At 31.6% G+C, this 1,133,506-nt stretch overlaps 44 protein-coding genes and 3 long non-coding RNA genes across 105 annotated transcripts; 19 read left to right on the forward strand and 28 right to left on the reverse strand.

Annotated features, from left to right (window-relative positions):
* Positions 1-716: 716 nt before the first annotated feature.
* LOC140676163 (uncharacterized) lies at positions 717-12,927 on the reverse strand. Of its 2 annotated transcripts, XM_072910936.1 has the most exons (16): positions 12,298-12,927; positions 11,474-11,677; positions 11,082-11,376; positions 10,637-10,983; positions 9,967-10,552; positions 9,670-9,878; positions 9,427-9,564; positions 9,205-9,361; positions 8,913-9,120; positions 8,608-8,831; positions 8,117-8,512; positions 6,155-8,039; positions 5,577-6,088; positions 3,716-5,310; positions 3,337-3,616; positions 717-3,240 (listed from the first exon to the last, which is right to left on the reverse strand). In XM_072910936.1, exons 1-16 carry the CDS (start codon positions 12,396-12,398, stop codon positions 2,527-2,529), a joined length of 7,851 nt encoding a protein of 2,616 aa, XP_072767037.1. In that variant the 5' UTR covers positions 12,399-12,927; the 3' UTR covers positions 717-2,526. The 2 variants fall into 2 exon arrangements, with proteins under 2 accessions (XP_072767037.1, XP_072767036.1); XM_072910935.1 differs by having other exon boundaries at positions 5,577-8,039.
* Positions 12,928-13,786: 859 nt separating this feature from the next.
* Positions 13,787-18,616, forward strand: LOC140676013 (uncharacterized). Of its 2 annotated transcripts, none has more exons than XM_072910596.1 (5): positions 13,787-14,063; positions 15,259-17,648; positions 17,895-18,099; positions 18,205-18,354; positions 18,434-18,616. In XM_072910596.1, exons 1-5 carry the CDS (start codon positions 13,889-13,891, stop codon positions 18,469-18,471), a joined length of 2,958 nt encoding a protein of 985 aa, XP_072766697.1. In that variant the 5' UTR covers positions 13,787-13,888; the 3' UTR covers positions 18,472-18,616. The 2 variants fall into 2 exon arrangements, with proteins under 2 accessions (XP_072766697.1, XP_072766696.1); XM_072910595.1 differs by having other exon boundaries at positions 13,789-14,063; positions 18,202-18,354; positions 18,434-18,614.
* A 122-nt stretch (positions 18,617-18,738) lies between these two features.
* On the reverse strand, positions 18,739-21,182 carry Wdr79 (Telomerase Cajal body protein 1 homolog). Its single transcript, XM_072910614.1, has 5 exons — positions 20,590-21,182; positions 19,866-20,398; positions 19,575-19,807; positions 19,250-19,483; positions 18,739-19,178 (listed from the first exon to the last, which is right to left on the reverse strand). Exons 1-5 carry the CDS (start codon positions 20,836-20,838, stop codon positions 18,964-18,966), a joined length of 1,464 nt encoding a protein of 487 aa, XP_072766715.1. The 5' UTR covers positions 20,839-21,182; the 3' UTR covers positions 18,739-18,963.
* A 742-nt stretch (positions 21,183-21,924) lies between these two features.
* On the forward strand, positions 21,925-100,659 carry If (integrin subunit alpha inflated). 2 transcript variants are annotated; one of them, XM_072910593.1, is made up of 15 exons: positions 21,925-22,054; positions 22,276-23,085; positions 40,483-40,604; positions 53,240-53,358; positions 67,169-67,340; positions 74,974-75,035; positions 91,904-91,952; positions 92,213-92,290; positions 93,539-93,714; positions 94,061-94,299; positions 94,515-94,826; positions 94,908-95,211; positions 95,293-96,192; positions 96,537-98,687; positions 98,874-100,659. In XM_072910593.1, the coding sequence occupies exons 2-15, from the start codon at positions 22,904-22,906 to the stop codon at positions 98,964-98,966; spliced, it is 4,959 nt and encodes a 1,652-aa protein (XP_072766694.1). In that variant the 5' UTR covers positions 21,925-22,054; positions 22,276-22,903; the 3' UTR covers positions 98,967-100,659. The 2 variants fall into 2 exon arrangements, with proteins under 2 accessions (XP_072766694.1, XP_072766695.1); XM_072910594.1 differs by lacking the exon at positions 92,213-92,290 and having other exon boundaries at positions 21,926-22,054.
* A 20,565-nt stretch (positions 100,660-121,224) lies between these two features.
* On the reverse strand, positions 121,225-132,942 carry Pan2 (PAN2-PAN3 deadenylation complex catalytic subunit PAN2). Of its 3 annotated transcripts, none has more exons than XM_072910131.1 (21): positions 132,401-132,942; positions 131,399-131,586; positions 131,158-131,327; positions 130,976-131,096; positions 130,703-130,899; positions 130,413-130,626; positions 130,155-130,291; positions 129,767-129,913; positions 129,595-129,691; positions 127,173-127,406; positions 126,795-127,040; positions 126,360-126,606; positions 125,254-125,433; positions 124,733-124,899; positions 124,456-124,624; positions 123,848-124,382; positions 123,574-123,791; positions 123,352-123,481; positions 122,992-123,213; positions 122,646-122,907; positions 121,225-122,564 (listed from the first exon to the last, which is right to left on the reverse strand). In XM_072910131.1, exons 1-21 carry the CDS (start codon positions 132,483-132,485, stop codon positions 122,550-122,552), a joined length of 3,981 nt encoding a protein of 1,326 aa, XP_072766232.1. In that variant the 5' UTR covers positions 132,486-132,942; the 3' UTR covers positions 121,225-122,549. The 3 variants fall into 3 exon arrangements, with proteins under 3 accessions (XP_072766232.1, XP_072766235.1, XP_072766240.1); XM_072910134.1 differs by having other exon boundaries at positions 126,387-126,606; positions 132,401-132,941; XM_072910139.1 differs by lacking the exon at positions 132,401-132,942 and adding an exon at positions 132,081-132,327.
* Positions 132,943-133,551: 609 nt separating this feature from the next.
* LOC140675569 (polyisoprenoid diphosphate/phosphate phosphohydrolase PLPP6) lies at positions 133,552-134,791 on the reverse strand. The gene is made up of 4 exons (XM_072910161.1): positions 134,594-134,791; positions 134,221-134,355; positions 134,031-134,130; positions 133,552-133,957 (listed from the first exon to the last, which is right to left on the reverse strand). Exons 1-4 carry the CDS (start codon positions 134,600-134,602, stop codon positions 133,572-133,574), a joined length of 630 nt encoding a protein of 209 aa, XP_072766262.1. The 5' UTR covers positions 134,603-134,791; the 3' UTR covers positions 133,552-133,571.
* A 578-nt stretch (positions 134,792-135,369) lies between these two features.
* LOC140675557 (uncharacterized) lies at positions 135,370-139,146 on the reverse strand. Of its 2 annotated transcripts, XM_072910153.1 has the most exons (6): positions 138,986-139,146; positions 138,306-138,905; positions 137,611-137,761; positions 136,943-137,137; positions 136,797-136,849; positions 135,370-136,683 (listed from the first exon to the last, which is right to left on the reverse strand). In XM_072910153.1, exons 2-4 carry the CDS (start codon positions 138,894-138,896, stop codon positions 136,959-136,961), a joined length of 921 nt encoding a protein of 306 aa, XP_072766254.1. In that variant the 5' UTR covers positions 138,897-138,905; positions 138,986-139,146; the 3' UTR covers positions 135,370-136,683; positions 136,797-136,849; positions 136,943-136,958. The 2 variants fall into 2 exon arrangements, with proteins under 2 accessions (XP_072766254.1, XP_072766247.1); XM_072910146.1 differs by having other exon boundaries at positions 138,306-139,146.
* An 11,550-nt stretch (positions 139,147-150,696) lies between these two features.
* Positions 150,697-378,609, forward strand: LOC140676016 (uncharacterized). 16 transcript variants are annotated; one of them, XM_072910597.1, is made up of 9 exons: positions 150,697-151,073; positions 194,364-194,497; positions 264,701-264,754; positions 313,774-313,911; positions 329,806-330,044; positions 332,708-332,934; positions 333,894-334,195; positions 335,059-335,336; positions 376,931-378,609. In XM_072910597.1, exons 1-9 carry the CDS (start codon positions 150,967-150,969, stop codon positions 377,222-377,224), a joined length of 1,773 nt encoding a protein of 590 aa, XP_072766698.1. In that variant the 5' UTR covers positions 150,697-150,966; the 3' UTR covers positions 377,225-378,609. The 16 variants fall into 16 exon arrangements, 15 of the variants coding, with proteins under 15 accessions (XP_072766698.1, XP_072766700.1, XP_072766699.1 ...); XM_072910598.1 differs by lacking the exon at positions 150,697-151,073 and adding an exon at positions 173,481-173,836; XM_072910603.1 differs by lacking the exons at positions 150,697-151,073; positions 194,364-194,497 and adding exons at positions 249,989-250,253; positions 281,570-282,315 and having other exon boundaries at positions 376,931-378,608.
* Positions 378,610-381,230: 2,621 nt separating this feature from the next.
* LOC140676018 (alpha-amylase 1) lies at positions 381,231-384,235 on the reverse strand. Its single transcript, XM_072910615.1, has 5 exons — positions 384,045-384,235; positions 383,273-383,703; positions 382,740-383,106; positions 382,151-382,639; positions 381,231-381,817 (listed from the first exon to the last, which is right to left on the reverse strand). The coding sequence occupies exons 1-5, from the start codon at positions 384,213-384,215 to the stop codon at positions 381,803-381,805; spliced, it is 1,473 nt and encodes a 490-aa protein (XP_072766716.1). The 5' UTR covers positions 384,216-384,235; the 3' UTR covers positions 381,231-381,802.
* A 3,800-nt stretch (positions 384,236-388,035) lies between these two features.
* On the reverse strand, positions 388,036-392,903 carry LOC140676173 (alpha-amylase A-like). 2 transcript variants are annotated; one of them, XM_072910957.1, is made up of 5 exons: positions 392,688-392,903; positions 391,713-392,146; positions 388,884-389,268; positions 388,292-388,774; positions 388,036-388,202 (listed from the first exon to the last, which is right to left on the reverse strand). In XM_072910957.1, exons 1-5 carry the CDS (start codon positions 392,859-392,861, stop codon positions 388,191-388,193), a joined length of 1,488 nt encoding a protein of 495 aa, XP_072767058.1. In that variant the 5' UTR covers positions 392,862-392,903; the 3' UTR covers positions 388,036-388,190. The 2 variants fall into 2 exon arrangements, with proteins under 2 accessions (XP_072767058.1, XP_072767059.1); XM_072910958.1 differs by lacking the exon at positions 392,688-392,903 and adding an exon at positions 392,290-392,363.
* A 1,397-nt stretch (positions 392,904-394,300) lies between these two features.
* LOC140676172 (uncharacterized) lies at positions 394,301-402,937 on the reverse strand. The gene is given in 10 exon segments (XM_072910956.1): positions 394,301-397,540; positions 397,695-397,877; positions 397,949-398,080; positions 398,370-398,527; positions 398,768-398,885; positions 399,869-399,907; positions 400,576-400,711; positions 400,792-400,990; positions 402,205-402,312; positions 402,648-402,937. Coding segments are annotated over 8 exon segments (2,073 nt in total). The 5' UTR covers positions 400,989-400,990; positions 402,205-402,312; positions 402,648-402,937; the 3' UTR covers positions 394,301-396,430.
* Positions 402,938-405,216: 2,279 nt separating this feature from the next.
* Positions 405,217-612,642, reverse strand: Pgant9 (polypeptide N-acetylgalactosaminyltransferase 9). 8 transcript variants are annotated; one of them, XM_072911675.1, is made up of 15 exons: positions 576,252-576,702; positions 575,231-575,381; positions 564,841-565,065; positions 509,819-509,873; positions 496,728-496,834; positions 473,170-474,214; positions 469,749-469,956; positions 429,852-430,021; positions 421,760-422,073; positions 421,202-421,400; positions 420,695-420,864; positions 419,305-419,433; positions 412,356-412,466; positions 408,316-408,444; positions 405,217-408,211 (listed from the first exon to the last, which is right to left on the reverse strand). In XM_072911675.1, the coding sequence occupies exons 6-15, from the start codon at positions 473,420-473,422 to the stop codon at positions 408,071-408,073; spliced, it is 1,824 nt and encodes a 607-aa protein (XP_072767776.1). In that variant the 5' UTR covers positions 473,423-474,214; positions 496,728-496,834; positions 509,819-509,873; positions 564,841-565,065; positions 575,231-575,381; positions 576,252-576,702; the 3' UTR covers positions 405,217-408,070. The 8 variants fall into 8 exon arrangements, with proteins under 8 accessions (XP_072767776.1, XP_072767777.1, XP_072767781.1 ...); XM_072911676.1 differs by having other exon boundaries at positions 575,231-575,385; positions 576,252-576,313; XM_072911680.1 differs by lacking the exons at positions 575,231-575,381; positions 576,252-576,702 and adding an exon at positions 612,241-612,642 and having other exon boundaries at positions 469,749-469,947.
* Positions 612,643-617,552: 4,910 nt separating this feature from the next.
* On the forward strand, positions 617,553-622,255 carry LOC140663031 (uncharacterized). Its single transcript, XR_012046210.1, has 3 exons — positions 617,553-617,823; positions 620,064-620,219; positions 621,274-622,255. It is a non-coding gene; the product is annotated as an uncharacterized lncRNA (long non-coding RNA).
* Positions 622,256-627,681: 5,426 nt separating this feature from the next.
* Byn (T-domain transcriptional activator brachyenteron) lies at positions 627,682-633,135 on the reverse strand. Of its 2 annotated transcripts, XM_072911671.1 has the most exons (6): positions 632,387-633,135; positions 631,072-631,167; positions 629,698-629,941; positions 629,409-629,562; positions 629,097-629,294; positions 627,682-628,880 (listed from the first exon to the last, which is right to left on the reverse strand). In XM_072911671.1, exons 1-6 carry the CDS (start codon positions 632,704-632,706, stop codon positions 627,985-627,987), a joined length of 1,908 nt encoding a protein of 635 aa, XP_072767772.1. In that variant the 5' UTR covers positions 632,707-633,135; the 3' UTR covers positions 627,682-627,984. The 2 variants fall into 2 exon arrangements, with proteins under 2 accessions (XP_072767772.1, XP_072767773.1); XM_072911672.1 differs by lacking the exon at positions 631,072-631,167.
* A 4,189-nt stretch (positions 633,136-637,324) lies between these two features.
* LOC140676535 (uncharacterized) lies at positions 637,325-644,827 on the reverse strand. The gene is made up of 6 exons (XM_072911681.1): positions 642,161-644,827; positions 641,037-641,587; positions 640,623-640,767; positions 640,275-640,453; positions 639,945-640,091; positions 637,325-639,856 (listed from the first exon to the last, which is right to left on the reverse strand). Exons 1-6 carry the CDS (start codon positions 642,351-642,353, stop codon positions 639,290-639,292), a joined length of 1,782 nt encoding a protein of 593 aa, XP_072767782.1. The 5' UTR covers positions 642,354-644,827; the 3' UTR covers positions 637,325-639,289.
* A 3,373-nt stretch (positions 644,828-648,200) lies between these two features.
* LOC140663240 (uncharacterized) lies at positions 648,201-649,928 on the reverse strand. The gene is given in 4 exon segments (XM_072887261.1): positions 648,201-648,321; positions 648,583-649,078; positions 649,650-649,788; positions 649,791-649,928. Coding segments are annotated over 4 exon segments (894 nt in total).
* On the forward strand, positions 649,904-653,222 carry LOC140676537 (dnaJ homolog subfamily B member 13). Its single transcript, XM_072911684.1, has 6 exons — positions 649,904-650,163; positions 650,469-650,690; positions 650,956-651,100; positions 651,397-651,574; positions 652,162-652,333; positions 652,845-653,222. Exons 1-6 carry the CDS (start codon positions 650,027-650,029, stop codon positions 653,134-653,136), a joined length of 1,146 nt encoding a protein of 381 aa, XP_072767785.1. The 5' UTR covers positions 649,904-650,026; the 3' UTR covers positions 653,137-653,222.
* Positions 653,223-654,057: 835 nt separating this feature from the next.
* LOC140676531 (folliculin-interacting protein 1) lies at positions 654,058-661,105 on the forward strand. 2 transcript variants are annotated; one of them, XM_072911668.1, is made up of 12 exons: positions 654,058-654,267; positions 655,480-655,684; positions 656,122-656,208; positions 656,309-656,388; positions 656,461-656,540; positions 656,958-657,077; positions 657,155-657,386; positions 657,607-657,936; positions 658,000-658,084; positions 658,337-659,670; positions 659,927-660,377; positions 660,460-661,105. In XM_072911668.1, the coding sequence occupies exons 1-12, from the start codon at positions 654,152-654,154 to the stop codon at positions 660,670-660,672; spliced, it is 3,333 nt and encodes a 1,110-aa protein (XP_072767769.1). In that variant the 5' UTR covers positions 654,058-654,151; the 3' UTR covers positions 660,673-661,105. The 2 variants fall into 2 exon arrangements, with proteins under 2 accessions (XP_072767769.1, XP_072767771.1); XM_072911670.1 differs by lacking the exon at positions 654,058-654,267 and having other exon boundaries at positions 655,551-655,684; positions 656,105-656,208.
* A 515-nt stretch (positions 661,106-661,620) lies between these two features.
* On the forward strand, positions 661,621-665,171 carry LOC140676536 (uncharacterized). The gene is made up of 12 exons (XM_072911682.1): positions 661,621-661,672; positions 661,781-661,840; positions 661,937-661,981; positions 662,201-662,353; positions 662,414-662,606; positions 662,781-662,935; positions 663,206-663,487; positions 663,880-664,069; positions 664,282-664,522; positions 664,645-664,718; positions 664,803-664,844; positions 664,913-665,171. The coding sequence occupies exons 4-11, from the start codon at positions 662,225-662,227 to the stop codon at positions 664,829-664,831; spliced, it is 1,293 nt and encodes a 430-aa protein (XP_072767783.1). The 5' UTR covers positions 661,621-661,672; positions 661,781-661,840; positions 661,937-661,981; positions 662,201-662,224; the 3' UTR covers positions 664,832-664,844; positions 664,913-665,171.
* Positions 665,172-666,925: 1,754 nt separating this feature from the next.
* On the forward strand, positions 666,926-671,232 carry Cpr49ah (cuticular protein 49Ah). Its single transcript, XM_072911104.1, has 4 exons — positions 666,926-667,041; positions 668,301-668,476; positions 668,996-669,257; positions 670,576-671,232. The coding sequence occupies exons 1-4, from the start codon at positions 667,030-667,032 to the stop codon at positions 670,666-670,668; spliced, it is 543 nt and encodes a 180-aa protein (XP_072767205.1). The 5' UTR covers positions 666,926-667,029; the 3' UTR covers positions 670,669-671,232.
* A 978-nt stretch (positions 671,233-672,210) lies between these two features.
* LOC140676231 (uncharacterized) lies at positions 672,211-688,014 on the reverse strand. 2 transcript variants are annotated; one of them, XM_072911102.1, is made up of 4 exons: positions 687,862-688,014; positions 675,377-675,636; positions 675,170-675,289; positions 672,211-675,015 (listed from the first exon to the last, which is right to left on the reverse strand). In XM_072911102.1, the coding sequence occupies exons 1-4, from the start codon at positions 687,895-687,897 to the stop codon at positions 674,403-674,405; spliced, it is 1,029 nt and encodes a 342-aa protein (XP_072767203.1). In that variant the 5' UTR covers positions 687,898-688,014; the 3' UTR covers positions 672,211-674,402. The 2 variants fall into 2 exon arrangements, with proteins under 2 accessions (XP_072767203.1, XP_072767202.1); XM_072911101.1 differs by lacking the exon at positions 687,862-688,014 and adding an exon at positions 682,799-683,281.
* A 5,762-nt stretch (positions 688,015-693,776) lies between these two features.
* LOC140676599 (retinol dehydrogenase 12-like) lies at positions 693,777-700,370 on the reverse strand. The gene is made up of 6 exons (XM_072911800.1): positions 700,176-700,370; positions 698,160-698,241; positions 695,717-696,021; positions 695,127-695,246; positions 694,701-694,917; positions 693,777-694,483 (listed from the first exon to the last, which is right to left on the reverse strand). Exons 1-6 carry the CDS (start codon positions 700,291-700,293, stop codon positions 694,333-694,335), a joined length of 993 nt encoding a protein of 330 aa, XP_072767901.1. The 5' UTR covers positions 700,294-700,370; the 3' UTR covers positions 693,777-694,332.
* Positions 700,371-703,642: 3,272 nt separating this feature from the next.
* On the reverse strand, positions 703,643-709,443 carry LOC140676139 (retinol dehydrogenase 11-like). The gene is made up of 6 exons (XM_072910879.1): positions 709,055-709,443; positions 706,332-706,413; positions 705,138-705,442; positions 704,858-704,974; positions 704,335-704,551; positions 703,643-703,872 (listed from the first exon to the last, which is right to left on the reverse strand). The coding sequence occupies exons 1-6, from the start codon at positions 709,170-709,172 to the stop codon at positions 703,725-703,727; spliced, it is 987 nt and encodes a 328-aa protein (XP_072766980.1). The 5' UTR covers positions 709,173-709,443; the 3' UTR covers positions 703,643-703,724.
* Positions 709,444-713,102: 3,659 nt separating this feature from the next.
* On the reverse strand, positions 713,103-719,556 carry LOC140676382 (retinol dehydrogenase 11-like). 2 transcript variants are annotated; one of them, XM_072911378.1, is made up of 8 exons: positions 719,423-719,556; positions 718,105-718,298; positions 716,835-716,916; positions 716,300-716,359; positions 714,301-714,608; positions 714,007-714,126; positions 713,570-713,786; positions 713,103-713,410 (listed from the first exon to the last, which is right to left on the reverse strand). In XM_072911378.1, the coding sequence occupies exons 2-8, from the start codon at positions 718,220-718,222 to the stop codon at positions 713,260-713,262; spliced, it is 1,056 nt and encodes a 351-aa protein (XP_072767479.1). In that variant the 5' UTR covers positions 718,223-718,298; positions 719,423-719,556; the 3' UTR covers positions 713,103-713,259. The 2 variants fall into 2 exon arrangements, with proteins under 2 accessions (XP_072767479.1, XP_072767480.1); XM_072911379.1 differs by lacking the exon at positions 716,300-716,359.
* A 2,497-nt stretch (positions 719,557-722,053) lies between these two features.
* On the reverse strand, positions 722,054-728,134 carry LOC140676052 (retinol dehydrogenase 11-like). 2 transcript variants are annotated; one of them, XM_072910692.1, is made up of 8 exons: positions 728,120-728,134; positions 727,915-727,958; positions 727,532-727,830; positions 724,730-724,811; positions 724,179-724,483; positions 723,801-723,917; positions 723,317-723,533; positions 722,054-722,861 (listed from the first exon to the last, which is right to left on the reverse strand). In XM_072910692.1, the coding sequence occupies exons 3-8, from the start codon at positions 727,647-727,649 to the stop codon at positions 722,720-722,722; spliced, it is 981 nt and encodes a 326-aa protein (XP_072766793.1). In that variant the 5' UTR covers positions 727,650-727,830; positions 727,915-727,958; positions 728,120-728,134; the 3' UTR covers positions 722,054-722,719. The 2 variants fall into 2 exon arrangements, with proteins under 2 accessions (XP_072766793.1, XP_072766791.1); XM_072910690.1 differs by lacking the exon at positions 728,120-728,134 and having other exon boundaries at positions 727,532-727,933.
* Positions 728,135-728,396: 262 nt separating this feature from the next.
* On the forward strand, positions 728,397-731,854 carry Dib (Cytochrome P450 302a1, mitochondrial). The gene is made up of 8 exons (XM_072910688.1): positions 728,397-728,952; positions 729,280-729,520; positions 729,656-729,831; positions 730,050-730,254; positions 730,704-730,854; positions 730,963-731,211; positions 731,329-731,562; positions 731,652-731,854. The coding sequence occupies exons 1-8, from the start codon at positions 728,772-728,774 to the stop codon at positions 731,757-731,759; spliced, it is 1,545 nt and encodes a 514-aa protein (XP_072766789.1). The 5' UTR covers positions 728,397-728,771; the 3' UTR covers positions 731,760-731,854.
* On the reverse strand, positions 731,815-733,893 carry Rpt1 (26S proteasome regulatory subunit Rpt1). Its single transcript, XM_072910689.1, has 6 exons — positions 733,682-733,893; positions 733,562-733,599; positions 732,921-733,403; positions 732,671-732,835; positions 732,423-732,589; positions 731,815-732,338 (listed from the first exon to the last, which is right to left on the reverse strand). The coding sequence occupies exons 1-6, from the start codon at positions 733,752-733,754 to the stop codon at positions 731,960-731,962; spliced, it is 1,305 nt and encodes a 434-aa protein (XP_072766790.1). The 5' UTR covers positions 733,755-733,893; the 3' UTR covers positions 731,815-731,959.
* A 508-nt stretch (positions 733,894-734,401) lies between these two features.
* Positions 734,402-741,077, reverse strand: Pix (ATP-binding cassette sub-family E member 1 pix). The gene is made up of 9 exons (XM_072910687.1): positions 740,919-741,077; positions 738,910-739,131; positions 738,446-738,661; positions 738,131-738,338; positions 737,814-738,000; positions 737,328-737,734; positions 735,520-735,832; positions 735,203-735,437; positions 734,402-734,588 (listed from the first exon to the last, which is right to left on the reverse strand). The coding sequence occupies exons 2-9, from the start codon at positions 739,120-739,122 to the stop codon at positions 734,541-734,543; spliced, it is 1,827 nt and encodes a 608-aa protein (XP_072766788.1). The 5' UTR covers positions 739,123-739,131; positions 740,919-741,077; the 3' UTR covers positions 734,402-734,540.
* A 2,834-nt stretch (positions 741,078-743,911) lies between these two features.
* On the forward strand, positions 743,912-754,863 carry LOC140662797 (venom serine protease-like). The gene is made up of 8 exons (XM_072886432.1): positions 743,912-744,044; positions 746,679-746,902; positions 748,102-748,305; positions 752,512-752,710; positions 753,942-754,136; positions 754,226-754,377; positions 754,494-754,650; positions 754,736-754,863. Exons 1-8 carry the CDS (start codon positions 744,005-744,007, stop codon positions 754,759-754,761), a joined length of 1,197 nt encoding a protein of 398 aa, XP_072742533.1. The 5' UTR covers positions 743,912-744,004; the 3' UTR covers positions 754,762-754,863.
* A 5,273-nt stretch (positions 754,864-760,136) lies between these two features.
* On the reverse strand, positions 760,137-769,053 carry LOC140663246 (facilitated trehalose transporter Tret1). The gene is made up of 6 exons (XM_072887272.1): positions 768,975-769,053; positions 764,303-764,553; positions 763,744-763,946; positions 762,607-762,805; positions 761,714-762,002; positions 760,137-760,546 (listed from the first exon to the last, which is right to left on the reverse strand). Exons 1-6 carry the CDS (start codon positions 769,051-769,053, stop codon positions 760,137-760,139), a joined length of 1,431 nt encoding a protein of 476 aa, XP_072743373.1.
* A 12,845-nt stretch (positions 769,054-781,898) lies between these two features.
* LOC140676023 (octopamine receptor beta-2R) lies at positions 781,899-841,165 on the forward strand. 7 transcript variants are annotated; one of them, XM_072910629.1, is made up of 5 exons: positions 781,899-781,957; positions 782,524-783,048; positions 834,564-835,864; positions 836,881-837,108; positions 840,948-841,165. In XM_072910629.1, exons 3-5 carry the CDS (start codon positions 834,873-834,875, stop codon positions 841,027-841,029), a joined length of 1,302 nt encoding a protein of 433 aa, XP_072766730.1. In that variant the 5' UTR covers positions 781,899-781,957; positions 782,524-783,048; positions 834,564-834,872; the 3' UTR covers positions 841,030-841,165. The 7 variants fall into 7 exon arrangements, with proteins under 7 accessions (XP_072766730.1, XP_072766729.1, XP_072766731.1 ...); XM_072910628.1 differs by having other exon boundaries at positions 781,903-781,957; positions 782,508-783,048; XM_072910630.1 differs by having other exon boundaries at positions 781,916-781,957; positions 782,565-783,048.
* A 73-nt stretch (positions 841,166-841,238) lies between these two features.
* Positions 841,239-848,185, forward strand: LOC140676026 (uncharacterized). The gene is made up of 2 exons (XR_012048512.1): positions 841,239-841,674; positions 845,267-848,185. It is a non-coding gene; the product is annotated as an uncharacterized lncRNA (long non-coding RNA).
* A 2,058-nt stretch (positions 848,186-850,243) lies between these two features.
* Positions 850,244-856,658, reverse strand: LOC140676024 (venom serine protease 34-like). The gene is made up of 8 exons (XM_072910634.1): positions 856,371-856,658; positions 854,355-854,569; positions 853,117-853,326; positions 852,738-852,936; positions 851,893-852,087; positions 851,674-851,825; positions 851,374-851,530; positions 850,244-851,284 (listed from the first exon to the last, which is right to left on the reverse strand). Exons 1-8 carry the CDS (start codon positions 856,378-856,380, stop codon positions 851,259-851,261), a joined length of 1,164 nt encoding a protein of 387 aa, XP_072766735.1. The 5' UTR covers positions 856,381-856,658; the 3' UTR covers positions 850,244-851,258.
* Positions 856,659-864,590: 7,932 nt separating this feature from the next.
* LOC140662914 (uncharacterized) lies at positions 864,591-872,570 on the forward strand. The gene is made up of 3 exons (XM_072886628.1): positions 864,591-864,620; positions 868,398-870,468; positions 872,105-872,570. Exons 1-3 carry the CDS (start codon positions 864,618-864,620, stop codon positions 872,443-872,445), a joined length of 2,415 nt encoding a protein of 804 aa, XP_072742729.1. The 5' UTR covers positions 864,591-864,617; the 3' UTR covers positions 872,446-872,570.
* A 1,378-nt stretch (positions 872,571-873,948) lies between these two features.
* Positions 873,949-886,291, forward strand: Fs(1)n (female sterile (1) Nasrat). Of its 2 annotated transcripts, none has more exons than XM_072911404.1 (16): positions 873,949-874,194; positions 874,985-875,483; positions 875,910-876,208; positions 876,275-876,579; positions 876,821-877,513; positions 878,119-878,373; positions 878,438-878,756; positions 879,105-879,938; positions 880,318-880,833; positions 880,961-881,172; positions 881,472-881,610; positions 881,985-882,262; positions 882,484-882,849; positions 885,131-885,481; positions 885,696-885,849; positions 885,955-886,291. In XM_072911404.1, the coding sequence occupies exons 1-16, from the start codon at positions 873,981-873,983 to the stop codon at positions 886,182-886,184; spliced, it is 5,664 nt and encodes a 1,887-aa protein (XP_072767505.1). In that variant the 5' UTR covers positions 873,949-873,980; the 3' UTR covers positions 886,185-886,291. The 2 variants fall into 2 exon arrangements, with proteins under 2 accessions (XP_072767505.1, XP_072767506.1); XM_072911405.1 differs by having other exon boundaries at positions 878,122-878,373.
* A 1,922-nt stretch (positions 886,292-888,213) lies between these two features.
* Positions 888,214-932,005, forward strand: Daam (disheveled-associated activator of morphogenesis-like protein). Of its 7 annotated transcripts, none has more exons than XM_072911120.1 (13): positions 908,816-909,588; positions 910,437-910,679; positions 917,578-917,685; positions 923,696-924,004; positions 924,596-924,820; positions 925,067-925,664; positions 925,740-926,014; positions 926,530-926,862; positions 927,080-927,555; positions 928,536-928,972; positions 929,205-929,332; positions 929,765-929,935; positions 930,070-932,005. In XM_072911120.1, the coding sequence occupies exons 2-13, from the start codon at positions 910,641-910,643 to the stop codon at positions 930,334-930,336; spliced, it is 3,366 nt and encodes a 1,121-aa protein (XP_072767221.1). In that variant the 5' UTR covers positions 908,816-909,588; positions 910,437-910,640; the 3' UTR covers positions 930,337-932,005. The 7 variants fall into 7 exon arrangements, with proteins under 7 accessions (XP_072767223.1, XP_072767224.1, XP_072767218.1 ...); XM_072911119.1 differs by lacking the exons at positions 908,816-909,588; positions 910,437-910,679 and adding exons at positions 915,822-915,837; positions 915,921-916,130; XM_072911122.1 differs by lacking the exons at positions 908,816-909,588; positions 910,437-910,679 and adding an exon at positions 888,214-888,646.
* Positions 932,006-935,765: 3,760 nt separating this feature from the next.
* On the reverse strand, positions 935,766-1,003,974 carry LOC140662737 (uncharacterized). Of its 2 annotated transcripts, none has more exons than XM_072886334.1 (7): positions 1,001,804-1,003,974; positions 986,958-986,999; positions 965,770-965,860; positions 962,990-963,113; positions 940,425-940,599; positions 939,606-939,782; positions 935,766-939,088 (listed from the first exon to the last, which is right to left on the reverse strand). In XM_072886334.1, the coding sequence occupies exons 1-7, from the start codon at positions 1,002,288-1,002,290 to the stop codon at positions 938,925-938,927; spliced, it is 1,260 nt and encodes a 419-aa protein (XP_072742435.1). In that variant the 5' UTR covers positions 1,002,291-1,003,974; the 3' UTR covers positions 935,766-938,924. The 2 variants fall into 2 exon arrangements, with proteins under 2 accessions (XP_072742435.1, XP_072742434.1); XM_072886333.1 differs by having other exon boundaries at positions 939,606-939,857.
* A 55,043-nt stretch (positions 1,003,975-1,059,017) lies between these two features.
* Cep164 (centrosomal protein 164) lies at positions 1,059,018-1,077,225 on the forward strand. 3 transcript variants are annotated; one of them, XM_072910911.1, is made up of 11 exons: positions 1,059,018-1,059,257; positions 1,062,132-1,062,380; positions 1,065,367-1,066,173; positions 1,066,476-1,067,338; positions 1,067,633-1,068,052; positions 1,069,010-1,069,332; positions 1,070,929-1,071,350; positions 1,072,553-1,072,725; positions 1,072,956-1,073,187; positions 1,073,610-1,073,804; positions 1,074,063-1,077,225. In XM_072910911.1, exons 1-11 carry the CDS (start codon positions 1,059,179-1,059,181, stop codon positions 1,074,308-1,074,310), a joined length of 4,011 nt encoding a protein of 1,336 aa, XP_072767012.1. In that variant the 5' UTR covers positions 1,059,018-1,059,178; the 3' UTR covers positions 1,074,311-1,077,225. The 3 variants fall into 3 exon arrangements, with proteins under 3 accessions (XP_072767012.1, XP_072767013.1, XP_072767014.1); XM_072910912.1 differs by lacking the exon at positions 1,062,132-1,062,380; XM_072910913.1 differs by lacking the exon at positions 1,074,063-1,077,225 and having other exon boundaries at positions 1,073,591-1,073,725.
* On the reverse strand, positions 1,076,799-1,078,706 carry LOC140676156 (uncharacterized). The gene is made up of 4 exons (XM_072910917.1): positions 1,078,553-1,078,706; positions 1,077,567-1,077,820; positions 1,077,364-1,077,474; positions 1,076,799-1,077,062 (listed from the first exon to the last, which is right to left on the reverse strand). The coding sequence occupies exons 1-4, from the start codon at positions 1,078,629-1,078,631 to the stop codon at positions 1,076,799-1,076,801; spliced, it is 708 nt and encodes a 235-aa protein (XP_072767018.1). The 5' UTR covers positions 1,078,632-1,078,706.
* LOC140676155 (uncharacterized) lies at positions 1,078,696-1,081,018 on the forward strand. 3 transcript variants are annotated; one of them, XM_072910914.1, is made up of 4 exons: positions 1,078,696-1,078,819; positions 1,080,062-1,080,238; positions 1,080,430-1,080,716; positions 1,080,809-1,081,018. In XM_072910914.1, the coding sequence occupies exons 2-4, from the start codon at positions 1,080,073-1,080,075 to the stop codon at positions 1,080,944-1,080,946; spliced, it is 591 nt and encodes a 196-aa protein (XP_072767015.1). In that variant the 5' UTR covers positions 1,078,696-1,078,819; positions 1,080,062-1,080,072; the 3' UTR covers positions 1,080,947-1,081,018. The 3 variants fall into 3 exon arrangements, with proteins under 3 accessions (XP_072767015.1, XP_072767016.1, XP_072767017.1); XM_072910915.1 differs by lacking the exon at positions 1,078,696-1,078,819 and adding an exon at positions 1,078,873-1,079,012; XM_072910916.1 differs by lacking the exon at positions 1,078,696-1,078,819 and adding an exon at positions 1,079,701-1,079,779.
* A 2,165-nt stretch (positions 1,081,019-1,083,183) lies between these two features.
* On the forward strand, positions 1,083,184-1,087,354 carry LOC140676514 (H2.0-like homeobox protein). Of its 2 annotated transcripts, none has more exons than XM_072911642.1 (4): positions 1,083,184-1,083,379; positions 1,084,033-1,084,236; positions 1,086,745-1,086,932; positions 1,087,064-1,087,354. In XM_072911642.1, exons 1-4 carry the CDS (start codon positions 1,083,373-1,083,375, stop codon positions 1,087,241-1,087,243), a joined length of 579 nt encoding a protein of 192 aa, XP_072767743.1. In that variant the 5' UTR covers positions 1,083,184-1,083,372; the 3' UTR covers positions 1,087,244-1,087,354. The 2 variants fall into 2 exon arrangements, with proteins under 2 accessions (XP_072767743.1, XP_072767742.1); XM_072911641.1 differs by lacking the exon at positions 1,083,184-1,083,379 and adding an exon at positions 1,083,414-1,083,700.
* Positions 1,087,355-1,087,755: 401 nt separating this feature from the next.
* Positions 1,087,756-1,091,970, forward strand: LOC140676511 (probable cytochrome P450 12a5, mitochondrial). 3 transcript variants are annotated; one of them, XM_072911636.1, is made up of 12 exons: positions 1,087,756-1,087,838; positions 1,087,992-1,088,188; positions 1,088,381-1,088,665; positions 1,089,196-1,089,307; positions 1,089,366-1,089,488; positions 1,089,795-1,089,936; positions 1,090,168-1,090,415; positions 1,090,625-1,090,802; positions 1,090,881-1,091,053; positions 1,091,377-1,091,455; positions 1,091,519-1,091,731; positions 1,091,812-1,091,970. In XM_072911636.1, exons 2-12 carry the CDS (start codon positions 1,088,032-1,088,034, stop codon positions 1,091,920-1,091,922), a joined length of 1,821 nt encoding a protein of 606 aa, XP_072767737.1. In that variant the 5' UTR covers positions 1,087,756-1,087,838; positions 1,087,992-1,088,031; the 3' UTR covers positions 1,091,923-1,091,970. The 3 variants fall into 3 exon arrangements, with proteins under 3 accessions (XP_072767737.1, XP_072767739.1, XP_072767738.1); XM_072911638.1 differs by having other exon boundaries at positions 1,088,381-1,088,620; XM_072911637.1 differs by having other exon boundaries at positions 1,087,811-1,087,838; positions 1,087,995-1,088,188.
* LOC140676515 (uncharacterized) lies at positions 1,088,562-1,091,891 on the reverse strand. Its single transcript, XR_012048568.1, has 5 exons — positions 1,091,639-1,091,891; positions 1,090,868-1,090,926; positions 1,090,197-1,090,276; positions 1,089,224-1,089,486; positions 1,088,562-1,088,674 (listed from the first exon to the last, which is right to left on the reverse strand). It is a non-coding gene; the product is annotated as an uncharacterized lncRNA (long non-coding RNA).
* A 271-nt stretch (positions 1,091,971-1,092,241) lies between the features above and the next one.
* LOC140676512 (uncharacterized) lies at positions 1,092,242-1,100,046 on the reverse strand. Of its 2 annotated transcripts, none has more exons than XM_072911639.1 (8): positions 1,099,955-1,100,046; positions 1,099,314-1,099,721; positions 1,096,694-1,096,790; positions 1,094,615-1,094,924; positions 1,093,430-1,093,529; positions 1,093,109-1,093,210; positions 1,092,856-1,093,014; positions 1,092,242-1,092,523 (listed from the first exon to the last, which is right to left on the reverse strand). In XM_072911639.1, the coding sequence occupies exons 2-8, from the start codon at positions 1,099,602-1,099,604 to the stop codon at positions 1,092,464-1,092,466; spliced, it is 1,119 nt and encodes a 372-aa protein (XP_072767740.1). In that variant the 5' UTR covers positions 1,099,605-1,099,721; positions 1,099,955-1,100,046; the 3' UTR covers positions 1,092,242-1,092,463. The 2 variants fall into 2 exon arrangements, with proteins under 2 accessions (XP_072767740.1, XP_072767741.1); XM_072911640.1 differs by having other exon boundaries at positions 1,099,314-1,099,648; positions 1,099,955-1,099,971.
* Positions 1,100,047-1,101,081: 1,035 nt separating this feature from the next.
* On the reverse strand, positions 1,101,082-1,112,567 carry LOC140663247 (uncharacterized). Its single transcript, XM_072887273.1, has 13 exons — positions 1,112,144-1,112,567; positions 1,111,273-1,111,679; positions 1,109,780-1,109,879; positions 1,109,384-1,109,485; positions 1,109,156-1,109,314; positions 1,108,713-1,108,776; positions 1,105,911-1,106,221; positions 1,105,324-1,105,420; positions 1,104,234-1,104,543; positions 1,103,153-1,103,252; positions 1,102,790-1,102,891; positions 1,102,516-1,102,674; positions 1,101,082-1,101,205 (listed from the first exon to the last, which is right to left on the reverse strand). The coding sequence occupies exons 1-13, from the start codon at positions 1,112,435-1,112,437 to the stop codon at positions 1,101,146-1,101,148; spliced, it is 2,265 nt and encodes a 754-aa protein (XP_072743374.1). The 5' UTR covers positions 1,112,438-1,112,567; the 3' UTR covers positions 1,101,082-1,101,145.
* A 1,111-nt stretch (positions 1,112,568-1,113,678) lies between these two features.
* On the reverse strand, positions 1,113,679-1,122,697 carry LOC140663248 (uncharacterized). The gene is made up of 12 exons (XM_072887274.1): positions 1,122,324-1,122,697; positions 1,120,466-1,120,872; positions 1,119,401-1,119,500; positions 1,119,206-1,119,307; positions 1,118,958-1,119,116; positions 1,118,091-1,118,156; positions 1,116,853-1,117,191; positions 1,116,132-1,116,541; positions 1,115,652-1,115,751; positions 1,114,338-1,114,439; positions 1,114,094-1,114,252; positions 1,113,679-1,113,814 (listed from the first exon to the last, which is right to left on the reverse strand). The coding sequence occupies exons 1-12, from the start codon at positions 1,122,615-1,122,617 to the stop codon at positions 1,113,749-1,113,751; spliced, it is 2,304 nt and encodes a 767-aa protein (XP_072743375.1). The 5' UTR covers positions 1,122,618-1,122,697; the 3' UTR covers positions 1,113,679-1,113,748.
* A 951-nt stretch (positions 1,122,698-1,123,648) lies between these two features.
* Positions 1,123,649-1,127,315, reverse strand: LOC140662901 (putative odorant receptor 92a). Of its 3 annotated transcripts, XM_072886604.1 has the most exons (7): positions 1,126,957-1,127,315; positions 1,126,043-1,126,139; positions 1,125,736-1,125,883; positions 1,125,181-1,125,280; positions 1,124,828-1,124,929; positions 1,124,593-1,124,751; positions 1,123,649-1,123,756 (listed from the first exon to the last, which is right to left on the reverse strand). In XM_072886604.1, the coding sequence occupies exons 1-7, from the start codon at positions 1,127,248-1,127,250 to the stop codon at positions 1,123,691-1,123,693; spliced, it is 966 nt and encodes a 321-aa protein (XP_072742705.1). In that variant the 5' UTR covers positions 1,127,251-1,127,315; the 3' UTR covers positions 1,123,649-1,123,690. The 3 variants fall into 3 exon arrangements, with proteins under 3 accessions (XP_072742705.1, XP_072742704.1, XP_072742703.1); XM_072886603.1 differs by having other exon boundaries at positions 1,125,211-1,125,280; positions 1,125,736-1,126,139; XM_072886602.1 differs by having other exon boundaries at positions 1,125,736-1,126,139.
* Between the last annotated feature and the right edge of the window lie 6,191 nt (positions 1,127,316-1,133,506).

Here is a 1,133,506-nt window from a genome sequence, read left to right on the forward strand (position 1 = left end):
TATATTTCACTTCATCAGCACATGTTCTTGCATATGTAAATTACCAAAGTTTGCCAGTTTTCACACTTTGATTTTTTAGTTCCTCGTACTCGTAAAAGTAACTGTGTTCATACAGATGCATTAGGTATAATAAAGACGATACATGAAAAGCGTATTAATCGGTGAATATATTGATCGTCCATCAATATGTCAGTGATATATATATATACATATATATTTACAATAATACATACTTAGACTTAAAAACTGATTAGCTGGTCGTCGTTTAATCATTGAAGTATTTAAATTTGTGTGTAGTGCGTATGTTAAATATATAAACTCTACTTCAGAAAGATATAAATAGAATTACGACAAAAAAATTACAAATAAATTTTCAATTTGTTTAATAAGTATATATAAGCTAAACAGGATAAATTACACAAATCATTATCAATTAATGTTGCAATATTGAAATATCTTAGTCAAAAAATGTTATATAGGGATGTTTTTTTTTTATCTCACATGTTATGTGATCCTGAAAAAAATTCTTATTAACTATAAGATTCGTTTTCCTTTGTTTCACTTCTTCACCTCCGAAATATCTGTATCACAAAAAAACAAAGGAAATGTTTAGGATAATCATGATACAAAAATCTGTATAAATTTACATGTAACATATATTTCATAAATAAAAAAATATGTTGTTTAAAGAAATAAATAATTATTGATAATTTGCGTTTGATGTTTCATAAGGTATTTATTTCTATTAAAATAGCAATTGCTATATTCGCTCGGGAACAACGCAACACGATATATCGTTCAAAATTTGATTCCATTCTTTTAATGATTTAATAAAAATATTAAAAAACAGATTTTTCAATTTCCACAAATTAACAAATATAACGCTATTGCCATTACTAATTGTAATAATTGTGGAATATAAATTTTGAAAATTGAGTAATTTTTAAGCGCCAAGACTGTGCAAAAATTCAAAATTGTGATTATATATAAATTCAACAAAACTCGAAAATGCAAAATCTTAAGATTCTATGGTCCATTCTTTTTTGTATTAACATTAGCATGCACTTTAAATAAATTTTTAACTAAAGTAGTGAAAAATTTTTCTTGAATATGCAAATATATACAAGTTATACTGCAATATGGCATAATTAATTGGAAAATAATATTCTTAATCTTCGCAATACCAATAAAGATGTATTTTGCATTTGTTTTTCTAATCATGTTTTTACTTTTGTATAAACTTTTGTGAAAGGTATTTTAAATTATTATTTTTTTAGAAAGAGAGAGACAAAGAGAGAGAGAGAGAGAGAAGAGAAAGATATAAATTATATAGACAAGATATACATTTTAAACAAAATTTAAGAATCTTGAAAAATATATATTATAAATAATACAATATAAAGCCAAGGAAATAATTTAAAGTCAATGTAAGAGAGATACATCTGGAAATCAAGATGTTTTGAATTAATTCAAATATGTATAGCATGCGAAATTCAGTTTGAATCAGTTCGAATATTATTCGAAGTTACAGTAGATTTTGAAAATCTTGATTTGTCTTGAAAATCTTGAATGTTTTAATAAATAAAAAAAAATATTGGGATATTATAAATAAATATAACACATTTAATTAACATTAAATTTTACTTAAACAAAAATTATTTATTAATTATTATTTATATAGAATCGAAATTTTTATACATAAGAGATCAAGATGGTGGATCAATACCTTCAAGACAATCAAATCTTTCAAAATCTATCAAAACTTTCAAGATTATAACTTTGAATAGTATTCTAAATGTTACAAAACAGAGCTATGATTTAATTAATTAAAAATTTTTATAAGAAATGAAATGAATTGAATAAATCATTAAATATACCTCTGGAAAATAGTTGTAATTTGTATAAATGCAAATAAAAAAAGTCAAGAATTATAAGTGAGAGAAAAAGAAGGAACGAGATTAAAAGATAAGAAAGTGTTGATTAGCTTTTCTGTTAATTTGTGTTTAAGAAAAGATTTTCTTTGTTTTAAGAAAACATTCACGTCGTTTCTCTCTTTAACAATTATTAATTATTCCCTATAAACAAATCGCTTTTGCTTGAAAAATATAACGATATAAAATATTTCCGTTATTATACAATATGCATATGCAATGAATAACATCGCCTGGATATTGCGAGAATTAAGGTAACATCTAACACATAAATGTTTTACAATTATGACAAACCATATATATCATTTAATATATCATTTAATAAACTTGATGAATACTTACAAATAAATTGATTAAAATGTCAATGATAACAAGTAAAAAACAAAGATGAAGTGGAAAAGCTATTATTAATTACGCAAATGAAAATATTCATGACGGTCATAATTAGAGTCAAATTATGAATTTTATAGAAAAGAAATAAAATAAGTAAAAAAAAATAAGTATGAAAATAACTAGCTTCTGGATATACGAGACGCGTCAATATTTCTACATCAGTCATATTATTTGATACTGAACCTAGAACTCCAAATCCAATCTATTCATTTTCGTTTTTTATGGCGAGCTTATTTGTCATAGTTTCATGATAAGCGTTTAATAGTTCTTGCGCGGACAGTTTAGAACATACACTTTTAAAAATATTAAGCAAATTCTCTTTGGATACGTCACCATTTTCGATATGAGCGATCGTATACTGATGCGTCCACAGTTTGTCTAGGACGCGTTTAGCCAAAACAGGGGATTGCTTTAACGCTTGCGCTATATCTCCCGAACTGTTATTCTGCAAAGCTATGTCCAGAACTAGCGGCGCTGGAATAAGCTCCTCGTTCGCTACAGTATGACTAATAATCACATCCCTCGGTAATCTTTTTAGCATAGCGTCTAAACTAGATAGTTCTGTCATGGGTTGCTTGATGCCTTCTTGGTCTTCTCGTTTCAATTTCTCCGAAAGCATCTCACCGAGTTCAGACGATGTGCATTTTTGGCAGATCGCGTTTTTTAATTTATTATAATTGAAAACGTTCAAACAATCAACTATGTTAAGCTTCTTGCTATATACGTTAAGCACCTTATTAAAAAACTGTTTATCATAACTGAAGATGTCGGGCAATCGAAGGAGAACTTTGTTAACACCACATGCGCGACATGCTGCTTTTAACGATGCATCGTTGATTTGCTGTATGTTTTGCAAACCAAGCATTCTAATAGTTTCTCTCACTAATTCTGTGTCTTTCAAATGTCCCATTTTTACCTAAACATTTATTTAAGTTAAAATTAATTTCCTGTTTATTTACATATATAACACCGGTATATCGATATAATTGGTATAAATATAAATTAAATTTACCTTGTATTGCAAAAGAATTGCCTCGGGACTGCATCTTCTGACCGCGCTTTCCAATACCAGATTTACATCAATTTCATCCAATAATTCTTCAAGCGCCATTTGAGACTCAACGGATCTTGTGACTTTTTGAACACTCGGCGTCGCAGAACCAATTTCGTCAGTACTAGTACCAACGGAGGAGTGCGTAATGAGAAGTTCGTCATATACATTTGAAGATTTAGCATGACTTTCCGATGTGTTCATGTTAGCACTTGAAGATGAGACTACTTCATTTGCAATGCTAAAAAAATATGAAAAAGAAAAACATTACATAAACTGTATGAGTATATATAATTTTTTTTTATATTTTATTTATATAAGAATATAAAAAATTACGTACATGCTTTCGGAGGATGATGCAATTGGCACGGATTTAATATTATCTGTAGTCTCAGACAAACTTTCAACAGTGATTGGTTCTTTCGTACTTGTTTCTTCGTTTTCTAATACTGATAGATCGGGATTTTGAGAATATATGGATTCTTCCATATCACTAGTGACAGACTCTGTTTTATCCAAGCATTCTGCAAGTGACTTTTCTCTTGACAGATTATCAGAAACATTTTCGGTAGATCGATTAAGTGGTGCATTACAACTTAAGGATTTATTATCGACTGTCCTAACGGCAGATTCCGCTCCGACAACAGATAGCGGAAGAACGATGGTTGATACAATTGTTTGTGTTTCATCCATTGGTATGATAGGCGATTGTATTTTGACATTTGGCTCTATAGATGATTTTGCTTGCAGCATACATGTACTTTCAAAATGTTTTAGTACTTTCTTTACGAATTCAGTCTTTGGGTTGCCTTTCATTGGTATTCTGTTAATTTCGCGTTCCGATAATTGTGCAAGATCACCGATCGTGTACAAACTTCTATTCGTAAGATATGAAGACAAGTTCTTTCTCCAAAGAGGATAAGTCAATTGTTCAATGATAGTGTTGATGGGTTCTACACATGATGATAATGTTGGATAAATAGACAGCGTAGAATCCAAAAGTTCAGGATCAAGTTCCATATTATTCTGAGCCTCCTGATTTGTAGTAAATTCTTGAGTAGATTCTTGAGTAGATTCTTGAGTTAACGGTAAACTTGCAAATATGGAGTCCGTTGCCGGTAAAGTATCCTGTTCCATGTTTTCCGTTGTTTCTGTACTAGTACGTATTAGCTTTCCACAGAATACCTCATCTGTATTTACAGTAGAATTCAATTCGGTCATATTTTGGATATCTACAGTGTCCTCCATATTTGTTGTTGTATTGTCATCTTTGGTAGATAAAGCCGCTATCACAGAATCATTGATTACGTTCAGTTTAACAGAATCTGCCGAATTATTTTGTATGGATATATTAATGTCATCGTTATTTATCTTGACTGGTGGAATATTATTTGTTGTATCCATTCCATCAAAGAGATCTTGTTGCGTTTCGGAAACTTCCATTACGATGCAGTCTATTGATGTAACGTCAACAGGATTTTGCTCGGAATCTTCAGAAGATAAAGCCTGTTGATTTTCCGGAACAAATGAATCCGAAGTTATTTCAATTTCCTGCGCTATTCCTAATTCTTCATTGATTTTAATTCTCGCATGGGTATTTGCTTTATTGTTATCATTTTCTGGCAAATTATCAGATATTGATTTATGTGTAGTCATAGCTTCAGAATATTCTTCAGATATTTTTATTAATGATTCATTTTTCTTTTCGACTTCTGAAGCTTCAGTGTCACTTTCATCGTTTTCAATTATTATTTTTTCTGCATCTGTTGGTATAAATTTAAGTTTAGTCTGTTTCAACTTAAGTGGAGAATCCTTTCTTGGTATGGGACTACGTGCTGTGGAATATTTATTAAGTTTTTGTGGAAATTCTGTATTTGATATTTCATAACCCATCTCTTTTGATACTGGTGGATCTGCAAAGCTCACCCGTTTTCGCTATAATAAAAAGAAAAAAAAACACATTCAAATATTTCATAAATCTATGTATATGAGAAAAGAGAAAATTTAGTAAAAAGAAATACTAAAATATAAGAGACAACATGTAATGCAAGATTTTTTTATTATAATAACATTATGATAACATAAAAAATAATCTTTAATTTAAAGGTATCTCTAAAATGTATGTGTTCTTAAAACACTGTATATATATATTCTTAAAACACTATATATAATAATAATATAAATTAAACTACAGAAAATACCTTGTTAGGAGTTGTTGAAGAATCTAGTTCTAGTTCTGATACGTTTGATCGTTGACGTTTAAGAATACTAGCACTTGGAGATGCAGTTAATGAAGGTGGATTAGCGCTTGACCATTCCAATATTGGTAGATCGTCTTTTTCATATAAAGATGATGCATTTCCTTCACTTTCTTTGTCAACTGAATTTTCCATTGATAAACAATCTGATATATTCTTATCTAATTTAAATGAAAGTTTCTCGCCATCATTTTTCAAAGTAGTAAATGCATGTATCGATGGAGATAGACAATAATCGGCTGATTTCATATTGCTGAAAATCTTTTCTTGTCGACTGCCAGAAGGTCCGCCTATTTTATCGATGTCTTTAGTTGCTGAGGTCTTTTTATTCGTATCATTCTCTGCATCCTTGGTTTTTAATTTTTTAATAGATGCTTCATCCTCTGCAATAGCTGAACTGTCACTTTCGCGTTGCGCTTGCTTTGTGACTAAACCTAGCATATGAGCAGCACGTCCTGTGAATGGTTTAAGTTTAGAAAACACTTTGATACTGCTTTTCGGCGAAGAAAAACTAGTTATACTTATGGATTTGACCGATGACGAATTATCGATTGTCTTCTGATTTTCTGGAATTATAACCTTTATTATATCGGAACTATTAATTTCCTGAAGCAAATCTTTACTTGTACTATCTTTATCTTTATTTCTTTCATCGTTCATTTCTGTATTATTGTAAGGATTAGCTTCATCCGATTGTTCACACGGGTCAGGTACAACGTTATCGTCAGAATCCATGGGGATAGATTCAGGTACATAATTTTTCTCCATAGTCACATCAGAAGCTTTAGAATAAACATTTTCTATTTTATTAATTTTAATGAAACATTGTTTCTCGCCACATTTTTTATCTAATTTTATATCGACATTAGGCATTTGTGAGCTTTCTACAAAATCTTCAACTTCATCTTGACTCTGTTTGCTTGGTTTAGTAACTTCTAAGGATTCTACATTTAAATTGGTAAGTTTAGAATTATCTGCTTCAGGTTTTTCATCTTGAACTCTATTAATCGTAACATCTTGTATTGCTTGGCTGGACGTTGAAACTATATCTGTCATATCTGTGTCCGAATTTTTCAATTCAGGTACTTTGTCAATAGTATCACTGGATTTTTTAACATCTTTATTAATGTCTAAATCATTCTTATTAGACTCATGTTTTGTACTTCTTCTACCTCGCCTTTTAATTACTATTTGATCCGTACCATCTGCATCTTTTGTATTTTTTTCCTGCGTTTTTGAAAATCTTCTTGATCCTATAAATTTCGTATCTAGAGATTTTAATTTATAACTCTTATTATCGGATGTTCCATATTTCCTCAATCTATGTTTCTTTCCTGCGTCAATTTCTTGCATCAATGTTTCTTTTTCTTCATCCGAATGTTTGTTTCGACGACGATTGACCACAGGGGATTCAAATACCATGTTGATTTTTAAACGAGACATTTCATTTCTCACACGTTGACTCACATTATCCATAATTAAGTCCGGGTTGTCACTGCCTCGTGATGTTTCACCATTGTCGCCATGAAAACTTTTTCGCTTTCGACGTATGATCACGTCTGATTCAGTATCCGACATGTATTTACGTTTAATACCTTTTTTTTCATAGGAATTTTCTTTAATATCAGTGTCATCGTCTGATTTTTGTTTAATATTTGTACCAGATTTTTCATGAACCTTTATTCTCAACGTTCTTTGCACATTTGAATCTTTTTGACTTTCAACAGCTTCGTCACTTTTTAATGATGAATTCAGCTTTGTCATGCTATTACGTCGTCGTTTAATACTATCTAACATCGAAGGAGATGCTTGCCGTACTTGCTTTATTTTATCTTCAGGAGAATTCTCTCGAGATTCAAAATTTAATTTTTTTGTAACAGATATTGTAGTTGCATCTATGTCTTCCATTTCTGGTGAAATATTTCGTCTCCATCCACTGAAAGATTCTGTACGTGTAGCTGAATTTGTCTGTTTTGATATATCTACAATTTCTTCTTGTTTTTTGTTAGAATCTATTTTCTCAACTTCTTTTGTTGAATCTTCATTTTGCTTAGTATCAGCGATATTTTCTTCGATATTTACATCCAATTCACTATGGGTGTCAACTACTTTATCTACCACATTAGACTTCGTTTGCATAATTTTATTTTCCTTGTTAGCGTCATTATCAATAAGTTTTTGAGTTACAGAGTCACTCTTTCTATTATTGATTTTATCTGTTTCATTAATATGTTTGACTTTAATGTCAAACCATTCTTGTAAGTTTTGAGAATTTTGTGAGGACGATTGAGAAAGATCATTATACAATGCTGGTATATCTTCTCTTTTCTTCTTTAAACTTTCTTTTTGATGTTCAGTCAAACGATTAACATCAAGTTTCAAATCTGTTTTTATATACACATAATCCTAAAAATAAATTTGAGAATATAGACAAAGATATAAAAATAATGTATGTGTAATATAAAATAATAAATATTATTTACTTGCGAATCAGGTTCAGGTAGTATAAGCGTATTTTTGTCATTTTTTTCTGACGGTTTACTGGATACTGATTTTGTAGTAACAGATTTCCTATTCAAGAAACTTCCAGCCATACGTATATCTTTTGTTTGTTCTGTTTCTGATTTCCTCTTTGTAACACTATCAGATTTTGAATGAGATTTCTCTATTGTTTTTTCTATTTCTTCTAAAATGCACTTAGCAGTACTGTCCAAGCAATCTTTAACTTCAAAAATAGATTGTGTCAAAGATTTTAGATCTGGATTAGGATGATTCATTGCAATTATAATTATTTCTTTAAACGACGATAAAAGTTCATGATTCACTTGTTTATTAAGCCCTTTAAAAATACTAACTATATATTCCCACATATTTGCTACCTATAAACAAAAGTTTGTTAATATAAAAAAAACTATATCTAGAAAACAATATGTAAATTAAAATAAATGCTATATAAAAAATATTAATATCATACTTCTTTGTAAAGTGTTTTTATTTGTGATGCAAGTATAGATTTGATCACTGATTTACAACTATGCAGATATGATATTACTTTTTGTGGACTGTGTCCATATACAGTAATAAGCATAGCTGATAACATTTTCAGAGTTATTTCAGAATTAAGATTTTGTGGATTATTAAACGAAATTATTATAACATCTAGTATGAGTTGTAAAATAGATGGAATTTCATCTTGAGCTGAAACATGAATTATACAAAGTATATATACAATATTTTAAGCCTTATTTTATATAAAATATAAGATTTGACTATACATACCTAACAAAGAGTCATAATCGAGGGTACTCAACAAAGCATCTAAGCAATTTACGATAAAAGAACAACAATTTTTATTTATATTTAAATACTCTCGCATCATATTTGCAGTATTCAGTAAGATTTCGTTTGGCTTCACTGCACTTGTCAAATCTGATTGTAACTCAAATTCTTTGTATAAAGCTTTCCATACTTTTGCTTGATTTTGTATCTGCAAAATTGAAATATAAAAAAGAGCTATTGCAAAATAAACATGTGATAATAGATAAAAATTTTTATATAAAATTATACAAACCTGCTCAAGATTTTCCAGATATGTATATTGAAATGGAAGTGATAAAACTAATTTGACAGTTTGAAAGTTATGTTCAGTTTCATTAGCAGTTTCACATGTTGTTATATATCTTGTTAATATTTGTGCTATTATAGACCATAATTCAATGTAAGCTGTCCTGTAATACATTATTTATTATCAAATACATGCAAACATATTACAATTAAATTTTCTCAGACTTACATATTTTTATGTGCATCAATTATTGTTTTCAGATTTTCGATTATTGTTTCCAGAAATCCAAGCACACCAGAGGAATATGTAAATTCTGGGCTAAAACATCGCTCCAGGAGGCACTTGATTGTATCGCTATTATGATCCCTGTAATATAGAAATGATAAATAGACTATAGTTATATAATATATAAATAAAGTACTCTGAAATTTAATTCCAACAGTTTAGTTACAAGTGTACATATATACATACAAGATATACTTTAGCACTTTATCAAGTATTGGCGGTGATAAAAGTTTTAACACCAATTCTGGCAATGCGTTATCGTGAAATTCAGCTTTCTCAATAATATGCTTAACATCTGGTAAAATTACATTGAAAATCATGTTTTTTACCATCACCTTATCTATGTGGTTTCCCAATTCAGTTACAACTAATATCACGTCTTTATACAGATGGTCCTGTAAGGTTGTATAACACATTTGTTATGATATATACATAGATATTTTATGTTATATAAAATAGGAAAATTAAATATTTATTAATAACCTTTGATTCAAGTTTTATATTCTTTATGTATATCATCAAATTTGTCCACAATGTTTTACCAAGCTGAAAACGATTTTTCATTTCTTGATCTGTAAGTTGACCCAAAATGAGTAGGGCTTCTCCTACACTGTGAATAATGCTTTTAGAACATTCTTGAAACACCTCATCAGATATCGCATGGGGAAGTCTTTCTTCTAACATTGGAGCACAAACTGCAAACAGATCTTCCTTTGTGACAACTAATTGACACAAGGCATCCACAGCAACCACTTTTGTCTTAAGAAATCTTTTGCCTGGAGAGGCAACAATGTCAAATTTGGAAGAAAGCAGTGGTGTATCCCCAAGTGGTCCAAAACAATAGTTTAGAAATTGTGTGATAACAGGACTAGCAAATTTTGCAACATCCTTGTACAATTTAATAATTAAGTGCCACCAAACTTCTAATTTTGTTAATGCAATTAATTCAGTTTTACTGTTCTTAGTGTTTAATGGAATACAAAGTAACTTTATTCTTCTTGCAGTGGCAAGTTCTTGATGATCTAAAGCAAAATTGTCAATCAACAATCTCCATGAGAGGAAAGCTTGTCTGCAATATAATAATAAATCTATATTAGTTTTTTAAGTATAATAACAATAATAATATTTAATTGCAGAACTGTAATAAATTCACCTGCGAATAATAGGATCAGTAGATTTAAAGGCTTTTTCCTCAACACTCAGCAAATTATTTATCAGGCTAGCACCACGATGAAGATCAGTGCTAAGGAACTGAATAGTAGTATTCCACTGAATAGTCCAATCTGGATCACATGTTGTTACTAATAGCAACATACGTTTACAATATGTGGATTGTAAATTGGTCTTGTATTGTACCCACAGATTAGGGTAATCTTTACGAATACGTGATGACGAGTTAGTTGCAACAGCTTGCTGTAAAACTTTTAAAGCAGGACCACGCTGACGCTTATGTCCCATGTAGGCCAGTACTATAATCTTTTCCATCAGTAGTGTATCAAACTATAAAAAAGAAATATATATATATATATATATATAATATCCTTTCTAATTATGATTTCAAAAATTATTCATAACACAATTGTGCCCATGTTTATTACCCTCTGAACATTTTGATCAAATGTTATAGCCGCCAATCTGTACAATCTTCTTAAAAGAATAAGGGCATAACTGTTTGTATCCTCATCTAGTTTTTGTTCATCTGATAATGATTGATTTTCAACCTTTGTCAACATTTGCAAATTATCTACGCATGCTGTTGGTGTTAACCATTCCATTAAATTAGGTTGCACATTACGCATACAATCTTTAAAAAAATTTAAAGTCTGGCCATCATTGGCAGCTGCAGAAATAGCATTGTCCTCCACTACCTCCAGTAGCTTAAGTATTTTCACTCTAATATCAATAAATATAAAAATCAATCATGGCATTTTGTTTAAAAAATCTCTAGAAAGTACATAATTTATTACAATATAAATTTAACAAGACAAACCTTGTCCTCTTATCTGTCTGTAACATTGATTCAAAGAGATGTAAAGGATAGGCTTTGAATTCTTTTACAATGGCATTAAGGGCACCTAATGCCTCGTTCTGCATACTTCCTTCGTGTTTTGTAAATGCTTCTATAACTAGCCTGCATAAATCCTTGTAGCGGTCCTCTTTAACAGCACCGCTTGATTCTAATTTTTTAGCTTGACTGCAATATAATGTTAATATTAATCTTTCCTTTACAGTACCAGAGGAAATGTTTTATTATATCACAAATGCAAATATCTGTTGAATAATATATACATTGAATAATATATATTATAAGTATCTGCAATGTTGTTTTATTTATATAATTTTATACTAAGTCTGTTCAATCTTTTTTAAACAAATGTAATATAACACTAATATCATTGAAATCATGAATTATGAAGCTTACAACTATAAATATTTATTAGATATTTAATATATAAACACACATGTATATAATCTATAAATATATAATTCAAGCTGTAATAATTAAATTTATAACTTCAAAAGATCATACTGTTAATAAATTATTTTTCATTATATGTCATATACTTTTATAATCATTTTTTTCTATCCCTTTTTTTTTAATTTTTAGTATTGTTATGCAGAAAAAGAGTGCATCATAGAATGGATGAGACATCTAATGATTCTTCTGGCATTAATTTATTTTACAAAGGAGTTTTCTAATTCCAGCCACTTTGTGAAATAAAATAAACGTTAAATGATACACAATATCTCGCGTTTCTCGTTTTTGTCACGCTGAGCAAGAGATTTCGCGGAAGTGGACTCGTGATAGTTTACCTGGAAATATAAGTTAAAACTTCGCGCTTTTCCTTGACATTATTATTTTCCCGTAGGATCTTCAGCATCCTCGGGAAGGTCGAGCTCGTAATCGTGGCCATCTCGTCGCGTCTTCTTCCTTTTTTTCTCACGTCGTCACGATTACCGATCACCGTTCATCTCGTGTCTGCGAACCGGCACAATTACACTCGGTCCCTCTTCTCTTTCAATCGTTTTAAACGTACGCCGCGTGACAAGATTTTTCTCGTCCGGTATTAGAAAAACTTCCGCACCCGGAGTGAATATGTCCGACAAGCGATCGACAAAGCTTACCACTGTTCTCTGCCACGAGAAAGAGGGAGAGAGAAAGAGGGAGAGAGAGAGAGAAAGAAAGAGAGAGAGAGAGAGAAAACTGCGAATCCTCTTCCGCGTCGCAAATTGCGCAAATGGCACGTTTGCACGATGCGTCTGGACAACACACAACACGTTGCGCTCTCCTCGCACAGGGTTCGTAAACATAAAAACGTCTTCCTTCCCCGGCTCTTGTTTTCTTTCTGCAGTTTTCCGCCGACAAACAAAAATAAACTCACATTTGTTTTGCCGCACGCCGATCAGCTTCGCGAGTTAGCCGAGGTTTACAAGGGCGCTCGTGTTCGTATTTCTATCTCCCTTTTCGGTCTTCGGTCACTGTTTTCATTTTAGCGGGAAGAAACGAGAGATAATAAGCATGCACAAAATGTATGCAAACTGCTGCAAGCTGTCATTCGATACCTGAATGTTAATGGTTATACAAAATTGGCCACGTGGTTATGCAGAAGTAAATTGGCTGCCAACTGTCTGGCGCTTTTGACTTTTGACCATTTCTATGAAAACTCATAAATTTATTCATAAACGTGTTCAATCAATTTATCCCCCACCTTACAATCTTTTTTATTAATCGCTTCTGTAAAATACTACATACGAGGGATACTTTTTATTCGTAAAAATAAATTTTGTTATTTCAAAAAATCCAATGGATAAGTTAATAAATCACCAACGAGATATTATATTATCTCGTCGGTGGTTAAATGTTTAATTAAGTTTGAGAAAAGAGAAGTTTGTTCATTCTAATAATTCATTCGAATTATCTGCACACTGATAAATTGTTATTTGATATCTGATTAGAAACATAAGATACAGAAAAATTATATACTCACTTTTAAATTCTCTTATTTCAGTTTTACTGAAACTTGAAACACATCGTATGATACATCTTTGTTGAAGACTTCAAGGAAATTTTGAATTTGATTCATGATTATTTAATTGATACGAACGAAAATATTTCATCACATGAGAATGTTTTGAAACGCGATTTACAGGAAGAGCAATTCGTACAGATTGATTGACCAATCGAGACAAAAGGATTGCAGATTTTGTGAACGCAACCTTGCTTTTGATCCTTTTGAACGGCATTTTATCGGTTGGCAAGACTGATTTCACCATTTCGAGCCGACCAATCGAATCGCCGCACGTCACTACTTCAACGCCATTTATCAGTTTGAAGTGACTTTCAGTTGTGCTGCCGTTATAGAAGCATACTCGAATTTCTGGAGTTACATTGAATCGTTACAGAATGTCGGATTTCAAGCAACAGTATAAGAACCCACGTCCAGGTTTTGGCCATGCGAATCACGGTAGGATTGTACGCGCTTATAAGCATAACGAATCTCGCAGGGAAGTCAGAACACGAGCCTTCGACAACAACCGCCAACTACAAGATGTCCTGGTGTCTACCAGTTCGCCCTCCGGTAAGTTAAGGAAAAGCTTTTAATTGTTTAATGAAACACGATATGCTTATATTCGTGACAATAGGATTATAGATAATTACAATTAACGATTCTTCTTGAAGCAATTTTGCATATTGTTTATTTTCATTCATATAATATTTTTATCAATAAAACATTTTTATCTGTTATCTTTTTCACACTTTACTTCGTTTTACATCTACATGCACTGTGCTAAGAATTATTCGTGTTTGACATTTAAATATTAAATGTCATATATAAGATAAACATAATATATGTCATACATTTGGTATAATTCTGAATGAATTTTGATAGCCTTTATAAATTTCAAGTTTGCTAATAGAATTTGATACTATTTAATAGCAAGAAAATATAATTTCAACAATTATATATAAATATATGTAAATAAATATTTTATATTCCTATATGTGTATGTATAATTAATAAAAGTATAGTTGCTTTTTTACATAAAGAGTATCTAAAAGTCTAACAATTAACTTTGGCCAGTATGTTATATAGATAGACACTTGAAATGTTATGTAAACATTGGTTCAAAAACTTCATTAGCACATTATATTAAAAAGAAGAAAATATATTTGTTTAATTTCCAATTTCAAACTGCCATTCTCTTTTAATATAAATATATATTTTTTTCTTGATATTATTGATATTGAATTTTAACGTCTATAAGTGTAATACTTATCTGACTTTAATTTAGTGAATGGTAAATTAATTTTTTTGACGAGTTTTATTCATAAATTGATTTTTATATACACTTTTTTATTTTTACAATTCTTTATAAATAAATATTGAATAACAGAAAACAAAGAATAAATAGGTTGGATAAACATTGCTAATTTATTCTTATATTTATTTTATATATACCAACCATATATTTACTATTGTTTTTATGTTTAATATTTTTGGTATAACTTTTTAGTAAAGTTTTTAGTCCAATGTTTATATAATATTTTTTCTTGTTTATATTCATAAAACATACTGACAAATGTTGATTGTTTAACTTTGGGAAATCTTGTATTACATATAAACTGAGATATTTTCTTCTTTTTCCTAATTAATCTATATATTAATATATATATATATATATATATATATATATATATATATATATTTATACTAATTTTTATGCCATGTTAAATTGATCAATTAAGAGCAAAAATCTATTTATCATTTTTAGGAGAGAATATTTCTATTGAAAGTACACGTATGAGAAAATTGATAAAATGGAGAGAAGAACGCAAGAAGAAGAAAAAACTGGAAGAGGTTACAAAAAAACCTGCATTTAAAGTTGGTATTGTTCATCACTCTCTGTGTTCTCCTGTGATTCGGAGCGATGTATCAATAGTTACAAAACCTAAGCAAGCAATATGTTCAAATAATGTTGAAAAAAAAGGGATTACAAAGGCTACACAGAAGCGATTATTAGCTAAGAAAGCTGCAAAGAATGCAACTACAAAAAATGTAGCTTCAAATTCAACAAAATATCCTGTGAATATGAAAAAATCAACATCTAGCACTAAAAAACAGAAATCATTTGCTCCAGCCAATTACGAATTTAAACCTCCATCTGGCTTGCATAAGATGCCTCTATTTGGTCTTGTACCAATAGAACAAACTCCACAAGAGAAAGGAAATTTTTTCATACAAGACAAATCAACAGAATGCAAGACAGTTGATATAAATGAACAAGAAGATATACTATCGCAAAAATTATGTGCAGAAATCCCTGATACCAATGGTACTACAACAAAATTTAATATTTCTGAAAGCCCAAAGTTATTAACAAATAAACGAAAATCACAGAAAATAAAGGAACCAATTGATCAAAATAATGAATTAAGCAAAACTACAATAACAAGATCATCATTGAAAGGTCAGAAAATGCAAGACTCCTTTTCAAATAAATCTTTATTAGATAATATGCAAACTGATATGCAAACACCAAAACAAAAGAGTATTCCAAGTAATAAATCTTCTAATAAAGAAAACAATAATATGGAAGACCTCATTCTCTTTTCACCATATCTCACACTAAGCCGCGGCAAAAAAAATGCTAGAAAAGAACAACAGCAGCGACTTGGCATTAGTCGCTTATCCTCCGATGAAATTCCAACAAAAGATACTGTAATGAAAAATTTGAATATATCTGTGGAAGAAGAGGAACGCACGGCACAGTACTTCAAACTTCTATTAAACAGAGAAACAGAAAGACTTAAAGAACTTTGTGCAAAATGGTTGGAAATAAAATTAGAAACAGATATTCCAGATGATGCTATGTATGAAATATATCAAGCAGTAGGACAGACAAATTTGTTAATAAATAAAAAGTTTGAAAGATTTCGTGGTTTAGTAGAGGACTGTGAAATTGGTAAAGGAGAAAAACTGGTTACTTGTAGAGATTTGCAAGGATTTTGGGATATGGCATATATGGAAGTTAGGAATTGTGATGCACGATTCGAGAAACTAGAGCAACGTCGAAATAGAGGATGGCAAGAGGAAGAATGCACTGTTCTCAAACCTGCTACTAAAAAACGAATGCCTAAAAAGCAAATTGTATCATCAAAACCAAGTTCGCTACGATCATTAATCGTTGCCGCCAGAAAGAAAAAGATGGAAGCAGAAAAAAACAACTTGATGCAAGATACGAATCTAAGTATGAAATATACACCTTCGAAGAATAACAGAAGATCTGTGAACTTTGATGATAATACTGATATTCAATATAATACAAGGAAATCAAAATCCTTTACTTATGAATGTAAGTCGACTCCTGTTCGACGTGAAAGTTCTAGAACAAGTTTGACACAGAAAGTGCAATTTTCCAACGATAAAAGAATAAAGAGTCCATTTGTAGCTATGAAAGTAAGTCAAATGGGTAAAACACCAAAAGTTCAATTAGATGACACAATATCATATATTAATTCCGATCAAACGCCTGGTAAGAGTATATTAAAGAAATCGGAAGAGTTAGCAGATAAAGAAATTCGTGTAAAATCTGCACATAAAGTCAATTTTGATGATAAAGTAGTTCTAAATGAAGTCCCTCTTGACGAAGAAACGCAGATTAAATTAAATTTATCTGCTGCTTTAAGCAAAATAGATAATCTTGATTTGGATGAATTAAGCCCACAGGAGTGTATTAATGCTGAACGAAAATTAGACTTCGAAACTGAGGATTTTGACAATTTTTATCATAACGAGATTTTTACTGAAAGACAAAAACCTAAGAAAAATCCAACTGAATCCAAATTTGTTCAGAATACTTTTAATTCTAGTGCACATTCATTTAATGACACAACGTTCTCTATATCTGATAAAGAATTATCACCAAGTGATGCAAAAATTATATCACCGAGGAAAAAATTAAAACATCAAAATCAATGTGAGGATATAGTTATAAATATTTTACCTGCAACACCATTACCGACAATTAAAACCAAGACATCTATTGACTTTGATACAATTTCAAATACAACAGACATGGAAAATCATGATTCAGGAATAAGAATACTTAGAAATAGAACCATCACAACAGATACTCCCAAAAAGGATAGGACAAGCAAAATGGTATTGTTTTTTTTTTTAATATTAATAATCTTGTTCAATTTTTTTAAATATTTAGGATACCTAATGTTATAGATCAACTTATTTTGATAAATATAAATATTTAATATATATATATACATATATATATAGTAAGATAAATATATAAGAAATTTTTATATCTTGTACACATCTGATATATTTATATAATATTAATTAATTATTAGTTTTAATTATATACATAGAAACTAATAAAAAAATTGTTTTTAGATGACTCCAAGGAGAAGCATCAGTAAAAAGGAAAATAAGAGCCCTGTGAAGTCAAGTAGAAAAAGTTTATTAAAATTATCGCAAAAAGATAAGAATGAATACATGGCACTAAATGAAAGTAATACAACAGAAATGGAAAATATGATATTGACAGAAAATGTTGATAAGAAAAGAAGATCATCTCGAAAAAGTGTTGCCTTTAGTGGTAAAATTTTTTAATTAAATTTAATAATTTATATCAAAAGTCATATATATGTATGGCTTGATATAATCTTATATATATGTACGACTTGATATGTTGTTACAGCAGAAACATGTTTGGCGTGTGTTGAAAACAAACCAGTATTACCTATGACTCCTCACTCAAAACGAAAGCATAGTAAAACTCTATCGAGACAAAATCGTGGCAAACATGCATTTAATGAAGATCTTATATCATGGGACAATACACCAACGCATGGTAAGTTATATCAATGTAACTTTTAAGTATAATGATTACATAATAAGATATTTTATTAATTAAAATTCATGTATTTCAGTTCCTAACAGAGTTACGAGATCACATTCAAAAAATTAATGTTTTTCTTTTTCATTATTTACATTTATATATATTTATTATTGCTGCATTTAATAAGTAAAATATGTATAAGTAAAAATTTTATATATAATGACATTCATGTGTCAGCAACATGTCCACATATAATATCCAATTCTGTTATATCCTACTTATTGTATAATTGAAAAATATTCATAAAATATATTTTTAACACATTTTTATAATTTTATCATATATATATATATAATTTTATTATTAAAATGACATTTATATGTCTGTCTTTGTAGAAGAATTTTAGATATAGACATTTAGACATAACAGTTGTAGTTTGTAACTATTATTTCATTATAAAATTATTAAATAAAAAGTAAAATTATGAAAAAATAAGAAAACTATGACTATAAATGATTTTTATAAAATTAGAATTATATACAAAATATTTACACATAGTTTTGTTTTTAATACGTGAATATTGTCAGTATGTAAATAAACAATTTTATAAATTTATTTTATTTAAGAAGCCCACCATAATCTTACACTATTATCTCTCTGCTTTTTAACATCACATTGTCTTTGTCCAGAACTAGTTGCTATGATTGGTAAACTTTTATGCAAGCTCGTTCCATTTATACAATCTTTAGACAACTTTATTTTATATTTTGGATTCAAATTTTCGTAATCTGTAATTTCTGATAATTCCCATACAAGGATATTTCCATCAATACCACCTACAAAATACATAATTTTAATGGAGTATATTCTTGTTGTCTTATTATTATTATTTTGTCTACTAACTCACCAGAGATTATCTGTTTATTATCAGGTGTAATAGCATACTGTATTCTTTGATTAGTGTCCGATTGCCTTCCTTCAAAAGAATAAAGAACAGTTCCAGGATTACGAAGATCCCAACATAAAAATTCATTATTTTTTCGAACAACAGAGAACAATTTCATTCCACAAGAACTAAATTCAATTTGTGTTACACCACTTCCAGTTTTTAAGGTGCAAAGTGGTCCATCTTTGTACAATCCTTCAAATATAAAAAAAAAAAAATATATTAAATAGAATCAAAATATTTAAAGGATATCTAATGAGTAACATTACTAAATAGAAATGCATACCAATACATTTAGAATATGTGCCGAAAGCAATTAGACCAGGCATTATTGGATTTTCACGAATACATGAGACTAATCCAATTATATTTGGAAAATCGTGTTTAAATTGAATGGTACTTGTTTGACGCCCAGGACGATCCGTATCAAAAGTTCTCACAGCATTTTTGAAACCACACCATATTTCTCTTCCTGAATTTACAAATTGGACACTAAGAGAAGCTTCTATTTCATCCAATCTGAAAAAAGATACATTTTTACATGCAAATCTCAAATAAATGTAAGTATGATACTAACTGATTGTAAGGCTGATATGTTGCACGAAGTTGTCCTGTAAATGCATCCCACAAATGAACAGGGCTCTCTTTACTGGTACTGAGAAAGCAACATGTTATAGCCTCCCATGAGTTCATAAAAGGATACCAGCAAGCATCATATATAAGACCTCCTTCTTTAACAGTTAGAGCAGGCGTAAAATCAGTCTGTGTAAAATTGGATGGAAGTTGGCCAGAGTATAACTCTCTGGGAAGTTCATAAATACGTATCCTAAAATCTTCTGATGGTACAAGTAAACATGTCCCATCTGGAGACCATTGGCAACCTTTTGTAAAATTCTCATACAGATTTGTAGGCTGATATTCTTTAGTAGCAACACATATTGGTCTCGGTGCTATAGACCAGTCGTATTGGATGCACTTAGATTCTGTCAATTCAATATCTTTTGAATTTATATTTCTTGGCTCTGTGATTACAGCTTCACAATTTTCTGTTTGTTCTGGTATTGTAAGATTTGTTATTCTTTCCGAGCATAATGTTGTATCATGTGTTACCTATAATTTAACAAGACTATAGCATAAGTCTGAGAATTGATTATTATATAATTTGCAAGAATAATATTATATTAGATGACTTATCATATCGCATAGATGTATATATTTTGATAAAAAATAAAAAAAAGTACTATTAATATATGAAAAAAAATATAATCTCTTTATTATCAATATCTATGTTAAAAACTTACATGTGAAGTATAAAGATTAATTTCATCTGCGGTTAGAGTTAGATCTGTTTGCTTATTAGATTGTGTAGAAGTTTCATTATTCGTTAAATTACAAGAATCTTCAGTCTGTAATATTTCTGATTGTATTTGGTCATTTTTCTTAGTTCTATTTTTTATATCATCTTGAACTGTAGCACTTTTATTTAAAGTTTCACACTGTGTCGTTATGAATGACAAACGTGATTCCACTGTGATTTCCTCACATTCCATTTCTATTCCTTACGAGCAGAGATCTTTTTCTTATAAAATTTTTTTTCTTTTTACATAAGTAAGAATTTAAATACATATAATTATGAATAATACCTGTTCAGTTTTACTGTTAAATTCTTGTATTATATGTACAATTTCCAAAATCAGCTGATGGTCTTAAAATTGGACTAGTTTAAACTGTGTTTTTCGATATAAATTTTTTGTCAGTTTTGAAAAATCATATATATATACTTTTATTTATTTTTATTATATTACTTATATATGACAAATATTTGTATTGCCATATTTAAAACTGTACATAACCTAAATTTGATCACATGGCACATGACACATGGTACTTTAGTTTTTAGTTACAAAATCGTACGTTTGGCGCGTTGCAGTCGTGCCTAGAATTGATAACTAATGATTTCAAAATTCATTGTCACACATGGATTTTCAAAGTACGTGCACTTTTGACCTCTATAAATCCTAACAGCACACATATTCAAAAGATGTTTATAAGAGATCCATAGAATGTTAAAACATGTTTTAACATGTGTACTGTTAGGGAAGTTAGCTGGTCAATTTTCATTTTTCTAATTTGTTTTTTACGAATCGTTTGTTGGTGATTGTTGACACGATTTTGGCGTTTGTTGGTTGTTAATTTAATTGTTATTAACAAAATAAACATCAGCGTGAAGTTAGCTGGTTCAATTAAAATTTTCAACCTTTCTTTCAGTTATATCTTAGATCAAATCGATAGAAAATTGTTTGTTGGTCACAATTATGTCTTTTAAAACGTTTGTTGATTGATTATTTATTAATTATAACAAAATAATAATTCTTACAAACGCACATACTGCGCATGTCGCGGTATTGCATAAGCAGTATTGTAAGAATTATTATTTTGTTATAATTAATAAATAATCAATCAACAAACGTTTTAAAAGATATAATTGTGACCAACAAACAATTTTCTATCGATTTGACCTATAATTGAAAAAAGATTAAAAATATCAATTGGACCAGCTAACTTTACGCTGATATTTATTTTGTTAATAACAATTAAATTAACAACCTACAAACGTCAAAATCGTACCAACAACCACCAACAAACAATTTATAAGCAAAAATTAACCGGCTAACTTTACAGAGGTACACTTTTTGGTAAAGATCGTCGTATGTGCTATTACTTTGACTATATAGTGAAAGGTGCTGCACGGATAGATATAAATAGGTATTTAACTATTTTTACTATATCTCTATTAGAGTAAATATAAAAATAGAATAATTTTATGAAGGTAGATAAAAACAATAAATTTTGTCGATGGAATACACACACAAGAGCGTTTATAGCAGAAGTATCGCGCAAGCCTGTTATGAGATAAAATGTCATGATCTAATTTAAATGTTTAATTATTTGTTTTATTAATAATTATACAATTTTGTATATTATAGATAACAGATCACGTGAAGCGCGATTGCCAGCAACACATCAAGCCATATATAGGATGGGAAGCACGTTCCTAGCGCTATGAGTGTGCTTTATCATTGTTTAAATTTCAATAAATATTAACAATGATAGAATGACGTTTTTAACGCATAAGCGTCCCCCCCTCCCCTGAACGCAGCCCTAATCGCAGTCGACGCAACGGACGAGGTAAAACTTCAGCAGGCATCGCGCCTGCATCGTGGGTGGGAGTCTCCGTCGAGAGCCGCAAGTGAGTGAAGAGACTACCCGAAAGAACCGCGCTCTCCACTCAGTCTGTCCGCGACCGTCCGTCAAGCGGACTTCTCCGGTTCCCGCTGTTTCCCTCCAGGCTGTGCCTATCGTTCTTCGAGTGTCGCGATCTCGAAGGTCTCGCGGAAGACACATGTCGTCGGCTGTCGGTGCAGCTGCTACCGGTTGTCGTGCGCGCGTTAACGCATTAATCTAGATCTATAATCGTTAAGTTCGATATCGTCGTGTCGCGTGTGCATTTTTCGGATCGCGATACTATATATGTATATGTATGAAAGTGACTCGGCACGCGCGGTGACAGAGTGTTCGTAGTGCACCCAGTGATACGACAGTCCAGTGGACAAGATGTGGTTAAGAAGATTTTTCTGGAGCCTCTTTATCGGGCTCGTAATCATCGGATCGTCACCCCGACGTGTCGTTGATGGCTTCAATGTGGAGACGAAACACTATGCGGTGTATCATATAGAGGAGAGATCTATGTTCGGCTTCGCCGTGTCGACGTATCGTGATAAATTCTCCCGAGGATGGTGAGTTTTTTTTTTTTTTCATAATTGTAAATAATCTCTGAAAGTGATGAAATAATCATGTTACTTGTATATAGTTTTCGCTCGAAGTATCATTAACTGAAAAAGTTGCTTTGATATGCTGTTTATTATATTTATATATATATGTGACGATATATGAGGACATACAATAAAATTTAATATATTTGAAGATATATAAATAATAAGAAAAATTGAGATAAGATCTGATTATCATTACTAATGTGTCATAAAACGAATCTTATTCATCGGTCTTAAAGAGGCGCAGTCGTAATCCGATGACACACGAGACATCTTAGAAAATAAGGAGCACCATATATGTACATATTGCATTATCACACTTTCTTGCATGCACTACGTTAACTAATCATATATTCTTCCATTTTTGGATAATATATTAAAATTATATGAAATATACGATGCATAAAAATTGACACTTTATAAGAGTTAGACAATCGGAAAATAATTTAAGTCATTATTTGTTTATCTTTTATGCATTTTTGACATAAAATTTTTATAAATAAATTATTGCCACGCGTGACACACCTCTAATATAACAGAATAGAAAATGACACATTTTTTTTCCATTATATAAATATAATTTTCCCTTTTAATTTGTCAGCCAGGTGTTTGACTCACCGCTCTATTACTAAATGATTGACTCACCCGGTTGCCACAGAATGAAACACAGAACAAAATTGCATTGGACATTTTAAATTTCTGTTTTAAATTTTGCACAGAGATGATTATCGTAATAAAGTTATTTTGCGGTTACATCCCTTTTTTTTTAACAAATAACAATTGTATCCGCGCTTTACACGGAAGATATTAATTTATATAAATAAAAATATTTAATTTTAAAAATATAGAATTTTTCTTTTATTTTTCTCATTACGAAATAAATCGTCACGTTACGAGATAGAACAACAACCTTATCGTTTGAGATATCACCGAGCAGGATGAGGGCCTTGTGTTTCATTTCAGACTTTAATAACGAGTGATGATCCTCCATTCATCACGGATAAGTATAAGCTTCAGGGACACTTTAGTACAGATAGATTACAACCCTTAAAAAGCGTCACGATTCTTCTGCTGCGTCGCGATTCGCGCGAACGGGAGACGCTCGTTCTCGAATTTCGTGACTCACGCCCACGAATAAACGTTTCTGCTCCAGCTCTCGCGCGTCTCGGCGACGATTATAAATAATATCGGTGGAAATGGGGATACGCGGCTAACAGCGCAGCCCGCATCGTTAGAATCGGCGGGAAAATCGGCGTCTACGCTAACGGTAGTACAATGGAATATCGTGTTTAAGATCGCTTGTGCACGTTCGCAGGCGATTAACGATTAGCTACGAGCGGTGAAGCACAGCAGATGAGCCTATTGTCGTAGCGCAATAACTTACTTTTTTTTTAAGAATTTTTTTTCAGAATTTAAAAAAAGTGTTCAACTTAATATATACCTTTTTAGAAAAAATTCATATATTTAACATATACATATATTTAAAATATAACATTGAATATATTACATTACATATATCAAATGAATATTAACAATATTTTAAATGAAATATATTAAATTACATATATAATATATTTTTTTCGTCAATGTTTTATAATTTTATATCATTCAGATATGTATTTATATATAAAGATTTTGTTATTCTCGAAAGGTAGGACAGAAAAAAAGGTATATTACTTTAATATTACTTGTATGATGAAACGGCATTGCATTAATAATGGAGAGAAAAACGTCAGTGTGAAAAAGGCTGCAGGAAATCCGGATTACACCGGGAGGTTTCGTAGGCGCTTATATTTAGGCCAGCCCGATGCGAGCTTTACGAGCGCTCGCGTTCGCGCGCTCGTTAATTCACCGTTCACGGGGATTAAAGCGTCCGCGATTGCCATTAAATCCCCGAAATAGACTGGGACCCAGTTATTTATACCTGCCTCTTGATCATTCGCCGCCTGATTCGATTTTTATCGCTCGCGTGCAGACACCCGATATCGCAAAATCTTAACTTAGGATCGCGAATATACAAGTGGGCCGTAATTGGATCGAGACAAATTTAAATCTCGTACGCGAGATTATCGCGTCTCGCGAGAGAAAATAATTAATATCTTCTTCGCGCGCGGTTTTCCTTTCTTCCTGTGCGGATACAATTATCACCGGAAATACCGGTCTATGCGCGACGATTTAACCAGGTACGATTGATGCGTTCATAGCATGAGACACTTCGTGATGCAGGATGTTAGGTCATCGCTACGATGCGTTACGTGGGCGGTTCATCACTCCCGCGCCGCTCTGATTAATACTTTTGTAATCTTCGCGTTCGATCTACTACGATCTACTATACGCGATGTTATCTCTTTTCATGGGCTTCCTCATTCACCGAGTCCCTACTTGAACGCTCGACTGCATCAGCAGAATTAAAGGAAAGTGTGCTTTGTTTTTTAGCAATATATTTAATTGTAGAATTTTAATATAAAAATCTTGAAAGTATACTTTATTCTTTTATATATTTTTATATCTTAAATGCATTTTTTAAATTGAAATATATTCTCTTTTATATATTATATTATTAATATGCATAACTTAATTGTATCAAAGTTAACTAATATATTTATATAAAAATATATGTATATACGAGCAGATATATCATTGCTAGTAGTATTGGTTTTTATCGTAATTCGATTAAAAAAATTCTTGAAGTTTGCTTAGTGATCTAACAAGTTACATTGAATCTCTCTATCTAGCTCTACACATCTCTCGGAATTTTATATGTATACATATGTGCATAATTTTTTGCGAGCCATTCTAATAATAAAAAAGCTGGATATTTAAATTTTTTACTCCGACTAGAAAGAGAAAGCTATTTTATAATATTAGATAGATAAAATATTTAAAATGTATAACATATTTTATCATAATACGTATATGCAAATGTTAAGCGCGAACTAAAGGAATCTTGTTTCAGAAAAAACTGAATTAATTCGACCTCCTGTTGCGGCCTCATAGATATGATTTGGAGCAGCATGCATCTCGCATTCGACGCCACCTAATATCTGAGCGTTTTCTAAGGTCCGCACAATGTGCCATTATCACCAGTGGTGGTAATCTCTTTCATATATCTGTTCGCTCGTACATATATATTCATGTAATCCTGGTCTCATTTACTATTCATAAAAAATGTAATAAGATTAAAATCACGCTCGCATGCAATGCGAACGAGAGTTGCCACGTAAATCTTGTAGGAAATTGAAATTCGAAAAGAGAAAAAAGAGAGATAATTTCTCTCTTCACGTGATTTACATATATATATAATAAATATCTAAATTCCTTTTACATTACACAATCAGAGAGAGAGAGAGAGAGAGAGAAAGAGAGAGAGAGAGAGAGAGAGAGAGAGAGAGAGAGAGAGTTGCAAACAATTTAAATTTATCTCTCACATTATTTCTCTGCTGTTTTCAACGAGTATCTTTTTGTGCATCGAAAGGATCCGTTAATTTATTGTCCCTTAAATTTAATATGTCTGCAATGCATCGCGAAAACTATGCACCAGAAAGAAACTCGAAGTAAGATGTATAAATGTCAGCATATAGGAAAACACGTATTGTGTGATTCATTTGTGCGATCGCATCAACGGTCGTGTCTTTAAGAGGCGAACACAGTCACGATCTCATATGTATACAGTAAACAGTAAGGCGAGTAAATAGCAGAGATCGAATCATGCGTGCCGTCTCTCTTAAGCGTTTCGATGACTCGTCCGCTTTCCCGAATTCGCCGATCATATACGTAGAAGCTTGCGTGACAACGCGAGTCGCATACTAAATATAGAAATTATTTCACGACACCAAGTCTCGATGAACAAATGCTCGGAACGTCGATAAGCGTCGCATAGTCGTGAGCGTTCAAGGCGAAATGTCAGGAATGGCGATATCGGCCGTTACACATTTCCCACACATCACATATTATCGATCAAATTAATGCTGCGGGTAGAAGATTACTCTAATTACTAGATTGAAACCGCATGATTATGATAAGTTAATTATACACCAAGTGTCTTGCGAGTAAACCGATAAACTCTTTAAATGTGTTTTAGAGGTCATTCTAAGCAAAAGAGTTTATACATTATAGATGATTTTGTTTCAGTTATTGAAATATAACAAATTTAATTTAATTCAGTGCTTGAATAATAGTCTACCGCACATATATCCATGCATTGTTATTATTACTATAAATTTCTGAATATTCGTAGACTGGTTCAAAGCGTCATGTAAAGTCGCATTATTTTTAAAACATGTTTCGATTTAGAGAATAATATTCATGTAAAAAGTGAATGTCTGGTATTTTTTATTTATTACAATATTAATAAAATTGTCTATATCTCAATAACTGAACCGAATTGATTTGTAGCATAAACATTTTCTTAGAATGACCTCTAGAACACATTCTAGAAGTTTGTCGGTTTACTCGCAGGACGCCCTGTACAATGTATTTAAACTGTTATTTTTCCTAAATACTTGATACTTATGTATAGAATTTATAATATTGCTTACATTTCGCAAGATAAAAGGTTATAAACTGAAACAATAATATTTTAATTAATTAAGGAGCAAACGAAGAAAAAGTACATATTGTTTCTTAATATCACAATATTTAGAGATATATATATTATACATATATCTGACATTTATTTTAATAAATTAAAAGAATTCAATAATCCGATGCATTGTTCTCAAAGTATCTCGATATACGACAATTGATTGACCTTAGTGCTAAATGCATCGTAAGTTTAATATCAGCGATGACGTTAAAATTGCCTGGCGAAATGCATGCGAATGATTTTATGACGCGATGTCTGTAAAGCAAAGTAAACATACTGATAATCGCAATGCGTTATTCAGTACAAAACAACAGAATCAACGCTGCTCGTTCCTCATTGTTATTCGTCTCGATGATTGAAATTGCTAATTGACGCGTATCACAACACAACAAAGATAGATCATTTCTTTAGAAAGAGAAATTAGCTCTCCTTTGTAAGTATAATTATCGCATAAAATGCTTCTCGTTGATATTCCGGAAAGCGTTAGTCTTCTTATCATCGGCCGCTTCCATATGATAAGTATGCGATGCGGTTTAACGACGATTCGCAACGAAACTCCATTTCATAGATTATTCTGTGCAAGACAATGCTTTGTGTGAGAATGTGATACATATATTATGCAATTTTGCATGCTGATTTAAAAGAATTTACCACGAAAAAATATAGATACTCCTTTTTCATTCTCTCCATATATATTCTATCTTCTACGCTTATAGAAAAATTATAGCAATCAACGTTTTTTTTTTTTTTTTTTTTTTTTTTCAAAGATAATTCTCATATGCATTATAAGCCGGTTCATTCAACGAACGTTGTTCGCGCATAGCGTTACGTTCGCATAAAAAGTGCGGTGCTTACGACGCGTGTCGGGACAGAGGAGGAAATGAGGATTCAATTTCCTCGCCGCTTCCGGCTGGCAAAATGAAAGCCGAGACCGATCGAACGCATCATTCGGATGTGCTATTTTTTTATTTTTCTCGATTAATTTATTCACCTTTGCATCACGTCGCGAATTCCAACGTGTGTGATACCGTACAACTTAACGTCGCGAAAGTTTGTCGTTTGTGGCACGGTAAAGCCATGATATACGATGATTATATGAATCTTTCCTTGTGACTTTCTTGTAAGCGGAGATTTAAAGCATCAGCTCTTTCAAAGTGATCACTAGTGTCACAACCTTTCGAATGAATTATGGAACGCGCAAAATCGTCGCATATCATAAAAGCACGAATAGGAGCGTGCATAAAAAACATACAAGTAATATTTTATAAAGTGTTATAAGACATTATTGACCTCTCGTTTTATACTATCATACGACACCGAATTAATTTATATTATAAGCTATAATTTATCTAAAGATCTGAAGATACTGAGATATCGAGTACATAATAATAATTTCTAAGAGAAATTCCTATAAAGAAACATGTTTATTACTTCTATTGCAAAAATTTTAAGATATATAAAATATACATATGTAAAACTGCTCGTAATTTTAATTCGTGTTTATCGCCTTCTTTTATTCATCTTCTATAGCTCATCTTATTTTATTCAATCTTCTATTTGCCTTATTCAATTCGACGTCCACCTTAACATCTATTTATTATACCTTAAAATTAATTATTAATTCGCAGTAAATGTCAGACATTGATATAGTGTGACAATGATAATTGTTATTTTTCATTATTATATTATGAAATATTATATGTAGTCTCAAAGCCCAAAAAAATTCAAATAAATTTCTAAACCGTATTTCATACTATACATTTTAATTATAGTTTATAGTCATAAATATATGATTTTTCAGAAGATATGAAATTGTTTGCTTTTCAATCATTTTTTTCTGCAGCAATTTATCATTTTATTATTTTTTGTTTGGGGCTACAACATAATGGGAGATGAGAATTCTCGATACGATTGTGAAATCGTTTTAATCTTTTTCGCCATCGAAAATTGACAATAAACGAAACGAACGTGTGGATTTGAGAAGAAGAAAAAGGCAAGAAAGATATATATATATAGAGAGAGAGAGAGAGAGAGAGAGAGAAAGAGAGAGAGAGAAGCAGAAGGTAATGAGGATCGCGTGAGGCACGTGCCCGAAGCTCAGACCATGTCATTATGCAGACGAGAGCCGGCAGAGGCTCGGGGCCTGTTACCTTTACCTGCCTGCCTGCACGCGTGCAACACGCGTGTAAGACGGCGCCGCATATACACGCGTACAGAATACGGACAGTTATATCGCGACGGCACGCGAGAATTATCCCGTAACGCATAAAATTCATAGCTTTCGACTTGAATAGTTCTAGGGATAATACAGGGTATCTCAGGCAACGATATTTGATCTCTAGCAGTAACTCGAATTGGTGGTCAGTATCATGTGTCGCTGTCACGTTGCGCTACCGAGAGTGATTCATGATTCAGTCGAAATCACAAATGTGACTACACATGTATACCTGCAAAGTCAAGCGAATATATCACGAATAATAAATATAGTTAAGGTAAAGGATATGTGGTTATACATAAATAATTTTTCATCACTGAAAATTCAACATAATTTTCAAAAGATCGTAAAATATCAAATTTTTTTCTTAACTACGAGAAGTAATAAAATTATTGCAGAGACTCGCGGTACTTTAATCTTAAGTAAATCATTTTGATTGTCATCTCTGAAATTGAGGCGTCTATCTGATTAATATACGATGTGACGATGCAAAAAGCTTAATTGCTCAAAAAAATTAAAATACATTAAAATTAAAGTAGATAACAGTAATAAAATTATTTTACGCATAATTTCATTATTTGCTTAAACTTTTAATTTAACTTTTATGCTCGTGCGTATAAGTTAAAATAAATTGAAATTATTTAATCGAAAATATTAATTACATATACTGTACATACATGTGTCACTACAGCTATCACTGCAATTGATGAATAAATGCAAGTTATTTATGAGAAAGGAAAATACATTGTTTTGAAATTTTCGCTTGTTTCTTATAGTTTCCTTTTCGAGTGGTAACTATAAATGCAATATGCGCGGTCAGTTCTGTTCGCCATATGGTTGCGGCACGTCAACATGTCACTCCCTCAAAACTGCATTGTTCTCTATGGCTGACTGCCCTTGGTATATGTTTCCTTCTTCGATGAACTTCGTGAAGAAGACACGTCGCGGTCTGCCTAGTCCATAGAAAAACATTTTGCAGGTCTTCTTTGGGAAATTTATATTTCCTATTGCAGTCACGTTTTTCCATTTTTTTGAAACTTAATTCTCACTTGATCACATAATTTAAAGTAAACGTTTTTCTAAAGTTTGCTATTGTTAACTCTCTTGAATGTATTGAGATTTCTCATTATTTTGGCAGAAGTTTATTGTTTCATTATGTTAATAATTATGTTTCATTATGTTTATAATTATGTAGTTATAAAATAATTGACATAATAATTTATTTATATTTCATAACGTACTTATTTAATGTTGAGTATGTATTGTGTATGTGTACTATATACCATTTTTATATCATACTATATATAATTTTTGACAAATCATTCTCGATGAAAGATTAATTTGCATGCGACTTGTATGTTCCATCGAGTGAGCACTCGACAAACCAGATAAACGAGCAGGCAATCTCGGCAATGGTGTACTTACGTAAGCACAATCGCGTTAACAATAGTGTCACGTCAATAGAATTAGGTCATTGTATTGTCACCCAAGATGAAACGATGATTTACTGCGCACTAATTAATGAGATTAAAAAGTTATTTGATTTTAATCTCCTGATTTTAAGCCTCTTTTGTTGGTTTCAAATTATTTCATATATAACAATAAAAATTATTTAATTATTTAATCAAATAGATTAAATTATTAATAGAGAGAAAAGAATTAAATACTTTTTATTGTCATAAAGAAGACTCTTAAATACAATTTATAAATATTTTATGATGCAACTAGGAATTATTTCGTGGATATTCACGTATAGCCATTAGTCCTATCTCGTTCCTTTACTTTCTCATAAAGGAAAAATTTGTCTAAGACATTTTCCGTTTCATCCTCTTTCGACTCTCCTAACAGTTTAATCAGGCATTCATATGTCACTGGAGAGTTCTTTCGACAGCAGTATCTCGGCAGTATCATTCCTACAATATACATCTACAACTACAATATACACGATATCATAATTTCTATATGTAATTTTATATACATATGTTTTTTCTTTTTCTTTTATCTAGTATAAAAAAGTAAGTTATTTATACACTTTATGTTACACTTATATATTGTATAAAAATAGAGAGACTTAATAAAAGAATTAATAGTTTTCGAGATATATTATTGTTGCGTTTTCTGATTGATTTTAATTAATTTTGATGTTCATTTTCGTACTGTCATTCACTTACAAGCATTTGCGCTAAAAATATGTCATTCTTTTAAAAGGTAATCTGTTAACTTTAATATTGAACTAAGAATATAGAACACAAGGAACAACAAAATTAATAGAATAATCAAAGTCGTTTGATTATAAAAATGAGTCCACAAAGCAATTCATATCCAATATTATATATAATATTCGTATAAAGTGCGTCATATTTCGTAAGCGAGGTTAATAAATGTAATGTATTGATATTAAGAGAAGGGTATTAATTTAATATTAAATCTATTAAATTATTAAACTACATATTATCGATTGGTCGATTATGTCGAATAAACTTTATTAAGTTTTGCATGCGATGATAGATGCAAAGATGATAGTATGGTAAAATTTATTTGTAATAATTAAATAAATATTTTACAAGTTTATTAAAAATATTATTTATGGAATTATAATAGTTATTATAGCAAAATAGTAATTTATACATGCTTAAACATGCATTTTTATCATTTATTATTTGGAAGTAGCATATAGCGCACGCTTCACTGAATTGTCAAAAAACTGTCAACAAATTGAATTAATATTCACTTTTCAACGTCGTTGATCGCCAATCAGACGCACAGAAAAAGTACAACAATATAAATCTCGAAATTCAACTTGAACAAACGCTTCACGGGTTTTCATCATTTTTTTTAATGGATTTGAACGGTTAAACTTGGTAATAATGGAATAAATAAGTAACTACAATTGCTTTCAATTATGCGAATTGCGAAACATTAATTAGTACATATTCGATGTGATCAATACTAGGGGAATCTTTCTTATAGTTTAGATCTCCCACTTATAGGTTGATTTATAGACGTCTTCGTTATTCGAAAAAGTTAAAAAATCTCTTATAACCAAATATTGTTTTATCAAGTATATCATCCATAAAGTGATAAATAGACAAATAGTTTTTAATTTATTGAGAACTTAATAAATTTAAAATCTCTAATTTAATTTTTTCAGCGATAAATATAAATAACAAGCAGCGGACATTTACTCCGCGTGATCGAGATTAACGAATTCACTATCGTGAGAGAGAAATGTTTTCTACCTGAGGTGAAGGTGTGGCAAGGCTGTCTTTATCCAATAATTTACAATTATTTTTAAAAATTAAATATTGTTAGCATCATCAAGTTGGATTAAATAGATTGATAAATATTATATTTATATATTAAAGATATATATACATATATAAAAGAAATTTTTAAAAAATTCTTTAAATTTTAATGTTTACATATAATTCTATTTTATTCTAACAATTTTATCTTATAAAACTACTATACATATATGAAATATACAAATCTATTTTATTTATAGACGATACATGTTGCTCAATATATGTAAATTTTTTCCTTTAAAGTGACACACGAGATAAAATATGTATTTGTCAGAGGTGACAAATTCGCGACGCTGGAAGTGAAATTATCAATCAGGCGATCGTAGATCACATTACCGTGGAATTGAGGTATCATTACGCGTTTCACGCACACGCGTAATTTCGCCGTGAATGGTTGATTACAGGTTTGCCCACAGTGAGAGAGTTGAATGGTATTAGTGTAAGGAGGTGCTCCTTATAAAGTAGCGGCGACTCAACGTCGATATACGCCTCCGTTCTTCGCGTTACGTCATCGACTGATCGTGCGTATCCTCGACGCATATATTGCGTACGATGTCTTTAAAGATTCTTTTGCGCAATTGAAGATCGATTGGATTTTATTTATTTTTTTAATGAAAGAAGATTTAAAATTAATTTATTTTAATACAGTGAATTTATCTCGTGACTACTACTTTTTTTTTATTGAATAAAATAATAATTTAAATCTTTTTAAATTTTAAGTTATATATCTCTGATTAATTAAATATTAAGTAAAATATCTATAGTCTGTTGTAAAATTATGGCAGACTTACATTATATATTTAATTACAAATAAGTACTCCTGACGAAGGGATGCGTAACGAAGCAAAATTTCGCACGGATCGGATATACCGCGCGAGTTCTACGTTAATTTTTAGTATTCTCAGCAATAACATAGCACATTACATGTGATATCGTATGGAAAGAAAATTCCGTTTGGTTTAAATTTCCTAGCACGTGCTGGCTCATTAACATACGCGTTCCTGGCGAAGCTGACCCGTGTGTGAAATCGCTGAACGGCATTTAATCAACGGCATTTTATTCCAAAAATCTGTCAAATATTCAACACTCAAATATAAGATTTAGAAAAAAATAAAATTCGATTGTAAAAAATTGATTTAAAGAAAACTGTAAAATATTTTAACTTTTTTAAAACCGTTATAGTGTTGCGGTAGACATTATGTATCCAATCTTAATAATATTTAATTTCTTTTATTTAAATAAATTTATCAAATTTCTAATCGCGATTTAAGAAAATTATAATTATACATCATTATTGAACGTATGAAAGACTATAGCAAAATTTTGTGAATATATAAATGTTATAATAAAAGTTTGAAATATTTATATTTGAGAAATTAATATTAGAAAGCACACGTTAATTATTCTAATAATCACATAATGATTTATAATCGGCATTTTTGTGAAGGGACGAGCCCTTTGTATAATTCTTTCCAGTGGCGTTTAAGAGACACTTCCTTTTATGGAAGAGGAAAGGGACTTTAAGTGTTACGTGATTTCCGGCTTGAAACCCGAGGTTGCATTACAATCGTCATTCTTTATGCTCGTACACGAATCTTCATTTGGTTGTAATAGTTGTAACGGAAGTTAACCAGTCAAATGCACGTTCGGTGCGACATGATATACCGCGTAAAAACACGTGACTACATGACGACAATTTGTTTTATTAAGATTACAACTGAAACCAACAAAAGCACTTTTAAATGGATAAATATTTCTAATTATCCAAAGATAATATAATTAAGTTAATGAAGTTAATTTGTAATTAAGACAGTATATATAAATTTCAACTTTGTTTAGTAATTAACATACTTTTGTAGAGTCAAATATATTAGATAAAATTTATTTATTTAAAATTCAAGAGAGAGAGAGAGAGAGAGAGGGGGAGAGAGAGAGAGGGAAAAATTGGAAAATATTCAAAGCAATTCCTGATTCGAAGATAGATATCCGATAATCTTGCAGAATGGATTTCTTATAAATTCTTTTGTTGATTCATCTGTAAATAATAAATAAATCATCTGCGATTTGCACGTAAAAAAAAATACGATCTTGCGTATGAAAAGAAATTCATGCATATAAAAGATGAAAAAGATTCGCACGCGTAAAATACACGCGTTCTTCTCAATCTTTTTTGAAAAAAAAAAAAATAACGTTCTGTCTCTTACGAACAATAACATCGCTCTTTGCCCGCGGCATGACAATACCGATCACGATCCTTTCATATACCGGTACTTTCGGCGCGCTTCCACTCACAGTGCTGTCATAGACGTATACCTACGTAAAACATTTGTCACATTGCACGCACGACGTACGTACATGATTCGCTTTCAAAAGGGAAGGACATTTTTCAGAGATCAAAGAGCATGAGATTCACGTAGAAGCGGGTCGACGCGACGCTATTGAGCAATTCACCAAGTACGGCAATGACTCGGAGCTGTCCCGATTTTGCCAAATATGGGATTACAAATACGCGCGCGTATGATCCGTGTTGTAATAAGTCAATATAAAAAAAAAAGCGACGGATAAAAAAATTTTATATGTATGTACACCGAGAGAAGATATTCGCCGACCGCGAGATTTGAATTACACCTGATGACGACAAGTCACTCTCTAATTCATGCGCGATGGATAAATACAATGTTTTAAAAGAGCCGCTTCGCGCGGCCTATGCAGATTTCGAGGTTCGCCAGGAAAGTTATGCAAAATAGCCGGTGTAACGTTGCACGTGTTGCATCTCGCGAAGCATTACATACGATATGGGAACTATCGAGTTACTCCACTGTTTTTCGTTTGACTTGTTTGTATACCATGCGCTTGGCATAATAATCAGCAACAATCAGCTGTGAAAAAGTGAAACATATATTGTGATCTAAAAAGATAAAAGATTTAATGATGTTTTTTAAGCTTTAAATACACGTATGTTTCATAAAGACAATATTTATTCATTACCAATAGCTAATTAATGTTTCTATACCATAAAGTAACGGTAACATAATAGGCCGTAAATAGGGCGTATAAAATGCGTAGAAAGATATATTTCTAGAACTGTTGTCATTATATTCATTAATGTACAAGAAACTCAAGTAATTTTCAACTCAATGTTTCGCGTGCTTTCATGATCTGCTTTATCGTATAGCTCGGTTATACATGATTGAATAGATATTCTCCGTTTTATGACCGAAGCCTTGAAAATCGCCAGCTCATCAAATTTCTGTGTCGTTGAAAAATATTTGCGTGACGATAAACATCGAGAAACCGCAGGTGCATAGCGGGACGATCGCAGCTGCAGAACTATTTTCGGCGCTGGTGATCTCAACGTGGTGATCACAAGCTCAGTTTTACCATCTTAGGTAATTTGTTGTGACTAATGATGAACTAAGCGGTAACATTTAAATGTCTAAGTATATATATATATATATACATATAATATTATGTCATTAATATTTTAATAAAGTAAATCAAATTAAACTACCGATCCGTATAAATTTGATAATTTTTTCCTCTTCAATTAATATTTATTTTATTTCTAAAAAGTGCCGTAAAAAAATAAACCGATTATTAGGAAGTTATTTTTAAAATTAAATAACTCATATCAGTCTACAGAGAAAACTATTAGCATATGTATATGTAGAATATTTGTGTATACAAAAAAGACTACTACGATAAGGGACTGGTGATACCTTAGAATGACACTAAAACCAATAAATCCTGACTTTCTCTTCGACAGTCAGGTTGCTTATACTCATGTAATCTGACTCAGGCCATCACGATCGCCCACCGATCGCACCTATTCACATGATTGGCTCACCTGAAACCTACATCGATATTCCTGAATCGCGAGAATTCCCGACGATACAAGTCGACGATTTCGTATCCTGCGGGACCGGTTCGCCCCTGCATTCCCGTTCACGTGCATGCGTCACATATTATCGGTGACTATAGTTCTCGACGAATGCAAAAAAAAGTAGAGTGGGCGAGAGCTTAAGATCTCGTCAGGTTCGACCCACGTTCACTAAAGTAGCACAGAGCGTCTGTCCATTGCAATTATACAAGTGTACTGAAATTTTTCTGGAGTTTATGATTATTGTAATAATAACACGATTAAGTATAATTTGGAAGAAATTATTGAAAACATACTAAAATTTATTTTTAAAATAATGGTCAATTCAACAATGACGCACAGTGATCTCTCTCTCTCTCTCTCTCTCTGTCTCTCATCATAATGATTTTTATATTCCCCAATTAGGTATGCAAGTGGAATGTATAATTGATAAAATTTAAAATACTTTTTTTAAATAACATTTTCAGCTCTCATCGTGCTTATATTCACAATTCATGATATTCAAAAAAAATTATCCACGTCAGAGATAATATGATATCTCTCTTTAATATCTCTCCTATTTCTATTATAATATTTTTTTTGTTCTTGCGCAATATATTGGAGGAATACGGGTTTCATAGTCATTTTTTTTCTACGCGTACTATCATTATTATCGGCTCTAGTTATTACTCTAGTTTGATTGAGCGCAAATGCATCTAATTAAACGTCTGTGCGTTATCTTGGCTTAATCTTACTAAGGAAAACCTGTTTCTGTCTTATTAGTTATAATGACACGCGTTGCTATAATATGGTAGACTGGTAGAAAAAGTGAAAGACTATTTTATCTTTATTTCTCAAATAAATTTCAATTTAAATGTAGCTGTTAATAAATTTTACCAGTTTATTGGTCTGTTCATTTGCCGTTATTGATATTGTGATATGTGACTTCCACGACATGTCAAGCGCACGCTTATGAATCGCTTACATAAGCAGTGTAAACGGCTCGTCTCTTTCCACGTGTATGTGTACATGTATGGCGCTTACCTACGCGTGCTGCACCAACCTAGAAGTTGATGTGTGCCAAGGTTACTCCATAGGTACATAGCATGTATTTCCATGTGTTTTGAGATGAAAACCTACACAGAATTTGTCCTGATAATTTTCAACGGTAACAAATAATCTCTCAAATAATTACATGTGCAACATCTAAGTAATTTAACAAATTTTATTACATAAACATTAAATTGTGGCAATTTTTATATGTTGCTTAAATGATAATCAAAGCTTATTCAAGTATGGAATCAAGAGGTCAAGTCTTAATACTATTAATTGCGTGTATGATATGATGTAACAATCGCCGATTGAATTCCTCAAGAGATTAGAATAATCAGACGAGGAATAATAGCCGAAGTTATTGGTTATCATCTATATTAAGTGTGTTAGATGTTAATGGACTTTAAATTAGCAGCGTTATGAAACTAGGTCACTGAATCAGAGTCAAATCATATACATGGATTATCACCTATTCGATTGATCTGAAGAAAATTACATTATCTGTGTTTTACAATTTAAAGAATATATCGCGTTTTAATACCGCAACAAAATCTGATTATCGATGTATTAAATAATGACATACCTCTCCCAATGCGCAATATTGCAATGATATCTCAAGATCAACAATGATATATCGCGTAAATACGTTGATGAGATAATTTCCGTCAAGTGAGAAGAAAGCTTTTACTTTTTTCCATGTCAAGCTAATATTCCGGAATCGTCTGACACAATGTTAGGCGATAAAAGCCACGTCATTAGTCATGCCATTTGTCACGAAGTGACAATATCCGAAAAATGGCTTTTCCCATTAATATTTTCCAAAGCATTTGCTTGTAAAAAATGTTACGGAAGAATTTAAGATGTAATCGAAAATTAATCTAATTTAAATAAGCTTTTATATATTTTTCGTATTTCATTCAAAATAGGACACTTTTTTTCAATCATTTCAATTTTAATATTTTTTGTTTGATTTGTAAAACGTTTTTTTTAAATATATTTTGTATTCAACATAAAATTTTGTTTAAACAACAGTTTATATAAACACATATCCGGAAATTAAGAAAAAAAATTTTAAATATAAAATAATATAAATACATTAAATATTCTGCGGGTGAAATTAATTATCTCGTCGATAGGTCAAAGTAATCCCGATACTCTCTTGAATTTCGTCCAAGGCTGACACGCCTTTCAGAGATAATTACACGATCGATTGTCTTACACCATTTTATTTTCATATTGTCGGAGCGCGTTGTTTAATACTCACGTCACATTGCGCCTTTTATTTCCGCCTCTTTGGGTTGCATTATATTAAGTCGATTCTCGCGCACACAGATAATAAATTAGGGTTTGGATACCTATTGCCAATTATTCTAATATTGGCGATTCCACCGAATTCGTGGGAGAGGCACTCGTGAAAAAGTAGTCTTCCGTTTAATAACGATAATAGCCAATTTGGCACACGCAAAGCGATCGTCATTAAGGTAATTAAAGATGTCGGACCGTCGTTATTTTACTGCATTTCTTTCGCGTTTAATTATGCTATTTAATGTTCAAGGCACTGTCATCAATATTAATTATGTTTAGTAAAAGTTGCATTAATAAAGTCACTTGTGTTTGCTTGAAAATACATTATAAACGCGTACCTAAAATAACACTTTTATATGATTAATTAATTAGAGATAGAAGAAAAAAATTATATGCTAAAAAAATAAATCAATTTCGAAGAAATAATGAAAAAGTAGAAAGAAAAGGTTTAAAAAGGATCGATATAGAAAGCAAGGCATTGTAAGAAACTCTATTAGCGATATGAGGTTGTAAAACTAATAATAAAATTAATCCAGATGTAGTGCTTTCTCTACGAAAGAGAAAAGAAAATTATACAAAAAAAAATCCAAATGTAGTATGATGATTGCTCAAATATAATATTAGTTAATATTAGCCTAGTTCAGAACGTAATTGGCAGTTTTTGATATTTCAATGGCTACTGATAGCTGACTTGAGATTTTGACAGTGAAAGCTATTCATCGAACATAATTCATCGTCCATTAGTTAGACTTCATTATTACATATTATGCCATGAAATATTTATGGAATAGCCTACGATTGTTGACCTCAATCTTAAAAATACGGATGTATTACATATGCATGCTTATTGAGTATCGTTAAATCGACACAAATAATACAACCTCGACGCTTAATCATCTGTTATCAGAGACAATCGCCTTTAAGACAATTTATATCGTGCGATTGATACCAAATAGACATCAGAGTTGTATATATAACTGTAGCACAATTTTTCCGTAGTGTTCGATTTCGCTGACAGTGTCCTGCTTATTTTTTTCAGGGCAATCGTTGGCGCACCGGAAGCCGAAACTGCGCAAGCGGGCGTCTATCGAGGAGGCGCGGTCTATAAATGCGATATCGCAGTAGACGATAGATGCAACATGATCCACTTCGATGATAAAGGTAAAGCTTATTTATTTTTTATTGCGATTATTTTAACTTTAACAGATGACAAATGTGGCACGAATGGTTGTTAAAAAATAAGATTTTTAAACATTCCAGACGCTAATTATAATTTTGTAACGTTTTATTTAAAGATAAAAAATTTAATTATACAGTATATATAATGATGTACACCATATTAATCTTGGTGTAATATAATATAATATATATATATATATATATATATATATATATATATATATATGTGCATATATATGTACATGTGTATATACTAATTCTCATCCTTTACAATTTGTTGAACGCTAGTTTATATTATATTATACCAAGATTAATATGGTGTATATATGTATATATATATGGTGTAATATATATATATGTATATATATATATAAATTGTTAATAGTTGAAAATTTGAACGAAAATAACAGAATTCGAGGAATATCAAGACAAAATGAGAAACTCTTCTTTTATTTTAAAATTTGAAATATATAAATCTGCGAAAAATTTTTTTACATTGATAATATCAACATAATAAGTATTCTTTAACTTGCTTTCCAAATAAATGGATTATTAGAATCCATCGAAACAATCAAACCAAAAATCTTCATAAAACATAAAATACAAAAGTGAAATACATAGTTTCGAAGTAAATTCATCATCCAGAACTTCCACGCAGTTAAACAATTAAATCGTGAAAATTATCGGAATCGTTATATAATATCAAACACACTACCTCATTTTCATTATTTTCAGTTATGTAACAATATTTACTTACTCAATTTTTTTTGCAATTTACAAATTGGTTTTAAAAATAACTTACAAATTAAAACGAATATGAAATATATTTTATTATTATTTTATATAGTATAATAATATAATTATAATATAATAATTATAATATAATTATAATATAATAATAATATAATATATTATTTTATATAGTATAATTTTATATAGTATAACTTGAATATAATTGAAATGAGGAAGTATCCGTATTCTCTCTTTATTGAATAAAAAATTATTAAAATTAATTGTAAAATGATATTCAACTCCCCAGGTAGAAATTTGCCTCGATTTGCCAAAATTAAATACAGGGCCTAAATAGAAAAATCCAGTTTGAAATATCCATTTAAATTCAGAATAGATTCTAGAAATTGACCTTGATTTTACCAAGAAAAAATAACAGTCAGAAAAATCTACATAATTTTCTATCTGGACCCTATAAATAAATATATGGAGCCCTGCTTGGTCCTAGATAAAATTTCTACCTGGGTCATAACGGAAAAATATTGAGTTTAAATGATACATAGCTCGGTGAATGATATCCAATTGTCTCGTCAGTTCGAATGTCTACTCAGTGTGAGTCGACTAATATAATAATACGTACATTCTTATACATATAATAATTCATGCATTTGTTAGACAAATAAAACACATATATCATCGTATTCAACAACTTAAAATTTACAATAAAACTATAGAAATTACATTATACTTCTTAGACAAAAATTAGCGTATTGTACTCATTGTTCTTACAGTTTTTTTTTTATTAAATACATAAAAGGCATTCTTTTATTTAAAATGAATATAACATCCGCTTGCATCGACTGATAAATTTGGTTTTGAAAATAGCTTGAAATATTTGAATCCTTTTGTTTAAATATATGAATAATATTTAATCTTTTCTGCACATTATTATTTCAGACAGTAATCAAAATATCAATTTTAAAATTACATTAAAAATTCTAACATTATCGATTAAATATATTTATTCTCTTGAACATATGTATATAAAATGTATCAGAGAAAAAAACCTGAATTTATCATGTTTTAAAGTTTTTCTTGATTTTCTGAAATTGTGTTTTCTAGCATATAGAGACTATTATAAATTTCAAATCACCACTTATAAAAATTTTTAATTAAAAGATATTATCTAATATTGTATTAATTAATTATTTATATCAATTAATTTTATATTTAAAAATCGTTTACATACAAAATAAAAAAGAATTGTTTATTTGGCAATTTCTGTTAAATTCTCTGAAGGAACATGTTTTTCTATTGCATCGCGCATCATGGTTAAAAATGTTTCCGAATGTTTCGACTTTGAAGGTTTAACATCAGATGGATTGATCTCATCATCTCTTTGGACATTTTGCAAAATCTCATTCGGAACCTTCTTCTATTATAACGTTTATTAATTCTATACAGCCAATTCTATTAACCAATTCCGTTGCATCATACATCATATTTAAAAATCTTCAAAGAATATTTCTCTTTCTACAATATTCTCCCTGCTTCTATTATTTTTCTGTTGTTGTTGATATTTTTCTTCTTCTTCATAATAGTTGAGCATCTCAGAAATTTCATTAAAGTCGGTGTTGCTGCGCAGTGTACTTTTAATTGCTATATTTGATTTGTTTGAGTCTTCAATTGGATTATTTTTTTCTGCTTTGTTTTCTTCAATATTTTTAATGTTTCCTGTGCCTTCAGTAATTTCAACACTTACAATATTTTGCTGTTGGTTTTGATATTCTTCTCTTCCAGATTTTCCACTAGAACTTAGCACTTTAGGTATTTCCTTAAGAACGATGTCTTCCTCTATTACATTTTTAATTGACGTTGCAGCATCAGATTGATCGGTATCATCATCTCTTTGCAAAATTTTAGACGGGATGTGAAGATTTGGCCCACTATAACGTTTCTTAATTCTCCATAGCCAGCTTTCTTTTTCCTTCTCTGGGAATGGTTCACTAAACTTGCTTATAAGGTTCAATATTTTATCCATAAGTATTTCGTGCGTAACTGTATGTGCTGTTTTTTCTGTTTTATTAACCATTTAAATAGATATTCATCCAAATCAGATAGATTGGTCTCATCACCTCTTTGATCAAAATATTGCAAAATATCAGGTTTCATTAGAATCTCATGACATTTTTTAAATTTTTTTAGCCACCTTCTTTTTCCACTATCTGTTAATGGTCCACCAAACTCGTTTAAAAGTCGGTTGGTTTTATTCCTAAGCATCTCGGGTGAAATTTTATCTTCTGATATTATCAATTCTAGCAACCAATTAAGCAATTGTTTATCCACTTCTTCATACCGAAAAGAGCTAATCGACACCCATGGTTGTAACGTTGTATATTGTATATTGTAACGTTTTTCAAATTTGCGCAGCCAGTCCCATAGGCTTTTTCTTGATGGTCCTCCAAATTTATTTATGATTTCTTGTGCTTTCTCATAAAGTAGCTTCTGGGTAATTGTGTTTCCTAATGTTTTCTGTTCTAGATACCATTTCTTCAATTGATCGTTCAAATCTTTATACTTCATTTCTCTTTTTGTTTCCAGGTTCATTTCTTGTTTCACTAATTCAAATTTCTTATTACGCTTTATTTGTCTAACAGTAGTTTCATGAATTTTATACTCAGCAGCAATTTTAATTGAATCGATACCTGCATTCGCTTGCTGGTGAATTTCAACGCGCTCTTGATATGAAAGCTGAGTTGGTTTCTTTCTCGTTTTACACTTGGATGCCACGAGTTTTTAAAATTTTTATATTTTTTATATTTAAAATTATTTTTCACAAAACTTTGTTTCACTGTTATTGACTTCAGAGAGACTTGGAAAACTTTTCATAACACATGAGGTTTTAAAGCTACAAATTATGTTAGTAACTGAAAGTTGTCACTTGAGAAGAACTTTCCGAACAAACATAAATAAAAACATTGTTTAAAAGTATATCGACTCATCAACAGCAATGTTTTCGTTTTCTCGATATTTACTGTTTACGTATAGTGTGATATCTGCTAAGATATTATTGCCTACGATTTATAATAAGTTAAATTTAAGATGATAAAGCTATCAAGACAACATAGTTGAGCACACATATAAATACACAAGCTGAATAAATTTTTATTAACATAAAAATTGAAGTTAACTTATTGTTAGTCAAATTCTGATATAAATAGAAATAAAAATTGATTAATTATTAAGAAATAAATTTGATCGTAAATAAATTTTCTTTTATTATTTACACATAAAGCTTTTGATTTTTCAAATTTATACTTCATTGTTTGTTAAATTATTTGAAATACAATGTATATAAATCTAATTAGTATTATGTGTTTTAATTTTTGATAGCATTGATTGTAATGTCGACATTTATTTGAAATAAGTTTTCTATATAAATTCTTGTATTTTTAAAATTGTAGCTAAAATTTAAGACAAATTTAATTTTTTTATTCTATTTCTTCCTCAGCGTTGATAAAACTTTCAAATTGTCTTATTTGTGATATAGAGTATAAGCAAGTTAGTTATTGTCACGGTCGATTAATAGATCCGTTAAATTAAAAATTACAATATAAATTTAAAATTACAATCTAACCACCAATTGATGAGAAAATAATTACTAATGAAATAGAATAATTTAAATATTAAAAATTAGTAATATAAGGAAATAATATTTATATTATTAATATAATCATAAAACTTATCAAAGGACAAAAATAAAATAAATTATAATTAGATTTATAAATATAAAATAATTCTTTATTGAGTAATTTAATTTTTAAAAGAAAATTCTTGCTATTCCAAATTTATTTGAACCCTTTCGCATCTGAATATAATCTGAAACGTTTTCATTCTAATAAAGTTAAAAAAGCAATTCTTAGTAACAAAATCACTAACAAAATTAATATATTTAAAAAATTTAATATTATATAATAATATATATTTTTAATTATTATTTATACAAATGTTATTAATATAATTTTATAAATTAAAAATGAAGAATACAAAGCTAGTAAGGATACAAAAAAAAATCACGATAATTACATAAATATTGGCCAAATAAATTTGGAAACACATGAACTCTCATTGTGTGAAAATTCATGCAAAATTAATCTAGTGTTAATTTAAATTTTTACATCACTATTTTAGATAGGTTTTGTTGAAACATTAATGCGTTTGTAGAGTAACTTAACAGTCTAAAATTTTACATGATTGATCACATACTTATCCATGTACAAATGCTAAAATTAACGATATATTAAGTAACTAATTAAGCATTGGGGATTTAATATTTACTGTTTACGTATAATGATATCTGCTGGAACGTTATTGCTAAGACTCAGTATTTAGAAAATTTATCCTAAATAGAAAGTTAAGAAATCAAAACATACTTTGCAGTATCGGTTCTCAGTGTTAAAGATCATTCGCATTTTCTGCAATATCCGATTTCATATTTATAATTGTCATTGAGAATTGTACTCCGATGTCGAATTTGAAATCTCATTAACAAACACACCTTGCTGAACAATGCTCAATGAAAGTTCTGCTCCAACAGTAGTTTGATAATCGATTAAAATTTGTCGATTGCCCGAGGGCAGGTGAGATTGTTGTCTCTTGTTCTATACATTTCACATATGGTGTCACCATATATACTTTCATATGTAGTCAAACATCATGATCTTTTTTTTCCTTTAAATTAAAAACACTTTAAAGATATATATGTTTCGCTATTGACGAAAACTGTCTAGAATGATTTTAACATAATTTTTGTGCACGCCGAGAAGTTCACCTTCATTTCTTAGATTGTCTAGATGATCAAACCCTTCCTTCTTGTCGCGTTTATAAGCTGTTATGATACCATAACGAATTATGTCTAAGCGAGTTCGAGTTACTTTGAAATGCTCTGAGACAAGAATCAAGAATTGGGATGTCAATCTGTGAAGATCTTATAATAATATAAGAATAAGTTATGAAAGAAGCTCAAAAACGTATATTTCTTATTATATATAAATATATAATCTTATTATATATAATATAATTAATTATATATTTAAAAATATATTTAATCCATGGTATAAAAGAAAAATTGACTAACTTATATATAACTTGGCGAAAGATATTCAATTATCTCACATCAGTTTACTTGGCATGAGTCGACTAAAAATACATATATAATAGTGCATACATACTTATACATATATAATAATTCATGCATATATATAAAAAACAATTATTGCATCCAAATCATTTATTACGCATATATATATATATATATATATATATATATATATATATATATATGCGTAATAAATGATTATATATATATATATATATATATGTATAGATATTTATTAAGTTCAAAATTATAAACCTACAAACCAAAAATATTTAAAAAGTTTATCAAAGATGTACAAAATAGTAATACTAAATAGATTTAACAAATAACAGCATTGAAAGAGATTTCAAATATCTATCTGTATGTGCCTTTCACATTTAAACTCAAAAAACTTATATGTATTGTGTAATAAATTGTATGAATTGTGCGTAAATTAATTATATGAATTATATAAACTTTTTGCAAGTAAAACGTGAATCAACAAATCTTTTTAAGAAAAGCTGACATCTAGAAGGCATCGAGCGTTAGCAGAGCAACTCTGAAGCGAACATATTTTTATTTGTATATTAGTGTCGTATAAATCACGTACAAGCATTAATTCGATTCGTTTATTTAAATGATTTAAACAAAAGATAATTAGGAAGAAATACTTTTACATGTAAATCTTATAAAAAAAAGTTTTGATTTTTAAAAAAAAAAACGGTCTTCAGAACATTTATATATATGTTTATATTATTATATTATATTTTTTTTATTGCACATTTAATCATCCAATACATTTTTGTTTTTCAAAATGAAAAACAAAATAATAACATATTTGGAAATATATGTACATATATATATATATATATATATATATATATATATATATATATATATATATATGTATATATATACATATATGTGTAAGAATAAATCAATTATTACAATGAATCAAATATTGCTGACTTAATATTTCTATGAGATCTAATATTAGTGAGTTTGAAATGGAAATAAACTTACAATAATTGTTAACATAGTAATTAATTTATTTCTATGTATTGTCAACTTAAGGAAATAAAAATTATCAACATTTTAATTATAAAATATAAATGTAACTTTATTAATATTACAAATATTTTTTACTCTCTTTATTTTTCGACATTATATAAAATAAAATAAACTTAATAATTTTAGTATTGAGATTGTTGGTACATGTTGCGTTTTTTTTAGGATTAATAAAGCATTTTTATCTAAATTATTACATTTTAGTCGCCTCTCATTAGGCTTATTAAAGACGTTGATGTAAATATACAATGTTTTTCACTTCATGTTCATCAGACTGTGTTATGAAACAGTTGACCCACATTCTATCTTTCTTTAGCGTTAATGTAGTTTCTTAATCTCAAGAAGTAACCGACAAACTCGATACAGGGATGCACTATTTTTAGTTAGTGCCAATACACCCACTCTTTCGTTGACTCTACTATATTTCGAATCTTGGCAATTGCTGCACGTGACGTTGCATACTGAACCAGGCATGATTTATTATCCCTAGTTCATGCCATTAATTATACATAGGAATAAGAAGAGTCCTACATCGTGTTCAGAATCATAAATACGCTTTGGTTTGTTAAGAAATTTTAATTCTAATGTTAGCGATGACAATATTGAATCAAACAGCTTATATTAAGTAAATTTAATTTAAAAAAATATGTGTATATATAATAAGTATATCGTAAAATTTTATTTTTTAGAATTAATGATATTATTTTGCCATACGTATATAATAAATTTCATTTTTGTAGTTTCAGCATAGTCAGAATTTGAAGATGATCATGAAGTAGATTTACTTTATCATGTAATATTTTGATTTTTATAACAGATGATCTCTTTAATTTAACAGAAATTATATGTGAGTTTATTAACTAACAACTGTAAGCTATATCTTAATATCAAAAACTATTTAAATATCGTCCGGAAAATATCTCTAACGAATTAGATTATCACCGTGAATTTATGCTTTCTGTCTAAAGTCTAAAGAATGCATCTATTCTAAAGAGATTTCTGTTCTCTGATGTTCATGTAACGCCTATAAGTTCAGAAAGGGCAAAATATTGCGTAAAGTCTGGGAGAAGAGGGAAAGTAACGCACTCTCGAATTAATTAAAATGACCGCGTTTAAAGTACACCTCCGGGACTCATCAAGTGTCTCCGGTAAAAACGACAGGATTAAAAAAAATCGCACTCGCGCCCGATGTAACCTTTTACGCCGCTCATAAACATGTGCGTGAATCGAACGCGCTAATGTAAATTAGCATTAAACCCGCGGCGCGAATTAGATGCGGTTACACACCTCGTAATATCGTATCTCGGCGGCGATCGACGGCAGTTCGCGATTTCGATCGACTTTTGCGCAGACAATAATACCGATGCCAGTTAGATGGATTCGTTCACGCCAGAAATCAAAACTGACCGCATCAAGCATGATAGGTAGAAAATCAAGCAACTAAACCGATACCGTTGAGATTTCACGTTATCCGACAAATGGAGCGCGTGAACGAGATCAATCGATAATGCAAGATCGGCATAAAAGGAGAAAATGAATCGAAACGTATAGAGAAAGATATGTACGTACATATGTATATCCCTTCCTTTTCAGTGCGTTCGCGCATAATCGAGAAGATAGAATATCGTGGATAGCTGAGTCGTGATGGCTTGTGGCTATTTTGCAAGAAAGATACGATGTTCCTAACATTTGAGTTATAATTTTTCCTTTCGATGATTATTTCTTCTGCAATCTTTTTTAAATTGACTAGTCGATAATTCGAAGTTATTTTATCAGAATTATATTGAAGGTTTTGAAATTGTATTATGATATATTTCACTCATTCAATGTCTAAATGTTACATTATTTCGTCGTAATATGGTATTAATTTTACAAATTTTCTTTTACACATACGTAACTACAAAAAAAGAGCTTACAATGTAAATTAAATTAACAAAATAAATTCAAGATATAAGAAATGATGAATAGATCGATTACGCATAAGATATAACTAATTAACGAAAACTATACCAATATAATTAAACCATCCGTGCGTAAAAACTTTCCAAATCTATTTATTTCAGTTTTATCTATTTGCATTTACGTGCAAATCTGATTTCAATACAATAAGACACATCAGCTTCTTCTGCTCTTTTAGTCAATGTTTTTCTCTCTCTCTCTTCGTTTCTCTTTAAGTCGCGTTGTTTTACTCGAGAAAACGTTTTCGTTCAGCTGCGCATACAAGATTTCGAGATGTACATCCAATTAGTCCGATTCACCTCTCCGTTTCACGGTTGGCTACTGTTACATGTGCGTACGAACATTTCGCTTTGATCGATAATTAAACCGAACGTATGCTCTATCCTCCCTCGATCTTGTCCAATTAGGCTCGCACCCGGTAGTCGTAACCGGCTGTTCCTGCTCTGTCGTCGTCGATTCTTGGCGCGCGAACGAAAACATCTCGATTATTTCTCGAACCTTTGCACATACATACATAAGCATCGTCACGCGAGACTGGATATTCTCGCGATAGTCACTCATGATATCGTCGAAAAGTTACTTCGCCAAATCCGCGATTTCACGATAATTGATCTCTAATAATTTCAAATGCATCCCGTTATTGTTCACTGTTAATTGTTGAAACTAAAAGAGTATTGTTTGGATGTGTGTTTGTTTATGTTTATTGATGATTAGGAATTATTATTAATTGTTATTATTTAATCGATTTTAATTGCAATTATTCAATCAATTGATTAATATATTTATGTATATTTGTTGAAACATAAATTGCTTATTCAAAGTTTCATTTATTTATTTAACATTGGATATTTGTGTAAATTTTTTTTCTAAACGAGCTGCTTTTCTCTCTTTATTTATAGTTGCATGCAAAAGCGTTTCTAGATTACCGTTATTTAAACAACATCGTTCAATATCTGGATCGAGAAAAGATTACATAAAATCACATTCGTTCTTCGAAAACGTTTTACGAATTCGTATTTCTTTTGAAAGTTTATGTTACTGTCACGGTTTAAAATAGTGGTAGGTTAACCAGCATCCAGATTTACAGTGTGTCGTTGAAACCCCGCGAACGGAGTCGCTTTCTAAAATAGCTATCGTCTGGTTTCGCGATGGAGCCTCAACGAGAACAATATTATTATTACTTCGACGAATGATTTGCTACAATTTGTACAAGACGTCTAATTTTAACCGTGATTTATTCAAGAAAATTAATTGATTTTTTATTCTTCGCCGCAAGTGCACTTTTTTGGATAAAAAAAATTATTTAAAATGCATCTTCTCTTGGAGCTTTTATTTTTTTTTATACTTTTAACTTTAGGTATATTATATTTTTCATTGGTGAATATGTTTGTTAAATGAACTTTTAATGATATACATTTGCGAGAAGAATTGTAATCAAGATTGGAAAGAGATTATTTTAGTCATTTCTCTTATCATCGATCTGATGTCTATATGAAATCTCTTTACTGCCAATTGACGTTTTATTTTCAAAAATTGAAAGCGCAACAGTTACATTTATATCTGCAATAATTTTATAATTCCCAGAAAAGATTTCTGTATTTCAGTTTTTGAAAAAAGTCATTTCTATATAAATTATAAACTATAAACATCATATATTTTCAAAACAATAAGACCCTATATTTTCAAAGAGTTCTACAATTCCTAGTATATTTTATCAATAATTCTCTTGTCTCTAACTATTTTAAATAAATTTTTAATCTCGCCGGTATAGTATACTTTATCCCAGTATCAGAAATTATAGAATTATTGACGTATGCAAGGAAAATTGTTGCTAAAACTTTGAATTTTTGAAAACGCCAATTTAAGACGGACATTTGACTTTCGATTTTTATTCGAGATTTATCTTGTTGCTCCACTCGCGGTATGTCATAGTCATAGTCGATCTTCTCGATCTCATATCACTGATTCTACCTGCGTACAAGGAAGAGATCTCGTGTAGATCTTCGAGGTCACTCACTCTTCGGCCATTCGAGCGAAAATGTCGTCTCGAGGAACTCGACTTTCGTCGTACACTTTACCAAGTGTTCGACTGTCTGGAAATACTGAGAACCATTTCTCTGTAAGAAACCAACGATACCTAATACAGAAAACCGTAAGACTGCCCTAGCTGTACCTCTCGAAAGGTTCGGCCACGTTCTCAAGAACTAATTTCTAAAGATCTTGAAATATGCTTTTCTTGACACTTGCAACCATCTGATTATCTTGTTACTAACTTTCTAATAAAAAGGCAAAAGGTATAATTCTTTCGTGACGTTAATTTTTGTTAAATTAATAAGATATGTTTTAATTATATAAATATATAAATTAATTTATTTATAATTAAATTTTGAAAGAAATTTACGTATAATGTAGAAAGATAGTTTTCATTAAATAGAAAATATATGTCACATTATAAAGATAACTGTCGATTAATCTCGATAGAATTAATTCTGGTATCCGAGATTGTACTGGAATCACTCTGCCTCTGCGTTTCCCAGTCATGACAAACCGGTAAGGGTTGAGAAGCGAAGGACAACTTCTCTTTAAGGAGTAAAGCCGATCGATGCGGGCTAACGGGTTCACTCAGTTCGTAAAATCAACGAAGAAAAATGCAGGGGGCACTTAAAGTTTCTTCGTTGTGACACCTGTCCACGGCTCTTTTCTCGAGATCATCGAACGATAATTACAAGGTCGCTCTAACGTGACGTTATTGAATTAGTTAAGGAATAGTCTGAAACATTATTTCAACAAGATTTCTCATTTGTTATTTTCATTTGGTATTGCATCTTGTTCATTGTCATTATTTATAAAATGCGAAAATTGCTTTTTGTCTTCTCAAATTACAGAACAATAATCTCTCTCGTACTCGACGTATTTGTGATCAAAGTTCGCACACTCATAACTCTTATTACGCGAATAAATCAAATTTCTATATTTAGTCAATGTATCTCCATTGGAAATCTCTTTTTCGACGATGATGAAGGATAATAGGGATCCGGCAAAAAACGCAATTCACGAATCGATCATTTTGTACTCGTCTGATATCGCATATTCTTCTATAAATTACCTTCCTCAAATGGTACCTTTGATATGATGAATATCGCGAAGGTTGCGGGTTCGATTGGAATTAACCCTACAGCGGGATTACCAGCTGCAAACGTCAGTGAGTCTCGTCCTTGCCATACTATTGCATTTCGCTGTGTTCGCTTCATCTCATCCAACGACATATTAGGTTACTTCCAGTTAAGTGACTATACTTGACAGGATAATTAGGTACTAATTTCTATTACCGATACATTTTCTGATTAATCGCTCTGGTAATCGATTTGAGAATAATATTATATTCATCCTTTCTTTCAGTACATTATATAATATTTGAGAATATAATATAAATAAACGCATTACACTCTGAATACTTTAATATTTAGAATAAAAGTGTAACATTTATTCCTCTCTGTCATTTCTTTAATAAGTCGTATAAAGGACTCACACAGATTAATAAATTAATAAATTTAATAAATTCTTTTAACTATTTTTCTACAAACTTTATTTTAAATATCGATTATATCTCATATATTTTAATATATATATATAAATTATTTTGTACATATAAAATTTAATTTTCAAGTAGATTACTTTAATATCAAATTTTTCGATTTAAAAAATTCTTTTTTTTTTGTCACAGGACACAACCACGTTAGAAATCCAAACGTGGCTAGTGGTTTGAGTCAAGTCGACAACAAGACAATGCAGTGGTTCGGCGCCACAGTCTCGGCTTCTAATAAGGATGGGGGTCCGATTCTAGTAAGTACAACTCTTCTTCGATATCGAAGTGCACGACTTGCACTTTAACTGGAACGTCAGCGCCGTTCTCATTTGCATATAATAATTCTCTGACAGTAACGTATAACTACTTTAGATGTAGTAATTCTAATTAATTATGGAAATGCGTAATGAATTTTTTTGATTAATGAATCGACTTATATATATATATATATATATATATGCATATATAAGTAATCGTAATAAAAGAAAATAAAGAGAATTTTAAATTGTCATGTCAAAGATACAGCATATTAATACTTACTAATACGTGCTATACCTTCGACAATTCAAAGTTCTCTTTATTTCCTTTTAAAGAGATAATAATAATATATATAATAAAATAATAATAAAAGATTATATTAAGTTTTAATGCGAGAGATTATTATTGTATTTTAAGAAATATTAACTTTTTTAGGTTTATACGTTATGTTTATGATTCGTAGAAATCTCGATGTGTTATGAGAGTTGTTTAATGAAATAAACGATATGCACCAATGAAAATAAACGGAGATTAGATGAAATCTAAAATATCTCAATCTCTCTCTTTCTCAAGAAAAACTTTATTAAAGCGGAAAGATAAGGATATATTTTAGAAAAATATAAAAGAAAATGAATAATTGAAGAAATTGTTTAGTGCAAAGTTTTTTTAAAATTTTTAATATACTTATTTGTAGAATTTGTAACTAGAGTTTTGGATAAATCTACTAAGAGATTAAAGACGTATATTCCCAGAAGGCCACAGCTTCTATTTCAGGGTTTGAAAACAAACGAATTCCCGGCGCGTTCCTCGTTTCGTTTGTGACGTCGAGACGTCTTGCGAGCGAGTCGAATTAGCATGGAATTCAGAAGTCAGGTTATTTATTTTTGATGAAATAATCGAGTTATACGATAATTAGAGAGAATTAAGAAACATTTATTGCACTATTAAAAAATGACACATTATAATTATTTAAAATTCTTTGAATTTATAACTATGTATGTATAATGTATATATATATATATATTAATGTACATTATATGAATTTATTTTTATCATATTATATATATATATTTATATAATGTGATAAAAATAAATTCATATAACGTATATTAATTTCTATTTTTCATTAATAAATATTGAAAAATAACGTAAAGCTCTTTCTAGATATATAAATATGTATATATAAAATAATAAACTTATTTACTCGGTTTTAACGATGCGTTCGTCAATGTAAAACCGTTGTTTTTTTTTCTCAGATACAAAATTACGATCTTTATTCAGTCCCATCGCAAAGCTCATTTCCGCGGCGTCCCCCTGTTATCTCATCAACACTCGCCATCTGCGATACGTGTTAAAGTCATTATCTGCCCGCTTCGTAGCTTCCACGCAGATTCCCAATTCAGAATGCGTGCGGAGCTCCGTTACTGCGATCCGGCACGTTTGCAATGTAACGCGTCGCCGCCCTCGCTTAGATGCGTTTCTCGCAGTGGATTTCCCGCGTCACACACTCAAGGATGTCGGATATATACTAATCTAGCGTAAAGATCTCTGCCCTTCCTTCGGAATCCTGGCTCCTTTTTTTCTCTTCCCTTTCCCCAAATCGTGTGGCGGCCCGTATGATGTACGAGCCGTCTTTATCTATCTTTACGCGCGCGCAGGAGACTACGCCGCACGCATGTGCGTATGCTCATCACGCGCGGCTGCGGTGGCCGCTATGATGGCAGATGCGAAGATTGAACGAATAAGCGGGGAAAAAGGGTAAGCCAGGAAGCGGCGTTCGCAAAGTACAACAGACAGACAGACAGAATTCACGTTTTCGCGGGATGATTTAGTATATATAACGCTATATATTATATAAACTTTTTTAAGTTTTTTTACTTAAGAATTATTAATTTCGTGAAGCATTAATTTTTATTGTCTTATAATATAATTATATTTTCTTCTATTACTTTTTGTTAATTTGTCATATAAATATTTGTAATGTAATATCTATGATGTTATTATATTATTATATTGTAATATCTATGATATTACACGTACATATTATTATGTTCAAAAAAATTTCAAAAGTATTTATTTTATCTATTTATTTTAATATTAGTATTTAATTTGGTTATTTTTTATTACACTTTCTATATTTATGGATAAACAGTTTTTATAAAGGTGCAAGTATTCATCAAAAAATTGTAAAATTTTGTTTGATTAGAGCGCAGGACGTTATTTTGACTATTTGTGTCCCGGTCATTCATAACGCTAAAGTAATTGCTCGATTAAAAATGATATGTGAATGACTAGGTGGATTTCGAGGAAATTCGATATGGTCAGTCGGAGTGAATCGGGGCCTCACGATGGGCGACGAACGAGGAGGCAAGCCATAAATAAGGCCGCATTCGTATGTGAGAGGCGTATTAGCGACGATTATCGTTCTCATGCTCGCGTAATTTTCACATAGCGAGACGTCGCAGCACGCTATCTCATCAACGACGATTCCCATCCTTCCCTGACGCGCCGACATTATTCCGGAATTATCTACTTACTCCAGAATGCGAGAACTTGCGTTCCCTAGTAAATGCACGGCTTTTTTCGTGATTACACTTTTTCGCTTCCTCCATATCACGCTTTTGTCTCCTCAGCAATCTACAAATTAAAGATAAGTAATTGCTACTGGCGCAGGAAGTTTCATTTCTTCTTTGTTCTTTTTACTCTCTTCTCTTATTTTTTTTTTCGTAAAATTTAATTCTTCTACATAATAATATAAAATATATATGATATAAATTTTATATAATAATATATATGATATTCTATTCTTCTCAATAAAATTAATGATGTATACAAGATGTATAAAAAATCATGCACTGTGGGTAGGTATAATTAAAATGAAGAAGAATGATAGTTATTAAAAAATGGATGATTCAATGAAGTGCTTGTAATTGAGAGGAAATAGACTACATATAGATTATATTCCTAGAAAGAAACTTTTAATTCCATTCCTGCAAAGAACGAATGAAATTCATAAAAGTCTGATAAAATCCGATTTATGAGAGTGATTAGTTCGTCCATTAGAAAAAAATTACAGCCGATGGAAGTCGATGAGTGTCTTTTTTTACGACCGGAGGTGCGTGCGTGAGTCGCATATGTGATATCATATATAGAGACATTAATGCGCCTGTCTACGGTGTTAAAACAATGTGTTGATGCGTTGGATTATATTCCTGTCACGCATGGTTGACGTTTGCCACTGAGTTCAGTGTCTTTCGAAAATCATACACGAGTGTAAACATATAAACTTGTGTCTAACTTAATCCGCTCTAATAATAAGATCATCTTTGTAATGAAAATGTAATTGAATAAGTCTATCACAATAAATCCATCGGTTGTGAATAAACACATTAACAAATCAAATAATCAAATGCCATTTTACATATAACAAATCAAAATGTAATATATATATATATATATATATATAGTTTCTATTTACATATGTAATGTTATATTATTAAAAATTAAATATCTGAGAACTTGTTTGTATTATGAGATTTAAAATAAGATAGAATTTATGAATTTATAAACAATTAAAAATCAAGATATTTAATTTATTATGTCGTTTTGTAAGATTCGATTGTTTTTGTGTTTTTCAAAACAATTACTGTAATTTTTCTTTGAATGATTCACATTTAAACTTACTAGCGTGGTTACATAAATGTTACTAATACATAAAAGTCTCATTTCAAGGTATACATATCTATTTGCATGTGAATGTCTTCTCTCGCACTTATCTTTATTTTTTGTTAAATCTTTATTTGTTGTTAAACGGATAAAAATCGAACTTTGAATGCTCGAGGACGAGTGTCACCTCCAAACAGAAACTCGTTAATGCTTTTTGTCGAACGCCTTTGGCAAATAATGGCTCATTTCGATCTCTAGCGGCGAATTTCATGCGTTTGGTCATCGATCGACTCACTATTGGCGAGTGCGATTAATCGCCCTCGAGACAAAAAGATCGCGCACGAAAGGTGAAGGAAGGCACCGTAGGTGCTGGAAGGTGTTTTCACGTTTTATGCAATAATGTTTTATCGCCTTACGAAGTCACGGTCTAGACCTTACGATCTATGAAGAGTCGAATCCTAAAGATTCAAAAGACTTATTATTTGTTATAATATCATATCAAGTCAATCACAGGAGAAATATAAACGTCAATTTAACTTTCATTTGATATATAATCAGGCTATATTCTAGTGCGTTTTATTCTGGTAAACACGATGTATAGGACCTGTGTAATAAACCAACGCCTTTGGCATTATGTTTGCGACTTCTCGTGCGTCAGTGCAATTTAACGATCTTGTGGTTACGAGGGCGGCATCGAAAGGTCGCTTCCTGGTTGCTCTTTCGTTTCTCCATGTGCAACGTGTATAGGGGTAATTTGTAGGTCGTGCGGAATGTTAGATCTTCTTGGTCATCGTAGAAGGTCGGTAAGAGTAATATTCGCGCGAATAGAGACTGGCTTCTCCCGGCGGGCGGACCTTTCACCACTGACGCATTCCTCCCTTTCGCGCATCCTCGACGCAGACGCATCGTCCTTTTTTTTACCGCAATCCAATTCAACGGCACTTCTTAATCTGTTTCTTCATCGCGCCCCCCCCCCCCGTCCGCGTCTCTCTCGCGATCTGCCGACATTTCAAAGATGCGGCTCTCGCGTTGATTTCTAACAGATGTTTCGCGTTTCGGACTTTTCTTCGGCGCACTCTTTCTCTCTATTTAAATAAAGCGAAGGTGCGGTTTGCTATTATCGATGCAAACTGTATAGACGATGGACTTTTTACCGATGAAATACTCCTTTATCACTGACAGTGAAAAGTATCGTAGCAAGTTGTTATTCCTTCACAATTTTCTTGCAATTATTAAGTGATTATTAAAAAAAAAATCAATTTCAAGTCTAATAAAAAATTTCTCATATAAGTGTATGCAATTATTTATAAAATCAATTCTTTATGGTTAACGAATTTTAGACTTTGTGGCCGTCGTTGTCATACCATAAATTTCGCTGCATTAACATGACATTTGATTTTGATTAAATCTGCAAGGAGAGGATTCGGTGGATGCAGTGAACAATGCAGAAAGAGGACCCAAGACGAAGAACGGAACTCTTCTGTGGAAGCAAAAAAAAAAAAAAAGCGTTCGGCCGGGTGAAGAGAGGCAGAAACGAAGGAACAATCGGCAACAATAAAATACAGTCGAGGTAGACCGATAAAGTCACGATGTTGTTGTCCATTGCGTCCTCCTTGTCGTCGTCGTCGACGTCGGCAAAAACGCATCGATTAAAAGTTAACCAAGTCCACCGCGCGCTATCAAAGCAGAGGACAATCGCGACCTCGGCGACCCAGCCTGAAAGCAGAGCCTTGTACGAAATCCTCGTCTCCTTTCGCTGTTCTTCTGTGAACCCCCTGTGTAGCTGTCCCCTCTCCCTCTCCTTCTTTCTCTTCCTCTTCCTCTCTCCGTTGCCCTTTTCTTCTTGCTCTTCGTCTTTTGCCCTCCCCCCAATCGGAGTTCGCCGCGCGTTCTGTAACCATTTTCTGCCACTTCATCCTCGAACTTCTCTCGTTCTTTATTCTCGATACTTCACCCCTTTTTGGGAATTGGCAGGATCTCTGTTGAACGCGCGCACGCGGCGTTGGATAGGTCCGAGATAGTCGTTTGTCGGCGCCTGTGAGAATGGAAATACCATTGTCGGATGGGACCGACAGGACAATGTTCGAGAAATTCTCGCGGCTGTACGAAAGATACTGCGAGACGTTGTTGATCATCCTGTCTTCGTACGTGCCGCCGATCTCTTTCGGGGATTCGCCGTTCGGCGCCTTCTACGTATTCGACACATCGCGATAAAGAAAGGATGAATGATTGAGAAAAGATAAGGGAAATTTTATAGATGGATTGAAGTGGTTAAAGCTCTTGAATAGTAGAAAAGATGTTAGTAGTTTTCTCATCATAAATTACACGGAGTCTATCTATTTATTATATTTAAGAGCTATCTATTTTGCCAATCTATTTGCAATTATAATTATCATCGCGTGTGATGTATATTCTAATGATAAGACTTACTAAAAACATATTGTCACTAGTTTATTTAAACCGGTATAATGTGTCACTGAATTTTAATTTTTATATTAGATATAAAATTAAAGGCAAACCATTTCTGTTTGTAATAATAAGAAACAATGATGTGAGATTTATTTTTCTTCACAATAGAATTGAGAGAATCAGGCTCAATGAAATTACATCAGTTACAATTCCCGTCTCTTCGGGAGGCTTGCTCGAGTCGGAAATAAATTTCGATGATTTCTTGTTCGCGAATCAACGCCTCTCATCCGCCTCCCGATGAGAGCGAACGAGAGGGAGGAGTTGAAGCGGCAGAAGGATAATCCAGCGAACGGACAATACGCATTCCGGTCCTGTGTTTTGTCGGCGGGACAAATTGCGATGCCCGTTAAACGCTTGTTTTTTGCTTGCACAGGCCTTTTATGCCCTGTGGCCACTCATACGAGGAGATGCACTTTGTTGTTCTAGCGACATCGTTTTACGCGAAAATGCTTCTGACAGTGAAAAAATTTTATTGAGATATATTATTGCAAGATATTTTTAATTTAAGAAAGAATGATGAGAAAGATGATGGTATAATTATGTAGAATATTAAATTTTTAATTTCATCTATTGAAATAATAGAATTGATATGTAATGTCAAAAATGATTAAAAATACAACAGAGATTATTGTAATCTATAGCGCAGTTACTTATCTTTTCAATATAAACGATACTCATTAAATCGAATTTAATACAATAAATGTTATATGAGTGTAGAGAGGAAATAAAATCTTTAAGAGATATATTTTCGAATTTTTTTTTAAGTAAATAAATCTTGGAACAATCCAAGTCGCCTGGCTACGATCCCGCAATTGGATCACACTGCAACCGTATGATGTATAAATAATGTTGTGACTCACACTGACCACGCGAGGTGACTCAACTTCGAAATTAAGGCGACCGCTCGCGCAAACCACCTCCGTCTTCTAAGCTCCACCTTCATCACGTAAATATCCCTTCATGTCGCTACTCTGTTATCCTGTCGCTCGCGAGAATTGTTCTCTTGACAAAAAGGAGCCAGGTGAAGGATGTTTCTACAGGAGCCGAGCAAATTTAAAGCGAACTCATTCGTTTTCGGATAATTTATGTCCGCGCTTGCTCAAAAGCGGTAACCACTAAACACTCTTCTAGAATTTTATTTTAATTTTAATTTTATGGGCGCAAAATATATGTCAGTGACACTTAAATAGAAATATGACTGCGAGATAAAAATCGTAACAAGAGTAATTTGCGAAACAAATTTTTGATTACAAGTTTTTATAAATTAGAACAAATAAAAAGATTATGGCTATAATTAATTTTTTAAAAATGATGTTTAAATATAGTAATGTAATAATATGAAAAATTAATGGGTAAATTACTGATCTGATAATCTTAATAATTTTACTTGAAATATATTTATCTGCAAGAGAAATTAACATTTATTTTGAGCGAGCAAATTTTAATGCTTAATATATTGCATATATGAACGGTTTAATTTCAACGTCATAAAAATGTTCGCGAGTCAGCATTTTTTTTCTTCGCAACATTTTATCATAAAACGACGATTGCGATGATTTTCAGTCGCGTCATTAATTTGAGAAATGAAATATCTTGGAATCACTGGGGATTACAGAGAATGAGTAATGTGTGATATTTTATGAGCACTCATTACCAAGCCACTTTGCCCAAATAAAATTGCCTTTTGCCCGCTGTTACGTTTTTACGAGCCACTTTCAATATGTTTTATCGTTTACCGAGTTTCGGGAGTATCTTCTCACTATAGTTATTTGAGTTTTTATATGGCGATTATTTTGCAATTTAAGCGAAAAAACACATTACGTAAACTGTCATAATTAAAGTGCGACAAATTTAATCGCAGATTGAAAATAATGAAAGCGCGACTCTATGTTTATCTAAAAAAATATAAACACATTGCAACATTTAATATATTTTACAATTTTACAAAACATTTATCTGTTTTTTAATGTACAATACAATGTACGTACATTTTACATTTATATACAGTATGTATACAATAAAAATTCAAAATATGTATTTAAGAGAAAACAATTTTTCAATGAATATAAGACATCTGATAAGGCACTTCTTTCGGCACGTCAACAGATTTGTATCATCAGCTCATTCTAATCTGATTTCGAAAAAAATGAATTATTTATGAATATATATCTGCTTTTTCCATAGAACTTTAAGTGAACTGTCAACTGGTTGAAAACATCATTCGATCTATTCGAGCGAACGAGTTACGTACATTCGACCCGAGATGACCTCATTCAAATCCTCAAAATAACTTTTGCCTCCATCGGGGCGCACTGACGAAACGATACCCGTCGAACCCTCTTTTCTTCTTCAAATTTATCGATCGACCGCAGATAAAGTTAGTGACACATATGGATAGTATGTCAGCGTAAAAAAGTACTGTAATTTGTGGGTAGGTCGGTTCTTTTCTTTGGTTTGTATTTCAAGATATATGACTTCCCCAGTCTTATAATATGAGCGTTTCGAATGAAACTACTTGCAATTAGTTTTTAAATTTTCTAAATTTTAGCATTTTAAAAATTGTGTATCTTTATAATAATGTTCAGTTCCTTCAACTTTAAAAGCTAAAAATATTAAAATTAATAAAAGATACTAATTTGGAAAGATTCGAAAATTTCTACAGAATTATGTTATTCGATCGATCAGGTTATTTCTTTAGGATGGAAAAAGCTGTTGTTTACGTTATGTGTCTGAAAATAAACCGGTGTCATCGCAATGTTAAATCTGGTAGCGCAGGACCTTTACGGTCCTGTCAAACTTTACGACCGAGTGGTTCACTCAATTCTATACGTTTTATCTTTTGTTATGTGTTTGACCTTTATTGTTCGAAACGTGTAACGCACGTGTGCACGCAAGAAGCTACTATAAGAAGTCGATACGACCTCGAAGTGCACTCTGATAAGTATTAGAACATGCTTGGCCAAGCGAAACGGTGTTACAAATTACAACCATGTCGTGCCATTTCGCACACGTTATCCGTAATGCATTTATCTTGTAACGAAAATAAAATCGCGAGTGGATAATTGAACAAAAAGAATTGAAAATGTCGATACGTTTTAAATAAAACGAATTTTTAAAAATATAAGACAATATAAAGTCTGAAAGATACTCTAATCTTTCAGACTTTCTCTTATAGATCGGTTCTTATACATTGCTTATACGTTACTCTTGTGCTGTTTGACCGAAGAAAAGCTCAAGTGGCAAGGGAGCTCCTTCGCTTTAACGGCTTGTAGAAGAGCATTTCGTGCAAGGGCCGACGAAGAAAAAGCCGCGGCTCTGTTGGGTTCTTGCGCGTTGCACTCCGTGAAAGACGAGGAAGAGCAGGCGGAATGAAGACATTAAAAGTACCGTGTCATTAGCCATCTTTAAACTCCTCTCAAGTGGTCCTTTTTAATGAAGTAGAGATCGTGTACGAGCAATCTACGAAAAGAAAAGCCAGCGAGTCGAGGCGGAACGCGCGGCAGACGGACATTATTATTCCCTTCCTCCCGCTTCTCTTACAATTAGACGCACGTTACTTTGGTTGCCGGTCGGAGAGTGCGTCGGGCAATTTCATTGCTGTGAGCTTCCTGCCGCTTGTCCGAAAGCGCCCCACACTCTCTCACACATACACCGTATCATTACTTCCTTTTAAATCCTTCCGCGCTCTTTAATGAAGCGCGAATCGCGAGCCGGCCACACCCTCGAAATTTACCCTACGTATATTCCTCCATATCATCATCGCGCATTTTCATTGTCCGATACACGAATATTATATCGCCTTTAATTATTCGGAGCCCTTTGTAATCTTCGTCATGCACCGTTGCATCGTGTCTTGGGAACGACAACTTGATTAAATACACGATGAATTTTTCTTTCGCGATATTTTTTATCGTAAAATTTTACGTATTTATATTTTGATATTTATGTAGAATATATTTTTTACATAAAACGTTTAATTGTATATAAAAGATTAATTGCATTATAAAATAGATTAGGAGGAGTAAAAATATATTTTAATTAGTTTTTTATTATCTATATAAATTTCGAATGAAATATATTGCGCGAGTTAGTAACGAAGACAATTTCTCCTATATTATCCTCCTACTAGAGTTATGTATTTAATTGCTACCCTAAATAGATGATCGGGTTTCACGGAACTAATTTCCGGCTATTAGTAGTGTTTGTTCACGGAGATTTGGTTGCGCAAAAGTGACGAGGTCGAGCTCGCTAGTCAAAGGCGCGTCTTTAATGGCATATCTTTAGCGGCAGATTCTGGCCTCTCTAATGAACCGCGAATTACTGCGTTTATCGCGAAGCATGCAATTTCGCATCATCTCGAAACGCATTCTTGAGATCGAAGCTGCGAGATCCGAGCTGCATTCTGTTTCGCCTCTATACGAATGATAATTTAGTGCGTTTTCCAGCGGTCTATTATTTCCAATTATTATATTTTTAATCGCACTTGCGTAAAGAAAGACTTCAGAATCGCTAATGACGTGCGCTTTATTTATTAAATTGATTGTCAAAGGCGGAAAATTTTCGGTGTTTTTTTATATCGTTAGAACCATTTTCATGTTTGCGCCGAGCAAAATCAGAGCATATCTGACATGTAAAAAATTGTTGTTCAGTGAATCTAGCATATATACCTAAGTTTAAAATAGACAAAGTAAAAAAATCAGAAATTAATAAAAAAAGTTGATTTATTTAATGCGTTAAAAAAATAAAAATTAAATTAACGTTTAATATATATAAAGAAAATTGATAAAAGGGTAATCTCATTCATATAAAATTTATTTAACATTAAAATATTTTTAACATTAAAAATAAATATTCATAGAAAATGAATTCATATTTATTATTTAAAATTCCTTAAAATATGCTCCATGTTAAAAAACAATACATTTAATTTTGTCGGCAGATCAGACCTATCAAAGATCCGTATTGACGAGTTGCCATAAACGATTTCGACGTTCACAAACGAACAGATCGCGCGTACTGGAGCGAACTCGAGCGATTGAGCTAAACTGGCGCAATAGATAAATTGCGGCACTTTGGCGTACCGTCTTCTTTTTTTCGCATCCTTCATCTTCGCTGTTCGACGATCGTCGATAGGCAGCGACCGACAGCGTGACGATCGTTACATTCAATCAACCTTTACGGTCGGCATTATCTCAAAAAGCCACGTTAGCCTGAGGCGAATAAAAACGTTCGTAGGACAATCAGTTCGAGTACCTTCTTACGAAGGGTTTGTCAACGAATTTGAAATACACATTAATAATGACGCGGTCTTTAAATTAAACAGTTATGTCCCCGATTTCTTCTAATTAGTTCGTCTGAAACAAACCGAAACGGGCTGGACCGTCATTAAGAGCGACTCTTTCGGATAATCTCGAGTACCGCGGATCCATCATCGGCCTGATTATGCTTTTCGTCGGGGAACGACTTCAATCAAGACACAGAAGAGTCCTTTTGTAATTTTTGATTAAGGCTGGGGAACGGCGTCCTCAGAGGGATACGTATAATGACGTACCGTAGTAACACGCCTTAATTGACTCGCAATTAATAATGTATGCTTGTGTGTGTTGCATCGTTCGCACGAGCATTGCGTCCATATAATCTCCATTTAATAAAGAGCTCGGGCATCGTTCACGCGATCCTCTTGCATGCGGAATCAACGTGCGTCTTGTTAAGCCTCATTTACACAGAATGTCCTTGAAAAGAGTTTAAAATGTTGGCCAGTGAGACAAATTATATAATCATACGAGAAGCTACCGTGCTATTTCTAAAGTCATATGTAATATCTTCGGATGATTTTCAAACTTATTTAAATTGAGTCACTTCTGTATCTTATTATAATTATAATATAATGGAGAGATATGAAATAAACAAATAGCGATACTTTTTTGACACGCTATAATGTATCGTGACAGCAAAAAGCATTGTTATACAACTTTGTTACACTTATTGCTAGCCTTGAAAATCGTTTAGCGAGTCGTGCGTGTGTGTACAACACGGTTCTTTATCTTTCTGGTGAATCTATACAGTAGTAGCGAGAATATGATTGCTAGCCACACCGTTGATTTCATCAACAAATTAACCGTGATGATGTGCAATGCGTTCCGCGATAAGTTGTCGAGACAGGTTGCGCGTATTTCGAGAGATTTACGATGAGAGCTGAAACATCGGACATAAATACCTCCCGTTATATGCTCGCACGTACATCGCGTTATTAAGGCCATCAGCTGCTTCTGGTTGCTTGGTCAAGTACAGTTGATTGACATAATGCGTTAGAGAGAACTTACGTTTGTATTGGACCGTCAAACGAAATGGTTTCTACAAACGTACTTCGGCTATTCAGTCTATTGCCTAAACGATACATCTTTAATAGCTTTAAGGTATTTATTTTTAACGCTAGATATCAGAATCAGAAATCAAATTAGTAGAGTAATTATTTTAATTTACATTGCGTCAATTGTTTAATGTTATTGGAATTTGAAGAGTTTTGTTTTAATAAATATCACTTTTACAATTGATTTTAATTATATTTGAATTATATCTCAACATAGATTTAAATTTTTTTAAACTTTAAGTTTGAAAATATTTTCAACATTGAAAATAAAAAAAATAAATAAAACATAAAAATTTACAGCAATTTATGGAATCTCCTATTACTTTTCAACTATAAAATCAGCGTCATATTTGACATAGTGATAGATGTTTGTAGATAAAAAAGATATATTCGGTCTAACAATAAATACAATATCTTAGACACGTTTCTCAAGATTGTGCGTTACTGAAATATAAAAATTCAAATTATAGCTTGTCTACGTAACACGTACTTATGAGAAAATGCCTAAGGCATGAATTTAGTATTAATAGTACCTACTTGCAATAATCGAATGCCCAGCAATGCATGATGTTTAACGGTAGCAAAAATTATGCAGCAGAAAGGTTTTACTTCCAATCATCAAAGCTATGCAAGCCGCACGTACCTACATAAATACGCCTGAATATCTCGCAGAAAGCCCACGTGTACTTCTAAATGCGGCAGTGCTTAGTACGGATTACGTAATGCATTTTCCGGGGTTACTAAACATGTCTGAGATCTGTATTTTTGCTGTACATTTCTTGTTAAATGAATGATATAAATGAAATAGTGATACAAGCAATATGTTCTTAATTATAAAAAATCAAAATGTTGGCGAATTTAATTAACATAAAAAACTCACTTATAATTTATCGCAATTTCCTTTATGATTCTTTAAAGAGTTTAAAATCTTTTTTGTCGTAATAAGATATATATAATTAGACATGTATAAAAATGAGTATACATATAAATAAGGTTTAATTTTTAAAAATTTATATCGCTATTTCGTTTTGAGGGAGTTTAGTGATAGATGAAAATTGGGTTTTAATTACTTGTTAACAGTAACTTGTCATCTCACATATAGGTGCGACCATAAACATGCTACCGCGATTTTAAGTTGTCATATGTGTGTTTTTTTTTCCTACGTAAACTCCTTTGACGACCGGCAAAACCAACAGCTGGTACGCGTTTTAATTGCGATAGAGGCAAATATTAGAAATTACAAACAACCGCAATAAGAGACCTCGAAATGTTAATAGCTATGCAATCTCGCTTTATGTTCGCAGGCATGCGCACCTAGATACATCTGGTTCTCCGTGTCGCAGCCAAAGTACGATCCCGATGACAATAGGTGGAATAAAGAATCTACGGTGGGCAACAGAAGGGAACCGGTGGGCACGTGCTGGGTCATCACTAATAACTTCAACGAATCGCAGGAATATTCCCCATGTCGCACAAGTAAGTTTGCTTTCAGTACTTCTTATCAAAGTGTTGTCTTATCAAGAGTCGTGTGCTTTCTCTTAAACATTAATACTTTTGGTAAAATTTGAAAAAAAACTGACATTACACTTTATTCACGATTGTGTATTATTCAATGTCAAGTATTTTGAAAACTGCTGAATTAAAATGCTGTTAAAAAGATGAAGTCTATCAAGGGTCGACAGGAGTGACGGGCAAACTTTGGCGTCATAACTATTAACATTGAGAAATAAACTCTTATTCCATGTATTGGTGTGTGTTTGTATACGCACAAACACCATTACATTGCAAGAGACATAAAGATGGCATTATTACTTTTTTCTGTCAAACAGTGCTACCAATATTATCTATCGTTATTTACACTGTTGAACCTTTTAGATATAGATAATGAAATTCGTCAGCAAACTACACCTCGAAAAATTTAACTTCTTCCACGAATCTTGTTTTGATGTATTTTTTATATTTGTTAGAATTGATGCTAAAGAGCTGGATTTTGTAATTTGGCTTTTAAAAATTTATAATAAATTGTACATACTGCTGATTTACATCCTACATTTTTAGCAAAATCGGCCATCTATTTTCTACATGTTTCACTAAGAAAACAATATTTCTTTATAATTTTTTTATAAATTTAGAATCGGTGCTAAAGAGCCTAATTTTACAATTTGGCTCTTAAAAATTTATAATAAATAAGAAACGAATTCGTGGTGATCATGTACTTTGAACCATAACTAAACACAACTGTCTATCGAATTTTTATTTTTTTATTCTTTATTGAAGAAATCACTTTTTAGCATCAAAAAGTCAATATCATTGATTATGAATATCATAATTATAATTATAACATTTTTTATGCATATTTTGATCAGAATGTGCAGAAAATGAAATCTTCAGGCGACAGAGATCTCTACAGTGTTGTCTCCTGTCGACCTTTAAACGAAATAAAATTTAGAATAAGTCTTTATTATCTACTCGTGTCTCAACGAAAACATACATACATGTTATTTTAGTATCTGTGGTCCAGAGAAAGTGTTGATGACTTATCGCATTCACCTACTTCAATCGTTAACAAAACGTTCTCTGGAGACTTCCGTTCTTAACGAAAGCGACTTCACGGTAAAGTAAACAAAGCACCAGCGAATGTTTAATTTCCACTCTCACCGTCCTTTCCGTCGCCAGTATCAAACTCTCGAGGGCAGTACGATTTATAGCGCGCGCGTTGGATCGTCCTCCAAAAATAGCTCCGGTTTATAAAAGAAAGAAGGAAAAAAATCTCTTCAGAGATTTTTGTATTTCCCTGGTTATACGTTCACGACTGAGTGCTATAAACAGTTGTAAACAGGGTTCTTTTCGGAGACACAAAACAGGACCAAACATATCCTTTAGACGCAAGAAAGTATGTATGTAGCTTTTGCCATGTCTGGAGATAATTATTCTCATCCTTTTCGCCGAGGATCACACGAGGACGAATTTTCTCCGCAGGGTAACAAGGATGCAGCCAACATATGGCCATGTTCTCAAAGTATAGCGACCGTAAATATGGCATGTAACAGGATACTTCCTGCCGACCATATAGATGCCTCATGTTTTAATGGCAAAGGACATATCAACTTTCGGTACTGTTTCACTGGCAGTGATTTGTGAAGATATCAGGTCTAATTAGCCATGACTTTCGGTATTTACATGAGAGAATAGCAAACGATGTAGCTTCAGGGGATTGCAATCATATCTGACAACTAGATTATATATTAAAAATATTTATTCGATCGTAAAAGAAAACAAGTTCGATCGAATTTAATTCTATTACTGTTTACATTTTAATATTCGCAGATTGTTATTAAAGTATCGTTGATCAAATTAGAAAGTTCGACGAAAAAAATAATCTATCTTTTTTTCTTCTTTTTCATCTCTATTTCTTTATCTGTATAATTATTTCTTGCTAATAAATTTTTCTCATCTTGTGCGATACTATTTCCCGATAATGTTTTATGGCATAGTTATGATGTTACGGTATTTCCCCGATAATATTTTATAGAAAAAACTATTTTCAAAAAATTTGAGACTTTTATCTCATAATTATCAATGGAGATAAGACGTTACAGATATTTTATGAAAATACCGAGGACCCTATGAATCTCTCTTATTCTTTTGAAAATGTTTTTTCTAATCGATCGATTCTCTTCCTATGTGAACAAAATTCTCCACTATTTTTCTTAAAGTTTTATAATCTCAAATCTACATGGGAGGAAGTTTAATACTTTGGCAACACGATATGAATATTTTGTTGGAGATATTTTAAATGTTAATAACGAAAAATAAAAATAAAAATTTAATTTTGTTGTTATAATTTAACTTAAGTAAAAGAAATTTTTCAATTTAGAAAATCAAATTTTTCTAAATAAAATTTCTTCTATTTTCAAAAATATAAATAAATTTTATATAATAAAATCTTGAGCGTCAATAATGTAATTAAATTCTTTAAATAATTGAAAAATCATAAATGAAACAATAATTTTCTCAAATTTTAATTATCACTTTTTTAAATTTCGTATATTTTTTGTGCGATTATTGTAAAATTGTACGTATTCACAATTTTGTGATATTTTGTAATCAATATTTTTTTATATTCGTTTATTGCTTTAAAATCATTTATTCAAATCATACATTTAATATATGGTTTATTTCTCTAATTCATTTCTAATTAAAAAGATAAAATACAAAATTTTTAAAATAACCATAGCGAAAATTTCTTTGCATTGATGACGTCAGGATGTCACGTATTCTGGCTGCTCTCCAAATAAATGTTATCAGAATTTATTGTGAAATGAGCGCAAAACTTTCGCGGCAAGCAAATTGCGGAAGCGAATGCCAGCCTCGATGTGAGCTCATCGTTCAGAAATTCCACGATGATCACGCAATTAAACAATTAGAAGTCGAGTCGGATGAACGAACCGCTTTTCCTAAGAATCGTAGAATCTTTTTAGCAAAGCGTTAGATTTTACCCAGAATTTATAACTTAATGTTGATGTTATGATATTACTTTTAATACTGCCTAATGATTGAAATATTATTGCTCATTTCTAAAATTAAATGTCTATCATATAGCTATTTGTTTGCTGTCTGCTATTGTTTATTAGGAAACCAAAGACATTAGTGAACTTTTATAGATATCTTTTCCCGATTATATATTATAAAAAAATTACAAATGGAGAGGTTGGACAATTTTAGATAAACTATAGATTTAAAATTCTTTATATTTTTATGGACAACACAAGAAAAATTTATTAGATTTATTTATGTATATTCTATATTAATATATATGACAATTAATAAATGCAAAAAAATATCAAAGGATCATTTTTTTTCATAGCAAATATATATATATATATATATATATATATATATATATATATATATATAATATAATTTTTTATATAGAAGAAAATATACAAATATTATACTTTAAAAAATAGAAAATTCTAAAGCAAAAATTTTTTTAAAATGTATTATAAGTATGCATAATTTAAAAGTTTATATTTTTATCTTTAACTTTATTTCTTACCTCTTGTACCGGCAGTTCTGACGATTAAGGAAAGTTATTACGCTGTGATATACTTAATAGCAGAACACATATATTTCGAATAACCTTTGCGCAATGACGTTACGCGGAAGTCGACTCCAATGTTACACCATTTACATTCTAATTACATCTTATGAGGATAAAACGATTGTTGATTGTTGTAGAATTTATAGCATTCTAACACTAATGTGAATGGATTGTAATTTTTATTAATATTATATTCATATTTATTGTATAATGATATCGCATTTGAAAAAAGAAGTTTTATGTAAAGTGGAGCTGATGTGTTTTATATTAATGTTTGTTAGCCGTTTTTTATTAGTTTTTATCATAATTGTTATATTTATGTTATTATCCAATGAAAATATATGACACATATTGAAAATATGTGATACATATTGTTATGACATTTAAGACTTTTGAACCAAATAAAGACATATCTCATAGCGCAGGTAAAAATATTTAATTGTAGAAGAAAACATTTTTCACGTGTGCAGCTAAGAGAAAGAAAACAACGAAGAGTAAGTGCATTCCTCGATGAAAGACGCTTACTAGCTTAAGTGGCTGGGGAGGCATTGAAAAAAAAGATAATAATTGGAAGGCGCCTCTCTCGAACTAAGGCACTAACTCAGCATCGTTGTAACAAGGCCAATTAACACTTGATCCTACTTGAATTACGATCGACCTACCGATCTTCAACAAGCAACATTTTTCGTTGTGTTGGAACAATTTTTTTCAGACATGTAATTGCATTGCGTGCTTTATTTCGTACAAAAATGAAGAATACGACAATCACTTGTTTGAAAAAAAATATTTCCCATTTAAATAATCGGTAACCGGTACAAATCTTCAATATCAGGCATTGATGATTAATCTTATGGCTATTGATTATATTGTAAAATATAAAGAATTATAATTAAATATGCAATGTAAGATTAAATGATCTAATTATAAAGTTGATGTAGAAATCAATATAAGGATATATATATTTTTACAGTAAACGCGGTCACTTTATTTTGAAATAAAACGAGTGACCCGATAATGCATATTGAGGATATGTAATCGCGCATCGACGCGCGCACACATGCACGTGGAATACGAATTACAGTAGCTCCATTCATTCCCCGTAACTCGATTAAGGGTCGGTCATACAACTCGAGCTCGCGTCTCCTGCAATGCTCTGATTTCTTTATTAGACACTTCAAAATTATATTCCTGACCAAGATCACATTTTCAATTTTTTATCGTAAATCTTTTGTTGTTCTTTTTATGTATATATATTGTTAAACTCGAGTAGAATAAATTAACAAATCATTATTTAAATGAAAACACATGAAAGAATATTTTTATTTCGAATTATGATCCATGATACATCCAAAGTTCATCGAAATTAAAAAGGAGCAGTCGCGCAAAAACAACTTTCCTTGTTAGATAACGAAAAAATTTCTCTCTTCCACTTGTCGTTGGTGCCGACTCGAGTTTGAGAACGGAGAATAGTCTCTTATACCGACGAGAATAACATCCTTGCAAAGCGCGAAGAGGAGACGGATTATAAATAGATCGACCATTAAAGATATCGTGGCCGAACACATCCGTTGTTACTACATCGATGATACCATTATTATACCGATTCGACGCTTTTAACACCGTCATATATACAAAATTAGCCGATTACCACACTCTGTGGTGTCTTATTAATTTCTTGTAAGATGAAAAAGCAAGATTTACTTTCATATAATATTTTATTGACATTTTTAATGGCAGTTTCTAAATTTTAGAAAAAAAATGGAATTTTGAAAGACGGCGGGTGATTAAATAAAAAAATCTGCTCAATTTTTTTCTAAGCAAAATTATTTCGCGAGGATTTGCAGAGACTTAAAACTTTCATCAGTTTACGAATCCGTCACTGCGTGTTTCGACAACGACATGCATACCACCGAGTGGCGCCGATCACTCGTTTTATATTTGCTTTTTCGTCGCGCGATGCAGACGACCGGATCGGTCGAAGACGACCGGATTGATGTAATTGCGTGACTGACAGCTCGTCTAAAGTGAACGATCGGCCGTCGTGGGGCCCCGTTGCTGTCGCGTTCATAACGTACATACGTATGTATGTACATGTGTATATAGAAGAAGGCCGGGTCCTATGGGACGACGCGGGCCGAGCCACCGGATATTCTCACATACTGGCGCGCGTTTTCTTGCGAGCGTAATGCAGTTCGTTGCAGCAGTCACGTCGGAATGGCACTGACCCTGTCAGTCGGCTTCTGTGGTCCGATAATTTGCTACTTGCAGTTATCATCGGCAGCTTATTACAGGACTGACACGTCAACGGCCGATTTTCGTAATATCTTACGTGTTTGTTCGCTTTGCAATCTTATCATAAAGTTGATCTAATTGTACAACTTGTTAATTTGAAAGTTAATTAAAAGATATAAATATAAACGTTTATATGTGTAATTGATTCTTCAGGCTTCAAATAATCCTTTATCGTGTGGCTATGAATTATTTGTAATTATTCGTTATTTCTTATTAGATTGATATATCTAAAAATTTATGTTCTCATATTAATTGCGTAGATTTATATTTTAATTAGCAAAAATTTATATGTATTATATGCATCGATATTAATGGCAGCAATTATATCGTCGTGATTACAGTTAAGTGAATAAAATTGCTATCTTTTGATTCTTGTCATTTGTTACATATAGTGATAATACGATAATACTAATAATGATTATTGATAACGATAAGTTACGAATACATGAATATGTACTAGAAAGGCAAAGAGATTTTATCTTTTAAAAAGAATGAATTGAAAAGGATTGAATATCATTAATCTGCGCGTAGATAATTGAATTTTTACGAGATGACTCAATTATTGTATATTGTCGAATATAATCTTCTCTCATTCATACTCATTGTCAGTACGATTTCTAGGAACAATAACCTAATTTCTCTTCTTAAAGTGTTTTATTAATCAAGATAACACACAATTCTCTCTTTAATGTTATAAGTTTACATTACATACCACACATACAATTCTATTTTTACACGATACTATATTAACTATATTATTTTACGTTACTATATTAACTCTTCCTTAGCACGAAATTCCTTTCAGCAAACTTTATCGCGATATAATCAATTTCGTTTTAACGTTTAGAAGTAAATGTTAAAGTAATATGTAGTTTCACGTTCGAATCGAAGGAATTTCGGTAAAATTATCGTCAACTTCATGGACCTTCCTGTTTTTATTACTATCCGTATCTACAAGTGCTGTCGCGTTATCTAGTTAACGAGCATAGATATTCGATGATCATTTCTCGGATGATGCTGTTCACAATTCTTGATAAAACATGCAGCTTGCACTTTCGCCTCGCCGCAACGATTTGGATGAAGAAAACGAATCGCAAAGGCGTCAGGGCGAAAGATCAATCTGGGTTTAATGACGCGTATATATACGCACTACTTTTGCTTATGCGTGCAGCCGAGTCTTTAAGGCGATACCACTTCATTTCCTAGTAGATAACGCATGGAACACCAAGAACATATACGCATTACACACGCAATTACGATAAACGCGAAACTTCCTTATATCCGTAATACAGCTCCAAAGTGACTCTAATCTGAATAATGATAAAATTATTTTTTTTTTTTTGGAAAACTTTTGAAATAATTTTGCTTTGAAAAAATTTTACTAAAAAAATGTTCCTATTAAGTTTTCTGTTCTACTTCGTCAAAAGTATTTTAATGGTTTTATAATAATATTTAATTAATATTTTTATAACTTGTTTTATTTTTATCAATATTGAACTTTAAAATAAATATTTATATTTTTAAAGTGGAAAAAAGTAGTGCTTCTTTATATGTATTGTGTATTTTTGATTTCTTATTTATAATCAATGATTAGAAAATGTTAAGAATTATCATGTGCAAAGTGCGCAAAGAAAAATTATTTAAACTACCGAGATATGCCTATGTTTGAAAGAGTGAAGAACGTAATAGTATAATTGTCCGTTTCCGTTTTAGGGTACTGGGGCTATCACAGGCAGGGTTCTTGTCAAGCTGGTTTAGGAGCCGCGATATCTAAGGTAAGTCAAACAATACTTTGTTAATTTTCTTGTTCACGACTTGAGAATAATAAAATTGTTAAAATTTTTTTACACGTAAAATATTATCACGAAAATATTAATTTAAAAGAAAAAATGTAAAGTTTAATACTTTTATATTCAAGTTCTTAAACATCTATTACTTTATTTTAAATACCAGTTGACATTAGAAATTATATTATTTCAAAATGTATTCAACGGATCTTAACATTCCGAGATGATATGAAAGATCCGCGTGTAACTTAGCAATTTAAATGACAATCGAAAGTGCATCGCGCGAATGTAAATACGCCATAACATCGTAACGCTTGTCTCGGTGGTTGCGACGTCCTGAAAGCGTTAGAAACGAGGGGATGCTGGCGAGGGCCGAATATGGCCAGGAATGCGAATTCCTACCTCCCGCACCTTCGTCGTGCGTTCCGGGCATTCGTATTCGTGCCATGGCACATCCGTGCATGGTGCAGCGGAGCCAATCGTCGCGGCTTTCTCTCTCGTATACGATTGTCTTGTCTGAAGTTCCGATTCTTCGGCGACCGACAGAGATCGCGGGCCCGAATCGGCCAGGACCGTAGGCGTCTTTGCTTCGCGCCTTTTGTTCGCTTTTCATCCGAGATGCATCTCCGGCGAACGTGGGTTGTTTGTTACACCTGCATAATCTCTACGCGCTGATATGTTCACTTCATCTCGCGACCCACGTTGCAATAAATATCGGCAACAACCGCCGACAAATCGGTAGCTGCTTTCACCTATCGACGCAATGATCATTCTTATCTTACTTAAAAGTTTTGATGCAAAAATTTCACGAATTGCAGCCAAATTTTTTTTTTCTTTGCAAAAATATTTAGATATATTTATTAGAAATATCGTTCATTTTCAGTTTGATGTTTTAATGCAATTTGTATTTACAGAACATTGCATAAATTACATATTTTCTATCGATAGATTCTTTAATTTACAGTCACAGTATATACAAAATTTTGTAATTTAACATTTATTCTTTTAAGCAATATTTTAATATAAGCTTATAAAGACAATTTAATACAGAAATAAGGGAATAAAAGCGTTAAATAATATATTATAAAAAAAGTGTGAAGTTTTATTTTTGACATTTAAAAATATTAGTGAAAAATACAATAATCATCTTTTGTTAAAGGAAAAAATTATTTTCACAATTTTTTCAAAACATTAATGATGTCATTACGCCGTAACATATTTATATATTGCCATGTTTTTCGTATATAATCCACGATCTAATCTCTCTCTTTTACGGTAAGAAATCTGACACAAGTAGCGTTATCGCGCAGCGAAACGGCTTCGATTGCGCCAAAGAAATAGTAAGACAATTTCATGGACATTCAGCCTGGTTATCTTGTAACGGATGTATAATTCAGAATTGCACGACTATATAGCAGATGTTTAATGCATGTCGCGAATGCATGTCTGACTCCTAACTCGGTTTCAGCATTCAATGTTAATACTCCGCCCGCGCTCAATCCTAATCGAGTATGTGCTTGCATATATTGCATATTGCAGATGTGATAAAATATATTTGATAGCTGCTTTAGACCGATATTTTCGCTCTATTTTTACAATTTCGCTTTAAAACGGTAGAAATTTCCAACAATAGTAAAAATAAATTTAACAATAATGTATCTCATCCTATAGTGTATATATATAATATAAATATTATATATTTAAAGTGCTAAGATCTATAAAAAATGTTAAAGCGAGATAAGTTTGACATCTTTAATATCATTTTTTCTATGAAAAAGATTTCTCTTAAACGCTCTATTATAAAAATAAATTTTTATTTATTTCTTTTACATACCGAGTCAACGTGCCATTCAATTCTGTGATTCGTATTGCAGTAACAAAATGTGAAATTAAATATATTAATTAAAAAAATTAAGTATATATAGATTAGTAAAAAAAATTAAATACATATATATGTTGACAATTTTAACGTAAGTATGAAGAGTTGTTGAGTAATGAGTAAGTTTATCTCATTGAAAATAAAAGAAGTCATTTTGTCTACTCTCATTTCGGCAAACAAACCCTATTATGCGGCACAACTCATTACGAAATTCTCGTATACTAAATCTCGACGAACGTGATTTAAAGATCCTTTCTCTCGACGCCATCGAGAACGGAATCGACCATCGATCTTTGCGTTAAATCCCCCTTGCTGTTTAAACCATTACCAATCGTTGTATTTAGTACTACGACTTATCGGACGGACAATCTTGATGAGATCGATCGATAGCCGATCACTATTAATCGATGCGACTGACTTTCCGACCAACTTGGTGCGCAATTCGTGATTCGATGATTGAAATATATGTTCTTAAGTTTCTTTAGGAACTTATTCTTACATTAAGATCTTTATAGAGAAATCGTTCTGAATTAGATTTGAAGTAAATCAATTAGTAAGATGATGCTATGTTACGATTTATGAACTTACATTTTAAGAAACAATCATCATTGTTTGGATAATATTGTAATTAAAATAAATTATTTCTAGCATTTTTATTTTTAGTTTATACGAATTTAGATATTGTAATTGTTTTAATTAGCATAATAAAAATTTTGCAATATAAGTTAATTTTTTACTTTTTTTAATTAAATTAAATTTTTTAATTTTTATCAACAATTTTTTTTAAATTAATTTATAATTGATTTTTTTTAAATGTTATTATTTTATGTTTTTTATTTTGAAAAACAAAAATGTATTAGATGATTAAATGTGCAATAACATAATATAATATTATAAACATATATATAAAGTTTGCCGTTTTTTTTAATCGAAACTTTTTTTTATAAGATTTACATATAAAAGTATTTCTTCCTAATTATCTTTTGTCTAAATCATTTAAATAAACGAATCGAGTTAATGCTTGTACGCGATTTATACGACACTAATATACAAATAAAAGTATGTTCACTTCAGAGTTGCTCTGCTAATGCCCGATGCCTTCTAGACGTCTGCTCCTCCTCTTAAGAAGATTCGTTGATTCACGTTTTACTTGCAAAAAGTTTATATAATTCATACAATTAATTTGCGCACAATTCATACAGTTTATTACGCAATACATATAAGTCTTTTGAGTTTAAATATGAAAGGCACATAAAGATAGATATTTGAAGTCTCTTTCAATGTTGTTAATTAAAAAATTATAATTTATTTTATTTTTGTCCTTTGATAAGTTTTATAATTATATTAATAATATGAATATTATTTCCTTATATTACTAATTTTTAATATTTAAATTATTCTATTTCATTAGTAATTATTTTCTCATCAATTGGTGTAGTTATATTGTAATTTTTAATTTAACGGATCTATTAATCTTCAATTTTTATGTTAATAAAAATTTATTCAGCTTGTGTATTTATATGTGTGCTCAACTATGTTGTCTTGATAGCTTTATCATCTTAAATTTAACTTATTATAAATCGTAAGCAATAATATCCTAGCAGATATCACACTATACGTAAACAGTAAATATCGAGAAAACGAAAACATTGCTGTTGATGAGTCGATATACTTTTAAACAATGTTTTTATTTATGTTTGTTCGGAAAGTTCTTCTCAAGTGACAACTTTCAGTTACTAACATAATTTGTAGCTTTAAAACCTCATGTGTTATGAAAAGTTTTCGAAGTCTTTCTGAAGTCAATAACAGTGAAACAAAGTTTTGTGAAAAATAATTTTAAATATAAAAAATATAAAAATTTTAAAAACTCGTGGCATCCAAGTGTAAAACGAGAAAGAAACCAACTCAGCTTTCACATCAAGAGCGCGTTGAAATTCACCAGCAAGCGAATGCAGGTATCGATTCAATTAAAATTGCTGCTGAGTATAAAATTCATGAAACTACTGTTAGACAAATAAAGCGTAATAAGAAATTTGAATCAGTGAAACAAGAAATGAACCTGGAAACAAAAAGAGAAATGTATAAGTATAAAGATTTGACCGATCAATTGAAGAAATGGTATCTAGAACATAAAACATTAGGAAACACAATTACCCAGAAGCTACTTTATGAGAAAACACAAGAAATCATAAATAGATTTGGAGGACCATCAAGAAAAAGCCTATGGGACTGGCTGCGAAAATTTGAAAAACGTTACAATATACAATATACAACGTTACAACCATGGGTGTCGATTAGCTCTTTTCGGAATGAAGAAGTGGATAAACAATTGCTTAATTGGTTGCTAGAATTGATAATATCAGAAGATAAAATTTCACACGAGATGCTTAGGAATAAAACCAACCGACTTATAAACGAGTTTGGTGGACCATTAACAGATAATGGAAAAAGAAGATGGCTGAAAAAATTTAAAAAATGTCATGAGACTCTAATGAAACCTGATATTTTGCAATATTTTGATCAAAGAGGTGATGAGACCAATCTATCTGATTTGGATGAACAACTATTTAAATGGTTAATAAAACAGAAAAAAACAGGACATACAGTTACACACGAAATACTTATGGATAAAATATTGAACCTTATAAGCAAGTTTAGTGAACCATTCTCAGAGAAGGAAAAAGAAAGCTGGCTATGGAGAATTAAGAAACGTTATAGTGGGCCAAATTTTTACATCCCATCTAAAATTTTGCAAAGAGATGATGATACCGATCAATCTGATGCTGCAACGTCAATTAAAAATGTAATAGAGGAAGACATCGTTCTTAAGGAAATACCTAAAGTGCTAAGTTCTAGTGGAAAATCTGGAAGAGAAGAATATCAAAACCAACAGCAAAATATTGTAAGTGTTGAAATTACTGAAGGCACAGGAAACATTAAAAATATTGAAGAAAACAAAGCAGAAAAAAATAATCCAATTGAAGACTCAAACAAATCAAATATAGCAATTAAAAGTACACTGCGCAGCAACACCGACTTTAATGAAATTTCTGAGATGCTCAACTATTATGAAGAAGAAGAAAAATATCAACAACAACAGAAAAATAATAGAAGCAGGGAGAATATTGTAGAAAGAGAAATATTCTTTGAAGATTTTTAAATATGATGTATGATGCAACGGAATTGGTTAATAGAATTGGCTGTGTAGAATTAATAAACGTTATAATAGGAGAAGGTTCCGAATGAGATTTTGCAAAATGTCCAAAGAGATGATGAGACCAATCCATCTGATGTTAAACCTTCAAAGTCGAAACATTCGGAAACATTTTTAACCATGATGCGCGATGCAATAGAAGAACATGTTCCCCCAGGCAATTTGACAGAATTTATCAGCACTTACGGATCAGTTGAAGGACAAACCTCAAGAACAACTAGAAAGTATTAGACGCGCAGAAAATATCGAAAGTATTGAAGAAAACATAGTATAAGTTCATCAGAATTAAACAATAAAATTGAAAACATTTGACATTATATTTGTATGGAAAGAAACTCAACAACAAACTCAATATCAAACCAAACAAGTTTGTAAATTTTTTATTTCATCAATAAAACAGAACTTATTATTATTTTATTAGTCTGATATATGTAAAATGAAATATGAGTATTTCATACGTAAATGTTAAAAAGATTTTATAAATCATTTCTTCACATTTTTGAGATTAGACGACCAAATTAACAATAATTTTTTATTTTACTTAAAATGATTTTTAAACATAAGTTTTGAGTAACATAAAATGTAAATAATAACATTTTTTTAAATTAATAATTTATATAACTGATTTGAAATTTATAATAGTCGCTATGTACCAAGAAACACTGGAAATTCTAACAAATTAAGTAAAACTTTTAAATTAAATTCAGATTTTTTTCTCCAATACTTTTTATATATATGTTCATAAAATTTACATATATGTTTCATAAAATAAATGTGTTTTAATCGATTAAGTTAGAATTTTTAATGTAATTTTAACAATAATATTTTGACTACTATTTGAAATGAGAATGTGCAAAAAAGATTAAATACTAGTCGTACATTTAAGCGAAAGAAAATTCAATTCTTCCAAACTATTTACAAGACGCATAAATACTAAATCATCACATTGATATACAAATAGATAATATATTAATAAAAAAAATTAAGTAAAACAATGTCTTTTATATATTTAATAAAAATATTTTTTTAATGTTTAATTATATATATATATATTATAATGAATTTCTCATCGTCAGTGTGCACTAAAATAATTAACAATTAAAAAATTTGTTTTAAAATTATATATATATATATATATATTTATTTAATTATGTATACATATATATATATATATATATATATATACTTTAATATATTTGAAAAAGTTTTATTGAATATTTTTGTGGTACAAATTATATTATTATCAGTCCCTTTCTTTATATATGACAAATAGCAAGCGTACGTTCAAGTTTAAATGTGAATGGCATATACAATTAGATTTTTATAACTCTTCCAAACACTGTTATTTGTTAAATTTAGTATTATTCTTTTGTGTATTTAAAATAAGAAATTCTTTTGAATATTTTTTAGTTTACTATGAGTTTATAACTTTGAATCTGACGACTAGTAATTAATTTTGATAAAATAATTATATATATATATATTGATTATTTCATATGAATGACATTTTATCAACTCACGTTGAATAAGCTGTCGAGACAATTGAATGTTTTTCGCTGAGCTAAATATAATATTTTTTCACGCTATATGAGTTAAACATAATTTATTAATTAATTTTAATAATTCTCTAGTTTCGATAGTGAACTTTTTCTCTTTTTATTTCATTGTATTTAAGTTATACTATATAATATTTATATATTTTATATTCCTTTTAATTTGTAAATTTTTCTTTTAAAGTTAATTTGCAAATTGCGGAAAAATCGAGTGATTAAATATTATTATATGTATAGCTAATAAATTATGTAAATTACATGGTATTTTATATTATACCACAATTTCAATAATTTTAATATTTTACTAAGTTTAATTATGCGAAATTTCTAAATGACGAATTTACTTTGAAATTGTATTTCGCTTTCACATTTTGCATTTTGCAAAGATTTTGCGGCGTAACCATTTTAATGAATTCTGATAATATTTATTTGATAAAATGTAAAGAATTTGTATTATTATGTTACCAATGTAAAAAAAATTTTTTTTGGGCGTGCCTTTATATTTACCGTTTCTTTTAAAATATCGAAATATATTTAATTTCAAATATTATTAAAGAAATAATTACGAAGAATTGTAAGAATCAATGATGCGCGAGTTTATAACTTTTATTCCTATTGATTCTTACAATTAGTTGAAATTAAAAATGACTAAATACATAATACAACAGTTGTAGTCATTTATCAAAAGTTATTTAATCGCCAGTTATAACGATTATAACGAATTATTTCTCGATACTTCTCGTAATTATGTTTCGAAAAGAATTTAATAATATATATTTGTTTTTGTTTTATTAAACTCAAATTTATCTCAAAATATAAAATTTGTTAAGAAAAATATGATAAAAATAAATTATATAACTTTTTTTTTGTTTGAGACATTAACAAAAAAACTATAATTATAATTCAGAATATCTATACATATCTAAATATGTGCATAATTATTAACCCTTACTCCGTATTTTTATTTTTGGCACCTTTTAACTATACAGGTAGGTCAGCGTATTTTCGATAAGTTTATTAATATGTAAAAGTGTTTTAAAAAATCTGAAAAAATGTATATATCTTTTTTAAACATTCTAAATAAAGACTAAAATAATAATTTACTTAAATATATTATTTTATGATTATTTGTTTTCGAGAAATTGACGTTGTTAGAAAAATCACAAACAAAAATGATCCATCAGTACGGAATAAGGGTTAATTATATGCGCAATAAAATGAATTTTATTAATTAATATTTTAATATTATTAATATTTTAATTAAATCTTAACCAATATTTAATATTTACGAGCTAAATATATTCACGTATCTAAAAGTTAAAAATTATCTAACAAACGTGCATACATTTTTTAACCTTTTATTTTACTATCTATGTTAATTACTTCTCACGCGAGAAACGCATTGATCATTGTCTTCTCATTTGCACGAATCGCGCAATTTGAAAGACGGACGAATCGATCGGCTCGACCTTTGATTCACCTTTCGGCACATCGAAAAACGCATTCTTCGTGTTCGACGAGCAGAACGGCTCGATGCGTCCCTCGGCTCACAATCAGTTCGGTGAAAGGGGTTTAGGAATGGATGGCGCCAGAACACAAAAGTTACGTCTGTTGCACCCGCGTCGTCAAGCACCTATGTCGGGACGCGAATCGCTGCTGGGCGTGCACGTGACTCGGTCGCACGTTTGACATTGTTTGGTCGACGAGGAGGAGGGTCCATTGTTTCCGGACCGTGTGAATCGCTTGGCCCGATGTCCGACCACGACTCACAGATATTAATATTTGCAGGACAATAAATAGAGAAGCCATTGTGTATTGAAATGCGAGTTTGGCGCCAACCTGAATCGCATATACGAGTGCATGGATAACAAAATCATTTTCACTTTTGATAGTTGATATTTCTAGGGATCCTAGAATACAAATAAAGTATCTATCTTGTCTAAAAGGCTTCGAAAAACTTTTATACTAACACGATCAGTTAGAAATGTATTTCTTTTTTAATTCCTCCGCCGAGTGTATAATGACACTTTACCTTTTTATCAAAGAGTTTTTTTATCTATTTAACCAACGCATCAACGAAGATTGGAGCCTTCGAAAGTATAAAGCTGTATTAAGTAATCATTTTTTTGGCTTGCCAAGCACTATAGAACAATATATGTTAATTTTACTAATCAAGTTACATCCTGCTTCTTAATGCCTTAACACAGTTTATTACTTAATACCTTATCAGACGACATACGTCAGTGAGACATAAAATATTAATTCGCTCGTTGAAAAAAGGACACAAGAAAAGAAATAAATGAAGGCTTTTAAAACAAAACATTAACAAAATAATGGACAAATAAGAGCCAAGCGCTGTAATTGGTGCGCAATTATTTTATTTAAATTAAACAATTTTAAGAACTTAACGTATTAAAGTCTTCAAGCACAGATTTACAAAGTAAACTATGATCATAAATTCAATAAAGAATATATCAAGAATATAAAACATTATAAAAAAAAAACGTTCTTATTCTTAAACGAAATTATTTGTTACTGTCTATTTAACAATAAGATATACGATATAAAAGTTAATTTCCACATATAAATAACATTTTTAGTTTCATAAATTAAATTAGTTAATTATTTAATTTAAATTTAATTATTTTTAATTATGTTAGCCAAATATTTTAAATAGTGAAATACTAATAAATATTATAAATACTATAAATAGTAATTCCTAATGTTAACATTTTCTTTATATTTATAAGAAAGCCAGATTCTAATACTTTTTTAGATATCATTTATGTATTTTTTTCCTCTAAAATTGACGCATTAAACAACTTATTGACATCATTATATTACCTTTAAGTTGCATCATCGGATGTCCAACTCTCAATCCTGAATACTTGAAGAGCTCTTTTTGATAACATAATGTTCGCTGAGTTAGTTCTTATGTCTTTTTCGTTTATGCCATAAGAGGAATTTGTAGATTGTTGGTTTGGTTACAACGATTAGGAGGAACGCAGCAGATACGTTTTTCCTTGAATTCAGATAAGCAATCGCAATAAGTCTATTAGAGCCAATGACAGCTTGTGATTGTTCCAGTGTTACGAACAACACCATGCAATAATTCTATTGAAACAGAGAATTTACGATATCATTAATGCATTTCCATCGGGTTGTTCTGTAATCCTAACACTATTGTAAGTAAATTTTCGCAAGCGGATATACTTGCAGTATTTATTCACTGCAGATATGTACGTACTTTCGAAAGCTTTATTGAATATTACAAAATAAGAGTCTTTCTCTATCTGTAAAAATTATCCTTAAAAGCAATAAATAATAAAAAACTGAATAAAAATATGTAAAAAGATAATAAGATGATAATTGAATTTGTTTTTTTTTTTTTATTTTCAATACAGAAGCACGTGTTAGACGCAAGTTAGTATATTTCATGATTTAAAGGTCACACGAAATAAATTTCTTATTATGACAAAAATATTCATAACTCTCCATCAATGTGTTAATCATTCCTTCAAGGATATCTATTTCTACCACTATCTTGATTCAACAAAACCAAAGGCAACCTTTCCATGTGTCGTTATCGCGTCACTCGAGAACGACACATCCTGACGAGGCGAAAAATTGGCGCCACTAGGGAGAGATTTCTCGTGACGGCGACATTGTCTACGTACGGTTTAAAGTGTGCATACATATATATACGCGTGATATCTCGCAGTCGGTTGCGGAGAAAGAAATCGGAGAGAAAGAGCGAGCAGCCATAAGGAAAGCAAACAGCAGGAGTTTCAGGTGGCCATTTAAGGCTCGGACATTTCGTTCTGTCACCGTGTTCCGTGTTCAGCGTCGGGCGACGTCGCGAGGAGGCCACCTACACGTAGGGTCCTCTCGGCTTGCATTGTTTTATAAACGGTCGTCGTTTCTCGTGATAAGCAGAATAAAACGAACCTGGACATGCTCTTTCTTCACCATGAAGTGCACATCTTCGCCATCGGTACTATGATTATAACGCTTTTCCATGGCGCTTTTTATCAGTATCTTCCTCCTGTGTTTGATTCTTTTTTTTATTTTGTTAAAAATCGTAAAAAATCTTCCGGTTGTTTAATCGTAGTGAATCAATTTCATTAACTATATTTATGTCCACATATGTTTAAAAATAATTTTCTATTATATTTTAAATTATTACTTTAAGTTACTATATTATTGTTTTTTATTATTTCTTTCATTATTATATAACTTATTGGTTTTTATTATTTTTCTGATTGTTTGAGTATTGATTCTTTTTCTAGAGTATTTATTCTCTTTTTTTGCTGTATTATAAATATTATAAATTAGCTATGAAAAGTTAAATAAATATTAAAACTATTTTGCTAAGAATTTATGGTAAATTGACTATATGAGTAATTTATCATTACTATCACTATTGCTACAAATACATTGCTGTGTATTATATACTACACGTAGTCTGTCCAAAAAATTCGCAGACTAATTTTTTATCTCCCGTTGCAGCAACATTGATGCGTTATAAACATGCAACATTCACAGTTGGATGCCTTGTTGACTTTCAGTTCAAATTTTATCGCGATTGATTATGCTAAATGTTTTCTGCGTTTGTTTTTGTAAAATCTGTTTTTCAACGACATCAAAATTTGTGAGGGTGATCTATTGCGGGAACAATGAATTAACGTGAAATGACAACATTTTTCTGTTTCCTGAAGTTAAAATAATGTTTAAGGCCTCATTTGAAGAACGTGAAGACAATCAAAAAGATAACGATAAGACTTTTTAAATTACAAAGTTGTGGAAGCAACTTTTTTCCTCTGTCTCCTCGTCACCACGTCTTTCAACAGATCACTCTCCATGTCATAAAAATTCTGACGTCCTTGAAAGACTTTACAAAACCGTAGAAAACATTCAGTACATTCGATCACGATAAAATTTCCATTGAAAGTCAACAAGGCTGTAAGCGTTGCATGTTTCTAATGCAATATTGTTATAACGGGAAATAAAAAATTAGTCTACAAACTTGTTGGATAGACCACATAATATATATGTGTGTGTGATATTTATCCATTGCTTCAGAATCTTATTATATGTATATACTTTTTTCTGTGTATTTCTAATTTTATAGAAAATAATAATGCGACCTTTGATACTGATAATGTAAAACCACAATCTAATAATCCTCGGGAACATTATTCATCGCAATTGAGATATCGCGTGTCACGCAGAGGAAGAAATGTTGAGTGCATCGCTGTGTAAAAATGAAATCTTGTCTTACATTCGGTCATTCGCATAGCGTTTTTTTTTATTCTCTCAGCGTATTCGCATTAACGCAGCTCTCTCATTTTTCATTTAAACCATAGAAATTGCTTCTTACTTCCACGTAACGACGTATCCCTTGCGTAGGCGAACGCATCCGTGCGTGGGTGCATCCGAGAGAGTGTAACGACATTGTCATGCAGTTAACACTTTGATCCCAGCGATACTTGCATGAAACCTTGGCAAATGCCAAATGAATTTTTAAAAGGACTTTAGTAATACTTACATAATCCAGGAGCATTCTTATAATTTATTGAAATTTATTTATGAAGATTTTCATCGAATTTTGTTTATAAATTCTTTTACGAATATTCAATATTTCTTAAAAAAAAATTGTATTTTTTTATTTTTAAATTTTTTTATAAAACTTTAATTTTGTAACACTGAATATTTTTCAAGAAATATATCTTATGATAAAATCTTATTAAAGCAAACGTTGTTTGAGTTTAGTCAAAGATTGATTACATATATTTAATGTTGTGAGTACAACACAATTATAACATTAATCTCATCATTACGACATTCAATTTTATCTAAATTTAAGTATTTTAAACTTAAAAATTTTTAAATTAAATTAAATTACAATTAAAAGACTCTTAGTAATAAATATTAAAAAATTAAAGACAGGTCAATAAAAGATAGCGCGATACATAGAATGCAAATTTATCATTACATACATTAGCAAAATCTTTTTTTGAGTGTAAACGCAACAGCTCAGTTATTAGTATTATTTTTAACATTTCAAAAGCTCATATCGTAGAAAAGTTTTCAAAGTATCTTTTTTAAATCAGTAACAGTATATGTATATGTGAAGCTGTTTTGAGAAAATAATTTTGATAATAATTATTATTATAATTTTTAAATATAAAAACTGTATTTTTATATGTTGTAATATTAGTTAAGTAAACATCAGTAAATAACATCTCTTTCGACTCAATAAAGCATCGATATTTTTCAAAAGCTAGACAGCAATATTTCAATGGCTCAAGTTATCATCAATGATCATAACGGACGCATTGTTGATATAATTGAAAGTAATGATCAACAAATACATCAAACAATGAAAAGTATAAGGAAAAAGTATCAAATAGTAGATAAAAAGTTATCTGAATGGAGCGGAAAAAATCAGGAATAGTTTCTAAATCTCAGATTACAGATAAAGCATTGCAATTTGTAGAAGATATTGGTATATTAGCATCAGATTCAGTAAAAAAGACATGATTCATAGATTCCTAAAGAAAAATTTACAAAACGTGAATTGGAAAACTGAGAATTGGCAATGGATATATGGACATGATTATAAAACCAAAAAATCTAAAACAATCGTTAAAGAATTCATTCAGCGATTCCAAAAGGAAAATAGAGATAATATTTATAATGTAGTTATAACGATTGTCAACTGGAATAATTATCTTTGGAATAAGTTAACACACAAAATAGCTAACATTGAAAAGTTGGAAAATGACAAATTGATTGTTATGTTATGTACAAATGCAACCACTACTAATAAACTATCACCTTTTATTGTTTATGAATATGAATATGAAAATACTCTAAAATATTTGGAAAATCAATGCCCTTCATTGCTATTCGTTTGCCAATTGCAAATGAATGAAACAACAAAGCTAAATATTTTCGTAAAATGGTATAATGATTATTTTACGAAACTTATGAGAGACTATCAACAGAAAGTAGATTTAAGTGGTAAAGTGATTTTACTCCTAAATTTGACAAGGAATTATATAATTTCTAAGAAGAGACCACGCACAATAATTTCGAGATAATATTTTTTCCACAAGATGTGTATCACGTCTTCAACCAATAGATAGCAATATTATTAGGAACATCAGATGTCATTTTCAAAGATATGCATTCGAAAAATCTTTCAACATTGAATATTGTATCGAATTAATCCGTCAATCGTGGGCAGATATTTCGCTTGACTGTATAAAATCTTTATGGGAAAAACTTTTTGAATCAGATTCCTGGGCAGAAGAGAATACTCCGTCAACAAGTTTTGTTAATAAATAAATAAAAAGATTAAATACTAATAGTCGTAATATTTAAGCAAAAGAGTAGCTTAATAATGTAACTATTGTAATAATGTTAACTAATCTTTCGAAATAATAATTGTATTAGCACTATCTAATTGTACAATAAAATGATTAATACAACATAAATGAAATATTCTAATAATGTAAACGTAAAAGGTATCGTAGAATATTACGAAATTAATGCATGTTAAGAATACATATTACTAATTTTTCATATAAATTTTGGATTTTCAAATTTAATTAAATGTGTTTATTATAATTATATATTGTTATACATATTATACATATTGTTTTATATATCGGAGGGTTTCATAACATAGGGGTAAGTCCGAAATCTCAATTTTACAGGAATGAGAAAATATATGGTTTAAAATTCGCATTTGATACACAGGAATATTTTTAAATAGTTTTGTATTTATTTCTATAATTTTTAGGTCAATTAGTATTTTCATGTGCTTTAAGATCTTATTTTTTTGGAATACGTCTCGATGTTATGGAACTCCTTGATATACTTGCAGCCATTTCTGTAGATCTACTTAAAATTAAGAAATTTAAAATTTTTGTTTTAAACTTCGATCAGATTATTCAATGGATAATAGCATGCATTTTGACAACGTACAGGTATCATAATACGATAAGATAGTCCAATTGTGCGAAAATAACCAATGTGTCCCGTTGCATTTTCTGTCTATTATCATTTATATTGTACGATTTTATCATGAAGTGTACTTGTGTATTCAGATTTTCTTGCGATGATTCAGGTAGATTGCACTCATGTCGATTAATATGTATGCAAGCCGTAATCTTCACTACTTAAGTATTGCCGTTAAGTGGATGCGTGGGAGTGCACCGTTACAATGCGTAAAACGTAAACGCATTGACGGCTAAGTACGATGGTTTATAAGGTCGCGACCTCAACTATGAGAATTTGTAACTATCTTTTACTTAGCGAATAGATAGCATGAAAATATAATGATTATACATGTAAAATAAATCTAATTAGAAGATTAATTAATTATCCATTCTCAATATTCAATAATCTCAATTTGCCTTGTGGATTTTCTAAAACCTGGCTATTCTAAACATTTTTGGTTCTAAGATTTTAATTAATATTATAGAATTTGAAAAATATTTCCATGTAAATCTATGAAGACTTCCATGATTTCACTTGGATTTGATGGGAGATTGAATACAGTATTTATTTCGTAAGAGTGCTAACAGTAGAAGTACTTTCGATACATTGCATGGGAATGACGGGCGCAATGGGTTAACAGCGTTGAGTATGTCGACAATTTTCACTCAAAGCCACTCAAGTTCTCACGTACCGATTCAACGAGGTTTTACACTGCGGAAGACGTTATGTGAACTTCTCAAGATGGTTTCTCCATCTCGTCGAGAGTGTTATTTGAATAAATTCTCTCGAGTGATATCCCGCGTTCCAGAAAACAGATAAAAATAAATACGATGTTTATTCGAGACATGCAAATGAAATTCTCGCTTTATTGTATATGATATATTTTCATTCCATAAAGTAACTCATTCGTTACACCTCGCCTTTCGCGAATACAATTGAAATAGTACTGCAATTTTTCCACTCATCCACTCGGAAGCCACATACTTTGTACGAGTTATACGTTTTGGAGAATGTTCAAGTTATGACGCGGTGTTTAAGTCTACACGTACCGTTGTAAATCGGTTGCATGCCGTTTGCGATGATTAATAAATAATTTTTGAATGAATATAAAGAACCATGCCGCGTACCGAGAGGCCTTTGTGTGGTGCGAAACACTGCGATTCGCGCACATTTAACGCGCAAGACAAATCTTGCATGACAAAAGCACGGTTACTTCTGTTACGTATTGCAGCCATAAATAATGCATGCTGTATGCGGTACTATGCGAGTGTTCTTTAGTACGTGTACTTGCTACATTTGCTGCCGTTCTTAGATTTTTACTCCGCATTCCTTTAACTTTAATTTCTTTGTCATCTTTTTAATGATTCTGATCAATTTATATTGCTCAATTATAACTTGACTTTTTCACATTTGAAAATGAGATATTTTTATAATTATATTTTAAATTAAATATTTTATCAAAGCAAAAGTTACAACACATGCAATTAATCTGTATAAAATATTTTTACATTACGAGAATGTAAATAATTAGACATGCTAATGATTTATAATAGGTTGTGTGACGCATTTTAGACATTCACAAAACAATCATGACGGGTAATTCGCGGGTATATACTTTTTATTGTTCGATTAAGATATTATCGGTTTATACATTCTCGTTTCAATGATTTTTCTTGTTTAAGAAGTCGCTACTTCGTACCGACAAGTCTCTATCACAAAGGTCGCTGCCGTTTTTCGCACGTTTAACATGCGTGACGCGTTGTGTGTAAACGCGTGCAGCAAATATACGGCTTGCATATATACGAGCGGTTGATTTATCGCATGACGAGCACCGTGCAGGGGCTCGTGCATAAACCCTTCTCTCTCTTATCTGCGATGTTATTTTATAAATTAGAGAAAAAGAAAAATTGAACTTTTTTTTCTGTAAATCTGTCCGTTTGCTGGTCACACGTTCGAGATACGAAAATGATCGTTTACTGCTTTTTTGTTTTGCGAAATATTTCATCTTCCAAAAAAGAAAGAAAAACATGTAAAAACAACTAAGGGCAAACAAAAATATTGCAAAAGATAAATTAGAGTTTTGTTTTATAAATGACGATCACATATAAAGTGAAAATGTTTTGTAATTTCAAAATTTCTCATAATTCAGGATAGAAGAGAAGCAATTTGCGCTGAGTTTATTTTTTTTTGTTTATTTCAGAATGGCGAAAGAATCTTTATAGGAGCACCAGGCAGTTGGTATTGGCAAGGTAAGATTTTTGATCAAATTTCTATTCATATAATAAAAATCTGTATATATCTTACTGTGAATACTAGCTAAGAATTTTTTTTGTTCAAGTTAACATCGATGTATATTTGTATTATTTTTTCTTTTTTCAATAAAAATTATCTAATCAACGACGTGATGCGACTGAACGAGAATGGAGGAGCAGATGTTGATTAGCGATTAGAGAGCGTGCGATTAATAGGTCTAATAATTCAGAGGGAAATTTCCTTTAACAAATTACAGGTCAGACATATTCGATCGCCACTGCCATGAGAATGAAGTTTGTAGCGACGATGTTAGTCACCGAAGCCGAAGCATCAGGTATCGCGTACATTTGCAGGTCCCCCGTAACTAAAATAATGTCCTTCTTGCCCCCCCCCCCCCGCCCCCCATTTCTAATAAGCTTACTATTCTCTCGTATTGACGATTTCTTACATACCAAATCAAATTAATTATGTGTTTTGCTTGTCGGTTTTGGTTTTCCGTGAATACGGAAATTGAAGTGAAAGCCGACGATAATAATCGCAGGAAAGCATTCTCGGAGATAGATTCGAAGTAACACGAGAGAATATTTTCCACCCTCTTCACACTTGCTTGGCAGTAACTCTAATCATTTGTCATCGTGCTTAATATGACGCTTTTATTATTAATCATGTAATTAAAATCGATCAATAATCACGTTGAAATAATCAGCCCGTTGAAACTTGAAAATATGTATTAAAAAGAACGTTATTAGCTACCCAATCATTATATGTCCCTATATGTGATTGGGATAATTCATTATCAGTTTCTTTCTTTCTCTGTGTATCTCTTACTTTATACAATATATAATAGATTAAATAAAAATGAGAAATTTAACAAATATTAAAAAACTGCTTCTATGCTTTGTTTTTCTGATGAATAAAACTTGGCCATAATTACGACGATTAATACGATGTGCCCCAACTTTTTTTTTAATTACTGCCAGATAAGTGGTGGGTGATTTCTAACAGGTGCGGGCCCGCTTTTTACAGCTTCAACAAACTACAGATGCAGCAAGAGCGGCAGTAAAATACGGATATCCAACTAGAAAGCTATAATACCTTTAATCGGTTGGAGAGTTTGCGCCAACATAGCGACTGCTTGACATTAATAGCGAAAACAAATGCTAGATTAATGATAGAAAAGCTTGTCATTCCCATGTTTAGCACATGTTGTTTTCACAAAGCCTTTCATATAAAATTAAATATGTATACGTACATATGGTTTCTTCTGTAAATTAATGTTATTAGTGCGGAGAAAATAAAAATAATTTCTTTTAATTGACTTATATATAATAGCTGTCAATTAAAGCCTCAATTAAATTGTTCTTCGCACGATAGGATTTTCAATTGTTCAATTACGGGATTTTACTTTTAATGTGATATAAGATTTTGTGAAAGAATTTGTGCGACTTATTTCCTGACTGCAGCAAAAACCGAGAGTCTTTAAAGGATTTTCGACTGGCCGCGGTCATGAATACACCTGCCTTCCCATCAAGAAATTTTTCAGATATTTCTCTCTTATTAATACCATGGAATTATTTTATAGGACAAGCGTTTTCGCAACCTTTAAACAGTCGATCGAGAATAATGTTCACCAAAGAGGGTCCCGCGAAAGAGGATGACAGTTACATGGGTTATTCCATCGCGACAGGAGATTTCGTTGGAAACGGCGATAGCGGTACAGCGGTCGGAGTTCCGCGCGGTTCCGATCTTCTGGGCAAAGTATGTAATAAGAGAAAAAAAAAAATGTAACGAGAGAAATATATTAGAATCGTAAGAATCTTACTTGAATTTTATTTTAATTTCAATTTGAATAAAATATTTTAAGATCAATTCAATCAACTGTGAAGAAGGCAAATATTCGCAGAGTATAATTTAAAAAATTCCTTTAAAAAGTTAAAAAATGTATCGAGATATAATTCTTACAATTCTAAAATTTTTAATTTTAAGTGTGTTTTACAAAATTTAAATAAATAAACATTTAATTTTGTGACAAAAGTAAAATTTAAATGGCATAATATGTATGTGTGTTGCGAATGTAGACTGAGAAAAAAATAAATGATCGTAGGTAATACTATTCACATCAAACATGACGAATCCTCGAAATCTCACCGGCGAACAAATGGGCGCTTATTTCGGTTACGCCGTGGCTTCCGGTGATATAGACGGAGATGGGTTGGACGACCTGATAGTCGGTGCACCCATGTACACAATTCCGGATAATCCGGAAATGACCATCGAGACCGGAAGAATCTATGTTATCTATCAGGGCGACGGCGCGGAAAAGTTCCGAAAATTCGACATAAGGTAGTTAAACTTTACAAGTATTGAAAAAAAAAAAAATTAAAGCAATTATTTATTACGTTAAATACCAAATTATATCGGGAAAAGATTTCTATAAGGCAGAGGCATTCGTAAATTTCCGTTACTCTCAAGTTCATTAACAACTCTGACCCGAAGGATTAAATGTGCCCTGCACGCAAGTTCGTTGAACCGCGACGATAAAGTTTATCGTTATCCAGAGACGGCGAAAGCAATCGCGGACGTTTTGGCTTGTCACTGGCTTCTCTGGGGGACATCGACCGTGACGGTTACGGTGACTTCGTCGTCGGCGCGCCCTACGCTGGTCCGAATGGCCGCGGTGCCGTCTACATTTATCATGGCTCACGGACCGGAGTATTAGAGAAGTATTCTCAGGTGATCCATGCAGAGGATCTAGATAATCCAGTTCAGACCTTTGGATTTTCGGTAGCCGGTGGACTCGACCTCGACGGCAACATTTATCCAGACTTGGTGGTGGGTGCATACGAATCGGGAGCAGCGATGTTTTTCAGGTTCTTATCAATTTTTCCTTCATTCAAGCTTGATACCTTTATGATGATATTCGAGTTTTGAATAAACTTTACGTTCTCCAGGTCACGACCAGTGATCAAGATGGACTCTTACGTGACCTTCGACTCTGAATCCAAATTGATCTCGTTGGACAATAGAAATTGCACGCTTTCAGATGACACCAGGGTCACATGTCTTCCGCTTAGAGCTTGCTTTAGATATTCAGGAGAGGGTGTTCTAATGAGGCACAATTTTAACATACAGTATGTACTCGATGTAAAGAAAACGAAGAATCCGAGGCTGTTCTTCTTAGAGTTGGAGGGTAGAAACACGATGAATCACACGATCACGGTCGAACGTGATCGGCAGTTCTGTCGCACAGTTCAGGTAAGCATTTATTTGATTTAAATATAGAATAATTTCTCTTTACAATAGAGAGGAAGAGACTAACTTGCATCATTCTTAAAGGTCTACGTGACTCCCAATATTCGTGACAAGTTAACTTCGTTGGATGCCGAGATGCGTATGAGTCTTGAAGAAGAACGGATTCCAGACAATCGTCGTCGTGATCCGAGAATGCCACTGAGACCAGTCCTTGGCGCGACGACTTCCCGGAAAGATACTCTTTCCATCAGAAAGAATTGTGGTCCCGACAACATCTGTATACCCGACTTACAGCTCAGCGTGAGGTCTAACGTTGGTAGATACTTACTGGGCTCTGGCAAAAGATTGGAACTCGAAGTTCTGGTACAGAACGCGGGCGAGGACGCCTTCGAGGCAACATACAATTTGCAGCTACCGACTGGTATCGATTATATCAAAATAGAGCGTATCGAGACCTTGGAGATTCCCGTTCACTGTTCCGCTCCCAAGCAATCAAATAACAATACTCTTCGCTGTGATATCGGAAATCCACTGCCGCAGGACAAATTGGTGAAATTCAAGGTGTTACTTCAGCCTGTGACGTCACACGGGATGAAACCTATCTATGAATTCGATATGCAAGTCAACACAACGAATCCCGAAGACCATATTACCACTCATGATAACAGTCAGCATTTATCTCTGCCGATCTGGATAGAGACGGATTTGCGTGTCGATGGCGAAAGCAAACCTAAGGATCTCTATTATAATCCCGACAATTACACTGCCGTTAATGTTACGACGGAGCTCGAATTTGGACCAGCGGTGACGCATAATTATACGATTCGCAATCAAGGCCCATCAGATATCGTCGAGGCCGAAGCGTTTCTTGTATGGCCTGCGCAGACTTTATCCGGGAAAGAACTGATGTACTTGTTAGAACAGCCAGAGACTGCGGGACCAATCGCTTGCGAACCTGCTAATGCAAATTACCTTAGTTTGAAGGTACGTATATAGAAACAAAATTTATTAAACAAAAATTATTTGTTTACATTGTATAAATTATACACATATAAATTATAGAAATTATGAATTATTATTATTAATATCTATTTGCTTTACAAAGCTATCTATCTAATTATAATATATAAAAATATATATATAATACACTTTTATATATAGCATTATATAGGTATAATGGAATCAAATATATGCATTTAAAATATCTTAACACTGTAATTAAAATAATTAGATAATTATAGATTAATTATAAATAGTTTTGTTTTATAATTTAATCAGTTTTTGAACGTGTGTGATGTGATGATGTAAATCATAATAATGTATTGCAGCTGGATCAACGCAAGAAAATACATTTAAATTATCCCGACTATTCTGGCGTGATTTTGGACGAATCACAATCAGGCAGAACGATCAACGTTCAAAGAGGCTTCGAAATAGACCGCAACAAATCGAGTCAGAAAGAAGAAACTGAAATCAATAGCGGCGATAGTTCGAATATTCAAAAATCACGGCATTCTTCATCTTCATCTTCTTCTTCTTCTTCATCGAGCATAGTCTCCGAAAGTAGGAGGATCCAACTGAATCCAACAGGAGAAAAACCTGACGTTCTCACTACGACGTATACGCAGAATTCTTCTGGAACTAGTTCCATTAGTACCGGTGATTTGTCCAGCAATCGTGGGGTTGTTTTTCATACAGAATCTGGTGATAGTTCCACGACTTTGGGCGGTGGATTCCACGAATCCGACAAGGAATCTTTCGGCTCTCGGAGATTACCCGATCTCGAAGAACCTTACGAGACTCGCAGAAATCATTCCGTTACAGTAGAAAGTCGTTGGGATGAGAACGATAATATACAAAGTGGACGTACGCTCTCGCCTTCGGGAAGAATCCATTCGGTTTTAACTGAGAGTGAAAGGCGATATCAAGAGCTATTGAAACAGCAAGAAGAGATTCGCTTACGTCAGGAAGCGGAAGCTCGTCAGAGGAAATTACAAGAGGAGACACGCCTGCAACGTCAGCGGGAAGAGCAGGAACGTATTATCGCTTTGCAACATCGTCGAGAAGAGGAGGAACGGCGTCGGCAGGAAGAAGAACGACGTCGAGAAGAAGAGGAACGACGTCGTTACGAAGACGAACGGCGAGAAGAAGAAGAATGGCGAAGACAGCAAGAAGAACGACGTCTGCAAGAAGAACAGGAACACAAATACAACTATGACGAGGAAAGGCGTTATGGAGTATTTACGGATGATCATTATCAAACTACGGAAAATTTCATTACTGGCGATCGTGAAGAGACGGTTGGTGGACGAGAACTTGGTTTCCGTTTGCATAATGTGAGTTCTACGCAAGAACTGGAACGATTCTTCGGCACATTGACAAAAGACGCGACTGGTTATCAGATATACAACAAGCAGGGACAACAGTATGTACAGTTTAAGGCGAGGTTTAGGACATCTGCCGACAGGAAAGAATACATAGAATTCGAGGACGGCTCTATATTCCCTCTTCAAGATCGTTACGGTGGCCAGAGCTATATTTCGGAGTCTACAGAGCCTCGCGACAGTCGGTTCCTCAGAATAGAAGGCCAGCTACTCATCACTCCAGACAACAAAGGTTATATTACGTTAAAGGATGGCCGTAGATTTCCTCTTCAGGGCTCTTACACGTACACCGAAGAAAAAAGATATACACTGCGCGGTCCATACGATGGCTATCAAGATGGCAATTCTGATAATCAAAATCAAAGGATTTACAATCAATCTTGGCAAGAAGAATCTTCTAATCGTGGTGTAACTTCAGATGGAAATGGTTATGAAACCAGATATAACACGCGTACACACGAAGAGAGACGAACAGAAGAGCGAACAAGCAATACTAGAGTCTATGGAAGAGATGATCGATTTAATCATGATCGATTTAACAATGAGTTTTCCACTGAAAGACCGGACTCCGGTTTAAGGCACAGACGCGAGAGTGATATGATCGAAGTTCAAGAATTCAAGGAATTCGAGCGGTTACATAGGCATCGGCGAGATCTGGAGACAGACGATTTCCTATCGAATGAAGCTGCATTTCAGAATGAAGATTATTATGAGGACGATCCTGAATCGCAGTACGATCATCCAGTACGACCCTGTGACGCAGCAAAATGCGTGATGCTGCGATGTGTATTGGGTCCATTAAAGAAAGATCAAGAGGTTTGGATCGGCGCGAGATATCGCGTGGACGCTAGAACCTTGAAAGAAGTAGCCTTTGAAGAAAAGGTGAAAGTATCGACGAAACTGGTAGCGCGTGTCACGAAACAACCGTTCATCGGTATGCCAGCCGAACAAGTTATTAAGAGTGATGAAGTTATTACGAACATCGAACCTAGCGCATCACCTTCCACTCCAGACATCATTCCAGTGTGGGTAGTAGTTTTGTCAGCCTGCGCGGGAATGATAATCCTCTTGCTGCTCATCTATTTGCTTCATAAGGTTAGTAATGTATTGTAGAATAAAATCAAACAATTTTAAAAATTTTTGTCTTGTGGAGAAATATTGACTTAAACATCCAGTGATATTTAAGTATTTTACTTAATTTTGTTAAATTTAATCTTCAGTGATAATAATGCTTGATTATATGTGGATAAACAATTGATTAATCTTGTCTATTATTTACAGTGCGGTTTCTTTAAGAGGAATAGGCCCTCCGACGCTCCAGAAAGGCAACCACTGAACCGAAACGGTCATTTCCAGCAAGGCGAGGATCACTGAGTGGGGTCCCTTTTTTAGTTTCGTTTTGTGCAAGTTTTTGACTTTCTGGCTACATCAGATTGAATCGCAGATGAGATAGGAACCTCGCTGCACGATCAAAAAGTGCCTTGGTCTTTTGATAATTAAGAGAACGCACATTGCATGGATTTGTTTGTCGTAGTCTGCGGATGTGATCCTAACTTCTATTGAATATCGTTCAACTTAATAGCGTTCAACAGTGCCTTAATTCACTGTCCAAGATGATTTGCTGAGGCGCATGAATTTTGAGTGACAATCGATTTGTCACTCTTATACTGCCACTGAATACTCCTTCCAGCTCCTGCAGCTCGACCACGCAAGTTTCTAGTCAGGAGACGTTCTTTTTTTATTACCTGTAATTACTTAAGCCGCGTGTACAGTCGGCAAATATAAATGAATATTTCGACATTCTTCGATGAATCTTCGATGAATCGTATCTTCATGTATATAAGTATATATATATATATATATGTTATTTTTTTAACGTTATCCGATGATAAAGCGCCTTTTGATATTGTGCCTCGTTGCTTCCGCTGCCTTTTTACCATGTAATAGAATTAATTGTTTTTTTTATCACGTCCAATCGGCACGAATTCTAAAATCTCGTATCTTGCTGATGATATCTTCAGCTGAATTCGTTCGAAACACAACGGGTGAATTTTTCCATAAAGCTCTTTTTATATAATCAAATGTTGCATATCATGAAAGATATCTTATAAATCTTCAGACGTCTTTTATGCTTTCTTTAAATTTTTGAATGATATGTTGTTAGCAACATTTCAAACTCATTTAAAAAGGATATATAAATCTTTCTTGAAAATAGCCTCGGAGACGCACGGAGCTCATTTCATTTATTTATTAAATTTTTATATACAGTGGGACCTCTTATCCTATGACCCTCTTATGGTACGAAACCTCTTATCCTACGACAAAAAATCCTCTCATGCTATGACCGTGAAAGGGGAATTATACCCCCACTCTCAAATTTTTGTCATAGGATCAGAGGTTTAAGCGGAAAATTCCGGACCGAAAATGTCGTAAGATAAGAGGTCCGACTGTATATATATATATATATGTACATATATATGCATATATATATATATATTGTATATGTATATATAATATATATACATATATGTAATATTATAGTACGTACGCTTAAGCGCCGTAACAATAGTGTGACTTATAGTCGCGCGCGCAAGATGAATGTGTGTAAAATTTGTAAATTATTAATTTACATTACTAAAATTATATCCACGAAAAGTGGCTTAACGCAATAATATTTGATTAGAAAAGAGACGTTCTAGTATAAATAGAAGATTAGTGCTGACTTGTACATACAACGTTAAGACATAATACGAAAAAAAATATGTAATGAAATTTGAATTAACCATTATGCATATATTGTTAATTTCTTTTATAATAAAACTGTTAGAGGAATAGCTTCGATTAATATAAGAAGGAAAAATTATATCAAATGTGAATCTGTATAACTATTTATTAAGAAATTACAATGATGTAACAGCATAAAAAAACATTTAATTACCATCAACATCGTGTGTACTGTTTGTACTGTATATTGATTGATCGCATTGATTGTTTCTACTGAACCTAGCCCTTATCACACAAATTATAAGAAAATTGAGTATAAAAAATATATGTTTTATTAATCTCGTCTTTTTTTGTAATTGATTTGGATAGTATCCCCTTCACATTTTGTTGATAAAATTTGTATAAAAATAATCTATAATGGGATTTGTCAGTTTGTAAAATATTCTGTCATCTTTGTTAATAATTTGTTTTCAAGAGTTTCACATGAATAGATCAATGAATGATGAATAATTGTCATAAATGTAACTATAAATATCACTAATGTTTAACGATTTGCGATTGCATGTATGTGTGTGTATGTGATTGCAAGTATGTGTATGTGTATGTGATCGAAAGAAACTGAAGTTTCCCCGCAAAACATATAAAACAAATATAATTATATAAAACAATATATATAATACCACTAAAATAAATACTTTATTAAAAAAACAACATAAAATCTCGCTCCATAAAATCATACAAAAGTTTATACACTAGAGATATCCATATAAAAGGAAAGGGTAAAAAATGCATTTCTGAATTACGTAATTCAGTTATTGTTATTGTATACTGCTTGTACCTAGGTCCGGCAATTGTATGATGGATCGGAGTGAAATATATTATCTTTTTCACACAGGATATAGTATGAATGATCAAAAATCAGAATGAATATTGATATTCGTCGCGTAATCGTTACTGCTCCTCAAAACGCCAATATGTTATATTAGACAACATATACAAATTTGCGTCTATTTAAAATGGTATTTCTATTTAAAATCACACTTAACAATTTGTTTTATTTTATTGAATCTTTCTATGGACTTTCTATTGACAAAATGGATAATAATCGCAATTTGGGGCGCATTATCATTCCAAAAGTATACACTATACACTATACATTCAGTAAAATAAATAGTAATGATCTAAAATACGAGCAAAAACGAAAGGAATCCTAAACAAATATCAATATTTTTTAATATCTGCGAGTCTTTCAATTTTACAATATCACGATGCAACCTTAAAATTTCGTATAATAATATTACGTGTGCGTTGAATAAACCTTATTTCTATCATAAGTATATAACTCTGAATTTTTTAAACGGTAATATTGGACAATGGACACAAACATTTGTATTATCATCTAAATTGTCATTTTTTATTCAATCTATATCCTTATATGTGTTATCTTCATATTAATTATCGGATTTAAATTGAATATTTAACAAAGAGCAAATTTAATGGAATTTAATGAGTTTATTTAGTAAAATGTGAGACGTCTTTTTTTTGTTCTTATCTTCCACTGTAACTGAATGCCACTTTATAAAGTTCCTTATGCGTTTCTCTCAGTCTGTTACAATAAATTTACAGTTCTTTGTACTTATGATATAATTCTTAAGGTTACTGGTACGTTCTCGGCCGAATCATGAATTTCGGATTAATTTTTTTATTCAAAAAATGCTAGATCAAAAAGCGACGACACTATATGATCATGAGGTAAGTGGAATAACAAAACTACATATTATTTACGCCGATTAGCGATTAGAAAAGGAAAATATTAGTAGACATAATATTTATAGTATAGTCAAACCAGACCTTATATGGAAAACTTTTCTTCATCTCTTGCTAGAACATGCAGACAGAAGAAAAATTGAAGAGAAACAAATTAATGTTACAAAATTAAAAGAAAACCTTTCAATTATTATACTTTGCACAAATGTTACTGGCAATCACAGACAACACTTTATGTATGAGCATAAAAATGAGAATGAAAATCAAGGAGTGTCAAAACATCGTGAGAGATTGCTTGTGGCTCATAAATTAAAAGAAAATATCTCGACGGAAGAATCGAAAGAAAAGGATTTCGCATATTGGTACAATAATCGGTTTAAGACAAGTGTGAGAGAACATCAATTAGAAAAATATATAACGGGGAAAGTGCTTTTACTTGTTGACAATTGCGTGCAACATCTTCATATCTTCTGGGGAAAAAAAGTTAATACGAAAGATGACAGTTTCGAAATAGTGTTCCTTCCAACAAACACAGTCTCATTTTTTGAACCATTGCATCCAGATATTATTGAAGAAGTCAAAATCTATATGCATAATATAAATTAAATGCATTATGATGATATTATTGATTAAGTTTCCTATTATTGAAATTGCTAATAAACGATAAGTAATCGTCAACTAATTTTTCAAACACAAAATGTTTTCATTATTGTCTGATATATTTGCAATCTCTTTCATCTTCATTTTCCAACATTGCAAATAAAATGACGTAATAAATAGCAAGTAGGATAAATTATATGGAACATAAGGTATGGCAAGCGAATAAAGTAAAGATTGATGTTCAATAAAGGTTGAATATTTGTTCTTAATAATTTTTCGTAAACGTTTCATATTACCTATGCTACATACAATATGAAAAGCATTGCATGAAATATACAAAGCGCACTTTATTTATGATTATTATGATTGATTGATTTATGTATGATATGTGTAAGGATTTTACACGACGCTCGTTTATTAATGTTCCTATAGCCAATCAGCTATATAGTTTTGAGATAAATATTGCTTAGGACGTTACAAAACTCCTTAAGAATGTTACATGTATCGAGAGGTATCGTAACACGTATCGTCACGAATATATTTTATTAGAATAAAGAAAATATATATTTTAATAGATTTTCAATGTTTCAAAGTTTTTTTATCTTACATCGAAAATTTAAGTAATATTTGCTGCATTTTAATTGCTTTTATACTTGTATAACAATAAATGTTGTGAGTGGATATAAAAATTATAAAGATGCGATGAGATCATAATGGTTGAACTATTTCGTTGCTATTAATTATTCAGTCGAATTAGTTAAACAATATTAGTTTTGCATGTGCTTCTTTATTTTTTGTTCATTTCAATTGTAATATTATTTTTTTTGTTTTGAAAATTTTTTAAAATATCTTATTTTTCAAAACATTAATGTTTCGATATGTGTAAGATATCTTTTTTTCATTAAAATAATCAGCCTTGCAACGCTTAATGATTAACTTTAGCTATAGAACTTTTCTTTTGCATTAATATAAGTATGTTTTACTTATGAGTTACAATTTATTATACATATTAAGATTCCATTGGAAAATCTGATTATCGATTATTAAGTATCATAATTAGATCGAGCATTTAACCTAAAAAAAAGTATTAGTTATTTTAGCATTATTAATAATTTTATTTACTCTATAACCGTAAAAAAATGCTGTTAAGCGAACAAACAATCAAACTGTCCGTTTATAGTTCAATTCTATGTACAAATTTGTACGTATGCGTGTGTGTATGTATTATATATTAAATTTATAAGCATATTTTAATTGCTGGATAAAGAATAAAACATTGCTGTGTAATAAACAGAGCTATTTAATTAAGATATCGCACACGTTATCATAAACTAGAAATTAATTTGAAAAATCTGTCTCACGCATAAACATCTTATTTTTATTCTAGTTTTGTTCTATTTAGTCTTTGAATATTTATTACAATGTCATTTTATTATAATGATATCTGTAAATTATTTTATCTTATTTTCTAAATTTCTAAATTTATTCTGTGTTTATTTTCGTTAATCGCATAAACCTATAATTAGGCAGATTTTACATTTGAAATACATTTTGTGTTATACTTATTTAAGACACGTTGTTGAATTTCGCAATTAGAAACTTTATTAATTACTGTTAATTAATGCTGATTATGCAATTGACATACTCGTGCACGATTAGTAATACGTGTATACGTAATAAAAAAATTGATGCGAGACACTTTCTGTAAAAACTAATTGTGATTTGAAAGGAAAGAAATATTACTTATCAAAATTAATTACCCGATATCATTGTTGCAAGTAACTCTTATATAATATATGAATACATAATTATAATATAATTTTATTTTATTTAATTACTTTAATTCTATTCATTAGTTGACTCATTTAATTCACCTATTTGTCGCTTTCAATTTACAATTTTAATAGCAGAACGTTTGATATATTAATGTCGAAAAAAAGCTTTATTAATTGCTGTTAATTAATGCCGATTATGCAACTGACTCATACGCAATTAATAATATGTGTCTTTTAATATCCTCGAAAGTTCAATTTTTATTAATAAAATATTTTACATAGATATCGGCAACGTACTTCACGAGCAGTAATGTATTTTAAAACGCTCGAAAATTCGCTTCTGAATGATTAGGAAAACATATTTCGCAAAGAAGGTATCGCTACAGGCAAGGTCGGCGGCAAGGTCGGCGGCAAGGTCGGCGGCAAGGTCGGCGGCAAGGTCGGCGGCAAGGTCGGCGGCAAGGTCGGCGGCGAGAGCGATACCTTCTTTGCGAAATATATTCTCCTAGTAACTCAGAATAAAAATTTCCGAGCGTACCGCTTGAACTGAATTATTTCACGATCTCTCCTCGCGAAATATTTTCTAATAATTCAGAGAGGAATTTTCTAAAATATTTGACGGCATATTATTATTGTTCGATGTGCATAATAATTAAGCTTTTAGATCAAACGTAGCTGATAGTCTATCACGACCAAAAGAATTATTAATAAATTTCGATTACGTCTCTCTCAATTAAGAAAATCTGGAATTTTAATGAAATTTTGTGTTATCGTACGTGGTCTTTCAATTTCGTATAATTTACAATTGAATTTTTTCACAATAGATATACATAAATATAATGTAAACGTAATTTTATACAATAATATCTTATACAATCTTAATAAATATATAATGTGTACATAATTAAATTAAATTTTGTTATAAATATAAATTTAATTTTTATCCAATAATCTTTTTTATAATTGTTTTCTTTTTCTTTTTTTATATATTATATTTTATGATTTATATATAATTTATATTTAATGATTTCTTTTTATTTCTCTGAAAAAATATTACATTATTTTTATATATTTTTTCCCTTAAATTTAAATTTAATTTTAGAGCTTTAATTTTATAGCTTTAGATTTAATTTTATTAAATTTTCTTTTCTTTTCCAATATTCTAATAGCCATAGCAGACCAAGTAGACCTCACTCTACTTGCTGGTTACACTAGCAAAAATACATGATAAAGCGATTTGGGGATCCTAATTGGGAATTCGCAGTAAGATTTAGGAAATCACGATTATATATATTTTTTACGCCTTTTCACCAGTTTACCATTTTGACCACGTATTATATTCTTCCAGCCAGTTGGACCTACCTTTGTTGCTCCTGGCTATAGTTATTTTAACTCGATTTCTACGAGCCAAGAATTGAGGAAGAAAAATAACTTCTTCTACTGCCGGTAATAATTATCACCGGCAAATAAGACGACTTATATTCATTTAGGATCGTATGATATTATAATACAATCGTTTTGTAAATGCATACCATTAGTCGTCGAAAGTTGCAAAAGATATATAACAAATATAATCATGTATATACCGAAAAAATTGTACTCTAAATGTAGACTTTATAAGTCTTCTTAATAGATATTCTTAATAAATAAGAATAATTTTTTACCGTGATATATTTTAAAACACCTTATTTATAATGAAATTAAAACTATTGTATATATTAATATATTATATATATTTAACTTGTCCAAAGTTTAATAAATAGCAAATGTCCATTTGTAAAATTGCTTTTTTTTGTTATTGGGATTCATAATCTCAAATATTAAATATAATGATAAGAAAATATTCTATTCAGAATATATATTCTTACTTGCTAAGAATATCTGAAAGTACTCTTTAGAAGATTTCTCTCTTAAACTAATTGTAAGAATCTTTTTAATGTTTATTTTAAAGAAATATATTATAAAGTTAAATGAAATATTCTTAAGCTGAGAATATAATTTTTTCGGTGTAAAATATAATAGCATGCATATCAATCCCTCTGTCGGCGGGTCATTAAACATTTGTATCTTTAAAATTGTTTTATAAAAATCTAATATATATAATTAAAATAAATATTTCATGTATGTCTTACATAAAACTGGAATAAATCATATATTTTTATTTTTTTTTTCATTTTTCTTTTTCTTTCAATTTTAATATACAAATGGTACATCTATTTTAACAAAAATTAAAAAAAAAGTAAATGAAAAATGTAATATAAAATTTTCTCTTGGAATACGTACAAAAAGAAATTTTTTTATAATTTAAAATTGGCCCAGAGTAGAAAATACGGCATGCATGCATTCCGCCGTCCGAGGGTTAAAGCAACGAATTTATCTACAATCTACATCTTTATCTACAAGTCTATTAATCTACATCTACAAATCTCTACACAAATCCGTTGCTTTAAAATATAATAAAAGCTTTTTGTCACTCACCGACACTGATGCGCAACAGCGGAGTTGTCGATATTGAAGCTATGTTATCTGTAACATACAAAATAAAATCCAAATTATAGCAGCGATTTTAAATAATTAATATTAAAGAATTTATTATTATACTTAATAAATTTATATTCGATGCGTACAATAATAAGCAGATATATATAAATATGGAACAATTTTGTAAATTAAAAAAAAAATTTTTTTTTAAATAAAAACTTTATAAGATTTATGTAAAAATCTTTATCTCTGAGTTTCTCTTCATTAAATCATTCAAATAAATGAATCGAATTCATTCGTATAAAGGATTTATAATAATTAATTTACAAATAATAATATACAAATTATATTTACCCTGGGGTTGCTCCGCCGATGCAGGATGCCTCTCCTAGGCCTCCTCCTCCTCTCAGATTGTAAGGGACGTCAGGAACTATTGTTTTATACGCGCGATATAGTTTTTTTAATTTGCTGAAACGGCACAAAAATAAAATCGCGCAATATTTTAAACCGTACGAAAGTAAAAACGCGCGATAGTTTGGACGGCACTTCCGCACTTTTACGCGCGATACTTTGACGGCACTCCCGAATTTCGAAACGATCGAAAATCCCATTTCATCACGCACGAGAATCATACTTGAAGTCGACAAGTCGGACGCGATCAAACTGCGAGCAAGAGTTAAGTCCGAATCGGAAGAGGACGGAAGATCGAGGGAATCGATCGCGAATGGGGTACGCTCGAGTTAGTCGGCATCAAATACGATCCCCGACAACATAATTTCGTGATCGAAATCAGGAAATATGAACGAAAACACGACCGCGACCGCGATGAAGCCGAGAACCGAGAGCCGAAACGAATGTCAAAAACAATAGCGCGCTATATGTCACCAAGGTCGAATGTTATTTTATTTCGGAGTCATTTTAGACGTATTTTAACACGTTAAGATTTATCGTAATATTATTACGTATATTATCGTCGCGAGAAACGTGTACGGCGCGCTCGACCTCGAGGTGACCGAACGCGAGGCGCACGTGCCGGCGCCGACATCGGAGTAAAAACACGTGCGCACACTACGACGGCCGGAGTAAGAATGAATGACTCATGGCTGTCACTAGTCACGTACGCCGTACGCGCCGGGCCGCCGGGCTCCCCTCTCTTACTATGGAATGCGTGACGTCAAAGACAAGGTCGAGTATGCTCATTCTCTTTCTCTCTTTCTCCTCGCGCCAGACAATAACAAATACGCACTATACTACGTGATATAATGTAACGCGTTGAAATATGTACACTCAAATGATTCTAAAATACATATAAAATTCCTTAACTAAAATAATATTATTATTCGATTTAATGCGATATATTTAAAATACATGAAACGCGATTACAAAATTTGTAAAATACTTCAACGAAAGCAATCTTATGACTTACTGTATGACTATTATAATTGCACGATTTATTTATTATATTCGTAAAAAATTATATCAATGATGTATGTGTGTGCGTCTTTTAATATCCTCGAAAGTTCAATTTTTATTAATAAATTATTTTACATAAATATCGGCAACAAAGAAGGTATCGTTCTTCCCGCGGATTTTAGCGATACCTTCTTTGCGAATCATGTTTTCTTAATCATTCAGAAGCGAATTTTCGAGCGTTTTAAGATACATTATTGCTCGTGAAGTATATTGCTGATATTTATGTAAAATATTTTATTGATAAAAATTCATATTCTAATCGAATAAATTAAATAGTATAAGCTATAATAGAAACAGGCACATCTAATAAAAAACTTTTTTATAATAAACAAATATTAAAATATTAATAAATTGTATTTAATACATTAATTTTTAGTGATAGAATATCTGTTCTTTTCTCTCTTTCTTTTTCTGATAGAAAAAAAACAAACATACGTAATATATATAAATGAATAATTAAATAGTTACGATTAAAGAGAGAACATTTATTTAATATAATATGACAAATTTCTATAATTACAGAGAGTTATAGATATTTAGTAAATGTAATAAGTACAGGCAATAAATTTGTGCATATTTTTTATTATTAATTTATATTTAATTATTATACGTCTATAAATATATGTGTGTATCTATAATATAAATTTCTATCGCTTTTACAAATAATTGTTCACACACACACACACACACACATACATCATTGATATAATTTTTTACGAATATAATAAATAAATCGTGCAATTATAATAGTCATACAGTAAGTCATAAGATTGCTTTCGTTGAAGTATTTTACAAATTTTGTAATCGCGTTTCATGTATTTTAAATATATCGCATTAAATCGAATAATAATATTATTTTAGTTAAGGAATTTTATATGTATTTTAGAATCATTTGAGTGTACATATTTCAACGCGTTACATTATATCACGTAGTATAGTGCGTATTTGTTATTGTCTGGCGCGAGGAGAAAGAGAGAAAGAGAATGAGCATACTCGACCTTGTCTTTGACGTCACGCATTCCATAGTAAGAGAGGGGAGCCCGGCGGCCCGGCGCGTACGGCGTACGTGACTAGTGACAGCCATGAGTCATTCATTCTTACTCCGGCCGTCGTAGTGTGCGCACGTGTTTTTACTCCGATGTCGGCGCCGGCACGTGCGCCTCGCGTTCGGTCACCTCGAGGTCGAGCGCGCCGTACACGTTTCTCGCGACGATAATATACGTAATAATATTACGATAAATCTTAACGTGTTAAAATACGTCTAAAATGACTCCGAAATAAAATAACATTCGACCTTGGTGACATATAGCGCGCTATTGTTTTTGACATTCGTTTCGGCTCTCGGTTCTCGGCTTCATCGCGGTCGCGGTCGTGTTTTCGTTCATATTTCCTGATTTCGATCACGAAATTATGTTGTCGGGGATCGTATTTGATGCCGACTAACTCGAGCGTACCCCATTCGCGATCGATTCCCTCGATCTTCCGTCCTCTTCCGATTCGGACTTAACTCTTGCTCGCAGTTTGATCGCGTCCGACTTGTCGACTTCAAGTATGATTCTCGTGCGTGATGAAATGGGATTTTCGATCGTTTCGAAATTCGGGAGTGCCGTCAAAGTATCGCGCGTAAAAGTGCGGAAGTGCCGTCCAAACTATCGCGCGTTTTTACTTTCGTACGGTTTAAAATATTGCGCGATTTTATTTTTGTGCCGTTTCAGCAAATTAAAAAAACTATATCGCGCGTATAAAACAATAGTTCCTGACGTCCCTTACAATCTGAGAGGAGGAGGAGGCCTAGGAGAGGCATCCTGCATCGGCGGAGCAACCCCAGGGTAAATATAATTTGTATATTATTATTTGTAAATTAATTATTATAAATCCTTTATACGAATGAATTCGATTCATTTATTTGAATGATTTAATGAAGAGAAACTCAGAGATAAAGATTTTTACATAAATCTTATAAAGTTTTTATTTAAAAAAAAATTTTTTTTTTAATTTACAAAATTGTTCCATATTTATATATATCTGCTTATTATTGTACGCATCGAATATAAATTTATTAAGTATAATAATAAATTCTTTAATATTAATTATTTAAAATCGCTGCTATAATTTGGATTTTATTTTGTATGTTACAGATAACATAGCTTCAATATCGACAACTCCGCTGTTGCGCATCAGTGTCGGTGAGTGACAAAAAGCTTTTATTATATTTTAAAGCAACGGATTTGTGTAGAGATTTGTAGATGTAGATTAATAGACTTGTAGATAAAGATGTAGATTGTAGATAAATTCGTTGCTTTAACCCTCGGACGGCGGAATGCATGCATGCCGTATTTTCTACTCTGGGCCAATTTTAAATTATAAAAAAATTTCTTTTTGTACGTATTCCAAGAGAAAATTTTATATTACATTTTTCATTTACTTTTTTTTTAATTTTTGTTAAAATAGATGTACCATTTGTATATTAAAATTGAAAGAAAAAGAAAAATGAAAAAAAAAATAAAAATATATGATTTATTCCAGTTTTATGTAAGACATACATGAAATATTTATTTTAATTATATATATTAGATTTTTATAAAACAATTTTAAAGATACAAATGTTTAATGACCCGCCGACAGAGGGATTGATATGCATGCTATTATATTTTACACCGAAAAAATTATATTCTCAGCTTAAGAATATTTCATTTAACTTTATAATATATTTCTTTAAAATAAACATTAAAAAGATCTTCTTACAATTAGTTTAAGAGAGAAATCTTCTAAAGAGTACTTTCAGATATTCTTAGCAAGTAAGAATATATATTCTGAATAGAATATTTTCTTATCATTATATTTAATATTTGAGATTATGAATCCCAATAACAAAAAAAAGCAATTTTACAAATGGACATTTGCTATTTATTAAACTTTGGACAAGTTAAATATATATAATATATTAATATATACAATAGTTTTAATTTCATTATAAATAAGGTGTTTTAAAATATATCACGGTAAAAAATTATTCTTATTTATTAAGAATATCTATTAAGAAGACTTATAAAGTCTACATTTAGAGTACAATTTTTTCGGTATATACATGATTATATTTGTTATATATCTTTTGCAACTTTCGACGACTAATGGTATGCATTTACAAAACGATTGTATTATAATATCATACGATCCTAAATGAATATAAGTCGTCTTATTTGCCGGTGATAATTATTACCGGCAGTAGAAGAAGTTATTTTTCTTCCTCAATTCTTGGCTCGTAGAAATCGAGTTAAAATAACTATAGCCAGGAGCAACAAAGGTAGGTCCAACTGGCTGGAAGAATATAATACGTGGTCAAAATGGTAAACTGGTGAAAAGGCGTAAAAAATATATATAATCGTGATTTCCTAAATCTTACTGCGAATTCCCAATTAGGATCCCCAAATCGCTTTATCATGTATTTTTGCTAGTGTAACCAGCAAGTAGAGTGAGGTCTACTTGGTCTGCTATGGCTATTAGAATATTGGAAAAGAAAAGAAAATTTAATAAAATTAAATCTAAAGCTATAAAATTAAAGCTCTAAAATTAAATTTAAATTTAAGGGAAAAAATATATAAAAATAATGTAATATTTTTTCAGAGAAATAAAAAGAAATCATTAAATATAAATTATATATAAATCATAAAATATAATATATAAAAAAAGAAAAAGAAAACAATTATAAAAAAGATTATTGGATAAAAATTAAATTTATATTTATAACAAAATTTAATTTAATTATGTACACATTATATATTTATTAAGATTGTATAAGATATTATTGTATAAAATTACGTTTACATTATATTTATGTATATCTATTGTGAAAAAATTCAATTGTAAATTATACGAAATTGAAAGACCACGTACGATAACACAAAATTTCATTAAAATTCCAGATTTTCTTAATTGAGAGAGACGTAATCGAAATTTATTAATAATTCTTTTGGTCGTGATAGACTATCAGCTACGTTTGATCTAAAAGCTTAATTATTATGCACATCGAACAATAATAATATGCCGTCAAATATTTTAGAAAATTCCTCTCTGAATTATTAGAAAATATTTCGCGAGGAGAGATCGTGAAATAATTCAGTTCAAGCGGTACGCTCGGAAATTTTTATTCTGAGTTACTAGGAGAATATATTTCGCAAAGAAGGTATCGCTCTCGCCGCCGACCTTGCCGCCGACCTTGCCGCCGACCTTGCCGCCGACCTTGCCGCCGACCTTGCCGCCGACCTTGCCGCCGACCTTGCCTGTAGCGATACCTTCTTTGCGAAATATGTTTTCCTAATCATTCAGAAGCGAATTTTCGAGCGTTTTAAAATACATTACTGCTCGTGAAGTACGTTGCCGATATCTATGTAAAATATTTTATTAATAAAAATTGAACTTTCGAGGATATTAAAAGACACATATTATTAATTGCGTATGAGTCAGTTGCATAATCGGCATTAATTAACAGCAATTAATAAAGCTTTTTTTCGACATTAATATATCAAACGTTCTGCTATTAAAATTGTAAATTGAAAGCGACAAATAGGTGAATTAAATGAGTCAACTAATGAATAGAATTAAAGTAATTAAATAAAATAAAATTATATTATAATTATGTATTCATATATTATATAAGAGTTACTTGCAACAATGATATCGGGTAATTAATTTTGATAAGTAATATTTCTTTCCTTTCAAATCACAATTAGTTTTTACAGAAAGTGTCTCGCATCAATTTTTTTATTACGTATACACGTATTACTAATCGTGCACGAGTATGTCAATTGCATAATCAGCATTAATTAACAGTAATTAATAAAGTTTCTAATTGCGAAATTCAACAACGTGTCTTAAATAAGTATAACACAAAATGTATTTCAAATGTAAAATCTGCCTAATTATAGGTTTATGCGATTAACGAAAATAAACACAGAATAAATTTAGAAATTTAGAAAATAAGATAAAATAATTTACAGATATCATTATAATAAAATGACATTGTAATAAATATTCAAAGACTAAATAGAACAAAACTAGAATAAAAATAAGATGTTTATGCGTGAGACAGATTTTTCAAATTAATTTCTAGTTTATGATAACGTGTGCGATATCTTAATTAAATAGCTCTGTTTATTACACAGCAATGTTTTATTCTTTATCCAGCAATTAAAATATGCTTATAAATTTAATATATAATACATACACACACGCATACGTACAAATTTGTACATAGAATTGAACTATAAACGGACAGTTTGATTGTTTGTTCGCTTAACAGCATTTTTTTACGGTTATAGAGTAAATAAAATTATTAATAATGCTAAAATAACTAATACTTTTTTTTAGGTTAAATGCTCGATCTAATTATGATACTTAATAATCGATAATCAGATTTTCCAATGGAATCTTAATATGTATAATAAATTGTAACTCATAAGTAAAACATACTTATATTAATGCAAAAGAAAAGTTCTATAGCTAAAGTTAATCATTAAGCGTTGCAAGGCTGATTATTTTAATGAAAAAAAGATATCTTACACATATCGAAACATTAATGTTTTGAAAAATAAGATATTTTAAAAAATTTTCAAAACAAAAAAAATAATATTACAATTGAAATGAACAAAAAATAAAGAAGCACATGCAAAACTAATATTGTTTAACTAATTCGACTGAATAATTAATAGCAACGAAATAGTTCAACCATTATGATCTCATCGCATCTTTATAATTTTTATATCCACTCACAACATTTATTGTTATACAAGTATAAAAGCAATTAAAATGCAGCAAATATTACTTAAATTTTCGATGTAAGATAAAAAAACTTTGAAACATTGAAAATCTATTAAAATATATATTTTCTTTATTCTAATAAAATATATTCGTGACGATACGTGTTACGATACCTCTCGATACATGTAACATTCTTAAGGAGTTTTGTAACGTCCTAAGCAATATTTGCATCTCAAAACTATATAGCTGATTGGCTATAGGAACATTAATAAACGAGCGTCGTGTAAAATCCTTACACATATCATACATAAATCAATCAATCATAATAATCATAAATAAAGTGCGCTTTGTATATTTCATGCAATGCTTTTCATATTGTATGTAGCATAGGTAATATGAAACGTTTACGAAAAATTATTAAGAACAAATATTCAACCTTTATTGAACATCAATCTTTACTTTATTCGCTTGCCATGCCTTATGTTCCATATAATTTATCCTACTTGCTATTTATTACGTCATTTTATTTGCAATGTTGGAAAATGAAGATGAAAGAGATTGCAAATATATCAGACAATAATGAAAACATTTTGTGTTTGAAAAATTAGTTGACGATTACTTATCGTTTATTAGCAATTTCAATAATAGGAAACTTAATCAATAATATCATCATAATGCAATTAATTTATATTATGCAAAACATCAGCTCTGTACTTATGCTTATCGATCGTTAAACTTAAAATTTATACTATATATATATATATACATACATATATATATATATATATGTTCATATATATATATATATATATATAAATATATATATATATATATATATATATATATATATATATATATATATATGTATGTATATGTGTTCCACCGGCTCTAAAATCGATTCAGTTAGCGCCACTGTACCGCGGTGAAAATGGGTTCCCTTAAAAACGGCTTCATGGCGCCTCTCAGGCTTCTCTCTGCTAATGATTTGAAATTTATAATAGTCTTTACTTCCTAGAAAAGATAATTCGAGAGAAAAAGTTTTTAAAAGATATTAAACTCATTTTTTCTTTGATGTTTAAAAAAATAAATATATTTTAATCAACAGGGTTAGAATTTTAATGTCTTTTTAATATTAACATTTTGCCTACCGTCTGAAATGAGAATATACAGAAAAGGTTACATATTAGTCATATATTTAAGCAAAAAAATTCAAATCTTTCAAGCTATTTTCAAGACGGATAAGTACTGAATTCATCAAATTAATATGCAAGCGAATTATATACTCATTTCAAATAAAAAAAATGTCTTTTATTCAAGAAGATAATCTATAATAATAACAGAATTTATATACGAAACTGATTTCAAATAAATGTCAACATTAAAATCAAACTTTTTATAACTAATGATTTGAAATTTATAATAGCCCGTATTTGTCAGAAAAGATAATTCGAGAAAAAAAGCTTTTAAAGTATATTAAATTCAAATTTTTTTCTCTGATGTTTAAAGAAATAAATATATTTTAATCGGCAGAGCTAAAATTTTAATGTCTTTTTAATATTAATATTTTTACTACCATCTGAAAGAAAAATACGCAGAAAAGATTACATGCTAGTCGTACATTTAAGCAGAAAAAGAATTCAAATTTCTCAAGCTAGAAGGATAAAATGACGAATATGCTTTCAAGTTTAAATGTAAATGGCACATAATTAGATCTTTGGAATCTCTTCCTGAACTCATAATGCTGTTATTTATTAAACTGTTATCTTGTTTTATATCTTTGATAAACAAATCCTTATTAATATTTTTTAGTTTAATTGTAAGCTTATAACTTTGAATCTAATAATTAGTAAATACAATAATTTTAACAAAATAATTTTATATATGTATAAGTTATGTATGAATTATTATGTATTATTATTTTTAGCCGACTCGCGCTGACAGCATAAACTGTCGAGACAATTAGATATCTTTCGCTGAACTATATATAAATTTAACATTTTTCTACGTAATGAATTGAATATAATTATATAATTAATTCTCTATATATTTAATATAAAATTTTTTCTTATTTCAATTATATTAAAGTTATACTATATAATATACTGTAAAACATATTTTATATTTTATAAATTTTTATATTTTATATATTATATAATTAATTCTCTATATATTTAATATAAAATTTTTGCTTATTTCAATTATATTAAAGTTATACTATATAATATACTGTAAAACATATTTTATATTTTATAAATTTTTGTTAGTTACACTATTTAATTTATTATTATATGTATAATTACACTATTATATTTAATATAAAACTTTTGCTTATTTCATTTACATTCAAGTCATACTATATAATATATTATAAAACATATTTTATGTTTTATTATGTAGTATATTTCGTTAAATACACTATTATATAGTATGTTTCGTTAAATATATTATTATATAGTATTATTTAGTAACAATTTGTAAATTTTTTTTGAGATTAAGTAATTTGCAAATTGCGAAAAAATTGAATATGAGTAAATAATATTTTATGTATAACTAAAAATTGTGTAAATAAAGTCGTGCTTGATATTGTATCATGATTTTGATAATTTTGACGATTCAATAATTGTTTAATTGAACGGAATTCCTGGATGATGAAATTTACTTCGGAACTGTATGTACTTCGTCTTTATATCTTGCGTTTTGTGAGGATTTTAGACCTGACTGTTTCGATGAATTCTGATAATATTTATTTGGAAAGCAAGCTAAAAAATACATATCATATTGATGTCATCAATATAAAAATATTTTCCATAGGTGACTTTATGTAATACTGCGTTTTAAATTAAGAATAAATTAAAAAATTATACTGTAAAAAAGTTAATTAATTAAGTAAATAACTAATTTTAATGTAATAAAACAAAAAACAAAAAATGAACTATTTATATAAAATATCAAAAAATTAATAAAAATATTAATTTTATCATATTGCACGCAAATTTTTAAAAAGTGAGTAGTTAATAATTTTATTAATACAATATTATTATTATATTAATTTAATTACCCTAGAGGAAAAATTTAATTATACTATTTGTTCCTTGGTTAAATTTGTATTATTAAAGTATTTGATTACTATTCGATTACTATTAGATTTGTGCTATAATGCTTATATTATATTATTAAAATATTTGTAATATTCGATTTGTGTAAAAACCGGACATTTGGAAATTTCGGAATGACAGAAATGCGTCAGTTTGGTGGTATATATATTTATGCAACTTTTGTCTGAAACAGTGATATATATATACAGGGTGTTTCATTTTAAGTAATATGGTCGATTATCTTGCGAATCGATGATTTTATATTGAAAAATGTTTCAGACAAAAGTTGGATAGTTTGAAGGGGGACACATGATGAAAATGTGGACTTGACCTTGAGTGACTTTGTCAAAATTAGGTCGAGGTCATTAAACCTTTTTTAAATTAAATGGTTTTTTAAACGAAAACCTCTATTTTTTCCATTTAAGAAATTAAAGATGACCTTTAACGACTATCCAAGGTCAAACCAATGGTACCATCTTATGTCCACCTCGAAACCATACAACTTTTGTCTGAAGCATTTTTCAATAAAATCATCGATTCGCAAGATAATCGACCATATTATTTAAAATGAAACCCCCTGTATACAATATGTATATACATATGTATATATATATATTGAGCGTTTCAAATCGGTAATCACCTATTGATCAATTTCTCTGCGAAAACTATCAGTACGTTTTAATTGACGAGAGAAAAGAACTTGATAGTTATGATTTCAAATCCATAATGCTTAATTAATTAATTTTGTTTGTGGCATTTGCACATAGGTAAGCATATGATATCAGACATATAAAATTTTAATAGGCTATTATGTTCTGTCATACTCTACAAACGCATTAATATTTCAACAAAACTTACAAAATTGTAATGTAAAAATATAAATTAATTCTAGATTAATTGCGTACAAATTTTCACAAAATGAGAGTTCACCTGTTTCCTTTATTTGGCTAATATTTATGTAATTATCGTGTTGATTTGTATCTTTACTAGCTTTGTATTATTTTTAATTTTTAATTTATGAAATTATGCTAATAAAATTTATTTAGGTAATAATAAAAAATATATAATATTGAATTTTTTTAATTAATTGATTTTCTTTTATTAGTAATTTTACTAATAAGAATTGCTTTCTTGACTTTATTAGAATGAAAAGGTTTTAGATTATAATCACATGTGAAAAAGTCGAAATAAAATTGGAATAGTAGGAATTTTCCAACTATTTATATATAGAAATGCGATTAAATTACTCCATAAAGATTTATTTTATTTAGAAGTAATTTTAAATTTTCTTTTGTTATTTGCACATAAAGCTTTTGATTTTTTTATTTTTACTTTATTTTTGTTGGTTAAATTATTTGAAATATAATGTATCTAAATCTGGTTAGTACATGTTTTGATTTTCAGTCTTGATTTCAATGTCGATATTAATTTAATATAAGTTTTGGATATAAATTCTTTTATTTTTGAAATTGTAGCTAAAATTTATTATATATCTAACTTAATTAACTTAATATATAATAACTTTTTTAATAAATTTCTGCTCAACACTGATGAAACTTTAAAAGTGTCTCACGATTTCTGACGATATAAGCAAGCCCGTTACTTGTTGGCGGTACATTGATCTATTTAAAAATTGAATTTATTTCTTAATAATTAATAAATTCTTATTTCTATTTATATCAGAATTTGAATAACATTAAATTAACTTCAATTGTTATTTTAATGAAATTTTATTCAGTTTCTGTATTTATATGTATGTTCAACTATGTTGTCTCGATAACTTTGTAAGCAATAACGTCCTAGCAGATACCACTATGTAAACAGTAAACATTGAGAAAGCGAAAACATCGCCGTTAATGAGTGGATACATGACTTTCAAACAATATTTTGATTTAGTTTGGAAAGTTTTTCTCAAGAGCAACCACATTTAATTGCTAGTATAATTTGCAGCGCTTTAAAATTTCATATTGTATTGTAAAAAGTTTTCGGAGTCTCTGAAATCAATACTAGTGAGACAAAGTTTTGCATAAAAATAATTTTAAATATAAAAAACTCGTTATGTCATCCAAGTGCAAAACGAGAAAGAAACTACACCGGCTCTCGCTTCAAGAGCGCATTGAAATTCACCAGAAAGCGAATGCAGGTATCGATCCAATTAAAAAAATTGCTGCTGATTATAAAATAGCAATAAATACTGTTAAAAACATAAAATATAGTAAAACATATGAATCGGTGAAGCAAGGAATAAACCTACAACAGAAAACACTACAGTATTCCAAGTATAAAAAGTTGGAAAATCAATTACATAAATGGTATACAAAACAGAAAAAATCAAGAAACATTACCCATAAGTTACTTTATAAGAAAGCAAAAGAAATCAGAAATAATATTGGGGGACCATCATTACGTAACCTACCGGGCTGGCTGGAGTCATTTAAAAATCGTCACAATATTCAACTACATCTTGTGAAAAGACGTCCGTATAAAGAAGTGGATCAACAATTGCTTGATTGGTTGGTAGAGCAGTAATAAAAAAAGATAAAATTTTACCCAAGATACTTAGAGATAAAACCAACGAACTTTTGGACGAGATTGGTAGACCATCAACAGATAATACAATAAACTGCTGGCTGTATAGATTTAAGATATGTCATGAGATTCTAACAAAACCTAATATTTTGCAAAATTCTGATCAAAGAGGTGATAAGACCAATCTATCTGATTTGGATAAACAACTACATGATTGGTTAATAGAACGGAAGAAGTCAGGAGCTACAATTTCACACGAAATACTTATGGATAAAACACGGCAATTTACGGATGAGTTTAGTAGACCAAAGAAGGAAGAAGAAAGCTGGGTATGGAGAGTTAGGAAACGTTATAATATGGGTCAGATTTTCAAGACATAGATGAGATTTCGCAAAATGACATTCAAAGAAATGATGAGGCCAATCAATTAGATGCCAAAAAGTTTATTCGAGAATTCAGTCAGCGATTAGAGAAGGAAAATATTAGTAGAGATAATATTTATAATATAGTCAAACCAGACCTTATGTAGAAAACTCTTCTTCATCTCTTGCTAGAACATGCAGAAGAACAAAAGAACAAAAGAAAAATTGTAGAGAAACAAATTGATGTTACAAAATTAAAAGAAAACCCTTCAATTATTATACTTTGCACAAATGTTACTGGCAGTCACAGACCACAACACTTTATGATAACGTTTATGTATAACCATAAATATGAGAATGAAAATCAAGGAGTGTCAAAACATCGTGAGAGATATATATGTATATATTCTTCAGTCTTCTAAGTGTTTCCTTCAAATTTTTGTTTGAATGATTGTTTAATGTGTTGTTAGCAGCATTTCAAGCATTATTATTTAAAACAGATCTATAAATCTTAAAAGCAGCCTCGAAAACACAGCCTTTTTCAGTTATTTATATAATTTCTATGTATGTACACACACACACATTCTCTCTCTCTCTCTCTCTCTCTCTCTCTATATATATATATATATATATATATATATATATATATATATATATATACATACATATATACATATACACACACACACAACGCTATAATACGTACGCTTGGGCGCCGTAACTAGAGCCGTATCATAGTCACGCGCTCAAGAGGCAAATGAAAGTGTACAATTTGTAAATTTATATTAAATTTAATTTACATTACATTACTAAAATTATATCCACAGAAAGTGGTTAAGGCAATAATATTCAATTAGGAAGGAGACTTTTTAATAATTTTAGTATAAATAGTAGTGATAGACTTATACATATAACGTTAAGACATAATACGAAAAAAATATATGTATAATAAAATTAATACCATTACGCGTATATTGCCAATTTCTTTTTTAATAAAACTGTTAGAGGAATAGTTTTGATTAATATATATAAGTAATAAGAAGAAAAACAGACCAAACAATTACAAATGTAAATTTATCCAACTATTTATTGAAAAATTACAATGATGTAACAGCGATCGACATAAAAGAAATGTCTAATTACCAATATCCGGGTGTACTGTCTGTACTGCATATTGATTGATCGCATTGACTGTTTCTATCGAAACCAGTCTATAACTTATCGCGCACAAATTATAAGAAAAGTCAGGATATAAAAAAATATATGTTTCATTAATCTCGTCTTCTTTTGTAATAGATTTGGATAATATTCTTTATATTTTTGTCGATAAAATTTGTATAAAAATAATCTTTAATGAGAGTACAATTGTTAGTTTGTAAAATATTCTACCATTTTCGTTAATAGTTTTTTCGCTTTTCGAGAGCTTTGCATGAATGGATCAGTGAACGATGAATAATCGTCGTAAATGTAACTGCAAATATGACTAATGTTTAATGATTTGTGATTGCGTGTATGTGTCTGTATATGTATGTGATTGAGAAAATTGAAGTTTCCTCACTATAAGATAAAACAAGTACCTTATAAAAAAACTGCATGATATCCCGCTCCATAAAATTGTACAAAAGTTTATACACTAGAGATATATATATAAAAGAAAACATTGAAATATTATGCATTTACGAATACATAATTTTGTTATTGCTACGGTACTATTTACGCCTATACTCGGTAATTGTATGATGGATCGGAATGGAATACATTATCTTTTTCAGGATACAATATGAATGATCGGAAATTAGAATGAATATTGATATTCGTCGGGCAGTGCAGAATCGTTACTGCTCCTCAAAACGCCAATATGTTATATTAGACGACATATACAAATTCGCGTCGTATTTAAAATGGTATTTCTATTTAAAATCGCGCCCAACAATTTGTTTTATTTTATTCAATCTTTCTATGGACTATTGACAAGACGGATAATGATCCGCGATTTGACGCATTGCCACGGAATAAAAAGTATACACCATACATTCAGTAAACAGTTGTAACAATGATCTAACATACGAGTAAAAACGAGAGAAATCTTAAACAAGTATCAATATTTTGGTATCTGCGATTCTTTCAGTTTCACGGTGCACGCAATCTTAAACTTTCATCTAATAACGTTACGTGTGCGTTTAATAACCTTCTTCCTGTGGATCAGTATGTAATCCAGTCTTCAGAATTGGACTAAATATCGACATTTTTGTCAACCAACGCCAACACCTGTCAGAATGTTACCTTTCAAATGGTGATATTGAACAATGGACACATGAACATTTGTATTATCATCTAATCGTCATTATCACTATTAATTCGATCATCTATATCTTTATACGTATTATCCTCATATCAGCTATCGGGAACCTAGGATCAAGCAATAATTAAGAAAGAATTAATAGAATGAATTGATTTAGTAATATAAGATTTCTTTTTTTTTGTTCTTACCTTCCACTGTAACTGAGTGCCCACTTCGTAAAGTTCTTTGAGTGTTTCCCTAAGTGTGCCACAGCTTTCCAGTTCTTTGTACTTACGATACAATTCTAAGGCTGCTCGCGCGTCCTCTGCCGAATCGTGAGTTTCGGACTGAATCTTTTTACCCAAAAAGTGCCAAGTCAAGAAACGTAACGACACCATACGATGATGAGGTAAATGGAATAATAAAACTGTATCTACTATTTGTTCCGGTGGTACTACCAAATTTATTACCCTATAACATTTACACATAAATAAATCAATTGTCACACTAATGAATCACTGTCACAAATATCAGTGTGTGTAAATAGTGTTTTACCTAAAATCATTTTTTAGACCGTGGCCGACGAAGATTATGCCATTGTCCACTAAAAATCTTAATTTTTGATACGTCGATTTCAGAGTAGTGAGATGTTTGCTACTAAAGTTCGCGTCTAAATCACCCGGTTGAATCCCACTGAATTTTGTCAAATAGTCGACTACTTGTTCTTGAGTGCTTATGTAATCATCTATAAACGGTGTACCTTCCAATGGACCTTGTCTATTTGTAAAAAAGTAAGGAAAAGATTGAAATTTAAAACTTTACAAACATCATCATTAAATGCATTTCTCTAATCGGAAAGAAATTAAAATCTTTATTTATAAAACCGTATTATTACTACTTAATGATAATTCATACCCGCGTATGCAAGTGATTCGCGCTACGGACATATGGCTTGGTTTTATAGTCGACATTTTTCCATCGCTCCGCAACTCGGATTCTTCTTGATTTAAAGTAACGAATTCTGCATCGATCCCCACCAATTCTCCTATAATAATAATTCCATCATTTGCAAGACAATCTATCGTAGAGAATTAAGCAAGATTGGTTGTGTCAAAATTACAAAAAAATGAAATTTACCTTTCTTAGGCATTTCGTCCGATGCTAAAGGGGTAAATGTAATACCTCTTGTCCCGCCACTGCGCGCAATACACTTATCTTCGCCAAACACATCGTATGTAAGAGGACTGACATATGGTGCCGGTTCGGGTGCAGGTATCGCCGTGTAATGAAGCACACACGGTACTTTCCAATCGAGATTAAACCACACTGCTTCTTGTGGTGTCACCGGTGATATGCTATAAATTCAGTGTTGTAATAAATGATGTTAAAGCACATTTCATAAAGGACTCACCAAAAATCGTTGAAAATGTACCACTGCGAGACAGGGTTGCCCGATGATCGTACGTGATAATTTGGTCCAACTCGTAATAAAGTTACAATGTTTCTTCGTTCCTCGTTATTCTTATCGTCGATGTAACAAACGACAGCACTGAGACCGTACTGTACTTTTTGAATATTATTAAAGATGTCTGAATTTGTACTTTTCGCCTCGTTTATCTCCGAATTCGATACTGTATTACAATTTTCGACGTTGTTAGAATCTTCGTCATTATTATCTTCGACATTGTTGTCGGAAACTGTTCGTATTGTTTTGTCGTCTTGCCCATTCTCCATCACGCTTGTTTGCGCGGATTGTGTATCATTCATTGATTCGTTTCTTGGTTCATTAATTTTTTTAACCGACATCTCGCCGTTTTCTTCAAGAGAGATCTCTATGTTGTGAGGTATCCAGGAATGCGAGTAATACAAATGACTAGGAGGCGATGTAACAGGCGCCGTTGACGAGGTAGACGAAGTAGAAGGTGATGTTAATAATTTTTCCGTCTCTGTATGTTTAACAATAATTAACGTTTTACATAAAATAATATATTAAATATAAAAAGATTTAATATTGTGTACCTGAATCGCGACCAACGTGTCTGAATCGACATCCAACTCTTGTACAATTATTGCCATATCGACAGGGTTTCGCAGTAACAGGCACAGGACTAGAGCTGGGACTACTTTCCTTTCCCGTCAACACATTTTGTACTACAATATCCATTTGATTTTGCCAAAACGCCTTATCCTGTAACAATTCAATCTCTATTAATTTTGCATCAATGAGACGCAATGTGAGATTTTATTTTATATTACTTTGATTCTGTATGTATTATGATTTAATCTTGTGTTGTACCTGTTGAGTATCTAAGCCACAATTTAGGGCCAGTATTTGAGGTAGTTTAGTCAATTGTCGAGACTGGAGGGTAGGTGTAAATTTTTGGCAACTGTCACACCATGCGGGTGTAATTTTCTCAGGTCTTAAACTGCGGGCAAGAACACTTGTAAACGGTACCTCTTCAGCTACAAAAAATAAATCTTGTATTCAGGCATGAGTATTAAACTATGACTATACAAAAAGTTAGTGTTGAGTGTATAAAACATATCGAAACTTTGAAATTCTATTTCTAAAAGTGTATTTCGAACAATACATTACTATTTATTGAGTTTTATAATTTTAAAAACTTACAATGTAAAAATTATGTTAAATATTTATTATAATAAGTTATATCGTCAGATTTCGACAATTTTTTTACATTTTTTTGTCTTAAAATAGTCAAATTCACATGCAAAATAAATATGCAGTCAAAGTTTCAAATATTTTACACGCTACACTCGCTTTTCGCGTTCAGCTTTAGATATATTAAAGTAGCTTACAAGAATTGACTATTTCCGGATAAACTAAATTACAAAGTAACATAATGGAATGTTTCGTAGCTTCTTGCCCACATTTGAGACAGCGATGTATGTGCATTTGTTCAGATCCAAATAGATGACTAATCTCTGTTTCATCATCTCGCACTTCAGTCTCTTCGGCAGACTTCTTGGTGTTTTTATCTACTCGTAATAAATGTGTATTTAAGGATAAAATAAGTGAGTATTATTAACACGTTAATCACAATTAAATAAAACAATTTGTTCAATGAATAAGTGTCTAATATCTTCACAGCAATATTTACTTATTGAATATATATATATATATATATATATATATATATATATATATATACATATAAATAAGTTTTGATGTTTTGTAATAATAGTAATAATTAATTTAAATATATATATATATATTTTTTTTTTCTTTACAAAATTTAGAATATCGTATTTTGCTTGATAATTTGTAGAGTTCGATTTTTAAATAATATAATACAAAACATAGATATCATCGAGATATATATAAAAAAACTAATTATTTTCTTTCAAATATTAAATAATTTAACATTATTCAATATTATCATATTTATACTTTTAACACACATAAACGTCAATCATATTTAGGTTCCAAGATTCCAGCACTTGTATAAAAGCAAGATCATGCAACTTTTAGAAAGTAAGATATAAGGGACTGGCTGCTCTTCTTACTATAAAAAATACAAAATATATAATAAAGCATACTAAGGAGCAACAAAAAGCATTTTGTCGCAACATATTGATTTAATATAAGATCAATAAAGAACTATGTTCCAAAAAAAAAAAATAAAAAATATGCACGTCGGTGCATATACAGAAAGCTCCAATTGTGATATCTTAAAAATACAAGAAATATCCTAATAAAATATCCTATTAAAATAAAGATAATTCTGCAATCATCATAGATTGTGCTTACAATAATACAGCATAATTTTCAGTTGCCTCTCGTTTTTCTTCAGATACGTTATTGGAGCTTTGGATCGAATAAATAGGACAAATAATCACATAAAAATTGAAAAATAAACACAAAAAAGTGCCCAGTGCAAAGGTTACACATGAATTGTGTTTACCTTTCGATGTGATCCACATATATTTACCATCCTCCTCCTGTTTCCTCTTTTTTTTCCTTTCGTCATCATGGCTTCTATATCGAGAACCGAGATCCTCAAGAATACTAGGAAAATCCTGTTCGTTATAAACAAATGGAGGATATTTGGAGCCCGATTTAAGTCGCGCTGCCTCCTCTTCTTCCTGCTGCCGTTTCCTAGTTTCCAGTATCTCGTAGTGTATTTGATGTAGAATGAATCGATTCCAGCTCTAACATAAAAAATTTGCATGCTATAAATAATGTTTGTAAGAGTTTAATTTGTAGTCTATTTTTCTCACATCAAATATAAAAAATATATGTTTATAATATATCTGAAATGATTATTTACGCAAAATTATTAAAATTTAATTATATAATTTACGTGGTTTTTTTACGCCAAGTATTTTAATTATCATACTTGTATAAGTCTAATCAGACTGATTTTTTTCTTGGCTTCTGGATGCAAATCGCTCAGTATGAGTCCTAGAGCCGCCGCTTCCGGGACCGTCCTAAAAGCTCTTAGGAAATTCGCAGCTTGACAGGGTAATCCTCGTGATATATCCAACATGTGAAACAAGAATCCCAATTCGCAAGAAAGACAGAATTCTCGTTGGCACGAATGTGAGAGCAATGCTATTCTTACAGGCTCGCAATAGTATAGCAACTGCAAAGCACGAATATATATATATATACATATATATATATATATATATGTCTGAATATATAATCGGTGATACTTGCTCTATTCATTCTCTGATTTATTTGAATCTCTATGGTTTTATCGAGCTGCACTTACCTGCAGCATAGCATTGCAATAACTATTGGGAAGAGTGGCCTCCAGACCGCAAAAGCTGGTTCGATTATATTGATCGAAATCAAAATCGTCATAACCGAGTCGTGAATATTTCAACTCGATTTTACGATAACGTTTAGGTATGGCCACAAAAGTGCCGTCGTCCGTTTTACACCGTGAATCCCCCGCGAAAGATTTCGTGACTAAACCACGTTGTTTTTCCAAATTGTACGGTATCTGCAAAAGAGGTATTATTTATTTTTATTCCACTGAAAATATGCTTCGGATATATAATGTCTTATGAAATTTTCGCTATGCGTTTCACGCGAGATCGTACAGTTTCGTGGGATAGAGAAAGTATAATTTTAGAAATTGTGAAAAAATAAATAATACCTATTAAAAAAGAGAACGCGTTGAAGGGAACTGAACTGATAACATGGCGCATCATATTAAAGTTACGCATATACTGTTGTACGTGTTCATATACAACCTTTATTATTTCACTCAAGTACAACTTCGAGATTATACAGAGATTTTATACGGAACATATATTCTACGTGTACAAATCTACTAATAGCCTATGAAGAGATTATTGAGCAGAAATCATTAAACAAAAACGAATAAAATGCATCGATCACAAACATATTGTGCGATATTGCGGAATTGAAGGCAGTAGAGTATCACACTGGTTGATAATATATAGTATAGGAATTGTGGAAGAGCATTCGGGAGACGATATATTGAAATATTTATTCACGTTTCTCTTCTTCTTTACGTAGAGCATTCTGTAAACGTCAACACAAATAACTATAACAGAAATTAAATCTTATACTATCGATATAATATTCAACGCATATTTTTTCTTATTAGACACTGCCATGCGTAATTTTTCTGAAAAATATTCTTCACAATATTCTTCAAAATATTCAAATAATGATGACATATAGATTTATATTAAAGAATTATACCTCTGTACAATGTGTTTCTCTGTAAAGCAAGGAAAATTATATTTATTGTCTCAAATTTATTAATCAACTAAAGTAACTAAAAGTCCAGCTTTATATTCATAATATACTTTTTAATAGAAATTAAAAAAAAAAAAAAAGAATTATTTTAATATGTATAAATTACATTATATATATTATAATAAAAAAGATATATAGTATTATGATAAACTTCATATTATTTCTATATTATAATGTCTGTAAATTATAATATATTATGCCACACATATACTTCTATATTTAGACCAATAACAAAAATATATATATATATATATATATATATATATATATATATATATATTTAGAATTTTCTTATAATTTTTATGCAGTGTAATACTTTAATGTATCTATAATAGACACATTTTTATTATACATTATTTCATTTATTTGTTATAATTGGCACATTATCAAAAATATTGGATTTTTTAGAATTTGATATATATATATATATATATATATATATATATGTGTGTGTGTGTGTGTGTATACATATTAAAATATAACTGGATATCAATGAACAAAAATTTGTCTTTCAAATTTAATTTTAATCACTTTTAGAAATATGCTTTTGCATGTTAATTCATTATTGCTCAACTTTTACACCTATCCATACAAACATAATGTATAAATGTAAAATATTAATTTAAAAAAATATAAACTTTTGCACAAATGTCATTGTCAAAAGAATGTTTTTAATAAAGAGAAGTTGATAATTTTTATTAATAATGAATGATGTGATAGTAATGGTATGACGGTATTAGTATTTTGTATAATTTTTAAATATTTTGTCTCTCATATTGATCATATCATACATTAATAATGTATAAAACAAAATAATGAAAAGAGCCAAAGATTTTAATCTTTATATAGTTCATATTTATATACTTGAAAACTGTGAATTTTCTATATTGTAAAATTAAAAGAATATGTTGGACTAGTTTACGAAAATATATCACGTTTTTTTACAGACTACAATGATTATCACGAAATTTTATCAGTCTTAATCACATTATAGCAAATTCTCCTTTTTCTAAAAAATTACATATTTTAACCATATTAACTGTTATTATTAACCATAATAAGCCTTAATCTCATGTCATAACAGTGTATTGTTTCAGTTAATCACGCCAAAATCTAAAACTATCAAAGATATAAAGAAGCACATTTATGTTAATTTACTTTTGAGGTATATTAGATAGCAATTTTTTTTAACTATAGAAGCGGTAATTAATTAAATTAAATAATTAAATTCGATATTAAATCATAAGCAGAATCTACTTTTCCCGAATTTGATAAAAAAATAGATGAAATTATTAAAAATATATAAACGGAGTTTAAAATAATTTAAGAAAAAATGGAGGAGAATATTGTGTGTGTGGTATAGGTGTGTGTAACAGAGTGGGAGAATATTGTTTCCTCACTTGATTTCTGCGAAAAGCCTGAGGATTTGGCGCATATCCTATTGTTCCCTGCATTTTCATTGTGCGTAAAATTTCGGGATCTATTGCTGGAGTTTTCCTATAAAAAAAAAAAAAATTTATTTATTTATTTCCCTTTTTTAAAAAAACAGGAGCCTATATAATATACACGTACCTATAAACCTTTTTTAAAAATTCTTCTGGCCAATCACTTAAAAGTGGTTGATCAGAATATATCATCGGTATTGTACTAAATGGTGTAACATCATCATCAAAAGGAATCGATGGTAGTGTCTCAATTGGATCAGCAAATTCCGTAGGTCTAAATTAAAAAAATATATATTTATCATATATTTTCAATATATACATAACAGTTTAATAATTTGTACAATCAATTATATATTTATATTTTCTAATTATATTTATAAAACAAATATATTTATTTTGTGTATATAATTTCATATATATAATACAAATCATGTTAAATAATTTTAGAGTATATAGAAATAATTTATTTTGGAATATTTTTTCCAAATTTATTTAAAAAATAATTGTGCACTAACCTTGAAAATGTATTAAATTGAGGTTCTGGATTATTGGTAGACATTAGATGTATAGAACCCGCCGAATCTCCAAAGCAAAGACACTGAGATGTGGAAGCTACATCAAATGATAATATCGCCGCTCCGCCAGTGGCAACCTAATAATATATATATATATATATATATATATATATTTCTATATATGTTAATCTCTTTAAATTTATTCTTTTATCACAAGATCTTTTAAACATCATGAAAATGTATATAAAAAAAATTTACCTGATACAAACATGTCATTGATGGTTGTACATTGGCATATATTGTATCAAGTAGTTGCATTTGTCCTAGTGGCGACACTACTGCGAGACGACTGGAATAACTTGGTAGAAACTTTAATAAAAGTGGATATACCATAGTAGTCACCGGACTTAATGCTCTCATTTGTCTCAGATCATAGGCCATTAAAAATCGATCAACAGTAAGGCCCTGACGACTAAACATGGAATATGATGCATAAATATATAAATATAAATATTATTTAAAAATTCTCTAATCATCTTATAGCTCACCTATTGCTAAACCCACAAGTAACAAGATAATTTCCCTGAACATCAAAATCACTTAAGGAACCACTATGTGTGTCTAAAGTATGTTCTACTGATAATGTATTTGGGTCCCTGAGATCTATTCGTCCTGCAGGATTACCAGCACAGATAAGTCTACTGTGTTGTCTCAATATCGCACAACCATTTTCTCCTACATCTACCTGTAAGTACAAGATATAACATTATATCGACTTGAGATTAATCTAACATCTAACTCTCTAACTAATTTTTTCTTACTAATCCAGTCTCCTTTCCTCTAGTAAGGTTAAAATCGATTATTTTATCCTGATGTCCACCCATGAGTAATCTGGTCGGAGAGATTTGCAACATACACTGCATATCATTCATATTTGTTGACCTATAACAGCCTAGGTTTGCTCAAATCTGTAAACAATATTACTAATATAATATCAACATACGTGTGTGTAAATATAGGTATGCCTCGTCGCAGTTGACATCTCAATATACTCTGAGTCAACACTAAGATCCCTTCATCTACAGGATGAATATGTCGTATTTCTTGAGTCGCATGGACTTGAAAAGAGGTATATTTTTGTAAACCAGGCCCATAATAAGATGTTACGTGGCCCTATAACAAATTAATGTCACTAAACACAATAAATATCTCAAAATAAAAAAAAGCCCAAATAAATAATATACCCCTTGATTCCCCATCCACATAAGCTCCTCAATCGTATCGAAAGTGGCAGTGGAAACTCCAAATCTATCTCCGCCATCAGCGAGTAATGTTCTAGTTTCATGAAACTCAGCCCCTGCAAAATCTTCTCCAAACTGCTCTGTTGCAGGTACATACTCATCTCCAGGTACGACATAATTACATTCCTCCCCTGGAATAAGAACCAGTTGAAAAGTCTATATTCTTGATATACTTTATCCCAGAAAAAAAACAAGCAGAAAGATATTTCTGTGAATAATTTATCTCTGCATAAAATTTTTTTCTCAACTTTTATAAAAGATATATTTGATATAGAAAAAAAAAAAAAAAAACAAAACCACATTTAATATCACAATAAAATAACACAAAATACCTAACAATTTATTAGTTATATTTTTATAACTTATATCTTTTTTTACAATCATTATATCTTATTTTTGAATATTTTATATATTTATTGTGTAGTAAATAAAAATAAAATATATAAAAAATGCATGCTATATAAACATATGTGCTCCGACAATATATCAATTTAGGTTGTATTGTCATTAAAAAAAAGTCAAAATAATTTTTTACTTTAATTTGTTTGCAAGATAAAAACACACATATATTATCGGTTTTTACGATAAGAACGATATCAAATTTGACCGTCTGTTTGACACTCACGATATTCAGCCTTGAGAGTAACAATTGTTTGTCGACTTCTTCGCATAACGAAGAAACAGCTGATGTCAGCTGATATATATCGCTATGATACTTCACATATGAGCGTTCGAAAGCAAACGAATGTCAAAGGGAAAAACAAAGGACAAAAATCGCGAGTAGAATAACGCGAAACCAGAAATTTCGATACCAGCTCTTTTCCGTCAGACAGAATCCACGAAGAGAGACGTCTCCTGGCGTCTTTTATTCGGCACGTAAGTAGATGGAAAGAGTGCGAGCAAACGCGCGGGAACACACACACAATAATACAAAAGGATACTTACACAGTAGTTCTTGCTCCTCCTCGCCGCTACCATGGTCCGTGGGCTCTACGGTGGGATCGTAGTGGCCCAACACCGGGTAATCCATAATAAGTGCTTGCTATCTTCAGGCTACGTCGTCGCGAAGCATCGAGGCGTCAGTCAGGGCGACAATCGGGCGAGAATCAGCGTCCCGACCACGGTGATCGGGTCCTTTATCATAACACACCACGTAACACACGCACGTACACACACTCACGCAACACAGGGACACGCACCCGAACGCACTTTAGTCGCCTTGGCAACTGTGCAACAAGCGAGACACTTTGCGCACCTTCTTACCGCGATCCTACGTCCTACGTGCCGGAAACCTAACCTAACGGACGGTCGCGCGTCATAATGCGCGCTTTTTGTCGCCACAATTCTTTACGCACTGAGAAAACTGCGTCGTACACCGCAATCGCGATTTAACTCACGATCGCGCCTTCGTGCGCGTTCCACGGACAAGGACATGTACAGCGGCCTTGAGCCTCGCGACATCTGGAAATAGCAGGTGCGTGATGCGTGACTCCGTAGAGCCGCCAACGAGAGCTCGCTGAATCGAGAAGCGCGCGCGCGAATTTTGATCTCCACTAAATGAATAACTAAATTATTCAACAAATAGGTCCGAAGCACTAAATAATAAAATGTTAGGAATAGGAATTAACTATTCAATTAAATATTATAAATATTTAATATTTAATTCCTAATATTTTTCTATTGTGCATTGGACCTTAAGTTCTATATTACCTTTACATGTAACTCAATAATCTAATTTGAAAAGAATTGAAGCAAGAAATATAAACTTTTTAGGAAATGTCACATATTTATACATTTTTTCTATAATTTCTAAATTACAATTATATAATATTTAAAAATTACAAAAACTTTATATTTTTATAAAATTTTTTTATTCATGAGCCAGGTGTAGAATCGTTAGTGTAATAAATTATATTATCATACTGTATCAATTGTTTTAAATATGAGGCAAAAAAATATATGGCACTGTTAATATATGTATGTATGTACACAATTGTATATACACATATTGTATGTACATAAATTAAATAAAAAATATTGAAAAGTAAATATTATTTCAAACATTTCTAATACATACAACAAATAAGCAAACGTCATACGAACAACTGAAACATCATTATTCTGATCCATGTATTTTTACATCCGTAATCCAAGAGATTAAATTAATGCATGTCTCTTGCTCTAAATAAATATAACCTATAACTAGCCCTTCAAAAATACCTAGAAGTACTCCAACAAGTACATCCAATATATGATGTCTTCTCAATAATAATCTAGACATACATACAGAGAAGGACCATGCCAGTAAAGGTGGTGCGCATATCAAAGATATGGACCATAGATAGAAGAAGAAATATATAATAAACGTAGCACGAGATGCATGTCCAGATGGAAAGGAATATTTATCAGGACCTATACTAAATGTGTCATCATTAGAGGTTGGCCGTCTTCTTCTTGTGATTGCCTTTATCACACCAACCAAAATAATGTCAAGCAACAATCCTGAAATAATATTTTTCGTTTTTATATACATATATATTGTACAAATTTTAAGCAATAGGAGAATATTACTTACCTATTAAAAAATTTACTTGCATTTGATACAAACTTGTGCTATTCAGAACCCAAATTAATACGAGAGAAGTTGCTAACCAAGGTATACCATGACATGATATCTATAAGAAACAGTAATTAAAATAGATATAATTAAGGATATTTACTTAACAACAATTGATTATTAAAAGTATAAATAATATTATGCATACCTCTAATAATTTATAATGTACTTTCAACTGTTTTAAAGGTAAGAATTTTTCTGCTAACTTGACAAACTCGTCTGTCAAATAGGCATCTACTGCCAATACTTTCCTCAATAGTATTGGAATTTGTCTTTTCTCGGACTAAAAAGTATAAAATATTGTGGTTAATTATATTTCTTTATAAATAATTATATATATTCACAATAAAAAATAAATACAAATTCACTGATTAAAATCAATATTGTCATCTCAACAACATAATTTATAATAAAATGTGCATGTTATTACATTTAAATATTAATAAATGGTAATCACAGTAAAAAATATTAACACAAAAAATAATCAAGTGGAAATAATGAGCAAAAAATTAACAAATTACCATTTCCATATTGCTTCTCTTTGCTATTACGATAGCTGCTAAGATGATAAAAAATATCAAAAAATTGTTATCACAAACAAATTATATTATTTACAACGATAACAAGATAATGTGTAAGTTAAATAACCACAAAAAGAAGAGCGTATTCAACATATCAGCTGAAAGCTCTGAGATCACAACTAATAATGAGTTGTAAAGTAAACACATATTTATATGTGCGTATGTTGTATATATATTGTACGAAACAATATCTTAACTGTTCAACAGATGGCGCATACTGACATATTACTTCGTTTTTTCATTCTGTCACGTCTTTTATCAGTTTTTACTTTGCCGACAAAAGTAGAAACAGCTGATTACAGTCGGACTTTTTATCCTACCACCCTCTTATGCTACGAACCTCTTATCCTACGACAAAAAATCCTCTCATGCTACGACCGCGAAAAGCGAATTATACCCCCACTCTCAAATTTTTGTCGTAGGATCAGATGTTTAAGGAGAAGATTTCGAAAATGTCGTAGGATAAGAGGTCCGACTGTATTAAACAATAATATTTGTGTTAAATTAATATTTTGCTGTAAACGGACAAAATCCAGTATTAAGCGCATTATAAAAGAATATCAATTATGTTTTCACACATTTTCTATATTTTTTAAAAATATAAATACATATATTGCATAGAGAAAAGAAAGATAAAGACGGTGTGAAAAAAAAAGAGACAGAAAGAGACAAGTTTTATATTTATTTCTTTTATATTTATTTTAATTATATTTTTATACTTACAACTTTTTAATGTCCATTTTCTTGAATTAATTAAAATACATGATACTTTATTAATTTTAAATCATCCTTCGCAATGGATAATAAAATATTAAAAGTATATTCTGGAAATATTTTATTCTTCTTGCACGAATATATTTCTTTATTTTCACATGTACCTTGTGCAATGACATAAATGTTAAAGAGCGTATCACAGTTTTGAAAACGTAATTATAGTCGCTAGTCACATCATATTCGTGTATTAGTGACATAGTACAATATACATATACGAATATATAATCTATAATTTATAATCATATTTTTCATATATATCACATGAAAGAGAAAGACACAGGAGGCAAGATGTTCACAGGAATAAGTTTATGGAGGGCTCGTTGATACAGAGATTATATCTTCTGATTATGAAAATACATCGGAATAATTCTTTCAAAATTATTTACAATTTTGCAAAATTATTATCTAGTATATTCACTTGCATTTTTATGCATGATAGTTCATTGTTATGACTTTCATAGAAATACAACAATCTTCGTAACTCTTCTTAAGTTTTTTTTATGTAAATATATTTATAAATTTATATGGGAATATATAAATATGTTAAAGAAATATAATAAATGTTATACACGAATAAGAATATTCGATCGTTGTACTGTCACTTTAAAAATGCACATCTATTTAATAAAGTTTCGAAGAAAATATGCACCAGAAAAACATTATAAAAAAAATAATTCTTCCTTAGATTAATCACAATGAAAGTGTTGTGATTATCGTTGCTTTAGTTGCGAATAAAGTTATAAATATTATCTTGTTTTTGTATAAATTTTTTTATGATAACTATTAAAAACCTGGTATAATACTATTATAACAATAAAATAATGATAATAATTTATTACTTTAATAAATTATTACTAGAGTTAATTTGTAAAAATTAGTAGTTAGTTTTCATTTTTGATTATGTGATCTTAAAATATTATATTTTCAATGTGTAAAATAAAGATTATTTTATTAAGCATACTAGTCTTAATATGTGCTATATATAATAATAGCAAACTTTGGTCGTGCTTTATAGTATCCTTTGATTCTGCATATTAATAATTTTTCTCGAGTTAATATCAAAATATCACTTGGTTAGAAAGAACAATGAGTATGATATAAAAAGCGTCGCGGAGATGGAGCGCTACTTGTAAAGTCATCGTGAAGGATTGTATTGTAGGATACAACTGTGGATCCGTTACTCAGCGAAGGATTTTTCATGAAAGACGTTGCACGAGTATGAAAAAGATCATTGAACGTTGTGCAGTACACATGACCTGTTGACAAAAGTATATCTGTGAATTTTAAAACGTATCGATACGATATTTTTTATCTATCTGTAAAAATTATTATATTGAAGAGCAAAGCAGATAGAGTCGAAGACGCATACCCTGTTAGTTGTTATCGACGTAGATGCAAAGAATTCCATGAAATGATATACCACTGGAAAAACAAATATTTAATGTATCGTGTATCAAAAGAATATTACTCAGTATAAATTATGTAAACGTAATGCCTAAAAAAATGCATCTCTACCTATTCTCGTGCCGTCTCAATGACGTCGAATTAAACGGGTGCGATGATGAAGAGTGTTGATGACAATCCCGGTTTCTTCCTCTTCTTCAACCGCGTCGCGACTATTTGGCGTACCGCAAGCAGACGAAGTAGCAGCTTGTTTTGCTTGTGGCGTTGGAAACGAAGAGCGACGGATGAGCGGGGGTGGTCGTGCTCCTGAGAATGGATAATTAAATTTGTTCGTCTTACATCTGCCGCTAATTAAGTTACATAAAATGGCTTTGTACTGTTTGCGATAATTCGCACCATATCAGTGAGATGCTTTTTTGCCAATAATATATTTTAACCATTAAAAACATTATTATGAAAAATAATTGACAATTAATAGAATTGTATGTATATACAATAAATGAATTGATTACACACTTTCCATTTACCTAAAGTATTAGACATAGAATTAAATATTAATTTGTAGTTATTATAAACTAGATATTTTGATTCTCTCTTTTAAAAATATAAACAAAAATATATTTAATTCAATTCTAAAGGATTATTATAAGGATTATTATAATCAATGTAGAGTGTAATGAAATTGAATTGACTTTTTTATATGTTGCAGATATCTTTTTTTAATGTTTTTCTTGTACAATGAAATATTAAAAAATAATAATTAATTACTTTGCACATACCTAATAAACGCGATGTAGAACGGGGTGTTCCAGGTATGTCAAAAGACCTTTGACTCCTAATTAATTCTCTTGAAATGGGACGCTTTGTGCCGGGTAGGTCCACGGTGGTGGAGCACCTCCGTGAGAGAATCGTGCCTGCCCTAGACGAATCCTTATGCATTTTTGAAAAGAAAAGGTGCAATAGTTTTTCACGTATGCGTATCTATCCGAGCATCGAGAGACGGTCTTTACTCCGCGAGGAAAAGCGAAGTTTTATCCGCTTAGCCGTCGGTCTCTGCCGAATATCGCAATTAATTTCGTGTGGTGCAAATTATTAAAAGCTTAATTTGAATTCAAATTTAGAAACATGCAAATTGCGGATAGTAAATAATGTGCGCAAATAATTAAGAATAGTGTAATTGTTTGCGTTGAAATAAAGTATCAAATAAACGATGCGAATTAAAGAATTGAAATGAATTGAGTGATGTATATAATTTTATTTTTAAATAGAATATTTCAATAATTAAAGAAGAAAATTTAACGTAAAGTCATATTGTATTGTTTTCAAGAGGTGCAAGCAGAAGATTTTTTAAATATGCATTTTTGAGAGAAATTTTTCACTGACACAAGTTCCAATATGTGTTAATGACATTTTAACGATACTAAATTTCAACGCAAGACGAACTTAAAAATTTCTGTAATATGTGGCGCAGTACTTTATCTCTGGCGAAGCGTATTCGCAGTACTTCAATGAGAGCAGCTATGACTGATACGAGCAACATTGTCACAAGTATGTGACCTGCCACCGTAACGGACTTCATCTGACGCGTTTTCAAGATCTCTTCAGCGTTTTCTTTCATCTCTTCGTCGATGCGTCTCTTGGAAACGCAGGTTTTCTCCTCATCGTCTTCATCTTCTCCGCTATCTTCTTCTTCTTCAGAGTTGTCGTCATTATCATCGTCGTCATCGTCATCATCACAGTCGTCGTCATCCTCCTCGTACGTGCAATTTTCATCGTAATCGCTCATAAAAACCGACATCAAGCGATCTTCGTATTGTAGATTCGGACAGCGTTTTAATTTTCGATGATCCATCGGTATCACTGGCTCTTTTTCTTTCGTCGAGTCAACTAGGTCACTGTCATTGTTTGCATCCTCGTTTTGATCGGAATAATTCGTGTCGAATAACAATCGCAAGGGCAAGAACAGAAGCACACCAAATATCGTCAATATCAATAGAATGCTAACGTTAATGCCCGTCGACAATCGTTTCTCCGTCAGTCTGACAAAGTGTCGGCGACGCACCATGTTGTTTACCTAAATATTTTCAATTCACAGCCGGTACAATACAAAGTCTATCGGAGATTTCCATGGCAACGCGAGTTATTCAAACTTACGTGGCTTCTTCTAATCGAAAGCTAACCAGTATACAATTACAAATTAATTGACTTTACAAATTCAATTGTTATTGTCTAAACAATGGTATGTAAACACGACGATGCACTCTCGTTCGTATCTCTTTCCTTGTCTCGATGCAACTGTTGCGCGTACCGTCGTGCAAGTAATTCAGAGTGAACCTGGACGTTGCTGCAATATTGATTTCTCCAGGTGGACCAAGCACGTACGCGCAAGTCTGCCTCGCAAGTTTGCTCGTCGGTGGACACTTCACACATGTCGGTAATTAGATTATGTTTATGGTGAACAGATTTTCCACGGGCTTTTGAACACATTGAAGGACGGCCAAGAATACTTACGAATAGGTCAGATATTATTGGGGGAGCAGGAGAGATTTTTCTTCTCATCTTCAACGTAAGTTCCGAGGAGAAAAGCTCTGAACTGCAATGCATTTTAAAATCGATATGATGAATAATAATAACGATGAATAATAATAAATAAGTGCTAAGTGCTAAATATAATAGTTGTATTACGTAAACAAATGTGTAAAAACATTACTAAAATTTTATTTAATTTTTATTTTCAAATTTATTATTAGAAAAAAAAATTATATACAAGAACAGGAATATATAGGCGAAATATGTGAATGCACATGATGACGCGAGATAGAATTTAGACGAATAAAAAGTTTTCGATGCGAAGTTAAGTCATCGGAATGGATGTGTTTCCTATGGTTTCCTATTGAATGGAAGAAAGCGACAGCCACGATACGATCGCGCGGTAGTTCTCGAAAAACGTCCTCGGCTTCTCTAGTCGCGTGCATACATAAATAATATTAGACAATGTCAAATTAAAATTCGCATCTTTCTGCGAGTAACAATGGAGCATGGTGGACCAACAAAGGAAACGCCCGCCGTGATAGGACGAGTGGTAGTAGTAGCATCGTGTGGCGGCGGCATTTATAAAAGTAATAAAACAGTCGAACAACAACTCTTGTGAGAGAGAGAGAGAGAGTAAGCGGCAGCGGTGAAGAAAAGGGGAGACTGCCACGGGGAGAAAGGGCGAGGGTGAGCGGGATAAGCCGGGAGGTGAAAAGAGGAAGGCGGTAGAGAGAGCAACAGGCAAAACAGAGCAAAAGAGAGAGATGAAACACAGGAGAACAGCGACCCGACCCGACCGACCGGTAGCACAGCCAGCACACGTATATCTTGCTCTGCTACTCCGATTCTTCGAGGTTCTCATTGATGAACTCTCTCGTGCCTTCAGAGAAGCCTGATGATTGCACGCGAGAGACTTTTTTAAAAATAGCTGCGATTAGCCACCGGATGCGTGGACAAAGGAGGTCTATTAAGTAAAAGTAAAATAATAAGACATTTCTTGCATATAAAATGTGCAAAAAAAATAAATTCACGTATACATTTTCCACTTATTGCCTATTAGTCTCCAGATTATCATTTCGGCAGCATATATTTTGTTTTGTATGAAAGAAAATAAAAAATTACAAGTATATAAATATTTTAAATATATATATATTTATTTATAATTATATTAATTAAATAGTTAATGCAATTATTGAAACATTATAAGAGTCATACAATTTTATTTTGACCGATTCACAGAATCGAGAGAAGAGCATAAATTTATCATCAAAGTAGCTCCCATACCTACATATTACAAGAAGAACGGTGAGTTCATAATCTGTGAGCCATAATTATCTCGCACGGCACAATTATTTCGAGGAGCTTGCGAAGTGAACCCGGGTAAATCGATTATCGTATGCACCATGGGTGCGAAGATACGCTTCGAGATCATCGATTGAGCGATTTTTACAGGTCGACCGACAATGGCGAACGTAACAGGTTAGATAGGTTGAGAGCCAGGGTATGTAGAGCAGATGCTGAGCTCTCTGGCCATGGCAGTGGTGGCGGGATGCGTGATTTTTCACCGCCGACAACTCCTCCTTCGAGAAAGAGAGCCGTGCATTCCACCCCTCCCCATCTTCTTCGGGGCCTCTCCATCGTCTTCCCATCCCCGGGCACCTTCATCCTTCACTCTTCGTTCTTCGCGTCCGGCTAGCTCCCGCTCGCGCCGGCCAACGTACTGGACACGCCACTGGACACCAGTTGCACGATCTTAGATTTGCTGATCTCGCGTCCGGAGTGCACCGACACACGGAGGGAGATGCATGCGCCGGACGGGATGCACAGGGCGCGCCCGCGAGTCATTCTCGCAGTCGCGTGTGGCTCGCGATGAACTCGCGCGTATACGCACGCGAGTCACGCACAACCAAGAGCATTATCTATTGACATATCAGAAAATTTAGGAAGCCGTGAAATAGCGATACGTGCAGGAAGTACGCAATGATGAGAGTATCTATTAATATACGAGGAAATTGAAAATTCCAGGAAATGAGAAACTGTACATTCGCATGAGAGACATGACGAAAGTCTATCTAGCAACATATCAGAGGATATTAAAATCCTTATGAAATAACTTGTGAATACATATAATTTTGTTTGTAACAAAAATAAATTACTAATCTCTAAAACCTGGAAATCTTAGAAAACATTTCGTTAAAAATTTCTGCGTACAAATTTATCAATTAACAACATTCCAGATTTGTGTGTCATATTTAGATTACATATCAAATTATGAGAAAAAGATAATCAATAAACGTATACATAAATATTATATATTAATATTGCTTCCCTTACTTGTTCTATTTGAATTCCAATAGAACATGCAATTTGATACGACTATATTTATTTGCACAAACAAATCAAATAACAAATGAGATATAACTTTAATAAATATCATTTGTCTTTAAAGATAGATTATTATAGAGAAACCAGAAAATCGACATTTGATTTTATAATGTTTGATACACGATGCAAATCATATCAGTCAGATCCAACTTTTTCATAAAAGAATAATAATGATTTAAAAGCCTTATTTTTAAAATTCTACAAAAAACTTGATTTAAAAAAATATTACTTTCTTTATTTAGAATTTTATAAAGTGTAAACCTTATTATTGTACAACTTATTTCTAATTGAATTTGAATGCTTCTTGTAGATTATCGAATATGGTACGTCATTGAACAGATGCGTCTCTTAAATACGGCTTCGCGTGTCACGTCACGGCCGGAATGTAACGAGCACCTTTTCCGCCGTACTTTTTTTGCACGCCGTCGATCTTGACGAAGAGTAAAAAGGGGAGGGGATACGTGGCCTGTCGCAATTTCGTACCTAACTACCGGTATATTCCACCGGTATTAAATCACTCGCGCTCGTCGTAAAATATGTGCATCCAATTTGCGATATAACGCGCGTCTCGCAAGCCCGCGTTGGAATATTTACGCGAACGTTTGATTAGATTGATAGCATAATTACTGGCTGCCCGAAAATCGATTTGCGCTCTAAAGAGAGAGTAATGTGTCCGTGAATTTCCAAAGTTATTACTTGTTATGTTATATCAGTGTATGCGAATAACTCTGGATGAGGTGCGGAATGATCAGTAAAAATGGATCATCGCAAGATGAGTATCGTGTCTCATACACGGGGTCATTTATATATCACCACTATTTAAAATTCTAGCGTATATCTGGTATGACCACTTCATAAAATACAGTATAGTAACTTTTCATCGAAGTCGTTAAAACGCGGATAAAATCAGGCAGATACCGTCTTTTCTTGACAGCGCGTAAATAGACAGAGACTTGCGCTTTACGTAGTTAGAATTCCAGCTTGCCGCGAGCGATTCGCATATGGATTATGAACGAGAAGCGCAGCGTTTCTCCTCGCGACGCAAATCGCGCGTTCATCTTATCGGAATTATTACTTTTGTGTTGCAACACCATCCTCCATAAATAAAATTAATACCACGTCGCGGACATCCTATTGCTCGAGACGCATGTTTCCGTTGAACATGCATCGCGCGATTTACGCACCGCCGGCATTCCCGTACTTGGATCGAGAGCGCGAGAGGATCGTTCTATAAATTATAATATTATTACGCAGATTTTTTTGTGGAGTATATAACCTGAATAGGTGAATAGGTGTGTGTGTGTGTGCGCGCGCGCGGAGGACGCGTATATCACTATCTCTCTGTCGCTCTCTGTCTCTCTCTTGTTTTCTTCGACTCTCGCTGATCGACATTACGCCGTAGAGCGGAATCACGATTACCGACATCGGAAATCACACCCCTGGCACCTGTGCCTAGCGCAGAAACTGAGGCGTGAATGTAACTAATTGGCATTGCGCGCGAGTCGCATCTTTATCTGCGTGCCGGAATGGCTTGGGGAGGTTGCCTCTCTCGCATGGCTGCAAAATTTCCATCTATCGCTCTTATAAGATACGGTCGGGATCAAGCGAGACGGACAGAGACAAAGAGGGAGACGACGGAGAACGACGGGGTGTCCAGGGCCGCGGGAGGGTCGTATCGTAACCGCTGTCTTCGCGATGGATACAGGGGAAGGATGTGCATCGCAATTACGCAAATTGCGGTTCTGTTCTCGCCTGCTCCGGGCGACCGCCTGCAAAAGAGAGAGAGAGAGAGAGAGAGAGAGAGAGGGAGAGAGAAAGAGAGAGAAAGAGAGAGAAAGGGAAAGAAAAAGAAAGAGAAGCGAGTGGCAGGGCCTCGGTCGTCCTCGTGGTGGCAAAGGATTGGCATCGCGGAGACTGCCAGGACGTTTACATACATGCATACAGACCGTACGGTATGTTTCACGGATGCGCTTGTTTCACTTTGCGGCGGTTTGAATAGATAGCACATCGTGTTTGTTTTTGGATGCTGCGAGCGAGTGGTCGAATCGCTCGCATGGCTGTCGCTGAAACTGGCGACAGAACGAGGACGATTGCCGGAGTAATTGGTAGAACGTATCGCATTTTTTATCAGTATTCGCGTGCATTTATTGGACATGAGATAAAATTGCGCAAATATATCAAGAGCTGTGAGCAATAATTGATGGAGAAACAGAATGAAATGTCACTTGTAGAAAAGAATCATTTTAGTACATGAACGACCAATCGGATGAAAACGTGCAATTCAACGAGATGAAAAAAGTTTCAAGTATTATTATAAACTGTATTATTATGAATTTTTATTCATCTAATAATGCAAGTTGAAAGGATAGGAAAATAACTCTATTGTTTAAATTCTCTCCTCTGTACGCAGAATCAGCATCATTTTAAATCAGTCTTGGTAAAGGATATTTAATGTATATAAACAGGGTGATTACATATTTATTACAAGACTGTATCAACCGTGAGTAATTGATGCGACGCTCACCAAGATTGCAAGTGGCAAGCAATTTGAATGGCGGATACGAAAAACGAGTTTGTCGTCCCGAACGAGCTACCGTTCCGAGAGAGATATCGGACGAGTCACACACGGAGGTGGCGTGGAACCTCCTCGCTGGCGGAGAGGAATCGGCTCGACCCGATGAAAAATGCCGGTTATATTGGGAAACTGGTCGAGACGCGTTCGTTCGAAAGACAGCGCGTGGCTGTTGCTGCTGCTGCAGGTCTTATTAGCGTTGATCAGCCTCGTGATAAATTTATGTGTCGGCCGAGATATATACGCCACGTGCACAGAGCAGCGCGCGGGCTGCATCCCGAAAAAAGCATGCCGTTATTCAGGATACTACGGTGTCTCGTCCTGTTGCGATTCCACCTATGCGCTCCGACGTTTTTGCCACGTGCGTACGCCGACAGTATCCCTAATAGAAAGCGACAGAGGATCCATTAAGCTTTCATTGATACCATTGCGGGTAATCGTAACGAAGATGTAAGTTTCTCTCCTTCCCAAACGCGTGTACAGAATGTGGGGAAACTGTCAGCTTTACGAATAAACGATATGAGAAGAATAAATGAAATAATTTTTGAAAATGATTTTTTTGAAATAATAATAAATCTGTGATAATCGTAAGATCAATTTATTCCATTTATAAATATTTGCTAGAGAAAAAGAGTCATCATTTTCTTATTCTTTAGGGCGTGCCTGATTCGTTCTTCAGCTCTAATCACATATTTCAGTTACATCTTCTATGTATAAAAGACATTACATTACTTCACGTAACGCGAAAACTTCCGATTCGCCACAGAGATCTCTCTTTAATGATGAATTGATTCCACGATTGCGCTTGATGCGAAATAAATGCTCTACTTGATTCACGCATCAGCGCGAAATATCGTTTTATTTATTTCTTTCCTTAACAAATGCCTCTTCGTCGGTCGCGATAAATCTGTTACAGCTCTATATCGGATACGATGCTTCATGTTTTTCTCGCAGAAACAGGTCGTCGCTCCTGCGACTCGCTTGGACTCTAAACTCGGTCGAATACACGTTAGCGAACAACTCTTCGGCGTGATTTTGCTCGCGATAAAACCTCGTAAATCCTCAACTTCGTTGCACGACGAACATGTGGGGATATAAACTTCTTATTCGGTTCGTATTCGTTGATATTGGCTCGTTCGTGTTTACATGTTGCGTCTACTGCAACTGCTGCACATCTCGAATTTTTATGTTTATCTTAACGTAAATAACTATCTCGTCTTATGCGCACCTGGATATACGTCGCACATTGCTTCTTCGCGTCGGTAGTTGACGTTAAGGCGCGATTCTAGAGCAAGGAGGGATAAAAAAAAATTCTGCAATCTGGTCGACAATCTTCGATGCCAGTAGCAAGAGCATCTTTTTTAAGTACCACATCAAGTCGCGCGCGACGACCAGTGGCACGCCAGGAGCGTATTAACGGCTGGAACCATAATGCGAGCGTTTATTTCTCTATCGGCGACGTCGGTTCTCGAAAGGGTCCGACTCCGATAGAAATGGTGGAAACTTACACGGGAAGCCGATAATTAACGCGAGCCGAATCTGCTCTCGAGAAGACGAAAGAGAAAGAGAGAGAGAGAGAGAGAGAGAGAGAGAGAGAGAGAGAGAGAGAGAGAGAGAATTCGCGTACTCCAGTGGCTGGCAGTAATCGCTGTAATTTATACCTCGACGGATACTCAGGAGAGAATATAGGCTCGTTGAGATAGGCCAAGAACGTAAAAAAAGTGTACGGCGAAAATGTCGCCCAATTAACGGGCGAATTGGAGCGACCGAGGTCGAGCGCCGCGCTGGTGCGTGTATGCGTGTTTTACGCGCGCGCACCCGTGTATCAACATCCGCGTGGAGGAAGCCGGTCAAAGAAGAGAAGAAGGAAGCGCTTAATGAGTCTCTCTCTCTTTCTTTCTCGTACGCGAGCGCAAAAGCTGCCGCTGCACCATTAGCGAAAGAGCGAGCGAGCAAGTCGACTTAAATATCGCGAGCGTTCAGCTGAACGAGAGGATAGCAACTCGGCGGAGAGACCGGAGAGAGAAAGAGAAAGAGAGAGCGAGAGAGAGAGAGAGAGAGAGAGAGAGAGAGAGAGGGAGAGGGAGAGAGACGCGCCTTCTCTTTTGAACTCCGCGAGCCACTTTTACGATTTTATTATTGGCTCTTACGCTCGCGATATTTATGCGACGCCGCGCGATATTTTCCACAGCGCAACGCGTCGACTTTAATAGAGGCCGCCTTATCCCTGGGACGGTCCTTTCCTCTCTCGGTCCGACACGCGGTACACTAATAACGCTTCAGCCGCACACGACTTAATTAGAAGGATATTGAGAGCCGACAAGACACGTCTATTCGAAAAAGCGAGTCATTTGCATTGTAAAAATTTATGTCCGGCTGATATAAATGTGCAATTGCAAAATAGGTGTTTGCTCTGAACAATAACAAGCAAAGTGAGTTATACTGCAAGTGAGTATTACTTCATTAAGTAATAAAATTAAATCAATAATTGATCGAGAAAAATTATATATAATTGTTCTGTGAAAGAAAAGATTTTTATAACAGTTTTCTCATTGGTATATCGAATGGTTTATAATTACGAACGAATAATCGATAAAATAATAGTGACCATCGAACTTTGCAGTTTCTCAACAAAGTATTTATCGACATCAAGCGACGTGAAGGATATAAAAGGCGTTCATAATCTGTCTCTCTCTCTCTCTTTCTTTTCTCTCCCACGCCTATCGGATGTTAATGACCTTAATGAATGTAAGCGGTGAGAGCTCAGGAACATTGACACTGAGATAAGTCGATCTACGTTTCGTTTTGTTCCATGCTACATTGATTAATATTTATTTATACTTCCAGCCCTCTCTCAAGAAACCCTTAAAACCAGTTTGACGACACGAAGTTTTTATCGCGTCCTCGTTTAGGAAAAATCTGAAGAATGTCATTTTGTAGTCCCAGTAAACACATCGTCGACTTTGTAACCGCATTCGCTTTGAATCTGTATTACATAAATTCGAGGAGAGAAAACGTCCATTATATATATTATTATTAAGATTCATATTTAAAATTTAATATTTATTTTAATATTCATAATCAGATTCTGCAAAGATAATTTGCATTCTAAACGTTAATATTACATATAACATTATCGAAATGATTTTATGGATAAGAAAGTTGAATTAGAAAGAGAGAGACAAGATTTTTTTCGCCAATCTATCTTTCTCTTTTGAAATTTCATAGGTGTGACAGAAATCATGTTCTTTGATTGATTACGTCGCGAATCGTTTCTGCCGAGTCTACCAATCTTTTGGAACGCGAAAACCTGGAAGTCGTTTCTGCCACAATTCCGCATGGCTGCCCATAGCTATGCCACCATCACTACTACTACTACTCCTACTATTACTACTACTACACTATCACCGCGTGATCACAACCATTACCTCTTTCGTCGTCTCACTTCTTCTGGGGCTTGATACGCCTTAACTACCGCGATACACCGGCGGCGAGTCCGCTTTTTATTCGCCCTGCGCCGCGTTCCTGACACGACAATCGGTGTTAACCAGTAATTCAGATCTCGGCTAACGGCTGGTAATTTAGACGCGCGCGCGCTCGCGCACGCGATACGAAGATCGGATCACGGATATTTGACGATTTCTTTGCGTCTCTTGCTCCAGCGAGCTGTCATATAAAGTCGCTCCCAAGATGATGCGATCTTCTTCCCGAGAGGATCATATTCTGCAGGGATCAGCAGTTACACTGTGACTGTAACAGCTGACGTCTCAGGCACAAACATCTTATCGTCGCTATCTATTGTGTGTTAAAAATATTTGTTGCCCTGCGTATGTTAAAAATGTTTTCCAAGTCACGTACAGAATTATCTCAATTAGATAAATTAAGATTTAATTTAAATTAAGAAATTAATTATTCTTATGATACAATGAAACATAATAATTTATTCTCTTCTAGGTATAATTGAATTCTCATATAGAAGAAAATATTCTTTTTGCTGATTTATCTCTCTCCTTTCATTCTTCTTATATAAAAAATATAATTTCCATTATTACGTTGTAAGTGTACATCAAAGGAAAGAAAGATGGAGAGAAAGAGAGACACAGAAAGCGGATTCACTTATTGCTGTCAGACGATATCCATACTGCGGTCTTCGATTATCGGATCGTCATTTCGTCTTAGATTGTACATACGTATAATAGTAATCGACGAAGGAGAGTCGTGAATTATGAGAGTCACGACTCTTTTACCTTTCGCCGCAGAAGAAACTTTAATGCCGACTATCGTTCAAAGGCAACAATCGTTGACGTGTCAGAATTAATAACAGTCTCGTCAAAACAGTTTTAATGGTAATTACTTATGTCTCTAAATGATTGAAAAATATATATCTCTCTTTCTAAAATAATTAAAAAGTGTGATTTAAAGAATTTTTTAAAAATAATTGAAGGGTAGTAATATTTCATCATATCATTCATACGAGATAAAACAATAGATTCACGTCCTAATAATAAGAGAAAAGCGTAATGTGAGAGAATAATTACAAAATGATTATCTACCATATTTCCATTTAATACTGCATTATATCTCGTAATATGAGAAATTCTTCAAAAGGAAGCGAAAAGAGAGATATCGACATTTAAACTAAGATTCGAGATAATGGAGCAAGATCAATTATTCGCTCGAAATAAAAAGATATTAAAACAATATCCTGAAACCGAATTAGAAAAAGTAAAGTTAATCCGTAATAATTTGAATGAGCCGCACTTTGACATTAACCCAGTAACGAAATCGCGAAAACGGGATACCGCGACATCGATTGAAAGTGACCGATAAAGATAAATCGGAGTAAAAGTAAGTTAGTGAAGCAATAGTATAAGATACAAATAAATCGACGGTATTCGCGACACGCTAAATCAATACGTACTAATATCACGACGAACATATCTGTTCGCATACGCGGCTGCATACCTGCGCCGATGATTATGATTCGTAGCGGGAACTTTGCACGCTTCTCGAGGCGCGCAATCGAATCTCACGATATTGCGATAATCGAGTAGCGCGAAAATTTTCGGTAGACGGTGCGGTAACCGCCTCTGGGAAAAACATTCCAGTAGATCAGTGTGTGACGCGACGGTGCGCGAGATATTCTCGGCCGTATTCTCGAGTGCCTTCAAAGTGGAATATGTCAGACGCGAAAAGCGCGGGATTCTTTCGTGGCGATAACGCCGAAATAGCGTCGTCGCCGGCTGCTCGACGCAACGGCACCGAGAGACGACAGTGTTTACGGCGTATCCGTTTTCGGCCTCGCGATCATGTGTGAAGTTCGGGTGCGCGCCAAATTCCGATGTGTAGAGAAATGTTGCAGAAACATTGCATAGATATTACGCTGAAACATTGTAATATTGCATAGAAGTTGCGAAATATCTCTGCAATATTGTTGCAAGATTGCGGCATTGAAATGTCCGCCCTGGGAGATATTGCAATGAAACATTGCAGCAACATTGAAATGTGTGACCTCAGAAACATCTATACCGCGTTGACATAAGATATGCATGTGCCACTGAACATTGAACAGACGACGCACATTATAAAATTTAGCGCACGCAGCGCCGCGATTTACGTAGAATGTTTCTGCAACATTGCTGGATCATTTCGATGAAATATTGCAATTGTATGTCTCTGTAATATCCGTGCAATATTACATTGAAACTTGCAATGTTGCAACGTTCCTGCAATGTAACTGGCAGTGCTGTATGGGTAGGATCAACTTTTACTATCTGGGGTAGTATCGCCTTTGTTTGGCCGCAAGATCCATCGGCCAAACAGGGTGGAAGGTGGAAAACTCATTTCCTGCCTTCCCCCAGGGCTCAAGGGGGAAATGAGTGCGGCAACACTCACTCCCCATTGCACCTTGACCCCAGGGAAGTGACGGCGTTGCGTGGTGATCCCATAACGCCGTCAGTGGTGTGTCGCTGAGTTCCTTCAAGAGCGCACCATGGAAAGGAAGTCCCTCCGAACATCAGGAGGGACTGGCGGGGGTGGGTCCTGGTAGCATGCTTAAAGCGATCCCAGGACCCACCCACTTTTAAACCGCCAGGGAGGACCATGGAGTTTTAGTGGGTATACCCCGTTAAATAGGGGGAGTCCCACATACCTCCAGGGAGTTCCCGCTCCTCGGGGGATGCGTAATGCATTTCTCCGTGTAAAAAAAAAAAAAAAAAAAGTATCGCCTTTGTTACGTTGCGCGACCGGGCCCGTTAATCGGTCGCGGCGCACGGTCACGTACGTCGCGTCGCGCGTCTAACCTTATCCGCCGCTCACCTTCGAAATCGCGATCCGCCGGCGGCGCGGTTCTCGCACGCGCGTCCACCAGTACGATCCCGCGCGTGCAACCGCGACAATCGTGCCGTATCGTGCGCTTGCCGTCTGCAACGGTGACGGTGACGGTGACGGCGACGGCGACGGCGACGGCGACGGCGACGATAACAACGAGCAGTGATCCTCGCGCGAAACCGCGTATTCGACGCGCTCGGAAAGCTCGCGTTCCTCCGGCTTGTATCACGCGCACGAGTGTACCGTATCTCGTGTACCGTAGATCAGCATCCGCGCTACCACGTGATCCGCGGTGCGACGACGTGCGTGTGGGTGTATGTGTGAACGGATCGAAGGGTGGCGAAATGGCACGCAGCGACACGTTGTTCGACGAGATCTGACGCTAATCAGCTGCTCCGACACATCTGTGTTGACGCCGAATTGGCGAGTGAGAGAGAATTTTTTATAAATATTGATACATCATTGATGATTGATGACTTTCGCTTTCTTTTTTTGCGAGATTTACATCTGACCTATTTATTAAAGGTTTTATTTATTCTCTCAAATTTCATTTGTATTGTATTTTATTTTGTTATTTGTATGCTCATTTTATTTTTATTACTAGTATACGAATAATTAATAATCACATTCAGTATTATACGGAATATATAAATATAAATTGAAATATATAAATACGTGTTATATATCGTGTAATATATATGTATAATTATAAAATATAAAATCTTTCTTTGATCTCTCCTTGACTTGATTATTCATAGACTTTGGAATTTTATTAAAGATTCATCTTGATGTGTTTTTTATTATTACTACTCGATGGAAATTGTTATTTATTTACGTTATATGAAAAATGCCTATTTTCTCGTAGAACATAATCGTTTTTCTTTTTCGCGGACTGTAACACGATCTCCTGGTTATCTAGTTTTTTTATTCTCGAGTTTCGAGATTAGTCGAGCATTGACTCTTCTGTGGAAACGACGTGTTAAATTCGTATTTATCGTGTCACATTTCTTTCGCTCCGTTCAGCAAATTCGGAAATATCGCGGTGCGTATTAATGTTATTTTTAAGAATTTTATCATGCATAGTAGATCGAGCATTATAATGAAACATATCTTGATTGTGATGCAAAAGAAGATGCATGCTAAATATTTTAGTATTATGTATCTCGTACACGTAGATTCTCCTTGAGTTTCTATGTAGACGTGCAGACACGCGGTCACCGGAAGTACAGACTACTGATAGCGGAACTCGCGTTGAAATAGAGCTACAAGCTCGGAGTACACTCTTGCGAAGAAGTTTAACTCTTTCGCAAATAAAACTTTTGAGTACAAATAAATATTATAATTATATATTATATATTAATCTTTTGTAATTGTATAATTTTAATCATTCTTTTGTAAAATATTTAATAAATATTTTAGAGAGATAAGTGGGATTTACGCGCGCTATTTATAATTTATTTAGTTTGAGAGTGTGTGTATCACTTCGAATATTTCGAACGATACATAATGATTCATATTAAATAACAATTTCCACTTTAAAAGTACAGAAAATATTTGCTTTTTTTGTACGTTTAAGAGAAAATATGTTTCCATTTTATAACACATATATAACTGCATTGCTACATTGAAATTATGTTCACGGCTAACATCTCGTTAGACGAGAGATATTATAATTATATGTTACGTTCAAGATGTGAAAACAAATTTTTTGTGTTTCGCCCTATATCAAACGGGTTTATACTAGTCGAGATAGAAACACTTGCGCGATGTAACTCGAACGTCAACCGTAACCGCAAATGACGGAAATCTTGTATAGCCTATCTACCCCTTCCTCGCCCCCTTCTCCCCATTAGAAATATCACAGTATGATTACGTATGTATACGCGCGTGTGTGTTGCGTACGCAAATGAAAAGAAAACGTAGTCAACGCGGATGCAACCTTATCCTGCGGGTTTGAGGTAACTATTGCGTCTGACAGAGACGAATCGCGCCATTAGGCTTTAGCAAAATGACAATTTATATTGTGGTGCTCCGCGAAATTGTCCTTCCGTCAAAACGAACATGCGGGATCAATCAAAATTCTCCATTAGCTCGGAACAATTTAATGAATATCGCATTAGCTGACCTTGTGTATTCGTAATCATTATTTAGAAATGAAATTACGGAAATATGTGAAATATTGTATTTCTTAACTATGCATTCCTAACTATGTTTTTTACCGATAATTAATTATATATTTTTTAGAACTGTTTAGAAAATATTATTACGTTCTATGTCTAACACAAAACAATAATTATATAACGTAGGATTATCGGATATAAATAATTACGTAGAAAAATATAATTTCTCGAATAATTGGTTGCAGATCTGGCTGATCTGTAACGTCTGCTTCCGATCAGACGAAAACAATCGTCGCAAACAAAAGCCTGCCGATCAATCGGCATGTATCGATTGTCATGAGGTCGGGATTCCGGTTCAATGTGCACATTCATAATCGTCCATCGATCGGAGACGAACGCCTCCCGGAGGCGTCTCTAGATATGCTTAACGAGACGCGCGTTGCATCGTGTCGTTGCATCATTCTCCTCTTCTTCTTTCGTCCTTATCCTTTTACCTTGTTGTCTCGTCGCGAAACAATACGATGATCGTTAGCTTTTCTACGGCCGGCTTTACGGGCGTGCACAGCCAGCCGTAGAAATCCAGGCTTGATTCACAGAGTCTCTATCGCGGCTCTGTTGGTATCGAGGCGGAGTGAGCAGATAAGATAGCGGCCGGTTATCTCGCTTATACTTGGTTCACCTGCGTGTCCGAGAGGTACTCTTATCTCGGCGTTTTATCTTTGACCTCTGCTCCGTCTGAGCCGCCGTTGATATCGCGCCACGTTACAAGGCCGGCCACGAAACGTTCATATGCGCGACGACGATACCTATAATGTCTACATCGCGATGTACGTATCTCCACCACGTATGCGTTCCCTCGAGTATTTCTCTCCTCCTCGCCTCTTGACATTATTTTTCCTCTCAGATTTCTCGATCGTCTTTCGCCTCATCGTCCTCGAGCGACACTGCACGCGCGCGCTCGCGCTTTCCGACAAAAGGTTAATGGACTAATATGACTTTTAGTCGAATATACAGTTGATAAGATATTGTATGATGTCGTGAATTTTTATTTAAAATGCGCGCTTGGCTCCATATTTCTCTATGTCGCTCCGAACACACCGCACGAAATAGTTAGTCGCTGTCGAGTCGCGAAATGTTGGGCTATTTTTATTTACTCTTTTTCCTATCGTGAAAAACATACATATGTATATCGCGTTTTGAAACAGAATCAACTTCTTATTATCTTCCAAATCCGTTTGTATTTTATAAGTAAATTCAAAATATAACATAATTATACAATATATAATCTCCAAAAAAGTTGCAGCTGCGTATAGGAACTATATAATCCTTAACACGCAATGTTACATTTTTCTTGACAAGTCAGCGTGACTTTTGATACTTTTTTAGAACTTGTGATTACACAGAGCCTACAGGTAGCATACCTTTCGCTCCAATTTCCAGAATCGCTTTCATGCCATCATCCTCTGGGCCTGTCTTTCGCGCCCGGTGTTTCGATCTTTTCTCGTCTTCCTCTTTCAACTTACTTCTCTTTATGTCTCCCTCTCTCTCTCTCTCTCTCTCTCTCTCTTTCTCTTCTCTATCTCTTTTTTAGCATGTCTTCGTTCCACGAAGATGCGATCTTGTCCACCGACCACGCCTTCGCGGCGTACCGCGTGCGTCGATCTTGTTGCGGATCCCCTTCGTCTGCTGCCTCCTCTCTCTTTCTCTCTCTTCCTGCCGTAGGTGAGAAAGAAAGGAAAAACGAAGGTCGAGAGATGCAAGGTTCCATGGCCTCCCCGGGGAGGTTGCACTCCTGACGCTCTCGGTGGCGGCTGCGAGTTCTTGGCTGGCTTCTTGATCGTTACTCTTGTAAAATAAATCTCGTTTCGTCGCCGATGATCGTCTATTCTCCCCTCGCTTTCTTTTCCCTGTTATCCTCCTCTCGGACGACACTTCCGTCACCATCTCTTACGTTCTTCGTCGTGCATCGGTGCTTCGCAAAAAATCGACTGCGCTCGGCCGGAACGTCATAACCGCGTGTTATTCCGCGTGCTTTTCTTAGCTATGCTGATTTCTCGTGCGTCCTCTATTTTGCGCGACATGTCGCGCATTATATTGCAGGCACGTTCATTTCTTCGATCGTAAGTAAATTCTCGCCGAACCCGTTACATATATGTAGCATATGATTTTTCGAATAATAGTAAATGTTCATCTCACGTTTCCTGACATTGATAATATTGTCGATTTTAAATTTCCGTACAGCATTGAGAAAGCATGTCCGCAGCTTTTTGCGATAAACTGATAATAGTACGCAATCGCGATTAAAAGGTCGCCACGCATTTTTACTACCATGAGTCGATGAAGTTTTTATCGCGAGGTCGCTTATTTCTGTGCGTCATTACCGCGATAGCCGAGCATTGTAGCAAAGCTTATCAAGGCTCGAGGAAATGCAACTGACACGTGCGAACAATTGTTTCCGAATAAAGTGATTATAAGTCGTTTCAAAAATTGTTTTTATATAAAAAGTTTAGAAACAATTTCTATTTTTATTATATATATATATATATATATATATATATATATATATATATATAATGTTATCCGTGAATTTATATATGTATATGAAGTTTAGATACAAATTTTATTATATTAGTAATATCAGATATCAGATATCTTGATCTTAATTTTTTTTCGTGATTATTTGTTACCTTATGCTAGAAATGGATATTACATATATGATACAAAATTACATTCTATAGAAACAATTTTCATTTTTATTATATATGTATATATATATATATATATATATATATATATATATATATATAAATTCACGGATAACATTATGCAGGTTCACATCATTATCTTGTATTTTTTAGAAATACATACAATACATAATATATCAAATACAGTAGTTTAGAAAACACGTGATTCCTTGAACATTTCGCGCTACCTATCCGTTTGGAAAAAATATCGACAATTCTTCTTTAAATCGCGGCAAGTTGCGCGATTCCTTTCTTCTCCTTCAGTTCTTGTCGAACACTTCGTACACCGTGCTACTCATGTGGTTAAATTCACTTTCTCTCTCTTTCTCTCTCTCTCTCTCTCTCTCTCTGTCTATCTATCTGTCTATCTCTTTCTTTCTTTTTGGTTAGGCACATGTATAGAAAATATATAGAAGGATGCGGCGTGTGTACGTATAAATATATATTATATATTATATATATATATATATATATATATATATATATATATATATATATATATGGCGGGCGGCAAACAAGAGGGCAGGTGGAAGGTTGTGCAACCTGTTGCTCCGTTGCTGGGACGAGAGCGAACAGTAGGATGAGTCTGTTGCGGGTTTGGTTGCGGATCGGTATGAGACGGCACACCGGAGGAACATTCCGCCCGTGGGTATAGCAATCACAATGGGGCGAGTCTCTCCCTGCGCACATACACATATACTACTTACGTATACACGCGCTCTCTTTCTTTCTTCGTCGTATATATAGATATACATCCTATCGTTCTCCGTCTTCCTTCCTTTCTTTCTTTTCCTCTTCAGCTTCTTCTTTCATCTTCTTTGCTGTTTCATCTTGTCTTCTTCATCTCCTTCTACTACTCCATTCGATGTTGTACTCTCCTCCCGAGTCATCTTCACCCTTCTTCTTGGACGTCGCGCCCTCGGGACACGATCCCGATCTCTGACGTGATTTGCATAATTCCAGTATCCCCGCCCAGGCGTTCAGCTGCTCAATTATTAGCTGGAATTTAAGACGTGTTTAAGAAAATAGCTCGACCCGGCTTTTTGCTTCTGCCGATTTGCGAAGTGCCTCGTATCGTCTCGCCTTGTCTTGCCTTGTCCCGTCTTGTCTCGCGCGATGTCGTGTTGCGCGCGGTAGACCGAAGTTTATCGACGTCCGAAAAGTGAATCTTTTTTCATACCTGTGCCGTGCATCTTTATTCGGCTGCTGCAGGGGGCGTTTATCAAAAGAGGCCTATCAAGCGAGCCGAGGAATTTGTTTCCCTCGGACCTTATGGGGAATTAGAGCGGTCTCATTAACGCACTATAAAATTTTTGCCTCATCGAAACGTAAAAAAGAGACTTTACAGCGATTTTAAAATAACTCGTAATAACGAGCTTAATAAAAATCTTAATCTCTCTAGATTGTTGAGAAAAAATATATTTAACATTTATACACATATTACGAATAATGTTTTAATTTCAGATGACAAATTTATTCTATAACAATAAGCTATCTATATATATATATATATATATATATATATATATCCAATCAGCGATTCACTTTACATTGTCAATTAGCCATTTATGCTTTTGTTATTGTTTTAAAATTGTTTAAAAGTTATATATAATAAACAAACATAATAATAATTTAAAATAATAATTGAAAAAAAATTGTATATAACGTGAATGTAATGTAAACCGCTAATTATTATTTATTGTCAACGAGCAAAGTTGCTAGTCATAATATTATCAAAGAACATTCTTATCGAATAGGCGATTACCATATCGTATATGGTAATAAAGTCTGTTGCACTTATAGATGTTTGCTTCGTTTCACGTTCACTTTTGCACGAATTAACAATCTATTATTCTCTCTAATAGATTGTACTTAATTTTAAATGTTTATGCGATTCAAGGGCCGGACAACTGTATCTATCATTGAGGAAAGAGTTATGAATAATCGTACTTGCGAATCAGATTTATAGCCGCAACGTTTCGCGATCTGAAAGAGGAAGAAAGAAGGAAAGAGAGATTCAATTTGAAATGAGAGTTTTATTAAAGGGAACGGTACGTAGCTTCCGCTTTTAACCAGCTTAACAGTAACTGTTTCATACATGCCTCGCGCTATCATCTCTCATTATCTCCCTTTCCGCATCTGAATCTAACTATCGTCATTTCATCTCTCTTCTTCCGCTCGTGCTATCTACGTGCTTACCGATATCATCAACGTCTTATGCTGTAGCCTGTTATATTGCGTCGATTTCTCCGCGCTCTTATCTGCCCCTGCGATCGTGCTTTCCACGTTCGTTTCTTCCTTACTTTGTAAAATACACATTCGCATAAAAACACTACAGTGGCGCAGTATCTTTCGGCCGATATGGAGAATATATCGGCGTCGTGTTTTCGCAACTTCTCTCGCCTCTCTTCTTATTATATCCCCTCCCTATTCCCGTATCTCCCTTCTTCATCGTTTGTCTCGCACGAATGTGCTACATCGCGAATCTTATGTACTCACCAATTTCGTTGATTAAAGTACGCACTCATCGTTGATATCTTTCATTAATCTCGCCATTGCATCGATCCGGACGTGGCACGAATTTTGTGTGTGCGTGCGTGTTTGTTGCGTGTCCTCGATGTATGTCTCTGGCCGGAGATGAATCGGATGCAACGCGTTAGGGCGCATTCCCACTGATTGGCCAACCGCGAAGTGTAGTCATATGTAAAATCCCGATCCATCGACACATCCTTGTAATCTGCTTTATCGTTATCCGCTGGATGCTTGACAGTTCATTTATTCCTCCTATGAGCGAATAAAAATAACGATTCCGTGTTAACGGACAGATATAATGTATATGTATCACATTATTGATATAAAAGAAAGTATTAATATTAATAAATAAAAAAATTATATACGCGATAGTTTATATAGGTCTACTAATAAATTCTCTTTAAAAAATGTGATATTCATATTAGTATCACATTACTTACAGAATGGTCAATGCCTTCACAAACACATACATACATGCGCGTACATATATTCTTGTGTGAGGAACGTTTGCGTGTTCGTGAGTGCAATAACTCAATGAAGAGTTAAATAACTACTCGGAACTTTATTCTTGTTTTCAACCTGTTTGCTGATTCTATACGCGAAGGAAGAAAAAACTGTCCCTTATAAATATTTATTTCCAAAGGCAGAGCTATAACTTCTCTTATCACGACAGCTATAAATATATATGCGTATCGATATTGATCGCCCTCGTTTTTAAACAATGCAGTACTGACTCAATAGCGCAATTTACTGATGAAATATATATATATATATATATATATATATTTTTTTTTTTATTTCTATACCTATATTTCATATTTTCTATACCTATAATAAATTAGAGCGGCAAACGTCGTTTGAAAGATTAGAAAGTCAAATCAAAATTTGTATTATACATTTATAAATTAATCAAATTTTTTTTTTTTTTATATATGATATATATTCCTGCATTTTTAATAAGATTTACAAAGTTGATTCTACTACAAGCACTTCTATTTTTGGACATGGTATAATTTCAATGCAAATTCAACTGCAGTCAATTGAACTTGTGACGTTCGCTCGACAAAGTCGGTGGGAACGCGCCCTTACGCCGAAGGCGTACAAGAAGCAGGGCCGACAGGGCGAGGCGCATCGGTGTGCTCTCTTTAAAGGCGTTGGGCGTTCACCCCGACCTCGCCAGCCCGGTGTAACTGGTTCGAATGCATATTGCCTAGTGCAGAGGTGCACTACTGGTAGCGCGCCCTTCGTTTCGCCCCCCTTCGAGCTTCCTCTTTCTCGCGCGCGCGGACTCACCTAATGGAGCTCGCAGCGACATGTACAGCGCTTAGACACGTATGTATTCGCTGTTCGTGCATTTTGACATTTACTACTCGGCTCCCACTGCTTGGCATTTTCGTAGAAACGATAGAATACCGGCGAATAAAATATTGCAGACAGCTAGCAGTGAGAGGAACGTCAAATTATTGGAAACCGGAAGTTTATGAGATTTCCCGCGGAATTTACGGCTTACAAAATAAAGAGAAGTGTGGCATTCTCCGTCTTGCATCTTTTCGAGACATTTCATATTCCAGCTGTGTTTAATCGAATGAAAAGTTTATACCTTTTACAAACACGATTAAAATATTTAGAAGATTTTTTTTAAATACGTGAATTTTTGTTATATACTTAATGCATTCTTCGGAATCGTTGACGCGCGAATTATCAAACGGATAATTTATCGGCACGCGCAAATTTATGGACGTGCGCGATCCCGTGTTCTCAATTTCTTTCCTCTCCGGAGTATTGTGATGCGGATTAGTTCGCAAGCTCTCCATGATATTCATAAATGCATGTACTTGTTATTTATGCCGGATGGTTCATGCAAGCGTAATTATGTTATCCTCATCCGATGAGTAACGGCTCTTGCTTTGCCTCGCTTTTATATTATACGCCGCTTATCGTATAACGAAAATATATTAGCAAGGGGTTAAAATTCCATGATTCACGCCTGTAGACGTGCGGCAGACGTCTCGATACTCGTATACTCTTTGGCAAAAGTGATAAGAAATGTACCAGATTCACTGCAAATAAACTATTATCGTCTCGCCATTTTATCTTATCAGATACGTTGTTTATTATTTTGATAAACTGATCGCCAAAAATGTTTTATTAAGATAATATTTTCTTTTTTTTAATTTTTTTCAACTTAATCTTATGCAGAAGTTATATACAAAGTTATCTTAACAATCCATAGTTAATCTATAATTAAGACTCTCTTCAAGCTTTCAGAAATTGTCGTGGTTTTCGACATTTATGATTTTTCTTACAAGAAAACTTTTATTGAACAAATGTGCCATTGAGTGTCGCGAATCCATCAAGCTTGAAGATTTTATGAGACTTTCTGAACAAGGAGCTTTGTTTTTTTCTCAGTATAAATTTTCTTTTTACTGATATATATACCGCAGGAAGCTTCATGTAGAGAACATATGATATTTTTCTGATTACACAATCGCAATTTCTTAGTTTGTCTTTTCTTGCTAATGGATACAAAAGGATAAGGGCGAGCTAGCGCCGCCACTGTGGATTATCGCATAACAGAAGCAAGAAAGAGAGATGGGCAACCATTAATGGCATAGTACTACTGATAGGAGCCGCTTTTGTTTTATCGGTACAATTGCATACCCGACAACGCAAAATAACCGCGTAATGGATACTCTCGAACGCACACGGTGGCCATTGATGTGAGTGATAAAACCGGTATTGATTTTCCAACTACGACTAACATTCCGATTCAATAGAATCAATGAAATAGTCTATTTAATGACTCGAATTGCGCGATTATAGGGCCAAAGCGAAAGTAAATTGTGTGATAATTTTGTCTGCAATAAAATATAGCCTTTTTTAAAATACTATGTCCTTTTTATCTTAGCCTAATTTAATCTACAAGACTTATGAATCGTCCGATTATTGCATTTATTACGGTAGTACTTCATAAATTAGCACTTGTAATTCATGAAATCTATTTTTTTGGATTATTAATCATGAAGCTCATCACGAGTTTTGAAATTCGAATTCTATAGAAGATAAATGAAAAATCAGCTGTTATGCTGTTACCGTGAGTCACTCTTTCACCACACGCTCAGCTGATTGTCATTAATGTGACCGTTCAAACGCACACGTGTGCGCTGCTCGTGCGCACGATCGGTACACGGGGGCATAAATGGCCGGCATGCCTCGAGCGAATGGCCGTGGTTTTTCTGGCCGGGAAGGTCCAAAAGAAGTTTGCCGCAATTAACGACTCCGTAAATTTACATATGTCGGCGATCGGCGGGGATAAATGGTCAGAAGTCGCGCTGCTCGGTGAACGGGGAATAAGAACGCGGATAAATAATCACGTGTATTCTCGTGGCTGATAAAAAAAGGATAAACATTTATTTATCGTATACGTATTGATTTTGTATCTTCATTCAGAAATTGGTTCTGGTCTCTTTCGTCGTGTTTAAAGTTGTACAATGTCGCGATGATTAATATTTTCAATATTAATTCGATAAAAATAGTATCTTTTAAAGAGAGGATGAAAAAGTAAAAGTTATTGTCATTTTTACGATTGACAATGTGTCAAATAATTGCTCAATTATTGCGTAGAAAAAAATCTGATGAACATGATTGTCGTTGCACGTTGGAAAAGCATTTTACGGTTGCAACAGATGATTTCTTCGCCACCGTCCGGTTTCGTTCGTCAACGTCGATCAACGAGCAAAACGAAATCGACAATGAGAAGGGAATCCGTGTATACCGATCGGTGAAGCATGCCGATGCCTCCGACCAAAGGACCACCTTGCCGCAGGGGTTGAGAAAGAGACTCGAGAAGTTACCTTACGGAATGGTGTACGTCTACCTACCGCGCTCGAGCTGATTGCGAAAATAAACATTCATTATTGTAATTACTTTCTGCGACGTGGCCGAGAGAGCCACCACGATCACGGAGTCTGCGAGGAAGACAGAAAGAGAGGCGGCAGATAATGAGAAAGAGAGGAAGATAGCGAGAGGAGAGGAGAACGCACATGTGCAAAACGAAGACGAAGGCCACCGTGTATATCTGTAACGAGAGTTTCATTGACGTCGTCGCCGTGGCGGGTTAATTACAAAGTCGAACCGACGATTCCTTCATTAGCGAAAAGGAATCGCTCGAATCCGTTCCCGCGACCAGGCGAGACGAATCCTCCTCGTTTGCATCCGCGTGCTGTCGCTCACGGGGCCGCCTGGAACGTGTATCTTTCTCGTGAAATAAAAAAAAAAATAAAAAGAAAAAAAAATATCGAAAAAACGTAGTACGCCGAGAGCGGACCCGAGTCCCGTGTGATCGATCTGTAAGCTCTTTGGTTGTCCTCGCACGGGAAGAAAGTCCGTAATTTACTCGACGCGCGCATCCATATGAATACGCGCGTATATGATGCGTGATAAAAGTGCCTCTCACGAAGGATAAGTACAGGGATGAGGTGAGTGCGTCGACCTTCAAGCGACATTCTTTTACCCGGCTATAATCAAGATCGAAGTTCGCGCAATTAAAAACAGGACCGTCGAGTATCATGTATATTTTTAAATCTTGTTTGAAACTCGCGTTGCTAATAGGGATCGATTTTTTTTACATGTAATATAAAAATATAATTTAGAAACTTAGAAAGAATTGAAAGGATGGGTGTCAATAAGGCCGTTTTTTTGGGCCCTCTTGGTTTGATACTGTAAAAAACTATTACTTTTGACCTATCTCACAACCCCCTAAAATTAATTTTTTGATCAGTCAACTAGAATCGAAGATAGAGCAGTTTGCAGATTCTCGATTTGCATGGGAGTTTACACTTTAATTCAGAACTCGTCATATTTCTCTAAGATATTAATCAATCCCGGCCATCAAACTTTTTCGAAAACTGTGCGTACATATGATGTTGAATATATGTAAAAATCGTTGACCTAGTCCCTCAGATTGACCTTAAAAATCTCGTTTAAATAAGGCCAGATTAATAACATGGTTTTCGCGTACTTTCTTATGTTTCTGGGAATCAAAAGTAGCTTTTCTATTCCGAAATGGAATTAACATTTCAGAATGATGGAGCAATAGCAATAAGATATAAATCAGTTTTATTAAAATGCAGGCAGTGAACTGTCCGATTAAAGAAATATAGCTTATGGTGTATATAGTTTGTACTGTAATATATGGTGTTTTGTGTATATACTTTTCTTATGATCCGTTCGAATTAAATGATCCAGTTTTGCACATATTTTTGTTTACAGTTTGTATATAGTCATGTATATAGTCGTGTATATAGTAGAATAAGTGGGGTGTAGTGTAGATTGCCTCCTCGTGGTACACCCTGGGTGATGCTAAATAATCTACAGATAGATGTATAGTGTATAGAACGATATATAACACTCTCTATATTCATATCCACATAAATCTTCCTCGTACAGGTTCGCTAAATATCATTCTGAAATATTAATTCCATTTCTTTTGTCAAAAAAAAAAAAAATCTGAGATATCATGTCCATAGTGTATGAATTGATGGTGCAGAAATGCTTTTCTGTATATTTCCACGCCTATAAAGATTTCGGAATAGAAAAGCTACTTTTGATTTCCAGAAACGCATAAGAAAGTACGCGAAAACCATGTTACTAACCTGGCCTTATTTAAACGAGATTTGCAAGTCTAAGGGACTAGGTCAACGACTTTTACATATATTCAACATCATATGTACGCACAGTTTTCGAAAAAGTTTGATGGCCGGGATTGATTAATAATTTAGAGAAATATGACGAATTCTGAATTAAAGTGTAAACTTTCATGCAAATCCAGAACCTTCAAACTGCTCTATCTTCGATTCTAGTTGACCGATCGATTTACAAATTTGTTATGTTATAAATTACAAAGAATTGAAATAAATATCTCCTTCTCTCTTTCTCTCTCTCTCTCTCTCGTTAGAACATGGATGTAAATATAATATGCGGTCTCTGGAAGAGGGAAGAAATTCAAACTTCAAAATTGCGTTTAAATCAAGAGTTCATATTGCAAAGTAATGTTGCCGGAGAAGATAAAATTGTCAGAAAACTACATTTTTTATTATGGTAACGTTATTCGCTGCGAGGTGTAATTTACTACCGTTTTTGGTTCGAGAAGAAACTGTGGTTTTGAAAAGAAGGATGCGGAGCGAAAAGAAGCTAATGTTGTGCAGATCGCACGGATAAAGCGCCCTGCCGTGCTCACTGCCGTGAATTAATTATCACTCCTGGGCCCCATGTTCGTACTTTTAATCGGTTTACCAGGGCCCGGGCCTCGCACACCATCACGATATCGCACGCGCGCCTCGCTTCCATCCATAAAATTTTAGTCGTGCGGCAGTATTTCACGCCTACCTACGCGCGTGCCCTTACGTCGCAGAGAGCCGGGATACGGTGGTAGGACGATGGTAGTTGTAGGGTCGACAGAGAGTACAGGGTTTGCTTAGGTATTGCTTACCACAGGTGTATCCGCAGTTCCCGTTTGCTCCGCGGAATGTTCGTAATATCGTACGGTTATGCTTGCATTTAATGCGCCGGCGGACAGGCTACATACAGAGTATGTTTGTGGCCGATGTCGCATGTACATCCGGCTGTTAGGGCCATTGCTGTCCGTGTAAATGGCATATCTTCGAGCTTACGAGAACGTGAACACAAATTTTCGCGGTAAAATATTCACTGTCGCTTTAAATTATTTCCGTATAAAAATATGTGAAAAATTTTTTAATACAATATTATACATAGAAATTTATAATATTTGTAAATCGTGGCGAAGTAATACAAAGAAAAAATAAAAACTAATTTTTTTTACTTTCGGGAAACAAAATTAACGATGCAAGTTTATTTTTAGCTAATGTATTATATTTATTTTATGATACTTAATCCTCTTTTATTCGAATAGTTAGTGCGAGTTACAAAAGAATATCACTAACAAACAACGATGACTATCGTCTAAGGAATTATTTGGTATTACGCTAGAAATAAATGTCGCGGAAGTAACTTCAGTTTCAACATAGTTTTACTCTTAATGGAATTCGACGATCGCGTCTTTTACGGTGTGCGACGTGGCAATTACTCACAGTATTCCCGTAACTAATCGTATTGGCACGCATATATCATGAATTTAGACACACCGATTGCCGGTAGCGGTAGACCGGTGCAACTGCATTCTCTGGAGTCTGCAAGGAAAGAATGTTTCATGCCAGAGAATTTCTACGAGTCGATTTTTCATGCGCGTTCTGCCGCGGTAGCACTTTCAGTTTGATGCACTTTCAATTGAATATCATGTTCGCGAGCAGAATAATACAATGTTTGTGAACGGCAATATCTATTAAAAGGAAATTTATATCAGTTTGGCTTTAGAGTGCATCGATTCAAAAAATTAAATAATTGATTGTTTTGCAATAATTATATTCTGCAAATATTGTTGCAGCAAAACGTCATTTATTATTTTGCACGTATATCACACATATCTTTTTATATCAGCTCGTACTAATTACAATAAGAGAAAAGTATTTTTTTATTAAAAGTATTTTTTATATATAAACATTGTGTAAAAAATTTTTTCACAAGTCATTTCTTTCCTTCTATGATTTAAGAGATTCAGATTGTATATAGGAAGAAATATATCTAATTATCCGAACATACTTCGTCCGGGATTTTGTTGTCGATTATGCAACATGCTACAGGCTGTTCTCGATCCATCGATTGCGCGCTGTGTCAGACGCGAAATAACGTCGAGCGCGTTATGGAGCGGCGATTTTATCGCTTGCTCAGTAAATCAACGCGTGTCGAAGATAAACGAATGTCTGCATTGTCTTCCCGCGTGCACGTAAATGTTTCTCGCACCGCGGTAGGAACACGAGTTAAGCTCGCGTGCACACCCACGCACACACGCAGTCGCCGCGTGCGCGCTAACATATACATAGAGAAAGAATTAGAGAGAGAGAGAGAGAGAGAGAGAGAGAGAGAGAGAGAGAGAGAGAGAGAAAGAGAGAGATCTACGGGATTCACGCGATACCGATTTCATGTACGCCGGCAATCGTATAGATTGCGGCAATTAATCTCGTTGTGAATGGTCCGCGCTCGAGTTTCACGAGAAGAAATTTACATCAGCGCTCGTATTAACCGCTCCTATGCTCGCGATTTGTACGCGACTTATGTGCACCCGTCGCGATTGCTCGCGAAGATCGTAAAAAATCGATAAGGAAATTGCTATTGTAATTAGTGTTGTCAGCATACAATATACTCTAGCGATTTATACGTGTTTTCGAGTGTACATATATAACAATTAGTTGTATGCAATTTTTACAGAACACGACGCAGTGAAACACAACGCTCTCGCAAAATTGTATCATTGTATGCGAATGACCTCAGCGATTTGCATGCAACGTTAATTTGGAGAGCAGAGAACTCGTGTTTTGATCGCGCTTCATCTCGTTTATCTAATATGTCGGTAAAACATTAGTAGCATTTAATTTCTGATAGTCACATCTAATTAATTGGAATGCTTGGTAGTAAATAGTGGCATGGTGAGAGATACAGGAATATGATATTATTACATTAGCATGTGCTCTCCGACGAACTCTTACGCATTAATAATCGATGCAGTGCATAAATCAAGCACTCGATTTGTCTTACATTGAATTTGTCAAACGTTTTTAATTATCGTTTCTATTTAAGAATGTCCGACCGCTATAATTCTTTTACTATTTGCTCACTATTTACTTATTAATCATTTAACGCTAAGTCTTCCGTAATGGTTCGTGTAATGTTGAATGTGCAGAACTTGTTGAGCTTTATTAGCTAATGAGATTAATTAGCACATATGGATATACGAACTGTCTATAATACATGGTGACGTTTTATCATATTTAGTAAACGTTTTTACAAATGTATTGAGAGTGCTCGTTTGATGTGTTAAATATGTTTTTGTATGATATATTAAATATTTGTGAAGAAGATTAAAACATATATATATATATATATATATATATATAAATTATTGATTAAATATATAAAATATTTACATGTAGATTTATTATGTTTGGTATATATATCTAATTGAAAATTTTAATTAACTATTAATAATAGAAAGACATCAAATTCTTAGTAGCAAATGTGATTATGAAACATTAACCAGTTAATTAAATAATTTGTTCTATAATGTAATAGCAGATACAACTAATAAAATTTTGTCGGTGACATGATGTAATAACTTTTAAGTTTTTGATTCTTTGCTTTCTTGTGTAATTAATTACAACATGTCACGAGATTATCTGCGAAGTGATAGCACGTTTTTATGTCTTATAATTAGATATGCGATATGCTTCTGAATATTAATTATATATAATGTTTCACTATTAATTATGTATGTAGACATATGTCACTTTTTTAAATAGATCTTATTGAATTTCAGAATTTCTCGATAACTGAAGTAATAGCTGTATAATTTTATGCGAATATTATTTTGAATTATTATGCATAGTATTATTTTACGAAAAAAGTAAAAAATCTAAACTTTTATTTGAAATAAATAAAAATTATTTTATTAAATGTTTAAAATACAATATAAATATTAATAAGTTAATATGTGAAAAGAATATATAATATCTAACATTTTTAATCTAAATAGTAAATTTGTATACTTGCAATCATTTTGTATGTGTGTGTGTTCTTGAAATATCAGACTAACTTTAAAAGATACATTACACGGTAATGAAGGCGCAACGTTTACGTTGTACTTCGCTAACTAGCTCGTTAATTAACCGTTTGAAAGTTTAGCGTCATGAAAGCAATTATTTATCGGTTTATTCGAACGGAACCTTTGTAAAATTTATGTTATCACTATATATCTTTGATGCATATATAGTAAAAAAATTTCTTCTGCGCTCAAACTTCCTTTTACTATTTGCGGATTATGCATTGGCCGATATCGTTTTAGATCTTTCGCTTTAGGACATATGTACATAGTGAATGTGTTTAGTGGCTCTCTCTCTCTCTCTCTCTTTCTCTCTCTCTCTATGTCTCCATCGGTCGAGAATGGCTTGACTTTTTGCAAGCTGCGTGCAGTAACGAGCGCTATTTATTTCTCTCGAGCCATTAGCGCCCGGCAAGCCACTTCTGCTCGGTCGAGCGAACGTTGAGCGATGCATCCGGTCTTGGCAGATCGGAAACGATCATCCGAGATTCGATCCTCGCACATTCTCGAGCCCCTCTTCTCGTTCTTCATCAAGTCGGCTTTCTACCTTCATCTCGTTCTCACTCTCTCTCTTTTCGTTTCACGCGCGCCCGAGATCACAGTCACGTATCTCATGCCATCTTTCCCTCGGCAAATCGCTATCGATCGCGATCGCGGTCGTGTAGGAACATTACGTTGAAATTGCGCTATCCATTTGACCCTACTACGGGATCACGTCTCGGATCTCGATCCGTTCTTCTCTTGTTGGCGCAGATCCACTCGTCCGGGGACCCAATCCATCCTCTCGTGGCCTGATTTTCATAGGAAAATTACGCTAACCTTTTGCGGAGGTTAAATTCGACGACCGCCTGGAGTCACTCGATCGGCCACTTTTCGCGCTTCGTACCATCACCGCGGGCGCGAGCGTGCAATCTTTTCGCAACTTGTTACGACGACAACGCGAATGTACGCTTCCCGTTACTTCCACGGCTCACCGTGTACTCTCGTACTTGAATGATTACTTAACTGACTGAGTGTCTGTGGACAGTTTGTTAAATTTGCAAGCGGAGAAAGAGAGAGACAGTTGCTAACAGTTCACTATGTTTTAACGTAAATTAAAACAATATTATCCGAGGCATTCAATATTTTATAATTTTAAAATCTTTAAATCTTTAAAATTTGACGTTAGCGGATATATATTTACATGTACAAGAGCATTGAAAATATCAGTATGAAATATAGTTTATTTATAAATTAATTAAGGATTATAATATATATTTTAATACTTGTATGTACATATAATAAAATTGTGAAATGGCAAGAAGAAGGAAAAGGGGTGGTCGATTTGAATTGGTCGGTGACGTCAAACGAGGCAGCATAGTTATTTTCAGAGAAACCGGTGAGGAGAGAGGAGCGAGGTCGAGTCGCATGCGACGAGTTCGGGTCAGCTTGCTTTGCTCGCGCGACTACTCACCCACGCCATTCTCTTTTTCTTGGCCGCGACCCAACGAATGCTGCTGTTACCTCGAAACTTGGCGGAATCGCTCTCCATGAGGTCCCCTGAGGAAATTTCACGAAACTTCACGTTTTTGATCAGCGCATTCGAAAATATTTTTTACAATACACTTTGTTGAAGTGGAAAGTAATATTTTTGACCACGTCTTCTTTTTCATAATTTCTTCTGCTTTGATAGATTATTTCCCTCTTTTTATAACATCAATAATTTTACAAAATAGAAATTTACATCTAGATTATTATAATATTTTATTTTAAGATTGTTTCTCCACTGCATTCTTTCGTGGAATATTAATGTGTAAAAATAATTTCCCTAAAAATATGAAAATAATAAGATTCGTTAGAAAATATATCTAGACGCGCAAACGTCGACTTTTCGATATCCCGAAAAAGGATTGAAAAAAATTTGATTTCGCAATGCTTGAATCGTTCGACAATTCTCACGTTGACCGGTGATGTTTTGAACGATTCATACAAATTTCTACGGCTATTATCGCTGAATTATTTCGCTGTATCGAATGTTTCGCGTTTCGTAACGGCGAAATATCGTCATTATTCACGTCTTGTTAAGGCATCCTGAAGAAGGCGATTTCTATGCACACACAAATGCGCAAGTGGTAATCGTTGCTAATATCTGCCATGTTAGGGCTATTACCATGCTTCACCCCGACATAGCCGTAAATTCCTTCAAGCGGGAGTGTCTTAAATCCGTCTCGTTTTCGCCTCTCGTTGTCATCATGAATCGACCTGCGATGTCTTTTCCGCTTTCTCTCAGACGAAGACACGCGATTGCACCGACTGTTCGGATTCTTTGGTATCCGTAAGATCGTAAAATCTATCAAATGTTTGATCAGTTATTTGCAAATAGATGATGAGAAAGACGCTCAGACACGTTTCGATCATCGATTATTTATATATTATAAAAATAAATCTCATTAATTGTTAAAAATTGTTAAGCATTATTTATAATAAAATAATAATGAATATATTTTATTTTAGATGATAGAAACTTTTTAAAAATTTTTTATCATTTGTAAATATTGTGAAAAAAGTTAAAACTATTGCCTAATATATATTTATAATTAATACATTTATTTTATCGACTCAGTTTAGAATCTATGTGTTCCGAATACTCTTTAAGAGGAGGAAACAAATATATATAGTTTTTAAATATAAAAAAATTATTGCGGAGAAGCAAATACATATTATTTATCCTCCTGACGATAATTTGTAACGTTGACAGTTATTAGCAAATAAATAACAGCAGCGGGATATTACTCAAGAATTTTACTAATGCGTCGACAAATTACGTGTACGGGCGTGTTCTCCAAGATGATTTCTTGGTGCGTGTATCTTATAGATTACGATCCATACTGCGTACGATCCTATACGGCGTACCGTTGCTCGAGTTCCTGCAGGTTTCTGTTCGGTTCGTTGCGTGGGCGTCGGGCTTGGCAGAGTTCCAGGAGTCGTGGGAGGCTGACCAGGCCTCACGGACTGACCTCAGCCTCTGACCTCACCCAAAATAGTCTCCCGTTGCCTGGCTCGTTTCTCCTGCATTTCTATTTCAGAATTTTCCTCTCTCACGTCGCGACAGACGATGCTAAGATGTGTTCTCTATATTGTATGCGTCTCCACTATAGTATTTCTCTCTTGCAGGTGATAGTATTCGATAAATCGAATACTTTGAACATAAAAATTTATATTTAAATATTATATTTCTCGTAAAGTTTTATTGATCCACAAAAAAAAAAAAAAAACTTTCTTAGCCACATCTCTCTAATGACTTATTGCATTTTATATTATAGTAAAAATATGCGTGTTGATTATTTATAAACACAAAATTTTTATATTAAATTTATATATAAAATTAATTTGTATCAGAGAGAGAGGAAAAGGAGGAAAGAGAAATAAATAATTACTTTGATACGTAATTCCAATCGAAACATTTGCGAGATGCAACGTTGCTCTCTTTTCCAAAACTCACAGCTCGTTACCCTTGCGCTTTACGAGACATTTCGTAAAACCCTCGCAGTAAAAAGGGAGACGGGACACAATTATGCGGCACGCATATACTTTTTTCTTTCTTTTACCAAACTTTCGATTTCACGTAAACGAGTGGCGCGACGTGGACGCATCACGCATCCTGCCGCGGGGCTATTTTCAGCGGTATCGTTTTTCTTTTTACCGTCGACGGTAGCGAATAGCACGAGAAATTATGACGTGGCTGCAGAGCCTCTCTTTCTCTCTGTCTCTCTCGCGGCTGGGTAGGTAGTTCCATTAAGATGCAAATTTGCCAATAATTTCGCACGGCGCGGCCGCTTGTCGCCCTGGTCGCGTACTCGCTTGTAATCGTTCATATCGCGCGGAGATCGAGAGCCCGTTTTCCAATTCCCCGTGCGACACCGGTCGCCTTACGACGTTGCTCGTAAAGTTAATTATTGTCCCGGGGATTTAATTGCTCCGGGTATCGCGATATCCTCTTTCTCGCGAGGAGGCGGCAAGCAGGAAGGAAGCGAGATCATAAACACCAACTGCGTGTGGCGTTGAAAGCTAGATCGAATAGACGCGATGTTCTCCGCGTTTGTAGTATTAGTACCGGTTACCAGGCTGATGTAGGATGCTTGTTTGGTTACACTTCGGCCTGCACACGTGTCTGTTGAACACGCTTACTTTCCTCGCGTTAGACTTTAGTATCGAATATCAATGAACCTGGCGAGTCTGAATCTTCGAGAGAGAAAGAAGTTAATATTTTAACTCGCAATTTAAAGTGCCTTTAGATATGCTAAGAAATATATCTGTATGTGTAATAATCTTTCTTTAATATGACAAAATGCGATCGTAAAACCCGGGATGAAATATTCTAGTTGTAAATATTGTTTGAAAATATAATTGCAAAATCGGATTTGATTAAAAATGCGATATGCTTGCAAGAAACAGCGTTAATGCAATTTTGTTTGCAATTGCGAGTGCATCAGATTTCGCGAAGAACTATTGCAAGGCGATGGGAATTATGGGTACAAGCGTGCGAGCCTATAAAGTCAAAGGGAAGTGCGATTCTCGTTGCGGACGTACTTTACATGTAAGTATAAGGAAAGAAGGTATACGTCGCGAGAACAAGGCTATCGCTTTCCCAATCCGGTAAGCCAATCGCTTATTCTCTATAGGAGTGCGAAACCGCTCTCGTATAAACTCACGTAGCGATCGAGCAAGCCAGTCAACATCTGATGTATTTCCAGGGGTATCTAATTACTCGCACAAACTAAGAACTGAAACGCTTTTGCATCCACGATCATTTTCTCGCAAGAATAGTGAAGAGATATTAAAAAGACATCTTGTTGAAATATCTCTATTTTTCGATATAAATAAATAACTAATTTATTTTATAAAAAAGATAATTATTATTATGACTATTTTAGATGTGTTAACATTAATTAACATTAATTAATTCTAATTGCTTTTGATTTTTTTCTTATAAATTTTAGTGATGTAAACATGAAATTGTCAAAGGAATGCACTTTGATAATTAATTTGACATGAAAAATCGTTGAAAAACCGACTGTAAATGTCTTTCGCACGTGAAGGTGTTGTTGATTGCTAAAGAGGACAAGTTTAGCCCGTGGAAATGAAAACTCGGCGGACATTCCGCGGAACGAATGTTAAGTCGCAGATGTTATCGTTCTAGATATTTACTGGCCTGCGAGCCATCAGCTCGTTTCGAATTAATGGTGCGATCGGTAATGAACGTGGCAGCGCGAGGGCTCATGGCAATCATGGCTTCTTGGTATCACAAATCCCGACTTCCTCCTGTCCTGCGGCCATACACACCACGCGTTATCTTACGCAGATACCCGTACGCACATGTGCGTGCGTTATTATCAATGCCGTGATGCAGGCTGCGCGCGACGTCGTAGGGCGTCGCCGCTCGCGAAGATTACTGGTCTGCCAAGAATAAAACCGCAGAAATATTTTACTGCGACTTTAAAGCTGAAGTTCACCGTATTTTAGCAAAATTTTTAACATTAACATATATATATATATATATATATACATATGTAAGTTGTTACTACATAATGAATAAAACATTATGGCGAGAATATGATTGTTGTAAAATGATTCTTTATTTTTTTATTAATTCAGATTATAGAATTTATATATATATATATATATATATATATATATATATATATATAAATATATACACACACAATATATATTGATGAACTGTTAAACAAGGCAGCGTTTGTCGTTGATTGTTATAAACGGGTAGGAAATTATTTTAGAAGGTAATCTATTGCGAGGCCCATCGTTGGCAATTCAAAAGATGAGCAGTGCAAAATAGAAGCACATTTAGCTGTTACAATATTATTTGGCGTCTCTTCCGTAATATAAAGTCCGCATACCATCTTGAGGAAGCGGGCTGGGTTCAGATAAGAATAAGCACTTGGCGCCTTGTCGTAAACGTCGTCCGTATTGCATACGTTCATAAGAACACTTGCCCAGCGTTCGCATCATCTTGACGTTGTCGAGGGCCCTATACTTCACCCGTTAAATGAGAATAAAAAGGTAACATTAATAAATGTCTAGCATGACAAAGATGTCTAAATCAAGTCTTTAACGGCACATTAAAATCTCAGCTAAGGTACTGATCAAAGTTTGTATATTAATTTCATAAAATATAATACTAATACTCACTAAATAGTATTATGTAATAATTTCTAATATTAATATAATGCAGTAGTGATAATATATTGCTATTATTGAAAATATTATAATAATTTTCACGTGTAAATTTTCCGAAATAATTTGCTCATAAATTATGTATACCTTGACAAATAATTTAATGTTCGCAAGAACACTTAATGAATACTTAAGAGTACGTCGAAATTAGTATACTGATTAAATAGTAGTTTTACAGAAATAATATTTGCCAATAAATTTCTATTTATAAAAGTATAATAATATCTTCAATTTTGTGTTAAAGAATATATAATTTATGAGTGTCGTAAATGTTGTTGAGAGTTCAATGATCTATTTATTCGCAATATTGGCACGAGCGATTACGTCGATACCGGGAAAACGATTTTGTGTCGTGAATCATAATAATGCACTTTCGGCCGCACGTGTGGACAGTAGGGTAACTCCGCGCAGTATTTGTTCCAATCTGGACGGTCCGAGGTAATAAATATGCCCCTGACCGCGCGGTTGATATAATGCAAGCGTGGGTTGCTACCACTGGAATCGGTCCTCCGCGCGTCCAGTCGCTTGATTTACGCCGTGTGCCGCGATGCATCACGGGTCTATCGTTCTGTTTGCATTTTGCCGATCCTAAAATAGGTTCGTTACTCGTAACTCGATGCTCTCTGTTTCCCTCCCTCCTCTCCCTGTTTCCCCTCCTGCCCCTCTCTTTTTCTCGCTCTCATTCTTTCCATCCTTTTCGCTTCATCTCGCTCACGTATTCCGGCGGCAGCGAACGTCTCGGAGAGCGATCCATTTGACCCCAAATCCACCTCCGCTTTCTCATCCCTCCCTATCTTTTACGAGAGCGCGTTGTCGATGCCCGTTTGTTTTCAGACACAGTCCGCTGCACCTTCGGATCCGCTCTATTTCTGAAAGATCGTTACTCTCGGCAATTCCCAGCGCGGCCGATGACGACTTGTGCTCCAAATTGACGGCATAAAACGTCTCTTGTCGAATGAGAATTTCGATAACACTTTATGTTATCGTAACATGGCAAACTGTATTATCGAATAAAGTGCATGATTGTTAATGCATGCACTGCCTAAATGCATGGCTGTTTGCCGGAATGCATTTTAGATCGCAAAATAATTTATCCATTTGTGCGCTCGAAAACGTTGATTTTCAGTTTCTCTTCGTCGTGTAACTAATTGTATACGGTTGTGCGGCAATCTTATTCGAGTAGGACTTATCAACGGTGCTTAAAAAGGTGCGGTGCTTGTCTTGTTTTGAACAAAATATATTTTAAACCGTGGATAATGAGCTTTTGAAGGAATATCGCGTGTTTTTCTGCTGAGCGTTTTATATATTCGATCAAGACAAAAATCTTATCTTGTATTTGAGATTATCGTCATCATTCGATCATCAATGAAATAAAGCTGAGATTTTTTTCTTTCTCAATATAAAAACAGTAAAATAGTAATTTTGATTTGTTAAACTATTATTTGGATCATTAAAATGATTTTGTACTTCTTAATTTGTTCTGCTTGTCTAATATTTTTACTACGTTTTTTTAAACTCGTAATTGCTGAGTCGAAACGTGTAAAAATACGTCTTGTATTAATGAATTTTATTTTCTTTTATCAGAAAAACTTGTAAAATTTCTTGCTATTAGAAATCCATTTAGAATCTACGTATATTATACTTTGACGCATATCGTGAAAGTGTAAAACTTGTAAGAATGTAAAACATATAGGTATATGCAGCTGGTCATTAACTTTATCATACCATTTATAAGGAGTCATCGGTAAGAATCCGATGAAGTCGGGCACTCGTTTTACCAACTTTCTCGCGCTTACAAACTAGGCAGTTTGCAAGTATAATTACCATCACATTAATACGATAACATTAATATTCTACGCGTTTAATGCGATCGGTATCGGCCGTATCGATGGGGAGGGGGGGGAGAGAGTGCGAGAGGGGTTAATGCGTTTCCCGCGCGATGCTGACGGCAGCTTTATCTGAATCCTTGCGAAAAAAAATGACGTTCTTCCGTTTATGCGGGACGTGATCATCAATTTTACCTCGCTACGGGGCTGCGACCTTACTTTACTGCTTGCGACTGGACCGCACTTTCTGCAATCTATGACTGTTCATGGGTCGATCTGGACCGGTTTTAACTCCGGGGCTACTGTAGTCGATGAAAAACTCGACTTATGATAATATCGCGCAGGGCCCATGAGGGGCACGAACGATGCAAGGGGGTCTACTTTTCATTGGTCTCGCTCACCGGCGTTGATCGAGGCTACCGTAATTACTAATTGCCGCCCTTGGCTTAATTAACGATTCACGTCGCTGGTTCATCATACCTCACGGCAGCATCTTGTTCGTCACTTCTTTTCTTGCGCTCCAAAAAGATCGCTTTTTGGATGCCAAGTGAAAAAGCTTTCGAGTGTTTTTATTCTTCGAGTGAGTTGCCTTTGGAATTGTACGAAAAGAAAGGACAAGGAGAAAGAGGAAGAAATGCATTCTTCCTAAGCGGTTCTTCCTGCTCTTCAGGATTGCTTCATTAAACGGCTATACTTGCCCAGGCAAGCCGCATCTCTGGCGGCCTTGCTCCTTTCACGATGTGTCACTATTCAGGATCCGGTTCACGCATACTATCAGAGTATCTATCGATATAACGAGACCATGACTGTAACAGTTAATTATGTATGTTTTTTCTGTATCGCGTAAATTGACGTGACGTTCAAATATCCGCGTTTACGGGAAAATTTAGAATATGTCCAAAAGGGGGTAACTCGTTGTAAGGGTACTGGTGCGTTAACAATAATATTCTATATATAACATGTTTATTTTTTATTTTCAAATAATCTAATTATTTTATAGAGACTTTCTCTTTTTTTCCGTCCTATATTAATATAAAATAAAATATCAACTGCATTTGTCATTCGTGTTTTGAGAAACGCGCGCGCGTCATTTTTAAATTGAACGCAAAGTGGATTTAATAAATATTCCTTTAGAAGACCCGACCGGATTAGAGCCGCATTTGGTCTATATGTAGATTGCGAGAAAAAGACTCTTCGGAATCGATATACAATACATACATATGTATATCGGCGCGCGGGTAGAAGAGCAAGTCCGAGATCGGATAATAGCCGTACGCGGTGCGGGAGCCCGCGCAAGAGGCAGTCATCGACAAATGGCCGTGGCCATGCAATAAACAAGCCGCGCAATTAAGAGAGCAGGTTAATTAATGTGGACCAACTAGGAGGAAGGCCCCTTCTCTTCCATTCGTTCATCTTTCTCTTTCTTCTTGTCGCTCTCTTTCCGCCTCGACCTTTCCGTCTATTTCCTGCTGTCTTGTTTTTTCTTTCTTTCTGTCTCCCCCTTCGCCGACTACCCTCTTCTCTCTTTCCACTCGATGCAACCACTGTGCACGGTAGTTATCAAGGACCGAACCGCCCTTTTTTGCGGTGCACGCGAAGGGCAGCGCGGAATTTCCTACTGTCTCGTCTCGACGCGCGTCCGACAAGGAGGTAGAGAAGGAGGAGGATGTGAAGGAGAAGAAAAAGGAAGAAAGGGACTAAGGGAACGGTCGGTCGGTTACTGGGCGCGCTCGTGAAATCTGGTGAAATCAATTCGCTGCGCGAGCGGCGACAGTCGTAAATCGTCGTCTTTGTATCCTTCTGGTTCTCTTCGATGTGCGTGCGGCCGGAAAGAAGTAGCGACGAAACGACGGTCGAACGGGTTGTGAAATCCGAGACTGATGATGAATTCAATGTTTACGCCGATGAATTATCGTTTCCGCGCTCTAATAAATGGAGAATGCAGTTTCGCACTTGATTGACTTCTGGAATACATAAATCTATACACTTGTATACTTGTGTACAGTAGAAAAATCAATATTCGATTTATAGTATTTTTTATATAAATTTAATTGTGAGACGTAATCTGAAAATGTCACAGAGAAGAATAAATAAAAGTAAAATTTCTATATATATATATATGTATATACATGCCGAATATTACTTTTGCACAATTAATTCGGTAAAGTTTGATATTTTATTTCTGATAGAATTATAAAAAATACTGCAATAAAACAAGTGGAGGTTTAAATAAATATTTTAAAAAATATTTTTCTTTTTTAAAGTGGGGGAAGGAGAAATATGTCTGCATGTTAAATATTAAAGAGCAAATGAAGATATCTAGGTCAGTCTCATTTCTTCTCGGCTGAATTTATTCTCGGGAACAATTCGCGATTGCACGTGCGTGCTGTAGCCTGGCGATCCAATTCGGAAGTGTTCGAAAATTACACACAACTCCGACACTTAGCGCAACGTATTTCGTAACGGACGCATTTGCAAACGTAAAGCGGGAAATTGCGCGTGAAGCTCGCCGACCGTATACCACCTGCGCGTTAGGCATCATTTGCGCGAGAATGCTACGTATGCACGTACGCGCACCGTGTCGATCGTGATAATTATCGGACATTTTCTACGAGCAGTCAGCCGTGCGCTCTGACATTTTGACATTAGCAACGGGAGTCGTTGGAAAACTTGGGATTAACTTGTTTTATACCTCGATGGTGCAGTTACACCTGCCGGACCAGTTCGAACGATGATGATGAAAGTTGGAGATAATTGCTGGTGTTTGAACCGTGGAAGTCCATGAAACGATAAAATTTTTTCGTCATACACTTCGTTTTAATTCATAAGATATTAGAATTTTATGCATGGCATGTTTATGATCTAATTATTATAATTATTTTTACATTGTTAATATTAAACGTGCTATCGTAATTACACATTTGTACGCAGTAAAGTAATGGCAGCAAGCTACGTAAGTTTTCAGTGAATTAAATCGAATTGGTCAAATCAAATTAGATCAAACGCATTCGCACGATGCACTTTTTCTTTTGCATTCAAGATTACATTTGAATCTTTTTTGTTATCGTTAGTAAAATCAAGTTCGCGTTTACGTCAAAGTTGTGCTTCGACGCGCAAGTTGATTTGATGTTCGCGGAAGAAGTCAGGAGATCCAATGAGGAAATAGCAGCGAGCGTGTTGCGGAACATATGATACTCTTCAAGGCCGTGTTAGACCTTCACCTCTTGACACGTTGGCATATCCGAAGGCACGATGCCGCAAAATACCGCGCAGCTTATGGCCCATACATACATCTTTTCTACGCTCTTTACATGCGCAGAGAAGGGAGGTTGATCACGAATAATTTATCATTAATCTTGTCACAACGCTGACTCACTATTACGTGTATTATTATTATTATTATTGTATAATATATTGTATAAAATATATTTAATATAGATACGGTAATATATTATATTTTATAAATTTATTATTTTTATGTTAATATATGCATGTAAACATACATATATAATACGTATGTATTTATTTATAAAGACGAGAAAAGTACAAAAAAATTACGCAAAGAATTGAGAAGCTAGCTAGAGGATGGAGAGAGCTCTTAATTAAGTTGCAGAACCAAAGTGACGCCCGAGCCGACAACAGGCATTAATTAAGACATTAAAAAATTAGCTTCGCAATTAATTACACCGGCCGCAAAAATTCTTAGTGCATTACGATGCGAGGTCTGTCTCTCCCGCTACTACAAAGCAGTATGGGTTGGCTTTTGAAACGACTAATTACCGTAATTAGTAGCACAGTAGTCGGCGGTTACGAGAGGTCCGGTCTATGAAGAATTATTGTAATTTGCGTCCTTGATCCGCGTCAAGATGAGATCATCATGCTAATCAATCTACTACAATTTTCGGATTCGTTCTCTTGCTGTAAAACGTGCTTTAAATTTAAACTATATTATGTTTCACACGTATAACGAAAGAAAGTCGCGCATTTAATCGCGTGTTTCAAAATTCTCGTCGAGTATATACATGGCGCTTAAATATATCGATTTCTCCAAGCAATCAGCCTCATATACGGACGTGCTTGGATAACAGAGCGGGAAAGTCGATGCATGCACATATTGCCAAGAGCACTAATCGGGACCACCTACCACTTTGTGATTTCATAATCAACGCCCGTGGCACGAGGACTGTCGGTGTACGGTGTATACGTGCCATTATCTCCGACATTCGAGTTTCAATTAACGTAGAAAAGCCTTCGAGCAGATCTGCCGACTCGGTGAATTTACGGCGAATTACTGATTAACGGTTCGGACGGAACTGCTCGTTCGCGTTATGGAAGGATACGTTTGCTATTGACTCTTTTTTTAAATTATTTTTTGTCGTTTTAAAATTTCATTATATTTTGACTTATTATTTAAATTCCCTTAATCGAGAAAACAAATCAAATTACCAAGAAACAATTTGCTCTAAAGTAGGAAGCTTCTTTTTTCCAAATCTCTTTAGTTTAACATTGCAATTTTCTATAAAAGTACTTCACAGTTTCTGCTCTTGTATAATACAAAAGCAAAACGACGTTCAGACATTTTCATCGTGACACAGAGACGATTCCTTTGATGTATTGCGCGACATTCTTGACAAGTGAATCATCGATGTGCAACGCGATCGTGCTATTATCATTGTCAGTATTTCTTTCTTCCTATTATCGGTTCTTGTCGACAAGAGAGTCGCGGTTTTACGGTTCGTCAATCTCGCGGTGTTGAATGCAAAAACTTATTCCGTTACTCAAATAGCAGCTATATGAACTTGGAACCCGACTTTATAAAAATTAAAAATTAATAACACAACTAGTTTATACTTCATTTGTACTCGTTTGTACCACCTTTTATTTCGTTTATATCTCAAAAGATAAACAAATACAAAGTAGTTAAACAATGGCCAGAACCCCACTTTAAGATACATAAAACAGAAGCCGCGTTGTACGGGAGCAGATAATGTACATAATTGTACCGTTAAATGCGATGAACAAGCTGCAATAATTAAAATATTAAATATTAAATAAATACGAAATAAATTTCGTCCAGAAATTCCACTCAATTATTAAATCGTCAAAATTATAGAAATCATAATATATTATGAAACACGACATTATTTACATAAAATTTTTAGTTATACATAAAACAATATTTACTCATATTCAATTTTTCCGCAATTTGCAAATTCGCTTTAAAAAAATTTACTAATTATTACGAAATATATCATATAACAAATAATATAATATATAATAAAATATAAAATGTTTTATAATTTATAATATATTATACAATATAACGTAAATATAATTGAAATAAGTAAATAAGATTTTATATTAATTATGCAAAGAATTAAAATAGGAGAATGTAGCAAAGGCAATAAAAGAGCCGTCCATGTATAGTATAAATCATAAAAAGTTTAATACATAGTTAAAATTTAAGGAATGAATTACAAGTGAAAATGATAGCAAAGAATTATTAGAATTATAATTATAAGATTATATTCAACCCATGACGTAGAAAAATGTTGAGTTTAATACACATAGCTCGGCGAAAGATATCCAATTGTCTTGTCAGTTTACGTTCGTCGGCTGAAAATAATAATACGTAATAATTCATACATATAATTATACATAAAATTATTTTATTAAAATTATTGTATTTATTATTTATTTAAAGTTATAAGCCCACAATTAAACTAAAAAATATTCAAAAGAATTTGTTTATCAAAGATATATAAGATAATGGTATCCAGTTTGATTAACAGCGTTACAAGTTCAGGAAGAGATTCAAAAGATCTAATTATATATGCCATTTACATTTAAGCTTGACAGCATGCTTGTTATTTGTTATGCAATGGTTATGCAAAAAGAAGATTTATATAGTAATATAATTTGCGACATAAAAATATTCAATATAACTTTTTCATATATATATTTGAAGTTTATAATGAGTTTCTCAGTTGTGCACTAAAATTTTTAAAAAGGACGGATGAAATAGGTTGACTTTTTTGTCTTAGAAGTATAACGTAATTTATAGATGTTTTCCTATAGTTTTCAAGCTGCCAAATATGATAGTACATATTTTATTTATTTAAAGCCGTGGGAAAATGATCAAAATTCGTTTTAAATGGACCAAAATAACTATTTTTCACTTTTTTACGAATTTTGATCATTTTTCCATGGATTTATACAAATAAAACTGATATTATTATATTTAACATTTTTAAAAACTATAAAAAAATATATCTATAAACTGGATTATACTTCTTAAGTAAAAGTCGGCGTATATTCCTATCGTTTTATTATTATTATGAATTATCTTCTTGAATAAAAAGCATTTTTTTATTTGAAATGAATATAACATTTCCTTGCATATCAATTTAATGAATTTAATACTTATCTGTTTTGAAAATACCTTGAAAGATTTGAATTTTTTTGCTTAAATATACGACTAGTATATAATCTTTTCTGCATATTCTCATTTCAGACGGTAAGCAAAATGTTAATATTAAAAAGACATTAAAATTCTAACTCTGCCGATTAAAATATATTTATTTTTTTAAATATCAGAGAAAAAATGAGTTTAACATCTTTTAAAAGCTTTTTTCTTTCGAATTATCTTTTCTAGGAAATAGAGACTATTATAAATTTCAAATCATTAGTTATAAAAAGTTTTAATTAAAAAATATATTACTATTTATTAACTTTATATAACTAATAATAATTTTATTTTATATTATATTACTATTTGAAAATTATTTACAAGTGGAATAAAAAATTATTGTTTACTTGATGTCGATATTTTTAAATAATGCGAAGAAAAGTATTTATAAAAGCTTCTTAAGCTCTACGTTTAAAATATTCATATTTTATTGTACACATGTGAAATTGATAGTATAATAAAAACTTAACTGTTATTAATGAAAAAAAAAATTGCAAAAAACAAATTTACCTTGTCTTAAAAATCTTTTCCATAATTCTTCTATATCTTCAGAGCTAAGAAGTTTCCACGCCTTACAGATGGTAGATGCATAATAACTCATAATGTAAACTCTGTCGAATTCTTTATCTCTAGAAGAAAACTTGCGTTCTAACATACTATTATAAAAAATTCGATTGACTTCTTTAATAATTATTGGATGCAGTGGTTCAAAAAGTGAGACTGTGTTTGTCGGAAAGAACACTACTTCGAAATCGTCATCTTTTGTATTAATCTTTTTTTCCGAGAAGATATGTTGCATGCAATTGTCAACAAGTAAAAGCACTTTCCCCGTTATATTTTTTTCTAATTGATGTTCTCTCACACTTGTCTTAAACAGATTATCGTACCAATATGCGAAATCCTTTTCTTCCGATTCTCTCGTCGTGATATTTTCTTTTAATTTATGAGCCACAAGCGATCTCTCACGATGTTTTGACACTCCTTGATTTTCATTCTCATATTTATGGTTATACATAAACGTTATCATAAAGGATTGTGGTCTGTGACTGCCAGTAACATTTGTGCAAAGTGTAATAATTGAAGGTTCTCTTTTAATTTTGTAACATCAATTTTTCTTTTGTCTGCATGTTCTAGCAAAAGATGAAGAAGAGTTTCCCATATAAGATCTGGTTTGACTACACTATAAATATTATCTCTACTAATATTTTCCTTTTCTAATCGCTGACTGAATTCTTGAATAAACGTTTTGGTATCTGATTGATTGGCCTCATCATTTCTTTGAATAATATTTTGCGAAATCTCATCTGTGTTTTGAAAATTTGATACAATATAACGTTTCCTAACTCTCCATACCCAGTTTTCTTCTTCCTTCTTTGGTCTACTAAACTCATCCGTAAATTGCCGTGTTTTATCCATAAGTATTTCGTGTGAAATTGTAGCTCCTGACTTCTTCCGTTCTATTAACCAATCATGTAGTTGTTTATCCAAATCAGATAGATTGGTCTCATGTCTTTGATCAGAATTTTGCAAAATATTTATTAGAATCTCATGACATTTCTTAAATCTATGCAGCCAGACTGTTTTTGCATTATCTTTTGATGGTCCACCAAACTTGTTCATAAGTTTCCGTGTTTTATTTCTCAGCATCTCGTGTGAAATATTATCTTCTTTTATTATCCTCTGTAGTAACCAGTTAAGCAATTGTTGATCCACTTTTTTATACGGGAATTTAATGGTAGATAGCGTAGTTCAATATTGTAACGTTTTTGAAATTTTTGCAGCCAGAACGATAGATTACGTAATGATAGTCCCTCAATATTATTTCTGATTTCTTTTGCTTTCTCATAAAGTAGCTTGTGGGTAATTGTGTTTCCTGATTTTTTCTGTTTTAGATACCATTTTATCAATTGATCGTCCAAATTTTTATACCTGACAGGCAGCATTGCTTTTCTTTCTAGGTTTATTCTTTGCGTCACCGATTCATATTTTTTACTACGCTTTATGTTAAGAACAGTTTCTTTATGAATCTTATAATCAGCAGCAATTTTAATTGGATCGATACCTGCATTCACTCTTTCCTGAATTTCCATGCGCTCTCGAACCGAGAGCGGGGTCCGCTTTTTTCTTGTTTTGCATACGGACATGACAAGTTTTTTATATTTAAAATTATTTTTATGCAAAACTTTGTTTCACTATTATTGACTTCAGAGAGACTCTTATACTAACAACTAAATGTGGTTGCTCTTGAGAAAAACTTTCCAAACAAAAAAAAATATTGTTTGAAAGTCATGTATTGACTCATTAACAGCAATGTTTTGCTTTCTCGATATTTACTGTTTACGTATAGTGATATTTGCTAGGACATTATTGTTTATGATTTATAATAAGGTGAATTTAAGATGATAAAGCTATCGAGACAATATATTGTAACACACATATAAATACACAAGCTGAATAAAATTTCATTAAAATAAAAATTGAAGTTAATTCAATGTTACTCAAATTCTGTGTTTATGTTAAAAGAAAGGAAATAATAATATGTTTTGCTGCTGAAAATAAAAAGGTTATCGTTATGATAAAACACATCGTTATGAAAAACACATTAAAGGTGAATATATATTATAAACAAATTAACTTTTATATTATTCTTATGAATATCAAATAACAAGGAAAAGAAAAATTATTAGAATACACTTGTTAATGTTTATTACAACATACATATCAAAAATAAAAGAAAGAGGCATGAATTGTAAAGAAAAAATTGAAGTTAATTTAATGTTACTCAAATTCTGATATAAATAGAAATAAGAATTTATTAATTATTAAGAAATAAATTCAATTTTTAAATAGATCAATAGACCGCCAACAAGTAACGGGCTTACTTATACCGTCAGAAACCGTGAGACACTTTTAAAGTTTTATCAGTTTTGAGGAGAAATAAATTAAAAAAGTTATTATATGTTAAGTTAATTAAGTTAGATATATAATAAATTTTAGTTACAACTTTAAAAATAAAAAAAATTATTAAATTAATAAAAAGGCTCATAAAAAATTAAAAATCGGAAGATGTGGTACAAAGGCGTGAATGAGCCAAACATGTATAATTTAAATTATAATAAAATTTGTTTAATGCAATGTCAGAAAGCTACAATGAAATTAAAAAGTCGCATCGCAATATAAACGTGGATATAGTCGTAGCCGAAGTAACTAAAATATATAAACAAAAATCGATGTATCTAATAAATTATAGTGCAATAACATAAAAATTAAAACAATAAAATACATAATACAAAATGAAAAAAAAAGATAAAAACATGAGTCATGGAGTGGCGAACCTTTCGGCTCGACTTTTCAAGCCTTCTTCAGCGCAAATATTCAAATGTTAATAATCAGTCATTGTATAATAAAATTAACGCAATGATGGTCAAAGGTATGAAAAGGTAAAAAAATTTATATAAGAAATCTATATTAAATTAATGTTGACATTAAAATCAAAGCTGAAAATCAAAACACATACTAATCAGATTTGGATACATTATATTTCAAATAATTTAACAAACAATAATAAAGTAAAAATTAAAAAAAGTCAAAAGCTTTATGCGCAAATAATAAAAGAAAATTAATAATTTCTAAATAAAATAAATCTTTATTCAGTAATTATCGATTTTAAAATTTATCTGTATAAACAAATATATTTATTAGACAGTTTATAATTTATTAATATATCAGATGATCAAACATTATCCTGGATTTAAACTTAACTAAAATCTTCGCGATATCTTTAAAATTAAAAAAATTCATACATGGTCCATATGCCACATATATGCTGCACACACCCGCACTTTTTGTTTATGATACCACATAAAGTTAATTTTAAATTTATCAAATGTTGTTAAATGTGCCATTAATAAGATCCCGCGTACTGTATAGATGTAGCTCTTATTACAATCTTCTTCATTTATTATTAATATATTACTATATTAATATCTAACATATTATATTAATATATATTACTATATTATATGTAAATGATCGATAATAATATAGTAACACTTTCCATTATAAAGTTGCAATGACTATATACGAATAGTTAAATTATGTACTATTTCTTTTTTTCATTTTTTACTATATAAGAATTGAAATTATTAAAATTTATTGTAAAAAGTTTCATTGGTTCTTGGTACTATGCGTACATGATTTATATTACTAGTATTATAAGAGAATTTACTATAAAAATGAGTATCTCGACTATAATTTTTTACCATGCAATTATAGTTAATTTTATCATTGATTTTATTATCAGTGTGACTAACAACAATGTTTTCGCATTTTCGATGTTTACTGTTTACGCACAGTGATATCTACTAAAATGTTATTGTCTGCAATTTACAATAACATATGTGATAATAAATAAAATTATTTGTGTAATATATTTGGACACACACGTACACATAGAGCTGAATAAATTTTTAGTAAAATAAATAGTGGACCAAATAATACCAAGTGATAATTATAAAGGATCGATTTTCTCACTCGAATGGAATCGACTTAATATTCTTCATTATACGTGTGTATGCGTGATTAAATTGAAATCTGAGGAATCGGTTCTTGACGTTGTGATTGTCACGAGTGATTCGCATCGATTGTGATTATGTGACAAAGCAATCGATAAAGTCATCAGTTCTACAAGAAAATTTGTTAATGAAACTTGTTTATTAATGTATCTTGTTCTTTATCTTTTATTTTTATATAATAATTGACATATTATTTTTCGTTCTGAATATTGTTACATTCAATTATCGTTCGATCATGTAATTCGTTACTTTATAATAATAAGAATAACCCTATTTTAACGTATACACATAAAAGATAATGTGCAATAAGTATTTACGCTTCGCCAGCTTCGCAAAACACGGTTATTAGAAACCATCCTGGAAATTGGAGAAACTCGCGTTAATTGCTCAAATGTCAATGAGTAGAAATCACGGCGTATGAAAGACTCTGATGTTCGTTTGCGTCTAATATAAACTGAGCGTCGAACTTGAGTAAAGAGAGTAAAGAGACGAGCCTGGTCCGTGGCGTCTTTCTCTCGCCGAGGAGAAAGAGGCGGCATTCAATTCGCGCGAACCCCGCGATGGCCATGACCCCGATTCGGCAGGTGCACTTCCTTCTCAGATCGTTCCGGCGATAACTGTCGATCGTCGATCATTTTGCGGTCGTGTCGGCCGTTACGTGCGCCGCGTTATCCGCGTCAAGATATTGTAGAAAGTTGCAGCGAAAGCGATACGGCAAAAATTTAATACGGCAATCGCAGTTTAGAGCGTGTACTTTTTCGCCGCGGATTAATTCCGCGGACGTGACCGATCGTGAAAAAGACATAGATCATGTCGGTTTCCGCGCGCGCGCGGCAGCAGCAATTTCGAGCCCGCGTTTAATCGTAAGATCCGCTTCTGAAGCAGCGAACCCGAAACACTCGGTTATCTCGCATTGCCCTCGGATTTCTTGCCGACCTCCGAGACCTCGGAGTACGCTGCTCTTAAATCAAAGAATTCATCACAGTCCGTTAATTAAACGGTCTTTCTCATGGAATTTCTGCGAGCGCTTCCGAGCCTTGTCCGCGTATCAGTCACCGCTGCCTGAAAGTTTCTCGAGGTTAGCTCTCAAACGATCCGAAGACGATTTGATCGATGTTGTCCTTCCTCCTCGGTAGCTGCGCGTTCTCACCCCTTCCCTACGGGACGTCCAGCGAGTCCTTCCTTAATGCGTCCTTGATGAGAGGCAACTTCGTGAGAGCCTGCCAGGCCACCCTTGCCTCGATTACCTGGCTTATCGATGCCGGCGATTATTTCGCTCGTCACGTTCGTCATCGTCTCTGCGGGTCACCTGGCTGGAAGCTTTTTATCTGCCAGCACCGCAAAGGCGTGCACTCCGATGAACCCGAGGACAATCATTTCTCGGAGAAGAGCGTGCACTATCGTCTTTGAATATTATCGTTTCTTCCAGACGTTACTTTTGCTTTGATCTTCTGATGAAAGATATTTCGTAAAACACTATTATCTGTTAAATAATAATGACAAATAATAGTTGTATTTTACGAAATGTCGTATTTTGTAAATTATAAATAATTTTACAACTCTACAATCCTTTACAAATACTATTAACTAATACAGAATACTAAAACTCTCTCTAATTTTAAAAACATGGCTGACAGTTTTTTTTTTTCATGTCGACTCTTCCATGCAGTGTTACTTGCTCTGATCTTCTGATGAAAGATATTTCGTAAAACACTACTACTATTATTCGTTACTCAAGTACTAGTTAGTTTAACATGACGGTCGGGAAAAAATCGCAAAACGACCGGCTCGTAACTCTGGTCGACACATCCGCACTAACGGATGCTGAACGAGAGAGCGTGCAAAGCGAGTAGCGAAGTGCACGGTACGATGGAAGGAGAGCATAGATCGTATGCACGTCGAAAAGGCTCATGTGTTGCTGCTGTTGCTCTAAAAGGCTAGCCGACAAGGCAGTACGCGAAGGGGGCCCCACGACATTAGAGCCACATTAACGCGCGCACTCGTCGACCAGCTGGTACCCTATCGGGTCAGCTAATTACATGCCGATTCTAAGATCACTCGTACAATGCTGTGTCGACATACCGTTCTCCTTCTCATCGGTAGTAACCGTAGTTCCAACAATCGATACTTGAAATCGTCGGCTAGCGACGGAAATAAGTTTCTCGGCAGAATATTATATTGTCTTTTTTCACGCGCTTGTGCAATTATATAAATATTACTTTGATATTTAATTGAGAGAAAAATATATCTTATATATTTTTATTGTTATCCACTGTGAGACGTGAAACTTGTTATTGCGGTAACATTAATCCGCAGATTTTTGTTTTATTGCGTAACTTGAATTTAATTATCATAATAGTATTATTATTTGATTATATGTAAATTGAATATCTATCATAAGATTTATACAATGTATTTCAACATTCTCAGCAATTTATTTCTTTAGAATAAATCTGACAGACATTGAATCTAGAGTCAATCGTACGAATCATCAAAAAATGGATTCGTACGATTGAATGAATCAAATATCTAATTGATCCCAGTATCTCTTCGATGAGCTTTCGCCAAAAGATTTTATCGGTTGCACGCTGCTAATAGTCGCGCAAACTTTAATCGTTGCTCACCAGTCGCGAACAGCACTATCCGATTTACTGATTTGCGAGCGCTGCCGGGATCGGTCGGTGGATTCGAGATGAGCGTTTTTGTCTTCGCGATTCGATCGATCGAGATTACGAGGGGAGCGCGGGTGGTACAGTTTATGCGACGGTGGAAGCAGGTTGTTGCGTCCGCGCACACTTGGTCGATGCGTGTAGGATTAATTAGACGTTACGAAATTGCAGTGTGTAGCCTCAGGTAATCGTGATGGATGCAATTCGCCGGCTCGTATTTATTTCTCACGTGCAGTTGTCATGAAGTATCTTATTGCACGGCTTGTTGCGATCTCGATCGTCTCGTTGCGAGAAGCTAATCTTCGAAATTATCTTTGATCTGAGGTTCCTGTACCTCGTTCTCCTTGTCGCAGCTTTTTTTATTAACGATTATTGCCACACATTTGATTTATTTTAATAGTTATCCGTGCTACAGGTATTCCGTGGCAAATGTACATAATTAATTTAAATTGAAGATTCGATGAAATTTTATGAAGAAAATTTTAGAAAGTTCTAAATTTTAATATGGAATATTTTTTTACGTATTATGATATTTTTAATATATTTTTAATATGAATTTAATTAATTCAAATTAATTGGAAGAAAAAGAACCGCGAGAGTTTTACAATGAAAAACTTGGAAGCATTAAATGATCATGCGTAACTGATTGTGATTCTGCACCTCACACTAAGGGAATCTACCCTAAGATTTGTTTGTGCCATTGAAACACGGTGATCTCGGCGTAGCTCGTCGTTGTTACCAGCAGGAGCTCTGTCGGGTATCTTATTTGAAGTTCGACTCCCACTGCGTCTGAGGAATCTGAATGTTGAGGTACAATTGTATCTTTAAGGAACAAATAACTGTCGCTGTTACAATGCATTTGATGAATGAAAACTCGACTTTTGCATCAAGAAATGTATCCATTGTTCACCAGATTATTTTATGCGGCTATGAAATGTCAGTGACTGATTCATTTAGGAGCTACTGAAATATTACACAATAACGAACTCAATGCGTTTCTTCCAGAAGCATATTTTATTTTCTGCAAGTAGATAGTAGTTATTAATTACAAAAATAATTAAGTAATTAAATTATTTTATTCGAGGATGCCAACCTCTGTTTAAATTACTCCTTGTTTCTTTTTTCGAATTTCGAGAAGCAAGTATTTTCTATTTACATAACTAATACTTCTGAGAAAGAGGAAGAGAAACCGGAACTTTCTACTTTGTTTCTACTAATAACATATTGATGAGAAATATTTTTAAAATTTATATCACACAATATTTATACGTTTTCTTTTTATATTTCTAAAATATATATAGTACATTCCATTTCGAGATTTTTGGATGATTTGTATTTTGTGAGATCGTTTCAACGTCATGGTGCCTTTGCGTTATTATCGAGCGATGTCGCCGGAGGACGAGTGGCAACCTCGACAAATCTTTTCTGCCCGTCGAGTGCGGCAGTTCGTAATGGCAAACACGCTGCAGGCCTGCCTTCAGCTTCTCGCGAAAACTGTCGGCCGTTGTCGTCGGCGACGTTGCAAGCCGCTGATGACACTCTGCGGCACTTGAGAGCGGGCCGCTGTGTTGCGGTGCTTAGTTTTCTCGAAGAGGGTCGACCCTTGTCGCGGTCGCCGCCGATCGTCGACGACAACGACGACGACGACAACGACGATGATTACGACGTTCTCTCTTCGGCAATTACAGCTCAAGTGGCACCGTAAAAGACAGGTGGTAAGCTGCATCAGGTCGTCCCGCACGCCATCTTTAACTTCCTCCTCTTCCATCTTCTCTTTTTCTTTCTTATTCTTTCATTGTACCATAAATTTATGACAAGATATATATTTCAGTATTTATCCCTTTCCAGAGATAACCACTCAGATTGATGGTCCGTTTTAAGTCATCTTTCTTCTTAATTATTTTCTAGCTACCAGTATTATATTGGGAAAATTTACCGCTCCGTGATCAATCTGGCATCTGTTCGATCATTTAAATATTATATCATATAGTATTGTATAGCGCGCTTTCTAACTTTCCTAATTCCTCTAATAATATATATATATATATATATATATATATATATATATATATAACAATTTGTTAATAAAATTATTTGAACGTATTTCAACTTTAAATAGTTTTGTCATGTTATTAATATCGAATGAGAAACTTTTTTAAGTATATATGTCTAAATTTCAAATATTTATAGTAAACTTCCTATGAACTTTGTATGTTAGCAGTCGACAAACGTACAATCTCTATGAATTCTACATGTTATGTATAACAGAGAGATATTATTAAATCGTAATAATGTTGGTATGGTCGCTTTACAATAAAACGGAATCTACATGGAATGGCAGTGTTTGTTCAGAGACATTTTCAACGGCGACACTTTATCGAACGATAAACGTAAATGATTTGCCTGGATCCGGATGGATCGTGGAATGTAAGGAAACTCGATGCGAAATCTTTGTCGTCAAGGGTTGCGGATAATCGACTTAACGACGAGGCTTAACGACTTGGCGGTAACGGTTTCGCCGGATCTCCTCTCGTCGTCGCCGAGCATTACGATCCGCGAGAATTCTATAAACTTGAGTCCGTCTACATTGCGACTGAGCAATCGCGAGACTCGGGCACTATAATGCACGGTACGACACCATCATACGTGTCATGGGGGAATCGATCCGATCCGGTTGTAAGCCGACCTAACCATAAGTTCGCCGCGAATCGTCATGCTCGTCGAACAAGAGTACCTCGGCTTGCATGCAGGAAACCCGAATAAAATGCCGGGGTCTTGATCCGCGCTGCTTAAAGGCTTGACTCTGTTGGCACTTCGCTAGAGACATCCTTTCGCAAAAGGTATCTCGATTCCTCGAAGTTTCAGGTCGTCGGTTTCGTTATTGAAAATAGCAACATAAATTGTTGCTTTGAAAATACGCCGACAGATTAGTGAATCTTTTAAGTATGCTTAATTATTTATTATTCTCAATAAGATTTATTATTCAATAAAAGCAATTTAACACTTCATTTCCTGAGATATCTCTTATGAAATAATTTTTATTTTTATAACATTTATAAATGATATAAAAAGTCTTCGTTTTCCTGTATTAATCTCTTCTCTCTATCGCCTCTCTATTCATCGTTTGCGGTTCAGCCTCACGAAGACGCGCAGGTGTTGCCCGCTCGTTTAACGTCTTCGATACGGCGCTTACAAGACCGGCTGGCATGATATGCAAGAATTCTTCAGGAAGCGAGGAAAGATGGCGATCGGTGCTCTGATGGAGCTGCTGACTCGTCCTGACTGAAATAGGACTCGTCGTTCGGCGCATCCTTAAATGTTTGCGCGCGTATCGAATCGTGCGGAAGCAGGCGTGATTTGCGGATTCTCTTGTTTCGTTGCTCTTACGAAATCGGTCGATTTAATTACACCGCTTATCAGGCTGTTCGGCTTGTTCGACGGCGTGATTTTAATGGGCACTTGCGAGATATCCGGGTTCAATGCCGCGGTGAGCGATACTTTTTCTCCCTACGCGCGGTGTAAATAACTAAGGTTTTGCCAATCGTGATTATCGGCTGTCACGCAAAACGCGAAAAAGAATCGTGCGCGGAATTCCCAGAAAGAAAGCGGTCGTTCCTTCACCTCGCGGTTACACCGTGTCATTATATCGATCTTTAGACGTCCAATTTATCGCGACACTTTGCGCGAATCAGTCGTACGTGTATTGTACAGCTACACATGTACCATGTATCATCATCGTCGTGTCATCTAATTATATGTATCCCGATGAAAAGCTGTCCGTTGTTTTTCTTGTACATACGTCAGACAATTCTCAAGCGACAGGACATTAGTTTGATGAACGTGTCGTTATTGCTGAGTAGTGTTTTCAAACGGGATCGGATCAATAACGGTTTGTTTAATTTCTCATTGAATCTACGTGACAATGAACTCAGTAAATTCTAGGCTGCTATCATATGTTTCGCCATTGACATCGAGCTAATCGAAGAGAAACTTGTTGATTGCACACACACGCACACACACACACACACACACACACATATTGCTACATATAGACTTATAGTTGAAATAGATTAAACTATTTTTATTATTTATAATAAAAATATAAATTATTTATAATATATTAATCTTTTATAATAAAATTTATAATATATAAATTCTTTATAATAATAAACATTTAAACTATATGTAATATATTTTTAATATATATTTATAATTATATAATTATAATTATATATGAATATTTCTGTTGTAATTAAAAAAATCAGATATGATTTATTTTTATTGTATATAATAATTTACTTACTTTTTAATTATTCTAATTATAGGAAGTAATATTACGGATGCTGTAATTAGTTATATGTAGTTTTATAATAGTATAAAACTAATTTTATAATATTTCATAATAGTTATATTTATAATAGTATTAGTTATACATATGTAGTTTTATAATAGTATAATTTTATGATTGCATATACATTATTGTCGTAATACATTTAATAAGTTATTTAATTTCTCATTTATTCTCTCTCTCTCTCTCTCTCTCTCTCTCTCTCTCTCTCTCTCTCTCTCTCTCTCTCTCTCTCTCTCATCTCTTTCGATGTATTTCATTAGTCATCGATATATTACGGTCTATGATTTCTACTTCAGAATAAAGTTATTTATCGCGCTGTTTTTGTAATTTGTATTATGTTTTTGATGTACATATTTTATTTTTTGCGTTATTTTCAATTTCTTAAATATATTTATTGTTTGTTGTTGTTGTTTCAGTGTAATGAGAACATTTCTCTAATAAAATCAATTTTCTTTTATTTTTAGGGATCGTGACAACCTGGCGGACGGCTCGGAGCGAGACTCCCCCTGGAGTTGTGGGGGTGGCAGCGGTGGTGGCCGCAGACCCCTCACCTCCATTATCGAACACCTACGCACCTCCAAAAGAAGACTTCACAATGGTGAGTTACACATTCAGTATCTGTATCATAGTCTCCCGCCACATATTATTCCTTTCCTGCGTTGTTGCATTAAATAAGAATTTAATGAAGTGTTTTTTCGCTTCTCTCATGCGCATCGTTTGTCTCAGAGAGAAGTGCGTAAAAGCGTTTCGTCGCACGGCGAAATGCCATAAAACTGGTTTCATTTATTGGAAGTACGAAATTATTTTCTCGACAGAATGCTGGAATCGCGTGTTACGCGCACACGGACGTGTGCAAGTTGACTAATTGATCAGTAGCTTTTATACTCGACCGAAAACACCATAAAGTTAATTATTTCAAATTACTGCTCCGGGTTTCGGTATTTTATATCCTCTATAACGATCTCAGCCAAACGGAGGAATTTATCGACGCGTTCGTCTGTTATTCCCGAGACGGTGATTTTATATATATCAAGCTGTCTATAAAATATCTTCGTAGGTTGTATTAAAAATATAAGTAATTTATACAAGCTTTAAAAATTGATCAGTATTAATGGAATGTGTGTTTATTATAATTTTATAATATCTGATACAAGACCGATAGCTTGGAATAACTGCTTGTTATGTTTTCAATAATATGAGATTTTATGTAAAGTCATAATATTTAAATGTATCTCTTTATACACACATCTACTATATAATATTTAAAAATATTGCAAACTTTGCGATGCAAATTGCATACGTAATTATCGTGATATTCGTTAACGATAGTGTTAAAAAATCTAGCTACATTTAATCTGAGCACAAATAGAACGATGGTGCAGATACGCTATTAATAATAATATTCAGATTGCTCTTATGCTATAAAAACTATAAACATGACGATAATGATTTGGGAAAGTGAGCGCTCTCATAATCATAATAAATAATAAAGAATCCGTTGGCCAACACACACACACGCACACACACACACACACACTTATACACATGTATATATTAGCCAACAAAATGCACACGACTCGTTCCTTTGATGACAGCGCGTCGCTTGAGAGCGAACAGACGAGCGGACTTCGAGAGAAGCGACTCTGGCGACTCCCGTGATGTCTTCATCCCGGGTAATTAGAAGCACGGATGTGCATAAGCCGGACATATATCGGCCGCTTGTGTGTGCGCGTCGATTCTCTCGAGTGAAACGAGTGTCTTCTTCGTAGCGGCGGCGGTCTTTTCCACATGGCGACACTTGTCAGTATCCTGGGTGGAAGCATGCGATGTGACAGACGACGAAGGGGAGTTCGTCACAGATGAGGGTGAGGGAAAGGGGCTATTTCTTCTTAGAACATTACGGTAGCATTGATTTAAAAAAAGATATTTTTTTTGCATCATAGGTAGCCAGACATACAAAAATCAGGCATCGCGAACGGCCGCGAGTCGAGAGTTTATTACGACCTTGGAAGGAGGAGATTTTAAGTACAGGAGAGATAAAATACAATTATATATAAGCGGACGTTCTGATGTACGATAATAATGACAATAATAATAATAAGCGATAATATTATTTTTAATTATTTTCGATAATATTATTCATTAGCGATAATTAAAAATAATATTGTTGCTACTAATAATCGAGGTAGAACAACGCTGGCGAAATGTTATTAAAAACGAGATAGAAATATGGGCGATGGTTTACGATAACATTATTTTAACGTTGTTATTTATGTGAACAAATAAGTTAATAGCCGCGATTTTAAAAATTAAAAAAAAGTGTGACGTAAAAACTTTTTATGGAGGAAATAGTGGGAAGGTTACGAGCTTTACATCAATCACATATTTAAAAAAAAAAAATACAAGTGATGATAATTTTTCTAATTATAGATGTTGCTAATTATAGAAACGGTAAAATACCAAAAGAAAAAGGAAAATGTAAACGATATTTTAGGACTTAGGAGATATAAATATATCTTTATTTTTATAGATATTAGCTAATTACATTGTATTATTTAATATTAAAAATAAGTAAATATCTTTTTTTTCTTGATTTAAACATTTACGAGGCAACATAACGAAGAGATGAACTATAATGAAGGGAATAAAACAGGTATTAAGAGCGCTTGACGCGAAGGAAGGTAAAATCTCGACGTCAATCGCGATTACCGGATGAATTTTCAGCGCACGTCTCATTAGCCCATGCCCTCATTATTACGTTATCAACGTCCTCGGGCTCGCATAATGGGTCTTGAATATATTTATGAGGGTAATCCCCGTGCGGCGAAGTCGTGTACGTACAAAAGCCGCGATCGAGTGGCTCTCTCTTCGGCCTCTGTAACAATAATCCCTGCATCCTCTATATAATTGTGCCCGCGGAGGATTTATAGGGTCGGTCCGGGGCTCTGATTCTATCTAACAATCTGCCCATTGAGTAAGCAGCCTAGAAGTGCGCAGAGATATACCACGCTACCTTAGCAATAGGATTCATTCAAGAGTACCGAGACCTTTCTTCTCAATGCTGATAATTCTGGCTTTTTCGAATTTTATGCAGTGCAAAGAGCAAAGGTCTGAAATCATAATCATAATCACAATCTGAAATCACGATTTCTGTGGGTATGAAATATCGGATTTATTAAAATCCGCGCAAATCGAAACGAATAAAATTCATATAAATAGTTAAAAAATTAAGTATAATAATATTTTAACTACTTTTTCTAGTCTTTTATATCAATTATATATGTGATAGTATCATTTCTTGAAAATATATAAATAAGAGTGTGACTTTTTATTTCTAACAGTTTTATAGTTCTTGATAATTTGAATGAGTAATTCTGGTAATTAAACAATGTTTCAGGATACGTCAAGTTTCCATAACGTCACATTATCGATATTTTTCTTTTTATTTTTTTTGTAAAATTTTCAAAGCTTTATATTTTTATGCAAGCTTTAGAAAAAGTACTCCTTTTATATAAAAATAAAAATATATTGATTAAAATAGAATAATTACGAGCAAACGCACCTGTACCAGTATTGAAAAGAGACATTAGTCAATTTTCGAGAATTCTATTTATTCTAAAACAGTTTATCTATTCTATTTATTTTAAAACAGTTCATGTCTTCGCAATATTGAGTATATTCTTTCATTTTCTATAGAATTTTTTTGTTAAGTCAACTTAATTATTTACTAATTGATATTTTACTCCATCTAATACGGAATAGGCAGAAGAAATGATTTATTTTACTGAAAGTAACTTTGCTTGTTATTACAATTTCCAAATTGTTGTCCGCTTGGTCGAGTCTGATTTTATAGACATTGTTCCCGTAAATCATTTGCAGGTGACGAGCGCTGTCGTTAAGTTTTTCCTTCGCTTGTCGAGATAGCTACGTACGCGTGTTGTCTTCCGAGCGACGGTAAATCATTCGTCCGCAGTTGATCTACTAATTTACATATTAATCTTTAGGCTGGTGAAATTAATATGTAAATGACTACAGTCGCTACCAGCTCAATGAATCGCCAGTCAGTGTGCGTGGGTGAAAATGAGCCGGTCTATTATATCTAAGTCGTGCCATAAATTATCTTATCTTATTGTACTTGTCTATGATACTATCCTATAACATTGCTTGTAATATGCAATCTTGATAAGCTTATGTGAATTTGTCAATTTTTTGACAACTATTCTGTCGCTGTAAGATACTACTAGTTTGTATTATTGTAACTGTCAATTGTAAACGTAACGCGGGAATTTGCGTGCAAAACGCACTTAAGAACAGTGACTATCTATAAATTGTAATTGATAATGTAGACGTTAAAATTTTCAGTTTGAAACCGGTATATTTCAGTCGACAAATTTCCATGAGATTTCCATATTTGACTACGATTTTCCGATAAACACGTTTGGCATCTTGGAAGCGTTGATTCAACACTATGGCAAGCGGTTGCAGGCGCGTTGCGTTATGCGGTCTACAGGATGTGCAGGGGCATACACAATTTATAATGCAATTAGAGCCTCGGATGGTAGCGTTCGGATTTATGGCAGGTAGAGAATCCGTCGTGAAGAGGCGGAGGGCGATTGGACCAAAGAAAGAAGAAGAGGCAGAGGCAGAGGTGAAAGAGAAGGTAAAAAAAGAAAGAGAGAGAGAGAGAGAGAGAGACGGCGCGGTGAACTGTCGGACCTCGAGACGGGGGCTATATTCCCGTGGAATGAGTTATATGCCTCCCGCGGTAGCCAATGCATTATTTATCGCTCGGCTTTTCATTATTTCTTCGTCGTATACTTACGTAGCGGATCCAGACTCGAAACACGCTTTCCGGCGCGGCAGTGGCGTCCGCTCGTTTGCGCTCATTTATCCTCACAGTGGCGAGAGTCTCTTTTAATTTCTCTTTGCCTTATACTCTTCTTTTTCCAAAGTATAAGAGAAATTTAGAAGATGCTTGAAAAATATCTAAAACTATTGAATTTATCTTAAACTTGAAATCTTTGCGGTTTTTTAAATTTAAATTTTTATGGATAAATATATACTGATTACTTTATTTTTAAACACACATTAAATTTGACAGATTTAAATATTACTATAGAATATATAAATTTTAATAGAATATATTAGCGAATGTTTTTGCCTTGCCGAATGTATTCCTCTTTTCTTCAAGCTTCTTCCGCCTCTGCTCATACGGAACGTGCGATTTTTTTTTTTCTATTTCTCGCCATAGTCTAGGGATGCCTCTATTATTAAGTGCTATAACTTATACCGGCGTTATATGATGCTAATGAGGATTCTTCGCGCGAGTAGCCGCAGTTATTTACAACCGCGTATTTTTTTCCTATTACCGTTGAACGCGGTAGCGTTTAATGCGCGAAGTTACACGCTTTTTAGATGGTTCCTCTTTCCACCTGTCGTTGCTTTTATTTGTATTTGTCTTCGTTGATTCCTCGCTGTGAGCACACTTCGATAAATGTCTCGTAAATTTCATATACACCATCATTTTTTGGCGGATATGTCTTTATATATTGATATATTAAATAGACGTATACATGTGTTTTCTTGCCTCTCTTTATTCGTTTATAGGGTATCACAAGTCAATTTACGAGCTGTCAAGATTTACTTGGCAATTAAACTTGAAATTAAAATTTACTTTGAATTTATATTACATTAACTATATAAAATATTTTTTTTTATATATAGTATCCGTGATATTGTCAAGAGAAAGTGTTTTAATCGTTGGATATACATATATCAAAAACATTAACTTGGTCATTGAAGTTAGATAATGAATCTGTATCAATATCCATCTTTTCAGGCACGACATATGTTTATGTCATTGTTAATCGACACATATTCTAATCGTTACTAACGACGTGGGCACGAAAAATAATAGCGGCGCGGTTGTTCGACCAGAAACAAACACGCGAAATCGTCGGCGAAGCGTAACCTGGCGAGCATTATCGTGATATTAAAATCAATCGCGGAGCGGAGATTAATCGCAAAGCGTGCAGGTATAAATCACTTTCGATGAGGCTCACCTTCCGTGTTCGAGGAGAGGCAGGGAATTTCAATATTCCTTTGGCGTGCAGAGGGAAAAGGGGAGTTGCAAGGGTGCAGCTCGCTCGTTCACAAAATTGAGTGCACGGCTGCTTTTACGTGCGATCGAAAAATTGATAGCTGTTGTCCGATAGTGAAGGTACTGTGATGTGATCTAGATAGACGAGCATATTAGAAAAGGAAGCACGAGATAAGTAGCTCTGACCTCGCCTATGTGTTACTAGGATATTCATAGAAAGTTTGCGATGAAGATAATCATTTCTTGGAAGAAAACTGTGCGAACTCCATTTTTTGATGAGCACAGAATATATTTAGATGGAAAAATAATTAACTTTATGCCTTTGAAGATTTGCAAATGTGAAAAAATAAATGTGATTCATATAAGCAATGATATTCATTCCTTTGATTTTTTTTTTCTAGATATTTTGGTATCACATAATTCTTATAATATAATTCTTTTCAAATTTTGTATGAGTTATATGTAAAGATATTAAATAATGATATTTTTTGTCATATATTTTCTTTTAAATTTTTTGACGTGTGCAATGGTGATTTTTGTGTGTATGAATGACCTGTGGATTAAGGTTGAAAACACTCGCTCGGTGAATCAGTGTCGGCGATAACTTCAACATTGGTGAGATATTAGAAAGTCTCTCTTCCGCAGCGTTATAAGCAGACGAGCGCGATTGCGGGCGTCAAGGAGGCGAAGCCGAGCACGAACCGTTAATCGCGAGCGTAATTACGATAATCGCTCATTGATTGCCTCGAGAACGTGCCTTCTGCACTTTCCTACCGCGTGTAGTGGTAGCGCGATGCATCTGTTGCATCACGATCGATCGATGCTTCTACGCACAATGAAACCAGACAGATCCAGGACGACACGATGAGAATTATTGTACGTTACATTGAATAAATAACAAATCGGGCCTCTTACGCTTTCTACACCGTTCTACCGTTGTTTGTAGAAAGTGTTAACACATCTGATCTATTTTATCGTATACATCTATTTATCAGCTGTCTCTTAAAAATTTCTATTTCTTCAATCTCTCTTTTGAATTTCTTTCGTAAAAGATTATATGGTTTTTCTTTTTAACAATGAGTTTCGCAGGCAATAACGAAATTCTAACAGAGTTATTTCTATTTTTATTGTTGCGATATACCGTTCATAATCGTGCGTTATATTTTTTAAATAGTAACATGTCGAACTGACAAATTACTCGCGAAATATCTATGCGCAACGCATTTGCGCATAGATATGCTAATTGCGATAGCTGTGATATTTGCGATGAATAATTTGCTCTGGACGGATCATCTATACACACCTTCGACCGCATTTGAAATTATTCAGTTCACGCTTTCGTAATATGCGCAGTATTCGGAACGATAAATGCAATTAATGAGTAGTCGAAGTGCACGCGCGCGACTGTATAATTAACACGTGATTTAACGGTGACGTGTTTGAGAAAATTGATGTAGACTCTTGATGACCCGAGGACGAATAATCCGCAAGCAGCCGTCGCGAATAAAGACATTAATAAGGTGCTGTCCTCGTGAAAAAACGCAGAAGAAAGTGCGCGCAGGATCTCCCGGTGCAATACAATACGCTGTCAGGTCTCGGGTAAAGGATATTGCCTGCATGATGTTACGGACGATGGTGGTCCTCGTTGGATGGCCCAGATGGTGGTGCTATCTCGAGATTCTGATACTTACTCGGATATACGCGTTATCGGTCAGGCAATCGTGAGCATCGAATAAAAACGACTAGCTGGTCGTTGTTGCGGTGTTGATACGGATGTTGCGGAACAGAAATCAAGCGGATGATGCGGTCTTAATATAAAATCAGGGCAGAAGAACTTTCTTTCGCTGCGTAACATTATTCTTCTCGAGAACTATGAATCGATAATATTTTCATTATTTATCGGTAAATTATTGCTATGCGAGAAAAGTTTTGAAGAAGAGAAAAAGCGAATATATATTTTAAGAAGCGGACTTTTTATTTAATGCGATTTATTTAATATCTATACGTTATTTAATTATCTTTATATTATTTTTTAGTGAGTATGTCTAATGATTTAAATACAGACTGTACTTTATTAATAATCAAATTGAAGCTAAAAACAAATTTGATAAACTCGCGATTATCAGAATATCAGTTGATCAGTACACAAATCGCTGCTTGTGTACAAAAAGGTTGATCTTTAACCGATATGCTTGAATCGCCGTGGTTCATTGAAGCCATCGGCCAAAGTCCAGTTTCTTAACGACTGACCCGATGCCCTGCGTCGACCTCGCATCTCTCAGCTTTGTGTACCAATCAATTCGCAGGACAAAACGTCTTGCCAGCCATGTGTAAATGAGAAAACGGAACGAGCTAGTTTACTCTTGCTCAGTCAAGTTTATCGCGTAGCCTTCGCGAGGCCTCGGTCTATCATTAGTCGGTGTCAGCTATGCGCAGCCTCCTTCTCTCCTTCTGGAGCAAGAACTCTGAAACCACGACCGCATGCAAGCCAGACATGTAACATGACCTCTTCAACACTTTCGGGGAATTAAGATATCGAGAGGAAGAATGAGTTTATTGTTCTCTCTTTTCTTCAGTTCTTTTTCTTGGTTTTTTTTTTTAAATTTGTAAATATTATAGAAATCATTTATATGTATATATTATATAATATAATCAAGCAGAAATTCAAATTTTAATTCTACGCATTTCATATATAGAAAAAAAATAGATTTGAAGCTAGATGTTGCATTTTTATATCGTTGCGATTAAGCAAAAAGATTATTATTTACTTCGATTCTGTGATTGAATTTTTTTACCTTTATTTATATAATTCTGTTGTAAAATAATAATTCTTGTTAGAAATATTTTCGAGTGACGCATATAGTTTCTACGAAGCGCAATATACATGTATATGCCGCGGTGATATTCTGTGGGAACGACTAGTTAATAAGAAACGAGCAGATTATCGACATAAAAGCAATTTGCGCATTGTTCCAGCCGATATGCAAATTCACACCGTTAGAACGACGTCATTGTATTTCACTCGTATCACCGGCTTATTAACTTTGGCGTTTATGACCCCGTGAACTGCGTCAAGTCGAGCAGCCGAGAGCATGCTTTACCGTCTATTTTATAGCGGCGCGCGCTACCAAGAGCGAAATTAAGACGGCGCAAACAGTGTCATTCGCGGAAAAACATCCGTTATTTGTATTCGCCGTCGGCCAATGCCTACGGGTACCCGGTCTCGGTAATTTATTCGGAATCGTGAAAATTTTATTACTCCATCGCATCCGATCGCGCGAACGTTTAATCGCACGCACGCGCGCGCGCGCGCGCGCGTTGTTGGTCGGCGAGCGAACGGGGCTGTATAAATGATCGAGGATATCAGGTGAATGGAATGATTAATATTCCGCATCCTGTTATCTGCTTTAAGAGTCCCGCTTTGTACCCGAGAAAATTGCGACGCACAAAGGCGCGCCCGCAACGAACTGTTCGTGGATAACAATCGCGCGGCCTCCGCGTTGTGCACGAGGACGCTGGAAAATGTAAGCATAATATGTAAATTAGAGAGTTGTATTGCTCAAAGTGTTGGTCGAGGTGTCAGTCGTGTCTTTGTGTAACGATGTTTCTTTGAGCGCGTATATTGATATAGTATAGACGGTTTGCGATCAAACAACATGAACGATATTTTCATACGTGGGAGTGGCAAGATAACGAATAAATGAATAAACTATCCGGAAATGGATCTTTCGCAATTCTTTACAGAGATTATACAGCGTGTCACTTCTGTCAATTACAACAGTGTGACATGCGCATATGATGCAATTAAATTTTTCTGTTTTTAATTTACGCTTTTTGTTGCAAAGACATTGGTATCTGTATGATTTAAAAAATGACAGTTAATAATATTAATTTTTTTTTAGTTTATAACGTCACAAAATTATAGTTAAGATGCATTCGAGATCTCCGGAAACTTGGTGCTAACCGATATAAGTCTTCCCTCGGGCTATCAAATTCCGCGAGAATAAAGATGTGGGATACATCGGACGTCTTGTGAATGGAATTATTAATATTTCCCGTCGTGCACTTCTCCCTTTTTCTCGTGTGGTCTTTCTCCATACCGTCCGCGAGCTCACGCGAGATACCCTTGCCGATAATTTATGCGAAATCATGAAATCAAGTTTTACTACTTCCTGCCCTTTAGCTATCTTGAAACTTTCTGACGGAGAGAGATTTTCCTCCAGATAAAAATTTTCGTCTAGACAATTAACTCTTTTTGACAAGTATTTTATTACATCGTAAATGAAAAGATAAATTTTCTTTATGTATATACTAGATTTACAAAATATATTAATAAATTTAACATGTAGATGTTGTTTTATTGAAAAAAAACATATTTGCAAGAAATTTTAATCTTTTCGTTATAGATAAGGAAAGCATATCGTATGCTTAATTAATGTTTTTTATTCTTATTCACGATGCAATGTTCCGTATCGCAGTTGATGAAACATTTATTTTCCAGTAGAAAGTTGCTATAACAATTTAAATTCTGTTGCAATTTTATGTGTGAAAAGTAAAGTACTGTGTGTGTATACAAAAATGAATGTCTCTCTCTTCTATTTCATTTTACAGTAGCGCTTCTTTCAGATAATGTTTATATGATAAATTAATTGCTTGTTAATACTTAACTTCAAGTATTCACGGAGTAAGCTTACGTAAATATGAAATTATAGAGAAAAGCGGTAGCGTTATTATAGTAAATGGTGTCGAAATCGGCTGGTTGAGCACCGATTCTCTGTATGTAGACTTTACACGCGGATAATTAAGATATCCCGCATGTCGGATAGATTTATGAATATTTTCCGTGCTCGTTTCACCTTCTTCTCATTCTCGAATCGCAACGTCACAAGAATCTCGGCAGCGAAATGCTCTTGAAGGTAATGTCATATATATTAATATCTTACACTTAATTCTGATTGGCTTAAAAAATATAATAAAAATGCGAATTCCAACGTCATAATATCGAAACTCGCGCCTTGATCGTAAAATTTAATAACGCGAATCAAATGTTTTATGAAATTATGACATTGACTATTTCTATTTATAACATTCTTGAGCGTCAATTTAAATTCACATATAAAGCAAATTATGCTGAAGATTACGTCGAGACACGGATAAATAGTCCAAATTGGTGAACTAGTTAGATGTTTCATTTTAGAGATCTATTCAAATTTGAAGATTTGTCGAGAAAATCGCACGCGATTGACTTGTGAGTTAATATAATACGAATTTAATATAATCATCTTATAAGTGACCGTTCTATAAAATTCTTACGATCGATTTCGATGTGCTAGAAATTTTGTGACACGTGTGTACGTATTATGTGTGACGCGTAAACTGATAAGATAATCGACGCAGCGTATTTAAAAAAAAACAGGTAGTCACGACGCCCTCCCCCTGGTGTTTTGTACGCGGGAATAACGTGAAATAAGTATTTTTACGTGATCTTTTTTTTTACGACGCGACGTATTATTACTTTAATGCATCGTTGCCGTTCGCGAGGAAGGACGGACGAGCGGCGAATCGAAATCGTCTTGATCGTCGGCGGTAACGGAGTAGGTTACTAATGGTGGGCTTGGTGGGTCGGTGGGTTGGTAGACTGGGTTGGGCTTCTTAGAGGTCCACTGAGGTCAGCTGTGTGCGCGAAGGATATGGTTGCCCAAGGCACCGATGACATCGAGGAACGAATAACCGGGTTCGAGAGTCGGGAAGAACGAGCACGTCGGCCTGACAGAGACCTGCCTCTCAATGAAACGTTCCCGAATAATGATGCCAGCCCTTCTTGATTACGAGGTCATTCGCGCACACAGCTGACCTCAGTGAACCTTTAAGAAGTCAAGGAGACGCAAATCCAGTGGCGTCTCCTCGTAGTTTTTTACATTCACGCGACAAAGTTAAAGCATACTTTTATTTGGTGGAAAAAAACGGAATTCTTTTCCTATGTGATTTAAAGTTTTTATTAATTTTAAATTTTAATTTGCAAAAAAATTTTAATCACTTGTATTTTAAATCTATTGACTTTTATATTTTTAATAAACAAAAATCGAAAAGAAAAATTAATAAAAAATTTATCAGTAAAACAAATGTTATTGTTATGTGTAGGGATGCTTAAAATAATTAATTATTTAAACACATTGAGATTAAAACAATATTAAATATAGTTATTTAGGAAGATGCCAGCAATTATACATTCCATGTCAAGATTCGTTTTTTGAAATTCATTTATTATCCTCGATTTTCAGTAAAGTTAATAAATACGAATTGAAAAATATGAATTGAAACTTCTTTTGTTCTGAAATATATTACCGTGCGTATATTGTTTTTTATTTAAAAATCTACTCGCTTTTCTCTATATATAAATAATGTCGGTATTTTGTGCACAAGTGGTCGGACTCAATATGTGTCTTTGGTAGGTAAGAAAGAAAGAGAGAGAGAGAGAGAGAGAGAGAGAGAGAGAGAGAGAGAGAGAGAGAGAGAGAGAACAAAGAAGATAGTATAAGAAGAGACGCCAGAGAGGAGGCGAACGGAGATGCTGAAGAAGGTACGGGTCATGCAACAACAGGAAGGTTAGTTGCTCGGGGCGGCGACAAGCGAGCGAACACCATCTCGCTACGGCTCTTACATACGTAACCGGCTCTCATAATAATTTTACTCGGCCACGAGGGACCCGGTACGACGTGCAACGTGTGTTTCCTGGAAGTTCATCCTTTCCGTTCGCAAGAGAAAAATAAAAGATTATATGCCGGTCGTCATTATACGCTAGTCGAAACAGAAGAGGAAAGCAGGTTGATTACTACGATGTAACTGATTGTTTTTGCTATCGTAATTGAGTAAGGTACACTATCTTTTATCTCTGTACACATATAATACATAGAATGCATATTTCGGAAGATTATATTAATTAAAGATTATATCATCTATCTGTCCCTAATGATAATTTTCTCTATTTTGCGTAAAAAATTACAATAATAATAATTTTGATATTATTTTTTGTAAAAATGGAGTTATTTAAATTATTTTTTCTATTTATTTACATATTCTATCTATTTACATTTTTATTATAGGACTGTGTATCTTAAAGTCTAATTGAACAGATATTTTCATCAAATATACATCCAATTTTATTCAAGTAACAATTTGCAAAGTAATCAGTTGTACTTTACCGATATTAGAACAGCAAGGTGAGATTTCTGACTACTACTGCGCGTGGATCGTTTACACAATAGTGCATAATCATGAGCACGATGACTGTCATCAACTGCTTGTTGTTGGTTCCGACGCGTTATTTCAGGGTGGTCTTCAATTGCCACGGCACGAATATGAAATTCGCTCCTTATCGCACACTTGTCTAACGTCGGCATAAATGTTACAAGACTATTCGTTAACGAAATATCACATTAAACAGTACGAAATATAGTAATTTATCGTATTTTCGCAACTTTCTCTCTTACCAAGTTTCTACATGATTTCGATAAGATTAGTCGTATAAGGCAATCTAAAAAATAGGATCAATCAAAATGTAATCGTGATACTGTAATATAATAATTTTCAATTTATGAATTCTCAATAATAGTTATAAAATTCTCTTTCTTAAGAGAATGATAGATATCTATTCAATAGATATAACATATGATTATCTAATAAATATTATAATGTAAGGAGTTCGCGATGACTATCAATCATCTCTTGAAAATAATGATATTTTCTCGAATGTCACAATTATCCTGATCGATTCTGCGTCAATCGTGTGGGAGTACCGTTTTCTGAAATTAATCAAATTGCTTTAAGACTTAAGAGAGCCTCAATGTACATTATATAATTTTATCGTATGCTATATTTTTTTTTTATATGTAGGAGCAATTTTGCAAAATTGCGATTTCTCGCGATCAACGTCAAAACTTTGCGCCAGCTTTCGAAAATTCAATCGCGATGATCGTAATCGGTTAGAGAGTGCTAATGTAGGCATCGTCGTCGTTAAACCTTTAATTAGGTGCTCTCGAGTGTATACACCTGCGCGATTTCACGCGGCGTTCGAGCGTAATTGTGCCTCGCTCGGTTAACCCCTTATCCGGGGTCTCGGACTGCCGTGCCGACCATCGGATCTTTTGAACAATTTTTTGCCGCTCCTTCTTTTTCCCTTCGAGCCTCCCATGATTCTAAAACCTTTTATGTAATATTGGATAATTGATTCTAATTATATGATTTACTCAGATATTTGTATCAGATGAAAAAAACCGAGAAATCTATTATTCTATTAAATTATTAAAAATTCCAAATACGCCATTTGTAAATTTGTTGTTTATAATGAAGGTGTTTAGATTTATGCTAATCGTAAATAGTCTACTTGATGGACTTTACGGAAACTTTGCCAGAGTCGGATCATAATTATATTATCACGCCTTGGCGGTTTATTTCCTTCGAACGTGACGATTGTCGGCGCTCGCTGCCGATCTCTCCTGGTCAATCTTGTCGATCTTCTGTTTTATGATGATTGGTGATTATATATCGTCGGCAGCGATCGCAATCATCGGGATCTTTCTCCTTTATAGGTTCTAGAGGTTCTCGCTGATGCGGCGCGTGTTTTAGGATTGATGGACAGCGCGCGGATCGTTTGTTCGCCTTCTTGCCTCTATTACGGAAATCGCCGCAGAATCATTGACCGTGACAGACGGTATTCAGGGCGATCCTGTTTCTCACCGGGCTCGTTTAAATCAGCCGCAAGTGGCTGCATGCTTCGCGACGATAATCGATTGACTCTTGATGTCCGGTTTGACGAACATTCATCGATTTATTGGAAGCGCTCATCACTTCATTCTCGCGGCAAAAGAGAGGAACGGATGAGCGGGAAATATTTCGCGATTACTCTTGATCGATTTCTTCATCATCTAACAATAAGTTATATCGCATTCACTTGGGTTAAGAATATAACTCATCGATACACTTTTTAAATTAAAGAAAATACACTTCCTCTCTCTCTCTCTCTCTCTCTCACATGCAAATATTAATATTTTTTATTAACTACAATATTTAATTGGATATACATATAGCTGTATATAAAGCTCTATGATTATTAAATTCTTGAGAAAAATTTTAAATCACATCTTCATTTTTTTAATTTCAATTTTGTAAAAAATTAGTGCAAAGTATAAAATGTCGTAGTTTTGTTTTTATTATTATAGCTTCTACGTAAATTACGATGTGATAATTTTATATGTAATGATAAGAACGTAGTTACTTCATTTCGAGCAAAAACTAAGTTTATGTTGCAAAATTACCAAAGGTAATCTTGTTCCGATTATCCGGATTCCGTGGAAACATTGGCGGCTTTAACTGGTCTGTCTTGTTTTTCGTTGAAACGTAAACTCCGCGCGCGCGAGACAATGATATCTTAAGTGGGATCTCAATAGAGTTAATTAATACGAGAGGGAACCGACAATTGCGGAGGCGAGAGGAGACTCGGGCTACGGGTTACAGACTGCTGTAACTTAATGCTTGGACGGGCCGCGCGTTTGCCACGTATTAACTAAATTGATTAATCTCCGTCTTGGTAGCGATTAATTATTGACACGCTTTTGTTATCCTGATATCGATAATTACGTTACCAAGTAATAGTACAATAATGACGTCTACAATACACGTGTCTCGATACAAAATTTCAAAGAGATAAACTTCTCAGAAAATTTATATGTTCATAAAATTGTAAAAAATTAATTTAACTTATTTATATAACAGAGAGTTGTTGATTAAAAAATTAGCGAAGAGATATGACTTAAACAGGAGTTGGACGTCGACAGTTCACAAATTAATTATTAATTTTATGTTTTAAAAGAGTACTTTGTGCAATCTGAAATTCATGAATCTCAAAATATATTAGATTTATTAATTTTTGATGGAGCTGAGCCATCTAGTTCCAGTTAAATAAGACGTAATTAATTAAAAAATAGATGTCTATTTAAATTTAGAATTAATATTATATCTATTTAATTATAAGGATAGATATTATATTCAACATGTTAATTAAATATTAGAATTATATATTTGAAAAGAATATTATATTTCAAGTAATACTCGTTAACTTTTACTCATACTATTTTTAAATATTAAATTTGAAATTAAATTTCGATTTGACGCAATTATTGTAATTTAGATTTAATTTAGATTTAACGTAATTTAGAAAAATATTATGACAAATGTAATGCCAGCGAACTCGATTAATTTGCAATATCGTACGATTTGTCGTTTCGTGCGTGAAACTGTCGCGGAGTTATTCAGCCGGAGCGATGTAAGGCGCCCGAGTCTTGTAAGAGCACGTATCGAAGGGTCAGACCGAGGCATTGGCAGCCAATAAGACAGCGGCGACTTCCTTGTTTGGCAACGACAGCGATCGAGAGATCGCAATTAGGCGAGCCGCGTCAAACGTTCTAACCGGTGAGCTCTTATCTTTCCCGCATGGCCATTCCGTTCGCTTTCTCTTTTCGATCGAGTTACCGATTTCGGAGGAAGCCGAGAGAGGGTAGACATCTCGCTACGAAAACACGGCGACGTGCCCCCTCCAATATGTTTTTGTCCTCTCTCTCTCTCTCTCTCTCTTTTTTTTTTCTTCATTTTACGCAGCAGAGGACACGAATGCATTTCTCGTGAGCCTTAAAAATTTTACCGCCACTTTCTTTTCGCTGTCTTTCTCGTGTAACTGCAACGACAGATGTATAAAACTAAAATGGTTGGACATCTGGCCGCGAGATTTTCGTAAAATAGTGGATTCTCAGCCATTTCTTCCCGTACAATGTACAAGGAAGAGTTCTTGTTCTCTCTCTTCAAATAAGTTACGATTTCCTGAAATGTCGTCGCGGTAACGTTTACGTTTTTCTCTCTATTACGCGTGAATTCCCAGTGAGAAATTGGTTACACTTTGATGATTCGCTTTAAAGGCACAAAAACGGCATGAGAAAGATCTGTGATAATTTTTATATTACAAAAGAAAAGTCTATTTTTTTATATGCGTATCATGCAGATTTGGAAATATATTATTTTAATAGGAGTATATTATTTATTTAAGAAGATAAAGAAGAGATTATACATATAAGATGATATGTATTTTCCAAATAGTTAGAATTAAATATGTATATTTTATTTATATTCTATTTCAATATGCATTAAACGTTAAATAATTAAATAAAACCTAATAATAAAAAAAATAGAAAAATATGTAGAAATGTATATTTATTTGTAATTTTTATAAACTTTTATGACATGTTTGAGCGCACATTCGATATGCAAATATATCAAGATTTAAAATAGAACTTTACAACTTACTAAGCGGCTTACCTACTTATCTTTATAGTTTTTGCAATTATAAAATTTCTCGAATCCATTGGAATATGATGTTATTATCGAAGTTTTTGCGAAATCGAGCACTTTGCAAACGATCTACGGATGACTTATTTCCGGAAAGTCGCAACTGGAGCTAGTATTTGCAATATTTTGCTGAATGTCAGACATCCTGCTGGCGCTATCTCAATCGTTGTTATTAAAATTCCAGAAGTAATCCAAATACATATATACGCAATAAGAGAAGACGTAATAAAAAATGATTATCAAAAGCTTTGAGCAAATATTATTACTAAATTCCATGTTAAAATGTCATCTATAATCTTGAACTTGAAAATTATCTTGATAGGATATCAGAATGAGTCAGTGCAGTGCGCTTGAATAAGTTTCCATAAATATATTTAGAAGTGAGCGCAGTTCTTACGTTATGAGCAAGTGAAAATTAAACGTCTTTAATAAAAATGTTAGTTTTCATTTAACTTTGAAAATGTAAAGCTACATTTCACTATTTCTCAACAATTACTCAGCAAGAGGTGCTCATATATATCTCGCCGTTGCAGTAAAATTTCTCGAGAGACGGCTCGCCGTGACATCGCATCTACGCGTTACATTGTCACTCGCCATGTCGGTCGTTAAATACCCGCGGTGCATGCAACGCACCTTTGCATTACGGTACCACTCACGCCGAATACGCATATTCATTTCGGTTCTTGTCACTACGCGCGTGTCGCGAGAATTCTCCTCCATGGTCGGACCCGGTGGCATGTCCGTCATTATGGCTACCGCTGGGGAAGTCTAGTACAAGCAGGTGACATCGAAAAAGATCCACTCGTCTTCGGGACATTACCGGCGACGCTTTAGTAGAGATCCTTACGGTGTTCCTGGTACAAGCGTGAGCACGCATACACGTCGAAACGGTACACAAGCGTCTTCCCGACATAGCTCCTGTATAACTTCCGGTATAATAGTTTCCAAGGTAGTCATGTAAAGAGAAAGAGTGATCGGTCAAAAAACCATCGACGACGTGTATTTTTATGTTTATTCTCTGCATTTACACTAATGGCATCAAATGCGGTTTCGTACAAATTATGGTTTTATTTAAGCGTCGTAGAAGCACCGTTGAAGTAATATAAATTCCAAAGGACCGTGATTTATTCGGATGATCGCGTTAACAGAGCTTAATCGTATAAGGAGTACAAGTTAACAAAAAAATTGTATATCGAAAGAAAGAATACTTGCAAAACACGAGCATGTTTTCTCTCAGATATATTTAATTATAAAAATTGGAATAAATGAATAAAAATTTTTTGAAATTTAAGTACACAAAAAAAGAGAGAAATTAATAAAAATCGAGAGAAATTATATTTTAAATATATCGTTAATCATTATCATGCTATTTAAGATTGAGTAAAAGCTAGACTTGATGAAAGTAGAAACGGAAATGTAGTCTTTGATTATTGCCCTAACAGAATTTAAGTATTTATTCCGTCTGCTTTCTTTCCGCAATCGTAATGCTCATCGGACGCTAATAAAATATAGCTTATCGTAATCTTTCGTATACCGATAGCAAAAGATAATTGCGATCTTCCTCATTGAGCACATTTTCATTCGATTCCTTCGATTACTCGAACGGATGCTAGAACTCACTGATTATAGGTCAGCATTTGAATCATGTTGGTCGCTACCTACCTACGATTGGTGCACGCGTACACTTAACTTTTTGTTTCGGGCCGATTGAGCGACACGCTCCACGTGGCGCGTGTTCAGGATAATGCTTGGAATGCTTTTCACCGATTCCGAGTCTCGCTCACTCGCGTAGTGCAAGAAAACGGTATTACTGAAATTCAACCTGCCATGTAACGACCGCTGCGATGTGTCAGAAGGCGCCAGATAAATTGCGACGATGTTCGTTTTATAAAAAGCAGTTGATTAAATATATGAAACCGATCGTATTGTTCAAGAGATCGTTCGAATAAATTCTTATCGAAACTATTGATATTAAATTATATCTCGCATAAAAAATATTTTAATAGTGTCGTAACTATATTTTTAAGGTATAGAGATGCATATTGGATCTATATACATTTAAGTAGGATTGATAATAAATAATTTTATCATTTGAAAATGTTTAATCAGATCTGATCAGAAGTAATATTAGCAAATGATAGGGGACAGGTTATAGTATACTATATATCGAATAAACTAGACAGACGAGATTAACTAATTACGTATGCTTACATATAACGACAAACTCATTACAGCTTCTAAGCTCAGTCGAGGAGACACGCGCTTCATTAAGTTGCAGAATCTACGTACTTTCTATGTGTGCACTTTATCGGGTGCACGACTTTGTGCGTACTTGAAATCTCTTACAAAAAAATGTATATCTGATTGCTATACCCAGTATTATTAATAAATACACGAGGAGCAAAACGTGTCCGCGAGCGACTTTTATTCAAGTAACAAGAACATCGAGGAATAATTACAGTGAGCATGTATCGCGACTAAATCACCGGTTGACAGTAATCCCCCGTTGCAAATGCGAAGAACTCGAAGAGCGGGATCAGCTCGTCTTCGTCGTTGTCGTCGTCGACGACCTCAACTGATGATCGACCGGCCTCGACAAACTTGTGCCCGGTTTATAACGGCGCTAATCTCTTTCTATCGGAGAAGAAACAGGAGCGCGGGGGCATCCGGAGAGAAAGGTTATATCCCCTTCCTCTTTCTGTCCTCGGAGTTGCCATAAGTAATCACGTCGATCCGTGATAGTCGTTGGTCTCCCTCGACGATGAAGAAGAGAGTGACGAAGCGAGAGGAGGATCGACCGAGCGAAGCAAAAAGAGGAAGCCGCTAAGAAATGCGGTCGAAATGGGGAGGGGGAGGGAGAAAAGCAGGGAGAAGAAGAGGTACAGGAAGATGGAGGAAAAAAAAAAGAAGCGAGCTGAAAGAGTGACCGCAGTAGAACTCCGGGCGGGGCCCTTCACCGCGAGGACGAAGAAGACAAATAGAAGAGACGAGAGGAGTCGGACAAGGTGCTTCGAGAACGCTCACTGCGTCCCGGTAAAATCTCGTCCATCGAGTAGACTTTTTGCAATTATCACAGAGCTGGTATATATTATTGTCAATCGCATTTTTTTTTCTTTTTTTTGGTCAAAATTCTTTGTATATATTTTAGTTATTGCGTAACAGACAAAACAAACAGATACGTAATAGGAAAAAAGTTAAACATCATTATTCTCTAAACGTAGAGAAAATTCTCGTAGAGTGATTTTTTCGAAGCGAATGAGAATAACACTTTCACAATACGGAGCAAACTAAACATGAAGATGAATTTAAAATGCTTCACTCTTTGTAGTGACGTGTTAGTCTTTTGGGGCTCGTTAAAATACATCGTGCCAGATCGACGAGCTCGACAGAAATCGAATTGCGAGCTATCGGATCCTCGTTGGACAGTGAAGTCGAGAGATAACAGGTTCAGCAAGTCGTTAATCAGCAATAATTACCGATTGGAGATACGTCATAACGCAGCTTCCCCTTCAGTGGTATCTCACCGCGAGAAAGAAAAATCGGACGACGCCCACTTTTAAGGTCTCGCCGCGAGTCGATCGGAAACGAAAAGGATATTTTGTCCCGATGACTCTCATCTATCTTTCTGCTTAAAATAATTGAGATTGCTTCCGCGTTGGGTTCGTTGTCTAATTTATCGAGTCTTATGAAATATAAATCACGTCGTATCGCATATTTCTTCCATTCACGTCACTATCTTCGATTTACATTTTCATGCCAATTTTATCTACATCACGAACGATATTAACTGACATTCTTACGAAATTGAAATTATTTGTCACATAAAATGTATATTTTTCATTATAATATTCATTTTTGTATATTATTTAATATTATTTAATATTTCCTAATCACGAGTAGAAGAATCACGAGTAGAAGTGCACAAAATAACCGGATATGAATCGAGCGTTAGTTTCCTAGAAAATTAAATTTAAAAAAAATCAAAATTAAATCTAATTAAAATTAAATTAAATAGTGATTTACAATGCTCCTCAATTATTCTTCAATCGATTTCCAAATTAATTTTATGATAAAAAGATAATTACAAGTAGATTATGAATATGTAAATTTCAAAGTGTAGCCTTTTATTGTTTCAAAGAAAATAAGCCCCATAGCCTGTAGTTCAATCTTATAATTATTCTTGATTATAAAATTATAAATTGATTTTATCATAAAATGTATAAAACTTTAGAAATCGACTGAAAAAAACATTAGGAAGTATTTTGGAACACTAATTTAAATTTAATTTTTTCGAAAATTCATGCCTGACATATCCGGTTACTTTTGTGTATAGATAAAATCTCATTCCAATGTATGTAACGCTTATCAAAATCAGTTTTTAACAAATATTAATTATCCTCTTGTTAGTAATATCAAGAAACAAATAGAAACAAAAAATTCTGATATAAATAGAAGTAAAAATTTATTAATTATTAAGAAATAAATTTAATTATAAATAGATAGATCAATGGATCGCCAACAAGTAACGGGCTTGTTATACTGTCAGAAACCGTGAGACACTTTCAAAGTTTTCAGTGTTGAGCAGAAATAGATTAAAAGAGTTATTATATATTAAGTTAATTAAGTTAGATATATAATAAGTTTTAGCTACAATTTCAAAAATAAAAGAATTTATATCAGAAACTTATATTAAATTAATGTCGACATTAAAATCAAGGCTGAAAATTAAAACACATATTGATCAGATTTGAATACATTATATTTCAAATAATTTAACAAACAATAATAAAGTAAAAATAAAAAAAAAATCAAAAGCTTTATGTGCAAAAGCTTTATGTGCAAATAACAAAAGAAAATTAATAATTTCTAAATAAAATAAATCTTTATTCAGTAATTTAATCGCATCTCTAAAAAGTTGGAAAATTTTTATTATTCCAATTTTATTTCGGCTTTTTTACATGTGAATATAATCTGAAACCTTTTTATTCTAATAAAGAAGAAAGTAATTTTTATTAATAAGATGACTAATAAAATCAATAAATTATAAAAATTTAATATTATATATTTTTAATTATTATTTATATAAATTTTATTAATATAATTTTAAAAATTAAAAATGAAAAATAATACAAAGCTAGTAAAGATACAAATCGATACGATTACATTTTTAATTACATAAATATTGGCCAAATAAAGGAAACAGGTGAACCTTTATTTTGTGAAAATTTGTGCGCAATTAATCTAGAATTAATTTATATTTTTACATTACAATTTTGTAGGTTTTGTTGAAATATTAATGCGTTTGTAGAGTATGTCAGAACATAATAGCCTATTAAAATTTTATATGCCTGATATCATATGCGCACCTATGTGCAAATGTCACAAACAAAATTAACTAATTAAACATTATGAATTTGAAATTATAACTATCAAGTTCTTTTCTCTCGTCAGTTAAAACTCACTGATAGTTTTCGCGGAAAAATCGATCAATAGGTGATCACCGATTTGAAACGCTCAATATATATACATACATATATGTATATATATGTACCACCAAACTGACGCATTTTATATCATTCCGAAATTTCCGAATGTCCGTTTTTTACACAAATCGAATATTACAAATATTTTATAACATTAACATTATGGCACAAATCTAATAGTAATCGAATACTTTAATAATACAAATTTAACCAACGAGCAAATAGTATAATTAAAGTTTTTAATAGATCTATTATATGCATATCTATTCTCTAGAGTAATTAAATTAATATAATAATAATTTTGTAATAACAAAATTATTAACTACTCACTTTTTAAATATTTTCGTGCAATATGATAAAATTAATATTTAAAAAATTTTTTAATATTTTATATAAACAGTTTTTTTCCATTATCTTAAAATTAGTTATTTACTTAATTTATTCATTTATTCAAAGTCTAATTATTTTAATTTAGTCTTAATTCAAAACACGCAATATTACATAAAGTCACATTTACCATAGAAAATTTCTTTATATTGATGACATCAACATGATGTGTATTCTTTAGCTTGCTTTCCAAATAAATATTATCAAAATTTATCGAAACGGTCAGATCCAAAATCCTTACAAAACGCAAAACACAAGATAAAGTACATACAGTTTCGAAGTAAATTCCGTCCAGAAATTCCGTTCAATTATTAAATCGTCAAAATTATAGAAATCATAATACATTATTAAACACGATAATATTTACATAATTTTTAGTTATACATAAAACAATATCTACTCATATTTAATTTTCCCGCAATTTACAAATTAGTTTTAAAAAAATTTACAAATTGTTACGAAATATATCATATAAGAAAATATATAATATAAATAAATAAAAAAATATAAAATATGTTTTATAATATATTATATAACATAACGTGAATATAATTGAAATAAGCAAATAACATTTTATATTAAGTATGCAAAGAATTATTAGAATTATAATTATTAAAATATATTCAACCCATGACGTAGAAAAATGTTCAGTTTAATACACATATGGCTCGGCGAAAGATATCCAATTGTCTTATCAGTTTACGTCGTCAACGCAGGTCGGCTAAAAATAATAATACGTAATAATTCATACATACAATCATATATTAAATTATTTTATTAAAATTAATGTTTTTATTATTTATTCAAAGTTATAAGCCCACAAACTAAAAAATATTCGAAAGAATTGGTTCATCAAAGATATATAAGATAATGGTATCCAGTTTGATTAACAGCGTTATAAGTTCAGGAAGAGATTCCAAAGATCTAATTATATATGCCATTTACATTTAAACTTGACAGCATGCTCGTTATTTGTTATGCAATGGTTATGCAAAAAGAAGACTTATATATAGTAATATAATTTGCGATAAAAATATTCAATAAAACTTTTTCAAATATATTTGAAGTTTATAATGAGTTTCTCAGTTGTGCACTAAAACTTTTAAGAAGGACGGATAAAATAGGCTAACTTTTGTCTAAGAAATATAATGTAATTTATAGATGTTTTCCTATAGTTTTTAAGCTGCCGAATATGATAGTATGTATTTTATTTATTTAAAGCCATGAGAAAATTCGTTTTAAATGGACCAAAATAATTGCTTTTCACTTTTTTACAATTTTTGATCATTTTTCCATGGATTTACACAAATAAAACTGATATTATTATATCCAACATTCTTTTTCATGGATTTAGATACATAAAACTAATACTATTATATTCAACATTCTTAAAAACTACAAAAAAATACATCTATAAATTGGATTATACTTCTTAAATAAAAGTCGGCGTATATTCCTATCTCATTTTATAATTATAGATTATCTTCTTGAATAAAAGGCATTTTTTTATTTGAAATGAGTATATCATTCGCTTGCATATCAATTTGATGAATTCAGTACTTGTCCGTCTTGAAAATAGCTCGAAAGATTTGAATTTTTTTGCTTAAATATACGACTAGTATATAATCTTTTCTGCATATTCTCATTTCACACGGTAGGCAAAATGTTAATATTAAAATTCTAATTCTGTTGATTAAAATATATTTATTTTTTTAAACATTAGAGAAAAAATGAGTTTAATATCTTTTAAAAGCTTTTTTCTGTCGAATTATCTTTTCTAGGAAGTAGAGACTATTATAAATTTCAAATCATTAGTTATAAAAAGTTTTAATTAAAAAATATATTACTATTTATTAAATTTATATAACTAATAATAATTTTACTTTATATTATATTACTATTTGAAAATTATTTACACTTGGAATAAAAAATTATTGTTCACTTGATGTCGGTATTTTTAAATAATGCATAAAAAAGTATTTATAAAAGCTTCTTAAGCTCTACATTTAAAATATTTATATTTTATTTTACACATGTGAAATTAATAATATAATAAAAACTTAAATGTTATTAATGAAAAAAATAATTTGCAAAACAACAAATTTACCTTAAGTCTCTTTCCGCATGAATATGATTTTAAATGTTTCCAATTTCTTGTATAAATCTCTGCTGAACTTTCCTTCAACAATTTCGATGTCCTGCGAATCTAGTGCTTCCTTGTTGTTCTCAGTCGTTCTTAATATTTTTCCGCTTTATTTATTCTGTAAAAGTTGATATATTTTGTTATATAGATTCTCTGGATAAATACATGTTCATATCCGTTACATCATACATCATGTTTAAAAATCTTTAAAGAACATTTCTCTTTCTATAATCTTCCCACTGCTTCTATTATTTTTCTGTTATTGTTGACATTCTTTGTGTGCGCGATTCTGGCACGGTGAATTGTGCGTCTGCTTTCTGTGCCTAAGATCCCAAGTTCAAATCCGATCAGAAACATCGAATTTGTTCGATTTTATTTGATCGCCACCTCTCGGAAGGCAAATAATTTTAGATAAAAAAACTCGTCATGTCATCTGAGTGAAAAAAACCAGAAAAAAACGTATTGCTATCTCTTCGACAACATATAAATATTTAACAGAAAGGTCTAGATAGCGAGAGTTTTGTGAATACCCACCGAGAGTATCTTGCCATGAAAAAAACTCATGGCATCCGAGTGCAAAACCTGAAAAAACGTACATCGCTCTCAGTTCGAGAGTGTTTGGAAATTAACCAGAAAAACCTAGATAGAGAGGGAGTTTGCGAGATAGCTCCCGCAATCTAAACCTTTCTGGTTAAAATCTATACGTTGTCGAAGAGATAATGCTTCGATTTTTTCTGGTTTTGCACTCTGATGATATAACGAGTTTTTTTTTATCTGAAATTATTTGAATACAAAATTTTATTTCACTATTATTAATTTCAGAGCCTCTGATAACTTTTCACTACACAATATGAGGTTTTGAAGCACTAAAAATATGCTACTAACTAAAACTTATTACAATATTGTATATTTGCGAATTTTATACATTAATGTAAGTACACCTAATATCATTTATTTGTTCATTAATTTAATTAAGTAAATTGACACATCAATTATTTATAATCTTGATTTTTTCTTATTGTATCTCATTTTGGTTCATTTTAAAAGAAAATGTTTTATAGAAGTTTGACACATAATTAGACTACACTGAGTTATTGACTTGTTTATTGCGGTGATAGATGCATTTTGTTTAATAAGTTTTATATATTTTTACTTATGTAAATAATGACGACTTCCAGGACAATCATGAACTATAACATCGGTTTTACACACCTCCTAATTTATAAATTGGCGAAAGGTGATTTTGAGAATGTCTTCCGTGAGCTTTTACGAGGTGAATTTTTCCATCTTACTCACAGCATGGTTCGCGAATTACATGTTCTATACGTTTACCAGCATATTAATAAAAAATAGCCTCATTATAATGTAGGGTTGATTAGAGCGTTGATTTTGACCTTGTCGGAGGTATTATTAATGTTTGCGAATAACTTATTTTTATTTCATTTTATTTTTATTTTTATGTTATATTATTGCGCTGAAGAGTGTTTGAAAGGTCAAGCCAAAACGTTCACTTTTTGTATTGGTTCATTAATTTCTTGTTTCAATTTAATGCGCCTATTAGTATTTTTATGGTAATATATTTGAAATGAACTACATGTACTTTTAATATTCTTAATTTTTAATTTTTAATGTTAAATTTACAGCTCTCCACACCTTGTACTCATTTATATATATTTTAATTAAGTTTAGAGAGCTTTTATACACCGTTATTTGTAAATAAATTTTCTTTTGTTATTTACACATAAAGCTTTTGATTTTTTTATTTTTACTTCATTATTGTTTGTTAAATTATTCGAAATACAATGTATCTAAATCTGATTAGTATAATGTGTTTTGATTTTTACATTGATTTTATTGTCAACATTTATTTGAAATAAGTTTTTTATATAAGTTCTTGTATTTTTGAAATTGCACTCATATAAAATTTAAGATAAATTTAATTTTTTTTAATTTTCTTACAGGACTCATACAATTGATATTGTTCTATTTTTAATGGTACAAGCCGGCTATTATGTGTGGACGTTCGATTGATAGATCCGTATCTCTAAATTAAAAACAATAGAAAGCTAGTAAACAATACAAAAAAATCAGTATGATAATTACGTAAATGTTGGCTAAATAAATTTAGAAACGCATAAACTCTCATTCTATGAAAACTCATGTACATTAATCTAGAGTTAGTTTAAATTTTAGCGTTATAATTTTGTCGAAACATTGATTGGTTTGTAGAGTGACACAACAGCAAAATTTTATATGCTCTATCATATGCTCATTCATGCACAAATGCCAAAATTAGCGTTTCTGGTCATTCTGGATGATCTAAATATCCGTTTTTTGCACAATTGAATTGTCGAAGAAATCGAGACACATTATAAAAAGCCATTCACAATACAGTTGCGTTAGTCATGAAAAAAATGCTATTCCAGACTTGCTTCTCTGAGAATCTTATTAAATGAAACTTTATGGTTGATTTTTGTCCATGTTGCAGTCAATTTCTTAAACTTCACCCCAATTACGTTTCCAATAAGTGCTTCCAGAAATATGTGTCGTGTTATTCTGTAGCAGACATTTTCTTCGAAATCTCGAAGATTGGCTGTCTAACCATTGACATAGTTCGCATGTCAACCATTAAAACAAATATAATGTTGCCAATTTTGCATCATCAACTATAAGTATAGATGTCGGATGGGCTTGAAAATTGCAACCAGTCGCCATGGCCTCCTCATTTTCCGTGCAAGATAATGACATTGCGTTTCGCATGTGAACGTCACGCCCACGCTCAAAATTCATAAGTAACATTCGTTTTTCTAATTTGCTCAGTGTATTTGTTTAATAATGTATATTTAAAGTAAGTAAAAAGTAATTATAAGTTTTTATTTAATTAGTGTGAAGTCGCTTATGAAGCATGTATATCGGAATTTCAAAGAGCATTAGAAATGGCTTTTCATTTGGACGAAAACGGAAATCAACTGATAATAAATTAAAAAAGAACAGGTATGTATATCATTGTTGAAAGATCCGAGAAATGTCGAGAGGATATACAAAATAGCTTTTTTGGTAATTTCTTTATAAACTTTTTTTTTTATTTGATATTTTTAAGAAGTTTGGACAGCAAGGTTAGATGTATCAGACTGCAATTAATCCTCATTTGTAGAAAAGAGAATCGATCGCTTTTTAAATTAAACCGATAAAAATGAATCCTTGCTTTAATTTTTTAATTTCATTCTACTTTTTTTTATTATTGAAATCTTTGCAGATATTGTTTAATTAGAAGTTTTGTAAATTTATTTTGTATAAAACACAAATTTATGTTGCTTAAAATTAAATATGCAACTATATAACTGCCGATAATCGTCTTTATATTTCAACATGCATAGATGCTGGTCATTTCAGTTTTTCTTTAGCTTCTTTATTGTATTTGCGCGATTTAATACGATAAAGGGTCAACAAACATGCAGCGATAACTCGAGAACCTCGACGTGAGAGAAAGAGAGAGAGAGAAACAGAGAAACAGAGAAGAAGTATAAAGAATCACGTTTAATTAAAAATTTTAAATCTTAATATTTTCTATTCATTACAGTTTTATTGTTAAAAGCAAATATGAAAATAAAAATAAATTCTGTTATATGTTATATTTTAACATTAATTTATCTCAACTGTTTCAACATAGATTTCAAAATTTTAATAAGAAGAATTACATTTATACTATTTTGTATAATTTTGTATAAAAATCTATTTTATAAAATATAAATCTCATAGAAATATAAATATAATATAATAAAAATATAAAGTAGAAAATATTTATTATGTGCTTTATGAGTTTTTTGTTTTCTTTTGATCTTTATTCAGTAAATATTAGGTAAAAAATTTTGATTTTAAATAATAGTATATATATTTGATGAAAAATGATTAATTGTGAGTTTTGAAGTTGTTAAAACAGATGAACTAAGCTTTTTTTTGCAAGCGGAATACGATGGTCCATAGCTTCCAGCGGTTAGACAGGACTCTGACAGATAGGTAGGCTGCCCTAAGGGTAATTCTAAGGGTAAGCTACTAGCAACACGCTATGTCGAGTGGATGTCTTCGTCCGTGGCTTCCTCTTTGTTCTCTACGACTCTCCTTAACGTTCGCTTTTATACAGATTGCCGGATTGACATTTCGCTGCGAATCCATCGCTGTAAATATCAGGCGACGATTATTATTCCGAGGCACGCGATGGTCGTAGCTCCACATTGTGTAGCGCCTTTATTATATGTCCGGGAGAGAAGTGTAGCAGAACCGTAGTTATGCCGAGCAATAAAAGCATATTGCGAAATTAGAAATTCTGGCAACACACAAAATCGCCGTTATTACATGTAGAGTAAAACGTCGTTGACCGATTTTCGGATGTGTTTCGTGCGAGTTGCACGAAAAATTTCTTCCAAAAATCAATCAACACTTTTCAGAGTATGACTTATTTCTCTGAAAGTTCTCTTCTCGCGAAAACTACGCTTCTACTTGTTCGCATTAATGATCGGCAAATAATAATGCGGTCTCGCGTCATGATCCTCGAAATGCGCGTAGAAACTTCGCAAAAAGCTAAAAGTTGCTCTTGTTACGTGTCGAAAACGAGCTTCTGGGAAGCTTCGTGTCTGGATAAGTTTTCGTCAACCGCAGACAGGATGCGTGTAAGAATTCCTCGTCGTTGGACTCTGGCCATCCTTTTTCGCCCTTTCTTCTTTCTTGATCTCTCTTTTTCTTTCTTTTTTTCTCTCTCTCTTTCTCTCTCTCCGCATGCTTTGCCTCTTTTCTCCCTCTTTTTGTCCGTCTTTTCTTTTCCTTCTCGACTTTCGCGGTCGTGCCTCGGTCAAGTTACCGGTGTGCCGGCAGCTAACCTCTCTGTGGATTAATTCGAGATCAGAACTGCAAGGATGTGTGCAACCGTTGGCTGGTTATAGTTGCACGCGTGAGTGAGCGAGCGAGCGTGCTCGCAAACGTGGCGGTGAATCGCGCGCTGTCCGCACGCAACCTCGAGGTCGCGCTATCAGGCCTCTATCGTCCAAATATTTATGAGTCTCGCTCGCTAGCCAGCCGGCTTTATGACGCTGAATTTCATTCGTGTCACGCTGTAAAGAAGTATACATTCGCGGAGAGCCAACTGCTCGTACACATTTCACGCGATTTATAAAAAGACCGCTACTATAGACGATCGTCCAACAGTTTCATGACTCTCGTACCTTTTATGATACGATATGCCTTGATAATGATAATTGTGATAATTGCATAAGAAAGTACGAGTTATTAATAATCAAACGAGTTTCAAGATATATCCGGAGATGAATCTCGGGTGTTCAGCTTAAAATATATTTTTCTCTCGGTTTTTTCACGAATTTAATTCGATGGTTATATATAAGTGGTTTAAAAGAAAAGTAAATATTTGTGAAAAAAGTTCAATATATTGAAAAACACTCTCTTACTTAATGATATTTTTAATTTAAAATTTTATAACTACATATATATGCCTTTGGTATCGCGATTATCATGATTCTCTCGACAAACTGTAAGTTGTGATTTAATCTGGCGGGACGAAAAATCTCGCGCTATCAACAGAGTAGTCGGCTTTCGTTGAAATGCTGACCTGCCACGCGCGATGTATTCCAGATAAGCATATCCGCTTTTCTACGTATCTCGTGCAATCGACTCGTATGTTCGAGTGCGCTCAACGTGGGCCAGCAAAGCGTGTAAAGAGGGCGGTTGAATTGGCCGCTTTTATTCAAGGTCGGATCTGGAAAGTCGGCTCCGCGCTCGCGTCAGCTGGTATTATCTGCTCTGAAAATGACACCGTATATAAACAGTCTCTCTTTTCTCGCTCTCCTGTCTGTTCCGTGTCAAAGAGCACGCGTCGGCTTACTTCGATTATAAAGTATCTTCCCCGCCTCCGCGCCCTCGCTGTTGCCGCTGCCGCCGCAATGCTTCGAGATACAAGTCAAGAATTTGACCCTCTTAAGGCGGGAGTGGCACGTCTCTCGTTAGAAATGATACGAGTGGTTTTCTGTCCCACATCGGATCGACTCTTAGATTGACTCTCTCGATACCGCTGAGGATTATAGCGCCACATCGAAACATACATGTACCAACGCATTTCCAAGTTGTTGGAAAGTTCGTGTAATACTAAGCAAAAACTGATAAATTTACTTATATACTGAAATTAATAAAATATAAATAAAATTTGAAATAAAATGATTATAGAAAGCTTTATTAATTAATTTTATTTTTAAAACTCTAAAATATTTTTTCTCGTATTTTTTCTATGCGTATTTTAATAAAAAGTAGAATCAATTTTTCACATTATTTCAAACATAATATGTGCAAATAAGTCTTTCATGAGAACAATTGATTCCATTTTTTAAACGACACGACAACTGTTCACGCGAGTGAATAATTGTAACTCGACGACCGTGTCGTTAAAGGGTAACTATCGAACAATTCGGTTCCTTTCAATATATTTCTGCAGGAAGGGGAAAAACAGGTAAAGTGTCGTGTTGTCACGAATAATCGCGATATATCGCAGGTAGTTATACGTAAAGGAGCGCGCGTGATCGCGAACAATTCAAATCCCTATCTTTCGTGTAAAAGCACGCGGAACTATGTACCGCGCATATTGCTACACGGCTTTAATTAATTCGTGATCGGTAGCCTGTACCACTGCGCGGATTCTTTTCTTCCGTGCTCGCCTCTCCTTCTAGTCACGCTTAGTATGCTGCCGATTTTTTAAAATTCCTTAGTAAGGACTGTTTGAGTTTTAGAGAGGGCTTTTGCGATAATTTGTAACTTTCGTTAGTTTATATTTTTTTTAATTATCGCAATTTGATTGATTTGTATGAATATGTCACTGAAGATATTTGAACTGTCATATAATTTTTATCAAATTGATTAACATAGATATTCATTTTTAATAATTTTAATCTCAGATATAGATAACATTTGAAAAATTAATTATTTTATTGATTGATATCTATAAAATATAGATTTTTGACATCAAGCGATTTTAATTGAAATGAATCATTTTCTGTTAAATAAATACGAAATACGCGTAATGTTCGCCAAATTATTTTTCACTATTGTATACAATCAAGCTTTGTAACGATTAATAGACAGTATCAACAACAAATTATCTGCAATACATATCAGGAAATTATGCTTTACAATTTTTCTTCTATCTGACTACAGTCTATTTTATCGATATTTTTCTGTATGATTTATTTTTCTCAAATATTAACGATCAAATAAGTACACACTCTTCGGCAAAATAAAGATAACGATTCTGTTGAAATTAATTTAAATTGAGATCTTACTGAAATATTACATAACAATGTACTAAGATATTTAATATCAATAACAAATATCGTCGAGTATTTTTTTTATCTTTACATAATATAATTATTTTCACAATAAAAATTTCACATTTTCTTAATTTTATCTGCATCTATTGACATTCATTTTAATGGATTTCTGCTGTATTTATAGTGCTCGTGAAAATAACACGTGTTACGATAGACAGCGTTCTACACTCCTTCCAGTTTTGAAAGCGCTGCTATGTCTTGGATTCTAACGACAAATGCGACGTGTCGCATTCGGTCGTCTCGTCGCTTTACGGTTTCCCGAGTCACAGATCGCGCACCGTCTGGCCGGTAAATCGCATCCGGGGACTCTCTGGACTAGAGACCCCCCCGCAGTCCTAGCTGGTGGTAGGTGATAACGATACGGTGCATTAGCGGCCGCGTGAATTTCTCATTAGTCATCGACGATGGCTGTAATTTCCAGCACGCGCGCTATGCCGAACTTTTTTCTCTTTCTCTCTCTCTCTCTCTTCCCTTTTCTTCTTTTTGCACTTATCTTCTCGAGTATCTCGCATGTCGGTAGTTACGACGGAATGCTTAAATCGCTTCTCCTTCGACATCGCGCTACCTACCGAACGTTTCCTATTAATATCGCATTGCACCCACACGGCGCGCCTAATACACGCGCTTTTAATACCGCTGTACGCTGAAATATGAAGACAGCGGCGTGATACATGCGTACGTACAATGCCGCTCATTAATGGCTTCTGACGCCAGTGCGTTGGTTGCTTGGAACCGCATCTTGTAGATCACCGTTCACGTACGCGCACCGCCAAAGCGCGGAATAGAAGCGATTTGCCTCTTTGCATTAATGACCTGCTAGTTACGGACGATACTTAATCCCATCTGTCAATGTCAGAGCGAAAGTTGGTCGACAGGTTGCACGTAAGTGGTAAGCGTCGACCAACACCGTGAAAACACGGTAAAGCGCGGAGTACCGACCGGATTATATCATAGAACGTGTAGGGAAAGTTCGTTAAATGAGGATATCTGTGCTGTACGCGCGTTACAAAGTAAATGCACGTTCCTAAAAAAAGTAGATAGAACGTTTATTACGCTCCAATTAATCCTTTTCGAGCGACGCGAAACATCGAGCAATGTGTCTTACGGTACAATTTACGGAATGATTCGACAACTGTCGCCTTAATAATAATAGTTTTCTGAACAATTTGTAATCTTATAACATGTCGCGTTGTATTAAGTAGCTAATTTATAATAATATATGACATAGTCATTAATTGAGAAATTAATGCCAATTCGAAGAGACGAAAGAATGCAGAATTATAAAAGAATTAAGCATTAATGATAGGTACTGTACTCTTCGTGGGTGCTCGTATATGTATATAAATACGAGTATCTGGCAGTTACGTGGCCTGCATATGAGGAATAATAAATTAGTCGAGTTTGTTCGACGCTCTCGACAACCGTACAGACAATCGGTCTCGTGCTCAGTGTTATTAATGCTGCCGCCCGATTCGACGGCGATTATGTTATAAAGAGGAGCGTTATGACGTATGATGCGACGTAGGCTCTGACGCGATTCATTACGGAAACAATGATTTCTCGGGCGCCTTCGTTAGATCGATGAACCACGCGCCGTTAGCGGAATATTCCAGCTCGCGCGTCTGTATAATCGTGAGTAATGACGTCGATGCATCGCGTTGTGCTTTATGCAAGTTTATGCACTCATATCGACTCGTGTGATCGCGTATCGACAACGAAATGACCGGTGAACGAAAGAAACAATTATGTTCTGGAAAATTGAATAACCAAATTACGTTGGAGAAAAGAAACAAGTACTGCAGTTATAATTGTTTCTTGGGTGTGTATGAAAAGTAAAATTTAAATTATAAATTTCAATATACATGTATGAAAAAGTTTTGTTAAACGTTTTTTTTGTCTCACGAATTAAGTATACAATAAGTTGTAATATTATTTGACAAGTTTAGATGTGACTCACTTAAACTCTTTCTAAATTTAAAACTGTTATTTATTAGATTTTTATAGTACTCTTCTTTTCTGTTTGGCTTGGTGAACATTTCGCAAACTCTAACTGAAAAAATTAATGTTTTGGCACGTAGACTTTATTTTTAACTCTTTAATTGTAGACTTATATGAGAGTTTGAATATATATAACAATAATTTTTATATGATCAGCCTTAATACATACATGAATATGCATATACATATAATCTTTTGTGCATTTATTTTACTACTGCGTATTTATTTATGAAACTATTTACTTTGATATTTATTGAAAGAAATAATTACATATTATTAAATTCCGATCATTAAAATGATCGGAATTGTGATATATTATCAAATATGATCTAATTCAAATAATTTTCAGTTATATAACAATATTTACTCATTTAGTCTTTTTGCAATTTGCAAAGTAGATTTTTAAAAATGTTCAAATTATAATGAATAAATCTAAATTGCATACCGAGTATAATTGAGATGAAAACTCAGATTATGTTTATATGTATGTATATATTAACGTATACATGTACATTATTAACTAACATAAGCTGAGCTTTCATCTCAATTCTACTCATCTGATCATAAAGTATTATTTTTGTTAATAATTTAAAAACAATTGGTTGTAATAACTTTTTGTTTTTATTGTTTTTATCGTTTTATTATTATTACTATTTAATGTATCTTTACAAAACATTCAGCAAAATCTTACGGTTCGGTAAAATGACTGATGATTTTAAGTGAGCGATGAAGCCTCGCATCTCCTATATGCTTCTTTTTAATGCGTTTATAACTCTGTGTTGTAAAGATATACGGTAAGGTACAGCGCACGAGATGCGTTTATTAGCCTTTTGTGCAATTCGCTCCATGGATTATAAAAACCTGCTGAATTTTTACGAATACGTGACGTGGAATGTTGATCTGCTTTACGAGAGCAAAGACCTGCAGTTTGAGGGTTGAGGAATTGCTTCGCAAATTATCAACTTATATATGAGCGTTTAAGTATCTGAGAAAAATATTAATCTTGTACAATATGAATATTTTTGGACAATATTTATCTACATTGAATATTATTTATTACATTACTTTTATCACACTGAATATTGTGCTATTCAAGAATTAATTCGTATTTTTTCTGAAACTTGTTAATCGATTATTGATAATTAAACAATTTCAAATGAGAAAGATATCGAAATCTCATACGCAAAATAAATTTGGACATGTAAAATCTAAAATTTTTTATTCTAATAAAGCTGAAAAAGCAATTCTTATTAATAAAATCACTAATAAAATTAATAAATTCAATATTATATAATAATATATATTTTTCTCATTCTCTTCCAGTTTCTGTGCAAGCAGTATATATTATTAGAATTTCGTTAGAAACAGTATTAATTAACTCTTGTGCACTGAGAGAAGTTAGTCGGAGTATCTTCTTCTGTTTGATGACATTGTTTTAAAAATATTTTTCATAATTTTTCTGTCTTCAGACATGATGAGTATCCATGACTTGCAGACCGTAGTTAGACAATAATTCGTATTGTACTCTCTCTTAAAATCTTTATTTTCATAAGAGAAATTGTGTACACGTTCTAACATATAATTATGAAAAATTTGATCAACTTCCTGAGTAATTTCTGAATAAAGTGGTTCAAAAAATGAGACTGTTGGAAAAAATACTATTTCGAAATCGTTATCTTTCGTATTAATCTTCTTTTCCAAGAAGATATATTGCATGCAATTGTCAACAAGTAAAAGCACTTTGCCCGTTATATTTTTTATTAAATTATGCTTTCTAACTCATGTCTTAAATAGGTTATTGTACCAATATGCGAAATCTTTCGATTTTTCGATTTCCGTCGAAGTATTTTCTTGTAATTTATGAGCCACAAGTAATTTGTCCTGACACTCGTCTGATACTTTTTGATTTTTATAATCATTTTCATATTCGTACCGAAAAGGTGATAGTTTATGGCTACCAGTAATTTGTGCAAAATATGCGATTTTTCTTTTGTTCCTCAAAACAATTATGTTGCTAAAAGAATCTATTAAGTTCTCTGACTATGAAGAGGCAAAAAATTGATCCAAGATCCGTTTTAGAAAAACTTTCGTTAAAAGTAAATTATTCTTAAATTGAATTTATTTGTCGAAGGTGAACGCGGAAACTTGTGTGACAATATTATATCGCAATAGAATAAAATAAGATAATCAGATAATAAGAAAATGGTACAGTGCAATGTAGATAAAAATATGAGAAACCGATTTGCATATCTATATTATTCTTTCATTTTTTTTTAATATTGTCATGAGTTACATGATTGAAGCTGACAACTTAAACTCGTTATCTAACAAGTTTGTCACATTATTTGATTATAAAGTAGTATGACGTATTTAAGTATTGAATTTGATTTAAGTATATTGAATAGATATTTTACTAATAAATTATATCGTTATTCTTTAACTTATTATTTATGTTGATACATAACACATGTTATAAAAGATGTAAGAAATATCTGGACAATTTTAATTCATTTTTTATTGTTTAACAACACGGATAAAAATTTAAAGTAATTTTTTTTTATTTTATACAATATTTTCCTTTTTTTCTTTCTGTCAATCTACTTCTCAAAAATGTTATATACACATACATAAATATGCTGTTTAAAAGTCATGTATCCACTCATTAGCAATGTTTTCGTTTTCTCGATGTTTACGTATTGTGATATCTGCTAGGACGTTATTGCTTACGATTTATAATAAGATGAATGTAAGATGACAAAACTATCGAGACAACATAGTTGAGCACACATATAAATACTAAAATAATTTATATATATGTATGTAAATATATATATATAATTTATATATATATATAAAATAAAATTGAATAAAATATGTATAATTATCATTTTTAGAATTGCAAGATGTTTAGATTTATATTTTTGATATTTGCGAAAGTTTAATTTAATTATTTGTTATCGAGATAATTTAAATTGGGTTACATCTTAAACGACTCACAAGAATAAGAACATATGTAGATGATGATGCCTTAATTCCCGGGCACCTTTTATACATACACATGTCTGTACTCATGCGTGTATCTAAGAATAAGTGGGGGTAGATATATCAAACTGGTGATCTACGGCAGGATGCGTAGATCGATGACTGACTGCGCCGCCAGAACAGCTGCTGTCGGGTCGCGAGATGACCTCGGTCTGAGGTTGATCGATGACTTTGACGCTGACCTCACCAATGGAACGATCGCTCGTTCTCCGGTCGGCATTCTTTCGCTGCGCTTCTCATGCTGCTCGTATAAACGAAGCGGGAACTCTTCTTCGATGAGACACGACGAAGTTCGGTGACGTTTGATCATTGCGAAGTATGCAAACCGGTATATCTCTGCTAACTACATTATTAATACGAGTTCGGAAGAACAAAGGTTGAACTGCTCAAGGTATATAACGCTTATATGTATACGCGTTTATTCACTCGTTATTTATGATTATAATCGTGAATTTGAACACTTTTTTGCGCCATCTTGATCTATGATATTCTAAATTTCAAAAATGTGAAAAAATAAGATACTTAACTGATGTTTAATTAATAATTAATTGATTTTACTTCATAAAAGAGAGACAGAGGGAGATCAAGAGATGCAAGCACAATTAAAAATATTCAATATATAGAGAAAAAGTAAAGAAATGTAAAATATTTACAGTACAGATTGACGTAAAGATCCCATATTGAGTTGTCTATAAACAAAACAATTCTGTTTTTCATATTGTGACATTTATTTTATGAAAAATTGTACTCTAAATTATTTCTTTATATAAAAAAAAAAGTATATAAGAAATAAAGTAAAAATTAAATTAATCCCGATTGATTTAGAATCTTATCTTAAAAGATGTATAATTTTATAGTCAAAGGTAACTTATTTTCAACAAAGTCAAATACTCTATTTTCGCTTCTTGTAACTTTTACGTCCGGGTTTGATCATGATTATGCGATACCTTACGCGCGTGGCAGATTTGAAAAGAAAAACGTCTCGATATCGGTCCTCCTGCCGAGTGTAACACCGCCGATTCTAGCCGTTTATAACGAGTTCCCGCTCGATTGTATCGCAATTACCGGTAAACAAATTGCCCCGTCAATTTCGCAAATTGCAGGTTCAGAGAATGAAATCTCACAATCTGGACTCCTCGTGCGCGCTACCTTCGTTCCAATCGCGCACGCACACGACGCAACGCGCGCGCCCGACGCACGTGCGCGCGTTTCAGGCCCGCGATGCGTGTATGCACGCCGTCGGTGAATGCACGTCGAGTGTGCTGTTGAATTAGCAGCACGCGGCTCATCCCGAATGAATTAACCGGAATGCACTGGCGATTTTTACAATTGCGTAATAAAGCTTAATAATCGGTAAACATACACGGAACGAGACGTCCCTCTCCGGTATTATCTTTCATAACCGTTTTTGATAGTTTTACTTTAATGACATAACTATCTTCTTCTCGGTATGTTTATTAAACACTATCTATCTCTTGCGTAAGCGCTTCTAATCCAACGGGAATCTTCATTCATAGACGTAAAACTTTCGTATCTCCCTTGCAGCAGCGCATATATGTTATTTGAATACGCACGATCTCTCATTCATTCGAAGCGCAAGGCTTCGACTTGAACGATTCTCCCAAAGGAGATTTCAGAGCATCGCGATAAACTGATGGCTGATAGAGCCAACCCCTTACCTTCCTCCTGCCCGCCGTTCTTCCTCTTAACTCGCCACCGTTTACCCTTGAGCATAGGAGCGGTGCATTGCATCGGGGACAGGTAAGCGGCGCATAGGTGCATCCGTGGGATACTTACCTGTAAATGGCTACTTTGCATACAGTACGTTGGATGCGTTTGCAAGAAACGGAGCCGCCTCCTTTTGCCGTCGGCTTACTTTCGATTTTCTTTGCCCAGCTTGCGCGAGCGCGAAGCCGAGACTATACGCAGTGCATACCGATGCGCCTGCATCGTGTCGCGCGGCTACGTGTAGGCAATGCACGATGATGTCGGCTGAATGGTCGCGTAGGTGACGTTCATAGCCGCGATGGTTTGTGAGATGCGCCGCACAATTCTCTCGTGATATTATTTCTACATGATATTCGATGTTTTAATATGCAATCGATTCCATATATCGCTATCTTATAATTTTATAAATAGATTCGCAATGTAAAATATTATATACTGAAACAATACTTGGAATTTTTTTAAAATCTTTTATTAAAGTTAATAAGTTAAACCATATATATGTAAGAAAATTAAATATAAAACAGGAAAAAATTATCTTATTATTTAACTGTTTCTTAATATCTAAAGGTATCTTTATTATTTTTATATTTGTTATTTTATTATTTTATTACGAAATTATAGTATCATGAATAAGAAGATGAGACAACTGTTTAATTATTTCTGCTTTCGCATGTGCCATTTATGCATTTTTATTAGCAAATAGATATGACGATTATGTGCTTCTCTATTTGCAACATTGAAATTTATATATATACTTATATGTTATCATATTAGTTTCACATAAGCCACATTGTGCATTGCGTTCGATATAACGTGAATATCGGAATTCGACGTATTTATAACAGTTCGATTGATATAACAATCGATTGAACCGGCTAATTAATAACGAAGCGGCGGCCGAGCGTATCTTCCGACATTTCGACCCGTTTCACATTGTGACCGGCAGCGTGGGCGTATCGCCAGTGGCTTGTGCCTACAGGGTGGACCATTAATTCATCTTCTTGTGAGTCTCGTGAGTGTTTTATTATCCGGGGACCCGTTCCGCCGCGGGAAAGATACGGACTCGCGCTCCTTTCTTTTTCCTTTCCTTGCGAATCTTCCGTCGGGATTATCGTAATCACTCCCCCGCGAGACCGCTCGCTTTCTTAACGATAACGCCTCGATAAGATACTTTGCCTCTGGATGTGGAATAAACGCGCGTGCACACGTGCGCGCAAACGTAATTTATAGTTACGTATTTTGTGTGTGTGTGTGTGTGTATGCGTGTGTTTTCAGGTGTTCGACAATAAATATTTCACGCGATAACAAATGTCGTACATATATAACAATGTGATTTCACAATCGCGCAATCGTATCAGATTACAAAAAGTACTAATGTGTAAAATACTAAATTCATTATTTGCATAAAAGTAGAATATGTTTATCGCACACAAATATTTTGATGATTTTAATTATTTTAAATCTGTCGTGATTGTTCTTACAATATTTTTGTTAGAAAAAAATAAGCCCTGGTATGAAAGTATCGTTAAAGTCGACCTCTTTAGGTTCAACGATCGAAGGTCGATTCCACGTTCGATCTCTGATCTTCCGGGTGTCATCCCTACTCGGCTGAGGCACGGCTCTACCGTGTAGCTCCTGTATCGAAGCAGCGCGTAATTTTAGTCCGAGACAGATCAGGTGTTACGAGGGTCCGGGAGCATATTAATCATTCTGAATGTACGTGCGCGAACATGAAGAGGAAGGAACGAAGCTGGTCTTGGAAGTTGTGCGCCGGAGGTTGTACGCGAAACTGGTATCCATAATACGCCTATCTCGCGATCAGCCGCGACTTTAAGCGGCGTGCATATCGCCGCCGATGCGCCCAGACCCGGTTGCATATTGGGCCGTAATTACGGAGTCTCGCTCGTTCGCCTGCTCCTGTGCCTCCCTCTCGGTTCTCCCTATCTTACATTCCGGTACATTCCGGAGTTCTCTGCGCTTAGGTCTGGTTAGAACATGCCACGCCGTCACCTGTACCCGCCAGACGCAACGGGGGTCTTATATGGCAAAGGCTCCTCTGATCTTCCATGCCACGCGAGGTCGTGCGGATGCATTTTGCACGAGAGCCGCGCGAAAACGATCGCCCCGTCACGTGTATCTGTGTATATATATGTATATATATGTGAGTTTCCTTTCCTTTTTTTTCTTTGCATTATTGAGTCTCGCGCTCTCTTCGCAGCTGCATGACGGGCGGTCACGAATGCGCCACTGAACTCGCGTTAATTCGTATCGTACATATATTTTATAGCATAGTTCTTGCAAAGAGTAACTGGATGTTATTAACTTCACTGTAATTATGTAAGTTTCTTTCTCCTTATACAGAACGCACGAGGACTATATATGTCAGCGATCATTTTGATAACTTTAATTTTTTACGCAATGACAATAAAGCTTATCTCTCAATTAATTTTTAATCGGCATTTTAGTTTAATAGAATTTCAATTCGAAAAGTCGATATATATTACTTAAACATTCTTATTGTTTGATTACATGTGTATTTATTGTATTTTGTATTTGTGCCTTTATTTTATTTTTTATAAAATTTTTACAAAAATTATGCAATATATACATATATATATTTTTTTTTCTTCTATTTGCTAGAATCAAAAGTTATGAATTTTACGGAGCAAAAATAGAAAATGATATCGTTATATAAAACTCTCGATGCTCGATATCATGAGACGATATGGTCAGACGGGTTCATCGTACTTGGCGCAACCCTGAACTTCACACTTAACGCAGTGCGTTAAAGTTAAAGTGATATAGGACTATAGCGGCGACTGTACAGGCGAGTATTAAATTTGCTAACGAACGTTATGTGATTTATAATCATTTAACGGATTCAACGAACGATTACTCCAAGAATTATAAGCATATACTATCATCGATGGTAAAAAATCAAGCGCATCTTTAGCTGTCGCAAGTAGCTTCTTGTGGTTGTGTTGTTTGAGAAATCTTTTAACTAATGTCAATCAGAAGCCAATCTGAAAGTGTATGTTTTCATAAAATATACGGTATACAAAGATATCAAAAATTAGCACAATCAATTAAAATCGATATTAGAAATATAAGAAATGCCTTGATAAGAAGTTAAATTTTAAATTGGCCATTAGTCAACTATATTCATCAAATTTTAAATAGATATACATAATGAGCCATGTGCGTAAAAATTATGATTATACGTACACTTCATATGAAATGACAGAAGAAATAAAACCAAGTATTCCTAATTCCCATACTCTTTCCTGAAATTAAAAATATTTATAAATCTCTTCATTTAGTATATTTTAAGTTTTCAAATACTACTCTTTTTATTCAGTATCGTACCATTTGAATGATGAATTTATTTGTTGCATCTGAAAGTGTATTATTGATATAAAAAGTCCGAATGGTGGCGGCATTAAATTAACGAACGAGTTCAGTGAACATTGCGTTTAACTTAATAAAAGAATATTCTGCCATAGCACATCGCATCGCCGCTACAAGGCGGCGCGGCGATATATAAGAGCGGGTCTCCGGGTCGGCGATGATGCCCTCTCCGCCTCGGTCTTGTGGCGGTGCACAATCAGCGAAGCGTGCTCGTAATGACCATTACCGTCCGTACTAGCTACCTCGCTACCATCTTCGCCCACCATGGTAATGGTTCGTGTCTGCTAAGTTCTCTCGCCCGTAAGTTGTCTGATATACCTATTTCAGGACGAATAACCACTATCGACCGTTCACACGTGATGCGCTTGCTTGTACCGAGATCAGAAAAAAAACAATTTCAAAGTTTTATCTGCATTAAAGGCAAATAGAATAAGGATGCTAGATTTATCTTTAATTTTATGAGTACAATTAAAAATATAAGAATTTATACAATTAAAATTAGAATTTATACAATTTAAGTTACCAATTTATATGAAACCTAATTAAGTTAATAATTCATAAGAAACTTATTTCAAATAACTTTTGACACTAAAATTAACATTAAAAAATAAAAACACATACATATTAATCAGATTTGGATAATTATTTCAAATAATTTAATAAACCAATTAAATAATTTATTAAAAATAAAGAAAAAATTAAAAGCTATACGTATAAATAACAAAAAAATTTATTGAAACTAAATTTATTTTTTAATAATTAATAAATTTTTATTTTACTAAAAATTTATTCAGCTCTATGTGTACGTGTGTGTCCAAATATATTACACAGATAATTTTATTTATTATCTCATAGGTTATTGTAAATTGTAGGCAATAACATTTTAGTAAATATTAAAAGATTACAAGATTAAAAGAAAACCCTTTAATTATTATACTTTGCACAAATGTTACTGGCAGTCACAGACCACAACACTTTATGTACGAGCATAAAAATGAAAATGAAAATCAAGGAGTGTCAAAACATCGTGAGAGATTGCTTGTGGCTCATAAATTAAAAGAAAATATCTCGACGGAAGAATCGGAAGAAAAGGATTTCGCATATTGGTACAATAATCGATTTAAGACAAGTGTGAGAGAACATCAATTAGAAAAAAATATATTGGGGAAAGTGCTTTTATTTGTTGGCAATTGCGTGTAACATATCTTCTCGGAAAAAAGATTAATACGACGGTTTCGAAATAGTGTTCCTTCCAACAAACACAGTTTCACTTTTTGAACCACTGCATCCAGATATTATTGAAGAAGTCAATCGAATTTTTTATAATTATATGTTAGAACGTGTACGCAATTTTTCTTATGAAGATGAAGAATTTAACAGAGAATACAATTATAGTTATTGTATATCTACGATCTGGAAGGCGTGGAAACTTCTTAGCTCTGAAGATATAGAAAAATTATGGAAAAGATTTTTAAGACAAGGTCATCAGACACAAGAAGATTCTTCGACATTAACTGTCAGTTCACAGGAGTTAAGTAATAAATAATACCGTTTCTGACGAAATTCCTGTCATGTATATGTCTTGTGTAGAAACCGAAAAAGAAGAATTTCAAAAAAGAGAAGAAACTGAAGACGTTGAAAACATAAAAATAAATAGAAAGAGAACATACTAAAAATATCTTGTTTAAAAAGAAATAATTGATTTCAAACAAAAAGCTTTAACTAAAATATTAAACACAGTACTCAGTTCTGATGGAAAAGTCAAAGAAGAAAAACTTTAAAAATAATTGAAAAATAATGGATGTACGCAAAAATTTCGGTAGAATGTAAAAATATTGTTCTCCTCTATGTGATATTTATGTTGTACCATCTGGATGTATGATTATTAAAGCATATACAATTTTATTCTAAAACTATCATAGTCCTTATACGTAATACATTGACGAACTTGTTAATATCAAGGATTTAAAAAAGATCAAATAATTTCTCAAAACATTAAAATACAATCGCGACTGAGATGTAGTTCGGGATGAGCGATTAGCAATTACTGTTATTTATGGTTTTTAATCCAGTGCCTAAAAAGTTTCCGAAATTTCTTATAATTTCGAAATTATTCTTGATAAAAACTGAATTTTCCACTCAGAGTTGCAGCTGATAAGATCGAAGTCGAAAGGATGGAGTATCAATACGGAAATTCAAGATGTTTCTTTTTATTATTGTTTACTGGATTTGCGACCATTGTTGGATACTTACTACTTAATATATATTTTATGTGAGTATTTCTCTCACTGTAGATTTTGTTTCTATGATTATGTGTATCTATATATGTATATATTTGAAGTATCGCTGAAATTTTTTTAAATATATATATATATATATATATATATATCATATATATTTATCTATGTATATGTGCATGAGCTGTGTTAGACCAAGTTTTGATATTTTTTCATTGTCAATAAGCTGATTGATTTTTCATTAATTTAAATAATTATTTTAATGTTATTTTATATTTCGATAATCATATATAGAACTAAAGAAATGTTATTTATATTGGTATAACGAGTGGAATATTTATTTTAAAATAATGAGTGGAAAATAAGGAATAAAACTAGAAGATTTTGATTTTTAAATAACAAATAAATTTTTATTTAAAATTAAATTTATTAATAATATTTATAACAAATACATTTTCGTTTTTATTTATATTAAAATTTATTTTAATAAAATTTTAATGTTTAACTATTATAATAAATTAGAAATGTGGTAATTTAAATTGCTTGAACATAATATATTAAATACTTAATTTTGAAATAATGATTTCTTTTTGAAATTATTGTCAAAAAGAGATCGATTTTGTTGTAATACTTTTGTTATCATACTTTAAGTATATTTATTAAAAAAATAATAATTATATTAAACTGAAAATTATTAGAATTTTATTAAAAATTACTTTTTATTCTTACTTCAATCTGAAATTATTTATTTTTAATGAAAAGTAAGTAAATAATTCTCTTTTCTTTTAGGTTTTTTTATATATAAATTTAATCAAATCAAACCTTTTATTTAAATATAAAAGATATTTATTTGTAAATTAAATTTTGTTTAAATTAGGAGAGCTTTGTGTGTGCTACTCATAAATAAAATTAATATTTATTTCGTCCGTAAAGAATTTAAAAAATATTTATTTAAAAAGTATTTATTTCATCCATAAAGTACTTAAAAAAATTTATATTTGAGCTTTTATTTCAATATAAATTTATTGAAATGCTCAACTATTTGATATAGTCATAAATAATTGGTTTATTCTATTATTAAATTTTATAATATTTGAAAGAAAAAAAAATTATGTTAGATACATTTTACAACAACTTAACATTAGAAAAATGTTTGATAAAATCGAATGGTTATGTGTTATGCTGATTGCGCGTCGTGATTACAATCCAAACGGCATTCGCGCCTCCCTTTCCTTTCGAACTTCCTTTCGGAAGCACGCGCGATCTCCGACGCATCCTCGATGTCTCGTGGAATATCCGTCTCGAGAAGATGTTTCTACAGGTGAGGTTTCGCAACGGTGGTCGCCGGTTGCCCATTACGACGCACGCCGACCGCGTATCTACGTATAATGGCAATCATGTTAATTACCGTAAGTAGAGCCGCGCTTGTGCGCGCGCGCGCGAGCCTGACGCGCCTCTTCGCGTAGTGGTAACGGCGTGTGCCACTATTACGGGGATCGCCTTACCGTGAACGCACGCTATTCATTCCCTTCGTACGCGAGTGGGTTGCCCCTCTTCCCCTTGTGAAACGGAAGAGCCACGGGGGTAGCGGAGGAGGAAGGTGGTCGTGCTCAAGAGAGGAAGGAAGGTCGAACGAACGAACCCAAGAGTACACGCTCGGGTCTTATACAGCGTTATACCTTTCCGTTTTCTCTGGCGAGCTTCCGGCTTGCGGTAATTAGAGGCCCCATGAAGCGCACGTACCAAATCGGTCCCCTCGTTCTGGTGGTTTTAGCGAGACGTCGCCGCAACGTCAGTCGCGAGACTTAATTACAATCTAATCCGATTAGCATTTTCCTGAGAATACTGGTCTTGGTCTTGCTGATCTTCACATGTACCTATTGTTTACAGTCGTTTAGATGCATTATCTGCGTAAACGTCTCGGGCATTTGTCACGCATCGAGAAAGCTCTAACACGTTCGTCATCTTTTATCCGTTCCTTTTTCCTTTATAATTTATACATTCATGTTTCGATGTACTAAGATGGAGTATATTATTTAGTAACTCGAAGTTGTTGATAAGTATTTTCTTTTTAATATAATATTTGATTTAATAGATAAATTTATTCATTACGTTTGATTAGTACTGATTTATTAATAATGAAATATATTTATTCTCTCATTAAAAAATCATATATCAACTTATTAAAAAAATCTTTTATTATTTCTACATATATACTTTCATTAAATAATGTAACGGAGTTTGCACACAATGCCGTTAAATGCGAATTTTCGTCGATATCATTATCGTTGTTGCCGACCGGAGATTAGATCCAATTTCATAGAGGCGTAGATCGGAACTTCCATATGTGACGGTATCGCGTGAAAAATGGCTTCGTAGTAGTCGATGTATCTCGCGAAAGCGTGCATTAAGGTCGATTCTAATTGGCACCGATTTAATTAGGATCGCCAGCGTGACGGTTAGCAATAGGCCAGGTCTAAGTCGGAGGTAAGAGAATGTCGGCGAGCGTTATTAAGACACGTAGCCTTCCTCGTCGTCACGGAAGCTGACCGCGCGCCGCATTCTCTTTCGACCCCTTGCAATTGCAGCTAGGGAAGTGCCGAAGTCACGAGCCGCGTTAAGATTGAAGCTAATTACCGCGTGATGTAGAAATGTACAAATACTGCTATAAATATTAAAGGATAGACAGAGCAATTAGTATCCATACACCTAAAACTCGAGATGAAATGATATATTATCTGTACGTTTTGTAGATATTTAAAAGAAAAATTACATACAGTATACATACATAGGTATATGTGAAAGTAGAATATAAAGTTACTTAATATTCAAAGAAAAATAAATATGTAAGGAAATATTTTTCAGAAATATTTTATTAATAGAAAAATTAATTATGTCTATAGGACAAATTATAAATTAATTAATCAATACAAATTTTATTAATTTCACGAATATTGCTTATAACTGTTACTAGAATATTGATGTTTTTTTACGTTTGTGGATGAACGTATTTTGCGCCTTTTAATATATTCGGTTTAAAACTTAACGAATGAAATGAGATCTGATATGTTAGCTCGACGATTATACTGAATTCATTATTGACACGAAAAACGCTCGTTAAATGAAAAATTTAATAAGTTTAATAATCAACCGAAGAAAATATTAAGCGTCAGTAACGGTGCTATGAATTTAAGCATTATACTCTTTTACAAATTATTCACGGTATACACATTTTAACGCGCGATAAATGCGGTAAAAACGCAAAGTACAAACACGTTGAACAATTGTTATTAATTTTATTAATGCTTATGCATGTATACTTTAAAAGTAAAATTAGATTATTATACCGAATAAATAAAATTTCCAGTCAGTATAACTAGCGCAAATTCTTACATCAATTGTGTTTCTTTCTCAAGTAGCATCAAAGTTTGAAAAAAAATCAGTGAAAATATCCCACTACTTTTTTAGTCATCGGAACGAATACAGCTTCCTTTTTTGTGCGCGGGAAACAGATGCGGCTGATATCTAGCCGGAGATGGAACGGATTATGGTTGAGTTGAAATTCGGTCGAGTGTAGCGGCATCAGCGAGTCTAGCCAATTAATTACCGCGAACGGAAGGAAGGAGTCGAGATCACGGACGCGGGAGGCGCGCTTGAACTTCCACGCGAATCTCTCGCGATGTGCTTGAGCCACCGAGCGTAGCGTTCGCATATAATTAACAGTGGCCTAAGATTCGATTATGTCTCCCTCTTTTCTGTTTCTCCCTCTTGCTTTACGTCTAGCCATTCTCTCTCTTTTTCTCTCTCTTTCTGTCCTTTTCTGTTTAATTCTTTTTCTCATTCCTTCGTCAAGCAGAAAAGTCGCACATGAGTATACCTGCCTACTTCTCGTGCACGTAACACCTCCTTTTATTTATTTAGCAGGCCAGGAAGCCGTTAATTCTGTCGGCGGTTCCGTGGTAACTAATTGAAGGTCAGGACGCAGCCGGGTCTCTTATTCGGGGACCACTGCATTGTAAGCTCTCGTTTCCGACCCCGTGAGTCGACTTTTGTAACTCAACGATAAACGCGATATCTCCGACCGAAATCTAATTAAAGATTATCATGGTATACTCTTGCGAATTTAGACCAAAGGAACATAATCCGGTTTTTTTCTCCGTAAGATTTGTCCATGCACTTAATTGAGTCGCATATTTTCCGTAGATAAGGAACTAAAGATGAACTTCAACGGATTGCATTGATTGAAATCTGTAGAATCAAGATCTAATATCACTCTTAGGTAATAGATTTACGAAAAATCTTGTAATGTTACACATTAATAAGTTTGGAACATAAATCGAGAGATACAATCAAAGAGGTAGAGATACTATCAAATTATAGAATATTAATTTTTTTCAATTATAACATATTTCGACTTATTCACCTTGTATATTTTATATTTATCCGTAAATCTTACGATTGATTGAATATTAATGTAACAAAAGAAAGGCTAATCACTAGCATTTAAATAACTATTACAAGTATGAAACGAACGGTTTAAAAATAGCGACTTACAACTAATTTCGCGCCTGGGTTATCATTATAAATCAGAATACAACTTATTCAGAAGTATTTTATTATACTTATTTTTCGCGATTTAAATTGTTTTATAGTTAATTAACTTTTGAGAAAAAAATATTATTCTAGCTCGATGGTGTGTCTGTATCCAATCGTCTTCCTCCTTTTTTTCTATATTTCTGATTCGGTCATTAGTTACATTTCGTGTAACACAATAGAAAAGTGAACAATATGAAATGTACAATGTTATTAAGCATGTACATACTTGTTTATAGCTATTAACAGGGTATTAGTTATGCAACTATCGCTGCAATTAATGTAACAAGCGAACTACGTAAATGATACGACTATTATCAAATCGGCAAATAACTGATACATCAAGAATTCAGGCTGAACCTTTGTACGTTATTGCTTGAAATCTCGGCGAAAATTGCTACGCGAGAATCAGGATGCTTGATTGAAAATAACGATCGATCTCATCGACGTGTTGCATTTAACACGCTTTAGTTACGACTTTTGTTCGTGTAGATCTTCTTTTTGCATTTACCTGCAAAGGACAGTAATCTATAATTAACGAGTTGTATTGTCTCATTAGTGACAGTTGCGGTATTAGAAAGTATCGACGATTCTCCTTCATGGCTGAAAGAAAGAGAAACTATAATATAAGTTTACTTTGAATTTAATCGAAAGGAAGAAATATCTGAGTACACGTATAAATGATATTTTTTTTTATTTTAATAAGAACTAGAAGATAGGTTTTCACGAATATAGTTTTCCCCATGTCTTCTGTTCTAAAACATTATATGTTTTGAGCGTTTTCAGAGTCTATTTTTTTGTGAGATGAAATTTTATGATGGACATTAGTAAATTTAATGGCGATATTGTACTACGCATTACGATAGTAACGTCATTTTCTTGTTTATTGCTTCTAGACGAAAAGAAAAGAATACATTCTCTCATGGGAAATATTATTTATGTCTGTTTATATCAACACGATTTATCGTTAAAAGCGCGTTTGACTCGTATGTATAGATGACGCTTAAACCGGCATGGAAAAACATTCGAGACGCAGAGAACGCATGGCGTAATAAATCTAACACGAATCGCTCGTAAGCGTATAGGATACGCGCAAGCATTGTGGTCACTCTCGCGACTCAGTCAGCATATCGTAAAATAAAATTTGTAGCGCCGCGTGTCACATCGATGTGGATATAATTGTGACGAGTGTGTATCGTAAACATTACACATGTGTAACTAACGCTCGTCAACCGCGACACAAATGAAATATGATTTAAGATCGAATCGTTCCCTAACAAACTTCTGTCTTTCTCATTCTCTTGATATCTCTATTACGTTTCAATCTCTTCATTATATTATTATAACTCAGTTATGAGTTATACGAAACTTGGAAATGATCGCGCAAAAAGCAAAGTTTATTGAATGAAACAATAACCGGAATAATTTACGAGGTCTAGAATATTTGTCTGGGAATATTTGTCATTGCAAATAATAAGTTCGAAATTCTCATTTAACGACAAATGATAGTTGCTTTGCTATTTGATGCTTCCTACGCATCGTACCTTATACTTTGCTCGTTACGGACACGACGTCGTAGTGTTTCTCGATTCACACGAGTCTCCTGATGCATCCGAAAGCGGGAGGGGACTGCATGTGATGGTTAGTCAGCGGTCATTCCTGGACACAAATCTGCCTTCGCAATTTATTTCCCGCGTGCAATTCTCGAAAAGGATGGGCGTCGTGTCTCGTCTCCGTGTTTGTCTGGCAAGAAAATCGCGGCCAACGTACACGAGAGTGCCGGGCGTCTTGTGAATGGCGGAACGTAAAGCTGAATGAAGGAGGTGAAGAAGGGGGAGGAGGTTGGGGCGGAAGAGGAGGAAGAAGAAGAAGAAGAAGAAGAAGAAGAAGAAGAGAAGAAGACGAAAGAGAGGAGTCTCCACCTTCAGTCGAGCGGTCACATAACGTGACGTGTGAGCGATGCTTACTCTCCCACAACGACGAGCGGTAGTAGATGATGCTATAATGGTTGGGAGTCGGACATGTGAGCGCGCGGACAGGAAGTCCAGGTTCCCTATGATGTACGAAGACGCGAGGAGTCACGCGGATCTTCGCATGGGGGCCTTGCAAACCTCTTCTACGTGTCACGCAACTCATTCACGAGCTTTTCCACGTTGCATTAAGTTCCATTACTTGGCCGCGCGAGTAGCGACTGGTCAGTACGCGTCTGGTATTATTATACACAGCGCATATATATACGCTTTTCTGTTTTGAAAAATTAATTGCCTGAAAGATATCCGCGAGGAGCGTGAGGCATGCCTTGCGTTATTCCATTTTAAACGCCAAGTTAATATTCGTAATCGTCGGTTCTAATGCATATTTTGCCAGTATCGCTGCGTATCTCCGCAAAAGTCATTAACGTAATGGCACTCTTGCCGTACTTATTGTTAACAGGCGCACTCGCTATCTGCTAGAAATTCAGTATTTATTGTGGATGTAAATCTACAATATTATAACTGAAAATCGGGGTATCGCTATTTAATATAAATTATTTTAATGAAAGATTAAACGAATGATACTTTTGTTACAATAATAATTATAATTTATAAACAAGATATGATGAAATGAGATATAACAGAATTTTTGTTTACATTTTAACAATTTATTTTTTTATTCTTTTGCAATGATTTTGAAAGGAATCAAAGATTTATAGCAAATAGAGTTATGCCTCTCACGTTTACCAATGACTCATATTTTTCTATCCAGCCGTCTTAAACGCGAAAGGCGCGCCTCTGCGTTTGAGTAATACCTTACGTCATTAAGTCGCACAGGATATGAGATTTGTGAAATGGCAAATATTAGTTTCGGAACGTCATGATCGATCACCCGCGATCTCGCCTTACTTATGTGTCATTCACCGGTCGACAGGAAATCGCGACGCATTACATAAGCGAGCGCATTATCGTAGTTACGCGGTAAGTTACAATTTCATTCACAAAGAGCGCTCCCTCTCGTTCGCTCGCGCGCGTTTACTTTCTCCGACGGGTTCCGTCCGAGAAGTTCATTCCGACCCTCTCGGCTTCCTTTATTCCTCCCCCTCTTCTTCGCTTCCTCCTCCTCCTCTTACGTTATTTTGGTCCCTGTCGCACCGTAGCAGAAGACGACTCGGCGACGCGCGGTGCCCTTGCCGGCGATTGTTACGTTAGAAAAAAGCCGTCGCGGGCAAAAAGCGTGGATAATTTAAATTACATTTCTCATCATAACCCGCGAGCCGGTTAAACCAACACCGGCTTTTTGCCCTGGTGCACCGCGAGTCGGCTCGAGCAAATGGGCGCCCGCCTGCCACGCCGAGGTGATTCCGTCGCTCTGTCCTTCTCTGTCTCTTTGTCCTTCCCTGCTCTCTCGCGTCTACTCCTCCTCTTCTTACCCCTGTCTTTCGTACCATCTCTGTCCTTGCTCTCTCACCTGCGTCTTACACGCTAACCACATTGACAACTAGCGGTTTACCATCGTTTTTGAAAATTGAAATTGTTCTTTGTTTCGATCGAGAAATATTCAAGAGAGAGAAAAGGGGATAAAACTGTCATTCCAAGTCTTTCTTATAAATCACACACAGTACTTCAATATTTGGAGATCGATAAGTTTCATTCTCCAGAAGCCACGAAATAATGAAACTAGACTAACACTGCGGGATGACAGAGTGCACGTTAATGAATTCCTTCGGTAAATCGTCGTAAATTATTAACGAAATGTGTCTAACGTTTCGTAGGGATGCGCATTCGTTGCTTCTTCATCGCCCGAGTCCTCAGCGGGGATCCCTGAAACCGGGTTCCGGTAACTCGAAGAGTTCGTGCGGAGCGACTCAAGTTAGCGGCCCGGTCGTCGCCGTCGTCGTCCACCACGACCGGTAGCCTCCTGGGGACCTCGTTATCGGTACGATGTTGATATATGGCGTGCATTGCTCCTTCATCCACGCCCTCCGCGCACGTCTTCTTGCCGCGCGCTGAGAGAGAGAGCGGTTCTTGTTACACGTAACCGAGGCCGAGGTCTCTTCGGGATATTCAGGCCCATTGTTCGGACCGCCCTCTGTGGTGGAGACCGACGCCGCTCGTTCATGAGATAGTGTCTTATTATAAGGCGACAATATCAAGACTCTCTCGGCTCACACTTGTAGACACGCCGCAACGTTCTTTATTTTTTAACAATCGAAAAATAAAATGGGATTAACCTATTAAAATCTCTTGAAAATCTCGAAATTTTTTTTCGATAAATTCTGCTGTCCTTAACAAGATCTTTTGAGTATTGTTATAATACTTTTGATAATTTTCTTAAATAATAAAAATAGAAGTGGATCATTAATTATTCCTTACGCGCAGCAAAAATTAAAAAAGAAGCGCTTGTGATCATTTTTATTATTTATTTAATAATATTTATTATTGAAATTATTATTTTTCTGCATAATTGCTAATTTAAACAAGAACCAGAATTACTTATCTTAATGTTAGATATTTATGTGAAATTAATCTTACAAGGAAAGGTATAATTATTTAAAAATTGAAAGGGGGAGGGGGGGGGGGATTTCGAAAAATGACATTTTCAAAAAATCTGATTATAATGCAATTTTAAAGTACATTAAAAGCCATAAAACTTTTATTGGAAACTTTTTTTATATCTCTTACCATTTCAACGTTTATTTGCTCAGAAATATAAAAACCGATTTTTCTCAAGAGAGTGTTTCACTCCCTTATAAAGGCTGAAAAAGCATGTATAAAAAAATACGTGTTTCCTATTTTGACCTAGACTACACATATTCAAAACGCATTAAAATCGGAAGGGGATACTTCCATACTTTTCCTTGTTAGATATTTATGTACGATAAAATTTAAATTTTCACTAAATTGGTAATCATTATATAGATGTTTCAAGCATGAATAGATAACGTATAGATCGAAAGGAAAAAAGGCTATACTAGAGGTAATAACAGCAACAAGCGTGAATCGCGTCTCATGAATAATGCAACAGCTGGACATATTTATTAATTGTACGATACTCTGATATTCCCACGAACATGCAAATTTGTACTCGCAAACGCATCATGTTCGTATTGTTCTCCATGCCATTTCTCGACTCGTATTGGACGCTAGGTGTAATGTAGATTTGCTTTGGAAAGTAAAGAAAAGCCAGGGTGTTTACTCCCTAGAAAAACATGAAAGTTGGAGTTCTCAGAGATTTCTTTTGCATCTAGAAAAATCAGGAAAGTCTCATGGATTTTGTTAGAATTAAAGCAATTTTTTTTTAAATTCTCATTTTGATAATTTGCTCTTATATTGTAAATAGTTCACGCTACATTTTACTTTGTCCTTAAGATGATTTTTTTAGCATTTCTTACTAGATTAAACGTTTGAAAATTCTATAATAATTCTACAATAATTTTATAAAAAGTTCTATAGGTAAAAATTATTAAAATATTAATTAAACAAATTAAATCATTTAAAATGTCGGACATGTAAGTACTGACATGAGACGATCGTATTTCCGCTCGTCTATAATAAATTAATTGTGCATATGTATAGAAGGCGTCGTTAATTCTTTTACAAATGAATTTATGCACGTATCAATACATTTATATATTTTATATATTTGTATTATATATATATATATATATATATATATATATATATATATATATATACATACTATATATATATATATATTCTGCTATAAAAAAGATATGTGTTCCGATAGGTGTATAAATTCATATTTAAAGATATTAATAATTTTTTCTATACATACTATAAAGATGATAAATTATATATTTTTTCTATTATTTATTAACGATATATATTAACGATTATGAATTTGTTTGTTAAAATATTTGAAAAATTGAAATATTCCTTCGTAAAGTATAATACTCTCATATAATATTTGTATGTATATTATTATTGAATAAATATATCGCGCATGATTTCTTGTACATATATATTAATATATTTCACGATTACAAATATTATATATTGTAATTTTTATTATTATATTTTCTCCGTGTAGAGAAAAATTACTGTTATATTATTTCATCGTGGAGCAAAGAATACAGAGAAGAAATAACACGTGTAGCGCGAACGTATTACGAAAAAAAAACATCGCGGATGACTTTTGGAATGTCGCGAGTACTACACGCAGCACGTTATACGCATTACTTCATGAACAAAAACATACTGAATTTTGAGCATGTATATAACGTGCTGTACGCAGTGTTTTCGTTATCATTCGTGCGGCGACACGTAAGCGGAAAGATACCGGTCGTCCGACACAGATTTCATATATCAATAAACGTAATATGTATCGAAATCGGGAGTGTGCAAAATGTCGCGTAATTGTTTTGTGAGCGTTTTTGAAGATGCATCAACGAAGGATTAGGAGATGATGAACAGGCCTGGGATGGACTTTGTGGGAATAATCACATAATTTATTATGTATGAGGTAATTTATTACATATTATTCGCGGAATTAATTTTTTTTGTCGCGGTTATCATATAACATATTTCGTGCAATTCCATTTGAGTGTGTGTGAAGTTAGCGTCTCATTTCCTGGAAACTTATTAATTATTGAGAGTTTTAGTTTGATTTTTAATATTTTTAATGCTTCTAGAATTCTTGATAGATTAAATAAATATTTCCGGCTATTAATATAATGTATCTTGAGAAAAAATCGGGACAAACTGACAATGAAATGTCAGGTTCACGCCGCGTCTTTGTCCTTCGACAATTTTTTTAGCATTCTTGTCAGATTTTAAGCGCTTGAAAGTACTACAATAGTTTTATAAAAAGTTCTGTGCGTAAAAATCATTAAAATATTAATTATACAAATTATATCGCCCGAGACGTTGGACATATAAGCATTAAAATGAGATACTGGTCGTATTTTGATATATACATACATAGTTCTATTAGCTTTAAATGAGATTTCGGCGTCTTGATCTAATTTATTTAATAAATATTTTAGTAATTTTTACGCATACCTAGAATTCTGTTCAAAATTAATATAAGTGATTGCAGAACGACACAAAAAAGATGACACGAAATCACATTTAAAGTTGAGAAGAATAAACAAAATATAACCAGCGTCTTATCGTCAATACTTGTACGTTTGACGTCTCGAGCAATCTAATTTGTTTAATAGATATTGTAATAATTTTGCTTTATTGCTTTATTTTATATATGCAACTTTATATAAAAGTATAGTGTGTTTGATGTTGGAATTTTTCAGTCGTGAAACTTATCAAGATCGTATAATCATTGAACATATTGCAAACATTATAAATAAATAAAAATATGAAAAGTTTAAAAAAGAGCTATAGCTAATTAAATCATACATTTTATCTGTATCCGTGGGATGGGGATTAAAAGGATTTTTGATATTTATATGTTGAGGGAGAAGAAAAGGGGCTTATAACACTAGAGATGTAATTTCCCGAATATTGGAAAATGTCGGCATTTTTATAACTGCTTCTCGCGTCTTCGAGATTCACGTACGCCTCCGATTACCTCGCCGAAGGGCAATTGTAGGGCTTATATGGCGCACGCGCGATCCGACATAAATCAAAGAGCTAATATACTGCGAAGCCCCGATAATGTGCAGCCGGCGCGGCGGAGGTCTTTTTATCGGCGACGTAAGACAATACGCATTTACATACACGCGAGAGAAAAGGGCATTACATTCGCTCGCGTTAGCGCGGCGTGTGCGAGAGAGGAGGGATCTCTTTTTTTCTCTCTCTTTCTCTCTCTTTCGGACTCGCTTCTTCCGTTCGCCGCTTCGATCCTCCATGTTCCGCTGTTGCATCGCAGCTCTCGAAATGGCATATGGTATAGCTTATTGGAGCGAAGGCCGCGCCAGCTCAGCAATTACCGTGCTTTTGCCCGCCGGCTTCTGCGGATGCACCTCGGTGAGCCTCGGCCTCGCGCGTCCTTTTTCTCTCCCCGGATGCAGCTCCTCGAACGTTCTCCTCCGTTGTTGCGAACGGCGAAAGTGTGTCGTCAACACATTTGATTTTCGATTAACAAAAAAAAAAAAAAAAAAAAAACAATGTTGGAGCACAAAATTGTGTTGACCATTTTTAATATCTACTTCAGATTGCAGTCTGCTCAGAATATGAATTAATAATGATCTTATCAATTAATGATGATGATTTTTTTTCTTACTGTTTTTGGGATTATTCAATATTTATGAAATTTTATTTTCAATATCTACTTCAGATTGCAGTCTGCTCAGAATATGAATTAATAATGATCTTATCAATTAATGACGATGATTTTTTTTCTTACTGTGTTTTTGGGATTATTCAATATTTATGAAATTTTATTTTTAAAAGTATATTTGTTCGATGACGATAGTACAAGGATCGCGTCGGCATTCTTTCTAGACGATTGATTAAACGCAGTCCCGATTAACATCCTGCCGAAGGAATTGCGGAAAGGAAGAATTGCAAGAAGCTACGGGCGGAACTCGTGTCTCAGAAGGGTTAACGAACGTCCCCTCGAACCGCGTTTGTACATAATGCAGAGAGAGAGAGAGAGAGAGAGAGAAGAAGAGAGAGATAGAGAGAAAGCGTGTGGCGGTCGGATCGAAAGTAAGAGGAGGAAGGGGGAAACTCGCGGTTTACGGGGACCGCTGGTTGACGTAGAAGAATTTAGGGGCGACGGCAAGAGCAAAGGCCCAGTTCGCGAGCGGCCAAGTCCCTTTGAAGTCTAAAAACAATGGCATTGTCTCTTCAGACTAGCGAAAGGCCGCGTCTCCCTCTTTTTCTCATTCTTTCCGTCTCCCTCTTTGCGGTCGGTCCTGCTTTTTAGATCCTTTCCCTCCGCTCTTGGTCCATAGAACCGAAAGGCCGTGGATCGGTAAGCGGTAATCGAATCAATTTATACTTTTCATTTACATCGTACACTCGGAATTATCGATGAATATTAGATAATTCCCGTATTCCTACTTTTAAATTGAGATTTATACAAAAATTTCTGTATTATTTACTTTTAAAATAGTTCCCTCCTCCTCTGATATAATTTTAAACTAGTGCAAATGTTTGTACATCATTTACGGAATAATAATGGAATAAACTTTTCCGTTCTAAATCAAAAGGCAACTATTAACTATTATACGTTTTAAATGTCATCTTAACAGTGACGAATATAAGTGTGTCATTAACTACTGAATTCCAGGACGCATCTGCGCTACGCAGGTGCACGCGTAGTTGCGAATCTCTTTTTCTGCGTTCAAAGATGTAGAAAGATACAGAGTTTTCGTAGCCGAAGGGCCACGCGATCCATAAGGGCAATTGGTGGCCAATTTACATTTTTTCATTTACATGCCCGGTACCGCGAAACGTTTCGAGACAAGATCGCCCTGTACCGCTCTGGTTTCTGCCTCTGGCGGGACGAGAGGCTGAACGAACGTGGATGCTGACAAACGACGCGTTCTACCGATTGGCCGCATTGGAGGCAGAAACGCGGACCCCCGGTCGTTATTTCGGCGCGGCTTCCAAGAGCAGGGAATATGTGGATTCGGCATGTCCGTCCGTCGTGGTAGCCAGACCAGAGGCTATTAGGCTCGCATAAGAGCCTTCTCCTTTTGTCACGCTCGGAATTTATTCGTCTCGATTCGGCGGAATCTTCCTCTCCTCGTCAAAAAAGAAGCCGACCTGTCACGGAGTCCCAGACGATATACTTCCTCTCTTTGCCCTCTTGCTACCTTCTTGATTCGCCGAGGATTTCGAATTCCCTATACTCGTCTCGTGAATTGGCCTTTGTACACTCAATGTCACTCGTCGATTTTGAAGATGTACTGCGTTGATATTTCGGGCATAAATATAATCGCAGTCGATTCGGTGTAATCATTGAGTGAGAACGAAAGAAATTATGAAATTGTTATAAATTAGTTTTTAACTTTTATCTCAAGCAGATAATTCTTATCGTCACCTTGAGGAATATTTTCGCTGATATCAATAAAAAATATAATTGCAAAAAATTTTATTTTTATTTATATTATAGTTTTTTCCTTCGAAAAGAGATAATTAAATTAATGAGTACGAATCTGTATTTTTTCGAAATAATACTCTTTACATGTATATATAATTTCGAGCTTAAAATTGTCACAAAATTCTTGCTCACTAATTCATAATTACAATACTTTTTGTTGTCATCATAGATTCGTAGATTTAATTTTGGCGAAAATAAAATTCTCTTATATGTTTGGAGCGATAGTATAGTGCAAATTATAACACATTTTCGTGAAATTATCTTGTTCCATGAAAGAGAGAGAGAGAGAGAGAGAGAGAGAGAGAGAGAGAGAGAGAAAAAGTGCACAAAACATGTATAATAAAAAAACCATACGTCTCTCCGTCGTCGGTGCACGAATATACGCCGCACTCGCGATCCAATTAAGAAAGCGCGACTCGAGTGCATCGCGGCGGTGCCTTCGTTTCGCCTCTTAAGGAACTGGCCGCAATTAATGAGCGCTTTGGATGGAAATCGAATTGAGAAATTCCGGCGGCGCGCACCTTGGGCCTTTCTGGCTCAGGGGGGCCTGAGGGCATCCCGGACCTCGGATTGGACCTATGGAGAGTGCGTACATACGTACGGTAGCACGAAAACATTTATCGAACGACACTGCTCTCTAGTCCCTCCTCACCTCGCTCCCTCTTTATTGATCGCCGCAATTAACGCAGTGCGTCTCATTAATTGTGCCACCGGACCTTAATTAGGAATCATCAATTCGCGAAGTCCGGCGCTTTTACGCGATAACTCGTTGTATATGATTAACACTGAATGGCTGGCGAAGAAACTTGAAACTATGTTTGTGTGTTGTAAATACAGATTCAGAAGCATTTGTATTTGTGGATGATTGAATTTATGTAAATACTGTACGAATATCTTAATGGCTAAATTTAATTTCAACAATTATTTAAAATATTATTTTTCTGCAGTTTATATATATATATATAAAACGTTACTTTATAAATCTGGATTAAAAGTAAAATTGTAAGCTCATATATGAAGCATATTTAAAGATTAATAAAATATATGATTAGAAAGTTTAGAGAAAAATATTTTGAGATAAAGTATACATATAAATTGTGAGGAAGAAAAATTTTTTAAATTTATGCATTTAAATAATTAATTTCACACGTGTAGAAAGGAAGAAAGAAAGAGAGAAAGAAAGAGAGAAAAAATTTTGCGTTATGTGATAGTAATATAATAAATGGTTGAAACTCGAAGGGGGCTTTTTCTTTTCATCTCTGGCGGATTTACATCTTCTGGCTTTCGTGACTCGAGAATCAGCAAGACTGCCGAGCACATGCGTACGGTCATGCTCGCCGCGTGAGACCGTGCGTGTGATTTCTTCAGAATATCCCTCTCTGCATGTCTGCGCTTTTTCCTGTTCTTCACGATTTATATTAACCGAGAGTATTTATAGGGACGTATTAATCGCTATCGCCTGTTTAATAAAGTTACGGCATGTTCACCCGAGCCCGATTCATTTCGTTTTCGAAATTAGCACCGTCGGCAACCACGGCGCAAAGCCCTGTACGGATATTGAAAACGGTGAAGATAAAATAATATTAATAAATAGCACACATCCAAGCGTAGTTTACAGGAGGAACTGAAGTAGCTAAGCACAGGGGGCTTCACGAAGAGACGAGAAATATATTTTTGTACACGAGCAATGTGTGTCTAACTACGTTGTGTTACTTATTTATTTAAATACTTATAATTGGCTTGTTTTTTTTAGCTTTTTTATATTTTAACACAAATTTAAAAAACTTTAAATTTTAAAAATGTTTAATATGGCAAAATATAATAAGTCTTCTTTGTTTGATGTAATAATTTACAGCAAACACTATATACGTGCATGTACATATACATTTCTCGTTTATATATAAGATATTCTTCATTCGTTAAAACTTAGCCTAGAGTATAAGAGTAATAATACATTTACTTGCATAAAACGATAAAAATGTCTAGCCTACTCTCGCGATTGAACGCGGCTAAAAGGCAACCGAGAAAAATCACGATGATGTAATGGGCAGTTTCCATAGTAATTGGCTACAATTACGCACGTAAAGCGCGAAAGTTTTCTTCCGATCAAAGTAGCCGGTCGGTTCGCGGTTATTGCTTTGGATCGGCGGGGTCGCGCGGGTCAACGGCCAAGGCGAGTGATTCGACTTTTTTATTAATTATTTCAGGTCATTAGAAAAATTCTAACGTGCGTATCGTTCCCGCGCCAAGTTAATTCCGAGTTAATTCAGTATAATATATATACGTAAGTTCAATTTTCCAATTTTTTTTTTAAATGCGGGCGTCATAACTTCGCCTAAACAGCAACTAACTACCTAATTACGATCGACGCCGGATTCCGTCGCGGACGCCAGGGGTCAAGACAGGAAAAGCAGCGCCTGAGAAGTGTCTTAACGAGTGTATCTTTCTCCGCGTAGCAGGCCGGAACGGAGGGCATAATGAATCAATCTTAACGCTTGTACGATGTGCGCGCACATCGCACGCCGACGAAGCCGAAACAGTCTTGATGAGATAATGGGCACTTCGATTGTAATTGGCCACATTCACGCGCGTAGCATGAAATTTTTCAGCCTGCACGAGCCAGCCGGCCGACCGGTCGGCTCGCTACTGCTGATGGTTTCGATACGGGAGGGTCATAGTTCAGAGGTTTAAAGCGGAGGTCTTCCTACACACATTCATATTAAGCGGCTCACTTTCACGCACTTGAATGCTCGAGTAAGCAAGTGCATTTATCTTTGTAAAAATATCGCTTTAGCGAAACAGACGCGAAAGTCGTTTCACAAAGATTGCTCGGATATTTCTTTCGTCAGAAGTTACATATGTAGACCTCACAATGCGAGTTAAAAAATTTATTAATAATTTTGACTTAAAATTTATCTTTTGACAACATTTATATGTGTATTTATATATTTATATATATATATATATATAGGTATATATTGTCTTGTCATCCATTATAGTTCCATACATTATTTTTGATTAAATACTTAAATATTTGGACAAATTGATATATAAACATTTTTTGTATTAGTTATCTTCTTTTATATCCATTATTAGAATATGTTAAATTTAATTAGAATATGTTAAATGCACACATATACATCACAAAGGTATTGAAAAGTATATCAATGAGTTATTTTGCTTATGTATTACGTATAAAGCACCGGAAAAACACAATGCTAACGACTTTTTTTCATTGTTAGAGAACACAATTCGCTGTTTCTTCAAAAACTTAGAACGCATATTACATGATCGCTTCTTATTATCGAAATGCATTTACGTTAGTAAGTAGTAAAGAAAGACGCAGTAAAGAAAGAAATTGGAAAAACCAAACGACACGTATATATTTATATACATATATATATATATATATATATATATATATATATATATTTTTTTTTTATCCGATCTTTCCTCACGGATCGGCTTTAATACGCTTTTCATACATATACCCTACACACGTGTATAACTTGCATTGTGCGGCTGCCGCGTTGGCTGACATTTGAGAGAGGAAAAAGACGAGAAAGAGAGAAGGCGCGAAAGAGAAAAAGAGGGAGGCGGGATAGAGAAAGAGAGAAAGAGCAACGCGGGATTATGCGGATACGAAGAGAGAAGGAAGCGGCTTGTGGTAGGAGGGAGGAGAGCGTGGAAGAGGCAGAGGGGTGAGAGCGGATCGGTTGGGTCGGAGGGATCGAGAGGGTCAGAGGTCACGGGTCGTATGGCATAGCCCTGACCTTCGACCTTATCCCCCTTCCAGTTTCTCTCGAGACCCCGTGCAGACCCCTACCAAAGCGTACCTAGAGCTCCGACTCTACTTCGTAACCGACTCGAGTGCGAGACTCTCGCGACGGATCAAGAGTCATCGCGGCCCGGAAAAATACGAAAGGGGATAGAGGGACGAAAGAGAGCGAAACAAACCACGGCATTACCGCGGATTTTCGCAAATTTTTCACGTGCTTCGGTGAAGTACTTCCGTCGGTGTGCTTGTGTATTTGTTGTGCATCGATGCTCAAGTGTCTTATGAGTGCGTCCGGTGCAGACGCGTGCGTTGCATGATGAATGTGATATTGAATAATGACGCGACGAACTGACTCGGCTTTCTAAGCGAGATAATCAATGCGTTGGGAAAAAACACTGGGTAAATGCATAATATGATTTTGTATTTTTCGCATTATTTATTGACAAACAATGTTAATTTGATACGAATATTATTATATCTGTTAAGACGACAGATAGGAAAATAATTTTTGTTAGAAGAATAATAATAATAAATGAAATTAATTTGATAGTGATGACATACAATCTCTTTAAGCAACATATCGAACAATAGAATTTTGTTTTCCGAAAAAACTTTCTGCATCAGTCCCGGTTTCGTAGTTAAATTCTAAAATGTCTATACATTATTAATGTTCGGATCGTCGTAACAATGATATGCATTGTCGCTTTATCTGCATATTGTTGGCCAAGTTATTCCATTCAATATTAACAAGAATACATTCCTTTTGACGCCATGGCAATCGCTCGTAAATCGCCATTATTATAGAATAACGGAGCGGTGCGGCGTTAATGTTTTCCCCCCTTTTGAAAATCATTATTGCACACATTACGCTCGTAGCTCGACGAAGACAATGACGATAAATTATTCGGAGTACTAGCATAAACCCGTTATCGCGTGCACGTAACCGGGTTGGGAATTAAATCAACGCGCGGCCGTTGTGAGACATCACGAGTGGAATGCGATAAAGACGTTCTCGATCAATTTCTGCCGAACCGCTCTTTTATTCTATGCAAAACGCGACTTCGCTTCGATCGATTCTGTCATCAACCTTTTCGACACAATTCAAGACGCATTAAAGAGCGGGTCAAAGCTTTCACTCAACCTTACGGAACTTGTGACATTCATATAGTCGTGTCGATTATAAACGCCAGCCGCGCTCGTTATCGTTCGCCTGTCAGGGTCAGTGTCACGCGTACACTATCGATCCACGTGGTCGCGTGATTAGTTACTCCCTTAATGGGTGTGTACGATCTCGTTCGATGTTACAAACGTGACGTTTCTTTTATGAAAGTAGCAATATAAATTTAATTACCGAGCGACATTCTCGAATAATCGTAAATAAAGCAATGACGAGCAATCAAGCGCGCCTTTCGTGGAAATCGTGGACCCTCTCGCGAATCGCTTAATGATCCGTAACGAATCTTAAGTAACCAACCAAAATTAACTTATAATGACATAATTCTTTGCATGCATGTATTTGCCCCGTAAATACGTTTTGTAGACACACGACTGACCTCGAGAATTAATAATGAATTATTTACACTTTCGCATTATATCGAAAGGTGTAATTTTTTACGATAACTTTATAAATAAAGATGTAATTTTTTTTAGCAATACTTTATAAAATCAGTTAACAAACAAACGTTATTTTTTTCTTATAACTCTGACTCGCCGATAAATTTAGTTAATGCGAACAATGGTATTTAACTGTGGGTGTCTGATTTCTCTACCAGATTTGTAAATGCCGTTGTTAATGAAGAGGATCGTTATCGTGTCAGTAGCTTCGGTTTGCATTACAATTACGGAGTGAATCGTTCCCTTGATTACACAGTGAGGAGGAACGTTGCGTATACATCTCATTCGCGCGTGGGTGCAATACGTGCGTAGGTATCGTGGGTCACGCGTCGGCTCGCGTATGACCTTACACCACCTTCGTTAACGGGGATCGTCCTCTTCATCTTGTACGCCGGTGACCTGACGTGGGCGCACGCAACGCGTCGCTAATTACGAACAATCAGACGCAATAGGTGCCAATGTAAATCTGGTTTCGAAAAAGCAGCCGGAAAGAGATTAGTGATTTGAGCTCGTCTGATATGTCAATCGTTTTACGTCTTCTCGTATATTGTAAAGCGTAATTTGAAATAACTCTTAAAACGCTAGAATTCTACGCGAATCATAATGCTTCATGAAGTTGTTGATACAAAATTACTTCTAAATTGCAACAAACTATTGTGTAAAACGCGATAGAATGACTACATTATTTCATCATCAGGTTAAGTTATAAAGAGTTAACTTAATAAAACCCGATTATTTGATTCCGGTAGATAGGACGCGACGCGAGGAATGATTTATGGTTTGCCTCGTTAGTTTTTGTCGTTGATTTCGCCGGAAACATCGTAGCAGACATAATAACTGGAAAATTGTCGCGACATGTCATTATCAGCAGGTGCACCAGAGGTTTCTATCCAAGTACTTCATTTTCTGCATCGCACAACATTTCTTAACCCTGTGTTTATCCACGGAGCCCGAAAGGTCTCGTTAGGTGAAACTCGCATAGAAATTACATGTTACCACCACCAACCAATTACAGACCTCTTCAATCTCTTAATACGATGGAAAATGTAAATTAGGTTTCAATGTGCAATTCCGTCATCTCCTGAATCATCACACATGCCGAACATAATTTTATTAATTCTAAGGTATACTTCAGTATATCATCGGAATTTTAAAGATAACCGATAATTTATAACACAGCGCCAGATTGACTTTTTGATAGATACATAAAATTAATAAAATTAAATTAGTAATTCCTGAAGATGTTAGATCGAGATATTAAAGAGAAAGTATTATCATCTATTCTACCGTAATACATTCAAGTTAAAAAAATTGATATTTAAAAATGATATATAAAATTGAAAACATTTCGTGTTTTTTTGATGAGACGAGAGAAGCTCTGAAATTTATTTAAACATCAATTCATTATAGGTCTGTCTCGGTGATTTTGATTTTGTTGATTTGAGAGTAATACTAATATTACAAATAAAATTTACATATGTAAAAGGAAAGACTATAAATCGGTATGCCTTCGTAGTTCTGGTTTTATCGAGGTAGCTCCTACCAACACCGCCTCTTTAACCTCCACCATCTCCTCGAGATCCGCCCACAACGCGTGCTCGTTCATTCCCTTCGCTCCATCCCTGTGAACTCCCACGCCACGTGCTTGTTTCTCTCTCGACTTTGGTCTTTTATTTGTTATGATACGTTTTTTTATGATGATTTTTAATCTCCGATTTGATCCTTTCTTTCAATCTCGTTTATTACCAAGTTCGTTTCGATAGAAATGAATAAAATTAATTAAATCTTAATTATCTGACCATTTGTTGAGGTTTCAAAATTTGTAAAAAAAAATGAGTATATCTGCGATTTTTTAAATAGTCTGCGAAAATGTATTATTATAAAAATTCTTTCATGTCATTAAAAAAAAAATTACTATCATTGTTAATAGAAATATAAAAAATTATATAAGTTTACGATAATAATGTTAATAAAATCTTATTATACATTATAAAAACAGATTATCTAAGGATGAGATTTAAATTTATTGACAGCTAGCGTGTCAGTTCTCAATTAACTTGTGCACAAACTAATTAGTTAATACTTTCATAATTATCAACTTACTTGTGTTTAGTAATCTGCGACTTCCGGGCTTTTAGCAATTGCGACAAAACGCGTATTCATAATGAAAATTCATATGGAATTGCGAGATGTAAACGTGCGCGGGTTAACATGCGGAAAATTACCGGGTTTTTTGCGCGAACCACGAAAATATTTGACTTTACGATCAGCGAGCTTCATCATATTCAAATTACGGCGTGGGCGCCGCTCTCTTTTTGGGCTTTTTGCCCGAAGTTAATGAACCGCTTAGGTCGGGTAGGTGTACCGTGTGCGTGAGACACGCGCGAGCAAGCTCGAAAAAGTCCTTATTAACGAGAACATGCGAGCCGAGAACAGCGAATGAGGGCGAGTGACGCGAAGGGCGAGCTTCACAAGAACGTCGATCGCTCGCGTTCGCTCTGATTCCTTTCATTCTCTTTGCTAAACTTATGCACGAACTCGTATAAGTCACGGTGTAAAAGAAAATCTATTACATTGCAAGTGATCGTTCCCGCAATTGTTTCACGGTCGTACGAAGCTATGCAGGAGAGATAGACACGTTTCGTTCTCTCGACGTGTTTTTCCATCGCGCAGGAATTTACCGATCGATTTGATTTAATCGTACTTGTTTCGCAAAATAAATCTCTTACCTTATACAGAACTTTCACAGAACGCACTACGGTATTTCGTCATGATTAACAATAAACGATGAGGTGTCGATGAAAGTTTAAGCGCTGATGAGAGGTCGACTTTAAGTGATAGATCGAGTCTGATGGACTTCTGCAAAATTAGATTATTTAGATAAAACCAATTACGGAAAATATCACATGATAAATTTTTAACATAAAAATAAAGCATCTTAATCACTGCCAATTACTCTAGCAACAATTGATTTTAGCCGAGATTATAATCTAAAAATTAGAATATTTGATATAACGTGAACGATCAATTTTACTTTTTCAATATTTTTATTAGATTTAGACATTTGTCAAATGGTTGATGTGTATATGATTTTCAATGGTTTCGTCTAACACGTATAAATACCGTGTGCATATAGAATAATAGATTTTATCGTATCGGCTGAAATATTATATGCTTTCTGTGCTTCTCATCTCTTTTCCGATCTTTACCACGAATGTAGGCAACACCTATGGCACGAATAGTACGGATACAGCATGTTTTATGATCCGCGGGTAAGTGCACGAGGCCGCGTTCCTTTCTAGCGGCGAAGTGGCAAAACCATCGTGATAAAGAAACGCAACTACGGCCTTAGGCTCGAAACCACCGCGCCGTCAATGGAACCTACGGAGCGTAGCTCGCCGCCGCGGCTGAACGGTTCCGCTAAGAGGTGCGAGGGAAATCTGCGGTGACTTTTTCCTTTTCGTCGGCCTAGGCAGGCGAACGAACGTGCCAGGCCGCACCTAGCCTAGAGATAGTTTCATCGCGGCATAAAACCGTAATCTATGGCCTCTCTCGCTGTGTAAGAACGAGCGGAATCTCGCCCGCTGACGCTCGCGCTCGCGTCGGCGGCCTTTCCAGGCCGCGCGGATGATTATGCGCACGTCCACCGCGACGAAGTATAACGGTGAAAAAAGCAAGAAAATTACTTATGTCAGTAGAGATCGCGTTGAAATCGTTTCCGTTTTTGTCACATAAATCTTTGATTTTTTTTTCATATTTTATATATAAGACACATACGCAAATTATTTAGATAATTTCATTTTATTTAGTTATTCTATACAATAACGTAACAAATTTTCAAGTTAAATAAATTTTGAAGATTTTCATATTTTTATTAGAGTGGTCTTAATTAAACTAATTTGTCTTATTTTGAGTGAGTAATTTTATTTCGAGTAAGAGTGAATGGATCAGTGTAGAATGACATTACATCTTTGATTAGTATGTTCCGTCTCGATTGGGATTTCAGTTATCGACTGAACCGATACAGAGGTAAGAAAACTCTACTAACGCAATTTTAATTTTTCTCATTGTTTTTCTGTTCTCTTGGCTTGAAATTATACAGCAGACAAGATTAGAGATTTTTAGATCGTTTTCTTCCCGCAAACTCGACGCAGCGGCGCGCAGCATCCGCGCTGCAGCGGAAGCAACATGCTTTGATAGGCGTAACGTCCAATTAAACGACGACTCGCAGGGGCAGTGCGCATTTATCGCTGATTATATTCATTTAATTATCTCGTTACAACCGCGCGAAACTGCGCTTGCATGATGCGCGGGTGCATATAACAGAACCATCAGCATATATCTGTCATGGCAGCGCTAGCAGAAATATCGTATAGCGAAATAGTCTGAAGAAACGTTAAAGTATTTATTTTATAATGAAGAGTTATATAATAAATTAGCTCTTACGTCGCTAAAATAATATACTTAAAAATGCACAATTATAAAAATACAAAAATTGAAATTGAAATTGAACTATGAAATTATGAAAATGTATTTCAATATCGAAGAAAGATTAGCTTATTATAGGTAATTAAATTAAATAGGTAAAATAAATAAAAATTAGCGTGATTATATAATTAGCGAATTATAATAAATTATTTCTTACGTCGCTAGAATAATACACTTGAAAATGCACAATTATAATGCACAAATATAAAATTGAAATTGAATTATGAAATTATTAAAATGTATTTCAATATCGCAGAAACATTAGCTTATACCTATAGGTAATTAAATTAAAAGTAAAATAAATAAAAATTAGCGCAATTATATAATTAGCGAATTAATTTAAATAACTTTAATTTTTTGATATGAATCAATGATTTATTCCTGCTAAATTTTACAATCTCTCAAGTTTAACAACCACTTTAACCATCATTACATACTACATATGTTTATCGTCGTTTACCTCGTCGTAAGCATATAAGCGGGACAATTATATAGAATGCTGTGTTCCGCGTTTTCATCCTTTTTGCTCTTCCTTTTCCTCTCTTGGTCTTCCTTCTCCATGGCTATCTCTGGCGCGCACAGTACTCTCTCGCGCATCGCTCCTTTCTTTGATTTATCGACGTATTTCTAATCAAGAGACCGCGCGCGATCGATGGAAGCTGTATTAGTTAACCCTGTCAGATAAGTAGGTAGGTACCTCCTGGCTGGTCGTGCATGCTAAGTAGCCACTTCGTGGGTGGTGCTCTGACTACCATCTAGCACTCGCGATGCACGTGGTACTCGCTGATCGATCGATTGATACGCGTTCCATCCCCTTTTAGAGGGAACTTTTGATTAGTTATCGTATATAAGAGATGAAGCAGTTCAGATTAATGAGAAACATCGAAAAAAATAACACATTATTATTTTTTTTTTCTTTTAAGATTTCAGAGTTGCATAAAATAAAGATTGCAGAAGTTAATAAATCTTTTTTGAATATTGAATTACATTTTCTAACGTTCTCTCTGTATCTTTTCAGGATCCGAGAGGAACGGCTATTCTGACGGTGGAGGCTCGTTTTCGTATCATTTCGGTGAGTACTTATCTGTGTGATACCTGCTGTGCTTTTCCTGTATACAGTATTAAATATCATAATGTACAATCTGCATAATTCTTTATTTGCCGACGATGTGCTTTCTTCCTTTTCTGTGATAATCCACCGCGATAACTATAGTTGTAGATTCTGACATTAAGAAAAGTAACGTGATAACCGTCGTTTCTTGAATGTCGGAAGTTAAAATCATCAGTCTACTGATTCAAGCGATTACGCGGGGGCCGATGACGTTAACTTTACGCACCGGGCGTATCTATCGGGCGAGGTCGGTGCTACGTGCGTAGCGAAGCGATTAGGCCTTAACGATTATTCGCGGTCCTGCGGTGAAGTTAACCGGTCGTGGTAGTAATAACGCCGGACAATCTGGTCTGGCAATCAATGAGTACGTGTTTATGTAAATTGAACGAGTCGAGACACGAATCACGCGAGCCACTTTTCCTATACGCTTGCACCCTGGGCGTTGCATAGGATTAGACGAGTTTTATTAGCTCATGAGACAGAAAGAGAAAGAGACATAGAAAAAAAGAGAGAAAAACAATATCAGAGTCGCACGCAATCGTCTTCAGTCATGAGAAGATACGACAGATTTTCTGATTGATGCTACTTTAAATTATATCCACGTATTTCCTTAGTTGCATAAGCACGGGCAATTATATTTCATCGAGGCATATAAATGCCTATTTATTTTTTTACTTTTATATCAACTGCATAACTAATAAAATATACATGATAGCGATTTTTAGCCTCTCGGTAAAGTACTTTAAATTCGAAATATGTGAGAAATTCAACATTTACAATACACGGGCTATGATAGATGGGCAATTTAGGTCCCGTAAACGTAGACTATTTGTAACATACTGGCCGACGCCGCGCCGTCTTGCGACTGAAAAATGCGCTTTTAATGCTAGCGAGTAGCTGACAATCCGGTAGTTATAACTCTTCTTGATCGACGATTACTTCTAGTAAATTGCCGCGGGGTAAAACGGGCTCCGACTTGCGAGGGAGTATGGTGTGCGCGCTACACAACGGGCGAATGTAAAGTAGAATAATCGTAGTCATTATTTTGTTAAACAAGATTTCTCCGACGCTATTCTCGTGCCGATAAACGCAACGCTATAAAATTTTTAGTACGCGCGAGCGATCGTTATTGGTACATACGTTAGCACACGTGGCAGTACACACTGGCAATAGTTAACGATAGAAAATTGCAGCACTCGTGGTATTTGTTTCTCGTGTTTGCTAAGCGTATATTTGTCGCTGCTGCACGTTCGTTTACTTAGAATGCATTGTTAAGGAATACTTGTACTAATAATAGATATCGCCAGCTTTACATGAAAATTGTCCGTATTTTTCTCGTTACCTTTCAGAGCCATATCGATGCTCGCTGAAACATGACAAATTAAAAAGAATATTACAATTGTATTGTAAAAAGTATTGCATAACATTATTTTTCAATAATCTATGGATTTTGCATTTTAAATGAAATTCCTGGTCTCTTGATAATTTTATATTTAAATGACAAAATTATATAGAAATAACGAAAGGGTGTCCACATTTATAACATATGTATTTTCCATTATTTTATATTCATCTTTATTTCTCAAAAGCTATTTATATATTAAAATTACATCTAATATTAAATAAAATTAAAAAATATATATATATCTAATATTAAATAATAACAAAATAAAACAGATGCAAGTATTGAATAAAGAGTATATTTGAGTATTGAATTAAGATGTCGCTGATCATGTCTCGCATGACTTTTACTTTGCACGACTTTATTTCTATTCTTCTCTTCTTTCTCCCACCGCTCATTCGGTGTCGCATAATTTGAAGTCTTCTAAGGGTTCAATCGGCTTTACTTCTTTCTCGTTCCGCGAAAGAATCCAGTTCAACGCGGCTGCGTTCCGTCGCGAGGTCGCACGGCGCGATTGATCGTCGTAACCATACCGGACAGAATGGATAGCGATCGTTCGTCGAATGGGAGCCGCGGAGGCCGATCAATTATGCTGGTCGATTCCAGGCCACGAAATGTCAAGGCTCCACCTCGATGGAATTCTAACGCGGTTTCATCTTCGACGACGGCGCGTCGCTCGAGCGTCATATGCGCGTCATTGTCGATGACGGGATCGTTATCGCCGTCGTGAATCGCAATGATTGATCTCTCTTCGAAATCACGAGAAGATAATTAGCGTGTCGCTTCGAGTAATATATTCCGGTGTCACTTCTAGTATTAATATTCACAGATACATTCTCATTTCTTTTGGCTTCTTGACTAATTAGGACAAGTTCTGTTATCGCTGCTGATTCTCGAAAAAATAAAAAATATTTCAAGTATATTAGAATTTCGATGCAAGGAACAAATATTTATTTGTTACATTTATTTCAATGTATGTAAAAAGGGATAGAACGATTTTCAGACTTGTATAATTTATTGTTCCTCATAAAACCAAATTTCAATGCGAACCATAAATTATGTTAAATTATATTAATTAGTTTACGCTATAGTTAAGATTCGTTTTTGTGTTTCTCTTGTAAACCTCTTCCTCCGCATATACGGTCGTTAGCCGAGTACGAAGAGTCAATCCTACGCGATCGCGACCGATCCTCTAAACCCGCGCGCAATCGAGCGTGATCACTCTCGACATCAGACGAGACTGTCGCCTCCGCAAAACTCTAAACAAAGTCGAGTCGGAAAATAGTCGTCTCCGCGGTGTAGCCACCGTCATTCATTCTTACCGGGGAATGGAACGACACGGCAGGCTATATATACTCCCTGGTTCGCGACGAGGATGCTGGACCGCGCGCGAACAGCAGGGGACGCGTGTAAGTACGCGCACGTACGCGCGCGCACACGCGTGTGCCGAAGTATAATAAACATAATCGCGGTAGCGCGCGATGAGGAGGCCTTGGCCGTCTCCCTTCGGTCGTGCCCGGCACGCCCACCGCTACCATCGCCGTACAAAGAGAAAATACCGCGCCGTGGCAATCAACGGTTTTACACCTGAGCATCTTCACGTAGGTCGGCCGGCCGCGAGACGAAGGCGATGATGTTGAGAGGAAGAGAGATGGAGAGTGAAAGGGGGAAGGAGAGAAACGGAGAGGAAAGATGCCCCTTTCCTTCCGTTCAACGCCTCACCACGATAGGCAAGACTCGGCGAGCACGATGTACCGACCTACCTACCCTCAAGGATTATCGAAGTCTGCATCTTTCGATACGCTCCCGTTCCTTCCTTTACGTGAGCTCCCGTTGCGCATCCCGGATCGATCCCGACGCGACCTGCAGGATTTCAGATCCTCGATTCGGATTTCGGTCTAACGGTCGTGCGAGGTTGATAAATCCCATGAAACGCGGGAATATTTGCTATGTCTTTATTTTTTTCCAGATATCAAACGAACGAAGATTATCGAAAACTTTTGTACATGTATTTAACTTGAAGTGATTAATCGACATATTGATCGGAAGAAATATGAATCCACAAATAGCCTTATTTTCTGGCAATTTCACTTATTTTGAATTTATTTATATTTAACAAATCACGTAAGATGATGATTAAATTCTATTTAATAGAAGTCATATCATTTGGATGTATAATAAATTCTTAAAAATGCTCATTAGATTTGTCAACGTTATTTTCTACGAAACTAGCTTGATACAAATTCGACGTTAATTTTAAGACATTTTTTTTGACATCGTGATTTTCTCACGTATGTTTGCTCGAATCTTTCTTTCTTTGTTTTTAACAGAAAAGCAAAGATCTGTATAATATAAAGAAGTCAGGCAAATTATACAAAGTCGTATGAAAGAAGACACCGAAATATTATTCTCTTTGAAATATACGCTGATACATATCGACTACGCATCCACAATTATCGTTCGAGCAGCAGACTATTTTTCTTTTCCGTGATCGCATCGTACGAGTTGAGAAGTGATCAAATTTCAGCAGCATTTGAAAGGACTAAAGATTCCATGACGTGGAACGATTTTTGAGCAAGTATATGAGCCATTTATCTTTTATGCTGTTTATTTGTATAAAAAGGATTAAGAGAGCTGTCTATTAAATTGTATATGCAAATAAAATAATTCTTTTCAGTTTTATTTTTAAAGCTAATGTGTTTAAATATTACACTCACATACACTTTGTAGTTGATAAATTATCGCGTAATTATTGCATCATAGTATTAATAAATCAAATGCTTGTATAATCGGGCATTTCCGATATACAATACACATTCTATTCTGCAGTTATATTTCTCATGATTAATATTTCCTTTTACGTTAAGCAAACTTGTGAAAACGGATTTCCTCTTACAAGTCTACAAACAATCAATAGAGGTACATGCATGTATATTTTTTATAAATTCATTGAGATTTAATTAATTTTTCTCTAAAGATATTTTCTGATTGAAAATCTCAATAAAATTTACAAATAAATTAGTTATTGATATTTTGAGCACACACTAATTACCATATGATTAAATAAAAGAAAAGGAAATTTAACAAAGATACGATTCTATTTGTTAAAATTAGAATCTCTCTTAAAATCTCTATATAGATTCTAGCAGGATATTAAAGGCTACGATTTTTTTTTTCTCGATAAAAGTATAAGCAATTATAATCTTGTTTTATAGCTCATAGATCACCACGTAATGATAATTACTGCGTTATATCCTTTAATCGATCAGCTGCGGTACAGCCAGTCGCTTCCGGTGCACGACTTATACTTATTGCAACACGAATATATTATATTTGCGTATACTTGAATGCGATGCACTTTATCTATTGTAATCAACAATTTTATTCTTATTAACATTTTATATAAATTTTATGTATATTATCTTTTTTTCTTTAAAATAATCTGAATTATAATCAACTTTATATAAATATTTTAAAATTAAACATGTGCGAAGTATACAATATGTTTAAGAATACGCAAAAAAATATTATACATGAATAAAAAAAAAATCTACAAATATATATATAAGACTATTATACATATTTTTATAGTTTTTGTTAAATTTTTGTAATATATATTTTTGTATTATCACAGTTTTCGTAATCTTTCTCTCGTTCGATTAACTGGAGAACGTAGAAATGTGTGCGAAGCTTAGGACGGTGAATCTGCGGTAGGTAAAATATTACCAAATTTATCAACATCGTCCATCCGCTTACGCCACTGTCATCACCCACCACGAAAACGAATGTTCACGAGAAGTCAGGAGAATGCCCCTCCGATACTCGCGAAGATCCTTTAGAAAGTTGCCCCGGTTGCCGCGATTGTTTGATCAGAGAGCCCGTAGAGGGACGAGTCGTTAGCTGGTACGTGCCTCGATCGCGTTTCCTGCCCCTCTGTTCGCTTCCCTTTCGACGCATGTCCTCGCACACGCACTTTCGCATACGTGCATGCGCTCGTGCAACGTGCGTACGATCGAGAAAGAAAGAAAGAGAGCGAGAGAAAGGAGATTACCGTTCGGACACACCGGGAGCATAAGTCTATACTTATGGGCTAGGTGGTAGATATGGAGCGGTCGATAATGATCCAATATACTGGTACATCCTCGCGAAGTAATTACAATGATGAGCGAACCGCTACCATCGGGCGCCCGAGCGAGCTCCTTCGGAGGCTAGGCGTTGGATCAAGACCCGTCTTCCACCTTCTCTCCTCTCCCCTCCTGCTTTGCCCCACCTCATCACCGCGTCGACTTCTTGCTCCCTTCGCTGCTCTTCCTTGATCCTCTTTCGCCTTACTTACTCTCTCTTCTTCCTCTGCTCGCTCGTTTCCTTCTCTCCTTCTTCATCTCTTTCTTCTTCTTCTTCTTCTTCTTCTTCTTCTTCTTCTTCTTCTTCTTCTTCTTCTTCTTGTGCTTTCATACAGCCGCCGGTCGCTACGGAGCATAGCACCGCAACAAGAGCAAACATCTCTTCGGGGTCGTCACGGGGCCACGGAGTCACGGTGGATGAATCTCTCTCTCGCTCCTCTCTCGATCCTCCGGAATTATCACAGGGGCCACCGCGAGGGTTCACTTGGCCGGAAGTGCGTCATCAGCGGAATACGTGCTCGATGAAACCATCGTGCGGACGAATCTCTAGGAGAGAGTACACAGGCCGAGTAGCATAGCTCGTTTCGAACTCGTAGGGACTCTTATCTCGATACGGTCGTCGCACAGTTGGCGCGGTGTTGGCGAATGATTAGTTTAGATTCGTTTGCGTTTATATACGACTGTATTGACATTGATCGATAGATTGGTCGATCGCTGCGTTAGATCCGCGCGGATCCGAATCGCTAACGATGATGAATAATTGTATTATTGTATTAGTACCGAGGAATTACAATGAGAAAGATAAAATAAAAGATTGCCAGGAGGAGAGATTAACTCGTGCTAGGTACTTAACTTTATTGCAAAGCGGACCATCTATGTGCATGGAGAATCAGAGAATAATATGTTAATAATTTTATTTTTCTTTTGCAAATTATTTTAAAATTTATATCCCGTGCTTTATTTAAAGTTTGAATTTAGATGAAGTAGAAAAAAACACCATGCGAATTTTAACAAATAATGATGAAGATATGCGTGATGGACACTCGTAAAACCGCCGTCGTCGGTCAACTCGAGCGCGAAGCATCCGCTCTGGCATAAGTTCATTCATCGATTTTTTGCCGCGAAGAACCTGCTGTGAGCTAGATCGCGCTTGGCTCACCGGGAGCTGAGTACAGGCGATACGAAGTGTCTGATTAACGTTGATTTTTTGCAAGCGCCGACTGTCCGACGCCTCGTCACAAGCCGAAGACCTCAGCCTCCCCGGTCTTCTTCCCGGTCGTTTCGATTACGATCGATACGGTTGTCGAACCGAGCCATTCTACCTCATTCACCGCGATATCACGCCCAAGTTTTTCGAACTGACTTTCTTCTCTGAGAATTTTTAAGACCCGAAAATCATCCTGAAACACGTTTGATATTATCTCAATTCTTATTTTGTATTAATTAACGCTTGTTTTATAGTGCCAAGAAAAATGTGCCAATTTTGGACTTTACGTCTTCCTCAAGTTACGCAATTAAGCGGATCGGTATATCTACGATTCAATAAAGACTGTGTATGATGGATGCTAATGATAAATATTATTTAAGTATACATATATGTATATTCAAATGACATCCGCTATTTTATTAAATTTTAATCTTCTTCGTCAAATTTTTTTCTAATTTTTAATCTCTCGATTCTAAAATATACAACGCATCGCGAAATATCAGGGACCTTTGTGCGATCGAGCCTGTCATATTTCCGTCTGTCGGAGAGAACGGAGACGATTGCGACGCCACTGTGAGTGCATCCGAGCAACAAGAGCACGCATAACGTAGATGCAACGCTCCGCAACACTGGATTGCCGAGGGCGCGCTCCTTCTCCGCAAGAACCGGAGGTGAAGGGGGCATATCGGGGAGCACGAAGAGGGGCACTGAGAGGCAAAGGGGGAAGAGAGGTCGACCGGGATAAACATCTGAGCCCCGCCCGGCACCCGAGGCTGTACCGCTTGTTGCTCTTCTCTACCTTTTACTTCTCCTTTCCCGCTTCTTCTTCTTCTCCTCCTTCTTCATCGTCTTCTTCTGCTTCTTCTTCTTCATTTCTCTTCTTTCATGTCTCTTTCTCTCTCCCCTCCCCCTCCTCTCTCTCTCTCTCTCTCTCTCTCTCTCTCTCTCTCACTCCTTCGCTCTCGACAACCGGCACGCCGACATTATTAATCCTGGGTGCAGTTTGCGAGTGTCGATATGTAGCATTTCGCGCGTCTCGCATTTTACGGCGTTACGCCTCTTTCTGATTTCCTTAATTGTATTTTATTTTTTTAAACTTGGTCCGAACTGAACTTCCGTCGTGCTTCTTTTGACAATAGTTTGACTTGCGATATGATCAATTGATGACGATAAAAATTCATTTATTGACCTGAAACTATTGAATTATCAAATGACATTACAATTTTTGTAACATTTATCCTTGCAGCGTTTAGTTTGAATTTGATTGTCACTTTAATTAAGATTTAAGAAAAGTGAATTTTACGATGGCCGCAAGCTTTTTTACATATAATAGTATTTTTATTTAAAATGTAAAATAGCTTTGAATTTTGTTTCCGAAAAACTTTGCTATTTGTTGCAACTGTTGTTGTTGGCTTTTATGTTATTTAGAATCGTAATGTCGTAATGTGTCAAAGAGATAGAGATATATGTACTGTTGGAAAATCTTTATATTTTTATACAATAGAATACCTATATATAAAAACATGATTTATTTTAAATCAGCAGCATTGTTCAAGCTATTCTTTGATCGTATTAGCTATTATAATTTATCACAGCAATGTTTAACGTTATCATATTTTTTAAACAAATATAGGAAAAACTGCAGCTTCTATGGGAATTCGCTGTCGATCGTCTTTGAGGTTTGTCTAACCGAGAGTGAAATTATCACAAATTTTTTTCTGCCGCGAGGTATTCTCACACTTTTGTTCGGACAATTTAAGTTAGTCCACATATTGAATAGTTTATGGCTTTTAAATAAGCGGCCCTTACTCGTTCCCAAACAATTTGCCCATACTGCAGATTGTTCGTAAATAATGATAATCTATTCCATCCGGAAGGTAAAAATCGGTTCTACTTTGCTAACGGGGGCCACGGAACAGAGCAACCACCCGATGGCTCGGTCACCTCCCGGTGCGAGCAAGAAGAACGTTGGCGATCGAGGGGGCCGAAGGAGGAGATGAGGATTCGTTCCGCGGGTGAATGCTCCTCCAGTTATTCATTTTTACGTCGCTCATTGCTCAGATTTTACGAGGCAAAAATTATGAAATTGCACTTTGTGCACTGCGTGCGTACCTTTTGTTCTCTTGTCCTCTCACTCGCTCACCACCCTCCATGCGCTTTCCGTCGCATTTTCTTCTCGACGAATTATATGTACCGTATGGTTACGACAATAAACATCGTCCATTTTTTCAAGAATTTTCGGTCCGTTCAGAATTTCGTGGAAAATGTTCGATATTGTACCGAATCTGACTTTTGATTAAAAAAAATCTTGGATGGATAATTCTTTATTATAAATAACAAAAAATGTTTATTATAATGGATTTTTAATAATTAATTTTTCTCCTGCATTTTTGTGCTTAATTCATGTTCAGGCTTTCGTTTTCTGCTAATCGTAAAATATGTAGTTTAATTTTACAATTTTAATTATTACGAATAGGTATCGGATTTCTTCCTGAATTTCTTGGAATAAACTTGTTCGTTAGGTTCGGCTTAAATTTCCGTCGTTCCGCGTCAAACGCATATAAATTATCGATCTAAACATCACGCGAGAAGAGAGAATTTGACGTTTCTGCCGGACACAGCGCGTCTCTCGGCATCATCATATAAATTACCGACCTAAATTGGAGGATTTCTACCCACGCTCTCCACGTGTTCTCTCGCTTCGCTGCCGAATAAATTATTGGATTACATTAGGTCCCAAATTTCCGTGCATCAACGTGCGCGGACGATGAACGAAAATGAAGAGCGTGCTATGTCATGCAAGTCCTCGAAATGCCCGGCGGAATATTAATGCCAAATCGCGCCGTAAATTGTGGATTTCAAGCGCCGAAAGGACAAGAACCAACGATATTTGTATTTCATCAGTGCGATGTAACTCGCCTCATCGTGACATTCGTTTCGACGGAAAGTTATTGTCGCGCAATATATTTCGTGTAAAATAACGCGATGTCTTTCACCGTTTAATTAAGCGATGTTTATATGTATATTGCTTAATTATTTCAAGTCTCTTATAAAAATATTAAATCACTATATTTCTTGGAATTAAGAATAATTTTTGAAGTATAGAATGTGTCAATTAAATAATCTGTCATAAATTTATTTTATTTTGTTTGCGTATATGGTTAATAATAAATGATAAAACATTTAAAAGAAAAATATTTCACACGAAATAAATCATTCAAGGCTCGTACAATAAAAATCTAACATATGTATTAATTGTTGACATTCTCGTTGCGTGATGTCATTTTAAGTTTATTTTAATACGCAGTTATATATTTACGTGACCTCAGAGAGCAATCTTGCAGAATTTTTAAAGTGACTGGCATTGCAGTTGGCATGATTGACTGTTCTGCTTATATAAATTTTTTTGCTGATTGCCATTCGACACCTGCACCTTTCCTTGACCTTTCAAGTGCACGTTCACGTTCCGTCTGACCTTTACCATCGCTGATTCATCGGTATTTGATGCCGTAACCTCGCGCGTATAATCGTGCGTGTTCGTATCTATCATCTTGTTTATCACATCGCAGCGCCCAGCGATATTAATCGACGCTAACACGGTTTTTTGACGAAAATCTCAAAACCCTCTTATATATATAATTTATCGATCGTAATTATATATCATTATTAGGTATTTTATGAATTAAATGTGCGATACATTGGTTCACTGTATTTGATGATACGTTAATACGTTATATTTTATTATATAATACTTATTTATTAAATTTTATTACAATTTGTTGTGTTTTCAAATTTAGCTTGTATATACTGAGTGATTGAAAGTAATATCCATTTATTTCATTTAACGTTTAATGAAATTGAATTGCTTCAGTGTTTAAACTCTTTGCGAAAAAAAAGGAAGAATATAAAGTTGTTTATATAACATTTAATTTAATTTTAAAATATATTGTATTCATTAACGTTATGATTGATAAAGAATATTAATTATTTCTAGAAACTCTTGTACTATTTTAATCACAATCCTTTATGCAAAAAATTTTGAATTAGAAACCTCAACATCGTAAAAATCAATGTCAACTCTACTGCTGGCTTGATGTTGACGATTATACGTTGTACGTTGTACTGATAGTTGTACTATAATAACACAAAATGAGTTAGAATTACCGATAATTATACGGACGATAGACATATCGCGGACGATGAATCGTTGAAAATAGCAAATTCCATGCCATTCCTTTCAATTAACGATCGATCAAAAAAATGGAACGAGTTAAAGAGAACGATAAAAAGAGCACGCAGCTCAAGATATCAATCGATTCTTTCCGACAGTTCGTTGGCTCTGAGATTTCCTGTGCTGAGAGAAGACGATTCGCGGACAGCCGTTTGACGAGTAAATCAGCCGTGGCCGCAAATGAATTCTGGAGGCAATCTCGATGTCGATATACGATTCATTCGCGCGGTTCATTAATAAGAATAAGAAGCATCCATCTCGCGTGTTTATGTTGCTGACATACATTATAATAAAAATTTCGTAAAGCAGTCAACCGTTTTTTAAATCATTTTTATGAAGATGCGTGTTTGTATCATTTCTGCTCGCCTCATTTCTAATCGATTCTCAGAGTTTTTCGAATCTATTGATATTGGGAATTCGAAGGTGACGAATCCGTTTCTTTTTACCATACTACTTATCAAATTTAATTCTATAGTAGAATATTAAGTCGATTGGTTACGACATATATGTCCTCAGGCTAATCCCTTTAAAACTAACGAATAATTTCGCGGAATTTAAAAGAACATGTTTTCCAATTCATATGTTCTGCTAAAAATGAGTAACTTTAATTTTATGGTTTATCGGAAATATCTTCTGTAAAATAACGCACATAAAGTTTCGCTTGATCATTGATTTCATCAACAACGGCAAGTTAACGATTCCAGCTCTGTTTAAAAAAAAAATATAAGATGTTTCTCGAGAGGGTTTGCAGGGATAATTATTGAGAAAGTACGGAAAGCAATGACAGAAGAGAAAGAGAGAGAGAGAGAGAGAGAGAAAGAGAGAGAGAGAGAGAGAAAAAAAGATACGTAGCGCGCAAGAGAGAGAAGGTGGTGGGGAGATTTTAGTGCCAGCTGGACGTTTCAATTAAATCGTCGAAATCATCGTCGAGCACCGGTGCCGTCGTCCATCTCATTCGCCATCGTCATCGTTCCCCCTTCGGTCCTCGTTTTGCTGACGAACGTAAATTTCTCCATTCAACGGGACCGTAACTTCTCCGTGCACGCGCGCGAGCGGAGGCCATCGGAGGGGTTCTCGTGCGGCACGCCAGAACAAGTCTATGAAATATGAGCACTTTTGATCCAGCATACCGTAATGAGAAAGGGGAATGCCGCGAGTTGCTTTTTTTTCTTCTCGTCAAGACCCCTCGACGTTGCTAAGATCCTGATGATGCCGCGGATTCTTGGCACGAAATCACAACGTTTTTCGATCGAATAGACATAACTGTTCCATCAACAGATGTCAAGAATTATCTCGACTTGTATGTAAAAATAACCTTGTGATAAATCATAATACTATACGAGTACACACATTTGCGTACGGTACAATAATATTTATATTTGACTAATGTCACGTGTGATATTTTTAGCACAATGATACCATTGCTCGATGATAAATTGTTTTTATGCATAAGATGCTATTTTATTTCGCGAATATGTTCTTATTTTTAATCTGATGCAATCCGTTGCATCGTTGGTGTAAAATTCTTCTATGAGTATGATAAACTTGATCGAGCGGTAGCCAGAAGTTATAGGAATTATTATAAGGAGGAGATATAGTCTACTAGAACTCGATCCGGCTCTCGATATACCAAAAAGAGCCTCATTATCAACCTGTCCCATCTTATCAGGTCGGCGCAGCATCGCCGCTAAATCATCGGGGCAAATCCTTGGCGGGGTACCTTTAATTAGCGGGCGTGCACGAGGGGAAAAAAATATGAAGACGTAATACGTTATCCGGTTGCCTTCCTCTCCCGGGTGCCTACCGGTAGATAGAGAGGCCGGTCCAGTTGATGCCGAGAGGCGTTGCTCATAAATAATGAACACGTATTCATGAACGCCACCGGTTACTTCGTCTCTCAAGATGAACCACGACTAGATGGAGCTCTGCATTTAACTAGCGTGTCGCGATTGGGAAAACTGGCGTTTTGAAAACTCGAGAGAACTTACGTTATGAATACGATATTCTGGAATTTTTATGTGGCGCGAAACGGGGCGTGTTTAAAGTCACGTTTCCCCGTCATTTATCGCTCGGGAAAATCGATTCGTATAACATTTATATAACGTGGGATCGTCTCTTCACCCTTTCTATGGTATTAAATTATTTGAGTTGTCAGAATATAAGATATATTGAAATATAACGGTTAATTATTCATAATTAACTTTCAAGATGATTTTAACAGAAAAAAGATTTAATGTTACATACGTTTACTTGTGAAAAAAATAAAATTTTTATTTCTCACTCAGTATTTATCAGTGTTAAAAAAATATGCGATACTAATAGCTTTTTCTTCAAAGATAAATTTTTATATTGCATTTTTATAAAATATATACAGGTTGTAAAAAGATCACACACATTCAATAATTTTTACAATTTCCGAGAAAGTCCAACCGACAGTTTGTAAAAAACTACGTGTACTTAACTCTATAAACTACTAGCTTATATTGATTGCAAGTTTTATGTTACTCGTTCCATATCGTTACGGCCGGCCGGTCGCGAATTTTTTAACCGGCCGACCGGCATCGCGCACTAATTAATTCCTGCGAGTGGGTTGATGGACGTCAAGGCATCCGGCGCGCAAGGACGGGTCGTATCGATCCAGCTGAACGATTAATACATCCCGTTGCGCATGGCGCGATGTGGAGGAGGTCGACGGACCGTTTAATCGCCGATAGTTATCCGGGAAAGAAGATGGCCGAGGTGGTAATCGCTACCTGCGGAAGCTCGGCGATCGACGCCAGATAGGATACCAATATAATATACGTCGGAACTGTTTCGACCAGCGTAAGCTGCGCGTCGTTCGCTCGAATAATCTCGCGGAGAGCGGATATCTAAACGAGGAGCTCGGAGCACAGCCTCCGGGCGCACGTACGGGGATATACATATACATATATACGTATAATAAGCCGACATGCGAAGAGAAAAGGAGTGCTCTCTTTCTCTCTCTCTCTCTCTTTCTCTCTCTCTCGAGTGATATATATCGGGCGCGATATATCGTCTTTGATGGTACATCTTGAAGCCGGGACGAACTCCTACTACTCGTCGTTTCGCCGCGTCGGTTAAAGGCAGCGCCTCGCCCTCGCGAAACAATATGATGATTAACCTAACAAGCTCTCATCTCGGCGCGTTGCTCACTACTTCGTACGTTAAGAATATGTTCGTACATTTAAGGCGACGTTTCTCGTCGAACAGAGAGAGAATAATAATAGTGTTATGGGATTACCATAAAGGTGCCGTGTGTAATTAGTGTTAATTAGGTGAATGGTTAAGATCCGATGAATACAAGTCGGAATAGCAAGAGAATTTTTATCAAAACAATTTAGAGATCATTAAGATCGTAAAAAAGTCAAGAGTGTGTTTTTATATTATGTCTACTTCTATGAAATGAAGCGACGAGCGTAGGCGACATATTGATATCTCACGCTTAAAAGAATACGACACAAAATATAATTAAAGTTATCATAGTTAATCCAAACATTAATTCAAACTTATTTCTATTAAATAATATATACGATATACATCTAAAATTGTTATCTTTATTCACAAGTAAAATAATTATTATTCCTCTCTTTCAAAATTTGTGTTTCGAATCGCGAAAAGATATATAATATAGTAAAGTTCGAACTATAAGGATGGCACTATCCGGGAGCCGACGCAGGCCAATGATATTGTTTTACGAGCGATCCTTGAAGAACTATGGCATACAAGCAAACAAAGTGTTCGCGTCTCGTTCCATCTTGACGTAGTGTCCACCTAGACTATTTTATACGAGTCTCGGCCAGTCGCAGAAGCAAAGGAAGACGTACCATTGATAGCTGGACATTGAGCGACGTGCTTGGAAGAGACGCTTTGCGGTGCAATCTACTGTCAAGTACTAGCCGACAATCTTGGGAATTCAACGGGTGCTCTTCCGTTTTATCTCGTAAAAGGATCCAAATATGGCATTCGTGCACAGAATATCCCGATGAACCATAATCGGTAGTCGAAGCACGCAAGAAAGATGGTGCGGCTAAACATTGTATCGATAATAATGTTTGCTAAATGTTTTCTCGTTATAAATAATGGAAAGTAATAGTCCACTTCATCTTGGCTTTAATCGCTATTACGGTTTTTTATGGGATCGTTTGTTTTTATAATGTGTCGGTCACTTTATTCAAATCGTTAATTTTTTTCCTTCGCAAGTTTTTATTTATTATCGTTTTTTGTATTTTTTTATTTTATTCTGAAAACACAATATATGTTTTTTAGCTTATTTATTTATATTAAATAAATTTAACTATGTTTAACTTATATAATTATTTATTAATTTTCTTTCTTAATTTTTATTTTTATTTTTATTGAAATTTATATTTAATTATAGTATTCAAACCTTATTTCAATTTCTGATTTTTTTCTCGGATATACAAAGTTTATTTATTGCGTATATAAATCTTTATTATAAATTTTTATGCATTGTTTATTTTCTGCATCTGACAGTTGTCACCGACTGTGCGTACCTCAAATAAGACTCGCTGAAGCTTATTCAAATGCTTTCTCTCTTTATACTCATCTTCTCGTCAGCGTTCCTACGACGCGAGAAAATCATCTCGAATTTTTTCCAAACGGAATTGCTATGCCGACACTGATCGTCGCGACAGGTTACACCGACGGTCGGCTCTCCTCTCGAGGATTCCAGTGATTCTTACTCCTGTGTTCTATCGCGACCCACTACCGCTACCACCACCTCCACTATCACTACCACCACCAGTACCAGCACGGGCGCCGTCGTCGCCAGCATCACCACCTTCGTTCATCCACCACCATCTACTCCGACTACCACCTCCTTTGCAGGCAGCGCGGGGCACTCGCCATGTGACTGAATCCCCTTCTCCACAGGTTGACGAGCTGTGGGCCTGCCTACCTGCCGCCCGTTGCCCCGCTCCCATTACGGCGCGGACTCTCGCGGCAGGTGCACCAACCTAAGTGCCACTCCGCTTACTTGTGTGTCGTGCCTACTAAGGCAGAACAGTGTGGTCAGGTGGTCAGATTCTTCCCTCTCTCTTTCCCTCTTTCTCCTTTTCTCTCTCCCTCTCTTTCTTTTCTTTCTCTCTTCCTTTCCCCGCGGACTATCTCTTCCACCGTCGTTTTCCCCTCTGTCCATCCCCCTACCTGTTTCCGTCTCTTTCTTCTCTCTCTCTCCCTCTACTGTTTCTCTTTTTCTCTCTCTCTCTCTCTTTCTATCCGTCTATCTCTTCGACATCACCTCACGCAGCAGTGCTGTGTAGTGTCGTGTCATCCCGCGGTACGTCAACGATCCTCTCGGACTGAAGGCAAGGATCGACCGGGTCGGAGGTATACTCTGCGATTACCGGGGCCGGTCGATCGCCGGTGTACTGTAGAGTGAAGAAAGTGATCCCGCGGTGACCGCAGAGGTGAAGGAAGTGATAGCTTGATGAAACGCGTGATCTCTTGACACGGAAAAGATGAAAGTGATTTATTGAAATATTCGGATTCGAGAGAATTTCTAAAATCTCATTTTTTTAGAGAAGTGAATTTTACACGTGCAAACAAGATCTTACGTTGATAAAACTTAATCGTGATGATAAAAGACCAGCGCATCGTGCTTAAAACTATTTGTTAAGAATGAGAATTAGTAGATTGAAAATCTAGTGTACATCAACAGAATTTTCATTCAGCATCTGCTAAATGAGTAGCCTGATAACTGTGTTCTGACAATGAGTGAAAAGAAAGAGTAATCTGATGATTTAATTCAAAATTCCATTGCGATTCGCAGGATTCTGAAGACAGCTATTATTCGACGAGCAGCAAAGTGGAAGGCGCTGAGAAAAGGAACATTCAGTAAAGGTGTCAAACGTCGATAGTACCTTATTGACATTTCCGTGACATTTAATACGCGATTCGAGTCAAGTGCCAGACACCTTTTCGTGTAACACGCGTGTACCTCGCTGTTACGGCGAAATAGTTTGCGAGAAGTGTGTTATCACCGTACAACGACGTGACGAGTAAAGAGGTGACAGAGAGGAAGTGAGACGAGGGCGAAACGAGTCGATGACGCCTCCTCCGTGCCTTATCAGCGGCGCAACCGGAGCGTGGTGACGGCGAAAAGTCATCTACAGACTTATCTGTCTCTCGGAATCCTCAACTTGCACGTGCAAGTCTCGATAATAGGAATCAGACGAGCTGAACGTTTTCGAATAAGCCTGTTCCGAATCTGTCAAATCAGCCGATAATACAACGAGATTTACGAATTTAAACTGTCTGTGAAATAGAGACAGAGCAAGAAAGAACTCTTTGCAACAGGTGATTTCCCCTATAGATCACCAAACGCGGTTCTCCTGCGATTTACGACAGGCAGAACCGAAGATTCTTCGCTCGGTTGGAGGTTGACACTAATAGCCAAACTGGACATTCTTACCGCCACGTCGGGAAGAACGGAGTGGAGATGTCCGCGGGTCGCTGAGAGAATGAGGGAGTTGGACACCGAGAGCCCTGTCGTCTGGCCGGCCTGGTGTTACACTGGTGAGTTGAGCAATAGATATGTGAAAAAGAAAATTAAGCAAATTAATGTTGCACCGCATTGTGTAATAATTTCACAATAAGAAAAGATATTTTTAGAAAATTGATGATTACTACGCTGTTGATTAAACAGTTTTAAAAAGTTGTTATTGACATTTGTTATTCAGTTGATTCGCGTTTATCACGTCCGTTTTATTCCATCTTATATTGTGATTATTTGATTTTAGATGTATTAGTTAAAATTTCAATTATTTTTAAAGATTATTCACAAATTTTCGGAAATTGTGATAATACTATCAGTTTCGGTAGAATTATTTATATAGCTCGCGTAATCAATAATATGTCCACGTTTATATTGGTTGTTGTTGTTGAACATTTTTTAAGTATTTTTAACAGAGAGAACTCAAAAACGCACTCTGACGCGATGCAATCAAGATTGACTCGCAAGCGCGATGTTTTGCATAAACATATCCGTCGTTGATCAGTCTATCAATTGCGCGGATAGGTAGTCGGCGAAATCATAACAAGTCATAATGTAATAGGATGCAAATCGTCGTTGCAGCGTACGGAAAGTTATGAAACATGCGGTCGAGTAGGCGTCACGCTGCGACTTTGGAATTCGTACTTTATTACTATTGACAGGTCGCATGAGATAGACAAAAAGCAAACATAAGCCTGGATAAGAAAGCACGAGTGTCACGAGAGTGAATTATATAATACAAAGGCAATTATTGTTCTTGGTAATCTAATCACGACTTTATAATGGTGGAACAATTAGTGCAATCTCCAGAGCTATAAATGAAATCTTAATTGCTGCCTTTCATAGGTATATCTAATTTATATTTGCTGACAAAACTGCATTTATCTTTTATTGTCTTAATCATATTTTTGTGATTAAAATTATATCTTCAATCTTAAAAAAAAGGAATATAAAGAGTGAAATGTAAACGCAATATCAATGCAATGAATGTGTGAATTCTTGGAAACTCGGTTAAAAAAATAGCGATAAAAAGTTCTTTCTGTAACACGTTTGAGTGCTTTGTTTTATCATAGCAAACTTTTAATTTCTCGGAAATTGTCACCGTGATATCTTTCTAATATGTCAATAAACTCATGTTTTGAGTGCTATGTAACATGACTCTACTACCGTTAAGTTGTTCAAAAATTCTAATGAAATATGAAACTATGAAAATATGAAATTTAAGTATTTTAGTTTAGAACGCTAATAAAATTTCGAAAAGTATTGACTTCATATAAAATAGAATCGCATATTTTTTTATGAATTTTAATCTATTTTTTTAACATTATATATATCGCTGATTCTTTTCAAGAATTAAAAATTTACAATTCTTCGTACTTTATCTTTATATTTAATTAGTAAATATCATTCTAATCTATTCATAAATATGTACATTACATTATTAAATTTAACTTTAGCTGTTCTCTTTGTATAAATTTGAGTTTTTTAATTTCGGAATTTTATCTCATATCGCAAATAACAGCATCTGTCCAGTTTAGTTCTTAATAGATTTTTCGGAGATCATAATTTAACGAAATAAAGAAAATGCGACAAGGGTCATAGGTTTCCTCAGAAATAGCTTTTTTATCGCTTCTTATCAAGCCAGACTTCTCTTAGTTCCTAGGCTACGGTTACCTACCTGCCGAATCGCTCTACATCATGTTTTTCTACGTTGTTTTGCCATGCGAAGAATTCGTCCGTTAACAGGGAGACGAGAGACGAGAACGAATCATGGAGGGTGTAATTATGGTGCTCGATATTGACAATTAGGAACCCTTAAGAGAGCTGTCGGTAGCAGAATAGAGGTCCATTTAGCTCCCGCAACTTCCAGCAGCTTTATCTCGTCCAATCGTCTCGCATTATTCGTCGGCATCTTCTAATTAAGAGAGAGCTCGCGGATTTTTTTCTATTTAGATTGAAAATGTCATTGTTAATTATCAAGCGATAGATTTTTCAACTTCAGCCAAAGTCCGCGTGTATCGACACACACTTAATATCCTAATTCGCTACTTAATAATAAAACTAATGTTGAGAAATCGATACATGAGAATTCGATACCACTCAGAAAGTCGAACAAAAAATATCGAGCGTAATTAAGTTCCGTAGTGCTGACTGCGTTCATGAAAAAGCACGCAATCCGTCTCGAATCGTTCGGTTAAAACGCTATTTTGCCAGTCAGGATATTAATAAACTTTTTTTAGCGCCGCGCGCATTATATCGCGACGCGATTGCACGCGGCTGTGTGCGTTGGTTAGCCGGTCGTTCAGCTCTCTGGTTCGGAGTAGCGTAGCAAAATCAGCGTGATTTGGTGACAGAACCGATCCCGCGGAACGGATTCGTTACGGTATAAGTCGAGGTAATGGCGAAAGACGTTCCGTGGACGCGCCGCGACCGCTAATGCGATTACCGGCTCTTTCCTAGTCACCAGGAAACAGACATTGTTTCGCGTCGCCGAAACGAATCATCTAGGGTCGCCGCAGGAATTCATTTTCGGAATCTACGGTTAACGCGAGACCCGTAATTATTCTTTCGGAAAAATGTTCTTTATGTTCTCAATTATCTTTTTCTTTTTTTTTTTTTTGATTTGATTAAATTAACATCTTCACGAAAAGTAGAAAAGTTTTAAATATTTTTTTCTCACAACGCTAGATGATAATTTACAATTTATTTATTTGACTTAATTATTTATTTTGCGTAATTGCTAATTCCACAGATTCTTTTTTAATCCATTTAACTGGTCTTTTACATGATATGGCACGAGCTTTTTAAATTACTAAAATTGTTTCTTTTTGTTTTTGCATTTTTATTAAAAAAAAAAACTAATAATAAGTATGAGTCACGTTATTTATGTAGATCTCTTTATCTATATGTGTCTTATCTGGAAATATGAAATACAAGAAATCATCTATCAATAATCTGACTGATAAGACAAATTGTTTAATCAAGTGGACGAACGACGAAGAATCGTCGTGAACAATTGCATAAATATTATTCTCTCGGTTTCTTAACTCATTACATTTGAATTTTCTCAGCGGTTGTTTCAGACTTGCGGCTTGCGTCAAAGCATTCGCTTAGTTTGTTAAAACCGCGATGCGTAAAAGCCGCAAGGAGAAAGTTATAAATTATGACAATTATTGATGCCAACCGCTCTCGCACGACTAGTTATAACGATGTTATCATCATTAAGTTAAGTAATCGCAGTCTTGTTATCGCTGCTTATATTTTGATTATCTTAAACTAACAGTCACCATTAACATTATATTTTAAGTAACATAATTATAACGCTTTCTTGACGCAATACATCTTCATTCGTCTGACAATTTCGTAAGGTAACCTTTTTTTTTACCCGAAGAATTATCCTTTGAAAAGCGTGAGCAACCAGATGGAACATAATATTTCTGGAATCTGGAACGTCTGATATATCACGCTGTCGCGGTGGCCTCGTCACTTTCGTGACTTATCGTCGGCCAGGTCTTCCTGACCAGGTTTCCAGGAATTACAGTTCTTGCCGGCCATCTCCGGTTACCTTGTCGAAAGCGCCATGTAGGGTCTCCCTGTCGAACGGTCGAAGAGGGATCACGCGCTCGCACGGCTTTAGCTCGACCTTCGCCTTCCGTCGCGGAACACGACTTTCAGCTCCTCCGATAGTCCCTTCGGCACGTTCGTAGTCGTACGGATTGCCATTGACAGAGTTAAATATTGGCTATCGCTCAAAATACAAACGCGATTATGCTTGTGCCGGTGACTGCATGTCGTTGTCATAATAGTTGGGTGACTTATTTATGGACCACAAAGCATCGGCTTCTGCCTCCGACTGTCGTCTTTCTTCCTTTGCTGACTCGCCATTGAAAGACGCGCTCCTGGCAGACGCCTAGTCATCGGCTTGTTCCATTTTCATTGTTTCCGACAGTTAATAAAACTTGTCTTTTTAATAGAAATAAGCGGCTCTGTTCTTATTTATGTTTTAACACGTCGCGTATTTAATTTCAATATGATGTATTGTTAGTAAAAGTAATAGCATAATATAATAGCGTAAATGTGCGAAACAGAAATGCAGATTATACATGTGCAGTCAAAAAAGATGTAATTATCTTTTAATTATCTATTTCTACCGCGTGATTATCTATTATATCACATGTTTTAAAAATTGCACAGAGTATTAACACTTTGAATTTATTAAACTATAGAAATATCCAAATAAAAATATGTAAATCCATTGAAATAACTGTGTATTCTCTCTCTGGCATGATTATTGAAGAAATCGCCTATAGCGATAGTCAATAGTGTACCATACCACGTAGTCAATAATATACTACACCACGGCACTGGAACGAGATCAAATAACAGATGTTTTCCACCTCCGCTAAAATCAACGCGTCTCCCAGATTAAGACGAGAAAGCCGGTCAGAGAGGCCACTGAGAAAACAGCAGCAAAGTTCGTCCCCTGCTGTTCGAAAGACTAATAGACACAATTATGACGGAAACGGGAACCGCCTTGAAATTGCACCGCCAGGGTTTCTAATCGCGTTTCCTCGAGACAAAGGGCACCAGTTGTGGAAGAGGATATCTCAGGTCTTAGGACAAGGAAGTGGCAAAAGGGAGAGAGATGGAGAAGGAAAGAAGGTGAAACAAAAAGAAAGGTTGAGAAAGGGAGAGAGAGATAAGAAACGTGAAAAAGTGGCAGGTCGCGTCGAGGTTGGCTTGAGGTGGGAACAAAAGCCACCTTTTCTTCTTGCTCGTCTTCTTCTTGCTTTTCTTCCATCGTCTTGTTCGTGAAGAGAAGCGTTTGGTCCCGCGCTACGTAGAAGGATCGCTCTGGGATCCACCATTGTGACTTCTTGCACGTATGAAAAACCACAAACCGCTGACGTTATTTCGCGGCCGCGAACACGAAGGGCCTTTCTCTCTTTTCCCCTCTTAGCCGCGAAGCCCAAGCCGCGTAGGTAATACGCGGGAACCTTCTGCTCCCTTGTTACCCTGGTTTCCCCCTGAATCCGCTCTGTGCTTTGATTCGATTTTTTTTTCAACGGCACCGCAAAATCGTGCGTCGGAATGATGCTCTCGTTTGATTCGACCATCTCGGTCAGATCTGTGAGATTATTATGGCGTTGCTTATCGATGAATGCGTATGCAATATTGATTTGATAAATAATGAACAGTAATCGTTATAAAACTTAAGTTGAAAAAATGGAATGACATTTGATATGAAACGAAGAACTATTAATAATAAAGTACACCTTTTTTTGCATATCATCTTAATAACTTACAGAATTAAGATAATCAATCATCTATTGTAAGTACTTTATCAATTTAAACTTATCAATAAAATATTGATTCTACTGAAAATTAATTAACGAACAGCGATAACTGAGCAATATTGATAAAATAAATAATTTCAATTAATATTATACTCGTACAATCGGTAAATATTTTAAGATGGAATTCAGATCCATCTGTTGCGATCTACTTCATTGCGATCAATTGATTTCCGAATCGCTCTCGAAAGTAAATGGACGTGCTCCTTTTTCCCTCCTCCTAGCGACACGCGTGCGCCAACGAGTCCCCTGTCGTTCCAACAGGTGACAGGGGAAGTCCTTAATCGCGTCATGACGTTTTCATATCGGGAATCGCGCGAGTCACGTCGCTTAATTGCCCGTGCGAATTATTGAATGCCAGAGCACCGGCCGATTGCGCGCACGGCACGCGTTTATCTTTCGGGAAACACTTCGGTGTACTTGTGAATCGGAAGAGAGAGAGCGGAGTCTATCTGACATTATTATTAACGCGCCAGAGGACGAGTGACGACGAGTGGCGGGTTTACTGTCGATAACGAGCCATCGAGGAGAAGACGAGTTCTCCATTCAGAGCGGCCAGACGCCTCGAAAAATCTCAACCGACAAATGACAGATGGTCACGGTTCTCCACGATGGAGAGGATAGGAATCTATCGCGGGGAAAGGGACCCATAAGATGTGAGAGGTGCCTGGAGTACAATAAACAATCCACGGGCATTATTCGTTTCTCTCTCTCTCTCTCTCTCTCTCTCTCTCTCTCTCTCTCTCTTTCTTTGGTTATAAAAATATATATAGGTCGATGCTACATATATAACGTCAAGACGATGACGACTCAAAAAGTCTAGCCCTTTCTATATTAAATGTAACGTTTATTTATTTTATCAACACGTTGTTTATTTGCGGACGCTTTCATATGCATGCGTATGCCAGTTATGATATATTATATATATATATAATGCTGCATTAAATATGGAAATAGCATTTTCACTTTACATTTGTTGATGTTTTTTGATATTAATTTTAATTATCTACATGTGATATAATATATGTATAAATGAAAAAAATTAAAATTTACAAGCCATTTTTTTCTTACTATTTGCGTAAAAAAATTTGCGATAAATGAGTTAAAAATAGAGTAAATATTGTTTTTGCAGAATTCGCGAAATAAGGAATACAGAATAAGTAATTTAGAATAATTATTGAACTAATGATGATTTGCAGAATTATAAGTCAAGATTAAATACAACGTTGCTTCAAGCGACTCAGAAATATCAGTTTCGATAATTCTACCTTCCGTCCTTCTGGTATCATTTGCTCAAGTGATCTGTAAAAACAATTTACAGGTGCCGCGAAAACGGTGTTCGAAAGGTATGTGTGAAGTAATAGCCCATTCCTGATCGTTTTGGTTGTCGTTATTGTAAAGTTCCTATTACTATAATCTATTAAAATAGAGACTTATCATACATAATCTTCTGCCTTTATCGATAAAACATGCGCAAGAATTTTTTAAAATTTTATAATATCTATTTTAATAAAAACAAATCTTTATTTTTTCAATAATTCGATATTGAATGTTATTATTAAATAATCATAAAGCGATTCAGCTGTACTGATTGATACGATAAAAAAATATTTTACATAAAACAGCACATTTTTTATTATTTAACAAAATACAAATAATTTTTGCAATTATTTATAATAATATGTTTTATAATTTACCGCGTTTACTATTTATTTAAGACATCCAAATTATTTTTTATGAAAGTAATTGTTGACACAAATTCGCGATAATGAGAAACAGTGGAGTTAGTATAAAGTTAAAAAAAAAAGATGAATATATGTATACAGAAAGAACTGTCTTAGATAGCTTTTGCTTCACAATATAACAAATCATGAATTTCATACACATATAAAAATGCAAATGATGAGGAGGAGGGATCTCTCACGCGGACGTTTTTTTACGACGACATCCGCCGTTGATCTCGACAAGCGTGAGTAACGTTCCAATCGCGGCAACAAATCTCGTTCATGCGAAGTTCGGCGAGATCGTTGTCAATCAAGAGGTAGTTTGAATAAGAACGAGTTTTGGAAGATTATATATTTCTTTAAACTTCATAAAGCATTATATATTTTCACAGCGATTTCGATTTAAATTTTTATTTCGGATCATTATCACTTCATTTGTGTAAACGTGACATTGATCGTACGAGAGACATGACAGTTTCATTTCTCTTTAGATTTCTAGTGATATAAAAGAAAAATTATAATTTAAAGAATATTAATCTCCATATCAATCATGATTTTTAAAAAGTAATTTATTTTGCATCAAAATTAAGATTCCATGATATTATTTTCTAGGAACTAAAAAAAGAAAGAGACGATATTATCGATTTTATTGTGAAATTAAGTCTGGTCTTCTCTCTGGTCTCTTTCTCCCATTGAATTCTAATTTTACTCTACTTTTGATATTTTGATAAACACATAAATATAAATTTATATGAATTTTGATGACGGTAAATTTGATCTGCTTATATCGAATAATGTGGGAAATACGATTTAGTCAAAGCTCTTGTTCATGTATACCGTATCGAACCGTGCGATTGATGGTTTCGCAGTTTTGAACATATTTGTTAGACGTTGCGTTGTCACGTCTGCCTACCAACTACGAAGCTTCTGACATGGTATCATTGGCAGCGTGTCGGTATGACGACCCAGACGAAACGTCGATGGAATATAAAGTGTCGTCCTTCTTTGCGAGTGCAACCAGATAATCTACCGCAGATTATAATTCGCTACGCGTCGAACGCGTTTTTAAGTTCATTCACGTCAAGTTTAATCGGAATGTGTATGTGTGTGTGTTGTATGCGAGCGTGTGCGTGCGCGTGTGTTGGACTATGGCTTCAATTTCGCAAATTAATTTAGATTTTGTTACTTACAATATCTATTTTGATATTTTTGATTATTATTATGCAACGTTAATTTTATAATTATGGAGAAAACAGGACTAAGTTTATATATGCATTTAAAAAAATATGAAAAATATTCTTAAAGTATAATAATATTTTTTTAAAACTTTTTTACCTGATTCTGATAGGTATAAAATCAGCTATAAAAACAGCTATAAAATCGATAAAACTTAACCGATCGCTAACATGTGAATTATTTTTCCCTTATCATTATCTCGTTGCAACGAAATAACTCGCATAATTAGCGATATACTATTAACTTATATCTGATTGAAAGCCATGTTGGATCGAAGAAGTCGTTCAGCCGGCCGACTTGGCCGAGATGCGATCAGACGGATGCAGAAGAGCCATAAGCGGCGAATGCAATGCGAGAAGCGGAGAAACAGAGAAGAAAGAGAGAAGCAAACAGAAATATCAAGAGAAGTGGGAAAGGGGCAACTGTATGAAAAGAGGGAAAAAGGATACGAGGCACTTAAGACTCGTTACGTCTTGAAGACATCGCGGAGGAATCGTATCGGTGCCCCTGTACGATCTTCCAATGAGAAACCGGAAAATGGTAGAAAAAGCCTGCGCTCTCTCGTCGGCGCCACCTTACGCTCGCCTGCTTCTTAATTTAGAGATGCCGCTCCGTGAAAATATTCTATCCCACACCCCGTGGTACACTCCCCACTTCCCTTTTGCCACTCTGTTCTCCTGATGCCCCCTCTCTCGTTATTGCGCCGTCGACTATAGAAACGCCGTAAACACGTCGCGGCCGCCGGAGACGGGATAAAACGTCGGTTTTATGCGAAGGCGTTACCGGACGAGGTAGATTCTCCTCCGTGATAGAGACATGTTTTCAGGTATTACCCGGTCGTGGACAGGTACGGGCTCTTAGAGCGGCGTTACGAGCACCTTGGAACGCAAGCTCGCTCTTAATCGGGAGACATCGGGCCCTCCGAGCTGCCCGAAGCTTCTTTCCGGAGGACTGTGTCCTCACTTCGACGAATTATTTTCGTACCCGCATGATAAAAGTTGTCCGCGCGCGCTAATATAATGAAAATGAAGTCGTCGATTTTAATGTCGACAATACTGATGGAGAATATGTAGTTGCACATACCTAGCGTATAATTATGTAGAAAAAAAATTAAAATTGGTAGGAAAAATGTTAAAAAGATGTAACTTGCCGCATATATTTATGTATGTGTATATAACATTTTTGAGAAGTAGACTGACAGAAACAAAGAGAAGAAAATACAGTCGGACCTCTTATCCTACGACCCTCTTATGCTACGAAACCTCTTATTCTACGACAAAAAATCCTCTCATGCTACGACCGCGAAAGGGAAATTATACCCCCACTCTCAAATTTTTGTCGTAGGATCAGAGGTTTAAGAGAAAGATTCCGGACCGAAAATGTCGTAGGATAAGAGGTCCGACTGTATTGTTTAAAATTAAAAAAAATTTTTTAATTTTTATCCGTGTTTTTAAACAATGAAAAAACAAATTAAAATCGTTCAGATATTTCTCTTACATCTTTTATAACATCTGTTATATATCAATATAAATGGTAAGTTAAAAAAAAAATAAGTGACATAATTTATTAGTAAAATATCAATTTAATATACTGAAATCAAATTCAATTAAATACGTCATACTACATTATAATCAAATAATGTGACAAACTTAGATAACGGATTTAGCTCGGGTCCAATCATGTAACTCATGGCAATATGAAAAAATAAAAGAATGATATAAATATATAGATCGTTTTTTTATATTTTTATCTACGTATCTATACCATTTTCTTATTATCTTATCTTATTTTATCCTTTCATCGCGTATATAATGTTGTCACACAAATTTCCGCGTTCACTTTCGGTAAATAAAATCAATTTAAGAATAATTTCGACGAAAGTTGTTTTGAAATGGATCTTGGATCAATTTTCTATCTCTTCACAGTTAAAGGATTTAATAGATTCTTTTTACGCAACATAATTGTTTTGAGGAACAAACACGCACCGCCTTTTTTACAATACCTGCACCGAAATAATAACTTTTATTTCTAAAGCATTAAAGAGTCGTTTTCCCAATTCAAGGCTTCGAAAGTCGACAAAGTCACGTTAATCATTAATAAAAAAATGCATATATATCACAGTTTTTGATTAATAAAATACATGGACATGTTTATGGCAAAGGACATTATCGTAAAAGCATATGCCGATTCAAGATTTTAATATTTTTATCTTTTATAGTAGAATTCGATGGGCATTAATGTAACGGTTTCCAATTTCTCGCGTTTGTCGCGTCTTCTTTCTTTTTCCTTTTATGGCATCTATTTAAGATTACGGATGATAATACTTTCGCGCAATAAATATTTGGAATTTAGAAATTATCGTAATGAGATACAAAATTATTTTTTGGGATTTTATTTTTGTTAATAATATTGCGAATATAATTTTTTGAATTATCGATTTTGCTTCATTATTGAATATCATAAAGTTTTATAATTATTTCACGCAAAATAATAAAAATTATGGAATTTATAAATTTTCAGACATAAGTATATTTTAACTTTTATTCTAACAGACTTATTTTTTCATCAGAGATGAAATGACTTTATAAATTTTACGTTATTTTCGAGTGCAAACAATTTCGAACTACAGTATGGCAATAATATGTGATTGAGTTCAGTATCAACTTCCTAATTTTTGTTTCTTTCGTATTACTACGTCATATCTTACTTAGGTATATGTATACGCGCATGACCAAGTGTAGCGAAGAATTTTATCGTTTCATTGTGATCGGTAAATAATTCATCTGATTTTTAATGGTGTGAAATATTTTATATCATTTATATTTAAATATTGCAAATAAATATTAATAATTTTGATATTTGTACGATATTTATACATTTTGTCTTTTTGCGAGCAGAGTTTGGCTAATTTTATTTCAAGTAATAAGATAAAATAATAAGGAAAAGAAATTAGCTTATACGTAAACAACACAACAAAACTTTTATTTGGAATTAAATTTACCTCTTACAATTAGTAAATAATACATTTTTTATTCACATATTAGAATTTATTTGACTAAATTAATTTCAATTTTTTATTTGATTAAAATTTATTCAGCTTGTGCATTGCGTGCGCTCATCTATGTTATAACGATAACTTTATTTATCATTCCTATATTGTCTTAATAAATTGTAGGTTATAAAATTTTTAGTACATATCATTGTGCGTAAACAGTAAATATCAAAAATGTGAAAACATCTCTATTAGTCAGTCGGCAGATGACTTTCAAACAATATTTTTATTCACGATTTTCATTGTTATATGAAATTTAGATTCTCATATTTATCAGATTGAATTAATCTATTTTAAAAACTCTCAGAATACAAATTACATTCTTATATTGTTATATTTATACATTTTTAATTTTTTTTAACCTTTTAATAGCATTAGCAAAAAATAAAGACATTAAATTAAAAAATTTTAATCAAATTATTATGAATATAATGCAGTTTATATAAAATTGTTTCTCGATTTTATTTTTACAGTTCAAGATTAGGTCAAAGTTCCAAAGAAATTTTAGTTGTTTTAGTCTATAGCATGTTCCATGTATCTCAGGCCTCATGATGCCTTTTAGCGTTTATTTTTTTTTTTTTTCGATTCGAATGGACCACGGGCAAGAGGTTAGTCGTTTATAAAGTCGATGCGTAACCCGACCTGACTACAGGCACGTCCCGCAGGTCGTAGCTTGCTGTTTTTATCTGGCCATATTTTAGAATGATTCCACGCTTAATGTTCCCGCATCAACTCGCCTCGCATCTACGAGGCGATACCGCGGCCACGGTGACAACTTAACCCGGAGGTTGTTCACGTATGGTGCTGTGGTTGTAGTTTTACGACCGTGTCGAACCGTCAACTTTGCGGGGATATCTCTTCGTGTCACGTGCGTGTAACTCTAGAAAATCGTTTCAATATGAACTTTCGCCATCATAGTAAAATAATTGATATAAAAACTAATTATTTCAAAAATGAGAAATTGGGAGATGTATTATCATGACGCAAACATCGAAAAGAATTATAATAAATTTGATAATAATACGTGTATTAAATATAACGTGTGCTTAATATATCAACGCTAATATATCAATGTTAATATATCAATCGCTACATATAATTTTATTTAAATCTATTAAAACATAAACTGAAGCTCAAACATTTTATAGACACAAATAACAATTTTTTTGTTGTATTTAGTCTGTACAATTACTCTGTAGAAAATCCCGCTTCTCTCAAATAATTTAGCGTGAAATAAAAGTAATAACTTTACGCAACATACATGAACCGTGAAGGACAGATTCTTTGGACATACACGAGATTCTAAACGCATAATCGTGTATATCGTTCGCATTTATGATTCTGAAATATCGTTAAGTATCACGATTATTCGTACTGGTTAATTTGCAGGAACTAGCAGACCATATCTGTACACGAGGCCAGAATATTTCTTTACAAAGAATTAGCTATGTATTATAGTAGCTGAATGTGCACTAAACGAATGTTTTTTGACAGTTTAAGAGAACACGGATATTCAATCATTTTATTAGCAACGTTATAAAATGCAAATTTTTCTAGATAACACATTAAAAAATACATACACATATTAAAAAACACACACACGTACATACATGTGTATGTATGTATTTATTTACTTATTTCAATCATAAGGGATGGTTATAAAATAATATTTATCGTTATCGAAATTGATTACACAAAGTTAAATTGTTTTTGATATATATACACAATGTATTTGAATAATTTAACTTTGTATAATCAATTTCAACGATAAATATTTTATGAATCTCTCGCCTCTGTTTTTGTGATATCAATCTATTTGCAGAAAAACGATCCGTGAGAAATAATTTACTTTATAATCTCTGAATTTATACTATGGAATAAATATGCCTATGGAATCTCTCATTGTCAGTCAAACTGCAAAATTTTATTCGAGACAAATCGTGATGCAACGACCAGGTTTAGTAATGATCCGTAATGTAATACCGGCTTTTGTAATGATCCGAACTAAATCATTGGTAGGGTGGTAATGGATTTCCAAGGAAGTGGCAGCCGATTATTACCGATTAGATTGATGTGCTACGGGTGTATCACGTCATTATCTAAATTATATTACATCGAGCCGGTTGATATTTCATTGGTCTGGCCGTGAGTTATGACGAATCGAATTGATCTCGCATAACATATCGTTTTTTTGCTGTTTGTCGCGAATATCGTCGGGATTACATATCACGTAAATCTGTTGCCCTTTTCCGCGGCGAGTCATACAATCGGCCGAGAATGAAACTTTATTACGGACATATTGAGAATAATTTTCTTCCAGAACATGGTGTTGCGCGAGTACATATCAATGCATTTTCCGACGATAAGTGGATTCCTCGATCTGTCCACCGACCTTTGATCTCATGCTCGGCGATGCGTGAATGAAAAAAGGTCGTACACGGTGTTACTTTAGCGAGCAACCTCTGGCACTTTTATCATCTCGAGGAAGAGGGGAATACCGATCTCACGATCAAAACACTTTACTATATCGGCGAGCAGATAAATATGAGCCGTCAACATCAACGAGCCGGTATCTTAAGAGAGCGTCAAAAGAACAACAATCGAATTAATTAATTAAATGGAATCGCAAGAAAAAATCTCTATCGCATATAGTGTACATTATCGATCGATTTAGTGTTGTGATATCTCGCAGTTAAGATCTAGCACGCGGGAAAGATAGATTGATTGCCATCATAGCGCGGAGTTAATATCGACGTAGTAATATGCTAATAGGTCACGGTATCACGACATTTTATTGTTAACGTTTAATGAGATCACTGATATAGATGATAAAGGTTACCGCGGCAGATAGCGAAGGCTAAAATAACGCGGTGACCTTTACGATCGCATATCGACATAATGTCCAGTATAATATCCCACTACTGATTACGTTACTTTTTTTCTACGATCTAAACCCGTTCCGTGTAAACTAAAATATCTATGCACCGCGATCGGCATGCTCATCTTACGCAATACCGTTCCACCACGTGGCTTTCATTGTTTCCTGAGTTTCCGAGCAAAAATAACCTCCATTACCTTCGATGATTTTTTTCACAATCGTCACATTACCGCGCATAAACAGACTCGTGTTTTTTTTTCTTTAAATTAGCATTGTAAAAGATGCTTTAGAAAAAATACTAAAATTTTTTTTTCGTTTGTATTTATTTTTAAAAAACGTATTTAAATCTTTTATACTTTTTTTTTTGAGAATTATTGGCAGCTCGGCAATGTCGATTAAACTTTTTACGAGGTTGAGTTGTGCAATTCAGATGACTGTATCGCTAGCTTAAATCATACACTGGCATACGCAAATACACGACACGTTCGCCGCATTCCGCAGCGGGAAACATCGTCATCATAATGCTGCGGAACGTATACTTCCATAACAGTCTACGCAAATGGATCTAGTCTGAATTGCGCTTTAACGCGTTCGCGCGCACACGTGTTTGCGAGATCGCATACACGCACGGTTGTTAGATACGCAGGGCGTAGGTAGATTTACTCTCTCTGCTTACGGTGACTGCCCGTCGAGCCCCGCTGAACCCATGTGAGGCTCCGAACGAAGCCCCGGAGGTTGTGGCAAGGTGGCGGCCCCGGGGCGTCGGGTCACCCAGATTTCAATCTAGATACAGCATTCCACGGTTAATTAGTACTGGCTGACTGGCCATGAGCTCCGTCATTGGGACGAACTCCTGCTACGCGCGTAGACTATCCGCAGCGCCCATCGTGAATCACACGTGAGCGTATACGTGTATGTACACGTGACGGGTAACGGCGAGACGCTTATGTATATGTTATATGTCTGCTTGTTACAACATGATGCTTCTCGTATCTGTATTTGCACGGGCCGGTAGCCGAGCACTGCTCGACTCGTTGTCGAGCATGCGAAACGGTCGATATAAATCTGGCCGACTGGCACGTTCACATCTTCGTCGATAATTCGACGGTAAATATAAGTCGTCTTTATTTTGGCCGATTTTTAGACGATTAGACGCGAGTCGTAAACATATTCGAATTTCGGGTATTTATCACGGACCCTGCGTAGCCTGGGGTCTCGAATTTCATTTTAAACGTCGAGAATTTTATAGCATTATTGTATTAAAATAATTGATTGCAAAAACGAAATATATATATGTGTCAATTTATATCAGATTTAGAAAGGAAAGAGATTTGAGTAGAAGTATGCTTAGTCATCAAGATTTCAGTTTGTATTTTTGTTCCTTTTAGAGTTTATGATACATTATCACGTATACACGTGTCTAAAATAATCATTCATCATTAGATTTTTATCTCTGCATTCTTATACTTTTACTCATTGGCGCGGTACTTGCATAATACTTGCAAAATGGAGAAAATATTCAGATAATTTTTCAGCGTGATTCGCCACGATGATAAAGATAGTAAATCGCAATAAATCGTAAACGAAAAACTGGTGTAGATCAACTTACATTCTCGTATTGTCATTGTCACGTTTCTCACCTGTAAGTAAAGTACCCAGATAACACAAGCTATTCGAAAAGAATTCATTTTTATGTCACCAATTTTGAGTCCCTTTTGAAATACATATAGAATACATTTTATAAAATAAAGGGACTCAAAATTGGTGACATAAAAATGAATTCTTTTTGAATAGCTTGTGTTATCTGGGTAGCGACGATTTATACACGATTTTAAGAGACATATTGATCTGATTGCGAAAGAAAGTTAAGGTCGAAAAAAAAGCATTGTCGCACGCCAGAAAATTGTCGTTTTCGAAAAGAGAGCGAGATCGAGAGACGTCGATTGTACGACGACGTTCCGCTGAGAATACAGAGAAATTTCTCACCGTCGTGTTTCTCCTTGTTTCGCCCATCGACATGAAGGAGAGCAAGCGTGAATAAACGAAGATATACGAGCGACACGCGAACACTCTCGCTCTTACCCGGAAATAGAAAGCCACGCGATTACAAGAATTGCGATTTAATCTTTCCTACAATTCTGCAATGAGAAATTTTTTTCACTTACATCATGCGCTCGATAAAACTTTCCAGTTTTAATTGATTCTTAAAGCTAAAACTTTTATCTCAATTAATTATAAATTTATTATGCAAGTATATTCAGTTATATACAGGAAAAGAGATCACATCTCGTCTTCTATTTGCTTCTTTTGTAGTCACGCGTGACCTTTCGCCTGACTAAAATCTCGAATCCGGACGGGAGTTAATTACGCTTCCACCGTCATCAATTACAATTACATACAGGTCAAAAATGGCCGACGTAAATCCATCCCTGCAAAACAATAATCCTATCCACGGTGCGGCGTAGCCGGAGACTCGGTCGATCTTGAGCGGGATCAAGATCTTAAAGACGCCCAGAGGTTGCCTTAAGGTCGAGGAAACAACGTGCAGGACAGACGGCAGCAACAGCAGCGCACAGCAGGCTGCAGGAGCAATCTCCCGGACAATTAGCCCGCAGTTCGTGACGGGTACCTCCTCCTGGGTCCTCTCCCGATATGCCTTTCTGCTTCTTCTTCTTCTTCTTCTTCGGCTCCCCCCCTGCCCCTTCATCCTTCTCCACAACTGACCAGGATTCCTCCTCTTTCCCGCTCGATTCACCCCCTCTTCGTCGCAGCCTTTCCTTCTCTTCTCGCGGCCTCGCCCTACCACTTTTTCTCTCATCCGAAGAGATGAAGATAGACGCAGGAGAGATAGATAGATAGAAAGAGAGAGAGAACGCGAAAATAGAAATGAAAGAGAGAGACAAAGATCTCATGTCTCTTTTTCCCAGAGAGCCTCGGAGATACCTACACTCTATCTACCGTTTATACCCTAATGACCTGGCAGGTGCGGCGCCGGCGTGCCCTCTTCGTACGGGGCCACCCGGTACGTGATGCCTCCGAAAGGCTCTGTGAGATCAACGCGCGTCTCGCATTAACGCATTATTTTTAGAAAAGTTGATTTTAAGCGTCTGATAAGCGAAAATATCTTCCATGAATAAAATTTGAAACTCTTTTAAATGATTAAAAAATTCAAAGTTGTGTTGAATATATATATATATATATATATATATATATATATTATAATCTACCATGATTTGCATTTATAGAATTCATATCGCTCGTTGCCCGTAAGAGGATTTCAGAGAAATTAAATAGGGATGTGACGAATGAGCGGCGAGGAGTGAATAGCAAATCTGATTAAAGTGAAAAACTCGAATTTCAAAGAGCGTGAAATTACCCTCGTCACTGTATGTAGTACTGTGTCGTGGACACCTCTCAATCCGCCAGAATCCTTCCTGCGGGAAAATAATAAAAAAAAAGGATAGCCCTTTCACTCGTCGGTAGAGAGTGGCGCGGTGGCTTCGGAGAAAAGCGTGTGACTACTCTGACAAATTAGTACGGTACTTCCAACGGAGACGCTTGGTAGGATCGACGGCCCTCGATCACTCAAGAGTAATTAATTATCGGCCAGCCACACTACCACCTAGGAGATCGTGTGTCGATCGTGGCGCGCTTGGCAAACGGCTGAAAGAGAGACGTGTGGCGTGGGCGAGGTGCGAACGATCCATTCATTATACGCCATCGGCGGTCTCTTGTCCACCTTGTCTCCCGCCTGTCGTTGTGTGTCTGCGCCACTCTTTCGTTATTGTCACACGCGTGAATATGGGACACGGTCTTTTATTATCCCACTCGTAACAAATCGTTTCTTCCTTGCGACTCGCGACCGACATTGGCGAGATCTCGAAATTGCTCCATTTGTATCGAAGGCGCGTGTCCCTCGTTACGTTTCTGTATGAAACCACAAGTTGTCTGGTTGGACATTTATGAACACTTCTATAGAAACAAGTACCAAATTAAAAGAGTGTATGAGATTCAAACGAGTTAGAAATAGAAGACAAATTGTGCTTTATTTTCGAGTAATTGGAACTGTAAATCGAGCTGAGGTGTGCTAGTAGACATGTAGAAGAAATCCGGAGACGATTGCTTCGTTAATATGGTCGGACAGTTAGTGATCGCCAGAGGTGATTAATTGCGAAAGGCTCGCGACGTTAGAGCGTCGGGTTATGCGCCAAGATGGAAGAACCTAAGCGAGAGAAAAAGAGGGAGTCAGATAGAGAAAGAGAAAGAAGGAGAGACAGATTAAGAAAACGTAGGAGGTGTGAACAATCCATTAATTATAATGTATAAGCTCGGTTATGTTCTATCGTTGTGCAATCTGAATGGTATAATTACTTATTACTTTTTAATATCTTTAAATTTTATCATAATATTTTGAATAGTACAATATTTATTTCAAATTTTTTTTTTAAATTATTTCTATGTAACGTTTTTTGAAATAGAATAATATATATTGAATATAAAATGATTTTGATATTTATAGGATATTTATATATAACAACTTATATAACTCATTGATATCAGCTATAACAAACTTGTAGATTTAGAAAAAACGTAGTTCCATCAATATAAATTCGAATATTTGAAATTCACCTTATGAATGTATTTAAAGATGACCATCTATCATTAAGACACAGCACGTCAAGTGCCAGTCGCTATTCATTTTTCACAGTGATTAAATCGATACTCTTAATTGATTTTATGATTTAACTTCCATTGGTTACCTCATCAAGTCGATGATGCAGGAGGATGTGACGCGAACAAAGCGGGAACGACTTGGTCGTTTTACGTGATATTTCATGGTCATTTGAGAACAGTTTATCGGTTTTGCGAATAGGACTACGTGCTTTAGTGCTTTACGAAAGATATTCTGCCGCTTATTTATGTTGATAGCGATAGACAATGTGATAAAGAGGTATTCATACCCGATAGCTCTGCATTTCTATTGTTCCGCTGAATTTTGTTTTTTCGTCAGTCAGTAAATTTTTTTAAAGTCTTTGCATAACAAGCTTATATGCTTAAAGTTATTGTAATTAACGTTATTGTAATTAACGATTAGTAAGAAGAATATTTTATCATTTTGATCATAAGATTTAAAATGTATTTTTATTACAATTTAAAAAAAAATTATATTAATTACAAATTAATTCAAAATTTTAATAACCAAAAAATATAAAGTAAATTTAATTAATTATACTTTTTAATTATAGTATCTTTCAATTGTGTAATTATCTTTTTTCAAAGCAGCGTTAATCGCAGACGACACTCGTAATTCTTTTTTTTTTTAATTTCGGTTCCCGAACAGTCACGACCGAAAGAATGCGATTAGGGCAGATTAGTCCGGATCGTCGTCCTGACGTCTCAGGATACAGGACCGATACTGCACCAGCGTGACCGTACGGCTTTCGAAACGAGACGTCAGATCGCGAAGACAAAGCCATCCGTCTGAGTGGTCGAGTGGACGGGCGCATTCCATCGCCTTACGAGGCGTCACACACACACACACCAACGTCAAGGCCCTACACACATATAAAATCTATACATCGGTCGGATTTGAACCTGGAAGTCTGTGGTTGCGCTGTACAGTGGGGTCATATGACCTCTCTCTCTCTCTCTCTCTCTCTCTCTCTTCTACTCTCAGAGAAAGAGAAACGGACGGAGTCGAGATGCTCGGGGTCATAGCTCGAACCTGCCCACCGGGCCCGGACGATCGTAGGCTTAAAAATGGTTCTAACGATCGTCTCAAAGTGTCGGTAATGCTCTTCGAGATTCATCGATCACTCGCGTACATGCGTGCGTGCGTGCGTGTTTCGGTTGGTCGAATTTCGGGCATCGAAACGCCCGGCTATAATTGGGCTGAGAAGAAGCAACTAATCGTAGAGCTCGCAGTATGTAATTCGTACGTTGTCGAATATTTCGACGGTGTCTTGGAGCGATTCAATTATCTCTCGGAACATTTTGACCGTTCCGTCAACGTGGTTGAACCTTATCGTTCTTGACCCGATTATCTCAGATTCTGAATTTCGACAGATCAATAGATATGCCCAATACATTATAGAAAAATATGAAAGATAGCCAAGTAAAAAAAAGACAAAAATATCTTTTATTTTATATTTTTAATTAAAATAAAATTGCACCAACATTATTACATATTTATAAATAATCTATTATTTTTTATATCAAAATTTTTGTTTGCATTAAAATTAATTACTATACAAAAATTTTCTGTACAAAAGAGAAAGTTTTAAATATTTAGTATTATTTTTATAATATTGATACTCCCCGAAACATAGAAGACTTAACAATTCAAACTTTTGATCGCTAATATTTGTCTCCCTCCTTCCCTTCTCCCTCCTTCCGCCTCCCTTAATGCATTTTAATCATCTTTTAATATCGATGAAACGTGTTACCAACCGGTTGAAAGTTTCTCGAGAGAACCATCGCGATACATTAATCCTTTAATATCATTTTACAAGGCAATCTACATACGCGTGAAGTTTTGAGAAAGATGACACCAGTCAACGTCCCTATCTTGATCTCCCGGCTTGACACCTAAAAGAATATCGATCGGCGTCATCTTGCTACGTGTAAATCTTCTCTTTTTACTTGTCTCGTTGATCCACTTTTTCATTCGTTCTTGCATTCAGGTGTTTTTTTTCGATATCCTCTGAAGGAAATGTCTAAATTAAAAATAAAGAATAAAAATTAGGTTTATATATGTATATAAATAACAAAAAAATTATTTAAAATTAAATTTATCTCTTAGTAATTGATTTTTATTTTTATGTATATTAGAAATTATTCGACTAAATTAACTTCAACTTTTTATTTAATAAAAATTTATTTAACTTGTGTAGGTACACTCAATTATGTTGTAACCATAACTTTATTTATCATCTCTCATATCATTTTATTATAAATTGTAGGCAATAACATCTTTAATAGATATCACTATGAATAAACAGTAAATATAAAACGTCAAAACTGAAAATCAAAACATATGCTAATCAGATTTGGATACATTGTATTTCAAATAATTTAACAAACAATAATGAAGTAAAAATAAAAAAAATTAAAAGTTTTATGTACAAATAACAAAAGAAAATTTGTTTACAATTGAATTTATTTCTTAATAATTAATAAATTCTTATTTCTATTTATATTAAAATTTGACTAACACTAAATTAACTTCGATCTTTATTTTAATGAAATTTTATTCAGTTTGTGTATTTATATATGTGCTCAACTATGTTGTCTCTATAGCTTTATCATCTTAAATTCATTTTATTATAAATCGTAGGCAATAAAATTTTTAGTACATATCATTGTGCGTAAACGGTAAATATAAAAAATGTGAAAATATCTCTATTAGTCAGTCGACAGATGACTTTCAAACAATATTTTTATTTACATTTGGAAAGCTCTTCTTAAGAGCAACCATAATTTTTAGTTACCAGCATATCTTTAGTACTTTAAAACCTCACATTGTGTTGTGAAAAGTTTTCAAAGACTCTCTGAAATCAATAATAGTGAAACAAAGTTTTTACATAAAAATAATTTTAAATGTAAAAAACTCGTCATGTCATCTAAGTGCAAAACGAGAAAGGAACCTTGCCATAAGTATAAAGATTTGGACGATAAATTGATAAAATGGTATCTAAAACAGAAAAATTTAGGAAACAAAATTACCCACAAGCAATTTTATACGAAAGCAAAAAAAATCAGAAATAAAATGGGAGGACCATCATTACAAAGCCTATGGTCCTGGCTAACACAATTTAAAAAACGTTACAGTATTCAACTACGCTCTACCATTAAAAAATTCTCGTATAAAGAATTGGATGAACAATTGCTTAATTGGTTACTACAGCGGATAATAAAAGAAGATAATATTTCACACAAGATGCTGAGAAATAAAACATGGAAACTTATGAACAAGTTTGATGGACCATCAAAAGATAATGCAAAAAGAGAGTGGCTGCGTAGATTTAAGAAATGTCATGAGATACTAATAAATATTTTGCAAAATTCTGATCAAAGACATGAGACCAATCTATCTGATTTGGATCAACAACTACTTGATTGGTTAAAAGAACGGAAAAATTCAGGAGATACAATTTCATACGAAATGCTTATGGATAAAATATCGCAATTTATGGACAAGTTTAGTGAATCAAAGGAAGAAGCAAGCTGGGTAAAGAAAGTTAAGAAACGTTATATTAGCATATATTTTCAAAACACGGATGAGATTTCGCAAAATGTCATTCAAAGAAATGATGAGGCCAATCAATCAGATGTCAAAAAGTTTATTCAAGAATTCAGCCAGCGATTAGAGAAGGAAAATATTAGTAGAGATAATATTTATAATATGATCAAAACAGACCTTATATGGAAAACTCTTCTTCAACTCTTGCTAGCATACGCAGACGAAAGAACAATCGCAGAGAAACAAATTGATGTTACAAAATTACAAGAGAACTCTCAAATTTATATATTTTGCACAAATGTTACTGGCAGTCACAAACTACCACCCTTTTTGTTCGAATATAATGAAAATGATTGTGAAAATCAAAAAGTATCAGACGAGTGTCAATGCAAATTACTTGTGGCTCATAAATTACAAAAAAGTACCTTGATGGAAGAATCGAAAGGTTTCGTATATTGGTACAATAATCTATTTAAGACATGTGTGAGAAAACATCAAGAAAAAAATATAACGGGCAAAGTGCTTTTACTTGTTGACAATTGCATGCACCGTATCTTCTCGGAAAAGCAGATTAATACCAAAGATGACGATTTCGAAATAGTGTTTCTTCCAACAGACGCAGTTTCATTTTTTAAACCACTTTATCCAGAAATTGATCGAATTTTTTATGAATACATATTAAAACGTGTACGCAATTTCTCTTTTGAAGATAAAGAGTTTAACAGAGAGTACAATGTGGATTATTGTCTAACTGCGATCTGCAAGTCATGGGCACTCATCACGTCTGAAAACATAGAAAAATTATGGAGACGATTTTTAAGACAAGGTCTTCAGACACAAGAAGATTCTTCGACATTAACTTCTATTCAGGAGTTAAATAATACCGATTCTGATGAAATTCCTGTAATGCATGCTTCTTGTGTAGAAACCGAAAAAGAAGAATGTCAAGAAGGAGTATGAAACTAAAGTTGAAAACAGAAATAAATAGAAAGAGAATATCAAACAGTACTCAATAGAAACAGAAAGAGAAGAATATCAAGAACAATACTGAAGACACTGGAAACTGAATGAAAAAAAATAAGAAAAAGAAATACTCAGAAATATCTTATGCCAATTTATAAAAAATAATTAATGAAGAAACTGCCAAACAAAAGGTTTCAAAGAAAGTATTACACGAAATACTTAACTCTAGCGGTAAATCAAGAAAAAGAAAGAAATTTTTTTATCATAATTTGCACGTGAAGAATACGGTAAGATAAAGAATATCTTAATAGTTGAAGAATTCTCGGAAATATATTTAGAAATCTTGAAGGAAGAATTTTTTCTCTTGAAGAAAACTGAATTTCTTGCTCGGAGATATAATTGAAGTCAACAAGATTAGGAGCATGGAACTGGATCACGGAAATTCTAGGTGTTTACTTTTTCTTTCTTATTCTATATTAGATTTTCCGTTCTCTGTGGTATCATGACACCCTATCACAATTTATATATGTTTTATACTAAAATTTTTTTCAATAATTGTTATGTGTTTCTATGTACATATATCTGTGCATGTACATAGATCCATTGGATCAACAGTGCTTATTTCTTAATTGTAAATAGATCTGAATGGTTACTTATTTAAATACTAATTGCGCTTGACATTGTTTTATTTTGATGATTGTGACAAATTAGATATATATTTTACAGTTTCTTTCGATATCCTCTGAAGAAAACGTTATCTTTAATAGTCGCGAAGGGCTGAGGTTGAAAAAGACGGCTCACGTTTGTATGCTCGTAGAAGATACGACCTTAGAGAAGTTTCCTCCATGACCTGAACCGGTCCGCCTCGCGATCATTCTACGTGGATCAGCGGTTCTCAGCTTTTAATGACAAGAAGGGTACGAATTGAATAAAAAAAAAAAATAAAACTTGCAAACATATATGTTAGATTTAGATAAATGCATTTTTTTTTAAATTAGTTTTACATTGGTTATTTTTAATTAAATCTTTGTTTTTTTTTTTTTTATAAAATCAAATCAATTAATAGGACGTTGTTTGTCACTCATTCACGTAAATGGATGTCACTCTGAAAGGCATTAATAATAGCAGAGATTCTTATTAATATGATTTTTTTTTGTATTTTGTGGCGCAAATATTATTTGTTAAAATCTGATTTATTATAAAAATGTTCATTACTTTTGCAGGCAACACGTTACAATTCGCGTGGGCGGATAGGCGGCGCGCATTTCTCTCTTTCGAACCACGCGGAATTAGTTATAGCGATGTACCGCGCTGTGAGGTCAATAAGATTCACCCCGGATCCTGCCAATAAACCGCGACATGCTTGAAACGAAATCTCATGTCGCGTAAGCCGGAAGTCGTCTCGGATGAGGGCGATCGGCCGTTGCATTCGCAAGGCAATCGATCGATGAGGAAAAAAATCGAATTCATAGCGATAAATTAAATTACGAGTCATCAAGAGAGATTGTTAACGTTTGATTTATTGAGGAATCGAGAAATCGATTGAAAATGCGCAAAGAACATAGCACACACATCACCGAGCTGTGTATTTGCTCTTGATATATACGAGCAGTTCAGCGATACAGTCGCAAACTATAATAATATTCGACATAATATAGAATAAGTATGTCTGCAAACTTTTACATAATGCACGTTACGCAATACGGTTACTTTTAGAACAGAGGTTAAAGAGAGCGATTGTGTCCTAATGACTGGCACGGTAGATACTTTTGACACGGTAGGATACTGTTGCTCTCATTCGCGAAGACAATAGTGAAAAAAAAATCGCTAGTAGAATTGTAAATATTATACTCATAATACTTATAATACGCTTTAATTTCTTTAAACCATTTATTTTAGCTCTCTATCAATATATTAACTAATATATATATTATATAATATATACTATAATATATAATTACTTATTACCTATGTATTTATTTTAATTATTGAGCCTGTTTACCAATTGTCTTAATTTAACGCTAGGCTGAAACATGCGTTCTTTCATTAGTTTCTGTAATTTTATTAAAATTAAGTTCGGCTACTATTCCGTTAAATTACTTAAATCTTGGATTAAAGTCCGTTTTTTTATTGTAAAACTTTTATTTTTGTATTCTTTACTTTAACAGCTTTTCTGTTTGTATTATTTATTGCCGTTAATTTGCCTTTTTCGACTTTTATTTATTGCGTTTATTGGTTATTTTTGTAAACAGTTTCATTTAGCAATAAACCTTTATATTTATTTTTACTTTTATATTTCTTTACATTTAATTATGTTATAATATCCGGCTCTTACTTATTACCTATATATTATATAATATATTGACAATTAAACGCTATATTTAATTAACAGCATACAGATGCACCACAATATGCATCAGAGTAAATCGTTGGGAAGTATGGTAAACTATACGTTCACGTTCGATAAAAATAATGAGCGTCATAAAAATAACGAATTTTATGTCTCACTACAGGGTTAATGTGCTTCGAGTGCGAGGTCGTTCCGCAACAGTTGGTAATGTTTTGTACATCGGTTATCGGTTTTACGATCGTTTGGGAAGTACCGTGATCTCGTTTCTTCTACTCCGGCGAAGAATTATTTGCCATTCCTGCTTATCACCGACAGAGATAAGAATTTCCACGTATTTATATCTCGGATAATTCGTAAAGATAACCCTTAGCGTGATACGCATCCGAAAGTGTTTTATGATCTTGAAATATATGCATGAAACAGGACAACATTCTTCATAATATGGATTACAGTAAGTCATTCTTCCTCGTGTCGACGAATAAACAAGCTGAGATAGTTTGAGTATTTACTTAAGGTGGTTTAAATATACTGACCTACTTCATGTACATGCCAGATGTAACACTATGCCTACAAAAACAAAGATAGATAATTTTAAAAGTAGTGGAACTTTTTTTACATAGGTATGAGTAAAAGTCGGATATTTATTTACAAGTTATTTAATAAAAGTTGGGTGTGTAAGTTTTTTTAAATATTAAAAAAAAAATGAAATTTAAGATATGTTCGCAACAGGAGTATTATAAAGGCCAAAAGAATACATTTTACGCTAAATATTTATTATGCAAATAATTCTCAATTGTTGCATTAATTTCAATCGATTAAGCTTCGTAATTCAAGGAAAAAAAATCTATATCATTAATAAATTGTAAATAAGTCTATCTCACAAAAACGCGAAGCGTTCAATAGACTTACGTAAGCTCCATTACATAATAGTGCATCCCGTACGCATATATCGGTAACTAATCCCTGAGGGCAAATAAAGCAGACGGGCGGATACGCGGTCGCGAATAACAAGCGAAAAGAGCAGACATATCGACGACTGGGCCGTCCAACATCAGAGATCTTCTCGTCGCACATCAGAACGTCGGTTTGTGCGCAGCTGTTTTACCGCTTGACTGTTAGATTACACAACGCGACGACTCCGGCCACGGAGTTCGCCGTCACCTTTTTCTTCGGTGACACGTCACCTCTGACTTTTGCATCGCGACGTGCCTCCTCGCAAGAAGCAGCGTATGCAGATACGTGCCCGCGCGTAATCGCGGCGCGAAATGACCTAATCTGCACGCGGTTGCATATCTGCTAACGCGCGCTCGCACGCACGCAACGACACGTATCTCTTCCACTGGACATTTTTCTTATGACACCGAGACCCCGTTACGTCTTCTCCTTCGACTTGCGGAAATGTCGGGTCAAAAAAGGAAATATAAAGGTTGTACACACATGTACACACATGATCGCGGTTGCGTGTCTCTCCAGATAGCAGAAATGTCAGCGACTGTCAGTGTGGTAACGGTAATGATTACAGCTCTATTGGTGGCAAACTATTTTTTATCAGTTATCGCCGAATATCGCTCCTCTTTGTACAAGTACGATGTTGAAACTTTTCGTTTGGCTTTCTCGCCAGAGTTCTCCTGTCAAAGCTGAGAGGTCCAAACATCAAGCATCCGGTGTATCGGTTAATCTTACGGTATTCGCTTGAAAAACTCGACACAATTGGTGTATATTTTTTTGTATCCGTTCGGCAAGGAGAAAAAAAGAAATCGATTTAATCTACGAAATTTTATTAATGTAGCTTCTCTCGTCTGAAATATTAAACTGTTTCATTTGAAATGTATCTTGCATTTGAATAACAGTAATTTTTATGTACGCGCAGACATATCTGATAACAGAGCCGAATGCACACGCATTGTGATGTAAACTGACGAGTCGTCTGTACAAGCTTTCACGCGGAATTATTCTCCGCGCAATTTCCTTATAAACGGATCACGCTAGTTGACCTTCGGTCATAATTACGTGGAGGTCAAAGCATTAATGGCTTGGCCTACGCAATTGTTCTCGAGGATGCAGCGTGCGTAAATAAGCAACGACTCGACCCTGACGCAGACAGCCTCTTGTTCGGTGACCATGCGGTTGGTCCAGCATGGTTCATAGACCAACGACCGTGACGCTCACTTAAAGCTTACCCGCACGTATTCCTCGATAGAATGCCGTGTATGTATTCTTTTTGTAAAATGTAAATCTCTTTACATACGAGGGACAGACCGTGACGTGTGAACAAGATCGCGAAAAACTCTGCAGAATGCATTTTGGTGAGACTGTTTACAGATTTACATAATACAAAATTGTTTTTCTTTTATACGGCTGTTGTATATGAAGGACAGTAGATAATTAAATAATCTGAGGTTGAATTCTAAAGATATCTTGATTGTGGAAACTATATATCAGTATCGCAATATTCAAATTTTATCATTAACATATTAAGAAGTCAGAAATGAATATTTTATATTTATGTCTTTCAGTTACGTAACAAACATCTACAGGGACTTAAACTTTTTATATACTTAAAAAATTAAAAATTTTTTGTAACATTAGTCATAGTGATTTTTTTAAATATTCTTCTGTCATCATTTTTTCAAATGTTTATTACATATACTTATTATACACACATTACAGACATAATATCAAAATGTAATATTATTATATCACACGTGCAGATCACTAACAGCTCTGTGTAAACTGTGCAATCATTGCTTGTTGAATGAATAATTCGCAGCTGACTATGGTGATCTTTATCTCACTTATGAACACGCGTCAGAATTCTGCTTTTTATCGCCTTAGGCACGGGCGTCTCCCGCGTTCCTTTTCGTTTCGATTCCCAGACTTTCATTTCAAGGGAAGATCGATATCGGTTTCCTAAGGCGCAAAAGCGTAGCGTATTCGTTCATCCTCGGTCAAAAGAAAACAGATCTCTATTTTTAACGTCAGCTGCCTTTTAAATGTTACTCAGAAGCAGAGAGATATACGCAATATCAACATCATATTTTAGATTTCAAAAATATAAGTCCCTGAAAGTAACCCAAGTCGTAATATTTAGGATGATTGATTTTTTTTCTCTTTAAGAACAACATCTAGATTTAAAAAAGTACAAAACTTTTATTTTTGCTGAAATTTGCAAAATTTATTTTCAAATCCCTATTGTTTTTTAAATAATTAATATTGTATTTAAATTTTAAATATCTAATTAGATAATTTTAAATTAACTTAAAAATTTAAATAAAAATTTAATTATTTAATTATATCTAGAATTTAAAGTTAAGTAATTTAAATTTTAAATTTTCTTTGATTGATTAATTTGATATTAATTTATTATGAATTTAATATGTAGTTTTTTTTATTATCTTATTATTATACATTAATCTTAAAATACTTTAATGGTATCGATGCGCTTTAAGTTATTTTAAATCAATCCTTATCGAACCTTAAATCTTATCTAGTCCTTAGAAGACAAGAAAAATGCAAAACTGATATTGGACGAGTACATTGGTCAAGACTTGGAAATGAATATGTATGTATGTGTGTATGTATAAGATATCTCGTGCGAGAATTGTCGTAAATGTCTTCATCCGTAAGATATGAGATGCCGTGGGCGTCCGCGAGCGCGCAGAGCCTTCGTGTGGACACTGCTTTTGGATGTGTTAACTCTGTAGAAAGAGTCTGGAGTGAGTAAAGATGAGATAGAGTAATATGGTGTCTCATATCGAAATACGTGAAAGTGAAATTCGCGAAATGAGTTTGCTTTCAGAGTTTTACGGATAAGTATGAAATAAACCACTCCTTTTCGAATACCATATATGTACAATCATATGTACAATTTTCGTAAAAAGATCAAAACAGAAAATGAAATATAAAACGGATAGGTTTTGACTTGCCTATTCTCTTAAAATTGAATTGGCGAGTATTTTGAATCGAGAAATGCATTAAATTGACGTAATCTTGTAGATGTACAAGCCTTAAAATTTCCAAATAAAATCCATAGACGATCATCGCTAAAATATATTTCATTGATTTTTTATTTTGTTTTGTTTTTATGTGAATTTTATTAATCGATTTATACTGAGAGCAGACCTTATGATATTATTGAAACTAATTTTTCTAAATATTTGACATTTTAATATTATATTATCCATTTATATTTTGCAATTACTATGCACACATAATTTGCGTAATTTCTCATGTACGTTTCACCGCGTCAGACACAATCGACGATTCTCGTACGAGACATATATATATACGAGCATATATGCCGGTTAGCTCTCCTAGATATATTCCCGAAGCGGTGAAATTCCAACGAGATTCAGAGTTTAGAGTCCTCGTTGCGTGTTGGCGTTGCACGTGGGTTGGGCACCACGTTTAGCTCTCCAACACAATGATATATCCTGGGCCGCGTACACGGGAATAGGTCGAGACCCCGGTGTGTCAGAGGTGAAGCCGCACCCTGCATTGTGTCCTGCCCACGTGACCGTCATGCAAGTCGTCATTCGTGTCAGCGTGAATCTGCGACTGTAAAGATTTCGACGCCCAAACTTCGATGTCGAAGTCGGAATCGAAAATGTATGTTATGTTTTAATTAAGGTTTTAATTAAGATCGTCTATACGAATCGTCGAGAGAAAATTTTTATTTTTTACTGACATATACTGACTATACATTTAGTGTAACTTTGATTAAGTTATATTCTATAGTAATTGTATATATTGTTAGAAAGGAGTCATGAAGAGTTTAAATGGTGAGATATATATCTATCAATCACAGACGAGATGCTACATTGACGAAATCATAGATAAATATATTATTCAATTTAGATTATTCAATAATAGATATATATATATATATATTATATTAATTATCTTAGGTTATTGATTATAATTCGATCACCCGTGTCAGAAGCGAGCTACACCCCACATTGTATCGCCTACGCAATTTCTCGTATCAGTCACATGTCTGAATAGACATATATTGTTTCAAGTATTGCTGCTCGCAAAGGTTGCGGCTTACGTTATATATATATATATATATATATATATATATATATATATATATATTACTACTTTTCGTACTATTTATTGAATTGCGCGACTATAAAGACTTCTTATTGCATTTATAAAATCTCTTTAGTCTTTTTTTTTGCAAGAAGTCAGCTTTAGAATTATGATATGTGAGAGGCCAAGAACCTTTCTGTATTATAATGTCGACCTTATTGGATAAGGAGACGATTCATCATACGCATACAGTCATTGTCTTCATGAATTTCATAAGAGGCTGCTTAATCCATAAAATTATTAACACGATACCGAGTCGCCGATAGGCATGTCTATTTTTGCTTCCTCTTCTTTTTTTTTATTGGCTTTAGATCTAATCTGTTGCGCGCGAGATTAATACATTGTCGTTTAAAGTACTTTTTTTTGTTCGATAGATTGCGAATAATTTTTCATTTCTCAAGAGGATTCTACTTTTTTACAAATAGAATCATTGACAATTTGACTCATTGTCAAAGTGAAGTAAAGAAATAAAAGAGAATGATATTTCTATTTTATTTTTCATAAAAAAATTATGAAATACATTTTTTAATATTTTGCGTTGGGAAGTACGAACGTAACATTAATCAACGTATATTATTTTTGTTTCAGGTAAGCAGAATGTTTTCTGCGGAGACCCGAGAGACATGTTGAGCGCGGAGAGAGAATCGTTCGAGCTCTCGCAACTCTCGTGGAAATCGTGGCCAAAGTATATATATACTCATGATCCGATCGCATCGACGAAGTTCGGTAATGTACATCGATGGCCATATTTCTGTCTCTCAAATCGCTATATGATCGGCCCTCGTACCCCGAGGAATTCTCACACTTTGCGCCTCGCGATTGCGAGGAAACCTAAAATGAAACGCCGTCCGCTGAAAGTGCAGCGCCTAAAGACACGTAGCTTTGAAAGATTTACGAGAGCGTTGACCTTTCGCGCTTTAACACAGCCGTTCCGCGTTTCTTTTTTTCAATAAAAACGCATTCATATACAATACATGTTTGCATGAAACATAACGGCGAAAGAATCTACGGAAATAATTAATTCAATCAGATCTATGTAATCTTTTAACATGGCAGTGTGACTTTTGAAAATATTATGCAAATTATAAGAGGACACTTAATATATAATTGCGGAAACGTGAATTATATGCAAACGTAAAGAGAAAAACTATATTTTCGAGGCGCATTAAATATTAAATCGGTAGCACGCGATAATCACCTAATTACGAAGGATTCATAGCTAAAGGGTCGAGATTAAATACGTGAGAGATTAAATACGGACGCTTTGAATCGCATCCCTATTATACAGTTGTTTCAAAACATTTGACATGTTCGGTCGCAACGCTAATTACCACATCGGCGATGCAGCCAATTACCTCGAACGATATATATGCGACGACAACGTATCATTAATATCGCGTTTCAGTGCATTCCATCGTTCACCGGACTCGTTACGAGCCGCGAATCGAGGGATCGACGACGAGAGATCGATCGATGAGCCGCGGCACGTTCGTCTCGATCGTCAGAATTTATTGAAGCACTAACCTTTCGTGTTTTCACTGCGTGTTCTTTCTCTTTCTCTCTTGCCGCCTCTTTCTCAGCGAGTTCGATTCTCGTCACGAGGCACACAACGCTCCTTTTTTTATTTTTTTTTTCTCATCCATCTCTGGCATGTAAAGACTCTCAGGACGACAATTATATCCGCAGAAAATAGATCTCAATTCGCGAATTACGCGGCGTATTGAATTCACGAGAAAGTTGCACAATATTTTCTCGGAATACAGCAGGAAAAAAAGATACTTTACAATTGTGCCAATAATTGAAAATACATCGATAAAAAACTGAGACTATTCAAAGGATTTTCACTATTATATTTACTAAGATCCGAGAAAATTCTTTACAATTTTTCATAGTGTGTTCAGTATTTCTGATTTGTTTATAGCAAAGTAGTGTTTGATTTCTTCTTAAGTTCTAATTTTAATCACTTATGATGACAAAGAGACACAAACGTCACCCTGTGCAAACGACACCTCTCAGGTCGCGATAAAGATGTAAATCTCTGTGTAAGCGAGGAGAAGTACGAGCGTAGCAGCGGCCGCTATTAATTCATGCATGCATTGTTACGTGTCAAGGCGCTCGGTGTATCTGTCGGCAGATCATCGTGACGAGATAAGCAAGCGAAACCGTTTCTTCTCTCGATCGGTAGCCTCCGCTCGCAAAGTCGCAAAGGACGAAGATGGTAGGAAACGCAAATAAGGTATGATTGTACAACGAAAAGTCTTCCTACCGGAAAGATTAATTACCCGCGTCAAAGGAACGTAATATAATAATTTTCTTTAACTTTTAGGGTGAAGAGACAAAGATTTAAAAAAATCCAAAAATTTTGATACTCATAAAATTCTTTTTAATTTTTTTACTTTGACTCAACATTACTATTAAAAGTAAAAATAATTTAATATATGTTTCAGTTAGTTATTGATGTATTTTTGATAATAAATGTTGATCTGTTCAACTCGATTTATTTGTTTAACAATCAGCTTCGGCATCAAATGCGTCTCTTTTTCCGCAGCAATCTCGGTTACTCACATCCGCGTTCTGGCAATAAATTCCGCATCGTTGGGCCTTGGAACGCGGTTAACGCAGCCAGATGCACCGATACAATGGACGAATCGGCAAATCTCTCGTTACGGCGGAGAGCTCTGCATACGAAGGCCGGCGATTTGTCGCGTAATGCGCGATATCAACGATCTCGAGGTCGCGATCGCCGTGACCGTCGCGTCAGACACGCGGTAACACGTGTTTGGCTTCTAGTTAGAATTTAATTGCTCAGTCTTTCATTTAAAGTCGTCTGGAGAATCTTCACGAGTTTTCTGTTCGCAGAGAAAACAATCAGTAAATATTCTTTGTTTTTTTTTTGCATTGATAATATCAATAACTTTACTTTTTCATTAGAAATATGATTAATAGAATCATGAAGTTGTGATTTATAATAAACAATCATGAAGTCTCTTTAAATTTATGTCTTTTTTTATTAGATTTATAGTTGGTTTCGTATCGACATTGAGATCATTGTATGTAAATAGACAACTATTCTAGTAGAGATATCGATTTTTATATCAGAACATAACTATATATTTATATCTGATAAAGCTCGTCGTTGCTGTATCATCTATAATGAGACGACTTGCGTCATCGTAGTAATTAAAAATAATATTGACGATTGTATCGCATCGAAATTGGTCGGTTAACTGGTTTCTTATCATCCGGTTCATCGTATACTTTTTGATCGTTTGATCTCATTGGATACAAAATTTGCGATGAGAAATTAGTTTACTTGGAGAAGACTTTGATTAGAATAAAATTGTTATTAAAGATATCATAAATTACATTTTAATTTTTGTAATAAAAACTTTTAATATAGAGATATACAGGGTGTACTGCAAGCGAAAATATCGAGAGACGTCATCATTTTTTGCAAGTTTCCAATTTTTATTATTACATATCTTTGTAATTAAGCCTTAAATTAAAATTCTATTAAATTAACTGAAGAATGTAGTTTTGGTAATTTTTTAACTCCAAAAAGTTTAATTTGCAAAAAGCGCCTTTTTTAATCGCTTCTAACTCGGAAATTATTGGTGTCTTGACATTTTCGATGAGGAAAAATTGATCAAATGATCTTAAGAATCTGCCATTAGCAGGTTTTTCACCAATTATAGGACACCCTGTATAAACTGTATATAAAAAGGATAATTATCTTTTATAAATAATTTGAACAGAAGAGAGATTTAATAATTAATAATAATTTTACATATCGTCTGTTTAAATAACATATATTATTGGAATTGATATTTCTTTCGATTAACCTCATAATAATTATGAGTTTATCGAGGGACCTACTAATTCTTCTCTCGTACTTTCATACCGTAAAAAAGATGAAGAGCTCTTCAGATATACGTGATAGACGGATAAAAGTCGTTGGAATTTTTCTAAAACTTATTGGTTTGTCTTTTGCATTTAAACTTTTATTTGCCCGACCTTTGTAATACAAAATAAACGTCGAAGTGATGGTTTTGATTTTCCTCGTCAACGAGCGTTGTACAGACCGCGCACGGCCGAAGGCACAGAAGTTCATTAGCGAAGTATAATCTGATCTCGGACATTCTTCGTCTGCCGACCTTTGGACCTCTCTTCTCGGTTCAGGGAGAATTTTGAGACCCGGTTCCAGGTAACTTTTGTACCGGGTGTATCCGAAATCTTGCGTAAAAGAAACCAGTCTTTCCACTTTACCACACGCGTGATTTATTTTAACGGAACGAACACTCGTGATTTCGACACAGTAAATCGATTTAGCCGCTTCTGCAGTTATCTACACACCCACATCTTACAGGAGCACTCAGTTCGCCAACCTTTCTTCCTCGCCATACTCGTAGGCTTCGATTAATCAAAAGTGATTCTCGGATATGTATACGTACCAGTATGTTGACGAGAATGCTATGCGAAACACGATAATCTTATCGTCGAAAGTAATCCATCAACTCGGATGTCAATAAAAATCTCTATATCTTTGTTGAAATCTAATTATGCAGAAATTAGAAAAGGTGGAATATTATTTTTGCATTATCTTATTATTTAAAAAAAAAAAAATAGTTTCTTACTTTAAAAAATACCAAAACAATATAATATAATCCGGGAAAATAATCCGTACTTTCCGATTACAGTTGAAGCTGATAATGCAGATTTATTTCATTAGCAGTCAGCGCTTTTGGAACGCGTAGTTACAAGACATATCCCGTCTTTGAGTTTCGCGCAGTTTCAACTAGCCATCGAGAGCCACCTAATGACCTCGGTGATACGATAAGTTGCTAATTTACGTTTGCCGACGATACCCCGTGGAGGCCTGTCGTGGGTGGCCTGTCGTTTTACGCCGGGCGTCGCGCACGATACATCCTGTCCACTCGAGAAGCCAACGGATACGCGACATGCTCGCGATTAATTAGCTAGGCTACGATATCGCCAAACTGTAATCGATGGGATCAGTCACGCTTTTCGAGATATGGCCACGACCCGCGAAATCCTTTCCATCGAGAACAGTGACGAGAGACGGCGATTCACTCTGCTCTCCGCGTTTGCATTTATTCTCTCGGGACATCTGCATAAAAACTTTGTGTGCGTAAGAAATTATTACGAGGTGCTATGATTTTTCTTTTGTAATTTAAATCATCGTACTACAAGGTATTAACGATCACCGCGAATGAATGGCTAATTATATGTTAAAAGCATATCTTGTATATTGTTTCAGCTATAATCAATGAAACATTAATTACCGCGCAAGTCTGTCTAAATGTCGCGAACGGGTATCATAAAATCACAAAGGGGAACCGGTATTCAACTGCCGTTACGTATTTTGTCTACGGCTGTGGCGTATTATATGGCTTCGTTAAGAGCTGCTTTAAGGCGACATCCCAACACTTTCATGCCGCGTAAAAATCGCGAGACGTGAAAGACACACGTTGTACCGTTTGCCTTTATTTATTCTCGCGTAGATAAAGCTCACGGTGAGAGAGAGAGAGAGAGAGAGAGAGAGAGAGAGAGAGAGAGGGCTGGCTTGCAAAGCTGCGTCAATTGTGATCGGAGCCCCGAGAACGCTGACGAGGCGAATATGTTCGATAGCTCGATGTGAAATATACGTGACCTATGCGAAGTGACCGCGAGTGTATATGCGCGACCGTCGGGAATCACATCGAGGGTCACATAACCGTTTTCTGATGACACTCGGTGAGTAATACATCATTCGATATGATGCGTGCTGACGAGCACACGCGGGCAGTTTTGCCGCCGTTTTCTATATAAGGATCATTCACTCTCACGTATCATTAACTTCGCTGAGGTCGCAGGTACTTCGGTGACGTTTGACGGGGTGGTACGTAGCCTTTTCTCGTATCGACTAGAATTTTAAATGCGCAATATGCCTCTAGCTTATAATTAGCGAATATTGCGTAGATGCGAATTCATGAATATGGAAGAAATTAATTTTTTACGTATATATATATATATATATATACATATACATATACATATATAGATATACATATATATATATATATATATATATATATATATATGTATATCTTTCTTTTGAAATCAGTAAACATAGTTTATCATGTTTACAACAGAGAGGTGGAGAACGAGAAGATATAAAATATTTTTTTCTTATATTCTGTGAAAAGAATTTTATATATTGTTTAATGGAATTATATATGGATACTCTCTCTTTTCTCTCTCGCATCTTGCCCAGGAGAAAATAGGAGTTAGAGATAGCGAAGCAGGATACCGGATAGAATGAGGTACGTGGGCCGGGCAGAGGCCAGACTTAGACCGCGACGAGTCACCTGCGGTGTGACCGATGCGAGCCGTCAGCGAGCGCGCTCGCTATCATCTCACCGAGTCCCTGGCCTTCTTCGTCATCGTGCCTAATGCTAACTACTTGCCGAGACTCAGTAGCGTACAGTCCTATGCAAAAGTCTCGAATTTTCCGTTTCATAAGTGATTATGAGTTCTATGATCATATTTAAAAAACAACACGCATATATTAAGAAAAAAATACGTGTTTATTCTGTTATCTTGGGATTTGACAAAAAATGCCTTCTGCGTTTGTTTTTCCTAGAGTTTAATGATAAAGTGATTCAGTAGCATCTTGAGGCGGATGTGTTCGCGCGTTTTCTGAAGTTTTTCCTTCGTGTTATTACGCGAAAGAATTGTTCGTATTAATTGCCGCTCGTGATAGAAGAAGTCAAGCTCGCTACCATCCGCCAGCAACCTGTTGAGCTTCATTGTCGAGATATTCCGTTCTTCGATTCACCTGTGCCACGTGGCAATTAGTGGTACATATGTGCGGATACGAAAAAATTAAGCTGATGACGCTGCGAGAGCGCGTTAATTAACGGTTATAATTGCTCGCGAAAGAAGATAATTATCACATTTTCTATCGCATCATTGAGTTTGATTTTATAGTTTCTCGAAATAGTTTATATTTTTATTCGTTTAATTATTTTTCGGTCTTATTTAATTTATCCGTGTGTGATATCGTCTCTCTGCACTTGTCAAAACATTTATTAGCGTGAAATAATGAGAACGTAATAGTCATGTTATCTGTTATTCGTCAATGATTTCTTACGTTAATTCTTAGTATATACTTCGTTCATCCACCATATGGCGAAATCCATCTCCGTGAACAAAAATGGAAAAGGCGATAGGGAACTCGTTTATCGATGCCACGGCGAGTTATGCGCGCGGCTCGACCTTTGATCGAGTAAAGTACCCGCTTCCGTCGCTTCTTTTCTTATTCTTCTATCGTCACGCTCTGACCTTCTAGGTAACTTTGCAGGTGAGATAATCTAACACTAATCGCTCATCGTACGCGTGGTCGTCTTTTGCTGCATCCGTGCACGACGTCGTCCTCCATCCGTCTTTCAAAAACATTCGTTTCATTGTTTACTTTTTTAATATATTTATCGACTTTAATTTTATTTTTCATAATAAATAACAAATCTGTGCATTATTAAAAATTAGATTAATATTAAATATTAAATATTAAAAATCATAATATTAATTATTTTTTAGTATAATAATATCAAAAATTTTATTTACATTTCTTTGCAAATATTTCTATGATAAATTCCATCTTTAATTGATAATAAAAAAAATATATAATTATGGTGTACACAATTTACTTAACTTTTCACATTTTATAAAAATTCTGCTTTTTTCGTGGTTTTACGTCTCGAAATTTTTACATAGAAGATACTTATATATTGTTTTATACAACATAGTTTTGCGCGAGACACGCAAAAGTAAGCGGCAGGCAGCGAGTTGTCGCAACCGAGATGACTCGCGGTCAGCTCGACCTTTGGTCGGCTTACGTATCCGACTTCTTCCTTCCTTCGCGCGCGCTTCCTCCTCTTCGCCTTCCACCTACATCTTTCCACGCGAGAGGGAATCGTTCGCGCTAATCGCACCTCGCGCACAAGGCGACGAGGTCACGGCGCTCTTTGTTTGTCATCCGCCCGCAACCTGCTTCGCTCTCTCGTTAAACGTACGTGTCCGGGAGGAAAAAAGACGGAGCTACGGAGAGAAACGGTGCCAAGACGCGATGCACAATTGCATATGGAAGGTTTCCAGCGCACATTGAACATATAGATTCGATCTATTACATGAGTATTATTTTTTTCGTTATAAGGAAAAAAACTTTACAATCTCTGTGGCGACATGCACATTAGAATATTTTAACTTGAATTGCAATGAAAAACATGGATTTACGAATTTTATTCGCGTTTCTTTTCAGAGAAAAAAATTGTGAATATTTGCTAGAATTTCGGAAAAATTATTCTTATTGTTAGATTGTTACATATATTTTGATATCTTATCAGTTGCGTTTGTCAATATTCTTTTGTTATAAGATTTGATTCCGAGAAAAAATTAACAGACTTTTTCATTAAAAATTATTAAAGAAGAAATCAAGAGAATGCGTTAAAGTATAAAATATTTTTCAAGATCGTTAAATGGAAGAGCTTTATATATCCATAAGAAAGAAACGCGAACGCGTGTACATACATTTTAGGAAGAATGTATGCTGCTGCGTAGAATAGAGGGATCGCTGATCGGAAGACAGCAGATGAGGAACGAGGAACAAAGTTCACGACAACGGGGACGATGGCGACGGTGAAGTTGAAGTTGAAGAGGTGTCCGAGAGAGGACTCGGTGGAATGACCCCGCGGATCGTATTGTAAGCGCGTACGTGTCCCTCGCGGAGGGTAACATATGCGTGATGGCCTGCGAAAGCTACGTCACGCAGGAACGCACCTCGACTCCCTCTCTTTCTCTTCTCTCTTCTTGTCCCTCATGCCCCTTTCTCGGCATGTGCTCTCTTCTCGAGTTTCCTTGTCTTTCTTCCTCCCGTAGGGTACGGAGGTCACCGCTCGCCCATTGCCACCGGCGGAACAAGAAGGCAAACCATAAGAAGAATATCTTCTTCTTAAACCCCCAGAGTCCTTTCATCCAGCCTCGAAGAGAACGCGAGAAAAGAATAATTCGGCTTGCTTAAAAGAAGAGCAATCTTGTCTTTTTCATGTTCTTGTATATTTTTAAAATGCTTATTAATGATTTGCAGAGGAAGTTTCTCATAAATATAAAATTTAACGATATTAACTCGAATGAGTTGGTGTCTGGATAAATTAATATTAATTTCTTTTTCATTAAATCATTGAATTATGATGTGTACAAAATATGAAAAAAAATTATAGAGTCTCTTACATATTTAGGTTTATCACGTAGAAAAATTTAAGCTTATGAAAGCTTATTGAAGATTATGGAATATCCAAATAGCTTTCAAGAAATATTACGCTACGCACATATGTTAATCGAGGTTAAACATGCATTGACGTCTATTTGATGTCCCCTTGATACGATCCTTCGACATCGAGCGTAGCACAACCTGACCTGCTTGCAGGTGCGCGACCCTGACGACCGTACAGTGTCACCATCGTCGCGGTGTCTTGGCGAACGACCATAAAAGACTAGGTACCACGCGTCAAAGAAGGAGACAAAGGGGGGACGAGAGGGAGACGTGCAGACGAATCATAAAAAGAAAAGACAAAAGGTGCAATATAAGACGTTTGAAAGACGTGTACGCGTACGTCTCTACATGGAAATCGCGTTGAAAATTTTCCGGTTGTGAAGCAAGCGTGTGCACGCACCGGTAAATAGAAGCGTCATGCATATATAAATACGTCGATTTTTCTAAAGAGCTATCTTAAAAGGAACGTGTTTTTTTTTCTATATTCCATGCAAAATATAATTTCAATTACTTATAAATGTTATTTATTTTTTAAAACGCAGAATTATATCCCGCGTCTCTTTAACGAATTTTGAAAATCAAGATCTATTACCTTCCATACACGAGCCACTTTTTGAAAAAAAATTGCAAGACGTGAGGAACTGAAAATGACGGATCTATAAATCACGTTAATGCGAAAATGCGCGAGGGCAGGTACGAGAGGATGCAAGCTTAGAGTCTGAAAAGCGGTGTATTATGGACCCGTGCACCGGTCGTGCACGTTAGCGAAGAGACCGACAAATACAACGGGAGCTAATTAGTTGCAGGAATGCATCGGCGCACAGGCATCGCGTTCCTACGTAAAGTCGAACACGCGGTGACTCCTAATAAGACGCAATCGTATCGACGTCACGCGACCTTCGGGCCGCGCCATGGCGAGCTATTGCCGCCTCTCAGCCGTTGCTGGTGCCGCTGCTACTTACATTGCTGGCTATAAATCGCCAGCACGTATTCTCCTGCTTTTCCCCTCCGAGCCAGGTCGGCTAATAAACGCTTGCGCCTCACGTGAACTATTGTGTGTTTCATGAGAGGCCTCCCACTTGAAACAGCTGTTTCGACCATTCTCCGCGTGCGGACCAAGGTTACGCATTGAAGGGACAAAGACGAAGCAATTTTGCTAAGAACTGTGTTCGTTATCGATCGAAAGAATCGATAAACGAGAGAAACGTCGCGCTTGATCTTACAAGGAGAGGTCGTGTATTGTGCTTCATCGATATTTTGATATAATTTTTTTATGAATAGTTGTCACCTAATGAAGTTTCCTTGCAACGTCATTCGATGCGCTTCTTCAAAATTTGCAGAGGAAAAATTCATTTAAAAATTAATAAATGTACGCGCAATATGAATACTCAGAAATACTAAAGGAAGATAAAAGAATATCTTTAATTTAATTAATAATTAATAATTATAAATAACCATGTAAAAAATGTCATTTATTAGCAATAATTTACTGATTTTGGTGTAAATTTTTTTATGAGTAGGTGTCATCCAATGAAGTTTCCTTGCAAAGCCATTCGATGCACTTTTGATCTCCCCTTGTCAGAATTTTAATAAAAGATCGTTTAAATGACGCAAGTATTAATATGTATATTATAATGTGATAATCATTCATTTTTTTTTAGAATACTCTCATATATACATTTAACTTACATCTGCCATTCTTAATTCTTTCCATGGATAATATAGAAATAAAATTCGCCGTCATTTTCGGCACATTACGAAATGAGATAATCAGACAACTCATCTGAAATTCATAAGCGTCACGTAACGACTTATCTCCGTCTCTCTCTGTCTCTATATATGTTATCTACCTATCTACCGCAAGATCCAATTCCGCATGATAGCGTCGCGGCAACACGCTCTTTCCATACGAACACCTTCCTCAAGGTTACTCCCTAGCTCACTTGGAGGCACCCTCGTAATCGCCAACGAGACTCGCGCCAAGCATGCGTAGGTGTATCTGTACGCACGTGTGCACACACGTAGCCGCGTGCATAGATAGAGCGAGGAGCGTGTGCGGGCGCAGTCGCTACTGCATTATGCATTAGTCATGATTACAAAGTAAGTGGCGAGCTCGTAGCGCGTCTGTAGTAATGACGGCGTATTTGCGGTGCTTATGATTTTCCACTTGAAATGGGCATAACCCGCTTTAATGGCCAAGCGCGAGGCGGCCCTCCTGGTCGCGCATAACTCACGGCGGGTTTACAGCAGCCGGGAAGAGAGATCCGGCAACGACCGCGTGGTTGCTGACGGCGTTGATCGTGTTAACGCCACGACAGTAATCTCTTCCTCCCTCTTCTCGGTTTCTCGCTCCCTTGGTTGTGCGCGCGCGCCGGTCCGGCCTTTAAAGGTCGTCATGGACGATAGATATTATCCTTGCGAACGCTCGTTCACGTTGCCGGTATACCTTACACGATGATTAATTATTTTGGCACTAGGAAAATAGCGTCCTTTTATGACGTTTTTTAATAATAATTTTTGTACGCTTTATCTTAATTTTTCAATTAGATCAACGTAGACTTTATAATTAATTATTTTATTATTGGAAAATTATTTTTTTCCTTGCTTTTATAGAGATGATATCTGATATTTTCCTCATTGGTATATAATATATACGAAAAAAAGATATTTTCAATGTTGTCTTTTTTTTTTTATTTTTACTACTTGTTTTGAAGTGTAACTACAATTCATCTCGTATAACCGGTCCTGCTAATCATGCGTATAACTTCCAGCGATTTAAAAAAGTTATGGTCGAGCAAGGATCGTAGAAATAGGTGATCATTATCTTTGCATAGTGATGATAGTTTTGATCTATCTTTGAGTCATTCGCGATCTTTAAAGGCCGTTTAAGTCAATTACAATTATTTGCTACTAGAAAGAGCAATAAAGTAGACGACAATAAATCGTTGCGGTAAACCAGTGGTAATTAACGACACAGGTAGTGGAGAAAAAAATTTCACATTCGCGTTATGGTCTTATGTATCGATAGTTGTAATTTCTTCAAAGAAATAATTTTACATTATAATGCGTTTTTTATTATTATGAAATACAAATCTTTGTGCAATTGAATAAATTATTAATTTATTTTGAAAAAAATATATAACATTCAACTTCTTCAACAAAGCTCAATCATTGAATACACTCATGAAAGGTCTTATTTAAAAAAAACTGACATACATTTAACGCAATTTTTTTAATTAGAAAGCTTCATACAATGTACATCTAGGACAAGAAGAAAAAATCGAAATATCCTTGATTTCGCGTGCAAGATGGAATAGCGGTATTGAAATTGTTTGACTCAGCAAAAGATTAACCGATTTCTCGGAGATAATCCGCGTATAGGGAAAAAAATAGAATCCTCCATTCAACATCTTATCGATCGAGTGCCGCCGCTCATGATCGCGAGAGAAAAGTCGAGCGTATGAAAAACAGGAAGACAAAAAGAAATGATGAGGCTTCTCGCTGTGGTAGCTCGTAATGACGGGCTGCGTGAGCCAGCTTGATCGTTCATTAAGCGTCGAGTCGACCCCGGATGCGGACGTACGCGACTATACGCACCTCGCGTATACGCACACACAAGGACCCAGCCGCTTGGCTCCGGCAACGCGAACGTGACCCGGCTAGCCCTGTCGAGGCCAAACGGAAGAAACGTCACGTATACGTCCGCATCCGGTTTTCAACGAGACTATCGAAAAGTCTATTGTTGTAAGGTATAAAAAGAAAAGAGAATATAAAATTGAATGGTATTATTTTGATAGAATATAAAATATAGACGTTATGTTAAGGATCTTTAATCTTATTGTTAGATTTATTTTTATAAAATTGCGGCACTTGAAGTAAAAATTTTTGATTAACAATATTTGGTTAATAATTGTATTCTTATAAATTAATGTCAAAGTCTATTAATTAAATATTAACAGATTGCAATAAAATTGTAACCACGAATACCGACTTTGTTTTATCAAAAGGGTTCACACGCGTTGATGTATTTTTTTACATCGGACAATGCATGGCGTAGAACTGACGTTTTTATCTGTGCCGGATGCTGGATGCTGGATTGATCTCACATCTCTGCGACCCGGTCTCTTTCCCGGTCCGCCTCTATCTCGCTCGCAGGATCGTGGAAAAATTCTCAGCTCGGTGAAATTTCTGAAACTCCTAACGCGAGAATAATTAACGCCGACCTCGGAGGGAAGAGAGGTCCGCCGGCTTTATTTCCGTCGCGGCGGTACTCAACTATACCGCGACCTCGAAGGTCAATTCGTTTTAGCCGCGGTCGCGCCGGATAATTTATGACTACGGTGTTCGCTATTACTATGAGTTCCTGGTGTCCCATCTCGCTGTCTTCTCAGTGGCTTTCTTTCTCGCGGAACCTGTCTCGCCCGGGAACGAAATAGTTAACTGAGCAGCCTCGCTAAAACCGGTAAATTACACGCGTGTCTTGATAAATGCGGTATATTAAGATAAAATCAGAAGCGCAAAACTACTGTTTGCGGTAAGATTATCGTTTCTTTCCTCCTGTACGCTTTGCACGTCGTACTTTCTACTTTCTATTAATTGCAGACACGTTGGATTAGAGATTCGGATACAATTGGGGAACATTACGTTATTTTATTTCGCGTAAAAACGATGCATTATTTTTATCTAAATTGTCAAAGTCGCGGTGTAACTCTGACTCATGCTTTCGTCGATTGACGAGCGCAATCTTGACGTACGGGCTTCATGGAGCGGGCATTGTCGCGAGAGATACGTGCGTTGCATGTTAGTTCATTTTAACACGTCGTTACGATATTTCACACTCAGACCTTGCGTGGTTCTCAGTATTATCACCGTAGATATCCCGCTGCTGTAGCCTCTTTCGTTTACATGCAACAAAGTCTTCTGACAAACTCTTTGGGGCGAATAGTATTTATTGAAAAATATCTGTTTGCAAAATTATTTTGTCGGTGCAATATGTTTAAAAATATATTACTATTTGTTCTTGAAAAAAGAAATATTTATTTCTTTTTTTTCTGAAACTAGTTTTTCTTTTACCTTCTCGTCTGAAAATTAAAATATCTCAGGTCCTCAGACTGCTGTATTTTATATTGTATTGTTAATTTCGTTATATTTTGTCTGTAATATATTTATATATTATAATATATATAATATATATATATTTGTCTTCTTTTAAAAATAAAAATATGACAATGATGAGATTCTACTGATGAGATGTCTCTGTGAACTTTAACTATTTTCGCGAATGCAGCTGCAAATAATTTTTGTATGACTGTGCAAATATCGTTAAACCTAACTTTGACAACAAAACACATGCTCGAGTAATTTAAACAATAGCTTCATCCTTTGGAAGTTTCTGAAATGTTGATATTTGTCATACGTGCCGTTAACGCGCTACCACCATAAAACTTGCAAAGAAAAACGTGAGAAAAGGTGAGGAAAAAACTTTGCTACGCAAAACATGACGTCTTTTAATTACGTTCTAATTAAAAACGTTATAGTAATGTCAACACATATGACTTCTTCTTATTCTTATGGTAATTTGAAATTTATATTCGAGGAATTCGAAATCCTTGTTTCTCAATATGTCATGCTTTCAACAACTTCATTCCTTTTTTTTTATCGCAACATATATTTTATATTTTCTGCTTTACTGAATATTTAATAGGATACTATAAAATCTATCAGTCCACAAATCATTGATCCGACGTGACCTCATTTTAAAATTTATTAAAGTTAATTAAGTTATGTTTCAAGAGACTTCTTATCGATCATGTCATTTAACATATCATTTTATCATTCTCATTAACAACCAATTCATCGATCAAACGATGCGTGCAATGTTTGTTACTTGTGTAGTCTCCAATTTTATAACTATTCTTTTATGGCGAGAGAGAGAGATGCCTCGGGGGAGAATGCGCCTTTGAACTTCTCGTCGAGAGACTGAGAACGATCTTTCCGCTAGCAAATAGTATTTAATGGAATTTTTATGTGCAGTTGTAAATATTTTAACTTGAAATAATGAAGACATTTGGTAGTATCATAGAAATGGCTTTTACGATCGCTATCCTCGCCTGTATCCCGCTTAAACGTTGCGAAGCCTCTTCCACAACCGGATTAGAGAATATAACGCGATAGCAGCTGAGCACAACTTGCCTGAAAGTGTTAATTCTAGGATATTAAAAAAATGTGTCCATTCATGTATTTTCGATATCGTTTTACTGCCAAAAAATTGATGTGGCGGAATTTGTCTTTTTTTACTCTGAATTAGACACTTTGACTATAATGTCCGATAAAAATTTGGCAAACGAATCAGTTAAAGTCAGTTATACTCTTTGATAAGTTTCGATAAGTAAAACTGTTTTATTAGGCATTTAAGAAATATTTATCACGCAATAATTATCGACTAATAAAAACGGTCACACGCGAAGGAGATGAATAAAAAATAACGGAGCACACCGGGTGCGGAAAGAGCTACGAAATACGAAGCTCTCGTATCTCTCGTGTTGTTGGCACTGTCGCTGCATTAAACCGCGGTCGATCGTATCGGCCGGCAAATTCGGCGACATGGACGAGTTACTGCCTCCATAAAATTCCAGGCGTTTAACGATGACAAGAATTTATTGGATATTTTAGGTAGTGGACAGTGACCCCCACGATTCTCCTCGTTCCCCGCACCTTTTCGGTCGATCCTCCTTGGATTTCTGATCAAGGCAGAAGATAATGGCGCCAGGACAGGACCATTTATTGAGCGTAAATCTCCCATGCCGGTGGCTAGCGCCGCCACCATGTGTAATCGCATTCTATGGTTATCCCTCTTAACGTATTTTATCTGAATTCCTGGCGTCGAAAGGTGCCGTTTATACGGGGCAATGTTTCCGAAAGCTTTACGACGTAGCATGAGGATTATCGTCTTGTTATGAAACTGAAGCCATTCCGCGCGCGAGAAACGAATTCGTTAAAAATGCGACGAGTTTATTTTTTCGTCAAAGGTCCAGAATTGTGAGAGTCTCGACATAAGATCGTTGCACTTGAGCGTTGAAATTTTTCAACGCTCTTCAAAATCGCCATATGCTTTAGAAATATCTTAATCTTTCTCGTCTAACTTGATGAAATCATATAATAAATAAATAAATAAAGTATAAATATACAAGTATAAATAAATAAATAATAAAGATTTTTTTCATAAATTTGTACACTTTTAATATTTTCTATACATCGAAAGCTAATATACGTACATCTATTGGTTTCAGGTGAAGTGTCGGGCGAAAACGTGTCTGCGGGCACGGGATCAGCACGTGGCGGCGACCGTGGAGAGGCGGCGGATTTAGGTACGCATACGGAAAACAACGACGGGACCACCCTGGCAGCGAACACAGCGGTCGACGCCAGGGGCGGAAGCCCTCAGGGTGCCCACCTGTCAGGTGCGGCAACCCCCAGACCGCCAAGGGGTAGAAGGCGGCAGAATCAGAATGGTCTCGATACTACTCAAGTAAGTGGACGTTTTCTATTTGCAAATCACAGACATTGTGCTATATATATATAGTTATATACTAATTATTATTAACATATTTAATATTCTCAAATATATCTTGAATATTTAATATTTGCTCTTTCTTATTTTTGACTATTCGCTTTCGATCCCCGATGGATGTTTGAAGTTAAATTTTGACACGGTACACAAAACTTCTACGCACACATAGGCAAACACAATCTTACTATATTGACGTAGAGTGACTGAACGCGTCGTTTCGGAATTTTTATTTATTTTTTTTTGTTCGTTGGGAGAAGGACGCGAGCTGCCGCGAGGACGCGAGATTTGTTGTACAAATTTTTCGAGAGACCCGCTGCTTCTTCCGTGAAGTGGAGTGTTTGAGCACTTCGGGACACGTGCGCTAGTCCGGTGAGATATCCTCAACGAGAGAGTCCATCGCTCCTGCTGCCCGAGCGGTAGCTCATACACGTGTACACGAAGAGTCCCGTTCAAAACCAACCATGCAGCAACTATGTCAACCGCGTCGAAAGCCGCAGTGTCATTCTGTCGTTGACATCCGTCGACCCGTTCGACGCTTCTGTAAACGACTTGACCAAAAGAAAAAAAATTGAAAGAAGAGCCTTTGGTAGCTGTGCTTAGTAGTGCTTAGAGCCATGATGGTAAAAAAATTGATGATCATCGGTAGAAAGAATAGCGTCCGTGACACGCGAGAATTTCTCCTAGCTCAGGTCCATAGATCGTATGAATAGAAAGGTCTTCGAAGAATAGTAGCAACTCGAGAAATTAATCCCCCGCATGTGGCAAGCATCATCCTGACTTATTAACTTTGAGTATCGAGAATCCGCCGGAGTGAATCAAGCGAGTCAATAAATGCGAACGGAAGGATTAATCTTTCTCGTTTGGAATATATTATCTGGAAAAAAAATTATACATAGTAATGAAGAATTTTAAAATACGAAAAACATACTTGTAACACTTTAAACTTAATGCCGAGATGTTGTTTCTGTAATATAATTTAACTATTTTATTGTAATAATCTTTTTCTTATGTAATTATTTAAAACGAAAAATTTACTGCAAAATTATCCTATTAATTGTCTTCAAAATTATTTTATTTAAACATATTGCTTTTTGTATATCAAAGTTCTGTTGCTATCTCCCGTAGCAGTCCTCGCCTTCGCGTATTTTCTCTATCGAGACCCGAAGGTATCACCGAGCGAACCTCTATTCGAAACGTAGGTATATACGAGATCGTGTCTGCGTCGTGAGCCTGAAGCAGTCCCTTGTCAGGAAGAGGTCTGGAGGCGAGAAAGAGATTTACCGTGGTCTCTCTGTGCGAGAACGGCTACGGAGCTCTCGGGGACCCTATTCTACGCCAATCGACTCTCGTTCTTCTTAGTGTCACGGCGCGCTCTCTCGCCGCCGAAGAGGAGTCAACTCTTACGCCACGCGTTACCTTCATTACCATATCTCAGATGCAATCTGTTCCCGGGAATTAATGCACCCGAGATATTTCCTGCCGCTTCGGATCTTACCCGGAGCGAAACGTATCGTGCGCTGCAGCTGCCGACGAGTATCCCTCACGATCGAAGGCGTGGTCCGTTGTTGATCCATCTCGAGAAAAACAGAACAATATTTTTCTTATATACATGAATAAAGCTCGTTTCATTAATGTTTAAGTATAGTCACGCGTCCAAGATATCGATCATATGATAATTGCTGGAGCAATGAGGTATTTTCATATCGTAGAAAATAGTGATTTGCAATAATAAATATTAATTATACTTATTTGTCTTATTATCTCATTATTTATTAATGCTTCTATCATTTTTTAATAATAATTAACATTTGTGTTGCACATATAACTCGTATAGAAAACAGCAATTTTTAATTTTTTAATCAGTCATCAATTATTATATATTTTATGTAAATGATATCAATATTTTTAAACATACTAAAGCAACTTTTTCAATTTCAAACGAAGATCGGTACCGATGCGCAACTAAAGTTGTTTTTCTTGTAAAGATGTATCGTTGAAGGTTACGGCCTTCAATATTCAAACATGAGGCACGACAATAAAGATAGTAAGATTATTGTTATTGCGGATAAGATGAAATGAACAATTCGCAGACGTGCCGATGGCAGCTTTACGCGAGGACACTTAAGAGTTCAAATTTTATTAATCATACATGTCATTGCGCGACGAAATATGTACCAACACGAATCAACCAACAGAAGTTGAAAAAAGTGAAAAAACAAAATTAATGTATATATATATATATATATATATATAACAGTATATGCATAAATTGAAATAAGATACTTTTTATAATAAAAGAAAAATATTAACATAACTATTTATGCAAATATTTTAAATCATCTTAAAATTATAACAAAATATCATTTACATATCAATTTAATTTTTTACCTTTAATAAAAACAAGTTTGTGCATAAAAGAAATTAATAATTTGCTCTTTTTACATTAAGTAATTTTAAATGTATACTTCCGTTGCACTTGTCTTTATTGCCTGCTAATTAGTACTTCTGTTTATACTCGTTCTTTTTATTGTCGGTTAATTGCTTCGTATCCTTTTTCTCATTATTGCATCTGGTTGCGCACAGTGCCTCATTTAAAGAAGGGCAATCGTGTCGCGTTGCAGGTTAAAACAGAACGACTTACGCCTGACAATAACTCGACGTCGTCGAGGAGCGTGACGCCTTCTTCGTCGAGTCATCCGGGGACGCCGCCAAATGCTACGCCTTTGGGAGGACCCGAGGGTCCACCGCCACCCCATCATCTCAAGCACATGGAACAGATGATGGGTCGAAATTATAGCGATTTTATGAGGAGTCTCGCCGCCAAATACAACAATACCAACCCCAACGAGTACGTCTATCTCGCTTTATTGATTTTTTTGCCATTTTACAGTTATATTTTTTTATATTCACAAGATTAATATAATAATAATACAAAAAATACATTACAATATTAATATTATTCTGGTTTTATTTTTACTTCGTACATTAAGCCTATAGATGTTACTTGTTTAATATCGATTCTGTCATAAAATTTATCTTAATGTCTTACATGATTAAAGGAAAATAATTCCGTAAAAACATTTTCAAATATTTTGTCGAAACGTGACACGCAAGTATATTGACTTTCGATCGATCGATGAAGACCGGGAGACATTGTCGTAAAAAAATTGATACTTGAAGGCTGAAAATAGATGATTCAAGTGATTAAGATTCGTAAGACGTAAAGAGTAACCGAGAGACCCGATGTACTCTCGCATAAAACCGGTTGTCCGTTCGCATCGTACGTTGACTTTCAGCTTTGTATCTTCTAGCACTTGTTGGAAGCAGATCAGATGAATGCTTAATTGATCAGTTAAACACCAAACAGATTCTAGCACAGTGATGCTCACTCTCCTTGACATTTGAAGGAGAAAGTTTGATACTTTAATTCATTGCATGTCTATTTGCATCTTGTCATATTTAATCGGTATGTTAATCTATTAGAGAATTTGGAGATTAAAAAAAATATCTCATCTCTATTTCTTTATTTGACATTAAGACAGTTTAAAATATTAAAAATTGTAATATATATATATTTTTTCCAAATAATTTTTAATGTTTTATATGTCGTTATTAAGAGTAGTATTTTTTAAATTTTGATAAAAGAAACAGGAAAAGCATTTAAAATTTTTCTAAAACTAGAAAAATTTTAAATGTATGCATATATAATAGTGATTATAATACTGTGTATGTATTTTTGTTTCTTTTCCTTCTTTTTATATAGGAAATCGAAGATTCATCATAATCAAAGCCGATTGATCGTTTCAGTTACTTCAGCACGTCGAGGAACGGATATCCTCCAGGCTTAGATCCGAGGTTTCAGGCCTTCAAGACCGCGGCGACGCCATTTGTTGGTCTAATGGCGCCTTTAGGGGCACCGCAGCCACCGAGTGTCTCGACAACCTCGCCTCTCTCCAACAAAGATCCAAAAGAACAGAAACAGGATAGTCTCTTTGGTAATCCTGTGTTTCCGCCTATGATCGATATGTCTTCAACTCAAGCTCTTCTTCACATGGTGCGCACTGCCAATGCGGCACAAAACGCTGCTGAATTGGAAACATATCTCAAAGGTAAGTATCAAAAAACAAGATCTTGTTCGTAAAAAGGTCCTATTTTTCTATCATTCGCAAATAATTATTTTTTTTTATTATTAATTTGTTTAAATCTATTAAATTATTTCTTAAATCTAATTAATTTTTAGAGAGGTCCAATTAGAGAAGTCAACATAGGTTGTTACATGATAGGACACTCAGCATAACGTTCTATTCTTGGACGGCGGACTATGATTCCTATTGACTTTATTATTTTTTTAAAATAATTTTTTATACCTCTGACTTCTTGCGGTTTAATTTATTATATATTAATACTTATTATATATTAATTTATGCGTTCCGTCTTACTCATTGCGCTGAAGAAGGCTCGAAAAATCAAGTTGAAACGTCCGCTTTTCTATTGTAAAACTTTTATTTTTGTATTCTTTACTTTAACAGCTGTTCTGTTTGTATTATTTATTACCGTTAATATGCCTTTTTCGACTTTTATTTATTGCATTTATTGGTTATTTTTGTAAACAGTTTGATTTAGCCATAAACCTTTTATATTTATTTTTATTTTTATATTTTTTTACATTTAATTATGTTATAATATATGGCTCTATTACGCCTTACTTATTACCTATTTATTCATAATTAATTTTTATTACATGTTCTTAATTATTTAATATTTAAAAGCAATTAATACTTCGACGTTTTTTTAAGGAAATTAAAGAAAAATTATTTCTGAAATTAATTGAAGTACATTTGTAAAAAAAAATATTGCGTAGAATATTGTTGCGCATTTCATGTACCGTTTTATCATGTGTCTATATCTGGCATGTCAATAATCAACTACCAGAAAGATTAGCTAACATCATTTTGTTTGATTCGAAACGCAGGTGCGAACAAAAGAGACGCGGGAGTGACGAGCCCTTTGGACCTTTCGAGTCCCGGTGGTTTCGCACCTCGTAAACGGCAGAGGCCGGAAACAAGGAGATCTGAAAGCGTCTCTCCCAAGCCGAAACCTACTGCGAGACCAATTACACCTCCGCCAGTCAGATGTCCAACGCTCTATGCTCACATGCCTTGCGGCGACGGACAAGCCGTGAATCGCTGGACCATCGAGGACGTCGTCAATTACGTCTCATCGATCGACATCTGCGCCGAGTACGCACAGGTAAGTTTTGCACAGAGAAATTCTTTTTACCGCTACGCGATTTTTTGCAAGAAATATCGCAGGTAACGCATGTACGTCATTGTTCATGCATCGAGCAAATTCTAATAGTGCAAAAGAGATTACAATATAGAGAGAGTATTATAATTGGCTCTCGATTATTGTTGGAGATCCTACTATTTTTCTATAAATTTCTTCGCAACAATTTTGAGAAATATTTCTATTTTAAAAGAAAGAAAGTATTTGCAAAAATAAGAAAACAAACGATTAATATACATACATAACGACCAACGTTAAAAATTTATAATGATTACGTAACAAGATTCGCTTATTCATGAAAACATACAAGATTTCAGTCGTAATAATTTTACGTAAAATTTTTGTGTATTGAATAATACATATATATTATTTTTAATTACTTTTGAAAGTCAACCCTGTAATGACGCGCGCGTTGCGGTCCATCGCGCAATATCTTCTCGAGGCAGCAAAGCGATCTAGAAGGCTTTGAATGACCTGACATCAGTCAATCCAGACAGTCTGACATTAGCGAGTAGGGAGAGACGGCGCGCCAACTACGAGAGTTCTATAATGACCCCTCGAAGCTAACATCGACCCTCTACCCCCTCCTCTAGTTTATAGCATCTATACTTTCTCCTCCCGTTCTTTCTTTCTCTCTCTTTTTCTCCGTGTCTGTTTCTTTTCTCTCTTTATTTCTTTACCGTTTCAAGGCGAAATACGCTCACAAACATGATCAACATCTCGCCACTTGCAACTGCTCGCAATGTTTTTATGAATCATTTAACGTTCTTCTTTTTCGGGAAGACGTGAACGTGACCGTTGATTTTCGGGTGTCCACTGAAATTATATGCGATCATATGCTCATTCGACTTAAACGTTTCCGTTCATTTTTCTCTGTTTAGAAGCGCGTAATTTCGTTAGACAGTAACGACCTTTCATCGTAAAACTGGGGCGCGGTCCACTTTCTCGGCCCCGTCCTTACTCGCGATCGTCGAGAACCGCACGATGAATGGTTTCATAATTTGCGATAAAACGGAGAGATGTAATTACCGAGCTGCTGCTTGGTAGACGCAAATTGATTAATTATAGATAACCCGACACGCTTATCTCGCACGTATACGATACGATCTTCTACTTCGCGGATCGGCGGTGTCACGGAGCAGGGCTCTCGAACCGTGCCACTCCTCGCCGACTTCGTGACAGAAGTTATTCCTTCGGCTGTCACATCGTTCACTCACACGTGACAGAGAGCAAGAACCATGACTTCACCGCGATAGAAAAATTCCTCATCCGTGTCACGAGAGTCGCAATTTCCTCTCACTTCACTTTGGGAAGTTATTTTGCAATGAGAAATGAAGACTCGATACATGAATATACAGCAGCTCTTTTATAAACCTAATAAATATTCCATAATAATTAAAGAGAATGTAATATCGATAACCATATTTTTCAAAAATGTTTGCATCGTTGGTTGATGATTGAACATGTCGGAAATATTTATTAATACACTTATATTTTAACGAAGGGAATTCATTGGTCCGTGTCGAAAGAGAAATTAAATTCGATCACGTTGCAATATCCAATTTTGCAGTATCCTTCGCGAGATAAGAATCGATGTCGTGCGTGTCGTCTCGAGACTCGCATAAAGTGCACGGCCGTCTCGATATTCTGCGACGAGGTTCACCAAGAAGAGGGGTCCTTGAAGGTCTCTCTTATCTATATATGCTCTCACGGTTGGCCCTCGTCATTCTTGAATCGAGTCGACGGCTGATCGAAGCACTCGAGGACCTCGCTGTCTCCTTCTATCGCCGCATCGGCGTTCGATTACATTCGAGTATTCATGAATATTCATGACGAGAGGTGGGCGCCCGCGCAAAAATTTACGACCCTGACAGTCTGACGTTTCGAGGACCGCGACTGCATTCGCGCGAACGAGCACGCGCGCGCGAGCAACCGAACGGGGCCTAACGATAGCCGAGGATAATCGAAACTGACGTGCCCCCAGGGACCTCGCTACACTTCTCCAGAGAATCAGTGTTTGAAAGGAATCTTGGTACGTCATTCTTCGCTCTTTGTAACGAGCACACGCGGAATAATCTCTGATAATGATTTTGCAAGTGAATTAATGAATTTTTTAGTGATATATTAAAAACATGCATGTAATATTGCACATATATACGGGGACTCGATTATATTATAATTCATCACATTGCGATATAAAATATTACGATAATTAATGCGGCAATTTGTACGTTTGTCTGTTATTAATGTCCGGTTTAATGCAAATACAAGTGTAATGATCACGCGAATATGCAATATTGGGTCGTTAAAATACATAAAAGTGAAATCTAACTAAATCGTTTAAGTTTTATAAAGTGCAACTCCATAATACCATCTGTGCGCCATCGTCAATTTTACAACATTTCAATATTTTGTACATGCAATATTTGATTTACTGTCGAATTACCACAATAAATTTCGAATGTAAAGAGCACGATCTCGATGCTTGAGCATCGCAGTGGAATTTCTTGGAATTATGGTATCGATACTAATCTTGTAAAGGATGCCGCCAATTGAACAGCAAGAGCGAGCCTTTCGTACATCAGTTCGAATTACGGCGATGAACTTTATATAATATTATTGCGAATTGTGTACTTATTTTTGTTCGAGCTAACAAACGAGACTATATCTCAGATAAAATTATAGTTGCGCAATTTTATACAAGCATTTAATTAATATTCCGTACATAGAGCATTTATTTTTACGATAAAGGAAATTAGCGATCAAAATTTTACTTAATATATTGATAAGCGATCAAAATTTTACTTAATATATTGATAAATATAATGAATATACATAAATATATATTACTAAGATAATATATCATATATAGCACGCGCTACTTAGCAATGCAAAAAATTTTTAAAAACTTTATTAATTAATCATAAATTCTCCATGCATAGCTAAGACTTCATTTATATATTTTGATTTGACAAATATTAAATTATTTAAAAATTAATTCAAAACTTTACATAGTCTTCGCAATTTTATTTCTCAAAATTTCAACGAGACTTCATGAAGGATGAGATCTGTGAACTCTTATGCATCATGCAAACACGAAGAGTAAAAGTAATTGTAATATATTCGTTTAACGATATACGTCGTTGATTGCTAGGGAATGATGGGTACGTAGGTGTAACTTATCGGGGAGAACGTCGAGTGGTATAAGAGATTCCGTGGGCTCGAAAGACTCAAACGAGGGGGTTAAAGCAACCGCTGCATACATAACGCGCGACCGCGCGTCGAGGCTGACATAAGATCGTTCCGTCCCGGATCGTTAGAAAGTCATGAATGTGGATCGACCCGGTCCATATGTCTTCCATGATGCGGCACACACGAAGGATACAGTGTCCTCACGTCCCACGCACGCTTCTCCATCGTATTCGTTTGTCCCTCTAGCGTCTTATCGGTCCGGTACTTGTCGACTATTCAGAATCACTCTTTGACTATGTTTTAATCAAGCGTTCCTCGATTTTAGGATTTTGCAAAGAAAATTGATTGAAAGTATTCTCTTTTATTATCTTACTTATTTACATTCAATCAAAAGATTGCTTGGATCGAATTGTGAAACCTTAAAAGTTCATTAATCGTCTGCTGTCGTGATATTTTTTCTTTCACTTTGTAGCTTTTTAATATAAATTATATAAATATATATTTAAATATATAAATTATAATATTATATAAATATATAAATTATATATAATAATTAAATACTATATTTATATATAAATTATCGTGTTTTTGAAGCGATGATAAGTCGCGAACTGTCATTTATTATTATATGCCACTTATGTTGATAAAAAGAAAATCTCATAATGATTCGCACATACATATATTTAAATACGTCGGTCCTTGTGAGATCTTGAATTGCGCAAGAATTTCCCGACCCAACTCTTTGCGGCAAATCCTATTTATCGCGTTTACTCGCGCTAACAACACACACGAAGCGTGCCACGCTTCGCAATCGGGACGAGCCATCGAGCTTCGATGGATGGATCTCTTTTCCCAACTCAGAACGTGTATACTACGCGTGTGCGAGACCACAAGAGCGCGGACTTTCTAACGATTCGGCGCGAGGCATGATCTGACCCGGGTCGACCTCTCGTTCTCGCCGGCTGGAACTAACGTGTAGCACCTTCACACACGTAAGCGCCTCCTGGCACTGGTCAATTAATCATTAATAGGCGCTAATACCCGCCGCGTATCGCGTCGATTACGAACGTGCGCGCGTCGAATGATGCAGGACGTTCTCGTTCCAGATTCCTGCGGCTTCAAGTCGAAACGCTTCCTTCTATGTCGATCAATCTATAATTCCGTCGGCCACGCTCGATTCGCGCCGAGGGTTGCCTCGACATGGACGTCGGATATGTTTGGGAAAGGATTGTATGATGTTTCTATGATGGATGATCGATGAAGTTAGAGATCATTAAAAATGACTGTATTGTTGTGCGGATCGATTGGATGCTTCCCGTATGATATACAGATTGCTCTCGTCGACTACAAGTTTCTTTTTCAATTGTTCGTTTATATTAATTTTCATATTAAAATTTTGAATAACTTAAAAAATAAAAAATTTATTAATTTATAAAATTTATTAAAATTATTAATGTCATATCATTAAGTTATTTGAAAAATATAAGAATCTATAATTTTTTATTAGTATAATCGCAATTTTTCTTATCTCGATATATGTATAATTAATACTTACATATATACTAATAATATACATATACTAATATATATTATTAATATTTTTTGTATAAGCAACATATTATTTAACGATAAAGGATAGTTTAAGGAATTAAGTATTATAAGTACAGTTACATCAAGCGCGCGGCAACTATTGATTTTAAACAATGATATCGCGGCAGCAAAATCCTTTTACGCTGATTGTACGGTATACTTGTGCATCTAAGTATCTATAATGATAGTTCCGTGCGCAGTTATACATGGGCATTTACAGGTATATTTACGAAATTAATGATAAAAAGCGTGTCGACTGACGTTAATGCGGTCCATTTGCTCACGTGTAGATCGTTCCAGATACTTTGATGTGATTGTAGTTATTTCGTCATGTGATATCTATGAATCGTGTCCATAATAGTCCGCATTCGACTTATGGCGAATTGTGTCGGCATGAATATTAGAAGGTAATACACTTTGGAAAAAGTCAACCAATTTATGGTTTCCGATGCCTTTAAATCGATACAATTCACATATCTTATTTTGAGTTATGTGTGCTGTAAAACACATAAAATGTATTTTGAAATATAATTTTATATATATTTTTATATAAAATCAAAATATATTTAAAAATATATTTTAATATATATATATATATATATATATATATATAAATGATAAATATAATTATTATTTATGTGATGAATTATTTCAGTACAAATTTTTATTTTTTTATCTAATAAATACTGAAAGCAAGATAATATGAGAGAAGCGATATCTAATATCGTATCCCGTTCGAAACAAAGTAGCGTTTCACAAATTCGCGTACGTCGTCCGGCAATTAATAATCGCAATTATTCGACAATTAACGACATACGTTCCCATTCGAGCGAATAAATCCGAATTTGCTACGGCGAGCGCAAATCATACTTAGAAAGTAGCCTTTTATCGCGGGCAGTAGACAAAGCGCCCGAGGGTTTTCACGGAATTATTGCGATTCGTCGATCGATTTAATGATCGGCCACGTGGTCAGCGCCTACTAATCGCCAGAACGTTAATTAACCTGGGGGCCACGTGCGCGCTTTCTCCTGCATCCTATAATAGGCGTGCAGGAGCGCGCAGGCATGTCCACATGAACGTGAACTCGGAGAGACATGTATGTTCTTACTTGGACTTAACACCGTTTTTCTTCATCTGACAGATCGCTACCGTATGTTTAAGAACGTATACGAACCCGATAACCGCACACAGGCCTCAGCTGTTATCTTGTAGCTTCTGTCATTTACAGATAGAAATGTTTCAAGACGTGTTCAATCAAACGTGCATTTAATTAGAAACGACTGAAAGCACGAGGATTAGCAAACGCTTTAAGTTATATTTCAATTTTTCTCGAACAGTTTGATCAATACGAGAGAGATATCAAACTCGTAATCGTTCAACAAGCATTCATCAAACTGTCAATTTATCAAAAAAAAAAAAAAAAAAATTTAAAGGCATTCTAGTCGTAAGAAACAAAACCGTATATGACCTCGCTTTTAGTGACGTCACAAGCTATTACACAATCTGGGCGATATCTAAACGCTATATTACGGTAATATGTTACATTCCCTTAATCGTCTGCACGATCTAGCAACAACGTGTATATCTTTAATTTTTTCCAATTTTTCTTTTGCGCTTTTCTTTCTTCTGTTTTTCGTGCAGTTGTATACGCGAATCGCATATTATCAATCTGAGTTTGCGAGCTATCGCTCACGTTTTCTACGTTGCGGTCATCGAACCCTTCAGGCTTCGACATCACGTTACCACATACTTATTCCCGACTAGTTAAGGCTGCCCGCATATCCTACACGCCGTTACGTATTTACGGACATTGTAATCGCCAGACGGTCGCTAACAACAGGGAGAAACGATATGTACGATGTGCACGCAGAGTATATCGACAGCTGGTCGCTCTGCGAAGTCGAGCTGTAATCAATGTCTTATTGGACTCTCGCAACTGTCTTGGTCGTGCTATAAGTCTCGTTGCCCTTTTTCGGCGATCGTTCTGGTATATCTCTTTCGGCTACCGTTCTCGTTAGCGTATGCTCGCATGAACAATGTCGACAGCGATTGAATTAAGGATAATATATGTCAGCGGTTAAGTCGTTCACTAGGAAAGCACTCGATGATAATGTTAGAGCTTGGATATATTGATGATAGTTCTAGTGGACTTAATCATATCAAATTTTTATTATATAATATTATTCTATGAAGCCAACAATAATTATTTGATGTAGTGTGTAATCAGAGTTAATTGAGCATCGATAGAAATGCTAGTATTGTTCTCTATCATTGTGACGTGTGGAGATCTTGGGCCAAATAATAACATCAATATTTACTCAAGTCTTGGATTGTCATAATATTACTTTTAGATTTACGGAGTACGTTACAGATCCTAACAATAACGCGTTCGCGATTGTATCTTTATATACCGGTTTCTTCTCAAGATCAAAGATCGGCAACGCCGGATGTCTCGGCGTGATATCGCCAACTCTATCGATTGATTCCCGCGCAGCTCGTTAAGGCTATGACTAATTATACCTCGTTATAGGTCAATGCTTAATTACACCGCGGGTGAGATTCCACCTCCGCTTTCGGTCTTATCGCCTTCGTGATCTTAGAAGCGGCAACAGGTTCTCCCGCTGCCTCGATTTTATGCACGAACACCATAATTCTTGCTCCGAATATCGTTGAACTCCCGCGACCCCCTGCATTCATGTGCCACGAGCGATGTAACGAGAATTACCAATTTATATTTATACATGCACGCGTCTCGCTGTATCGTCGGCGTATGAGTATAATTAATCGAGTGGTAAACGAAATTAATGTTCTCGCTAAATTTCAAACTGCACGAGCTGTCTTTTAGTTGACATTACGACCAATGAAAAGACAGGCAAAAGTGAAATACCGGCTGAAGAATATTAATGAGTAAGAAAGAAAATAATAGTTCTTTCAAGCTTTAAAATATGAGAAGACTAATAGCGGGTTATTCTTCTTTAATTTGCAAAAGATATAAGATAGTCTTGAGTACATACAAGTCTGTTTGATCAAGAAATAAGTTTCACAAACTTTGCACTTATATTTGTGCATAAAATCACACCGATCTTTAAATATCGTGTCCTTGCATAAATGGATGTGCGCTCTCAGTTTCATTAAATTCCCAGTCGCCATTCTTTATCTCAGACATTTTTAGGCACCACACGATCATCCGCATTTTCACAAACGAAAGGTTTATCGCGATTGTTTTCCTTACGCGTTAATTTCTTTCTTTCACTTTATTAGCAAATAAAATTTTTCCCACTGAAAATAATTTAAAAATATATCAGTTTTATTCTTTTTACATCAGATTTTCGCAATTTATACCCTTTAATACATATATTTATAAAATACTTCCGTATATACGCCTGTATAAAAATACTATTAGAAATATATTCATACGTATTTTTAGAACACAATTTAGAACGAAAACTGCAATAAACGCACTCACGCGTTATACGGTAGCGCGATTTCTCGACTTTGTGAAATTCCACCCTACCTGTCTACCTGCGGACGATGCGTGTGTGGTGAGCACGTGTTACGCGCGTACCACACATTTCCCCGAAGCGGATTCGCTTCGCTTCGTTCACCACGTATCTTGTTATCGTTTAAGGCTGATTACGAAACGTGGTAGGTGCGCGGGCTGCTTTGAGGAGATGATTGCGCGATGATGAGGTCTAGAATCATGAAACATCGGCGACACGGTCGTCACGGCCGACTCTATTTCCTCCTCTCTCTCTCTCTCTCTTCTTGTTTTAACCATCGACGACGAACGAATCATTTCTACACGTCCTTTTCCTTCTCCCTCTTCGAGTTACAACTTGATGAATGAGCGGCCCTCTATTTTCTTCCTCCCGCTTTCTCTGATACTCCCTCGTAATCGCTCGGGTGGCAGATCTAGGTTGCTAACACTTACGTCATTCAGTCGCGCAATCCTCCTTCAAGAGAGCACGTAAGGTTCTTCTTCCTCCTGTAGGAACACGAGACTCGGGTCACCTGCGAGACTGTTCATCTCGTTCAATTCACGTCGATCATCGTCAAGAAAGTCTCGCCACGCGAAAGCGAAACTTCGCGAACTGCTCTCACCTTTTCCCGTGAGCGTGCACTTACGACACGCTCATTAGAGTTGAATCGGAGAGTTCGCTCTCCTAAAGTATCGACCAGATAATTCGAAGCGACGTGTGTCGTTTTCGCGTCAATTACTTAATTGATCTATATTTTAATGTTATAAAGATCCTTTATCGCGTAAGATGAATATCGAATGAGAGAACCGTAAATTTCTTAGCTCACATCTCTCTATCGTTTCGTTAAAACTCATCGATTTCGACCAGCTGATTCGCTTGAACGCACTGACAATACAGCGAGCGGACAGGTGTTTCTCCTTTAAAGGATCCACATGCTCTGCTCGTCTTACTTTCCACCTTCTGTACGTATCGACACATTCATTCTATCTGTCGTGTTAAAACGCATCTCACGATACATTCAGTCTTCCCGCCATTGCTCCTCGTTCCATCCATAACTGTACGCGCAGTTCTCGGACATTATAAAGTTAATATTTTTACCATATTCTCGATTCGGCTGACAAACTAGAGGATACGCGAAACTAATAGTCGATCTGCGCATGAGGTATGAAGATGCGATTAGTCAGGAAGACTCGGTGTGCCTGCACTGTAATGGGCATCGTTAGCCGTTCAGGATAAAAGAAAAGAGCGTGTTGGTACGCGGCCGTGATAGAGAGACGCCCCTAACTCGGGATGATGTCTAATGCAAGCCTGATGAACGAGAGACTGACGAGGAAACGTCACGTCATGTGTATCGCCTACATCTCTCCCGGCAAACAACCAGCGCTTTCGGATAAAGAGTGTCTCGGCTAATCGTTCTACGATCGTCATTCGCTTTTACCCCTTTTTCACGGCGCAGAATATATGGCGAACGAGGAAGCTGTCAATCGGTTTAGATGAAAACGATACAACGTAAGATGTCTAATGAGCGCCGCTAGGCTACCGCTTTCTTGTTACGTTTTCTGGAATCTATGCTATTTCTTATACTTTTTGCTTTATTAGTTTGATGATCGATTTTTCTGACTTTTACGAACAATTTTATTACATATAACATTTATTTTTTTATTATATAGAAAATTTGAAGAGATTAATTAATTAATTAAAAGGGAATATTCGCATCGAAAATATTAGGTTTTTAATTTTATAGTCAATCAATGTCTTATAAATTTTACACGTGTGCGGATACTCTTAATTGAATTTTCAATAAGAACGACGAGGAGGCGTAAAAGATTTTTATTTATGATTTTGACAGCATATTGATATAAATTGATGCCATTAAGATATTTCGAAGAAATTGCTGTCACCAAAAATATTACCGTTTATCGTGTGCTCGACGATCTCCTTCTCTTAATCGACCCGACCTGTCGTTATATCCAGGAGATCAGAAGTGGGTCGTGATACGGGCGCGGTAGCCAGTCACGGCTAAGGTAAGGTAAGGTTAGGTGAGGTACGCACGATCTCATTCCCTGCACGAGGGTAATGATAATTAATCCACCAGGGACCGCTCCTTTCAGCTCGACCACGCCAACGGTCAACGTCGGGCAACACGCCGGCTGTGTTGTTCCTCCATCTCGTTCAACCACGTACCGATCTCTCCTCCTCCACTTTGCCGACCCTGCCGTTCTTTTCTTCCTATTAACCAATTAATAACGTCACCTAGTCCGGCGTTACCGTTCCGGTTCTCCTCGCCGCGTTGACCCTGACGAACGGTACCTGCGAGCTAGGCCGGGTTCGAAGAACCCTCGGGTTAGGCGATTATAACCCTTGAAGACGCAATCGTTGGGAAATGGTTAGATGGTATTAAAGATTAAGAGGCAAACCTTATCGCGTTGCGTTATGATTACGAAAGAAATTGGCAATTATGTGAAAATCCGATAATAACTACGTATATAAAAATATCCTCACTTATATATTCTCATTTATTATTTATTTATTATGTTTTCTACGGCTGCAGATAGATTTTAATAGTCGGAAAATCTTCACCGATTGTGATTTTGTAAGAGAAATTAGATTAGATATTATATTAGATTTTTATAATAAAAGATAATTCTTATTAAAATAATACAAATGGAAAGAAAATTTTTTTCGAATAAAACCTACTTGATTCTTGAGATGTAGACTTCTCTTGTCTGATCTTGAAGAGGCTTACCATTATTGCATACAAGAATTATTGATCGTCTATACCGGTTCCTAATCACTTGCAATTCTCCAACACTAGTATATACATAATTAAATTTCTTCGTCGTGCATGAAAATCACCTCGAAGGCAGGCGCCTAGAAACAATTTCTTCGTAACAGCCTCAAGCAACTATCGCGAGTGTGTTGCGCGATAGTGAATAATTATTTGTAAGATTACAACTGTATCTTTCTAACCACAGATCGAAGGTGATAGATACTTGGACGGGGCATAGAGCGCTTTATCTCACCTCTCGTAACACGCCTCGTGGGAGATCGCGAGCCTAATGTCACGCCTGGCAATGACTACACAATTAACTTCGGGTTACTCGCGATCCAATACCTTTTTTCCATATGTAATTTTCTTCCGAGAATTTTCCCAAGCTCGTGGGACGAGTTCTGCGGTGCGCGGTGTGTTAACGTAATTGCATTACGTTCTCTTTATTGTTTCTCACTCGCCTTTGTCTTTCGTCGCCTGATAGTATCACGACATTGATCCACGTTGCATTAACATAAATGAATGTCCTTTTGATTTCTCGATAGATGAGCGATTTAAGTAATTATTTGATTTATAATATAATTGCGTATTCTCTCTTCATTTTAAATATCTCTATTCGCAATCCATTGAATATATACGCGATTGTTTCGTAAACCGTGTTTTTAATAGAACGCGTCATCTCATGTTTAAATATTCCTCTATCGCAATCTTAACCGGATTATTAATCTCCGTCCGACGTGCACAGTTTCGAATCTCACGATTGTACTAGATTGAAGTAGATGCGGTTGTTCGAGACCGCGTTGCTTCACGACGAGAATCAATCATATCGTTTGTATATAAGATTTTACTAATTACATAACCGTTAAATAACGAAGTTAATATTGTGCGAAGACAAGGAAGAAGATTGACATACACATATGGTACATGCGAAAGAGATGTACATTTTTATTAGATAAGTCATTTATTCATCAAATTAAAAACAGTGATTAATAAGTAAGGAATTAGGTATTTGTTTTATTGTAATAATCGCATATAACACATATGTGGGATATATCAAGGAAACGACGTGTTTTATTTCATTCCTCTGCGTGCGATCGGCCTTTTGCACCGCGTACAACCGGTATTCGCCGCTGGTAGTATACATTGTCATAAGCGGTTGAGACGAGCCGAAGCCTTGGACCGAATGGATGGTCTCTCCGCCTCCGAGTGTGCCGAAGATTTATTGCTCGCGCGAGATATGTCGGGGGGCCTCGCGCGCGAGTTACAGACTTTCCCAGAAAGACGTAACCAGACCGACGCGACGGTGGAACCGCAAACCAGTCGATGTGCTCTCTCTCTCTCTCTCTCTTTCTCACTTTGTTTCTCTCACATTTAAAAGATCCTCTCTCTCATCCCGCTGTCGTGCTTGTACGATATGCTTACGGCGAGATTTATTGTCAGCCGAAAACGTGCATACGAGAGATATACATATGTATCGGCGTATTCTGCATATGTACGTATATATGATAATGATGGATAACATCACCGCCGGTCATGAATATACGACTCTGAAATGTCGACTATTCGACCGAGTCACGCTTTAGATCACTCGTGCCATTTTTCGCGGCTCGTTTCACGTACGAACGTCGAACAAAGTGATACTATTTCGCGCCCGTTGTTACGAAAACAATCTGATAATCACGACGGCATGGCAACTTACAACTGGATTTACACGTATAGTGCTCGAATCAACAATGCGTGATTTTGAAATGCACAGGAGTCGCGACATCCTCGTTATATTGAAATATTTGTTAACAAGTAAAATTTCATGTATATCCATTCGCGGATAAGAAATCGCAAGATTATGTTAAGAGAAATGTCATTCTGTTCGTCGTGTTGCTTGTCAAATATTTTCGCGATTTTAAGTTCTAAGTAGATTTGATCAATTTTAATATGCAGAATAAGAATGCAATTTTCTCTCTTCTAATGATAAATTTAATCGTAAATAAACGCAAAAATTAATAAGAGTTGACAATTAATATAGTTAAGAAGGTGATAAACGAAGGTGTAACTATGAGTTACATCATTAACCGGTATAGCAATCTAATATTTATCTCATCATCTCAATTGCTTAGATTGAAATGCTATCGATTTTTAATCTTCCGTTGGCGAAACAAAATTTGAATAATCCCTCGAAGCGTTTTGTGTTAGAATTGCTGGAAAGGCAAGTTAGCGATCAGTTGTGTGATTTACTTTTGGAAATAGCTACTTTCGCGTAGATAAGAATGGCGAGAGCGTAGGAAAACCAGCCGACACGAATTCTGGTCAAGTTTCGTGCCCGGAAGGAACGTCTACGATCGTTGCACGTATTTTAGGAAGGCCTGAGAACCGGTCGCCCCCTTGTTTCGCTCTTTTCTTAGCAGGAAGGAGCTTAGCATCATCTTTCGCGAAGATAATGAAATGATTTAGCAAGAGAGAGATGCGCGCGTGGCCAAGGGCAATCGTCGGCTAGCAGATTTACCGTTCGTTTTAACCCTTTCGCAGTCACGGACAAGCTAATTCCCTAGTCAAAAGTCTCATTTATCTAAACATTTTGGGCGATATATTAATGCTTGCGTCTCTAGATTAAAAATCTTTGTAAAAAATTAGACACAATTACGTTTAGTTGAACGTGGAATACACGAGTCTTGGACTTTTGGTCCAGTACTTTTGAGCCGCACTGTAGAATAAGAACGCGTCCATCCCGTCGGTCCAGCATCGGTCGGATGCTGCCGGCGGGGACAATTACGCAGATGTGTGCCTTGTGTGGAGCAGAAAAGGAGGAGGACGTGCAAAAGCGTGTGGCGTGCAAGGGTCGATTCCCTCTCTTCAGCTCACTCGCGCCTCTCTCGCAGTCGCGCGTGCGTGTTCGTAGACACACCTACATAATGTAATCCCATCCCCTGCATCCGGAATTAGTATGCACTTGGACGAGCGATCATGTGCGTGCACGTTGAGCCAGCATCATCCCTCTTCGCCCTCCCTTCCCGCGCGAGCACACGTGTGCGTCTCGTGTAGACGTGAAGAAAAAGAAGAAGAAGAAGAAGAAGAAGATCATCCAGGGGGTGGTAAGCGCGGTATATAGTGATAGGAAGAGGGGGAGGGGGAGGCAGGACGAGAGAGGCAGAAGTGATTACAGAGCGCGAGCCTCTGGTTGCCCCCGGCGCGTGCGTCCAGATCCGACCATCCTCTCCCTCTCATCCTCTCCCGTACAATCCACCCGATTTCACCTTTCCTGGAACACAGCCCCCGGGGGATACCGTTGGATTTCAGCGCGCCGGTATATACTACTCCGGTATCCAAGAACGTTAAGGCCGCGCCGACATGCTGAAAGTAGGATGCTGATTCTCTGCCTCGGCTGCGTCAGATGATTTCAAGGACCTTTGTACTTCCACGTAAATTGCAGTTGATTCTTACGATAATTCGAAACAGTGCGCAACATTCGTGGAACGTTTAGTTGGAATAACGATTTTGTATTTTTGTCTTTCCGTATAAATGTAACGTCTGCAAAAAACGGAAGAGAAGTTTGGTATTCTGCGGAAATTCAATGTGGCGCCACGAAGAGTTAAGTTAGTTGTTTTGTACACCGAGACGGAGAGCCAACGGTACTCGTAAAAACAATGATTGATCTTAATGGGCAATAACAAACGCAGTGCCGCATGAGATAAGAGAAAATGAGCAGCGATTAACGTCGAGATCGGTTACGCAGTACGAACACGCGACAACCGCTCGTTTGTGGTTTGTGTTATTCCCGATGTGACGGACGAGCACGTTAAACACGAAAATTATCTAATGTTAGATCCGATTAAAGATGAAACGCGAGAAAATCGTGTGCGCTTTATTATACGATTTCTCTGACGGTTGTCGCAACTGTGTTTACAAGCGAGAAAAAGCAAGTTTACTGGTCTATGAAATTTTATGGAGAACGAAGAGAAATAACGACGCGGGTAAAATTGAAGCGATGAAGAATGTACTATATGAATTAATCTTAAACGTGAAATTTATTTCTCTTACTTAATGATATCTTTCTTTTAATTGTTCTTTAATATTTTGTCTTGAAAATTCTACGAAATTCTAAAAATTTTAATATTTTACATTTTTTACAATAACTTTCAATAATAACGAAAGTATTATATTATAGTAATGCGATTTTCCTATATTACACTCGCGAATTAAAGATTAAGTGTCAGCTTTGTCCCATGCAATTGTCCATAGTCAGAGTGAAAACGCGAAATCATAGCGATAGCAATTAAGCGGCCGACGAGTCGCGAACTCGCAGAGTCTCCTCGCTTCAGGAAATAGATATGCGGGCCCGCTCTGCTTCATCTTGAAAACGCTAAGCTAGTATTCATGCTGAACTTTCACCGCAATTAAACTAAAAGCGCAATTTCCACCGCAACTGCATTCACTCCTACTAGAGTTAATAGTTGCGCGCCGCCGCGATATCGCGCTCGAATGTAATGCGGAATTCCGTGTCTGCGGAATCGGACCGAAACCTGTAACATCGCGGAAGAATGTAATATATGTTTGTATTCTGCAAGAAATTCAAGAGTTCTTCAAAACAATATTTAGCTAATAAAGAACTGCAAAAAATTGTCTTGAGATATTTTAAAATTGATTACAATTGATAGAAAAAAAAATTATATATCATAGAGATATATGCGTGTGTGTTATTAATTAATATTTGCATATTTGAATTTTAAATTTTTAGAAAATTTGACGATATATATATGTATGTGTTTATTAAAAATTGCACACAAAATTAAAAAGAAAATCTCTTTGTTTTTTCCGGAGAACTCCTAGAAGAGAGAGAATTTCGCGACGCGAGTAACAGGCGGATCGTAGCCGAAGAGTCGTGGCGTGACGGAGGAAGGGTTTGTCGTCGAGATTTACGCACGGATGCACTCACAACCGTGAATTGCGCGCCGCGGCCGACAGGCCGGCCATTATCATTACCCTGATCCACATCTACATTGTCATTAGGTAGACCGGCGACGGCTACAGCTCTTCGAACCTGCTCGATACCGCCCCCTCGGACGAGAAGACGGTGAATCGTGCGTTCACCATTTGCCGCTTCGTACTTGAAGGAAGGCGAAAAAAAAAAAAAAAAAAAACATTGTTCCTAACCATAAGCTTTGGAAAAGAGACGCGAAACACGCACAGCAGTTAAATTCTATAAATCACAGGTCAGAAAATATCTGAAATTGAAACGACGATTTGATTGAGTGATTTTACGACAATTTTATAATTAAAAAGATAAGATAAGCGTTGAAAAAGTTTATTTTTCTGCAATTGTAAATATGATTTCAAAAGATTAAAGTTCGGAAATAAAATTTTATCGCTTTCGAAAGCAAATTCGTGAAACAGCAGAAAAGTGGGCGCGTTTATCGCTCGTTCTTGGAGCTCATTATCTGATGGAGCCGTGCAATTTATCCGTCGCACCTTAATTTTTAACGATTTATTTCTTCTCAATTATTGCGTCTGACGAAATCAAAAATTCAGTCGAGAGTGATACTCACTCTCGCTGGTACGCATCTGGAAATGCACCACGCGGAACGACGAATGGAGAGTTAAATTTTTTGCCGACAACCCTCGCGAAATTCCAATCACGTGTGTATATGTGTCTCTTCTCACCTCTCTTCTCTCCCTGGCAATTCGGCGGATTTCTCCTCACAGGTGCCTTCTTATTGACGCCGCGTCCGAATTGAGCAATTACGCGGCGATAATTAGGCTCCGGCTTTATATCTCTGTAAATTACGGCACGGTGGAGCGATCGAGGCGTAAGAGAGAGGTATAGGAGACAATGGGCTTCCTCGGCGGAACAATGGCGCGGCCCCGTACTGTTGGGGCACGGTTCAGCGCTATAAACAATACCGTGGAGGAGCCCGGCTGATAGGGTCGCGGGGTCAGCCCCTGTGGGAGCTCATGACTCTCTTTACTCCTCTTCATCCGCCGTCCCGAACTCCGCTCCTCCTCCGCAGCTTCCTCCTCCGAACGAGGTCACGAAATTAATTTTTCACCGTACACGAGCTCGTACGAGAGCCGTCCCGGCGTGGCCTCACGGACCCCGATGGGTGGTTTACCGGTGTTTGCCACTATACATTCTCGTCTTTCGATATACTGTCGATGAGTATTTTTATTACAGGATTCTCATTAAATTTCACTCATTAAACTTTACAGGGTCGGATCTGCATTTTACTTACAATTAGTGTCGACAAATTGAGATGAGAATCTGCGCATCTCTCTGAAAATAAAAAAAAAAAAAAAAAAATACATAGGTTTAGACGATTTTTATTACTTTCTGTTTTTTATACATGAATAGAATAAAATTGTAACTGACAAAAATCTGCATATTTTAATCTTTAGCATTGAATTTTGTACGTCATTTCTTAAAATTCGCGAATTATAAATTCTACTACAACTGTTCAAATATATTATTTGACCGTCTTATCACCCTCGCCGATCTGAACTTCTCGCAATCTAGAACGCGCGTTCCGGCATCTTCGCCGCGTTACACAGTCTCGCAGGTACGTGTGTACCCTGGCGTGGACCCTGGAGGGCCCTCGCGAAAAGGTCACGGTAAGGTCAGATAATGACGGCTCGAACTCTGCAATCACAGAAGCGCGCACGCCACGTGGCTTTGGTATACGCCTTTAACCGACCTCTCCTCGTATGCATGCTGGATTAAACACCAAGCCCAGGATCGATGAAAGCGTACAACGACGGCCTTTTTGTTGCCTGTTGTGTGATATTGATATTTTTTTATCTGAAGAAAATGATTAACCTGATACAATATAAGATCGATATAAAGAGCGATAAATCTTACTAATTCATATTTTCGGAAATTTAAATCTTTAATTTATTTAAATTTTATTTTATTTTTTGTGATTATGCTTATAATTGCAAAAGCATCATAAATTTAGATAAAAAATCTTTTTTTTTTTTTTAACAAGATTGTCTTCCGATAAACAAAGTATCGATTTACTTCATATTTTTATAATAATATTTCGAAGAAGAGAAAGAATGCAATATATATATATATATATAGCTTCTAAATTATTTGGATAACTTATCGAGATACAGGTCACGAAGCTTCTTCCAACGTCGTCACGAGATTAAATGACTCCGACCGTCGAGCCAATTCAAGAACGATAAGAAACAGAGGAGTTCCTCGAAGTCGCGCCGAGTCATTCCTTTGTAATTATATGTACCGCATGGCCAATAGGGGGTCCCTATATCGACAATTAGGGCATTTCGGCTTCCCATTTAACGGCCCCTCGATTGATTCGGATAAGCTCCTCAGCCTTCTCTCCTTCTTTCATTATCTTTTTATGATCGGTCGCGTTGAATCTCCACGAGTCTGATTGAGAGTACGCATAATGACTTTGGGGAGAGTATCGTTTACGACATCGAAAGAAAAAAATAATGACTCGCTTGCATGATTTAGAAAACAAATACTTGCTCTTTCCCCTTCCTCTTTTAATTGGTTGTTAAATTCAAACTGATGAGCTGGATACATTTTTTATTACATTACATATATATGTATATTTCATTTTTTAATATTTACTACATTTTTTTATATATATATCATAAATTCTTAAAAATAAGCTTTATTTTAACAATTGATTATTAATTATATTTTTAAGTGTAATTTATAGTTTACCGTATAAATTGTAATTAATTTTTTTTTTTTATATATAAATGTAGTGTATTATTCTTCCATCGAATAACGAAGTTAGATAAAAATCTCATTCAGGATGTAACATTCTTCATGACAAGATTGATATCATTGTTTCATGACGATTAGTTTCTCTTCTTCTCTTCGTATCACCAAATCTCATATTTTCGTTTTCCTTTTAGATCGACTGAGATTGGCTAAAAACGTCGGAACATTGCTTAACCCCGGATCGCAGAATCTCTCTCGGCGCGTTCCTCGCAATTATCGCGGCACCCGCACCGATCGTAATTATATACACGAGTTCGGTATCAGCGGTATCAATCGCGGATGCATTATTCATAAACAGAAACAACGCTCGACGCTTGCCACTGGTTACATTCTTCGCGCAAATAACAATTAAATCGCATGTTTCTGTTCAAGTTGAATCAAACATAAAGGAAACATCTAAGAAAAAATTAATTTATCCTTTTTACGATATTCCTAAGAAAAATCAAAGTTAAATTTCATGGAGATTTGTAAGAAATTGCACTGCTGCAAAAGCAGAAAATAATAACGTTAATTTTAGTTAATCTCTCCACGTTAGTATTCTGTTTTACAACAAGAATTCTTTTTATGGACATTCGTAAATGGAATGTAAATAGGTAAGAAGATTCCTTCACATTCAACAGTGGCTTTGAGAAAAGCGAATTATGCTTCATAAATTGTGACGGTAGTGACAGTCGACGCGAGTGTTGCAAGGAAAAGCGTATTATTAATTAATTGCCGCCTGCGATATTATCTCACAATTCTCACTTCAACTGTGCATTCTATTGCACCGTGTTATTAAATCACAGACCCCTCTTGTAACCGTCATTGTCGCTTTTGAACTTTTCTAATTGAGTGATTAATGGACAGCTTTTTGTTTCTCGTGCTACAAAACCATGTGATTTTGTTCAAAAGTCAAAATGTTGCACGATATGATGATTTTCACATCGCAGAAGCAGCGTAGAGACACATGTTTCGTTTTTTAAAGTTATTATCGCAATATATAATAGCAATGATCGTACGCTGAGAATTCGTGTTTCCAAAAAGGCAATTATTAGACGGCAATTATTACACTCTGGTCCTTTCCTCTTTGCTGTTTCTTTTTTTAAATAATAATTTATACCCATGCTGATAATATTTTGAGTACATAAGAATATTTCTGAAGAAGCGCGATAAAAAAGAGATTCTGTTATACGTCAAATTTATTTTACTGACTTAAACGTTAATTAACGTTCCTTAATGATTACTTTTAGACTTAAAACCTGCGCTTTAAACCAATTAGCTTTATCTCTAGACGTAACTAGCCTTATTAGCCTCTGTCTATCTTTATTCACAAACAAGATAATAGTTAATTACACTCTGCTTAAAGTACATACTAACAATCATTTGACGGCATCGCGCTCGTCGCGTCATTCAGTGAAACGATCTTCCGCGTGGCGCGTTACGAATAATCTGAAGAGAGAGAGAGAGAGAGAGGAACGCGAGAATATCTGTAGAACGGCCTTCGACGAGAGGACGCGGATATCGGAAAAGAAATTCGCTTGACGATCATCGGTCGCTTCGGGCTACTGCGTGGACCGAGAGGAGAAAGACACACCTGGTGTGCGAGGACGCGGAACGACTCACTCGGCTTCGTCCCGCACGTTGGTTGCATCCACTCGATTCTGTTGCGGGACACTTACGCTGGCATCACTCGCCGCGATCTTAATCCACGCAGATGCCCATTACGTAATTCCGCGCGGACGGCCAGGTTGATTTTTCCTCTGCCGATCGTGCCGCGCCCCTTCGGCGTCGTCGTCGTCGTCGTCGTCGTCTGTTCTTAACTGTGGATACAGTTACTCCTCTCGGATCGGAATTATCTATTCACCTGATCCGCTTCCTGCATAGGAGGACTGCATACGATCTAAATGAAATCAATTCCGATCGCTTGGACATTAGATTCATGAGAAACTCTACATCTCTTGATAACGCTTATAAGAAAAAAAATTATATTGGTTAATTTAAATATGTATACATTTACTATTATGTCTACATAAGTCACATTTTACATTAGAAATGTCTGTTTATTATAGAATTGATAAATATAGAGATAAACAACGTTTTAAAAATCATGCTGTTGATTGTGGAGAACTTGATACATGTAATAATTAAAATTTTCATAACTTTTTAATGTATTTGTTCTCGGTTGTTTAATGCGAATATTTTATGGGTTTTTTTTGTAACAGCTAATTGATAGATGTAAAAGGCAGTTGCATAAATGCGCAGTTATTAATCTTTCTGGTAAGCATATGCAATCATATTAATGCGGAAATTACAAAAATGTTGCGACATATTGCTCCGTATACGTGAACAGCTTTTGGGTTTATATGCGTGATAGATATTCAAAGCAACATCCACATGCTTATCAATATTTATAACGAATAAGCGACCGCCACCGCATACTAAGCAGTGATTTATTAAAAATAAGAGTGTATCGATTACCGATCGTAGCAGGTCGGACTAAAATACGTTCTGTGATCGCTCAAAAATCAATTTTAAAGCAGGTAATTGCAGATTTTAAAATATTCCATGTTGCGAAAAGAATTGCTAATGACATTATTTTATTCTTATAGTGTATAAATTTTTGTTTTTTTTTTCTTCTCTTATCCAGGTGTTATGTACGTTAATCTGAATTAGAGCGTAACATATAAAGTTTGATTAATATCCAACAGGAATTCTTCCATTTAACTTTAGAGTGCTTTCATAAGAACGTATCTCGAGTTCGTTTAAAATTCTTGATATAGATCAGAATAGCCGGATTAACCGGGGCGAACAAAGCGAACAAGACAGCCAAGACCAATCAAGGCGGAACTATTACATTTTTAAATCAAGTTCGAATATTGGTCGAAGCGTAGACGAATAAACGTTATTATAAGTCATGTTCAACAGGCATTTCGTTACCTCCTTCGTTACCTCTTTAATTTAAGCTTCCGTTATCTAGCTTGCAATCTAGAGTTTTTTGTCGTTTTATTATCAAAAGCGTAAAAAACTTTTTAATACCGGATCAAATTAAAAGTTTAAAACATTGTCTCACTTGTATTGTTATACCTGAGTTTGCCACGCGTAATCAATACGGGCCCCTGTTAATTCATAATATATTCCATCGTGGACATATGAGTCTCGGGCAGAATCACGCCTGTAGACGGAGGGATGGGAAGCTCGGAAAACGAGTCCTGTGTGCGATCGGAAAGAGGTAAGAGGCGAGTAAGCATTCCTGCACGTCATCATGTCCGCCCAGTGGCTCCGCCGAATCGAGGGGGTAGAGGGGCCCCTTATATAATTAACCATTAAATTATAAGTTTGGCTATCGAACCGCCGGCGAAGCTCAGCGCCGGACTAGAAGTAATTACTTGCCCCCGGAGGGCCCGCGCGACGGCAGCCCCCCCCGGGATCGGGTTCACGATGGGGGAAGCGAAAAGGCTATCGCGTTGTTGGTGAGAGAGGGTGTACGTGGGGCAAGCAGCCAGGCAAGCGGGCAAAAGAGAAACGAAAAGGGATGAGAACGAGAGGGAAGGGGGAGTGGATCCCCCAGAGGAGGGGGCCCGCTTCTCTTCGTCAGCTACCTTACTTTGGAGCGCGCGGAATTACCAGCGCCGTCGGGTTCTTCGGAGCGTAATGATCGGAGGCGGTGCATTTTGCCTTTTTAATCGGCATTAATCGCGCCGGGAGCTCTCTCTTTCTTTTTCTGTCTCTCTTTCTTTGCTCCCGGGGGACATGCCATCGTTATTCGGTATCGCAACCCGCGGGTGATCTGCATGCAGAGCGCGTATGCATTTTTAATCGCCGTGCGTATGAGCAACGCGACACCGGCGGATCGCGACTGGCGAACACTTCGGTATTTATGTTAAACCGCGAACGGTTATTACATACGAACAGTACACGCATACTATTCCACAACGCCGGTTATGTATTACAATCTTATTTTGTTAATTATCTTCCGTAGCGCGCGCGGTAACCAAAACGATGTATGATTATTCAGAGACTCCGGTTTTTTTTAAACTCTCAAATCTTTGATTTTTACATCAGTTTTAATTTTAATAATATTTTGTTTTTATTACAACACATGTATATTTCTTAAACAAAATTCACTCACATGAATCAAAACGCAAATTAAAAAAAAGCAATAATATCTGATTCACAACTTTGTTTCTCTCAAAGAATTTTAATTTAAGAGGATATATCATTGCAGAATAATTTGCTTCGCCGTAATTAATGGGACAAGAATTAAGTCGATTTGCCACAGAAGAAAAAAAATGTAACGTTAGTAGGGAGCGATAAAGCAGTAGCAAGAGAACGTGCTTCGAAACCATCGAATTAACGAGTATGTTAAATAATGCAACGATACAATCACGACTATAAAACTGACGACAAGTTTAGTCACGAGTGGTTAAGAAGAGCATAAACTGATTTACTACTCACATTTACGAGTGAAATTATTTCCTATTTTGATGATGCTTGATTTCTGCTTCAACTATTCCTTAATTAATTGATATATTTGCACGATTTTGTCAGATGACATATTGCGAATCAAACAAACGTGGTAAATTTGACAAACGTGATTACTGCATTATCGATGTCGACACGTCTTGACGTTGACGTTCCTTAAATATCTTTTACGTAAGATAATCGAATAATAAAAGCAATATATGAGAGAATCTATGTTCTTTAATGCAATAGCGCGAATGACGTATCGCAGAATGTTTTTAACATTCCGAGAGAAACATTCTTTCGCTGGAATTCTTTGTGCAACATTTCGATTCGAATTGTTACATGATCGACGAACATCGAGGGTGCAATACCGGAACATTCCTATTCTGGCTGTAACGCATTACACGGTTCGAGGATTCAATCATGTAAAAAACGTTTGTCCTAGAATTTATAATTGATTTTTTCTTTAACTGCCGCTTTGTGTTATCGACGTAATTTGTTGCTTAAAGAATTATAAAGATATAATCGGAATTATTTAACTTTTATGGTTGTACTTTATATTCTTATAATCAGTTTGTTATTGAATATATAAAAAGTGATTATACACGATGATATGTCATTTTTGAGCTCCATCTAATGAATATGTTTTTCTGTCTGTTCCGGGTAAGTGTTCTTTCCTGTTTGTCACTAGCATTATCCAATTTTAATTAAAAAATATGGTATTTTTCTTCAAAAGGTAAGCATTAATTTGTCAGAAATAAATGCTTTGATGAAAGAAACATATGTAAGATTGAATAAATCATTACAGTAGATACAGCTGTAGTTTTTTGTAAAGAAAAGCATGAATCTGTTACAAAGTATAAAATTCAAACATGCAATGCATTTACATTAATGGGAAATAAGGATAAACGAGGTTTTAATTGTAGTTAAAAGCTTATAAGAGCTTAATTAACGCCATTAAAATTAAACAACAATTATCCCGTTATCTTCTAATTGCGACAAACTCGATCTTCATAACTCCATTCAATCACGTTTACATTGATAGAGATCATTAGTGCTGCTATTGATATACTTAATTAACGCAAAATGATGGTAAGCACATAAAGCGCATAAGATACAATCTTACATTAATCGTCAACAGATAACAGGAGAGTTTCTACGCAATAAAACGCTTTTCAACGTCGCGATTTGATCAATAACATTATAATTACCCATCCGCGCTCGAGGCTTCGATCTAATGAAAGTGCGTTAGACTTCTTGTTTCTTTTTTCCAGTCATAAAACTAATAATCGGTGTCATTAGTTTTGAATAGCGCGAATGTTTGATGTCTCCTGTCTCTCGCAATGAGATTTATCGTCATGACTACCCGCGAAACTCGTTCAACAGAAATTCAAGGGAATTAGCGATGTATCAGTGCGTTAGCAAAGATTTTTAAAGAACAAAGAAAAAAGTAAATCGTTTGAAATAATAAAAATGAAAAGTTTCACGTATTTAACTAATAGAAAATAATCTTTAGCACCATCGCCTGCTTTTACCGCCTGCTTGTACCTATATAAATGAACGATGAAAGCAGCATCTGAATACAGTCGCGGTAATGAAACGATTCCATTCTGCAGCGATAAAAATGCGTAATTGAAGAAGCGTTTCGCTCTTCGAGAGGCAATGATTCTCTTGGAGAGCGCGGGAGATAATCGAGGGAGATAAGAGAACATCAGCATCCTACATCCTCTTGTGTTCTATAGAATTCACCTATCACCTACTTTCGGCCTCAGCAAGACGCGTCGAATATAATGCGCCCGTGACGAAAAGAATTAATAATCATAGTAATTCCCAAGGTGGAGATGGAGGTCGGTAGAATGTGCACTCGCCTCGAGGTGCGCGCGCCGAGATAAGACGAGACAGATAAAAATCCGGAATGGGGGATAGGAGGATAAGCTGGGGCACATCCGCCCCAAAAGAATGTCATATTGTCGAACGTAGGTAACGGCACGCGTTTTTGTTACCATGCGATGTTTATCGGCGTAAAGGATGAGCGTCCGCGATTATATTGATTGGCGAAAAGGAGGGAAAACTGCGTGAAAAAGAGATAATCTAAACGCACGAGTTTTTTTGCTAGCAACGTGGTGTTTAATTATGCATTAATACGATCATTACTCTCTGGTTGTTATAGCAAAGGTGCCGCCTGTCAATTTGTACGGCATCAGATATCGGATTTTATAGGCGATCATATCGTTAACAAGATCATAATCGCAATATGTTCGATTTGGTGTAAACGTATGACGTAATGGAAAAACTTGAATATATTCTAACAATCAATTCTTTTAAGTAAAAAATTTCTACCGTGTTTAGTCAGACGGGAAAGGAACGTAACAGCAACATGAGTGTTGCAAAATAATTTATATCAATTATGAATGTGTTATAATGATGTATACGGCGGCATGCAAATAGAATTATTCATGTAATAACCAAGAGATATCACATTATAATTCTGTCGAGATGCGTTTATGATATATCGCAATATACCGCGAGAATCTAAAGTGAGTTAGACGGCGCTTTTCCGCGGGTTGACGTAAGATAAATGTCACGCCGCCGCGGTGAGTTTACTTTCGTTGATTCTCACGCTGGATAGAGGCGAGCGAGCATCGTTGAAATGATTCGCGGGTCTTAACCTCAATCTCGAGTCATCGTTAAAATTGTACCATAAAAGCGAGAGAAGCAAAGAGCCGGAGGGCGAGGAGGTCAGTAGAGGTTCATCGTGGATGTATACCGTCCGAGAAATCGCGGAGACCGCCGTCGCCGCCACCGAGCGCGTTGTCTGTTACACAATACGGGTTTCTCGCGTTTAATCGCGTAATCGAAAGTATTTCTACCCTCGCCACGTCGCTCGATCGCGACCGATAATTAACCATAAATCGTTCGGACCAGTCTGATCCAATCGGGAGCTATTTCTATCGGTCGGCGTTTCACGTTTCGCTCTGATTTTCACTGATGCAACTGCTCATTCCTATGTCAATTGTCACGACAATTGTCATTATTTATTTGTTTAATTACACTAGCTACTAGTACTCATTATTAATCTTGTTATCAAAGTTTCATAATAGCAATATCTGTATAATAATGGATAATAATAATGTGATGTCAAAATGAGATAATAAAATATTTGTCAGACTCTTTTGAACATAACAATTTGATAAAAAAATAATAATAAATCTTGTGTATAAATAGTTTGGTTGTTGCGATAAAAGTTTCATTTCGTTTTTTAAGAATGAAAATAAAAAAACGTCCAGAGAAAAAGATATATATTTTTAAATCGCTTTATTTTTGTTTGCTGCGAAAAATCTCCAAGCGCGTTACTGTAAATTTCGAAGGGCTCTTACGGGCAGTACTCGAAATAATTACGGTCGGCATATTTCACCGAGGCAAAGCCCTCTTATCTTAATTACCGTCGTGCCCCGTTCGTCGTAAACGGTCCCGCTAACCCTCGCCGAGGTTTTAAGCCTGTTGTCGGAGCGCGGTGGTTGTTGCGTTGTAAATTCGTGGGGGCTCGCCTGCGTGCCCTTTACGGGCGCGCGTTCAAGTTTTAAGGTTCGCGGCACCGCTGTGGTTCGCGGACATGATTGCATTTGCATTATACATGCCGCGGCTGGTACGCAGATTTATCTGACCCTGGGGTTTATTTATCTGGAGTTATGGCAAACACACCACCGCTGACCGGCCCGAAGCTCAGCCAATAACGTATGGTAATGGACGGGGCCACGATTGACTTTTTTCCTCTCCCTCGCTCTCTCCTTCCGCCCTTTCTTCGTCTCTGTCTCTCCGTCTTCCCTTCTCGCCATCATCTAATGCTCTTATTGCAGCCGGGAATCGCGGCCTATCACAACACGAACGATCCATGAACCCTCGACCTCTTATGTTCTCCACTTTCTATCTTCTTCTAATCCGTACTTCCCTGTCTCCTTCCCTCGCTTGCTGTTTTCTTCGGTATTTCTGCACGCGCGTGTGTTTACTAGTCTCTCTTCTCTCCTCAATCTCTTTCGAAATTCTTCTCGATCAGAATCGATTTACAGCATCATCGATAACTCTCTGAATCGCAGATCCCAAGGCAAGCTGATGTTTGTATTTCTCTCGGGATAATAAATTGCCATTTTCTTTTCCTTTTAATTGAATCGTGTTAATTCCAATTTTTTATTATTTCGAATTTTTCTTTCGTTGCGAAAAGATTGTGGGAGCAGAAGTTACGGGAGGAGAGCAGAAAACACGACGCGAAACCGCGGACTCTTTCTGCATTCCGCGGTTTAGGAATGTACGGACGATCGCGCCGTAAACTGAGATAGCTCTGGAGAAGTGCCTGCTTGAGTTTAAACCGCCGGTGTCGACTACTGGATGATATACAAGGAGAGATGCCTTGTAAAGTACTGTAACATAATAGTGGACTTTCGTGCGCAAGTATTTGTACGTTTCTTACTCAGAAGATCAACGAGGATAGATAAAATGATGAATAAAAATTATCAGAAAAATCAGAAAAATAAAAACTGTAAAAATCATATCTTTTTAACACTCAAATACAAATGACGTAGATACTTTTTATCAAGCGTTTTAGATCGCGCTTTTGATCGATCGAGCCGTTTATCCGCAACGATTATTTAGACAATTACGAGGCAGCTGAGCGATTTACCGCTTTATCATTTTTTCACCTCTTTTTCTACTCTACGCGGCGTCATCAAAGAGCGCTTTTATACTTTTGACATTGTGTCGTCATTTAACGACACGATGTCGCGTAAATTTTATTACCCGCAAAATGATGATTCGCTTAGGAAAAGGACAGCTCTCTCATCAATGTAATGTTCGCCGTTCTTTTTAAAAGAACATTGATGAGTGCGCTATTGTCGGTTCACGTTAATCTGTACGAAATATAATAATTTTCGCAGAACCGTAAACAATAATGATTTCGCGCGCGTTTTGTAAAAATATGTAGCACATATAATTGCATTCATTATATAAATAAATTGTGCTATATTAATTTTTTATGGATAGATGAGTTAAATCTAACAGAATTGTATACATATAACTATATATATATAGATCTACACGAGAGATAAATCAGTTTCACACTGTTTGAAAGTTTTCATCAGCATGTTTGTTTCATTTCCATCTATGAACGAAGACACGAGTAGAAACATAATACAATGCGATATCACTTTCGAAACACACGGTACAACACGGAATAATGGACTAAACGCTAACACATACGCTCCCCGGTGACGGCGATGATGAATGCGCCGTGATTTCTCGTCGACGTGCATACGGTCCTTGAGAGAGTCCGCGGTCGTTCACAAAAGAGGAGAAGGTGCCCGCGACGGTAAAGCCGGCGTTACACGAATTCGCGTGTAGAGCCATTTCGCGAGATCAAGGAACGGGACAGCTGCACACCGAGCGGGCTTTATAAACGCTAGAGGCTGACGTAACGACGTGCTCCCACATACGTTCATACATCACGCGCGGGAGAGACTCGAGAGAAATGAATACATAAACTCACCTTTCCAATCCCTCTCGCGTGAACTGAGACAGGCCGAGCCGAGAGAGCTTCAGGTGCCACCGAAGTGAGATATTAACTGTCGTTATCTGGCGCTTCGCGCTAGATCGAACGAAAGAGCGTTTCTTTGGCGAACGAGACTTGCTGTACGATCGATTATTTTTGCCGAACCGAAAGAAGACTGTTATCGAATTTCACCTAGCTTTTGTTGGAAAATCTTCCCGCGACAATTTTATTATAAAGTATATTTCATTCTATTTTGATAATATGATTTTCGATTAGGAATCGGTTTTCTTGAAGTTATTTCAATATTTTTTTTCAATATTTATTTTGTTTAAATTTATATTTTTTCACCTAAATTTATCGTTTATGCAACTTGCTACGTACAGATGTGCAGCGTGAACTTATATCGGTTTTTCTTTCTCACACACATACACGCGGGTCCACTGACGCTAACCATCGTGCCTTATGACATTTCTCTCGCGCCCGCTATCACCCACGCCACTAAATATCATTCTATGAAAAAGACGTGATCGATGCGGCGCGTTCCTCTTTGAGTCCTTATAAAGTTCTTATGGCAACTACGAAAGCGCGCTCATGACGTTGGTGAATGCCTGTCAAAGGATGAAAAGAGTACCGGTACACCTATGTTACCGTACACGCGACATTAATGAAAGAATGGCATTTCTAGCCGTCTCGTCTCTTGATGAGGCAATTAGAAGCATTACGCACTGTACGCTTTCGCGATTTATTATTCATAACGTAATTGGAATCGTTTCGAAGTCCTTGTAATAATACCTAAGCTTATCTTTATACGTATAAATCTGAGGGAGAACAAAAAATGCAAGATTTTATCGGACGAAGATTATTTCTTTCATAAAATTATTTTGGTGATTTAATATACGCAAATCGAACTAATCGCTTGGCATTACATGCGCATCTGCCTATTATAATTCACAACGGGAGAGCCGCTCCCTGCAGGAAGTACACGCGACTCAAAGAAAGCGTGTGCCTGACGTCAGTGAATGCCTGTCATAGGATGAAAGGGATGAATACTGGTATCCCTATAAATTGCTATAGCCACAACAGGTTAAACGACAGAAAGGAATTTTACTTGGTATTATAATTCCATTATTCAGCAGAAATCGTATCACACGGATCAAAATATCTCGCTTTTCAATTCGACGTTATCAAAATTGAAGTAACGAAACGTACATAGATAATTCACAGTTTTATATTAAATATCCCTTCGTTAGCGAAATATGCCTTTATATTCGGAACTGTCAAATAAATTCGATCCAGCGAGAACGCATCTGTCGAAGATTTCATCTAAATTCGGACTTTATCATTTTAATTCTCGAGTCTCTTGGAACGCGGCGCACGACAGTCACACCCAGAGCACAATCAGAATTGACATATCTCTCAATAGCACACGTTATAGCTCGAGGGAAGCTGTGCGAGCAATAAAAAGAGACAAGGAACGGCAGTAATCTCGCGACTTCTCCGCGCTTCGACGAATATCTTAATTCCGGACGCGCGGAATACTCGTCACGGCAGTTTCTTGAAAATGCTGCCGGTGCTCCGAGCTTCGGACATTTGCATAATCTTAATAGGTATTTGCGAGAGGTATGCATCGTTTGTACATCAGGCGATATATACCGATGGCACCGCGATAGCGCGCCAGCAACGATCGAATATCGCCATTCACTTACGCACCGTCCGTAGCGATCGACCACGAGGGGACTTGAGAAATTTAATCGGGGCGATGAAATAATGACAACTCGCCAGCGCGTAAGAGGAGAAAGCCGGTATCGCTGACCGACAACGGACGTGACTCTTTTTCCCTCCATCGAAAAAGAGAAAGACGTGACCCTTCGCGTGTCGCAGATTATTATGTACTGTACCCGTAATGAGCGCGTACGCTATAGTAATACCGATGTTTTCACTTTTGATTTGGGGTATCTTCAACGCTCATTATTTTATTGGTCGTTTGTTATTTCTGTCAATTGACGAACGATAATTATCGTCAGCGGTATTATCTAATTTTTTAATAATTAAGAAATTACGTTCTCACATGAAATACAAATTTTAAATTTTAAATTTCGATGGTAAATTTCAATAAAAGTCAAGATGGTAGTGTGTCACTCAAAAAAATTCGTAGAATGTCAAAGAAAATTAGTTTTTTTCTGAAATTTATGAGCACGACTTTGTCTTGGTCTCATACAACCATAAATAAATCTCAATTCCTGATTGAGCGACTTTATCCTGATATTTTTCTCGTCTTCTTTAGAGGGGATATTAAAATTAAACCATAAATTGAAATTTATTTACAATTGATATAAGACAAAGAAAAATTCTGTATCCTGTGTACAATTGATTAGTTTAGGGAAAAAGTATTTTTTTTTATACTGATGTACTATTATCTTGCATGGCTCTTATAAACTCGCTAATTTTTTAAATTGTCTATTTAAGATACCATAAAAATTTATTTATTATATATGATTAGAAAAACCAAGAGTCGAATCCTTCATTTCGTGCTGTTAATCAATTTTTTAAATACATTATACATTATTTGCACCACCGGTTACCGCAAAACCTCTTATCCTCAGCACAACGCTTACACGTCAGTATTAGCGTGAAAAATGTTAGACCGCTGCACATACCACTTGTTCGCTGAAGGGGGCGCATGATGAAAGAGAGGAGATTTCTTTCGGTCGCGCGTTCCTCGAGGTTTCACGCACCCCTGCCTCCGTAAAAGTTCGCCATTATCTTCGCTATCGTCCCGCGGGCACGTCGAATGGAATACCGCGCTGCGGGGCGGGAGAACGCGCGCGTTTCTTCTGGTGGCGAACAGCGTGTAACACGTGGCAGTATCTTGTATCAGGGCCGCGGTTCCCCGCTGGTAGCGCGGTGTTTTCCTCTATGCACGATCGCTGCTATTCGCTTCGAACGGCGGGCCCGGCCGAAGTCGAGCGGGGACACACCGAGGATGTTGTGGGGACTTCACCCTGCATTCCCTCTTCGGTCGCTTCGTGACCCTTCCCCCTCTTTCCTCTCGTGGCATACCTACAAGAGTAGATTTCCTGCAGATAACCGCGCGGAGGTCCACCATAGGCGCGCCCACCTTCGCGTGTGTAATAATGCGGAAAATATTAGGATATTTTTCAGAATGCATAATGAGTGAGGTTTGCAAAAACAAACACAACCCTGTAAAAATTCCACGGATAAATAACGTCTTTGTAAACACATTAATATTTTAAATTTTATACGTGCACATTTATATATCTTCCGTGAATTGCAAATAATTTCGAAGGCTTAATGATATTATTTTCATACTAATGTGGGGATATTTGAAATGTCTCATCGCCATTGCATGGATAGTAATTGCACGTGCGAGTCTTATATCTTGCGCGCCTGATACTCGGGTTCACGCGAGGTCATTGCAAGGTTGCCTCGCGAGGATGTTTCCTCCCCACTTTCTTCATTTTGAACGCTCTGGTGCGCTCTTGAAACCGCTTATGCGATGCTACAGGAACGCCAAGTGAAAGAAAGCTACGAGAACTTAGATGTATGTACAACTTTTATTATTTATCCGCGTATCAGTTTTTGTATAAACTGATGTAACTCTTAAGTAACTATCCTTTTTTATGACATAAATATAAAGACAAGTAATAAATATGTAATAAAAAAATGATTAACCGATTTTACCGTTTTAACGATACGTACGAATTAGCACTCATAATTCTCAAGACTATGTTTTTCTTAAAATTAAAATGCTGATCCTTGATAAAGGCGAAAGTACAAGGTAAATCTGTCGGAAAGAGAGAATCGACTTACAGAGCCGGAATCCGTAAATAAGATATCAAGTATCAAGACGCTCATTTGTCTACCGTATCACATAAATCTAAGTTTTTGTCCCATTCGAGTGTGAAAAATATGTGTATACGAAATTAAGAGATTCGGCTAACGGAAGGGATGTATCTGTTATCTGTCAGCGAATTAATCGTTTTCAAGTGTGCATTTATCTTGTAACTCTGATAAGATTTTATTTCAAAATAAATTTTATAGCTACTTATGTTTAGCTGTGATCAAATTTTCTGTACTTTATAAATTCTAATTATAATAGCAAATTAAAATTCTTTTTATTAAAATTCTTTTTGAATAACATTTTTCTTATGAAAAGAGATCAATCTTTCTTATTAATAAATGTGTATTAATTGTTTTATCATATTATTTTAATACATGAAATAATACATATTATGATTTAATTGCGATATAGAATTCTCATGTTGGAATATCTGTTTATCTATTTTATATTTTTCGTGTTTGTTTTTATTTCGTTATTTATCAAAATAAAAATTAATACGTTTATAAGATGAAAGAGAGATTACAAATAGATCTGTCGATTTGCTGGCGGACTCAGCAATGTTAGATAACGTTTGACGTATTTCTTCGAATGCATTTCCTCGCCACAAAACCTACGTATATCTTTGATATTAATTGCAAGCGTGCCGAATCGGATGGATTTATTGGCGCCGCTTTATCGCGGGCGGTACCACTAATAGCAAGTTTACTCGTGAAGGGACTAGCGCGCCGTGGACAAGAATTTATCAGAAGTGTAGCCAATAACAGAAAGCGATCGATTGCGGGCAACGTACGGAGGCGGCAATTTGTATGCAGTCGATAATAATGTATATCCACCTACGTGATCCTTTCCTTGAATGCGATCTCCTCTACCGATGAGTTCGCATCATATTGTAAAGAAGAGAAACGAGTGAAAAAAAAAACATTTACTCTGTTTATTCCGACTCGCAGTATTCGTGTTTTCATTCAACTTTTGCGGAAAACGATAAACATATAATTTCATTCATGCATCCAGAGGATTCCTTTACTTTTTAATGACGCCGTTATAGGCCTACTTGCATAATGAGCCGTGCAACTGTAATCCACCTTGGAACGAATCGTAGAAGCAAGCCACACGGCTATTTCACAGATTTTTATTTCCATCCTCCGGTCTGTACATATATATATAATGGTTCGTTGAGTAAAACGTAAAGGTTTAACGAGCGGCATCGTAAAGCTAATTGAAGATGTTGCAAATCGCGAGTGTCGTACGGCTGGACCATTTCGCGGGAGATGAGCCAGAACTCGAAAAATTTTCTGGCATTACTTTTCCTTCCGTTTCTATTGAATATCTCTACGAACTCTCAACGATAGCATCACGTGATTTTACGCTTAAAAATATACGTAATATCCGTTATAATTTTAATAATAAACTATACAATATATATAATAAAATAAATGAAAAATATTACACACACACACAGAGTTTCAGAAATTGTAGTTTACATACTCCAGAAAAATTATTTTCTCCTTGGTTAATCGGCCGTGTGGCTTTTTATTATTGCGCTGCGTGAACGCACACGCACGCGCTCGTATCCGCTTGACCCTGAACTTTCTAAGCTAATTTGAATTCTCGACTGATGCCTGTAGGTGTGCTCTGATCTCTCATAACGACCTCGTCTTGTTACTTCCGGTGAAAATTCGCTCTTGATTCATCCACGAGTCGTGAAAGTTTAATCCGGGACGCATTATGTGACATGAAAAATCGCAATAATAAACTAAATATTTCTTTAAATATGAGAACCGTGATATTTTTCTTCTACTTTGTTATCTGTTATATTGAAATATAATAACGTTATTCAGCTATATTTGTAATATTATTCAGGGCAGTGTCGGTGAAAATTTTGGAATAACTCGAGGCTGCATATTCCGAGAAATCTATAAAACGGCCCACGCGAGCGGAATAAATTGTTGTCGAAGCAGACTCGATCGCGCGCGGAACAATCGGAGAAAGTATCGCGCACGGTTGCAAAAAGAAAAAGAAAAGAACTCGCGAAAGGTCGATTCGATAACGAGATCTCGATACCGCATTATGCAGTGCGGTCGCGTGGAGCGTTGATACCGCTACTTTCTCTACTGAATGACCATAGTCGTAAGGTCGCGTCTCGTTCTTAGCATATTTATATGTACAATGTCGTAGTTAAATGTCAGTATGTGCAAAACTATTTTTCATCTAGTTAAAATTAATTAAAATTCCGAATATTATTCACACTATTATAGTTAAAGAAAAATTTGGATTCCTCGATTTCATATTTTTATCTCCACGTTTAGAAGAAATTAAATCGATATGATTAAATCAGTGAGAATTAATTGATCTAGATCTGCGAGAGTCATACCGTTATCACCATGTGCTGCGTTGGACAATGTCGCGTTCCAAGGGCAGTGCCAAACGCATTGCTTATGCTCGCATCGACTTTCCTTAATCGTCTTTTCCACGCGCCAAGTAGGATGGCGCCGCTTCGTATCGTCCTCGTTATCCCCCCTTCGATTTTCATCGCGGAAACATCGGCGCTCGGTATCGGGGCGAGCTTGGCTCCAGGTTGTTTTCTGTTCCAGCTCGTTTCAGCTCGCTCGTTCCGTGAGATTCGCGGGCGACCGGGAGGAGAGATGAGGTCCCCGAGGGATATAAAGACGAGCACCGTGGTTGAGCAACGTGGCTTCATTACCGGGAAACCTGTTAGTTATGCTAATATCGACTTACAAACCCTTCATTATGGCTGATGAGCAATTAATACGCCTGCCTGCCCCTTGCCCGGGAATGCTAATGCACTCTCAATGTCTCTCAATTACATAGCGACGTTCTCCACGTAGTTGCCGATCGAGATTGATCGGAGATTTTCTCTTTTATATATACATATACATATTTATGCAACCTAAAGTAAAATGATACATTCCGAGAGATAAGCGCGACCTTGCTAGTTTTCAGACATCGCGCGTTAAAATACTGACGAGAGTAACGAGGAGAAAATTCGCGCAGGAAACACAAGATACCTCTATATACGAGGTCGTGCAATAAAGTGGGTGCGGTCGGTGTTATTGCACGAGTTCCCCGATGTAGTAAAACGAAGAAAAGGGCACACTTCAGTAACAAACTCAAGATAGCAATAATAATCAATCGTCATACCTTTCAACGGTTTCATTAAAATATGCAAGTTTATCTATATATAATCCTCGACTCATCATCTAAAAGAGGGACAGTGCGCGTATCGTGCAACATGCACGAAACAAATATAAAAAAGAGACGCGATCAATGATGCTCGCTGGAATCGGAGCAAATGGCAGACGCGATAGGTAGATAGATACGTTCGCGAAGACGACGAAAGAACGGAGAAAATTCTTCGCCGCAGGAAGAACGAGGACGCGATGGTTGGAGAAAGGAGGGAGCTCGCAACGGGGGGATGTTGATCTGGTTAGGCCGGTGCCAGCGAACGCGCCGGTTAGGTTGACCGGTCGCCGTCGCCGGCGAGAGAGGCGCGCGACGACCTCGACAAGGCGTGGCGGGTCACCGGTCCTCGTTCGTTCTTGCACAGTGGCGCAGTGTCTGATAGATTTCCCTCGACTTTCAAAGCTTCTTTTTTTATTATTAACTAATTGTAAGTATGCGGCTCAAAATTATTTTGTTTTATTTCCGCGAAGCAGATTTTATTATCCAATAATAAGCAAGGTATACGTAAATTTATATTATATTTGACAAAAACAATCTAAAAAAAGTGTTAATAAAATTTAGTTAAATTTTCTTGTTCTATTTTCAGCATATAAATACTATTTCAGCGATTAATAATACAGTTTATATTATGTTATTAGCCTAATATATGTAAAATAAAATATGAATATTTTACACATAGACATTAAATATATAGCTAAAACATTCTTTTAACAATAATAGAATATATTATATAAATTATTATTGATACTTTGAGATAGAGACATTTTACTTAGAAAAATTATTTCCAAATTGATCAGAGAATCAGCTCTTAAAAGATTGTACGGTTTTAGGACACTGTATAATTATACATTATACAATCAACACGGTCACAATTATATAACTTTACATAGATTATATATTTTTTAATATTTTCTCTGTCTCTCTCTCTCTCTCTCTCTCTCTCTTTCTCTAATATTATTACATTTTCACATTTTATGATTATATCCGCTCTTTATACTACAATGTAATTTTTAACTACGTAAATTATGTAATTAACATCGGCCGATTTATGAAGATGCCTCGGGAAACAATATCCACATTTGTTGATCGATTCCAGCATCATCGGTGTAACCCTTCGCCCTTATCATATGATCGATCCGGGCACTTTGTTGGCACCAGCGGCATCATTCTTTCTCACGGAACAATTTCGCACGAGTTGTGCGATGGAACGAAAACACGTGCATGGAATTTCTAGTCTGCAAGTACGCCAACGCAAATTCTCAACCTCAGATTCGTCCCCGTGTAGAATTTTGCTTGCTCGCGCGAGCACTGTGTCCTTCGCGCGCGAACGTTGCTTTTCCATATAAGGGGTACCTCCGCGCGAAAGCAACAGTCGAGAAGAGGGGGAGGGAGATTTCGACCGGATAGTAGCGGCTGACAAACGTTACAACAACGTTCTTATTGAATTAAATCCTTCATTCCTCGTGTCGAACGAGTTTCATTCGGCGGCAACGCAACATAATGTTGCGCCAACGATGCGTAGATGAGATATATAACATATAATTCAACGTTAAAAGAATAATGGGGTAGAGTTTAAGCACAATACAGCGAGGTATTATAATTTCCATAAGTTGTACACACAACAGAGCGATGAATAGGTCGGAACAATAGTAAGTACTAATCTAGCCCTTAATTGGTAATTCTTTTCTATTCTGATGGAAAGAGCAAATATCTCTGAATAAGAGTCTAGTTTTACAGTAAATAATAATTAACTTAACATTTGAATAAAATAGCTTGATACATCAAGTCGATCATAATTCTTATGATGAAGCAATAATATTCATGAAAATACACTTTCATTAGTAGTGTGATTATAATAATTAAGAAAGACATGACGTAAAAGTTATACACAGATGCTAGCTGTCTCTGACAGAACAAGCTATTCTCAAACATTGCTTGTATTTAACTTATCATTTCGTAGCATGACAGATGCAATAACGATTGAAAAAGTCAGAAGCAACGATGGAATAGACGCGACTTTTATGGCAAAACTATTGGAAGCTCTCTCTTGTCTTAGACTGATGTTACATGACATAATGATATAACACTGTTGAATAATTTAAAAAAAATACTTTATGTACCACCATTTTCCTTCCTCATAAATATTGTTTCGCCATCATGCTGCAGACGGTGTAGACAAGTTTTAATGAAATTGTGCCTCCTTCACAATAACGCAAAATGTCAACAAGTTATTTATGCTTAATCTATCGTAACGCATATTGCTAATACCAATTTGTGGTAATATAATCAATAAAGCAACTGCAGAGATAAATGAAATGACATATATTATTTTATCATTTGATTCGGTATTCTAATTAATTATAAATTTATTACCTATTTTTTTCGAATAATATCAGCGATCTGTTTTTTTAGCATTTAATTGAAAATAATTAAGGTAATAATTCAGAATTATTACTATAATCATTACAATTTAGTATTATTACTGAGACTTATCTCTCTCTTTCTCTCTCTGTAATTGCAGAGGCTTGATATCAGGGCAAAAATTTATGTATCGACTTGCGCACCTGTGAAAAATCAACCAAGCAATCGACGGGAACGAATTTTTTTCAGGCTCGTTGCGTGTAGTTTAACGTGACATGGTTCCGACTGAATGATCTTCTTAAGTTGTAACCGCGACACTGAGATTCCTCGAGTCGGGCAAAAAAAAGGCGTTATTTTTCGAGGATTTCTTCCCAGGTCACAATCGAATATAATCTTGTAAAATTTTCTCGATACATTTCTTTATTTTGAGACTAACATTTGCTTGTAATGAATTTATATTATTTTATCGATGACACAACTTTACAAACCTTTCTATAGCAACGCATTTCATTAATGTAGAATAAAGATCGAAATAAATTGTATCCATTATGATGAATTCAAATAACTAATTGTAAGTAATTCCCAATGAGAGAGTATATCTCGAAAAATAAATAGAGTTTATTATATTTGAAGAAAAAAGGGGCGCAAGAGACACGAGTTGCACAATAAATATCACAAGTCGCAACGTGCATTTATACACGAACATTTCTATGTTCACCAATTTAAATTCCGCTTAACGCCTCTTGGCCCGAAGGGAGCACATCTGATAAGCCTACGCGCATAATTTTCAGACTGGGGGAACCCCTCGCACCTCCGTTTCGCGGGATGCAGTGACGCGCGAATAATTTAATAACACATGCTCCCGAGCCGACATATCTTCGCGAGCCTTCTCGTACTCGCGGCACGGATGAGTACACGAACAGGGGCAAGGGGGGAGAAAGGAGGCCCTAACATCGTGTTTGTGGAAGGTATAATTGATGCAGGACCCAGCCGGAGATCGCGTTTGCCCTTAAGAGTTTGGAACTGGGTGGAGAAAATATAGGTTGTCTTCGTTATACCCAGCCTTTTGGTACGCGGCCTCGGTCGCCCGCGGTGCAACACGAGGATGATATATTTGCTGCAACTGCAGCTGCACCAGGTCCGCGCGGGTCGAACGACGATGGCCGTACCGCGTCGGTCGTTTCGTGAGATTTCTGAATTGCTCGCCTCGTGCTTGCTTTTTCACCTCGCGAGAACAATGAGGCGTGCTCCTCGTCAAACCGTGGGTGGACGCGTTTTTTTTAATGTATGCACTCACTGAACGCGTCGAGTTCATAAGTCATCTTCGGTTCTCGCTTTATCTCTGTTCCCTTTAAAATGTAAAATTAATTGTGTGTTTAAATCTAAAAGAGAATTACACTAGCGACGTTTATATAATAACGCGAATGCTTGATTACAAACAGAATCCACGTAATTTTATAACAATTTACGTTATGATTAAGATTATATATAGGGATTAAAAAAATTATACGATAAAGATGTGGAATTACTTTTCACGATTAATTATTTATAAAGATCCGAGATTTTTTTTGCGTTGGACGAAGCTCGGCGGAAACAATTTCTTGCGCATTGTGTGAACGACTTAACTAATTAGCGTTTTACGCGAAGCGACCGTGAAGAGGCGGCTATTCTCGCGTGGCTGACTCGTACCGTTAGAACCGCGAACCCATCGAGAATCCGAAACGGTATGGAGCCTATTTACCATAATCAATGACTATGCATTTTAGCATCGGCGATTATACAAATCTCATTGTTATCGCGAGATCCTTGGGTTTGCTTAACAATATAGATTCCTGTTGTGCGATAAATTGTCTTGATATTTCTTTACGCGATGCATACATAGATAAATAGTAAACTAGAAGAGCTACTTGGCGAAACGGTCAGTAAATACACCCGTTACATTCCAAGTGTTCATGACGCATATTATTGCCAATTGAATAGGAGTGTTGAGAAAAAAATTAATTAATCCACGAAATTAAAAGAAAGCTATATAAGTTATTTATATTGTCAGCACAATTACATATATAAAACTCTGCATTATATAAACTTCATTTATTCAAGACTACTACATACACGGCGAATTAATTTATTTTTGTATTACTTGGGCATTCAGATGCTTGAGATAATTAAGAAATAAATCCCTCTCATTTATAAGACGTTCCAATATAGTCGGGATCGATCGTCGGAACGCTCGAATGTACAGCTCGAGAGCATGGAGATCGACAAACGCTCCCTTTAATGACAAATAACCCTCGCACTTACCCTCGGCAAGCCGGCCAATTGAACGCTATCTTCGCGAGAGAAGAGGGAGAGAGAGGGAGAGAGAGAAAGAGAGAGAAAGAGAGAGAAAGAGACCTGAATGCCCAGCGGCATGAATGCACGGCCTCGATCCTCCACGTCGATCCCGGTCCCCACCTTCGGCGAGGAGCCGGCATGCGCGAGGAAGGAGACCGGTCTGCCGTTGCGTGCGCGACTCGCATTACGGCGTTGAATATTTCATTCATAAGCGGGCCGGAGCAATTACCGTATTCCACGAACATGCGGAGCGCAGGGATACGTTGGCGATCGCGCTTACGTACAGGCAGGCATTGCACCCCGCGGTCGTTGCAGCTGCTATTACGAGAGACGTGGCGGCAATCCGGTGTGGTGAATGAAACGCGTCCGCACTCTCCTTTTGCCTTCCTTCTCTTTTGTTTTCCTCGCCTCCTTCCGTTTTGCCCTTCCCCTTCGCGTTTCTTTTTCCTCCCCTTCCGTCTTATTCTTCTCTTATTCTCTTCGCTCGTCGTTTCTCGTCAGATCGATTGACTTTTTGCATGCCGACGCAGATGACGGCTTGTCCTCCTGCCGATCGTGTTTTCGCGCGAGACGAATTTGCGGGATTTTGCACAGCTGCCGCTGAGGTGAATTGTCGGTGCGTGCGTCGTATATACACGCCGTACATGGTAAACCGAGGAATACAGTAGTAGCGTTAACGAACAAGCGATCCGCAATCGGAATTTAAATGCCGCGAATTCCAGTAATAACCCTATACCATGATGCCGTTAATTTTATCGCTCACGATTTAATGACCGTGACGGAGACACGTGTATGTACAGCATTGATGGAAAAAATTTAAGTTTCAATTTTTAATATATTTTTATGATAGAATTAAGGTATTTCTATTTAGAGATCACATGCAGCGGATTAATGTAATATAAAAAAATTAATCTTTCATTTAACACATACATAAACAATTTTCTATTCCGTGCTATTAAAATGATTTGATCAGATATGAAAATTCATTTCACATATCTCAAAGTATACTGTTAATAACACGCTACTACAATTTCTGCTTGCAGAACTTCCGGGAGCATCGTATAGACGGTGCCGCGCTGCCGTTACTCTCGGAGAACCACCTGACGGGTACGATGGGTATGAAACTCGGTCCAGCCTTAAAGCTGCGCATAATGCTAGCTCGGAAGATCGGTGCCTGCACGGTTTGCTTGCACTGTGCCCATTGCCATCAGACACCGCTACCGGCGCTCAGCACGGCGGGCACGGCCGCGGCGGTGACGCAACAGCAACAACAGCAACCGCAGCAACAGCAGCAGCAACAGACGCCGGGCCGACGACCTAGCAGCACCGGAAACTGACAAACAATGGCGGAGACTCCCCCACTGGGGTCCGAAACGGTAGCGGTTGTCGTGACACCACCGTCGCCATCTCCGGACCTGAATCGGGCCCTCAGGATAGAACGGCGCGTACCCCGTCCGGTACGTAAGCCAGAAGTCGTCTTTAAAAAGCCTATCAAACAGTGACAAGAAATTAAAGACGATTTCGTATATTGGAGAAAGTGGAGACTCCGCCTGTTGTCAGTAATCAAGAACTCGGAAGGTCTTTTAGGTAGGAGAATTCAGACTGTGAAGTTTAGCCGAGACTAGACCGTTAGGAAATGAGAGAGAGAGAAAGAGAGAGAGAGAGAGAGGAGAGACTTTGACATAAAACGAATGAAGTTTAGGTACTCAAGAATAGGGATTTTTAGCGTTTTGTCGAACGTCGGCATAATCTAAAATTAAAAACTATAGAGACCTGAAGGACTGTAGATTAGTGAAATTGAACACTATAACTGCGACGACAAATTATGTAGGACTAGGACGACACAAAACGATAGAGGCATGTATTTCTGTATGGAAATTACGTGCAGTAAAATTGAACGCGCGCGACAAAAGAGTGAGATGATATCAATCCTCTTAACATTTTTTTTTTAATAATTTAACTGAATGAATGACATTTAAATAGCTAAAGAGAAAAATATTTTCTAAAACTGTATAAAAGCGAAACTATTACCTAATTATAATTGCGAGGAGAGAAGTTTAACTGAATCACGATCGTATACATATCGTTATGAAAATAAATTTATGTATAATAACTATAGGATATATTAACGAAATGGCAACGATTTCTGAAATTGAACGTATTTGTTAGTAAAAATAGAATATAGTTCGAAGGACCTACGGGGAATAATTCGAAATTTAAGATTCTATTTTTATTTCCGTTTTTGAATCTGTATTAAATTCAAAAGAAATTATAATTGATAGATAAAACATTATAAATAATGAATATTTATTGTTTTTATATATTTGAAAGATACAGAAATTATGAAAGTAAAATTTTCAAATAAAATTACAATGGCACAAAATTTTGATAGAACGATGTGTTGTATGTAGGAAGATTTACAAAAAGATAATTATAAATCTTATACAACTTATTGTGATCTATATAATGGATTCAGTACTTAAATAGTACATTTCGTAAGGTAAGAAATAGAGAATTAGGATTATATGCCGAATAAGTAATTCACTTTTATATTAGCTTTGCTAATATAATAGATTGTCTTCCACTATATGACAATCAATGCACGACAAAAAAGATATTGGACATATATTTATTTAAACTCTTCTATTTAAATATTTTATATGAAATAAAATTTTGTCCGCCTTAATGGAGAGATTGCAATTGCTAAATTATACAATAAAATTACTTATTTTTCTTTCGAAAACTTTCGAAATTTATTTATTGCAATTAAAATAAAATCAATTTTTTTGACGATTTTGTTTTTTTTGATAAAATTACAATTTCTTCGAACTAAATATATTGTTTTTATTTCTAGATAAAATAAAAAATAATAACAATTGGAGCAGCAGTTTCCGAAAAAAAGAAATATAAAAATAAAAAAATTTTATAAAAGAGCATTTTAAAAATTCTAACACTATTATATATAAAAGATTTTTTTTTAAGTTTTTGAACATAAAAATTTTATTTTATGTAACTCAAAATATTAGGAAATTATCAATTTTTTTTACTAAATAAAAGAAATTTTGATATTTTTAATTATTTTTAAATGCACTCTTTTCCCTTTAAATTCAAACATAATATATAACTAAATACACCACATAAATAAATTTCTAAAGTTTTGTCATTTATTTCTACTTAAAAATGTTTTTAAAATATTTATTTGGAACGCGCGTGTTCTAAAAAGAAACACTAAAAAGAAGATTTTACGTTTTTCTTACGATAAATATATTAAGATTGGTTATGTTCATTAAATTGTAATCGATAAGTTTCAATTTTTTTCTATCGGAACTATCGAAAGACAGATGAGTAAATGAAAATCAAGCAAACGAGTGCCTACCTTTGTCTAAAGTCTTCCAAGATAACGTCGTTGATCACAGCGTTCGGATTAATCTCCGATACGCATATATATTACTCTCGATTACCTGAAATCATATTTCTCGATCGATAACTTTCTCGATCGTAACGGCCGAAGTCGTGTCTCCGAGCGGCATACGAAAAGTCGACGAAACGATAAACCATTGACTTGATTATGAAAAGAGAACAAAAAGGTAAAGAGAAAAGGAAAGAGAGGTACGCATATATGTGTACATATATTGGAACGAATGCGATTACGTGCGAGTGCGAAACATATGTAAGTATATACATAAAGAAGACGATCTAAAATTAGGGAGAATTACGTGCAATAACAATAAATACGTTTCGACGCGATAACTTTTTAACTACCGTAGGAGATACGTATTTGCTCAAATCGTTATTTCTTTTATATATTTTAACGAAGTTTTTTTATATATATATGGATGATTATTATGATAAATATACTAAATTATATATTTTTGCTAACGCTCTATGTGCAAAAACAAAATCCACGTACGAACACACACTCACACACAAACACATATTGACACGTACGAACAAATAATGGCAGTTTCACGTGCGATGGACTTGTATAACTCTTAGGGAATTGTACATTAGCATCCCATTTTTATTTTGCTCCCCTTTAATCTTCAAGATTCACAACGTAAACGTTTATTTATTTAGTTACATAGTACTCGTTGCCTTATTGTATTCACATAACAATTAAGAAATAAATGATGTTAGAAGGCGACGTCAAATTGCGCTTACACGTACCATTCGTGAGAGAAAGCGAGCGTGAATGATGAATCAGTTCGTATAAGAGCAGTATTTTTTAGATTTACCCACACATTTATTGTGCAGATTATATATAAACGTATGTATACACACACGTACACACACACACACACACACACACACACACATATATATACACGCCTAAAACGGTGTTTCTATACAAGCGTCCGCGCTCCCGAGTTTGCATTTAGCAAAAAAAAAAAAAATATTAAAAATGAAAAAAACAGTATTTTTAAAATTCGATAAATCTATATTTTAAGTAGCAGAAATAATCAGAAATGGCACTCGCGGTGAGAGAAGGAAATTTTATCGTATTTCTTGCAGCTGATTACATAAGTCTGTTTGCTACTCGTAATACAAAATTACCAATTGTAATTAGACGTTGTAATCACATACGATATTACACTTGCTCTTGCCGTTTGCAGAAATGTAATTATAGATTGAAGTTTGTATATGTGCCTATTGATAATTAATGACATCTTTCTTTCATACATATATGTACATATGATATGTAACTAAAGAACCTTTTCTTTCTGTTTTGTCGTGCTTGACAAATGTAACACTCATTGATTTAAGACAATATTTCATGTCAGATATATTTGTCATATATAACGAACTCGGGCGCGCTAATCGAGTTTAGCGGCTTTTACTTAAACAAGAGATCACTGTACATAACGCTTAAGCATTTATTTATGTCGTGCTTTTACAAAATGCCCCGTAGTATTTTATTTAGTGTATTAGTCGCGAAGTTCACACGCTATTAATGCGTACTACGAGCGTTACGCATTAATTATTTCGTACAGTATACTCGTCTGTCGAGAGGAAAAGATAAACGGATGAGCAGAAAGAATTATGGCGCTAAACGATGACAGATTCTTTTTCAGCGAAGGATAATTTAATTGAATTAAAAACTAGAGTGAGATGATAAAATCGGCGATAAAATAATTTTTTTGTGATATTTCAAGAGTTTTTTATCCATCCTTTGGCATACTTCCTTAAAATCGATCGATTTTATGTTATGTATCCAGCCCATCTCACCTGATCTCCCTTCGACTCCTTTTATTTTTCCATCGCGAGTCTGTCGTGTATTATTTTACGATTAACTGTCATATGTATAGTAGAAATTAATGGTGAAAAGAGGAAAAACACAGTACATTGTTTCTGTTAAAATAAACTTTGTTGAAAAATAGCACATGTGTATTTCACTGTTATTTCATTTTTTACTAATCACATTGTATATTGTTATTTGTAGGAAATATGAATATTATACGCAATTTTTTTCGAATAACAAATGTGGGTCAGTTGACGCATACATATTGGATTTGATAAAGCGGTAAACAGAAAATGACAGTGATGTATTCTCTAAAATCAGGCGATATATAAAGTAGAGTGAATAAAAGTTAAATCAATCAGATCATTAATCACGACGTTCCACTGATATGCCATGCTAAATATATTTTACTGATAACAAACAAACAATATTACAATTCTTACATAGTTGCCACGATTAATCGAAAATATTAATTTTTTAAACTTATTTTATATATAATATTTCATATATAATTTTATATATATATAATATTTTATATATAAATTGTACTGTATCATATCTATACATATACATAATAAGTAGTCACAATATCACTAAAAAGTATTTTTATTTAACAGTAATTTATTTTTAGTATTTTAATTTTTATCCTCTCTCTTGCTCATACATGAAAAGATCTTCATTTTAGTTTGGACTGCAAAAAGGAATTGATATTAAAAACTGTATTATAAAAAGCAATTAAAATGCATGATTTAGGCTTTATTTCTTACAGACGTGATAGTAATTATTATTTTGCAAGAAATCTTTATTGCACATATTATTAGTATCAAGGATAATATTATTCAGAACAAATTATAAAATTAAATTAGTGCGATAAGATAAATACAATCAATGTTTTGATCAAAATGCATATTGTAAATATGATATTATATTAAATTATTATACTCATATAAGCATATAAATATTTGCCAATGCAGTAAAATATTACGTTTGAAAGAATTAAACGATAAACAAAAGGCATATTTACCAATTTATGAATAGCGAGTACACCGTCTTCCTCACTCTTCAAAATTTCTATGTAAGCTTTGCCATCTTCATCCACTGTCACGACCTTACCGGTACACTTGTTGTTCATCAAGTTTCCAGAAATTACGTCGCAGTAAGTACCAGGTTGCAGACAGGTAATGAGAGTCTGCTTCAAGTCGTAGCTGTCCCCATTGATCGCGATAAATCCGGCATTTCCGCGACAGAAAGCGATTTGGTTCTGGCCATTGTCCCACCAATTGTTGATGCTGGTTTTGTTCGCGGCATTTCGGAAGCCCACCATATTGTAAATCTGACGCCATCGATGCTCGCAGACCCAGCCGTTGCCGCAAGTATTATCAGAGTGGATAATTGGAGACAGAGTGTTTTCATTGGAGTCGTGGGGCGGCCCTTCATTGAAAGCGTCAAAGTTGAAGGAGCTCATAATACGTGGGTTCCCATATGGATGAGCCAGCATGAAAGCGACGGCCATCTGCAATACATGATCGCGTATTATTGTATCCGCATAATATGATTGAGCTTTCTTTTGTTTTTAATTTATTCAATTTTTTATTTCTCTGAAAATCACTTGCCTTGTACAACTTTGATGACTTGTAGGTGAGTATATTGGGATTGCTCCGTTGAGTGTCATGATTGTCAATAAACACCAAGGCATCCTGCGATGGTAAAAGCCCCCAAGGTTCTCCCCAGCTGACGAACCATTTCAATAGATTGTTTCCTCTGAAGGCGTTGCTGATTTCCATGCCATTTCGGAATTCCGTCACCGCGCCAAAACTATTGTATTCATATTTGCTGATCGCTTCACCACCGTAATCAATCACCTCTTGAAATATGTAGGGTCGCGCATTTACGTCAAAATGATGTGCAGGATTGAGATTCTTTAGCCGAGAGTAAATCGTTTTTAGATCATTCGGCCACATATGTTTAGCTGCGTCTACTCTGAAATCCAAAAAAAATTAATAAAATTCTTATATTTTTTGGAGAGATTTAAAATTATCTTAAAAAATCTAATTTTCGAAAAAAATTTCACAGAATATCGCGAAGAAATTTGATCGAAAAATATCTCAATAGAATCACACATAGATCGCAAAAAAATTCTGCATACCGAAAACCGGCGACTCCAGCGTCGATGGCCTTGTTCATGAAATTAACGATTTTCTCTCTGACATGCTCTTTCGATTGATCAAGATCGTGCAGACCGGACAATTCACAGTTTCGCACGTTCGCCGAATCTTGGTAATTGGTAATGGCGCATGGTGAATGAAAATCAGAACGAGTGTACGGTACTGCCGGATAGCTGAAGTCGAATGTATCCGCTGTCGAACCATCGGTACCCCTTGCATTATCGTGATTACCGGTCATGTGGTTAAACACCACGTCAACGTAAATTCTTACATCGACATTGTTACATCTGCGAACCATATCTTCGAATTGCTTCGCAGTACCCGATCTCGTATGCCAGATGTAAGATATAGGCTGATAGCGCTCCCACCATGGTCTCTTTTCTACTATCACGTTTTCTTGTAACGGCGAAACCTGTATCAATTTATAGGAATTTTATTCATTCGATTGTGTTATCGATGTATTGTTTTCTTCTTTCTCTACTTATGCAAAAAATTTATTTTCTAGATTAATGTATTTTTAAAAAAGTAAATCTATAAAATTAAACATTTTTTTCAATTTGTAATAATTTATTCCTATATTTAATATAATATACTTTTTTTAAATTCCAGATTTAAAAAAAAGACTGCAATATATATATTTTCTAATTTCCAGATTTTCTAAAAAGAAAAAAAAAACTTTATGGATATACTATTTCTAATCTGACTAGTCTCTTTTATCTATTTCTAATCTGACTTTTTTTATCTCACGCTCACCTGCACACCACCGAACCCTAAAGGTCCTAGAAACTTTTCACATTCCGTCGCAATATCTGGCCATTTCCATTCGAAGAGATGTACCATTCCATCGTGGCCGTGCACATAATGCGGTTCTTTTTGAGCGACTACCGCCGATAGTATTGTTAACGCGTACACCAGCACATACATTATGCACAATGATGTCGCCAACTATCGGTTACCAAGATATATAGCCGTGCCGATCAGCTTGGTCGAAGTTCAATATTGCTTTGCTATGTGATCACACGTGACATTTTCACCAGGAAGTGCTTATTTTGTATTGCGCCATTGACAGCGTTGACAAAACATGTTTATCTCACGGATCGATAAACGTCACAAGCTACTTAATTACTAACAATGGCCTGCTTATGTAAACTCTTTAATTAATTACACTCGATAATTGATAAAGTACGAACAGTCAAGGTTGCAACTGTAATAATATATGCATAAACGTGCGCTATCTTGTAATGATGTCGAGATAATTCGACAGAAAAGTGCGAATTTAGAAGACTTTTATCGGCAACTACGAAAAATCGATATTTTCTGAGTAAATATACAGTTAAGCAAATGCAGATATGTAAAATAATATAAAGTTATATAAAACTTAATTTTATATAAATATTATACAAATTACTAAATTTCCTATTAAATTAATAATAATAATTAAAATAACAAAAAATTAAATTATCAAAAGGCAGTAGAGAGCAAGAAAGTAAATCAAATTAGAATAGAATATAATTAAGTGGTATAAAAATATGTAATTTAATAAACTAAGATATAAAAATGATAAAACATAAATAAAAGATTGTTAAATACGGTAAACGAAATAAAGTTAAAATTAAATGAGCGAACGTTTCGGGCTCTTGTTTTAAGCCTTCTTCAGCGCAAAGTATAAAATATTTGCACCTTTCTGTCGAATTATCTCGACATAATTATAAGATAGCGCACGTTTATACATATATCATTACGTGTTGAATTAAATATAAAGGTGAAAATATGCAAATATAAAATTACAGCATTTTTTAAAAATAATCATAACCAGATTTCGACGGAACGCAATTTCAAATCGGCAGTAACCGATCGACACAGGAACTACTCCGTTGTTCATAGGAAAACATTTTTACGGAGCAATTTGACTTTGTAAGTACATTACTAATCAACTGTACAGTTTAGTGACTTAGATCATGTTAAAATAAAATTACATATATATAAAAAATCGCCCGTACCATTCTTCCAGGATGCAACTGGTACTGTAATCAAGTCACTAATCTTTTAAATACACGAAATAATTCTTCTTGGCTTACCACCAACCGTGGAGTTTTATGGGACTGACAATCGTGAATTAATATTGTATGTATGCGAAGTTTGAAATTGCGTTCCGTCGAAATCTGGTTATGATTATTTTTAAAAAATCCTGTAATTTTATATTTGTGTATTTTCACCTTTATATTTAATTCAACACGTAATAATATATGCATAAACGTGGGCTATCTTGTAATTATGTCGAGATAATTCGACAGAAAAGTGCGAATTTAGAGGAATTTTATCGGCAACTACGAGAAATCGGTATTTTCTGAGTAAATATACAGTTAAGCAAATGCAGATGTAAAATAATATAAAGTTATATAAAACTTAATTTTAGATATTTTACTCGATTTATAGGCGTAATAACCAATTATTATGTGATGATTTCGGATAGGAGTATGTAAGAATATTCCTAATGATGTTCTTCGATTGATCTCTGATTTGCATTCTTATATCCACCGGAAGTTTCCGTATACTGTTTTCTATATTTTTTATAAATTCCACAGTTAAGGAAGATTTATTAATAACCGGGAGACTGAAGTTATCTCCTAATTGTAAAAAACACAGTATGTCAAATATTTATTTTTGATAAATTAATGAACCATTTATCTCTCAGTTCTTCTAAATTCGAGTGTGCATCCGAGTATGACGTTGGATCTATGTGGACTTTAATGATCATTCAAAGGGGTATTATTATAGGATACGTTTTTGGAAAGAAATTTAAAGCGCTGTTGTGGTAAAAGGTTATTGTTTATAGAAGATGGATATTGGAAACAATAATAATGAACCGGTTTAATGACATTTCTGTTGCGTTGTTTTGACAACAAAAAGTTGAATTTTTTATCTAGTCTGCTTTTCTCTTTTCGATAAAAATAAAATAGAGAACGGCTTTGTCTATTAAAAAAGTTATTACAAACAGACATAGGTAAAGATCTGTATATTTTTATAGATAAATGGAAAATATTATCATAGCTTTTCCTAATTAAAAAATAAATGTCTCTAAGTTCAATCCGTATCAATTTTTTAAAAAAATATCAATTTTGAACGATTATAATGATATATAGATTTATAGTTATTCAAAGAAAATTTAAAATTTGACAGTAAACGGTCTATGTGTGAGGGAAATACATTATGTGTAATACAGTTCCGCAAGAAACTTATTCTAATTCTGTTAGAGATAATAGATTTTCGAAGTCTAATCCATGATTTAAGTAAGTTAGCTGCCCTGTTATTATATTTATAATTGATGTAAGAGAAAAATGAATCAAAACTGTGACGCATATCTTCAGCCGGCGTATTCAATAATTAAACTGTAATAAAACATCATTTGTTAGAAAAGTAATAAATTGTACTACAAATTTAAAATAAAGAGACAAAAAATGAATGCAAACATTATGTAGTTCTATGTAATATTTAGTACGATAGTACTAAAAATAGTAACAATAATAATTGCAATTTTATGTTATATATTACAGAATAATATTTTGCTTCTTGGGATTCACATATCACTTTAATTAGTATGATACACTTTGACCCGATATTGTAAAAATTACCGTCGTAAATTTGTCTTGCTTCTGATAAAATATGCACATTTGCGCTATTTTTCATGTATTACTATAGTATTATAAAGATTTGAAATGAAAATAACGGTTGTATTGCAATTCTAAAATTTCCCAATTCGTAGTAATTTTATCTTTACAAGGTACGTCTATTATGCGTCTTTTTTTAAACTACATTCTGTTAAAAAATGTATTCAGTTGCACATTTCTCATTAACAAAACAAGCCAATCATGTACTGAATTACAATAGAAAGTGCTATGTCACCCGATTGCAATAGGCATTGAGGTAAAGACGAAGGAATATGTAACACTTAAGTAAGATTACTTCAAGTAATTTTAAATCATATATTTGGCAATGCAATGCCGGAAAGTTTCTCCATAGACATAACAAGATGATCTTACTTTGCAGAATAATAAGTTTTAGCTTAAATAGCTTGTAATTTTGCTGTACTAAAGCAAAAACATTGTGAAAACAGAAAACATGTTTCTCAAAAAAGAATATCGTCACATATTAAACTATTTAAAATAGTAAAATAGTATAGGATAGAATGGATGGGAACTAGTACAGTTTCTGCAAATTGTCACCTATATAAGTTCTTCTGTGACTCCGCTATTTTATTGAGAGTGCTCACAACTCGAGCCCAACATTTACTACCAGGCTTTATGGATTATTGATACCCTCATTATTGCTTGATGGGTACAGAGAGCAGACACACAACTCACTACGCCATGGTCGCCTTATAAAATAATAAAGTAAACGTTCATTTAAAATCTTATTATTAGTTGATTTGTTCAGGTTTTAAAAAATTCTAGTAAGTCTCTAAATATTTCTCTGACTATTCGAAGCTATAATCCCAGTGTATTATTTGATATTTCGCGCGATATCTTTTCGCACAAACATATATTTTGATTTAGAATAAAATTAATAATATAAAAAAATGGGTTTCACTTTATCTTTAGAGAGACGGTTTATCTTTAATATTACATTTTTTTGCAAATATTATGTGTCTGTACTAGAAACTTTTAATAGACAGGAATTGCGAAGTACATTTGTGCGTGCAATATGATATCAATATCAAATTCTAAAAAATGAAGAATGCAACATATACTTGCATGTATATACTTTTATTCAATAACACATTTGCATTTGTGCAGACAATTGTGCAACTACTTTACATCCATGATTTTGTGTTAGTTACGTGCAGGATCATAAAACGTCGTTTTTTTTTTAAGTTTATTGACTGTGACGAGCTTCTTTCACCTATAGTTTCGCCTATAATCATACAAAATTAGATTAGATAATACTGCTGTATATTTGTTATCTTTCGTTTATCGTTACTTATCGTTACTTATTGTACTGACCATAATATGAAGAACAAGCACACCTTCCGGTTCATTTGACAAAATTTCAATTCGAGCTTTACCAGAACCGTCAACCGTCACTGATTTTCCGGTACACTGGCCGTTGCCGACGTCTCCCGTTATGACATCGCAGTAAGTACCAGCAGGCAATCCAGTTTGCAACTCTTCGCTAAGATCACCTTCGACGTTCAAGGCGATGAAACCTATAGAACCGCGAGAGAAGGCGATCTGATTATTTCCATCGGTCCACCAGTTCTTCACCGGCTTATTTCCGACTAGATTGCGGAATTGGACCATGTGGTAAATCTGCGGCCATCTGTGTTCGCAGACCCAACCGTTGACACACCGATCATTGGAGATTTTAGGCGAAATGATGTTCTCATTCGAATCTGCTGGTGGTCCTTGACTGGGATCAGTAAAGTTGAAAGAACTCATGACTCGAGGATGACCATAAGGATAGGCAAGCATAAAAGCTATCGCCATCTGTGAGTAATTAATAAATAATAAATAAGAAATTCGTGTTATTATTTTAAAATAGAAGATCTTGTTCGTATTTATAGATATTGTTATTTCGAAGCATCAAACTCTATACCTTGTACGGTTTTGGGTCTTTATACGTTAGAATCGAAGCTCCGCCGGCACCGTGGCCTCTCTGATTATCATGATTGTCAACCATGACTAACGCGTCCTCAGAAGATAGCATTCTCCAAGCTTTCGGATTGTCGAACGTTTTTAGCCTCGCCAATTTGTCCTGACCACGGAACATACTACCCAAAGTTATTCCGTATTGAAACTCGATAACATTTGCAAAGTTGTTGTATTCGAATTTGCTAACAGCTTCGCCACCGAGATCAATAACTTCTTGATAGATATAAGGTGGCATATTCGATGCAAATCCAGCTTTTGTGGATAGATTTTTTGTCTTGTCGTATATAAAATCAAGATCTTGTGGCCACATGTGTTTAGCTGCGTCAATGCTACAAAATATTAAAATAGAAAGAAACACAACATATTTTTTTAACATGTGTATAATAATAACAGTTATAAACCATTGTGCTATTGGAATGTGTTTAACAACAGAATAGAAAAGCGCGTGATTCCGTAAAGAAGATCTATTTATGATAGAAAAAACATTCAATAATATTATTTTTCAAACAAAAATTTTGCAGCATTTTGCTTTTTGTAAATCATTATAATTATTATTATCCGAGAACAGTATGTGAATCGTAATTAATTCGTGAGTGTTCTCAATAGTATCGCACAGGCTCATGTAAAGTTGCATCGAGTAACGCGAGATGTTCCATGCATTTTGCCGTTCTTATTGTCAGATATCTTATTACAGATGACCGCTAATTTCGAATACTTTTTATTTCGCAGACGAGATCGGTAGCTAACACGGCTTTGGTCAGAGATTCAACATCCAAGACTGTTATTTCCACGCCAAATTACGAATCGACTCGTTAAATTAATTAACGCTATTTAATTAAAATTTTTATTATTTGGATATCGCGAGCTTCGTTGAATTTAATCGCATTCGCGATCACCTCTGTATTTGCCAAAGGCGCTATTCTTGCTGCCGTATCGATGCAACACGGTGGCTAACGCACCGAAGGTCAAAGTTCATTGCAACCCATGGAAAATGATGCGACGAAGTAACATTATTTATTTGCGTTGTAATTTACTTGCGGATAACACGCGATAGTTAGAGTAGTGAGAATTAATTTATTTACGAGCTGCCGTGACTACATATTAATTGATCAAGTTATTTAAAACATTCGACCTATTGCTGCGTACTTATATTTGCTAAAAATTATTTATTGTAATATAATATATATATATATATATATATATATATATATATACATGTAATATAGAATATATATATATATATATTTATTTATTAATTATAATATCGTATATGTGTATATAAAAGAAATAAAATTATTATCGCAATTACATATACGGACATACACGTGATTTGATTCAAGTAAGAAGATATAGATGAAAGAAAGATAAAATTAATATTTCAATTCGCATTAGTTAATGAAAATACGACTTCTTTGCTTTTTTTATACTTTCTTGCACTATAGTTTCAAATAATATTACATTGCAAACTAAGGACATAATATTAATTTGTAATAATTTTATCGTTACGTCCGACAAGTTCATAATAAAGAAAGAAGAATTTACTGCAAAATGACACCTTTTAAAAGTCAATATTTATCAATATTTTTCTATTTTGTTGTTGCTAAAGTAAGAAAATTTTGTTGAATAAATTTGTGTTTGTAGCAACGCACAAATTAAAAAATAAAATAGTCTATCTTTGCATTTTGAAATTATTACTGTTTTGAAATAAGAATTAATCTATGTATATTATATTAGAAGTAATGAATATTATAAATAGCATACACGTTTTTTAGAGAAACTATTTTCAAAGTATTATAAGCATTTTTTGCTACCTACATAATTAATACAAAATTTGACAGAATAAAATAAGCTTTGCCAAAACAAACTTGTTTCTTTTGTACACGTATCGCGATTTTAATCGCACTTTTGTACCCGTCAAGATTTCTTAATACGCGCGATCAACGCCACATTCCTTTTCGAAATATAGTATATATATATACGCGAGACAGTTCGCGGATGCGGGATGTGCGTATAACGCAGTCTTCGTAAAGACGGCATCGCGCTCCGTTATCATTCCCGACGCGTATATCGCTCTTCCGCTTGTAAAGCCACCGTTCGGTACGAGAGATGGTACGATTTCGCTGCAGGTTACAATTACGAGCGAGATGCGTAATTAAAAGCTGATGTCTCTCATTTATTAATGCTACCAGACGAGTCGGGCCTCTGCCGCCCGGTGCACCGCTCTCGTCCGGTTTAATGTTAAACATCATCAGTCTTCGGCGCATCCTTGATGCAAGAAGAGAAAGAAAAACAGAAAGAGAAAGAGGAATGATGCTGCAGAGTGCACGAGTCTCACGAGTTTACACTTTACGTTTGGAGATAAGAGAAACGGAAAATTTTATGTCTTATTTGCATATATATATATATATATTTTTGCGCAGGAATATGAATCCATTATACATGGATATTGCGTGTAGATAGGAATTATCGACAAGCGCTATCGTTGATCAAATGGCTTAGTTAATATTATGTCTTTTCTGCCTAATTAATCTTGGGCTGATTGTGAAAAATTATAAATGATACGTTATCACAAAATTCGTTATCATTGAAAAGTATTATTAAAAAACAATCGATATTTCCTAAAACTTTTTTAATATTTTTTATAAATCGAATAATTTTTACATATGTATAAAAGAAATCAAACTTTCCGTCAATGATTCTAGATAAAAAAAAAAAATATATATTATACGGTAGATATTATGCTGTAAATCTATGTAATTAAATATATAGTTACCGGAAGCCAGCTACTCCAAGATCGACGACCTTATCGAAAAATTTAATTATTTTACGTCGAACATATTCCTTGCTTTGATTGAGATCGTGAAGGCCAGATAGTTCACAGATTCTAACTTCGGTAGCATTGTTGTAATTCTGGATTTGGCACGGAGGTGTGTGAAAGTCCTTTGAGTTATATGGGACTTCTGGATAATCGAACTTGCTCGTATCTGCTGATGAGCTACCGGTACCGTATGCGGGTTGTGCGTCCTTTGTCATGTGATTAACGACTGCATCGACGTATATCAACACACCGGCCTTTTTACATCTCTTTACCATGTCCTTAAATTCGGATTCATTTCCGGATCGAGTTATAATTTTATAGGATATTGGCTGATATCTCTCAAACCAAGGTCTGTCTTTTATTACGAGATTCTCGTTTACAGGAGAAACCTATATTTACAGAAAAAATCTTGTTTTATAAAAGAAAAATGATACAAAGTTATCTTTTATCATATTTTTTAGAGTATATGATATATACAGTTTTTAATTATAGCATTAACTCTAGTTTTTATCTGCTTTAAAAAAATACATACTATAATATATATATTATGTTAATGTACGAGAACGATATTAACAAAAATAAGTTTATAAATACAGGGTAAACGTTATATAGTTTGTATTACTCTTTGTTTTTCTGTTTACATTTACATTATTTGAGACAAAAACAAAAACATCTTGATACTGCTACGAAAAGATATATAAAAAATGTTTATTATTCTTATGTAAAGTATGTTCAAGAATCTTTTTAAGTAAAAGATAAAAATGTTGGAATATTACAAAACCTTACTTTTTTCGAATACATTTATCTTGATATTTTACACAGATTATTTTAAAATATCTTTTAAATTGTGTAAAATTAATTAATATTATTATTAAAAAGTAAAAAAATTTTATACACTAAAAATAATTCATACATATTTATTATACATACTTGTACACCACCGTAGCCCTTGGGACCAAGGAAATCCTCGCATTCTTTGGCGATGTCTTTGAACTTCCATTCGAACAAGTGAACCATAGTTGTTCTGCCATCCTGATAATGCGGATCCTTGTGGGCGAGTGCGAGCGCCAAGAAAGACGTAAAAATTAAAACGAAGACTGACATGGTGATGCCAAACTTGAGAATTAATTGCAACAATCTGAGTTTCTACGCTCTGACTGACAATTTATAGACAGTTATGTTGCTGATAAAACTTTTCCGCTTTTTTGCGCGATTATTAATGATGATAGATGGTAATGATGCGATACTATAATATAATGTATGTCACTAAGTTAAAATTAATATATAGAGCAAATCGATAATTGCCGTTGCATTTGTCATCTTTTTCTAAGGAAGTGACATTAATGACTGATGGTTAAGGTGATTACTTTGCAGGTAACAATTGTTGTTATAGTTCATTGATAAACTAACGATAACATACAACCGTACCATATCGTGCAAACTGTTGGGAAAAAACGCGGAAAAAACATACTTGAAGTTTTACATTACATAAGATCTTTGTCATAAATAGTAGACAAATTTAAGTAGAATTTAGGCAATTATTTGCCTTTAAATTTTGTTACTATAATATCGTAGAAAATCATTAATTCAATTGTATCCTTTTTTTGATAACGTCTAGTTGGCATGATCAGCGGTCTTTTTAAAAGACCATTAACACTGACGCGACAGCTTCAATAGCAGATGGCACGATTGATAAATCGGGACAGACTAAATCTCGTGATATTTCATATCATAAGCATAATCGGGATGCTGGAAAGGTAATTATTTGCAATGCGCCTGCCACCTGACGCTTCTAACGAGTCGAGTCGATCAGGAAACAACAAGGTCGGCAGAGGCACGAGTGCGAAATGTCACAATAATATTCATCGATCTTTTTGACGTAACACCTTTTGCTTTTTATTTGGAATTATTTGTCTGCGATTTATCATCTCGTTGACCGCTCAGCATTTGCCACGCGAGCCGCGTGGAAATATGGTGGAGCATAAAAGCGTAATCCATGTGTTGAGCGAATTACGTGCGTGTGAGATTTACGCAAAAAATAACGTGAATATCATTGTAGTCGAAATAGCAAGCATTGATAATGGAACTTTTAAGCTTTTTGTAACTCTAAGAATTTTATTATTTTTTTCTATCATATAGATATCCAATTATGAATATCAACAGATGCTTAAAAATTATGAAGTAAAATAAAGGACTTTTCTGACATCACGGATTTTTTTTATTTATAGTTAACCTGATTTGGCTACGGTATATCACAGTAGTATACAGATCGAACTTTAGATAGAATTATATCGATTGCCAGCGAGAACTAATGGTTCGAACTTTATATAATTCCATGAAACTCTGTTTCTCTTTTTTTCCTGTTATAGCTTTAATTTTTAAGACGAAAAAATGTATATATAGTATATCTCTTACATATAGAATATATCTCTTGTGTAAAAAAAGAGGGAAAGATACATGTACAAAATTAGACTAAATATATATATTTCTTAATTAATATACGATTTGAACTAAAATTACAACATACAATATTACATGTTATCAAATTTGTATTAAACGAAGATTTTCTTTTATGTGTGTGCGTTATTATTATAAAAAAAGATAGATATATGGAAGACCCACGATGATAACATTGAATTTGTTGAATACACGATACAAACCAATATGATCGTTAAAATAGCAAAGAAGAATTAGATAAAAAAAAAATCATTAAATTAACACGTTTACTATCACTATAATTATTTAGTTTATTTTATATTAAAATTTCACTTTAGTTTTCTTAAAAAGTGATTTTAGCAGGATAAAGTCATCAAGACAAGATGTATAAAATTTTGAGCGCTTAGAAGTGTTGGTAGTACAAGCGCAAACTATTTGGACGCGCCTGCGCGTCGATGACAGTGAACATGTTAATTAACTTTAATCAAAGTCACCTTAAACAAGTGAAAATAATATTTGCACGAAACTTTGTGTTGCATTCAGCTCAATTGCATTACTGATTAACATTTTAACGAGGAGTTCGCGCTATTAGGTCAACGATATTATATATATATATATTATATATATTTTTTACATATATATCTTACGTATAAAACAATAGAAATATCGCTGCGCACAAACAGACAGCGGTACATAGATAAATGTATCCACACTCATAAACATGTCATTGACACCTATGCAATCAAGCTGTGAATACGACAGTAATAAAACATTACCAATAGTGACAAACGCAGCTGCATTTAATGTTTTACACTGTTGTTGACATCTCTTTCTCTCTCTCTCTCTCTCTCTCTCTTGCATTTTGAGCTATATTTTATATTAAAGTTTGCTAAAAAAAAATGTTAAAGTGCTTCATGTAATTCTCTATCAGACTGATTTTCAAACCTTGTTATCAAGAACACGCATGCGTGAGAAATCTTTAATGCATTTTCGTTATTTACAACGGACTGAAATATAACTGATTGCATATAGTCGCATGCAATTACATCTAGTTAAACACTACGGCAATAACGTTCGTTTTAGCGAAATTTATCTGGCGAGTATTCAGACTTCTGTTGTTTATCCGGACCATAGCTTTGCTACGATCTCTGGTTTCTGATTATTGATGGTGCAATTGAAAAAAAGAATGAATTTCTTACGTTGAGTACTAATGTCTAGGAAAGCGCCTACAGCAACATCAATCAAGCTCTCCAGGAATCATTCGTTAGTGTCAAATCGCCGTCCACATTATCCAGAAATGATAAGGAATTTATTTCGCATCGTGGCTATAATATCAGATCTATTTTTACAAGCGTATATAGTATTTCTCTGAGATCGTTATTGTAACCATATTAGATATAATCCTATAATGAGAAGTTCGACAATAATGTGGTTTCGTTGATTAATAATAAAAATATTAAATAGAATAAGAAAAAAATCAGTAAAAATAATGAAAAGTGTATGAAAATGTATGACAGTTTATAGGTAGTTTAGAGGTAAAAAATAATAAAAATAATTGCATGAGATAAATTATATCTAAATTGATATAAAAATATGTAAATAATAAATTAATATATAACAAAACGGCGTCTCTAGACGCATACATTTCTCATTCGATTAATTATTTGCTCGCAATGACGCATCCATTTAATTGAACGATACTATATCGAGTGCCTGCCAACGATAGAGAAAGCGTAATGAACGAAGCGACGGATGCATTTTCGTGTACATTGCACATATTTATGTTTTTGCACATTTTACGTTTAACAGAGATATATATATTTTTTTCCCTGCAACAATAACACGAGCGCGATTGTCATGTTCCACAACTGCGGACAATCGAGAGACAGAGCTTAATGGAATCTCTCGATTTATTATATATCTAGAAATGGCGACGCTCATCTTCACGGCTGAAAAAAACGCGACACCGGATAACACTGTTAAAACTCCGGAGAAGCAGCTGAATATACGCACGATGTGATGAAGATATAGTGCGCGTCGTTCTGCGTCGACGTTAGACATAATTAAAGCATAATTAACGTCGCGCGCGCAATGCTTCCTTAAGACATAAAAGATAACTCTACGCGGAGCGCTGACGCGCCTCGATATCTTTGAATGGATGGAGAAATCGTAGAGCCGTAATAGACGCAAGGTCGTTCAAATATCCAGACGAAAGCGACGAAACGGATCATCGGAATTTAGAATATGTGCGTTTTGTACAACCAGACCAGGTTCGCGCGGCCCTCGTGCCTCAGCACTATCCTGATGTAAAGTCCACCCACCGCCTCGAGCGATCGACCTCCCGGCTGCTCCTGCTGCTGCGGTTGCTGCTGTTGCGATTCTCCGAACTGCTGTAGTTGCGATTCCTCCTTTCGTTGCATTTTCTGATCTTCTTGTTGCGCTGGTGTCTCTATTTTCTGCTCCGCGAGCAGTTCTTGACGTATCTCCTCTATGGGTTGGGCTTCCTCTCCCTGCTCACGCAGTCGCGCTTGCTCGCTACTTTCCAGCGGTTGCGATAGTTTATCTTTCTGTTTTCGCGACTGCTTATCATCCTGCTTTTGACGTTGCTGTTCATCTTTTAATAAACGTATCTGTTGTTCCTCTTTCTTCTGCGGTTCCGTTTCTTTATTCTTCTTCGGCGTAATCTGTTGCTCCGCTTGTTCGAGTTTGTTTCGTAATTTCTGCTCCTTTACTTCCAGCTTCCGTTGCAATTGTTGCTCTTGTTGCTCTAATTTTTGCTGCTTCTCTTCTCGTTCCAGTTTACGTTGCAGCTGCTGCTCCTCCTGTTCCATCTTTTGTCGCAATTCCTGTTCTTCCTGTTTGCGCTGCTGTTGCTCTTGTTGGATCTTTCGTTGTTCCCTATCCTTCTCTATTTTCTGACGAACTTGCTGTTGTAGATGACCCGGTTCTTTTCGTTGTAATTGCGCATCTTCCTGCTTTTGTTCCTGCTGATGCTGCGATTCTTGCGACCGTGGCTCTTGCTCCACATGAACCTGAACCTGAAGCTGAGACTCCTTTTGCTCTTTTCCCTGTGCAACAATATCGTCCATCGGCACCGTTCCTTCGTCGGGGCCAGAAATATCCTCGTTTCGTCGAGGCTCATCCGAAACGGCCGCGATTAATGCGGCCGTGGCCAGAGGTTAGTTGCTACCAGAATGTTTTTGATCCGATCCGGCGTCAGAGTTGCTCGAGCTCAAGGTCGTGTTGCTGCCGTACGGATCCAGCGACGATTGGACCGACATACTGCGACCCTGTCTTCTCACTCTGTGGGGGGAGAGTTTCCTGGGGTCGACACTGGTTGGGTCTGCCTGCAACAAATTCCCACATAAAGAAACTGATCGCACTATCATTCGCATCGCGAGATGAATGTTTTCGCAACGAGAGTTTTTACAATATTAATTAATTATATGAAAGAATAGTTTCTGTAATTTAAAACGGAATATGTGAAAAAGCAACGCGCACCTGATAAGCCAATGCGTTCATGATGATTTCCGGCGGCACTAATCCCAACTGGTTCACCTCGTGCATCAGTACGGTAGCCGGGATTTTGTGAAACTGGATATACTCGATAAAGTTACCCATTACGTCTTTCAACGGTGTATTTTGGTTGTTGTCGCAATATTTTTTACTCCACATTAGCGCTGCCTGAAAATGAAGCTAATTAGTTTTGACGAAATGTTGGGCAAGAAATTTTGGCTAAATGTCGTTAGATTTACTTGAAATTTCGTAAATTCATCTGCTCGTAGTTCTTCTCTGGCAAGTATTAACCGGACAACGTGTTGCGGCAGTAATGTGAAGGATCCTAAATTCAATACTTCGTTGCCGTGTTCATCAACGAACTCCAGCACCTGAGTTCCATAATAATATATAATAATAATAATGAATACAGTAATAATATATACATGCAAAGATTGTAAAGTTATTATATACATATATATGTATATAAGTATAAGAATAAATTAAAACTAGAATTATTTCTGAATTTTTATAAAATTTTAATTTTTCTATATACATTGGTTGTAAGATTCTGACATTATTAATAAATATGCTTATGAATTAATGCCATATTTATAAAAAATAATTAAATTTATTAAAGTTTAATATATTGAGAATCTTTACGATTGCATGTGAATTTACCCTTTGCACCAAAGATTTCGTGCATTTATATTGAATATAACGCTCTGCTGATGCTAATAAAGCGCAGACCGTATCGACAGTTATACAGTATTGAATGAAACCATGACAGGCTTGTTTAAGCTCTTCCAATCCATAATAATCAGCGGCATTCATAACACCTGCGGACATAAATGCATCCTTTATAAATCGCCGATTAATTTCAAAGATAAAATATTCAATCTTTTTTCGTTATGTATATAAGTTATCTTATAAACTTCTACTTTCTAAGTATTTAGATCGCAAATATCGGATAAGATACACTGATAAGAAATATATAGTCAGTAATGATTAATCTCTTTGTGGTAAATAATAGACATTCTAATTGGCTTGTTAGGCTTATTATATAATGAATTGATTACCAAGCAAAGTCCTAGGCTGTAATGTCACACATCCCGTGTGAATGTACTCGATCAGCTGCCGGAAGACATCGGGCTCGAATTCCTCGATAATCAGCGTGTGATGCTGATTTGATTGTGGCTACGATACAAAAGTAAAATGCAAATATCTAAATGAAGAAATAAGAAAGGTGGAGAAGCTTAAATCCCGTGCTAAGCAACTTGCATTCCGTAAGTGGAATTCCGTAAGGACTGTCGTAATAGTAAATCAAATTTACTAATTTATATAGTGGAAGGTGAAATATTATAATGAGGAGACATTTTAGTAATATTTTCACAAAAATAATTTTAGTGCCACAAACTACTGTGCATTTAACATTAATAAGATAAGTAAAAGTGTATCGTTCAACTAAGCAACTGATCGAACCAGCGAACATATTCAGGTGTATTATTTGTTGATACTTTTTAACTAAATTATATTATTTTATTTTATCTATGTATCTCTTTACAATACTAAAAATTATATATACATATATTATCTATAATATACAGTAATGTCAATAATATCATAGTTCGTTCGCTTGGTTGATTTATAAAAGTGAGTTACTGTCAATATATGATCAAACATAGTGAATACTGTAATCGTGCCAATCTACAACTACAGTGGGGATTTGATGATTACAATAATACAATTCAATCGTTCATGCATAAGTCAGAAGACAGAATTACGCATTTAATCATATGAATTTTAGATATTCAAACACTCTTAATGATTGTTTCTTTTTGAAAGACGCGTAAAAGAGCAATCACAAAATGAAAAGGAGTGTTTGATTAAATAGAAAGTCAAACTGACAAACATTGACTTGACAACATACAAATCTCAAATAGTCTCCTCTAAAGGTAGTTTCTAAAGAAAATCAACGAATACAAAATCATGGAGTTCATGGAGACAGAATCGTAAAAATGCAGTGAGCAGAAAATTGCAGTAAAGAAATAAAGAGGGTGAGATGTAGAGAGACATCGATATGGTGTGGATTAGACGTGAGATGGGGAAATGACACAGGAAAATGGGATAGGATTTCAATCGGTGTGTAAAATTGTACGTAAAAGTGACGTTCAAAGTACCTCTTGGATGGGGGCCAGTTGCTGCGTGAACCCTGACCGCTACACGACATATACAAATGCACGCTTACTATTTCTATCCTCGTTATTCATTTCGAATTGATTAGCCACGATAAATATGCAAAGTGTCCCAAAAAAAGAAGCGGAAAATTGTCGCTTCATTAAAGTGCGCTTAAATTTTGATTAATTGAAAGAGTGAAATTATAGTATACATTATTTATTAATTAATAAATTAACAAAGTTTAGAGAGAGAAATGAAGAGTAATAAATTTTCTTTAAATTAAAATTACTCAAAATAAATACAGTTAATATAAATAATTATTGGGGCGCCTTGTACATTACACGTGTTGGTCTGTCTCATATCTGAGAAATTGTCATCATATTTATTATATGCATGTGTTATTTACAAAACGACTATCATTTCCTGAACTTTACAATTAATATATACACGCATATTGATTTTAAGAAAAAAATGAAAACTATTCAATAAATAAATAAATAAATAAATAAATATATATATATATATATATATATATATATATATATATATATATATGAATATATACATATATGTAAGATTAAAAAAGAGTTAAATACAAAATTTATGAAAAAAAACCTATTTTTTCTTAATATTATGAAATACGATACAGTTATTGCATTGCTGCGCAATCATATTATTAATGAAAAAAATTATCTTTTCTGTTAAGTACCTGTTGTGCTGCGTTCTGTAAATTTAACAACGGCTCGGAGCTACGCTTGAGGAAAAGCCGAATCTTGTTTTCTCGCGCCGGCGGTTCTTTTTTGCGTTGTGGACTCGGAGTTTGATATAACATTTTGTGAAAAACTCTGTAGAAATTATATAAAAAAATTGCTATTACTCTCGTTATCGTTTTTTATATTAGTTCATTAAACTATTTCTTACAAACCTGCTTCTGGCCGCAAGCACAGCCTTGACGGCGCAAACGGGCTCCCTGGTATCACCGACAAGGAATGTCACGTCGCAGAGTTCCGGCATACTCGCCAAGAACTTCATATCTTCAGCCAGGCCGGTTTTATTCTCAAAAGTCGAATAATCCGACTCGTCGGCCACTCCTGATCCTGAAGCCTCTGGCATCGGGCCCATATCTTCCTGGGTTTTTTTTTTTCAGAAAGAAAATGAGTAATAAAAATTATTTGTAATTGAAATTCATTTTTGCCAATTATTTAATTTTAATTATTTAATTCCGTAATTACATATATTATTTATCATATAAAAGTTATTTTTATCACGACGTATAAGTAGCATTTACATTTATTTATCCGTGATAAAAGAACAACGCTTATAAGCGAAAAATTTGTTCAATAATTATTGTGTACACAAGACTAGTGCGCAGGCTTCGATAAAAATATCATGGCCTTTTATAATAATATGTTACATATGAGGGAAATGCGTAAAAAATGATGCTTTCATCCATAAACTATTATTCAAAACAGTAATTTTTTTTATTGCTTCATTTACTTTGCGTCTTTATAAAGTAATTTATAGTTTAAACGCATATATTATTTCCAAGACATTTAATGTATGGATTTGTTTTATATTTTGTATACGCTATCACACACGCTATCAACAAATCACTCGAAAAAAATTCTTATATTAAAAGTTTTGTTAAAGTTGTAAAGTGATAAGCGTTTTTATCAAGAAAAAAAATCTGCAAACTTGTCGATAAAGTCTTTCTTGATAAAAGAGTGTACTATGCCTTATATAAACGTGACTATTATTGGCAACGTAGTTAGTCTACTAAAAGAAAAGTTTCTTATCAGATTTAGAAAAATGACGTCCATATGCTTCGATCCAATTTGTTAATCCTGTCAATTTTAATCCTGCTACTTATTGCCATCACTTGTTAAACAATTGAAACGAATAATGCTAGTCTACAAGAAATATATCAAGAAAACATATTATTCATATTATTCATATTATAATATATTAAATACATTCTTTTTTATAATACTCTCTTTTTTCAATTTTATTTGTGTGTACAATATTATTTTTATTATATTAAATCTATTTCAAAGAATTAACATCAATTGTTTGTTTAAAAAAACGTTGATATAAGCAGTTTGTTACTTTTAGAAATATCAGAATTAGTCCTTTGATTGTGAAAAAGATATTTTAAATAAATTAATATTTAATTAATTTTCTTAATTATTAATTATTTTACTTAATAACAATTATAAATGTTTTAAATAATTAATTTCAATTGTGCAAATAACAGAGAATGATAAAAGGAAAATAACAACAAATGTTCAAGAACAAGTAAATAGGAAAAGTGCTCTGATGTATAAAGCAAGTGTGTTACCTGTTGCTTTGGTCCCGGAGCCTCTTCGCTTGCCGGGCTGCTTTTGCCCCGAAAAAACACTTTTAACTCACTTCTCGAATGTCGTTGATAAAATCAGTCGGTCGTTAGCTGAATCGAATGTGCAAAAGAAAAAAAAATTAATTACTAATGTAAAATTTATAAAACTTGCAGTAAAAATAAATTAATTATTTAATAATAAATTACTATAAAAATAAAACATTTTTTATCATTAATATTTATAACGTTAATTGAATACATCTAACAGCATAATTTCGTAAATTGAGAAGCACAACTGTAAATACTATATTTTTAAAAATTAAAACTTAAAATATAAAGGCAATCGAGTAATGATTTACTTGACAATATTAAAATAATCTGAGATAGAAATTAATTAAAATTGCACCGGAATCTATCAAGATATTTCGAGATCGTGATACAAATACCTAGAGATCTGTCGTATCGAGCTGGGGGTGCAATCGACGTGGGATTGATCGCGGAGCTTCCCAGTGCACGGAATAAAGCTCTTCGAAACGAACGCTATCACTCTATCACGGAAGAGAAACAATTTGATCGTAGAAGAAGATGTACGCGAATGTCAGTTCCGGTTATCGTCTTCGTGCTCGATTCGAGAAGGTCCGGACGCGTCAGAGGTTGGATTCGTGAATGGGTATACGATCAGAGAGAGAACAGGGCGAAGTCTCTTGAGCAAAGAGTCGGACAGATGCAGAACTTCCTTTCGATGGGGTGACATTGTGGCGCCTGCGTCATGTTGGGATACCGACGACGCCCGCTTCTACGCCGGCTCGACCCGGAGGACCTTCCTCCAATCGAACAGGATAGTTTCACGCGAGGCCTTATCCTTGGACCGAGTGATTGATTAAATATCACTTACAATTAGTGTCATTCTGTTTGATACACAAGATTTGATAGAGTTGCATTTTGTTCATGTCATTATTTTTCATTTTTAACAATACGTCTATTTAAAATTTATATCTAAATTGTATAAGTATATATACTTATATGTTTTACGAATTTCCATCTTGAATTGTGAAATTTTTCTTTTTACGAAATGTGGACTATATACATGTATTTTGTATAATAATTTATACAATTATATATTAATTATATACATTTATATTTATAGAGAGATTTATAAGAAATTTTTCAGGTACACAATCTTATAGTTTTAATTTTTTTAAATTTTGTAATTGCATTTTAATAAATTTTTCCCTGGAGAATAAAATTTCACATAATAAACATAATATTAGATACATAAAGAACTTCAATTATTCTGAAAAAAATATATTTTTTACATTACTCGAAGAATTTTCAAATTATCTGTTTTTCAGATATTAATATTTTATCGCGTAAGATCTTGATATCATTTGTGACAATTCACAAGCGAGCAATGAAAACGAATGTGTAATTTAAATTCTACTAATATCCAGGTCAAGCTCAAAATCTGGCATTGTGGAGTCATTCATGTCGGTAAAAAATTTTTTTTATCTCTTTCCAAAGGACTCTGCTATCTTCTCTTAATTAATATGACTCGATATCGCAACAAGTTGCAATATGATTTAAAGACGCGAAGAAAATAATTTGACTGTGATATCTTTGAATACATTAATTCTATTTATAAATATTCTTAGATATTTATAGAAATATTGCAATGTTTAAAATAAAATATATAGATGAATTATTTAGATCCTGACATAATGATATTAATAAAATTATTAATATAAATAACAAAATAATTAAGAGAATCTACTATTTTCTCTCTCTCCCCCCCCCCCTCTCTCTCTTTCTCTATTTAAATTTTAATTGAAAGTATCTAGTTTAAATATTACTTCTTATATTTCTTGTGTGTTTTACGTTAATTATAAAAATTTTAAAAATACTCTAGAATTTTTTTTTCAAAAATTTATAAATCTTTAATGTTCAATTTTTTCTCATAAACACATACAAATAAAAATTTATGAACAAAGATCAAACCATTGTTAAGGGTAATTCAAACACAAGTTTCGAATTGCGCCGAAGCAATCCTCGCAGGATTTTCATCCCCTTTTACTCGAGTGGAGTCTCTAGGACAGCGAGATGCGGCGACGAGGACGCCTGCGCCAGAATAACGAGCGATTTCATTCTCGTTTACGTAGCAACCCCCTCGATAATTGGTGAACGGTTCGATAGATAGGAGCGGTTGGTCGTAATGAGCAAGGATATCATTAGCACAGAAAGCTTTCCCATGTCGGACGTAGATGTGAAATATGTAACTGTAATTCACATCGCCGCTCCCAGTTTCCAAGCCAATCGCCAAATTGTCGGTACGACGACAACACCCCGTCCCGCCATTCCGTCATGAGATTTTTCCGGCGTTATTATTGATCCTTGGCGAGACCGCCGTTTACCTTGCTCCTCGAAACAGCGGAACTCGTGGGTGGCCGGAATTGGGTCAGGGCTAACTGAAAGTATGCCACGTTCCATTTTCATGTAACGTCCCGGGCTTCTTTATGGAAAGCTTATATTTATGCTTCTTTCGAATATACCACTTTACATGTTCACGGCCATAAGTACAGAAACATCTCCTTTATACGTATTGTAAATACGAGTAAATTTTAATTTATGATATTAAAGATCAGAATAAGATACGAGGGACAGAGGGAAGCTTTGAAAACTATTAGTAACATAAAACAACATCGATTTATTCAACACAAATACTTGCACATTATGATAGAGGTTTGTAGTAATGTATATATATAATGATATAGTAATATTTATATATACACGAAATAAGGCACGTTCGATATTACATTAATTAAACGCGCGACGAACACCGTGCGCAGGAAACATTGTTCCGGCGCGTAATCGCTTTATTCGCGTTTTTTTATTACTATCAATCTCACCTCCCATCCTCTTACGATATGCAACGTCCTTACCAAACGTAGAAAATGTCATATATATATATATATATATATATATATATATATATATATATATGTATATATATATATATACATATATATATATATATATAGAATCTGTATAAACTTCGACGACTTGCACTCGCGAGTAATCTACGTCGACTATCAGGACCGATAATCGCAAAACAGGTTTCCTCGTTCGAGATTATCCGCGACATACAATCACGCTCCCTAAGCTATTCAACGTGTCTTGTGTCTCGCATTGGCAAAAATTGCGGTTTTGAAAAACTTGATTAGCCCTAAAATGAAAACCGCTAGTTAGTTGTATCTAATTAAGCACACATTCGTACATAGGTCAGCGCTAATTCGCTGCTCTTTTCTCTCTCTCTCTCTCTCTCTCTCTCTCTTCCTTTTTCTCTTTTTCTATGGAGTCTTTTATGCAATTAAACATATGTTAACGCATTCACACATTCACGACTAATTACACGCGAAATCGCAAACCTGAATGCAACGCGGTTTATTCGTCCGCGAAAAATGCAAACCGCAGCTTTACATTTTTCGTTGCGATTTCTGAACATCTTATTTGGCTGATTTTTAAGAGAATACGTTTCACTTTTTTTTCTTTCAGATTTGCTTTTTAAAAAAAGATACATAAGTAATATTTAAATTTTGTTTGCCGTATTTTCTTCTTTCTTTTTTCTTGTTTCTTCCTTTTTTTTAATAAATTAAATATATTTTTTATATAAAATTTAACGAAGAAGAAAGAGATATGTATAAAATTGCATCATGTGATGATGAAACTCGTAAAAACTTAATAGAGAACACAAGTTACTTTCAAAATAATAAAAATCGTCGACACAATTATCATATGTGTTTCTAGATATGTAGTAATCTACGATTTTGTTGGCACGCAAAAATATTTTTGTTGCCTTACAATTAAATTATTTTTGTTTTCTTACAATTAAACTGCCTGAAAAATTGCATGAAAATTGTCAGACAATGCCGTAGTTACATAATAGACATTTTTCAGGAAAATATCTTGTAGATTTATAATTATAACAAGCGAAAAGACTTGTTAATTATTATAATCTCAATTTTTTAATAGAAGAATTGTGTTATTCTTTTATGTCGACTTTTGTTCGCATCGTGATATGTAGTTAAAATTATAGCAAAAAACTCATGATTTTCCATAAAAGTATACTCTGTTTGTGGAGTATTCATTAGCAGATTTACATATTCAACTAATCGCTGTTTCGCAATTACGAGTTATTTGTTCGCGACTGTCGAAAGCGAAGATAAGAGAAGTTCACGGATTAATAGTTCATGTATATTCACATATTTAGAGAACACTTCATTCGACTTACTTAGGCGGTACTTATATCCTGAACTGGCATCAAAACATCATATCTTACACGAATGTACAAACAAGATGAAACAATTCGTCTGTATTTTCGGAATGTTTCGCCGTTCTACTTTTCTTCTGCGCACTTCTCTTAAAATTACCTATAAATATCTAAATTAAAAATTAAAAAGAAAATATTCTTTTTATTACGCCAAACGTCGCTGTCTTTGTTTTATCGTTTCGGCCGTTCTGGAATGCAAACTTTATCTCCGAAAAGATTATAAGAAAGACACTACGTTGGGCGATCAACGAATGCCATCGCGGATCGTCGAATCGTCGACTGATGCAATATGACGCATCTGAAAACTACTTTAACGTGCAGAATAATGTTAGGAATGGATCAAAATTATCGTACATGCTTTGCGATAAAATGAATAATAGAGATCTGTCGTCTGCATTGATTACAGATACAAACAGCTACTAATTTTAAAAATTCCTCCAGTATCAACAAATAATCAAAGAGACAAATTTGCTAAAATTAAAAATAAACCATGATTGCGAGATATTTTGTATGCCGTTGCATGAGAGAACAAATCCAGTTATTTTAACGCAACGTGCGTTAAGAGAGTTATAATTCCTATCGCGTTTCTTTCGAACTCGCACATGGCACTCTGAGTTAATAGAAGGTTATGACTGCGCAAATATCGTCTAATACGATCTCCTTAAATCATTCGGTGCACGCGATTACAAGTTTTTTTAACGACGATACGTGCTCGTTATTTTAGTTGCACCGTTGAGTTTGTCACTAGAAGTTAGAACAAGCTTACAATGAGAATATTTTAAATTTGGCACTTGATGCTTTCTAAAAGATAACCATTGCATTTGTTCAGACTTATTGAAGACATTTTGGAGTTTGTCCTTGGAAATTGTCTCGGCGTATTATAATATAGAAAAAAAAGTGAGATTATTTATACTATAATCTACTCATTTGTCATCTCGGCCGACAATCGACGATTCGCTCGCAAGAATCGATTCGTTCCTGCGATGGCACCGAGCATCCCGCTTCCTTGATTCTCATGGAAGCGCGAACGATCAGCGAACGAAAATGACGATCGAGACCTATTCGGAGGTCGATACGATCACGTTCGTTCATGATCCTATCCGGGCCAATCTTTCGCAATACTACAAATACTTGGGGCAACTACAACTCAAGTCAACAGCATGTGGCGCAGAGAAATTATTCTAATTAAATGCAATTTCTTGAGTAAAAAAATTTTCTAAGTATATTGTCCTCGCGAATGTTTCGTTGCATCGCGATCTTCCGCTTGGTTCTCCACACTTGGTTTCGATCTCGCCGATGAAATGATAAAGGAACTTCTGTCCAATTGTTTGTCGTCGAATATCGAGGAATCGCGTGGAGTTTGCTTCGATTCTTCAAGCGGACTGGAATGGGGTTTCGCAGGAGAATTTTCCTCGATATTTCGGAATTGTGAGATATTTATCTGCCGAAGCGAGTCTTGGCGATCGAGTATCGTTTCCCTGGCAGCCAAGATCCAACGACCTGACCGAGATTATTGTGCGAATGACGACGCGAGAAGGCGCGGTATCACAGCTTCGACGGGTCGTAATTCTCGAAGGACCATCTCTGTCTGGGTGCGTTGGGTGAACATTCTTCCATCACTAATTGCTGTTTGCTTTCTGTAATCGCCAAACACTTGTCGCTGCTGCCATGCCTGATGTGATTAGTCTAGAAAAATATAATTCGAATATTGATTGAGTTTTCTTTTTAGTTAAAATAACTTAAATAGAAGATTTATTTAAGAATTAATTTTATAAAAGACAATCCATTACCTGAGGGCTGTAGATCCATTGTTGATTCCCTTTACTGCCGTGGCAGGGATAAAGAATTACGTCGCTACCGCTGTAGTCCAGGCACGACTCGTCTCGACGGATTTCACCCGTCTTGCTGAGCATCCAGTACTGCAACGAACAATCTCTATTAATATCTCTAGAATTTTAACATTTACAAGCCTGCCTACGATCGACGGTTCTGGTATACGCCATCACGAAAAAAAAAAAAAAAAACAAACAAAAGTTTTGCACAGATAGGGGAAAAAGATTGCCTTTAATAAAATTGATATATACGAAAACAGATTTTATTATTATATACGAGCAAAAGAATTTGACGTAAACAAAACACATGAGAGTAGTATTTTTAATAAATTCCTCTCGATAATATATATTTTTTTACAAAGCGTCCGCACCCGCATTATTGTGAATTTATTTACCTCCGAAACGAGGATATTTACAATCGCGGCGATATCCGCTACACATAAACCGCAGAAACGCAAAGCACTGTAAAATTGTTGGGATCTGCGTTTATAATCTCATCGTATTGTGTGTTTGCCGCGTGTGAAAATAAGCGTCATGTGATCTCGCGAGGGAGATTATTATCGCGCGCGGTGGCTGCGGGTAGACGCGGATTTTCGCGGGTATTACATAGAACGAGCGAATCGATTTACACGCGCCGCTCGCAAAACAGCGTGTGTCAGCGAGGGTGTGAGCGAGAAATGCGGCTAACAGTTATTTACCGCGCGGGTGATGCGCGGGGATCGATTTAGGTCTCGCGCGAAGTCGGAGAACGCGTCAAAGCGAGCCACGTCCATAATGAACGCCCGATAATCGAGTCCAGTGGTCCTCGAAATTACACTCATCTGACCGGCCGCTGTTTGTGCAATTTCAGCCGCCTGGAATTGACAGCGGACGCCGACGAGCCGCGACGTGTCGACCCCATAAAGGCGATTGACCCTCGGAATTTTATGCGCGTTTCCGTTTCCAGAGCGAGAGTCAAAGGCACCAATTCATTGAAGAGAAACGTGAGAGTTTATTTTAAAGAAAAAAATTTAAGAAAAAAAGACGCAAAAGATAATACAATATACGAATGAACGGAGCGAAAACTCGTTACAAATTTGCATATATTCGCGGTCGTAATTATCACTAATTTAATAGTGGCGAGCGGGCGCAGACTATGAATTGGGACTGCGGCTGTCAGAACCATCGAGTCGACAATATAGTTGTTTTGAAGTGCTTTACAAGTATAATTAGGGATAGTGGACACGGGATAACGAGAAGCAAGCATTCACTGCACACATGCATCATCAAGCATCGTTAGCCATGCACGACCCGCGTTCCATTCTGCCTGAAATTCTCAAATCAGAGCGTGTTAAATTATGTTTGTCTGTACTATAATACAAATATGTTACATATGTTATACATACACTCTAATATATACACACACACACACACACACACACACACACACACACACACACACACACACACACACACACACACACACACACACACAAACACATACACACACACACACTTATACACACACATCTTGTTATATATCGCATGCTCATATCTACAATAATTGCATTATTTTTTTGCTGTCAAAATAACAAATGTGGTAGAATAAATGAAACGATAAAATAGTCATCGGCGTTTAATTGGAATTTCATGAAAAATGCATGTGTCAGTTGTGTGTGCATGTGTGTGTATGCACATTGTGGACAATCGCGAGCTTCGTAATTACAACGTGACACGACGCGATGTTTATATCATGATCCCCGAGCACACATAATACCGATGATAATTCCGTACACGCGCGTAGCCCAGATACGCATTGTAGCCGCCATAAACTGACCACTCGACGACCGCAACGCGGCTATCTCGCGCGAACCACTCACCTTCCATCCGATGATACGATTATTCGTCTTCCATCATCCACGATCGCGACTGATCCCCGATCACCCGTGCGCAGCATCCCTAACGTGATGCACATATGGGGTTGCGACTTTATCAGCGTCACGCGGGCGACGATCGAAAGCGTAATTGCCGTGAAACCATGGCTTAATTGCCAGAGTCAACAACGAAATTAAAGCAGCGCTTTACTGGCAGGCTAAGCAAGCTTTGACCGATTGTGTTTTTGGTTGTCCAAAACCAGTTGCCACGCTTGTTAAACGTTTCTGTGTGTGGGCGCGTGTATGTGTGTGAGTGAATCACGGAACCACCTACGCACGTGTGTACGTTCTATTTCGTACGGACTTTAATAGTAGCCCGCGCAGCGACCGACGAGTGCAAGAAATAAGATAAAGGGTGGATTTACGAGGCGATTCGAGTCGAGTGACAAAATGTAAGCTCGCTAATGAAACTGCTGTTATTTTCTATGTATATATCGCTGTTACTGTCAACGTGATTTTAAAAAGTACAAAAACAACTAAACCATGTACCTTTTTGCATATATTACATTTATTTCCGGAATTATTCGTCGTGTCTCTTCGTTTTACGATAAAATTCTATACAAAGGATAAAAAAGTAAAGCTTTTGAAATATTTACAGCCTGTTTTCCTTTCTTGACGAATCATAGAAGATAGACAAATATATCGATAACTAAATAAAAATCTACCTTATACCATATCAACGTAAGCTACAATAATAACCTAACCCGTGAATAGTACCGTGCCAAAACGTAGCGATTGAGGTCATCGCACTGAGAGGTAGTAGGAACATGGATTGATGGGCACCTACACCAGATTAGCGACGCTACTAATCGCGTTAAGACGCAGGGCGATTAGTGGCGAGTTAGCGTGCACGCGAGCACACAGATGTTCCGAGAATCAATCTTTACAAGTCGCATTGTATCTTTCTGACTCCAAAGCCATACATTAGACCAGATGCATCTGTCACTCATCCGTCAACCGGTTAAAAAAGCTATGAGTGAGAGAGTGTGAGAGAGAGAGAGAGAGAGAGAGAGAGAGAGAGAGAGAGAGATAGAGAGAGAGAGATAGAGAGAGCTTCACACTCGATATATTCTATCGTTTTATTTGGCACCCGAGATTATGTGACGTAGCGGCTTTATTCGTATACCTGATTGCCGCCTTGACGATGACACGGATACAAGCCCACCGGCTGATGCAGGTCTTCCGATTTCCCAGGTGAATCAATGCATATTTCGCTAGCGATCTGTCTAATCTGCGTTGGAGAATACAACAGAAGGTTCACACGATTACTGACAGATAAAAGACTCGGTATTACTCGATGTTTCGTGCGGCCGCACGATTTTACCCTATTTGCCACCTATTCGAGAATCAAGCAGCTGGAAGCGCGAGCAAACATACAAACATACGCACATTCATACAGAGAATGAACGCTCGTACGATTAGGTACGTCATTGGGGAAATGATAGCGCAGATCGATATCACCAATGAGACGGAAACTCGATTTTCTAGTAATTTGGTATTATAGCTTCGATCAGAGCTTCGTGGTGGAATTATGGGACGCACATTTCGCCAAACGAGCGATCCACGTATGTTGTTTACTCACGCAGGATTATACGATAATAATTAGGCTAAATATCGATGGTCTGCTACTAACAAGCACTATTGTTTGATAACTACAACAGTCAGTCTCATATGTCGAGCAGTAGAATAAGAGATACCGATGTTATTACAATAATATTAATACAGTTCATCAAACTTTTACATAAAACTTTTTTCTGGCATTCTTTAATAAATTAATCATTAAAATTTGATTATAGAGTTTTTTCCACTTTCTATTTATATCACGTGTTGTTAGTTTTTGACATTGTTGTGCAACAAAGGCTGCTCATAGCAGGCGTTACGATGTCTTGAAACTTAGTGTCAAACACCACCAGCAATGGCAAATAAAACTTTGAAGTCAAACAAAATTCAATAAAAAAAAATCGTGTTTCCGTTTCAAACTTTGTATGCGCACACATTTTTACACATCAAGCGCAGACAGGTGTTTCGCGGGACAGTGTGCTTTGTGACGAAGAAATTTCTTCGCACTGACGATGTCTATTGTACCTGATTTCCACCCTGTCGATGGCAGGGATACAGTCCGCATGGCTTGTGCAAGTCTGCCTTGCGGGCAGGTGAATCCAGACAAGTGTTGCCGCCCTCGCCGAGATTTCGGACCTGTTTGTTATTAGTAAGTTTTTCGAACATTAATATTTACCCATTTCACCATTAGTAAAACCCAAAAGATATATACATATTAATAAAATTATTTATATACATTAAGAAAAGAAAAGCATCGTCAATGAGATTGCATTTCATATCTATATTCTTGATATCCGTAAGTATAATATTATTTTTATAGCTTGACATTCCACTATAAAACCTTTTGAATTAAAATAGAAAATTATTCTCTCTTAACTGAATTAAGCAAGTTAGATATCATTTTGTTTGAAATGTCGACACAAAAAGACGCTGACGTTGCTTTACTTTAATAATAGGGTTTAAAAATACATGTCCGACAAATATAGATTGCTTCTCTACACCTGAAAAATAATTGGATTAACAGAATTATATACACACTTTGGAAACAAGATTCATTATTTCGCGCATTTCTGTATTTCGCGAGAGTCCTACGATAGAATATGAAAAGGGCACAAAGCCAATTTCGCCGTCGCACGATTTTATTTTTTTTTTCCGAGCACAGATTTGCTGCATGTCTGAAAAAGCAGGACCGCATAGAGACTACAAACTGCGTTCTCCATTTTTCAAATAGACGGAAACAAATCGAAAATGAGGGATGCTCGTATTTTGTTCGGTCCGATATGTGTTCGCAACCGCACGTTTACGGCGCGTGCGTGTGTGCCTGTGTAAAAACACACCTTGCATATATATATATATATATATATATATATATATGCACACATATGTACAACCGCGGGTATAACAGCAGGTGCATTCGGTTACAGAGCTCGGTCAGCAATCCTGATTTCGCTGCATGCAAGAATTCTGTGGTCGTTGCAGTTTCAACGTGAACATCTTTATCCTCTTCCCTTTTCCTCGTTCTCCTCCGTCGTAGGAATCGTCGTCCTCGTCGGCGTTCTCGTCGACTGACTGGAATAAAAACTCGTGATTTATAGCCGGATATCCTGGAGGTCGATAAAATTTCAAAAGCTTCTGCTCCGTCGACATTATTAAAGGCGACTCGAAGGCTCTTAGTGAACTCGAGAAATGTGTACGATAGAGTATTTAGACAACTTTATAGTCTCGACTCGAAAGGAGTTGAGGAGAATTTCGGAATTTATATATAATGCCAGAGAATGTCACGTATTTCGGACATTTTCTGAATTTCATACCTCGTTATAATCCGATGAGGGATCCTTCGCTCTTCCGGCGAACCCTGCTTTCATCCATACGTGAGAAAAAAGTAAATCTCAATAATATTAACGGCGGTTGCAAGAATATTCAGAAATAGGAATACCGTGCTGGGATACACGTTCGACGTGAAAATCACAATGGTTGAACAAAGCTTCGCCGCGTCGCGTTTTTATGCATCCTATGCGATTTTGCATAGGAAATCCATGCAGTTCGCGTAGAACGACTCAAAAATCGCGTATACCCCCCGGAGAAATATGCGCCCATCCCACGTGCACGTACGTAGAAACACGTGCAACCGAAATTATTCACGTCGTGTACGATTTCTGGACCGTCGTAGAGCCTTGTGAACTATAAATCCAGTCATCCTTCCTACGATAGGGAAGCTGAGCGTGATTTAGCCGGTTTCCCAGAAGCAAATAAAAAACAAAAAGAAGAGAGAAAAAGAGAGGGATGGAGAAAGAGGAAAAGACATAGAGGCGAAAATGAGAAATTCGGACATAGAGGACAGTAAGAATAAAATAAGTTTTGCCGGACAAAATTGTTACTTCACGACGCGAAACGAATTTTCGAAATGTTTGCCAGATAATTTTGTTATCACGAACTACTAACTAGTTGATAGTATTAGCGAAAACGATGAAACGTGGTCAGAATTCTGATTCCGTTAATAAAAGCTGGAATTTCGAGTAAGTTGAATTATTATTCTATCTTGAAAAATATGTACCCGTATCGAAAATATTGGATCTATATATCTATTCTAGTAAAAGAATATTGGTTATTTGATAATTTTTGCATATTTTATATATATTAAAAATTCCTTAAATTATATTGAAAATTATAGAATCTAAAAATTCATATTAAAAGTAAGATATAAAGAATAATATAATCGGACCAAAATTATATTAATTAATTGATTTCCAAATTTCTTCAAGTTTACTCTCACAGAGAATAAAAGAATGTAAATAAAAAATTGTATACACAGAGTTGTTAAACTGTATGTATTTGTGCGAGAAAATAAATTTGCAACGACGCGTATAAATGTGTCTACTCCTTCCTATTTTCCTATAATGCGTATGTGCAAATTTTCTTGACGTAACAACAGCGTGGAAGAGAGAATGGTCGCGTGTGAATAATCCAGGATCGGCAAGAACATCAGTTCACGTCGGGCAACTTAAGCGGCGAAATGGTTATTTTCGTGACGCGAGAACGGCATTCCAAAGTGCGCGGCCGTGCAAATGCTTCTTTGCAAAAATGTGCGCGTCTATCCTTTATATATTCCTCTTTTTTTCCATCGCATTTTTTCCGCGATGTTTCCTTTTACTTTCTCTATTCCGTAGATAGCGATGATGTCAGTAGTGCTTGGATAGAAAAAGAAGGAAGAGAGGGAAAAAAAAAACGAAGACTACGATAAAACGCATTCCTTCCCCCTTCCTGGCGAAAACGTGAGTAGATCGCAACAAACGACAACGATGGGTGGGAGGGAGGGAGGGGGCGACGGGATGAAACGAGGTAAAAAGAGGGAAGCTGGTCGATAGTATCCAAGCTCCCGAACTATTCCGGATTCTGTTGCTTTTTATTATCATGTTCGATCGGAATATTGCCTTCGCACGTGAAACGCATGTGCATACCGTGTGTCATGTCGACAGCGTGAAATTGTGATTCGTGAGAACCCGTGGTACGCCATGACCAAGCGGTTTTTGTCTCGGGAATAACGCGACAGAGTGCCACAATTTGTGCGCGCGTAACACTACCGGTGAGCATTTATTTTAACATCGTTCTATCTCTGTCAGCAAGCATATCTTGCGCAAAATAGAACGCAATGAGATACAGAGAGATGGGCAATCTGTCATTGTTTTTTTCATTTTCTTTTTAAAAGTACACATTAAAGAGTAAGAGTTATGGATTGAAAATTATATGAAGGGAGAGAAAAATAAATCATATTATTGATGGAAATTTTAGTTCTAATTACGGTATTAAATGTAACTTGCATTAAGATATTGGATTTTATATTGGATCGCATCTTATTTTTGCAAACATAATGAAAAAAATCCATGAAAGTTTAAATATGCACACAAAAATTCTTTCTTACATCAAATATGTCAATTACATACATCAAGTCCAAAATATTAAAAAATATATATGTACAATAATCTTCCTGAATAATATAAATGTCCTTTTAAAAGAGATTACTTTTTTTTATTTTGCTATGATGTAAAACTTTTTTTTTGTATCAGATGTGTGCTAATATTTATTTTTCCAGTTGTGATTGTCAATAGAATGATCGTTTTGCGTGTTGTGCTATATGTTCCCGGCAGATCTGACAGGTTGTAATAGAGTACGGATGATATGTCACCGGAGGGGAAGGGGGGAAGGGTGGTATAGATCTCCGGAATTATAAAAAGCAAAAATATATTCCCCCGATAACACACGGAGCAACGAGTCGTTCGCTCGAAACTTACCCAGAGTTTCCGGTACAGCGAACTTTAGTACGCCCGGTTATCTTGTACGGGGTACGCGAAGATAGCGCGAGGACTAAGATGATCCTGATACGAGAAATTCAAGTGAAGTGTGAAGATAACGAGACGGGTCGAGACCGTGCACGGGCGTGAAAAAGAGACGACCGGGGTGAGAAAGAGCTCGCCCGGAAGGGAGACAGAGATAAATGAGGGAAAGAGGGACGGGCACGAAGGCACGAAATATTTGAGTCGCGTGACACTATGACGCGTGTAATGCAAGCCGAGGTTTAACCCCCGCTGAAGAACGCTACGGTTCTACGGTTCTCTATACGAGATGGGATGGGCCGGAGGGGGAGGATAATAGAATGCATTATTCAATAACATCGTGATTAATTTACGACGCAATCGAATTTTATAAATGAAATGTTGTGTGTTAAAATAATATATTTCGATAACGATATATATATATATATATATATATTTGTGTGTGTGTATGAGAGAAAGAGAGAGAGAGAGAGAGAAGAGAAAGTCAAACAATTAAATTAATGGAACTGAATTTTGTAACGATGCGAATGACTAAGTGCATCACTCGATCATAAATGATATACATCAGTGTATATATGAATTTATATTTTCGTTATATTTCTGCTGTGAGTTCTCCTGAGCGACGTGTCCTACTTACTTGAAGTTTACATTTTGCCTGAATAAAAAGCCCAAGGAAAAAAAGGCTTTACCCTACAAGTGTTTTACTTTCTTCGCGACTATGTTGAATACTGCGTTAAACATGGGCGCACCCAGGTGGTTACAGAGTTAATGCACCGCTGACTTATGATAAAATTAAAGGAACAAAAGGAAATTGGGAGAGGAAGAATGATGAAGTATGAAATATTTGTGTCGCGTGACACTGCAATTTATCCGTCGGTGCAACGTCGTTAATACCCGGCTGCCTACGTACCGTGACTTTGTCACGTGCTACGTGTGAAGAGAGTAACGTGTAACGATCCTGCGTGGAGAAACGCAAGGTATACAAACCAGGAAGGCGGATTTATTCCCGACGATGTTTGCAATCATTTTACAATTACAAACGCAGCAAAACGGTGGAACGGCGACGGCGACTAACACACGGCAAAAATAAATTGCGAAATAACTAACAGTCTGCCACACAAATCGCGTATATATTCGTCGAAATGAATTGATTAATAAAACACGTCAACAATATCGGCGGCGACGACGCCGATAAAAGATTGATTAAACGCGGTAACTGGAATTGGAAACAGCGTGAATAAATCTCGCGTGAATAAATGGAATGCAATATCGCAGATAAATTTCTATATCTGTGCAACATTGGAGGCCAATTATACGATACAAGTTTCATCATACTTATAAATTGATGAAATTCTCGAAGAATCTTTCTTCTCCTGTCTCTTATGTATCTCTTATTTCACAAACTGATGTTACGATTTGGAATCCATTTCCAGATATAACAACGACAATATCGACAATCGTCATCGACAATCACGATCGAGATCCGACAATCATTTTCCAATTATGGATGCATCGAGACGGAATGTAACAGGAACCGAAGGCGGGAGGGACAACAGGACGGGAATAAATCTTCCGGGTGATTGATCATCCGCCATGAATCGCGCACGCTGAGCGATATTAATGCACTATCAGTCGTGGCAGGTTTGCACGGATGGCTCGCGTGTACCGCGCGTGTAGCTTTGACGATTCTGTCGCTCGTCGCCTCTACCCGATATTTATACGCGCGTTTTTTCACAAACGGGGTCGAGGTTTACGGGAGGAAAAAAACCGACCAATTGGCAGACCCCGCTTGAAATTTCGGACATGCCGGAATATAACCGCGTCGTAGTTTGCTAGTCTATATAACGCACTCATTTTTCTTTCTTCTTCATTTCATTCGTGTTCTCATTCCTTTTTCCTGACGGGATGGATCCCGAGATATAAAGTTCGACATTCGGGAATATCGTAAAATTTGGCGCGGTAACGATGCAGTACGAAAAAACGATCTGGTCGATTGATTAATAAAGTTACAACTAGATATCTAATAGTATGATATATATACCAGGTTTTTTTAGACCTGTATTTAAGAAGAATTCATCAAATCAATTTTTTTTCTTGTCTCGACAATAATTAATATATATATATACTGATATAATAAAGATATAATTATATTTTTAGCAATAAAATGGAAAGTTATACAGATAATTGATATTATGTTCGCATGTCTGACTATATCCTCCTTTTTCCACTGATAAATATAACTATTCAATTTTAACTGATTATACACGGACATTTAACATATCCTACTTATTCCGTTGATAAATATGTCCATTCAACTTCAATTTTTTAGTGTATTGTAAAAAATTGAAGCTGTTATTTCATATGATACAATATACAAAAATATTTGAAAAAAAATCCAATTGCTTTTACAGAAGCGTGAAAGACAGGTTCCTCTCGTGAGAGGATTTGTTCTGTAATTAAGATGCATTGACAATACGTAGGCTAAGAATACCGATCCGTGTAAATCGATTTCCGATTGTATGTCGGGCAAGCCTTCACCCGCGATCCGATCACGACGCGACGACCACGACGCACATTGTTTCGCAATCAAAGGGGCATTGTTTCCAGTGTCGGTGGGACATCCTATCGAACATTGACATCGATCAACACCTCTGCTGCCAATATTCGTGAATGCGAGAGAAAATATATATAATTGACAGAGAGATAAAGTTTTACCGTTTTGCAACTCTCTAGTTTAATTTGCCGGAACTGTCGAGTGTTTAATCACTCACCACTAAAAACGCTAACTGAAAAAAAACTATGACATAGACAGCGTTAGTCTTCATGAAAAAATACTGGCATTATATATCATCACGATAAAGATACTTGACACTTTTAGAGAAAATAATAAAAAGGGAAAATAATTGGCGACTCTATCTATTGTATCTAACTGACTACATTTCCGCTCACGAAAAGCCTTCGAATGTCGTAATCCGACACCTTGATGGATCAAAGCGGCGGTAACATCGTTGAAGAAGGAACCAGTCGTTTCCTCGTCGTTTCCGCTTTCCCTTCTTGATTTCGACTGACGGTATTTCTCGGACCGTAATGTCAGCTCGCTAAAAAAAAAACCTTGAAGAGAAAAATGTGGGATATAGTCTTACCTCTCCTGAAGCGACCGCCTCGCCCGGAATGAAGAGTTCTGGGTAAATATTGTCCAAGTACCACTTGAATGACTTGCATCCCAATTTCTTCCTAAGGGTCTTTCGCTCCGATACATCACCGTAATTTCCCTACGAAAATGCAATATGCAGTCAAGTTGGGATCATGCTTCCACGCCGACAAAGATGACAAAGATAAAATTGTGAAAAAATTCGAGAAATTTATAAATATGTTATAATAATATAAAATAGTTATATGCATTTTCTAAATATAATTATCGATTGTAAAAATAAATGCAAATAAAGTCAAATTATAACTCGTAAGATTTCTATATTCTTTAGGATAAAAGAAACAGTCGCTAAGAATCTGCCATGTTTTAAATTAAATGATAGAATAAAGATTTGATTAATATATAAAATGAGAGAATATTATCTATTTTTATCTTTCCCTTTACATATAATAATTATACTTTTTAAATAATATAAAATGTCATTATCGATAGAATTGTGCTGTATTGTAAACTTGACCCAATTGTTGATATTGGAAATTATTACTTACAAATAGGAATAGCAGTATGTAAGCAAAAGCGATTTATATCATTATTTTATGAAGCCATCCATGAAGACGACATTCTCGATAGATTCGATCATTACATAGAGCGGCGTGCTTACGGAAGCGATTTATTCTCTACGCTTCGATTTATCTCGTCGATTAGATCTCGACAGGAGAATAAGAGCGGACAAGCATCAAGGATAAATGACAGATCGTTATAGAGGGGGACGAAAGAAATGTCCTTCAGGCAAGCGAGGACATGCGCGCGAGTCTTAAAAGCACTTGGCACGTTTATGGCCCTTTTTACGACTATTCTTGGTCTACGATCCTCTCCATCATCGGCCGCCTTTATCGTCATCCTTCATCCTATTCTTACTAAACCGTTCGGTCAATGTTTACGAGCAACTTGGATTAAAAAAACATAGCCAACAAAGTTTTATCAATATACTATAATTTGAAACAAGATCTTTATTGTAGCCAAAAATAAATTATTATTCGTTCCTTTTCCGCGGTAGCTTATACACTGTAATTGTAGATGTATATATCCCCAAATGTCTGTAATTTTTTCTTTGTTTCGTTCCTGCGTGTCTCTACATTGCAAAGATTTTTCTTTGTTTATTTATACGCGAATATTTTTATTTCAATATTATATTTTAATTCCCATTTATAATCGTAAAAAATTGCCTTTCTCTTGTCTTAGAGTGTCCCACTCGAATCTTGTATTAATCTGCGAGCTAAGGTGAAACGAGCTATTCTAATTGTCTCCTAGTTGCATTCTCACGTAGCGAAAAGTCATATATGGAAGGAAGGTTATACATGCGACAAAGTACAAGTACTCACCTTGTCGTGACCTATCCTTTGATAGTAGTACTTGGCGTACTCGTCCAGCCACACTTCGCTCAGCCTTATGCTGTTCCTCTTGAGCACGTTCACGCCGCTGCGCCACTTGTAGGGCGAACGTTTCCTAAAGATGTGACCCACGTGCGAGCACGGCACAATTTCTAGGGTGCCTACGAGCGCACCGAGTTATTAGATCAGTATTCTCAGCCGTTTGTTACGTTCGTTGAGTCGCTTGTTAATACCAAGAATCGCTCATAAATGTAGAATATAAAATATTTTGTACAAAGCTGCACGCGTGATTATTACAAATTATAAATAATAATGAAAATTTAACACGTAAAAGAAATAATTATTATGTTAAAAGTAAAAAAGCGTCGATAAAAATTTTTATACTAGACGTATAGATAATTACTCTTGTGTCTCAGATATGCTAATTTAAAATTGTAGATTTCTAAATTGGAAAACAAACATGAGATTTTCTTTATAAATATTACTTGTCAGACTTACCTCCGCACATCCAAGTTTTAAACGATAATTCAAGATTTTCGCCGCCCCAGATGTCAAAGCCGCTGTCGTACGTGCCGATACGTTCAAAGAAGAGTCGGTCTATCGAAAAGAGGCCACCAGCCATCGTTGGCGACCAAACGGGTTCGGCCGGATTTTTATGTCTTTTCTTCTCCCTCTCTGGCACCGCGTGCCAATTGAACTTGTTAACAAACATTAATATGTAACATCAAGAATTCGCTCAACGCAGATGTGCAATTTGTGTAACTTGGCAATTATAATAAATTATATAAAAATATGTTAAAGTAATATTATAAAATAAAAATGTTAAAAATATGTCGTAACGTAGATTACACTTCGCAAAATAAACACGTGTTTTAAAATTGATTCTTTTATCTTTTATGAGGAGATATGTGTATATAAAATATTTTCTTCATAGAATTGAATGTAAGTTACACTATATTTTGAAATTTTTACAACTCCAAGCAAATTCAATCGCATGCCGTCAAGACAGATGCATTCTCAATCGGCTTGCGAAAGTAGCACAAAGATTTCGTTTACCTGAAGATTCCAATCGAATCCGCCGACATTTACGCCGCCCGAATCGCGCCAGTGGTATTCCAGGGTCGTGTCGTCTATAACATCGATCACTGGACAAACTACCGTTGTCGGATCGCGTGCGATCCGATCCAGAAGAGGTTCCAACCAACCTTCTGTACACTCGCAATGGCTATCCAAATACGTGAGTACCGGTGCTTTGGCTGCCGCGGCGCCTAGCAAGCGTGCCCTGATAAGACCCTCTCGTTTATTCGCCCTAATAATCCTTACTTTCGGATAATTCATCATATAGTCTTCCAATTGACGTTTCAAATGAGCTGTGGAACAAGAGGTTTCTTGTCATTCGCCATTTCGTGTGAAATAATATTATACGTCGCAATAATAAAATATTGCGGCGCGCGCATGTGTAACGTTATTAATATATTTAATTAAAAATTATTAATTAATTATTATTTAAATATTATTTAATTAAAAATAATTTTTCTAACGATTTAATTTTCTATTTTATGTCTTTCTACATTGCATACCTATTCTCTTTCATTGTATACATAAATTCATGAAATTTAATATTATTTAAAATATTATTATTACAAAATAATATATTAAATTTAATATTATTTACACATTGTCTTTACAAAATACCTCCCTTTGTCTTTACTAAAATATTTCGTAGAATTTTTATAAAACATACCGATATTTTCATTATTAAACGATTGTATAATATATGGCATCTCATAATGCGCGAGATAGCGTTATTGATGGAACCTGTCGTCTATATAATACATCATAAGATTTATTTGAATATTAATTTTATAGAAAACTCCACAGGTTTTCTCACGCAATATTATGATTTTTTAAATTTATATTTTTATCGCGATTTGAAACGCGCGTAAGTTACCCGCAGGATCTATACTTTAGCGACGGATATTGCAACAATAAAATCAAGCTGCCTGCTTCTCTAGGTTTCTCTAACGTCGATTACATCCTTAATGTCGGATTACGGTTTATTTACGATGTCATTCGCAAGCTGTTGCGGCAACAATCACCTTCCCCATTCTGGATTCATACCTTAACTACGATCGATTTAATCGTATGCTAGGTAGAAACAACGATAATCCCGTATAATGGCGTTTTTCTTATATTTATCCGAGTAATTGTCAACCTTATAAAAAAAAAGAAGCTACGATTGTAGCTTATTAAATCCAATAAAGTTTATATAATTAATTTCTAATTCGCTGTTAAGGTATCTTAAGCAACGACCGAGTACAAAAGAAATGTAGTTCGTAAAATTTATATTCAAAAGTTTATCAGGTAAGTTTAGCAAGTTAATAATGAGTATATATCTACTGTCTCCGGTTAAAAGAAGATTTATTACAAGATCCACTTTCCTTATCATATTTTTAATCTTCATTTTATTAGACTCTACAAATCCTAGCAGAAAAAAAAGTTTTCGTGTCGATGAGAAATCGACAGAAATCATGATTAAAAGGCTTTGTCTAGTAATGTCGGTTTAGCGGATGTTTCGCAGAGTGGTCTGTTATTTCGCGTTATTTCTGGCAATCATAGGCGAGACTTAAGATTTATGAGACATATCCGCCTATAGTTATGCCGGTCGCCGGGCAGCAATTAGCAGACATTCGTGATTTATTCTCCGTTAGATTGGCTTTATGAGGGACCACCGGGCCACTAATCCTAAATCCCTATCCTGTAAGCTCGGTTAACTATGGATACTATAAGGGGATTCTACGGATCAGCATAGTTCGTGTTAGACGCAATGATTACCTAGCGAAACGTTCGTGTACTTGGAAACGATAGAGATGTCGGTTCGATTTTATGCATCTTTAGGATAAATTACGCGTTTGATGAGCTTTAATACAAAGTCATCGCATCATTTTACTCTCGTGTCTACTCGGTTATCTCTAGCCCTCGGAATTTCCCATCAACTCGCGAAAAGAATTTCCTCGTTGTATGTCGAAATAGGAAAAATACAGAAGTCATTGTACGGGTCGGTATGAGTCGAGAAAATAAAAAATTTCTCTCAAAATACGTCAAAGTACCGTCGTTAACTATACCCGAACGAGAAGAGATGGACCGTAAAAGATGATTTAGAGGTCAGACATTTAATGCGCACGCAACTACGGGCGTATGCGCATGGATTCCGCGCGCATTCCAATCTAAATTAATTACTAATGAATTCCTCGAATACAGAGGCACGCATAAACCGACCGTGGCCGTTATTGCAAATTTCATTATGACTTTGCCGAGCACATTGTGAGGCGCAGATAATGGAAACGCTCAAAGAGCACCCAGTCTGTCCTCGTTGAGAAGGCTCATAATTAACTCCGTAATTCTCGTCGTCGATCCCCTGTATAAAAGCTAATTATCGTTTTGCTCAAGAAGACTAAAGCTTTCGCCTGTAAAATTCATTACAACTTTCTTACAGGCATATTAATCATTGAACTAACTTTAATCTCCACTATGTGCGACCGAAAAGAATATATCGATAGAATATATAATTTTTCGAAATAATATTCAAAGATATAGATATTATATGTAGCACAGTCTATGTATACATATTGTTAAAAAGAAATATACGATAGTACAGCGTTGATGATGGAGAGGCGATTATAGATATATATTAAAAATTTCTTCTAATATAGAGCACGTAATCTTAAATTAAAATCATGCATGAATCTCCGTTTACTTCGTTCGTCCTATGAATAAAAAAAAAGTATATATAAAGTATAGTATTTTGATCTCATTTCTGCGATAAAGCAATCGTAGTTGTCTGTTAATAATACACACCAAGCTAGCCAGGAGATCACTAAAGTGACCACGATTATAGGTTTAACTTCTAGCCGAGAATTTATCTCCAGCTTTTAATACGGATCGCCAGTAACCGCTTTAGCTATACCATTTCCATCACGTCGCGTTTTCCTGAATCTGGTTAATCTCGGACACCTTTTCTCTTAGGATTTTTATGCTCATGTACTTTTATTATAAGGTAGAATCTCATGCGATTACGATTGCCTTTTTCGCCCGTTAATGCAGTAATTAAGTTGGAAAATAATATAATTTTTAATTCAGAAGAAAAATATTATCTATTATGAAATTGACATTTTATATGTATTGATAAGGTGTGTTGTACACACACACACACACATAAAGAAACAAAAACTGTTTATATAAAATATTAAAAAATTTTTTAAATATTAATTTTATCATATTGCACGAAAATTATTTATTTAAAGCCGTGGAAAAATGATCAAAATTCGTTTTAAATGGACCAAAATAACTATTTTTCACTTTTTTACAAATTTTGATCATTTTTCCATGGATGTATACAAATAAAATTGATACTATTATATTCAACAATTTTAAAAACTATAAAAAAATACATCTACAAACTGGATTACACTTCTTAAGTAAAAGTCGGCGTATATTCCTATCGTTTTATTATTATAGATTATCTTCTTGAATAAAAGGCATTTTTTTATTTGAAATGAATATAATATATTCTCATTTCAGACGGTAGGCAAAATGTTAATATTAAAAAGACTTTAAAATTTTAACTATGTCGATTAAAATATATTTATTCTTTTAAACATCAGAGGAAAAATGAGTTTAATATCTCTTAAAAGCTTTTTTCTCTCGAATTATCTTTTCTAGGAAGTAGAGACTATTATAAATTTCAAATCATTAGTTATAAAAAGTTTTAGTTAAAAAATATATTACTATTTATTAAATTTATATAACTAATATTAATTTTATTTTATATTATATTACTATTTGAAAATTATTTACAAGTGGAATAAAAAATTATTGTTCACTTGATGTCGGTATTTTTAAATAATGCAAAAAAAATTTACAAAACAAATTTACCTTGAGTCTCTTTCCGTATGAATATAATTTTTAAATGTTTCCAATTTCTAGTTTAAATCTTTGCTGAACTTTTCTTCATCACTTTTGATGTCCTGCGTATCTAGTGCTTTCTTGTTGTTCCAAGTCGTCTTTAATATTTTTCCGCATTAATTATTTCGTAAAAGTAGAGATATTTTGATAAATTCTCTGGATAAATACATTTTTATTCCGTTACATCATACATCATCATGTTTAAAAATCTTCAAAGAACATTTCTCTTTCTGTAATCTTCTCACTGCTTCTAATATTTTTCTGTTATTGTTGACATTCTTCTCTTTCATAATTGTTGAGCATTTCTTCATTTGAATTGGTGTTGCTGCACAATGTACTTTCAATTACTATGTTTGATTTGTTCGAGCTTTCAGTTGAATCATTTCTTTTTAGTTTATTTTCTTCAGTATTTTTAATATTTCCTGTATTTTTAATATTGCCTTTAACAAACGTATGCATTACAGGAATTTCGTCAGAAACTGTATTACTTAACTGACAGTTAATGTCGAAGAATCTTCTTGTGTCTGATGACCTTGTCTTAAAAATCTTTTCCATAATTTTTCTATATCTTGAGAGCTAAGAAGTTTCACGCCTTCCAGATCGTAGATACACAATAACTATAATTGTATTCTCTGTTAAACTCTTTATCTTCATAAGAAAAATTGCGTACACGTTCTAAGATATAATTATTAAAAATTCGATTGACTTCTTCAATAATATCTGAATGCAGTGGTTCAAAAAGTGAGACTGTGTTTGTTGGAAGGAACACTATTTCGAAACCGTCATCTTTCGTATTAATCTTTTTTTCCGAGAAGATATGTTGCACGCAATTGTCAACAAGTAAAAGCACTTTTCCCGTTATATTTTTTTCTAATTGATGTTCTCTTACACTTGTCTTAAACCGATTATTGTACCAATGTGCAAAATCCTTTTCTTCCGATTCTTCCGTCGAGATATTTTCTTTTAATTTATGGGCCACAAGTAATGTCTCACGATGTTCTGACACGCCTTGATTTTTATTTTCATTTTTATGATCATATATAAATGTCTGTGGTCTGTGACTGCCAGTAACATTTGTGCAAAGTATAATAATTGAAGGGTTCTCTTTTAATTTTGTAACATCAATTTGTTTCTCTTCAATTTTTCTTTTGTCTGCATGTTCTAGCAAGAGATGAAGAAGAGTTTTTTATATAAGGTCTGGTTTGACTATATTATAAATATTATCTCTACTAATATTTTCGTTTTCTAATCGCTGACTGAATTCTTGAATAAACTTTTTGGCATATGATTGATTGGCCTCATCATTTCTTTGAATGCCATTTTGCGAAATCTCATCCATATCTTGAAAATCTGATTCAATATGATAACGTTTCCCAATTCTCCATACCCAGCTTTCTTCTTCCTTCTTTGTTAATGGTCTACTAAACTTGTCTATAAATTTTCGTGTTTTATCTATAAGCATTTCGTGTGAAATTGTAGCTCCTGACTTCTTCCGTTCAATTAACCAATGAAGTAGTTGTTTATCCAAATCAGATACATTGGTCGCATCATTTTTTTACCGAAATTTTGAAAAATATTAGGTTTTGTTAGAATCTTATGACATTTCTTAAATTTATACAGCCAGCATTTTTTTGCATTATTTGTTGATGATCCACTAAACTTGTCTATAAGTTTGTTGGTTTTATTTCTAAGCATCTTGGGTAAAATTTTATCTTTTTTTATTATCTGGTCTAGTAACCAATTAAGCAATTGTTTATCCACTTCTTCAAACTTCAGATGTTTACTATTGTGTAGTTGAATATTGTAACGTTTTTTAAATGACTTCAGCCAGGTCGAAAGGTTCGTTGGTGATGGTCCCCCAATATTATTTTCTATTTCTTTTGCTTTCTTAAAAAGTAGGTTATGCGTAATATTGTTTCTTAATTTTTCTGTTTTTTATACCATTTATGCAATTTATTTTCTAACTCTTTAAACTTGGAATACTGTAGTCTTTTGTTTTGTACGTTTATTCCTTGCATCACCGATTCATTATGTTTACTACGCTTTATTTGATAAGCAGTAGCTGTACCTATTTTATAATCAGCAACAATTTTTTTAATTGGATCGATACCTGCATTCGCTTTCTGGTGAATTTCAATGCGCTCTTCAAGCGAGAGCATGTGTCGTTTCTGTCTCGTTTTACACTTGAATGACATGACGAGTTTTTTATATTTAAAATTATTTTTATGCAAAACTTTGTTTCACTGTTGATTTCAGAGAGTCTTTGAAAACTTTTCACAACGCAATGTGAGGAGTTGAAGCACTGAAAATTATACTAGCAACTGAATGTTGTGGTTGCTTTTGAGAAAAACTTTCCAAATAATAATATTAATAAGGAAGATAGCACGTAATCGACCAAACTGGCAAATATGCTTGTATAATTTTATTTGGTGTTCGACGATGTATAACGACGTTTCGACCTTTCGACTTTAGGTCCTTATCAAGTCTTAAAATTATAACGATCCCGATTAGGAATAAATTCAAACGTCACATTTACACGTCAGATATTAGACACCTGATAATAATATTGTTTAAAAGTCATGTATCGACTCATGGTCATGTAACGGCAATGTTTTTGCTTTTTCGATGTTTACTATTTACGTATAGTGATATCTGTTAGAACATTAAAAATGATAAATATAATTATCGTTATAATGTATATATATATATATATATATATATATATATATATATATATATATATAACATCATAAATAAATATTTCAAACTCTGTTATACGATTCTCTATTATAAAATGTAGATTTTTTTTTTTACTAACATTCTTGTGATTTACTGTAATTTATTGTAAGATTTGTAATTTAGATTTCGATTTAACGGCTGTTGTATAAACGTCAGTTTATTCGAAAATATGCAGGTACATTGGAGCTATAATTGCCTTTTTGCATACAAACAATGCGCGTGTTTGAACATACATATTTGCTTCGCTCGAATTCGCCAAATTGCGTATTTGATATACTTTTATCAACTTTTTTCGCGTAAATACCTTTAGGCGAAAACAAACTGTATATTCTGATAGATAAATGTGAAATACAAAATAAATCATCGCAAATGTAACTTTTGGAGAAGTAAATAAAAATTTGTAAATTTTAATAAGTAATAATTATTCTTTCGACGGAATACATATGTGTATACATTTTTCTTTTATAAATGAATTCACAACGTGCTCTCTTATTTCATTAATAAATATCACAACAACTTGAAAAGTTTCTTCCTAAACATTTATCAAAATTGTAAATTCGATGTAATGCAGCGGCGCGTGTCCACGCTCGATTTTGGTCAACTTGAACAAACGAGGACATTAAATCTAGGGAGGGTCGGTTGCAGAGATTGTATAGAGCTCTCTCGTAATTTTCAGAGAGTCTGTATAGCAGGTCGAGAGTTTCTCTTCTATTCACGTCGTGGCAATACAGTGGAGAGATGGATCGCAATTAATCGATCTATCCCGAAACTACGAAACACTGTCGCGATAACGAATCACCGTGCTGAATGGAGACGCGGTTGCACGAGCAAGTACGCGAATATAATAGCTCGTGGTCTCTGTTCGCTCTGTGCTTACGAATTTCCTGACGTCCTACCGAGGATTTTTCATCTCTCAACGATGTGAGCTATACGAGGATTTATGACGCTACGGAGCCGATATGCTATTCCGCTTCGATCGCGCATGGAAGGTATTTCGTTTTGAATCCAGAGTACGAGGGACGGTTCCTGCTGATAACGCAAAATAACTCGCGTTCATTCTTCGTTATACGTAGAAGAAAAATTTTTAATATTTGCATATTATCGACTACGTGATGTGTATAATTTACGTTTAATATAACGCGTAATTATAAGTGTAATTCATATTTAAATTTTGCTTAATAAATATTTGCGTATAGAATTATGTTTCTTATAATTTTTAAAAATATTTTTTAAAACGAAGCTAAAATAAACATGGGAGAAAATAGCATTTACATCATTATGATCTTTGCTATTATTACAATAATTATTGTCATAATTTAATGTATTAATTAATTGTAATGTATCAATTAATTTAATGTATTATTATTACATTATTATTTTTAAAGAAATGAAATAATAATTTGTTAAATTTTTTATATTTTTATTAGTTAAAAGAATAACTTACGCATATCGGAGAAATCATCGACGAGAATGATCTCTTGTATGAGATTCTCCGGCGATCTATCCAGAACGGAATGCACTGTACGCAATAATACGGACCAAGCTTCATTGTGAAAGCAAATAATTACCGCTGTAGGCGGAAGGTCCTTGAAATATCTACCAGGCTCCTTACACCTAAAACACAATGCCAGAATATTCATTAAATTAACTATTATTAAATTAACGATATTGTTACAAGTAAAAACTACTATTATTGTTGAAAATATATTTCAATGCATAAATATTATGCTGACAAAGCATAAATATATATCTGCTCTGTTCATGTTCCGTTAATAAAATTAGCTTTGATAGTAGATTGCGCAATTGTTTGCTGAGCAAACGTTTATATCAGTTTAGTGAAGCCGAATCAAATTCTTGATCTGTAGATCGCAACGAAGGGAATGATTACGTGAAACCGTTATGTACCAGAAGATATGTCAGGAAAATACGTTAATACGATTAAGGCAGGGAATGTTTGCAGACTGAACGCCCATGAGATGTATACTCGCCCGAAGCTTACCACAAAATGAATTCCAGAGATGCAGGATTGCGACTTCCGGACTCGGTTAAACACACAGCAGATCCGTCGCGGCTTATGGATACAGTAAATAAAAGTTTCCATGTGTCTTTCTTCGGATATTCGCAAGAGAGCTCGCGTTTCTATTTATTAACGTATTCTCGTCAAATCCTACACAATTGTACATTCATTTATTCAATGTTTGCATTAAGCTCTATTTGCAATTTTATCGCCTACTAATTATGCTTAATACACGCATACATTTTGTAAGTCACAATGGATGTAATTAGCTTTAGTATGATTACACGTGTTCCATTTACGAGAACATTATCACAGATTAATTTGAAGTATTCGTTTGCAATTAACACATTATAAACTATAACAGAGAATAAATACATTGTATCGTGCTAATGATGCGATTACGAGGAGTGTCATTCGATAACGGCCATTATTGTAACGACCATCTGCGAATAATTTCAATTAACAGCTGCCAGCAAACGTTCACCGCTCATGAGAATACTATTTGTCAAATTTCCGATATATCCTTGGTATATCGAAGCGGATATCTACTCATGGATGAAATCCCTTCATAACCAGTTTCCGTGACGGGTTAGAGATGCGTTTGTGTCACATCAAACATAAAGTTTAACGTATCTGTATACACATATGCCTCTATGACATTGCAAATAATACAGAAGATACATAGATAACAGTTTAACGTCAAGATTGGTTAATAAAACTGGGTCATAATAAATAACATTTAATAGCAGCATCGAAAACGATGATAAATCAAATAAAGGAGAGAAGAAAGTAATCAAACATTTCATTGTGCAGATCGAAGAAGTTGCAATCCGATTGTGGACACATGAAAAAGAAGATTATTAAAATATGATATTTTGAAGACGAACTCTCTCTCTCTCTCTCTCTCTCTCTCTCTCTCTCTTTCTCTCATTGAATTTTCCGTAAATACATAGTTACAAAAAATGCAAATTTATTTTTACATACACGTATGATTAAGATAATAAAAATATGTTTATGACAGGTGTATGTTTCAAACATATTTACTACTATGTATTTATTTGATTATAAATTCATAAAAATAACGACATATGTTTTAATCAAAATAGTAGCAAAATAGTAGGTTAAATGAAGATTTAATATATCCGATAAAAGTGTCTACCTTAGTAAATGATTTTAGCGCAGACACTCGAGTATTAATGTCTATACAGCTTCTGTTATATGTCACTCTTAAATAAGTTTTCATTAATTTCTAGGCCTGTATCATTAAATCTACAAGTACCTAACCTGACAGCTGATATAAGCAGATAATAAGAGATTTCAAATATTTCATGTAATCTTCTCTGTAAATGAATATTATTCAAAAATGCAACACATCACAATAATTTTATTATATAAGCTTTTAGAATATGTATATAAATCCTAAAAGCTTATATAATCAAATTATTGCGATATTTTTAGGATATACATAACTTGAAGAACGTAATCAATGTGAAAGTACAATATAGAACAGAGCGATGAGAATTTATTGATTTTCATGTATATTCCCTGAAATAATGCTCTATCAGCATAACGCATGCTTCTCAACGTTATCGTTGATCGCATTTATCTGATGCGCTTTAACCATGCATCAGATAAAATTTCTAAGCTAGAAAAGCGAAAGAGACTCGTGAGCTGAATCAACGTTATTTGCATTTGGATTTCCCTCATTCCGCATTAGTTTGTTTCAATTTTAATAGCAAAGCTGGTGAAATTTTCATTTTTAAATACGGAACGCTGCGTTTTTAATTTCCAACATTGTCGGGTGATAAATTTTGCAGTAATAAAACTTTCGCGCGGAAAAAATTCTACTCGCACTTTGTCATTATTATCACACGTAAATCTTGTAACAATAACACACTTCTTAATCGTCTTTCCTATAAGTCACTTTTAATCCTCCCGTTACGAGCATCGTTAAGTTATGGCATTAATATAACTAATGTAACTTATTTGAAAATTATAATTACCGAAATATCAACCTCCTACTGGCATATATGATTTATCAGCAAGATTATTTCGAGTAGAAAAATCTCTGACGTGTTAAATCTACACGTGGAAAATTATTGGTTTATAATGACATATTAATCAATTAAAGAAATCTAGAGTTTCCCAGTTTAAAACGTGAAATATTATATCAATATCGTATTTAATACAATGAGTTATTCCATTATTTTAAAATACAGAGAGGAGGAGGGGAGTTTGCTCATCAATGCATATTTATACTGCTCGCGCAGCTTGAAAGTAAATCATAGCAATATCGTTACAATCGTATTAATATCGCGAGCGCGCGGCCGCGAATATAAATCGCGCACGGCATGGTTCGAACAAAGTGGGAAATCGCTTAAGCCGGTAAACGCATCGATCCTTTCCAGTCGATTGACGTTCAACAGCGATATCCTCTTTCCCGTCGACAAAAGAGACCCCATTGTTGGACGGTACTCGAGATGGGTAGCTCGAAATCAGCCACGGATATCGAATGAGAAGCGGCTCCTTCGCGCGTTCAGCACATTCGGTGATCCACCTCCTCCCCTTTTACAACCTTCCTCTCCATCCCGTTGTCATCCCAATCGCCTAAACCCCGCGAGGCGTTGCGCTCGATCAAACGCGTCACGTTTCATACTACATCCCCGAAGCCCGCATCCCGGATGTGCAGAATTCTATTTGCAAGTCTCTTCGCCGTAGGCATCTCGCCTGCGGGAATCTTGACTTGTCTTCGTTCACGGAAATTGAAGAAATAGGCGTGCGCGAAGTAAGTAAAAGTCAAATACTATGTAGAGAAGGCGCACACCAAGCTTTAGGGAATGACGTTACATTGCAAAAAGAATCGACACCCAAGTTGCTATTTTGTTTATGACGAGCTTTTCATAAATTGCGATCAATTGTAACATGAGATTTTCGAAAACGTGAAATATATTCGAGATGATGGAGATAGATAAATTCGTCAAAAGATTTAAATAGAATAAATTATTTTGAAAGTTTAAATATGTATTAAAAAAGTTAATATATAAAAGCAAAAATATAATCTCTGTAAGCGAACAAATATAATCTATTTCTTAAAGTTTAAAAAAAAAGTACGTGTTATAATGGAAGTTATTGATCCGCAATATCCAAGCTTTCATTTCATCCCCTTTACGTACCGCAATACAATCCAAGAAAAACATCTTAAAACTTGCAAGGCTATCAGAAAATACAGAATGAGATCTAGAATCTAATTTAGTTTCCGAGCGTAATTATATTATTAAAGAAAAACTTCTGCCAAGGGCAGCATTGCAAAATATCTGTTTCAGCATCTCGCAGAGAAAGATAAATGAAAGTTTTGTGAAGCTAATTGCGGCTTCTGTGTGAACATCCTTCTTGCCTTTCAAGAATCGTTTGTCTTACGATTATGTTACAACATCCAACGTTAACGCATTCTTTACAAATAGCTTTGTTTTCTCTTGTATTTAATTTGATTAATATATACTGTCAACGATCTCAAGAAATTGTTATTAATCTCAATAATAAATTTTTTTTTCACTTTTCAATTATTGTAGAATTTAATAACATGACAATCCATCACAAATCCGTGACATTTTGTAAGCTCTGATAATATGATACTCGCGCAACATTCAAAAGTAATCCCGATCTCAGAAATTGTAAAGCGGAAAAATTGGATGCCTCGCGATATCCCTTGTAAGTTACGCTACATTTGGCACCCTTGGAGAATGGCCTCGAATCTAAGGAATCCAGATACCTGGGGATTCTCCGTCATAAGCGATGGATAAGGACGCTTTTCTTGTACGAGGAAAAATCGGGGATCGGGGTATCGGGGAAGATAGATCCACATTTTTAAAGAGAACGATACGGATAGAAGAATGACTGGGGAATAGTGCGAACGGCATAATAAAAATGCACGAGCCACGTGAACTCGAATCCCGAATGATTATCTGTCATTACAAAGGTCGCGTCTTACAAAGTTTCTAGACGAAAATATACTCGGCCAAGTATTACCGGTAAAATCAAACAACAAAAGGTAAAGGCAGCCAACTCCTGCTGAGAATTTATACGAGGAAAGTTGAAATTACTTGGAAGGTAACAGCAGCGCAAAGTCATATCCATTGTAGTATGTTATATCCCAAATTGAATTCTACGCTTGCAGTTGGATAACGTAGGAATAGCTATACCCACAAATTTAACCTAATGTCCAGTTTTAGCAATAACGAATAATTCATCTCTAGTGCAATTGTAAAGAGAGAGAGAGAGAGAGAGAGAGAGAGAGAGAGAGAGAGAGAGACAAAGAGAGAAAGAGAGAAAGAAAAGAAAAGAAGGGCAGTTTTATTACATTATTTATAATATAAATATAATTATAATATTATTTATAATCTAAATTTAATTACAATATAAATCACCTAACAAAAAGATACATACAATAATTAATCAAACTTCAAAATGTAATAATTGATCGTTTCGTTTAAGTGCACACAAAATCCTGTATTCAAAGTTAAAAAAATAGATAAATTATATTCCTTTCCGATTATGATTTGTTTTTATCTAGAAAATTGTACACTCAAGTGTACAAGTACGAAGACGAATGAAATGCATTAAGTAGTAGTTGTTTTCTCGTTGACTAGAGTTATTCAACTAATGAGACGTATTTCGCGACGAAAAATCGAGCACAAGTTTTCGCTTAATGAATAATCGTAAGCGTTACATTTTTCAAAATATAGTCATACATCATACTGTATTACTTTGTTTATTGTTATGCGAAACTCAGTCTCCACGGAGAGAGAAAAATAGGAGCGCGGTTTCAATTAGTGCGGCTCATGGGAATATAAGGCTGCAAGCTCGCATCCCCACAGAGTGTCGTAAAGATCCGTATAATGGCCCGATGGGGTGCGGACTTTCGGCCTTGGGAGTAAAGGGAGATACCCGTGATAAAGTGTTTCTCACTTCTCCTCGTGGGATAGGGTGTTACGTGTACACGCACGTTGCACGAGCACGCGCGAAAGGTACAAGGGTTTTCGCACGCGGGCGTGAGCGGAATATATATATATATATATATATATATATATATTTATACGAAAAGGTCGGAGTTAACCCGCGAATTATTGTCTCGTTTACTATCGTATTTAATTTCGTGGGATCTTCGTGAGTCTATATATAAAACGCGGCCTCGGCAGCACGTAACGGTTACGTCAAAGCTCCGTTTGCTGACCGGAATAGAAAGAACAAATGTTGTTCAAACACGAAGGCTATGCTTCAGTTATACTAACTTCAGTATTATCTAGCCGGTTTTATCATTGCCGGTTAACTTTAACTCTAGCTTAATTAATTACAGATTTTTTCAAGCGTATACAGATTTCCGAGTTAAATCCGTTTATTGTCGGCGCATCTCTTGTGCGTCTTAATTTTCAGCGAGATAATCGCGGCAAAAATGCAAAAAAAGAGAAATGTATGAGAATTTCGCCCGTTTTTTATAATGGATTCGTGAAGCATAAATATGTAATGGAAGAAATGAATAATCCGAGATACGAAAGAGAGATAGATAGATAAGAGAGAGAGGCGGGGAGGGGGGGGAGAGGAGTCGCAAGGCTGCAATCGTTTAAATATTTACAAAGGTTCTGGCATGCGAGATATGCGTGAATCAAAGAACTTGCACGCTCCATTTATCGGCTGCTTTCCAAAGGAAGTGATTGAAATTCAATCCTAACGAGACACGTTTGACGAGACACCCGCTTTGATAACATCACGACGCTCGGAAACGAAAGCTGCCAAAATGTAGAAGCATTTGCCAACGACGACTGTTGGGATCCCGCATAGAAAGTTGTACGGAAAGCGCGATATACGTCGACATGGAGATTCCATATATGTGCGTGTCATAAAATCCCAAGTGAGCAGGCTGTACGACGGCAGCTTTGTATCTCGATATGGCGCTGGTGACACTGGGATGCCCTAGTGGGACCCGAGAGAAAGAATAGAACGTTCTTGATACACGACGGTTTCCAGAGTTTTCTTAGCTTTTGTATTCATATCAGATTTTAACGTCTAACAATCTGTTGAGTGCTCTAAATCTTATAAAGATACATTTAAGATTAAGATTTATATTAGAAAAACTAATTTGAGTCTACTAATAACTTTTTAAAAGCCCTTTTCAATTAAAAAATAACAAAATTAATTTACATTTTTCGACATCTTGATATCATTCCATTATTTCGTGGTTTAAAACGTAAAATTATTTTGCAATGATTTTAGCTTAAAAAAAATTCATATTTATTACTTATCATACAAGAGAGCAGTCTCTCATTTCCATATTTGAAGAAGGTCATTATTTAAAAAAATGTAAATAAGAATTCGAAATACACTCTAAAACTCATCATACATTATAATATTTCACAAAGAATTCATTAGAACTTGACAGATTTGTAATTGCAGACTTCATCCGGAAATATTAAAACATTTATATAGGATAAGACGTTTTATACATAAAGAGCGATGCATTTTTAAGAACGACATTTCTTTCTTCAGCATCGGGATTCTGCGACCTATTGAAAATCTTACAATTTACATAATTTACACAAGTTTGCTCACGTATTTTTAAATTTTCATGGAATGAAATTATATTACACCGTTTCATCATGAATAATTAAACATTTTACTTGAGGGTGCAATGATTGTCTAAAATCACCTCAGTCTGAAGTAACGCAAAGTATTAATTCGACAATCTTGCGCATGTTCTTACGAGCGTCGCGTCGGTCGCGCAAGTTTCATATATACACCTCGTAAAATTTCGCGTACAACAGTTGACAACGATAACATGACAGCTTTGTGTCCCGAGGCAGTGCTCAGATCGTCTCAGAGACATAACGCGCCTACTATTTCAGTTCCGTGAGTTCTCTTCTCCCTGCTCTCCCGCTGGTAATTCGTATATTGCAGTTACGATTGTACTCCTCCGGATTTATGTTACCGTGGGATTTGCGTCGCAGAAGGGAAATTCCACGCAAACAATCCCAGTTTTTCAGTTTATTACCGTTGTTTCGCCGTACTGTGTAATTTTACGTATATCCAATAGCGCAGTTTGCGCGGTTGTTTCCACTTGAAAGTGTCTGACCTATAATGTCAGTTACTACTGCATGAAATTTTGGTCAACTCGAAGGACTTAGTAGTTTGACAAATGTTCTGGCCTAATTTAAAACGCATTAAATTTTGCTTAGCATCAAGTTATATCCATTAAAATGCATTCAGAATTGCTTTAAATTATTATTTAATATTAAATTGCACATATATAATTATATTTTTCATATAAATAAATACATTTATAATTATACAAATAAAAAACGCAAATTCTCTCTATATAAGTTTGTAGAATAATTGCAATAGCCATCAGTTGATTGCTAGAGCATTCCAATTAGCCAGTTTTTAATTATTGTTAACAACTGCAAAGAGCCTCGCGTTTGCAATTACATTTTTTGTGCACACATTTCTCTTTATTAATTAAAAAAAATAATATCAAGCGGTGCAGGAAACAAAAATGTACACAGGTATAAATAAAATCGACGTGCGTCGATGTATTACGTGCGTGCATTCGAAACAGGAAAAAAAAATAACAACGGAAGGACATGGATCAATTTTTGATACTTCCAATCAAACAAATTATCTTAATAATTATTCCGAAAACACAGAGCAATTAATTATCACAATTATCACGGAATGCGTCCGAGAAAAGAGCGCGCGACAAAGAGTCGAGAGAAAAATGACGTCGCCGTGAACAACTGTAATTCAACGTCACTACATCCTAATTTTTGCACCGTATACGAACGCAATGGCGAGAGCCTTGGCCGCAGAACCGGACGCGATCGTGGCTTGAAAGCGTTGGAAGGGGATGATGGATTGTGTTTACCTGTAATGAGTAAACATCCTCGCGCGCTCTGCCATCACTCGTGGTGAGTGTCGGGGAGGAGAATGGTTCGTGACGGTGAGCCGGCTCGCTAACAAGCATCCTCGTTTGCATCCTATTTCTATACCTTTCGCAAACTCTACCTGCACTCGCGTTACCATCAGCACCAACGGAGTTAGTAGTCATTGAATTCGCGCGTTCATGGAAGTGCACCAGCGAGGAATACGCGACTGTGCAAGCGAGTAGCAAGACATATGAGAACACATATACTACTATTAGTAGGATATTAGTAGCGACGTAAAGTCACACACATGTTGAATAAGCAACGTGACACTCGTGTGTGAGATTTGATAAAGATACGTTGATCTACGATTTATTCAAGCATAGCTTTCATTCAATTTTCACGCGACACAACATTTATCCTCTCTCGTGCAATTGCTTTTCTAAAAAAATCATCGGGAACAATGCATTTTTGAGAAAGAAGTTGTCTTTGAAAAAGTACGATCCTTTAATATTATTCGCGATTCGCTTTATGTCTGTTTTCAGATTATGGTGACGAAAGAAAAAGCGACGAATTCATATGCGTTAATCCAGTTGGTTTGTAACACGCGACCTATTTTCTATCCCGCGGCACATTATATCCCACGACCTTACAGCTGACACCGGCGCGTGTAAATGCTTATTTCACGCATTTGTGTATACAACCGACGAAGTAGATTTGCGTCGGGATTATCTGTGAGCTTAACTACTGCTATTTTCAGAGACAATAGAGAAGGAGCTAGATGATGCCAGAAGCGTAGCGGAGCTTTATGCATCCAGATGCATCAGTAATGCCGGTCGAAATTCGGCTGCTGATATTCTCATCTCCAGGCGGTATATGGTAATTATCGTATTGTGCAAATAATACCGCCGTTATGTATTCAAATTGAAACATCGTCCGAATGTAATTAAACCGGACTACTACTGTTGAGAAACGGACGAGGCGTTCGCTATTGCAGATAGCGTATAAAGCCTGGAATAGAGATCGGCTCCCCGTTCATACATCTCATCACGTCACGTTACATTCGTAATTGATAACTGACATTTCGGTAATTGCATTATCGGTAAAACACCCTCGGCACGTCTAAGCGACCTGAGATTATGGCGCACTGCGTCATATTATTTATGATTAGCTATTTATTTGTGTCTCGCTGCATCTGCATGATTAATTGTTGATTCAAACGAATTGGCCGGTTTTGATGTGCCCCAGGCGTAACACACTACGCTCTCCACATGCAATATTAATATTATTTAGTTTTCCGCCTACGGCGTTAGCGACAATTCGGTCGCACGTTAAAGCTCATTGTATTATATAATTATACTCTGATTTTATAAAAAGAAAACACAAATGTTTTATTACATATATTTTAGTATATAATTATTTAGTAATTTCTGTATTTATAAATGTTATGAAATATTGTTATCACATTAATGGAAATAAATGTTATATGCTTAATGAGAGAGAAATTTGAGATAATTATTATTATTATTTTATCCCAATATCTGTGGTTACTGTCTTCGGAAAATATCTGAATAAGCATGAATAAGCATTATACTCCGTAGGAAATCGCGTAATGAAATTTAATAACAATTTGTCATCGTCTAATTAGCACGCGTCTTAATTAATAACAAAAAACGGTCAAAGACGATGTACAATTTCAACGAGCTATTATCGGCAAATTTCGCATCGAGTATTATACGGTCAGTTTCGATCCTATATCAAAAAGAGAGGAAGATAACTCTCGTTATCGGTTGTCCGAAACTGTCATCGGACTGGACGAACTCACATAATTATCGATATCTTCAGACAATGGTGCTCGTTAGCCGCTGAGAAACTACTGCTCGAGACAGATCCGTTTATCGAAGACACCACTAGCCTTTGGGGGAAACCAATATTACTTGGTTGCTAGACGCTGTCCAAGTTTCTAACTGTTTAGCAAGCAAGCGCTCGTCTGTTGTTTGTCTATTTTTCTAATTCTTTTTTCTATCTTTTTTCTCTAAAAGATGATGCGTAAAACATTTTTAGTCTTTTAAAATATAAAATTAATAAATAATTTGTAAGTTAAAGCAACAAAAGATTTGTCCTGTAAAATATAATTTAATATAATTGAGATTCTATATGTATATTATGTCGAAATTAAAAATAACATTTTCATAGTAACGGTACACAAAATTCATGAGAATGAAAATTTTAATGTTGCACGACAAATCTTTACTTTAACTCATACATTACTTTTGTATTTTAAAAAGTTAAAATATTGTGTAATGTCAAATTTATTATAAATCTCGAAATATTTTAGATGTATTAATTTTTTATATAAGAGATTGTTCCCTTTAAATTCCTAATTCGTTGGGTATGTAAAAATTTTCGCTGATAAATTATAATACGTTTTTCATTAATCAAATTGAATAAAAAAGCTCGACAAATTCTTAAAAGTTCTTTCGTTTCCAAGAATATTTTATGATGTGGAATCCGGTTTTTCTAAAATCTTAAGATCAAGAGATTTCTTGCATAATATCATGAAATCCTCGTAAGATCTAGATTCTTTTGAAAAGCATTTTCTCTGTGCAATGTAAATATATGATGTTGGGTACTCGAAATTGTGTATAACGTATACGTTGTAAACTTATATTAGTATACAGTTGTAGACGGATATACGAAATTGTATACATTATATATATATATAAGGCTTCATTCCAGGTATTGATATTTCAATATTTTCAAAATTAAGGATAACACAATCCCGATCTCAAGATTAATTTGGGATTCTCTAAAAAGAAAAAATAACTTTGTAAATGCATAATTTGTTAAAAATAATTATTTTTAATAAATAATCTATTATTTATTAAAAATTGTTTAACATAAACGTATAAATATAATCACACAAAGTTACATTACATCACAACTTACCAATTCCGATCCCGATGTGAATCTCAGGATTACAGAAATGTAATCCCAATCCCGAGGCACGCTTAAAATCAGTCAGGATCCCGAGGTTTCGGAATATCCCGAAATATCAGGATTGGAAGTCCTAGTTACATAATTTATATTAAAATTTTAATCCATCTGACAAATTTCTGACATAAACCGACGTATGCCATATGAAATTTAACATATTTTGTTTCGGTTAACAAAGATAGATATGTAACACTAGCAGAAGAACTACTACGCTAGGCTCAAGATTTAAGTGCAGAGATTTGTAACTCGGAAGAAAAAGCTGCGAATGCCAGTGTACACGTCGTCCATTACCACTGCGAATCGCCACCGCTTCGCATCCATCTCGCTCTCGGCCGCAATATGGCCGCGAATTAATTGGTCTTGCCCCATGATTAGTAGGTCCCACGGAATTACCGCGATGCCTCGCTATGATTAATATCTCGGTGTTGCCAACTTTCGCACGAAAGATTAATAACGGCGAAAACGGTGGAACGGGCGACGCGGACTCGAGGATAGGGAAAAGGGGAGAAGGGGACGAACTCGTACTCGGAGAGTTTTAATACAGCGGCGATGGTTTGTCACCGCAAAATTTCGCCGTCCGAATCCCCATATTTCCTTGCCTCTCTATTGCGTTTGCAGTCGGTTCCGACCATGCCTGTCACACACAGATATATAATTCTTTTTTCAAAAGTTCCTTCCACACGCGTTTGAAAGCGAAACCAACGACAGATTTTGATCGGGTTTTGATGTCTATGGTTGCCCATAAATATGACGACTGACGATAAATCGGAATCCTTTCGAAATCGCAATATTCTCGCACTATAATCCGAATGATGATGAATCCTGTATATACCTACTTTTATATTGCGGACGAGAGAAATATATCTAGCGAATATAAACCTTGATATGATCTCTATAAAATTCATGTGACTATATTATTTCCGATTTGTTTGTTAAATACAACAAATACGGAAAAATTTATAGTAAATGTGAATAAAATATAAAATGTTGAGAATATGAGATTTAAAGAAAAGGTTATATATTGAGTTATTATAACTCACTGAAAATTCGTGACTTCCAACGCTTTTACGACCTCGTTAAACATCCTTGCAATTTTTAATAACCGTCATTAAAAATATAAAGTTAAAGTTAAGCTAAACGACTTCCAACCTATAAATTAAAGCCCACTTGATTCTCTCCGGAAAAAGTGTAAATGAAAAAATTTTCCAACGCTTTTCATGAATCTACGAATAATTTTGCATTTTTTTTTAAATATACTTATTAGAACATATTACGTAAAGTAGAATTATAGACAGAATATTATCAATTTGTCTTGACATTCTTATAAAAAATAAAAACTATTTTGGAGGATAATGTAACTTAATTATTGAGGTTGCATTTAACAATATTCCCCACGTGACAATTATTAAATGCTTTATCCTTTTCTAAAAAATACTCGAGCTTCTCTCACTTTAAAGTTTGATGAATGCCGGGAGAAGCTCATTTTAAAAATTGAAGCGCCCAATATCGATTCCCGATTAAATTTAAATATCCTTCGCTCACACTTTATAATCGCAAAATTATCGGATATTAATTTAAATATATAAATATTTTTCAACATTTTCTATTTACTTGTTATTTAAAATTAACTACATTAATAAATCATAATATCAGTTTAATTGTAAAACAAATCTTAAAACTGGTTCTTCAAAAATGTTAATAAAAGCTTTATAAATATATCAACACATGAATTTTTTATAAAATTTATATAGTTATTATTATATAGCTATCAAATATAAACTTTGTGCAATATTCACTTTGCACCTCAAGAAACAGTATTAATCATTTTCGTTAGAATTAACAACACGCATTACTCCAAATTCTACTGTCTTTCGAATCGCGAGGAACACCAAATCTACATTAAAATGTCCCTTAAAATTGAAATAGTGAGCGAGCTTTGAATTTATGTCGTCCAGCTCATTTCGGTCAAACGCGTAGATGAATGCACCCTACGAAAGCCGACAACCAGTGTTCAGACATACGTGAATTATTTCGCGTCGTTAACGTAACCGGTTCTCCCCAATGACATTTCGTAGAAGTGCGGTCAACGGTGCAAGCGGTAACGTTTAATTAACGTTTAATGCGTTATATCGTCGCAGAGAGTAACGACCGCGCGCGATATCCACGCAGCTAGAAACATAGCATTAATCATAAACATGAGGTTCGATGCGTAACACACGCATTACAGATACGTACTAGATTAACTCAACGCGCGAAATTCATTCGCATATTTGAATATGCACACGATCGGATTAATGCAGATGCAACAGAAGTTTATAAATTACGTTGAACCGACACCATGATAAATGCGTATGATTTATCGCCAATGTTTGTATACATATATATAATTCATATTTGTGTGCTGCTAATAAAGCTCTCATCGGACCATATTATAGCCAGAAATGAACTTGTAAGATATAAATGAAATAAACAGCTTTAAAATGAGAAAACATGTTATCTCCGGAAATTAATTAATTTTAGAATCTTTTAATATGTGTGCACACTGTTTATCGTAGTAACACTAGCACACGTTGTAGCAATTAATACGCTGCTAATAACAACATCTCTAAGGAGGCTCCAAGTGCTGAAGGTATTATTAGTTTCTTCTATTTTAGTACACCATCCATGTACCGAGTATAATCACAAGAATGTCACTAAATCAACGCCAGTACGAGAATTAATTCCTCGACAGAGAGAAAAATAAATAACGTCAGCAGCATCTGGTGACGGTAATCGATACTGGCATATCACGCAATCTGCTGCAGCAGATTAAAACAATTAAGTAAAAAAAAAAAAAAATTAGTTAAAATTAGTTAAAGATGTGAGCTATGTTTTGAAACTTGCTAAAATTTTATTGTATATACGAATGATGTAGAATATTTACACTGCAAATATCAATGTCGATAAAGATTTAAAACCTTTGCTTTTGTGCAATGAATTGTGTTAGCGAATCGATGAATACAGTTGCAGGATTTCGAAATATTATATTGTACACAGAAAATTTCGTGACTGTTATTCCATACCCGCGGACTGAAATTCTGATAGTATTATTCTGACAAAAAACATTTGATATTATTTTACTATTTTATTACATACTTACAACTCTTGAAAAATTTTATCGATAAATTTTTGTTATCTGTGTTAACTTGTTGTTTTCAGTGAGTCTGTTTTTTTCTCAATATTTATTATATTTATTTTATAAATGTATATGTTATATATTATATAATATTTATTTTACACACAGATATATATATATATATATATATGATTTTTATATGATCATAAATAATATCACTGTAGATTTTTCTTTATTCTATGTATACATACATATTTCAGATTTTAAAAACATCTGTATCAAGAAAGTATTTTAAATTTCGAGTTATAACTACTTCGTATTTAATAGCCTGTTTAATATATATATATATATATAGTTATATATATTATATAGTTAGCATTCCTATACATATATTATACATATATATATAGTTAGCATTCCTATTTAAACAGGCTATTAAATACGAAATAGTATTTATAACTTGATGTTTATATTACATTCCGACCTATATTAAAATGTCTAGACAAGAGATCAATCAGCTCGATACTAAGCATCACTGTCTCTAAAGGAAATCTATTAATTACCAACGATGGCTCATTAATAATTTCTTTACTCTGTCATCATTTCTATTCGATATCCATATCTCGATAAGACACGCCTTTTGTCCATATGTGGAAAATGTGTTAGATGCATTTTCCAGTTCGATAAAAGCAACGCCAAGAAACGCGGTCAACGACCGCGGCATTTTTCGCTGCATCTGCCTCGACATTTCCGATAGCTTGGTATTGTTCGGTAAAATTTCTTCTTAGTTCCCCGTTCGAACGTTCTTATTCGCAGGCGGTATTATTTATCGTTGATATTGTTTGCCGTTTGCATAATTCTAGCGTTTGTCTGGAGAAGCATGTTTCGCATATTGAGAGAGGAGGTAGCGGAACCTTGCGGAGAAGATCGATGCGGAGAGAAGAGACATTAGTTCTATAAAGTTAGATGTCTCTTCTCCGTTTAGCCCCACGGGGCAAGCCGGAAGATCAAAAGATTACAATATATCGATATCGTCATGGGAAGATCGGAAACACGGGCTCAAACGTACAGTCGCAGACACGTAATAAGACTCGCGACCGTCCCAAGTCGAAGTGAAACTTATACTTCGATTTCCCGCGAAAAGACCTCGTATTTTCCGTGCAGCTTGATTGCGACATTTTTAGAGATGGCTTCGAAAAAAATAAGCTACTTTATATAATTACAAAATTTCTTACATCGCAAATATATTTTTTTTTTCTGCAATATAAGAATTAGATAGGACTTTTTACTGTGAGCTTTGCTTTTTTTTTATACTGTAAACTATCTTGTTGCACTGCAATCCGATATAGTCTGAAAATTACGTTTCCACTCGACTTTCGATAAATTCGGTATACTTTCGGCACCGGCATTGCATATCCGAGTGTTAGTGTACCGATCGTTCGTAATACTGATTTTGCTGAGTCTGGTCGTTTTCTACGCAAATAAGAAATGATTACTTCCTCTCTCTCGTCTCTCCACAATGACTCATCCTCTTATTTATTCGTATCGCACACATCCCATAATAAAATTTAGTTCATGTAATCACAAATGCATAAATAAGTATACTCGTAATTATATTATTTGTAATAGTGTAGCAAAAATATATAAATTCAGTAATGCAACTTAAAATATAAATGCAAGTTTATAAGTATTAAAAAAGTATATTAATATACTAAAAAATTCACATACATTATTTATAATATACATATAATTATATTGTAATAATTTAAAGTTCTAGTTGTCTAAAAAGCATCTAAAAAATATTAGAGCATGAAAAATATCGCATCAGAAAACGTGATTTTCAACAAGAGAATTATTTATCACTAATAATACTTATTATGATGAAATAATGCTCGTATATGTATTATCCTTAAGCTATTATTATCTTAAGCTGCATTTCCCTAACGATTATATTATATTTCGACAAATTTCCGGTCCGTGGATCAATGTACTTGCACGAACATAATTATGTTATTAATTCAAGCGTAACGCAGGAAGGAACGGGCGGGAGGGCAGGAAGGGAATCACGAGAACACTAAATCCGACCAACAAACTGCGCGATCCCTTTGGCATCGACTTACCGGTCGATCTCTCGCTTCAACGCCCATGTAAACACGCGAAACTATTTCGGCAAAGACAAGCGTGCACCCGCGGAGTATATGCATCGCACTCACGCGACAAGTTCGAACGAACGTTAACGAACTTACGAAATTACGCGGATGGATCTGATGGTTGCATATTAAAAGCATGACGCTGTCGCCGGTTACCACGGTTACGAAACGTCACCGTGCGCCGATGTATGGAAATTGTTCGTCCTCGTTAAGCGCGTTGACTTATGAACGGAACTTAACGTCGTCGCGCGTAGGACTATGGCGGAATTTCGAAACGAAATTACTTCCCCGACTCGCCATAGCCGCGTTAAACTCGTACAACCGCGGCTTGAAATTCAAAGGCACGTAGCTCCGGAAACTTTCCCGACGAGAGATTTAGCGAACTGTGTAAAATCTAAGCGCAGTCGTATTTTACTTTGTCGATCGATATTGGAATTGTTTTTCTTATCGAAATTATTTTCTTTATTTACCAAACAATATTACGCGCAATCTGTATCTACCTCAAGATGTCGATACGATTAGGAAAGTTCCGAAAGAAAACTCCAGGGATTTCAAGCGGAGATGGAAACCAGTACAAACTCGGGTTTAATTACTTATGTTGTAGAGACGCGGAAAAATTTTCTGTGTTTCTCTAATTATTATTATATTGTTAAATATATTATTAAAATTATAATATAAAAATTATTTAATATATTATTAAAATTATTTTAGCACAAAAATAAACTTTCAGATTATTATCTGCAATCCTAACTTGGAAAATAGTTTCATACAGAAATACGAGAAGACGTAAAAATGTAACAAAAAAATAATGCTGCTGGAAATGCCGCAATACTTGAATGAAAGCTTTTGATCTTCCAAAAGTATGTACTATGTATTTCGTGATTAAACTTTCTCTCCAAACAATTTACGAACAAGTGCAACTTTATATAGCACTAATATCTTTTATTTATCTATGTCGAGGATAATTCTATTTTTTTTTTTTTTTATGTTTCCTTTTTGTTCTCCTATGTGGTCCAATTTCGTCGTGGTTGAATTATTCTCTCCGAATGAGAGGATGAAAGATGGCGGCAAATGCGTGATGGTCTCTTTCATTCTAGAGAATAAATAAAAAGCAAACAAATGGCTGCGTATTCGCCATATATATTGGCCATCGTTCTTCTTCTTTTACTCTTTCTCCCTCTGTCAGACGAGATGGAGTCCATTTTTGTTGCGCAATTTTCTTTGAGATTGGCGATACAAGCAAGGTATGGCGGTAAACCACAACGAAAAAAAATTCCTCCATTGCAAGGTTTATGATGTGTCGCTACCGAGCTCACGAAAAACAGAATGAACCTCATATACGTATGTAAAAAGTTCTCTTTCATCGTCACAAAAATTGCAAATACGTTTTGACTTACGTCTCTCAATTGAAACACATATTCCTAACAAATGCGTATATATATCATTGCAATCATAATTAACAACACATGTTCTGATATCGAAAAAAACCTGTTGTATCATGTATAATAGAAAAACAATGTATATAAATATTAAATATTATTAATCGCAAATTTTTGTGATTTTTTACGCTTTGTGTAAGATAAAGTAGTAAAATATAGTATTTTTTTAGCACAAGTAAGTAGACGAGACGAAAAATATATATTTAATCTCAACAAATATATAATAGAGGCTAATTCAGAGACTAATATTTATTAAAATAATATTTCAGTTTTAATTGAGCAATATGCTTAACGTCTTTTGCGGATGAGAGAGTTTACGGTTTCACTTTGCAGGATGCAAGCGTAATAATCAAGCATCTCGCGTTAATAGATGGAAAAGTGCCTCGGGTGGGATAATTCGCAAATTGCTTCTCCTTGTCAGCGAATATCGCGATTTAATTTTCTCGCGAGCGTGCTTTATCTTCAAGCTTTATTGCCTGGAGATGCTCGGCCGCGTACGTTTACGACAGACTAAAGCAACGGCATTCATAGAGGGTCGCGGTGTTTCGTCCGTGATTTTTCCGCGAGACTGCCTCATAAAATAGTCGATGGAGCGATCGGTCAAAGGGGAACAAACGAGCACAGAGTACACAGAGCGCATTCGCGGAATACAGAATAAAAATACAGTCCTTTGAATCGCGCCATCGCCCGATAATCGAAGGGAAAAGGTCAATGGCACTCGTTATCAGATAACCCGAAACTCCTCTCGATGTCCTGTTCGATGACAACCAGGAAATACGAGCGTTCGTGTAGCCATGAACGGTGATTTAAAAATCTGATCTCTCTTCCCGACAAGAGAGGGAGACAAAGAGAAAGAGAGAAAGAGAGAGAGAGAGAGAAAATGGCTGTGATTTCTCGCGTTCGTTGGATTGTGTTGAGTGCGAATTCCAGCGAAGTTGCGCGTCTCGATTAAGCGAAACGACCGTTTCGCTTGCGCATCGGCGATGAGTTCCAATAAAAATTCAACCGGCAAAGGTAACGATAGTGTACGAGTTGTAGTTATACGCGTAAAAGCTTCAAGAGCTGCGAAAAAATAGAATGCGAAATGGAAAAACAACCTTCCGCCACTGGTGAAGAGTTATTAGTCTAGTTACTAGATTCCTATTCGATGCTGATTGTATAGGGTTGCCAAAAGTTAAGGGAAGAGTCTTCAAATTTTTTTCGTATCATTGTGCTAATAATGTTTCACATGTGGAATATGTTTTATTTCACGTTCACTTCCTATGAACATATAATTTAATCAATCGTATATCTCACAAGAAATAATTTAATATCAAGCGTTTAATGGAAACTCAGAACATTGAATATAATAAATTCAATACGGTATTTCCCTTGCGATAATCAATCAAACGTTATCAAAAATAGAAAAATCTATCAAAACCACTTTGTACATCATCAATCGATGTTATCGTTTGATGAGAGCTAATTTAATTACAACCTGATGTATTTTCGCTGTATTTTCACGATGTTTATACAGCATCAAATATATTTAAAAACATTTTAAAGATATATTTTTCGACAATTCTCAAACTGATATTTTTTAGTAAAACTTTCTACTCAGCTTAATTAAAATAAGGTTTTATTTTTATATGTGTATATGAAAAAATTTTTATTAATATTCTGATAAATTAAAACTTTCCTTTTAACGAGATTATATTTATGCGACGCATGTATGACAATTTTTCAAATTCATTATAAATCGATATATAAAGAAAAAGAGAGAAAAACAGAGAAAGAGAGAAAGAGAGAAAGAGAGAGGAAAATTCTGTAGTTTTTAACGAGATTGCTGTTTCACGATGTAGAAAAGTTTTCTACTTTCTTCACATGCATATTATAATATAAAACATCTTTCGCTTCCTATGATGTTCATTGATATGATGCACAAAAACTTTAAATGAAATATGACTGTATATAGAATTATAAGAAAAAACTTCTATATTACTCGCAAGTACATATATCTATGCATTTTTCAAAATTTGACATTACCAAGCGTATTTTCAATTGTCAGAGGATATTAATACCGTAAACCGTGCGCTAATTAATACACGATCCTCCGTTCACAAATTTCGCGCACGGTGTCAATTTAATTTATCAATTTTTTTTTTAAAAAAGACTTGCGTGCTAATTAAACGTAAACTCCATTGACCTAATTAGAACGTAACATTCGCAATATGTTATCCTGTTTTGAGGTCGTATCTTGTTACACGAAGCATTGATAACGGATTAAAGCGAATTCCATATTCGGGACAATTAACCGCATAATCGTGTTCTCTGCCTGAGTAACGCCTGTGCGTGCATTGTTCGATCTGAAATTAATTAATCCACGGCCTTTGACGATGATCGTGTTTTGACGCTCATGGTAACATATCTGGAAACGTTTCACAGACTCTCAACGAGCTTCTACAGTCAGATCTAACCAGTATATCCGCTCTGGAAGCAAACTTATCCCCCTATGATATTCTCACTTATTAACTTCCTATGTTAATTACACTATACGTATTCACATATTTACTTTACATATATATTATATTATATATTTTATAACGTGTCAAAAAACACATACATATACTACGGTTCATTATGTGTGCTCGATTAAACTTTATAACTAATAATAAAATTGAATATAATAATCAGAATATATATATTAATATTTGTAATAATAAAAAAAATAAAAAAAAGCCAGAAAGAACTAAATAAAAAGAATAAGAAAAAATAAAAATAAATTGAATTACTGCAATTACTTATACAACTATCATAATTAAACTGTCAACCACTTAATAATTTACAATTTGTAACTCATAAAAGATTCTTCTATGTCGTTCTTCATATTTCAATTAATATATATGTCAAAAGTTTTCTTTGTCTCTATTAAGTTTCTTTCTTGTATGCTGTACATGATGCACAAGTACACACGCTGATATATCGAGGTGGTATCGTGCAATTAGAGCGACACGTGTTCAAAGACCTCGCTTCGGCTTCATTGATGAAGTCCGTCGAGTGTTCGTCGCTTTCCGTTTGATCAGCAAAGTACGTGAGCCTGCATGACTAGGATACAAGAGAGAGTACAGGCGCTCTACCGTTCTCACTGTAGAAGATGAGACACTATCACTCGAATTATATCCTTTTTCTAATTTGCTGATGTCTAAATATAATTATTCAAGTTATTTTTATCTTTCTTTTTTTTTTTTTTTTTTTAATCCAATGTGATATTTCATTTCTTATTTAACTGCTTTATACATTTGACATAATTTTATAGTTAACGTAATATCGCAGTAAAAATTTGTGTGTGTGCGCACACATTTTTATATAACATACTTTATAAATTTAATTTTATACGTAAAAAATATTGATTATCTCATACTTTCATCGTGTCCTCTAACTTTTCCAATATCCAAAAAAAAAAGAAAAAAAAAAAAAGAAAAAAATAATTGCATTATTGCAATTTGTAATATTCTGAAGCACGATATTTTTCCTGGTGAAAAATTTCATCGAGTTACACGAGATGCCTGAAATTCTACAGCATGAAACAAAATAATATCCTACATGGTTGTAAAATTCGTCCTTATCAGAAGATTCAGGAAATACGATCACGAGCGTAACTACCGTAGTTCCGGAAACTTTTGCTTTCCCCGATTGAGTTGTAAAATCCGCCGCGATAAAATTGCCGAGAAATATCGTTCCCCTTTTCTCGTAGCTATCAGGCCCTTGCCCCTTCTTTTTTTTTATTAAAGAAGAAAAATAATTTTTCGTTCCTTTTTCATTGAAAAGAAAATTGTCGATTGATATAATTGGCAAGCGTTGTCCAAGTTGTGCGTATCGTTCACAAACAGAAGAAACCCGTTAATCAGAAGATCGTTAAAAGTTCAAAGGTTTACGTGTTCATCCTTAATAAAACGCTACTTGCAATATCTGGAATCGTGATTGGTCGGTAACTGCTGGTGGAAACAATATCAACAAAAGATTCCTCGAGTGTAATTTTCTCGTTTCTCATCTATAAGAAATTCGATACTCTTACAGCGAAGATACGAGAGATCGTTAGAAATTATTACACAATCGCAAGATTTATTTGAGATATATAATATTAAATTAATAATATCAACTATAAATCATATACAAGTTTATATTGAATCATTAATAGTATATATTTTAAATTGCATACAATTTGGTTTACAAATTGTTTAACAATTCTTTTATATAATAATATTTTTTTTAACACTCAATTAAGGACATTTAAACAAAATCTCTATTCTAATAGAACATATGTATCATATTACACAACATTTTAGCCAAAAGTCATAAACTGTGCACGTAACTCGAGCAGATATTCTCAGAACACAGCCGCAGAGAGAAAGTTTTCTTCGTGTTCGCGATACTTCTCCGCAAAATAAGGGAAATTTGTAATAAGGAGGTCGTTAAAACTTCGAGACTCTTCTTACACTCTTGTAACGAGTCGTGAAACTTAGTATCTTAACATTTAGTTGGAACATTGCAATTGAAGTAACCACGATCTGTATATTAAGAACCCTCTATGCAATTCCATAGAAGTGGCTCTCGCTCATCTCCGTGGAAAACTGTACGTTATTATAATATATTTTTTGCTCATTACATCGGACATAGAATAGAAACGTCGGAAAGAAAGATGTCAATGTGAAACAAGAAGAATCAATTGCTCAACAAAAAATACTATTTTTAACTATTTTTAATAGGTTCATATAAGAGGTTTATATAATACGTTAAAAAATAAATTAATTCTTCTAAAAGAAAACAAAAAAAAATTACGTAAACTTATTATATTGTAAACAAATTTGCAAAAATAAAATTTGGTGTATACAAAGTCTTACTTTCCGTATAAAGAGAGTTTGAGAAACAAGTTGACTGTGTAAGTATTATCAACGTATTATGCATTCTGTGACGAGACGAGATTCGTTCAATCGATGATCCACTACGTGACACCTACATCGATAACATCCGATAGCATCTGTTTTCTCCGCTAAGACTGGTAGATGCATCTAGCTTATAGAATGCCTTTTTCCGCGATGTGTGTTGAATAATGGAAAGATGTCTGGAGGTTGTACCAGCAGCCAGAGCTTGAAAGAAACCAGAGCTTGAAGTCGTAGAAGAGAGAGGTGGAGGAATATCGAGCTGACGAATTTTACTATTTATTTATGTCAACGTTCCAAGCAGGGCGCTATATATTATTATATAAGATCTTTTGCGTGTCGTGATAAATCTCCATAATATAATAAAAGAGAACTTTTCAAAATCTTTTTCTCTCAATCGCAGATTATAATTTAAAAAGTTGAATGACATATGAGTCACTCATATGCAAAAATGGAAAAAATATATTGTAGTCCGCAATATTGCATTAGGAAAATATTAAACTTATTTACTTTATTATTTCAATGTTATTTTTCTGCGTATGATATTAACTTATTTCAAGAACGGCGATAGAATTCATACACAAGAAAAACTCTCTCTTACAGTTTGTATTTATTTATTTATATCTCTTGTCATAGTTTCTATTCTCTTGAATGATCACTATTATCGATCAATTGGAAACACGATGAAATTTGTCATATAAATGGAGAAGCTGATGAACATGGATATGCATGCATATGTATATATGATTAATTGGCACTCCATAAATCGCTCATTTACCTTGCAAATCGTGTTATTAACGCGGTCACCGATTTGTCACCGCAGGCTGATCAGTTGCAGTCTGTTCTCCTAATTGTCGGTACGGAGCCAATGCATTTTTAATTGCTTCCGTTCGTGGATCATTAGAAAACGTGAGATTGCAAATTATATAATGTGGCTCCCTGTTAACTGGAAAACGTCAAACAACAGGTGCACCAAATTAACGGAGTATAATTATATTCTGCATTGGCAAAGAGAGCGCGATTGCACGGCATTATTTACGCACGTAACGAATTGTAAATATGCCAACGTCATGGAATATTTCCATGAAGGTTGATGTCCAATCAGCGATACCTAAAGTTGCGAATTTATCGCAAAATTACAGGAACCACTTTTCATTTTGAATATATTGACCTGAATGAAACTGTGTATGACAAATGAACGTTGCAATGTTTTGCGTATCCAGCATATTCGAAAATAATAACTATTATGTTTGTATAGAACAAAATTATTAGTCATGGCAGTATTGTTTATTTTCAAATGAATTTCGATCATTAATTCACAATGACATTCGCCATAAGTTTGAACACACGAGGTAGAGAAAATATAAATAAACGCTTATCCTTTTTAAAGTTTCATTCTGCACGCGTGTGTGTGTGTGTGTAAATTATGATAAATTAAATTATCTTTATGTGAAATTATCGACCGATGTAATATACGTGCAGTTTTATCGAGAAATATTTTTTATTTACGGTAATTATGTTAACAAAATGCAAAAACAAGTTTGTAAAAATACACAGTTATCTATTTGCATTGACGTAAACTCAAGTTACAAAAAAATAATATATATATTTTAATAACGCACTGGATAGATTTAGGAATTTAATCGGCAGGCTTAAACTCCATAGCAAGAGAGCGAGTTTATTCGGCTCGGAATATAAACTCAAGAGTAATTTTCCTACGCGCGATAATGCATCCGTCCGTATTAAATGCAGCAAACACGCTTTCAGGTTCCGCATATCATAATTTTCTGAATCAAAAGTTAGCACACGGAGTTAGTACAGGGAAAAAGTCGTGGATTAACTCGCCGGCTTGGAAACGGACGATTTTTTTCAAGCATCATTGAAACTATACAACAGTGCACAGAGGAAAAAAAGATACAAGAAAAAAGCCGCATACGACAGACAAGAGGAGGACGAGAAGATGAAAAGGACCGATGTGGATGCACATGCTCTAGATAATTAGCTAATGAACGTAATCAGAACATAATCGGAATGAAATTAAATGGATCTTGATGCATATATCGAAAATTATGCAAAGATAGCGGATAAAGTTTATAACGTGAAGAAAAAGAAAAATATTATAATGGAAATAAAATATTTGTAAAATATATATCGCAATCGTATTTCATGAATGAAGTATGATGAGTAATGCTTTATTGAAACTGCATATAAATAATTATTAATATTTCAGTTAAATCGAGAAGGTATAATATAATATATAATATATATATCATACAGAATTAAATAAATGTAAAATTAAATAAAACACATTTACTGTTTTGCTTGTTATTAATGCAAACATATACGATTTTGAAAACGGATATCTATATTTTTATAGCATATCCGAAGCGTAATAGTGGCAGATCACTGCCTCACGAGAGACCCTTTATCTCTCATTCCCTTCTTCGGAAATCTCCATCCTCGCCGGCTTTTACGAGGCATTCGCAGTTCCTCGAAGCGTAACCGCACGGCTACTATCGTTTTACCTGCACGTGACGCCTCGTAAAACTCAATCGAGCAGGGACGAGCGTCTTCCTGCGAGAGAAATTCAACAAGGATAATTTAGCGCATCCGCACCCATCGTTGTTACTCTTACGCGGGTTCAACGCGCTTCGAAAAACTTCAAACTTCCCCGCCGTGTTTGCTACCATCTTTTCATCCAGGCCAGGCCTATAATTATTGAGAGTCTGCGGAGCTAAGTTACCTACTTATTATCATTAGCCAGATAGTCGCATTAAATCGCCAGATTTTACTGCAGATACATAATCGTGCATCTTTGCTAAAGGTGTATACTTGGAAATAGAAACATTGATATATATGGCGTTTCAAAAAGAGGATTAGATAATTATGTAATTGTATCGAGAATATCGGGTTGTGTAATCTTGTGTACGAGAGATCTTTTCTTTCCTTTTTTTTTTTTTTTTTTATGAGCGCGAGCCAAACGTTCGAGGGGATACAATGTTTGGGATAGCGTGTCGCCGAGAAATTTTTCCAATTTGAAACGCGACGCTGGCACGCGATTTTGTTCAATTAATTCACTCCAACGTCTAATTTAGTAATTACCGAGAGTGCTTTAATAGTCATTACCTCACATTATTTGTGAGCCACGGGAGTTTCGCACCCCGCGGAGAAATTATTCTTTCATTTTCCGACGAGTTCTCTCGACGGGTCTGGACAATGGAACGGAGTCTAATTAACGCTTTCTAAGCGACTTACAATGAACCGAATCAAGTTATTATTAATGGTAGGCGACTCTTCGATCAACGAGTGCTCTCTCCGTTAATTGCTTATCGCGTGAGTAAGGAAGATAATAAGGATAATGAAGACAAAGATCGGTCGCCCAAATAGGGGATATCCACTTCTGGATGCATCCGGTTCCACGGGCGGATAGATACGAACGGAAATAACTTTCAGGACCTCGCATAATGACGTCTAACAAGAAACGGAACATGAATATTCCAAGTGGACTGAAGAAGGAACCGTGACCTGTTTCTCTGGCTTCGCGGTGTCCCACAACGGTCCTCCCATTCCCTTCTTCTCAAGCCGGAGCTTCCGATCGATTTTAATCTGATTCAATGTGACGGCGTCTAAAAACAATCTAATAAAAATCCTCGAGAAATTTCTACCGAATGGAATCAATTTCAAGAGATATCGATTGTATCATTAAAAAAATGACACGAGGGATTACAGGTAGATCATTTCTAGAAGAACATGAGTCAATGATAAGCGGATACACAACAGCTCTTCGTGGTAAGTAAAATTTAAAGAGAGAAACCACCGTATTGACACACACAAAAGCGGACGTCGAATCTATATACAAAACTCTTTTTATAGTGCCTGCATCCACTCATCGTGTTGCTTCGTAACCGCTATGCTATGATGCGATACAAAATGAACGCCGACCGACAGGATCATTATGATCAACGGAGTGTCACGAACGCGTTTTCCTTCCTTTTTTTTCATTATAGAGACGACCTACTTCGTGATAAATCGTGCGACTGAAACCATCGCGAAATGAGATGGAAACGGCACGTAAAATTCCAGAACATGGAAAACGTGTATCGAAAAAGAAAGAAAAAAACAGCGCGATCATTATGAAAAGATTACGGAGCGCGTGACGAACGTCGGAGTGCAATACTACCGCGTATCACGGAACGCAACGCGTCGTTATTGCAATGCAATATACAGATGTCATTATACACATTCCTTCAATTTTATCGCGATAATTATGTAAGAGAAAAAAATCGAGGGACGAGAAAAAAAAAATTACACGTATAGATTCATACAATTCTTCGTTTTAGCGCGTAAAAAGATTGCATTCTATTATTATCCACTCGGCATTGACAATATGTTAATGTGAAATAAATATTTGACAAACACAGTTATACGTCAAGTCTCGCGGCGTACAGGTCATCGCATTCATAAACCATCGATCATTCCCGTGACTCGTCGCTCACGACGTTCTTGCACGTATCCGCGCTTCTCGTATCACCGCATTAATTTCATTATGGAAATTCGCGCGGTTTACTATGCAACTCTCTGTGTTTAGAGAGATTGTCGCATGTAAAGCAGCCTTAAAAGAATCACCGTATTCATCCGGCTATTTCGCGTGCGTCCACACGTGTGGTCGAGGGCACGCGACGAGCGTTCTTCCCTTTCACACTAACATTCGCGCTGTGATTACCAACACCATTGCCCCGCTAACATCGCTGCCGCTCTTGTTATTTCCCGTTGCCGCAGGATTAACTATGATCGATCGACGAAGCGAGGAACGAGAAATCGCCACTTCGACGATAATTATGTACACGGTGCGCCATGCTGTAATTGGTTGATGGTGTAATCGCGGATAATGGCGAGATCGAAGTGAGAACGTTATGAAATTAATCTCTCATTGTCAGTGTCAACAATAGCGACATAAATTATCACGACTTTTATTGATTTTAAATAGAATGTTAACACAGTCTTCTCTAAAATCAATGATGATAGAGCAAATGTAACAAAAAAAGAGAATTCTCTTTTAAACCGAGAAAGCTGTGATAAACATATTTTGCATATAATCAAGCAATACTATATTACAAAATATAATATCAAATAGTAATAAATTTATATTTATATATATATATGAATATAAATGTTAACAAAATGATAAATATTTTTATGCAAATTTCAAATATAAATATTCATTAACGTATCAAGAGAAGTTTTCTACAAGCTTGATATAAATTTGATCGAAAGTAAATTGAGTTTGTTTATATTTTCTCGTCGGAGAGCTTTATTTGAAAAATAAAATTACTGACTGTAGTATTTTATTACAGTAAGATATTTGCAACAAATATAGAAGCAAATAATGCGGAGAGAAAAATGTTTCATTCAGATTTTTTGTAAACATAATTGTAGTGTAAATTCCGCAAACATTCAGCAATTACAGAACACGCGAAACATTATGTTACGGACTCACTGTTAGCTTCGTGACCGTAACACGCATAGCAAGACCCATAGCGAGATGTCCTAATTTCCAAGGTAAAAATGCCAGCACACAAACGTCAAGCAGCACAATGCACGTCCTCGAGATCAAATAACGAAGGCAGTACAACATACAGACGTTTCTCTCCCCTGATATATCTTTTTTCTCCCCCCCCCCTCTTCTTTCCTGTCTCGTTTGTAACAATAAGGAAGATATATCTTACGCATCGAGAAGTCCTTTTTATTCATACGTGTCTCGTATCTATCCCACTAACGTTCTTCTCTAGCTGTCTTATCGCATCTTTCCGTGTCATTCTTCTCTCTTTCTCTGAGCACGAATAATAGCCGTTCTTCTTCGCACAGTGTCTTTCGACAAAAGATGCTCCCCCCAACCCTTGTGTATATATATATTTCTCTTTTCGTCTCTACTCTGGCTACTCGCAATTTCGTTTACAAGTGCGTGTCGTTGGACGTACCTAAGATTGTATACATCCTTGACGACGCAATTCCGCGACGGTGCGCAAACCATTGTCTGTTCTGGCGGCTTAATTGGACGTTTCGCAAAGTAAATTTCCCGACCTGGCGGCAGATAATGCTAATTAGCCGGAGAGTCTGGGTAATTCTGCGGGTCTGAAACTGTTTGAGGCCGTCCCCTATCCACTGCCCTCAGCAATTTACTCCGGGTTCGAAGATTTCTTTCACCGCATTGCCAATATATGATCAGATGCGATCGATGTTTAAGATAAAAGTAAAAGATAAGTAACGATTAGCAGCTTTTGAATACTTAATGTATTATCACCTGTTGTATTTATTTCTGATAAATAATGCATCTAATAATAAAGAATATATCAAATAAATAATGTTTCTTATTGGAAGACTTTAATAATAAATAATACATTTAATTAATAAATAATGTATCTTATTGGAAAATTTTGATACGCTCTCTCTTGTATTTACTTCTTTATTTTAGTCTTTTTATTATTTATGGCATCACTCTTTAAAATTTAATAACTGCTGAATTCTCGGTTGAAAAATATTTCGATATCTCAGTTCGAGAGATTCACAGATATTTTATTTCACTGTTTAATAATAGTTTTACCCCTTTGGGCAACATTTTGTTCTCTCCGTCAAGAATAAAGAGAATAATATCATGTTCCCGGCGCCGCAAGCAATCGAGCGATTCGCGCATACTTCATCATGCGTACAAAACGTGATTCCGCACAGGAAAACAAAAGAATCTTCTCTGCTGTCGCCCTTAACCAGCTCGACAGAAGCTCGTTGACAGCCGGCGGGGGTCGCAACACTTTATTTTTTAGTCAGCTATCTTGATTCGTCCGCTCACCCTGAATCCCTGCGATCGAACCGACCATTCTCCGCAACCCTCCTCCCCTTCTTTCGCTCAGTTGCCACTTCGCAAAGCTTCGGGATTCTTGCGATAGGAGATACCCTTGTCAAGCTGGCTGGCCTCCCATCACCCTCGTTACTCCGAGTTTGTGTCTGACCCTTTACAAGCAACCCCCGTCCGTCGCATCTCGGGAGAACTTCACGATACCCGTTCGACGTGATCCATCGATTCTGAAAGTGTCTTCGAATCCTGAAATCGGGATGCGCACGCCAAACACAGGGGAGGGGAGCAAGGCGAGAGAAGATTCAGGAAATCACACTAAATCCAATTACCTCCGGAGGTGACTCCTGGAGGTGATGTATACGAAACATTTCGCGAGAGGAACAGAAGAAAAAAGAGAAACCCTGTACCGATTCCTGTCGGAATTACGAGCTTTGCGGGTATTTCGAGCAAGGGCTGCTGGGGATGGTAAGATATGGCGAAACTACGAAGAGAGAGGATGTTTGGAACCCCTAACGTCGCGACCGTGTCGTTGATGAGACGACGTCTTGGTGGAGATTTCAGGAATGCGTTATCGAGAGCGCGGATTGTCACCGGCGCAAGCATCAAGAACTTGCGGCGAGATGGAATGATGGAAATGTAATTATGGATCTAATGCGTATGAACACATTGAAAGAGAATCGCGTAGGCACATTAAATTTAGCAAGATTTGGTATTGTGTTATTTGTTAGGATACGGTCGTTTACACAATCAACTTTTATTCGCGATTGATATATAGTATCAATACATTCACCTTCGTTACAACAACGAATTTTACGAGATGTGATTTAGCAAAAGCAGTTGATATCTCTTCTTTAGTTATTTATTTTTCATATAAGAATAAAAGAAAGCGAAAGAAGTTTAAGGCTTGAAAAATACATTGCTAAGGCTTCATAAATCATAATAATGCATTTCTTGAATTTTTCAAAAACTAACTTATATTGCATACAATGACCTAAGTGTTGTACTGTTGTGATAAATTTTTACATGTTAGACATAAATCTCTCTATATTCGTTAAAAAGAATTAACAACTTAATATTATACATTAAAGAGACATAATGAGATAATACTTTCTAATTTTTGAAAGTTATAATATTAAAAGCTTATTATATTTTTTCTTCCTACACAAGATACTAGTTTGAATACTTTAAAATGCAGTGCTGTATAAACTATACTATGTATTTAACGTCGACGTACGATAAAGAAAAGGTCTCAAGCGCCAAAGAAAAGAATATAAACTCTTGTGAAACGAGATTTGCGAGCATACTTAATTTTTAACGGCTGGCTTTCTCTCTTGTTTTCAACGATCTCGACATGAGCTTTTAACAGAAATTAGATGTAAATTTTACTTTGTGACGCATTCTTCCTCGTCTTAAAATTGATTAAAGTTCATTCCACTCTACATCGCTCATTTCCTTCGTATAGTTACGCTTATGAACAAAATAAAAGCAGTTCTTCCTCAATTTGCTACGAGAATAATCTTGGATTATGATTAAACAACGAGAGGCCAGACACGTTTAAGTGATCGGCGAACGAACGTCAATTAATTTTCTTTAGTAATCACCGTAATTGCAATTCTACCTTCCCCAGTATAGTCCTTTGTAATCTAATAATCTCGGGATCGGCTAGTCTAGCTTTTCGCTCGAAACAAACATGTAACAAATTTTGCGAAACATCGATAATTGAGTTGTTGCCGACTTTAACCTTCGATAAACGAAGACAAGATCTCGATAGTTAATACACACAGAGCCTTATTTAACAATCTCAGGCGTGAGATCGTGGACGTCGATCATCGTTAAGGCGATAAGGCGCTTTCACTTAACTTAATCCTCAGGGTAATGGGTATTAAGGTGAACTAGTTAGGGATAGAACGCCATATTGGAGAAGACAATCTGGCCAGCATCACGGTCCTAAATTAAAGATGAAAAAGCGTAATCTACTATACCTGTTCAAATAAATAATTCTACTTACTTGCATTATCATTGCAATTAAATAATTTATTTTTCTTCATAGATAAATATATTATGAGAAAGCAATATTATAAATCTATTTTTAATCTCATTTGACTTTCACAATCAATTATAGTTTACAGTTCAGCTAAGTAAACTTTAATTTATTTAATGTGTTCAAATATTATATTTCGTTTGACATTTTCGTCATTAGAAACTATTTCTTCAAGGATATTGACACATGTATATATATATATATATATATATATATATATATATATATATATATATAACATTATGCATTAAGTTTTAGTGTATGAAATCCGTTCACGAATAGTTAATACATATACATTATTTTTTCCGAGATTTAACATTTTTCAATTTTTTCTATTTTGTTGTATAATTATAAAAATATTTCATAATTGCAAAAAATAATTTTTTTCTTTGAAAATATATAAATCCGTCTGTGACAGGCTAATTTTGTAATAAATTTGTAATTAATTTCGTAATTCAAAACGAAAAGATAATATACGAGTCTCGACATTTTGAGACTTTCGTGATACAGGTGCAACCCTAATGCGGGACGCTCTAATAACGTCGAGTTTAACAAGTTCAACTAGTCCCTTTGGAAGGCGGCTATTTTTCGCCATGGGGCAATGGCGTCACGATGGCGAGGGGGCACAAAGTTAACTTTCCTCCCCACGAAGCCGCATCGTGTTCGCCGAGCGTAACGAACGTGCAACGTAGCGTCGTGAACACGAAAATTAGCTGGTAGTTAGGCGATCGTAAAACTTGCCGGCGGATGCCCGCGCGTTTCCGGAAACCGCCGCGTACTTTTCGGCCGTTGTGATAGACACGCGAGTGCGGCCAGAGCAAACCGCAGTCATGACCCGGGCGTGCCCGATGAGCGGGAGGACGCAAAAGTACCGGGGCGTTCGTCCTCGTGAGTGTACTTTAGTTCCCCCGGAACGATATCCAGTACCTTCCTCGTTTCTAACCCGGCGGCCCTCTCTTCTTTGCTCTTCAACGTCCTTATCTGCTCCCGCTGTAACTCGGAAAGTTTTCCTCGGTCGCGAGTTTCATACTCGCACCGCGTCTCCCCCGCGCAATCAAATTCTGTGTACTTTACTTGGAGAGAAGGGTGAGAGCGACTTTCTATCCTCGGGTAAATTCGAATCGGTTGTGGCTGTTCGCGGAATAACTTTGGGCGTAACGATTACGCGTACAATGAAAGACAGACCTTATCTGCGAAAAATGTCACTACGGATCTAAAACTGTATATTTGTTAAAAATCGTGTGGAAGTGAGATATAGAATGTATATTATATGAGCCACGAATAAATGAGTAATCTGAATCTAAATTTATATCGAGCTAAAAACTGACGCACGATCTCGAAATTCTCGCATTATCCGAGTTATTTTTAAGCAAAGCTATCGGGAACGATAAAAGCTCCGGAAATATCAACTGACGAATCGCTAGTTTTCGCGCATGGCTTGACAACGAATTATTGCGCAGGAACGGTCCAGCAACAACTATCCCGGTAGCCCTTTCATCCGTCTCGTGCGCCGTCCGTTCCGTTCAAGCACGGTATCTTCACCGGGTCCGGAATACGTTCACGTCAACCCGGCGTAGTCGTACCCGGCGTTCCTGCGGAAGCGACGAGATCCTGTGGAAGCCACCCGGCCACAATGGATTCTCGCGAGTGGATTTCCAGCCGGCGTACAATGGCCCCGTAGCCCCGGGTTCGAAATCGTTTTGCACTCTTGCCGCGATTTGGCTCCTACGCCAACTTATTCCTTCCGGTCGGGGATGACGCATCGGACACGAGGACATTCGCGAATTTCTCTTCCGCCTTGCAAATAACTCTTCCGAGCTCTGTGTATTTATGTATATGCCTTGTACTTAATTTATTATAGTAATTCAAGAGCAAATTATTCAACAAATTGACCATGTGTCTATTAATTTTGCAATTGTCAATTAAAATTTTAGAAAGAGATTGAATATATATAATGTTTTTTTAAATTATATAATAGAATTCTTCACGTATGATGAAACGGAAAATATAAGATCTTACTCCAGGATAAATTTATAAATCATTTTTACTTTTGCAAGTTAATTAAAGGACAGCCATTCATCTAAAGTACATATTTTCGAATATTATAAAAAGATCACTATATATATATATATATATATATATATATAGAGAGAGAGAGAGAGAGAGAGAGAGAGAGAGAGAGATATCTTATCGAAAGTTTTATGCTGCAACATAACTGAGACGTATACCTGTAGCAGAAATCAGACAAATACGAGTAGTAGCCATTTTTTGTCGATCTGACAAGCGATGAAGCTAACGGAATCGTTTCTTCGAATGTTATCTGAGCATCTATCGAAATCCGATTTTATATTGCCACGATAATGGCAGAATAAAATCAATCGCTACCGTTCGTTGCATTCGCAGTCAAATGAAATCTCGCGGCGCCTTTAAAAACAGATGCCTAATCTAATCTAAGTGCGAGCTCGTGTGCAAGCTAGCAAGTAAACTAAATAAAGCCGGGCCGACTCGTAATTGAAAAATATTGGCGCCTCGCGTTAACCCGCTACGCGAATACGGAAATCAAGCGGCAAAACCAAGCCAGAAGCCGGCACATATTTTTTCATTATCCTTTGCACGCGTTCCCACCTACGTGGCCGGCAGCTCGCTGGAATCGCATTATGGTGTGTTTGCTGGACGCGCTTTTCCAGACGATGAGAAAGAGTAAAAGACGAGTATATCGATCGCGGTAATCGTGCAACAAATCTGATAATCTGATACGAAAATTCGTTTTTTTCAATCCATCAGTAAAATGTAAAAATAGAAAGATAATATTTTAACAGATTTTCAACAACGTGAAGGAAGATAAAAAATTGTATAGTAACAATCGTGTTTAATCGAGCAATAAATAAAATCAGAGAAAATTAATTGTTTTGAAATAAAAGTAAAATATGATCAAGAGAATCGTATTTATACGTATTCCGAAATGATATCAAATTACGCAAAATTTATACAGCATAATGTCGATAATACCGATTAATATTTCTCAATAAACGACTTGACAATAAGCTGGCAGTTTCAACAGCGCGAGCTTTTTCCGAGAAACTGCTGGCAGCGAACTACGTTGCTCATAAGTCCTCGTTAAACTCTCTCGCTAGATATCGCTCCTTCGCACCTCTTTTCTTTCTTTTATCTAACTAACAGAATGACATCGCCAATTTTCCCTCGTCTTTTCGACGTTTCGAAAGGAGGTGTAGACAAGAAAACTTTTCGGCTAATGAGAAACGGACCGCTATGCTGCTTGCAGGAAATTAACCGTTGAAAACTCGAATTTTCATCGTAAATTCATTTCGGAGATTAAGGAGATTAAGACTTAATTGCAACCAGATGAAAGATGGTGCAAAATACTCGTACGCTATAATTTATACGTTATCACGTAATGAATTAAGCAATCCCGGATACCAGTCAAAGTAATACCAGTGATTAATATTTAATATAGAATCAAACTTGTAAACTTAAGATTAATGTTAATATTAATAACAAGCAAACATTTAAGAATTTTGTGTATAGTATACAAGTAGTTTAACGGTAATTTTTACTTTGAAAATTGTAAAAAATGTATAATTGTTCTTTAAATGCATTCATTTATTTAATGAATTTAATTATTGAATTTTGAGAGAATGGTATTAATAAGATTTTCAATTGAAAATGATATGACCGCATAATGTATAAAACATAGAAAATACCGGAAATAGATATGATAATTTATAAAAAATTAAAATTCTTGAAATACAAAGGTAGTTCCGACTATTTGGTAACGTGATAATTAAGCAAAGTTCTCACAAACGAATTTTACAGTCGTTGAAGAAGCAGCTTATTAAACCGAACGTTTCGCCATTTGCATATTTAAATTTCTATTTCCGTGGAGCTCTGCCCGCGGGACAGAACCGCCAGGTAGGATGAAAAAACCGCGGAAAGCAACCTTTTATCTCATTTCATACTTCTTATCGTCGTGGAAAGTAGCATTGATCTTTTCGTTTTTCGCGTGGCAACGTCAGCATTTCCATTTACCTTCAAATTTATAAGAATCAATCTCTGACTTGTTGAATGGTGTTATCCAATAATTTCTTCAATTTAATATCGAGAATTATTTCTCATTAAAACATATTATTAAAGTATAATATTAACCAAGAAAGCTCTTTACGAGCAGCTAAATTATAAAATCCAGATTTTAAAAATAGTTTGGTTTACATTGGTTTTATAAATAAATATATAACTAATATTGCATAAAATATCAACAGACTAAAACTTTATAGATATCGACAAATGATTTATTGATTTTTTTTTTATGTACTCTCTATAATTCTAGTTTTTTACGAAATTGATATTTTTTGTGTAATATAGTTTTGTTATACATCGGTTGTAAAATTAATTAAACCATTCGTCATGGTCCTCCATTATTCGGTGAGCCGTACTGAGCTGTTGAAAGTCGCTTAATTGAATATTCAAAAAATCAAATGTACCGTGGCGGAGATAACGACCACTTTAAATGATTGGTCCACCGGCAATTACAGTCGCCCTTGGGTGTTCAAATTATTAATTAATAACCATTAATACATTGTACCTTTGTTAACTAACGTGATCGTAATCGCTAATTATTTCGACTCTATGATCGCTTAATTCAATAAAATCCAGAATTAACCGTTTAAGCTGTCGGAAATATACTTTTCAATCAAGGCACAATAAAATGTACGTACACATGATAAAAGCAATATCTACATCCCGTTTTGTAAAAGAGCCCGTGGCGATTATTCGCGTCGCGCGTTCATTGGAAAGGAAATATTTGACAAGAAAATTGCACAAGTGCAAAGTTACGTTGTGTATTTTGTATGTGTATAAACGGATACGCTACGAACACATTAAATTATTATTCTTTGTTGCCTTTTAATTGGATAAACGTTTATTTCATCGCCTTTTCTTTTTCATCAATTTATCGACTGTATAAAACAATATGTACATTGATTCAGAGATGAGCTGTATTTTATCTCGTATTTTAATAAAGCAGTAATAAGCTTCAACATATAAATAATATGCAACATATTTATATATATGATAATTATACGTTAATTATACGATACTTGTATATATTTGCATGATTATTTAATAATGGTTAAATGGAATTATAATTTTATTTCAGCTGCAAGTATTTTCATCGCAATTCTAAAATGACCCATTATCAACGTGGTCACTGATTCTCTCCGAACAATCCTCGTGGCTCTAAATCAGGGACACCTGTTTGTAAGCGTACCATACAACGCACCTGCGCCGGTGTGGCGGCACCTTTATCCAAGCCGTTAGTTACGGACGCGACTCGCGGTGTGTCAGTAACAACAGGCACCCACGAAGTTTGCCCACCTGTCCTGATAATGTCGGTTAATATCATGTAAATTGTAATTAATATTCATGGGGTTAATTCGCTGCCGCGGTCGGCCCGACGCCGATGCCGCCGGGACGAAGTTTTAGCGAAAATTTACGGTCACCACGTAACATATTTCGGACGTACCACAGACCCTGTACAGTTACGGCCCTACTCGATTTCGCTCGAGTAAATCACGTCGATCTACGATGGATCGCGCAATGGAACTATCGATCAATTGTAATTTGCATAATTAGGAATTTGCATTAAACTATTCTAAGATAACAAAGGGGTACCAAAAATATTCATCATTCACATATATAAATGAAAAATTATATAATATTCTATAATTTTAATAGCAACCTACATATATATATATATATATATATATATATATATATATATATATGTATAATAAAAAGATGTTTTTTCGTATCATAATATATATTATATAATATTAAATTTAAACGATAGTTATTTAATTTCTACGCGAATATGATATTTCTGCGCTCAGAAAAAGGAAATATCGAATACGTGAGATAAAAGAAAAGGCAATACGTTTGATGAAATATAAATGAAATATTTTAAATGGAAATTTTAGAACTCCCGTATAGTACTACTATATAAAGACGGCGACAAGGTAAAGGCAATATATTAATTTTCGAGAACGCGTTTTCCGATGATTAAATTTCTGAACTACGTCGTCCGCGCGCTCTTTTCGCCGTACACTATTACGGTCAACTCGCGCAACAAATTAGGCACAGCGCAATTAATTAAACAACGCGTAACACGTACCCGTAGTAAACGTGGAGCAAGCGAGCGGACGCTCTCCGTAAAATTGTATTTGCGACGTAGACGGAAAATAATTTGCAACGTTAACAAGAATTCGGAATAGCGAGTCATTAGCATAGCTTGAGCGTACATAATGTATACGTATACATATATATATATATATATATATATATATATATATATATATGTGAGTGTGTGCGTATATACATGTATGTATTAGCCAGGTTTGTACTTCTTCGTTCGAGGAAAATGTTTACATATAATAGCAGCGCCGTTTAACTTGGCACCGTAATTAAAATAATGGCCCAATGCAAATTACATGAGGCATTGCGTTATAATATTACTTTAGGAACGCTTCTCGCGCGCAACATCGTTGCATATTTTATTCAGGAGCATCCCTCCGCGCAATTGCCTTGGATGAAACGTTTCCCACAAAAGCCGATTTTAATATCCTTCATGATTGTATGCGTTGCGCTTGAATAGATTCCACTTTGCTATGACGAAATGCAAGAATAAAGAGAAACGTAATTTCCGATCGTACATATGATATCGACATCTAACAGAAATTCTATTAACATTTATATTCAATATCAGCAACCATGATATTATATATAGTTGGTTTTCTTGATCTTATAATTGCGCGCGCGTGATAAATCAATAAATATACTTATTATTATATATAATAAAAAAATAAAATATATTTTAATGAAAAATAGAGTAAGACAAACTCTTTATAGTTTAAAACAAAGAAACAAGGATAGGTTCTCGAAAGAGAACTCAAATATAAAACATTGTCCTTTTAAAGAAGAATCTTTTTCTTTTTTTTAATATAAAAAAATCTCCCTATAAGAAAATTAGATTTTATGACATCATATAAATGTAAGTACTGCTTCGTAAATGCATCCTATACTTGCAGCGTTTTCAGATCTTTCATCGGTATCTTTCTACTCTGTACATTCTCGCAGAAAGAGAAGTGTCAACTTAAAATCATTCGTGATATATGCGATATAGTATAGCTTTTCACGATTCAATTCTACATGTATTTACGTCGGAGTACTCACAGTAATGTGATATCCTTTCTCGCGTGAGAGAGAGAGAGAATAGGAGGATCGGATCAAGATAGATAGCTCGCGATGTCGCGACCTCCAACTCACGATGTTTTATCAACGACCGCGTTATGATACCACCATATCTGCAGTAAAAGAAAATGGCACGGAACATTTACGACTACTTATGATTCTCCAACGCATTACCGCGGACTATCTGGCTCGATCGGCAAAATGCCGCTAGCTGTTACTCTATCCTGATACTCTGGGGACTAACGTATCCCTTTCACATCAGATATAACATATCCACTAAAGATATTTCGTTATGTTTAAACGCGTGCTCTTTCTATGTTCACTTTGCGTACATTTCTTATTTTCTCGGATGGCAAATGTCATACTGAATGAAGAGGGATATCGAGTCTCTACATAATAAACCGTGTCTTCAGGGTGTATTCTTAGTTTATAAAACTTGTTATGATAAAATTCCATCATTGTACTTTATCGTATATTCCATTATTATTATGCTAAGAGATATCGTTATATGAGATCTTATTCTAATAATATTACTATCTCTTTTTAAAAATAAAAAATTAATAATATTTTATAAATAGTAGCAAGCAGTCAACAAGTTGAACAAACTATTACAAATTAAAATTATGTGAATAAAACTCACCACTGGTCACGTGGATCGGGCAAGGACCTGTGCACGGAAATGAGATCACTGGCATACTGATTAAATGCGTTATTAAGCCAGCCATCGTCCACTAGCTTCTTGGTTTGCGCGGACATGTTGGTCGGCAGTATCACGGGTCTGCCCATCTCCCCGGGTGCAACAGCATCCGGATCCCGTGGTATAGCCAATACTCCACCACCTATAGAATCTAGGATCATTAAAGAGATTACTAATGAATGATGAAATCGGCAAATAAATTAATTACGGTGAAACAGCGTAAATCATTTTTATTGTCGAGTTCATCTTCAAATTAATTAGAATTAAGCTTAATAAGTATAATTTTACATATACAAATAATTTTAACTATTAAAATGTTATAATTTATATTATACTCAGCTAAAATTACTTAAAATATTTTTATTAAAATTTATATTGAGTCTCTCAAGACATAATATCATTATCTAAGTAACGTTAAAAAATAAATAAATTTATCTTTATTTTTTCGAGTTCAATAAACAATGTTCTTGTTTTAAAATATTCTTTTTCTCCTTTTTGTCCCCTATTTTCACTCAATTTATTCTTTCAGAGAGAATTTAGATTTAAAATTAAAATTCTTGATTAAAATTCGTGTTTTTCATTAAACAATAATAGGAAAAATTAACGTGGCGATTTTCTACCGAATCAATATAGTATCCTATTAATAACAAAAAATTATAATATATTTAAAGAAAAGGTTAAAAGGTTAAAAGCTTTTATAAATGCAAGCTTATGTGACAAAGAAAATTCAAATATTTTCCTAATTAAGAATACTGTTACTCAGTTATTAAAAAAGATATTAAAAATATGCGTTTCATTGCACGAACGAAATTGAAAGGTAAATAAAGCGATATAATGAGCCATACCAAACTTGCGGTTTCTCTCATATTTTATTCGATTACATTCCAGTTTAGTTTTCAGCTAATTTCGTTCTACTTCTCGCTTCGCCCGAAGCGGTGCACGGTGCTTAACGTCAACGTAAGAAGAAACGAGTCGGCGACGGCGGGATCGCGACGTCGTCGTCGGAGAGAAAAAGGGAATCGGAAATTGAATTTTCAGCACATCCGGCCGGGACATATCGTGCCAAGGTATACGCCTTCTAAGAGCTTTCTCGCATAAACTCCGGTTTTATTTGCCGGCGCCATATTGCCACGGCATAGCGTAAACTAAAGCCAAAGGTAAGTACGCGATATGGTCGGCTGGTTGGTGCGCGCACGATCCGCTCGGTCGCTCGCTCGCTCGCTCGCTTCTCCCGAAAATAATTTTATCCCGGTCGACAAAGTTGGACCCCGGCGTGTACGATGCGGCAATAAAGAGAACGACAAATTGCTTTAGTGCCGCGACCCGGCCCGCCACGAAGTTCGACGGTGAAACTCACGTCGTGTATCACGGGCCGTACCGTTATACCCCAAACACGAGCTTTTCTGGGGAAAAAACGGCCCCCGCAACCTCTTTCGTCGCGCAAGATGAACTCGTCTCGTTCATTTTCAGCGTTAACCGTCACCACCCTATCAGGCACGTTGAGGCATTTAAATTCATTAACACGTCGTTCTGCGCGCGCGCGAATACGTGAAGCTCTCTGGGAACGCAAGAGCATAAGAGGCATCGCCAGCGAGACGTCTAGGTTCATCACTCAAGAGATCCTCGCTCACAGACAAGCAACCTTCCTTAATATATTGCGTTGCTTGCTAGTGTGAAACACCGACAATATCGCCGGGATGATCCATGTACTATGAGAGCTATTCGTACCTCGCGTCTAGCAATAAGGCGGGATGAACTATCAAGAGTTCCTTATTGCGCCCGTAGCAGCGCCGGGAGAGAACAAACTTTCGTCTTTGAAGGTATTCTCCACAGATACAGTTGCACTTTCGCTCTATATTCTTCTTTCGTGCAGTTTGCTTTTATTCCTGTTTTACTTATATGATTAACACGTTCACGCAAGAAATATAAACGAGATAAGTGTCTTAATAGTTTAGAAATTAGAATTTTCTTAGAAGATAATTTATCCTTAAATCGACACATCTTTATTCCAAAAATCTGTCAATTTGTTTTTATAAATAAAAGTAAGGTTCTCCACAAGTAATGTTCTATAAAAATGTATTAATTATTTATATAAAATTTACTTAAAGCTTTAACAAAATAATCAAGCATTTTAAAAATAGTACTTATACCGTTTTCCTCTGTAGATATTTTAAAGTTATTGAAATAGATAAAATTTTAAATCCATTCGAAATCTCATTGATAATGCGTGCTTAATTATGAAATCGTCTAATATTATGAATAGATAAATTTGTAATGATTGATACTTAAAAAACCATCTCGAAATGTCGAACACGTTGAGCCACAGGTGGCTCGCGAGCTAACTTAACATTCTCGGTATGATTCATGCACAGACCATACATTCCACAAGGAACATCTATCAGCTTATTAGACCTAACTCGCACCTAATCCGCGTAGGGTGTCATCCTATTAAGCTGTTTCCTAACAGACTTGATTCATGTGGTCACTCACAGTTTACGTTGCGTTGACAACAGATAAAATAAAATAAAGTTATTAACAAAAACGACGCCACTTTTAATAATATCAAAATAATTTTCATGCAGAAATATTGTACAGAGAGAAACAAAATGGAATATTCTATATATCTCTCTTTTGGTTGCGGTAAAAGAGATCATTATTTAATTTACTTTTTAATCAGGATGTCTACTCAAATCTTGTAAAAAAATTGCCTGAAAATTCTCTCTAATTTTTCAGGTATTTTTGTTTAAAATTCAAGGTAAAGAGAAATTTTAAAGGTAAAGGGAACATTTTAAAAATTAGTGTAACTTCCTAAAATAAGTTTTTTATTGTATGCGTTTTTAATGTTCTTTAATCATGTGAAGAAAAAACACAAAGTTACACATGCAAGATTAACAAATGTACCCACTTAGAAAAACTGAACAGTTTTCAAAAAATAAATTTGAATTTATATAACAATCGTATTATTTTATCGCTAAAAATTGCAATAAAGAATATGTACTGTATATTTCATATTTTGTTATATTATTAAGATATTTTGAATATATTAACAGAGAATAGATATATATTCATAATATATTTTAAACATATAATTCATAATTTGAATTATCAGTCGATTGTCGATTACAATATAAAAGCCAAATTATCAAAGATAGAATTAAAAAAAAATCCCTAAGAGAGTCCTCCAATAAAACTTCATGAGTTGATTTCCCAAATACAAAAGAAATCCCCTGAGAACTTCCATGTTTTTTCAGGAAGTAGACATCCTGTTTCAAACGCTTCCTAGGGAGCCGAGAAAAATTAACTATTCCGGGGCTAAATTAAACAAATGAAAAAAAGTGGAGAAAAAGACTATTGTTGAAATTACCTTGCTCTGGACCGGCCTGATTGATCTTCACTTTGTTGCTAAATACGTTGCCGGGGGTCTCTTTTCTAAACGGCGCCGCGGGTGGCATAAAGCCGTTGGCCGCTTGCTGCGGCATCGCGACGCCCGACGGCGCCAATCCCTGAACGGCTGCCGCCCGATCCTCGGTGTAGAGCAGGAAGCAGACGGTCACCCACACGGCGGTCGCTAGCACCGCCACCTTCAGCCACAACGACCTTCTCCTGGGGAACCCCATCTTCTATCGCCGCTCCTCGATCCTTCCTTTGTGCGCCCGCTGCGATTATCGACACCTTCGTCCTGCGCCGCGCGCGCGCTGCGATTATCGTGCTTCTCGTGCGGCCTCGAAATGTCGTGTTACCTCAGCAACATCCTCTCGTCCCCTCTACGACCTTCCACCGACTGATTCGCCGAATGACTCGTCGAAAGGTCCAGATCAGTTCCTCCTTTCTACGCGATCGAGGACGCTAATTAAACGCTTGGAGTGGAGAGAGGAGATCGTCGGCGCAGGAATCGGCGCTTCCCTTTCACGAGTAATCGCGCCAGAAATTTTCACAGCGAGAATGTATGTCCTCTTCTCTTCGACGAACAATATTTTATACTATAAGTTTAGACCATTCACTGACGTATAATATATCTTGTAACTTTCTCTGATAGCTTATGCATCATATTATCCATATCGATACAATTATTCTCTAAAATTGATCTCTCGATATCGTAACAATGTATCACACGAGAGAAATGTGATGAAATAGATTATGGTTAATTGATTTTGCAGTAGTAGTTCGAGTTGCGGATATTTACCGAGTTTTGAATGATATAGATTGATACGTTTGGCAATCGATATGTGTCACGTTTATTTTTGCTGTTGCTCCAACACAGAAGTTGCAAAATCTTAGTCAATTTAATACGAGTTACAGCTTCCGTAAACTGGATATGATTACAGTCTTCTCATTAATAATCCACATATATGTATCGTTGCGATATGTATATTTTCAGGTCAATATCTTTCATCACAGCATTCTTCTATCTGTAAATTATGAAATAGAGATAATTATTATTAATAATAGAGAAATGTTACAAATTAACATTAACTTAAATATTATATACATATGTGTGTGTGTGTGTGTGTGTGTGTGTGTGTGTGTGTGTGTGTGTGTATGTGTAATAATTCTAATAATATATATTATATATGTTATCAAAACACAAAACTGTGTTTTGATTTCATAGCGGAGACGAGGCTTATGATGTTTGTACGTTACTATATATATTATATTTTATGTTATATACAAACATTTAATATATATTGTATATGTATAAAGAGACAGCTAAAGTTAAATAAAATGATTAAACCTATCCGATTATAACAAAATAAAGTTATATTTATTTATAAAATACAAAATTATATCTCTCAAAAATACTTGTTAATCAAATTTATTTAATCATTAATAAATTCAAAATATTGAGAAAATAAACCCAAATATACATGCATTGTTGTGTCATGTATTAATATTTGATCCTTTGACAACTATTTACGATAGCAATTTTTATAACGCCTTTAATTAACTATAAATAAGTATTTTAATTATTTATGAATAATATTACAATAAATTAATAATATATTAATTATATTATTATAATAGGTTTTTATTATTTGTAAATAATATTAGAATCACGCGTTGTAAAAATTATTAACTAAATAGCAATTTTCGATATTTGAAACTTCAAGAATATCACAATTGCATAATAACAAATATCTACTATTTATTGTATTTAGTATTATCGGTCACCTTTCGCTTATTCATTTATTTAATGTTTTGTCTGGCAGACTTGAGCAGTTTGCTAAATCTAGCGACAAGACAAAACAAAAATTATCTGATATTAATTATCGATTATCCTAGATTAAATCATTCTTTATTTCATTATTACTCAATATGATATACCATTATATTTTATTGATATGTTGATTGTGATACGATATCTATTATATATATCCTTACATTTAATATATATTATTATCCGATCTTTATCAAAAATAAATAACTCTAGGAAGATTTTTATAATTACATTAAATAAAAATAGCCAATAGTATGATTAAAACAACCAAACTAGCCAAGAAATTCTTTATTTAATAGTACGACGTTCTTTATTTAATAGTTTCGACCATTTGGTTGTGGTCCTTTTCAAGTGTCACTACAAATGAATAAATAATAATGATAAATTAAGCACAGACAATAAATGTGATAAAATCGATTAAAGGCAAAATTAATTAGTACATTCAAATAAAATAAAAAACGTAAAATAACGTGTTGTAAACGTGAAAGGTAATTAAACATTTCGCTGATGTGAAATATTAATAAGACAAACCAACACTGTAAAGAAACACATCTTGTCAAAACGAATCTTAAAACTAAACTGAAAATTGTCAATTTTTTAAAAACATTTTAAACGACCTTTATTATCTTGTCATAAATATTATTTAGATTTTCCGTGTCTCTTTGTAAGTTAATTGTATTGTTGTTAAATTTCTTGATAAAAAACATTTCCACTATTTCTATCTTTTTTTACAAAATTTCTCGTTATAGATAATATCTGGACTATCCCACTTGAATTCATGTCCAAATTCTGATCTGTGTTTGCTAATTATAGAAGAGAGAAATAGCGGAAATGTCATTTATGGTCGTGAATGGTCGTTTTAATCATACTATTGGCTATTAATTAAGTACTAGCGATTTTGATCTAATAATCTAAAATTAAATAAAAATATGACAAACATAGTTTTAAAAATGCAAATATAATTTATATCTTTGAAATATGCCTTATAATTTATTTATTTTATCAGACGGCATTATACAATGAGAGATAATCTGAAAATACGATCGACTTGAGAATTTCTCAATTAAGAGAATGATCGTAAACTTGCGCTCGTTAAACGATCTATAATCCAGAGTTCAACGTGTGTATCTGAAATATGTTCTTGCAAGTAACCCGGCAGTAACGAAGTAATTGGAAAATACGCGCGTCTCGGGACTTTATTAACTTTGTATTAAATTAGGAAATTAGGAACTTTTGGCCACATGGAACGCGGTACCGTACTTGTTAACGACGTTAGACGGACGATTACACACGTAGAAGTAACACGATCAGCGATATTGACGTCTTAGCCGTTCGATATTTACTGTCAGACAGACAATATTCCATCATAGAAAGTATTATCGGTTTAAAGAGAAGTTATACAAATCAGCCATGTCGAAAGCTAATATAATACATTTCGAGCAATTTTAACATATCAAATTTAAAATATAAAATGAATAATCAATTTGCGAGTTAAAATAGATTTCCACAGAATCAAAATTTTAATTTTCATGAATTTTGTCGTTATAAAAAAGTTAGTTTAATATAAGATATTAATGATTTTGAGATTAAATTATATTCTACAGGGCACACACAAATATGTATTTTAACTCACAAATCAATGTTATATTTTAAAAAGTTAAAAGTGTTTTGCGCAATTCGAAATTTATGAATCTCGAAATGTATTAAATGTATTATATAATTTTTTACGTAGATGATTCATATAAAAATCGTAATAAACAAAGCGCAAAGTTCACAATATTGTTTACTGTGCTACTTTTTATTTAGCGATTTTTGTATAAATAAATAAATATATATATATTTTTTTTTTCTTATACGAGAGCTTGTAATTATTTATGCTAATTCGTACAGTTCTATAAGAATACATAGTTAGAAAGAGGAATAAATCGACGCAAAGCGAGTCGTGTAAAATTAAATCGAATAGTGATACGATCGGAGAACATTATCCGCCATTTTCACCGAGCCTATTATGACGAGAGATGATTATATTCCCGACGTGGCGCGCGCGATCGGGCGCAGATAAGTGGACGTGCACGGTGCGACCGTTGCATTATGCGCAATGCATCGCCTCATGGAAAAGTTGGTCGCGTGCACGCAATCTCGCAGATTGTGCAAAGTTGTCTGCTCGTATCGGAAAATCGAGAGTTGCATTCGAATGGACCTGGAGCCTGGCAGGATAACGATGAAAAGGCCCCGCCGTTGCCATGTGCGCACACCCTCGAAAGATTCGGGTCGGAAGAGACGCGAAAAGCTCCCCGTGGAGGAGAGAAGCTTTGCTCACGCGTGTCGCGCTCTTTTCAGTCGCGCCAAAGACATTCCGCTATTCATAGCCGGAGAAAGATCCATACGAAGACCCATACATGCACACGTTTTACCGTTTCGCGTTTCAACCATAACCGTATCACGAGGACGCGTTATACCGGATCGATCGGCGATGTATCGAAACGGATATTATGACGAGAGAAATGCAGTTAAGCCAGCTTTTCACACAAACATACATGTATGTACACATCGCGAGATTAAATATCCTGATATTCACGGGAACTTGCATTTGTGCCATAGTTTTATAATAACATCACTCGCAACGAAAGAAAGAAAAAAAAAATATATATATATATAATAAATAATTACATAAATTATATAAAAATCATAAATATATAGTAACAAAATAAAAAGTTTTTTTTTTAGAATTTTGATGGAGTTTTTTATCAGCGGAATAAAACTACGTTTCAAATAAAATTGATGAGTGAAAACACATTCTGAAGATTGTAGTAATTCAACTTTTCGTAAACAAAGATCAGAATTGAGAGAACAATCTCGTGATACCGCTGAGAAATACCACGATACCTTCGACGGTACAATAAAAGAATTCCGCAGATTATACTATCTTTCTCAGAGAGGCCTTCCATTTTCAGCGAGCGGAGAGAAACGTTGTCTCGAGTAGACACGTGTACGAAAGCATTGTGAACTCTGGAGAAACGTTAGCGCAAAAGTAGTCTGGCTCTCTAGCTTTGCCAGAACCGTACGTGGCGAAGTGGCATGGTCGCTTTTTAGTGGTCGTTACTATCGGAGACACTTTTCCGTAAAGGAGTTTACTGCTCCTCGTCTCTAAAATACCGGTCGATGTATCGTTCTGAAAAACCTTCTTTTTCTTTCCTTTATGATCCTCTAGGATCTGGCAGTAAATATACTATAAGTAACATAAGTGTGACGTCTCTCGTCGTGGAAGTAGAAAAAGATAAGAAATGCAATATACAATATTTTGTCGTGGAATGGACTGTATTCCGGAATCTCAAAAAAGTCTTTTGGTAACGCTGATAGTAAGAGGTTGTTAGATTAAAGTTAAACGTGCGCGTACACAGAGTAAACACAACTGTATGATAAAACGAAATAATCGCGATGCAAAAATAATGTATAAGGTTGCAGAAGGCACAGATTTAATTTACTGTGGAGTTTTAAAAAGAAAAAGCTACGATAACATAACGAGAAATTAAATGAAGTCTTGAAATGAAACTTTGAATGAAGAAAAATAACCTTGTACCGTGTGTTGCGAATCAACTCGAAATTGAAATATTTCTCGGATTAAAAAAGGCTTCTCTTTTTCAGACTACATTATTTTCGTAGTACATTATTATTATAAATTGTATTGCTTTGTACAAATATCACAGAGCACTAAAAATATAACATCGCACCATTATCTGAAATGAAAAAATTTCCTCTTTCAATTTTGTAAAAATAATTTTGAGTGTATGCAAAGAGCTAGATAGAATATTAGCAAATGAATTAAATGTATTTATCTCTTAATTGAGAGTGTTAAGACAGCGCCGAATGATTAAACGAAGAAAAGGAGAAAGAGTGTATATTCATCGTTTGTAAGAGCTTGCTTTCGTAAATTTTGCCGCAAGCGCCATCGCCCTTTCGTGTTAAACGAAGTTACAGCGAGCTACTACTGAGGATAACATCGAGCTTGCGTGTCACTGTTTATTTGGGTTAGGTTCTATTTTCGCTACGGGTCTACCATCGACATGAAACGAGAACACAATGGCTGGATTCTTTGTCCGTCTTTGTTAAATGAATCGCTTAGAGGATAGAAAGGCGAGAAACGGAGAACGTTCGGCACAGGAAAGGGGTGCCAATCACGTTCGATAATATCGACAGCGCGTATACGACGAATGTGTGCTATTGAAGTGACGAGAATATAGATTGTTTAGGCAAAATGATAATCTTCTTTTCCGATTCGAATCACATTTTATTATCCAAACATCTCTATCCAAACATAATTTTTTTCCTCCTACAATTAAGTAAAATAATATTTTTTTTGTCATTTTTTCATTTTTATTTCGTTTTTATAGTAATTTGCGTCCGCATTCTCTCAGTGATAACACACTGAATAATCCATAAGCATCGAAGTCATACAGAGCAATTATTTACCACTGAATAATATCGTCGGCAGCCCATCGCGAAATGTGTTCGATGAATTAATTAAATATCGGTCGCTAATGGCATGATAGAATTTTGGATCCTCGCTAAAAGCGTTTAAATGTATTTTGCACTCTTTCCGCGTAAGTCAAGACCAAAAAAATCGACAATCTTCTACGTTCCCAAGCAAAAATCTGAAAAGCACGTTGTTTTTGCGCTGACAAACCTCGCATGCGACATCTAAATATTTCTCTATGCGCGCTCAAGAGAAAAATGGAAAACAGTGCCCGACAGATGCGGACATATGAGACAAAAAGCAGAAGGAAAGATATTCGCGGGATAGACAACAGAAACCGGCATTCTAGTCCATCATGCATCGCGGACCGGGGAAATAAGTCGGCCAAAATCCCTTGCGGCGATATCGTGTGAGCTCAAGATATACAAGAGAAAGAAATCACGAGGAGGATTTTAAATCTGCATGAGTCCTCAAACCGATAACATTCGTGTATCCGGAGTAAGAGAAGAAATCGGAAGAACAATTGGAAAAGAGAAATATTTCAGGTCCACTTTTAAATGTACATACTAGCTGCTTCTACTTCTCTGATCTATTTACATTTATTTGGATCAAGTTTACAGTCAGGAGAATGAACAGTCCCGTAATAAAAACGTATTATTGCAAATGATACTTACATTAATTATTATATTATTCTTGATAAATAAAAAATATATTAATTATACCGCTACCAATATATAATTAAAATATTTTAAAAACTTAGTGCAAATTTTGCACTCTGATGCAATCAAATAATAACGAAATCAAACGGCGAATATTTTGTCTGTTTAATTACATTAACATATTCATAACATTAAATTATTCATTGCATTCAATTAATCAATGTTACGTATAAAAGTATATATCGTGAATAGGAATGGTTATTTAAAATATTATCATATCTAAAAGAGTCAATTCGAAATTATATAGACTTTATAATTTTACAAGTATCCATCCGGATTTAAATGCCTAAAACCGCTTCAATTTACAAATACAGAATTAACGTTCATGGTTAAAATTCCGTTAAAGCGAAAATTTGAAATTCCGTTCCACGCCGCTTAGCGATGGAAATTTGCATGAACGTTACCGCCGTTATATACGTCCTTAAGATGCATCACTTCATATATTATGCAAAACTCAGTGCAGGATCTGCTTGCACGTCGTCGCACGGCAAAAGGAACATATTCGACGGCGAAGAAATTTTCCGAGCTCGACGGCGCACGAAATTGCGTCGCCGGAAACGACCACGTGTCGCGATCTGATAATCAGGAAAATAATTGCGCCATGTCACGGATTACCGTGGCACTTTGTGCAGCGAGTTTACAATCGTTAAAGGAAGAACTGTATTCTCTTTTATTACTTCCGTTTGAAAAAAAATTTCGTTGTTATAAAAAAATGCATTTATAAAAAAGATAATACTCGTTTTGTATACTCGTATATTGTATAGTAATAACACTCATAGTGTATTTTACATACATATCTATGTATTTTTTGAATTCAACAAATAATTGGAAAAATTATTGAAAAACATTCTAAACAAACTAAAAAAATAACAAGTATTATATTGTTACAAATGTAATATTGTTCTTTTTTGTGCCCATCAATCAATGATTAAAGAAAACACGATATTAAATCATATTTTTTTAAAAGTTTTACTTTATTTATTAAAGCAATTATGAAAAAAATACATTATTACATCCATGTTTGCCGTTCTTATTGTTAGTCGCAACAAAGAACTTTTTATTATTTTTTTTTTTTTCACAAAATATTTACATAAAAAATTTCAAAAATATTTTCAGGTCAAATGTTACACAAAGGTTACTGATAAAGAGATAATAATGTAATGATAATGTATACGTATGCATCTTGCCATAAAGATGCAACAGTTTTTCATTTAAATGTGCTGTGACATATCTACATATACACAAGGTAATGACGTAAAAGTACCGATGAACAAACCTGATAACGCAACAGCTTGCATAACGCGTGAGAGCGTGCGTCACATGTGCGATCTAGTATTATAAGGATTGTGCGATCTGGTACCAAAACGATTTCACGCTAATTCTGTGTCTGAGGAAATGTGGACATTAACCCCCGTCCCCGGCACCTTCTTCCCCTTTCCTACCTTCCTTTCTACCCGCACCTTTACACCGACAATGGAGAACGTTGGCTCATAATACAACGTGGAGCAATAAAGAGTTAACACGGTAACCGCTAATGGAGTAATGGACGTTTCGGGCGTGCAGACATCGGCTGGACTTCTGCCAAATGAGCACGTTCTTCGAGGAGGAAAGAGGAGAGAGGGCAAAGGGGGAATAGCGTCCGACACTATCTTCCGTACTAGTTCTTTGTTTTATCTTTCACATCGAGTCGTGCATTCGTGTGACTACCTATTCGTTTCTTGACTCGCCGCATTAGGCTGTAGAAATCTTGCCAATCTCATAAAGAGTACTATCATTAAACTAATATCTCCAATAAGGAAAATAGATACGGAATCTATCGCGCGCAACTAAATGCCGTATAATCTGTATACTTTAGTGACGGACGCTGGTTTACGAAAGGATATATGATTTTAAGATTATGATTCGATAAAGAGCGAACAACACGTGTGCGTGACTATGATTGATTCGCTTTTAAAACGGCAAATTAATATTAAACTGTTAAATCCTAACTACGATATATACAAAGGAACTTAGTACGATTTATAATACCGTAGTATTTCTAAACTATTTTTCAACATTTTTCTTTTTATTTCTCTCAAATTAAATTTATAAAGAAAAAATTAGTTAAATTAAGGTTGAAAATTAATCGACATTGATAAAACCGACTAGTAATAATTTAACGATCCAACAATTCATAAGGAAATATTAACGCACCGAGAAAATTTGGGCAGCAAGCTAATCGAGAGCTTTGCTAATTGTTGTTTCATTTAAACGAATCGTACGAACCCATATAATCTTCCATCATGTTGCTGCCTAGACCGCATGTCTGTGATTTCATGACAAATGATCGCTTACCACGAGCTTCGATTTCGAAGGCTACTCACACACAGACAATCATTTGAGTAGACCACATTTGGGCGCGATGCGTGAAGAGAGTCACGCGCGCCTATATTTCGTCGGGTCAGAGGTCACGAGGCCATCGTGAGGGTTATACAAGAAATCATTACGTGACTCGGGACCCTTACGAACCTGTCGACGCGCTACCGTAATTCCGCGCTAATGGCGGCCGAGTAAAAAGTGCTAACGATTTTTCAGTCCACCGGGACGCCTCGTGGTCGCCTTACAACCGATTATGAGGAATCGTGGCCTGGATTTCAGCGATCGATCGTTCTTAATTCTTAGGTTCAGGACTAATGTTGTTCGGACATGCTGCTACGACTCTAATGTGCTTTACAATTAAAACGATAATGTATTATTAATTTTTATAGTCTTCTTTCTTCTAGTTTTCCATCGTATTATTAATATGATTGGAAAAAGTTTCAAACAGTATTTTTTTATTAATTTGTTGATGAAAGAATAAAAAATATCTTGCAGAGAAAAATGTGTGTTGGTTTCCCCTTCTTGATTATTTAAAGCAAACTTTGTTTTTTTTTTTTTTTTTCAGAAGTTTATACTCCGTGTACGTACATGAAAGAGGAAAAGAGAAATACCTAATTTGCGAAAAACCTAGAAAATCGACCGGCAAAGATTTTAATGGCGATGAATTTTGCGGTTCGCTGGAAATTCGGTTCGAGTTTGCCGAGAGCGACGCTACCGCGCGCGGCTAATCAAATTCTCGCCCGTGGGACGATTCGCGCTCGATTTCACAGGACCGAGAGCGCCAAAGCTCCTCGAGGCCGATACTAATTAATTTTCATCGAATTAACGCCGCTGCTCGACGAGTCGCGCGCACGAACGGCAAAGGAAACCGCTGCCGGTACGGGTCGTACTCTGCGCTTTGCGGGATCGCTCGCGAGCGATTCAGACACCGTGAGAGAGACGCGTCCTGTATTTATTGGCACGCTGCAATTAATGGCGCGCGCGGTGTGTGCAGAACGACAGCATTGCGCCGCGATTCTACGTGGAATGTTTATGAATGAGAGAATCGATACGCGGTTCGCAAGGCATGCGTTGTAAATCAAGAGGCACGCGAATTCAACGCGCGCGTGATATGCGCTTCCACCGGGATACGCGCGTTTTACGCTCGACGAGAGACAGGATCAAGCTTCTCTCGAAAGCGTCATTAACATCCGCGAAACACGCGAGAAAGACGAAGATGCGAGACGCGTGAAGATTCTCGAGTGAGAAGATCGAAAAAGCAATCGCTCCCTCTTCGAAAAACTGTCATTGGATATCGACGGTGACGAACGGTAGCAAGAGGAGTGTGCGTAGAATAGAACGTAGCTGGGTTCGATATCACGGGAAATTGTCACTTTTCCGAAAAGAGAAACTCTGTGGATTCCGCTGCCATTCCGGCAGCGAGGATATCAGTTCCTTCGATTGACACTTCGCGCGACGTGCTTGCCGAATCCGAGACCGAAATAGGCGAAACGGTTCTGCGGCCCGCAATATTATTCTCGTGAAACGAAGCGCCGTCTCATATTCTTTCCCCATGTCGAGAAAATTTCACGTCAGTCACACAGAAAGATTCGTTTCCGAATGCTCGCAAAATCGAATGAAAATCACGGGGTATGAATACGTCACGTCCATTCGCGCAAGGTAGTTCGAGATCGACCCAATGGCGGTCCGTTTTGATTACTCGCGAGACTGGAGTAGCAAACGTGATTTCAAGATGACATCAGAGCCGCGAACATCACGACTTCCGCGTCCACGCTTCTATTACGGTGAACCGTTCGGCGCTTTCTCGTTAGATTTATGTATATATCTGACTAGTGCGTGTGCGCGTTCAAACGATTGACGTGGAAATATGGCGTTTACACAGCTGCCATGCACGCGGGATAAAGCGCCTTTTAATTAACGCGCATAGATCAGTGCCTCGCATAGAGACAGGTGCGCTTTGCATCAAGTCTGTCCTGATATCAGCGACATTATTTTCATATCACGCGTGTCATGTACGAAAATAAAGCGGCTTCCTGGAATAACTAGAATCAAGTCAATCATTTCAGGTGCAAAAGAGTGTCGTTGAAATTAAAAAAAGAAATTATACATATTTTAAACTTGTATAGCTTTGAATTCATCAATAATATTGTTTAAAATTTTGTACAATATTCTGCCATTATTTTGTCAAATACTTCAATTATATTGTATTGCTCGAGATATTCAAGTTTTAACACATAAATAACACACGCCGAGTAGTCGCGATAGCCGACTTTAAAACTCTTTTAAGTGAAAATGGCGCCCGAAATGATGTAATAGTATCATTAAAAGCCGCGATTACAGCCATGAAGGTTCTCTAAAACGCTAACAGAGAACGCTATACAGTCCGCCGACTTTTCCCGCGAAAAAGGAAACGCTTGGCACAGCCCGGTCACGTCTCACCGAAAATACACGTCAACTCGGTACCGCGGTAGAGTCGGTGTGTCCGAATTTGCACCGTTCGGGAGTTGCCAACTGTGCTCGTCCCGACCAAATGTTCCGCGTGCGGTTCTTGTAACCGAGTGACCCACACACCCGGTGACGAGTGCGGTCCGCGAAAACGCGCACGCGAAATTCCGTTGAGTAAACTCAAGTAAAGTGGAGCAGTACGAAGGACCGAATTTAGAGTCGCCGCGCGACCCACGGCGAGTCCCTTTGCGAGAGAGGTTTCAAATGAATATCACTTCACGCTGTGGTAGCAACGTCGAGTACTCTAACGTTGTGCGCTTGTAGAATTAGAAGTAGAATAAATTTAGAATATGTGTTACACACACACATATATATATATACATATACATGTAGCGTACGTATGTTTTATTCACCGAGTCACGGACCATCAGCGGATCGTCGAAATTAGTTTATGTACCTTGCAATGTCACGACGGGATATCGAATTGTGGAGTGAAACGTGAAATCAAAGGACCAATTGAATCGTTATTTACATGTAAAGCATATAAAATAAAAATGACGAAGAGGAGAGAAAAAAAAGTAAAAAAGAGGAAAAAAGGAGATTTCTCTATATCTCTCGTAAGAATAACTTTACACAAGTGTTAAGAGTAAATATTCTCCGCGTGTTGTTTAGGTCGCGCGCCGAGGCAATTTTTTGCATGGGCTTCGTCGCTTTGTCTCATCTTCGCGCGCGGATGAAGAGTGTAAGCTGGAAAAATGCAGTACATGTGGTAGTGGTGCTGTTGGCAGTGGCGTTACGTCAAGACTCTGGATTCCCGACAGGGCGTTATACACGCGTCTTTCCGCTCTGATACGCGGTGAGAGCGCGCGTCCGCGCGACCATTGTTACCCTGACATTCTGCGAGGGAAGAAAAAACGAGAAGAGTGGAGAATCTGCTGTTTACATACGGAGAGGGGATGAGGAAGTCGAAGGGATGGATGTGTTGGGTAGATTCCACAGCGTAGTACCCTCGGGCAATACACCGTAATTCCGCAACGCGCCTGTCAGATCCGCATGACTTAACGCACACAGAAGGCACGACGGCAGTGCAGAGATGACTTTATACGAGAGTCAAACAAGAAACGGAGATCACTCGTGTTATCGAACGAAAAAGAAAGCAGCAAATTGAGAAAAATGTGAAAATATATGTCAAACGTGCAATATTTGTCCTGAGTCAGAAAAATATTTTCTTAACGGCTTTGGTTAGAAAATGTTGTCATCTTTATGTTTATATCTATATCTCCTATTTTCCTTTTCTTTCTGTTCTAGATTACAATTTCCGAATTGGTTTTGACAAATTAAATTTTTCTTTAATATATTATTTTGTCTGTTCTCCTTTAAGAAAATTAATAATTTAAAAAAAGAATTGAACATGCATACTTATTAAATTTTAATATGCAGAAGAAATCCTTGAGATGCTTTAATCAGTTTAACATTAATAATGCACACTACTCGCAAATATTTAGGTTAATAGAAATATTTCATATCGCATTAAATCAAATACGGCACTGAAATATAGCGATCTGATTTTACTTATTTAACAAAGTTTATTACCACATTGAAGCTAAAAATCATACTGATCAATATATATCATACATTTTTTTAAAAACAAAAATGTGAGAGAAAGTTGATGACATATATCTGATTTAGATAGCTAAACTCAATTTGCATTACGTATAAAATGATCTTTTCCTTTTTGATCGGATGATATATATTGACAGGCTGCGCATAATATCGATAGTGAAGGTAATAATCTTCTGCAAACAAAAACCTCATCCAGTTTTTATATAGCTTAGTTCGTGAAAAAAAAAGTACCTGAAAAATCTGACATCGTGCTATAAGTCCGCGTTTCCGTACGTGTTTGCACGAAGGCAAACACAATCAACTTCTAATAATGTTAGGTTGCGGAACATCTACTACAACAGATTCTATGAATATAATATTCCCTAGACAAATCTTTAAAATTAATTAATTAAAAATATGGCTGCTTACTCAATCACATTAGACCATTTGTGAAATATTTCTATAGTTTAAAATATATTTGAAAATTTATAAGAGATTTGTAATAGATGAAGCTCTAACAATTTCAATATCAGTCGTAGGAAATTATAGTATTCATTTCATTTCTAGTTCAAATGAAACAATCTGTGTTAATTAAGCGGGCGCGACAGAAAGAGAATTTCGCAAAGACAATCGTCTGATCTTTGCATATCGAAGATCTTGGAATTAAGAATTATCTCGGTATTGCGAGAACAAAACATAAGACAGAACAGGCGAGAAAAGAAGACCGATAGTAGTCGACGAAACAAGCGATCTTTTTGTCGCGGGAACGACTTACAGCCCGCTAGTCACATTGTAGGATTCTGCAGCCTAGAGTTTGTATAGGGTCTGGCATCTGCATGATAACATGGAAACCATTTACAAAATGAGGAAAAGAAAGAACGAGAAAGGAAAAACAAAAGTATAATCTTCGGAGAAGAGTTGTCCTTCAGATTATTTTGTCCTCTCCAAAAAAGATTCAAGATTACAAAAATATATCTAGATAAATATTTAAATATATTAATATGTTTAAATAAATATAATTACGCCATAACTTTTCGATTAAACGCTAACTAAATATTTACAAATTATATTTATGGAGAAGTAACTTATTATCGAAGATATAAAAAAATAGATGAGAAAAAGATTAAAATGCCTCAAAGTTTAACATAAAATATTTGCCAAAATCAAAAGTTCAATTAAATTTCTAAACAAGAAAGAAATAATTTGCGTTCAATTATATAAATAACATTCTCCGTACTGAAAATTCGGAAATGTCTTCCGACATTATTTAAGTATTATTAAAGAGACTTCCTATGAACAATGCAATAATACTTAAAAAAATTAATCATGTAATTCCTGGTAAAAAAAATGCAACAAAGAAACGGAAGAAGAAAGCAGACGCCTTTCGTCCTGTCGCGCCGCATCGCGCTACCGTTTCATTTTTCCGCGAGAGAAGTGAAAAGAGGCTAAGGATAATTAATTAATCTGGATGAAGGTACACCCAAGAACTTCCGTCTCACTCTACGCTCTTTATTATCCGTGCGAAACAATGGAGAGTGTGCCCTCGAGGGTCCCGAGAAATATTCGGACGATTCCTCGCAACGCGAACACAGCACACGCCGCTCGTCGTGGATTTGCATTGAGTTCGAGAAGTTTTCAAATAAACACGGGGAATACTGCGGCAAGAAAACGGCAGCAGTTAATGGAACTTTTCCATTTCCGTTTCTCGCCGTTCGTCTGCGGAAGTCGAGCTTGCGACTTCGCTGTTCGTACATCTCACAAAAACTCGAAACTCCGGACGATCTCGCGAGGAACGATTTGCTGTTGAATAATCCCTTAATTATGGTGTAAGAAATGTAAGCTACAAGAGTTAATCTCTGTCCACTCTCGCGGTGGTCGATATAACGATAAAATTATTCTTGTGTTTTTTAATTATAAAATTATAGTTAGAATATCTTGAAATTGCTTTTAAATTAATAAATTAATTTGCAAAAACAATAGCAAGTATTTATTTAACAAGAACAAGTCTTGACAAAAGTATCTTTTGGTACAGAATAATATTATAAGATAAAAGACGACAGTTATAAAAAAAATAATAATAAAAAAGAATATTTAGACAATACATTTATTATACAATTGATCCGAATAATATATTAATAAAACTCACTTAAAGGTATCAAGAAAATAAGAACGCTGTTATATTTCAGCTGTGTTGCGATAATGTACGTCATGAATTATAAATTTTTAGTACTAACAGTCAATATCGAAATGCAGCTTTTATTGTCTCTTCTACGTTTAAGGGTACTTTTCATGCATATTTTATTTTATCGTTAACTTATTTAATAATTCCGATCATTGACTCTATTTCAGATATATAGTTTATCGATTTATACATTTTCGTTTCCATTAATCCCCTATCATGGTATACACTCACAAATCTAATTTGAAAACTAACCAATAATAAATAAAATTCGCCAATAAGTAAAAAAAAAAAAAGAATTTCCACAAATAAATTATTTCCTGATTATATTTTTTAAAGTATATTCTTAAAATATATACATCGATAAAAATGTTCGAATAGATGAAAATTGAATATAAACTCAAACTAGATGAAACTAATTATATTGCTTAAAATACTGACATTTTGGAAAAACAATAAAAAATTCAATCATATTTTTAAAAAAGACAAATAATATAGAGAAAGCTTAATATGAAAAATATAAATTTTTGAGAATAAAATGAGAATTAAATATGCAAAAAGCATAATAAATAATAAATAAAATTATACAATTATAATATATATTTTTATACACTTTTTTCGGAATAATATTTTAATATTTTAATTACTGAATACGCGATTAACAAATTTTATTAGTATCATTATTAATGATCAAAAATTTGCGTAACTGAAAGTTTTTCGAGCTGACGTCGAAACGTCTATGCGAATTGCTTGGCAACCAACGAGATTGCGTGACAGTACATATGAGACCGCACTGTCATCAGCAGCATATGGAGCAGCAGTAGAGATGTTCCATACAAAATTTCAATCTTATCGTCGACCGTGAGAACATTTCTCGTATTCTTTTACCATCATACACTGAGAAAAAATATCGCTCTTACGACTCTCTTATGTGAGCGCCATGGATGATAGCATATAATGACACACTCGGGATAAAAATAACGGTGAGATAACAGAGAAAGTACCTCTCTTACACGCATACACATACGAATTTATTTTCTTTTATATGTTATATCATCTGTATTTCATGTTTATATATAAAACGTTTTTATATGTCATATTTAATTAAAACTAGATAATACTTAACTGTACTTAATTCAAAGTGTCTACTCAAATCTTGTAAAAAAATTCCCTGATTTTCCAGGTATTTTTGCTCAAAATTTCAAGTAAAAATAATATTTTTAAGACTTTTTAATACAACTTTCTCTAAAAGAAATTTTTTTGTAGATTAGTAGATTAAAATTAGAAGTAGAAATTTTTTTATTACATGCATTCTAATGTTGCAATCTAATTTTTTCTTCATTCATATGAAGGAAAAACACAGAGTCTCTTAAGTTTCAATGCAAGATTTATAAATGTATGTATTAAAAAAACTGAATAATTTTCGTAACAATTTTTCATTCATATAAAATTTCCATTTTTTTATCATTAAAAGTTAGAAAGAGTAAAAGTTATTAGAATATTAATTAAATAAATTAAATTGTCAAATTAAACGCTAGTCATATTTCGATAATTCTATTGATTAATAAGACTTCGTGTTATTCTTCAATTATTTTTAATTTCCAGAAAGAGAGAAAGAGGGAGTTCTATATATCAAAATTAATAGAATATTTATTAAACAAATTACAAAATAGATCGTCCGAAACGCCAAACGTATACGAATATGACATTGGCCGTATTTCGATAGTTCTATTAACTTTAATAAGATTTCATGCCAGTCTATAATTACTTTTAATTTTCAGAGAGGGTTCTATGCGTAAAAATTGTTACAATATATTTATTAAATAAATTAGATTAAATACTGATTGTAAGATAAGACGCTGGTTATTTTGAATATTCTATCGACTTTAAATGAGATTTTGTGTTATTTTTCGTGTCGTTTTGCAATCACTTATACTTTCTGAACAAAGTTCTAGATATGCGTAAAAATTGTTAGAATATTTATCAAACAAATTAGATATCGAAACACCAGTATAACATAAATCTCATTTACGTTCAGTGTTTCGTGCGATCTAATTTATATATTTATCTATAATATAATATTCTAATTTTTACGCATAAATAAAACTTTTTGTAGAATTATTGCAGCTATTCTCAAGTGTTTAAAATTGTGCAAGAATGCTGAAAAAATTGTCGAAGGGCAAAGTGAGATGTAGCGTTATCCTGTCAGTTTGTCCCGATTTTTTTTGCGGCCTATTCTTTTAATTGCCAGTACTATTTATTTAATCTATGTATCAAGAATTCTAGAATTATTAAAATAAAGTCAAAACTCTCTACTCAATTAATGAGTTTTCACGAAGTGAGTCAGTTTCACACATATCGAAATAGAATTGCATGAAACATGCTATGCAATAACTGCGACAAAAAAAATTAATTCCGCGAATAATACGTAATAAATTACCTCATACGTAATATATTATCTCTTTGTTCCCACAAAATCTGATCCCAAGTCTGCGGTTTAATTTTTCATTAATACATCTTCATAAGCACTCACGAAACATTGGCGATATTTCGCACGATACTCCCGGTTTAATTGTTTAATTAATATTTTAATAATTTTTACACATAGAACTTTTTGTAAAAATATCGTAGGATTTTCAAGCGCTTAAAATCTGATAAAAAATGCTAAAAAAATCGTCAACACACAAAACAAGACGCAGTAAACTTGACATCTGAGTTTGTCTCGAGCCATTTTTGTTGTTTAATAGTCAGAACTATTTATTTAATTTTATCAAGAACTCTAGAAAAATGCTTTATTAAAAATAAAGCCAAAACTCTCAACAATTTATGAGTTTCCACGAAGTGAAACACCAGTTTCACACATACGGCTGACGGTTTACAAGATGAAAAGCAAAATTATCAAAAAAAGAATTTTCGAAAAAATTCCCTAAATCCCAATAAAATTCCATGAGACTTCCCTGATTTTTCCAGATACAAAAGAAATTCCTGAATATTCTCGATTTTTCATGTTTTTCCAGGGAGTAAACACTCTGTTAATTATTTAAATGCTTAGTATTGTTTGAATTAAAGTAAAAAAGAAAGACGTGCATTCCCTTTTTTAGACATAATAAAATATGCATTCAATAAATATATTCAGTGTTCAGCACTGAGTATTCAAAAATTGATGGTCAGTAATTAAATAAGTTGGCGATAGAATAAAATATATATGTAGAATATTCCTAATACCTTAATAATACAGAAGAGATAATGCATAAATTAAACGACATTCTCATTTCTATTCTTCCTGCAAATTAATAATAATTTTAAAGCAATTTCAAGAGCGCTAACAATGTTTTTACGTCATAATTACAAACCACACAGGAATAGTTTACACGGTCACAACAAGAGTGGACAGAGATTAACTCTTGCATCTCTTACACCATAAATGTACATATTTTCAATGCATCATTCAACGTATCATTGTCACCGATCAATTATTCCCACATACAGACGATTAAGAACGCGACATCCACGCGTGCGGAGGCATTTTAAGCTTTCTTACGTGCAACTCACCTACCACGGTAAACCTACATGCCACGCGCTACTTTGCCGAGGATCATGCATAAGCGTTCACCGAATTACATCGGCATCCAATCAGAACTCCTCCTAGCGGATGCGAACTCAAACCCCGACCCTGATCGATCCCTCTCGCAAGTTTCTCCAAGACCGTCAACTCCTGTCGAAACTTCAGGCAACTCCGAGTAGAATCGCGAACAGATTCCTCTCTCTGGTAAGGCTCTTTCAACAGGTACTTCTCGCCTTTTTGCGTGCGAGATCATCTCGCGGATTACGACGGAATTGTGCCACGACGACATTCACGATGTAAAATGCCATTGAATTGATTCGCCGCATCGCGCGTGCACGTTATTGACTGATTGAAATATCTCGGTATCTTGTCAACAGGTCTTATCTATGATGTGTTATATGCTTTTAAAGTAAATCGATAGACCAAGTCGCGATAATGTTAAAATGTGAAGAAATTCTTCATGACTCTTTTATTATATTTAAAATATTAATTATTTACATTACATCATTGATAAGTTTAATAAAATATTAGATCATTGCAAATAAAATTATCGTTTTTCATCTTTAACGTAATGTTGTTCTTTATATCTTTTTTTTTTTTCGATAAATTTATTAATATGTAAAAGTATTTTTAAAAATCTAAAAAAAATTATATATCTTTTTTTATCCTTCTTAATATAAAGACTAGAATAATAAATTTGAAAAATAAATGCTTAAATATAAAAAAACCTTGGGTTTTAAGTCCCTAGCTTTTCGCTTAAATATATTGTTTTGCAATTATTTGTTTTCGAGAAATTGACGCTGTTAGAAAAATCACGGACAAAAATAATCCACCAGTACGGAATAAGGATTAATAATTTAAAGTGTTTGTAAAGTGTAGTTCAGCTTTTTTCTCTGTCAATATCGCTGTATGTGTATCGTTTATATTATGCGATATACGTGTTTATAAACCGAGTTTTCTACATCATGAAAAACAAAGACATTCCAATAATTTTTTTATATAAGTTCGAACTCAATCATAACGCGGTCGAAACAATGCGTAATGTAAATTCTGCTTTCGGTGAAGGTACTGTGAATGAACGAACCATTAGACGTTTGTTTCAAATTGATGGGAAAATTGTTTGAAAGAGATTACGATGTAAAAACTATTTTTAGAAAATTCATTACGTGTCGTCCTCAAAATTTTTATCGGAAAGGCATTAAAGGACTTGTATCGCGTTGGAAAAAGTATATTAAAGTCGATGGGGACGATTTTGATTAAAAAAATTAGTAAAACGTATAATATAGATGTTTCAATTAAAAGATAAAAACGGCCATTTGATTTGCAACAATCTGTACGTAGAACAAACGGCAAAATAAGTTTTATTATTTAATCGTTAATTTCTCATCAGAGTTTTTATTATTTTTCAGACTCTAGTAATAAGATGCAAATGAGAAAAGTAGCAAATATATTTACGAGAAGGAGTTGGATCTATCAGTCTACATACAAAATTACAAAGTTCTCGCAAAGTCAAGCCGAAATTTCACAGCACCACACGCATTAATGTCCGTAGATGAGTTATTACGGTGAATAACATTACAGCGAGTTCGCCGAGTATTATTTCCATACGTAAGTACGTATCTCGTATCTCTCGCGCTTCGTACGCCGTAAGATATAATGATATTATTACGAGCCCCTAAAAGAGAGGAGAGAATATACGAATTAAAGTCGAACACGCGACGGAGCCATTCAAGCGCGTTTCGTCGGCGCAAGAACAATCATATGCGCGATTGTGCGTTTTTATATGATAATAGATTGCGCCCACGCGTGCGCATACCTTCGTGTATGTACACATACATGTACAGAATGGAGAAGAGCGTAGGAATTTCTGAATTATTGTTTGACATTCTAATGGGATGTACGCGGAGGTATTTAATTAAACGAACATTATAATGAAGAGAATAGGAATGAGTTTGTTGACGTCGAGCTGTTCGCTTCGTTGCTGACCGTGTCGTGTCACTTTAACGTTTTTGCGCCGAAAAGAGAATACGTCGTGTTTGTATTACACTTCGCGGTAATGCCTCCCCGATGTATGTACCAACCCCTCCCTCCCGCCTACACGTCTCTATTCATAGGGACGCTTAACACGCAGCTCCCCCCCCCCTCTCTTCCCCACATACATTGTACGTACATAAAACATCGCGCCTGAAATTAATGCACCAAACGAGTGAAATTGTCATGTTTTCGGCTACCACGGTGAGATGCAGTTGAAATAATTACATTGATTAGCTTCATCATTAAATTTAATCATTAAGAATAATGATCGCGTTAAAATGGCAAATGTATAATGCAAATTAAACGTGTAGTGAGAAATGACAATTATATAAACAAGTGAAAATTTTTGATTAGTTTTGAAAATTTGATAGTTTAATCTTTCACGGAGATAGTAAAAAGTAATAAATATGCCCTGGAGAGTTCACGTATCGACGTATATAATATCGACACAAAATTGCAAGAATTTATGTATTCGCGATTCCGGATTAAAGAGATGTGTACGTATACACTTATGTACATGCGCTTAATGTGCGATCGCGAGGGCAAACATTATGCAGCTTTATGTAAATTTCCACGAGACAAACTTGTCTTTTACGAAATAAAACACAGCTCCTGTAAAAGTAAATAAATCATAATTCCCTCACATTTCGCGTTCAAGACGTGCACCTAAAAGTATATGAAAAATCTAAAATTATTATTTCTTTTCTTTTTAGTTAATTTATATAGATATTTCCTAACAATATATGGAATCTGTCTGTCATTTTTTTCTAAGAATATTAAATATGTTTGATATCTCTTGAAAAAAATACGAAAAATATTAAGAATAATACAGTTTAGTTTTTTTTTAAATTACTTCCATCCATTTCAGCGCATTTGGTCTCTCATTAATAATAAAGACAAAGAGAGCGTATTCGCCAGTTAGAAAGCACATAGTCGATAAGTACGATTCGTAAAATATTAGATATATCGCCTACGTTTAAAGGCTTCCGGCAATTACTATGCTGTGTCGAGGTACGATCGACCCATGCATTTCCGTTGAATTAATTGCCTCTAAACGGGGCCAGACTAGGGGCGATAGAGGTGCCCTGCAGGGTGAGCGAGCTTCGGGGCGCGATTAAATCACGCTCGTTAAATCGAAGCGAACGGCGCCGGTGCCACAAAAATCGGTAGCTCGTTTTATTCCGGCCGACTTTAAAATCGGCACTATATGACAGGGACGAGCGATGAAAAATTAATGAGCCCACTGGTTGCCACTCGGCGCACCAAAACGAGCATGGAAGTGGCGGATGTTTGCGAAAACAGACGAACAATGACGCTTTCCCACGATTTCGATGGATCGGACTTTTTTCTTGCTTTTTTATACGTTTGACCGCGACAAAATTAAACTCAGCGTGTGCCGTCTGTCATTCAACCAGAATAAGTAAATTAAATCCGGTGCGAGAAATTCTCCATCGACAGACACCTTCGGTATTCGACGCGTCTGCGACATCTGTATTAAAATTAACCCACGTATCGTGGCTCATAGGAATTTCCCGTGAGTTTTGCAACATCCCGATGACATTAATTATAAATTCTGTGACATAAACCTTCTCCCCTTTTGCATAATAAATTCATTTGAATTTCAATTCCTTCCTCTCTCTCTTCCTCTCTTTCTCCCTCTCCCTTTCTCGTCTATCTAGAAATAATTAATTTATAGCCAAACACGCTCGGAATTTTCTTATATTATCCTCTCTTTGGAGATGAAAATCTATTCATTTTCCGGAAAATTTGTATTTTTTTGTTTCACCGATGAGGCGAAACAAGGGAATAACTTTCGACTCGATTCCCGATGAAGTGGCGAGCTCGATAACAAATTGGCGGACTTCGTCGCGGGATTCGCCCGATAGGAAATTTTTAATGAAAGTTACTAGGAAGGATACAAAAGTTACGGAAGAGCCAACGAAGCGAGAAGAGTCCCCGGTAATCTCTGACATCTTGTTACAGCTTGGTGTAAGAAAAGCGGAGGAGAGAGATTGGCGAACGGCCGCGAAGACTGGCGAGGCGCAACGCGACCTCCTCGTTCAATTAAAGCGTCAGCGTCCGCGGAAAACTTTTTTATGAATGGTTTTCATTACGTCGCGGACTTATTAAGGGCGTCTTCGCACGGAGCATTAATATCCTCGTCGCAAGGAGTTTTGTTATCAAGCGCGACCATTCAGGCCGCGGTGCACCGATGAAGCACCGGAATATAAACACGCACACACGCACATACACAAAAGCACGCTACTATTTTACCATTGACGTAAACTTAGGAAATCTACCGAAAATCCTCGAGATTCTTTTGATACATACCATTCACTGTTCGTTAGTTCACTCCAATTAGAGAGTTTTTGGTTCCTGAATAAGATAAAAGTCTCGCTGTTGGCTCTCGTATACGTTCACTGGTCAATTAATTTGATCTGAAAAGGAAAAAATCATATTGTAATATAGAGGTTTTTTTTTTATTATATCATATATTATATAAAATTTTTATTAAATCGAAATATCCTGTTATTGCGTTATCATATTCGCCGGTAATATTTTATTCAGATTAAAAGGCGGAAATAATTCGTTTGCTATATATGCACGATATTAAAAGGTTAGTAACAATAGTAGGTAATTTGCTATTCAAAATCACGTGCGCAAAAAAATGTATTCTTGCGTGATGATGTATGCATCACGCGTGTAATCGTACGGCCAGTTACACGAGCACATCGCTATGCATTCGGCTAAACCGATGATAAAACAAATCGTGACAAATTGCCAGCGAGATGTGGCAGTCTCGCGTCACGCAATTGCACCGGCGACACCCGGCTTCACCGAGTTAAAGAGTGAAAAAACACGATGGGGGAGGGGGAGGAAACGTTGTAAAATGCACCGAATGGATTGCGCGCCATTTAATATAAATAAATATTTATTTATTACATTTATTAATTATATATCATTAGCTTTTTAATAAAGAAATATAAAATATGTAAAATTATGTGCAAAATTAATGTTACTTGTTTCCTAAATAAATATATTTTACATAAAGAGTGTACATGTATTTTAAGTAAGGACAATTAATAAGGAGATGATGTAGCAATCTCTCCGTATTTTACAACAAAAAAAAATGTAAAGAGAAAGACAGATGACACCGGAATTATGTCTGCGCGACACGTGAAAGTAATTCCTGTGGCGAATGCCTTCCTGATTTCGCAGAGTGCAGCCTCCGCGGACTTTCCGGCTGTGATGAAAAATTGCGCTTGCGCATGTTCCATCTCTTAAGTACGTCCGAGAAGCTGATTCTCCGGTACTAACACTGGCGCTTGCAACGTTCCTCGCCATAGTTTCTCGTCAGACTTTTACAATTTCGCATTCGTGCAAGGAAAACAAAGAAGGGCTTTGAGAATGACCAGGAGGAAGAGAAGGAGAAAAGGATATAGAAGATAAGATAAATGAAGATGAAGACGCAAAAAGGAAACGTGCTAATATAAGAGAAATAAAAATGTCATAAAAGCGACAAGTAATACGCGAGAAATATATCCTCAATAATAACAATATTATCTTGCGAGGAAACAATTATAAAATATAAATGTATCTCTCTCTCTCTCTCTCTTTCCTTATTCCTTTTGCCATATTCCTTTCATATGGTCCAGCGAGGCGAAAGGCAAACCTTCGAGCGCACGGAAATGGACCACCAGAGTGCGCTCGAGCTCCGCATTAATGCATCACTAAGTAACTCACGGTAATGAGCGAGTGGTTGCTGGCAAGTATCCGGTAAGTACGGAAGCAAGTAACGAATACGTGTCCTTTGCCATTCGACTTCCTTTCGGTGGTCGCGGTACTCGAGTGTAAAATGATAGCCTTAAGTTATCTCTTTCATGGAAATATTCCTACAGTCAATTACACAGTTGCTTTTATATACATATAATTATCATTCATACGAAAACAAAGTTTCGTATCGTGAACAAAATTTCTGCAAATTAAAGACGATATCTTCTTGACACAAGTAATAGACTGCCGAAAATCCGGTAGTCAGTTTCACTAAAACATAGATTCAACAAGACCATTAAAGAGCAACAATGTACACGTTGATTGTTTGCCGACGAAAATGTACGGCGCCTTAGTTCGTATCTAACGTAGACTCGTTACAATGTTCTACGGCAGTTAACTTCCTGTTAATTAAATGTTAGATGTTCCAGGTCTTCGTTGACGGGAATACAAGTAGGTAAGTTATATATGCGTATCAAAAGTAAATTAATTTACAAATCTCAATATTGAAAATTTATTTGCCAAATCATATCTATGATTAATGAATAAATAATATCAGTTTATTTCTCGTAATATCTCACTGATTATATTTGCGAAAGATCAAGCTATTACTTGAATAATTACTATGAAATTGCGATACATCTCCGTTTTTAAGATCTCATTAGTCTACAATTTTACGTGAATGTCAACTAAATGAAAAGGTTGCACGAGCTTCTTAAAAATTGGACGAAATTGAAAAAATAAGCAATATTGATATCTTATACAATATATGTATATGCTGTACGAGCAATCCCACACATGCCTCTCATTACACATTCTCATTTCCCTTTACTTTCTATGTGTACCGGTATAAGCTAGCAATGCGCAAATTCGTGCCGCAATTTCGCCGTAATTTAATTTAACGCGGCATCGTCCGAGCAAACTTTCTCGCTTCCTAAATCCCCCGAGTAGGAGCTTGCTCCCGTCGAGCTAAAGCGGGCACAAGCGGATGGATTTTTATCGCCCTCTCCCTCTCCCTCTCCCCCCCCCTCTCTCTCTCTCTCTCTCATACATCGTGCCACCGCCCTCTGTCACGTTTTAATTTACAAGCTGATTTTTGGCAAAATTGCGAAATTAGAGTTGGCAAACGCATGAAGAGAAAGATATGATTGCATGAGGCGGAAGCTTCATTTCGGATTTCAGAGCAAACATATTTGCCGGATTCAATTAGAGTATAAACTACTTCCTGGGTTGAAACCTCAATATAAATTCTAGCCGGTTACGCAGTAATCCTGTATTATTATCGTTATTATTATTGTTGGGCGAATAAATTATTATATGATGTACTGTTTCACATCCTACTATATATACATACAATTTATTCGCTTATTCGATCCTCCTGTAAAACAATCCTAAAATACTATCGAGAGAAGAATTACGGAAAATAATTTTTATATATAAATCATATTTTTGACGTTGGTTATTCTTGACATTCCACGTTACTAGTTTCACTACTCCGTATTTTTCCTGTATTGTATTACATTGTCTCGTTGAATTGTTTGATAGCGGATTTGTGGAGCTCTCAGTCGCGTTCGCGCACGATCCTAGTAATTTGTTGCAGCGATGCATTCAACGCTGCGGATCGAAAGGATTAAGAGCATCTATGGATATACGGACGGAAGCGAAATGGCGTGTTGTGTTAGTAACGTGTGATCTTTTCTGTCATCATCGATAAGCTGTGACCGATAAATCATACATCGCACAATAGTAATAGACTGCAGCAACATTCATTTTTAGAAGTACGTTTATTTTAAGAGCTCAATAACCAGTCTACAATTTTTTGAATGTCATTTCTCAACTGGATACCTTATTCACAAGTGTCTACAGGTCTAATATATAAAATAACATTTCACCTTCTATCCTATTTCAGAATAGTTATTGATTCAATAATTATTATTATCACTTCTATTATATCTCCAGAAATATTGATTATTGACTATTATAATATCAGTTATATCAGAAATATGAACCAAATGACATTTGTCATTCGAGATAATATATCGAAAATGGACGTAAAACGGATTAACGTAATATCGATATCATTTGAAAAAGAAGCAATTATTCTAGAACAATGTAAATAAATAAATCAGAGAAAGATAAATAATAATTAATAAAATTAAAACATATTTTTATTAAAATGTTCGTTTAAATATTAAAATTTTTTAAAAATTTAAATTTATATTTTGAAAAAAAGATATACCATGTGTATAATTGTGTACGTTTAAAATAATTGCAAAGAAAGATACAACAATATGTTGTATGGTATTTCTTTCTTTCCTGTATTTATGTAAATTTTTGAACATTTTAATATTTAATATTTAATAATAATAAATAAATTTATTAAAATTTCATGAATTACGTTGACTATTAATGATTATATTGAATTGATTTACAGGATAGATCCGTTTCCCATTTTCACGTCATATTGGAAATGTCGTTTCTTGTCTCTTCCGTACGATTACACTAAAGATATTCGCGTCGCGTGATTTTATGGGTGATACATCGGAAGCACATAAAAGTACGATGAATATTTCGATGTGCATCGAGAAAATGTATGCGCAGAGTAACAGGATAAAACAATACGAATGAATCAAAGTCTTTTTAGAATTTTATAAAGTGTGATTTTTTTCAATTTTTCAGGTCGGCGAAAATTTCCTGAAAGAATAATAAAGACTAAATTTACAGATAATTTTAGAAATAACTAAATAAAGACCTTGCAATTATCGTACATGTTTTGTTTTTAACTGATTTAATCGAATTTCAAAAGAACTATGGTTTTTCGTATTAATATTAATTAGTATTATGTGTAAAATGTTAAAATTATCTTTCTTCGGATTTATATAAAATTCGAGATGCAATACATTTACAATACATTTAAAAATTACACTCAAGTTACGGTGAATAATGTAATGATACATTGTTGGATTAACTTTGGTCGATGTTATGTTTCTTCACAATTTGCGCAAACGCCTCGAAAGTTCCCCAGTGTAGAATTACGTCAACGGAATTAACATTTGCTCGATAGACGACAATTTGTCTTTGCGCCATTAAAATTCTTCGAGGAGCTCCCAGAAGGAGTTTCCAGTTGAAACATCCTCTCCAACAACCGGCTGAAGTACTCGGAGTCCTCGAAATGTCGCAAAAAGTTGGCCGATGTTAATGGGTTGGTACGATTACGTGAACCGCAAAGCAGCACGAGCAGCTACGGCGGGAACGGCAAAGAACAAAGTACCGTTATTCCTTGCGCCAAGATGCGGCAGCGATACTCTTGGCTCCTGGAGCATCCATACCACCGTGGACGAACTTCTCGCCGTTGAATTATGCATGATTTCCTGCCCTCGGCCACAGCGACGTGGCCGCTAACCATCCGCGTCACCGCCACTTTCGCCGCGCCTTATTTAATAATCGCGAGATCTCTGGTATTAGAGAAAGGCGCCGCGATGCTGAGAGTGAAGGAGTTTACACAAACATCAACTCGCATGTACCGCCGTGTATAATGCACACATTCGAATTATGCTATTTCGAGGGATTCCGAGATTCGGGAAATTAAAAGAGTATGTGGGAGTCGTATCTATTTTTAACTTCGCTAAATGAATATCCTTCAAATTATGCAAATTTCATAGAGACATCACATTTATAATTTTATACTTCTCCAACCTTTCATCTTCAAATTTAAATTTAGATTCTTTTTAATCCCACGAAATGTTGCGTCATCTCGTATCGAATATACTCTTCATCATTTCAGTTTCATTTTTTAATTTACTTTTTATAGTCGAGTATCTCAATTGCGGCGGAACGACGAGGAATAAAGAATAAAGAAATTAATATAAACGTCATTTCCACGTGCCCGTACGGAAACATTCTCATCGCGAATGTCGCGTCGGAAACAGCGCATGGACAGAATTTGCGAGAGTGTGGGCGCCGCGCCGGTGAATATAGCAAACGTTCCGATGCGGATACGCGCTCCGAAGCAGCAGCCGTTAAGAGCGCAAGCTCCGTTGGTGCTTGAAACTTAATCCTCCGCGTCGTCATAAGATAACGGCACTCGGCATCGTATAAACTTCATTGTTCACGAGGTAAGCTTGCCTGGTGCAACATCGCCGTTACATCGTCGCGTCTGCATTGTTCCCGGACGATTGCGTCCCTCTCGGGTGACATCGACATCGCGCTGATCCGCCGATCTGTCGATTCTCGATAAAGTAGACCACCGGATCGTCCAAATGATGGACCGATTAATGGAGCTCTTAAACGCGCATCTCTACTTCGCGATGCGATCGCAAAGACGGGAGCAGTTTACGAGGGATCTAATGGACCAATCTAAACTACAATTCTTTCTTCTTCTTCATATTTTTTGCTTTTTTTTTCTTTTGTAGACTTTTACCTTATATAAGTGGAATACATTTATATAATCTATTTTTAATTAAAACAATTTTATTTAATTAAATTTATAATTAAATGTTATATAATGTATTTTAAGAACTATAAAAAGTAATATCTTTATTAAGTAAATTATTATGTCATATAATTAAGAAAATTATTTAATCCATTATTTTAATTACAACAATTTTATTAACCACATTTCAACCCACAAAGTCTTATATTATTACTTCAAGGAGCGGAAAAATCTTGCAAGGAGAAGACGTTGCAAGAATTCAAAACAACTGAGCTGGAATATGAGATAAGAAAGCAATGGAAATGCTCTTCGGCATTTCTCACGAAGATAAACGATGTCAGAAAACAAGATATTTTGGTAAATCTAAAAAGCACAAACAATAAATATTATAATAAGTTCCTCTAATAATTTTGTTGAAAAGTAAATATACCACAAATTCCATGTAACATTGCATTCAAAATTATAAGTTATAAATATTACAAATTAAGAAAAATATAAACTCTTTGATAGTAATAGAGTTTGTTGAGAATTATTTTCAATTTCTATTCTACGTGTTTTGTTCAATACGTTTTCTATTAAATAAGAAAAATTGTACTTTGTAATAAAGTAGCAGCAAAAAGATAAAAGTAGATAAGATGTGAATTTTTACATTTAAATATTATGGTCACTCTCAAAATTAGCTATTTTATAAAATTAATTATATAATACATATATATGTATGTATGTATGTATGTATCTTTGTTGACATAATATTTGTTAAAATATAGATTTGTTGAAATAAACAAATATTAATTATTTATTTTTTGTCTACTGGACAATTATTATTAATTATTCTAATTGTATTTTATATATACATATATGATCTAAATTGCAAATTGTACTAACACAAATTATTTATTTATCATTGTTATACAAATATATGTTTATTAATATCATGCAAATTGTACTAACACAAATTGTTTATTTAGCATTTATTTGTATATGACTAGCAATTTAAAAAGAAAATAAAATATTTTATTTCTTAAAAAATTTGGAAATTTATAATTAGTATATAAAACTTTTTAAGTACTTTTAGAATATATATTTATACAGTCTTAAAATATACATCATTTAAATTTACGCCTGACAGAATAGCTAAAGGAAAGAAAATGTCAATTGACAATGAGTAAAACGTTAGTTCTCTCGGAAAAAATGGTATTTCACATCAAAGGGACAATTGTCTCTTGAAGCAACTGCCGTTAAAAAGGTATAGAAATTCTCTATAGTGACATCCGTCCGTTGTTATGCTAAAATTAGTCGAGGCATATAAGGATATAGGAATATATGGAAAAAGGTCAATTGTGCCTTTCACTGAGTAAAGAAAGATGAGTCGTTCGCAAGGCTCTTGGGAAATAAAATTTATATCGATGAAAATTCGTGTGTGTGTGTGTGTGTGTGTCTTTCTTTACCTCTCATCACATGCTACTTCATCTTTCTGTCGCTATTTCATCGTACAAAATAGAATTTATCTTATAAAAAACATCGAACGGAAACTAAAAATTACTCAAAATAAACTCTGTTACGGTTAAAAAAAAGTTATTGTTTAACTTATACTCATATCAATAAAAAATTCATTAAACATTAATATTTCTAGCAGTCTCAAAAGGAAAATAATTTTTTTAAAATGTTTCATTAAATTAAATTTTGGTAATCAAAACATGTTAGGATTCAAATAAGAAAATCATTAAAAAAAAAAAAAGAAAAAGAAAAGAAGGAGGGAGAGAGATAGAAGAAGACCGTGATTTCGCGAGCATCATGACGATTGGCGTTTCCCGTTATCTTTCGTATACACGCATACGATGCATACAAGCCGCAAGCCAAACGCGAAGTTTTGCAATAAGCTCCGCGAATCACATATAGTAGTCACAGTGCGTACATCCGCGCGTTTTTCAACGCGTCTATTTGTCCGAAAAAAATCCGCTTGGAGTAGATACGCCGCGAGATATAAAGTGTACTCTTCGGATTTACGACGATGGAGAAAATAAAAAAAAAAAAAAACAAAAATAAAAAAACAAAAAAAAAACGAAGATATTCGTGCAACGAAGGTACATGCGTGCGTGCCGGCAGGAGTGCACATGTATATATGGATCAGAGAAAACGGTCGTTTTTGTCAACGAGGGTAAAAAACATTTCCCAGTTTCAGCGTAGGAGATGCTGGAGGCAGAAACAATTTTCAATTCGGTGCATGCGAAAATTCATATCACCACGTTGAAAGGGGGCCAGGCAGACACCGGGTGGTCTCGAAAGAGAGAGAGTGGGAGAGAGAGAGAGAGAGAGAGAGAGAGATGTACGCGCGGAATCGACGTGTTTGCAAATGTTCGACGCGTGGCCGCGACGCCGTGATGGAAGAAAAAAATTGCCTATTTCAACGTCCAGCATTTTCCCAGGCGCGCTACCCGACCCGGCTGGTAATCTAAATTGCGGCTTGCATGCCGACGAAATATTTCCGGTGCGTATACGATGACCGCGGCTATATCTCTCCGCCCTTCTCGCTTGCAATAATGCTTTTCGGGTTTTGCGAGAATGCGAGACGTAACGCGTAAACGTCGACGCGATACTTTTTGCGTCCGCTGTTTCCTTGCCTATTTCATTTTATTTATTATTATTATTATTTTTTTTTTTTTTTACGCGACGGCTTTCAACCAAATTTATGACAAATTTCTGGGCTGCGTGGTAATTTTAATCCACGCGAAATCTGTCTCGTAAAAATATTTGCGAGAAATATTAATGCGAATTTTGCCTCGCGTGTTATTCCGCATCGTAAACCGAATAAACGTCACCGATTTCGAAATCGGATGTTGCGATGTAACGATCACTTCCAACGATTTTATGTGCCTATTGATTTCCGAATCGGAATACAGTTTTGCGCAGCTCCAGCAATCTATCTCTCGTCAAATTTTGCATTTTTTTTTTTTTATTTCTCTTTTTTTTGTTGAGCAAAAGACCCAATTTCTAGCAAAATTCATTCCAATCTTCGGGCTCTATAGATACCTTAATTTACCGCTGCTGGGCTTGCTAACATAATGTCATTATGTTATGAATCATTTGCAACAAAATTCGCCAGATCGACCGGTAGATGTATTTGTTGCAACGGTCGACATACAACGACGCTTTTTATCGGCGTGGATCTTCTTCCGTGTCGCACGCACGGAGGAAAAGGGTTACGATTGCAATATAGTCGAGCAAGCGAAGGAGAACGGGTCGTTGCTTGGAAAATCGGTGAAGTATTAGCGTGCTCGTGTCACGCGAAGAATGAACGCCAACTATTTGTATGCCATTTAAAAGGCTCCTGTATTCTGGGAAATAGTGTAAGCACAGAGATCAAAATATCACGATATTTATAATAGTGTTCACATTGATTCCTAATAAAAGTGCAATATTGTATTATATTAATATAACTGCATGTCACTAAACTGTGTTGACCTTATATATTTGATTATATAAATGCTTATATTTAGAATATCAACTTAATATATCGCGGCGCGATGTCGCTCGTGAGTTATATATTATCGGAGAATTATCAGTTAAAAGAAGAGCTGCCTATCTATTTATATTTCCTTGAAAATTATTTCGATTCTGTTTTTTTTTTTATTTTGTCTAAAGATAAATTGTTTTCAATACAGATTTTATCTGGGTGCCCCCCTATCTATTACAAACGATAATAATTCAAACACGCATGGCCTTGCGTGTAAACATTTTATGCATCTTATCGTAAGCAGGGACTTCACGCAGTTGATGCACACAATATCTAACAACCTATCAGATCTGATAAACAAAATATACATACCCTCTTGTGTCAAGAAATTGTATGTTTCTTATAAACGCACGTGTTATGATAAGATAAATTGTGTACACCCTAGTTACTCTCAGCCCCGTAAACAAACAACAGGGGGAAATAATTTTATCGATTCCGAGACTCGTGAGAGGGAGGAGAAAGAATGATGTTCGTTAAATCGCAGAAATATGTGAAAGAATTTCTGGAGGAATTTGTGAGACGTTATTCGTCGCGTCGAGAGACGAGGAGATGAAGAATTCACGGGAAAACACGTCGGCGTGTATGTCGGCAAAGGTACGACGAGAGGCGCGATTTATTGGATGAAATGCAAATTGAATTGTAGTTAGCGAGAGAGAACGCTGAGAAACGACGCGAGTAAATCGTGCCAGCACCTTTCCTCCTCCGCTTTCGATACCTCTCTTCCCTACTGTTCCTTTTCCCCACGAGGGGCTCCTCCATCTCCTCTCTCTCTCTCTCTCTCTCTCTCTCTCTCTGGATTCCTCTCTCTGTATTCTTTTCCCGATAATTCGCACATAAATTCACGACAAATTGAAATAAAAACTGGGTCGATCGAAATGCAATTTACCCGAATGCATGCCGCGCGCGCGACGAAGAGAACCCAGTAGGATCGTTTACCGTCCGAGAGCCAATCACGCGCGAGCGCGATTTTTCTCGCGGCCCCCCCCCCTCACCCTCTGCGTTAATTGCCTACTTTGCATCTATTTCTGATTATACGGCGCGGCACTGACTCGTTACCGAATCGTCGGTAACCTAACCTTCCGCTTTTCTTTCGCGAAGAGAAATTATTCGTACTTATACACCGATCGTGTTCCCGCTAAATCCACCGACGCGACGTTCGTACGCGCGTGCGTAATTATTTCGAGAGAATTTGCATATGAAAAAATTTATCGCTCGTTTTTGCAGTATGCCGTTTTTTAAATATGTGTGTGTGTGTGTTGGCGCCTTTTATATAGCTACATCCATTCTATAAATAAATGCCCAGTGTTTTCGTCACAATTTACATTCCGCGCAAGAAAACATACAGTGGTGATTATTTGCCGGAAAAAAAGAATTTGTAAATAAAAGCGAGATTTTGTTCTTGTAAAATTTAAAGCACAAATATTTCTTCATCATTATGATAAATATGCTAAGTATCTCCTTGTTTCATCTCTTATTTTCTCGTTATAAACTTTACGTCGTCGTTCTGATGTGATGCAGGTCTACAACATTAGATATTTTATTACTTTATTACGGACTAAATTTACTAAATAGACTGAAATATTTCGAAATTATTATAAATCGCGAAGTTTATATGCATAAACATAATGTCACATAATGTACCCACGAGAATAAACATATATATGAGAATTTAACCTCGAAACAACTTCTTTTGAAAGTTACTGAAATGTGAAATGTGTAATTCTAAAGTTAAATGTAAACTTAAACACCTTTGCGTGCAGAAACTTGTCAATTTCAGCATAATGATTGCTTTCAGTTTAATTTTTGCAAATTTGCGAATAATTATGTACATTTAATTGATCTAATAATGCGTAAATATTCGTAAATTGTGCTACGATTGTCATAAAACAAAATATATGATCTTACAATAATGTATACAATATAAGGTTACAATAAAAATTAATCAACTATTGAAATTCATATTGTTAAAATCAAATATACATATGTGTATTTTGTCATGCATATTGCCAACAGAATTGTGATATCGTGACAGATGATTTTTTTATTTATATCTATTGTTTATCGAAAAAAATGACATTTATTTTAAATATAAATTTACTGGTGAGTTCAAGTGGGCGTTTTTGTGAAGTCAATAAATGGATAAAAAAATGCAGCGATTCAGTAACAAAATCACGGTAGGTCAAACGTGAATTGAATATTGCAACCATCGTTGCATACAATAGTTAGAATCATTTCGAGTCAATTAAAGTACACTATAGAAATTGAAATTCGTCAGCCGCAACATATGTGAAAGCTGTGTAATGTTCAAAAATTCATTTTAATCACATTAACTACCAATTACTTTACTTGAAGTTCAATATAAAACCCATTTAAAGTCTATGCACATTAATGAACATAAAATTCAAAGCACGATCACGATCATATAATTACATCGATCTGAAGCAGAAACGATAAAAACCACTTCCTAATGTAATTTTATTATTGGGATGCGCATGCTAATGGTGTACCAATTAAGAAATTCCCTATCTCGTATATCATCCGTGGAAATGTAATATTCTATTTGTGCACATATGTGAGATAAAAGCGTGTATTTTTGCAAGAATCTAGAACAGTTAAAAAAGTTCATATAAAAATTAAAAAAAGAATTCATATATGAAAGATGTGAGAATTAATTTTTTGCGATGCTTAATTTCAATCTCATTAAATTATAATTAAATTGTAGATTAAAATTTCATTAAACCTTTCCAACATCTTTATAATTTAAAAAAATGCTAAATATCTGCCAAAGCGCTTTTTACAATTTTGATTAATTGGGATTACCGTGATTTTTTTGCTTTAGCAATATCTGTAATCTGTACAGTTACTGATATTTCCATGTTTCTCGAATATCGATAATTTTGAGTATTGCTATTATATATTATATTATGTATTGTATATTGGCTATTTTATGTATATTGGCTATTAATTTATACACATGTAGTTATTTTTATTTTGGAACATAAGCGTAATCTCTAAAACGTATTAACTCGATAAAATAGCTAAAATAATAACTTTTTTGACAATAAGGCAGAATAAAACACGCTTTCACTCATCTTATCAAATCTCATGATAAGTTTCAAATAAAATTTTTACGCTGCTACGAAAATAGACCTTCGTGCAAAAAAAAAGAGTGTTTCTTGTCCCTCTTAATGCTGACAGTGATATATCCAAGTTATAATACTTAGAACGGAAAGAGGAAAAGTATACACAGTCGAATATTTTCATAAGATATGTTTAGTCATCATAAGCACAATAGTTGGCTAATCTCAATCACTGCGAACCGCGTATTTGCGTGATGCCGCTGGCATCTTCACGCTCCATATGTCGAAGGCATGCCGCGAGAATTCGCGGACCAAACGGAAACGCACGGATTCAAGCGTACATTCGGAGATCGATATGTCGCATTCCGTTCTAATAACATGGACGGTGTACCAACAGTCCGTCCGACCGATGCTTATTAAGGACTGTTACTCATTAAGGACCGTTTGCGATAGATACGGCGACATATTCCGTTATAGAATGTTAATTAATATCAATGACTCATTCGCGATGAGTTTCTTCTTTATGGTAGACAAATATATTATTAATAAACAAACAATTAAACAATCAGGTAATTATATGATTTATTCAAAGCTCTCACACACATCTCTAAGAACTGTCGCTTACCTCGTTTTTAGGTGTACGATGAGTACATTTCAGGAAAACAGCAATTTACTCCGTTCTGTAACAAAAAAGACAAAATAATAAATATTACAGTACTATAAAAAATTATTTTTGATAAAATTATATGGTACTATACTATATAAATATAAATTATATACATAAATATTACATGAATATTATATAGTATTGTAAATAGTTAATTATTTTGAAAAATATAATGGCTTGTTCTAATTTATATTTTAATCATTATTTTAATTCAAGTTTTTTAAATTTATTTTTGTACTTAATATTGGATTTTGTTTTATTTTTTTCAATTTTTAATCCTTCGTAGCAAGCAAGTTGGGAAATATGCGCATGTGGATTAATTTATCTCGTGTATAATGTCGTCACAATTTATCTGTATAAAAATGGTACAAATGGATACATAATTCATTTAACCACTCGGCAAGAAAGAACGCTTCAACATTTAAATTCCGCAGTAGCAATATCACCGAATGAATCGAAAGCACAATAAATGACAATGCCAGATGCTGCATCGCATAATAAGGAGTGCATCCTTGCTCAACCGAAAGAAAGCCAGGGACTTGGAATCTTCGATCTAATTTCACTAGGAAGCAAGCTGCGACATTTCAATTAGCAAATTCTTGCTAACCGAGTCGAATTAACAAATTCTTGCACGTACCTAGCACCAAATGTCGCGACTAAATAACTTGCAATATATTTTAATTAATTGTATTTTTTGCATATCAAATAATATGCATTCTGTACGTATAAATTCATATTCTTAATTTTGATAATTTTTAACTTTTTTATTTATTATAATATTAACATATCATTAATATACATAAGTAACTATTACACGATAAAGCATATACAAAAATATAGCGTTTGCTATATTTGTACGATGATAGATGTTCCAAATAAGCTTATGTAAAAAAATTTTCCCGATGAAAATAAATAATAATCACAAATATCATTTAGTGCATAAGAGTCGCAATAAATTAGTCAAAGCTTCAAATAGAACCAAATATTTATAATAACAGTAAACTTAGAAAATTAATCATGCAAACTTGATATTTCAGGTAAATCGTATTAATTACATTTCTATTTGAATATGCTGCTGAAATGAATTCAGGATTCTCCATATGCAAATCGACTAGCCAGATAATGCTTATTAATCAATGATATGAATACATGAGAACTTTCTTTATTATATAAAATTCATTATTATATTCACATTGTCATGTAGGTTATCTCGAACACTCTTATATTTTTTGTTTGTGTATGTACACACTTTTTTCACGCGCAAAAAAGTTTATTGCAAAACCAATGTTTATTTTCAAAAAGTATTGAAACTCTATCTATCCTTTTACCTTGAAAGCATCAACATTCATCGCGATTATTTTCGTAAACCACACTAGTCTCGATAAAATTTCGTCGAAACAAGCTCCAGGGTCGAGAAAGAGAACGTGCGTTGTATAAAGTTAAAAGAGTTTCGTATGCATGCCTGATGGCTCGTTGAAATGGAACGTTCGATGTAATACAATCGTCGTGTTTGCGCTTAGAGTTCTATGCCCGATACCCTTTTGTTGCCTGTTCATCCGTGTTCTCTTCACAGTTTCCTCATCCGTACTTCAAATATCCACACGACTGTGAAAACGGATCATGAGATTGAGAGCAAAACTTTTTAACTACTTCTAACGTACGTCGTAGCTTTGATAGGCAATAGAGTGGGAACGAAACGTAAGAAGAAGAAAGATGAGAAAGAAAAAGAAGAAAAAAGAAAAAGTGCAAGCAAGAGAGGTCGACCTAACCTCATGACCCTCATCCAGGAGCGAAGGGTAATAGCATCTCTTCTGCCAAGGTATAAGGATGAGAAACAACACGACGTCAAAATGCCTTCTAATCGCATACCGTTCTCTCTCGTGGGAGCGCCCAATCCCACGACTTGCAAGACCTTAGCATTCTAAAAAAGAATTTAATAGTCATCTGCCTTGAGGCCTAAGAGATTTTACAAGCGCGAGAACAGGATGGAAGCAAATTCCATCGATTTTTACAATGCATGTCCGAGCATGCTCGAATTTATAACAGTAGCTTCAGAATCTCGGATTTATTATTTGAATATATAGTATTGAGAGTATTCTCATTGTCGGTCTTTCCACTGTGACATAAATATTTATAAACTTGAATATCTAAATAGTAATAAAGATTTGAAATATTAAAGAAATGAAATTATTTAATAAAATATTAAACAAAAAATGAAATTATTAAATAAATATTTAAAAAAATAAAAAGTTTCGCTTAAAAAAAAAGTGAAAATTACAGTATTACATTACAGTCAAAATAAATTTTTTATATCATATTAATAATCGGATAACCGCATTCTTAATGTGAATATCAACTTAATTTTGATACAGACAATGCGACATATATAACATCGATCATTGATCGTGCACAGAATTATCAGCGTATTAATAATCAGTGTAGACATATTATCAATGAACTAGTTGGTTACCGTCGCGCGTGTGTATGACAATCTATTTCAATCAATGAGGACGTCCGTCCAAAGTAACGGGTCGTGCGCGTTGTGTACTTGAAATTTTTCTAGGATCAACTAACGTCAGTTTGTTCGGACAGATGACATCTCCGTTATCGACGCCATTGTAACACACTTCATTTTCTGAGTCTCTCTCTCTCTCTCTCTCTCGAGCGATGCATCGCACGCATGCAAGCGGAAGACTGTCAATTCAGTCAATACCAGTCATGCACAGCAACGACACGCATTACTTAATCTAGCATCATGTCCTCGCGTGTGAGGGTCTCTATTTAAAGCGCTTGATGATGCCGTCAAATTTGCGCATACGTAGTAAACAGTTTTTTTTTATAACATGTATCTCAATTATGTGTGTCAATTATAGAAATAATTGAAGCACAGAAAAAATTTGAAATATATATCTTATCGTTTAATTTGAAAAATTTATGCGCGATTAATAAATAAAATAATAAGTCGGAAAATATATATTCCTATATTGACAAAAATAAATTTAATAAGATAATATTTATTGTAATATATAGATTAATAAGGTAATATCGGGTAATATTTAATATATTTAACATATAAAAATCATATATATATATATATATTATTTTTATATCATATACATATACTATTTCTTACCATGTATATATTTTTTTCTCCTTCTCTTTAAATAAAAGAAATCTTTGAACCCGGAAAAATTGATCTTGTCGGTCAGAAAGTTGAGACTTTACTGTCTCTTGTAAGTGCAGCGCGTGCACGAGGTCTCGTAGCGCGTTCGTGAGCACGAAGGGTCAGTAGCCTCGGGCGTGTTTGTAGCGAACGACTCCGTGGCCTCGCAAACTGGTTTAGCAAAAGTCAAGATCTAGATCGCGACCTTCTTACAGCCGTTCACGACTTTACGCGAGCGAGCTCGGCATCTTAATACGAGTATGCGCGAAATGGACGATGTGTTATAACAGCTATATGAAGAGAGTGGGGGCAGAATGTTTTGTTTCCTAAGCCAACAAACGCCCTTTACTATTAATGAGATACGTCGAAAGCCGTACAATTTTGTAAACAACAGTGACGGGCTTGTACTTGATTTTCATTATATATAAGTATCACGAAAAGACATAAATGGAAACGATTAACTAAAAATACAAATATAAAATTTACTCTGATTAAATTTTAATTATACAATGATTACATTCTGGTATTATATATATTTTGATGAACAAATATTTTAAAAACAAATGTTAATCCAGATAACTTATATAATAATCACAGATAATTTACATCAACTACAGAAGATTAATCAAAATATATTAATGTAAATTAATATATTATTAACTTAATGTCATTCATCCTGCATCGCTGTTATAATTTTCACATAACTATGATATGAATGATGCTTAATAGGCTTAAAGGAATTATCGTTAATGATTCAAATCCATTGCTCAATACAATATTGTTCCGAATATCGTTATGAAAACAGCTGATTAATAATATACTTCTGCCTCTCGGCATATTTTCTCTTTCCAAAATTATTTTTCGTTAAAATACACATGTAGCTTAATCGTGTTAATGTTCTTCTGTGAATCAATTATAGAATATTCCAGATTTTTTCTCTCTCTCTCTCTCTCTCTCTCTCTCTTACCTACTTATTTTGATTACATATTTTATAAGCAAGTTTTCGCAAGCATGAGAAGTCAGGAAAAAATCGTAAAGATATCTCATAGTGATTTACAAGTTAATAATCAAGTACAACATTAATCAATCAACTAAATTACATCTCTGTAAATGATACGACGCATTTTATCGCGATAAACAACTTGTTACTTCGAATAGTAATAGCGTATTATGTTTGTTAGTTACATCGCGTTAGCGACATTTACGACTTCCGCGCGACACTTCCATCGTAAAATACACGACCACGAAGTTACATCGTGTTCGACAAACCGTTCTAATTACTCTTTACATTAATAGTAACACGTTAATATCAACGGCTTGCCGCACACGTAACAAACAATGCGTCAAGTCTTTGCGGCAGTTCAATTCGCAGCCATGTCATACGTCCTTCATGACGGTCGCAAAATATTCGCATCGTTACGTACGCGCGTGCCTGACACTTTTGACGAATATCCGCCGCGCGATTAAGCAGCGCGAACGTAAACTAGCAATATAAAGTCGAGCTCTGCACGCAATTCTTTCGTACCGAGTGTGATATTTTTATGACTGTAATGTGACCAACACTTTAAGTACACTAGTTTACGTTGATCAAATCTCCCCTTTTAATTTCACTATCATCGTTAAATAACACGGTTGATATATATATTATATTTAAATTTTTATTTTAGAATCGTACGTGTGTAATTATATGTACAATCATAAGGTTCAGTCTATTTTAGAGGATAAAAAAAATCGATTTCTTTTTAAATTTTCTCAAGTATAATGTCTGAATATGTCTTTCAAATTTTAAAAAGTCAATGGAATTAAAAGATTTTAAATAGGATAGCGTGCAGGTCGAATGGATCTGCAAAATTTTAAACGTGTTTTTCTCAAAACATTGTGTTTAAAATCAATCTGATGGATATTTTGGAAACTAATGAATCGAATAACTTCATTTTTTTCAAATAAATGAAAATAATTTTTTGTATATTAAACCTAAATATATTTAGAAAATAATGATTAATATTTTTCTGATCTTAAAGAAATGAAAAAAAAATCAACATTATTGAAATATCTAATTTTATCTATTATAATTTTAAAATATAATACTATTTTGTTATTTTTCAATTTTTTTCTAATAAAATCAAGTGCTGTATACTATAAAATATCCTACAATAAAATTAGACCGAGTTTATCCAGATATTTATACGAAAAGCATGATTCACATCGTTGAACTGTAAATTTTCAAACACGCTAAAGATTTATATTGATCAAAAAAGAATTGAATATTCAAGATTAAAAAATATTGACCTATTGTTTAAACATCAATTAAAAACATGTATAAAACGTCAAAAAGATGAATTTCTAATATTCTTCAAATAAAATTATTCTAAAAATTATCGACTTTTTATATTTTTAGAATAGTCTGAGTCTTTAAAAAGAGCATATCGATTTATCGATGATAAAATACATAGAAAAAAAATACAATTCGAAATGTGTGCGATTCTGAAGCGACACGAGCACACGTATGCAAGCACAATTGCGTCTCGAGCTTAACAATTCGCTTTCGTGCACTCGGGACGAAGTCATTCGACGTCTCTATTCGCAAAGCAGGCTAATTCTTCCGATCTTCTCGCGAGCGAGATTACAGGGCCGGCGAGTTTGTCGCATTATCGTCCTATATCCGCGCAACAACATCGCACGCTCGCCCGACACGATCCTTTCATTTCCGCCTCGTTGATGAGATGGCCCGGCAGATGAGCGGGAGTACGAGGGAGAGGAATCCCAGCGGATGTATAATATAATGTGCCACGACGTTTCACGGATATCTCCGCTACGTGAAAGCACGGGACGAGGAACAAGGACTCGGGAGGTGAAAGTCCAAGAAAACGCTCGCATCGTCGCCGAGCAAGAGCGCGCAGTTAAGAAGTTTCCTTCGGAGCTTTTTCTACAATTCCGCGAAAGAGAGGGTACGGGGGTTAGCAGCCCTTCCGGTAATCCTACTTAGGAACTCGGATAATGCCGCTGCTATGAATAACGGTGGGATTACGCGGCAAAAGTCGGCAAATGTCTTCTTTCGCGCGGTGCCGAAGCCGCGGGCCAGTCAAAACTTTCGAATCTCCGTATCGTGTGCTATTTGACTTTCTCTATTACGCTATCAGACTGCACTGAATATAAAATTTATTGTTAGTATAACTGCACAAGAGGATATCACATAATTAGTAATTGTTATACATATATTTAAATTGCTTTTTTTTTTATAATGTCGCAAACTTTAAGTAACTTGGAAATTTTTCGTTAAAATATATTTTTTAATTGTGTTATCTTTGTAAAAAAAAAAAAATCTAAAAAATAAATTCTATTAATGACATCAACGATATTTTATTTACAAAAACATTTCTATATGTGTAATTGTTCATTTGGAATTTATTTATTTTTTTTTTACACGTAAAAATCGGGACAATCGAACAAAAATATCAGATATATAATCACATTATTAACTTTTTATTTTCAACTGAATTATTTTTACGAGTATCAACACTATCTCATGTATGTATCACAATTTACATTCCATATCTGTTTAAATTCATATTTAGAAGTACTATATTAACTGTCGAGTTAATATCTGTGGTATTATGTTATTTAAATTATAAAGTAATAGTCTAGTTTCGTACGATTTTTCGAGTGATACAAGACTAAACGGTTATTACTTTAATTTAAATGACATCGTCGACATTAAATTATTTATATGATTTGCTATTTCGGATCAGCTTTAAAAGAAAATATTCCAAAATAATCTGTCATCTGAAAAATATAATTTTATAAATTATAGAGAAAATGTATTAATTAAATTTATATTACAATATACTTTTCAGTTATTCAGATATATTTCTTCGTTGTAACTCTTTTTTGTATGCTCTTTTCGCTATTTATAATTTCTATGCCGTCTCTTAATGTATGTGTGTGTCATATATTGTTATATGTATTATCTAATTTTATATATAATTAAAAATAGAATCAATGTTATTATATGTTATTATACATTTATTATACGTTTTTATTTTTAGACAAACTTCTTTCGATCATAGTTGCAATTGTTTTATTCCATACATACGTAACTGGCAATAAAATATGAAATGACAGAATATTTAAAAAACCATTAAAAGTCGATAACATAGACGTATAATAAATAGACTGCGCAAAGCCTTTGTTTTCAGCTTTAAGGATATACAAACTTTAGAAAGAGAAAGATGCTTTGAACACCAATGCTCTCTTTGTCTAATAATGCTAGAGTGGGAATAGAAGTAGGGGTAGAATGCTGTCAAACAAACTGTCAAAACTGCGGCTATATTAAATTTCTACTTCTATCCCCACTCTAGCATTGTTAGACAAAGAGAGCATTGGTGTTCAAAGCATCTTTCTCTTTCTAAAGTTTGTACATTTTTGCAGCCAAACACGCAGTCTATTTATTATACGTCTATGGTCGATAATCATTCCATGCTGACGCAATAATTATTCTGTCGTCTCTTGTCAGTACAGGACATTAGAAAAATCGTATATCTAACGATTAAACTATAAAATAAAACGTTGAAAATATGTTAACTATATAACCATATTGTAGCACATTAAATTACAAATGTCATATTACTAAATAAATTTATTATTTAAATTTTATTCTACACCAGGGTTGAATTAAAAATCTAATAATATATACAATAGAATAAGCAAACATCAATTTTAATTACCGTACATTTTAACCCTTACTCTATATTGTTATTTTTGGCACTCTTTAACCATACAGGTGGGTATTCAGTGTATTTTCGATAAATTTATTAATGTATTTAAAAAATCTGAAAAATCTACATACTTTCTTTGATCTTTCTAAATAAAGACTAAAGTAATAAATTTAAAATATAATTTGCTTAAGAATTTTCGAAAAGTTAACGCTGTTAGAAAAATCACATACCAAATCATCATGAAGAAAATGACACACTAATGCAAAGTAAGAGTCATTAAAAATGTGAAGGAATAAAAAAGAAATTCTTTTAATATAGAAAACAACTAATTTAGAAAAAGAATTAAGTAGAAGTGAGAGATCATCAATTTATATTCTAACATAAGAACTTTAAAAGTCTTAATTAACTTTAATTTGCATACTTACATTAAAGATAAAAAAAAAGTATTAAATAAATATAGTGTAACCAATTAAATCTATTCAAAACAAATAAAATTAATTAAATATTTTCTATTTGATATAAAATAATTTTAAAATAAGTCAATATTCTTGTTTGTTCAAAACAAATTTATAACTTTAAAAATTAATTTAAATTCTTTTTCCTCCAAATTTTATAAAAATACGCTATAATATTTATAACCTTTATCTATAATATATGAAAATATAATTTAGTTTTATGACAGACACACTGTGGTATAATTTTCAGAGCTCTCTATATGTATCTTCACTAAAGAAACATAAAGTAACAAATATTTTTATCGATTAATTCCACCTTGTGAAGAACTTTTAGTGAATTTAGCCTCGGTTGAGAGAAGACAGGTTCTTTCCTACCAGACGACCTTGTGCCACAAACAACGAAAAATATCTATCTACTGACGAGAAATCCAGACTTTTACAATGGCATCATAATAACACGACTACACATTTGTACTTTTAAATTACGAGTCACTGTGCCAACGCTCGTTCGCCGCGTTATCGGGGAGAGAGGGGAGGGGGAAGGGGGAGAGAAACTGAATCGCTGGTATCATCATATACCTATATCCCACGCTCATTGTCAGTAAAAGTGGTTACTTTCGCTTTCGGCGATACAATGAACTCTACGATTGAACTGCAGTTTATATCGACGTTGCTGGCTTGATATAATAGGTTGGCTCAGTTAACAGGCTGATCTAAAGATGTCGTTTTTTTTCATTTCTTTTACGCTATATATATTGACTAATGGAACGCGATAATTGCTCTTATAGCGTAACTGGATGAGTATTCGACGAGTCCATGAGCTAACAACGACCTAGACAACCAACCTGTGCGTTCTAAGGGCGCTTTTTATCATCGGTGAGTCAGCGTTTGAAGACGTCGTCTCGAGGGTGAGACGGTGCCATTCTTCACATTTAAGAGGATTAGCAAAGTCTGCTTATGACTTCTAAGACAGCCTCCCACTTAGTCCTTGTTCCCGACGTGCGATCACGCCAAATTAATTAAACTCTAGACGTGCAAAGAACATAAAAAGTGGATTATTTCTATGACAAATATCTGAAATCGAGCGAATCTGCAGTTACAGAAGTAACAAGTAACATTTATCTTAAACCTGCTCGAAAAAATTTACAATTTTATCATCTTAATTGGTTGATAAATCAACAAAATTCGTAAAAAAATTATCTTTAAAATCGCAACAAAATATGTCAACGTTAAAAAAGGCATCTCTCATTACTTCGATCATTACATATACTTATTTAAAATTCTTAACATTTTACGAACGTAATATCCTCGTAAAAGTTCCTCTTAGATATACTTTATAGAACGTTCTTTTCTGAAGTTTCCCAGACGCTTTACGATAGCTTTGTGGACATGCTAACGAATCGAACAATCATTAAACGACATTGGCATGCAGTAATATCGGTGATAACGTTTAAAAGGTAATTTGTCGAGAAAATCGTGAGAGGAAAACAGAACACCGCCTTGGCCACTTAAAAGCCGCCGTTCACAACGTCAAGCATTAATTGGAAACGCAGATAGCCAAAGAATGCAGAAAGAGCAGGGTATCAAAAGCTTCGAGACGACACGACGGAGGAAAAGTGACTTTTATTAGCAAGCAAATGAGAATTTGGATCGTCAACGCACTCAAGAAACACGAATACAAGATTTTATGTAACGCAATGCTTTCCGTGACAGATTTAAATTGACGCTGCCCTTTAAATGTCATTTACTAACAGAATTGATTTTTACTGATATCAATACTGATTTTCTGTAATTATAAAGTGTATAACAATAAATTTACATTACACAATCAAAGATATTATTTTGTGAGCTTTTCCTTTCTCTTTCTATCACCCGAAATAATCGTCGTGTTGCCTTTCCAAATGTTTGACTCTCGCCGATGCGCGGGAATGAAATTGAAACTGCCTCGGATTAACAGTGTTAGATTAATTTTCACGTGAACATTTGAGTGCCATCGCAAGAATATAGTTATCGAGCGTGACAAGTATATTTTCATCGTATAATAATACAACGGCCAATTCGCACACCAATCACGCCGTTCCCGCGTTAAAAAGATGGCGAATCATTCCGCACGCGAGCTTCCGGTGTAGTCGAAAAATACCTACGAATCGCTCGGTTTCTTTTCGCGAAATCTTTTTCCATTCCTCTCCCCCGGCCCCTCCACCTTCTCCTCCTTTGTCCTGCTTTGTCTACAAGGCACAAAGGGGTAGGTTAGGCGTGTAAACGCGCGGCCTAACGACGTGCATGATATCGCGCGCATCTCCGCGCTCGCACATGTTCCTACGTACTTGTGTGCATGTGCAATGTGTGCGAGTATGTATGTGCAGTCGCGCGAGGAGCAACAGCAGTGCATCTGAATACACCTGCATGTATGTATATCTGGATACGCGCTCGTCTAGACGATGGATCCATTGTTTCAGGACACGCGCACCCATCGTACTACGAAATTGAGATTACATAGACACTGACTCATCAAAGTACACTGAGATGCTTAATCCATTTCCACACATAAACATGTACACATTATGCGACGTACACTAAATAATTTAACTAACTTTTGTGCAGGATAAACGAGAAAAAGAAACGAAAAGAAATGAGAAAGGAGAACTGCGAAAGAAAGCGCGAGTTACATTAAATATACGGATTTTATTGAGCCGCGAGTTTCTGATTTCAGTAATATTATTATACAAACGACAGTACATATATAATTGATAATGCGATACGTAATAAATCGGAAATGTGGAAAAACCAAACGCATATTTAAAGAACGCTTGTTATTAAAGTCCTCTCTTCATGACGTATACCCATTTTGTTTTAGATTCAAATTTCTCGTTGATTACATTATTTATTAAATATTAAATTATTTTGAAATTGCATACAACCTAAAAGATTGCGCGAAAAACACATACATGTCGGTATATTTATTTTGTGTTATTTATAATCTCTGTGTATTTTTTCGTAATAGATTTCACCAATCTACACGCAATAATTCAAAGCAATATTAATTATATTTAAACACGCAAATACAGAGGAACCAAATGTAATGTTGCTTTGTTGCTTGGTAAATTCTCTCGCTCGTTACATGTATAAGTTAATTAAGAAAGTGGGTAAAATGTCGAGTTGACATTTCACAACAAGAAATAATTAAAGATTCGTAACAAAATATGCGTCATTAATTAAACGGAGTGCATAATTATTATTATTCGGGCAGGACAGGTTTCAATTTTACAAACCAAATTCAAAATATATTTTCATGAAAATATTTCGTTTACCTAATTGACAATCCTCCACAAACGAGAGAAAAACGCATCGAATACTAAATAACAAGATAAATGTCGTTCAACCACAAAAGTTGGCTATTATGCGGCTAAGTAATTTAACTAATCTGAGACGGGAGAATACGAATAAACTGAGGAAACCGGTTCTCTATTCACCAAGAATGTCGCACAACATGATATACCGTGTCGTACATTAAGTTGACTAACAACGAATTATACGATAAATAAAATACATGTGCACACAAATACAAATACTCGGAATTATTACACCGAACCGCTTTCTTGCTAATGGCGATTATATGGGAGAGAAGATAGCATAAAAGAAATAAATATTCAGATATACAGTTACATTGCTGAAATTTATCATGTTTTCTGTTTAATTAATAGCTTCTTTTAATTAATAGCTATACATATATTCAAGAAATCAAGCAATCTTGTAACTCTAGAAAAAATAAAATCTGAGTATATTAATATTATTACGTAAAAAAATTCAACGCACTCGTGACGATTAAATCGTCGCGGAATTACTAATTATATGCGCGGAAGATCTCCTTTCAATCGAGAGTGAAACCGTCTACGGCCGTGAGAGCCGGGGCTGCTCGTTAACAAGTTTTCGATCGACGATCGACTTCCTGTTCACGATCCGCCGCAGGTCTCGTTTCGCGCATCTCAGGATAATTTCACACGGGCATCCGCGATTGGCCGCGAAAGTTTCCGCAATGCGACAAATGCGATGACACCTTCGCCGTCGTATCGATATGCTCGCGCGCGCGCCTGTCTGTCGTTCTTGGTTCTTCGAAGCTGTAAGTGGCGTTGGTCAATGCTTGGCCAGCCGTCGCACACAATACTCGTTGTTCCGTAATCGAGGATAAAAAGCGAGAAACGGCGAAACGGAACAAAGGGTGACGAAACTTCGAACGTATTCTGGTGTTAGATCGTTTCGAACAATGAGTAATTGTGGCCGAGATAAAAGCGGTTCGGCGGTAACGGTGGACGAAGTACGAGCATCGCCGGTGTTAACGGCTCGCGATAATGCCGAGATGATGGCAGAAATTCCACCGCGCCGCAACGATTTTCTCCGAAGAGGCTATAATTCGTGCCGAAGCTGGAGAGTTAGCATAAATCGATAACGAGAAAACGCGAATAATCTTATTTTCCTTTCCGCTCTGACTTCCAGCGCGGAATCCTGTTCTCTGAAAATATCGCGTTCGGAAATCCGCTAAGAAAATCCGTCCATTAAGATCTCGCGAGCAATCTTCAACACAAGAGTTCTGTGACTCAGCGTCTCTCGCTTCCAGGCTATTACAGGCTTCGCCAAAGGAAACAGTAGTAATAATCCACGCTCGGACGGACAATGGCACCATGGGAAATGCAGCTGCATTGGCTTGCAAGACAATAATTCTCCGCGAAACAGAAGTGTCTCTTTCGTCATCAAGAAGAGAAAAAACTCCTTTTTCTTAAAGAAATCGACGCAGAGAGTTCGACACAATAAAAAATTGCAAAGATTCTTGTACGTTTTAAGTGCTCTTTTCAAATCTTCCCGATATCGAAAAATAGTAATCATTTTTTTCTTTATATACGTTGCTAATATTAAACTTCCAAAATTCTTCAATCGATCGAAAAATATACAATATTAACCGAACACCCTGTATACATATTATTATTTAACGTTTCCTTAAAAAGAAACTCAAATATATATATATATATATATATATATATATATATATATATATATATGTGTATGTATGTATGTATGTATGTATAAATTACCTCAGCGAGGACGCTGTCGTAATCGAAAAACCATAGCTAGCATGCATTATAAATGAATACCCAAAACACACCGAAAGAAGGCAAAGGTAGAGAGATCGAGAAAGTAAAGAAGACGAAGAAGAAAAATGTCAAGGATTATACATGGACAAAAATTTAAATGTTTTCCCGTCAGCAGCACAAATCCAGCTTCTCTGAATAACAGATATCGTCAGGAAAAAAGATAAAATGGAAAAAAAGGAGAGAAAATGCAATGGTGCACATAGTTGAGACAACACATACGAATACACAGAAATGCTGGAGAAACAACGATATATCAAGCAGACTGTGTGCATAAACAAAAATAAATTATACCTATGCAGCTTCATACATTTCATGTTTACCATTTCAAGTAATATGAGTTTTCCGATAAATTAACTTTTCCAATTTATTATTTACAAAAATAATGTAAATTCTCTGATATTTCTCAATATATTACTTTCTTGTGTTGTTTATTAGAAAATTCTAGCCTGACACTATTTTAAATTTCTCTCTCTCTCTCTCTCTTTCCTTTTCTCTTTACAGTTTTTATTTAAATATTACATGTTATCTTTTATGTATGAACATTAATCTCATTAAATAATATTTGCATCTTTGACAAGATTATCATTTCCATAACAGCATAATGACGGCAAACGACATTATCAAAATCAATAAGCTAATTTCATCACATTTTTGCGTACCTGTTGATAGCGACTCTGATGTAGCGAAAGACGACGTCGTAAATCATCTGTGACAGTATCAGAGAGACGAGAGAGCCAAAGCGTAGTAGTTACAGTCTAAGCAGAATGTCAACGACAGTAGAAAGAACGGTAATATCGTCTTCGTCGCGGTCGCGGTCGTAGAAACGAGGATAAAATCCCGCCGCTGATGGCTTAATAGCCTCAACGTTTTGTAACGGTAACCTCGGGAATCTCACAACTTCGGGATCTTTCGCACGTACATGCCCGCCGGCAACCGAGAAGAGAAATGTTTTTACGCGCCTTCGAAACGACAAAGATCGTTCGCGTTCATCGCGCTATGGACACACCTACACACACACACACACACATATACATATATATGCACACACAAGATACATGTATGCGAACGTGTACAGAGAAAATATTTTTCTGTCGGACAGTTTTGTTCGACAGCAACAGGGCGCAATCGGAAAAGTCGGACTGTTATATTTGACGCGTTTTGCTGCAATTGTCAACTACCGACAGTTTATGGCTCAGAGAGTTGGGTATGAGTGGTTGCAACTTGCGCTGGTCGAACAATGCTAGGTAATCCGACAATGGATGTCAATTATACACTAGAGTTTAGAATATCAAATTTTATATTAATATTCGAAGAGCAGTTATTGTGATATATAATCTGTTCCAGAATTCGTTAAACCGGTAATATTATAATGTGATTAAACACAATTTATTCCGTTTTATATAACATTTATTGTTAAAAAAAATTATTAAAGAAGCATATATTATATATTTTAAATTAAAACATTGAAGAACACAAACACATTAAAAACATGATCCGTAAGAAAAACCAAGAAAGTGCATTTGTCGGAGGACGTTTATTTTATTTTTCGCGCCCATATTTTTCACTCGAGGAATCAATTTAACTATACCAACCCCGTTTGTATGTATATGTGTATCTGTTTTCCTGCTGCACGTGTGTGCGCATCGGTTTCTCGTTAAAATAAATCGAACCAGCTGAAAAAACTATGCACAGCTCTTTTCCCTGAGGAAAAGAGAGTCTGCATTCACGTTGTCCGAGGGTAAAGGATGCTTCCGGATCCTTCAGGATACAAAGGAGCTGGGCGGACGTTGAGTAAACGCCACGAGTCAAAACTAACGAATGAAACGTCTTCGCTCCGCCTTTTTCGCGCGACAGTGTAAATTCGGCATTGTGCTCCTTGAAAAATGCCGCTTCCAGGAAACTTTCCCTGGGAGTTCTATTTCCGCTCTACATTTTCTGCACCGCTATAAAGGCCTACATCCGCCAATCCGACTGCCTTTTTCTCGTACGCTCCATTTTATCGTTTCTTTTCCGCTTGATACTCTTTTTTTCCTTTTCTCTCCTTTCCATATCTTTCTCTCTCTCTCTCTTTCTCTCTCTCTCTCTCTCTCTCTCTCTCTCTCTCTCTCTCTCTCTCTCTCTCTCTTTTCATTTGAGGTTTCATCGGGGTGATTTGATCACCGTCACATACCGGAAAGGTCGCTTTTGTACGCACGTTACCGGTAACACGTCGCTAACTCTATCGATTAAGGTAAACGGGGTTGTGACAGGTATGTCGTTTTTCATGGCGCGCCCTTATACCAAGGACATGATCCTTTCTGTGGTACCGTTGTTGGAGCACGTCGACCACGATCAATGGCCATGATTATGCGGGCAAGAGGTTCATTAGAGATTCTCTCGCGAGAAATAAGACGAAATAAACAAATTACCAAAGTAAAGCAAAGCAAAGAATATTTTATTTCTTAAATGTTTTGTTAATTATTAGAAATAATAATATTTAATCTTCTCTCTAGAACAGATTTAAAATTTTCGATTGCATCTTGAAAGAGACTTCGCAATCAAATTATGCGTCTCGGGTCTTTAAATATTTAAATCATTGTTGTAAACAATGATTTCCATTGATCCAGATTGAAACCGGAATAAAATACCTTTTTTTCGGATTACGATGGGATTACACCAAGTCAATTTCTGTAAGTGGATTACAAGAGAATGGAATAGTTCGTAAACTGTATAAAATGGAACGGTTCACCTTACGTACTCCCGAGCGAGCGGACTCGTAATAGGGGACATTTACTCATAAAACATTGTACAGTCGGCTCTGAAGAAAGTGCGAGAATTTCCAACAAACAACATCTAGTTTTGCGATTTCGTTTATCACTGCTTTTCTCAGGCACCATTTACCCATTTTCTTCTCAAACGCGCTAAGAACTCGCACCCTTCACGCAATCGGCGCTCCCGCAACACGAACGATGCAATCTACAACCTGTCCCGCCACTTTGTCAAGCGAAATTAACCTCCTGCTAACCGTCCTCGAAGAAAAAGACGCCAAGTCTAAATGCTTGGTCTGGAAAAAACCTCGAACAATCTTAACCGCGGTCATTATAAACACTTACACGAAAGGTGCACAATGGTGTTTCAAGACATCGGTTAGTTTGAAAAGAGTATAACGAGCGAAACTGCCATTAAAAAGTATCAAGATACTAGGTTCTAACAATATGACTTATGAAACAGCTGCGCGTTTGAGATTTATTAACATTTAAGGCATTATAATTTAGAAGGCGGGACAAAAATTTAAAAACAAGAAAAATATGGTCTAATTAATTAAAGTAATATAATATGTATTTTATTTTATCATTATTTATTTTATTATTAATTATTTATTTTCTTAAAATGCTTGCTGTCTCTCTCAAATATAATTTTCACAGAATAATGATAAAATTATATTTTTCTATTATAGTTATATTTCATAAAAATTTTATGTAAAATATTAAAATTTTATATTTCATTTCATCAAATAAAATTAAGTCGACATCGCTTCTATATAAATCATAAACTCAAAACGCTATGCATTCATGATAACAAGTTGAAAGCTGTAACGCAGTAAATAAGGAATTTCTTGGCTCTCTTACAAAATTTAATAACAGCAAATTGATACTCATCTCCACTTATTATACGAAGCGGCTCTCTTACACATACTTGCTGCAATTTTCAAGGATATTGTCGCCCATCTCTAACTGTTTCCTTAGAACTGATCTCCTGTCTAGCGTACACGAGAAATAGCGCATTTAACAGCTGAGAATTCGCGTAAGTGCATCCTGAGAGGAAAATTTTCAGCATTACATAAAATGAGACGAAGAAAGAAGTAATGAAAAATAATAAACTAAATGCAATTTGTTACTTCAATGTATTTTCTCGTTTCATCATGCAACAGTATTAAATATAAATTAAATATAAAATAAGCCAATAAAATAAACATTCAATATAAAATATAATTAACCATTAATAAATAATAATGTTAAAAATATAAGTAATTTTAACTAATTTTTAATTCCTTCGAGCGATATAATTTCCAATATATTTTGTATAAGCGCGTGATCTGCTTCTTTTATTTATGATTTATATATCTATTAATTCATCTTGCGTACATTTACCGATGCTTTGAAATGAGAGATCTGGAAACATTGTCGGTTTTTCATAACTACGCTCGAGGGTCCAGTAATAACCAACATTATACATGAAATTTCGATAACTTACTTTACATATAATGTGAGTATATGTTTAAACAGGGAAACTTCCAAATATTATTTTCCAAAATTCGCTAACTATACAAGTTCGCTGCTTGTATAATCGTTTCGACTAAATTGAAATGATCCGTTTGCATGCAACTTTATCTTAACAATCAGCGTTGTTAACTAAACGCTTACTCTCTCTCTCTCTCTCTCTCTCTCTCTTCCCTCTCTCTTTCTCTGGATCAATACATTACAAATAATATAAAGAACAAGAAAAAAATATGTTGTTAAATAAAGAAAAATAAATAAAAATATATGTCTCTTTTTGTTATAAAATAATAAAAAAGTTATTTATTTTTTTTATCGGAATATCATTTACTTTATAAAAAATTGCCAAATGCTACCACCAATACTAAAAACCGTCTCTACAGATCGGAAATATCTAGTAAGAGATTAAACGAGCAACTTTACAATCTTATTTTCTTCCCAAGTTTCTTCGCCACTCAAACTCGTTTGATCACTTCAACACCTAAAATGTCATTTCGATGATCAGAGAGCCGATCAATGTAAATTGCACATCGAAACAAAATTTACGCAGTTGAAAAGTCGTTTACAAAAGAATAAGAAGGTGCGAAGGAAGAAATAAAAGAGACAGAGGAAATAATGGAGAGAACGAGGGTGAAGTCCTACGGACTTTTCAAATGGAAAACCTCTGACTCAACAGAGATTGTCGCGTCACAAGTTCCCTCATAACGAAGTTTCTTCCTCAGCTTGGTACGTGATGCACGTATGTGGTTCTCCCGATTTTACCACTATCTAGCATGATCCCGCCACCTCTTTTTCATTCTGCCGACAGCGACGGCTAATGGATTTAACGACCCAGCGGAAAGCCGGACGAATCCACGGGCGCAAAATCTTCCGGTCGCGGAAAAGCGGCCGTGAAGAATGTCCAGGATATAAGTAGGATTTATAAGGCACCATGGTACATGGAGGTTGAGGAAAAGAAAAGGATTCGTAGAATTCGCCAATGAAGCGAGTTAATTAAGACATTGCTTCCAAGAGCGCATCGTCGTGACCGAGAACGATGCTATTTTTTACAAACGAGCATTCCACGGTATTTCTACCATAAAAATGCCAAGATATTTCATAGCAGACTTTATTTCCCTCTGCCTGAGGCAACGTTTTTTTATGTCTGACGAAATACTCTTGAATATTGTTAAAATAAATAGCTATTTATAAAACCGAATATCTATACAAACATGTAAAATATATGCATATTTTATTCACATTATTAATGCGTTCTATAATTAAAATTTATGTTATAATTAATTTCATAATTAAAAATATATTTTTCAGTGAAAATAACGCGAGCCATCCCATGTTGTTTATGGAATATAATAATTGCGTGAAATATTAGGTGGAAAGCACTGATTGCAACGGAAAAATTCTCTTTTAAGAGGCATACTTTTAAAGTTCAACATTTATAAAAGCATAATTTTTATGACTTTTAATTATGACTTTATTTTAGGTGGGAAGGAAAGGGACTATAATATATACATATAATGTGCGTTTGAAACTTTCGGGAAGAGGAAAAAAGAAACAAGAGAGAGATATAAAAAAATTGAGTAGTGAATGCAAAATTATCTAGCGGTGTTTTCTATGTGCAGGATCCTGTCGCGCATTTGGTAACATGACGCGGTTAACGTTGCAAAGAGGAAATGCTCGTCTTTGAGGACCGACCTGTTCTCACCGTGGCTTTGTCAACGCTCTTTGTATGATTTAATGAGCAAGTCCGCTTATCGTGTTGCATCTTTTGATAGCTATGCTTTTTTCGAGCTACACCAGCACATTTTGTTGTAGGCTAAAAAGGTAATTCGTTAACTGAGAATAATATGATGTCATATATCTACGATATTTTGTAGTCTTTAGTATACTACGATAAATGTGAGCATGATAATATTTAACGGCAGATTAGTTCTTTTCTAATTTTTTGAATTTATATAGCCTATGTATCATCACTACAAAATTAATTTCATAATATTTTCTTTTTTCCTTTTCTCATAATTTCACCGATATGTATGATTTAAAAGAAAAAATAACAGTTTATTTGCGGGAAAAATAAATTAATAAAAAGACTATGTCTGCTTTTATCACATCAGCAATTAACTACGTCACGCTTAAGGACTGCGCAGGGCGAGGTAAAGGACCTTCGTGGAACTCCACAGCTGGCGAACACGCGAAATGAAAATCAGGGACGCTCAGGGTGCATCTCATTCTCTGATCTACAGTACTACGAGTTAATGCACCCTTTGATGCACGAAACTAGCTTTGTCATCGGAAGAGACGCTGAGGAAATTCGAGACATTCGCCTCGATACTTTGTCTTAATCAACGTCAAATTACCACAGCACCGTATTACGATGTGCAAAAGTCAAATATATAACAATTAAGTGATAGCTTCTGTCTGAAAGACTGATATTGGAAATGGAAATATTATTTATCTCTGTCGGCGCGCGCGTGCAAAATTATATTCTTGTAGTAATTTTTGGAATGGTAAATAAATATTTTTCTTTTGTATGCTTTGATATGATACAGTACAGAAATTGTTACAATAAAATTTCTTTTCTATTAATTATACTGGAAAGTATGAAGACACTAATTCAATAATTGTTTATTAAAATCGTTATAAGTCATTACTCTGTAGTTTTAAAACGAGGAAACTTGCATTGCATAAGAAAATAAATACAAATTTAAATGCAACGATCCGCTTCACAATCTTTGCGCAATGCAAGTGTTACAATCAAATTGAAAAGGCGGATGTAATCTGTAAAATATCGAATCTCGAATAATTTACAAATTCTAAATATCGAAATATTACATTGTATAAGAGAAGAATTAATTGCATTGTCTCGCTGATGATCAAAGAAACCGGAAACAATCGCTTTTAAAGTCATGATGCAATGATCATTTTGAGTCATTATCGCCGCTTTCTATAAATATAGCTTATACAATTGACAATAAATTAATGTAATATAGCATATCCGAAAATTATTAGAAAAAAATTCAATAATCTTGAAAAGTGCTCTATTACAATTCATAAATTTATATATCATATTTTTATTTTCCTTTTTTATAATTAGTTTATAAAATATATATTATAGTTGCATAGATTAATCTTTTGACATTTTACTAAAATGTTTACATCTGATGTCACATAAGACAAAGAAATCTAATTTATAATGATCCAACTATGATAAAAAGGAAATAAGAGGAAAAGTTACTATATCTCTCATAATTTTTAACGATGACAGGATGGTATTTTACATCACTCATCGAGATAGTACATCTGAGTCTGTAATTGGCTGTGGATGCATCTACGACTGTATCGAGGCACTGTAGCTTTACGGAAGAAAGCTGCTACGGCTTGGACAACGTAATCTCTTTACTTTTTCTTAGGCCTCCCCTTTCTCCCCTGTATGAATTATGGGGATATTACCATGATGGCGCGGAAGGCGAGAAGAAAGGGGACGTTCGCCCGTGGCGGCGCGAGTTACGCAGAGGTTGTTCATCACTTGTGCATGCGCTGGAGAAGAGATGTAAAACAAGACGCCGTCTTGTTTGTCGCAATTTCCGCGCTTTTTCCCCCTATCTCCGTCGAGGTAATTTCCGTCCATGAGACTCCGTGACTGAACGATCACCCGGCCGATACAATCGATTCGAAATTTGCTACTTTAACGAGAGAAAGAGAGAGAGAGAGAGAGAGAGAGAGAGAGAGAGAGAGAGAAAGGGGGGGGGGGACAGTCTTATGCGGAAACGACGCGTTTTGAAGATCGTTATCTGGTTAAGTGACTCTATCGTGAGAACGGAAGTCTAGATTATTCGTGATTCGAGTAAAAATCTTGTTAAAAAGTGAAAAAGAGACGTGAGATTGGATTACGCTTATCATGTACCGCAAGATACGTTCTTGCACGAGGCTAACATGTAATCCAGTGTTCCAGCGGAACGTTTCGTAAAAATACTGATTACCTACCGACGTATGCATGATAAAAATAAATTGCCTTCGGTCACGGAAATGCATTTTCACGCTTCTCTGTGAACATTTTTCAAAACAGAATAAATTTTGCGGGACCGCAATGATGTAGATTGCAGATTTATGCGTGTGTGCGTAGCAAACGACACTGAACAGAAACTCGAGTTGTCGAGAAACTCACGAAACTTTGCTTTTATCTTCGAAAAGTTACTAGCGCGAAGGAAGGTGATAAAGCGAAGAATGGGCCGGACGATAAATTCCGTCGAGAGTATCTAGACACGAACGAAAAGATGACGTAAACGGCAAGGATTATCTTTATATACATCTACATAAGTATCCCTTTTTCTTGAAAACGTACGTTCGCATGTCGAACATCCGTTATTATTGTACACGAAATTAACCGGGAAAATATATGTGTTTTCTTAACTCGCGAATTTAATACTAGAACGATAAAACACCCAGCGTGTATTCTTTTTATTATGTAATATAAATTTTCTATAATTTGTAGCTTTTCAAAAAATTAAATTAGTAATACGTATCTTAAAAGAAATCGCGTGCCTTATCACGGAAACACAGCTGTTTTCTTGATTTTTATACTCAAAAGGACACAATTATTAAAGATAAATGCAAAGTGTAAAATCATAATCCTGAAAAGGATTAAATGGAATTCTGTACTACAATGCAACGCCGGACGATATTGGCAGCTAATCGTAATACCTGCCTTATTATGCGCATTTCCCGCTTTAGTCATTAAAGCATGAAAGCAAAACGGTTCGCGGGTATAAGGAGCGTACTGAAATTATTATCGAGCGCACGCCTCGCGCGTCGGATTATACCGCGCACACGAATAAATCTGCGGTCCATTGCGGTTTCGCGGTTGTTGTTACGACTGCCATGAGTAAAAGGCAGCTGTGGCGCTTGCTCCAGAGCGTTGCTATAGAAAATCACGAAAATCCGTGACTAGCAGAGACGATGGATTGGCCAATCGCACGCGACAGAGCGACAAATTGCAGAGACGATTAGTCTAATTTTGCCGTCTGCGGCGACCGAGCGCGAAATTAAGTTAAGCGACTTGCACGATTGCGAAATCTAGATGTGCCGCGATGAGTCGTTAACCGCGAGGATAATTGCGTTATCCTGCGTGCCGTAATAAGAGTTTTGCCGTCCCGGATATCGAGCGGCTTTTTACATAATGACTTTCCTAAGAAAATGTCGTCATCGGTAACAAAAAGCGCATATGACGTGTATAACTGCATATAAAAAAAGCAAAATCGAAATGTCAAATAAAAACAGGGAGACAGGTCTAAGGAAGTATCATTTAAAAAAAGAAAAGATAAGGATAGAAAATGTTTTGACTGTGTAAGATATAACTGACAAATTATCATCTGATATTGAAAGATAAATTTTGTGGTTTCACATTGGAAACCGATAGTAAGCACTTTACCGAGTCTTCTCCCTACGATGCGGGATTAGAGGGAAGAGTCCCGTTAAGGACTTCCACTGCTTCCGGTGTAAATCCACTCGAGTACGATCGACCTTGGCAATCGGCCAGAATCCGCGAATGGGCTCGCGATATTCCAAGTAATTCCGCCCGTGTGTCGACGACGTACGAACATTTATAAAAGAATGTCGATACCAAGTAGGGTTTGATTTCGCGGAAGAATAACTTTAATGCAGGGTGAAATAGAAATTTAATATTTTGTCGAGCAGTTTCAATTCGAGTATATTACTCCGACCGTTAAATTCGTTTGTCGGTAATTTCTCCGTCTGTAAGAAAATGTAATTTGAAAACTAAATTAAAATAAGAGCTTGAAAATAAGACGAGATTGAAATATTGAAATCGAACGGGACATTTTTGCAATTTGATATTTATTTCAGTTGACGTAATTCCGAAATGTTTATACATTTTTATATGTAAATGCAAAATTACGTCTTGATCGAAATAGTCTATTAAAATAATTTGACGAGAGATATTAGCCCGCAGATAAAATGGTGCATTGAGATTCTGAAGATCGCAAGCATAAAGCGCTCAGCGGTGGAAGGAAACAAAGCAAAATGCATCTCTCCTCTTCAGGCTATCGGGCAAAAAAAAGAGAGAGAGAAAGAGAGAGAGAGAGAAAGGGATTTACTTTCGTCTCGTCGGTGTAAGCTTTTGTGTCTCTGCGGCTGAAGTAAATAATCCGCAGACTCCATCATGCGCGAGTCGAGTCGACATCTTGAAAGCGAAGGGAGCTATTTTATTGCTGGCAAGGGGAATCGTTTGCGTCCCGCTAAAATTCAAATCTTCCGAAAATGCAGAGGAGAAGAAAACGGAAGAAAGAGAACAGGAAACGAAATAAAGATGCTTTAGCGTTTTGCGTTAGAAGAAGCATGAAATTGTTTTGCTTCAAGATATATGAGACAATGGTATATGAAATTTTGTACTTTGATTCTTCAGTCTTTGCTTCTTCAGTAACAGTGCCATTCAGATAATGTCAATAAATTCTTCTGTCATCTATTTGATTAATATAAATTGAAAATATAATCAATATTTTAGCTTATTTACAGTTCCATTGATATGTATATTCTTGAGCAATTAATTTGTTAACAATGTGTTTTTTTAAAACAATTTTTTAATCTTTTAATTTTTAATTACGTACGCAAATATAAATGTACATTTTTATATATATACTCGAGCGTGTGAATTTATTACGTTTTTTTCTTTTTTTTTTTTTTTAAGGGAGCTTATATTAATATCAAGTTTTTTCCTTTCAATAAGTAATTTATACAATCATCGCGATTAATAAAATTATTATATTGTACTATAAAACATTCTTAATTTTCCTTATTACGTATTAATGTAATAATTGCGAAGATACTGTGATTCAGCGAAAAGAAGCGAGGAGGAAGGAGGAAGCGGCGATAATTTGTATCTCCGTAGAGAGTAAATGCTGACCTTTCGACGGCATACTTTCCCAATGACGACGAAGAAGGTCTCTTCTCCCCTCCGTAACTGACCTCTCGTATCCTTTCTCAGATCCTCCTCCCTTCCCCTCGTCATCGCATCGCGGCATACATAGTTCAAGATCCAAGCCATCACAGCCTGCAATAATTCTCACGAACATTCGAGTAACATTCGTGCGAGATGTCACGCGGAATGTTGCGGGCTTTCGAGGATGCGTCAACGCGTGGTTTCACCTCAGTCGTTGCAAAATAGCATTGTGCAATTCGCTCTCGGAGAAGACTAACACTAAAGCTAAAGCGATAGCGCAGACAAATTTATTGCGCATGCATACAAAATAACCCATATAATTATGGAGAAATTTAAATATTTATAGTTTACTTTTATTTATACGAAAAAACGGCAGATATATTTTTCAGCAGCTTTACGTAATCCATGTTATACACCGGGACGATTATCCCGAACAAACAATTCAACTACCATTTATGCCACTAGAATTTCATCACAGGCTTCAAAGGTCAACGAGTGGCGAAAAGTAGAAAAGCACGAATGAGAGAAAATACGGAGGCATCTTAAATTTTTCGCGACTTTTGTTCCATTCCATTACCTCGCGCCAAACAAAAATGTTCCCCGCAAGGATTAACATAAAAACCTGACATCTCCGTCTATTCGTCCTCTTCTCGCCTGCTTATGCAAAAACAGCCTTTAAGCAACCATCACCCCTAAGACGCGCCGCGCATTCCCGAAAAGCTACCGCCATCCGGAATCGCCGCATAAAATTTCGCGGTACTTTCGTCGTACTACTGAATTTTTATTAGTTCGCGCATTAGCATATTATGAGACCGCCGAGTTTTATGAAAACGAGACGCGCGAGCTTTCGCAAATCCGACGATCCGTCGCACGGGGCCACGTCGAAATCGACAAACCGTTTGTCGCAGTCGTGGAAATTAGTCATCGTTTTTTCTCCGACGATTCAATGAAAAATTTATTGACCAGGAGAAATTAAACCCGCAAATATGTGATTAACAAAAAAAAATAACGACATGTTTATATAAAAATGTAATTTTTTGTCACGTTATTGTACGAAACATCGTCTCATAGTAATCGAGAACGGGTGATACACAATCGCGTTAGTGTTAAACCAAAACAATGTATACATGTGATGAAGCGCGAACAAATATTTGTTAACTTTCGCGTCAATAATTGATACGAATATTTCTTCGTTCGCGATTCAATACCGATAGCCGATAGTTATATACGTGACGACGATGGATCCCTGTGAAATTAAGCGGCATTGGTCACGAAGTCACGTACAGGCTTCCGACGAGTATTAACTACGATCGAGCTCGTTATCTTCGATGTTATCGCGTCGTCAGAGCAAACGTTTGCGTTACCGCAAATAGCGAGCTAGTTCTCCGACGACGACTTCAGCTGGATGTACTTAATCCATCGATCTGCGAGGTATTACGACCGAAGAGGATCGTAGGTAGAGTAGGTACCGCAACGGTCAATAACACGATTTCGACACTCGCGTGAAATTAATGCACCTATTCGTAATTTTTAGTGTGTTAGAGTGCAATCTGATAACGAGAGAGAAGTAACATCTAATTTAACGCTAAAGCAATACAAACAAGATTCGTAAATTAAGAATAATAATTATTTATACAAATTAATAATTTAATTATTCGCGCAGATTGTTATTCGCGACGCTATACAACAGTTAATGAAATTTTGTTTTTCAAAAACAAAATAAAATTAATTAAATTACTGCACCAATCTTGTATTAATGACATTCATGTATATAGGAAAGTAATACATATATTAATACAAAATAGGTAATTCAATTACGTATGTATATATAACAGAGTTATTGATTTCATAAGGGAATTGCAAATATATACGGATCAAACATTACGTAATGCATTATTAATTCACGAGAATTCTCAGTGGCACCCACGCACCATATTAAAATTATTATAAAATGTAGTATGTTTGTATGTGCAGGCTAATTAATGATTTTTATTTTCGCGAAGCGCTAAATTAAAAAACTCAGATACAATTATACATTTTTTTTTCATAAACGTGACGTTAATTGATCCTATAATGGTCATGATTGTGTAACACGGATTAAGATCTGTCTCGTGTGTCACACTTGCAAAACTGTGTATGCAATAATAAATAAATTTCGTTGAAGAAAATATTACACAACTGACGAATAAAAGAGAGATTATTATAAAATAACATATGCGTATGAGATCAATCGATATTCCAATACATCACAAAAGACGAGAAAGACAAACCAGGATTTTATAAAGCGGTCATGATTGATTGAGCAAGCAAAGAGAAATTATGATAGACACGTGTTCTCGAGGCGCCTGGTTATAGACAAATGTCAAATGACATTTCTCCTCGGACAAGCCTTGTAGATTTGCAGCATTCTTGCAATGAATTTCATCTAATTATCCTTATTATCCCGTGATCACCGTGATGCCGCGTAAGCACCACAGTGCGCTTTATTAATGACGACATTTCGCGCGGGAATTTCGAGCTTTTCGCAAACTGCAATCGCGCGTACCTGAGTTTTTTGTTCGACGGCAGGACACGTTTCATCTTATGGCAGCGCAACGGCCGTGCAATTAGCGAAACCGCAGACGTAATCGTCCCGAGAGATTGCCCAATTTAAATAATGTTTGCTCGCCCCATCCTCTTTCATAAGAACAAAAAACAGAGTTTGCTCTTTTGTTCACTCGCTACGTCAAAAAAAAATATATAATAAAGCGCGCCATGCAACCAGATCAATATCTACAGCCATCGCCAATAATTTTTAAACACAACCCGAGTTTATTCATATTCCAATCTCGCATTTAAAACTCGCTGTAAAGAGTAAAATATATTCTTATTTTTTTTTTATTAAAAAAATTGTCATGTCAAAAGCTTAGATTTTTCTATAGATTTAGAGTCTATAAAAAGCAAAATTGTTTAAATTAATCTCGCGTATCAGTAATTTTTTTTATTTATTAACGAAAACAAAGTCTCGTGGACTGGATGCAAGAATGCAAGTAATTCCAACTTTCCCTCATTCTCACTTCTAATATGTCAACTGATAAAAGTATTACGACGGTTGCAACTTTCGAAAGAACCTCCGGATACACGGACGTTTATTTTCGCGTTTCTCTCGCATCTCTTAAAAGTGGGAAACTACATTTATTGTATATATTGTGGCGAAGAATTGCGCGATAAATTATTCACCGTCTTTATACGCGCATTAACTATACAGATATATCCATGAAATGTCAATGAGATGTCAATGAGAGATATAATCTTCATTATATCTTCGTAACATCTTTTCAATACTTTCTTGTCTTTATCTTTTATTTTCATAACTACGTATACACAGATTTATCTCTTTAATACTAAATACATATTCTTATAAAATATTTCTAAAATTGTCGATAAAGTTCAACTTTTTTCCGATTATACATATATTCTTGTTCTAGAGGACTTTTCTTATCTTTCACGATGTATTTTCTGAGATCCGAAAATACAGTAACTGAAAGTACAGCAAACTGGAATTTAGCTACCGCAATGATTTCATTTCTGTTTTCGCGACGTTACTGGTTGCTGTAGTTCTATCGAAATAAAATGATTGCAACGCTGTATCCTTTTGCTATGCGCAAAGTCCTTTGGCATGTCGAACTCTGTCGAGCCCCAGAGTTATACTAGAATTCAGAAATTTTGGCAGATGTCTAAAAAAAAACCCACCACGAGTGTTTTTTTTTATCTCCTTTTCTCCCCTCTTTCGTGACATTGAGTGGATAGATTATATATATCTAGGAAGTCCTGCTACTGCTGTCTATTCCAATATTTCTTTTTACTGTATATTTTAGACTTTTCCGATAATACACGGTCGTTCGAGAAAATTCTTTTTTTAACGCATCGTGAAAGAAATTACTCCTATCGACTAATCGCGAGTCATGTATATTCTATGTCACGTAAACGCCACGCGGACGAATTTGCATTTCAAATGCTCTTACGAGAAACGACTCGGGAAAGTTTAGACTGTAGTAACATCATATAATACATCGTATGAGTTTATCATATATATTAAAATATATTTGTGTAATAAAAAATTTCTGTAAAATTATGTATGTATATTCAACTGAATTCAATTATATAAAATATACACACAAAAAAAAAATAAAAATTTTTGAATATAACAATTGTGAAAAATTTGCATTACATCTATTCATTTAATATATCATATCGCTAAATTTTTCTTTTTTATTTTCGCAAAATAAATATTAATGCTAAAATAAATTATTCATTCTCTTTACACATGATATTTAATTTTAGATAACTTTGATCAGAAAGAGCTGAATTAGCGACCGCAGAGATGCTTTTAAACTTTATAAGATCAATTGATACTGCGACTAATTAAACCATGAAAATAATAAAAAGTACTTTGTAAAAGAATGAATAGAGTAAAAGTACAGAACGGTGGAGACACTGGCAGGCGTGTACGGAACTTCCATCTAATTATATCGCCTAATTTGAGAAATCTACTTAAGGAATCGAGTAATCTACGCGAAGCACCTCTCGTAATGATCTCGTTTGCCAGTACGAAGAAGCGGAACTTTCTCGTCCCAAATCGATCGGCGCAGCTGGAAGTGCGATAAAAGTACGTTATCTGGCATCGCCATCGTCGGGATGGATATATTTTATAGTTCGATCGCGTAGGTAAGCACGTAATTGTAAGCTCTGCGAGAAAGCTCGACATAAATGAGACGAAAAATAAATTTATATTTTAATCGAAACGAGAACCTTGGCATTTCTAGACATGTAACGCTAATACGTATTTCTTAATAAGATATGTCCATCAGTTCCCCAATTTTAATGGAAATTGATAGCTTGTGTCTCAAATAAATATAACCTTGAGTTTTTTGTGGGTTTTGTTATTATAATCAAATCATAAAGTCACGTTGTCACGTTTTTAAATTGTATTTGCGTGGAATAATATCGAAAATCAGAAGCAAAACAAAATTCGTGAAACACTGATATAATTATTTTTAAGGAAATATTAATTCAATTAATTATATATTAATTTGTTATCAATTGCATCTAATTCATTGGCGTCACACTTTATGAAATATTGATAATATGTAATAATGTGTAAAGTCAGATCAATCAATAAATAAACATAATGATATGACAGTTATGTAATAAATAATTCAAACTCATAATAATAACCAATAAATAGACTTTTAACTTCTGACAGAAGAATAATTATAAGTATTTATCACGTGAAAAGTTTTCTTAACTTTTTTTCGTGACTTTCATAGAAATTAAGAATTAAAATAAAGTAAAAAAAGGCGTAATAAAGATATTTCTCAATTGGCGAATCTATAACTAGATAATCACAAAACTTATATCTTTTTATTATTGTTCCTGTTATTACTCTATTTCTAATATAAAATAGTAACAACTGTTAAAGTCGTATACTGTTAAAACTGCAAACACAATTACTGTCTATTACACGAACTGCTTACATAAACTTTAATTTGCGTAATAACTTATTAAACGATAATAATTGATTGCGATAATAAACACGACCACTTCCGTCATATAAGTGGTTGCACCAAAACGATAATGAAAACGCGTTTAAGATATAAAAAATGCATTGTTAGCATATGTGGCGTAGCTTTTTACGATACGCATTAGCAAGTCCGAATTTGAACATTAGAAGATACTGTCAAATTCTTTAGAATTCCTATTAATATCATAGTATTATCATGGGGTGCGATTTTAAGCAATCCGTTAAAAAATGTATGCAAAAATGTTCAATCAATGAAATATTATTCATCTATTCTTGTCCTCACATATAGACACGCTTTAATCATCTCGGCATGCAACATAAAACGATGCAACAAAAAAAGAGAATATTAAATTAAAGCGACATAAAGTAACGATTATTATATAATATGATTGACCATGCTTCCAATAAAATTCCATTATCTTGACAATGAAAATAATTGATTAACTTTATAAAATGAATATATTCAGATCAGCGTACGATCAAGCTCTCTTTAAGAATTGACGAATGTTCGAGGTAAAATTCTATTCTATATAATAATAGAACTATAAAATTTTATAAGACATAATAATTAATTAGCTAAATAGACATGATACTATAATATATATTAAGTAGTATCATTTACTACATATCGGTCTCATTATAAATTACTAGTTTTTACCTAGATTGATTAATTTTAGCTCGCTATCTATCTTGCAGACAATATAGTATAATTTATAAAGTGACAGAAAATTAGATATTCTTTATATAATAAGTATATTCAATAATAAAATAGACAAATTAAGATCAGTACTCATAGTTTGTCCTTATACTTAAGATCATCTTAATTCTGGTTTTATATTAGATTCCGTTCAACCAATGAGATAAAATCTTAAGACTTTACTTAAATATAAGAACGGATTATGAATATCGGCCTAAGAAAAAGAGAAAGAGATAAGGAAATCAAGCATTAATTAGCTTTCTCGAGATTTTCGAAATAACGTTTCAGAGAAATAGGAAACGAAGTATTCTCGAATGTTCTCGACAGCGAGTGGATGTCAGGGACAGTGTCTCTTCCGATAAACACTACTCGTAAAGTTACAGGCTACCGTCGTAACCACGATGTAAATAGTTCGCCTCGTAAAGTTCTGACCTAATTCGACGTAATAAAGCCATAATGAAACGACCATTTTATGTTGCTGCCTGTCCGTACCGATATCGTGGAAGGTCGGAATAGGAAGTGTCGGCCACGACTGAAGTGCAAGGTTAAGAGATTGAGTAACGGAAAGCGGTCAACAGGACGCTATCATGCAATGTAACCGACATGTGACCGCGACATTATGATAGACGACGAATCAACACTTGACGTATATCACGTATCGCGACTCTCAAACTATGTGCAATGTAAATTCTGCAGCGGTGAATAAAAGCGAAGGCGCAAAAGACGACTGATTTTACTTGCAAATGATAAATAGTAATAGCCTATTAATTGACGTGATATTCGACGACGGATAAAAGGTCATTTATCATTAATTGGCTATCGCAACCAGCAATGCCGCCCATTATATGCAGCATTATTACAGAATTATTTGAATTTCTACCATATCACCGAGTCTCTCTTACATTATACATACATCTCCTTTGTATGAATAGTTACAAGGCCCTACGCTACAGAACTCTATATTGCTCCAAGCTATTCGAAACGAGAAACGCCGAATAAGATTTAATGCGACTCCTCTCCCGCGAGATTCCTAAACTAGTTACGATGCGAAATCAAAACATGTTTGTTGTCACGATCAGTCAAATCCGGTGTATCAAGTCGAGGAGGCGTATTCGATTCCACGGCTCAACACTAGTCGTCTCTCTCTCTCTCCCTCCTCTTTCAACGAGGCATGTCTTCGTCATTTCACCAACGCTCTTATCCAAGACAATCTCTATCTCTCGGAGTTCGTCCTTTCTCTTTCCCGGCTACAGTTAAATACGCGCATTCCGCACCGCTATGTGCGTCCGCGAGAGAGGAAACGACTATACGGGGATTAGATTACCGCGTAAGCGGCTTATTTATCGCCGCGGCGGTATGTAGATTCGCAACAGACGCGCAATCAGCGTGGAATACAGTCGCCGAAACGCCCGTATCCGCTAACATAGAAATCCGCGTACTCTCTAACGGAGGAAACAATATTCTCTCCCTACGAGAAGGTCGGAAATGCGATACATCGCACGGCTTCGCGCGCGCAACGCCAATCGATCTGATTGATTTCGGCCGACACACATGTTATGCGAGTGCATAACTCGCTGCATACTTTAACGTTGGTGCGAATAAAGGTACGCGGAAGAATTTTTCTCTCTCTCTCTCTCTCTCTCTCGGCGCGCATAGTTCGCTCACAAGTTTATCATGCGCGATACCAGTGCTAGCTTCAATTTAAATTCCATTCGAATAAATTCGTTACAGATCGTCACAGATTACCGAACAGCGGCGAGCGGATTATGACCAACGGGATAAGGATATGTGAATGACCGTTCATACCAGTGAATGACCACTGAATCTATCTTACAATTAGTTCAATAAGAAAAAAAAATCAAATATATATTGTAGATATATATTTTTAAGTAAAAAATTATAATACTGAATTTATAATTTTAAATTAAAGCTTAATAATAATCATTCATTAATTATTCCGTCAATTTCATATTTTACAATTCTTTTGGAAGTGATTTTACATAGTATATGCGTTTTAAAATTTAACTAAATAGTACATATGACAAAATTGATATTCTTAAATATAAGATGTGAGACCTACTAATGTTCCTTAACCTGTCATTAGTACATCTATCTTATTTTAATTATATTAGCATGTCTGATGGATTGATTGAGGAAATTAATTGTGCCAACATGCGTTATATTTCTCGTGATATTTCTCTCATGTAAATAAGAAAAAAAAATAGGATTAATATTATAGGAAGTGAACGGGAAAGATAAAAGCATATCGAGGCTCGTGATTTATAACGCTGATCGTGTTAGTTGCTATTACATGTGCAATTTCGAAGACGTAACGTAGTCATAAACCATCGATATTGCTAGATTGATTGCTAGAGCTCTCTCTCTCTCTCTCTCTCTATATATATATATATATACCTTTCTCTATTATTGAGAGATATTCTTCCGCCTTCTCTGCCTTCCTTTAGCATTTTGTTCGTTCGTATCGTACAGTTTCTTCGTGGTTTGTTGCGCCCGTTACCGGAAGCAACTGTATAGGAAGAGCAGACACGTAAAGACCGCTTGGATTCCTCAACCGGAGCTGATTCTCCAGACTGTTCGCCAACTTCTTTATGAGATATTAGAGCGAGAGGGACAAAGAGAAAGGAAGAGGGAGAGAGAGAGAAATAGAGAGAAAGAGAAAGAGAGAGAGAAACAGAAAGAGAGAGAAAGAGCGGACAACTTTGTCGGCAATTACTTCGATATTGGAATTTAATCAAGATAATACATTTAATTCTCTCTCATAAGTTAAGTTTTTATTCGCCATAATTCATATATACGTTTTGCGAGAATATAAAATTATAATATGACAATTATAAATAAAAAAATATCATAACGGAAGAAATTTATATTTCGAGAGTAATTGATTTAATCGTATAATATTCCCGAAACTGATATTGTCTTTAACTTACAATTAATTAAAAATGCATTCTTTTTAAATAAAGCTCTATAATTTTTTTTGTCACTCTACCTTTCTCGGTACTATTGACAATGATAATTATTAAAAATGACGTACACATACATACACACGAATGAAATTTTGACAGCTCGTAATAATAGAAAATATTGAGCTATTATTTTTAGGATTATTATGTCATAATTTGCATGAATTTAAATTTTGAAATAATGAGCTTGACAAGCTGTCCTTCATCATTAGCCTTGATGTTGTCAGACAACAATGCATAAGTTGGCTAATAGGTGCTCTTTAATAACCTAAATTTAAACTTATTCAGTCAGTTTAATATTCCGCATATACGTGGCATAAATAATGGACTTAAATTTTTCCGCATTCCAATTTGATTGAAAGGAAAAAGTACAGTTTAGTTCAGCGATAAAATCGCGATAATCATGCATTTCTTATTGAAAAAGTACTTTTTTTGGTTTACTTCCAATGTTAGAGTTGAGCTGATAACTGGCCGGAACAACAAAAATTGATTTAAGCGTATCGCTTTGTCACGTGATTCGTGACACGTTTCAAGTTTCGTGTGTACTTGACCGATATAATGATAATTTGCAAACGCATTATAGTAACTAATAGGTCGAAAATCAAATGAAATTGAATTATACAAATTATGTAATAAAGTCATGATAAATAAATAAATAAAAAAAAAAATATATATATATATAGTAAAAATTATTATTACGTAATAATGATCACGCATAATATACCTATATCGGTGAAAGTAGTTTCAAGCTGCTAAAGCTACAATTTGTGTAATCCATTAGTAGGAATTTTACTTGTTAAATAAATTCATGACTATATCATACCTGCTTTGTGTACTTACATTAGTCGTGATTTAAAAAAAAAATTAAAGTTAAAGTAATTAATTTATGCAATTATTGAGCGATTAATCTTGCATTTATATAATAATATAAAAATACTTATATATTTTCTATACAACATATTACAAAAATATATTTAAATTTTGTTTTCATTATAAAATAATGTTTTTTAGAACTATAGCATATGTAATTGTACAACATAAGACTTACCTACGTTCGAAATAAATGTTGCGTTTAAAATATTTAACATATGTTGAACTTAAAATATATTATATTTACTTTCATTCACATATGAATGCCAAATTACAAAACAGAACATGCCATATGAACATCACTTCACTATCAACGAAATACACCACGTTGGCACTTTCTCGTATACAATTTTTTTTTTCAGTCAGCAAGTGGAAAAATACCGACAAAGTTCGAATATGAATTCTCTACAATATCATCGTCATCTTTTAAAGATATGTTACAAAATTAACAAATCATATCGAACGTCGCTAATATGATAAGATAAACCGGAACCGAACAGAGATTTCTCTATCACGCTACAATTTAACGTGAAAAAAACGTATTGAGAAAGACGCTGAACCTGGCGACGACCAAGCGGTGACTGAAAGCGGTACAAGCGGTGCCGATAGCCGGCTCGTACACCTGCGACCTGAGGATTCCGTGGAGTAGGAGAAGGTGAACCAGGGAGGAGAAGGTGAACCAGGGAGGAGAAGGTGAACTGTAAAGAGAGAAGGAGCGGAGGCATACTCTCTCGATGGCCTTTGCGCGAAAGCAGCAGAACCTTCGGCTCGTCCGCCGAACGGTTGCCCAACACACGCCGTGAACGTCTCGCAAAAAAAACACTTGGGATTTTTCCTCATCGCTTTTTTTTTTCTCATCCTTTTTTAACGCTTTCTAAAATTAAGCCGTGAATAGCGACGCGTCCACCTGTTGAGGAGAAGTCGGTGCCACTGAATTATTCCTAAACGGCGAAAGAAAACGCGGTCCTGGTGACAAAATATCCGCGCGAAGCATCTCAAGAGCTACCGTGGCTCCAATTTCTTGGGAAATCGTAGAAGCCAATCTCTCGGAATATATTACAAACTGTACTTCACGTCTGGTTGCCATACAAAGTAAAATCGCTCTCTCAGAGTACACAGTTCTACCTTCGTTTCGATATTCTGTATTAGTATAAACGCATGCAGTTGTCACGATTTATCAATATCTATATCACGTGATATTTGTAGATAAATAAAGATAAGCAATTCAGTGATGCAATATCTGCACTTTTCGAACGTTATAATTTGAATCGTCGTCGAGAAAACAAACGTGACAATTGACAAGTGGATAAAATAACTTGGAGAGAAATAATGTATATATAAATGCAGATATATTCTTATTAATCCGAGATTTGATCTTTCTTCGCCTTAATCGGATGGGAAAACAATATACATAAAATTGTATTCAGTCTTATGGAATATCCGTTAAAAATCGTTGTAATATCACACGTATACATACATGCATATCCTTGCGAATTCAATTATCACTAAATTATAATTATCACCGTTTCAAATTTTATGAACAGGTTTGATTTCATAAAATAAAAATGTTAAATATTAATAATTTTCTGAATTAATATCGACATTATTCAAAGTTCTTTGAAAATATTAATTTAAATTAAGTTAATAAATATTTGCAAAAAAAATTCATTCTCTTTGCCTATATAAAAATGTATCTCAATTCACAACGATAATCTAATTTAATCTACAGAAACTTATTATTAGTGACAATATATCTTTGTAAGCCACTTACATAATATATTGTATTTGATATATTAAGTAAGTATATATTTGACGTATTTATATGAGTTTCTTCTTTTCCTTTAAAAAGATAACATCTATTTTTTTTTAAATTAAGCGAAAAATACAAAGTACACGCGGCTTTACATTACTAAAGCAATAGCAAGTAGCATTCAGAATAGGATAAACGCAAGAGCAGTTAACGTTTGTGAATCAAAAGCGAGATTAAACGATACATGCTGTAAACCGACTGCTTCTCTCCGCAAATTACAGATCTTCGAGGTATGTAATTAGCGTGTAATGATGTAAGACTGTTGTATCGTTTTAGACTGCGCGAACATAAACGTTGAGTATCAACGACGCGATATACAGAAAATTGCACGTAATTTAGTGTACCGCTATTGTACATTTAGAAATTTAATTACTTATTAGAAACTTAACTGTTTTTTTTATTTCCCAAGCATGCAGATATCAAGTATTTATGTTTTAATTATAATCTTTATAGCATATATAAACTTAATGGTATGTAATAAAAATTTCATACAAAATATTTAAAATATTTTTAATAATTATCAGAAAAACTTTTAGTTTAAGACAATTTTATGATTAAAGAATTTAATTTTTTTAAATAATATATTATTCGATAACTATGATGTTATAATATTATAATAAATGATAAATATTTTTAGCATGTTTAGCAAGAATTTAAGTTTGAGAACAGGATCTCAATCTCTGAAATGTTTTCCGATATTTGATCAGATTCGAGATCACATATATATTCTCGTTAGAAGAAATTACATAAGATAATTTTATACAACTTTATTTCTTTGAAATGAATATCAATACGCTGATTGTAATGTCAACCTGTGATCGCCTTTCATGCGGTGTTTTATTTCGCGATTGAATTCTGTTCGTGTGATATTGATAAGTTATAGTTACGGTCGCAGCTAGCTGATATTCCTGTCGACAAATTCCCCGTAGGTTTTATTTATGGACTTCGTAATTCGAAAACCGGCTGTATGGAAGGAAGCAATTTGCTTGATTACCGATACAATACTGCACGAAGTGACGATGAAACGGGATCATTCAATGAGAAAAAAAGTCAATGACGCGTCAAATACATCTTTTAGATGCATTCGAATGAAGTTAACTCGCAAACGTTTTATAAAAATATAAGATTCTTGAATTTTTCATAAACTGGATTAAAAAAAAAATATTCCTAACAATTTAATTTATAATCCACTACAAATAGACTATTACACTATAAAAAATTGTACATCCATATTTACAAATTTTTTTGTGTTACCACGTTTTGATTACTGCTTCAATGTAAAATTAACATACAGCTGATATGTTATTATTTTTATAACATTTTCATGTGTTACATTTATTTCAACTTCATAACATAATACTTTGTATGTGTTTCATCATAAATATAATCATTTCAAATAATCAACATATTTCAAAGTCAGTTTAACATTCTAAGAAAAGTTAAAATAAATCTTTGAATAATTATGAACTTTAAAATGTTTTATCAACATTTTTTACGAATTATTGTAATTACTCTTTCTATGTAGTTTTTAATTAATTTGTATGTTATTTTTACATCACATTTAACGTCAATAATAAAAACGAATATAGTTTAATGATTTTTAATTGACATAAATAAGTATCAATTACTTAACATTTCTAGTTGTCAAGTAACACACGATAAATGAGTTATTTTAACTTAAAATTTAAAGTGGACTTTCTGGAAAAAAAAAATGTTAAAATTATAGCATTTCATTTTTTACTGTATATACTTTTTATATAGTTTGTCTAAATAGTTTCAATTTACGATAATCTTGATTAAGATCGCAATTGTATGTATGTGTAACATTCGATTTAGCAACGTAAAGAAGCTGAAAATTTTTCTAATAAAAGTAATAGAAACGGAAAGATTTTAGTCACGATAGCCTAATCATTATCACGTGCCATTCGATTTCGCAAGCTCCTACGAATTCTAAAAGTTTCCGCCGTTTTTCATTGTGAGAGTAAGGGAAACGCCAAGAAATTGCGTCGAGCTTCCGCTTCACAAAGATTACGTTTAATCAGAATTAAGGATGCGCTTGTGGAGCATCGATCGGTCCAAGCGGTCGGCCGATCTCGGTTTCGTTTAGAATGGAATAGGTCTAATCAGTGGCAGGATTTCCCGAGCGATTGCTGCCAGCGTTTGAAAGTTTGGATACCATCAGATGGGTATCGCTTTTCCTCGAATATCCGCAGCGAAATTACACATGCGTTGTTGCTGCCTGGTATCGATTTTGATCTACCGCTCACGGACTCCACATGTATATCCGGCATGACGGTAACTATCATCGCAAATTCCTTTCGGAGACTTTCCATCACAGATACTCCGCGCGCATTTTCCGTATGAATACTGGATAAATAATATTATGTACGTATATATGATATTATACGCGATAAAAGCATATATATTAAATATGCATATGATTTATCAATTAATTACTTCAATGACTTCTATTTTCCTTTCGCTAATGCTGCGGTAAATCACTATGTCATATATTATAATATATCATAAATATTTAAATGTGTAAATTTCTGAATAAATATGTCTTTCGATTTAGCAGCGTCTTCGAGATAGATGTGTACACCACTCCAAGAAATCGTCGTCATCATTATCTCCTACGTCAGGAAGGATAAAAATTTTTTTGAAGATATAACAGAGACGCGATAAAAATGTTACGTAGATTAACGCAATATTTTTCATTACGAAACATTCAAAATATTTAACAGAAATAATTTCATATATTTTGAAATGTATATCCTATCGAATTGCGGACATGTCCTTTCTCTAGAGTTAATCAAAGTAATATAATTTTCAATGTCCGCAACGTCCATAAAACTGCACCTTAAGCGAGAGATTTTATCGCCGCGGCGGAAAAGAAGTTGTTCTCTGCCAGAGTTCTTCCGGCGAAGCGCAAAGGAAGTCTGACATCACGTTTCCTAGCCGTACACTCGACGAATTTGTAATTATCCCTGCGATGTGTACAGACTCCAAAGTCCCGCTTTTGCACAAGGGTAATTAATAAATCATTAAAAAGGCACGCGAGGGTCCTAAAGTATCGCCTCAGTTCTTTGTGGATCGCTTTGATTGAGCGCACCGACCCTTTAAATAGATTCGCCTTTATGCGACGGACAGACTGGGACGTTTATTTAATTACAATCAGAGATTCCCTTCCACTTTGCTCCGTCTCTTTCTTTCATCTTATGACACTTTATATTTTGCTTAATACAACTTGTTCGATACGGCACGTTGATTTCTTTTTTTTTTCCGGATCAAAGAGCACTATTTATAACAGCATTTATATTTCAATGAACATGCCATAGCAATAATTTAAGCAACATTTACAATCTCGTGTAAAAATCATATGATTTATATTTACACAAGAAATCACGCGCAATATTTTTATTCAATAATATTATATAAACAAATATTATACGAGTATTATGTTTTAGGAATATTGCAATTATTCAAATATTTTGATGCACAAACAAATAACATAATCATTAATAAACACTAAAACAAATACATAATTTATTATATTTATACGTACGTATAAAAAAAAGATTCAGAAGATTCTTTTCACATGAATTTATGCACATATCGGAACACATTTTTCATATATGTACATATAAAATATATAATGTATTGATATCTGCATAAATTCATTTGTAAAAGTATTAATGACGCTTTCCATACATATGCACTATTAATTTATTATAGATGAGCGTCTCGCCTCAGTATTTATATGTCCAGCATCTTGGGCGATTTAATTTGTTTAATTAATATTCTCTTAATTTTTACGCACAGAATTTTTTGTAGCTCTATTGTAGAATTTTCAAGTGCTTAAAATCTAATAAGAAATGCTAAGAAAATGTCAGCAGACAAAGTAAACAGCGTGAACTTAACGTCCCAGTTTGTCCCGAGTCTTTTTTTTTTGTTCGGTTTAATAGCCAGAACTATTTGTTTGCTCTATTAAAAACTTTAGAACTATTAAAAATAAAGTTAGAACTCTCAACAATTAATGAGTGTCCATAAAATGAGATGTCAGTTTCACACACCGCTAATTGTTTATAATATAATTTATAATATGAGAGTGAAATTATTAAAAAAAAAATTTTCGAAAAAATTCCCTGAATTCCAATAAAATTCCATGAGACTTTCCTGATTTTCCCAAATGCAAAAAGAAATCCTTGAGAATTCCAGATTTTCCATATTTTTCCAGAGAGTAGACACCTTGAATCAATCATATAAAAAAATAAAATTCTAGATTTTATCTCAATCACTTTCCAAATACCTATTGTATACGTAATGCTATTATAACTGTCAGTGCATCAATGTCAACTTCTGGAATAGTACATCACGGCGCGTAATTATATTAATTCACCTCCTCAACTATATTTATTTCTCAATGCATAAACAAAATGTGATACCATAAATAATTAAAGGTAAAATTTGATACTATTGGATTTGCAGGTGTAATCGATAGACAAATAGCAATTTAATACGTAATATCTTGTTGATGTGTGGGCTATTATTCGTAGGTACTCTACCATGAATATCACGTCGACGACATGAGAATATCGGAATATCGAGAGCAATGTAGTAGATGTCAACGTGTTAAACGGAGCGTAAAGTAATGAATAGTGACATTTTAGCAAGATTCATAGATATTGCAATGTTATTTTTTTGCGCGCACGAAGTTATGCTCAATAATTTTGTACCTTCAATCAACGACGAAAACTAGAATAGCGTCCTCCAAAAATAGTGCTCTCTCATTTTTGTCATCTGTTTTATGCCAAAATAACATATCCCCTAAGATAAAACACAAACTTCTCCGCCTTGAAATAAGGTGGTTATTTTTAAAGGAAACATATTTTTGGGCTCTCCTTCATTCTCTGTCTCGTTCAACGTGTAACATAAAAAATGGTCTCGGAAGGATCTCTCGATGGCTGGCTGCAGCTTTCCCTTCCACGAAAAATTACTACATTTCCGAAGGGTCCCGACAAGTGCAACGATCATGGGCATCGATCCGCATCGGTCGCCGTTGGGAACTAAATTTGCCGACGGTAAAAGCAATTTATTTCCAACTCCATCCCGACTACTAGCACAACAAAAATTGTATAGTCTGCACCTGCAGACATTGCTGCATGGTAAGAAGTAAAGTAATTTCTTCACGTAATCATTACTTCGTGCAATAATATAAAAGTATCTGTTGAAATAATTAAACACATTTCTGTTGCACGTAAGACAGCGTAATTAAGCGTATTTCAAGTTTTGCGCTCAAAAAGAAAAAAAAAAACATACCAAAAAATTTTTATTATTATAAATTATTTCACGTTTAATCAATATTCATTTTTTGCAAAAACTATATCATCTAAAAAGACTCTTCGAAAAGATAATTTCTAAAAGTTATAACCTTTTATAGCAATAATTTATCAATGTCAAAAATATTAATATTAACCTTCATCAAAATGCAAATCAAAACATTTTTTTTTAGAAACTCCTTATGCCATCTGCAAAAAACAACCCATTTAAGGATTTCGTATAGGCACGGACCTTTTAAAAAATTACTACGTTCCTCTGAATTTCTTTTTCTACTTGGTGAAACGATCAAACCCGACGATCCGTATCAGTTGCCGTCCGCGAGTTAAATTTGCCGACGAAGAAGGAACCTTTCTATAGGAAAGGAAGAGCCTCCCATCCCAAAAAGTCTACCATACGCAACCTAAGAAGCAACCGAGCTAGCAGCCACCGATCGAACGAGCCATTTCTCCTCGGTCTTATATCACTTTTATGCCCGCCATATTTCTGACCGGCCAAACGGTCCGACGAATAATGCATTATTTACGGCAAAATTCCACGAGAACCGACTGGAAGCATCATCGTAGTCGAGAAAAAAATTCACGCAATCTCCTCGAGAACAATACTATATTCTTTACTACTCTCTAAATTTTTTAGAGTGAAATTTTCACTCCAATCATGGAATCACTGATCAGTTCACTCCATGTAAACATTCACTTCAATAGAGTGAATTTATTTACTCCAAGACAAAAAGTGAAAAATTTCACTCTTATTTTTAAAATAAAGTCCACTCCTGAAGTTAACATTCGAAACTTTATTCCAATTTAAAGTGAAATCGCCTGCATAGTTCTTTCTGTGTGTCACTTTTAAGTTAGAATAGCGCAGCATAGGCGACAATGTACATAAAGAAACAGTGAAATGTCACTCTTTTTAGGGTCAAGGATAAATCCAATAAAGAGCGAATAATCTCTATTTCGAAAAATTGAAATTTTACTCTACTTCGACTGGCAGTATTTTCATTATTGAAGTGAGATTCGACTCCAAAAGAGTGAGATTCCACTCTAAAAAATTTAAAGAGTAGATTATGTGATTCTCTTTCATAAATATATAGACACGATTTTTTTTTCAATTACAATCCACTGATTTTGGTTTAATAAAATTTTTACCCATGACAGTTATTCTCAATAACTACAACTCTCAATAACTAATACATTATTAATATAATAATTAATCAAATAAAATAGTTTTACAAGTCTTTGTTGTTTTATTCAAATTCATAAATTCTTCGTATACGTGCACTTTTAATTATAATTCCATTTGTTTGATTGCACCTATAGTTTTTGCATCAAAGTAGAAGATATCTTTTATTTGCGCGACGATTCTATGATGTTCCATTACATTGATTAAAATCTATCTCACAGAACCAACATGTTTACACTCTAATAATAATCTGATTTTATTTTTAATAAAAAAGAAAAATAACACGCACGTGAATTTTCATGAAGTCGTAATACCATTTTTTATCCGATATACTTGAAAAATTAAATGGAAATGACGAGCTGGAAATTTCTAAAATTCACACATCTTTTCATATACCTTTATAAAAATATAGAAAAACAGAATAAAATATTCTTATCAAATATTTATGTAAAATAGAAATTTTTTTCTCCCTGTTATAAATGTAAATAGATATAAAAAAATTTTTTATAAAAGAAGTTTAATATTCTAATTTTATAATTCATGATAAAATGTACCATTTGTCTCATAAATACACTTCATATTTGCTCATGCAACTGCAGCAAAATTTTGGTTACGTTTACATCGCTTGACTATTAATCTCAGTCAATTCGTTGGCAGCTTTCCGAGCAATGACTATCGACAGTTCCCGCAATTTCTTCTAACCTTCGCCCTTCCAGCACCGCCATATTCGCCACCTGGCCTAGTATTGAAATATTATCGGCGTTAAGGAAGGTGCTGGGAGAGCAAAAGATATCCTCAATCATCATAACCAGAATACGACATGAGAAACGATTCCGTAGACTTTATCAATTTTTTGCATTGCCATTTGCGAAAAATAAAAGTCGTTAATCAAAATTTGATTATCGAGTTTTGATTAAAATTATTTGCAATTTTTGAACACAATTAAAAACATAATAGTTCTCAAAGTTATAAAATTCTTTAAAAATAACATTCATCAGATAACATGACTATTTTCTATTTTCATAATTTTAACAAATCTGTTAAAGAGGAATTTATGCAAAAATTAAATCAAAATTGAAACAATTATATATTATATATTACATATTTAATGTACTCTTATTGATTAAAATCATCTGATAGATATTCAAGTATTCATAACGACGTCAAGTTGATATTACTGTGTCATGCCGATATCTCGGATTACACACTATCACAGTGTGTATCTACAGTATAATGATAAATAATGCTTCACGATCAAATCAAAAATAACCATTTTATACCGTTTTTAAGCTTACACGCGCGACGTTGGAAAGCTTAATGACCCCGACGACTCAGATTTCACCATCTCCAGCTATGCCGCAAGATCGAGAACGGTAATGCAGATTTATCGGTACAAAATGATATTCCTGCAAAAAGCCGTGCACGAAGATCGTTATGGAACGACGAAGATATCGAGCTGAAACGAGCAATCAGTTTTTCTGTCCGGCCTTTAACTCAGAATAATGTCCGGTTTTTTGCTGCCATAAGTCCTTTCACAGCGAAATATTCGTATAGAAGTATTATCCTGCTTGCACGACACTTACGCTGGTTAATTTGTTTGCCGTGTAATGTAAATTGTCATTTCGCGTGAGAATTTCTTCGCATTCGATGGCAACGATTATGAATGAATTAATAATCAGTTAGTAACTTTTAATTGTTTTTATAATTATATTTTTTAAATCGCAAAACCGCGATTAATCAAATTAATGGTATTGTGTGAGACTTGCGTAATTTATAAGAAAAATGTAGCAAGCATCCGTGTCTTTATCAGAAAGATGTCACTTCTTTTCACGAATGTCATACTTCCAAGAAACGCTAATAAATAAATGAAATAAATTATTCATTCCATTATTCTTTTTAATTATAAATTTTGACGTCCTGAGTCAACATTTCCATATCATCGGCGTCCATCTTTCACGGAAGATGCGCGGTTACAAAATGACGATGGTGCTCCTTCGAGCGCGCAACGACCCTTCCTTCGTCCTGGGTTAATCTCAGTCGGAATAATTGCATCCTAGTACGTGATAGATGATGTCATCTTGCCGTTCGTAACCTCGTATTCCATAACTTCGCAATATGGCGCGCAACTTGCATCGAAACTCTCCAAGATCGAGGAGACGATTGTTACATGGCCGGGAAAGTGGAAGACAATCCCCGTAGCATATTCGAGAGAATCGCAAATTAGCTTTTCCTGCTGCACCAACTACAGATCGTGTGATCCTGTCTGTGAAACATCGAGACTTGAACGTATAATCCTTTCGACAATATAGATCGCGCGTATATCGTGATCCGAATATATGTGTCGAGTATACAAATTGGAGAATAATTTGAAGTAACGTTTATTTTTTTATACTCCTCTTCTTTATTCATAACTTATTAAATTTTCAACGAGACACATGGTCGCTTCATATCTAATAGACACTTTAAATTCTGCATAAATTACTATATTAAGAGAACGCACATTAATGCATTGAGAATATAAGTAATCGTGATATATTGTTATAAAAAATATATAGTTTTAATAATATTTTATAAGATTATATATTTTTTATGTGTTATGTATATAGTCACATGATATATACATTTGAAACGTAAGAAATTTACGAGAAAGGTCAATAAAAACCACGCAGCGTAATTGCACCGCTGGATTTGCAGCTAACCGCTGTCTGTGTATTAACTATCCGCAAAAATACAGCCTTCCCGACAAAAAGGTTAAACCACATCTCTCTTCGCGCGGTTTCGCATCTAACCCGGCGAGCTGCACGCCGTGTAATGGACCGCGAGCATCACGCCGTCTCTTTTCCCGCGCGGATGTTATTTAGTAGGAAGTACTTATTCACGAGAGCAGTAAAGCGGCCATTATAAGTCTCCGGAGGCAAATAACCGTGGAGCTACCCCATATCGCCCACTTTCATAAATCGAGAGTCGTGGGAGAGGGTAAAAACGGAAAAATAAGAACAGAAGACGTGAAGAATGAAACGTAGAAACTGAAAGAAATGAGGAAAGCAGGAGACGGGAGCGGAGAACGATCGTAAATGCGTTCGTAACTATAAATGCAAATACGATGGATGAGAGCCGTGAACACGTATGATGGATCGAAATGCAAGAGTGCGAGAATAAAAAGCAGTCGATAGGGGTATTTCAACAAAGGAGCAGCGAATGATGTTCGCCAAAAGAGGAACTTGATAATGAGCCTAAGAAGGGACTGTAAGGATAAATCTGCGAATAGAAGAAACGAGAGGAGGGAGGAGGGGGAAAGAGCGCGGCAAGAGGGAAGAGGGGCATGATAGGAATCCATGGAAACGATGGCTGAAGAATGTTCTCGCGCACTCGTCTTCAGCCAGGCTGCTGTACACAACGGCACAAAATTGAGGCGAGGAATGGAGGAGCAAGATAATCTTGCCTGCACTGTTCTCTCTTGACCTCGGAGCACAAAGACGCCCAACGAGCTGAAAACCACCTCGTAGCTCGCTCTCTCTCTCTCTCTCTCTCTCTTTCTCTCTCGGCATAACCACCCGTAGCTCTGTGTGACGGTACATAGTTATCAAGAGCGAGTAAACAGTAGAAAATTTTGACTGTACGACGCAACGCGTATATAACAACGTAACAATATTTATGATCTTCGAAATGTACTGTCTTAAATTTCGAAATTGAGATTTGATATTGCTACTTTGATCAAGATCATTGAGATAGAAAGCTACAAGAACATAAAATAGACACTGATATTTAGAATTATTCTATATCGTATAAGATTTAAATTATTTCAATGATTGAAATTTTTCTCTATTATTATTTTAAAGATATCAGGGATTTTAATATGCATACAAAACGCATACATTGCTCGCGTCGGAAGCTTATCATCCACATAAAATATTCCATTTCTCGTTTCCTCGGGTCTAGATTAAAAAAGTAAACGATAAAATTTTTAATTTCCCTTTTTCTTCGCAAGCTGACTGTCCATTTAACAGAATTTCTTGTTAGCTCTCATATTTCTCCCGGTATACCTATGGCGAATTCGCGATTGCCCATCCAATCGCGCAAACCGTCCTCCCGGAGTTTCGATTTCGTCGGTCGGCTTGGCAGCACTAAAACGGAAGTTTCATTTCAGTCCCTTCCTGCCGTCGTGCCTTAAAATTTTAAACGGATCGCTCGGGATACGAAGGAATCAAAGAAAAAGAGACAGCGTTCATGCAACTTTATCGACGATGAAAAGACGACCCTGACCTCGCTCGGGCGTGACAACCGATGCTCCGCTTTTCTATGGACCCCAGGAGATTTGGTTTCTCTCGTACAACTCCATGTGCTATTGCGTTCTTCGCTCTCGACGACGGAAGCGAGAAATATATTCGCATATTGAATCCACGGTTATAAACTACGTATAATTCTACAATTGAAACTATGTAACAGAGCTTCGAGAAAACACGAAGAAGTAGATTTATCTGAATCTAGTATAAAGAGTAAAAATTAAATCTCTTGTGTCGAATCTTGTAAATAACTGTCATTAATGTAAGAGAAAGTCTGATAATTGCTATGCTGCTGTGCCAATTTGCATACCTATTAATTAGAAACTACTCAATATTGTAGATTTTAAGAATCTTGTATATTTATCAAGAAAGACACTGATTATTTTAAATATACATATATTGGTAATCCGAGAGCAAAACAAATATTGATAAATGTTTAGTTAACAAATAATTTTCTTTCAGTAATCAAATTAAAAAAAAAAATAAAGAAGACCCAATAATAATTGAAGTAAATTGACAGAGATCTCAATCAGTTAAAGAAATGGCTAAAATAAATTCGGGTGAAAGATGGAGTGTCGCGTACTTTTTAACAGATATCAATGTCGACATAAATGTCAAACATTGATGGCAGATGAAAATGAAAGGGAAATCTGAATGAACCTAGAGAACTCCCATAACAAGAAGCAACGATTATCGACAGCTGTCGCCAATGTCTAGAATCTAACAGCCGCTGGTTAGATTGAGTTTCGTAAGCAGGCGCGAAATAGAGTAAATCAATAAAAAAATAATAACATATTGATTTATATATAGCGTCTTTCAGCAGATAAAAGCTATTATTTGATATATAAATGCATCAATTTTTCACACATCTTGTACGTATGTGTGTGTGTGTTTAGTATGTATGTATGTGACCAAGGATCATAAAATACCGTGAGTTCGAATTGCAATCAAAACCGCGACATTCCAAATGTGAACTTTATATAACTCAATATTAATCATCATTATCATAGTACGCCGATATCTCCGTTTTGGCTCGGCCGATAACGTTCCAATGATAGTGGCACGTATTAAATAAATACAGCATTACAAATGAATCAATGTGAAATTTGTCGCGCGGATTAATTTTAAAGGATTAACATACGTGTGTGTGTGTGTGTGTGTGTGTGTGAGCGTGTGCGTATGTGTGTCCCGATTCAACAAACACGCTCCGTTAATATCCTGATAACGCTCGTAATTTTGCGGATCCACGGCGGTATGACGATGTAAAGCACAAAGGTTGACATCGTCCAGTGTATATACATAATCCACGCTATTTTCACTTTGTGGGGTATTGAAATTCGTTTAAATTCCACGGCATTATTCGTCGACGTGTAATTTAATTCACCAGCGGGAAATAATCGTATAAATGCACAGACCAATCGTTCGCGTACGCTGACGACTTTTTCATAGTTTGCACGACATTGTTACGTTTTGATATTGTGAAAGAGGACTACGATTCAAATTCGCTATTTCAATTTTTTTATTCGGTAATATTTGCATATTTAACGTTCAATAACAATTCTTTAAAAAAATATATTCGTGAAATAACATAAAAATTATACTGTATTAAATAATACATATATATATGCAAAAGATTTGCAATAGTCTATAAAACAGAGACTACACTATAAACTTCAATTAATATAAAGATGTTTATACACATATAGGTGCGTCGATATTGTTGTTTCATCATAGGAAATGGGTCGTTTAATCACAAAATTCATGATAAAAGCTCGCATGACGATAAAAACTAATTGGCAACATAATCTTAAGCCACAAATAATAGCAATACAACGCAGTATGCGCTATCGTTAACGTGCATATTGCGCAACGCTCATCGTTACAATGTTATTGTTAGTGCGTAACCGTTAGTCCGTTCGTTATCTTTCGATACGTTTGCTATTTTTAGTGAATAGACTTTTTTTAATTGCACGGCAACTACATGTATGATGTGCAACAGCGAAATCGGGAGCGACCAGTCTGTGTGCATAGCGCATAGTACGGTTTAACGTTTTTATAAACACGTTTGCCTCTTTATTGATATGTATGTATATGTTCTTACTTCATTCCGTTAAAATTTTTTTACCCTTGTAATAACACGATGTAATTATACGCAGGTATGGCAGTCATCATACGATATATCATCAGATTCAACGATACCGCTATTATTCAAGAACAATTACGTATAGCGGGCAATGCTCCATAATTTTTTTTACAAAAATTTCTTCTTCGCATACGTATTAATTGCACTGTTGCGATTACGCATTTTCACGCCAGTCTGTTGAATGTATCTGTTATCTTAATCAAATGGCGTTGCAATAACGGAAACGCCCGACTATATTTTGCGTAGCTATATCTTTTACAGAAAATTGCTCTTCACACACAAGCCTTTGGAATATATTTAATTGCGTCATCGCTATTAAGCGCAATCTCGCGGCAAGCTTTCATCAATTTCGTCCTTTGTATTAATCAAATAACGGTGTAATAACGGATTGAAACACATAACTACGTCATTAGCCACGTAAATGGCTCTATCGGTGCATTGCAACTAATATAAAACCGACAAGCGGCTGAGAATGATGCATCGCAAGCAAAATCGCGGCTTATTAATTGAAAAACATGACTGCAATGCTGAAGTGAAGCTAATTGCGGTTGCTTTTGAAAAAAATTAAACATTATTATTCTGCTCATGAGATTTCCTTATTCAGCGCAGTCTAATTTTCTTTTATTACGTTTAATCTCTTCCAAAATGTTACATATCCTCTATTTTATCAAGAATCCTTTCTAATCATCTTAATCTGACATTCTCATCACGAGAAATCAAATTTAAATGTATAGCATAATTAATTACAAATTTATTGCTCCATTCTGAATTTATTGCGAAATAAATTTATACAATAATCAAAAACATTCCAATGTCCATTTCGTTACAAAATTAATCTACGTTAATGTAATTAATTGGGTTTCTATATTTTACATCTAAATTCAAAATCGAATAAGTGCAATTAATTGTATTAATATTACTTAATTGTATTAATATTATTAATTATTAATGTATTCTTGTAACAATATGAACATTGTAATTCTGTTTTTAATTAGTTTTTTTAGTTTATTTCACAAAAAATATATTTGAATAGACTAGAAATTTTAATAACAATGAATAAAAAACAATTTCGTATTATTAAGTTGATTGTTCATTTTTTTTGATTTGTGTGTTCCTCTCCACACACTTTAGTCTTACATAATTGTAAAGTATATTCCGTAATATTACGTTTTCGTAAATGTGTTAAACGGAATGTCTATGAAAACATAATATTTTTATAATATATTAGTAGTATTTTTAAATAATTAATTAGCAATTAATTCTAATTTGTTTCTGGAATTTGTTTATTTTGTTTACAATTTATGTTTTTTTTTAAGCTAGTTACTGAGATACTAACATAATAAAAGATTAGCATTATTTTTTATGTCAATTTCCTGTTAATAAAGCAGAAGTAACACATTTGAAATTAAAATAATAAATTATTACTTAATTATGTCAAATAAATGAATTTAATTACGTAATAGAAGGTTAACGAAGGTCCTTCACCTCTCTTTCGTTCTTTCTTACTGCAATATTTAAGAGTATTGATTATTAAAATATATATTTTATTATTTAAGAATCTAGGAGATAAAATATTAAAAGCATTTGCATTACGTAAGTGTAGTTAATTTATATTAGATGCCATTTAGATTAAAAAAAAGAAAATAAAGATAAATAATGCATAAAAGTGTTCACGTCGATATACGAGTGTTACGCAAATAAAGATTAAATATTGCCATTCAACATACGTAAAAATATAATCAATAGAATGACGTCTTCCATGGAGTAAAGGTATTCTTTGATAAACTATCGAAGAACGTAAATATTATTTGCTATGTATTATTTCTGTTTGTCCACGAATTTACGGTGATAATTATTTAAGAATCTAGAAGATAAAATACTAAATGCATTTGCATTACGTAAGTTTAGTTAATATATTAGATGCCCGTTAGATTTAAAAAGAAGAAAATGAAGATGAATGACGCGTGAAAGTGTACACGTCAATGTACGCGTGTTACGCAAATAAAGATTAAATGTTGCCATTCAACATGTAAAAATATAATCAGCAGAATGTAAAGTCTTCCGTGAAAAACACTCCTTGATAAACTATCGAAGAACGTAAAGCGATGATGCATTAATCGTGTTTGTCCGCAAATTTATGGTGGCGAATAGTCATAACCTACGAAGCAAGGAGAAAGAAAAGAGAGAAAGAGAGTCTCCATCATCTATTTCATTGGAATCACTTCCGCTTATCTCTCCGTGTTTCGCCTCTTCGAGCGCGACATCATACGATGGACATGAAATCGATGAACGGACAAATGAAAGTACTCGAAAGCTCGACAGTAAAATATGACAGATGCGGAAAGTAAAGTAAATGTCCTCGGAATAAATTACGCAGATGAATTGTAATACCTACTCAATGAGTGATTCAATGAATCAGACGAAGATTAAAAATATCCTATAAATATGTCAAATAATTAAAGATATCTGATAAATGCATAAAACAATGTTTTTATAAATGCTGTATGTAAAATACGCTCTTGGTTTTATATAATAAAATTCTATTTAAAATAATGATTGCTTCGCGATACAAATGAAATTCTCTCTTTTAACTTAACATTTACTTGTATTTCAAAAGCATGTATTTAGGACTTTGGCAATTTCGCGTGAAAGAGGAATGGAACACATCGAAGGATGATGAATTAGTAATATGTAGGCGGACTACGCAAGGTAAATTCATTGGTCGATCGTTCTTTTGTGATGCATGAGATTTCAACGATCACGTATAATGGAATGGGGAATAAAGTGCGAACAATTCCGTCACTCTCGGGTCACTCGCCGTCATGGCATTCCGTTGAAAAGAAGCGTGTACGCACATACTACTTCATTGTTCCTGTCACGACGCCACGATTGAAAAGTACTTTCAATTTAAATCCTTTCGTATAAAACGAGAAGCGTTAATTTAAATTTAAAATTAGAACGATTTAGGTTTTTTTTTCCGGTAGACTGACTTGTTACAAAAAAAATGTTGTAAACATTTCATGGAGCAAAAAAAAGCATATACATCTTGAAAAAATATACTAATAAATTATTAATATATATATAAAATTGTACTTAAATATACAATATATATTTATATGTAATATAATGATATTCTATATGTATAATATAATAATGACATAAATTATATATATATATATATATTATGTTATTAAAAATATCATTATATTACATATACATGTATATTATTTATATGTAAGTACAATTTACATGTTACATTATTCATACTTTATTCATCTCCAATATTTGAATATTAATGTATTTAAATATAAACATTATTTCATAATAAAGCATAATTATAAACAATAATTTATCATATTGTAACTACGTTATATAAAACATAATACCTTACTCTGTATTAATATCACTAAAGAATTATATTTTCAAATTCTATTATTGTTATTCTTCTCAATTGTTAAATTCGACGCGGAATAATAATATAAAATAAAGATAATAAATAAATATACTCTCTTATGTATATATACACATACACAAGTTCGGTTTAAAAAAGTATACATTACATACGAAACAAAATAACTCGTCTTAATATATGTATATAACATGTATTAATAATTCATTATACAAATAATTACGTTTTAATCATACAAATTGAAGGAAAATTGAAAATTAATTAACAGTTAATTCGATCATATAGTTATTCATGAAACATTGAATAAATTTAATTATCGTAAACCAAAAGATAGTCCAGACGATAGTTCAGCTATAGACTACGTGCATCATAAAATTAGGATTATAATCAAATCATATTATAAAACCGATCAAATGATTCCGATGTTACAAAGGCAGAAAATTATACATTCATTCTTGCGATGCCATTATCATAAACACAGATAACGTCAAAAATAAATTACAAACAGAATTGATGTTTACGTCCATCAATCAAGCTATTGTTAATATTGAAGGAGTTTTTCAGTAAATATAATATATATATATATATATAATTTTAATTAATTATGGATTTTAAATATATAAATATAAGCATAATTTTCCAAAAATATTATATTAATATTTTACAAATTTCCGGAAAAAGAATTTATTATCGAAAGATTAAATGACATATATTTTCTTAATATTTATATATTAATATTTAACAAATATATATGCGTGTTTAAAACTCATACTTCACTAAGATGTGTAGAAAACGCAAGAATAATGTAAACGATCATGAAAACTAATGTAACACTCGTCTCACGTATAATGCGTGCGTTCCAGTAACAAGCAGCATTCGCAATTAGAGGTGAATAATTAAAAGGTCGTTAGTCTCGCCACATATAACTCAAATCGCGTGGAGCGGAAATAAAGTTCAGAATTTTCAAGGCCGGCTGATGTGGCTGAGATACAAAAATGATCGTTCTCTTCGCTCAGCATAAAAGTATGTAAATAATCGCGCGATAAGCGCCATATGTTCATGCATAATTATCAATGTGGGTGAACAAATAATGAGAATTGATAGTCGTGACTAACTGAGAGCCACGTAATTTAAAATTTGCACAAACAAACATTGTATATTTATGATAATTATTGAAAGCATATATCAAGCTATTAATATATGTCAGTACTAACATTTAAAAATTTATGCCTTCGTTATGCATTGAATTATCCTTATTATATAGCTGCTCACGGATTGGAATCAGATTGGAAACTTCTCTATCAGTAAAATCAAAGCGATATACGATGGAAATGAATAGAGTAAATGAAGAAATGACTTTCCGTGCCGATCTAATGGACAGCTTTAATTACAATGGGCATGTATATGTATGAATGAATATACATATGTGCGTGCACTGATAACGTACAAATCACGTGCAGGCTCGGAACTGTACGAAACCATCGTATTCCACAAATTACCATAACGATTCTTTCGGCGTTATGCATTTTTCATATGTTCGTTCACAGATATAACGAGTACACATATTCTTTTTCTCTTTTAAAGCTTGGTTCGTCAGATAACTCAGAGAGACAGTCTAGACAAAAAATGATATTTTCGTTCTAAAATACCATTAATTCTTTAAGCACTTATAAAAGTTCTCTCAAATATATCTTAATATATTTATAATGAAAAATTCATGACAAAAATATAAAAATACAAAAAATACAAAAAAATAATATTTTTAGAAATATTAAATGTCTGAATTTACATTCGTTTGCAGTGAAATATTTATGTCACAATGTCTCTTATCTCCAGCCTCGATTTTGTTATCTATGAGTGGCGTCTATAAGAGAATTTTATCATCGTCGATAACGTAAGAAAGTTTTAGTAAGTCTCGACAAAGATTCGATCAGTGTGATACGTTACAAGGACGACACTCCGTATCTGGCACAGTTACACACGGATGCAATCAGGGGAACGGCAGACTCAACATACGTACCTTGAGAATCGTACTGGTTATCCGGAACGAGGCGAATATCTACTAGGGAAACGGTCTTCTTCGCATCCTCGATAATTATACTCGCCTTGTTAAGCGGTAGATGCTAAGTCGGATTATCGACGAAAACTTCGAATGTACTTCTATGTACGTTGGAAATATGCGCAGGAAAGCGCGCGCGAGGAAGCGAGAGATCTCCAAGATTTCCAAATCAGTGGCCGCCTAGATCTGCAATAGAAATGAAAGTTTTGATTAGATACGGACAAATCGTTTGAAAGTTTGAGAGTTCGGGAAACTTCAAACTGTATATAAATATATGTGTAAATGGTAGGTTTGGGGCAAGAAAATGTCATCGTAAAAGAGATTTTCAAGAAAAAAAGAAAGAGATTCATAAAAGTAAATAAAATACAACATTATTAAGTTGAATAATTTTAAATCAATATTAAAATTAATTTATCGAAGAAAGAGAGGCAAGATGATTAAATAGATTAGAGATATTTCTCGCACGAAGAATGGTAACAACTCGAGCTCATAACGGATTATCATCTTGCCATCATTGACAATCTCTATCGCGAAAGTTTACAACGCATGATTCGCCCCAGTTTCACGTATTCGAATATTAATATGGACAAACGAGCGCCTGGGTTAACGCGGAGCGTGAATTCGCTCTCCGTTCTAATTCCAAGCTTAATCCAATCTGCATGCAATTGTCAACGAGAGTATGCCACTATGGAAGCACTTGATTTTAATTAAATCCAATGCAGATTAAATCTACGCCGTAAACGTACCGCGGTAGGGACAGATTAGACGCTCCACCTTATTCCTGTAGATTAATAACGATCGGTTGATACGTTCGCTCTTGCGAAACTCTGCTTCCGTGCTATTACAATCTGTGTGATCAATTATCCGGTCGGTAGCAATCAATTTTCCATTCCATTAATCGATATCCGCATTCCACTCGATCATTGTCATTTATGTATAGTTTCGAAACAATTACTAAATCAAAATATATATAATAAATTTTAAATTAATATCATATTTGAATTTATAAATATTTCATAACGTTAATATCTCATTGTCAGTAAAATAAAAAAAATGTTATAAATGCTAAAAATATTATTATACAGTAAAATAAAAAATATCAAGATTTTATATATGTGTGCGTGCGCACGTGCATCACAAACACAGTGAGTCTACATCATTTAGTTAAGTATGTGTAATAATTGCTACTTTGCACACTGGATTAAATTTACTATAATATCGTTTAAAAGAAGTTTCATACTTTCTTCATTAGATTCTATTTTAATTAATAATGCTTTTCAAGTAATGTATTTTTAACATTTTCATTAAGTATAATAATGTAAATTTTACGAGAAAAGAGATAGATTTTCTATCAAATGCATATTATATGGTAAAATAATTTTAAAGATTACTTATGTCTCCACATTTTTAAATATATATGAAGATATTAAATTTTTTACACAAAAGCTATCTTATCTCATGGGTAAAAATAATTCTGCTTAAAAATGGCATTCGGTTAAAAACCAAGAGACACAACATACGAATAGCGCAATGCAAGCACAAAAAACATCTCATTTAACTCTAACATTGTGGCACTATTTCTTGTTAATTACTGCCGTATTGCGTTTTTGTAATTACACCGTCTATTATTTGCACAGTTAAGTTTAAGAATTCCATGTAATTCGAAAACACGCGAGTCTCGCGAGGATACGTGCAGTCTTGAATCATGACACATTCGTTTTTTTTTTTCCCGAACGCAAAAAGAATCCACTAGCTAAAGAGAGATTGCTTAAGACTAAGGCGAATCAAGTTACAAGCTCTTCCACGTGTCTGACCTGAACAGTAATGGAACTTGGAACAATTGGAACGTCTCAAGAAAGTGACTTGACGCTGGACATACTCCAAGTAAGGAGTCTTTAGTCGATAACTTGTCTTAGTGGAAACGTGACCACGTTCGGTTGGCACAGCGGACGCTATATTAAATGATCGTCGAGTCTTACAGGATTTACTCGAATTGTCAATTAAAGAAGCGACAGATGCGTCTTGCAGTTCGCTATTATTATAAACCATATTAGCTTATATATAACAAAATAAAAAAAAAAAAAAAAAAAACAATAAAGAGAAAAAGTACTTTTAAAAAAAATATCAATTTTAAAATGATATTAACATGTATATTGCTTACTATAATAATCTAAATTATAAATAAATTATGGTTATTTTTTTGTAAGATCTGTTATTTCCGTCACGTGACAAAAACAAGTAAATTGTAACAAAATACTGAAAGAATTAATCGAACAATCGAAAAAAATCAGACGTCTTTATTTTCTTTCAACGCAACGCGCCATTATCTCTATCTAGATGCCGGGTATTCTTATCATGCTTGCTGCCGGAACCACCTTCTAATGGTTAAGACTATAAGGAGTTAATAGTATTAACACAGCAGGCGAACGAGCTTGAACAATTAAGCTAAAAGGAACGTTGATTCTTTCACTCAAACGAGTAGATTACATCGTTAGTCTGACAAGAGCGTTATACGGGATTCATATACGTTGTCCAATTAAAATTTTCGTAGATAACTACCGAATCGAACACAGAGATCGGTGCAACAATATACACAAACCTCATTCATTTTCGTAGCCTACATTCGTATCGCGTGAAATTGCTTTTTCTCTTTTCGTCGAGTGCTATCAGATGCACTAATAAATGGCCGGTTGAAGTTGGCCCATTCGTTTGCTGAATAAAACCATACTCGTCATATGCTTTCAACTGTAATTTAAAATCTAAATTTTTTTATGAAATGTTGGTAACTCTTTATTAGAAAAATATACACAGTTTTTAAATTAGCAAGAAATATTAAAACATTAAAATATAAAATATTAAATTATAAAAACCATACGATATTAAAGTATAAAAAAAGAATAAAAAAAAATATATTATTAAAATTGAATAACCATTAGTCAAAGACCTTTTTTCTATATAATAATCAAATATTTAGAATATTAACCGTGTAATGTAATTTTTTTAAAAATTAAATTATAATATATTTATTATTTTATATAAATCGTCACATAGAGAGAACAAATTTAATACTTACTCACTATCACATTTACTAACTTTTTTAAATTAGTTAAATTTTCGGTCACCTGAAAACTAATTTTATTTTCCTCCTACAAGTTTTAGGTAAAACTTTGTGATAGATGATGAATTTTGATCTTCATTAATTCTAATGTATCTTTAGCGTTATCTGTGAGCACTAAAAACCAACATTCTTTTTGACAATTTTTACACAATATTCCATTTTCCTACACTTTTATATCACTAAAGAAAGGCCAGAGAATAGAACAGCCTAGAATAAAAGTTACTTTATTATTGTATTTTGTAATTGATTATTTTATTATTTTTGTTATTTAGTTATAAGTATTATTTTTGTGTGTAAACTTTAATTCTTTAACAATTAAATATTCTCCTAAATTATATGATTTAATATATTATACATCTGCTATTTTTGCTCCTCAAGTCTATTATTTTATTTATTTTTATTAAAGTTTTTTCGTCAGTTTAATTTTTTATTGTTCTGAAAGTTATGTCAACTTCAATGCGAGAGAGCTATATGTATACGCAAAGTTTAACAAGTTGTGGTCAAAGTTGAAATTGATACAAGAGAAACGCCTAAGCCCCGCTTAAATGTTATATTCCCACAGTCAGTAAGAGTGCATCCACGAAAATAACAGAAGCGAACCTCCGAATGGCGATAACGACTACCGGATGAAGAAGTTCCTGCTCGGACGTTAATGACCAGCGAAATATCTTTTCCAGCGCAACTATCGCCCACGTGGGACATGACTGCCCGATGATTTAACCGCCCTCAGAAATAAGCATATGTCAAAATTATATTTTGTCAGATTACAAAGTTTAAACGGGATTTGAAAAATTTCAAGAATTTGCGACTTTTACAGAACAAAAATAAAGATCCATTTACAAAATTATTTTATGAAACTGTAACGCAAACAATTCAATTATTTTAACGTTTTAATGGATGTATGTACTTCATGTTGCGCAGACTATTTAATTTCATTGGGAAAATTGACAGACGAGTGACGTTGAACAAATAAACGTGGCTCAAATGTGATTATTGCAAAATCAATAATTTTTAATTAATTTCTCACTCTAATCAGATAAAAAAACGAACAAATACTAAAATAGAGGAATTTCTAATCGATATAAATTCCGTCGATGCCAGCGCAAGAATCTTCACATTTCTGTCAGCTGTGCCCGAACGAAGAAGAGATTTAACGCGGTTTGTCCGGTCAATGCACGATCGAACCTGACGCCCCGACTCCTGTGATGCATGATTAATTTAATTTATCCGTCCGCTCCAACCGGTGCGTTATTAGCCCGATTGCTCTTCCGACGAAGCGCGTTCCGGCATTCCGTCTCTCGCACCCGCGCCATCGAGCGCAGCAACACCAGCATTATTAATTCGAACGTTATTAAATTTTCGATAACCCCTGCCGATGCTACGTGTCTTGTAAGCAAGATGCCGAGTAAGCTATCCGATCGAGCGCGCGCAAACGACGTCGTTACCCGACTGACATTGCGCTACGTGCGAAACTTTTCGATCCTCTCTGTCGTCGTAAATGTCGAGATTAAACAGTGTATGCCGCATCGAGAAATTCGTCGCAGCAATATTAAAACTCTAAAGTGTCAACGCCCCTATCTGCATAATTATCATAACAAAATTTATTTTACTTTGTCATAAAAACTATTGGATTTTATATCGTATACTTTGATAAGAGATCTTGTGATAGTTTATATAATCGTTCTCAACGTAATTCATATGTGCTAATAAAGCGTTTAAATAAACTAAATTATATACGATAAGAGCATCTTACACATAACAGGTTCTTGCAATTTCGGGAATAAAGCATACATATAAGTACACATCCATCACATCACCGAGCGCACTGCAACACACTGTACAAACCCCAGGCGTTTTTCCGCTTGGGACATAGGGGCGACCGATTTCATTGATTAACGACATGCGTTTCGTAATGAGAATTCTCGGCGTGGCCACGACTCGTTGCGCCAAATTGAAACTCCGTTGCTTGATTTATCGCCGCCAGGAGGACGAGGCGTGCGCTCGCGCAGACGCGGAAAATTAATTGCGACTTGCAGGCTCCGCGCCGGAAGACCGCCGAGAAAGGATGAGAACTGCGGAAACGAGAACGGGATCAAGAAAAATGCGTGTCCCACGGGCGCGAGGCATCATCTCCAGAAGAGAGACTGCGTGCATAGCTTATACAGAAGCGCGTAGGTAGGTGGTGAAAAAGCGAAGATAAGATAGGAACGCGCGTGCTGATGCGGACAGAGGCAAAGAGGATGAAGAACGAGGAGGAGTTCCGGTCGTTGGAAGACGAATAAGGTACACCTAATCTATCCGTGTTCCCGCGTAATGGGTTGAGATGCCATTTCCCCGGCGAGATATCTTCACAACGGACGTATATACGTTGCTCCCCATGTATACCTGACGGATATAAAATACGTAAAGTAAAAAGTATCGTGCCTTCCGGCAAAAGTCGGTAAGAACGGCAACTCGTCAAACGTTGCAAATTTTCTGATTTCACCTCAGATGTCGACTGCGATTTATCGCGGCTGATATAGCACTCGCGAGAGTAATACGGTGAGAGATTTTTGAGAAAAAAAAGATAGGAACAAGCGAGATGTCATAGAGTGATACGTATATATAATATAAACGAACCGAGATGAGTGACGAATAAGCGAGAACGATCTTTATAAAATATAAAATGTCTTTCGCGTCGGGATAAAAATATTTGAGTCGAGCGGAGCTCGAAACATCAAGAATTTCAGTCGGCTCGACATCGCCGAGACATTTCACGGCGGGCTCATAAAGTTTTAATCGGAATCGCGCGAGAGACACGTTGCATCTCCGCCAGGTGCAATTCTCACGTAGTTCAGTCATCGTCTCGTCCGTGTTTCATTGTATAGCGACCGGGAAAAAACGGTAACGGCCATAGTTTTCGTGCGCGTCGCGACGTAGTCTCGACTTAGATGGCGAGAACAAAATAGAGGAAACCCCGTTGGAACGTAAGTGAGCCGTGCGTCACATCTTTGCCGAGAAATATCAGAATGAATAGTGGATGAGTTGGCACTGGCTGATAGAACGATAAAACCTCGAATAAAAACGACGCCTTGCTTTATTCCGCGGATTTACGTTAATAGTAAATTTCCTCCCTTTTTTACAAGTGTTTTATGTACCATTATAAATTTTCACCAAAACGGAAACGAGAAACGGTAGAAATGCGAGAAAATTGCTCCTTGCTTGCTTCTGGCAAAGCTATTGCACATTTTCCGTTCCTCTTTCGTCTTTCACGCCCGTTCTTCTGCTTTATCAGCCCATAATAAGTCACTTTGGAATTTAATTAACCTTTTTTGCAGTTTTATTGTTAGTTTAGAACCATTTAAATTTTCACCTTGAAGCAATTCGTCCTATCCTTTTGTTAGTATCTTTCTCTATTTTCGTTCTTTCGCGATTCGACAGACCGATATACTCGTCACGTGCATCGCATATATTTTACCAAGGCCGAATGCCTCACGTAAATCCTTCGTTATAACCGAAGAATTCGATTTTTCTGGCTCCTTTGCAGGAAAAGTTCCACCCTGATCCTTATTCCGCTCCATCATGTCCTTCTTTGTCTAAGTTTTTTATCAGTTGTACGAGTTTGTGGGGAAGCCGGTATATCGAGGCATCGATCACTCCTTCGCGAATAGAAAATTTGCAAAGTACGAGAGAGGCATACGAGAGAGAAAGAGAGAGAGAGAGAGAGAGAGAACGAACGCCTCTTGACGTTACGCGCTTCAGGAGTTCTCGCGAGGAGGATAAGTTGAACGAAACAAATACGCCGTATCGCTGCAAGCTATCGTGTGCAAGATAGAAGAGGTCGGCGCCATATATCTTGAGTAGATGAAAACTAAAAATTGCACGAAAGCAAGCCATTCCTGACACTTCCGGACTCGCTCCGACGCCGCGCGCGATACATCTGTTAGCGAAAGCGTCATAATTTATCTCTGTATATGTATGTATTGTACCTAACCATATCCTTGCCGCGTAGCGAGTGTATCCTTTTGTCGAGCAACGCATGAAAAAGTCCCATGGTAATTAGTCCACAATAAAAAGTCTGAGTTTCGCGTAACTAGAAAACGTATTCATAGTTATTTGCATCTACAATACACTGCGTGCATACTGACATCTCAGCAGCAACAAAAAGCGAATAAAATCGCAACTGCTCATTCCATTCGTTAATTAATCCGACATTTCGAGATCGTACGCTGGTGCATTCGCTGCAAATAAATATTAATAGCGTCATGGGAAGGCAAGGAGACAAGAGGGAACATGTAATATAGGAAATTCGTAAGCTGTCGTAGCAGGCCATGGATTCTAATTGGTGAGCGTTTCGTGCTAACATCTGCTCCACGGGGTGGCGAGTATGAGACGACGGTGACGCTGACGCGCAGGTAAAGGTAGATTAACTAATTAGAATGGCGTATATACGACGGTCCCAACGATTAAGACGGCAGAGACGACGGCTCCTGAACTTAAGGAGGATGTAATCGTCTTAGGTCCGTAACGACTATCGGGACGAGCTCGCATTAATCTTGCGCCATGCCTGAAGCTGCTTGATATGCGGCCGAGAGTTCCGGTAGGACCTGCCACCATCGCCCTTACAACGATCCTAAACCGAGACCACCACCAACACTATGGTGTCTTAGCAGACGTGTCCTTCCAGAACGAGCGAGTCTCTGCGCATTCCTGGCGAGATTAAGCAACAAGGTCCCCGTACATTCTCAACTCGACAGCCGCAATATCCCGAAGCTGACGCTTACGCTCTATACGCGTGAGAAATCGAAAATTAAATCGTGTGCAAAAGTTTATAAAAACTTCTGAGAGGCAGAAAGGCACGCATCATTTGTCGACAAAAAGTACTTTATGAATAAGAAAGAAAGTAGAAAGTAGAAATATGCATATATACAAATAATGAGAAATTTCAAATTAAATGCTCTCTCTAAATTATATTTATTATCAGGTACAGGATTTATTCTTCTTATTAGGTATGTCAACTCTCTTCAAACTTTTCGTCCAAATATAGAACTTTAAAGGCATTGCCTGATACATAGAAGCCTTTATACACATACCTTTAAAGATCATTGGCATTCGAGTTTAGCCGGCCATTAGATGTATCCTTTTCCGTTCCGATCGGAAATGCTGCTCTTCGATAGATAGCAAAGTGCCGTTGCACCAATCGATGCTATTAGTTGTAACGCTACACCGAGTTTCCTTTAGAGCTTGCTTCGAAAGCAAGGCGTCAGAAAGGGCCAAAGGGAATTCCTTTTGGATGGTTTTAAAGAGCAAAGGAAGACGTTCAAAAATATATTATGCAAACGTGATGCGATATTTTTCATCCTCTGTTCCTCCCGGAGGCTTTCGCGTTCACGAACTTTGTCGCGTTCTTGAGGTAGATTACTGCATAACGAATACTTACGACACGTTTCGCGAAACTGAGAACTGAACATAATCGTGAGATACCGGAACAAGGTCGTTCCGCCATTCGTGCCGTATCGTGCCGAGAATTCCGCATATCTCTAAGCACTGACAAATTGCGCTTCGAAAATTTGCAGCATAGTTAAAAAGGGTATACGCGGATTAATAATATATAAGCTCTACGATTGCAAGGTGTCTATTGCAGTTCAAAACTATCATGTTATTTTTCAAAATATAATAATATAAAATCGAAACTCCTAATATAACACGCCAGTTTTATCAAAAATAAAATTGCAAGAAAAAAATATTAAAATGTTAAATTAATTAAAATGTTAAATTTATTAATATTAAATTAAATTAAATTAATTTAATTAAATTTATAATAATTAAAATCAGGAAAAATAATGTATTTTTTATCTCAAATATGTATATTTTCTTTTATATATCAAATATTTTTAATATCTTTCTTCCTAAATTCAATAAAAAAATTGAATATGCTAAGCAAATGAAGCGTAATTAACTAAATGTCAAGGATCACTTTTACTTTTCTTTCTAGGCGTTCTAAGTTTCGATTCTTATCCTCAAAACGCGTCTTTAGTCCGTGTTAATTTCGCCGATAGAGTTGAACGTTGAGGGTCTATTCTGCTGATTGCGGGGGTCGAACGAGTAGTCGATGTGCGGATTAAGTCGAGAGGGCACCTCATAAATCAGAAGCTCAGCCAGCTATGTCTGCGGTGCTGGAGATAATAACCATTTTGCGCTTCCATAGGCTGTGTCCTCTCACATCGTAGCGAGCAATCTTACGACAGACAATCTGTATGTGTATGTATATTTGTGTGTGCGTGTGTGTGTGTGTGCGTGTGTGCGTGTGTGTGCGTGTGTGTGTGTGTGTGTGTGTGTGTGTGTGTGTGTGTGTGTGTGTGTGTGTGTGTGTGTGTGTGTGTGTGTGTGTGTGTGTGTGTGTACATGAACAAGAGTGGGAGAGGGGGAGGGTTGTATGTATGAGTGTGTGAGAGAGAGAGAAAGGAAATCTATTCAATTAACTCCGTAAAACGTAAATCGTACTCTCACCCCTCGCCCTTCCACTCTATCGCTTCTCTATCGACCTTCGATTTTGCCACAGAGTTTCCCGCGCATTCAGCAAACAGTCCTCCTTCCTCTCTCCCTCCCCCCCCCTCTCTCTCTCTCTCTCGCTTGCACGCGCGCGCTTCCCTTCTGCTAAGATTCACGATTTCAAGCGTGGCAATTTGTTTCATTTTACAAATAGCCAATTTTATTACGTAATATAGTGTTTCTGAATTTCCGTATCACAAATTTGAATAAATCTAATTGCGAAGGTACTTTTAACGCAAAAATTAAAAACTAACAAATTTAATATTTCAAAAAAAAAATATATATATGACAAAATCTTATTCTCGATTAATTATGGTTTCTGCTCTTTTATATATTAAATTTAACAAAGTTTAACGTTACCACACAGTGATTTAATATCGTAAATCAAAAAATCATGTAAAATAATACATTCAACTCTTATTACGTAACATGTATCCTCTTTCGTACGCTAAAATCCGGGATTTTCGAGATAAACCAAACTCAAATCTACAGATACGAAATTTCCCCATGCATGCGATTCCCCGTCGAGAGCAGACAATCTGTCTCGACTTCGACGCGAGGAGCGAGAAGTGCAAGGAATGAAGCAGCAATTCCTCCACCTTTGCAAGACACGAATACGCGTTTTCGTTGTCAGTTCGGCATCGGTATCGATAGGTAGGATCGGGAGGGAATATAGCAACACATCCGATCGACATAATTTACCGTGTTTCCATGGCGCACACGGATAAACGTCACATCGTTCCCGTAGGATCTTCCATCCACGCTTGCTGTCAAGGTTCGCTGGTGACGTGTCTCCTACGTGCTTCGAATTCGAGTCAAATATCTGGAAAAGTGTCGCGCTGATTCTGTACGACTGCCTCGATTTCGAATGCGAGTCGACACCAGTACGAGGAAACGCAAACATTCATTCATGGATTATTCTCGCGTTAACTTTTTGATTATACATCTATAGCGAAACACACACTGTTATATTTACAAAATTTATACGATTAAAATGTCCGATTAAATTATTTTAACAAACGAAATTGTCAACATTTCATTGTTTTGACGAAATATTGCCATTATTCACAAAGTATGTAATAACCAATCAATGATTCAAAAATGTGTATATAGTTATATATAAAAGCAAAAATGTATATATACATATACGAGAGTTGATTTAAACCAGACTTTTTTAAAAATTGTTGATTCAATCAATACATTCACAAATTATGCCAAGGCTATTTTTCTACATAGTTTTCGCTAATCTATGCATAATCTTAACCACTGAATTGACAATTTTTTTATTCCGGTTTCATAAAAATCTATGTTAGCAGGACCACAATTTTTTTTAATTGGCACGGGATACAAATTTATTTTCGGTGGTACAAATTAATACAAATTCAGTACTAATTGTATCTGTTTTGTTTTATTTATTTTTTTAATTTTTTCTTTTGGTCCTGCTAACTTAATATTAAGTTAGCAGCGCCACGATTTTTTCTGAATTGGCATGAGGTACAAAATTATTTTTGATGGTACAAAATAGTACAAAATAAGTATTAAATAATCCATTAAGTCCCATTTGATTTTGCTGATTTGGTCCTGCCAGCTTAAGAGAGCTGATATTCTTACGTGTAGTTTATCATAAGAATTAATCAATTATGTTAACAATTGCTAATTATAGAGATTATAATTAGCTAATCGTATTTTAAAGAATAATACGGTATATACGAAGTACGCATACCTATTCCTTCGAATGTCGTCGTACATATGACAAGAGCAACAGCGCGCTACGTCTGTAAAGGTCGAGCGCCGAACACTGTGTGACGATGTAAGATAACAAATTTCTTATGCCTATAAAATAAGATACGTAGGTATGCCGAATATTCTTGTAAAAAATAGTGACGCGTCCTTGTTTGTATCCTTGGTATGCGTGACGTAGGAAGTCACGGTATAGGACATAGTGGGGGAAGGCAAGTGGGGGAAAGGACCGCCGCGTCGCGCAGAAAGCAGAGAGACGACAAAATTATTATTGTTCAGCTAACGTTCGAGAGTTAACAGGTACGTATTCGACATACATATGTCGTTTATATCAATAAAGTTTTTCTACCTCATTGTCAGTAGCTTTCGATATACGATCTATCTGATTCTTTTGTAAAACTAGTTTTACTTACAACACCTTTCGTTCTCGAGTTTCAAATTAATTTTATTAATAAATGAGTGTTACAATTACAATTTTTCGCTTCATCATTCGATCCTGTGATTCGCATTATCTCAATCTGAAAATGATTAATATATTACATCATCTCAATCCGCGAAAAATTCAAAGTGCGAAAAAGCATCTAAGGTATATTTAAAGATTATTATTAGAGAAATATGTATTGTCCGTAATAAAATAATAAAATTAATAGTTGATAATATTAAATGGAAATCGCGAGAAGTATTGCTATGATATATTCAAAATAAGAATCGCAACTAGATACTAGACATGATGAAAATTATAAAAATTAAACATACTTAGCATCATACGTTTTCAGATTTCCTCCGATTTGCATATAAATGTAATTTTCCAATCATTTTCAGATTAAACGTATAATAATATACAAATTAGCTCTCTTAAGCTGGTAGGACCAAATCAGCAAAATCAAATAGAACTAATAATTCTAATGGATTATTTAGCACTTATTTTGTACTATTTTGTACCACCAAAAATAATTTTGTACCCCATGCCAATTCAGAAAAAATCGTGGCGCTGCTAACTTAATATTAAGCTAGTAGGATCAAAAGAAAAAATTTAAAATATAAATAAAACAAAATAGATACAATTAGTACTGAATTTGTACTTATTTGTACTACCGAAAATAATTTTGTACCACCAAAAATAAATTTGTATCCCGTGCCAATTAAAAAAAATTCTGGTCCTGCTAACTTAATATTCAACTATCGTAATAAAAACTATTAAAAAATGAAAAATAAAAATTGATCTGATTAGTACTGAATTTGTACTAATTTGTACCACCGAAAATAAATTTGTACCCCGTGCCAATTAAAAAAAATTGTGGTCCTACTAACTTAATATTCAACTATCGTAATAAAAACCATTAAAAAATGAAAATTAAAAATTGATCTGATTTATACAGCATTTGTACTAATTTGTGTTAAGCGAACCTAGACACGTCCAGTTACTTTTTTGTACAAACTCGACAAAGTGTCTCTCTATATATTTTGCTGCTATGCAAAAAGTCTCATTTAAATTTGATCGACCCTCGTATAGATATATAAAAAGCGAAAAAGCTTGCTAATTGTTTATCGTCCTGCAAAAGGGTTTTCTAAAGTATTTTCAATTTAAAATTAATTTCTTTAAATAAAAATATGTTTGAAACTTCTAATTAAGAAGAATTTTTCTTTTACTTTTGACAAAAAAATATGATTCCGAAATAATGTACTGGAACTTTCTAGACGAAATATTATACGAAGCTGAAAAATAAAAACCAAAAATGTACTCGTATTCAACTTTTTCCAGTTAAAAGTTCCCGTAGCAATAACGAAATTCTCCGCTGTTCGCCAACATGTCCAGAGGGAAAGGAAGACAAGAAAATTTCTTCTTTTAACCTGACAAATAATAGACACTTAAATCATTGTTCTACAGGCCTTCTTTGAAAACAGAGACTGGTTTTCCAGTCCGAAACAAACTGCTTAATTTGCCGACCGGTAACCAAACGAATGACTCCATGATGAGTTTCGTCAACTTTGCGAATCGGGGCTTATTGTTAGACGAAGCAAGAGAAGACTGACGTTTGTGAATGAAGCAATTTGTCACAGTCACGAGGCTTCGTCATGATGCGATACAAGCAACAGATAAAAGCGCACATATATACCATCTTTAATAATTCATTTAAAGAATAGCGTGAATAAAGTGCGTATAAAGAAATACTTTTGTTAACATTAAAGAGAAGCGATTAACGCAAATTAATGATTAGTGTCAATATTATATAAATATCATATAAATATTATATAAATTTGTACTTGTATAATATTTACATATATATATAATATTATCGATTACAATTCACTTATTTAGAATAATGAAATTGTGCAAAAAAGGTGATACTGCGTATCTCTAACGGCATCGAAAATAATTAAAGCGCTCGCGCTTATAAAACCATACTTTGTCCCATTCAATGAGTAATTATGATGCAAACAATATAGACAATTATTCCGGATGAGAGCCGATCACCAGCAAATTCAAGCACGGATATTCTCCACGGAGCATGCCGGCGCATTTGCCCGGCTTAATCGGGTTAGAGAGCCAAAATCTGATTGCGTAAATGCAATTTTGCGAGCGCTTTCAGCGTGAAAATTCTTTTCCTCTGCCCATTAACAAGCGCCCTCGTCACACTTTGACTTTCGAAATCCGTTCCCGCTCGGGCACATAAAATTACGGTGAAAATTGTTAAAGCGCTCATGTACTCGAGGCCCGATTTTTACCGACGACAATGAGAACATTACACAATCTGCGCTTGAAAATTCTACTAAAATCAACATTTCCTTAGACGGTTATCGGATAAAACTTTTCACCTCCGACATCGACAAAGCTGTACCTACGCTTAACTCACGACTAAAAATGAACTTGCGCGAATACGTAAACCGAATTTTTACGAGCCGCGGTTCCCGATCATCGAGCTGCCATTTTATGTCAGCGATAACATCGCTCTCTTCGATACAGCATTCAATATTTATAAAAGGATTCAAGAGCGCGGCGTGAAAATATCGGAAGCAAAACGAATGTCATGCCGCGCGCCCAACCAGATCACTCTTCGTACCGCATATTATATTATGCCATTTTTTACACTCCTATTTTTATATTTGTACATTACGTTTTTATTGCAAAATATTCTGATTTGATATTATTGTATTTTTTGTGCATAGATATGAATTGTTCGTGGTAAAAAAACTCGTTCATGTAATATTCAAGTCATCAATCGTTTCGTGATTTTAAATCCAAAATATATTTTCTTTACGAGATCAAATGTAATTTTTACATGACATTTCAATATAACGTGAAAAAATTTTTAAATTAACACAGTCTACGATTAGAAAATTAACCCAAAGTGACCCAAGTGATAATATCTCAAGAATAAAATTATAGCGCATTTGTATTTTACGCGATTTCACAGTTTTTTTTAAACTTCTTCGGTTGCATTCAACAAGCACTTATCTCAACTTGTAAAGAACTAAGTGTGAGAGATCGATATTCTCTCGTCGTCTCTCTTTCCTTTGCAAGCGAATTTGAATGTCGATGAATGCCTATTCGAATCGTGAGGAGCAATAACAACTTTTTTCAGTCAGCGGAACCTCTCGACGGAAAGGTTTTATAACAATATTTTAAAGTAAAGAAAATGGCTGGAAGAATAGTTGAAAATTCTCTTCGTGAAATGCGTGTATTGGATTTTCACAGACGGAACGAGCAATCTCATACGGTTTTGGAATCTCCTTTTTGTACCGAGCCCTCTCATTGAAAGCAGTTTTACTGTCCCGACCGCGAAGAATGCCCTTGATATCGACCGCAGACGAGCCGAAGACAGTTTGAACGTTTGATTTCCGCAGTCTCTTTTCACTTGATTTGTAGCTAACTCCCTACTTGTAGTCATAATCCTCGTGGACTGCAATTTAATACCGTGGATAAGCAGAATTGCTCTTTCCGCACAATTTAGTTGAGAAAAACACGGTAGCAACGTAAATAACCGCAATTATGGTTTTCTTTCATAAATTGCAGAAAAAAATGATCTCGAATGCTAAACTGTTACTTCATAAACAATTTTGATGTTTACAAAAAGATTATCGCATATTTAATTAACTATATATAATTAAATCTTTCAATATTATGTATGTATATATAAACGAAAAATTGCAATGTTATTACATTAAAAATTAATATAATAAATTTGATTAAAGAAAGATAAGAATTTTTTCAAATAATATATGAAAAAATTTCTATCTTTCTTTAATGAAATATCTATCATTATTTAATATTCGATGTAATAAGATGGTCGCAATTTTTCGCTGGATTATGTCCATAATTCAGAGAAAGATAAATAATTTTTTTAATGTAATAGAAAACTCGTGTATATTTGCCTCTATCGCAATAGCCCTTCATTACGGATAAAATGTGATGAGCGTACTCGGCCGCGGTGTCAATACACTCCTAACGATCTCTTCTGACTCCGCAAGTTCGTTTCAACTTCAACGTCCTTTTTCTTTTTACAGTCCGACGTCTCGTGTGTATTCCTCCAAGTCGTCTTAATGAGAGTCCTGCTTCTTCGAGCACGAACGATCGGGAAATGCACAGAAAGATGGCTTCAATCTGGCTTACCGAAAGCATACCGCGCGTATCTTACTCACCGAAATGATATATATATCATGTTCAATTTCGAGTGCTCGTATTTCGTCCTGACATACGCGACGTATACACGTGAAACGTTCGCCTGTGTACGCGTTATTTGGATGAGTGCGTTGCACCTTGCCTCGCGGTGGCGGCTCGTAACGTCGGCGATTTAATAACGACCGCGGAGTAGTATTGATCCTCGTGGGACTTGCAAACTCCTCGAGAGTCGAGAAGTCGAAGCGTTAACTCGCTGCCGACGTGATAATTCGGTAACGCCCCCGATAAGAGTCCCCTGTGCAGTTTCCTCGGCGTGTTGGCCGTTTCCAGGTCAAGAGAGAAGAGACACAGAGAGAAAGAGAGAGAGAGAGAGAGAGAGAGAGAGAGAGAGAGAGAAAGAGAGAGAAAGAGAGAAAGGACCTGTCGACAGGTCTGAAACAGGACGTTTCAAAGCCGTTGGAAACAGGGTCCGAAGGCAGGCTGCGGAAACCGCACAACTGTTTTGTCCGGCTTTGTGTATTATTTTCCGCAGCTCTCGCTAGGGATGCCCTGAGACTGTGATATATGAACAATAAGGAAACTGACATTTGACAAACACACTATTTGCAACAACAAAAAGTGAATAAAATATTTTCTTAAGTCTTCTTGGGCGATCTGCCTGTAAAGCTTAGCTACATTACAATTTTAATTATTTCAATCGTGAATTTGTTTTCTTTCTGTATTTTTATGATTATTAATATTATTATATTTCATATAAGCTAAATCTGTCCATCTGTTGCGACTGTTAATAGCGTATATTTGCTTGTGTCGAGCCATATAGCCATACCATACATTTAATTCACCCGGCAAAAATCAAAACTGCATTTCTGTCGTGACGTTAATATTTTAATGTAATATTTTGCAAGAATTTATAATCCTTCCGTTATAACTATAAATGGATTTTACATATATTTCACAACGTACTCTCTGACAATATTTAATTATTTAATAAAATTTACATGTCTGTTATTTAAAATCATCTTTATCGATCGTCGGATTCATTAAATTAATGAACACATTCTATTACATTTGTTGTAAATACGTATTTACGATAAATAATACCTAAATAAAAGTCAAGAAAATTATATCTTTGTTTTTTACAATAATCAAATGAGTGTGTATAAAGCTGGAGTTTCACTTTAATGAGTAAGAACATTAATTAGTGAGAGTTCTGACTCTATTTTTAATAGTTCTAGAATTCTTGATAAATTAAACAAATAGTTCTGGTCATTAAACTAATAAAATGACTGCAGATAAACTCAGACGCCAAATCTATGTCTCACTTTGTTCGTCGATGATTTTTTTTAGTATTTCTTGTCAGATTTTAAGCGCTTAAAAGTTCTACAATTGTTCTAAAAATATATATATACATAAAAATTATTAGAATATTAAACAAATTAGATCGCCCGAGACGCCAGACTTATAAGTACCGAGATTATCTGAAACGCTGGCCGTATTCGATAGTTTTATCGATTTTAAATGAGATTACGTCCCTTGTCTCAGGCGGTCTAATTTGTTTAATTAATATTCTACTAATTTTCACGCATATAACTTTTTGTACAATTATTGTAAAACTATCAAGTGCTTAAAATCTGACAAAAAATACTGAAAAAAATCATCGGAAGACAAAGTGAGATACAGCGTAAACGTCTGTCATTTCTTTGGTTTAATATTCAGATCTATTTGTTTAATCTATCAAAAACTAAACTTAAATTTAATTAAAAATAAAGCCAGGACTCTCACCCCGAAGTGAAACACCAACTTCACACACACGCATCTAAATGGAATTTCACGACATACGATTACTATGAAAAAAAATTAATTGGGCGAATAATACATAATAAATTACCTCACGATTGCTCTAACAAAACTCGATGCCATTTCAGGCCTGCTCATCTCTTAATCCTTTGTTGATACAAATAAGTTTCTTCGAAAGTACTCACAAAACACTCGCGCATAATTACGATCGTGAACACACTAATTACTCGAATATTCAATCGCGCGACATTTTCCACGACATTCTCGATATGTATTCCCTTTGCCCCACAGAGTCACCGTCTCCGATGAATCCGCAATCCTAGATATATCCTTTGATACTTCGTAGGTATTCGACACTTGGATATTCCTCGAAATGTTAGAGAACTTGCGAACACTTGTCGAGTATCGAGGGAATAGCCGCCAAAAGATGCGCGAAAGCAACGGCGCCCTGGCAACATGGCGGCGAAACGAGAAAGTTGAGACAAGATCAAATGTTCTCGAAGATCGCGTGAAACGCCACCGATTGCGACAAATGCGTGAGAATAAATCTGTCTCGAGACTATGACCGTCTCTTGCAGAAACTGACGTCAGTAGCCATGTGGCAGCATGGAAGTCATCTCCTCCACATGCTTAACGTTGCTCGTTGCTCTCTTCTAGAAAAAACCTCAAGTATAAGAATGTATGATAGATAAGAAAGCGAGGTTTTAGTAACAAACTAAATAATTCCTAGACATATTTGAACATTTTGTACGCGTATGTCGTTTAATTCTATTACTTCGGCATATAAATTGATCGAGATTATAAAAGCGTTGCTCAAGGCTCAATCTCTTGTCTTTGTTTATGACGCAAAATTTTCTTCTCCACGACTTTTCCTACCTCTCGACGACGCATTTCACACATTCTCCCTCGTATTTGTACTTTATCTATTTACCTACATATCTTCGCGTAATTATGTCAGTCACATTGCATTTTAAGTAATTATTATTATACTTATCTCGTGCACAATATAATTCGCTACAAAAAGATAGAATTCTATTTACAATTTTATATCCTATATGGCATTTTCTTTCTCTGTCTCTCTTTCTCTCTCTTTTTTTTTCTATTAATGTGTACATATATATATATATATACTTTGTTGACAGTTTCTTAAGAGTTCGGTGAAGCATGCGCTATACGCTACTTCCAAATAATAAAAATGATAAAAATACATGTTTAAGCAAATATAAATTACTGTTTTACTATAACAACTATTATAATTCTATAAATAATATTTCTAATAAACTTGTCAAATATTTATTTATTTATTTGTTACAAATAATTTTTATCATACTGTCATCTTTGCATCTATCATCGCATGCAAAACTTAATAAAGTTTATTCGACATCATCGACCGATCGATAATATATAATTTAACAATTTAATAGATTTAATATTAAATTAATACACTTCTCTTAATATCAATACATTACATTTACTAACCTCGCTTACGAAATATGACGCACTTTATATCATATATAATAATATAATTAAATACACGGAAAAAAGTGCAACAATATAAATTTCGAAATTTGATATTTTATACAAACTTAATTTTTTTTTAATTTATTAAGAAACACAATCGAGAATAAAAGTAAGAATCACAGACAATGAGATTACTCTTATTTATGTAGCTCCATCTTTGTGAAACTTCCTCGATGTTTCTTGAGATTCTAAATACTCTTTGCTAGATGATAGATTAAAATGTTAATGGAAGAATAAATATCTTCAAAATATTAAGAGGTATAATATTAAAGTACAATATGGAATTGCTTGCATTTGATGCATTGGATGTATTCTCTTTTATCAAAAATTCTTATTGTCAAGTGTTTAAAAATTCATTATGTTCATTTTACGCATTTTAATATATATTTGTTAAAGCTTTTTATTTTGTATTTATGAAGTATTTAATTACTTGAATATTTGATTTACGGATAAAGTTTGTTCAAATCTTTATTTTTCGTTAATATACGATAACTACTTTATGGATTTTTTTGAAGCTTACATATTTTATGTATCTTGAGATACAGAAACCGAATTTTTTTGAAAAAATTATCAATTTTATCTTATTTGTTTTTTGTATAATCGTAATTCAACACAGTAATTTTATAAACAAATAATTGCTCAACATTTTTTAAAATAGAAAATTTCTTATAAACACTAGCAAAGAGCACGCTCTTTTTATATAAGCTTAATTTTTTTCAATTTATTAAATAAATAAAGAAAAAACTCTGAACAATAATCAGTTCACAAAGTGAGATTCGAGCTTCATACGAAATTATGTAATATCAAAAAATGAAAGAGTAAATAGAATGTGATTCGCGACAATCTTCCATTTCTCGTAAAATATTTATCATCGATCGATAGATATGGTCGATGAATCGAACGAGACATTGTAACTGAGCTATCGTAAAATTTAAATCGCAAGATTAAAAAAAATTTACTCGTGATAAATCCACGCCGTGATATGGAGAATGGTATGAGAATTTAAATTTCACCCTCTTTTTAACAATAACTCCAATATAATATTTACTCCATGTGAATAGAAACATAATCTGTAAAAATGTGACCCCCCCTCACAACACACACAGACGTGCGCGCGCGCATTTAAAATATAAAAATTAATATATAATAATACTACCAACATATGATTAATTTTACATTTTTACAAAATTAAAAATATTTAAAATAATATAAAATATTTATCAAATTTTACAAAAAGGCCAATTAAATTATGAGTAATTAATTAAAAGTATCACACATACACATACATTTTAAATTTTAAATAAAATTCATGCCTGAACTAATCCTAAAATTGTTATATCAATTGTCCAACCCACTTTTATCGGTCTGCGTATAATCTCTGTTTCTGACAGATAATATTTCCCAATAGTGATCCTAAATTCTTTCATCTAGATAAATTAAAAATTTTAGAATTTAATAATATAAAATGAATTATTATCTTCACGACTATTGTGCATAAGAGTGTGTTAATCGAAGTTACTTCAGTCAATCGGACGATGGAGACGTAGAAATGACTTCCCATTCTACATTGATCCCATTACTCGCGTTAACGCAGACTGCGTGTAGTCCGCGACAGGTGTCAGCAGAGGGGACACACGTGACCTAAACCACACGGTGACTGTTTTGACACGGCTATCCGTCAGGTAATCGCGGTTCACCGTCGCTCCGACATTTGATGCTCTGTGCAATAGGTCGTCTCGAGTATCTGCGCGCTATTAACGCACGCATAACCATGCGCAGTTATGGGGAACGTTTGTCACGTATAATGGTTCGTATAACTTATATATTCACTATGCTGATGATATACACTCATATCGATGAAGTACATTCGATCATAATTTGTATTTTAGTGCCATCAAAAAAATCAAAATAGTAAAATTATAGTTAAGATTCATACTAAAAACGATTCTGCTCTATTATAAAAGCTTTTTCTGACAAATGAAAACAGGAATAAATCTAGCCCATATCTCGAATAATAATGAAAATAAGAGATTAATCTGTTATAAATATACAGATTATCTTTTGATATTATAATATTAAATGTGTTAACAGGTAGAAAAGGATTAATAAGAATTAAATTAATGGCTTGTTGGCTAACGGTGATAATAATAATAATAACAGTAAACTGTAAGATTAACCGACTGGTAGCTACGACAAAACGTTCACTGCGTGGTTTATGCGCTTACAATCGCGTATGCACGAACGAACGACACGCAAGCTCGCGTTCCTTTGCGCAAACCTCAACGAATCGCGCTTTAGCCGGCTGTCAAAAAGGCTAGCTTTAGAACGTTTTCTAAGCAGTTTATGCCTATCGTTACTTTCTGGCAACCGAGTGATCATAAAACTCTAGCGATATGATACGATATTGCACCTGTTTTCTATGCATGTGCATCGTTTCACGATGCATCGCGATATAAACAAGTCCAATAAAAGCAAACTGTTTTAAAAAAAGATAGAATTTAAATATCGAAAATTTTTAAATACGAGAATGCAACATTCTCAAAATATTTAATTTAAAAGATATATTTAAAAAATAGAAGATCTAATAATTTAATTGTAAGAAATCAGAAATAGTGTTTGTTAAATTAAGTTAGCTTGAAAGACGTATTACTTCATGCAAATCGTGTCAGTTAGCATTTTCGTTATCTAGCACAAAGTACATTATGTAGATAGCACACAATCGTGCATCAACGGAAGATAGCATTGCCTCTATTTGCCACAGGTGCGACCAAACGTCAAACCACATCGAATGATTTGAATCACATTGATCAGAGGCGGCCAGAAGTCGATCGATGCGTATTTGTCGTGTCTACTCAGCGTTTCGCCAATTACTTGAGTGCCCGTTTAAATCACCGATAATTTATCGACTATCAACTCATCTGGAATTATCACGACCAACATTAACCTCTTTGTGATATGATACGAAAGCCAGGCTTATAGTGATTTAGGAATTAAACTTAAAAAACATTTTCAATTCTATATCCAAATTCTTTTCACAAATATAATACGCATATACATATATATTAAAGTAACTCTATCAAAAATTAATCTAAAATTATTAAATCATCTAAATAAATTCATAACTAAAATAAAGACAAAACAAATGTAATCTAATACAGCAAAAACATTAAAAATAAATTAGTAACTCGTTTAGAACATTCCAGAACATTCAAGGAAAATCTGTGAAATCTAAGAGAAACAAATTGCTGATGCTAACTACTGTCGCATAACGAGAACTCTGAATATGGGTCGGTCTGCAAAACTTAATGTTAGAGTTTCTAATAGTTCAGGAACGTAAATCGAGCTAAATGAACGCGAAGTCCACGAATTCCAACGTATGTACTTTGAATTAAGTGGTGATAGAATAGCCATCCTCTTTTCCTAACTATTATAGAATTTCGACTAATAACAAGTCTCGTGAGGGAAATGCCAAAAAATTGAAAAAAAATTGAAAAGCTCTTGATATCCTCATGTCAACTTTCTGAGAATATAATGTCAGAAACGCGAAATGTAATTTACCATAATGCATCTAGAGCTTGAACTATTTTGACGGGTGCAGTCACATTTAATCATCTAACATTTCCACGTGAAAGCCATTTTGTGTGGACGTAAGTTACAAGAGTTACTCGCGTGTATTTCCTTGCAATTTCCTCGCTTCTGACATCATAACCCATGATGGGCAGCGTGGATATTGAAGGACCCTTGCGAGTGTAGGTTGCGAAGCATTTTCAGGCAAAGACGCCACCGCAGGTCAGTCAATAACCGGTCATAAGTTCGCGTTGCAACTTTCGAAGAGAGTAATCAACGAAATTAATGGAAGTGGGTTGTATCGTTATACATTCAACATTTTCCAATAGCGACATGAGATTGTCTGGTTATTACACAGTATCTTATTTAATTAACACAACGGCGCTAAATGAATCAACGTTACTGTGCAGACGTGAATATCGACGTATACTGCCAGGCATACGAGAAGATAAATATATTTACGCGAATAACGGGCTTTTAATCAGAATATTAATAATTTAGATGACGAATAAATAAGTAGAGAGATGAATCGATCGATTGCGGCGAATAAATAAGATTACGATGTAATGTATTATTCGATTTACCTTCGTGAAAAACTATTAAAAGGAATTGATATAATATTCAAAAAATTTGAATATTATATATCTCTAATCCAGAAAAAGATTGGGAGACACAAAAACTTATGTTATGATTATAAACTGTAAATATAAAATAATAAAATATAAGATTATACAACAAAAATTTTATTTGCAGAATTATAAATTGATAAAATTTATTTGCAAAATTAAAGAGAAAATTATAAACGTTAAACAACAATCTAAATACAGTGAGATATCATTATCATTTACATATGTATTCAAATAATTTTGACTAGCTATTGACAGAAACCGCAAAAAAAGCTGTTATTGAGAAATAATATCGCAGATGTAAAATCGAAAGGAACATGTCGAGCGATCTTAGATGAGACAATCGGATATCATGACGAGAGACGGGTGGAAAGAAAGGCTGGCGCCGGAATCGATGTTATCGAAAAGAGAACTAAGGAACGAGTACATATGTACGTGGGCGATGCTGGCACATAGATATCCCGCTTGGCAGGTACCTAATACGAGTAGGGGACGAAGGGCTAGCTGCAAACTTGGATTTATGCTCATGCTGCAGCGCATAAAGTTCCATGTCCCTGCCCTGTGTGCAGTGGCAAATTTCTCACCACCCTTGCAATATTCTCGTCGACAGGTTAACGTCGAATATATTTCCGTAAATGATGATAGCCTCTCTTTCCCTTCCTCCCTAGCCACTAAATCCTGCGATTGAACCGGCCACTCTGAAAACGAAACAGTGACAGAACCATTCGCGAGAGATCTCCAAAACTGTTATATATAATGTTTTGGACAAAATAAATTCTTCAAAAAATTAATCCTTTCGCGGAATATTGATGAAGAATTACACAAGCGACTCCATGTGTCGATTATTTAATACCAATTGAGGAAATGATTTGTTTATTTTCGTCTTGTTGCAATCAATCATAGAACCATATAAGATGTTCTTTACTTAAACTTCTAATTGTTCCAATTATTTTCAAACGTTTCTTTCTCCAAATTCAATTCGACCTACATACTTTTCCATCGAAATGGCAACAGCGATCGTGTTGTAAACACGTGCTGCGCGTTGCAACATAATTTGCGTTTTTTTCCATAGTCTACAAGCTAGAAAACGCATGCTGCTACAAGGTAACCAACATTAAAATATGTCAAAAAAAGAAAATACAATCTCTAATCCCATTTTTGTATCCACAAATTTTATAATATTTATTTTGTAAAAATAGAAGAAAAAATATTTTTAGAAAGCAGACTGAGATTAGAAAAGCTTAATTAGGTAATATTAAATTTCAAATTAGAGACGGTATTATCTCATTGTACTTTGCTTAATAAGGAACGCCAAGAATCTAATTACGTGATAGCAGGTGTGATATAAGTGTCGCTAATATGATTATCGCTGCAGCTTGTTAACCTCTCATCAAGCTACGAAAATAGGTTCTCTTTTTCTCTCTCACTTTTACTCTCAAAGCATAGTTTGAATTTCTGCGAAATTCCTATGCACGCCGTTTTGCAAAAGACACGCACCTACGTCATTCTGCCGTTAAAGAATTGGTCGCGATTTCTTTTCACAGTCCAAAGCGTCCTGCAGCCGTTTTCCTTCTCGAAAAAGGAGAGCTCGCTATAACCATTCACAACAGGCAGGAGCAGTCTGCATCCGACAAAAATTCCGCCATCGGACGTAGATCACACCCTCCCTTGCTTTTCTCTCGCTACTCATCCCTCCCGCGACAGTAGGGAAGACGTTTTACGAGCAGCGATTTATCGAGCCAACCCTCTCCCCGTCTTCTCGCGCTCCCTACGAATAGTCCATAAATTTCAGCGATGTACCGCAAGGAAAGAACCAAAAAGAGAAGACGCCCAGACACATAGGAAGGGTAGAGATGACATAAAGGAAGACTGAATAGGCATCCTTTCGGAAAACACGCGACCTCGCTATCACAATTGCATCCGAGATGCATTCCTCAGCTGTCATTCACAGTACGCTTCTCTCTATGCATACGCACGCATGAAAAAGTACACAGATGAAAGCACACATGTACAAAGAGGCCTTAGATATTCCGATTTCATCTTCGTATGTCTTTTGCGAAAACTGAATTGTACCTTAAAATGCATGCACATGATTTTTCGAAAGAGGTGAGGCTGTCGAATTTTAATCACAACTCTTTATTACATGCTTCTACCTTCATCAGACAAAAACTAATTGAATAGTAAGTGATTTTATGAATTTTTCCTTTTAGACACACTTGCCTTATTATTTTTATACCGCAAAAATTCGAATCTGTGCATATAAAAATTCTGCGCATATATCGCGAGAAATATAACAGAAATTTATAGATATATTATATATTACAAACTAACAAGCTATTTATGCACTATATCTTTCGGTTGCAGGTGTATCTGAAAACAATGAACGCGATGCGAGCGAAATGCATAAAATACGAATCTACAGGAGAAATGTATACACAAAGAAACAACGACAAATACAATGTAAAACCTCTGAGTATAGTACACCGTTACGTGCAGAACGCATGTTATAGCTCGTTATTTAAAAAATAAGCATGATGGAAAATGGTACGCTGATGGTAAATAACTATCAGATACATATAGGATTCGGATAAAAATGCGCGGAACGTATAATTACTGTTTTTCAAATCGATCCTGGCGCCATATAAAAACTTTAATCACAGTGTTATCACTTTTATTTATCGACAGCGTTTTATTTAACATCAAACTTTATTCTACCATTATATCAGTTTTTTCCCAATAACTATTTACATTCCCATATTAAGATTAAACTTTACGATACGAAAAAACGAAAAGCCGAAAAATATTACAGATTTTTTAATTATTTTTTATATATTTTCTTTTTTAGCTACCTATAATCTATTTATAAAATTACATTCGTATATGTATTTGTGTTTGCAATTGATTAATAAACGCAAGTAAGCACACAGAATAATAAAACGAAAAAGATAATGAAAACGTACACAGGGTGTTGTGTGACGAGGTTCGGCCAAGATGAAAAGGCATTACGGTATGCAATTTTACTGGCAAAAATTGTCGCGGAGCTGCATCGCCAACTGTGCGTCGCCTCAAAAACGAAAAGGTCCTCTCCGATATTGAGGAGGATATCGTATCCGCCAAGATCCGGTATCCGGGAGCACTTTATCATCCGAGTAACTGTAGCGAGCGAACAAACTCGTGCGGATAACGCAACCCTTCGAGAAAATGCAGCCCCCGTGCGAGCGAGCGAACGAGAGATAGGCGAGACGTGTCGCACACATACGAACGAATAAGGATAGAAGTAGCAGCCGCGTTACTTCCGTTTCTCGAGCCGTTCCCCGTTTTATTTCGTCCCTCGGCTACCCTCTTCCCCTCTCGTATCCGCCATAAAACTGACTCCCTCTTCCTTCTCCTCCTTCCCCTCCTTCCCCTCGTCGACGGAACAAAAGTTGGTTTTAGCACTTATCCGCGTAGCGTTCTTCGCACATACGAGTGTTCGAAAAGTGGAAGGAAAAGGAGAGAAGGACGTGAGGGGTTGATTTGATTTGGCTCGACTGGAATTAGAAACCACGTGCCCTGAATGTTAATGACTAGCCAAAGTTACTGTCGAATCCGAATCATGGAAAATTGTTACTGTAAATTTGTCTCAGCCATGTTATCAGTATTTGTAGGTGTCGAGATTTATGTAAACGGCGCCAGGTCAAATATTTGCACACTACATAACATACTCATCATGCAGTCAGAAACTTGCCGGAAATTAAAAGATAAAGCATATATACGTAACTTGTGGTTTTCGCGGTATATTAGCAGTATTATATTTAATAACATTTAAAAATTATTTTACTTTAATTATAAATTTAAATTAATTAAAATTTATTAATTATAAGTACTTAATTATATTTTAACTGTTTGCGGTTAGAGCATGCTGAGCGCTGAAAAAAATTTCGCAAATCCCGTTCGCCATCCAGCAAAATATTAATTAATAATATTTTTAAAAATTACCGTGCATCGATCAAAGTATATATTCGGTCAAAATATACATATTCGTTGAATTCAAAGTACGGTATATGAGCAGGTCATTTTCGCTGGATGACAGCAGATCGAATCTAACGAACTTGCCTTTCACGATGGATGTTTGAGTTTTTAAGCTCGCGGAACTAGATCAGATTTTTCCAACGTTCATTTCTCGCACCGATAATGAATCCAGATCCATCCCAGTTTTTTCCAGTATAAAGAATCGTCGGGGTTAATTAAAACGCCGAGCGACGTCGCCGCCGGTAATTTACGGAGACTATAGATGTCATGAAAAAAACTATCTCACGTCATAGCGTTTTGCGCCAAAATTATTTATATTGTCATACTTTTCTGATTATAGCATACAATGATGATGGAAGAGTTCAACCAAAGCCATATATATTCCTGCAGATGGCAAACTAGCGCGATAATCGCTCGCGCGATCGCGACGGAACTAAACGGCCCGCGTTATTATTGACCCGGAAACATCTTCCGTACACGTGGGCGCTCCTTCCTTCTCCTCCAGGAAACTCGTTAGATCTACCGCGGTACGAGAACTCCACAAATCGCGAGAAGGGCGGAGATACAGGCTCTACTAACGGAGAAAAGCCTGAAAAAAAAAAAAGAATCGGCAAGGAAAAGAGCGAACACGGAAAGCAAAGAAAATCCGAGATTGAGACAGCGGAAGCGGAAACCATTAATGGTGATGCGGTAGGCGCGACTGGAGTGGTTGGTGAACGAGCAGTGGGGTTCAGTGGGACGTAAATGGAGGATGAAAGTGCGGGAGAGAAAAGAGGAAGAAAGGAAAAATAAAAAGTCACGCGAGAAAGAGAACCGGCGATGCGGGTTGGCGTTTCGCAAGATGAAAAAGAAAGAAGAAAATGACAGGAGCAGAAAGAGAAGAAGAAAGAGAAGAGGGAGGAGAATCGCACGCTATTGTGAATTCGTAACGGAGCCCTCCCTCCTCTTCGCCCCCTTTCCAGCATTACTTCCGCATTTCCTCTCTCGCCGACCCTTCGAAGTGACGAGCGTGTCGCCGGTAAAGTCCAACCGACATGGTCGGGTCGAGCGCATTTACCGCATTTTAAAGCCATTTTCATTAGAACGCCTCCAAAGTAGGATATCGAGGGCGGGTTTTGTAGCCGACTCTATCGGCTCGCGACGTGACTTCGCTGTCGATCAAATGGCAGACTACGTGCAACAACAACGACAGTCTATATCTGTCCTACTTCTGCGGCAACATGCCGGTAGGCTAGACAATAGCCGCTCAGCCGTTCACCATCGTGCAATTATTTACCCTGAGGACAGCTATACCTACCTGATATATACGCACAATGCCATTGTCTCTCGTCTACGTGGATCGCCGTCCACGCGCACAAGCAAACGGGTATGCACAGCAAACGCACGAGTTTATACAGACGAAAATAGCTATGTGTGTTTCATATACATATTATCAAACATATGTATACAGTGTTATAAAAGAATTGCAATCATTTAGTGGCAAGTCAATCCAAAAGAAATCATTAATCATGAGAAAGACCGTCACGATTGTTTAAACAATTCAGATTACACTGCCCTGATTGATCTTCAATTTCTCTTAATTGAAAGAATCCGTCGAATGAAAACTTGTTTCGATCGCTTCCCTGAAAGTTGGGGCGGGTGAAATTGAAAGATCTGTTCTTTTGTACGCGGAATTATTTTTCTTAATAACTCTGCTGCAAAATAACGTGTGATTTAATTTCACAATTAAAAAAGAAAAATTATGCATAAGTCCACAAATGAAAAAAGGTTCATTAAGTAGCCAATACTTCATTTTAAAGAACACTTTATTCCTGCTTTTTTGCGTAAAAATGGAGTTTACTTTATTTTGCATGTTACAGAGTTAATTTAAAAATATATATATTCCGCGCTTTTAAATTGATTTAGTTAAATATTTGTGCCCGCTTAACTCGCTTAGTGCGCGAAAATACATATTCGATTCGATTGACCTACGCCAACTTTATAACGTGGACTCGATTAAATTTATCGACAATGACCGCAACCGCGGTGGCAGTATGAAAAAAAAATTGATCTCGCCTAAACCAACGATACGTGATGGGTGGTTGGCGATCGAGCGATCAGGCCAGCCGATCCATCGCGTTACCATTTCGGTAAAGTCGTAAAGTCGAATCGAAATTCACCGAGGTGGCTCGTATAAGCGACATAAATTCGTCTCGACCTATGAAACGCACGCGATCGTTATCGAAATCCTGCAGTTATTTATTATCGTCGGTTTCATAGATCGTGCTATGAACTCGATAAGTCGATCGATCGCACGCTTCGATCACGAAATAGAACATTCGACGATTTTGACAATTTCTCTTCGTGATGTAGACGCACATTGTGAATTTTACATGTAAATCATTGCTTGTGAAAAGCTTCTTTGAAATATTATTAAAATTCTACAAATGTAACAAAAATTGCAGATTACAGAAAGACAAGCTAATGTTACGACAAAGATCTGTAAATGGTTAGTTACTCGTTTAAACAAACATGCGCAGACACTACCGAGAACAAAAGTGTTTTATACGACGTCATTAAAACTAAAGAGATGGGACTCAGCGAGACGGTTGATTATCATCATCGTAGACGGAGATAAGCGTACTGGAGTGGCAATAATAATAATGGTAGTTTGGGGAGAAACAAAAGGAAGAGAATTAAAAGGGAGGACATTTCAGGTAGTTCCAGGGTAATATTTTCTATGGAAAATGAAAAACGGAGCGTCGGTGGGACATATAGCTCGATAAAACGAGCGCAAAAAGTAGGCAACGAGAAATGGCTGCGAAAATAGCGGTAACTGCAGCAATGGCATGGGAGCCACAAAGAGCCAATCTACGTATGTTTCCATTTGGTAGATTGTGAGACGGACAGGAACGACCTAAGCGAAGTTTCTCGATCGCGAGCAACCGAATGTGTGACCGAAAAAGCTTCCTACACCGACGGTGACTCTCGGAGCCCGCGCGACGGCATCGACAAAAAAAAAAAAAAAAAAAAAAAAAAAAAAAAGAACCTGCAAACTGCATTTTTGCACAAGAACACTATTTCGCCCGGAATGTGTTACGCGAGGCGAAAGTTTGCAACTATCCGGTAACCGGCGCCCAGTCCCATTTACGCGCTAACTACGCCTGGAACTTGTAATTATCCGTGTCAGTTTTACGATAGTGGATTTAAGTGGACAAGAGACAGGAATGGCAAGAGTAGAGGCGAGGAAAAGGGAGTAGAAAGGGGGATGCGCTTTGGACTTAATGACTTCCGCCGACTTAAAACTTTACTGCCACCGATGTATCGTGACGCGCCGATTCCATGTAATTTTCTCGTAAAGCGATATATTGTGCCTCACAATTCTCTTAATGAGACGTCCATTGTGACTGCATAGCAAACTGCAAGGAACGTCGAATACGCGAATATCATGTGTAAAACTTTACGATCTTCCGTGTTTATCCTCTTTCGCGAGGACACTTATATAAAATAACTTTTACTTTACGTATTATTCTCTATGAGTAACTCCACTTTATGTAAATGATGTATTTCTATTATTCTTTTCTATAAGAATTACAAAGATTTCCGTAAATGTAAAATATTTCATATAATAATAATAAGTAATAAATATTAAATTTAAAATGTACAATGATATATTAACCTAATTTTTGTAAACTTAATGTATGTGTGTGTAGTTTATATTACGAATCTGTATACATATAATTTCAAAGAATAAAAAAATTATCCCAGAGTTTTTTAAAACTGCAAAATGAATGAAAATTATATTTTCAATATTATTAAAAAAAGTAGTAGTTAATTAATATAATTTTATATAATTCTAACAATTGTCAAAACATTTTCTAATTTGTAAAATATTATATCCCTACATTCTAAAGTCAATTCTGAATTCAATGGAAAAATGTATTTTCTATATTTTGTTCCAACTCAAATTCAAAGATTTATAATAAACTTTTTTCGCGTAATTTAGTACGTTGCACAAAAATCAAAGCTAATATATAATATTTCAGCTAATAACAGTCATTAAACGATGGCAACTTTGCCCCTTAAAATTCCTTGATTACTCAGTGCTTTGATAGATGCAATAAAATTGGCCTGTCGATATGTTTAGTACAAGCACGTATAGAAGTATGCGCACATAGAATCTCGAAGAAAGGAAGGTTTAAATCTCCCTTCGAGAGCATAGAATGCCGTCCCATTTGTGAGAATAAGAAAGATGAAAAGGAAGCTGAAAGTCACCCAGGCAACGCCATATATTGTCCTCGGCTAATAAACCGTCGCGTACTAACTCGTAGAGCATGAAAATACCCGCGTCACGAACGACAAAAAAAATATCTGGTCGCGAGATCACAGGCGAGAGAGATCGTACGATAAAAGAGCACGTTGTGCGAATACGTATAAAAATAAATCGGGTCGACAACAAAGTAATCTAGCTTAGCCGGTGATTCGAATTAGCAATGGCAGTCGGGTGATCACGTGCCAGAAGAGTTGCGATAAGTCAATTTTTCGAAATCTCCTGATGCTCGCAATTCGTCACGTCGCGCCGAGACCAATCAAGATCTCCTTTAGTAGAAATCATAATTCACTTCCGTGAAAGTCGACGAAGAAAGATCCGAATCTCAATTCGAAAGCACGCGCGTAACTTTTTCGAACCACGGGTTCACCAGTGTTTCATCACTTCGTGTCTTTTCGATGCTTCAGTTATCTCTCTTCGTTTTTTCTCACTATTTAACGTCCAATTATATTCACTAATATTTTTTTATATATATAAATGTACATTATTATCGACTATTTAAAAAAAATTCAAAATAATATTCATTATTAACATTTGTCCTTTCTCTTTCTTTAACAGGAATATTACTGTTAATTAATAAAATAAAAAGATTATTAGATAGCTTACTCATGAATAAAAATCGATGCATAGAAACGACTATACGATCGTTTAACGCTAACCTTTTACAGCATCTAATACACCAGTTGTATTAAATGTCATTAGTCTACAATTGTGCATCAAACGATAATAGTTTCTAGCAGATACTGCAGCTATAGCGCTATCAACAGATTGTGAAAGGGAAAATCACGAATAAAAGCAACGAATAAAACCATATTCAAAATTACATATCGAAAAGTACGAATTTTTTGCTATAAATATATAAAAATATATAAAAAAAACATATATAAAAATTATATAAAACAACAAAAGCGGATGTAAAGAATTAATATTTAAAAATTTAACTAAAATGTCATTAAAAGAGATGTAACGTTATTGCATAATTCAAGTTGTAATTAAGCGCCGTATTGTGTCTGATAAAAAAAAAAGTGAAAGAAAAATAAGAAATCGTAAAATCTTTTCCTTGAAGAAAATATCATAAGAGAATCAGTATTTAATTTATTGTCACGCGTGTACGACAATAAATTATAAATGATAAGACAACGCGCGGCGTAATTGCGCAGTTTAAACGTGTCACCGATAATTATTAATACGTGGTGTTTCATCTTTATCGATGATTACAATTATAAATAAATGCATGATACATAGTAAATGTAAAGGTTAACATGAAACCGCTTGCAATGTGAAATCAACGTTTCATCCAAGCAAACGTTCATGAATATCAAGACTTTGCCATGTAATCGAGTAAAAGCCTGAATAAAAAAAATAAAAGTTTCGTAGAATCAGAGAAGATTAACTTCACTCTTTGCTATCCCTCGGATGTCCTCCTCGAGTTCACGACTAAAATGAATATAAGACTGGAGAGTGAATCAAGCTTTAAATTAAAAACTCAACTTTTTTATTCCCATTAATTTCACTTTACTTCGCTACTATCCTAGTGCCGAACCGAGAGGCAATTATTTTTAATTATTACATTTCTCTCTTTTTAGACAAATTTTTCTAATTTCTACATATGACTCATTTCACAATTTTATACATTCGTCGTAAAAAAAAAAACATATATTCAACCATAAAGTCGAAATATAGTCGGAATAAAGCAAAAAAAATATTTGCTCCCATTTGAGTCCAAAGTAGTTATTTTCGTATACAAACCTCATAAAACCTCATATATACATTTTTTTATAAAATATTTGGTTTCACGATTATATTTCGATGTAAAGTCAACGAGTATAAAATTTCATTTCATCCGTGATCATTGTGCTTGTTTAATCATCTGATCTTTACTCAAAATCGCAAGGTTCAATCAATGATTAAAACTAAAGATAATAGCGAATGTAATTTTTCTTTCATGTTCGCAGTGACTTCATCACATAGATTACGCGCCTAATGATATTACAATGAATGGCTGCGTTTTCATGACTCGCATAATAGATGCGCATTTATCGCCGATGTTTTTCTGCTTATTTAATGAAACGTTTGATAAGTATTAATATGCGATCCCTTCCCTTTTATTTTACATTCACAGTTAAAATTGCAAAACGTAGGGGAATAATATACTTCGTGGTTCATAATTTCATAAACAAATGTCCAATGCAGATGATGTTATAATTGAACTCAATTTCAAATTCCGCAATTAAGCTTTAATTCAGTTTAATATATTGATCGGAAAATGAGATATTACATTCTGTCTCTGTACATGAATTAATAACGTAACATATTAATGAAACATTATAATTTGGCACACACGACAGAAGTTAACTTTTTCTCTTTTTAATTAATCAGAGAATCGGTTTCGTATTTTGTATTATTGAAATATCAAATTGCTTTATTAATATTTGTACGTTGATTTATGTTTCTCTAAAACAATGTAATATGTTACTTAATGACATGTTTCATTGCAATATTAATAAAACAAATAATTTATGTTTATAAACACGCGCGTTATATTAAATTACGTTACGTGTGCTGTTCAGCCCGCTTTTACATTTCATCTTTTTAACAGCAGAAAATAATTTACCTGAAGAGCTAAAAGCAATACATTGTAGTTTCCACCTGCATAATACTCATACATGTACACTGAGTAATAATTTCGTTCTCAAGTACCGCGCACAATGCGCCAGCTGAATCGCGTCGTGCTCATTATCGCCAGAAAAAAAAATAAATGGGACTGCTGATAATAATGCCGCATTATCTTGGAATGAACAATAGAGCATGCGAGTGAGTGATGTATAGCGCGCGATGTAAAATTTAAACTTCCGGAAGGGGGCGGAGAAAGGTAGCACGACACACGAAGAGAGAACGGAGTGAATTCGCATTCCATCTACGTTCGTCATTTCATTTTCTCTCGTTCCTGCTCCATTCTGTACCAATTCCCTTTTCTTACTCGGTCACACGCGGATTCAGAAAGTTTGGAACAGTTACGAATCAATTCAAGATAACAATAGCGGGTACCCTCTCGTCCCCCTCTGTCGTCCGCTATCCGTAGGTGTCGTCGACCGAGGTTTGCGTATAAAAATCTAAAAGAAAAATTTATTACGGATATATCACGCACATGCACATTCTTTGCGATATAACCTTCGTCGAAAGCGGCGTAAAAATAGGGATGACATTTTCCGCGCAAGTGTACACAACGTCGTTGATGGGGATAAAGGATAGACAATAGCAATCTCGTTATGTATAGTACCAGATTGTAAGAGATCGGATCGAACGTGATCGCACGTGCAAGCCGGAACGTGCAAACTAGGTCGCGATCGATCTCTCCTTGTTCTTCGAAATCGGGCTTGATCGCGCGGGCGCGCTTCTTCATCCATTATAAGAACCCATATAAATTATGGCAATAGAGATCCGCGGGTGTATTATAAATGAGTACCCATTATATCAAAAGATGTAGTCGGTCGGAGCAACGGCCGAGTCAATACCCTGCATTTAAAATTCCTCTCGTCTCAAACTGGAAATTCCATGTGAACGGTGTGGCTATACAATTTTATATCCCTAATAAAAATTGGAATTTCTCTAGTCAGAAGATTTCAGAAAAAGTCGAAAAAAAAACAGACGAAATTCATTAAGCGATTAGCCATAATTTGGTGCATTCACCACATTACTGATCGTTTGCATCGCAGGAGTTTTTGCAAATATTATCTCGCGACGCGTTTTCATCTCAAGCTGCGTTCAATCATGCTTAACTTCCTGTTAGCTCAAGTCAACGTTTCGTGACTTCCTTGATAAGCTTGACAAGTCTCTGCGCCTTGAAAAATGTTAGAAATCTTATAGCGAGATAAACGATCTTAACTAAACGAAAACCTATGCTACATATATTGGATATATGTATGTATATATATATACATACATATATCCAATATATGTAGCATGGGTTTTCGTTTATTGTTATTAAATTCCACTATTACAATATATATATTGTAATAGTGGAATTTAATAACAAAGTATATATGCCAGACATATATTCTCATTTAATTATTAAATAACTTTTCTAAATAGGAATTAAAAAATTTTGGAATATTTTCGTAATGTTAGCCAATATTTTATTCAAATCTAAAAGAGGTTCTTGTCAAACTCATGTTATATATATTATAATAGTGAAAATTTAATAGAACGTATTATATATAATCCTGCATATTCTCAATTAATATAAATAAAGTAATAAATTAACTATATATCATATATATATATATATATATATATATATATATATATATATATACATATATATATATATATATATATATTCTCATGTAATTATTAAATAACGTTTCCAAATAAAAATTAAAAAATTTTGGAATATTTTTGTAATGTCAATATTTTAGATTATTATTTAATAAACTCTTAATTAATACTGTTAAAAAATGTATACATAATATAAGCCTATTTTAAAATGTCAAATTTCTACAGCAATTAAATAAATATTTTTTAAAATAAAACATATATTTGCAGGACTTTGCCCCGGATTTCACTCAACGCCATAATGGCGGACTATCGATCAGCGACGTGTTCTAGAATTAAAAACCTTTATTAACCCAATTAATTACCATTATCGTATGGCTGTCGATAACGGCGCATCGCAAGGAAATATCTTCGTACATGTCCTTATAAAAATATCTCGCGTCTAACCGATATCCCATCTAAATGGACAGGATCTAAGCGTAATGCAAAGCGAATGTATCTGATTGTGAAAGAAAAACGAGCAGCCGTTATTGATTACGGCGTCAATCACGATAGTAAGCTGCACTTGCATGCTATGCGCTCGTCTCCATATTCCGGGCCTATCCGGTATTCCTTATCAATAACGTATACGGATGCACATATAGCTAACTTTCCGGTTCCTGCGAGATAAGGAAAAGTAACTGTCTTTCACATAAGAATTAAAATTCTATTTTGTATATGCATGTAAAACGCATTGCAGGATTGTACTGATATTTTAAATATCTTTTTTCAATATATTGTTACGAGTATAAGTTCTATTAAAAATGTGGAAAATGGTATATCGGAGTAAATCAAATAAATTCGAACAAACGATGTTCTTATTTCTGATTACAAAAAGTTGAATCTAAACAATGACGTGAGCTTGTTTGAAAATTAAATGATGCACTTCAGAAATGGTTAATGCTCATCGACTTGCAATGACAAAAGTTTAACGGTCTGGAATTGAATCCGTCCGAGGAGAAAGATCGACGGAAAAAAAGGGAACGCAGACTGAATTCGAAGGTACTGAGACGCTCGTAGTAGATAGAAAATTGGATTTCAGCTACTAAGAACGAATGGACCAACGAGGAACAGGACATCGACTATAAGTTCTTTTTTTCGATCTTATAGCTTTCCCTTTATCTCCATCATATAAAAAAAATTCTCTTCTTCGCATAAACAGTTGTAATATGCTATAAATTATAAAAATAAAAAAATCGTAAATTAACAAATCAATGATACTCTGATGATTATATTTGAATTATACAAAGAAAACATATGAAATAAAATGCAAATAGTAAACCAAATGTATATAATATATAGAAATCAAATTAATAACTAAAATTGCGGACATTATCTATAGATAAATGTATCGTATTTAGAGCAGGTGTAAACATTTACAAGAATAGACAGAAATGAGATTTTCATAATGTAATATCTTTCAAAATAATAGGAATACATAAATGTAAACATTTGCATGCTTCAGAAGCTAAATGATAAACTAGTACCTAGTGATTTAGATCTGTAAATGCATTTGCAACAACCCGTGCAACATAAGTGGGATGCCGTTCAAGCGAAACGAAATCTTTTTAACTATAAAAGTCGATATACGTCTCGAATGAGCGAGTGGTACAATCTCAAAATAGACATTGCGGTCGAATGCGATAACATTTTTTTGTTACGGATCGAAATACGTACAAGCATCTATACACATATGTATATAATCTAGTTTGCTGAGCCACATGACATGACAGTCCACAATCGATTTAAGTACATTAATGAGAGCTATATATTGTTTCCTTAATGTAAAACACATTACGATTAATATTCAAGACTAGCTGCTTATAATTCAATAGTTTCACGATTTAATTGGACAAAGCAATAGTGTGCAAAATGTCGCGCCACGATACGAACCACAGGCAATAATTATTGATTACTGTACTTTGCTAATTATAAAGTTCAACCGCGTAGTTCTACGAACAGGCGTTCGCAGGCGTGCAATCAACCGCGCACGCATACGATGATAATATTGCGAAGCGATATAATTTCTGGACGCGCGTATCATGTCACGCCTGGGGAAGCGCTGGACCGATAATAAGGATATTGGTAACAGCCCAACGGGAAGCGGACAATGATCATTAGAGCTGAGCGCGGTCCGTGAAGAGGTATATTCATCATGACTACTCGTCTACGTATAACAAGGTCGTCGACCTACCACGTTGTTTCCTTATATTTTCCTTGACTAATGTCTTTATCGAATTTTTACTCAGCCAAAGATAACGTTTCGCAGTTACGATCATTTTCGATTTTAAAAAAATGAAGCTTCATAAAATTGTTTGGGACAAACAGTTGCGATAACTTCAGCAAAGAGAATAAATGGATTTTTTATCTATTGATTTTAAGTAAATCTTTCTCTATATATGTATATATGGACAATAAAAGTAAAATATTCTTTCAATAATATCTTCATAATATCTATTTTTTAAATTTTTCTAAGCAATTGCTGCTGCTTATTGCACACGTTGAACATAAATTTATTCTTTATCTAACAGATATTTAATTTTCGCTAAAGGAAAAATGTTAAGAAACGTAAAATGAGTTTGTACGAGTCGAGACGTGTACGAGCTTCGAAGTTCGGAAAGAGAAAGATATATATTTGCTTCTGTAATCCAAAGATATTTTTCTTGACAAAATATAATTACCTGTATTTGGATTATTATAATTAAATTCAATCCAAATTAAAATTTACAGAGGAATAATGTTTCTACTTCTGCTCTCCTACCCCCTCTTTCTCTCTCTCTCTCTCTATAAATTATACTGATTGTTATAATTATTATAATAATTATAATAATCAGTAGAAATAAAATATTGATACTAATTTTTTTATGTGTTTAAGTTGCGTCATAATATAAAGTTTTTTTCTTTTTAAAAATATACAAATAAAATTATAATACAATTAGAATTAAGTTAAATATCTTTAAATTCTCTTATATTCTGACAATTTTATTTTAAAACTAGAAAATTCTGATTAATCCTATTACACTATTCTGTTCAAATCAAATATTTTTCAATATTACATCGAGAAATATTATACATTGACTAGTGTAAAAAAGGTCATAAAAGGTAAACTCGATCGCATGCAAAAAATACCATTGATAGAAATCATATTCTGAATAAGTAGCAACAATCGTGCACACGATTTTTTATGCGATTCATTCATGGTACATTAGGATAGCCAGGCATCGATTATGGACAGATAATATAAAACAGTAAATTCATATGATGATTACATCTAATTACTGTGCACAACCGTCATGCGATTGTAAAAAATAACAATGCATCGTGTAAAACATACAAGATTGTACTGACTTTACCAGTCAAAGACTGGTTGATTAAATTTACATATATAAAAACTAATGAATTCTTTATAAAGTAAATAAACGTTTTTAAGTGTTAAATTAGAACAGTAAAATTCTTTTAAGCATAAATGAGAATTAACATTTCATTAAGAAAAAACGTGAGTAAATGTCTAAATATCTGATATTATAGTTATCTGATTTAAAAAACTATGTAATACACGACACGTCTCTCTAGAAAAAAAATAAATACATAATTGAATAAAAAAATTACCGCGTGCTGTTTAAACAATTGCAAAGATATCTCCATGGTCGGATAACCCAGTTGTATAAAGTTAAAGAATGACAACCAATACGCGCAACGCGGAAGCTAATCGATATACTTAACAGTCGGAACTCCAAGTATAGCTATAGGTCACACACCTATAATTTATCAAAACTTTATCAACGCTCGAAATATGTAATTTAATTTCTTAGACCAGAACGAAAATAACGCGTATACAAATTTTAATAACTGTCGCGTTAAATATTCTTTCAATTAGTGTAAAACTAACATTTAAAATATGATAATAAAAAATTCTGTTCATCATTTGACTTCTTTTATATATTATACATTATAGTAACAAAATATATATATTCTCTATATTTAAAATAAAAATAAAATACGTCTTTCATATCACAGGGAAAGACGTATCCTTCGGGAAACCCCAGAAAAGTTCATTGCCGCTCCTTTCGAGTCTATATATATGTAAAATGTCAGAAATTCTCGGTAAAACCAAAAGATGTGGCGCAGGTACACGCGCGATACTGCCACCGAGAGAATTGAATGGAAGAAAGTCGAAGAAGTGGCAAAGAGCAGAGCGGCAGAGAGAACGAGAGAGAAAGAGAACAAGTAAGTAAGAACCAAACCGACCTGTCTGAGTCAACCGGTCTAACCACATGTTTGCCTGCGAGTCGCTATGCAACCGGATGGGGTTCGCTCAGAACCGTAAGCAATCTCCGTTAAGCCGCATTTACACCAAAGAACAAATCGATCGATCTTTGCGTAGAGCGACGTTTATCCGCTCTGTGATCGGTACCGCAGACAAAGAGGAACCCTCAACATGCCAGTATACCCGCATTTGCAAACGCCCAATGTGGTCCCTAATTTAATCCTTTGCGTTACTCAACTTTTCGGACATTGCCAAAGACACGCAACTACAGGGATGAGAGCGGACATAATTCGTAAAATACAGCCTTTCAGAATGTGGGACAAACTGTGTCCCCCAAACGGTAAATAGAAAGCGTGACCGCAAGCGTGAGTATATATCACGGTAACGAATAATTGCTATATGTATGTATGAATGATGCTTAAAGTTATAGCAGAGTTCCCTTTTTCTCTCTTTTCACGAACGCAATTCATTAATATAGAAGAAAATTCAATGAAAACTGCGTATAATCTTTTTTGTTATTATTATCTGAAATGGATTTATTGGTGACTAGATTTATTTTGAGATATTGTTTTATTGATGATTTTTATAGTATGATTTCTAATTTCAAATATCAAATATGCTGAAGTACTGTTATATTGTACATGAAAATATATAAGATGTCTCTCTCCTCATTCTTTCTCACTAAATTCTTTTAAACTGGATTTTTTTTGCCAATTTTAATTTCAATTCAAATGTTCCTTTTAAAAAATTTGTAAGCATCTATAGCTTTTAAGTTAATTAAAAACCATTTCTTAAAAATTACATTTCAGAAAAGGCGACATGGGTCACAGTCTTCAACTAATTTTAAGTAAATTTTATTCTTAAAAAATTTTAATTTAAGACAGACTTTTTATATAAATATATTAAAAATTGGAAAATTGAAACACAGACACATATAATAAAAATGACAGTTTCCTTGTTAAGAAAATTGATTAAAAAATCTGCAATTTAAAACATACACATATTAAAAAAAATGCATTTAATGAAAAGCATCCTATATATTAAAATACTAATTTATATAATAACGACGTGTATAATAATAAATAAATAATAAATAAATAAAAAATGGGCTATATTTTTTTGCTTATTGAGTTACGAGTAAACATAAAATTCTGCTGAAATTTGCAATATTTATATAAGTAGATTATAAAAAGGAAAAACATCTGCTTTCTTATATAATCATCAATATAAAAATACGATTACTATTATGACAGAAATGTAATATAATCGTTGAATGATTATCAACTTTCATACAACAGCTGGAGGACGCGTTAAAGAAAAGTAAAAGTACGACTTCCTTAATTATATATTTGAATCAATACATGAGACTAATAGTCTTCAACTTTATGAGTTGGCACTTTCAAAAAAGTTTTGCTGGTAATTTGAGCATTAATTCCTTTGACAAGCCAAAGTAATAACTTGTCGTTATTTGTTATAGGCCCTAATAAACGTTTACTACATTCTCACCTTATTATTCTAACAATTATTATGTCTATTATATTTTCAGAAATATACATTAAAATATCTTGACTAGAGATGAAAAAGAAATCCAAATTTTACATTTCTACATAAATGTATACATATGTATATATTATTTATGTAAAATACTGTCACTCTAAATATTCTTTAACATTAATAATAGTATGCAAACATAATTGTATTCCTAATGAGACATGAATAAGTGCAAGCAAATGTCGATATTGCTCAAAAAAATTAAGATTGTGTATTAACATTGTGTATTAACAGTACAGGTATATACGTTTCATGGAGAAAGAAATCGTAAAATTTGCATTTGCAATATTCATGCATCATACGTAGACGGCGAATACTCCGGACTACGAAAGGCCATCGATGACATATTTACAGTGCATTGAGCACACAACATTTAAATTTTAGATGACCAGACAGCACCGTTGTACTCGCACTCGCTGTGTTGTACGCTTCGGGTCGGATAGCTGTAATTCGCTGTATTTCTCCTGTCTCTTTCCTCACACGTATGCACATATATATATATATACGTACATGTAGTTGGAACCGTCGTTTTTAAAATTCGATCGGATCCAGAATGGGGCCAGATATTTGCCCATTCGGATATCTCGCACAGCTTCGCTGTTCGTCCGAATATATTGCCTATGGATTATTGGAAGTCCGCGACGAATGATTGGTTACACAAAATTTGATTCACCTCACCGCCTTTTTTTCATTCCACACTCGATACCTGACATGTCTCAAAAAGAAGTATGAAATTTTTGAAAGTCGTGTCCCGCAATTTTATACTGACATTATTTCTTATTATTTTTATAACACCATTAATATAAATTACTAATACTTTATAATATATTTAGTATATCTAAAATGTTTTATAGGATAATATATTTTATAAAGATAATATAAATGCGTACATATATTAAACTACAATATATAATAATATAATTTAAAATATATGTATGCATGTATATTATTATCATATAATAATTTTCATAAATTTCAATTAAAAAAAATCATAGTTTTGGAGAAAAACATTATTTAATTTCATTATAGGTTTTTACATAAGTAATTATTTGCGTTAAACGTTAAATCAATGAAAGTTTCACACAATACATTTATACACATATATAGATATGTAACCCGTCATCATCGTGCACAAAGACGTATTGCGAATCCGTGATCTATAATTTGGAATCTATCTCACGTATACCTATAACCTCACCTTTGTCATTAGTCAAGACTCGCTTAACATGCAGGACGAGAGACATTATCGTGCGCGAATCATTAGGATGAAAAGCGGAAATGGTATAAACTCAGGGAAACTGAAGATGCCCGAGGGGAGAGAACGGGGAAAGGAGGAGGTAATAGTTCAGCACACAGCTGTATCAGGACAAACTGTTGCGAGCAGGTAGACACATATGCAACTAAGCCACATTGTGAACGAAAAGAGGAGGAAAATGAAGTTGTTGCCTCCTACACGGGAATTCGCTTTGAAATTTGCATTAACCATGTGACTATATATTTCGAATTTCTAGTGCATGAAGAAAACGTTCGATGAAGAAAACAACGCTCTTGACATATTTTTCCACGTCGCGACATTGTATTCTAAAAAACGATAAATAACAATTTTGAAGGAAATATAATTTATCAACATATAGTAATATTATATATTATAATTATTATATTTAATATATTATCTAATATTCTTTTAGTTATGTTTCATTATTAAGAAAAGCAAACTAAAATGTTTGATTTTTATCATTTTCACCGAAACTGCTGGTTGATCTAATTTAGTAACTTCACATATCAAAGATTAAAGCGAAAGCACTTTAGTAATTATTTCCAAAATTTAGAAATTTTGGAAATTAATTTTTAAATTTAGTACTTACAACTTTAAATTCATGTTGCAAAAATTCTTATCTTTATTTTCCCTATTATTTTCTCTCTGCCTCCTTCCCTTTCTCTTTATTTTACACGAAGTCGAGCAGATTCAGTATATGTATGACTAGTTTCAAATCCCGATTTCAATTGTAGCGATATATGATAGTTAAAACTATAATCTCATTCTTTGCAGCACGAAGAAAACGAGATGTATATACATATATGTAATAGAGAATTCGTAGAATATATTTCAATCTAGAACGGCGGCCAACCGGAGATTTAATTAAAGATGCATTGCGCTCCATTTCTAAAGTTGAATGAAGCTCAGCGGTGCGAACTTGGGACTCGCCCTTGATTACATCCTATCGCGTTAGATATCTACATTTTATTTTCCTCACGGAGCGCATGTATATATCGCGGCTGCGATATCAATTAAACTTTTTCTGCCCTTGCGTTTGCCCTTCTAATATCATTGTGAATCCGGCCGTTGAATCCGTAGGCAAAGCACGAACTTTGTTTTTATCTCGCTCCGCGGTTACGCTTCCTACTACTTTTGCCGCGAATTAATTGCAATCGACTGACCAGCAGTTATTTCTGGGATTATCACAATGAACTTTCAAAAGAGCGCGCTCGCCATACGTAATTGAGAAAATTCAACCAACGCTTTATCATCTGCCTTTATCGTTACCCAAGTGTTCCACGTGTTTCCTAGTCCACTTAGATTAATTAAACGCTTAGTATTAATTAAATACCGCTCGAATAAATATGCAGCTGTCGGGAATTGTATTGTTCGCGTGACGTTTTTCACGCAAACGCACTTACGATTAATTCTAATAAAGAACATGCAGTCACTGAACGCATTACTACATGTATATATATATATATATATATATATATATATATATATATATATATATATATATAATAATCGACATTTACATGGATTTATTCATTTTGTCGAATTTATTGTCAAAAAATATTTATTTTTATAGAGATAATTATATAGGTATCTCGTTGACGTAATCAATATGTTCTTATCATAATATATACACATGAAAAAAAGAAGATAACATTTTCCTTATCATTAATGCAACATATAAATGTCAATGTAAAATATAAACACACAGGTTTAGATTTATTCGATTTAGTCGTTTCCGCTATAGCGAAGTAAAGCAATAGTACTAGCATCAATGGTTCATGAACGTACTGGTGACGAGAAGTAAAGTTCGAGCATGTCGGTCGTTAGAATTGTTTCATGACTTTCTTTACGATTGCATTCGAGGCTATTCGAATTTTTCACTAGCATACGCGCTACACAAACATCTTTATTTGAATCTTATATGTTTGCATGTATGCGACAAGAAATATGTAACCGGGAATGAGATTTTTAATAAACTTGATTTTTTGATATCATATTTTAAAAGCATTTGCAAAGTAATGCATTGTAGCTAAAAAAAAAGTGAAAAACAAGTACGCGAATAATGTAAATTAATCTTTCGAATAAAAGCAATTTCAGTTTGAAATAATGCAACATCGTGAAAGCTTTGAGAAAAATACAGAATAAAAGAAAAGCGAAATCTAAAATTATTTCGCCATTTGTTTTGATTTCTAGTAAAGGCTTAATTACTATAGATAAATCAGATTTTTAAAAATAAACTATGAGGTAAAAGAGAGTGAAAAAGTTTATACGCGTCCAACATCAACCGCAGAGATGATTTACGTTTCTTCGAACCACGCTTCTTCACAAGCAATAAATTCAAATGAAAAACGTAGAACAACGCGCAAATAATACTACATTGCACATCTGGTATGCCACATGTATCCAATAGAACAAATTGTTGATATATAGATTTTGTAAATAATGGCATTGAGATAACTATCGTTTATGAAAATTATTGATTTTCGTAATACGTTCACTATTAACTATATATTTTATCGAATTTCATAAATTAATTCTAAGTTTTCCGTAATATTTGTTTAATTACTATATTAAAACTAAAGATATACATCATGTATTTTCAATGTATTTTTTGTTAAACATATACATGATTTGTATTTATAATACATTATCAATCAGAAAAAATATTTAAAAGTTAGTTAAATATTGAGTGTAGTATAATTAATGTTATTAGGTATTTATCTTATAAGCTACATTCGACAAACCTGTCAACTTGCAGTAATTATCTTTATTATAGATGAATATAAACACGATATTTTAATGTAACGATAACAAAATAAAATAATTTATCAAAATTATTACTTGATATATATAACATGATATGATGAATGTATATGATATGTACATATATATCAATATTATAAAACCTATTAATTAAAAAAAAATATATTTTTTACATTTCAAATTATTTAATTATTTTCTGTTGTATTTTTTTATATACATATGATTAATCACAATAAAATTGTACGTAATTTGTATTTTTTCCTTATTAAAATTCTCATAAAATTATTCTATAAATTGTACTACTCATTTATTGCATGAATTACGTGAGTAACATTGTTTTAATTCCTGCAATTTGTGTATACAAACAATTGCATGATACTAAAAACACTCGAGATAAATCCACTTTTGAACGACAAGCTCAAAAAGTCAGGGACTTCAAAGTCGAAAATAGAGGGACACTTTCGAGTCCTCTTTACGAATATCTCTGCTCGATATTTTTCAACGCGGATTTGACGCGGCTCTCGAACACCCTCCGTCCATCTGGTTCGAGGATCATTGGATTTCCATCTCGTTCGAGGATTATTCGAAAGAGACGTCGAATCGTGGAACACATAATCTATTTTCTATTCGCGAGTGAGCCACTTGTGACACCCCTACGATAACGCGTTATGCGCGACCTACATAAACAGGTGTTGCTCGTGGCTTTGCATGCTTGCGATGCAAAATTGCAGCGACACGAACACGACATAAGGGTTGATCGTACGTAGGTTGCGTTTTCAGACCGCGACAAGTTGACTTTCGCCACAGCTTTCGCCTTTGATCCTAGAACTACTCGATCATGGAAATAATCCTATGCATTTTCTTCAGTTAGATAGCGAAAGAATTGTGTCACATACGCATCGATATGCTTTCACATGAAACGATATATGGTGATGTATGGTTACGAATTAATTTAATTTGACAAATAAAAATATTTTAACTCGAATATTTTAATTTTAAAAAATATATTATTTATGATATTAATCATTACTTTTAATATTTATTTTTAAAGTAAGTTTCAATACAAAATACAAAAAATTGGAATAAATTTTTAATATTTAAACCACGTTCGCCAGGAAATTGGCGTTCCGAACAATAAGAGCCTACTTCACATTGCGGTAACTTTGAAATCGAGCTCGCTTGGACGTCGTTAAAAAGTGACACGTGACGTCAATGAAAATCGCGTCGCTACTCAACAAACTTTATAATTAGAAAAAAAATCATTGCAGAACACAATAGGAGTGATCTCTGACAGCGAATATCTCGAGTGTTTCGAACAATAATACAATCAATGAATATGTTTGACTCACCGACGTTACCGTGAAACACGCCGCTGTATGACGTCTCAATCAAATGGACGACGCAGTCTTATCTCTCTGCTCGTTGTTAACAACACTATACTTGACACACACTTGCCGTAGCTGCGGACAGCGCACCAATTAAGCCACAATCGCGAACGCGTTCCGATCACGAATGAACAAGCGATGAATAGGTACGACGCGCGACGACGGATTAACAGTTCGCGTTGTTCCGACTTCAGACTGCGCGAGAAACGCCAACGTAACGACGCTCGCACGACGAGCGACCGGCTCAAACTGTCGACTGCGACCTGCGACTACAACTGCGGTCGCTGCCGGCCACCCGCTCTTAACAAACGCGAATTCGATCCCCTGCGTCCTCTTTCGCGTCCGCGACACTACTACCACAACGAGTGCTGCGCCGCGCGTCTACTAGCCCTTCGACCGACTCGACGTGGCGCGTGGCGCCGCCGTTCGCAGCGCGAGCACCCTCGAAGATGACCGAATTCTAACGAAGTGACGGAATGTGTGTAAACAAGCTCGCGCGCCCCGCCAATTCCTTTTTCTGATATAAAAACAAAATGCATACCATGTCAATCTTTGGGAATGGAAATATTTGCACAAAATTGATGCAATCTAAAATATGACAAAATGTGTCAAAGAATATTACTTACGTCATCTTAAGATAGAAATCGACATTCCGCACGGAATTCGTGATGATGAAAGAAATATAATATCTGAAGGAAATATTTTTTTTCATAAATCCCAATCATAAATATTTCGCGATAATTATATATATATATATATATATATATATATATATGTATAATTATATTTATATAACTTACAGCAGTAAAATTAAAATACATACATTTTAATTAAAAAATAAATTTATATCTTTCTATGATATAAAATGCAGCATACAAGACTCTCATTATCCACTTTTTAAAATTTTAAATATATTTTGTATATTTGAAAAGCTTTTTATTTATTTTATATACATATATATATATATATATATATAATATAATATAATATATGTAATATAAAATAAATAAATAATATAAAGTAAATAAAAAGATTGTTGCAAATAAAATGGATGTTTTTTATTTTTTAATTGATACATCTAATTTATAAACTTAATATATATTTTCTTAATGAAAATAGTCTCCATCTACTTTTTCCAACTCGATACAAGTTCTTCAATACCTTTTTAATAGAAATTCTGAGGACGAAAGGCAAATTCTCCGAAAACACAGTTTGTACATCGTTATATCTTTCAAATAATTTTTCATTAATTTGAAACCAAAATTTAGTGGTTTGCTCACTTAGAGTACCTTCGTCGAAAACAGAATTTATATTATATATTACGCGTTGCCTCAGCCGCATGCTCGAGTTTATATAAAAAAATTATTTGAATTTTTTGTTTTTCATGATGTAGCAAACTCGGCTTTTAAACACGCATATCATATAATATAAATAAAGTTATGCATTTGCATTAACTTAAGAGATATGTACTTTTATAATAAAATAATACACAACGCTATCGGCAAAGAAAAAAGCTACAAACATAAAAAGTTAAAATTATTAAAAATAGCTATTTCATTTACAACGACTTAATAATATATAATTTAAACAAATATATATCTATATATATATATATATTTGTTTATTAAATAAAAGAAAGAAGCAAAATTAAGTTTAGTTAAGAGCCATCTTATAAGAGCTTTGAAATAAATAGTTATAGTTTTTCAATATATTTTTATTTTACATTTTATATTAAAAAGTTGTATTATGCTCTATCAGATGTAACTAGACCAACACAAAAGGTTATAAAAAAAAGTACTCTCGACGAATGGCTCGACGCTTAATCGTGGTCAAAAGAAATAACGTCATTAGACGCGGACGATTTCTGCGGATTTAAATTCTAATTCAAACCGGACGACTTGGTAGAAGCTGGAGGCTGGTTAATTCCGCTGGACGACGGCGAATGCCGACGTTCCGACGAAGATGCCCCCGAAGGAATTTGTAAATTCGACTCGCGGGTGGAACTTTTAATCGTCCATCAGGGAAGAAACGAGGAGCACAGAACTTTTCGCATAATAATTCTTTCGTACCAACTCACGGCGAGAATCCTGCACCGCTATAATCCTACCGAGAAAATAATCGGAAACGTTTTCCACATACATTTGAACGCTTCCATTACTTTGTGCGGCGTACTGATAAAAATTACTGCTACAGATAATTTTTTTTTTTTCGTTTCCTATTGTCTTTTCCCGCGCTATTGTCTTTAATATTTCAAATATTCCAAATTAAAACCGTATCGACAAATCTGCTTTGCATTATTGGTGCTTCACGAATCGAGAGTAATTGAACAAATACGAATAACGATAATAACTAATACGAGTCACTGGACTGTAATGATATTGTTCTTATTGACTGTTTTAGCGTATTATTTTATAACTTGTATTTGTTCAATTATTTTGGATATGAAGAATAGTGTAAATTCAAAATAAATCCAAGTAGCTATAATAAAGCTAACATAAATCGTTGAACACTAATTGCCTAATGACTCGCACATCGTTGTAAATAGTAACAAGTGAATTAAAATAAAACCAAGCCGAAAGTTATTATTTGTATCGACTAACAAATCATACCTAGGGGCCTATTCTGTAACTTTTAAAATATGCGTTATGTATCGTTGCACAGTTATTACATGATACAAAAACCTGCGCAACGATACATAACACATGCATTAAAAGACACAACAGAATAGGCCTTCTGTTTAATTGCTAAAGTATAATTAAAAAATAATCACAAAATAAACGGACAAACAGAAAAATAACTAACAGAGAATTTTTGATCGAATACATTGCAGAGAATAATTTGCGTTACTACGTATTAGCAATAATAGCAATTGTATATATAATGGATCAAGTAGATAATTATATATGTTACGCGACTAGTACGATGTTTGCACAAGTGTGCAAAATACTGCATTCGCATATACAATCGTAGATGTTGCAGGCCCACAGGGAAATCAGCCGTTTCTCGTTGCGCACTTGATAAATGCTACGCGAGGAAGCGGATCCATGGATAATTGCGGTTCTTCTTGTTGCATAATGAAAAATCCGAATTACTCGATTGCACAATTACAGACGATCTCTGGATTCTTCCACTGTAATAACAGAAATGGAACTAGGTCTGAAACACACACACATACATCATAAAAGAATAAATATTTATACATTCTTTCAAAAGATTATAAATAATAATTAATTAATAATTAATTTTTACTTAATTTATAATTAACTTAAAAATAAATTATGTTAATTATGTATAATAGTTAAATACTAACAGAAGATTTTGTTTAATTTATTATTAATTTTATTTTTAATATTATTAATGTTACTTTTTTATATTTTTAAGTTTTATATTGATTTTTATGTTTTCAACTAAACAAAATAATAAATAATTTACAAATAAATTTTAGATGTGCTTATTAAGGACTAATTACGTAATTAAGTTTAAAATTAACAAAATAACTTTTATTTTAAAAAGTGCTACATTTTATATGAGAATAATGAAAGTAGAAGTATTATCTAGATTGCTCTGTAATAATAAGAAATCGTTATAAAAAATATAATTAAGGAAAAAATAAAAACATTATAATCGTATAATACAAAACACTAGCAACATGTTGCTTTCGAATCTGACACTACTGATTGTGAGTTAGTATATACTGTTAGTATACACTGAATGATTCACTTTATAAAGCATTGATTGTGTTGAACAAAACTCCGCATTTAATAAGTGTTTAGTGATTCTTTAATATGATTAAATCTTATCTTTGAGTTACCTTTGGAAATAAATCTAAGAACCAAACATTTATTTATTAAAAAGTGCTTATTAAGGACTAAGTTTTGTTGATTGCAAAATTATCTTAAATAATTTAAAGCAAATAATTCATTTTACTATCTAAAATAAAGATATAGATAATATATTCCATTATTATTTAAATTAAAAAAAGTTAAAGCAATTGCTTTATTTAAATGATTATCTAGATAATGTCATCTAGATAACAGAAAACACTATTCTGGGGGCGTTTTTTAAATAAGACTTTATTTCATAAATTTGTTTTCCTAAGATTCAATAATGTATACAAAATACCTGTGACTGCGATAATTTCAGTTTTACTTCACATTTCAAAAGGACGGTCGTAAATCAATAAAGATAACTTGTTAACTCCAGACATTTTCAGGTTCTTTCTCTCTCTCTCTCTTTCTCTCTCTCTTTCTCTCTCTCTCTTTTTATTCTATTCTCATACAATTTCTATATTCTATATTCTCATATCAAATTTTACATATGAAACTTGCACAATTTATGAACCAGTTTGAGTTAGAACTTTAAATTTAAAAATTGGATGCTATTTTCTTGTGTAAAGGAACTATAAGAATATTATCGGCATGATTATCGCTGTCAATTTCACGAATCATCTCATAATCGCGATATGTATTCGCAATGAACGCTCTCAAAACACTTTCGTTGCCGTTCGGTCAGCAAATGCTATGAATTTTAAGCAGGCCTCCGGTCTGCTAAGGTCATACTGAGTGAATTTCGATAACACCGCGTACACAGTTCTCGAATAATAATTAGCGTTAATTACATTTGCGCATAATTGCCTCTACATATTGTGTTTAAAACTGTCATTAAAATGTACTTTTAAATTGTAATGCTTTCAATAATTTGATAGTTCTTTTCATTTTTTAAAGTTTAATTATAAAAAGATACATCATACATTGCAAAGTACATTTCTTCCAAAACAAAATTTACATATGTTCTCTCTCTCTCTCTCTCTCTCTCTCTCTCTCTCTCTCTCTCTCTCTCTCTCTCTCTCTCTCTCTCTCTTTAAACTATTCTTGATAAATAAATATAATACACACACACACACACACATTACACACATAACACACACATGCACACACACATAGATTGCAAAAGGTCTTTTAAACCTGATCTATAACAAAAAATATCCGGAATTTTTATTATCTGAACGTCCATTTCTCCCACTTGTATTTGTGTTATTTTTTTTTTAATAAAACACTTATTTCTTTCTTTCTCTTTCTTGCAGGAGTGTACACAAACACGCATGCACACATATATTGATAGGTGAAAATACTAATTCGCAATATATTTTAACAAGTAAATAAAAAAAAATAAGATGTAATATGGACATACAGTTAGTCGCTATTTACTTCGATGTTTTTTTCTATTAGAATCGAAGTACCTATAAGGATACGATAACAAACCGCAAAAGTCAAAGAGACCGACATGAAAGCGTCGCCGACAGCGGTGGCAACAAAAGAAGCTGTGAGAAAGAGGTCGACGCATGGCTATTGATAATAGAAGAGTATCATACACAAAGTGTGGAGCCTCCGAATTTTCAGTCTTTCTCAGTCTTCAGTCAGAGTTACGTCGTTGATCGACACACAGGATTTACATGTTATGAAATGTGAAGCATTACAAGAAGTATTATAATGTGCTCAAGAAGGCGTACACGTTCCGAATCAAGCTCTAAATCACTTACAGTAACAAGTATGTACAAATACAAATTTACATATATCTGTATTCTGTGAGATTTAACAATAATTTGTTACATTGTGCGCTTCTTTTACGACGGTTTAAAATTACGAATTAATTAAGCGCCGTCTACAATGAGCTTTTAAAACGTAAGTATTAATTTTTAAGACTCTTGTAGACGTTGCTATGCGGTACTCGATTTTATAGAGTTAATATTATCTTGTTACATTCCTTTTTATTGATTTTTCCAACAGTTGATTTTGTCAAAGTTGTAAAAGTTTTTTAAACCAAGTTCTTAGAGACTTCGATTTCAGAAACTTTCTGCGGACACACTCGACGCATATAGCGCAAGAATCATTATTTTTGTACTATCTTTTAAAAAAAATGTAATGTATACTTAAAAGTACATAAGTAATTATATTTTTCTTTTTTCAAAACAATATTGCCGGATTTCAATCGCAATTTTGATTACAATGGATATAAATTGTAATCCTGATTGTATTACATATTTAAATAAAAAAATGTGCTTCATTTCATTATTTTTTATTAATAGCAATAATAATTTATACTAAAATTTAATGTAGATATGATAGTAATCAACACTAAAAATATATAATTTGAAGAAATAAATCCGGAATAGCTTTTGTATTGTATATACATAATAATATTATATTAGAGAGTTTTATATTTTCTAACGTTAATAATTCTGTTTTATTAATTTTATTATTTTTATAATTGTATTATTAATTATTAATTTTATTATTAAACTTACGTTTTTCTTTTTTCATGTTTATTTATTTAACTTTATTTTATTTTGTTATTCGTAAATACGATATTAGTCATAATTAAGGATGGACGATCTTTTAGAAAAAATCAATTTTTAAATCGACCTTGAATCGAAATAAATAAGAATCGATTTATTAAAAACAAAATATGATTAAAGAAATCGAAATATACCTACTAAATAAAAAATTAATTAGCAGCATATGTACAAAAATAATTACACCTACATGAAGTGTAGGACTATGTCCTAAGTAGATAAAAAAATCTATGATTTAAAAATAAAAGTAGCGCAAAGATTTTTTTATCATACTAATTTATAAATAATAAGCTTTTATCTAGGAAATGGTCAATTATGTATTATTGTGACCTGTATAAATATAAATATCGTAACCATAGATTAAAATAATTTTTTGGTTTTTTATTTTTTTATATTAGGAGTTTCGATTTTATATTATTATGTTTTAATTTTTTTTATTTAATGCCATTTTTTATTAAATCTTTTTTTAAGTGTATTAATTGACACACTTAATTCTCAAAAAATGGATAAAAATTGCCGGATGGCAAGACGTAGTCATTGATGAATAAGCATATCAATGATAATTGATTCACAATATTGAAAGGAATCATTCGTGCAAAAATCGAATATAGGAATAGAAAATAATCGATTGAAAACAAATCTATTTTTGAAAGAAAAATATCGATTTCCTGAAAATCAAATCAAGATCGATCATCATTAGCCGTAACCTGTTATTTTCCTCTCTACACTTGCATATCACAATACATGAATTATGTATAAGAGATTAAAATCATATTGAAAACAGTGCAATATAATTTATTACGTATACATCAATGAAATAGAATGACATTGGAGAAAAATTTTAAAGTAGTGGAAGAATAACTTGATCTGGATGACTGTGTGCTTCGACATAAATTGTTAATGCAAATAGTGAAAAATTGTTTATATACGTACACTTTTATTTATATAATATGATATATAGCATTCCGCCAGTTAAAATAAATATAGTTTAAAATAGAGAAAAACATAGTCTTTGAGATTGTGACCAATCCAGATTTGAAAAAAATCTTCACTTTTTGCAGAAGATTTTCTGTTTTCTTTCCTGTGTCATTTTCTGTGCTTGACTTTTTCTTGCGTACAAAAAATGGCATGTATGCTGGAGCCATTGTCAGCTATTCTAAATATTTCACATATGACGTAGAATAGAACAATTTAAATTCAAACTTAAATTGAAAAAAAATGTTTTATTAATGATGCTCGTAAAAACAAATAGGCTTTAAACATACTAATATGTGCTAGACACGTAGATGGATCGCAATCTATGTCCGCAGATATAGAATTAACATTAACTTTGTTTTTTTTTCTTTATTTTATTTTAAGAATGATCAGTTGTCGACTTTTTTGGTTATTTAATGTTTGTACAGATTTAATAATACGAATAATAATTATTTTCCAGATACACCCGCTATAGTAGCTGATATTGTTAAAGTCAAAATACGAGACAAAACATTATTTAAATGTTTGAAATGCGACCGTCTACAAGAACGCCGTTTTAATGCCGAACGTCATTATAAACGGTTGCATGAAATTATACAAGCACGGAAGTGTTGTAGTAAGTATATTTTATTTATTTATTATGATGTGTGTGTCATGCACAACAAAAAATTATGTATTAAAAATATGTATTATGTATTAAATGTATTGAAAGTATTTTTTCTCAGTTGCATTTAAAATAGGAATAATAATACTCATTGTCAGTTATTTGATTTACATACATATTACGTATAAATATATATACATATATACATATACATATATATACGCATATATATATATATATTTTTTTTTTTTTTGGAATAACCATAGATCATTTAAATATAATGGTGTTTTTAATCCGAAAATTATGTAAAATAAAAAAAATAATATATTGTTTTAATATTATAAGTTGCATCGAAATATTGTATATAATCAATACTCTATTTAATGTTAATAAGAACAAAACACCATACATATTAATATTTAAAAAAATATATATATATATATATATATATATATATATATATTTATAGTATATTGTATCTATATTTTAATACGTTAAATATCGTAATGGTCAGTAGGTGATGATAACAGATGACATGCAAATTAATTTAAATGTTTGCAGCAAATAAATCATTATTACTTTTAAACTTCTGAATAATATTAATACGCATGAATCATAATAAAATTGATTATAAATGCATTACGCATATTAATGTAGTCAATAATTTAATCATATATTTTATAATTATATGTTTGCAAAATAGTGAAAATTTTCGATGTTGGTGGCAAGACATACAAAATTCATTCGACAAATTCAATTTGACACATAACATATTAATATAAAAGTATATTACATTATGTATTTCTAATAAAGAATTGTTTAAAATTTATTGTTAAGTTACTTAAAGTGTATAGTAAATATTAATTAATTGTCGTATACATTTTAAAATAGTGAATATATACAATAAGCTTACTTTTCTATTTATTGTTTTTTACAATTACAATTTTTACTGATTTAATTTTTTACTTTGTTTTATATATAGGTACATATATTTCTATTTTTTAAAACAGTTTATCCACATCTATTCAATATCAATGGAATTAATAAGATAAAAACCTTTTTTCAGAGAAAACTTTTTACACAAAAAGTGATTATTATGATCATAAAGAAGATGTGCATAATGAGTGGAAAAGATACGGGAGAATACGGAAAGAAGAAACCCAGTCTTCGGACTCCTCCACTAAATCTAATAAAGAAATAAACAAATATGGAGATTCCGTGTTAGATGTTAAATCACAAATTTCAACTTCTGTCAAAATCGCCAAAGAAAGAAGATCTGAAAAATGTGTGGATACAAATAATGTTCATCACGTTCAGGATAATGTTACAGATTCAGACTCAAATAACAAAGAAAAATCTAAAAATAATATGTGCCATTCACGACAATCTGCCAAATCACCAAAGAAAATCTTTATTTATCGAATGCAAGAGGAGCTTAATAGACGCCGGAACAGCGTACCGTTACGAAGTATCGAGAATTTTACAGAAAAATCTCTTAATAAAACATCAAGAGAAAATGCAGTACAAAATACCGTAAAAGTAAGTTCGAGTGCTGATAAGGGAAACGTAATAATATATGACTATACAGCTACATCGGTCTTAGACTTAATGCAGCTTATGAGAAACACTATTGACTTTTAAGTTTCATAATTATTTTTACACAATTTATACGCGACATATATAAAAAATATATATGTCATGTATAAATTAAAATATTTATTTAACATACACGTAATATTTTTATATTACATAAATATTACATAAAAAATATTTTTTACTTAGAATATATATATCATAGTTTTATCTCTAGAGCATATATTTATATAATAATATAATGATATTATTTGTAGAAAATAGCATGTAATCAGGGATACGAACATATCATTTTATTCTTTTTTATGCATTTTTCGAATAATTTTTTAAATAATAACTTTAATTACTTTTATTAATTATATTATTACATACAGATATAGAAGTACAAAAAAAACAGTAGAAGTATAAAAAAATTTTACATGAAGATTAAAATTTCTATTATTTATTTTGCGCGTACCATGAGAAAAAACTTAAGATTTCTGGTTTATAAAGTATTTTCTTACTTTATTAAAGATAAAGTTTAATATATGATTAATGTTAATTAATTAAATTGTTAAAAAATAAAAGTTTAAAATCTAGTATGAGATTAACGTCTTTTCTAATATAGAATATATGTACGGTAATAAATATGTTTCACGTACATTATAATTTGATGCGCAGATCAAATTGTTTGTTTAAAGAAAATTATAATAAAAATATTACTATTTGATGGAAAATATGACCATGTTACAAAATTTAAAAAAATACTCAATTTCTTTATTATTGATCCTTTGTGAGTATAACACAATCAACTAATAAACTATTTAATTTTAAATCGTTGCCAAGTATGTCATATAGTGGATATATTTATAAGAAAGTTCAATAGTCGAGATTCTAGAAGTAGGTAACGTATGTCAGAAAGTTTGCAGATTAGGCTTATCCTAATCCCTTCTTAAATACTTCCACTAAGATTTTACGGTTTGGAAAAATATAAAAATACATTTGAAAATGAAAAACACATTCTAAAAATTAGAATCAGTTTATTTATATAGTTATACTCAAAATTAGTTGTATTGTAATTGACCGTTGTAGCTTTTCATTTTAGAATGTGCTTTTAACCTTTTAGTTGCATATACATACATATATGTATGCCCTTTGAGAAAGTACCCAGTACTCTCTTATCCGTTCGTCAATTTTACTAAATGCAAGAAACGAAGGAAGTAAGATTGCATCGTAGACAAAAGATTGAAATACTAGAGGCTGCATCGTCTGCAGACTTGTTCTCAACAATGCAAGAAAATTAATGAGGTTGTTGTAATTTAACTGGCAATTGAAACGGCTATTGCATACAAGCTTAAGTTCTCGGAAGCTCTTTTGACAAAATGTCATCTTCACCGACACCATTATACACTTTAAACTCTACTACTGTATAATAGACTAATATGACTAAAATGACAAATGACTAAGTCATTTCTCGCCACGTCTCATCTTTCTTTTATTTTTATTTAACTTTTCTCAACCATAAAATCTTACCAGAAGTATTTAAGAAGGGACGGATTAGGATAAGCCCAATGCAATTTGCAATCTTTTTGAAATACCTGTTTTCTAAAATCTTGAAACTCTCTCATAAATCTTCTGAACTCTTTTATAAATACATACATCCACTAAATGGCATATTTATTAACAATAGAAAATTAAATAGTTTATTAGTTGATATTATAATAATTGAAGTGTATTTTAAGTCCCGTTCTATATTTACTTAAAATAATAATTTATCTTTCGGACGTGTGTGCTGACGATTTTCTTGTGTAACAGATTGCAATTCGATACGTGCAATTTACTCGAAGGTAAGTCATTCGTGCCTCCGCGGGAGATGCTATATATAATGGAATAGCGTGCATAGCTTCATTGGTGAATACTCGTCGCTTCCGAAATCACGTTGCGAACGGTACCGGGATATTGCGTTTGCAATTTGCCATGCAAGTATGTTATTGGAAGCGACGGGCGGTATCTTCGATTTGATCATGGCGAGCGTAAAGCACGGTGATGCCAATTTCTGTTTACGACCAGTTAACATTTGGCATTCTGCAAGTAATCGCGGCGCAATAAATCCGCGCGTGCTAGATCCGCAGCCACCGCGAGAACGTTACAAATTAATTCGTAATCCCGCGGAGGCACCGTCCGACAGCGTTCGCAATCATCGTACGTGCATGCGCGCATCAAACTCCTCCTCCCTCTCTCTCTCTCTCTCTCTGCCTCCCTTGAAAATTGCATTCATCAAAACATTAGTGCGGCCGCTGTTGAATCGTCAAACGGTTCACAATTGCAAACGTTAACGTCGAATTTCCCGGTGCAACAGCAACCGGAAAAATGAAAAAGATAAGATGCATTTCATCATATACGGTAAAATTAGAAGTGCGTACAATGATCTTTCAAAGTCTTGAAGATTCATAATTTTTCAATTTTTATAGAATTTAAAAATTAATTTTTTTATATATTTAAATTTATCTTTATTATATTACAACTATTAATGATAAAACAAACGAATAAAAGAAATAACATTATTAATGAAATGAACACTTTATTTACTTATATTAATATTTTTTAGAAGTTTAAAAGCATCATAAGATTTTTATTTTTAAGATTTTGTAAGCATTTTAATTAATTTAGATACCACCATTACAACACAATAAAGAAATCAAATACCGGTCATCAATGACTGCAATTAAATGTTAAGGAACAAATGTTTGCAAGTCTGGCTAAGAACAAAACAAACAAGTTACAAGTATCGTGAGTCTAATTGCCGCGTATTTCACGAGCTCTCTACCCTCTTTTCTTTCCTCTTTTCATTCCGACAGAGACAAGTTTATTCAAATGGCTCGTAATAATTATTCACTCGTTCTATTGTGCGATCACTTATCTTATAATTTTGATATAATATAAATTTGTTGTTTAAAGTTCAACATACTTTAGATCTACAATAATATTGACGGGTATTTCTGAAGGGAAACATCATATCTCACATTAGCTTCCATATAACAATGGTGGACCTTGAAATGCGGCTTGGACGGATTCTCTGGAAGAGAGAGGTTGGTAAAGCCTCGCTAAGTCCGTGAACGTTTGCCGGACGCCGATAATAGGATTACCAGAGAGAATTGTTTACCGAGGTTGCTATAGCCGTGCTACACCACGGTTAATTATTTTTACCGCTTGTACTTAACTATGTGGCTCAATTAATCTCATATCTTTACACGATAATTCTAATCACACAATATGACGATCGATAACGATCATACGTAATTAAAGTCGTGATTTAAAATTATCGCAGCACTGTAATTATTATGTCTGAAGGTCGTCGTAGAAATTTTATTCGATAAATATTTCATTTGTAAAATAATAATTATTAATGAAACAATTATATATAACAGGGATTATAATTTTGAGATTCCTTATTCTCTAACGCAATTATTTAAAAATAATTAAATATAGAAAATGTTTAATTAAATATTTCACTCAAGTTGAAGCGTTCTTGGAGCGAAAATTTGAAATTTGCTAATACTTTGTTCCAAGAACGTTCGAAACTTAAGCGAAGTGTTTAGATACCTTATCATTATACTTTCGCATTTCTGCGGATGGGATATTCTGCATTCCAGTGATCTTTTGCCTTCAGTAAAAGAGAAAGGGTTATAAAAGCCATATCGTTTCATTATTCGTTTTACGTTATTTGTTCGCTCAAGAGGGTGGTTTGGGCAAAACGATTGGGTAAAAAGGGCAGCGCGCTTATGGATCGTTAGAGGCGAACGTGCTGCAGCAAACGAGAAGCGTTTGTGCAATTTCACTCGCGATTGTGTGTATCGATATACTGCATGCGCGGATTTGTCTACATATATATGTGTATAGATTTGTCCACGTTATCTGACACCCGAACACTTTAGATAACGACGTGCTAGTTTTAAACGATCGAACAAAGTTGATTCGGTCGCTAATATATGCAAAAACAGAAAAGAAAACGCGAAAAATAATATTACGTACACAGAAAAAAGAATATTCTTATTTTGACAAAATCTTTAGTTTCAAAATGTAAATTTTGAAATGAGATTATATTGCGTTAAACAAAGAAAATTTGCTTGGATGACATTTTATATAGTTCAACAAAGAAAAATATATATTTTTGTTGGATAGAAAATAACACATGTTCAAATCGAAGATTATAATTTTCTTAGAGTTAAAGTAATTATTTTATTCTTGAAATGACAATTATAGTATTGAAATAAGATTATAATATTATTTTATTCATGAAATGACAATTATAATATTGAAATAAGATTATAATGTTGTCGAAATTTAAGATTTTTAAATTCTTTTAGGAAAATTATCAATTGTTGCGTATGTATGAAACAATGAACACGTTCATATGAGTATATAAGTTTTGATTTGACATTTACTTTTTTTTTACCTTGCGTGTGTACCTTGTGCGAAAACGATTGTTGACATCAAGTGTTTGGAGCAGTAATAAATTTGTTTTGCTTTCGTAGAAAGGTACTATAAATCTTCTTGGCACGTCGTCAAAGGCGAGAATGAGATAATAAAGGTGAGAAGAAAATAAGAGTGCATGAGAGAGAGAGAGAGAGAGAGAGAGAGAGAGAGAGAGAGAGAGAGAGAGAGAGAGAGAGTGTAAAGCGAATATACACCTTCTACAAATCGTCATGACGCATTATGCATAACGTAATACATCACATAGCTGTTGGTTTTAGTCAAACAAAATCTCGAATACGTCATGTTAAAGTGCTTTATTAAAGGGCGTTATTAGATTTCACCAGATGATTAAAGTCACTTTTAAAGGTTTGACTATAAAAATTTTGAACTATTTAATTAACTAATTAGAACGAAAAAGACAAAGATTTTTTGCTCTGAATTAATTAAAACCTTGGAAACTTTTGTAGCGATTATCACGTTAATTTATGTCAGCCCAAGGTTCATTCAAGTAAAGAGAAATAGTCGAGAAATAATGGAGATAAATCGATGGCATAAAATAAAATAAAAAATCGCTCATAAAATGAAATAATCATGTATAATATTTATATAAATTGTCATGTGTCTTGTCAGAATTCTCTCTCAAAATTTTGTAAATAAATATATATTTATTTATATAACGTGAGGCGCATGTATGTAAAGAAATTATATATTTTTTCTATTGATTTTCTGGTAAATATTACGTTATTTTTAATTTATCGTCGCAATTATTTTTCACATCTGTATTCATATATAAATTGACATACATGCAAACATTTAAATCTTTATATTCACTCTAAATTTAATGTAATTAATATATAATTTTAAAAAATATAATTGTAAAAAGTGTAAAAATTTACAATCCTAAACGTTAATGATTTCGTTTTATCAAAATGATTATTTTGTATAAGAACGAAAACCACTTTTAAATTTTTATATATGCATATTTTATATGCAGAGCAGTTTTGATAATATTGAGATAAAATTTTTTTATCGTATAACGATAACACACGCGTTCAATGTTACTTTCTGTTGGAAAATTAGAAGCTTTGGAAGTATATCTTTCCTCCCTATATGGTGATATCCGCGTGTATCTTGTAAGAACCTTACCTGCTGTTAATAAGAAAGAAAGATTGATATCTCACATTGTATAACAATATTTTAAATTAAAGAAATTTGAAGTTAATTTTTTGTTTTTATAAGATAATATATAGAACTATATTTACATATCATATATAATGCATAATTTATCATATAATATATAATTCAATAAAATTAAACACAGATTGTATTGTGTATCTCATGTTTACAACATGAATTTTTTTTTGTTGTGAACAAAATAATTCTATAAAAAAACCAATATTTGTGATTTGTATTTTATTTTCTCTTGATATACTTGACATAGTATTACTAACAATATTCGCAATTGATTAAAAATAATCGAATTACTACATTATTCAGGACGGATTGATACAATTTGATACTTTAATATCAATATTGCGCGCGATAAAATTTTCTTGATTAATTGTCGCGCTTAATACACTTAGCTTCGATTGACAATCATATGTCACGCCAATAAGAATGCATCGTTGTAACAACTCCTGCGTTGACAATCTTACACACGTCGACAATCTCACATATAAACTCGAATATGCGTTTTTTGCGTAAGGCAAAATTTCCCTGAATTTTCAAATCAAATAGCAGTAGTCTGCGGCGCTGGTGGTGGTGTCAACGGTGTCCAAGCATTTGGTTGTTCGCCAGCAATCTCCGTGTCTTGTCGATGATGGGTGTGATGATGAAGATGGTGAGGAGGATGACGGTCAACGACCGTTGTCAGATATCGTCTTTCATCATCTGGCTGAACCTCGTTTAAAGCGTCTGCGGTTTGCTCGGGATAACCCATCGGAATATGAGGATGCTCCTTAGGAGGGCTGTCGTACTCCACACTGACAGGCGAAGATGTTTCCGCCTGCGGTAGAGCCTGCAACTGCAACATCTGCGCTTGCGAGTGATGTTGCGGGTGCTGATGATGATGTTGATGATGCTGACGATGCTGATCGGGGGTCGTTGATTGCACCGGCGAGGCATGATGGTATTCATGAACGTATTCGCTCGCGTCCGTCGGTGCGACTGGTTCTCCGCTCTGCTGATGCAAACCGTGATGCAGTCCCGTGTGTGGAACGGAACCGTACGGGGACATCTGATGATGCAGGTGGAGATTTAAGTTTAGATAGGATTGCTGCTGCTGCTGCTGATGCTGCGGCTGCTGTTGCTGTTCTAACGCGGTGGGATGAATCCAGGACGAGTCAGCGCAGTGTCCGCCGTGTTGTTCCTGGGACGGTACGTACAGGGTGCATCCGGTTACGGTGGTGGTGGCTGCGGTACCAACCACAGCTCTGCCGAGGACTGTGTGCGACGACGTCGGCGATGGTGACGGGGATGTCGGCCACTCTTGCGACGCAGCTGACGGTAAGCACGTGGAATTGAGATTCTGCAATGGTTCCGGACTGCGAGGCGACCAAGCCGGTGCTGTCACGTAAGCCGTGGAATGCAAAAGAGGCATTGGTGCGTATGCATCCGCGTGTTGTTCTGTATAATAATTAAAAGTCTCTCAAAAAAATTTCTTTTAAGAAAATATAATATCTTCTTATAATATTTTATATGTATTAGTATATGTTTTTGTTTTCAACAGATTTTGAAAACATAATTCATAAGATTTAATGATGATTAGAGATTTTTTAAAGTTTTTTTTCAAGGATCGATTAAGATTTTGATTAAATGAAACAATGAAATAATATTACGTACCATCTTGGACATATTTGTGTCTCAAAGTGTAAGGAGCTGCTCTGCAAGTACTTCTGTGTCCAGAAGTAGTGACAGTGCACGAATTAGAAAAGTGATTGCTAACGCATGCCGACACTTGATTTTGTGCCACGGCTATTGCCGACGCAGTATTGTATTCGTATCCCATTGTTGCTTGCGGTAAAAACAATGCACCCGCATCTGCAAAATAATATTATCTAATTAAAAATACTTCTCAATTTTGATTCCCGCGCCCGATATTTTTTTCTCATGTACATATATATTGTATTATTATACATGTATAGATCAACTTGCATTGAGGATAAGTTTGTGAATCAGCAGGCCTTTCTTTAGCATCGAGGAATGCTTTCGCGAAAGGATTGTACTTGATCTTCAGACTTGTTACTTCCTCGTTTTGATACGCTGTCACTGCGATGAATTGCGTTTCAGGGAAACGATATGTGAGAACCTGCTCGAACGACGACGTCATTATTTGCATCCGTGTAAATAAAGTGATTAAACATGGCATTATATTAATAATAATAATATAAATATGTAATTTGAAGAAGAAAAAAAATGTTAAAAAAGAAAAAGGAAGATGTACCGTTCTCTGCTCCTCAGCACCCACTCGGACCAAATGAACACGTGGCTCATACTTGTGCAATGAGTTTAACATGATCTGTCCATTACCATTCGACTTATTTGTTAGCTTGACTTTGGCGAACGATACTGCCTCTTTCATCCAATGTGCACCGAAATTCGGACTCTCCGGATGTATGTAAATCGGATTAGGCGGGGCCACTTCCGCCTTTCCGCCTGGTACCCATTCGCCGTTAACATATTTCCACCTTTACATAATTTGATTAAATAGATTTCATTTCTATGTTAATATGTGTAAACGTGTGTATAAAAAAATGGATGTATGCATTATCCGTCAAAATATGAGTTAGAATATAGATTTTAATTATATTTTTCTTGCGAAAAAAAAATTTAAAACAAGAAAAATCGCCTAAATCAATTTGGCGGAAAAGATTCGCGAACATTATAAAATGTCTTTGTATTTTCTTCGATTGTCTTTTGAGATTGTTTTGTGAAAGCTATTAATATGAGCTCTCGAATGCTCTTCCGTTCGTTCAACACCGATGACGAATCGTCGACGAGTTAAAAATAACGCTCTAACAAGTTTAGAATCAACTTTAGCAACGTTACGTGATGCTTGAACGAAAAGGGTACGGCAATTACGACCTGTTAGTGTCCTTCGCACCCCCCGTTCCTTCTGTTCGCGAGATAAATCAACGCAAATCGGTAACGCGCTCATCCGTTTACTGTCTACGCAACATTTCGATGTTATGCGCTTTCTATTCTGCTCTCAGCATAACTTTACAATTTGCACAATTTCAGCTTCCTACTACTTAAAAGATGGTTATTTAATCTTCCGAGACGAATAGCGGGTCATTCAAGATCTATGCGTGCGTATGTGTGTGTGTGAGTGAGAAATTGATAATAGACGTAATATGAAACATAATATATTTGAAACAAATATTTTATGCGTATAAAATAAGATTAGAATAAAAATAATGTTTGTATGCAGTTTATAAATATATTCTCGTTTAATTTATTCAATTGAAAGAAAAGAATAGAAAAATGTGTACATAAAATAAGAGTATACACTATTATAGTTTATCTTAAAAGATGCATAAAAAGATTTTATAATACCTACTATGTGGCAAATATTCGATGTACATTTTTATTTAATTATTACGGTATCAATTACTTAAAGCCTTAGTTTTTTATGTTGTTATAATTTTTATGATATTTCGTTTTTATAAAGTCGCACAAAAAGTTCAATAAAATTTTGATATTTAAAAAAAGGGGTTTCAAAATGTCCTTAACTTTTGGCAAAAGTTAACCATACTTGTTGCTACATTCTCAAATTGAGGATACATTTGCCGAATAGACAATCAGATTATTTCGTTACCTGTGCGGATCGATTTGAACAAATTCCAGTAGCAGCGTATACATAGCCGCAGGTTCCAAACCACGTGCAACGACCTTCACCACAGGAAACATCCTCCTACGGGCGAAAGTGACATATCAGGAACATCATTGCATGAGAAATCGACACCGATCGTAAAGCCTTGGAGATTCAGAGGTACGCGCGAGAGACCGATGTCCACGACAAGATCCACGGCACGGATCAAAAGATAACCGCCTCGCAGACAGTGTGTCTTCGGCGCATTTACAAGCCGCGTATTAATAAAAACGATTACGGTTTGTCGACTGCGGATGTGCAGGTAAAGTGCTCGCACGCAAGCATCAGGCTCGACAAGAGAACGTTTTATAAGAGGATCGTAAGCATCGTAAAGTTTTATTGCCGACGGCTGGCATCTTCTCACAATAATCCCAGAGAACTCTGTTCTTTCTACCAAATCGAATCTTTATTATTTATTTTTGTGCATTATGCGCTCGATATTATTTATTTCCTTGCAATGAGTCATACATGGATATCTAGATACGAAAAGTTTTTTTGAAAATGTTTTCACGACGATTCAAATTGCAATCAACTTTTTTTCTAACTTTTCTTCACTATTATTTAAAAAAAAAATTATATTTGTTGAGTTTTCGGTGGTATATGTCAAAAAGAACGTAGCAGAAAGAAAGAGGAGACACGCAAACTATTTAAAATTCACTACGTAACATTTTTAAACCGCAGTTTTAATATTCTCGTTTGTTGGCAATGTGTTTGCTGTTGACAAAACTTTCGTCTGATTAAATATGAAGAAGGTTGAATGTCGCACTATTAAAATGTAAAATTTTTTTGGATCTAACATTATTTTTTCAGAGTAAAAATTAAATGACAAAAGACAGCTACCTGATAGTAAAATAATCAGTTTATTTCGTTCTATTTTACAACGACATTTTTTTTGTGAATGAGAAACTATTGAAATACTAATTAAACTAAAAAATACTAAAAGAGAAATTATTTCTATCAATTTTAAATTGTTTCTAAGTTTGCATTCTAACTAATGATATTTGTGTTTTCAGTAAACAAATGTTTCTATGTGATATCGATATCGTCATAAATCCTGCAATGACTGCAATGACTATTATTAGAATCTCATCATTTCACATGTTCATCAATCATATCATCGCGGCATATGAACATGATAAGAAAATCACAAATTCATGTGTCTAACGAAACTAATCTTTCCTTCAAGATCAAATAATGTTTATTAACCTTTCAATTAACACATATACGTATGTGTAAGTATGTTTATATATGTATTATGTACCTTCCGTTTTTCGTGACGATCATCTCATTCGTGATACACTGAAATCTGGTCCAGAGCTCTCGATCTTCCAACGACAAGGACAGCGGTAATCCTTGATTCCCCGTGATCACGGCAGAAGGTCCAAGACTCTGTCTCGCGATCGCACCCCGTTCTTCGCGATCGTCCCGATTGTCCTCAGGGCTCGTTCGACTCTGCCTTCCGCTGCGCTCTCGTTCGCGAATTCGCTCCTGCTCGCGTTCTCTCTCGCGCTCCCGATCGCGCTCGTGACACGAGGAACGCGGTGGAGAACTAGGGGTTCGTGGAGCGCTTGCCGATTGCATCTTCAGCGTTCTCCGATATGTCGCGCCTCGCGTTTTTCGCTCTCTTCGTTGAAATTTAGAAAAGTCGATTAAAATGTTCGATACTGAACGACAAAATCTATTCGAAGGCTAAACGAAAACCACATTAATGTTTTTTTTTTTTTTTTTTTTTTTTTAAATAAAAAGGTAGCAATAAGAATGGGGAATCGGAAATATTTTTCTCGACGATGTCGCGATCGATTCGCGATGTTCCGCGAGAAAAACGGACGCGGTCCCACGACAGGAGAGCGGGGGGAGCTGGCAAAAGGGGACGGAAAATCGTCGTTCGTCGCGGCACCTCAGACGTGTCCGTCAACGGCCGAGGATAGCCGTATCGCGAGGAGCCGCGCCGCGTGACCGTAGGCTCGTAACACTTGGGCGCGATATTTCACACTAGCCGGCGAAGACTCGCCGAAGACTGACCGGCAGTATATTTGCTTCTCTGTCCTCACTTTGCGTCCTTTCTTTCTCCGTTTCTCGACGACCGCTGAAGAGTAGGCACCGGACCGAGTCGCGTTCGCGTTTGCCGGGTGCTAATTACTCGCTAAATTAGAAGCTCACGCGTGCAGCATGGCGGGTACCATGCCGGTGTCCATTGGTCGAAGACAGTTTGACCGGCCGTTCGGTTGACGTGAGGGAGAGTGCCGCCTTCGACGGCTTTCTTTGACCAATGGTTGAACGAGTTGGTTCGATGAATTCGCTACGGTTGGTGGTCTGATGGTGAACGCGACGTTCGCCAGTCCGCCCACGTGCTGGTCGACAGGTTTCCTCGATTAGTCCTCGCGGACGACGTACGCGGATCCGCACGTGATGGTTCCTAGGACCAAATCGCGCCGTGATTACCATTTTAATCGACGCTTTTGATGCTTCTGATCGATCGGATCGGATTTGTTTTTGATCGAAAATGAACGTCGCGATCGACGCTGAGGAATCGTCTGCCAAGGTCGAGGAAGTGTTCCTCCACGCATGGATCCTGAAGACACGCGGTCGCGATACCGGATCGAGTTATCGCGACATGTTACCTTCTCGAGTTAATATTTACGTCTGTTTCGTTCAGAAAAGTATGCGACACGTATTTCTTCCTTGTGAGATAAGTGCTCTTGTTGTCAAAGTATAACGAATAACGGAATAACTGTTAAAAACTCGAGAGAAATCGATTTTCTCTTTTAGAGTAGTGTAGTCTAAAGTTTCTATTTAAATATTTATGTTTAATCTGGATTATTCTGTAATCAGAAAATAAGACAGAATCAAGAATACATCTTTTTTCATTTTGTAATGAATGAAAACTGATGGCGCATTTGTTTAAAAAAAAAAAGATTAATTATTGTATTTTATATCTAATTATATTAAATTTTCTTCCTCTTTCTTGCAATTTATATATAACGAAATATCAGGAATTTAAGATATTTTTAAGAATTTCAATAAGTTATTTAGAACCTCAGAATTTGTATTGTTTCTCGCTTCAATTCGGAAAAGAGATATTTCCAAGGAATCGATTCCTCGCGGTAATTTTGATATTTGTCGATTATGAAAATGAAATTCTCGTCTATCACGGGAGAAACAGTCGGGAGGATAGAATCGTGTTGGTTGTCTGGAGTCAAATGACAAAAATCAACAGAGCGTCGTTCAACCGGCTGCACGACGCATCGCGAGTAGATATTTGAGCAGGACCGTTTCTTGTTTGCCATCGCGTGCACACGGTTTCGGACAGCAATCGTCGGACGCGAGACGGCCATAACCCTATCGGTTATTTGTGCTAGCAATTTCGTGCGGAGAGCACGGAGTCGCGATCCTGATGCTGCGACATCGCCGGAGGCCACGTTGAGCCATCTTTATTGAACGAAGGCGGTCCGAGGTTGCCAAAGGTAATTACAATTTTCAGCGCGATTGGATCTGTCATTATTTATCCGCAAAAAAAATGTTGTCGGTCCTTGGGCCACAAAGTGCATGATGACATCAACTGGGCGAAATCTTTTTGAAAGTGCGCAGTCGAAAATGAAAGTGTTGCGTATCTTTACGAAAAGTATTTGATAACTAAGGTAGTTACAAAGGTAGTTAAAAAGAACTGTATATTATATTATAAGTCTTACTTTAATTACTGTCATTGTGAATGCGAATTTTATTATATTAGAAGGAAGGACGAGTAATGACTTTTCCATGTCTGAAGCTGAAAATTAATTTTCACGCAAAATGTTATATTTTTTTCATAATTATAATGGGATAATAAAAAATAAATGTAAATTTAATATTAATAAATAGTTTGGATATATTTAAAAGAACAGTTTCTTTCGCAAATTCGAAATATAACCGAAGCTAACGTAACGTAGATTATTACTAAATTATTATTAGATCTTTATTATTATTATTGGATCCCCATAATCATTAGAACTTTTTTACTTGCGATTTGTAATAAATATATTTAAAATTTAACTTTTCTTTATATCTAACTGTAAAATTATATACTACTATTTTTGTTTAACAAAGACGTCTTTTCTTGTCTCTGATCTTGTTCATAATATAATTTCTAATATAAATATAATTTGATTGTTAATATACTGCAATTAGAATATGTAGCCTGTCTCAATTCATTTCGACTGCCATACGACTTAAAAATTGAGATATTTCCTCAAGATCAGATTCACATATCTTGTTGACCGCACGGTGGCGTGTGTCATAAAAATTTTTACCTTAGATAACTTCTATGCAGCCTGCAACCGAGGTGTAGTTTACGATACAGGTATTCTTGATTGTTGCTACCTGCCGCTGGATAGTCTCTGGACACGAGTCGGAAGGTCTCTTTTTCTCTTCGACAACTTATTTATCGCTTTTGAGAGATGCCGCCGTGGTTACGATCGCTTTGATAAACCGTGCCGAACTTGCTTCTCTCCCTTTGTATTCGTCTATTTACAGACTGTACTACTCAGCGAACATTCTAAGCGGAAGTTGTGCACCTCGAACGTCAAAAACGGCGGCGTTTAACGGCAAGGAGAATATCATCATCTTCCACAAAGATCTCCATTTATGATGTTTTCCTTAAGTTTTGTCAGTTAAAAAACCATCGGCCAAATTTAGTATTTATAGCATATTTAACAATCAATGATAAGGTGTAGTGGACGGAATTTTTAGAAATTTGTGACAGAGTTTAAAGTTATTTATTACTCGTTAGCACGAATGAATTTATTTAAGATACTACGAAAAATTCGTATACGAAAAACAAGAGAGCAATTTAAAAACTAGAATGAGAGCAATTTCTAGAGATTATATTTTTATAAGACACATATACACATACATATTGTGTCAACTCATTAATTACAAACAAAATGTTTAAATGTTTGAAAACAGTCGCTGTGATTAACTATAGCGACGAAAATATCAATTAATATTTCAATTTTTTTTCTCAGATTTTTTTGACTCACGCAAGCTTGAGCCAACGAGTAAATTTTGATCCCGATCAACCTTCAGATTGACAGCTTCGTTTCCTTGTTCTCGCCGAATGTCACGATCCCTATGTTCGTCTCCGCTGACATAATTTCGTCGCACATGATCGCTAATAATTCTTTCACAGTTGGTAATTTGATTACCGAGCAATATCGGAAATTCCATTGGATGTGCGATTGTCGTCTTCTGTCGGATCCATTTTCTTTCATTTGAATTATTAGAATAATCCAATAAAGCTGCATAAGTCTGTATAATTCATTGTCGAATCAATTAAACTTTTCAAAAAAAATTATATGATATTCAAATAACATTAGAATTAAAAATATAATCAAATGTAATTTCACTTTTGAGATAATATCGAATTTAATGTTCTTACTACTAGACTGTCAGGTATTTTAGTTATTGCATGCCCACTTTGCGCGAACCAGCAACACTCGTTAGGCAAAATGTGCGATACTATTTGTCCATTTTCTGTAATTCCATGAAGGGTATTGGTTCCTAGAATGTTGTGGGATGTCGATGGAAAAGGAAACAGCAAGGGGGTCGTCAGGTAGGCTTCTGGAATCAACTGGGAAAAAATAAGACTAGTGAGAATAAGGTTGTTTGATTTTATCTTCTTTACTGTCGCATAGACATCCGTTTATTCTTTTCATACTGCTCGCGATCGTCCCAATCGAATGAGAGTAAAGCATACATTTTGCGATGAGATGAATCTTTATGTCCATCTCGTATCACAGGACGATTATACCGCAAATGCCAATTTAACTTTGGATTTTTTTTTACTTTGAAAGCATGCGCGTTAATATTCTCGTTGATATTTTCAGCATCAGAAAAACTTGACATTTGTGGTACCTATTTCGCATAAAACGTTGTAGGTCTGTTATAGGTCGGTTTGTTTTATCTCTTTTTAGCTACCGTTGCTTATGATATTGCGCATCACACAGTGTACATTTACGTTCTTCTGATTAATTAAACAGTATCCCTTATTCGTAAAGGTTACTTGCATCTTTCAGTATGCACAGTACATCGACGCCAAAAAGATTTCCTTACGACGTCAAATACTATCAATATCTAGTTCAGATTACTTCAATCTCTCCTTGTTCTACGGATATAACGTCATTTTTTTTTTGTTATGATATTCATGCACGCTTTGATTTGACAATTGTCTAAATATGTTTTTTAAGGCGTGATTATGTTTATTCTCCGTTGCAAGAAGTGGAATATATTTTCAATTATATTAATATACTTTCATATGTGTCACGCTTTATTCTGCAGAATATATTCCAGTTTCTCGAAGCGGAAAGTTTTGCGTTTTTTATTCTTTTTTTTTTTTTTCACTCGCGAACGATCGCGCGAACAGAATGTGGGAGGTTTCTTTTACGCGACCATACATCGTAGGACGTAAGCGCGACGGTGAACGCGACATAAAAGTTTCTCAAGTAATTTGGTCCCATCATAGGTACAGGGTATCCGGCACGAATTTATCTCGAATTAACTGGTCAGACTAGACACAAGTTACAGATATTAGCGCGTATTAAAATCTGTCGGCAAAACGTCAATACACTCTATTAGAATCGTTGGACGAAATAGAGTATATAATATTGACGTATCGAGAAATAAATATAGGCATTAGAGCCTAAATACAATCGCGTTTAAATGTAATAAAAATCACGATATCGCTTAATTGACAATTTCAATATTGATTAACTTTCTAAATTTAATGAACAATTTTATAGTACACATATATAATATATATGTAACGTTTAATTAATTATGATAAATATTGATTAACTCCAGAATAGATGGATTGGCCAATAGAAATGTAAAAGCTGTGAAAAGACGTCTAGACGCAGATTCTTAATACGAACTACGTGCATTATCCCTTCGCAATTATTTTCCAGAAGCGGAAGAACGTTTACCTATTGACTTCTCTGCTTCCAACGCTCGCAGGCGTATTTCACTTTTATTTGATCGTTTCTCCGCGCGGCAATACGTACTCACCTAAAGAAATCTACTAAATAACTTACTCTCTTCGTCGCGCGTATTCGTTCTTTCACATATTACATACGAGTATAATATATATATATATATATATATATATATATATATATATATATTTATATTTATATGTATAATCTCGCTCTCATTGACGTATATAACGCCGACGGTATCTAACAACAGTGATGGAAGGTGCCGATATCGAATACGGATCATCTCGGCATGATTACTTTTGATTATATCTTCCTTTTGGCATACGAGACGCGGTGTATCGTGCTCTGCTTTGATTCTCGATAAGGCGAGAGAACTCGACGAGAACTCCCCGACGCGTCCCCGATCCTCTGGAAGGCACAATCTCGACGAACGTTCGCAGTTTGTCGGGACGTTTCGTACGCCAACATCGATCCCCGACAGCTTTCGCTAATCGATGCACTTGCATTCGCTACGCATGACGCGCGTGTCCCGCTTTTCCTTTCCGAGCGGCGCTATAGGTTTCGACGAAGGTTCCGTCACATGGAGACAAATCCAGAGATTGAAACCGATACGAATAGCAGCTCAATTTTTCTAATCTTATATTAAAGATGGTTCTTATATTAATTATTGAAAATTCCATCATGAATAAACGTAGAAATTTGCGTGTTTTTAAGGTGAAAATTCAAATATATGCTGAATTTATACCAGTTGCAATTTCTGGATAAATCTCCTTAATTGGCATACGTAACACAAAGTATGGACATTTCTCTGTTATCGAAATCTGCTACACATCAAAACTACTAGTATTACACTCGTAACATATTTCTATCGGAAATGCAATATTGCCATTAAACCTCATCGCAATCTGTCACGCGTCGGAAAGCTACGGGAACCGCTTTAGCCTAAGAAAAGAGAAGGACAACGTCTCCTACTGTAGTCGATCTGTAGCGGTATTCCATACCGTGTCAACGATATTTGTCAGTATCTCAATTACGTCGATTGCAATTACAAACTACAATAACAAAAAGTCTTCCAATTCTTCTAAAAGGAAAACATGAAATATCAATTTGATTCGAAAAAAATTCCTGCCTTTCAACAGCAAAGAGACATCGACAAATGTCGCGAGGACAACACGCAATACCGCGACTGAATCCGCTTAAATTTCGCTACCTATAGCACCTACGTGTGGACTGTGCCAGCGCGGTATCGTCGGCTGTCCGCAATACGCGCCGCCGGCGTACGTCGCTTGGTTATCTTCGGCGTCGAAGATCTTTCCGGACGTGGTGACCGCGACGGCCGCAGCGGCCGCTGCTGCGGCAGCCGTCGCGGCCGTAGCTGCGGTCGCGGCCGTCGCGGCCGCCGCGGCCGCGGCCGCTGCCGCGGCAGCGCTTCCCGTTGTCTCCAGCAGCGGACGTTCCTTACTTACATCACCGTCGTCACCGCCGTCGTCACCGGTGTCTCCGCCGCCGCTGCCGCCGCCGCCGCCGTCGCCGCCGCCGCCGCCGCCGCCGCCGCCGCCGCCGCTGCTGCCGCTGCCGGTCTCGCCCACCATGTTCACGAAGAACTCGGATCGGGAAAATTTGCCGATCTCCGTGGAGCCGAAGGCCTGGTGGAAACCTGGAAGCGGCTGCTTCGAAACGGGCTTCCTCTTCGGCTCGAATCGCTCGCTCGAGTGCCGGGACTCGCGCTGCTCCTTCTCGCGAGAAACTGCACCTTCCTGCGGCTAAAATTTTTAAAGCGCTTGGCGTAACACAACGATATGTGTGGATGAAACAGATGTTCGTAAGAATGCAATATTGTAGGTGGTCTACCGTAGAGGTTGGCACGAGTTCGTCGAGAGACACTCCGGCGGTGACGGTTGGCTCCCATCTGGTCCCGTCGTCCTCCTCGCGTCGATTCATCGTCGTCGTCGAGTCTATGACGGAATCCACCGCTGATTCCAACAATCTTCCAGACATCTGTATAGATAATTCCGTATTTATTCTCAGTAAATGTGTCGAATTAACACAAAGTCTGATCGACATAAAGATACGATTTTCCATTCTTAATGATTATGCTTTATTATTTATTTGTCGTATATAAAACTATTTTATTAGTAATTTACTAAGGAATTATGCAATAGTCACTTTTATATTATATACCTGATGCTCCGGTAACGGATAAGATGCGCGAATGTTATCAATGTTTAATTTTCTGGGAGCGTAACTCATCTGCGACGCATCTTCCGAAAATGCGCAGTGCCTAGTTGGCGTACGATCCCGTAAGAAAACTGCATGTCGCGGGCCTCGAATTGCCGCGTTGTGAGCTACGATCGGGACATCTAAAACATATCGTATAACGAAAAAAATAACGGATATAAAATATTTAATAAAATACAATTATTTCGTACATAAAAAACATATGTATGAAGCTGTAAATTAAATGACAAAATTACGCGCCTTTTCAAATCGCAGCGTGAAAGAAAATAAATCACCATACGTAAGACTTACGTGGTAACACGCCGTGACAAAATTGGCCCCATGGACCGTGTGTATGTCCATGCGCGTTTGTATTCTGAACATTCGGGTGAAGAATGCCGCTCATTTGCGGTGACGGATGTGGCGTCCTTGGATGTGGATGAGGGCTTACGCTATTCTACAACCAGACATGTCAGACGATTTTCGTATAAACATGACAATCTAGTCAGAGAAAATTATCTATTATTCATTTCGTTATATAAACTATATATAGAAACGTTTAACAAAATTAAAAAAATGTCGACTTTATTTACGAGGAACCAGATATCGCGTAAAAACAAAAAGGAGCAACAAAAGAAGGTTTCAAAAAAGTATAGCTTATTAGAATTTCTTATCTGTGAAATTAACAAACGAAATATTTACAAATCGAAATCACAAACGCATTACTTGATAAGGATGCCATTTTTGACCGTCGACAAAGTCGGCGTATTCCGCAGCGGATTCTTGCCGGCGAATCTCCCTCTCCGCACCCGCGATATCCGGTGAGTAGCCGTTGGAGGCAAACGCCTGGCTTCTTTGATCCTTGATGGGCTTGTCGAGATCACGTTGCTGCTGCTGCTGCTGCTGCTGCTGCTGTTGCTGATGCATCACGCCCATCGCTTGCAGCCTCTCGATCGGATCGCCGCACACGTTTCCGTACCAGTCGCCGATTCGCGGCGAATGCGCCGGTTTCAGGCCGCGGTGCGCGGCCTGATACCAGGACTCTTGATGCGGGCTCACGTTCGAACCCATGGGCACGGACGAGCAATCGAAACGATGATGTTGATTCAGGAAGTCACCGGCAACCGTTGCGGAAATCGCCGCGGACGCGCCGCCGCCGATCGTGCGCGCGTTTGCGTTCGCGATCGCGCTCTGCAAGATTGATCGTCGTGACAGTTCACGAGTCTGCTCGCGCATCGCTTTTCGCAACCTTGCCTCCTTTGGGTTGTACACGTAATCTGCGAAAACATACATGGGATCGTTATCAACACAAAAATGTCATGCTACAAATATCTTGTGTGTTTTGGAATATTTACAATATATGATACAGAAAAGAGAAAGTTGCGTCTTGATAAAGAAGATATCGCGACAAAGTTTTTAAGTAAATCTTTCAAAATTTTATGATATAAGAATATTGAAATCTTAATATATATAACAAATCTTGAATTTGTTGTGTTTTAGTTTTCTAAGTTTTATTTTTTCTGACAAAAATATCAAGAAAATTTTGAATTTCTTCAATATTTACAATGAATCTTCTGTAATCAAATACTTTTTTAATATTACATTTTTTCTTTAGCATAATTTATATAGATAGTTTCATAAACATTTAAATATTCATATTTTTTAGATTAAACAGTCATAAAGGAAAAAAAATATTGAGAAAAAAAAATAATTACCTATTCGTGCAGAAATAACATAATTATTTATTCGCCATATAGTACGTGTACGTAATGTTTATAATAATAAAGGAAGATTGTGACGAATGATTGCTTTATATTGCGACATTTTGCATTTTGTTTGCGGTAATCTACCTGTCGGATACGTAGAAGGTATCGTTCCATTGTATCGAGCGTTAATGTCGATCGCATTAGAGATCGGCGCCGCTTCGTACCCGGCGTATACCGCGCTACCATTATCGTAACAAAAGTACTGCTGCTGTTGCTGTTGCTGCTGATAAAAGTGACCACCTGCTGCGTAAGCCTCGATGTAATTGCAGCAGTCCATCTCTGCGCGACTTTGATTCCTCACGTATCGATCTAGATCTCAACCGCAAGCTACCCGCTTAAACTACGTTTCTTTAGTTCTGCGTAGATATCGCGAGAGATCTCACTCTAGATCTATCTGGGCTACAATGCGTCGTAAGATAAACACAGACCTTTGATGCTTCGATCGATGAACGTATGTAATAACGCGTCTCTGAAATATTTTCTCTCGATGTTCCCGAAAATTGTGCTATTGGTATTTTTCATGATAGCACGCAAATCATTAAAGTCAATCGGATTTCGTGACTGTTTAACATCTTATTCAATCTCGATATTAATTTGCACGTATATATATATATATATATATATATATATTTTTTTTTTTCAGTAGTCTAAAAGTCTAGCTAAAACGCACGAGTGTTGCGTGAATCTTCGTCGAATTGCATCTTCGCAATTTCACGAATGCGCATCTCGCAGAGATGTAAACACAGACGTAAACACTCGAATATAACAAAATGATGTTGGAATCTTTGCTCTTCAGCAATCGACACGATTGCCAAAACTTTTTAGGTTCACTCTCGAGAAAGCATCGAACGCGCGGGAAAGAAACACGAGTTACGCGCGATCGTGCCAATCTCCTCGGCGAGTCGCGCTCTCTCCGCGAGGGAGCCCGATCGATATCTCGATATTTCGCGGGTCCACGTCTCGCGCCTCTCGCGAATGTAAACACCGCCCGCGCGCGGGCGGACGACGCACCGGCGCGGCGTTCCTCTCGCCTCTGTGTTCTGAGAGTGTCGAACGCGGAGCCTCGAAAGGACCCCTCGCGCTCCTCTTCGCCCTCACTGCGAGGTCGCCGGACGCTTACGTGGGTGGGCCGTGCAACTGTCGGAGGATGCGTCGGGAGGCATCGTTCGATCGACCTCCCGCATTCCGTCGGGAAGATTTAGCGTTCGCGGTTCCGTCGTCGGCGCCGTCGACGCCGACCTCCTCCTCGTCGTCGTCGTGCTCGTCGTTGTTGTTGTTATTGTTATTGCTGTCATCGTCCCCGGGGATGATCGGGCCGCGTGAAAATCAATGCGCCTCACGATCAGCGATTGCGCGAATTGTCATCGTCATCATCCTTCGCGCGCCGCCGATAGCCGCGCACGCAACGACAAATCGTCGCGCGTTCGCACGCGGATGCGATCCGGCATGTCCGGTGGGCCGCGCCATGCTCGCTGCAGCCGCGGCGAGATCGATGACAGAAGCTGCGCTCTCGTTGCACCTGCTGCACGTCTTGCGCACTTTTGCTCCGACAAACTAAGCACGGCCTTCTTTCACGTCGTTGACACGGTTTTCTGTCTCGCGAGACGAATTCGCTATTTTCGTTTTTCTTTTTCCTTTTTTCCTTTCCTTTTGCGATAAATTTTAATCGATAATTGTTTTTTTTTTTTTTTTGCAAAAAAATTGATGATTTGTTTTGGACGATTCGACGACGAGATCGGACGCAAAATTGTCAGGGAACCGTTTTGTCTATCCGTTTACGCCCGCTCTAATTTGCTCTCGCTGTTAATTAATCACTTGACCTAGTCCACGCGACGCACATCGATCAGTCGGTTTTCCTGTTTAACTTCTGCGCGATGTATATTTATCACGATACCTTTTTCTTTAAATCTTTTACAAAGGATCCTAATCAATTTCCAAGTTATCAAGTACGCTTCCTTCCTTTATTAATTATATATTGTTTATCTTTAATCTCCCGATAAATATTTATCTACGCTATTATCACAACGATTCCGCACATGTTTGCGTCTATTTACTACGATAAACGAAAGAGATTACGCTTTGGAGTTCCGTTTCGATGCGTTTCGCACAATCGTTTGCATAATAATTGTGCGACGCTCTCGATTTTGGGCGCGCACGACCCATTTACTCGTCTGTTATGCCACCGTCTGTGTCACGTTGTGCCGCTATCACCATCGGCGCGGAGAGAGAGAAAACGGACGTACGAACAGGCGGGCGGACGCGCGCGCGCGCCTGCCGCAAGCGGGAACGGCGGGCCGGAGACCCCGCGTTCTTCCCTCGCGGTGCACTTCGGTCGCACTGATTTCAACCCGGCGGCAGCGGCGGTGACGGTGGTGGCGGCGGCGGCGCCGCGACGAATTTACGTGCGTTTCGTCATCGATGAGCCGGAGTGGTGCGAAAGGGGATGCACGAGCGTGGAGGGCGCCTACCCCACCCTCTCGCAGGCGTCGCGAGGTGTGTCGCGGGACGGGGGCTGCAGGTGGAGAAAACAGTGACGGATTTATCGATAAACGATTGCTTAGCTACTCGACTACCGAAGGATTCTTCAAATTTTATTCCGTGCATTTATATATCTTGAAAATTAGAAAATTATTATTATATAATATAATTATATGTACCTTTTGCAAATCTATCTTGTAAGCGATAAATAATAATTTGTAAACGTGACGTAAAACGTTTACAAGTAATTTAAGAATAATTGAATTATGTAATCAGAAGAATCATTTTAATTAGATAAGTGTATATACTGCGGGGCAGTTATAATATTGTTTGTAGTTCGGGGTTTCTCAGATTCTAAATCCGCCACTGAAGAGAAGGTGGTGGAGGAACAGAGACGAGGGGTGTCGGCAGGATTCTCCTCTTCTCTTCCACCGTCGTTGCCTTCTTCAACGGCTTCAAGCCGGAGCCCTCTCGTGCAATGCTCTCGCATCGACGCAGTTCCGCAAGCGGCGTATGGCGTTCGCCTAGCGCGAGTCGATAATTCGTCCCTCACTCCTGGATTCGCTCGCCGGTTGTCGGATTTGAGGGAGCGTCGCGACGGATGCGTCGCTTCGACCAGAGTGCGCGGAGGATCGTTCCGGAGAGCGGTCGAGCGATCGAAGAGGATTAACTCGGCCGTCTCGGCTCAAGCTGCTATATCGCATTAGTCGAGCAACTTGCTTCGGCGAATCGGCGTTCGGGACGTTCGACATATACGTCTCATCATCGGAGAACTATGCACGACCCATTCCACACGATTTCCCAATTCCCTAATTACTTTCCCCAATTATCTCGCGCTTGTCTAATGCACGACGATATTCTAATTAATCTAACGAGCAATCATCATGATATTTTCTCTCTCTCTCTCTCTCTCTCTCTCTCTCTCTCTCTTTTTCTATATCTATCTATCTATCTATCTCTGTCTTGTCCGCGCAAGTAATTACGCACGTCGGCAAACGCGACGGCGCGTTTCGTCGCGTTTCGCGCGACCGAGATTAATCGCGTCGCTGCGCGCCGCCGATTAAATATTCTTCCATTATCATCGTTCCGCTGATCCACGCGCATCGAGAACGATCCGAGAGAAACGCATCGACGAGCCTCCCTCTTCGCGCACCCTCGCCCTCACCCCTCGGGCCACCCCGTCCCTCTCTCGCATCGGCGTCCACGTCGGTGTGGATCGATGACCGGCGATCAGCGCCCGGTGCACTCCACCCGCGACACTCCACATCGTCGGCTGGCTCGTCGTGCACCGCCTGGATGCAGGGGCCTCGACATTTTGACGGCTTCTCTCGGCGCGACCTACTGCGCGCCAGCCCACCCCTTTGCCCTCTTTCTCTCTCTCTCTCTCTCTCGCTCTTCAGCCCGACACCCCCCGCAACCCTTTCGCCCTTTGCCGGCCACCCTCGCGCGATCATTCGCCGCGTTTTGCACGCGCGCAGATGCACGTGAATTCGGTCGACGCGTCCATCGATGTCCGACGGCGCAGGGCGCATCGATGCGGTCTCGCCGTTTCCCGGTGATCTTAATTGACCACTCGGGACGCTCGCCCCGTCTCCCCCCTTGACTGAAATTGGCATCGATTACATTATCGGCGGATGGTTGAAAACGAGGACGCGAGAATTGCGCCGGTGCCTGTTGCGAACGTTTGGAAAAGCCGGAATGTGATAAAACTTTTAAAATAGAAGGCGAAAAATGAAGTGTAATATTGTTACAATAAGTTATAAATGTTGAGAGAAATCAGTCGAAGAAGATACGATTATACATTTGTTTTTAATTTTTACTTTATATTAAAATATATATTTTATAAATATATATATCAAGTATATTATATATATATATATATATATATATTGATAATTTACTTGTCAAAATAAAACGGTTTTGTGAATACATAATTATGTAGTATTAAATATATAAATAGAATTTATTTAATTGTATAACATTTCACTTTTTTATTCTTTGGAAAACTCAAAGTTATGTGAAAAAAAAACAAATAATAATTATATGTTTATATAATATGTGTATAATAAAATATCACGTGTAAATAAAATAAGTTTCGTAAAAAAAGTATTGTAAAATTATATAAGAATCCAGTGATTCGCTAAGTCTGCGTTGGTGGAAGGACAATTTGCGGTTTGTTTCGAGAAACAAAGGATTCGCGTCTGAACAATACCGGCTGCGAGAGACACGGACAAAAATAATACGTATCGATCTAACGGGTTAACTATCTTTACTTATCCCTCCAGCGACGCAGTTGTATAATTGGTTTAAAAAATTGGCTACTCGGACTATTTTCTCGACAGTTTTATATTCTCTTTATATCGAAAGATTATCGAGAGAAAAAAATTTTACAATAAAAAAATATATAATAAAGAATATATGTACATACTATATTGATACATATTTTTATTCTTCTTTCGCATTAACGAAAAAAAATCTGGTGGATAAAACTTTAATTTAAAAAATATTGTCACAGAGGGCGATCTATTATTATTGCCATTTTCGCAAATATATAAGAAGCTAATACTATCGCAAAGGAATGCAAAATCGACCGAAAGTCAAAGGTTTCACGACAACCGCTCGACGACGAGCATGTGACGTTTCTCTCGCGAACGTTCAACAGCAATGTCGAATACACGAAGCATAATCGCGCACTCGCTCGTTCGCTCGCACGTTTACTCGTTCATTCTCGGTGGGTGTAGATGTAGATAGTTAGATAGGTAGGGTAGGTAGGTAGAAGTATAGAGAGAAAGCCGGTGGTCATGTATCGGGCAGGTTCCTAGAGTCGTGTCGCAATCAATACCTCCGGTACTCTCTCTCCGCCGTTCCCACCCGCGCGTTCTCCCCGCGTCACTCACCCGAGAATATTTCTCTCCGCTCGCCACCCTGTACCTCGACCCGCAAAACTCGCATCCACCCCGCGTCCTCCCTTCTTGCCGTCCCGCGAGAATCGTTCACGCTCGTCGTCGCCGTCCTCGGCGACCTAGAATCGCGTCCGCGGCACTCATTCCCTGATATATATATTTTTCTTCCCCACTCACGTGATTAATATAAACCTTTAACAAAAACCTGACATTTTAATTGCGATGTCAGCAATATATATTTTTATGTAAACGTTATGTCTTTTTCTTAGACAGAGAGGGTATGAATGTGATGTTATGGGATTATTAATGCTGATAGGACTAAGTTTGTAGATCTGAATTAAGGAAGATTATCGGGGTTGAATTATCAGTGCTCGTTGCTGGCTTCTTGCTTTACGTCGGCTGATAACGCGAGTTGACTTATCGCCATCAATCGATATTATCTAATCCAGCCCGACTATTTTTAGAGCGTGGCCCGACACTTTGGCACATCATGCATGCGGCGCAAAAATAACGAGATTTTCTAATTTGAATGATCTGTCAACTCGCGAGACTCTACAACACATTCCGGGTGTTTTTATCGACATATTTTTCTATGCGGATCATCCGCGTTATCTTTCATTCACTCGTTTTCGAGAGGATGCGAAAATCTAAATACGTAGCTGCGGAGAGCACGTTATACGCGTTCAGATAAATCGAAAAGTTCGACGCGATCCGCTAGTATGTATATGATAAATGAGATCAGGTTAAGGAAAGATATTGGACGTACCAGGATACTTCCTCTTATGTTCCTTATCCACCTCACGCGCCAGTGCGAAATACTTTTCCTTCACGTCCTTCGACATATTTTTCCAAAAGATACCTAATCTATAAGAGTAGGAAAAACAAAGCATTTTGTCAAAATATAAACTCAATATCTTTAAACAATCTCACAATTTTATCCCTCAAAAAATATATATATTATCAGTATAATAAATAAAATAAAAATCGATATAACAAATATTTATAATTCCCGGAAAAGTTCTTCAAAATTGATTTAAAATTATTTAAAATTCATTTAAAATTGAGAAATTCTTGATCGTTGAAGTTGATTAAACAAAAATAATTTCTTTAAAAAAATGGACTAGCCTGACACTGATATCCTTGTTAGACTCTCGAGGATTCTCGGCGGCGAGTTTTCGTCGCCATTCATTGGCGAAGAGCATAAAAGCGTTCGCCGGTCTCGGGATCTTGCGCTTAACTCCAACCGCCGTCGCATCCGCAAGTCCGCCGCCATCGATGCATAACAACGTCGGGATGCCGGCGCTTTTGCATCTGGGCGATCGATTCACCTGCCGCTGCTGCTGCTGCGGAAAAATCTTGTCCGCCTCGCGGTTGCCACGCGATATCTTTGACTCTTCGGGAATACATTTTTTTCCCGCATTCTCCTTATCATTTTCGTTTTTATCTTGAAAAGAATGCAGCGAAGAGGTGATGTCAAGGAGGCTAATCTCATCATTGACCTTCTTTCTTTCCAAATACTCCTTGGAAACTGACGGTCTTGTTTCCGTCGCTGATACCACAACAATGATCTTCCCGCAGTCGCGGATGCATCGCTCTTCTTCATAGATTTTATTTATTTCATCTGTGTATGTATAAAGAATATTATTTAAAATTATTTTTAGAGTATAAGAATATATATTTTTTAAGAAAATTTATCAAATGTTAAAACTTCTCTTGTATACAAGGTGTTTCAGAAATAGGCGGACAAATATCTAGAGCATATTCTACTCACTGTAAAGATGAAAAAAACATGGGTCCGAAAACGAATCTTTTCTTTCCGAGTTATAACTTTTTTTTATTTTTACAGTGAGTAAAATATGCTGTTAAAGTTTGTCCACTTATTTCTGAAAGACTATGTAAGTGTAAATTTTATATTATCATTACCTAAACGTTATATTATTTTTTATTGTTAATAATTGTCTCATCATCTCATATATCTCTACATATATTTAAATATTCTTTAAACTTTTTGTTTTCTGATTTGAGTTTCGGATATTAAATAGTTTTTCTACTTTAAACTGTTTTAAGAACATTTCACGCGAATGTTTCACGCTTTGCATTATTCAATGTGCATTTAGTCGACATGCGCGTTTCGGCCGCGATTGTCGCGTCATGAAATGTTTAGGAGTTCACTCGATTTTATATACGCTTACCCTTTTCGGCGATATTCAAGACACGTTCGCGAGCGTTCTCCATAGCGATAAAAATTTATCGAAAAGGTTTACACTTTGCCACTGAGCACCAACCGCTGCAACGATATGCGATATTGTTATGCGTGTTTAATAATGCACTCTTGAATCTTCTGATAATGGCGAAATTTGACACACGAATACAGGCAGTCTTCCGTTGTCGTCGGCACCGCGTCGCTTGTTGAAAACACGTAACGATGCACCGATCGTCTTATTTTTGATCTTTCTGTCATAAATTGCCATGCCGAAGATAATAAAAGACGTTCGCTGCAAAAGACTCAATTGATGAATGTCATTTTTCGATTCTTTTTCATTATTCTTTGTCACTCTCACTTCCCGACATGGTTTCTCAAGTTTCGAATGCAGATCTTAATACGGATATATTACGTGACAAATGCACGTGTAGATCTAATAACATAGATTATTACAAAGTATTATCGTTGGAAAGAAATTGCAACGATACGGAAATCAAAGAGGCGTAAGCGTGACTTTTTTTTACAAGAACAAAATAATTAATTCCATTATACTCTTGATAATATGTTGCGTGTACACTATTATATTTGTCTTATTTATTAATAATAGCGGTGATATCTTTATAATATAATGTGATTTCTCTTTATGATATATATTAAATAATATTTCTCTTTATTTTTCCTTTTGTCTCATAAAATTACATTCAATATTAATTATATGTATATAATATTATAAAAATAATATGTTTTTCGAAAAAATATAATAAAAAATATATGACGTTGATAAAATGGCGCGATTATTTTTTTTTAGATATCGACGATGCGCTGTACGGTACAATCCAGCACAGCAAAAGAACGGAGGTGCCGAGGTGATTTTCGCCTTAGCAGCTGAAGCGTACGACATACTCTCAGATCCTCTTAGAAGAACCGTGTATGATCAATACGGTGAAGAAGGTCTTAAAAATGGTGTATCGCGACCAGAAGGACTTGTGAAACCTTATATCTATCACGGGGAGCCGATGCGAACCTTTAGGTGAAATAGAAAAACTTTTTTTTTTCTACAATTTTAGAAATTAGATCATGATTTTATACGTTTGATTTTAATATTGATTTGACGACCAATATGTTATTTTAAAGCATTTGCTTCTCATAATTAATATTTTTTTTTAATATATGTTTATGTATGTTCGCATATACGTACAGAAAATTGAATCTTTAAAATTAAGCTACGTTTGTTGATCCTTTATAAAAAGAAATTTTCGATATTTTAACAATTAACGTTAATTATGAATTTTTAGAGAATTTTTTGCGGTTCAAAATCCGTACGAAGATCTCTTGAATTTCCTAACCGAGCCTCAATCTCTATTCAAGTTTCCTGAAGGTCAAGGCATTAAACGCAAGGAAGGACCTCTGATCAAAACTTTGTTTTTAACTCTTTCAGAGGTATAGAACTGATCTTTGCATTATTCTTTGCTATATCTCTGATTATTTTTTTTCTTATGCTTTTCGAGAAAAAAACAGAGAGAGAGAGAGAGAGAATTATTTACCGCGAATTATTTATGAACTGTTTCTTTCTTTCTAAATTATTTTATTATTAATATTATTCAAAGTTTCAAAAAAAATTGTAAAAGATAATTTAATCTTAAATTTTAAATATAAATTATAAATGTACAGAAGCATTGTAAAAAACAAATATAAGTATAATTGTATTTAAGACAACAGAGAACGTTTCGTCATAGGTATTTTTCGGTGGAATAAAAAAAATGAAAATTCAAAAATTGGTCTTAGTTGGCGACGATAAGTCGACAACGAAATCGATGGAGAAAATCTTGACGATACCTATTAAACCGGGGATCCCGCCGGGTACTAGAATAGTGTTTCCAGAAGAAGGTGATCAGGGACCCACAAAGATACCCGGTAAGTCCTTCCATTGTGTTCTTGAGTTTGAACTTTACCATCATAAGTGCGGTCGCTTGAGCATTGTTACAATTGCAACAATAAAACAGATGGATTTTTTCATTGTTCGTCAAATTCCGCTCTAATTACAAGAGGAAATAATTCTTTATCTATAAAAAAAAATCAATTAATACAAATTATAATAATAAAGTAAAGTTTAATTTTTTTTTTTTATTTTTCAAATTAATTTTCTAAGTGATAGTAACATCGATACATAATCATATCTTGATTGCTGCCTTATAGAAATTTACATTTCTTTTTATTTCAAGAATACTGTAATGTATTTCACAATTCAAGTTGTATTGCTGTGATAAATATTAATCCTTATTAATCATATCATTAACTTGCGTTTTTTGTCAGTCTTTTATTAATTTTTATAATTAACGAAAAACTTGCAATGCGTAACGATTATGTCAATTCATGGTCAAGTATAAGATGATCAAGTCACACGTCGCGTCACATGACAATGCGAATTTCTGTAAAATAAGGATTAGATTAATCGTAACAAGGGATGATATCTTCACTAAGTCTAAGACACGTCAGCGTAGCGGATGTTATCTTCGTCACGGAGGATCGGCCTCACGAAACGTTCCGGCGAGAGGGCTCGGACCTGCACACGACGGTCGATATCTTTCTAAGGGAGGCGCTGACCGGAACGGTGATCACGCTTAACACCGTCGACGACAGAACTCTTCGGATTCCGATAACATCGATCGTTGCGTACGAAAACCCGTTATAAGATTGCATCATGTTTGTCACATTTAACACTTTGCTATTTTTGAAAATTTTCTAAAGATTAGTTTGCTCTAGATAAAAAAAAAATCTCGAATAAATATTAATTTTTATAAATATAAGAATAGAAAGCAATTTAAAAATCCATTTTAAAAGCAATTTAATCAACATTAGCTTCTTTTAATACATGATTTAATTTTAAACACTTTTCTCTCTCTTCTTTTACTTACTAAAAGATTATAACTGAGAGAAAGTTAAATAAGGTTTTATCTTAAATTATTTTTTGCAGCTCTCTCATATTAATTTTTATGTAAAAATAAAGAACAATTAAAAATCTATTTTAAAAGTAATTTTATTAACAGTAGCTTCTTTTAATTATTTATTACATTATTCGATTTTAAACAATTTTTTCTTTCTTTGTTTACTAACATTATAACTGAGAGATATCTTAATTATAACTTAAAGATATTTTGTTTAAATCATCTTTTGCGTCTTACAGACCAGATTACATCAAACGTGTACTAGGTGAAGGTATGCCTTTTCCAGCAAATCCGAAGAAGAGGGGCGATTTGATACTGAGATTTAATGTCGAATTTCCGATTTATTTGCCATTATTCAACAAGAACCACATCAAGAAAGCCTTTGAAATGTCTCGTACGAACGTCGAGAATGCCGAGTATATTCATCGCCTTATATTGGCCAACAAGATGCGCAGAAATGTCGACGACAACATTCCATTACGACGAGGCGTAAACGATGAAGCGGATCGATTGAAAATATGTGAAACTTGATTTGACATGCCTTTTGTAAATATATTTCATTCTTTATTAGATATGCATATAGATTCGATATTGTACTTATTTTTCGATGTCGTAAATTCTGAGAAATCATATAAAAATAAAAGTTGATCTACAAAATTATCATCTCTATGTGCAATTATTTTAATGTGATGTATAATTAACATTTATAACTAAACTATTGTAAAATGATGATAATAACATTCAAAAGACAGAGAAAAATTACAATATGTGGTGCATATTAAATAATGTACAATTAAAAAACAAATTTAATCATGTTGATATATGCATATTTAATTTTATGTTATATATATGCGCGTCAACGTATTTATATGTATGTATGCAAATAAATATTTTCTTATTTGTGTGCCTGTATTTTATCAAAAACTAAAACAAATTTCAGTAAGAAATCATATACATGGGCATAAATTTGTATGGTATGAATTCTTCCTTCTGACGTCATACGCCCAAAATAGCTGACGTCTGGTATCATCGACCCTTAAATGTGCGACGCGACGTAAGCATACCAATATCAGATCAGCAGACCTAACATGCCTTTAGGACGTTCGCTCATTGTTGATTGTTTCACGATATACCGGGTGTCTCCATCTTGCGGGATCTACTGATAATCCAACAAAACTTGTCTATCGGTATAAACTCACTTCGTGAGTTTTTGCAAAATTTAATTCATCATAGGAAGATCATGAAAGTATTCACTCCTACATGACAGATGTGAGAAAAATCCACGTGACATATGAAAAAAATGGCATGAATGAGTCCAATTTATGGAGCGCTTAGCCTCCGTCAAGCTGCGACCTCGAGTATGCCATTTCAGCTAGCGACAGCGATTTCAGCTGTGCTATTATCTCCGGCAATCATATGACTCCTCCGCACGTGACTTTATTTACAGTAGACGTACACTCCCACGAACATGTATGGTGCAGTTCCTCGTGACATGATAGACCGCGGGGACACGAGTCTGATGAGCGATGCGGGCTAACTATAGACAATGAGCTGTGGCTTTATGATGCCGTTGCTCGATAAGTTGCTGCCTCTGAAGAAGAGTAGTCTACGCGAAAGTGTCGGAAGCTTAGTGTCCAGTGCGCGAACAGCTGAGAATGATAGGTGAGCAAGGGATCGCGCGCGTAGCTCCATTTCGGAGCATGGTTCCTGTTATCGCCGATGTTCATAAAAATTCTTCGGAATGATTCGCGCAGCATCCACCGTTATCACGATATTATTTCACGCCTTATCACATCGATCATTTGCATATTATTATTTTGTATTAGTGCTAAAAAAAAAGAAAAGTTAAGTGTTTTTAAAAAAGCGCGAAATGCACTCACATATCGTCCAATAGGCAATAAAATAAAAGTGACAATTGCGTTAAGTGAAAAATTAACAATAAATGATCGATTGAAAATATGGAATTATTTCAGAGAAATCGATGATTCCCTAACCTACTTCTCACTGTTATTACTTTACTTTATTTTCTTGCTCGCATCTACAGCTGTTTTACCAACGTGACATCAAAGTGATCGCGCGAGCCATTCGAGCAAGATATCACGAGAGTTTTATCGTATTTTTTTATATATGCAAATTTTTACGCTATACAATAATTACTAGCGTTTAGTATCAAACTTTTTTATTTTCTTTTCCATTTCTTTCGTTACAGTTTAATATAGATCAAGGCATTGTTAATTTTATTATGTAAAGTAATAACACATTTATCATTATGCAAAATACTTAATAAAAATTAATAATATAATAAAAGTAAAATATAAAATAAAATAATATAAAAATATGTGTGTGTATATATATATATATATATATATATATATATAATAGAATTGAAATATATTTTTATCTTTTTATATTTTTTTTATTGTGTAGATATCGAGGATTTCATAATATAAGGCTCAGAATGAGAAGAAACGGTTTAAAATTCGCATTTGATACATACGTGTAAATATTTCTGTATTTATTTAATATAATTATTATTAATAATTATTAATAATTGATATATTTATATAATTATTATTAGGTCAATTAGTACGTAGCTTTATTATGCAATAAAGCTTTAATATTTCATTTTTTTAAATTGGGAATATGCCTCTGTTTTATGAAACCCTCGATATATCTTAAGATTTTTTCGGAAATGATATTTTTTTACAATACAGTAAATAAAAGTATATCATTATAATTATCGTAATGAAATATTATATTAAATTTATGCACTTGTTAAACACACATACATATATGTATATACAACATTGTTTATATCGCTTTAACCATTTGGTGTGCAAAAGAAAAACCTCTTAAATGTAACGCGTTTTGTAGGGATTCTGTATTACTTCCTGGGGCGGATCAAGTGCGGATTTTATTATTTAGAGAATGCGAATGGCGAGGTAGGAAACTTCTCTTTGATTCGATGACGGTGCACAAGCACCGAAGTAAAAGCGAAATTGTGTGCACAGCGGTAAACAACAATGCGAAGGGAAAGTGTGAGACGTCTTTTAACATAGGGACCACTCGCGATTTCGAGGTAATTACAAAAGTTTCACGCACTGATAATCAAGAAACAAATTATGAACATCAATTTCATCAAATAATATTTAATCCTCTAGTTTCGGTGACTACTGTGTAAACTTTTGCTATAATTTGTTATATGTATGTACATAATAATTTTTTTATCAATTGTATCGGTTTTATAAATTGTAGATTGATTATGCAAGATAAGACAAATCTTAAAATACTTTTAATATCTTTAAAATAATTAATAAATTTTCATTTTTTGTGTGTAATAGGAATAAGTTTTATATTCTATTTATTTTTAGTAAAATCATTTTTTTCTGTTTATTACAACATATATTTAATCAAACAAGATGTTTTTATTGAAATTTTCTTTTTGACATTTATTTTTTCCAGTCTAGAGAACTAATTAAATATTACTAACGAAATGTAGTATCAAAAATTTTTTAGCATGACAAAATCGAAGATGATGTGAACTTACTAAGCGAAATGGTATTCGGCACTGTAGCGATGACGTACAGAGGATCATCGTTTAAGGTAAATCAATCGATAAAAAATGTCATTTTTTAATTTATATCTTGTCACAATATTATGCATATTTATTTTAATTATTAATTTATTTTTTCACAATTTAAAGGTTCATTCGATGAACTCTCCGCCGTGCATTATGTGCACAAAAATTTTTTCGGTGACGGAACACAGCACATGCAAGACAAGGTAACTATTTTCCATTATTTCTTTCAAAGATACTTTTCTTGATTTTTTATTTCTCATTTTATTGCATTATAGTGAAAGAATTTCGGATGAAAAATTAGGACGATCAATGCATGTAGATTCTACTTCCAGCAACACTAGTATACGATCCTTGCGTAAGTATATCGATATTATTATTACATTCGTTTCAAATTAATAATTTGAGATATAAAGTACAATAAAAATTAACCCTTTTACCTCCTCTATTAAATGTATTTTGTATGAAGAACGGAATTTAAAGAAAGACTTATACAGTTTATCTTATTATGGCTACATTTATTCCTTTCAACTTTTTGAATGAATACATTTTATATGAACAATAAATTTTTAGAAAGAAATTTAAGAAACAAATTTTTAAAACATTTATACAATTTATGCTATTATGATCGTATTTACATGGTACTTTTTACAACTTCGCGAGTAATTTGTTCAATTTTGAATAAAGAAAATTAGACGAATAAAAATGCCACAAATAGTTGGAAGGGTTATTAAAAATAGCGCCAGAATAAACCCTGATTAGGTTTCCATCACAGACTCTCGACCGAGTTCCGGCAATTTATCGGGTAACGAATTACACGCGAGCCCGCGGAAGAATTCGACCTGCTCGAGTTTCGGCAGTGGTTGGGACATAGACGTAACGCCTCGGACGGGCAGTAAGTTCACGTCAAACGATTAGAGCGATTCATTGCCGAGGATGGTGTGTTCACGTCGTAACGCGATGCTGATCCAGGTTCGCAATCGTTGGAGAGTAACGGCTCGTCCGGGGTCGGCAGTCTCAGTAGCTTGCGCAGAAGATGGTTGAGAGCGGTCTCCACTTCCCTCGGACGATCGGATTCCGACGATGCTTTCGGAATGCAGCACTGGAGCGAAAATGGGAACGACGGGCGTGACGGACATGCAAAACGACACAAGACCAGGCTAGGTTTAACGATGTTGGTGCGATTGGCTCAGGGCCACGAAAGGTATAGAATTACATGCATGTATTTATATGATTTATATTTCTATATAAAAATATATATTTACGAAAAAAACACCTCTCTCTAAAATATAATCTTAAACATAGATTCTTCATTATAAAAAAATTAAAGATGATTATATACAATTGTGAAGAAAAACGTAAAAAAAGTGAAAGATTTTTAATTTGATAAAAATTTGTTATAAGTAGATGAAAAATATTTGCAGCCAGAAGGCGCGCCTTTTGGAACACATGGCTCTCTTAGAAGGAATGCTGGATCGTTTAAGATATTTTTGCATTGAGACTAACAAAATCAACGGTTCAACTTGCAAGATGCAGCTGACTGATAGAATTTGCAGAGCAACGTCTCGATTTGTCATTTCGCTGTTACACGTACTTCTCAACGTCAGTGTCGACATCAGTACCTGTACACCTCTGCTGTGGCATGACGTGTTACTCAACTCTGTGACAGTATATGATACTACGAATATCTTACATCGTAGTTTGCAACAGATGTGTCAGTTATTTGAGGAGCTCGATACAAAGTCGACAAATTTGTGAGTATAGGAAAATAAATCTCACAAATTTAATAAACGTATATTTATCTTAATGTCTTTTAGTTTTCTGAGTACTGTAGTGACTGCTGTGTTAACGTATCATCTCGGATGGATATACACCGTGCTATCTCCGCGTGATCGGCAAATGGTAAGTAAGAAAATCGTAAGAATAATTTTAAGAATTATTTAAATATAAAAATTAAATGTATATTTGACTTAAAATTATAAATAAAATTTAAAAAAATTAATTTTATATCTTTGTTTAATGCATGCAGAACTGTATGCTATTATTATTAAACTTGTGATAATAAAAATAGATAATTTGTATGTATTATTATCAACTTTGACGCGAAAATTTATTAAAATTTCTCTAATAGATAACCCTTATTTTTATTTTTAGATTGAAAAATTGGGCAGCTGGTATTCTTGCAATCCTCTTTGGGCACAACTTGGCGATCTGTATGGCGCGTTAGGCAACCCCGTGAAAGTGGCGCATACCGTAATCGCGGGCGATCCTCGAAAAAGTGACCTGATTAATTCCGTCTTGTCATTTCTATCTTATTTTATTCGTAGCGGGATAATACAGAAACGCCGTGAATTCCGTTGCTCGTCGGAGCAAGATGTGCAAACGGCGACGGATCTGTTGGAGCAGGCCTACAGCAAGCGACCGCATCTATTCGCTAACAGGAGGCCGACGTGCGCATTCAACGATCGAGATGCCGCGATTCGCAGATGCGAGTCACGCGTTTTACCATCGCGTAAACCGATACGATCATCCGATACTGGTACCAACGATGTTAACATGTCTCGAGATGCTATTGTACAGTATCCTGAACGAGCGAGAGTTTCGCGATCCGTCAGCCCTTTGAAGCGTAGTAGCACCATGAAATCCGACCTTGAGACGCTTATGATAAAGTCAATTGAAGCATCGATAGACTTCAAGCTTCCAGCGAAGGAACTTAAGCTACGTGACGAGACCGAAAAATACGAGGAGAACGCCAAAGATAATGTAAAAAATTACGCATCGAGCAAAGTGAAAATAATCGTTAGCGAGATCGAGTCTCAGGAGGATGTTACGTCAAAAAGAGAATATCGGCCGCAAAATTATCCGGAATATTCGTTATTGAGTTTCGAAAAGAAGTTGGACGCGCGCGATCCCGAAGAGAGTCTCGCGGCTGGAAAGACTGAACTGCAACATCCGTTGGATAGCAATGTGGATCCGTTAAAAATGTTTTACAATAGACCCGAGTTACCGCTTAACGTGGATCGCGGATTCGTCGACGAGTTTAAGGAATCGCAGGTCTTTTTCACTCTCGGAGGGGAAGATAAATCTGTAAAGTTACCGTCGAGACCGCGGCTCGGTAACATCTGTCAGTGTTCCTGCACTTTCACGAAAGGGGTGCCGAGCACATCCGCGCAACTTCCGGAGGGCGTGTTGAGAAAGATCATCCAGCGAAACTTTCCCGAATCATCGAAGAGCATACAGCCTCCACCGGGAACATCCTATATGGGCGGAAGATCAATTGACTTCTGTTTAAAGTGCAACGGTCAGGGACACGCTGCCTCGCAAGATTATGACGGTAGCAAGCAAGTGCTGGAAACACCGACAAACGCGACGGAAGTATTGCGCACGTGTGGAAGTTCCGAAGGTGGTAAAAGCATAAGATTATCGCGGTCAAACAGTCTTGAGGCTCTAATGGAAGCCAGTAGCGTTATCGAGCTACCGATGCCACAGTTAGTGTATTTCGATACAGTAATATTTGTTTAAATTTTTATATAAATTTAAGATTTATTTTTTTGTCACAATATTATTTATATTAATTTAAGATTATTTTTTGTTTTGATAAAATTGAATTGAAATTAAATTAATTAAAATCCATAAAGATTAATCTCAAAATTTTTTCATTTAAATAACAGATCAACATTCTATTTTAATTCCATCATTTCCTTAAGAGAAATTATTTATCTCATTATAATGACTTTGTTGCAGGTCGAAGAAGATTTCGAGTAAAGGTTTAGTCAGAGAAATGGATTTCACGACAACTCTCGTGCAAAATAAAATGACGCATGACGAGACTAACATTCTAGATACGGGCTACACGTGGGGTTTAGTACTACAGGGTGTAACCAAGAGGAAGAAGAGGAGAAAAAGAAAAAAAATTTCGGAGTACGAGAAGGACAACGCCGAAGTTGAACCGGAAGAGACGTGGTGGTCGCATATGCGGGAAGAAGTTATGGCTAGCGCTCGATTTCCTACGATCGATCAACCAGTCGCGGAAGCATTCTGCGTATTGGCCGATCTGGACACGTGGCACGTCGGGATCTTGTCAAACAATACGCCTTGCCAAAGTCCGCCCTTGCCGGTCGGGATGTCGCGTCTGGTGTCGAACATGTTAGAATCCTTTGCATATATATGGCAAAATTACCACTCTCCTACCCATGTGAGTTCTTTTTTAATAATTACTCATCTCTTGGTGTTTTTTTTTAAATAAATTATTCTTTTCAATCAAACCGATATTTCAGTGCATATCAATTCTGGAGGCTAAATTGAGGGAATTATGGTTGAGAAGCGAAGCATTGGCAGAGATGATGATGTCCGTAGAAGTGTGCGATGCCAATGTGGACAATCTGACCAACGCTCTCGATCTCGACGCAGCCGACATACCGCTTTTACTTGCAGTCGCGACCACTCATTCTCCGGAAATAACACAACGATTTGGTTTTACGCTAACTTAAATCCGTTCAATTATTTATACTAGTGTTCTGCTTATGTGGTATTTTATATATGTATAGATATTTTTGAATATATCGTATCAATATACGCTCTGATATTTTTGATCGAAAGAAACTAACTTTATTATTTTTTGTCGAGTACACATAATAATAACGTAATCTTACGATTAAATATATAGTAATATTTAAATTCTAATTTTAAACTACAAATTACGTTAAAGAGAATATTAAATTTTATTCGTGTCTTCAGCTATCTTATTGCGAATTGCATAGTTCTCGTCTAACATGAAATCGGCGATTGATTCTGACTTTGACTAATGGAGTATGTGTGTGTGTGCGTGCGTGCGTGTGTGTATGCTGTTCATATTTGGTTTTTTTACATGATTCATGCAAACTTATTGTTGTACACTTGATTAATAAAATTCAAATAAACTTTTTTATTTTGCTGTATTTTTCAAAAATTCCTCAGTAGTTTAATCATCTTTGTTAGATATTTAATAAATTACATTATACTTTGTTGATTTAAAGTACGAATTTCATTTTGCCATAGATTTATATATTCGCACACATATGTAAAACTTAAAATGAATTTATCCGTTTTTCGATGACGTTGGAATTTGATTAATATCTCGCAGTAGTAGTGAATAACGTCACACGACTCGGCCGTTTCACATTTTTGTATTCAAAATATTTAAAAATTATGATAATCTAACTAAATTTCTTCTCCCTATTTTTTGTGATATCCGATGTAAGATACTGGCATTCACATAAATTATACCAAGAATCATGGAGATCTGCTCCCCTGATCCGTGAGCTCTGACACCGCAATAACTCGTTAATTGAAGTTTAATTTCGGCATCATACATATTTCTCATACATATATTCACAAATATAGTATTTTAAATTAAATACTTATTTAAAAATAAATACGTACTAATTTTATTCCAACAGACCTAAGAAAATTCCGCAGCAGTCGATTATTGAGGCAAAGAATAAAATTCGGGTGAGCTTATAGAAAAAAAAATTATTCTATAATACTTGCATTTGATGTTTTAATAATTTCTTTATTCAATTTAATCCTAAATTTTTTTTGGAACATAACATATTTTAGCTAGGCCATGATGCATGTTGCAACTGTTGCTGTTGTTGTGTACCACAACCCACATGCTACGTGAGTTGACAAATTCTAATGTTCATACAATTGTATTTATATATTTATTCATTTTAAAGATATATAAATTAGAGAGAGCAAAAATGATTTTTACAGAAATATATCCAGCCGGAGGTATCGAAATCCTTCGCACCCATTCATGTAAGTAGTTTAAAGAAAATTTACTAGTACAGGATAGCACTTTTACTATTTTTTATGAAATTACCGTGTTTTTATATTTTGGAAAATTAATATATTAGAAAGGAGAAAATATTTTTTCTTTGATTCGTAGTGGATTTATAAAAATATTTTTGCTGATTTTCTTTATGTGATCTATGTTTTCTATGTGTGTGAGTAATTACATCTGTAAATTTCTTCTAGTATTATTCGAAATCAAACGTACCAATGGAAAAAGATACAACGTATCGACTCTCTTACTGGGAAGGTCCTAGTACCACAGTAGAACCCATCCGTCCTGAAGACAATCTCATGACATGCAGTGATGCACCAATATCTGACGAAACGACGCATAAAGTATGACAACATTTTACACTTATGACGACTTGTCGACAGGGAACTTAATTGCTCTTTCAGATGAGCTATTTTGGCAACTGGTGCGTGAAAACAGATCCGCCAATAACACCCTGTGACAGACAATGGCTAGGTAGAGGTCCGATGGAAAACGTCACGACACATAAACGCGATTATCCATGGAGATTATCCATGGATCGTGTTCAACCAATCAGGCAACAGGATAATTTGTATCGTCCCTGTGCTGCTTTGTCTGGTAATTTCTATCGCGCTAATTGTAAGATAATTAATAGATAAGAATATCCATTTTATAGAATTATAATTTAATAATCTTCAGTATTTGATAAGAATGTAACATTTTAATTATAAAATATTATTAAAATTTTTGCAATGTCATTTAATTCATTAATTAATAACTTATAAAAAAAAGACGATACGACGTACCGGTTGAGCTACTACAATTCTTCTTGCTCGCTTCCGTCACTCTCTTATGCGCCCATTAACAAATATGTCAAATCGGATGTACCAATGGAAGGTTGTACGACATACAGGCTTAGCTATTGGCCGAATGAAATGCCTGTAAAAGTAAGCGATTCCAGCAACGATTCTAAAATTCTATTTTATCTGTAATCTACATTTTTAATAAGCTATGATTGTTCTAAATAGTTTTGTATTTTTAAATAACTTTGAATAATTTTTTGAATATCTGTTACTTCAAATTATAATAATACAATTTTTTGTTAGTAATTTATATAGTAGGTATTTGTATGCAAATTAAACAAAATAATTTTATAAATATTTATTATTTATAAATATAAAATAATAAATTATATATAATTATTTATATTTTTCCAGGAGGAACTACCGAAAAGAGAATATTGTCGCCCGATGACACCGATGGACGGATGCACGACTTACAAACTGAGTTACTGGCCCCACTGCGGTGAAAAACCTCCCGAACCTTTCGTTCTGCAGGAGAACGATAATTTGCTAAACACTGGTTGCTGCTTTGACGACAACACCACGTATCGGCTTAGCTATTTCGGGTGTGGCGGTGACAAGCCGTCGGACCCCATTCGCCAGCCTGACAGTATAATTTTTTCGCCATGTCCGCTCTCTCATGACACCGTCAATCGGGTGAGCAAACTCGTGCAGCAAAATCGCACCTTCACAGTGAATTTGATTCGCGGATGACACACTAAATCGGGTCGATGGTCACATTGTCGAGTGCATTATGCGATGATTACGAGATAATTTTCTCGAATTGCCTAACAATCGTTGCGTCGCCTCGCAGATTTGATTCGACAGTCATCTTTCTATCATGCTATTGTAACGAAATGACAACAATAAATATTCCTGTAAGATTGAGGACGCCGATTAGTTTTATCGTTTCAACATCGTAGAATACGAAACGAGATAATCGCTTTATTAATCATAAGATGTTTTTTATAATCTTTATCTGGATCGCTGCGCGCAACTATGTCAATTTTATTTTCATATTTGAAATTTCAATCTTGTTCTTGTTGCAGCTGAGTTTCTTAGGCAATTGGTGCGTCAAACAGGAAACGCCTATCACGCCTTGCGATAAGCAATTGTTAGGCAGAGGTCCGATGCAGGACGAAACTACCCAGAAGCACGATTATACCTGGAAACAGATGACACCGCCAACAGAGTTTCGACCAGAAAGCAATCTCACTTTCTCACCTTTGCCGCTAGAATGTGAGTTACAATTGTATATACACACACACACACACACACACACACACACACACATATATATATATATATATATATATAGCCTTTTATAGATTTATTACTAAAATTTGCGATATATTTGTTTCTTTGACGAGATTCCTTTTTTTATTAAAAATTCTTGGAAATTGTATAATTATTCCATTTGATTTTTTATTTCCAACGTATTATTATTTCAGCCTGCACGACCCATAAACTATCTTACATACCGAACAATCATGAATGTCTGCTGCCTAATAAATCGTACGCACCCATATATAAGTATCAGCACTCTGACGTTCCAATGGAATCTGAGACCACGATGCGATTGAGTTACCAACCCGTGGAACCAACTGATCGAATCGAGAAACCATGGGCTGTGGTTCCCGCTTATTATCCACCGGTTAATTCTATGGAGGATAATACTACGTACAATTTAAGGTTCGATTTTTTCACACTCTTCTTTAACTGTTTATTAATTTAGTTTTTTATAATTTCTATTTTACTTTTTTTGTTTGTTTATAAATTTATAAATTTCTAAACTTATAATACGTTTTTTCTAGCTACATTCCGCCTGGAACTCTCGTTCCACTGCCACGCTGTTCCATCTCTTGTCCCTCTGTCAAGGCTTACGAAAGTACATTCTTCTAAAATTTAAAAAATTTTTAATATCATTTTTTATATTAAATTATATAACTGAGGCTTGCATAATTTATTCTAGTGTCATCGCAACCTTGTTCCGCATCGTAAATAAAGAAAAATGGTAAGTAAATATATAAAGAAAAATAGTATTAATATTAACATATTGATATTTTTCATAATTTTTTGCAGAGATGTAATTTTTATAAATGCAGAATGTACGTGTCTGGTGTTCTGATCATGTACGTTGTTGTGATAATAAAATGTCTTTGTGCATGATTTTTTTAATAATGTATTAAATGTAAAAATTCAGTAAAATGATGAAAGCAATTTCAAAATCGCGCTTCTATGGTTCATCGTAATTACAATCAATTACAATGTAAAACTTTTCTGTTGTATCACATACGAATAATTACACAATGTGAAATGGTATATTTAATGCATATTTCATTTGATGTAACAACGATTACCGATACATCATGTTTGACATTAAGCCTTATGTATAACGATTACATCATAATTGATATTCTACGATAATCGATGGTTTATCGATCGAGGTTTATCCGCGACTGTATTCCATATTCCGTGAGAAATGCTCATCAGATTACATGTTCAAGAAGCTGCGTCGTAACATCGACTAATGCTAGACTAGACAACATAATATTCGAGATGTTTCTAGGCATAAAAATATGAATTTTATGTCGCGTCGGAAGTCAACGACTGCTCGGCGTGAAAGTAGTTAGTATATCTATCTGTTTGCGTAATAATCGCAGGGTGTCTTCTCCTTTTATAAACACCTTTAAATAAAAGAAGCGTCAGAGAGTAAGAAAATCAGGAGAAGACACACTTTAATAAATCGTCTTAATTTTACAGCAGATTAAACTCTATTAAGAAATTTGCACAAGAATGACACAAAGAACGTAACATTAAATTATGTAAAAAAAAATACATCACATTATTATGTAATATTTATATATATGTATATATATATATATATATGCATATATGTATGATTTTCGAGAATAAACAGCTCGTTTTCATAATTATTTTATTATAGACATGATTAATACGACTAGCTATGCTTTCACTAAACTTGATTATTGCAATAGAATTTGAATTATTTGAATATTTAAATAAAATGTTCAATTAATCCTCGAGAATATTAATATTAGATAATCATTGTATAATTACGTGTCAAGTCAGAGTGTTTTCATCATCATATAAGACGTTAATGCTAAAGTTAATTAAAATATTTAATCCTCTGGTTTTAAAATTTTAAAAGTTTGAGAACATAATTGTTGCAAAAGAATATCATTTTCTGGATTTTCTCGATAAAATAGAAAGAAACGAGAAACGCGCGAGAGCAATTCGAAGGCCGTGTAACAAACGCATTGCGCTAATCGGAAGCGCAGTCGCAGGCCGTTGATCGTGGGCTGTTGCGATGGCATTATTACGCGCATTCTGATGCATATGTAAGTATGCATATTAGAATGTGTTCCTCGCTCCATTGTCTTGCTGGTCTCATAATTCGTAAAACTACGAAAGTACATGGATCCAAAAGGATCCGCACCCACGATTCCACCGGAAGCGATACGAAAGTTTCGAATCATCTGCGATGACGGTGAGAAAATAATTGAAAGGAAAACTCGGGTATTTAAATTAATGTTATATACAACACAATATTTTATTAATATTAATATACGCATATGTAATTTCTTTGTAGTACAATATATTAGTGAATAATAATAATAATTTTATTTAACGGATATCACTTTCACGAAACATCTTAACATTATAAATCTGTACATATAATAAACCATATCGATGCAAATAGATCAATTTATTAATCAATTCACTGGAGCCACAGTTTTATAGACGGAATAAAATTGAGCGTAACGTGTTTTTGCAAACAATAGCCATTGGAAAGCTATCGAAAGAACGATGATAGGTTTCAGCCAAGAGTAAGGTCGTTTCGGGCAATGGGATAATCGGAGCAGGACGATTCTTGGTATCTTGATCTCAGAGAGATCTCGATACGATCGTTCACGAAAGAAGAGACGATCCCACACACGCATTTACTTTGGTAAATATGTAGGCTTCTCTCCATAAAGTACACGAAGCATCTTTCGAGGCCTCCTCGAGTAGGGGTAAAGTGAGAGTGGGTATAAAAGAGGATTTCTTTCCTCTCCTGGGATTGCAGTCGATCTCGTTGGTTTGCGAATATCTCCTTGCGTTTGTATTCTATCGTACTCCCGTCGCACGTTTACATCGATTTGTCTTGTTACGAGGTGCACGTCTCGTGAGTCAGAATGAAATACGTGGTAAGTAACCGTCAGGACCGTCTTCCGGAACGTCAATCGAACGCGATGCGATGGTTCTACCTCTTCGGGGTAGAAGAAATAATACTGTGTTCTTCTATTGTTCTTGATTATCTCAATGCAGGCTTCAAAAAAGGAATCTATTATTAACTGGTATATGTAACTGGTTTCATCAGATCAAATAATATTAATCTTACTTATTTTTCTATTTAAATTATTTTTTATCTAGTCTGTTCTTTTAATTCCAACAAAAAAGAGGTATAATATATATTAAAACAAAATTTATTGACAATGATAAAAAACAAGGATTTTGAAAAATTTATTTTAAAACTTGATAAAAATTGAGTAACTTAAACAATATAATAATTTGAAAAATTATATATTTAATTAGAATCATTATCTAACAAGAAATATGCTAATGAAGAAAGTAATGTAGAATCTTAAAAATTCTGTCGTTGTCGTTGATACATTGCGACACAATCCCGCATTAATTAATTTATATGCGCGAGATGCATCATTGAAATGATGAAAGAATCCCACTGCGTGGGATTAACACCTAGAGTTTTACGTAATCCAAAGACTGATATAAATCTTTAGTTTTCGCAATCACTTTCGTCAAATATTTAAATATATTTATTCATGACATATGTCTTTTTTCTTTAGAAAGTCTTGCAACAATTAATATTATATTTGCATATTACATTAGATTTATAATTTTTTTTTTCTTAGTAGTCAATGTAAATAAATTGATTTTGATGAGTCAGTCATAAATCTTTTAATAAAATTACCAAAAAGAAAAATAGCAGTGTTATAAAGATAAGTTTTTGAAATGATAATGGAACAAGTAACACGATATCAAGAAATATAGGAGAGGTTCACGATAGGTTGGGATGAAATGGGACGGACCCAATGGGTCAGGAGTTAAACGACCCGTGCTGGCATTTGCTTCTTACTTTCACTCATCTCCTGAGAGCGCATCGCCGATTTCGTAGCAGAGAAATCGATAAATCCACTTTGGCATTCGTGTTACTTCGATTCTTCCGTGTCTACTCTCGATTATTTGATTCCCTAGCTAATTCCTCTAGTTTCAGAATGTCGATTAGAAAGGGAACAAACTGACGTAATCTAAATCTTATGGTATAACGTTTCTACTTAATGACATAATTGCATCGATCGCATTGCTGCGTTTGAAATATGCGAAATATATCTTAATCAAGCATTTTCATAATCAAGACGGGAATATAACGTTTGTAATTTTTCAGGCGTTGGCAATGATTCTGGGATTGGCGGTGGCACAGGATCCAAATTATCATGGACGCAACTATCAGCAGGATGATGGACAACATCAGGCCGACAACAGGCGACCTACCTCTACTACCCCTATCCCGATTTTGCACTGGAATAAACAACAGGAACACGATGGAACTTATAAAACTAGGTAATCGTATTTTCTGTAATTTCAAATTTACCGCAAAGTTGTCTTAAAAATATTAAAAAAGTAATTATTAAATAAAGAATTATATATATATATATATATATATATATATATATATATATATATATATATATATATTGAAAAGATAATATTAGTTAGTATTTTTTGGAAGAAAAAAAAGTTTTGTAAGAAAAACCTACTAAAAATAATTATATAAAATTATAAATCTTTAAAGTCTTTGTTTCTTATATAATATCTTTATATATTACACGTGCACACATATTTCGCCGATATAATGTATTTTATCTCTCCGTATAATTATACTGCCCATTAAAATATTCATTAAATAATAATTTGACATAATCCGACGCAATATGGATGGCTCCATTAGCTGAATCTGTCTTGAGTCTGCGTGAATCTTCGATAGCGAGAATTTTAATATTATGTAATGCGGTTCGATCTCTGAGCCTTCTACGTTTGCGCAATCGATTATTTAACATCCTGGAGATTTGGATCTTGCAGTTACGAAACGGGCAACAACATCATTGCCGAAGAAAGCGGCTACATCAAGACCATCGGTGAAGGTGAAGACCGGGCGGAGGCGATCGTTCAGCAAGGCACCTTCTCGTACACGAGTCCCGAGGGACAGCTGATCACCATTCACTACGTGGCCGACGAGACCGGCTTTCACGCGCAGGGCGATCACATTCCCACGCCACCGCCCGTTAGCGAAGAGATCCAGAAAGGCCTCGACCTCATCTATGCGGGTATTCGTCAGCAAGAAGTAAGTATACTCACGACCTTTCCTCTTCCGTTCAACCCTCACTGTCGCCAATTACTGAAAGATTCTCGGATACTTTTTCCACGCTTACTTTAGTTGCTATTCGAGATTTCATGAAATTCTATAAGATAGAATTTAATTAATAATAAATATTAAATTAAATTAAAAATTTTAAATTAATGATAAAGTAATTTTACAAGATTTTATTATATTTGTTTGTAATTAAAAAATATTGTACAGCAATTTATGTAATTAAATTCTCAATTTGAGTGCTGATTCTAGAAAATAATTCTAAAATAGGTATCGACATATTTGTGAAAGAAAATGAAAATTAAAGTGTACGGGTGATATAAGTATTTATATTACTTTAAGATATAAACTATTAAAAGAAGATTCATTCATGACGTCGGGGGAGAGAAACAGAAAAATATATAAAAATTTAGTGCTGCATTCAACATTAAAATCCATTCACAATTTCCTGTCCTCAATTATCCCTACTTGTTTCCCTCCTCTCTCATCACTTCTTATCACCTCTGTCCATGTTCACATTCATGTTCACCTTTATGGAAGACGTTCTCCTCGATCTTATGGGAAGAAACTTCTGTTTCGCCATAGCTAGTATAGGTCACGGTTTCCACGAGCAGGACTTGTGAAAAGTCATTCAGTTATCCGTATACTACGAGCATTTGCGAAATCGTGATAGCGATCCATATCGATGAAAAGACTAAAGAGCTCAACATATATGTATATGGTATAAATGACTTGCGCAAAGAGAAGAGAAAAATTAGCTACTTGCTATCGCACACGGTTTCCTCTCGACTCTCATTAATCATCGTGTCACTACAGCAGCTACTGGCTTTTCTTCTGTTTTTATTCTCCTTCGGGTAGAAAACTATAATCTTATATGCGCTGCAGGAAACATAACATAGATAGATCTGTACTGAAAAATCTGCATGCAATTAAAATGGCTTCATAAATCGTGATAATTAACATTCTACCATTATTAAATAAATCCATTAAGTATTTTATATTTCCATATCTAATTTCACACAGGGGAAAATAGCAATTTTTATATACATATAAATTAATCTACAAAATGAAAGGAGGAAAATACTGATTAAAATAAAGAAATGTTTAAATTTTTCTGGAAATACAATTCATCATACAATAATGAAACATAAATATTCTTGTTTGTAACCTTCAAATAAGTTCTATTTGATTCCGTCAAAGAATCTTTTTTAAATAAGAATCAGGTTTAATATTTTTTACATGAAATTAATTTCAGAAACAGTTTTTATTGAAATTCGTTTATACATTTTAGGAAGAAGAAGCTCGTGCAGCAGCCCAAAAATCTCAACAACCATTGAACCAGCAAATCGATAGGCGGGACGACTACAACAGAAAGTATCAATAGTGAATCCCTGTCGAGCCTCCTGCGATATAGCGTATTTACAGCACTGCTCGTTATCAAGAAATAGCAATTAAGTTGTTAAGTTACATTACTCCCTCGCGCGTTCCAAATACACTCACCATTATGTGTATACATTTGCAGTAAGAGACATCGCTTGATAAGTTCGTCTTCGTTCTTCCATCCTTCTACCGTTGATCATGCCGATCCTTTCTCAACGTGAGATACTGGCCTACCATTAATGATTAATCTTCATCTTTTTCTCTCTTATTTTTTCTTTTTCTTTCTGATTTTCTCTCTCTCTCTCTGTAGCAAAAAAGTCGTCGTAATTATGCTCTTCGAATGCTGAGAATTGACATTTCTCGTTGTGTTGCGATAAAGAAGAATGTCACTGGAGTAACTTGTACCAGCGACCTAATCCGACCATGTTTACATTTATTCGTAGCTATTATTTTTACATTATATATGTCACAATTTTGTTTCTTTAATGTGCAAATTAATTTATATAGTTTATTTAATATTTCACATTATTTCTTCTCTTCTTATATCTGGATTATCATGGAAAAATGTATGTATTTATAAAAATATTAAATACAATTTTGAGAACTGCTTATCTCTTATCGGTACAATAGTACATACTTAGGAACAAAAGCAAAAAAAAAAACAGGAATCAATATTTGTGTGTGATGGCAAAAGGAGTCAAATAATTCGTTTTTCGAATAAATAAATGAACTCTATGTCAGTCACACATTTCTACGAGTTATTGAACGCATATTCTCATGCGTGTATAAACCTATACATGGGCATTGCAGAGATATCAATAAAATTTCCGTGAGATAAGAAATCATCGGTATAAACGTAACATAAACGTTGTATAAATGACGATAAAAATCTGCGATTGATCTGCGCTTGGAGCCGGAGAGGAAAAAAAGGATGTGGAAAGAAAAAAGCATGTATTTAACAAAGCAAAGCTCTTTATTGTTAGTTTCTTGATACACAAATCTATAGGAGCGTCAGTCTTTGTGCTCGGAGAGAAGAGAAAAGAGAGCGCACTCCGAGGCCAGTGAAACTTTTTACGAGGTAGCGCGTCAAGGCCAGTGAAACTTTAAATGAAGTATGATGATCAAATAAGCAAATGCCGATGCTTCTGGATGCACTGTCATTACAATTATGCGACATGTGAGATACGCGCGCACGTTTGATTGCGCTGCGTGACGTGACCCGTATGATAAAATATTATTTACACACGCGATACACGATAACTCTTTGAAATAAAAAACAAGTATTTTATCTATAGATTGATAAAGATTTTATATTAAATTCTATTAAGTTCTATAAAAAATAGATTTATATATAACAGCATCTATTTCCAAAAAGAAATTCTAAATAAATTGATAAAAATATTTGTAAACAGATAATGACAGACACTATCACTTGGCACAAATAAAATATATATTTAGAATAAAGTCTGACATTCGCAATGTCGAGGAATTTTACATATTTATTTTAGCCGGGATTTTACTGATATTTCTTTAAATATAAAATGAGTTTATTTCATTTCTAGCAATTTATTAGCGTACACTGCACAATATTCTGGTCAATATTTTAATAAAATACAATAAGTTGCGCTCAAAACTGATAAAGTGTAGCTAAAAAAATGTTAAACTTGTTACGAATGCCGATATAGCCAGAATCAATGTGACATGTGTTACAATTTCATCAAACATAATCTCAATAAGATATAATGGAGAGTTTTCAGCTTTTTTTATTTATCTAATTCTCTTTACGAAATAACACTTCCACATGTTAAGTAAATTTTTAATTACTTGATCTTTCTAAACTATATTTCATATCACATGTTTCTGTGCGCGAGCGATTATTCGCTCTCGCAATTATTATGAAATAAGTTATAAGCACGAAGCGATATCTTACGTACAATCGTATTCCTTGACCTTCAGACATATGTTGATGAAATATCGCTCGAGGGATTTTATAATCCGAAAATTGCAATTAAGTACATGCATAGAGCAGCGGAACGGCATAATTCTCATCGTCTTAAAAGAACGGAAAGTGCGCGGTATATCCGTTTTTACCTAACAATCAGCACCATTGTCGCGACTTAATGAAGTTTAACTTAACGATTAACTAATGCTACGCGGTTTCTTTGTCGTTTGGCACGAGCGGATCCTTTAAACGGCAGCAGATTAATTAGTATGTAGAAATATTCGGACGCACGTATTAAAACTAGGAAGGAAACTACGTTAGCGTCAGCAGAGTAGAAGGTACAAAGCAATCAAGATTTTTCGAATCTGCAGCGCTGAGTTAATTCTACAATGCGCAGCGAGGTGTAATAACACATACTTGTGTAATTATAAATTATAAATTTCATAATAAGTTATAAATTTTAGCATTGAATTTTTTTTAAGTTAAATCCAATAATAATTCGAACAGTGAAGTCATCAGTGCATTATCTCGTAATTGTAATCTATAAAATTAATATTTCGCTAAAAATAATTTTGCTATACAAATAAAATAAAAATAAAATTTCGTTGAAATTGGCAGTAAAAAAAAAAACGCGTTGTAGGATTAACGTATGATCCGCTCACGCCAAAGTGCCGGCCTATTCTATTTTGATTTATTAGGTGGAATTCTTCAATCGTAGTTCAATATTCGCCAACAGTGGAAAAAGATAAAAGCAAAATAAAAATTTCGTAGAGATATATAGGAATTTACATCAAAAGATAGTCAATTTGAACAAAAAATTTCTCTTATAAACCTTAAAAATCGTGAAAAGTTGCACGCTACTTCAACAACGTCTTATGATGCGAATGAACTTTCTAAAGTATCTCTCTGTGTGAAAATATAGGCTACTGAAGCTTACACGTATGAAGCTTATACGTGAGACAATGGTAACCGAGACTCTTCGCACGCTTCATAGATCGATGACGTAACTGGAAAACTTGGCGAACATTGTCCCTAACGATTTTACAGTTTTCTTTCTTTCAAGGAAGTCCCACCGCTCTTCCCTGAAAATTAAAACTAGTCCAGCATGGCATCTAACGTCGTCTCTTCGCGGTATCCGATCATCTGCTAGCGATAATAACGCAACAATAGCGGAACGAATGAATCAGGAAGCGATGAGTCGCCGCCGCGAGGTTCTCGATAAGTCTTTGTGTGTTTATATCTCTCGCTTCTTTATATAATCCATACTTTTTTCTCTCTGTTAAATTTTGTCTTTTTTCACATTGCATCTCGATCGTCTCCTGTTTCAATCGATTCTTGCATTCCTCGTAACGCTATATTATTTCGGATAATACTGGCAACCGTTGACAATATAACACAACGGAGTCGTACATCAGCAAAAAAAAATCGTGGCACTTCGAAAAATGTTGTATAAGCAATGTTGGTAAACGAGAATTCTCTGTCGAGAAACATTATTCCTTCTCATAGAACATAATCTCTATCTTTATTCAGAGACTTTATTCATTGTTCTTCCTCTCTTCAACATTCGCTGGTTCTATCGCGGTCGGAAAATCGACGACCAACGAGAATTTCTCCAGAGTACATCGACAATAGGCGGCAGTTCAATTCGATGAACGGTCTCGATCGAGATCATCGAGTCGAACCGAGGCCATCCAGCGTTGGTGAAACCCAGCGTCGATGCTGTATCGGATGTGATGAGCTCCTCGCGATAAACGTCGTGCTACAACGTGACAAAGCGATGAACAACGAGGAAACTATTACGACGAAGAAGCTCTCTTCGAGGAGGTTCTCGAGACACGTGTCCTGGACAGGTCGGGCGGAAGCGGATCGTATGGCGTTGCGTTGAAGCCGACGTATCGATTGTTCTTCTTGTGCAGGAATCCGCCAGTGATTGGATCCGTCTTATAATAAATCACCCGTCTGATGCCGAACGGATCGATGTAGCCGAACGAACCAACGTTGCTGCTATCAGGCTCTCGTCCCTCCTCGTGATATTGCCTCCTAAGATAATACTGGAAACCATTTGCCGTGGTGTAAGTGCCATCGTATGGCGGGAAATCGCCCGGATCATTCCGAGAGATTGGAGAGTAGTTCGGTCTGCTGGAGGAGCCACCAGCAGGTTCATAGGGAGCTTCGAGGAGCTGAGTCGGTGGCCGAGCGACTGATCCGCGATAATAAGTAGTCTGTGGTCGATGATAGGTATCCAGGCTCTGCAATCCAGATCCAGAGGAGTAACCTGGTCGATTCGAATAATAATTGTTGCCCGGAATCGATGAGTAAATTGGTCGAGGCCTGATGGTTGTCGGAGTGTAATAACCGGAAGTAATGTCATTACCGGACAACGGTACAATGGCATTTGGATCCGGTCGTCTGTAAAACATAAATTTACACTTATTTTTATATTTTTTTAATAATTATATTTAAAAAAAATATATTTTTATTTTTTAAAAGCAAATAAGTAGTAAATAAGTCTTACTTTAGCAAGTTATATTGTATTTGATGAGTTTTTCGATATAATTTTTACCTAAAAGGATTGGGCGGTCTTCTTGGTCTGGCCAGAACTCCAGTTTGTGCGGGAACCTTCTTTGTTTCCGCTATTGCGTCCTGGATAGGACGATCTTTACCCACATAAACCATCTTCGATCTACAAAAATTTCAACATTTTGAATGAATTTTGTCACTCCAAACGCTATTATCATTATTAGTTAATCCAATGTTTCGTTAAACCTACTTTAGTATCCGGAATCCTTCGTGATCCGCGATATAATCCTTCAGTCGTAAATATCCGAGAGGGTCCAGCCAGCCTTCCGTTCCGATCACCGTGCCGTCAGCCAACCTCTTTTCTTTTCTGTATTGGCCGTTCGATGTTTGAAAGCGAAAGAACCTCTCTGGGCCCTCATCGGTCTGAATATGATATTGTGTGTTGGGATTTAGATTCCAGCCGCTTCTCTGGGCCTCGATCTCGTCCGCTGTCAAACACAGCGCCGAAACCTGTAACGTGAATCTGCTTAAATCGTTTCCGCGTGACGTCGATCCCTCGTTATTGCTATTGATGGAAATAAGCATAAGATGTCTTACTAAAATTTTAAGATATCCGCTCAGTGTGTTATGAAAAATATTAAATCAACCAGTATCTATTACAATAAAAGTTAAGAAAAGAATTTATTAGAGATTAAAAATATATGCACAGAAGATAATTTTATTTTTAAATTTGTATATTTTTTATTTAAAAAATACAATAAATAAGGAGATCACTGTTTGACGTATATAATATTTAATACATTTCTTTGAATTTTATAGAAACTGAAAAAGTGTTTGTGAAAGAATTCAATTACATAGTTCTACAATAAATTATTTATAGGTAATAACCGTCCTAGGTGATATCCATCTACATTGCAGAAAATAAAAATGAGACTTGCTGGCCAAATATTATTACAAGTTCAAATCTATAAGCCGGTTAAGCTTCACAAGCACATATGCGAATCTCTAGTTAGCTGACGAGAAACTATACAAGGGACGCGAACAGCTACGTGAGATATATCTCTTCGCGAACGATTAGTCAGCATCGTTTCTCAGGCCACGAGAGACCCGTCTCCTTTTTCTTCTTTACAATCTACACGGTTACTTGTAGGCGCGGCAACATAAACTCCGCTTCGCCTGTCGGTCGTAATCACTCCATTTACGGTGTTACGACCTGAAGACGATGAACGTTCCGTTTTGAAAATGGTTTCGGACCAGTCAGGCTCGAAACGACGACGCGTTTTACTTCGTCAGATTTCTCGCAAAATTTGATGGCATTCTAGACTCATGCTGCTCTGCTCATTCATGAGCATATATCACATCGCGATGGCAAAGAAGTTGCGACCACTAAAAGTTTATTTATGTGCGATAACTGAATTCTTGGTATAAATTTAAGTCGTAGCTTTTGTAGGGGAAGATTTTCTGTATGTGTTGTATACATGCATTCTTTAGAAGTTGTTTACTTTTTTGTATTTTTCACGGTCGTTTTCAAAGGAAATATAGATGCGATAAAAAGAAATCTTCTCTTGAAGCTAATTTTTATTAAAGAAAATTACCTCTCTTTTTATACGTAGCAAAGAGTCATCAATTCTGATTGCAAGAAAAGATTAATCAATGATATCCGCGACAATTATTAAGATCAAACAACTTTCTTTCTGCACGTAGTATAAATTACTTTTTTACGTCATAGCGACAGGACAATTAAAATAATACGTGTTGTGTATCGCGTCTCGGTTTGTGTAAAAATAAAATTTCTACATTTAGAATCATGTTTCGTTTTTGCTCATCGTCGTCGTAAAAAGCTCGAAATCCGTGCATTGGTCCGTGACTTATAATTATTCGCGTCTCTTTGTTTCAAAAATAAAATAGAAAGAAACCATAAAAAGTAGAAACGTGACAAATCCTCATTTTACGTAGCGATATCTTGAACCTGAACCTACTCGTTAGTCAGAAAGCGTACGCTACAATATACCATAATAATTCCGACCACTCGGAGAATGTAGTGCCTTCTATCGTAATATCTTTCATAGCGGCAAACATTGCGCGCAAACACAGTGGTCACGTAAGAGATACTTATCCCTTCTATCGCGGATTTTGCGTGGGATTGACCAAGACCACGAGGTCCACCTCTTGTCGGTCCATATTAAGAGATGCCAGGTCGACTGAGCGTAGGGCTGGCGTCTAAGTATTACGCATCAAGGTATATATTCCGTGGAATATATATAAACAATATCTTTTTATTTATTTTATTTATAGAGAAATGAAAAATAGCACAAATATTTGCAAAAGAAAAGAGAAATGGAATTTTTTTTCAAGATATTTCTAGATTAGAATTTTTCTTAAAAAAATGTTTTCTTTCTTATTAAATTTAAAAAGTTTAAAAAATTATACATGCAATATATTAAAATTTTTTGATACGTATAATATTAGATAAAAAAATAATATTTATACAAGCAGTACACGCATTGGAGTAAGATAAGATGAAGTTTTTCTTAACCGACACTCGATTTTACAGGTTCCTTCGTGAATGTAATTTTGTTTTATGGGACATGATGTAGAGTGTCAAGGTACGCCACAATTGACCTTGGACCTTCCCATGTATCACACGTATGCTTAATACACATCGTGTTACTATATCTCTTCGTTGGGAAGAAGTCACACTCGAGATTGCTTTGCCATCCTTGAAACTGGTTCACAGTGTTATTGCTGCGAGGCATTTTAACTTGAAAAATGATAGTTGTTGTAGGAGTCGGGCTCAATGTTAGGTCGATATCCTTGAAACATGCATCCCTGGGAGAATCACGATTTTGTTTTTGTATACGCGAGCCATTTTGATAAAAACTTCTGATAAAGCCTAATTGTAAGCATCTTTGATCTATATATAAAATTGATTTATTATCTTAATATTTATAGACTTAAAACTCTTTGAAAGATACTTTGTCGGCAGATTTTATCGATTCTATTAGTTCGATATTGCGTGTACATGCAGGATGCTTTTTTTACATTTCATTCTGTGTAATTCGAGATAGATTGAATGATAAGATTAAGGCCTGTTTTATATGCAGTTTTGAGAACAAAAAAAGATGATAGAATTTTGCCGACTTCATGACGTAATTGACCGATATAGCTTCTATACACAGCATTGTAGGGTGAACCTTTCTTTTCCGGAATTTGCTTTTGTTCTTGAGAGAAACTACGTGGACGCTTTTCTATCTTCGTCAAAATTATAGTGCTCGCAAGAAAGTATTAATTTTCATTCGAGCGGAACTGTTTCTTCTTCCCAATGGCATTATAGTGAGGAATTAACGTTGTATTACTAAAGTCAGTAAAAGATATTCGTCCATCTTTTTGTAAAAAGAGCAATATAATATATATGTGTTAATTTATAAACGCACACTAACGTGTTATTCATTATCGTATAATTTTTTAACTAAAGATTAAAGCCAGTCTCTCCCTTTTTCATTCCTGTATAAACATTAATTAAAGTTAACTGAAGTTTAACTGATTTTCTCTCTTTCTCTCTCTCTCTCTCTCTCTCTCTCTCTCTTTTTTTTTTAGATGTACGAAGAGAGAGGCTCAGCATGAGAAAGTAATTTAATAGTATCTTCTTAAATCGAGAGAACGCACAATGATCTTCTCGCCCGAACCTTGCCTCAGTGAAAGAGTTATTCTACGGATAATTGCGATCCCAGGCTGGGATGATAAACAATCGAGACGGAGAATAAATTGCGTTATGTATCAAGGACTCAACACAGTGGCATGAATTTTATTCACGTCATTATAATAGGGCGCGATTCACAAGGAGCCACTTCACAAGGAGTCTAGCGTGCGTTTTAACCTCGCCACGCATCAATTTCCATCTTTTCAAAGGAAAGCCATCGTTTCGGCTGGCGATTCTGCACGAGGCCATCCAAGCCGCGCGATTAACCCGCTAAATTATCATTGCACCGTCCATTGTCCCGACCAGTCACGGTGATTTCACTTCTACACAGGAGCCTGCCGCGGCTCCTTTCGCTCGCTTCCGCCGCCGTTCTCCATCCTCTCGCGCGCGATCTCATTAAAAACACTTTACACTCCCCCCCGGTTCCCACGTGCTTACTCCCCACGTGATATAATCTGGAATTATAATTAAGTTGTGCCCGAAAAATTGGCGACATTGAGAGCCGACAATGAATTCGGTACAGAAAAGGATATGTGACTAATTGCATAGGTAATTAATTAAAGATGAAATAAATTAATGAGCTCCTCGGTTGATCGCTTTCACGATTAGTTTGAAATAATTAAGTTGCCATTGACATATTTTTATCGCTTAAATTATCGTATATATCTTACAAGTTTAATGTATACAATGTTGTTGATCTTACACCAGCCTAATTATAAAATATATCTAAAAAAATTATTTCAAATAAATAAGTAAAATATTTTTAGAAATAAAGTAAATAATAAAATGGCTAATTATTAGAAAATATAATCTGAATTTAATCTGCATTTTATTTCTTAACTATTATTTGTTACACTAGGTCATACTCTGATAGAAAAAGAAAGCTATCTTTTTCATCTCTCAGTAGGATATTATGAGTTATTTTATTTATTTGCTTTTTATTGTCATTTATTTCAACATATTCCATAAATTTAATATCGTTGAAGTTATGTATTCATTTTTTATGCGCATTGTAGCACGTTGTAAGAAGCTTTTGAAATCTCGGCAGTATTTTTCGCGCTTATGGTATGCAGCAACATCGTTGGTGGCATCTTGCCGTGATCCAACTGCATCGTATACAATCGTAATATTACAGGTCGTAAGATTGTATGAATCGTAGATTGTGTCGCATGGTATGCGCGATCTTGTTTGCGATCTTACTTGGCATTCGAGGAGCGTCGGTGTTTCATGAACGCGCTTCGCGACCTTCACGCAAACGCGCGCGCTAATTGATATTCGGAGTGTAAGATATTAATTACCTTTGCGTGGTTTTTGATATTTACGGGACAAGGATCGATGAGCTATTCTAACTCTTTCCAACGCGAACATCTCGTATATATCGCTCTCAGTGTGACATCCATTGTAACACATTACGTATGCAGTCAGTAATATATTCTAAACTAAGGCTTTAATACACCCAAGTTATTTGACATTGTTTCTCTTCTTGGTATTTAAGATCACAATGTATTCTCAATTTTATTTAAATACAAGTTTCTTCTTATATTATTCTTCATCGTACGATTACATGAATAATAGATAAAATTAATAATCATAAATTGTAAATTTATTTAAAAAAATATGTTTTGCAATTCATTAGATTATTTTAATTAGGCGGAATAATAATATTAATTACATTTTTGATAATTATAATTTTCATTAATTTTAATATATGTATTCTAAAAATCGCGATAAGAGAATAATTCATAATTAACAATAAAAAGGAAATATGTTGGAATAAATTCTTTAAGATTGCTGAGTTAAAAGAATATCACGCTTAATTAAATCAGATAAGACTTCTTTAACAAGTTAATTACTAATATCTAAAATCTTATGTTCTCACACTTTTAATTAATATCTATTCAATGAAAATTATAAGAAAAAGATATTTTTATTTGTTTGGAAAGTAATTATCACTATTTTTATTCTCAGAAAACTCAATAGCTTTTCTTGTGAGTAAGCTGGCTTTAACAGCTTACACAGGGTGTCCCAGAATTCGCGAACACGGAATGCATAGCGTGATTGTCCGTGCCAAAAGAAGCAACTTTTTCCTCAGCAAAAATGTCCGCGAATTCTGGGACACTTTGTATATTGTCTCACTATATATTTAGCAATTAAAATGTTTGATTTTTATCAATATTTAAAATGCATTGTTTTTGTTAAATAAATCTAGCACAAGAAGATATGACAAAACTATAATTTAATACATCATTTGATTATCAAGTTACTGTTAGAAATGGATTGGCTTTACTGATTGGATTCAATCTAAACTAACTGTTTGCATTGTTTATCACGCATGCATTTTTATTTATGGATACATCCGATCAGAGGAGAGAACGTCCTCTTCTGTTACACTTCTATTCACGCGATTTTCACGGTACACGAGCTCGTGCATCGAACTCTCTCGGAGTAAGAATAGAACCGGGTGCCTCTTTCACGAACGCATGCTCGAAGTCGACTTTCATGAACGCCTTCCACAAATTACAGGTGTCAGTTTTGATCGGACGTACATACGTTTCGCGCGAAGATGTGAATATACGCGTGATAAATTGCACTCGATGAGTGTGCAGAACAATTGGCGGTAAACCGACACGAGTGCTTACGCAAATGAGCTCGAACCGTCATCGTTAAATATATGCATACCGTACATTCGCTTGACAATATATGGACATAAATACTTTCAATTTTTATTTTCCTAAGTCTATAATTGTTAAATGTAAAATACGGAATTAAACAAAATTAAAAATCGTCACAAGATTATATTAGAGAAGTTTTATTAAAATATTTATGTATATTTATGTATATTTAAATTCCTTAAAATCATTCAAACATAAGCTGTTCTAATTCTGCGACTTTCTCGATATTAATAAAATAGGTATAGAGAAAAAGAGATCTATTAATATTAGTATATTTTTTATCACAATATTATATATATATATATATATATATATATATATATATATATGTGTGTGTGTGTGTGTGTGTAATGATTCGACCAGTATATATGCACATTAAGTTAAAATTAATTAAATTTGTATTTATATATGATAATCGAATCTTTCTTAGCTTTTTTTACATAAACTTACAAAGTACGATTTTATTATTAAAATCACTTTATGAAATTTATTTTCACAATCTTGAAAATAGCAAGATTATGTAGTCTCACCGATTTATTTGCCGGTTACTACTGAATAATTTAAGAAACCGCGCATAATCATCAAGTCACGACCGATGTTTTACTCGGTTGAGGATTCTGGAGCCTCAACATAGAATTTCAATGTCAACGCGAATTAAACGTTTGCAGCAGATCTATGAAAAGGTCGGTAACCTGGCTTGAGAAATCTCTACCAGGTTCAATGTCAATATTGAATTCATCTTTATTAAGCGCCGGCTAAATTCGACATTATGAATTAATTGATGCATTATAAATATAAACAAGTATAAAAATTAATAAGATGTATATAATAATTTATTTTATAATTTATTAAATTAATTATTACTAGTTAAATATTTTTTGCTAAATAAAATTGGCACAAAATATTTAATTAATACTAATTAAAATTGAAAAAAAACTAATTAATTTAATTTATACTAATTAATACTAATTAATTTCTATATATCAATAATTTAATAATATAGGAGATAAGCCCGAAATTGCAATTTTATACAAAAATGAAAAAAATGATTTAAAATTCACATTTCATACATAGGAAAATACGTTTAAATTTTCCTATATTAAAAAAATTTTCCATTATGAGGTCATCATTTAATTAAACACAGCTTTATTAAGATGTAAAGAATATAGAACTTTCATATCTCTTAATATCTTATTTTAAAAAAATCAGGATATGCCCCTATGTTATGATACCCTCCATATATCTGTATATGTATTATAAATGCAAATTTGTTTATGAATAATAAATTTGTATATCCTACCGTTAAGAGATTGAGGCAAAGACAGGTTCGCAAAATCATGCTCACGTCGGTGCAACCTTGCAATTTCCACTGGTTTCCTTTTAATCGCCTTGTAGTAATCGCAGCGATCTCGCTGGAGCCAAAAGGTTCTTTTATTTCTTACGCAAAAGTTGCCCGTTTACATACATTACGGTCTCCAGCGATTAATCACATAAAGAAATTTCTCGACCGAATTGCAACCTAAAATCTATCAGATATTTCTTCTTAATTGTAGTATATAGAAATATCAATATAAATATAATCTCTCCGCGAAAAAGAAGTGAAAGACGTGACGCCGCGGGATTTAAAGATTCACGAATATCGAAAATGAGAGAAGGGAAAATGAGAAGCAGCCACTTTCACGGACCGGATGTTTACGGAAAGAGAGGCGGAAGAGGGCAGCGTCGACGAGTCATCGATTGCGTCGATGTCGTCGAGGCGGACCGGATGGAAGCGATACTGTGACTGAGAACCGGCGGTGTCTCTGCATTTTCAGATCCGCTGTACGACGGACCTACGCTCCTTCCCTCGCGACCATCCCCCTCCGTAAGGAGACCGTTTTTCCCGACGACCGAGACCACGCTCGCCCACCATCGAGTACTCTACATTCGCGTTGTATGATGCGTGCTTCAAAGACAGGTCTAGAATTATTAACTTGGAGTATGCGTAATCGTTGCACGTGATTCCGCGATTCTTTCGGATGACGTAAAGGGGTAGCGATTCGGTCCATATAAGACCAAGAGATCTTCCGCTTCATTTCTACGATTTGTTATCTTATATGATAATTAACTTCGTTAAAATTAGATTTCCGATTTTTAAATAACTAAAATATTATTTTATTATATTGATTTATGATCTAACTATTACAAAAAGTAAATACTAGTGATTAAAAATTGAGGAAGAAGAGTGAAAGATACATAGTAGAAAATGTTTTAGCGTCATCGAGAAATATCTTGTGGAATAATTTCATTTTAGACTCTTCTAGTTGCTGACATAGTATAGTTGAAGAAATCACTCTTAGGCTTGGTTATAAGTCTTGCATATTTAATTTGTTTTGCATGACTGACAATCGTTTAAATGGACAGCCGGATAATTACAAATAGCACGCGATCTTAAAATAATATATTGAGGAATCTATAAGCAGGAAAATTGCCTGTAAGATTTATAATTGTCTTCGAGCGATGAGAAAGATCGAGGTCTTGTATGATTGATTTCCTATTAAAATGTTACGGAAGACCGTCATATATTGACGCTAAATCGTTACTTACGCTACAATTAACCTCTTGTATAATACCTTTTAGAGATAAATAAGAGAAAATTAATATCTTTGAAAATTATTTTTTAGTAATTTTGGCTGATTATAAAATTTATCTTAAATAATACAATATATATTTTTTCTATCTTTTAACATTTTAATTGTACATTTAAATAATAATATTCTAATAATTGTAATGTATTTTTTTCTAGATTTTATCATTTATAATATCATTTTTTCTGAGAAATATAATGAATCATAATTATACCAATTACAACTCAAGGGTATATCAATCAGGATGTTATAATCAATGGAAAATATTTAACATATATTTCCCATTTATCGATTATTATTTGCATATTTTTTACATCCTTTCGACAAATTAGAAAAAAATTATATATGTGTGTGCATCACTTTTAATTACATTATATGGAATACATATTCTCGATAATGTTCCCAGGACCTCAACAGTAGCAGGAAGCAACGTTGTAGCTTTATGTCATCTCGCATATTTACGTCATCTTTGGGTCAAGTAATCATCGTTCCGTAATCATGGTTCGCATTACCTGTAATGATCTGACGAAACAAACGCCGCCAACCTGACGTTCGTTTTAGTCACTGGAAGAATTTGTCATTTGCGTTAAAAATTGCATCGTCTGTAATCTCGTGTCAACTTAAACACAAGTGATGATTGATCATGTGCATCGCCACATATATTTTTCTTCTTTGCATAAGTGACGTGCGTAAGATTAAAGATAGCAGAACATTCATGTTCTCTATTTTACAATAAACGGTACAAAGGACGATTTAACAAATTTGCTTCAAGTTTAACTATTAATATTTTTATATTCATGAAAAGTAGATTTTAATTTTTTAATAATTACATCTAATAAAAAAAAATTAAATTTTTAATATTATATGTACTTTTCAGATGAAAATGATATGAAAAGAAGTAATAGCTGTAATAGAATGCCCTACTTCTACATGTACAACGAATCGATAAATCCGCTTAGATTGCAACGGTATGCGCTTTTAAGTTAATATTATAAATATCAAACGGATCTTTTCGGTCGCGAGAAAGCGTAGAGCTAAAAACAGTCATCAAGTGTTTTTGCCGACGAGACATAGAGGCACAGATGTTATCGAGACAAGCAAGGAAGTCGCACGATGGAGTTATAAATTAAGAATAAATAAAATTTCCTCTGCAAAATTAGTGCGAAATTATCTGTTCGAAGATCTCACCGTGATCCGAATAAATTTCTAATGCTACGTGAAATCCGGTTCTGATGCGGATACTTCGTTTTCCTATCGTTATAGTGAATGGTATCACGTTGCCACGTTAGAGATGCAAACGACGTAAATGAATAGTATATGTGATGCTCTGTATGCAATGCGTGACATTTTCGATAGCTTATGTTATATTTTTACTATTTTATAAGAGAAACCGAAAGTGAGTATAAGGTATCTCAAGGTGACATTGAGAAAGCTCTAAAGTATTACACAAAAATTGTGTGGGATGGAAAGATGTAATATACAATTGCTAGGAGAAATAATCGTTACGTCAGTGAAACATCGCATCGTTTTATTATAAATCTGCTGTCATGTGCTTCCATTATATAACGTTGCAAAATAGCGAAAAAATCGAAAATACGGGAAAGAGAGGAGGAATTATAATAAAGAAATTATTAAAAGAACTAATCTTTTATATAGCTTTTATAATCCACAATCGACTATAAAAAGATACCAAGAAAAGAACATGTCATTGGACATGTTTCTCTTTGGCAAATCGAAACCTCGCTTCTATCGCCTTTATTTGCTACTTTTGAAAACGTCTTGTTGCCAAGATAGAGCCGCTATAAGAACGCGCGACAAGATCGTTCTCTCGATTGTCCGAGGCGTGTGGGAGAGTGTTTTATTCGCGTCCCTTCGGAACAAAGACTTGAATAAAGCGCACAGTCTTTTGACAGAATCTTTTCTTGCTTTTTTACACTAGATGAATATAAAAAAATATTTTAGAGAGACATTCTTTGATGAATTTAGAATCAATTTGTTTTCAACGAAGAAATATAGTTTTTGTCCAACTTTTTAAATTTCTCGTTTAAAGTTTTGGAAAATTGAAAAAAAAAGAAAACATTTCTATCATTTATTTATCGTCTATATATATGTAGTTAAAGTTACAATCTTATTTTTTATCTTTCTTTTTTAATTTCAAACACATGACTTTATGATAGAATTTTTATATTTTAGTTAACAAAGTATTAACAATAAAAGTTAAGAAGCTGTGAAAAAAATAAAGAAAGATTAATTTCAAATTAATTAAAAAATCCGTACTTTTTTTCTAATTAGCACATTCAGAGTCGATTAAATTCCAAGTTCTATTTTCAGACTGCATTCATCGATATTGAGATTACTCTACCATGCATGCAAACCCAATTCAGACTAGCGTTCTACCTTTGACAGTCGAGTGAGTCCACTGTGTATTTTCTCCTTCGCTTGCCGCGCTTACGACGCAATGCTTTCACTTTTACGAGCCGAGAGCAGAGGCGATTGGATAGGCGCCGGCTTACGCGTGTGCGTGTATGATAATCATTTGATAGCGAAATTTCGAGATGCTCTAACAGTTCAAAATTAGTACGACAGTATACATGTGTATATAGATTATTTTCACAATTATCTCTTTGTAATAGATTTGCGTACTATTCAACAATAATATTAGCTTTTATTTATTTATTAGTTTTATTTAAAAGTTAAGAATAATAAGCTTGAACATTATTAAAAATATTATTTTATATTTTTTAATTTAATGTTTAAAAGTATTTTATTTTGTTAAACAATGTTTATAAGAATATATTATTTTCTTTAGTCGTATCTTAATTATTATATGTTTACATCAAAATGATCAAGTATATGATAAAAATAATTATTGACATGTGAATTATTGTTTAGCAATTAAAGGAGCTTCGCTCACGCGAGACTTGCGTGAATGGAACGTAATAGAGCGCATATACAAACAGTTTTGCATTGTGCACGCAATGCAACAATTCGCAGAGAAGAACGTCGAAATAAATTCTCACGACCGCTATATATGCAGTCTTACGGCAGGAAATTGATAAAATCATATACTCGTAATCCCGATGCGTATGAGTGATATCGTCTGACATTGCGCGTATCCGCCACCCTTGTATTTCTATGCAAGCCGTTTCCTGATTTTGTCTCTAGTTTTATTCATCTTATCGTCAAACATCGCCATTACATAAGAGCAAAAACTTTAGATAATATTCTTAAATCGACGTTTTTATTCAGCAATAAGTATTTTATTATGCTAATAAAACACTTATGTCTAATAATAAAACACAAGATTCTCAAATATTAATTGCGTGGTTTTTATGATGTTTTTATAATTATTATCGCGGTTATAATTGAAAAGAATGCAGTTTAAGTCAGAAAATAATCAAAATGTAGTACAAATGCAATATTAAAAAGTGTAGTATGTATTGAGGCAATGTTTTGATTAAATATATTGCAATTGAGAAATATTACTATTATTAACTAGTTATTAATTTTTTAACTATAAAAATAAATTAGATATAGTCATAATTTTCAGAAAATGTGTATCTTTATATCAAAGGAATAACAGTGGCTATTAAAAAATACATTAAAATTAAAAAATATTGTTCTGCTATAGGGACATATTAATAAAAGTAAAAAAAATATAATTTAGTTGACTTTTAGGAATGCAAAGACTAAAGTCATATCAAATTCGTTAAGAATAGCACAAGACAAAACTCACCACAAGTGACAAAACGGAGACGAGTCTCCGCCGCATCTTTCTAGTCCGATAACTCAACGACAGGTAGAAAGACCCAAGAGCGATTAATAGAGCCAAGACCGATTAAATTTCGCGCGAATCACGGGAGATTGCGCACGATCTTGTCGTGCTTAATCGTGCTCGATCACTGATCGAAGCGAAGCCTACCAAGCCGAAGCCAGATTGTACTTGCGGCCTACACATGAAAACGAGCCAAGGCTCCGTAGTTGGCAGGGTAGGCTTGACCCACGCAATTTTCCTTTACGAATGTCTGCTTGGCCGTATGTCGACGATTTCGATAGATAAACAATCAGCGCTGATTTCATGCATATCCTTCGCTTACTAAATACTTGTATAATCACGCAAAAGAATTATTTCACATAATATCTTAGGAATTATATTATAATTTTTAGACACAAGTTTGCAATGTTAAGTAATAATGTAAATAACTGGGAAATCAACGGAATCAACTTGTTAACAATTTATTTATGTATAGAATAACGCATTTTTTTCTCAATGTAATATAAAATAAGTTTTAAGGAAAAAAAATATTGGCAGCATATTTTAATTTTTTTAAGCATTTTATGCAAAAATAAAATATTTTGTAAATATGTAAATTTTTCTATTATAAAAGTAGAAATGACAAAGTATGTACGATGTATAGACGTGATATGTGTCACACAAAGTCTTAACAAATCGCGAACCATTAGAAAATTTTCCCATGGCGGATTTTGAATTCTAGCTCTACGTTGCAGCAAGAACGCAATTTCCGCAATCACATATCTGAATAGAGAAGTAGATGTAATACTTTGTTTCGTATTTTTTATTGGCTTCAGAGTGAAATCGCATTCAATCGATGTTGATCAATAAAGATTCAGGAATAGAACGTCTGAAGAACAACAGCGCGAAGTTTTACGAAATGTCGGAAATGTTTCCTGTGCATTGCACACACGTGACATCGAAATTGCAGGGCGGAAAAATGATCGCTTTCGCGATCATTCTACGTGAACGCAATGCGGCAAACTACTAAGTAAGTTTGTGTCTAACAATAAGCACCAGTCGATGACCATACTTAAAATATTCAAGAGTCAAAGATATATTTTATATCAATGTATCGTATATTTTATATACATATTTCATGTATCAAATTCCATAGGGTACTTGTTAGAGTGTTAAATAAATCGATTAAGGTAAAAGAAAAAAATTAGTAAACACAAGTGATTTTTTTAAAGATATTATGTTATGTTGCCAAATTTTTTAGGATCATTGGATTAATTTCAATCTCTCTTTTTCTTTTTCTCTCTTTTTTTTCAAATGTTATCTGCATTATAAATTCAAAAAGAATAGTCACAAACGTTAATAATAGAGATATTTTATTATCTTTTCTTTTTATTGTACATGTGAGAATGGTGCTAAACTGCCGCGAATAACTGTGGAAATACAGTAATTTTGGCGGTAATTTATGCAAGCGGGTTTGTTCTACGCGACTGTTATTACTGTTGGAATATTATTCCACGACAAATCGCCCACACTTGCCAGGTAAAACTAGATCTAGCTTGCCCTCCATAACAAACGCTTGCGTCATATGACGTAATTGCTAGATTTAAGAATTCGCACTGTTACCGCACAAAGCACACGGATAAAGTGCCAGATAAAGTGACGTGGGCGCGTGAATTTTTTATTGTCCTCGAACATGACGATATACAGGCGTCTTCGAACATTCACCTGAGATCGTTGACCAGAGATGACAAAATCGAAGGAAATTCGTTTGGCTCATAACACCAACAAACATTCTATTTTATTATTCTTATTTTATAAATAATATTCAATTTACAATAAATTAAGTTTTTAATTCATTTATAAAATAAGTAAATATTGATCTTATTTTTTTCTTTTATTATATACGATCTTTATTCTTCTAATCTTTTAATATAAATATTTGATATTAAATATATTTTAATTAATTAAATTTCTTTACTAGTAAAAGAGAAACGATTTTTGATTAAAAAAGTTTAATCGTTTTCTATGTCAGACACACTAATATAAATACATAACAAAAGCTTATAAACTATTATTTTAATCTCAAATAAAAAGATGCATTTAAAATATTCTTATTCAATAAGTCAATTATTACAACATTTTTATTATACAAAAAGCTATTATTTCGATTAAACACACATACATTCTGCATACAATTTTTTCACAGATAAAATTATGGTTGAAATTTTAATCCAAAAAATTATGTCAATAATATTGCCTAATAGAAAAACGTATTGTCTAATCTAACAATCGCCAACTTATTTGAAAAAGATTTCCGAGAATAAATACTCAATGGAAATGCAACAAGAAACGATGATACAGCTAAAAGGAAGTATCCAATTCATAATTACAATTTACAACATCAAATAGACTGATCTTTTGATAGTCGAAACTTTTAAATTGAAAAACAATAATAAAATATTTAATAAAAAATATATTGTTTATAAAAAACAATTATATGTCTTATATATATATATATATTTAAAGCCCTTGTCTCATAAATTATATCTCCTTTGTATCTCATCAAAATGACCTTATATGATAAGGTATCATATATCTCACGTTTAAGGCGCTTGATAAACTTGTTACTCCTATTAACATACAGGTAGGTCTCTATAGTCGGGATTACATCATCGTTACTTAATCGTTAAGCATTAACTTCAACGGACTCCTTGTTGCCTTCACTTTGGCCTTGCTCGCTTTTCACATTTACCTAGACCCGCGTATCCTCAAGGAAAGAAGTAAGGAGACTTCGTAATTATGTGAATACCCACGTATCTTTCTAATTAAATATACATATTCCTCACGGCTAACAAAACAGTATCATCGATATTTTTAAATTGAGTGTCGAGAATTATGTGTCAAGAATTAATCGGTGATCACAATATGTTCATATAACAGCTATCCTTCATTCTGCGATACAATTAATGCAATGCACAAAATGACAGGTATGCATTAAGAAGGATGACTGTTTTTATTTTTCGAGACAAAATATTATAATAAAAGATTTTCGATATTACACGTAGTTTAAGATGTATATGATTCAGTATATACTTAGAAAGTAAAAGATATTTGAATTATTAACTTCTATTATTATTTCTAGATAATATTGAATTTTAATATTGTTGCCGATAGGCAATATATTTTCTGCATCGCTAGAAATAATAATTCAATTCCCACATTATCGATTAATATGTAAATTAATTGTGGAAAAGTTTTGTCACGTACAAAAATAACTTGATATGCATTATTTGTAATCTACGTTACTTTAGAACTTGTATTTTAGACAACAAATTATACTATGTGTTGTATTACAGTGTTACATCATTAGCATATTAACTAGTTTGAGTGTCAACGTAATTTTGTGTTGTAGTAGCTACATTGTACTACACAACATACACTACAGTCTTTCTACACTCAATACACATACACATTGAAAAATAATTCCGTCCATTACCGATCTCTTTTAGGAGAAAGTATGAAATCATGATTACCCTCTATACAGTCTAACACTAGCATTAATCACGATTTAAAAACAATTGCTTTCTATTGGATTAAATGTTCAATTGCAATTACATATAAAAATGATATTTTAATTCTAAGACAATATACAATTATACATATATATATTCTGTGTCTAAAAGTCGTATATTTTATGTTTTCGAAAATAAAGTTAATTTGTGTTGAATTGAATATTAAATAATTATTTATGTTGAATTGTATATAATTATTATTTTTTATCTATAATTATTATTTTTTATTATATTTATATTCTATTATTTATCTGGTTTTCGGGTGTAGTACTATATATGTATATAATCTTAATATTCTCTTGTGTAATAAAATAAGATATGTCGGAAATCAAAAATACTATGAAGAACTTTATTCAGCAGCTCAACCCTACTCAGACTTTGAACACCTGACCAACATAAGAAATATAGAGATTCTAAGGAAATGTCAGAAATTACCATTCCAGAAATGAAAATGGCCCTTTCGCAACTTAAATCAGGAAGAGCCTCAGGAGCAGACGGAATAACAATAGAAATGCTGAGACTTGGAGGGAAAAATGCTTGGATGACGGTCACAACTCTTTTAAATAAATGTCTGAAACAATGCCAAATTCCGCAAATGTGGCAAAACGCACAGGTAATCATACTCCACAAGAAAGGTGATAAAAATCTAATAGAAAATTATCGACTCATAAGCCTACTGCCTCATCTATATAAACTTCTCACAAAGATTCTAACAAATAGACTGACATCAAAACTAGACGCGTATCAACCAGAAGAGCAAACCGGCTTCAAAAAAGAATACAGTACCACAGACCATTTACAAACAATTCGTACGCTTATTGAAAAGTGTATCGAATACAATGTCCCACTCCATATGGCTTTCGTCGATTACAGCAAAGCGTTTGATTTAATAGACTTAAGAGCAATATTTAAAGCAATGGAAAACGCCCCAATTGACTCAAGGTACACAAATCTTCTTAAGTACATATACGAGAACGCCACGTTTCAAGTAAAGATCGAAGACGATATGATCACTGAGAAAATACATATAAAAAAAGGCGTGAGACAAGGCGACACCATCTTCCCGAAACTTTTTACCCTGGCCATGGAAGACATATTCAAAATTCTTCTATGGGAAAATAAAGAAATAAACGTGGATGGCAACTACTTGAACCACCTGAAGTTTGCAGACGATATAGTCTTAATTAACAGTAACCTGGACGAGCTAAGAGAAATGCTAGAACAACTAAAAACAGCATCACTGGAGGTGGGACTAAAAAATGAATTATGGGAAAACCAAATTCATGAGTCTCGACGAAGCAAGCTTACGTGACAACACATTGCATAAGACGGCCAAAGATGGAAAAAAGAAGGGGAGGCCTATGTCCAGGAGTGGACACAACTAGACTGCTAAGGAAAGAAAAGAAGGAGCAATCCTGAGATGAATATTTATTATTTATATATTAATTGTTATATATAAATCGTATAAGCTTATTATTACGGATTTATTAGATGTAAGCAAAGAGGGTTAGAAAAAAATATTTTTATAAAAATTCTGTAAAAGTTTCTATTTATAAAACAAACAATCTTTTTTCAGAATTTAAATAAAATTATTTTATTATATAACTACTTATTATTGCATGCATTGAATAGAAGATTCATCGCGTACAATAATACTTTTTTAAAACGTTAATTATTTGTGGGTTACTAATAAATAAATATTTTGTGGCTTACTAATAATTGGGATTTTACATTTTTCTAGATCAATGTAGCTTTAACTCTGCTGCTGCGCATTGGTCATTTATTTTAAAAAACGTAACCAATTTGTAGAAATTGCAGATATACATTATAGATCAATTCCATGAAAATAGATGAGCTAGATCAAATTATATGGAATAACTTATAATAGATTAGATCGACATTTAAAAGATTAAATCTAATAATTTTTAATAGCTCATTTCAATATATTATACAACACTACAAAATTAAATAAGTAAAATAAGAGTAAATAAAAAAACAAACTAAAAGGCATTCTTTTAATCGATAAATTTTACCTAATTTATTTAATAAAGAATTTATTTAATAATTTTATTAATTTTACGCATTCATTATTCTTATAATGCGTCGATTCTTAATTTCTTAAAGTCTCTATCTGTCTATGTTTAGAATCAGAAAATATAATATTATCAGAAAACTTTAATATAACTGATATAAAGGCGAATTATCCATTAATTGAATTACAACGTAATAAGAAATTACATAAACGTTTATTTTAGTAAGAATATAAACTATTAATATAAAATTAATACAAATTGATAATTTGTACATTATTATAAAAATTTTAATCAATTAATTTTGACTAATATCTGAGCTCTATATCAGTTATAAAATAAGGTTAAAATATGCATTTAACGAATGATCATTAAGTTGCGTAATCGTAAAGGAATGTAAAACATTTACAGTTACATATTTATTGACGACAGTTTCTCTCTTTCCATCTATAATAGAAGTTAAACTAGTGTGATATAGTCAAATTAATACGAGTAGACTTAACGGAAAACGAATTTAATACTAATACCGAAGAATCAATAAATTACGCAAGATAGATGATTAATACTAATCAAAAGCAATTTTAATTACACAAGATACCTCAGATATAGAAAAAACTTATAGAAAATTTATTGTAAAAAATAATTGTATTTTTACTCATTAAATGCAAGTTAACTTGTACCAATAATTTATAACCTTTGTACCCTTTATATTATTATTAATTCGTATTCGTGCATCATGTTTTTTGCATATCACCTATTGCAAATATAACAAATCTGCCAAAAATAATTATATCTATTACACTATTATATCTATTAATTATGTGTATAAATCAATTCTATACTAATAAATATTAGTTGGCAAGTTGATGCGAAACAGTTTGCAAAAATGTAGAAAAATTTGTATCAGGTTCCAAATGCAGAAGCCGGCAAGTGTGATCCCATAAATCTTTGGCCATTTGATCATCTCTCGCTCTCCATTGTGGTCTGGTCACGCGACATTCTCTATTAAAAACGAAATATAATAGTAATAATATATATAATATATAAATAATAATATATATAATATATATAATATATATAATAACATATATAAATTTGTTAAAAATAGATTTATAAAAAGAAAGAAAAGAAAAAAATCACAGAAGAAAAAAATTAATTATCATACTCTCATATAATTTACAATAAAAGTTTTTATGTCGTATATAATTTTTTGTCTTACGAGTAATAAAGGCCGGTCTCATTAGCCACTTTTTTATCAACCGCACAATGTATCGTTGTTTGCGCTCCTTGAACCGAACTTTTTATGAATGGCCGCATAATATGATAGTAGAAAAACGTTGCGCCCGGAATTATTGTTCTATTATAATATCGGCCTAATTCAGTTCTTACAACACCAGGATGCAAAGAGTATACGTTTATTCCGTTAATACCTGCTTCTGTAAATCAAATTTATACTTTCAACAGGAACTATATGTAACTTTTCTACAAGAAAAACGTGTCATTTTGACACACAATATTACATATAAAATAACTTTATGATGTTAAAAAGTATTGATTTTTAAATAATTCGTTATTTTAAACGCAATTAATTACTATATCTATTCTTTTAAAATATATGTATTTATATTTCATTCTCATCTTTTACCTTTCAATTGATGTGCAAGTTCTTTAGTAAATAGTATGTTTGCCAGTTTGCTTTGCGCATATGCTTTCAATGCACCATACGATCTATCTAGATTCATATCATTGAAATGAATTTTACCAACTGCAATAATAATAACAGATAGCGCTTAGATGTAATATAAAATTTTATTATCTAACAATTAAACAAATAAGAAAGGCAAGTACAAGCTATATGCAACGTTAATTGGCGTAAATAATAAATTATTTGTTATATTATTAATCTTTTATTATTCTATTAACGTTGCATATAACTGATATTTGTTTTTCTTATTTGTTTAATTGTTTTATACTGACGAGCCTTTAATTTTAATACTTATTATTTAATATATATATATATACATATATATATATTGTTATCTGGTAAATGTTATTAATGTATGTGTGTGTATAATATTATCCAAAATAAGATAATAAATTTAAAAAAAAAAAAGATGAGAGCCATGAATAAAGATATTAGATTTTAATAATAATTATATTATATATAATATATAATAATAATATAATATTTTTTATTTTTCATATATTGTTTTACTCTGTTTTACTTTTACGTACAAACATGAGCAAGTGATGACACGTTAACAATTCTGCAACCAGGAGCGGATGATTGCATTTTCGGCAGCAATAACAGTGTCAGAAGAAAATGTCCAAGATGATTCGATTGCAGTTGTAACTCGAAGCCGTCTTCAGTTTTTTTATGCGGAGACATCATTATACCAGCATTATTTACTAATATATGAATTGCTGATTCACTCGTCAATAACTTTTTAGCGCATTCTCTTACACTTTTTAGACTGCAGAGATCCAATGAATATATCGCGAGATCGCCTAGTTGACTTTTATATTGCTCATTATCTGTGCTGAATATTAATAATTTATGTAACATACATACATATGATTATAAATTAGTTGCACTGTTAACTCTGTTGTTTTTCTGTTTTTTGTAAAAGAGTTCCAAGAAATGTTTAGTGTTAATGCTTAGAAGGAAAGGTTAATGCTTGGAAGTGAATATGTTATCTAGGTCAAAATAGAAGACACGTATTTTTTTATATTTGCTCTTACGGCTGTTAAGTGGGTGAAAAAAATCCTTTTGAGAAAATCGGTTTTTATATTTCTGAGCGAATACCGTCGAAACGATAAGAGATATAAAAAAAAGTTTCCAATAAAAGATTTATGGTTTTCAATGTACATACTTTAAAACTACATAATCAGATTTTTCGAAAATGTCATATTTTTCGAAATCCCCCTCCCCCCTTCAATTATTGAAAATTTAAAAATTTGTTTTATAACAAAACTTATAGCATATTTAATGACAAAATCAACTATATATGATAAAGTTGTATTCCGATCATATTTTTCAGAAATAAGTTATCAATATCTCTATATTGCTATACGCGTGCCCAAAATTGTTTCCTGAACTGCTGATTAGTTTCGATACTTTTATATATGACTTTATACATAATGCGTAATAGTATTCCGCTACACGCCATTATAAATAAAAATATCTTGTTGCGTTAATCATCATATGCATCTATTTATGATTACTGTCAAATAATCTATGATAATTGACTTTAGACATCTCGTCAAAGAGATTTTACTTGTTCAATTAGTTATATTTTTAATTTATAAAAATATATTATTTTTGTCATATGAGTAAATTATTTAATTGCTATAATATATAATAACGTAATTATTATAATATATTAATATATAATTGTATATAATATGTAATGTTTCAATAAATATAACAAGTAATAACAAGTAAGAATATTAATAAAATATTTGAATTAATTTATTTAAAACCTATACGTCATCAACGAGATACTGTTAAAAAGCCTTATAGAAGTTATACTAGGTTGACATAACTCAACATAGCTTCCACTTTCTTCAGAGTAACGCTATCAAAAATATTTTATTATTAAACGTGTTTTTTGCGCAGAAATGTTAAGTACATAATACGATTTGCAATTATAGAAACAAGAAAATCTGCTGAGTTGTGTGAGCCTAACATAATTTAAATGTGCATTATTATTTCCTATCGGATAATGAATAGAGATAAAAATATTAAGTATGTTTTAATATTATTCGAAATAATTTTTTAATATAATATTTTGTCTTGTTATTTTTTTAAAAGCAATATTGAGTCAAATGTTAGCGTAATCTAGTACACTTTCGCACAATTCAAAACTTGAAAAAAAGCAAAAAGTACGAATTGACTTAAAAAATCATTTTTTCTCATTTTCTGTTTTATTATGGTTTTAATATTTGAGTAATGTAGCATAAATTTAGGATAACAGTTAAAATATGTTAATTTCAAAAATGGGGGACTAACTTCTAATAAGCGAAAATTTGTTATTGTGAGTTCAAGCTATTCGAGAGAGAGAGAGAGAGAGAGAGAGCGATATATAAAGAAAAACTTCTAATTATATCTAATTTTTACAAAAAATTTTTAGATAGATACAATATAATTACAATATAAAAAGTAATTTTATCTATTTTATTAACAGAGTTACTTATTTATATATGTATTACACTATTTATACAGAACAAATTAAAAAATAAAGTTAATCAAATATATACACACATATGTATAAGAATGAATTATTATAAGTATTATTGTTTATAAGTAAATGAACTTTCATTTTTTTAAAAACAAATTTTGATGATTGTTTAAATGAGTTATTATGTTATTTATAACAATCTAAATAATAATGCGTGATAATCAGATTTCAACACATCATGATTTTTCGATGTTTATCGAAATGTACGTACATATGGATTTTGTAATCATATTATGATGATACACGTAAGACATAAGCATAAATGATGTGAGAAATAATGTGTACATAAATAATATATACTGATGCATAATAGTGATATATAATGCAATATATTTATTATATTGATAATAAATGTATACTGAGAATCTGTCTAATCTTTGGAGTATATTATTTCACTTACATTCTTATACATATATCTATAATATAATTTATAGTACCTTAGAAATGGATTATTTTTTATATCTTTAACTGCATTTCTTGCTTTCTCCATATTCCGACAGGCCAAAATCACTCTTGCGCCTAAATGTAAATATTGTATTCACATATTACTTACTATTATATTACCTAACTATATCCTACGTTATTAGAGTGTCTTATTAAAATAATAATAAACAATTAAATATACATATACATGCGGTGGCCCAAAAGTTTGGAAACGCTTGAATATTTCGACAATAAAACATTTTAGAGAAAAATGAGACAAAAGTTAGAAAGCTTAAATAGACGTATTCAGTGAACGTATGAGTTTGATCATGGACCACTCTCCAATAAACATTTTATGCATACAGACAGAATTTATAAAATTACTTTATTGTATCTTTAAATGTTAAATTTTTTCTAGATTTCAAACATTTTTACTCATAGAACTATTATTGACATTTCTGCTAAACAAAAATTGATTTCAAATTGGCAAATTGTGTCTGTTATTGAAAGGATATCTGATAATGAGATATTTGGAAGTATATAAAGTAAATAAGAACACAAGTTTTAAAAAGGAATTGCACAGATCAGCTACGATTAAGTTAATAAATTTAATAGAATTCGAGGTTTATGAATTTGACGTTGTGCAAAATACTTTTAGTCTTTTAAAATAGAAAAATAAATTAGTGATTAATTTGTGAGTTAAAGATTTGTCTTGTAGAATATAATTTAATCTCAAAATCGTAAATATTATTTTATATTATTTTATATTGAACTAACTTTTTTTATAGTATACTGTATCACGAACATTTTAGAGTGACTATTGTGTTGTATCTTTAGCGGAGCACACAAGATTTCTGGAATCATGTGCCGAGACGGACGAAGGACGCAGAATGTTTATTAATCTTATTAACTTTGTAGATTGATTCAAATATATACATATATTAAAGTTCTTTTCAGTTAATATTGTTGTATTTCTTGATAAATTGCGACGATGAAGAGAATTCACTTCCTCGTTGAATATAAAATACCTATTGCGCGTTCGCATTGTGATAATGCGGTAACTTAATATGTGACTAACTTTTACTGTCAATGATGGTACAGAATATTTATTTTTAACGGATAACTGCCCGATGCACTTATATATAAGTTACACATTAAGTTACACTTATTTTCAGTTCACGATTGCTTGATTACCAATCGATTGCCCGAATTAGCGATTGAAGACTGCCCGCTTAATTGCCGTAGGTAGTTTTATTATCTCTGAATTTGACGGTTGTTCGGAAGAACCTAACAATATGACCAAATATGATTAGGTTGCTACATTCCTGGCAAGCGAGAAAATTCAAAGTTCAAATTCCTTGTTTACACTTTGATTTAAATTAGCGATCTCTATGGCCTTGAGCGCGTATCTTGGCTAGCACTCTTATCTTTAGTAGCACTCTGTGTGTGCATGTGTGCGCGTATAGGTGTATGCGCTTATGTGCGTGTACTAATAGATGTGTGTATGTACATATTATATGATCTACACACTTTCTCCTTAAATTACTAGTAGAAAAGAAATTAATATTTTAGTCCAGAAGGATGTCTAATAAATGACAAAATATTTAAGAAGTATAATTAATTGCAAAGAATTATAAACTTTATGTATGATTTTATTTATATATATAATTACTGTTTTATATTTATTACTTTTACTTAGATAAAATATTGTGAATAATGCATAATTATTACATAAAAATAAATCCTGAGTATTAGTTATAAATCAATGCTCAAAATGCATTAATTTGTTAGAAGTGTTACTTAAATTATTTTATTAAATATATGAATAAACCATTTAATAAAAAATATGTAATACTGAAATTAAAATGTTCTTATATACGTAGCACTAAAACATTATAGTTACTATTTTCGAGACTTTTAACAAATCTTGTACGAAAAAACTTCATTTCTATGTTAGAAATCATAGTTGTATTAAACGGATGACTACATATTCTACATTTATAATGTAAACATTAGAAATTGATATTTACCTCTTCTATAAAAATCTCTGGCAGTTTCCTTGCCAATTCCGGTATTTGCACCTGTTATCACTACAACTTTGTTATCAAGACGCGCATTACTGCTGCACAATTTATGATAGGTCCACATCTGGAATTTCTTTTTTTATGATGTTACTTTTATGCACGTTATGTTGTCGTGTTAGAAGCTGATGTATTAATGGTATGCTGCAACAGTGAATAGATGAGAAAGGCTGACATATTTTAATAGAAAAAGTAGGGAGAAGGACGGCAACCAATCATAGTGCTATATGTAGAACTGTAGTACGATATACAAATATGTTACGATAATTATATTGCTTTATTAAAAATTTTAACGTAAATGTCAATTTCAACGCTTCTAGTTTTATATTTTGGAACTAAAATATTAAACATTATAAATATAAAAAGATTAAATTAGGATTCAATATCAAATTAGAAGCAAAAAGTTATGTCTTTTTAATTATAATCTTTGTCATAATGCATTAATAATAATTAGTTTTTTTTTAATGTCATAACTTATAATCGATAGAAAAGTAAATAAAATGTAACTTTTTCTTTGGTTTATGAATTATTAGAAATGGTTGCAAATCTTGAGAAAAAATAAAATTTTGGCATGAAAAATGAAATCGCCTTATTTAACAAATTATTTTTATTATAGAAAAGTAGAAACTTACCAACTCATATTGTTCCCGTTTAGATTTTTCTATACAAACCAATTTTATTCATCTTTTTATTCTGATTATTTTTATGATTCTTTTTTGTTTTGACGTTATTCTTCAATAAGCTGTAGTGACTGATAAAAGGTATTTCAAGGGCATTTCAGACAATGCTATTTTTCATGCTAGATTTCACGTTTTTGTAACGTTTTTTTTTCAGATAATAAAAAATAAATAATAAAAACACGTATATATTTTTATTAAAAAATTTTTTATTTTTTTTTATTTATAATATTCATAATCATAATGTATAATAATAATAATGTTAATAATATTAATAATAATTATATATACGTGTTTTTATTATTAATTTTTTATTATCCGAAATCGGGAATATAATCACGTGAAAATAAATAATCACTGTGATAACTTCACTATTGAACAATGTTCACGTGAAAAAAAAAACTGCTAATTAACGCTTTCGGCAAAATTACGAAAAATGGAAAGATCATCAGCGTGGTCGAAAGAGCAAATAATGGCTCTTATTGAAGCGTACAGGGAAGAGCCTTGTTTATTTGCAGTAAAATCTGCAAATTACCACAACAAAAATTTAAGAAAAGCTGCTTTACAAGGAGTGGTTGACGCCGTTTGTCTATTTCGAGAAACAGTCACAGAAAAGGAATGCCAACAAAAATTATATAATATGCGTAATCAATTAAGAACAAATTGTTCCTCGGAAAAGTAAATCATCTCCGATTGTAATTAATAATTCTTCTAATATTTCTACTTACCAGCTCGATTCACAGGTATTACATACATTGATATGTTTAAAAATAATAAAATATAATAAAATAAAAATAATAATAATAAACTGTTTCTTTTTAAAACTTAGAATTGTGACAGACCAGTTTCTCCCAGTGAAATAAATGAGAATTTATCATTTTAGATTAAATCATTTTACAACTGGTATTATTATAAATATGTAAGTCAAATTTATCAGTTAGTAAATGTATTTTTTTCTTACACTGCTATTTATAATAAAATTGTAATACTAAGTTATATGCAATACCTATATACAGGGTGTCTGATAGCTTGCGCAACACCCTTTAAGGGAAGGTAGAGAGTGTTATTCTGAACAAAAAAGTCCTGTATCATTTTATGATATGCGCAATAATTATTAAACTATTAATTAAAAACACTCAACAAATGATATTATATATGTATATATATATATATATATATATATATATATATATATATATAATATCGTTCGTTGAGCGTTTTTAATTAACAGTTTAATAATTATTGCGCAAAATGATACAGGATTTTTCTGTTCAGAATAACACTCTCTACCTTCCCTTAAAGGGTGTTGCGCGATCTATCGGACACCTTGTATATATATATATATATATATATGCTTTTTTTATACATTTCTGTTAAAATTTACTAACAATAAAAACTAAAAAATTTTTAATATAAAAGATTAAAAGATTAACAAGAAATAGATAAAAATAAAGTTAATTATTATATAATAGCTTTCTGTGTTATTGCTCTTTTGATTCTCTCGGGGCTATCACAAGAGGACAATCTAAATTGCACTGTAAAAATGTCACTTACAATATAATTGAATGCACAGTGCTCTGAGTGCACTGCTTTGTTTACGAAACGTGTGACTGACAATGAGTGTGCTGTGAGAGCGTCGAAATCAAGGAAGATCGTAAGAATTCGGAGAGTGTAGTCTATTTGCATAAAATTTTAATGATTGATTAATTCCGAAATTCCAATAGGAAGAAATAGAGAAAATGCCGGTGTGGAACACAAATACATGCCCATATTTGATAGTAATATAGAACAGCTGGATTTTAAAACATTTAGTTGTTATGATCTTTGTACGATGAGGTTTTTTCGACTTTCTTTTCATTTCAAACACTTTCCTGTTATATTATTATTGAATATTTTAGAAGTCAGCAGGTTTTTATTAGATAAAGCTAAACTTTCTCTTCACATAGAGATACGTTCTCTTTGCACAGAATTCTTGCTAAATTATTCTTTAATATTGAGTAACTAGAATAATTCTAGTTTTAAGGCTTTCGCGGCTACTAATATCCGATAAAGTCGACATAACGTTGTTCCAGTATCCATCCAGAAGTTCTTTCTATTTAATATCGAAGGATTTAATATCAAATCTTTAATATTTTCAACAAATTATAAGTATTCAATTTAATATAATATCGACGAAAAATTTGTAGAAGGATGCATGCATATAACCACATCTGCTTGGCGATTCTAGACTAACTTTATTTCTAAGTCTGCACCAAACTTTTCTTAGATGTCTCACATGGATTTCAGATTTAAATGTTATTTCTGTTACTATTTTTTATTTCTTTATTATGATCACTATTTTATTTTCCAGGTTTCTTATTGCTATTAAATATTAATATATTTATTCTTTTAAAACATTTATTTAGTATTAAAATTAAGTAAAAAAAGATAGGATTATGTTAGAAAAATGTAATATTATAAAATATTTATATTAAAAATTAGTTGTAAAAAAATAGAATGACTATAATAACTCTCTAATTGTAAATAACTAAAAAGTTTTGTAGTGGATTGTCAATATAATTTCCACATTATAAATATCATATATATGTGTTGCTTTTATTTATGTTCATAAATCATGTTTTGCAAATAATAGAATAGTTTGAAACTATTTTAACGCAAACATTTGATAAAATGTATTCTATATTTGTTTAAAAAATTTTTATGCAATATTAATTAAAATATTAAACATTGATATTTAGTTTCTAAGAAATTTTTATATGTATATCTTCTCAACAACAATTTTTAAGCTAGAATTTCATATCATTAATTCAGCACTTATATATTATTTAATAATTTGAGAAACGGTTTTCAAAAAGTTAGCAAAATCTTCATTACATTCCAAATGTAGAAGCCGACAGGTTTTGTCCCATAAGTCTTTGGCAATTTGATCATCCTGTGCTCGCCATTGTGGAGTTGCAACTCCGCATTCTCTGCAAAAGATATATATTATTTAAAATAAATAAAATTAAAAAAATTGACTTGAAAAACATATAATGTATATTTTTGAAAATTGTTATGTATTATATATATATGTATATACATATATGTATATGGCCGAAAATTAAAAAGTTGGCTCTCAACAAAGTACGCTGGCGACTTTTTGTAGAGGCCTTATGCTTTACAGGAGAAATAACACCTATATATATGTAAAAATTAATTGTAAGAGATGTTTAAAGAGATGTTGTATAAATGTAAAAAATACTACAAATTTATACGTCTTATAATGAAAAAACAAAGAATATACATAAACACACATACATGTAATTTGAGTTATCCTTTTATAAAATTATATTGTATAGGATAATATTCTAATAATTATTTAAATAATTTTGATTACACTTTATTGATTATATTTCATAGAAATAATTCTATATAATATATTTTTTTCTTACTTGTAATAAAGACCAGTCTCGTCAGCTGCTTTTTCATCCACTGAACAATATATTGTCGTTTGCGCCCCCTGTTCAGGATTTTTTAAAAATGGTTGCAAAAATATTTGAAAAATAGTGCTTGCACCTGGAAAAATTGTTGTATTATAATGTCGACCAATTTCTGTCGTTATAACCCCAGGGTGCAAAGAATATACGTTTATTTCATCAATGTTTGCTTCTGAAAGAAAAATTTCCATTTCTCAATTATTTCTACAATACATTTCTAGATAAATTATTAAAAAAAAATTTTTAAATGTTATCTTGTTTATAAATTAACAATTTTATGAAAAATAGAGAGAGATTATTTAATCTCATTGTACAATATTATTATAAATAATTGACTTATTAAAAATAAAATAAATTAATATCTAATCTAGATCATTTAGCATGCGTTATTGTAATTTTTAACAAGTCATTTTTTAACAATTACTTTTTAAAAATAAATAATATTCTATTTTTCTTTTGATATAATCGCATTATTTACCTTTTAGTCGACGCGCAAGTTCCTTAGTGAACAATATATTTGCCAGTTTACTTTGTATATAAGCCTTCATAGGACCGTATGATTCCTTCAAATTTAGATCATTATGTATAGCACCAACTACAAAATATATAATAATAACTAATAATTATCGATGTCAGCTATTTCTTTCTTAAATTGGATACTGATCTATAATAATTTTACGATATTTTATATTATGACGTATTTATCAGTAGTCTATACTTATATTGTCAAGTTTATAATTAATTTTATTTTTACGTACATAAGTGAAGAAACGATGATACATTTATTATCCTACAACCAGGACCAGAAGACTGCATTTTTGGCAATAGCAGAAGCGTCAAAAGAAAGTGACCAATATAATTTGTTTGTAGTTGTAATTCGAATCCATCTTCGGTTGTTTCTTGCGGACACATCATCACGCCGGCGTTATTTATTAGCAGATGAATAGCTGATTCCTTTGTTAGTAATTTTTTAGCACATTCTTTCACGCTCTTTAGACTAGACAGATCTAATTGATAAACAACGAGTTCACCTGGAGCACCTTGAAATTGCTCCCTGTCTGCCCTGGAAATTATTGCATTGTCTCGTAAAAAATAATTAAGGCCGCCGCACACACTTTTACATAACGCATAATGCACATACATAAGGAAACTGATTGGTCTATAAACACATGCATAAGGAATTCAACCAATCGAATTCTTATATATGCATTATGCGTTATGTAAAAGTATGTGCGGCGGCCTTTAACATAATTATTTCTATGCGATTAATTATTTGATCCATCAACCTATACTTTACAACCGTTTTTGTTACATAATAAAGCTGAAAGAATATAATCCACTTTGCATAGAATTACTAGTCACTAGACAATAGGTTTTCTTAATAACTTTAACCTATTTTCAATAATTGACAAACATGAGTGTATTGATTAATGTGTTTGTTTAATTCAGTTAATTTTATTTAATCAGGCAATAATAACACAAATTAATAAATATATTTGCTATTCTTCTTAAAAGCAAATATTTCCACATAATTAAATAATGTATACATATAATGTAAAAAAATTACATATTAACTACATAATATTAATTAAGTACATATAATGTACAAAAATATCTTAATTAATATTATATATTTAATATATAATGATATTACATATGATAATAAAAACATTTTTTCAGGAAAATAAAAATAACATTATTGATAAACTTTGCATATTTATGAAATATAAAATATAAAAATATTATTTATAAACATGTAAGAATGTTAATAATGTACGTTTGATTCTTAGTTGCTTAATAAATGTTAATTTTTAATTATTAATTGCTAATTATATATAGATGCGTTCTTATTTTATTAAACAAAAAAATTATTATAATTAATTATAAATGTATTTAACATCTGTCCACCATTTTATTCACAATGCATATACAATATTTTTATTTACTCTTACTTTGAAGGTGGATTTTTTTTAATATCTTCAATTGCATCGTTGGCTTTTTGTATATTTCGGCAGGCCAAAATTATCCTTGCACCTATAGAAAATATATTATATAATATACATATATAAAAGAAATAAAACGCTTCTTAAATTCTAAAACGTTAGTAAAGAATTGGCGGTAAGAACATTAGGAACACAAAATTATAAATCACGGATTGTACAGAGATTTAATAAATAATTAATATTGAATGTCAAATTATTACATGGAAGTAAACTTAAATTAAAATGATATTAATCAAAATGATTTAACTTTTTGAGTGCTTATATGTTTCGATCTCCGTTGAAAATCTCTTCAGTACAAAAATTAATTTTGATATTAAATAACGCATTATGTGACAAAAATATAATGTGTTATTTTGATTCGAATCTCGTGTAAACAATCAACCTGAAAGATAACGATGATCGGAAGGACCACAATGATTTTAGATAAAATCTTGTAGTTCGTGATCACCATAGACAGTGTTGATTGAGACTGTCTATTGTGAACCTGGAGATTCGAATTGACCTAATGTTTCGGTAACGTGTCAATATGTAATGCATTACATTTGTGCATTGTATTTAATTAACATTACAAATCCGCGATTTATAATTTTGTAAACAAGTATCTAGAAACTTGGCGGATAAGAGCTAACCGCGGATGTTAATGCGTCGATTTCGAAGAAAATAATTTTTCTGCGAAATTGATAAGTGCACAGTGCACATATTTTTCTTGGTATATTTACCAAGATTTCTAAATTCTTATTTTTGAGAATTTTATAAACCCCTCCTTACCCCCTTAAAGAGACGTAGGCGAGAAAAATATTATAATTTTGTGTTCTTAATGCTCTTGCCGTCAATTGTTTATTATAACGTTTTATATATATACATAGTGTCTATAACAATTTCTATGTAAAATAATTTGTTATTGATTTTAAGAAAAATTGTGTTATATGAAATATATTTAACTGTACTCATTAAAAACAAGAACAACTTATTTTTTTATGTCTTATATTTTCTGAGCGATATTTATTAAGGTAATTTAAAATTTTTAAAATTTTTATTAACAAAAACCTGCACTTTTTTATTTTCGTGTTCTCGTAGAATAATTACAACTTGGAATAATAGTTTATTTTATACTTTTATAAACATTTATATTTTTTATATTAAGCTTTAAAATAATAATAGCCTATTACGTCACTAATTCTGAATCAGCTTTACAGCTTAAAATAGGATTTCAATAATTTCGACGATATAGTTTAATAATTATTTTCCGATATTGTTCTGTAGCCAAGCTTAATGATAATTAATATAAAAAGTACTTATTAAATAATTTTACTAATTGTATATATCATATAAAATAATATAATATAATATGTATAATATAAAAATAAAATATAAAATAATATTAACTAATTTTTTTGCTTTATTTTACTTCACTATATTGTCTCATATTTATTATTATAATACTTTGAAAAAAATAACAATTTATTGTTTTTTATCAATTATTTTATCATTAACATTTTTTCAAAATATTTTCAAAACAAATTTTTATATTATATTTTTATATCAATCTTATAAGTTTTTTATATTATAAGTTATCGAAATTATGTAATTCATTATGTAATTAACCAACACATACAAGATAGATAAGAATGTACAAATGCGCGATAAATTGTAATTTATTATAATTGTTACATAATTGTAACACAACAGTGTTACATACTCTCTATACAAGGAACTATCTTATTTGCAAAATTTCAGAAGAAACTAATTTTAGCAAATAGAACAAATAAAATAAAATATATATGTAATAATAAATATATATATATAATATAATATAAATATATATATATAATATAATATTATATAAACCAAAATATGACTTATATCGTCCTAAATTTCATCTATATCATATATCTCTACATCAAGAATATAATAATATACATAATAGAATTTTATAAATAATGTTTACAACATCTTAATAAATTTCTTTTCATTGAATTTATCTTTTGTGAATTAAAACACAGTACTAAAAGCAATACACGAGCTAAAATTCAAGGTTATTTTCTGTGTGTGTTAATCACGCGTACGTCCATGCGTGCATGTGTGTGTGTGTGTGTGTGTGTGTGTGTGTGTGTGTGTGTGTGTGTGTGTGTGTGTGTGTGTGTGTGTGTGTGTGTGTGTGTGTGTGTGTGTGTGTAATAAACAAGTAAAATTTTTTTCTTTGATAAACAGTATCACACACAAATACAAAATATTTTATATAACATTATTTTCTCTAACAAATCAACAAATAAAAAATTATTTCAAATGATAATTGTTATTCACTTATTCATTCTGCACATAAATATCATCTTTTATTTCATTAAATTTTTTATATTATACTATGTGTAAAAGCACCAACAAATTTTGATATTACAATTATGAGTAACTATTTTTAATTTAAACATTTTTAAAAAGTGTTTATCAAAAAAATATCTGTAATGTCTCAGGCACCAGGAAATAAATTTTCAAAATTTATTATGTATTTATTTGTAAGAAGTAATTAAATAAAAAGAAATAAACATATTTATATGCATAAACACGAATTCTCTCTCTGCCTTTATCTTTCTCAATTTAACAAGTTATTTTAAGAAACTATGTATATTCTGTATTCTGTTATAATTCAAAAAATGATAAAGTATTTATAAAAGTACCTCTTCTGTAAAGATCTCTGGCGGTTTCTTTACCAATTCCAGTATTCGCCCCTGTTATAATCACTGTTTTGTCTACAAGACGTGATTTACTGGTACATTGACTATGGAAGAACCACATTTTCACTATACACCTATTTTTTTTATACGGCTTCAATACTCTTTTTAAATGGCTTCTTCAAAATGCAAATGTTAATCTTCTGTTCAACAAATTTAATATGCTTGTATTACATTGGATAATATTGCTTGTATCACATTTTAAAGTTTAATAATACTATTGCTCTGAAGCAAGCCTTTGTGATCGATCATGTTCTACTAATGAATAAAGATTGAAGTTGTATTTGAGGAAACGCTGTAGCGTGCTCTATTCAACCTTCAGTAAGTAGCAAGAACGATGTTTTCAGCGTACGAACCCGGATTGAATGGTAAAGAAGAGAGAGATGTCTGATCTAATGTTAATGGAATTTAACATTACATAATACTTATATATAAAGAACTATAGCTACATTCACCAGAAAAAGCAAATCAGTGAGCGCTTAGTGATTCTTTATCGTGATTGGTTTCTGCAGTTAGATTCAACGAAGATCTAAATGTAAGAACCAATCACAATAAAGAATCACTAAGCGCTTACTGATTTGCTTTATCTGCTGAGCGCAGATAAAAATTTATCTAATAAATATTTTATATTATATTAAAAAAAATATAAATTCATAAAAATGTAATAAAAATGTAAATTTTTTATATGTAAATTTTCAATGCAAGTTTAGACTTACAATCAAATATTTAAGTTTAAATTATATAACCACACTGACACCAATTGACATATCTTAAATACTCAAACTGTTGACTATTTCTGATACATGTCATATTGATCTTTGTACATTTGGTTAAGTAAAGGATAGAAAATATTTAACATAACATTTATTTATTGTATCTTTCTATCTACAAAGAAAGACATATCCAGGAATAAAAGATAATTGTGTACTATAAAAATTATTAAAATATTTCTAAATTTAATCGTAATGTTCCATACAATTTTAATAGCAATAATACTAAAAAACAGAGGTTAGATAAATTTTTATTTTAAAGTAAAAATTTCCAATACAAACTGTCAAGATTATAATAATCTCAGAAATATTCTGTAGTTGGAATTGATAGTTTATATTGTAGAGCTCAGATTCGTACTGTACATCCATATATGTATATTAATCATCTGTTATTCATGTTAATAATATTGATTTTTCTTATATTAATTGAACTAGGGACTATGAATTGTGTAATAAATGTCTTATTACATCATGCTCTGGATATTAATAATAATAAATAAATGATTTATATACAATTTATTATTTTTTATAGTACAAATCTTTTGATAATATTTATGTAAATAAAAACCATTTAAAAAATATGTGACATTATTTTAAATATTTTTGAAAAGAGACATTTCAAGAAAGCTAGTAATAGTATTAATAATATAGTAAGTAATAGTATTTAATTTATATTTCCAGAGATTATTGTTTAATTTTAAATATATATGTCAGACGAGAAGTCAGTAAATTAAAAATAAAATAACGACACAAATAAAAAAATTTTTTGTTTTTAACAAATACACTTTATAAACTATGTATAGCTTGGGTATTGTACAGCGATAAAGTTTGCGCACGAATTTTAGAAAATTCACGACTACAAGTGACTTTATTAACGGAGATAACTTCGATACAAGTGCGAATAACATAGGAAACAAACGCATATATACATACAAATTTTAGCATAAAATTTATTTTAATTTAAGTCTAAAAAAAATTCGGACGTCACGTTGTTGATTATAAGAACATGTTTAAAGACTCAGATATTTATGCATACATTATACAGCATATACATTATATTGTATGTTTATATCGTATCGCTTCAATAAATTAGCTATTTAAATGCTCGTCAGGTTAACAGAGCGTTTTTTGTGTTTTTGGTTTGTAGATAAATACCTATACATATTTACATGTGCATACATATTTATTATTATTTATTATTAATCTTTACTGATTATTAATTACGGTTTATTACTTAATTGATTTTGTTTGTTACACAGCTTATTATATGTATATTAATACTGCATGAAAAAATATAAATCATTACAAATTGAAAAATAATAAAATTTAATACTCATAGGTATTATTCTAAACAGGAAATGTGAAATAGAAAAATATTTGTGTATTTGTGTAAAATATTTAAAAAATTAATAAGTTTATTTTATATATTATGTTATTTGTGCCGTTTAATGAAATAAGTATATATTATTCGATTGCGCGCTTCATACATTTTTAGTCCAGAATATTTTATTTCTAAATATATATATATATATATACACAATGACAGCTTACGACACGACACATTTAAAAAACTATAGGAATTTTTTACTTATATACTACTAGCTATAGTTGTGATATTGAATATCCTCTAACTTTAAAACATACAACTTCACAATTTAAAGTTTTTTAATTTAATTAATTTTTTTTTCTTTAGAGTAGATTTGCATCAAATAACTGTAAGCTTAAATATAGCTTTATATATATTTTATGTAATTATAATTACATCTCGTTTTTTTTAAACAAATATAACTAACTAAACAATAGGCTTATACGAACATAATGTAAGTGTTTTTTTGTATTTATTATATTTAAATACATACATGTTAGTCAATACATAATAAAATATAGAACATTTCGACAATTACTTTTGTCTCTTCAGCCAATAATAAATTAAATTTAAAATTACAACGTAGCGAAAATATAATGATAATTTTTTTCCTATTTTAAACAGAGTTTTATTTGTTCCTAATATCTTAAAACTATGTTAGCTATTATTTAGTGATAATGGTGATCCCATAGGTGGGATTCAAATGTTTGTTTGTAATATACTCATTCTTCTATTGCAATTTTTGCTTCCTGCATATTTTGACAAGCCAAAATTACTTTTACGCCTAAAAACGCCATCATTTTTTATAGAATTATATTATTTATATAGGGTAAGTCACGTACATCTGATGTTTTTCAAAGTAAAAAGTGAATAAAATCTAACTCAAATATTTATTTCTTGTCAGATAACAATAGGATATACAATGCTATTTAAGTTTACTACTCGATCTTATTAATATTTAAAAATTTTTTAAATATATTAAATATTTAAAGAAAAATGCTACATTTATCAAATGTTGTCTACATTTATTTTATATTACTTCAGTCTATCAAGCAGGTTTGGATTGCTGTTTGCACTATGTTGTTTAGTATAACTTACTTTTTTCCTGTATATTAACAAACTCGAAGTCATAATGCGAAAAGAAATTACAGTGTATAGACTTAAATTCCATTAACACCAAAAAATACACATTAAATTCTATCTTTTTATAGCAAAGCTTTATATTTATCCTTTTATAGCAAAGCTGATTATATTAGTTTATATTAAGACTACATTGAAATAACTTGAAACATAATTACTTTTTAAGAAATTATTACTTTTTTATTAGTAACAATAGTATAGCATTTTAAAGATTTAGCATATAAATGTTATATGTGTAAAATTAAAAACTTATTATTGGAACATTAAAATATTCGTGGATATTTATGCGAGTTAATTCTTATCTATACTATAACTATTTATTTTTCCCACTGTATATCATTAATTATCTCTTTAAACATATTATGTAAACTTAAAAATTTATTAAAGACAAGAAATTGTATTTATTATTCACTATTCGTTCTATATATATATATATATATATATATATATATATATATATATATATATATATACAGGGTGTAACTAAAAAAACATATATGGCATATAATGACGGATTCTTTGGACAATTTGGAGACGATTTTTCCTTAGCAAAAATGTTGAGAAGTCAATAATTTTAGAGTTATAAGTTATTTAAAAAAATGGGTTTCTTGCAAATTAAATATTTTAGAGTTAAAAGACTAACATATTTACATTCTTCAGTTAATTTTAGGTATAGTTTACCTAAATAAAATTTTAATTTGAGGCTTAGTTAAAAAGATATGTAATGACAAAAATTGGAAGTGTGCAAAAAATAATGACCTTTTTCGACATTTTTGCTGAGGAAAAATCGTCTCCAAATTGGTCAGAGAATCTGCCATTTATATATATAATTATATATATATAAGTATATATATATATACATATATATATAATTATTATTCGGTAAGCTGGCGTGCAACAGTTTGTAAAAATGTGGAAAGATTTTCTTCAGGTTCCAAGTGCAAAAGCCGACAAGTGTGGTCCCATAGATCCTTGGCTATTTTATCATCTCTCGCCCTCCATTGCGGTGTGGTCACACGACATTCTCTATTAAAACCAAAATATGATAGTAAAAAGATATATAAATATGTTAAAAATAAATTTTAAAAAAGAAAGAAAAAACGGAAAAAAGAAATTTTTATCAGACTTATGTATCTATTGTTATAATTAACAAAAAAGGTTTTATATAGTATAGCTTGCTCTTACACATAATAAAGACCGGTCTCATTAGCCACTTTATCATCAACTGCACAATGTATCGTTGTTTGCGCTCCTTGTATCGGATTTTTGATGAATGGTCCCATAATATTTCGGAAGATAAATCTCGCACCCGGAATTATCGTTTTACTATAGTGTCGGCTTAATTCAGTTTTTATGACGCCAGGATGTAAGGAGTATACGTTTATTCCGTCAATTCCTGCCTCTGCAAATTAAATTTATGTTTCCAATAGGTACTATAAGTAATTTTTCTATATTTATCTTTCTACAAGAAAAATGTGTTATTTTATCACAATATATTATGTATAAAATAACTTTATCATAAAAAAAATGTATTAATTGTGAATAATTTGTTATTTAAATGTAAGTAATAATAATTTCGATTTTACATTATATATAATATATTTTGTATTTTATTTTTTTACCTTTTAATCGATGTGCAAGTTCCTTGGTGAACAGTATATTCGCCAATTTGCTTTGTGCATATGCCTTCATTGGACTATATGATCTGTCCAAATTTATATCATCGAAATATATATTACCAACTACAATGTTAATAACAGATATTGTTAACAGATAATATCGGATATTACTTATGTGATTATTATTTGATTATATATTAATATATAATATTAATCGAAAAAATAAATTTCTTTTTGAAAGAAGAAAAGTATAATACTTCTTTTCTTTCTTATTTTTTTTGTTTTATTTTTACGTACGGAGGTGACAAATCGATGACACGTTGATTATTCTGCAGCCAGGAGCAGATGACTGTATTTTTGGTAGCAGTAATAGTGTCAAAAGAAAATGTCCGATATGATTTGTTTGTAATTGCAGTTCGAACCCATCCTTGGTTTTTTCATGCTCACACATCATTATACCGGCGTTATTTATTAATATATGAATAGCTGATTCATCTGCCAATATCTTCTTTGCACATTCTTTTACGCTTCTAAGGCTACTGAGATCCAACGAATAAATCGCGAACTCGCCTAACTTATCCTTACTGTCCTGTTTGCTACCTGTGCTGAATGTTAATAAAAATATAATTATTATTTAATTAATTATAAATATGATTTAAAATAATTAAAAATTATATATATTTTCATTTTTTTCGTAAAATAAACGTCTTATATACATATGTTTAAATATCAAAAAGTTTTCTAAGAATCTTTTTTTTTATTTGCTAATATGCAAACTATTTATTTGCTTCCTATTAAGAAACAAGAATAATAGAACGGAATATTTATAAAATCATTTGCCACTTTAGAAGATTGTTTAGAATGTATTTAAAATATAATAATAATATATATGTATATATATATACATATATATTATTATTATATTTTAAATACATTATATATATATAGCATTATATATATATATATATATAATGCTACAACAAACATTCGACATCAATTCGTTTCATTTCTGCAACATATTTTTTCTCCTATATCGCGTAATAAACAAATTATTTACAAAATAATGAATAATTAGTCTGAGGTGCTGAAAAAATCTAAAATAAATGTAAGGAAATATGGTTTATACATATATATAGTTTTATGCTTTCTTAAAAAAATAGGATAAAAATTAACTTCTGATACATATATTTCTTATACATATATTTGGATCCTGTGTAAATCAAGAAACAGTATAAATTCTCTTTTCTTTCGTTTTCAAATATATAAAAATTTCTTATAAAATTTGTTATCTAATTATTATAATAATTTCTTTGCACATATATCCTTTGTTAATAAAATTTTTAATGCGCAATGTTTGATATAGTTTATAGCCAAATAATAATAACTATGAAATTAACAAACAAAGTAAAATAAAAAAGCAGATATGTTTTTCGTAAACATAAGCCAAAATATTTGTAGACGTATAAGAGAAAGAGAGAGAGAGAGAGAAAGATTTTAAATAAATATTAGATAAAAATTACTACTTATTTGATATTTCTATCAAAATAATAATATTAACATTTTTTAATATTTATTTTAATACTAGAAGTTAAAAACAAATGTTTAGTTTAATTTTCTATACATTTAAAATGACATTTTAAATGACATTTAAAATGACATTTTAAATGACGTTTAAAATGACATTTTAAATGACGTCTACATCACAATAAGTATTTTGTGATTGAAACATTTCCATAATAGGGAATAAACAATAAGGAGCACGTAGGCACGCGCGCACACACCCACGCATGCACGCACACACCCACGCATGCACTCACACGCACACACATAATAAAAGATTTTAGTTTTCAGTTTAATTGTAATTCTATATTTTACTTTTTATAGCTTGGTTACTTTATATTTAAATTAAAATTTTAATATAACCTTATAAATATGATCATAAAATAAATATAATATTTTAGTTGTTTTCTGGAGATTAATTAGACTTAAACATCAAATGACAAGAAACTCAAGATTGTAATTATGATGGTATCAGTTATTAAGCAAACTAATAAATTATAAATGCTTCAGTGATTAATTATTATAAATGATTGAAATTAATCAATAATAAAAGTAATAAGCTCAAAGTAATAATGATTACTAAGCGGCCAAGAAAGGGTCAAAGTATGAAAATTAGGACGCAAATTTTGTTATAACACAAAATATTCAAAAAATATACATTAATTACGTGCAAATGTTTGAAACAGTTTTTTGTATATGTACGTTATTTATTTTCTGTATATACGTAAATACTTACATCATCTTTATCATAATATACAGCATTTTTTTAACTTCAATATTTGTCTTTCGTTGAAGGCTGAAGGTTAAAAAAATAGTACATAATGTTCAAAATATTCATACGGAATTATTTTTGAATATTTTATAATAAAATTATAATAAATTATAATAAAATTTGCAATTTTATATATTTTTATGACGTTAAATGAAATAAGTTATATTTTTATTGTGCATGTTACATTTTTTATTCAGACTTTTGTAAATATTTCATTTTAAAATATACGAATTTCTGCATTGATAGTTGCTTACGACGCAACATTGGTACAACATTTATTGTAAAACTCTCTTTTTCTACCTGAATTTTACTTTTATTATTTAAAAATTACACTATCTACAATAAATAAACTTGCTAGTAAAGTTGTTAAATATCCGCTAAACTTTGAAACATACAAATTTATAATTTGGAGTTTTCTTACTTTTCTTCTTTTCTTTAAAGTAGATTTGCATTAGATGATAACTTAAATACAAGCTTTAATACAGCTTCATGTACTTACTCATAATATAGATTATTTTTTATATCTTCCACTGCCTCCTTTGCTTTTTCCACATTCCGACAAGTCAAAACCACTCTTGCGCCTAAAAACGCAATAATATTATTTATATATAATTATGTAACTAATTATACTTATGTCCTGTATATATTATTTATGTTTTATTAAAATATTATAACAAATAATTACATTTACATAAATGATCTATAATATAACAAAAATCGTACACAGAGATAAAATTGGTTAAATTATTTTATTTTACATTTAAATAGAAAGCTTTAAAGCTTTTTTGAATTTCAAATATGTTTATTCACGAAAATGTTATTGACATTTATGCTAAAAAATCCCAATTTGGCCAAAAAGTCTGTCGTTAAAAGGATATCTAAATATTTTAGAAGTCCTGTACATTATATCGTCAGAATATTTAGAAAAATAAAGACGTAAAATTAAAAGAAAAGTTAAAAAAATAATTTCTAAATAAATAAGAAAATATATATTATATAAATATTATATAAATTAACATTGAAAAATGTATGTAATTTATATAAATTATAGTATATATTTATTATATACTATTTATTATATTTATTATACAGGCTGTCTCAGAATTCGCGGACACAGAATTCAAAACGTGATTGTTCGTGCTAAAAGAGGCAACTTTTTTCTTAGCAAAAATGTCGAGAAAAGTTATCATTTTTTACTAGTTTTCAAATTTTGCTATTATATATCTCTGTAACTAAGTCTTAAATAAAAATTTTAGTAAAGTAAACTCCACCTAAAATTAACTGCAGAATATAATTGTGTTAATCTTTTAATTCTAAAAAATTTGGTTTGCGAAAAATCCGTCTTTTTCAATTGCTTATAACTGAAAAATTATTGATTTCTCGACATTTTTGCTGAAGAAAAAGTTGCTTCCTTTGACACGGACAATCACGCTATGTACTCCGTGTCCGCGAATTCTGGGACACTCTGTGTATATATTTTAATATTAATATATATAATATATAAAAAATTGTGAATTAATATATTTATTGATTTTTATATATAAATAAATTATTTGAAAAGGTTTATAGAACTATTAAAGTAATATATTTGGCAATAAAGCATGAATTATTTGTTTCAAGTATTTTAAGTATTGTACAAAATAAAACTTTTGATTTTACATCTTTTATTCATTTTCATGAGAAGTAATTTTTTCTATAATTTTTTCTATAATTGTATCACATAAATGACTACGCATTTTATAATGTAAAAATTAAAAATCGATATTTACCTCTTCTGTAAAAATCTTTGGCATTCTCTTTACCGATTCCGGTATTCGCACCCGTTATTACCACAACTTTACCATCAAGACGCGCCTGACTGGTACACGATCTATGATAGGTCCACATCTGGAATTTCTTTTTCGACTCTTTCACGATTTTGCTAGTAAAATATTGTCTTTATCTCGCCGAGCTAAGCGTTGCACTGAACACAGTAAGAATATAACAATGTAGTGCTCATTGACGGGAAAGATATTTTATTAACGGAAATAAACTACACGAAAGAAGAGGGAGAAGTATGGTAATTATGACGCAGAGTGCACACTCTATGCTACGATAATCGCTTAATTCTGTTGAGGACCTTAACGGGAGTCTTGATTTAAGTTTTGATTCCCCACTCTAACCGTAATGTAAATTATAAAATTTAAAAAATTTTATTTCTTTTTAGTTGTGATTTATTATCATGTATTTTAACATGATTGAATAATGAATTGATTTGAATGATTGATTGCTGAATTAATGAAGTCCTTTTAACGTCATAATGTTTTTATTTAAAAGTAAAAGCTTTTTCTTTTGTTTAGTTGTCATTGCCATCAATTATACATTTTTGCTGCATCATATTTTAATATAAACTGATTTTTTTAAATGTCATATATACATTGGACAACAAAATTATCGTAAGAAAAATTTATACCAAAATTTCACATAACTTTAAATAATCATAACTCCACGAAAAATTGTCGTATTTGAAAAATATTTTTTTTAATTTTGTGTAGCTTAAAGCCTCTACTTTAAAAAGCATTTGTCAGATTTTAAATTTTTTCACTCCCCTTACCGCCATGTTCTCAAAAGTAAGAACGTGTTTTATCTCTACAAAATTGCATAGTTTGACGCACTCCATGGAATAAATTTTTTTCATAAATATCATGATAATCGTCGTAAAATTTGGACTTTTCTATGCAAATTAAAAAAAATTGAGGTCTATACGATTTTTTTTCGCGATGTTATGACGTATCAAAGTTATCTATACATTTTTGTTACCGACAGCATTAGCAACACGTGGAATTTTTTTCACAAATAACATGATAATCATCATGTGAAATTTTGGTGTAAATTTTTGTTGCGATAATTTTGTTGTCCAGTGTATATACAGGGTGTGTCATTTTAAATGATCCAGACAATTATCTTGAAAAATATGAAAGATGCGGAAAAAGGTTTCAGACAAAAATTTTTTGGTTCGAAGAAGGACATAAAATGGTGCCATTGATTTGACCTTGGATAGTCGTTTAAAGATGACGTAAAGGTCACCTTCAATTTTTTAACACTTACGGTATACAGGGGTAGATGTCGACCCCATTTTTTTTCTTTTTAATACTGTACACTTAAAAAAATTAGTTTAAACTTTGCGCTATCTAGCAGAAATATACTCAAGTGACGCGCCTACAAGAGTCTGCAGGTCCCATAGTTAGTCTGTCGCTAGCTATCAAGTAAAACGTGTTTAAATTTAAACGTCTGTTTTAGGATCAGTATATATACCTCAATGTATACTAACTGTTTTGAAATATGAGTAGTTTATGGATTTTTTAAAAGTTTTTTCTAAATGTTTATAGACTTTTTTAAAGTTTTTAAATAAAATTTATGAGTTTTTAAAGTTTTTAAAAGTTCTAAAAGTTTAAGAATTTTTTTTTAGGTTTATAAAAAGTTTTTGTAAAAATTTATTGTTATTTTTTATAAAAATGTATACATTTTACAATAAAAAGAAAAATTTTAATTATCTGAAATTATTGTTTATTAAATTTGCTTCAAAACATACGCAAAACTAAGTAATTCACAAGAAAAAGAAATAACAAAAATGTGCCACTTTAATTCTTCTGAACAATTCAACTTTTTGCAATGCACGAAGTTATAATAATTTTTTTCATGTAATATAAAACTTTACTTTAAGATTATATCCGATTTTTTACTGTTATAATACTCTATATAAGATATAAAACTTTTAATGTGAAAAATAACATTTTTTCGACTTTATTCCGAATGCTTACTTTTAGGCTTCCTCACATAAAAACTATAACTGTCAGACCAATGAACTTTTTATGAACACACTCGTTAAAGTCTAAAATTTCAATTCATGTATGATTAATGTCAAAAAAATTAATTTTAAGTAAAGTTATAGCAAAAGAATCGATCGGGATCACAAACGACTATCTGTGTATCATGTGTTGGAATATAAGGTATTATATGTACCATAAATGTTAAATAAAACCCTCCCACTTTTCATTACACATTCTTTGCGCTTATCTCGAGAGCTTTCCAAAACACTATAATTAAGTTATTTTTCATTAAGTATTTTCGAGTTATACGGGTTGAAAGTTACATTGAGTTGTCATTTGAATAACCAACGGGAAAAAATCTTTAGGAAAGCACTTTAAGAGAAAATATCAAATACAAAAGTTGGAGGGTTTAGAGGGAAACATTTTATATAGATAGTTTTATCCGAATAAACATAACTTGGTAAATACAGGTAATAATAAGTTTATGCACGGGTAGTATACAAAGTTCGTTAAATACGAGATAAATATGATTGTCTGGTATAAACACGCATGGATGTAACCTTCCGGGATTGTGAGAACATTTAAACCCATAAAAAAGAGAACGATAAATTTCCTTCTTACAAATCGTATATTCACTGATACATTTCTGGAGTCTCGTAAGCCCATCTTTTGAATTCACTTATGCATATACTTCGTATTCAATTAAACAAATTAAAAATCAGATAAGCGTTGAGAAACACATTGCATTTCTTTGATTTTAAGAAATGGAAACGTGTGTGAAGTACATGAGAATTATTTATATAATTTTTTCAAATTATTTATAAAAATTATTTATAAAAATCTTTTTTTAAATTTATTTTTATTTAGTATTTACTCCCCTCTACATATGTATATTTATCAAATATATTATATTGTATGTATATATGTATATTTATATATATATATATCACTAATTTACATTAATTTATATGCATGTCAACATGTATAACTGATTACAACTGAAAAAAAATTTTTTTATCAAATATATATTGTAACATTTAGAAAGCTAATTTATATTAAAGCATGATACAGGAAGAATGAATAATTGATAATAATGATAATCGAAAAGAAATACCAAATAACTTTATATATATATATATACAGGGTGTCCGGTAATAATCCCCATACCTCTCGTATGAGTGCGCGCCGTATATAGAACTCAGCATATGCTGAGCGTTTTTAATTAATATTTTAATAATTATTGTGAAAATCGCAAAATGATAGAGGACTTTTATGTTCAGTTTGACCTGCTCTATCTGCCCTAGAGAAGTGGGACGATAATTACCGGACATTCTGTATATATTCGAGACAAGTTCATAAAGTTTTAACTTTTTTTCTGGTTTGTGAATCAATAGATAATTATAAATTTTAACTAAATATAGTATAATCTACATATGTATAATGTAGTATATCTGTACTAAAATATTAATGACAATACTAGAATATATTAAGTATTTGTATTGGAATATATATATATATATATAAAAGACATGTGTAGAATTAAACACATATATTTATTAATAAAAAATAACTACAATAAATATTTTTTACATATTTTAGTAATTTAAGTCGTTGCATATCTCATAATAATATACATTATAATAAAATGATAACACAAACTAATTTACTATATACCGTATAATGAGAAAAAATTTTTTTGCTTCAATATATATATTTTGTTTATAGTTAAAATATACCAACTATTAAAATTCATAAGTATATATATATATATATATATATATATATATATATGTGTATATATAAGTGTATATATATATATTTAAAAATATGATACATGTTTAAAATATGATATATTATTTATAATATTTTTGCGTAATATTTACTATAAATTTTTAATTTGTATTCCAATTGTTTTGGTATATTATTTCATATTTACATATCACTCTAACAATAATTTTAAAGCTATGTAATATATATTATTAATTGAATTAAATATATATAGAACATTTGTTTGCCGGTTCTCATCGTTTGTATACGAACAAGCTTACTGCCACCCACGCCTCATATGGTTACTCTATACAATTTTACCTCAATAAAATGATTTGGCGCGTCAATCGTTTTTACCATCCATGTCGAGATGACTACTGCAAGTTATTACAGATTTACACATCGCGCGTATTGCCGGAATAAGACGATTTTTATATCTTTGACCTAACCGTTAAGAATAACCTGACCATGTATTGTACTTTATTTAATTTATTTTGCGTTGACTTTCCGTTTTTATATTGCGCTGAAGAAAGCCTGAAAAATCAGACCGAAACGTTCGCTCTTATTTGCTCTAGAATATTTAGTCCTCTAACAGCGCACGATTATTTAATCTAAAATGTCTATTGCGCCTGTTGTATGATTATTCATTATTTAATAATAAAGAATTCAATTTCTTTTTTAGTTACTTTCGACTACATTACGTATAATTGGCTCTATTACGCCTTTAGTATCATATATTATTTAAATATATATATATATATATATATATATATATATATATATATATGAGGTTGTAATATATTATTTATCAGCAATTTGACACGGTTTTCAAAAACGTGGCAAGATCTTCATCAGGTTTCAAATGCAGAAGCCTACAAGTTTGATCCCATAAGTTTTTGGCAATTTGATTATCTTGCGCTCGCCAGTGTAGAGTTGCAACATTACATTCTCTGCGAAAAAAAGATATTCGAAATATATACTATATATATGTAAAAAAAATAGAAAAACATAATTACCGTTAAAAATTGTTATAATGTATAATATGTATGCTTAATGTGTAATATGTATATATATATATATATATATATATATATATATATATATAATTTTTATATGTATAATATAAACATAAATATAGAGAAATATGTGTACAAAAACAAAGAATTTCAAAGAAATATCATTTATATAAATGTAAAAAATATTACACAATTAAAATATGTATAATAGGAATATAAAAAAAACATACTAAGTGTATATAATATGACTCATCTTTCGATAAGATTTTATCATATGTCATATTATTTTAAAGACTGTTTGATTTATTTTTTATTATTATACTTTTGATACTAACTAGTTATTTTTTGTAATAAATAATTTCTATATAATATATAATTTTTTCCTTTACTTGTAATATAAACCAGTCTCATCAGCTGCTTTTTCATCCACCGAACAATATATCGTCGTTTGTGCGCCCTGTTCAGGATTTTTTAAAAATGGTCTCAAAACCGTTCGAATAACAGTGTTTACACCTGGAAATATTGTTCTATTAAAATGTCTACCCAGCTCTGTTGGTATAACGCCAGGATGCAAGGAATATACATTTATTCCATTAATGTTTGCTTCTGAAAAAAAATAATTTTAATTTATTAATTATTTCTACAATAATCTCTTATTAAAAGTTTTTTAATCTTTTTAATAACTTAACATTTCAGCAAAGAAAGAAAGAAAAAGTGTCATATCGCACGACGTTATTAGAAACAATTAGCTTATGAAATTAATTAATATTTAAGCTAACTTTTATGATTCGTTATTGTAATTTTTAATGTGTCGTTGTATAAAACGTAATAAAACGTATTTCAGTTTTTCATCAAATAATTTTTATTATTTACCTTTTAAACGACGAGCGAGTTCCTTGGTAAACAATATGTTTGCTAGTTTACTTTGAATATAGGCCTTAAGAGGAGTATATGATTCTTTCAAATTTAAGTCATCATGTATAATACCATCTGTAATATATTAATAGCTACAGTTTTGTTATATCAGTCATCTGCTTTTATTATTAAATATTTGGCCTATGATAATATTACAATATTTTACATTAAAATCTTATATAAACTTACTGTTCATCAATCTCTCTACCTGTTATATAAAATTACTGTTTATCAATCTCTCTACCTGTTATATAAACTTACTGTTCAGCAATCTCTGTATCTGTTATCATATTTACATAACTTATACATAAGTGACATATAATTTATTAAATGTACGTTTATAAATTGCTGATGACACATTTACTATCCTGCAGATAGGCTCAGAAGACTGTATTTTTGGCAATAACAAAAGCGTCAAAAGGAAGTGACCGATGTAGTTTGTTTGTAGCTGCAATTCGAATCCATCTTCGGTTGTTTCTTGAGGACACATCATCACGCCGGCATTATTTATTAGCAGATGAATAGCCGATTCTTTCGTTATTAAGTTTCTAGCGCATTCTTTCACGCTTTTTAGACTTGAGAGATCCAATCGATAAATAACGAGTTCACCTGGAGCACCTTGAAATTGTTTCCTGTCTGCCCTGGAAATTATTGCATTATCTCGTAAACAATAATCATTGTTAATTAATAATTAATTATTAATTTTCTTGTAATTGTTAATTATTAACTGCTGATTTTAAATATACTAACATCATTTAGCTTATTAATTAGCAAATTATAAATAATTATAAAAATATTAAACAATCTAAAAAATATTTAAAAAATGATGCTTAAATAACAATGCGATATTATATTTATTAAATTATATTGTTTCTATTTATTCTTACCTTGAGGGTGGATTATTTTTTAAATCTTCAAGTGCATCGTTTGCTTTTTGTAAATCTCGACAGGCTAAAATTACTCTTGCACCTAGAAAGAGAAATATGTCATATTTATATAAGCTAAGAATTTTCTATCCTTTTTAACATTTTCTAATTGCCATTTATTTTTCCTTTATTGGGACTATACACAATGACGTATACTTTATTTATATTATTAGCAATCATGCGTAAGATGTAAATTAAAATTCTATATAAAAATCAGAGTTAGGAAAGTTACTTTATAAAAGTAACTCGTTACCGTTACCGTTCTTTTTTTCAAAAAGTAACTCGTTATCGTTACCGTTCTTTTTTCCAAAAAGTAACTCGTTACCGTTACTCGTTACCGTTACTCGTTACTAATTTTAAAAAGAAACTCGTTCCCGTTACTATTACTCAAAAAGTAACAAATCGTTACAATTTCCGTTACTTTTTTGTATACAATACAAACTTTATATAAAAATTCTTTTAATATAAGATCAAATTTTTACACTAAACACTAAAAATTTTTGAACATTATTTTACATTAAAGTAAATCAAAATGATATAATTTTGATAGTGCTATTGATATAAAGTATGTAATAATTTTGATAATAATAAATTACTTTAAATAAGCAAACTTAAAAAAAAAGTGTAAACAAGCTTTCTTAAACACTTTTAGATTCTGTAAATGTAAATAAAATAATTTTCTTATTGTTAGTTACTTTTAATAGATTTGTAAATATGGTCAAAATCGCTTTTTTCACGTCTCTTCAATTTTTTTTTATTTTAAAATTCTAACACGATACAATAATTTTCATAATATCGAATTCTTGACTAATCATTGAATTATCTGTCTACTTAAACGTTTTTTACAAAGTAGAAAGATACTAGAAAGAGATTCAGTAATTTCTATGTGATACTGCATTTCAATACTCTTATCAATCCCTAAGTTCCATTTCACGTACATGTGCATATGTAGCTATAGTATATGTTACATGTACTATATAAAATACGCGCTATGCATGAAACGAAAAATATCTATGTTTCCTTATTTGAAAATTATATTTGAAAGAAGTATAATATATTCAAGTATATTTGAAAAAATCCCAGACAACACAAAAAGGCCAAAAGATCATCTTTAATTAGAAATTATATCATCTTAAAGATATTTAAAAGACAACAAAACTTCTTTAAGTTGTCTTTTAAGCATCTTTTAAAGACATGTGCTGTCTGGAAAGTAACGATAAAAGTAACTGTTCATTTTGTTACTCATTATCGAAAAATGTAACTTTGTTACAGACCATTTTTGCCTGATTATATATAAAAAATTTTTACCGGGCTATGATTTTATATTATTATACAGCACATACAATAACGCCGTTATTTAAAATATATAAAATAATAAATAATACAATCTACTTAAATGTGAAATAATTATATATGTGTATTAAAGTATTTTGAGAGAATTTATTTTTAATTAATATGTATTTTTTAGAGTTTAATTATTCACATTATTTTAATTAAGTAAAAATAAAAAATATATAAGTGATATATAAAAATATAAAAATATATAATAATTAATAATTAATCTGAATAAAAATTAATAACGTCAGGAGAAAGACAAAATTGTTTTAATTTTTTTTATTCAGTTTAATTACTATACATATATTTTTATATTTAAGGGAAGGAAACACAATTTACCTTTTTTCTGACATTATTAGTTTTACTTAAGAACTATATAAATTATTAAAAAATAAAATTATCTATAAAGTATTCTTTATAATTCATTATACTTATTAAAATTATTTATAAAATATTCTTTGTAATTCAATATACTTAAAAAATATTTTGTCGCATGTGTTTGGCATTTGAAAAATAAGAATAATAATAATATCTTTTATTCTATTAGTGCTTTAGAGAGAGAACTTTATGTGCTTCCACTTCATATAAATATTAATTTTTACTTTAATATATTTTTTATATTATATATTAAATTATATGTTAGGAAAACTAAATATTAAACTTTATATTATATATTACAAGTATGATTTGCTCTTTAAACCAAACTTTTTTTAGGAATGTCTTCCCAGAATACCTAAGATTTATTTTAGTTACTAAAAAATATTATTTATTACTATCAAAAATTAAGCATATATTAGAATTTAAAATTATTTTGTACAGTAATTAGATAGATATACAAACATGCACACATAAATTCTCTCTCTTTTTTTCTCATTATCAGTTTAATAAATTCCCAAGAAAAAATGGGTTTAATATGATCAGATATAAACATATATAATTAGATATATGTAAAAAGATCTGATAAAACATATATAATTTTATATAATCATATATGTATAATAATATCTAAAAAATGGCGCAATATGATTGTATCATCGTGATATCATATGATCGTTAAATCTGATTATATATAAAAACAGATCTAGCCGAATATGATTATATAAAGATAACATCATATCACGTCAAATTTTGGATATTATTATATATGATCAAATTTTATTGCGTCAAATTTCAGATTTAATTATATATGAACAAATTATATAGTCAGATCGCTCTAAATAATCTCTCTAAATATTATATGATTTTATTTAATTCTCATATTATCATATATAACTATATTTAACAAGATATGCTCAGATATTGACAAAATCCATATATTTTATATGTACCTTTTTTTCTCGGGAGTTCATTTTTTCTCGGGTTGTCATTTCAAAAAGTGTGTAATTCTGTTAAAATTTGAAAAATTATAAGATGTAACTATAAAAATACCTCTTCTGTAGAAATCTCTGGCAGTTTCCTTACCGATCCCGGTATTCGCTCCTGTTATAATCACTGTCTTACCTACAAGACGTGCTTTACTGGTGCACTGACTATGAAACAGCCACATTTTTGCAATGTTTTCTTTATTCAATTTTACTTTTAATAGTTCACAGTTTTTTTAGAATTATTGTCACTTTCTGTCTGAACGAACACGTTATGCTTGATTGTTAAGTCAAGTCTTAAAGTAATATTTAATCAGACTTTCTTTGGTCGGTCGAAATGTTCCACGAATGACGTAGCAGAAAGAACTAAACGGTACAGAAGAAAGATGTCTGATGCAGTTTGATGCAGGAATGGAATTTATTACATTTATAGTACCTAACGGTACTTACATTTATTGCGACTTAAAGAAGCAGTAAGACCGGTAATATAAGTTCTAAAAATTGAAAAAAAGAAATTATGCGATAATTTTAATAAAATATATGTACAAAATATTCTTTATTTCTTATTTATTTAAAATTTTGAGCTATTTAAAAACTATATTAGATACAAAAATAATTTATTTATTATAAGTTTTTAAAATAAAAATATTATTACATCTTTAAGTTTTATTATAAAGATTTTAACTGTATATTTTCTTTCACAATATTGTTATAGAAAACTGGTGCTATTTTATCAAGATCAGCCTATATTAAATTGAAAAATACGACAATTTTGCAGCAATTTTAAAAATTTATATTTATTTAAAAAAAGCAATTATTTTTATTTATAATATTTTTTATAGACTTCTATATATGAATGTCATATGTTTGTTTTTATTAAAGATAAAATATATATATATATATAGACACATAACGGAGCTAATATTTAAGTAAATATTTAATATTGTCAGTCTCAAGACACAAAGTTCACCTTTACACAATCACATTCGTCAGCTTGTGCTCATGTTTCGTTAAAACCAATATTAAGAAACAATATACAGGTTTTATCTTTCTAGCATCAAATTTATGCCAACCATTCAAAACGAAAAGATCGAAAGATTAGACGAAAGAAAAGCAGAGAAGTAAAGAAGAACGAAACATTGACCAGTTGAGAGCTCAGGTAGTCTGCACAGACTCTAAAACCTGTTTTTGTCTGGTTCATTATTTACAGTTGAGCTTCAAAAAGTGTAACGTTTGATGATAAAATTTGTAACAGAGTATATATAAGTGTGCAATATATATATTTGATAAACAAATAAAATAATAAAATGTTAAAAACGCGAGTGAAACAATGTATAGAAAGCAGGATAATAAAAAAATTATACGCTCGATCTTGTTCGACTGATTCGAATCATGTTGATAAAAGTAAACCAAAACCTTTCGAAGACATTCCAGGACCAAGATCTTTGCCCGTTATTGGCACGTTGTACAAGTATCTGCCTTTCATCGGTAAGATTAATATTATTATAAATAAATTATAAATTTTCAAAATAAAATTTATGGTAGAAACGCAAAACTTGCGTTTCTTATTTTTTTTGTTTCTACTGAACTAAAAATCGTAAAATAAAAACATACATATATATATATATATATATATATATATATGTATATATTAAATGCAAGAAAAAAAATATAAATTAAAAAAAATCGATAGAATAAAAATAGGATATCAATTTTTTTACTTTATATTTTTTTCTTGTATTTAGTATATATATATATATTTTCATTTTACATAATTATAATGAACTAATTTCATTAACTATGTCTATAACATAGGTGAATACAGTTTTGTCAAACTGCGTATGAACGGTTTATTGAAATTAAAGCGGTACGGACCTTTAGTGCGAGAAGAAATAATACCAGGTACAGTAGTGGTATGGGTATTCCAACCAGAAGATATTGCAAAAATTTTCAAAGCCGAAACAAACTTCCATCCCGAAAGAAGATCTCATTTAGGACTTTTGAAGTATAGAACAGACAGGAGTAACATCTATAATAATGGAGGCCTTATAGCCACGTAAGAATTTTCTGTGATTTTTATAAAATTTCGTATTACATTTACGTTGTAATAAAAAAGCTCTTTAGCCAGATAAAACCGCTTGGAGCCCCGCTAATAACAAAAAATACACATTAAATCTAATTTTTTAATAAGAAATGGCAATGAATGGTGGAGACTGCGCCGTGAGTTTCAAAAAGCCCTTAGCAAACCACAGAACATCATCAATTATCTAGAGGATACTGATCTCGTTGTTCAGGAGTTTGTACGACTTTGTTCTCGTGAAAAAACCGATGATTTTCTGCCGTTAATTTCGCATCTTTTCCTTGAATGTAAGATTTTATTAAGATTATTATGACAAATCATGTTATCTCATTAAGACTGTAATTAGTAATTAGTTAGCTTAAAGTCATTCAAGTTAAAATAAAAGCATATAAAATGCAAAATACAAAAGATAATTAATTCTTTAATAAATAATTAAATAATAGTTATTAATAAATTTTGTTTAAATTTTTGTTTATGTTGATAACAATTTTGTTTATAATGGCAGTGACATGTCTCGTCGTCTTTGACATAAAGATGCAGAGTTTATCAGAAAAAGAAAGACATGAAAATTCTCGGAGTTCAAGGCTTATCAATGCAGCATTTACAACAAACAGTGCAGTATTGAAACTAGACAATGGCCCGATGCTTTGGCGATTTTTCGAAACACCATTGTATAAAAAAATGTGCAAAGCTCAAAATTACATGGAAGAGTGAGTTTATAGCTACAAATTGATTAAAATGTTTGCAACATAGATATAGCCGTGATTGACATTACATAACATTATTCTTAAAAAAAAAAGAAGATAATGACACAAGTAAAAGTGCATATACAATAGATAATAGATGAAATATTTAAAGACATTACAATGCGTAAAACAATTTAATTGAATTTTTTCATAATCTTTTATATTTTACTTTTAAAAGAGAAAATAATTTTAAAATTAGATAAAAAAAGATTATAAAAGATGACAAGAAAATATATGCAGATATTGTATTTCAAGTAGTTTTTACTTTTTTTATATAGAGATATATATTGTGCTTTTTTACGTAAGAAAAATTTTTGCATTATGACGATTATGATTGTGATCTTTCAAAAAGTCACGATATTCACGATTTATATATAATTCTACCATGACTTTCAACTTCCGAAATATTTCAGAGTAGCGCTGGAAATAGTCGCTCAGAAAAGTCAGGACACATCAATTTGCCAAAAACAATCATTAATCGACCAATATTTGAAAAATGAGACTTTAGATATTAAGGATATCGTGGGTATGGCATGTGACATGTTGCTCGCTGGCGTGGATACTGTAAGAATTAATGTCTTATACATAAAATTAAATTAATTGATTACTTTTCTGAATATAATTATCACAGATAACGAAAGTGTAACAAGAGAAATACGATTTTTGTTTTAGACGTCATATAGTACGGCATTCGCTTTGTATCATCTTGCAAAAAATACACATGCTCAAGAAAAGTTGAGAGCAGAAGCTATGGCTTTATTAACAGATCCTACTTCTCCGATAACAGCAGAGACTTTAAGGAACGCTACATATACTAAGGCTGTAATCAAGGAAACTTTTCGCATAAATCCTCTCACTGTAGGAGTAGGCCGTATTCTGCAAACTGACGTGATTCTTAGTGGATATCACGTTCCCAAAGAAGTATATATTGTTTATAAAATTAAATGTTATTTTTTAAAAAGAGTGGTATATTTAAAAGAGAAATAGCTTGTGTAAAGAGAAAATATTTTTAAAACAATTTTTTTGAAAATATTTTAGACAATAGTTGTTACGCAGAATGAAGTGATTTGTCGACTTCCTGAATATTTCGACGAACCAAATTCGTTCATACCAGAAAGATGGTTACGCGATAATGATGGAATGAACGATGGAATAAATAAGATGAAAAAAAAATCTATAAGTCCATATATCGTATTGCCCTTTGGTCATGGCCAGCGAGCGTGCATCGCGAGACGATTCGCAGAACAGAATTTGCAAGTCCTCTTACTTCGGGTAAGAATTTTAAAAGTTTATATAGAGATTTTATAAGCTTATAAAGATATTATAGCGTGCGGTCCCATAATTTAATGCATTCTTTGTAGATATGCAGAAACTTACGGTTTACATGGTGTGGAGAAACCCTCGATTCACTTTCGTTACTAATAAATGTACCTGATAGGCCGATTAAAATAAAATTCGAAGATTTATGATATATGTGTAGAAAAGTCAAATTATTAGGATTACAATAATACTCTTTCGAAGAACTTTGTATCAGAAAACAATAAAGTTTATTATTAGAGCAAAATTGTTTCTTGATTTATCCAATAGATACAGCAATAGAAATAATTATAATTTATATCGCGCTAATATTAATTTATCGGCCAAAATCGAATGGAATCGTAAATGCACTCTAATTGTAAGTCATGTACTTGGGTGTTGCGGAAAATTTGGCATACGACTTGATGACTTTATTGACCGCCTCGAGGAAATCTTTCTCCGTGGCAACCTTGCGTCGTGCACGAATCGCGAACATGCCAGCTTCGGTACAAACAGATCGAATTTCAGCTCCCGTGCTATTGGGACAGAGACGAGCGAGCAGTTCGAACCTAATATCCCTCTCGACGCTCATCGAGCGTGCATGGATCTTGAAGATGTGCGTGCGTCCCTCAAGATCCGGCAGACCAAATTCTATTTTCCTGTCCAGACGCCCAGGTCGCATCAGCGCAGGATCCAATGTATCGGGTCTATTCGTCGCCATTAAAACCTTTATGTTGCCGCGTGGATCGAATCTAAAAAAATTTATTTACAAATAAATCGCAAAACATTGAAATATAAGATCTTTAGACAAAGTTTAAAGATATAAAATAGTTTACCCATCTAATTGATTGATCAGTTCCAACATAGTACGTTGTACTTCGTTATCGCCGCCGGCACCATCGTCGAAGCGAGCACCACCAATGGCATCGATTTCGTCAAAGAAGATTAAGCAGGCCTTCTTACTTCGCGCCATCTCGAATAATTCTCTTACCATTCTAGCACCCTGTGAAGAATTAAGTTGTCATGTATAATAATTCATATGTAGATTTGTAACTTTAAGAGTTTTTACACTAAACTGACTTACCTCACCAACATATTTCTGGACCAATTCTGAACCAATTACACGAATAAAACAGGCATCTGTCCTGTTAGCCACTGCTCTGGCACATAAAGTTTTTCCTGTACCTGGTGGTCCAAACAGCAAAACACCTTTTGGTGGCTCAATACCCAGATTAACAAACTTTTCTGGCTGTAATTAATTTTCATTATTTATCTTTGGCATTTTACTAGAAAAAGAAAAAAAAATTGACACAAAAGTATTATTATATACTAACATGTAATAATGGCGTTTCAACAACTTCTCTCAATTTCTCTATTTGCTCTTTGCAACCACCAACATCACTATAAGTAACATCAGGCTTCTCTTCTACTTGCATCATCGTTACGGTAGGATCAATTTTGGATGGAAGCGGAATATGAATTTGATACTTGTTACGATCCACTCCTACCCTCATGCCTTCTTCTATATCAGTTGGCGCCACAGAATCTGCTAAGTCAACTACAAATTTTGCAAATTGCTTCACATTTATTATATACTTTGGATCATCTGAATCTGCATTTATAATTTTGGTGCAGCGTGCCACTTGTAGCGGTTGTTCATTCTGTAGAGTTTGTTTATCTGCTGCTAGATCCCAAAGTGCTGGTGGTGCTAGACCAGTGTCTGATTCTTTGATGCCAGTCAATTCATTCACACGCTTAATGATAGTTTGTATATCCTCTTCAACAACTTTAATACTCTTTGTGTATTGTCCTTGACCCTAATTATTACAAATATATACAATATTATACATTGTAATGTTTAATTAGAGAAGAAGAATATTAATTCGAGATATGACATTTTTACATAATTAATGTTTTCATTTTTGAATCATATCTAATTTAAAAAGTTTGACATCAATTAAGAAGTTCAACTTACATAAGTTTTCAATAAAGCAATATCGCCTTCATCCAATGCTGAAAATTCAAAGGATAATCTTTAGAAGATGACAAAATAAATGTGACAAAAAGAGTCAGAGAACTACAACATACAACTCACATTTTATCTCCTTTTCTTCCTTTTCTTCCTCGTTCTTCACTTTTCGCATATCTTCTCCCAAATGATCCGGCATCCTTGCGTTTATTAAATCGTCTTATTCATTCAACTATATGTTTATTATTCGCGAGGCTGATAGAGATAGACTGACAATTCTGTCTTTACTTAAGGTTATGTTTCCTTTGGATTACAAGTGAATCAGCAAAATCGCGACAATGCAAATGTGAACGCTTGAAATTTTCTTTCTAGTGAACAGATGGTAAATAGACCTGCATTTTCGACGGAAAAGAATAATTTACCTACGGTCGATCATTTTTATATTTTATTTCGTCCATGCGCTCAAAAAAAAATATATATATATATGCCAAAGAATATATAAATATAAAAATAAATATTGTAATAATTTATATACATCTTACATACATTTGTCAAGTTTTGGAAGATATATTGGAAAGGATGTATGCTATTTCGAAATTCCATTGTACACTACTACTGCCATTTTTTATTAGTTTTCACATGCAAATTACAGAGCTTAATAAATATACTTGTACAAAATCATATTTGCAGTTTGTTTTCTAATTTTTCATATACATAATCCATTTTATTTATTATTTTGTTATTATATGTCTAACTGTATTTTGCATTATTTGCAGAATAAAATAATTATTTTATTCACACAAGAGATTAATATTTCTATTTTTTAAATAATAGATTTCAGATTATCATAAAACATACAGCATTAATATTTTATGATATACATCATATGTTTATTTCTGTATGTCATTTAAAAAGTATAAAGATTAAAAAACTTCTTTAACAATATTTTATGCCATCCATTCAACTTGTAGAAAATACCATGTATTTATTCTTCTAAGAAGAAATATTGTCCAGCCCTCTTTTGTTCTAAATCCTAGAAAGTAAAGAAAAAATTAAAATCATATCCTTTTAAAATATATAAAAGACTCTAAAGGAATATGTCATAATTGTCTGGAACTGATTTAATTCTCCTTAAAATATGTTACACACAAAAATCTAAGGGACATGTATTTTTAAGGGACAAGGTATTTTCCTTTGGGTATTTTCCTTTCAAATCGTCGAAGCTATAAGGAAAATCAAATCGTTTCTAGACAGTTGTGACATATCCCTTATTAGAAATATCATACAGTAAAAAATATAATTTGTATGTATATACAAATAGTCATGTATATGCTATTTTTTAATTTATATATATATATATATATATATATATATATATATATATATATATATGTATATAAATTAAAATAGCATATACATGACTATTTGTATATACATGCATTATATATACATATTTGTAAATTATATTTTTTACTGTATGATATTTCACACATATGTGTGTGTGTATGTATTTAAAAACTTATTTATGTACATGTGTATATATAAACACATACATTGTAATTTTTAATAGATTTTTCGCAAATATAATCTCGATATAAGAAATATATAAAAAACTTATACATATCAGAAAAACTTATATACACATACCTTCACTGATTGATTTTTATTAATTCGTGGCCTAAAATTATTGGGATCTCTTCTGAAAGTAATACCCAATAGTTTCAAAAATCTATTCATACCATTGTATAAAGACTGAGGACTATGGGCAGTAGTTGCTAGAGATGGTGTACCAGAGAATACTATTACACGATCTGCCAAGTATGTAGCCATAATGAAATCGTGCTCTACTACAAATCCTGTTTTCTTTGCATGTAATATAAATCTGAAACATAAATGCAATTTTATACATAATATTTATTTACGCGTATCGCGCATTTCTATAACTAAAAATATTTATAAAATACCTTTTGATGACTTTTGCAGCAACCAAACGTTGTTCAGAATCTAAATATGCAGATGGTTCATCAATTAAATAAACATCAGCTGGTTTTCCCAAGCAAAGAGCTAGAGCAACTCGTTGCAACTCTCCTCCAGAAAGGTTTTGCACTTCTTGATCCATAATATCATCGATTTTTAAAGGCTTCATTACATCAGTTACAAATTGTGGATGCACATATGCATCTCGGATTTTTTCATGTAATAGTTGTCTAACTACACCTTGAGATTTGGGACTTATCTTTTGTGGTTTATAACTAATATGAAGTTGAGGGATACTTTCTGTAAAGTAATAATTTTATCGCGTTTTATTTTATGTAAAATATTATATAATCTACACTATAAACTTTCAGCATTTCATACAAAACGTTTCATACAAGTTATCCAAGCATAAAATAGAGAAAAAGATTATTTATAAAGATATTTATCAATTTTTTAATTCAATTTTTTCGAAACAAAATTTTTATCAATAAAATTATCAATGTGAAATAAAATTTTATCAATAAAATTTTATTTCACATTTTTAACTTTTTTTTTACTTATTAGAAATAATGCAAAAGATTTGTTATTTTTGTTAATATAAGTCTAGAATAAATAAAATTATTGATTTTTAATAAAATTAAAATAACTAGGCAATGAAGAACCGACGCGGATGTAGAGTGTGAAATAATTTTAAACGATAATTCAATTAATTATTTATTCATAATCCATACGTTTCGGACTCCTTTTGAGCCTTTTTCAGTGACTTAAAATAAAATGTTCATGAAAAGTATGGATCATAAATAAATAATTAATTGAATTATCGTTTGAAATTATTTCCTTTACACCTGCTTTACATCCGCGTCGGCTCTTCATTGCCTAGTTATTTTAATTTTATTACTCTATAATATCAAAAAATCAAAAGCTTTTAATTTAGATATTTTTTATTTTATTGATTTTTAATTGATAAATAAAAATATGGACGTTTTTGGATGAAATGTATAAACTTTATCATATTTCGAGAGAAAATTTTTTTTAAAGAAAAAAATGTATAAAAGCCAATAATGTGATTATTTTAATTACTAAAAATTATTAATTAAAAATTTGTAACTCTATAAAATATTCCATGAAATTGATAATTTCAGTAGTGTATTCTGGAGATTTTTTAACAAAAAGATTATACACATGATAAATCTATTCAAATTTGTATCAAGTTAAAAAGTATATTATTGTATAATATTAAAATAACATTATCATAAATGTTATTCTAATATTTCTATTTTCCCTTCATTGATTTTTTGAGTCTGTGTATTATCAAGATACAAACGCTATTCAAAGTGAACATCCTGTAAGCATATTGCTGTTTTGTTTCATCTATTCAGACATTTCATCAACGCCCTTGCATCTCATAAGATACCTTTATGAATTTGTATTTGTAAAAATATTATTTTGAGGTATAGCAAAGAAAAAATTAATAAAAAAATTTTTTTAAGTAACATTTATGGCAATTCCTTTTCACATGCATAATAGATTTCTAACTTGATAACAAAGTCGAATAAACTCATATAAATCTTCCTTTTTTGGTCAGAGAGACTCTAAAATACTTCTAGAGTACACTGTTGAAATTTGTTAATTTCTTTATAAAACGCTCTATATATAATTTTATTTTCAATTTTATTTAAAAAAGACAACACGTAAATCTCTTCTCCAATCCAATAGAACATTACGTTTTTAGAAATTATATCACAAATAATAGATTATAATAGACAATCCTGCATACTTATATTTTTAAGCTTACCTGATCCATCATCCAGTGTTAAGTTGCCAGCCAACAGTCTGATAAATGTTGTTTTACCAGTTCCATTTTCTCCTAACAGAACAAGTATTTCTGAATCGGTAAATTGTCCTTTCTCTACATTCAATTTAAAACTTCCCATTGTTTTTGTCATTGCAGGATATTCATAATGATTCATTCGTTTCACTTCTTCTTCAGTTGCACTTTCTGCAACTTTAAACACAAGAGATTCTTCGCGGAATCGTAAATTTTCCGTAGGGACAAAACCATCAAGAAAAATGTTGATTCCTTCTCTTACAGAAAAGGGCATAGTAACGACGCCATATGCCCCAGGAACGCCATATAGACAACAAATAAAGTCTGACAAATAATCCAAAACAGACAAATCATGCTCTACCACTATTATAAACCTGAAATATTAAAATAAATATAATAAATGCTTAAAATTTGATAGAAATTAATAAAGTCTTTTACAAAATAAATCTTTACTTGTCTGGATGAATGAGGGATCTAATAGTTTTAGCAGCATTAAGACGTTGTTTGACATCTAGATACGAGGAGGGTTCGTCGAACATGAAAATATCTCCATTTTGGATGCATACCATTGCACAAGCAAATCGCTGAAGCTCACCACCTGACAGTGCTTCAATACCTCGATCACGTATATGTAATAAATCTAAAAAAAGAAAAAAAAGCTACATTTTAAAGAAGAGCAAAATATTATATATGTAAAAGATTATTAATATTTAAATAACTACATTTAGTTTTTACATAAAAGTGTTATAAGATATTAATTCATTGCTTACCAAGCATTTTGCAAATTTCCATTTGATTTTTGCATTCATCTTTTTTATCTAATAGTTGCTGCACAGTACCTTTTACAGCTTTAGGAATTTGGTCAACATATTGAGGCTTAATAAGTGCTTTCAAATCATCTTCCAAAATTTTTGTAAAATAGTTTTGCAATTCGCTACCCCTGAAGTGACTTAAAATTTCTGTCCAATCCGGTGGATCCTATTCAAATGAAAAAAAAAAAAAAAAAAAAAAAAAAAAATTACGTTATCCATTTTATTACTACTGACAATCTATATATGTATATTTTACTTTATGTGAATACATACAGAATATCTTCCCAAGTTCGGTTTTTGCTTGCCCGCTAAAATTTTAAGGGCAGTAGATTTACCAATTCCATTAGTTCCTACTAATCCTAGAACTTCACCAGGACGTGGAATAGGAAGTCTATGTAGTTTAAATGAATTTTTCGAGTAACGATGTGTCGTTTCCTTCTCTAAATTACTAGGAAGATTAATAATAGATATTGCTTCAAACGGACATTTCTGCAATAATGTGTCTTTATTAGTGTCATTCAAAATTACTATGTAATATTTACAGATAGACATTGTATTGTGAAAGCTAATCTAAACATATTTTTTTTGATGATAACTTAATTTTAAGAAATATCTGAATAGTCAATAAAGAATTATACATTTTATATCAATTTTACATATTAATTGTATTGTATTGTGAACATATTATGATATAATTATGACTGATGATATGGTTATAATTGTGATATGATTATTACCTTGACACAAATACCACACCCAATACATAATTCCTCTGAAATGGCTGCTATTTTACTATTCGGGGTGACTTCTATACAAAGTTTTCCCATTCGTACTACAGGACATGATCTTTTGCATTCTTGTCTACATCGTTTAGGTTTGCACTTGTCAGAATTCACAATAGCTATACGGGTTAACCGATCTGTCTCTTCCATTGACTTTTTTGGTGGCATTGTAGAATGCTAATTTAAGAAAGAGAAAAGAACAAAATATATAATTAAAATAAATTATAAATATAATGTATAGTATAAAATAACTATCTAATATTGTAAGTGTACAATGTAAGTAATTGTCCAAATTATTTCTAAATTTTTTCATACATGCCAAAGCATACATTTATGCAATTTAATATAAAGAAAGTTAAATAATTAAAATACAATTGTAAGAATATATGTAAGGAGTATATACATATTGATTATTTATAGTAAGTTTCATGTGAAATTCAAGATATGTATATACATATACTTTAAATCTCCCTCATATGTACTTGTATCTTAGCTAACAGTATTTTACTGATTTTACTAGGATTATTAAATATGCATAATGTAATATGAATATCTTCAGAATATATACTTATGTTATATTCTCTTAAATTACATGTACATTATATCTTACTTAGGTCAGGTTGTACATACCAACATTATTTTGGACTGAAACATGTGTCTATCTTTATCTTTCTTTCTAATTGAATAAAGACAAACACATATTTAAGTGTCGCTTAAAACCAAAATAATTAGTGTATAGTTAAGCCTATGGCTGCATTCATCTTGATACTGTAACTACTAAAAGCATTTGATTGACCTAACCAATCAAGGCAAAGATTTCTTTATCTTGCTTGATCAATCAAATGCTTTTATTATTTATAGATTCAAGATAAATATATATATATATATATATGTATCAGTTATTTATATATTCCTTATATTTCCAAATTATAAACTATAATTTTTTAATATAAATTATATAGTATGTAATCTACAGTAAATAAATAAAATTTTTAACTCTTTTTTAGCATAAAAAAATTTTTCTTGCTGTTTGCTCAGAATTTATTATATTTTTATGATTAAGAATATAACCGATATATAGATAAAAACAGCAATCAACAGAAACTTAAATAAAAATTTTATACTGTAATGCATTAAAGATTTATAACAAATAAAATATATTAAGAATATAAACTATACATATTAACAATATATTATGAATTATAAAAAAGTAATATTAAATATCAAAATTAAAATAAGATATACAACAATAAAAGACCAAATAAATAATAAATACAAGACATAAAAAAATGAATGGTAGGGTTTTTGTTGATTTTTATACATAACACAAACTGGTTATTAGTATGAATTTTTTTTAGTAATAATCAGCAACTCTTTCAAACAATGTTTATTACATATTTAGTAAATTTTGATATGGGCTCACTAATAGCATGGCATATGTCATAATGGAAATTTTTGTTACGTGCTGTTAATATAAACTAAATAAATAATAAAACTGTTTGAGTTGCTTGAGTTATTATTTAAAAAAATTCATATCAATATTAAAGTTTGTGTTATTTATAAAAATCGATCGAAACTCCACCATTTATTCTTGGATATCCTGTATTAAATAGAGTATTGTAAGTACTATCGTAAGTGTAAAACAATTTATGAGAATATGTTTAAATTAATACAAGATGTTACGACAATACTCCATATTATAAGCATTGCATACTTTACAGTTCTGATTAAATAAAATAATAACGTACAAATGCATTAAATTGTTAATTTATAATTTGATTTTAACTATTATAAATATAAAAAATGTGAACCAAGATAATACCACGCGGTTTTAACCTAACATTTTCTAAAAGTTAGACCATACTTCATAAAACGAGAATAGTCTTGGAAAGGAAATTATTAGAAATAACGTTCAATATACATAATGTGTTACAATAGAAATAATATAATATATCGATACGTACCTATTATAAAGTCTCAAAGCCAATAAAAAGGAATTCTGCCAAATACTTTTTCTGACCTTTCTAAGGAATACCTGCTGTTTTCGAGTTCACTCTCTCTAGTTTCACACGTAAGTATACGTAATGCGAGATGGAGATGAAGGAATCTTTCTAGGCGGGACTTTTATGCGCATGCGTGAGTATGTCATCGACCATATGCACGTTCCGTTTGACGTTTGTAATGCTCGCGGTATCATTTTATCCTTGTTGTTCAGCACAAGTTCAACAAAAACAGATGACCCTTACGAGTGTCAGAACGGCAAGTGGAACGTTTCTATGACCGATGTCTAGTAGCGCCTCTGTATCCATATGGGAGTCTAAGGAACTACCTAACCAATCCACTTTTCGATGCTACTGATAACAGTTTCTTCGTTTGGTGTGTGTCCGTGCTGTAGCACGATACGATTATAGATGTATATGATGGATTGTGGAGATTATTAGGAATGTGAAAATATTATGAATTTAATAAAATCTGTTTTATTATCTGCGTAATATTTTTTCATTTTAATATATTTTAGTATACTAATAGGGACTGTGATATAATTTAAATTACTATTTTTGTATGCATATATGCGTACATATACGCATATATGTATGTGTAATAAAATAAATGTTCTACTCAAACTATTTTCTTAATGATTCTTAATTTAATATAATAAAGAGAATATCTGCAATGAATTGTTATACAAGAGATTGGCATATACAACCATATGGTTAAAAGTATAAATTTTCGAATTTCTTAATGTATAAATACTAAAAAGATTAAAAAAATTTTTTAATCTATCAACAGTATGTTTAAGCTGAAACTTCAAGTTTTAAAATGTTTTTTTAATTATTTTCTGCAATGATTTTTCGCTGAGTATTGACATTTTTCTGAAAAAATGCAGATTTAGTTTCAAAGTCATGTAAATTTGGCAAAAAAATCTTAAGAAAATTTAAGAAAAAGCATTTTGTAGGCAGACTGTTGTAGTTTATGGAATTTGATTTAAATTTTTCGAGAAAAATTTTTTTATCGAGCTACAAAGTGTAAAAAATACATAATTTTAAGAAACAAATAAAATTAAAGCATAAAACAGGAAAAATACAAAAACTTTTTTATTGTAATGATAATACTGTACTAATAACGATTAAAGTTGCTATCGGTAATTTAAAAAAATTTTTGTAAAAATGTTTATCTTTTTTGTTCTGTACTTTATAAAAAACAAAATTTGTTTTGCTTTTTAAAATTACGTATTTTTGACACTCGGCAGCTCAATATAAAAATTTTTCTCGAAAAATTTAAGTCAAGTTCCATAAATTACAATATTTTGCCTACATTTTTTAAAACTTTCCTATGATTCTTTTTGCCGAGTTATATAACTTTGAAACTAACTTAATTTTTCAGAAATGTTGTCGATACTTGGCGAAAAATTATCGCAAACATAAAAAAAGCATTTAAAGCTTTAATTAAAAAAGTATTTTAATATGTTTTATTTAAGTTAAATCGCAAAGACAGTAATAAAATTTAATAAAATTTAAAAAAGTTTTTGTTAACCAGCATATACATTTTTCCTGAAGAAACTATTTTTTTGAAGATATTTTCTTATCACTAAAGGCCATGAAGTTATTTATAATTATTATAATTAATATAATTATTATGATTATTATGAAAATTACATTTTGTGCAATAGTGCAGATAAAAGTATTTATGAAAGTAATTTTGTCTTAAACATACATATAATATATTTTAATTTATGAAGTAATTTTAACTTAAATATTTTAATTTGCAAAATAAATTACTTTTATCTACACTGTACAAAATAGAATTTATCATAACATACACATAGACATATATATTTTGTATGCAAGCGTGCTGATATAAACTTTGTACGAATTATAACAGAAATTAATTTATGTAAAAAAATATATAATTTTTTTTTAATGTGTTTTTAATGTGTTTAAGTCAAAATTACATGCAAAAACTGAAAATTTTAAGAAAGTTCTCGTTAACTATATATTTTTTCTTTGAAAAAAAAAAATATTTTTTTTAGATTCTATTTTGTAAAAAAGTGTAGATTCTTTTTTTACAAATTCTCTTCAAATATAATTTATTAATTGTTTAAAATTTCCTAAGTTTTGGTATCTTATTTAAACAATAATCATCAAAATAGTTGATCAAACATTATATAAAATAAAATGCGTGAACTAACAAAATGAAAATTTGTATACAGAAGGACATAATTATAATTTTAAATTGTACACACTCTTCTATGATGTTCAACAAACTCTACTAGGAACTACCGTAATACATAAGTCTACCTACGGTTCCGGCTGTTAAGAATAAAAATATACGGTAGTTTGAAGGATTGTATGTCCGAATAATCGACAAGTCGCATAAGCTAATAAAGAATAGAGTAAAGCGTTAGAGAAAAAAGATCTTCACTAATCGGCTTTAACAATGAGGAACGACTAAAATCTTTTAATTCAGGATTATAATCTTGGTAATATATGTTAACGTCAAAATTAATATAAAGAAGGGATGTTTTATTATAATTTTCTTACTTTCTCATAAAATTTAATATATAGAGATTAAGTTATTATACGTATATATAAACATATTATAGTAAAAAGTTATTATTTAAAAACAGAACATGTGTATGTGCAAATTTTTTATTTTATTTTTTTTTGCATTATTTGTTAATTTTTTATCGAATTGAATTGACAATTGAACACAAATTGAATTCACAAATTTCGACATTTATATATGTATATAATAAAATGTTAGTATTATAATAGTCAGATATTAATTTGGTATTTCTAGTTATTATGTATGTAGAAATAAAGAAATGTAATCGACATATTTTATCAACTATTTTTTTCAAGTAATATCAGAAATGAGAATTGGCGCGTTATCATCATTGCGCAAAATAATAGAGTTCCAGGAAACAATTGCGTTTTTGTCGCATTTTTGTTAGAAAAATACTTGATGCGATACACTTTATAAAGAGTAGCTACAAGTTATTTGTTTGCATTTACAAAAGTTACTTGTCACAATACTTGTCACAATTGTGATGATAGGATTTTGTTGGAAATTCTGTAGAAATGTGGAAGGTATGTAAAAATTCAAAATAGTATTAAGAATTGTCTATAAACTAATTAAAATAATTATGATTTTAATATTTATATAAATTAGTAATAAATAAAATATAATATTTAATTGGACTTTATTTATATTATTTAGGGCCTTTATTTATATAATTCAGACTATTTCTTGTATATTTTATATACATTCAAATATTTTGCGACAAAAATAATATTTTATTACTAACAAATAAGAAAAAATACAATATAAAGCATAATGCAAATTTTATTATTTATTTTTTGTACCATAATCAATATATTTTAATATTAATTCCTACAAACGGAACATATTAATTATGTTACAGTAATGTTACAATTTTTCAAATTGTTACATATATATTTATATATATATAAATATATATGTATATATATTGTAGAATAAGAATATGTATTATAATTAGATAATTATATCTATAAATAATATTACGAAGAAGGGAAAAAGGAGGAAAGTAGAGAAAACGAATAGAGAAAGGTACATATATATACTATATTATATGTTATATAAACATATAATATGTATAAGGAGTTATGCGTATACATATATAAAGATATATGTATATAACATTACAAAAAATAATATCTAATAATTGCTAGTTTGTTTCCTTACTGCTGTGCAACATGCTACGTATCTTATATTTACGTTTTAATTATGGAAACTATAAAGCTTACAAAGAGACTAGGAAACCTAAAAATGTAATAATTATTTCTATTAGCTTAATTTCTAATATAATTCTAATTGAGAATTCAGATATTAAATTGATGATTGTTCAAGAATTGAATAGATAAATACTCAAGTAAAATACATTTGTTTATTGTCTACTTAAGATTTAAAATACAGTATAATCTTTATATAAATAAAATTTTGATTTTATAAATTAATTTATTTAAATTTATTTTATGTTGTTGTTGATTTAATTATGGTGAGTCAAGTTTTTGTCATATATATGTATATATTTACAGGATGTTTTAAACTAAATATGTAGAGGTTTCGATCGATTTTTATATATAAGACAAAATGAATATTGGTATAAATTTCTTGTCTGGTAATAATTAACAACTTAAATAGTTTTGTTATCTATTCAGCAAACTTCGATATATGTTCATTAATGACGTGACATATGTCGTAACGGGAATTTCAACACTCCTCAATTTCTACACTTGATCCAGAACATCTGGCGTAATTCGAGCAATTGTTTTATGATTCTATTTTTGAAATAGCAGAAATCTCTGATTTTTACACTGTCCATAACATTACTTACGTGAATCCATAAGAAAAGTCACTTAAATCGATTTTTCATAATTTAAGTAAGACTTTGTCAAATTTAAGTACAAAATATCTCGTAAACTATTCAATTTTGGACCTTTTATAACTTTTTTGTGCTATTATAATACGCAGAATATTACGAAGAATGAATTTATTTTAAAAATTCAAGGTAGTTCTATTTTTAAAAAATTAGGTTGACCTTCATATGACTGGCACGTACATTTAAGCTCAAACTAATATCTCTAGCTTCTTTATCTTTTCCTTTTCGAACCAAACACTTTTGCGCGAAACATTTTTTGTTAAAAGGCTTGATTTTCAGATCTTTAACTTTGTTAATGAAAATAAAACATTTTATATATGTATATAAAAGAAAACTAGTGTGCTGATGTGTACGTGCGCAAATGTCTATTAAAGATACAAGGTGTATCGTAATTACCAGATATCTTTTATGTAAGCGTATTCTGTGACCAATTTGGAGACGATTTTTCCTCAGCAAAAATATTGAGGTAATAATAATTTTCGAGTTATAAGCGATTGAAAAAGGAGGATTTTTCGCAAACTAAACTTTGTAGAGTTAAAAGATTAACATAAATGCATGTTTTAGTTAATTTCACCCAGATAGAATTTACTTTAATAAAATTTTAATTTATGGCTTACAAGGGACATGTCACAAATGTTCAGAGCCGATTTGATTCTCCTTGAAATATGTTGTTAAACACAAAAATCTGAGAGATAGAAAAAAATTGTTAAATAAAAGTTTAACGGTTTTAAGAGTACTTAAATTTAGTAAAAAAAAATTATATAATTTTAAAATAATTTTGTGTGTGATGAAGGTTTCTTGAAAAAAATTTAAAAATTTTTTCTCATAACTTTAAAGTACTTTTCAACCTATTAAAGTTTTGTTTAATAATTTTTTTTCTATCTTTTATAGTTTTGATAATATTCGACCTCAAAGGAAAATATCGTTTTTTTTTCAAAGGGGTGTTTTACCTTTTAAACATGAGATTGCGCACGTATAAAAAATACGTGTCTCTTAGATTTTTGCATTCAACATATTTTAAGGAGAATCAAATATCAAATCAGTTCTGAACAGTTATTGTGACACGTCTCTTGTTAGTTGTAAATATATAGAATGGCAAAAATTAGAAGTTTCCAAAATATGATGACCTCTTTCGACATTTTTACTGAGAGAAAATGGTCTCCAAATTGGCCAGAGAATCTGCCTATATAAAGGCTATCTGGTAATGATACACCCTGTATATGTATTGCATAATTATAAAGTAAATTATAATTATTTTAATCAAAATAGTTCCAAAAAATTCCAATAATCTTATAATTAGTCAAGGTTTTATTTGGCTTCCTGCTGTCACTCTCAATACTAAATGGGATTACATCTGACAATGAGCAATGCAACTACTATCAAAATTTAGAAATTGGAAAGACATATTACGCGTATAATCTTAATTATTCCAATAAAGATAAAGGTGAAGAGCACTGCATATGGCGAATGGAAAATCCTTATGTTACCAAAATAAACTGCAGTATTGATATACCAACCCTAACAGTAAGTTTGTAAATAAATATTTGATTTGCGATTTGTTCATAAACTTATTGTTAGAGTTAACTGTGTATTTTTAAGCATAATACAATTTAACAGAAAAGAATGCAAGAAAACGAATAATTATTTCTTTTTGCAATAATTTTGATCTCAAAAATGTTTTTATTAATGTCACAAACTAAAACAATTTAAAAAGTTTAAAGTTATAAAAAGTAGTCATGTTATTATATTATTATACAATATATGACTATTATTATGTATATGTGTATCAAAAAAATTTTATTACAAATTTTTAAATTACAAATATTTTTAAAACTTTCAATAACAAAAAAAGATTTGTTATAAAGATTAATATTGTAATAAAATTTTTATCATAAAAAAATATTGATTTATTACATCGATTATGATTATTATTTAATCTGATATTAATTATTTACTATATGTTCATCATACTGAGTTTACCATATTGCATTTATTAGTTTTAATATCAAATTCACATACTTGTTAGTAATCTAAAAAAAAACTTTAATATATGTCTAAATTTTTAAAAATTCGAAAATTTTCACATCTATTATATGGTAACACTCTACTATTTTAAATTTATTTTTTACACATTACATTTTAACGGAAGTTTCACTCAATAATATGAGAAATTTTTGAATTTGAATTACTAATTAAAATATATTTTACAGATTGTCTCTATGATTATTTATTAATAATTTAATTTTCAATTTTTCTGTAGTTTATCCAATATTTAATCACGAAAATCTTATTAATCTTAATATTCACAAAAAATTCCATTTGAGGATTAACAATAGTAAAAGATTTAACAATGTACTTAATCTTGAAGGTTAAAAACTTTCAACAATATCATCATATGCTTATTATTATTAGTAATATAATAAGATATTAACATAATGTTTTTTTTGTTTACTTTGCCACAAATTTATCAAAATTATGATGTAAAAAAGTATTAAAAATGTGTTCAATATAAGAAAACAACAAGAAATAATTCTTTGATTTTTTGCGTTTTCTTCTAAAAAGATTTTTTTAAACTGTGTAATCTACTGATTTAACTGAAGTAAAAGTATAGATATAATTATTATACTAATTAGAAATAAAACGGAAAGATTGAATTTAATGCATTATTTTATCTATATTTTATTATATATTATTTCATATATCATTATTTTTTTATTTTATAGAATGATTGTACTCAAAGTAGTATTTCTGTCAAATTTGTTGGAAAAAATATAACCTACTATTGTGGTAAGGGTACATTCGAGCTTGAAGGAAAGAATCCGACTATAACATTTGATTTATCCGTCTCGCAAGAAGGTAATTTTTTATGCGAAATTCGAGCAGAGAAGTCGTTTGATAACAATTGCAAATGTGGTTGGAAAAAAGTAGTAAGTTTTAATTGCTTCTTGTAAAATGCTATTTATTAATGGGTTAGTTATTATTTATTTATAATTTAAGCTTTATGTATTTTATAATCAACAATAAAACTGTTTATTAAAAATATTTTAATTTAATTAAATGTTCAGGAGTCAATCATATGTATTGTTTATTTAGAATAAATATAAAATAGGCTTGCAAAGAGCCTTAATACGGTGGAAAATACATACATTAAAATTTGTAACAAAAATTACATATTTTTTTGCAAATCCAAACGTTTGAGGCAAATTATATATCAAGTTAAGTTTGTCATTCATAAACATTTCGATCCTTCTCTTCAATATATTTCTTATTTTTCAGACTTTCTCTGTAGAAAGAAATAAAATTATCGATTATGTTCATATGTATATATATATAAAAAATAATATTGTACACAAGAAAGCTAATTTCCGCTGGTTGACAATTCTCTCAGACTCATTATAACAAAATGGTCAAATAGATTGTTATAAAATTGTTTTCAGAGCTTATTATATATTATTTACATGATGAAAACATGCTAACAAATAAAAAATAAAAAATAAAACTATCAGAAAATTCAATAGTAATAATCATGATTGGAGTTAATAATTCTAAATTCTATTAAATCATTCTAACTTACTAGTGAGAAAGTTTATGAAGTAATGCACAACCCAGGTAGCAAAAATAGTCATTTTGACGTCAAAAAGACGTCAAAAGTAGTCTTTTTGACGTTAAAATAACTACTTTTGCTAACTGGGAACTAACAATAAGAATACCAATATATACATATATACAAGGTGTCTGGTAATTCGTGAAAAACCTGCTATAATGTCAAATTCTTGAGATCATTTGGAGACGATTTTTCCTCAGCGAAAATGTCGAGGCATCAATAATTTCCGAGTTATAAGCGATTGAAAAAAGACGCTTTTCACAAACTAAACTTTTCAAAGTTAAAAAATTACCAAAACTACATTCTTCAGTTAATTTCAAATAGAGTTACTCTAATAGAATTTTAATTTAAGGCTCAAATACAAAAATATATAATGATAAACATTGGAAACATGCAAAAAATGATGACGTTCCTCGATATTTGCACTAAGGAAAAATCGATTCCAAATAATTTCAAGAATCTGTCATTAACAAGTTTTTTACCAATTATCGAACACCGTGTATATACATATATAGTTCAAACATACATATATGAAACCTTTGAGCTGATATACGAACAATAAAGTCAAGTCAATTACATAAACAATAAAAATAACAAAGCAAAATATTGAAAAGCAAAACCTATAAATAAGTACAAAATCAGAACTAATTTTATTTCGAGCATTTTAAAGTTCATTAAATTTCTTGATAGGAAAATAAGAAAGATTGAGTGTAAAATTTTGTATCGCTTTGTAAGTTGTAAAAATAGTTTTTTAATATAGTCTTTTAATACAATAATTTAATAGAGCAGTGCTAAGATGTATTTGTAGATTTTAGCCAGATTTCGTGATTCATAATTTATTGCCTCCCTCTTATTACTCGCGTATTAGCAACGAGTCACTAAACATGCGTAACTAAAGAGCATTTACTTGTTAGTTTAGGAGTTTCCATATATAATAAAATGCAAATGTAATAAGGCAATTTTAATAGCAAGATTTTTTTAATAGTATCGCAAAAGTTCTCAAAATCAAAATTTTTTCTTTATTATTTTTATATTTTATTCAATATTTTATATTTTATTAATAATCTATAGATATTTTGTCTTTTATTAATTACAAATATGTTCTGCAGTAATTCACAAATTTTTGATTTTTTGATATTTTAATTGAATCTTAAGATTCAACAGTTTGGTATTGTAATATTGACTTATAAACATTAAATTATTTGTAATTTATTTCTGTAGTATGTTAAAATATATATATATATATATATATATATATATATATATATATATATACGCAGTATATAAAATAATCAATTGGTTTAAAAAAACATGCTTGTGTATTATATAATTATAATAATATAAAACTTTATTTGTAATATGTATAATTACGAGTCAATAAATTTTCATATTACTCATGAAGTGCTATTATTGTCTTTTTTCGAATAGTTTTTCTCCAGTAGAAAACTAGTAATGGTTTTTCTCGTAATGGTTTCCTAGAATAAAGAATTTTAATAATTTGAAATATATATCGGCTCCAATATTTACAAACATGTAACTATTCCGCCGTAGAGCCAGAATTTTAATTTTGAAAATTTTTGCGATGCTATCACAAAAGTAGTGCTATTGTCTTATTACATTTAATAATGTTATTACATTTTCTTAGAATCTTATTTGCGTTTTATTATATATTACATATAGATACTCTTGAGTCTTGAAATTATACAGCACGGATTAGTATTTCTTATAAGTTATTTAAAAATTGTATTGCTTGCTTGTTTTTGATATCAAAATATTCTATAAACAATGTACTATCAAAATATATAAGAGACTGAATTTGTAGCTTGTTTTAAAAATTTACCTTGACGCTGTCAGACTTTACGTTTACTCGTTCATTGCTTTGTTATTCGCTCACTCGTTCACTATTCGCTACCTTGCAAACTCATTCGCTATAAAAATAAGTTAAATAAGTTAATACTTATTATAATAAAATCTTATACAAGAAATAATAATCTTTTGTTTGAACTTACATAGTATTTTACTGCTTAGATGATTATAGAATTGTAATAAACATAAAGAATTTAAATTTGAAACAATTATACACGCACGCACTGTGCACATATACACTCGCTCGCTCACATGCTCTCTCACTTCCTGAAGTGAAGGATCTAAGTATATAAAAAATATTCAAAGTTATATTTACTGTAATAAGTTATATCAATTGTATAAAAATAGAACACATTTTAAAAAATATATTTAGATAAAATAAAAGTCAAAAGAGACTGTTATTATCTTCAAAAAGTCGAACAATGTCTTGCTTACATCTTTCAAGGAGAGCATAGATTCTCTTTTAAATATAAACTGTTAAAAGAACTACATCCTTAAAAACTTCTAATAAAAAAATATCAATCAAAAAGACATGTTTAAAAATAGACAGAAAACAAAATTTTAAAAAATGTACGATTTAAAAAGATAATTGAAATAGATAGTTAAAAATTAAATGTGAAATCAATAGTCAATTAGCTAAGCACTTAGAAGCGATTCAGTATGCGGATTTGTAATTTGAAATAGTACAATATTATAAAATTATTTATTTGCATTTTTATAGAAATAGCATATAGATTCTCTCCATAAAACTAAAAGCACTTAATTTTATTAATTTTATTAATATGTAGAAATCTAACCTGAGTTTCAAAATAAGTTCAATTTTTTGTATGGTATATAAAATTGTGTTATTATGTTACAAATTTTATTTTAAATAGTAAATCATGAAACTGCAAAGATACAGTCTTTGTGAAATATAGATTCTCTCTATGAATCTTTTGTATGATATAAAACCATTATGTTGCGGTTTTTATTAAATAAGAATATTACTTAATCTTATTTAATTATAAAATTACTTAATCCTTTACTGTGCCATAACGTCGATTACACACATATATATCGATCGCCAATTTAAAATTTAAAAATGTCCTGTGCAGAACTAAATTAATTTTTTAAAATTAATCATAGGCTTTACCAGATAGACTTTGACACTAAAAGAACTAAGCAAAGTGATACAGAAAAACTTGACCTGCTTAGATTGCATTAAAATGTATGCTATATACACTATTTTCTTAATACACATTTAGAGATAAATGAGTGTTCGATTTTAAATTGTAATAATATGTATTATTGTAACTGTATATTATATGTGAGCTTTATATATATATATATATATCTATATATATATATATATACATAAAAATTATTTTTAAGAACTATTATATATTTAGCCTGCTTATATAATTATTTACATCTGATCAATCATAATCGATAATTTATGCACCTTGCAATGTTAAAGAGGCCAATTGGAGACTGAAATGTTTGTAAAGCATGATAAATTTAACTTTTTATATGTAATTTATGTTGAAAAAATTTGATATGCAAAATATATAATTTTTGTTACAATTTCAATATGTGCCTTTCTATTACATATTAGTGCTGTTCAAGTTTATTTTTATATTTTTAATTTTATCAATAGAATTTCTTGATTAATTTGCTTGTTTAGACTAGAATAGTAGGCGGTAACGAAACAGGGGTGAATGAATATTCTATGATGGGTGGACTCGTTGACATGATAGAAAAACAAATATATTGCGGTTGTACCATAATAAGTGAACAATACGTTATAACAGCAGCTCATTGCTTGGACAAGAAAAATTTGAAAGAAGTAGGTGTTTTGGTTGGTGAACACGATGTAACAACAGGTAATCGTTGAAATAAATATTTAATTAATATTTTTAAGTTATTAGAATATAGGTAAATGTTTATGACCGTAAATTAATATAAGTTGCAATTCTTTGTGTATCTGGAAGTATAAGTACGCAAGTTTATTTAGCTAGATCCGATAATAAAGGTATAGGTTTTGTTGATTATACATGATCTGTACGAGTAACTTTGAAGTCACGGGCACGTATTGTTACATGCATAGGAAGAGGATTATTGTCAGTAGCCATAGCAAGCATTGCTATCTTCCACCACTGATCAGAGTTCAAACGAATGAAATGACTGATGTGATTGAAAATTACTCTAAATTTCAGGTGCACATGGTTATCAGAGTTTCGTAAATTAGAGTGAGATTCATCGTTAGGTTTGTGAATGTTTAACCAGAATGTTTGAATTGGTTGTATCATAGGAACACTTCCTTTTGGCTTAAAATAATCTGATTATAAACATTCATTGATCTATTATAATTCACACTATTTGTTTGCAAAAATCTGATAATTGCACATCTCAAACTTTGGAATAATTTTATCATATTGGCCATTTTATTCGATTGCCAAACTCCGACCATTGGATGAAAGACAACAAAACGCTTGTACTGTTACTAATTTTTTCCTTTATGTACAATATATTCGTAATTTTGAAGTTGCCCCTACAAATTACATTTATAATTAATGCCTGTTTTTTTATTATCAGACCAGTCGTATAATAAAATTAAATATTCGCGAACTTTCAAAGCAATGTGCGTAGGAGAAGATAATAACTCGTTAAATACATACACAGTTATTTTACAATATACATATATTAGATAAAATATTTTAGAATTTTTTGACAATAGTAGACTAGTATATTACACGAATAGAAATGAGAAGGAAAATATTTAAATATAATCTTATAAACATGTTATTAAAAAGTTATGCTGACGACTTAAAATATACAGAAAAACAGAAAATGATAACAAAAACTTTTTTTTTGTTAATGTTAAAGAATATGTAAGTGGACAAAACTGAATATAATCATATTATTATTGTTCCATTTCAAAACGTCTATCTTATCAATATAATTAACATGATATATGTAATATCTATTTGATTTCAGTGATAATTCTAAGAGGAAAACAAACACCAAAGAAATGTTTTTTTTTAATACATCAAGAAAGTTCTGATTTTTCTAATGTTAGCATAATTAATCTAATCTTGAATATTTTATGAACAGGTAAGGAGACCAATGCAACTAAGTTGTTTCGCATAAACAACTGCGACTTGCATCCAAAATATAAAGATACATATAATGATATAGCTGTTTGTAAGATTATTGGTGAGATTAAATATAGTCCAGAGGTCGGCCCGGTCTGTCTACCATTTCAACATTATAGTAACTCGTTCAATGGTTATAATGTAACAGCATTGGGTTAGTACTTTTTAATTATTTTTATAGTTATACATATTAATTATAATTATTTATTCTAATTATTTATTCTAATTCCATATAACTGTCAGGCTGGGGTTTACTAGGGTTTGGTGGCTCAAAACCGAATACGCCTCAAAAAGTAGAATTAAATGTGATAAATCTTGACAAATGCAAAAACTATTATCTCGACGTAACTGACAAAAATATATGTACCTACACTCCGGGAAAGGACACTTGTCAGGTAAAATAACAAAATTTTTTATTGTTTGATAGTTATTAATGCAAAATTGAAATATTATTCAAAAACGATGATATGCAAAACATCTCAAAGTTGTGATATTTTTTACTTTGTCACAGATGGACAGCGGTGGGCCTCTTTTATGGCAAGATCCTGAAACACATAATCTTGTATTAGTTGGTATAACGTCTAGTGGTATTGGCTGTGCTTCAGATGACCCTTCTGTCAATACGCGTGTAGGAGTTTACATTGATTGGATAAAATCAGTTACACCTGGTAAGAGTTGTGCAAATAGACAAATTAGAAATGTGAAAATGTTATCACAATAAAAGATAAACTTTACATCACATTTTTATTTTAGGTGTACAATATTGTGAAATAGAGTAACCTTTATATAATTATTTCACAACAATCAATTTTTGTCACGAGTAAATCGATGTTTTCTAACTTCGTACTTTTGCAAAAAGATATATATAAAATGTATCTAATGTTACAACAATGTATTTACATGATACTTTAATTATACATAAACAATATTCAAATATATTTCCTTCCATATAGAAAATATGACTTTTTATTTAACGCTTTATTACTTTTTGATTATTCATACTAGGGAAAAAAAAGTCCATATAAAATTGGCCATATATGGATTTTGTCAATATCTGAGCATATCTTGCCAAATATAGTTATATATAATATGATAATTAAATAAAATCATATATGATATCATATGACTTTATTTAATTATCATATAATATCATATATGACTATACTTGGTAAGACATGATCAGATATTGACAAAATTCATATATGGCCAACTTTTTTTCTCGGGTAGTTTAATGCTTTTTGTTCTTTCCTGTTTTCCTTAACTGAAATTTTCTTATTTGGAAAAAGAAGCAATAAAGAGAACACTTTATAAAAACTAAAACAAAATATATTGAAGAAGAACATACTTTATTCATACGTCCAAAAAAGGATAATATTTGAGAATGAGATTTAAAAAAAAAGAGCTTATCAAAATTTAAGTGTCTCACATACACGTGCCTGTGTCTTTATTTGTGTATATATACATATACATATATGTATACTATGTATATATACATATTATATACACACATATATATATATATGTGCAATATACACATAAAGTTAAATTGCTGAGCAAGCAATTAATCGTGTACCATCTTTAAGACTCGTAATTAAATACTAAACCTAGATTATATTTGTTCCGGAAATTAATCTAATCAAAATACAGAGACACATACATAGATCCAGAAGTTTTGAAATGTATTGGTTAATTGCTTCCGTGAAGTTCGATCTCGATTCAGAATTCCGAAATCATTTCTGATTTTAAGTTTATCTACTCTTCAAAAATCTGCAATGTTAATTTCGCTCCACAACGTAGTGTAAATATATATGTATGACATTTCGCTGTTTTATTTGATACAAATGTAGATTAATGTTGATAAGTTAAATTCTGCAATTTAATTTTCGATAAGTAACTGATTTATAGTTATCTTTAATTTTAAAAAAATTTTAGGAAAAAAATAAACTAAATAACTATTTTATTGTAATAGTATAAATTAATATTTAATATTTAATTATATATCATTCACAAGAAATTACATCAAAAAATTTGTGCACATATAACTGTTAACGTATAATGCATAAGTTTTTTAAACTTATGTTTTAAATTTAAATATTGTCCAAATTCTTTTGTTTAAAATATACGAATATGTGTCCGTCATAAAAATATAAATATAGATTAAATTATGTATAGTTCTATAAATTATAGATCTAATTATAAGTTTGTATACTTATTGTAGAAAAAAAAAAAAACATTTAACACAATTAAACAGAAACAAATTGGATTGAAACAAATTTTATATTGATACATAATTGATATATAATACAGTCAAAAAGCACAGTAAAATTGTAAAAACATAATTCTTTTTGAAAAGAATAAAAATAGTCAAAAATATAAACTATAACTTCTTTTCATAGAACTTTATTTTCGAAAAAACTAATTTTGAAAATTCAAGAATTAATAAAGGTATTTGTTTTTTTTTAATTCAAAAACAACTTTTAACAATTCTATGTTGTACGTAATTAAATTTATCTTATAATAGTAACTATCAAAATATACATAAAAACTACAGTTTGAAAAAATAAAGTATAATCTTGATATATTTATATATACATTTTACTTTACACATTTTATAAGAGGACGCTGTTTTTTTTATTTGTATAAATAATTTTTGACTTGAATAATATACAAATATAAGATCTATGAAGATAAATAAATTCAAGCGTAGAACTTACATACAAAGGAATATTGAGATAAGTTTGTCTTGGATAACTTTGGTATCCCCTCATATATACCGTATTATATATACTTTTACCAACACTAATGTCATGTCTTTTCCATGCACAGCCTTATTATCTATATTACACATTAGACCCATAACATTCTTTGTATGTAACTTTATATAAATGATATAATATGTCTTTTATGTATAATAATGTATATATGTATATATGTATTAAAATTGCATTGCAAAATTCCGACAGGTATAATTTAATCTTTGGAGAAAGCAGGAAAAAGCAGTAAACTTATTTAAGGCCATGATTTCATGATAAAAAACCAAAAAAATTTTCACGAAAATTATAAAACAACACTAAAATTACTGGATTTATTGAAAAGTATAATGTAATAAAAGTTGTAGAGAATGGATTTAAGAAAAGAGAATGAATTAAAACCTTCCTGCAGTAAAATTAGAGGCTTGTAAATAAACACACAATAACGCGAGATTATTATACCCAGCTTACTTTAATTTGTTTATGTTTACATTCCTCACGTTTTCTTATAAATTAATTGATTACTTATCAGAAACCTGAAACAGATGAATTAATTACACCTATCACAATATGTTGCGTACATTTTCTAATGTTGAATATAAAACAGTTTTTTGTAATTTTTTCCAAAATGAAGCAAAAACGAGCAAAAAAAGGACTTTTTTTCTTATTGTTAATTTTTCGATCTTTCACACGCTTCCAAAGTTTTGACATTTTATTTTGGGAGAGACACTCTATATCAATATTATATATATTCTATTTTCGCAAATTTTTATTTTACATACATAATATCAATCGAATAAATTAATATGCTGCTAATCAATTTTATCTGTTTATAAGAATAATGAACATCATGCTTTATCGACGATTTTGACAGCAGCCTGGCAGAATACCTGTGACAACGTAACTCGGGTCTGTAACGAGACGCTCGGGGAACAACAATAAAAGTTTTGCTGATTTTAATCTCATAGTTGCTGATAAAAAAAATATATTTTCTTCTCCGCCAGTAGAATTTTATCGAATATGTTTAGATGTTTAAAGATTATAATAACATTTAAAGTGAATTTTTGTGGTCGCTGCTTGTTTAATAGCTACATAGTATAAATTAGATTATTGTTTATTTTTTCTTTATTGCTTTTCTCAATTCTTAAATTTGATGCACTTAAGGGGGCACTCGCAATTGCGGGTTGGAAAAAAAGCTTTTCTTTGTAATTTTTTTTGTCGAAACTATTGTGTCACTTATTGTAAAACTTCTAAATGGTATCAAACAATATTAAAACTATATTTCAGATTTTTTTCGGGGAAGAATGTCCTGTAGTGTTCAAGTAACAAGCAATCTCCGAGAGGTACTTCTAAAAAAAGTTTGTTTGCGGTGACCACTCTAGCTCCGAGTAGAAAAATTTTTGAAAATTCATATTTTTTACAAAATGGCGGAGGTTCAAAGTAAAAATTTGAACGATTATTTTTTTGACCCCAAAAAAATCGTTTTATCAATGTCTATAAAACGGAGAGTTTTTTGAATATTTAAAAAAGCTTCGATTAAGCACTAGATAAACTAATATACTAACCAAATTTTTTTGGTTTGTTTATTTCAGATAATCTTATTCGGAGCTGGAGTATTTACCGCAAACTAACTTTTTTTTAGAAGTGCTTCTCGGAGATTGCTCGTTACATGGACACTATGGTATATTCTTCCACGAAAAAATTCTGAAATATAGTTTTAATGTTGTTTGATACCGTGTAGAAATTTTAGAATAAGTGACACAATAGTTTCGACAGAAAAAATTTCAAAGAAAGCTTTTTTTTCGACCCGCAACTGCAGGTACCCTTTAACCTATTATAATAATATATAAGTTTATCAATAGGTTTCTTATACTAATATTTTATCTTCATATTTTATTTTCAGAATCACCATTGTCACTTAATTCCTAAATCATTTTTATTATTAGGAGCAATTAGGAGCAAAGCCTAAAAGAAGAGTTTAGAGCAATTATTTATAAATAAAAAATTTGATATTTATATATATATATGTTAACACATAATTATAAATGTATATATATAAATATATATATATATATATATATATGTAAAATATGTTTAGAGTTTATATGTTTATATATTATATATATACAATATATATATATATATATGGATGAATTTTATTATCTTATTACTTTCAAAGAATTTATAGGCAATATAATCAATTCAATACTTGGCAGTTACGGTAATTAAATAAAAGCCTCACTAATCAACCGAGAAAGAAAAAGAGAGAGAGAGAGAGAGAGAGAGAGAGAGAGAGAGAGAGAGAAATTGATTATTTTTACTAAAAGTTATATTGATCACGGCAGACAAAGTGACAGTGCGTGATTAAAAATTCTCTCTCATTGCAGTTAACAGAAATTACTAAAATTCTGATTAAATTAATCTTCTTTGTAATCAAATTACAATGAGAATTCTGATAAATTCAACCAGAAAAAATTCTACCATAATAATAAAGTAATTTTTATTAGATTTCTGATTTTTTTTAACAGTTTGACTGGTTGAATTTATTGGTTTTAGTATATGCAATTAGATTTACTTCAGTTTGATTTATATTTAATTTGCATTTAACTTTTAATCTTTGCAATCAATTACAATAAACGTGCTCTTCAAGATATATGATCAACCGATCACATTTGCATTTCTGTGAAATGCAATGAAAAATTCAATAATGTATAAACAACGTAGCACATAAATCAATAATCCTTAAATGATTCTTCGATTCTGCCAGTAGCTTTTGCAGTCATGTTATTTTTGTCAAGAAGCTGGACGAGAAAGAGAGAAAACTGTCGCATAAGTAAGTACATCTGTTAGCGATATTTCAGCTTGAAACAAAATACGACAGCGAATTTCCGCTTTCTGGCAGAGCGCCAGCTGACGTGGATGCTGCATCCAATATTGTGATTGCAAAATGAGGTAATATATTTCTTGCTAGATAGTCGTATTTTTATTTGATGACTGATGGCTAAATTGACAAAATTGAAAACTTCTTTTCGAGTTGTCTTGCCTTGTGGAAATTATTATATTGCCTGATTTGTCTAATTGAGATTTATAAACAATTATTTCATCAACAGTGTTAATTAGCGACTTGGATTTGGCTCACACAATATCATACATGTTTTATTTGTCTGATATATAAAGTCGTAATTTTTGAATTACCCTTTGGATTGTTCTTCTGACAATTTAAGCATACTTACATTAAAAAATAAAACAGTCAGCTTTTGCAGACAAATAAAGAATAATTTAAGACTATTAAATCTAAAACTATGTAATAGCCATCATACTGGCTATATTAGAAAATATTTATTTTTCAGCAAATTTATTCAAACCTGGCAGAAAATTTGCATCTCTTTATTTTATCCGATATTTCAGGTTCGCTCTTCACTAGCCGTTTCTTCTTGTCTATTGTCGATGCCAAAACTCTCTTGTATTTTAGCCAAACTGTGACCGCGAGTATCCTTTACAAGAAGGGCGCAAAGGATTCCGGCTAGCCAGCAAAAGCCAGCAAAGAGCCACATGGTCTTTGTAATACCGAGAGCATCCAACATCTCTCCAAAGGTCATTGTTGCTATTAAACATAGCAACCAGTTGAAAGTGGCTGCACACGCAACGGCAGTCTCCCTTATTTGCATAGGAAAGTTATCGCCCAGCAATGCCCATGATATCGGGCCAACACCGATATTAAAAGCGGCGAAAAAAAGAGCTGTCCAAGTCGGTGGCATCCAAAAATAGATATCGTCATATTCTGGATCTTGGTCCCTCAATTGGTAAAACCATCCTACAAATACATAAAGGATAATCAGAAAAGAGATTTTAGTTTATATATAGTATATTGGTTATATATAGTATATTGGTTTTATTACATTTATTGTTAAATTTATTAATATTTTTTTATTTTTACAAAAAAGTAAAAAACTAGAAGATAATAATTAATTGTCTTTATTTATATCCTTCAATTATTATAGTGTTTTTACGTGAAAATGTATTCAATATACATACATAAGAAAAATCTTTTTTTATAAAAGTGTGAAATAAAAATGTGTCATATAAATTTCTTAAATTGATAAATAATACTTTTCAAATCGTGAAGTCATGTTATAATTTTTTGGTTTAAATAAATGTAACTTTAAGAGACTTTAAGAGATTTTTTATTTATTACGAATCACTCTCTAAAGTATGTGTGATTCTGTATTCATGTATTAGTAATAACGTTTACTACAGGTATTGAAAACATAATATTTTTTATATTGGAACATAGCCATAATTTCTGTAGACATCAACAAATGTCAACAGACTTCAACAGAAGCGATAGCAATATTTTATTTAAAAATTAGTTAGAGGATGAATATTCAACTAAATCAATAGAGGACCAGTTTATACAAAATATTTATAACATTTATTGATATGCTTTATTGGTAATATTTATGAGTAAAATAAATAAACTCCGCTTTTTTTTATTGTAATATTGCCTAATCTTTTTATTATTTTACATGTTTATCTTTTAATAAAAATATACTGAAAAAAAGTTAAACTAAATTTTTTTTTCAAGGCAAAGAAATTGAAAATACTAATTGCAAAGAAACTTTCATCTACTTGATCTTTCTCTCTTTCTCTCTCTCTCTATCTCTCTTTCTCTCTTGATAAATTTTAAATTTTAAAAACTTTTTATCTTTTTCAATTATTCTTAATAAAAATTTGCATTTTATTTGAGAGAAACTAGAATTTTGTAAAAATATTGTAAAAAAATTAATGTAAAATTTGTTGTACTATAAAAAAATTTACAAATTTATAATAATGAATAAGCAAGTATCTTAGTTCATTTTCGGTAACATTTATTCAGAATATTATGTCTTTCGTAATAAAGTTAAATCTTTAGCAAATCAACAGTTGTTGTAGTTATTATCTACTCTAATGCATACTATTATCATGACTGGAAACTGTTTACCTAACAGCATCAAGAACAGTCCCATAAGCGTCGAGGATACAATTAGTAATATTCGACGTCCGACTATGTTTATCAGGCTCGTAGCTAAGAAACAGAACAGTATTTGCATGCTGCCAATAATGATGGTTTGTTTGCTTGCAGTTAAATCGCCGGATCCGCCAACGTTGAACAATATCAATGCGTAAAAGATCATAGTATTAACGCCGCTTAATTGATAGGCCAAGAATGCGAAAAAGCAAGTGAAGAACGAACTTACAATATATCGGTTTTTTATAATAGTCATTGTTTTCTGTAAAAAGAATTTTGTATTTAGAATTTTAATGGTAAATTACAGAAAAAAAATTTTTTATAAATCTTAAATTAATTTGTATCTTATTTTATAATAATTTGAAATAGAGAGATGGCATTTTTTTTTCGTTATAAAAAAAAGGTTATTCCTTATATTGTATTAGTAATAAAATTGAGTTATACAATTTTTTGTTAGTGATAAATTTAATAAAAAAGTTGTAAGAAAGGATTATCTTAACAAAATTTGTCACATTAGATATATGATACGCGCGTTAAAATATAGTTCTTTGAGTATAATAAATTTAGACAGTTTACGTAATTTCAAAATAATTATTTTTATTTAATTCTTTTGTGTGTGTGTTTATAAAAAAATTACAATTGACTTATCTTATTATATGTTCACAATTTTAGGTCTGTTACGTTATTTATCTATTTTTTTTTATTTAATATATTTAATATATTTTTTTCATTGTAAAATATATATATGTAATTGTTTTATGACGTTCTTATTTTTGTAATATAGTGATAGTTTCTGTATAGATAATATTGTAGGCATATAATTTTTTTTGCGATTAATACGTATAATAAGAAAATAAGCATTTTACCTTTTTTGAATGGCTTACAATAGCGAGATATTTTAATTCTTTCATTTCGATGTCATCTTTATAAACTTGGCCACGGTACCATTTTAGAGAATCTCTGGCTTTAATTTCGTTGTTCTTGGTGAGATAATAGAGAGGGCTTTCAGGCACTAGTTTTATTAATGCAATCGCAAGGCACGTCACAGCGCAGATAAAGCTATACCTAATTATTAATGATTTCATAAGTTTCTTTGAAATTTCGTTTTGACTTGACCTCTACTTTTCATATAATTTATTAAGGTTGGAGTAGAATATAACGCTGCTTTCTATTAACAATGCTCTCTATTAACAATGTATATACAGAATACATCAAATTATATTGTAGATTCTAGCATTTACAAAAAAATCATCAAGATATAATTTATCGTCTAACTTTTAGAAATTATTCGTTAAAAATGTAACAAGAAATACATGAATATGGGAGCATATTAATAATTATAATATATGTAAGTCAGAGATAGCATATTTTTATCAATGTGTATTAATAAAAATGCTATTATCTGCTTAGGGTAGAATATAAATAATAAGATTTGAATAATTTAAGCTTAAGACTAATATATGAAAATAATATAAAAATAAAAGACATTAAAATTATAAATTTGAAATGCAACTGTTATAATTAAAATCAATTAATAATATGAATTATTAATCGAATAACGAATTAAAGGCAAATAGGAGTCAAAGTGCAATTAACAATGTTCAATATTTTTTATATATTTTCAAAAAATCAATCATTAAAACTTTACTGTGTGTACAGCATATTTTTTTAGATGGTGCCATTAATATTAATAATTATAAAAAATTTCAACTTAAAATGTTTTTTATATCTCTCTCTTCGTCTTTCTAGCCTAGAAAAAATTTAAACAGAAAAGTAAATGACAAAAATATCTGGTCACGACTAAGTAAACCAGAAATTAATAATATTAATGATTAGAAGAAATGTGTTATGTACATGATAATAAAGTTTCAGGAATTAATGTTCTGAACAAATTTAGAAAATATTGTATGTCATAAACTATGCTTTTCTTAGTTAGTAATTATTATTTAATTATTTTAATTGAATTTGTAAATTTATGTGCATTGTCAGTATTATACAAGTACCTCCATATAGCATTGTATTCATTTAAGATATGAGCGATCACAAAAGCATACATAATTCCACAGTTGATCAAGAGGTGGAAATACATAAGAAGTTGTTCTCGTAAATTTTTATCTGCTATTTCCGCAATAAAAATCGGAGTCAGAATACAGAATGCTCCACCACTCACACCACATATCAACCGACCAATTATAAGAAGCAAAATCTATGAAAATGTTTGGTATATTAATAACAAATATTTGAAAATTTACATACTGCATATATATCTAATTTTTATAATTATAGCATACCGATTTCACAAATCTCTTGTTTAAAATTTAATAAAATATTCTATTAAGACATTAAAATTATGCTCCAAAATTATTTGAGCTAATTTGATCATTTTTCGACGTTAAAATGAGATTCAATAATGAGACAAAGTAAAACTTATGCTTTAAGCTTTGAGGCTTCTTCAGCGATAAAGGGTAAATTTGTTTTCATTTTAATCTTATGCAATCTATTATATTTAAATAACATTTTGACAAAATTTAAGACTTGACAGTGTGGCATATAAAAGCATACTTTCTGGTCGGCGAAGCAGATAAACGTCCAACCAACAATAAATCCTGGTATGGTCAAGAACATGATTGTGGTACGGCTAAAGTACTTCATAAAGAAAGGCACGAACATTATACCAATACAAGCACCAGCATTCAAGATACTACCGATAAGACCAATCTCGATACTGTTAGCGTTCAAGATATTTCGAAGGACCTCTCCTGTGTTGGAATTCCAACCGAGTGTAACACCGAGAGCAAAACCGCCGAGAGAGGCTAAATTTTCAAACAAAAATTATTAATTTGCTGTACACTTTAATAGTTTATTTAATAAATTAAATAAACCAGACAAAATTATCAATATATGTATGTATATTACTGGCATATTGAAAATTTCAAGTTAACTTCAACAAATATATTTGATTTTTCTTAATATTTTTTTATAAATGTTGTTAAAAACTAAAGATTATTTAAATTATATTTTTTTTAATTAAAAATTAAAAAGATTTTATTGTATGTGAGTGTGTGTATGTGCGCGCACATGTGCACCGTGCATATGTGTGTATATAATTTATTATGTAAGATGCAGACCTGGGACAGTAGTTGTTAACGATGGATTTTTGAAATTACTTGAAGAAAATTCTTATGCTAAAATATCGAAATTATAAAAGTTTTCAGCTCAGAAAACGGTTAAAGTTGGACGATCAAATTGTTTAAAGTTTGCATCTTCAGATACGATATATCGTACAGTAGTGAGGGTACTTTCAGATATTGATCTACTTTTAAATATGGACATAATTTTATAATGATATTAAGACACACAGACACATATACACGCGCGCGCGTATAATAATAACAATAAAAATGTTGTCATCTAGAAAAATGTATATATGTATATAAATCATATAGAAGAAATATAGGGTGTTCCAGACTTACCGTATCACCTGTTAATGGTGGATTCCTGAGGCCATTTAGAGACGAAAATTCTAATATCTAAATGTCGAGTCTATAATAGTTTTCAAATGATAAGAGTTTAAAGTTGACCAATTAGCATGACAAAATTTCGCGCGCTCAGACACGTCGCATATTAAAAATGCCCTCACACTAAATTTAATTATCAACATTGAAATAATATTAATAAATTATGTATTTAATTTATTGTTATGTTATTATTATTGTTAAATTATTGTTCTGCTAATATCAAAATTTATTAGCCGCACATGAAAGAGATAAGTTTATAAAATTATTTTAATAACAATAAATTACTACATAACAATAAATTAAATACATAATTTATCAATATTATTTTAATGTCGATAATTAAATTTAGTGTGAAGGCACTTTCAATATGCGACGTGTCTGAGAGCGCGAAGTTTTGTCATGCTAATTGGTTAACTTTAAACTCTTACCATTTGAAAATTATTATAGCCTCGACATTTTGATATTACGATTTTCATCTCCGCCTCAGGAATTCACCATTAACAAGTAATAAGGTATGTCTGGGACACCCTGTATAATCTCTATGTAATTTTTAGTTTATACTATTACATATTTTGTACATATTGTTTCTATAGACCGTGTATGTACATCGAATTTCGTGCGGTGGTTCTTACTATCGCATTTATCTTCGCGCCATAAATAAGAAACATTGTTTAAGAAAAGGTAAGTTTAATAAAATACTTTAAGAGAACACGTAATTAATTAATTAGCAAAGCTATCCAAAACACGATTATACAGTTTGATAACAATTTTCAAAGATATCTGCTCTTGTTAATTAACATCTCTTTTGACAACGCGCTTGGAGATGATCTTCCGAAGACAAGTATAACGGATTAAATAGTATTTTTCAACTCGATTAAAGCGTGAAAGACAGCTTGCAAGAACGAAACATAAGAGGCGTAATACACTGTCCTATCTCTTCAAAATTGTCGCCTCGAAAATCAATAATGAAGAGACTTATTACAGCGGAGTGCTTCACATCGATTTCAGGATCTCTAACGAATCTTGTTCTACCTTGAGCTCCTGCCCAAGTTATCGAGTGTCATACTGCTGGTATATCGGTAGAACCTAATCGATCATTAGTGTGCTTCTATATCGACTTCAATATTCACACAAGTCTTCTTGCTCTACTTTTGCTCCTGTCTGTTACTGTATGTTACTGAGCGATACACTATGTCCAAATTGATTATCAATGTACTTTAACGACTTCAGGATTTTGGACCTCTTTATCTTGAACTGCTGTTCAAATTATCAAGCGACATCATATCATACTCGCTATTAATTCTGCAAATATTTATCTCAAACTCTGTTTTGATGCACACGTTGTTGTCCTTGGGAGTCTTTGAACAAGAGGGAGATATACAGAACCTTGGGTCCATAGTAGACCCAATATTCTGAAAGGACTCCTTCAAGTCCCTGTCTCGACATTTGCCCTTTGAACGCTTTGGTCAAGAGAAGGCTATTCAGAACAGTGGCTGTACAATAAATCCAGTGTTCTGAAAGGACTCCTTAAGTTTCTGTCTCGGCATTTATCCTTTGTTCTACAAAAAACCACGGATCAAAAATCTTCTTTGAAAGAAGCAGTTTTTTTTCTTTTTTTAAAGAGGCTCATTTCCTATCTGAAGAAATTTTTTCTTTCATTTTTTATGAATAAAGGAAAACAATTCTTAGCTAAATAAATGGTCTTATTTATTTAAGGAATTATAATAACTTTTTTTACGGACTACGATTGTGTAATTTAATGATCAGCTTTGTCTTAACCGTATGTTTGCGCTATCAAATCGAACTATGTTAAAATTCGCGCAAAAGAACATTTTTGTCAAATTTATTAAATTCTTAAATTTTAGTCAAATTTACTTTTAATTATATAAATCTTTTAATTTCTATTTTCTTTTTTCTACTTAATTTCTATTTTTATTATCGAGATAAAATTTAGTTAAATGAAAATGTGTGTGTGTGTGTGTGTGTGTGTGTGTGTGTGTGTGTGTGTGTGTGTGTGTGTGTGTGTGTGTGTAATCTGGCACATTGTCCTTTATAATGTAAATGCCTTTGATGACTCTAGAACTCCAGCGTAAATCCATCTTTTTTATAGACATTATTCCATTGCTTGCCATTGATACTGTCCATTGTGGATAAGTCCCCAAAATGTTACGTTTGCAAGTCGAGATATATCAAATTTCATGTGGTCGCTTTCACTAACGCATTATCGCATTTACTTGGTAATGTATGCAATCCGAATTATTCTCGTAAAAAATGACTTTCAAAAATCTTTTCAAGAAAGGATTAAGAAATGTACCAAACTATCGGCCTGTTTAAAATATTGTTGAACAAAGAAATGCCTTAATGTGTACTTTTTTTATTTAAATTTATTTTAATTCTTTTATTACTATTTTTCAGTATATTTTAAACAGACATATATATGTATATTTGATACCTTTGTTATTTTTCCTTGAAAAAGTAATTTTTTTATATGTTAAAATGACGTAATATCACCAATTCTAATAAAAAAAATATTACTTTAACTTTTAACGTACATGCGCACATGAAATAAGTTTAATAATTTGGAATTATTATTGGAATTATAATTCCATCATTATTTTGCGCAATAGAGCTCGGAAAACTTGAAACTTTTAGTTTTAAATTGTCATGGTTTTACTTTCTTTATGATTTTTAATTAAAAAGTTAAGATAAGGAAATAGCAGACTAATACACCGAAAAAATTGTATTCTCTATTTTAGAAGAATTCCTTCTAAAGCTTTCCTCCAATAAAATATTTTAAAAAATTCAGAATATTCCCTAATGATCTTTTGTTAAGAATAGTATATAAAATAAAGAAAATATTCTAAAAAAATCAATATATCTCAATATTTTGTTAAAGTAATGTGAGGTTTGGAACACGCAACACGCAAATAATTAATAGAGGAGAGAACGCATATGAGCCGAGCGTAAAGTCATGAAAAAAATATAAGTGAAGATATTTAATAATAATAATTTATGAATTTATTAAGTAATAGTTTTGGTTCTACTTCTGCTCACCTTCAGTAATTAAATATACGGTAAATTAAATCATGTAGTACTCGACATGTGTCATCTTCTACGTAACATGCATCTTACGTGAACGTTTTGATAGATGAGCTTCCTGTTGGTTCTAACCATTAGAGATAGTGCAGCATATATTATGATACACTCCATTAGCGTGCCGATAAACGGAAGAACGCAAGGATACAAATAAGAACAGTCAGGTTCAATATGGCCATAATTAATTTTACTAAAGCATATAATAATGCTTTATTTATCGAAATTAGAAAATCTCTCTGTAATTACTTTAAATGTTTCAAAAATAATTGGCAAGGCATTGCAAAATAAATAAATTAAAATTAAGTCGTTAATACTGCATAATTATTTTGAATCACATTTTGGAATAATATATAATTTTTCAATAATTAATTTAAGATAACAAAATTTAAATTCCAATTTTATAGAGTTATAAAAAATCTATTACAACAAAAAATCAAAAGAGTTATAAATTTATTATATGTTTGGTATGTACATACATATATATATATATATATATATATATTGTTTTGGTTTTTGAATGCAAAATATAATTATTTTTATTATTGCTTTATTCAATTTTTGTTTAATTATTGTGAATATTAACTTAAATAATCGTCAAAAGCAGTATTATCCTTATTTACCTATAAAAGCAGCGATCCGCTGATTCCAATGGTAGATTCTATTATCGTCAGTGACTTCGGAAGCTAATGTCGATGTCATTTTCGTAACTGGCGTAATGAGCGATGCTGTCTAAACGCTGTCGTAGTTCTACAACTGTCAACTACTAATGTAACTAATGTTAGTCGATTCGAGAGAATTCAGTCGCATGACTGACTGCACAGGCGAGTTCAATATGAACATATCGATTTCGCGTTTAATACACAACCGGATGTTTTGCTAAACTCTATTGTTTGTCAAGTGCCTTGATTCGTGATTTATTTCAAATATCGCTGCAGAAATGAACTCTTTATAATCTAATTTCCTTACTATAGTCCTTTATTATTCTCTTTAATGAATGTTATATATATTAGATAATTTGTTAGATGTAATATTATGTAACTAAGCATATAATTTATTTAATCTTATATAATGTGAGTAATTATACTATAATATATAAAGTAGAATATTTAGAAAAGTAATTTAGAGTAGTTTAATGAATCAATAAATAATGTAATTCATGTAACGTGTCAATTTATAAAATCTTGAACTTGCTTATCTTTGATTTGTTTTGTACAATGTTTTTGTGAAATGCGATAAATCTGGTGATTGGCATCAATGTACATGCTTATTACACATGTTTGAAAATGTTTGCGAATTTTTAATTATTTCTTACCTTTTTAATTTGTTCTGTATTAGAATTTATTAATCTTTACTAAAGCGTGAATTAGATTATTATACAATTTAAAGACCATTATATGATGTCACAAGACAATTAATCATAAAATATGATCAGTTGATCTTCTGGATTACTAGCCAGAACAATATTCGTTCAAGATAATAATCAGTTTCTACTACAGTTATATGTTGATATCTATACTTATAATAAAAAATTATAAGTATTAATAATAATAATAATAATAATAATAATAATAATAATAATAATAATAATAACAAAAACGTTCCATGCAAGATTAAATTTGGAATGTTTAATCAATCTTATATAGTAATAACGGAATCGTAAATAATAACAATAATAATAGTGATGTATAAGCGTAGATTAATTTCTGTTGAGTTTAAAATAGCTTTCAACATTAATATTGATAAAGCAGCAATATTACTTATGAACTTCACGAATATAGATTGATGAAATGCCGGAACATTAATCGTGTACATTAATCATTGAAATTTAGTTACAGTTAATTCAGCTATAAAAATGACAGTTAAGCTACATGTGTTAATGCAACTGTATGAGACATGAATACAAATGACATTGAATAATGTAGTTTTAGAAATAATTATAAAGTAAACAAAGAGAGAGAAGATAATAATGCTTTAAATCACATACACGACACACCCGCACGCGCACATACGCATCCACGCATCATGTCATTAAAACTTTAAGAATATGAGAAGTTTTAGATAATGTAACTTTTCTTTCGGGATAGATAAAACATATCTTTAAAAAGAACTTTAGAAAATAAAAAAGAGAAGTTACAGTATTAAATCATAACTTTAATATTTACCTAAAGCATCGCTCTAACAAACAGTATTTAGGTATTATACTTGACAGTATTATACTGATATAAACTTTTTTATTATTATAAACGGGAAAAATAAGAGAAATAAAGAATTAGCGCTATTTTATTCTTAATATGGAGATAACTTAGTTGACTCAGTTAATATAACATATGGTAAAAAAGTTTTGTTCTTAGTTGGAAAACTTTTAAAACTCTTAAACATTTTACAGTTTAATTAGAAAAAAATAGCAGCTTTATTTAAAATATATATCTAGCATAAAAATTTGAGATTTGACATAATACGTAACCGTATAAATGTTTTATCTTTCCCCTGCAGGTATTATAATAGTTAGTTTCACAAACTGTAAGTCTGATAAATATCATAATTTTCTACTTTATATGTGTAAAATGCATATATAACATGCATTTTAACTTTATCAATGCACGTTTAATGCTGCGTGTATATAAAGTCTTACTTTTCTACCATCAGATTCATGTTTTACATTAAAATTTAAAGCACTGTGAAGGTTTAGACATATAGCAATGTCTGACATTTTCATAAATTATATATGATGCAAAAGTTTTTCATTGCGTGGAGATGTATGTATTAAAAACCTTTTCATAACGAGCGAAACATTTTACATTAATGCAATTCAAATAAAAATGAACATTAATAGTAACAATAAACGTGACAGGCTCAATATAATAATAATTTCTAAATGATAAAAACGCAAATAAGATTCAAGACATGGTTATTAATTATAATATAAAATATTCACAAAATATACATTAATAACGTACGTTTGGGATCCGTTGTACGATCCATCTTCCGATCAAAAGATTTCTGATCAATTTAAATCTTTTTTGACCTTGACACGAGATTATCTTACGCAAAGACTTGATAACTCCGCCGTTTTATTTAAAGTTCTGTGATTTCATTAAAGTTCAAAAAGATATAATGCTCAAAATTTCATGCAACAACTTAGTATATATTTCATGCAAAGATCGCGATGCATCCTATGTGAGTTAAACATATAGACAACTAAAGATGCGAATTTCGGAACATTGAAACTACATTTACAGAAATATCTCACAGCTCTTGGTGATAACAAATTACAGATTTGAATGTAATTATGAATTTAACTGATAATTGGGATTTTGCATAGTAAATTTTCGTTTAGAAAGAGACTTGTCTCTGAAATGTCGTACATTAAGCAATAAAAAAATGGTCTGAATCCACAAAGTGATACTAAAGGCCTACACTATTTTGTGACAATATTAGTAGAGAACTTGCCAAAAATTTATTTGTAATAATTAATTAATTAAATTTTTTAATAAAATAATATATTAAAAAAGTTAAATTAGATTTGCATTGATTGTTTTTCCCCTTCTTATTGTTATGACCTTGTTTATGGTCAAGTTGACTACCTACGTTCATCGTTAATCAGTATGTGTCAGACCGCCAGCCAGAAGACACGTGTGGTACTCTGATGTAACCGATCGGTTTGGGTGGGCTCTGCGCGGGTTTTGGTGAATTGTTCGCTTAACTATCTTATTTCAATTTTTAAGTTTAATATTAAAGACCTGCAAAGAGAATGCGTCAGATTTTCGTGAGGTATTTGCCAATATTTTATAACTTTTTACAGTTATTCAAGACATAAATAATACATATATGTTGTTATATTAATCTCAATAAAATTTTTGCTGAAGACGGACAAAAGAATGGTTCAAAATGTTGTACTTTATCAATGTATAGTTTGTGAATATTTTACATTATAACTAAATTTTCGCATTAATAACTGCGTTTGGGCTCTTAATTCCCTTAATAATTCTTAATAAATAAAAATCAATCTCGACAAAGTCAATATACGTAACTACAAAAAATTTACGTAAATATAAAAAAAATTCTAAATAATATATACATATGTACATGCATATATGCGTTATATACAATATACATATACATATGTATTTTATATATATTATATATTAAATTTATTTATAAAATTTTATGTTTTGTATTTTAAATTTTATATTTTAGTATTTTTAATATTTCCTAAAATTTTATTTATAATAAGCAAATTTCTCTTTTTTTTATTGCTAATTAAAATGTTTAAAAATATTATCCCTGTTTTTAAAATGATGAAAATGAGAAATACGTGAACATATATTGTACATTTTTATTCTCTCTAATGTAACGTTTTTACTTTATTCTGATTAAAATTTTATGTGAACGTTTAAAACTTTCTTGTTAATAGCGCTTTCGTGATAAATGACAACTTTTTGTTAAACTATGTAAAATCAATTGTCTTTCATTTTACATGTATAAAATATGATAATATCAATGATATAATGATGTGTAAAACTCATGGTTTAATGCTGTAATGCAAGCTTTTTTTTCGCTTGAGTAAAATTAAATCTACGGGTGAATTGAGCGCTCTCTTAAAAACTTTATGCATTTATATAGTCATATATTATACTTACTACATTAAGTAGTTTAAGTAATAGTATCTCAGCTTTTATAACCTTTTAAGGTCTTTATACAGTTTTACACACAAATAAAAATAAGATGTTAAAAGTTATTTTTATTCTATATTTTGTCGAAAAAGATAAGTCAATTTTAACAAATATCTACACAGAAACTAGAAACCGTCCACTGAACGATAAAACGGTAAAAAGATATGTTAACATTGTGTGATAAACAATGATTATGATGCCGATACATTTATATTGGTGTAAACGAATTTTTATTAAAAAAAATACTTTTCACATGTTAACATTTCGATGCTCGCTGTTGAATGTTGCGTAGATAATTCTTATTTTGCTTTTTACTCGACTATAAGAAGCATAAATTTAAGAATTCTCTCAATAGAATATAGCACAAATTTTTAAAAATCAGTGATGTATAAATGATACATATATTATTATAATATTTTTTACTAAATCTAATTTATTTGTCTTTTCTTTGTAGATTGTCTAATATATTTTGCACATTATTAAAGTGTGTACCTATGTGCGTATATGCATATAAAGAAAAAAACTTAAAAAATAAAATTTAAAATTATTTTAAAAAAAGATTTTTTAATAATATACAATTTTTTAAAATTTATTGTGTATAAATAACACAGATCTGCACACTAAAAATTAAAATATTTAATATTATAATATTATTATAATATTATTGTAAAGGATAATACAAAAGCAAGAATGTGATCACAATAAAACACTGGTTTGAAAAATTCTTATAGAACCATATATATTATGAAAGTAATTGCTTAAGTTTCGTGTTTTTTTATTTATTTATTCTATCTAGCTTTTTTCAAAATTATATTATTAATAAATTGTTTTAAGAATTGTTATTTAGTTTATAAAAATATATAAAATCGCATTATTATAAGAACAATCTTGTTATATAAATATCATTTGATTAGCATTATGTTATTTCGTATTGAACTCCTTTTTCTCGATCGTGGTCTCATTTATATTTTATCAAAGTGTAGCGACGAACGACACCGAGGCTAGAAAGACCTCATTGAAAATGACATCTTTCTCAGATCGAAACGTTACAACGTATATTTTTACTACAATAATGTGTGTGCCACTTTAAGTTGCAGAGAGCAGAAGGTTACATCCTACAGATTTTCAATTGTGCATCAAAATAGCTTGCACCTATGAAAGATGTACATACCTAAATTAATATTATATAGATAGTCACGTTATACATATTTGTGTTACATGTACCAATATATAAAAAGAGTTTCTCAAGATAATTTTCGAAAGATATTTTAATGTAACAAATGACTCAAAAATTTTTTAATTTACATTGTAATACCGATAGCAAGTAGAAAGCAATTATACATATATGTTTTTAACAATGTTTGTAAGAACAAATATATATATATATATATATATATATATATATATATATATTTGCAAATACAATATCGGTTTAAAGTCTTGAATTTTCAATATGACGGGGTTCTTGCGTCATTCTCGTGTCAAGTGCAAACTTTTAAGCATGCATTATTCGAGCAGATGGATAAGTCAAGATAGTCTAATTATTTGGCCGACGCGCTCATCAGAGCTTAACGAGCACAGATGTATAGAAGTTAAAGATGAGAAAAAATTCTTGCAGTTTTCAATCTCATCACTCCGGATATGACGTACCATGCAATGCGCAATATTACTCGAAGGTCGAACTCTGTTTATGAGAAGATCGAAAAAAGCACTTCTTTCCAAACAATTTTTACATTAAAACATGAGTTTGAATTAAACCTACTGCGGGCAACTTTAAAAAAAATGCGCCATACTATCTATTGCAAGGTGGTGTGGAAATGATGACATAATTTTCTATATCAGATTGTTTTATTATATTATTATAATTATAATAATGTTAAAATTATTTTATTATATTATTTTATTTTATTATAACATTACGTGTTGCTCGTATACAATTATTGTCATTTATATATAACGCTTCTCTAAGCGCTTTGTCGTACGCTTAGCAATTACATAACAGTAGGCTATTTTCACCATGTGCTTATACGCACGGATTTGATTGATTCTTCAAAATTAATTTTAAAGTTAAATCTGACATACACGCATGTACAAACATATACGTCAAATTTTTTTCAGATTGCATAACTAGTTGCAAAAATCTCAATTGTATAAATGTGTTATATAACCAATTTTTGCAGGTTGATATTTTATAATAGACATATGCAAATATTTTAGAATTCCGAATAATAATAACATATGGCTCTTGCGATAATTAATTTGAAATGGTTTTTTTTTGTATGAAAAAATTAAAATATTTAAATATGTGCTAATTGTAAGTATTAGTATACCATACTGATAAAGTCAAGAAGTTAAAGATAAATACAGAAATGAAGTAGAATAATATAAAATATTTTTTATTGTTTGACTGGCTATATGAATTGTTGTGTTTTAGAATAGATATACTTATAATGTTATATACTTAATGTGTGCGCGCATGTTAGAACATTTATATAAATTTGAAGATATAGATGTTAAATGGAAATATCGTATTTTGTAATATGCGAATATAATGTATCATATATGTATAACAATAATGTGACATTGATACTAAACAAATAGATATAAATAATTAATCACAATATTAAACTAAAAAGGGATCTTTATCATATATAATTATGATTTAAAGCACAAAAGGATTTAAATATAGTAAAATATTATATATATGTAAATTATTTTTACACTCTTAATTTTATTATTGTAAAAAACAATAACATGATATTAATATTGCTAACAATAACAGAAAATTTTTCATGTGTTACTTACCACAAAAGTTTCAAGATTATATTAAATACTATTTTATATAAAATATACTTTTTAAAATACATATTATTTTAAAATATACTTTTAGCAAAGAAGAGAAATTATACAAATTATATACATATTTTATAATAAGTTCATTTATAAATGATGTGTATATTTATGAATTAAATTGTAGTATTAAATAAGTCATATATCAAACAATATCTAGTATTTATTAAAACGTACAATAGTTATTGATCATATTAATTATGATTAATCTAAATCTAAACAAAATCTAATCAATCTAATCAATCTAAATCAAACAAAAATACGTTACATTATTAGAATTAAACTTAGCATGTGACAGAGAATTTTTGTAACATTTATATTATGAAAATGTAGATTGGTTGTATACACTGTATGATAAGCAATAAAGTCAATATGAAACAACGCGCGACGGATATTGGCTTTTTGTAATTTATGTTATATCATGTGTTAATATGAGTGTATGAAGTTCATAATCGAATTGGACATATGTGCCTGACAGCAAAAATATTATGCGCAATGGTTTTTAGGCATAAAGTACAATAGAATTACAAATCGCATGGGACCTCTATGTGAATGCTATGTGCTATATTCGTCAGTAATCTATAATTAATCATCAGCCGGCCTATTTATTTTTAGAATAACAGACTATTACATCGCTACGATCACATATTAAATCTCCATTACAGTACATTGCTCTTTCATGCGCCATATATATGTCAACTGATAACACAATTTATTTACTCCCAAGCATACAATTTTATATAAACAACATGTTTTGTTTGTTAATGTGTTATAAAAAATATAAATAAATACAAATAATGCAACAATGAATAAATTAAACAAACTGGTTGCATTTTATATTTCAAGAAATATTTTTACATTTACAATGTATTCTCAAATTAAAAGAAAAACTAAAAATGATGAGACCTATGCGATATTTAAAAAAAGTAATTAATTAATATTTATACTAAACAGTGTTTTCTAAGTTATTTCTATAGCATATTTATAAACAGCATAACAGTAATTAATTTACATTACAATAAGAAAAATGCAAAGTTTTAAGTTAAAAGTTTTTATAAATAATTTGTATGTAAAGTTTAAAAATATAAAATAATTTCTTTTAAATCAAATTTATATATATATATATATATATATATATATATATATATGTGTGTGTGTATATGTATAGGTATATATTTATAATAATAAATTATCATTACTAAAATAAAAATTTAAATGGGCAGAATAAAAATTTCAATTATCTTAAAAATTTCGAAAATTGAAATATATACAATAAAATTTTTTTAAATGTTAGCTGTAATTGTTTCATAGTCTAATAAAATTTTAATTTATGCTATAATAATAATATTCAGATAAACTTGCATGTGTCTTTATTATTTTGTGTTAATTACAATCAAAAATAATATAATAAAAACACTATTATGATATAGTGCGATAAATTTAACACCTGTAGCGCGATCGAGCATGCACATTTAAATAAATATAATGGACGATGAGATGAGGACATGCATTGCGTGTTTGCTAGTGTAGTTGATTATAAGTGGACGTTATCTATTTATTGTTTGCATTTCAACGACATTTCTCATTTCTCGGCCGAGATGTCGATATTTGGCTGACTATTGAATGTCAATAGAGCAGCTACGGATGTTCAGATAATCTAAAAGCGGCCGGTACATTATGTCAAAACGATTTGGTACTACGACAAGTCATTGATATAATATCGATTAAATATTTCCGTCATTTTTGTCAAATCTTCTGTCAAATCTTGTTTTGTAAAAAAAATTAGTTTTAAATAGTACTTTATATAGATTTTAATAAATTGTAAATTTATAGATTTTACATAGTGAAATATTTATAAAATATATCATATATATTTTCTTATTTATTTTTCTTTTTAATTATATTTTCTATAATAACTTGTTATAATTTAATTCTTGAAGTCTATGAATTAGAACGTAATAAAAAAAAAAATTATTAATTTTTATAATAATTTGTTTTCGTGAATATAATCAGAATATTTTCTCTTGAATAATAATTACATTAATAAAAAATTAAATAATAGTTTTATTATAATAATAATAAACTTTATAATATCAAATCAAGGAAAATAATTTATCTTACAAGGATTGATACACACACACACACACACATGTTTTTAATTAAAAAGATTTGTAAATAACTTTTGCTATTAAATCAATGAGACTAATTTAAACGAACATCTGTCTAATAGATGAGATTAATTGAAAGTGTTTTAAAAATAGTTTGCTGCAAGATGTTTCAGTTTCAAACTTGTAAGTTTACATATTTATGAGAGACAGAGAGAGAAAGAGAAAGAGATAAATAGATAGATAGATAGATAGATAGATAGATAGATAGATAGATAGATAGATAGATAGATAGATAGAAAGAGAGAGAGAGAGAGAGAGAGAGGGGGGAGACGTTTTTTAAAATTTATTTCTATATAACAATTAAAACTAGTAAAATTATTTATAAAATAAAGTATAATTTTGACTTTATAAACTTGTGGTACTGATAATTTGCCTACATGATACACGAGGTTAAAATATTTTTGCTGATTTCGCAGCTAAATGACATCTAATATGAAGTGCACAGGTGTGGCAATCACATTCCAGGAGATATCCTTCCCACGGTATGTCGTTGAGTGAAATAAATCGCAATTTCGATTTCCATCCAGTGAATTCCGGTATCCTCATCAGTAGTATAGATAGTATATAGCTCATGAAAAAAGTACCTTCTTTTTTTATTCTTCGATCAGATCGAACATTCTCGATATGTGTGCAATGCTTCGTATTTGCACAAGATATTGATTGGAATTGGTCATTGCCCTCGAGTGCTGGTCGCTTTAATCGAACAATAATTAGATACTGTAATTACTAATATACTAATTACGAACGTAATTAAGAATCTGCTGTCGTTTATAATTTCTTATAGAAAGTAAAAACAAATGTGAAAAATGCTTATATTTACTGCATATCAATTTCTGAATTCTTGTAATTAAAAAATATAAATTTTAATAATACTATAATAATAATTTTAATAATAAAATAATTTAATAATAAAATAATAATAGTTTTTAAATTTACAAAAATTAGAAATAAAGTTGAATTATAATAACTGTTAAATTGAATAAAATATGTATTTGAATGAGTCAAAAATTGATTTTATCAAAGTTATGAAAGTTTTAACAAAAGATTTGCTTATTTCTATATATATATATATATATATATATATATATATATATTGCATGCAATATGCAAAGATTATTTTACCATATATTTTTATTTAATGTTTATAAAAGTTATTTTATATGTTCGTTTTTTTATTTCCGCATAATCTTCATAATTTTACATATAAGCTTACTATATATTAATTATAATTACAAAAATTCCCAGTTTTATAAACACAAGTTTCTTATTCATTAAATATTAATATGTATCGTAGAAGCAATAAATTATGTTAACAAAATGCTTTTATATTTATTATAAAAATTAACATTAAAATAGAAAAGCAGTACATTCACGATGTCAAAAGGATCCAAAAGCTGTTCTATATTACCAACCAAAATTTAACTTAACATGACAATATATTTGCTTATAAAAGTTGCAATTATACACATAAAATAAAATAGGTTCCCACTGTTAGAATTGCATGAAGAAATATTTGTGAACTTTTAGAAATGATGTCTAATGTGAATTTGTGTTTCAATCTCGCAGATAAACGGGAACAATTTTTTACAGATTTTAAAAATCTTTTTTACTAGGTTTTTAAAGTCATTTCCAAAAGTTTACTAATATTCTGTTATGTTATTCCAAACGCGGACGCTATATCTCTTGTACAGACATACCATAGAACTTTTTATATTAAATAAATATTGTTATGACGAAATAAATATTGTATGAACTGTTAAGTTTTTATCTTTTTTATACGAAATTATTAGCCCACGCGTGTTGTTTTTATAAGTACTTTAATTGTGGAGAAGGATTTAGCAATCCTCGTAGCTAAAAAAAAGATTTTCAAAATCTGTAATTCATGGTTTGTCAGTAATTTTGGATCTCCTTAAGAATAACAAAAATAGATTAACAATTGTATTTCTTTATGTCCTTTTATTTTTTTTTTAAATTTTCAATAAATATAAAATTTTTACAGAGCAAATAATCAATAATTTAGTTCGAATTTTATATAGTTCGAATATATAACATGTTATGTAAAATATTAATTAATATTAATATTAATAATACTAGCATTGTTTGTAATTAAAATCAATTTAATCTCGGTGGAATTCGTATGTGTTAGTATTTAAAAAATAGAAATTAATTTTACATTTCCAAAACGTTGATAATTATTCAAACTCAATTTTTCCTTCAATTTGATAAACAAAATCGCTGTTTATATGTGTCTATTAATTTATAATATTAAGCGTCTAACAATTTTTACATTTAAAAATCTTTGAACGGGATTTTGCTGGAGTAAAATAGACTGTCTGTCAAGCATATTAGTAACTTAATAAATTACTATTTTTTCTTTTGTAATTATAAAATTTTTTAACAATATCTATCTTTTATGGTTGTAATTTCTATGGCACAAAGCGTGTATATTTTATTCCCGTTTTAATATCTCATAAAAGAAACCTTACGAAAACCTTTATGCAAGACACAATGACAAAGCTTCTAAGACTTTGCCATATATATATATATATATATATATTCTTTTATAAGTAGTTGAAAAAATAAGAATATCATTTATAATATTTGTAATATTGATTTTTTATGTCTGCAAAGTTTTAATAATTTTTTTTAATATTTACTTTTTGCATTTTTTCTCTTTCTCTTTCATTCTGTTACTCTTATTTAAATTGAGGAAGTTAAACAATAATTATATATAAAATATAAATAATATACTAAAGATATAATTAAATATGTACACATACACTATATCAATAATATAATATACATATATATATATATATATATATATATATATATATATATAATATGGTTTATATATATTCATAAAAATGTGTTTGTATTATTGAGAAGGTTAAATTAATGGCTGTGATGTAATACAATTCATCGAATATAAATAGTCAGATAAAATAAATTGATTTATGCATGACGTATGCATGTGCAGATATGCTTTTAATCTTAAAACTAAAGAATTATTAAAATAAATATATTCTTCACAAGTAAGATATATATATATATATATAAATTAAAAAATAATTCCACTATAAATAGTATAAATAGTCGATATATTTAATAAGCAAAATACAATTTTATAAAGCTATATTAGTGTGTTTGCAAATTTTATATAATAGAAATAAATTAATTACACATGTAAATTCAACATAAAAATTATTATTAAATTTACCTATGTGTGAAAATCAATGTTATTTCTGTTATCTGTCAATTTAAAAAATATTTTTTCCTGGAATTTATTATATTTTAAACTGCATAAATGCATTGATGACATTGAAAATGTTGTAATCAATGAAATAAAGCTTCTTACACAATATATATATAAGACAATATTAAAATAGTCTTAATTTTTATGTGTATTTTTTTTATCTTAAAAAAATAATTTTCACTGTTAAAACAATTTTCTTATATATTATTTTCACATATGCGTCACACGGATATATTCTTATTATATATATGGTAAAAGACACGATATGCAAAAACTGTTCTGCGATAATTTCTGTCTATAGACAATCGAGAAAAAGCAGTTCAAGTTGATATTTCGATTTCGAGAAACTTAACAATTGGATATGACGGTTAAGAAGTCACTTTAAAGCTGTCATTTCGAGTAAGTGCGATCCCTTTAAAAATTGCGGGTACGGGTCTTTGAAAATTTCGCTGGTGATATCGGTCGTAGCTTAAATTCTCCCTCGACGCTGTACGGCTATACATCTACCCCTCTATCCTCCTCTTCCCTTTTGCCCGGCGTTCAATTCCCTCTCTTTCCCACTCACCAGCCGAGGTGCTCGCTCATTCAAGCTCGACCCCAGTCGCCTCGACAACGATTCAGTCGCGGTCGACCCGCCACGCTGCGAGCTTTGCGGAGTACGTGTGTGCTACGACTTGTCTTTCTCTCTCATTCTTTTCTTTTATTTCTCTCTTTCGCTCGTCTCTACTTCTTTACATCTTTCACCTTATATATTTATCTTCAATTTCCTGTCACATATGTACATCACCTTCCTTTCTTTTTATCTTTTTTTCTTTCCCTCGATCTCGTTTTATTTTGATTGAGTCATTGTTCTTTAAAAGAATTGACATAGTCTTTTATATATTGAGAGAAGTGACGAGATTTCTCTCTTTCCTTTTCTCTCTCTTTACTTGATTTATCAGCTGAAAAAAAAAACCGGACTCGTGAATCGAATTTGTTTTATATTTCTCTGTGGAAAAGGGGAGAGAGAAAAAGAGAAAGAGGAAATAGGATGATAGAAAGAGATAAGCACGAAATCGACTTGGAGGGTCGAAGCTCCAGATTCGGAGCTTGCGCCGGTTCGCTAGGAGCTCGGACCCTCGCGTGTATGACAGCGCAACGAATCTTTCCTATTGTCACATCGCGAATGTCTGATAAAATTGTTCTGTTCACAATTAATCTTATCAGGTTGCTTTTATGCTAGTAAATGTGTGAGATAAAAAAAGCTTTGACTTTTTGCACAAGTTTTCTCGAGTTCTGCGGCAGATTTCAACAGCAGTATCATACAAAGGACGTGAAACTGTAAAATGTGTATCGTCGGCGATTTCTGCGTCATTTAGTTTGAAATGTACAGTGTATTTTCGATTACGTCGAATTCCGTTTTACGTTTGATCGAAGTCGAATCTATGGATTTTATAATCTTGCTGTTGTGAATATCAAGTATTAAAAATTGACGCAAAAATCCAAAATGCTTCTCGAAAAGAGATTTACGGTCAAGGAGTTACACTGGACGATTCGGTCTTATCATAGAAAGTGTGTGCTGTCGATATGTGCGATTCAACGAGCGACGCGCCGTGATAATAAAGTGATTCAGTAATCGTGATAACGTTTACGGTGCACGTGCGCAAGTGGCGACAAATGCAAATGCATCCTGTGAGAACATGCTTTGTGCTTGACAACAATTTTACTGAAAACTGCAAGGAATTAGGAATCCCATACACGATTACGTGTAAGTTTTCCGCAATATTATATGATAACGCTATCCAATAATTATACAATGAAATTTGATATTTTATGATATTTGATGCATACATACGTATTCTTGATTTCTGGATTATAAAAATGCAAATATCTTATAGAATCATTATAGTATTCATCTGGTTTACACATTTCGTACACGGTAAAAAATTTTGTGTTAAATTTAACATTTCTCGTGTCCCAATTTATTCACTCTAATTTTAATGTTAATTTAACAGAAGGCAAATATGTAAACAAATAACACAAATAATATGTAAAAATTAACACAAAAATGTAAATTAGTGTAAGATTTACTTGTTAATTGTGTTGTTTTAACTCTTAGAAACGAATATTCAGAAAAGCAGAAAAGTTAAAATAACATAACGACAGTGTGTTATATTAACATAAGAATATGTTAAAAATTTAACACGCAAGAATTTCTACGCAAGAAAATTTCAACAAAAATACAAAATGTTTTTTACCGTGTAGTTTATGAGATGTATAATAACAATAAAAATGTTCTTGTATAAGATTTTTATTATTTATTATTATATATTTACTTTTCAACCGTTTCATCGCATTATGCGTTATTAAAATAACATTATATAATATAAACATAAAAGTTGTTATTATATAAATTATATGAAAATTAAACAATCAAACATTAAATAATACAAGTCATAAAGTTTCATAATATTAATACAACTTTGAAAAAAATAAACATAATAAATTTTTATTAGTAAAAATGGACAGATAAGGCAAATACTTTAATATAAGCTTGAACATTAGACATATGTTTTAGACATATATTAACTTATTAACATTAAATAAATTCAATTAATTTAAAATTGAATATTTTGAAAAATTGAACTTAAAGATATACACAACGCGACAGGTTTGATATTTCTTATCTTTTGCTAACTTTCTAATATTATGTTTTCATGTTTATATCATATCATTGGATTTACAATCAAAAGTTTGTAAAAAAATTAATGCCTTAAGTTATGACAATTAAATCTGAATTTTATATACAGGAATATTATTATTTATTAACGGTAGATATCATAGCATACTCTAATATGTTGCTAAATTTGTCTTAAAAATTAGTATATAAGTGGTTTACGTTGGGAAGCTGTTAACGAATTTCTATATGCATCTGTTGGTTTACTCTCGTGTCGACAAACTGATTTTGTTTACTAGCTTAGCGAGGTCGCATATGCGAAGCGAGAAAATTATATTTAGCAAATGAGATCCTATCATGTCGCACGGTATTGCTTCGCGTGACATGAGAAATAAGTATTTGCGGCTATTTGTCCGCGTGCGCTTGCGCTATATTTCGTTTGCGGCTTTCGATGCAGTATCATCGGCATGCACTACGCGAATTTTCTGTCTATGTTTAAATCATTTAGACAAATTTAATATTTATATTGAAATTCATATTGAATCAATATATATCAATTATATGTCACATGTATATTTATACATGTGACATATAAAAAATAAATATGATGGATGACAAATAAAATAAAAAATATAAGTGTAATAATGTATTTCTTATCATACATTAATGACTTGAAGTTATTTGGCAAGCTTTGAAACTCTACTGCAAATTGATATGTATTAATATGCGCTATGATGTCTACAAAACTTATTTTTAATTTTTTGTAGTTATTTTGATAGCGTTATTTATGCAATTTGTCATTAAAATGTCTATTAAATGTGTTTACAAGTGCAATTTCAAAACAGCAAACACACCTGTCGCATATCAGTTACGACAGTTATAATGTTATATACATATATATTCAGTCATGTTTGTGTTTTGAGAAATTTTCGAAGAAATAGTAATAAAGTGCGCTTCCGCGTTAGTTAGATATTCGTTATACATGTCATAAAACAGCCCTAATAAACTATTTTACAAATTAATTTATGTTTTAGAAATGTTCGTGTTCTGTAATTGGGATATAGTTTGTACAAGTTGTATAAAATGTGTTAATAATCGAAATGATGAAATATGAAATTATGTTCTTCTTATATGCATATCTTTTAATACTTTATTTTTATATATATGTATATAGATGTTAAATTTCTTCTTGGATGTATATCGGATATGTATCTGATATTTTATAAATTTTTAGAAATATGTGTGTGTGTGTGTGTGTGTGTGTGTGCGTGCACATGCGTGTATGCGTGTATGCGTGCGCGTGCATGTGTGCTTCTGTGTGTGTATTAAAAGTATTCCCCAATCTGTAATTTGTATCAAAATATTTGGGCAACAATTATATTATCTATTTATATTCCTGAAATATAATTTACTAAAAGTATCTTGTAAATATTTTTGAAATATTGATGCTTTAAAATAACTATTATTTCTTTCTTTTTCTCTTTAAATGATAGATAATAAGTCACATAGACAAAATTTATGTATATTGAAAAGAGTTTTAAAATAAAAATTTTTAATATAATTCTTTTTTGTATTTTATTATTAATACATATATAAAAGCAAAAATAATAATTACAATATTTACAGGTATAATTTTTAATGTAATATATTCTAAATTATGATTACGCATTACCAATTACTAGTAATTAATAATTTTATATCACAAAAATTGATGTTACAATAGTCATCGTACAATAATTGTATCAATTATAATAAGATCGATAACGTGGGATCATAATGCCATAAAGCGATTTCCAATAAATTTCATATTCGTTAGCGTAGTTAATTAATTAATGTTGTGAATTGTAAACGAGAAGCGCACACATTAATCTACTATTAAAAGATGAAGAAATGATCGGATTTAATTAAAAGAAAATCCTTTCTTACTTTTTACAGCAGTCTAATAAAGTACAATTATAATTTTTTAATGGATTAATTATTATATTGTAATATAAATTTTTAATTATAGAAAGAGGAAATAGCTGTAAACCTTTATTTAAAAAGCTTTTTTCTATATAAGATTTTATTAAAGTTAGATAATACATAAAATAATTAATAATTTTTATTTTGTAAATAATATTTACTTATTACTATTTGTATGAAAATATATACTGTATTTGTAAATGCAGAAACAAAATACAATAACTAATATTCTTCTTGATATTTCAAACTTATCGAAAAAAAAGAACTTGCTATCTTTCAGGAAAATAATACGTTAATAAAACATAAATATATGTAAAAAGTATACTTTAGACTTAAAATGTAAAAAAATATACTTTAAAAACATTATTTATACAAATTATTTATTGTATTATTTATAATTTTGTAAATGTAAATAAAATTAATATACAAATTCAATTTACAACACAACGCAATAATTCACATAATATATTTAAGTAATTATACTGCTATTATTGTGAATTGAAAGTTATTAACTACGCAGTTTAGAGAAGCAACATTTTATGAAGTTTTAAGTGAGTTTTTTTTACAAAAAGGCTTCACAGTTATCATTTATAATTGGACGTTAATTATATCTAATTATATCATTATTCATTATATTGAAGTACTCATCAATAAGTAGGTACCACAATTGAACAGCAATAGTCTGTGCAAATTCACAGATCAGTATTAATACGATCATCTGCACCATAAGCCTTCAACAACGCTTGAAATAACAATAATAGAGAATGCCTCTGGATAGTTGTAACAAACTTAAAGAAATAATAATCTTATTAAATTGAACAATTTTTATTAAGTAAATGGTGTTTAGCTTTTTCTAAAGATGTAGGCATAAATTTTACTTTTTATTAAACTCTGTTTAATTTTATTAAATCAAATTGAAATAAAAAAATGTATATTTTGAATTATGTTAAATTATGTGTATTTTATAAATGTGCAAAGTGACGTTCTGCAAACCGCATTGCAAGCATTGATACTTTAACTTCATGACTAAAACAATAGATACATCAAACAATAGATAGTATCTCTGTTATATTCCAACCTTTATCTTTTATACGTTCTACTCTCAACGTTTCATATGCTTTTATCTCAACATTTTATTATTTGGCTATTCTATTATTTAGATTTCTGATAGAACAGATTTCTTATCGAATATCTTTTTCTTTCGAATCAGAAAAATATTTTATGCAATCTTTCTATTCTTTTATAAGCATCGAAATTAATCTTGACAGTTAATTTAATATAAAACTGACAGCGCAAATGTGTGTCCATTTACAAGTATATTAGTAACACAATATTACATAAAAAAATTATATAAAATAAATTAAAAAAATATAACACATATTAATAGGAATCTTTATTTATTGTATATATTTAAATATTTTGATCTCTATATATTATTAACAATGATACTTTTTCTGCACTTTTCTGTGATGATTGATGTAATTTTTAATGCAACATTTTATCTAATTTGTATGATTTCTCAACGTTATATTTTTCATTGAATTTTATAACGCATCTGTTGACCCTTTGTACTTGGAATTTGTTCTCAAAATCAGTTGTCTGGATTGCCACTGGGTTCAAATTATGAGCGTAAAGTTAATTATAACTGTCATCATAACCGTAAACTTTTTTCTTGTACAATATTCAGAAATTTTCATAAAAAAAAGTTTTATTAAACTTTTTTACTGTTTATTATAAGATTAATAATATAAATTTGAGGGGTAAGTTGAGTTGCGGACACTGTAATATGCAGATTACAACATTAATATTAGACATTATTTTGGTTTCGGTAAACATTAGTAGAAAAGAATGGTTATTGTTAGGCATTGAACATGAATGGATATTACAAGGCATTACACTAGGACATTTCACTATGCATTACATCAAATATTTTATAATGTTACATTAATTGCTAATTGGATTAATTGGGTATTACTATATGACACTAGCGGTATTAGTGAGCTTTAGAGAAGAGGATATTTTGGTCTCAACTTTTTTATAAAAAAAAAAGAAAAAATGACTTTTGTCTGAAATATAAAAATGATGGCATTTCTTTTACTTTTTTTTTAAATTATTAATGGACATTATGAAAACATTGCTAGTAAAACATTACGGAGCATTATTTTAAAAATGTAATAAATTGTGCATTATTATTATTAGTATATACAATTTTAATTAATAGTTTATTTTTTTTGTAAAAAGTTTGAAAACTGTTCTTTTTCTTTCTCACTCTTTCATTGGATTCTTCATCAATTGCATTGTTTTAATAATATCTGGTGTATTTATAATGTGATAACGTGCATATGTAGAAATTTCTAAGTCTTTATATTATATATGTATGTCGAAATTTATAGGGAATTTCATTATCGATGAGTGCTATGGGGTACAAAGCTGCATGATATTGCGTTTGAGAGGAATGCTTTAGTGGAAAGCGCATCTATTAGAAAATCAAGTATATAGTATATGACGGGATGCGTATAGATTCCATTTCAGTATCGTTCAACATATACATTATTATGCAATTGTATAACGTATTGATATTAATAATAATATTTATATTTTTATTTATAGATTAAACCGTATGATTAAACTTATATAATTAAAATTTATTTTCTACATATAATTCTTTTATTTGTTACTGTACGTTTAAAATTAAAATAATTTAAATAAGTACACCGAATTTTGGAAAAAAAGGGTAGAGAGAGATAGGGGGAGAGAGAGGGTATGTGTATATGTTTATGTCTGTATAATGAAAAAACAATATTTAGGTAAAATATTTATTAATAAAATGTCTAATATTATCCCTTGGCAATCAGAAAGTATATCAATATATGTAGATTAAATGTTCTGTAATCGAACCACAATTCTTGTTTAAATTACAACTTTTCTCATTTTCGCTGGCATGAGGGTCAACAGACATTGTGATCAACCTTATCGGCTGTGCCAGAAGCGATAACAAAGAGCAAGAGCATTACAATGATCCATTGTTTATGAAACCTCTGTAACAAAACTTGTTCGTTATCGGCTTTCTATCCGATAAAAGAGATGTCACTTTATTTCTATAACTATGACTTCAATTACAAAATTGTTCTCAATTTCTATAATATCTTAGAGAAAGAAAGAGAGAAATTTTATTAGAATTTTCATTATAAGAGTTAATAGATGTTATTAGAAACATAACTGTTTAAATCAAGAAATTTTCAGATAATAAAACACTCATTTTTGAATGATTGAACCATTCATATCATTAGTTCCATTTTAATAATTTTAATCTCGAAATCATTTAAATGAAGATAAGAAAAACATATATATATATATATATATATATATATATTTTAGATTAAATATATTTAAATATATATTTTTATCAAATAGCTATTAATGAATCATAATGTATGAATATAAACATAATATTCTCGGTCGAAGATGTATCTAATAATTTTATTACAAAGACATTAATAAATTCTATGTTTACAAATAGTGAATTTACTTACTTTATTTATTCATTTTGATTTATTAGTATAATTAACATCTTTACATAAAGTTTATACGCAAGTAAAAATATTATATGCAAATACATAATAATCTCTCTTTAAAGATATGCAAACAAATCTTTTCATCCTTTATTTAAACGTTTCGGTTCTTTTTCGGACTATTTTTATCATAAATAATAATATTAAAATCGTGTGCTCCGACATTCACGCAATCCATAATGACTCAGATAGAAAGTAATAAGACGTTCCTATTCAAAAGTAAACAAGGCGAATTCCTAAAGGTGCATTTTATGTTTCTGTATTCTGTAAATGCTTCCTGCATATACATATATATATAATTCATGACGTGTTACCAAGCTCGCATTATGCAAATGTTAAACTTACTTTGTGTTTGTCATAATGGAACTTTGTCAGTGATTGTACTCTAAGGCACCGTAATGCATTTTAGAGCGTGTTTGTTTGTACTACATAAAATAATGCTATTGTTGTGGACAGGGTTAATTAAAATATGATTGCAAGAATAAATAATTATTTTTTGCTATACTTGTTCTTTATAAAATATAAAATTTACACGATTATTATTAGCAGGTTTAATTTATTATAAGATTATATTAAAATTGTGAAAAAAATAATAGTGAACATCTTAGAAATTGCAGAAATAAAATATTATGAGGAAAATTCTGTAAACACATATTAACAAGAGAAAGACAAGAAATTTAATTTAAAGAAAAGAATTCAAAGAAGCTTTCGATATTTTTTGCTTTATTTAATACAAAATGAACAATTGTGTACGTTTTTTGGATGTTCACGCAACAATAGCTTTTCGATATTATTAAAAAGGAAGTAATGTATATACATATAGAGAAATATACATACTTTGTAACTGTAGGAGAGCTCTTTGTTCTCTAGAAATACCTGTGGATCTAGTATGTCGTACGTTACGTGATTTCCTTTCGTCGCTATTTCTTTATAAAAAGATATCGTAACTCGGGGCGTGCAGCAAGTGGAAAATTTATTCGTTCGTCGACTTCTCTCGTCTTTTTTCAGCGATATGTTCCTCGTCGCTGATATTCCACGTCGGGCTCTAGAGAAACAAAGTAGCCCTCTTGTGGCTCGTCATTTTCTACGGCATGAAATTCAATTTCATTTTCATCCGATTCCACGAGACTTCTGATGGCGTTATTACGCTTGCCTTCGTGTTGTGGATCAGTCAAGGATTATGGCGAACCTTAGCAATCTTGAGAGTTAAGAACGCAATACAGGGTGTCTTCGAATATGACAACAAGAGGGTATTGTTTAGCAATTTTTAAAACAGTTTTTCTTTTACCAAAATTGAAAGTATAATCTACTCACTATAATATTGGAAATCAAATTAAATTTCAAAGTAATAATAATACAATGCAATACAACAAAAATAATTTAATAATGAAAATTTAAAGTTAAAAAGTTGATAAGTACCATCTCCAAAGCAGATATCACTTTGCTATTAATTCCTTAAAAAACACTTTGTGTATTATTACACTTCTTCTTATAAAAATATATATTAGATATCTCGCAAAACTTACTTCAATTTTTCACTTGTTCTTAAGGTGAAGAAGGAAACTCTCTTTTTTTCATAATTAACTTAATATGCATATTCGAGCAAATAAGTTAATTCAAAAAAGTATCTTAGAAAGATTAAAAGTTAGAAAAATTATGTAATGTTTATTAAGAATAACTTATGCATGTGTAGAGTTGTGGCAATTGCCAGTTGAAATTATTTCTTTGGAATTTTCTCAGCGATAATTACGAAATGCTTGAAAAAAATATGCCGCAATTTATGTCACACAACATATTATTCGCATTTTTTCTTTTAAAAGAGATATTTTCTCTTGGTGCGGATACGTTGCGCATCGCGGCTATGTCATTTACGAATTACATTCATTTTACGCTTATATTATATTCGAGAGAAATGGTTTTTAATTAAAATTTTTAACTTATATTTTTAGTGAGCTGAATGCTCAACGCTTCTTTCTCAGCGAACATCCATAAAGATTTCAAAATTAAAAAAAGAAATATTATAACGTAATTATTTAGCAGAGTTATTTAATAAACTTTGCATCCAGAAATATATATACATCGTAATAGTAATATTTGTATTATATGTCACACATTTACATATGTATTTGGTATATGTGTCCTGTCTATGTATTTTTATTTTATTATTTTTTCATCAAAATTTCCAGCAAATATTTTTGTCGTAATATTTAATAAAAAAAGTTTCTCATTGTTTACATTAGATAAAAGAAAAATTTATCGTTACCGGTAAACTTAGAATGACAAGAGTTCTATGTAGTTGAAATAAACTTTTAATTATGCAATTATATATTTTTAAGTTTTGTTGTCAATTACACGATTACATTTACTGGACATGTTGTCTATATAATAATTGAATTTTATGAACTTTTTAATTAAATAATTATCAGTATATAATTAATATATCAATATAAATATAATAGCATAATTTCTTAGTTAAAACTAATAGAGTTTTATGTAACTGTTTGATAAGTCTATAGATTAGTATAGATTACGGAAACTATTTTAAATTAAAATGAGGAATTTAAAATTCCGAAGCATTAATTATGCTGCGATAACGAGCGACAATAAAACACGATTATTTTAGCATAATAAGACAAGATATCTGCGAGACGAGATAATCCGCAAATCACGTAAGGCTTCTTCTGTATCTACGAATAATCGCATAAGCTAGCTGTAATACATATAAGATTTTGCATCTTGTGTCTTATGTGCAGCAACTAATGGAATTATCCGAAGCATAACTTAAATATTAAGAACGCTTAAACGCGATGCACATTCCTTGGGAAATAACTTTATCTCAACTAATACCAATAAACATTTACACATTTATTGCAAATTGGACCGTATATTCAAAATAATATCAACGCATTTGCGTTATTCTTTTTACTGAATGCGGTGTAATTTGATTGACTGTAATATGATTGGATAGACAGATAGATAATGATTTCCTAATGGGAAGTTGCAGGTTAATCATTACGCGAAAAGTTTTTTATACTTGCGGATATTACGTCTGAAGAATAATGACATGAGTGACGCAATAGTTTTGTGCACTTATACATATAGAGTGATTGCAAGAGCATAAACAAATAATTATTTTTTGAATAATTGATAATCCGTTTCTTTTTGACGATTTATTAATTGCGTGAACTAATAAACTCGTAATTTAAATTGTTATTTCAGATAGGAACGTTTTGTAATAAACTAGAAATTATGTACTTGTAATAAAAAATAAAATCTTAAAAGAAGATAGAAAAATATATTAATTATAACATATAAAAGATTTTTCGCAACTATTTTAAAATTTGACGATTTTTGGTACGGCCGTTGCCAAAATTATATTAAAGTTCAGTCATAGTGCTTAGACATTATAATGACGCATGGCCTACGTCCAAATGACGAAATTTTATCGGGATCCGAAAATATGAGTATACAAAATTAGTTCAACAATAATTTATGTCTTAAAAGCAATATATCTTTATTTATTCAGAATTCTTAGATGTCGAGTACTTCTAGATAATTATTTCTGAATGTATGTATATATATTAAAATATAAATATTTCTATAAATAATTATCTTTATCACATTACTTTTCAGAATATTAGGTACATTATAAATGTTATAAAATATATATTATGCACTTTATAAATATTATATATTTTTTATAATTACAGCTAATTCATATATACATATATATAAGCTCATTTATATATACATATATTAAGTATATAAATATATATAAGCTATTCTTATAATTATTTTCTATATGGTATCTAGAATGATATATACAATTATACTAAACACACTCAAAAATGATATTTCATTTCTTTTTTTCTTTTTTTCTTTCAATTTTTATATTCCGATATATTATTTTATATAAATATATTTTTAGTTGTAACACAAATTACATAATTGTTCTATCAACAAATATATTATGTTTTTTATTATCAAATTTTACTAATTTCTCAAACAAAACGTTTTAACTGTGTAAAAAACGCGAAAAAAATACGTATATAAATGTTGAATTTAATGGCTACAAGCTGTCTGTTGTAGCGTTCGTCGTTGGCATGCAATAGTCGCGAGACGCATCTCGATTGACGAATGCATGTACATGTAACAGATTCCCTGCAATTAATCTGAGCACCGTGTGTCGAGCACCGAGAATGACGGTCGGGCAATTAACAAAGGCATTGTGTATAGAGTATATACAACACGTTCATAATAGCAAACCATTTCCAATTCCTACACATTCAAGCGATATTGTTACAAAATTGTGTCCATTTTTATCTTATTGATTTTTAAATCCCCAATATATTTTATACTATTTAAAGAAATTTTAATGCGGAAAAAAGCTAATTTTTAAAACATTTTATTAGATTTTTAAAAATATGTGTTAAGCTTCTTCCAAATATTTAACCAAATTAAAGCACTATGATAAATCTACATATAAAATTAATATTTTTGTTCTAATTATTGTTGATTTTATCGATTGTGATGATTTTATTGAATAATAATGTACGCATATTTTTCTTTTGATTCTAATGGCTCTGATATTTCGCGAATATAAGACAAAATTTCAAGATTCTGATTTGTTAAGAGTTGTGAGATTTGGCTGAATATTCTTTTGATAGTTGATAAAATAGATAGTATACCGTATTTATTATAGTTGGTCGCGCAATATAAATCTTAACAGCTTTAAATATTATGATCTGAGATATTAAGATTAAAAGAGATATAAGATATTAGTGTAGATTAAAGATTATAGTAATCCAACCGAGATCCAAATTCATGCTATATAAGTAATCAGGTATTGCGAGCGTCTATGAATTATGTATTACACTCGGAACTTTATAAATCTGAGCGGATACGAGGGCGTTACGCCGCGACGGACGACTGGACTGCTCGTTTGATTATGAGCTATGAATATTCGATTGACCATTATTCACTTGAGAAGAATACCCAGATCCTCCTTACACACAACCTCAACTCGTCATACGAGACGGCCTTTTTCTTCTTTCCCGTCAAGGAAACTTATAAATCTTAACTGTGACTATTTTCAAATTCGCCAATCGAAATTGCAATCAAGTGGTCTGATCTCGAAATTTTCGCTGCATCGAGGTCAAGGAATTATATCGATCAAGAATTCTATTTTAAAAGGTATAGACTTCCTCGACTTTCAAATTAATTGGTACTTTCGAGACTCTTTTAATTATTGAAAGAAACAGGACGCAATTTACGGTTCGTTACAATTATCTTATTTTATTGTTTAAAGTTTTTTATTGAAAAAGATTTGATAATATGTAAAATTTGTTTTACTCGATTAATCAAAGCCAAGTCAAATGTTTTATTTTCTCAAATTTAAATTTGCTTCTTAAGTGCGCTGATCTGCCTCTATATGTACATATATACACAAACCATACACTTTTGGAATGTCATATAATTTAAACTTTAATAATAATACTTTAGTAACTTTAATAATAAAGTAATAATTTTATATAATAATAATTATATAATAATAATAATATATAATTATATATAAAAAATTTTATAAATAATTTTATGTTTAAAAATATAAAGTAAAGTAAGAAAGAAACTGTAGATAAAAAACATTTTAAATAAGAATGATTATTATATTATGAAAAAAGAAGAATGTATTTAAAAATATTATAAATTTTGATTAGATTAAAATTAAAAAAAAAATCTGTTGCATTTATATATAAATTGTTGTAAAAATCAAATATTTACTGTTTAAATATTTGTTTGCTTATAAGTTTACCAAATCTCAAAGTAAGTAATTTATAAATCTTTTAATTTATCTTCAAGGTCAAGAAAAATGATGAAGAAGGTTAAAAGATGATGAAGACGATAAAATGTAGTAATCGATCTAAGAAATAGTTGGTTATATATAGGCAAAAAGTTCTTATAGAAATAGCAACGTACTTAATCAAGCAGTTATAAATAACATTGAAACTTATTTAGCATCAATATGTATTGTCTTATGGCTACGGCCATGATAGAAGATTTACTGTGTATAAGCGGATTTACACTATGACATGATATAATATAAAAGGCTATAAGTACTAGTGGTAATCTTGTGACGATATTGAGCGTAAAGATTAAACTTGCATTAGCTTCCGTCACTGTCTTTCACTTTGCGGTTTGTACAAGAATGGCGAATAGATTGACGTTTAGTTTTACCTCCTTTAACATCAAAGCTGGTAGTCTCTCACACACGTACATATATATGTATACACAAGTGTTTTATATTATCTATTAAGATGAAGCAGTAATGAAAAATTTACAGATTATTAAATTTATTTAATTTTTCCATGGAAGAAAAAGATAACAAGCATTGTTATTGCATTTTCTTTTTTTTTAGATAAGTATATATATATATATATATATATATATATATATATATATACAGAGTTGGAAAAGTTACTTTATAAAAGTAACACTCGTTACTGTTACTGTTTTTAAAAAGTAACGAATTGTTACAATTTCTGTTACTTTTTTGTATACCTACAATACAAACTTTAAATAAAAATTTTTTTAATACAAGATCAAATTTTTACATTAAACACTAAAAATTTTTGAACATTATTTTACATTAAAGTAATCAAAATGATATAATTTTTTGATAGTGATATCACTATTGATATAAAGTGTGTAATAATTTTGATAATAATAAATTATTTTAAATAAGAGAAACTTTTGAAAAAAGTATAAACAAGCTTTCTTAAACACTTTTAGATTCTGTAAATGTAAATAAAATAATTTTCTTATTGTTAGTTTACTTTCAATAGATTTGTAAATATGGTTAAAATCGCTTTCTTCGCGTCTCTTCAATTTTTTTATTTTAAAATTCTAACACTATACTGATAATTTTTATAACATCGAATTCTTGACTAATCATTGAATTATTTGTCTACTTAAATGTTTTTTTACAAAATAGAAAGATACTAAAAAGAGATGCTAGCAGTTTCTATGTGATACTGCGTTTCAATACTCTTATCTTTAAGTTCCATTTCACGCATATGTGCACACGTATCTATAGTATGTTACATGTACCGTATAAAATGCGCGTATGCATGAAACGAAAAATATCTGTTTCTTTATTTGAAAATTATATTCGAAAAAAGTATAATATATTCGAATATATTCAAGTATATTTGAAAAAAATCCCAGACTGCACAGAAAGGTCAAAAGACATTTTAAAGATATTTAAAAGACAATAAGACGTCTTTAAGTTGTCTTTTAAGCATTTTTTATAGATATGTGCTGTCTGGAAAGTAACGATAAAAGTAACTGTTAATTTCGTTACTCGTTATCGAAGAATGTAACAAAGTTACTTTTTCCGTTACAAACAAAATTTGTAACGCCGTTACCGTTACAGTTACCAAAAAAAGTAACTATAACGGTAACGATGTTACAAGTAACACGTTACTTTCCAACCCTATATATATATATATATATATATATGAATAAATGCATTTTCTCTCATTAAAACTGGCCACTTACATAGATACATAAAATACACACTTTCAAATTTTTGAAAAAAACCATTTATTTAACTTTATAATAAAATCTCTTTGATTATCATGATGTTTAACCGCTAGAGACTAACTGAGAGACTAACCGAGCATTTATATTGGCTTGCTTTAGATTTATCGCGAACAAGCTTCGCGCATCAACTGATATTACGCTCCATTTCCTTAACTGAATCAAATATTATCATTCTCGCTATTTTCATTGTTTATGTTGTACAATGTACAACATATTATCAATATTCATCTTTTGGCATTGTGTAATAATTAACGCTATTATTAATATGCTTATATAACTAATTGTGGAAAATATTAAAGATAAAAATATCTAAATGATATATTATAATAAAAATGATCTAAAAAAATGATGTAAAAATACTATAAAGACAGAAATATTAACATATTGATGTAAAAATGTATGTGTAATATTTATGCATATGAATATGTTTTTGAATAAATACATTGTGTGTAATACAATAATAGTAATACATATAGATTGTTATTTATTATAATTTATTTCTCAAATTTCTTTCTTTCTTTTTATATTTAAATATTGATTTATATAAACACGTTTTTACATGTGCTTATCTGAAGCTTATGTTATAATAAATTGTTAAATTTAACTCAAAGTTAAATATAATATTTGAATTGAAAAAAAAATCATGACTCAACAACCACGCACCGAAAGAGAGAGAGGAGGAAGAAGGGAGAGATAGAGGAGAAGAGAGAGAAAGGAATCAAGAATGTCCTAGAAATATAATTGTTTGCCTGAAGAAATCAGATGAATTCGAGCTATATAAATATAGGCAAACACAATTGGTACTGGCTAAGCCAGACGAAGTTATCAAGTATTTCCATGGATGAACAAATCCAATAGTGTTTGGCTATTTATTTATTGAACTTTTTTCTCTTTGTGGCATACTAAATATAAGCAAAAATTACAAATATTTATTTATTTAACTCTATGTATAAAATTTTGTCTGCTGAAATAACTTGCAATAATTATTGTAAAATATTTATTATTATAAAATTTTTATTAATTTTTAAAATTTTTATTTTGGCAATTTTAAATTTGTAAGTTCAACTCATTTTAGAGACAGGCAGTTAGAATTTATGTGAAATTTTAGTAAAATCCTTATATTTTTATTTTACTTTATTTTTACAAATGACAGTCTAAAAAAGAATTATAATTGAGTTATTTTTTTATTTAATCTCCTTTCTTATTAGTATTTTTTTAATTAGTAACAAGTTTACAATAACCTTATATAAATAATAGTTTTGATATTGAAAAGAATATATAATACAAAAATACTTTTCTATAAGCATTAGAATTATTACATCAACAATGAATTATAGATAGCAATCATATTAGTTAAACAATAGCAATTTAATAGAAGAATTTATCAAATTTCCAATTATAGAAAAACATCGTATTTATTATTAAACAATATTTTAAAATATTATTTATAATACTTTGTAATATTAATCATAAATAATTTTTTGTGTTAAATATATCTGAAAGTTTCCAAAATATGAGATTCTTGCGCGTAATCTAACAGGCATTTTATTCAGTTTTCCTTTTTCTGACTTTTATCTGAATCTCACAGACAAATTTTCGGTATTTGTTCGTTATAGTAAATTACCATTTTTGTGATCGAAGAGGATTGGGTGCTTTTCTCACTCCGCATGCGATTCCATGTCCGGTCGAAACTTTAAGTCTCGTTCTCGAACCCTTGTCATTTCTGGAGGGTCAAATCGATAATTCCGACTCTCTTCGCAGTCTGGTATTGCGCACACCTCCGGTTATAATGTTCTCGCCGAAGGATTCTTTAGTATGCACATGCGATTTCTCTTTTAATTATAATAAAATGTATCTATACTTAAGCGTTTTCTTGCGTTAAATAAAAGAAGTAATTATAATACATATACAATTTTTTACATCTTTTTACATATATGATTGACAATTAATTTAGCTAGTATTTAAATAGTATTTATTTTATGTTAAAGAATAAAATAAAAATTAAAGTTTTTCTAAAATTTAAATTGTCTTTTACATTTTTATCAGAAATTGTTATATTTCTCTAGTATTTTCGAAAAGAATTTATCTATGTGAAATGTTTGTAGATATTCTTTGTATCATCAATCTTATATTTACGAAGTACATGTATAAATTGCCTGATACAGAAAAAATTTTTGCTTTTTTGCATATTACATACATACACACATACACATACTAAAGAAACAAATATTTTTAAACAGACTTTGATAGATATTTGAGATAGGGATATTAGTCTGATAATTGTGGCGAAATATTGAGCGTAAAATTGAATATTTTCACGCATCAACAAACTGATTCACCTTACATATTCCATATAAACAATATTTGCACATAGATTATTTAGAAATTACACATTTTTTATAATCGTTTGTTGTTAAATATGAATTTTTATATTTTTTATAAACAATATATATTTTTATAATGATGTAATTATCTTTGAGTTTATGTCAATATCGTATATGGCGTATCCACGTGCAAGCGAGTATACTACAAATATGACGTGCCTAGAAATAACGTTCCGGCATTTGCAAATTTAATGAAATGTGCACAGATATATGAACCTCACCCTGAACGCATTATTGCATGTTTAGCGATTGATTAATATATATATCAGGCAGGTATATAAGAATACTTATTCACACAGTCACGAGTAAGTTCTTCTTTAAAGTCTATCATAAAAGTTGATGAAAAACGATCGAATTTTCAACAAGTTTCAAAGAATATACGCGCACGTATGTTCTAATTATATTGATTGTTCTAAAGTGATCTTGTGAGCGGTAAAGTTATTAAGTTTACACGCAAATCTTGATTTAGACTGTAATTATTCGAGTAAAACGTTTTTCTATTTTCACCTTGAAAATATCAAGAGTGATTATATACATGAAGGAATCGAGAAGAATATGCCAATACACATAACTTGAGATTTTATAGACAATTATATTGGTTCATTTTTTAATATTTTTTGATTATTATTATTATGTCTTAACATATATATATATTATATATATGTTATCTCTCTTATAAACCTTTTTTTAGTCTTACATTTATACTTCATATATTTTATTTATTGATATTAATTTATATTATATTTGTATATAAATCACGTAGTTAATTTTATAAATTGATTCTACCTTTTTGATTACTTACACATCTTACATGTTAATTTTATTTTAAATTTAGAATCTAACAATGTAATGTAGGCATGAATATTTCTATATAACGTGCGCTTTTATAATTAAATAAATATAATTTACAAATTACAGATTTAATAAGATGAGTCTAATATATAGATTAAGCCTAAGGAATTTGACAATTTTCAAAATAAAATTAAAAAATGGAAGATATATATTTTTTAAATAACATAACACATATATAATGCCATTTGAGTATGTTAATATTCATTTTATTCATTTTTTAAACAGCACATTTGTCAAATGTCTTCCACTTATCCTACACTGCTCATTTTTTAAACAGCATATTTGTCAACACCCTCCATTTATCCTACCCTGCTCTAGTCTATCATGCAGGTTTCGCAACACTGTTTGCACAATATTGTTTGATATGGTTGTAATTTTTTCTTGTATAATAGCCTTGATTTTGTTAATATACATAATATAGAAAAAAAAATGACAGCCATATCAGACAATATAGTGCAAACAACGAAACCCACGTAATAGACTAGAGCAGTATAAATGGAGGACATTCAACAAATGTTCTGTTTCAAAAGTGAGTAAGATTAATAATAAATAATAGATAATATACTTAAACGACATTATATATTCTATAACAAGAAACAAATATTTGAATTATATTACATTTTTTAATTTTATTTTAAAAATCATAGACTCATCCTACAATAAGAAAAAGCACTTACAATTTTGTTAGATTTCAAATTTTTGTCTTGTTTAACTAAAAAAATAGTAATAATAAAAAGAAATTAGTTAATGATAATTATGATTATAATATAAGTTCTCTTTTGTTTACATTTAATATTTCGATTTAAAATTAGAAAAAAATAAAAGTTAAAACTAGTAAAAATTTAAAAACTTTTGAGGTAAAGAGTTTTATTTTATTTCTTAGTATACAAACAGTACATATAGAATAAATTAAAGTAACTTTTTTTCATAATTTTTTAAAGTAAAGATTAAAAATTTTAGTATAGTTTACAAATATCTCTTTATTATTATTAATATTATTCAATATTGTATCTTGCTTTTTTATTAAGTTAAGTGACGTTTCTCGATGAGTTTTAAAACACCGTGACACAATCGAATGAAAAACTCAATAACCAATCGAAGTTATATATTATTTACATCTTATATTGCATCTCGCTTTGCTCATTCCATAATCCAGCGTAATCAGTATCTGCATTTAATGAAATCTTGTTTTGTAGAGTGCAAACAATTGAACTTTGTTATGTGTAGTAAGAAGTGCATTAAATGAACATCTCGAATAATTTCAAAAGTAAAACTTAAGCAACATTTCAAAAACATTTATTAAAAAAAGTTAAATAAAGATGATCAAAATCAAAATTATTGATATATATTCTATTGTTAAATTGACACAAATTTATATGTACATATATATAAGAAGACTTTTATTAAAATAGAAATTAAATATTTAATAAATTTTACTATATATACGTATATTCTGTTCTACTTTATTAAAATAATGTTTCTTTATTTAAAGACAGCACAAATTTAATGATTTACTTTTTTTAATAATCATATATATCATCATAATATACATATATTGAAAAAAAGAATGCAGTAAAAATGTATTTAAATAGTGAATTTTATTTATTTTTTCTTTGTGATTATTTGTTGGATATGTCTAAGTAAACAGACGAAAGCAAGCAGTAAAATAAATTGATTAACTAAAAAAAGCATGGAGTTATTGTGTTACTGTTTTCTCTAAACTCGTAGCACAATAGTGTTCAGTTTATTACTTTTTACAATATTACATATTTTTCAAAAATATGTAAAATAAAAATATTTTTATAGCAATAAAAATATAATAAAAATATTATAATTAAAAGTAATAACTATTAAATAAATAATAAATATAATAAACTTAATTTTTTAATTATTATTATGTTTTTTAAAAAGTATAAAAATTAATCAATAATAATTTATTATGATTAATTTTTAGACAAAAAGAATGGTTTTTATTACTTGATTATTTGATAATAACTACAAAAGCATTATTTTTACTATATGTTACTAAATATTGTAAACATAAAGTTTTAAAGAAATAAGTAAATAAACATTTTTTAACTAAATAAATAAATAGATTGCAACAGTCAATAAAAATAAAATATAATGGTAAAAAAATAGCTTTAAATCGTGCATTTAAATGCAAAGTAATTCAGATCGAGTGTAACAAACTGTGACAGATTATGGAGAGTCTGAATAAAAAAATATTATATAAACATATTATACAAACAGATTTTATTCTCTTATAATACTTGTGTTAGTTATAAAAGTTGTAAAATTTTGCTACTATTATAGTAAAATCACTGTCATGATAGTAAACTCATTGTAAATAACTGAGTTTCTTTTTGTTTTGATTTCTCAAAAATTACTTTCCAACCATAAGCATGTAATTTTATTATGATAGCAAAATTTTACAATTTCTGTGCCTATATTAAGTAAAAAAAAATTGAGTTATATCAAAACTCGGTCATTTGTATACAACATTTAGATTTTAATTGATTTATAATTTTGCTTATAAAAAAAGAATACATAATAATATATAAACAAAATATCTCATATATTTTAATTTCTAACTAAAAAATATACGTGCAACAGTGTCTTGCGGAAAACCATTAAAAAACTTTAATAAAAGAATTTCTAACTAACATCAAATGGCATTTTTAACTTTTACTATGGAATCAGAATGACAATTTGAATCAGAAATATAGTTTTTAAAGTTTAGTACTGTTAGTCAACTTTTATATTCATAAAGATTTTTCTTTTAATTTTTAATATGTTCTTGACTTTTAATAATCCTGATTTTGACGTGTATTGTCAAGATGTTGATTTAAAATTTAAATAACCATCAAAATCATTCTTTTAGGCATTGTTTTCTTAAAATGTTAATTAACAAATAAATATTCATAAATGTAAATTAGCATAGTAATAAAATAGACTGACAATAAAAAATATTAAACATTGTTATATTACTATGTGTATACATATGCGTATACTTAATCAAATACATATAATTTGTATATAAACCTTTATACAGAATGTCTAAAATTATATTAAAGCTTAAGTCTCTATAATTTCATAAGAATCTAGAACTTTTTTTCATTAACTCGAAATATGAAAAAAAGTTTAACATGAATTTGTAAGTTTCCACAAAACGTGAGAGTCACTCCACATCGCTATTACTTTCGATACAAAACGAGGTCTACAAGTGTGTAGTTCCATGGTTTGCAATTTTTTGCGCTTAGCAAAATTTACATTTCCCAAACTTTCAATGCGCGAAACGATATCTATAACTGTATATCCTTTCACATGAATTTTTTACAAAGTAAAATAATTCCATATTAATTGGGGCTCTCATTCAAAGATTATAAAGGAAAGGATGGTTTTCAAGCATCAAATAATGTGGAGTGGATCTTGCTTTGATCGAAAAATTAACATATATAAAATTGTACAATTATAGACCTTGTTTTGCATTAAAAGCACAGAATGATGGAGTGGTTGTGCGATTGTGACGCAGTGAGTTGTGTGTTTGTTCTCTCAGTATCGAGAAACCCAGATTCAAATCCGATAAGAAACATCGAATTTATTTGATCGCCACCTCTCGGAAATGGCAAATGGCAAACCACCCAGAGTATCTTACCCAGTACACCTCTCTAATCTAGGCCGCTCGGAACCGGCGTTAAAACTGTAGATCCTATATAGCTGCGAAAAATGCACACAACAGACTATATGTAGATCAACACTCTCTAACAAGAGGAAGAAGAAGAAGATGTGGAGTAGATCTCGCTTTGTGTAGAAAGTTGGAAACCTATGTATAATACACCACTTTTGAACTGAAAACACCAAGTGCTATGGGAAGTGATATGGGATGGATTTCGCTTTGACGTGGTTGCAAACCCACGTGAACCACACTATTATAGATCTCGTTTCGAAAACGCGTTAGGTGATGTAGATTGCTTTTCATTTTGCGTTGAAAATTGGAAACTCACATAGAGCTTTTCTCTTTTTTCGCCTATACATTCAATTTTCAATTTTTTACATTTTTTAAAATATCTTATATAAATTGTATCCAATTCCAGACAGCAAAAATAATAATTTTTAGAAAAACTACTTTTGATGTCTTTTGACAAAATGATTACTGTTGTTACTTAGGATGTAGATCTTTCTATTATATATCAGTTTATTTTTGTATCTTGATTTGCATAAATATTTATTTATTAATCTTTTTTAATAAATAATGATTGATGGCTAAGACCTTTTCGAGATTACTCAATATCATTAATTGGTTGGAGTCACACTAAAGATTTATCCAAACTAGGTTACGTATATAAAACGGGAGGTACTAAAATTGTTGTTTGTAGAAAAAAAATGGTTAAACTAAAATTGCATAATTTTAAAGGGGACATAAGATGGATCAAACGAAATCTTTTTAGATAAAGATTTTATAGGACTTAAAAATAAATTTTGATTTTTTAAGTGGAAATATATTTTTTTGTAATATGGAATTGTGGTATATATTTTTCTGAATATATCAATCATTATAGATTGCTGTTATATAATATATAATCAGATTTATGGATCGTTATTTATTAGAACATATCTTAAAGGTTATTTTCTAAACTTTAAAATATTCTAAAAAGCCTTCATTAAAAAAATTTCATTTAAAGATCCATTTGATTTATCTTATATCCTCCTCCAAATCATATAATTTTAGTATATTTTTCTCTACAGACAATAACATTTTTTTACTTAAATTAAGATAATAGTGTTCAGTGCTTTACTCTGTATATTTATATTCTGTATGTGTGCATAATTATTGCTCAATTTATGCGGCATTACGTCTAGAGATAACAAGGAAAATTAATCGAGATTTAATTTGTGTGACACAACGGCGGGACACATAATCTCATCACGATATATTATGTCCCAATATATCTCAATTAGCTCGCAATTTCCATCATCTCTGTGTATTTACTTAATCCTTAGAAATTAACAGACTCTTTCCAATTAATGATTAATAAAATGGTAATAAGTTAACATTTTTATAGTATAAGGTATTTTATAGCTATAATGTGATTTTTTGTCACAAATTTTTAGGCCAATTTAGATTTAAAATTTTTTTTGACAGAAATTTTATTATTTAAAAAGAACCATGTGTTAAATTACTATTAAAAAAATACAAAAATAAATAAGACAGTTTAATTAATTTGAATCTATTTTGATAAAATTATTTTGATAAAATAGTGAAAAAGGTAGCTAAAAGAGAGAAAGAAATAAATCAATTGTATAATTTTTTGAAAAAAAAAATAATTTTAAGATTAAGATAAGAGACAAATTAATAAGATTCACTTGTCCTGTAAGAATTTTAATCACACCGATAATCATCCTTTTAATATCCGATACATGCAAAGAATAATGTAGTATGAAAGACGATGATGTGATCGAGTTGAGAATGCAGCAGCGAAGAACGTCACATACATAGGCGTCGATATCGGTGGTACCTTGATTACAACTGGACATAAACGAAGCATAGCCCAACATACTCTTCGATGCAGCAATATTACTGATATGATGGTCTCTTATGTAACAAGCACTGCGTTATTCAATTGCAGCGTCTCAAGGTTTCTGCCTTCGGTGTTCACACGAACGTTTGAAAATATTGTCCATTTCATGCAGCAGTATTCATTATCTCAAATCTTTCGCAATTCTTACGTCTCTTCAAGGCGTTTACAATCCTTTATTAAGGTTCGTGTTTGATCTCGTGTTTAGATCAACTGTTAAGTCACGAAGATTGATTCGAATAGTTTCTCAAAAAGTATGAAAAAAAATACAGGAAATATCTAAAATATTATCATGAAACTACATCCTATGAGTACTGATTCAAGATAAAATAAAAAAATTACTATTAAAAGTTTTATGTTATTGTGTGAAAAGTTTTATTGTAAAGAACTTAAGCATGTGTGTGTGTATTCTTTTTATGTATAAGAATAATACACAAATGTTAAAAAATTTTTAGGCGCAAAGTAGATTCTATAACTATAGAAATATTTTTAAATATATTTTATAGAATGTTCCACGTGCATATCATTGCAAACATTTGCTAATGGCAGGTTTTTGAAGAAAAAAAATTGAAGACAATTTTTTTTCAGCGAACGTGTCGAGGGAGACCATCATGTCTTGCAAGGTTTTAATTTTTATCATATGTCTTTATAACTAAGCTTAAATTAAAATTCTCTTAAAATAAACTTGAAATTTAAATGAATTTGGACTCTACTTGAAATTAACCGAAGAATTTTGTTAATTTTTTAATTTTCTTTCTACAAAATTTAGTATGTAAGAACCTTTCCTTTTTCAATCTTATAACTTGGAAATTATTGATACCTCTCGACATTTTTGCTAAGGAAAAATCGTCTCCAAATGATCTCAAAAAACTGTTCTTAACAAGTAATATGATCCTGGGGCATTCTGTATACATATGATTTAATTTTATTATATATAATAAAATAATTATTTCATCTATATTATATATATATATATATATATATATATATATAATTATATATATATATAATTATATACATATAATATAATTATATATTTATAATATGTGTAATTTTATATTTATTATAATATATATTATGTATAAATAATTAATATGCACGTGTATATTTAATAAATATATTTAAAATAATGTTTTAAGATAATTATAGGTGTATAGAGTTAAATTTTTATACACATTTATAAAGGTAATTTGTTTTTGCATTATATAAATACTATTTTTGTTGTACCGATAATCGTTGTTGTATCATTGATGATACAACATGGTACGTTCACCGGTGAAAATAACTCGTGTAGCGAGCTGACATTCTGATGCGAAATGCGTGCATCTTTATGCGTCTCGCATCTTTGGATCGAATAATGACATTCTATTTATATCATTAAGAACGACCAAAAATACCCGGGCGTATTCGATTATCTATTTCGAGAACCTACCGGCCCGAAGGACGAATTACAAATTTTGCATTCAAGGGTATTAAACACCACGTACATACCTATTCGCGCTCGTTAAATCGATCGCTACCTTGCACGACGCGACCTGCATTGCAGCAACTGAATAGGAACACGTGCATACGGATTTTCCAATTTCATTTAAAAGTACAACGTTTAAATTACACAATTTCGTTAAACGTATCACAATGTGATTACGTCATGTAAATATTATATTATCTGGTTGTAGGCATATATTATTAGTCCATATACGCTATTTTTATACAATCAATATTCAATATCACATTATACAATATTAATAAAAACAGTAATAAAATATGTGTATTATTAAAAATATAATATTTAATAAAAAAATGAAAAATTTTATAAAAAAGCAGAAAAAGAAAATATTTAGAAGAAACTCTGGAATATTTTTAAATTTTATAAGTATATAAAATGAAAATTTTAAAAATTATAAAATTATATGAATCATATTATAAAATTATATATATAATAAAAAATTATATATATAATTTTTTAAGTATATAATTAAATAAAATAAACTTGTTTATATTAAGGTGCCGTATATTGAATAATAGCTATTAAAATGTAATGGCTATTACAATATAATAACTACCGAAATAATTAGCAGAAAATATTTATATATCTCGAAAATATCTTGTATATGTATACGTATAGATACACTTTATATATGTATGTGTATATATGTATGTATATATATATATATATATATATATATATATATATATATATAAATTTTATTTTTTCAAAAAATTATTTTTCTAATTACACAGGCCAACAGATTTTGACTTTTGCTCTGATTCTTAGATATATATAGGTGATCCTAAAGGTTTTAGGATGCCAAAAATTTTGGAATTATTTATACAGGTTTGGGGATCAAAATGTGTTATTTTTTAATTATTTTTTTATTATATTTATAAACAGAAATTATATATACAAAAGAAAGAAAACATACATGTAGACATATTTTATATACTATATATAATTATATATATTTATATATGATTATATATGGCTTTTTTCCCGGAATACATAATCAATAGTAATAGCACGCATACATACACACATAATCAAGAAGTCGAGGAAAATCAAGAAATTATTGGATGCACTATATAATGCATCTACTAAAGCTTACAGCTAATATTTCTGTTATTGCAATATAATATCATATGGTTGCTATTTTTATCGTGCAAAGACTAGCGAAATAGATTATATTCTGCAATAAACAGCGAAGTTTGTTACAAATGGCGTGACGCCAACGATAAATTTGAATGATAAAAAGCACGAAAGCAAATAATAAAATACTTTACGTAATACAATCAAGCTACTAATCGAGAGAATGAAACGAATGAAGAAGCGACGATTTTCTACTTGGCCGAGGATAAAGATGAAACTATTTATTTCAATGTAACGCGGTAGATCTGTTGTCGTTCTTGTGTAAAACGAGATATCAGGGTGATTATCCTTGAACCAACGACAACTACCATAAAAATTGCGTAACTTGCGATTTAATCGCGCGTAAAACAGTCATAAAACATTTATCTATTGACAAGTTTAAACACAGACTTTGTAAAAAAAGACTTTATTGAAAAGTTCATTCTTCAATAACTTTCTCTATTAAAAATAAAGGTCGACATTGTTATCGTGACTACAAATACAATCAGTCGTTAAATAATGCTGTGAACATGAAACTTTAAAATTTACAAGTTTTCCAATAAGAGCAACTTCTGTTGAAATTATATTCTCGTTGCATGTTTTACAATATTTTTCCTTCGTAATTTTTCAATTTTTTTATAATATCATTCAATCATCAATTTTAATACATATACATTATATATACATATTTACATACGTAGATATGTACATACATTCATATCCATATCCATACATATATGTATATTTAAGGCGAATAAATAAATTTGCAATAAAATAAATGAAATCTGACATGTTTATCTTAGATTTTTTAAATATATGTTTTCTATATTCTATTAGATATCGCAAATTAAAATATTAAAACCGAAAAATTAAATAATGAAAATATTTGTAATTTTTTATTCTAAATAGTTTTTGAAATAGAATTTAAAATTGCTCAATTACAAATTACATTTAGATAGTCGCCTGTGATAATCATTTGTAGTGTGTGCATAAGTATTTAGTGATGTATGTATAATTTAGAAACAGGTAGCTGTCTAAGGATATTCTGTGATTGACCAATTTTCAATTTCCACGTTTAACATTATTTAAATATATTTAAAGAATTACGAGTTGTACAAAAAGGTATTTTAAAAATGAATTTTAAAAACATAACTTTAATTTTATATTTTTCATACATAATAATTTTTTAAATTATTTTAAGGTTAACTTGATTCTTTTAAATAAATAAATTAATCTATATCTTTTAAATAAATAGATTTTTAATAGATTAACATTCCTTATTTAAATCTTATAATATTTATCTAAAATATTTTTGACTTGTTTATTTTTTACTTGTTTAAAAGATTATTTTTCAAAAATTCCCTTGTAACCTGTTTTTGCAGTTAGTGTTATCCAAGATCAATGACGTGAACGTGACAAATATTCTGTGTATGTATGGCAGATAAGGATCCTGAAGGATCATCATTTTCTCAACAATCCTCCTTTATACTTTGTTGAGTGGGACGAAGAAATCTGGAAACAATAGACGTTATCATTGGAACTTTAATGATAGAAGAACAAGAAGAAAGCAACTTTATATTTTCTCATTAAGTTTATCAATTTGGAATTAGTTCTTTAAATTCTTTCTTGAGTTATTCTTATTTGATGGTATCGACTGCCTAATCAGGTCATGCCTAACCATGAGTAGAGCCCTTTATCATTATGAAATAAACATTGTTCTTACAGCTACGGGGCTCTTCTTTTCTATACGATTTGCGAATTATTTTGAACGTCTCTAATCTAAACTTTTTATTCAATTTTTTATAAAATTTGTTTGAGTATTTCCATAATTCTAGATTATTCATCTAATAAAATTATCGATATTCTTATAATCCTTACAGAATGCCGACACAATTGCACAAAGGCAGCATTGTTGTATGACAGAGAATTTCTATTGTAGCAATATTCTTGCTTTATTCATAATTTTGAGAATTAAGGAAAAACTTCACGTATTGTAGGAATTTGCATTAAAAAAGTGCTCATCAGAATATGAATATCACGTCAATGTACAATTATATAAATGCTCGTAACATTCAAGTTCCAGTAATAATTCACTATAATCTTTGCAATCAGTTTTATTATTAAAGAAACTCAATGTAATTTTAAAGAACAATCGCAGACAGAATTTTAAAATCAGCTCAACATCGACTATTAATCAGCTTAATATCACATGATTTTGAAGCTTATTACCTAAATAAGATACGATAGATCAGATGGAATTTTACCATTAAGTTTTAAGAAAGATCTAGTATAATTTTTTCAATTTTCTTTTTTTTGATGACAAAGCAACTTTTTATAATACTGAAATACTGAATCATCATAAGTGTCACTATTTTAATTTTGCTTGATAATATCTATTCGTTTATAGAAGACACAAAGCAAAAATAAAAACATTTTTGTCATACAAAATAAGTTCAAGCTATTGATTAAATCTAGTAAGAATTCGTTTGATTTAGGTGTTAAAGTCTGATAATCTTAAGGTAGATCTCTCAACTGGGTGGCTCTCAGTACAGATACACGTTTCGCTTACTGCGCATAATTGTTTACTGCGCGTGACTTGACGCAAGATATTCCTATCTCTTGATTAAAAATGAACCTACAGAATACTACTATTTTTTGCGGAATATTATGTGGAATATAAATTGGACATGGTAGGTAAGTTTACAAGATTTTAATAAAAAGAATCTTCAGCATTTATATACAAAATGTTTTGGACCATCTAACTTTAATCTCTTAATAGCTTTCTCTTAAGTTTTTTTTAGAATCTATTTTTGTTTTTAATACATAACTATAATTTTTTTAGAATTTAATAAATATAATTAAGATTTAGGAACGCTATTATAATTAAAATTTTAAGTAACTGCTCATTATTAATTAAAGTCTTAAGTAACTGCTCATTATTAATTAATAAGTGAGAAACATTGTTATCTAACGATAGATTCATGAATATACGAAATAGGTTCTCATGGCAATGTGTTTTACTATTATAATACATTGTGCAACGCAAAGTAGGACGAAAAAGAGAAACGTAACAGATAATGAAGCTCATAGTTTTGGCACGCTTAAGGATTCGTGTCGGGCGAACATCGATTCATCGCTGCTGCTGCTGTTCTGTCTCTGTGCTTTATTAACAAACCGACAATTTCACGAGCTATGCATCGGAAAATTTGAGTCAGACGAACGTCGCGTCGGCGGAAAGAAAGTACGCAAAATATTTTGGAACATTACAAGAAATATACAAGCTTATGTACACTCATATGCACACACATACACACACATCACATACATGTATCATTGAACTCTCCTAACTGAAAGGAGTGCAAGACAATATCAGTCATGCTTGAAATAAAAATCACAATAACATGTTAAAAAGAGATGAACGAATATGTTATATGTTCGAAAAAGACAGACTATACATATATATATATTATTGTCTCTTTCAGAATGAGTCACATGACTCGAGAACAATAGCTGCACTCCTTCCAGTTAGGTTACAGTTCAGTGATGTATATTGTATATGCACGTGAAATCACGTATTACAGAATATATATATACATATATATGTAGGCACGCACATACATTGCTAGACACGTGATAATTGCGGAAGCCAGATCCGTTAGTGATTTTGGCATGAATTGGCAGCGCATTCGATGCGTCTCTAGCAGACTGATGACAAGGCTGTGTGTGTGTTTGTTGCGTGTTTGTATGCGTGTGGCTCCTCGATCGAAGGTCAGTGTCGTAACAAATTTATTTATGGGCTGTATTATTTATGGAAAGATAGTCAGCAGACTTAAGTGAACGCATCTGATGACATCGTACATAAAAAATTATTTAAAAAATTGTATATGTTTTTTTATTTTTTACTGTACTATATATTTAGAAAATTTTAAATATAGAAGTCTACTAAAAGGCAATCAAAGTTATATGGCATTTGTAGACCGTATATAAATTGCAAATTTGATTATCTTCACATATTATTATTTTATTTACTTTTTAATTTTTTTAAGAAATATAGAAATTTAGTAAAGGACAGTAAAAAAAATATAAATTATACATATAAAGTACAACTTCGAGAATTTTGTGTCGTAGAAGATATAAAAGTACTAGATTTTTCATCAATAATGGTTAAGTTACATCTCATCATAAAGGCGATTATTTAATTATTAAGGAATATAATTAATTTTATTATAAAAATAAACATATGTCATATATTGTGTTTATATATGTATATGTATCCTTAAATTAATAATATTTAAATTAATTATTATTTATTTTTTGCAATTATTTAAATGGATTTAGTGCATTTCTTAAATTCTAAGAAAACTCTTTTTTGTCGATGCACAAAAAATCTACCTGACATTGCATAAATTTTAATTCTAATCGTATGTGTGTGTGTGTGTGTGTGTGTGTGTGTGTGTGTGTGTGTGTGTGTGTGTGTGTGTGTGTGTGTGTGTGTGTGTGTATAATTAAATATTTATGACAACGTACGATTACAAAGAATTATAACGCTATTATTTCTTTTAGCTTTCGTAGAAAAATTCGTACAGCTTTTCAAGAATCTGGACAAAATAAGTTCCAGTTCAAGGGCATGTCCTTATATCTATTAATCGATGAAAATGCAGCACAATAATATCATCTTAGAACTTAGCGATCTGATTATATAAATATTTTAAATGTTGACTAATCGAAAAATGATCATGATACTGATACAATAATCATGTAAATATGAATGTGTGTACATTTAGTGCCAATGACAATTAATATTTTGGATTATAACAATCAATTTAAATTGATACATGTAAACTTGTGTTGACGTTTTATTTATCAAGTAGCGACTAATTGTTATTTTTTTATTTTTCATATTTTAATAAATATATAGCTACATATTTATCTATTTATGTCAGTTTTATCAGATTTCTCAAACGTTGAATTTTTTACGAGATATTGTGAAGTCAATTTAACCAATAACCACATATAAAAATAAAATATTTTTAAATATAATATTATATATATATACCCAAATATATATACACCAAGTACATACACATATATAAGTATAAATATATTATAATATATATATATATATATATATATATATATATATATATATATATATATATTGAAAATTTATAAAACAATTTGTAATATTCTATTATTTAGATAGAAAAAATTGAATTTGTATTATTAAATAAAGCACAAAAAAGTAATATTTTACATACATAAGGGCATAAAATATTTTGGGTCTTATATATACAATATCCGGTAATTCGTGAAAAACTTGCTAATGGTAGATTCTTGAGATCATTTGGAGACGATTTTTCCTCAGCGAAAATGTCGAAACATCAATAATTTTCGAGTTATAAGCAATTGAAAAAAGGCGCAAACTAACTTTTTGAAGTTAAAAAATTACCAAAATTACATTCTTCAGTTAATTTCAGATAGAGTTTACTCTAATAGAATTTTAATTTAAGGCTTAATTACAAAGATATATAATGACAAAAATTAGAAATTTGCAAAAAACGATGTTTCTCGATATTTTCGCTGAAGAAAAATCGACTCCAAATGATCTCAAGAATTTGCCATTAACAGGTTTTTCACCAATTACCGGACACTCTGTATATGTATTATAAACTATTTTAGATGCCTTCACATATGACAATTCAATGGATTTAAATTTAATGAGCATTAGAACTATGTTCAATGACTATTAAAAGTATTTAAAAACTTTATTTAATAACATGGAAACTTTTTTATAAAATAATTTAACATATTTATGCAATTTTGATAAAAAAGTTTATTAAAAATTTAAAACACGAAAAAGAGAAATATGTAATTAATAATGAAGTTCTGGTACGTAAACTTTTTTAACGTTTGTATAGAGTTTTTAGTTAAATCTTATAAGTCATAAATCTTATATAAATATATAAGTTATGAATTGGTTTAGTTCGTTAATTTTTGTAAAATTTAATTAGTTAATTTTCGAAAAAAATAATTAATTTTAAATAGGATCACTACATATTATTTGATTATATATTGGTAAATTTTTTTACTTAAATTGATTTCTTTGAATTAAAAATATCTTTTCTTTATTTATTATATTTTTCCATATTATATCAAAAACAATAGAGATATTTTAAATGGTCAAGTTAGATAAAGTATCTTATATTGGTAATATATTATTATATTGGTAATGTATTATTGTTTTGGCTTCTAAGCGATTTAAAAAATACACGTTGAATATACAAAAATCAGTCAAATGAATAGTTATCGAAGAAAAGGATATTGCTTTTTTTCTTTTGACATAATTTAATGCTCGTTAATGTAATTGTTTGTTGCATGTTAGCACGTTATATTCTATTTCAAATGTGCAGAATGTGAAGGCTCACAGTGAGTTGGCATTTACAGCTAACAAAGAACATCCTGGCAGCACGATTTGAATCGTTTAATTTAGGCGCGTTTACATAACTCCGAGTATATGTACGGTTGACTAATATCGTGGGAAGCAGTTGAATTTTTCTGAAACTTGAATGATTACGTAGTACAAAAATGCATAAGAAATTTAAAGAGTGATTTTAAAATAAAGACGTATCACACACGAGATTAAAATCACAGATTACATTGCTTGTTAAAGATAAATAACTGCTTACGACTTACTTTTATAAAAGCTGAATGTTAACATTCATATGTTACATGATGGAATAATCTTAAGCAGTCTTTTTTATTTTAATTTAACTACATTGCTTTCTCTCCATTACTCTACCTTGTATTTTGAAACAATCCAATTTATCTCTCGCTTTCGGTTCATCGTACTTTACTCTAAAATAATCTAATTTATTCTGATTTTTTTGATGTACCACTGCACTTCTATGCTATCTCAACAGCATTCTCTTTTAGAAAAAGGATTATCTTATTCTGGTTTTTTCTGACATATTTTCCTGGATATGAAATATCTAGTGAAGCAATTTGTGTACTTTAAATAAATATTTGAAGTTATCTATCAGGATAATATACACATACAAAGTCACATTTTTACAGCTTGAAGCTATCTTTTATTATATTTACATTTGCATAAAATAATAAAAAAATAAATATTAAGAAAAAAAGTATTATAATTCATTAAAATGTGTCTTTAATTTTTTCTTATATCTATTGTGTGTTTAAATTTTAGTGATCATAAACTTAGTATATGCCTTAGTATACGTAATCTTTAAGTTGTTACTGTCTATCACAGATATTTGTTTTTCTTTATATGATAAATAGTTCTGCAATTAAATTAATATTTTTTTTTATAAAAAAGTTTATTTATAAAAATTTAAGCTTTTTTTGTTACAACGATTATTCGTAAGTATTTAAAATTTCTAATAATTTCTCATATTTAAAAGTTTTTTGTCATTGATTAGGAAAAATATTAATAATTAAATATTAATAAATAAAAATGCTAATTTTTAATAAAAAAATTGTTATTTTGCAGTAATTTAATTTTTTTCCCAATTTAAATTAATTTTTTTAATGTTCAAAACAAAATGAATTTTAAAAGGTACATGTCAATTTTAATAACTATTATTATATTATATTATTATATTATTATATTGTTATATTATTATATTATTATATTATCTTTAAAAAGCATCTCTCTCTCTCTCTCTCTCTCTCTCTGTTAATGTTATTGCGCACAAAGTTAAATTACACTTGATAGCAAAAGTACAAATGATAATAAAAGTTTAAATTTTGAAATCTTTTCAATGACTAAATTTCATTTACGTTAAATCAACGACATCTCGTCTGGCGCAATTCGATCACCTGATTTAACTTTCGTGTCAGAACGGCAATAGCCACAGATTAAAATGCCAGTAAAAACTGATAGAGATCGTATAAATACGGTGCGCGCCAACAATAACTCGTGGTTGTTAGTTATTATCGCGAACTTGAAACGAATGCACTTGAAGGTCTATTGAAGATAGTAATGCAAGAGAATTGCTTAAAAGAGATAATATTTTGTTAAAAAAAATATGTACAAACAAATATAACAAATATAACTTAAAATTCATATATTTACTTGATATTAGTATGTATAATATTTACTTATTTTTTAATTGATTAACATATAATTATCTATTTATATATTGATAAATAAATAAATAAGTAAATATATATATATATATATATATATATATATATATATACATATGTATAGAATAAATATGCTTTAAAAAAGTAAATATATATTTTAAAAGAGCTGTGTTAAATGATTATAAAACTGTTGCATAATAATATATTTTATAGGAAAGACACATGAGCGCGAGTTACTTGTAAATATGAGATCTTTAGTTAACTTTTATGCAAATACGCTTATAAAGACTAATTTATTTTACAAAGCGTATTATGAAAATAATAATCAAGACAAAGTTTCTGGTTTAAATAACTAAGTACTCGCAGGCAAGGTAAATGCATGCATGCGAGCGTACTTTTATGTGTTAAGGGAAAAGTGAGAACTATACATTCTAGATAAAATTATAAGATAAGAGTGATAACTGTAAGTCTATAAAATCATTTATTTGAGTATTTTTTAATCAATAATGCAAAATACAGAAAAATTAAAAGATGCATAAATTTATATTAAAAATTTAAATAATTTATTTCATCTTTCTTTATAAATGAAATATCCAATCTGTAAATTAAAATAGAGCAGCTACATAATGCTTTATTTAAATAATTAAAAAGTATAAAGAAGACATAATAATATAGTAAAAAATGTACAATAAATGATTAGACGTATTAATTTACATATATAGTTATAAATAAATAAATATTGTATATATATACATATATATATAAATTTAATATATAAATTAAATTCAAAAATTAAATTTTGTTTTCCTTTGTATTTTGTTTCTTTTTTCTTTTTCAGTTTTAACTTTCTCTTCACCTGAGATTATTTTTAGTTTATTTTTTATTATTTTAATTATTGTTTATTAAAATTATTATTTAGCAAAACTGAATATTACAAGTAATCTCATTAATTTTAATGATTTTGAAGTATATATGTTGTATAGAAAAGATTACTAAATGTTTATCACTAAATATTAAATACCGTTTACACACATACATATCTCTAGTTTCAAAGTTATAAGTATTAGAAGATGAAAGTTTACCTTACACCGTCTGGTGCTCCGGACGCGAAATGAAATTTTAAAATATACAGCTTTGCATAGATTTTCAACTTTCTACACAAAGTGAGGTCAACTGTGCACACTGCACCTGGTACTTTAAATGAGAAAAAAAAGATTTAAAATTCACAGTATAAGTTTTTGATTATCCAAGCAAAAGTTCATACTATATCATATTTTTTTATCTTTTATAATATTTATAATTTTTATCTTTAAACAAATATAGAATAGACATTGTTTTAAAAAATTATTGCGTAAAAACATATATTGGTTTAATCGGAATTTTAGATTCTTTTTGGTTTACATTCAAAGCAATGGTTGGGTTGGATTTTATTTTGTGAATAATTAAAACTTATACAAAACTAAAGATTTCTATACATACAAAGTATTAGACAGGATTTGCTTTATGTGAAAACTTTAAAATTTATGCAAAATTACACCCTTTTTTATCTTTGTTTTTTAGCGCATAACTGCATCAAAAAATATTGTTATATTCTACAGATTCCAAGGTTTTTAGCGTTGATTGTACATCGATGATAAAAAATAAAGAAAATCCACCTTATTTTTATAGTCGAATATATATTCAATCTGATCACTGAAGATTGATCGTTTTTCGTGAATATGTAACAAATATGTTCTTTTTAACATTCTGTTGGATTGCAGTCATTTTTTTCTCTTATCAGGAATACATCATGAAGTAAAAGAGACCTTAGAGATTTCTAAAGAGGTTTTCCTTGTAACCGACTTTCATACGCAAGAAGGTCACTAGGGATTATCGAGATGTGCTTTCATTCTTATCAATGAAGATGTTATAACATAAAGAATATATCAATATTATATAAAAGTCTATAGTATAAGTAATAATTAAAACCAAATAAAAATAAAACCAAATAAAAATATTAAATTAAATTGTACCAATTAAACCAATCGTTTTTGTTTAATATTACTTACTATGTTTTGTCATTTATTTTTCATGAAAAACATAATTGTTCGTTGACAGTTCGTTGAGTAAACACGTTTCATAGTTAAAGTAAACACATTCTTTTCAAGAGATAAGTAATTATTCTGAAAGAAGGTTTTGTTTCTTGAAAGAAAAACATAAAAATAATACAGAATTTATAAAAAAACCTAGTAGCGTAACAATATTTTTTTTGTTTGTGCATTTTCATTAGATAATTTTATCACTCATAATATTCACCTACTGGGCTTTGAACATATTCTCAAATTACTGTAGAGCTAGTAAATTTTAGTTATAATAGAAAAGTCTTTAATAATAAATAATTCTTTGCAGTTTATGTTATAAGTAGCAATGAATAAAAAAAATATTACCTAACCTGTTAAATATTAACCCTCAAACTGAACACGTGGGTCTTTCGAATCCATGTCATTTTTAATCCATTGTTTTAAAAAAATATTAATAAACTCTCGAGGTTGAAAACTTATCCAAAAGAAAGTTTATGTCAAAAGGGACTTAACTGAAAGGACAATTTAAACAGTTTATTCAGTACAAAGTGCTGGCAAATCTAAATCTGAAGCGGACACAAAAAAACATGTTCAGTTGAGGGTTAAATATGTAATACTAAATCTTAGTCCGCAGTTTTGAATTTGTAAGGTATATAAATAGTTGTGTTATAAATATTTTATATATAAAATTAAAAAAAATTTATTTATTTCTTTTTACATATACGGTTACTATTTATAAAAAGTACAAAATATAAAATATTTATATCAATATTTATATAAAAAGTAAAATATTTATATAATTTATATAATGATAAAAATGTTCAATTATAAAATTTTAATTTTATTGTAGTGCATTAATAATTTTAAATTATTAATTTAATTGTGATAAAATGTATAATAAGATAAACATATAATAAAATTGATACCATTTATATTTATATGTATATACAATATAGCATGCAACTTTTGTTTCTTCGTAAAATTATCACGTTACATAATATAATTCTGTTCTATTATTTTTGTTCATAATAAAACAAGATACAAAATGAAACGTTTTAAATATTTAAGTCATTATTTTTTTAAGGATTAATAATATTTTATCGCTTTCTATAGTATCACTATTGCAATTTGGAAGAAATGACAATATTTCATCTATAATTTATTTTGTATTTTATCTATAAATAGGTATAAATATAAAAAAATGCGAAATAATGTATGTGGTTATTATAATGTATTATATATTTTTTTTCTAAAAACTTAATTTTGACATATGCTGTTAAAATCATGATCTTATTTTTTAGCTTGTATTTATAATTCGTTTTTATATTCAAGATTATTTTAAGTAGGATCTTAAGATGCTACGCAGTTACTTCAGTGGGTGAATGGAATCTTAAGACTTAAGATTCTAAGACTATTCTTAAGATGCTCTTGAATATAAAAACAAATTATAAATACGCGTCTTTAAGTAATTGTTTTAGCTTATTATTTATTAAAATGCTGTTAATAGAATTATATGTAAACGTTAATAAATGTTATAAGAATTACAATAAAAAGTTACAATAAAAATTTATATTTAAACGAAATTTAAACGCGTAGATTGAAAAAGATTTGCTATTGAACACAGTTGAAATAACATTTGTTCCTATTCACGTATTTTTATCGATAAATAGGCGCATTTATTATATTGTTCATGTTACTTATATTATAAAATTTCAAAAATAAATACGCAATGCATTTATTAATAAAAGCACGTTCTGAATACGAGCCATTATTTTTCGAAATTTTATTTTTGAGAAATAAAATAGCTATTTTTCCAAAAACAACTCCGATTTGACTTAAATTTTGTAAATAGATTTCTTTTAGATAGAAAGAAGTATGTTAGAAGGATTTTTAGCGACAGCTTTTTTGATCATTTTTTTACATACTAACGTTGCGATGGTGTTTATTCTGATGTGTATTGACACGGTCATTATCCTGAGTGACCATCAAAAACTTTCAGTCATCGTTCATTGTTTATTAGAAAGTTATAAACAGAAAAGATCTCCATTTCAAAAAATCCAACGTAACTCAATCTATTTTATTTACGCAGTAAAGCGAATATCTGTGTGTATTGGAAAGTATGATACATGCTGGAGAAGAACGTTCAGGTGAGAGTACACAGGGGGACGGGGTTTCGCCCTCGTGCCCTCTCACATAAAAAAATAACAAAAGTTGAGGGTATGGAAACTATCAAGGCTGACAGTACTGCATGGAAGTTCCAATATAAAATCAAAACATATAGGCTAAAGGTACCAATTATGAGATACTTTTTTTTAAAAGCTTATATTTTCTTTAATTGTAATTTTTAACTCAAAAACTTTATATGGTTTTATAGCTAGTTCAATCAAGTTTTACCACTAAAAAGCATTAATAGCTCAAATGTGTATTTTATTTGCTATAATGATTTTTCTTAGGCTTGAAGAATTTGTTTGTTTTGAAAAAGGTATCCTAATATGAGATAGTAAGGTTTTTTAATATGAGACGGTCTTATATTAAGAAATTAAATGCAAAAAACATACTTTTAATTAAAAACCGTTTCATTAATTTTTATTACATAAATATAACATTACAGGTACTTTTTATTATTAGTTAAATGATATAGAACTACAGAACAGGAAACAAAAGCTTTACTTTTTGGTACCAAAAAAAAATTATAAAATATTTTTAAGATATTTTTTATATCTTGTGTGTATCTATAAAAATCTATAAAATTAAAATAATACATTTTAGAGATTCAAATAAAAATTTATCTTTCTAACAAGGAGCGTACAAAAATATATTGTAATATTAACGTTTTTAATATTTCAAAAGAACAACAAAAAATAAGTCTTACTTTTGGCATAAAAAAATGATATCTTTCAAATATTTTTTATATCATGCGTTTATAAAATTAGAATGTCTTAGAGATTTAAATAAAAATTTATTATCCCAACAAAGAGCACACAAAAAGGTATTATAATTAACGTTTTAAATATTTCAAAATAAAAAATCAACAAAAAAATAGAAAAAAATAGAAATTTACATTTTTGATAATTCATTATCTTACTTGTGGGAGAAAAGTCCTAATATGAGGTATCTCATATTAGGAACATTCTAGTATCTCATATTAGGAACTATATAAATCATATATACATATATAAAGTTGCGCGTACAAGAATCCAAAGTAATAATCAAACACCAAGACATAATTGTTGCATTTAACGTTAATAACATAATAAAAATGAATATCAAGCTATTGCTATTAAATTATATTGTTTACATCCCTTTTAAGTAGCACATCCAAGAACTTTCCTTAGCGTCGTTTATAAAATCGTCATACACTCGTCCGTACACGTGCGCTACGCTGCTGTTATTTACATACGATTTCACGGATTTATCTATTATCAATATGAAATAGTAACATTTATAAAGAAAAGTGATTGCGTTTGTAAAATAATTAGAGGTCTTATATTAGGAACCTCTCTCATAATAGACTACTTTACTCTAGTATTCGAAAATTACGTGTATTTAAAAGTTGCTTAATCTTTGAGTCACCAAAAATCTTTCTACTTCTTTTCTAAGAGGAACCTATTTTAAAATTTGAATTAAATTTGAATTAAATCGGAGTATATAGTTGTTTTCGGAAGAAGAGTCAATAAATTTTAAATATTGTGTTATATATACATATGTACTATGTTTGTAATATTTGGTAACAGTTTCTTTTACTTTTTATACTATAAAGTAATCACAAGCTAAATTCTAATTGCATGCATACATAATGTATGATGCATTATACGATATATATAAAACGATTTATATACATATGTATAAGTAAATATAACATTTTCTCGATAGTTTAATCAATAAATTTGTTATATACATATATTGAAGGAAAAATACGCTGAGTTTTTTGGTCATCGAAAAGTTGTTTTTACACATGAAAAACATATGTAAGGAATATGCGATTTTTAGATTCTACTATAACATCCGAAATTTTATCCATAACACGTATGTATTTGTTATCGAACTATCGTATCGAAAAGCCCATCAATAAAGATTGTCAAAAAAAATTTTAAAATTTTCTTGAAATAAATAATGTTTATAATTTATAGCAATATAGCATAATAAACTGTAAATTTTTATTTGCATTTGAGTAATACATGTCGGTCCACATCCCAATTGAACACAAAACCTTCTGATTGGTCAATCATGTCTGGTCTAGTGAAAAGAGCATTGATTGCTGTGAGTGGTTATTTCCAATCGGGATATGTGCTAATGGGATGCTCTCACCGTGTCTCTTGGGCTTTATTGAAGCTAACATTTTTAACCTATATTGGAAACATAGAAATTTATATAATTAAATTTTGTAATACAATTTTTTATTCTCAATTAGCGGATATTTGTAATATTATCACTTTTGCAAGAAAAAACATGATTAACTGCGCGCGCCATAAAATATATGGATTAAAATAGTACTCTTCTATAATTTTTTTGTCAAACACCTAAAGTTGCCGTCTTTTTTTAAGTTTTTAGAAAGAATATCTTTTTAATATACATATATGTATATAGAGTGAAATAATGAAGAAGTTATTGAAATTATTTGATTATTATTTGAGAACAAATGGCTAGAATTTAAAAAAAAATTAAACAATTTTGAATACCAGAATTCTCTCTCTCTCTCTCTCTCTCTCTCTCTCTCTCTCTCTCTCTCTCTCTCTCTGTCAATTTTATTAATATACAATACAAATATTATATAAAGCAATTTCGTAATTAAATTTTACGTTAAGAAGAGAAAAATGTAAAATGATGGTAGCAAAAATGCTCAATAAAGAATGTTTTCAAAATATACAAAGTTTCGTGAATAACCTGACAAACTTCTACAATGTATTCTAAAGGAAATTTTAAGTGAAGAAATTTATATACACTACAGTTTAATTCGAGCTATCGAGATATAACAATTTTATTAGTAATAAACAAAATACGGTTTAGTTTTAGCACTATTCAAACACTTTGCTTCAATATCAAATAAATATTTGGTGACACTGCGTATCTAATGGAAACTGATACTTTGAGTAAGGCAGAGCTGGGGGCTGTTATCAGAGCTTTGTGTTGTTAACAAGAGAATTAAATTCTTTATATCTCGATAATCAAATTGACCTATAGTGTATATAAACTTTTTTGCTTAAAATAATCTTTAGAACACAATTTAGAATACAGATAATAAAAGGCTCGAATAAACAATATAATATCGCACGGTGAAAAAAAGATTACTGAAAGTCAAGGAACAGTAATCAGAATTAAAAAAATTCATGTAACTTTAAAATAGACTTGTCCAACAAAATTTATGCTGCACGAGGAAAAATTTTCCAGTCCAAAAAATAGATAACGTATTTCGTCTCTTTTGCAATATGTGTCCATGTGTTATTAGAATGATTTGCTTAGGTTCTCTGACCAGTATATAATTTCTCTTTCGCTCCAATTCATTGCTCAAACGGAGTTGTTGGTAGTGCTCTGCAATATATACTGAATCTTATAATATATATATAAATAGCCCTACAATAATATATTGAGATTATAATCTAAATGTATTCTTAAAATAGATAAAGTATTTAAATAACATATTTTGAATAAATTTTGGACACATTATGTTCCTAAGATTACAGATGTACATCCTTAGGATTCTGAAATGAAATATTTTGAGCATATTTTTAATCTGAAAGGAGTTTTTATTTGTTTTTTTATGACACTAAATTCTTCCATCCACGTAAAAAAAAGTTATTAATATTAATATTATTAAATATTAAATATATAAATATTAAATTATTAATATTATTAAATATTAGATATATTAAAATATTTTTTAGATTATATAGTTGCATAATGCAAGTTTAATTTGTGTCAAGAAAAAAAGAGATTAAAAAATATTTGTTCGATGAAATTAAAACTTATTGAACTCATACTTTTGAAAAATGTTAATTCATTAAATATTCAATAATACTAGATAAAGAATGAACTTCACTCAGAGATATTTTTATATATAAGGGCGTTTTGCTGTACATGTTAGCGAAATTGCATTATAAATCAATGTGCTGTTTTTCTTCTGAAACGACGGACTTTTTGAAGAACTAACGAATGGAAATATTTCAGGCTAAAACGATGGTATTTATATTGTCGGATGACTTATGTGTGCTATTCACATCTCGCTGGAAGCTTTTGCATACGCAATGCGAATCGCGTATTAAGCTTTAAGAAAGCTGCGTGTTACCTTGTACGCTGACAAATTGAGAAGTCTGCGATCTTGCTTGTAAATAAACGTTTGCTTAAAAAATAAGCGAGAAAAAAAAATGACAAAATTTATCAGGAGATAATGCAATGCAAACAGGATTTTAACAGTATTGTATATGTATACAGATGATATGTATTCTTTTTTAAAGTTCTTTTGAAAAGAAGGTTTTAAACATAAATATTAACATGCCATTGTTATCCGCAGAGTAACAAAAATGAATATTTTAAGGACTGGAAAGCTGACATTATAAAATAAAATTTATGCTACAAAACAGCTTTAGAGTTAGATTGAAAAATATTAATAGTTTTTTCTTACAGTCTTTAACTTAACAGTCTTAACTAACTATTTAGGATTAAACATTTATATTTGATGTGTGTGTGTGTATGTGTGAGATATATTTGAATGTTTTGATATAAAAATCTAAAAAATTGTACATTCTTAAATTATATAATATGATTATACAAATTAAATTATTAGTGCTATATACAGATCTTTTATATTATTCTAGATCGCTAATAGCTAATACTAAAAATAATGAAAGAGTAGCCATATTTAATTGAGCAGAATATATAAATTAGGCTAAGTATGTTATAAATCATTGGTATATTTCTTATTTTTATATGTGCACTGTGTATGTACACTTAATATTTTTCGCTGTTTTATTTTTACGTTAAAATATAGACATGTTTATTATCTTATCAAGAGACGGTATATTGAATTCTGTCAACGTTGATTTATGTCTTTTGAACGTGCGGCAATATCGCACAAATTTGCAATTGTTTTAATTAATGCATACACAGTTTAATAAATACACAGTTCTGAAAATGCGCAGAAACTGGTCTTTTATAAAGTTTAACTCATACGATTTACAATGTGTTTGTTAGGTTGCAGGTTTTATAATACCATATGCAGGTTTTATATCATGTTATGTTTCTTTTTTCTCTTCATCTTTTTTTTCTTTCTTTTGTTTTCATCTCTCTTTTTTCTCTCGATTTGATTTTCAAGTCAGTGACTTCACCACGATTTTTTTAGCTTACACTTTTAAGGAATTAAGAGGGGTATTAAAAATGAATCTCTTGAAACTTGAAATTTATTATTTGAGCATTTAGTATTAGCATTGAATAAAATGCAAGTTTCATGCATAACTATTTAGTTTCAAGAAAAAATTAATTTTTCTTGACGCATTATTATCTGACTCTTATTAATAACTTAGGAAATTTGAATTGTATTTTTTATATGAAAGCTGTATCAATTTTTTAGTGAAATATTTTATTATAATTACGTGATATAGATATGTGATAAAAATTACTTATTATTAGATAAAAATTATTGAAGTAGGCAATTTATATTTAATAGCTATAATTGGCACTTATTGATTATTTATATTTAATAGCTATATAAGTGACATTTATTGATTTGCTTTTTTTTATAGTCGTAAGATACCAAGATGCAAATGTCATTTGATGTCTAATAATGGCAAAAAATATTTTTCAGTTTTGGAAAGTGTACAAATAGTTCCGAATTTTATTCGAATTCAAATAGGCGAATATCTTTGCATTATTAATCAAAAATTTAATATTAATTTGTTTTATAGAATAAGAGAATTGTTCGAAAACTTAAAACACAAACATTTCTACTTCGAACTTTAAACAGTTTAAGCACGTAATATATTAAAGTTTATATCTAGGATTTATTATAAATGTACTCTAGGAATTATCGTCGATAGACTTGAACGTTTCTAATTTTTCTGATATTTTGACGAGACTGATTATCTAATTTATTAATTTCGTGACACATTTAATGATTTGCGCAGCTGCGAAAACGCGATACATATTACACTCGAAAATGCGAGAAATTCTCATTACGAATAGAACGGCAAGATACGAGACCGACTATCATTGATCTTTCGAATTCCATGAGGTCTGTCCTTGGCCAGCCTTAGCGTTGAGAATTCTACTTATATTCAGCAGACAATTGCGTGCGATTTACATACTCGGCATTGTTACGTGATACGATCCTCTGCATGAATGTGCAATATGTCTTCCAATCCTGTTCGTAGATCTGTATATTTTAAATATGCGAAATTTTCCTCAAGATACTAAAAAAGGGAAGTTTTATGTTGTGTATGTAAATAATAAAGTATACTTAAACATCAATTTTAATTTCTTAATATATCTAATTCAAACAACAAATGCAATAATATTTGCTGCTAGTTTTTTCATAGAGCCTTTGAATCCTGCATTTCATGATTAAAAAGAATATAACAAAAAAGAAGAAGATAATATGTGTAAGAGTAATACGTAATAATGTAATAACATAACACAACCTTTCTTTATCATGTAGATAAAGTTCGTAAAAATAACAATATTATCTTTTATCTTATTTATACAATGTTGCGTTTTTGCTTTTCTATCTCTATATTATTAGAGATAAAATTTGCATATGCAAGAAGAGAAAAACATAAATGTATGTATGTATAAGAAAGAAAGGAAAAGAGAGAAAGATATTTTCATGTGCATATTTACCTGTTATATAACTTTCATTAATACGTTGTATTTATTGTTATGGCATTTTATATTTCTAAACTTGCATTCAATAATACTTTTATAATTGCGATATGTTTACTTTTCGTATTTACAATAAAATCGTTGTATAGTTGCATAATATTCCGTTGTGAATAATCATGGTTTATTTTTAAGCAAATTTTAAACTTGAAATAATATTGTTGACTTTTAATGCTAGTAATACTTGCAGCACTTACTATATTATTTTTACTTTCTTGAGAGAGAGAGAGAGAAAGAGAGAGAGAGAGAGAGAGAGAGAGAGAGAGAGAGAGAGAGAGAGAGAGTTTATTATTTGTTAAAAATACAGTAAGATATTTTTCTATTTAAACTTTTAATATTATATTCTGTGTATGTGTGATAACTATAAATAGAATCACATACTTATGTAAATATAACAACGTTTGTTTAGCTCCATATATTTTTGTTATACCATTTACATGAGCATATGCATCAAAGCATTGTGTCGTTTACATAAGCATGCATTAAAACAGAGTATATGCAAATTTCACTAATTTAACCTATTGTTCATCTTGATTTTCATTTTGATAAAATCTTGTAAGAAATATCATTTTTCACAAAAAAAGTCTATAATTTTTCTTATTTAATTACAATTCTTTATTTCGAACGATGAACGGAGTCTCATGTTGACAGAAAGGCATACTATGATTAAAATTTTCTTATCATTGCGAAATTGTTGTATAATTCTTTTATTGATATTATCTCATAATTTTATTACGTACGAAGAATGTGACTGCAATCCTCGTTTTAATAACATAACTGTTCGTGATACTGTCATTTATGTATTCTTCGTGACATTTATTTTAATAATAAAATCATAAATAATGTGAATTAATCGTTCTTATAAAATGACTTAGATCTTTAATGACAATTTATCTGTCTTTTTTGATCAAGGATTGCATACATACATTTATAATATTATACACGATTAAATCAATAATTCAATTTTATAATATTATAAACAATTAGTTAATAATTTTTCAAAACAGAAAGAGATTTAAAACTTCTTACTATAATTAATTAGTTTAAATTGACATTAATGGATCACATTTTTTTGACGTATATTATAGAGGGTGTAATTCTCAGTAATAATACACGCTTTGAATTATGACGCTTTCTTGATTTCTGACAATGAAATACATGACTTCAAAATATTGTAGAAATAAAATTTAAAAAAAAGGATTATTTATTGAAAGAATTTATTATCAATGACCTTAATCTTTAACATATATTTTCAAGATTATGATTCTCAGTAACTTTCAAAAGATTTTCATTATTATTAAGCATTTATCATTTTAGTTACTCATCATTAAGCAATTACTTAGAGATTTAAAAATATGCAAATAAACCAAATATATTTATATTTTAAATTTGTTATATACGGAAAGTTCCAAATATGTATTTTATTATTAAATATGTATTTTATTACTAAATATGTATTTTATTATTTTCTTTACCTAAGTTATAAAAAATTTTAAGTCGTAAAATAAACACGTGGGCATAGAAAAAGACGGAATCTCGCCCCCTATATTCTTATTTCAACAAAATTCTAATTTAACTCAAACTTCTAGTTCTGATTTTAAATTAAAGTTAGGACTAAGTTAAAATATTTTCGAGAAAAAAACGTAAGCAAAGAAACAAAGTCCTTTTCCTGTACATTTATTTTGTATAAATTTATAATATATAAATGTTTATAATAATATATATTTATAATATATAAATTTATTATAAATTTTTATAATATATAGGTTTATGTATAAATATTTTAATTTATTATTTTAAATAAAAATATTTAATAACAAAGTGTGCAGATAAAATTAGCAAAATGACACAGTAACTATACATATATTATTATAAATAAAAAAAAATAGTAATATATTTCAATTGTCTTTATACTTATATTCATTCTTACTATTTATTATTTTCAATTTATTATTATTTTAGATAAAATATTTTAAATAACAATGTTTAACAAATACATAATGTATAACGAATAAATATGTTAAGCATATTTAATTTGATTTTAGAATGATAAGCAGATTATTCATTCAAATCTGCATGAAAACTCCTTTAAATTTATCACAAATTTGAGAAGAAATGAAATATGCGAGTAATAATTCTACAATTCCTTTTTTTTAATTTTATTGCCGTACTTACTTAATATTTGATTGTTTAAATATTTACATTATTTGATTGCAAATAATTGTACGTAATGATTTATTTCTTTCTAAATTTTTAACTAAATGAAAAATATTTTTGTTTTTTTCTTTTTTTTGGAGTGGGGGGGGGGGAGGATAAAGCTATGTTGTCGGAAGACCATCATGTTAAGAAAATGCATTCTGTGGAATAGGAAAAGCATTTTAAATGTATCACAGCGCAGCATTTGCAAAAGGCAAACATATTTTCAACTACTGTGGTCCACGATACATGTACGCACTACTCTGTGGCAACTGGCAACGAATCTAACAAGAAAAAAAATTTATGTAAGCATAAATAATGTTGCTTTGGAAGAGAGCGCTGCATATTTTTCATATGGCACTATCTGTTTTTATAGAAAGTCGCGATGCGGCAGACTGTACTCGAAATATGCTTGCCTTATAATTCATGAACTGATATTTTTATGATTTTTATACGTGCAAAAATAAGTGAATTTAAACATAATTAAAATAAAATATAATAGAAAAAACATTGCCTTTGTATATGTTTGATTCATAGATTTAATTTGTACATAACTTTAAATTTTTATTAATATTATATTTTATTAATATTATAATTATATTTTATTAATATTATAATATTTTATTAATATTATATTTTATTAATATTTAAATAATAAATATTATTTATATAATTATTGTTAGATATTATTTAAATAATTATTAAATATATGAAAATTGTATACACATTTTTGAGTTATTTTATATTTTATTATAAACAAAAAAATATACACACACGCACATGTCTGTGCGCGAATTGAAGCGAAGCGTCATTATATGTTTGTAATTATACATACTCAATGCGCGGCTTATGAACGTATGTCTGTCTAAAAAATGGCACTGATTGTAACTTTTATTTAATAATTCCTCTTTTGTTAAGCATCGCTCAAAAAACTGATTCATAATATTTTCATTCATTTTTCAAGAATAGTGTTATATGTAATTTATGAACGCGAATTATGATATATACCTTCCTCTCTCTTTCTCTCTCTTTTTCTATGTGTGTGTGTATGTATCAGGAGACACAGTAATGTCTCGATGCAATATATACATGCAAAATTATTTTTTGCATACACATGCGATTTTTTAAATTAAGATACATAATCAAAGATAGCATTTTATTTTTTAAATAAACTTAAAAATTTAAACCTACCACAAAAAAGCAAGCAAATCAAAATCTATCAATTGAATCTTAATAGCATTTTGTATTACTTTACATTAATTCTAACATCTTTATTCTTTAATGAAAATTAATTAAATATATCATATAAGAACTCTGATATTTATAAAGTAGAAACACGATTTATGTGATCATTTAAATGTTTTTTATTCTAATTTTGAATTGAATTAAAAGCAATAGAAATGTTCTAAATGACAAAACATTTTGCATATATTGGAATATATTAATATAGGCATTAACGTAGAATTAAAAAATAAATCTACTTTAGAAATTTAATGAAGACAACATTATATTTAATATGATTTATTAGTTTGAAATAAAAAAACCTTTTTATAAAATTATATAATTATAATATAATTATTATATAGTCACATATATTGGATGCGAAAAGTGAGTACAGTATAAAAAATATCTGAATAAAAATAAATTTATTATCTCCTTTAAAATGTTGTCCCTCGCTTACCACATATTTATTTTAAGGTTTTTGCCACCTTCCAAGTATTGGAAATCTTTCTAAGTACGTTGATTTTTCCTTAATGCACATGCTATCTTAGCTTCGATTTTTTTCTTTCATCATGACGTTTACTGTGAAAAAAAACCATAAGTCACGATGTCAAAGCTGGCAAATACAAATTTAGGCACACATAGTAAATTTTGTATGTATGTTAACGGGTTGTTCGTGTAATTCATATTTCACAACAAATTAAAAAGATCGATCTTCACACAACCGTAACTCAATACTGACTGACCAAACCGAATAAGTTGAAACTTATCATATATTATGAAGGGAGGATTCTACAATTACATTTCACTACGGAAGTTCTCCTTCTTTGCACTGTGTAGTGCGCTGTCACTATATAGTGAAAAACATTCACCGTAGTGACGGCATTCATTGTTTTTTTATCAACTTCTACTTGAAATAAAAGCATCTATTGTAGGATTATAATCACATAAAATTAAATTATTTAGTTTTATGAAGACAAACATGTTTTATGTATTATATTATTTCTTGTAACATTTATTATGACAGATATTAAAGAATGTAAAAATTTAATTATAATAATTATCCAACTAAATGAAATTAAATTTTTTATTTACTTATAAAATTATACATATATTAAAATAATTATATGTATGTATTTTATGAAAAGATGTTTTTTTTTCTCTTTCTTTTCTCTCTCTCTCCCTCTTTGTCGTCCTTCTCTTTCTCACTCTTTAGAAGGAAAACTGTTCGCGATCAAGATGAAGATAGAATGAAATTTCTATCATCAGTTTAATGAAATATTCATATTTAATTAAAGTTCTAATTGCGTTTATAAATTAGCTATTTATTCTACTTGTTGTTAGTGAAGCAAAATTTTATCAAAAATGCATAGCGTATCTTTTTCTCATGTGATTTTGTGTAATGTAATCTATATCAATTATATTATTTATTTATTTTATTATTATTAATTATTTTATTATTATTTCTAAGATCAGGCTTATTGAAGAATAAAAATAATATCTTTTCGATTTATAATAGCAGTTCTTTCGTTGTCTTTTTCAGGGTTGACCAATGCTACCGTCAGTATAATTGACCCAAATGTGCCACAAAAATAGTGGATCATAAATTACACGGTCTTGACGAGAGTGCACTTGACACAGCACTGTCTACACGACTACTATACAGAGGAAGACACGAAGAGAAAAAGAGAGAGCGAGAGTAAGAGAATGAATGAGTGAGAGAGAAAGAGAGAGAGAGAGAGAGAGAGAGAGAGAGAGAGAGAGAGAGAGAGAGAGAGAGAGAGAGAAAGTGAGTGAGAGAGTTAAGGGGGGAACAGTGACAAAGAGGAATGATGGGCAAAAGGTGGGGAAAAAAGAGGACATTCCATTGAAGATTACCAGCTCTCTTCCGACGTGTCCTCATTTTGAATAGAGACGAATGGAAAACTGTTATATCAGCTGATATGCGAATCTCGAAGGAATTATAACAAGTTGTTATATGCCAAAGGATCATTTAATTATATAAATTTGTCTGTCTCAAATCATGTAAAATTATTTATGAATTGTGTTAACAATTTATATTACAATTGTAAAAGTTGTAAAAATAAAAAAAATTATATTTAGAAAAAAAATTGTAGCAATAAAAATATTTTATAATTTTAAATTTTTGTTTTAAATTTTAGCAAGTTTTGACAAATTTACATGTACATATACATATAAATTTTTAATAATAAAATTTTAACAATATTTAAATAATACTAATTAATATTAATTAATATTTTTAATAAACAAATAAAGTTTTTTCTCGTGTAAATATGCTTATATAAATATATGTATATAAGTTGTATAATTATATTTTTTTATTAATAATATTTATAAAAATACATTAATATTTATAAAAATATTATGTATGCGCTTGCGTATGTTTGAAAAGATTTAGGAGTAAGTATAATCAACTTTAAAGAAAATCATAAAAAAAAAAGTTTATTTATATTTCTAATTACGTAAGATAAATTTTATTTCATTAAACATTTATTAGACTAATATATAATTTTTGTATTCTTAATTAACATGTCTTTCTGTTCAATTTCTCTCAATTTTTTTTGTTATATATTTGCTTATATACCAAAAATTGATAAAATACTGATCTTTTATAAATAACATAAATTTGGAAAAATAAGAAATAATTTGTTGACATCAAATTGGATGAATAACACACATCTATAATTTTTTGTTCAAAATTGTTTAATATTGTTATTATATTGGATTATTGTAGCATTGTAAGTAAATGCATTATCATGCAAGAGGACTCGTCACATTTTATTTCGAACAATTCTTTTGTTAGACGATTCAATAACGTTTCGTGATTTGTTTGTAGTATTCTGTATTTACAGTCTTTCAATAATATCTTCGAAGGAACAAAAAAAAACTTTTAGACGTATTTTTTTATAATTCTCAAATCTCAATTTCTGTGATTCCCGTTTATATATCCGTTCAATCATAAATATTTTACTCAGATAGTGCTTTATTTTTATATGTTATTTGTTTATATCATGTGAAATTGTATTTCAAAAACTTATATTTTATATTTCTTTAGAATAATTACTTCAAATATAAAGCAGGTATTAGATCTAGGACAAAACACAATTTAAAAATGCGTAAAGACGTCAAATACATATGATAATGTCTGTGTTATCTGTCATACAAAGAAATTAAATTTATAAAGATTTAGAAATTTAAATTAATATAGATTTTAGGTGCTGTGATTGAATAAGGCAAACACAATTTAATAATATTTATGTAATATGAAAGAAAACTTCTGCAATCTTATACCGTGACAATAAAATAATGAAATATTTCTCGAACAAACAAATAAATATTTTTATTATTGCTGTATAATTATATGTCGATTTTTATTCCGTTTAAAGGAAGCATATTTTATAGTTGGTGCAATTTGATAAAAATATTTCTTTATAATTTTTAAATAATATTTGTGAATTTCACAATGTTCATCTACTAGCTATCACAATATTTTTGGTAGATAAAAAAAATTCCTTAATTTCCTTTGAAAATAAAAATATCTTTTTCTCTTATTTTTACAGATCCAGAAAAGTGCGTGACAGCAACAATATTGTGCCAGAAACCAAAGCTATTTTACGAGGCATCTCTTATGAATCGGCTTCGTGAATCTCACAACGCCAATTATGTTGACAAGTAAGGCAAAGAAAGACAAATGTGTAAAAAAGGAACTTTCTTTCTCTCGAATTAAAAATGAATGTCTGCCTTGTCCGTCGATTGATTGGGACTTCCGTCACCTAAAGTCATCTTCTCAAAATTCTTCCGTTTGACCGAGAGGATAGACCAAGGAGTGGTCGACGCTCGGTGACGGTAGAAACCGTCATTGAGCGAGGATGACCGCAAAAACGACATTTGACCCAGCGGAGATCTCTTCATTCGATATGACATCGATGCTGGATGTCACTTCGACTGAGGAGGATCCTTACGTCAATAACACTGAAGTGAACGTTGTAGAGATCAATTGGCCGGACTTGTCATCAGCCATCATGAAAGTCTGCATCCTTGGTTCAATCATCACCACGGCTTTGTTTGGTAATCTCCTTGTAATGGTGTCTGTGATACGACACAGAAAACTACGGATCATAACAAATTACTTCGTGGTCTCGCTAGCATTGGCGGACATGCTTGTAGCGATGTTTGCAATGACCTTTAATGCCAGCGTCCAGATAACTGGCAGGTGGCTGTTCGGCTACTTTATGTGCGATGTCTGGAATTCCCTGGACGTATATTTCAGCACTAGTTCGATACTTCATCTAATGTGCATCTCAGTGGATCGATATTACGCAATCGTGAAGCCGCTCAGGTATCCCATTAACATGACGAAAAGAGTAGTAGCATATATGCTGCTCGCTTGCTGGCTAGCGCCAGCCATTATTTCCTTTGTACCGATTTTTTACGGTTGGTACACCACGGAAGAGAACAGTGTGCACAGGCACAAGCACCCAGAACTGTGCGAGTTTAAAGTCAACAGAATATACGCCATATTGTCGTCGAGTATATCCTTCTGGATACCCTGCACCATTATGATGGTCACATACTTTGCAATATTTAAAGAGGCTAATAAACAAGAGAAGCAGATGCATAGCAGAATGGGCAATGCTATGTTACTCAGTAGACCAAGTAAGGATCTTAATAATTTAAACGGAGAATTGAATAGTGGCGGATCATCGAAAACGCTAACATTGAATGAGATTAACACTGAACATTTGCATACTCCCACGAAAGATAAACATATGATGAAAATGAAGAGAGAACATAAAGCAGCAAGAACGTTAAGTATTATTATGGGTACTTTCATCCTCTGTTGGCTGCCATTTTTCCTGTGGTACGTATGTCTAAATATTTGTTAATAATGACTTTTGAATCTCCACTTTCCTTTTATTTTTTTTTCTACTATATTATCAATAACAAAATTATTCTGTGTAAAATTTATATTAATATAAAACAAGAACTAAAACAATATTTCTCAGAAAATTATTAAATAAATAATATTAAAGCTCTTTATTCGCTATCTCATCAAAATACGAATATGGAAAACGCGAATATAGGATGATATAATATATGAAATTATAAAGAGAATGAGTTTCAAGAATATTAAAAATTAAGAAAAATGTTATTAAAAAGAATGGTTTTATTATACATTGAGCGGCATCACTTTTTTCTGTCTTCTATATGTATATATGTTATTTTTCCTTATTTTATACTTTTAGTCGATATAATGATTTCAGTACACTATATGTATAATACACGTCTAATTCAAACATCGACATTGAGACGAACGAAACTAAACGAGACTGAACGAAAAGCGGCACGCGTAGATACGTTTGTCTTAAACGAAAGTACTGTTAAAGCTCGCTTTTTGTCAACACCCATGTACGGTGTCAAAGGGTACGACGAGACGCGTGACAGCGCGATTCAAAAGGCGATCCAATTTATTATTTAGTTATTTATTTATTAATAGATAATATTGTAATGCATAATAGAATTATAATAAAATAGAATTGAAGTTTTGACCGAGAATACGGAATTTTCTGGTCGAATAAAAAGAGTGGTTACAAATTTTTACTCTACATATATATACCAAAAATGCAAATAATGAATAATAGAATCCACGAATTAGAAATGTTAACTTTACAATAGAGTTTTATGTATATATAAAATTCTATTGTAGAGTTGTACGCAGAAATTCAGTGTAAATTGATCAAATTTGATTGTGAGTAAATTACTTCCTACATTTTAATTGCTTTTGAATTAGAAATTAATCGTGCGGTTTCTGTATTCTCAAAATTTGTATAAATAAATAAATAATTTTTAATTTTGTATCACAATTTTGTATCACAGGTACGTTGCTACAGCACTATGCGAAAGCTGTCCATGTCCTGATGTCGTAATTGCGATCCTCTTCTGGATTGGATACACAAATTCGGCATTGAATCCATTGATCTATGCGTACTTTAATCGTGACTTTCGAGAAGCGTTTAAAAACACCTTACAGTGCGCTTTCTGTTCGCTCTGTAAACGTGAACCGTCGGATCTCGAAGCGCTGGACTTTCGTCGACCATCCCTCAGGTACGATCTGGTTTAACATCTGAAGGTATGCATTCATTCTATCGCTTTATTATTTCAAACTTGATTGCTCATATTGCTATTTGTCACTTGACAATATAAAATCTCTCCCTCTATGCATTAGAAATTAACAATTTGTTATTATTTATAATTGATAAATACATTATTTATATACACTAATGTATTTTTAAATTTCTTCTTGTGATAATATTTATTTCAATTCAACTTTCAATTTGTTACTATACCTCATATGTATGTACATACATAGATATCATATGTATAATGCGTTTTAACATATGAGTTTTTGTCTTTAATTTTTTTTACAATTTTTTTACGAGATAACATATTTTTAGATATTTAATTTTATTAAGCATTATATCGATTATATTTGCATATTTCTTTTATTAGTGCAATGTGTATAATCATTTATATAATCATTTTTTGTTCTATATATATGTATATTGCATTTTATTGAAATTAGTATACCTTAATAAAGTTATTAATGTGTATTTTGAACTTCCTCTCTACTTTAATATCTCTATCGTAATATCTTATACTTGCTTAGACTTTTTATTATAATGTAATATTAAATTCATTGATAATTTTATTAAGGAAGAATAGAGTCAATAGAGAATTATTAATTTATTTTGATATTATTAAGTAAATAGAAACTTTTTTAATTATATATCTTTTAACTATAATTATTATTATAATAAATAAAGTCAGATTTGTGTGCGTGTGCTTTTAAATTGTGATTATACAGTTTAATTATATAAGAAAGAGATATAAATGTTTGTCAAACAACATAAAATAAAAGGTACAAATTTTTATAAAAATATTATAAAGTGTATATTTTTTATTATCTAATTATTTTTTATCAACTTGACAATGAAATTATTTAATATTTTAAAAAAAGTAAATCATAATTATTAGGCTAATTAATATGCAACTCTGTTATAAGATGCAAGATTATAGAATTTTATAAGTCTTAATATGAAATATTTTTCAAAAAATTGAAGGACACGCCTCCATGTTATGGAGCCTTCGATATAAATTCAATGACATACATTGAGATGAAGAGAGAAAGAATTACTAAAATTAATTTTTATAGTTGAATATTATATTCTTCACATAATGATTACGTAATATGTTAAACGTATAAAAATGTTTCTTTATGAATGCATCAGGATCACTTTGCTAACATTATAGCGACATTCACTATATTTTGTGTGTCTATTCAATTATCCTACGATGCTTTATTGTCGCTAATAATGAGCAGTCTATATACTGAATAATAGAATGACAATTATGTACAGACCGATTATGATAAACACGAATTTATCTCAAGCATTCGTGATTCCGAGAAACGATATCATTAAATTCATAAATTAAACCTGCTTTAATCCGCATAGATGTATGGCGTCATGTATCTTCATTTTGATTCTCTGTGCCAATTACTTCATTATTCTGTTCAATTACGTACACTGCGTATCTTGCACGAGCTACATCCGCAATGATACACGATGACGACTGAACTGACTAATAAACAAGAATAAACTCACATTATACGATAATTAACGAAATCGCTAAAAATTATTATTATTTCTGTTTATGTAATAATATTTGTTTGATAAAAATAATAACTTATCAATTTGTGTTTAAAAAAATTAATACTTAATAATCTTTCCATTTGAGAAATTTGGTGCGTTAATTTTATTATTTTATTTTATTATTTAGTTAATTAATAGCTCCTTATTTTTTTTAAATACATTAATTGAATTTTTTGCATTTCGAAAGTTGTATCACCGTAGCAGCGCTACTGGATAGCAAAGGATTAAAATTATATAAATTTAATTGCAATGGATTGACACACAAGATTTATGATTTCGTTTATATAATTACATTATGTTTTATAATATATGCAAATCTTTTTACTAAGATTCAAGACCTATTCGAGCATTTAAAATTCAAATAATATTATTAAATGTATAATTAAAATTATATGAAGCATTATTATATAAGTGAAGCATAAATCGTTAGGTTGTTTGAAACCGTAATGGGACGTTTCAGCATTCACTTGGTATTTGCGGGATAAATCAAGAGACAATAAAAACATTCATAAATGGACACAGGAAAAACTAACATTAGCCCTTAATTAAAATTCTCAGCATATTATAGATTATAACCATAATATGAATTGAAAAAAATGTGTTTAAATAGATTCCAATTATTATAAAAAACTAATCTCAGAAATCATTTACATAAAACAATAAAAAGGTGATCTTAATATAATAGAAAATTTAAAATTATTACATCATATCATTCGTTATACTAGATATTTTAAACAAATAATAAAATATTTATTGTCTCTTGACGTATGTGCATAGCCCTTAAGACGAAAATATAACTCTTATTCGAGGAAATCTTGTATATAATTGATTCACTTTGTGATCAATTTTGAGAAATTTAATTACAAATTTCTTAAAATTGTAATATGATGGACTATAATTTAGAATTACAAACTAGAATTGAATTTAGCAGTATTATTAAGAAGAAAAAAAAACAATTATATTGGTATATCTCTTTCTTGTATTTTTTAAATTAAATTATTTAAAATATTTAATAAGTCAACATATATATATATATGTAAGATGTTTCAAAGTTAAACAATTAAACTTTATTTATAATAATTTATATAAACTTTATTTATGTTTTACGTATAGAAATAAGAATAAAATTTTAACCTTCAAATTATTGAGAGATTGAATCTACAAATTTCATGTCTCGCTTGTTTTAACTCAGTGAATGCCAAACTAATCTTCTCAATAAGTTCTTATCACAAATTGACTGTTATATAAATTAGTCGAGCTATTAAGAGCAAAATGTGGATAATGCGTAAGTTTCAAGGAAAATAATTTTTCTTGACATTTTTAGTAGTTGTGTACACAGACCAAAAATTTTACTTAGTACGACATCAAGTGTTTAAGTAATCTCGAGTCTGAGATTTATTTTAAATACTCTTTTGTATTCCTTTAAAGAAGCATAAGAAGTTAGAAAAATATTGGGTATTAAAGTCTTTTTTGCTTGCCAGACGATTACTTACTACTATTCAAATCCTACATCTCGATTTCTTATTTTGCCTATATATATTTCTTATTTTGCTTATATTTATATATATTTAATAATAATGCCATCTTAACGTCAGCGTAAATTAACACTAACAAAAAGAAATTGAAATTACTTTCTTGTGAAAAAACAATTTAAATTACCCGAGCCATTAAAAGTTAAACGCGGATGGGAATATATTTCTTAGTGTTAATGTATGCTGGAAAGATACAATATCATCTGCATTTGACTCTTAATGGCTCGAGTAATTTAAATTATGTTCTTCATAACAGATTTGTTTCAGTTTCTTACTGACTTTTACACATTCAATACACTTTCACTTTTTTCGTTTCTTACAAGTAAAAATTAAATTAAATAAAAAACATAGTTAAAATAAACTGTTACTAGATGGATATTGATTAGATAAATATCGAGTTATTATTTTTTTACATTGTTATATCTACATGTTTAATATTTTTTAATATTTTGATAATAACTTTTTAATAAAGCATTTTTGGAACAATGTTAATATATATTTTTTTCCTATTCATATAATATACTGACAAAATGTGATTGTTTAACTTTGGGAATTATATATATTATATAAAAAACTAGATTAAAAGAATCTAAAATTTCATTTTGTGTGTCTGTGTGCTTTTATGAAAAAAATTATAATTACATTTTTTTGCAGTTTTTAATTTTATTTCCAGATACGACGATTTTAATTCTGTTTACAGATACGACGATCGTACTAAAAGCACATATTCGGAGACATATATCGACCGACGAAGATCAAGTGAGTTTGGAAGCAGTCTTTGAGACAAAACGTGTGAACTTTAGCGCAAAAACCAGCGTCTTTAAACACAACAGTATGTAAACACATTTAATATGTATCACATATACATACGCGCATACCAATAAAAACGTAATCATATACACACAAATACATAAATAATACATATACTTATATATATATATATATATATATATATTACATATACATATTATATACATATATATATATATATATATATAATATATGTATTATATATATAAGTTAACATAAAACAAACCTATCTTCCACCAGTATACTAGTAAATGGCTAAGAACAGGAAAGAGATAAAAAAAGATTCATCATTTTTCTTATATGTCAACGATAATTATGCGCGACATATATTGCATGGAACCTTGAAACGTATGTACATACATACATACATACATATATATTATGTCGTATTGCCAAAGTTAGTTTTTTTAAGCAAGCTTTCGTAGCCAATGAGAAGTGTGTCGTGTTTCGCGAGGATCAATAAAATCATGTCCGCGGAGGAAGGAAGGAGGTTCCGACTGAACGACTGAACGTTGCTGAGCACTTTACGGGAAGAGGCGCTTCGTTTCTGTGGGTATTCTGGGTAGAATACCTGAACGAATATAACTTTGACAAGTTCCAAGACGACAGAAAGCCTGGTTGGTCCCGTATTTCTCTTAATGTACTTCTTGCGAGTCGAAAGATGTTCGAGGGTCTTTTTCTAATACAAGTCTCGCGATTTCTTTGACAAAATTGAATCTTCTTTATATTACATTCAGTTTTATATTAAATTCGTTTTATTTTTCAAAAATAATCGAATTAGTTATGTACTACTGACTATTTACTAATGAAATATGAATGCTATAGAATGTTTTATAATTTTATGTTTGCGACAGTAAAGAAAATTTAATTATAATATTGAATATCTTGACAATTAAAAATAATTATTTACTGATAAACAATTTTTTATACATATATGTATATATGTATATTATATATATATATATTTATACATACATGTATATGTGTGTGTGTGTGTGTTGTGTGTATGTGTGTGTATGTGTATATGTGTGCATGTGTGTGTGCATGCGTGCGTGCGTATACAATATAGTTAAATCGAAAATAATAAATTTTAAATTAACATAAATGCTCATTTATAAATATAAGACTAATGATTTAAAATAGTAACATTAAATTTCAATTTTCACATATACACACAAATACACGTATATACATATGGAGTATTTTATAACATGTATTTCGAAAATGCATTTAAAATCTATAAAACAAAAAAAGTTGTACAAACTTTTATATGTAAAAAATCGCTTTATTTTTAAATTACATTTATTTTTATATTTTAACAATTATTTAAAGAAAATATTCAAAATGATCTTCTTACTATAGAATGCGACAAGCCTGGTAATATCTCTTATCATTCCGCACCCTATAAATATTTCAAGTGCTCATAAAATTGGTCACTCTGCAAAATTCATTGTTGGAACCTTACAATGTTATGAATTGATAAATAATGAATTTAAGATGATTCTTGTATAACAGATTTGCCCAACTCGTTGATTACGACCAATTGATCGTGGCGTAATTCTTATTAAATTGTTCGGCATTGTTCTTATTAGCTTAAAAATATGTAGTAAAATGCTTCACTTCTTTTGATCCCACATATTTGTGTAAAGTAGCTTTTTCTTATTAAAATATGACTAAAATTTTTTAAAGCTGTAACCTAACAAACAAACGTGTGAAAGATTCGACGAGACTAGCTCTTACACATTATTCATACAATTTTCTACTTTTAATATATGAAGTATAGGTACTATGATATTAATTTAAAAAGAATAAAAATATTATTAAAAAGAATTAATTTAATTTAAAACAATAAATTGTATGGTGCAGTATTTGTATCAATATCTGTTTTTGCTGTAATGAATGCCCTGTTTTGTAAGTCTGAAAAAAAGGACAAAGAAAAGAACAGAAAATGCTGTAGTTGATCGATATGTCTGTCGGTCATGTGTCTGTCGATCATATCTTTAGTAAAGATTGAACAGGTCTGCTGTATAAAAATGCCGGAACAAAATAAATCGCTTAATCTTTTTATGATTTTATACTCTCTCATGGGTTTTTAATTTTAGGGTTTTTCTTATCTTTTTCGAGAATTAAACAACAATACTTTTTGTTTTTCTTCAAAATAAATTTTTTGATCATACCAAGATTTTGTTTGAGAAGACTTGATTTTTAAACGTTGTCTAACTAAATGTATTTCCTGCAATTTCTTTCTTATGTAACATCTACGTATAATTTTATAATTTGAACCTTTTAAAAATAAATTATTCAATTGTATTGAGAAACAAAAGTGTATACCACAAATCAATATATTGATTATCTATTCTATTTTGTTGCGAGGTACCATCGTCTTTAAATCTGATACAAATTAATATAATTTCATTGATATAATTTAATATAATTTATAATTAATATTAATTATTTATTATATTTGACCGTGAACAAGAAACATTTTCCACTTAAAAATTTTAAAGAAACAAGGACGATAATTTCCTGCGATAGGGTTTTTATCGCTTACTATAAATAAACGAAACGATTAGCGCAGTCAGTCATTTGTGCAATCATTCATATTACTTATCAGTCATTTAGACAATCGGTCATTTTTCAGAGTCATTCTATAAAGTCAAATATTATAAAGTTTAATAGTATTTTATTAAAGATATATTTATAAATTAAAAAACCTAGTGGGGAACATAAATCTTTTTATAATTTAAATAATAATTTAAATTCTAAATTTGAAATCTAATTAGTTGTTGTTGTCAATGGTGTGACAACAACTTTCATTGTCGTTGACAGTAGTGTGACAACAGTTAAAGTCAAATTTTAAATTTGTTACTTTTATTATTAGATGCTCAAGAAAGGTGGCTATCAAATAAAAAGATTAATTTTCAAAATTCCAAAAAACGGCTTTATTTTTTAATCAAAATCTTTCTCGTCTCTTTATAAAACTTTAATTAATTTTATGTTTAAATACTAAAATAATTTTGAACAAATAAGTTATGCTAGATTAATATCAATTGAATTTCAAATAAAATATTTTAATTATAAATTAATTAAAAAACGGATCCTTGTTATAAAATATATTATTTGAACCGGAGTAATCTAACAATTGAAATTAATCTCGTAAACAAGGTCCAAATTTCGGATAAATATTTTAAGTGATTTAATTTATAAACGGACAAAATTTTATTAACGTCAAAACGTGACATTTTAACTTGCCAACAGAATTTCCAACGAAGTCCCCTAATTTCGACCGAGACCGTGTACGTATATCGTTGATGAAAATTCGTAGATATTAAATTGATTAGTCACTTTGAATCCAACGTAAGTTTATTAGTTTTTTGTATATAACAATTAGATGCGCATCAAAGCTTCTAGCAGAGAACACGTAGTTGTGATGACGTATCAAAAAGAATGGTTGATCACATACCATCGAGAATGCGTTTTCGCAAGAAAAAACAAGATGTATAATAATAATTAACGATGTAATAGCACAAATTTCGACAGATGCGACATGAGAGAAATTCGATAGCACGATTAAATTACGACAATTAAAGAGAAATGATTACATTAACTTGAACACACAGAGTGTTGTTTATATGTCACTGTTGTTTCGTTGTCAGAAGATCGTGAATACTTCTCTAAAGATAAGCAGAGTGTTGGAACGAAAAGACAAACGTAATTTGAAGACAAAATAATTTTGATAAAAGCTTAATATATAAATTGATTTTTTATTTGCTTTTAGAAGTTTTAAATGCGTCAATCAAATTTATTCGACAATGTTATGAAATACCCTGTATATATGTATATCAAGTAATACTAATATAAAGTATATTTGGCGATTAAAGTTTAACTTTTTGTCTTAAGAAAATTATGAAATTAAATACATATAATATATTATATTTTAGTTTCAAAATTGATAAAGGAAAAGAAAATGAGAATTAAATCACTATATATATAGATATGCAGAGATCTAAAATTAACATTTTAATCTAGCCAATCTAATACTAGTCGATGATAATTGCTTATTATATATGTGCGTTTGCGATTAAACGGGCATGAGATTATTCGATTGTTTTCGTTTGATAAATTAAAATTAAGTAAAATCTTTTTATAATATTTTATGGTATTTAAATATTAATTCCTAAATTGATTTTAAGTAGAAACTTTTTCTAGTGTTGGGACATAATTACATCACTGTTAAAACTGGACCGTGCTGCACAAAGTATAATTGATATACTGTAATTGTATATTATTGTATTCTGTAGGAGTATATAATGATTATAGTTTATAATCGCGTTACATTTTAAGCAAAAATCAAATGTCGCTCTTAATTATATTAGAAATTATTAGAATTTTATTAGAAAATCTTTATAATTTTGAAAAAATTGAAGTTAAAACTGTAAAAAAAGTCAACATAATTTGTACTGTAATTACTGTATGTGTGATGTACTACAAAAAAATTTAATTTCTGTCAAAAATTAGTTATATTCTTAAAATTTTAAGCTTCTACAAAACATTTCTTCTAAATATTAAACTCTAATAAGTATTAAGATTAATAAATTTTCATTATCAAGTATTATATCAATAATGTGTGTATATACACCATAAAAAGTTACAATAAATTATCTACTTTGGCTGTAATAAATGATAAATAAATTATTTCTCTATATGATTGCAATAATATTGTAATCATCTATTTTAATTAGATTCTTATTTAATAACGCGCACAGTGTATATGTATGGGGATGTACGTGTGTATATGTGTGTGGATGTGTGTAGAAGAGAAATCTTTATCAATTTTAACACAGAAATCGTCTTTTTATAATTTTTATTTATTATTAATTTCAATCATTATTTTAAATTTGTTTTGATATTTTATTTATATCTAACAATTTAAAATATTCTTAAGTTTAAACAAACGATTGAAAAATGTTCGATAAATTGTCTGTAATCTCTAATAATTTATTTTATAATTTTCTCGTAACATTTTTATTTAATATCTAATCATGAAAATTATATTAATTAATTTTTTATAATAATTTTTTTTAAATATTGGAAGTCTCACAACAATATATTTAATTTTGAAAATAAAATTTATTTAGCATGTCATTCTATAGTTATAATATTGTTAAGTAATATTATTAAATAAGTATAAAAGTTTCAATTAAGATAACTTTTTTCATACAAGTTTAACTTCAGATTTTTCAAAATTGTAACGTGTAATACAATATTTAAGAGGCTGGAATTTATTTAATATAAAAAAATTGCAAGGAATGATTATGATTTTTTTCTTAAGAAAAATTAGTTTTTGTTAAACTATAAAATTAAAGACTTTCTCAGGTTTCGTAGTCGTTGTAAGCGGAACTTTTGCACATCAAGGGGACTTTTATAGGAGTTATTGCGCTTCGAAAAAGTTTACGTATTTAGTGTAATGACAAGTCGCGACAGTATTATTATAGTATCGTTAATATATTATACGAGAATAAATTATCTATGTTATTGTCAATATATGACTCAGCGATTTAAGGCCAATCGAATTATTCCATACGTCAAGGTTAAATCAACGCTCTGTCGTCGAGTGAAACGGTGCTGGAATGCAACATTATAACTCTTAGTTCCTACAAATATAATTGTGTAAATATTTTTAACACTTCTTTTTTCCTCGGTGACTGAATTGATTACTTTCCTGGTTACAGTATTATCTAATATTATCTAAGAATCGTAAGAATCTTTTGTGAATTCGTTACTCAAAAGCAATGCTAGCAGAATTTATGAATAATTCATTGCTATTCATATTTAAGAATTTACGAGAAATTTATTTAAATTTATACTTATTCTCTTTCTTTTTTTCTTCCGCCAAGATAAATTTAATTCCAACAATTGTATTTTTGAAAAAATAAATTCTCGTTTTAATATAAGCAACATGCAAACACATTAATTTTTTTTTGATCAGCCAAGCGATGAACAAGGAAGGAACATTTGACAAAAACTTGCTTTCCACAATGGTGAAAACAATGATAATTGTAATCCTGTCCGTTTATTCGAATTCAATGAGTTTGCGTTTTATTTATATCTTCCGTTTCCTTTTGCTGCGTTCAACAAAGATCATGTGTATGTATCTTGTTTCCTGTTCACGTTATTTGAAATCCCAATCTAGAATTTAGTCAAGCAAATATAGAATCCACAATAATGCGATCTTCACTAATTATTGGTTAACATCGTCGCACTGATCGTTAAGCGATAGTAACAATTAAGATTAATTATCGTTTAAGATGTGTGCAAATATGTGATTGTCGCAATGTTGCAAAATTAGTGATTGAGATCAATATATAGCGTTTCCGTTAACCTTTTGCTCTACAGTGATACATTGCATTCGAATGCATAGTATGACGCAATCGGATAGTATTATGGTAATTGCCAATTTGTTATTAATAATTATGTTTAATGAAATTATGTATATACGATATCAATGTGAAATGCTCACAAGTGTTATTAGTTTAATAGTCTTCGACGTGCGTAAACTTTAATTAGACGATTTTGATTTTGGACAAAGATAAGCAACTGTAAAATACCATTGCTTGGATTCTCTTAATGAAAAAAATCATTAATTACGCGATAATAAAATTTCAAATATATATATTTCCTTTATACATGTATAATCGAAACATTGTGTGTGCATTTAATAAATTGCCTAATCGTTATATCTTATTATATTAAAACGGTTTTTTGTCACTTTTAAATGTCGAATGTAACAATTGCTCATCTTTATTACTGCGCGCGCGATATTGCTGTTAAAAAAACGCACATATTCATTATTTCGAATTTAAATGAAGAGTAAAATATCGTGTTGTCGGCACAAAATTGAATTAACACGTTCGAAATATTGAATAACGAAAAACTCTTTGCAAGAGCAACGTCATGGGATGTGTATAAGTTTTTTTTACCGATTTTTGACATGTAAAAAGCGCAATTATTATTACATATTAGAAAGTAAAGTTTCTCTTGCTGGAGAAAAGAACTGAATCGATGCAATAATGTGTTTTTTGTTAAGTCATTTTCTATATCGATATAACAGAATTTGTGTACAGAAAATTTGTTGTTAATTTCTTTCAAAGATAATACGCAATAGTTTTAGTCTTTATTGACTTAAATTTATTATGTCAATATTTTGTTTTCCATACATTTTCCATTAGAAAACACACACACACAACACAATATACAATTTTACGTTTGTTTTAATTATTTTAAAATAATTCTTATATTATGCGTTACGTAATTATAATGTAATAATTTCGAAAAAGAGAAAACAATAATAATAATTAGTTACAAAAATAATATTCACAGTTTTTCGATTAATGTAGATATTTGTTTACACAAGACTATGATACGTTATTCGCTTTTCTTCTGTGATAAAAATTAAGAACTATCGGATTTTATAATTCGTTATTTGTATACGATTTGTAAATATACAGGGTATCCCATGCAAATAGACGAAACTGTATTTTCAAAATGTTTGGATATAAAAAACTCTTTCAAAGCGTAAATAAATATTTTCAGGCTGCAGATTTTCTTTAAATCACTTTTAGATATTTTTTTGCATTAATACATAAAAGCGAGTTGTTATTTTTTTAAATAGAATGATATATTTTTTATACACTAATTGATTCAGTTTTTCTTTAAAAACACTTATTAAAAGTTACTTACTAAAAAATCATTAATTTAAAAATTATTTTAATTTTACAATTGCAAAGTAGCATTTAACTCTATCAGCAGATGGACTTCTCCTTTTTTATCTGTTCCTGTTCATTACTAATAACTCTCTATACACAACTCATATTTATAAATCAATCTATTTTTACAGATATATTATTTAATAATATATTTTGTAGTTTTATTAAATTGTATAGTCAATTAAGTACAATTAATATAAAATCATATCGCTTATAAATCTAAAAAGAAAATTAATTTGATATTAATTTTGGTTTTATCCAATTAAAATTTATAAGAAGCTACAAGTCTCTATCGCGAAACATAATCAAATTTAATCAATTGTGTACAATTGCATTTTAGCAACTACACTTATACGTAAGAATGCATAAAACTAAGGTAAAAATATAATACGTCTAAATATTATTTAATTTTATCTTATGACATTTTTATGTATCTTCTATTATAACCGTTTCAAAGATATAGTTTTGCCTAGTTTTGCATAGAATACCTTGTGTGTGTGTATGTATGTGTATGTGTGTGTGTGTGTCTGTGTGTGTCTGCTTGCGCGCGCAAGTGCGTGCGTGTGTGTACGTGTGTGTTATTTCATAAGACAAATAATTACCAAAAAGACTAGCTGTGCAATAATTATATTAAAAAATGTTTTGTCCTGTTTTGGTAACATATTAAATAATTTTAAAATGCGTATTAACAATCAAATAATACACAGTGTAGTGATCATAGAGAATATAAGCTATAGATAAATGATGTGAGAAGAAAATAACGAATTTTTTTCGATAATTTTTTTTTCTGTCGCAACATATCAATTGCTATTGAGGTAAGACGTAATATACCATATTATTATACACATAATTTTTATTTAATTTTCTACAGTACTTGTTTCTTTCAATTTTATTTCAATGATATCACAGAAAGAGAATCGCTGAATAAGATATTCCGACTGTGACTGCTTAAATCTAAAAAATTATTTTATTTAATGTGAAATCGACGATATATTTATAGGAAAACATATTAATATCATCTCTGACAAAAATATATATCAACGCTACGTTACGACAGACATTTATATATAATAGACAAACGGCGATCTCTCTTGTTCGTATTTTAAAATCTATGCCACTCAAATTTTGACAAAGTATATTAAATGTACTGCAAGTTAACTGTAAATTAGAAACATGTCTACTAATTAAAAATATGAATCTTATATTTGCACATATCTTTCATTACATCTGAATCTTATTACTTTATTATTTTGTTTTTATCACCACAGAATAAACAATTTAAGTTTAATAGTTCTTTATTAATGAGAATTAATAATCATTAAATACGTTTTAAATCCAGAGAATATTTCGTACATCGTTAAATATATTTCAATTCGTGCCATCAAATATTCACTTTAATTCTGCTTTCTTAAAATTTACAATTTGTTTAGTGAAAGAAATCAACATCACTTTTATACAGTCAGAAAATGTTTAATTTCCAGAGATTTAATTTTATCACATTATCTAGAGTTTTAATTAAATAGAAAGATTATTAATAAATATATTTTTAATATTATATAATATAATATAATATAAATTGAGATAAATTGATTTATATGTATTATTCTCTTTCTCTATTTAAACACAATTACACATATTTATATTATATTATGCATCCCCTGTGTTTTGTCTGTTTGTGGAAGCTGTCTGACAGTTCTATTTGTTTTCCTCTGTTCCTGTCTCCGAGGGATTGTTTTCGAGCTCATTGCTAAGAAGTTGATCAACAAGGGTGTACATTTTGTGGAGAGCTGGATTTCTTAAATCTCATCATTAACATGCCGTGCAGACACATCTTTTTAACAGCTACAATTATTGCAATATTACTCTGTTTTATACATTTTATGTTCTCAATTATTAATAAAAATATTCTTCTCAAAGAATATTATTATTTTATATACGAGTGCGATGAATATATGGTGGGTGAATTGCAAGATTGATCAACATTGACTCGCAGGCACAACATTTAAGATCATATTAAGATCAAACTCATCAATAAAGATTCAATAATTAAATCTTCGGTGATTAAAGTATTTACTGCGTTTAATAATTGCATCATGTTTTGCTGTAGTAAGTAACTTTTGAATGGTAAAATCTGCACTAACTTAAATATTTGTTAATTATATGTAAAAAATTTGATTTGACTAGCAATGTTTTATTATCTTTATTAAATTTGTTAAGTGACGCCACAATGCATCATTTTTTAGAATTAATTCAACTTTAAAAGTTAAATAACTTTAATCTAATCAGAAAATTTATATTTTAGTTATGTATGTATAAAATCAAAATGTTAATTTAATTACACATTTACAAATTTTGTATATTTTACAAAAACCGCGAACATGCAAAAAGCATGTGATGCAGATTTATAAATCGATCCTCCGTTAGCTATGCAAAATTCATTCTGCTTTACAATATTGTACACCTATAATAAAAGAACAATAAATATTGCACCAATTTTACAGTGATAAAATTATTATATTACTCTAATTTGTCTTTTTTATCAATTCTTACCTGGTGTTACAGACATTATCCAATTAATGAAAGCTCCTGTACGTGTTGAGACAGCAGGTATTTTTGAACCACAACCAACACCAGTAGATATAATACCAACTAATACAAGTTTACTTGTGGTAGGATTTTGCCATAAGACAGGTCCACCACTGTCCATCTGTAAACAAAAGAACAGAAGAAATTGTTGTATTTTTAAAATGATTTATTCACTATTTCTTGAATAATAATACAGTTTTACACTCTTATATATTATAATAATTATTTTTATATATCTAACCTAGTAAAAAATAATTTTTTTACCTGACAAGAATCTTTTCCCGGAGTATAAGTACATATATTGCCATCGGTTAATTCAGGATAATAATAGTGGCATGTGCTAGAACTTATTACATTTAAGCTTACTTTTTGTAACGTAGTCGATTTGGCGCCGCCAAATTCTAGTAAACCCCAACCTGACGGTTATATGGAATTAGAATGCATAATTATAATCGATAACTATAAAAATTAAACAATACTAACCCAACATATCCACTTTCGAACCTGCGAACGAGTCTTGTTCATGATGAAATGGTAAGCAGACTGGGCCAACTTCAGCACTATATTGTATAGTACCAATAATATTACAAACAGCTATATCGTTGTGGATATCTTTATAATAAGGGTGCATTTTGCACGAGCTCACGCGGAACAACTTGGTTGCCTTTGTTTCGTTACCTATTTGCAAAATGAATAACAGTTGTAAAATATTATTCATTACTATTTAAAAAGCAATAGAAATTTTCTTAATATTGGATTTGTCATTTAAAATTTTCAAATTTTGACTTCAGATTTAAAATTAGAAGTCTCGAAACGTATCTAAATTTTCAGTTATTAATTTAAACCATATAGTTATTAATTTTTTAAACTATAATTAAATTTGACTGTCATATAAAGTTGCCATTTTTAATTTTGACTTCAAATTTCTAATTAGCGATCGCACAAACCTCCATATTATATTAAATTTTAATAAATGTAATATATTTTTAAAAAATTTGTGTCGCAAATGGTTAAACAATAATGCTAAAACTTTTTAAATAAAAAATAAAGAGTTGTATTTGCAGAAAATATTTCTTTGTAATAAAAAGTGAATATAATATTTTCTTATATAAAAAGTTATTTTTTCCCTTTACGTTGCATTAAACATTTGTAAATACTTTATCTCAATTAACAATAAGTTATAACTTTTACAAATTGGTATTAGAAATACAAACAAAAATTACAAGAGTTTAATGTAATTATTAAAATCGTAAATATTTGCTTAAAAAATCATTTCTATTTTAAGATTTTTATTTAAGTATTATTTTAATAGATATTTTAATAATTACCTCTGCTTACATCGTGTTCACCAACAATAACGCCAATTGTATTGATGTTTCTATTCTCTACACAATGAGCTGCTGTCAGTACATATTGTTGAGATATTATCGTACAACCACAATATATCATTTTCATAGTACTATCAACAAGTCCACACATCATTGGATATTCATTTATCCCAGTTTCCTTACCGCCTACTATTTTAGTCTAAACAAGTAACATGATGTAAGTGATTCTTTATTTTAAACCTTTAAAACCTTTAACCCTTATAAATTAAAATAGAATTTTAATAAACAATTTATAGATTATAAAACCAATTATAAATAAATAATAACTAATCCAATATTATATTAATAAATAGTATTTTACAAGATAATTAAAACTTACTGTTTTTTTCCAACCACATTTGCAATTGTTTTCATCAAACGGCTTTTCTGCTCGAATTTCGCATAAAAATTTACCTCCTTTCGAGTAAGAAAGTGAATCTAATTTTATAATCGGATTCATTCCTTCAAGAATTAATGAACCGTTACCACAATATTTCTGCACATTTTTTCCGGCAATTTGAACAGAAAGAGTATCTTGAGTACAACCATTCTATAAAAAAATAATAATATATAAAATTATATAGTAAAATGTAGATAAAATAAGGCATTAAACTCAATTTTCCATTCTATGTTTAATTACTATAATAATTATATTGTATCTATGTTCACTTCAGTTAAATCAATAGATTACACAGTTTAAAAAAAAATTTTTTCAAAAGAAAAAGCAAACAATAAAAACATTATTTCTCGTAGTCTTACTGAATATAGTTTTTAATGTTTTATTACATCACAGTTTTGATGTTAATAAAATTTGTTGTTAAATAAACAAGAAATATTGTGTTAATATATTATTATATTACTAACAATAAGAAGCATGTAACGATATTGGAAAGTTTCATAACATTCAAGATTAACTACAAATACAAATTAAATTTATTATTATTGTTAATCTTCAAATAGAACTTTTTGTAAATATTAAGGTTAATAAGATTTTATTTTTCATTAATTAAATATTAAGTAAACTATAGAAAAATTGTAAATTAAGCCATTGATAAATAATCAACAAGTACTTGTGAACTCGATATTAAAATTATATAATAATAATTGCAATAGTAGGTGGACTTAGTTTGGCAGACATAGAGTAAATAATTAATACCAAATTAGATAATAATCATAATCTGTAATAAACTAATATTTTCTTGTGATAAACATTTTATTACAATATTAATTTTTATAACGAATCTCTTTTCCGTGCTAAAAGTTTTAAAAATATTTTTAATTTAAAAATAAAATTTTTCAAATATATATATATATATGTATATAATAGTTATATACTATAATATAATAAAATATAATAACATAACTACTTTTTATAACTTTACAAATTGTTTCAGTTTGTGATACTAATAAAAATATTTTTGAGATCAAAATTATATTACATTGCAAAAACTAAGAAATAATTATTTGTTTTCTTGAATTCTTTTTTGTTAAATTATATTATATTTGAAAATACACAGCTAATTTTAATAATAAGTTTATGAATTAAATCTTAAATAAAATATTTATCTAAAAACTTACAGCGGACGCTGGCATATTAACACTGCAATTTATTTTGGTAACATAACGACTTTCCATTTGCCATGTGCAGTGATTTTCACCTTGATAGTTATAGGGAAAACCAGGATTATAGACATAATATGTCTGTCCAGCTTCTAAATTTTGATAGTAATTGCAAGCAGATTTAATCCCATTTAGCATCGAGAGTGATAGCAGGAAGCCAAATAAAACCTTGACTAATTGTGAGATTATTGGAATTGTGTATTTTTATTAGACTATTTAAATAATTTTTACATAAAAATTTCGTATGCTACTTAATATACATATTTGAAACTTATAACATTTTTTTACAAAACTTAATATTACTTCTTTGTGAAAATAATATAATTTTATAATACTTGACATCTCTTAATATAAAAAGAAAAATAATAAGATATTAGTATAAAAAGATATACAATAAATAAATCTAGGGAAAGAATTTAATTACGTATAATAATAATTATTTTATAAATAAAAAATATATAAAATAAAAGTTGGATATATGAAGTAAAAAAAAATATATATAACGGGTTTGTCCAAAAAGTTCGTAGACTAATTTTTATTTTCCGTTATAGCAATACTGATGCATTACAAACATGCAACGCTTACAGCTGTATGCCTTGTTGATTTTCAGTACAAATTTTATTTTGATCAAATGTGCTGAACGTTTTTGATATTTGTTTTTGTAAAGTCTGTTTTTCAACGTCGGAATTTTTATAACATAGAGAGTTGGAGAGTGATCTGTTACGGGAACAAATTATTAATGTGAAACGACGACTTTCTTCTGTTTCCTAAAGTCAAAGTGGTGTTTAAGGAACATCATTTAAAAGATGATCAAGAAAGAAACGACAAGGCTCCTCTTTAGGAGCTCTTTCACAAGAAGACCTGCAAAGTTGCTTTCGCCAATGGAAATTGCACTGGCCTAAGTGTAGTATTAGCAGAGATATTCGTGTACCTGAATAATGCAAAATAAATTTTTTACGAATTAAATCTACAAATTTTTTGGACAGGCCACATGTATAGGGTAAACTCGGGTAAGATGGCCATAGTTTTTTAAAATGCAGAAAACATACTTTTATTTTTATTATTTTTTAATAGTGTTTGGCATATTATCTTCACTGAAGCTTAAATTACGTAATATTATTGAAATTAAAAGGAAAATATTTAATAGAAATTTTATATTATCAAAATAGCCATCATTGGCCATCTTACCCAACTTTTAAGGAAAAGATGACCATAGTGACGAAAAAATGACCATAATATTTATAAAAAAATAGTAAAAGCGAAAATAAAAATTATAAGTCATATAACAATTTACATATCTTTATATGTCTAACGTCGTTATTCGACGTTATAACAGTTTTTAGTGGACAAATGAAAAACTTTGCAGGTAGTCAAAAGTAAAAATATATAAGATTCACAATATCGTTATTTCGAATAATGTATGCACATAAACTACTGTAAATATCGATTATCTTTGATAATGACTAAAAAAGCGCACTATGTAGCGATTATTGAAAAAATTACAGCCTATGGCCATCTTTTCCGTATGGCCATCATACCCTAGTTTACCCTATACATATGATTTTGATTTCGCATTATCTAGCGGAAAAAAATCTTAATTGACTATTTCTAAAGGCCTGTCATCGGTTGTTTGCTACTGAATAAACGTATCTAAAAGTGTGCTCAAGGGATTGTTGCAGATCCCAAGTTGTGTACTTAACGTTTCAAAGTGTGGATAATAAATTAAAAATTATTCTTGTTTTTTTATCTTATATTATTAATAAGTTGAATATGCCAAGCGCATCAAACTGAACTAATGATTTGTTTTGACTGTGTCGATCACTATCACCGTAAAAAAAAGTTTTTTATAAAAGTTTATAAATCTTAAAAAGATAAATTTGCTTATTTACCTATCTATAGTTTCTTTTTAATTTTTACTTTTATGCAATTATTTCAAGATATTTACGCATATTTTTTATAGACAGTTTGTAATACCTGCTTGCATGGTACATCTGTTAAAATATTCTGGCACCTTAGGAAGTTAACTTACTTCTGACAAGTAATTACGCTCTATATCGTATAAGTGTCTGCTTTTATTCCCACACGAAAATAAAATACCCAAAACTGATAATATCTCAGGTACCTTATCTTACAGTTAATTACAGCTTGTAAGAAGATTTGCTACAAAGTCGAATACTTTTTTAAATGGCATTAATATAATCTTAAGTTCGATATGTTAAATATACTAAAAATACTAAAAATATTTTAAATACGTAAAGTGTTTTAGACATGATGATATTTTAGATATTTGATGATGCTATTAAAATTTAAAAAAATATCATATAATATGCATAAGATGTTATTAATTTAGTGCTGAAATTGTAGACGTACATACTTTGCCAAATTTAAAATTAATTTTTTCCTAGCAAGTAATGTATAATAATTTTTTCAAAATTTTTATAATATAATATAAACTAATAAATTTAAAAAACAGATTTAAGCTCTCATTTTTTATTCAGTCCAAAATAAATTTTAACTGAACTTTTATATAAGATTTAATTAATTAATTAACATATATAATGTAATTAAAGAATTAAGTAACATATATAATATGTTAAAAAATGCAAAGTTGTAGTAATAATAAAATAAAACAAAATTTTCTAAAAGAAGAAAAAATAAATTTTAATTTATTTTACTCAAAGCGTATGTCTACAAAATTAGTTTGCTAATTTATAGAATAGTATTATTTTCTCCATAATAAAAATTTTGTATTTTCTTATTCTTATAAGTTAGAGTTTAATTAGAATTTAATTAATATTGAAATTGATTACTGTGTTGAAACACATTAAAAGGTCAATAATGACATCTTATGACAATAATGATATCTTATCTTGCAGATGTGGCATTAAAGTAGAACACATGTTACTTTTCGCATATGATAAAAATGATGAAGTAATAAATAAAAAAGTATTATTATTATATTTTTGTTATATATATAAACAAATAAATTTAATTAGTATATAAAAATATAATATAGAAGCAATAAAAAAATTCCAATAAACCTATAAATTGATACTATTTTTTTTTGTATACGTTATAATATTGCATTTAAACACAACATATTGAGGATTTCATAACATAAAAGTATAAGTCCGAAATTTAACTTTATAAAAATGAGGAAAACGGTACTTGATACATAAAAATACGTCTAAATATTTTTTAATATTTATTTTTATAATTATTAGATCAATTAATACACAATTTTGTTATAAAATGCAAAATAGACATAGTGTCCGATAATTCGTAAAAAATCTCTCGTGTACAGATAGAACGAATCAAACTGAGCAAAAAAGTCCTTTACCATTTTGGGTATTTTTGCAATAATTATTGAGAAATTAATTAAAAAATATTGACCAATTTGCGTCAATATATTAGCGCTTTACGAAAAGACAGCCCGCTGTCACGCGGTCGCTAAGAGCACAGCGAAAAGAGGCAGCCTGCTGTCACGCGGTCGCTAGGAGTACAGCGAGAAGAAACAGCCCGTTGTTACACGGTTACTATGCGTGCGACTAGTACAGCGTGACAGCAGGCTGGCTTTTCTCGCCACGTGCTAATACTCACACGAATTGGTCGATATTTTAAAATTAATTTCTTAATAATTATTCTGAAAATCGTAAAACAATACAGAACTTTTTTGCGCAGTTTGATCCGCTCTATCTGTACACGAGAGATTACCAGACACTCTATATAGAACTATGATATCTTAATATTTCTTTTTTTTTTAATTGACGGTATGGTTTTATGTTATGAAATCCTCGATATGTTTATACAGGGTGTCTGATAATTAGTAAAAAATCTCTCGTATACAGATAGAACGGAAATGGAGCAAAAAATCCTTTACCATTTTGCAATTTTTGCAATAATTATTGAGAAATTAATTAAAAAATACCGACAAATTCGCGCCAATATATTAGCGAAAAAACAACTCGCTGTCATGCAATTTAGTCCATATTTTTTAATTAATAATTATTGTAAATTCTGTAATAATTCTCAATAATTATTGTAAAAATTGCAAAATGGTAAAGAACTTTTCTATTCAGTTTAATGCGCGCTATCTGCTCACGAACGTTGATTCAATCTTTACCGGACACCCTGCATATAGATACATAAATACAGAGTGGCCTCAATTTAAATGGTAAAACTTCGAGAGCATGGAGACCGAGAAACTAAAACAAAAAGTCCTTTAGAGATTTGCTCGTTTTTGTTCCAATTTGGGAGAAAATCGCAAAAAAAAAAACAAAATAAGTTTTTATTTTTTTATTTATTTATTTATTCATATTATTATCTACAGGGGACACCCTGTATATATATACATATATACATACATACATGTACATATATATATATACATTTGTATGCTATCTTTTGCGATAGAAAGTATGAGAATACAAGATGTCCCATCAAAAATGCTACTATTTTTTTTTTATTTTTTTAAATTAGAAGAGATAGATTATAAGAAATATATTTACATATATTTAATTATATAACTCGTTCTCTGAACAATTCATATTCCTTTGACTTACCTAATCTATTTTCCTTTCTGTTGATGATTTTCTTTTCTTTCTGACAATATAAGACAGCATAAGTATCGACAATGAAATGAAACATGTCGATCGAAGTCCTTTACTGTATTTGAAGCACGTATAGACCGGAGTTATCATGGAAGACATAAAATATTTTATTTCTGATTTCTGATTTTTAATTGCCGTTCTTTTCGGGCAACGCGTCATGCGCCGTTTGAACTGATTGTGAGCGCTTGTAATGTTACTTGCATGACGGGTTGCCTTGTTCAGGCCTTGATAGGTCTCTGACATTCTTCATCATAATGAGACGTTTCTAATCCAAGTTCAGTTGCCAAAAATAATCCTTAGGATGCCCCCGACAATCTCTGAAAGTTTGTTTGTTGAACATCCGAATAGTCTGTATATATGTACATAAATGCTTTATTAAAGTACACAATCATATTACATGTTATTAGATTTTAATATTGAAACGTGCTATAATGAAACAATTAAATTATATAATACATATGTATAAGGTTTATTCCTAATTGACCCACTTTTCTGATATTATTATATTTGGTCGATATTATATTTGGAAAATAGTTATAAAATATACATTAAAACGTAGTAGTTATTAAATATACATTAATAATTTTTTTATAACTATTTTTGGAAGATTAGTTTGTAAAATACTTTTCTATATAATTTTTTTGGATGGATTTTATAAGCTATATAAAGCTTTCTTGATAATAATTATGTAGGATGCATTATGCATCTTTCGCTGTCTTGCGAATCATGCTGTATTTTACTGTAGCAAAGCCGCCATCGGTTTACGCTCTCCTGTTATAACAAAATATCGTTGTATAATAACACGCTGCAAATCAGGTTTGTATACTTTTATAAGTCAACATCATTGATTCTGAAAGATACATTATCTCTCTTCGAGTGTAGCATAAAGTGGACTTAGTTGATTTCCTATATATATTTTAATATGCATTTCTGATGTTTTTGAGATACTTTTTAATATGTTAATAAAAAAAAATTACAATATACATACAATGGTCATATATATAATGCATTAAAGTATTTAATTAGATTTTTAACGTCTAAATAATAGTAATTGCAAAAGAGAATATTACAGTTTATATTCTATTTATAATACTTGATATTAATTGTTCATTTTTATGCAATTGTTGGTTTAGAGAGCATCAAAATAGTTTTATAATTTCATGTAATGTATGTATAATTGATATATTTTTGCACATATTTCCTACGTACAATATATACTATCCGACTTTTTTTAAATATTTGGCGAGTATATTCCTAAAATATGAGAAACCAATATAATATTCCATTCTGCAACATACAATTCACCACATAGATGGAATTGAGCATTCTCTATTTAAAAGTGCAGATAATAATTTTATTTTCTACGTGACTAGGAAAAAGATATTTTTTAGTATGAACACACATATAAACATATTTTATGCAGATTTATACGAATTTTTTTATTTTATATTCAATAATATATTTCTAATATTCTAAATATATATTGATATTACTGCATAGTAGCATAAGATATTACTGCATTGAAGCATAAGTTTCGTTTTAAATCTTAAAATGTAAATCTTTAAATTGCGTAAAGTCACATAATAAAGTTTAGAATTTTTCGGATTATATCTATAATATTTTCATGATTTTTGTATAAATTGAAGTATGGTGATGTTTCAAAATATAATAATTAAAATTTTAATTACTTACCAGAAGGATATCTTGACCTAAGAGATTCAAATTCTAAAAATCCAAAAAACAGATTTTGGATTTTGTGGATATGGCAAAAGCGATTTAAGAGATCTTTATTTTTACCGGAAAACTCAGAATCAGTTCTTTTGGATATTTAAAATTCTGATTATAGATTGATACATTCTTCTTATTAATAACATAGATAATAGTATGAAATACATTCAATTGCAGAGAAGAACTGTTATATTTATCATATAATGTACTTTCCAATAAAAATTATGATAATTACGTTATAAAAAATTTTTTTATATAAGTATTAATAATTACCAGTTTTTTATAAAATATTGTTGCGACATATTACTACTATAAATAATAGTTTATATATTATATTAAAATAAAATGTGTCAAGATTTGCAATTAGGGAGAATTAATAAACAATTAATATAAACTATATATTAATATAACATACTTGTATAGTATTGATTACTACATAATATTGATATTTATTAATACAAGATATTTTATTTTAATATAACAGAAAGGTAATATATATTATATTTTACATAATTCCGATACGAAAAATATAACTTGCAATTTTTCACAATATCGAATAATATATTATCGTGTTATTATTTGCAGTATTTGTATTATAAATACTATTTAATGAGCACCATTATAATACTTCCCAGTATTGTAAATACAGAACTTTACAGACTACTTCCCATATCAGTGCTAAAGTATCCGTATTCTGAAATACAAGAAAATAATTAATATTTAATTCTCAGCTTCTTGATGTACGTTTTTATATTTTACAAACTAAAGAAATATTTTGTTACGCATTGCAAATTGTATAAGCACTCTTTTATAAGATCTTATATTGTTCAGATATAAACTATTATATCTAATTTTGTATCTAATTTATATCTAATTATGTACATAATAAATAATTTTCTCTTTGATTTTCTATTTTATATATTTTTTAGGAAAATTACTCTCTGAGAAATATATTATTGTATGCATAAATTTTATAAATACAACATTATAGATTATGTAACTATTTGATTTTAAATAATTTTAAATAATTAAGTAATTGATAATACAAATAATAATGTGCAATTTGTATATTTAAAAAATTGTCAAATGTAATTAATAACTGATATTATTTTTAAAATGTATAAAAATATATAAACATTAAAGATGCAAGTTCTATTATATATACGCACATATACACAAAAAACTTTCGTACCTCGTCTTCCTGCCACTCGGCCATTTTTACGGCTCCTTTTTCAATTTGTTGTTTTTCCCTTTCAGCCTTTTCTGGACTGATAGTTGATGAAGTCCACTCTTCAGATGATTTAGATTTTTTTTCTGTAGTTTCTTTAGATTTAGAGTTTTCAGCCATACTAGAGATCATAACAATCGAAACAATTAGCAAAGTTAGATATATCACCTTCATTGCTGTAAATTTAAATAAAGTATCCAAAGTTTAAGCTTTACGTCTATCACATCTTCACGTGATACCTATATTTATATTATAAAAATCGTGGCCAAAATGCTATAAACATTATCTAATCCAGAAAATTCTACACTTTATTAGAACTTTATGTAACTTTATTTGAATATTTTTTTTAAGATTCATGATAAAGCAGTGTGTTTTAGTATTACTTTAGTAATAGCAAACAGTATCATTGATCATAAAATTGCTTAAAGGAAATAAATACGATATTTTATGTATTTAGATATTCACGTAAAAAAATGTAAAACACGTTCCTACTATTTAAACTGTGTACAGTTAAATAACACATTAAAGTGTATTAAAAGAATTATTTTACTTCTAATCTAAGAGAAATGAAATGTCAGTCAATTATATTATTTCTTAGAATTTTAATTTCTAGAAAGAACATTTTTAATAATACAGACCTTTATTTAAAATTATTAAAAATGTCAAAGATAGTGAAACATAAATTATGATCTTAACATTGATATGTAGTCAAGGTGATAATACTTCTAAGTGATTTTAAACAGATTTTAGCTCATTATTTATTTAAAAAATTATTTATTAATTCAATTTGTAAAAACTGTATTAATTAACAAAAAATATATAAAAATAATGTAAAAATATAATAATTTAAGCTTCATCAAGCATGAATTTTACACTAGTTGCATACTTGCATTTAAAGCAATTTATTATAAACTTATATAATTATATTTTATTATAAACTTATATAATTTATTATAAACTTTATATATTTTATTGTATTGTACGTATGTAATATATGTATATAGTAGCATCAAGTTTTGTTACGTTAAATTTTTGGTTTAATTACTTTAATTGTTATTTATGCTGATACATATTATTTAGCTCATTGTTTACTTAAAAAATTATTTATTAATTAAATTTATAAAGTAAATTAAATACTTTAGTTTTAAATACTTAATAAATTATAAAATTAATACTATATTATAGTAATATATTGTAATATATTGTACATCTGTAATATACCTATATAATATACTTATTTATATTACTCTTTTAAGCTTGTTTTTTTCATGTTAATAACAATATATATACATATTTTAAACAATTACCTAGTTGAAAGATATAAATATTTTTAATTTTGATTAGATAAAAGAGCGCTTTCTCACATATCGAAGTTTGATTGTCATTCTAGGATCCCTTTAAAAACGATCACGGTATGTGTACATATTTGTGATTATCAAGTAAGGATGATCAAAAAATAACTAAAGAGTAGTGACATTATATCAATTATTACGTCTGTTTCTAAATAATTTAATAAATTATTTTAATGATGTAGTAACTTATTTTAATTATACAGATTTTTAATGTATATCCACAACTGTTTTACTCTATAAAATAAACAGATATATAATTATTCTAAGATTAATAAACACAATGAATTTTATTCCACTATTACACTATTATTGACAATACAAAGATCTACATATCTAGTTACCTAGCAGCACGTAACTCCGTCACTCTAACTCTCGTAAGGTTAACAACATCTTTAATAATAATAATATCTTGTGTTAATACTAACTTTGTATTCTATTACAAATGTACCTGCTCTTAATTAAAAAAAATAATTTTATTTATTTGTTCTTTTGACACTTAATTCTAAATGCCTTTATTTTCAATTATTTATAATTTATAAGAAATGATTAGAGATCTTAATCAATTTTTATATGTTAGAGGAAAAATTAATTTAAAACTGGTCATAGAATTTGCAACATTAAAAAAAAATAATATGTTTAGTAGAACCTACTCTAATGCGTATATTATACATACACAACACATTCTGTATTTTCTTTTTTTAGCTTTTGATATCCAATTTTGATGATAAGTATAAATTTTAATATTATAAATTACTGAGATAATAAGAAGATAATCTATAATGTTTACAAACAAGCAAATTAGAAAACTGAGCGATTAAAAGTCGATTTCGCAGAAAATAATTTTTGTGCACTTATCAATTTCGCAGAAAAATTATTTTCTGCTAAAACGACGCACTAACATCCGCGTTTGACTCTTAATCGCTCAATTTTCTAATTTGTTTATTATTATATATTTATTATTATTATTATTATTATTATTATTATTATTATATGCATCAAGATAATTTTGTGTATATTTATCAAAATTAAAATACTAAAATGCAAATATTTTGATGATTTATATAACATCAGAAAATGACTTAAAATATTCCACATTAATATTTTGAACTTTTTCATCGATGCATTTCCCTGAAATTCAATGTGTTTTGATTTTTAATAACTCGCTCGGTCGGCAAAGTGAACAGGTAGACGCGCGGTTATACGTCAAGGTAGCTAAAGAAAATAAGATAGAGAGAGAGTTTGAAAGTAGGTCTTAGTCGTTCAGTCAGTTGTCGTCTACGTGTCCGGACGATTGGTTAGCATAATGGTGAGTTTTCGAGCATCGTCAAGTGAATGATGCATTTACTATACTGGAAAGGCATGAAATATTGTTAATTTTCGTGCATGAATTTGACATTATACATGTTGATTTGATATTTGTGCAATCTTTGCAATCGATGATATACGCATTGATTACAAAAACTATTAAAAGTGATTTATATTGTGATAAATCAATTTAAAATTAAAATTGGAAAAGCGACTTTTCAAGCGTGAAGTGAAAATAAACGTTCTTTATTAACTTTAAAAGTTTGTATCCATGATATTGTAACATGGCGGATATTGTTTGCGTGCATTAAACATGATAATATAATTGAAGAAATTTCATTTAAATTTGAATATTTGAAAAATGTCGTATAAATATAATTGTTGCAGAATTTTATAAATAATTATTGTATTTGTTTTTCTATGATTATTATATTGTATTTATATAATAGTCGCCAAATATCATGCTAAATTTATATATACATTCGAGTTTTATCTTCGTATAAAAAAGTGATCATAAAACAGCCAGTATAACATTGTTACAATTACTTAAATTCGATTTAAATGTTCTTTAGATTCTTATTAAATTATTAATATATAAATTTTAATACTTATATAAAATTATATAAAAAGTTGTTGCGTAAGCAATGTGTCAAATCTTATTTTTTAATTTTAAACCATATTTGCTCTTTGATAATAATTAGTATATTATATATGGTTTCATCATTCAATACTTTCTTAATGTAACATTATATATATAATGTTACATTAAGAAAGTATTGAATGATGAAACCATATATAATATACTAATTATTATCAAAGAGCAAATATGGTTTAAAATTAAAAAATAAGATTTGACACATTATTATTATATATATAATGTTACATTAAGAAAGTATTGAATGATGAAACCATATATAATATATATATATATATATATATATATATATATATATATATATATAGATAACAATACATATTAACTATTAATTGTGTTCGATCTATTGCATTTTGCATCTATATCAATAAACATTATAATCTTTTGCTGAATGAAAACTGGTATATATTTTTCAACATTGCATGACATCAGATTGTGAAAGTTAGCTTTTTCCGGTGACGTTTTTGCTACACGCTCGTTAAGCAAATTTTTTTATGTACATGTATTTGTGCTTATTTCTTAAGCATTCTTTGCGGAATTTTATGTTGGAAACTAGAACTGCAAAATAACGAAAATATTTATGATGAAAAATCATTAACAGATTTGCAAAGATTGTTTTTCTATGGTAAGTATTTTTGTTTTGGAACCGCATTTTTTTCCGCTTTGAATCATACACCGTAACGATTGCTATTTCCTGTTGAGATATCACAAGTTAACATACTATAATTATGGTAAATAGAAACTGTATCTATGCTTAATAATACGGTAAAATACAAAATCAAAGAATTTAGTTGCCGAATTTCTGTTATCATTGATTAGGCAGAAAATAATTTTATCTTCAAGAGTATTTATTGTTTAGATAATTACGCATTATTTTAATATTTTGTTACATAAAATAAGCAGTATTGCTAGTATTGTGAAGTAATTGCTTGTTGAAAAAAAGCATGCTGTATCACGTAAGAGTAAAGTTATTACAATTATTATTATATTATTATTTATATTATAATTTAGTATAATTTATAATTTATATTTTTAGTAAAGATTATTATGTGTATATAAATATAAAAAAATATCTGACTTTGTATTTCTTTGTATTCTTTAAATATATATATATTTATTTCAATTTTTAATAATTTTTATTAAGTACTTTATTAAAATTGTTAAATACTAAATTTAATAAGTTTATAATAATTATTGCGAAAAGTTTATATTTCACTGATCACTTCGATTTTCACATACATTATAGTAAAGTTTTAAATCCCGTGCACTTTAAATCACGTTGCAGACTTTTCTCAGACATATTACTTCAAAATTTTCTAATTTTTAAATTTAAAAATAACATATCTGAAATATAATGTAGTTAAATAATTTGATTATCAGTTTTAATAACTTTAAACTTTTAGCATATTTTGTTTAAAAATGTTATTACTTTTAGTGTTATTGATGTATAATTTTACATGAATTTGCAATACTTCAGCGTTCACAAAAAAATTTTGACAAAGAGATATGAATAACACATAATACAAAAAACTAAATATCAGGAATAAAAATACAATATTTTAAAAAGTACCGTATCTTAAAAACTAAAAAAATCAATAACATAATTTATACATGATTCAGCATTTTATCAACTACAATATATATGATTATAATATGTGAAAATCAAAGTCATCGATGTAAAACATTTTACACATTAAAAAATAATTACTATTATATTTACTAATTTACTAACCTTGAGATTTATTTAAAACTAATTGATAAATAGGAATTTGTGTAATAGTTAAAGTATAATCTATGATAAGTCTTAACTATTTGTATATCCAATACTTTAAAAATTCAACATAAATCATCAATTCAAAGATTTCTATATAGATGCAAATTTATTTCCTCAGAAATAAGAAAGTTTTTGAACAAGAAGCTTCGTAGTATTACATCTTCTACAAAATTTATACCGAAAAGGAGCAAACCTATAATCAATCAGTGTTTATAATTTGACCATGAATCTTTGTCTCCCCTTGGCTTATCAATCAAAGGAGGAACTCACCAACATCATTTTCTTTAATTAAATCATGTTTTTTTGAAAGTGATGCTAATATTACCGCAGTACAGTAATGACTAATTGTATTTGACTAATGTTTATGCGAATTTCGAATCCGATACGTAATATTAATGAAAACATAGAATTATGTAAACAAAGTGTTTCCGTTTTTTACCAATGTAATTAGCGCTGAAGGTCTTAAAGTAGACCGAAAACGTTCGCTTTTATGTAGTTTGTATTTTTATATCTAAAATAAATTCTTGCGCTCCAAGAACAGCGATTTGCTCTTATTAGCCATCATAATTGATCATTTTTATTGATTATTTCCTACATCTGATAAAATATAAACTATGCACCCATCATGAGTAAGATATTAAAATGAAAGGATACAGACTGTGAAAGTTAGTCAACTGTGCACTTTGACATTAGCGATCTATTCAACACTTATTTTGCAACTTCTGCTCATGAATATGAAAAGTATAACTGACATATATCTTTGACTTCTCCTTTGGCTTAATTGCGTAATCGCTGCTTACGTATTATTAAAGCAATTCTATCTAGTAAATTAACATGTATGATTTCTTATATCTAGGGCATCTACGTAAGTATCGCAAAAACATCTCTAAGAAAAGATGTAATTATATTGAATCAAAATTATTTTTATTGTGTAATCGTGATAATAATATTATATACTATTTGCATTCAATATTATGTTATATAAATATATAAATCTTAAAATATGTAAATTAATTTTCTATTAATCTATATTATTCTATTAAAATATATTGTTGCGGAGCTGAACGTATGTTAAAAGATTATTAAATCAGTTGATATATCAGTTAGTTTTAAGTTTATATTGTAATTATACTGAGAAACCATTAAACTATTAGATTCTAAACTATAAAATTTATATCTTAATCTTATATAATCTTAATCTTATATTCTTATCTTAATTTTATATAATATTATGCTATAATTTCGTATTTGAAACTTATTGCAATTTTTTGTTTAAGTAATTTGAATAATAACTATAATAAACATTTCGTTCTTTTTGTTGCATAATTAGAATAATTGTTTTTTTTTAGATTGCATTATTGTGCATGCTGATCGTCTTTGGCTTAAGTCATGGCAATGATCTTCCATCAAAAATTGAAGTCGAGAATTCGATTAATCGAACGATTAACGAAGTCGAGAGATTAATTCGTCAGAATTCGACTTTACCTCAGCTCACTAAACATGAGATCGTCGACATTCTTTTAAACATAACAACATCCAAAACTTCAGAAACATTTCAAAATAAAGAGACAATGGAAAAAGCAAGAAAAATGTACGAAAGAGCGTTATTGGTAGTTTTACCATACAATGCAAAAGATGCGAAAGAAAATATAAATGATTTATATACCAAGCCACCGATAGTTCAAATAATTGCAGACTCTTCTTCTGATTCGAAAGACTTCAATGTGTGGAAAAACGAAAAACTACAATTTAGCACACCCACGCAGGAAATGCAATTTGATGAAGAACCTCTTGAAAATTTGGTAGTGACACATGCCTCGGAGAAGGAAAATCCATCCGTGAAAATAGAATATAAGAATCACAGAGAAACATATTCAGAGGCGTATACAAAAACGCCGTTGAAGGAGACTTTGAAATTTGATGAATCGGCACCAATTAAATTTAGCTTTAATCTGGATAACCTGGATGCTCTGCAAAGGGAACCAGCAATTACCGAAGTACCTGTTACTAGACAAGCAGTTTTTCAGGAAGAATCTTCATCAACCAAGAATAAAGAGATTCACATAGTATATAGTACAAGTGCAACAACGATGAGACCAATCGGGACAAGTCCTAAGAAAGAGAATACCTTGGCGATTAACTCAAAAGAATTACAAACAACACCTCCTCCTTTGAAGTACAATGAAAATGTTCTATCTGTTAATCAATGGCGTTATAATGCACCAACAACTGCACAAAGTCTTACATCAACGAAAGATTCGCCTTTTAAAATATCATTAGAAGACGTTGTAGCACCAACTGTAATCAGTAAAATTAAGAACATTCCAGATATTTCGAAGATACCATTTGAAAAAATACAAATGGCGGATGCCAAGCAATCAACTTCCATCTATGTAACACCAACATCCTTTTCTTCTCCTTCTTCTTCTTCTGAAAATTTAAAATTCAATTCTACTTATAGTTTAAATTCTGGAGGATTTCGTAAAATCACAACGACAACAACTACGATGAGACCAGAGGTCATGGAATTGCTTGCCTCAATTGGACTTCGACCGGAAAATTCTACGAACGTGGAGGAAGTATTTAAAAATCAAGAAAGTCTGAAAAGCAAATCCGAGATTTTCAATAGTAATGGCTTTATTCCAACAATTTCTGGCCTAACGGCTGTTATACCCGATTCGCCCTCGATAATCGCTCAAAATACTTTCGAAAATCCTGTCTCAGAGCTTGGAAAAGGAATGAATAATCTGACGCCAGATGTACAGTTACTTTTTCAGCGATTTGGTCTGCAGACGTCCAATCTAGTGACAACTACAACGTCCACGCCCAGGTCAACCGTAAATATAAATTCTTATACCAATTTCAAACCTTTGCCTATGTCTAAAGTAAGAAACGAAGATATGAAAGAGTTTTTGGCAAAGTTCGGCCTTGGTATCAGTGATAATAGACAGAAAAAAGCTATATCGGTATCGACGGAACGGCCATCGTTGATCGAGGTTGTTCCAGATAGCATGAGGCAAATTTTGGAGAATATAGGCCTCATCTCTCGCAAGGTATCGAAAACAACACCAAAAATAGAGGATATGGAACCGAAAAACACAACCAAGTTTCATGTATTTAAACCTCACGAGGTACAAGTAAAGGACGAGAGACAGAAGATGAAAATCAACGAGCTGTTGGACATCATCAACAAATTAATTCAAGAGGGGAAGACAAATACGAAGGATATGCAAAAGATAGCCGACGACCTGCTTTTAAACACGAAAACTTTAAAGGATGGTCCAGATCCGTTATATATAGACGAGATTATTAGAACTTATAATGAAGACGTAAAGAATGAAGTGAAAAGACAAAACCCAGAAGAAATTGTTGAGACAACCACTATTGGCGATGAAAATAGCACGACAACAACAACTACCGGTATAAAAAGATTTATAATATCCATGTTGGGTACTTCGGAATCTTGGGTTAAACGGATTATTGAGGGTTTGACAAGGATCAGGCGCATGCTAATTAATGTAGGGGATATGCTTAGGCAACCTTCCGATTAAATAGACTTATTCTGGAAGGTTGACTACATATCTACATATTTTTGCTATATCTCTCTTAGCATGACTTTTTTCGGCTACAAATTCTTCCGCTTCTATTTCAATTTTCGCTTTATATCTTATTTGTAAGTTTGAATCTGACTCCATATTACGAGAAAAAAATTTTATATTAATTGAGCAGAGATATCAATAATATCAAAATGATATAAATTAACTGATTATTTAATATATTTTTACATAATTGAAATATATCATAGAAAATACGAAGCGAATTAGTAATGTTATATATATACTTTATATAAGTCATTATTAGCTGTCAATAATTATAGTGATTTAATTGTACGGCTTATTCCATATTTATATATTTTAAATTGACCAAAAATTTTACAATCTTAATGATGTAATAGATTTAATATAATAATAATATAACACATATATTTTTTTAAGAGTTGAAACAAACCATATATAAAGAAATTTGTAAATTAATTTATGAAATTTCAAATGAATTCTTCATATGTTGCTTTGCTTCCATTGAATAATGGTAAAACTTATTTAATTAAGTAATTAAAATCAAATTGCGGAAAATTTGATGTCTTTATAATAAAATAAGAACTAAATAAAATGATATACTGTCACGTAACGCTCCATAAATTTCGATTTGTTTTGGCATGCAATTTATCTCTAAACAATGTTCCTTACAAGTTTTTGGCACGCCGACTTTTTCTTATGCGCATATATGTATATTACTGTCAGCTAAGTAACTTTCATCTTACATTTTTTGCCCTCGAAGCATGAATGTTATTGCACGTGCTGGATGCATGTAGTTATACACAAACCGGTTTGTAATTCGGACGATCTTATCATCATGAGTACTATTTGTGTTTAATATTTAATTAAACAAAACTTTTAATTTGCTTTACTCTTGAAATATATATATATATATACAATTTCTTTTTTAAAAACATTGATGCTATAAATTAAATTGTGGAGAAAACACTGTAGAAAGTTTTCTTTTTTGAAATTTAATATTATTTGCAAATCTTATATTATTTTTAATTTTAATATTGATTATTTTTATTGTTAATTTCTTAAGTTTTTTTATTAAAAATTAATATATTTTTAAAAAACTTTTCTAAAAGAAATAAGAAACTTCCTAAGTATATAAATACTATATAAAAAATTATTTTTAAAAATTACTCAAATCTGTGGATATGACAAATAACAGTTTAAAAAAAACAATTGTTATAATATTCAAAAATTTACTTTTTAAGATGAGATCGATGCATCCAGCAAAATAATTCAATGTGTGTGCAATTAACTTTAAATGAGTTATGATTTTTTAAATTATGCTTGTCTCAGATTTATATTGACAGTCACAAAATTTATTACAGTTTTCAATAATGTTTTTAATCAGTTTTCATATATTTATTATGAAGCATGTCAAAATTATTTGCAAAATAAAATGTGCAAAATATCAAACAGCACTTTGTTACGGATCTTGTCGGCAGAATCTACAGATGTTTCCTCGACGAGCTCAACGACGATGACCACACCGATAACATCAGATTCCGCAAAGAATGGCTCAGTTTTACTGGATACATTGGTATTACCCGATTCAATGTCATCGACATCCACAAGTGCAAATCTTGTGGCGTTAGAAGAATCCTTTGGTGGTACCACACGTGCACCAGATCCCGTTTTACCAACTAAGCGAAGAAGCGGTTTATATTTTCTGGTTGATTGGAATAGCTTCCTCGAAGTTGGTGATGACGACAGAGAAAAAGTGAATTTAAGATTTCAACCAAAAGTGGGCGACAGAACAAGATTTCTACCAGTTAGAATACCGTAATTTATGAAGAACAATTTTATATTACATAAAATAATTTTATACTACATAAAACTATTTCTCTGGTGTAAATGTTAATTTAATCCGCAAATTTTAATATTTGTACTCATATTTTAGAGGCTTAAAATATTTAATATATGTATATATATTCTTATCATTTTTTTATTTCATCATTTTTTATACATAATTTACAATTCTTCAATATTTAATATATTTCTAAATATATATTCTAAATAAGTTTGAAAAAATTGAACTATATATGTTTTCTTAATTTAATATTTCTTTAGACTTTTGCGGTTTTACTAAAATTATTATAATTAAAAAATTATATACTCAGGATATTTAAATCTTTTTTCTAATTTAATGTGCATCTGCTTTATTTATAAATTAATTGAAATATTATATTATATAACAATATATGATACATGTTAGATAAATTTTGAAAAATTTATAGTATCTGCATAAGAATTTCGATTCTACTTCAACTTTTTGTATATATAATATACATGTGAAGGCTGTAAAAAAATGGTAAATTATAAAATAAACTTAATTTAGTTATAAATAAATGCGTTCACGTTATTGACATTAGTAATTTTAATAAAAATATATGTAAAAAGTATAATAAATAACATAATAATAAGCACAATATTGCGTAGATAAAATTTAAATATAAGTTAAAATTAATTAAATATTAAATTTTAAGAAACGTTTATAGAAAACGTATATACAATCTTCTTATATTGAAAGAGAGTACACAAGATATGATAGTATCTCGCACAGAGTAACTACGGGGGATCGTGTATATATGTACAATAAATGTGCGAGCTGCTATGTGCTAAGAATAGTTTAGATTATCAATAATGCACACCTAGATCAACGGTATTTGTAATAGACTTGTATGATTAATAGTTTATGTTCATATTATATCACAAAAGTGTTTTATTTTTGATCTACTTCATAAACTAAGGTATTACAATGCAAAGTCCTAATAAAAAAGTCCCTATATAAAAGTTTTTTATCTAAAAAACATCTTAGTCACATTATTAAAAAAAAATTTCTTTAAACCTTTAACACATGTCACATATTGTACTATAATTATAATATAGATAAATGACAAAATACATTAAAATAGCTCTTCCTTTTACAATTTTATCTGTAAATTTTTTAAAATTGATGTAATACAAAAGCAATTTGAAAATCAGAATTATATTTAGCATAAAAAAATTACGGGAAGTAATTATCCTTATTTTTTGTATTTTTTAAAAATTATATTTTATTAATAAAATTATAATTTAGAGAGAACATTAATAATTATTATAATTATTATTAATCATAGCATAACAAATAAGTTAGAAAATACAATATCTTAATTTATTTAATTTTAAAGTAAAATTGTTGTAAACGTTCAATTAACTCGAAGAATGTTCGATTTTAGATGTCATTGGCTCAATGAATGATCAAAATATTATTGGTCGTATGAAGATATTTACAAGGTATCCAGAGTGAGAATTCACAGTCAAGTGTCAGTACATTCCAGAATGTCACAGTGTAAAGATCTTATCGTATGTTGCCTCTTTCTATGGATTTTCGTGAATAACATAAAATGCCAGGATATCGAAGAAATATCTAAAACATTGGATAAAATACTCGTTAATACAACTACTAGATCATTTCGACGACCACGAAATCATGAAGATGCATCATCAATTTGGCAGGAATATGAATTTGGCACTGGGGCTGGAAATCGAGAAGGTGATTGTTACCAAATACGTTATTTTAAACTAGTATTAAAAATTATAAATATATATATATGTATGTATATATATATATATATATATATGTGTGTGTGTGTGTGTGTGTGTATGTAACAAATTTATATATATTTTGAATTTATAAATTTTGACATTGGATTCGTATTCAGCTAAAAAACCTTTGAGTTCAAATAAGCGTAATTGAAAACTATTTAATCGTCTAATTCACAACTTTTTTGTAATAGATTTTATATTTAATCACAAATATGTTATTAACCATATCAACGTAGAAATTTTTTTTAAGGATTGAAGATCTTAACAACGTACTTAATTTTTATTGCAATAAAACTTCTCTAACACATGATATAGGTATATACTGTAGCAGTAATATAAAAAAAACACTTCAAAACAGCATTTTTGCAACTTTAATTGCAAATTTCTCAAAATTGTGATATGATAAAGAAATATGAAAATCGGACTCGTATTTAGCATTCAAAAAAAGTATAGGAATTCTCTAATCTTGTTTTTATATTAAAAAAAATTAGTTTTTATTAAGCTGTATCATATTAAAAGGATATCTAGTCGTTTACGGATACTGTTTATCTAAAATTTTTAATGAAAGATGCATTATATTATATACAATAATTTATATATATATATTTATTTATTTATTTAATCTTTTTTATAGAATATATATAATATTATAGTTATTTTATTAAGTAAATAAGTCTGTATTTATTCTCACGTACACTATTTTTGTAAATAATCTAAAAAAATATTTTTATTTTCAGAAGTTATTGTGACAAATATTTCATTGCACAAATTTAATATGCCCGATAACATTAATTGGCAATTTTTGCAAGAGGACACCACTTACTTTATTCGTGTTGAGAATTCAATATTATTTTTCTACGAGATTAATCTTGATAATTTGTCAATTGAAAAGTCTATAAATATAATAACTGAGGGACATATATTACAATTTAAAGTTCTTAATTTAAATACTGAAGAAACATTTATTGAGAATTATGTTAATAATTTAATGATAGTTCTATTGGTTGAATCCGAACAAAACTATTATTTATATTGGTATAGAGTGTTTGGAAATTCGTATACATTGTATTCGACATGGCCTGTACAAAGACAAATTCAAGACATGGAATTTCTGCGAGAAGAAAATCAACATGAATTATTGCTATTATTCGACAATAATGTATATCCCGGAGAGCAATCGTTGATCGATATTTACGGTTTCAATGTTGATTATGATAGTCATCGTATCGATATATGGTAATTACGTAATTATTTATAATATACACATTGTTTCTGGTCTTATAATATTATATTATACAACACGCTAAACAAATAACTCACAATTTTATAAATTTACATGATGACTTTTTTAATAAACATATGTTAGTATGCAGAAAAGTTTTAAGAGATACATAAAAAGACTTATGCTTTAAATATCATAAATTACTAAATAACATTTTTTATGCCTCTATTTTAATTTTTTTTGTTAAAGTCTTTGTACACAAAAATTTAAAAAAAAGACACTCTTAACGTTTTTCAAAAAATTTAAAATTATTTTTTATTTATTATTTGTATATAAATATTTTATATATCTACATACTGAAATTATATTTCTCAATATGCAAAATAATATAATATAAATACAGCACATGTTTTTTATATAAACAAACTTATACTGCGCAGGCTTTGTCGGCGGTTATTTGTTCCAAAAGTGTTTGATATTCAAATCTGTTCAATTTACGGACAATCTGTGTTGGGCTTCCAAGGAATTGATAACATTGTTTTATATAAATCGAAAAATGAACATGAATTGTGCCAGTTTGAAAAGTTTGAAACTATTAAGTCTAACAAGCTTACCAATTTTGTTTGCTTCGAGAGTGGTTATATCGAATATTTAGCAATTGGTGGAAAGAAAATGCGTTTACTTCGCTTTTCCGAGAACGAATTTCAAAATAATATTGAAACGGATCTGCATTTTGATGGTAACTTGGTAATCATTTTCAACTAAAATGTAATTTTTTAAAAAACAAATAATATTTACTTCACAGACACTACTGAAATTTTTTGGGTCACCAGAATACCATTGAACACATATCGGGATGAGTCATTATTATTGGTTCAATTTAAAAATTTATCAGTAATCGCTTTGGCTTGGCAAGGATTAAAGTTTCAGACAGTAGTTTTACCTAATCAAATTTTGAATAATTTTGATTTGTCAAAAGTCGTCATTATTCCAAAAGTTGGATTCATCCATGCAAATGTACTTGTACGCATGGAAGTAGCCTTAACCGAATTAACGCATCCTATTCACAATAAAACAGAAAGTATGTTAAAGACACGAGCTTTGTTGGAGGTACTTACGTTTGTATAATTTGTTTTTCATGAATAATATTTTATATTATTATATTTATATATGTATATAATTACATATTTTATACATAATTATATAAATGTTTTAAACAATTAAATAACTTACAATACATTAAAATACACAAATATGTAGGACATATTTGTGTATTTTATGTTTATTTTAAAAATAATGTCTGTTAAGAAATTGTATGATTTTATATTTTTGTAAAATGAAATGCTTTCAGGAGGTTTTTCGAAAACAAGAAGTTGTTTTTGACGAGACTGAAACACGATTGAATCAAAGTTACTTTAAAAATCCTATATCAGGATTTTGGAATTTTTCGGAGGTAGATGCATCGAATGTTAAAATTGAAAGAAATATAAATTATGGCGCTGTCAAAGTCGGTTTAGTCGACTTAGAAATGGAAGATATGTTGATAAATGTGACATCAAGTTTAAAAAAACTAGAGGAACTTGAAACGAGGCTTAATCAAATTTTATTGGAGTTGAAAAATATAACTAATACGACAATAATTAACTCGTCGGATATTGAATTAACTGGAAATTTTCTAGTGACTGGAACTCTGCATGTGAAAAATATAACTGCTGCTTTTATAAATAACGTATCGACTTCAATCGCAGCAAACAATATCGTAAATCACGCTTCTGATATTATCAATGGTCAAAAATCTTTTTCTTCCATTGACACTGATAACTTGACGGTTTTCTCTTTGAATGGCGTCCCATTGGAAGAAATTGTTTTCGATACTTCAATCAAAAATTATAACAACATTGATTTTTCGAAATTAAAACGATTAGAAATTAATGGACACTTAAATTTTTCCGAGATAAATAATATTAAGTGGAAGAATCTAATGCAAAGTATAGTATGGAAAGATGAATCAATAATTATTCCAGGAGAGACAATCGTGGAAGGGGTAAGATAACATAATTATAAAGAGTCATAAAATTTTAAAAAACCGATTCAATCTTGATGATATATGTTATCAAGATGGTGATCCCGAGTAATTTTCCAAAAAAAGACAAAGTAAAAAGGAAACGTCAATATGCTCACCGTATATATAACTGTATAATTTTTAAATATTTTTTTTTAATTTTGCGATATAATAAGGAGAATAATAAGAAAATAATCTCATGGTATCATAGTAATGAAAAATGTAATAGTGAAATATATACTTCGGTAAATTTAAAACATAATAGCCAAATATAAATATTTACGTAATTATAACAGTACATAATTTTTATATATATATATATTTATTTATTTATGTATTTATTTTGTAATTTCATTATAATTTTATTTTTATACTTTACGTAGTTTTCGAGAAAAATAGCATTCTATGTATGGAAAAGTAATATTTTTCCATTTTATATAGTTAATAAAAATATTTATTATCTTATTCTATATCTTTTATTTTTCTTTTTGCGAAAAATCGCTGTTTGTTTATGCTTCACTAAACATTCTGTATGTCAAGCTCGAACTTTTATAATTTTTTCTTTGATAAAAGATAATTTCTTTCAGCAGCTTATTGTCGACGATGCCAATATCCAGAATCTGAATCATTTAAGATACCCAGACGACTACGCTTTAATTAATAATAGATATTTTATCAACGTTACGGGTGAAAAATACTTTAACAACCTGTCTACAACACATTTGACGGGCATTAATACAATAAATAATATAAATATAGACGATTTCATTATTCTTAATAGACATGAAATCATTAATCATGAAATTACTTTTGAGAATTTGGAAATTGGTGGAACTTTCCAGGTATGATTTAATAAATATTTTTCATAATTAAGTATAGAATAAAGACATTATGTCACAATTTTAGATCGACGGCAATGTAACGGGTATTAACATAAACTGCATAGAGGGGTTGCTCAATGAAACTGATAGGCTTTCATCAGATGTTATTTTTGAAAATCTGACTGTTATTGGAAACATTGTACTCCAAGAGTCAATTAATGCTAAAATGTGGTCAGATTTTGATGATCTTTTGTTGAAAACTGAGAGAAATGCAGTAATTACTGGAAATAAAGAATTCTTGAATGACATTTATATAAACTCTAATGCAACAATTACATCCGGACAAATTAATAATCACTTATTCTCAGAATTTGTAACGCTAAATAGCGATCAACAGTTTCCTTGTAAGTATTAATTAAAAGATTATAAACATTATTTAGAATTATTTATAATTATTAACTGCATATATAAAAAAATTAAATATACATACATGTATATACGTATACGTCACAATGAAAGATAATATGAAAAACAGATGTTTTTCTAAATGTTTTATTTTACTTTTGCAACAATAAAGTTATAAGATAAAAAGATTTAAAATATTACTTACAATGTGTGAACGATTCACTCTCTCTTTTTTTCTTTTATCGAAGAAAAAAATAATAAAATTATAAAAATAATTAGAAAAATACTTATTTTTATTTATATTACTCTGCAATGTTATTTTAATAGTACTACTTTATCTATTTTAGATTTGAAAAAAATATCGGCAAATGTCATGTTTGGCAATGTAACTTTTGGGATGATAAAGAAGTTGGAAGATTATATAAGCGAGCAAAATGATGATTCTGATTGTTTAAATATAATAGTATTCTTTGTTAGATCATGCATCATTGATAATTTGTCTTTTGATACTCTGAAGCAATCTATCATGCAGACTGCTTTCTTTGAAAAATTAAATCAAATTTTCCAAAAACCACATTTCGAAAATTTGACTCTCTCAACATTAATAGCCGATGAAATATTGCCAAACACAATCAATTATATCAATTACGCTGATTTGACTAAACGCATCTTAACAACCTCTACACAGCAAAATTTGACAGGCACTTTAATAATTGATAATTTAGAAACCAATATCTTGAACGCTGAAGTCATCAATGAAGTGCCATTAAATAAATTAAATCAATTATCAGCACATGCAAAATCACTTTATAATGATATTTTCAATGGAAATATGTCGATAAAATCACTTCGAGTGACAGGGATGTTAACAGCATCTTCTATTAATGAGAACGATATCGTTAACGTTTACAAGAAAGATAACATGGGAACTGTAATTTTCAATGAAAACATATCGATTAACAACCTAACTGTGATTGGCTTCGTTAATGGTTTAAATCTGTCTGAATTCGTTATTGATGCTGTACAGAAAACCGACAGAAATATTACATTTGTAAGCTACAAAACATTCGAAAATGTTACGTGCGAATTTTTGGAGACACAATTTATAAATGGACACTTTGTAGAAAATATCTTAGATCCCAATGCAAATCAGATACTGAAAGGACCAGTTGTTATAAATGGTATGTCATATGTAGAAAAATGTTTCTTATTTTCTATCTTTTTAGTAGTCTATATACAATTTTACTCTCAAAAATAATTTTAAAACTTTTAGAAATTTGTATATTAATATATTGTGTGACAATATATAATATATTTATTACACATATATATTTGTATATAAATTCTCTCTTTCGTTTCCTTCTCTTTTTTTTTTTGTTTATTAAAGCTATTATTATAATTATATCATTGCAATATAATTTTATTTGTACTGTTTTATATAATTGCAGTTGTTTTCTTTTTGTTAATTATTTTTATTATTGTTATAATTATAAATATTTTTTCTCTTTGCCTTTCTAACTGTTTTGTGCATTTTTAATAAAAATATAATTTTCCTTTTAGGCTGGGTCACTGTTTTAAGAAATTTCAACACAACTGGCAAGATTGGAAATATATTTTTCCGTGATTTCACAAATATATTTAAATCACTTGGAAATAACTCTTATGCTCTTTACGGTGATTTTTATTTCAATGAAATCACTTCTATATCAAGATTAAATATAAGTGGACCAACTCAAAGATCAATATTTGACAGTTTTTTCGAAACAGTAATCTTTAAAAACGATATAAATATTACAATATCTGGATCAAAAGTATTTAAAAGTTTAGTTACATTTAACAGTGCATTTATCATTGAGAGCAGTTTAAATAATTTAGATTTGAACAGATTTTACGAAAATGCTGTTTATATCGATAAACCGTTTTCGATTAATGTTAAAGTTATGTTTAAAGAGGATGTTTACGTACGAAAAACTCTCATAGTAAAAACAGAATTGCACTCAAATACCATCATGAAAGTCAATATAAAAGATTTGCAGGAGAATGTTATCGCTCTTAATAAACTTAACTATTTCTCAGGTAATTATGTTTACATATAATAAAAAAATTTTTTATGCAAAAAATAATTAAAAGTTTTAACAATTTGTTAAATAAATTAGAATATCATTGGACAATTTTTCCGCATAATAAGAAATTTATGTTTTAGAACAAATTACACTCGATAATGTAACTTTCCAAGCAAGCGTAAGAGTTAAACAGGTCAATGACTTAAAAATGGATATGTTGATTCCATTGAATACGGAACAGTCTATCATGGTTGACAGACTTAATTGTACTAATGCCACCGTTAAAAATATACAAATATTAGGACATATTAACAGCTACTATCTAGAAGATATTTATGCAAACACTTTTTTGGTATAATAACATTAAAATAGAATAACAATTTTTGTTTGAGATATATATTTAGTAATTAAAATATATAAAAATGTTTTGAAAATATGTGAATAAATTACTATAAAAATGTGTACAGTTCATATTCATACTCTTTAATTGTGTATAATTGTAAATATTATCATATTTTACAATTTTTTAAAAATTGTATTGTTTTACAATTGCCTATTTTATTTTTTCAAGTACTAATCAAGTAATAATTTATATTAAAATTTTAATGATATATAATAAATAATTAAAAATATTTAATTTTTTTTTTACAGATATACAGTAATCAAAATATTTCAGGACAAATAAAGATTGTGGGAAATGTTTATGCGTATCATGACTTTAATGCACATCTTATCAATGGATTTAATCCTAAGCGAATGATTTCCTTAATCGCTAATGACACTTTAAATGGTAAGAAACTGACCTTCTCTTTCAATCTCTCCAGTATTAAAATATAATTTTTTTCAGTGTAAATTAATACATGTAATCCCTGTACAATTCGACTTCTCTGCTTTCTCCCTTTTCAACAATTAATACAATATATATATATATATATATATATATATATATACAGGCTCCTTTTTCTTTATATTTTCGGGTTTTCTCTTTTATAAACCTTCTCCATTTTATATTCTTTTGTACACTTCTTACACCCATATCTTTCTATTTCCTTTTCTTCATATTTTATTTAATTTAAAATTTTGTCCAGAGAGATTTACACACACACACACACACACACACAATTGGCAATTAATATAAATAATATATTTGCTTAACTTTTTTAGGAAACTTTATGTTCAAAACCCCAGTTGTCCTTGATAAAAATCTCAGAATTTTGGGTCTTCTAAACGGAATAAGTCCAATTAATTGGCAAGGCGTTGCAATTAAAACAACGAATAAGGCCAAACAGATTATATCTGGGAAGTGGAAAATATATGGAAATATCCATTTCGAGGAAAATATTAACGGAAGTGAATTTTTGAATGGAGTTAATATTACGGAAACATCAATTGCTTTATCACAGGAACATCCTCAAATAGATCATATCATCGATGAAACACATGTAAGAAAGTTATTTTCTAAAGGCATTTAATAAAAAATTATTTTTAATATTAAATACGATTTTATATGATGACATTCAATCACAGTCAATAAAAAAATATTACTTTCTTGTAATTATTAACATTTATTTTTTACTAAACTCGCTCTATATTAAAACCAGTTTATTCCATCAATTTTACAAATATATTTTACTTACACTTTTAACACAACTTTATTTTGTAGATGGATCTAGATAACGTGTGCGCATTGTATTTAGACATGCTTAAATGCAATGCAATGAATCAAATATACAAATTCAATACTTTTGATTACTTAAAAATTCTGGAATTCGAAGGAGATATTCATGATATCCGTACTATTGAATTAGATAATTTTGATTATATATTAGTAAATTATGATACCTGCCGTATGAAACTTATACTGTATACTCAAACTGACTTTCAAGTGGTCGACGAAGTATCCGATTTTGGATTAATTGATAAATGGATTTTTTTAAAATCAGATCCTTTATACTTGCTTACCATCGCAAAACGCACATGTGGCAGAAGCTTTAATAATATATGGAAATTGGAAAATAATAGATTAATGGTGAGTTTATTGCAACTTATAAAAAATATATAAAAGAGTGAAACGAGAGCACGATGTAATATATGTGTATATATATATATATATGTCGTAGGCAAATGGTTATTTTAGAAAATAGCTTTTGACTAGGCAAATGTTATCTGGCTGGTAAAATGGCTTTCATTCGTTTATTTGTATTCAAATGTTATTTTCCTAGGCAAACAGCATTTGACTAAACCGCTGTTAGGCAAATGGCTTAACGAAGCGTGCATCAATGCATTCAGTATTTGTTTTGTAAGATTATGAATAAAAAATTATAAATATAGTGTAAGAGTTCGGACATAGATTGAATTAAGATTTTACATTGAAACTTCCACACAGTACTGTCAGCCTTGGTAGTTTTTACGCTCTCAAGTTTTGTTATATTTTTTTATGGGGACGGGGTTTTGCCCCGTCCCCCTATGCACCCCCATCTAAGCGTTCTCTCTAGTATGTATATGCCCCATAAAAAAATATAACAAAACTTGAGAGCGTAGAAACTACCAAAGCTGACAGTACTGTGTGGAAATTTCAATGTAAAATCTTAATTCAACCTATGTGCAAACTCTTACACATTTATCATTTTTCATTCATAATCTTACAAAACAAATACTGAATGCATCGATGCACGCTTCGTTGAACCATTTGCCTAACAGCGCTTCAGTCAAATAGCATTTGCTTAGGAAAATAACATTAAAACATAAAAATAAACGGGCGAAAGCCATGTGGCCAGCCAGATAGCATTTGCCTAATCAAAAGCTATTTTCCTAAACTAACCATTTGCCTACAACATATATATATATATAAAACTATTAATTTCGAGAATCGACTTTACGTGTTTTTCTTTAAAAAAATAAAATAGTATATGAATAGTATCATTTTAAAGTAAAAGAGTAAAAAATTTTACGTATTTTAGAATCATTTCATAATATATTTCAACGCGTCAAATTTTATTACGTGGTATAGTGCGTATTGTTTTCGCGAGAAAGGGAGCACACTCCTCCTGCTTGCCGTCGTTGCGTGAATAAAAGATGGAAGGGATAATAGTGCCTAAACAGGCGTAACTGTTCTACAATGTTACATTATATAATATTTTACGTATTTCGGAATTGTTTATTACATATTTTAACGCGTTAAAATTGATCGTGTAGTATAATGCATACGTACACATATTATTGTAACGAAAAAGAGAGAATGTGTTATTGTGACGCGTTCGACTTCGAGGTGATCGCGTACGAGTCGACGACGCACACGGCGGAGTGGGGGTATGCGGCTACGTGCTATTACTACACCTGCCGAGATCACAATAAATACATTCCGATTTCGGCAGGCATAGTAATAGCGGCGTACCCCCACTCTGGCGTTTGCGTCGTCGACTCGCGCCGGGTCACCTCAAAGTCGAACGCGTCACAATAATAATACACTCTCTCTTTCTCGTTACAATAATATGTATATGTACGTACGCATTATACTACACGATCAATTTTAACGCGTTAAAATATGTAATAAGCAATTCTGAAATACGTAAAATATTACATAATGTAACATTGTAGAACAGTTACGTCTGTTTAGGCACTACTATCCCTTCCATCTTTTATTCACGCAACGACGGCAAGATTAAATTAAGATTTTACATTGAAATTTCCACACAGTACTGTCAGCCTTGGTAGTTTCTACGCTCTCAAGTTTTGTTATATTTTTTTATGGGGACAAGGCTTCGCCCCGTCCCCCTATGCACTCCCATCTAAGCGTTCTTTCTAGTATGTACATGCTAGAAAAGAACGCTTAGATGGGAGTGCATAGGGGAGAAGCCCCGTCCCCATAAAAAAATATAACAAAACTTGAGAGCGTAGAAACTACCAAGGCTGACAGTACTGTGTGGAAATTTCAATGTAAAATCTTAATTCAATCTATGTCCGAACTCTTACACTATATTTATAATTTTTCATTCATAATCTTACAAAACAAATACTGAATGCATCGATGCACGCTTCGTTGAGCCATTTGCCTAACAGCGCTTCAGTCAAATAGCATTTGACTAGGAAAATAGCATTGAAACATAAAAATAAACGGGCGAAAGTCATGTGGTCAGCCAGATAGCATTTGCCTAGTCAAAAGCTATTTTCCTAAAATAACCATTTGCCTACAACATATATATAATTTAAAAAAATTTTTAATAATAAATTAAAAAATGCTTGTATAATACAGTTTTTGTTTTAGATTAAACTTAATCTTTTTGATTTTTATTTTATCTTCTTTCTTACAGCATGTATTGGAACTTGGTAATGTTAGCGATATTATGGACTTATATCAAGATGTAATTGTAGCAATGGCTTACGAAAATCTTGAAAGTACTGCGGAGAAGATTGAGTCAGATGTATTAAAGAGTTTCATCTCGTATAAGAATGAGAATAAAAAATTAAATTTGATTTCAAATACTGATCCAAATATCTTCAGTAATCAATCTTTAATTTACGAATTACAAGGCAAATCTTCAAATGACACACATCTACAAAATTGTCTCGATTGTGAAATTACATTAAGTTTTAAAGTAGGTATTTATGAAGAAGAAGAATACATTTACTACAACAAAGAAATCGGTCAGGATTACATATTTGTAAGTTATAAAAAGAATTTCTATTTATATAGTATACAATTAATTTTATATAGCTATTTATATATAAATATATAATCAGAATTTTTATTGTTTAAAATTAAATATTATATTCTAAGTATAACGTAAATACATTTACTACGTAAATTCTATGTAAATATTATATTCTTAGTATATTAATATGTATTAATTTGATCGTATTGTGTGTTTCATTTAGTTGTGCAAAAATGACGTCTCGCAAACAAAGATCTTGCAAACAATAAAAGCACATCTACCGAAATCGTTTTTGATTCTGAATTTTGATGGATTTGTCGAAACATTGTTTATTTTTGCAGAAAATAGTGATACTATTCAGATTTACGAATATAGAGGTAAGTCTACATAGAATTGAAAAAATGTAAGATAGTTAAAAAAAGATATTTATTTAATTATATACACAAAATTATATAATTATTTCTTTCATAATTTTTTACAAGGTATCGAAGGTTTTGTCCATAAAAATGTTATCAAAATAGAAGTTGATAAATTATATAATTTTAAAATAAGAAAATACACAAATCTAGAAAAAAGACATTGTTTGGCTGTAATACGCAAAAATCGATTAACAATTTTGGAAGCAAAAGTGTATGGTGAAAAGTTGGACTTAAGATCATCAATTAAAAACGTTTGTCACACAAACATCAATAAATTAAAAAAATGTGAATAAATATGCAATTTTTATATAATTGCAATTGTTTTATAATGTATTAAAAATTTTTACTTTTAGAAATATTTTTAATTTAATAAAAATTGGCATACAATATAGAGAAGTCAATATATTAATATGTATTTAATATATTAATTTAAATTAAATTGTTATTATAATTGCAAATATTTGTTGTATATTATATATCATATATATGTTATTGAGTATTATATTTAATGTAATTACATGTTAAAATGTTATATGTATTATATATATACATATCTATAATATAATAAGCTATTATACATATAATATAAATTATTATTTACATATACACAATTTGTTAAAATTTTATTTATTAGTTTACTATTTATAATAACTAATGTGTTAATTTTGCTTAATGATATATGTATAATCTAATTGTACACAATTCACATATCGACATTTCTTTATAATAAAAATATTAAATCTATTACACTAATTATTTGCTAATATATAAAATTGCAAAATATATATAGATATTTTACGTATTTATTCACTTATGTGTGTATGTACATACATGGATAATTATATTATTTTTATCAACATTGAATGTATGTACGTACGTCTAATAAATAATAACGTTTGACATTGTTTAACTATTTTGACTAGTTATTGATTATTTTTGAGATAGTGATATAAATAAACCAATCAATAAATAAGTGAATAAAGAAAAAAAAAATGTTAATACTTATGTGTTGTACTAAAATACAATATAAAATATAAGAAAATAATTTCTGTTACGTTCGGTCTTTTGCATTAAATTTTATTACTTTTAATTATTTTAATTATATTTATTTTATTAATTCATATCATTATGATTTAAAAAATTCTTTATTAAAGTTTATATTTTGTAAGCCCTAGAAAAATATTTACTAAAAAAACAAGCACGATAATAGAGACAATTTAAAAATCTCTAAAATAATGTGCCACCCTGTTTAAAATTTTTGAAGAGCTACCCTTGCAAAGGAGATAAAGTAATACCTTTGCATTTATCATACTTATACATCCCCCTCGAAAATAAAATTGACCTCTTTCGATATTTTTAGCAAAACTTAATCGATCACAAAATAAACAGGGTGGAAACTTTTTATATAAACATCCTATATAAAATATACTGTATATTAAAATAGAGAGAATTGATAAGAGATAAAATTAATGGTTTTGAGATATAGTGTTGGTGCACTTTCTGAATGATTTTGATATTCATCTTCGCACTGTCACTCATTTACAAGCACTTACGCAAAAACTAATGACACTCTTTTAAAAGGTAGTATATATTAACTTTAATATTGAATTAACAATACAAGAAACAACAAATTAACGAAATAATCATAACCGTTTAAAAGATGAGTCTACACTTCAGTAATCACGATATTTTACAAAATATTAGCCCTTCATATAAGTTGTCTTTGTTAATAAATAACTTGACAACGTACTAAGAGATGATTTCTCGAAGATGAATACAGTGAACATTAAGTTTGACTTGCCACTTCAAAATTCAAGTCGAATTTCGAGATTTATATTATTGCACTTTAAAAAGTGCACGAATATAAATCTCGAAATTCGACTTGGATACGTTTCATGGGTTTTCATCATTTTTTTATTGTGGATATTTATTGTATAAACGAATAAGCTTGACGTCTTTATTTTTTTCGAAAATATTTACGAAGAAAATTTATATTATTTTTATATAAATATAATGTATAATAATAATAATTAAACAATATTTAAATAACAACTATTAATCTCATAAGTCGTCTTTAGACAATATATAGTTTATGTTAATATTATTATTGTAATATATTTCGCACATCTACATAACTAATGCCCATTTCATGTATAAACATGCTCGAAAGTTTCGCGCCATAACACTCATTTTGCATCTCGATATCTCGATAGTTGGATTCGAGAAATCGATTCAGCCGGTACGCGCGCATGAGAAAAGGCTCCGGCGCGCGCCGTCGCGTCACCTTGACGACGACGACGACGTCGACGTCGTTGTGACGTCGGCGCAGTAGGTCGTCGTGTAATAAAAGCCTCTGCACCGGGTCGACGGTCCCGCCGATGTCAGGCCAGTGTCCCGACTTTTCTCGGCTTTCGCGTTGCGTGTCCCGTCTCATCGTTGACGTCGGCATCGTTATTGCCACGATTCCACCCTATGATCGCATAAATTCTCCCATAAAGCAGCGGAATCAGTCGCGTCGTTAATTTGAAACGTCGACAATAGAGACCTGGTGCGCTGAAACTTCTACCGCTCGTTCAGCTCGCTGACGACGCGTGATGTCGTCGGGCGATGCTGTCGAAAATGCACGATGTTGATCTTGTGACCACCATGGTGTGAGAAGCCACCGGGACATGTGCCTTCTTGCTCCCTATTGATCGGCGCGTCCTGACCGGCGCGATCGGAAGATTTGCATATTTCGCGGCCTATAGGAGACCTGGTAAGGTTCTATGATCCCTTCGTGATTTCAGACAGCCATTTGTCCCGTGAACAAGGTGCTGCTTTACTAAATATATAGAATTAACTGAGTATTTTATGAAAAATGAAATAATGTTACCTAGCCTTTTCTAAAGCATGTATTATATATAAAGAAATCGTATTGCAATGTTTAAACATTAAAAATTCTCAAAATAACGTATAAAATTAGAACATGTATATACATAGTTTATAATACATACACACTTTATATTATTAATAAAAATATTATATATTTTTAAAATATTTAAATTACAATTAGATCTCCTCTGCTTAGTAAGGCAGTTACCTTGTCCGGCGAGATACTTATGTTATTGTCTAGTTATAAAAATAAATATGATACGTTATCTAAAATTATAATTCTTATTATAATGTTTTTTAACATTATTACAGCATAATACTAAAGATATCAATAAAAATAACGTTGTGATCAGTTTTGTTTTCCTTATACTATTTTAATGTAACAATTAATGACATATTATAATTTGTAATAATTTTTTTTATATTTTTGTACTTCTTTCATAATTCTTGAGCTTATTTCTTTCTTAACGTTTTAATCGTGAGGCAGAGAGTACGCAGAATGTTCCTTATTTATCGTGTTTGCTCTAAATATCTCCATAAAGATAAATATCTTCATAAAGGCACAAGAACTTTGTTTAATTACAATTTCTGAAATTGTAAGATTTATTGAAGCTTTTTTAAATTAAAAAAAATGAAAATTATATAAAAGTATTAGAATAAAATTATCAAAAAATGAATATTTTATAAGCTTTATAAACTATATTTCATATTTAGTTCTGATATATATTCGCAAATAAAAATAAAATATTTGTAAAGTATTTATTTAATCATGTTAGAGTAAGAAGTTATTGTATTAAGAAACAGATTAATAATACTCTTATAAAAAATATTTTGATACTTAAGAATGCTTATACCTATTTTTTGAAATATTAGGCATTTAACAAAAACTTTACAATTATCTTCATACATTTAGAGACTTATAAGAATTATTGATTATAAAATTCCTTGCTTTAATTAATATCTTTCTCAGAAATATGTTTTTATAATTAAAAGCAATGAAAATATTTGAGGAAGTTACGACAAAGGAAATATTCTCTAATCAAATCTACATATATCATAAGATAAGATTTGAAACTATCTCTAAACACTAACTCTCACAGAACTTTCTCCTATAGATATCGTTCTCCTATATATATTGTCAACATGCCAGCTTAGGTTTCTCATTATTATTTTTCACATTTTTGTTTAACCCTTGTCAGTATTTTTGATTATAAATAAAATTTTGATTGATCTATTTTTTTTATTTCAAAATATACTGTATGCATATCTTTCTGCAATTTTAAATTAATGTTTTATGATTGACACTACTCAGTATATGAAGCTAACACAATTAGATTTATCAATATGTTTCAACGAATACGTGCTAAAACTGAAGATGGCTTAAGTTGTTAACGAAGTTAGATAATATAGTAATTAAATTGTCACACATGGGTGATCCGATAAAATGCACGCGTGCATTTATATAATATATTTGCAATCTGTGGTAATGGACTGTCACATGTGTCGTGGATATTTAATTACAAGCATTCGTTAAGTTTGATTGTTCTGCACAAGTGCGGAAAATCAAGTGTTTGTTAATAGAAAAGTATCTCTTTAATTAATTTCTTAATCAACGTATTTTGCTTTATTTGATTTTATATCATAATAAAATAAATTTATATAAATTAATATAATTATAATATATAATAAAATATAATTATACAATCATGTCTTAAATAGTCATTTAAAAATTAAATTACAGCATAAAGTGTCATCGACACAGCGCAATAATATTATTAATTGAATATATCACAGAATCATGACACAGCAATGTTAATAGTAATTTATCAGAATATAATTGATTTAATTTGGAATCTAACTAATCTCATTTTTTAAAACTAATTTTTTTATGAGATTCTTTTTTCTTGTTGCTCAACATCCGACATAAATACACAAATGTATAGTTTATAGCAATCCAAATGATAAATAGCGCATTATGAAAAAGCTTGACATTTGAAAATGTCAGTAACTACCTACGCGAATTCTACATGTAGTCTTATGTTGCTTATTGTCTTATTATGCTGATACTCGACATTGGAAACTGAACAATTGAAGTTTGTCCAATGCAGCGTACATGCAATTCGTTTCCGCCTTCTTTTAGCTTCTTGCGAAATGGTATAAAGATATCAGAGTATTAATTATTACGTTATAGAATTTTATTGGTTGAATTTAATGTGCTAATGTTATAGATGCATTTGCAATCTTTTACAAAATAAAATTAAATTTATTATATAGAAATATACATGTATATGTATTTGTGATTATTTCAATAGCATCATAAAATACGATAGAAAACAATCTTTTAAGCGAAAAAATTAATATATCAATAATAATAATGTATTTGCGAAATATTTTGCCAATAAAAGATATAACGTCAATTAATCAAATTAATTAATAAAATCATATAATATCAATAAATTAAACTTTCGATGCATTTCACGGTTATCAAACGCAAGACTGTTGTATATCATATGTACAATTTGAATAATTATTGTCAATTGGACACTACATATATCATCATATCAAGTAGAAAAAAATAGAACAAAAATAAAATTTTTGTAATCTGTGTAAAGTTCGTCCTGAAAACAAAAATTAACAATTTACCTGTAAAAGTTTCTATAAACATGCATTAAGAACGTAATATTTATCACATTATAGGAAAAGCATTTACTAAAACAGTAGTAAAAATTGATGAAAATACATACCTAGGATTTTGAGAAAAATGTATAAACTAATAAAACGTCTTATCCATACAAAAAGGAACATATGTAACCGTATGGATATTTTAAATATGTATTTAAAGAAACGATTTTACAGGAAATCCTATAAACTTTCCAGTGGTTTCCGTCTGTATCCAACATCTTTTCCCTCTTACACGAACTATTTTTGGCACCGCTGCACTGATACATCACAAGGTTAAACTCATGTTTTATTACGCGTCGTCCTATATTATTTTGGGGACCTTACTTTTTGTCGCGTCAACATAAAGATATACTTTACTATGCACATTGTTTAGTCACATAATTATCAAGGAGGAAATATTACTTCTGTTATCTTGATATTGAAAAGCTACAGAAAATTATAACAAAACTGATTTAAGCGAAAAACATTTTTTACCTTTTCAAAAAGGTTATTTTTTATCATATTGATTTCTACATATATTATAGTGGATAAAGTCTTGAAACAGTCAGGACTTTTTTAAATTTATTCACTGTAACATATGTGAATATTATAATTGTGATGTAATCTTTTCGAAAGGTTTCAATAAATTGATCGGTAAGATGTAACATTTTCGAGAAGGTTATTAATATCTCAATTTGAATGATTTGTGCACATGATTAAGGAAAAAGCAGTTCCACTTGTTCTCATAAGAATTACATGGCATACACTGATGAGTTATGATTGAAATCATCAGTCATGGAATTCTTGCTGGTAAGGTAATGATGACTGGAAGACGCACACTGACAAGCATTATTTAAGACCCAATGATTATTTATGATGAGAATGCAAACATTTTTTTTAGCGAACTGTCAACAGAAATAGGAATGAGTTAATAACTATTGAAATGACAAAGCTGAATTCTAATCAATATTCATCCATTCATTAGTGAAATAGCACGATAAAATCGATAGCTCCACATCTCAACAAGAGCAAAAAGCGTCATGTGGACTATCGACCACAGCTGTTAACTCCCCGTGCGTATACATCACGCCCTTAAAGCTTCTTTCACACAAAGTCTTAGTTATGAAAAAAAAACAAAATTAGAAATTTAAGAAGCAATAATCTTATGAAGCTATTTGTCAAAATTTCAATGCAATTAATAAAATTCATCAAATGTCAGATAATTGACTTTCAACATGTATATAGAATAATTGAATTTTAAAATAAGATAACAGAAAGAGAGAAAGATAATACATGTCGATGCTTGGATGTGAGAATATAAACAATACTTAAATATGATATAACTAAACATATCTGAATAATAAACATAATTTTGTGCAATACTACAATGCAAACATTTTTATTGCTATATAAATAAATAAAGTAAAAATTTAGTTATAATATTAAATGACAGATGAGAATATAATTATTTGATATTATAACTAATAATATAAAAACTGTATTAATTACTTAAAAAATTACAATTTTATTACTATAGTGTTTCTATAAAATATAGAAAAACTACTTACACACATACTTTTATGTATCTATATCTATATATGAAAATGTAGTAATAGAGAGAGAAATACATATGAATTAGCCTTGCGGCTCTTTAAAAGGTTAAGGCCAATGTAAATAGTCTCGTAATTCATTCATACCGAGTATCGATTATACTTATTCACGTGAGCTCTTTTACATGAGTTCTTTCTATAATCTTTGTGTGTACGCGCCTTAAAGATGGATCCTAACACGTCTTAAGGATCTCATTTCCGAATGAGTCAGAGAATCCGGATGATGTCTGCCAAAATGTTGTACACGCACATATACAGGGTGTTCTGTAATTAGTGAAAAACTACTAATGGCAGATTCTTGAAATCATTTAGTGTCGATTTTTCCTCAGTGAAAATATCGAGAGACGTCATCATTTTTTGCAAGTTTCCAATTTTTATCATTATATATCTTCGTTAATTGTAATTATATATCTTTGTTAATTGTAATTAAGCCTTAAATTAAAATTTTATTAGAGTAAACTCTATCTAAAATTAACTTAAGAATGTAGTTTTGGTAATTTTTTAACTCCAAAAAGTTTAGTTTGCGAAAAGCGCCTTTTTTTCAATCGCTTATAACTCGAAAATTATTGATGTCTTGACATTTTCGCTGAGGAAAAATCATCTCCAAATGATCTCAAGAATCTGCCATTAGTAAAGTTTTCACCAATTATAGGACATCCTGTATAAGTTATAAAAACAAAATAATTTGTTTAAAATATAAAGGTAATAAAAATAAAAGTTATAATTTTACTTAATGATTGAGTGCTGACCATGCTATTTTATTTTTAAGCATATTTTTTTATATATATTTAGCATTATATAATAGAATTATATAAGAGTATTTAATTTTAACATTAAAAGTAATAGGCTCAAAGTAATAATGCTAATTACCAAACGGCAAGAAGGACAAATAATTAAGATGCAAATTTTATTGTAATACAAATATTCAAATATTATATCATACATTAATTATATACGAACGTTTTACTCTCGAATAGAAGGTAGAGATATAAAAAGTTATTAAAACCAAAATCAAAATGAGATGAATAGACTAGGAAACAACTTACCAAAACTCGCTTAGAGTCCGCACGAATCAATGCCATAGATACATATTTATCGGTCTTTGAATTTGAAAGGTGTACCGTTGGATCATCCTTGAATTTATTACATCACACGAACACCTCTTTCCGGTTTAACACATTCTAGTCATTCTAAACATTCACACTGACTTAACAATAAATTTTACACTATGGTTTACACCATTTATTTGCAAAAATCTGATATGCACCTCAAACTTGGAATAATTTTTTTCACATCAGTTATTTCATTCGCTTGCAAAACTCTGACCAGTAGATGGAAGATAACGCTTGCATGGCCGCTAGTTCTCTTCCTGATGTAATAATACATGCTCATGACTTGGAGATTATGCATACAGGTCATTTTATATGTATGATCAACGCTTGTATCTTTATTGCAGCATTGCCTTTGTAAACAAAAATATTTTTTTAAAGAAAGAGTAAAACTGGAGAGCTAAATATACGCATCTGTAGTATATAATGAAAGTTTCTTTGAAAAATTATAATATAAAAAAATTACGTCAAACATTTATGTACAATTTATTTCTAATGTTATATTTTAATATTATAAATATAGTTACATTTAATAAAATAATTAAATTATGAACATTTAAATTCAATTTATAAATTTGAACTTCTTATAAAAATATTGCAAAAACCTATTACTATACTAATAATATGTAAAATTGCAATGTGCATATAATTTATCATATTTTCTCGCTAAACGAAAATTATTATAAGAAAAAGAGAAAGAGGAACATCAAAGCAATAAAAAAATATTAGCAGACTTGTTTGTATCAATTTACTACTCGCCAAAATAATCATTATTGTAATTAATATGCTAGTAAACTCGTATATTACGTACGCTACGTGAGATTCGCATATCATTGCTACACGAAGCGCAAATTACAACTGTAGAGACAGCATAGTTGCTCGGCAATTGGCAGCAATTGACAGCAATTAGGACTAAGAGTCGGGATGATCGTGATTGCACATTACGCCAATATAGAGCGACAACGTTTAAGCTTTGAATTTTGAATATGCAAATAGTTGATCTCTCTCTCTCTCTCTCTCTCTCTCTCTCTGTCTCTCTCTCTCTCTCGCTCTCTCTTTCTCTCTCTCTCTCTCTCTCTCTCTCTCTCTCTCTCTCTCTCTCTCTCGTTCTCTCTAAAATCAATAACTGGTTGCAATATACCGTATTGTTGCTCTGAATATTGTCACATTGTGATGTAAATCAATACGTATACTTAAAAAAGCATGGAACACATTGTCATTCTGAGCACCAGAAATGCAATGCTAATTTAATGCGTCATCCCTCATGTTGGACCGACGTGCAACGTTGTAATTAGAGTTGTTTAATAATTTATTAAGAAGGATCAATTATTAGATGTTCTTTGTCAAGAAATAGATAATTGACAACGAATTAAAAAGCGTTAATAATAATAGTCTAAATGTATTAACAAGTAAAAATTGTTTAATTTTAAATGTACTTAAGATGAAAACGCAACATTCTATAAACTGTAATTTCTGTTGCTCATATAAAAAACTAAAATGGTATGTTTAATACTTAAAATATTAAATATTAAAATTTTAAAATAAATAAAAAAATCTATAATTCGGAATTATTTTAAAAATATTCATCGTTCGTACTGTTTAAATAACATAAATCAAAGATAATGAAGGTAGAACACAATAATGCAAACATACTATATTATTTTGAAATCTCAATTTGCATATCTAATACGTCTAGTCAAACGTCCTGAAGTATGAAAAAATATATATCACATCTAAAGGTAATGGGCCGGGTGATAGTAGTGGCAGAGAGCAGTGAAGGGGAGAGGAATCTCTTGGACAGATGTTTAATCCACAGTGCGAGGGTCCAGTTCCCCCATGGAGAATCGTGCCAAGAACTACCCTCCATCAACGTACTACAACATACGAATGCAGTATTGTACTCACGACAATAGTCCCACTATTGTGACCTTAAGTCTTTGTGACCTAGGTTTATATATATAAGGGCCACGTGACACGTGCTCACTCACACATTGAATGTCCCACGTTCTGGGTAAAACTTGCCGGAGACTCCCTTTGGCTGTCCCAGTGTTCACCACGTGGTTGTTCTCTCGCGGGTGAAAATTTATGGAAACGAGTAGAAATATTTTACAATCAGTCGCAAGACTGGGTTTTCATAATGTTCATACTATTAATATATACATATAATTTTAATGTATAAAACATGGCTGTATATCGCCGAAAGTAATCGTTCGATTTTTCGTATTATAATGAAAAAAAAAGTCTATGATGTGCAGTGATAAGTGTAATTATAAAATAAGAAGTGACATAAAGAAAATTTGTGACGGTGCAATTACGATTTAAAATAAATTTAAATCGTTAAATTAAACAGAATATTATTGTTCACGAGTGATATGTGTTACTGATTCTTAAAAATAATATAAGTTGTGACATTAATGGTTATTGCCTAATGCACTTGGATAATTTGAATATACGCAGTAGTTGGCGATGAAAATATAAAGGTACCGTATATGTTAAAGATATAATATTATTATAATTTTCTGATATCACAAATAATAGCGAAACTGATAATTTAGTCTTTTTTAAATTCTTTTTGTTATTATAAAAATAACAATTGAATAACAATTAAATATGTATTACGTGTAGCATCTTTTTAAAATAAGATTGGTAGTGTGATTTATCAGGCAAAATCGATGCATGCATGATTGAGATATCTATGATTTCTGTAATGCAATATTACTTAATAACTTGATAAAATAATTTTAATTATTATTATGTGTTTTACAAAAAGAAAATTATATCATCTGTATACAAAAATCAAATAAAATTACCTTTTTAATGATTAATATCTTTCAATTATTTATGAATTCTTCATAAATTAATAATATTTTAATATTTAATTATTTCTATTTCTATTTTATATTATTTTTTATGAAGAGAAAAAAATATTTTTATTAGCAGAATAAAAACGATATAATATGATAATTTTTAATCAAATTAAAGTAAATATAATTTTAATATTCAAATGAATAGTGGCTATTGCCAATTGTTTAAAATTAAATAATTAATTTTATTAACAAAATGTAATTGAATCATGTTAATTTACGTATAAGAGAACAAATGAAAAATTACTTATAGTATAAAGGAAAAGTTAGATACATTTACACTCGCATTTTTAATAATTTGAAACACATATGTATATTATATGACTCATAGCAACTAAGATTCAGACATATTTTAAAAGAGCAGACGGTGTATATATTTAAAGTGTGATGTAATAATGGGTGTACAGGACTGAGAAAAATTTCACGCATAAAGATTTAAACTGAGATAAGGAGAGAAAAAGAGTGAGAGAAATGACGGATAAAGAACATTGCATATCCTCCTGAGTTCACCCCAGAGTAATATTTAATATATAAGTGTGCGTATGATTAACAGTTATTTTCTAATATAAACAGATATATGTTAGGTAGTTATCAGTCAGAATAGCAATTGTCAACCGGAAATAACCAATTCTTTCGTCGTCAACGCATGAAACTCTATACCGGCTGTTGAATTTATTTTTAATGATGCATTTAACGTCATATTATATCATATACAATTTACATATAAAATATAGTATATTAACAGTGAATTTTATTTTCTATCACTTTTGTCGATTACTTGCTTATTTATCAATAATATATAAAAATATTGCAATAATTTCTCTCTCTCTCTCTCTCTCTCTCTCTCTGTTTCTCTTTCTGTCTCAAATATAGCAAATATATAACAATATGACATATAATAAATATTTGGTAAAAACTACTTTTCAAAATTAATTTTTTTTAAACTAATTAATTTTTTGAAAACAAAGTTTAATACGAAAAGAAGATTAAAATTTTGATTATTTTTTGCATAATATTATATTTTTAGAATTATACTATGGTATCATTTTATCTTATATGTTTAAATATCTGAAGAAATATATATAAAAACTAAATTTGAATATGCTTTATAATTATTATACATATATATGCTTTATATGTTTTATAATTATTATATATAATTATTTTTACTATAATAATTATTAATGATTATATTGCACAAGGAAAAACTATTAATTATATACAAACTATTAATTATTAACTACAGTTGTTTATATTATACATAATAAGCAATACAATTTTTCTTCCAATTATATTCTAAATATTACATAATTGGCAATTATATAACTATTTTCTAATTGCAAAAGGCGATACGAGTGCAAGCTTTCCGCATCGAAGAATATTTATTATGGCGGAAACTTATTAACACAAAATATGGAATTATCAGCACATCTCGTAACACGCTAATGGCATTAACACGCACGTGCCTCGCGATATGCTATAACGTTATTGACATCTGCCAAATACTTTTCCAGTATCAAATGCACGTACATATGTATTATGCATATATACATATATTTTTTATTTATAAGACTTTTCCCACAACTTGTGCATACATTTCGTAAGTTTAAAATATTTTTAAACTGATAAATTATGTGTTATTTAAGAAACATTTATGTAATGTCGAAAGCAGGAAGATTATACGACATCGCGTAAGAATTAATAAATTAATGCATTTTTTCAGCAATTAACAAGTTTAGAAAGAAAAAAAAATGTAATTAATTTAAATGTAGAATTGGCAATTATATAACTATTTTCTAATTGCAAAGATGGTACAAGTGTAAGAAAGCATCAAGAAATATTTATTACGGCAGAAACTTATTAATGCATTTTTTCAACAATTAACAAATTTAGAAAGAAAAATAAATATAATTAATTTGAATGTAGAATTGGCAATTATATAACTATTTTCTAATTGCAAAGATGGTACAAGTGTAAGAAAGCACCAAGAAATATTTATTACGGCAGAAACTTATTAATGCATTTTTTCAACAATTAACAAATTTAGAAAGAAAAATAAATATAATTAATTTGAATGTAGAATTGGCAATTATATAACTATTTTCTAATTGTAAAGATGGTACAAGTGTAAGAAAGCATCAAGAAATATTTATTATGGCAGAAACTTATTAATGCAAAATATGGACTTGTATATTATTAGCTGATCTCCACACACGGTTTTTATATGTCGATACAATCATATATTTTTCAAGTAAAAAGTATTATATTTAAAAATAATTAAAAAATTATTTTTCTTTGTTTTTAAGATATAATTTATTAAATTTCTTAATTTAATGATGATCTGTTAGGAACAATTATTTCAATAAGTTGAATATAATATAAATTTACATATAATAAAATATGATTAAAATTACAAAACTTGGACAAACGTATACACAGTAAGTCAATCAAATAAACATATTTGAACATTTTTTAAGAAGGTTGGATTTATATTTTAATGTAATTATATCTTCAGTAATTTTTTACAAACAGAATTATTATTTACAGAACTGATATAATTTTCTTCATTTTTAATCTTTCTATCTTTTATATTTTTATTACATTCCTATTATGTCTAGCATTTATATAAAAGAAATATATTTTAATATTCATTAGTTACATTATAAACGTATTCTGGAATATTCTTCTTAATTTACATTACATCAGAAAAGCTATGAAATTCTTGTATTAAACAAAATTTCCAAATGGTAAAAACTTATATACGAGGCGATATATAAGCAATTGCATTAATAATAACTGATTCAACAAGTTTTCTTTTGGTTTATGATGAACTCGACATATGTTTTCTCATGCTCTTTGTATTGAAACTCCAACTAATTCTAAAAGCATATGTAGTGTTCTTGATATTGAAAAGCAGCAGATTATCTGTTTTGATAATTTTATTGTTACAGTATGTTTGCTTACACGTACATATTCCATATTCTGTACATATAAATATGTACAGAAATGTTTTGTAAAAGTTGTAAAACACATATATTTTTGTAGTAAACGGTTTACTGCAAAACAAATTAATTGCTTTTAATCGATTCGATCAAATATTACAGCTGAAATGCATTCGTTAGATGGAGTCTCTTAATTTTTAAAAAATCTTTTTTTTAGGGAAACTCAGAATTGTAAATTGAATCAATAATAAAACGTAACCGGGTTTTCTGCGATTCTCTCTTCTTTTTCGTCACAATTTGGGTCGACCTTTAAATATAGAAAATCTTGGAATTGCATTATCACGGTACAGAGGTAATCGAGTGACACGAAGAAACGGGATAGTTACAAGTCATATAGTGAATACTAAATGCTTGAACGCTTGCCAAAACTTTTGGGTCATTTTGTCAAAGCAAATTTATGAAGAAAAAAAGATCAGTTTTTTAACTGATAGCAGTTTTTATAAATATAAGTGCATAAAATTATTATGAAAAATAAAAAATTCGAAAATTTATAATTGTATTACTAACAATTAATTAAAAAATACATAAATTTGAAAAAAAGATTTATAATTTTTTTTCTACAATATACTTATGCTCAGCTGTATTATATTGATAATTATAATGAATGATGCATATAAATCGCGAATTTAATCTATTATGTTAGTCTTCGAACAGATACAATTTTATATACATATATAGCGTTCTTAACTAATTGAGACATTGATCTAAATTTATATATATATTTAAGGTTTATATATTTATATATATTTTCAAGCCAAAAAAATAAGAACATAATTTAAATATATTGAACAATATTAATGTTTATAAAAAAGTGTTCAAAAAAGTTAAAAAAACTTAAATTGAGAATTTATTAATTTAGAATTACAATAATTTATTAATTTATGTATATATATATATATATATATATATATATATATATACAATATATGACATAATATGCAGATTTATAAATATATATTCTATACTTTACAGTTTTGAATTAGCTAAATTGTTTAAAAAATGCTGGAAATTTAAATTATTTACAAGCATAACACTGAAAAATTATAATAACAGAATGGACTTTTAGATCAGCTAGAAGGGGAAAAAGTGTAATAATCAGAGCACTAACCTGTTTGATAACACAAATAATTTAATCTAGTGCGAAAAGAAGAGTTTACGAGATCTCTAGGTGTGGTATAAATGCATTCATATTTCTCATATGCCGTACTAGGTCAGTGGGACCAGTCATTTTACGATTCTTGTTGTACTAAGCTTCGCCAATCTAGGCAAGTGATTTTTTTCTGGTGCTCTTGCTGCATTCCGATTGCGATTCGACTGAAAACTTCATGCATGTGGGCGCGCCACTTCTCGTGAATATTTCTATATTTTTTTTTTACCACCCAGTGAGAAGCGACGAGCCGTGATAGACGATTAGAACGAATGCTGATAAGCGATTGATCGCGAATTTGCTACAGTCATGCGAGCCCCAGCATATTATCTTTATTGACAAGCCACCGCGATAATAAATCGTCTTGTCCGCTGTTCTAGAAGTCGTGAATGTGGAGCTCGTTCATTGCACTTAGGAGTGCTTTTGGCATACTTCTATGGTGATAAGGAGATTGCACACTCTACACGCGTAAGCCTGAAGGAGATCTAAACTCACATGATCGAGTTGCGCAATAGATCTAGGCAATGAGAGAAGTGTTACACGAAAAGTAATATATGTATAAAAAAATTAGCATAAAAAAGGAAAATTTATTTAAACTTACAAATATTTAAAAATATAAAGACATATATATACATACAAATTTAATTCATCGTATTAAATTAGGTTAAATGAAATCTTCATTCATAAACATCTTGACAAATTTTAAAATTTATATTAAACAAAGCGATTAAAAAGAAAATGCAAGTACTTTGCCAAAAATTTAGAATTAATTTTAAATAAAAAGATTTATTATATTTTAATATTACATAAATAAATATGATTCTCTATATACATATATATTACTATGAGAATCATAATATATAATAATTAATAACTGATTTAATTAATATTATTAATAGATATGCACAATTTGCAATTATATAAAAAAAGTAAAATTTTTCTGAAATTAAATGAATAATTTCACTATAAAAAAGTGCACAATATTGGAAAAAATTTATATGACAGGCAAATAATTAGAATCTGTATTCTGTATAAACATCTTGACAAGTTAAAAAAAATATATTAGAATAAGCTGCTCGAAAAAAAAACAGTGCAATATTCATGATAGATGTGCAATTATTTACGTGCCATGAAATCATAATTAGTCGCTTTCTTTATATGCCCGGTCGCATACCAGCTCCTCTCCCATGTTTAGCGAATTAAAATGCGTCCCATATCGTTCCATATCGGACCAGCACCGTTAACATGTGTGCGTGTGTGTCTGTCTATTAAATTTATTCTAAAACGCACCTCTCGGGTTAGTATGTCACGATTTGTCGTCAGATGTATGCAAAGCATGTTAATTTTTGGGAAGATTATATGATTCGTCTGCTAAATAGCTTTTATCTAAATTGAAGCATTAATGAATTATTAACCATTTAAAAAAATAAGCAATATTTTAAAAATGATGAATTTTAGACATTTTAACTTATAATTTTAAAACTTGCCAATTAATAATCAGGAGATTTTTGTACAAAATTTTTGTTATAAAATATTTGAATATATTATTTAATATATAAAAATATATTGTTAAATAAAATATAAAATATAATAAAATATGTTGGATGATATGTTAAACATACAAGATTTGTAAATGCACAATAATACTTTTTAAAGAGTAAATGTATGCACTTTTTATTTATTAACGTGTATTAACATATTAGTATTATCAAGGTCATGTAAAGATTATCTTTAACTCTTTAAATGGAAATCTCCATTTTTAATCAAACATATACTTTTAGCTGATCTCTCTTGAAAACTTTTTAAAATACTATAATAAGTTTTTTTATTGACAATGAGTACTTTTTATATTGAGGCTTAAAAGTTATAATTACAATTGGTATTAGCATTATCCAAGATGTACCACGTGGAAGTTGGATGATCGGATAAAATCGGATAGAGTGTTTTATTTCTTTATTTAATAAGTGTTGTCAGAAATCCGACGATTATGATAAAGTCATTAAAAATAATGCAAAAATAAAAAAAAAATTGGTTTTTAAAATCAGATTTTTTGCAAACAAAGCCTTATGTAAAAAATAATTTATATTATACTTTTTACTTATTTATTTTATTAATTATTGAATATAATATTATGCAATTTAACAATTTTATTTTCTTCAACGATTAATATTTTGTGTAATATAAATAAAATGATAATATATATTAAATAAAGCTTGTTTTTACAAAAAACTAGGCAATTACGATGTCTAACAGTACATACTACATACATTATACACCTTACCGTCAAAGCTTATATTTAAAAATATACCAGCATTTGTTTCGGTCTTGTTAGATCTTTACATGTATGATCGTAGTTGAAAAGTGCAAATTATGTCAAAAGTGTCTAATGCATGAAAAGATGGTCGAGGACGTTTTGTTGTGTGATTAGAAAACGGTATAACACGAACGAGAATGGAATGGCAAAGTAATCCATGAATGAACTTACGCAGCTGCGAACGCACCCACGCTGAATACTAGACGAGCCACGGTGTCATAGCCGGATTCTATCTTTAGAAGCTCGTGTTAGAATATATATATATATATATATATATATATATATATATATATGTAATGACGCTTAACGGGACATGAAGTATAAACGGCTAATATTCCAGAAACGACATGTGAATTTCTAAATGGTCTTTCTTGACACTGTACGGGTAAAAATAACTTAGAAAGCTATATTGTACAAATTAAAAAAAAAGCTAAACTCTATTCATACGCAGACATTTGGAAGAACGCTTATAAAAAAACGCTTATTTATTAAGTTGATCATATAATGTAATTATTAATACATACAATATTCCATTTCATCTAATAATTATTTATTGAGAATTACTTAAAATTATGTTTAATTTGTTAACGTGTAACTAAATAAGCAATCAAAGTAAATCGAAATTGACATTTTATTATAGATTGCATCTTGAATATTTCTATTAAATTTTCTAATCAAGGTCTATACATCCATCGATATACCTATGTACATTAACATTCTACTAAAGACATAATGATGACAGACGTTCGGTTACGTGTTGCGGACCAAAGTCGAAAGCGAGACGGAGGGGACCAGGGAGCGATATATCGCGACGGAAGGGATAGGAAGATACTGCATAACGGGTCTTCCTCAGTAGGTCGATACATGCAATAGTTGACATCGATTAAGACGCTGCGGAAAATGCATTTACACGTATACGTACATTCCATTCTCCATAAAGTCTGACGTTGTTTTTCCCACCCACGGTGTGAGACCATCTATAAAAAATGACGCGTTAAAAAAAAAGAGAAATGGTGCGGATAACAAAAAAAAATTCATTTCATTAACTTACGGGTCACTTTCCCTTTGGCGAATATATATTTGACATATCTCACAATCAGAAACAAAAAGAGAGTGCCACATAATTCAAAGCATGTACTTAGGAATGAGTTACCTACTTAGGAATGTGTCCTCTATAATATATATGTCAAAAGAAAAGTAAGTTAATGTTTATAAGTTAATGTCAAGATTTTTCGAAAAAAAAAATCAGTTGCGCACTTTGATGCTTTTATCAGTGTTTATCGTGACTTCTTTGATCGAAACATTGTAAACCATTCACCACATACGGCTTCTTCAGCATTATACGTAACGCTATCGTATTCTATGCTTTTACCGGGACTGACAAATAGACATTGTATGTAAATGATGATGTCGATACGGACGTTAAACTTGTAAATCGTCAACGAAACATGTCACGAGCAGACGAACTCACCTCACGATAGTTACCGTCGAACGAATAGGTTACGAGAACTTGTGAACGCTTATTACGCATCCTTGAAATTCTTTTCATATTTGACTTCCGGAATCTATTCTAATTATATTATTGTGATATGAAATTAGAATTTCTGAAAAAAATTGGCATGTAAAAAATGTAACAAGTACAATAGACTAATGATTGATAATTTCGGAAAGATGTTTGTATAAAATAAATTAAAACTATAAAATAAAGTTTTTTTATACAAAGTTTTTTTTTATAAAATCAATTTTTAGAAAAAATGAGGACATTACTATAATTATCACCTTTAAATTCGTACAATTTTTAATTTATTACACAAACAGTGCAACATTTAGTACAAATTATAAAATAATAGTGTACATTTTAAGAAATAAGAAGGTAAATTTTTCGTAACTAAAAAAAATTTTTATTTAAAAAAATATAGACACAATCAATAAACAAATTACAAGTTGTTTATAATATATCAAAATCTTTATTTTCTTGAATAAAATATTATATTTTTATTTATATTTTGACAGAATTGCTTGACATGAATTCAATCATTGAAAATTAGATTAAAGCTAAAGTATTAATATATTTCAAATTTTTAAATTTAATTTTTTCAAGAAAATAAAGTCTTTCTACATATAAAAATTTTATTTTTGTATATTACCGACATATTCTTTCATGTAAAAAACTTTTTGGTACTAATATACTATCTAAAAACTCTATGTATATCCTTTATTAAAGTATACAATTTTATTATTTGCTTTTAATTCAAAAATTAAAATTGCTGCTGGAAGAATTTTTTAAAGATATTAGAGACACGTACAAAAAACTACAATAAACTTTTTATATCAAAATATAATCTTTATAAATCATTTCAGTTGTTGACTGTACTAATTGCTTTATAGCTATACAGACGGATATATTTCTTATATAAAATATAATATTTCTTATGTAAAATATATAGTATTTCTCATATAAAATATAATAACTTATTTTATAATCATATTTTCCTTTACTAAAAAAATTAGTCTTACTATTTATATATAATTATAATTACTATTTATATGTAATAGTACTACTTATATATAATACTATTTATATATAATTGCTATTTATATATAACTAGACATTTTTACGTTTGTCTTTTATAAAGATGCTTAAAATTTGCGTCTCATTTTCATGTTAGATCATTACGGAAATTCGATAAAAAGTAGTCTCGCATGTTTCTGCGGAAACGCGAAAAGTTTCTCTAGTTTGTTTTCACCAGATGTATGCCATGTAACATTAATGCTGAGTGTCTCTTAGTTTTACAACATTATATACATTTCTGCGATAAAGCGAGTAAGCAAACTAATACAATTCGATTAGTTCCAACGCCAAAGCGAACAGTGCTGCGTGAGTGTCTCTATCCATTCCAGAGAACGAATGGTCCGGCGTCTAAGTTCGAATGAAAGGCAAAGGTATGCGATAAAGAAGTAAATGTCAGCGACATGACAATTCAATCTTGTATGCCATGCATATAATAAAAAAGTAAGATATATGTATATACATATATAATAAAAAGAGGTATATAATAAATGAAGAGATAATATATAAAAATAAAAGTTCTTTAGATGCATTTCAAAAGTTTCAAATGTTTTTAAATACATTCAACAGTTACAATTATAAAAATTATTTTCGAAGAAAAGTGTTAAGAAATGTTTGTTAAGAATATTATTAAGAAAAATTTAAAAAAATAAACTATATCTAGAGATTATAAATAAATACGAATATAGTATATATGTATACAAAAATTTATTACATTACAATTAAATTAAATTATAAATTGCAATATCAAACGTCTTTTTTTAGCGTTTATGTGCAATGAATTATACTCGCAGAAACAAAGATTTTCCGAGGCTGCATTAATAAAAGAAAAAAATATATCGAAGATAGTCTGGTCAAAATGTAAATATAACGAATATAAGTATAAATTCAACAAAAGCGGGATATAAAATCTTGAATAATTTCAAAATAAACCAGTGGTCGAAGTCAGTCTAGAAAAATATCAAAGTAGCAGATATTTGTTGGAGCAACGACCAGATTAAGTATAATATTCTGAATAAAAACATCTATAAAGTTTATATTATCATCTGCATTTGATTGACTCATTTTAATCCGATTGCATGGACTCTCACCGTCGTTAACAATCCTGAAGATAGGATTATCACAATAGAACATCTTCAAAAGATAGAGGCAGAATCTGGTGAAGGAGATGGCAATAAACTTCTATCTCGTCCTTCTACTATGCAGAAGGAATGACGCAGAAAAGGAGAAAAAAATTCTGACGGTCATGCGTTTTATTTTTCTTCCTGAAAAACCAGTCGTTGCGCATCAGCGACGAAGAGACAAGAGTGCAGTTTGCCAGGAAGGCTGTTGCCGCAGGGCAAGCAAGGACGAACACTTTTTGTCGTGCGTCACATCAACGATGACAACAACGCGGATCACAGTTTCGGGTCTGAAGATCCAAGATTCACGCAAATCTGTTTCTCATGGCACGCAGCGCGTATATATGCAAGTCAGTAAGCTGCTATTTTATTTTTTTATTTCTACTTATCAAGTCCGCTTAGCACTTAAATTTGTTGATTTATGATAAATTGTGTTTAGATTCTTATTTCTAATTAAAAATTTGAAAACTAAAATTTATATTTATGAATATTTTTACTAGAGATTGCGTTTTTTAAATTATGTCACATTTTGACAATAATGTTTCAAATTTTGAAGTAAACAGTCTCTTTTTAAAAATAAGTAAAAACATTAAAATTTGCAAAAGTGATTTGGAAAATCGATATCTTAGAAATTACAGAAATGGCAAAAATTATAATAGAAAAGATTAAAAAATAAAGTAAATTTAGAATTTTACACAAATGCAGAATAACATAATACTATTAAAGAAAGGTAATTACAATTAGTTGTTTCCGTTATTAACACACGGAATTAACTGTAATTGAAAGCCATTTGTTTTAAAAATAATATCTTTTATTATAATACGATTTTTTTTACGATTTTATTTTTCTATAAGTAGCCTGTGCAAACAATAAAAAAATATAACTTCTTAATAAAAAGTCTTGTGACTTTTATAGTTAATTAATAAATCCGATGTGTAACGTTAAAATTGTTATAGGTAAGAAATTGCGCTATCACGCAAAATCCGGCAGTTGAACATTTATTTTATTACATAGCTTTCACGTGTTTTATGACGTGTTTGGTAGAAAATGTATAGCAACTTTTTTATTAAATATAGCAAACTTATTGTAGATTTATAGATAATAAGGGAAGTCAAGTTACAAAAATGATTTTTTCACTATTAATTAAAAAAAGTACAAAAAGAAATGCATCGCACATATTTTTAATATTTTATTTGTTGTATGCAAGAACAAGAATTTTGAAAGCTTTTTGCTTTAAGACACGTTAAATTTTGAAATACACGTATTAATTATTGTATTAATACGTAACATATTATTATAATGTACATGTTTTAATCATACGTTAATCTATTTATTAGAATACTATATCGTAAAAAATAATTAAAATTATATTTTGAAAACATATTTACACAAAAATCATATTTTGTAAACATGTACAACATTATTTAAAAGTGTATACTCAACAATAGATTAGTTTGATTAAATTTATAATTTAATATCATAAGTCATAAGTAATAATTCTTAAGATAAAAAGTTAAATTTAAAAAAACTGTATTATTAAATCTATGTAATATAAATCATATGGAGATTTCTCTATAATGATTTTTTTTTAGTAAACTGAAAATGATTTAAACGAAATAATACAACAAAATTAGATTGGACTGATTTAAATATACATTAATAATTCAGCGCACTTTCTTTCTCTTCCTGTCTTCATTCATTTGTAACTATCACATGGTGATAACGATAGAAAGTTATTTAATCACAAAAGAGTTTTCGCATATCTTATGTTTTCATTAATGTTACACGTAAAAGAAAGTGCTCGAACGAGGTGATATTTCCCCGCAAGCAAATTTTTGTACGTATCGTACTTCGACTTTCCTTTGCGCTTATCGCTCGCCGGCTAATGACTCCTATCTACTCTAAGCTAATATATCTATTTCATCTAAATTCGATCTTTGGAGAGAATGGGGATTGCGCAGATGATATTCTCCGGTTTCACCATCAGGCGCCGATCAAAGTATTCGTGGCGAAGAATCCTAGCGCGCAAGTAGGCCCCCCTTCTTTCCAGAGCCCAGTCGGGGGACTTCTATGTGCACCTGTGCAGGTTAAGAGGTGTTGTGTTTTCACCTGGCAGTTCAACCTACAATCGCGAGCAAGAACGTTTCGCAGGCGAGATCGTCCGCCGATCTTGATCGAAACAGAGAAGAAAATTCGGGTGCCGCAACATTTGTAATCGAATTTTCGATCATCTATTGTAGTTTTGTTGAACATTTCAATAATTACAAGCGAGCGCGAAATATTTTTTTGAGTGAAAGAATTTAAATTAACAATGTTGTGATGTCGAATTTATTTTAACAAAGGTTCGATTCAGTTTTGTTAAAAATGAAGAGTGAAGAGATTCAATGAAAAAAACTTCAGAAAAGACTTCTCTTTTTTAAAGAAAAATGGTAAAGTGACGAATAGAAGGAAAATAACTTTTTCTTCTAAAACAGATAATTTTCTTATAATTTGAAAATAGATTATATTATAGATACAGATATCAATGTGATTAATATAAACTCATCAATAAGTTAATAAATTGATACAAATTGAATAGATTGATAGAAAAAAGATAACGATAGATTTTATGACAATAATCCAATTAAAATTTATTGCAATTTATTGTAAAACAAAATTTTGAAATTTAATTTAAAAATAATAAAAAATTATAGTTTCTCTGTTTCTAGAAATAAGTAAAAAATATATTTTTGTAATAAAAGATTTTTTGTAATAAAAATTATTACTTTAGTAGAGATAAAGAAAAAAAAATAGTATAATATTAATTCTTTAAAATTAATCAATTTTATCAAAAATCTTAAATAAAAATAAAGTTGCCGTCTTTTCAAGTCTCTCAAACATTATTTTTAAACTTTTTTATCTTTATCTATGTAATATAAAAAATCTCTTTACTCAATCTTGAATTGAAAGAGACAAAAAATTTTCAAAAATAAAGAAATCATATAATTGATTGTAAGCAGAAAAGAGAAAGACAAAAAAAGATTAAATCCAAATAAAATCTATTATAAAAATGAACGCTTAATTGCAGAAAGATAGCAATTATAATAAAAATAACTAATATTTTTATTTTTGTATCAACGTTTTTTTGAGATATAAAAAAATGAAATATAACACTTAACTGCTCAAATATTCAAGAAGAATCATAAATATTTCATCCGTTAAGAAGGATTACATGTATTTAAAAGAGGAAAAAAGAGGAGATTTTAAATGTCACGCATAATTTCCACAATCTTTATAGGATGAAGCATTAGAATATTATAAATACGTTGAACTGTACATTTTATTCTGGGACACGATGTAACTTTACCGTGCTTATCGACAAATATTAATAATCCTCGCATGCTAAGCGAGCAACTTTCGAACGAATACTCGTCATAAGACATTTCAGTTCGCGGTTTGAAAGGGCAACGTTTGAAGAAGAGTTTAACCGACGAAATTCAAGATGGACACCATGTTGGAGAAAGTGGGAAAGCTGAATCTGGTAATGTGTATAGTTCAAGTATTGAGCGTCATTATAGATGCGTCATTAGTGAAGCTTTTTCATAAACATAACTATTATTTGTAGTAAATTGCGATAAAAGAATGGTATATTGCGCAATTGAAAGAGCAGACAAAGTACCGTTTATTTTATGATTACAGTTTGCTACTTACTACTTATTTGTGTGTTATCTATTTTGAAGAGAGAGACAGCGCAAAGGAAAACATTCGGTATTATTTAAAGAAAAATAAAATTATTTTTATGTATGAATTTAATTTTCGAAATTTTTAAATAAATAATGAAATTGTATATTTTATTTAATTTCAAATAAATTTGATCTCTAACATTATTTTGAGTCTCTTTTAAATTTGAACTGTCAACATGCTGAATTTTCAAAATTTAAAAGTAACAAAATAATTTTTTTGACATTTTAAAGAAAGATCAATTCCATAGTTAAATAAAGTATATGTGTGTATATATATATATATATATATGTGTGTGTGTGTGTGTATGTGTGTATATATATACATGTATAAGATATCCCATTTTAATAAAAAAAACACCTGTATGCCTTCTAAACTTGACGTCGTACACAAAAAATGTTTCAGACAAAATTTATAAAGTTTTAAATGAGAAAAAAATTAAATTTTGAATTTTAATAAAGGTTGTTTTTAAAAATTATGTAAAAAAGCTAACCTAGTTTTTTAAATAGAACTATTCTCATTTTTTTATATAAATTGATTATCGCAATATTCGGAGTAAAATATTATAAAAGTAGAATGGCCAAAATTAAATAGTTCACGAGATATTTTATATTTTAATTTGACATAATATTATATAAATTATAAAATAACTCTTCTAAAATTTTTATTTTGTAATAATCTTATCTCAATATTTTTAAACGTCAAACAATAAGAGGAATCGATTGGTGTAAAGAAAACATAGAGCTATTAATATTAAATAATACGATTTAATTTATATTTAATAATATAATTTAATCATTAATTAAATGTAGACTATAGGAAACTCTAATAGAAAAAGAGAAAGAGAGAGAGAGAGTGACAGTAAAGAAAGAGAAAATGACAGTAGCTAATAAGAAAGTTATTTTCATAGTGATAGAAGATTCAATTCTCATTTTATGACAGCTGATAGATCGATTAATCAATGATTCAACTGATGTCGATAAGGGGGAAGGGCATACTAAAGTTTCACTCAAATATCTTTGGTGAGAGTGTACTCATAAAGAAGAGAGAGGAAAAGACAAGATCAGAACTGACAAAGAGAAAGATATAGACGGTATGAAATAGAAGGAGGTAATGTTCGGTAATTCAGCTTATTTTTCATTGTTCATTGTTACAAGTGTTTCATTATAGTTGAATTTATTAGCATACGGATATCGAATACGTAATCACATTACGTACAATCTCTTATTGTACTATTGTTGTGGATGTTTTAATTATATACAAGAAAGCTTTTCTTTTTCTTAATGTTTATCTTTAGTATAATTTTAATATGTGTATATTATAAAATTATACAAAAGATAAAAAAGATTTTATAATTATAAAATAGGTAATTTTCATATAGAATATAGGAACTTTTTAAAATTTATGTTTATGTTTATTATTTGTATATTACAGATTTTTTGTAAAATTAGTTTTTGCACAAATAAGCTTAGTCTTTTTTATAAATAGCCGAAAATCAGTGTAAGTTTTTTTGTGAAAAATATTTAATTTTCTAAAAGCTTATAATCTATTATTTATAGATTATTTTTACAGACTCACAAATATAAATAGAAATTATTAAATATCTTAAAATGAAACATTTTGATTGATATACAATTATAACTCTAAATCATAATAAATCATAATAAATATAACACTTGTAAACAAATATTTAGAAGAGTAATGTTATACATACTTTGTACTTAAGATAATTCAAATTGATATGCAGAATGCATTTCGTATTTTTTGTCTATAGAAGATGCTTATGTTAATGATAGTTTCATCATAGTTGAAAGTATAGTGGCATAATACGCCGTGCCATAATTATTCGAATAAATTGACCTAATTACGAGGAGGCATTTATTTCAATCATACTTCGAAAGAACCGTACATACATTGATGTAACATAGAAGTCTGTTATAAAATGTCGTAAAATATCTTCTTTAAAATATTCAAAATAGTGACCAAAATAATTAACAATTATAAAATATTAGTTATATTTAAAAAGTAGAGATTTCTTCGACATTAATTCAGTTATCTTAAGTCTTTAAATGTTATTTGCAGATTTAAAATTAAAACTCTTAAAACTCTTTATGTTTGTAAAAAAAAAGTTCAGCTTTTTATAAGCTATATTTATATATTTTTTTTAATTTGACCGTCATATACATAATAAATTTGCTATTCTAAATTTTCAAATTTTGACTAAAAATTAGTAGTCAGAAACCTTTTTAAGTTTCAATAAACCATATTTTAAAAAATGTGTCACAAAGAATTAAAATAGATTTTTAAGATTCTACAAACTGCAATATTACACACTGGAAAAATTACAAAAAAAATTCTCGATGCAGAATTAAGTAACATTCTTCATTAAAAAACGCGATTTGCGGAGAAAATCTGCATTCACGTATACATTCACAACCATAACGTGTGACTATCATTTTCGCACCGCGGGTAATGAAACGTGCGCGAAATTTTGCTCGCATAATAAACTATAAAATAAATCTCGCACGTTGCATATACAGCTTCCAAGTGTCGAGTGTCGAAGTAGCAATAAATAAAGCGTACATTAATCGCGACTGATGCGCGATTATTTGATCTGAATGATGCACGCGTCATTAAAATGATATTTGCAAGATCAAATCGCTGCTTGCATGCGCCGCACGAAATGCAATAATTATAGCGTGTAATTATATCGCGGCAGTGAGTAATGAGCTTATTACTTTCGAGTGTGTTATTATTATGCCTTTTTTAAACCATATATCTAACATAACATCTCTCTCTCTCTCTCTCTCTCTTTACACAAATTTAATATTATTTTGTAACCAAGTCTTTCAAGATACATATTATATCAGGAATTAATAAAATACGTATTGTGTATGTGACCTACACAATCTAACTGTTAGCTACTCTTAATTAGATAAGCAGTTTTAGTCGACCTTTTTCAAGAAAACACTAACTCATTATATAATTCAAATTATATTTTTGCTGAACCAGATATTGAAAAGGATATAAATATATCATTTGTTTTTGTATAAAAATAAAGCTAGTACTTTGATATTGGAAATTATAATAATTATTTATAAGAAATATCTAATAAAAAATGAAAAGCTAGAAGATATGAATATATTTTTAATTTTTCTAATTGTAAGGATATGCCTAAAAAATTTAGCTTATTTTGACATGACAAAATCAACGAATTCCAACGGTTTCCTTATTTCTTTCTTTCTTTGAATTGATGTGCATAACAAATGTCTAAATGATCGACAATAAGACTGTCAATTCTTTCAAGATATAGTACTATTATTTCATATATTCACAACTGTCTTGAACTGATAACATGATGACAGTTGCATGACGCACGTAAGTTCGCGTTCATATCGCTGTATTTTTTACGAGGAAGTAATTTTAGGAGGTGGATTAAAGACCGTAAAGCTTTGGAAAGTGTGCTTATAAGTCCGTGACTCGCTTCCGTCGTCGTATATTCGCTTCCTACAAATGCCGTTACGACGGAATTTGCATTGAAAATATAACTTTTTCGATTGCGTATTCTCCAAAGGTTAAGATACATGTAGATTTATGCAAAACAGACCATCTCGGCACCACACGCGAAGAAAAAACTAACAAAAAAGTAATTTTATTATACATTTATACACAAATTATTATAAATCTATACAATATTTATAACATTTATTAGTAATTTATTAATAATATTTATTTTATAATATTTATTATTAAATTTATACAAAAATTTAATTGTATAGTAAAAAAATAAAATCAGATATATCAGATATATTATATATTGTACATTTACAAGTAATATAAAAAAGAATTTACGCTTTGCATGCAAGGAATGTCTTGAGATGAAAAATATATTCCTAATATTTATAAAAAAAACCTATATTTATTCTTATTGATGACAATTTGTAAGAATTCTGATTTCATTTTTTAGCTTTTAATATAAAAGAAAATAATATTATAAAAAGCCAATTTTATTGCAATATTTTATAAGTTAATATTGATAAAAACTATACATATATAACTAATATATATTGAAAAAATTTAATAGCTTATCATAAAATATAGAAAAGATATGGGTACAGTTCCCAATTGTAAAAATTTATGCAAATTAAATTATAATAATATACATATATACTAAAATATTCAGTTAGTCATTATTATGTTTACTTTTTTCTTATCACAAGATATTAAATGAGCCAAATATATTTCAATCATTCTGACATGTAGTTATGCATTTTGAAAAGCATGTGTCACAGAACGAAGAAGTACCGTGTGCGTTTACATTTACACAACAACTACAGTGTACACTTTGATGTGTTCGACATTCTTGTTACACGAACCGCGATATAACGGCTCGAGAAAGGTTCCAATTATTCACAAACAGAAACAGCTGCGAGAAATACATATAGCTGCCAAACATCGAAGATCACTGACGATTATATAATGGTAATCGTGAAACATTAATGTTGATAATATTCTGCGTTTTAATTGAATATTCTAAAGTAGAATTTTTGCTTTAAGGTCGTTACGCAATCAAGTTGAAATAAATTATATTCGAAGAAACATTTCTCTGAATCTTGAATTTATTAAATTTTATTTTGTGTATAAGTATCTATTTTTTGCACTTATGTTTTTTATAAATTTAAATTTTTTTCTTAAATGTTATCTTTTATTATTTTGTGAAACATGTGAAAATATAAATAGAAAAAAATAATATGAAGGCTCATGAAATCAAGAAATTATATGCCTCGTTTCCATCACACAAAAATAAAATGCTTCTAAAAGTGTTTTGTCTACTTATATGACTAGCGATCAGCTGATTTCTGGAGACATTACAATGCATGGTCGCGCGATAACTGGCGCACGTGATAATTGACATTGTTCCATTTTTTTCTGATAAGAATTTCAACATGTAAGATAAGGTAAAATACATATTAGTCGACAGAGTGGCTCAAGTTGCCAAGTTCTTTTACCTGCACAGTTCTTACGTAGTTTCCTCTTCAAGGCACGCAAAAGTGAAAATCACGGTTAATCGTAAGGATGATTGCAATCAAAAACTCAGCCTCGGGCATCTCTCTTTTATCTGATTGTGTAGTGTAAAAGAACAATTTGACTGATCTTGAAAAGTGATGCCTACATGTCATCTATTAATGTTGAGGATCAGAATATTATGCCCTGTCCAAACTCTGAAAGTAGAAGGTGGCGTTTTTTTCACGTAAGTGATCGAATCACGAAGGAATTTTGATTGTAAAGTGAAACGCTTTCGCTGCGTTCATTTAGAATCAGTCACTGTAAGCTATTGTATAATGATTGATCACTTGTTGTACATTGTCAATGTAAAAAAAAAACAATTAAAAACTGTAGTTTGTAATTAAAACTCAAATTTCTTTCGTTATTATAACATAATTTCTTATTGATTAATATATACTAATTGTAAGACAAACTAGAATAGTTGAGATTAACATGTAACTAAAATAACGTAATAAATTTCTAATGTTAAAAATTAACAATATTATAAAATTATGACATAAAAAGTATATGTTTTATATGAGTATTTATTTTAATAATATTAGAAAATTTTATCACATTATACTAAATTACATTACATTAAACATAAAAATGACATCTTATCACACAATTAAAAAATAATTAGAATTATAACATTATTTAATTATGTCATTTGATCTTCATTATATAATATAATATAATATAATATAATATATATAGATTGAAAATACGTGCTTGAATTGAAACAACATTTAATAATAATATATAAGTAAATAAAAAACAACCATTTTATAAATTATACTTTACATATCATTTACTATATGTGTATATATATATATATATATGTATATATATATTCATATATTTATATAGTATTAAATATATACTAATGATTAGATTAAATTTAATGAATAAAATAATTAAAAAATTATATTTAATTTATTAAACTCAAGTTTTAATTTATATAAAAATAAAATTTTGATTTTTTGCTTCAAATAGTAAATGAATAATTTTCCAAACATTATATATATTGCGTAAATATTTTTTTGCGTAACAATGTAGTAATCTTGCACTTCTCTTACACAAAATATTGAATCAAACCTATATTTCTTTAATTTTCATCACTTTTATTCTCATTATATGTAATATTCTTATGTTACCAAGTAACATCTAGGCAGAACGTTCTGCCGTCTCTTATAAAACTAACGGAAAACAACGTAACGACTTACGAAATTGACATTTAATGGGATGTTATTATTATGTCTCTGAAACTACTTACTCCCGTTTTAATAGCGTTTTAATATGCTATATATTGTATGGCAGATGTTATACGGCATACGAGACGGCATATTGTATTATGTAACATTATGAAGATGCGTAAAATTTCTACGACACAATTCTCATCTCTTTTTTAACTATGTAGATTTATTATATAACATATAAACTTATTGTTAGACATTTTTTCTAACAATGTTCCTTATTGCAACTCAACAAAACACTATTAGTTATGATAAGCGTTATAACAACTTTAGCATTAATGCGTTAATTTTACCCATATAAATTCTTTGGAGTTTTTTATAGATATGTTTTGATATATATATACGTGTTGTGTAATTATATTAAATAATACATGAGTAAAATTTTATGATTTGCAGAGGATTCCAAGCTGTCCTGTGAAAAGTTCACAGCCTCTGAAAGAGTTTGTCGGTCGCTGCCAGACTATGCCATCACGAGTGAAGAAATCGTTTTGCGGCTGTCTTCAGGTATGGTTCTAAGTGCTTTTGTGTAAATATAACCGTTAATTAAATTAAGAAAAAGTTAACTAGGTTGTATTTTCTATAGGCAATTTTATATATATGATACCATATACGTATATCATATTACGTATATAAAATTAATAGATAATAAGATTAATAAGATAATATATTGATATACTATTATTAAATTAAATTTATATTTGCTAAGATATTACAAATTGATATTTTATTAATAAGTCAAGAAATTGAATCTCATATATTATTAGAATAGTAATTTAATTAGTTTGGAAAAACTAATTAAATAAAAACTTTCAAGTAATTTAGTTTTTTAGAATAGGTGATAAAATCTCTCTTGCGTGTACGTATAAAAAATGTCAACAAAAAATATATCATTTACAGAAAAAAAATATACACTATAATATTATTGTTTATATAGTCGCATACATGAGAAAGCATTATCCCAATATTTAAAAAGAAACATATACAAGAATAGAAATTTAAAAAATGTAGATACTTAAAATATTATTTAACTAATGAATCATCATTCCCTTGTCATGGAGCAGATATGATAATGATTTAAAATATAATCACTTGTGTGCTGAAACGAAAAAGTCAAAAATAGGATATACATATATTGTCTGCTTTTCATAGTTGTGGTTCACAAACGATTGGAAATGTATGATCGATTATAAAAAAAACTTTGAACCTCTATAAAGTAACTGTGATATCAAATTCATTATTTAAAGGAATCTAAAAAAAATTATGCTAAATTTCTCGTAAAAATTATCTTTGAAAAATATAAGATTTATTTAACTACTAATAGAATAGTAAATGTATAATAATGTATCAATATATTTTAAATATTTGTGTTTTTTAACTTAATAAGTTTTTATATAAATAAATATGCAAATAATTCTATTTTGATATATTGCGATTCACAAATGCAATAAAAAAACAGTTATATATTTAAATTCTCTTAAAATTTATATTAAAATTTTTAATTTTTAATATGTAAATGTTAATATGTTTAACATTAATTTCCGAATACTTTATCTTATAAAATTATTATTATTTTTGTTGTTATATAATATTATTATGTAATATATTATTATAAAGAATGTGTTTGATATGTGCATATATGCATATTTCTAATTAAAGCTTCTTCTTAATATTTTATTTCTCTTATTCTCTTTTGAAATACATATGCGAACATGCATAGTGCATAAATTTGTCGAAGCATTTCTCCGTCAAGCTAGATACACGCGTTAATTTGAAAGTCGACTGAAAGTGAAAAGGATTGAGTTAACTGTACTCTCATGATTCGTCTCTTATGCGATTTACTGTCATTAAATCAGTGAAAAGTACAAATTTATATATATCTGTTTAAATATAATTTAAGTATACGTGTTCTCGTTGATTGCGTTCAATATATTAAACACATGAAAAGTATTTCTACAAGTCTATACTTCATTTTTATTTTCATGAAAATATAAGAATAATAATAACAAATAAAAATAAAATAAAAGATATATTATATCATCTTGATAATAAATTTTAATTTTGTTTGCGTATTAAAATTGTTTATTTATAAAAAATACTTCATTTAATGAAAGTACAGTCATAATATATAAAATTTGCATAATCATAGTTATCCTTGATTATTTCCAGAAAAACACATTATTACTTATTAGAGCGTATGTGTTTCTCGATTAGAAGTCGTGATTGTTTGCCCACTCATTCTCGATGAAAAAATTAACAGACGGAAATCTAACCATTGCGTGAAAAAAGTTTTTGTGTAAGTTGCTTTAGGCTATTGTGCATTGCACGACATGCAAGCGCAAAATTATTTCGTGATCAAGATTGGACAACGTTGCAACGACTTTGAAGATTTCTCCGTGATATTCGCCAATTATCTTCATTTATCTGCAACCTAGTGTGATACATTACTAGGAAATCTTTTCCGCATGCCAAGCGCTATGTATCTTGACATCATCGACCTTTGCAAAAGTCGCACATGTCCTATTTTAGTTTTCAGATTGCAGCTTTCTTCTTCTTGTGTATCTTTATGTTTTTTTTTTTTTTAATAAAGTAAATATCATCGTGATGTCGGCTAACCTTGTTATAGCGTTTCAATAACCGTCTCTGCGTTATTACGTCTTCCTGTAATACATATATATATATATATATATATATGTGTGTGTATGTATACACACATATATGTACGTATTTAAATATATCCAATTAAATCAGAAAATATGTATTCTTTTAAATAAAAATATACTTTTTAAAATTAATTTTCCTATATGTTTCATGTGTCAATTTTTAAAATTTTTAATGTTAAAAATAATATATATATATATATATATTTGTAATTAAAATTAAAGCAAATTTAATAAAATTTATACAAAGCTGCATAAAAAACAAAATTTTATTTTATATTCACATTTTACAATTTAAGAAATATTTCGACAGTTTTTTTAGAATACTTGATATAATATTGGTAATATTCAATATATTTATACTATTTATAATATTGAATATATATGTATATATGATTTTAATAACGTAATAATTTCATAGAAAGTGAATGTATTCTCAAACGACAAATTTGTGGCGTAAAAAGTTTACAGCAAACTTAATTAAATTACTATTTTTAATTTAATAAATAATTCAATATTCTGACGGGATATATATTGCAAAAAAGTACACAAAGAAGGACATCCTGCAGCATTAACGGCGTGTTGCAGCATTATGAGATCTGGCATGTCCCTCTCGTGCAAAAGCGAACACATTCGAGGTCTTTGACATCGTGACCGCGATGGTCGATTGAGCCAAGAAAATCGGTATACCGTTTCCTCCAGAAACACAACATTATCTACAAATGGTCGTCTTTGGTCAGTTCTGTGCCGATTTTATTATCTCCATTGATTTTTTCTTTTTCGACGCCGTAAGACGTTTTAGCTGAAAACTACTATTTATATGTGAATATAATCGTATATCCTTAAGTGTTCTGTAGTCTTTTTTTCCTGGTAAACGATCTGTCGCAGAGCAAAACCAGTAAAATACTTGACTCGGAAAAATAAAAAAGAGGAGAGACAAAGATCAGTCTCAAAGGGACATCGTATTTAGCTCTTTTTCTGGAACTAGTTAGCCGTGGTAGAAGTAGAATCGGAAGTCGTATTTTACCGATAATATTGTTTTTAAAATGTTGCGCAGTTTTTACGAGTTTGTTTTTACACGTGATATCGAGGAGAACTTGGAAGAGGGTTAACAGATTTAGAAAAAAATAAATATATTAAGGAGAGAACAATTTTCTCAAATATAATATAAATTATAATATAGTAAACTATATTAATTTAGTGGAGTAAAGGATAAAATTTAACATGTTTAATTAAAGATGTTATTTGTCTGTAAAAGTAGATTAGAATATTGCGGAATTAATTTTCAACTCGGGTAGAAAATTAAACAAGAAATGCATTTTATTTTATTCGAGTTAGAACATGCATCTAAAATTACAACCAGATTAATTAGAAACATTTTATAACAAAAAAATATAAAAAAGTAAAATATAATAAAAAATAAAATATAATAGTTGCAACATGCGTTGTCCAAAGTTGCTTTTCCATCATCATTCGCGTCATCCACGTTATTTCCTATTTATCGTCCATCTGTTCGTTTACCAGCATGACAGTATAATTTTCGCGGGACGACAATAAAGACTTCCATACAACGCGACGATTAGATCAGCATCTGCAATGTACTAAGTGAGTCTATCATAAATTGCGATTTGCAACGCATCTAACGGGATACAAAATATGAGCCTAATTGCAGCCAGTTACGCATTAATGATACTGATTCATTTCATTACCTGACGGAACTTAAAAATACTGCACATCAAGAGAAGCGATAGCGTCTCGTGCTAAGTATTATCTTTTAACAACTCTCATTAGAGAGACGCTACAGCGTATTATTTTCTAGAATATGTGCGTGTAAAAACGCGTTTTTAAAAATAAATTAAAATACATATCTTGTTGTAAGTTAGATTTTTTTTTCGAAAAAATGAAGATATCGATGACAAAATAAATTTTTTCGAGTATAGTAATGCACGTATATTAATACGCATGTGCATTTTTTAGTCTAATTTATTCAGATATGTTGTCATAATTTTCCTGTTCATAGACTCTATAAAATTTGTCCAAGTTCACTTTTACACAAATGACTCTTGGCGCTATTACATGCTCGTCGCATCACATGCACGATGTGGCACAATCATGTAGAAATAATGTTTACAAAGAATAAATCGCGATGCCAGTATGAAAATAAATAATTTTCTAATTACGTGTGAAAGTATTCTATTAGGAATTTAGCGCTTTTGACCTTTGCTGCCGGTTCTTGTTGACTAGAGTTGCTGTGAATAAAATAAAATGAGCAATAATAAAAAATAGATTTTGAAAATTAAAACCATACAATTTTAATATATGTACACACACAATCGCATACGTATACATACGAGATAATATACTGTATGTTAATTATAATAATATATATACAAAAATTTAAATAATTATTTAATTATCACCATTATTGTTGCATAAAATAAAAAATTAAATTTATACTCCAGCTTTCGATACATTACATTTTTAATATATATGTATGTAATAATCTGTTGAAAATGTAATTCTCTACTTTCGAATTTTTATTATATAAAATATACATATAATAAATACAACCTCAAATCCATAATAATAATTAGCACACAGTATTATCTTGTAATGTGTATAATATTTTTTCGTATAAAAAGATTTTAAGATGCAGAGAAAAAATTTTTATACAACAATCTGGAATTTGTTTAAACAAAGTATATAAAATCTCTTACAATTTTATTATTTTATATATTGTGTATATATATGTGTACATATATAGTATATATACATGTATACTTTTTAATTCTTATCAAATCTTAATCAAATAATTTTAATTTAGGATTTAAATTGTAAAAAGAATTTAATTTTTCTTTAATTTTATATTAGTTTTATTTTTTATACTTTAATTCTTTTCATACTCCAGATCTATTTATTTAATTTTCTGAATAATATAAACCTTAAAAGTATTTTTTTTAATTTGATAGCTTTTTGCTACTATTGTATTATACTCAAACTATTCTTAATTATTCTTATTCTTGATTATTGTAACTTTTCTCATTTTTATAAACAATTAATTCAATCATCGTGATAAGTTATTCAATGGAAAAATATATAAAAAGCTTCACAACTTTTATTAGTTGAAAGCAAAATCAACATACAGCGCAAAGAACTGCGCCAACAGCAAGTTGCATTATTGATCGCTATGCTATCTGCTTTCACGAAACTCTACACACATACACTCACACACACACATACACTCACACATACATACACACACACATATATACGTAACTAATATTTTAAATATAATTCACAGAACCTAGACACAGTAGTAGTAGTATAGTAAATGTAATTCATATAAATATAATTTATATAATTGATATATCACTATAAAAATGTATTCACAAATTTTGGATTATCTTTTGTTAAGATTAAATCATTGCTCTCAACAAGAAATACAATAATTATTTTGATATTAATAAAAATATCAAAACTGTAAAATTTTTTTTCTTTTCAAGAAATTTATTTGTACAAAGATTTCTTTTTTAAAGTAAAATTCAATTATATTTAAATTATATTAATATTAATAGGTACGTACAAAATTTATTTTTTATGAAAATAATACAATTCTTAATACAATTTTTATACTTTTTTAGTAGTTATTTTTATGTATATATTACATATATATGAAATAAAAAAGCAGCGGAATTTATACTTATCACTTGTATGTTCAGAAAAAACTTAAAACAAGAAAATGTATTCAGCCATGTATATTATTTAATATTTCTTTTATGTTTATTGATACAATATTACTTTTATGGTCGTAATAGTCTGTGTGTCAGAATGTTGAATTCAATTGCCCTTTTTTGCAGGATGATGAGCCACCGGAAATCACGTATTGCGTTGTGGAACACACGGGTACGCTCACGCTACAAGCGATGACACCGACCTTGCCTATGCCGGCTGAAGAAGAGCTAAATAAAATGTTTCTCGAACTCGTGGACGAATTGGACTTAACCCAAGCCAATCGACAGGCGGTTTTAGCACTTCCAGCAAATAAAAAGTGGCAGATATATTGCTCTAGAAAAGGTAATGGCACATTGGACAACGGAGGGTTGCGGACAACCGACCTTAGCGGCGATCCCGAGGATTATATCAATAGATTGAAGACAATAGCGAACGTGAGTGAACGAAATTCTTTAATTAAAAAAATGAACTTAGATAGCTATCAACACAATCAGTTTTTTCATAAAATGTATTTGACACTCTAAACTTCTAATTAAAAAATTTTAGTGTATAAAAAATATATTTGATATATATACTAAATATATTGAAATTTTTTAAGAACCAAGATGTAAATAATATAACATTGATATGTGCAATAAATGTTTCTATTTTGTAATTTTATTTATTACAAATTTTATTTGTTATGATTACTACTAGTTGAGCTTTACTTCAAAAATTTTCTTATTAAAATATAAAGCAAGAACAAAAAAATAACTAAACAAACTAAAATTAAAAGATTTGAGATAGGAAAGAAGAAAGAGAAGGGTATGTTTAAAGAAGTTTGTATCTATCTTATAAATTGCTAATGAGATATAATCTTGATCTTAAAATGTATATATTTTTATGCTATGCGCGTTACGATAATAAGACTGCTTAGAATTTATAATCTTTCCAGAAAATTATAAAAATAATATCGCAAATATTATTTTCAACTTTATTTCTAATACATAATAACATATGATGAACATATTGAATATTTTGTGCAGAGTCCTTTTCCAGAGGAAGATGAGGAGATATCGAATCAAATGCGCCAAGCTGAAGCCCTAAAGACTGCCTTGAGGACGCAACCACATAGTTTCGTTCTCAGATTTATAGAACTAGATGGTTTAAATGCTCTTTTACAAGTATTAGAGGCTATAAATGCTGAGGCGGCTGACAGCAATCTCCATACCAGCGTCATAGGATGTCTAAAAGCTTTAATGAACAATTCGGTGAGCTTTGCCTTTACTAACTCATGTAATAAGCGTCTAAAAAGATTTATTAACGATACATAGATACACACAAATATAAATTATGCTTTGAAGAATCAAATAAATAACTTACTTAATTTTCTCATATCCTTTTAATGAAGATATCCAAACCACTAATAGACAATTCCTTATACTCTTAATTTTATTGAAAGAAACCAAATGCGTACCACTTTTTCTTTATTATTCATAATTAACTTTTTTTTATAGAATGGTAGAGCGCATGTGTTGGCACACCCAACGGCAATCAACACGATATCGCAGTCGCTGGCGACTGAGAATATAAAGACAAAAATCTCCGTATTAGAGATCCTCGGCGCAGTTTGTCTAGTGCCGGGAGGTCACCGCAAGGTCCTAGAGGCTATGTTGCACTTCCAACAATATCATTCTGAGAGAACACGCTTCCAATGTATAATTAACAATCTCGATAAAAACTTTGGCGCCTATAAGGACAATCTGTCCCTGAAGACGGCGATCATGTCATTTATTAATGCTGTGCTAAACTATGGACCGGGTCAGGTGACATTGGAGTTTAGACTGCACTTGAGATACGAGTTACTGATGCTCGGCATTCAGCCTATCATCGAGAAACTGAGAAAATATGAGAATGACACTCTCGATAGGCATCTCGATTTCTTCGAAATGGTACGGAATGAAGACGAGAAAGAACTTGCCAGAAAATTTGAGAAGGAACATGTCGATACTAAGAGTGCTAGTGCCATGTTTGATCTTTTGCGACGGAAGCTCAGTCATACTGCTGCTTATCCTCATTTTCTTAGCTTGCTTGAACATTGTCTTTTATTGCCATGTGAGTTCTTGAATCGATAGGTTGTGTCATGATATGTAAAATATACCATAATGCTGACAAATTACTTTTTTTTAGTGGACTATGGTTCACATCCTCAACATTGGTTGCTGTTTGATCGAATCGTTCAGCAAATCGTTTTACAGTCAGAAAGCAACGAGACAGGCTTGATAAGAAATCCCGATGTGGCTCCGATTGAAATAAATGTAAAAGAGATTGTTCATCTTCTCGCAAAAGAAGAGGAACTTGTGGCAGCAAGAAAAAAGGCTGAAGAGCTGGAACGCGAAAATTTGGATATGTCCACAAGATTGGCTAAGAAAGAGCAGGAATTAGATCTGAGAACTCAAGAGAAAGTATGATTAAAAATCAATATTGTTTTTGGAAATCAGACACAAACACCAATCTTTTATTAGCTTAAAAAATAGCAAAAATTTAATTGTAAATATATGATTTATTTTATAAATATATATATACGATATCTTTTAATCAAATTCTTCTCAATTTCGAGATGATTCTCATGATCGAGATTATATTCTTTTATAAAAATGTTGCATTCAGTTTTAAAGATATTTTGCAATATATTAAAGATTTTAAATTTAAAGCTAATTTATAACAAGTGTAAAAAGTTGAGAAAAAATAGAGCTAATTAGAGTCAAGCGTAATAAATAAATATGTACTTATATTGTGTAAAAATTTCTTTTAATAATAATGAATATTTTGGTTTTCCTTTAGACTATTTTCAACACACAAAAATAAATAACTCAAACATTTATATACTATTTACTGTTTAATTATGTTGAATTAAACTTAATTAAGGCACCTAATTAAAATTATATAACTTTCGCTAAATTAATATGAATTTTTGTAGGAAGATATGGAGGCTAGTTTAGCAAGAATCAAAGAGCGTCTCGAGAAAGAGACGTCGATGCACATAGAGACAAAGCAAAAAATTTCTGAATTGCAAGATAATCTTGAGACATTGTCGCGACAAATTAATAACGAGAAATCTGAAAGAAAGCGTTTAGAACAGTTGGTAGCTTCTGGAAGTTTACCGGACGATGCAAAAGCTACTCTAAAAATTGTAGAGGATGAAGACCTTGAGAAAGTTGAGACAAAACCTACTCCGCCGCCACCGCCACCTCCTCCATTAGCACCACCACCTCCTCCTTGTTTGATGCCGATTGCTCCTCCACCGATGAAGGTTATTATATTATTTAAATTATATTATTAATAATAATAAATAAAATTATATAATAATTATAATAAGTGTAAAATTATATATGTTATATTAATAATTACATATCACATTATTAATAATTAGTTTTTTATATGTGTTATCCAATGTAACGTAGCATATGATTAAATGTGTAATTGTGTCTAGATGATTTTATTTGCATAATTTAAATTAAATATTACAGGTGGAGATAATAAAAAATGTTCCGCAACCGAGTAATCCTTTGAAGTCGTTTAATTGGTCAAAAATACCTGAGCAAAAATTGCAAGGCACAATATGGTCTGAGTTGGATGATTCTAAGCTTTACAATGTAATGGATCTCGAGTCCATTGATAAAATCTTTTGTGCATATCAGAAGAATGGCGTCTCCACGGAGGGCTCAATAGAAGACTTAAGGACTCTAGGAAAGAATAAAAAAACGATGTCAGTGATCGATTCGAGAAGAGCACAAAATTGCACAATATTATTGTCGAAATTGAAGATGTCTGACAATGAAATTACTAGGACGATATTGTCAATGGATCAACAGAACATTTTGCACATTGATATGGTGGAGCAATTGTTAAAATATATACCATCGTCGGAAGAAGCCGCCTCGTTAGACATCCATCAAAAAGAATTGCAGAATAGAGCCGACAGTTTCTTGTATCAAATATCAAAGTGCGTTGTATTTTCAATGTTATTAATTTAAAATTAGCATTAAGTTATTAGACTGAAGAATATTATAATAATTATTTTCATCGTTCTTTTTAATTTCTAATTGAATTTCTAGTTATTCAATTTAAATTTGAATTTCGATAAATCCTAATTAACTTTTATATCTCATAAATCACTTTCCTTTTAATAAATATAAAAACATATCGTAGAGGATGCATTCTTAAATAATACACAATTTAAATTATGTGGCATTCTTTTTTCATTCGTGAGAGATGCGACTTAAGAATAAAATTTTTTAAACGGGGAATTTAATCCCATAATTTTCACATATGTTTCATGATCATGAATCTTAATAACTTTCAAAAGGTTTTTATTATTATTATGCATTTATTAAGTTATTTATTATTAAATATTCATTTAAAAATTTAAATATGCAAGTAATAATCATTTAGTTCATACTTTTGTGTAGAAAGTTATAAACATATATTTTATAGTTTTACTTTACAGTAAATCACGTATAACAGGAAATAAATAATCAATAAGTTTCTTTTTATGCATAATAATAGCTAAGAATTTGTAAAGTTGTATTTATTTTGAAATCGTTAGTAAAACTAAACAATGATTCTGAAGCGTATTGACACTGCATAATAAGCAAACATATACAAAAAATATATATGTAAACACATAAGTAGGATATAACGAAAAGCTAATACAAGTAAGAAAATTGTGATGTATCAAATTTGCATCTCAGAAACGAAAAGAGAGCGTCACATAATTCATATATTATATATACATTATATGTATATATATATGAAAATGCATCTTCTACAATATATATATATATATATATATATATATATATGTCAAAAGAAAAGTATGATTTGTAAGATCAAAATTATGCAAATTTCTTCATACGTGCAAAAGCGAATCAATAAAACTCTATGATCAAAATATATAAACAAAATGTATATTTCTGTTTTTAGGGTGCCGCATTATGAGCAGAGGTTGCGTTCTCTGCATTACAAAAAGAAATTCGCGGCTAGCATCGCGGAATTGACGCCGAGGATGCGAGCAGTTCTAGAAGCGAGCCGACAAGTGGCCAGATCAAGAAGACTCAGAAAGCTTTTGGAATTGGTGTTAGCGTTAGGAAATTATGTAAACCGCGGAAACGCGCGGGGTAACGCATGCGGCTTCCGATTGGCTTCTTTAAATCGTCTAGTTGACACAAAGTCTTCTTGCTCCAAGGGCACAACTTTGTTACATTATCTCGTGCAAATTCTCGAAGCCAGATTCAGAGAGGTCTTAGATATTGAAGAGGATATGCCGCATGTTAGGACAGCAGCTAGAGTCAGCATGGCTGACTTGCAGAAAGAAGTTGCTAATCTTAAAAATGGACTGCAGGATGTTCAGAGGGAAATAGGTATAATTAAAATTATATAATAAATTCTGTAAATTAATTGGAATTTATATAAAAAGATGTTAGAAACTAAAAAACTTTCTGTTCTTATTACTAGTTATAATTTTTCTTGTCTCTGTGTCTTTATAAAATTAATAATAAATAGTTTCTCAAAAGTATGTGAGGATGTATAAAAAAAAACTAGGTAATTTTTATTACATCGTTTTGTGCTATTTGTATTTCATTTATTTTTCAGAATTTCATCGAGGTCAAGTTCAGGTACTTCAGGGTGATATGTTTTTACCAGCGATGAGGGACTTCCAGGCGCAAGCCACATGTAGATTAGCAGAGGCTGAAGACTTATTCCAAGACATGAAGACTAGGGTAAAAAAGAATATCTAAATAGTATTAATCATAATTATAGCTTTCTAATTCCAATGAAAATTGTTTATTACAATAATAAGGAAGTGACAAGTAATGTAAGTTATTTACTAGACAAATAAGTGGATAATTGTTTTTTTTATTCGAAAAACAAAATAAAAATTCAATTCTCATTGTATCAATTAACTTTTTAATTTTATGAATTAAATTGTCTAATTTTAATTATCTATTATTTAATTACATTGAGCCAGTTATTTGTACTATATGAGATATATAAATATACGACACACAGTAACATACATTACTTGTTACATTTGTGAATAAGAATTTACAATTAATCGGTAATTTATTTTTAACATTTATGCAATATTCACTTTTATTATACCTATATGACATTAATTGTATTTATTGAGATAATCTTTTTTTATTGAATAGTTTGATCGAGCTGTAAGACTATTTGGTGAAGATTCAGCTGGTGTTCAACCAGATGAATTCTTTGGCATTTTCGAAAATTTCCTGCAAGCTCTGGCTGAAGCGAGACAAGATGTAGAAAACATGAGAAAGAAGATTGAAGAAGAGGAACGTAGAGCAAAACAGGAACAAGAAGTAAACAATTTTATGTTTTAATTAATAAATATGTATATCATATTTAATAGTTTAGCTTTAATAATTTATATTTACTAGTTTATCTTACTACAATTTCGTAAAATTTTCTTGTGACATTAAAATTACTATTGCAGCTTCGAAAGAGAACAATAGAGAGGAAGAACTCGCGAGAAGGTATTTTAAACAGCATATCGCTAACCAAAAAGAACGAAGCAAACAGTAACGGCCAAAATGACAATAAGGGTGAATTCGATGATTTGATATCCGCTCTTCGAACTGGCGACGTATTCGGCGAAGATATTGCCAAGTTCAAAAGGTCAAAACGACGACCTGTTACACCTAGTAGTCAAGAAACACGCAGGCATAGCGCTCATAAAGAAGATTCCCGGGAACGCCATTAGAACTTTCGTAAATCGTGACCATCGAAAAAAATTTCGATAAAAATAGATATAATTTTTAAATATTCTGAAAAAAATTTGTTTATTAAGAACTAATCACATTTGGAAGAAAATTGTGTTAGATAATCTATTTATATTTAATTATAAATACAGATAATGTTCCTCAGTATCGTTTACAAGTATGTATATCATATTGATAATTTTATATCATTTGTAAAAGACATTGACTTGATTTATTCTAATCATTTCTATACATTTCTAGATATAATACGTAAAACATATTCCTAAACTTACACACAGTCTGAAAAGATACAAGTTAAAGATACAAGTTAAAGATAGAAGTTTGTTGTTCACAAAAGCGAATTTTATATACAAAATTTGATACATATATACATTATACATATATACATTAAATATAAAAACATTTTCCGTGAAAATTTCATACGACGAATTAAACACCATTATGAAAAAAACGCTTAGGAAATTAATATATATTAATATATAATATATAATTAATATATATTAATATATATTAATAATCTAATATATATAATATTAAAAATACATATATTAATGTTATATAATATTCTTTAAAAAGTGCAAAATATATAAGGATTTGCCAAATCAGACGAAGTTTTAAAAAATACAAAATTACTAAAACACGATCCACGCAAATAATCATGCAATAAAAAATACAATAGCTATGGAATAATATACATATATTGAATTATGTACATTAAATATGTGCATTTTTAAAGAAACTCACGTATAATTTCATCTTTTATTATGTTTTATAAAACACATATCAAATTTTTAATAGTTTTAGATTATTATAACGTAAATTGATAAAGGTGCTATAATTTGGCTGGCAGATAAAATACTTCTAATACGACTAATGCAAAGTTTTATTAATGCTAAATATTAATTATGGTTTCTAAATTATGCGGGGCAAATTTTACTTTGTAACCACAATACATAATTTGTTAATTAAAATCAACAGCAATTAAGGATAATTAACATTGCAAAATTTCTCTAGAAATAGTAATCTAATATTAATAAAGCAAGACAAGACATTTATAAAGTTCCTGTCTATTGTATCAGAATCAAAGCAATGCAGCAAATCATCTGTAGTACGTGTTTAGTAGGATATATTTATTTTATTTATAAAAATTAATAATTTTATCTTGAGCAAAAGAATGCGATAAAAATAAACACCTCATATGCAAGATAAGATTTGTGGTGTTTAAATAATAAATAATATTGATCAAAAGAAATGATTTTTTATCCATCAAAATAATATATCTACCATTAATTAATAAAAGGCCTAGATAAGCAGTGAATATATAACTAGATTAATTGTTCCCGGAAAACTAAAAGTCTGATTTTCTAAGTTAGAAAAATAATACGAGTATTACAATTTAGAAACGATTAGAAAGTTACATTATATACCGGCTTTATGCCGTCATTAAAGCTAGTTTTCGATGTGTAGAAAAAGGAAGTTATGAAAAGTGATTAGAAGAGTTTGTTGTATAGTAATCAATGTTTTGTAAGCTTTTGTACTTTTGTAAATATTTAATATTGATGTTTTCATGCTCGGAGCATAATCATTCTGCAGGAATCAGTGTCCAATTAATATATTATATATCATCGATATCTCGCATGTATCTAATATATATGAAGAAATATATCAATTAAATGTAAAATCTTAATAGTTTTAAGTCATATTGTTTATTTTATTGCTTTAAAAAAATGATACAATATACCCTGATATCCTATTTTACTTTTGAACTCAATCTTATATAATTGTGTGATTTTTTTATAACCTACAAAAGTTATATTAGTTGATACTGATAGAAAGGAACATCTTTATTGTACGAGAAGTTCTTTAAAAAATAAATAATAGGAACATTAAGGAGCCAATTATTTAATATAATTATTTAATTTATTTATAATTATTTAATATATTTGAAGTGTAAAATTAATTATTTTATTATTTTATATTAAGTAACTATAAATGTAATTATTGTATACGTACTTAAATACTATTCTAAAAGCTATATTTCTTTTTGCTAAATATTTTTATTAAATTTATTTTAAATCTTGCCCAAAGTATTGTTAACTTTTAAATTTACAATGAGAGTTTTCGAGCAATATTATATTTAATATATGCATATATATTAATGAATACATATACATATGTAATCAATTTTAGTTAAGCAATAACATTTTATATAAATAGTAATAAATACTCTTTTTAGCGACCATTTTTTAAATAAAGGTAGATAAAATATTGACCGACAATAATTACCGACAAGGTAACAGTATTACGTCGGTGTATCATTTGAGATAGAACACTTTTATCATGCCAGCCTACTAGACGTCTTTATCTATAGCCGATAAGTTATCTATAGATTCCAATAACTTTCCCAATTCTAAAATTCGAATTGTAAGTATTACATACTTTGAACCAGAGCTATCGCTGCAGATTTGAAAATTACATCTACATAAATTATTTAAATATTGTTAACATGATGTTTTCATAAACTTTTTTTCATGATGTAAACTATTATAAATTAGATGTCAGAATAATGCAAAAAATATTATAATATATGATTATAATATAAAATATCGGTATATGTATATAATTTTAATCAATTTAAAAAAAATTATATAATTATGTTTCCTTTCTAATGCACAATAGGAAAACATTAAGAATAGATTATATATATATATATATATATATATATATATATATATATATATATATATATATATATATATAATTATAATGTATTAATAAATATAATATAAAAATAAATATATGTATAAATATAAATATATAAATATAATTAAATATATAAATTAAATATATAATATTATATAAATTAATAGCATTTTTTATTAAAGCAGCTTTCACTCCAGGAGCGAATAATGTTTCAATTCCTAATATTTTCCTATTATATACATTTAGTTTGTTGCTGTGTCAACTGTGACATTTTTCTCATTTTATCTGCATAATTTATTAAGTATTTATTAAACATAAAAATTTAAATAAACATAAATGTTTTTTGCCTCTCCCTCTACGAAAAATTTAATCTAATTCAAATATCTACTTTAATTTAAAATTAGAAATAAGTTTAGATTAAATTATACATATATCGAATTTTTTTGAGGTACAAAGAACTCTCTTTTACCTATGTGCATTTACTACATGCTATTACAATAAAGTAAAATAATAATAAAATACATAAGTTTCAAACGTTCCGCTTAAAATAAAGCGTCTGAAATAAATATAATAAATTCAATATACACTTGCTTATTGAAATCTCTATATGAATGGTTAATAACAATAAAAAGCTATTGAAAGTTACTGCAAATCATGTGTTGAAAACATGTTAAAGGTAAGGTAATGAAGATTAAATTTTCAATTTAAAAAATTTTATTTTTATAATATTTCAAAGTCACATATGTTGTGTAGAGGATTGCATTTTCTATAATAATTTCAAAAGAAAAGAGATCTTTGAAGTCTAATTTAATATCTAAAGTTAATATCAACATTTATGTTTTATTATTTATTCAATACTTTTGTTAGTTGATATTATTATTGTTCGCACAACTTGCACGACATTACATTGGAAAAGAAAAAAAATTATATTAATTAATCGTATTATTAACATATAAAAATATTTTATAAAATATTTATTATTTTTTTTACATTTAGTAACTGGTATTTTGAAATCTCTGACTATTTTTTAAAATAAACTGTGATTCTTTAATAATATATTCTAGTTAAAAGCACTTTTTTACATAATTTTCTTTCTTAAACTGTAATTTTTCTTTCCATATATTTTTTGCATCGATAAATTTGAAGCAATATTTACATGAGTTGCAGTTATTTCATTTTCTTATTGTTTATGTGTTCTGTCAATCAAAATTTATTAATGTTTATAATGTTGTATAATGTTTGTGTTGAAACAATCCAAACTAATAATAATCATATTAATTAAAAAAAAATAAAATAGTGGTAACAATATAATCAGCACAATTTGCAGTATGTGTATTATACAATTGTGTTTCAGGATCCATAAGACAAACTTCAGGTGGTGTTGGTAGATCCCACTAAGAGAATTAATTTATGTCAAGCAACTGATGTCCTTTAACGCGTCCTTATTAAGGAGTCCTTATTATGTTCCTGTTCAAACCGCCTGAAATAGGCAACCGGTAGCATAGCTGTCGGTTGCGGGTGACAATAGTGTAGAGTCCATATGTATATAATACTAGTCCTTGTCTTTTAAATAAAATTTAAAGAAACTATAGAAAAAACAAAATTAAAAATAGTTTTCAAAGTAGATGAAAGTTTTGCAGAGATATTTTCCACACACATCACCACCATCAACGATGGCTAAGTATAATTTTTCTATAACAAAGCAAAATATATGTAATCGAAAATAAATTATATTAAATCCAAATACAAGAGAAGATTTATCTTTATTATGATGTGTTTTATCTAAACACATATTTGTTCTCAATCTATGATCAATAACGTCATGACCTTACCGAATAGTTTTTTTATAACATTTAAATAAACATTTGAGATTTATGATGCCCTAATGCAAAAGCACATATTATTTTATATTCGTAATAAAGCAATGAAGTTAAAATGTCAAATTTTTTTTAAATAATCCTATTATTATTTTTATTATTATTTAATTTTAATTTCTAACATATATTATTAACAAAGAGCTTTAGTAATTCTGCACTTGTAAACTTTAAAGATTTTTCTAAAGTCCTATGATTCTAGCTTACTTTGACGAATTTTAACAATTTTAATTTGTGTAGAATATAATTGAATATTTTGCTTGCACTATCTAAACAAATACTGTCCATATAAAAATCAATTATCAAATTATTAAAAATCATATTTATGTAGACTTAAAATTAAATCCAACTTTTATAACAATAATAATTCCAAATTTATAATTACCTATTTAAACGCGAATAATGATCGACAAAATATCACACCGCGATCGACTTGTTGCTCAAGTTTAATATAAGATATATTGAGTTTTTCAATCATGAATATCCAAATTCTTCTCATATAAGAGAAAAGTTTATTTTCATAAATATCAAACTTACTTTTAAAATGTCTGTGTTTTAGAATGTGTTTGTATTTAATAAAGATTTAAATATTTATCAGACAGTTTTTATCAAACTTTAAAATAAAATAAACAATTAATCTAAAATTATTATCCTTTTTATGTAAGATATTATAAATTACTTGAATTATTATTACACAAGTATTTTTTTACATAATGAGATTTTTTAACAGAAAAGAAAAATTATTTGAGAAAAGTTATTATTTGCAAAATAATATTTTCTCACAATTTTTTAAGTAAGGTAATAAAATTAAAAAATGCGTATTTGTTCAGAAATTTTATTTCTTACGTATACTATCCGACTACTATGCATGCGTTAGAGCATTCAAATACAGAGAATTCGCTGCAGATCCGGAGCTCATCGTTAAATGTATTCACAATAACAGCGGTATCATTTCCATTATGATTCTTGACTTGGTTTTTTTTCTAGAGAACATGTGGTTACTTCATTTTCTCATACTCGAGTCTTTTAAATTATATGTTATGTTACGTGTATAACTTTATCTAAACCAGACGAAATTTTGCTTGATCATTGTTTCTGAATCCTCGCGAAAATCCTAATTCGCAAGATAGCCAAGATCCTTCTTTTTCCGGAAATTTATGTTCATATATCTAAAATTTAATTATAAGCACAAAATATTATTATTTAATTATGTCTTAATTATCACTACATTAGGAATTAAAAGATGCTTTTTGTGATCTATTAACTCTTTAAGAATGATATTTATATACTGCACGTTTTAAAGCAAATAAATATATATGGATATAATAAATTTATATCGACTGACAAAATTTTTTCCCCAAAAATGCATTAATTTTCGAACAGCAGATAGCATGATAACCGCGCATGGCAGAGGTTGGATCAATTATGTGAGTATGTCTCTTAAACCTGGATGGTCTTTTTAATAGAAGATTCTTTTGCTAATTTGAAGACAATTTTCTTCAACAAAAATGTTAAGGCATCAATAATATGCAGTTATAAGCAATTGAAAAAGAAGGGTTTTCCCTAATTAAATTTTGTAAAGTTAAAAGATTAACACAACTACATTTCTTTTATTTAATTTTAAGTGGAGTTTAATAGAATTTCAATTTAAAACTTAATTACAAAAATAAAAGATGGTAAAAATTGGAAGCTTCCAAGGAAATAATTTTCGACGTTTTTGAAAAAAATTATCTCTAAATTAGTTAACAAAATATGTTATAAAAAGGCCATTCGTTGGTTTTGAGATCCTATATAATATTTTTTAATTTTTTTTTATATTATTCAAATATTTTTAAAATATAAATTATTAATATTTTAATATGCACACATAAAATATTTGTTTTATTTATCATACTAATTTTATAAAGCTTTATATTTTTAAGATAAAGGGTCATAAGTGATCCGGACTCCGCCTCAGTGAAGAGTTAAATAAATAATACAGCGCAACTAATAAAAAAGATTAAAATAATTTATTGGGTTTTACTTCGAGAAGATTTAGTAATAAAATAATAAAGCATATTTTTTTGTATTTCAATATTTTCAGTTGAAGATCTCGCAAAAGTGCAAACTCGCGAAAAGATTTTCGTTTGACTCAGCATGTCTTGCAACCACATTTAATTTTAGTCATCTTTTACATTCGCACATATGTATATGTATATATGTATATATATATATATATATATATATATATATATATATACATACACACACATATATATACTTTTTTATTTATATAATTATATACAGCAGGCGGGCGCCCCGAAACAACGGTGCAACGACGTAGATGAGTTTATTTGCAGCAGGAACAAAAAGCATAAGAATTAGACGAGCGATATTCCACGAACTTTCAGTTCATACATATAATTGTCGATAAGACATATTGCAAAATTCATTTATATAACAACCGCCCGACGAGACACCGGCGCCATCGCAACCACCTCGCGTAAGACGTATCTGTTACTAAAGTATATCTTATCGAACTAGAACTTATATCGATATATTGCACATTTGACAACAGTTACGTTTTTTTTTTAAGTACTTGGATATAGGAAGTCTTCACTAATAAATCTTTGACTTACATCTCTTTTGCCCTCTCTTTCTCTCTTTCTCTTTCTCTCTTCCTCTCTCTCTCTCTCGCTCTCTCTCTCTCTTTCTCTCTCTCTCTCTCTCTATTTTTCTTTTTGCTCGTTATACACATCTACACATACACATCTCTCTTTCTCTCAAATACACACATAAATTTAACGGTCGATTCAACTTTCGATGCTTGCATGTGTCGTAAACTTGTAAGTCTTAAGGGCGTTTGTAATGTATATGTAATATGAAGTCTTCGGGCTTATCTTCTTCGATGTGTTCATATAATCTGTTATTTCGCTAAGTATTCCATACAACCTCTCTTTCCTTCTTTTTACTTTCTTCGCGTTGCTCAACATTCGTTGCAGAGTTACACTCTGAAGACGAAACTGTTAAATCTTCATATTTTCTTATCACACTGCATTCTGTCTCTTTTCCTTTCGCATGTTTCATACACACACGCACACAATACATACATACATATGCATATATACACACATACACGCAACGTACACGCATACATATACTGTCGCACTATGAAAAGCGATTATATTCTACTTAGGTAGTTTTGTTCATTCTTGATCAGTTCTTGATTGACCAACCAGAATAATGAAGCCTCGTCCTTCGCCAATGCCATTTTATTTGGAAAAATTTTTCTCTGAATATTTGTTGACGACAGAATTCTTATGATCTTTCATTGTACGTTATATCCAATCGTCAGTAGGCTATATTATTTCGTTGATAAAGATTAAACTTAACAATTAGTTTCATTGTTCATTCTCTTTCCGGCGGCAATTCGTGTTCTCTCGAAACACATTATGAGGGTACCCTTAATGTCTTTTATCATTGTACGTCAAGTCGTTGCGGTGGATTTACACGGATCCGTGTCGATTTATAGGCCTGCCTAATTGCTGCGCGAGGCATGTTAAACAGATAACGCAAAACAGGCGCTCGATCGGTTGGTTCGTCACGTTTCGTTGTGCTTGTACATACCTTGCATCTTTAATATTCACGAAAGATTTAGTCTGCATTACGGATAATCTCAATTTTCGCAGAAATTTGCGAAAATGGCGCGAGGAACGTAGTATATATCAGAATAATCGTATCGATCGGAAATCAATCCGAGATCATGAAACGATCATCACAATCGCTGCAGTCTGACTGTGAGATTAATCTCAAAAGTGATCCCGGTAAGACCCTTATACCTTGAAGGGATCCATCCTCATCGAAGGTACCCATTAAAAAAATATCACTGATTTTGAAATCGATGCTGCCGATTGACCTACGACAGTCTGCCGAGCAGGACGATGTGCTTCCGTATCAGCAGCAAAAATATCGGACACGGAACTATCAGGAAAGAAGAGCTTGTATAATTGCAATTAAACCGAGGTGTGTAATGTGCTGGATTGTGGTGCCGACGGATACGACCCGCCAGGCGGTGCCGATGTTGGCTGCAGGCTCAATTGTAGCTGATGCTGTTGCGCTTTCGCTCTTAAACAGGCAATACTCTCGTTTCTGAGTTGCTCTGTATCCTGTACAACACCTGTAAATACAATGACGCGTGTATTCATTTGAAATGATTTTCTTTTTTTATTTATTACTTTTCTTGAATTTTCCTATTCTATATACATATATTCTTTATCATATATCAGAATATTTTTTATTGTAATGTTTAAAAATTTATATACTAAAAAGTATAATTTATATAATAAAATTATATATAAGAAAAGAAGGGTATTAGTAACATTTTATTAATATTTTTGTTAGTAATGAAATTTCTTAGAAAGGAAATTTATTTAGACAAAAGTGTTCGGACTAATATACTAATATAATACTTTTTGTAGAACATATTTTATTTCAAACTTCCAATTCCATAATTCGATTTTTTTAATTTATAAAACATATATCCACAAATATTAATTCTCATAAGATATTTATATAGTAGTAGTATATTGTAAAAAAAAATTTGTTTGAACTTAAACGCATTTTAATATAAAATCTATCAGTTGCATTTCTACTAGATTTTTTCTAGCTTCAATATTTAAGCAAATCGAACTTACTCGTAGATGACGAAGGTCCCATACCATCCTGACTCTCTTGTCCGCTTTCCGAACTGGTTGGTCCTCCTTGATGATGATTATGATTGGGGCTGCTTCCGCTTCCGTTTTGATCGTTACCGCTGTCCTCTCCGCCAGATTTGAGATGCTCTGCTGCCTCGAGCGACTTTCGATGCATCCCTACAGGTCCACAGTCAATCAGTTCTTGATTACATTCGAAATCTTGGTTAAAGCTGCTTGTCTTAGACGATTGAGCTGGTAAAAACCAACAGAAAAAAATATTCGAAATTTGTTGGGCCTTTCACTTTTATTTTAAGTGTTTCTATCAAGGCGGACAAATTTTTTCCGGTTTTCAATGATTTCTTTTAATATTTTAATTATTTCTATTTTAATCATAGAAACGGTTTTCGATAGGAGTGCTTCAATCATTTCTCTATTTTAATTATTTACTTTTTTGTTGATATTGATCGCAAAATTAATTAAACAATTAGGTAAAAAAATAATTAATTACAGAAAATTTGTTTAAATTGTCTAAATGCTTACCAAAATAATCAATAAATAATAAAAATTTCTTGTAAACATTGCCTTATATTTATATTTTCCTACATACACATGTTACATAATACATTCTCTTTTATGTACATAAAATATATATATAAAGTTAACAATGTTAGTGCAATCTTACCCAATTTTATTAAGAGATTTGCGGATGTAATTAACTAATCATAGGCCCAAATTTAAAAGAAAAGGTTTAAGTTTACATAATTAAATTATCAAAATTACTAATTCAAGAGTTCGTCAAAGAAATGTCTCCTCTCTTACCTAACAGCCACGGTGCAACGGATTCATTTTCCTTGGCACTTCTTAAAATCGTTTCCGGAAGTGGTAAGGAATGTCGGACCATCGCTCCGTATAAACCATATTCTGCCATTATAGTACTTCTGCCCCAACATTTCTCCGTCTTGCGCCATTTTGCTCTCCGATTTTGAAACCATACCTGAAACAAACGAAATAAACAACTACTTAGAAAAAATATATTTTTATATTATGTATGAGAAAATGTAACAAAATTAATTCTTAATTAAATTAACCAAAGTTTAAAAATTGAAAAAAATCAGTATTTAACTTTTTTAATAATTTATTAATATGTTTCTTGTAAAATATGTAGTTTTCTATCAGTTTTAATTAAAAATTCATAAAATTACTATCAGACGCGAGTAGTTTTGAATGAAATTATACGTATCAGTTATCATTGTGTGAGTAACAGTTATCGTATTGAAAATTTATTATCAAATTTTAAACATGTTTCTCTCAAAATGATATTTTTTCAAAAGATTAATCTAATTTTTTACAGTTTCTATGGTCAACATGTATTAATGTAAAAATGTAAACTTTACGATTGTTAACAAAGCATTTAACCGTTGAAATGCCTAATTTGTCTCGATATTGTGCTAGTGTTAAACAAATATTTGTACATTAGTTGTTTCGCTTACATTATTCTTTAATTGGTCTACCATGATCGTGCCGAACGATCAGTTACTTTATCTAATTTTCACTCGCATGACACGTGTCACAATGCTGTTGTACGGTTAATTATCATGCTCAAATGGCCTCCTCAAAAGCTACTATCCTATTTTTCATGCCTGTTAGGTTACTTGTTAGTAATACTGATGATTCGCCTCCTATGGCGAAGACGCGTGTCGCTTTCTCTACACGCACGCTCGCATGTAACGAACTACGTTTTTAAGAAATAATAAGCATTACTTTATTCGACAAATTTTTATATCAATTTGATAGAATCATTAATTTTTATATCAATTTGATAGAATCTGTTAATTTGTATTCAACGAATTTTATGAAATGTGTGCAACTAATATTTTTACTAACTATACGCCAATCAGCTTACATAAACATCATTGTGATAACAAAATTAATCTTACTAAGCTTTTGTTAGCTTTTGTTTTAAAAATTATATATAAAGTAGAAATATATTGTATGTGAAATAATATGTACATTTTAATGCAAAAACATAAAGCAGATATTAATAGTAAGATACATAAAACAAATTATAAGTTAATGTTCAAGAAATAATAAATCAATAAATATTTAAAATTTATTACTTAATTTATTATTACAAGCATAATTTTGAAGAGTCACTTATTGTAAAAAAAAAACTGATATTGCAATTTATCGCAGCTCTTTTCAATTTATATGACATTAAATATATTTTTAATAATACATCACATTAAAATTTTATTAAACTAAAATAATTATAATATTGTAATAAAATCTATATTTACCAAATTAACTAAATTATATAATTTTATTATCTATTTTATTACTTCTGTAAAACTTGATTTTCAATACATCTTTCATTTTCAGTCGTTTATAACTCCAAAACTGTAACTGCTGCAATATTATTGTAAAGAAAAAATCAATTGGTGAAATAATCTATAATTTAAAGCACTTTATATATAGGGCGCTCTGTATATACGTGATAGTTCCCCAGGCTGTTATTTAAAAAGGCTGGACACAGACATATAGGTTGTTCAGCAAGCGTATGTACGACCGGACAGAAGAGGGAAGCCGGAGGCTAGGGCGTAGACCAATTTGCAGCAACAATGCCAAAGTCACCAGCAGAATTGGTGCGTAATTTAAATGAATGGAAACGCGTCGCCCTGTCAATTTGCGCTGCCATCCCGAAATTATCTTCCGCTTAGATTCAATGTACACGCGGTTTTTCATGATTTACAAGCGTTTACGCAAAAACATTTATTATTAACAAAGCAACTCGCTTTTGTTAAAATGAAAAAATTAGATTTATTAATATGTAGGCTTTTATAAGCCACTTTTAAAACGAATACAAACGAGTACATGCCATTTTTATATTATTACATAGAATATTTTTCTTTAAAAAAATAAAAATTATATATCGTTATTCTGTATCACTCGTATCACTTTCTATGAATGTTTATGAATTTAATTTTAATATTCTATAACAAAAAGAGAGAAAATCAGCTGTAAAACGTCAGTTCAATATTTAAATAAATAGACCGTACAAATTTTCATTTCTTCATCGAAACATGATAACATTGGCACTGTTGTGCTAAAAAGAAAGAGGGTATTTAATAACTGTCTAGGGGACATCGAATACGGCTTGACGTCGTTGTTTGAACGTAAGTCGAGAAAGCTACAAGACATTGGCTAAGACACCGGATAAAAAAAGAAGAGGAATAAGAAAGAGGAAGATGGGAGATACAGGACCAGGATTCGATATCTCATTATCGGTCGATCGCAAATTGAAGTTACCGGTGGGAAGTAACGAGATCTCCAATTATCCTTAGGACAGTGTCACCCTATCTTATCATATATATATATATATAGAGAGAGAGAGAGATTCGCGAAAATATATATATATATATATATATATATATATATATTTTCGCGAATCTCTCGAAGAAAGGAAACAAACGGCATTCCTTAACTCATCTCTTCCACCATCAAAATATTCCGTGCAATACGATTAGCAAGATTCTTCTGATACTTTTAAAATTTTTATGAGATCTGATAATCGAGGTTGTTTGAAAGATATTAATACTAATGAGCACGATTGTTTGCTAGAAATTTATACTAACAAGTCAACTTAGCAATAGTTTAACTCGTAAATTCTTTTTGAGTTTTGCGGATATAATGTATAATATAGGTATACAAGATAAATTATTTTTATATTATAATAATTATTTTTTTACATTAGTATACGTAATATATTTTTTGCACTTATCAAAAAGACATTATTTTTTTTATCCATCTATGTATAATATTCAAACAACAAAGACATACCTATACATATATATGTAAACATAAGTACCGATATATATATGTAAGTATAAGCTTTAAGTTGTTTTGCTAATATATTTATATTTATATGTTTATGTTAATTCAATTAATTATTTTGTAAAGTTGAGAAGTTTAAGCAATTTAATTATCAAATTATTTAGCAGTAAGTTTTATTGAAATAAGAATTAAGTAATACGTAAATATTTCATTAAATTATTACTGCATAAATATTATTCATTCAACTGACAAATAAAAAATTACACATTATGCGTAAGTTTTATAAAGAATTTTTTCTTGTAACTAAATGGTTGTATATACAGGACATCAAATTTTTTGGGTGATATCAAGCAATCATGATTGAAGTAGTAATGATTTCAATTTGAAATTTATTTTAATAACTCTTCTTCCGCACCCTTATAAAAAAATATAAAAATTCGTGGCGCAATAGATAATTCGAGAAAATTTAATATGTAATAATGATTGTAATGTTTTACTTTTTTATATTGAAATTTTTCAATGATATTCTTGGTTAATCACAAAACAACTTTAGATTATTATAAACTGTTAATATTCAATATGTGAAGTATAGAAGAAGAACAAGCTAATATATTTGGCTAACGTAACAAATATAAGAAATTCCAAGATATAAACGACAATAAGTGATGTCATGACGTATTAAAATGTTCAGACTCCTAGTCAAAAGATTACAAATTATCTAGAACGATTTTCCACGACTTTACCTACTGTATTTTACTCTTCACAGTGAAAAATCAGAAAGCTTACGGTCAAATATATCTTCAAGGATTCTCGAGCGAGCATCTAAATTTTCAGTTTCAATACATACTGACGTTTCGAGTGTCATAACAAGAAGCGAACATGTGAAAGTTTTATTCTTTTTTCAATCTTCCCTCTATGTCTCTATACTATCCATATATTTTTTTTACTCACAAATTTACATGTAGATCTATCTACACTCTTGTATATATATTAGTATATATTAATATATTAGTTAATTTGATTATATCGAGATATTTAACTATAGGCTCTTTCACTTTTTCCAATCTTCGTGATCTCTTCTGTTTGCATGTTCAACTCCAACTAGAAATTTCTTCGCAACGACTTCCTCCTACGACATGTCCCGCCCTTTCTATTTTTCGGTTGTCTCCGTTGTCGTTTCTGCCAGGCGGTATATCCTCTCTTTATTCCCATTTCCATTCTCATCCTCTTGTTTTGATCCAATAGTCAGTCGCCGGTCTGATCGATGATACGCCAACAGGCAGTACTGCGCATGGCCGACTAAATACAAACGCTCCTTATTATACCGGGTGTGCCAATAAAGGAAGTACAGAAGAAGAGGAGAGAAGGGGAGGGAAAGAGAATGGAGGAGAGAGCAAGAGAGAAAAACGGTAAGGAGAGGATGCGGGGAGAGTGTTCTGTGTTGGAGTTGCTCGCTCCTTCGAGCCAAGGCAATCATAAAGGATCTTCTTCCACCGTCTTGTTGCTACCGCTGCTTCAGCAATGCAGCCTCGTTGCACTCATTCCTTATACTCTACCTCTACCTTAACTCAGCAGCGTCTCGTGATATACTAGGAGATGCCAAAGGATAATCTAGATACCCGATTTTCAATCCCGATGCTACGAAACGACACCTCCATACAACACCGTCGATCCTTCTTCATGAACTTCGTCGTCTCGGCAATGCTTTTCAATACGACTTTTCTCCTCGGTTCTAGGCATGTTTTTATGCATTTATTGTTACGCTTTTTGTAGATATCTTCGACGTATTGGATATCTACCGCTTACAAATGTTCATCCACATTGCATGCTTTGCAATAAAAAAATGATGTTTACGAATTTTAAATTTAAATTATTCTATTTGTAAAGCTTCTGACGAAAGACGTAAAAATAAAATTAAGAAATAACTTGATAGTATACGCAAGTATTAGTAATTCATATTACTTTACTATTATAATATTATTATAATCAAAAATACATAACTATAGTAAAGTATCAGTAAAAAAACTTAATATACTTTTAAATTATTTTATATAAAATAATATATACATATATCTTTTAATGAAAATGTATAGAAAGTATTACATTAAAATATGGTATTATGTATTAATATATGAGTTTAATATGTAGAATGATAGATTTAAAATCTTAAATACTACACATTAAATAAGAAAAAATCTATATATACATATATATGAGTATGTAGGTACTAATAGAATGATAATGAAATCTATTACTTGTGGTAATGTGATATTATACGCAGGAAAGTTCAATGTATCTGCATGAGCGCAATATCAGGATATTATGAAATATGTAAATAATTTATAATTATATATATAATTTTCATATCATTATTAACATCGGTGTTATTTAACTATGTGCGAATGTGTATAAACAATTATTATATGTAGTTCTATAAGATTGTATATATCACCTATTTTGGTATATTGTAACATCAATAGAAGGAATTTCTCTCCACCACAATAAAATAATTTATTAAATTGTAAATGTTATAATTCATTAATCAAAATAATTAAAATATATGAATTAAATATAATAACTATACAGAATGTGTTTAGCAATATAAAATGTTTACATTTGTTACATATTGTTTCGAGAAATTATCATGTGTCCGCGATACAATGGTCAAACACATATTAAAAAATTTCCTATTTTTTGTATAATAAATGTTATTAACATTTTATATAATTAATTTCTTTAATGGCGCGAGAGAAAAGAAACGTGTTGACCTCAAAAACTAATTTGGAATAATTGGAATAAAACTTTTTCTTCATATGCGATGCAACTATAGTATGATAAAATATTATACAATAAATAGTTCTTCTTATTTCTTGGAAATTGTAACGTGATAAAACATTTAAGCCAAAATTATGTATATTGCACTTCACAGAAACTGTACAAGACATAACATTTCTTTCCTTTGTGTTTCTTTATTTGAATTAATATATATTATATTATCTAAATCAATTTATTTGTACATAACACACGATTTTAGCTTATTCTGTATTTCTAATTACTAATTGCTATTAAATTTTTTTTAAATTTACAAAGTGAGTATCTTATCTAAAGTGCAACATAACTGATATTATATAGTCTATATTTAAAAAATCATTCTTGTCTGCAAATCACTTAATAAAATACAAAAAAGCAAAGATCAGCTGCAATTCGCGTCAAATGGATTCTCACAATCTCGGTCGGGGTTCCGTAAGTTAATTAATCTTGGCAAATAAGCGAGAGGGAGGTGGGATAGGAAACGCGCGTTACATCCCACGAAAACGCATGACTTATTTGCCACATAATACGCGCATAAGAGACCAGAGGCCTAGTCGTGGCCCCTTACTTGACCAGCGGCTGGTAAATAGTTAAGTCGGATGGATCTCTCGTTGGGGGCCCCATACTGCGAAACGGCACGCGTCAGGGCATCATTACATGGGACACTTGCCGAGCGGAGGGTGACCCGAGAGAGGGATGTGCGCGCGTTTACCCATCACTCGGCGTCGATAAGCAGGAAATAATTCAGACACGAATGGACGCATTAACAAGTGAACCGGCTTCGATCGCGCGTTGAACTAATGAACCGCGATAAATTAATAGCGCCAGACACTGGTGTGTGAATCGTGATTTAAGGAAATCAAGCCATTTCTAAAATTCGTTTACTTCTTTGTATTTGTCGATTTTGCATTACCTCATGATGAGTTCGCGTAAGTTGGAAAAAAATTTCGGTATGTTTAAAAAGAAAGAAAAGCTCGTTCCTGAAATATGCGATTTTAAAATATTATGAAAGTAAAATGTTTAAAAAAGAAGATTTAATCTATAAAATTGATATGTTATTTGTATATTGTTATATACATATATTGATAATAAATATATGTATACATAAAATATACAAAAGTAATTTTTCAAACAAGACATATTTACTTAATTGATATTTTTGGTCCCAATATATCTTCTTGTTATTGAATTTCCTTTTTAGTATATATCGCGAATCGCGAGCCACATTCATGCTTTTGTTTCTCTCTCGTGTCCTCGATTTTCACTATGTAGTCTCGGTTTCGATAGCGTTTCATCGGCGGCGTGGGCGTGGCGAAACTTCGGTCCATGCTTCTAACTTAATTCGGTTAAGCGAGATTTATATCTGCTACCGGCAGCGCATTCCCTTGTTCAAAGTCGTCGTGTTTCTCTCCACCCTGCTGCCCCCCCCCCCCCCCGACCTCTCTTACAATTCCCTACCGATTCACTATGTTTTCCTCCGACCATGCGCGCGAGCGGGGATTATTAGAATTTATAAGCGGTCCCGTTGACAGCAGCGCAACGCCCAAACTGCCGGATATTCCGCGATTCGCATCCCCGATTTTCGCTTGGTACCCTTATTTATTTGCCACCCAGTACACCAACTCCGGCCAGAGGCTCGATGGATACTCTGCGATGTGCATTATTGGTCAATTTTTGGGGTGGAACGCGCCCATCCGGAAATCACCGCTTTGTTTGTCGGTGGTTTTACGACCGTTACCGGCAGCGACACGACGGAGAGCTTTCCGTTTTAAAAATCACTAAGAAATCCCTTGCTACTATTACGACAATGATTTCGGAGATGGTCATCGCGAGTGACTAATCTTAAAGTAGATTTAATCATTTTTCAACTACGTTTTACATAAAATGATTGACTGCATCGTAAAAGTAAACCAATTTCTTGCTTTATCAAGGGCTATTTTGTCACAAAAGCTTTTCTCCGCGAAAAATATATTCATTCTTTTTTTCTTTAATTATTTGTAATTAATATTTTAAATTGTACACATAGGATATATACAATGTTTTTAAATATAGATACAAACACATGTTTTAAATAATTTTTTTTAACTTTTACTAAATTTTTATTTGAAAATACACTGTTTTGTGTTTAAAATGTAACTCTAAATACACTGTTTTTTATTCAAAATATAATCTAAATGTAACTATTTTTGTATTTAAAACATAAATCTATAAATATTATAATTTACTTTAATATTTGGACATCAAAGTACTTGAAAAGTTATTTTATATAGCTATTGTTACATTAAAAATAAGTTTTTAAATATATTAAATTACTTATTCTAATTATATTAAAAATTAATTATAACTTGTAATTAACTTTGTAATTAAAATTTGTATACTTTTAATATATTAGAAATATAAATTGTATTCATTTCATTAATATTATCTTCAATATAATAATCACTGAATACTAAATAAAAATAAATTTTACTTCTAATATAAAAATATAATATTTTTACACAAAATAAAAAACTTTTTGAGCAATCAACTAATTTAGCAGAATAAACAAATTGTGTGTTCAAAAATTTTTTCGACCCTTATTAAAATGTGTAACAATCTATTTGTTTTATGTTAATTTATGTTATAATTAGTATATAAATTAACATAAAGTTTAATTTTATTTATTCAAATTAACAATTCATAATAAGAATTTAATAATTATCAAACATATTCAATTACATAAAATTACCAATTTGTTGAGCTTCGTAGCAAAGCAAATTATTTACAAGAAATTGGGATAGAATTGAATGTCGCATTAAAAATGATCGACATGAGAAAGCAAACGATGCATTCACAGTTTTCTATTCGTGACCACATGGAAATATAAGGATGCATGCGTTTGCTCCTGTCGCATCGGATTGTCGGCCCGAGGGTTGCCGATTAATATAAATAATAGATGATCACATTGAGGAAGAGGGGATGAATGCCACTTGTCACCGTTCTGTGCTAAACACGCGAAAGTCGAAAGGGCACCCTCTCCGCGAAGATCATTTAATCATTTCGACGACGAGCAGATAGAAAATTCATGAGCCCGACGTCACCGACGGCCGCAACCCTATTACGGGGGCTGCGTGATCCACGGACGCGAGGGTGATGACGCCCTGACTTTATGCGAACGATAGTTGCTCCGTTATACACATGCCAAGATTATGGCCACTTCGTCGTGGGAATGCTTACGCGTTGAATCATGCGTACGTGTCCTCTAATTCGCTTTTAATTTGATTCCTCGACGAGCGGTCTACTTCGCCGACACGATAGTCTCGATTCACTTTTATGAACAGACGAATAGAATATCGCGAATTAAATTATAATTTAGAGTCAAAACTCAAGATGCGTATGTATAATAATATTTTTATCCTACATGATTACGTAGATATTAACTTAAGAGAGATCTTTTCACCTCTTATTTCATATTTATCAAAATATATTATATATCGGATTTCTTTATTCTATAAATACATATTAAGATATCTAAATTTGATTATAAAATGTCAAGATATAAATTAGAAACGTATGCAAAGATTAATTTTGTGCTTTTAAGAATATCTCTCAGTCATTTAATTGCATTGTCAAAAATTTTCATGTATATATTCTTATATATCTATCAAGATTTCAAGTCAAGATTTACAAATTACAAGAAAAAAAATAAAAAATAATTAATTATTTCTTATTATGAATTGCTAATTAAATATATTTAAAAAATTAAACAGTTAAATATTAACAAAATATATATTTTCAATATATTTGATAAAAAAATATTTATTTTTCAGATATTTACAAATCATTAAATTTTCTAAAGCAAGTAAAGCAAGAATTTCCAGATTCATGCATACATGATATTTTTATTATTGGAAATAAAATTATCCTATAATCAATCAGAATCGTTATGAATAAATTTTATTACATTTTATCACAATTTTATTATATGTATGATTTTACTGCATAATTTTATGCTCTTCTCTAATTAAATTAAACTTTTTGTCGTCATTTATGTCTCTTATAAAGTGGTGTATGCATGTAAACATTTACACGTGTAGTAATTAATATATATTGTAAATTGTGGAAGTGTAATGTGTTTTGTCCAACTGAAAGTAATTTATTGTGTATTTTTTTCAAAAATTTATATATTGCTATTGTGTTGTAAATGCATAGCAAGCGGACTATCATGAATGAGATTGTACAAAAGAAGCGATTTGCTTGGTGAAAGAAAAATAATAGAAGAATAATATACAACAATAATAGAAAAATAATATAAAAGAATAATATACAAAAAAATTTAAGAACTAAAAAAACCAATAAGGAATAAATGTAAGAATAGAGTCTAGAAAAAGAAGCATATGAAATCTTTTTCTCGCATTGTATTTTCGTCGATTGCTCCAATTATAAGATCTTTCCGATCTTTCGCGATGAGATCGAATCAGAAGAAAGGCACGAGAACCTTTTCGTCAGATTTTAGACGTAATCAATTTAGGAGCCGTCCTTGTACGCGTGTACGCATCACCATGTGTGATCCGAGGATACTACACCCTCGAGTATTTAATGCATTCGTAGCTTTGTCAACCCCTCGGTATCATGCGCGTCTATATACGCATGTGTACGCATACAGACACACGTGTCCGTTACATCCGTTGCAGACATTCAAAAGATAAAATCAATAATCGGTCAGCGGCGCCGAAAATTCCCTGGATGTCGTTACGTCTTGTATACGTCATACACGTTACTTAATTTGTGGTGTGTTAAACATAAACATATTAAATATGCACTAATTTCTTTAGGATAAATTTTTGTAAACTATAAACAGAGAAAGAAAGAGTGATTTCTATTTTTAAATAATAAACATCTCTAAAGTGTAACTTTTTTATATATTAAAATAGTGTTTTTAAAATAGTAATTTTCTGTCGTTATTTTTATTAATAATTGTGCTTAATTTTAATATTAAAATTTCTAAGTTGTATAATATTTATTTATATAATCTTTTATTGGATTCTTAATTATGTTAATGATAGTTTTTTCATTTTATATTTATATTCTTCTTTAATTAACTTTTTATTATTATTCCGTTTTTATATAAATGTTTAAAAGTCTCATTAATAGGTTATAGAATCAGATATTTAATTCTTAAAAATCCACCTCTTAAGAGAGAGAGAGAGAAAGAAATAAAATAAATTACGAGAAACCTGCAAATGCATTTGATGAAAAATATAAATATTTTTGTCTTTTCTTCATCAATTGCATTTTCCACCGTTTTTTATACAGTTTCTTAATTGAGCAAAAAATAACGCTATGTACTTTATATATGTATAAAATGTACAATACATGTATATATAAAATGACAAGAAAACTAAAACATCATAATTTAAGAGACTCTTTTACTTGTTCAAAAGATTGAACATAAAATTACAGTGAAACGATACTTGTTACAAATTGTTTTTACGAGTTCAAGACAGTCAACCTAACACGAGTATCGAATAATCAGATATATTCAGCTTCGAAAAATTTTCATAATCCTTTAACAAAGGCCCGATGTGAAAATATTTATTTTACTCAGTCGGGAATAGCTAATTTCAGGTCTCAGTGTTATTTACTCAGCGTTAGCCGCACCTTTAGAGATGTTGACGTCTTCTCTAGATGCCCGGATTCGAGTCCTTATAAGGTTCTTAACCAGGATATTCACCTGTCAGAGCTCTTCCAATCGAAAAAAGAAATAATTTTTCAAAAAATATAAATGCTTCAAGTGTTCATCTGTTGCCATTAAAATAACAACTAATTTTGTATGAATGATTATTTACAATTAATAATCGTAAATGTAATCTGATAATAATAATTCTCAATTTAGCATAAAGAACATTTAAGATTTATAATATAAAATTTATAAATATAAGATTTATAAATTTATAAAATATAATAAATTAATTATATTAATACATATAAACAATTTAATAAATATAAAAAATAAGTATAATAATATATAATAATTTCTTTTTACAAAATTATTCTAAAATGATGAAACGTAACATACAAATAGTTTTTTCTCTTAAAATATAATAGAATATTAACTATTAATTATATACAAAATTATTTAACAATGAAAATTTTACATATTAGTCAAACAGCAAATAAACACGTGCTATCAGATATTAAATTAATGTCAAATAATAATTAATTTAATGATAATTAATAATAATTAATATCAAATAATTAATCTAATGCATCCATGTGATTTTCGCAACAATAACATTATCTACAATATAAATAGTTTTTGATGTAAAATATATCAGATAATACACTAAAAGTATCAATAATACTTTTACGATCTTTATATGTAGAAGAATCAGATATCACTTTTGAAAATGCAATATCAATGATAGAGAAAGAAAGCTGCGATCATTTCGCAAATTATCATAAATTTCCCGTATGAATGGTAATATCCTAGCATAATTTTCCGCGACTTACGATTGCGGGTGCCTACTAAACATAAACACGAGTAGGGAGTCCTGTCTGCCTGCTGAAAATTCGCGGGTCATTTGAGCCGTTTACGCGCCATTACCCTTCCTTAGTGCGAGTCCTCTGTAAGATCCTCTCTGTAAAGTTCCGGACGAGACGAAGAATCGCGGGACGTTGTAGATAGAAATCGAAGAGGTTGAAATAGAGGAAGATGGAGCAACAGAGGAAAAAAGAAGAAGAACAGAGTACGAGAAGAAGAAGACGAGAAAGACTTAGCGAGGATGTAATTTGATTCCTCGTTACGTCAATCCAAGAAATTATGTATCTTTCAATGAGTTCTCTTCTCTCCTTTTTACCATTCTAAATGTCGATATTACTGGGAACAATCATTTGCAGTGCATGATGCATGTGATACAGTGGATGTGTGTGTATATGATATCGGCAGGTATTTGTTAAATTATAGAAAATTAAAGATTCTTAGAGTTTTTTACACTCTCCTTAAAATGTATACCAGATAAAATTATTTCTTACAATATATCTTTTAAGAACATATTTTTTTAATTATAGTTTTATTAATTTTAATTTTTTATATAAAGTCTATAGAATATAATTACATACAATTAAATAATTAAAAGATGATTAAAAGCTTAGAGCTTATATGTTATTACAAAGATTTCACAAGTGTTACATTTTTAAAATAAATATGAACGCGAGAAACATGAATTAGAAACAACATAATAATATTATAACTTTGCACACACAATATTTCATAAAGATCTTTCTTGAGTCGCTGTTAAATGTAATAGTTGTCGATTTTTTAATTGTGCATTCAATACAAGCATACTAAATTTATATTTATTTAAAAAAAAATTATTTTATAGCTCTGTGTATCGGGATATATCAGTAATTCAATTGTAAATCAAAAAACTTTGTATTATTCTTCCACGTGCTCGCTATATGTATATGCATGAATATTCATAAGTATTTCCAATAAACGTTTGCACACAGTAGAAATCTGCAATTGTAGAGATTTAGAATTTTATCCGTCACTCGCAACGATTACTAAGAGAATTTACGAATTTGCCTGCAGATATTTACTGTTTCGACAGTATATTGGTTCTTTTAGAAACAGCTGTTATAGAAGAACTGTTGCAGGCACAACGACTTCCGCTTTAGTGTTAGCTTTGGCTCGATCCTACAAATAATACAGTAGCTGTAGCCGCAACAAACGCATTCAGCAGAAGCTACGTACCAAAGGAAGATCCTCTTTCGATGGAACTGAACTTCGAACAAGCCGCTTCGACCGTTTTACGAGCAATGCTATTCGCTTTGCCTCTGCAAGTCCCAGCTCGAACCGCCATTTTGTAGATTGCACCGGGTGTTTTTCCGAAGCGTGGAAGACATGATGTGTTTGTGAGACGCGTGACATTAAGTTTTAACGCGAGCTACGTTACGAGAGAAACCTGATGAAATGTTGCTTTAAATTATTTAACTGTTCGTGGAAAGTCTGAAATCCGTCACCATCTTTATCAATTTTTCTCACATTGTACACTATTTGCTGTTACAATATTATTATACATATACTATATAAAAAAATCTATGTATATGTATTGTATAATGTACATCAATCGTAATGATTAAAAGGCAGGAAAAACATATATTAATATTTGTGAATATACTACACAATGTCACGATAGCAACCATTGTAATAAAAAAATAAAGAATAATAAGAAATATGGAATATATAACACTAAGAATATATATATATATATATAATAGAATAATAAAAAATATAGAAAATTTAATTTATAACAAAAAATTAAATTTTTAAAAAGATATGCGATATTAATAAAATATTATATTAATCTTCAATTTTTAATTCTTCATAATGGGATATATTTTAATATTTATTTTAAAAATTTATTTTAAGGATTATAATGGCATGCATTTTTGAATTACATTAATTTGTAAAAAATTATTTCTATTATTTAACTTAATTAATTCTAGCTGAAGCAAATATGCTTCTTTAAATAGCATACAATATAAATAACATTATGTAATATATTACAAGATTGAAAGTAAAAGAATCAACATCTAGATCATATTAAAAAATATTTAATAATGTGCGACTTTTTTATAAGAACTTAAACAGTACAATAATATGTGCTTTAGCCAGAACTGTTAATTATTGAAGAACGATACGAAATCGTAGAACATGGCAGAGAGTGATCTTGCAGAATGAGAAGGAAATGTCGAACATCTTGTCGGAGAAGCGACTCGCGCCTCTTACCTGGCGAGCTGTTCTAACGAATCTTCAATGGCGCCCGAGCGCAAACGGGGCCTTGACAATGGGGCCTTGTTGTCAAGAAGGGGGATTCCTTCAGAGAAACTCACTTTTGTCAGAGAGCTCACGTGAAACCCCGGGTGAGAACCCTCGAGAGCTCTGTGGATGACTTGCGTATCGCGGGCCGCTCGCTCTGCTACTTGAAATAAATTTCTTTTTTTTCTCTCGACTCTCGAAGGCGACTTTCCATCCTTCTGCTTTCTTCGGTCAGCGGATGCGTGACGATTGTGTGAATCACGTCAAAATTCTTTGCTAATGGGCCGCTTACGGCGGAACACTAGCTCGATCCTATGCATCACCTTCCTTTTGAGCTTACGATCTCGTTACGCGTAATAGATCATTCAGATACATCACCAACATTGTCGTTGTCCTTGCAAGAAAATATCTCACTGGTTTTGCAATCTCTTTCCATTATCAATTCTAGCGATTCGATGATCCAATTTTGATTTTCTAAATGTTAAAAACAATACACGTGCCCAATACGTGATTTTATTTTAAATATTATAAAAAAATATTCTAACTAAGAAAATGTCAATATTCAAACAATCTTCGTAAAAATTCTATTTAAATACAATATTTATTTGTAATATTCAAACAAATTTTTATTCAAATAAAAAATAATTTTTCATTCGCATATAAAAATTTAGTCCTTACTTATTTGTTTTGTAATCTATAAATTTGTCCAACTTTATTCTCAAGAAAAAAAAGACAGATAGAAAATAGTATTGCAAAAAATATACAAAACAGAAAAAAAGATATTAGCCGATTCATTCTTTCATAATGGTCGACTCTAATCGCATAATAATTCAATACTCATTCTTGTTATAATTTAATTCAAATCATTCTATAACGTAGGACCCTTCCTGCGTATATCGATCGCACCAAAAGAACTGGTAGAAAGACAGGGTGCAATTTCCACGCGCTCCCTATAAGAAACCGTATAACCTCCGAATCGCCGAAATTATGTTCATTTGTACACGATTCTACCCGCCAATCAGACACAGCCAGATTGCGAATACGATCGCTATAACGAATCACCTCCCTCATGTCATTTGCAGGGAAACCGATTATATATCAGAAATTATGAGCATTTAAACACATTTTCTATATATTCGTAATAATATAGTGTAACTCACTTCAAAAGTTATTAAGAAAAATTTTTAATTTTTTTTATTATGGTATATTTGTTGTTTAATATAATTTTTATTTTCGTATATTTTAAAACAAATTATATTGCTTATACAGCACTTTATTAATATGTAACGTTTTATTATATATATTAGATTATTATATTTAGATTATTATTATATCTGGAAACATTCAATCTCATACTTTCAAATATTGTGCTGTTAAAAAAATCGATTGATCCTTTTCTTTGATTGTTATATTGTTTTGATGCTTTATTCCTATATATTAGATAAACATAATATACTCTACTGACAAAATCTTTAGAAATATTTTCCTAAATAATATAATATAAATTATGTTATATAACATAAACTATTTCTATCATTATATATAGAATATTGCAGCAGAAAAAATTCAACACAAATCATATATCCCAATATATAAAAAAATATAAGATATATGATTGTTTTATTTAAGTTATAAAATTACTTTAAGTTTATTAAATTCTTCTAAATTAAAATTATAATTTTAAATCTTGCTATTGCAATTACTGCCTTCAAAAAATGTCCACAAATTTATTTCATTGTATAATAGTATTTCGAGCATAAAATTCTCTTTGCCGATTACAAAGAACCAGTACAGCGGTCTGGTGAGGACATTTCGATTAACTTCGCCGTAGGAGGTTTCAACTGCTATTTTTCTTCGGTATTGTAACTTTAGTCTAGAAATAACATTAGTAAAAATGGAGACAAAGCTATTAACCTTATTGTAATTATAGTAATAGTAACGATAATCGATACGCAAAAAGCATACTTTGTAGAATTCGGCAACAATACAAAATTACACAGCTTGCAATCATGTAAAGTGAATTTCGAACTTTCATACGATCATCAATTAAACTAATTGGTGAGGAGTTTTATGATTATATTATTTTCAAACATTATTACATAATTTTAGATTTATGAACGTACAATTCTTTGTAATAATGTTAAAAATTTCGTTTTAATTGACTTATTATAAAAATTTATGACTTGATTTATAAGTAATTTAAAACGCATTTTTAGCATTTTTTTGTTATAGATACTCTGATACTTTCAATAAAAAAATACTTTCTCTAAAAAATATTAAGATTTCAGAAATTTAGTGTTTAGTTTTCACATATAATTTAATGATTGTTATTAAAATACCAATAAAAGTATAATCTAATTATATGCTTTTTTATTTTATTTTCGATTTTGAATTCAAATTCACAAAATCTTGTCCTATACTGTGGATAATCTTTTTTTAAATATTTAAATATTTGATTTTATATATACATATATATATATATATATATATATATATATATATATATTATATGTGCTTTTACACATTTATGTTTTTTATCTTATAATTATCTTACAATAATTTAAACTAATTTTTTATTTTAAATAATTTATCTAACTATTATATAATATTTATTTATTTATTATGTATTATACTCTTTCTTTATGCGAAAAATTGACAAAGAACAAATGTTTATTAAAACAATTGCATAAAATTACATTTATGTATATTCATGAACAATTAAAATAGCAATAACTAGCAATTTGTAAAGTTCAATAAAGGTAACTAATTAATTGATTCAAGATTAAGTCAATGTATCTGAAACAGCTAATCACTGATTTTATAACGCAATAACACTTTGATGCATTCAGATCGACAAATAACCTCTCAAATTATCTGATAGATATTGTTTGTTAACAGAAATATTTTTTATTACTTTCTTGTAATTGTAACATTGGATCGAAGTTTTGAAAAAAATCTTTAAACATAAAAAATCAATTTTGTTTTAGTCAATCTTTTACTTATTGTTAGCAAATGCATCTAACAACTTTCTATTATTCTATAATACTATTTTGCAATATCTTTAGTGTAAAATATTTTAATAATTTAATTTAAAAAATTCAATTTTACATGTATATCTAAGGTAGCACATATTTCATATACTTTTTCTAAATATATCCAATGTTTTTAACTTTCTAACACCAATAAGAAATATCTCGACAAAAATGTTCTTGAATCCATAATTTAAAAAACATATTTTTAATTTTTTCTATATATATATAGACAAGATAAATTAATTTTTTTAGCATCAAAATTATGTATGTGTATATATAATTATGTAGTACAAAAATGACACAAAGGTGATATTATGTTAAAATATAATCTATCCGATTTTTCAAAATCAATTCAATATCTGAATTTCTAGTATGGAGATCAGAAATTAAACTAATAGAAATTGTTTTATAATCTTATTAAGCATTGTGAGCAGTGCTAATAATCGGTCCAAGAGACAAAGAGCTAATAAAATTGTTACTTTTCCGTAAAAACTACAAGTTGATTAGCTATACATCTCGGATCGAGATTTTGGATTGATTTCTATGATAGCATTGTAGACATAAAACTCACACTTTGCAGGTTTTATATACACAGTTTTTATAATTAAAATTTAAATACGAGATAAATAACACATAGCGTGTCGTATAGCAGTAAACAAAGAAGAACTAGATGAGAGAGAGAAAAGAAAAGAAAATGTGTACACATATATATTTTTTTCTGCCAAAATTTCTTTTGCTTACAGTTATGTAATACACTGTGCGTTATCATCTCATATTTAAGTTTTACTCACGAGAACTATATAAAAGCTAAAAAGTACGGACAATAAGATTATAACACTTATTATTATCAAGGTAATTTCTGATCTCCATACAACAGATTTAGATACTGATTTTTAAATTTATATCCAAATTAAATAATTTATAAAAGGTTTTATTTATATAGAAATTAAATAATATTAATAACAGCGATTTCCTACAATATATTTATATAATATAATTACAACTAAAAAATATCTAAAATAAATCTTAACACGACTAAAACTTTTAGTTAACTTTTACAAAAATGACATAGTGCTGTCAGAGTATATGGATTATTTTAATAATTTTGTGAGAAAGCTAACTTTTTTGTGAACAAAGGAAGGTTTCTTTTTTTTTACGGTTTTTTTGGCAGAACAGAAACGTTTCCCTTAACGTTATTCGAATGAACATTTAAACTAATCAGAAACATTTGCAAGAGGTTATAAAAGTTACAAAGAAACATTATGAAGCATTTCTGAAATAAATACAGGCTACCTGGGATATACATATATAGTATATACTCTATATAAAGTAAAATGTCCATGTTTTGTAAACTCCTGAACCTTTTGACCAATCTAGATCAAATTTTGCATAGTTACTCTTTAGAACCCTGTAGAAAATATAGACTACCATAAAATTTGAATACCTCTTCCTGATTTAATCCCTTTGACACTTTGTTATAATTTAAGAAAATCTATGCTTTTTGCAAAACATATTTTTGCCCCGGAAGAGCAACCAAAAATATTGTGTATCGCAAAGCACTAAAATGATAAATTAGCTATGTTGCAATAATATACATATGTATGTAGTTATATAGCAAGAGTGATACACTGTTAATATCCGATTTTCACGTTTCTATAAATACTGATGAAATATATATATATATATATAAGAACCCTGAGCAATGCCAGGTATAGTTTAAGTTAAAAAAAAATGTGTATGTATATGTATATATATATATATATACATATAAATACTTAATTTTATCAAAAACAAGTAATTACAAAATAACCACAACCATATGGTCGAAACGTCGTGTAAATAAATTGAATAATTTTGGCTAGTCAGGTCGTTTTTAATTAACCCGTTGTTTATAATCAAATACTAGCGACTTTAATAACTTATAATTTTAATTACAAAATAATTATAAAATTATTTCTATAATTTAATAAGACACACAAAATGTGTGTAATATTTATAATACTACTATAAAAATGTAAAAAAGCAGATAGATATATGAAATGTATAATATTAGAAAAATAAAAGATCAAAATATTGTAACGTAATTACTTATACACATACACACACACACACACATACATATACAGAATTGTAAAAAAAGATTGCCTTTTTAAGAGAGAAAGAAATATAAGACAAATAAATATAGAAAAAATTAAAAGAAAAAGTAAATTTAAATTCTTGAAACTTAATCTGCGAGGTTTAGATTAATTTGACATTAATATCTTTTTGACACTTTACAAAGTTCGAAAACTTTGAAATTCAGATAATGTACGAAGACGCTGTGTGGCGTCTAAGTGACTCGTAAATTCAAGCCCAAGAGAGACAAAAACAGGCTTGGGAATAAAGAGCAAAGCGCGCGAGGCAGGGATAAGGGTTGAGCGAGGGAGGGAGAAAGACGCCGCTCCCCGAGCAAAAATATCCCCCGTTAACGATTATCAGCTCCTCTTTCTGTCTCGCGCCTCGTTATATTGTGTCCCCGTCGCACGAGCAAATTTAGAAACAAAAGACCGGTGGAAAGCGCGTCCTGATTGGCCGACCAGTCCCCGGCACCACTCTCTGATTGGCCCGCGGGACCGCACCCATCCTGTAATGGCCGCTTTGTCGTTCCACGCTCTGTGCTCTGTGTGTACGCGCCTGCACGCTTCAGGCAGCCTCGACAACCCCGTGCCGTCACGACTCTCTCCAATCCTCCCCTCCAGCCTTCATCCTACTTGGCCCATCAGCTAGCTACCCCCGCCGTTCGCGGCGGCCGCCCTCTCTCACTCTCTCGAATTATATCAAAATATAATCACCGACTATGCCGCGTACAGGTTTACACACACACACACACACACACACACACACACACACACACACACATATATGTATTTGTGTAGTATATGTGTATACGCGCTCGCGCGCGTATATATGGTTGTACACTCATTCACGTATGTATATACAGAGTCGTGTCCGAGTCGTGGCCCGCGGGCCATTTTCTCCCACTATGTACTCACCCCTCCCCACTTCCTCTAGTCTACGATGCGAATCGACAAGCGTGATAAGTTAGTGGTGGTGAGAATGTACAAGCGCGGTGTGCAAGGGGACTCTTAACCGAATCCACTTGGGCATCTCTGATGTACGGTATACGCGTGCACGCGATCGTGGCATCGCGAATGAGCATTCTATGCTGTAATACTTAGAGATTTTCTCTTGTTTTCTCTTATTTTTTTCTTTCTTGCTATATACGACAGAAAAGTGAAAATAGAGTCTGAATTTTCAATAAATTTTCGAAATTTGGCGTGTCATTTAATAATGTCAATACATATGTATATAATAATGATATGTATATATATATATAATGATAAGAAACATATTTAATTTTCGCGAAATATTTCGATAAAAATCTTAAGCGGAATTATATACGGTATTACAAACATGTATACATGTTACAACATGTGTATATATTTATGATTGTAGTTTGGATGTCCTATAATACAATATATAATTCTGTTTAAGATTTTTATCGAAATATTCTTTTGAAGATTAAATGTATATATTTTTTTAAATAATTAAAATATTCTCAATAATATTCACAAATTTTTAATAATATATTTAAATATATACAAAGATAATAATTTTAATTCGTATTATTTATAATATTCATATAATTTTATGAGTAATTAAAAATTATTAATATAAATATTATAACGCGTCCCATGTTTCTCATATAAAAATTTGTATTGATTTTTTGGAGATTGCATAACAGTTTTCTGCCTTTATAAATGTAATCATACATTTAAATAAATTTAACGATAGACTTAATGCGTCATTTTGTAGTAATATTGAAAAAGAACTATTTATCTAAACTTGTTTGGACACTTTTAAATTTGCAATAATCTTAACTTATTGTTAGTTAGATATTATCCTATGTTGAAATTATTTGAAGGGATTTCGTACAATCGCCGAATAAAAGGTACAGCATTTCGTACATCTTTATGCATCTGCATTAGATCTGTAGGTATTTCGAATAGTATGGGGGATAATCCCGATCAGAGAGAGAGAAAGAAACATTAATGTAGAGAAAAAAATGATTGAGAAGGAGTAAAAAATAGAAATCAAGGCGTAACAAGCAGGAAGGAGATATAAAGGAAGGAATACCGGAAAAGAAAAGAAGGAAAATCTTGTTCGGGTTCGCCATGTGGTTACTGATCCCAATATATGTATACTCCCCGTAACTAAAATCAGCCTGAAAAGTTCTCTTTTATAATCGTAATTCTTTTGGTCGTGATCATATTTTATCTTTAATGCTAAACCGTCTATTGTGAAGCCACCCTCGTTAAGGTTGCAATCATTGTATCGATAATCTCAAAAATTCGCGAAAAGAAAACGCGAGATCATCTTGTTAATTATAGTTTTTAATACTAATAATAGCACACGTATTCGGGTGTATAAAATAATGATCTCTATTTATTATATTTTAATCATATTTGTAGAGCACTGTTGGAATTCGATTTGTAGTTTATAAAAAAAACTAAAATTATTTAAATATTAATTAATTAAAATTAATTAAACTTTTACTTTAAATTTTATTGGGCTAAATCTTTCAGTTCCTTGAACGAATTTTCTGGATTTTCAATTCAGCCTTTATATATAATTTTTTGTTTATACAATATAAATTTCTAGAATATTACATACATGTAATAAATACATATTGTCTGAATAGCGGTTTCACACTGAGATTTAATCTCCAGTAGCATCGTTTTAATTTCGATCTACTTATTTTGTTTTCCTGTTTAGAATTACTATAACGAAAAACTCACTTCTTCATCGCAATAAATAAAATTATTAAAACTTATGTACAAAGATAAATGTTTTTTTTTTTTGCTCACCTGTATCCTGTCTTCAGGTAGATCGGTTCTCAGACTTAGCATCTCGCGAGCATAGACGTCAGGATAATGGGCCTCCTTGAAGGCTGCCTCCAGCGCCTCCAGCTGCTGTGACGTGAAGATCGTCCTGGAGCAACAACCACATGAACCTAGTTATATGCCATTACAGCGCTTCTACCTTAAACCTACCCTATTCTCACGAAAAACCCTTTATGGGTACAAAAAAGCATCTTATTTTCCAAATCACAATCTGTTATATACAAGAGTGTGCGTGTAATATTAAATATTTATATAAAGATGACAAAACAGACAATTTTTGATAGTGTCTTTGATTATTGAGTGCAATAACAAAATTAAATCAATTTATTTATTTAATCACATCATTATGTAGTGCTCTCAAAATTATATTTTTGTCTAGTAAACTTTTCAAAGATTACACCTCAAAATCATTTTGATTTTCATATATATAGTGCATAGAATTCTGAATCATGTGCACTTTAAATCATATTGCGGACATTTCTAGTTTTTGAAATACGATACTTTAAAGTATTGTATTTTTATTCCTGCTTTATATTCCCTTTTTCGTACTGTGTGTTATTCATGCCACTATGTGACGTTTTTTGTTTGTGTGTATACTGTATACACTACCTCTTCAGTATAACTATTACGTTATTGTCAACAGATTTCACCCATTTTTGCCGGTTCTTAAACAGCTTTCGACATGCGACTATATGAGTTTTTATGATAAGTGTAAAAAGATAAAATTTGTATTTTATTGTTCTATTTTACATGTAAATGCTTAATGAAAAAAGAATTTTGCTCTTTCTTCTGCATCTTTATTCCGAAAAAATTGTAACTTAATCTAAACTAATTTCTGTTTTTTAAATAAAAATTATTCACACACATGTACTTTACAGTAAAATAACACAATAAAATACATTGTTTTCTGCGTTAATTAAAAATTTGCTTTATGTGTAATTCTTATTTCAAATAAAGTGTTGCAAACTCATGTGAAAAATTATATAATTTTCACACTAAAAGTACTAACAATTTTACACATGATATATCAAGATTAAAGTTATTAAAGGTGATCAGACTATTTACATTAAACTTGAGATGTTTTTTCAAATTTAAAAAATACAAAAAATTTGAAGATATATCTCACAAAAATCAAAAGAGTCGACAACGTGATTCAAAACTCTATCCACTTCATCATATGAATGAAAATGAAAATAATCAATGAGATGTAACCATTTCGAGAGGTTTACCATTTTTTAACGTCATTATTCTCTTGTTATTAATTTGCAATTGGCAGTCGTTAATTCTATTTCTTTAAGTGGCTGCAAGTATATATAATCTCAGCATTGGCTCTCGATTAATTACAAACGGAAACACGTTTTTCATCAATGTAGACATGATGTAGATACGAGAGACAAGCAACAGTCAGTAACCGATGATTACTTCGTTTCTTTTCTTTTTTATAAGCAAGATGCATAACTTCGCAATAGAATGAACAGTCGTTGATAGAAGCATATCCAGCTAGAAGGCGCATATGTGCGTGATACGACAAAAACCGGAGAAGCGAATTTGACGGCAAGATGTCCAATTAGTCTTGCGATTCGACAAATTGTAGGTTGCGCGGAGAACGAGCTGGCATCTGCCTTCGTGGGCCGAACGAAAGCTTCGAAATTGAAAGTCATTTCCCCGACGATCATCGGCTCGTTAAGCGGACACGCGAAAATTGTCGACAATTTTACCTCGGTTTTGTTGTACGCTTGTTTAAAGATTGCCGTGTAATCGTTTCAAATTCTACCAGATTGATTTCGGATCTTCGAATGAAAATCGCATGTCACAATAAGCTATTTGAAATTTGTAACATTAATGCTTAAAATATTTTTGTTAATAGCCTACATTTTTATTTATTATAATTAGGATGATAGATATGTTTAAAATTGTTTATATATACAATAAAATAAGTATTATTCTGCCTGTGTGGAAAATATTAATTAAACTATTGTTAAACTTTGTTTCTAAATTTTTGTGTGTTCTGTGTTAAAATAATTTCATTTTTTAAAGCAAAAGAACACATTCCGTCAACGATTATTACTATACTAATGAAATGTTATTAAATTAAAATTATTAATAAAGAGATTATGATTAAAGTATATATGATAAATCTTCATGTCGCTTGTTATTATAATGCTTCAACTATTTTTACAAACGTCTAAGTAATTAGTCTCTAATATGGAAGATATTACTATATCTTTCATGAATATATTACGTGGACTCTGTAATTATGACAAAATTGTATAGCTAAATTCTAAAAGTATAATTAAGTTTTCTATTCGTTAAAGCGTTGTGTAATCATCTTCCGTAAATATGTGATTGCATTCAGATGTCCGATTTTACATCGTCAGCTGATTCAATTTCAATAACATTTATCGTACAATATAATGATAAAAAGAGAAGCGTTTGTAATATTTCGTTTTACGTTTCCAGTTTCAATTGAATACTAAAATTAGACTTTGTATCGATGCAAATTACTTTGTTACTTCGAAACAAAGCAATGTAAATTACTTTGTTATTTCAAAACAAAGAGAAATAAATCAGAAATTATTATAGCATGTATAATCACTATATAAAAGAAACTTTTATATGTCACAAAATGTTTGCCTATTTCAAATTGATAAGATATTTTCGTGATTAAAAACTATTAAATAGTTTTTAACAAAACGCAACCCGAAATAGAAAACACAAGGCTGAAGTTTCTGTCAGAGACTCACCTATGACGGCGCTTTTTCTTCTTCTTTTTGCTGAAACCCGAGAGTCCGTCCACTGTGAAATCCTTGCCCGATTCTATGTTATGTCCGACACCTATAATAGAAAAAAGAACAGACATATGAATACATATGTATTATGTTTACGTAATTTTAAGAAAATAATAAAATACAAATATGCGCCTCCCTTTTTTCATATGTATCTATTTTTGTTGTTATTATTATTCATTAGAAATTTTTTAGTGGAAAATAAAATATAAAAGCATAATTATAAAATATAATACGTTCGCTGAATTAATATTTATTATATGCGCTACAAAAATCAGAGAGCGTGTCGAGAATTAATATTTTACTGAATTTGCAGCTCATTATTTGATAACATTATCTGTAATTGATAATTATACGGCTCTCTGTGTGCTGAAACCGCGCATGCATTGCGTATCAAATTACCTATTATACCAGACTTGGCGATGATTCTCTGGACTCTAATATCAATCTGATATGCGCCTAAAAATGAGCGGGTTTTATATTTCCGCGATTGCTTTTTCATCAATTCATTTTCCTCTTCTCTTTATTTTACTTTACGATAAAAGTGGCGATTAGTTGAATTAATTATTTTATTTCTGAATTCTCATTCATTTATTTAACATTACTTCTTTCTTACAATAAATTCTTTTAATAAAGTTCCTTTACGAGAGAGATAATACTTATTATTAATATATAGCACATATCAAACTTTTCTTATATTTCTAATATTTAAAAGCGATATATATATATATAATTATTTATATAAAATTTTATATGCTGTAATTTTTGATATAAGATTCATTACTGAAAGAAATTACAATAATATTATATATTTTGTCAAAATATCATTATATATTATATATCTAAAGATTTTATTAAATGCAATAAAATTTAAAAAGATGTGAATATATATAGATTACTTAATATAATACATTTTTACACGTTTTTTATACCTAATTATTATATAATTATTATATAATTATTATTCTTCAAATAGTGAAAATATAAAAATATTTCTGAGTCTATAAATATACAACACAATAAAAAATATTAAAAACAAGCAGAAACAAGATTATAAAAAAGAAATTAATTAATTATGTCAGGTTATAATTATCTATTATGAACGCATGTTTATAAAAAAAATCGTATGTTGGAATTAGAAGAACTCGTCTGTAAAATTTTTCTAAAATGTATAAACAATAATTTTTCCAGTGCAGAAAGTTGCTACGGTGCGGAGGACCCTGGTTACGAATAGAATCCGTTAGCCAAAAATAATTATCAATTATAAATTAATGTCGAATTAACGAGCGAAAGCGGTGCCTGCGCGTACAATGAAGCTCTTCTCTAAGGGTGATTCTCGTTACTACTGTTCCCGCTGTCACGGGCACCGTCGGTGGCTAATTAACTAGTAATTAAGAGCTTAATTCCAATTATGCGTGTCCCTCGACTAATTGGAGTCTGAAACGTTCGCTGACGTCACCATTCGTATATAGGAGACTAGTCGGCAGCTTTTTTCGTTTAATAATCCAATGACAATTTTGCAGAGAAGTTATGATGGTGCAGCATTCTCTTTTCTCTAATTATATGGCATGTTCGCAAGATTAAGTGTCGTAATAAATGCGAGTAAATATAAAAAAATGACAAATTTATTTTCTTTTTTAATATAATATAAATATAAAAAAGTTATAAATGTAAGAAAAGATGTTTGTGAAGAAAGAGAAAAAATATTTTTCTATCGAAAGTGATGTAAACCTACTTTAGCGGAAAAATAATTTTAAAAAAAGAAAACATAAATTGATGAAACATTACATGAAAAAACAAAAGAATTAGACTAATAATAGTTAAAATCCTAAAATAATTGTTGACGCGCAATTGTTTATACTACAATATATTGTATATATACATATATATTATACATATATGTATAGTAATATTACAGATATGAAAATAATGTAATTTTGATTCATCTATCTTTTCATCCTCAGCAAAAATAAATTACTGTCATAAAATAGAAATCAGTCTAAAACCACAATAAACAAGCACGCAAAAATATATAGAAAAAGAGTCTTTAAAACCTACGCATCTTTGAATAATTATTTGTTTTGGCATGCTAATTAATTTCATGAAAATATTCGATAAATTAAGTTTTTAAACGTCTTTTGTCGATTACTATACATAAAGTTTCCACATTATCCTAATTAAATCATAGCATAATCAAGAAAACAATCAATGATCAGAAATTACTGAATTGCAACAGATTTTTTTTTAATATAAATTCAAAAATTCATATTTTTTATTGCCCTGCTTCATTTGATCCATATACAACCCTTACAAGAGATCTTATAAGTTACGTTTATTATAAAAATATTTTTTCTAATAAGACACATAACTTATTAAGATCTTTAAAGCTTATATAAAAAAATCTTGTGTTTATATTAAGTATCACTGATCCGAAGTAGATAAAATATAAAATGTAAGTGAAGAATTTTTGGCATTATTATGTATTTTTATCGGATTTTTTAAATTTTATAAATAATCTTAAGATATTCATGAAAGATATTAAATGTATATTCATTGTTCTACTTTATAGTAAAATATTAGGATTTGCTGTATAATATAATTACTATCGAATAATATTTTGATTATGCAGTAGCAGAAGTTTTGTTACTTGTAAAAAAAGAATATTCTTACTTCTCTCTTTTGTGTGATATAAATTTTTTTTATCTACATATGTATTGGTTTTTGAAAACTAATGTTCTACATCACAAACTTTATAATGTAAAATACTTATATTCTTGAGTTATAATTATAATACGAAATTCTTCTTTAAAACATTCAATTATAATCTAATATTTAGCATCTTTATTGTGATGAAAACACTTTAACTATGCAATTGTTAATGTGTGATGAGTAAGTACCTAATTATGTTTATGACGATTTTATACGACGTTTTTACGAATATTAATTAAAAATGGTAATCTTCATATAAGCGAGTGTTTATACGTTCACGTGATTTATCAAGGTAAATTTTAACTCTGTGTTTCATAGCAATCTATCCCCCGCCATTTCCAACTATTACACTATGTAAGTCTAATAAAACAGTGCAGATTTGTATTTACTGACGAGTTGTATTTTCAATGCGAGCGAATCTCATTGCGAGCTGGTCTGACCGAGGGGGTGGTTATTGACCGAGGGATTTGTGCTTCTTTATTATTGTTATTACGAATAAACGTCGTTGCCATCTTTTTTGCGTAAATTATCTTCGTCGAGAACGCTCAGTTGGCGCATGCGGCCAAGTGCATTTTATATGCGGTGTAAAAGCATAGGAGAAATGGCGGCCAAGGAAAAGAAAGATAAATATTTCAAGCTTAGAGAGTATACAGCAACGCGCGATGCATTGTTTTCAGTGCTGCAAAGAGGCCTCTTTATGCTCTTGGTTTTGCATTGCCTTCTTGTTTTCTGCTATTTAACTGTGCTCATTTACCTCAAGACGTCGAATCAATCGCTTTGCTTGCATAGGACAACATTGCACTTTTAAGTAAATATTTCCATATTTAGGCTAAAAAAATCTTGTGTGTCAAGTAAATAAAAAATGAAAGGGAAATATTATAAAAAAGATGAGGTAATTGTTGCTATTTAAGCTTGAATTTATAGATATTTTTTCATGATTTATTTTCTTTTGATTATATATACAATATAAATGTTATGTATATAAATAAATAAAGAAATAAATAAATATATATATATATATATATATATATATATATATATATATATAGCATTTTATTGTTAGAGAAAGCTATAAACATAAATAGCGTAAATCATGAAAAGCTGTAATTTAAAAGTTATTATTCATATTTCTTCGACTTATTTAAATATACATATAATAATATATATATTGCCAATTTTGTGTTTATTAATAGCAAATATAAAGTAAATGCTGCAGAATTTATAATTATAAAGAATATATAAAACCTAATATTTTTGTAAATATAGTATATTTAATGATATATTTATATGTTCATATGTATCTCACAGTTGATATCATTAATCCAAATTTTACTTATCTTAATTTATTATTTGCTAATATTAGTCTCGATAAATTTGGACATTAATTTAAATCTTAGGGATTACAAACCTAATTTCAATTTAAAATTAAATAGGTTTAAATTAAGCTAGTTTTTGTCAAGGTGGAGACAGAGAAAGGTGCAGAACCCTTTCTCCCCCGACGCGTTTACTTTACAATAAAGTAAAATAATAAAATTATACATGTTTGGAACTTTTTGCATAAAAGGAAGTTTGAAATAAGTAAATTTGATATACATATTTAAATCTCTAAATAAATGTTTAATAAATAGCTTAATGATGAATACTTAATGATAAAAACCTTTTCAAAGTTATTGAGAATCATGATCCTGAAAACGTCAAAGAATATATGTTTAACATATAAAAATATATGTTAAAATCATTGAGGTTAAATCCTCTTTTCTACTAAATATTACTAAAAAAATTATTCTTATAATATTTCAAAATCGTATTCAGATAAAACAGAATCCACTACGTAATTCAAAGCGTGTATTATTTAGGAAAGCACTCTCTATAATATATGGCAAAAGAAAAGTGATCGACAAGATGTACGTTAATGTCAAGATTTATCCGAGCTTTGTAAAATTGATAATCCATCAATTTAGATAGTCAAGAATTTCGGAAACTCTTAACTTTGCTATTTTCTAAAATACAATTTACAAATTCATTTATTATAATTATATAATACGTATCTCAATAGGTGCTACTTTTCCGCGAATTACATAAATATTAGACGTTACACATCCATTAAAAAGTCAACCCTTTGAGCGTTAAAACAGTGATAGAGTTTCCCTGTAAAGTGTATTCATGCTCACACTGCTGTAGATACACCCTGAGGAGGTATACACGAGCGCCACGATCGGCGCGAGCGAAAGGCCAGCAAGAGGGGAGGAATGTGTGTAGAAGGCCTGCGGAGAGGGTTGCTGCCGATCGCGGGGTGATGGTGTGCGTCAGCCGGGATGGTGTCGTCAGTGGGCGCGCGCGTGTTGGTACCAGGCTGGTTACCAGGCAACCAACGATAAGGAGCATGGATGGCCAATGGCGGCCCTCAAAATACCCCTTCGTCTAACACGGCTTGTTTCCCGTGCCAAAGAGCGAGACAGAAACAGGTTTTCGCTTTAGTAGCTGTTAAGGTCTTAAGCCCCGCGTCTCGGATCGCTCGTTTCGAAACCCGGTCTCTCAGAGCTCGGCTTTCTCTAGCCTTCCGGATAATTGATATTCTAATCCGATATGCTGCGCGCTGCAGATGATTGTATTTCTTATCTGAAAAACCAATTGGAGTGTGTGTTCTTCGAGGTTTTGATAGATATCGAGGAACGAAAAAGTCTACATCTAAAGAGAATGAAATTATAACTTCAAAATATAAAGCTATCTATAAAATATTTGAAATATTTTATTTATCGATCTGTTTCCCTTCATTTCTTATGTACATCTACAACTAATTTAGTTCGGTAAGAACAAGAGCATAAAAAATTTTGAACTAACTAAACGTCATATATGTATAATTATACTATATGCAGGGAGATATGACGAAATAAAATTCTCATACTTATACAATAATATAAATTTTTCATATTCAATATTTTCAATTTTTTGTCTTTCTCTCATATTCGTAAAAAAAGCATAAAATCGACATACCATTTTATTTTCAAACTTTAGCTCTTTTATAACACAAAATTTAAAATAAATGTTTATATTTATATTTACTTACAATTATTCATTAGAGGCTGTTCATTTCAAATTGTAATAACACATCACAATATTGTTTTAATATTCTTCTTTTTTTTGTAATACACGCAAATAATCTTCTTTAAAAACAAAGGAAAATTGTTAAATTTCAAATATTTGATACAAATTAAGTTAGCATACAAAGGAATAATGAAATGAACGTTATGAAGCTATTAGAAACTATGGACTTTTGATGAGTAAACTAAGCGGATCAAGTTCGCATCAGCTCTGATATCATTATATTACTGAGAAATAGGAGCACGGCTTAAAGAGACCGCGCCGATTTCAATATATACTTTTTATACTAATTCTGTTCTAAATAAACCGCAACCAATCGCTTTAGATCCTTCGCTATTTCCTACTTTGAACTAGATACAAACGGTCGACTATCGGTTTTAAATAATGGAATTGCAGTTTGTACGACCTGCGTTCCTGACTGACCCTCAACAGATCAAGCATTTCACGGACGAAGATTGACATGTCTGAAAGAGATAAAGAAGGCGAAGAGAATGGAAAAAAGAGAACGAGTTTGCATCCAACAAATGGAAACACGTGAAGTGTTACGAGCGAGGGAAGACGGCATATCGTCGTGTCGTTACATAGTGGGCTGTGTGTATGATGGTCCCACGAGAGTGGTAGAAGGGTCGTGGTAGCGCGTAGCACACCCTTGGGACGTCTTCTGCTATCACTTGTCCGCATTAAACCCGGGTACTAATCCCGAAATTTAATTTGGAAATCTTTTCAGAGCCGACTCTCGCCACGCCGTTCGCGGTATGTACGCGAAGACATTTTAAAGTGGGAATTACCTGCCCTTTTGTACGTGGTAATTGAAAATTCGTTTCCGCTCCTCCGCTACCCTTTCCATCGATGAAGATGGGATAAATGGCCTTTTGTAGATTCACGCGAAAATTACCTCGAAAGCAAGTCAATCTGAATGTTTTCATCTTTCTCCCAGTTTGTATCGATCACAAAATATGACAACTGAAGGAATAACTAAATGGAAACAAATCAAGCTTAACTAACAAATTTAAAAATAATTTGCTTGCTTAAGTCAAATTCATTCTTTACAATTTTGTTTTAAATGATATTATTTACAAAATATATTATACAACAGTTTTCTCTTTTGTAAAAAAATTATCTAGAAAATAAATATTTCTAACAATATTTTTATTATAAAAATATATTTGCGTATATAATTATATAATGTATTATTAAATAATGAAGAAATCTTAACATCTAAGTTAACTTAATTAATTTAATAAATAAATATTAATAAAGTAGAGAAAAAAAGAAAAGAAAAAAAAAAGAAGGGAGAATAAAAAAAAGAGAGAAGGTAAAAATATGTAAATATATTTCCGATTAAAAAATAATATATAATATTAATAAAATTTAATATATGAACATACTTCGGTTTATTAAGTGGATAAATTATTTGTGTTTATAAGTTCTATAGGTTATTAATGAGTTGCATTTATAACAAACTGCATCAAAATAACAGTTCTTAGGCTAATCTTATTATTCGTTTATTTTGTACGCTACTACTTTGACTTTTCACTCTCATAATTTTGTGTAAGAATATAAGAAATCATTATAAAAATAGATTTTAGCTTTTAAAACGTATAAATTTTATATATAATAAGATAGAACACATAATTGAAATTGCTTAAATTTTATAATTCATTAATGTTAGAAATAGTCAAGGATTTCATGATTAATCTTCAATAAATGTCACATGTTGATACTGCATTTCTAAAACATTAATCGCTGAAGCATTCCTTAAAAATCAATCGAACTGAGAATTATTTATAGAATGCATGAAACGTGTAACATAGTCGTTTACAGAGTCGGAAGGGCGAATGGAGCGTATTCGAGCGTAGTCGAAGTCTAGATACATCCCGAGGGATGTTTCGGTAGATTAGGGGCCCTCCACCCTGCCAATTTTTCTACACCATGTTACAGTGTGTGTAAAACACTTGTAGCGGACCGACCGGTAGATTTAGGGTAAGTTGTTAATGCACCCGCGATGTTTTTGGGGTCGAATTAATTTGGTCGATTCGATCGTCGAGCTCTCTGGAGAGTCATGCGCCGCGCAAAAGCCTGCGATTTTTTTCACATCCGATTAACTGGTGCTAAGTGTGTCTCGACAGGGGTAAAGTTTGTTTGATAGATGATATATGTTTTATCTAAGCGCAAGTGGAAAAGATAAATTTTATTTTTATATTTACATATATGTTTGTAAAATAATTTCCACAAATATTAGGAATATTATTCTTATTTTTTATATAAATCACGAAAAAATTTGCTTTAGAATTATGTACCTACATGTATATTAATTACTAAATAATCTTATTATACATTTTTTTGCGAGATATTTTACGCAATTGATGAATCTCATGTACAGAACATGCTTTTAAATACAACGATAAATATAAATACGACCAAATCGAATAATAATAAATTCCAAGCCTCAATGAGTAATTCTTGGAATCTTCGACCTTTCTCAATTTACAACACATTTCGTTCTAATTCTTTTTCCCTTAACACGAATTTCACACCTCGTGTTTTTTTACGCACGTAGTGGTCCATTCTCATTCACGCGTTGGTCATGTTCGAAACTCGAGCCCTAAAGAGTAGTGTGAATATTGTGATGTCTGTGCATTCAAATGTCAAGTAAGAACAAAACACGAAGTGTTGATTGCACGAAAACAAGATATTTTTTATCAATGTGGATTTTGTCTTAATATGTTCGTGAATACTATGGGAAGAAACTCAAGAATTTTTTTATTATTCACGTTGCTTTTGATATAAAATTGAATAGAATAATTTTATTATATCAAAATTGATCTAAATAAAAATTCTTATCTGTTAAAATATGTCAAAATTAATTAATATGTAATAGTTTATATATATTTATATTTATGTATTTTTTAAAAATAATTTATTATTTCATATAATTAATTTTTTTGTAAACATTTTTTAACATATTAATAATATATCAAGTAGTTTTTATTCAAGAAATATTCCAAAAAAAGATATAAATATTTATATATTATACAATAATGAATACTTAATACAAAATGTTTTATTTAAAATTTTATACAAAATATATTTAATAAAATTTTATAAATATTAATTAATTATTATATATATTTTCAATATTTTTTATATTTAAACTTTGTTGTATATATGCACGCATCCTCTAATATATTTATTACTATATTCATCACATTAAAAATGTAATTAAAAATTGTCCTTATTAACTTTTAAAGAAAACAAAATTGTAACTTGTCTCTAATATATTAAATAATATATTAAAACTGTAATTTAAAATTATTATTAATATCTATGTATTAACAAATGTTTCTTACTAAAATTGATTTTCTATTTAATCCATATCCATGTGAAAATATTAAATGTATAGAACCATCTAATATTTACCATTTCAAAACTAGCCTTCAATTATAATATTTAATTAAATCAGATTCGATTATCAAATATAAAGTAAAATCATCTAGGTAAATCTAATTTTTTAATTAAGAAAAGGAAAATATTAATAAATAAGAAATACACGATGCGGTTAGTCGCGCAGTTTCTTTCGACAAAAACCTAAAAATCTTCTCTAACATTTCGATTCAAAAAGGCGAAAGGAGTATCGACAAGTCCAACATATACTTCGGACAGGATATTCAAACGGACAGGAGGATGAAATGCGGTTTTTAGCGAATAGTCTCTCAGAGAAACGGGGGACGCCCGGATGCTGACGTCTTGGCAATCCCCGAAATAAATTCACTTCCAGCACGTGTGCGGTACAGCGGTACGCGTAGGGCGCCCCTTATGTAATATACCAACAGAACGAGAGAAAGAGAGAGAAAGAGAGATCAGCGTCAAGAATGAAAGAGAGAGGGAGAGGGAGCTACGCGGCTACCCCTTTCGACTGGGCAGTACCGGCATAAGTCAGGAATTCCTGGCACGCAGTATATTGCGCGGGGATGGAGGCGCGGCGGTTATAAGCTATAGTCCCAGCCGTGGCATGGCATGCACAGCCATTTACTTCATTATGTCATTAAGCTTAATGGCCCTGGCCCTAACACGACTCTAGGCTATAGCCACTTCTACAGTCCGTCCCCATTAATTCCTCTCACTCTCCTCGTCTCTCTCTCCTTCCGCCACCTCCTGTCCACCCACTGTCGGAAGCCATGTCCTCGCGCCGGTCTCGCAATGAGCATTGACTTTACGCCAATGACCGAGGAAATTGTCGACGGTATATCGTGAAAAGTTTAGCCCAGTGACCGGACACGTGACACGCTTGACGTGCAATATTTTTTACGACCTGTCAGAAAATGCAATCCGCGGGAATTGTGATAACACGATTTATCTTGCATACTAAACAGGATTTGCAAATAAATATTTTACATAATTATCCGAGGTATCGCATATTACAATAGTTAAACAAGAATTTGTATTATTTTACTTTTATTATTAACATTACATTTGTAATTTAAGAATAATTTTAGGTTGTTTTATTTTTTTATTTATAAATACAAACAACATTTTAACGGAGATTTAGATAAATTGGCATGACGACTGTACACTGCTTCTTATTAATTAACGTTAATTTAGATAATTTATTCTAATTAAAACAATATTATCAATGATCACAAATGAAATAATCATGATAAATAACAGAGCTTTTGCAAATAATGTCATTAAATGTCGAAAACTGAGTGAATATATAATTGAGAAATTTCATGATTCAATGAATTCATAATTATGCGGATAGTGCACGCTTGCATTTATTGTGCTGTTAATATATCATTATCTGCCGAAGTACTAGACTTAAACATTTTATTAATAAGAGTGTGTATGTGTAAAGTAACGTATTGTATACATGTGCGTGTGTGTAGAGTGACGCAAAATTCAATTTTTAAACAAAAAATTTTAATCTATAAGAAATCCATTACACTAAAAAATAAATTTGTTTTTTTTTTAATTACATTACCATATATGTACTTTATTATTTTTTGTAGAAAGGGAAATTTAAAATAAAAGTTATTTTTCGTCGAAATGTGTTATACAAGGAAAAAGAAGGATTTGCTTTCTTTAAATTTTTATAATAATAATAAAAATATTATATAAAGTATTATAAAATAAATAAAAGTATTATGAAAGTAATAAAAATTGCTAAGTCTAAACGCATTGGAATGATTAATAAACTCAATAACTATAGTATTAATCTAGTCAAAGCATTTGATTAAAATATAAAAGTACACATTTGTACTAAATGATATATATATATATATATATTAAAATGTATTAGTATATAATTATTGAAAGCATCGTCTGCTCAATATTCAGTTGTTTTCTTATAATATTTCTTACATTGTGTGTATGTTGATTCTATTACTTTTATTTCTTGAAATGTGCGCTTCTTGATATAATTTACAGTTATATGAACCTAATTAATATTTTCTATTTCACTTGACTAAACTAATCTTATATGCCAGACGAGTAACAAACTCCGAAAGTAGTCTACCTCAAGCGCCGTAACATGACATTCCAAAAGCATATGTAACGCTTCAGGAAAGTGTTGACTGCCGGCTGTTTTCGATGTAACTTTATATTTCTGAACTTATGCTGCATATTTTGTACCCTGGCGCCAGACAAAGTTACTCTTACACATGTTAATCTAAACATAGCTCGCGAACCGTTAAATACTGAAATAGAAGAAAAGACAACTTTTTGGCAATAAATAAAAATTATTATTAATATACAAATGTCATATTAAACAACTGCAGTATAACATAAAAATATGTCAAAATTATTTCAACACAAATTACCTTTACATGATGTTTTTACTGTTAATTACTTTATGTGCGTTATTAATATGTATTATTCTTTGAAAAATTCTTTATCTGAGAATGTTGTAATCATGTAAGCATGTATAAATCATATTTATATCAAAATACATAATCGCTTTGTGCATTATGAAATATAACAATTTTAATATTGAAACATGGTATAATAAAACAAATTAAATTTTATAGTGTGTATAATTTTTATTCGCAATTTGTGCATCTTTCTGATGTTATCACTTTTGCAAGAAAAGCAAGTTTTAATATAATAACATATACATTAAAACCATACTTTTTGTGCAATTAATTTTTGGACAGATAAAATGTATGTTAAAAGCATTACCTTGTGTAACCGTTTTTTGGACGGACAGATAAACTTGATGTCCTTTTGTTTAAGTAATTTTAACATGCATATTAAAAATAAAACGATTAATATTTAATAAAATTTGGAAATTCTGAAAGCATTATATAATTTAACATTTCTCTTACAATCAAACATTTTTTAAATATCTTTTTTTATTTTCTCTCTCTCTCTCTCTCTCTCCTCCTCTCTCTCTCCCCCCTCTTTCTCTCTCTCCCCCTCTCTTTCTCTCTTTCTCTCTATCTCTATTTCTATCTCTATCTCTATCTTTCACGCCAATTGTTTGATATTTTATTCCAAGAATGTAAAACTTCTCTTATTTTGGTAAAGAGTGTAGATGCTACAGAAGAAACTTAACGATCAGACAATCTCTTCAATGTCTCGTTGACTCCCCTCAAGGTTGGCAAGAAGAATCTAATTGTCTCTTCAAAGAGAGAGAAGAAAGAAAGAGAGAAAGAGAAAGAAAGAAAGAGAGAGAGAGAGAGAGAGGGAGGGAGGGAGAGAGAGAGAGAGAAAGAGAAGAGAAGAGAGACTTGACAAGCTTTAAAGCTTCTTTCGTTACAAATTCATGAAGAGTCGAGAAATATACATCTTTCAGAAGATTTGTCGAAATTAGCACAATTAAACAGTTAAATGAAGTCTTGATTAACAGAAGAAATGCTGCGCGATAATAATTCAGATCAATTGATATCAAAATCGAGGATTCTAAAAAAATTAATTTTCTCATAATATAAAAACGCTCCGTAAAAGTAAGAGAGAAAATGAGAAAAACATCTATAAAGTATTATAGTTAAAAAGTTGATCAAAAAGCATACTATTAATTTGATATAGTTTTGCATTAATCAATTCAAATAGAATGTATAAAGCATGCTTATAATATTAAATAAATTAATATTAAATTTATTTAATCAATATTTATTTCAAATCATTATTAAAAATTTCTAGTTTGATTTTATAAACTTGCAAAATGTTCTCTCCCCAGAAATTTTTAATCTATCTAATTTTTAATTTACCTAATATTCAGCAATAAACTAAAAAATTGTTTAATGTTACAGTCGCAGGTAAACATTTTAACAACAAAATATTTATTATTGTTGATTAATTACATATTGGAATAATATAATTACATTATTAAGCGTTGATTATTTACATATTGAAATATTGATTATTTATTAAAAATCTTTTAAGAATTGATATTCGCGTGTAAAAAGGTGAGAAAAAATTATTTATTTATTTATAAATATTTAATTATTTATAATTTATAAAACTAGATTATTACAATTATAATATAATATTTATTTTAATTATATATAATAATTATTTTAATAATTTATAAAACTAGATTATTACAATATATTTCTTATTTATGTTATGTTCTTTAACACACTCTTGTTTTGCATATAATGGATATTAAATAAATATATTAATGTCTTTGATTTTCTGTATAATTGATTTATAAAAAATCGAAATTTTTCTCACACTATTATAATGTCATGCGCGCACAAAAAATTATTCAAAAAAGTTAGCCATATAAATTTCTCGGAAACAGTATGTTTATGTAGACAGGAGATTCGCATCGCGTGTCTTCGTTCTCTTTCCGATCTTTCGTCCCATTCTTTGACTCGCCCTCCTCTCTCTCGCTCAATGGAACGCGCCCATCGTGGAAAATCGCGCCTGTGAAAAGGTGTGAATCTCCGGCTCTCGAAAAAGCGCGACAATGCCCGGTGCTGCCGGACGCACAATGAACCCTAAACCCACAATGTAGTCACTGTATCCGCATAGAGGGCAGGCGCAGGGGTGTAAAAGGTATCTCTCTTTCCGCCACCCTCGCCCATCTACCTTTCTTCGCAATTCCGCCTCGAGGAGTCGAGGATAGTCCGGACGTGCTCTTGACGGCGCATTTTCAGGCGCGTAATATTTATACGAGTCGTGTATCGCTTTAAAGCGCCATCCGTACAGTGTAACCTAAAACCTTCTCCTTCTCCCTCTTTTTCAATGTAAAAAATTTACTAGACCATATGTAACTACTACCGCATGTATATGTCAAAATATTTTTTGAAACGAGAGATTGCCTCTTCTTTTAGTATTACTTAATTAGTACAACTTAATTTTGTTTTTTGCCTTTCATCTAGTAATCTAGTTAAACTAATAAGTATATGTATACGTATTACATTACAATATTTTCTAAATGCTTATATGTATAAATAAATAATTGAAATCCACAAAAAAAGCAAACCATCTCACCATATTTAGTTTGCATTTAATCGATCTTAATAATTTTGTATGTGAGAAAACAAAATGAAAATTATTAATATATATATATATATTAATATATTGTAAAATATATATCTTATAAAAATATTTATTATATTTCAAATGATATTAAAATATGAATATACACATTTTCTGTAATTATATTATCTTTACGCTTCCTTGTGTAAAAAATGACAGTTTAGACATAAAATACAATGTCTCCTAATATCTATGTAATAAAAACATTAATTTAAAAAATATATGTAATTATAAAATCAAATATTTTTTATTTGGAATATATTTTCTGTCTAAAGTTAGTCTTAATTATTCAAATCTAAATCATATATTCTATTATTTGAATGTAGCTATTGTAAAATTTAAAAATAGCAAAAATATTAAATATAATATATAATATTTTATATTTTTAATATAATATTTTTTTCTATTATGCTAGAAATCAGTACACATAAATATAATTTATGCTAAAATATATATATGAATATATACATATTTATGAATATATGTATATATGAGATTTGTATATCAATTTTTTCTCTTTTTTATACCGCTGGGAAGAGCTCATAATTCTATATGTACGAATAACACAAGTAAAACGCACGTCTTTGAGATATACGAAGCACTGATACACGCGCACGAATTTTGTTGTCTCTATTGTGCGACTCTCTGGTGCGAGGCACACAGGACATGGCGTCCTGCTATTCAAGCTGCTTTTTGTTACGACCAGCTGAGCTAAAATGGCCTCCAGGTGGTGACGTCATAATTTCACATACTCCATGCAACGCGTACGTATATTCTACCTCCAACAAACCAGCCAATAGATTCATCAAAAACCTTAACTGCGAGAGAGCAGAAATGAGAAAGCCTAAGAGAGTCTTTAAATTTTCGTCGTCGATCTTAAAGGATATTTTAAAATTTAATAAAACGTGTTACGAGAAGCAGAGTTTTAACTGATAAAATGTACTTTTCTTATACATATAAGACTATTACATCCTTCTAACCGATAAAATATTCAACAGTATTATGTATGTATATAGATCCGGGTAGATACGGAAGTATTTTGGCGGTGACTGTTACTAATTAAGGATAGTTTCTCAGTACGCATGTTAATTCTTAATTAATATCGTTGTCAAGTCTCCTACATTCTCGACATACGCTCTCCTCTGTCTCCTCTAGCTACATCTCTTCTTTTCTGTTCTTTTCTCCCTTTCTTCTTTCTTTTCTATGCTTATTTCCGTCCCTAGTATAACAGCCTCACGTCATAACATCCTCTCCCCGTCGACGGAATTTGCTGGATGAAAGAAAGCGATTACAAGCAAAAGTACGTTGTATCATGAATCATTATTATCGTTACAATCGATTAAAGATGATCAAGAAAAAGTGAGACGAGAAAAAAAAATGACATTTAAAGCAAGCAAACTTGGACTCGACTTTATTTATATCACTTTCTACTGTAAGTTTAATTAACTTACTATATATTATTTTAACGTGGAAATCTGATGATATATATGCGAAAAAAATATAACTTATTTTAACATTATTGTCTTTCAATATTTATATGATGACTGTTGTAAAATACATCCTATCATTTTTGCTTCTTATTAAGTTCTAATTATTATTTTTTATTTCAATTATTATCCATATTTCAAATGTCACGTCATTAATCTAGGATCAATGTAGATCATACAAAAATTCCTACTGAACAATACATATTTTATACACAAGTGGTAAATAAAAAAAAAATCTGTAAACTCTTCTCTAAATTTAAAGATAAAAGAAAAAATAATTAAAAAATAAAATTTTTGTAATTTTAAAAAGCAATATTATATTATAGAAAAATCTTCTTTTCGAGATCACTAATTTCCGGCAGATGAATTTTTAAAGTGAAAATTATTTCTAAAAAGAGTACGTTACCTCTTATTTTTTATATAATTGTTATCAAAAAGTATATAGAACTATTTAATTTAATTTATATCATATAAGTCTTAATGTCTTATTGTTAGTAACATTTAAAAGTATCTAAATTATTTTATATATTATACATATTTGAAAATGTAAAATATATTTTTCAGGTGTTGTATTTTTTCTGATTTAAAATCTATGCATATAAAGGAAGATTTATTTTTCGGACAAACGACGATTGAGTCAAGTTTACGTATCGTACGAGTCACGCGAGCTTCCACAGAACTTCACACGAGTATGCATAGCTTAGGGTAGCGACCCTTAAAACGGAGACGGCGTTTACGAGGACGACGACGACGACAACGATGAAAATGTTGGCAAGGCTCCCACACTCGAGCGGCGCTAGTAATCAGGCACAAGCTCCTTCATGGCTGAACGCACTTAATTTTTCATGGAAGAAAAATACGAGCCATCCCTCTCTCTCTCTCTCTCTCTCTTTGCCCCTCTCGCCAGAACGTTCTATATATGCCGACTCCCAATTTCGATTTTCGCCGTCCCTTCCTGTCCTGGCGCTTCCGCCTTCTTTCTCTTTGTCCCCGTCTTCTAGTCTCGTGCCCGTAGACGCACACAATTTCAAAATCGTTTATAGAAACCCGAGGTCTTGTTCTCTTTCCTCGTCGTCCGTCGTCGCGAGTTACCACCGTAATTCCCTGCCACGTCGCTTGTTCTCCCCTCACCCCGTCGCTGTTCTGTGCGTTTCTTTTCACGGAAGAAATTTCTAGCGGACGGTGAAATCGATATGAGAGGAAACGAGATGATTGGATCGGAGTTCGGCAGCGCTCCTTCTAAACGCTCCATAACGCGTGGCCCCCTTTCGACAGGATAATCGTTGGCCCATTTGAAAGTACTCTGCAATATGTAGTGTGTTTCGTATACGGCACACGTAATGACGCATCAAGTCGCACGTGTACATAATTTTATTTAATATATGTATATTGTGTATGTAAACTCTATATGTATTCAGATATAATGATTTCATACCAAATATGACATTCTAACGTCTATCATGTATTTAAAATACGAGATATAATAAAACTTTCTGATTAGAGTGTCTGAAAATCAAAAGAAAAAAAATATATACATATATTCTTTTTTTCTTACATATTCTTTATTCATTTATGCAAGAAAAATAATAAACAGAATAATTGAAAAATAATTAGAGAAGTAATTATTGGATTGTTTTTTTTTCACAAAAATGAAATTGATTTTAAATTGTGCATAATTTTTTTTTTATTTCTTCAAATTGTATTTCTCTTTAAAAAAAAACACTGAAAAAATTATTCTTCTAATTTCTCAATCATTTTTTTTACTTTTCCTGAATTTAATAATAAGGATTATATAAGAGAAAGAAGACATGTGAAATATATATTGATTATTTGTAAACCTTATTTTTTCAATGTAATACGTAACGCATACCCTAATTATGTATCAAGTAGAATCTTTGACGAAATAATTAGCAAAATCATAATAGTATATATTGATAGAAGACACAACATATACATACATATATAATATTTTGGCGTTATCCCCCATTTGGACAGAATCCATCAAATTTAATGCAAAGTTATGACAATAATTATTGATCGTCGTGATAACACTATGAATAATTAGAGAGCCATTCTTGTTGATTTCATTATAATTGGAAATATGCACTACCATTTGACGCGGTATATTTAGATAGCAAAATACATTGACAAAACATGAATGCATTTCTCTCTCCATATACCTCACATAATTCAGCCCCTAATGTATGAAAGTCATTTAATCGGAAACTTGTTAATTTAATGTACAATATATTGAGTAAATTACTAATGTCCTCAAGTCAATGTTTCTAAGTCACTTTAAAACATCAAATCATTAAATATTTTTACAAATATAAAATTTATATTAAAACAGTGAAATGTCATTTATTACAAGTAATATATTATATGTAAAATCAACGATGAATGTCAACGATATTAAATATCAACGAGATTAAATATTGTTTTCTGCAGAAACGACACGACTTGTGGAAACATGTATTAAAAGTGTAACGATTACGAACAATTTTGACGCCCAATATTTATCATGCGAAGCAATCCTCACGTGTCTTTATGAACGCTCGGCGACTTCTTTTACAGGCTCGTGGTGTCTTCCGTCAGAATTATGGAAGCTGCCCCCGCGGCAAAACGGCAGACACCCGGTAACGAGGGGCTTTTCGTCGGAATTGGTTGTTTTAACAACTGTGCGCAGCACTTTGAGACGCGAGAGAGTTACGTGAAAGACGGAGACAGCAAAAGAGAAAAGGGAGAAAGAATGAGTACGGAAGCGAAACGTAGTGTGAAGGATTTCCCAAATAGTGGATGGGCGAGAAAATACGCGGTTCTCGCGAAAACGCGCTTCTGAGGTACGAGCTCTGCGAGCTCGTAATAGTCCAATTTGCCAGCAAAGGAAAATACCACGGAGAATTCTGCGAGTAAAAGGAAACTCGCGCGTTGCCAACCCCCTTCCCTCCCCTCCTCCAACGATGTAGCGTCGGTGCTACTTGAAAAAGGCCTGCTGGAACATTGAAGATGCTCAAAAACATGATGATGTGGAATCCAACCGGCATCCGTCCGGCACTGTTGTCAGTTTTTTTCGCGAGAAGACCCGCTCACAGATTTTATTCGATATCGATGCGATGTAACATCTTGATTGTGTACACATCGACACCGCAAACACACATGAAAAATTTCGCGTTCTAAATACTGAACTACGGAGGAAAGCTTTTAGCTTTTAAGGTTGTTACATTTTTTTTCTTATATTTAAATAATTTTCAGTAATTCCCCATTTTTGCTTACTACACACTATACATAAAGATAAAAATTATCTTATTACAAATATATTATAAAATTAGAAAATATTTAACATACTAAATGGACTAATAATTTGTAAAAGTGTAAAATGTGTGTTTTCATGATCTACTCTTCAAAAATTTTTACTTTAATTAAGTTTGAATAAAATAAAAAAATATTTTATTTTAGAATCAATATAATTTATTTATAATACATTCTATTCAATATCTAATAACTCCATTTAATCAACGTGGTTCATATAGATATATTGTATTTTACGTCAAAATATTTTGAGAAATTGATGGTGCTGCGGATACTCCCACATTGAAACGCTAATCTGTAACAGGAGACTTTTTTCGCTCGAAATTCGAGTACGTTTCCACGCCTGCTGTCAAATCTTAGATCGCCTTCGAGGGTGCTGCACGCTTTAGGATATCTTTACCTCTAGTTAATCTATATTTCTCATATAAATTAAATGATGGTTTTATTTCTTCTGAATTGAAAATAATGTATGATTCTGAGGCGTGCAAATTTATAAACTTGCTTCAAATAATTATTCAATAATATTATTTAATAACAGTAGAAATCTTTGTTTATCTTTTATCTCTAAACGCTGATAAATTAATGAACCAATAATTAGTCAATTTAAAATAAATTTAATTTACGGTTCTGTGAGATGCAATTAATATTAAATGATTAATTATATTTTTTTTACTCACAGTCAGATAATAGAATAATAAAAAATTGTAATTGTTGTAGATATATACGCACACGTTTTGGCAAACAACATTGTTTATAGTAAATGATTGTTGACATAATAGATATTCGAAACTAACGTACATACAAAATAATAATATAATTGTCGCCAATGTTAATAAAAATATCAGTAGTATTGGAAGATTAACCGTACAGTCACGCGAAAATTGCTAATGATAATTAATTGACTGGTTATTTGATGTGACAATGAAGATCCGTAGTAAGTAATGCAGAAACATGTCCCCATTAGATACGAAACTCATCCTCGGTAATCATTTTCAACTTGTCGTATCTTGTTTCGAGCGACATCGCTTTGCGGGCCAAACGGGCCGCGTTTAATGGCTCGGAAAAATCGAAATCATCGCGCGCATGAATACGTAAGCAGTTTTTTTCTTTTCCAGTGTGCACATGATGTCATCATATGGCGATAATGGTTATGGCATCTGTAGAACTCATTATCGAAGAATTATTATTAGAATAATGATGAGCCGGTATTATTCATTATGATTATATTTGTTCCATCTTATTCCCCACATTTTTATTGATATTCATTAACAAAATTGATATTCTCTATAATCTATGAAATAATACTTTGCAAAAAGAATTTAAACCCATAAATTATTATATATACATCATTTATTATTAACTGACTAATGCAAATTTGCTATTTGCATAATTTCACGCTTGTAGAGAAAGTATATGTAGACTCGAAAAGCATTACTTTTACTGCACAGAGAGGAACAACCGCGTATATACCGTACGCATAATATAAGTACAATCAATTTTTCACAGCTCTCGCATCCGAAAAGCGTCATAAATTCGACGCGACGACATGAATGAGTTTACGATTTTGGCAGTCGCTTTTGCTGTCTTGAGAAGGAAGTCTGGTAAATTTTTGTACGTTCTCCGTGAAAACGCGTAAGAGCTTCGTGCGAATGTTATTGCGCATAAAAATGTTATGTCGTAACATCTTTTTATCGCTACCTTGTTAAATTTTGAACGAGTTACGATTTTCTGAAGAATTTTTATATCTATATTTTCTCTTTATCAAATCATCTATTATGTCTCGTTGCATCTTGTATATACTTTATTGGATTTCTTATAATAAATATGACTCGTGCAAAAATTTGAAAAGAAATCCGAAATTATATTTATTATTTTTATTTCAAGGTATATGATTTCTTTACGCGAATTATTCGCGTCACACGTCTAATAGTAATTAATAACATGTTTCGAGTTATTGCTTATTATTTATTTTACACACACACACACACACACACACAACTAGTAATATATTAAGAGCTTAGGGATATTGAAATATTTTTATAAAAATCTTACCTGGACTCGTATTTGGAAATGATCCTTTTGATTGCGAAAATCCTAAAACAGAAAAAATATAATTGTAATGTACTACAACAATGAAAAAAATTGATAATTTTTATTTAAAAAAAAATAAAATTGTATATATGTGTGTGTGTGTATTTGTGTGTGTGTATATATATATATATATATGTATATATATATATATGTATAAATAATTAATAATATAATAATGCTTAAATAGTTTTTTTTATCGCATATATACACTCAATTATCAATTATCATGACAAGTCATAATTAACTAACATAAATATATGAAAAAAAATAATAATATTAATCACAATTATTTTTTATTACGTTTTTGCATAAATTTATATAATTCTAAGATAATTAATATGTGTTTTATTATTCTAAAATAATCGCAGTGTATTGTGTTGTATTAACTGATATAGAATATTTATCTAAAAGGGTAAACTAAGAAATTAATTTATAGTGTAACTGCTTTTAACGTGCCTTTAAAAAGCAAGCGCGCATTAACGAGTGCGCAAAAGAGAGAAAGAGAGAAAATTTAACTGTCGACAATTATTTTATTACTGCCTACTTGTAAGATATTTCAAATCTCAATGCTCTTTATTCTTGTATCTCTAGAAACATACGTTACAGTTTTCTCAAATGCGCCACTTTTAATTACTCCACATGGGAATTAACCGTAATTTAATTAATTAAAATCTCATAAAAAAGGTTTCGCTTTATGTCAGAGAAAAGAAGGCCCTACATAGGTCGTCTCATTAGAATAATTATCAAAGGAGACTTTTTTTTCTATTCTCGCAGCTAAATCAGCTTCAAACCGACCGATTTGCAATCCAAAATCTCTATTAACTTTCTAAAGAGTTCTCAAATAATTTTTAATCATTTTTATTAATTTATTTAATGAATGATTTTATCTAATTATATACATAAGCTACGTTTTTTAATGAGGTATGTGTGTATCTAATCTGTCCAGTATTCCATGAAAAATACAAACTATTTGCTGTCGTTTGCTTTCATAAATATCGCCCCTCCTTTGATTTAAAAAAAATTACACTAAATACGTTCTGTTTTATTTTCTTTATTTATTACCATTGCTTAGTTATTAATCTTAATCAACTTTCAATATTAATAAAAGAAATTATAATAGGTATATATTATAAAATAAATAAAATTAATAGATAAATTGTAAAATTGTAAATGAATAAATTAATGAATAAATAAAATTAATATATATAATAACTATTAATTTTAATCCGTTTTTAATATTATATATTAATTATTAAACCGCTTATGTATAATGAAAAAGCGCACAAGATTTGGTAGCACAAAGACATTGTTAGGAAGAAAATAAACACCACGTATATTAAGACGCCTCACGACGCAGCCATTTTCTAATAAAGTCGTCCGCGGCAAAGACCCTGGGGTGGCGAAAAACAGGGGTTGAAAAAGATTTGCCTGGCTTCTAAGAAAGTTGGGGCTTGTTGGCGGCTGCGAGATAGATTCCGTTTCACGGAGGGAAGGTTGGCGATGATGGTAGCGGAACTGCTCCCTCAAATGACTTTAACGAGCCGGCGTCTTAAAATGGGGATGCCAAGCTTGACCTGGGGTTTGCGCGTTTGTTTGATAAATTAACGTGGAAAGATGTGGTATACATTGACGAGAAGTTTAACAAGCCTAACTTATTTGTTTGACGAAAACTAAGCTAAGTATATTACTTTGAAGGAAATCGCATTGGAAATAGAAACGCTTAAGTATAATGTAAAATTTGTATACAGATGTGAAAATATTCTGCGACTTATTCTGCGTTTATTAAAACATTAAACTTCTCTCGCACTTAACTAACATAATTTAATGTTTTAATAATAAAATAAGTTATAATGTCTTGGTAACTGGAAAATACATAGTTTAAACTCTGTATATATAATGTTTCAATAATGTAATTAATTCGATAAAATAATTGCAATAGTATATGAAAATTAATTAATTAAGATACAAAAGAAGTAAACCTTTCAAACTTCTTGCCATCATTTTAATTTTTACATGTATTATAGTGAATAAAGTTCGGATATATTTTAAGTGTAATGTAAATAGTGCGATTAATCAAATTTAATAAACTGTTTTAATTTTGATATATATCTTTGAGCTTGATATATCATGTTCAAAAACTGTCAGTGTTATAATTGTATAATTTTAATTTGCAACACTTTATCTGAAATAAAAATCTAGAGGAAAGAAGATTTTTAACTAACGCAGAAATATCGTTTTATTTCATCGCAATGTGTGGGTGGCCCCTTTCTAAAAAAATTTTTAATTTAACTCAGGTCTAATTTTTATTAGAAAAAATAGAATAAGTTTGGATCACTGGTTAAAATTGTTTCAAAATAAAGGAAAAGATGATGTCGCTTTCCCACCTACGCATGTACTTTGCACAGCAAAATAGAATAATAAAATACAAGTTTTCTTTTGCATTTAAAAACTCGTGTAGTCGCATGTCGAGAGCTATTTAAGAACTGGCAAAAAAGTGAAATCTGTTGATGATAATGTAACAGTCATACTAAAGACAAAAGGGATAGCGTACACAAACAAAAAACGTCAAACAAGAGACAAATAACACATAGTATGAAAAACTGAATATAATCAGGAATAAAAATGCAATACTTTAAAATGTCATATCTCAAAAACTAAAAAAGTTCACAACGTGATTCAAAGTGCACATAATTCAGCATTCTATCCACTATAATATATGTATCAAAATATATCGCAAATAATATATGCGATTGGTGAGATGTAACCTTTTTAAAAGGTTTACCACAAAGAATATAATTAAAAATTGTACTAATATTAGGAGAAAACGCAATTGTTGTCATTAAACATTATTTTTTTTTACCATATCAATTAGCTGAACGATTATCGCACGCGATATCATGGAAAATGAAAATGTCACCGGAAATCGAACTCGCATTCAACATAAATCGCATACATATATCGTGTAGGGAATTGTTCACTTGAAATCCGAATAGCGTGTTAGACTGATACGGCATTCTTCGGTTTTTCCCATTCGTTCTCTTTTCACGAGATCGGCAGTCGCCGAACGCGGTGAAACTTAAACCTCAATCGCACACCCGGGTGGAAGGTTTCAGATTTTTTGAAAACCCCATAATGCGCATCGCCTTGTACCGGTTGACGCGAGAGAGGGGGACCAGGCAGACCCCCATTGAGAAAAATCCGCTTCCTAGGCTCGTGTTACCCGGCGTATTTTGACAAGATCTTATTGTCGTCGCGCGGCTAAGCTCTATTGACCCTATTATGGTCCTATTAGTATTATACTAGGATTTGCGGTTACTCCTTGAAAGGCGTCTTCTCTACGGGTCTCTTTTACGGTCGAAGAAGGCGTGCACGCGGACGGCTGCGGAACACGTCGGTCCATTCAGCACGCTACTCGAGCGTGTCTTCTCGATACCGTGACATGCGATTTCTCTCGAAAGAGTCGCTATTCGTAATTTTGTGTTTGCTGCACAGCATGTTGGATATCTCTCTCGCTATTTATATGGAAGTTTGGGAATTTTTTATAACATAGTTGAGAAATCATTTTTTGCCAACATATAAATCAAATTGAAAACTTTTTATTTGGTATAGACTCTTAATGATCTAATTCGTAACTTTTCCACAATAGGGGATCTATATTTAATTATAAATATCTTGTTAATTATAAATAATAAATTCCTTCTGGAAACTCGACAGTCAATTCCTAACAGATTTATTGTTAGTTTTATGTTTACAATAAATCCTTTTCAGTGTGCCACATACTTTTAATATGACAAAATTCAATAAAGTAGTAAATTCTTTCTTTCAATTTTAATTGTAAATTTCTCAACATTGTGACATGATAGAGACTGGAAATTTCGAAACCGGAATCATATTTATATATAGCGTTAAAAACTATAGGAAAGTAAGTAATTTTATTCTTATCATGTTTTTTTTTTTGTTTGGTTGAATTGTTTTATCGAGAAAGAAGTAACATCAAAAGAATAAATAAAAATCACATAATCATTAATGAAATTTAGATATGGAATTAAAATTGCATATGTAATATCTGGAATAAGAAAAATATGAATAACAAATAGGAAACAGAAAACATTAATGAAGGAATTAACATATTATTAACTAGACTAATATAAAAATAAGAAAGATATTTTATTAGGAAATATATATCAAATAACAAAAGAAAAATATGTACACATAGAAAAGAACAAATTATATGACAAAAGAGGTAATAGCAAAATAATGATAATTACATAAAAGAAAATTAGATGATAAGAGAACAGAAAAAGAACGAGCGAAAAGTTAGCGAATGAATAAATGCAAAAGCGCAAAATATAATGGGAGGATTAATATATGAAAAAGAAAGAGAGAGAGAGGGTGGGGGAAGAAGAGAAAGGGAAGTGAGATATATGAGTAACGAAGGGATGCACGGAAAGGGTGGTACGTGCACGAGCAAAGTAGGGATTAGCAAGGAAAGGATCTCGCAGAAAGGGGAAAAAAGATAACTGTACGAGATGACGAGGAGAGTGAGAAAGAGAGAAGATTGGAAAAAAGAAGCGCGGAGGAAACGTGTTGCGGTAAGAGGTGATGAAGGGTGAGAGGGACAACGGCGACATACGCGTGTTCGAGGCGTGAATTCATGTTGCCCGCGAAGCACTCTTTAGCGAGGACAATCGAGGTGTTGGGCTGGAAATCCGTACCAATTTGAGCGACTTACCCGCGCTCGTTTGAAAACTCGGCAATGATATGTACACGGTGTCCACGGAATATGTACGCGAATGCGCGTTGTACGATCATACGAATGAACCCTGCATAAAATTTTATATATACAGCTACATTAATGTCGATTAATTGCTTAAAGTATTGTGTACATTATTGTAGTTTACTGTGCCAGCCGAGACTTATCGATAAATTAATCTGAGTTGATTAAACCCACCTAAACGTGTGACCCTTTTATTTTCCCTTCAATAACAAGATACCACTAGTATTGTTTTTATATAACCAGCATAATTTAATACACAATTATAAACAGTTTAGAAAAAATGTGTACATATTATTCGTAAAATTTAAATCTGCAGCTTTATATCTTCCTATATTTTTTATCCAGTGCTATGTCAGAAAATATTTTTTTTTGTGGTATCTGAAGATAAAATTACATACCTTTTCTTATTCTTATAAAGTAATAAATATTTCAAATTAAGCAATATATATACAACGCATAATATTTTAACAAAATTATATAATAAATAGTATTATAATTTGAATAAAAAATTTCGTATACACATATAATTTGACGCATACGCGATGTAAAGAAAATTATACTCTGATTTAGATAAAAGCTTTACAGATTTAAATATAATTTTTCAAATTTCTTGTTCCTGGTGCAGCAACCCCCAAAGTTCAGCTTTCGTGGGACGCTATATTTTCGCGCGCGGGGCACGGTAATGGACATAGTTTGTCGGTAATGTCCGAGACTAATTCCCGTGTTATTTCATTAACGTCCCGCAGGTCCCGAGGGGTTAAAGCTTCTACGCCAGCCGAGGGTTGCCACTGTCGCGCCGACGCCATAGCTAGTGCTCTCCCTCACCTTCCCCTCCCCTCTCCTCTCACCCCGGTTCTTGCTGGTTCTCGGGACTCGTATCGGGCGCGTGTCAAAGGGTGAGAATTTACGAGATGAGTGCACCGCGCGAAAAGGCCGATTGATAGCCGGCCGTATATGTGCGCGTCGCGCCTTGAAACAATGCCGACAAGTTTATGGTGCGACGGGACGTACCCCGTTAACGCGCATGATTTTGACTGGGGGGCAATAGATCGATACCGGTTTATTCGTCGACGTCGCGACGCCAGACTGATAATTCACAATTGAACGCGACTCTCCTCGATGATAGATTTTTGCTTGATCATAAAATTATATCTTATTGATTAAAACATTATTACATCATAAGAGAATTTATGTAATGAATAAACTATAAATTTTGTAGTAAATGTTTTTACAGATACTTAACAGTGTGTAACTAATTTTTCTCGAGCATTTAATAAATTAACCATGAACGTTTTGCACTTTGTATTTTTAATTCATTATATGACAAGATTTTTACACAAACAAAATGGATTTTTAAGAAAATATAATGATCTAGAATTTGAATTTACTGTATAACGTTAACATATAAAATTTAATATAAAATTGTTTACATTACTATGACAATTAAATATTAATATCAAATTTAATTTATAAGTCTTGTATTTTATTAATTTTTTCTTATATTATATGTATATTTAATATAGATATTATTTAATTATGTCGCTTCATGTATCTTTAAAAGATATCCGTTATTACGAATTCACAAGTGACTCAAAATTATTATTTGTGACAGATATATGTATCATATCATTGAGTTTAAAACTTTAATGTTTTGCGTCAAAATATATTATGCCAAATAATCCTAACAAAATTCTGTATCTCGATAATCGGCATAGTTACCAGGCAGAAGCTATAGAGCGTGAAGTGGCGCTTTCGGTCGGAGACCCGAATTGATTTGTCGAAGCGGATTATACGATTAGGCGATTAGATGAACTACTGCGGCGACGAGGGTCAAATGATTGACATCGCACGACAAGAATATAATGAGAGAAAATTATTTCTCTGCCCAAATCGGAAAAACATGTGCCAATCAGTGGGGGAAAATTAGAAAAAGAAACGAATTAGATTATTACGAACAAAGATATATAGAGTATTCAAATTAGCGAGCCATATATATGATTTATTATGATTAATTTCGATATTGAATTCTTGTTTTAGCAAAAAAAGATATTATTTAAGTTCAATTTTTGTTAAAAATAGCCAGACGCATTAACTTAAAATGAATAAATAAAATCATAAACGTGCAGATGAAATTCTATGAACTTATTAAGTATAAAAATCGTAGAATTATTCATATTAAAGAAAATGATTTTAACCATCTTTCTTGCAATAATATTAATAAAAAAACTTCTAACATTTAAAAAATTTGTTATTTCATAGTATTGATTTTATAGTAGACAAAAAAGAAGCATTTTAATTATTACATTTTAATTATTAAAAATAATAATTAAAATGTAATAATTAAAATGCGGTAAAACTATACGCTGCGAACTAAAATATAATCATTAAAATGTACACAAAATATATACAGACTTCTTGCTTTCGTTATATGAGAATTGGAAAAATAAAATAATGAATTCTACAAATTATTGTTGAAGTAATTTTATATCATATAAAGGTTTATATATTATAATTTTATTACTTATTTTTTGTGTGTAAGTTTGTGTGACATATAAAGTCAAAATTTCTAACATCTGTTAATTAAATTCCCCATAAAAACGAAAATTATTAAAATGATGACATTAAGATATTATTACAGTCAAATATGAAAGACCACATTCTCTTTTTTTAATCAATATGTGATGTGCCTTGAATTATTATTTTCCTTGTAGCTATATTTGAAAATAGGAATTTCAGATGCTTTCAATTTGAAAACTCGAGAATATTATTATTTTCAGTGGAGAAAAGAAGAATAAGAGGAAGAAACAAGGCAATAGAATAAACGAATTTGCATAGGTTTATTTAAAAACCTGTTTTACTTTTGATCACAAACGACTAAGAATTTTTCTTACGAAGGAAGAACTGAAACAGAATCACTTTGAACGCATAAGGTAAATTGCGATGCATTTAAAAAAAAGGAATGTCTATGGAAGACTAAAATTTTCCTCCTCCTAGCGGTGAGTGCGCCTCGGCAGTGTTATCCAATTATTCTAAGTTGTTAAGGCGAGTTAGGGCGCTTAAGGGACTAAATTAAGACATTCCGCGCGACAAATCTCCCAAGAATCTCAATTAACTTCTCTAGGAGCGCCAGTACTTTAATTAACTGTTTAATTTCGTTTAATTTGCATTCGCGCGCGCGCGCGCAATTGCATAAGCCAAACCGGCTACAGCCACTGCGTTGCATTTTCCTGCGAAATAAACTAATGAAAAACCCTCGGAATATATTTGAATTATATCGAAAAATGCAAGATACCCCCGTTATAGAGAAAATGCCATTTATTTTCTTTTCTAGACGCCAGTCTGCAGTTTCAGAATCTTCTCTACTGTTTCTGTGTGAATAAATTGCTTCTTTTTATCTTTTTTTTTTTCGTCAGAGCTGCTTCTGATGACTTTGAAGAATACTTTAAAAAAAGAAACTTATATTTTTTTATTTACCGTAAAAATTCTTAAGTTAATACGTTTTGAAACTTTTAGCTATATTTCTGTGTTTCACATACACTCATTAAAAAAGCAATTAGGAAGCACGAAAAAGGAAACGTTTTACCGGTATAAACTTTATAAATGTACACATTTATACATTTATACGTATAATCAATTTCAATTCAATAGTAAACATTAATGTACTTCGACATAATCGGTAATTATAGTATTGTAGCTTTTCAACAATTACAAAATTATAATATTATATAACAGCAGTATACGCGATACTGACGCAATTATTATTTTGCGAACATCTTCTGTAAACGTAAATTTTTAATTATTTTTCATAACTGATCTTCAATGATCTTAAATAACCTTATGTCGTAGATTATTGTATTCTTTTTAACAACCGTTATTAAAGTATAATTACAAATATATAAAATTTTGTTTGAAAGAAACATTCAAAGCGAGCAGAAGAAACTTTCGAAGCGACTTTATATGTATGTATATAAAAATGGTTATCAATATATGATAGCGATTTTTCTATCCTGCAATTATTCGTTCAAGAAATTTGTCTGTAACTTTTTATTTTAACTTAAAACTATAACTCAAATATAATTCTTAATTATAACTATAATTCTTATTGATCTATCATCTATACAGTGTTTTTATTTGAACAGTTTGCATAATTTTAGAGCCACTTGCAATAAATTTAAAAACTAAGTTGTAGATACAAATTTATTTGTTTTATATTAATTATTACAACTTAAAATTAAGAAAAAATACTTAACATTTAAAAATTTTATGTTTAATTTATTTCATTTTTGAATAATCTAATACATATCCGCTACTTGTAACAAATGTATATAATTTATTTAAAACTAATATTTTTTATAAATGGTAATTATAAAATTTGTTTCAATAGTATCTTTACAATGTTATAAAACGAAAATTATATAGTTCTATTTAAAAAACTTGGAAGAATCTTAAATTTTTACGAAAAAAATTTTTTAATATAAATTGTAACTAAAGCATAAATAGATGAATTTTTATTTGTAACTTTTTCTTCAGATTATTTATAATCAGACCTTTATAATCATCCGCACACCGTTACAATAAACACGTTTACATACACACACACACACACACACACACACACATATATATATATATATATATATATATATAAATAATTAAATTATATATATATATATATATAAATAATAAAATAGAGTTTATGAAATAAATAATTATTAATTATTATTATATCTTGCATTAAGTGTCATTTTACCTTACATAAAATAAAACAGCTGAGATCGTTTTCAAAAACTAAATTTTTTAATCCGTATCAATTAAACACATTATCAAAAGTGCGAGAATTTTATTTTATATCAGTTTTATTACGCTAATTTGCATCACGAGCCACTTGTGCGTGGCCGCGCAAAAAATCGCAAAATCGGGCGCACAAATTTATGCAAACGTAGTCAGCGCGGCACTTTTCTCAGAATCAAAGCACGCTGACGAGTTTGTAAATCCGCTAATTTGTTCAAGACTTCTTGCTCTCGGGCTATCGCGCGCGATAGCTCTTATCGCGCGAACATCGAATATGCAGCAAACGTACGTACACAAGTATATATAGAAATGGCGTGCATGTAAACCTGTGAAAGACACACGATCACCCCCTATGCTTTGAAGTACTAATCAGTATCGATTTATTCCTGCAAACGCGCCGCACACCACGTTCGCATCGCGCGCTTGTCACTCTCTCTGCTCCTTCTTTCCGCTCCGCGGATTTTCCAGAGGAAACCATTTCGTCAGAGGCGTGACTGCGCGAGAACCGACGACGAATGTCTGACTACCTAGGGTAGAAATTGCACGAATGCGATAACTTCCGGTGACACTTTCGACATTGACATGCGCGATGAACACGAGGGAAGATAATTTTTTCACTATCATATTTTGGATCGCAAATACTTTTTTCAATTAATAAATTTATATCGAATTTATTATATTAAATTTTCCATTATGTATAAAAGTAGTTATAATTATATAATTTTAATTTACATATTTATTTACAAAAATTATAATAATGTTTAAAGCATATTTAACAATTTACAAAATACATAATTATTGCGTGGCATATTTCTAATTATTTAAAGTCTAATAAAATTATGACAAATTAAAACTTTTTTTTATTTTGACATTACATTGTGTATAAATTTCAAGAATTTCTAGACATGAAGTTTAGGAAAAATGATCAATTCTGTTATATATTATATTTGATACAAATAAAACGAAGAGAAAAAAAGCAGTAGGAAAGAGAAAGAATATATATTACTCTAAAAATTCCGAGATTTGTGATCATATTTGATTCGTGCCTTCTGCTTCCTAGGCGTTACATCTTATCGTGTCTCGGAGTTGCTTTTTTCGGATCGTTTGAAGTCGGCAATCAACTAAATTGCCTATCAACGCCTGAGAAGCCCGCTCACGCACTTCCCTTCTGTGCCTTCTTCCTTTTTCTATTACACACACGTGCCCTCCTCTTCCTTTCTTATTCGTTGGTATCATCGTTATACAGCTTGCTTTTCTATGCGAGAATTCTCCTGTGTATGTTTTCTACCTTTCTTCTTTCTCACGTGATATTATATTATATCTCTTCAAGATCCATAGAAAGAAGACAGAAAATTATATACATATTTTTGTAGCTGAATATAATCTCTACTGTACTCTTTGAGAAATTCAAAATGTTTTAGTTTGTCATAATTTTATTAAAATTTAAATAATTATAGAAATATGCTACACAATAATTATGTATTTTGTAAGTCGTTAAATATCCTTTAAACGTTATTATAATTTTTGTAAATAAATATGTAAATTAAAATTATATAATTATAACTACTTTTATATATAATTAGTTACTTAACTTTAGACATTAATTTTCATTCTGAATTAATTATCAAATTGATTTTTTTAGAAAAGAGAAGCAAGAGAAAGATAAGGAAAGGAATATAATTAAACTTAACTAATAGTGAAATCATTTTTTAATCTATCAAATTCAATCATTTAGATATTGTTAAATTTCTTAATGTGACTCTGAATGTGTATGTAATTTCTTACTTTTATCTATAATTTTTTATACATATGTGGATTGTAATTTGTCTCTTTTCACATAATAAAATACGAAAACTGTGAATTTATTGTCTAGCGTAAAATAAATAAAAGTGTATGTCAAAAATGAAATTTTAGATTTCTTTATAAATTTGAAATTGTATTTTGATCAAAGATTGATATAATAAAAATAATTAAAAACATAAATCTTTGAATTTCTTATAAATTTAAGATTAATTTTAATCAAAGATTGATGTAATTATAATTAAAAACAAATTAAATAGTTGATAATCTAACGGTAATAAGTCTTATGTTAGTCTGTGCTCTCGTCTTTAAGCCTGTTTAAGTTTTAAGACAAAAACGAACGAATGGAGCACATCAAATAAATGCTGTGAGACGAGGTGCCAGAGTGACATTTGAATAGAATGGTAGATCCTTTGTGTGCTCTGTCTGGAACTCGACACCCGAAAATTGTTCTCAAAATTCGTTCTACACCGCGAAATCTTTAATTTTAAATGGTGATATAGTACATCACATTATAAAGCTAATATATATTCCATGAAATCAAAACATATTACATATGTTTATGTGACTTTTACTACACAATAAAAATCTAAATTAATGTAATGTACAATTTTATATATAATAAAATAATTTAATTTATATAATAAAATAAAATTTTCCCAAGATGCTATATAAAACAAATATTAAACAACGCTTATTTATATAAAACATATGATGAAAAAAAATTAATGCATTTATTAATAGAATTATCTGTATGTGTTTAAATTGATGCAAATCTTACTCTTATATGTATATACATATTATATATATATATATATATATATATATACATATATATATATACATATATATATATATATATATATATATATACATATTAAAATAATATATTATAATATATATTAAATCTATATTTATATATTTATTGTATATATTTGTTTATTCGGTGATCTAAGACATAAATGTTATCTTTATATTGTAATGTCACACGCAACATGCACACGAGTATATATTTAATAATAGTGTAAATATAATAAAATTCTAATTTAATTTTATATTTTTATCTTTCACTGACTAATAAAATTGTAATTTGGTTTCATTTCTTTATTTTTCTAATAATTATAATTTAATAAACTGTAATAGTGATTACGTAAAATATAATATTAATAATTGTACTAATAAATGTATGAAAGTAAAAAACACAATACCTAATATTTCCTTGTATATGCACATATTTCAACAATATTTCAATGTTATTTCAATCCTTGTTTAAAATATCAATATCACATCAAAACAAGTTGAGAACAGTTGTACGGACAGCCAGTTTTGTCGATGCTCTTTGTGTTTTGGTGAGACATTGCAGGCCTGCTTAACACTCAACTCATTATACCACTAATTATTCATAACGTTGAGAATTATTCTGATGAAAATAAATCACAATTCCCACAGCATGTTCCGGCTTCTTTTTATTCCTTTTTCTTTGCTCTTTCTCTTAATTCTAACATCAAAAAAGTATGTTTTTCTTTTCAAGAGAGATCATTTACACTATCTATCGCACGTCGGTATTACATTATGTGTTTTGTTAATAATATTGAAAATTCTCGTCAAAAAATAGCCAATATGCAGAGAAAATTAATATATGCACTTATAAAATATGTAAACGGATCCTTGTTGTTAGTTATTTGTTTACACACTGCAGGGGAGAAATGGTTTCAAGTTACAACACGTAACAATTCAACTTTTCACCCGCTAAATGCATCAGTTTGTGCTCAATTTAGTGGCGAATCAACATACTCGACAAATAAAAGTTTTCTGCTTTGATCGAGTGATGGACATTCGAGTGCACTCGGTTAGCATTTGTGTGTATTGGGAATGTGTAGGATAGGCCAAAGCAGCTGCCGATTGAATACGGTTTTCCCGAAAATTCCCCCGGATTCTTGGCGCGTACAATGCCGACGGCGCGCGTGGACGCGCGACAAAGATGTGTCGATTTTCGGTAACTTGATCTTGAGTGGCTCTCTGTTAAGTGATAGCTGTAAGTGGCAGTTAAGTGCTTGTTTCATGCCAGAACGATACGCCTATTAATTTACTTCGGTGCTTGCGAAACAGAGGGTCATAAGTTCAATCTTATTCACAATTAACGTGCAATTTATGATGATTACAATGAATATATCGTCCAAAAAAGAATTGCTCATTATGATAATCATATATCAATTAAATTTAGTATTCTTGTTTGATAAATATGTAAATTTAATAAATATGTGTAGAATATTTGGTTATTTTTTTATTTTTATCATATTTTAGTTTTTAATATTATATTTTCTAATAAAATTATATTTAATTTCTCTATTTTCTTATATTAGTTCTTATTTTCTAATAAAATTTTAAAATTTTTATTTTTGCAAACTATACTATAATATAAAGAGAATCAAAAATAAATGTTTTGAACCTTTTTATTTTTAACATTTATGTTGTGACTAGCTATTAATTTATATTTTAGTATAGTATATTACACAAAAACGATTGCTTTGCTCATAAAGAGATAGCTAACAAGTAAATAACAAGATTATATATTTTGAATCTTAAAATATTACAGATCAGAAAGAAATAAATGTATATTTTTAAAACAAATTTACTTGCTTGAAAATTATATAATTGTACGTTTTACAAATTATACATAAAAATTGTCAATATTTAGATATTTAATTTTATATGCATCGAAAAATATTTTTTCTGGCGCAGGTAAGGTATAAAATTACAATTTTATATATTTTCTCTGTTATTTCTAAGCAAAAAGAAAAATATAGACGATAATGAGCCCGGAACTAGTTCTAAGTTAGCCTAGGGTTATATAGCAGCGTTATTTATAAGCGATTTGCAAAATTGATTCATGGATAGTATCGATCCTAAATAGTAAGACAAAGAACGATTGTGAACGCTCTGGGAAAAAAAACACGATTACAACCCACTTTGGGATCCACGATTAATAATCAAATTATTTGGATTGCTCATAACTAATTTTTGCAATTAGCTATTCTATTTATTTCAAAGATTTTTATGTTATACTAGTCAATTCTTTCAATTAGTTCCGTTGATATCCAGTTACGCAAAGATAATTTTTACTTAAAGGGCACTAATCAAAATGTTAAGTTGCTTAACTAAAAAGAAATAGTCAAAACTTCTCCCAAAGTAATTACAATTTTTAGTTACGCGAGATTAAAAGTAGATTATTTACGTAAAACTAGGATTACGAGCAATCTAAATAATTTGATTACTAATCGTGGGCCCCAAGGTAGGTAGTTACGTATTTACACACAAGAAGAGTACAAATTATTACTACTTCCATCGTTTTCATATAAATAACTAAAGCTCATTCACTCACATCGGTCCTAACAGAAAGTAGCCACTAAAAATCGGAGAATCAAAATCATCGACTTACCATGAGGCGGTGTGTGTTGGGTCGGGCTGTGTTGATGATGATTCGTGTTTACAGCTGTACCAGGAAGTACGTGCTGCGCATGTGCCGCGGGATGCAGGTTGACGCCGGGCGGCGATGCCGGAAGTTGGCCCGATTGATGTACCTGATGATGCGGTACGTGGTGAGCTGGGTGGGGATGGGGCGGTGGTAGAAAGGCGGCCGCCACGGCCGCCTGCGCATTCAGATAGGCCATCCTCGAGGCCGTGAGATTGCCCAGATTCCCCAGATTTCCCAGATTCCCCAGATTGCCTAAATGATTTAAGCTGGGCATGTAGTCCCATAATTTCGAGTGATGAGGCGCAGCCGGGGCGTATGAAACAGCCGAGACACCGGCGGGCGGCGAACTTTGCGGAGATCCCCCGCGATCGGCTCCGGTTCTGTTTCCGGTACCATCTAGGCCCAGCAGCTCTTGAATCGCGAAAGCCGATCGTTGCTGCTGCTGCGGCATCTTTGGGTCCTTTGAGATCGCACGGGTTCAGAGCGACATTCTCAACTTGTTCACGGGAACCAAGTGATCCGTGTCGATCCTTGCTTCATGAATTTCACGATAGGCACGTAATAAAGAAAATGCTGGCAAGCGGATATTGGGTCCAACCGCTGGCCAACATCAAAGTACACATTCAAGAGAATGAATTTATCTATCTTGCCTTCGTGTGATTATAAAGATTAGGTCTCCTGGATCGTTGTTCGATTTTCTCGGAAGATTCTTCAGGAACTCGATCGAAGAGAATCGTTGTATATTTCTTGGATTCTAACTTAATCTCGTGTTAAATTATAAGCTAAGCACAGAAATCAGTGAATATATTGTAAAATTTCTGACAATTTTATAAAGTTGATGCTAGTTTCAGTAAGATTTGTTTCAAAATTGTCAGAATAAACGTAATAACGTTTTCAAATCTGATAGACCCTGACATCACTGTGCGACGGTTATTGCCATATAAGTATTTCACTGAAGTTATGAAATATTTCCTTTAAGGCCGTTCAAAATTTGATTCTCTCGAAATATTATGTGCGATTGGCATGAAAGAAGATCTAGCGACGCGTAGATCTAACAAATCATATGGCTTTTTCGTACATATTTATGAAAAATTAAGATTCCTTAACAAATATTTACAGTGAATATATCAACTCAGTGCTCTGTGATGACAGAATACTATTTATTTCGATTTATCTTCGTTGTAATGAAAGATATCGTTAGCAAACGATCTTTCTTCAAGGTTTCGTCAACCGTCGGCAATGTGAACAATAGGTTCCGTTATATGGAGCGCGAGAAATCCTACTTGTTTTCGCGACGATGTATGATTTTTACTTGCTCTTGTGTTCTCCACTTCGTTGAAATAAATATTTCGTTGTGATCAGGTACAGATTGCTCTGTCCGTCGTTTGTCACGACACTGTTTTGTGCGCGTGTACGCGAAGCCTTTTTAGTGCAACTCGAAGCTTTGTCTCTTCTTATCAATATTAACACTAAACAACACACGCAAAGAGTGTCACGCATAGTAGTCAAGTTTCACTCATAAAAGCACGTTTGCAAGCTTGAGCGAGTTGTCCTGTGCTTTGCAAAATCATCTCCGTTTATTTTCTTCGAGAGAGAAAGTTTGATTTAAAAAATAATCGGTCAGACCTTTCAGATACAATGGGGATGACACCGACGCATCCACCTGGTGACTGCGTCCTGAGAAGCGCGTAAACAAAATGATCCGGAGATCAAATTATTCCGAAAATTTCGACCGAAGTTCATCGGTGCTCTTTTTTAACAAGAAACGCCAGCCGACGTATATCTCGTGTATACATCTTTAACACAGATTCATCCAGGACGCTTTAATCGCGCTTATGTCCTTACAATCCCTGTTCGGCGATTAACGAGTTACGCATTTCTTAGAATCAAGTTGAGATCTTCAGGTTATAGAATAATTTTCAAATATTCTCAAAGTGTACATGAGACTTAAAAGCGCGTTTCTTCAAATTCCAAGTGAGATCCCGTTCGATGAACTCTTGTTTAATTAACACTCGATCGCGACTTTGGTCATTTTCGAAGGAGCGTGACGATAAATATCGCGGTGTAGATCGCTTCGAAGGGATGGTCCCGATGATGAGAGCAGCGTGTTCGCCGTCGTGGCGCAACCGTGTCGTCCTCGCGGTGTTAAGCAACTGAGCGGTCGAGCAGCGCGGGGTTGCTCGGCTGTACACGACGGGTAACGAAGAAAGGAAACCCCCCCCGGGGGCGGCTGTACGAATGGTACATGCACCCACACACATAGGTACCCTTTGGCGCGCGCGGAGGGTGGTGTTTCGCGCCCCACTCGCCTGGCCCTTCTCTTCCACCGTGCCCGCAGACTCGCATCCCCCACCTCCCCCGATCTTTCACCCTCCGTCCTGCGATCCCTTGCGTACCTGGGCGACAAAGGCGCCTCCGCTACTTTACGCGTCGGCAGTGGCCGTCTCGTATCGCGGATTGGTCGGCTTTTTGAGACGGCCAGCCAAGTAGACATAGCCCTAGTTACCAGCTGGAAGGTGGGGTCTAGCAACGTCGACGCCTCGACGTGGCTACGCCTACGGCGGAGCGGTTCACCATGGAGAAAAGAGGGATTTTTCGCGCTCGGCAACGATCGTGAGATGCTTGGAGAGTTCGAGCGAGATGCGAGCCAGCCGTGAATAAACACGAGCCTGGATCATGAGGTGGTAAAGTAAGAGTCTGCCTGTGTGACCTCTTATATTTTTCTTCAATCTATCTTTTTATTGTGTATGTATCATTATCTTTATGGATGAATATTATTATTATTATTAGTATTATTATCATTATTTTATTATTATTATTTTATTGATATTTTGTTTTATATATATATATACAAGTAGAGCTAATTAAACTATCAACTTACAAGATGAATGGTAGTTTTTAATGATGATATTTTTGTCCTCTTATTCATAATTCAATTACAGCTGAAAAAATTTGTTATTAATCTAATACATTTTCATCACTATACATCAGGTATAACGATGCATCATAAAAAGAGGAACATCATAAATAGAAATTTAATATAACAAATGACATCAACTAGGCAAATAATTTATTAATTTGTTGTTAGCACAGATCTGATAATGGTTAGATTTATTAGATTATGGATTCATGATGTGATGAAATTGTTTATTTAATTAATTGATAACATGAGCTGAAAATGATGTAGATCGTATTGAATTCATTGCACTGCCATTATATCATAAGCTATCGGTATTTCTAGGTAATTACAAATATATGCTCTCTCGTTTCTATTGTTAAATAATTCATCAGTAATACTACACAATTACGAATATCAAATAATTATAATAGATTTTATTTTAATTATCATAATTCATAATTATCAACTAATTTTTCATGACAAAATTAATATTCGTATTATAATTTTTATAGAACGCAACATTATTTTTTTATAATAATAATAAGAATTTTATTTACGATATAATCTGTGATTTTATTTTTATATTATGCTCAAATAATTATATGATATACGGTTATGCTTTCTGCTGTTTCATTAAATTTTATGTAACGTTAACTTTTACACTAATTTATTATTTTGTACTTTAAGTGCATGAAATAGTTGTGTAATTGCAAATAATTTATATAACATTATTTATAATTAAAAGCAAAAGGTATAGTTAAATAGTATTGAAATATAGTTATATTAATATACGAATACATAATAAATGTTGAATAAAAAAAATTAAAAAAAAATTTTTAATTGTAGATAAAATGTGAAATCAAATAAATATTTTAATTGTACATAAAATATGTTAATTGTACATAAAATGTATTATCGTAAATAAAGTATTTAATTATTTAATTATGTATTAAAGCTGTATACATTTTTTTATACCTCACTTAAACAAAATCATCAATTATTATCGAGATAGAAGATACTAAATCTAGATATTTAGCATTGATGACCTACACACATACCCACCGCATCTTGCGAAACAACGATTGTGGCGTTGTGAAACTGGCTTTCGTTCGAAGCCTTTATTAATACTGTGGGAGTGGTCTTGGTAGCAGCCAATCAGAATACGCCACTTTCAACCCTCATTGGCCGGGATACAAATCGATTTATAACTCACTCCGATGGTGAGCGAGTGTGGATACACGCCCTTAAGGCTGTTGTGCTTAAGGTCGATTCTTCTCGCAAGCCTTCCAACACCGCCAATTCAATCGTAGGAAGGTGGTGGTAGCGGCTGCTAACGAGAGAGATGGTAGGAAGGGTAGAAACTTTTGATCCCCGACGAGATTTCCGATAACAGCAGACGGTATTTTTTCAAAAGTCTCCCCAACGCGGTCGACTCCGTAATCAAAATTAAGCCATTTTTGAAAAACGAGATTTTTTCTTCATTTTCTCATCCAGCTTTACTTTTCTTTTCTCCTCTCTATTCTTATAATTTTTATCTTTTTATCTTTTATCTCTTTTACTTGTACACTTACATAATATTGTGTTATATATTTGAATATACGGTGTGTGTGTTTCGTATTATTTAATATATTTCATATTTTTCGATTTTGCCAAGATTTTCCTTATACAGTAATGTGCAACTGTTTAGAAAAGACTGTTTAATGCAAATTATTTCTAGATTTTTAAAAATCAAATGTTAATAAAAATCAAATTTTTAACTGTCAAGCATCAATAAGAAACATGTCGGCAAAAATGTTTTTGAACATTAATCTAACTTAACCGTAATTTAAAAAAGAAATTTCTAATAGTTCTATAGATAGAATAAATTAATTTTTTGACTTTTTTAATTCAAAATTATGTACATGTATATATAATTATGTACTACGAAAATTACATGTTACGTTAAAATTAGGGATATTTATCTATCGGATTTTCCAAAATCCAATTTAATATCTGAATCCTTTTATAAATTAGAAATGAAATTGATAAAAAGTTACAATATTATTATCCGCGCTTTGTATATTTTATAATTTTCTCATGACTAAAACTTAAATACAAGATAACGAATAGCGCATCACATAGTGATAAGCAAAAGAATTTTGGCAGAAAATACACCACTTAAATATATAAATAAGATATGTTAAACAAAACTATGCCTTATCTATTTCCTATTTAAGTTTTAGTAGTGAGAATTACACATATAAAATCTCAAAACGTGGATAATAAAATTGTAACAGTTATTTATATTAGTAATTTCTGATTCCCATACAGAAGATTCAGACACTGAACTAAGATTTTCAAAAAATCGTATAGATAAATGTTCAATTTTAACATAATATGTCATCTCCATATGATACATAATTAATATATACATGTATATAATTTTAATTTAAAAAAAATTATTTATTTATTCTGTTTATAAGAACATTAAAACAATGTTTTTTAAATTATTAATCAAGTTTCAAGAACATTTTTATCGACACCTTTCGTATCAATACTTGACGGTTAAAAAACATTGGATACGTTTAGAAAACGTATATATATGAAACAAATATGTGCTACTTGGAATGTTTATATAAACATTGTTTTATTCATTGTTTTATTAAAAATTTATTAAAATAATTTTGAAATTAATTGAGAAATGTAACTTTTTTACTATTTTCTTATTTTTCAAAAATTTAGTTTGTGCAAAGAATATTTCTTTTCAATTGTTTAAAACTTAACAAAAGATATTAAATGTAAATATCTTAATTAAAGTTTGCTATACACATAAGTTATTGATTTTGTCAAAAACCTACAAACATTTTAGACATGTTTCTCTATTTTCTATGCATACGTATACGTATGTATTTGAATGTCTCAAAACGATCATATATCTTTTTAATCACATATCATATATCTTTTTAACAACTGATTTTTGGATTAATTTGAAATAGATTTTCATAGAAAAAATGTTAAAGTTTAATTAATTATTCGTATATATATATATATTTTTTTTTTTTATTATATATATTTGATAATGTATTACAATTACATTTATATCATAGCCTCCAGGTTTAATTTTATAACTTGTACATTTTAAAAACAAAGTAAATATATATAAATAAATAAATTAATTACAATAAATTGATTATAATAGTAATAAGAATTTTATAATAAATTATACTTTAATAATCAAGTTATATAACATTTTTCGAGATTAATGTCATGAATGATATTTACGTTGTCTTAAATCAACGCATGCGGAAGACGGACATCCATCTCTAATGACATTCAAGTACAGTATTTAACGTATACGTAAATGGTCACAGAAAGCAATTGTAGCACAGCACAATAGCGCAAAGTTGAGCGCCGGAGAACGTAAATGGACGGGAGTTCTGCAAGCCTCTTTGCAGCCCAAAGGAGATGTTTCGTGCCCGTAGCTTTGTTTCGTTGAAAAATCTCCGACTTCTTCGTTCATTTTCTCGGTCTAAGAACAGACGTACAGAAGAGAGTTAGACCCTTCTTCACGACCCTACCTTATTCGCTAGGAGCAGCAAGAGATTATTGTATGCTTTGCGCTGCGAAAACGCTAACTGGAAAAGTTTTGCTGTTAAGGCATCGTTATTAAGAAAGATGTTTAAGCTACTAGTCGAATATACTTTTGCTACTTTAACATATTGCAGTTTATCATATATGTCATGTATGATATATTGAGACTGATACAATTTTTAATAAAGTTCATATTAACACAGATGTAATATAATACACAAAAATGCATGATCTATAAATTTATTTGTCATAATGGAAATGGGATGAACATAGGACGCACGCGACACATGCATACTTAAGTGTGTATGTGTCATTAATGCTAGCATACGCGCAACTCATAAACAGGCGGCTGTATTTAAATGTACCCTATGATTAGCCAACTTCAAACCCTTATATCTAAAAAATTATTGCGCTCGGAATAAAAAAATTGCAAATACATTAATTAATTTTTCGAAAACTTTCCTGCTATAAGTTATATTTAAAAATTTCTAGATATTCTGTATACAAACATACTGCATATATATACATATATAATATTACACATGTTGCTGCGCACAAATAACGAAAAAGAATATTAAATAAAATAATTATATAATAAAATCTATCAAATTATTAACCTTTAATAATTAAGATTTTATATTTTTAATTATAAAAAAAAAATCCTGATTTTGTAAATTGAAAAAATAGAATGATTTATATAATTTATATATATATAATATATATATGAATTTATATAATTTTATTTTTATAATTGATGTAAGCATAGATTTAACGGTAATATTAACAGTGCTTAAACGATGGTCTTACATTATCTAAAATTTTGACTTTTCTAAAGTATTACGACTAATTTTATACTTCCTGACAGCATTTGGCTTGAATTTCCTGTCGTTTAAAGTAAATTATCCTGCTATCATAATTAGATAAATTAACAGACCGTAAGCGGAAGCACCGTGTTCGCACGGAATATGGAACTATATATATTTAGTGAAATGAAAGGAGAGTCCAGTTAGCTTAAATTTATTATCGTCACCTAATTCGTGAATTGAGCTATAATTATCAATTAATAGTCTTAAATATAGCAATTAATGATGATCGGATTTGTATTTAATTACTTTTTTGAAAAGACATTTTCTTGTTTTGACATTATTACATATATTTTAAGAATTTACATAAAGATTTATTAATTTATAAAAATCATTAATTTATTCATTAATTTATATATATATATATATATATATATATATATATATATATATATATATATATATATATATATATAATATTATATATATAATATAATAAATAAAATTTGATATAATTTGATGTATAGATTACTTAGGAAATAGTAAACTAAATATAGATAAAGAATGACTTTATGTTGATTATATTCATTAAATATTTTGTATATCTGATGTTTATTTTTAACCTCTCTCTCTCTTTCTCTCTCTTTCTCTCTCATTATTGTTTGTATAAAAATAGGTTCTCTTTAAAACCGTATGTTGTCATAGTTTTTTATAATTCAAAACAGAATTTCCAATTAAATATTTTGTATATCTGATGTTTATTTTTAACCTCTCTCTCTCTCTTTCTCTCTCTTTCTCTCTCATTATTGTTTGTATAAAAATAGGTTCTCTTTAAAACCGTATGTTGTCATAGTTTTTTATAATTCAAAACAGAATTTCCAATTTAAATTGTATCAGTAATTTTTTCCACATTATATTTCAAATCTGCATTTGTCTGCATTACGTTGTTTCCAGTAAATTCTATAAGAATTCTCGATTATACATTAAAAAGGGTATTCAAGTGAGTCAGTCGCTCATATAATCCTACTGAAGGAGATTTAAACTTTAAAAGAGCATAATTGGGTTCTACATACTGAGAAGGTATTTGGTCTATGATATATTGTATGATACGTATCTATACATGAGCTCATGCACTCGTATCAAGCATGTAGAATAGGCTACATTTATTAAGATGTATTCATTTATTAATAAGACAAATGACAGTCATAATAAAGGATAAATTTATTACTGTTCGATGACTGAACTGTTGGATTTTTATAAGTTTTTTTATCCGACAACACATATATGCATAAAAATCATATTTGCTTAAAAGATTTTAAAAACTACAAACTTACATTCTACATTCGTTTTTAAACGTCTTCGTTTCATTAAATATTTCTTGACTAACATATTCAAATTTAAGAATTAATCAATATAGTTGTATCTATTTAAATTATTAATGAAATTGTTAATCTTTTTCTTTTTTTTAATAAAATAGTAAATATTGTTGGTAAATATTTTACTTTTAATTATTTAAAAGCTACAGTTAAAAAAGTGATTTTTAAGCCAATTTTAAATAATCTATAATTATAAAAAGAATGCGAAATAGAATTCTACATATTTATCATATTCATTCTATACATATTATTTATTGTAACATGTATTTTATATACATATAATTGTGTATATGTAGAAGAAAAATAATTTCTTTATGCTTTTCATATTAAATTGCTAAAAATATTGCAATTCAAATTCACAATCTAACAATAAGAAGTCTCATTTATTTAAATTATATGATAATTCAGATTTCAAAAATCTAATTAAAATTTTCAAAAGATTTATATAAGGTAAAAACAAAGTATGAAAATTTTTTCACCATTTCTTTTTCATTAAAAATTATAATATATTTTTCTCTCATTTTTATCAGTATCTTATCATTTCTCCTGTTATATATACTATGCAAAATAAACCATATATAAACGTATTTGCAAATTGTCGTCAGAAATATTTACGCGTGCGTGTTTATAATAATTTCTGCATAATCGCCATTTCAGCCAACTTGTCCAACTTAACTCTCCTATGAAGGAGAAATCTTATAAATTAATTTCTCAAATCAGATTTCGCCGAAGAAGCTCACCCGCCAATATCGATAAACTACGTCCATCTCTTTTGCACATGTACATGCCTACGTTCTCACAAACATATTCAAATGCAGTGCCGCCGAGGCTCCGGCGAAAGGATCTCGTTGCCTTACCAATCCTCTTTTCGAGAACATTTTCGCCGAGTCTTGCAAAATTGTTAATCCCAAGCTTTTCCAATTACATAGACTCTCCCACACCCTTATCTACATAGCCCTGCTTTCTCTCTTTCTCTCTCTTTCTCTCTCTTTCTTTTTCTGTTTCTCTCTGTCTTTCTCAACTCTTTGTAAGCGAAAATATTGAATTCGGACGTTAAATTCAATTACAGCATTCCTGATTAATCCTAAGTATCTTTTGCCGAAGGAAGAACGCCTGCCATTTCTCCTTCCACGGATCCTTTTCTTCGGACGAGCCAGATCTCTTTCGGTTTAGCCTGTCCTTGAGTTGAATAACTGTTGCGAAGGATGTCCGATCATTAAAACTTGCTCGTCCCGTTTTCACCACGATGGATACTCGATTGTGCGCTATTCAGATTATTACGCTTTCCTAAATCGCAATAAAATACTTGGAAAATAAATATCGAGAATTTCGTTAGTATCATCGATGTTTTGTTTGATAATAACTTTATCCTATCTATCAAAGATAATATTGTTTCGTAGGCTATTTAACAATATATAAATTGTAAAATATTTAAAAACAATATACACATTATAAAAGAATTTTGATACATATTACAAAATTAAAAATTTTAAATTATTTTTATTGAAGAAATAATTAAAAGTCTTTTTATTGTGGTATTCAAGAGGTATGATTTTTTAACTTATAAATTAACTAATAATAAATTAATATTGAGTGTGTGTACATTGGGTTATTTATTGAGATCTGATAGTATATACAATTTTCAATAACACTTATTCAAATTTTTTTCATGATATATAATTCCTATCTATCCAACTAACTCATATGATTACTTATAACTATGTTTATATTCTATCGTGTGATTGATGATTAAGATGTGAGCTTCTCTCACGTTTCTTTTGTTACTAAAACGGTTCATTAATGTTCGCCTCGCATCTCGCAACTTTCCGATGAAAGAGAAAGAGGGAGAGAGAGAAAAAAATCGGACCACCCAGAGGATCGTCCGAAGAACGACAAGATAATTCTTGCCTCTCAAAAAAGTCAGCCAGTCATCGCCTCTAACTGGTAGTCTTTCTCTTAATCTTCGCTCTCGAGTATCCACGACCACTTGAGATTTTCACAATGTTCACACTGGCGCAATCGTACCTCCAGTTTAGTTTTCAAAAAGTGAACTACGATCTCCGCTGCATCGACTTAACGAACAATACTTAGAACAAGGAATTCCTTGCCAGATTTTGAAAAGAGAGTAATTCAATAATAATAGCAGCTTAATTAAATTTTTGAAGCTAGAGATTCTTCTCACATTATTTTTGAAAATATAATATTTTATTGCTTTCTGTATTTATATTTCTTTAATTTTAGATGATTTTAAATATATGTATAATATATTTTGAAATAATTTGACATTGACACTATTAAAATATATATTCTCTTCTTAATTAAATTAATAAGTATATACTGTGTTTTGAAATCGTTGAAAAAAATTCAGTTAACATTTTTTGTTTTTATATGTTAACAAATAAATTACATATTATATACATGTTAATATTTTTCATTATATTTAATTATTAAATTTGTAGTCATTAAAAATATAAACTGTCTCGCTTTATAATATTGTATTGTTAAAAGATCCAAAAGAAATATTTATAAATATGTATAAAAAAATCACACATATTCAAATAATTTAAATAATTTTTTTATTAAACGTTAAGTTCAAAAGAAATACAATAGATGGCAGTAGATATCTGGTCGGTAATTCTGGATGTGCTGCCGTCTGCGTGCTAGAGAATGAACTGAATTTCGGCTTTATTCAATTACGTAATAATGCTTCACTTCTATACATATAAAAAAATATAGATTTAATATATATGTATATACATATATGTGTGTCTCTTTTATAATCTTCATTATATTATTTATTTATAATATTTTTTATTAAAGCATATATGCACATATTTGTCAAACGAGCGTTAGCGAGATCAAGCAGGTACAATACGTATGCATAAAAAAGTGTGACTATACCACGTAGGCGCTCTTTTAATAGCATATCCATAATTCTTACTCAACTCTACTTTCTCGATTAAGATAGCTCGGAAATATTTTTTTTTTTATATGAAATGTGCGCGCCCTGATCATGTAAAAAATTTTTACACTGACAATGTAACAATTTGCATCACTTTGACGCTTGATATTTGAATATTTTCTCTCTCGTGATAAACGATCAGTTTGTCAGCGTTCGTTACATGTTCGATTAACATCTCTGTAAAAGCGATTTTTGTAAAATGGATGGAAAAAGCGTGATTCGTTAATTATTGTACAACTGCGCGTCCTCGATTGCTTCTGATGCACATCAGGATTATCGTATTGTCGTAAATAATTTTGCATATTTTATTTTTTGTAAAAGCTTTGTTATTGAAATTTCTTTAAACTCGTGCAGCAAAATATGCAGTAAATAACCATTTGTTTAGCATAATTAGATATTTTCTAGAATTGCTTGCTACATGTTTACTAAAACAATTATTAATTTATCTTTTAAATAAATAAATAGAATCTGTATATTAGTAACAAAAAAATTTGTTTTAATTATACTAAATTTAGATAATTACAGATTGTTATTATATATTATATATATGCATGACGCATTTGTATTTACACTCTTTCTAATTATAATGCACAATTTTAAAAATATTCACAGTCACGTTCCAAATACTATTTTTATGTGAAAAAGTTTAAACATCAAATAATAATAATTTAATAAACAAGAAAAAAATTATTTCTTTTTGTTTTTATCATCGCTTTAGTTACAATTAAGTTGTATTATCGAATATTGCTGGCATGTAAAAAATTAATTTTTTCCTATTTAAACAATGAATAAAATTTGAAGACTCTCTATGAACACATTAATACAACCATATTAAATGAAAGAAAAAAAGCACATGTCTTGCAAAAACATTAATAAATTAAAAATGTAAATAGATATTTTTGAAAAGTATTTCTTTTAAATAATTAAATGTTAAACATATTTGAATTGGATTGGTTATTTAAAAATCAGCAGAAACATATACATATACATATAACAAATATCTTGTACGATATTCTCTCTCCTTCAATTTTAATTTATAAAAATGTATTAATTATTGCGATTAAAAGATATATATCGCGAAATTATCCATTAATATCATGAACGAAGTCGTGAAATTTCTTCGAAAAAGCGTCTCTAACAATGAGACAGTAACACGAGCCACGAAGCTAAGGCGAATATTCTAAAGTTCATCAAAGTTCGAGGAGATCGCGGTCGTTCTTAATGGCGCACTGGATACGGCTTCAAAAGAAATTACGTAATACTTTTTTCACCAGCCGATCACAAGCAAGAAGGAGAGAGGAACGTCGGTGCGAAAAGGGGAGGAGAGAAAGCACCCTCGTTAAATATTAAACTTTAAGGCTCTGGCTTTCCCACGGTGCCTCTGCGGCCTTTATGTATCAGCCTCCTTTCTCATTTCTTCCGTAACGACATCGCGCGATCGTTGGAAACGAGACATTTGAGAGATTATGCCAATCCAAGACTCGCACCTTCTTGGAAGGAAGACGCGAGCGTTCCTTTAGTCGGATCGACCATTTATTCTTGATTCGTTGATGTCGCTTTGTAACGTTTTACACTTAATGTATTCAATGTTCTTTCGTCCTGCATACTTATTTGATAAACATGCTCTATAGAGAAGAAAATCAAGTTTGGCAAACCTTTCAAAAAAGTTACATCGATCACTTTGATTTTCGCATATATTATAGCGGATAGAGTCTTGAAACACGTGCACTTTGAATTACGTTACGGACTCTTCCGATTTCTGAGATATTATTTCAAAATTTTCTATTTCTTAATTTATTTCTTAATTCTTTGATTATGATATTATGTTGAAAGATGTCACTACCTTCAGTATTATAATTGTATAATTTTTCACATAAAATTGTAACACTTTATCCAAAACGTGGGTTACACGTAAAAGAAAGTAAATTTTTAACAGAAAACAGTATTTTATTGTTTCACTTTGCTGCAAAGTATACAGTTGGCAGATAAGTGGCGCTGCCTCTCTCTTCTCTGCATCTCTAACTCGAAAAAATTCTAATCTAATCTAATTCTAATTTTTATTTAAAAAACAAAAATTAACTTCAGTTAGATTAGAACTTTTCTGAATAAGAATAGAGGGAAAGAGGCGAAGCTTCTTTTCCGCTTACGTATGTTCTTTGCAGTAAAGTAAAACGATAAAATACAAATTTCTTTTTGCAAAAACTTATGTAATTACAAGCTCGAAAGCTATTTAAGAACTATTAGATGTAAATCTGTTGAGGATAGTGCAACAGTCATACTGAAAACAAAAGAAATAGCGTATATAAACAAGAAACGTCAATAAAACAGCATAAATAACATACAGTACGAAAAACTAAATATAATCAAGAATAAAAATGCAATATTTTATATATAAGGTGTCGTATCTCAGAAACTAAAAGAGTTTGTAACGTGATTTGAAGTGCACATGATTCAGGATTTTATTCATTATAATATGAAAATCAAAATAATCGTTAAGACATAAGCTTTTCGAAAGATTTATTTCTCAAGTTTTTTGTAACTTTCAATTAGTTTCATGTAAAAAGAGAGACTCTCTATTTTTCAGACAAAATTACATTACCAATGAAAAATGTGAATATTTTGAGCAATCAAGGTGTAGCGTTTGATTTAAAAACAACAGTTCTTTTAAAATCGAGATCCCGAAGAAATCCTCTTATTTAAAAGTATTTCGCATTCAACATTTCTATTCGTCTTGATATGCTTCTTTTATCTCTATATTCTCTTAATTTTGGAAATCAGTATTCTTTTGACATTTATCTCCGTTGGAAGAAAGCAGAATTTATTTTAACCCGTTCTGAAAAGTGTTGAATTTATAGTTTTTTAGTCAGATAAATGCCAATTCTCTAGCACAATAAAGAAACTATATCTAACGCTTTGCTTATTACAGAGGATATCATCATTTTTAGCATTCCTTCCCCTAAAATATCATTTATGCACGCTGAGAATGGTACGTACAAGGATCGGGCTTAATAAATAGCACCTTCAGGGCTTTCGCATCATGAGTTTGTTTCACGATTCCGTTTCAGTTCTGCATCGGCACGAGCTGACCAAGCGGATGTTCATCCTCACGCGCTGTCAATTGGCCTGATTTGTCGCTCGTGTCAGATCTTGGTCTAAGCACGCCCGGTATTGGCCGGGGTTAGCACGTCATTCGCTCATTATACGATCCAATTAAGGGGATACAGGACTGCGATACGGCAACAATCACAGTCCTTCTGTCCACGTGATTAGCCCTATTCGGAGACAACGCGTTCCTATGGACGCCTCGGGCTATGACCGATCGAAGTCGTTCCTTGTTCTCGATTTCTCGACAGTCACGGCTCCGCAGTTATTAAATTGATCCTCCTCTCCTTGTGAGCAATTGCGGCGTTCTAATTTTCGGCCGCCGTGCTGGCTGCTGCCGCCGTATCGAGAATCAGACCGATGACAATCCGACGATGCGCCACGTTACACTCGTTGTTCGCGATATAAGTGCTCATTATTATAACTAAACCTGTTAATGAAAAATTTTTTTAACTACACACTTTTATTATCATCAATTCCTTTATTATTTTGCATATGTATATTATAATTTTTATTTAATTTTATTTTAAATAAATAGATTCCAATTAGCAGAGTATCTTAAAAGATTTCTCACACATTTGGTTTTCTCTTATAAAATTTTTTAGTCATTTCACTTTAAGTTGTTTATCTACATTGCAAATGTAGCATATGTGTGATTCTCTATACGTAATAATTTTTGCAAGGTAATAAAATATTTACGGTTATAATTTATGCATAATTGGTTTTATGAGAAACAAGAATCTTTTGTTTTATCTTAACGCGACTAAACTACGCCATTAAATTAGAATCTTTATTTAAAGAAAAGCTCTGATAAGAGATATACATTCGCAGTTTATATAATTTATATAATTTTATCATAGGATTTATTGTTTTAATCAGAAATCTACATTGGTGTAGATATGATATTATTTCTTTCATGATTAAGAAATAAGCAACATTTTAGTTGTAAGTATAGTGCAAATATGAAATCACACTGAAAGAATTAATAATAATGTGATTGTTCTATATGATATTTTAAAAAATGCATCTTATATTATAATATTATATATGTGTATGAGATAAATTCAGAGTAATATATTTTGTTAAAAAAGTATCTGATATATTTGATTACGAGTTTTGTTCATTTTTATGGACGTATCATATTTAAAGAAATGTAATATATGTAATTAATTTTGAATTTGAATATTATATATGATTTATTCCATATATAGTGATATGAAGGATTTTTTGAGAAATAACAATAAAAAAATTAAAAAAAGCTTTACAAACTGCATCTTGCAAACATGTATTATATTATTTACTTTTCAGTGAAATCTTATTGCCATAATAAAATATGAGACAAAAGAGCAAAATATTAGTTTTCAGAAAATTAATGAAATATATTGACCTTCGGTGAAATCTTAGAAAAATATATGAATCCTCAAACAATAACATCCTATTATTTTATTTGTAATCGTAGTTTCATTCTCTGCGATATAAAACAAGACACACATAAAGTATGATGATCCTATGGTCTCCTCATTGATGCGCGACGTATTCTTTTTTATCACATCTTTTTAGCGGCACCGTTTTAAATCCGGCTGATATCTGCGGAAATATCTAATGGGACTTCATATTCTCGTCGCTCTCATTATCGCATCCCGTGCTTTTTTCTTCGGCATTTTAATTGCAGCAATGGATTGCACGCCTCTACTAAGAAATAATTATGCACGCTACGGTATAACTACAGTCGTACGCGCACATACACACATATGCACAATCAACATACCAATGCACGTATATAATACATGCACACAACGCACGTCGTCCACATACGCATTCGCATACACCTATGCGCAATTACGTTGCGTTCGAGCGATCTCTTCAGGGGTGGAGAACCTTCCAAAGAGTGTGCATTTCTTGTTCGCGCGACCCCATCTGGCACGATGGTATCACACGTGCCACGCCTCCCTAACGACAAAATTACAGCGGCCATGTTTGCCCAAGATCAAAGATCCAGGTGGGAATGTGTGAAGGATGAAAGAAGGCGTGCAAAAGAGATGCCTTAACTGCGCCGAGAATTCGCGCTTTTTCATCTTTGACACTTCATAGACTCATCGTTTGTTGAGATCTTTAGTGTAACAGCAAGGTGATAAGGATAATGATAAAGCATTATATTGAGGCGATAAAATCCTTTCAGCTTCGCAATTGTTTTATCCTTTGTAATTTTCCAATATTTATAAACATAAGGATTTTATTTAAAAAGTTAAGGAATACCTGTTCCTCTATAAATTTTATTTTAAATGTAATTTATATACATTCAAGATTATATACGTACAACACAATATTTCGATATGTTTTATATAATTCTTATGGATACACTTGAAAAACAATACTTTTAAAATGTTGTGTTAATACATTTTTTATTTTTAATATATAATAAAAAGTATCTTTTACATACAAAAATAATGATGTAAAAAAAGGATATTTTTTGAAACATTATAATTAAGAAAGTATCTAAATTACAGACTCCATGTTTTTTGTCTAAAAATATATTATTTTTTTCATTAATCGTTAATCTCCGAATGCTTATTATAAATTTAAATAGCTATTTTAAGATTAAATAACATGGCGTAATGTGTTTCTATATATATATATATTAATAATATAATACACACATATAGGCAATAACATGAGCACAACCGTTAAAATATATAATTTATTATAACATTTAATGTATATATGCAAAATTATGATATATCAATTTAGGTAATGCCAAATTATTTTACAATTATCATTATTCACAATTATCAAAAGTGATACGTGATCATTGCAATTTTTGACACTTTGATATATATTCAAATATTTGTCGGAACAGAAACTTAACTACTAAATAGTATTATTATTATTCTATTACATCACACTAACAATTAAAAAAACATAATTTTTTGATTAAAAAATTATATATATTTCTTAAAACAGAAATGTGTTTAATACTGATATTATAAACGTCTTTTTTTAAATTAAATTCTTTTCTTTCCAGTAAGAAGACATCAGCATGAAGAGTAAATATCAATAACAACATAAATGATTTTATCTTTAAAATCTCGGAACTTTTTTCTACATAGAAAACCAAAAATTTATAATGGTTATAAATAGAATTTATTCTGCTTTTGCCGTTTTTTCTTCCAAATTATGTATTCAGATTTTAAATTTAAGTCTATTTTTCTTAAAATTACATTGCAAAATTATATATATATTTACCCTATTATTGCATCCAATTTGTAATAGGATATTTTTTACATTAATACGCGCATTTATAGCATCTTGTAATGCGTTCATAATAGTATTGTAGAGTACGTGAAAATCGAAGACAGGAAGGCCACGTCATCTTTGCTCGACAGTTTCGAGCGCTTCCTAATAACTAATCAAGTAGTCAGTCGTATAATTGCATCTTCCCCTGAACATCTTCAGCATTCTCATTAAACACCATCACTTTCAATCAGGCATGTCCATCACGTCACGAAGATTGGGTGTAGAATCAGAAACTGTCGAATTAGTGAAAGTTAATTTAATTCCCATATGTTCGACATACATTGAATCAATTGATTTACATCATTATTTCAATTATTTTCTCGTTATTATTATCATTATTATTATATTATTATAGCGAAGATATTTGATATACTACTATAAGACCAGTAATTCTTGCATGGAATCTAATTAGATTTTACTTGGATGAATTTTATCATATATATATATATATACACAATATATGGAAGTCATAAAAACATTTATTTAGTTTTAATTAATTGACGATTAGGATACAATGCGTTAATGCTGATCTACACATTACTTATACGCAACAAAAAGTGACAAAATATTTTTCCGTTAATTTAAATGTCTTTATCTTTATATGTTATTATATGTATATGAAATATAAATGAATACGTATATATATTATAGAAGAATATTTTTCTTTTGTATCATATAATGTGTGTAAACCGGTTTATAATTAAAATTCTATTAACAAATATAACTAATTCTCGTTAATTTTTCTACACAGAAGAGGATTTTTTGTAACAACACAAAATTAAACTAGCTTTGCAATATAAACCACCAGTTCTCTATATTGCAGGTCTCAGAGTTGTATATAATTATTGATTATATATAATATTATAAAAAAATAAAAATATATAATAAAGATCAGTATTACACAGCAAAATTTTTGACAATAAACAGACAATTTTTTCTTAAATTCCAAAGTCTATACCTTTCAATGAAAGATAACGCATATATTTTTGCTATTTATGTTGTTATGTAGAAAATTTAATATAATAATTGTGTTGTTTTTATTATAACAAAAAATTAGTATAGATATGCTGACGATTGTTTTCAAACATTCTTTTGTTTCATTTTATTTGCTTATAAGTATTTAATTTTACTTATAAATAGTAAATTAACGTGAATCAAGCAATCCAATTTTTTGTGTCTATTGAATCAAGAATGAAAGATGCGTTTTGCTTGCACAGAGAAATAAAACATTATTAAAATTCTTGCAATGAAGTATGAAATATTACTAAAAATAGAATGTACTGTATACATTTTGCTCAGACAGGCACTAGAGAAAGTATTAGAGAATAGAGATAAAAATAAAAAAGTATCAAGAGAATATGTATGCAGTATTCAAGAGGAAAAAGTTTTAAAAAATTAATTTTTTTAACAATAAACAAATAAATGTTTATTACTTTTAATAAAATAAGAAAAATTTAGAGTCATTAAAAAAGTATTAGATACAAATAGATATTTTTAAAAATAATATTTACATAATCAAAACACAATATTATTTTATGCAACAAATATATTAATTAATATTTGTATCCAGTCTTGCCACACAATATTTCCTTTATAGTTTATATTCCACTGTAGAATTCTTTTATAAAACTTATGTATTTCAATTTTCATGTAGAAATGTGTGTGTCTTAAGATTTTTTCATATAAGATATACTTTTCACTTATTAAAGTTAAGTTACATATAAAACATACATATATTTTTACAAACGTACACCGAAAAAGTCATATTCTCATTTTAAGAATATACCACTTATTTTTAGAATATCTTCCTCTAAAATAGGCGCCAAGAGGATTTTCTTAATTAAAGACAGAAATCCTCTAAAAAGTAGAAAAGTATTAGATATTCTTAATATGTAAGAATATATACACTTCTAGTTTGAGGCTTTCGTGGCCATTAGAATTAGAATCTAAACTGGGGACTTTCGGAAGGATGCCGCGTGATTAAACAGCGTAGTGCACGCAATGACGTTTCGCAAACGTTGCAGTTTGCATTTTCAGGGCTAAGAGCCCCGATACTGAGCTCTCTTGGGTTAAGGTTCTTATATCTTGCGAGAGGTTTTTCTATCTACAGGAAAAATATACCGTTATGCCCTCTAGTGGTGTGAGCGCAAATAGGGTTTGTATGATACAATTTAAGAATATTTTCTTTATTTCATATATTATTCTTAACAAAAGATCATTAGAGGGGAATATTCTGAATTTTTTAGAATATTTTATTAGAAGAAAGCTTTAGAAGGAATTCTTCTAAAATAGAAAATACAATTTTTTCGGTGTATATGTAAAATAATAGTTATAAATCTTAACATTTTAATCAGAAAATATTTCTTTCAAAAACATTGTACAAAGAGCACTTTTTTCTTAACATTTCAAAGTTTTGTAAGTGTAAATAAAAAAAGATTATTATAATTCCTAATTGATTTTTAAGTTACGTCAAAATCGCCTTTTGACGTCTTTAATTTCATACAATTTTCAAATTTTTGTGTGATACGCTAACTTACAAGTAAAATTCAATTTTAATATTCAACAATTTATAATTACATAATGTGAGTTAAAATAAAATTTTATTGATATTGTTTATCAATTTTTAAAAAGATTTTATGCTTTTTATGTGTATTTGTTTACATTAAATTTATGCCGTATAAACTTGAGAAGTAATTATAAAAATAATTGTTGTGTATGTGTAAATTCGTAATTTCTTACCGAAATTTTTCAAAATTATTTTTCTTTTTTTTATTACAGTTATTAAAAAACGAGTCATTATAACGATAACGATGTTTTCAATAATTACTTCCTTGATAATTTTCTATGCTTATGAATTATAAATTATGAATATTTAAAGCGCTAACTGAATATATTGCAGTAAAAATCTTGACCGAACCGTTGCCAAGAATGTTTTGTGTTAGTAAGGTTGGATTAGAGTTTCGGACGACGTGTTGTGACTCAAGTAGGTACCTCGAGAGGCGAGAAGAGGATCTCTGTCGCTTTCGACACTTTCCGACATTTTCTTTCTCCCTTGACGTGATGGGCTCTACCCTATACATCTCACCGGGATTTTTCAGCGTAACCCGAGGCTAGCGAGGATGTGCAACAGGCCTCTACTAACAAACTTGGAGATTCTTGTGGCACTTCTCTGCTCTAGTAGCCTCGACGCGTGTAGTGTCATACACAGAAGCACGCTAGTTAGGTCTGCGCGACGTTGTCTCTCGCTTTTACTGTCGCGAGTGAAAAGGAACTGCCCGAAAATGATGCATCAGAACCCGTGAGTTCGGTTTGGGATGGTTATTTCAACTCAGCCTATAATGCTAATTCAAACGAAACATGGTATATTGTATATATAAACGCTATACTTCAATGGTAAAACTCAAATGTCATATAGCTTACATTACGAAAAGTATTACCTTTTTTCTTATTGTCAATTGTATTTATTATAATATTATTGATATATAAAAATTATCTACGCATCTAATAATATTACTTTAATAATTAAAGTTGTAAAAATTAGTAATAATTTAAAGTAATACAAACAGAACATATTTATTTAGTTTTAAGACAGATTTTTTTATTAAAAGGGAAATCAATTGACACTTTTTAAGAAGTATTTTATTGGACTCTCTTTAAAAGAATCAAAGATATTTATATTGTCAGAAATTAAAATAATTATATATATATTTGTGTGTTTGTATAATCTTAAATATTATAAATTGTATACATATATGTATATATATATATGTATATATATATATATATATATATAGATTAATAAAAATGTTTAATATTTTTTATAATACCTTAATTTTATATATTAATTAGAAAGTAGAAATAATATGAGTTTAAGATAAGAAAAATTAGTTTCAAGATTTTTTCAAGATTTTTTAACACAGTATATGTTATATTTTTGAAAAAATTTCTGTAATTTATATTTGCTCAAATAACTTTGAAAATAAGTGTAATTAAAACATAAATATTTTTATGAAATATATTCTAATACTTTGTCATGTTAAGGGACATATGAAAATATACTGAAATAAATGTATATTTTAGTATATTACAATCAAAGATAATTTTAGGGAATAAGAGAACAATTTACAAATTAATATAATAATAATCTAATTCTATATTAAAGAGAATTAGAACGAGTAAATGTACAATAATGTCTGGTAATAACTATGTATATGTACTTACTGCGTAATGTTATACATTTATATACATATGTGCTATTAAAATAAAACTTAATAGTTACAACGATTAATATTCAAATAATATTCATTATAATACTATAAGATTATATTATACATTAGAGAAAGAGATTTTATTTTATCAATATTTAGAAATTTATCAAATAATACTTTCCAACATTTCTTTATTTCTAACGGCAAAAATCTGGATAAAATTTTCTTACATAGTTCTATTAATTATAAAAATGTCATATTTCTTAGAATTCATAATTATTCAAATTTAATTATACATTTTCTAATAAAATGAAAGTTCAAGTATACAATAAAGAATGTAAGATGACAAGGTTTAATTGATAGACAGAAAAAAGTAATTTTTCTTGTTAAAAAACATAATTTTTCTCTTTTTCTCTTCTTTTTCTTCCTTTTCTTTCTTTTTTTATATCATTTTAATACGTTATACATTTTTCTAAAGAATTTTAATTTAAAATAAATATTTTTAATTATTTTTTTTATGTATAAGTAATAACTAATTAAGGCGATTACTCGCCAGATCCCAGTGATGAGAAAATTATGTTATATATTCTAAAGATTAAAGCGCAATTTTGTCTCTGAATCATTTATCGAAAGATCCCTTCGGCTTCGTGATTTCCTAAAGCACTCGAGAGAATTATGCTTACAAGGTCCCCTTTTGACAGACCAGCAATTTTGTCATATCCCGGTCAGAAGGGGGGAAGTCTGTTTGTATACCTTGTGTGCTCGAAGAATTTTGAAAATGTAGTTGCGTGTCGCTGGTGACACGTTTGGAGGTGATGGCCGCAAATGCATCACAATTGAGGGATGAAAACGGTGTTCTTGCTATGAATATTAATGTGCTGAAGCAGCTAAACGGAAGAAAAGCGAGGGTTCTTCTAGCTACCAGCTATCTATTAATTCTTAACTGCAATCTATCGTCACGTTATATCGGGTTGAGAGATCACATCGCGGTAACTATTAAGAGAAAAGAAGGGGCTTCTCTCGAGTGACCAGGAAATCTATTATGATATTATGTCGTTTCCTCTATCGAGTGCTTGATCGGTCGAGTTTTTGTGACTTCGTTATTTTCAGCTTGCATTGAAGATCTACTGTGTCGGGTTTTTTCAAGAATACTGCTTTTCACTAAAAGCCTATTCATTCTGAGTTATTGAAAAATAATGATTTCCGGGAAATAGCTTTTCTTTCGTTATTATAGAGATTTCCTTCACCTGTACAGTACTATAATTTTGTAAATCTAAAGATAAGGTTTAAAACTTATTATTTGCTAGACTCAAAAAATATAAACTAAAAGAATATGTGTTTGTGTCTAAAGCTAACTTGAATTTTGCGTCATTACTTAATATATGTAGGATTTTTTTACGACTAATTTTTTTATTTATCATTTATTTAGTTGCTTCACTAACTATAGTATTATAATAGTATAAAACTCGAATTAATTCAGCGTATCAATTCATCACTTTCTAAGACATATATTTTAACTTGAAAACATTTTTAAATTTATTGTTTACTAATAGCTAAAAGAATATGGATTTTCTTAATTTTTTCTTGTTCTTTCATCGTTATGTGTAAGACTAAATCCAAATTTCGAAGTGGCACTATACACGATTAAGTATGTTATTAGAACTTTTAACTCCCTAATAGAATTTGCTGTGTCGACTATAATTAATAAGATATTCCTGATTAAATGTTAAATCTTTTAAATTATTGAGTGTTTATCGAATAGTTTGTTTAATTATGTTTATTTAAATTAAAAATTTTTCTGATCGTTAAGTACGCAAATTTAATGTCAAAATTAACAAATTCGAATTGTATACATAAATTTTTCCACGTATATAAAAATTTTAATAAAAATACGAACATTTTTTACATTCACAATTATTCTCCATCATTTTAAATTAGTCAATTTTATGTGTATGTGTGTGTGTGTGTGTGTATGTGTGTGCGCGTATGATATTTATATAATAATTTACAAAAATCCTTAAATTCAAACATAAATATATATTGAAAAATATTTGATAGATTTTCAATGATCTAATTTATATTAGAGCGTATATTGAATCATAAATATCTTCTTAATCATAATTGATATAACAAATTCTTTCAGAGAGCTGAAACTTTTATAACAATATATATATTTAATTTTGATTGTAATACTTCTCCAACTTGTATCTCACACGTACAAATATGTAGTTCAATTTGACAAAATGTATAAAATATAGTTATTTCTTGCAATTTTAACTAATTAATTTTTACAAAATTATGCGAATGATCGCATTCCTCGTCACAAAGAGATAGATTAATTTTGATGATGAACTCTCGAACGCATTAATTGCTCCGAAGAGAGAATACGGGAGGAAATATTTCAAGCTTGCAGAGAGATTTCGTCTGCAAGATCGGACTCCCGAGGGAGAACGTATGTTCAGAATAAAGTCTGAGTGGAGTAAGAATCGCGCGTGTCTTTATGCGTGCACGCGTGCACTCTCCTCGGCATAATAATATTTTTCCCATTTTCCTCATCGCTCTTCCTCTCCTCCCACTCGTCTCTTTCACCCTATCCTTCCTCTGTTCGACGGCCTAACGGAGGCTGCCAGGCGTTTCCACATCTATTATGCACGTTATACTTGAAGCGGCTCCTCGCAGTTACGTGCATTTTATGCATTCGTCGAATGCAAACGGCTATGACGAGGGGTTCGGAAGGGGATTGTGGGGGAGAGCAAGGATGAAGCAGGGGGAGAGGGAGAGAAGGAACGATCGGGCGAAGGGTGCAGCCAAGAGGAGAGGATAGGGGAAGGTAGGCAAGGGGGATCGGGACATCGGGCGAATAGATGGACCTGCGTGCGGAGGGGAAATGCTATGCTATCAAGAGGCTACATATAAAATCATAAGGCACCGTCGGGACGCCACGCCCACCACCCCGCACATCCGCCAATCGGCGCCAAGTGCATTTAAATCGCAACCCCGGTTGCATTGTCGACTCGCTCTTCTTTTTTTTCACCGCGGGCGGAGTGTCGCGGGCCCTGAACACGTCTGTCCCGCAGGCTGTGCCAACATCAGGAATAGGAATATGAATATTCCCCCAGTTGGGGCTGTGTCGTTCGTGATATCCCTCCCCCTCTTGGCACTCTCCTCCCCTCTGGCACCAATCCCCTTTTACGAGGGTTGCGTTGTGCACGTGTGTCGTTCACGCGTGCACTTATTTACCTGTGTACGCGAATCGGCCATTCTCGCGTTCCTTCTCTTCTTATATGGCGAGCCCTATCTTCACGCGAAGGGGGATAACAGGGGAGCGCTAGAAAGGATTTTCTAGGAGCTCTCGATAGTGTGGAGGATTCTCAAGGATGGTATATCTATGGAATCCGGAAAGGGTTGATAGTTTGCGCCGACAAGGGCCGAGGAAATGTCACTGAAGTGCGAAGATAAGGTATGGTTCTGCGATACATGCGAGGGATACGTTTCTTTCGATTTTTTTTCAACAATGTTGTTAGATGCAGTCTGAAATTATTAAATATATAAATATTATATTACAATACAACATACACAGAAACAACAAAACACACATCAAGAAATGGTTATATCAAACAATTTTTTCACAAATAAATATTGAAGATATCAGAAGATGATGACGCATCTATAATTTTTTTATCATTAATACATTTCAACACAAGAAAAAACACACAGACACAAACAAGAATGGTGTCCATAGTTTTTTAACTTTAATACAATTTTTCAGTTTCCACATTGTTTCTTTACCTCATAATTTTGAGAAAATTATAGTTGAAGTTGCAAGAAGTGACTGATTTTATGTACTTTATTATATTATAATAATTTATTATTATATTATATGTATATGTGACACACGTATATTAAAGAAGCTTTATTATAATTAAAATTAGATATATTGTAAAGATTTTCAGGTCTTAAAAAAAAATTGTTATGTCATCTGTGGTAACAAGATAATCATGGTTAAATATGTCTATTACAAATTGAAGGTCTATTAAATAATTTTTAATTTATGTTTTAATTTAAATTTTCAAGTGTATGTTTAAGTTTTCAAGTGATGTATTTAAAAAAAATTTTTTTTAAATTATTAAATACAATGTTAAATATAAATAAATTTGATATAAAAGTTGGCAATTTAAAACGGCAGATTATGAATGTCAAAATTAAAATATTTTCGGATTTTTGTTAAAATTTATAACATATATAAAATTCGAATTTGTCAATTTTGACATTAGATTCGTACTTAGCGACCTAAAAAATCTGAAGTCTAAACATATTAAATTTACAAATTACATATTAATTTACAATGAAAAAAAGTTTCTCGGTGGAACACTGAATTTAGATCAATAATCTAATAGAGTCGATCTTTAAGTACAAATATTTTATCATACTCGAATCTCTTTTAAGAGCTGAAAGTCCATACTTAATTTTGATTGCAGTAAAATTTTTTAACATGTTACATACTCATACACGTAACTATAATATTATAAAAGAGATAAAAAATATCTATTTCTTGAAACTTATATATGTTAAGATTATATTCAATAAAATTTTTACTTTAGAGAACTAATATTTTTAACACATTTTTCGTGTCTTATATAATTTGTTTTTTATTATTTTTTAAATAGAAAAATATATACACCATATAAGCAGAATTTATATTTCCAAGTTATTTATTTTATTAAGAAAAAAATTATTAAGAAAAAAACTTAACATCTTACAAATTCAAAATTGTAGATATATATATTAAAAGTTGTTTTTTGTGAAATGAAAATAAAAACAATTAGTATATTATACGTTACTAAATATAAGAATAAAATATTTTATTTTACAATTATAAAGTAAAAATTAATTTGATATACTATCTTATTTTATCTAAAGATTTAGGTAAGAAACCTTATTGCAAATAATATTATTTATTATTATTGATTTGTACATAAGTAAATATATTGCCGTTCCCTTTTGTAGCAAAAAGTATTATGTATAAAAATAGATTTAAACATATCTAAGCGATCAAAGAAAGTTCACGAAGCAGACTTAAGGTAATTTAACACTAAGTTATGTAAGGTAGATAGATAGTGTTTGGTCTGTTGACCACATAATCTCGTTGTCATCTAGCATCGACATCTTTAATGCTCTGCAGCACAAGCAATTTCCGGCGCGATTAAGTTTCTGCCGTCGTTTTGTAGATGATCGACAAGGAAGGCGAGGAAAAAATGGTGAAACATTCCGTAAAATTGTCGGAAGGGTACATCGAGAATGCTGAAGGGGACTCTTATCCCTTCCTTGCTGCCTATCTTTAAGCACATTATCCCAAAGCCCATTCCATCCCCATCCCTCTCGGTTATCCATCGTGCGTTCATTTGATTTCTTCCTCGTGCGGAAATGGCTGAGCAGCCATTTGCGCAAGACTTCCGGTTGACTGGAGGCAGAAATGGAGTCCCTACTTCGAAAAGTGTAGGCAAGGGGATGTGTCGAGATGAAATTGCCGTTCCCGAAAAATTGATAATAAATTCGATAAAGCCGGTTGGCTGTGTCGATAATCAAATGAGATAAAATACCGAGATATTTTATGGATATATATATTGGCGCGCCTGCCTTGGCTTTCGTTCCATTTATTCTTATCATCGTTGATACTCATTACATTAACGACCTTCGATGGTGTTTATATTGAATTTTTACGACCCGTTTTGTCATCTTTAATTGAGAGATTTTTATCAAAAACTTTTTTATTGATCTAAATTACGTTTGTTACATCAGCAATATCTTATTATTTAATTATTTACAAGATTTTATAAAGTTCTTTTTAAATATTATTATTCTAATTTCATTAATGCTTTCTTTCATTTAGTGTAATAATTAACAATAACATATGTATGTCTGTACATATGGACATATACATATATGTTTAGAAAAATTAAATAATAAAAATCGAATGAATTATAATTACAACTAGAGTTGTACATTCTTTCAAACATGGCAAAAAATAACAAATTCTATAAATTATAACAAATTATAATCACAATTTCAATCGTTTTATGGTATAGTGTACAATAAAAAGCACATATACAAATTCTTAAAAATTATTGATTAATATTATATTTTGTAAATTTCTGTGATAAAAATGTTGTAAAATTTATATTGTGTGGAAGGTATAAGATTATGATACGCTATTAATGATACACTATTTCAATGTTATCGCGTCGATCTATGGCCAAAGGCATTTTCATCATTACGTTCACGGTCGCCATTTTACCACCCTTAATTTCTGGATCCAATCAAAATGACTCACGCGACTTTGTAAGGCAGTTCAACCACCCTCGGGACACAGTAGTTACGAGTGATGCAATTACGTTTAAACGCTAACGAGCTAACTCTCAATAGAAAATGGCTGTATGCTCCGTTGGCTGCAAACAGTAAAACCATTATGGTTGCTTCTATCCTTCTTCATGTTATAAATCTTTTATGTTATATCGTTGCACAAAACACAAAAAATTTCTTTCAAACATACAACTATGCAATTATAGTAATTTTTTTTCATGTAGTTAATTTTTTTTCACAATATTTAAAATAAAACATGTATATATATATATATATATATATATATATACATTTTAATCATTAGCTTATTTATAATAATTGATTTAAAGTAATTCTTTTAAAATATAATATTACTATCAAATCACTGCTAATTCAATAAATTATTGTTTAAAAATATTCTTGTTTCTTGTAAACCTTATTAATTTAATAATAATAATAATAATGTAATTCATTTTTTCATGATACCTAATCACTTAAATCACTTAAAATTATAAATAACTTAATTAAAATAAAGAAATTAAAAAAGTTTAAAAATAGTAATTATTTAGACATATTTTTAAAAAATAATTTTATTTTACTTTGATAATAATTTCATATTAAAGAGCAAAAAATTTCTCTTTTAGAAAAATAAAAAATTTTTTTTTAGGAAAATTTAATTAATAACAAAAATTATGACAATTGACAAAAAATTATTCTGATTATATTTAGGATTTGATAAAAAATAAAAAATTAGAAAGATATACCTATATAATTATATAAAAAACTATTTATAAAAACTTATTTCAATTTGAAAAAGTAAATTAAATTCACTAACTTTTAAAGTAGATTTAATTACAAATTATATCGGCATCAATTATATCGGCTTTTAATATTCTTGAGAAGACTGTTATGAACCGTGTAGTCTTTTTAATTAACTGTTCGGCTTCTGGTCGAGAAAAAATCTATCTAGAAAATTGCTCAATTTTGATCACCAATTTTCCGGAAGGGTCTATCTACGTGAATGAAAGCCGAAGAAGCACACTGACAGAGACAGAAATAAAATGAAAGCAGGAAGCATGATATACGGGGTGGCTGAACCGGAAAACAAACTATTAACTATCTCACAATAATCAATAAATATAGCATGATTTAAAATATTATTTTAAGCAAAAAACACACACAAAATCAACATTAATAACTACTTTTTTCACATACTTTATTCTATAGTTGCTAGAAGAACAGTCTGCAACTAAAGAGTTATGAAGAAAAGAAAGAAAAAAATTGATATATAAAAGTGTTACATATTTAATGGTATTAGCAAAAAATATTCAATTATTATGTCAATTGATTATGTCAATTTTGCAACTCCACATTTAAATATCTCGATCGAAATATGAAAAGATAATTAATGCAAACATAATAGAGAGAAATATTATTTTAAAATATTCATGATATCGGAGTTTTTGTGTGTTCATATCGATGAGACACCCTGTATTTTTGGCTTAGAGCCGTCAAAGGTTCGATACGGAAAAGTCGTTGCGTCCTCGCCATTGTCGTGTGTCCTCGTCTGTGGATCTTAAGGGTGCTATCCTTGTAGCGTATATATCCTGCGGCCGATGTCCTTTCGATTCCGCATCTTCCCCTGCCCCACCACGCGGAGGATTTTCACTGAATGCTTGTCAGGAGCAGAAGACATCTTTTGTAGCGGGCTAGTGGTCCGGAGAAAATTGTGTGTTGTACTTCGATATATCTCGCGAATGAGAAGGCGCCCTCCGGTTCTTTTCTTCATCTCTCCTAAACTCTCATGCTTTCTTTTCCCGAGACATTTCTTTCCTTAAGTGTAATTTCATTATCGCTAATGTTACCTTTAATACCATCACATAACTTTAATTAATTAAATTTATTTTAAAGTAAACATTTTTTTTATTATTCAAAAACATATTTTTTGATGATATGAATATGAGAAAAAGAAAAATTAATATTACTTTTTATTGCTGTATTTATCAAATGACAGAATAAATGCGTTTTTGCATATACATACATTTGTCTTTCTTTCTTCCTTTTTTTCTACAAAGAAAAAAGAAAATAAAAAATATTTTATATATTATTAGTTACTTTTTCTGTCGGAATTGAGTTTGATAAAAAATTCTAGACAAAAATGTAGAATTATAATGAATATTCACAAATTTAAATAAATTGTTTATTTTCAATGTAATAGTTTAATTATTATCTGAATTATGTGAATTTAATAATTATATTAAATTTAATTTAAATATATTTTTTATATTTTTTAATGTAATTTCTATATAAAAAGGAAGGAAAAAATTATTCTTTATAAATTTTTAACAGAATTTTAAAATTAGAAAAATTAAAGAAATGATTTTTGTGAAAATTTTACATAAATCTGTAGAATAAGAAATTTTGTTCAAAACAAGATGACAACTCTACCTCGCTATCAAAATTTTTTTCCATTATGTGTACATCATTGATGTGCGCATAAATATAATTATAAAGTGAAAAAAACACTATTGCTGTCGGTTTTCTCTTTGAATGAAACGGCGAGCGTCTACTTTACAGCATTAATATTACTGAATGTGGGGAGGCATCACAGTAAAGAAGAAAAGTAAACATACGGCGGACAGAAGCGTTAGACGTGTCTGTTACGATAATAGCTGCGATTAGAGAACTACATACAACGGCATATGGATGGTGCGATTTTAATACAGCTCTCAAATTTGCGCAGGCTCCATATGTACGCCGGTGGGGTATGAGATAAAGTTGTCGACCCGGTACCTCCGCAAAGGCGACGAATTTTAATAATGGATTTATGCGCATATGTCGAGTGCGAAAGCGCGCCATTATAATTTTCACAGCGCGTGGCGGTCGAATAATGATTCTTACCTGAAGAATATGCTGAAATTTTTATTCGAGGCATGCCTTTGTCAAAATATCATCGTGGCTCATGTACAATTACTTGTCACGGAGAACGTGCGGTTAGTCGCCATTTTTATCGTAATGGCCTCACCGTTTGAAGCTACATAGTTCAATACAACTGTTTAAATGTCTCACGTTATATATGTATATATATGTATATATATATATATATATATATATATATATATATATATATATAACGTGATACATTTAATCTGTTGTATCTGTTATATTTGTTTAAATTGAGAAACGATAATTGAGTACAAAAAAGATGATTTCTCGTGCAATAATAAGTAAAAAAGGTACAATAAAATATTTTTGTATGATGTTTTATTTTCAAGAAAATTGTCTTTAGAAATTCATATATATTTACGAATTTTTAAGCTTAAATGATTTTTAACGATGAACTATGTTATACTTTATCAAATTTATTTTAATGATGGCTATCAGAGTATAAAAAGATATAATATTTTTGTTTGATAAAAAAAATAAAATTCAGCTTGATATTTTATTAATTTATATATATATATAATTTAAATTATTTAAAAACATTTTATTATTATAAGTAAAATATTAACCTACTTTTATATTAAATCATTAATACGAGTAGTTGATATTGAGACGAATTCAACAATAACAGGTCATTTAAATTTAGAATAACGTAAATTTATAATTAATTTTCCAAATATCAAAATAAATGTTTTTAAAAATAAAATCTCGCACAAAAAATGTTATCCTACATTGACGGCTTATCTTTGCACTTTTGCATTTACTTAATTATCTTCACTTTTGGTTATAACTCTATATTTTGTTATAATACTATTTTCAAATCAGCTTTATATCATTGTTGAACAAATTTTCTCAGAGATTGTTAAAAAAAGAGACAATTTTTTTTAGTGTTTTAACATTTGTTGGATCCTTTTATGACAAATGAAATCAACGATTGCGGGATTTCTCAGAAAATAAGAGAACAATATTCTTTCTTTTAAATAAAATCATATACTTCTTATATAAATTAATTTTCTTTATTACTATATTTGTAAAAATAAAGATGAAATTTCGAGAAAAAAACCAGTTTTAAAAGCCTTCATATTTGATATTTTATCTATCTCTATATCTTTATCCAAGAATGTTTCCAACAAAATATCAAATTTAAAAAAAAATTAATCTAGAAATTTGAACATTTTTTTATAAACAATCCTGAAGCAACAAGTGTATGCGCCATATCACATTTTATCACTTACCGGTTATCATTCGCCATGTTCTTTCTTCCGACTTGCGTATGAACGGTGTACCATTTTCTGCTTCGTTATCTTGTTTATGGACCACACGCTGTGTCTCGCTATTTTGTTATTAAGATTTCAATTTAAACCTATAAGTCATTTAGAAGTTTATAACCGTCGTCATTTCATCATACGCAAGTACTGCGCATTTCTAGGGTTTGCTTTAGACTCGTACTCGAAAGGACCCCTCGGAAAACATTTTTTTATTAATGGCTCCGGTCTACCAACCCTTCGGTCGTGGCTCTTTCGGTCTAGACGTGGCTCTGAAACTAACCACCCCCTTTGCGCTTCCCTTCGCGCACGTATAATTGAACGGGTACAAGTGAAGCAACCCCCCAGTACGTACATTCGTCGGTAGTCAAAGACGAGAGAGAGTCTGTAATCCGGTGAACGTTCGTTTTTAGACGTAAAAGAAAGATGGAGGATGGCAGAACGCTTATATTTATCCCTCAGCGCTGCAACATGTTGTAGATATTTCATGAATAACGCAGTAGTATAGAGATTATTAGATACTTTGATCAATAGAAGAAAGACTTTTATGCAAACTTAAAAAATAATATTAGAAATATTCATTTATTAAAAGATAATAAAAATAAAATTTTTATGGAAATTAAAATAAAAAATATACGTATATCATAATTTTTTTTTAATATATATATACATATTAAATATATGTATATTTAAATAGAGATTATATGTACATATATTATATATAAGTTCTAAAAAAATTTTTATACAAAGTTGCTTTTTTCATGTCATCTATAAAGTAATAGTCAAACAATATTTATTTGTGATTGAATCTTGTTTATTTGTATGTTTTGTTAATCAGAGATTTTGACATTTTGAATTAAACATATGTGACTACGTATTTTACAATTCCACTCAAATAAGAAATTAAATTTTTTTTCATTTAATTTTTATTTATTTTTTTAATATGTCTACGACGCTCAATTATATATACAACAGTCAATCCTAACTTTAACACGTAATCTATTAAAATTAAAAGTTAATGCGTTTGCTAATGCCAGTAAATATGGATGTATTTCTCTATATTTAATTTAATTTTAATTTAACGATTTTGTTTACTTTTTTTAAATTTATTAAATTAAAATTTTAAAAATTAATTATAAGTAAAGAAAAAATTATTAAACTTAACAAAATTTTAGAAAACTAAACTTTTTTTCATATATTTTTATTACTAATATCGAAATGTTTTGAAAATTATATGTATCTTTAATTTTATATTAAATCTTATTTTTATTAAGAACTTTTTGAATTATAAATCTTTAAAGTTACAATAGCATTGATATTACTCAAGATGCATTATATGTTGCTTACATTTACATATGTTTCATCTGTTTATGTATTACATGTTTATATGCGCGCCTGAACTTTTTATAATAAAACTCACATTTTTTTATAAATATATTTGATGACTATGTATTGATTTTGGAATCATATTTTATATATATATATATATATATATATATATATATATATATAATTATTTTATATAATATAACACAATAGTTTTCATTTTATACGTTTTTTTATAAATCTTATTTTTAGTAAGTAGCGATATAAGTAGTAGTATAAATAAAAAATAATTTCTATGCTACTACAAATATAACTTATAACTCACAAAGTTCTTAATAAAAGAAGATTTAAGAATATTATTTTGAAACATCGACATCAGCTACAAAAATATCTACATATATGATAAAAAATGTGGAATTTTTATTGAAAAAATTTTAAAGAATTTTGATGCAACTATATAATAAAGACATCTAAAATCATACAAATGTCACTATCTGATATTTCCCTCGCAATCAAATAATTTTTGTTCGAAACATTTTTCAAGAAATTATTTTATTTTTGAGATTATATTTATTTCTATATTTAGGATAAATTGTACAATATATTTATTTAAAGACATTTAAAATTATATAATTTTATATATATATATATATATATATATATATATATATATATAATATATAATTATATAAATCAATATTTTAGATATAAAATTCAAATTTTTAGATATATTGCCATAATCACTCACATATCATTTTTTAATAAATTGAAATAAATTTGTATAAATTTATTAAATTTAAATAAATGTTTTAAACAAGCCAACTTGACAAACAGAGAGAGAGAGAGAGAAAAAATAGTATTTCAATGTTGTCTCCCCTTGATCTTTATAAAATTATTATATAATATACATAATACATACAAAAAATTTTTTGCAAAATGTACCTTTAATAAAATGTGCAATTATTTATGTTCTATACAGAATTTTAAATTAGATCACGTTTTACATATCCAATGAGGACGTACCGAATAATTTGGGAATTTTCAAATATAATACCAGAACATTCCAAGAGAAAATAACACTCCAAGAGAAGAAGAAAATTGGATTAAATATCCGGCAGGTGTTAAGTGATAAAATCGAAAATTTCGGAACAAAAGTCGGAAGTCGCTCTTGCGACGGCTTCATGCAAATGGTTCGCATCGCGACACCCTCGGCATCACCAAAAGTCACCGTTCATCGCGAACGAAGAATTCCCTCGTAAGTCGGCTCGTTAGCTCGTTATTTAGGAGCGATTTACGTTCACCCACCCAGCCTCGCACATAGTTTCGGATCCTCGAGTAATCGCGGCCTTCGCCATTTGACATTTAAATCCGATAATCGCATTTGCCAATGGGGTTGGCCTGCCACAGCAAGAAGACGAAGCAAGCCCAAAGCCGCCATAGTAATCCGTATTCTTCCTGCCATGTTGATTTTTGCACAAGCGCCTTAGAGGCTCTCTATGCGAAGAACCCCGCGAGTTATTGCGAAAAATCGTATATAATAAAAAATTATAATTTTAATTTATTGTATTTTAAAATCTGATTAGAATTTTTTGCAACACTCTTATTTATTTATTTTCAAATTGTACATAAAATAGTAAGCTAGAAATTATATTAAATCTTACCATTAAAATTTTGATTTCTATGTTTATTGAATTTTATCATAAATTAATAGTCTCATTTTATCATTATCATTTTATCTGGCTTTTATATAATATAAAAATCCACACATACTTTTACTTAATATATATATTATTTAATTTGCATCCTTAATTTTTATTGTGCAAAATTAGAGAATAATAATTTATTTTATTTTTATTTTAAATTTTTATAGTAAAATGTCGCTACATTAATTTTTAAAAAGCAAACAAAAATTTTACATGTTATCTCATTGCGTTTCTCTGTTAATTTTTCTCATGTACCTTGCTTGCAACTCTACCGTTACAGAGTCTCTAGTCAGAATTATTACAAATGTGGCCACCCCTCTCGTTTATGTACCCCACCTTGTAGCCCTTCCCGCCCAAATGGTTGGTACAAAATACGCATCTATCGCATTATTGTACAGTCCATGCAAAGAAGTCATCGTGCGGCGATTAGGATCTTTGATTTCTCGTTATTTCTAGTTATGGATCTTTTTTCAAAATTCCATTCAACTTCAATATCTAAAACATCATGAAAAATATTATAAATATATATCACAGATTTGAGGCTGGCGTTACAGGTGGGAAAAAATTTGCGAAAATCGCAGGAGGCGCTTACCATGGATTCCCGTCACCCCTACTGGCACTCTTAGCGTCCCACCCCGCACTTTTTTTGCATTAATTAAAAGCTTCTGCCTCCGCCGGTGGCACGGCCATCTTGGCAGCAGGCACGCCCCTTCTCCTTTGTTTTCGGACTTTTTTAATGATTTCTCCTTTGCAGACGCGCGACTCTATCTCTCCGTCTTTCTCTCCTTCAGCTTCCCCTCTTTCTCCATCTTCCTCTTCTTTCCTCTTCTTTTTCCTTTATCGTTTTATCCTCCCCTATCTCCCCTTTTCTCCTCTGCTACCTACCCGATATATTCCCCTCTCCTCCTCAAAATTTACGCGGTTACCATCTCCGCCTCTCGTACGCGCATTAGCATCTATCATGTATGTATGTGTTTGTGTAAGCGCGCGCGAATGCACATTAACGTGCGTAAATACATGCATGAACGGGACTCGTCTCGAGAGAAGGGTACCCTCTCTAATATCAATCCGCGCAAAGTGCGCGCACGATAGACGAAGAAAGGCAAACAGGTTGAAAAACTTGAGGACAGAAAGAGAAAGAACAAGAAAACAGACGAGGAAAGAAAAGAACGTGCGAGTGATGGAAATGAGACAAGGAAAGAGAAGAATAAACGGAGATCAAACTAGAGAGAAGCGGATTTAAATGAGAGAAAGATATAAAATGGAGATGGTGAAGCGATACGGGAGAAAGAAAGAGAGACAGAGGAGAAGGGGAAAGAAAAGAATCGTACATGTGTACGGAGGAGGGTTTTCGAAATAGTTTACGATCACGGTGGTAGGCCCTGTCCTTTTCTGCGTTTAGTTTTTTGCCAGGAGTGCGTGGCATCAGGTTACGCAGTTTACATGACGTTAAATACCTCTTTTTGCCCTTTCATCGTCCTTTATCTCTTTTCCTTATACCTGGATGAGACTCGATATCATCGATCGACGTCCAATATGAATGCTGCGAAAAAATCGGTACGTATTTTATGTTTACATTTATTTCCTTTATGTGTGTTCTGCTCCTTGCATTTGTGTATCACTTTTATCCCGCTTCTCATCGAATTTAAACTTGAAAATAACGAAAAAATCAAATATAGATACGGATCTCAAACATTATTTAGGATAACATCATTATTTTTAAAAAAATTATGAATATAAAGAGAAGAATATATGATATAAAATAAAAAGATTATTATTAATTATGTACATATATATATATATATATATATATGTATATATATATATATATATATATATATACAAAAAATTTAGATTTTTATTATTTAATTTTCTAAAATATTTTATCTTTTATTTGTTTTTAAAAAAGCGCAATCTTTACACACTTTAAAACCTATTAACGCTGTTTACTTTTAAAAGAAAAAGGTCAAAAAAGATTTTTTTTCTTATTTATACAAACTTGCTAAAAATATGAAGCAACACAAAGAAGTTTATAAATCTTGAAGCTGGAAAAGAATTACAAATTTCTAATGTTACATCCATCAAGTATGTAAAATAAACAATATTGTTAAACCTCTTAAATACAAAATGCCATTCAATCGTCCATTATCGATTCAAGTTATAAATTCTTTTTGGCTTAACATAGTTTGAATTTACTGAAAATTTCATCACACTTTATCTACGTTAATTAATATAATTGTAAGTTGTGTAGACAGTTAAATGTATATTACAATTAAATTAAATGTTAGAATACGTAACATAAAGTAAAGAAGAAACTCAAGTTTTTTAAAGAAAGAAACGAGCTATCAGACGGCTTGCTAGTTTTTACGGATGTTAAAACGCGTTTTGGCGTATTTCAAAAACTTTTGGCACAACGCGAGCGTGTTGCTGAATGGAACGACGCGGTAGTAAAAAGGCGAACGAGACATCTGCTCTCGACAATGTTTGGACATGTCGCCGACGACACGTAACTTTTGTCCATTGGGATTTCAATGCGGACGCCTCCACTCAAACTCCGAAAAGCATAATGGAATATGTCGTAAATATGAAAATCCGAAACGCTCTCCGTGTTGGAGAAAGGTGTGACGTTTTGTTGAGAAGTATTGGAAAATTTTGAGTATGTTTAACAAGTGTTATATGAGCTAGTCATTTAATGATATTCTAATAATATTAAATTATTTAAGTATTACAAGGGAAAAAGAATATTTAAATCTTCGATTTTTCAATTATTTAATTTAAAGAGGTTATTTAATTCAAAGATCCTTTGACACAATAATTGTTAAAAAATTTTTTTTATTTATTTTTAACTCTATATAATATAATATAATTTATTACTTTCTTAAGAATAAATTAGAAATATTTATATATAATAAGAATTAGATATACATATAAAAGAGTTAAGTTTCTATCCAAGTTTCATATTTATCATTTTTTAATTATTATTGAGAAATGAATTAAATCTTTGCAAATATTCCACACATTCCCATAAATATTTCTACACTCGCTATAAATAAGTAAAGTTATTATATTGGATAATTTTTCATAAGCAGCATTTAATATATCGATACATAGATGACAATGTTAAATGTCCGAAAATTTCACTGTTCTCTCACATGATGTATATTTATTTTCGATAATTTATATATTTAATAAATTTTATGAAGCACACATGCACATATACATACATGACATATATATTTTCTTTAATATTTATATTATATCTTAAAAGAATAATATTTCACACAAAATGTATAACGTCTAATAAACTGGATTTTATTTAAGTTAAAATAAAATTTATATACATACAATAATGATTAATATATATAATATATGTGCATTATTTAAATTTTATTTAATAATGACTTGATTATTATATGACTAGTTAATATATATTTTTTACAAATTTATAGTTTATAAAGTAGAAATTTTTATAAATTTATGCTAAAATAATCCTAATAACACAATTAATCAATTGCATTTATTATATGCATATTTTATTCGACATTAAACAATCGAATTTTCAACAGATTTTCGTATAAACAATGTATTGAAAGCTTGCGTAGATTTAACTTTTTATTTTATATGAATTGTAATGATTGAGCGTTCGGGCGCAGAACGTATTATATAAACTCAATATTTTACGAAGAAAATTATTAGTTTAACAAAGAAACTTAGATTTGGATGATGAAAAGTTATGCGACGGCACTCGTCTGCCGTCGGTCCGTGACTGCACTTTCTCATTCATTCTGATCTCTCTCTTTCTCTCTCTCTTTCTTCTACATAATCGACAAATATGCGTAAACTATATTTAATTATAAATGTTCGTATGTCGAAAAAGAGACAATTCATAAGCTACTGCGAATAATGGTCTTGTTAAATTTATGTGTATTTCTTTGCTTCTCATAATGTCATCTTTTGATTGTCAGATAAACATAATGCAAATAACAATTTTATAAAATAATTATAATCTTTTATTGATAATCATTGCCAATATTCAAATAAATTTTCATAAATTTATAAGTGAATTTTAAATGAATAATATTGATATCCATTTTTTTTATATCTGCAAATTTTTTTCCAACTATATATAATGATACTAATAACACTTCAAAAATCTAGTTGAATATGATAATGTGATGAAAATCATTTTCTACACTAACTGAGCTTATTATCACACTTATATAAATGTTTGTATATATTCTGTAAAATATATGAATTTACATAAGATGAAAGAAAACATTATTACATGAGTGTTCAATATAATTGAATCGTTAATATCGTTCTTGATATTTCATGTTCTTTGACGTTAAATAAGCTAGTGTTGAAAAATTTTTTGTGAGAAAAGATTCTGATAAGCTCCATCTGAAAGCAACTTCAATATTTTATTTTTTTTTTGAGCTACGCGAAACGACAAAATTCAATTTCCCAATTTTCCTATCGAGACATGTCGCGTTGCAGCGACGAGACGTGATTTCGTTGTGGATTTATGTCGTCAACCGGAACTTGCGATCAGTCTCGATACTGCGAAACGCAATTTGCGCGAAATTGCATTCCTGCCCTACGATTCATAATTTATTGCATTACTGTGGAATTCGACAAATTTCCTTCTCGACAAGATTCATGTTAGAATACTGTAATTTACACTACAGCTGTCTCGTAATAAATGCAAGGATAATAAAAAAATTATCTCGTGTGATAAAATAATTGAAGGAGTACAAAAATATATTGTTTACATTTTTACATAAACAATTAAAATATCATTTTTTAGTTTACATTTACAATGCATAAAGGGTAGAAAATTTAAATTTTTGTTTTTTTTAAACATAACGTTTTAAATAGAATGCTTTTAAAAACTTTCAATTATCTTTATTAATAAAACTTTATTTTTTTTATTAAAAATGTTTGATACTTAGTTTTAATTTAAAAATCAATCAAACTAAAATATTTTTAATGGTAATGGATTGAATGGTAAAATTGACAAAAAGATGACATTACCGAAATAACTTTTTTCCATACATGGATGTCTACATCATATGCAATTATTATCCTAAACATTATTGTTAAGCGCATATTTCTAGATTGATAAGTCACTGATTATAAAAAGTTTATTGTGACAATTTTTTGTCAAAAAAATACAAATTTATTCCACGATATACGAGTTTGTCCGAAAGCCAGAAATTCGAATCCTTGTTTCATTGTCATCTATTCAGGGTTATGCCGTAAGCATGCTTGACACTGACATTTCACTCCCTTTCTCTCTCTTCTGTCGATCAATTCAAATCCGCAATACAAAAGTTTCGCGAATAATCTAATGAAAACGGTGGCCCTGTCGTCCGAGGGTCCCGTCGTCTTGTACATGAGCTAATTTGTAGAAGAATTGAGTTTCGAAATGTGAGATCTAGCCGGCTACGAGAACGGAGCGCCTCTAAAACTTGTCAGGGCATCTTTTCACTTCATCTCACGTTCACCATTCATCGTTGTATGAAATGCTTGATCCACTGTGTGTTTGTAGGATATATATTTTGAAATTCGAAGTTTTCTTCTCCCTTATTTGTGGCGTGACGGTAACATGTTTTTTTACTCAATCTGTAAGCGTCAATTGACAAGCTTGTCGTCATCAATGACATCGTATCGATTAAAGATGTCCCATAATAATAACAATAATAATAGTAATAATAGAGAGTAGCAATAATAATAATATAATAATACTATATTATTTACATATATTTATATATACAAAAAACATAATAAAATATTTTAATAGATTGACGCAGAGTTCAATTTAATTAAGAGATTATAAAGATTATAAAGATTATAAAGATTTATAAAGTTTAAATTAATAATTAATAAATTTATATTCAAATTAATAAAAACTTAAATTAATGAAATTTAAGGCATACATGTTTTCAACACCTTTTTCTAGCACTTTGCTCCAGCTCCCGCGCTTTTTCACAGATTCGAGGGGAATGCTGCTCGAACAGACGTACATTCTTTAGAAACAATGTGTTCACGCGTTATTCGTACAATATGAAAAAAGAAAGGAAAATTGCCCCTAGATGCTGTTTTTTTCATACTTAAGAGGAGCATTGCGTTCACAATAAACACGCATCGCATTTGTCAAGTCCTATACCGCGACTCGTCCACAGACTTTTTCGCGTTAAGATTCTCCCTTGCTCTTTCAGTTTCGCAGAATTTGTCTTTTTTTTAACACGCAATCTTGTACTCACTCTCGATCTTCTTTCTTGTCCTCTCTTTCTCTCTCGTTCCTCCTGAGAGGAGGCGCGTCTGGAGTCTCGAGGAAAACAACGGATTCGTTGTTGCACCTCGTTCGCCTGCTTCCCGGGAGTGTTTATCTCGTCGCTACCTGAGAAGCGAATTGGAAGTGCAAAGCAAATTGCAAATGCACGCGAGTCGAAAAGTGTATTTGCGTCCGTAGGACGCTCATTGGATTCGCCGCCGGGTTTAGAGCGCGAGCGTTGCTTGTGAACTCCGCGAGCTGCGAGCTTATTTCGTATCGTATACGTGGGCGATGGGGTAATTACTGCCGTCTCGTGAAAATGAAATTCGTGTTACCGCTTTTAAACGGCGAACGTACTCATTGCAATATTTGGCCAAAGAAAGCATCATCATACATGATGAAGAATACACTTAGTTAAATGACACAAACTCGACTACCGTGGTATCTTACTTTTTCAAACATTCTTCACAGGTATTTTTTAGACATTTTTTTTTAGTTTCTTCGTTCCTCTTGTTATTTCTTGATTGATCTGCGGAGTACTTAATTACTCTATTTAAGGTTTTTCATCTGTTTTCTTAGTTGACACAATAAAAAATTTCTCATTTTAATTTAAAATATTTGTTATCTCCATTATATAAGCTTCTCAAAAGAACTGATTAACTCCATATAATCTTATCTATTTTTTTTTAATTTTAATACATCAAAACATTAATCATACATGTTCTGATTATCAAAAATAAGAAACTTGCAAAAAGTGAAGATAATCAGTTTGTACAAATAATCATATGTATATTTTTTTAGCACGAGAATATTATGCTATTATTAACAATCATTATTCACATGTTATTTTCATTAGTAAAATATAGAACTTTAATATAATCAATCTATGAACTTTATTAAAAAAAAATAAGAATTTATATATATATATATATCCGCGTTATTTACATATTTCAACCAAAAATTAATGGAGGCATTTGTCTCCATTCATTGCTAACAAGAGCCAAATGATTTTATTCAGCGTCGTTTAAGAATCAATTCGGAACGTAGCCAACTGTTAAAATCGACGCGTTGCCATTAGCAGTTTCCGGATCACAATTTCCGTCGGTGGATCATCTTGATCCTTGATGTGAATCGGTGAATTCTTCCATGTATTTATTTCCCTTCTCCCCCTCTTTCTCTCCCTTCTTTCTCCCACTCTCCCGCCTTTTCTTCTCTTCCTCTTACGCGCACACATATCCTCACGCATCCTTTCTCCTCGTGTCTCGACCATCAACAATCAACACCCTCGAAAACGAGGATGGCGTGGGAAGGGTAAGGAAGGGAAAACGAAACTGGGGAAACGAAGATGGTTGTTGGATAGTGAGGACAGGGAGACCGAGAGATACGGGAAAAATGTGTGTGCCGAGCTATTCTGGCGGTTCGTAGGAGAGCTCGTTCGATTCTCAGTGTCTGGAAATAATTAGAAGCCGAGGTGGCCCGGGTGTTGCCACGGCAACCGCCAATCGCAGGGCAAAGAAAAATTTTTCCCTTTATAACGCGCATTTTTCTGTGCTCATCTCCGCATGGGCGCCCAGGAGAAAGCCCAGCGCGGGGGCTGGTACGAGGAATCGAGAACGTCGATGGGTGCGATGAAGAAGTCGGATGGTGAAGTGCGGATGTTGGGCGGAGGTAGGCGGATAATGTATGCAACGGCACGAGCGAAACACACGGATGTACACGTATACTAAACTCTGCTGCAAAATACCCGGGCATTTCGATTGCACGTTACGTACTACATACGACTGTCTCCGCGATTTATCGACAACGATGCAACTACAAACGATAACACTAAGATGCTCTTTTCGGGGAAAGGTATCTATAACCATAACTTTGCGTCTTGGGTAGTAAGAAACAAGGTGGCAAGAAATAATTCGAGAACTAGTTGATAGTTAAGAAAATTGAATTAAAATTGAATTTGAAGAAAGAATTGCCACACAACTAATTATGAATTAATAAATCTATCTTAAGATAACGATGAATTATAAGTTATCATTGTTATAATTTATTAATTACTTTTTCATGTATTAGCCTTTAAATAGTTGTAAACTTTGTTTTTTATCTTAATAAAAAATAACATTATTTATTATTAGTATTTTATTTAGTTAGTTTTTATATAAGTATATACCAGAATAATAAATTATAACGTGTGTATATATGTGCAGCAATCTTGCATACCAAGGTCGTTAATTAACAATAAAAGAAATATCGTACTTAATTCTGTATCTCTAATTTTCTTTTCGATCAATTGTTAAAATAAAGCTGTAAAGTTCAATAAGAGATTATACTACATTTATATAATAATTATAATAACAATATATTTAATTAATAAATAATAATACTATATATAATAATAATAATATATTTAATATAATAATTAAATATACCACTTACAATATTGTTTATGTAAGTATTGAGTTTTTTATATATAGTTATGCTTATCTTTCTGTAATTATTTTCTCAAAATCTTAATGAAATTAATTGCATAGTTATACTTAAAATTATGTATGTGCATAACTTTAGAATTTTAATCATTATTACAAGGAGATTCTACAGAAATATAATATATAATATATATATATATATATTATATATAATATATCATATATTGTATAAATTATATTTTTATATTGAGTGTGTGTGTGTGTGTTTACATAATATATATTAAATGTACAAATCAGATTCGCATATTCAGTAACGTAGCAAATCTCTGTATATGTATAAAGTTTCTACGAAAATCTGAATCTTTTTTATAAATTTAGACATCTGTTATATTAATTTTGTCATTTGACATTTGTCAATTTTAATATCAGATTTATATTTAACAACTTGAAAAATCTCTAGGTTAATAAACTATAACAATGATAACTTATAATTCATCGTTATCTTAAGATAGATTTATTAATTCATAATTAGTTGTGTGGCAATTCTTTCTTCAAATTCAATTTTAAAATTCTATCTTTAAATAAACATAAATAAAAATTGTTTGTAAATTCTTAATGACCTAGGTTACGTTTTAAAACGTCCTCTTTGAAGAATTTTACTCGAAATATATAGCACACGTATATATATAACGTATACTATATATTATATTGAGTAAAATCTTCCTCAGAGAGGACGTTTTGGAATGTAATCCTAATACATAATTTTTCCGCAAGTCTCAATATTTATAATCATAAATATTTTTATTAACCATAAGAGAAGGGGAAATTTATCTTTATATGCCGGAAGTCAGACTCAAATGACTTCCGGTTGAGAAAGTCATGTTTCTGAGTAATCTCCATTGAGAGCCATTGCTCATTATTTATAAAAAGTTATTAACAAATAAAAAGTAAGATCCAATTATATTATCAGGTGAGAATAACTTGCATGTTTTATCTAAGTGTACATGTGAATGTGCGTATATATAATATTAATAGTAATATGTGTATGTATAAGATTAATAGTAATATTCATCTATAATGTATCCAATATTGAATTTATCATTGCTATTATATATATTTTTTATATTTGAACTTAATTTGCATAAAACTTAATTTATTAATAACTTCTATAACAAAAAATGAGCATCGGCTGAAATTATTCAAAAATTTTATTATATAAGATATGACAACTGGAAATTATTTGGCTATTTTTTCTGACAGTATAAATATTTACCAATCATAATTGACATAATAAATTCTTTTTAAGAGTTAATATATATTAATTTTTTTATTACAACAAAACTTTGTCGTTAGAAATTCTAACTAAAATATATTAAAATATTTTTTTCAATTTTCTCAAAATTATAACGTGTGATAGAGCAACTTGAACGCTAATTATTTAGTATCAAAAAAGACTTAAAAAAATGATTATTCTATTTTATGTATTCGAAAAAATTATCTTTTCTTGTATAATTATTTAATTCATGTTTATTCCAACAATTTAAACATTTATAAATAACGTTTATGAAACAATAAAGTGTGTGACTGCGTATGAAAAATAAATATATTTTCTAAATATATTGTGCAAGAAGTTTCAAAACGTGATGCATTTATTATAATTATGGTATTTTATTAATGATAATTGTGTGAAAATAAATGTGTTGTATGATGATATGCGCTACTTATTGTCTACAGAGCATACGCTCGCAAAAGGAATTAACGAAATCTTTATGATGCACTGCCGAGGGAAGCAGCAGCCATCTCATTAAAATTGAGATGCCGGTTATTATTTTGTTTGCGCGATGAGACATTGCGCGTCTGCTTTGATGTGCCGCTTTCACTCGTGACATCAGCTTTTTCATTTAACACGAAAAGGACCATCTTATAAGACGCCCCTTACTATACTTCACTTTTAAAAATGTGTGCACGCACGTGAAAGCTTCAGAAGAAGTTCTATTGTACGGTAATATGTTTCAGCGCAAATTTTGTGATATTATGATCATTTTATGCTTTTTGTGCTCTCGAAATCGTTCTTTCAACAAATATATTCGAATTTTTTTATAAAAAATTACAGATTTTTCTAATGAAAGAAATTATAGATAAACGTCATAGTCTACAACGGTTACAATTGTGACGTAAAAATTTAAAATAAATTGTTTATAATTTGATGTGCGTATGAAAATTTGTTTGTAGAAATTTTACAAATTTTTTAAAATTTAATGATATCTTTCCATTTTTAATTTCAACGGATTGATCGTATATAAGGCAAAAATAACAATAAGTATATGATATGAAATAAAACTTACCGTTTCAAATAAAATGCAACTGAATAATAATAAAATTTTATATTATATTTTTCACAAATATTTCTCTTTTTTTAATTCAAATAAATAAAAGATATATTAGAAAAATTCAATTAGTATTATATGTATATTATATTGCATTATATATATACAAAACAATGCAATGCAATATGTTCTTTTTAGATGTTTAAATGTTTCAAAACAAAACTATCTTACTCAAGTTTATTTTCGAATCAACAGTCTACGAATAGCTGTACGTTTTACATTTCCGAATATGAGAATAATTGCATCAGGATTTTTTGAATTCTTATTGACATCAATTTCCAACGCGAGAAACAATTATAATAGCAATAATTACAATTATAATACTAATAAGCATAAACATAAATGGCAAAATAAATTTAATATGACATATGCAGGAGAAGCCTCTATTTTAAAATAAATCTTTTTTATTGAGAGAGTGGAAGTATTTTCATACAAGAAATTAGTTTTACAGCAAATCTAATGATGTGTTAAAAGATATTGAACAGAGAGAATATTTTTATAAAGGTATATATATTTTTTTAACAAAAAGAGATTCACTTCAGAAACGAACAAAGTGTGGGTGTCGTAGCTGTTTGAATGGTTTTATTTTGGTTAAATTCGCTAGTGAGCACTTTTGTTTTGAACCAAACGAAAAGCCATACCTGTTCTAATTAACTTATTCATAAAATGTTTGGGGCCGGATATGTAATGTCAGCTTCGCAGACATTTAAATAGACCTCTTGAGATACATGGCAGGTCACACGATGATCCGTATTATATCAAAACATTCTACACGTCATCGATTCTCTTATTGAACGATATATATTTAAAATCTTTTCACTTTATATGAATTTGCTAAAATTTACTTCGTAGCAATCTCTAAGGTGCTTTGAATTGTTTGATTATATGTAAAAATATATATGTTAAAAAATGCAAACGTTACAACAAAATAACTTAAATATAACAAGTTTAATTAACATAACTTCCAATATATGTTTTCCATTTTTCTTATTTAAGATTTTATTATGAATGATTAATGAATAATGTTCATGGATTAAAAATTAAAAAATTTTAATACTGAGCGTTGAATGATTTAATATTTTCTAATAGAAATATATAGAAATGTTTTTCCATCAAATTTTGAAAAAGGTAAAATATAATAAATATCTTAGTCAGAAACAAAATAGTAATATTCGTTATTAAATTAAACTTTCTAATATTATTGCGATTTCGCTATCAGTATTTAATCATTCATAATTCATGTAGTAAATATATTTTAAAACCAATACTTAATGTAATAGATATTATTATATGTTTATTTAGCATTATAATAAATAATGATGAAAATATTATATTAGTATAAAATACTAATACTAATATGTTTTTCTATATATTTCTATATAGAAATATATTGTAGTTGAATATATTTTTAACTCTAAAATTTTTCTTTTGGTGTGATATTATTTTGCACAGTTGCTAAGTTTTATCTACTAACACAACATGTTTTACAATAATTTATCAATTGTATATAAAACTATCTTTTATATTAGATATATATTAGATGGATTTATTATATTAATAACTGCTATTCTAATTTTGGATTACATTGGCTTTATTCAGAAGAAGACCACGTGTGATATTTATCGAAATAAAATCTCCGACCGGAAATTGTTCACAGAAGTTTCGCACAATCCTTTCACATTGATTGTCGATTGACGTGATCTCGATATGGACCGTGAATCGAGAAAGATCCCTTTCTGGTGTGTCTCAGATTTCTCGCGGTCAAAATTTCTTCCGGTGGTCGCGAGCCATATACAAAACGCTATGTAATACGACACGTATCCCTTCTACGCAAGCACGTGGGAAGAAACCGGGGAAGAAGCCGAAGTAAATGCATTCTCGTAATAGAAATCCAGAAACTGGTACCCGAAAAAGAGAAGGTATGTTTCAAAACATGTCAGCTTCAATATCAGCGCTAGCCATCGATCCGACAGTGCTGGTCGACAACTCGCCGACGATATTCCACTTCTGAGATCGGTCTTGGAACAGACAGTACATTATGTGATTTATCTTCAAGTAGCATCTTTTTATATTATATATATTATATTTTATATATTAGTGGCTTTTTCTTTCAAACAAACTTATAGAAATATTAACAAGAATAAAAAAGAAGATGTTTTAAGTACATTAATAATACAAGATTAATTTCGAATTAACTATAATAGAAGTTTTTCTTTAATAAAAGATTCACGCATACTCACACATATTTATTAAAATTTATTATTATTATTAAATTAAATTTTCTCAATAATTAAGAATTATATATATATATATATATACAATATATATATATATATATATATATATACACACATAATTCTATATATATATTGTATATATATATATATATATATGTATATGGTGGCTGAATGATTTTACATATGTGGTTTCTAACTGCATTTTTGCCACACGCCGGATAATATTTTTAATTGGATCTCTCTCTCTCCTTCGTAGCACATGTACATATGTACATATGTACATATGTATACCTCCTTTTCTCGCACCCAGAAGCAAAGAAGCTTCGCCAAGCATTACCTCGCTTCATCTCGCTTCCGACGGATCTTGCAATTATTTTCTCGCAAGATTGTTGTATTATAAAATTTGTGTCTTCGTCCGACTATAACGTGACGCATCGACTTCGCTTCTTTTTTGACATTTTTCTTTTTACCAAAGGTGCAATTTTTCCTCTAATTTTTGCTCCATCCACATGATACGTAGTCCCCAGATAGCATTAGAGCCATCATTAAATTTGGCAAGAAAAAAGAGTATTAAGGAAATAATAACAATTCGTGAACCGCGAATCGTTAGCATAATTTGAGAAAAAAGGGAAGCCGAAGAAGAGAGAGATCATCACATCATGGTCATATGTTTGCTGTGAATGAAAATTAAAAATATGAAAAGCTTTAAAATGCGTTTACAGTTTTTTCTCTTACTTCCTACATAAATTCTCTTAAATTTTTTAATATTTTCTACGCTGCATAAAAATTTGTGAACACATAAAAAATATTAGCTATACATAAAAATATTTTACAAATTAGTTTTTATTAAGAGCAATTATTAAATAAATTTTTAGATACCGTTTGTTTAAATGTATTTTTAATTAAGAATTTTCATCCTTTTTTTCATGTTCTTTCAAACAAATTTCAAATATAAATATAATATTGAGAATATCCGCCACGTGTACATATTTAAATTTACTTGTTTTCTATTTTTAACACATAATTTAATTTTATAATAAAGAAAAAAGATAGAGAATAGCATACTGAAAGCATACTTTTGTTTCATATGAAAGACTTATACATCAAATGTTTTTTGTAGAAAATATTTCCATTTTGCTAGAAATGTTCTATACTACGTAATACTGTAATATATTTTTACCATGAAAATTTCTCTTTTTGATTAAATTGGTGAATTTAATTGATTAAATTCTTTAATTATGTAATGACAGCGGAAGGGAAAGGTAAAATTAAATAAGTGAATATAATTGAAGTTTAGCATTTACTAAATTTTAATGCGTATTTAATTATTGTATCAGAAAATACACATTTTTCCAGAATTACATATAACTAAATATTTTTGCATTTATTGAACATTATTCGTTAAAATTTTATTCCATATAATTGTGCTAGCAAATAATTGCCACTAAAATTTGTTCTTTTATGATTTGATATATTAATAACAAAGTATCTGTACACTGTTAGTACTTAATAATTAATGCACCACATAATTATTCTATGTACATATATTCTTTCATCTGGAATTTATACATCTACATATAATAAAAAAAATAATAGTTTTTAATGTAACTAATTGTAAGTATAAGGAAGATTATGACTTTGCATCTTTAAAATAATCTTCTTGAGTGAAAATAATTGCATCACACCTGCATATTAATTTTGATTGACGTTCAATATATGACGTGTTTTTACTTGTCACTTCTAATATTATTATTACAATAACAGAATATTATAATTAGCACTGCTAGAAATGTTGTTTTCTAAAAATTCAATAAATTTAATATTATATAGAAATTGATATCTAAATGGCTAAGTCCATATGGATTAAAATTTTGAAAAATGGATGTAAATTTCAAAGCTTTTGAGTATAATTTATAAATACAGAATAAAAAAAGATAAAGTCTTGAGTAATATCTGCATAATAAATAATTTCATTTTACTCACAAAATTTTGTGAGTTTTTCAAAAACAACGATTTCTGACAGTTAATTATAATACCCTGCTATTACAATAATATTAAAAGTGATAGATGAAAGTACACCATAATATCGAACATCAATCAAAGTTAAACATGCAATTTATTTTCATTCTTCAAGAAAATTATAGTAAAAAATACAAAGTTATGATTTCCTTTATGCATATTTTATATTTTATTTTATTATAACATTTTATATTTTTTAATTATATTGAAAATAGAATTATTTTAACATAAAACCTTAACATTAAACTGCTAATAGGGTATTTATCATAAAATAATAAAGAGAAAGAGAATGTCAAAATTTGAAAACTAACTTCTTTCTATATTTTTATATCAAGAATTGATTGCAATTATAAATACAATAATAAATTAGCAATTGCGTTGAATTCCTCGATTGCAATTATGCTCAATATGACTGATTTAATCTTTTAAAATTTTAAAATTTTGATTAATATAACGTAATGTTGCGATATATTAGATTTGTACACTTCATTTAACAGATATTAGCACGGTTTTTATCTCGTAGAAATCACAAACCAAAAGCCGAACGAGAGATGCAGATTGGAATCTTGATTGTCATACGCGTGAGAAGTGGACATCTGTTGGCAATGGCCGCCATGCGTGGTATTTTGAGATAAGCATCTTCAGTGACTAACAAAACCTTGTGCATCATTATTTCGAACCGTGAAAAATACTGTCAGCAATTTCCAGATTATTCTAGATAAATATTAAAGCGATATGCGATGAGAAAGAGGGAAAGAGAAACAAAATTTAATTACAATGTGTCTCTCTTTCAAAAATTTTACGTGAAAATTTCACGTGGAATCTTTTGAAGAATTAATTGTAGTTATATATAATAACAATTAAACGCAAATAAAGAAACAATATTAATGGACATTCAAAATAGTAACATGTATCATATTAAGAAATAAGTAAAAAACTACATTTTTTGAATAAATAATAAAAAATATATTTTTATATAAATACAAATAATTATTAATAAATTAAAAAAATAATTCTAATAAAAATAATTTAATAAAGATAGTATAAAGAAATACCTTGAAAAGGAAGAGAGAATAAAGTTGCAAGGATATTAATTTTCAAGAAAGTTTAAAGACTTACTACTTAAATAGATACTAGATAGATGCTTAGTTTAAAGAATCATTATTTGGATATTATTTTCAGTATAAAGATGAAAAATTGTGATTAAACTTCTTAACTTGAAAAAATAAGTATGTGTTACAAATAATTGTTTTCATTTATAATTATGTTTTACATTTTAATTATAAATATGTAACTTCTTTAATTAGAAAACTCTTAAACTATATTTTATATATTGTTAAATATAATTTAATAAAGATCTAGTTTGAGATAAAAATGTATAAGTTCTCGGATTCATCGATACGTTTCAATTGTCATTTCTTATATTTTCCTTTCTTGTGTTTTCAAACACATGCACATTAGTTCCCTTTCTCTCTTCCTCTCTCTTTCTTTCTATTGTTGTTTCATATGTAATTTGTATTGTCAACGTCCACCATTTTGAACGATGCGGGCGCTGTCCCATTTTCGAAGGGTGGTCTACCATAGGTCCAGTATCCTGCCTCTAGGCACCCTTCGCAGTGTGACATTTATTTAACAAGGTAACGGTGTTAAGTTGTTAGGTTGAATTAGGGGATCCCTCGATGTGAATTCAAGGACCTAACGACCAATAGGATTTATTATTACTGGTAGCGTGTGCGCGATTTTCAGCTGTAACGATTTCTCACGATGGCTACTAACGGACATTTACCTTGTTACATCATCTTCGCATTTAAATCTTCTTACGCATATTTATTCTTTTACCTACGTTGAACTTTTAAGTTTAAGGGAAGAATATTTTTACAGCCAATTAATATAATATTTATAATTGTTGGGATTAATATAATATTTATAATACAAATATATGAAACTATAAATAATATAACTATATATATATATATATATATATATATATATATATATATAGTTATATTATTTATATGTATATTTATAGTTTTATATATTTGTATTATATGTTTGTAATGTAATTAATTTTATTTATATTTTGTATTGTTATATTGACTCTTTATAATAATTTATCTTTCTATTTCCACTTTTAGAAGCAAAATTTAAAGTAATCTTTTTAATGCAACATCTTGATCGCTTCTTCATTCTCTTATCATTTATTGAACAAGAATTATGTAACTGTATATAATTTAAAGGAAGATTATTTACTATTTTACTTCAAACTTTCTAATGTATTATATGCATTGAAACTAATTTAATTATTTATCTAAAAGAATAAAGCGGCTATTGAAAATCTTCAAACTTTTTGATTAATTAAATATTATAGATCGAGAAAAATTAAATTTTCTCTCATCTCTTCGATGTCTTTTAAATATACAATATACCATTTCTGTTTAAATATAAGTTAATAGTTGTAATTTTTGCAGACCCATTATAGAAATTAACAATTAAGTTTTATCAAAATATATCTTTTAGTCTGTAAATGCCGCAGTAATAATTTTTAATAGTTTAAGTTTTCTCTTGAAAAATTGATTAAATTAATTAATTGATTGAAAAAATGAATGTGAGTATTTTTGCTGAGAAGATTTTTGACTGATAATTTAATATAAAAGGATTGAAACTATAGAGAGCGAAAGGCGGAGCGACAGAATAAAAGGGTGCAGAATAAAATAATATAATGCTTCGAGGCCGGGAGTAATACGTTAGGATATATCATTATCATTTAATTTTCGCGTTCTATCGTCACAATCGTTAACACCGTAGATTGACGGTGACTTTTCGTTGTTTGTCGCGGAGCGTTAAATTTAAATATCCTTGTGATCAATAGTCGAACGATATCTGATCATTATTTTTATCGACTCGCGAGCGTTTCGAAATTGGTATCCCCCGCTCTTGCTGTTGAACACAAGCTGGGTTTTTATTATTTTAATGAACATTTCTATAACGCGCGCGTGTCGTGTGCGCGGTTTCCCAAGCGAATAATATCCGCCTTCTGATTATTATTTTTATCCTTGTCGTTTGAGAAAACCGTGAAAGCAGGCCGTTCGTTAAGAAAAAGTTTGGTTTTAAAATTGTTGGATATCGCAAAGTTAGTTGCGAGAAAAATAATATTTCGGAGCAACGAGCAAGATCGTCTTGACAGGAATTTTTCTTAAAAATGCTAAAATATGACTTATTTTAATAAGGTTGTACACATAATGATGTTACAAGTAAAGAAATAATAATAATGAATAAATGTATAAAATATGATTCTTTGATCGACTGTTCAAATAAAGAGAAACTTTTCTATAAATTCTATTTTATCACGTTATTATATTGCAATATTGTTTTGGCAATAAACACGTTGTTTTTAAAATACATGTTTGCCTTTTTGTTTAAATATATATATTAATTTATTTAACTAATTTTATAAATTTAATATTTCTTGATATATTAATTAAAATTTTTTTTTAGTTTTTGTGAAAAAACAAATAAAAGTAACATTTAAACAAGTATTATTTTATATTACGTTATTTTATTTAATACAAAATTAGCAACAATATATGTTATATTAATCAACTGTTGATACATTTTAATAGAAATAAATTTTAATAAAATTTAAAGTATGTTATTAGTAGAAGATCAATATCTTCAGTAATATATATATATATATATATATATATATATATATATATATATATATATGTTTGTATGTGTGTATATTAAATACATATTGTTATGTGCACAAATATGATATTGTATATCATTTCTCAAAATTAATATAAATAATATACATATATACATTTATTATCTTCTTTTATTTAAATATAAGCTTTTATTTAAATATATTATATTAAATATAAAAAGTAAATTTATATCTTATATATAAATGCGTACTTTATTTGTAATTTTATCATTTTTAATTAAGATATACTATATTTAACATTTACAGAAATAGAAATAATATTTAAAAAATAAAATTCTGACAATAATAATTTTTTCAATAAAAATTTGGTAAAATTAAATTGATTTTATAATCAGATATTTAATGACGATAAAATAATGATGGTTAAAATATTAATACAAATTAATATTAACGTATTATATAGAAAATATAAACGTTAAAAATAATTAATACTTTCATGTTAATATTTCTTGTTCTTTATATATATTATATTTCTTGATATTATAATTTATAACAATTCTTGCAGAAGTTTCAAAAATTATCTAATTAATAATATTTTACATTTTTATATTAATTTTTTCATTATATTATATTAAAATATAAGAAAAATACGATACGCTTTATTAAGCATAATTATTTTAATACTCAAACCGTATAGTTGCTTCCTCTATGTGTTAGGCTCAAGAAACAGTGAAGCACTATGTTTTTACCAGCTGACAGTAAAAAGTAAATCAGTATTTAGAAATACAAGTAGTTCGCAAATTTGAAAAAGAAACTTACATTATTATAAAACATAATAGTAAATTTTGCATTTATATCTATTTAAATGAAATATATAAAATAAAATAAAATGTATATTAAACAACCGTATTATTTTATATTATTATAATACATAACACGTTATATTGTAACAATAAAATGCTAACAAATATTAAATATCTTTACTATAATATAATATTGTATAATTTTAAAAATATAATTGCGTATAATATATGCATTACATAAGTAATAATAACCTTATATTTAATTATACTATAACAAATACAGACCAAATGCAGTTACATTAGCAATAATACAAATATTTTATCATATATTTTACTACATATTATATCTTACGCCTTACAATCTTTATTAAATATTTTTGTTTTTGCACACATACTATATAAAGTCAATGGTATGTATAAAATAAAAAATAAATTTCGAGAGAAAAGAAAGAGAAAAAGAAAAAGCAAAGAAAAAAAGAAAGAAAAGTAGAATATTTATTTATTTATAAAAGTTTAACATTTTATGGAGAACTTTTTTTATTAAAACCTTTTCTATTATTTGTTATTAATATTTGTAGGTTATTTTTAATTAAAAATATATGATTTATATTTTGTTGGACTATGAACAAAAAATCTATAAATATTTATGTAGTGTGTACATTTATGTATGTCGTATGCATAGATAATACATTTCTTACTTTACTGACTCAGTTGGCTTTATTATTTGTAGTCGATAAAGAGACATTTCAGTATATATGTATATTGATATATCCTTAACAGCACACATATTCAAAAAACATGTTTTAACATTCTATGAATCTCTTATAATCATTTTTTAAACATGTGTGCTGTTAGGGATATATTAATTAATAACACACAACATAAAAATATTTCTATTAGTATTGAAAAGAATATACATGTAAAATGAGAAATATAATTTTAAAATCTTTAAAGTTAAAATTAAAATCATATTGTTTCTGATATATAGACATTGATTTAAAAAGAAAGAAAGAGATGTTTAACATTATTTGTCACCTCTATTAGTATAAGTTAAATTAAGTTCAGTATGACAATTAATGTAATTGTCTTGATAAATATCTCTTGTTAAAATGCATTTTTAAATAACATTTTATTAATCACACAATAATTTAATTACGTTAATCAAGTTTATATATATTATAATTAAAAAAAGAATTATTGAAATATTATTTTTACACCTGTTTACATTATTTAATCTTTGTTTTTTGCACACGTTATATAATCGATATTATCGATAAGGGTGATAGAATTGAAGATGTGTTATCATGTTATCGACTGTTCATCTTTACGAGAGCGCGCTTTAAGAGTGTTTGATACATTGATTGATTTCTATCTGAGAAATCTGCAAAAAGATGTTTTCGAACATTTTTTATACACATCTACGATCATTGACAGCATTTCTTATCAGGCCAGCTGATTCCTTAGTTGACAATCGGAGGCGCGATCGGCGCGCCTCTTTATGTCCCTCTTTCTCTCTCTCTCTCTCTCTCTTCTCCCCTTCCTTTTCTACCACCACCTACGTTCAAGTTGAATTCAACATTGACCGCCGACAAGCAAGCCTCGCGCAGTGCAAAAGGCGCGCACGTATCGCCGCGTTATGAAAAAATGAATTGGCCCGTCAATCTGTCTCGTGTATTATCGTGTGCGTAATCGCGTAATGCCAACATCACGTTCATGGGGTGTCGGGGTGCCGCGTTAGCATGAGCATTTCTCAAGACAGCGCCGCTACGATCGTGTGCAGGGAGGTTTTCGACGAGACGTCTCATCCGACGAACGAAGGTACGTATGTATGACAGATGATCAAATTTGCGGAATTTGTGTGTTTCTTTTTCCATCACCCATAAATCGTCGCATCAGCGAATCCAGATCGGATTGAACTCGCCGATTATTGGAGCGACGTTTACCTAGAGACGGGGCGTTCATTGTTAAACTGATCGATGTTACGTCGTTTCTTTCCGTAACATCTTATGTCCTTCAAATATGTTAATTTTACATGGCTTTTGTCGAGTATGCGTGAATTTTGTGTCGCCTTTTCTGCATGAATGATTAAAATACACCGTGCTAACGAATTAAACCTGACTTGGTATTACTGGAAAATTTTGGTCAAAAAATCTATTACATCCATATGCATATTGTAGACATTTTGCTTTCTGAATTATTCTTACAATAGTAATCATAAAAATTGACTTAGGCTTTCCAAAGGCTCTTTTAAGTTACATATCTAAAGCCGGTTCCATACAACATAGTCAATATACCAATGTTGGCCAATATTGTTCATATCCTGATTTTGTTAATTGTATAAATGCAACTTTTTTCATTTATAATTGAAACTTTAAATGTTAAATTTCTTCTCTATTTCTAAATATTGTTGTATATATATTCATACAATTACTCGCACATTTATCGGTCACTCAGATTCGCAAGAAATGGCGAAAAAACTTCATAGTCCTGTAAAAACAAAGTAAACATGCCCTGCCTTAAAGAAACTTGCCATTCAAAATCAGTCTGAAAAGAAGTGGTAGCATAAAAGAGATCCGGTAGCAAGAAGTTTCCTTGTTTATTTACATCACACCAGGCGGGAATACCGAGCCCGTTCCCCAGAGCCGCGCGCGCTCCGAAAAATCAATAATTCGCAGTGCGGTGAAAGTTTTGTCGTAGCATTCGACCATCTCTATGTCACTTCAGACGAATAAACTCATTTTGGTCATCGGCCAAAACTTTTCATACCTCTTACGGAATTTAGAACGACGATTTTTCTCCCTAAAATTTTCATCCACGAGGCTCAACTTGCTTGCGAGTAGCTGAAATCACATTCGACCGAATCGACAAAATGAAAACCAACACTTTAACCGGCGGAGTTGGAGGGCAGATGGTGGCTCTGTGGTCTTGTCCCCCATACGGCAGCCATCACATCACCTGTCCAGCCGTTGGGGTTGATGGAATTTTTTATCGAGGTCGTTTACACTTGTGACGCTTTTTCGTGACCCCTTACAGCAAGTAGCAATCTTGCATTTATGACTCTACGACTTCACGATGTTTGACCTAAGGCTACAAGCGGTCATTTTCATCCCTTTTCCAGAGTTTGACCGTTCTTAATTAATATGAAAAAATATTTTGAATTGGATAGCACTTTAAACGTCTATCTAATAGATGATAGTTTACATTGTGAAAGAATTGAATGTATGTTATGTCATTTACGAGCGGATAGAGTTTTTGTACAAATTTTAAATAATATTCTTAATGATTTTATTTTCATGTTTTCTAAAATATCAATTATTTTTTGTTTGCTGTATTTTACAGAAAATATATACGTATATATATTAAAGTATTAATATATATATAATATAATATTCTTTATTACTAAAGGTTAAAAAATTAATAAAGATCAAAACAAAGCACAATTACTTATTAATCAGGATTTAATCAAATTGAAAATTAATGTAATACTATGTATATTCTTTTGAAGTTAAATGAATTAATATAAAATTAATATACGTTTTTTTTAAATTTATTCCGTTTTTTAATTTAAATATTATAAATCAAATATTATTGTCTCAAAGATGCAACATTTTACATTAAATGTAATATAAAATTATCAAAAAGACATTAAAAATAAAATTATCAAAATTTTTATTCACATTTATTGCTGTTGAACAATTTATCTGTGGTGAAAAGGAAATATGTATTACGCATATCTAAAGTTAGAATTTTTATCTATTTTGCATATCACGTGCGTAGCAAGTAGCAAGCGTGTTAAATATCTGATAATTTTGATAATGGAGAGAAATAATATTTACATAATTATTTTATATCAATAAAAGGTTTATATTTTGTTTTATATTTTTGTACCTTTATATTATTCTAAGTTAAAATATAAAGAATTAATATACGTAGATATGTTAATCAATCATTAAATTTAATTATTGATATGTGTATTTCTTCTGTAAAAAAACTAACACTCTTGAATTAATAATTTTATTTTAATAACCAACATGTTAAATGACCATACGCGCATCTTGTCTTTACAATATTTTCCATGAAAAGAGCTTTATGCTTTAATACTTTTAACCTGTGATCAATGAATTGTACAATTTATGTGAGCTCGATATAATAAGAAAGCAAGGATAACTTCTTTCTAGCTATTTAAGTTACAAGGGAATTATTAATAAATTATGCTGTGTACTGGATAACATTGTATCACAAACATAAACTATTAAGTAAACATTATCTCAAACTGCATCGAAAACTTTCTCTTTTTTCGTCCATTAAGGCATTTGAAATGACTTTTATATTGAAATTGCTACAAAATATAAAAAGATTTTATTTTATAAAGGAAGAAGAAATTTTATATATATTTATATATTTCTACTTAAAAATATTTTATAGCTATTATAATAATAGATAAAATTTTATTAATTTAGCTTTATTAATAGAAATCTTATTCGTACATTTGTAAGTTGCTTATTAATACAGAAATATTTTCTATAAAAGACAAAAGAGAAGGGTGCATATAATCAATTAATCAAATAAAATTCTCTTATTCCAACTTTATCAAATAATATCGCAGAAATATCGATTGCTTAACCAACAACAAGACCTGTATTGTGCTTAGTGACATACTAATCGATTAATCAGCGAACAACGGAATTCCAGAGTTACTGGATTATGCAAAACGTCTGGGAATTGATCCCGATGCGGAACCGCACCTTCTGGACTTGGCCCGCGAGGGTCTTATGGCGGCCCTGCCCAAAGGTTGGTCCCCATGTTTTCACGAGGCTAGTGGTGCCTGGTATTATTACCAGGCATCCACAGGCACTACTACCTGGGAACATCCCCTTGACGCAGTTTACAGAGGACTTGTGGAGCAGGCTAGATCCGGCAACAAGAGGCAAATGAGCCTTGGTACGCGCATAATGATTCATGTTTGTTTTATTATCTTGATTGAATGGGATTATAACACAGCCGGCTATATTTTAGTATATTCATTTCTTTATATTTCCTATTTGTAATTTTGCCCTTATGCTGTTCCATGTTTTTTTCTTAAATTATGGTATTTTAATGTACGATTGTGGTAGTAGCATGACGCTGGAAAGGAGTATGTTATATTACTTATTCTTGAGGTATTACTAATGATGTTTTTAATATATTTTTAAACAATATCACATTTTAACAATATAACAAAATTTTTATTTTGCTTCTATTTAAAAAAAACTTTTCTCTTATTTAGATAAATCTTTATTTTTCTTATCTTTTTAGCCTATACAGAATTTTCCATTAAAATGGAACATACTGTAAAATATTACATATTTATATGTAAGATTATATTACACTGTATTAAACACTGTAGAAGTGAATAAAATAATATTAGATGTTACATTCTTTTTTATTAATGATTGAGGATATACAATGAGTATTTTATTGAGAGTAATTTTTATATTATAAATTAACTTATTATAAATTAATAAATAAATTATAAATAACTCTTATTTATTCAGAATAATTTATTATAAATTATACAAGAGATATAATCATAAAAAATGATTGCAAGAACTCTTTGTCTTTTATATACTTTAAAAAGGCTTTCATATTTAAACACATGGTTTTTCAACCATGATGATTTAATCATTGTTATCCATTTGTTTGTTGGATTGATTCAATTCGAACCTTGACATTATTGCAATTAACGTAATGTAATAATGTTTACCATAAGCCGCTTTTGTCTAAATGATGACTGTTTCAGTCATTTTCCCTGGAGATTAAGTAATTTAATTTACAAGTCGGTGTTATACTCATGCATGCTGTACATTTGCTGCCTAATTCTCGGTATTGTTAGTACATTATAGTCCAAATGCTTCATCAGTAATCAGTAAAGTGGTGCAACTTGGCAGTGTAAAATGCGCCTCTGGCTTTGCATCAAAATTACGAAAAGCGCGGCCATATTTTTAGATTCTTCCGCAAAGTATCGGCCATGAATATCACATTGCGACTGTTAGCGAGAATTTAATGCAGTGTCTCTCAACTTTATGATATAGCAAGTGTCTTCCACATTTAATGAATATTTAGTGCTTTCAGTTTTTCTATATATTCACATAATATATTTTTTAAAATTTACAAATATATACAATTTGTATATAATTTGTATATAATTTGTATATAATTTGTATAACTTGTATATAATTTGTATATAATTTGTATAATTTGTATATAATTTGTATAATTTGTATATAATTTATACATAATTTGTATATATATATATATATATATACAAATTAGTATATATATATATATATATATATATATATATATATATATATACAAATTAGTGCTATCTTGTATTGAAAACTATTTGCATGCAATTTTTCTTTATCAATTTAAGCGTAAACTGCTGTAAAAAGTGATAGAAATAATAACGTTTAGGAATTATTTCTGCACGATTAGTTTACAATAATGTTATACTAATTAATAATATAAATCACATATTGATTGTTTGCTTTTTAGTTGAAAATATGTGTGCAATAAAATACAAGTAAATTAATATTACATATATTTAATTTACAAATTAAAAAAATATTAATAAAATAAAATTAATTTATTATACAACAATATACAAATAATACTTTACAATATATAATGCCACACACGTTTTGAAAGAATTAAATAGTACAAGGACAATTATCGTAGTTCTATTTCTGTTCTGTTTATTTGTGATAACTTTACAATAATTTTCTTATCTACATTTATTTTCCGAATCAGAATAGCTCGTTAAAAAGCAGTATTTTCCAGTATTCGACTTAACGAATGGAATCTATGCAATTTATAGGCGTTACGTAAATGAATAACAACTTTAAGACCTTGAAGCACCGACTTCGAATGCTTGCGGTCGCTCTGCATTTTTTTTGCAATAATTATAAAGATCAATTTATGACGCGTGTTTATGTAATTGAACGTTTGTCGCTGAGACATATGCAATTATATTTTTAATTTTAACCTGTATGATTTTTTTATTTAAAAATCAATACATTCTGAAAAAAGAACAATTATCTTCTCAACTAACAATTACAATCTTCATTGAAATTTTTATGTGTACTTTTTTGTAACAGAAATCGAAACTAAAAATATAACCTTTAAATATTTTTAAAATATTTATAAAAAATTATAAAATTATAGTATATTTAAGCCAGTACATAAATATATTTTAATATATTCGATCCTTTTTTCAGCCACAATAATGTTCGTGCGATTTGGTACTTAGCTTTTAATAAATGTAGTTTTAGTACTTTTTTAAAAATTTACTTTTATCAGCGAAACATAAACATTTTTAAATATAAACTTAAATGTAAATATTTTGCTCCGGTTTATTAATTCAAAATTTAACTGAACTCGAAAGATTGTATTAAAAATAGTAAAAAGGCCTGTAACTTTATTATAATTTTTATTACAATTTTTTATTTTGAAATTTTAATTAATTTATAATTTTTATTATAATTTTATTTAGTTAATAATTAACTTTTGACTATAGACTTTACTAAAATTCAAACAAGTTCAGCTGTTAAAAGAGTTGTAATTGTATTTGAAGATTATGAAAAGAGTATATTTTAAGTATTGACTCGCATACGCAAGTTAATATCTGTGAAAACTTGTTATTCACATATATTTACAATAGGGTCTTCTTAAATTTTGATATCTTTCCACACCTTTCTTCTTTCACAAATATTAGCCGCGCCCTTCCCATGTTATCTGATGACCAATCTTAATTTTATTTTATCTTTATGTTTTAATATATTTAAAGGCATCTATATATATAATTTATATCTGTAAAAAATTCTATTAAATATAACAAGAAATATAATAATCAATAAAAACAAACAAATTATTTTTCATGCTGTAGAAGAAGATTCAAAGACTACAGCAAAGGATCTTGAGTCTCATGAGGACGCAACCTTACCAAAAGAAACTTTGAAGGAAATCCCGAAAGAAACTGCTACCCCGAAGGAAACTGCTAAAGAAACTAACCATCCAAAACCTGGCATGGCGGGAACCAAAATTCCTATGAAACTGGCGCCTTTACGGAAAATCGAAAGAATCGACGGCTCGCGTAAAAGAGATCGTCCCTCGTCCTTCGATAGGCTCCAATCAAGAAGAGAAAGTGATTCGAAATCTGACAATATATTGTCCTTGTCCAGCGATCGGGCTAGCAGAGATTACACAAACTTGAAATTTCAAGATCCAAAATTTTATGAATGTCCAAAATTACTGGACAAAACAGATACAATCGCAACAACAACCACAACAACAACACCTGCAAAGAAAGAGCTTGACTTGAAAGAAGTATTAAAGAGATCCGAATCGTTGAGTCCGTGGCACGAGAAAGATTGGGAACAGTTATCTAGCAAGTTTAGTTCCGAAGAAAATATCATTGATATCGATAAATTTAGTGCCAGCACTCTAGCCAGACCAGAAAAGCCCGAGAAGTTCGACAAAGAAAAGCATCCAAGCCAGTTAGGCCAACAAAAGGAATTGACTCTCAGTGGTGGCGGTTCGATGTTTTTAAAAAGTAACAGGAGCAGAGATAACACACCTAGCCAAGATGGCAACAAATTGGAGGACTTTCAGGCATTGATAATCTCCGACGAAATTAATAATACTGCCGGAGATAGGCCCAAATCCATTCTAAGAGAGAAACAATTAGATGATGGTAAGAGAGTGATATATATTCCAGAATATAATTTCTTAGAATAGTTTTTTTACTTAAATATTTATTATAGAGTTTTTAATAATTTTCTGTACATATAAAAAATATATACTCTACTTAAAATTGAGAAATATTTTTATTCTTTTGAAAATTAAAGTATTTACTTTTTAACGAGTAGGAAATAACAATTTAAGCATACATATATATAGATAAAACAAAAATTTTAAATAACATTTTTAATTCTTTAGTTAATAATACAATTTTGTTAACAGTTATTATCTGATTTTTTTTTCGATTCTGAATAGACGATCGACCGCTGGACGAGGAACGCAAAAGCGTGCGGTTTGATTTGGAAAAGGAAATCAACTTTAATTTCACGTATTCAGAGTCCGAGGACGACTGGGAGTCTGAGTCTGAAGATAAGAATCCGCGAATATCGGCTGTGATTAGCAATAAAGTTACTGGTTCTATTTTATCACCGCTGAAACCAACTTTGCAAAGTTCTGAAGACAACAATGAAGACAACAAAAACGATTATTCCGACGAGAAAGATTGGGATAAAATGGATTCAGAGATCAACAAACAACGTCTGCCTTTGGAGAAGATCGAGTCCATGTCGAAAAATACAAAGATAGTTGGTAAGAGATTTCTCGTGCAAAACGTTTCCGAGAACGAGCATCATAGTCAGATGACGAGGAATAATCTAGAAACGGACAATAGTATCGATTATTTGCCTAACAAATTAAGTGAGAAAGTGAAAAATATTGATTTAGTGTCGAAAAGCGAAACAGATTGCAGCACTGCAAAAAGCAGTGATTCCGATGAGATACGCAGAACAAGATCAATTATTGAAAAGGCAAAACACGTGACAAACCGCTTATCAAATTGGCAACTTGAAGACGATGAATCGTCTGATATGTCAAAAGTCAGTCAGCAAAAGGAGCGATTTGTTAGACCTAGATTAGAATATTCTCGAAGTGTTGACGATATGAAAGTAAAGATGAACAGAGAATACGAGAAAGAAATTGAAGCTTTCAAGATCGAGCTCGAAGTTAAATTACAAGAAAAGAAAAGGGAACTTGAAGAAAATTTTGTACAGCAGAAGCTTTTAATGCAACAATTTTTGGATCAAAGATTAGAAGAGTTGAAGCAGGAAATGGCTCAAAAGGTATCTGGACTATTTTTATTACATTCGTAAATTCTTGGGAAATGTAATGTAAATTATGAATTTTTTTTATTTGATAAAGAAAATTCTCTCATAAGTAAATTATTATTTTTCTTAAGATAAATATTACTATGATTTATTATTATTGTTAATTAAATTTATATTTTTTTGCTGTTTGTAATTTTTAATTCAAGAATTTTTCAAAAATGATGTTATCTCTTTTTTTAATTTAACAAGTGAGATGTTAAAATAGATCTTATCACAGATTTTATCCAAATCTATCAATTCTTTTTATAGGAAGAGCAGGAAATTCAAGCATTGATTACTGAAATGGATCAAGCTAGAATAGAGAACTTGAAGAAAGTCCGTTCAGAGCTGGAAGTCTGTTATGAGAAAGAAAGACAAGAAATATTGACCAACTTGAAAACAGAGCTTGATGAGAGAAAAAGAGAGCTTTTGGAGCTAAGGAATCAGGAGATGGGCAAACTGGAGAACGAACACGAGCGTGATCTGGGAGAGGAAAAGCTCGCAAAGCTAAATGAGTATGAGCTGAGAAAGCAGCAGACCGAAAGTATCGAAATGCTAAAAAAAGAATTAGAAAAAGAACTCGAAGATTTGCGAAACGAATTAAGAATGCAACAACGAGAGAAAATTACTAAATTCACTGAAGATCACGAGCAATGCCTAGCTGAAATTCTTCGTGATTTTAGAATGGATGTGAGTAGTTAAGATGTGTTAAATAACGTAGATTTATTTTATTATAAAGATTATAGAAATTTTTGGAAGGAAAGGTTTATTACGAGTAAAAATTTTAATCAAATAAAAAAAAAAACAATTTTTATCTTTATAAATTCTTAGTATTTTATAAATTCTTAGAGTATCTGATTTCCCATATAAATTAAAATCTAGAAAAATATAATTATGTTTTGGATAACAATTTTTATAGTCTTTAAAGAAAAAAGTATATATAAAAATGTTATAGTTTACTCTTCTTCTATACAAATTTTAAGATTTTATTATAGAAACTAGATATTTAAGAGCCAACGCAACAATTCTATGTGCAATAATCAATATTTACAATTCTATGTGCAATAATCAATATTCCATAAATATATCATAACTTTTCAAAAACATGATTAGTAAAAATTATTTATTTCATAATTTTAATATTTAAAATTTAAGATCTCTTTAGAAAATAGAAAAAAACACAATTAACAACTTTTTATTTAAAAATTTTTATATTATAATTACGTCCTTTAATGAATAAATTTGCTAATTATATGAAAATCTTAAGTAAAAATACTGTATGAGATCTTAAGAGAAAGATATAATAATAAAGATATTATAATACATGTATAATAAATTATTACGTTTGTTCCTATGTTTAAAATTTTTATTTCTCTTACATCATATTATTACGGAACTATAATATTATTATAATATATCCATTACACTACAAAAATAATAATGCATACATTTACAATAGACTGAAAAATAAACTATAATATTTTTCCCACAAGAAAAATATTTTAAGCGTATGTATAATTTAAAAAACTCATAAAATTAAATATTAATGACGTTCACAAAGATGATCAATGGACACGTTCTTCAATCGTGATCGATGCTCACAACCGAGAAGATATTGTAAATAATTTATCTGTTGTGATATTATAGGAGGCTCTCGCTCGTAAAATGTACAAAGAACGATTGGAAGAAATTCGCGCGGATTTCGCTCGAGAAACGGAAAAAGAGGCAAGGAAACAGACCGATCGAGTTCTTCAGGATAGCATAGATTTTGAAAAGATGCGTTGTGAAAAGCGGCTGCTGCAGGACAAGTATACAGCATTAAAAGAAAAGTACATGAAATTGAAAAACGATGTTCGCCTCGCGGTTGAGAGAAGAAGCAGGAGAAAAGAAGGATATACCACGGCCTCGGAGACCGAGAGATCAACATCCACCAGGACGAAGACAGACAGGACCGAGTCGTCGGAACAAAAGTAAGTTTTATTTACTTACATAAATGAAAAAATCAACTTATAATTTCATATATCTAACAATATTTGCATGGCTGAAATAGGTTTCCAAAACTGTATAAAAAAAAGTTGATTGTGATTAAACAAGAGAATTACTAGATGGTCCGAAACTTTAAGGACAAATAATAATATTTACGTAATTGATATTTTTAAAATATAGATATACATATAAATATGTATATATTAAGAAGATAGATATGTAAGTTTTAAATAAGTAGATAAAAAATAATTATATAATATTTAATTTCTACTTTCTTGATCTATTTCAGCATACGTTTAACATATAATAATAAAAAAAATTTCTATTGATATTTTCTATCAGCTTTGTTCGTAATTAACAATAATAGTCATAATGTAATAATTAACCTGTAATTTAAGAATTACTTAATACAAGCACAGCCTTGCGTACAGCACAAGCATGCCATTTCATGTTATATCTCATTGATATTTTTCTTCTTAATGTAATCACTTGATGTTTTTACGGTAATTAGCGAGAAATCAACAACTTATATACATATTAAAATAATATATAAAAAATTTGCTTTATGTTTAATGATTATATTATGTGCTATATATGCGTGAAGCAACCACACAGGAGCTTACAAGAAAACCAACCACCGCAGAATGACGAACGCGAATCTTGCTGATAATAAGCTCGCAGCTTCTTATCAGTAATGCTGATTTCGAAATGTTGTCTGCTACAGTAGGTCTGTTCTTTATTACTGAATTGACTGCACTAGTTCGGAACGTATCTTTTTGTCTTCATTTTGTAAGAGAATAAGAACCTTTTTGAACTATCACAGCCAGTTCAGCGATAAAGAACAGACCTAGTGTATATGCTACCTTCATTACACGCTGCGGCAACGGACAACGAAGACCATCATCACTGCTTCTTATCTTATCGATAATCATATTCCGATTATAGGAGATCGACCTACGATCGCGCCGCGTAGTGACAAGTCTGTTATTCGCGGATAACGCGAAGGGATGAGTATACGAAAGCTCTCCGATGCTTCGTGGCTAGTCTTTGTATAGACGTCTATATGGTGATTGTTAAAGTCGCCACAATGTATAATACTAAAATGTTACAATATTACAAGATAGGGAAAAAACATTGATACCTTTAAATATCACGGAAATAGTATGCATTATGGAAAAAAAATATTTTATATAAAAATTGTATGTTATTAATTAATGTATTAAATGAGCAAAACAGTTTGACATCTTATGTGGAGTCGATTGTGTTGAAACGTCGACCTTTTATACAGAATGTCCCAGGTCGTTCGATGGTACAGTAATCCCGGGACATTCTGTATATAAAAAGAAACATAATCAATTCGATCAACAGATGTATTATTCTCGCTAATTTCTGTATTGAAACATTAATGTTGCACGTTCATTTTCGATCTATCATTCTCATCAGTACCTTCGCAGTCTATATCATCAGTTTGCCGAGCGCCTCACGGCGTGTGTTCCGATTAAACGGACTGTGAAGGTGCTTCGTCATGTTCATGCGATTTGCCCTAATGTCTGGCTATAGGCCTTAAATCGTGCTCGCAGTACTCCGCTGAAGAACGCGAGCTCGAGCCCAGTGACAAGCGCGAAATCGCAGGAGGGGCAGAGTACGAGCGAACAAGTCGGAGAGCAAAACGATCCGGACAATTCGAGAGGTCAGAGAGCGACCGCGGGGTTTCAGAAACACCCAACCGCCGTCTCTGACTCGAAGAGCGCAGCAAAATTTGAGTCTGACGACACCACCACCGCCAGCGAGACGAACACTAACATGATGATGAAGAAGAAGAAGAGCTTTAGTAAGAAAGTCGCTTCGAGCGCGGGTCGCTCGAGCGGTGGCAATAACAACAACCCTATGGAGAACCCCGTGGAAAATATCAGGAAGCAGCTAAAAAAGCTGGAAGATCTTGGCGATCAGCTGCCGAGCAACGAAACGGCCTATACAGTGCGATATCCTTTCCAAGATAAAGGTGATTGTTTTAAATCTATCTCGCGCGTCGTTACTTTCAATCTATTTCCGAGTCAATATAGATTTTGCTCACAAAGTCCCTAAAGATTTAGAATCAGGTCAGATCAGGTATGGTCACAGATTGAAAAATAACGTTTTCTTTTAAAATACATATATAACTTTGTCGGCAAACGACAATTTATTCTTTTCAATGTGATATTCTCCAGAGCATACACGGAGTGTCTCCACTTTTTCTTAACTTTTTTTTAGATAAATATTAAAATTTGAACAACAAGATTTATTATCGTAAAACATAAAACTCTAATAACGCTGAACAGTTATAGAAAAAGTCAATTTCACTTGTAAAATAAATAATCTTTTCTTGTAATGTTTCGTAGATAGCATTGTACATTATCTTTTTAAAAAGTACAGTTTTAATGTGAGTTTAACGCTATCCTTCAAGCTGTTGTAATAGATTGTAAGATAATATTGAATTTAAAACTTTTGAAAAATATAAATGACGTTTTATATCGTACTTTACGATGTTAGAAAAAAATTGTATTAATAATTAAAGAGATTTACCTATTTGTAAATAAGCATATTTTTTTATTAAATTTATACTCTGTCTCTTTTATATGAATATTATTCTAGCTTTTTTATATTTGTATTTTTTCTCTCTTTCTCTTTTACTCTCTTTTTATTTTTCTTAAAATATTACGAAATGATTTGTACAAATAGTATACATATATATGTATAATGTATATGTATTTTGATTATTTTTTATTGTATTAATTTGAATATTTTTTCGGCACTGTTATTATTAATTGCATACCCCGATTCTGTAAATGTAAATAATTCAACTTCAACAAACTAGTAATATTTAATTCTCTTAGAATCGCAGTATATATTATATCTCGTTATTTGTATCTATTATTCCTATCAATATAGAATATATCTACGATTATGTTTTATATATATTATTTCTTTTCTGTTCTCCATAGGATTATATACACTTTACTTTGGTTAATCTGGCTTATATCTTTCGACTTACTCGTAAGTGCACCATTAGTTTTGCTTTCGCACGCTGTATTCACAAATCCTGTCATTTCCCTCTCATTATTTTCATATTATGCTTTAAACATATAAAGCTTAAGACTTACTATTAATTATAATTAGAGATAAGACTTTGCCTCAAATCGAAAATGATTATGCTTTCTCTTACAGCGCCGGCGAATGTCTCTTCGGAGTTGGAATTCTTCCGACATCGGATCCACGTGGAGAGGGACTCGGTGAGGAGGGCTCGCGAAGCGCTGAGACAACAGAGAAGTGCCTTTCAGGGTAGGCAAAGAGCTTGGAAACAACGGAGTGCAATGGCTACTCTGGAACAATTGGTGCAGGTATTATTATTATCAATTATGAATTAAAATTTGTAGCTTAAGTATGTAACTATTGTTTAAATACGTAAATATTTTTGATATTATTTAAATAGTACATAATATCTATAATAATCACCATTATTGCGACCATACTCTAAATATTTCCATTTTTTAATATTATATAAAAGAAATCTGAAGAAAAGATAATATTATTGATTAGAAATAAAGAAGTCTTAAATATTAATCCGCAGGAGGAACGCGAGCTTTCTGATATGGAAGTGAGTTTGCATCGCACTAGAAGCCTTTTGGGTGAAAAGGTCATTCATCTAAGACACCTGGAACAGTCTTTGGAACGAGTGGCAAACGACAAGCGAAATGAAAACGACGCGTCTTCCATAAAAAATGATGAAATGACCCTGAGCGATATGTCGAGCGCCAGCAGCGGTTTCAGCTCGACTGATTTGGGAACTGACACTTTTATAGGTATGTTGCAAAGATAAAGTTTCAAAATTATACATAAGTTATTTCTTAAGATATTTTAAATTTTAAATAACATAAACAAAATAATAAATTAATAAAAATATATTTTATTTATAACTATTATGTCATATTTAAATTAATGTTTATAATTTTTAATTGTCGCGCGTGTAATTTGCTTACAAGTTTGTTAAATATGTGTATATATATATATATATATATATATATATATATATATATATATATATGCCTATTACTGTCAATTTCTTAAAGAAACAAAAAAAATCGTGTTTATAAATTACAACGAAAAAAAGTATAGTTTATAAATTAGAAAAGAGATAAAATTGTATCCAACGTGATGCATAATTACTACACGAATGACAGCATAAATATGCGTTATATTGTATAGTCTGTTGTTGGAAATCTAGATAAGCCAGATCATTATCAAGAATCTACTGAAATCATCGCAAGTTTAGAAAACTTGAACTCAGAAATTCGAGAGATTTGGGATGTCTTAAATAAACGTCAAGATAGCAACATACCCCCAACACCTGCTCTTATGTATTCTTATTTGCGATGGTTGCGGTTTCATCATCTCACCGCGCAACCTAACAGCATGCAAGGTAAAGAAAGTGAAATATATATGTACTGTACGTAACAATTTAAATTAATATTGTTGCAAGCCAACGTAAGATGTCTCCAAAGTAATTTTAATTTCATATATGATTTTATCTGCTATTCGGATATTTATAATATACAAAATAATATTATTTTATACATTATTTGTAAATGCACTATTTTTGTTTATAATATGATTTTTTTATTTTTATTTTTTTTTTTTATTTGAAAAAAATGGAATATATATGTTTATATCTTTTTAGGTGCCTTTGGTACACCCAACATACAATCCAACATTTTATCTCAATTAACCGCTGCGCAGCCTCCTACTACCACAACTCAGAATATTATCGCTCAATATGGCCCTAATAGTGGCTTTACCACAAGCGTTGGTACTGTCGAGAGAAACGCTTCGAATTTGATGGAAAGGACCAGAAACCTAAGAGACTGGCTACGTCAAGCTCGTATCGAAACTAGTGACCTGATTAGTCCGGGTCAAGCAACCCTCTAAATTAACGTCCAGAAAAAAGAAATTCGCTCTTTTTCCAAATCTTTTTTCTTCTGCAAAGTTATTCTCAATTAATCGTATGACTTGAATCAAATATTAATTGAAAGTATAATATTGTTATTACTTAATTAGTGATAATTAATTAGCGTAACACTTTATTTATAGGATAGCTTATTGTGCAATGTACTTCTCAAGTCTATTTATTTTACATGATTAGAAATTAGTTGGAAACAATTTTTCGACTTCTCATTAGAAATTGTCAAATCCTTTTAAAATAATAATCCTATTCTACACATGAATATATATATACATATATATATATTCCCGATTTGTACGGATTTCAAATTTGCGCTCGCTTGCTGCTCCGAATCTTGTTTCCTACGTTACTGAATAGACGATCAAAACTATCAAGAATATTGTATGTGTCATTGTGCGATAAATAATTCACGTGTGAGAGAGAATAAAGTTAAATGCATGTAATTTCCAATTATCATTTATATAGAGCACTGTTCTCTAATTATTTGAACTTTAGTTATGGATTTAATTAATTACTTTTTGATAAAGTTGTGATTGGGTCAAATAATTTGATTATACGTTCCTCAAATCTTATAATCGACACTGCAGAACATATTGCATAATTTATAAATAAATTCAAATTCAATTCAAATAAAGCGTCTCAAATGACGAGACTTTTACCTCCTTGAGTTTTTTAGAACGAAATATTGTGAATAAACAAAAAGTAAATATTGTTTTACACGATATTAAAAAGAATTAAGAAATTATCTTAGACAAGTTAGTGTCCTCTTTTGTCTTCCAGCGTATTTTGAACTTAATCAACTCTACTTTTAGCATAAGCATATCTATGCACGATGACACATGTGCTTTCGATAAATAAACTTTATATATATATATATATATTATGCTGTATACGTGTAAAGCTTGTAAATTTGATATAGGGTGGATGCATACGTGCGTATCTATGAATGGAATACGTTGTGGAACACGTTTGTAAATACGTATTTCGATATAGATATATTATCAAAGTTAAGAGAGAAAAAGATATCTCTTTCATGCGATACAATGCATATTATAATGTACGATAATGCATGATATAACGACCCATTTCTTCGATAGCCTGTTGATTCTCTGTATATTTTTGAGATTTCGATTAGAATATGTAACATGTGTGCGTATGCGCATGTGTTGTAATATAACTATATTATACATATATTAATCTAAAAATATTAAACGCCTTTGTGCGAAGAATATGGTACATCGTATATTATAGTTGATCGTGCGCGATATTCTAATAACTACCGAATCACTTGTGATTTTATGAAACTTGAATCAAAAACATATAGACATTCTATCATAATATATTTATAATATACTTTATAGAAGACTTTATAGATTTCTATAATTTATATCTCTTTTATACATAAGCCAAATTTTGGATACTTATGTTGAATATGCGCATTGTTTGGGCGATAAGAAAACTGATAAGATGTATGCGTAAGATGTTGCTAGTATTTTTGAAGACTATTATTATAATACGATTGTGAATATCGCGCGCAATCGTGGCAAAAATGCCTCTATGCTTATTCAGTCATTTTTCAAATGCCAAAACTTCTCTTAATTAGCAAATGCTAAACATCACACTATATACATCATGTAAATTATATATATTATAAATAGAAAATATTGAACATATGCCAAACATTTTTTGATGTCGATCGAATTCACCCAGTGACGATTACTTCGATGTATTGACTTTGGACAACTCTTAGAGAAAGATGATGATATAACCACATAGCATATATATATATATAGTGTCACAATATCGTGATCTCATTAAATGTATGATGTAGACTAATTGACGGTTGTACACTTTGGAAGATGTAGATATAATGTTGAACTGAATAATTAGACTTTATGTAATTTTTCATTTGTGTTAAAAAAGTCGAAATTATGAAGAGAATCTTCTTTCATTAAAAAATATATAATTAATACTAGTAAAACTTTTATTTTTAGATTACGAAAAACAATGTTTCCCGAATTTGGAACACTTAGTGAACAGATACGTGGTAAATATACGCAAAAATACATATTTCAGACGCAAGACTGCGTGAGATAACATTATACATTTTTATACTTAACTTTTGTGCCATACATTATGTCGAAGATGATTAATAATAATAGCTTTCGACGAGAATTCTAAACATTAATTGCAAAGAATTATAAAGCAATATGAATAAAAGAATCTATATGGAATGTACAATTATATAATATAATATATTTATCACTTTTTGTTATTTCTATATTCTTGTTTTATATATATTAATATAAAAAAAGAAAGAAAAAAATTTCTGTCTCATTCCGAAATCAGTATAATGCGCTGTTGGAAATGTTTAATGATCTTGCACAATTACCTCAGGAATCTTTGAATTTCCTGATAAGAAATTTTATTTTTTCCTCGCAACGATAATTGTTATTACGATGGAAATAAATTACAATCAATATGATTATCCTCGCATTCGTCGCTGTTTGTTTCAAATTCCTCTTTAGATGGTAGCCAAGCGATTAATCGATGCATGTAATTCTGCGATTTATTATTAAGAGAATTTTGCGCCGCTCTTATGACCGGAGATGATTTGCATACCAATAATCTAATACAAGCAGAATCAGGACCAGCCATTCTTGCTATCAGCTGATTTGGTAGATTCGGATTCCTTGCTTGATCGACTAAATTTCGAATCTATTAAAACAGAATTAAAAAATGTGTTGCAATTGGACTGCATTCTCTTATATTATAAATGTACTTTAATTTTAATTTTAGATTAATTTTAGGTTGTAATGTGCAATATAATATATTTAATATTAACTATATGAATTGTACATGTAATAGAATTTTTATATTATTTAAACTTTATTTAAAATTATACAAATTTTAGGTTTATTAGGAAAATTAATTAAAAACTTGAATAAATTAAATATAATCAATCTTTCCAACCGTTTAAATCAGAATATAAATCAGATTCTTCACGTTTACAACTTACTTTTTCATTTTTACTTTCTAAAGTAAATTGTAAAGGATCCCAAGCAACTTCTTCGTCATCTATATTTTTGCCGATATTATTTTGTGATTTTAATCCAAAAAGCGAACTTATCTGTTAAAAGAAGAGAAACATGTTCATTGTGGTATAAATGTAAAAAAATACTGTTACTGGACATTGCATATAATATTGCATATAATATTTACCATTTGTGCAAGAAATATAACACTGTTGATTGCGATTGCTGCGACTTTTTGCGAATCAAGTCCAATGAGATGAAAGAATGCAGAAACGAGATTTGAAGGACCAAATGGCTGTTTTGCATCATTATTTTCATCCTCACCACGCTTTTGCTTTTGTTTGTGGCCTAAACTCTTAGATACTAAATCGGCGATATCCTTAGCTGTTTCCAAATAATTACTTGCGTACTGCAATCCTGTTTTTATTTTATCGAGAACATCTGGAATTAAAACATACAATAATTATTTCTATAATACAATTTATCTACAATATCAATTTTTTTTAAGGTAATTTGTAAAATATTTTTGCAATAAATGTTAATTTTCTGAAATATTTTTTCGCGTAAAAAGGCCATGTTCAGAACCGCTGAAATGAGAATTCTAAGAATCATTGCATTTTAAGAGACAGGATATTCAATGCACAAATTAGAGATATAAGTATGCAACACAGAAAAAAGAAGCATGTGTCCAGAATGACAAGATAGCGAAGAGAGAAAGAGAGAGACGAAAGACTGCCTGACAGGAGACCGCCGGGTAGACCGCTTAAGCGATGGAGGGATTTTGTTGGACTTCAACATCCCAAAAGGCACCCTGACTATGAGAAACAAGCTAGCCTAATACAAGAAGAAGAAGATTTCTTTCTGATTCAAAGCCAAAAAATGTGAAATTTATCTTTCATTTATTTTTTATGATTTTACGCTGTCTTGTTTATTTTAAATATATCAATATTAAATCATTGCTAATATGTGTAATAATTTTTTATTAAATATTTTATATTATTTAATTCATTGAGAACGAATTTAATGAACTATAATATATTATCTACACGTCTATATTATACATTACATATACATATAATAGACATATATTATACATATTAAATAATACAACATATCACAGCACAACAATTTAGAAAGTAACACAGATTACTTTTTCACAAAAAAATCTCTCACCTTCGGTTTGTGCGAGTTGCACATTATTAAATATAGTTATCCAAATAACGCAAAAGAGGAGACACGAGATATTCGACATTTCGTTGATTCTAGCTGTCCAACAGTACTGAGACTATCGAGGATTTTCTTAAAGCAGATCATAACGGGTGTTGCGCGTTAATTGTGCGTTTATTTCTATTCCGCTGCGTCTTCAACGGAGCTCCAGTTGAGTCGCCTGTTGTCGTTCTTCTTGCTTCGCCAGCCAAGCGCAAGGAAACGGCATTTGCAGTATGTTTTGCGGCATAATTTAGTCATATTCCTGTTAGAAGTCAGTAGAAAGGTTCAGACAAAAGTGCTAGAAGTAACAGCTCAAGTTTGCATAGTTATCATTGTCCTAATTATAGAATCTGTTCGAAAAGTGTTTAATATATTAAACAGAAGTTACTTATTTGCTGTCAGAAGTGAAATATTTAAAGAAAGCGTATATATAATAATAAATATTTTTTAACAAGTTACATTAGAATACAATAGAGATCAAATAAATAGAATCAACAAAATAATCAAAGTGTAAACAAATATAAGAGAGACGTAATAAAATCTAAAATATGTGATTTTTTTGTGCTAAACTAACAATGTAAAATAAAATTTTATGCAAAACTTGTTTTCAAAAAGAAGGGCTTGAAAATTCGGATAATTAATAACATATTTATGTCTTTTCATGCTTCAACGATCTCTAATAATTTTATATTATCTTGATAGCGACTATTAATACCTATATAAATAAATATGATAATCTAATTTTCTATTTAATCAAACAACTTAAAATATTTAAATTACTAAAGAAAAAAAATACAGAAGAGAAAAATGAAGAGAGAGAGAGAGAGAGAGAGAGAGAGAGAGAGAGCAAGAGAAAGAGCAAATTATGTATAAATTATCAAAATAAATAAATTAAAAGTATTTTTTTTTAAATTGTGTTTTTTGATACAATTATCACTAGTAGTGAGATAAAAAAAATCGATAATTTAAGATTGAACATTATTTAAATTTAAAATGCGTTTTTCTCTTCTATCAGTTTTCAATTTCTAAAATCAATTTTTTTCTCGAAAGTAAAATATCGTAAGAAAAAATTTTATTTTACATTCTTAAATCACATTCTTTTCAGTTGTACATTTTTTGACAAATCTTATATACCGAGATGTCAAAACTGATATTAAAAACAGGAATGGAGTGATTCTACGAAAAAAAATCGTAAATGTATATATAAAATGTATAAAATGTATAATATTACATAAAACTTTTTTTACTATTACCAATATCAAAAGGACACTTCGGAGTTAATCAGAATTCTTTACTTTTTATGGACATTATTTTATCTTAAAAATTGTTTAAAGCATTGCCCGTTTCGTCATAATTATGTTCTTTATCTTAATTTTTGCTATTAAATATTTTATTTTTTGATGTAGCATCACCCTCTTTCTGCTTTTACCATTCTTCTAGAACACGATATTTTATCTTATCCATGAATTTCAGAATATTTAGCTATGTATTGCAGTTTGCTAATATTTTATGCATCTTGCATTTTAAAAATGGCGGCATCCGGGGAACAATCATCTTTATATGTGGATGAGGTTCGCAGTTTAAGTGAATTGCCGTTGGATAAACTGATCCAAATAAAATCTTCCCTTGGCAGCGCAGGAACCTTATATGGTAAACTTATCATTATAAATGTTTCGTTAAATATATTTTACAATTAACAAAATTATTTTTTAATATTCTTACTTATATATTATTACTTAATATTATTATATTATTAAAAATATTTAATACATTATTAAAAAATAATATTGAAAATATATATATTCAATTTTATTCTCAATCTATTTTTACATTATTTGCAGATATTACTGATGAAAATGAAAACGCGCGCGAAGATGTATCTAATAGAAGATTATCCCTGACAATGCCAAGGGCTTTGCCATTAAGAAGGAGTAACAAGAAGCCTATGCGGCGATATGAGGAGCACTATGATGAAAAAGGCAAGGACTCGAAGATTTCAAAGATCTTCCAATTGGCAGTAACTGCGCTTTCATTTCTCGCATTTGGCGGTTACCTTCTTACACTTATAATAACAGCAATTCGTCGCAATATGGCTAATAATTCAAGCGGGAATGTCGTAGTATTTTCGGTAAGATACAAAATTTTTATATATTTCTAAAAAATTATTTATTTTTTAAAAGTTTTTTTTAGAAAACTGCTAATGCTAATTATTTTTTCTAGAATCTGCAAAGTCTACAGAAATTTAATCGTCCTAAGCGTAACATTTTAATATTCGATCCAATGGAGAACAATTTTGAAACTGACAAACTTTATGAAGGAATGATTATGCTTTCAAGAAGTTATGCCTTGTACAATTGATTAAAAACCATATAACCATATAAAAGCAATATATTATAGAACAATTTATTATTTATATATATTTATTATAGTAGCAAAAATATAAGAATTATTACACCAAACTAATATAAATTAAGTCAATTATTATATTTATAAAAAAATAAAACAGATCTATGTAAAATGTTAATTTTTTATAACAATTATTGTAATAAAGTGTTATTTTTGTTTATTTATTAAATCAATTATTACTTTAATGGATAAAATCAATATGTATATATAGTATCATAATAGAATTTGATATCAAATTAACTATTTAAAATTAAAAGCCAACAGTATAATTAAAACGACCAAACTAGCCAAAAATTCTTTATTTAATCACACAACATTTCGACTATCTGATTGTGGTTCTTTTCAAGTGTCATTAAAAAGACAATAGGTACAAATGAATACAAATTAATAATAAATTAAGTGAAGACAATAAATGTAATAAAATCGATTAGAGACAAAATTAATTAATACGTACATTCAAATAAACCAAAAGATGTAAAATAACGTGTTATAAACGTGAAAAACAATTAAACATTTCGCTGATGTGAGATATTAATAAAATTAACACAGTAAAGAAACACGTCAATCTGTAATTAGCAAATACAGATCAGAATTTGGACATGAATTTAAATGGAATAGTCCAGGCATGAACATAACGAAAAATTTGTCAAAAAGAGAGAAATAGCGGAAATGTTTTTTATCAAGAAATTTAACAACACAATTAACCTGCAAAGAGACACTGAAAATCTAAATAATATTTACGACAAGATAATAGGTCGTTTAAAATGTTTTTAAAAATTGACAGTTTAGTTTTAAGATTCGTTCTGACAAGACGTGTTTCTTTACTGTGTTAGTTTTATCTTATTAATATCTCACATCAGCGAAATGTTTAATTGTTTTTCACGTTTACAACACGTTATTTTACATCTTTTGGTTTATTTGAATGTACGTACTAATTAATTTTGTCTTTAATCGATTTTATTACATTTATTGTCTGCACTTAATTTATTATTAATTTGTATTTATTTGTACCTATTGTCTTTTTAGTGACACTTGAAAAGGACCACAATCAGATAGTCGAAACGTTGTGTGATTAAATAAAGAATTTTTGGCTAGTTTGGTCGTTTTAATTATACTGTTGGCTTTTAATCAAGTACTAGCAATTTTAATCTAATAACCTTATTTAAAATTAAATTTTTTATAATTAATTTTCAAAAGAGTTTTCTCTAGTTTTACAGTTGATTAAGATAAGAATTATTTGCGTCGATAGATTAACTGAATTTGAAGAGAGCTTATCATGCAAATCTGACAGACTCTTGAAAATCCTAAAACCTAATAAAATCGAATAGAGGGACCGCGATGTGTACATATCTCGAAGAATATTCTTAGCGTGTGGGTAGAAAGGCAGCTTCAAACATGGCTCTTCAAATAAACATCTAAGTGACTGTGTACTTCGCAGATCTCTACACGCAAAAGATAACCATATGGCTCTTCCAAAGATATCATCAACCACACATACGTCTCTGTACCATTGTTCTACCAATATATGTAATTTTTCGTAACATATCAAATTCTTCGAAATTTATTTCATTTCTGATTACGAGTCATTCATGTTCAAAAATAGTGACTATGAGATACAATGTAACATTTTACATTTTGTTTTGTTGTAGTCTTTAATTAACCTACATCTGAAGATTTATATTTTTTATTTATGAATAGTATTATATTAGAGTCTTAAACATATTTAATAATACATAAACTTAATTATGTGTATCTATGTATACTGCTTAAAAATTGAAATGCTTGAAAATTTAGTAATGCAATAATATTAATAATTTTTTTATATAAATCTTTGAAAATCTTTTAATGGCGTTGTAAATTATGAGAGTTTTTATATTTCAAATATCTGAAAAATTAAAAAAAATATTTAATTAAAGAGTTTATTTCTAAAGTGAAAAATGATTTGACGTAAATTTTCAATGCAATCTGTTATTATATTATTATAAATATATTATTGATTTTTTACCTTCTTGAATCATTTCTTCGCGTCTCAAAGAATATTATATTGAAACTTGTATTCAATCGCATCCGACAGATCATTTTGGTCAGACCAATCTTCTTGCGACTCCGCCTATCAGTATTTTCGTGGGCCAATCCAGTTAATCCAGTTAAATCACAAGTAGTAGCGGTGATTTTTTTTCAACCAGAAATCTCTTAACATGGAACAGGTCTTGTTCCTTCATTCACTTTTATGCTGTTCTGCAGTTCTCTCGAATAGTTTGTTTTCTTAAGTGTTAATTCCTCGTTAATGGAGTAATTTAAATTTCGTGCTCAAATTAATTTTTTCTCTCTATCAAATTGTAATTAATATAATTGCATTTGCACATAATAATAGTACCATGAAGAGTGAGTACAGTGAACTAAAATGACTAATGAAACAATAATTAGTTAATCACAAATATCAATTAAAATTTATTTTATATTAATTTTAATACTAATTCTCAGTGTAAAAAAATATATTGTGTATGAGTGGACAAAACATTTATAAAATAATAACGCATACTTTTGACTAGTACAGTGACGTGAGTGAATTGATAACGCTGTGTGAGCGAATTTATAAAAAAAAAATGATTAATACTCACGTCATGGATAACTCTAATTGTTCAAAACAATTAAAATTTGGCATGGATCGCATCCTATCGAATGAAATTTGCACGAAAAAAACGGGTAAGAGAATGATAACACTTAAAGTTTATACGTAATTTGTAACATATAAATAAAATCTTATTTTTATATAGTTCTTATAATTTATGATCAAAGCTATCTAGTTTGAATAACTTTAATAATATATTAACTTCTATATTTTTTAAAAATAATAATAATAATATATGTAAGTTAAAAATCTATTTTATATACATATGTACATTAGAGTTTTTTGTCATATATTAGTATTCTGTATATAACAATAATAATAATAATATTTTATATCCGATTAAAATTGCCTATTACATATCTCATTTTTTTTAACGCGTCTTTTTTTAATTTTGATGCGTTGATAGAAATTCTTAAGCCAATTGCAAGGCCACTTCCAATATGTTGTCCTTGTATTGAAAGTTGCGGTCAATGCGAAAGTGTCAGAGCTTGCATGTCATTTCCACATGCTCATTCATCATTACCCGAGGGCATCGCATCTACACCATATACCGGAGGAATGGAGTTAGGAACTTTATATCGACCCGCACCATTACGCCCTGTATTAAGAAGTGAGTTGTAATAAGTTAATAACTTAATATTACATAATTTTTTCAAAATTTACATCAAAGAAAACTACATAATCTGAAAAAAATTACTGAGTATTTCCGCAATTATATAGATTCATTGAAGATGACTTTTTTTATGAACAATATTAAACCGTATTATTTTATTGCAATTTTTGTAATTTTTATTATACATTATTGTAATTTGATAAATTTTAAATTAAAATTCTATGAAGAGAGAAAGACAGAAACAAAATCTTGATAGAATTAAGATGATTTTATCATCTATCTTATTTTTGGAAGCCCAATTTATTAAAAGTTATTTATTTTCAGTTAATTAAAATTCCATTTATCAAAGTAAGTTTGCAATAAGAAATACACATTTAATGATGTTGACATATGTATTTTTCATATACATGATTACATTTAAACATGTAACATACTTGCTCGTTAAGTTAAATTGCACATTAAATGTGAATAATAAAAAATATAATATATAAATGTAATATAGTTTTGAAAATGTGTATGTATAATTCTTAATAATATAATTTAATATAAGTAAAAATATAAAGTATATTTTATAAAATATTAATACCTACATATTTCATAAAAAAATTCTGAAAGATAAACTGACTGATTGAATGACACAATTATATAAATATTCTGAAATCTTTTTGGTTGTAACATAATTAATTAACAATTTATCAATTAAATTTAAAGGTCAAGCATGCTTAACCTTTGCACAGATTCATGTCAAGATTACTTTAGATTTTTAGAAGAAGATTCGACCAAAGGAGTTGCAGGTTACGTCATTGACAAATGTTACCATATGGACACACTATCTTGTCCCTTTGATACGCAGGAGCAAGTAGAGCAAAATATTTACATGTCAGTGTATTCTCGTGTTTCCTGTCTGTGTTTAAACGACATTTTAAGTGCCACCAAGCGTTTATACGCATGATATAAACGGTGGTTTCAATATGCATTTTCTCGGTTTTCTCGCTTGGTTATTATTCGACAGTGTGCCCTCATCTCTTCTTTGTTCTTCTTAATAAATTTATTTTGTTATTTTTAATGTGTCGTAAAAAATAAAATATTCAAATGAATAAATAGTAGGGTAATAAATAATTTAAAAAATGCATGCACATTTAATAAGCCCGTTTTCTTATAATCTGCGTTTTCAAAAATTTATAATAGATACAAGTAAAATAAGTTTATAAATATAATACTTATAAAGTAATATGTAAATCAATATTTGAATTATTATTAATTTATTGTGATTGATGGAAACATTTGAGACATGATCTCTTTTTTATTATTCTATATTTTTTAACGTGATCAACATACTAGTTTAAATGATATTATATTAATTATTTATATAACGTAAGTCAATGAATTATAGTGGAATTTGTGAATTAGAAATATACGCTCAAAGATTAACATGAAAATCCTAAAATAACTGTGATGTTAGAAGTATCTGTTCGAATTTGTACGAAGATTTAGCTTGAGTGGGAGCACCACACTGTTTAAATACGTACACATGTTGTATACTTTCGTGCGGCTGTAAATCAACTCAAAGTACCCTATCTTGGAGGCTTCTCTTTGGACTAATTTGTAAGATCTGTAGAAACTGATACCCATAGGACCAAAAGTAGCGTTCATTTTTCATGACGCTTCTTCTAATAATGAAGAAATAATTTGCAATTATTTCTTCATTATTTTTTATCTCTGTAATGCAAAAGTGAATATATTTGTATAATAAATATTTTATATAAAAAGCTCTTTTTCTATACACATTTATTTTTTTATTTATGATAGATTAAAGATATCTATTAAGATAAGCCATTAAGATAAAATTCTTAATGTTATCAAATGTATACAATTAGAAACTAGAATTTAAAAAATTGAAATTCGTATTTTTCCTATTTTAATTTACAAACCATATTTAATAAGAGAACACAATGTTTTTCATGGGTATATTGATATCTTTTTAATTCAACTCCAAATAAAAATTTAAAGAAAAAAAGAACTACATATCAAAGTTTCTTTACTCAATAATTTTTTTTTTTATTAGAATGTTATACTTGATATATTCATTGTTATAATACAGAATCAGAAATAAAGTTTATCTTTAGATAAATTCAGATAAACACACGGTAAAAAATTTTGTATTAAATTTAACACATTTCTCGTGTCCTAATTTATCCACTCTAATTTCAATGTTAATTTAACAGAAGGCAAATATGTAAACAAATAACACAAATAATATGTAAAAAATTAACACAAAAATGTGAATTAATGTAAGATTTACTTGTTAATTGTGTTGTTTTAACTCTTAGAAACGATGGATATTAACTCAATGCAGAAAAGTTAAAATAACATAAGAGTATGTTAAAAATTTAACACAAAAATTTCTACACAAGAAAATTTCAACAAAAATACAAAATGTATTTTACCGTGCACTAAATTATTAATTAAAATTGTTTGATACATTCTGACACATTTATTTTTCAGCACCTATATCATCTTCTTCAACAATGAATTCTTCCGAAACAAACACAAGAAGAAAAAGATCGTGGTCCAGAGCTGTGTTTAGCTCATTGCAACGCAAAGGTTTGGAAAGAAGATTTTCGATACAAAAGTACATCACCAAACCAGACAGACGACAATTAGCAGCGACTTTAGGTTTAACAGATGCACAGGTATATATTATTTATAAAATAAAATTGCATTTAAGAAAATAATATTAATAATAGAAAATATAAATTATAGAAATAGCCATTTATTTTATTTATAAATTATTTATATTCCAATTAATAAAGCTTGTCATTAGGTCAAAGTTTGGTTTCAAAATCGTCGGATGAAATGGCGACATACAAGAGAGAGCGAGAATGCTGCATCAGCTGGTCCAGATTCCACGCAAAAAGATATTCCGCAAAAATCAGTTAAACCCAACGCTAATGATACAATACAACAAAACGAAGAAGATGTAGAAATTGACGTAGATTTATAAAATTTTTATAAACTTTTATAAACATAAAAAAATTGTTATTGTAATAACATTATATATCATATAATGTATATTAAATATATGTGTAAGAATAATGTCTTACACACACAATGTGTGTGGTCAATAATATGTGCAATAATTGCGTATTCATTTTTTAAAGGAAAATGATTAAATGACTCTTAAAATTAAATTTTGCAAATATCTAGAATGTAATGAAAGAGTTAATAATAAGATAAGGAAAGCTTATTATAAAAAATATTTTTTCACGTAAAAATAATTTACAATACAATATATATAAAAATACCGTACTTATCCATGGCTTTTGCTATAAATTTATTAATTTTTTTATGTATGTGTAAGAAATATTTCTTTAATATTTAGTATTAAATCTCCTCAAAATTGTGAAACAACCATATATATTAATATTAGAAAATGAATTTACAGTCAATATGATTTTCTTTTTTTTCGATATGTTTCCACGGCAACGATTTTGTTATTCCTTCTTCCATCAGCGCAAAGATTTATGGCTCAACTGTCATTATATTGAATAATATTTCACGATTATTTTAAGTTTTCTAAGCTGTATATTTAATAACAGGTATGTAAAACTTTAAGTTCCTAAGTATATGCATATGTATTATATATATATATATTATGTATACTATAAATTATTATATATTTACTTGCAATTGTGTGATACAAATATCTGTACTTTCAGAAATATTTATGCAACTTGATTTTCTTTTTTTAGTAGATAAATAACGTTCTATAAAAATATCACAATTGCAAAAATGATACATTGCTTAATGCGACCCACTTCCGTTGCTCGACATCTTACTCTGCAAGTATACGGAACATGTTTCTATCGTTTGACAACGAAACTAGCAGACACATTAGCAGCTAACGAGGAAAGAAAATGCGCACCACTCAATACCAATGATATAATAAGTAAGAAATATAGTGTTTAATTACTTGATACTTATAATTACATATATTGAATAATTTCATTAAATTTAAACTAAATGATAAATTGTGTTTCATTAAATTGTGCTTTTATAAATTTAGAAAGAGATTTATATAATACTTTACCGCAACAGTTGTAATGGTCATGGTAATCAAAAACTTTTTTCTTATTATCAGCCGCAACCATGGCACAATCACATGCAATTCCGGCAATGACTGCAGCTGTGGCGTCATCGAAAGCGATGCCATTATTGGACACAACGAATTCCGAAATAGTCATGGAAGATTTTGAAATTTCTGCATCAAAGAGTGTGTCATTCGATCACGTGGATAAAACGTCGTTGCCGTTTGAAGACATTCCTGGCCCGATGATACTCAAGTTGTGGGAAAAATATTGGAGATACGTGCCACTTCTGGGTACGCAACTGTTTTGCAGTCTGTTAATCAGCAGATTTACCCAGGGTATGATCCCTTGAAAAGTTCAATTGCTTGAAATTTGAAGAGTTATTTTTAAATTAACCACGGCTTGAATAAAAAATATGAGATTTTGAAATATAAATAAATTTTGGCTCTTCGAATTTTAAGCAAATTGCCGCCTGTGTCTCGAAAAATTATTACGTAAATTAAATTAATAGTTAAATAATGTAAAGTGCATGCAAACTTTTCCGAATTTATAGACACATATATGTATATAGATTCATATTTTTAAAAGACTGAATATTTATACGTTTACTGGCAGTAGAAAAAAAGAGCAAAAAAACTAAAAACTCTTATTAGATCAAGATTTTATTATAATTTATGTCAATAATTTAAAAAGAAATTATATTTAAACACTAAATTGGCATAAATTAATAAAAACAACAAACAAATGCAAAGAAGGATTAAAACTAATTACGTATATTAAGTTAAAAATAAATTAAGAGTTAACTACAGAATTAAAAATTTTGCCATGTATTCTAACAGTTAAAAACATTTCATGGATTACTTTGCAGGACGATTATCTTGGAATCGCAATATTACCCCGGTTAAGTATTTATTCGATGAATACGGATGCATTGTACGGATTAATGGCCCCTTTATGACTGACATAATTATGATTCACAGGTGAGATGTTGTAATTATTATATTTTTTGTTTTGAAGTAAATTCATCGATTGTTCTAGGCCTGAGCATATAGCGGAAGTTTTTAAGCAAGAAAGCGAATCAGCTGTTCGTAGTGGCATCGATATTCTTCAACATTATCACCTTAATCATCGCAAGTGTCGTTCCGCTGGGGCATTCTCTCTGTAAGTATAATATAATTAGCTTCTCTCACATAGAATATATAATGCAGAGTCGATTAAAATATATAAAAAAATAATGAGCCTAATTATATTTACAAAAACTATAATTGTAGTATTTACAAATATATATTGATATCATAATCAAAACATTTTTCTTGAATTAAATAAATATATAATTTAATTACATTTATTTATACATATTTGTATAAAAATATTTTTAAATAAGTTTTATAGAAATATCATTTTATATTTGTATAAGGCATTTAATAATAATGCAATGATTTAATATAAACTTTACAAAATACACAGACAAAATTTGGAGTGGTTGGAAGTGAAAGAGAAAATTGATCGGCCATTACACAAAATAACTTTGAATTATATTGGAAAACTGAATTCAGTGTGTGACGAACTCGTTAATAGAATTCGTAATATACGCAATCGACAAGACGAGGTACGCTACATGTTATCTAATATTTAATGTAATTGCAACGCATATAACATTTAAAGAGTAGAACAAAATTATATAAAAACAACTTTTTGTAAATTTCATAAAATTATTATTCAAGTGAAGAGGAAAATAATTATGCAAATAAATGTTACAAAGATGATAATGTTTGATTACACACAATATTATCAAACGAATAATTGAAGAGTAATATTTTAATTAGTATTTAAATAACAGGTACCAGCGAATTTTCATCAGGAACTTACCGGATGGGGTATGGAATGCTTCTACGTAATGATGTTTAATAAGCATCTTGGTTTCCTCGATTCTACCTCGAAATCGATGTCTGAAGCCACAAAAGTTCTTAATGCATTAATAATCGCTCACACATATATGAGTCGGTGCGAGACTGGATTTCAAGTGTGGAGATTTTTCGAAACTCCATTCGCTAAGAAACTTTTTGCAGCTTGCGACATTCTTGACGAGTGAGTCAATGAAATTTAATAGCATTTTGACAAACAGCGTTTCGACAACTTATCAAATATATTATTCTGTTTTGTATATTTTTTGTATAATACTAATTTTATTTAATATCTTATATTCGATTGCGTGTATTGATTACAAAGCTTGTTACTTTTACTAATATTATATTTTGATAATTTAACACATTTACACATTAATCTATACTTTTCAGAATTATTGGAAAATATATTCGCCAAGCACAAAATAAGCTACAAGTTTCTTCGAAACAAGAAAAATCTACGAATGAAGAGAAAAATTTATCATTGCTCGAGAAGATGATGATTCAGCGTATTCATTCGGACGATATTGCTACTCTTTTGATGGACATGATTATTCTAGGCGTGCAGGCTGTAATATGCAATAATCTGATGCAAACAAAATAACAATATAAATATAAATATATATAACAACTTACTTTTTTATTTTAGGTCATAAATTGCGAAGCGTTCCTGCTTTACTTTTTAGCGAAAAATCCTAGAATACAAAAACGATTGTATGATGAAATTATCTCTGTTTTACCTAAAACAGATAAAACAACTCCGACGAAAGAAAACTTGGAAAATATGCCATATTTAAAAGCATGCATAAAAGAAAGTCTCAGGTATAGCAGAATTGATAAAAAAATAATATTATAATAAAATTATTATAAAATAATTAAATATAATATAATTTCATTACGTTAACACTTTTCTTTTTTTATTATAATTTAAAAAACTTTAAATAGTTAAATATTATTACCTATAATGAACAACGTATTAACAAAATTAACAACAAATGTTATATAATAAATATTATATAATAAATTATATAATATATAATATTATATAATTAAATTATAAAATAAATTAATTATTATTAGTTATAATTAGTTATAATTAGTAATTATATAATAAAGTTACTATATATAATTTTTTTATATTAAAGATTGCGACCTGCATTTCCCTACTTGACGAGATTATTGTCGTCGCCAATTTCTCTACACGGATACACGATACCAAAGGGAGTAAGTTGTTGTAAGCGTTAGTTCAAATCTAGATCTGCGAGGTAACCAATAATTTTTGTTTAGACTTTCGTCATAATGGCGAATCAAATAACATCACAGCGTGAGGAACATTTTGAAGATCCTGGCAAGTATCAGCCAGAAAGGTGGTTAAAACAGAACGAACTTGCGGATGATAACTCTTACCAAGAGTATTCGTGTCTTCCTTTCGGGCATGGTGTACGAGCCTGCCTGGGAAAAGATATGGCTGAAATGCAAATGATGTTACTCACAGCAAAGGTACATTTCTCTCATGCAATAAAGTATGTAAATGTAACAGGATTGTCATAAAAAAGTATACATATTTTACTCTTTTACAGTTGGTACGAAAATTCACAATTGAATACGATTATGCTGATATTCGAAGCCGATTTTATATGGTTAATGTACCAAATAAATCATTACGTTTTCGATTCTTAGATAGGAATTAAAAGATAATAAAAAAATTATAATTAAAAAGATATAAAGCTTTAGACAATTAGAAGAATTTAAGGGATCTAATAATTAATAGATATAAAAAATATGCATCTTTATTGTGTTCATATTACGTAGAATTATCTTTCTGTAAAAAAGTCTATTTACGAGATTAAAGTACATCGAATATATATTTTGTCAAACCATATATTATTTTATTGACAGAATTTTTAAGTATATAATTATAACAAATATGTATTTAAGTTTGTATATTAAATTTTGTTAAACACAGTAAGTATTACTCTTGTAAGAAAAATATATAATTGGTATTGTTCGTGTATGTTTTACGAATTAAAACATTAATTGTGACAAATAAAAGACAAATAATTCTTGTAATTAATTTGAACATAAAAATAGTATAAGTATATAAGTATATAATATTTGCATTGATAATCTTACTAACAAGTGCATATTTTTATTATAACACTGTAGTTCTATAACACAGCCAACGTTTTATAAAAATACAATTCAGAAATTTTTATTATAGTTTTGCCTCTTCTAATTCTCTTCCATTAGGAGACGCACAGCTGCCATATATGAAAAAACGGTCGAAAGATACTGAAAAATAGAACAATAGGAAATCTAAGAAATTAATTGCAATTAAAAAAAAGATTATTAAAGATGATAAATAATATTGATTATAATGTACATTAGAAAAAAAGTGAATATACATATAATTTATATTTGACTACAGTAAAGTTATCATAATATAAATCGCTATAATATAATATATTTCAAGAACTCTACATCTTTTCTTATATATTATTAAAAGTAAATTCTTTTTACAATAACACATAAAATTACTCAAAATAACAAATATATTAACAAATAATATAAAATGTGATACATAATGTAAAAGAGAAAGGATCGTTAAACAACAACACTCTTACCGATGCATAATAACTCAGACATAAACTTGGTAATGCACATGGAACTGAAACAGTGACCGGACGTTGACTTCTTATTATAACATTTGTTAAAAGCTTTTGCATGACCAAATCATCGTTGTACCATAATGAATCGTAGACAGCTGACGCAATATCAGTACTCTAATTAAAATTTTTGTAAAACACATTAAAAATTGTGTATTTATTATATCATCTATAATATATAGTTATGCCATTGATTCATGATATGACTAACCATGCTCATTACATAGTCAGCTGGCCAGGCAAACATGAAGAGTTCTATAAAAGCACCGAAAGTTATCAAAAAGTATGTCGCTTTCACTAACCAAGATTCACGCTGCATATATTGAGAAAAAATATTATCATATACATATAACATAAATATGTAACGTATTATATTAAATAAAAGAGGGATGAATATTTTTAAATTTTATGAGTAATTAGAGAAAGTACATTGCTTTCAGAAGCAATAAATGGAAATATAGAGTGATCTTATTATAAAACACCTTCCACTGAAAAAGAATTAATACATATTATATAATTATATTATACTTACACTTATAAAAGTAAGATAACCGAATATTACAGCACCAATACTAAATGTTACGACTAATAGTGCTACATAACGAATTGCGAGCGATACTTCTTTTGCATATCTGTAAGTATTCATTGTTATAATATTAATTACACTCTTAATTATTATAATGCTCGTTGTGTATAGGATTAGTTTAGTGCATAATTAATTGTTTGATATTTTATCTTAACGTGCTGCCAAAAAATTATTTTTTGTCACTTATAAAGATATATTTTAGAGTGTCTTTTCAAGAAGGTATTCATATATTATTCAATTTTCTTAAAATTAAAAAAAAATATTTTAAATAACTCTAAATGAATATATGTGAATGAATTTTTATGCAAATAAAATTTAGTAAAAATAACATTAAACTCCAATCAAGATAACTATTTACGAAAACATAGATTTTACGAATAATCTTGAATTTGAGATAAATTATATAAAGAAATTGTGTAAAAGCTTGATAAATAATGCTTGATAATTTGCACACTTCGAAACATGAAAATTTCTTCTGATAAATTAAGACATATCATTTTTAAATATTTTATATTTTCTACTTTATTATTATAGTTGTAATAATCGTGATCGCATCCGGACGTCATGTCAACACATGGAACAGCTCGGCTCACATTCTTTCATCAATCAATTAAAAAATCAAAGAATAAAATATTTAAATACTTCACTATTCGTTAAATATTTCGCGGCGACAATGAATTATCGGAGACAGACGGAAACAATACTGCTTCTGAAAAATTAAGACATATCATTTTTAAATATTTTATATTTTATACTTTATTATTATAGTTGTAATAATCCATGTGTTGACATTACACGTACGGACACGATCACGATTATTACAACTATAATAATTAAGTACAAAATATAAAATATTTAAAAATGATATGTCTTAATTTATCAGAAGCAGTATTGTTTCCGTCTGTCTCCGATAATTCGTTGTCGCCGCGAAGTATTTAACGAATAGTGAAGTATTTAAATATTTTATTCTTTGATTTTTTAATTGATTGATTAATAAATGTTTCATAATATATCACAGTTTTTCGTTATTTTAATGTAACTTCTATTAAGATAAATTTGATAATGTATAAGAGAAAGGTAAATTACCCAAAGTCACTCAAGTTTAAAAAACTTTATATATATATATTATACCTGAGTAATATGTTGTGTTCTTGCGTACATTTTATGAGTTCTTTCATGTTTGTCATCGTACGGAACCGGACAGACAAAATATGAAATCTGGCGGCTACAAACCATAGGAAGAGAGCAGGAAAAGAATTGGCGCTAACTTGTGTCATACTTTGATAAATAGTAAATAAATGATGTACTAAAATAATAGTTTTCAACGGTTGATAATGTATATCAAATGGATATTCCGTCTGACATGGAAAAGTTTGTGGTGTAAATAAAGGTGTAGCCATCATACTGAGAGCTGTCATTATTAACCAGCAGAAAATGATACCTATAGCAATTGACAATATTAAACTTAAAGAGATGTTTGTTTAATTATAATTTTAAGTATAATTTTTAATAATTATTTTGATGTACTAAGTAATTTATTTTCAGCATGTTAATTTCAAAAAAATAATATAAACTTAATCCCCTCTCTCTCCCTCTCTCTCTCTCGTTCCCTCCCCCCCCCCCCTCTCTCTCTCTCAATTATAACTCTTTTTCTTTTTCTCTATCCCTTTTTCTATAAGAAAAAGGAATTTTATTGGATCGGTAAAAACTCTTTTTATTTTTTAAAAAAGTCTAAAAATAATATGTGTTGTGACCGAATATTTTTACGGGATTAGATCTTAATAGTAAATTACTCTGCAGCACACTTTATTAATTAACGACCTCGATTAAACTCATAAAAATTAGTTGAGCGCCCAGGCGCGGAAATCCGCACCATGCAAAATTATAGAAAGTCGCAAAAGAGTAAAATAATCGCGATGGCAAAAATCTCAAATACTCAGCCCCACGTGATAAAGAAGGTAGTTTAGTAAGAACGGAAGTGAGATTAAGAAAGATATTAAAAATTAACAACAATCATACATATAAAAGAAAACAGTATACATCTACTGTATTAAAAGAAAAAAGCGTGTTTTAACAAATGCATATAAAATTATAATAGATTATGAAAAAAAGAGAAACAATACTATAAGCAATAATGCACTCTTGACGTAATAAAGTCTTGGCGATTTCGTGCAAGCTTTTTAAATATACGCTCGCTCTCAATTCGCGCGACGACGTTTAATATATCGCGAACTCGCATAATAGTAGACAATAGAGCTAACAATAAGATGATGTTGATCAATGCAATTTTTTAACTGTGCTCTCCATTTCTTACAGCTGGGCCTTTTTATTTGTCCTATTCTTTTTCCCTTACGTGTATGTTTTTTTGATTGAATAAGACTCCCGAAATTTAAGCGATATTTGCTGTTAATGCTAAACATTAAAGACTAAACACAAAATAATTAAATAATAAATTAAAGTATATAATAAAAAATTGCGCAAAAATTCACAAATTCGAAAAGGCGCATTGGTCTTTCCTTCCATGAGGAGGTGAAAGAACGCAGGGTCTGAAAGTCCATTCACGGTCAGGTCTTCCCGTGACAGATGGCCAAAACGGCATGCAAAGATTTTGCACAAAATTTCATAAATTAATATAATATTTCACAAATTAAATTAATGTAATTGAAAATTTCAACTTTATAAATATCTTTTTTCTGTAGTTTGTATCGCATTTTTACTTCTATTAATAATAAAGTGTAATACAAAAATGCATCTCAATTTCTTCTATTTTCAAAGTAATGCCAAACGCCATAAACACAATCAATCTTTATACTTTTTTTAAACACAGTGGGATTTAAAAATTAACATAATTTAAGACAAAGTTAGTATATAAAATACTTTTTCTTAGATTATGTTAATTTTCAAATTATACGCATATAAAGTCATGCATGGAAAAAAGATTTTTTAGCCAATCCAACATAATTATTAATATATTTGCATAATATTGTAAAAATTATATATATATATATATATATGTATATATATATATATATATATATATATATATATATATATATATTAATATACTAAGTATTATAAAAATACATATAAACATATTAACAGAAATTTTAAATATTTAATTATTTAGTTATTAAAGCACATATAATTGTGCTTAATATACACATAATTAATTCAAGATAAGTTTATGTAAAATATGTTTTTTGTACATACCATAAAACAATTTACATTTATCAACATAGTATTGAAAAATTTCTTTTTCAAATTTTTGAGCTCGCTGGTAATAATCCTCCATTTCCGAAACAAGAAACTATAGAATTAAAAAATTAGCAAAGCTACATTTTTATAAACAACGGGTTAATTAAAAACGATCTGACTAGCCAAAATTATTCAATTTATTTACACGACGTTTCGACCATATGGTTGTGGTCCTTTTCAAGTGTAAACGTAAATTAAGAAAGAGAAGAAAGAATCCAATGAAACATGTTTAAAGGTAGAACTTAATGATGGAATAATTAAATATGTCACTTAGTTAAAAACAATGGTTATTAATTTTGAGATGAACACAAATAAGGAGACACGTCATGTCAGCATGAGTTTTTAAACGAAACATTTTTAGTTAATTTTAAATAAAATTTAATTATTACTTAGAATTGTAATTTAATTTAAAGTTAAATTACATAAAAATTTTACAAAGGGCGTTTCAAAAATTATTGCCATTGTTGGAAAAATCGAAAAATACATAAAAAATTTTTAAAATTATAAAAAATAATACTTGAGATAATATTTTATTTTTCTACATAATTACTATGTATGTATACACATTCAAGCTTATCGTGACGTAACAAAATCTTGAAATTTGTGAAATACTGCACGTTCCATTTTGTGAACTATGAAAAAACCTTTTTAAAGCTCTTTTTTGAAACTATTGTTTAAACAAAGCAGACTTGAAGGAGAAATAAAAGTAAAAATCAAAGGACTTCAAGTCCGGCAGATATTTTCACTGGCTATATTTTTATTTAATTTTGGCTAGTGATCCTCAACGTGTGTATAGAGCAGCTTTGAATTTCTCTATTCAATGAATGTATAGCATACAATTAAGTATAAAATTTTCAGCATAAACGTTCATATTTGAACTAAACAATTTTAGCTGCTAAAAGAACAAATAATGGCACTTTACAATTTCCAGATGTTAACGCGAGTAGCAACTATCTTTCGTCTTTCACTGAATTCATAAATGTTGACAACTTGATTTTTTTCTATAAACTTCTAAAAACCTACCGAATATACCTTACCGGTGTGGTCGCATTAATGTTGCGAAGAAAAAAAATAGTGGCAAAAGTGGATTTTTTAAATGCTCCTTATATTATAGAAAAATTTCGAATTTTGCAAAAAATAATGATCTTTCTCTCGATATTATCTAAGGAAAAAATCGACACCAATTGTCCTATTATATTAAAAGAACATCTGATTGATTTGGAATATTTTATACACTAATAAATTTTGTTAAACTTTTAAAATAAAATTCTACATGATTGCTCACTATAAAATATAATTATAATTAAAAGATAATAAAAATAATAGGTAATAATGTAATAATGATTACTAAGCGGCAAAAAGGGCAAATACGCGGATATTAGTGTGCAAATTTTATAATACAAATTATTCACACAGTGTAAATGAATTAACAACATTTCGAGTCATTTTTTTATTCATCTCTAGCAAAAAATTTATTGAAATTAAAAAACGGTTACGATGCCATAAGTAAAAAGAAAGTTATAAAATGTTAGTACTCTGCGGAAACCCAATGAGCGTAGTTTTTTAAAACTAAATCCGAAAATTAAAATAATATAGATAATTAAAGGAACGACTCATCAAAACTCACGCAGAGTGTGCGTAAAAAACCGATCGACTCACCCGGAACACATGTGTACTGGTCGGCGGCCCAACACGTACTGACATTGAGAGTATACTCACAAGTAGTAAATATTGATCCAAAACTGAGTACTACGTTCACAGTAACACTATTCAGTACATGTCGGACTGCCGACTGATGCACACAGAGCTGGATTTACAATTTTATGATCTTTACGTTGATAATTTTTAAAAATATGTTTCTTCGCTATGTTTCTCCAATATTATTTGATCTTATCTAATAACATCTTTTTCTCTAAAAAATTTCGATAAGTCAAAAAAAGTATTACAATTATGCAAAAATAAATTTATCAAATAGTTGACAATAATAAAAAATAATTTTTATTATTTTAATACTAATTTTATTTTTAAAAAATATTTTTTTTTACTCTTCAAGGAAACCCCTTACAATATGAAACCCTAAAGCTACAGCTTGTGTAGCTTATGTGTAAATCCGGCATTAGATGCATCCGGTTCTGGTTTTGATGAGTTGTTCTCTCGATTATCTATCTTTATTATTTTAATTTTCAGGTTTAATTTTAAGGAACTGCTAATCGCTAATATTTTATGACTTTTTTCACTTATGGCATTATAATCGTTAATATATAGCATTTTTTAAATTTTAATACATTTTTTGCTGGATTAAGAAACAATCAGAAACATTCGTAATTAATGTACAATTGTAAATAATTTGCATTATAACAAAATTTACACACTAATAATCGTTCTTGTCCTTTTTGCCGCTTTATAATAATAAAAAAATTTTTTTTAATTTAAATTATTTTAATTATACTTTAAAATTATATTTTTTATGTTATTATTAATTTAGAAGTATATCACTTTTAAGATAATTATATATTATTCTTAATTTTTACAACAGCTTTTCCATATAAAAAATCAATACGAATGAAAATCTTACCTCGAAACGTTTGTCCTGCATCGCGAAAAGTACCAATTGTAAAATAACTTGTAAAACCGCGCTCAATTCACATCCTACTTTTATCAAAAGCATGTAATTGTTTTGATGGCAGATTGTCCATACAGCCGCAATGATAAATATTATCGAGTTTGCGCAGCAAAAATATCGAAGGGCACGGCGAAGTAGTCTCTGAAACTTTGTCATGTTCGGCGATATTGGCCAACAGCAAGCAACCATCAAGAATATTCTCAGGAAAGCAATTACTCTATCCAGCGTTACTTTTTCCGTCATAATACACGGAAGTGCTTCGTGCTAATTCACGGCGGAAACTCAAGCTGGCAAAATGAACTTTAATCACCCTTGCAATATCGCTGAGCTTATTTATTCGAATTGACTATAATGACACTGCTGTGAAACGCACGGTGCATAAGATATAAGTATCATTGCACTCTACGTTTAGAATAGAATGCAACGATTTGCGAGAAATTTTATAAACTAACTAATAAATTAATTAATTACTAAAATAAAATTATTGAAAAGAGAAACAAATTTTGTAAAAAAAAAATGTAATTTTAATATTGTAAACTTTTTTATAATATAGAGAATTAATATTTTTAATAAATATATATTATATATCATACACATTATATCTTGTAAAAATATATATTTAATAAATTATATATATTAAATATATAATTCGAAACTGATACTTCGAAGCTTGTGGAAGTTGTGTTACTTTGAGAAATGTGGGAGATTATTTGTAGAACATGTGATTCTTGGATTATTTCATTATCTCATTAAAACTATATTAAAGAAACTTTGAAGAAAGTTTTGCATACAATATTGAAATGTGTAAAAGTGGCAAGAGATATTCTTATAATTAGTTAGATTGACTACTATGTGGGAAGTTGCTTGCAAATAATTTTCATCGCTGACTAGATATCTTGTCTTAAATTGCTTTTCCCACTATAGAAGTAGGTAACGATCATTAATTAACCATGCGCAGCGAACATTATGTTATCTCTTGCTTACGCCAACGCTTTCAGACTTTACATTGCGTTTATGTAATTGCTGATTTACGATAATTGTCCAGTAATAATTAAATTCTGTATGTAATGAAGTATAATTAGCAGTAAGAGTCAGTTATAGAACTCCTCTTAGCAATTGAATATATGATTTTTTAGAATAATGTAGATAAGAGATGTGTATGTATATGTGTTTTTATATGGTGTATAAAGCAAATTAGTTTGATTTTGGATTTAATAGTGACACAATGTCAACTTATAAATATCCTATATAAATTATTAATTAACATTTATCTTTATTTAATGGCCATATATTTTATATATTATTATTTATGTGGTTGATTTTGCCTTGTTCTTCCTTCTAAATAAAATGTCTAAATCTTAATTATTATTAATCTTGTTGTATGTTTATCACAAATGTTCAAATATTAATTGAAAAATTAACTACAAAAGATGAAATTTTAAGAAAATAATTTTAAAAATGTAAAAAAATCATGTAACTGATACATATATACAAAATTACAAAGACATATATAAGTATATATAGTATATATATATATATATATATATATATATATATATATGTACATATATTTAGTCTGATAATAATCACATTACCTCTCTCGTGCAGGTAGAGCGAGTTAATTAAAATTAAACTATCAACGCGACGAGATAAAATGGAAATTATAGAGTTTCAGAATATTCTTGTGTGCAAATTTTATTATAATCCTGTAATTCTATAATATAGCAGATATTCCATAAAAATACAGCTGCGCAAATTTTTACTATAGTTAAAATTTTTTTCTTTTACTGCTGACTCATCATAAGACGCACAAGAGCCATGTATGAAAAAACAGTTGAGATATACTAAAAAAAAAAAAGAAAACCCATATTATTAACTTAAAATCCTAAATATTCCTAATAACGATGTGTGTTTTAATTATTCATGTGGAAAATAAGAAATAAGAAATAAATCATAATTCAGAGCAATTCTTATAAAATGCAATATTAATAATGATATAATAAAAGTAATTATTAAGTTTAGAGAGGATAGTTCATACTCTGACTAACCTTCAAAAGATTTTAATCTCTTTTATTAAAAAATTATAAACAAACGAAGTTTAATGACTAGATCTATTTATTATAATAGAATTTTGTATTAGTTGTATGTTTAAAGATTTCAGATTAAATTAAATTCAGATTAATAAAAATTAAATGGATAGGAGCGGAGCCTCTCCTTCTTTATTTCCATCCAAAAATATTTTAACTTATTGTTGGTGATAAATATTTACACAGCGTGTCCCTCATTTTGCGCTGAAAGCAGATGTGAAATAGAGTGGAAAGTTGAAAACCCATACATAATTATGTATTGACCTCAGGTGTGGTGTAGAGTAGACCTCGCTTCAAATGGAAAGTTGAAAACCATCATGTGAAATCGTGCAATAATAGACTTTGTTTCGTATTGAAAATAGGGGTAGTGTAAGGCAGATCTTATTTTACATAGAAACCGTACGATAATAAAATCGATGGGTTTCACATGGGTTTTCAATTTTCCACGCAAAAAGAGATTTACCCCATACCATCCTACCGCTTTCAGTGCGAAACGAAGGGCAGACTGTATAAAGGTAAATATTTACCATAAAAATTAAAATATCTTGATGTGACAGGGGAGGGATTCTGCTCACACATTTACTGAAATATTTAAATATACAATTAATATAAATTTCATAGCCATAGAAAATCAGATTTCGCATTTAATGTTCTTGTCGTATGATTTAATTGTCAAAAACTTTTTAATAAACAAGGAGCAACAACTAAAACTTGTTAAAGGTTGCTCAGAATCATGTCATATATCATGACCACATATATTAAGATCAGAATAATTAAAGCTGCTTCCTCTAAACTCAATGATTACTAAATGAGATATTAAAACATATGAAAGCTCTATATGCTTTGCATATAGCTCTTATGATATAGCTGCGTATTAATTGACCTAATAATTATGGAAATAAATACAAAAATGGTTAGATATATTTGTATGTATTAAATGAGAATTTTTTAAACAATTTTCTCTCATTCTTGTAAAGTTGTTATTTCGGATTTATGCCCCTATGTTATAAAATTCTCGATATAATATATGTATATAAAAAAATAATTGTTAGAAAGTATGTTCTTACCGAGGCGTAATAATTCATAGATAAATTCGGTAATGCACATGGAATTGAAATAGTGACCGGATGTTGACTTCTTTGTATAACATGCACTAAAATCTTTCGCATGGTCAAATCATTGTTGTACCATAATGAATTGTAGGCGGCAATTGCAATGTCACTACTCTACCAAAAATTTTTAAAAAACACATTAGTAGAAATATTATTATTAATATATATAATATAAAATAATATAACAATATATAAAATATAACAATGCATTTTTATATAAATAACTAACCGTGCTCATTACATTATCAGCTGGCCAAGCATACATATAAAGTTCTACAAAACCGCAAAAAGCTATCATGAGGAACGTCCATTTTACTGACCACGGTTGACGCTATTAAGTGCAAATATCGGGAAAAGATAATATTGTATACATATCCAATAACATATTAATATATTATAATATAATTTATTACATTAAACAAATTTCACTTTAACAAATTTTATGGACGTTTGTGTGTATGTAATTAAAAGAAGTAATCTGCTTTCCGCATAGACAATAAATAAAATTATACAATTTCAAACGAATTTTTTTTATGTAGAATGCATAATAGCTTTAACATAATTAATAACAACAGAGCAAAACATTACTTACGCTCATGAAGGTAAGATAACCAAATATTACAGCACCAGTACTGAAAGTCACACATAATAATGCTACATAACGCACGGCGAACGTCACTTCTTTTGCATATCTGTAAAAGAATATTTATTTTCAGAAAATACAATATAATTATATATCAATTCTTAATTGACATTTATTATGGAATTAATCTATGTACAATATTTCGTCTTGTATATTATTAATAAAAATATGACGACACTAATAAAGATGATCTATTATTAATAAACAATTATAAGATATAGTTCTAAAAAAGATTTTTTTATATAACATATTTTTTACATAACATCTTATATAATAACTATTCAAACACATGTATAAAAAATTTGTAGAACAAATGAAATTTAGTTAGCAAAATAATGTTTAAAAAATGTATTTGTATTATACAATTTGTATAATTTATATAATATAAATGCGCGCGCGCACCACAGACACATACACATACACATATACACATACACATACACACACACAACAAATTCAATTTCACGTAAGTCACAAATCCACACGCATCACATTAACATTGACGCACACATATACCATACACATAATGTCAAAATCCGACCGAGCAATTTCCCCATGGTGCACATCGGATAACGCGAATGTCGGCGATGTTATCAAAAATCTTACAAAATGCAGAGGTGACTATAAAACCCGATACCTCAGTTCCTAGACACGATATAAAGCAATGCTTTTTAAACGTCATTTTAAACGAGAAGTTTCCCACTTTAAAACCAATGTGTTGGTATTTTTGATCTCATCTCTATTTTTTCCATAGACGGCTAGAAAGTCATGAAATTTCGAGAATTTTTTCATGATCTGATTTTAATCCTCACAAGAAAAACAATTTACCGAGGTGGACAATGCAACTATTATTTATCTTAAAGTTGAGACTTCATTCATTAAAACGCGCTAAAGAACATTGTCTTGCGATCCCTTTAACAATAAGCTGAGATAAGCTGGCTTCTTAAATATCGGCAAAATTTGCAAGTTTTAAAGCGCTCCCTAATTGTTTTACGTAGTATATATGTATATATTATACATATAATTGTACCTGAGTAACATATAATGTTCTCGCGTATACTTTATGAGTTCTTTCTTGTTCGTCATCGTACGGAACCGGACAGACAAAATGTGGAATCTGGCGGCTAAAAACCAAAGTAGAAGAGCAGGAAAAGTATTGGCGCTAACTTGTATCACACATTGATAAGCGATCAATATATGATGTGCGTAGATGAGAGTTTTTATTGGTTGATATTGTACGTCAAATGGGTATTCTGCTTCACTCGGAAACGATTGCGACGAAAAAATTGGTGTGGTTATCACGCTAATACCTGTTATTGCCAGCCAACCAAGTATGATACCTACAAATATGCATATAACATATACATATAATATAATATACCTATACATATATACATATTATACACATACACATATGTATATACACATATGTATGTGTATAAGGTAAGGAAATCTAAATTATCATCTTAATTTATAATATTTTTATCTAGAGAAAAATAAGTTAAACAAGGTTGATTTTAAGAAAATATAAAATTAAACGAAGTTTTTTAAAAGGCATTTCAAAAATTTAAAGATTACCTGTGATCTTTTTAAACGTATGATTCTTTAGCAGTATTGTAATACATATTTTTCTCTAAATGCAATTGTCATAAATTGTGACTCTCGTGATTATTTGCAAAAAGAACAAAATAACAAAGGAGAAAAAATCATTTAATAAAATAAATTATATCAGCTTTATTTATTTTTGCATCATTTGTCTTATTGTTTACTATAGCCCGTTTTTTTTACGAGAGAAATTATTCTTTCGATATCTCTGAAATGCCTCCTTAGAAAAAATTTTTATGTAATTCATTTTATGTCTTCCTTAAAATCATAAAAGTTTAGTTTAAGCCATTTTTCTCTTTATAGATAATAACATTAGTGTGTAAATTAAAATAATAATTTCAATTATACACACACACATATACAAAAACCACTATATTCTAATGTAAATATATAAATGAAAACTTCAATTTTTATTTAATATATTTTTAACTTGTTTCAACGAAAAGAAGTGCATAAATAATTGAAGAAAAGTTTATATATTATAAAATATAAATAAGCATATAAATTATACATACCATAAAATGGCTTACATTTATCAACATACTGTTGAAAAATTTTTTTTTCATATTTTTGCGCTTGCTGGTAATAATTCTCCATTTCCAAGACAATAAACTGCACATTTGTCAAAACTTAATATATTAATAATTTTGTTACTACTTTTAAAAAATAATATTTTTTTTAAAGATATTATTAGGTTACTTAGTGTCAGCGTCGATTTGTAGATTTTTTAAAAATATTATATATTTGATTATACACGACAAAACTGCAAAAGATGGCACATAGAAGATAACAAAAATAATTATGTTTAAAAACTATTTATTTTATAAGACAAATACATAAATGTAATTAAACGTACACAACATAAACATTTTTACGATGTAACTTATACATATAAAAAATAAAAATTATTAAAGTTAGAAATAAAGTAATAGTGGTAAGAAAATAATTTTAATCATTTTTAAGAGTGAAAGTTTTGTTTTATCTTAATATGTATTAATCATTGACCATCTCTTATAAAAATTATTGTTGATGATTCAAAGAAGAACATAATTTTTTCATATATATATATATATATATATATATATATATAAATATCTTATACCTGCAAACGTTTATCTTGCAACGCGAAAAGCATCAGCTGTAGCGGAACTTGCGAGATAGCGCTCAATTGGCATCCTAGTTTCATCACAAGTACCACGTTGTCGTTGTGTTTATAGATCGTCCATGCCGCTGCAACGCTAAGTATCACTGAATTCACGCAACAAAAATATCGAAAGGCAGTGCGAAGGAATCTTTGAAGCTTCGTCGCATTCGATGGCAGCGGCCAACAGCACGCGAACGTCAAGTACACTCTCAAAAACCCGATTACTTTATCCAGCGTTACTTTATTCTCCATAATAATACACGAAAATACTTTGGCAACTCAAAATAGATATTTAAGCATAATACGAACTTTAATCATTCTCGCACAAGGTTATTTATTCGTACAAACTGTAATTTGTCATCAGGCGTCAAGCATTATATGCAACTTGCATAAAATATAAAAGCAACATTACCTATATTACATCCTATATTCGGAGCATCAATTTTCGTGGTATTTCAATGTACGTGACATGCTATTAAAAAACATTAGGCTGCTTGGATGACACTGATTACAATCTATAAACTAGTCTGCTAAAATTTAAGTATTGAACTAATAATAATATAATTAAATGTAATTTAAACCTAGTTTTAATATTGCAAGCTTTTTTAATTTTGATATTTCTATGCAATGTTTTCATAAGTCACACATGTTAAATATAATTCACACTGATACCTTTTAAAGTTGTGAAAGTTGTTTTACCTTCTAAAGTGGATGTGTGGAAGCCTAGGTAGGACACTCAAATTGCTCATTATTTTATTTAGATTAATTGAGAGACTTTAGAAGAAATTTCAGGTATAATGTTGAAGTAAAACAGCATTTATACGAAAGTGCTGACAATCTTAAATGAAACGATTATTACCTGGGATTATTGTCTTCACAGAAGAATAATTTTCATCTGTATTGGCGATATAAACACCTCGTTCTGAATTGCTTTTCCCACCATATAAGAAGACAGACGTCATTAATTAATCATACTTATCGAACCTAACGTTGGTTCAACGCTTCTAGATGTTACTGTGCGATTATGTAATTACAGTCTAATAGTATATAATTGTCTAGTAATAATTAAATTCAACATAATGGAGTATAATTAACAATGAAATGGAATTACAGGGTTCTTTGTAGTAATTGACTACAAAGTACGACGAAGTGTATAACTGAAGATAAAGCAAATTCACTCATTGTCGGTAGTGAAATGATATAGACAGGAATAATCTGTATAATTCATTAATAGAACTTATATTTTCATTTAGTGATTATATATTTTACGTACTACAATCAACGTTTATTTTTATCTTTAATTTGTGACTTTTATTACTAATTGACACATAACACAAAAAATAAAATTTTAAATAAAAATTGTACTGTATAATATTAAATTTCAAGAATACAATTCCAAAATACAATTGTATTTATTGATATATAATTACAAATACATACGTTTATACATGTTATATATGTATATTAAAATTTAAAAAATTATTTAGTAAAAATGACTTATTATCATTACCTATTTTTTTCTCTGAAAAGTTACTTATTACTAAACTTAATACTTATTTCTTATAATAAATCGAATGCCATTTGAGTATATTATTTCATCTTACTTATTTAAAAAATAATTTTTTAAACTTTTTTACATTTACCAAAGTTCACCGCATTCATCCTACATATATTGTTCTAGTCTATCACACAGATTTTGCGTTGCTGTTTGCATCATATTGTCTAATATGGCTGTAATTTTTTTTCTATATATTAGTCTTGAATTTGTTAGAAAAAACTGTACAGAAAAAAATGCGGGGATAAATGCGGTGAACTTTGGTAAATGTAAAAAAGTTTAAAAAAATTTTTTATATATAATAAGTAAGATGAAATAATATACTCAAATGGCATTCTATATCCTATTGTTATCTAAGAAGAAATAAATATTTAAGTATTCAAGTTATCATTTATTTATTTTATTTTAAAAATCATCAAGCTTCGGTGGCTCTATATAAAGACCAAGTTAATAACAATTTTATATTTTTAAATTACATTTTTCTTAAACTATTAAAAATATAAAACAATAATTTCAATATGAATATTATTGTTAATATACAAGGGCAGTCTGATAATAAAGGTATAGGCATTGATTATACGTGATGTATATAGGCAACATTGAAATGACGAACCTGTATTATTACAAAGGGGAAAGAGCTAGTAACTATACAAGGGTTGTTGTCTTCCATTTACTAGACTTCAAAGTGCCGCGTACAAATCATATAAATCAACACTTGTACCTGTATTGGTGGATTACTTACGTATATATATTATACATATAAGAATGTGCATGTAAATTTCTATATACTTATATTGAGTTTATTCTTGTGATTTCAAAACTTAGTAACAAGAGTTTATGCAACAAACTGCGTAAGAAAAGTTTATAAATTCTTTTAAAAAAAGATTTTGTTAATCGTATATTATTTTCAAAAAATATTTTTTAAATTTATTATTTAATTTTTATATAATTTTTAATATGAAATAAAATCTGTAATATAAAATTTACTTAAAATTAAATTAAGAATTGAAAATTTTGCTATATTTACTGTTTTAAAAAGTACATTAAAATGGAAAGCATACTATAACATATATATTATTATAATACGCAGATCTTACTTTTATTCCAGAAATCCACTTTTTAATAATTGATAACTGATTGATAGATATAATTATTATATAAAAAAACATTTGTATTGCATAAGTGTAACCGCATATCGTTCAATCAATCGTCATCTTTCTCAAGTATAATCCGAAAAGTGGTTAGATAAGAGAAAGCAGTCGAGACATACTAAAAATATTTTAATAATTATGAATGTTTGCTTTTGATAATTTAAGTAATTAATTGTGTTGTTTATAACAGTAAAAATTATAAAAATTTAGCATGTCAATATATAAATATAAATTTATTTATATATTTGTTATATATTATCTATAGAATTTAATTTTAAAAAATAAATATTTATAAGATATATATATAAGAACAATTCTTTCTGAACAACTTATCTTTGTTTTTAAAATAAAAGCAAATAAAAAATATTTGTGCGAGATAATTAAATACGACAATATCTCAAACATGTATCTAATCAAATAATGCAAAAATAATATCCGTATATTCATAAGCACAAAAATAATAACAAAAAATATTTTAATAAAAATCAGTAACTCACTGAGGCATAATAATTTAACGAAACAGTCGGTAGCATGCAGGGTACGTTTATAGCTATAGGTTGTTGACCACGTAATAAAGTGTGCACAAAATTCTTCTGAAAATCCACTTTCCCGTTATACCACATTGAGTCATACGCCGCGTGTGCAATATTAGTGCTCTAAAATATTAAGTTTAAATATATCATGTTTTCTTCTCGCGCATCTCTACATTTATAAATGTCACTTACTGCACTTAGCAGATGGTCAGCTGGCCACGCGCACAAGTATACTTTTGAGAGAGATGAAAGAAAGAAAACTAAAAATGTTGATTTTACCGACATTGGTTGTCGCTAGTAAAAGAGAAAATCATAATAAACAATATAGCTTCTACGGTATATTTATGCTTTGTTCAAACAATATAAAGATATTTTCGAAAATAAATTACACGATGCGTATGAGAGAGTTATATAAACTAGACTACTATCATGAGAAAGAAACTTGTTAAAATAATGTAAAACATAATATTGATATAAGAATTTTTTGTTTAGTGCTTAATAAACAAAAAATGCATAAATAAAAGAATACATTTTTATAAAATATACACTTATATTTGCATTTTATTAAGCAAAGATAATTATACTTACGCTAAGAAAAGTGCAGCCAGTAAATATGATAACTACTGTACTAATAGTCAATGACGCTAATATTATATATCGAATAGAAAGAGTTACTTTTTTTCCATACCTGAAATAATACATTTATTTTTATAAAGGTCTTATAACTACATAACTAAAAATATTTAATATTATTAAAGCAATAAATCAATATAGTGAAATAAAAACATAAAACGATTAGCATGAACTTGTACGTAAGATATATATGTTGTGCATTTTTTTAAATATAAAAAGTATCTTGTAAATAAAATTTAGAAAAGAAGTTGCTTAGAAAAACTACTTTTGTGAGGATGATCTTATTTAAAAAAGTAATTCCAATCAATGTCTCAGAAATTTAATCATTCGGGTAAAGAATATATATTTGTCTCTTACAAAGTTTTATATTACTCTACATTACCCTCTGTACATTTATATATTGAAACCTCATAAGAGCGCACTGCAAAAGACCTTATTGCATCCCTTTCACACGCTAAGTCTCTCCCTAGTAACATGAGTAGGGATAATAACCCATGTAGCGATTGCACAAAACTACGAACGCAACACCCTTTCCCGTAGAAAATAGAGAAACATATGCAAGTCTCTTTAACAGGAATGAAGGAACCCTGTCAAGAGCGTACCAGAGCCCCACTGCGTTCTTATGAGGTTTCAGTGTATTTATTGTTAGAACAAAATACTAGGGTGTCTCTTTTATGTTTAAAGCTTGTATTTCTTTTACATTTTCTACTTTTTTTAATATGTCTTATAAATTAATTTCATATACGTCTTTAAAATATCGACTACTACACTTTCTACTACTAGTACTAATATTTTTTACTAATACTGATTTTTACTATTTAATATAGGTATAATGTTTCTATTATAATATTAATATAATTCAGTTTATCGATAAAGTTTAAGAAAAATATGCAGAAAAAAAGAACAAAGAAAAGAAGATAAGAGAAAAAGATAACAAAAGAAGAATAGAGAAAAAAAAATTTTAAAAAAATAAAAAAAGAGAAAAAAAGAATAAAGCAAGCAAAAAACAGAGAAAGAGAAAACAAAAAATGAAAAAAATGCGAGAAACAGAGCAGGCGAAACCAGATAAAAAAGATGAAAGATTAAAAAGAATAATAAGAAAATAAAAAAAGCGAAAGAGAGACAAAGATACATTTAAAAAAAGAAAAAATCGGGGTATAACGTGAGAGAGGATGAAAGAAAACTAAAGAAAGAACAAAAGGAAAGAAAGAAAACGGCAAAAGACAAGAAAAAAACTAAAAAATTTAAGAAAAATGAAATTAAAGGACAATAGAAAGAGTAAAAAAAGCGAGAAACAGCAAGAAGAGATAAAATTGCAATCAAAAGAAACAACAAAAATAAACAATATGTATGTGTGTGCAAGTGTGTGTGTGTGTGTATATGTGTGTGCATGAGGTTTCGTATATGTGTGTATATGTGAATACAATATTGATTATTATAATATTTACCACAATAATTCTTGATGTTCTTCTATACATGCACGTAATTCAGCAAATTTCGTGACTGCTCGAAATCTGCTAGATAAGATATCACATCTCGCTGATACGAACCACAATAGAAGCGCGATCATAATGTTTGAGCATACCTGCATATAACTTTGATATATAAGTAGTACGTGATGTAAATAAATGATAGTCTTCAGAGGTTGATAGTCCACTGAAAACGGATATTCTACGGGAAAAGGGAGCAGCTGCGGTTCTACAACAGGACTGAGGATAAACAATATAGCAGTAAGAGTGAAGGCGCACATTGAACCTATATAAATTGATTTACAACTATCAATATAATGATGAAAAACGTCTCTTTCTTTTGGTTTCGCACGCTTGCAATAATCCTCCAATTCATACATCACATACTGCAATTGAATAATGATATTAGATGAGCATCGTGACATGAACAAAATATGTTTGCATATAATATAATTTAAATTTTATATTAACATGTCTTTTTTTTTTTTTAGAAATATGCGTGTATATGTATGTAAATCAGAATTAATAATCTCAAAATATAATTTTTACGAAAAAGAAAAACACAATGATATATAAATAATTGAGTAGTAAATAATGCATTTTTAAATATTATATATAATATTTTTTATAAGTTGCAAATAATTTAATTCAAAAGTTAAATAATATTGATGCATTTAAATAAAAATAGATCATTATACTGTAATTTTGCAAAAAATAACAATAAATAAAAACACACACGTATATATATATATATATATATATATATATATATATATATAAACATATACTTATATTTTTATTATTATTAAATTATGTTTGTCAATTAAAATAATACTATTTAGTTTCTTACTTGGAGACGATCATATTGCACCGAGAAGCAAATTATTTGTACTGGAACCTCTACAGTAGTACAAAACAGGCAAGATAATTTCATTATCAGAAATAAATCTGACCAATTAGTATAAATTGTATATATCATCTCAATCACCATGATTAATCCGTGCAGAACAGAAAAACCACGAAATATTTTATTACATATTTTTTCCCATTTTGTAGCACTTGGTGGTAATGGCCAACAACAAGCAAATAACAAATCGACCTTCAAAAACGCAATAAGTTTCTCTATTGTTAGTGTATCTGTCATTACAATTGTTAGGAGTGTTCTCTTATGCTATTGTTACATGCGTACATATGATTTAAACTGACTTCGTCAACAAAGGGCACTACATGCATTTCGCGCAGGATACATATTATATTTAATTTACCATTCACCTGTACCAGTTGTAAGCATAAAACATTTTACATAATGTACTGCACGTAACCTAACCCCTCTAATGAACATTTCCTGCTTTACAGTTTTGCTTCTGACAGAGTCATGTGCGTAAGTTCACAAATTATTCAAGCAAATAATGTATCGACGTTGAGCTCTAGTGTAATTGTATAATTATCTTCTTACTTCCCTAAGCGTAATTTTAATTATTATGGATGTAGAATGGAGAATAATAGACGGCAATAAAGGAAAATACAAGGTAATCACAAATAATACTATCAGTACAATATTGGTAAATGGGCAAAGTTAGTATTGCCATAATCCATTAAAAAGTTTATATAACATATGTTTGATATATTGTATTGTGAATATGTATGTAATTTTACTAACAATAAGTGTTCTACTAATTAGACACAAAAATTTTAAATCTTTTATGTTCCTCTAAACAAATTTTATGCTAATTACGAGGTAAATTAATTAATTATAATATGTTATTATAAAAATTTTATTAATTCTCCTTTGAATTTACAATTGTATTTGTATAAAAATATAATAATAATTCTCAAATTATTTGTTGTTATTTACATTTACATTTACATTTATTGTTATACAAATATTTCTTGAATTTAAATAATATAATATATTTTCATAAAAAATATATGTATTTTATTATTATATACTAATATTAATATATTTATCTTTATTATTTACAAATATATTAAAAATTAGTTCATTTGTAAAATATTTTGTTATTTATTTACATGTGCATTTACGTCTAACGCTTATATTTGAACTTTTTTCAAATAATGCTAATATTATGTAATATATATCTATATTAATTTCTTTGCATCAATTCTATATAATAATTATTTATGTATAATATTATAGGTTTAAGAAAATTTATATTTACAAATAATTAATAAATCTATCGTAGAATTAAATTCTTAATAATGAATAATAATAAAAAGTAATAAAATAAAAAAAAGTATAAAAAGTAATTTATTGTATGTTATTTTTATTAATTATTTATTGATCCAATATAATTATAAAAGAAAGTAACAGCGAAACATTTATATAATTGTTTTTATTTATACACAAAATTTAATTGCTATATACAATAGTGATGCTTCTCGTTTCATTTCTTATACAACCAAAAAAATCTAAAGAAATTAATTCTATTTTGCATCATATGTTATCTTCAGCAAGAATTATTCGAAATGTCGTGAGAAAAGAGAATGCCGTTGAAATGTACTGTAAAATTATTATTTATTATATATAATATCATATTTAAAATAACTTATAAATGTAAATAAGATATAAGTACATAACAAGATTATTATATACATATGTATATATGTATAACATATTATTCTATACATGTTTATATATGTAAATTATAAAAATGTCTAAAAAGAAAAAGAAAATATGAAGAATTGAAAACACAAAGATGTACGAAGAGATTAAATAATGAAAATTATATTACGCTAAAAAGTAAGTAATGTAATACTATGTAATAGTATGTTCTCTTACGGAGGTATAATGTTGGAATGTTAAAGCTGTTAATAAACCAGGAACTGTTATAATTACAGGTCGTTGACAGCGGAGCAAAGTGTATAACATAATTTTTTGTGACTCAACTTCGTGTTTATACCATAACGAATCATACGCGGCATCCCCGATATCTGAACTCTGTGCAAAATATTTTTTTAAATCTGGATATACTACACTTCTACATTTTATTCGATCGATTAATTTTATTTGTCCTTTCACTTACTATAGTCATCAGATAATCAGCTGGCCAAGCGCATAAAAGTACTTTCATCAATGACGAAACACATACAACAGCGAATTCTGCTTTTACGGACAACGGCAGCTTCTATTTAAAAAATATGTAAATATATTATTATTATATATTTTCTTTTATATTTGCTCGTTATTGCGTCACTGTCAGAACTGTATACGCAAAAATTATGCTGGATTTAGTGAAATTTTTATTTAAGTGCCGATTTACTTTTGATAAACGTATGGAATTTTTTAACATTATGACAGAATTATATTCTCTAAATAATTTGTAAAATAAATATAAGTTAATGAGGTCAATTTTTAATTTTTTTATTTAATTTGAATACTTTATTAAGAGAGTATTTATTCTAAAAATAAAAAATAAGTATTTAAATAAACACAGGGACCCCACCTTTCTCTTGCACACTCCCAAAAATTCTGATCTCGTCTATCTTTGATTTTAAATTAAAATTATAATTTGGATCAGTTTGCTTTTAAGTAGAAATACAGGGAAAGGGTGAAATCCCCTTGCTTACGTCTTTATTTTATAATAAAAATCTTGAAAATATATATCAAGATTAAGAGGATGCTGGATCCTTTTTATTTAGATATCTTCATGTATAGCAGCTTTTAGTATGCACTATTGCGGTGTAATGCGGATAATCAAATTTGCTAATAGAAATGAGCTTAGAACCCTAGATAAAATAAATTTTGTTGCAGAAAATGTTGTGCGGCAATAACATTTTCTGCAACAAATTTTTTTTATCTAGGCTTTTAAGCTCATTTCTAAAAGTTCACAAATATTTTTTCATGCAATTTTGTCCCGGGAGAACCCATTTTATTTTATGTGTATAAATTGCAACTTTTATATTAAGCAAATATATTGTTTTGTTAGATTAGAACTCGATCGGTAATCCAGTATCCCCTTAAGGTTATTGGGACTAAATTTCTTTCTTTAAAAATGTTAGTTTTACTATATTTCAAAATTGCATATCTCAGAAACCAAAAAAAGTTGAAATTAATGTAAAAAGTTGAAAGTTAAAATTAATTTGTAAATATAAGTGGAACATTAAAACATTAACCACAAAATTCAAAGCGTACATTACTTAGGAATATACTTTCTATAATATAAAATAAAAATAAAAATGACCCGTAAGATGTAAATTAATCCGGACATTTACCCTTTAAACATTTAGTTCCTTCTACACTTTAATTGTTTTTTATTCAAGAATATATATGCTACAGTGAAAAATGCATTTCATTTACTTAAAAAAATTATATCATAATATAAGGAATATACACACACGCTGAGAATGGTAACACCGCCAAATACTAGTGAGTAGGTGCTAATGCCAAGAGACGATAACACTACGTAAGAAATAGATAAGCTCACTTCTTGCGCAAATCTGTAACAATATATTATATTATAGCAATTCTATATTTATAATTAATTATGTATGACCAGCGAACATACTTTATAATATTTTTATATAACATAAAATCATATAAGCCACATGAGTCATAAAATTATGTAAGCTTCATATAAATAGATAATTCTATGTGGTTTTATATTTCATATTAATTATACTATGACTTTTTGATAGTTTGAAATGTAATATCATATATCTATGTAAAAAAAAATTCAATGGCTATATAAAAATAAATGTTAAGCGCAAAATTAATAAACATTAATAAAAAATTTTTAACGATTTGATAATCGTATATATTAATTCGATAATTCTTTAATTTGATTTAAACTGTTAACATACTTTAAGAGTTAACATACTTTAAAAGTTCTTGATGTTCATTGATACAGTTTTTCCAGTCAGAGTATTTCGTAGCCATGCGAAATTTGTTGGACAAAATTTCAAATCGCGCTGATGTGAACCATAGTAAAAGGGCAAGAAAAACGTTAGAGCTCACTTGACAATAAGCTTGATATAATCCAAGCGTGTGATGGAAATATATAATTGCTCGCAATGATACCTTATCAATAGAAAATGGATACTTTATTACGAGCGGATACGAATCGGATCCACGAAATAATGGCTCTAAAAATGAACCGAACAGCGCTACGGTAATCATGCCTAATGTCGTTGCGTAAATGTATGTGTATTTATTAACATATTTTTGAAATACATCCTTTTCTTCTGGTTTTATCTGCCGGTAATAATCTTCCATTTGTAAAATTACTGCCTACACAATTAAGAAAATGATACTTAATTTAAGCTATACATATATTTTGTCAAAAATAGATTTTATATAAGAAAAATACATAAATAATTTTCAATTAATATATCTCAGGAATTAATAATAAAACGTTTTAACGGCACTTTGGTGATGTAAAGTCGATATGATCTTTTGATTGCGATGATATACGAATAAAATTGATAAGCTCAATCCCGAAATCTCGAAATACAAAATGTCAAAAAATTCAAAAATATTCTGATCACAATTTATGTACAAATTTTTAATTAGTAGTATAATTACTATAAACGATTTCTTACTTGCAAACGGTCGTGCTGCAGAGTAAACAACAGTATTTGCAACGGAACTTCAAATAATATACCTACTGCGCAGGTTGATTGCATAAACATACGAACATTTTCAATGCGGTAAATAATCGTATATATTAATTCGACAATCAACAATGTTGCGTGCAAGCCTGAGACTACACGAAATATTTTATCGCAAACGATTTCAAATTTTGTTGCATCTCGCGATATTGGCCAACAACAAGCAAATAATAAATCCACCTTCAGAAATGCGATAACTTTCTCCAATGTAATCCTCTTCATACTCGAGGTTGCCTCTCTCGATAGACAATCATGCGTTCCGGTTGAATTGTTTCAATCGGAAATACATATATATCTTCGTAATATTCTCACTTTTTTACAAAGAACTTCGTGTAACATATGAAAAAGATTCAAGAGAAATAAGGGAAGTTATCACATTAATACTCTCCCTGATATACGCCCATAGCATAAAATATCAAAGTGCATATTATCACACATTTAGATGTTATATTTACGGATTATTACTTATTCTTATTTTCCTATCTTTACAGCTTATGCGTAAACGTGTGGATTACTAAATTATGCAGATGCCAAGAGATATACCGACTATGTTCTAATAGTTGTAACCATTTTCTTTGTCTAGTTGTTATCTCTTGTATTATTATCGTAATAATGTTTCTTGGAGTCTACGTTGGTTGAAATAATATCGTAAGTAAGGAAATACAAGACACACAAGAAAATTTTATTAAATGTGTAAATATCCCTTTATTTATATTTAATTTTTCCTTTTATTAATTGATTTTTAAACTTGATAAAAACAATAAAAATATTAGATAACTTAAAACTTACAACGAATAAAAAATGTTAAAGCTTGCAAAAATTATTGTATGTATTTAAATAAAGGAAAAAGAGAAATAAAGTTTTTAATCTATTACAATAAAAATTAAATGACAATTAGATTGAAAATTGAAACACGATGTTGTGTTTTATTTGTTATTTATAAACAAACACAAACAAGATATAATAAAATTAAATTAATGTTGCAATTTTTCACTTTTGTGTGTTCCAGATTGCGAAAGAAATTTAAAAAATAATTGTTGTAGCTTATTTGCATTAATTGTTTTAATATTTTTATTACTCTAAAAAACAATATATTTTCTTATGTTTTTAACTATGGGAAAAAAGGAATTTTTTTGTTCACAAAATATGTTGAACATTCCTTTGAATTATGTTTCCTCATCATCAGATAGAATTATTCGAAATGTTGTTAAATATGAAAATGCCGTCGAAAGGTACTGTAAAATTAAAATTAATTTGTAAATATAAGCAAAACATTAAAATTACAACAATACTAATAATACTATAAATAATCTGGAATTACAATAAACTTACTTGAAGAATTAAAATTCGAAAAGGAAGAACGCACAAAATTAAATACAGAATGTAACGTAATTTATGATACACACACATCAGAAAAATAGATAGATATCTTATATAAAATAAATAAAAAATATAATAATAAAATTTGTTTACACAAAGTTTAATACTTTATAAAAATATTATTTAATAATTTAACATATTTAAACTCTTTTCTTTTTAACAAATAATATTCTTCATATAATATTCGAAGAGTTCGTTGTGCACATTAAAATAAATTAGGACGTTTTTTAAATTAAAAATATATTTAAAAAGAATATTAATATTACTATTAGAAGAAATATTATATATGTATACAATATTAAATTTGTTTTTCTTACTTTTTAAATAAAAAACCTTTTACTAATTATGTAATAATTATGTAATATCAAATTCGTTTTATTTAGATTTCAAAAACTATTGTCAAAATAAACATGACAAAAATATTGTTAAAAATTAGTCAAAAATATTACGAGTTTCTATTTTCAATATTAATTGTTCATACAATGCATTTACAATCAAAAATTAGTTTTTTTTTGCATGAGTGTCTATTAGTTATATCATGAATTACCATTCACACTCTGTAGTTGTGTTCGGGATGCATGCTTTTAGTGCTATGAACGCGTTCCTCGAACGTAGCATATATGTAATTAGAATGACGTTAAAATACGTTATCTTACAGAAGCATAATGTTGAAAAGATAAGGCTTTTAATAACCCAGGAACAGATATAACTACAGGTCTTTGACATCTCAGCAAAGTATATAGCATAATCTTCCGCGACTCAAGGCTTTGATTATACCATAATGAATTGTAAGCAGCTTCACCAATGTTAGAACTCTGGAGAGAGAGAGAAATACGTTTTAAAAATTCACAACTAGTATTATATTTTATGTAATATTTTTAGATAATTTTATTTCTAGACTCACTGTTCTCATTAGATGATCAGCTGGCCAAGCACATAGAAGTACTTTTGTCAATGATGTAGAACATACAATTATATATTGAAGCTTTACGGATGGTGGTAATCGCTATTTAAAAAATGTTAGATAAAATATATAACTAAATCTTATTTAAGAGAGAGTTAATTAAAACAATTGTAATAAAAAAATGTAGATACACACACTGAGAAATGTAACGCCACCGAATACTAACGCTACAGTACTAACACCGAGTGATGATAACACTACGTGTGCGATGGAATCACTCATTTTTTTAGCAAATCTGTAACGATTTATTTTAATAATATATAAGAATTCTGCGGTTAAATAATCATACGAAAAGACATAGTAATAAAAAATTACATTAACATAATTTTATAAGATTTTCACTATATAGAATGATTCTAAGTAAAAATAACCATGAACATTTTAATCATCTCTATATGCAAAAATCCGCTGTTTCAATAGTAATAGAATATATGTGGACATATATAAAATAAAACAAGTTTTTACAGATAAATAAATTAATATATATCGCGAAAAGCGAATAGGAAATGTACCTGTAATATATTAAACTATAAATTAAACATTTCACGAGATGTTTAATAAATTAAAATTCGTAAACATAATATTTATATATGATTAAAAAAAATTAATGTTACAGATTGCATTGAATGCAATCTGTATTATTATTTTGCGAATAATAACGCAAAATAATACAATAAATATAGTAATGCTAAACATCCTAGACTCTTTTTAGTATAAAATTTTAGTACAAAATATAGAAAAATAGAATACAGTAAAATAACTCAATAAAAAATAAAATTTTTAATACAAAAATATTATTGTGCTTATAAGAGCATTAAAATGTGGCAGAATAAAAAGAGATAACGATTTATATAAAAGATAATTGCATTTAAAAAATTATTACAACTAAAATGTTATCGATTAAATTCCCGAAAATTATGATTTTGAAGAATAATTTCTACAAACTATTAGATTCATTCTTTTGAAATAAATAATACTTTCTACAACATATTTTTATATCATCGAAAACCAAGATAATAAATATTTAGAAAATATTTAAAATAAAACATCACAAAAAAGTCTATGGTACAACTTTAATAATCAATAGAAATCAAAACTACAAGGGTATCAAATTTAATGCAAGATTTGTTTCTCTATAATTATAAATAAAATTGATCAATTTGCGCTGAAATCTTGTTAATCTTGACTTTTAATCTTTACCTTAAAATTTCTTGATGTTCTTGTATATATGTTTTCCATTCAGAGTACCTCGTGACTGTACGGAATTTGTTGGACAAAATCTCAAAACGTGCCGTTGTAAACCATAGTAGAAGAGCGAGATAAACATTAGCGCTTACTTGACAAGTGACTTGATACATACCGAGTGCTTGATGAAAATAGATCATCGCTGTCATCGGCTGATAGTCAACGCGAAATGGATACTCTATCTCTAACGGAAACATACGAGATTGAATCAAAGGCACTGAAAGCGAACCAATTAAAGATGCAGCAGTCAAAACTAAGACAGTTCCGTACAATAATATATATTTATTAATATATTGTTGGAATACGTCCTTTTCCTCAACATTTGCTCGTTTATAACAGTCTTCCATTTTGTAAATTACATTCTGTAAATTTAGAATGAGAAAGAAAAAAAATATAATCATTCTTTATTCCTAATATTACAAAATATGGTTGATGTAAAAAGCATTCGATTTATTTTTAAAATATAGGATAGAGAAGAAAATATATTACAATTGAAAAAAGATTATGTAAACATAAGTTAAAAATGTAGACTAAAACTTTTCGTGAGAGGTTTTATTTGTAAAAAAAATCAACATATTTAAAAATCGATAACATAGTATACATTTAGGGTATATATATTATATAATACATTAACTTGTAAAAATTTAATAGCCTAATTGTAATGTTTGTAGTAAAACATATGTATGTAACACTATCTGACAATAATTCGTTCCGTTCCCCTAGTTAAACACAAGGGAAATGGAATATACGTGTGAAATAAAGAAAATCATACTTTGTACATATGACATTATTGCGCACATATACATAACACACACAATCATATTATAGGATTTTATAATATTAGGAGGATTTTATAATATAGGAGTGTAAGCTCGAAATCGCAACTTTACAAGAATAAAAAGACTGGTAACTTTAAAATTCATATTTGATATAAGAATACATGTAAATATGTTTGTATTTATTTCCATAATTATTAATTCAATTAGTACGCAGTTCTATTATAAAATACAAGATGTAATCAGTATGTACTTTAATATTTCAAAAAAATTGAGGATGTTATATCTTTAATATAAAAAAAGAATAAATATCCTCATTTTAATTGCTAAAACCATTCCAATGACTATGATCTTAATTATGACATATATAGATTGCCAAAATTACAACTCTGACAAGGAGTAATCTTTAAAAGGTTTTTAGCAAGCGCTCAATATTTATTTAAAAGTTATTAACAAATAAAAATTAATTTTGAAACATTTCCTAGTGAATAGAAAAGTAATACCTGAGAAACTTATAATTGTATAGTCTCACATATGGGTTGCAACTATCTACAATGTGAGTTCTACCTCACCAGGTGTTTTCACTACGAGCAAAACGAAATCTATAATTATACAGTTCGACATATGTAGGTTTGCGTGTGCACTCTTATTCCTGCACAATGTTTTCATTAAATAAATAATAGATGCTGACTAAAATCTTTTAAAGGTTTTTCAAAGTTGTGACATATGTCACATCAACAACATATGTCAAGATCAAAATAACTACAAATGCCTCCGATAATTTCGAAATATTTATATTTATTTTATGTATAAAATTATGTATGGTCATATGTGCAATGTATATGCGTAATAATACAATATATATCAATAATTATATCAATATAATATTTTATAATATATTTTCTTATTTTATTGCAATATATATACAATGTTTATATATGCGTAAAATATTAATATGATCTATTTATTTTCTGTGCGTATTATTGATATAGTATGCATAATTAATATATAAAAATAGAAGTTGTTGTTTCTCTTACTTGTAAACGATCATGCTGATGCGTAAATAAATATATCTGCAACGGAACTTCACAAAAAATACCTAATGCACAAGCTAATTGCATAATCAAAATTGCATTATCAAGATGATTACTGATCGAATATGCCAATTCGACAATTATAAATGCACCGTTTACACCTGATAAGAATCGAAATATTCTATCACGAATTATCTGAAATTTTGTAGCACTTGGTGGTAAAGGCCAACAACAAGCAAACATTAAATCCACCCTAAGGAAAGCAATAATTTTATCCAACGTCGGTGCAGGTCTCATATTAACTATTATTGCATTTTCTTTCACATGCGTGTTTAAACCGCAATTATTCTACAAAGAATTGTAATGCAATATGTAACATGAGGGAAGAAACTCGAAGACAGCATGTGTAAGATTACACATACAGTAATCATATTAAATATATCTCAAGTGAAATATTATGGCATTTATTTCTTTCGCATTTTCTTTGCTTTCAATACTATGCAAAGAATTAATAAATTATAAGACAGGCGAGAGTATTTTACCGGTGTATAATGCGTTTTATAGCACTTATTTCTGGTTTGAATTATTTTGTCTATGTTTGTTTGAAACAAAACTGCATAAAGAGTCGTCTGCAAGTATAGAACTCATGTTGTAATTAACTGCTGTGTTATTGAAAAATGTACTCTGCTAACAAAAACGAAGAAACTTCAACGAATGCTATTTTTCGAACGTATAAATGGAGAATAAAAAAAAGGAAGATTTTAAACGTAAAAACTATCTTTGTAATTTCTCTTTCTTATACATATGCGTAGCTTATAGTAAAATAGAATTCGCATAATTTATACTTATATATAAAAGTATAAAGTAAATTTATAAATATATATATTTTTTTTAAATGGCAATAAAAATATTATTTGTTAAAAAAATAATAGTTTGAAGCTTTTTATTGAATAAAAGTGCGTTTAAAATAAAATATTTCCATATACAATGATAACGTTAATATATAACTTATATAAAAATGTAAACTTTGCTTATTTCAAATTATACTAACTGAAATTGTTTGAACTGTCTAACGCTGCAAGATTTTTAGCTTCTGCATAAATTAAATTATTTTATTATTTAAAAACTTTATGTAAAACATTTGAATAATAATAACAACATACATAGATAAAGTCTAAATAAATGTAAATATAAAACATTAAATAATAATAATAATGTATGCAAAATTCGAACATTTAAATCAAATTTACAAAAATTTACAAAATATTGTATATTTATTTTCTTCTAGAAAAAAAATATTATTATAATTGATGCATTTTATATATTGCATAGACATTTATTTCGAAATAATACACATTTATCATTTCCAATTAGTCCATATCATTAGAAAGAATTGCTCGAAATGACGTCAGATAAGAAAATGCCATGGATACATACTGTAAAAATTATTTTAAAAATCTCTATAAAATCCGCTATTTTTTAAATTAAAATATTTTCTTTTTAAAAATAAAAGTAAATACCACACACATCCACACACGTTAAAAAGGAAAGATAAAAAAATATATACATAATATACATAATTATAATTTTATAATTATATAATATATATAATCTTATTTTTATAATTATACAAATATTATATAATATTTTTTTGTTAATTTCTTATTATATTTTTTATATTTTATATAACATATAAGTCATAATAAATATATAAAAATGTAGCAATAATAACAAATAGGTAGCGATAAAATTTGCAACATACAGTTAACAGAAGTAGTATTTGTAGTATATATTCTATTTTTAGAAGTAGTATATATTCTATTTTTTGGAAGAATTTTATATAGAAAAGAAAAAAAACTTTAATTCTTTCATAGACATAGTATATCTAGACCAAGCGTTACTTTTTATTTGAGGAGTGGAAATAGATATGCTCGCGTTTATATGCTAACAAGAAGAATGGGAGCGAAAACAACACAAGTGCAAAAGAGAATACATCCACTTCTCTCAACACTCGTTCTAGACATACTATATCTATGAATTTTTTGCAACGTGTGTTATTCAATAAAAATACACACACAATAATAAATTCATATAAATGAAAAGAATATATCTCTATAGAAACATTTTTAGCAATATCTGCCTTTATATCAAATTATTTCAAATAAAGTGGAGTATGTAAATATTTTTGATCCACATTGCATATCTTAAAATGAAAGATAAGATGCAATATCTTTAACTATGATTAAAGCGACACTACAATACACTATCTTACAGATGCGTAATGTTGCAAAGATAAAGCCGCGACCAACCCAGGAACAGATACAATAACAGGCCGTTGACTTCGAAATAAAGTGTACAACATAAGCTTTTGTGTAGCAGTTCCATATTCATACCATAATGAATTATACGCAGCATCCCCAACATAAGAACTCTGTAATATAATTTGAATCTTTAAAAGTCCATAACAAACGTTTATAATATAATTAATTTTATTTATTAAAACTTACCATACTCATTAAATGATCAGCTGGCCAAGTGCATAAAAATACTTTTGACAATGATGAACAACATACAATCGAATATTGCATTTTTACAATCATTGGAAATTGCTGTTTTAAAAAATAATGTATAATATATGTACGCACGTACTATAGTAAATAGCACTAGAAGTTACATATAAACAATACACACATGAAAAAATCTTTTTAAATCAATATCGACTTGTGTAACGCAAATGATTTTTTGTAATCAATTTGTTTTTATAAGTAGCTGTATATTACGTGACAATAAATTATACTTTTGCTTTTTAAAATATATTTTATAATTTAAAAATAAATTAATAAAATAAATGTATACAAACGCCGAGAAAAGTAAGACCGCTGAATACTACCGTTATAGTGCTAACACCTAGCGATGATAACGTTATGTATGAAAGCGAAATAGTTACTTGTTTCGTAAACCTGTAATGATTTATTAAGCTACATAAAAATGATATAATTATATATACACATATACATATGTCTACAAATATACTTGTTAATAATGCAGCCTGCTGCCGTCATTATAATTATATACAAATTAGTTTAAAAAAATTTAAGTAGTTGAAAATATAAGTATTTTTAAATAAAAAGATTTTAATTATTATTTACTTAAAACAATTTCTTAAATAATTTATTTCAGTTCGTCGATAACGTTTTCTTTAATTTATAATATGTAGTCTTTCATAACTATAATATCAGACATAAAAATATATAAAATTAATAAAATTAATGTCATAAGACATATTTAATAAGAAAACAAATTTAAAAAAACTTTTTTTACATAATAGACTAATTGCTCAATTATATATTCATTATATATTTATTATTTAGGTATATTATATATTATAAGATATTGAGTTTAATTTCAAATTTACTTTAAAAGCTCTTGATGCTCTCGTACACACGCTTTCCAGTCAGAATGTTCTGTAGCCATACGAAATTTATTAGCCAAAATTTCAAATCTAGCCGTTGGAAACCAAAGTAAAAGAGCAAGAAAAACTGTGGCACAGACTTGAGCATACACTTGATACAAAGCAAATGACTGATGTAAATAAATAATTCCTCTCATTGGTTGATAATCGATAGAAAATGGATACTCTAATTCTAATACGGGCTGAGCCAGCACCAGTGGCACTAAAATCAAAGCAACTACAGTTACGGTCATTAATATCAATGTTATACCATAAATTGCTATATGTTTATTTATATATTCCTGTATTACATCCCTTTCTATTGGATTTGCATGTTTGTTGAAATTTTCCATCTTCAAAATTATATTCTGCAATATTATTAACAATAATTTTAAGCAGTTATATTATTAAATTTTATGCTCATAAAATAATTTTATTTAACTTGAGGAATAATATATATAAGAAAAATTTGTTTACATTAGCAAACACCTTGCCGATGACCTTGACATGTAGAGGGTACATTTCTATAATTAAAAGGTTTTTGAGTTTTTTGTTACATACAATCATTTAAAATCGCCAGCTAAAATCTTTGCAACATTACTCAGAGTGATGGTCTTGATAACATATACTAAAATTATTGAAATCGGAGGATGATCCGTATATCTGTATAATTACCAAATATTATTTTTATAATATTTCAAAATCGTGTATCTCAGAAACTAAAAGAGACCGCTGCAAAATTTAAAGCGTATATTACATAGGAAAGTATCCTTTACAATATATGTCAAAGTCAAGGTCATCAGCACGGGGTCCATTAATGTAAACATTTATAAAAAATTTTAATCTAATTATATATATAAATAATATATATAATATTATATATAAAAAAAATTTTTTAGTTCTGATATAAGTAATTTATTTTAAATGTAACTGTAATTAAATATGATCCGCGTTGTGTCTAATACCTAAAGTTTTAACTTTTTTTAAAAATATATAGTGCACACATATCACGTGTAGAATATTTTGAAATCAACGTTTTCAATATCTCAAATATTTATACATAGTTTATATTTATATTAATATAAATTTGTATTATATTTGCTAGATTTCCATTTTAGTTACGCTCGTAACAGTTAATACATTTGTTATAAAAATATAAAAATGTATACAATTTATTTCTCTTACTTGCAAACGATCGTACTCTCGCGTAAACAGATATATTTGCACTGGAATTTCACATAAGGTGCCTAAGACACAGCTTAGTTGTATTAGCACCAACGTATTGTCATACTGAGTAATAATCCTATATGCTACCGTACATATTATTAGCATCGCATGCAAACTATTGAACAAACGAAAAAACTTATCATAAATGATTTGCAATTTTGTTGCAGTGGGTGGTAGCGGCCAACAGCATGCGAAAGTTAAATGCATTCTCAAGAAAGCGATGAGTTTTTCGAATGTTACGGAGTATGCCATAATAATTTTGGTAAGCTTCCTCGATTCACAAACTCCACGTAGTATCGTCTACTTTGAATAACTCCCTCGTGACTATATTTTCACCCATACGAGAAAAACTAAAGCGTGATAAATAGAAAGAACACTTTACTATAGATATAATCTCTCTTTCACAATATTACTTCAATAAATCTACCATAGATACAATAATGCATGCAATTCTGCGAATAAATATTAGAAAAAATACATGTTTTTTTCTACTGAAAACACTAAATATAACTACTTGAATAAATAATAAAGACAAAAGGGTAGAATGTAGAAACAAGCAGTATAGAGACGCGTCTATAATTCTCATTTCTCTTATTTATTTTTTATAATCTTAGTAATTGCGTGTGGAATAGCGAGATAAGTAATGCATAAAGCATACTGTTAATACATTTGTTATTACTACCCATAACTTCCGCTTAGTGTTAGTTTCAGAATGATATGAGCTGCATACTGCATAAAGGATGTCTTAATACATAATATTTATCTCTTGTTGATATAAATACTATAATGTTTGTATGTAGTTATTAGAAAAAGAACGTAATGTTCTCTCTTTTCTATTATCTTTATTTCTCGATCTATATTACTTGATTTACATCCTATTACATTAGAGACTATTACATTGAAAAAAAAATTATAATACATTTTAAATATTTATTTTCAGATATTTTGAATGTGTCTTCAACAAAAGACATACTATGGTAAACGTAAATAATTTTTGGAAACGTAATCTTAATTGTTAAAAAATGATATCACTCTTGAAATAAAAATGACATCAATTTCGTAATTTCATTTCAAAGTCATTAATTTATTTTTTTTTTTTTGTAATTCACACTTTTGTAACTAACACAAGAAATATATGATAACAATAAACTTAAATAACTAAATTAAACGTTTGTTTCACATAATTTGTATTCATTAATTAATGTAATATTTTAATTAATGCAATATCGCTTGTAATGCCATAAAATATGAGAATGTAGAGTAAAGAACCTAGAAATAAAAAATGTAATTATTTGACAAATGTACTATAATAACTATGTTATAATTAATATTAATACTTACTGTTCCGCAAAATCTTATTGAAACTATGGGTATAAAATTAGTACCGCTAACTGCAACTGGTTTTTGACACCTTTGAATAACCATAAAGATTGTTCGGCGTAAGTTTGGTGATGCATTTATCCATGGAGAATCATAAATTTGCCAAGAAACATTGTAAGCCTATAAAAAAAATTATAAAAATGTGTCAGCGCCTCAGTTACTTTTTTCAAATTAGATAGAGCAATATAATTATTTAATTAAGATAAAAATATCTTAGCATTTGGATACACAAGCTTAAATATGCGCTCTTTGAAATATTATTTGTTTAATGTATTATATTTATATAATTAATACATGATACATTTTACATTATACTCTGTTTTTAAAAACGTTTTTATTGTTTTTATCAAAAATTTGTGAAAATATTTGTCCTACTAATACAGCTTTTATTACATAAGATTAAAAGATTAACCATATCAGTTAGTGCCTGCGCTGACCAACAGCAAACAAAGAGCCTCCACATTGCAATAGAAGTGATCATCAGAAACAAACTTATTTCCACAAAAGGCGCATTCTGCAATTCATATAAAATTATAATAATATGACAGAGCTTACAATAATTAAAATATAAATTATAGAATAAATGTAACAGGAAAAAAAATTGCTTTAATCATAATCAATGTATGTATGTATATGTCGTAGGCAAATGGTTATTTTAGGAAAATAGCTTTTGACTAGGCAAATGCTATCTGGCGTGTACGTACTAAAAAGTACATTTTGGAAAAGAACACTTAGGTTTCCATCTAAGCATAGGGGAACGGGGCGAAGCCCCATTCCCATCAAAAATTATGACAAAACTTGAGAGCGCAGAAACTACCAAGACTGACAGTACAGCCAGATAACCATTTGCCTAGTCAAAAGCTATTTTCCTAAAATAACCATTTGCCTACGACATATATATTACATTCAAAAGTTGAAATTCATTCTTTTGCGAATTGACAGGATTTTTTGCATTTTGAAAAAATCAAAAGATAATAATTTATAGTAAGCCTTATCGTTAATAATCTATGTTGCGAAGATGAAAATACTGGTTAATTTTGTTTTAAATCGGATTATAGACATATAAATTTCAAAATATACGTATATAACGTAATTTAATTTAATGATAAAAATTATCATTATATTGTGTAATTTTTTCCTTTTCTCGAAACACTTGATAACATATTGTCACGGTTTTAAATAACTTTCAAAATTGGCTGTTTCTTAACAAATTATTGTGTTAAATAAAAATTCCGCTGTACTTGATTATAAGGTAAAAAAAACCGAAATATATGGTATATAGATATATACATATATATAAAACAGACGTATCTTTAGCATGTAAATGGAAAAAGCAATCTTTAATATAATTTATTTCTATATAAAAACACTTTTTAAGAAATATTTATTTATATATATATATATATATATATATATATATATATACAATATATAGGATTATATATATAATACCGATTCCCTCTAATTAATACTAACTAGAGAACATATTAAATATTGAATACTCACATTTAAAATCAGCAGACCACAAGTTATTATATACATAGAAGCAACAATCGTCAATTTGAGAAGTATATAACTTGCAATATAGTCGATTTCTCTTACGTAGCTAAATTAAAAGATAAAATATCATAATTTATAAATAATAATAATATTTTAATTAATTATACGCTTATAATATTAATATATAAAATTAATATATGCTATATTATTTTAGCTAATTTGATCATTTAAAATATCTTCATTGCTTTTAACAGAAAAATAAATAAGACAAAAATTATCGATTTAAAAAGACAAAATGTAATCAATAAAATTTTAACAAGAGCTGCAATTTTCGAAATTTCAATTCAAGTTTTATTTTAACACATTTTTATTTAAATTAAATTGTTCATAATTTTTTATATAAATAGATTTTAAGATTTTATTGACATAAAATATATATATAAAAATGTATCAAAAAAATGTATTTATTCTTATGTAATATAACGATTTTAACTTTTTAATAAACAAGATAATAAGAAAAATTCATGACTGTAACTTATGTTAGTAAAGGATACGTCTAATATTTTGTTTATTGTACTGAAAAAACTAAAGCATACATATAATGTTATTTATAACTTTTTTTTTCTATTTTGAGGTCTTAATTAATCCCTTGATGTTTTAATATATAATTAAAAATTATTCTACATCGATTTATTATTAAAAATTTTCATACATTGATTTTTAGCAGCTTTTGTATCAATAGGTTTGTATACAGAATAATCAAAAAAGAATGTATTTAAGTAAAAAACTCATATGAGACTAATGTTAAATGAATAAACTTAAATTCGAAAATTGCGGCTTCGATTTAGAAAATGTTATTGACTCAAATAATAGGTAATTATTTAGCTCAACAAACTATCTCACGATTTCAATAATTACCATATTTCCCTTACAATGAATAATAATATATATATATATATAAAATATTTAAAAAACTATTATGAAATAATATTAACTTACTTGAATATATTTTGATACATTATTATAGAAGCTCGAAGTTTATTAATAGTAAATACAGAACGCATTTGATTACCCAACAAATTAAATTTAAAAGTAGCATGCCACATTGTAGAGATTACCATCAAGTCGAGGATTATCGTAACAGATGCCTGTTTAATTGAAAATATATGATGAATATAAGCCGCGCAATAAATCCATGGCTTGGATATCGGAAAAGAATACACGACATTAAGTGGTAAATATCGATCCGTTATCAATGGCAAGAGAATGAGTATACATGAAGACGTGAGATATGATATCACTATAGAAAAGTATTTCATACGTGTATGATGCATAAATTTCAACCATACAATTTTTTCATATGGCATCCATGTTTTATCAGGTTGCTCTATCTCGAACAACAATTTCTGCAAAACCGATTACAACACATTATATTGTACATTAATTATAAATTTAACAAAGAATCCATGCAAAATTATGCTACATAATATATAAAAATTAAGAACTAAAGATTGAGTATTTCATGTTTTAACATACAGGCTAAGAAAAAAACAATAATACGCTCTAATATTTCAAGACTAAAGATTAAAAAAATAATTTAAATAAAAATCATAGAACATAATGTGTCCTATTTAGCAGTTGTATCATTTTGACCTTGAATTACTTTGTAAAAATTATATAATAATTAAAAATAGTTAAAATTATATAATAGTTATATATCTTAAATTTTTTAAATAGAAAACCTTATTTTTATTAAATATTTTTGTGTTTAATATTATGAGTGTTAGACATTTTGAAAATTAAACAAATTTTAAATAAAATACATCATGTTTAATTTGTGTCTGGCTTTAAAACATTTTCTTCTAAAATCTCTATTTTTGAAATATTTGTTGCTTTTTCATTATATATAAATATTATTTGAATAACATAATATAAATTTATATATTTGTATAGAAAGATATTTTTTTATTCTAAAAGTAAAAAAATTATAATTAAAAGTGTAAAATCTGATTTTATCTCTAATTGAGTTTTTTTACTATAAATGAGAAATAAACTATAATAAAGTTAAGTTACATGATATATTAACCTGCAATCGCTTTCTTTGCATTCTACAATAAAGAATATTAAATATTACTTCCGTGTTAAATATCAATTCTACCAATGTCTTCATTGTATTGATAAAATCTTTTCGATATTCAGGAAGTATACTTTTGGTCATTAAATAATATTGAATTATCATATTTAACGTATAAATAAACCACAAAAGATTATAAGAAAAAGTCTTAAATTTGCCAGCTTTAGAATCTAATGGCCAAATAGTAGTAAACAATCCGCATATGTGTAATATATGTAATAATTTGTCGTATTCCATGAAGGCACTTGTAATATCACACACACTTAAAATCTTGTGAATTATACACGACACTACATATAGCAATAAGTGCAAAAATATAACAATTTTAATTTTATCAAAATTTACACAAATATTACTTTTGCAAAATGTTGCTAAAAAGAAAAATTTCGCAAAGAAATGCACACATATACGATTTCTCAAGCGTATTGGCTATCAAATATTTGTATGCTATATGTCTATATATGTAGATAATACGGAGCAACTAAATTATCATTGATTTTACTTAATGGCCAATTATTTTAATGAGCCAATTATTTTAATAAGAAAAATTTGCGTGTATTTATGACAGTTATTACGTAAAAATTAATTAATAGACAAAGTCGTTTATTTTATGATTCGCATTCTATTTTATCATGATAGTCTTTAATTGCACGTATAAGAGTAACATCAATTTAACTCATCATTTAAACCGTCTTTTATTACTTTGTCGTTTAATTTAAAAAAGAACAAGCAATACTATTGTCAGATATAGGTATATGTATATTATATATATATTAAAATATAATACTTTAATTATATATATATATATATATATATATATATATATACATTTTTTAAGAATAATGTGCTTATATAATACAAGTTAATGTAAAGCTGATAATTATGTATACTTAACATCTTTTCTATTTAAAGAAAATAAGATTTTTGCAAGTGTTGTCCAGACTGACAGATCTGGATGTAACAACTAGAGGAGAGAGAAGGGGTCGTGAAACCGATAGATAATGAAATTTTGAGAGAAATATTTAAGAAGTGTAAAGAAGAAGAAGGAGAAGAAAATTGAATCAGGTCTCGTAATCTGTCGCATATTCTAACAATAAGCCAAATTTGACTGTCGAGGAAAGATTTTCTCCGATCGATACTTCTTCAATTCAGATCAACTTTTTAATTTAAAATAAAATTCGAGTCAGGACCCTTTGATTTCTTCTATTTCGACGATGCCGATTATTTAGTTCGTGATTTTAATTATTTGCAAGAAAGGGTTTCCATTAAGAAAACAAGATATTAAAATTAAATCAATTAATTTTTTTGCATAATGAAAAACCATTCTTAGAATTCTTGGTCACAATATATTACAAGATGAAAAAAGAAAATATTTATATTAGTTGGATCCATCATAACATAAATTATAATAATAGAAATAATTATTATTTTATTATAAGAGAAAGAGTAATTGGATTAGATAGGAAAGTTATATTCGAAAAATAAAATAGGAAA

Source organism: Anoplolepis gracilipes, chromosome 2, assembly GCF_047496725.1.
Source record: "Anoplolepis gracilipes chromosome 2, ASM4749672v1, whole genome shotgun sequence".
In the NCBI taxonomy this organism is placed as follows: domain Eukaryota; kingdom Metazoa; phylum Arthropoda; class Insecta; order Hymenoptera; family Formicidae; genus Anoplolepis; species Anoplolepis gracilipes.

What these genes read in the sequence shown, in the direction of transcription:
- Cpr49ah (XM_072911104.1), top strand. An exon ending in GATGGAACTTATAAAACTAG is followed by an intron (nt 668,477 to 668,995) that starts GTAATCGTATTT and finishes TGGATCTTGCAG; the next exon opens with TTACGAAACGGGCAACAACA. An exon ending in CGGGTATTCGTCAGCAAGAA is followed by an intron (nt 669,258 to 670,575) that starts GTAAGTATACTC and finishes TATACATTTTAG; the next exon opens with GAAGAAGAAGCTCGTGCAGC.
- LOC140676052 (XM_072910692.1), bottom strand. Translation starts at nt 727,649, where the DNA reads ATGTGGCTGTTTCATAGTCAGTGCACCAGTAAAGCACGTCTTGTAGGT. An exon ending in AAAAATAATCCACCCTCAAG is followed by an intron (nt 724,484 to 724,729) that starts GTAAGAATAAAT and finishes AATAATTTCCAG; the next exon opens with GGCAGACAGGAAACAATTTC. An exon ending in ACTCGCTCGTCGTTTAAAAG is followed by an intron (nt 723,534 to 723,800) that starts GTAAATAATAAA and finishes ATTTTTTTTCAG; the next exon opens with AAGCAAACATTAATGGAATA.
- Rpt1 (XM_072910689.1), bottom strand. Translation starts at nt 733,754, where the DNA reads ATGCCGGATCATTTGGGAGAAGATATGCGAAAAGTGAAGAACGAGGAA. An exon ending in TTGCTTTATTGAAAACTTAT is followed by an intron (nt 733,404 to 733,561) that starts GTAAGTTGAACT and finishes TGTAATAATTAG; the next exon opens with GGTCAAGGACAATACACAAA. An exon ending in TTGAAACGCCATTATTACAT is followed by an intron (nt 732,836 to 732,920) that starts GTTAGTATATAA and finishes AATTAATTACAG; the next exon opens with CCAGAAAAGTTTGTTAATCT.
- LOC140676512 (XM_072911639.1), bottom strand. Translation starts at nt 1,099,604, where the DNA reads ATGACGGAAAAAGTAACGCTGGATAGAGTAATTGCTTTCCTGAGAATA. An exon ending in GAACACAACATATTACTCAG is followed by an intron (nt 1,093,530 to 1,094,614) that starts GTATAATATATA and finishes GAATACTTACAG; the next exon opens with ATATGCAAAAGAAGTATCGC. An exon ending in GTTATCTTACTTTTATAAGT is followed by an intron (nt 1,093,211 to 1,093,429) that starts GTAAGTATAATA and finishes CAATATATGCAG; the next exon opens with CGTGAATCTTGGTTAGTGAA.
- LOC140676514 (XM_072911641.1), top strand. Translation starts at nt 1,083,601, where the DNA reads ATGATTAATACTCACGTCATGGATAACTCTAATTGTTCAAAACAATTA. An exon ending in ATTACGCCCTGTATTAAGAA is followed by an intron (nt 1,084,237 to 1,086,744) that starts GTGAGTTGTAAT and finishes TTTATTTTTCAG; the next exon opens with CACCTATATCATCTTCTTCA. An exon ending in TAGGTTTAACAGATGCACAG is followed by an intron (nt 1,086,933 to 1,087,063) that starts GTATATATTATT and finishes GCTTGTCATTAG; the next exon opens with GTCAAAGTTTGGTTTCAAAA.
- LOC140663246 (XM_072887272.1), bottom strand. Translation starts at nt 769,053, where the DNA reads ATGACATCGACATTAGCTTCCGAAGTCACTGACGATAATAGAATCTAC. An exon ending in TCTGCTTCGCCGACCAGAAA is followed by an intron (nt 763,947 to 764,302) that starts GTATGCTTTTAT and finishes ACATTTTCATAG; the next exon opens with ATTTTGCTTCTTATAATTGG. An exon ending in ACTGTTCTTGATGCTGTTAG is followed by an intron (nt 760,547 to 761,713) that starts GTAAACAGTTTC and finishes ATGTATTTGTAG; the next exon opens with GATGGTTTTACCAATTGAGG.
- LOC140676231 (XM_072911101.1), bottom strand. Translation starts at nt 682,837, where the DNA reads ATGATTTTGCGAACCTGTCTTTGCCTCAATCTCTTAACG. An exon ending in TTTGCCTCAATCTCTTAACG is followed by an intron (nt 675,637 to 682,798) that starts GTAGGATATACA and finishes TTCACGTTACAG; the next exon opens with GTTTCGGCGCTGTGTTTGAC. An exon ending in AGACCGCCCAATCCTTTTAG is followed by an intron (nt 675,016 to 675,169) that starts GTAAAAATTATA and finishes TATGTTTTACAG; the next exon opens with ACGACCGGATCCAAATGCCA.
- LOC140676139 (XM_072910879.1), bottom strand. Translation starts at nt 709,172, where the DNA reads ATGTGGTTCTTCCATAGTCAATGTACCAGTAAATCACGTCTTGTAGAC. An exon ending in ATCATCGTTTCTTCACTTAT is followed by an intron (nt 704,975 to 705,137) that starts GTACGTAAAAAT and finishes TATATTTTGTAG; the next exon opens with TTGGTGCTATACATAATGAT. An exon ending in GAGACTGGTCTTTATTACAA is followed by an intron (nt 703,873 to 704,334) that starts GTAAGAAAAAAA and finishes TATCTTTTGCAG; the next exon opens with AGAATGCGGAGTTGCAACTC.
- Pgant9 (XM_072911673.1), bottom strand. Translation starts at nt 473,422, where the DNA reads ATGGGGTTCCCCAGGAGAAGGTCGTTGTGGCTGAAGGTGGCGGTGCTA. An exon ending in TCAGGCCGGTCCAGAGCAAG is followed by an intron (nt 469,957 to 473,169) that starts GTAATTTCAACA and finishes TAATGATCCTAG; the next exon opens with ATTCTATAGGTGGTGGAGTA. An exon ending in AAAGGATAGGTCACGACAAG is followed by an intron (nt 419,434 to 420,694) that starts GTGAGTACTTGT and finishes GCATTTTCGTAG; the next exon opens with GGAAATTACGGTGATGTATC.
- LOC140662797 (XM_072886432.1), top strand. Translation starts at nt 744,005, where the DNA reads ATGATAGGATTTTGTTGGAAATTCTGTAGAAATGTGGAAG. An exon ending in ATTCTGTAGAAATGTGGAAG is followed by an intron (nt 744,045 to 746,678) that starts GTATGTAAAAAT and finishes TCTTATAATTAG; the next exon opens with TCAAGGTTTTATTTGGCTTC. An exon ending in GATAAAATCAGTTACACCTG is followed by an intron (nt 754,651 to 754,735) that starts GTAAGAGTTGTG and finishes TTTTTATTTTAG; the next exon opens with GTGTACAATATTGTGAAATA.
- LOC140675569 (XM_072910161.1), bottom strand. An exon ending in TACATTATAAATTATTAGAG is followed by an intron (nt 134,131 to 134,220) that starts GTATGCATAATA and finishes TGTTTCTTATAG; the next exon opens with ATATCATGTCATGGTATACC. An exon ending in GCAAGTAAATTTTTTAATAG is followed by an intron (nt 133,958 to 134,030) that starts GTAAGTAATATT and finishes ATATTATTTCAG; the next exon opens with GATTGTTGCTTGACATTATT.
- LOC140676173 (XM_072910957.1), bottom strand. Translation starts at nt 392,861, where the DNA reads ATGTCAGTCTTCGTTTTAATTTTTACGTCTTTCTTGGCGCTCGCACTC. An exon ending in AGGGCTACGGTGGTGTACAA is followed by an intron (nt 392,147 to 392,687) that starts GTATGTATAATA and finishes CTGTAAATATAG; the next exon opens with GTTTCTCCTGTAAACGAGAA. An exon ending in CTTGGAGTAGCTGGCTTCCG is followed by an intron (nt 389,269 to 391,712) that starts GTAACTATATAT and finishes AATATTTTGTAG; the next exon opens with CATTGACGCAGCTAAACACA.
- LOC140676018 (XM_072910615.1), bottom strand. Translation starts at nt 384,215, where the DNA reads ATGTATGTGCTGGTGTACGCGTTAACAATACTATCGGCGGTAGTCGCT. An exon ending in TAGGGTTCGGTGGTGTGCAG is followed by an intron (nt 383,704 to 384,044) that starts GTGAGCGTGAGA and finishes AAATTGATACAG; the next exon opens with GTTTCGCCGTTACAAGAAAA. An exon ending in AGTCATCAAAGTTGTACAAG is followed by an intron (nt 382,640 to 382,739) that starts GCAAGTGATTTT and finishes CATGTATTGCAG; the next exon opens with ATGGCCGTCGCTTTCATGCT.
- LOC140662914 (XM_072886628.1), top strand. An exon ending in CACGACAACAACAACTACCG is followed by an intron (nt 870,469 to 872,104) that starts GTATAAAAAGAT and finishes TCTTGTCGGCAG; the next exon opens with AATCTACAGATGTTTCCTCG.
- LOC140676531 (XM_072911668.1), top strand. Translation starts at nt 654,152, where the DNA reads ATGAGCTGTGGCTTTATGATGCCGTTGCTCGATAAGTTGCTGCCTCTG. An exon ending in CACAGCACATGCAAGACAAG is followed by an intron (nt 656,389 to 656,460) that starts GTAACTATTTTC and finishes ATTGCATTATAG; the next exon opens with TGAAAGAATTTCGGATGAAA. An exon ending in TTGGCTCAGGGCCACGAAAG is followed by an intron (nt 657,387 to 657,606) that starts GTATAGAATTAC and finishes AAATATTTGCAG; the next exon opens with CCAGAAGGCGCGCCTTTTGG.
- Pix (XM_072910687.1), bottom strand. Translation starts at nt 739,122, where the DNA reads ATGCCACCAAAAAAGTCAATGGAAGAGACAGATCGGTTAACCCGTATA. An exon ending in GGTGTGGTATTTGTGTCAAG is followed by an intron (nt 738,662 to 738,909) that starts GTAATAATCATA and finishes ACATTATTGCAG; the next exon opens with AAATGTCCGTTTGAAGCAAT. An exon ending in GCTGCAAAAGTCATCAAAAG is followed by an intron (nt 735,438 to 735,519) that starts GTATTTTATAAA and finishes TTTATGTTTCAG; the next exon opens with ATTTATATTACATGCAAAGA.
- LOC140663247 (XM_072887273.1), bottom strand. Translation starts at nt 1,112,437, where the DNA reads ATGACAGATACACTAACAATAGAGAAACTTATTGCGTTTTTGAAGGTC. An exon ending in GAACATTATATGTTACTCAG is followed by an intron (nt 1,103,253 to 1,104,233) that starts GTACAATTATAT and finishes ATTCTTTTACAG; the next exon opens with ATATGCAAAAGAAGTGACGT. An exon ending in CTGATAATGTAATGAGCACG is followed by an intron (nt 1,102,675 to 1,102,789) that starts GTTAGTTATTTA and finishes AATTTTTGGTAG; the next exon opens with AGTAGTGACATTGCAATTGC.
- LOC140676016 (XM_072910597.1), top strand. Translation starts at nt 150,967, where the DNA reads ATGTGTGAACGGATCGAAGGGTGGCGAAATGGCACGCAGCGACACGTT. An exon ending in ATGGTCTCGATACTACTCAA is followed by an intron (nt 330,045 to 332,707) that starts GTAAGTGGACGT and finishes GTCGCGTTGCAG; the next exon opens with GTTAAAACAGAACGACTTAC. An exon ending in ATTGGAAACATATCTCAAAG is followed by an intron (nt 334,196 to 335,058) that starts GTAAGTATCAAA and finishes TTCGAAACGCAG; the next exon opens with GTGCGAACAAAAGAGACGCG.
- LOC140676156 (XM_072910917.1), bottom strand. Translation starts at nt 1,078,631, where the DNA reads ATGTCGAATATCTCGTGTCTCCTCTTTTGCGTTATTTGGATAACTATA. An exon ending in TTATATTTCTTGCACAAATG is followed by an intron (nt 1,077,475 to 1,077,566) that starts GTAAATATTATA and finishes TTCTTTTAACAG; the next exon opens with ATAAGTTCGCTTTTTGGATT. An exon ending in TAGAAAGTAAAAATGAAAAA is followed by an intron (nt 1,077,063 to 1,077,363) that starts GTAAGTTGTAAA and finishes CTGTTTTAATAG; the next exon opens with ATTCGAAATTTAGTCGATCA.
- LOC140676163 (XM_072910935.1), bottom strand. Translation starts at nt 12,398, where the DNA reads ATGGCCACGATTACGAGCTCGACCTTCCCGAGGATGCTGAAGATCCTA. An exon ending in AAAGTGCTAAAGTATATCTT is followed by an intron (nt 9,565 to 9,669) that starts GTATGTATATAT and finishes TCTATATTACAG; the next exon opens with GGATCATAATAGCGATACAA. An exon ending in CTTCAACAACTCCTAACAAG is followed by an intron (nt 5,311 to 5,576) that starts GTATTTTCTGTA and finishes TTTTTATTATAG; the next exon opens with CGAAAACGGGTGAGCTTTGC.
- Daam (XM_072911117.1), top strand. Translation starts at nt 907,207, where the DNA reads ATGGCAATAAACTTCTATCTCGTCCTTCTACTATGCAGAAGGAATGAC. An exon ending in GATTGAAGACAATAGCGAAC is followed by an intron (nt 924,005 to 924,595) that starts GTGAGTGAACGA and finishes TATTTTGTGCAG; the next exon opens with AGTCCTTTTCCAGAGGAAGA. An exon ending in GGATGTTCAGAGGGAAATAG is followed by an intron (nt 928,973 to 929,204) that starts GTATAATTAAAA and finishes TTTATTTTTCAG; the next exon opens with AATTTCATCGAGGTCAAGTT.
- Wdr79 (XM_072910614.1), bottom strand. Translation starts at nt 20,838, where the DNA reads ATGGAATGTGAGGAAATCACAGTGGAATCACGTTTGTCATTCATAACG. An exon ending in ACATATCAGCCTTACAATCA is followed by an intron (nt 19,808 to 19,865) that starts GTTAGTATCATA and finishes ATCTTTTTTCAG; the next exon opens with ATTGGATGAAATAGAAGCTT. An exon ending in TAATAAACAGATAATCTCTG is followed by an intron (nt 19,179 to 19,249) that starts GTGAGTTAGTAG and finishes TGTATTTTGTAG; the next exon opens with GTGGTATTGATGGAAATATC.
- LOC140663248 (XM_072887274.1), bottom strand. Translation starts at nt 1,122,617, where the DNA reads ATGAGACCTGCACCGACGTTGGATAAAATTATTGCTTTCCTTAGGGTG. An exon ending in GAACATCAAGAACTTTTAAA is followed by an intron (nt 1,115,752 to 1,116,131) that starts GTATGTTAACTC and finishes ATATTGTTACAG; the next exon opens with ATTTGCGCAAGAAGTGAGCT. An exon ending in CTGATTATCTGATGACTATA is followed by an intron (nt 1,114,253 to 1,114,337) that starts GTAAGTGAAAGG and finishes TATTTTGCACAG; the next exon opens with AGTTCAGATATCGGGGATGC.
- LOC140676382 (XM_072911378.1), bottom strand. Translation starts at nt 718,222, where the DNA reads ATGTGGACCTATCATAGATCGTGTACCAGTCAGGCGCGTCTTGATGGT. An exon ending in CAAAGATTTTTACAGAAGAG is followed by an intron (nt 716,917 to 718,104) that starts GTAAATATCGAT and finishes TTGCGTTTTTAG; the next exon opens with GCGCAAGAGTGGTTTTGACT. An exon ending in GTCATCGATTTGTCACCTCC is followed by an intron (nt 714,127 to 714,300) that starts GTACGTAAAAAT and finishes TTAACATTGTAG; the next exon opens with TTGGTAATATATATTTCGAT.
- LOC140662737 (XM_072886333.1), bottom strand. Translation starts at nt 1,002,290, where the DNA reads ATGCCGCAGCAGCAGCAACGATCGGCTTTCGCGATTCAAGAGCTGCTG. An exon ending in ATTTCCAAATACGAGTCCAG is followed by an intron (nt 965,861 to 986,957) that starts GTAAGATTTTTA and finishes TTTCTATTATAG; the next exon opens with GTGTCGGACATAACATAGAA. An exon ending in CGTTGCACCGTGGCTGTTAG is followed by an intron (nt 939,858 to 940,424) that starts GTAAGAGAGGAG and finishes GGTTTTTACCAG; the next exon opens with CTCAATCGTCTAAGACAAGC.
- LOC140676537 (XM_072911684.1), top strand. Translation starts at nt 650,027, where the DNA reads ATGGTTTCTCAAGTTTCGAATGCAGATCTTAATACGGATATATTACGT. An exon ending in GATACGGAAATCAAAGAGGC is followed by an intron (nt 650,164 to 650,468) that starts GTAAGCGTGACT and finishes ATTTTTTTTTAG; the next exon opens with ATATCGACGATGCGCTGTAC. An exon ending in CCGATAACATCGATCGTTGC is followed by an intron (nt 652,334 to 652,844) that starts GTACGAAAACCC and finishes TGCGTCTTACAG; the next exon opens with ACCAGATTACATCAAACGTG.
- Byn (XM_072911671.1), bottom strand. Translation starts at nt 632,706, where the DNA reads ATGCAATCGGCAAGCGCTCCACGAACCCCTAGTTCTCCACCGCGTTCC. An exon ending in ATCGTCACGAAAAACGGAAG is followed by an intron (nt 631,168 to 632,386) that starts GTACATAATACA and finishes TTTCGCCCGTAG; the next exon opens with GAGGATGTTTCCTGTGGTGA. An exon ending in TTCACAAACTTATCCTCAAT is followed by an intron (nt 629,295 to 629,408) that starts GCAAGTTGATCT and finishes ATTATTTTGCAG; the next exon opens with ATGCGGGTGCATTGTTTTTA.
- LOC140676599 (XM_072911800.1), bottom strand. Translation starts at nt 700,293, where the DNA reads ATGTGGACCTATCATAAATTGTGCAGCAGTAATGCGCGTCTTGATAAC. An exon ending in AAAAATAATCCATTTCTAAG is followed by an intron (nt 696,022 to 698,159) that starts GTACTATAAATT and finishes ATTAATATTCAG; the next exon opens with CACAGATAATGAGCAATATA. An exon ending in ACTTGCACATCAATTGAAAG is followed by an intron (nt 694,918 to 695,126) that starts GTAAAAGATGAG and finishes TTTGATTTACAG; the next exon opens with AAGCAGGTATTAACGGAATA.
- Cep164 (XM_072910911.1), top strand. Translation starts at nt 1,059,179, where the DNA reads ATGAGCATTTCTCAAGACAGCGCCGCTACGATCGTGTGCAGGGAGGTT. An exon ending in GTCTCATCCGACGAACGAAG is followed by an intron (nt 1,059,258 to 1,062,131) that starts GTACGTATGTAT and finishes ACGGAATTCCAG; the next exon opens with AGTTACTGGATTATGCAAAA. An exon ending in TTCGTGATTTTAGAATGGAT is followed by an intron (nt 1,068,053 to 1,069,009) that starts GTGAGTAGTTAA and finishes GTGATATTATAG; the next exon opens with GAGGCTCTCGCTCGTAAAAT.
- LOC140676023 (XM_072910629.1), top strand. Translation starts at nt 834,873, where the DNA reads ATGACCGCAAAAACGACATTTGACCCAGCGGAGATCTCTTCATTCGAT. An exon ending in TGGCTGCCATTTTTCCTGTG is followed by an intron (nt 835,865 to 836,880) that starts GTACGTATGTCT and finishes TTTGTATCACAG; the next exon opens with GTACGTTGCTACAGCACTAT. An exon ending in TTTCGTCGACCATCCCTCAG is followed by an intron (nt 837,109 to 840,947) that starts GTACGATCTGGT and finishes TTCTGTTTACAG; the next exon opens with ATACGACGATCGTACTAAAA.
- LOC140675557 (XM_072910153.1), bottom strand. Translation starts at nt 138,896, where the DNA reads ATGGTGCGTCGCCGACACTTTGTCAGACTGACGGAGAAACGATTGTCG. An exon ending in TACGCTTCGCCAGAGATAAA is followed by an intron (nt 137,762 to 138,305) that starts GTACTGCGCCAC and finishes AAAATGCATAAG; the next exon opens with GATTCGTCTAGGGCAGGCAC. An exon ending in TTCTACATCGCGTTTATTAG is followed by an intron (nt 137,138 to 137,610) that starts GTATGTGCAAAG and finishes ATCCATTCTCAG; the next exon opens with GAGCACGACCACCCCCGCTC.
- Pan2 (XM_072910131.1), bottom strand. Translation starts at nt 132,485, where the DNA reads ATGGATTACCCGGTGTTGGGCCACTACGATCCCACCGTAGAGCCCACG. An exon ending in CAATGACATGTTTGTATCAG is followed by an intron (nt 130,292 to 130,412) that starts GTAAATTTTTTT and finishes ATATATTATTAG; the next exon opens with GTTGCCACTGGCGGAGCGGC. An exon ending in GTCTGATTAGACTTATACAA is followed by an intron (nt 126,607 to 126,794) that starts GTATGATAATTA and finishes TTTTTATGTTAG; the next exon opens with AGCTGGAATCGATTCATTCT.
- LOC140676536 (XM_072911682.1), top strand. Translation starts at nt 662,225, where the DNA reads ATGGAAAAAGATACAACGTATCGACTCTCTTACTGGGAAGGTCCTAGT. An exon ending in CTCATGACACCGTCAATCGG is followed by an intron (nt 663,488 to 663,879) that starts GTGAGCAAACTC and finishes TTCTTGTTGCAG; the next exon opens with CTGAGTTTCTTAGGCAATTG. An exon ending in CTCACCTTTGCCGCTAGAAT is followed by an intron (nt 664,070 to 664,281) that starts GTGAGTTACAAT and finishes TTATTATTTCAG; the next exon opens with CCTGCACGACCCATAAACTA.
- If (XM_072910593.1), top strand. Translation starts at nt 22,904, where the DNA reads ATGTGGTTAAGAAGATTTTTCTGGAGCCTCTTTATCGGGCTCGTAATC. An exon ending in AGGATGGGGGTCCGATTCTA is followed by an intron (nt 53,359 to 67,168) that starts GTAAGTACAACT and finishes TTATGTTCGCAG; the next exon opens with GCATGCGCACCTAGATACAT. An exon ending in TAGGAGCCGCGATATCTAAG is followed by an intron (nt 75,036 to 91,903) that starts GTAAGTCAAACA and finishes TGTTTATTTCAG; the next exon opens with AATGGCGAAAGAATCTTTAT.
- LOC140676013 (XM_072910595.1), top strand. Translation starts at nt 13,889, where the DNA reads ATGTCGGATTTCAAGCAACAGTATAAGAACCCACGTCCAGGTTTTGGC. An exon ending in AGGATAGGACAAGCAAAATG is followed by an intron (nt 17,649 to 17,894) that starts GTATTGTTTTTT and finishes AATTGTTTTTAG; the next exon opens with ATGACTCCAAGGAGAAGCAT. An exon ending in AAAAAGTGTTGCCTTTAGTG is followed by an intron (nt 18,100 to 18,201) that starts GTAAAATTTTTT and finishes ATGTTGTTACAG; the next exon opens with CAGAAACATGTTTGGCGTGT.
- LOC140676155 (XM_072910914.1), top strand. Translation starts at nt 1,080,073, where the DNA reads ATGTATTGCAGTTTGCTAATATTTTATGCATCTTGCATTTTAAAAATG. An exon ending in CAGCGCAGGAACCTTATATG is followed by an intron (nt 1,080,239 to 1,080,429) that starts GTAAACTTATCA and finishes CATTATTTGCAG; the next exon opens with ATATTACTGATGAAAATGAA. An exon ending in GGAATGTCGTAGTATTTTCG is followed by an intron (nt 1,080,717 to 1,080,808) that starts GTAAGATACAAA and finishes TATTTTTTCTAG; the next exon opens with AATCTGCAAAGTCTACAGAA.
- LOC140662901 (XM_072886602.1), bottom strand. Translation starts at nt 1,127,250, where the DNA reads ATGGCATACTCCGTAACATTCGAAAAACTCATCGCTTTCTTGAGAATG. An exon ending in GAGAGTACGATCGTTTGCAA is followed by an intron (nt 1,126,140 to 1,126,956) that starts GTAAGAGAAATA and finishes ATAATATTGCAG; the next exon opens with AATATAATTTTGAAGATGGA. An exon ending in CTGATCATTTAATGAGTATG is followed by an intron (nt 1,124,752 to 1,124,827) that starts GTAAGTTTTAAT and finishes ATTATATTACAG; the next exon opens with AGTTCTTATGTTGGGGATGC.
- LOC140676511 (XM_072911636.1), top strand. Translation starts at nt 1,088,032, where the DNA reads ATGATACATTGCTTAATGCGACCCACTTCCGTTGCTCGACATCTTACT. An exon ending in GACATAATTATGATTCACAG is followed by an intron (nt 1,089,308 to 1,089,365) that starts GTGAGATGTTGT and finishes CGATTGTTCTAG; the next exon opens with GCCTGAGCATATAGCGGAAG. An exon ending in GATACACGATACCAAAGGGA is followed by an intron (nt 1,091,456 to 1,091,518) that starts GTAAGTTGTTGT and finishes ATTTTTGTTTAG; the next exon opens with ACTTTCGTCATAATGGCGAA.
- Dib (XM_072910688.1), top strand. Translation starts at nt 728,772, where the DNA reads ATGTTAAAAACGCGAGTGAAACAATGTATAGAAAGCAGGATAATAAAA. An exon ending in CAAGTATCTGCCTTTCATCG is followed by an intron (nt 728,953 to 729,279) that starts GTAAGATTAATA and finishes TCTATAACATAG; the next exon opens with GTGAATACAGTTTTGTCAAA. An exon ending in TGCAAGTCCTCTTACTTCGG is followed by an intron (nt 731,563 to 731,651) that starts GTAAGAATTTTA and finishes CATTCTTTGTAG; the next exon opens with ATATGCAGAAACTTACGGTT.
- LOC140676535 (XM_072911681.1), bottom strand. Translation starts at nt 642,353, where the DNA reads ATGGACTGCTGCAATTACATCGAGGCTTACGCAGCAGGTGGTCACTTT. An exon ending in ACCTTCTACGTATCCGACAG is followed by an intron (nt 641,588 to 642,160) that starts GTAGATTACCGC and finishes ATGTTTTCGCAG; the next exon opens with ATTACGTGTACAACCCAAAG. An exon ending in ATCCGTTACCGGAGCATCAG is followed by an intron (nt 640,092 to 640,274) that starts GTATATAATATA and finishes TTATCTATACAG; the next exon opens with ATGTCTGGAAGATTGTTGGA.
- LOC140676024 (XM_072910634.1), bottom strand. An exon ending in AATGTGGTTGGAAAAAAACA is followed by an intron (nt 852,937 to 853,116) that starts GTAAGTTTTAAT and finishes TTACTTGTTTAG; the next exon opens with ACTAAAATAGTAGGCGGTAA. An exon ending in TTCGAAAGTGGATATGTTGG is followed by an intron (nt 851,826 to 851,892) that starts GTTAGTATTGTT and finishes TATAACCGTCAG; the next exon opens with GTTGGGGTTTACTAGAATTT.